This window comes from Carcharodon carcharias, chromosome 28 (genome assembly GCF_017639515.1).
Source record: "Carcharodon carcharias isolate sCarCar2 chromosome 28, sCarCar2.pri, whole genome shotgun sequence".
NCBI lineage: Eukaryota > Metazoa > Chordata > Chondrichthyes > Lamniformes > Lamnidae > Carcharodon > Carcharodon carcharias.
Genome location: NC_054494.1, coordinates 31,028,438 through 31,906,767, shown reverse-complemented (window position 1 = coordinate 31,906,767; position 878,330 = coordinate 31,028,438). Strand labels below are relative to the sequence as shown.

The 878,330-nt window shown below is 41.6% G+C and overlaps 3 protein-coding genes and 1 non-coding gene across 8 annotated transcripts; 2 read left to right on the top strand and 2 right to left on the bottom strand.

The window, feature by feature from the left end:
- The first annotated feature begins 3,863 nt into the window (after positions 1 to 3,863).
- Positions 3,864 to 83,768, top strand: sec24c (SEC24 homolog C, COPII coat complex component). Of its 3 annotated transcripts, XM_041176461.1 has the most exons (25): positions 3,903 to 3,968; positions 6,447 to 6,616; positions 26,611 to 26,813; positions 32,362 to 32,494; positions 34,009 to 34,169; positions 37,506 to 37,922; positions 39,003 to 39,127; positions 41,611 to 41,679; positions 43,136 to 43,247; positions 45,297 to 45,424; positions 55,564 to 55,702; positions 56,267 to 56,382; positions 57,529 to 57,653; positions 59,843 to 60,034; positions 60,490 to 60,583; positions 61,271 to 61,387; positions 62,264 to 62,434; positions 67,496 to 67,592; positions 68,500 to 68,645; positions 70,157 to 70,295; positions 71,889 to 72,007; positions 79,639 to 79,818; positions 80,292 to 80,483; positions 81,438 to 81,527; positions 82,447 to 83,768. In XM_041176461.1, the coding sequence occupies exons 3-25, from the start codon at positions 26,648 to 26,650 to the stop codon at positions 82,585 to 82,587; spliced, it is 3,369 nt and encodes a 1,122-aa protein (XP_041032395.1). In that variant the 5' UTR covers positions 3,903 to 3,968; positions 6,447 to 6,616; positions 26,611 to 26,647; the 3' UTR covers positions 82,588 to 83,768. The 3 variants fall into 3 exon arrangements, with proteins under 3 accessions (XP_041032394.1, XP_041032395.1, XP_041032396.1); XM_041176460.1 differs by lacking the exon at positions 6,447 to 6,616 and having other exon boundaries at positions 3,864 to 3,968; XM_041176462.1 differs by lacking the exons at positions 3,903 to 3,968; positions 41,611 to 41,679 and having other exon boundaries at positions 5,401 to 6,616.
- An 11,548-nt stretch (positions 83,769 to 95,316) lies between these two features.
- On the bottom strand, positions 95,317 to 99,188 carry LOC121270792 (protein NDNF-like). The gene is made up of 3 exons (XM_041176233.1): positions 99,163 to 99,188; positions 98,605 to 98,711; positions 95,317 to 96,961 (listed from the first exon to the last, which is right to left on the bottom strand). The coding sequence occupies exons 1-3, from the start codon at positions 99,186 to 99,188 to the stop codon at positions 95,601 to 95,603; spliced, it is 1,494 nt and encodes a 497-aa protein (XP_041032167.1). The 3' UTR covers positions 95,317 to 95,600.
- A 110,444-nt stretch (positions 99,189 to 209,632) lies between these two features.
- Positions 209,633 to 779,211, top strand: LOC121270915 (serine-rich coiled-coil domain-containing protein 2-like). Of its 3 annotated transcripts, XM_041176519.1 has the most exons (11): positions 209,633 to 209,679; positions 228,213 to 229,707; positions 233,032 to 233,243; positions 323,139 to 323,229; positions 421,838 to 421,967; positions 580,073 to 580,280; positions 627,638 to 627,706; positions 665,402 to 665,488; positions 691,077 to 691,175; positions 721,044 to 721,128; positions 774,627 to 774,851. In XM_041176519.1, exons 2-11 carry the CDS (start codon positions 228,252 to 228,254, stop codon positions 774,719 to 774,721), a joined length of 2,532 nt encoding a protein of 843 aa, XP_041032453.1. In that variant the 5' UTR covers positions 209,633 to 209,679; positions 228,213 to 228,251; the 3' UTR covers positions 774,722 to 774,851. The 3 variants fall into 3 exon arrangements, with proteins under 3 accessions (XP_041032453.1, XP_041032452.1, XP_041032451.1); XM_041176518.1 differs by lacking the exon at positions 721,044 to 721,128 and having other exon boundaries at positions 233,035 to 233,243; positions 774,627 to 779,211; XM_041176517.1 differs by lacking the exon at positions 721,044 to 721,128 and having other exon boundaries at positions 774,627 to 779,211.
- On the bottom strand, positions 412,394 to 412,500 carry LOC121270959. Its single transcript, XR_005941649.1, has one exon. It is a non-coding gene; the product is annotated as a U6 spliceosomal RNA (small nuclear RNA).
- Positions 779,212 to 878,330: the final 99,119 nt, after the last annotated feature.

The window sequence follows — 878,330 nt, the reverse complement described above, 5'->3', positions numbered from 1 at the left end:
TTGACTTTGAAATCTTCAACCTGGTCTATAATTCCCTCTGCAGTCTTGTTTCTCTCTCAATCTCCAGCCTTATATCCCAACTTATTGCATTGTTGTGTGTCCGTCCCTTTCTCTGCTCAAACATTCTTGACAGATCTTTGTGGAATCACTGCCCACTTCCTGGAATTTTCTCTGTCTCATTCTACCCCTCCTCAGCTTCCGAATCCTTTGCAAAACTTACACTTGAACCTCATCCTTGATTGACTTCCCCAGCTCTTCCAAATTTCTGAGTGCTTGCATTTTTGCCCCTTCCTTGAAGTGCCTTGATTTTAAAGGTATTGTACTAATGTAAGTTTGTTTTTTGTATTTTCACTCTTCATTTCCTAGAATCTTAAAATTGTGACAGCAGAGAAGAAGGCTATTCAGCCCATTGTGTCCATGCTGGCTCTCCTAAGGAACAGTTCACGTACTGTCATTCCCCTGCCCTCTCCCCACATCCCTGCACATTTCTCCTTTTCAGTTATTTAGAAAATGTAGAATTTACAGCACAGCTCTGCCCATCATTTCTGCGTCAGCCAAAAACTGAGACCGCCCCAGCCTAATCCTAATATGGAGAGAATAATGTGTAATGGAAGGATTTGCAGGATGTAGAACAGCCTGACAGGCCATGATTTGAATATTTGTTCCATGGTCATTATCATGTGGGGCTGGGGGTTTAGTCATGCAGGGCAAGGGGGCTTTATAGACTCTGACAAACCCTCACAATGATGGGAAGGCCACTAACACCACTTGGAACTGAATATCCTGCTAGTTATCAAGCCATAATTTTGGATTAGAGCTCCCATCTCCATGACCATCTGTCAGGGGTTTCAAACCTTGCATCTTTGATTCAGAAGCATGAATACTAACACTGAACCAAAGACTCCAGTCTGAGTTATTTTAATCTTCTACCAGCTATAGGAATGCCATTCACCTGTAGCAAGTTCTAAACCTTGGCTCAGTTCCCTCCTGTCATCTGCTCCGTGCTGTGCCAACTGCAAGCTCTCATGTCCCAGGGTGATTCCCCTGGATCTAAGTCTGAATTAATGAACTGTTGACGAAATTAACTGGTGCTTCCACACCTTTGGATCTCCCTATTATCATCCTCTTTTCTGATATAGGTCCTGAATTTCAACTATTATTTTAAGGCTAACTTTTAGAAGTCTATGTTGTCATTGTAAAATAAATTCAATTGGAAAAAATATGATTAGTGTAGAATAGTGAATTATAATTTATATTTCTGCCAAGGTACAAAGACACAGATTTAACTTCGTTCAGGCTCTGTCTGTCTTAGATTGCATTGATTTTGCCCAGAAGCAAGTTCTGCACCTATGTTTTGAAATGGAAGTACAGTAGATCATCTCATAGGTATTAAGAGGCCCTGGGTGGGAATGCAGTTACCTTTAAACATTTAAATCAAAACCAGGGATTTATGTGTCCAACAAAAACAATGCACATTAAATAGGTAAATGCACTTATAACAGATAAGTTATTCCTGTCACCAGCCATGCTTCAAACACAATTTTCAAATTCACTTTGATAACTCACTGGACATATAATCCATGTGGGTTTAAAACAAAATGATGATGTGAGAGTGTATTATCCAGGCTGCTTCTCTCTGGAGTCAAGTCAGAACTAAATATAAAGTTGCAGTGTACACAAAGCCCTGTATCATGTCAGTCTAATGTCACTCAACTATGTTCCAAATTAATCCCCCACTATCTCTGCAGTGTGTGCCCTGTGACTGATTAGTCAGTACCACTGCCGCCAGTCACTGCATGTTATCAGTGAGACAAGCTGCTTAATTCGCCTGCTGACTACTTCCTCTATCAGTTTGATGTTTCCTGTCTCAAATGATGTCTGAAATTTCCTAAAACATGATAGATATATAAACTAATCAGAGACAAAGTAACACACACTAAATGCCTAAGTCATCTACTTATTCATCAAGAATCAAAAATGATTGTCTCACTCCAGAGATTTGAGTACATAATCTAGGCTGACACTCCAATGCAGTGCTAAGGGAGTGTTGCACTGTCAGAGGAATCGGCTTCCTGATGAGACGTTAAACCAGCGAATCTGATAACACTTCAAAAATATTTCATAAAGCATTTTAGGGGGTCCTGAGGTTCTGAAAGACAGCAGCTCCCAAACCCAGGACCTTTATCACCTAGAAGAATAAGAGCAGCAGGTACATGGGAAGACCACCACCAGCAAGTTCCTCCAAGCCACACACCATCCTGACTTGGCACTACATCGCTGTTCCTTCACTGTCACTGGGGCAAAAAACTGGAACTCACTCTCTAACAGCACCAATAGCACATGAACTGCAGGAGTTCAAGAAGACCACCTTCTCAAGGCTAAATAGGGATGGACAATAAATGCTGGCCTTGCCAGTGACATCCACATCCCATGAATTACAAAGGTGCTATATAAATGCCGGTTCTTCCTTCCAGATAAGAGGGAAGGCTTTTTATGACAATGTGTTTGGTAAAGGGGAGAGGGTATGGACAGGTGTCCAGGGTTTGGTACTCTTTTCACATTGGATAAAGTGGAACCTGTAGCTAAACTGGAGGACAAATGCAGCACTCCCACATTTTCAGTCCAGTTTAACTGGCCTGTTAATAGAATTTGAATCCACAGTCTTCCAACTAAAAACACCATGGAGAGATGATGGTGCAGTGGTAATGTTACTACACTAATAATCCAAAGATACTGGGTACATGGATTCAAATCCTTGTATAGCAACTGCTGAAATTTAAATTCAATTAATAAATTTGGAATATAAAGCCAGACTTGGTAATGGTGACTGTGAAACCTTTGTTGATTTTTGTAAAAACCCATCTGGTTTAAGGAAGCAAATCAGCCTACATATGACAGCAATGTGGTTGCCTTTTAACCTTCCTCTAAAATGGCCCAGCAAGCCACTCAGTTCAAGGGCAATTGGGGATGGGCAACAAATGCTGGACTTGCCAGTGCTGCCCACATCTGATAAAAGAATAAAAAAAGCCCTGGAGCTTGAGGCCAGAAATTGTTTAAATCACATGGGCTGATCTGAGCAATAGTGATATTTATTTTCATTCAAGATGAACTGTATTGGACACAGGTTAAGTCCTGGCTGACCTCGTCATGGTGGTCTTACACTAGTGAAGTTACATGCGACTTTTCCAGACAGGCCAGCTGTCTAGTAACCCTATAATTTTGTTTTCAATTTGAAAGTGAAGAATATATATTTTACACTGAAGATCTTCTGTGATAGCGGGATGAATTGAATTGCAATTTCAAAGAACTGGCAGTCACAATGAATTGATTGGCTTCCTTCTGTTCTGTAAGATTCTATGAACCTATTTTAACAGATGTGTGCAAATCCTCTGAGAATTCTCTCTGGGACTGAATGAGATCTGAAGGTGCAAGTAAGGAAAAAAAAAGACAAAAAATAATACATGTACATGGAATTCAGCGACAGCTGCTCCTTTTGACTATAGAGACAGCACCGACTGGTTGGGCTGAATGGCCTGTGTCCTGCTGCACTATCAATGTCAAGTTACATTGCCGGGTTCAAGTCTGTGTCCCACCTCTTCGGGCAACAGCGATTGGTCGTACGTACATGATTGACACCCCAATCTGAATTGTGATTGGTGATTTGTCCCTTCGATCCACAAAGAGTCTGAATGGTCATCTGGAGGGACAGGAGTGACCCCCGAGTGAGCCGCGTCACCCACCAGCCCCACTGAGTGAAGGACAGAGGCAACGGGACCGATTCCCGATAACCGGATACCGCTGCTCCGGAGGGGGCGGCACTGCGCCTGCGCAACATCCGGGAGCCTGCCGCCGCCGCCGCCAGCGGGAAGGGGCGGGGTTTGTTTGCGTCATTGCGTCGGGTGCGTGAGGCCGTGACCGAGGACGTGGCAGCGCCAGAGAGACCGGGAGAGAGAGCGGGGGGGTCGCCGGTGAGTGAGCGGTGGGGGCGGGGGGGGGGGCTAGTGGGGGAGAGGATGTCTCGGCGGGGCGGGGGAAGAGGAAGAGCAGGAGGAGGTCTCGGCCCAGCCCACGATCCAGGCCCCGGCCCTGCCCCCCAACCCCCCGGGTTCACCTCAGAGCAAGGCCCAGGCTCAGCCTTTCTTCCTGGGCCCGGCCTTAAAGGGCGAGACTCGGATCAGTCGCCTCCGTTGCTCCTTCCCCCGGTGTCGGCAGCGGAGCCTCGGTCCCTGTGAACCCTCCCCTTCCGCCCCCTCCCAACACTAATCCCGCCAGACGCTCCCCAAAATAGCCCCTCTGACATTGAAAACACCCCCAACACGTCACCCCCAGTGCCCCCCACACTCACCGCCGCCCGCATTCATTGTCCCCTCCAAAACCCCCCCCTCGCCTCCCCGCCAAACCCCCCCTCGCCTCCCCGCCAAAACCCCCCTCGCCTCCCCGCCAAAACCCCCCTCGCCTCCCCTCCAAACCCCCCCTCGCCTCCCCTCCAAACCCCCCTCGCCTCCCCTCCAAAACCCCCCTCGCCTCCCCTCCAAAACCCCCCTCGCCTCCCCTCCAAAACCCCCCTCGCCTCCCCGCCAAAACCCCCCTCGCCTCCCCTCCAAACCCCCCCTCGCCTCCCCTCCAAACCCCCCTCGCCTCCCCTCCAAAACCCCCCTCGCCTCCCCTCCAAAACCCCCCTCGCCTCCCCTCCAAAACCCCCCTCGCCTCCCCCCAAAACCCCCCTCGCCTCCCCTCCAAAACCCCCCTCGCCTCCCATTCAAACCCCCCACTTGCCTCCCATTCAAACCTCCCTTGCCTCCCCTCCAAAACCCCCCTTTGCCTCCCCCCAAAACCCCCCTCGCCTCCCATTCAAACCCTCCCCTCGCCTCCCATTCAAACCCTCCCCTCGCCTCCCATTCAAACCCCCCCCACTCGCCTCCCCTCCAAAACCCCCCTCGCCTCCCATTCAAACCCTCCACTCGCCTCCCCTCAAACCCCCCCCGGCCTCCCATTCAAACCCCCCACTCGCCTCCTCTCCAAAACCCCCCTCGCCTCCCATTCAAACCCCCCCTGCTCGCCTCCCCTCCAAAACCCCCCCTGCTCGCCTCCCCTCCAAAACCCCCCTGCTCGCCTCCCCTCCAAAACCCCCCCTGCTCGCCTCCCCTCCAACCCCCCCTGCTCGCCTCCCCTCCAACCCCCCCGCTCGCCTCCCCTCCAAAACCCCCCCCGCTCGCCTCCCCTCTAAACCCCCCCCGCTCGTCTCCCCTCCAAAACCCCCCCTGCTCGCCTCCCCTCCAAAAGTCCCTGCTCCAACTCGCTGCCAATCCAATACCCATTTTTCTAACAGCAATCCCCTTCCTAGAATTTGCTTCCTTACAGCACTGTGGGTCCACATGGTCTGCAGCGGTTCCAGAAGGCAGCTCACCACCGTCTTCTGCCATAGAGGGAGTGCAATGGATATTCACCATATTCATCCCTGGAATGGTGCAATGGAGTTATGAGGACAGATTGAGGAGACTGGGCTTGTATTCTCTAGAGTTTTGAAGAATGAGAGCTGATCTCTTTGAAACTTACAAAACTCTTACAGGGCGTGAGAGGGTAAATGTAGATAGGCTAGTGAGTCTAGAACCAGTGGACACAGTCTCAGGATGAGAGGCAGGCCATTTATGTCTGAGGTGAGGAACTTCTTCGCTCAGAGGATGATGAATGTTTGGAATTCTTTAACCCAGAGGGTTGTGGAAGCTCAAACATTGAGCATGTTCAAGACAGGAATCATTAGATCTCTGGACACTAATCAAGGGACATGGGGATAGTGGGGAAAAATGGCATAGAGGTAGTTGATCAGCCGTGATCTGTTTGAATGGCAGGGCAGGCTCGGTGAGCCGAATGCTTTCTCCTATGTTCCTGTGTTCTCAAGGCAATAAATGCTGGCCGAGCCAGCCATGCTCACATACTGTGAAGGAAAAATCACTCCCTCCAAAATGCTCTGTCATCTGACAGTAATGCTCCACCCATTCCCACTCAACCATACTCCATCACTCCCCATCAGCAGTCCATGGCCCTGAATACCCACAATCGAGCCCCGAATCCTATTAATCTTTGTCGCAAATACTCTCCCTCCACCACCCCTTGCACCCTCAAATCCTCTGAACCTTCACACCTGAATACACGCTCTCCCTCTCAGCCACTTTTCAACCAAACTATAGTTTGAAATCTCACTGTAAGGCAGGCTTCCCTTGGCTCAGTTTGTGTCAGAGAGTTCTGAGTTCAAACTCCATTCCAGGGACTGGTGCAATCTGAAGCAAGGACTTGCATTTATATAACACCTACAATCTCATGTCTCAAATGAAGTACTTTTGAACTGTGGTCACTGATGTAATGTACAAAATGCTGTTTTAGCAATGCTATTTGAGGAATAAATATTGGCTAGGATGCTAGTGAGAACTCCTCTGCTCTTCAAATAGGACCTTTTACTTCCAGCTTAGAGGGCAGTTGGGGCCTCAGTTTAACATCTCACCAGAAAGATAGCACCTCTGACAGTGCAGCACTCCCTCAGTACTGTGGTGGAGTGTCAGCCTACATTTTGTGCAGAAGTGTCTGGAGTCTGTCGTGAATTCACAATCTTCTGACTCAGGTGAGAAAGTGACCCACTGAGCCACGGCTAGTGCCAAATGTGTAGAAATGCAATTTTTGTTTAACCTGCATTGTTTTTCTTGCACAGTGCAAAAATTTGGTGGGGAAAAAGTAATTTTCTTTGTTCTTGATTAGTTCCTCGCAAAACTGCACTGATATTTCTACTCATTTAAATTGATAATAAGGTGATCAGCTACAAGAAAACTTGAGAGCTTGATGCAGTAATTTATTGTTTGCCATGCTGAGAGTTTAAGATTGTCATATAGTTTGGCTGGTGAATTCTGTTTCATCAAATTGTGGTGCATCCAAGTATTGCGAGCTCCAGAGCCAAAGCTTGGTGATAAATGTGATCTTCTTGGTGATAAACTGGACACTAACATTTCATTACGCTGAGCGTACTGATGGTGTAGTTCCTGTAAATCCATGGCTATTTGATCATTGTCCATCACTCTCATCCCTTTTTCTGAATGTGTATATCCCAGTAGGACATCTGTCATTTCAAGTCACTGGTTTGGGAACAGATATAGAAGCATCAACTGAAGCCAAAGTTGTTCTACATTTCAGCACTGGAAATAATTTCTAGCTAGGATCTTCGCTGATGGTTATCTATCTGTCACCAGCTGTGGTTTGAAATGATTCCTTGTCTGATTTGAGGTTGTTAATGAACCAAAACTTTCTAGCTTGATATTGTAAAAGCAAAGCTGTCCTTTCGGTTCTCATTTTGCATCTTGTTCCCAGGCTTTATTTCCCCATCCTGACTGCTCATGCTCTTTCAAGCTGAATTGACTGTGTGCAGATATAGCACCGGAGGAGGCCACTCAGCCCATTATGCCTGTTCCAGCTCTTTGAAAGAGCTATTCAATTAGTCCTTTTTCTTCCCCATAGCTTTGCAAATGTTTCCTTTTCAAATATTTATCCAGTTCCCTGTTGAAAGTTGCAATTGGATCTGCTTCCACCGCCCTTTCACACAATACATTCCAATCATCTCAACTGCGTTAAAACAATTCTCCTCCTCCCTTGGTGCCTGTTTGATTGTGAGCTAACCTTTAAACCCCACATTTAGACCACCAGCTAGAAAATATTGTCTTTTTGTCTGTTCTGTACCCCTGTACATATTTTTGCTGCCATTGGCCTCAAGTTCTCCAGCTGTCTCCTCTCAAGCCTCCTGAGCTCAGCTTACCTCGCCTCACCTCAATTCAAATACTTGCCACATCCTGTCACCTATTAAGTCCTGCTTACATGACTTTTGTCACCTGCATTAGTTCTTGGTCCTGCAGCATAGTGATTTTGATACGTCTGTCTATCACCTTCCAGCGGCCACACCGGCAACCGAACTCTGCAATCTCCTCCACCCATTTAATGCTCACCCATTGCTCTCCCTGGACCATTGGTAGCAGTGTTTTCAGTCATCACAGCACTCTGGATTTCTCTCCCTAAGCCTTGCTGCATTGTCACATTTCTGTGCACTTGCCAAAGCTACTCAGGCCATCCTTTCCTAACTCTTCTTCCAACTCCATATTTCCCCCTGTGAGTTAAAGTGTAAGTTGTTAATGTTTTATGATTTTAACCCAAAGTTTACCTTGGAATACCTGGTCAGAACCTGATAGTGAAAACCTCTGTGGCTGGCTTTGCTGCCTGAACTACTCCTTTCAGCTGGAATTTAATTTTCAATTTTTCATAGTTTGTACTGTCATCACTAACTAGTTGGAGTTAATTTGAGTAAATATTTCAAAGAATACCATTTTTAAAAAGATTGTTTGCTTTTAAATCTTACAACACTTGAAGATATTAACCTCAAAAAGAATCATTATTTGCTGCCATTTCCTGATCATGAAGGCAATTAAACAACATATGCCTCTGCTTTTTGTAATGATCATCAGAATCATATAATTATAGTTACAACTAATTGCTTTGTCAGTTGGACATGAAAGGATGTGATGCACGCTCCTGTTAGAATGACTTGAGTGCCCCAAGTCCCACTGAACTCAGTGCGCAAAGAATTAGGCAGTTTGAAGCAGTTAACTTATGGAGAAAGTAATTCATCAGAGTGTGTTAATTTAGTAATTTTTTTTATTCGTTCATGGGATGTGGGCATCGCTGGCTAGGCCAGCATTTATTGCCATCCCTTGTTCAGAGGGCATCAGTCACATTGCTGTCGGTCTGGAGTCACATATAGGCAGATTTCCTTCCCTAAAGGACATTAGTAAACCAGATCGGTTTTTACAACAATCGGCAATGGTTTTGTGGTCATCATCAGACTTTTTTATTGAATTCAAATTCCACCATCTGCCATGGTGGGATTCGAACCCAGGTGCCCAGAGCATTACCCTGGATCTCTAGAATACTAGCCCAGCGACAATACCCAATTGCATTTTGGAGAGAGATTAAAAAGATCAAGACTTAATATTTGTGACCTCACTGGTTCTGTCTGCCTCTGATTTGTTTCTTTGGCCACAGTCTGTTAATAAGCAGTCTTATTACGCAATGTCAATTGGACTGAAGTATTTTCTTTCTGTCATGCTCTCGTCTTTTTGGTTTTTACTTTTCATCAAGCTGTCACTACTTTCTCTCCCAGTGCGTTACTGTTTACTCATATGGTTCTGGCATTTCTCACTGTCGCCACTCTCTCTGTTTATGTGGCATAAACTTGCAACAAGGCTTAGAGTATTAAATAATAAAGACAGGCTGAATAAACTCTCATTCTGTTTGTATTCCCTTGAGTTTATAAGGTTTAGTAGTGATCTGATTGAGGATTTAAAATATTTAAAGGGTTTGATACAGTGAAACAATTTCCTCTGGTGGGGAACAAAGGAGCAGCATTAAAGCTTGACCATTGAGTAGGGAAATTAGGAAGCATGTTGATGCAAATGAGCATAGAAATTTGGAATTCTTCCCTCCACAGGGCTTTGAATGTTGTGACAATTGAAGGTTTTGAGACTAAACAATCGATTTTATTTTTGTATCAAGTGATATGTAATTGAGGTAAGTGATTGAAGTTGAGATTCAAATCAATAGGATCGAATTAGGTAATGGATCAGACTAGGCTGAATGGCCTCCTCCTGTTCCAGTTCCAGAGGCTACTGTCAGCAGCTGTACAATATCCTAAACAGTTAGTGAATGGCAGGTGAAATCATTTGCAGTGAAAACACTTCGGAATTTAACATTTCATCTTCTTGCTTCCAAATATACTGCATAATGGTCTCTCTTTTTTAATGTATAATCCAGAAATCTGGCATGTGTGTTTCTGTTGCACAATTCAGCCTGTCCCGAAGGAGTGCGAGTTTGAGAGAAAATATTTCTTGGAACACAAACAGATGGACGTCTTAAGAATTAAATATGCCAGAATCAGAACAGGGAAGGGGTAATCTTGTCAGCAGAACTTTGGAAATCTGTAGAATTGATGAATAGTTTGAGAGGAATGGCTGAGTAATGGTCAGCTCTAAAGCAGCAGCACTCATCACTGGTCACAAGGATCCAGGATCTCTGCAAGATGGGTTTTCCCTTTCCCAATGTCAGTTTGAATCTATTGCAATGTCAGGGGACCTCCTGGTATCCAGCAATAGTAACACTATCAAGAAGGACCAGTTACACTGAAGTTTTCTGACAGACAACATACCAGAAAGTCACTCTTGACCAAAAGTTTATCAAGAGTGTGAAATAAATGTGAACGTACACATGGGGTGAAGATAAAAGCTGAAATATAATGAACTTTTAAGAAAATCTAAAAATGTAAGTTTTTGCCTTGAGGGAAAAATCTGTCATTCCAGAGATATCAAATTAGTTTTTCAGGGCCAGTAAGGGTGTTTGGCAGTAATCCTGAGTCTATTACACTATTAAAAACTCAGTTCCTAATGGAATGTTAGCCTTTATCGCAAGAGGATTTGAGTACAATTGTGGTGAAGTCTCTCTTCAATCGTATAGAAGCTTGGTTAGACTGCACCTGGAGTACTGTGTGCAGTTTTGGTCCCCTTGCCTCAGAAAGGATATTATTGCCATGGATGGAGTTCAACGAAGGTTCACCAGCCTTGTTCCAGGGATGGAGGGACTGTCTTATGAAGAGAGATTGAGGAAGCTGGGCCTGTATTCTATATAGTTTCAAAGAATGAAAGGTGATCCCATTGAAACCTACAAAATACTTAAAGGAATAAACGGTAGATCCCCTGGTTGCGGAGTCTAGAACCAGGAGACACAGTTTCAGAATAAGGGGGAAGTCACTTAGGATTGAGATGAGGAGAAATTCTTCACTCAGAGGTTGTGAATCTTTGGAATTCTCTACCCCAGAGGGCTGTGGAAGCTCAGTCATTGAGTATGTTTAAGGTAAAGATTTCTGATTAACAATAACAAAGGGTTATGGGGATTGCTTGGGTAAAAGGCATTGAAGTGTTCTATCAGCCATGATTGGATTGAATGGTGGAGCAGGCTCAAAGGGCTGAATGGCTTTCTGTTCCTATGTTACACCAAGTCGCATCTAATTAACAAAACATAAGCCCTTTAAGAGGTTTTACAGCTAAACTTCAGTTCAGTGATTCTGAATTGATTAGCCTGGGAGGTCTGAACAGTGCACCTTCTGGAGAAGCATGGAATCACTGGCAGAACTTCCGAAGTTGCCATCAGTTTGGTGGAATAATGATGGCAGACACTGACAGTTTCACCATCATTACCACCACAAAACCTGGGCAAACATTGTTCTGTCTGGGAAGTTGTATTCATGGCAACAAAATGTTATTTTGTTTGGAGGTTGAGGTCATGAGCTGATTTTAGTAATCTCAGCTTTTCACTGGTCATTAACTGCAACAGTCTAACTTTGAGTAAGTTTCTTTTTCCAGAGTAAATAAACTCAATATTCCATGTGTGAGCTATCCTGACAGGTGGAACGCATGTTTCTCAGTTTAGCATCCATTTGTATATTATTGGCCGCAATCACATTAACTTCTGCATGTCACTTAGTTTACAGCTCTTCTTGAACTGGTCTGTTTTGTTCCTCTTAATACAACCACTGCCGTTGCAACTGTTTAAAAAAAAGATTGAGGCAGAATCTTTACAGTCCCTGATTAGAATTGGCCACAGTAAAATAAATTTACGAAAATGGACTTGCATTTATTTACAGCCTTTCATGATTACTGGATATCCTAAAGTGTGGCTGTGATGAGAAATAATTGCTGAACTGAAGCTGGCAAGTCTGCCTTACCTCTCTGCGCATTTCCCACTTTGCCCTGTGACCCATCCTGCTGTACAGTGCATTGTCCTTCAGTGCTTGTGTCATTGCTGTGTGTCTGGGTGCCTTGATTCAAGTATATAAATTGTATCAAACTTAGCTTTTCTATTTTGTTTTGCCCATCCACGCTGTATTGGATTGCTCACCTCAGAACCTGTTGCGATCTTTTCTGTCTACCTCAGGCCTTGACCTGTGAAATGTGTTCTTATTTAAACGTTTAAACTTCTTGTTTCTTAAAAAACATTTTTGATTCTTTCAGGAAAACTGCGTGACCTGATGCCCATTTTCTGTTAAGCCGTTAAATACTTTTCCTGTTTTCAGTTTTCTGTGAGTTGACTCTTCTAAAAGCTGTAGGTACAGGTTGAATAACAAGATGTTGCCAGCATTTCCCAGAGGTGTGAGCAATTCTGCAGTTTCCCAATCAGCCTCAGTTTAGTCATTGGTATGCTCCCTGTGGGGATAATTGTATTCATTATTTCTGATTATATACAGTAAATCTACAGTCTTCTTGGTTAAAATGCTAGGGGTTTATCAAGCTGGTATTGATGGGGAATTCACAGTCATAGTCCTGTAGAGTGACTGCACTATTGTAGACTAAGATTAGTACAGGAAAACTAAGTGAGGAGCAATAAAAGCAGGAATCCCATGTGTAACATCACGAGAGTGCAGATTTTGTCAATTTGTAAGTTGGCTGATATTCTGTTCTGGCATTGGGGCAATATATGCACGGACAGTTTGGTATAATGAGTTTTATTTCTAAACTATAATTGTAGATTAACAGATTGTGTGGTATTCTTCCTGCCAGTAGGAATTGTGTGCCTGGCATTCAGTGTCAGTTTGGACAAAAATGTGGACAATTCTGTGTGATACTGAAAACCTAGAAATACTCTTTTGGAATCTTTATATATTTCAATCCGAAAAGATTTTGTGCAACCCTTATTTTAGGACAGAGTAGTCTGAACATTAATAAGGCAATGAATGGATGGTCAGGAGTTTACTTAGATCATAATAGAGTCCCTGTCAATGGGCACATAAAACTACAAGTCTATTTGCTGCTGGCCAACTTCAGAAAGTTGCCACCACTTGGTATATGCTCTCCTCTTTATGTGTACAGTACACCAAGTAATCACATTTTTAACTTGCATTGATGGCAGCAACTTGAGAGACTTTGTTCCAAATGTGAGGTTTTATATGATTGTTGTTTTGGAATTGTTTTATCTTAAGGTAAGATAGAGAAATGAAGTGGTCATGGATGTACTGTGTTTAGATTTCCAGAAGACACTTGAAAAGGTGCCACATCGAATGTTATTGTGGAGAATAAAAGCTCATGGTTTAGGGGCTAACATATTGACATGGATAGAAGATTGGCTAACTAACAGGAAATAGAGTACATATAAATGGGTCATTTTCTGATTGGCAAGATGTAATGAATGGTGTGGCACAGGGATCAATGCTGGAGCCTCTTGTTCACAATTTATGTGACTTCGATGAAGGGTTCGAAGGTATGGTTGCTAAATTTGCTGATCACAAAGCAGGTAGGAAAGTAAGTTGCTAACAGGATATAAGGAGGCTACAAAGGGATATAGATAAGTTAGGTGAGTGGGCAAAATCTGGCAAATGGAGTATGATGTGGAAGAATGTGAAATTGTCCATTTTGGCAGGAAGAATAAAAAAGATGAGAGATTGCACAGTATTGAAATGCAGAGGGATCTAGTTGTTCAAGTGCATAAAATGCAAAAAGTTAATAAGCAGGCACAGCAAGTAATTAGGAAAGCTAATGGAATGTTATTGTTTATTGCGAGGGGAATTGAATATAAAAGTAGGGAGGTAATATTTCAGTTTTAAAGGGCAGTGATGAGACCACATCTTGAGTACTGTGTACAGTATTGATCTCCTTATTTACGGAAGGATGTAAATGCGTTGGAAGAAGTTAGAAAAGGTTTACTGGACTAATACCTGGAATGGGCAGGCTGTCTTATGAGGAAAGGCTGAACAGGTTAGGCTTGTATCTGCTGGAGTTTAAAAGAGGAAGAGGCGACTTGATTGAAACTTAAGATCCTGAGGGGCCTTGAAAGGGTAGATGTGGAAGGGATGTTCCTCTTGTGGGAGAACCTGTTTAAAAATAAGGGGTTGCCCATATAAGACGGAGATGGGGCAATTTTTTTTCTCTTGAGTCTTGAGGTACGTCATGAGTCTTTGGAACTCACTTCCTCAAAAGGCAAAGCCTTTGAATATTTTTAAAGCAGAGGTGGATAGATTCTTGATAAGCAAGGGGCTGAAAGGTTATCAACAGGCAGGAATGTGAAGTTAAGGTTAAAATCAGATCAGTCATGATCTTATTGAATAGCAGAGCGAGGCTGAGTGGCTTACTCCTCCTAATTTGTATGTCTGTATGTGACCTGTTCTGAATTCTGCTGACGGCAAATATGGGTGGCCTGGGTATTAACAGTTAAAGGGGGGACCCAGGTTGTTTCACTCGGAAGAAGGTGAAAGATATTCCGCATGTAAACAATGATCAAAGCATTTGTGCGGACACTGATCGTTGACTGTTGGTCTCCAAAGTCCCAGAAAGGTGTTGGGAATGTCAGATTTGGTAAACAGTTATACCTTAATTATCTATTTAATTTCAAGATAAAATGATGTTAGGAGTCTAATCACGTCTATCCTGAAACAAGGCCCGAGGCGATTCAGGTTGCCGTGGAGCTGACTTTGAGAGGGAAAGAGTACATAGGAAGTCATTGTAGGATTGGATTACAAGGTTCTCCTAAAAGGTGTCCCTGCATTTCGCGGACAGGGCAGTCTGCCACGAACTGAGGGGGAGTAAATAGAGGCGGTGTGTTTCTATGGCTCACAGTGCAGCAATGTGGTGGGAGCTTGTGCTCGGATTGGAAGGATCAAATTGGTGAGGTTTTGAAACAAGGCTGGAAGATTCGCCTAGCTTGAGCTAAAGGGTAAATCTCCTTGAAAACCCTGATTGTGAAAGACAGTCTGGGGTTGAACGTTTCCAGGCTGGGAATGGAAAAGGCTGGGGAAGGCTCAGGAGCTAAGGATCACTTTAGACTGGTTCAAGGAGAACTGAATGCCTACTTGAGGGGAAGTGTTACCATGGAGTGGGAAATTTTTGGTTGTTTTAAATGTTAAAAGGAAAAATTTGCGTTCTGTAGTTGAAAGAATAAGTTGCCTACAAAAATAGTGTTCAGTCAATGTTGCTTTGAGAACTTGAAATCTTGGTTAAGTTGGTCACTGGAAATTCAAATTTCTTTTGAGAAGTTATTAGTCTCTACGGAGATTGTAACAATCTTGACTTGATTTAGGCACTGAGCATAGTTTAGGAAGGAGGGCTATGTCCATCAGGTTGTTAGAGGTTTTAGTGGGCACTAAGTGACTGAATGATCTCTCCTCTGATGGTGCAGTGAGGTTTCCCAGTGAATAGCTGATCCATGCAAGTGAGGAAGCTAACCCTCAGCAGCCAGAGTGACCGTAGGGACTGACAGTTGCGCTAAGTGCTGAGAAAGGTAGAAATAAACCACGATGGCTGACCCTGTGGACCTTGCCTTTGAAAAGCACATGTGCGATAAGAATCAGGCTTGTTTCAGGTAGCACATCCACCCCGCCCCCTCCCAGTATTGAGTAACTGAGTAATACTCATCTATAAAACAAAACCAGAATTACCTGGAAAAACTCAGCAGGTCTGGCAGCATCGGCGGAGAAGAAAAGAGTTGACGTTTCGAGTCCTCATGACCCTTCGACAGAACACACTGTCGAAGGGTCATGAGGACTCGAAACGTCAACTCTTTTCTTCTCCGCCGATGCTGCCAGACCTGCTGAGTTTTTCCAGGTAATTCTGGTTTTGTTTTGTATTTCCAGCATCCGCAGTTTTTTGTTTTTATGCTCATCTATAATTCTGTTCAAAGATTCTGTTCTCCAATCACCCTTATGCTCACTGTCCTACTTTGACTCCAGTTCTGACTATGACTTCATTTTAAAATTCTCATCCTAGTGTTCAAATCCGTCCATCGCCTCATCCCTTTCTCTCTGCAACCACCTCAAGTCCTTTAATCCTCTAATCTCTGCACTTCTAATTCTGTCCTCTTGCAGATCCCTGTTTCAAATACTCCACCATTGGCAGCTGTGCCTTCAGCTGCCTGGCTCCCAAGCTCTGGAATTCCCTCCCTAAACCGCCCCGTGTCTCCACTTCTCTTTCAGTCTTTGAGAGGTTCCTTAAAACCCATGTCTTTACGCACAATTTTGCTTATGTGGTCTAAATATCTCCTTATGTGGCTTGGTGTCAAATTTTGTTTGGATAACACTGCTATGGAGCACCTTGAGATCTTTCATCCCGTTAAAGATTCTACATCAGTATAAGTTGTTAAGCCAGTGGAAAGTTGTGTAGGGGTGGGGGCAGGCGGGGAAAGAGGTGTAATCCCAGAGTTCTGCCCAATCCTTTGGGTTCTCACCCAGCGGGTTAGGTTAAAATTACCCCCTTTGAATGAACCGAGTATACGCAACTCAGCCATGAACCATTATGCATTGTTCTTGAAAAATTGCAGTTCCCTGTCTCCTGACTTGCCCCAGGACTGTGGCTGTTAACGCTGTTTTTAAAAATGGTGTCGCTTTTCAACTGCTTCTGGTTCAAGTTACTAAACTTAACACAGGGTAGGTTTAGGTTTGCCTGGGAAACTTGTTCAGCAACTTGACCCATCTGTGCCATTGAATCAGCAAAGGCTGTGTGAGGGCGTTGAACGTGAGTAATGTTCTCCATTTCACGAACCATTATCTTGCTCCTGACATTCCAATGAACAACTGTTCATAAATGTATGAAGTTAAATTCTGGTACCTAGTAGTTACCTACCATATAATGATCACAGTCATTGGGTACAAACTTTGTCGATCAGCTCAAAGGTTTAGCATTAATATAGAATGTTTCCCTAAGTAAAAATCTGCAAAACATTAAAAATAGTTCTTTGATCATACGACACTTTTATGTGTCATTTAGGCAGGGTCGATCTTTGAACCTTATCAAGGCTTCATGCCTACAACAAGTATTTATCAGCTGTATAACAATCAGCTTCTCATCAAATAAAATTGTTTATTTTTATGTGTTATTTAGGCAGGGTCGATCTTTGAACCTTTTCAAGGCTTCATGCCTACAACAAGTGTATATCAGCTGTATAACAATCAGCTTCTCATCAAATAAAATTGTTTATTTTTAAATATGTGGAACCTGGAATTATATATTTTCAACTTTTGTACCTGAGGCTGTAATGCTGACTTCTGCCAGATTGTGGTTATATGCATCTTTGACAGGTTGGTTAAATAAAATAGTTCCAAAATATAATTTTATGCATTGATATCAGATACTTCATGACTTGTGATGAACCTTTAGAATATTTTGTAATGAAATTGAAAAACCTGAATTACATGTGACTTTTGCAGTTACAAAAAATTTTGTTTGTGCTTCAGAAAATATGGGTGGTTTCTGTCATTTCTTTAACAAAACAAACTGGTGTCAGTGCAAGAACGCAGTTCCCTTTAGTTTATCTGAAACATGGGAGCAATAGGTAACTTGGAAGCTAGAATTCATAAATCAATGTGCAAAGAGAGGGACGGCTGAGCTGACAGGTAGACACCAAACTATAAATCCACAAACTGAGCACCAACGACACACCTTTAAGTGGTTTGATGTTTTTCTTTGCTAACTGAGACTTTGTGAGATTAGATTGGTTCAGCTGCCATGGTACCTTGTTCCTGTATATTGTAATATTTGATTAGCGGAGAGTTCTGAGTTAGTAATTCAGTCCAACAGTCCTGAATTCCTAACAGCAAATGATGCCTAAGTGGGTTGTGAATGTTGTCAGAACCCATGGGTTGAGTTATCCAATTCATTCCCTGCTGCAGCCTTTATTACTCATGTAAAGCTACGTTGTTGGGTTTCGATACTTGGGCAACAAATCTATTAAAAATGCTCTATTTTAGGAAGTTTGATAGGTTTATATTAAAGTCTGGCATTTCATAACTGATGGCTCAATCTGCTACCAAAGATAATATCGAGTTCTTTCTCATTTTGTAGTACCACCGGACAAGGGTTGCCCTAAAGCTTGTAATTCAGTGATCAAAATAGAATTATCAACTAATCGCAAACATTTCAACATCCTTAATTATGCCACAAGTTTAGCTTTTCTGTTCCTGTTCATGTGGCATGGTTCAGTTTCATTTTGGTGAATACTTCGATATGAATTGCTGTAAAGCCAAAGATTTAAGGTTGCTTATGTACTCTGAGCCTTATTGATAAAGTATTCTTTTTACCTGGGTAGCGTGACATTCAACTTGGAAATTTGACTAAAATTATTTTATTATAAACTGCTATCCTACAAGATAGGTTTAAGCAGAGTGCAGAGATTTTGATCACTTCATGATCTGAGTAGCAATGTTTGTTTTGGGCACCATTTGATATTTGTGGCGCTTACACTGAGTCATGAATATAGCTTTCATCTCCAAATTAATGGATGGGGTCAGATATTAAGCAGTGCTTTGACATTAGGTGACTTCACTTATGAAACCCATTGTTTTGCTCTGCAGACTTATTACAACATGTGGTCCAAATCCTGAGTTAAGAATGATTCTTTGCTCAAAGCACATTTAGAATATTGGAACAAAAACAAAAATTGCTGGAAAAACTCAGGTCTGACAGCATCTGTGGAGAGAAAGACAGAGTTAATGTTTTGATCCTGTATGACTCTTCAGAACTATAGAGAAGTAAAAATGTGGTGAAATATATACTGTTTAAGAGGAATGAGGTATGTGAAGCTGGATAGAGGGCCAGTGATAGGTGGAGCAAAGGAGAGATTGCAAAATATTGTCATAAACAAAAGGTCGAAAGGGTTTTGATGGTGGTGATCCTGGCTAAAGGAGATGCTAATGGTGACATTAAGAGTAGAAAGGATGAGCAAGTGACAGATGGCCCTAGTGGGGGTGGGGTGGGAGGAGGGGACGATTTGGGAAAAAAAGATCAAAATAGGCTAAAAGATGGGGATAAAACAATGAATGGAAATAAATTTTAAAAATAATAAGAGATAGGTTGGGAACAAGTTTATAAAAATGCATATTTGAAAAAAGGGGATCAAAAAGGGGTGAAGATGGAGGAGAGAGTTCATGATCTGAAGTTGTTAAACCCAATGTTAGAATGAGCTCAATGTTTAGAATATTGGAGACACTTTGTGACTGTCTTTGTTGTTGTTGTGTACTCAGTTACTCACCCCTCTGATGCCTGAGTGCAATGCAGCAAAGACATTGAGACTTGAGTTGCCATCTCACTTTAGCTGCCTCCCCTGAACCCACACATTTTCATTGAATGGAATTGAAAACTTTAAAAAATGTTTTTATTGAACTTTTTCAAAGTTGGTCCACAGTGCTTGTTCTTTTGTAAAATTATTCAGAATGAAGGAAGGAGTAGAACAGTGAGAGAAATTTAAAGGATATTGTCTCCATGGATTTTAGTAAGGTATTTGACAAGGTCCCACATGGCAGGCTGGTCAAAAAGATGAAATCCCATGAGGTACAAGAGAAATTGGCGAGTTGGATCCAAAATTGGCTCAGCAACAGGAAACAAAGGGCAATGGTTGCTGGATGTTTTTGTGAACGGAAAGCAGTTTCCAGCGGTGTTCCACAGGGCTCAGTGTTGGCGCCCTTGCTGTTTATTGTATGCATTAATGATTTGGGCTTAAATGCGGGAGGCGTGATTGGGAAATTTGCAGAGGGCACAAAAATTGGCTGTGTAGTTGATAGTGAAGAGGGTAGCTGTTGTCTCCAGCATGATGTCGATGGTTTGGTTGAGTGGGCAGAAAAGTGGCAAATGGAATTCAACCCAGAGGAGTGTGAGGTAATGCATTTGGGGAGGCCAAACAAAGCAAGGGAATACTCCATACGGGAGGATACTTAGAGGGGTAGAGGAAGTGAGAGACCTTGGAGTGCATGTCCACAGGTTCTTGAAGCTGGCAGGACGGGTGGATAAGGTGGTAAAGAAAGCATATGAAATGCATATGACGAGGTATTGAATACAAAAGCGGGGATGTAATATTGGAACTGTATAAAACGCTGGTTACACAGCTGGAATTTTGTGCATAGTTCTGGTCATCACATTACAGGAAGGACAATTGCTGTGGAGCGAGTGCAGATGAGATTTACAAGAATGTTGCCAGGGCTTGAAAATTGCAGCTATGAGGAAAGTTTGAATTTCCTTAGAACAGAGGAAGCTGAGGGTGACCTAATTGAGGTGCACAAAATTATGATGGGCCTAGATAGGGTAGACAGGAAAGACCTGTTTCCCCTAGCTATGGGGTCAGTTACCAGGGGGCATAGATTTAAGGTAAGTGGTAGAAGGATCAGAGGGGACATGAGGAAAAACTTTCACCCAGAGATTGGTGGTCTGTAATTCACTGCCCGAATTGGTGGTTGAGGATGAAACACTAGATTCATTTAAAAGGTTCCTGGATCTGCACCTGAGGTGCTATAACCTGCGAGGCTACAGACCAGGTGCTGCAAAGTGGGATTAAAATGAGCGGCTAGTTTCTTTGTTCTCTTTTATTGGCTGGCGCAGACATGATGGGCTGAGTGGCCTCTTTCTGTGCCATAACTTTTTTATGTTACTTGTGCTGAGCTCTTTAGTCATTACTTTGCTAGTCTCAGAGTTGGTGGTCTGCATTATAACATGAATTCTTGCTGTTTGTTGAGCTGGTATATGTCTTGTTTCAGAACTGTGGCAGTATAACTGCAGCTGAAGTGTTTTGTTAAATGTGAGGCTATTTGTTTTTATAGTACATGAACACTGTTTATGTGAACCACTTTGGAGACAGAACAGAAGTTTAGCAATTACATACCTGTCCCCTGATTCTGCTAATGGCTGGATTCTCTCATGTAGCACAGGCACAGAATTTACTTGCTGCATTAATTGGAGGATGATGCATAGTGGCAACAGATTCATTATTAAAAATCCCTTATGTTCTCCATGACAGGTTTTTTTTTTTTGCTGCTTTCGTAGTGGACTGGCTAATTACTGAGAGGGCAAATGTCATCAATCCAAATTATATCCTTCCACCAGTGACTTTGGGAGCAGGAGAACTGCCCTTCACCTCAGCCATTTGTGTTTTCTTCCCCTTCCTTGCTCTTTTCAGAGGTTGTATTTTTATAGTGCCTTTCACATCCTCAGGGCATCCCAAAGCATTTTGCAGTAAATGAAACACTTTTAACGTGTTGTCACTGTTGTAATGTAGGAAGCATGACAGCCAATTTACACACAGCAATCTCCCACAAAGAGAAATAAATGAGATAAAAACAAAAAAACTGCGGATGCTGGAAATCCAAAACAAAAACAGAATTACCTGGAAAAACTCAGCAGGTCTGGCAACATCGGCGGAGAAGAACCAATGCTTCCAGACCTACTGAGTTTTTCCAGGTAATTCTGTTTTTGTTTAGAGAAATAAATGGCCTGATCTTTTTAGTGATGTAGATTGAGGGATAAATGACCAGGACTCTGGGGAGAGCTCCCCCTGCTCCTCTTTGAAGCACAACTGAATTACTTCAATTCCTGCCCAGAAGATTTTCGCTTCATAGGTAAACTAAACTGTTGAAAGAGCCTGGCTGTAAATCCCAGTTACTGAAAATGACCCTGTATGAATGATTGTTCACATATGCACACAGGCAGAACTGGCTTGGCTGCAATTCCTGAGCTGGACCAGTTTCACCCACAGTTTGTGCTGAGTTAACTAATTTCAACCAGGTTAATAAGGGAATGCTAAAATTGCCTTGAGTGAATCTGGACTAGGGAGGGGGACTTTTCCCAGGGTTTTAGTTCCTAGTTGTTTTTCAGCAAACTCATGTTGTGGCTGACTGAGATGGCCCAGCAAGCCAGTCAGTTGTTACACAACCACTAGTATATATGAATATGCTACAATCTTGGTACCAGTGTTTGATTCAAACTGGCAAGGTGCCAATTTGCTGCTGTGGTAAGGGTGTATGCCCCAACTCAACAACGAAACCAAGGAAGATTTCTATACCAAACTTAACCAAGTTCTCTGTAGGGTTCTGAAGGAAGGCAGACTTCTGGGAGACTTCAGTGCCAGAGTTGGTAGAGATTCCAATCTCTGGAATGGAACTATTGGCAGGGAAGGAATTGGAAATGGCAATTCCAATCATAATCTTTTCCTTAACAAATGCGCGGAAAACGGGCTTATCATGTCCCATCAGAGGAACAAAAATGAAATGTCATGGCGACACCCACTGTCCAAGCATTGGCACCTGATCGATTACATCATCATCTGTGACTGGAATCGCAAAGATGTCTGCGTCACCAGAGCAATGGCAACCTGATCACTGCTTGACCAATCACCAACTTATTAGTTCAAAAATGTCCATCAAACTGGCTCCGAAATGACCAGTGCAACAGAAGAGATGTCCACGAAAGATCAACATTGAAGCTCTGAAGGATCCAATCAAAAGAGACAGATTCCAACAATGCCTTAGGGAAAAACTTTCCAACTTCAATCAAGAGCAAAAGAAGTGTGTTCACAGTGTTTGGGATGTCCTTAAGACCAATGGCATCAAAGCCTGCAAACAGACACTTGGATTTCCTGTCTGCAAAGATCAGGATTATTTTGATGAAAATGATCAAGAGATCAACAAACAGATTGCAAGTGCAAGACTTTCTGTGCCGGGTGGAATAGCCCAAACTTAAAAGCAAAAGAAACTGGCTTACCAGCAAGCAAAGGCCAAGGTACAAAGGAGCACCCGCAGCATGAAAAGCCAGTGGTGGGTAGATAACAGAAAGGAAATTCAACATCTCATGGACGTGAATGATATTCATGACTTCTTCACTGTCACAAAGACCACTTGTGGCCCAAGCACTAAAAGACCAGCTCCTCTGAGGCCTAAGGATGGGGGAACATCTGATCAAGGAAAGGGAAGCTGTCAACACATGTTGGCGGGAGTATTTTGAAGAACTTTTCAATTAAGAACCAATTGTTGATGAGTGTTTTCAACTCCATCCCACAACAGCCTGTTAGAGACGAACTCAGAACTCCGCCAATGCCTATGGAGGTGAAGAAAACCGTCAGACAAATGAAAAACAAGCAGCAGGATGTGATGGAACCCCCGTTGAAATCCTTAGACATGGAGGAGAGGAACTAACATTACAGCTTAATGCCCTCATCCTACGGACCTGGAATGATGAGGTTCCTAATGATCTCAAGGATACTATTTTGTGGTGATCTTCAAGAAAGGGGTCTAATCCAACTGTGGAAATTACAGAAGCACCCCTCTGCCTTCCATTGCAGGAAAGACCATTACAAGAATCCTTCTGAATTGAATTATTGCACTTGCTGAAGAGCTATTCCCTGAATCTCAATGTGGGTTTAGGCCACCAAGTATGGCCGACATGATTTTTACAGTTTGCCAACTACAAGCAAAATACCGTGAACGACATCAACTGGTCTACATCACATTATTTGATTTGATGAACTCCTTTTACTCTGTACATTGTGAGGCACTCTGGAAGATTCTGCTGAAGCACAGATGTTCCCCAGAATTCATTACCATCCTTTGCCTACTTCATGATGACATGCGAGCAGTGATCCTTAGCAATGGATCCATTACAGCCCTTTTTTGGTTTAGACAGGAGTCGAAACAAGGTTCCGTCTTCACCCCTAACTCTTTTTCTCGATCTTCCTTGTTCTCGTGCATTGTCTGTCTAGAAAAAGCTCCCAACTGGAGTGTAGCTTATTTATCAAATGGACAGTAAACTATTTAATCTCAGGGAACTCCAATCAAAAACTAAGACCACTCCGACCTCAGTCATTGAGCTCCAATACGCTGCTAATGTTGCATAAGTGCTATTTCGGAAATAGATCTCCTGAGAATCGTGAACATATTTACTGAGGCATATGAGAAGATGGGGCTTAGGCTCAACATTCCAAAGTCCTCTGTCAACAAACTGCAAATGAACACACCCAGCCCCATTGATTAGGATTCATGATGAGTGCCAGGGAAATGTGGAGCACTTCCAGAACCTTGGAAGTTATCTATCACAGAATGCTGACATTGATGATGAAATCCAGCATCACTTGAAATCTGTGGGTGTGGCCTTTGGCCACCTGAGGAAGCGAGTGTTTGAAGATGGTGACATCAAAACTGAAACCAGGCCCATGGCCTACCATCTGGTCATGATCCCTACCTTAGTTTATGGGGCTGAAGTGCGGGCAACATACAAGAGGCACCTCAAAGCACTGGAGTTGTACCATCGACGCTGCCGCGGAAGATCTTACATATTAAGTGGGAAGACAGATGCACCAACATCAGTGTCCACTCACAAGCAGGCACTACAAGCATCGAGGCTATGATCATCTGCCATCAGCATCATTGGGTTGGTCACAGTTTGGATGCCAGATACCAATTTCCCATAGCAGATTGTCATCTTCCAGCTCAGTCAGGGCAGACGCATGAGAGGAAGACGGAAGTGCTTCAAATTTGTGCTGAAAGCCAACATGAAGAAATGCAACGTTGACATAAGCTCTTGTGACATAAGCTTTGAGACCTAACAACAAAATGAAGAGGAAAAATGAGAGTGGCAAAAAAAACACATGACCTGAATTAATAAAACACGACCAGACATCCCATATGACAACAAATGCTCCGTTTGCCATAAGACTTCAGATCCCAAATTGGTCTCATCAGCCATCTTTGGACTCATGGACGCTTGCGAGGAATAACCATAATATAATAGTACACATGAATATGCTACAGTCTTGGTACCAGTGTCTGATTCAAGCACAGGTTGAACTGTGTTGACCTTATTTCTGTAGATTTAACTTGAATTATTTGGATTTTGCCAAAGCAAGGCTGCTTCAGACTGTCCAGCTTTCTTCGCACTGCCTGCCTGTTAATGGGTACAAGGTACACGAGAATGCTGACTTAAGAGGTAATCTGCCTAGGTGCCAGTTTGCTCGTTTTTGAATTTAAAATTGAGTTATGGATTTTTAGTTTTTTTGCTGTTTTCTACAGTTGGTGTGCAGTTGAGTCAACCTATCAGGTCAGAGTGCAAAAAATAAAGAAAAGCAAGAGTGAGATTCATTTGCACTTAAGTACTGCTGTCATATTGTAACTTTCATAACCTTGGATGTCCAAAGCACTTTACTGCCAAAGGGTATTTTTGAAGTATACTCGCTATTGTCATGTAGGAAACCCAGCAGCAAATTTGCGCAAAACAAGATTCCACAAACAGCAATGAGATGGTAACTGATGGTAACTTTTGCTTTTCCAAAATGAGTTAAGGGATGAATATTGCCCAAGGCACGTGAGAGAACTCCTTGCTCTTCATAATAGCCCTGCGTGTCCATTCATGTCTACCTTAGAGCACAGTCAGGGCCTTGGGTTAATGCCTTATCCACAAAAAAAAATCTGGTCCTGAACAGGAGGGATATTGGAGGGGATTTGTTTGGCTGCTTGAAGGCACAGTTTGAAAAGGAGGATTTTGGGGAAGTGTTTAAAGCTATGAAGTGGCAAGACAGGGAGTAGGGTAATTCTATAGAAGTGGCACAGAGTGCTGAATCAGTGGTAGATAAAAGGACGAGGAATAGCGTTAAAGTCTTGAAGACTGTCTATGGGATGCTAGGTCTGAGGTCGATGTAGTAGGGTGGAATGAGACTGTAGCAGTTTGCAAGAGAAAGCTTTGATGGCCACTCGGAGACAATGGAGCTTGGAGAGTACGAGGGAAATGGGAGTTCTGGTGTTCAACTGAGACTGAGTACGATGACTATATTAATTCAAATGAGTTGTAGCTTGTAGGGATTTGGGGCAGGGATGTCAGCAAGGAAAGTTCTGTAACTGTGACATTGAGGTCTGGAAGGCTTCACTTTGATGCTAGTATAGAAGAGGTAGGGACAAAGGCAGATAATGTTGCAGAGGTGAAGAAAAAATGTTTTTGTTAATAGATGGGTGTTGGGCAGGAAACTGATTTGGGACAGTTAGAATTGACATTTCAAAGTGATAAAAATTACTTGTTTTCTTTGTACGCACTCATTTGAGCAGTTTAATCTAGTTCGAAAGGAGCTGCTTTTGATATTTGTCCTTACTGTGTAAAACCTCTCACAAATTGCTCTACAGCCTACCATTCCCTGAATGTTTCTCAAATCTCAGTTTTCACTGGCAGATTTTAAAGTGCTTCTGCTCAGCTCTTCAATGTCCGTGTAAGGATGTAGGAATTATCCGACTGTACAGCTGGCAAACGTTTTGGTAACTGGATGTTTAAACTTACCATTAATTCAAAATACTGCTGGACGCTGGAAATCTGGAATAAAAGCAGAAAATGCTGTAAATACTCAACAGAACTGGCAGTATCTTTGGAGAGAGAAACGGAGTTAATGTTTCAGGTCTAAGACCTTTAATCTGAAATGAAGTGCTGGGGTGTGACGCGTGTGTCAGTTGTACATGCAGCCATTACATGAACCTTTATGTAACGTGTAATTGGAGCATTGTGCTGATATTTGTGTTTTCTGCCCTATGCAAGGTAACATCTGGCTCTGTGCCTTCCAGTCTATGTCAGTTTGGAAACGCATCAAGGTGACCTTGTGTTTTGGATCTGGTGTGATGTATTGATGCTTCAGTACAAAGCACCACTACGTGTCCCAGGAGGGACCATGATCTTATGGATTAAGTTGCATTTGACGTAGCCAGAGGATAACTTAGACAATGTTATGACTGGATCATAAATGTTTTCTTTGTTCTAATTTCAGGTAAGACCAGTTTGGGGATGAACTTGGCCAAATAAGGATGAATCAGCAGGGTCACATGGCATCTTATGGGCAGCCTCAACCTGGTTACCAAGGGTACCAGCAGTTTGGATACAATAGTCAACATACAGCAGGTGTTCCAACCTCTCAATATGGACCATATAATGGGCCTGTCCAAGGTTACCAGCCAACCGCTGTACCACAAGGTTTGTATCATAGTCAACCAGGGAAAAAAATAGAAATAGTACAATGTAGAATTGATTCAAAATCTGGAGTTACTCTGCTATTTGCCCATCTAATTTATTTCACATAGTTCAATTTCCCCTTGATCTGCATGATGCCATCATTCTCCTGAGTTACATATGAAATTCTTGGAATGTTCTTGAGCAACTTCATAAAATTCTATTTTGTTTTGGTTTCCTCTTTGTACACTTTTCTTGGCAACCAGTGCTGAATATCAAAGGTGAGGTGGAAAGAGATGCTCATTAAATCTGCTAATAAAATAAGTTAGTCTTGTGTTTTATAAATTTAAATACTCTTGTCTGAAAGCTGCAGTTTTCTGTTAGAGGCACAGCAGACGTGAACAAGTTGATAGTTTCATGGACACCATTACTGAGGCTAGCTTTATATTTCATTTTAATTAATTGAATTTAAATTCCACCAGCTGTCATGATGCGATTCAAACCCAGATCTCCAGAGAGTTAGCCTGGACCTCTGGGTTATTAGTCCAGAGGCATCACCACTATCCTGCCATCTCCCCTGATATTCCATCTGTAAATGCAGAAGGATGGTATAAATAGGGATATAAGAATGGTATTATTTAGTGTTCGTACTGACTTTGTGAGGCTGATTATTTCTGCTGCACGTGCAGTTGTGGATTTGTGATTACCATGATCTAGACACAATGTATTTAAAAACTTCTCTCTTCAATATTAATTGTTGTCAGGGCAAGTAGGAATTATCAGTTAGTCTGTCCACCTTTTGATGGGGAGAGCAGGGAGGAGGTTAAGAATTTACAGTTTTCAGCATATGTTGTAGGCGGCTACTGTTTGCTTTTATCTTGAGGCAGAAGTTATGAAACTCCCACTCCGCACCCTTGAACCTTCCCTCTTCCTCATTCATTCTTTCCCTCACCCACTTCTCGAGTGCATTTACCTCCTCCTGAGTACAGTTACATAGCCAGAAAACCATTCGCTTCTGTTAGCCCTCAATGCCTTCCTTTAATTTTGAAATCATCCAGCACGACCTGCCCCAGTTTAACCTTCTACATTTCGTTGGGTAAGAAAAGCCCCGATTTTTAAAATATTTCAAACTGTAATCTCTCGTTCTTGATATAATTTCAATGATTGTTCGCTTTTTATGGTTCTAATATCTTTAAGGAGATTTGTAGAATTTGGTCTCCATCCCTGACTTAACCAATATCTGGTGCAAATTCAACCTCACTGTCTTGCTGTTCTGTTGAATGCCCCTTTGCATTTAACCCAGAATCCTATTTGCTGATTTTTAATGACCTTTTCAATCTGCTCTTCCCCTTAAAGATTTTTGTATCTGTACGGGATATATTTGCTAGATCACACAAAATCACACCATTTGTGGTATAATTCCATTCACGGTTTTTCCCAAAACATATTTTTTGTTTTTCTGTGTTGAACTGCACCGTCTAATCTTCTAGCTTTTCCATCCTCCAACAATCTCTGCATTACCCCCACTTTAGTATTGGCAAACTTAAACACTTTTCACCTTGTACCTGTTCTCAAAACAAGAATGGTACTAACATGGTTCTCCGGATGAACCTTTATTTGCATCCACCAATTCTGAGCTCTGCAGGTTTATCTGTTACTGAGGTAAGAGTAAATAATTTATAATGTTCTCCCATGTCCCTGCTTTATTCAGTGGGGATGTTACATGTATTACCCTGTAATCTGGTAGCACACTTCCATTTCTGAAGAATTTTTGCAAGTAATGTTGCATGTGTTAGTTGCGTAACCTCCCTTAGTCTCATGGGAGGCAGAACATCTAAGCCTGTTGACTTAGCTTTGTACAGTTGAATTTGCTTAACACCTGCCTTCAGTGGTGGGCTGCTCGAAATGCCATTTTCATCTTCCTCTGGCAACTTTGAAGTGAAATACTTAACATTTGGCCATCCTTTTCTCTCTGAGAGTGCCCCCATCCTTTCGACTATCCTATTTCCTATATGCTTAAAAGACTATCATTATTATCTGAGTGTTGTTCTTCTTCATCTCTAATTCTTTGTGCTTCTTTTTCATTTCTCAATTTTCTGCTTTGGCACCGATATTTATTAAAAGCCTCTTCATTTAAAAAAGCACTATTTTCCGCAATTAGTAGCTATCCATCAAACCCCAGCCTTTGACTCACCTAGTTTACTCCAAACCTTATTCACCTTGGAATTAAATATCTCCCACTGTTGCTTTGTTTGATCTGCAGTATCAGGGACAGACTGGGTTGCTTATGTTGATTTGTTAGTAATGATTTCCAGTAGGATGGGATGTAGTACTGCTAATATTGTTTGCATATAAAGATTTGGGTTTAAAATTGAATAAAAGCATGTGGGAGGGATGCTTAATGGTGCTTGATAGTCCTTTGTGGTCTATGCAGTGTAGTAGGAAATTGCACAATTGCTAACATCACTTTTTCATGTGGCTTTTGAATGATTTCAGTATTTACTGACCTGAAGCATTTTCAAAGCAGTGGCCAATCTTGAAATTGAAATTCTCTCTAATTTATGAAAATTGTATTGTGACACTTATTTCTGTATTTGATTGCCATCACAGTTTGCTTTACAACTGCTTTAAATTTCACAGTTGAATGTGCAGAGTTTTTTTTTAATCTATGTGAATTTAATACCTTGTGCTGAGCAAAATTCCTTTCACAAGCAGGGCTAGTGGAAGGCCACATCTTCAAGGATTTCTGCATCTTTGACCCTTGTTTGAATTTATGTCTGAACTTCAGTTGCCTCAAAGACACTGTTTAAATTTAAATACCAGTCACCATTTTTGAAGAAAAGTTTCATTTTTGGTGATCAGAGCTTCAGTACAAAATTTTCTGTAATTAAGACAAATTGTCTCATTTGGTAAGAGAACTTTGCGAATTTAAGATTCAGCCTTTTTGGAGAATGAAGCCAAGAGTAAGTTCTAATTTTGTTTTAGTTAAGTTTACTGTTGCTGGACCTTTCGCTGTTTAATATTTCAGCAGGAACTAAGCCAAGATTTTTAATCTTTCTACACAAGGCATTAATTTTTCATAGTGCATCATCAGCTTTAGACGCTTATAACCTTTTGTACAGTGCGTCTCTAGGAAGGATGAAAATTTGTGACCTTAATTGGATTTTAGTTTCCATGCTGCTTTAAAACCATCAGAGGTACATCAACTGTTGTCCTTCCCATCTAACACAAAACCTGGACATCAGTTCATCGGTGTTCCAAGTTGACTGCACCCCATCTAGAAGTCAACTTCATCCTACCACAGACTTGAACTTTGAATCTCTTTCATTGTCTCCCCTTTATCCTCTGCTAACAGCCAGGATATATCTGTTATAATCTGTCATGTCCAGTAAAGATATCATATTCCTAACTTTTAAGATATAGACTCTATCCAATGTGGACTTATTAAAAATTGACTTTAAAAAATGGACAATTGGACAAAGTGAACAATCAAACAACCAAAGGCCAGGAGACCATCTGTAACTTCAGCACAGACAAAGGATTAACTTATGTCTGAACACACTTCCGGAAAGTCATTAAGATATAAATGTCCATGGGTGAAAGATGCTCCCGTGAAAAGACACTCAAATGCGAAACCATTTGAGGAATTTACAGCTCCGTTGTCTGGGCACGAACAGGAACTCAATCAATGGACCCCCAGACTCAATGTCTCTGAGCTCAAGACTTAACAAAGAGAGCTGCAGAGAAACCTGATACACTCAGCCCTGAAGAAGTGTCATACGGACTTGAAACATTAACTCTGTTTCTCTCTCCACAGATGCTGCCAGACCTGCTGAGTTTTTCCCAGCATTTTCTATTTTTATATCATTACTTCTATCTTAGTTATCCTCTGTCTTTTCTTTCTCCCTCTAGGTTCTTGCCTCCTGTCTCTTCCCCTTCCTGTCATGCCCCTTTTAATTTCTATCCTCTCTGGTACTTTAGTACAGCACCCCTCCCCCCAATCCCCATAAACCTCCACCTCCCTTGTCCATTACTTTCCAACTCACCAACTGCCTTTCCGGGTTTAACTCTTTCCTGGGTAAGCCCCCAGCTTCCTTCTTCCTATCAGTACCCTCAGAAAGGCCCCTCATCGAACTCGGCCCCATAAGTTGCTTCAGGTTTAAGATTTGCCCCAAGAAGATGTCTAGTAGAAGTGACCTAATTTGCAGGTTCCGTACCACTTCTGATTCCAGTGGCATAATGCAGATATCAATCAAGAAAGATCTCACAGCATCAGCTAATTCACTAAATTTATGAGATGCTTTTACTCTGCAAGTGCAAATAACTAAACTTTGTGTTATCATTATGGATGGTGCACAGTTTTCCTGTCCACTTTTTTCTGGCGGGGAGATGACATGGGAGAGAGGGGGACAGCAAGGGAGGATGGGGTTGGCGAGGGAAATGTGGAATAGGGGATGGGATGGGGATGATTTGAGAAGGATGAATGGAATGGGTATGGCATGAGAGTGATGGCATGGGAAGGATGGAATAGCATGGGATGGGGATTTAAAATACTGTTGCAATAAAGAGGCTAATTTCACCACAACTATTTGTGCGTCTTTGCTAGTAGAGAACTGTTACACTCCATATGGAGTCAAGATCTAGCAGGAGAACCATCTCTATTGACAGAGAATGGATGTTGTTGATCTCCTCAATATTGATTCCCTGAACTGGTGGCATATTTCTGTGGATAGCAGGAGCCTGTCATTGCTTTCCCAAGTGTCGTTTATGGAGAAAGCTTTGTTTGACGGTGGAGGGCAGTGCGAACTAGTCAAATAGTCAAATCTATTGTTGCCCAGCACCCGCTGCTGTGTAGCAGTCACACGCTGAAATCTCGACAATATTTTCCTCTCTCCCTATGCCCCCCTTTCGCTAGATCAGAGATACCAGGGCCCCTACATCTTCTCCAGCAAACTCAGCACAGATGGAAGCAACATGATCACTATGATGGCTTTACCCTGTGTGGTTGAGGGAGCAATGAATAACCCATTTTATGTTTTTGTCATATCTGGTAAGATACGGCCTTTGTGTCCTTCTAATTCTTCCAGTGTGTTTCAGAACTGGGCACAATTAGCATGACAGGATTAAGCTGCTTTGAAAATTCAGAACACTGCTAATCCTGTCAAGAAATCCCCATCACATTTCACCAAGTCACAGAAGGGAATGGGCAGCAACCTACAAAATGATCTCTGTAATGTTACGGTTGTCTTTAAGTTTTACATTAAAAAGTAATTATTGTGTGCATATATCTAAAAGATAGACTTTTAGTATGGTTTGTCTATTTTACACAGACTTACCTGATCTGGATTTAGAACTGTTGATTTTGGTGACACAAGTTCAAATGAAATTTCAGAATTTTACTAGTTGCAAAAGAAGCTGCTGGTTTTACTTACACATAATAAGGAATTTTGATTTCTGTATTGTGCTAGCGGCATCTCAAAATTCATGAATAAGCAAATGCACTCCAGGGCTAATAGCATTCCTCATTTTATGGGGATTTCAAATGCTAAAGTGTCTTTTTTGTATTTTGTAGGTCCCTTAAGGCCAACATCCGGAGCACCCCCAACCTCATTACCTCCCTCAACAGCTGCACAATCGACAGCCTATAACCAGTATGGGCAGGGAGACATACAGAATGGTCCTGCAATGTCTGACCAGATGCAAAGGTTTGTATACAATTTGTACTTAAAATGACTGGGCCAGAATATATGTATTGAGACAACGACCAGTACACTTAAGAGTTCAGAGGACCTGAACTTGAGCTTTGATACCCTCTGAACCCTCAGTGAGTTACAGGCCTGTAACTACAAAACATGTATTCTACACATAATGTGACTTTAAGATATACTGGTCACTACAGAATAGGTTTCAAAAATTTATGCTTAAGCCCAATGTTAATATTACTTGTTTCAAAACTTGTACAGTGATGACATTTGTTAGCCAAGATGTCCCAATGTCCTCCGTCCATTACTCATTAGGGAAGAACATGTAGAAAGTCCATGGGAGAGGACTGAACTCTACATAAGAATGTTCAAATTGAAAATGTTAATTATATAAAATTACATTAAAATACCACACTAAAACAAGCAGTTCAGCCCAACCATTCCATGTTGTTTATTCTCCATGTATGCAATAGTCTTAATCCCAGGTGCTCATTGTTTATCCTTTTCTTACCATTCCCTTCAACCACCTTCCAAATTGATTCTTAAATGTTGATGTGATGTCTGCTTCGGTGTAAACTTTAAAGCTTCAATCCTCCATGTAACTAAGAAAAGATTCCCCTGTTTGCTGCCCTAAATTACTTAGATATAATCTTTTATTAATATTTATGCCCCCTCAATTATTGGAATGTCTGTTTCTACCTAATCTTTGATACACTGTCATCATTTTAAACCTTGGTTCTAGTTTTTATTTGAGTTTAAATGTAAATGCTCTGCCTTACTGAAATCAGCCAAAACATAATTTGCCCAAAAGAAGTGTAGTTGGATTTTGGATAACAAGATCAATACCCCTTCTAAACGTGTGCTTTTTCTATTCTTAAAAAGTAATGTTTCCAGCTATTTTATGTAATATTTTTGCTTATGTATTGAACGCTGATGAGACAGCTGCTGCAGCATTAGAGCTGACACCGTGAGCCTTAACTGATGTGGAATCCTGGATTAATGGCTCTTCAATGATTCCAGCTCCTTCAAACTGGAGGAAAGTTCAGCAAACTAGTTCCCTCCAATGAGGCCCGCATTTCAACCGAAGCTGTGTTGGGAGAGAAGAAAAGCAAGCAAATTCAACTCTTTATACAAGTGTCCTGATACTGAGCCTGGAATTATACTGTGTGCTTGGGTACTCAAACCGTTTGGGACAGACTCATGGAGGGCATCTCATACCTCATAGCTTTTGAGGTCTTCAGTTATTTTTTTATTTTGCTCGAAGTCATCCCTTCCCCATAAACCACTTTACATCAGCTGAAATGTGATAATACAAATGCAGCCTTAGAGTCCGAGTGCTTTGCAGAAGGAAGTTAAATCACTTGGGTTCAGAGTAGTTGTTCAATATGTTGCTGACTCAGTCATGTCGCTGAGTCTGCGTGGTTTAATTGCAAAGCCAGGATGAAAATTTTCCACTAACTGTATTGAAATAATTTCCTGTGAATGCAGGAATCTTAACTGTTGAAACCCTTTTACAGGTTTCCAGTGTCTCAGTCGTACATGCCTGGTAGTCAGCCGATGCCATATCAACAATATGCACCTCCGGCCAGTAATGCTCAGCAGTTACCAAATCAGATGGCAGCAATGCAGATCAGTGGTTCTACCAGTAATGCACCACCACCTGTCAGTCAGAGTTATGGTAAGCAATGTTAAGCTGATGGGATTGTGTGCAGTTAAAGTCATCTTCAAAGACCAAAATGTTCTCATGTTTAAAATATATCAATCTGAACTGCCATTTTGAAAACCATATTTAAAGTTTTTTTAAAAAAACTTTTCATTACATAAAATTCACAGCACAGAAACAGGCCATTCATCCCAACTGGTTGATGTGGGTATTCCATGCGAGTCACCTCCCATTTCATCTCATTATCATTTACAAATGGCTGAAATGTGAATTGGTTAACACATTACACAACTAGAATTTTGACTGAGTCTAGCCACATATGGATAAATGCACAACCTGCATTTTTGTTTGAGACATTCCCCTGTTTTACACAAAAATAAAACAGACTGACCTGTTTTACACACTTTCTTAAATTGTTAGTTGTATCTTAATAATCACAATCCTTTTAAACATTTCACTTAAGCATGGCCTCATTCTCCTCACTGTTTAAGAAGCATATCTCTGTCTTTGCTCTTCTGCAACCACGTGCCAGCAAATGTGCAGGAGCAGCCTGGGATAACCTTTCCACAATTGGATGAATTCAGCCACTGGTATAATCTGTCTCTTGGTACTGTAGATGGACAGCTTTGCTGGCATCCAAAGCCATTTCTGCATGAACTGCCACATCTACAGGAATGGAATGACTTAACTCTCTGGCTTTCTCTCCATGGTATGGAATGTGGGTTTCTTATCGCCCTCTTTCCCCATCTCTTGATGACCTGGCAGAGATCAAGGCCTCGTGGGCACAGACCTGCATGTTGCTATGAGTGACATACACATTAGGCTTCTCTTTATGCTTGTCTTATTATTATGATGAAGGTGAAGTGCAAAATGAGAAGATCAATATTTGGGAGCTAGATAATTACTTGTGAATTCGTGAGAAAATATTTGTGGATGAATTCACTGTCATTTGGACAGGGAAAAAAACTTGTTATTCTACTTCAGTATATTAATGGTAACTATTTGTCAGCTCAGAGTCCCATAGCCAGTTCTGTGATTAGTTTGATTCTGCCCCCCCAGATAGTGGGATCGCTTAAAATTCTGACTTTTACCTAAGTTTTTTTTAAAAAGCCTTTACCCACAATGGCTTCTCTTCCTGCTCCCTTGTTACAATTTAGTGTTCTCCAAGAATCTACCCTTGGTCCCCTTTTTCTTGTCTACATGGGACATAGGGACAAGAGGAGGCCATTTAGCACCTCAATCATGTTCTGCCCTTCCATTAGATCATGGATGATCTGTGACTTAACCTCATTAATGCATTTTTGCCCCGTATTTTTTTTCTTCTTTCATGGGATGTAGGCGTTGCTGGGAGGGACAGCATTTGTTGCCCATCCCTAATTGCTGTTGAACTAGGCTTGCTAGACCATTTCAGAGGTTGAGAGTCAACCACATCGCTGAGGGTCTGGAGTCACATGTAGGCCAGACCAGGTAAGGATGGCAGATTTCCTTCCCTAAAGGACATGAGTGAATCAGAAAGGTATTACGACAAAAATACTGAGACTGGTTTATATTATTAATTGAATTTGAATCCCAGCAGCTGCCATGGTAGGATTTGAGCATTAGCCTGGACCTCTGGATTACTAGTCCAATGACATTACCACTCTGCCACCATCTCCCCACGTATCCCTTAATACTGTTTGTTAACAAAAATCCGAATCTCAGATTCAAAACTAACAATTTATCGAGAATTAATTGCCCTTTGCAGCTGACAGTTCCACATTTCTCCCTTTTATTTCTGACTTTACTTCTGAAGGCTCGGGCTCTAATATTTAGACATTGCCCCCTTGCCCTAGCCACCCCCAACCAGTCAAAATAGTTTCCGTCTAACTTATCTGTTCCCCTTTGATCAAATCAAAACCTAATCACCTCAATTCCAGGGAACACAACCCTAGTTTGTATAAACTCTCCTTGAAATTTAACCCTTGAAGTCCAAGTATCATTTTGGTAACTCTACACTGGACTACATGGAAAGCCAATGTATCCTTCTTAAGATGTGCTGCACAGAACTGCCCACAGTACTCCTGATGTGGTCTAACCAGGGCTTTATCCAGCTGAAGCATAATTTCTATCCCCTTGTATTCTATCCCTTTGTATTTTATTTCTCCAGCATTCCTTTGGCCTTTTGGTGTACTTGTTCATTACATTTTAATGATCAATGTACCTGAACCCCCAAGTCTCTTTGGGCTTCCACTGTTTCTAATTCTTCACCATGTAGAAAGTCCCCTTTTTAGGTCCAAAGTGGATGACCTCACATTTGATTATATTGAAATCCATTTGCCAGTCTTGTCCATTCACTTAACCTGTCAACATCTTTGCAATTTTACATTTCCATCTGCACTGTTTACAATGCTGTCTACCTTTGTTCATTGGCAAATTTGAATATGTGACTTGCTATTCCATCATCTAAGTCATTAATAAAAACGGTGACTCGTTGGGGCCCCTATGCAGATCTTTGCGAGATCCTTGGCAATGTCACCCAGAATCATTGTGTCATAAGTCTTCTGGCAACAACCAGTTCTACCTCACCACTGCTTCTCTCTGTCTCCCAACTCTAATTGTCCCACTGCTTGTCTGAAATCCAGGAAGGGATGAGTGGAAGTTTCCTCCAACTAAACATTGGGAAAACCAAAGTTCTGTATTTCTCTTTCCTTCTTTTAAAATACTCATGAAAATCATATTTTTTGACCAAATTATGATAAAGGAGCTACATAAATAGAACCTGTTATTGTTATAAAATCCATTAGGTTGTGTTTAAAACAGATTTCAGCTGTAAATTATCTTGACACACAACCCTTTATAACTGTTGCAGTTATGGTACAGCCAGTACCAGCGGATATGGTAAAAGCCTTTCTGGAGAAGAGTCATACGGACTCGAAACGTTAACTCTGTCTTTCCCTCCACAGATGCTGTCAGACCTGCTGAGTTTTTCCAGCAGTTTTTGTTTTTGTTTCAGTGGATATGGTGCTTTCTTTTGACATATGTCTGTCATTTGTTAACAACATCAGGTGCCACCCGCAACTGGCTCTTAATTTTTGAGTATATTTTCTGTGATGTCCTACTAGCCTTAATTGATGCAGTAGCTGTTTATGCTGGATTATTTGTCTCCCTCTCTGCACACATTACAAATACTCTGTTGCCCAGTTAATGCAAGCTATATGCATTCACCCAGACACAAGCTGTGGGCTGCGAAACTACAAGTGCATACTTATTTCCAATTGTCTTGCTATCTGTTTCATCTGAGAACCATTGCAAATCAATCTATTGTGTTTACTTTTGGAATAATTCTGTGACTGTAATGTCTTTTGTTCACAGGACCACCAACTTCTCATCGTCAAACCACAGGACCAGCAGTGTACACACAATATTCTACTCCGCTACAGAATATTGCCTCGAACGTACCACAGAGTGGTAACCCTCCTCAGCTTCCCTTTCCTGGTCAGTCAGCCCCAGTGACAACTTTCACCTCTCCTCCCACATCTGCGGGCATGAATCTCCCTCCTCCATCTGGAGTGCCAAGACCAACAGCGATGCACGGGCCACCACTGCCAGGACAGTCTCTGACAGGCTTCCCCCCGTCCCAGCCTCCGACAGGACATTACCCACCCCAACCTAATCACAGACCTGCAGGTCCTCAGCCTGGAATGCCAGGGGTAGTGCCCGGTCCACCAACTCAGGGCTTTCAAGTGCATCCAACACAACCTAGTCAGGGATTTATACCTCAACAGAATGGTGAGTTTGTATATGCTTAATACTTGCAGCAGCTCTTTAAGCAGTAGGGTTGACTTGCTTTCTGCTGTGTGACATATTCCCCTTAAAAAGAACAATCAATTATTGTATATATGTTAACCAGGTCATGCCACCTTGTGTTGATCTGCCCCTCCTGCTTGGCCCCAGTTGCAGCACATGCTAATTTGCGCCGGCATCATTCCAGGAAATCTGCTTACTACTACTGCAACATAAATTAAAGTTAGATTTTTCATTTAAAACCTAAGTAATTAAACAGGGAAGGGGTGAGGGAGGGGTTGTGAAACTTCTGAGATGAAAATTACACATTTTGGTAACGTTTTATTGGATCATTTCAAAGAAATGGAATACAGGTACAGGTCGAATTTCTGGTACTTGCCTTTAATTATGTACGCCAAACTAATTAGAGGCTGCCAAGAATGCACCAGGGTTGAACATAGTGATTTTAAGTGCTATGCAATTCAGGGACATTGAGATTCCTAATGTTCTAGCACAGCCTCCTGCTCCACCTCTACAGCAATCCAGATTATTGCATCATCCTCTATATGAATACTGTGCTAGATAATTGGCAAAAAAAAAGCATCAAGGAGGAATATGAATGCTTTTTTTACTTATGATGACCTGGAATGCACTGCCTGAAAGAGTGGTGGAAGAAGATTCAAAGGGAATGTTTCAATTCAAAGGAAACATTTGCAGGACTGTGGGGAAAGAGCAGGGGAGTGCGACTAATTTGATAACTTTCAAAGAGCTGGCACAGGCCTGAAGGGGTGAATGACCTCCATCATCATTTTAATACACCTTGTTTCTGTTAGATGTGTCCTGTTATAACCTGTTAAAAATATACTTATGATATTCAGTTTGTCAGTGGATTTGTGCAAAAACTGATGTAGTTTGAATAATCTAATTTGCAGCAGCACTGGTCTGCCTCATTAAGATCTGTGTATAGATGGCTGCACTCTATATTTTGCTGATACCCAGCTGTGCTGCTCTAGTATTTCTTGGTTTTGTGATACTCGGAAGTGACATCTGCGACTCAGTTTTCCTTGATTTGTAATGCCCTTGCAGGTTCTTTTGGACAAATGAGGGCGCCCCAGCCAAATTATGCTGCACCTTACACTGGAGCACCAACTTACAGCAGTCAACCCCAACCACAACAAAAACGATTGGACCCAGACAGCATCCCTAGCCCTGTAAGCACCACAATTTTTAACTGTCATACCTCTGGCTGCTGTGTTCTAGTGTTAGTAGAATTGCTTGTACATTTTAGAGGGAGATGGTGGCATAGTGATAATGTCACTGAACCAGTAATCCAGAGGCTTGGTTTAATTCTCTGTGGGGCAAGGATTCAATTCTCACCACAGCAGCTTAGGGAATTTAAATTCCATTAAAAATTGGGCAATTGAACGCTGGTCTCAGTAACTGCAACATGAAACTATGCTCGAATGTTGTAGAGACCCGTCTGGTTCAGGTATGTCCTTAAGAGAAGGAAATCAGTTGTTACCTGGTCTGACCTACACGTGACTCCAGACCCACAGCAATGTGGTTGACTCTTAAGTGTTCTCAACGGTAATTAGGGATGGATGACAATTGCTGGGCTTGCCAGCAACACCCACATCCCATGAGCGAATAAAAAAAATTCTCATTTTCTGGTCTAAATTGCTTGTTACAAGGATTTTATTGCATCTGTCCATTGTTTGCAAACTTGTTGGGGAGACTTCAATATAATTTCCATTTATTTTTCTTTACATGTGTACATCTTACATCTGAACATGTTTTCACTCCTGTTTAGAAATTTGTATTAATGCACTGTCTAATAACTGTATGAGTAATGCAACCTGCTTACAGCACATCTTCACAGTAATAGTTCCTGCACTAAAGTGTTGTGTTACATATATGATTGCACAGGAACTGGCTCCAATCCCCTCTGCTTCAGCCTGGTGCCCTGCACTCTGATTGTGGTGGTTGGTACTGAAACTTCGTTGGAACAGGCTAGTCTGTTCCTGATGCACTAATTTTTTGGGCTCCTTTCTCCTTTTCAGCTCTTTCAGTTCCAGCCATTCTTTGCCTGCACCTCTAGTTGCCCAGGTTGCAGCTTTTCTGGTGCTTCAGCCTGGGGCTCTACGCCCTGTGATTAATTGATACTGTAATGCGCTCGCCTCCTCCTTGTCTATTCCTGCTCGCCTGTCAAGTCTGTTGGTTTCTCTCCTCTCCCTTCATCTTTGCTTCTCACTCAATACATGCGAACAGGAACCGGAGAGGAGAGCAAGAGACGGATCGTGGAGTCAGTCAGGCAGGAGAGCAGGTCTGAGCTAGAAGCAGGTACTCAGCTGTTGGCTCTTCTTGAGATTTTCTGTGATACCAACGTTTGATTTGTAACCCATGGTGGCATCATAACGAGGCTAGTCTGTTACTGGTAACTAATAATAACCTTTAATTATGGAGAACACATAAATGCTAAGGGGACACAAATCAAGTTAGTTAAGGGTGACTTTAGGATTGTTGAAAAATGTTATTTGCAGATTGTGACAAGTACATGGAATAGACTTTTGGTTAAGGTAGTGGAGATGATAACTCAAATCATTTAAACTCGTAGATGGTGAGACTCTTTCTGGATGGTTGAGTTAACTGGCATTCCTTGTCAGTTTCGACCTTTTGTGATGGCTTTAAGCCTTTCCATTCAGTTTTGTTAAAGACTCATGAAAACAGATGTTGGTGATCACAGATCTTGTATCTTTGGACCTTATGTCCAGTTTCTGGGGAAGGTACTGGCTGTGCTCTCAATTGTTATTTGTTCTAAGTAAATTGCTGTCAGCCTCTTCCTGCAACTACCTCACTCCAACTGATCCATTTGAGGAAATATTAACAAAAAGCCATTGAACAAGAATCTGGTTTAAATGATAGGCCAGGAACAGCCAGCATCCTGGAGTGTTCCTGAGGTTTTTGTAGACATGCAGCATTTGAATGGAAGCCTTGGATAGCAGAAAGTAAATTATCAGTTGCAGTTAATTTTTTTGTCAAGTCACACCATCTTGGCAGGTTCTTGGGAGTAAAGTCTGGTTAGGGTGCTTTAACTGTCAAAACGTCACTAACTGCTTCCCAGATTGAGAGGTTCCTCTGCTGTCATCACCTTTACACAGCCGATATTTAATAATACAGTGGTTCTAGGTACTCAATAGTTTGGACAACTCAGAACTCTCGGCTGGATATGTTTAGGTAAGTGGCTTGAAGGAGACTGAAAAGGAGACTAAAAAGGGGCATTAAAACTTTACATCACATAAGCTTGAATGAATACGATCATGCTGTATTGCTGTTTAAAAAAATACTTTATCTAATTTCTCTGAGTTAACATTGGGCAAGTACAACGTTGAGAAGCTATAACACTGTTTTTGCTTATGAAATTATCACTCTTGCCAGAATATTTTCTAAAAACTCGCAATCTTGCTTTGAGCTTTTTAATATTAAAGCTATGAAATGTGAAGAGCCCTGCATATGGCATTAAAGTGAACAGATAATCAGTTTAACTGAATAACACAGCTTGCATGTGCAGTGATGTATGTGTGAACGTATGTCAAAGGACTTGCTGATTTGGCACCATTAGTGTGGGAAGATAGAAGTAACAATTGTTACTCTTCTGTTTCTCTCCTATTTTGCTGCTCATTTGTGCCTTTTTAAGCCACTTAATGAACTGCCACCTCAACAGAAAACAAGACATAGAATAGATCCAGATGCAATTCCTAGTCCAGTAAGTCTGCTTGTATGTATGTATGTATGTGTGCTGTTACTTTCTGCATTGCTGCCTTTGCTTTTAATTCCAAAAGGCTTGTTGATTTTCATATGTCAGATACATGCTGTAAGGTCACAAAATCTTGTCAGCTTAATTGCACTTCGCTCTCTACATCCCACTTTACAATACTACATTATTGCATCAGTTAAATGACTTAACACCAAATTGTACCCTTTCCAAGTGAATTTTTACAATGCAAATCTTTCTGACAGTACCAAATAACTCCTGGATTGGTTAATGTTGAGAAAATTATCCTGGTGATCTACTTTGGTACCTTACTGACAATAGTAGTTACAATTGTACAGCTAAAAATCAGATCAAAACGTGCCTACTTCAGCTTGGTGAACACTTGTCTTAGCTTTAATTTGCAGCACTGACTAACTTTGTTTTTTTGTTAAAGTCACTGTTCTTTCCCATTACACCTACATCAATAGCCTGTTCAAAGAATGTAGATCATTTTGGCTCTTCCACATTCATTTCATTGTTTCCCAAGTCATACACAAGAGCCAGCAACCCTCTTGTAATTTTTGCCTTGTTTTGTTTATGTTAATGGTTGCAGAATACTTAGTTTACTGGTTAACAGTAATATTAATGTGGGAGGGTGTAAAGCAGAATAACTTAAGGCAATATTAAATCAGTCACAGTATTCTAACAGCATGTGCCTGCTAAGAAAGCTAACTAAGATTAGGGGAATCATTTGTGCTTTGGTACTGAATTTCAGAACATAAATGTGGCTAAGTTTAATGAATGCAATAAATGAATGTATTTGTGTTTGGAACATTTTTAATTTAATTAAATACTAGTGCTGAATGAGAGCCTCATCTCTTTTGGAGTAACTATAGTCACTCTCCAACCCATCAAGTTGCTTTTGGTTAGCAAACAATGCCAGCTACTTCATAATATTTTAAGTTCCTGCTTGCTAAGTTGATTCATGGTGCATAAACAATTCATGTCAAGCATTTGTACTTTGCTCCCACTACAAATTTCCACTGCTCCTTGCACTCACTGGCAATTTGTCCCCAGCTCACTTGATGTTGACCCAGGCACTTCTTAGCAGCAACCACTGAGCAATGATCAGGATTGGGAACCTCTGCCCATTTCTTCTTCTTCTCCAGGAGTTCTAAAGCCAGATGTGGCCATGTAGCCACCCTGACTGAGATCAGCTAACTCCGCACAGACCAGGGATCACACCTGGAACCTTGCTGGCCTCTGGCTCAGTATTACACCAAGCAGTGTTTGTTCACTGAAGTGTTGGGGGAGCACTGTTAAATGTTTGTTTAGTTTTACATGATAGTGATGTTGCATATATCCTTTTATACCAGGGGTTAATGCATTTAAATACACCTCCAAATTAAAATGAATGCCTTTGGGTTTTATTGAATGACAGTTTGTAATGCATTGTGTGCTATGACAGATTCAAGTGATTGAAGATGATAAGTCAAACAGAGGATCTGAGCCATTCTCGACTGGTGTAAGAGGCCAAGTTCCACCACTTGTTACTACTGACTTTGTGATAAAAGATCAAGGTAATGTCCCGTTGTTCAACAAGACTCTTTTATGTCTTCAGTATTTCACTTTGTGGTAACACTGCTTATAAGCAAAGCATATTTTGTCACAGGAATGGCAGCCTTCACGACACCCTGTTCATTACAAATTAATCCACATATCTTTACGTTGTCAAGGATTTAATGTTTTTCATATTGGCATAAGATCAACATCTTAACGTTTGTAATAGATGAGATCAATCTTTAAAGACTCGTGCATGCTGTTTTTCACATGTCTTAGAGTCTGTTTTCCAACACCACAATACCAATAAAAGCTTTAGTTGGATTATGGATATGGAGCAAGTTAGAAAGAAATTTTTGAATCCAAAGGAGAGAAATCTAAAAATAGGATGAACTTGATAATTTGGAAATATAATGAGAAGTTGTTTGGCCGCTTGATATCTTCATTCAAGAGTTGAATTGGATTGTTTCTTTCCCTCTAAACCAGCCAGTGCCTTACTGTTCGTCTTCGGTAGTCCTCAGGAAAGGAATGGTCATCATAATCCATTTTGTTTGTTAAATCAAGAAAATTCTTTAGAACAAAAATTGAAAAATATTCCAAGCCTCCCTCACTGAGGGCTTCATCCTAGCATCTTTTACAGCCAAACATCTGCAGTTTCTCAACAATAACCCCACTGGCCTAACATGTCCTAGACTGGCGCAGTTCCTTTCAGGATGAAAATAAAAGCTAAGGGATAAGAAAACCCATTCAGTCCATCACTCATCCCTCCTCCAGTTACAGCATCTCTTCGCATTTAGAATAACTCCAGTATACATTCCTTGATGATCTTACTTGGTAAATTTGTGCAAGCAGTTCTCACCCTGAGTTATCCTTGATTCTGATCCACATGTAGTTTTTACTAATTTCCTCTGTATGCAGCTTAAAATTGCCGTAATCTAGCTTTACCTCCTCTCTACAGTATGATATTTGGCTTTTCAAGTTCCCTCCATTAACTGTTTCTCTAGAATGTTAAGCTTAACGTTTCCTCATAGCTCACCCACTTGACACTTGAATCAGTCTTATCCATCCTGTGACCAAAGCTCAAAACTATATTCCAAACATGGTAAAAGCAAGTTTTTATAAACTAGTATTCCACTATTCTCGCTCTATATCCCAATGTTCTATTTTCTTTTTAAATTGTATATTGAGAAATACCTGTCTCCAATTACCCTTGGCCCCCTACTAAGCTTTCCTCTGCTAATAAGTCCGTTTGTTATGGCCTTCACCCATTTTTCCAACTTAGGTGTGGCACCAGAGTATCAGATGTCATTTGCCCAATTGTGTAACTGATGTAAATTATTTATCAAATCTTTGCTGCCTTTTTTTTTTTGCTGCTTCTCCATCCCATCAACCAAATCTATGGAAGGCATTGTAGCTCAATAAAATTAACCGCTAGCCAGTTGGGACTAGCTGGGAATGCAGGTGTGACCAGTGTAATTGCATTTCTGATTGATTGAAAAAACATAATCTTGTTGGGCCTGTAATCTCAATATTTGTATTCACACAGTGTATGCATGTTTACTTAACTTTGTGTTTGTTGGTAAAATGCTAAGACCAAAATCTGTTATGAGAGCTTCACTCCCTTTGTTACTGAACAATGCTGAATGTTGAAGTAAATATACTTCAAGGAATAAAGTGAAGTAAATTTACCCTGTATTGCACAATTATTTTCTACAAAGATTAGTACATGTTGATAAAATAGCGTGACCATAGCCACACCTGTAGTTAGTTGGTGATTTTTATTGGACTGTATTGGAATCGGGAATATGTGACTGGAAAATACCTTAAAAACGTTGCATTTGAATAGATCACTGGTTTATCTATGGTATATGGTACATGTTCTCATTTTCCTTCGGGGTTAGTGGAGAAGAATTTATTTTAAAATTAACGAGTTTTGCTTTTATTTGGATTATTGAGCACCAAGTTGCTAACAAAACAGCTCCTTGGTATTCCACTGCGCAATGCAACTTTGCTCTTCTAGAAGTAGTGTTCTTTTTAAATGTTACACCTTGTCTGTGCTTGCCTTGCAGGGAATTCAAGTCCTCGTTTTATTCGATGTGCAGCTTACAATCTGCCTTGCACTTCAGATATGGCAAAACAATGCCAAGTCCCCCTCACTGCAGTTATTAAACCGCTTGCTACATTACCAGCTGACGAGGTAATTTTTTGCGTTGTATTTTTCCATATGCTTCTAAGTTTAAATTATGTTTTCTTTTTATTTAGCAGGATATACTCTTTTTCAAACCTGTCTCGATTGACTTTTCACCTCATGGGATATATAAATATATATATATCTATCAGAACAAAGCATGGGAGTCTTAATGTAAGCAGCATCTCTTTGCAGTTTGCAAAAGTCCACCAGCTTTGAATACCTCAGCTAGAATACCATCAGTCAGCAAGCTTTGTTCTTGATTTGTTTGATTGCTTGTTGCAGCTCCCCCATCTATGCTGGTTCACTAATGGATTCTACCACAGGGAACTGGGAGATAGCCTAGAGAGTATCAGCTGCTACTGTAGATACATCAAGACTTAATTAGACTTAGTTCCTCTGGCCCCATGCATAGCAAGACTCCTTTACCAGCCCTGGCCCATTGCAGTGTGTTTTGCTCCAACCCAGGTGGTTTCCCACTTTTAAAGGTCCTCCTTAAATGTACTTTGCCAGGTCTTCTTTGGCCAACCCCATCATCTTCATCTCTCTGGTCGTATCTGTTCCACTGCCACTCTGGCGGGGGTGTATGTGCATCAAGACTGCATGCATTAATCCAACAGATTTGGGAGGAAAAATAACTCTCTCTTCCACCTCTGCCCCCCTCCCCCCCCCCCTCCCCCCCCCCCCAAAAAAAAACTTCAGGAATTGTAGCTATCTTCAAGAAGGGGAATAAATCATGCTGTCGTAACTATTGAGGCATTTCCCACGTTCATAGCAGGGAAATTCCTGATGCGCGTTCTCCTGAATCACCTACTTCCTGTGGCTGAGGAGATCCTCCCAGAGTCAGGCTTTAGACTTTACAAAGGAACCTCTGACATTGTCTTTGTAGCTGAATGAATCCAAAAAGAATATCGAGAACAACACCGTGAACTCTTCGATAAAAGCAAAATACTGCAGATGCTGGAAACCTGAAACAAAAACAAAAATTGCTGGAAAAACTCAGCAGGTCTGACAGCATCTGTGGAAAGGAAGACAGAGTTAATGTTTCGAGTCTGTATGACTCTTCATCAGAACTAAAGAGGAATAAGAAATGTGGTGAAATATAAGCTGTTTAAGGCGGGTGGGACAGGTGGAGCTAGGTAGAGGGCCAGTGATAGGTGGAGGCAAAGGAGAGATAGCCAAAGATGTCATAAACAAAAGGACAAAGGCGTGTTGACAGTCGTGATATTAGCTAAAGGATGTGCAGGATGAGCGAGTGACAAATGGCTCGGGTGGGGTGGGGGGTAAGGGATCGAAATAGGCTAAAGGGTGGAGATAAAACAATGGATGGAAATACATTTTTAAAAAATAATAGAAATAGGTCGGAAAAGAAAAATATAATTATTAGAAAAAAGGGATCAAAAAGGGGGTGAGGATGGAGGAGAGAGTTCATGATCTGAAGTTGTTGAACTCAATGTTAAGTCTGGAAGACACATTCGCCGATGATCACGCAAAAGATTTTATTCTACATTGAAACATTCTCATGGAGATAACTATTCACCTGGCTGACATTTGCTTTTATTCCTTCATGGGATGTGAGTGTCTTTGCCATCGAAGGTGGTGGCTTGAACTGCTGCAATCTATCTGGTGTGGGTACATCTACAGTGCTGTTAGGGAGCGAGTTCCAGGCTTTTGACTCGTTGACAGTGAAGGAATGGCAGTATAATACCAAGTGTGGATGGTGTGTGACTTGGATGGGAACTTGCAGGTGGCGGTGTGTCTGCTGCCCTTGTCTTTCTAGGTGGCAGAGGTCGCTGGTTTGGAAGGTGCTGTCGAAGGAGCCTTGGTGAGTTGCTGCAATGCACTTATCGATGGTGCATACTGCTGCTGTGTACCGGTGGTGGATGGTGTGCTGTCAAGCAGGCTGCTGCTGCTTGAATGGTGTTGAACTTTTTGAGTGTTATTGCCAATCACAATTTTTAACGTTAGCTTAAATACCCTGATAGGTGGCCTTTTGATTCAGTGATTCGATGAGCCTTGCGGATGAAGAATGGGTTAGGATCATGGCTTTGTGTTGAATCAGGAAGGCAGTTCTGACATGGTGGTCAGGTTCATCTCTTTTAAACTGAATTAGGAAGATGAAAATTGATTGTGTTCTTCAGTCCGAATTGTAAACCTGGGAACCCTGCTAAGAGTGTGCTTACGTGGAATGGCCTGGAGATGGCCAGAATCCTGTAATTATCTCAGATAGGTCTGAATATTTTCATGGCAGGATATTAAGTTCTCTCTGGATTTGTGGACTCAAACATGCTAAACATCCTTCCTGGCTTCTGACGAGACAGAGAGCACCCTGTGTCATTCTGTACGCATGAGTAGTGGGTGCCTGGCTGGCTTGTTCAGGAATTAGTTCCCCGATAGAAATGATGCCGTTAGGAAGAGAAAGGAGAAAATTGACAAGAAGAAGAAAGTAAGAGTTTGTGTGGTCCTGCAGACGGTTTTATTGGACACATTGATAAAAGCAAAATACTGTGTATGCTGGAAATCTGAAACAAAAACAGAAAATGCTGGAAGAAGGGTCATGCGGACTCGAAATGTCAACTCTGTTTCCCTCTCCACAGATGATGTCAGACTTGCTGAGTTTTTCCGGCATTTTCTGTTTTTTGTTATTGGACTCATTGTTTCCTTCATCATTTAAACATTTTCAGTCATGAATTTCTGCATTTCCAGACTTAGTTGTAGTGATCGTCCTAACAGGATGAAATTTCTTAGGAAATTTTCAAGTCAGTGATACAAATGACATCCTTGGGGGCAAGGGGACCAGGAATTAGAGGCTTTCTGTGAGAATTTAATATCCAATAAGGAAACACTTATTTTTCTACCCTGTCTTTTTCTTCTCATCATGTCTTCTTTATCCAATCCTGGAGTTTACTTCCATCTGTTTCTCCCCCATCTGACCTTTTCTTCCTTGCTGTATTCTCATACCAACATATGAATTAGGAGCAGGAATAGGCCACTCAGCCCCTCGAGCCTGCTCCGCCATTCAATAAGATCATGGCTGATCTGAATGTAACCTCAACCCCACGTTCCTGCCTATCCCTGATAACCTTTCAACCCCTTGTTACTCAAGAATCTTCCTATCTCTGCCTTAAAAATATTCAAAGAATCTGCTTCCGCTGCCTTTTGAGGAAGAGTTTTCTGAAGACACACTACCCTCTGAGAGAAAAAATTTCTCCTTACCTCTGTCTTACACGTACGACCCCTTATTTTTAAACAGTAATCCCTTGTTCTAGATTCTCCCACAAGAGGAAACACCCTCCCTATATCCACCCTGTCAAGACCCCTCTCAGTCTTAAAAGTTTCAATTAAGTTACCTCTTACTACTCTTCTGCACTTTCTTCCGCAATCTCTGTCTCTCCCACCCCCACCTTTAAAGCAGGCAATGTTGGATTTTTTGAGGTGATATGGTACCCTCATGTTCCATGTCATTTCTGAGCAGCTCATTCCACCTCTCCTAGTCAGCAGGAGTGAGACATGATACTGAATTTGTTGAATTTTCCATTATTCCACAATATGCCTATAAAATTAGATCCGACTGTAAGTGGGTCAGTATGTGTAACTGCCCATGTGCAGAATTGCATTCCACGTGGTAGCAAGAAGTTTGTGTCTGTAGAATCTCTCTAAATTTAGCTTCCTTGTGGGGGGGAAACTAGCACCCACTTGCTTCTCAGAAACTTATTTCCGTGAGATTAAATGTGCCCTGGGCGTCAATAGTTTACTTTATTAAAGACCTAATTTGCCACTGTTTGCTGTAAAGTTCATGTGAGTGATGGTTTCTTTGCTGCTAGTGTCACTGTGCTCAAGCAATGTATAGAACGTGCAGCCTTTTAAATTAATGAAGTTTTATCTTGTTGAAGTTCTTTGTGACAATGGTTCCATTTTGTCTGGTGCAGCTGTTGAGATAAATCCAGAAGCTGTAAGTGACACCAGGCACTGGAGGTTAGATCAGCACATTTGATTTAGACATTTCAAATTCCTGGATCATGCACTTGTGAGGTACGGTTAATACCATCAGCATGGATTGCATTTTTCCTCTTTTGGAATTAGGAAAAAATCTTGAGTTGGAATAGATCAAGGATTACACCGTGCATGTTTCCAAGACATGGAGTCTGAAATCGTTTGACATGAAACTAATTAACTGCTGCTATAAAATCCAATAGTACATTGTCCACTGATATGCCAATTATTTTTTTGAGGCTCCAGTATGAAAGAAGCTAGAGTAATTTCACTGCATCATTGAAGCTAAACAAGACATCCAATTCCCTGTATTGCTTTGAAAGGATGTGGCCACTGGAGTATAGCAAGTCTACTCATCTGACACTTACTGCTTCTTGTTAAACTGTGATCGTCGGATAAGGGTCACAGGTTTTACACTGGGCAGACATAGATTTAGAGTCTACTCTTGTCTGAGTATCTCTTGTGAAGGGATGTTTTAGTACTTTAAAGGCACTATGTAAATGCCCATTGTTTCAAAGAGATCAGTGAATTGTCAGTAGAACGCATTGTGGGATCGATACTGGAAATGGATTTCTAGGAATTACATTTTTTGGTCCCACTTGCAGTATTACAGGAGGATAACCGATGACTGTTTCCCAATAAGGCTGTACACAGCTTTGTTCAAGCCATTTGTTGCACTGCCATTCTACTCTATCACATGTAATAGCCCTGATTGATGTGTTTGCTGTAACAGTTAAGCTTTGCTGGCCACCCATCCTTTCTCCAAATCACCAATAGTGTTTTGTCTGCTTATACCCTGACCTAGTTTACTCCACGTTCATGCCAGAACACTTTATGAATAAAAGGAAGCAAAGAACCAAATTTAAAAAACCAACATCGAGGGTCAGACAACTTATGTTTAGTTCCATGTCACCCTAAAAAGGCTCAGAAGTATGATTGATATCTTGATGCATGGGACACAGTCAATTCTGGAGCAATGTGTTGGCCCCAGATGTATGTTGAGTACTCCATTTTATTAAATAAAAGGGAACAAAGGTTGTGAAGTAAAGTAGGGAATTCTGCTGAACATTATGGTGCCAATCCTGGGATAGTTGGACTATCCATGGAATGCAAACAGTCAGGCTGGATCAATGCATGCTATATCATTAATTACCCTGTTACCTTGAGAAGTTTGTCTGTCATTTCAACTCACTCAGGAGATTGTTGGGGTAAATCAAGTGAAGGGATGTGAATTTTTTTTGAGGAGGAGAATAGGAGGTTCAGTGACCTCATTACAGCCTTGGTTCAAATGTGGGCAAAAAAGCTGAATTCCAGAGGTGAGGTGAGAGTTACTGCCCTTGACATCAAGGCAGCATTTGACCGAGTGTGGCATCAAGGAGTCCTAGCAAAACTGGAGTCACTGGAAATCGGGGAAAACTCTCTGCTGGTTAGAATCATACCCAGCACAAAGGAAGGTGGTTGTGGTTGTTGGAGGTCAATCATTTCCATTCCAGGACATCACTGCAGGAGTTCCTCAGGATAGTGTCTGAGGCCCAACCACCTTCAGCCGCTTCATCAATGACCTTCCTTCCATCATAAGGTCAGAAGTAGGGATGTTCGCTAATGATTGCACAATGTTCACCATTCACGACTCCTCAGATACTGAAGCAGTCCATGTCAAAATGCAGCAAGACCCAGACAATATCCAGGTTTAGACTGACAACTGGCAAGTAACAATCGTGCCACACAAGTGCCAGGCAATGACCATCTCCAACAAGAGAGAATCTAACCAGTGCTCCATGACATTCAATGGGATTACCATCAATGAATCTCCCACTATCAACATCCTGGGGTTATCATTGACCAGAAACTGAATTGGACTAGCTGTATAAATACTGTAGCTCAGGAAGATTAAAAAATGAATTTCTAATAAAATTCTGAAATAATTACATGAAATGTTCTAATCTTTTATGATGTAGTACAGTAAATTTTGTTTTGTTATTGACCTCGCATAGCCCATTTATCCAGAAATGATTGAGTTAACATGGGCAGGAAAATGTAAAGATTAGGTTAATTTTCTACCCAATTAAATATTGAAATATGACGTGGTTGAGGGAGGGGCAGGATTTGCAGGTCAATATTCCGGGATATAGAATCTTCAGGCAAGACAGGGGAGGGGTGTAAAAGAGGAGGAGGCATTGCATTATTAGTTAAGGAGTCAGTTACTGCAGTAAGGAGAGATGATATCTTGGAGGGGATATTGAATGAGGCTTTGAGGGTAGAGCTTAGGAATAAAATAAGGGGCAGCCACATTGTTAGGTGTTTATTATAGACGTCCAGATAGTCAGTGGGAAATTGAGAAGCAAGTATATTCGTGGAGGTGTTTAAAAACAATAACAATAGGATAATTATATTAGGTGATTTCAACTTTCCCAACATTAATTGGGATAGACAGAGTGTTAAGGGCTTGGATGGAGTGGATTTCTTGAAATGTGTACAGGAGAACTTTTTAGGTCAATATGTAGAGGGTACAACAAGGGATGGCACAGTGCTGTACCTAATTCTGGGGAATGAAGCTGGACAGATGGCTGAGGTGGTGGTGGGGGAGCATTTTGGTGATAGCGACCACAACATGGTACAGTTTAAGTTTCCTATGGACAAAGAAATAGACAAGTTGCAAAAAAAATGTTTTGGATTGGGGGAGAGCGGATTTTAGTAAAATAAGGAAGGATCTGGCCATGGTAGACTGGGAACAGCTACTTGTGGGGAAATCTACAGAAGAGCAGTGGGGGGCGTTCAAAAAGGAAATGGGGAGGATACAGGCTCAACATGTTCCCTCCAGGGTGATAGGAAAGAGTAACAAGCCCAGAAAACCATGGATGACCAGAGATATTCAGGATACGATGAGAAGGAAAAGAGAGGCTTTTAGCAGGTACAAGGGAAGTGGAGGCATTAGTGGAGTACGGAAAGTGCAGGATGGAGCTTAAGAAAGCAGTTAGGAGAATAAAGAGGGGATGTGAGAAAGCTCTGGCTGGTAAAAGTAGGGAAAATCCCAAGATATTCTATAAGTATATCAATGGGAAGAGGATAATCAGGGAAAGAGTAGAGCCCATTAGGGATCAAGGGGGGCAATCTATGGGTGGAGCCAGAGGACATTGGTAGAGTGTTGAATGAAAACTTCACATCCGTCTTCACCCAAGAAAATGAGGATGAAGGTATTGAACTCGGGGAGAGAAACTGCGAGGCTCTTAAGCAAATTGATATAGGGAGTGACAAGGTATTGGAGGTGTTGGTAGGCTTAAAAGTGGACAAATCTCCAGGTGTGGATGATTTGTGTCCCAGACTGCTGAGGGAGGCAAGGGAAGAGATCGCAGGGGCTCTGACCCAAAATTTTTAATTCCTCTCTGGCCATGGGGGATGTGCCAGAGGACTGGAGAACAGCTGATGTGGTTCCACTATTTAAGAAGGGTTGTAGAGATAAGCCAGGGAACTACAGGCCAGTGAGTCTCACATCAGTGGTAGGGAAACTATTGGAGAAAATTCTGAAGGAGAGAATCTATCTCCACCTGGAGAGGCAAGGTTTGATCAGGATAGTCAGCATGGCTTTGTCAGAGGGAGGTCATGCCTAACAAATGTGATTGAATGTTTTGAGGAGGTGACCAGGTGTGTAGATGAGGGTAGTGCAGTTGATGTAGTTTATATGGATTTCAGCAAAGCGTTTCACAAGACTTATAAAGAAGGCAAATGCACATGGGATACAGGATAATTTGATAAGGTGGATTCAAAATTGGCTTAATTGTAAGAGGCAGAGGGTGATGACAAGAGGCTGCTTTAGTGACTGGAAGCCAGTGTCCAGTGGCGTACCACTGGGATCTGCGCTGGGTCCCCTATTATTCGTCATTTATATAAAGGACATAGGTGACTATGTGGGGGTTAGGATTAGTAAGTTTGCGGATGACACAAAGATTGGTCGGGTGGTTAATAGTGAGGTTGAGTGTCTTGGGCTGCAGGAAGATATAGACGGGATGGTCAAATGGGCAGATAAGAGGCAGATGGAATTTAACCCTGAAAAGTGTGAGGTGCTATATACACTTTGGTAGGAGTAATTTGACAAGGAAGTATTTAATGAACGGCATGGCACTAGGAAGTTCTGAGGAACAAAGGTACCTTGGCGTGTGTGTCCAGAGATCTCTGAAGGTGGAGGGGTATGTTAGTGGAGTGGTGAAAAAGGCATATGGGACACTTGCCTTTATCAATCGAGGCATAGATTACAAAAGTAGGGAGGTCATGTTGGAGTTGTACAGAACCTTGGTGAAGCCATAACTGGGGTACTGTGTGCAGTTCTGGTTGCCACATTATAGGAAGGATGTGATTGCACTGGAGGGAGTGCAGAGGAGATTCACCAGGATCTTACCTGGGATGAAACATTTAAGTTATGAAGAGAGGTTGGATAGACTTGGGTTGTTTTCGTTGGAGCAGAGAAGACTGAGGGGCGACCTGATCAAGGTGTACAAAATTGTGAGGGGCATGGACAGGGTGGATAAGGAGCAGCTGTTCCCCTTAGTTGAAGGGCCAGTCACAAGGGGACATAAGTTCAAGGTGAGGGGCAGGAGGTTTAGGGGGGATGTGAGGAAAAACTTTTTTACCCAGAGGGTGGTGACGGTCTGGAATGCGCTGCCTGGGAGGGTGGTGGAAGCGGGTTGCCTCACATCCTTTAAAAAGTACCTGGATGAGCACTTGGCACGTCATAGCATTGAAGGCTATGGGCCAAGTGCTGGTAAATGGGATTAGGTAGGTAGGTCAGGTGTTTCTCACGTGTCAGTGCAGACTCAATGGGCCGAAGGGCCTCTTCTGCACTGAGATTCTGTGAAATATTTATTCTGATGCAGGCAGTTAAGCCTGTCTGTTTGCAATTACCTCTTGACAAAGAAATTGCTTTTACGCACAACACCCTTGGAATAGGCTTCTAGAATACTTGAAAACCAACAAGACAACAGGCCATATTTGACGCAATGGAGTACCAAATCAGAAATTGTAAAGGAATGTCTTGTAAATAGTGACTATTGTATTGAATTTGATAGCGTCGCCCCAAAGCCACTGAGTGTCACAAACCAAGGTTTTAAATTTAAATAAGGCAGAGGTAAGAAATTAATCGACCCAAGTAAACTCAGCTGGACTGTGAGCTAAAAACAGACAGTGGAAAGTATTGATAGAAATCGTTGGTACAAAACACACTCTTAAAAGGCAAAGACTCCACTTAATGTGGGTTCAGCAACCATAATCAACAAATGATTTAAGATTCAGCATCCAGCTGAAAGAAAGGCAACACCCAGACTTAACACAGAGAAAATCCAGTTGACTGGGAGCAGCAAGAAAATAATGAGGTGCACAATAGGAATATGAATAAAAAGCCTGCAGTAGATATCCAAACTAACAGCAAAAAAAAACTATAAACATATTCAGAGCAAGCATCTGTTAAATGGATTATGGGCCTATTTAAAAACAGGCGTGATTACAGTGGGCGTGCGGGAATGGCAGACTTGCTAATCGAGTTAAAAACAGAAAATGATGGAAATAGCTGGCAGGTCGGGCAGCATCTATGGAGAGACAAACCAAGCTAACGTTTTGAGCCGATGACTTTTTGGCACTCCAGTGACTTGATCAAATCATTTTGGCTGACACGAGTGCTGTATGGAGAGAATGCTAAATTGACAGATGTGCTGCCTTTTGAAAAAGGCTTGAAAATGAGGCCCTGCCTGCCCCATGATACTGTTTGTAGAGACCAGGTATTCTGGTGGCCTGGTCACCATTATTCCCTGAATGAACACCACCAAAACAGATGATCTGATTATGCCCTCATTTGTTTATTGCATCTTGTGCAAATTGACTGGCTTATTTACCTATGCAATGAGCGAGGACACTTCAGAAATACTTGATTAAAGGTGCAAAGCTTGAGACATCAGGTGAATGTAAGCTGTGTCATATAAATGTGCACTTGAGTGTTTAAATGGGTGTAAAGGTTTTGTTAACCAGTCTGAACTATTTTTAGTGTCTAATGTAATTGTTAAAAAAAGTGGAAACATCTATCAATACTTATGTTCCTGTAAATTTGACTTTTGTGCTGATGATTTGTGTCTTGATTCAAAGTAACCATATTAATTGTCTTTCTATCACAGGCACCTCCTTACATTGTAGATCATGGTGAGACAGGTCCAATAAGGTGCAATAGGTGCAAGGCTTACATGTGCCCTTATATGCAGTTTATTGAAGGTGGACGGAGGTTCCAGTGTGCATTCTGCAGCTGTGTCACAGAAGGTAAGCCCTTTTATTCCTTAAGAAACAAATTGTTGAGCTATTTGAATCCTCTTTATTTTGGAGTTTCATATAAGTTGCTTTTGGAGAATAGTACAGTCAAGTTGACAAATCTCCATGCAGCACCTTGTTGAAGGTGAAGGTGACTGTGCTGAGCAGGTCAGGGACTACACTTCGAAGCATACGTGTCCTGTGACTGTTTTAACTTCACTACACATGAGGCACTGAAACTAACCGTCTGCTGGGCACGTGTAAATTTCAGTTTAAAAAGCCAATGATCCTGTTGAACCGTGAATTTGTAACTCCTAGGCTATCTGTTCTACAGTACGATAGGTGTGTCACTAGATATATGACGCCAGTTTTTGATGCTTTAAAATGCTTTTTCTGGGTTTGCGTAATTTCAGTTTAAATGTTGTGGAATAAATAGAGGAGCGTGTGGGTTGACTTTTTAAAGTTAGTTTTCTAATGTGTGACTGATTTGCCCAAGTACCTTTTCCACCCTCCATAATCGCTTGTTCTGGTGGCTCTGGTTTGTTTGTCCTGTAACCTGCATTTCTCTTTCCCTAGTACTGCCTCACTATTTCCAACATTTGGATCACACTGGCAAGCGAATGGACTACTATGACCGACCAGAACTGTCACTTGGTTCCTATGAATTTTTAGCTACTGTAGACTACTGCAAGGTATTTTATGGCACTGGTTGTATTTATTTATCTATTTCCCCTCCTGTGGTAGGTAAATTATAAGTTTGAAACCTTCCCATTATAATTCCATCAGACACAATGAACAGAGGTTCCAGTATACATTCTGCAACGGTTTCACAGAAAGTAATACTTTTTATTCTTTGAAGCGAACTGTTGAGCTATTAGACTCCTCTTAATTTTGAACCCCCATATAAAATGCTATTGGCTACAATATATTCTGTAAATCTTGTGCAAGTTTTCTGATTTACGTTATTCCTGTGATATATATGTTTCATATTGTGGCTTTAAATGATTCAGAATTTAGGTTAATTGTCCTAGGTCAATATATTTCTGTTTGCAAAATCTTTGCCAGTCTGTACTTTTGCAATTTAATGGTGTCAAATAACACAACAACTTAGAGAGAATTCAGACTTGTTATTGATACCCTGTGGTTTACACTGTCTAGTCAAGTTTGTGCACTGATTTGATTGTTGTCAGATATAGGAATGCACATAATCAGCAACTATTCTTATCTTGACGATTCCTGGGCTGCACCTTATTGCTGTGTTTGCATTAACGTATGTCCATGGGTGACTAAGCAATATATATGAATGGGAATAGTGGTCAACTAGGGATATTCATTTGCAAGTTCACTTAGAAGGCCCATTCCTACAGCAGATAATTGGGTGAAAATGTTTTTGGAATCACTGTTGTATGGTGGTGATTTATTAAAATTTACCAGTGGTTTTCTGCTTGAGCGTAACCAATTTCTTCAAGTTGTTTTTGAGGGAGGGGATGTGGGCAGGGTAAAGCCGATGTGTTTAAGCATTTCTTCTAACTCAAGGCAAGCCAACAACAACCCTATTTTCTCAACCTGGAACAGCATTAGTGGAGCTGTGCAATTTGTACAGGATTTCCACATCCTTAGCTATTTTTTCCTTGTTTTCCTTGCTGAAGGCAGCGACTGATTCTTGGGGCAGCCCTTGTGCATGAAACTCTCCAATATGTTGCTTTAGCGGCTGTTCAGTTTGTGCCTGGGTAGTGAATGTTGCAGATTCAGCAATGGCCAAGGTTGATGCAAGATGCTTTGCAGGAAATGGATCTGAGATCCTTCAACTGAAATCTCATAAAGGGTTTCTTTTACAGAACAACAAAATTCCTAATCCACCTGCTTTCATCTTTATGATTGATGTGTCTTACAATGCACTGAAGAGTGGGCTAGTTCACTTACTATGTGAAGAGCTTAAAAGTCTGTTGGATTACCTTCCAAGGTGAGAGGGCATTCACTATTGCTGTGTAAATGGTAATAACAAAGCCTACTGTTGGGTTCTCAGTAATGGTGTTCTTATCACGTATCTGCCTAATTAAAACAAGTTGTCATCCACTCCAGTACGTAAAGTTATTATACTTTAAATATATTCTTAAGCTTTTACTGTTCTAAAGAAAGTCCCTGCTTCTCGAGTTTCCATTGCAACTAAAGTGCCTCACCCTGGTACCATTCCAGTAAATTTCCTCTGCACACTCTCTAAAAGTCTTGCATCCTAAAGTGTGGCACTCATAATAGAACAGAGTACCCCAGCTGAGGCCTCACCAATGATGTGTAAACGTTTAGCACAACCTTCCTTGCTTTTTTACTCTCTGACTCTATAAAGCCAAAGATCCCTTAGGTATTTTTTTTTTGAACAGCCTCATTGACTTATCCTGCTACCTTCAAAGATTGTGCAAGTAATCCACCAGGTCTTTCTGTTCCTGCACCCCCTTGAAAATTGTACCTAAGTCTATATTTTGTTGCTTCTTATTCTTCCTTCCAAAACACATCATGTCACACTTCGCATTAAATTTAACCTGCCATACGTGCTCCTGAAGTTTGTTACTATCCTCCCCATTCTTTACTATATTTCTGAATTTAGTGTCATCTGAAATCTTTGAAATTACTCCCTGTATACCCAAGTCCAGGTCATTAGTATATATCAAAGAGCAATGGTCCTAGTACCAAAGCCTGGGAGACAGCACTGCACAATTCTATCCAGCCTGACAAAAAATCTGCTCAACACAATTATCTGCTTTTTGTCCTTCATCCAATTTTACATCCACGCTACAAACTGCCCCAGCAATCCCCACTGAATTGGAGCATTTTGCTTATTTCAGTTCCTCGGGCTAGTGTCCTTGGCCCAACCATCTTCGTTTGCTTCATCCTAAGGTCAGAATTGGGACTGTCCCCTGATGGATTGCACAGTGTTCACCATTCGTAATGCCTCAGTTCCTGAAACAATCCATGCCCATATTCAGCAAGACCTGGACAATATTCAGGTTTGGGCTGATGTGTGGTGTAACTTGCCACTTAAGTGCCAGGCAAGGACCATATCCAATAAGAGAGAATCTAACCATCTATCCTTGACGTTCAATGGCATTGCCAGCACTGAATCCCCCATAATCAATGCCCTGGGGATGACCTTTGACCAGAAACTGAACTGGATCACCCATAAAAATACTGTGGCTACAAGAGCAGGTCAGAGGCTGAGAATTCTCTCGAGAGTAACTCACTACCTGACTCCCCATAGCCAGTCTATCATCCGCAAGGTACAGGTCAGGAGTCTGATGGAATACTCTTCACATGCCGGGATGAGCGTAGCCCACTAACACTCAAGAAGCCTGACACCATCTAGGGCAAAGGGGCCCTTTTGATTGATACATGTATCATCATGTCATGTCTTGTATCGTCATGTCATGTATCAAATGTCATGTATCATGTCACGTCATGTCATGTATCATGTCACGTCATGTCATGTATCATCCGCCACTTTCAAAATCCACTCCCTGCACCACTGAGGCACAGCAGCAGCAGTGTACACCACCTACAAGTTGCACTCAGCAACTCACTAAGGCTCCTTCAACAGCACCTTCCAAACCCGTGACCTCTGCCACTTGGAAGGAAAAGGGTAGTGGATGCATTAGAACATCATGACCTGGAAGTTCCTCTCCAAGTCACTCACCATACTGGCTTGGAAATATATTGCTATCGGTTCACTATTACTGGGTCAAAATCCTGGAAGTACACTGTGGGTGTACTTACACCACATGGACTGCAGCGGTTCAAGAAGGCAGCTCACCACCCCCTTCTCAAGGGCAACTAGAGATGGGCAATAAAAATGCTGGCTTAGCCAGCAACACCCACGTCCCATTAAGGAAAAATAAATTTAGCTGAATATCTGTAATCAGAATTCTCAAAGAAATGGAGGTCATTCCTTCACATCCAGTGAGAAATTTCTTAACTGGGAACTCAGTTGTCACTGCTACAGTGTTAGTGGCCCTGATCATTTGTTTATGGTTTGTATGTAGTATTGTTCCAGCATGGGGCAGTCTGTGTAAGACACTTCACTTGGGACCTAAGTTGACTTAAAGCACTGTAGTGCTGTGAAAGAATTTTGGAAAATTTTTGAACTTGTGTCTCCTCTTCCAGGGAGGGAAATGCAGAAGAATCAGCGATAAGGGTTGGATTTGTAACCTACAACAAAGTTCTGCATTTTTACAACGTAAAGAGCTCATTGGCTCAGCCGCAGATGATGGTCGTGTCTGATATTGCTGACATGTTTGTACCCTTGCTTGACGGATTCCTGGTCAATGTAAATGAGTCACGGGCTGTCATAAACAGGTAAGTTCTTAAAGAATCTGAAATAAGATATTAAAATGTCATTGCTTGTGTAAGGTGCCACTGGGAAATGTCCTCTGCAACTTAAACATTTTGTTGCTACTCTGATGTTGAGATTTGGGCAAGTTTTGAGAGCTCAAATTGGACTAATTTCTGACATTGCCAGATTTATTGAATTCGATTTCCGAATTTGTCATGGTGTTTGAACTCTCAACCTCTCCATTGCTTGTCCTGCACCATAACCATATTCCTGCCCATTAAAACAGATCTTGTGAGGTGTAGGCTACTGAAAGCATAACAATTGAGCGTTCCCAATCTGCACTTTTATCTGAAATCTTGGTAAATCTTGACACTGTCAGCCGAATGTACACAGGTTCATAAAACTGAATTACAGGCTAGCTGCTATTCAATGAAAGATTCAGCAGTGATGACAAAATAATGAATTCGCTCTTCTCCAGTTTGTTAGAACAGATACCTGAGATGTTTGCTGATACCAGAGAGACTGAGACAGTTTTTGGGCCTGTCATTCAGGCTGGCCTAGAGGCTCTTAAGGTAAGACTCCCTTTTATATCAAAACCTGCTTAGAATTTGCATGTTACCTGAATAATGACTGTTGAATATCCAAATCAATGGGACTGGAATGCTTCAACACATTAAACCCTCAATGTGTGCACTATGTTGATGGATTTGGTTTTGCCTATTTTCTTTTCACTGAACCCTTCCTGGTTTATTAAAATATATAGCATGTGCTATTTCTCTTTCAGAGGGGGCATATGTCTGAGTTATTCCCAGTCCTTAGTGCTGTCTTTCAGCTGGTTGGTATAGATTATGGCTCCTTGGCACATTAAGCATGGTGCAAAGTGATTTCTTTCTCTCCGCCTCCTCAGTTGCATTTGGTAATGCTGCTATTCCCAACCAGAATGGAGATGATTGAGTAACCCCGTCTCCATCAATCTGTCCTGGAGATCCCACTGCTATCAATGACTGGGATTGATTTCACGCACACAGTTTGTATGTAACTTTCCTCCACTCACAAAATGCTGGAGAAGCAATACTACCCTTATTGGGAGACATTACTGTGATTTCGGTCATGAGTTCTTTTTTCTGTGGTTCACAGAGACTCGTGTTTGCTGTGAGTCTTGCCTTGCCTTGCCTCCAACTCATTGTCTGATGCAGTTGTGTCAATTGATACTCTTGACTGTTGGCTTTCTTCAGGAATCATTTCTTTTGTATTTGCAGGCAGCAGAATGTGCTGGCAAACTGTTCATATTTCACTCAACTCTGCCTCTTGCTGAAGCACCTGGAAAGCTGAAGAATAGAGATGACAAGAAGCTTATTAACACAGATAAGGAAAAAGTAGGATGGTCAAGATGGCTTTTCCCTAACTTAATGGCTGTTTGCAAGGCTGTAGTATCTGAAAAAGATTGAAAAAAGATTTTTGGTTAATTTTAGATATTTGTTCTTGGGATGTGGGTGAAGCCAGCAACGCCAAGTTACACAGTAAATTAATGTGGGATTGCAGGCAGGCGCAGGCCAGGTGGGGTGGGCTGGGACCCAACTCTGGACGGCATTAGTGACCTTGCTGGGTTCTTTTATGACAGTGACAGATTTCATGGTTATAGTTTATCTAATGCTAGCCCACAAACATTTAAGGAATTTAATTTCCCACTTTGTCATGTGGGAGTTAACCTACGGGTTGCTGGACCAGTACCTTAATGAGTAGAATATTGGACTAAAGATAACTGCGGCTATCTAAATAGCAGTTTAGCTCTGCACAATTTGATCCTGTGTTTGTGCTGAGCCACTGCAGAAAGTCAGCAAGTGATGAGGGTAGATGCGAAGAAAAAAAGATTTAAGAAGCAGTGGATGGGGACAGGGTCGGGAGGGAGTAGAAATCTACACCCCAAGAAAAATGGAAGGGAGTGAATGTGAATGGAGGACTTGGAAGAGGGAATAAAAATTACTTGCAGGAAGTATTTCCTGTGAGAATTTTTTTATTTTAAAAAAACCTGTGATAAAATTAGATCTGCTTAACCACATTGAATGCTTCAGCAGTCTCGCTAAATGTTGACTTACTGAGCCCCACTAACCAATGAACCATGGAAAGTAATGTCAGGTTAAAAGGCAATCCACTGCAAATAAAACTCATATTGCGAAACAGAAGCTTATCAAGTGTGCTTTGATTATTTATGTATGGCTCCATTTTTTAAATGTATGCATTTGTTATTACAGGTTCTGTTTCAACCTCAGACTAGTTTTTACAATAACTTGGCCAAGGAATGTGTGGCACAAGGCTGCTCTGTGGATCTCTTCCTTTTCCCCAATCAGTATGTGGACGTGGCTACTTTAGGGTTGGTAACTTACCAAACCGGAGGTTCCATTTACAAGTACACTTATTTCCAGGTAACTTTTATAACTTGTGCCATTGCTGTAGCTAGACAGGAATTTCACAGCTGTCCTTCAAAGGTTTAACTTAAACCTGCCTCCACCTGCAGAAATATCAGACTCCTCAACAATTCTTTCACAGCTGTGTTATCCAGGAATTGTGTATCCTTCATGTAATTTTTTAAAATTGTTAAATGGGTTGTAGATGTCACTGACAAGACTGGCATTTATTGCCTGTCCCTAATTGCCCTTGAGAAGGTGATGGCAAATAGCTTCTTGAAACGCTGCCGTCCATGTGGTGTTGGTGCACCTACAGTGCCAATTTTGAGGGAAGGAGGTGAGGGTTGACATTAAAACACGTCATTCCATTTATAGTCAGCTGGCTTAAAGGACCAGGCTTTTTAAGCTGTATTACTTGGAATGAATTGTTGTAACAAACTGATTTTTAAATTGATCGGAATTAAATTTAAAAGTCATAATTTTTAAAATTTCTCTGTTAGGTGACTTAAACCCCGACCTTCAATTGTGTTTCAGAAGTTCAGATTCCTTATGCATAGTGAGTGCAGGTTATACCTCTCATATTCCAAGTCACTGTGGATAGGATTAAGCAACAGTAGGCAGCTTTGATTTCAAGTGAAGTGATACCACAAACTGTTATAAAACTCTTCTCTCTCAGAGCTGGGCATGGGTTCAAGCCCCAAGTTCCTTGCAGAGCAATTTCTGATGATCAGTGACATCAGGGAGGTGTGATGAACAAGAAAGTAACTTATATTGTTGTTCGTCTGTCTCAGGAAACGATGGGCGGTGCCCACGATGTATGTATGAGTAAGAGAGTAACTACTTCCTAGAAAAAAATGGACCTGGCTACTGTGTTGCTTAAATCGTTCTTGCCACAAATAGAGCAAGTTATCTGCACTCTCCTGTGGAGAAGGGAAAAGTTGTACCCACAATCTTGATTAATGAGTTGCACATGAGGGTGCATGGGGAGTGGCCAAGAAAGCGAGATCTCATGGGATACAGAGGAAGGTGGCAAGTTGGATCCAAAATTGGCTCAGTGACAGGCAACAAAGGGTAATGGTCGATGAATGATTTTGTGAATGGAAAGCAGTTTCCAGTGGTGTTCCACAGGGCTTAGTGTTGGGGCCCTTGCTGATTTTTGTATATCTTAATGATTTGGACTTAAATGTAGGAGGCATGATTGGGAAATTTGCAGATGTCACAAAAACTGGCCGTGTTGTTGATAATGAAGAGGATAGCTGACGACTCCAGAAATATATCAGTGGTTTGGTTGAGTGGGCAGAGATGTGGCAAATGGAATTCAGTCTGGAAAAGTGTGACGTCATGAATTTGGGGAGGGGAAATAAAGCAAGGGAATACTCATAAACGCGAAGTTATTGAGAGGGGTTGAGGGTGTGCTAGACCTTGGAGTGCATGTCCATTGATCCTTGAAAGTGGCAGGACAAGTAGACAAGGTGGTCAAGAAAGCATATAGAATGCTTGCCTGTTATGATGCAGTAAATGATGTGTGCCAGGTGGATCAAATCCACAAGGATAACTTGATCACCCAATCAGAGTGATATTGCAATTTGTATTTTATTTTGAGTTGCATGCCCTGAATAAGTCCACAAAACTAAATTAAACATTTGTTAACAAAAGAAAAGATTTCAAGCACATAAGTCTACAAATTACTGCTATAATAACCCCCTCAAACCCCTAATTAATCTGGCTTCCAGTTACAGCCCCATTACGGTAACAGTAAAAAAAGAACAAATAGATTTTAGACAGACCCAGGCAAATCACCACAATACCCTGAATGGTAGAATTCAAAGTGGCTTTTCCCAGCTTCGGTTTCTGTAGACAGCAGCTTAATGCACAAGTACTGGAGGCTTTTCACACTTCTGGTACATCTTACAATGTGTCTCCCTGACACAGCTTCATTTCCCTTTATTCATGTTTCTTCCTTTTAATGCAAATTTCATTGATCCCATATATCTTTGGACCTTTCCTTTTCTCATAATATAAACCTTTTCATGGTGTTCATATTATCAGTAACCTTTGGGGTAAATAAACACACTGCTTGGCCTAACTTCTCTGGCTAGGTGTAACATCCTACCATCTCTTTGAAATTCAAACCACCCTGATTTATCTACAAACGCAAATTCTCCTCACCTCACATTTCTAAAGCTGCAGCCATGTTTATGTATTTAGCATTTCAAACCTGGCTTCTTTTTAGAAGTCAAAGCCTCCAGACCAGCTGTCTCCAATTCAATTAAATCCCACACGCACATATACACACAGAGAAACTATCCAAATCCCACTGCTGTATAAACTGTATAAAACGCTGGTTAGGCCACAGCTGGAATTTTGTGTACAGTTCTGGTCACCACATTACAGGAAGGACATCATTGCTGTGGAGAGAATGCAGAGGAGATTTACAAGAATGTTGCCAGGGCCTGAAAATTGCAGCTATGAGGAGAGATTGGATAAGCTAGGGTTGTTTTCCTTAGAACCGAGGAGTCTAAGGGATGACCTAATTGAGGTGTACAAAATTATAAGGGGCTTAGATAAGGTAGTCAGGAAAAACTTGTTTCCCTTAGTTAAGGGATCAATTGCCAGAGGGCATAGATTTAAGATGATTGGTATGAGAATAGAGGGGACATGAGGAAAAATGTTTTCACCCAGAGGGTGGTGGGCGTCTGGAATTCACTGCCTAAGTTGGTGGTTGAGGCTGAAATGCTCAACTCATTTAAAAGGTACATAGATCTGCATCTTGAAGTGCTGTAACCTTCAAGACTACGGACCAAGCGCTGGAAAGTGGGATTTAAATGAGTGGCTCGTTTATTTTTTCTCTTTTTGGCTGGTGCAGTCACAGTGGGTTGAATGGCCTCTTTCTGCACCGTATCTTTTTTATGGTTCGATGGAAAATTGGCTGAGATTGGAAAACTGTGCAGAAAAGTGAGTAATAGAGTAGGAACTGTCCAGCCACCCACACCACCTGAATAACATTGATAGCAACCTTGGAGAACCCTGGTCTTGGACTATCCAAGTAATGAGAGTTGCCATTGGTACAAGAGGTGGAGGATGGTGATTTCCAAGAGGAGAGAAATTGACTTGTGCATCAACAGTTTGGGGTTCTAGTTGTCCCTTTTGAAAGGTGAGGTACTCATTTTGTCCTGCTTTCAACTTGTACTCAAATATTACATGGACACAATGGGCTAAGTGGTCTTCCCCATACTGTAAATTTTTCTATTTATGTGTTTACATAAAGCTGATGTGTTTAAATTGGGAAATAGCTGTTCATGTAGAATAGATATATACTGTTTTATGACCTTATCCTTATTCAGCATGTGTATTTCATTATGTATCTAGACTTTTCTTTCTGGGCAAATATTTATATATTAAGATCATTTATAAACACAGCTGGTTCATAGCAATGGAAGGTTTACTAAAAGTTGTGGTTAGTGTTTAAAATATGCTTGTGTTTGAAAACTGTCCTGATATAGTGAAGCATCAATTTGAGTAGATGAAACCATGATATCACTTCCTATCATTCTGATTGCCAAATCTGGACATACTTCTAGAAAATTCATCACCTGACCTCCAACCACCCCATTCCATACTCACCATTGGTCACCCAACGTGTCCATTGTCATGGCACCCCAACTTCCACGGCCACTTAGAAAATGAATAGATTCATTGACCCGATTGGTTAATTTCTGACGGTCCATGAAATAACCTTTGTTCCCATGTTCAGTTATTTTTACATCTAAGAACTATTTGAAAAGCACGTTTTGTTTTATTTGCCCCAACGATTTTTCTCTTGTGTTGCTGACAAAAGTGTCCTGTAGAATCAATCTTTAATGACTGGAGATTCCAAGGGAATCCAGGAGGGTTGGCAGCCCTACCTTTCAATCCATTGATATAACTTCCTAATATTGAAAAATAGCTCCAGTGGTTTAAGTAGCTGACCACAATGATCTGACCAAAGTGACATTGAACTACTAGAAAATACAATGCAAAAATTCAAAAATGGCTTGTCACAAGCCTATCTTTAATAAATCATGTTTTTGGATTCCAGTTTGCAACAATCTGATTACAAATTATGGTTACAGGCTTACTTAGCAAAATGCCTTTATCAATACACCTAGTTTATAATTGAACATTGCATGTTGTTGAATGATTTAGCATTCATTGAATAAGCACAAAGTGAATAAACTAACTCCCAATAATATTGCTCTCTACATATTCCTGGAATTGAGCAGTTGGTATTCTGCGATGATTTACAAGAAGTTATCTGGTTGGATTATATTTTGGCAGGTTGAGGTTTTGCCCCCCCCCCCTGCCAAGGCCTGATGATATATCATGAACATTGGTGTAATTGGAAATTACATTATTAGAAAATCTAGCTGTTTGATTCATAGCACATAGCAATCTGCAGTACTTGACTGGAAGAGATTTGTCTGAAACTATTTAACTGCAATTTTTTTTTAACTTACCCTTTCATGGGATGTAGAATCACTGGCAAGGCCAACGTTTATTGCACATTCGTAATTGCTCTTGAACTGAGTGGCTTGCCAGGCCATTTCAGAGGGCATTTAAGAGTCAATAATCTTTCTGTGGATCTGGAGTCACATGTAGGCCGTACCAGATAAGGGCAGCAGATTTCCTTCCCTAAAGGACTTCAGTGATCCAGATGGGTTTTTACAGCAATCAAAAATAGTTTTCATGGGCCACCATTATTGAGACTAGCTTTATATTCCAGATTTATTAATTTAATTTAATTAATTTAAATTCCATCAGCTATTTGAAACTGTGCCCTCAGAGCATTGATCTCTGGATTACTAGTCCAGTGACATTACCACTGCGCCACCATCTCTCCCATTCAGTGATCAATTTCTGATTCCTGTTCTCCTGTGAGTAAAAAAAAAAAAGCCCTCTCACTGCTTGAAGTTCTTCATTGTCACATGAACATGTTGGCTTTCTGAAGAGAGCAATTCAAACTAAAAAGCTTGCTCCTTCTAAAGGGCAAAGCAGCATTTAGGTCATGGTACAGATTTTCAAGTGTTTGTTTCCTTCCAGGCACAAGCAGATGGGGAGCGCTTCCTAAATGATCTGCATAGGGATGTGCGAAAAGTGATTGGGTTTGATTCAGTGATGCGGGTACGCACAAGCACGGGTATGTTGATTCATGAACTGCTGCTGCTATTAACAATCTCGTGGATTTTTCTTCTGAAAATATTACGACTTATTAGTAGTTTCAACTTGTATGCAGGCCTGTGTACAACCTTTGTGTCTCTATAATTGTTTCTTAATGGACGCACTTCCTTAGCCACTGACTTGGTTTTCTGTCCTGCACATGTGTATGCAAAGCTCGATCTTAGCACTACCTTTTTAAGGTAATATGCAGTTCCATCATTTCCTAGGTGACAGCTAGTTGAATTGAATACCAACTTGTTAATAAGTGACTAAGTGGAGATTGCATTATTGAAGATGATTAAAAACAAATCCTCAACCAGTAAGGAACACTGCAATCTTCTGATTAGGCGAACCTCGTGTTACCCAACATGGATGCAGCTTTAATCTGAAAGCCATTATTGTAGCATTATTCAAAAATGTTAACCTTTTGATTTGGTATTAATGAGATGCAAGTAATAAATAATCTGTTGGATATATTTGCTCTTAATAACCAGTTTTTAAAAAAATATACACTTATTGTTAATGCTCATTTCTTCTGGCAGTTTTGGCCAGATCAATGTTAACCTGTAGCATTGTCATTGTATTTGCAATCAGTGAAAATGGGAATTCCCTATGTAAACAAGTCCCATGACTCTAATTACAGTTGATGCCACTGGACGTATTTTAGCTTCATAAGGATGATGTCATGTTAGATATAATAGTTTTAGTTTGAAATATGTTCATGTGAAAGGATCGTTTGCCTGGAGATATGACCTTGAAATTTATTTTGTCATACCAGTGATCACAAAACCTGAGCAAAGACCGCTTGGTTCTAAATATGAAATCATGTCTGAAAATTTGGCTTTGTTTCTAATTGTGGTCATATCAAAAATTTGCTTTTATTCCAGGGATTAGAGCAACTGATTTCTTTGGCTCTTTCTATATGAGTAACACAACTGATGTTGAGCTGGCTGCATTAGACTGTGATAAAGCTATCACCGTGGAGTTCAAACATGATGACAAGTTGAATGAAGATAATGGAGCTCAAATTCAGGTGAGAAAATACTATTGGATTGTCAATCAACTAAGCTGCTTTTAATTAGTAGCAATTTTTTTAACCAGTTAATACTATTCTAGAAAAATTAGGGCATTTTTGAGTTTAGTGCATTGCCAATTTGTGTTGTCTTTTTTGCTCATGCCATTCTCGATCCCTTTATCCAGGGGCATATACAATTCTCTGGTGCAGCCACTTCAATATCTGTTGCCCCTGTCAGGGGAATTGTGAAGCCTAAACCACCCTCTGATAACATGGCTGAGATTGGGTACCTACTATGTGGTGGTGAACACAAGCCTTAATTTCCATAGTATATTGCCTGAGAGCACCATTTCTCTTATTTAAGTTGGCTGCCTTAACTTGACTTTGCAATGGTGTGATAATGTATGTTGCGTCAGTCTTGTCACAACTTTTCATTTCAGGTGTTCCTAGCTACATTTAACTTTTGTTCCCAAATTTGGATCTGCTTCACAAGTAAGAGATCATGTTTAGATACAGATGGGGAAGGCCATTCTGAGTCTTATCCATCCATCCCACTAAAACCCCTGCATCTCTCCTCCATTACTTTGCCTGGACATGCATTCCATCTATTTGCCCTTTGTTATGAATCTGTGCTCTGCGTCTTACTGTTGTTCATTCATGGCCCAACACCAGCCTTTCTACACGGTTCATGATACTATCTGTGCTTCTTAATCACTTCCTTTCAAGGCTGGTAAATCAACGTTTCCCCACTCTTCCCTCGACTCAGTGCTCAGGCTTGTGGCTTTGCTTTGAGCTGCCTGCAGGGCTTGACTACCTGCCTGCCTTTGTGTCCAGACCCAGACGCAGTCATCAAGCTTCCCTCTAACCAGAACACTTGACAGATTGTGCATAAAATCCTTTGATTTGTACCCCATTGTTTTATCTATTCTAGTCAAAGATTCTGTTTGATTGCATGGAACAGTGATTGGACATGTTGAAAATCAAGTCCCACTTGAATTCTTATCCCTCATTAAACTTCATTCTCTTTCAAACAATTCATGGACTAGTGTGGCTGTGGGCTTTAACAAGTGGCCTCATAGAAGCAGTAGCAGAGACAACTAACTCACTGAATTTCAAGTGTATTGGATGACCTGAGCATTCCAACAGATTAATAGACATGGCCATAATGTTAATCTACTGAATCACAGAGCATGGAAGGAGGTCATTTGGCCCATTGTGCCTGTGCCAGCTATTTGAAAGGGCCTATTTTTTCCCCCTGCTAGTATTGAAAGTTAACATTGAATCTTCTTCAGGCAGTGTAGTCATCTGTATTTAATATTTATGCTTCTGATAGTGTTTTTGTAAAAGTTAGAAGTATGGAGACATTTTTTTTAACCTCTTATATTAAATCAGGATCTGTGTGCAGTTCACAAATTTATTCTTCATGGATTCTCTTTCAGGATTTGCTAAAATAAATTCCAAAGTTGTTTTTGCTGCACCAATGCTTTTGATAAATGAACATTTTCCCTTTCTTTTCTCCATCTCCACAGTGCGCTTTGCTCTATACCAGTTGCAGTGGGCAGAGGAGGTTACGTATACACAACCTATCCCTTAATTGTTGTACTCAGCTTGCTGATCTGTACAGAAACTGTGAGACTGACACACTTATCAACTACTTTGTGAAATTGGGTAAGCTGCTGCCAGAATTCGACCTTGTCTTCTATGTCAGAAATTGCCTTTATGCAGAGGGCAGTGAACTCGGCTCGTTTTTGTTACTGTGAGCTTGTCTTGGAAAAATAATGCTGTAGGAGCCGTCTGATCTCTCAGCTGGTGTTCAGGGTGCGACAGTTAGTCTTGCTGTCCTTGGATGGCAGAGAGGAAGGTCAGTCAGTCAAGATTGCTGCTCTAATAGTTATAGTTATCTCAAGGATATCTGTTGGGCAGTGTGGATGCATAGATGTCTCCCGAGAATAGGATTATGTATGACTGATTTCCTGCAGTTTACCTAGACTGAGAAGTCAATTTTGGTTACTCTGAGGTATTTGAAGAGCCCTCCACTTGGCAATTTCAGAAGGGGTGGAAAATGATACTGCAGTTTACTATAGAAACTATTCAACAAAATCCAAGGCTGGAATCTAGTATCTGGTTTCAAATAATTGTCAGCTACTTGGTCTTTAATGACATGCAAAGCCATACAACTTTCCAAATTTAGTTCCATTTATAAAGCACCTTAAACAGCGCTTATTCTTACGTATACTCTGAGTCTACTGAAAAATCCAGGAATATTGCCTAAGTTGGGGTAGAAAAATAGTGATTTGTTTTCTGATCCTGATCACCAGCCATTATTTAGATGCTTACCGTTTAGCAGTTGAGTTTCAAATTACTGCCTTTAATTTAAGCTCATGTTTCCTTGAACAAAAACTAGTGTCCAATGCAGAGGTTGTCTGTGAAGGTATCCAAGCTCCACATAATGTCAGTGATGAGGCTTTTGACCCTTTACTAGGAGCCAATAAACAATGCATCTTAATGTCAAAGCCAGCAGTCTAGTTAGATACAGGTGTATACTGCTACTTAGTTGGATACCTTAAATTCATTTAAATGCAAAAACTCTAGATTTAAAGCTGCAGATTGCAGCAGGAAACACTTCTGTATGTGGTAGTTTACAACTGCTAAAAACTTATTGTGGAATAATTTTTTTTATTGTGGTTTAATATCATATTGCTAAAGGCAGCATTTTTACCCTGTTATTATGCAATGCACCAGCACTCTTTAAAAATTATAGTGGGAGTTATTAAATTTAGTTTAAAATTTGTTTGGTATAAAGTTTGTGTTTAAAAACAATCCCACCTATCTTTTTATACCAGTTCTAATTAACAATTATTGGGCACAATTCATTGGGTAACATTGAACAATCTCCAATATTTTTATTACTAATAAGTTAAAGCGTTCAAAGAAAATGGAAAAAATAGCACTTGTCATGATTTTTTCCCTAGGTTTGCTTGCATCAACCTCCAGAAGATTGATGTTTAATTATTGGAAACTCTGGAGAGTTGGTGAAAATCAGCTTCCTACCATGTTGGAGATAAATGCCCTTGTACCCTGTTGAGAGTCCTTGAAGTTTTTAATTCATTTTCAGTGGATGAAAGACTTGGTTTAAATGTTGAGAGATTTGCTAGTAAAATGGGTTTGAAGTTTTTAAACCATCCAATTCACGTCTGACATGCTGTCACTTTGTACATACTGTTGGTTTAACACTAGAAACCCATTTTCTCATTTTTTCAGCATATCGTGGCGTCCTGAGCAATCCCACAAAGACCGTACGAGATACCTTAATTAACCAGTCCGCTCAGATCCTTGCCTGCTACCGCAAGAATTGTGCAAGTCCATCATCAGCTGGACAGGTAGGCAAGTAGCATTGATTCCAAGCCACTGTTTTTAGGCTTGCGCACCAAATGGCATGTTAGTTTAAATGCAAACTGGCTACTTTGGAAGTTGCTGAACCATAGGTCTGGAAAGAATACCGCATTAGCATTAGAGAATGTTTGGTCCTCAATCAACAACCATGAACAAAACTCATCCCTCTGCTCCTGCTGTCAGTGCCTGTGCTCTTTGACCATGAATTGGAACCAATTGCTGACACATCACAGGCTGTGGGACACCACAACTTGTTTCTATTGGTCTGAAATTGGAGAATAATTTAATCATACAAAGTCCTTTTCAAAAATGGAAATGTTAATAGGGTTTTGGAGGAAGAGTGCTGAGAATGTATCTAAACTTTAAATACAGCCATTACTGGGGATTGAGATTATCACAGAGGCTGGCAGTGTGACATAGTTGGATTAAAATATGGCTAATATTCTCAAAACCTCGGGCTAATTGGTTTTGGCCATCATTGCAGTCATCGGTAGCTACTCAAGTTGTGTCATTGGGTGAATGAAATGTGGTTTAGCCATTACTTACTTGGATTTTCTGAGGTTTGGTCAGATATTTGCTGCACATCATCTATCATTGATACTGGGAAAAAGCTAACTCTTCAAATTGCCACTACCAGAAGCTAAGTTTGATGTGCTCAGATTGAAATATGTAGATATGAAATGGTTAAATTAGGTTAAAGATAATTGTGTTTCAATAGCTAAATACTGACATTGATTTGTCCTGTACATCACCATATAGTTCACAATTGCTGTTCACAATAAGGAAAGGATGGAAACCCTTGTTAATCAGGAGTCCAATGGGGAGGATTGAGGGAACTTCCAGCTCGTGTGGAAGTTTGAAATTATTTATTTTAACCAGGGTGCTGTCGCTCAAAAAATCTTGCTTTTTCCGCACTTGATCATGTCTAAGCTGGATCAATTTCAATATTCTTTGTGGATACCGAGGCGGGGTGGCGCTGGTGGTTTGGTGGTGCTGTCACCCAACTAGTAATCCAGAGACCCAGGCTAATGCTTTGCAGTATTTACCATCTACAAGACGCACAGCAACAACTCAACAAGGCTCCTTGACAGCACCTTTCAAATCCGTTACCCCCACAACCTAGAAGGATAACGGCAGCAGATGCAGGGGAACACCACCATCTGCAAGTTCCCTTCCAAGCCTCATACCATCCTGACTTGGAAGTAGCCATTCCTTCACTGTCGCTGGGTCAAAACCCTAGAACTCCCTCCTTAACAGCACTGTGAGTGTACCTACAGCACATTGACTGCAACGGTTCAAGAAGGCAGCTCACCGCCACCAACTCAAGGGCAATTTAGGATGGTTATTATAAGTGCCGGCCTAGCCAGCGATGCCCACATCCCATGAAAGAAAAGAAACCACAAAAATTCTGGCATTTTAAAACCATTTAGTTTGTTTGCCATAAAAACAGAAAATGCTGGAAAAACTCAGCAGGTCTGACAGCATCTGTGGAGAGAGAAATAGAGTTAACGTTTCAAGTCTATATGACCCTTCTTCATTTGTGCCTGAAGCATTAACTCTGTTTCTCTCTCCACAGATGCTGTCAGACCTGCTGAGTTTTTCCAGCATTTTCTGTTTTTATTTCTGATTTCCAGCATCTGCAGTATTTTGTTTTTAGTTTGTTTGTCATTTTGACTAGGTGTACCATGATTTTGAACTTTTGCCTTATTTTCAGACCCAGGTAGGCCGCAGTACTTAAGTTTAACCCAGCTTTCTGGATCCCAGTGATAATATGCAATATATAATATACCATACTGGACTATAATAAATGGCTGCATCAAATGTTAGTAATGTAAACCAACCAGTGACCAGTTCCTGGGAAAATTTTACCTTGTTTTGAACAGTAAATGAATCACAACAATGAAAAGCTACCTCTGGAAATAGCTGACCATAGGCCAGGTCTCGCCGTAATGTTAGGCAGGAGGCCTAACTTGCAGATTATGGGGTGAAAAGCTGGGGTGAGGGACAAAAATGGATGCCACTTTCGAAGAGGTGGGCCAACCTGTCACCTCTTGTGCTGGATGATTCCGTATTTTTCTTGTCAAAAAATGGAAATTTAACTGGGAAAAACAGAAATCAAGGGCAGCCACAAATGGGAAGTTTCTATGTGATGAGGAGGTTGAGCATGGGGCCCAGGGGGGCCTGACCTTGAGATTTTTGACATGCATTAATGTCTGGAACGCGGGTGTCGCTAACGAATCTCCCCAGGTCTACAGACGACACCCAAATAAGAAGCAAGGCAAGTGGCAGCACTGAGAAACATTGCAACCATTGTAATTCATTACAGTCCCAGGACGTCACTAATTCCCCCAATGCCCCTCACAATCTGTCTGGCTTTTTAAGTCCAGGCAACTCGTCGCTAATGGCATTTATTCTTACTGTCTTCTCTGCCCTGTTTGAATTTACCACTCTATTTTCAGTACTGTTAAATCCTCAATCAGTAATTTAAAGTAAGTGCAAACCTCAATTTTAAGTCTTACCTGTGGCCCGAAGATTCACCTGCTGCATACTTCTATGAAGGCAAGGTGGTTTGCATGTACGTTTTAGTTACCTGGTGGCAATAAGTGAAGATAAGTAAAATGCAAAGGTAACTGCTATGAGGGCAGTGAACCAAAGAATGATTATGTGTTAAATAGAGCAGTGTTTAGTTGCAGTATGAGAAGGCAAATAAGCTGTAAGCTGTTTCGAGTTACATACTATGAAAGTCCATAGTTACCCATGTGCCATATACAGGAGGCTTCTTCAAACCTACTGGGCATCCACTTGACTACTCAGCTGCTGTCCCTGTCAAATCAAACCTTGAGAAGGTTATTTCTTAATTAAAACTCTCTGACCTGGGAATACTGAATGCTGACACTGGCTACAGGAAACGTAGTGGACAGAAGAAGAAGGGCAGCACTCCATTCTCAACACTGTAGGTGTCCGCCAAGTATCAAAGAAATTTCTTCTCCAAAGTGAAATGAAATATACCACCTCATTCTGGCTTCAGTTATCCAGCCTTTTCTTTGTTTGCAGAGGAAATTGAATCCATTGAGTTCCTCTGTTTTGGCTGTCGTTTTTTAAAAATAAATAATAAAAAAATAAATATTTTGGTTAATTATTTAGCATTGGCTTGCTGATTGTACTTTCACCTCAGAGTCAGAAGGTTGTAGTTCAAGCCCTCACTTCATGGACTAGAGCACATAATCTAGGCTGAAATGTCACTACAGCGTTGAGATAAAGTTACACTAACGGAAGTGCCAAGTTTTGAATTAGACATTAAACCATCTGCCCCCTCAGGTGGCTAAGATCGATCCCAGGGCACTGTAGAATAGCAGGGGAGTTCTCCCTAGTATCCTGATAAATATTTGCCTCTGAGACAGACTATCTGATGATTTAACTGGTTCCTGTTTATGGGAGTTTGCTGTGTAAAAATTGCTGTGTTCCCTACATTACAAAGATGATTGCAATTCAAAAAGTGCTTTTACAGTGAAACACTTTGGGATGCCTTACGATCATAAAAACACTAAATATATGCAAGTTCTTAAATTCTTGTCTGTTTGTAACACAATAGATCATAATCAATCAATGCCACTAAAACAGAAGTATTGTCGCAGCTGAAAATAATGTTGAAATTTGAAAGCTGCTTGGTTGCAAAGTTTATTGTCCTGTGTTTTGAAGTTTGTGGAAGCAAAAAATGTTTGCAGCCTTGTCATTGAAATTTTTGTTGCCTTTGTGACTATTGGTGTTGGAAAATTAACTTTAACTAGCGCTGGTGATGTTGGATATGTGTGGTTGAAAGCCATTAACTACTTGTTTGTGCTCCTTGTAAAACAACAACTTTGCATATGATTTAGTAATTGAGACTAAATGTAATATGAACGGCGACAACTCTTCATACTTAACATATCTATTCTTGGGAACACGAATGCAGTGGGAGAGAGACTGGATTAGATTTCATAAGTTTGAAATGCAAATCACACTGACACCTAGGAGCAGTAGTTAAGATCTGTTGATGAATCACACTCATGTATTCTCAAACTATCCTCCTCCTTCAGGTACCATGCTCTAAGAGGGTGTTTGTGACCATGAACTTCCATTGGATTGGCCCATGATTATGCTTGGCAAAATACTGCAGTAGTTTACTATTGTCTTCTGCAGAGTGGCTGGCCAGGAAACTCTCCTGCTCTTACCACCTGTCATCAGGCATATTAGAACAATGTATGGGTTGATAATCGACCTGTTTGACCATGTTATGAATTCAATTTCTGTGGCCATCAAGCCCTGGAGTGGGACTTGAACCCATAGCTTCTGGCCCAGAGGTAGGATTGCTATCGCTGTGCCACAAGACCCTCATTGTCAAACTATCACTTGGCAATATCCAGTCAGTTGCATTTTATCGGACTAATACATTTTCCAAGTTGTTTGCAATGGGCTATAAACATATTAAAGTTAATCTCTCCAGCTCCTTCACTAGGTTAGCAGATAAAGACATGATTTTGCTATAGCACTAAACCTTAGAGGTCAGAGGGTGGCTATTAGATTTACGCTTTTCGCTAAGTTAGGCAAGGTATTACAATTGGAAGAATATCACCTGGTGTTCCAACTGCCAGGAGGTCAAGTGAAGAGAGCATTGGTCTGTGGTGCCAGCTAGGAGCACACAATTCTAATGAACACACTTCAATGGAAGTCAACAGGAAAGGAGGAGGGAAATCTAAGGGGTGGGGGTGGGGGTGGTTGGAGGGGGCTGGTGAATTACACTGACTGCAGTGCTCGACATAAATGGCAGGCACCACTATCTCAGATCAACTACGAATGGATAATATCCCAACCTCATCAACAATGCCCACATCCTGAGAATGAATGAATAAAAAATGTCATGGATAATCCTGACTTGCACCATTTCTACCTGGTCATTTGATCAGAATCCTGGCATTGCCTACCTACCGCTATGTGAGAATGGCGCCAGCACACGGACTGCAGCAGTTCAGAGGAAGAGCCACCCGCTGCAAGGAGACATCTTGGGATGGGCAGTAAATGCTGGGCCACACAAGTGATGCCCACACGTCCTGGGAACAATCATCTTTAAATCCTGAGGGCATAAAGTTCTTTCAGCTTTGTACTGCAGAAATAGCTCAAGCTTTGTAATTTCTAAACAGTCTGTACGACATGCCGCTTAAAATCACTAAAGGCAATCTGGTAGAGACGGTTTTAAAAAAAATTGCTTCTGTTCTGCAACGTTAACCAGATTTGAGGAATTTGATGACACATCCCCTGTTTTTGAAACTAGTTCCGTTTGAACCTGGTAAAATTGAGTTTCACTGTTCCTGGTGTTCGGATATTATGCAGTATTTCTAATAGTCTTAGAATCATCGGCCTAACAATATTGCACAAAACAGTATTCATGCTATGCTTGCTGTAAGGACTCCATTCCACTCTCCCAGTTTCTCCGTCTCTGTCGCATCTGTTGTGATGCTACCTTCCACAATGGCACTTCTGACATGGCTTCCTTTTTCCTCAAACAAGGATTCCCCCTGCTGTGGTTGACAGAACCCTCAATTGTGTCCAGCCCCTTTCCTGCACTTCTACCCTTAACCCTCCCTCCCCTCTCCCAGACCCATGGTAGGGTTCCCCTTGTCCTCAATTTCTATCCCACCAGCCTTTACATTCAAAGGATCATCCTCTGCCATCCCAAGGATGATGCCACCACCGGACACTTTCTCCTCCCTGTCAGCATTCCAGAGGGGCCATTCCCTCTATGACAGCCTGGTTCACTCCTCTGTCACCCCCAACACCTCATCCCCTTCCCATGGCACCTTTCCATGCAATCTCAGCAGGTGTAACACTTGCCCTTTTACCCCTTCTCCTCACTGTCCAAGGCCTCAAACACTTCTTCCAGGTGAAGCAGTGATTTACTTGTACTTTTTTTCAATTTAGTCTACTGTATTTGCTGCTCTCAATGCTGTCTCCTCTACATTGGGGACGCCAAATGAAGGCTGGATGACTGGTTTGAGGAATACTTCCGCAAGCATGATTCTGACCTTCAGGTTGCTTGCATTTCATTTTGCCATCTTGCCCTCATGCTCATATTTCTGCCCTTGGCCTCCTACAATGTTCCAACGAAGCCCAACCCCAGCTTGAGGAACAGCACCTCATCTTCCAATGAAGCACTTTACAGCCTTCTGAACTAAACATCTAGTTCAGCCGCTTCGGATCATGAACTCTGTCCTCCATTTTGATATTTTTTTTCACCAAGTACCTGTTTGTATCTTTTTTGCTTTCATACTGAGCTGACCTTTATTTTGCCATTAACACCTACTCTGGACCTATACTTTGTTTCTTTACTACAACAATTTATCACTCCCTTTGCTTTTTGTTCCATGACTTTTAATCTCTGCTGTCCTTTAACCCATCCCTGACCTTCCTTTTGTTCCACCTAACCGTTTCCCCTTTTTCAACGGCATTAAACCCATCACATTCTACCTCTGAAGAAGAGTCACACAGACTCGAAATGTTAACTCTGTTTCTCACTCCACAAATGCTACCAGACCTGCTGAGTTGTTCCAGCACGTTCTGTTTTTACTTAATATTGCACTGGTGCTTTTCTCCATGAGTACCACTTGGTTTAATCTCACTTTTTCTTCCATTTACCATTTTTCAAGCAACTGTCTGATTCTCTCTCTAAAAGTTTAATGGATTTCACTTCAGCAATGATTGGCAGAAAATCCTCCATTCCAATCACCCTCTGTGCAATTATGTTGCCATTTCTGGGATCCTGGTGTGCACAGCTTGGCTGCTGCATTTCACTACAGTGCCTACATTTCAAAAGTATTACATCGAGGTTCTTTGGGGGGTCTCCTGAGGTGAAAGAATGCAAGTCTGTCTTTCAGCAAAAACAAAGTAGCTTAAAATAAAGAGCTTGTATTTACATAGTGTCTCAGGATGTCTCAAATCGCTTTCAATCATGATTTTTGAAGTGTCCTTACCGTTTATTAAGTAGACCCATTGAGTTAAGATTCTTTCCTAATTTGCCACTCAATTTTTGTGGCTATGGTAAATTTGTGGACACTCATGATCACTAACTGACTAATAGAAATTATTTCACTATTCACTCAGAAACAATCATTCTGAGCTTTTAAAGCTTTGATCAGACCCCGTCCATTTTCTCAGCTGTAGTGGGGGGGGGGGGAAAAAAACAAATTCTTGACTTTGTTGATAATTGTGACCTGCTTAACCCTGGTTGCAGGGGAGGTGGCTGCACAGTGGTATTATGAAAGAGTAGTCCAGAGACCCAGGACAATGCGCTGGGACCCAGGTTCGCATCCCACCACGGCAGATGATAGAATTTGAATTCATAAAAGTCTAACGAAATCTGTCGTCCTCACATGATCTGGCCTACATGTGCCTCCAGACCCACAGCAACGTGGTTGACTCTTAAATGCCCTCTGAAATGGCCTAGCAAACCACTCAGTTTCTCAAGGGCAATTAAGGATGGATAATAAATGCTGGCTTAGCGACACCCACATCCCGTGAATACATTTTTTGAATTTACACTGAGCCTTTACAGTTGTTTTGTTCATTTACTGTATCTTCCCCCTAGCTGATCCTGCCTGAGTGCATGAAGCTGCTGCCTGTCTACCTGAACTGTGTGCTGAAGAGTGATGTCCTCCAGCCTGGAGCAGAGGTCTCCACTGACGATCGTGCCTACATCCGTCAGCTCATCACATCCATGGATGTAGCAGAAACCAATGTGTTTTTCTACCCAAGGCTTTTACCTGTGGTCAGTAAACAATTAATGTGCTGTTTCCTGCATTACACGTTGACTACCCTAAAAGCATTGCATTGGCTGTAAAGTGCTTTCTGTTGGTTGCTAAAAGTGCTATATAAATGAAAGTCATTTTTGTTAATCTAGAAACTGCAATAAAGTGCAAATTTAAATTTCGAAGGTAATCTCTCAACATGTGCCATCAAAAATTGATAATCTGCCTGAGTGCGCCAATTTGTATTTTGTTTGGTTTCTTGTAACTCAATTGTAGCAGTCGGCCTCAGTTGCTGCTTTGATGTCAAGAATAGGACGGGTGTGAAAATGGCTAGCAAGATTGGACTGTCCCGATTAAATTGGGAAATGTTGAAGGGAGCATGCTTCTCTGGAGCTCTCAATTACTGTATTCAGTTATTGAGTTCCAAATTGGAGGTGTTACCTTTTTAGAAACGAAATCATTATTATGACCATAACTCTGCTATTTTTCTCAGCACAAAATGGATGTTGATAGTGATGATTTTCCAGTGGCCATTCGTTGCTCAGAGGAACGTTTATCGAAGGGTGGCATCTACCTGTTGGAGAATGGATTGAACCTCTTCATTTGGGTGGGGATGAACACACAGCATGACCTCATCCAAAGCATCTTTAACGTGCAATCGTTTGGGCAGATTGATTCTGCACTGGTGAGTTTCAGAATCCTATCTCTACGTTACAATTCATACCAAAGATATTAGACTTTGAATCAGAAGTAATGAATGTAGCAGGTGTGCTTCTGTGCATAATATGACTTGGAAATGGGCAGCACTGAACTGTTCTTAATCTGATCATTTTCTTCATGGAAGTCTGAAGCATTAACATAAACCTTGTCTGGAAGTTTCCTTAAAGTAGTTTTTCAGTCTGATGAGCAATGAACTGATTTCACTATGAAGCCTGTTCCCTTATGACAAAGACTGTTCACTATGTCAAGGCTTCTCCATTATATTGAGATTTACACCCAGAAATTGGAGTCTGTCATTAGCAGAACCGCAACCCTAAAAACAACCTTTCCCAGGTTTGGAAGAAGGCAGACAGGTTGATGTCTGTATTATCGCTGATATTTACATCAGTGCAGCTATATTTAAAGTGCCATTTGCACAATTGGAGCATTGGTTTGAAGCAGCTGCACTACCAGCAGCACCGAACCAATCATGCCATTTGTTAACCCGACATCAGGACCCCACCTGACGTGAACTAAATTTGGACCTGACTGCTGATTGACAATGCAGCACACCTTTAGCAGTGACATGTATTCAAACTGACATTACATTCAGTGTGGAAACATAGCCATGCTGTCATTTTCGTGACAACAGCAGAATAAAACCAATTTCAGTCCCAGCATTCTGTGAATGAATTTAGTTTCTGAATAATGTTAAATAGTAAATGAGAATATGTCTAAAGACCAGAAGCACCCACTAATTCAGATTTTTTTTTTAAGAGTAAGTGCATAAACCAGTAACACCTGTGATAAAATAACCAGGTTCCATGAATTTCCTATTGATCATGCATTCAGTAGGTTAAGTGCTGAGTTCTGTTAAACGCGCGCTTTGTTCTTTGTATAGACGTGAGCTGTCTGATTTTGGCTTTCATTGCTTTTTCAGGCTACTCTGCCAATGCTCGATAATCCATACTCCAAAAAATTACGGTCCATGGTTGATATGATACGTGCTCAGAGACCCAGGTTTATGAAGGTAAATATATGAAGTCCAGCATTTTATAATTAGCATTACCTTGTCAATCCTTTGGTTAGTGCAGTGAGGTGTTCTTTCACATTGCCCCATGCTCAGTATGGTTTGGATAATTGGGCGGCATCACCAATCGGGGATTGATTTGAAGGATTGTGGTGACATAGCTGTGTTTAGACACTTGCTGTTTGTAGTAATCAAGAACTGCTTCACAGACTGTCACCCAATAGTGTAAGATGGAGCTCTCCATTTCCAGTTCTGATTTCAATACCTTTCATGTTATGTCGGGGAGGGACTCATTCTGGAAGTGCTTTAAGGACTGAAAGGCTGCAGGCTGAGTTTTTATGATCCCAATCAATCAGAAGAATTGGCGGTTTGCTTCATTTTGCACAGAGCATTGTAAGCTCACGCTCCACTTACACAGAGTTTCCCTGTCCTGAGAGCTGCACTTGTGCAACATCGTCAATGGCTGTGTATTAACAAACTTCTTAAAAGTTACTAAAATTGGTGCCTTCTGTATCCTCCAAACACCAGAAGAACAAGTCAGAAATGAAGCTGTCACTTGAGGATAGTACGGACGAAGTGCTGCATTATCAGACAAGACATTAAAACAAGACCCTGTCAACCCTTTCAGATTAATTTAAAAGATCCCATGATGATATTCAAAGCAAAGCAACAAGTTCTCCCAGTCTCCTGGCCAACATTTAACCCTCGACCAACCTAACATAAGCACCTTCATTTATTTCATTCACTGCTTGTGGGACCTTGCAGCGTGCAATTTGTCATTTGTATTTTCCAACATAACAGTGACTGCCCTTCAGGACGAATCCATTAATTATTAGGTGCTTTGAGACGTGCCGAGGATGTGATGAAGCACGATCTAAATGCAAGTTCTTCCTTTCTAATCATCACCTCCTTCTTGCAGCTCATGATTGTGAAGCAAGACGACAAGACGGAGCTGCTCTTCAAACACTTCCTTATGGAGGATAAGAGTGTGAACGGTGGAGCTTCATATGTGGACTTTCTCTGTCACATGCACAAAGAGATTCGACAGCTGCTCAGCTAAACTCGGGGAGCGAAGGGTCGGGGGCGGGCGCAGAGCTGTTTGCAAGAAAGGAGTTGCTTCCCAATGGGCTCAACCATCTTGAAGTGTAAACACGGGTCCTATCTGTCAGCAGCTGCCACAGAGGCAACATGGGCATGTGGCTCACTTGTTAATACTGATGTAATGTAAGGAATTAATAGTACAGTATAATGTATATGATTTAGAATCTTATATGAGAGCTATCTTTTCAACACTGGTATTGCTGTGTTCCTTGTGTATGAGGAGATGAAAAGAGAAATGCACTGAGTGTGGTTGGATGTATGAAAGAGCTCCTGATACACAAGCTTTCAAGTCAAAATAAATTGAACAAAATCCAGTTTGTGGCTTTGCTAACATGGTTCGATTTTCTGGAAATTATTTTTATATACATCTGAAGTAATCATTTCATGTTGTACAACAGCCTTTTTTTCCCCGTTCTGTCTGTTAATTAGGTCTTTAAATGTGAATAGGTTTATGAATGAAAATAAGTTATCTATTCACTCTACTGGTGTGAATGCTTAACATTTCTATTGATCAAATTCCCTGCTCTACTCCCTTGCAGATTCTAGGTGAAAGCATCAGACTTTACAGCGAGGGCCTTGGTGGGGGGTGGGAGAGGTTTTTTAAACACTTGCAAAATGTGTCAGTATTTTTGTGTTTCAGATTTTATTAACCGATCAGAGAAGAGAGGGTGTAGCTGAGGTATTCTCAAACTGCTCTGTTCTAAGTCATTGAGCTCAGCTTCTGTCCCGCACCATAACTTAGAATCCCAAGTGAGCATTATCCAACTAAACACATGAAACCCAAAAAGGAATGATATAACTTAATCCTTCCTTGTGTCATCAGCCTTGTGGCTTGATTGTCAGCTTTGTGATTGCAAGACTTTGGGATTTGAAATGACCCCTGAAGAAAGGGGTACATTACTGCTATTGTATCCAATACAAGGGAGATGAACAGTGGTGATCTGGAGTAATTATGCACATTTCCTTTCCCTAACTTTTTTTTTCCCCCTGGATAAACTTTGTATCTGCCAATTCCTATTTACTGGATTGGATTTCCATGCTGATTTTTTTTTTTGCAGCCTGCTGTAAAAGAAAAACAATGTGCTGTTGTAAACGGGACATTAATTTTTGATGCAATAAATACATTTCTTTCCAAATGTCTCCTCAGATCTGCCCTCCGGTTTCTATTTCCGCCTTAGGATAGCGGTGCATATGAATAGAGAGATTCTTGTTTATTTGGCAGTGTTGGTGACTGCATTCTTGCGTGGAATATATATTCATTAAATGATCTAATCTGTAGCTCTGTTTGTAGTTTTGGAACTACAGTTATCACAGCAGACCTCAGAGGCTTGCCAACCCGTGTAATCAAGAAAATGGGTAGATCTATTTCTAAACTTATCAAATCCTGGGTTGATCCATTGCTTTGAAATGAATATATATTGGTAAGTTGCATTGTGATGGTGATGAATGCATTCGTAAATTCAAGAAGGACACTACTTTCCTGAGACTTAAACCATGAAAATGGTTTTTGATATTTTCTGCAAATTTCTTGCTCTATTTGAAGTATGATAAAGAATATTGTCCAAATTGCCACCCTGGTCAGCCAGTATGAATAGTCAGGGTTTGTACTTTCTAATTCGCACCCAGCTCCAAATTTCCAGTTATAGTGCCATCTGTCTCCTGCGCATGGTGGTTTTGGGATACCTTGTCATTGAGTACAGTAACTGGCCTTATTGTAAATCTGAACCGTTTATATATGATATAATATACTACTGTGCACTCCCTATAGGTTGGATGTTCATAGTAGCAGTTACCCCCTGTACGATTGCCAATTTTGGATTCTCTATCAGGTTAAGCGATGGACTTTGCAGTCAACAAGCAGTTACCAGCACTGCTTTACAGACTGTGGAAGGCAGTTCACCCAGCTAGCCATCCACTTGTTCAAGAGTGCTGTTTGTGAGTGAGTGGGGGAAAGAAACCCTCAAAAGAAGTCAGGGTAAAAATCAGGAGTTACAAGAAACTGACTGCTTCGTTCTTACATCAGTTCACTCCAGATGTGTTGCTGCTGCCATGAACCTCTGTGAAGCTGCTCGTCACAGCCTGAGTCCATTGTACCCATGGTGGTAGTGATCTGCCTATGGGCATTTCATTTCTCCACATTCTTTTTGTACCCATAGCCATAACATGAAAGAAGCCTCGAGTCTATAAACACCATCCAGCTGACAACGCCTTATTTTCCTGTTCTGTTTTCACCAATTTTTTGACATCTTTATATCCCATGCTCACATTTATAATGGGAGTTTTCCATGTAAATTTGTATTTGATGTATTGGTAGTAGGAATATAATTACAGAAAAATGAGTAGTTGGCTTCTGTCAACTGAGTGATTAAACTCCTCCCCCCACCACCCCACTCAACCAAATTCATGCAACTTTGCTGAATCTCATGGGGGCAGAGACGATCCTATGATGTGCCAATTGCCAGTCCAGGATGCACTGAATAGTGGACATCGCAACCTGGCTGTTCCGTAAAACTGGCCCTTCCTCCCATCAATTGCTTCCACAAACTGACTCCAATTATGTGTCACGCTGGTTTAAGCACATGTAGCATTGAGTCCAATCTTATCCTGACTCTCACCGAGTCCTGTTCACACTTCACCCTTGAGGGTGACCCTGGAGAGGGACCCTTCAATTGCAATCTTAAAGCTTCCTCTGACAGGTGGGCAATGTTGTGTTTTCATTGACCCTGAAAATCATGTCTTAATATAATTTGTATTTGGGTTTTGTGCACCCCATGCCTATTAGTAGCACCTCCTCCATTTGTTGATATTGGATTGATCCACAAATCTTACTCAAAAGAAGTAAGTGTAAAGTTGCCACCTGCAGCAGTGCAGTAGGAGAAAACATCCGATTGGGCAGCTCATAACTGTCTGACAGCAGATGGAAAATTTTAAAATTCTGTGGATTTTATGTTCAGGTTATTTATTGGAGTCTTGAGATGAAACAAAATCATTCTGATGAAATAGAATTACTGTTAAGAATTCCTGTCTACATTGTTTTACAAATATAATCTTTCTCTTCCTGCTTCAAGGCTTGTGATTGTTCCATAGACTCTGCAATCTGATTTTGTCTTTTACATTTTCCGTGCATGTCTCATGTTCAGTTTTTTTGCACAAGGGTCTATTCCTAAAACATTAGCTTATCTGTACTCTCCGCAATGCTGACTGACCTGTGCTTCTAACACTTGGTCTAAAATTTACAGTGACTGCTGTATTTTACTTTATAATGGCACACAGATTGGTTTTATTTCAGGAAATGGTGAGCAATCTTTAGTAACTGGTCTTGAAATCATAGTTCACAGCTGAGCACAAGCACAACTTGTGGCCAAAGCCCCCTGAGCTTCTGTTCTGTCTGTAAAGCTCCTTGGGTGGTGTTTTATTAAATTGAAAGGTGTCATTGGGTATTTCCTGTCTATTTTGATGAGGGTCCCAGTCCCTGATGTGGGAATTAGGACGTTGGTGGCACAGCTGCATCTGAACACATCACCAAGTGTCACACCAAATCTCTCAAAACATGAACGTCTTGGATCTGGACCTGATACTTTAGTGGATCCCCTCACTTTCCGGCAGCAGTTGGAACTTTCTGTGTCAGTTCAGTTCTCTGCAGTTGGAGAATTAAGGGTACGAGGGGCTGGGAGTGCGTCGGAGGAAATCAATTGTTCCTGCTGTAGCCAGGATCCAGCCAATAGCTGCTATTCAGGTCAGTGTGCGATTTTTCTTCACACTCATTCTCAGGATGGTGGTATCCCATCCCTAGTTGCCCTGAGGTTTGGTATAACTGAGTGGCTTGCTAGGCTGTTTCAGAATGCAGGTGAGACATATGGGAGTCACATATTGGCCTGCAATGTGGCAGGCTTCCTTTAAGGATATGAGTGAACCAGTTGGGCTTTTACTGCAATCTGACTTTTATGATCACTTACTGAGACCAGACTTACATTTCTAGATTTTTCTTTAAACTTAAATCTCATTCTGATCTTGTGTTTTCCCTGGAGTTCTAGTCTAGGTTTCCGGATTGCTAAACAAGTGACGACCATTACACGGCTACACTCTGGTGAAACATTGACGGGCTACCTTTTTATAAGGAAGGCTAAGGTGGAAATAATCAGTGCTTTTCTCTCAACAATGGCATTGTTGCCCTGGGAGATCCTGATGCTGAGACTGCACGTGATGAAGGCAAGGTGAGCACGAATCATTTAACTTTAATGCAGGAGTGCATTTTAACTGTATTTCTAAATCAGGAAATTGGATTGCAAATTATCCCTGAGACCCGCGCTGTAGGGCAGGCTAGACTGCTGCGCAAAGCGATGGGATTGGCGTAATTCTCGTGTGAGGATAAAGGGGACACTCATGATTCAGTGCGACAAAACCATTCATAGGGCAGTCGGGAAATCTGGCTTTTCCTGTATGGCTGAGTCTGTTCCCACCAAAAACCTACGAGGGGCAGACTGGCCATTGGGAGGGATTTTAATTATAGTTCTACCAGTCAAAATACTTTGAATCATGGGTCCGTTGCGACTTTGCAGAACCTTGAAGGCAATGAGAGGAAGACTGTTGAGCCCACACAGTATGTGTCTTAAACCTAAATTATAAACATCTTGATGTGGACCTGTGATCCCTTTATTCCCCATTCTATTCACTGCAGCCTCCTTTCTGTTTAGTTGATGAGCCAGGCAGTTTGTATGTGTGTGTACAGATTCCTTTGCAAATTGGGCTAGGATAGTCAATGTTTCTCATTTATGCTACATCCCATCACTGGATGGAATTCTAAGATTAATACCTGCTATATATTCTTTGCCCACATGAGGGCAGATGTGCTCATTGACCTAAAAAAACAGGTAATAACAAGGAAGCACCAAGCTGTGTTCAGGGACATAGGAACAGGAGTAGGCCATTCAGCTCTTTGAGTCTGCTCCACCATTCAACTAGATCATGACTAATCTTCCACCTCGATACCATTTTCCCGCACTATCTCCATATCTCTTGATATCTTTAATATCTAGAAACCCATCAATCCCTGTCTTGAGCATACTCAGTGACTCAGCCTCCACAGCTTTCTGGGGTGGAGAATTCCAAAGATTCACTACCCCCTGACTGAAGAAATTTCTCCTCATCGCGGTCCTAAATGGCCTACCCCATATTCTGAGACTATGACCTCTGGTTTCAGAGTCCCCCAGCCAGGGAAAACATCCTTCTTGCATCTACCCTGTTGAGCCCTGTAAGAAATATGTATGTTTCAATGAGATCACTTCTATTCTCTAGAGTTTAGAAGAATGACAGGCCCAGTTGTCTCAAACTCTCCTCGTAGGACAATTCCACCATCCCAACATCAGTCTGCTGAACTTTTGTTGCACTCCCTCTATGGCAAGTATATTGGGAGACCAAAACTGTACACGATATTCCAGGTGTGGTCTCAGCAAGGCTCTATACAATTGCAGCAAGACATTTTATCCCTGTACTCAAATCCTCTTGCAATAAAGGCCAGTATACCATTTGCTTTCATAATTGTTTGCTGCTCCTGCTTGCTAGCTTTCAGTGACTCATGAACAAAGACATCCAGGTCCCTTTGAACATCAACACTTCCCAATCTCTTACCATTTAAGGAATACTCTGCACCTCCGTTCTTCTGACCAAAGTGGATAACCTCACACTTACCACCATTATATTTCATTTGCCCTGTTCTTGCTCACTCACTTAGTCTGTCTAAATCCCCTTGCAGCCTCTTTGCTTCCCCCTCACAACCCACATTCCCACCAAGTTTTTTGTCATCAGCAAACTTGGAAATATTACATTTGGTCCCCACATCCAAATCATTGATATAGCTTGTGTAGGCTGGAGCCCAAACACTGATCCTTGTGGTGCCCCACTAGTTACAACCTGCCAACCTGAGAACGACCTGTTTATTTCTACTCTGTTTTCTGTCCGTTAACCAATTCTCAATCCATGCCAGTATATTACCCCCAATACCATGTGCTTTAATTTTGCTTACTAACCTCCTGTTGTGGGACCTTATCGAAAGTCTCCTGAAAATCAAAATACATCACATCCACTGGTTTCTACCGTATCTGTTGTGCTAGTTGCATCCTCAAAAAATTCTAAAAGGTTTGTCAAACCTTTTTCCCTTTCATATATCCATATTGACTCTGCCCAATCCTACCATCATTTTTCAAGTGTCCAGTCCTTTGTAATGGGTTCTAGCATTTTCCCTACTACTGATGTCAGGCTAACATGCCTGTAGCTCCCCATTTTCTCTCTCCATCCTTTCTCAAATAGTGGGGCTACATTTGCTACTTTCGAATTTGCAGAAACTTTTCCAGAATCTATAGAATTTTGGACAATGACCATCAATGCATCCACTACCTCTATAACACCTTTTTCAACATTCTGGGATGAAGATAATCAGACCCGTGGAATTCACCAATTTTCAGTCCCATTAATTTATCTAGCACTACTTTTTTACTAATATTAATTTCTGTCAGTTCCTCATCCTTACTGGTGCCTTGGTTCTCTAGTATTCCTGGGAGGATTTTTGTATTTTCTTCCGTGAAGAACGACACACAGTATTTGTTTGGTTTCTCTGCCATTTCTTCCCCATTATAAATTCTGTCTCTGCCTGTAATGGACCCACATTTGTCTTTTCTAATCTTTTCCTTTTTACTTTAACCATCTGTTTTTATATTTCTTGCTAGTTTACTTTCATATTCTATTTTCTCTATCTTGGATAACAAAATCAATCACACTCAATTAATTTAGCAAAGTCTCTACCTTTTTGTACAACTGGTGGGTGGAGAAGGTCCACGAGATTCAGGCCAGTGCCGACCAACATGACATACGCAACTTTTTCCAGGCTACCATGACGATCTATAGACCCCGCTCGACTGGACAAAACTCTCTCCGATCACAGGACGGCTTCCTGCTCCTCAAGTACAATGACGCCATCCATCAGCATTGGAAGGAGCACTTCAAACTGCTCCTCAATTGGGACTCCACCATATCAGAGGAGACACTCCAAGCCGTCCCACAACTACCTGTGGAGAATTCCCTCAGTGTTCCACCAACCATTGATGAGTTTAAGTGAGCCATCCAACAGATTAAAACCAACAAAGCTTATGGGCCGGATGGGATACCTGCAGGGATCTACCACATTGGCAGTTATCAGCTCACATCACAACTCCACTAACTCATCCTCTGCCTCTGGGAGGAAGAGGACATCCCCCAGGATCTCAGGAACGTGACCATCATTCCTCTCCACAGGAAGGGGACCTATCTGTTTGTGAAAACTACAGGGGGATTTCTCTCTGTCCATTGTGGGTAAGATCCTGGTCTGCATCCTCCTGAACCGTCTTCCTCTGGTCACTGGGGAGATCCTTCCGGAATCCCAGTGTGGCTTCCGACCTCCCCGGGGAACTGCAGACATGGTCTTTGTGGCTAGACAGATCCAGGAAAAATGTCGGGAGCAAAATCAAGAATTGTTCCTCGCCCTCATTGACCTGACCAAGGCGTTTGATTTTTTTAAAATTGTGAAGCTCTATAGATCGTCCTCCAATGCTTTGGTTCCTGTTGAAGTTTGTCACCACCTTGAGACTCCTGCATGACAACATGACCGCCACTGACCTGAGTGGAGGATCTGAAACTGACACCTTTCACATCCAGACCGGGGTCAAACAAGCTTGTGTGATCATCCCCACCTTGTTCACTATTTACCTGACCATCCATCTCATCCGAGGTGACCTACCATCTGTTGTCAGCATTCAGTATCGCCAGGATGGGAAGATCTTCAATCTTGATGCAGTCAAAAACAAAACTCACTATCATGGACATCTGTGGCCTTCAGTTTGCGGGTGATTGCTGCGTGGTCAGTCTGTACAGGACATGCAAAGGATACCTGGCCTCTTCAACACCTCAAAAAAGAGGCTTGGCCTGTCCTTAAACATTGCCAAGCCGAAGGTCCTTCACCAACCTTCCCCTGGCCAATTGAGCATCTCCTGTGCCATCCACGTAGTTGGGGTGGCTCTGGAGTATGTGCAGCACTTCCCATCTCTCAGCAGCCATCCCTCCCAAGAGACTACCATCGATGCGGATGTCCAACACCGAGTCAAATGTGCCAGCACTGCCTTCAAGCTGTGCCGTGTCCTTGACAACAGAGACCTTTGGAAGTCAACAAAGCTTCTGGTTTATAAGGCCATTGTGTTGACCACCCTGTTCTACTGCAGCGAAACATGGACTGTCTACCAACGCCACATCTTGAGATCTTCCATCAGTGGTGCTTGCATCGAATCCTGGGGATCCAATGGGAGGACCACCAGACTAACACAAGTGTCCTCCATGAAGCTGCATCTATCAGCATTGAAGCCCTGCTCCTGCGGAACAAACTCCGATGGACGGGCCATTGTGTCCGGATGCGCGTAAACCGCCTTCTTTGGCAGCTTCTCGTCTCACAGCTCTCCATTGGCCAAAGCTCAAAGGGCAGCCAAAGGAAAAGGCATAAGGATACGCTCAAGGTCACCCTCGGGAATGGAAGCATTAACACCACTGACTGGGAGGAGAATGCTGCTGATCGTTTGGCTCGGCACCACCTGGCTCTTCAAAGCACAAGCCACTTCGAGGCTCAGCGACTCGACAGCGAGGCAGAACAGCAGCAGTTGAGGAGGGAGAAGGAAGCCAATCCGGGGCTGCAATTTCCGCCCCCACTGCAGAAGAACATGCTGCTCCAGAATTGTGCTCCTCAGTCCTTTGAAGTCTCACCAAACCCGACAGACGTCATCCTTGATTTCGAGGGACCATCAATGACCAATCCAGAGATTATTACCTTTTGAGGTTCTGCTTTTTAATTTGGCCTCTCGCTGCACATATTCCCTTGGCTGAACCTCTTTCCTAGTCCGACCTATGTCATATGGACTATGACAACTGGATCCTCCCGCTCCCACTACAATTCCTGTCCAGCCCTGATAATATGTCTCGAAACTTGGCAACAGGCAGGCAACATGGCCTTCTGGACTCTTGTTCTTGGCTAAAGAAATTGTCTATTCCTCCAATTATACTGTCCCCCCACTACCAGTACGTTCCTTTTAACTTCCCCCACCGCTCGAATGGCATCCTGTACCACAGAGCCATGGTCAGTTTGCTCATTCAACCTGCAGCCCCTGCTTTCGTCCATCCAGGCTGAAAGAACCTTAAACCTGCTGGGCAATTGCAAGGGCTGAGGCTCCTCCACTTCTACCTTTTCGATCCCCATACCTGCCTGACTCACAGTCACACCCTCCTGCCCCTGACAATGGACCAAATCAGACAACCCTATCCGAAGGGACGTGACTGCATCCTGGAGCAAAGTGTCTGGGTAACTTGCCCCACCACCCCACCCCCCAACCTCCACCACCCCCTGATGTGTCAGTGTCTGCAGCTCGGCCTCCAGCTCAATGACCCTGACCCGAAGTACCTGCAACCACAGACTCTGACTGCAGATGTGTTTGCCTTGGATCACGCAGGTGCCCATGAGTTCCCTCATTCTGCAGCTGCCACACATCATCTGCCATGCCATCTTTATAGTGTTTAATTGATTATTTTACTGAATTTGAATCAACATTTCTAATGCTGCCTGTGTTTATATTCTTATTATTTCAATTAATATTCTATTTACCCTAATTGACATTTCTTTCTTAAGATAAATAGGAAACGCTCACCAGCCAATCTAGTAAGTTTTAGAAAAATTAATAAACCTTACTACTAATAAAACCTTACAATTACTAAAATTACCAGAGTTTTGAAAGATAAATGAGAAAAATACCCATCAACCCAATCAACTACCTGCTTTCCTGTGATGTCACACTTTGATTAATCTCTGAGCGAGCTCTGGAGCTACGGATTGGACTGGATGGGATGGCTCCTTTTGGTGCTGCTGTCTGTCTCCGGGTCCTCCTCTCTCCCACTCCTTTAGATGCTGCTGTCTGTCTCCGGGTCCTCCTCTCTCCCACTCCTTTAGATGCTGCTGTCTCCGGATTCTCCTCTCTCCTGCTGTTTTGGATACTGCTGTCAGTCTCCAGGATCCCCACCCCCGCCTCGCTTTTTTAGGTGCTGCTGTCTGTCTCTGGGTCCTCATCTCCTCGCTCCAGTCCTCCTCCTCTCTAGCTCCGGTCCTCCTCTCCCCCTCATAGTATGTACACTTTAAGTTCCATTCCAGGGAGGGAAGAGTAGAACATTAATTAGTAGCTACATAAACTTAGTACAAATTCAAGCTATTAACTATTGGTCAGGTGATGCTGTCAGCCATGGCTCAATGGGTAGTGGAGTAGGCTGAAGGGGCTGAATGGCCTACTTTTGCTCCTGATTTGTTGGTTCATATGTTCACTTGCCTCTGAGTCAGAAAGTTGTGAGTTCAAGTCCCACTGACTTGAGCAGAAGTTGCTTTACTAATGAAGCACTGCACTGTTGCAGGTCCAGTTCTGAGCGAACGCCACACCGTCGGAAGATCAGTACCAGACAGTGCTGCACTGTCAGAAGATCAGTACAGAGGGAGTACTGCACTATTTGAGGTTCATTACTGAGGGAGTGCTGCACTGTCGGAGGGTCAGTACTGAGAGAGCATTGCACTGTCGGAGGGTCAGTACTGAGGGAGCGCTGCACTGTCAGAGGGTCAATACCGAGGGAACGCTGCACTGTCGGAGGGGCAGTACTGAGGGAGTGCTGCACTGTCGAAGGAGCAGTACTGAGGGAGTGCTGCATTGTCGAAGGAGCAGTACTGAGAGAGTGCTGCACTGTCAAAGGGGCAGTACTGAGGCAGTGCTGCACTGCCGGAGGGTTAGTACTGAGGGAGCACCATAATGTTGGAGAGTCAGTACAGAGGAAACACTGCACTGTCAGAGGGGCAGTACTGAGGGAGCTTCACACTGTCAGAGGGGCAGTACTGAGGGTGCACCACACATTCGGGAGGGTCAGGACTGAGGGAGCATTGTATAGTCAGAGGGTTAGTACTAAGGGAGTACTGTGGTGTAGCAAGTGCCATCTTTTGGATGTGACGTTAAACTCACCTGTCTGCTCTCTTTAGTATACATAGATTTAAGCAATTAAGTTGGCAGTATTTTATGTACAGCAGTATATATTACAGCTATATTATGTTCTGATATTGTATTTATAAAATCATACAAGTTAAGGCAAAATACATGGGTTGGAATGGGGCTCTTTTCTTCTCCGCCGATGCTGCCAGACCTGCTGAGTTTTTCCAGGTAATTCTGTTTGTTTTGTCTTGGTTCATACCTTTGAATCTTGGGAATCATCTTCGACTCCTCAACTTTGGACCGTAATCCTGAAACTTGTGAGTCAAATCAGAACCTGGTGACAGGTGGTGAGTTACAGGGTCAGTTGGGACCTGCGACACTGAAATGATTGATTTTGTGTTCAGGTACACTCAAGTGAACAGATTTATTATTTGTAATTAATCACTGCCTTTAGCACATTGAATGAATATAATTGCAGAATTATTCACACTCCAGCTATTATTAATCACACTGAAATTTAATTTGTTTCAACTGACATTTTAAATCACATTGCAATGAATTATTTAGCTTCATGTTATAATTAGTGAGGATGAGCAAGGATGGTGCCTATGTTTGAACTGAGAGATTCTGGGATTCGATAGGAAACTTCGAGGCATGGCTGGTGAAGACTCATCTCGAGCACGAACACCAGCTTTAGATCATTTGCCCAAATGGCCTATTTCTGCGATATTAAATTCTATGTGAACTAATTGTTTTTGGAATCTTGCTGTTCACAAAGTAACTGTCATGTTTCCCTTTGTTAAAGGTCATGGTGCTTTAGGACATCCTGAACTGAATGAAGGTACTGTATAAATACAAATTCTTCCATTAACTTAGCTTGCATCTGTACCAAAGAAATCTAAAGGTGCCTGGATATTTCAAAACAATTTTATCAGCTCAAAGAGAAACTAACGAGCCTGACTGAGATGATCGAGTTTGATGTAAAATGCACTAGAATTGAGTGTTGATGTGGGATTTTTCGTTGAGTTTCAACTTCTTCCAGTCAACTCAAAGGCAAGTCTGCTTTGTGTAACACCTGAACCCGAGGAACATGGTTTCAAACACTTTGCTTGGTGCAAACCCAAATAAACAACCTATTTCCACACAACTGCATTCACATTGCTCTATTATTAGATGTATGGTGACAATACCCTAATCAATGATCCCAGTCCCTTGGTCACTAATGAATGAGAGATTCCTCTTTTCAATATGAGACAACTTATTGGGACATTGGTCCAATGTTTTGACTCTGGTGTTAACTTCTTTATCTTAAATGTGTCATTGCTTCTGCTCAAATACTGGACTAAGGAATGAGTGCAGTGCTTTCCGCTAATAACTGCAAAGACTTGTTTTCAGGAGCTGGTCGAAAAACCTGATTGAAAACCCCTGACCCAATCAGCACAACCACAAAATTACCTCAACCTGAGGTCAGGAGCCTCTGACCACTTAGCAGGTTGAGCTGAAGCATCATTTCTTACACATATAGTTCAGCTAGGTACAGTGTTCAAGTCGTGTCTACAAATTTGGCTCCATGGAACGTTGGAGATTTGTGAAGGTTCGAGGAGCCTTCCAGCTCATTGGAATTCTGTATTTTATTGTCCCTGTTGACTGACAAACATTTTCTGCAATGACTGCTGCGGTTTCCTTTGGGTCACTGAAAATGTATCTTCAGAATGAAGTACAGAGGTTCCCTGGGCATTTAGCAATACTTGTTTAAAAGCATGAGTTTGAAAACCTCTGATCTTAGTCTGTGTTCAGGACCCACGTGAAGCATTTTCACTTGTCCAGTGTTGGTTCCAGTAGCTTGAAAGTAGATTTCCCAAGTATCTCAAACCCACTCCTTCAAAGATATGAGTGCCTGATTTCCAAAGTAGACTTTGGATGAACTTTCTCCTGACTTTAAAGGAAGTCAGCATGCCTTCCTTGTTTTTATGACCTTGCTTTGATATTTCACGGAATGGCCTCTGTATCCAAACACATAAACATCGAATAAATATGGTGTCCCTGCCTTCAGCCCTGAAACCTTCTCCACTGTCACCGCACGCTGACTGTTCAAGTTGTGGAAGTACTTGCAGCGCACTTTCTCAGATATTTTCCATCTCTCTGGGCCAAAGCATCTGTTTAGCCTCTTTATTTCTTTCTCCACCTGTTCTCTGATCTCTCTCTTGTACAGACAATATTTGTTTTGCTCTTGTGTCCCCAGCCAAGCGACGGTGACCGAGTTACAGGTCCTCAGTTTGTCAAAGGTTTTCAATTTGAGGCTGGCTGGGAGTCGTGGGAATAAAGCTTTGTTGGGACGTGTGGATGCCAAGATTTTCACGGGCGTCTCCGAGGACTCTGTGGATTTGATCCCAATGACATACCTTGTCTTGGCCTTCCCCTTCAGCTGAAAATGCTTCAGATTTTCTACTTTTCCTGATAAAGCAAGTTTGCCATTTCTTTCGATTTGCACATAAACTTTTCCACAAGAGTAGAATGTGAATTGTGCCCTTCTGTGCCATGTGTCAGGCCTGAAACTGTAGAACTTCTGACCACCTTTCCTGACATAAACCTGGATCATAATTCCTTCCTTCAGATCCAGAATTTTGGGATCTGGCCATTGTAATGTTTTTGCAAAGGTCCCTGTATATGCAGAGCTGGTGTTGGTGAGAACATTCACAGCGAACACATCGAAATAGTACCGGGTGTTGGGTTGCAATTCTGACATGGAGTAAACATTTCTGTTACCCACACAGAGCTGCATGACATCCAACTTCGGTTCCTTGGAGAATGAGCTGCTGAGAACTCTGGAAGGCAGAAGGAGATCTTCCATTCCGGTGAGGTGTACCACCCGTCCACCAGAGTAGATGGATACCACTGGCACGTCTGGCCTGTGGTCATCAAGACGTTCAACCTGAGTCTTGGCAGCACACAAACTTTTATAGTTCTGCTTCTGATTGATCAGGAGGCAATATTGAATGTGCTCCTGGTACCGTAAAATTGATGGGCTGGCATTCCACGCCAGCGTCACTGTCGTCTGCCCTACCGAAGTGACATCTACCCGAGGGTCAAAGGGTATCTCTGGGTCAGGAGGCTCACTCTGTGGGTTGGTTGTCATGTAGACTCTGATCTGTGTGTTGCTCTCGATTGACATGAGCTGCAGCATGTAGAAGGCAGAATGTGATGAAATTCTCACGTAACTCTTCACTGCGTTTCCCTTGTAGGTAAAAAGATCTCTGGGAGTGTCCGAGTCCCACTCAAGCTCCTGTGACCTCCCAGACCGGTGAGCACCTGAAATTCAGAGACTGTCTGTCAGTATCCCAAACATGTTTTTTGAACAAATGGATCTTGTGCCCTGTTCCCCAACCCAGGCCTTCCCAAAATATTTCTCAGCCAATGAAGTGCTTTTAGTCACTGTTGTAATGTCAGAATTACTGAAGGCAATTTGTTCACAACGCACTCCCACAAACATCTGTGCTGTAAATAATCAGCTCACCTGTTTTTGTGATGTTAATTGAGGGGTAAATATTGGCCAGTACACGAGTTTAATCCCTCATCCAAAGAGTGGCACCTATGACAGTGCAGCACTCCCTCAGCACTGCATTGGGAATGTCAGAGTAGATTTTTGTGCTTAAGCCCTGGAGTGGGACTTGAACCAACAACCTTCTGACTCAGGTGTTTGAGTCACAGCTGACACTGATGTAGGGTAATTTGAGCAGCCCTAGCAATAGACTTTCTGCATCACACGAGGACATCCACCAACAGCAACTTAGTTCAGTTTCTCCGAGGATGGTGCCAAGCTGGGAATAGGAAGGTTGGGTGGTTCCAACTTTAAGATGGCGACTCCAAATTGAACAGTACTTCATTGCCTAGAAAGTGCTTTGGGGCAACCTGAGATTGTGAAAGATGCTACGTAAATGCAATTTCTTTTGAATGCATAGTCAGAGGGATGTGCTTTATTTTGGAGGCTTTTTAAAGATGGAAGGGAAGGCAAGGTGAGGAAATGTGGAGGGAGAGTTTTCAGAAATAAGGTGAATGAAAACATGAAATAAGACATAGGAGCAGAAATTAGGCCATTTGGCCCATCAAGTCTGCTCCACCATTCAATCATGGCTGATAAGTTTCTCAACCCCATTCTCCCGCCTTCTCCCCATAACCTTTGATACCCTTACCAATCAAGAACCTATCTATCTCGGTCTTAAATACACTCAATGACCTGGCCTCCACAGCCTTCTGTGGCAATGAATTCCATAGATTCACCACTCTCTGGCTAAAGAAGTTTCTCCTCATCTCTGTTCTAAAAGGTCTTCCCTTTACTCTAAGGCTGTGCCCTCGGATCTTAGTCTCTCCTACTAATGGAAACGTCTTCCCCACACCCACTCTATCCAGGCCTTTGGGCAATATTTGTTGCCTATGGGCAATAAGTTACCATCATTTGGCTTGGGGGAAGGAGACTAAAATGTGTTCAGTGGAATTCATGGGTAAGGGGCAGGGGGGTGGGGTGGGGGTGAACTGGAGGGATCTAACAGTGAGGATCTTGCAGCTGATGCACTGCTGGTCACGGGAGGGTTATTGTCAACCCAATGAAATTTGCAGGTTGAGAGAACCCAAGTCCATTTGTATTTGAGGCTGCAATCTGGGGAAAGATGATTTTGACTTTTTAAAAGAAAAATCTAATCTACACATGGTGTGGACTCCATGACATCCATGTTCTCTGACTCGCAATGAGTTTGAAACTAATCCTAGAATCCCTTTGCACTCGGTGCAACATTTCTCTCAGCTTTTTAGTTTCCCTAAAGAACACCTGTTTCAAATTTTGTTTTTGCTACTTTCCCATTTGGTCTTTGTTTTCAATACTTCGAAAAGCTCCCTGAGCGAGTAGTGAACCTGGCTGGTGGATTGTGTGCAGCAACAAGTCTCACTGTGATCCTTACTGTGTGTGGGCCAATCCTGAATTGTGAGTCGCCACTCCAGGGCAGCATCGCAAGGGGTCACTGTGACAGAAAATGGGCTCTTGTCCTCCTTCACCAGAAAATAGCGGCTGAGGGGAGAGAAGGCAATAACATGAGTTTCTAACAAATCACATCACAAAACAGAAATGACAGGGTGCCCCACAGGAAGTTGAACATCTTCCCATCACTGTCTTTCATCTTTATAACATAACAGATCTGCATGTGACTGCATGTGAGACTGAGGATATTTCTTTGTGTAATTTATATTGTGTGCGTCTCTTTCCACAATGTAGATCACACATTTTACACTCGCAATGTTCACATTGTTTTACATTAATAGAATTCGATCGAAACCTAATATTTCTGCACCCTCCCAAGTTAATCCATTGTTCTGGCAAACAAAAGGGAATCTTGGGAAGATAGCAACAGTAAAAGGGTTACCAAGAATGGTGGGGCTGATTAGAGACCAAAATTGATATCTATTGGTGCAGGCAGAGGCATGTTTAAGGTTCTAACTTCATACTTTGCGTCGTTGTTTACCAGGGAATAGACTTTGCCAGAGCCATGGTAAACAGAGAGGTATCAGAAAGGCTAAATGGATAAGTCAGTAGGTTGGGTACAAAGGGCCCTAGCTTACTGAGAAGCGGCAAGAGAGGAAACTGAATAAGTGCTGCCATAATCTTCCAATCCTCCTTCAGTGTGTGGGTGGGGCCAGAGGACTGGAAAGTTGCAATTGTTCCATCCTTGTTCAATAAAGCACGTAAAAATAAACCCAGCAACTACAGGCCAGTCAATTTTACTTCACTGGTGGGGAAGCTTTTACAATCGATAATCTGGGAGAAAAATGGACAAACGTGGTCTAATAATGGACAACTAGCTGGATTTGTTCAGGGTAAATCATGTTTGAGCAAATGGATTTGAGTTTTTTGGTGAGGTAACAGAGAGAATGAATGATGGCAGTGCAGTTGGCGTTTGATCAAGTGCCACATAATAGGCTTGTTAATAAAATGAAACACGAGATAAAAGTGGCAGGAGCAGCTGTATTGTGGCAAATTCTACTTGACTGGATGTAGGTATAGAGTGGTGCTCCCAGGTTCAGTACTAGGCCCACTGCTCTTTCTGGTATACATTAATGACTTGGGAGTACAGGGCACAATTTTGAACTTTACAGGTGGCACAAAACTTGGAAGTTTAGCAAACAGTGAGGAAACTAGTGATAGACTTCATAGTCCCACATGGCAGTTGAAATTCAACACACAAAAATGTGAGATTATACACTGATCAGATGAATGAAGAGAAGTTAAATGGTGGAATTTTGAGGGGGTTGCAATAACAGAGATGGACAGCGTTTGTGCACTTTTTTGAAGGTGGCAGGGCAGGTTAACAAAGCAGTTAATAAGATGTATTGGATCCTGAACTTTGTAACTAGAGGCACATAGTACAAAAGCCACAAAGTTATGATAAGCCTTTATAAAACACTCGCTGAGCCCCAGCTGGAGTATTGTGTCTAATTCTTGGCACCACATTTAAGGTAGGACATGGGGAGGTGAGAGAAGGAATTTACTGGAATGGTTCCAGAGGTGAGAGATCAGTTACTTGGAGGGACTGGAGAAGCTGGGGCTTTTCTCCTTAGAGCAGCAAAGGGTACAAGGAGACTTGATGGAGGTGTTTAAAATCACAAAAGGTTTAAATAGAATAAATAAAGAGAAGCTGTGTTCAGTGGATGAAGGGTCAAGTACAGATTTAAGGTGATCGATAAAAGAAGCGGTTTTGACATGAGGAAGATCTTTTTCATGAAATGAATGGTTAGGATTTGGAATGCGGAGCCTGATGGAGATTTGTGAAGAGCTGATCTTGAATAAATCCTAACTCAGGATCAAGATGAGAGAGTATAAAAAAGCTTAAGATACCAAAACTTGATTAATATATACCTATGTGGCTCACAGACAGAATGTTTGGGTGTACTAGCTGAGATTAGCAAGCATAAAACAAATTTTTAAAAATCACATAAAACACAATATAATATATGCAACCATTCACAGGGAAAATTATCCTCATACCCAAAAACCAAACACTTGAATGTTGCAAACAACTTGGGAATGTATAGGAAATGCTCATCCGTTTGGTCAGCAACTATGTAGAAAGAAAGAATTAACGTTTCAGGTTGATTAGAACTGACAAAAGGTCATCAACCTGAAATACTAACTCTGTGTTTCTCTCTCCACAGATGCTGTCTGACCTGCTGAGCATTTCCAGCATGTTCTGTTTTTATTTCAAATTTCCAGCGTCGGCAGTATTTTGCTTTTGTGTTGGGAATGTTTTTAGAGCTGAGCTTAAACCAGCTGTCCCAGGATGACAAAGTTTCGGCTCCTTTCTCCAAATGGGAGGACTAGAGAGACTTGCATCTGTACAGCACACTTCCTCACTTAAAATTAATTATCCTGTTAAATTGCTAACCAGCTCTGGTCAGTCTTTACTTGAAGAACAAGATAGCAAATAAAACCCTACATATCCATTTTGAGTTTTTGGCTGCCCTAGCTTTCAGGTCAGTTCCCTTGCTCTTACCTATGTGGCACATCTTTGAAGAGGAGGATGGCTATTTCCCTGCCGTCTGGAAGGAGTGGGGAGTGATTGTATGTTGCTTCACCAGTTGCTGCCCCCCATCTTGGCTGCTGTACAAAGACTGGACCTTGACCCAAGCACAAGTGAATGGGGATAAAGTAGAGGAGCTGATAAAGGATCTGTGACGCTGACATGTCCATTAGCAGCTGTTGGAGAAAATGCAGAACAGTCTCAAAGCAGCAATATCTTATATCTAATTCCATATTAATTAAATTTAAAAACATATTTAAACAGCATCTGACCCATCCTCAAAATGTAACAAAGTGCTTCACGGTTGTGTGTATTAATGTTTTCTTTCCAATGAACAATTGCTATCTATTTAGAGATGGAATCAGGTCCCTGGTCCCATTTACCCCAAGCAGAGTTCTATCAAGCCAAGCTGTCTTGTACAGCGTGCTGCAGTAAGACTCCAGAGCAACGCTAACATATTAGGAACATAGGAATTGCTAGAGATCCATCAAGTTAATCTTTTACCATTCTGTTTGTCACATCATACAATGATAATGGAGTTATTGACTAAACCTGGTGATCAGTCTCTTAATGGGTCTACAACAGCTCCAGACATTAGGTGAGGAAAACTCCCAGTGGTTGAGAGCTTTGGGAACCATTGGTCCAAAGTCACCTGTACCTCCCAAGCTTGCTATAATCACCACATTACAATTATTTTATGCTGAATACACAGTTGTATAATATCTTTACTCTCATTGTGGTTAAGGTGCTTGAAATTGTTTTTCAACAACTGATCTCCAGGCTGACACTTCAGTGCTGCACTGTTGGAGGTGCATCTTTTGGATGAGGTGTTAAACCGAGGCCCATCAGCTGCTCTGGTGGATGTAAAAAGACCCCATTTCAAAGAAGAGCAGGGGAGTTCTCCCCAGTGTCCTAGCCAATATTTATCCTCAAACAACATCACAATCAACATCATTATCACACTGCAGTTTGAGAGAGCTTGCTATGGGTTTCCTGCATTACATCAGAGACTGCACTTCAAAAGTACTTCATTGGCTGTAAAGCGCTTTGAGACACCTGGTGGTTGTGTAAAGCACTATATAAATGCATGTCCTTTTTAACTGCCTAGGAATGTCTTTGAGTAGAAAGAGCACTATCAAAACAATCCTAGCAGCTTAATTTGTTCAAGAAAACCAAAGTGCAATCTCTGATAATCATGGTCCTCTGTTACAGGTCTGAAAACTATCTCGAGCATGCAGAAAATCAAAATATTCTACCTGTGCGATGGTATTCAACCTTAGCCAAGAAATTCCTGTTGGTGGTAGTAGTACATTATTACGGATCGGGACAGACAGCTCCTCTCATGCCCAGACCCCTGGTGGTTATTTTAACACTGAGGTATGAAGTTATTCACTGCCTTGGGTCTATTAAAGATGTCGCAATGAATCACAGTATTTCCCATTGCCGAAGGGCCAAGTGTGTGTACAAAGTTAAAGGATTCTACAAATTTTAATTCCAATAAGAAACAGACCAGGTCTTGTCCACACTGAAGTTATTCACCTTAAAATCCAACAATGATCAGAGTATTTTCTACATGCTAAGAAGCCAGGAACAATGGAGGAGCTGAGAGGCTTAGGGATCCAAGTATACAAAAAGCTAGCAGGCATGTACAAAAAATAATTTAAAAGACTGATTGAGTGTTAGCCTTTATCTCAGAGTGGCTGGAATACAAAGGTGGGGGAAGTGATGTTACAACCTGTACAGAACTCTAGATCCTACCTGGAGTGACTGTGTTCAGTTCTGGGCACCAGATCTCAAGGAGGAGATACTGGAGAAGATGCAGCACAGATTTACCAGAATAATACCTGGACTAAAAGAATTAAATTATGAGGAGAGGTTGAGTAGACTACGCTTACATTCTCTTGAATGTAGAAGATTAAGGCACCATTGACACATGAAGGATTGCATAAGGCAGTTAGAGAGAAAGTATTTCCCTTGACGGAGTCCCGAACAAGAGGGCATTACCTTTAAAATTACAGCCAGGAAAACACTCCCCAAAAAGCTGTTGAGGCTGGAGGAAAACTGGAAATTTCAAATCTAAGATTGATGTATTTTTGTTGGGTAAGCGGCTTAAGGGTCACAGAATCAAGGGGGGCAGATGGAGTTCAGATACAAATCAGCCGAGAACTGATTAAACCCTGGCACGGGCTGGAGGGGTTGAATAGCCTCCTTCTGTTCTTATGTTCTTTAAATGACTTGGGAGGGCAAAGTTCACAATAATGGTGGTGGGGGGAGGAAATTTAATTTGATGTTTAAACTCCGATGCACAGATTCAAAACAGCAGTATTGAGGGGGAGTGTTACCTGCCGCAAAGGAGGAGTGGGCTGAATTGCTGTGTGTCCCCCAGTCTCCACTGTGACCTCGGCAGCAATCACTGTCGTCTGCCGGTTACACCGTCCCTCGAGGGTGAGTGGAGGGAGTGTGGGGAATTCCAAGAGAACCTCTTTCAAAAACGGTGTTCTCGGGTTTAGAAAGTGCAAACCAAAATGAACTTTGTCAAACCCACCACAGCACAGAACCGGCCATTAGTGTACAGAGCTTTGTTCAGGAAAGAATGGTGAAAGCTATTCAAAACACTTAACCAGACTCGCTCTCCCCCACACCCCCCCGCCCCCCAAATGCACTCTCAAACAAGAGGTTTCATTTCAGAAGAAAGAGAATAGTTAAGGATGACATCTGGAATGTTTGACAAAGACTTGGTGATAGAACCAACATGGAAAGATCACATAATATTCTCACAAAGGGTAGGATGTGTAATTAATTAATATTGCAAAGTTACCTAAAAATTCTACAGGGGAATTATGGTGAGGCAAAACAATTATGTTTACTTTACCTGCGTGGATTGCTGGGGTACAACTGAGTCTTGTTTTCCATGTAATGTTCCAATCTCAAATTCTTTCAGAGCAGTTTAGTTCACCCACTTTAACACACGAGAGAAGGCAGGAGCTATGGTGTCTTAAGATGAAATAGTTTTCCCGTTGCTGGAGCTCAGTATCCATCGGAGGCATCGGGGATGATGAAACGCCAGCGCACCTAATCCTACCAGGGCTGAGAGGTTTGCTGAGAATGTAATTGATGTGTCTTAAGGAATCAATCCGAACCAGATAGGGTCCAATTCACATCTATCCAATTAAACGTTGCTTTCCCCTGACATCACTGCAGCTCAGAGCCAGGGGACATCCCATCTGTTAGAGGATGCTCCATAATACCAGACAATTCCCAGTGGAGAAGAGTACAAGGACTGGGAATTTTATGAATGCTAAACAGATTGGTGTGTGGAGAAGGAGTTTGCTGATTTAATGAGGCTAAGGGCCAGGGGAGGATAAGGGTTTTGTTGAGCTTAAATTGAAGTAGGCAGAGAATTCTGTTTATGGAAGTCTCATTATGAAACCACAGGCATAAGAAGCCCACAGTCTGAAGCACTGTTCCTCGTACAATATCCTTTTATTTCAATGTTAATCCAATAAATTAAAAAATGCAAGAGGCATTTCAGCACAAATATTTCAAAGGCCACTTGTTTCTGAATCGCTAGAAAGCTGAGCGTGGTCTTGCAAAGGACTTTACTCCTGAAATGTTTTTTCCTTACATCTTTTAATTCTGTTAACCTGTCATCCTGCACCTTATTTAACGTTTCTGTAAAGTCTTGAATTCAAATTTAGATGGTTTTAGGTTTGAGCCCCACTTCAGGATTTGAGCCCATATAATAGGCTGAGACTGAGGGAGCGCTGCATTACCAGAGGGTCAGCACTGAGGGAGCGCTGCACTGCCAGAGGGTCAGCACTGAGGGAGCGCTGCACTGCCAGAGGGTCAGCACTGAGGGAGCGCTGAACTGCCAGAGGGTCAGCACTGAGGGAGCGCTGCACTGCCAGAGGGTCAGCACTGAGGTAGCGCTGCACTGCCAGAGGGTCAGCACTGAGGGAGCGCAGCACTGCCAGAGGGTCAGCACTGAGGGAGCGCTGCACTGCCAGAGGGTCAGCACTGAGGGAGCGCTGCACTGCCAGAGGGTCAGCACTGAAGGAGTGCTGCGTTACCAGAGGGTCAGCACTGAGGGAGCGCTGCACTGCCAGAGGGTCAGCACTGAGGGAGCGCTGCGTTACCAGAGGGTCAGCACTGAGGGAGCGCTGCACTGCCAGAGGGTCAGCACTGAGGGAACACTGCACTGCCAGAGGGTCAGCACTGAGGGAGCGCTGCACTGCCAGAGGGTCAGCACTGAGGGAACACTGCACTACCAGAGGGTCAGCACCAAGGGAATGCTGCACTGCCAGAGGGTCAGCACTGAGGGAACACTGCACCACCAGAGGGTCAGCACCAAGGGAATGCTGCACTGCCAGAGGGTCAGCACTGAGGGAACACTGCACTGCCAGAGGGTCAGCACTGAGGAAATGCTACATTGCTGGAGGGTAAGCACTGAGGGAACACTGCTCTGCCAGAGGGTCAGCACTGAGGGAGCGCTGCACTGCCAGAGTGTCAGCTCTGAGGAAACACTACATTGCCAGATTGTCAGCACTGAGGGAGCACTGCACTGTCAGAGGGTCATTGCTGAAGGAGGGCTGTGCTGTCTGAGGGTTAGTACAGTGAGAGTGCTGCACTGTCGGAGGGTCAGCACTGAGGGAGTGCTGCATTGCCAGAGGGTCAACGGTGAGGGAGTGCTGCATTGCCGGAGGGTAGGTACTGAGGGAGCACTGCACTGTCAGAGGGTCAGTAGCTGAGAGGGGGGGCTGCACTGTAGGAAGGGCAGAACTAAGGGAACTTTGCATTGTCAGAGGTGAAGTCCTAAGAATAACAAGTTAAACCAAAGGCCCCTTTTGGCCACATGTATGCTGAAGATGTATGACATGATACAAAGGGAGAGTTCTGGTATCCTGGCCAATATTTCTTCCGAAACCAACAAAGCCAGTAAACAGATCAACTGAAAACTCACCTGATAGCTGACACGGGATCTTTGCTGTGTGAAAATTGGCTGGCATGTTTCCCATAACAACAATATAACTGGGCTTCAAAGGGTATATTGTGCATGAATTAGCTCGAGATGTTTTTGAAAACCATGATTAGGTCAGACCCTGTACTGAGAGGGCTAACGGACATCAGGCAGCCCAGCACTCGAAATCTGTGTGCGCTAATCACCAACGTTTGTGTTTATGCACTATTTTCAGGCAGATGCTTATTTTAAATGGAATAATGTTCGCTTAAAAGTGGCCAACTGAAGGAATTACAACTAGATTACTCACACATCTAAACTTGTTTCTGCTATAAATAGATCCACAATCAGGAAAACTTATTTCTGAGACATTTGCGTCTCTAGCTTACAAACCTACCAGTTTTTGATTGGATTATAAACATGTTCAAATCCCACCATGACAAGTAGGGATTTTAAATTAACTTATGATTTATAATTCTCTTCCACAGAGAGCAGTGGAGGTTGGGTCATTGAATATATTCAAGGCTGAGTTAGAGAGATTTTTGATTGACATGGGGGTCTAGGGCTCTGGGGATAGGCAGGAAAGTGGAGTTGAGGCCATGATCATGATCTTATTGAATGGTGGAGCAGGCTCAATGGGCTGAATGGCCTACTCTTATTTCATACGATCTCAAATAGCCACTCCCTTATTGCAAATTCCCTGCAGGAAAGGCAGATCTGTCGCTGCAGATGTATCCATAACAGTGGGGCTGAAAATATTGAAAGGAAACCAAGCTTTTATCTGGGACAAATCCTGACAAGTTACTTCTCCCAAGGGCCTTCTGAATCAGTGTCAGTTATGGTTCATGAGCTTAAATGTCAGTCAGTACTGCTCCCGATTCTCTGCTTTCAAACCCATTGTCTGGGCAGTGCAGCTCCCAGGCATTGAGTTATTTACTTGTCCTGACTCACTTCACACGGCCCTTTCCAAAATATCACCACACAGATGCTCAGCTTTTTGCAGATTGAAGAGTCTCATCACTACCCTGGACTGATAGTGGACAATAAATGCCAGCCTTGCCAAAGATGACTATATCCCAAAAATTAATTTGAAAAAAATAAGATTCCTTCAACTTGGGAGCTTGTGCGCAGCAATGTATGCTGATATAACATGGAGTCACTGTACCTCAGAATAATTTATTGTACATTAATCCCTGAGGGCTGTTTCTGAGATGGATGAATTGCTATAGAAATACAAATACTTTGCTTCACCACCTTATGCTGGGGCCATTGGTCTCTGCACACAAGGTTTTTTAGGATGCTGAGCATGCTGTGTGAAACCATTTTGACTGTTAATCTTCTCCAATTGTATATTGTCTATCTGGCCCAGTGATTTAGCAATCTTACCTGAGCAGGAAGTTCTGGTTCAAGTGTTCCTACAAGATTTGAGCACATTCTTCTTCCTAGGCAGTCCCTTGGGATTGAGGATGGCTTGCTTCTCTTCCCTGGGCCCTGAGATGGTCCAATGTGTGATCTGCATATTCTGCTACATGTGGGGCAGATGGTGCTTGAAGGGTTGGATAGATAGATTGTTTGGAGCGCATTATCCAAACTGGTGCTCCAATGCAGTAGAGATTTCTGCATTGTTGGAAGTTCTATTCCAGTGACTGCTGAAGATCCCATGCCACAATTTGAAGAGCAAGGAGTTGTCCGAGTGTCCTAGCCAACATTCTTCCACCCACACAACTAACACCACCAAAAAACTAATTAACCAATCATTCATCTTGCTGCAGACACGGGTGGGATCTATCCATGTACAAAATGAGTACCATGTTTGCCCAGGGTTGGTTCACTTCAGTGTGATTTCTTCAATGTGATCGTGAGATGTAACTGAGGCGTTGGATAAATGCAAGCTCGTTTTTTTTTTTGTTCTTTCATAGGATGTGGGCTTCACTGGCTAGGCCAGCATTTGTTGCTCCTTGAGAAGGTGGGTGGTGAGCCACTGCCTTGAACCACTGCAGTCCATGTGGTGTCGGTACACCCACAGTGCTGTTAGGAAGGGAGTTGTAGGATTTTTACCCAGCGACAGTGAAGGAACTGATTTAATGCCCCTTTATTATAATATGGAAAGTCTAACGGTGGGATTTTCTGCAGCTGCCCACCGCCTAGATCTTCCAGTCCCGCCGCAAATCAATGGACTTCTGGCTGGGGCACCGCCTTGCCCATGGCAGATCTGGAAAACCCCGGCCGAAATCTCTTAAAACACCCTGCTTCATCATTGAAGTCGTAAGCTCTAAGATTGTTCATTGATTTATTTTCCCAGAAACTAATATTCCTCAAACTCCTTACAGCCAAAGCTTGATATTCATGGGTCAGTTGGTGAGAAGTTCAGAAGGACACAGGTCCAGATCGACGTAACTTAGCAGCAAAGTTAATTTATCGAGCTCTAATCTGCATTCACCCCAGCTCTATTCTAATGAAGTTGGGTGTAACATCAAAGGTGGGATCAAGAGACGTGCAAAGTTTTGACTGTCGCCGGATTTATTGTAGGTATTTATGGAAAGCAAAGGATATGATCAGTGAGATACCTTAAACTGGAACCATGCATGAAGCCACCAGATATGATAGGAGTCATCTTTTAATATTCTGTTTGCGTGCAGGTGAATCTGTACAGTGGAGACTCGCAATCAGGCTCATCCCCCTCCAGACAAACATGGACTTAAGGCAAAATTGCAAAAAAAGGATCAGGGAGACCAAGATTCCCCTCCGATAATAAGGTTATGGAAGTCTTAATACTCTGAACCTGACAGAGCTTCCCTGTTTCCAGTCAGTACCCTGTGTGCACGTTGCCTGGCTTCTGCCTGGTGGGAAATCTAATTATCTTGTCCAAAAGAATCCCCTCTTTCTAAACAGCCTGATCATTGGATATTATCTTGTAGGCTCAAGAGAAGCTGCGAGTGTGTCTTGAACCACTGGGTAACCACCAGTTATCAAGCTTTTAATTTCTTGTGAAAAAGAGTCATATGGACTCGAAATGTTAACTCTGTTTCTCTCCTCCACACGTGCTGTTAGACCTGCTGAATTTTTCCAGCGTTTTCTGTTTATCAGCTTTCCAGCATCCGCAGTATTTTGCTTTTATTTTAAATTTTTTGTGTGCTGACTTTCTCACATTTACTCAATTTATTGTTGTCATTCAGTCTCTGGATTATGCTCCTTTCCTCAAGTTAGATTAAAGAGAGGCTGAGGAATCCAAACATTTGGGAGGCTGAAGCCTAATCAAAGGCTGCTGATTAAACCCCTTCCATCAAAGACTGCACACACTTCTGTGCTGTACTGTGTAAAATACACAGTCAGCCACCCCTCTCTCACTCTGCTTTAGATTGTGTATATTTACTTCTAAAATAGTAATACAAAGAAAAAAATACATTTATATTGTGCTTTCTCACAGGTCTAAACACTTCACTCACAGTGAATTCCAGCGTTATAAAGCAAAGAAAATGACCAGCAATCAGATAATCGACCAATTAATTGGAAACAAAAATGGAATATTCTGGAAGTACTCAATGGGTCTGGCAGCTTTTTTGTGAAAAAGAGGAGCAGTGTTAATGTTTCAGGTCGATGACCTTTCATCAGAATTGTTTTTTCCAGCATGGCTGCATTTTACTTTATTGTTCCCTAAGCCTGACATTCTCTCTCCACAGAGAGGCTGTTGGACGCTGAGTGTTTCCCGATTGCTCTTTGACCAATGAATCAGCTTGTCATGAAACCGAGAGCAGAACTCAGGCAGATCAATGTAAGATAGTCAGTAATAAATCGAATCAGGAACTCAGGAGAAATTCCTTTACCCAGAGAGCGGTAAGAATGTGGACTTCGCTACTGCAGGAATTGGTTGAGGCGAATGGTGTGGCTGCATTTAAGGGGAAAAGAGAAAGGAATAGGAAGACATGCAGATTGGGTCACTCAGTTCAAGGACAATTAGGGATGGGCAACACATGCCTTTGCCAGCGATGCCCACATCCCATGAAAGAATAAATAAAAGGGTGGCATGATGAGGGGTGAGAGGAAGTTCGTGTGGAGTAGAAACAACTGCATGGACCAGTTGGCCTGTGTCTGTGCTGTAAATGCTTTGCAATAAACGTGTCAGTAAATCCTCATTTTAGTTGTACTCAATACTGTTTGGACTAAATATAACATAGCAGTCATCCATTGCACTGGAAACAACCGCTGCTTAAAGCAAACATGCACAGTGGCTGCAGCCAGCTGCTGTAGCAGTGCTGACAGCTGTGGTCAGATGGTCTCCACGTGTGCCCAGATTTTAGGAGCTGCTGTTCTACTTCTGTGCAGCAATGACCGCAAGCAAAACCTGAATTGGCTGCACACACTCTTCCTTTACTGCTCGTCCCAAGATTAGCCAGTCCTGAAAGCCTGAACTTTCAACGGTTGAATAATTTCACCTTTATCCATGCTGCAGCTGTGCTTTGAGATGATTCCTTTCTGCATTTTATCAAACTGTTGTTGATGCTAAGCCTATGCCCCCCTGAAACAACAGTGATTGATTAAACAAGACCTCCACTGGAACAACGCCCCGTATGTTGCACAGTTGTGAGCACTAAGTCTGAAAACTTTGATCACATTTTCTGTTTTGCCCATTCCAGCTTGTTTTCTCTTTGCTGATTCAGGTGGGAACAGGAGGGGTAGCCATTCAGTTCGATTATGGTTTATCTGTATCCTAATTTCATTCACAAACTTTCCTTAACCCTGAATACTCTTGCCTAACAAACTACTGATCTCAGCTTTGAAATTTTTAGTTGACTCTCAATCACAACAGCTTCCTGAGACTGTTTCCCCCAGATTTCCTCCACCCTTTGTGTAAAGAAAATATATTGACTTGAAATTGGTTTATAGTGAAGAATTGTTTTTCTTCCTTTATTGACACAGCTTAGTCATGTGAAGGCCAGTTTTCCAACATCAAATCCTTTATTGTAAATACTGATTCAGGTCTGCATAAAATTTCAAAGAAGAGAAGTTTGAGAAACTCCGATCTTGGTCAGAAAAGAAACCAGAGAAAATATAGAACATTATCAGTTATTCAATGAGCTTAATGGAGTTGAATTATTTAATGATTCAGAAAGTGAATTGTGTAGGTTTCAACTGAGCAACTCTACAGGATAAAGAGTTTGTTAATTTTACAGTCCCCAATCCAAATGGATGGGGAGGCCAACACAAAAACAAATTGCATCCATTAACTCTCCTGATTGGTGATGCAGTGCTGTCCCTGTGGTCACTCCTGAGACAGACAATATTTCACCTGGAAATACACTGACTGTGGACGGGGCCAGAACTGACCAATAACACAGATCATTATATCATCAACAAACAAAATGATTAAAAGAGGTTCCTGTGAGTTTTCCCATTGTCCAGACAAACATTTTTCAAACAGCACCATCAAAAACAGAGAAGTGATTATTCCCAAGGTGGAGGGAGACCATTCAGCTGATCTCCATCCAGAACAAGCAAAACATTACATTTCCTCCCCTGCTCACTTCTTAAACAAGCTTAAGGTTTTTTTCCCCAACCCTCCTATCCAGAAGACCAGATATTGAACTTTCAGCGTGTGAAGGAGTTTCTTGATGTTTCATTTAAATTTCACTGGTTTTAGCCAATGACCCAATGTTTTGCCTGAAAGTTGTTTTATTTTATTCATTCCCCCATCGCTGGCAATGCCAGCCAGCATCTATTGGCAATCGCTAACTTCCCTTGGAGGGTGGTGGTGAGCCACCACCTTGAACCACTGCGGTCCATCTAGTGTAGGTACACTCACAGTGCAGCTCGGGAGCCAGTTCCAGGTCTTTGAACCAGTGACAGTGAAGCAATGGCTATATAGTTCCAAGTCGGAATGGTGAGTGGCTTGAAGAGCAACTTCCAGGTGGTGGTGCTCCCATGTGTCTGCACCCTTGTCCTTCTGGGTAATGGAGGTTGTGAGTTTGGAAGGTGCTGTGGAAGGAGGTTGGCAAGTTGTTTGTTGGATGATACACATCTACAAGCTTAACCCAAGCTCTGAGTCAACTGTAATTATGTGATTCAACACCTTGTACATGTCCATAGGGTCAACTGTCAGTCATGTCCAGAAGTCAATAATCTCATTGCTGTGATTTCCTGTGTGACAGTGACTGCATTTTAGAATAACGCATTGTAAGTTTTTTTTTCTTCATTCATGGGATGTGGGCATCGCTGACAAGGCCAGCATTTGTTGCCGAAACCTAATTGCCCTTGAACAGAGTGGCTTGCTAGGTCATTTGAGGGCAGTTAGGAGTCAACCACCTTGCTGTGGGTCTGGAGTCACAAGTAGGCCAGACCAGGTAAGGACGGCAGATTTCCTTCCCTAATGAACCAGATGGGTTTTTAGAACAATCGATGATTGTTGTCATGGTCACCTTCACCATATTATAGATTTATTTTCTGAATTTAAATTCCACCAGCTGCTGTGGTGCGGTTTGAACCCATGTCCCCAGAGCTTTAGCCTGGGCCTCTGGATAACTAGTCCAGTGGCATTACCACCACATCACCATGCTCCCTTTAGATACATGAAACATTTTGTGTAATTTCTTCGAGCTGAAATGTGCTCTATAATACAAGTCTTTTTCTCACAAATTCAAATTGGACAATTGTTTTGGATTTTCTAAAATAAATCCAAGCATTCTAAAATAAATCTAAACAGGCCTATGTCATGCAGACGTGTTCATACTCAAAGAGCCAGCAAAGGTATAATAGACTGAATGGCCTCCTTTATGATTCTATGATGTGGAGCTTCCAATAGACAAAACTGAAGTGGAACGTAAAACTTGGGTCCAAATCCAAATTTGGCGAGCCAATAAAAAAATTGTGTTCACAGAATCATGGAATCATAGAACGAAAAAGCGCAGGAGGCCAGTTAACCTATTGTGCCTTTGTCGATTCACTGCTTGAGCTATCCTACTAATCCCATCCCCCTGCTGTCTCCCAGAGCTGCATCTTTTTCCCTTCAAGTCATTGTCCAATCCCCTTTTAAAAGTTACTATTGAAACTGTATCCACCACCCTTTCAGGCAGTATGTTACTGATCAGCAATAACTTGCTGTGTAAGAAAAAATGTTTCCTCATGTTGCCTCTGGTTCTTTTGCCAGTCTCCTCTGTGCCCCTCTGGTTATCAACCCTTGGAAACTGTTTCTCCTTATTTACTCTATCGAAATGATTCCTGATTTTGAACACATCTATTCAATCTATTTTTAACCTCCTTTATTCGAAGAAGAATAACCCCAGCTTTATCAATCACTCCACATTCCTGAAGATCCTCATCCCTGGTATCGTTCTGATAAACCTGCTCTGCACCGCCTCCAAGACTTTGACATTCTTCCTAAAGTGTGATGCCTAAAATTGGATTCGGCAATCCAAGTTAGTGAGGCCTAATCAATGGTTTATAAACGGTTTAACACAACTTCCTTGCTTTTGTAATTTATTCCTCAAGCCAAGGATTCCATATCCTTTTTTTTAAACAGCCTTCTCAACCTATCTTGGTAGCTTTAAAGTTTTGTGTACATATACCCAGCTCTCTCTGTTCCCACATCCTCTAAAACTCTACCATTCAGTTCATATTGTCTCTCTTCACTGTTCCTTTCAAAACACATCACTTTTCAACTTATTAAAACAGCAGACAAAAGGTTAAACTATTTTTTTTTCCTTTCTGGGGTTAATGTTCAATAAGGGGAGATGTTGAAGATTCCTTTCTGCATTTCCATGAAAATCATAAATACAGAATTTTCTACACTTAGATAATCTAGGAAAAGTCTTTGGCTGAATAATTAGTGATTAACTCCTCATTAAAATAGCAAGCGAAGGAATTGCATACAACCTAAATCACAATATCCCCAGAGTCAGTTTCAGGACTTTAGCATCAGTGTCTGCAAAGTCCCAAGTGTAAATTAAAAGGCTGTCAGTGTTTAAAAATAGAAAACCAATTTACTTCCACTTCCACAAGTAGTATGCTGCTACACACAAACTGGCTGCTTTGTGAATAATTGAGAGATTTAATTGCTGATAGCATCATTGAGCAAGGTTAAATACATAGCAATGTCCTCATAGACACACACAATGCTGCAACATAAATCACCCCTTAGAACCCAAGAAAACATAAGCCTGTGTATCCTGGAAAAGATGAACTAACAAACTACATCCCTGTGACTTTTCGAATCTTACAGGTGGGCTATTCGGCCCATCCTGCCTGTGCCAGCTCTTTAAAAGCTATCCAATTCATCCCACTGCCCTGCCCTTTCCACATAGCCCTGCAATTTTTCCCCTTCAAGTATTTATCAATTGCCCTTTTGAAAGCTATTATTGAATCTGCTTCCACCGTCTTTTCAGGCAGTTCATTCTAGACCACAACAAGTGACTATATAAAAAGACTTCCCCTTATCTCTCCCTCTGATTCTTTTACCAATTACCTTAAACCTGTATCCCTCTGGTTACTGACTCATCTGCCACTCGAAACATTTTCTCCTTATTTACTCTATTAAAACTCCTCATGATTTTGAACACCTCTATTAAATCTCCCCTTAACCTTCTCTGCTTGAAGGAGAACAATCCCAGTTTCTCTGGTGTCTCCACATTAACTGAAGTCCATCATCCCTGGCACCATTCCGGTCAGCCTCTCTGTACCCTCTCCAAGGCCTTGACATCCTAAAGTGCAGTGTGCCCGGAATTGGACAACAATACTCCAGCTGGGGCCTAACCAGTGTTTTACAATGGTTTAGAACAATTTCCTTGCCTTTGTACTCTCTTCCTTTATAGAGCTAAGGATACCAATGCTTTTTGAATAGCTGCCTTAACTTGGCCTGTCACCTTCAAAGGATTTGTGCACATCCACCTCCAGCTCTCTCTCTTCCTGCACCCACTTTAAAATTGTACCATTTGGTTTATGTTGCCTCTCTTCATTCCTCCTTCCAAATGCAGCACTTCACACTTCTCTACATTAAATTTCATTGCCATTAAGTTTCATCTGCCACGTGCCTCCCCATTTCATCTCTGTCCTCCTGAAGTCTGCCGCTAAGCTCCTCCTGTTTGCTACATTTCTGAACTTTGTGTCGGCTGCAGACTGAAGTTTTGCTGTTATATCTAAGTCTAAGTTATTAATTTATATCAAAAAGAGCAGTAGTCTTAATAACTGGATGCCACCGCTGTACATCTCCCTGCAACCTGAGTTTAAAAAAAAACACTCCCTGTTTTCTGTGTCTCAGTCAATTTCATATCAACGTTGCCACTGCCCTTTCACCCTCTGGGTAATCTGTGGACTCCTGCCCTGGGCACGGATGAGAATAGGGAAGGGCAGGAAGATTAAGAAGCCCAAGTGGCTGCAGGGATGGTATCAGGAGAGGGTTTCAGCTTTTTCCTGACACAAAATTAGCACCAGCTCTGGGGAAAACAGGAGCTCATCTACTAGGATGTGCTTCACTAGATCAGGGAAGGAGTTCTGTCAGGAAGATATAATTTTCATAATGTTTTTGGAGTTTATTGTAGAGTAATAGTGGAGTCTGTGTCTATGGGACTGTATCTGTGTGCGTGCATTTGTGACTTATTTGAATTAAAGGCAGCTAGCCTGAAGGCTTTTATGTATCAGAAGACAAGGTAGGTTTGAAATGTTAAGTAGGTAGACATAGGCGTAAAGGGAATATTTGCATTTTTAAATAAACCAGACTAGCTTGAATTCAAAAGAGGGTGTGAAATGTTTCACCTAGCCAGGAGAAGTTAAGAAAGTGTGTTTATTTTTCCCCAAGATTATTGGTAAAATTGGTACTATGAGAGATTTTTATTATTAGAGAGGTGAAGTCCAAAGATATAGTGAAACGATGGGAATTTGCATTCAAATGGGAAAATATATATAAGGAGAAAAGACCATGTGAAAAGTGGGATTTTCAGATCTAACAAGTATGAAAAACGTCCAGCATCTAAGCCTTAAGCTGGTGCCTACAAAAAACTGAAGTTAAGAAAACTCACTTTGAATTGGATTGTTCAGGGTATCGTGTTTCTTTGCCTGGGTCTTTTAAAATCTATGTGTCTTACTGTTGCTTTAATGAAAGTGTATCTGGGTGTTAGATTAACTAGGGGATTTATAAGTTATCATAGTAGTAATTTGTAGATCTATATATATATATATATATATATGTATATATATATATACTTAAAATCATTTCTTCTATTAATAAAAGTTTAATTTAGTTTTGTAAGAAACCTAGAAGACTTGGTGGTCTTATTACAACTGAATTCAAGGTACGCATCTTGAAATAAATACAAATTGCAAAACAGTTGTGGCTGTTGTTTCAAGTTTCCCTTTGGGATTTGAGCAGCTCAGCATTTACCATCAGCTGTGCCATAACAGTTCAATAAATGAACAGGAAGGATAGGAAGGGCGGAAATTACAAAACAACCAGAAAGGACAGTAGAGAAAAGACATGGCAAATATCCCATTTCAGTGATGGGATAACATGCAGAGCAACAAAGGAAATTGATGAGGAAAATCAAATCAACCAGATATAAACAGGGAAAAGACAGAAATAAATGAATGGAATATTAGATTGGACAAAAAAGCAAGGGAAAAGGAATAGTATGAAAACAAATAGAAAGATGTGTGCAAAAGCAAAATATTGTGGATGCTGGGAATCTGAAATAAAAACAAAAGATGCAAGAAATACTCGGCAGGTCAGGCAGCATCTGTGGGGAGAAGGAGTTAATGTTTCAAGTCAATTACCTTTCATTAGAATTGATACAGAGGTGTACTGCAGTGCACAGGGTGTGGGGAATGAATACCTATTGGAAGCAAGATTACAGGAAGCGATTTAGAAGCAGTGACAGATGTGGTTGCAAATTGGACAGGAAATGGTTAATAAAGATTTTGAGTTATAATATTTTTGAGGGGCAGAATAGGTACATGAGGAGGATTGGTAATTTTGATGATGAAGGGAGGATCTGCAGGAATGAGGACTCTCGTACATGAGATTCAGACAGAATTATTAGAAAAATAAACAGCACTAGTCAGAACAGAAGTAAAGGCAATTTCAGAAAGCTGAGGAGGGAACCTGTTGTTAAATGTGAGGTGAGACCCTAAGAGGAGAGGATTGTGAGTTTATGGCGAACAATTGGACATTGACAGGGATTGTGAACTGGTGTTTTGCCTCAGTACTTACCCAGGAGGAGGATACTGGGGAGAAGGCAGTGCGGAATTGGTTAAAAGTGAGTCTACAGCTATTGGAAATAATACAGACTTCAGCCTACATTCGAACAATTAGTGCATTTCAAAAGTTATTTCATTGGCTGTGAAACATTTTGTGACATCCTGAAAAGCACCTTGTTAATACTTGGCTTTCTTTGATAGCGTAAAACAGATGATGGCCAATCAGCAGTCTAAATTACATCTCCCTTGATTTTTATTCCCATATGAATTATTCCCTTCTTATTAAGAATGCTTTCAATTCTATTCTCAAAGAAACAAACATCTGTGAATTTACAAATTGGGCAATAATTCATTCACACAAACGTTAAATATTGGAGCAGGAGGAATGATTATGTTCTATTTTTGGTCAGCAGAGGGTGCCACAGGACAAATTTCAGCCCTACTCTGTCTAGATTAACTTGGATATAAGGATCTCTAGGGCCAGTTCTCCTGCGTCCTCAGGCCCATCCTGCTCAGACTGTACCGACCACCCGGGGTTCCACCTTCTTCCCATTATATTGTCACTGTGGGGTTGGGGGACAGGGGTGCAAGGGTGTGGGAGGTGGGGGGGGTGTGGGGAGGAAATGTAGCTTTTCTCCAATCTCCTCGATGCCGCTTCTGGCAGAGTTTAATTAACCGAGTGTCCACTTACCTCTACTCCATCAACACTGAAGACTGCATTGTAATTGGGGGGCACTTAACCACAGCCACAGGGCTCAGGAGCGCCCCACTCCCTCACTCCTCTTCTCCCTCTCTCCAATCACTCAGTCTCTCTCTTTACCCACTTTCCTTTGTACACAAAGATACAAACTTCGCATTAGGTTTTCTCAGTGAGTGAAGTTTCTCATAATTTTCAACAAAGTGGGGGCTGAAACCTGATCAAGAAATATGGCTGATTGCAATTCTATAGTGCCTTACATCACCCAAGGATGTTCCAGAGTGCTTTACCCCCAATGAAGTACTTTTTGAAATGCAGTTGCTGTTGTAATGTAGGAAACACAGCAGCCAATTTGCACGCAGTAGAATCCCATTAAAGCAATAAAATAAATGGCCCAACGTTCAGTTTTGGGTGTTGGTTGAGGAATAAATATTGACCAGGACAAATGGAGTAACTCTGCTGCTCTTCTTCAAAATAGTGCCATGTGATCGTTCACAGTCACCTGAAAGCAAGCAGGGCTTCAGTTTAATGCCTCGTCTGAAAGATAGCACCTCTGGCAGTCAATGCTGCTCTGGAGGTTCAGCCTGACTATAGACTTTTCTGACGTGGGCTTGAACCCACATCCTCCTAATTCAGAGGGGACTGTGCTCCCACTGATCCACAGCTAACAACGATTTTACCCACACTGTTTAAACGTGTAAGTTTCCATTGAACCGTATTTTAACTAGTTGTTAACCCGTTTAAGTTCAGTAGATTCCTGTCTTCAATAAACTTGTGTTTCTGTGAATTTCACACAAACTAACACTAACCAGGTGGAATGAAACCCTCAGATCCTTTCCAAAGGTCACTGTTTTTGTATTGTGTTTCTGTATCATGGTATCAGAGTGGCTAAAGGTAGATGAATGAGCAGTCAGTGAGGATGAGTTGTAACAGCAGGAGGTTAAAGATCAGGAGGAATGAGGTCATGAAGATATTTAAGTGCAAGGCTACATGTTTGCGACACTGGTGCATGGGAGTCAGTACAAGCCAGTGAGCCGTTGTAAACGCGGCTGTTATTCCAGAGACTGAGTCCCCAGCTTTTTGTAATTTAATGGCCCACTTCCCTCTGCTGTTCACTGTGCAGCAATACTCTGACCAAAGTCTTGTCTCTGCGCTTAATTAATACATTAGTTAGGGACCATGACCGCATTCAATTTTCCACTCTAGTTCTCTCACTAATGCGACTTGACAGAACCAGGTCTAAAGTGCAAAGAGCAGAGAAACTGCCGAGTGGCAGAACTGAATGGAGCAAACGCTTGCTCTTGAGACATAAAGCAGAAAGAGCTGCCCCCACACATTACTGACCTGCTGGGAATCTGCAAAATCCAATCGATCAAGGATTTCGTTAGTGTTCTCATCTTGGTCAGGGCCCCCTGCTGATTTAGGGTCAGTTTTGGCGTTCTGAATCTTGGCAGGAGTACTGAAGGCGACAGAAGGCGAGCTGTTTGAGAGAGTGATAGTCAAGTTTCAGGTCAGGTAGAGGGCATTCCTCAGCTGACAATGGCCCTTAGTGAGTACAGCAGATTGCCAGTTTGCTTTCAGTCACAAGGGTTCCTTATCAAACACACGGATTGAATTTTACAAGACGCTTTGAGGCTGGGGGTCGATTGTAAATGTTAAAACAGAGGTTGATTGATTTTTGTTAGACAAGGGTGTTAATGTTTGAGAACTAAGGTAAGTAGATAAAGTTGGGAGAGAAGTCAGCCATGATCTAATTGAAAAAGAACACTTGAATTTACACAGTCCCTTTCATAAGCACAGTGTGCCCCAAAGTGGGGTGCTTTCTGAAAAGGTGTTGTAATGTAGGATGTATGGCTGTCAATTCATGCACGGCAAGCTCCCACAAATAGCAAAATGATAGTGACCTGATAATTTGTTTTATTTCGTAGTCATGTTGGTTGAGGGATAAAGATTGGTCGGGATATCAGGGAGGATGCCTCCTGCTCTTTGAAATAGTGCCGTTGGATCTTTTACGTCCACCTGAATGAGAAGATAGGGTGTCGTCAGTTTAGCATCTCATCCAAAAGACAGCTCCTCAAACAGTACAGTGCTCCAACAGAACTGTACTGGGAGTGTCAGCCTGGAATTTTGTGCTCAAGTCCTGGAGTGAGATTTGAACCCACAACCCTCTGAGGCAAAAGCTTGAATGGCAGGGCAGACTCCAGGGGCTGGATGGCCGACTTCTGTTCCTATGAAGTAACAGATTATAAATTGTTGAGGGGTGTATAATTTTTAAAAATTTGTTTACACTTTTTGGGTGTCTCTGGCTAGGCCAACATTTATTGCCAATTCTTAATTGCCCTTGAGAGGGTGGTGGTGAGCTGCATTCTTGAATTGCTGCAGTCCATGTGGTGTAGGCACACCCACAGTGCTGTTAGGGAGGGAGTTCCAGGATTTTGACCCAGTGATAATGGTCCTGTGTGAATCCTCACCCATTTCCCCGACCTATCACGCTTTCTCATGACCTTGTGCCTCTGTGAAATCATCTTCACCCTGTTCTTTCCTGTGGGTTTGCAAACTGTGTGAGTAATAGCCTGACTGATTCCACACGCCCTGATCTAAGCCAATAGACCTGTTGAGTGTGTAATGTGACTCCCCGGTTGAATGGGTGCTACGTCAGTGCTGCTCTCCTGAACGAGTTTCACCTGATCATGCCTTGGCATGCATCCAATTTCCCAGTCTGATTCCCAAACCAAATCACAGAGACCTTGTAATTTGGGCCCGATCTGTGTGGAATGTTGCAACATCACCGATTTAAAGAAAGCCAAAGGCATGAAACTGGGATTGAGGTGTGCTATAGGCATAGTCTAATTGAACAGAGGGGCAGGTTTGAGAGGCTGAAAGGTCTCCTCCTGATCATTTGTTCCTAATGACACTATCTTGTCATACAACGGACAAAATACTGGGCTGAAATCATGCAGTGCAGTATTGGTCATGTAAGAGTTAATATATTCAGTGCCGGTTAAGAATTTCAGGTGAAATTCTGTATCCTGTTATTTAAACAAAGAATTTAACACTGTTTAAAATAATATCATCCAACCTAACCACAACACATTGTACTTTATTCACAGTGTCAGATGTGAGTGAGCTGTAATTCTTTTACATCCTATTTGTATCTGACCATTTTTTCACGGTGTAACAAGGAATTCAGAAAAAAGGTTTGCAGGATCAGAGGGTGCAGAGACTTGGGTGAGTGCCTGAAGCAGAGTTTTGTGCATAGATGACTTGTTCTGAGCACATCTTCACCTTTATCGTTCCAAGAACTTAAATAGGGAAGTTCCTTGGTTTTGATACAAACATTTTATGGGTTGTGCTATTATCACTCAATGATCATTTTAACAGATTTAAGTGCAACCCGGAAGATTTTAATATACATTCATTTTGCCAAATGCTGCAATTTTATCATCGCACTTGGGTAACCCCAATTGAACTGTTGGGCTCATTAACACAAATCCAGTTAAGTACACCATTAGTCATGCAAAATCCTGTGACATTGGAAAACGCCCAGCAGTAGTATTATTGGCTCGGTCCTTCCTAACGTGGTTGTGTCTCTAGTGGATATTTTAATAAAAACTTAATGAAAACTGGTGAGTATTAGCCTGTCACTAGTGCTAATTGTGTTGGGAGGTGAATTCAGAGAGAGGGTTAGGGGTGGCAAGCATCTTAGAGTGATGAGAAATCTTTATCAGGAGCAAACTAACTGCTGCGGCAAAATTTGAGAATGATCTAAGCGATTTTGTGAAGATTAAAAGAGGGGTCAGACAGGGGTGTGTTTTCTCCCCAGATTTATTCAATTTGTGTAGTGAAAATACTCTGACAGAAAACATTCTTTGAGAAGTTAGAGGCTAGGAATCCTGTGACAAGTAACTCACCTCCTGACTCCCCAAACCTGTCCACCATCTACAAGGCAAAAGTCAGGAGTGTGATGGAATACCCTCCACTTGCCTGGATGAGTGCAGTTCCCACAATACTCAAGAAGCTTGGCACTGTCCAGGACAAAGCAGCCCGCTTGATTGGCACTGCATCCACAAACATTCACTTCCTTCACCACCGATGCACAGTGGCAGCAGTGTGTACCATCTACAAAATGCACTGCAGAAACTCACCATAAGACCATAAGACATAGGATCAGAAATTAGGCCAATCGGCCCATCAAGTCTGCTCCGCCATTCAATCATGGCTGATAAGTTTCTCAACCCCATTCTCCCTCCTTCTCCCAGTAACCTTTGATCCTCTTACCAATCAAGAACCTATCTATCTCGGTCTTAAATACACTCAATGACCTGGCCACCACAACATTCTGTGGCAATGAATTCCATAGATTCACCACTCTCTGGCTAAAGAAGATTCTCCTCATCTCTGTTCTAAAAGGTCTTCCCTTTACTCTAAGGCTGTGCCCTCTGGTCCTAGTCTCTCCTACTAATGGAAACATCTTCCCCATGTCCACTCTACCCAGGCCTTTCAGTATTCTGTAAATTTCAATTAGATTCCCCCTCATCCTTCTAAACTTCATCAAGTATACACCCAGAGTCCTCAAACGTTCCTCATATGTTAAGCCTTTCATTCCTGGGATCGTTCTCATGAACCTCCTCTGGACCTTCACCAGGGCCAGCACATCCTTCCTGAGATACGGGGCCCAAAATTGTTCACGATATTCTAAATGTGGTCTTACTTGAGCCTTATAAAGTCTCAGCAGCACATCCCTGTTTTTATATTCTAATCCTCTCGAAATAAATGCCAACATTGCATTTGCCTTCCTAACTACCGACTCAACCTGCAAGTTAACCTTGAGAATCCTGGACTAGGACTCCCAAGTCCCTTTGCATTCCAGATTTCTGAATTCTCTCCCCATTTAGAAAATAGTCTATGCCTCTATTCTTCCTACCAAAGTGCATGACCTCACACTTCCCCACGTTGTATTCCATCTGCCACTTCTTTGCCCATTCTCCTAACCTGTCCAAATCCTTCTGTAGCCTCCCTGCCTCCTCAATACTCACCAAGGCTCCTTAGACAGCACCTTCCAAACCTACGACCACTGCCATCTAGAAGGACAAGGACAGCAGGTAGATGGGAACACCACCACCTGGAAGTTCCCCTCCAAGTCATTCACCACCCTGACTTGGAAATATGTCACCGTTCCTTCACCATTGCTGGGTCAAAATCCTGGAACGCCCTCCCTAACAGCAATGTGGGTGTACCTACACCACATGGACTGCAGCGGTTCAAGAAGGCAGCTCAACACCATCTTCTCAAGGGCAACTAGAGATGGGCAATAAATACTGGCCCAGCCAGCGACATCCACAACCTATGAATGAATGAAAAAAAGGATTGACGACCTTCTTGGATTATTAGCTGGAGGTTACAACTTTAATAAATGTAAGACATGCAGATGACACCATCCTTATTGCAGCCTCTGAAGAGAAACTGCAAAAGATTCTGTTTAGTGAGTGAAAGTGAGAAGAAAGGCTGAAGCATTAATTGTAAGAAAACAATATGTCTAGTAGTGCCCAAAAAGAAAACTGGACCAGAATATAAGACCACAGTGAAGAATGAAAAGGCCACACGGGTACACGTTTTGTTACCTGGGAAGTACATTAACATCGGAAGGGAAGCGCGACCAAGAAATAAGGCAAAGGATCGGAAAGGCAAAAATGCATTTGAAGTAAATGAAAAAGATTATGATCAACTCAAAATTAGCCATGAAAACAAAGCTGCGAATGCTGGAATGATACATCACACCATTTTGACATATGGAAGTGAGTGTTGGAAAATCAGTGAAGCATTGCAGAGAAGAATTGAAGCTGCCAAGTTGTGGTTTTCGAGGTGAATAATGAAGATTTCTTGGACAAGTCACACTGCCAATGAAGAGGTGCAAGTAAAATCTGAGACCAACAGAGCTCTGCTGACCAAGATCAGGAAGAAACAGCTGGAATTTCTTGGGCTCATAATAAGAAATCATGAATTAGAAAGTCTGATGCTGCTGGAAAGATCAATGGTAAAAGAGATTGAGGTAGACCAAGAATGAACTTTCTAAAGAGCCTTGAAAACTGGATGAATGTACCACCAACGAAGATGGTCCACGCCTCCAGAGCTAGATTAACATGGAGGTCCATGGTTGCCAATGGCCTCTTAGAGCGTGGTACCTGGAGAGAGAGACAGGATTAATGAGTATTGGCATAAATTGGGCTTCATCAACAGTGTATTGATAACAATATGTTAAATAAACTTTATGCAATGGAAACCATTCAAATGTAAAATCATGTGAAATAGTGTTCTTTTAAAGGAATTAAACGAGGAAGTACTTGCTATTATATAGCACATTTCAGAATGCCCCCAAGTCCAAGATAAGGAGAAAATTCATTAAAATTTCCTCTGGTATCCACCTCTAATAATGGACGTTCCTCCAGAACCAGCCCAAGAAAGTGTTAAAGAAAGAAAGAAAGGACTTACATTTATATAGCACCATTTGGGACCACAAAATGTCCCAAAGCATTTAACAGCCAATGAAGTACTTATTGAAGCGTGGCCACTGTTGTAATATAGGAAATGCAAAGCCAATTTGCACACAGCAAGCTCCCACAAACAGCAATGTGATAATGCTTTAGTGATGGGGGGTCGGCAGGCTGGAAGGGGGGGGGTTAATTTTGGCCAGGGCATCAGACAGAACTCCTTTACTTTTATTTAAATAGCGGCTGTGGATATTTTCAAAATCTCATCTACGTTATCAGAAACAGAGCAGGACCTTCCTGATGGGGCAAAACAAGACTTCACAATCAATCAAGGGGCAGAATCTTCCGGTTGGCGAGCGAGATTGATTAAAGTTGTTAAGAATGCGGCCTGTCCAACCTTAAGGCAAGCGGCAAGCGAAAAGCCCAAGCGGCCTTCGCATTTTTCAGGAAACCTCATCCACGGGCGGGATGAGGTTTCCTGAAGCTTTTATAAAATAAATAAATAATTTTTCCCACCTTTACAAACATGTCCCAACTCGTGTGACACTGTCAAATGAGGGGACATCTTTAAATAAATTATACGTCATTTATTAATCTGCTTTATTATCCATTCAATCTCCCCGAGGCAGCTCCATGTTTCAGGGAGATTGCTGCGCTCCTTCGCACCGACTCTCCCTCCTCCTCCCTGAGCGTGACAGCTGGGCGTTATGCTGACTGAGCCTTAACTGGCCCGCCCAGCCTAAAATGGGAGCGCGGAACCAATCGTGGGCGGCGATCAGCTGCGCACCCACTCCCATCCAGCCCGCCTGCCATAGGAAAAATACAGGCCCATCAGTAGAATTTGCCAAGGAATGTAGATACAGTGGCATGGGAATAGGAAGCAGAGTAATGAAGGTTTAGGATAGGGTTTGGAAAGATAAGGCACTCAAGGGGAGAACAGAAAAGTGGCATAACTGGGGTGACAGGAACAAGAGAAGAAGAGCTTGAGAGGAGTCAAGAGGTGAAGAAAGGCTATCTTAAAGATACCTGAAATATTTCAATATCCAATTAATCAAGTGTCTGTCCACAGTTGCTAAATTTCACTGGATTAACAAACTCACTAAAGACTGAAGCACTGTGCAAAGCAAGAATAGTAAAATTCAACAAAGCAAGACCGGCAGACTCCCTTCTATCCCCTTCTCCTCTGTGACTCTCTCCCTCTGTCCCCTTTCCCTCTGTGACTCTCTCCCTCTGTCCCCTTTCCCTCTGTGACTCTCTCCTTCGGTCCCTTTTCCCTCTGTTACTCTCTCGCTCTGTCCCCTTTCCCTCTGTGACTCTCTCCCTCTGTCCCCTTTCCCTCTGTGACTCTCTCCCTCTGTCCCCTTTCCCTCTGTGACTCTCTCCCTCTGTCCCCTTCCCCTCTGTGACTCTCTCCCTCTATCCCCTTCCCCTCTGTGACTCTCTCCCTCTATCCCCTTCCCCTCTGTGACTCTCTCCCTCTGTCCCCTTTCCCTCTGTGACTCTCTCCCTCTGTCCCCTTTCCCTCTGTGACTCTCTCCCTCTGTCCCCTTCCCCTCTGTGACTCTCTCCCTCTGTCCCCTTTCCCTCTGTGTCTATCTCCCTCCTTCCCCTTTCCCCTCTGTGACTCTCTCCCTCTGTCCCCTTTCCCTCTGTGACTCTCTCCCTCTATCCCCTTCCCCTCTGTGACTCTCTCCCTCTGTCCCCTTTCCCTCTGTGACTCTCTCCCTCAGTCCCCTTCTCATCTGTGACTCTCTCCCTCAGTCCCCTTCTCATCTGTGACTCTCTCCCTCTGTCCCCTTTCCCTCTGTGACTCTCTCCCTCTGTTCCCTTCTCATCTGTGACTCTCGCCCTCTGTCCCCTTTCCCTCTGTGACTATCTCCCTCTATCCCCTTTCCCGTCTGTGACTCTTTCCCTCTATCCCCTTCCCCTCTGTGACTCTCTCCCTCTGGCTCCTTTCCCTCTGTGACTCTCTCCCTCTATCCCCTTCCCCTCTGTGACTCTCTCCCTCTGTCCCCTTTCCCTCTGTGACTCTCTCCCTCAGTCCCCTTCTCATCTGTGACTCTCTCCCTCTGTCCCCTTTCCCTCTGTGACTCTCTCCCTCTGTTCCCTTCTCATCTGTGACTCTCTCCCTCTGTCCCCTTTCCCTCTGTGACTCTCTCCCTCTGTCCCCTTCCCCTCTGTGACTCTCTCCCTCTATCCCCTTTCCCTCTGTGGCTCTCTCCCTCTGTCCCCTTCCCCTCTGTGACTCTCTTCCTCTGTCCCCTTTCCCTCTGTGACGATGGCCCTCTGTCCCCTTCCCCTTTGTGACTCTCTCCCTCTGTCCCCTTTCCCTCTGTGACTATCTCCCTCTGTCCCCTTCCCCTTTGTGACTCTCTCCCTCTGTCCCCTTTCCCTCTGTGACTATCTCCCTCAGTCCCCTTCTCATCTGTGACTCTCTCCCTCTGTCGCCTTTCCCTCTGTGACTCTCTCCCTCTGTTCCCTTCTCATCCGTGACTCTCTCCCTCTGTTCCCTTTCCCTCTGTGACTCTCTCCCTCTGTCCCCTTCCCCTCTGTGACTCTCTCCTTCGGTCCCCTTTCCCTCTGTGACTCTCTCCCTCTATCCCCTTCCCCTCTGTGACTCTCTCCCTCTATCCCCTTTCCCTCTGTGACGATGTCCCTCTGTCCCCTTCCCCTTTGTGCCTCTCTCCCTCTGTCCCCTTTCCCTCTGTGACTATCTCCCTCAGTCCCCTTCCCATCTGTGACTCTCTCCCTCTGTCCCCTTCCCCTCTGTGACTCTCTCCCTTTGTCCCCTTCCCATCTGTGACTCTCTCCCACGGTCCCCTTTCCCTCTGTGACTCCCTCTGTCCCCTTTCCCTCAGTGAGTCCAGTGTCTCCCAGAAGCTGAGTATAGGATGAAAAGGGAATATAACAATAATTTGCATTCTGCTATTTATATACTGCACAATGCAATAATTTTACAATTATTGAAGTCAAATGAAAGAAGCTACATAAAACTGACTTAATGGTTATGTGTGAATTCACTTACTGTTCATCGCTCAGTAAGAAAGCATTGGTGTAAGACATGTAATAAGTATGGAACCAAGTGATGCTTGAAGGATTAAACTAATTAAAGGCAGTGTGGGTAATTCACTACTGGGCATCTGTTGGAGCCTGTAATGTAGGAAGTTACTAAACAACCATTCAGCTTAAAAAAACAATAACTTACATTTCTGAAGCTCTTTTTATGTCCTCAGGATGTTCCAATGCAACTCACAGCTGCTGAGTTATTTTTTGAAGTTTACTCTTGTTATGTCGGCTGACACAGCAGCCAATTTTTGAACTGTAAGTTAGTGCAGATGATCAGGTCATCAATTTTCATGGTGTTGTTTGAGACAGGACTGTTGGCCAGGTCACAGGAAAAGCTCCTCATTCTCTTGTACCATGAGATCTTATACATAGAATTGTTGAATGGTTACAGTACAGAAGGAGGCCATTCAGCCCATTATGCCCATGCTGACTTTCAGCAAGGCCAACTCTGCTAATCCCACTCCCCTGCCTTTTCGCTGTACCTCTCCAATTCTTTTATCTCCTCAGGTGCTTATCCAATTCTCTATTGAAAGCCACAATTCAATCTGCCTTCACCAGGCAATGCATTCCAGTAACTAACCACTCATCGTGGGGGAAAAAGCTTTCCGCATGTTTCCTGTTATTCCTTTGTCAAATAATCCAGGCAGTTGAAGATTAAACAGGGCCTTAGATCAATGACTCACCCATCTGACAATATCTCTCGTAATGCAGCTCACTACCTCATTCCTAAATTGAACTGTCAGCCTCGATTGTATTGTGAATTCTGAACTCGCGACCATCATACCTGTGAGGCAGAAGTGCTACTGTTGAGTTAAGCAGCCGTTGATGCAGGAATACTGCCATTACTGCCCCCACTCAGATCTCAGCCACTGAAACCACAGTTTTAACATCTTAACAAAGAAAAAAATGAACCTGCTGACGCTTGCAAAAATCTCGTTCGACAGCCTCAGAGTTCCTTGTGAAGGTAACCGATAAGACAAATGAGCAAAATGCAGCGGATGCAGTGTACATGGATTTTTGAAAAATCTTTGATAAGGTATAGTGTGGAGATCAGAGAAACTTAAAGGGAATGAAATTCGGGAAACTGGATCAAAAATTGATTAGAAGAGAGAAAATAGAGTACGAGTTAGGAGCAGTTTTTTTTTGGTAGAGTCACAGGGTTTCAGTTTTGGGGCCACTCGTGCGCATTCTAGATGTGGGCTGAGACAGAATGGATTCAAAATGTGCAGGTGAAATCAAACTAGGAGGTCGAGTTCATTCGTTAGGGGACCAAAAGGAGTTGTGGAAGGTTATTGATAAGGTGATGGAATGGGCTGAGAACTAGCAAACAGGATTCAATATCACACAATATTAGGAGACCCATTTTATATAGAAAATCACAACAGTTATGCTGGGAATGGGACGAGACTCAGTGCTGGGGCAGAGCAGAGGGATTGGAGGTTTATAAAGTTATCATCTTGTGTGGTTGCTGGAATGCAATCCATACTGGTTAATTTAAAAATGAAATAAACTGGATCATATCGATTTCCAGAGAAGCATTGCTTTCAAAAAGATTTGAGTGTGTTCAATGGTTTTGTTCTCAAGTTAAGGTGATTCTTTGGCCAGTTTATAAATGTTGCTCACTGGTAGCTCGTGGCGAGTGTGAAGTCTCTTGGTTGAGCAGTTTGCTTATTTTCTAGGTTCACGGACAGGGAATAACCAATTGCCTGAAGTATCAGAGGACTATCAATCACCAAGGAATCAGGAAAAGAATCACCAGCTTAGAAAGGAGGGAGAAAATTGGTAGAAATAAAATGCAAAAACACACAGAATTTTAGAACAGGATGCCATTCAGCCCACCATGCTAGCACTTACCACTTCGGTAAAGCTAACCAAATCACCCCACACCTCCTCTTCTCCCCCCATAGCTCTGCAAATGTTTAACATTTGTAAATGCTACCTTTGCAAGTATTTATCCAATTCCCTTTTGAAAGTTTCTGTTGAACCTGTTTCCAGGCAGCTCCTTCTGGGTTTCCAGTCAGTACAGGGGATGACTGGGCAATGGGGGAGGCAGTGGTATAGTGGTATGGTCACTAGACCAGTAACTAGAGACCCAGGGTAATGCTGTGGGACCCAGCTTAGAATCTCACCACAGCAGATGGTGAAATTTGAATTTAATGATGATAATGAAACTTTACTTAGCTTTCTTCTGTCCCTCTCCCTGGTTTCTGGGGCTTTGTCCTGGGATGTGTGCCCATTCCAGGGCTGGTGCGTGTGCAGAAATCACTGAGGCCTACTGGGACTTGCAGTTCCCAGTCTCCGAGGGCCCAAACATTGCTGATTGTTGTAAAAACCCATCTGGTTTACTAATGTCCTTTAGGGAAGGAAATCTGCCATCCTTACCTGTTTACATGTGACTCCAGACCCACAGCAATGTGGTTGACTCTTAAATGCCCTCCGATCAAGGGCAATTAGGGATGGGCAATGAATGCTGGCCTAGTGCAATGCCCACATCCCATGCTGACTATTTTTAATCCCTCATGGATAATCCCTAATTAAAGCCTGAAGATGTCAGACTAACTGGTCTGTAATTACACGGGTTCACACTGTCTCTCTCTCTCTCTCTCTTGCCCCGCTCTGTCTCTCTCTCTCTCTCTCTCTCTAGAAATGGTTTCTACATTGGCCACTGGCATTCATCTGCATTCAACTGAACTCTGAAATACAGCTTCTGGTGTTTCAGCAATTTCTTCCCTCCTCTTCCTTGGGGTCTCAGGATGTATCTGGCTGGGCCCCGGTATTTTGTCTTCCTTTAGCCTAACAAACTTGACAATTTTCCTTTTATTCATCATGTGGAGAACTTGAGGAAAGGAATAACAGAAAACGTACCTTTTAAGAAATAAAGTTTGGGCCCTCAGAGACAAGTCCCAGTAGGCCTCAGTGATTTCTGCACACACACCAGCCCTGGAATGGAGACACATCCCAGGAGAAAATCCCAGAAACCAGGGAGAGGGACAGAAGAAAATTCCAGGAAGACAGTTAAGTCAAGGAATCAGGACAGGAATCGGAAACCGGTCCTGTTCAGTGAAGTTAGAGTAAGGAGCAGAGGAAAAGGCTCTGAATTAAAGAGAGAAAGCTGTGGGGAGCAGAATTAAGGCAGAGTGGGTTTGCGAGAAGCCAGAAGATCTGAGGAGACAGCCAAAGGTTGGTGATACCTTTCTACGGGCCTGTGAAGGAGTGGTGCTCTGTTGGGATGGCTGATTCTCTGTGAGAGTGTGTGAAAGGTGAAGCTTGGATGCATGTGGCGATCCTGTGGAGAAGAACGTAGGAGGAGAGGTTGAAACCCTGGAGGTGGATCCTTGTGGAAGATGACCAAGTGAAAGCATTGTTTAAGAGAAGATTCCAATGCGAGTTCTTCAAGTCTTGAGATTGGAAACCCTCGGAAGAAAGACGGATTCTGTGAGACCAGTTGGTTCTCAGTGTGACAAGCATCTGGGGGAGAGTTGATGAGAGATCCATAGTGTCTGCTTTGGGCAGCATCTGTCACTTGATTTTTTTTATTCGTTCACAGATGTGGACATCACTGGCTAGGCCAGCATCTATTGCCTGTCCCTAATTGCCCTTGAGAAAGTGCTGGTGAGCTGCCTTCTTGAACCGCTGCAGTCCACGTGGTGTAGGTACACCCACTGTGCTGTTAGGAAGGGAGTTGCACAATTTTGACCCAGCGACAGTGAAGCAACGGTGATATATTTCCAAGTCAGGATGATGAGTGGCTTGGAGGGGAACTTTCAGGTGGTGGTGTTCCCATGTGTCTGCTGCCCTTGTCCTTCTAGATAGCAGCGGTTGTGGGTTTGGAGGGTGCTGTCTGAGGAGCCTTGGTATGTTGCTGCAGTGCATCTTGTAGATGGTACACACTGCTGCCATTGTTTGTCAGTGGTGGAGGGAGTGAATGTTTGTGGATGGGGTGCCAAATTAGCAGGCTGCTTTGGCTTGGAGTGTGGTGTGTCTGACCACAGGTTGCCTATTGGTTTACATGGACTGTGTACTTACTGTGAACATTCTAATATAAGATGGATTTTTTGTAACTTGTGTTATTTTTACAAATCTGTATATATCTATAAAGGTATAGTTGTGGGTGAAGGAGTAATGTAATATAGTTCATCTTTTCCTGTTTAATAAATGTTTTCTTCTTTTGTTAAAAGTACATCCCCTGATTCCTGTGACACTGTTCAGTAGCCACACTCTAAACAAAAAATGAAAGTTAGGATCTATCAAACCAGGTCCCTCTCAGGAACCTGACTTGTCCAATAGCATCAGCTGGGATCATAACAATCACAGTATCGCTCATCTCACTTTCAATGACTTCAGGATTGACGTGCTGTTCGACATCCTCTTTACTGTAGACCAATGTGGAATATTAAATATCATTGACAGTTGTAAATGATCAAAAAACAACAATTCTCTCCGCTTTTTAAATTCTCATCTCTTTTAATAATTTTCTCTCCACTGATATAACTGTGAAATATTTTGCTGCTCCTGTTGCTGTTCATTTGAAATGATTTCTAATACTCCTAGCTCTTACTATCTCTCAATCCCATTAACGCTCTTCATTATTGTTATTATCCTACTTCTCATAGGCTATCTCTCCAATTTTCAATGTTTTCTACCCTCTTTATTTATTCATGGCATCCTGAGATTTCCTTTTATCAATGAAGCATACTTATTCTGATCCTTTTTAATCGTGTTTTTAAGAGCATTCTACTTTGGGAGCACAAGAGCAAGAGAAGGCCATTCAGCCCCTCAAGCCTGTTCAGCCATTCAATAGATCATGGCTGACCTGTATCTGAACCCCCTTTACCTGTTCTATAGTCCTGTGGGCTAACTTCTCCTTCCACCACAGCCCAACCAACTCGTTCCACCTCTTTCTGCCCCAATACAATCTGGTGTTCTCATTCTGGTGCTGAGTTTTTCTTCTTTAAGTTTGGACTTTAAACCTTAATGTGTTGTGGTCACTATTGTCAAGCTCCTCACTCTTTTTTAGGGTATCTGCCTGATCGTTCTCATTCCTCATAACCATTGAGCAACACATAGTCTGACTAATACCTGCTCAATGAAGGTGTTCACGTATTTTAGAAATTCCATCCCCTTCTCTCCATTTACTTACTCTCTGTCCCAATCAGTTAAGAGACAATTAAACTCTCTGAGCAATAATTTTGACAGTTCTAACTCATCTCTCATTTCCTCTTCCTTGGGAATTTTAAACGGCATGTGAAGTTTAAAGATACTTAATGAAATGTGCCATTGTTTCATTCTTTATGAACACCAATGACAGATAAATGAAAGCTGGAGATGTTGGTTTGATTGTCATGTCTCTTGTCATTGCACAGTAAATCTCTTGCACCATTAGGAAAGCTTTCAATCTCTTGATTGATTTTGGGAGCAGACCCAGAGCCCAGGGGCTGTGAGGAGGACACATGGTAGCAAATCCCTCATTTGCCAGCCTTGCCAAGTATCGTATTTCACATGCACCATTCTTGAGAGTAGAGATTTTATTGATATTGATTTCCTGGTTCCAGTGAGAATTTCACGCAACCCCTTCTTGCCCAACCAATAAGTGTCCACCTCTGCAAAGGTTTACTGCACATTCTGCATCTTTTTCCTCAGCTCCATGCAGACATCAAGTGAAGCTCAGTGAGTGACTGGCTCTCTCAGAACGACCAACATCTTTCTGCTGCTTCCTCCACCCACGGCAGACCAAATCTTATTGGAAAAATAATGACCAAATTCACACAGCCTGCTGTTATTAATATAAAAATCAGCCAACGTTCAGGAAATGAAGAGATGTGGATCTCCAGAGTTGTTCAATTTATGGAACTCCACTGCTGGCTTTGCACAAACCATCGTCTTGGCCTTACCCTTCCTGTCGGCTTTATATAGTGCCCAACTCCAATTCCCCCAATTTTCCTTCTCTGTCGTTCCTCTCTCTCTCTCTTTCTCAATTGTTTAGCCTCACTGGTTAAGGAGACAGTCAGTTGGCCCCATCATTCACTTGTGTCCCAGATTCTCTGTTGCCCTCACCTTGCTGCTATCAATTCACAACTTTTGGCCTAAAGTTGGATGGGGAGCGAAGCAGCCTAAATAATGCAGAACGCAGTTGAGATGTGCAGCTCACGCAAAAAATTTAGCCCCAAAGCCAGCTTTGCCCTGAGAGCTCGATCCATCATCTTGCAAATCTGGTGTTGAGCCTTGTCCAGAGGAGAGTAAACTCTGCCAAACCCAACAGCCTCACGTATCTGGGCATCCTGCTTTAACTGATGGATTTTTTGGCAGCTTTCCCTGCCTTACTTATTCTGAGGCCTCATTTGTAATAACAATTACTGTGTCCATTTGCTGTTCCTTTTAGCCTAAATGGATCTTAAATCGCCTCTTCTCGGCACACTAGCTCAATAATATCCAATCCCCATTTGGTCTTGGAGAGTTGGACAGAAGAAAATGCTCAATTGTATTTACTTTGTTAGTGAATCATACTGCACTCATATTTCTGAAGGCCTTGCTGTGTGTCATGATTTGATTCTGTAGCTTTTATCTGACACACAAGTAGGCCAGAATGCTTGATATAATTATGGTTTTACCACCTATAAAGATTTGATATAATCATTTTTGGGCCTACCATATATGCCAATGTAAATCTCACTACTTGGATTCTTTGTTTTTTCTGTTGTTGTCAGATCTTGAACTGAGAGGCTCAGGAGCAACTCAGTTCAAGGCACGTGTTTATTGCACTTATCAACGTAGGCTTAGAGATTCAAAATGTGACCACCTTCCCAGCAACATCATATTCTGTACACATTTGTCCGCATCCCATCACCAGCTGTGTCTTCTTCCCATCACCTTCTTAACACACGTCCCCCTGTTTCCATCACCTTCTGTAGCATGCATGTTCCATTGCTGAGAAGAGATGTATGATGCACAAATGCAAGTTTTTTTTTCTTGCGACAAAATAATTTTCCAAAAGCTGAGGTGTGTTGTAATTTCACTATGAGCCAACAGGTGGCAGCACTCATCTCTAAGCTGAAACTCAACGTGACCTTGGAATAAGTTTCCTGTTCTGGGATTTCAGGAGTACATTAATGGCCCAGGTTTGGCTGGAGTGAGGCAGCTTGCAGCATGCCCAGTTCGTACACATTGTGAACTTGTTTGTGTATGTTTGAATTTAAACATTTTTAGCTGGAAGTTCGAGTTGATAATAACACATCAAGGATAGCAGATCATCTGGGACCCAAGTGAACAATGGGCCCAATGGTTTATCTCCTTAACCAGCAAGAATAAAAGATTGAGAAATAAACAGTGCAAGGATTGAGATTAAGTGTAAATTAGAATGGGTGAATTAGAGTCAAATCAGGTCTTTGGCAACCTTTTCCTTCTTATGAGACAATGATTTACGCCATTATGGTCAACTCTGTGTCTGGTGTGACTCAGGAGCCCCACTCTGGAGTGGGAGCCTCTGCCTCATTTACTGCAGAGGGAGACAGTGGGCTGAGAAGGTGCATGATTTTCTGGTCTCTGTTTTCTCTGGGCCCCTCTTTTCAGCCAGCTGAGCTTTTTGCTTCTATTCATCTCTTCCAATGACCTTCCAAACATCAGCCTCCATGACAGCCATCAGCGACTGTCTTCCACTTGTCAGTGTCAATGTCCGCCATCTTCATATCTCTCTCGCGGATGTCTTTGTAGCAGAATGGGTGTCCAGCAGGTTGTGACCCAGTAGCCAGTTCACTGTACAGAAGGTCTTTGGGTAAATGGCCATCATCTATTCGACGAATGTGGCCAAACCGGATCAGACAATTTTTAGCTTTGTAATGAGTATATACTGATGGAATTAGCTTGCTCCAGGACCTCCAAGTTGGTGACCTTGTCCTGCTGAAAGTTGTGGTGGAGATGTCTGAGACAGTGAAGGTGGAAATGGTTCAGCCTTTTCCCTTGCCTAGCTTATGTTGTTCAGGCCTCAACACTATAGAGAAATGCACTGAAGGCGCAGATTTGGCAGGCTCGCAGTTTTGTGTCCTTGGTCAGGTTACTGTTGTTCCACAAATTGGGTTTAGGATGAGAAATAAAGAGAGAGAAACAAAGATTGGATAAAGAGAGAGAAAGAAAAAATAAAAGGACAAATAAGAAAAATAATTAAATTTTCTATTTAAAAATCTCCAACAATTTACAACCTAAAGTAATGAGACTTCATACTTATTGTTCACTTACGCTAGTAATTGCTGGATTGAACTTTCTGTGGACTTTCATTAACGGACAATGAATGAGTAAATGTAATAGCTTTATATGGATGTTGAGAGCAAGCTGTTATTTTTGCGAGGTTAACAATGAAGCTGTGTAAATTGACCAACATATTGTAGTGATTCACAATTCTTTAGGTAACTGATCCTCACTACAAGTTCCTTAACGATATGTGAATTAGTAACAGTGTGTGGTGTTCACATACTGTTATTTTCACAGCAGGATCTGGGAAGTTTGAGCTGACATAAGGATAGCAGGGCCATCAGTCCAGGAAATGAATACTTTGCATCCGCCTTTACCAAGGAAGAAGATGTTATCCAAGTCAAAGTGAAAGAGGAGGTAGTTGAGGTACTGGAAGGGCTAAAGATTGATAAAGAGAAGGTATGAGATAGGCTGGCTGCACTTAAAGTTGATAAGTCACCAGGACCAGATGCAAAGCATTCAAGGATACTGAGGGAAGTAAGAGTGGAAAATGAAGAGGCACTGGCTGTAATCTTCCAATCCTTCTTAGATACAGGGGTGGTGCTAAAAGACTAGAGGATCGCAAATTTTGCACTTTGCTCTGAAGAAGAGTCATATGGACTCGAAATGTTAACTCTGTTTCTCTTTCCACAGATGATGCCAGACCTGCTGAGTTTTTCCAGCATTTTCCGTTTTTATTAAAGGTTTCCAGCATCTGCAGTATTTTGCTTTTATCTTTATGCAAATGTTGCACCCTTGTTCAAAAAAGGGTGTAAGGACAAACTCAACAACTACAGGTCAGTCAGTCTAACCTTGGTGATTGGAAAAAGTTTTGGAGATGATAATTTTGCCCCAAGTTAACAGTCATTTGAACAAATGATGATTAATTAAGGAAAGCCAGCAGAGATTTGCCAAAGGCAAATCGCCACATAATAGGCTTGCCAGCAAAGCTCATGGAATAAAAGGGAAAGTGGCAGATGAATATAGAATTGGCTAAGTGACAAGAAACAGAGAGTAGTGGCGAGCAGTTGTTTTTCACAGTGGAAAAAGGATTATAGTGGGATTCCCCAGGGATCAATATTAGGAGCACTGCTTTTCTTGATATATAGATAAGCTAGACTTGTGTATTGTTATGATATAGCAGGTGGTAGTTTCCAGGCTGACCAAATCCACAAGGGAAACTTGGCCACGCTATCACAACAGTTTTACAATTTGTATTTATTGTGAGAAGATTTGTGCACTGAATTCAGAAGTAACTTTAAGGATTTTAAAAATTAAGTTAAAAAATTTATTAACAAAAGAAAGGCATAAAATACATACACAAGATTACAGTTACACTGTTACTTAATACTATAACAAATCCCAAAATTCCTAATTAACCTGACTCCCAACTACGCACCCACTGTAAGGCAATAGTCCAAAATAGATTTTAAGTTTGGATAGGCAATCCAGCAAGGTTACCACAAACACCCACTCGACAGTGGAATTCCAAAGGCTTTCAACATAACTTTGGTTACTAAAACAACAAACTTCTGCAAAGTGGCTAGAGGCTGTTTCCCGAAGTCTGTTTCACATGGGGTATCTTTTATATCTTACATGGCCACCCCTCACAACCTTCTATCCTTCTTTAAATATATTCCTCTCTCTTTAATCCGTAAACCCCATTGTTGCAACATGTCTTTGGAATTTACTTTCCCCATTATCTAAAGATATTTCATGTTGTCAATGTGGCCTTTTCTTTTTAGGGAAAAATAAACATAATAACTTTGCCCTATTTATCCTGCCTGTTGTAAGGCTTTATCATGTTTCTTTGAAAACCAAACACCTCTCCACTTATCCTAAAATGCAAATTTCATTCACACCCTACCTGCTGAGACTTTTACCCTAGCTTACTCATCAGCATTTCAAATACCCTTTTTACACCAAATTCTTTTGATAATTTCAACCTTGCAGTCTATCTAACTCTAATTCAATTAAATCAGCCCCACGCGGAACCACACATGCGCATGTAAGCCTACCTTACAATATGCCTCAGTACTGTTATGAAAAATATTGTAGTTTTGTGATAGCAATCAGAGCACAATTTCAAATTTAGCAAATTACACAGAATTTGGAGGAATTGTGAGTTGTGAGGAGGATGGTGATAGGCTTCAAGAGGACATAAACAGGCTGGTGGAATGGGCGGACAAGGGGCAGATGCAATTTAATGTACGCAAGTGTGAAGTTATACATTTGGTAGGAAGAATGAGGTGACAATATAAAATAAAAGGGTACAATTCTAAAGGGGGTGCAGGAACAGAGAAACCTGAGGAGTAAGGCAAAATACTGCAGATGCTGGAAACCTGAAACAAAAACAAAAAATGCTGGAAAAACTCAACAGGTCTAACAGCATCTGTGGAGAGAAAGACAGAGTTAATGTTTCAAGTCCATATGCCTTCTCTTCAGAGCCAAAGAGACGTAAAAACGTGATGAAATTTATACTGTTTAGGGGGTGGAGCAGGTGAAGCTGGATAGAAGGCCAGTGATAGGTGGAGGCAAAGGAGAGATTGTCAATTATGTCATAAACAAAAGGACAAACGGGTGTTAATGGTGGTGGTACTGGCTAAAGGAGATACTGATGGTGACATTAAGGGTAGAAAGCAGAATATGATAATAGCAGGACATGGGTAAGCGCTCTGGAAAAAACAACATGAACAAGTGACAGATGGCCCTAGTGGGGGGGGGGGGGGGAACGGTGGTGGGAAAAAAGATACTAGGTGGGGATAAAACAATGAATAAAAATGAAAATAAATAAAAATAAACAAAAACAAGTGAATACATTTTTAAAAAAAAAAATGAATTGGAAAAAGAGGATAAAAAGGGAGAAAAATAAGCAGGAATGCTGGGTGAGTGACAGCAGTGAGGGAGGAAGGCATGGAGTGCTCAGGAAGAGAACAAGAGTAGTGACACACAGCAGAGAGGAGGGGATTCTGCTGAGGGGGCATTTGTCCTTATCCAGCAATTCCCAACTCCTCTCCCTCTAATCTTTAAAGCCTCTTCATAGAACCACTGAATGGTTACAGCACAGAAGCAGGCCATTCATCCCATTGTGCCATGCTGGCTCTCTGCTAGTCCCACATGCACACCTGTTCCCCATTCAAGATCGAGCTCCTCAAGTAAACTTTTGGTCACCTCAATCTCTGCCTTCCCAGTTTTTGTTCCACACACCTAGTTGTGAAATATGTTGGGACATTGCCTTGTCTTGTTGTAGCCACTATCAATTGCAGGTTATACTTAATGTAAGAGAGTACACGAGAAAGCACTGATGGGTAGAATAAAGGAAAACCCAAAGGATTTTTAAAAAAAAATATAAAGAGCAAGAGAATAACTAGGGAAAGAGTAGGGCCAGTTAGGGACCATAGAGGTTATCTGCGTGTGGACCCGGAAGACGTGGGTACAGTCCTCAATGAATACTTCGCATCGGTCTTCACAATGGAAAAGGACGACGCAAGTATAGACATCGGGGTGGAGGAATGTGAAATATTAGAGGAAATTAACATAGAGACAGAGAAAGGAGGTACTAGTGGGTTTAGCAGCCTTACAAGTGGATAAATCCAGAGGCCTGGATGAGATGTATCCCAGGCTGTTGAAGGAGGCAAAGGAAGAGATATCAGGTGCCCTTGCAGTAATTTTCAAATCCTCTCTGGCCACAGTTGAGGTGTCAGAGGACTGGAGGACTGCTAACATTGTCCCATTATTAAAAAAGGGAGAAAGGGATAGACCAAGAAATTACAGGCCAGGCTGTCGAACCTCGGTGGTGGCGAAGTTACTAGAAAGAATTCTGAGGGACAGAATATATCTGCACTTGGAGAGATACAGATTAATCAGGGGTGGGTAGCATGGATTTGTTAAGGGAAGGTCATGTTTGACAAATTTGACCAAATAACCAGGAGTGTTGATGAGGGTAATACATTTGATATGGTCTATACGGACTTTAGCAAGGCTTTTGATAAGGTCCCTCATGGCAGACTGGTCAAGAAAGTAAGAGTCCATGGGATCCAAGGTAAAGTGGCACATTGGATCCAAAATTGACTGAGAGGCAGGAAGCAGAGGGTGATGGTAGAGGATGTTTCTGTGACTGGAAGTGTGTTTCCAGTAGGGTTCCACAGGGCTCGGTACTGGGGCCCTTGCTGTTTGTGGTGTGCATAAATGATCTGAACTTAAATGCAGGGGGTATTATCAATAAGTTTGCGGACAACACGAAAATTGCTAGGGTGGTGAATAGTGAGGAGGATAGCCGTAAACTGCAGGAGGATATCAATGGACTGGTCAGGTGGGCAGAGCAGTGGCAATGGAATTCAACCTGGAAAAGTGTAGGTAATGCACTTTGGGAGAGCTAACAAGGCAAGGGATTACACTATGAATGGTAGGACCCTGGAATGTACTGAAGATCAGAGGGACCTCGGTGTGCATATCCACATATCCCTGAAGGTAGCAGGGCAGGTAGACAAAGTGGTTAAGAAGGTATATGGAATATTTGCCTGTATTAGCTGAGGCATAGAATACAAGAACAGGGAGGTTAAGCTGGAACTGTATAGAACGCTGGTTAGGCTACAGCTGTTGTATTGCATGCAGTTCTGGTCACCACATTATAGGAAGGATGTGATTGCACTGGAGAGGGTCCAGAGGAGATTCACCAGGATGCTGCCTGGGCTGGAGGGCCTGAGCTATGAGGAAAGATTGGATAGGCTTGGAGCACTGAATGTCTAGAGGGGTCATGATAGAGGTGTATAAGTTTATGAGGGGCATAGATAGGGTGGATGGGAAGGCACTTTTTCCATTAGCGGAGGGATCAATAACCAGGGGGCATAGATTTAAGGTAAGAGATAGAAGGCTAAGAGGGAGTTGAGGAGAAATCTTTTCACCCAGAGGGTGGTGGGAGTCTGGAACTTACTGTCTGAAAGGGTGGTTGAGTCAGAAACTTTTGTAACATTTAAGAAGTATTTAGATATCCACTTGCGTTGCCGTAGTCCCCAGGGCTATGGGCCAAGCACTGAAAAATGGGATTAGTGTGGTCAGATCTTCATTGACCGGTGCAGACACGATGGGCCGAATGGCCTCCTTTTGTGCTGTAAATGTCTGAGCCTATGAGCAGTTCCTAAGCTATAACGTATTATGTTATAACGTGGAAGTGAGACAGATAGTCTGTGATACAGACTGAAGGGTAATTATTGTATTTGGAGGAGAAAGTTGGGAACTCCTCTATTTCACACCTGAGGTATTTTTGAATGAAATATAACTAAAACCTATGAATAAGTCTGAGCATGAAATCCACTTCACAAATGTTTCAAATAAAAATCAAAAGCAATGCCTGGGACCATGTTGTAACTGGTCATTTAATGAACTTTAAAAAAAATGTTGGCTGTGGAATCAAACAACAATCCCTGTCAAAATTCCCTTTTCAACCAGCCGCACAATATTGTTGGAGAAAGTTAGCTTTCTGTCTCTCCTCTCTCTTACTAATTCAGTGGAGGCCCAGTTGGGTGAGCACATGAGGGATGCTAGGATGGGGAGAGGGGGGAGGTGGTGGGAATACCCTGGACCACACTGCTGAAGGGAACATGTCAAGAGACGAAAGTTTGGGGAAGTGCAGAGAGATTTACTAGATTGATTTCAGAGAAGTGGAGTGACTGAAGAAGCTAGAGTTGGTCTCATGAGAGCAGAGAAATATAAGGGGGAGATTTATTCGAGCTATTCAGACTCATCAAGTATCTGATGGGGTAAATAAGGAGAAACTGTTCCCACTGGTAGGAGGGTCAGTAATCACAGGAGATAGATTTCAGGTAATTGGCAGGAGGACCAGAAGAGGGATGAAAATTTGTTTAAGGCAGAGATTTATGATTTGAAATGAACTGCCCCAAGGGGCTGTGGAAACAGATTCAATAGTAACTTGAGAAAAAGGACATTAGATAAATACTTGAAAAGGAGAAATTTAAAGAGTTATGGAATAAGTGAGTTATAGTGGGGCTGATTGTATAATTCTTTCAAGGAGCTGGCACAGGTACAAAGGGCCAAATGGCCTCTCTTGTGCAGTAAGATTCTATGATTCTATAAACTGGCTCATGTACAGAAAGTCTCAATATTCTTTAATCCAGTAAGAGTAAGGTGAGAACAAAACCAAAAATACCTGGAAAAACTCAGCTGGTCTGACAGCATCTGCGGAGAGGGATAAAGTTGACATTTCTAGTCCGTATGACCTTCATCAGAACTAAAACATATAGAAATGAGATGAAATGAGTTCGATAGGGGGCCAGTGATAGGTGGAGGCCAAGAAGAGACTGCCAAAGATGTCATAGACAAAAGGGCAAAGGGGTGTTGATGGTGGTGATATCATCTAAAAGATGCAGGTATTTTTGTTTTTGTTCTAGATTTCCAGCATTCGCAGTATTTTGCTTTTTTCTTAGAGAAAGGTGAGTTTTTGAATCATTGCCTGGGATGACAGTTTTTGCTCTTCTATAACATTAATGTGGGACAGTGTTGTCCCTCACTCCTGCAGAGTATTTTCCTGTGTTATGGCACAATATAATTTCATCATTTATTTTGTGAAAATATAATGGGGCCCATGGCTTTTAATTTCACAATACCAACAATGAGTGGTGGCCAGCTGTACCTCCTCTTCAAGATGTTTAAAGTCCTGACCCTTGCTGCTGGTCTGAGAGACAGCGATTATTGTGCTCTGCTAAAAAGGAAGAAACAATTTGCATCTTTCACGATTTCAGGATGTCCCAACAGGAGCCAATAAAGAGATTTTGATGTGTGGTCGTCACTGTTGTAATGTTGGAAATGGAGCAGCCATTATGTGCACAGCAAGCTCCCACAAACAGCCATGTGTCACAAAAGCATGTAATTTTTATGAAGGAGACATAAAAATTCAGGGTGGGATGGTGAGGTTTCCCGTATCAATGTCCCCGCCAATTATGAATGTGCAAGGAGCAACCAACCATCCTGAAACGGAAGCCCCCACTTCCAAAAGGCTGACTGGTTTATTTTCAAATGAAAACATACATTGTAATTGATCATTATAACGTAACAGACAAAAACAAACACATTAACTTTATTTGGACGTTTAAAAACAACAGAGAAACAGCCTGGACAATAACAAAAGCTAAAAAGAGGTTAAAGATTGTGTAATTGTTTAAAGAAAGTGACACCATCCAAACTGACAAAGACACTGTCACATCACAGAGAGCGTTGTTTTAAATACATGTCCAGCAACAAGATTTAGCAACAATTTCAAATAAAAGCAAAATTATGCTGCTGTTGGAAATGTGAAATGACAAAAACGTGCTGGAAATACTCAGTGATGTCACGATGAACTAAACATTTAATTTCCAGCTTTTTGTGTTTATATTACAAATACTAGAAATCAGGAACAAAAACAACAAACTCATCATAACCCCCACATCTATCCACCCTCACTGACATGCACCCCCACTGATATCCACCCCCACTGATACCCACCGCCCCCTGACACCCACTCCCAATGACACACACCCCCACTGACACACACCCCTGATACCTACCCCTCTGACACCCACTCCCACTGACCCCCACCCCCACTGACCCCCACACCCACTGACCCCCACCCCCACTCCCCTGACACCCACCCCTCTGACACCCACCCCCACCCCCATCCCCACTCCCACTGACCACCACCCCCACTGACACACACCCACTGACACCCACCCCCAGCCTCACTGACCCCCACCCCTGACACCCACCCCTCTGACACCCATCCCCACCCCCATCCCCATCCCCACCCCTCTGACCCCCACCCCCACTGACACACACCCCTGATACCCACCCCTCTGACACCCACTCCCACTGATACTCACCGCCCCCTGACACCCACTCCCAATGACCCCCACCCCCACTGACCCCCACACCCACTCACACCCCCCGCCCCCCGACACTCATCCCCACTAAAACCCACCCTGACTCCTCCCACCCCCATATTATCCCTCCGAGAGGGCGGGGCCCTGAGAGGGGGCGGAGCGTTCAGTGGGTGTGCTGGGTCTGTGCGCAGGCGCGCTGTTGCGGGTGACGTCACTGCCAGCTGTGAGCGGAGCGCGAGCGGCAACGGAAAAAGCCGGGAGTGAACCGGGAACCAGCCGGGAGAACCGGCACCGGGACAGAGACCTGGAATCTCACCCTCACCATGGAAACGGTCAGTCCCGGGACACAGGTACCGAGTCTCCCCCCCTCACCCTCACCCCCCTCCCTCATCCTCATAACCCCCGTCATCATCTCCCACCCTCCCCGACCCCCTCATCCCCCTCCCCACCCCCCTCATCCCTCTCCCCGACCCCCTCATCCCCCTCCCCACCCCCCTCATCACCCTCCCCACCCCCCTCATCCCTCTCCCCACCCCCCTCATCCCTCTCCCCACCCCCCTCATCCCCCTCCCCACCCCCCTCATCCCTCTCCCCACCCCCCTCATCCCCCTCCCCACCCCCCTCATCCCCCTCCCCACCCCCCCTCATCCCCCTCCCCACCCCCCCTCATCCCTCTCCCCACCCCCCTCATCCCCCTCCCCACCCCCCCTCATCCCCCTCCCCACCCCCCTCATCACCCTCCCCACCCCCCTCATCCCCCTCCCCACCCCCCTCATCCCCCTCCCCACCCCCCCTCATCCCCCTCCCCACCCCCCTCATCCCCCTCCCCACCCCCCTCATCCCCCTCCCCACCCCCCTCATCCCTCTCCCCACCCCCTCATCCCTCTCCCCACCCCCCCTCATCCCTCTCCCCACCCCCCTCATCCCCCTCCCCACCCCCTCATCCCCCTCCCCACCCCCCTCATCCCTCTCCCCACCCCCTCATCCCTCTCCCCACCCCCCTCATCACCCTCCCCACCCCCCTCATCCCCCTCCCCACCCCCCTCATCCCTCTCCCCACCCCCTCATCCCTCTCCCCACCCCCCCTCATCCCTCTCCCCACCCCCCTCATCCCCCTCCCCACCCCCCTCATCCCTCTCCCCACCCCCTCATCCCTCTCCCCACCCCCTCATCCCTCTCCCCACCCCCTCATCCCTCTCCCCACCCCCCCTCATCCCTCTCCCCACCCCCCTCATCCCTCTCCCCACCCCCCTCATCCCTCTCCCCACCCCCCTCATCCCTCTCCCCACCCCCGTCATCCCCCTCCCCACCCCCCGTCATCCCTCTCCCCACCCCCCCTCATCCCTCTCCCCACCCCCCCTCATCCCTCTCCCCACCCCCCCTCATCCCCCTCCCCACCCCCCCTCATCCCCCTCCCCACCCCCCTCATCCCTCTTCCCCCTCATCCCTCTTCCCCCTCATCCCTCTCCCCACCCCCCTCATCCCCCTATCATCTTTCCCCCATCCCTCCCCCCTCAGCCCTCCCCATTCCCCCACATCTCCCCCCTCATCCTCTCCTCCTCCCATCTTTTTATATCCCACCCCCAGCACCTTCACCCCCTCATTCACTTCTTTACAGGAAGCAAGGTGCGAGACGGGGTGGTGCCCATCCCCACCCTTATTCATCCCTCTCTGTTTCAGCACCACCCCCTTGTGCCTCCCCATTTGTCTTCTCTTTTTTCCCAGTCTCTTTCCCTCCATCCATCTGTGGTGTTACGGGTGACCCTTTCAGTGTGGGGGCATGAAAAGGGTTTGGGGCAGATGAGAGTGATAGGGGATGTGGGAGGTGAGAGTGGCGGGGGACGTGGGGGCGGGGGGTGAGAGTGGCAGGGGACATGGGGGTGGGAGGTGAGAGCGGTGGGGGATGTGGGGGCGGGAGGTGAGTGTGGTTGGGGGACGTGGTAGGGGGTAAGAGGGGATAGGGATGTATGAGAAGCGGAGTTGTGGGGGTGTGATAGGAAGGTGATGGGCTGGTATGGAGTTGGCCAGGGGTTGGAATGGCAAGAGGCTAACGTAAGGATAGATTGGGTTATAGGATGGGAGTGCTGAGAGGAGGGACAGAGGCATGTAATTTGATTTACAAGGGTGTTGCTTTGTCAGTACTTTCCAGAGCTGAGACACATCCCCTGACTGCAAACTTAATAAATGAAAGAATTAGTCAGCATTCTCTCTGCTCCTTTCCTGCCCTTCCCAAGCTGTATGTGAGAGGTTAGATTGAGTAAGTGTGGAGAGCATTAATATACAGAATCGCTTATCCTTTTATTGTGTTGAGTTTGGAAGTAAATTTTAGAAACCTTCTGTCTATGATTATTTTAAAAAAATGCACTTTCATCTGACAGCCCTGCTGGTGTATTGAGGTTCAAGGAGGGATTGAGGATATTGTGGTTATCTGATACTGTACATGTCAGATGCTCGCTCCTGCATGCTTTACTTTGATCACGTTACCATTGAAAGCATGATCCCTCAGTTCTTGCCATGCAAATGTTGTTGATGTGGTATTTACCATAGATTGCCTAGGACTTTGCAGCATCCCAGGCCTAGGCCCAGGCAGGTAAGAGGTATGAAAATGTGAAGGCTTTTGTTTATGTAAAGTGGGTGAGAGCAGTGAGCCATAGTTCCTGAGTCAGACAGGAAGTCATTATTAGAAGACTCATCTATGTTAATAGGAGAAATTGATTTGTCATTTGGAGGTAGGTTGCTGGGTCATACATTTTATTTTCAGAAAAGTGATGATGGAAGGACTTTTGTTGAAAAGTTAAATGAATCGTGAGTGATCGAAGATTCAGAACCAATGCAGCCACGTGTCTATGCGTGGATGGATAATGTAGCTGATAACCAAAGTACTTCCTGAAGTCTTGCGTTTTGAGTTTGCCACAATGTTGACTTGGTTTTCAGCTTCCATTCTCAACTGTGACATTGTGGAGTCACATTGGGCCCAAACAGACATTGCACACTCTGTTCCCCCTGAGGACAATCGCTAATTGATTCAGGAGACTGCCAGCTGCCTGAATCAGTTCTTGCAGGATAGTGGATGCAAGGATCTCCTTGTGAGCATCATAGGGAGCAGCACAATTCAGAGTGTAAGATGTATTTGTTAGCTGTGTCTCAGTGGGTAACACTCCTGCCTCAGCATCATAAGGTTGTAAGTTCAAGTCCTGCTCCAGAGACTTGAACACAAAAATCTGTGTTGAAAGCGCAGGGCAGTTCTGAGGGAGTGTTGCATTGCCTGTGTCATTGTACTGTTATCTTTTTGATGAGGTGTTAAACCATGGCCCTTTCAACTCACTTGATGTAAAAGATCTAGTACTATTTTGAAGAAGAGCAGACGGGTTTTCTGCAGTGTCCTGACCAATAATTGTACCTCAACCAACATCATGAAAACATTATCTTGCTGCTATCACCACATTGCTGTTTGTGGGAGTTTGCTGTATACAAATTGGCTGCTGTGTTTCCTATGTTACAGCAGTGGCTACGCGTCAAAAAGTACTTTTGTTTTTGTTTCTGTTTTTGTTTTTATTTTTGTTTTTGCGTCAAAAAGTACTAGATTGGCTGTAAAGCACTTGGAGATATCCTGAGGTTATGAAAGGTGCTATAGAAATGCAATGTTTTAATTGTGTTGCCATCTTTCTTCCTGATCACACTTGATTGACTTATTGCACTGAATAGTTGTTCTATCAAGAGCTGCTGCTTGCTTGTTTTCAGTTGAATCATAATGTGCATGAGCTATTGGATATATAAACCTGTGTTCTCAAAAGCTTCCAGGCACCATTTTCCAAGTACCTCATGTTCCAGCTTTTGTGCTTTGCTGTTCAATGTGTGACCTGCACAGAGCAACTTGTGTTGTGCCAACCCCCTTAATGTTCTAGGCATGTATCAGACTGACTGATCACCATCTGCTTAATCCAGCTCCTTGTAAGGGGCTTTGACATGGAGGTCTCATTCGCTTTGAGAGTCACATTCGCTGTCCAAGGTCCTCAGTGACAACTGGATCACGTGGCTTTGCATCCTTCCTTCTGCAGTTGATTTTTCCACAAATACAGCTTTGGCTTTAGTTTTTATTTATTTATTCCCGGGATCTGGGCTTTGCTGGCTGGGCCAGCATTTATTGCCCAATCCCTAGTTGCCCTTGAGAAAGTGGTGGGGAGCTGCCTTCTTGAACCACTGCAGTCCCTGTGGTGTAGGTACACCCACAGTGCTGTTAGCAAGGGAATTCCAGGATTTTGAACCACCAACAATGAAGGAACAGTGACGTATTTCCAAGTTAGGATGGTGAGTAACTTGGAGGGGAACTTCCAGGTGGTGGGGTTCCCAAATATCTGTTGCCTTTGCCCTTTTAGATGGTAGTGGTCGTGGGTTTGGAAGGTGCTGTCTGAGGAGCATTAATGAAGCGGCTGAAGGTGGTTGGGCTGGGGATCTTTGAGTTCCTGCAGTGCATCTTGTAGATGGTACACACTGCTGCTACTGTGCGTCGGTGGTGGAGGGAGTGAATATTTGTGGATGGGGTGCCAGTAAAGTGGGCTGCTTTGTCCTGGATGGTGTCAAGCTTCTTGAGTGTTGTGGGAGCTGCACTCATCCAGGCAAGTGGGGAGTATTCCATCCCACTCCTGACTTATGCCTTGTAGATGGTGGACAGGCCTTGGGGAGTCATGGGGTGAGTTACTTGTCACAGGATTTCTAGCCTCTGACCTGCTGTTATAACAGTATTTATTTAGCTAGTCCAGTTCCGTTTCTGGTCAATGGTAACTCCCAGGATGTTGATAGTGGGGGATTCAGTGATGTTAATGGCATTGAGTGTCGAAGGGGCAATGTTGACTGCCTTTGGCATCAAGGCTGCATTTGACCATTGTGGCATCAAGGATCCCTAGAAAAACTGGAGTCAATGGGAACCAGGTGGATAACTCTCCACTGATTGGAGTCTTAACCTAGCACAAAGGCATATGGTTGTGGCTGTTGGAGGTCAGTTGTTACAGTTGCAGGATATCACAACAGGAGTTCCTCAGGGTCATGCCCCCGGCCCAACCATCTTCAGCTGCTTCATTAATGACCTTTCTTCCGTCATAAGGTCAGAAGTGGGGATGTGCAATCATCAGCGAATAATGTTCAGCATCTTCCGTGAATCCTCGGATACTGAACCGTCATGTCCAAATGCAGCAAGGCCTGGATAATATCCAGGCTTGGGCTGACAAGTGGCAAGTAACATTCGTGCCACACAAGTGCCAGGCAATGACCATCTCCAACAAGAGAGAAGCTAACCATTGTCCCATGACATTCAATGGCAGTACCATCACTGAATCCCCCTCTATCAGCAACCTGGGGGTTACCATTGACCAGAAACTGATTTGGACTAGCCAAATAAATACTGTGGCTACAACAGCAGGTCAGGATCCAGTAACAAGTAACTCATCTCCTGACTCCCCAAAGCCTGTCCACCAACTACAAGGTACAAGTCAGGAGCGTGATGGAATACTCCCCACTTGCCTGGATGAGTGTTGCTCCCACAACACTCGAGAAGCTTGACACTGTCCAGGACAAAGCAGTCCCCTTGATTGGCACCACATCCACAAACATTCACTCCCTCCACCACCGACACAGTAGCAGCAGTGCGTACCTACTTTTACTAGGGCTCGTTGATGCCACAATGGTCAACTGCGGCCTTGATGTGAAGGACAGTCACTCTTACCTCACCTTGGGAGTTCAGCTCTTTTGTCCATGTTTGAACGAAGACTGTACTGAAGTCAGGAACTGAGTGGCCCTGGCGGAACCTAAACTTGGCGTCAGTGAGCACATTATTGCTAAGTAAGTGTCGCTTGATAGCACAGTTGATGACCCCTTCCATTACTTTACTGATGATTGAGAGTAGACTGATGGGGCGGTAATTGGCCAGATTGGATTTGTCCTGCTTTTTGTGTAGCAATTTTCCACAAAGCTAGGTAGATGCTAGTGTTGTAGCTGTACTGGAACAGCTTGGTTAGGGGCACGGCAAGTTCTGGAGCACAAGTCTTCTACTTTTGCCGGAATATTGTCAGGGCCCATAGCCTTTGCAGTATCCAGTGCCTTTAGCTGTTTCTTGATATCATGTGGAGTGAATCGAATTGTCTGAAGCCTGGCATCTGTGATGCTGGGGACCTCCAGATGGATCATCCACTCGGCACTTCTGGTTGAAGATTGTAGCAAATGCTTTAGCCTTATATTTTGCACTGATGTGCTGGGCTCTCTCATCAATCAGGATAGGGATATTCGTGGAGCCTTCTTCCCCAGTGAGTTGTTTAATTGTCCACCACCATTCATGACTGGATATGACAGGACTGCAGAGCTTAGATCTGAACCATTGGTTGTGGGACTGCTTAGCTCTGTCTATCACTTGCTGCTTGTGCTGTTTGGCATGCAGGTGGTCCTGTGTTGTAGCTTCACCAGGCTGACGCCTCATTTTTAGGTATGCCTGCTGCTGCTCCTCGCATGCCTTCCTGCACTCTACATTGAACCAGGGTTGATCCCCTGGCTTGATAGTAATGGTAGAGTGGGGGATATGCAGGGCCATGAGGTTACACATTTGAATACAATTCGGCTGCTGCTGATGCCCACAGCGCCTCATGGATGCCCAGCCTTGAGTTGCTTAATCTGTTTGAAATCTATCTCATTTAGCACGGTGGTAATACCACACAACGCGATAGAGGGTATCCTCAATGTGAAGGTGGAATTTTGTTTCCACTTCGATTGTGTGGTGGTCACTCCTACCGATACTGCCATGAACAGATGCACCTGTGTCAGGCACGTTGGTGAGGATGAGGTCAAGTATTTTTGCCCTCTTTTTGGTTCCCTCATCACCTGCCACAGACCCAGTCTAGCAGCTATGTTCTTTAGGATTCAGCCAGCTCGGTCAGTTGTGGTGTTACTGAGCTAGTCTTGGTGATGGACATTGAAGACCCCCACCCAGAGTACATTCTGCACCCATGCCACCCTCAGTGTTTCCTCCAAGTAGTGTTCAACATGGATGGGCACTGATTCATCAGCTGAGGGAGGGTGGTACATCGTAATCAGCAGGAGGTTTCCTTGCCCATGTTTGACCTGATGCCATGAGACTTCATGGGGCCTGAAGTCAATGTTGAGGACTCCCAAGACAACCCCCTCCCGACTGTGTACCGCTGTGTCGCCACCTCTGCTAGTGATGGTGGTGTCTGGGACATTATCTGTAAGATATGATTCTGTGAGGATAACTGTGTCAGACTTGACTAGTCTGTGTGACTGCTGTCCCAATTTTGGCACGAGGACGACTTTGCAGGGTCGAAAGGACTGAGTTTCATTGAAGGTTTCATTCTTTTTTGAGACTTGGTAGCAGTTTGGTACAACTGAGTGACTTGCCTGGCCATTTCAGCGGGCATTTAAGAGTCAACCACATTGCTGTGGGTCTGGCCACATGTAGGGCAGATCACGTAAGCACAGCAGATTTTCTTCCCTAAGGGGGAAATTCATAAAAAGCCATCTGGTTCACAACAATGGTTTCAAGGGCATCATTAATTCCATATTTTTATTGAATTCAAATTCCACCGTTTGCCGTGGCGGGATTTGAACCCGGGTCGCTAGAGCATTACCATGGGCCTCTGGATTACTGTTCCAGCGACAATACCATTATGCCATCGCATCCCTGGATTTCAGGAACAGAAGTAGGATTTTTTTTTGTAAAAATCCACCAACTTGGGAAACTTAACATAGCAAAAAGCTCAGAACTTGCATTTATGTAACCCCTGATCACAGCTCTTGGGACGTCTCAAAGTGTTGAATAGTGTGTGAATTGCTTTTGAGTATAGTCATTGTTGCTTTATAGGTGAAGTGCCAGTAAATTGTGAACACTGTAATGGTGAAAAGATAATTGACCAGGTAATCTACTTTGCTAGTTTGGATGAGTGATAAATGTTAGTGAGGACACTGGGAGAGCTATTTGGTAATTCTTCAAACAGTGATGGGAATCTTTTCTGTCCTCTTGAACCAGCAGATGGTCCCTTGTCAAGTCCTTTGTTTCCAGTATTTGTGTAATATAATCAGATGCTTCCTGAATATAATTTCTCTATTTCTGTTATGCATTTTTTAATGGAGGTTTGGTGTCATAAAAGCAACCGCATAGGTGGCAATCTGGGAACTAAATACCAGTGCATCACCACCCCCCCCCGCCCCCCTCTTCAATCCCCGGCCTCTCTTCATGTAGAATCCCTGGTTGTCCAAGGGCTGTTAGCCATGTCTTTCCACACATCTCTGTAGCTGTCTTTCTATGATGCCTTGTTACAATGGGGCAAGTAAAAAAAAAAGGCAGGCCCCAAGAACTTCCTCAGTCAGTATGGAACTGAACCTTTACTCTGTGTTATTAAAACATCACGCTGTAACCATCTAGTTAACCGTTCCTACAATGTTTAAAAAAAAAATTGATGTAAAAATTATATGAACGATATATGTTTGCAAAATCATTGAGGAAGCAGGGTAATGTTAAAGCATAGGATTATACTGAAGGAAGTATTGATGGACTGCAGCATAAATCAAATTTAGATTATTAACAGGCATCTCTCCCACAGCAGGTCCTTAGGCAGAATTACAGAGCATTACAGTATTGGAAAAGGGTTATTTCCTCCACTGAACATTTACTTATTGTTTTTGTATATTGTTGAAGCAAATCCATAATTCCAAATAGGATTAGTGCTTTGTAAATCTGTGGTGTAGCACTCTCGCTTCTGAGTAAGGGTTCAAGCCCCATTTCAGAATGTGGCCATATATAGTGCATTCAGTGTGCATTGATAAGCTGATGTCCCAACTACCTTGTAGTAATTATAGTTTTGATAAACTTAGGATTATTCTTAAAGCTACAGTCCTGTGTTGTAAGATCACATGACTTATGTAAACCAATCAATTGTAGTGTGCGGAACCTCTAGGAGGGAGTTCTTTAGTTATAGAGCTTGATGCACACATGTAGTTGCTGCTGTTACCTTGTAAATTAAGTTCAATGTTTCCACCAAGAAAAGTTGCCTGGAAAATCAACTCTATAACACACCTGTTGAAGTGGATGTAAAGATCCTTTGGTATAAGTTGACAGTGAACAGCTACAGTAAGGTACCACATTTTATTTAGGATTGACAAGGCAATTCCAGTTAATGATACTAGTTTCAAGAGTGATGCTTCAAGAGCAGGTAGCTGTTACCTGAATTCCTAGATGGTTAGGTCCTTGAAATTGTTCCCTCGGGAATAATTATTTAGAATGCAGACAGTGTCTGTTCTTGCACTAGGGAATTTGTCTGCTGAGCAGGGCTAAAGGATGTAAAGAAATATTACAAACATGCTAATTCTACTCCACAAAAAGGTTACTGATGAACTTTTGGAAAGTAATCCATTAGAAGTAGAAAATGTACTGTATTGCACATTCCTTTTTTGGGTTTCAGCTTTGCAGGGCTACAGCTGCACATTTTAACACTTTTTGGACTTATATAAACTTTAGCAGCTGCAGATCCCTATACCTATTTCAACACTGACGTACCTTATGAGAAATTTGTTTTGTCCTGTCTTTCCATGGGCAAAATTCAAGAAGCTTTGATAGTGTATTTAAAATAATCAGTAAACCAATCAGCCAACAATATTTCAAGGTATAGGATCACAGTATCTATCTTATATGATATCGTGAGATAAGCAGCAGTTTTAATCACGGCTCTGCTCTCTGCCTCGCCATGGCATTTATCGCACGTTTGCAACCATTTAGTTATTTCAAAAAAACACATGCCATTAATTTCTAAAATAAAAGGTCTATGCTTGCCAGCCCCTTTTTTTAAATTAAAGGTTGTCTCCAGCTTACTTTTGCATTGCCACATAATCAAATTACTCACTGGTGTATAGGAGGGGCCTGTACTCATTGTATTTAAACTGTGTTTTCAGTTTATGTACTACATGTACTATTGTGTGTACTTGTCAGTAACAAACATTCTGTAAAATGACTGTTGAATGTGATGTAACCTTATCAGAAAATGCTTGAAAGAACTAAAACTGGATTGTTGGTTTAAATGTGCAAATTCAAAATTACATTTTCAAAATACCTGTTCCATTCATTTATTTTTTTTCCAATCCAAATTTTCCACTTGTGAATTCTGTATGCCCTGATTAAAATTGAAATAATTCCGCCTTTACTATATTTAGTTGAGAGCGTCAGTCTTTTTTTCTTCTCCTGTTGTTGAGACTTAAATGGCAGGTGATTGATCATCTCTCTACCAACCTTGCGTTGAAACAGGCTACCTGGGAATGTGAACCTCTGGATGATGATAGTTCAGAGCCCTGAGTCTTTCCCTTAATATAGGTGGAGTTGGAACCCAATAATGGCAGATTATCATGTTTATGAACCAACATCCTGTGCTTCCGTGTGCTGCACCATGTCTTAGCACCAATCAATAAAACAAAATTCAGTCCTCTATTTTAAACTCCAGTTATTGAAAATACCTGGGTTCATGATATGTGAACTACAGCCTCGGAAGAAAGATGTGCTCTCAGTTCTGTTAGATAATGACCAATTTTGAAATTGCCTTTAAGACCTGCTGATACAGGTCCAGGCAGTCTTCTAAGCTTTCTTGTGCACAGTTCCCTATTCATAAGAACAGGGCATTCTAACCCTTGAGTCTGTGCCACTATTCAGTTAGATCATAGCTGATCTATAACTGAACACCATATTTGGTCCATATCTCTTGATGTCCCTTATTTAATCAAAACTCTGTTTATCTCAATCTTGAAAATTGCAATTTACTTAGCGCCCACTACATTTTGGGGGAAGCGCATTACAGATTTGGGTGGAGTTATGTTTCCTAATTTGACATGTAAATGGCACAGCACTAATTTTAAGATTGTGCTCTCTTGTTCTGGATTCCCCACCCAGAGGGAATAGTTTCAGTATTTGCTCTAAATAATTACTTTCTTATTTTAAACACTTTAATGAGATACCCCTCAACCTTCAAAATTCAGATGGGATCTCAGGGAAAGTCTCTCTTTTTACTTTTCATGAGGCATCTGCTGAATTAATTAACATTTTGGTATATCTGAGTATTGCAAAATGACCAAAACTGTTTGTTTTCTGTGTGGTTATTTGTTTGGATTTCTTGAGATGGCGTTGAAGGTAGTGCTATACAATGTTACTGATATTGAATCACTATTGATAAACATCTATTGGTATAAAAATAACATTTTGGGGAAGAACCTCTGAATTAAGAAACAAATACTTCTGATTTCTTAATAGCATTTGATTATTTATTGGAGCTTTTCTTGAAAAATGTTAATAACACATTGGAGAATCTGAAGGTGCAAATTAAAATTGTTGAGCAGAGTTGGCCTCAGTGACTCTTTCTCTTGCTAATCTTGCTCCTCTTCATCCTCCTCTGCTTCCTCCATCCCACCCTATATCCCTTCTTCGCAAGGCAATTGGTTGACTCCATCAAAATTTTGTTAGATAATAAAGAAGCCCTATACTTCTGTCTATCCAGGTGACAATTTGCCACCTCAAGTTGCTGAGGATCCAGACTCTTGAAGCATCAGTTCTTTTTATGCATTGCTCTGCAGTGGTGGAGTGAGCTCCTAGCTCAGTTTGAAGTACTGCCAGAAGCCCACCAAAATAATTTACTCATGGCTTACCAGAAGTAATTTGGTAGGGGTAGCACTGGTGCATGGTGTAGGTGGAAATCCTGCCTTGCCACACTCCTGGCAATATTGCCACCAGTAGAAATTCTTGCCTACTAGCTGTTTTCAATAGTGTATCAGGAGTGCTGGGAAATTTCCCATTGGATCTTTCTGAGGAAGGGTTAATGAGGTTTTTCAAGCACAATAGTGAAAAGGGCATATTGCTATTTTGGGTAGTTAATGTAGTTACAATTTTAACCCCTTTGTGACTTTAGTGACTGGAAGCCAGTGTCCAGTGGCATACCACAGGGATCTGTGCTGGGTCCCCTATTACTCGTCATTTGTATAAACGACATAGGTGACTATGTGGGGGGTAGGATTAGTAAGTTTGCGGCTGACACAAAGCTTGGCCGGGTGGTTAACTGTGAGGTTGAGTGTCTTGGGCTACAGGAAGATATAGATGTGATGGTCAGATGGGCAGATAAGTAGCAGATGGAATTTAACCCTGAAAAGTGCAAGGTGATATACTTTGGAAGGAGTAATTTGACAAGGAAGCATTCAATGAACAGCGTGACACTAGCAAGTTCTGAGGAACAAAAGGACCTTGGTGTGTGTGTCCAGAGATCTCTGAAGGCAGAGGGGCTTGTTAGTGGGGTGGTGAAAAAGGCATATGGGACAGTTGCCTTTATCAATCGAGAAATAGATTACAAAAGTAGGGAGGTCATGTTGAAGTTGTATAGAACCTTGGTGAGGCCACAGCTGGAGTACTGTGTGCAGTTCTGGTCGCCACATTATAGGAAGTATGCGATTGCACTGGAGGGGGTGCAGAGGAGATTCACCAGGATGTTTGCCTGGGATGAAATATTTAAGTTATGAAGAGAGGTTTTTGTTTGGATAGACTTGGGTTGTTTTCGTTGGAGCAGAGAAGATTGAGGGGCGACCTGATTGAGGTGTACAAGATTATGAGGGGCACGGACAGGGTGGATAGGGAGCAGCTGTTCCTCTTAGTTGAAGGGTCAGTCAGGAGGGGACATAAGTTCAAGGTGAGGGGCAGTGGGTTTAGGGGGGATGTGAGGAAAATCTTTTTTACCCAGAGGGTGGTGATGGTCTGGAATGCGCTGCCTGGGAGGGTGGTGGAGGCAGGTTGCCTCACATCCTTTAAAAAGTACCTGGATGAGCACTTGGCATGGCATAACATTCAAGGCCAAGTGCTGGTAAATGGGATTAGGTAGGTATGTCAGGTGTTTCTTACGTGTCGATGCAGACTCGATGGTCTGAAGGGCCTCTTCTGCACTGTGTGATTCTGTGATTGAGTAGTGATGGAACTTTCAAAAAAATCAGCCTCCACCATTATATAACCAAAATGAGATTGATTTTCTAAAAACCTACTGATAAATATATCCAAGTGAGCAGTACTCTTAAAAAAAATTTTAATTGCTAAATTGAAATATTAAAAATATATTTTTATGCATTTTGCTACAAAATTTCTGAGAATAATTGTATATTTTGCTAATATGTTACAATCAATGATTAGTAGCCATCATTGACAATAGCAACCTGTCCTGCTAGGGTTGGTTTGTAAACCAGCTGCTGGGAGATGGGGGGCTCGTTTCACCTGTAATGATGTTTTTCTAAAAGAATCTTCTGCCAGAGTGAAACTGGCAAATGATACCAGACACTCAAGTTTAACTCTTGGCTAAGTCATGATATTTATGACAATTTCTTGTGTGGATCTTAGAGGTCACATGTGAAAAGCCTTTAACAGAAAACAAAAGTTACATGGTTATAAGTTGGGGACAATGTAGTTTTACTCCTCAGCACTTCAGAAGAGCAACTTAAGCAATAAGTATATTTTGTTAAGCATGTTATCAGACTGTAGTGATTCTGTTTCGCATAAAATCACATTTAGTAGTGATCAGGTAGTTCGAACTGAATCCAATCCCAATGTTAAGATTTCATCTCTTTCATGATTCAGCCCATGCATCATAAGAAGCTGGAATTCTGCCCAGAAGTAGTAATATTTTGACAGCAGATACAAGTTTTAGCAACATGCTCTTACGTAGTACTGACGTTGACTGCAGCTGTTGATGACCAGCATCCCTGACTATCGCGAGAACTTGTTGGCTGAATAATAAAAGAATAATAAAACACAGAAGGTTGATATTCACATTGATCTAGAAATAAAATATCCCCAGAACAAAGTGTTAGAAATATTTTCAAATTATGCAGTCCCTGCTATGTAGGCGCATTAATCAATCTGAGATATACATTATATTGTACCATTCATGAGCTACAGCCCCAAGTATGAAAGCCCAAGTTCATGCCAGTTATTTTCCATGCAGTGAATTCCAATTATAATGAAGCAGTGTGTTTGCTCTTCATGGCAAGAGGAGGAATTGGAAATCTCAGCACTCACTAACCTGTACCACACTTACTCATACTTCTGGTTGCAGATTGACTCAAGAAATGGCTAAAAATTAAAAAAAAAATACTGGTGCCCATATAACTCCTTTCACATCAGATCCCAAAGAAGTATCAACCAGGAGTTATTTTCCAGTGTAGTTATTATGTAGAGATATATGCCAGTAAATTTGTGCACAGCAACATCCCAACAAATCTGCGGAGAGGAACACCTGTATGAGTCTGTATGACTCTTCAACGGAACTAAGGAAAAATGGAAGCGAGGTGAAATATAAGCTGGTTTGGGGGGGGGGAGGGGGGGGGGGGGGGGGGGGGGCGGTGGTGGGACAGGTAGAGCTGGATAGAGGGCCAGTGATAGGTGGAGATAGACAAAAAATGTCATAGACAAAAGGACAGAGGTGTTGAAGGTGGTGATATTATCTAAGGAATGTGCTAATAGGTGACATTAAGGGTAGAAAGCAGGACGATCAAGGTACAGATAGCCCTAGTGAGGATGGGGTGGAGGGAAGGGATCGAAATAGGCTAAAAGGTAGAGATAAAACAATGGATGGAAACACATTTAAAAATAATGGAAATAGTTGGGAAAAGAAAAATCTATATAAATTATTGGAAAAAAGGGGGATTGGAAAGGGGGTGGGGATGGAGGAGAGAGTTCAAGATCTAAAATTGTTGAACTCAATACTCAGTCCAGAAGGCTGTAAAGTGCCTAGTCGGAAAATGAGGTGCTGTTCCTCCAGTCACTGGAACATTGCAGCAGGCCAAGGATGGACATGTAGGCATGAGAGCAGGGTGGAGTGTTGAAATGGCAAGTGACAGGGAGGTCTGGGTCAAATCTCTTTGGTGATGTTGATGGTGGATAAATGGTGACCAGGATCTTGAACACCTGCACTTCTTCAAATAGTGCTGCTTGTGTGCTAAGAGCTGGGTAGCATTGCTTCAGATTACTGCATGATGCACGTGTTCTGGATGGGTTTACACCTAATGTTTCATCATTGTTAGATAATGTGTGACTGTGAAGCCAGATGTGTGGTTTAGGGATTGCTTTTCAATTGTATTTTGACACATGATTTGATTGGACAATATGGTGGTTTCTACACTTAGCTGGTACAGGGTCACTCAGAAAACCGGCTATTGACACCCCGCCATACATTTAAAATAAAAATTAGATCTTGCTCAAAAATGGCCTGGTGGCAGCTGCAGTTGTGTTTATTTACTGCAGAACAATAGCCAGGTTAGATCATTGCAGCATCTATTCAACATCAGATTGTTTTGCTTTACAACAAAGTTGCAATCAGGATCCAGAAGGTGCATTTTTAATCTATACATATAGCCCTGCACCAGTTTCCTGGTATCAACCTGCAGCTGTCTGGAGTCCGGTTTGTAATTTGATTGGTTTGAGAGCGCCTATCTCGTCAGTAGGTTTAATGCTGTGCAATGACCTATGTAAGAGCTCCAGTGAATGAGTTTTGTGTGTATTTAACTGCTACAGTCTGAGAAAGGCTGTCATTAGGGTAAGTACTGGCTTGAGACCAGTTGGGAAAATCATGCATTTATTGTTGACTGTGTGGTGAACTTCGTAGAATGTGCAAATGTCAATTTAAAGTTGTGCACTTTTGAAGTTTGTGGCTGCCAGCCAGCATTGTGGATGGAATGCTTAGTCTGTGTTTATTTTTTTAAAAAATTATGTAATTGGTGTAATTCTAGCCATACAGAGCTGACAATTGAATCTTCCATAATTTACACCAGTATCAAAGGGCAGGGCTTATTATCAGCACTTCCAAAATAAACATGACATCATGTGGAATAAGTTCATTGTAGATGTTATCTGTAAACAGAGGAAAAAGTTTTTGTAAAGGCTTTCTACAGCATGCATGTTACCAGGGATGTAGTGCAAGTTTTGAAGTGTACAGACACTGTTTCATACGAACATACATACAAACATACAGAATAGGAGCAGAAGTAGGCCATTCAGCCCCTCAAACCTACTCCACCATTCATTAAGATCATGGCTGATCATTTTGTGTTTCATTGTAAACCTAAATTTTTGAGCGAGGAGTATGCTGTCTATGCAGCATCTCAGCTGCCATTGCAGAGTTTGAAATGAAGAGTTGTCAGCTTTTAAGTTTGTCCTTTAAGAACCCACATCTTCACTTTTTTATTTGCTTCCTCCTCTTCATAGGTTTGATCAGTGTTTTAGTTACTCTGCTGTTGACTCCTGTGCGAGAGAATTTTGAAATCAAAATTTTTAAAATTGGACAATTTTAAAATCCGCACCCTTTTTTTCAAGTGTCTGCATGGCCTCACCTTTCCTTAATTCTGTAATCTGTTCCATGCCTACAAACATATGAGATCTCTGCACTCTTCCAATTCTGGCCACTTGAGCCTCCTTGATTTTAATTGCACTTGAATTTCCTCCCTAAACTTCTTTGCCTCTTCAGCTGTCTTTTGACCTTCAAGACTTTCTTTAACACCTACTTCTTTGAAGCTTTTGACTATCTGCACTTTATATTGCCTTATGAGGTTCGGTGTCAAGTTTGGCTTTATAACACTTCTGTTAAGCACATTAGGGCATTGTGCAATGTTGAAGGTGCTGTATAAGTGCAAGTTATTGAAAAATTGAAAATCTGTGAGTTGTATGAGATGTAAGTAAAAGATGTAACATTCTGAATAGATTTTCTTGTGTACTTATACAAAATGCATGATTTGTTAATGTATGAAACCAAGCAGGCTATACTAAGATCTTGTTGCTTCATCTGCTGCATTAAACCCTGATTTTAGACTGTTATGAGAACTGTGGTGAAAACTGTTATATAACATTTTATGCAGAGTTGGATTGAGAATGAAGTGTAGAGGGAAGGTACTACAAACTCACCTGTGGAACTTGTGTCCAACCTTTTTTCTGATTTGCAGATTAACAGTAAACAGAATCCTTGCATGGAAGCAAGAGTTAAGAGCTGTTAGCACATTGTGCTCAATGTTTGTAGTGTTAAGAATTTACAATTGTTTCAATTTTATCAAAATTCTTACGATTTGCTCAGTACTATTAATCCTTTTTAGTTCCTGGGAAATGTAAATTTATATTTAACATCTTGTCAGCTTTGCTTACCAGTAATTGGTAATACACTTGACACTTAATCAGAAAGCTGGGGTTTCAAGCCTCACTCCAGTATTTAAATACATTGGAGGCCATTCAGCCCTTTGTGTTTGTTCTGCCATTCAAATGGATCGTGGCTGACCTGTAATTCAATTCCATTTACCAATATTTATTCCATACCCCATCAAACCATTACCTAACAAAAATCTATCAATCTCCATTTTGAAAATTTAAATTGATGCAGCCTCATCAGCCTTTTGAGGGAGTTCCAGGTTTCCACTTACCTTTTGCGTGCTTCCTGATTTCACTTCTACATGTGAGCACTCTAATTTTAAGATTCCTTCACCAGAGGAAATAGTTCATTTGTTTTCTATTCTAACAGATCCTTTCACCTTTTTAAATTCCTCAAACAGATAATTCCTCAACCTTCTAACCTCAAGGCAATGCAATGCAGGTTTATGTGATCTCGCCTTATAATTTAATCTTTTAATCTCCAACATTTTGTGAATCTGTGCTGCATTGCCTATATCTTTCCTCAGTTTTGCCTCCCAAAGCTGAAGGCAGTACTGCAGGTGATATCTAATCAAGGCTCTGTACAGCTGAAACATCACTTCCTCATTTCTTAATTTGAACCCTCAATGCCAATACTTCATTAGCCTTTTACAATTTTTGTAGGGTTAGGTTGATCATTGATTCTAATAAAGAATAAATTGAAAGCAATGTTTGATATGAATTAATTTGTGGACTGGAATCTCGTGGGCATAAATGAAAGTTGGATTGTCATCTTCTGTGATGATGATGCTTGGTCCTGTGAGCCCTGTCTAGGTTTTTGTTGGATTGTTGGTCACTTTTGTGCTAGCATATATCAAAACCATAAATAGCTGAGGAGTGAGAGATGTATTATGATCGAAAAGACTGAAGTAGATTGTAAACCCATTGAAGTTCTTCACTCTTTTCTAAAGAGTGAATTGTAAAACCCAGCCATGTTTTTAAGCCAAAGTGAGTATGCATCACTGTAAGTGGTGTTTAGCAGGCCTGATATAAATATATGGTGTGATCTTGCTGAGATTCTAATTGGTATGGTAATGCTTAAATCTGCTTTAACTTTTTAATTGCTCTCTCTTCAATTCTTGTATCTCCCTTCACTCCTCTAATTGGATGAAGCTTCAAAAGCTTGATTTCAGATTTGATTGTTTTTTTTTCTCTGGAGGCAGAGTAGCCAGTGGCAAAAAGAAGACCATCAAGTACAAGAATTAAAGAGACAGACCTTCAAAAGTCATGGCACTCAGCTGTAACTTAACAGGAGCACACTTGTTCCTGAGTCAGAAGGTCATGAGTTCAAGACCCCTTCCTGAAACTTGAGCATAAAATCTATGTTGACACTTCAGTGTAATTCTGAGGGAGTGCTACACTCAGAAATGTTATCTTGCAAATGAGGCTTTTGAACCAAATCTATCTTTCCCCCTCATGGGATGTAAAGGATCCCTGGTGGTGTTTAAAGAAGAAGAATTCTCCCACTCTCCAAGGCAGCATATATCTCTCAATCAATGCCACTATCAAAAAATAAGTTATCTGTTTATTTATTAGCTGCCACATTACAGCAGTTACTGCTCTTAAGAATATACTTGATTTACTGTGAAGCTGTATGGAATGATTTGAGGTCATAAAAAGAAACTACAGGATATACAGATTCAGTTTTGTTTATTCAATCTGAACAGTAACATGTACTTTTAATGAAACTGCAGGTTTTTTTTATTCACTCATGGGATGTGGGTGTTGCTGGGTAGGCCAGCATTTATTACCCATCCTGAATTGTCCTTGAGAAGGTGGTGGTGAGCTACCTTCTTGAAAGTCTGCAGTCCATGTGGTGCAGGTACCCCCACAGTGCTGTTAGGGGAGGGAGATCCAAGATTTTGGCCCAATGACAGTGAATGAACGTGAAGGACAGTGAATGAACGTGAAGGACAGTGAATGAATGTGAAGAACAGTGAAGTTACAGCTCTCCGAGCTTCTAGTTCCAATTTCAATTTTGACACTTTTAGCCTGCGCATCTTTCCCTATCTTTTATAAGTTATCAGCAGCCCAAGCAAACCATTTTTACAGCTGTAGATCTAATGGAGACATACCCTTACCCCTGGCTTCGTTCAGCTGCTAATTGACTAGTGGTTTCCTGGAATTTTCCTGTTTACATATTGGCATCTCCACTACTTGTATATCGAGAATGGTATGACCTTTTGACGCATCTGTATGTGTGACAAGACAGTTTACAATGAATCATTTGCAACTAATTTTATATCCAAGCTATTTTAAAGTTAAAGTTTTAGAAAACTAATTTTCTTTGAAACTTGAACTTACCCTTTAACCTATTCTCTTAATTCTGCAAATATGGGTGAAGTTTATGATGAGAAATAAAAAGGAGAAAAAGAACAATTACTGGAAATCTGGAACAAAAATAGAAAAGCTTAATACACAGGGCCAGTGCCATATGTAAAGTGGATACACATACGTACCTTTCTGAACATAGATCATTCATCAAAAACTTTTTAACTCTGTACAAATGAGAGTGACTCACTTTGATTTTTTTGGGATGGTTTAAATTGCGCTTGGTGTGCTGGTTTGAAGTTAGCAATTTCACATTTGGGTCAGAACATTGTGAATTTAATCCTCCCACTGGGCTTTGGCTGTATAATCTGGCCCAGCATTCTAGTTCACTACTACACCACTGTAGGAGCCATCCTTTGGATGAAATGTTAACTTACTGGCCGTTGTTTGTTCAGGTGGATGTTAACGGTACCAAGCAGATGAGGGAGTTTTGGTATCTTGAGCAACATTGCCCTCTCTGTGATCATCTCATTCTTTGTAGGACATTGCTTGCACAGAGTGGCTGTTATGTTTGCATATGTAACTGGTGCCACATTTCAAAAGAGATTCATGGCATTTTGATATTGTGACAGTGCTGTACATGCAAGTCATTTTTTACATGATTATTTATTACCATTTGATTATTATAACTTTATAAACAGCTTGTTTTCTATTTGTTTCAGTCTAACTTTGTGTGCCCAATCAAGTTAACTGCTGCTGTTGCAGAAGGTTGAATAAAATGTGAACAAATTTTTCTGTTTGCACCAAAAAAATTATGAAAACATATGAAAATATGTTTTGTGTACCAGTTAACGAGTGAAGGGATTTTGATTCAGTTTTACAGTTTGCTCACATAGCAAGTCATCCATCTCGTGTGATTACCCTTACTTAAGGAGGGATATACTTGCATTGGAAGCAGTTCAGAAAAGGTACATGAGTCTAATTCCTGGGATGAAGGGATTGTCTTATGAGAAGGGGTTGAACAGGTTGGGCTTGTACTCGTTGGAGTTTAGAAGAATGAGGAGTGAGCTTATTGAAACATATGATTCAGGGGGTAGATGCTGAGAGGATGTTTCCTTTCACAGGGGAATCTAGAACTAGGGGACACAATTTAAAAATAAGGGCGCTCCCATTTATAATGGAGATGAGGAGGAATTTTTTTTCGGAAGGTGTTAGCCTTTGGAATTCGCTTCCACAGAGAGCAGTGGATGCTGGGTCATTGTCTAACTCAGCCTTGAATATGTTCAGATTTTTGATCTAAAAGGGAGCCAAGGATTTTGGGGGCAGGCAGGAAAGTGGAGTTAAAGGTGGAGTTAAGGCTACAATCAAATCAGCCATAATCTTATTGAAAATTGGAGCAGGCTGGAGGGACCGAATGGCCCACTCCTCCTATTTCAGATGGTCTTTTGATCTTATTATTGAATCGATGTGGCAATCAGCCATCAGCTGCTGCATACATCATTGTGACTGTTTAAATCGTAACTTTGGAAGCATTCAGTTCGCACCCTCATTTGGGACCTAAAAGAGGAGTAATATGTTTCTGCTAAACTGCAATAGAAAAATCATAAATGAGTTTTATTATACGGCAGTCAAAAATAACAGTATTTTAGATAAATTTGCAACACTTCTCCACTTCTTGTCTAGGAAATAAAAAAACTTGCAGTAAATCAAATAAATCCAATATCTTTGGGTGCAAGAATGAAGTTGAGTAACTTAGAACATCTAGTGGAACTCAGACACTAAATCATCGATTTTAACTTGGCACCAGCTTTTTTTGATAACTTTGACATGTAAGGAATATGCATCTTTTATGTCTGTTTGGTCTTTTGATAGGTGCAGTGAGCATTGTAAGATTGTTAACACCTGAAGGATGTTGAAGAAAATTGGTAACTGAAGATGCTGGGCATCCTTCGATACTGAAATATTTGGATTATTCTTAGGAACAGATGACCAGGAAGTTCCATGTACATATGTCACAATGCATGCATGTCACAATGGATGTGTCACAGTGTGTGTATCTTCAATCAGATTATGCATTTGCAAGTTCTTTTGGGAGAACATTGCTTTGTTGCTTTCCGTTTGAACTCTTCTGTAAATAGTCAGTTGAACTATTTAGTGCAACTTCCAGACTAGGAGCCTCACCAATAGGTAGGCAGATAGAGTTGAGCTGTAGTTTAGAGTTCCTTTAAGTTTACCATCATCATTTCCTGTTTTTTGTAAAAAAATGACAACTCTTGGCCCCACCAACTGTCCAAAGTACTGTCCCATCTCTAACTTCCCTAACTTACTCAAGTCCTTGAATATCTTGTTGCCTCCCAAATCTGTCCATCTTTCCCGAGCTCCATGATTGAATCCCTTCAATCAGGATTTTGGCCCTGCCACAGTAGCGAAACAGCTCCAATCAAAGTCATAAATGTCATTGTATGTTTCATTGGTAAAGATGAACAATCCCTCCTCGTCCTACTCGAACTGTCTATAGCCTTTGAAAAGGTTGACCACGCCATCCTCCTCCAAAACCTCTCTACTATTGCTCAGCTGGGTGGGCCTGCTCTCACCAGGTTCCATTCTTATCTATCTTATCACAGCCAGAGAATCAATTGCAATGGCTTCTGTTGTGCCCCCCAAGAATCTATCCTTGCCCCCCCCCCCCCCCCCCCCCCCCCCCCCAGCTGTTTCTCATCTACATGCTGTGCCTTGGTGACATCATCTGATGGCTCAGCACAAGTTTTCACATGCTTCCGACACCTAGCTCTACTTCACCAGCTCCTCAGTCAACTTCTCCCTGTTGCTAAATTATAAATCTGCTTATTCAGCATCCAGTACTGAAAGAGCAGAAATTCCTCCCAATTAAGCATTGGGAAGACTGAAGCCCAATGCCTTTGGTGCCCATCACAAACTCCATTCCCTAGCCACTAACTCCATCCCACTTTCTGGCAACTGGTCTGTTTATAACCATGGTGTCTTATTTGAACCTGAGATAAGCTTTTGACCACACATTTGCACCATCACTAAGACTGCCTATTTGCACCTCCACAACATCACTCAACTTTGTTGCTATCTCAGCTCCTCTGCTGCTGAAACCCTCAACCATGCTCTTTGTTACCCTTATACTCAACAATTCCATTGCACTATTGGCAGCATCCCACATCCATACCTTTCATCATCCAAAACTCTGCTACTTACTGTGTGTCCTTACTCACATCAAATTGCATTCACTCATGACTGCTGTATTCGCTAACCTACGCTGGCTCCCGGCTAAGCAATTCCTCAGTTTTAGAATTTTCATCCAGTCCCTTGCCTCACCCTATCTCTGGAATCTCCTCCAGAACCTCAACTCTTCAAGATATCTATCCTCCTGAGCATTTCCAATTTTATTTGCTCCACCATCAGTGGCCGTTCCTTTCACTACCTGGGCTGTAAGCCTCCCTACGTCTCTTTCTACCTTTTAAGATACTCCTTAAAATCTACCTCTTTGACCAAGCTTTTGGCCATCTGTCCTAATATTGCCGTATGTGATTCAGTGTTAAATTTTGTTTTGTAGTGCTCTTGTGAAGTGTCGTGAGGCATTTTTATAATGTTAAAGACTCTATATAAATACAGATTGGCCTTTTCTGTGCTATATATGTAGTGACAATCAGTCCATCCTCCCTGTGATGGTCTTTATGCTTCACATAAGACACCTCCCATTGCATTTGCCTCACCTCAGCATGTTGTAGGAAAACATTGCTTCTGGGCCTTTGGAGCTGCTCTATCTGGATGACTCAATTTCTTTGAATTTGTCTGTTTGTAAACCATCTCTTAGAAATAAAAAACACAATGAATACTGTTGATATGAATGCTCAAAATTGAGATGTATCTTGCATTCTTAGCCTGGCAGTTTATATTACTGTGCATCTGGGACAATGTTTACTAATTTTGCCAGTATTTAATTTGTCAGAGTGTGCCCACAGCTTTCTTCAAAGCAGATGGTGTTGTAGTTTGCAAACAGTAATCAAGTGTCAGTTATTACATAAGCTAATATAAAGCAATTTATTGTTTTTTTTTAAATGTTGCCTTAATGTTTACACCTCTTTTTTGATACAGGAATGTGTTATGTTCTTTTGAACTTTACATCCACACTTAGTAGTTTTTCTTTTGCTTTGAAGTTTTGTCAATGTACTGTTTTCATCTTGTCCTGGAAGAGTTACAACAAAATCATGAAGCCTTGAAACCTTTTTGTCTCACTTGGATTAGAAGATTAAAAATATTGCTTTTAAAATTTATGTTAAACAGTCTTGACTCCATGTCCTCACTCCATGAAAAGCATTAAATGTGATGGTAATAGGATTTTGAGAGTTCATGTACTCAACAGTAGCATGTTCACCAAACAATGTCTATGAATGGTTACCAGCCTCAACCAATATAAATTGCAAATGGCAATGTTTGTTGCTACATTCAGATGCTACATTGTTATAGCTTCAAACTCTATTAATTTTGTACTATCATTTGGTTTTAGTGAGTTATAATAATGGACTCATCTCTTTTAAAATTCATGTATTGTTTCCTTTTTAAATTGTAAAAGTTGTTGGCTAGCAAAGCCCAACAACAGAAGTGGTGCAATTCCTTTTATTGATGGTGTATTTGTGGTAATTTGACAGGAGATGCCACACATTTTTGCCTTCAAAGTGAGCATTTGTCCTATCAGGTGCTTCACCTAGAGATTAAACTGAAATTACAATATTAATCATTCTGAACTAGTGTAGCGTCCATAATGTTGTAAGACGTCACAAGTTGTTTCATCAAGGCAAAAATAAACAATGAGGTGACTGAAAATTAGAAGTAGGAAAATGTAATGCATGGCACTAGCTTTAAAAATATGCATTATAATCAAAATGAGTACAGCATGTTTTCTAAGTATGGTGTGACTTGGGACTTGGTTATATGTTAAAGGAAAAGAGTAGCCTTCACATCTAATTAGATGTAATTGAATTCCACATGATAAACCTGTGAATGCTTGCTGTTTCAGGTAATCTGTTAGAAAACAGATCCGAAAGTGGTAAATAATTCATAATCATATGTAATGGTATTTTTTTGCAAGATTTTTGTTTTCTAAATTTGTATAATGACCCCTCAATACTAGAGAAACAAAAATACTGACTTCCATTTAGATTGTTTGTTTCATGTCTTCAGGATATCACAAAATTCATCACAACCAATTAAATACTTTTTTGATATAGTGTTTATCATTCAGCTAACATCACAAACTGATATCTGGTCATTAGCTCATTGCTGTTTGTGGGACCATGCCGTGTGCAATTTCTGTTCCCCTTTCCCCACATTACAGCAGTGACAACACTTCAGAAGTACTTCATTAGCTGTAAAGAACTTTGGTTGTGAAAGGCACTATATAATGCCTTTCACAACCAAATCTCAATTGTCAAGACACAATCTTGACAAATGAGATTGTCCACTTTGGACCTAAACACTTTTTAACTGGTGAAAAGTTAGAGATCCAAAGAGACTTGGGGACCACATACATACATACATTGATCATCGAAATCAGGCACAGGTGTAGAAAATCATCTTGGAATGCTGATCTAGAATAATAGAATACAAGGAGGTAGAAGTTATGCTGCAGCTATACAAAGCCCTGATTAGACCACACCTGGAGTATTGTGAGCAGTTCTGGAGTGATGCACCTCAATAGAGAGTTTTTTTTACTGATAATTGAACCCTGTGAAAACAAACTGCTGTATTTTAAAACATCCCAAATATTACCTCCTTCTAAAATGCTGCAGTTTTTCCAATATTCTTATTGTGCAAAAAAAAATTTACATAATTTTGACAGAAATTTGATTACAACTACAGTCAGCATACATTACAGCTCAGGAAGGATATATTAGCCTTGAAGTGAGTGCAGCATAGATTTACCAGAATGATACCTGGACTCCCAAGGATTAAATAATGAGAGATTAAATAAGATAGAGTTGTATTTGCTGAAATATAGAAAGTTAAGATGTAATTTGATCAAAGATTTTATGATATTGAGGGGAACAGATAGGGTAAATAGAGGAAAAGTATTTTTGCTGGTTGGGAAGTCTTGGACAAGGGGACATGGTGTAGAAAAAAAAGAGTAATAAAAGTTAGAGCCGGACCTTTCAAGATTGAAATTAATGAACATTTCTACACACACTTTCCTCAACTGACAATTGATGTTAGATCAGTTGTAAATTTTAAACACTATTTAGGGATGCGGGTGGAGGGATTAAAGTCGCAGATCAACCATGATCTCATTTTTAATAGTTGAACAGGCTCTGGAACTAAAGTGCTTCTTCCTTTTTCTATGTTTCTAAATGTAATATGTACACCTGTCACCACTGAAATAGGATTGAAAATGTTGAATATGAATTCATTATAATATGAATTGAAACCTAAATATAAATGATCTAAATTTAATTTTGAATGATTAGGGTAAAATAATTCAGTTAGCTGTTCTGTTCTGAATATGCTATACCTGTACAGGATCAGTGGAATTAACATAACATAAGACTATGTGGTTTAACAGTTCCTCGTCTTTTGAATTGGCTTGCAAGTCCATCTGTTATCTTGACTAAAATAAAAACAAACAATGCTGGAAGAACTCAGCAGGCCTGGCAGCATCTGTGGAGAGAGGAACAGAGTTAACTTTTCAAGTCTTTATGACTTCTGCTATTAACAAGCTCTGAAGAACAAGGGTCAGCACTCTGAAAGCAAAACATGTTATCTGGACTATTGTTTTACTCACTGTGATGGAGGGAGAATCAGGAAATTAAACATTTCATCGAACAAGTTAATTTTCTAATAAGCAGAAGTTAGATTAAGTGTGTGGATGCTCAGAAAGCTTAAGTCCATGCAATGGAATTCATTAGTTTTCCTCTATTAGGTTATTCCTGCCCTTTCCATCCTCTTATCAGTAAAATTACTGGGTAGCCCTGCTCTTAGATATTTAGCAATTCTGCTCCGGTGGGCCTTGTTGAAGTGTGTGATTACTGGTGGGGAGACTCATACAACTTTTGTCCTTGCCTGTTCCTTGTTCTTGACTCACCAGTATGTACTCAATTAATATCAAATGTTGCAGTTACAGACTGCAGGCTGACTCATGCTGTCCATCATACTCATGAGTATGATGGACAGCAGTTTACATCAATGTTTTATGTTCATAGTTTCACATGGGAAGACAATTTCATTTGGGAAGTCAATCAACATGTATCTTTTTCCTCGTCTTTGTGTGCTATTGGTTACATAATTCAAATTTTCTCAGCATATTTTTGAGGTAAAATATTTGGTCACCTTGTTTTGGGAAGATTTTGTGGCATTTACAATACTGCACTAGGTTCAGAATGTGACATATCTTACTCATCTGTCCCTCAATAGGAAAAAATATTGTTTCTTAGTTTGTGATGAGTGTTCTTGGAATTGGCAGATAAAATTTGAAATGTCAAGTGCTGTTGCATAGTACTTTCCTTAATGAATCAATTGCAACTTATTGTATGGCTTGAGTAGACCCTGACACAGGAAAACTTGAGAATTGGCATTTTGTTAAGATTGGCTGAAACTAATAAATGTCAAGAAAAAGATTTAGTTATAGTTCCCACTGTTGTTCACAAATCCCACACCCTTATGCCTTTGTGCCTAGGCTGCACTGTGCATGTCCCTGATCCAGGGTTTCAAATCCCTTAGTGTGTGTGTTTTTGCTTTTCCTTCCCTGGACTGCGAGAACACAACGTTATTGCTTCCATGCTGCAACATGTTTTGAAGGATTTTCATGTAACAAATTAACGCCACTGTGCATTCTCAGCCTTTTTTTAATCCAGCCAAACATTGCAAGTCCCTTGTGCTTGTGTTGCTTAGTGACCAGTCTTTTATATTAATGAATTAATCTTTTTGTAACACACAGTACAAAGTGTAGTGTTGTGAATAATTTTATATTCTAACTAGTTTATCTCATGTGACGTCTTCATGGGTTAGCAAAATCAAGTTACATTTTTAACTCACGGGGATAGATGTCGAGGATCAAAGATTATGAAACCATTATGTGGGGTGGGGAGGAGAAGAAGAGGGAGATGATGAAGGTGGGGCAAGAGGGAAGAAGGGAGTGGGGTGGAGGAGGTCACTGTTGAGAAAGGGAAATTAAGTTTTGGAAGGTTACTGTAAAAAGAGACAGTGAATTTTATAGTCTGTAGGGCAACTGTAGCCAGTGGTGGGTTGGCGGGGGGAGAGATTGGTTGCCACTGGGTGTATTTGAATGGGAATGCAGTCAGCATGGGGTAGGAAGTAAGGGGCCAGTACCTTGTTTATTAGGAAGGGGAATGGAGCCTGTGATCTTAGAGGGGATAGTGGAGGATGAGGCCCAGCTCACAGGCAGAAGGAGGAAAAGGAGTGGTGAGGATATTAGTTGTGATAAAAATACCTGGAAAAACTAGCAGGTTTGGCAGCATCTGTGGAGAGGAACACAGTTAATGTTTTGAGTCTGTATGACTCTTCAACAGAACTAAATAAAAATAGAAAAGAGGTGAAATATAAGCTGGTTTAAGGGGGGGTTGGGGGTGGGACAGGTAGAGCTGGATAGAGGACCAGTGATAGGTGGAGATAGACAAAAGGGCAAAGAGGTGTTGAAGGTGATGATATTATCCAAGGAATGTGCTAATTATGGGTAGAAAGCAGGACAAGCAAGGTACAGATAGCCCTATTGGGGGTGGGGTGGGATGAAGTGAAGGGATCGAAATAGGCTAAAAGGTAGAGATAAAACAATGGATGGAAATACATTTAAAAATAATGGAAATAGGTGGGGAAAGAAAAATCTATATAAATTATTGGAAAGAAAAGGTGGATCAGAAAGGGGGTGGGAATGGAGGAGAGAGTTCATGATCTAAAATTGTTGAACTCAATATTCAGTTCAGAAGGCTGTAAAGTGCCTAGTCGGAAGATGTACAGCACCTCATTTTCTGACTGGGCACTTTACAGCCTTCTGGACTGAATATTGAATTCAACAATTTTAGTTTATGAACTCTCTCCTCCATTCCCACCCCCTTTCCGATCCCCCCTTTTTTCCCAATAATTTATATAGATTTTTCTTTTCCCACCTATTTCCATTATTTTTAAATGTATTTCCATCCATTGTTTTATCTCTACCTTTTAACCTATTTCAATCCCTTCCCTTCATCCCACCCCACCCCCACTAGGGCTATCTGTACCTTGCTTGTCCTGCTTTCTACCCTTAATTATCACATTCCTGAGATAATATCACCACCTTCAACACCTCTTTGTCCTTTTGTCTATGACATCTTTTGGCTATCTCCACCTATTACTGGCCTTCTATCCAGCTCTACCTGTTGCACCCCACCCCCTTAAACCAGCTTATATTTCACCTCTTTTCTATTTTTACTTCTGTTGAAGAGTCATATGGACTCGAAAAGTTAACTGTGTTCCTCTCCGCAGATGCTGCCAGACCTGCTGAGTTTTTCCAGGTATTTTTATTTTTGTTTTGGATTTCCAGCATCTGCAGTTTTTTGCTTTTACATTAGTTGTGATGGTGGTGTGGTTAAAGGCTGTGCATTTCCTCATTGGTGGTTTGAGAAGGATTTTTAACTGCAAATGCGTTGTTTGGGAGTTGAAATCCTGCTCAGCAGGATGGGATGGTGGTGTTGGAGGCAGAATATTTCTAACTGCCTGGGTGGGGTTAAGGACCAAATCCTTGCCTAGTTGCTGGATGGGTGGGTTGATGTTTTCTTCCTCCCCCAAATGAGCTAATGTTTGGGATTCATTTGTGCTTTATTAAGGACATCTTTTTTAGATCTGGTTCCATTGTCACAAATTGGTTACATAACAGTATCAACGACAGGATCAGTTTGGAGCTCACACTAATTCATTTCTGTATTTCATTTACATGTTTTATTTTTAATGGGGGATGTTTCACTGCTACAACCTGAATACTAGATGCAAGTTAAACTATAAATGACTGCTTAATGTGAGATTTTCATTTAGAATTAAACTAAAGATGTTTCTTTGCAAATGGAAATAAATGAATAGTAGTACAGAATTCTGGTTTTCAGGTGGTGGACTTGTGTATATGAGGATATGCTATTTAATCCCCTGTAATATACAATATATTATAAGGGTGAGTGAATCAGTGAAGTTGAATTTTTATGAAATATTGTGGGAGTATAATTGACATCATTTCCATTGTTGTTGGTATTTGCGTAGAAACTGTAAAATATTGCATTAGATGAACATTTTGTTATACTGCCCTTTTTGCTGCCTTCTTTGTTGGGGAGGTGCAAGGGAAGTTAGTTCAATAATGGCTGCCTGCTGTTGAGCATGTGTTAGTATTACTCAGTGCAATTTGCAATACACAACAACTGTAATTTAGTGACCTTGATTAACAATCTGTTTTGATTTATTTTATCTTATTTTGTAAAAGTGCAAGATATAGCTATATAAATACTGTGGCTACAATAGAAGGTCAGAGGCTAGGAATCCTGTGGTGAGTAACTTGTCTCTTAACTCCCCAAAGCCTGTCAATCATCTGCAAGGCATAAGTCAGGGGTGTGATGGAATACTCTGCACTCATGCAGCTCCAACAGCACTCAAGAAGCTTGACACCATCTATGACAAAGCAGCCTGCTTGATTGACACCACACCCACAAACATTCACTCCCTCCATCACTAACACACAGTGGCAGCAGTGTGTACCAACTACAAAATGCATTGCAGGAACTCACCAAGGCTCCTTAGCTCTTCTGAACCTTTGACCACTACCATCTAGAAGGACAAGGGCAGCAGATAGCTGGGAACACCACCGCCTGGAAGTTCCTCTCCAAGTCACTCACCATTCTGACCTGGAAATATCACCGTTCCTTCACTGTCGCTGGATCAAAATCCTGGAACACTCTCCCTAACAGCACTGTGGGTATACCTACACCACATGGACTGCAGCGGTTCAAAAAGGCAGCTCACCACCTCCTTCTCAAGGGCAATTAAGGATGAGCAATAAATGCTGGCCACATCCCAGGAATGAATTAAAAGTAAGTAAAGAAATATCATTCGAATTTAAGTCTGAGGCGAGTTGCATATATTTTGTGCAGCTGTAATAGAAAATGGAGGGAGGTGGTGTGGTTTGGTAGTGTTGGTAATGCAGGATCTTGGCAAAGTTGGTGTACTAAGAGAAGCGCAGAGGTGGGTCGTTGCGTGTGGATAGAAGAGGTTGTGTGATGTTGCAGAAATGGGGCTGCGCTGTGTCAGCCCCATTTTCTATCTCGTGAGAAGTGTTTGATGCAAATGATGATTGAATAAAATTCTAAATGTAACTACAGTTGATCTCAGTTAGGCATTGCATTGAAAAGCCCCCCATGATTTCTTCTCCTGATCATTATTTAATCATCCCTGGAGAAAGTGCACATGTTAACATTGGGTGAGAACAGAGTCAGACTTGCCTGTGAGTTTCTCCATAGCGAAGAAACCAGGTGAAGCATATCGTCACAGGTTCCACATGGACAACGACCACTTGGGGGATGTCCCAGTGGACTATATAGCACACTAATGAGCACCTTTGGAAAAGGAGGGGAAAAAGATTAGGAGAAGAAAATTTCACTAAAATGTCTTCCAAAATAATGCTGTCAGTAATAGTGCAGTCAGTAATATGGAGAATGTCCCCAAGAAATAAGAACATTTAAGCTACTTATGATGCAATTGCTAAAATGTATACTGCACCTTTTCTTTTGGAGCCTTGCCTTTCAAATATGTTGAATTTGAAGCACTGCTATCTGATTCATAACAATACACTGAACATAATGTGTTAAAGCCATCTCCTTTGTCTTTTTGTTTGTGGCCAGGAAAAGTAACACACAGCAAGTGACTATGACAAATGAGAAATATTAATAACACCTTGCAACTAGGTAACCACGCTGTATTTTGATTAAGAATTACAGTCCAGTTGTCGACAGAGTTTCAGCTTTAGTTCTGGTTGGGGGTGGGGGGGTGGGGGGGGGCGCAGTGGCATAGTGGTATTGTCACTAGACTAGTATTCCAGAGACTCAGGGTAATTCTCTAGGGACCTGAGTTCAAATCCCATCATGGCAACTGGTGAAGCTTTAATTCAATAAAAGCCTGGAATTAAAAGTCCGATGATGACTACAAAACCATTGGCAATTGTTGTGAAAGACTCACTAATGTCTTTTAGGGAAGGAAACCTGCCATCCTTACCTGGCCTGGCCTACATGTGACTCCAGACCACAGCAACGTGGTTGACTGTTAAATGCTGTCTGAACAAGGGCAATTAAGAGTGGGTAATAAATGCTGGCTTAGCCAGCAACACCCACATCCCATGAGCAAATAAAAAAAAAAGTTCAGTTTGAGAGTATGAGAAGTTTGCAGTGCCCAGCTATGTTCTGTTCTTGTTTTCTGGGTAACATAAGACCTTTTAAAGCATTTTTATACAGATACAGATGCACAGCTTAAAACTAAGTGAGTGTTTACAGCTTTTTTTGGCAGTGTAAACTTGGTACATTGAATTATTACAAACACATTCCATGTGGCCTAGCATATCGAAGTGCAATGCCAATCAGAAAGCTATAAATCGTGATGGTGTAAGCTAAGGGGAGACAAAAGCATAGTGGTATAGTCACTGGACTAGTAATCCAGAGATCCAGAGTAATGCTCTGAGGACATGGGTTCAAATCCCACCATGGTAGATGGTGGAATTTGAATTCAATAAATATCTGGAATTAAAAGTCTGATGATGCCCATCAGAAGGAAATCTGCTGTCCTTACCTGGTCTGGCCTACATGTGACCACATGGTTGAATCTTAAATGCCCTTTGAACAAGGGCGATAAATAGCCCTAAAATGAATATAAAAAAAAATTCAAGTATCAACTGCAACAGTATTATGGTGAATCTTTGAACCCACACGCTATTATACTTGTAGTTCCATTCAAATGAGTTAATATTTCACTGATTTAAATTGGTCTAGAGAGTTTTAACCTAGAAAAGCTGGCTACTTGGAAGAAATTTTTGCATCATTATAATATTTGACAAGATGCGTAAACGATAATGGTGTTGTTGGTTTTAATGAGAAATTGACAGCAGCTTTGAACTAAAATACTGAGTTTGCATTGAACTTTTCACCAAGCACTGCTTGGAACACAGCTTTTCTGTCAGTGTAGAGTATGTGTATTCAGTTTTCATTATTGTATAATGAGTTATTAAGCAGGCCATATTTACATGAATTCATGATTTTGACAGTGAAAGTGATCTACAAACAGATACAAGAAAATGAGGAATACTGGTAATTTGTAGTGGAAGATTGTGTCAAGTTTGGTCATTTTCATATTACATAGTATACGTTCACACTACATATATGTATTTACTGCATATACAATTTTTACTGAGATATATTATTGGCCATTTGAGGTCTATCAATCCTTCATGAGGTGTAACTATTCAATTTATTTAATACCGAGTGTTATGACCCTAGACCAGATCCCTATCTTGTTGGTAAGATCAGTTAAGGGCTGATGACGTTTTGTTTAAAGTAGACAAAGTTTGAGATTCAAGGCACTTGCTCAGTGAAGAAAGACACAAGATTCCATAAGTTTTGAATAAACAAAAAATAAATGTTACTATACAAGGTCAGAAAGATAAAACAATTTACAATATCTATCTCATACCCTAACATTCAGGGTTGATGTGAGGTACATGTGAATTAACATGCAAACTGTAGGTGAACATACCACACTGCACAATAAATGACAGATGTGACCAAGACAGAGCCCATGGATGTCTCAACAACTCACCCAGATGTCAGTAAAGACTGAGTCAACCAATCTCACTCCCACTCTGCCTCTCTCACGAGGGATTCCAGTCTTCACCCTTGAAGATCTCACCTTGGAACTCTCTCCACAAGTTGCTCCAATTTAGATGCATCAACAATGGCGCACCCCACAAGGTTTCAATCTCCTCTCCCAAGATTCTGTTCCCCTGTATTCCTTAGTATGCACTCGCGCACCAACTGACGAGCACAATTTCAGATCTTTGGCTGTGCCGAGCAGAACACTACTGTTCCAAAGGGGTACCTTTGTTCCAGTAGTCCGCAGTGCGGAGTTGCCAACCTCCGGCTGCTGTCTTGGATTTTCAGGACTTCTCCTGAACCTTTTTCACTTATAGTTTGCTAACCATACCCCTTTCTCTGCTCCTCTCTACTTAACTGAGCTGGGACCATTTCCAGTCCCTGTCCTGGTCTAGGGCCCTTCTTTTGGGACCTCTGGCCCCAAAGAATGTAAAAATGCGCATGAGTGGAAACTGAGGCCTGCTGAGATTTGGAGTTCCTGACTTTGGTTCTCACCACTAAGACTTCATAAAACTAATTAATATTGGCACAGTGGGAGGGAGAAAGAGAAGAAACTAAATAAAGTAGGGCAAAAATGTAGATTTCAGGATAAGAATGAACTTGATGCAAGTTCAGCGTAAGCCACTTGTGTTAGATATATAATACCTGAGTAAGTAGACAATTTAAATAAGAGCAATTGCTCAAGATCTGCTTTACAACTCCGAAAGTGAGATTAAAAAGAATGTAATGGCAAACATGTAAAAAAACAGGATCTTTAGAGCTTCATTGCTCCAGCTACAAGTTGGGAGGGAAGGAAAGGAAAGGAAAGTGCTCCTTGAGAATGGTGGATGCCTAGTGCACATTTCCTATCGTTGACTTTTAAGTATGCACTGCAAATTCATCACAGTTTTTAAAATATAAAGAAACAAAAGCAATCATTTTGAATGTGCAAAGTCACCCAGTAATTGAAAACACCTTAATGACACAGGAGCCAGAATATCTATAACTGATGACTAACCCACCCAATTACCTGAGAAAATTGGGATTTAACCTGCAGGTTGAAGAGAATTTAAACTCCACTCCTCAATGTTTAATTAACAGCAATTAAAACTTCATACCCTTCAGGTAGTGCCATGGAAAGTCCATTAATATGTATCCATATGATAAATTTAAAATGTGCTTTCCTTTCATGCTGTTTCCATCAAATCTTCTGTCACGTTTATATTTGTTCCCTGGATTGTGTCCCCTCAATTCCTAATTTGTCATGCTAAGGCTGATGATGCTATTCTCTAAAGGTCCAAAAACATAGTAAGTACTTTAAGTGAAATCAGTAAACTATTGACTATCCCCCCTTGGTGTTGGTTTGATATGTGAGAGGTCTCTTTGAGGTCAAAGTAGTTTCAAAATATCTCACATATTAGAAGTTTGGAAATGTTAGCTCGCATGTTGAAGACTTGGTAATCTAATTTCTGAATTTAGCAGAGCCCCAGGACACTGATGCTGAACTAGCTCATCTGACTTGCTAAGGGCACCTAGAGGTCCAGGGGCTGGGGGGATTCTCACTTGGCTCCAGATAACCTTGCAAGCCAATGCCCAAATGGAAGGGTTGTCAGCCCTCCAGTATTGTCAAGAAGCTTTCTCGAATTAAAGATTAATCTCTAGGGCATTGAACCCACCCAGGAGAAAAATAATAGTGGTGTGAAAAATGCTCGTATGGAGTGGGAAAGAATGAAAAAGCAGAAAAAAAAGTGTGGCAAATCTTGATATTAATGCAGGAGAAGGAAGATTATATAGGATGGCATGTCTAGAGATTAGAAGGAATAAGAGGGAAATTTAGAGGAGCACTGGCTGTCATCATGCCAATAAAATGGACAAATTGGAGTGTTTGTGAATAAAATAGGGAAGAGAGAATACAGGTTTGAATTGAGAGCAGAATTTCAATCTTGGCCAGACCTTAGGTTTGTGGAAGCCTAATTTTGGAGGGAAAAGAGGAAAACTACTAAAAGTTTGCTTGGACTCTTTGAGAAACCTGGGATTTTATATCACAGGTGACAATGAAAAAATAAGTGCTAATAAATGACAAGAGGATATCTTTGATATAAAAGAATAGAGTAGGAGAGAATGCATTGGAAGAACCCCTGAGATGACAGAAGGATCATTGTGATAAATTACTAACTACAGCAAAGATGATTTTAGGGGGAACTAGATTGCAACAAAAAGTTTTGGTAGGAGGCCATTATGATAACATATTTACAAGTGACCTGGCATATTACAATATCCACAACAGGTGACATGATTTATAATATGTATTTCAGGGGTGCTATAAGGGTGTATTTAACTTGTACAACAGTGGACATGGTAGCAATAAATTTGAACATTATATTTTATATTTATACAATTGTTTTCATAAATGATAAAATCTTAGTGTTTTTGAAAGAGTAATCAAAGAACTGGAAGAAAATCTCTGTTTTAGTTTTAATTGATTTATTGTCCATTTTAAATCATTTGCTTACAGGATATTTCTCTGGGGCAAGTGGGGGGGCTACCTGTTGACCTTAAAAAAATACTGGTGCAGTGTTTTGTTTCCAAAGAAATGTGCTGGGAATAGTCATCACCAGCTTATTAAATATAAGTTAAATGTTTGCATAATGCCCTCTAGCATACTAAGTGAATGATTTGCATTTTCGGGGTAAGATATCTCTGTTCTCACATCGTCTAGAAATTCTTCCTCTTTTCCTCCTCAGATTTGAATGGAAACTTGAATCTTGAACCATACAACTCCATGGAATGTACAGAGAGCTTCTGCAACTGAGGAGGAATTTTCAAAAATAGTCAAACTTTTCGATCTGAAATTATTCCATTGGAGAATTTACCAGGTATGTAGGAAACAGTTACATCATTTTGTACATACGCATACATTAGACAGCAGAAAATCATTGGACTTCAAGCAGGTACCTCACACATGACAACATAAACTTGCTACAGCATTGCTGGATGGAAACTGCTGTTTCCAGAGCAGGATAATCCAGAAACTGATGTTGCCTCTATGAAGGAAAACTTGACATCGTATCATGTCTTTTTAAAAAAAATCTTGACTCTTTGGTAAAGTAAGGAAAAGCCTAGTGCTTTGTAGCACATTCTAACCTTAGAAAAACCTTAACTTTTCAAAGAGATAAAAACAAAAAACTGCGGATGCTGGAAATCCAAAACAAAAACAGAATTACCTGGAAAAAACTCAGCAGGTCTGGCAGCATCGGCGGAGAAGAAAAGAGTTGACGTTTCGAGTCCTCATTACCCTTCAACAGAACATATTTCACCCCTCTCTGGATTCACCCAGTTCTGTTGAAGGGTCATGAGGACTCGAAACGTCAACTCTTAACTTTTCAATGTTGTAATCAAGCCAGATCACCATCTAAATCAACCCTTTTTCTCACATATATTGAAAATTCTAAATCATTGGTCAGATCACTGACCTGAAGAATACCAATTTCGTGGTTGTATTTGTTTTTACAAGCAGTGAAAAATATCCTACCATGTTCCAGACTTCTGCTTTGTAGATAGTGGAAAGGCTTTGGGAACTGGGAGCTGAGCCACTCAATCTCTGACCTGCTCTTGTAGTCGTGACGTTTGTGACTAGTCCAATTGAATGTTTAGTCAATAGTGACCCCAAGATGTAGATAGTGGGAGACTTGATGGTAATGTGATTGAATGCCAAGGGAATGGTTTGACTTTGTTGAAGATGATCATAGCCCTCCTCTTGTGTGACATGCATGTTACTTGTCGTTTATCAGCCCAACCTTGGATGCTGTTCACTTCTTGCAATCAGAGCATGGGCTACTTCATTATCTGAGGATCAATGAATGGAACTGAACACCATGTAATCATCAGCAAATGATGGAAAATATAGTTGATGTCATGAGAAAATGATGTTTGTGAAAGTAGAGTACTTCTGGTTATAGACAACAACTTGTATTTATGTGGCATCTTTAATGTAATAGTGTTTCGAGATGCTTCGCAGGAGCATTATAAAGCAAAATTTGACCACTGAGCCACATAAGAGATATTCGGGCAGATGATCAAAAGATTGGTTTTAAGGACCGTCTTCAGGGAAAAAGAGAGAGACAAGGAGAGATTTAGAGAGGGAATTCTAAGCTTAGGGGCCAGACAGCTGAAGGCACAGCTGCCATTTGAGCAATTAAAATCAGATGTTTAAGAGGTCATGATGGGAGGAGCACACAGATCGAAGGACCTGAGGATATAACCAAGATAAAGAGGGGTGAGGCCTTGGAGAAATCTGAAAACAAGGATGAGAATTTTAAAGTTGATGCATTGGTAAATGAACACAGGGATGATAGGTAAACAGGATTTTGTGTGAACAAGGACCCGAGTATCAGACTAGTTGATGCAGGGATGGAGTTGGTCAATGTTACAGAAATGGAAATAAGCGGTCTTAGTGATTAGACCATAAGACGTAGGAGCAGAAGTAGACCATTTGGCCCATTGGTCCACTCTGCCATTCAATGAGATCATGGCTGATCTGAATCCTCAACTCCACTTTCTTGCCTTTTCCCCATAACCCTTGATTCCCTTACTGATTAAAAATCTGTCTATCTCAACCTTGAATATACTTAATGACCCAGCCTCTACAGCCCTCTGTGGTAAAAAATTCCACAGATTGATTGCCTGATGAGAGAAGAAATTCCTCCTCATCTCTTTTAAGTGGGCGCCCCCTTACCCTGAAATTGTGATGGCATGGATATGTGGTCAGAAGCTTGCCTGGGGTCAAATTTGACACTTAAGGTTGTGAACAGTGTGGTTCAACCTAAGACAATTGTAGGGGAGTTTGTGGCAGGCACTGAAGGTGATGGCTTTGGTCTTTCCAATATTTAGTTGGAGGGATTTTCAGCTCATTCAGTACTGGATATTGGCTAAGCAGTGTGACAATTGAACAACACTGGAAGAGTTGAGAGAGGAGGTGGTGAGGTAGAGCTGTATATCGTTAGCATACATGTGAAAACTGACACTGTTTTTGAATGATGCCTCTGAGGGGCAGCATATAGGTGAGAAATAGGAAGGGCCAACAGAGGTGAAAGTGCAGGAGTGGGGAGAGAAGCCATTGCAGGTGACTCCTTGGCTATGATTAAATAAATAAGAATGAAATCGGGCAAGTGCAATCCCACCTAATGGATGGCAGTGGATAGGTAGTGGAGGGGAATAGTGTCAACCACAGTGTGCTATACTATAGCATACTGAGTGTGCGTATTGGTAAAATTGATTATTCACCCTTTTTTACTTAAATTTTCAGGTGATTTCAATTAATATTATGGACTAAGTCTATATATTTAAAGAAAACATCTGCCTTTAGCAAGAAGCTGATTTAAGTGACCTAAAGCATTATGAACAGATTTTAAAAAGTGGGCAGTGTTTTCAGTAAACAAGAGGAGCGTTGTGCTCAAGTCTCTTTAAGCAGAGGTTTAGTTTTAGTTTAATTTGAGTTCGGGGGAAAGGTTTGTACCAAATGGATTCCTTTTTGCTAAAACATTTTTGCATTGTGGTGGCATTGCAGTCCTGAGGTACTAGCTCTCCAGATCAATAGTGAATAGTATTAAATCGCACTTTAGTGAAGTGTAAAAAGCTTATTGAATTGTTTGAAATAGCTGGCATGCATAATGTGCTATCGGAGCTGTGGTAATTGAATTTAATGGTGATCCTATATAGATGTTTCCCCAATAAGCATTGACGATGCACATGATGAGCACTGTTCATTCTGTAATATGCTTGTGAATCATCAAAATTTAAAATGATTTAATTTTTCTGTGGCCAAGAAATAGGGTAAATATCAAACCTGGTGGGTGATTCTCAATATGTCTGATGCAATTAGTTTTATTAGACTTGAAAGCTTACAATTTGATATAATTTAAGTTTTGTACCTGAGGTATTAATCTATTTTTACTGGATTTTGTAAGACTATCTATACAATCTAGACCTTTTATTTTGTGAAAGCCTTTTGAGGTGAGGATCAAATTACTTTACAATGACTTATTTGACTGTCTTTCTAAAGCTTCTAAACTATGCATAATCCCTGCGTGATCTGATATTTTTACTCTTTTCCTAGATATCAGTCAAATAGCTGTTTTTTTCAGCAACAATCACCCTTTTATTAGAGAAGCTGTGGGTTTTTTTAGAGAAAGATTGGTATTGTGTTTAGGATAGGAGTTTGTACATTGAGGATCAGTTTTTAAATTGTTGCCCTTGACTGGCTGTAAAATTACACAGTTTCTTCAGAGTAGGTAAGTACCACAGTAGATATTTGCACCATTTGCGAGATCTTTAGTGGAGTTGCTTGTGTTTAGTTCATTTGAAGCCATCATCTGAAATTATACAAGTGCTGTACATTGTAGAACAAGTTAAACAGTGGGAATTGGAGTTCAGAGTTGTTCACTGTGAAAGGCCATTCTAAAAGGTCACTGCTTTTCCTATCGAGGCATTGCTTTTTAGCAGGTCCGGTTGGCAGCTGCATTTAACAACTGGGTAAAACTTTGTTCAGATGTTTGGGGCCATTGAATAGTGCTTTCAGGAGTGGAGCAGTCAAAGCAGGACTGTCTAATGGATATTTCCATTGTATTGTTATTTATATGTGAAGTAGGGGGAGGGAAAATGAGCACCATCTGGACAAAACGTTTATTTTCCCTCAAAAATCATTGATGGTTCAGTCAAATATTTTGCTGCTTGTTAGCATCTGCGACTCATTATCAATCCCTGTGGAGAGAAAGATTATCTAGTTCACTCTGTATCACATTTACTTAGCAGAATTTACATTAAAATATTAAGCCTTTACAATGTTTGCATTAACGAGCCTTAAACAAAGCTTGGATATTTTTCAGGAAAATAAACTTTGTGAAATTATCTGCTATTTGAAATGTGCACTTAAGAGTTCAAAAGACAAGTAGTATAAGCAATGGGATCATCAGTGGAATAGCTCAATGGTTACTGTAGCAGTATAAAATACTCCATTTCTAAATTTTAATATGCTTTTAACTATCTAATTCAGACAACAAGATTTGAGACTGATCTTAATATCACCAAAAGAAGTAGAAGTATCTGTTGCTCTTGGCCAACCTACAAGATAAATTACCTATTTGGTGCTTGTGAAGGGCAACACAAGAGATGCTGAAGTCTGACCCGGTCAATTCAGTGACAGAACAAAAACAAAAATACCTGGAAAAACTCAGCAGGTCCGGCAGCATCTGCGGAGAGGAGCACAGTTAATGTTTCGAGTCCGAATGACCCTTCAACAGAACTAAGTAAAAATAGAAGAGAGGTGAAATATACTTGTCCCACCCTCCCCTTAAACCAACTTATAATTTCACCTCTCTTCTATTTTTACTTAGTTCTGTTGAAGGGTCATTCGGACTTGAAACGTTAACAGTGCTCCTCTCCGCAGATGCTACCAGACCTGCTGAGTTTTTCCAGGTGTTTTTGTTTTGGATTTCCAGCATCTGCAATTTTTTGCTTTTATTTCAGTGACATAGTCTGGTCAAACATTACTGTGTAGTCTCCTGAGTAGATAGAAACTCAGACCAGAAAAAGAGCTCTCAGGCAATTGGAAATTGAGTTTGAGTTTCAGGTCTGGTCTTCAAAGTGTGAAGGAATTGACAACTCAAGAACACACTTTTAAATGATCACTTTTGCATGCATTGATTTGGAAAGCAGTGATAGATTTATTAGTCAAATATTAACATACCATAATTAAAACATAATTCTTTTCTTTTCAATGTATTTGCAGTTTTAAGTGCTTTATTCTTTACAGAAGCCAGCTATTTTAACTCGTATTTTATCTCATTTATTTTATGATTTAAATCTGATCTTACCTTCTCTCATACGCTCGACTTTGGTGATAAGATCTGAAACACTTAAACTCAATTTCTAATTGCCTGAGAGCTCTTTCTCTGATCTGAGTTTCTATCTACTTAGGAGACCACACTGTAATGTTTGACTGGACTGTGTCACTGAAATGACCGGGTCAGACTTCAGCATCTCTTGTGTGCTGCCCTTCACAAGCACCAAGTGGATAATTTATCTTGTAAGCTGGCCAAGAGCTTCTACTTCTCCTGGTGATATTAAGATCAGTCTCAAATCTTGTTGTCTGAATTAGACAGTCTAAAGCATATTAAAATTTAGAAATGGAGTATTTTATATTGCTACAGTAACCAGTGAGCTATTCCACTGATGATTCCATTCGTTATACTACTTGTCTCTTGAACTCTTCTCATGGGTACTAAGATGAATGATTTTATCATTATCATGGATGCTACCAAAGCCCTTAACAGTATCTGACACTATGCACTTCTAAACAAAGTTATTATCAACACAAGCCCGACACACAGTGCCTCATCTTTTGGTTAGGAACTTCACAATCTTATGGCCACAATGTTGAGTTCAGCAATTTCGATCATAACCACTACTCCCGTTTTCTTGTACAGGATGTGCCAGCAATTTACATCTCTTCTTTAATGTCCCATTACCACCTGTGTTTTGCTTTGCACCATCATCTCTCTTGTTATTTAACCACTCCTGTGCTTCACCCTATCCAGACTGATCCCAGTTCTTTCCTATATTTGGTATCTATTAAATCTCTAACATCTTTCTGTTCTGATTTAAAGGTCATTGAGCTGAAATGTTAACGCTTCTCTCGCTACAGATGTTACCTGAATTGCTGAGTGTTTTTCAGCATGTTTTTATTTATTGTAATGAAGCGTCTCACTAATGTCATCTTTGCAGCTATTTAATTTCCTTTCACATAGGTCCATCTAATTGATGGCCCATTCACTGACTCTTTCTATTAACTCAGAGCTTTCCCCTGGCTGTCTGGTTTTCCACTGTAAACATTGTTCATTGACCGTTTCCACTCATCATTGAAAACTGCCTTTACTGTCTGCTGCTTTGATCATTCCAACCTTGGTTCTTCAACTTCATTCATATTGCCTACTCTCAAGTGCACACAGCTTCCATTCCTTTGATGCAACTTAGTCACTCTAACATACCATGCTCTTCAATAGGGCAATGGAAATTTTAGCCTTTTGGTTGTACAGAACTTGTGTATTGCTTAAGAAAACATTTTTTTTGTCGCAGCTTTTCATCTTACACTCATCAGGACAATTCGCAAGAAAATACCAATGTCAGAGGAAACAACATATTTATACTATATGAAAAGAGAGTGCTGAGTAGTTGGCAAGTGGACTCTGATTGGTCGAGGTATTGCCATGGAGAATGCAGCAGCTGATGGTGACTGCCAGACTGACTGGCAGCTGCCTTCAAACTAAAAAGAGATTCTGCCTATCATTTAATTACTCATTAAAGAAGTAATGTGGTGTATGAATTTCAGTACCAGTCTGGTGCTAGGATGTAGGCCATACACCCCAAAGACTGGTGGCTCGTATCAAGCAGCATGTCCCTTCTGCTGTTCAAGGCAAGGTATGGATGGTACCCAAACAGCCCATGCTTTCAAAACTCAAAACAGTGTCCAGCATTAGATATGATTCCGCAGTTGGACAACATTTGCTAAATAATCCTCAATGTGCTAAGAATGATGCTGACAACCAATTTAAGATTGTCATTGGAGTGTGCAGTGTGATGCATTTGTGTGTACTGGAAGCCACATGTATTAATGTACAGGGCCCTGTTCTTTGTAGACAGACAGGACATGCACACGCATTGCACCTGTTTCAGCTAAACAAAATAAGTGACAGACATCCCCAGAGCAACGTCTTGACCAATCAGCATCGAGCTGCCATGTTGAGATTTCAAACAATGCTTGGCATTTAACTGTCAGCCACCATCAACTGCTGCATTCTCCTTGGCAACGCCTCTACCAATCAGAGTCCACTTGCCAACTACTCTTTTCATACAGTATAAATTTGTTGTTTCCACTTCTGACCTTATGGAAGGAAGGTCATTGTTGAAGCAGCTAAAGGTGGTTAGGCCGAGGAAACTACCCTGAGGAACTCCTGCAGTGATGTCCTGGAGCTGAGATGACTGACTCCCAACAACCACAACTATCTTCCTTTGTGCTAAGTATGATTCCAACCAGTGGAGAGTTTTCCTCCTGATTCCCATTGACTCCAGTTTTGTGAGGGCTCCTTGATGCCACACTTGGTCAAATGTGGCCTTGATGTCAAGGGCAGTCACTCTCACCTCCCCTTGGGAGTTCAGCTCTTCTGTCCATGTTTGAGCCAAGGCTGTAATGAGGTCGGGAGCTGAGTGGCCCTGGCGGAACCGAAACTGGGCATCAGTGAGCAGGTTATCCCTAAGCAAGTGTCACTTGATAGCACAACTGATGACCATTACTTTACTGATGGTCAAGAGTAGTTTAATGGGGTGGTAATTGGTCATGTTGGATTTGTCCTGCTTTTTGTGTAAAGGACATACTGGGCAATTTTCCACATTGTTGTATATGCTGGTGTTGTAGCTGTACTGGAACAGCTTGGCTAGTGGCATGGCAAGTTCTGGAGCTCAAGTCTTCAGTACTATTGCTGGAATATTGTCAGGGCCCATAGCCTTTGCCATATCCAATGCCTTCAGCCGTTTCTTGATATCACATGGAGTGAATCGAATTGGCTGAAGACTGGCATCCGTGATACTGGGGACCTCTGGAGGAGGCCAAGGTGCGTCATCTACTCGGCACTTCTGGCTAAAGATTGCGGCAAATGCTTCAGCCTTATCTTTTGCACTGATGTGCTGGGTTCCCCCATCAGTGAGGATGGGGATGTTTGAGAAGCCTTCCCCTCCAGTGAGTTGTTTAATTGCCCAGCACCATTCACGGCTGGATGTGGCAGGACTGCAGTGCTTAGATCTGATCTGTTCATTGTGGGATCACTTAGCTCTGTATATCACTTGCTGCTTATGCTGTTTGGACGCAAGTAGTCCTGTGTGATAGCTTCACCAGGTTGATACCTCATTTTTAGGTATGCTTGGTGCTGCTCCTGGCATGCTCTCCTGCACTCTACATTGAACCAGGGTTGATCCCCTGGCTTAATGGTAATGGTAGAATGGGATATGCGTGGTCATGAGGTTACAGATTGTGTTCGAGTATAGTGCTGCTGCTGATGGCCATTAGAACCTCATGGATGCCCAGCCTTGAGTTGCTAGGTATGTTTGAAATCTATCCCATTTAGCACAGTGGTAGTGCCACACAACACGATGGAGGGTATTCTCAATGTGAAAGCGGGACTTCTTCTCCACAACGACTGTGCTGTGGTCACTCCTACTGATAATGTCATGGACAGATGCATCTGTGGCAGGCAGGTTGGTGAGGATGAGGTCAAGTACGTTTTTCTCTCTTGTTGGTTCCCTCACCATCTGCCGCAGACCCTGTCTCGTAGCTATGTCCTTTAAGACTCTGCCCCCTTGGTCAGTCGTGGTGCTACCGAGCCATCCTTGGTGATGGACATTGAAGTCCTTCACCCAGAGTACATCCTGCACCCTTGCTTCCTCCAAGCGGTGTTCAATATAGAGGAGCACTGATTCATCAGCTGAGGGCGGGCAGTACATGGTAATCAGCAGGAGGTTTCCATGCCCATGTTTGACCTGATGCCATGAGATTCATGTGGTCCGGAGTTGATTTTGAGGACTCCCAAGGCAACTCCCTCCTAACTGTATGTCACTGTGCTACCACCTCTGCTGGGTTTGTCTTCCCGGTGGGACAGGACATACCCAGGGATGGTGATGGTGGTGCCTGGGACATTATCTGTAAGATATGATTCCGTGAGGATGACTATGTCAGGCTGTTGTTTGACTAGTGAGACAGCTCTCCCAATTTTGGCACTAGCCCCCAGATGTTAGTAGGGAAGTCTTTGCAGGGTCGATGTTGTCTTTTCCGGTGCCTAGGTTGATGCCGGGTGGTCTGTCCGGTTTCATTCCTTTCCTGAGACTTTGTAGCAGTTTGATACAACTGAGTGGCTTGCTAGGCCATTTCAGAGTCAACCACATTGCTAACACATGTGGGCCAGACTGGGAAAGGACATCAGATTTCCTTCCCTAAAGGATGTTAATGAACCAGATGGGTTTTTACAACAATTGTTTAATTCCAGATATTTATTGAATTCAAATTGCACCATCTGCTGTGGCGGGATTTTAACCCAGGTGCCCAGAGCATTACCCTGGGTCTCTGGATTACTACTGCAGCAACAACACCATTATGCCATTGCCTTCCTCTGGCATAAAAGCTGCTAGACTTCAATACAATTTTGAGGTGATATGGTTTACATAGTTGCATAGTAAGTAAAAGCATGAAATGCTAAACTCTGCACAACATAGTCCCCATTGAAAATGACTTCAAATCAATTGTTTCTCAAATATAGAATTACTATGAGACAATAATGGGTATGCATCTAAGCATCAGTTATTTCAGCAGATCTTAAATTGACCCATTTTCTGCTCAGTTGGAATTGGTTGTGTCAATTCAGATTTTATACATTGCATGTTTAATTGACAAATGAATCTGGAGCTATGATGTTGATTGGTGGTAGCAGGGCTGATTGACAGAAGCTTTTAATATGATGCAAAATATGATTAGATGCAGTGCGAGTTGTATAGTGCTAATCATGTAATGTGCACCGTTGGAGTCTCACATTTCAAAGAGGAAGCCATAGATTTTCTTTGTGTGTGCAGCTGATTTGCCCAGAAGGGCAAGGGGTTCTGCATGAAATGATTCAGTTTGATGCAGGAAACTGGCAATTTATTCAGAAGGATGTTGTGGTTTTTATCAGGAAACTACAGGTATAGATTTTCATAAATTTCTTTCTGATACAATTTTCACAGGCCTGTAAGTTGTTGTTTGATGATCTTATGATACCACAATATCTTCATGTGAATTCCTCATAATTTAGGTTTCACTTTGCAAAAAGCAGTAACATCCTTGATCCTGTGTCAGCTGCCCACACCCTGCAATGAGCATGTCAATGTTTTTCAGACTTTTCAAAGCAACTCCTGCTTATAGAATCTAATTAGTTAACAGTGGTTACTCAGGCTTCTGTTGACATTCTTAAATACAGCTTGACATGAATACATTTTTATTTTAGTAAATTCAGAGGCTGGTAACTAAATCCCAGAAATGTATTTGGTTCAATGCCAACTTTTTCTCCATGGACTGTTAACAAAAGTGATAGCTGTCATTAAACAGCACTGCTTAAATCTTCTGTTTAAATCAGTCTTTGCTAAAGCTCCTTTTTGATAATAATTTTACTCGCCAGACCAAGGAAGCCTTCAGCTTGCCTTATTTCAGCTGTGGATAATAGATGCACACTGTATTAAATTACTTCTGAATGATGGTATGGAGGGAAATCAATTAAAAATTAATTAATATTTTTTAACAAATAAAGTGTCCCTGTATCATGCACTGTTTGATACAGGTAACCCATTCAAAACAAAAACAAAAAATGCTGGAAAAACTCAACAGGTCTGACAGCATCTGTGGAGAGAAAGACAGAGTTAATGTTTTGAGTCCATATGACCCGCTTTGAAGAAGAGTTATACGGACTCGAAACATTAACTCTGTCTTTCTCTCCACAGATGCTGTCAGACCTGAGTTTTTCCAGCATTTTTTGTTTTTGCTTCAGATTTCCAGCATCCACAGTATTTTGCCTTAAGCCTGCTCAAAAGTTTAGGCTAGTCTTAGTGCCAGTTCTTATGAATGAATATGACGCAGGGTTGGTTGCCCTCTGATTCTTTTTCTACCTGCTTTGAAGTGTCTTGCCTCTCCATTTGATCCCCTGAGATTGGGAAATAGCAGCGCTGGAATATTTTGTAAGTTTTTGGGGTGTTCTGTTCTGTTTGGGGTGCAATTTGTTATTTCTATTTTCCTAATTTGCATTGCCACTTAAAGAAAATTCTATTCATAATACCAAGCAGAAGTGACTTCGATGATCTCAGGCTTCAACGCTGCTTGATGCTCAACCAATAGTAATTCATGTTTCCCTCCCTCAGAGCTGAAACATTTCACTTTTGTGAGGCTGCTTGCTCATTTGTAGTTTCATGTTATTTTTTATCAAATTGTTCTGTACATCAGATCTGAGCTCAAGAAAAGGAAAGCTGCTCTTCACTAGGATATTACAGGTAATTAGGTCATTTTTGCATGACATGCGATGTTTAATTAGTTACAAACTCTGAACATTTGGCCCAGATTTTGCGGTCAGCTGTGAAGGAACGTGGTTTAGTGTTCACCTTGCTGCTAGCTGCCCAAAAAGATTTCTTGGGCTTTTCAGCATAGACTTGCTGTTATCAGGTGTGTCTGATCCTGTTCAGCAATGCCCTCTAAGGGGAATTTGTGGCATCTACAACAGAACAGGAAACAATGATGCTTTTCAAAGAATCGGATCAAATAATCCTCCCTGAGACATAGAGTCTAAACCAGAAAATATAATTTCAATTTTGATAATGTACTGAAAGCAAAATAAAGATTGGGATAAGAAATGGACAGAAAAAGTAATTTAAAAAAAAATCTCCAATGCTAGTTAAATTCTGAGTGAGACTGCACAGTTGTAAAATTAAATTTTCAGAGCCAGAGAGATTGTTTGGCAATCATTATTTATTACAGCATTAAAAATTCACTTACTCCTGAATGTACTAGTCTTAACTCTTTCTGGCATATTTGGGTATGTACTGCAACTTTGCGGGATTACATTGTTTTCAGTGCTGAGTCTATCAATGAGAAATGTTGAAGTATGCCCTTTGGAGGTTGGGGTATGTTCTGACAGCAATTTCTGGATTTCTGCTTTTAAGTGCACATCTGTGAAGTCATGAAGTTACTGTTCAATTTACTCCTTAATGGTAGTGAGTACCGTTAGCCTCACTTGTTATTGAGTTTAAAAGTTTTTTAAATTATTAAAATAAAACTATTGGTAATCTGGAACAAGAGTAGAATTATTAGTTCTGTGGAAGGGTCATGAGGACTCGAAATGTCAACCCTTTTCTTCTCTGCCGATGCTGCCAGACCTGCTGAGTTTTTCCAGGTAATTCTGTTTTTGTTGTAGAATTATTAAACCTGCTCTGCTATTTTGTTAGTCACCACAGTTCCATTTTTAAAATCCCAATTCTTCGCTATTTTCCATATCCTCGCTTTCCGATTCCTCAATTTTAAATAAGATGCTAAAGTAATGAAGCCTTTGATTTGAGGAACTACAATTTTTTGTGCTTAATGGATTGTATCTGTATTGTTTAAAAGTTTGTTAAATATTTCCAAAACTTATATAAAATGTTCCCACTGGCAACATCAGTGTTCACAAACTAGCAATTGTTAAATTTCATAGAACATTGCCTTGCTCAGTGTGACTAAACTAAAATGTTATTTATATTCGGACCCCTAAAGGTGCCAGGGAGTTGTATTGAATTGTCTGCATTTCTCTTGAGTTAATTTGGAAAAAAAAATGTTCCTCTGTCAGTTGATTTTGTTTTTAAACATTTGACCTTGAGCTCACCAAAATAAATTTTAATTGCAGTATGGATTAAATTGAGTTAATGGAATAAAAACATTTTTCAGAGAGGTGAGGAACTTGTAGTTTAAAGAGAGAGGGTATATGTGTCAGTCAGTCAGTCAAGTACTTTAAATGCCTCTCTTGTTTGCTTCTTCACTATGAAATGGTTCTCTATTCAGCAACATAACTGAGAGTTGTCAAATTATTCCTGTTGAGGCACTTCAATCTAAGTGAACTGCCAGCAAGCTCAGTTAATTTTAGTTTGGAAGTGCTCTTGCTGGGTTTTTACCAGGGCGGCTTTTTAAATCAATTGTCAGGATGCGGTTGAGAGTAGTTTATGTTGACTTTTCTCCCCCAATCTCTCTTGCCTCAGGGAACACATTTGATTTCTGCTGTCTGTTCTGCAGGCAGCTACTTAAATAAGAGGCTTTCTCAGCAGGCTAGTGCACCAAAGCTCGAGGCTAGGAGGCAGCCCTACTGTTAAATGAAGCACACATATAAAACAAACTATACATAGTTCAAATAATCCAAGGAAATAGTATATCTTAATGCCCTAAACAGAATATGTGTATTGTGTTCAAATGCTTGTACATGATAAAGAAGTGGTAAACCTTTTTAAGTAAATAATTATTTTCTACCAGGCTAGTGGAGAGATCTGCCGCTTGTAAGCGGAAAGCGGAAATTGCTGAAATGTGAATGAAACATTGTTGTTTCATGGAGTAGGGTCATTGCATTCTGATTAGGTTATTGATTTGGGTAGCTGGAAGCAGCTTTGCTTCCACAGTGCAGTATTGGCACTGTCATATCAAACTGAAAAACATGCTTCCTTGGTCATGACCCTTTACAGATTGCATTGTGTGGTACTTGTGGGTGCATTTAATGAATGCATTGTCTGTACATTTGACTGGAACTAATCATTTGCAGAGTCAGAGTGAAATGATGACAGGCTTGGATCAAACAGAAAAGGGCATTTTTTGGGGGAAATACTTGGTATAGAAAGTTGCTTGATTTGGCCCTGACCAACAGTTTCTTTTAGGTTCCCTGCAGCCAAATCAGATGACAAAGGTCTATGGGCACTGGCTGCTGTATACATACAGGAAGGTGATTTACGCTTCCTGTTGTTTCCTCATTTTTAGGCTCAGCTCATGTATCAAATGTGGAAAATGTGCCAACAGTGCTTTAAGGGGTAGCTTTAATTTCTGTGGTTGAGGCAAATGCCGAATGGGTCTCTGAACTTCCCTGATTTATGACTTAGTTCTACAACGGCCTCAGCGATATGATCATAGGCAGAAATAAGTTCCAATTTTTAATTGTCCCTAGGTGCTGTGATGGAATCCATTGTTGAGTTAGGCATGGCATGTATCAAACCTTCTACCACACGAAGCCTTACTGCCTAATAATTTCATATTTCATTGAATGTTGGGCTTGCTGGGAATGTACATTAAGTTGATGAATAAGATGCAGTAAATCATGTTTTCCCGTAGTTTGATAATTTTGAGCATGAATTGCTTTGTACAAGAGAATATGATTAAAATTTCAGTCTGAATACATATAAACTCAATGTAAATGAAATTGTTATACTGTTATTGGTGTCTTTGAGGTTGGAAGATTGGTTTAGGATTTCATGGTTGTTGGCATTGAGCCATAAAGGTTAAAATATGAAACACTTGTCCAAACATTAAAGTAGGATAATGTGTGTTGCAGACGGGCCTAATTATATATCAGTATTGCTTTTATCTTCACTGATTTTTGATGACATAGGATGATGTTGAACAAAGAAGCTGCTCTTTATTTCACAGTAAGGTAGACCACTGAAATGGCGCAGAAAGGAAATAAATGAGTTTATCATGTTACTAAAAACATCTGATTTTCCTACATTTACTCTCATGCTATGGTATGCTTATTAGAATATGGTTGCAGAAACAGTGGAAAAGCTTTTCTGCTTCAGTGAAGTGGCCATTCTTCATGTCTGTGTCTTCATGGGGTGTTTAGCACTAGGCTATTTTAGCACAAGACACTAAAGCCAAGCCTGGCCCTGTCCTACCCACCCTCAATGTCCATGTGTGTATCTACTTTAGATAGCAATTGGGAATGGGAACTCTGAGAAACTTTACTCTTCCTGATCCAGATGTAGAATTCCTACCACTGCCCTGCTAACAAATATAAGAATTACGAGCAGAGGTAGGCCACTCGGCCTCTTGAGCCTGCTCTACCTTTCAATAAGTTCATGGCTGACATGATTGTTATCTGATCTGATTATTACCCCCAATAACCTTTCACCCCCGTGTTCATCAAAAATCTATCCCACTCTGCCTTAAAAACATTCAAAGACTCCGCTCCCACCAGCTTTTGAAGACGAGAGTTCCAAAGACTCATGACCCTCTGGGAGGAAACATTTCTCCTTATCTCTGCTTAAATGGGTGACCCCTTATTTCTAAACTGTGACCTCCCCAGTTCTAGATCCTCCTGAAAAGGAAACACCCTCTCCACATCGAGCCTGTCAAGACCCCTCAGGATCTTGTACGTTTCAACCAAGTCGCTTCTTATTCTTCTAAACTCCAGCAGATACAAGCCTCTTGTCCAATCTTTCCTCATTAGGCAGACTGCCCATTTCAGGTATTAGTTTAGTAAACCTTCCTTGAACTGTTTCCAATGCATTTACGTTCTTCCTTAAATAAGGAGACCAGTACTGTGTGCATTAATCCAGGTGTGGTCTCACCAATGCCCTGTATAACTGAAGCATAACCCCACCACTTTTGTATTCAATTCCCCTCAAATAAACAATAACATTCTATTAGCTTTCTTAGTTCCTTGCTGTACCTGCACATTAACCTTTTGTGATCCATGCACTAGGACTCCCCAGACCCCTCTTTATCTCAGTGCTCTGCAATCTCTCACCATTTAGATAATATACTACTTTTTTATTCTTCCTGCTAAAATGGAAAATTTGACAATTTCCCACATTATTCCCCATTTGCCAGACCTTTGCCCACTCATCCAAGTCATTTATATATTTTGTAAAAGGTTGAGGCCCCAACACTGATCCCTGTGACCCACTACTCATTACTTCTTACCAGCCAGAAAATGATCCATTTATGCTTACTCTGCTTTCTGTTAGCTAGCCAATCTCCTATGCATGCCAATATGTTACTCCCTACACCATGAACTTTTATTTTCTGCAATAACTTTTGATGTGACACCTTATCAAATGCCTTCTGGAAATCCAAGAGCAGTACATCCACCAGTTCCCCTTTATCCACAAGTTACTGCTTCAAAGAATAAATTGGTTAAACATGATTTCCCTTTCACAAAGCCATATTGACTCTAACTGATTAAGTGTCCAGTTCTGATGTCTTTAATAGCTTCTAACATTATCCTATTATCAGATGTGAAACTGATTGGCTTGTAGTTTCCTGCTTTCTGTCTCCCTCTCTTCGGGAATCAAGGAGTTACGTTCACTATTTTCCAATTTAATGGAATCTTCCCTGAATTTAGGGAATTTTGGAAAATTAAAACCAACACATCAACTATCTCATTGTTTAAGATCAGCAAGTGGTAGATGCAGAAACTCAGGAACAAACCTGACACCTTCCAGGTGGCTCAACTACTCATTGAATAAATACATTGAGCCTTTGGAGGAGTCTATCCTTAATATTAGTGCTAACTCAAACAGATGAATATTATTCAACAACAGAAACAAAAATAACTGGAAAAACACAGCAGGTCTGACAGCATCTGTGGAGTGGAGGACAGAGTTAACGTTTCGAGTCTGTATGACTCTTCATCAGAACAGATGAATATTATTGTTTTGTGCTCATCATGCAATCAAAGACACTAATGATGGGGAATGGAACAGTCAGCACCTCAGGCACCTAGTGTCAGGATGAAGGACTCAGGCTAGGCACAGGTTGGATACAGATTTCATTGCATGAATACTGTGGTTTGTTACATCCACTTCATGCTGCTGAAGTAGCTGGCTGAGGATAGACTTGCAGGCAGCAGTGTATTACATTGACACATTTGCTGTAGTTGACTCTAGAACCATCTATTGTTTTATTGTAAATGTTTGATGTTCATTCCTTTAGTTATTGAAACCCTATACATGTTAAAAACTTCATGTTCCACTCTCATATAAGTTATAAAGTACCTCATGATTATGATAGAGTGACCATCTGGTTGCCCCTATCTTGATATAGAATGCTCCAGAGATATTAAGCTATATGGAACAGTAATTGTACTGTATACTGTCATTAGACATTCTTTAAATTGCTGTAATATTTACCCTATACACTCATTTAAAAGTCAAACCCTGACTTTTGGTCAAAAAGTCCTTTGTTTTTCTTATCTTGTGTATAAGTTGATTCTAGCTTTTGAGAGATAGTAACACAACATGTCTGATCATGTTTTGGTCTACAACACAACACAAAAATAGTGTACAGTAAAGTCCTGCCTTTTGTGTCTGTCTTGTTTGCGTATTTGCTTAGCCATGCTGAAGCTTTTGTACCTTTTGAAGCCTTTGCCCATCGTGAGCAATTGTTCGTTTATCTGCATGTTCTTTCCTTCCCCTCTCTCGTCTTTCTCTGAGGAGATGGCAGCCATGATGCAGCAGAGATCTTGACATGTTTTCATTGGGAGATGGTGTCGAAGTCTCTGGAAGTGGTTTCCTTCCATCAGTCCTGGCTGTGAACATTTTAATTCTCTTTTTTTTAAAACACCTGGTGATGCCTGGAATGGTTGCAGCTGAAGTGCAGCCTGAATGGCGAGATTAACCTGGAAATGTCCAGATCTCTCGGTTCAGAGCTGCAATAATGGCTGTGTTCAATTTTGAAATGCTGACTGATTTTGTCTGTCAGTTTTGAGATGATTCCTCTTTTTCATAAGTGAGGATTGTCTCTTTTGAAAATTTTCAATACGTGCCTTGTATTGCTCAGAGGTTTCTCTTTCCTGCCCACCTGTTGTATACAGGGACTGTACACAATTTGCTGTTCAGGGACTGCCTGAACCAATGCTGCCCTTGCATTGCTAGAACCTATCTAATTGACTCCCATTGTAAAGCAGGTTCATTTTTTGCAATTTTGCCATTTGTGAGGTTTCGAGGAATGTAACCCCCATGAGAAGTGGGACTTTACTGTAAACACAAGTTGCTACCAGCAACTATAATTTCCTGATGTTATAGTCATATTACCAATGCTATTATATTACTTACACTGCAATTAAAATACCCTTTGGTACCAGGCTCCGCATGACATCTTATAAAGCTGTTTGAGATGAGAAGTGCTGTCAGTTATGAATCCATTCAGAGGTGTTACGCCCCAACAGGCACTATCAACAGTGTTGCCAGGTCAGAAACTATGTTTCTGTCAATCCCGCTCTCTAAACCAGCCAACGATATGATATATAACCTGTCGACTACCGATAATTTTAATTTAGAAACATAGAAACGTAGAAAATAGGAGCAGGATTAGGCCATTCGGCCCTTCGAGCCTGCTCCTCCATTCATTATGATCATGGCTGATCCTCCAACTCAATAGCCTGCTCCTGCTTTCTCCCCATACCCTTTGATCCCCTTTGCCCCAAGAGCTATATCTAACCCCTTCTTGAAAATATACAATGTTTTGGCCTCAGCTACTTTCTGTGTTCGTGAATTCCACAGGCTCACCACTCTATGGGTGAAGAAATTTCTCCTCACCTCAGTCCTAAATGGTCTACCCCGTATCCTCAGACTGTGACCCCTGGTTCTGGACTCGCCGACCATTGGGAACATCCTTCCTGCATCTACCCTATCTAGCCCTGTTAGAATTTTGAGTTTCTATGAGACCCCCCCCTCATTCTTCTGAACTCCAGCGAATATAATCCTAACTGACTCAGTCTCTCCTCATATGTTACTCCCACCATCCCAGGAATCAGTCTGGTAAACCTTTGTTGCACTCCCTCTATCGCAAGAACATCCTTCCTCAGATAAGGAGACCAAAACTGCACACTATTCCAGATGTGGTCTCACCAAGGCCTTGTATAATTTCAGCAAGACATCCCTGCTCCTGTACTTGAATCCTCTCGCTATGAAGGCCAACATACCATTTGCCGCCTTTACCGCCTGCTGCACCTCCATGCTTACCTTCAGCGACTGGTGTATGAGGACATCCAGGTCTCGTTGCATATTCCCCTCTCTCAATTTATAGCCATTCAGATAATCTGCCTTCCTGTTTTTGCTACCAAAATGGATAACCTCACATTTATCCACATGCATTTGCCCACTCAATCAGCTTGTCCAAATCACACTGAAGCATCTCTGTATCCTCCTCACAGCTCACCCTCCCACCCAGCTTTGTGTCATCTGCAAATTTGGAGATATTACATTTAGTTCCCTCATCTAAATCATTAATATATATTGTGAATAGCTGGGGTCCCAGCACCGATCCCTGTAATACCCTACCAGCCACTGCCTGCATTCGGAAAAAGACCCGTTTATTCCTGCTCTTTGTTTCCTGTCTGCCTAATTTTAATATTTGTCTCCATGGAAGCGGTTATTTTATAAAAATTCAGTAATAATAATACTTTATTTTTACATCAACCTCTGCTGCCTTGAATCACAGTATCTTTCCTGATATCATGGTTGTATCGACTAATTCTTTTGGATTATGTACATTTTCCTCACAATTTCCTTGCTACATTGATTCGCATCATGTCCTATAAAACTGAGAGGAGGAAAATCGTTAAATTCTAACTGGGAAATCTAGAAACTGGCAACTGCCGCCAGCCTCAAACAAAGCACGAGCACACCACACCTAAGTACTGTGATTGTTATGGATTGTAATATATGTTCAGTGCTCCGTAGTATTCTTTTCTGAACTGTGATAACTGAATAAAAGTGTATATACTTGTATATGGCTTTTGTTTTGATAATTTGTGTACAGTAAATTTAATATTTGTCTCCATGGAGGTGGTTATTTTATAAAAATTCAGTAATAATACTTTATTTTTACATCAACCTCTGCTGCCATGGTTCACACTACATCTTAATAAACTGTTTGAAAGGAGAAATAATATGTTGCCATTTGGCTAGTTTTGGGGGTGGGGTTGGTGGGAAAAGTCTCCAACCTGGCATCTCTGCAACCAGCTGATGTACCACCATAAACAGTTAGACAGCGAGACAATGGGAGAGGATGGCACTACAATTGACATAAATTCAAGTGTGAGATAAATCTTTATTTGTAGATTTAGAGTGGAATATGATGATTGAATGTGGTTTTGCAATCATCATACCCAAGAAGAAATCGAGGCTGCTGCTGCTTAGCCTATCAACAGCATGGTATAGCTTGCTGGTTATTGGTAAATAATTTTCATGTTTTAAGATAACAGTTGTCCCTCCAACATGCATGGATTTCAATCACTTGAAAATATTACTCGCATATAAATCAACTTCCTACTTTATTGCTTAAAAATTTGGTAAAAAAACTTGACTTTTATACAAGCATATGCAGTCATTTTTTGCTTCGTTTTTGGTCAATATTATGTCTGCAGTACCTAACAAATGTTGGTACTGAAAATAAAGGTCAGAAATTGAGATTAACTGCAAGTTATTGAAAAATTTTCCAGATAACTAACAAGAAATTTGATGTTAAGTCTAAGCGCTGGATATATTTGTTTATTTTTAATCCTCTTACTGCATTCTTTCCACAGCTGATTTAGTTACCATTGTTCAAGCATATTTATCTTGTAGTTTTATGTATTTGTCACTCTCTGGTCTGGATCTGCTACTGCTTATAAAAAGGTAAAGAGCTTGCATTTGCATGTTGGCCCTCAATAAATATTCATGCCAGAAAAGGGAGAAGGATGATTTTTATTTCTTGAAGTATCCATTACAGTTCTGACTTTATGTACACAGTGCCATGAGGCAGTTATGGAAATACAGTTTTGGTTATGTGCAAATGTACACTCTGAATTTGTTTTATTTGTTGCACAACCAGTTACAGAACTCCTTTAGGACCTCAAAATATACCAAAGAAGCACTTTTATTTTTTAGCCACTGCTGTAATGAACCTGTCTGGAAGCAGCATGGCATTAAGTTGAAGAGTAAAATCAAATTGTATCATACCACCCAGCTGTATGGTGCAGAATCCTGGATCTCCTATAGGTGCCACATCAAAGTGCTAGAATGCTTCCACCAATGACACTTGAGGCCCATCATGAGAATTTGATGGGACAAAATCACACATGATGAGGTCCTTCATCATACTGGGCTCAACAATATGGAGACCATCCTCCAGAAAATTCAACTTGGATCAGCAGACTGTGTCGCCTGTGTGGATGACAACAGAATCCCCAAGAAGACCTTCTATGCGGAACTGTGTAAGGGCAAGTAGCATCAAGGTGGGCAGTACAAATGATACAAGCGCAGTCTACAAAAGAGCCTTACAAACTTGTGCGTTCCCACTCACCTCTCTTGGGGAAAACACACATCTGACTGGCCCGTGTGCAATCAAGTACTGAAATTTGGTTCAGCGTGTTTTAAGGGCCATTTGTGCCAAACTTGTGACATCCTGAGTGCCTGGAAGAAGGTTAGAGATGGTGTAGCTGCAGAAGTTTCCCCAAACAATGACAACATGAACTGTCATTTCTGTGGACGTCCATGCTGATCTTGCATTGGACTCTTCAGCATGAGTGGACCTACAGAACACTATGAAATCATTGGCAGCTAGGACATAGTTGAATAATGTAGAGCCCATCACTAGGACTACAATGAAAGGAAGCACACCAGCATGTTTGTGCACAATTAGATCCATGAGGAACAGTGAGAGTAATGGCTCGATAATGCATTTTGTGGCATTGATTGAGGGATAATTATTGACCAGGATGGGTAAATGTTGGCAGGAACTCTGGGGAATATTCCTCTGCTGTTCTTGATATAGTGCCAGGGTACCTTTTATTTCCACTTGGGAGGACAGCTGGAACCTTGTTTTAATACCTAACCCAGAAGACAGAGGCAGTAGATTAGGACAAGTGAGAGGCCTACTACTGAGTCAAGAATGGCAGTTAGCATAGGAGGGCTGATTGTGTTGCACTATATTAAATCATATAGTGAAAGCTGCTCTAGGGTTGGGACTTAAAACCACAGCATTAACCACATTTAAGGAAACTTCTGCTTTTTCGGTCAATTCTTGATGCTATTTTTCTAAATAGTTTGTATTGTTCATCTTATGCTGCAACTTTCAGGACTGTACCAAACAGCAGATTAGTTTATTAAAGGCCAAAATAAATTTCTTAAAGCCCATTCACAATGACAGCCTAAGATCAAATATTTTATTAGTAATTTTGAATAAAATTCCTTCTGGTTGTACACATTGAAAGAAAATAAAATAAGTTTTTATACAATATTGTGTCTCAAATCTGGCTGTCCAAAAACTGGAGTTGTCCGAAAACCGGATATTTTTAGAATGTGCCCTGCATCAATTCTAATTGAGTAAAATTTAAAGAAAACTTAACTGGACAATTTGGCTAGGTGCTGCATTGGCTCAGGGTGGTGCCTGACTAGTTATGCCCTTTGCCACTTGTGTGCCAGTCTGTTCCCATACTCCGAATCACCCCTGACCCCACTCTACCAGGCTGGACCTGAAACATCCAAACCAAAATCTGGCAAGATCCGAAATCTGGCATGCCCTCAGTCCCGAGGTTGTTGGTTTTGAGACACTGTCCTTATATTAATATTTGGGATATGGGCATTGCTAGCAATGACAGCATTTATCGCCCATCCCTAGTTTCCCTTGAAGATGGTGTTAGCTACCTTGAAGCACTGCAGTGTGTGTGGTGAAAGTACTCCATCATAGGTAGGTACAGAATTCCAAGATTTTGACCCAGTGATGTTGAAGGAAAGAGGGTACAAAAAGAGGCTACATATGCAAGTTAGGATGGTGGGTGACTTAGAGATAGTGTTCCTGTGCACCTGCTGCCCTTTTTATTCTCCCTGGTGGAGGTCCTGGGTTTGGCACAAGTTATCAATGAAGCCTTGGAAGTTGCAGTAGTGCAATTCTGTGGATAACACACACTGTATCACAATGCAGCAGTGCTGAATGGATTGCAGATGAAGCAGACTGCTTTTTCCTGGATAGTGTTGAACTTCTGGAGAGGTGATGCTGTGGCCATCCAGGCGAGCATTTCTTCACACTTCTGTCTTGTGTAGTGTAGATGCTGGAGAGTCAGGCTCAGCTGCTTGCCACATGACATCGAACCTCTAACCTGCTCTAGTGGCCACAGCATTTAAGTGGCTGGAACAGTTGAGGCTCCAGGTAGTGACAATCTCCAGGATATTGACTGGTGGATTTGGTGATGGTAATACCATTGAATATCAAGGGGAGATGATTGGACACTCTTGTAGCTGGACATTGTTTGGGATTTGTGTGATACAGATGTTACTTGCCACTTATCTGCTCAAGTTTGGATGTTGTTGAGATCTTGCTGCATGCGGGCATGAACAGTTTCATTATCTGAGAAAAGTACTTTCCACCCTCCCCTTGCATATCTCATTTTTTTGTGATATTGTAGTTTTACATTTGTTAATGATCATTGATCATTTACTTGCTGTCCTTCTGAAAACATGTTTTGTCATGGTAAAAAATACGGTACCAGAATGGGGCTGAATCCCTATAGATAGAATCATAGAACCCGAGAAATTTACAGCATGGACATTTGGCACATTGTGTCTTTGTTGGCTGGCTAGTAGCCATCCAGCCATTCCCGTTTTCCAGCTCTTGGTCCCTAGACTTATAGTTTATGGTACGTCAAGTGTATATGCATGTACTTGTTAAATGTTATGAGGGTTTCTGCCTCTCCCACCCTTTCGGGCAGTGATTTCCAGATCCCCACCATCCTGAGGATGAAAAGCCTTTCCCTCCAAATGTCCCATCTCTTGGCATAAACCTATACCCCTCATGGTTATAGAACCCTCAATCATGGGGAGCTAGGGACTTCCTATCCATTATATAGACCCCTCATAATTTTATCTGCTTCAGTTAGGTCTCCCCTCAGCCTCTTCAGTTTCAAAGAAACCAATCCTAGCTTATCCAATCTTTGCTCATAACTAAAATTTTGCAGACCAGCCAACATCCTTGCAAATCTCCTCTGTATCCTCTCTAGTGCAGTTGTGTCTCTCTATAAGGCAGCAACCAGAACTGCAAAAAGTATTTGTAGGGAGATAGTGGTGTAGCGATAATGTCACTGGACTAGTAATCCAGAGGCCTAGGCTAATGCTATGAGAACACCTGGTTCAAATCCCACCATGGCAGCTGGTGGAATTTAAATTCAATTAATAAATTTGGAATTGAAAGCTAATCTCATTGAAGGTGACCATGAACATATTATAAAAACCCATCTGGTTTTCTGATGTCCTTTAAGGGATGGAAATCTACCATCCTTATCTGGTTTGGCTTCAGACTCTCAGCAATTTGATTGACTCTGATCTGCCTTTTGAAATGGCCTAGCAAGCCACTCAGTTCAAGGGCAATTTGGGATGGGCAACAAATGCTGGCCTTGTCAGCAATGCCCACGCCTCGCTTGAATGAATAAAGAGAAAAATAAGTTGTGGCCTAACTAATGCTTTTATAGATCTCAAGCCTAACCTCCTAGTTCTTATATTCTGCGCTATTCTATCATAGTCATATTTGCACAATTCATGTCGTAGTTTCTAATCATATATAAAAGCTTGAATTCTACGTTCAGCCCAGCAGCTTCTTGATGACTGTCTTCCTTTAATTCTGAAACTGGCCAAGAGCCACGCTCAAGTAGCTTTGTGTGGTTAGTGACAGCTAACTTTTATTTGGTCCTGATAGTTTTTTGGGAGAAGTAAATGACCTGCAAATTTGGTACCAGGCACACAAAGCAGTTCTCAGCTGATAGTAAATTATTGATTCTATTGTCTCTTTACGAATGACATCTAAAATTGAAAATGGAGCTGGTATTCACTGAGTGTCCAGAACCTGTAGGTGATATCAGATGATCAGTTGATTGGTGAGTGAGGGGGTCAGCAGGGCTAGGTCTTTGTATAGCTCTTGGATTAAAAATTAAAATCAAGCATGCATCAGATTTACTTTCTAGTAAAGGAAAATGAGTGTATTGATTTGTGTTTTACTGTGGCGCTGTTCAAATTATGAAGCTTGAAAGTACTTGTAAAATGTTGCTTTTACATACTATTTGCAACTTCTCTGTCCAGTGTGTATCATCGTTAGGTAAGCATCAACTTCATAAGCATTTGCCCAATTCCAATTTTTTTTCCCCCCTCATCCCCTCGTCTCCTGAAAATTGTGTTTCATGGGAAATCATTCTGTAGGCAGCAGTGGCTTTTTACTAACACACACAAGTGGCTGTTTATGTCCAACCCTGAAAAATGAATGTTGGCACGCGATTTGACCACAACAGTGCCTGATCCCATCATTGGCTGATCTTTATGTATTCACTTTTACAGCAGAAATAACTGGATAGCAATCAGGAATGGGATGTTTTACTCTCCTAAATGCAATGTCCACCTGAGTCTAGGAACATTTGAGACTGTGCAAACTCTCCTGGTCTTCTTAGACAGCCCCTCAGGCCTGAGGATGACTTGCTTCTGTTCCAGTTTGATTGGTTCTGAGATAGCTGATAAATCCCATGCACAATCTGCAGACTCTGCCACATAGGGCGTAGGTGGTGCTTGAAGGGTCAGTGAGATGAGGTGTTTGGAGATTTGTGCACTCTCTCCAAAGCCTCGGCTTCATCTCGTCTTGTTCCCGATGAAGGGTCTCTGTTTGGTGTCCTCCTGAATGAACGTTCTCCATTTTGCTTCTCACAAACCAGGGATTCTTATCAGTTGGCAAGGATTTGGTGTCTTCATGGATGCTTTGAAGGCATTCCTAAAGCGTTTCTGTTGTCTTTCTGGACTCATCTGCTGCGACTGAGTGTGGACTATTTTCCATATCTTGGGAGCCTCCTCATGATGAAGGTAGACATAGATGACCAAGTTCATCATTGCTTTCAATGTGCCAGGTCAGCATTCGGCTTACTGAGGAAGAATATTTGAGGACCAGGATCTGAAACCTGGGACTAAGGCCTGGTTTACCAGGCAGCAGTTATCCCTGCACTCCTCTCTGCTTCAGAGACTTGGACAACCTGCAGCAAGCATCTCAAAGCACTGGAGAAATACCATGCAGGAGGCCGAAATCAACTTTCTAATGGGTGTATAAACTTTGGAAATTAAGTTCTCCAAACTTTAAAGGTGAGTCGTGTCCACAAGGCACAAGTCAGGAGTGTGATGGAATACTCCCCACTTGCCTGGATGAGTGCAGCTCCAACAACACAAGAAGCTTGACACCGTCCAGGACAAAGCAGCCTGCTTGATTGGCACCACATCCACAAACATTCACTCCCTCCACCACCAATATACAGTGGCAGCAGTGTGTACCACCTACAAGATGCACTGCAAGAATTCACCAAGGCTCCTTCGACAGCACCTTTCAAACCCACAAAACTACCATCTAGAAGGACAAGGGCAGCAGATAGATAGGAACACCACCACCTGGAACTTCCCCTCCAAGTCAATCACCATCCTGACTTGGAAATGTATCGCCATTCCTTCACTGTTGCTGGGTCAAAATCCTGGAACTCCCTTCCTAACAGCACCGTGGGTGTACCTACACCCCATGGACTGCAGCGGTTCGAGAAGGCAGCTCACCACCACCTTTTCAAGGGCAACTAGGGATGGGGCAAAAAATGCTGGCCCTGCCAGTGAAGCCCACATTCTGTGAATAAATAATTAAAAAAGTAAGTGTCTTTTTGGGCAGGAGAAGTTAATGCTTTGCTTCTTTGGGCTGAGTTAAAGGGGCACCTTGTGAATCATGAGTCAACTGGATGGAGAACCAGACTCAGCTGAGTTCTCCTCCCGATGGTCCAACATGGCTCCATGACTTGGCTCGCGTTCCCATCAAGGTTGGGAGCTGCACTACATTGTGAGCTGATTGGCATCTCATGTTGTCTGAGGCAGGGTCCTAGGGAGGGAGGAGCCGGTACCTCTAAGGGTCATTGATAGGTGATGTCCTGAATCAGAGTCTCCAGTCTCCCGGGCATGTGCTCATCGCTGCCAAGGGTCTGGGTGTTACATCTATGATGGCAAAGCAAGAGTCTCTTGATTGTGTTTAGCGGGTGAAGGAGGGAGGTTCAGTAGTGTCTGAAGGAGGGTTTGTGGGTGTGGCTCTCATTTACCCCGGTCAGTGCACAACGTCTCCATGTACATGGAGGTACAAACGGAACAAAAACTCAGCTGTGGCCGTCCAGGATGTCCTTCACCATGATGAGGGTGGGGAAGGTCAAGGTAGACCAATGCCAGGTACAGGGTTTAGCATGGACTGAAAGGTCACGGATGGAGGGGAAGCTTCAAAGAATACACTGACTTGATGGATCACTGCCATTTGTTCACAGATAGCCCAAGGCATACGTGAAGTAGACTCCACGCAACCCTGCCCTTCACTGGCTATGGTCTAACTGAGGAGGAACCAGCACAGGGTGGCCCAGGGCCAGGAGGAGCAATGGCCAGAGCAGGAAGGGGTAGAGCCTCAAGCGCAGGATGCTAGCAGCCAGTAACCAATGCAATGGTGACCACTGACCCAAAATCATATATATCATGGGTACTGCAGCTACCTGCAGATGAGTGAGAAGCAATTTCAGAGTATCTTTAAGATGTCTCGGACTGTGGTTAAACACAAATGCCAGCTGCTCCATGAAGACCTGTGTCAGCAAGGAGAGGGAGGCAATCCCATGCCAGTGGCATTAAAGGTGACTATGGCCCTAAGTTACTTTACCAGTGACTCCTTCCAGCACCATATCCCATTCAGTCACCCACTAGTGCATCCAGGAGGTCACAGAATACCTTCTTCAGGAGAGCACATGATTTTGTCAGATGCTGCTGGGATCCCAAGAGCCAGGCAGCTAGAGCATTGGGTTTTGTAGCAATTGCAGGATTCCTGCAAGATATGCTCATTGAATTCCCACTCAGAAATATACAGAAATGACTTAAAAACTGGCTCTGCCATGCAGAAAAAGAGGGCAAGCAGAAGAAATGAAACTCTCCCATCATGGGATAACCCCCCAGTTCCTGAATTAAACGTAGGTAAATGACACTGCTGATGGAAGGTGAGGTGAATGCCATGATGGTGCTTCCTCTGAGGATTCTGAGCCATCATCCCTTGAAGTGGAGCTGGGGGCAGGCTGCCTCCTCATCTGCTTGGCCTGCTTGCTGGTACTTGAGCAGAGAAAGATTCAGCTCCCTTATCCAAACAATGTCTCTCTCACTTAGCGCATCTGTCATCTGCGGATTGGCAGCATCCTTACTGGCATACTCTGAAAGTCCTGTCCTGCTTTCGCCGTTTGTACAGTCCCAGTCTTCCCCAGCTAGTACTGCAGCCTCCTCCTTGTATGGGGTGAGGATCTGAGTATCCAGCAGTCTGCTGCTGGTCTGGGCCTGATCCCTCATGTGAGCTTTTGTCCTGCAGGCAGACAGAAGGATTGATTGTCATCCCAATGGGTGCATGATCAGTTTAGGGGCTCCTGAGCCCACCCCAGTAAGTGATTAATAGGTATGATGTCCTGCAACTGAGACCATGAAGTGGTTGCCACACATTCAGTGCACATGTCCCTTCTGCTGCTGAGTCCTGCAACCCAAACTCCTGTCTGACATTTCTTACACTTAGACTGCCTGATGCCCTTGTGGCTGTAGCTTCACAGTGAGCAGATGGTGCCACTTACCCTGGCGAAGTGGAGCAGATCAAGCATTCTTTTTTGGCAGTGAAGCCAAATTCTTTTGTGGGCCCCATGGGTGTTGGCCTCTGCTGTGATCTCTGCCTGAGCTGCCATGGACAGCCGGGAGGGCCTCCTGCTGCCATCCATGAGAAACGGTACCTCCCACCTTTCCTGGACGAGAATCTGTAAGGAGATATCGCTGAGTTGTGGGGCTACACGTTGTGTGCTCTGTGACATTCTGGTATCTGCAGTAGATCTCCCCCTCTGAAAGTACAGCCAGACTAACACTCTGATAAAAACAAAAAACTGCGGATGCTGGAAATCCAAAACAAAAAATAAAAAATAGCTGGAAAAACTCAGCAGGTCTGGCAGCATCGGTGGAGAAGAGTACAGTTGACGTTTCAAGTCCTCATGACCCTTCAACAGAACACTCCTGGCTTGGTGAGTGAATGGCTGTCCAAGTACCCTTTAAATATGGTTCCCAGACCTTTATCCCCTGAGGTAAAGGCGAGAATGGTGACTTCCTGCCTGGCCTTGCTGCAAGATTTGCCAAGCTCCTTGAGCATGGATATGTAATAAGCTGGCCAATGCAAGCTCATGTTCTGTCCTCTTTTTTTGGATTTGTTGCCATTTGTGCTTTACTATGGAGTATTGAATTTATAGGTGTGAATACAGCTTCAAACAAAATCCTGTGTTCAAATTACAGGGCTGCGTATCATTTGGGCCTTGTCTAATATTCCAAAAGGGCATCATATTTGCATGTTGATGAGGTGTCCATTGTCTTGAATGCAAAATATTGTGAGATTGAAACCAAATCAGTTTGTTACTGAAATTATGTCTGGCCTCTTGATTCACTTTCTTTTAAAAAGAAATAGGGGGGCACCCGTGTGCCTGATGCAGCTGACAGCTTTTAACTATGCTAATGCTTTGGGAGACAATGCCTTACGTAACTGGATTATGACTGATAATCTCATACCTTGTATTTGCACAATGTTTATGGCTCTGGGAAAACACTGTGTACTTTGATGACAAGGTGGTAAAGTCTAATTCACGTTATCTGCCTAGAAGGAACAGTACACTTACACTTAGTAATCCACTGGAAGAGTCCATTTGCTACAGGGTGATGACTTCAAGTTACTTGTATTTTTAAAAGTTGTGTTCTTTGAGGGTTGGAATTTACAACACTTTCTTGTTCTAGACAAAAAAATATTAATCTTCAATCTTTAGAAACTGTATTGGAGATTATTTCTATTTTGGACGAAGCAGCAGTTAGGCTTTCCCCCTCCTCCTCCAGTACTAATCAAATTACCACATTGATGTGTTTCAAGTTCTTGTCGAGCAAGGTTGAGCCTCAACCGTACACCACCAAAAGTAACTGGTAAGAACCCTCAGTGGAGTATGAACAGTATTTCATGACTTGATTCAGTTTAAGAGATCTCATCCCAAAGTTGTTATGCTTTAATTTGAACATGTTGCATAGCATGAAAGGTATCACTCTAATTGGTGCTTCATTTTTTCACGTGAAACTAGGAAATGTGATTCAGAAGCAAGTCTGGGGAGACAGCAGTGGAAAATGTGTTCCTTTTACATTCAAAGGATGTGGTTCTTGAGTTACTTGGTGTTTTGAATATACTGTTGTTGTCATGTATTAAGGGCACAATCTTCATAAAATCAAAATGTTATGGAATATTTGCTGCTGGGCTTGCGTTATGTTTCACTGAAGGTACAATTTAAAAAATCTGAATATAGTACCTTACATTGACTGTGAATTAAATCAATTTCTCTTTCTATAAGCAGAACGTAGGTTGGGTTGGGTTGGTAGTTGTGGCCGTAGTGTCCCAAGCTTGCCTCCATGCAACATTTGCACTTTAAGTGAGGCCTAGAATGATTCATCGATAAGCTGCCTTGCTTGTCATATTGCCTGATTGTGTCTGTTCTGTTAAAGCAAAAATATGAAAGCAGCAAAAACTGGTTAAGTATGCCATGTACAAACATGCTTTACATGGTGTCTTCAGGTCACGGTAGAGTGGGGGTAGGAATTAAGGGAACATTGAAGCAATTAATATTGTGAAAAGGTGATGATGTAGCTATAAAGGCAAATTGTACTTGTATCTTGTGATAGCATTAAACCAAGCTGAGATCAAGGCTGATTTTGTCAACCTAAATTACATGACATTTTACACTAGTGCTGGCTCTTGATAATTCTGATTCATAACAGAATCTCCATGTTTATGTCAACCTGTGTTACCTATGCATTGCACCTGCTGCATTTTTTGTTAGTTAAATAGGAGCAAAAAAATGCTAATTCATTTTGTGTCTGTGCAGATACAGCTTCTGGCTTGTGCAGTATTTGTTCAGATACACAAGGGTTTCCTCCCATGAAAAAGAGAATTAGACACAAGTTAGATAGCTTCACTCAGTCTGCTCCCATTGATTCAAAATGTTGAGCCTGAGCTGCCACTTTAACCAGATGTAAGAGAGAGAAAAATGACAAAAGATTCAAGTAATCCCATTGACCTATGCATGCTCAGACATATGGGATATAATTAATATTGGTACAAAAATTTGCTTGAAGAATGCAGGATTAACTACAGATGAGTACTTGGGACACATGACACTACTGTGATTGTGCCTCCCTGGTTTAGTTTGTGATCTGGAGAGCTACTGTGTAATAAATTCTTTCAATTCACATATGGGACACCTGGTTGAACTGGAGATCCCTCTTGAGGCTTGATGTTTTCTACTGCAGCTTTAAAAATGTATATTTCATCTATAATTTGCTGAGGGTGCCAGTCAGTGTCTGGTTTACAGGCAGATCCAAAGTTCTGCTGCCTGTAATGTTCATCTGTCATCCACTCTGCTCACTGACCAGCAGTGGCTCTGGGTCCAGAAATGTCGCAATTTTAAAATTGTCATGCTTGTGTTCTAATCCTTCCTTGGCCTCTCCCCTTCATATTTTTGTGACCTTCTCAGGCCCTGCAACCCTCTGAGACCTCCCTGCTTCCTCAATTCTGGCACTTGCACATTCCCTATTTCCATTGCTCCACCATTGGCAGCCGTACCTTTAGCCACCTAGGCCTGGAACTCTGGAATTGCCTCCCTTAAAACCTTTCTAAGCCACTCTGTAAAACCTACCTTTTTGACTAAGTGTTCAACAAGCTGCATATCTTAATCTCTGACTTGTCATGTTTTGTCAAATTATACCCCTGTGTAGTGTCTTGGGATATTTTACTATGTTCTTCATTATATTTTTCAATGCTTGGTATTGTGATGTAGTTTTGAATAATTCTCCTCCAGTAAGAGACAGATTTTTATGTTCTAATAAGATGACAGAGTTATGCACTGAAAATACTTCCCTATAAAGTTATTAGTTTTGTAAACCTACCTGGAGTAGATGGTTATGTTCAGACCATAAGGTGTAGGAGCAGAAGTAGGCCATTCGGCACAGGTCAATGAGATCATGGTTGACCTGATAATCCTCAATTCCGCTTTCCTGCCTTTTCCCCCTACCCTTCGATTCCCTTACTGATTAAGAATCTGCCTATCTCAGCCTTGAATATACCTAACGACCCAGCCTCTGCAGCCCTCTGTGGTAAAGAATTCCACAGATTGACTACTCTCTGGGAGAAGAAATGCCTCCTCATCTCTGTTTTAAATGGGCGCCCCTTTACTCTGAGATTATGCCCTCTGGTCCGAGACTCTCCCACAAGGGGAAACCACCTCTCAGCATCTACCCTGTCAAGCCCCCTAAGAATCTTATATGCTTCAATATGGTCGCCTCTCATTCTTCTAAACTCCAAAGAGTACAGGCCCAACCTACTCAACCTCCCCTTATATTAAAATCCCTCCATCCCCAGGATCAACCTGGTGAACCTTCCCTGGACTGCCTCAAATGCCAGTATATCTCCCCTTAGGTAAGGGGACCAAAACTGTTCACAGTATTAGGTGTGGCCTAACTAGTGCCTTGTATAGTTTTAGCAAGACTTCTCTGTTTTTATACTCCATTCCCTTTGAAATAAAGGCCAACATTCCATTTGCCTTCCCTGTTACCTGCTGAACTTGTATGCTAGCTTTTTGGGATTCATGCATGAGGATCCCCAAATTCCTCTGTGCTGCAGCTTTCTTCAGCCTTTCTCCATTTAAGTAATATTCAGCTCCTCTATTCTTTCTGCCAAAGTGCACAACCTCACATTTTCCCACATTTTATTCCATCTGCCATGTTTTTGCCCACTCACTTAACCTGCCTATATCCCCCTGTAGACTCTGTGTCATCCTCACCACTTGCCTTCCCATCTATTTTTGTGTCATCTGCAAACTTGCCGATAGTATATTCATTTCTCTTATCCAAGTCATTAATATATATTGTAAATAATTGTGGCTGCAGCACTGATCCCTGTGGCACTCCGCTAGTTACAGGTTGCCGCCCTGAAAATGCCGCCTCACCCCCCCCCCACCCCATATCCCAACTCCGTCTCCTATTAGTTAGCCAATTGTCTATCCATGCTAATATACTACCCTCAACACCATGAGCTCTTATCTTATTTAGTAGCCTTATGTCTGGTACCTAAGCCTACTTATGCCCCCTCCAGAACCTTCCCCCGCTGTATTTAGTTCAAAGCCCTCTCTACAGCTCTAGTTATTCGATTCACCAGGTAATGGTTCAAGTGAAGCCCATCCCACTGGAACAACTCACTTCTACCCCAGTACTGGTGCCAGTGCCCCATGAACTGAAACCTGTTCCTCCCGCACCAATCTTTGAGCCACGCATTTAACTCCTTAATTTTATTTACCCTAAGCCAGTTTGCCCGTGGTTCAAGTAGTAATCCTGAGTTTATTACCTTGAAGGTTCTGCATTTTAGTTTAGCTCCGAACTGTTCAAATTCTTTCAGCAGAGGCTCCTTTTTGGTACTATCAACGTTGTTGGTACCAACATGGATGACGACAACTGGATCCCTCCCCTCCCACTCCAAGTTCCTCTCCAGCCCTGAGGAGATGTCCTTAACCCTGGCACTGGGCAGGTAACACAGCCTTCGGGACTCACGCTCATGGCTACAGAGAACAGTATCTATCCCCCTAATTCTACTGTCCCCTACCACTACTACGTTCCTGTTTCCTCCCACCACTTGAATGGGCCCTTTTTCCACCGTGCTGTGGTCAGTTCGCTCATCCTCCTTGCAGTCCCCACTCTCGTCCACATAGTTTGCAAGGATCTCATAATTGTTGGCCGATTGCAGGGGCCGAATTCCCGAATGCTACCCTGGGTCCCCATACCTGCATCACCCACAGTCACACCCTACTGTCCCTGATCACAGACTAAATTTGAATTATCTAACCTGTGGGGTGTGACAGCCTCCTGGAGCAAAGTGTCCAGGTTACTTTCCCCCTCCCCAATGTGGCGTAATGTCTGCAGCTCAGACTCCAGCTCCTTTTAACTTGGATCTGAAGTTCCCCGAGCTGCAAATACTTACTGCAGATGTGTTTGTTCTGGATCACCTTGGTGTACAGCAACTCCCACATTTTGCAGCAGCAACATATCACCTGCCCTGCCATTGCTATCTTATTTTATTTAATTAATTAATTAATTAATTACTCTAATATCCCTGCTTTTTACACTTTGTTGAAATTAATTATTTACACCCAGTATTGATCTTAAACATAACAAGCTGTTTTTACAAAAGAGAAAATAAAGACTAGAGATCTAAACATTAACTATAGACCTTAATTTTAATATAAAGACTAGAAATACTCACCAATCAGCTGCTTTCCGCACTCTTTTTAAACAAAGTCCAAATGCCTACCTGCTCTCTGTTTTAAATAAAGACCATGCTCACCCATTCTTTAGTTAAAATTGTTTAATTTGGGTTTGTGTTAATTGGTTTCACTAGTTTTTCACTGCAAACGCACCATCACTACTTTTCACATGATTGTGAATTTCTTATTACACTTCGATTCCTCCTTTAGATCCAAAGTAGGTCAAAGCAATTTCAACATTTTACAGAAGAAGTTGTGAGTCCCAGATGTCTGGCAATTTTCTAAATTTATAATACGTAAATGTGAAAGGGTTGTAACCCAGTCGAATCTACTTTATAATTTTTAATTATAAATTTATGAACAATGTCTTTGGGAATCCAGAATTTAGGTTTTTAGAACACTGAAGTGGTAAAGGTATTCATTCTCAGTTGAGGTATCCTGCCTGCCTGAAGTCTTTGCTTGCTCAGTTAGACCAACCCAGCATATTTCTGTTGAACTGGACAGCAGGATTATGTCAAGTTCAAAATTGCTTTGTTTCTTTTGTTGCAGGCTGGGATATTAGCTTGATTTTTGTTGCAAATTTTAAAAGGATGATATTGTGAGAAAATTGGATTCACCATATTGATTGACTTTATTTATATAACATTTCACTGGATCTGAACAACAGCATGGTACATATTTAGTTACCAACATACGAATTAGAAGCAGAAGTAGGCCAGTCGGCCCCTAGAGCTCACTCAGCCATTTTATAACATCATGGCTGATCTGATTGTGGCCCTCGTGGCCTTAATTTTATTTCCCTATCTGTTTCCACCACCAAACCCCTCCTCTTTCAATCCCCGAACCCTTGATCAAAAATCTAACTTGGCCTTGAATAAATTCAATAACCCTGCTTCCGCTACTCTCTGGGGAAGAGAATTCCACAGACTAATGACGGTCTGAGAGAAAAAAATTCTCCTCCCCTCTGTCTTAAATGGGAGACCTCTTGTTTTTAAGCTGTGCCCCCCACCTAGTTCTAGTTCCCATATCCTTTCAGCATCCACCCTGTCAAGGCCCCTCAGGATCTTGCATGTTTCAATAAGATCGCCTCTCGTTCTTCTAAACTCCAAGTGGAGACAGGCCCAACTTGTCCAATCTATCGTCACAAGATAACCACCCTATCCCAGAAATGAGTTACGTAAACCTTCTCTGAACTACTTCTAATGCAGCTATGTCCTTTCTTAAATAAGGAGATGAAAACTGTATACAGTACTTTAGATGTGGTCTCACCACATGTTAGGGTTGTTATTTGTCCCTGTTCAAAATCCCATTTGGCAGACTGACTAAGAGGATTCACAAAAAGTAGGGTCAGAAATAAAATCCGATTTGATTTTGCTTTTGTTAAGTAGGTGTCCATGTGTGGAAACAGGTCGCTGAGCTTAAGTCTTGAATCCAAAAGGAAAGTGCTTTTTAAGGCGAATTTTACAGTGGGAACTTGCCAATTTATAAGAAAGCATATATGAGTATGCCACAGTCGTAAACAGAGTCTCTGGAGCAAAATGTATGTGCTAACAACAGTGTTTTTGTTGACCAGCAATTCGCGTTTATATAGAATCTTACCTGTAATGAAATAACCCAGGTACTCCACAGGGGGACTATAGTGGGCACCCTGCGGAAAATTGGAATAGTTATGGGAGTTAATTACAGACATGGGCAAATAGGTAGGCTTTAATATTTTTGACTGTGAGGACTTGAGGTAGCAAGGTAGAGAGGTGTTGGAAGGGAAAGTAAGTTAGTACATCACTGACCATCAAGGAGATGGCCATTACAGAGATATGGTTGCAAGGTCCAAGACTGAGATCTGAATAGTTATGGGTATTTGACATTTCAGAAGGACAGGAGGAAAAGGAAAAGAGGTGGATAGCTCTGTTAAAATAGGATATTCTCAGTACAATAGTGAAATGATCTTGGTTTGAAGGATCAAAATGTAGAATCAGTTTGGGTAGAGATAAATAGCAAAGCAAAGAAGTAACTGGTGGGAGTGATATGTAAGGCCTCTAACAGTAGCTACACTATAAGAAGGAGTTAACATCAAGAAATAATCGTAGGTGACTTTAATCTTCACATCGATTGGACAAATCAAATTGGCAAAGGTAGCCTAGAGGTTGAGTTCATAGTGTGTTTGATATAATATCTTGGAACAATATGTTCTTGAACCTACCAGGTAATTTTTTTTTCATTATTCATTCATGGGATGTGGGCTTCGCTGGCTGGGCTAGCATTTATTGCCCATCCCTAGTTGCCCTTAAGAAGACGATGGTGAGCTGCCTTTTTGAACTGCTGCAGTCCATGCGATGTAGGTACACCCACAATGCTGTTAGTGTCTATGTATTTTGTCTTTTTTTCCCCAATGCCTGGCTCTGGATGCCTCGAAGTGACTGGTTAACACCTTATAAATTAAAACAGCCTAAAATTCTCTGGCCTGCTCACTACTCATTGCCAGTCTGAAGGGCGAAAGGCCTCAGTCAGAATTGCTAATAGCTGCCCACAGGAAGCAGGACAATTTCTAAAATCTCCACACCCAAGAGCCTGCTGTATGTGTAATTAGGGGAAAAAAACAAACCTTCAAAATCACCTGATAGCAACACAATGACCATGAAACAAAAAGCATAACCCCCTCCTTTCGTACAGAAAGTAAAGAACATTCAAGTACTGTCAGAATGGGTGATGATGGAGGGGAAAGCTCCAGTGCTGCAGCTGCCGCAGTCAAAGTCAAAATTGACCGAACTATGTACATCTGAAACTGAACTTGATACAGTGTCAGTTCGGTATCCCTGTGCAGATGTGTGGACAGAGGAAATGTAGAGAGAAAGAGACATATCCTTGGTTAGACTATAAGAATGAAAAACTTGGGTGTTAAGTGCGTGCAAATATTGGTAGCTTATCACTTTTCATGTCCAAAGGACTGAGACTTGATGTTTGTACTAAGTGACACAAATGGATCCAGCTGGAGTGCACGTTTAAAATTTCTCTCAAATAAAATTGTAGAACACAAACTGTCGAAAGCTCGCATCACTGCACAACATGTTGCTGAAAAAGCAGAAGACGACACTCTTGGAAAAATTTGTGACAGCCTGAACACATCATTTAAAAGTGACTTGTACAGTTTTCTGCTCTGCGTACCACTTGGCTCAAAACAACAGACTTTACTCTGATCACTTTGGCTTGCTGGAACTTCAAAGTGCAAATGGTGTTGACACAAGAATAGGGTTGCATTCCTGTTACAGTGCTGCAGAAATTATTGACCACAAAGCTACCCAGATGAGGATGAAAAATTTGTCAGCATATCAGAGTACTCGAGGGTAAAATTTATATTCTTATTGATGAATCTACAACCCTAAGTACCAAAACCACTCTAGTAGTTTACCTGAGATGTGAAAGTGATAAGGATGATCCACACTTAATATTTTTAGATCTGATTGCACTTCGAGATCAAAAAGCTCACACAACAATTATCTTCTTGAATGTTCCTTCCTTCACTGTTGCTGGATCAAAATCCTGGAACTCCCTCTCTAACAGGTAGGGTATATCTATAGCACAGTGGCTGCAGCGTTTCAAGAAGGCAGCTCACCAGCACCATCTCAATTAGGGATGGGCAATAAATGCTGGCCTAGCCAGCGAAGTCCACACTCCATGAATGGATAAAAAAAATGTCTTGTGAAACAACATGGTTTTGATGACTCCTACATGAAGCAGCATCTTGTAGCGTTTGCTAATGATGGAGCGAGTGTTATGCTGGGCACCAAATCAGGTGTTGCTCACAGACTTGGGGAGCAATACACAGATATTATTATTTGGCCATTGCCTGAACTATAGATTAGAACTTACAGGGGGCAATTCGATGATGGAAGTTAGTGGGATGAACCATTTCCATTCCTTTATGGACAAATTGTATTCTGAGAGGTGATCTGTTATAAACAATTGGAGGCAACTGGCAGAATGTGCTGTTGAATTAGAGCAAAGATTTTCCAAAATAGGCCACATTTTCGGCACCAGATTGGTAGCAAGTTTGTTCCGAACAGTGTTGGCTGTGTGCTGCATCTATGAAGCATTATGCACTGATTTTGAACTGGCAATGAAAGATGAAACAAGGTCTGCCCCTGACAGGAAAACCCATGAGGATCTGTTAAAGAGAATTTCCTCAAAATAAATTCTGTTGGACTTAGCTCTGACATATGACACATTACACGAATTCGGAATGCCCTAAGTGTTTGTAGAAATGCAGTGATTCACAATAGACAACAATTGTGTATGCACAGACTGATCCTTTGTAGCATATGCCTTTTGCGTGGACTGAAAGAGTGAACTGGAATAAAAACACTTAAAAACACAAAATTGCAGTCACACAGGGAAAGTTCAGAACAGTCAGGTTAGGGAACAACAGTGAGATTATCAGCAGTTTCTTACCAGACCTGTTAATAACTTACAAAATTGAATGTTCACAGCCCAATCCAGTTGTGCATCTCTGATCAACTGCGCGTTCTTGACAAAGATTGTTGGCTGGCTGAAATGCAACCAGATTATAGAGAATTGGCAATAGCTTTTCTCTGCAAGAAGTTTAAATTGTCATCTACATTTATAATCGATTCATTCAGAGATTATGTGGAGGAAGCTGGACAACACATTCCCTAGGATTTATGACCATTGCTAATTTGGATGCAAGTAATTCCAAGAAGCACTGCAGAATTTGAGCAAGATTCAATCAAATTAACTTAATTATAACACCAACACGCTCATGAATTCTCATAAGCCGGGTACCAGCACTCTTGTTCGTCAGACTACATAGACTCCATCCCCCCTTCAATCCATTGGGATCCAAGACCATATGTCACAACCTGGCTGCGATGTCACCAACAGACAGAGGACTCTAGGACAAGACCAGCCTCTCCCTCTAGCACGAGTGTGGAACCTGACCTGTGGTGGAAATTATTGTGCAGTGTTGGTTGCAGAAATTTAGGAAGCATCATGGTATCAAGTTTTCGAAAGTGTGTGGCGATAAAGCATCTGCAGACCATGATGCCGCTGGAAAACCTATTGAGTTTGCCAAGCTAATTTCAGATGAAAACCTTTCGCCTGAACAAAGTTACAATGCTACGAAACGAGTCTGTTCTACTGGTACATCCCGAGGAATAGGCTGAGGAGAGTGCACCAACTGGAGTTAAGGAGGCTAAGGATATGCTGAGTGTCCTTGGTTTTGCCAACATGGCTGGCACACACAAATATAAATTGGCTATAATTGGGACAAGCCAATGTCCCAGGAGCTGCAAGGGTATTCGGACATTATCAGTTCACTATAATGCTAGGAAGAGCGCCCAGGTAACCAGGAACATGTTTTCTGATTGCTTTCATAACTACTTTGTATCAGAGGCACATGCACATTGTCAGGTAGGTGGGCTTGAAGAAAATTGTAAAATCATGTTGCTTCTGGGCAACTGTTAAGCACACCCCCTGCCAAACTTTTGGTGAGGAACAATGTTTTCGCTGTTTACTCCACTCCCGCCGCAGTGATACATCTTACTTTTGAAGCCATTTTATTGACTTTAGACTATAGCCAGCCTCGGCTTAGGCTATTGTAATGTAAGTAGGCCTAGTCCTATATGTGGTATCTGAAAACTAAAATTACCTGAAATCTGAAACACGATAGGCCCCAAGGATTTTGGATAATGGATACTTGATGGGAATTCTAGCTACGCTAAAAACTAATGATTCAAAATATCTCATAGTTTAAAATAAAACGCCTATCCCTTATTGGCATTAATATTTTTCACTTAAAAAGCAGTTTACTGACTTTTTGGGGACTCGGATGATTAGTACATATGACAGCAACGTGATTGTAGATTTTTAAATGTTCTAGCCAACACATTTTCTTAGAGCTCCTGCATCTCAAATTTCCCACTACATTACTGAATATAGGTTAAGTGAGTGGACAAAAATGTGGCAAATGGTATATAATGTAGGAGAATGTGAGGTTGTCCACTATGACAGGAGAATAGAAATGCTGTGTATTATTTAACTAGACAGAGACTACAGAGTGCTGCAGTAAAAAGGGATCTAGGTGTCCTCGCAGGTGAATCTCGAAACATAAACATGCAGGTACAGCAAGTAATTAGGAAGGCAAATGAAATGTTGGCTTTTATTGCAAGGGGGATGGAATAAGAAAGTCAAGGTTAATGGGGGAAGGCAGGAAAATGGAGTTAAGGCCACAGTCAGACCTTATTGAATGGAGGAGCAGGCTTGAGGAACCAAATGGCTTACTCCTGCTCCTATTTCTTGGATTCTAAGATTTGGGCAAATCCAACATTTGCAGCAGGAAAAGCATTGATTTACAGTTTGAATCCTGTGGTTATTTTTGGGATTTAGCACTATTTCAAATTATTGAGGCCATTCAAAATACCTAATATTAAAGGAGTTTATTCGAAGTTTATATTGCCCTCACTGTAAATACATTATTCAAGATTATCTCTAATCTAACAGAAAAATAGAATGGAACTGGAGGTGAGTCTTGGCTTCTAACTGTTGCTATTGAAATGCACCACAAAAGCTCAGCTCACAGCAATCAGTCTTTCCAAGTCCTTTTACTTCCTGTTCTAGTTCAAAGGTCACTTATTGTGCTAAGATAATTTATAATTTATACGAGGTTCAAATGCATTTGGGCTGCACGTGTGAATCTACCTCAGTAGTGGCATGCATTGTGGGAATTTGTGGTCTCTATTTGACAAACATTGCAAGGCGAATAAAGACATACTGCTCCCTAAAGATGCCAAGATCAATCTCATGAGATAAGATTTGTTGACAGTACGAGTTCCTTGGAGGCAATGCAAGTACTACTTACAAAGACCATTATTTTTGATGGGTGTTGGCAGCCTCAGTGCCCATATAGGCCAGTAATGCCAGAAAGGCGTGTAGCATTCATATCAAAGTAAATGAATTGACAATGCACATTGAAGTAAATAAATATGATCTGACAGCCCTTATGGAGATGTGGCTGCAGGATGACAAGAATTGGGTCCTGAATACTAAGGGGTGTATGACATTCAAGAAGAATAGGAAATTAGATAAAGGTGGAGGGGTAACGCTGTTAATCAAGGATGGCATTTGTGCAATAGTTAGAGATGACCTTGGTTCAGGTGATCAGAATGTAGAATCGTTTTGGGTGGAGGTGAGGAATAGTCAGGGAGAGAAGTCATTAGTGGGAGTGGTCTATGGGCACCCTAACAGTAACCATAATGTAGGACAAAGTATAGAAGTAATATTGGGTGCTTGTGATAAAGGGACGGCAGTAATCATGGGTGACTTTAATCTATGTATAAACTGGAACAATCAGATTGGCAGTAGTAGCCTGGATGGGGAGTTCATGGAATGCCTTTGAGATAGTTTCTTAGAGCAGCAAGTTCTGAAACCAACTAGAGGGCAGGTTATATTAGACTTAGCATTCTGTAATGTGACAGGATTAATTAATGACCTCAAAGTGAAGGCACTCCTAGGTAGCAGGACCACAATATGATTGAATTTTACATCCAGTTTGAAAGGGAGAAGAGTGGGTCTAAGACTAATATTTTAAACTTAAATAGTGAAATTGTGGACATGAAAACTGAACTAGCTGAAGTGAACTGAGATACTAGGCTAGAGGATTAGATCAATAGAGAAGCAGTGGTAGACATTTAAGGGGATATTTCAGAATACTCAGAATAAGTATATTGCTACCATAAAGAAAAATTCTAAAGGGAGGATCCACATCCATGGTTGGCTAAGGAAAGCAACAAATTTAAGGAAAAAGCATATAACTGTGCAAAGATCAGTGGCAGGTCAGATGATTGGTCAGAATATAAAGAACAGCAGAGAATGGCTAACAGTTTAATTGGGAGAAAGAAATTAGAGCATGAGAGGAAGCTGGCTAGAAATATTAAAACAGGTAGCAAGGGTTTTACAGATATTTAAAAAGTAAAGTGCATGTTGCTCCCCGAAAGAGTGAGTGGGGTGTTAATAGTAGATAATAAGAAAAAGGCAGGTGAAATGAACAAATATTTTGCTTCTGTCTTCACTATAGAGGATTCAAAAATCAAGTAATACCTGTAAATCAGGAGGTGCAAGGGTGGAGGAACTTTGTGAAATTACAATCACTAGGGAAGTGGTACTGCGTGAACTGATGGAGCTGCAGGCTGACAAGTCTCTGGGTCCTGATGGACTTCACCCTTGGGTCTTAAGAGAGGTGGCTAATGGGGGTGGCAAGTGCGTTAGTGTTAAGTTTCCTAAATTCCCTAGATTCTGGAAAGGTTCCATCAGACTGGAAAGTTGCAAATATAACCCCTCTATTCGAGAAGGGAGGGAGGCAGAAAACAGGAAACCATAGGCCACTTAGTTTGATGTTTTCGTGGGGAGGGTGTTAGAGTCGATCATTGAAGAGGTTATAGCTTACAGAAACTCAAGGTAATAGGGTAGAGTCAGCATGGTTTTGTGAAAGGGAAATCATACTCAACCAATTTATTAGAGCTCTTTGAGGGCATAATATATGCTGTGGATAAAGGAGAACCTGTGGACATAATGTACTTGGATTTCCAGAAAGCATTTGATAAGGTGCCACATCAAAGGCTATTGCGGAAAATAAAAGCTCATGGTGTATGGGGAACATATTTGCATGGATAGAAGTTTGGGTGGCTGGCAGAAAACAGAGCATGCATAATTGGGTGTTTGTCTGTTTGGCCAGTTGTGACGAGTGGGGTCCTGCAGGGGTCTATGCTGCGGCCTCAACTTTTTACAGTTTACATCAATGACTTGGATGAGGGGAGCGAAGGCATGGTAGCTAAATTTGCAGACGGCACAAAGATAGATAGGAAAATATGTTGTGAAGAAGACAAGTTTGCAGACGGATATAGATAGATTGAGTGAGTGGGCAAAATTCCTGGTAGATGGGGTATAATGTGGGGAAATGTGAAGTTGTTCACTTTGGCAGGAAGAATAAAAAAAATGCAGAGTATTACTTAAACGGAGAAGGGCTGCCGAATTCTGAGATGCAGTGGGATCTACGTGTTCTCGTGCATGAGTCACAAAAACTTAGTTTACAGGTACAGCATATAATCAAGAAGGATAGTGGAATGCTATCCTTTATGAGAGGAACTGAACATAAAAGTAAGGATGTTATGCTTCAGTTATACAGGGCATTGGTGAGACCACATCTTGAATACTGTGTGCAGTTTTGGTCTCCTTATTTAAGGAATGATGTAAATGCATTGGAGACTGTTCACATGAGGTTTACTAGACTGATACCTGGAACAAGCGGGTTGTCTTGTGAGGATAGGTTGGACAGGCTGGGCTTATTTCCACTGGAGTTTAGAAGAATGAGGGGTGACTTGATTGAAATATATAACATCTTGAATGGTCTTGACAAGGTGGATGTGGAAAGGATGTTTCCTCTTGTGGGTGAGTCCAGAACTTCGGGGCACTGTTTTAAAGTTAGGGCAGAGATGAAGAGAAATTTTCTGAGGATTGTGCAATTTTGGAACTCTGCCTCAGAAGGTGGTGGAAGCAGGGTTATTGAATGTTTTTAAGGCAGAGGTAGGTAGATTCTTGTTAGGCAAGGGAATCAAAGGTTATCGGGGGTAGATGAGAATGTGGAATTCAAAATGCAAACAGATCAACCATGATCTTATTGAGTGACTGAGCAAGCTCAAGGGGCCGAATGGCCTACTGCTCCTATGTCGTTTGTTCAGTGTAAGGATTTAGTAGTGAGCAAATAAAATTAAGAACCAGGACTTTCAAGCAGATGTCAATGTGCACTTATGTAGCCTCAGTACTGTGGGATATGCCCCACATTTTAAAATTACTGGAGGCCTGGTGTATTATACAGTTGCTTCATGGGGTTTGTGGTGTGTGGTGTGGGTTATTTAAATCCAACTTAAATTTGCATGATTATATCGTGACAGAATATTCTAAGTAGAGGCGTTCTTTTTGTAGCAACCATACTCCAGGCTATGCCTAAACTGTTCACTACATTTTCTGACAAAGATGTTGAATCCCTGGGCAATAATCTCTACCTGTCCACACCTGCCAAAATGCCACTGTCTGAATCACAGCAACCATCTGGACTTGCACTAGTCTGGGGAAGGTCACTTACATGTAGCCAGGAATTAAATTTTTCCTCTTCACACCTTCTACCACCATTTTGAGGACATTTAGGAAAGGGCAATAAATACTGGCCTGGCTAGTGATGCCCATGTCATGTGCATGAATTAAAAAAAAAACACTGGCTGAGCACACTTTTTGGGAATGCATTGGAACAGGATGATGCCTCTAAGATACTGTTAATGTATAAGTGCAAATGACAGAAGAGCAGTAACTGGCCCAATAATCTTTTTAACATTTCACCTGTGTTTAATCATATGGAAACTATTGTTTGGTTTTTTGTGATTTAGGAAAATATATTGTAAATAATTAGCTTCATTCTAAATCCACCACTAATTTTTATGAAGCTGGGACTTCTAAGTGCAGTAACAATCTTCAACTTTACGCTGTTGCTTGGGATAATTCAGCTCACACATTTCTCTGCTACCTTTGGTTGGCAACTTATCCTGCTCGGTGTCAGGTGATACAGCCACATCTAGTGCTTGTAAGGTTTAAAAGAATCTTAGAACTTTGCATCACAGAGGCCCCTCAGCCCATCCTGCCTATGCTAGCTTTCTAAAGGAGTTGCCCACTTTGACCCTCATTAACAGCCATATTTTGTACAGTTAACTATACAACTGTCTGACTGTCTTCATCCATACTGTTGTACAGCTGCCAGCAATGGTTATAATTAACATTCACTGTGATTGTTTCAGAATTTCCATTATAAATCATTAATGAGATCTACAGCATAATGCAGCAGCTACTGCAAACATCTACCATCTGTCATACAATGGGTTAAAATGTAGGGCTTTGCATTGTAAGTTACCTTGCTCCTACAAATTGAGGCTAAAAGCCATTGTACCAAAAGTGCTTTGCATCATGGGTTGGGCTCCTTGGAAAGTCTGCAAGAACATGCTGATATCAGAACTGGGAAGGCATAGTGTATGCACATTCCAATTACAGGAATTTCTAACTGGGTCAGTGCGAATGAACCTTTTGTTTTGATATTGTAGGAGGGGTGGCAGTTATCCCTGCCAGTCTAGTCCATGAAGACATTTATGTTTCTGAAGTGTGAATGGAAATCCCTTGCAATGGTAATTAAATGATATGTAGCATAAAAGATAATTGGGATTGAATTAACTAGGTATAAACGGACTGAACTTTTAAATTGATATTTGCTTATCGGCTATCTTAATCTATTGAGGACTGATTGTGTTTTTACCCAGAATTTGGTTGATCTGATCATCTTCAGTTACGGAAGATTTTTTAATCCACTCGTGATGCAGGCATTGCTGGCAAGGCCAGCATTTATTGCCCACCCCTAATTCCCTTTGAGAAAGTGGTAATGGAGATTTCTTTCCCAAGGGCATTCGTGAACCACATGGGTTTTTATGACAATTCAGTAGTTCCGTTGTTGCCATTACTTATACTAGCTTTCTATTCCAGATATATTTAATTAATTAAATTTGAATGCCACCGCTGCCATGGTAGGATTTGAACTTGTATCTCTGGATCATTAGTCTAGGTTTCTGGATTACTAGTCCAGTACTGTAACCACTATGCTGCTGTCCACCATTGCAAAGTAAGCCAAAGCTTCGAAATTGTCACTATTTGATGGAAAAAGTACTCAACGTTTCATTATCGAATTTGATACTCTTGCTGTTGTTTGCTGCCCTTCTTCACTATGCACTGTCAGATGATTTGTAGCACAAGCACAGGAACAGTAGCTTCCCTGCTTTCTCTGTCCAGTAGAGAGCAATTGGTTTGAGAAGTGGTCATTATTCATGACAGCACAGCATGATTGTCTTTTCCTTTTCAAAAGGAAAGTCAACAGAACCTTAATCATAGATTTAAGATACTTCTAGAGCAAATTATTTGGACAAATCTGTAATTTTCTGCATGAGATATGTTTCCTGAGAATTGCAATTTTGTGTAAGCCCCAGAGCCAGCAAAAATGCGGTTTTCTGATTGGTTCTGATCCATATCAAAAGGGTAGTGGATAAACATATGGAGAAGAAAAAAATAGAATGGGGAAAGTCAGAGGGATAGAACCAAGTGATTAAATTTTAGAGATTTAGAGGGCTGGTACAACCACGATGTTAAAAACCCACTAAGATCACGAATGTTCTTCAACAACAGCCTGGCATCCGTCCATCTGCAAGAGATGTTGGGAATGCATTCAACAGGTGAAGTTAGGTGAAATATCTGCTCTGTTGATGACAGAGCAAGCTGATTCTAGAAAGGCAAAGCCTACCACGAGTGCCACATATGCCGGTGGTGCAGGATGATTTCTGCTGACACCATGTTTGCAGGCTGGGGTCTGCTTCAGAGCTTCTGAAACCACATGTCATCATACTAGCGAATGCCTGCCCACAGTCTGTGTCATCAGATACATTCATAGTTAGTTGTAGTTTTCTATTTGTTGTGGTTGATGTTGAGGGTTTTCATGTCTCTTTTGACAGCCTTCTTGAATTGAAGTTTTGGACACTGCTAGTCTCTTAAGCTAGCTTGGCTCTCTGTATGTCATATCCTTGGGGATGCAGTCATCTTCCATCCTGTCCACATGCTCAAGCCAGTGAAGCCATATTTGCCTGATTACTGCTAGCTTGCTTGGCAAGTTTTCTAACAAAAGAACTTGCATTATTTACAAGGCACCTTTAATGTAGCAAAATATCCTAAACCCCTTCAGCACAGGGAATGTGCCACCCCATCTGCTCTGGCCGTGTGACTCTCAAGAGCTATATGCTTAACTATTAACATTCTCTGAGATGGTTCAGCAAGTCCCTCAGCTATAAAAACGATCACACCAGAAGGCCTACCACCACCTTCCCAGATGATTATTTCATGACACCAGCTCTGTCTGCATAAAGATTTGGGCAGCCCTCCTTCTGAATTTTACAAGGAGGTTATATTACTTGGAGGGAGAATTAAAATGAAGATAGTCTGTAATAAGTTGCTTCGCAATGTGAAAAGGGACAGAAGTGGCCTGTCAAGGACCAGTTGCCTCAGTTTGGTACACAGATATGTTTTCCTGACATATTGTTTACTCATTGGTTTTTTTGTTTTGTGTCTTGAGGTTTGGAAAGGGCTGTTCTTGGTGCTATTTATCAGTGGGTAAATCTTAAATCTAACACCAAGATCTGTCGGTGTCCACAGCTTGAGAGATACAGTATTAACAAGACAATAGGTTTCCAACTGTGTGGTCCCGTGAGGTTCCATGGCGTGCACCTAATATCCGACAAGCCAAAAGAATGAGATGTTACTGATTTATGACAATTGGAGCATCCTATGACATTCATTGCTAGTTGTGGAAAACAGCAGCAGATCAGCTTGTTTGATTGAATCATCGCAAATACGCAGTGTTTCACGTGTTGGTGACTGTATATTTTTGCAGGAACACAAACCCAACGAAGGCTTTTTAGATGTCTGTATTTACACTTATGCCATATTTTTATACTTGGTTTCTTCTTCAAAATAATCCAGAAACATTTCGACCTTAGCTCAAATAACTTGATTCCTATAAGTGAGCTGTAGCAAGTAATCAATGCATATGTAGTCAATTCAAGGACAGATATTGTGATTTTTTTTTTCTTTTTGTTAACTGACTTATTCTAGTTCCTAGGGTGCAATGTGCATGCTTATATATTACTGCTTAATTGTACTTTTCAGACAGCATTATTATTAGTCAGCATTCCTACTTGTAGCTCTATTAACAAAAATACAAAAGTTAAATAACTGGAAATAGGCAGTCTTGCATGCTAAAATGATTCCAAGCTCTTCATATTTAAGTGTAAGTGTTTAAATAAATATGCAAGTAAGTTTTTGTAATATTGACGTATGCTCTTGACATTTGCTTTTGACACATATAGGGGAGAAAATGATGATGTGTTTCAGGGAATAATTGATAATTATCCTTATTTATTTAGAATAGATGCCATAGGTTTAAGCTTTTGTGGGGCAGGGAGGGGTGATTTGTTTGATGTAAATTTGTACAAATGATTTTTTTTCTTTCTCTTGTAGATTGCAAGTACATTAGGAACCTGAAGTGTCTGCTAGCTAATGGAAGGAAAAATACAGGGAAAATCTGCCTCTGTTTCGAGATTGCCCAAGTTTGGTGGTGGAACTGCTAAGCTCAGTGAGACTCTTCCCCAAGTTGTATCAAATGGAGCCTGTGTTCGCAGTGTCAGTGCTTCCAGCAGTTCAAAAGCTGGTGGCAAGCAAAATGGGACTGGTTGTGTGGGTGCCTTTACTTTTAACTGGAAAAAGTCAGTTAAAACTAAATCAGGTGGACAAGGTGTGAAAGACCCAGCTAGTTCCTTCCCTTGTGCTTTTCCAAATGAAGAACTTGTTAAAATTGAGAGACACTCTTATTCGAAGGCTCCTCTTGCTAAAGATCACACGGACTTGGGCTTTAAGAGTAAGTCAAGTGTAGCATCCAGGCATCAAAAACAGCAGCAGATTACATCTTATGATGAAGGAAGCAAAATCTTTGTGGCTGGATTAAATCATTCCACAAAAGGAAATCGTGGTAAAATGCTGGGAAAACCATTCACATCCTCACAAATCGCAAGGTCCCAGTCAATTGGCCATTTTCACAAAACAGCAGTTGTAAAGATGTCTGAACAAGAAGGGACTTTCTCTGGATCAAGTAGTTCTAAAGATAGTCTTAGCCTATCTACAGAGAGCCTGAAGAACTTGTCAGATGAGAACATTGTACGATCACAGAGTTTTTCACATTCCATACAAAGGAGCTCATGTGGTACCGATGTAATACCAAGATCTTTATCCTTTTCAAAGGCTGCAGATAGATCTTGTCTGAGACAACAAATGAGAACGAGTCTTCCCTTGAAATCAAATGGTCTTTGCTATGGCAACACAAAGGGCACCAATAGCTCAAGCACAAGTGAATTACTCTGTAAACGTACTTCCAGTAGACCATGCTTAAAAGCACCACCATCTGCCTTCAAAAAATCTCTGCTTCCTCCCAGTTGCCCCGCAGTTCCATTTTATGCTGCTGCTTCTGCCTCCAAGATGACAAGATCTTCATTGATGAAGTGTGGTAGGTTGGTCTCTTCAGGAACAGGAAGTAATGTTAATTCAATGTCTGGAACCATAAAAGAAAATCCTGGGACCCCAAGTATTGGTGAAAGTGGCTTAAATAATGAAAATATAAATATTGAATCCAATGCTGAAAATGCATTAAATGTTAGCACTGTAGATGAGAACACTGTATCTGGAATTAATGAGAAACTTGAACCTACTTCTGGAAAAGATATTGATAACCCGGAAGTATTGACCACTTCAATTGATTCCAACTGTGATATGGATGATAAAAGTGAACATTTACCTCATTCAGGTACTGAGTCCATAGAAATTGTGGATAGTGACAATTCTATTTCAGCAGAACTTCCTGATGATCTTTACAATCCTAACGAGGCCATGTCTTTCGCTGGAATAGAGGAACCTTTAATTGCTGCATATACAGGCACAGATTGGATAGAGACTGGTTTCTCTGGTGCGTAAGTTTTCAGAATTAAATGCATTGATGATATATTTGCCATTAAGATAAAGTAGTAAGAATATTTTAGTGGGCATGTTATGAATTGCAGTAATGTTTTGGCAGATATTTCAAAGGAAGGTGTCATTGACCAATTAGCTCAGTTTGCATTTGATGTCGTTGTGAAATGAGTACAATGCTAGTTAAAAGTTATGTCAATACGTCAGCATCAACATCAGCAAGCCAAGAGCAGTCTTCAGGTAGAATTTATACTGCCAACAATAATCCATAAACAATAACCAGGGCCGATGATCTCATTGCATCAAAAGCCATGGAATTAGTGAGCCTAGGTGGAGGAGTTGAATTTGTATGCAAAATTGTAATGATGTGATCATTGAAGCATTTTGTGTTAATGATTGTATCTCCTGACATTTATTCAGCTTTCATCCACTGTTAGGCTTAGTAACTGCTCACAAACATTTCCTTGCTAGCTCAAGCACCATTTACTGTTAGGAACTAAAATATTTTTAGTGAATAGAATGTGGTAATGGTTTCCTATATAAATTAGGTTTTTGAATGAGTTCAGCTTCAAACTTTGCTGAGGCAAATTGAATTTAACAATAACTGCCCAGGTTGTCTCAAAAGAATTGGTATGAATAACTCCCCTTGTGTTCCATCAATGGTCATTCTATTGGGTCAAGTGCATTTAAACTTGCATTTACTGTTGGTGCATAGAAGTTTTGGCTGACACGTGCTGAACTTGTGAAATGTAAATTGGATATTAAGGCAAAACTGATTGCAGAGTAAGGTAGAGGAAGGTGTGACACTGCAGTGCAACTTCAGGCAGTATCACTTATACTGTGGAATAGATGCCAGTGTTTGATCTGAGTTTGAGTGCATTAGAGCAGATAGTTGCCAAAGCAAATAATGGTTTTGGATTGAAACCAGTTTGCAGGTGATGGTATAACTTCACTCTCCTGTGATTTGGGTAAACAGGATTCCAGGTGAATGCCCAATGCTGCAGTTCGGCTCCAAAATAAATGCATTTTTTTTCTGTCATACTACACCAAGATAAGGTTTTAAATGATCACTTTTTATTGTTTTAGTATGATGTGTGCTTATGCATACGAACATATTTACACCATGCTGAAATTTGCATAGTCATCAACACACCTACCGTGAACCTAATTCCTTTCAATGTTTGCACTATCATCCTCATAGTGCCACACTACCATTGCTGTTGGCTCTCAATCATAACCTCAGTTTATTCTCTCAAGAATCTGAAAATTAAATAATACCTCCCTGAAGCTTCTCTTCACCATTCTAAATTCTTCAACAATTGAACAATTCTAAATTGTTCAGCCGCTCCTCATTGCTCTGATGTGGTACGCTAGGTATCACTTTGGTTTCCCACTGTTTATTTCTTTTGCCTGCTCCCTTATCTCATTAGCTTGCATTTCTCTTCATTATTTGCACTTTGCCATGTACCTGTCCATGTTCCCAACATATTTCAATCCCTTTATATTTTGTTTATCTGTTTCCCAATGTTTGAGCCTCAGCCTTAACTTTGTGTGACCTGAAATCTTAGGTTTGTTTTTGTTCCTGGATGTAAATAATTTCTACACCTTAGGGGCAGCAATGGCTCAAAATTGATCTTGTTGGAACCCTGTAAGTGACCCCTTGTCATTGTGACACAGCTCTATTCACAAACCACATTTTGCTTTTATTGGTTCGGCCAATTCTCGGACGTCCTCAGAAGTTTGTTCCTATTCTATGCCTTAGTACTATGTAACATCATGATCTTGGCTAAAATCCAAATATGTAAAAGGTACAGAATTTTCACTACTGATAAGGTATTTCCATAAAATAATTCCAGTGATTTTGTTGGAAATCCCCTCTCTAAACCTCTCACCTCTTTGTTCTCCTTTAAGCCTAACTTTTTAATCAAGCTTTTGGTCATCTACCCCAATATCTTCATATGTGGCTGTATCTAGTTTTATTTGATGCTCCAAGTGAAGCACCTTGGGAAGCTTTACAGCATTAAAAATACAAGAAAAGAAAGTAGTTGTTATTATGGCTGCGTTTCATGGGCCCCTCTTTCAAGATGGTTTTTTAATAATTTGCCCATAATATTATGCTAACGGGTCTATAGCTCCCTTGTTAAGTGAATGCTGTTACGAGAACAGTTTTCCAATTCATAACTTCTGTTTTCCTGAAGGAAGTGGTAAGAATATGATTGATTTTTGTGGGTTATTTCTTTCTAAGTATCCTGTGTGACATCCCTCTGGGTCTAATCCCTTCTTTAACTTCCTCAATCTTTCAGTGACCACCTTATCTGTTCCATTTCACTTTATTCATCCACCCCCATGATAATTCAGTTTCTTTGCTAGGAATGTCAGCTTTGGCCTTTTAGTATATGTGATATTTTTTGCCAGCCTTCCAAGATCCATACATGCTATGAATGTACTTGAACAGACTAATGCCTTGATTGCTGATTAAGCTGGGATTAACAAACACAATGGAGACAATTTTTTAAAACCTTGAAACCTTTATGATACCGTCATAACCAGTGAATATGCTGAGCAATGCTGGACATTCCATCTTCCCCATAGCAATAGAAGGGAAAAGCAGAGGCAGTAAGGTTTATGACAATATCCAAAAACATGAATGGGCTGTTGCACTGGATAAATTCTCAAATGTGTTCCGACCAGTGGTGCAGAAGAGAAGTAGTAGATTGTATAACTAGTTTCAGGGAAAACTTTGGCATTTCTTAGGAAATATTATTAGGAATAAAATTTGAGAATCTCAGCCCTCTCATGTGCTGCGTAGATGTAAATATAAATGATTGTGCACATGAAAGAGCATTTCTACTTGTTTTATTAAGACTTTACAACTTGTAATCTTGATATATGTTGTGATCTATCTCATGATACTGGAGTCAGCTTTGATTACTTTGCTGCATGTGATCTTGTGATAAATTTTACTTATGCGATCTGTGGGTCAGAGATGCTTACTCAGTGTGAACTACCCCTCGTTTTCCGCATTCAACAGGCCAGCATTTTGGTTGCTCCATAAGCAAATATCAATATATTAAATGGAAAGAGCTATTTGTGCCCTGGATACCACTCCAATCAGTTAGAGAGTTAGTATTAATGTATGCACAGACAGTCTATGATAGTAAAATTGGCTTTACACAATAACAATTTATGATGTATTTTAGATTTCCAATTCTTAAAACATTCTAAAACAAGTATATATTTCCATGATGACGTAGTGATAGGCTCTGAAACAGGTTGTTGTTTCTGTCATATTGTAATATTTTGTCACTTTTTGTCTTTTAAGTAGACCAGTCTAAAGATTTGGAGAGTTCCCAGACCACAGCATCAGGTAATGATCTTATGTCTCCAGATGTCAACTACGCAATGGGTTCCTCCTTTGAACTTTCTCCTTCCAGCAGTTCAGCTGGCACTTACATGTGGGATGAAGAGGGCATGGAGGCACTTGGTACCGTCCAGCAATGTGGCAGCCTTGAGTCTTCAGAGATGAACAGCCTGGTAAGAATAGGCGCTCTGTAGGTTTGATTTGGGATGGGGTGGAGGTACTTAATTTAGAAGATAATTATTCAAATGTTCTTTAAACTATTTCCACTGCTGGGCACAGCAGCACCCCAGGGGACTATACTATTTTTGAAAATATGTGACTCAAATAGAGTTGAATTGTATTATTGTGTTTAACAATGCATTTCTCAGTATACATTTACATAATTATGGGAGCCTCTGCAACTCCGCAATGAGGGGCTTGTCTGTTTTGTATGGAGAAGTTTGGGAAAGCGGATATTGTCGTGTAAGGACCCCCTATAATGATAGATGAGAAAGGAAAAACATTGAATAATGTTAAGAGAAAAGGGTAGATCAACTTGCACTGTTGAACTGGAGTGTTGCAGCACTGTTCATTGAGCAGTTTGATAATGGCACAGCAGAGACACCATGTGGAAAAAATAAGCAGCTACAACTTCAAACCAACAATAAAAACACCGGGATTGTGTCAGAACAGGAGGAGGAAATTCAATTCCTTGAGTCTGATCTATTTTATGAGAGTGTATCTGATCTGTATCCCAACTCCATCCACCCATCTTGCCTCCATTTCTCTTAAAACGCTGGAATAGCAAAAAATCTATCAATGGGAGATTTGAACTTCTTAATTCAACTGCCATCCATGGCTTTTTATAGAAGAGAGTTCCACTTTTACATATGGACATTGGAATTAGGAGCAGGAGTCAGCCACTCGACCCCTCGAGCCTGCTTTGCCATTCAATAAGATCATGGCTGATCTGTTTGTAACCTCAACCCCACACTTTTTCACCACCCACCCCATAACCTTTCACCCCCTTGCTTATCAAGAATCTATCTACCTCTGCCTTAAAAACATTCAAAGACTTTGCTTCCATTGCCTTTTGAGGAAGAGTTCCAAAGACACTCAGCCTTCTGAGAGAAAAACATTTCTGCTCATTTCTGTTTTAAATGGGCAACCACTTATTTGTAAACAGTGACCCCTAGTTCTAGATTATCTGACAAGAGGAAACATCCTCTTTGCAGCCAGCCTGTCAAGACCCCTCAGAATCTTTTATGTTTCAATCAAGTCATCTCTTAGTTCTCTGAACTCCAGCAGGTCCAGCCTTTCCTCATAAGACTACCTGCCCATTCCTGGTATTAGTCTAGTAAACCTTCTAACTGTTTCTGATGCATTTACATCCTTCCTTAAATAATGAGACCATTACTGTATGCAGAACTCCGGATGTGGTCTCACGAGTGCCTTGTACAACTGAAACATAACCTCCCTACTTATGTATTCAATTCCTCTTGCAATAAACAATAACGTTCTATTAGCTTTCCTTATTACTTGGTGTAGCCTCATGCTAGGCTTTTGCAATTCATACACTAGGACAACCACCTATATTCGCTATATCCAATCTAATAGAACTTTCCCTGAATCTAGGGAATTTTGGAAAATTAAAACCACGCATTAATTATCTCACCAGGCCCTTCTTTTAAGACCCTAGGATGAACTTCATTACGACCCGGGAACTTGTCAGCCCGGAACTCCAACAATTTGCTCAGCACCACTCCCTGGTGATTGTAATTTTCTTGAGTTCCTCCCTCCCTTCCAATTCCATTGCTGAATTACAGCAATATCTGGGATGTTACCTGTATCCTCTATAGTGAAGACTGATGCAAAATACCTGTTCAATCCATCTGCCATCTCCTTATTTTCCATTATTAATTCCCCAGACTCACTTTCTATGGGACCAATGCTCACTTTGTTAAATCTTTTCTTTTTTTAAATATCCATGGAAACTCTTACTTAGCTGATTTTACATTTCTAGCTAGCTTTCTCTCGTACTCTGTTTCCCTCCTTATTAATCTTTTAGTTGTTTTTTGCTGCTCTTTATACTCTATCCAGTCTCCTGACCTGCTACCCTTCCTTGTGCAATTATTTGCTTTTTCTTTAAGTTTGATACTATCTTTAACTTCTTTAGTTAACCACAGATGGTGGATCTGCCCCTTGGAATTTTTTTTTCTCGTTGGAATGTATCTATTCTGGGTACTCTAAAACATCCCTTTAAACGTCGGCCACTGCCTCTTTATTGACTTATCTCTTAACCTCACTTGCCAGTTCACTTTAGCTAATTCTGCCTTATGCCCTCATAATTGCCCTTATTTAAGTTTAAAATACTAGCCTTGGACCCATCGTGTTCTCCGTCCAACCGAATGTAAATTTCAATCATATTAGGATCGCTGAAGCCTAGGGGTGTCTTTTCTGTGAGATCATTAATTAATCCTGTCTTGTTGCAGAATACAGTAAAGTCCCACTGTTTGCGATTACCTTTTTTGCAATTTCACTTAGCTGCGCTTTTTACTTTATAGACAGCATCGCCCATCATGTGAGCAATGCTCACTTATCCGTGATTTCTTCTCGCTCTCGTTCCCAGGAAATGGCAGCCATGCTGGCAGTCCAGAGCTACAATAACGACACTATTCAATTTTCAATCTTCACTGATGTATTGCTAAGAGGCTCCCCCATCTGTTCTATACATTTTTGCTTGAGAGTCCAGTAATGCCATTGCATGGCTGGAACAGATCTAATTGAATCCCATGCAAAAACATGTTCCCCATTGGCGATTTTGCCGTTTGCGAAATATCGCGGGAATGTAACCCCTGCAAACGTTGGGAATTTACTATACCAGGTCTAGTGTAGCCTGTTCTCTGGTTGGCTCCAGAATGTGTTGTTCAAAGAAACCATCCCTAAAACACTTCTTATGAGCTCCTCATCTCGGCTACCTTTGCCCTTTCACGGTCTATATGTAGGTTAAAATCCCCCATGATTATCGCCATATCTTTCTGATAAGGTTCCATTATTTCTTCCTCTTATACTCTGCCCTACCATGTGGTTACTTTCAAGAGGCCTGTACACCACTCCCACAAGTGACTTCTTGCCTTTATCAAACCGTTTCTACATTCTGGCTGGTGAGTATCTCAGAATCACAGAATTTTATTGGCATAGAAGGAGGCCATTTGGCCCATGTCTGCACTGGCTCTCCAAATGAGCATTATGACCTAGCGCTATTGCCCTGCCTTTTCCCTGCACCCATGCACGTTGTTTCTATTGAAATAATTATCTAGTGCCCTCTTGAATGCCTTGATTGAATCTGCTTCCACCACACTTCCAAGCAGGGCTTCCAGACCCGAATCACTCGTTGTGTGAAAAAGTTTTTTTCTTGTCACATTTGCTGCTTTTGCAAATCAGTTTAAATCTGTGTCCTCACGTCCTTGATCCTTTTCTGAGCGAGAACAGCTTCTCCCTATCTATTCTGACCAGCCCCCTCAAGATTTTGAGTATCTCTATCAAATCTCCTCTTAACCGCCTTCTCTCAAAGGAGAACAATCCCAACCTCTCCAATCTATCTAGCTATTCTAACCGAAGTTTCTCATCCCTGGAACCATTCTTGTAAACCTCTTCTGCACTCTCTCCAATGTGTTCACATCCTCCTATAGTGTGGTGACCAGAACTGCACAAAGTACTCCAGCTGAGGTCAGATGAGTGACTTATATAAATTCTGTATAACCTCCCTGCTCTTGTACTCTATGCCCCTATTAATAAAGCCCAGGATGCTATATGCTTCATTAACTGCTCTTTCCACCTGCCCTGCCACCTTCAAAGATCTATGCACATATACAACCAGGTCCTTCTACTCCTGCACCCACTTCAAAATTTCACCCCTTATTTTATATTGTTTGTCCATGTTCTTCCTACCAAAATGCATCACCTCACACTTGTCCACATTGAATTTCATGTGCCACCTATCTGCCCACTCCACCAACCTGTCTATGCCTTCTTGAAGTCCCACACCGTCCTCCTTGCAGCTCACAATGCTCCTAAGCTTCATACTGTCTGTGCACTTTGAAATTGCCCCCTGCATACCAAGATCTAAATCAGTAATATATATCAGGAAAAGCAAGGGTCCCAGTATTGACCCCTGGGGAACTCCACTACAAATCTTCCGCCAGCCTGAAAAATATCCATTGACTGTTACTCTTTGCTTCCTATTTTTCAGCCAATTTTGTATCCACATTGCTACTGTCTCTTTATTTCCATGAGCAATAACTCCCCTCTCAAGTCTGTTGTGTAGCACTGTATCAAATAAATGCCTTTTGAAAGTCCATGTACACCACATAAACAGCATTATTGCCATTGACCTTATCTGTTACCACTTCGAAAAAACTCCAAGTTAGTTAAACACGATTCCCCCTTCAGAAATCCAAGCTGGCTCTTCCTTAATCAACCCATATTTTTCCAAATGACTGCTAATTCTATCCTGAATAATTGTCTCTAGAATCTTGCCCACCACTGAGGTTAAACTGACTGGTCTATAATTGCTGGGCTTATCCTTAAAACCTTTTTTTGAACAAGGCATAATGTTTGCAATTCTCCAGTCCTCTGGCACCAACCCTGAGTCTAGGGAAGACTGAAAGGTTATGGCCAGTGTCCCTGCAATTTCTACTCACTTCCTTCAATATCCTTGGATGCATCTCATCTGATCCTGGTGCCTAGTCAACTTTAAGTACTGACAGTCTATTCAACACTTCCTCCTTATCAATTTTGAACCCTTCTAGCGACAGAGTTTCCTGTCACCATCTGGTAAGTGGCTAAGGTCTATTCTATTTCTAAGTTTTAAAATAGTATATTAAATTGGTGGTAAAGTTAAGAAAATATACATAAAAAAAATATAAGTAAGTGAAGAATATAATTAAGTAATGAATTAAAACACATTAAGAATGGCAGGACTGGTGATGTGTCAAGACTGTAGCATGTGGGGCCTCCTGGATACCATTGTGATCCAGGGCAAACACGTCTGTGGCTCGAGGACCTTTGGCTCAGAGTCATTGAGCTGGAGGCTGACCTGCAGACTCTGCAACACATTAGGGAGGGAGAAAGTTACCTGGATGTCAAAAGACAGGGTATTTTTGATTTGGTCAGTGGCCAGGGGCAGGTTGGTATGACTGTGTGTGAGGCAGAAAATGTGACCCAGAGACAGGAGTGCAGCATTGTTAGCCATTGCAGTTGTCCAATAGGTTTCATGTTCTCTCAGCTTATTTGGATGAGAGTAAGGGTTGCAGGGCGAATGAGCTGTCTGGCCATGGCATTGTAGTACAGGAAGCCATTCAAGTGGAGGGGTCAAAAAATAATGTAGTGGTAATAGGGGATAGTATGGTGAGGGGGATTGACACTCTTCTCTGCAGCAAGGAACGAGAGTCCAAATGGCTGTGTTGCCTGCCCGGTGCCAGGGTTCGGGACATCTGGAGAGGAACTTACAGTGGGAGGGGAAGGATACAGTTGCCGTGGTCCATGTAGGTACTAACGATGTAGGTAGAAAGAGGTGCTCCACAGAGAGTATGAAGAGCTAGGCATTAAATTTAAAGGCAGAACTTCAAGGGTTATAATGCTTGCTAAAGGAACAGCGTATAAAAATAAAGAAGTGTTGTTGCAACTGTACAAGGCATTGGCAAGACGGCATCTGGAGTACTGTGCACAGTTTTGGTCCCCTTGTTTAAGGAAGGATGTAGTTGCATTGGAGGCGGTTCAGAGGAGGTTCACTAGATTGATTCCAGCGATGCGGGGCTTGTCTTAGGAGGAGAGATTGAGCAGTTTAGGCCTATGCTCGCTAGAGTTTAGAAGGATGAAGGGAGATCTAATTGAGGTATATAAGATGCTAAAGAGGATAGACAAAGTAGATTTGGAGCGGATGTTTCCCCTGTGGGGCATTCTAGAACGAGAGGCCATAGCTTTAGGCTAAGGGGTGGTAGATTTAAATCAGAGATGAGAAGGAATTACTTTTCTCAAAGGGTTGTGACGCTGTGGAATTCACTACCTCAGAGTGCAGTGGATGCTGGGATACTGAATAAATTTGAGATAGACAGACAGATTTTTAATTAGTAACAGGTCGATAGGTTATGAGGAGAGGATGGGAAATTGGAGTTGGGGCCGAAATGAGATCAGCCATGATTGTAATGAATGGCGGAGCAGTCTCGTGGGGCTGGATTGCCTACTCCTGCTCCTAGTTCTTATGTTCTTATGCATGCAAGTTTGCATAGGCTACATAAAATTAGAGAGATGAATACGTGGCTCAAAGACTGGTGTGGGAGAAGTGGGTCCCGGTTTGTGGGGCACTGACGCCAGTACTGGGGAAAGTGAGGGCTATACTATTGGGACGGTCTACATCTGAACCATGCTTGGACCAGTGTTCCTGTGAACTGTATAATTAGGGCAGTAGAAAGGGCTTTAAGCTATATAGTGGGGGAAAGCTCCCTGAGCTGCAAACACAGTGCACATGTGTTTGCCCTGGATCACACTGGCACCAAGGAGCTCCTATATGCTACGTGACATATTGCCTGTCCTGCCATCCTTAATGCGACTTTATTAACTACTTAAATTATTTTATTCAACTAATTATTTTCCATTTTTATATATTTTATTAACCCTACTACCAGTTTGTATACTTCTTTAAACCTGAGGAATAGAATAGACCCTTACCACTTACCCGATACTCACCAGACAACTAGCTTCTACCCCTGTAATAGAACAAGAACAGATTCTGACAGGGTGAAAAAATTAGAAAAGGCAAAAACAAAGGAACACCTTGCTTCCCCCTGCCACACCTAACTCCATTAATTGTGCAACTGCCACCCTTTGATTGAAGAAGTTTTCCTAACTCCTGAAATAGCCTGGCCCTGATTGTAAGGTTATGTCCCCTTGTGCTGGATCCTCCCACGTAAAATTTCTCTCTATGTACCTTATCAATTCCTTTCCAAATCCTCAAAATTTCAAATCAAATCAGCTCATAACTTTGTATATTCCAGAGAATACGAACCTAGTTTGTATAATCTCTCCTCATAATCTAAGCCTTAGAGCTCTGATAACATTTAGATGAATCTGCACTGGCTTTTTCCAAAGAAGAACCAATTTCTGCAGTTTGAATCGTCTGGTTTAGATAATGTTTTATACTTTCACAGGATGTGGGTGTTACTGGTTAGGCCAGCATTTTTAGCCTAGCTCTATTTCCCCATGAGAAGGTGGTGGTGTGCAGCCTTGAACCACTGCAATCTATGTGGTGTAGGTACACCCACAGTTCTGTTAGGAGGAGGTGATGGTGTAGTGGTATTATCGCTGGACTAGTAATCCAGAGACCCAGGTTAATGCTCTGGGAACCCAGGTTTGAATCCCACCACGGCAGATGATGACCATGAAACTATTGCCAATTGTTGTTTAGGGAAGGAAATCTGCCTACGTGTGACTCCAGACTCTTAAATGCCAGCTGAAGTGAACCAGAATGAGCAATAATGGTAAAAAGTCAAGGCTTAAGGCTCTTTATCTGAATGCATGCAGCATTTCTAACAAGATAGATGAGTTAGCAGCACAAATAGAAATAAATGAATATGACTTGCTAGCTATTACAGAGACGTGGTTGCAGGGTGACCAAGGCTGGGACCTCAATATTCAAAGGTATTCGACGTTCCAGAAAGGAAAAGGAGGTGGGGTAACTTTGTTAATAAAAGAAGGTATCAGTGGTGGTATAGGTGCAATAGATCGTGATGCGGAATCAGTTTAGATGGAAATAAGGAATACCAAGGGGAAGAGTCATCTAAAGGTCCCCGAAGAGTTTCTTCCCCGCAGGAGAAAATATAAATCGGGAAATAAAGGAGGTGTGTAAAAATGACGCTACAATTGTCATTGGTGATTTTATTCTGCATATTGACTGGACAAATCAGATTGGTAGGGGTAACATGGAAGACGAATTTGTAGAGTGCATCAGGGATTGGTTCTTAGAGCAATACGTTGCAGAACCTAGTCGGGAACAGGCTATTTTAGATCTAGTAATGAGGTGGGATTAACGAGATATCCTAGTTAAGGATCCTCTAGAGGTTAGTGATCACAACATGGTAGAATTTCAAATTCAGTTTGAGGGCGAGCAACTCGGGTCTCAAACCAGTGTCCTCAACTTAAATAAGGGCAATTACAGAGGTATAAAGAAAGAGTGTCTAAAGCGGGCTGGGATAATAGTCTAAGGGGAAGGTCAGTGGATGAGCAATGGCAGACGTTTAAGCAGATATTTCATAACGCTCAGCAAAAGTTTATCTTGGTCAAAAGGAAGGACTTGATTCGGCGGATGAACGACCCATGGTTAACAAAGGTGATCAAGGAGGGCATCCAATCAAAAACTAAGGCATACAAAGAGGCCCAAATTAGTGGTAGGTCAGAGGATTGGGATTTTTTTAGGAACCAGCAGCAGATGACTAAAAAGCTAATAAAGAGGGAGAAAATTGATTATGAAAGTAAATGGCAAGAAATATAAAAACAGGGTACGGAGAGAAAATGGGAGCAGGCATGGAGTTGGATGATCAGCCATGATCATAATGAATGGCGGAGCAGGCTCGAAGGGCCGAGTGGCCTACTCCTGCTCCTAGTTTCTATGTTTCTGAACAACAAAAGCTTCCACAGGTATATAAAAAGAGAATGGCTAAAGTGAGCGTGGGAACGTTGGAGGATGCGACTTGAGAATTGGTAATGGGGAACAGGGAAATAGCAGATAATTTAGGCCAATATTTTGCATTGGCCTTCACGGTGGAGGATACTATAAACATCCTGGAGCTATCATATAGACGAGAGCTAATGGGAGGAAAGATCTTGTGACAGTCTCTATCATAAGGGACAAAGTATTTGAGAAACTATTGGACTAAAGGCAGACAAAGTGCCAGGATCTGATCGCCTGCTTCCAAGGGTTTAAAGGAAGTGGCTGTAGAGCAAGTGGAGGCATTGGTTGAAATATTCCAGAACTCACTGGATTCTGGGAGGGTCCCAGCAGATTGGAAAACCACTAACGTGATGCCCCTGTTCAAGAAGGGAGGGGGACAAAAAGCAGAAAACTATAGGCCAGTCAGCCTAACATCTGTCCTTGGGGAAAATGCTAGAGTCCATTATTAAGGAAGAAATAGGACATTTAGAAAAGCTTAATGCAATCAAACAGAGTCAACATGGTTTTGTGAAAGGGAAATCATGTTTGACAAATTTGCTAGAGCTCTTTGAGGATATAACAAGCAGAGTTGATAAAGGGGAACCAGTAGATGTAGTGTATTTGGATTTCCAGAAGGCTTTCAATAAGGTGACACATAAAAGGTTATTGCAGAAGATAGGAGCTCACTGTATTGGGGGTAATGTATTAGCATGGATTGAGGATTGGTTAACGCACAGAATGCAGAGTCTGGATTAATGCGGTATTTTTCAGGTTAGAAAGACGTAACTAGTGGTGTGCCACAAGGATCAGTCCTAGGGCCTCAATTATTTACTAACTGTTAATAACTTGGAGGAGGGGGCTGGGTGTAATGAATCCAGATTTGCTGTCAATACAAAAATAGATGGGAGGGCATGTTGTGATGAGGACACAAGGAATCTACAAGGGGATATATACAGGTTGAGTGAGTGGGCAAAAACTTGGCAGATGGAGTTTAATATAGGAAAGTGTGAGATCATGCACTTTGGTAGGAAAAATCAAAAGGCAGACTGTTATTTAAATGGAGAGAGACTCCAAAAAAGTGCAGCACAGAGGGACGTGGGTGTTTTTGTGCCTGAAACACAAAAAGTTAGCATTTAAAACAGATACGAAGGAATTTCTTCTCTGAAGATAGTGAAATGTCTGGAATCCTCCACCCCAGAGTTGTGGAGGCTAGATCACTGAAAGTATTTAAAGAGAAGGTAGATCGACTTTTGAAATATCGGGGAGTTGAAGTCTATGAGGAACTGGCACGAAAGAGGAGTTGAGACCTGAGGCAGATCAGCCCTGATTTTATTGAATAGTGAGGCAGGATTGAGGGGGCCAAATGGCCTACTCCTCCTATTTCTTGTGTTCTTATGTTGTTATGAAATGGCCTAGAAAGCCACTCAGTTGTTTCAAACCACTGCTAAGTCTCAAAAAAGGAGTGAAACCGCACGGATCACCCAGCATTGACCTAAACACCGAAAATGACAACGGCAAACACAGCCCTGTTGGCCCTGGAAAGTCCTCCTTACTAACATCGGGAGGCTAGTGCCAAAATAGATGAGTCAAGCAACAGCCTGATATAGTCATACTCACGGAATCATATCTTACAGATAATGCCCTAGACACCAACATCACCGCCCCTGGGTATGCCCTGCCCCACCAGCAGAACAGACCCAGCAGAGGTGGCAGCACAGTGCTACACAGTCGGGAGGGAGTTGACCTGGGATTCCTCAAAGTCGACTCTGACCCTATGAAGTCTCATGGCATCAGGTCAAACATGGGCAAGGAAACCTCCTGCTGATTGCCACGTACCACCCTCCCTCAGCTGATGAATCAGTGTTTCTCCATGTTGAACACCACTTGGAGGAAGCACTGAGGGTGGCAAGGGTACAATATGTATTCTGGGCGGGGGACTTCAATGTCCATCTCCAAGAGTGGCTCGGTAGCACCACTACTGACAGAGTTGACTAAGTCCTAAAGTACGTAGTTGGTAGACTGGGTCTGCGGCAGGTGGTGAGGGAACCAACAACAGGGAAAAACATACTTGACCTCGTCCTCATCAACCTGCCTGCTATAGATGCATCTGCCCATGACTGTATTGGTAGGAGTGACCACCGCACGGTCGTTGTGGAGATGAAGCCCTACTTTCATCTTGAGGATACCCTCCATGGTGTTGTATGGCACTCCAAACCGTGCTAAATTGGATAGATTTTGAACAGATCTAGCAGCTCAAGACTGGGCATCCATGAGGTGCTGGGGCCATCAGCAGCAGCAGAATTGTACTCGAACACAATCTGTAACCTCATGGCCCAGCATATCCCCCACTCTATCATTGTCATCAAACTAGGGGATCAAACTTGGCTCAATGAAGAGTGCAGGAAGTCATGCCAGGAGCAGCACCAGGCATACCTAAAAATGAGGTGTCAACCTGGTGAAGCTATAACACAGGACTACTTGCATGCCAAACGGCAATAGCAGCAAGTGATAGAGAGAGCTAAGTGATTCCGCAACCAACGGATCCAATCTAAACTCTGCAGCCCTGCCACATCCAGTCGTGAATGGTGGTAAACAATTAAACAACTCACTGGAGGAGAAGGTTCCGCAAATATCCCCATCCTCAATGGACAGATTTTAGGGAGTCAGGAGGTGAATTGCTCATTGCAGAATTGCTATTCCCTGACCAGCCCTTGTAACTGCAGTATTTGTGGCTGGGTCCAGTTCAGTTTCTGGTTAATGGTAATCCCCAGGATGTTGTTAGTGGGGGAATTGTGTGATGGTAAAGACATTGAATGTCAAGGGAAGATGGTTAGATTGTCTATTACTGGAGATGGTCATTTCCTGGCACCTGTGTGGCATGAATGTTACTTACCACTTATCAGCTCCAGCTTATAAGTGAACTAATCATGTTCTTTGAACAGTGTCTGTCTAAGTTGATTGCATTGGGCACCCTAAGTAAATGTTGGATTTGGGAAAAGGACTGGCTGAAAGAAATCCGATCGAGGCAGAGGGAGCACGATGGTTTCCTCTGGAAGGCTTGCTTCACTTTGCTCCGATACCATATTTGGCTCCCAACTCGATATTTGAGCTGCAGTTACATTGGAATGTCAATTAGTGTTCGTTATGTATTAAATAGCAATGACCGTATATGTACACACACATCTCAGTTGTCTTACATATGGTTTACAGGAGTTTGTAGAATCTCACTTATATAACTGGAACATATGAGGACGTTCTGAAAACCTTTCTCCTGCTTCACAATATTGAAATGCAGTGCAAAAGAACTGTAGTTAATGAAGTCTCTTAAAAAGGAAGCAGATTGTTCAGGGATTTCCTTAAAACTTCACATCAACCTATACTGTGCCCAAACACTATGATATTTAAAGTAAATTGCATCACTCATGAGAGAGCGACTATTGGAAAAGTATATAGTTGTTCACAGAATCACAGAACCACAGTGCAGAAGAGGCCCTTCAGCTGATCGAGTCTGCACCGACATGTGAGAAACATCTACCAACCTAATTTACTAGCATTTGGCCCATAGCCTTAAATGTTATGACGTGCCAAGTGCTCATCCAGGTACTTTTTTAAAGGATGTGAGGCAATCCACCTCCACCACCCACCCAGGCAGTGCATTCCAGACAATCAATCCACGCTGGGTAAAAAAGTTTTTCCTCACACAATACTCTGGACAGTGATACTCAATGTGAATTTTCTTACCTTTGGTTCCTGTAGACAGCAACTTGATGCACAGAGGCTTTTCACACTTGTGTTAGATCTTAGAATTCCTTCTTCATCACACGTGACCTCATCTCCTTCATACATGTTTCTCCCTTTGTAATGCAAATTCCATTGTTCCAATATATCTTTGCAACTTGACTTTTCTCATAATATGAGTACTATGGAAGATTTATGCTATCCGTAAACTTTGGGGAAAATAAGCACACTGTTTGGCTTAACTTCTTATGGCTAAGTATAACCTCTTGCCATCTCTTTGAAATTCAAACTACTCTGGTTTATCTAAAAATGCACATGTTCATCACATCTCACATTATCTGAAATGAACATGAAATGCTTCAAGTCAGGGAGGAAATAGTCCAACATTGCAGATTATTTTGGATCTGGACTTATAAACTTGCAGTTGTTGTGTAGTGAAAATGACATGCAGTAATGGAACAGCAAATGCCATCTGTCCAGATGGTTACAGAAATCACAGCACTTGATGCAGACTTTACACATTGCCATGTTTACGTATTTAGCATTTCAAACCTAGCTTCCCTTTTGATCGCTCAAAAGCTCCAGACTAGCTGTCTCTAATTCAGTTAAATCCCTCACACACACCCACACAGAGAAACTAATCCAAACCCCACTATTAACCTACCTTTACAATAAATCACAATAGTATTATGAAGATTATTACATTTTCATGACATTTCCAAGTAAAATGTTTGATTTTCCCATTCAGATTTTTCAGTGCTTTGTATTGCCATTTTTAATGGTATTTAGCAAGATAGTAATTTTTTGCATATGTGTAAATTAATTTAACATAGAAATTAACAGAGTATTTTGCAATTAAATGTAAATTTGTTGGCAGGTCTTGCATAGTCTTATTTGGAAAATAAAGCCAAGTGCACTGTAGCTAGGTGGCAGTATATTGCTTTCTGAAACACATGAAAATCAATTTGAGATGTTGAATATTGTAGTAATATATAATAACAGACTGATTGGGACAATTGCGAAGCTCTGTCAGTGAGGAGCATAAACAAGCCTGGGGTTAAGAATATTTATAATTTGCATAAAGTGCAATCAAGGCAGGAAGTATTTCATATTCAATTTTTTGAGATTTGGGCACCAGTGCATGTTAACTGGTATTTGTTGCTAAATAATAATGTGATGCAGCAGCAGGTAAATAATGTGTGTTTTATGCCACATGCAAAGTTACCAAAAATGAATCAATGAAACATTTAGAAAATTCATAGATACAAATTCTTTTTGTAATTGTCAATCGGTAACTGTTGAGTAATGAACGAAGGTTGAACAGATGTAGCTTGTACAGAATTTTACTTGCTATGATAATCTCAGTATTACAGTATTTCATGGTACCTATTTGCTTTCAGAATAATTGATATTAATCTTTTTCAGACTTGACTTTTAGTCAAAATATTATCAATCGCATTCAAGCTAGATATTGTGTGATTGCATTCATCGTCTACTTTGTTGTTGTGTTTAGTGCTTAGCATTAAGCAAAGTGCTGTTCATATTGTGCCATTCATTCTGTGTAAAGTGCTGAGAGTTCTGTAGCCATCTGGACAGATGGCCATTTGTTATTCCATTATTGCATTTTACTTTCGCTACACAGCAACAGCAAGTTTATAAGTCTAGATCCAAAATAATCTACAATGTTGGACTATTACCTTCCTGACTTGAAGCATTTCATGTTCATTTCAGATAGTGGGACAGTAACAGGTACTGACTGCACATTGCTTAAACACTTTCCAGGTACTGATAATAATACCTTTGTGATCAACGCATTACGATTTAAATTTTTTTCTGCAACTTTGATTGTGACATTGGAAGCTGGCATTGACTACAATTTGTACTAAAACTCGAAACAAACAATGGAGCCAAGTCATGCATGATGGCACATCTCTGCATGTCTGTTTGCACTGTTATGAGAGAGAAAGGGAGTAATAAATGGAGCAGGTTGTCCAATAAAACTCATTGAGCAAGGCGAGGTTTGGGGTGTTGAAGCTGATTATGCTTCCCTGCTCATCAATCATTCAAATTATAGGTAGACAAGCTAAATGATTGAATTAGAAGGGGGCAATGTTACGACAGACAGTACTGAGTATCCATCATTGTATTGACTTTCCTACCTCATCTTACTTATAAGGCTGTAACTTCCGATCTCCAAGGTATCATAATGGGAGTGTACCCCAGAGATGTGCTGGGGAATCCCCCCCTCCTTGCCAGGGATGTTCCCAGGTAAGGTTTGCACTGCAATTTCCCAGAACTGCAAATTTCCCCTGGGCATTTGCCCTGCACTGGGAATCACCTGAAGGTGCGATTTAACTTGCAAGCTTCGGATGGTTTCAACTGGGTTACATTAATAGTTACCCTGAAAAAGTTAGAAGTATTAAAACTGCTTCTAACTTCTGGGTAACTGTTTCACAGATGCACACTGACCACCCATGAGACTCACTCCACCCCTCTTTCCCAAGACCACAAGGAGTGTGGTCTCCTTACATCTGACAGATCTGCACTCAACACTAGGTCCAGGGGACGTGCTGCACTACGTGGATCTTGCCCGGCCTGAGTCGGAAGGTTGGGCAAGTCAGGATGGAAAAAAAAATTAAGGTGTAAACACTAGGAGCGGAGTGGCAACTCAACTCTGCCACTCAGAGGAAGTACAGGCCCATAAGTTTGTTCATATGCAAGGGGTTAGATGCTAGGAATTAATTGAAACCTGAACTGTAAAAAAAAATGCAGTAGTTAAAATTACTTGTATTTGTAATCTTATATTTATCCTGCTGCACGATAACTGGAAAACTAAACCTGCAGTTAGCAGACAGTGAATCACAGGTGCAGCAATATGAAACTAATTATTAAAATAGTGAAGAAATTTTAATTTTTCCTTCCTGTTTTGTACTTGTGCTTTTTAAAATTTCTTCCCTCAGCAGTGGAGCATCGAGGTGACACTCTTTCTTTCACATTTAATGTATGATGTTCATTTGTGTGAAATGATGACAACAGCTGGAGCACTAAACGTATGGATATTTTAGAGGCCCAAACGTAAATTCAGTTGTATGAAACCATTGTTTTGGACAAAATTTTTGTATCAAGCGTTTTGAAAGCTCCCTTCTTTAAATATGTGATTTGCTGAACTAGAAGCTAAGCAGGAGGATAGAAGTAATGTAATCATGAATCTTGAGTTCGTTACTATATGATACATTTGATCATGGATACCAAATGACACAGCTGGTGGGCCAGGGACATGATTTATGGATCAAATCTTTGAACAACATGAACTCTATCCTTCTCCCTATGTAAATAATTAGTTCTTTGTAAGATATATCTTGATCTTTAACTTTGATTATTACCTCAGTTAGATATTGACCTGACTTAGTCTTCCATAATATGAATATAATGTAGCTGCTGACACCTGAATGTTCTAAATATTTTTTGGTGAAGCCGATCACGGCTCCCACTTAACATCGCCTAAGAACATTTGAAAGAAATCCTGAATTAACTGTTTGTATTCCTGTAACGTAATGGATTCATTATGTCTGAAAATGGGAAGGCTCATGACATAACTCTTCATAGAATTGGTGCTTTTTAAACTACTGGTATGAATACTTCAATAAAATCAAAATGCATTCTTCCCCCAAAATCACATAAAGGCACACTCAGCAAATGGAAGCCCTCTAAAAAAACATGTTTGTTCCAAGCATGGACTTCTAATTTCTCCAAACTTCTCCTCTAACATGGGCAGTGGTTTGCCCTGAAGTCTGGTTACAACGTGTGTCTGCCCACTGCTACCTTGCTTAGGTAGTCATTCTTCCTTACGTCTAGACAGTGACTGCTGGAGTATTTGGTGCTAAGAATGTCATCCCTTCCTCAGATCCACATGGTTCTTGCAGGGAATGGAGAGCTGGGAAGAGGTTACTGAACAGTCATATAAGTGACCATTTTGCTTCCTTTTCTTAACTGAGAGATGTGAAGCCAGTTACAGTGGCCTTGCTGAGATCAAATGAGCTTAGCCAGCACTTTTCTATTCCGTGGTTCAGGGAGTATTTATCCAACAAGCCACAGGTGGGCTCTTGATTTTTGTTCATCATTCCATTCAGTAAATCTACTTGAAGTGCAGGTGCCTTCTCGCGTTGATAGGATTTGGCATGTGTAACTCTGAAGTTCCCAAGAAGTTTATTTTACTGTGTGCTCCACAATGCTCTAATCAATGCATCAGGCATATTGTGGTGTTGCTGCAGGATCAGTTTGTAGGTTGCAAAAGTTTAATTTCTTCTCATTGATAACAAAAAATTAAAATAGGCTCACAATAACATGGAACAGTCTTTCTGGGATGTGCTAAGTTTTTTGTTATATTGAAGTTTATCTACTTCTCAAAGATGGTCATTCCCCTTCAATTTAGTTACTTTTATAAAGCTTACACAAGTCTTGATTCTGCCATCCACTGGCAGAAAACAGCTAATTCTTAAAGAGCTCCACCACAGTGACTCTTCATATTTGTGCTGCATAAACCATGTATATTTGTAGCATACCACTGTAGTCTATGGGCAAGCACTCAACCTGAATTACAATTTCAGATTTTAGTTGAAGGGTGGAATTTTCCGTGCTTGCTGGAGAAGAATGAAGGTGTCTGGGTTGGGAGGGAGGGTGGAGTAATGCATTGGGGAGGGAAAGAGGGGGATAATGGGGGCAACAACGGCAACTGGGGAGGTGGGTGTAAGGGGAATGGAAAGTGGGGGGTGTGAAGGAATGTGGAGAGGGGAGGGAGTAAGGCTGGAGGAAGAAATAAGGCTGGAGGAAAGTGTTGGTCGGAGGGAAAGAAGTAAAGGTGTCTGAAGGAGTTAAGGGGAAACGACTATGCTGGTTGGGGGGGGGGGGGGGGGGGGGCGGTGGCTATTAGTCCGAATTGGGGAGAAGGGATTCCAAGGGGGAGGGGGTTCCAAGTTGGGGGATGTCCAGGTGAACATGCAAAGGTGGGCTCTGATGAGTCTATGACTGCTCCCTAAGGAATGAACTGAAAGTGGGTGTGGTATGAGGGAATGGTGAGAATGACTGAGGACAGGATGAGGCTGCAGGGTGAGGGTTTGACGGTAGCGGTGGAAGGGGCGGTGATTGTGGCTGGTGGGGACTCGGATGCAGACATGGATCCAAGGGGTGGAAAGGAAGTGATTGGGGAGGTTAATGTGGATGGAGGTGGGATTTTTGGGAAGGAAGGGAACGTGCACGTTCATCTGGACATCCGGAAGGAAAAGGATTGTGGCTGGTAGGTCACTGGAGGGGAAGTGGAAGGTAATGCCAGGGGGTCAACAGCGATAAGGGATAGGAAATGCGTGACAAGGAGAGGGGAAAGGAAGGGGGAGCGAATGAAAATCTGAATCACCATGTGCTGCCTAAATTGAAAATGAAACGAGAGTCGTGTTGGGCGAGATCAGGTGCTGCATGGGAGTGCGATCATTGGGTGAGCAGAGATGCAGGTCAGCTCCGATGGACAACTGAAAACAAACCCCCGCAGGCAGCATTGAAAATGCTTAGGACATTGAGGTGAGTGTTATACAAGAAGGATCCATGTGCATGGCAAAATGTTTGCACAAGGCTTTGAAAGTCCCTGCCCCACACACACATCTCCCTCCAGAATCACTCGTTGGCCAGCTGCTCCCTTTGCAGTGACAGAGGATAAGTTTGAGGGTCTCATAGCCCAAGGGGACTCGGAAGGAGAAGGCAACCTCTGAGATGACTGAGTGGATGACCTGGGGTGTCCAGCTGTCACTCCTCCTTCCTTCGGGTGCCCAAGGGCCCTGGCTTGACTCCTTGAGGGGAACGAGCACCTGGAGGGATGTTGAGGTGCCCCATTTCCCTTTCACATTGCCACCGCAGGAACTCACCTGTGGCTTCGCGATGGAGTGCAGGTCTGCGTGCATCTCCATGTTCTGCTGGACCAGGGCCTCCATGGTGTCTGCCATCCTCCCCATGGAGACCTCCATACACACATGTGGGCACCATGGAGAGTAGGCGGACGCACTCCTCTGACTCGCAAGTCAATCTGTTGAGGGCTTCCAACATCTACACCTTCTGCCAACTCTCTAGGCTGAATTGGAAGGTCAAATCCAGAATTTCATCATCTGACTCGGACCTCACAGATGCCTATTCCCCAGCAGCCCTCCGAGTGCCAGGGAGCTCAACTAAACTGGCCACCTCCTGCTGCCGACGCATTTCCGTGCGGTGACCACCAGATTGTGAGCCCGAGCCTGCTGTTGATGTAGGCGCCACCAAAGCCTGTGTCTCTGCGCTGGTGGAGGGTGTGGGTGAGCGCTGTGATTGGTCTTCCAGGCTGCTTATTTCCAGCTCTTCAATGGAGGAGGAGTCCTCTTGGCTGGAGGCGAGGACCCGGATGGGAGCTGAGGGACTGGCTGGTTGAGGGTGTCGGTTATTTGGCAGAGGTTCCTGTGAACCAAAGTAAAGATAATTAGTGAATGGAAGCAGAGTCAAAAAACAGGAGGGAGAGCACTCATATTTGCGTTGAGAGGGGGATGTGGTGCAGGATACTCATGAGGGTGTTCGCCGCTGACCTTACTATCACCATAGGCACGGTCCATGTCCTCACCAGTCAGTGCGATTGCATGCTCCTCAAAGTGAATGAGGGGCCTAATGTGGGCCACTCCACCCCTGGTCTGGAGCTCTCCCTGCTGATGTGAGCAGGCTTCTCCTGCATGGAAACAGATGAAGAGAGTGTGAGCAGGACACATGGCACTGTGTGGAATATTTGTGTGGTGAGTGGAGTCATGGACAGGTTGAGGGCACGAGCTCTGGAGGAATGAGTCTAATGGAGATGTGAGGGGGTGTGTGTGTGTGTGTGTGTTAGTGATATTGTCCCTTGAGGTGTAAGATCCCTGTGGATATGTGATGGGTTTGTGAGTGTGAGAGTTGAGTGATGAAAAGAATGAATTACCCTGGCAGAATGGATGATACCATTCATCCTATAGCGGCACTGGGTGGCTGTCCTCTTTTGCAGGGCATTGGCGCTGACCACTAATGCCACTGCCTCCCATGTTGGATTGGTGATGCTGCTGTCCGTCCTGTGGCCAGAGCGGGGGTGGAGGACATCATGATGGGCCTCCTGGGTGTCTAAAAGGCGCCCGAGGGATGTGTCATTAAACTGGGTGGGGGGTGAGCTGCAGTCTTTTTGCCTTTCTGCCTTTTGGGGCCATCCTGTCTTCTGTACAGTAGTCCTTGTCTGGGAGCTCTGAGGGGTGTGTGCATGGCTGCACTTCAAATGTGGCGCCCAGCATGATGAAGCGGTGAGGTGATGGCATGGTGGTGAACGAGAGACTGCCCACCATTGAAATGGTGTGTTTCCTGGGAATGCATAATTAATGTGGCGGGTTTGGGACGATACAGCATGAGAAGCCGCCTTTTTCTCCACCCACTACCACACAGAATCTGGGGTGATTCTGCCCAAAGTCTTTGCTGTGCTACAACCCTTTCAGATTCATGGAAACTTTATACATTACTGGAATTTACCACATTAGTAACTTTATCATCACTGTAGCTCAATGTATATTGTGAAGATTAACAAGCACTAACCAGGGAAGTAAAGCATGTACACTGTTTATTTTCTTACCGCTTAGCCAGCAAGTGTATAAAATGGTTAAATTACACATACATGTGCTGCATGAATATGAGCATTCGGATCACATGCCTAATGGTGTTCATATTTTAAAATTTACTGATCAATCAAAAATGCAATTAATATTTAAATTAAATTAAATCTAGATTTCTAATTGAGCTCATGTGCAATGTGCTACCCAATAGCTGCAACACTGGTTTAAAATATTTTTGAGTCGGTCCCGCCTTTGTTTGCCGAGTCGCACTCGAGAAGGAAGGTGCCTTTTCACTGTGGAAACTGGTGCTTTGATGGGATATACAGTGCCCAACCATATCTTTTTTTATTCTGTTCATCAATTGCGGCAAACCTTCTGAGGCTTCCTCACATCCTCACAGGGATGGGAACCTATGTAAGGAGTCAGAGGACGAGGAAATCAAGGACAAGAACAAAAGACAGAATGGGGAATAAGAAGGCAGAGAAATCAAGGGCAAGAATCAAATAGGGCCTCAGTGAAAAATAGTGTGGAAGGGACAAGTAATGTTAAAAAGACAAGCCTCAAGGCTTTGTGCCTTAACGTGAGGAGCATTCGCAATAAAGTGGATGAATTAACCATGCAAATAGATGTAAACAGGTATGATATAGTCTGGATTACAGAGACATGGCTGCAGGGTGATTAGGGATGGGAACTGAACATCCAGGGGTATTCAGTATTTAGGAATGACAGACAAAAAGGAAAAGGCGGTGGAGTTACATTGCTGGTTAAAGAGGAAATTAACGCAATAATGAGGAAAGATATTAGCTCTGACGATGTGGAATCTGTATGGCTAGAGCTGAGAAACACTAAGGGGCAAAAAACGTTAGTGGGGGTTGTATATAGACCTCCGAACTGCAGTGGTGATGTTGGGAATGGCATTAAACAGTAAATTAGAGACACATGCAATAAAGGAACATCTGTAATTATGGATGATTGCATTGGAGGGGGTGCAGAGGAGATTCACCAGGATGTTGCCTGGGATGAAACGTTTAAGTTATGAAGAGAGGTTGGATAGACTTGGGTTGCTTTCATTGGAGCAGAGAAGACTGAGGGGCGACCTGATCGAGGTGTACAAGATTATGAGGGGCATGGACAGAGAGGAGCTGTTCCCCTTAGTTGAAGGGTCAGTCAGGAGGGGAAATAAGTTCAAGGTGAGGGGCAGGAGGTTTAGGGGGGATGTGAGGAAAAACTTTTTTACCCAGAGGGTGGTGACGGTCTGAAGTGCGCTGCCTGGAGGCGGGTTGCCTCACATCCTTTAAAAAGTACCTGGATGAATACTTGGCACGTCATAACATTCAAGGCTATGGGCCAAGTGCTGGTAAATGGGATTAGGTAGGTAGGTCAGGTGTTTCTCGTGTGTCGTTGCAGACTCGATGGGCTGAAGGGCCTCTTCTGCACTGTGATTCTGTGACTTTAATCTGCATAAAGATTGGACAAATCAAATTAGTAACAATACCGTAGAGGAGGAATTCCTGGAGTGCATACGGGATGGTTTTCTGGACCAAATACGTTGAGGAACCAACTAGAGAACAGGCCATCCTAGATTGGGTATTGTGTAAAGAGAAAAGAGTAATTGGCAATCTAGTTGTGCGAGGCCCCTTAGGGATGAGCGACCATGATATGATAGAATTATTCATCAAGATGGAGAGTGGCGTGGTTCATTGTGAGACTAGGGTCTTGAATCTTAAAGGAAACTACGACAGTATGAGGTACGAATTGGCTATGATGGATTGGGAAACGTTACTTAAAGGAATGACAGTGGATAGGCAATGGCAAACATTCAAAGAGCTCATGGGTAAACTGCAAGAATTATTTATTCCTGTCTGGCACAAAAGTAAAACAGAAAAGGTGGCCAAACCATGGCTTACAAGAGAAATTAGCGATAGTATTAGATGCAAGGAAGAGGCATACAAATTGGCCAGAGAAAGCAACAGACCTGAGGTTTGGGATCTGTTTAGAATTCAGCAAAGGAAGACCAAGGGATTGATTAAGAAGGGGAAAATAGAGTAGGAGAGTAAGCTTGTGGGGAACATAAAAACTGACTGTAAATGTTTCTACAGGTATGTGAAGAGATAAAGATTGGTGAAGACAAATGTAGGTCCCTTACAGTCAGAAAAAGGGGAATTTATAATGGGGAACAAAGAAGTGGCAGACCAACTAAATACATACTTTGGTTCTGTCTTCACAAAGGAGGACATAAATAACATACCATTAATGTTGGGGAACACAGGATTTAGTGAGAGAGAGGAACTGAAAGAAATCAATATTAGTAGGGAAATGGTGTTGGGGAAATTGATGGGATTGAAGGCTGATAAATCCCCAGGGCCTGATATTCTACATCCCAGAGCACTTGAGGAAGTGGCCCTAGAAATAATGGATGCATTGGTGATCATCTTCCGAGATTCTATAGACCCTGGAACAGTTCCTACAGATTGGAGGGTAGTTAATGCAACCCCACGATTTAAAAAGGGAGGTAGAGAGAAAACACGGATTTATAGACCAGTCAGCTTGATGTTGGTAGTGGGGAAAATTCTAGAGTCCATTATAAAAGGTTTAATAGCTGAGCACTGGAAAACAGTGGCAGAATTGCAGAATTGGACAGAGTCCACATGGATTTACAAAAGGGAAATCATGCTTGACAAATCTTCTGGAATTTTTCGAGGATGTAACTAGTAGAGTTGATGAGGGAGAGCCAGTGGATGTGGTTTATTTGGACTTTCAGAAGGCTTTCGACAAATTCCCACATAAGAGTTAGTGTGTAAAATTAAAGCGCATGGGATTGGGGGTAGTGTATTGAGATGGATAGAAAACTGGTTGGCAGACAGGAAACAAAGTAGGAATAAACTAGTGTTTTTCCGAATGGCATGCAGTGACTAATGGGGTACCGCAGGGATCGGTGCTGGGACCCCAGCTATTCACAATGTACGTTAATGATTTAGATGAGGGAAATAAATGTAACATCTCCAAATTTGCATATGATACAAAGCTGGGTGGGAGGGTGAGCTGTGAGGAGGATGCAGAGATGCTGCAGTGTGATTTGGACAAGCTGAGTGAGTGGGCAAATGCATGGCAGATGCAGTATAATGTGGATACATGTGAGGTTATCCACTTTGGTAGCAAAAACAGGAAGGGCAGATTATTATCCGAATAGCTTTAAATTGAGAGAAGGGAATTTGCAATGAGACCTGGATGTCCTCGTAAACCAGTCGCTGCAGGTGCAGCAGGTGGTAAAGAAGGCAAATGGTATGTTGGCCTTCATTGCGAGAGGATTCGTGTACAGGAGCAGGGATGTCTTGCTGCAATTATATAGGGCCTTGCTGAGACCACACTTGGAATATTGTGTGCAGTTTTGTTCTCCTTATCTGAGGAAGGATGTTCTTGCTACAGAGGGAGTGCAGCGAAACTTTACCAGACTGATTCCTGGGATGGCGGGACTAACATATGAGGAGAGATTGAGTCAGTTAGGATTATATTCGCTGGAGTTCAGGAGAATGAGGGTGTGGATCTCATAGAAACCTATAAAATTCTAACAGGATTAGACAGAATAAATGCAGGAAGGATGTTCCCGATGGTGGGGGAGTCCAGAACCAGGGGTCACAGTCTGATGATACGGGGTAGACCATTTAGGATTGAGATGAGGAGAAATTTCTTCATCTGTGGTGAACCTGTGGAATTCGCTACCACTGAAAGTAGAGGCCAAAACATTGAGTTAGATATCGCTCTTGGAGTGAAAGGGATCAAAGGGTATGCGGAGAAAGCGGGAGCAGGCTATTGAGTTGGATGATCAGCAATGATCATAATGAATGGCGGAGCAGGCTCGAAGGGCTGAATGGCTTACTCCTCCTATTTTTTATTAATGTTTCAGTAGAAGTGTGGATCCTTCAATTTGTTTTGATGACTCCTGCCTTTTTCAAAGAATACAGCTTTGTTGCTGCACTAAAACTCAAAAATCAGCTGTATTAATTCACAGCATGTTGATGTAGGCCATACAGGGTAGGCCATTTAGGACTGAGATGAGGAGAAACTCCTACACTCAGGGTGGTGAACCTTTGGAATTCTCTACCACAGAGGACAGTGGAAGCCAAATCACTGAATATATTTAAGATGGAAATAGATTTCTAGACTCTAAAGGCTTCAAGGGTTATGGGGAGAGAGCAGGAGGACGGCTTTGAGGTAGAGGATCAGCAATGATCATATTGAATGACGGAGCGAAGGGCCGAATAACCTACTCTCTATGTTCGTGTATTTATGTTGGGTCAGTTCTTTGGACCAGACCTATGGGAGTGACTGTAGTAGGTTTATTCCTACTGAGAAAATTCAGTTCAGGAACTGTTGAAAAGCTTTGTGAGATTTGAAACAGGAAGTTGTTGCTGTGTTTTTGAGACGAACATGGATAAATAACTGGTTCTCAAATAAATTGAAGGTTGTAGATAAAAAATATTGTGTTACGACTGTAGCTGATGTTATTTTCTGAGCAAGCCAAATCCCAGAAGGAAACTTGTCATACTCATCATAACTTTTCTTGTTTTGTATTTTGAAAATGAGAGGTAAACTATTGATCCCAGAAACATAGAATCCCAGTAATTCTGTTAGGATTTAAAAATTCAAAGATTCATTAACAAGAACAAAAAAGACTTAAAACGCAGAAGTTTAAAATTACACGGTTGAAACAGTCTTACAAAACATTTCCCCAAAAGAAACACGACCAGAACATACAAACAAACTACTTGGTGACAGCTTCCTTATAGATTTTTAACCATAACAATCAGGTAACATTACCCAAAGCAAATACTGCTGCTACTTTAATAAAGTATACCACTTCCTTCCACTCTGCTGTGGAAATCCAAAGGAAGTTCAGAATCAGATTGCTTTCTGAAAGCAAAGACTTTTCTGGTTTGAAACTGGATGGCTGCTTCCAGTTCACAACTTTTTTCACGGAGCTGGACTCAGGACATCTCCCCTACGCCTCCACCTACAACTCAACTAAACATCTTTTATTTCCCTTTCATCCTAGACTCCATTGTCTCAAGCACCTCCTTGAACTCAACTTTTCCAAAATATAAAAATCTTTCATGTCTTCCTATTGCCTCCACTTTCAGGTCAAATAAAATGTATTAACTTTCCTTGTTTACTTATGAAACTTTTGTAAGTTGTAAAAGTGCCTTGTTATCTCTACTATCCCTTGAAATTTAACAACTGAAAAGCCAAGTCCCTGCCTTTCACTTAATGCAAATTTTAAAACCGAAACTATTTACTTGTACATTCAACTTCACCATCACCTCTCATTACTAATGCATGCATCTTTCATCTCTCAGTTCCCACAGACAAGCTATCTTTGCTAACCTTCCCCCAGTTTAATTACCCATGGACACACACACAACCTTCTTCACAGAACACCACCATATTCCCAAAAATATTAAAAAAGATGACATTCATCTTCACAATAGGCAGCTATCATTATACATTAAGCCCCTGTAACTGCTGAAACGGAGCTGGAAAATTATCATGCCAGGGTAGGGTTGAGAGGCTGAACCTTTGTAGAGTATGCCTTAAGGAATAAACAGAATAGTGCAAAACATTCTCTCAAGTGATGAGTGGAGCTATGTTCATTCTAGGCAAGTTCTGTGGAAGGGATATGCTTGGCTGAACACTATCTTACCTCATGCTTTTGTTTTGCCATGGGGTCAATGATTGAGATTTTAGTTGATCTTTGCTTTCACTGCCATCTGTAGTCAAAACCTTGGAGCAGAAGTCAAAGTGAGAGTTGCATGTAACTCCTGATAATCCAGGAACACCAGAATAGCTTGGAAGAGGCTGACTATAACATGAATATCAAAAATAAATGCAAAATAATACAAAGCGTTGAGAAAAAGAATCCTGTTGAATCAAAAAATCAAACAGTATACTGCCTGAAATAACAACAATGTTGAAAATATATGTCAGTACTGTCAATTTCTGCAAAGGGGAGACAATATTCTGGATTCAGACTGTCTGAATCAATAAAAGATGAAGAGACCTCTAAATAATGTTAAAATAAAATATCGGGGAAAGAGGGTGTTAATGGTTTGAATGGCCTACTAAACTGGAAATTGTTAGATGATGTAACAAATCACCTGAATGAGCCAAATATAAGACATTAAAAGGACTTTGAAAGACCTGAAAAGCCACAGGAGTTGCACATACAATGAAAAGGTTTACTTAAAAAAGATGTAGGCGAAATTCACAGTGGGGTGCATCCAAACCCCAGAAGGTGAGGAGGTAGGGCAAGATAAGAGGTGCAAACCCCTGCATGAACTGTGCTCATTCTTTAGTTTCATTATTCCAGTTTTTGAAATATTTTGATTTTCTAATATTGTGGCTATGTTCTGTTCCCAGAAACAATTAAGGTTTTTAAAATAGCTGAGCCATAACTTTTACAATTGTACCACATTGAAAACCAGCAATTAGCCCATTGACTTTACCCTGCATCTATTTGCATGAGGGTTGCTTTATATGGTTCCCTCTGTGAAGTTTGGGTGTGCATTATTGCAGAAGTTACTGGGGGTTATAAAATTTCCTCCATCAGGCAATTTCATACTAGTTTGAATTCATAGTTTGTTATATAATTCCAATCCTTTGTCATAATCTTCATTTCTTAGCATGCTATATATTTGTTATAACATGGCAGGTGATGTGTGCCAGGTGGACCAAATCCACAAGGGAAATTTGGTCATGCTATCACACAGTTTTGCAATTTGTATTTATTACGAGAAAATGTGCGCACTGAATTCTGAAGTAATAAGTCCGCCAAGACCTTTAGAGATTTTAAAATATTAAATTAAAATATTTATTAACAAAGTAAAATATTTCAAGCACATACTTAAGACTACAATTACTTACTACTATAACAAATCTTAAAATTCCTAATTAACCTGATTCCCAGTTACACACTCCCTTCAAGGTAATGGTCCAAAATAGATTTTAGATTTAAAACAGAACCAGAAGGTTAACACAATACCCACTTGACAGTGGAATTCCAAATGGCTTCACCCCAACTTGAGTTTCATTATATAGCTGACTTAAGCACACATGGCTGAGGCACCTATTCGATCTTACATGGCCTTCTGATACACAGCCTTTTGTTCTCCTTTATATATGTTTCTCTCTTTAATATGTAAATTTTATTGTTCCATATGTCTTTGAAACTGTATCTTCCTCATTATATAAAAACTTTCATGCTGCCAATATTATCAGTAACCTTTGGGAAAAATAAACACATTCCTTAGCCTTGCTTATCAGGCTAGCTGTAAACAGACTAAGATCCCTTTGAAATCCAAAAATCCCTTCATTTATTTAAAAATGCAAATTCCCTTCACACCTTGCACACTACGCCAGCATCCATGTTTACTCATTAGCATGTCAAGCACCCAGCTTCTTTTGATGATTTTAAGCTTGCAGCCTATTTGACTCCAAATGTAATTAAATCACACAGACAGACTCAACTATACTTATCCCCATAAACCTACTTCATAATAAACCAGAAAAATATTATGAAAATGATTATACTTTCATCACAATATCACAGTCTTATTTTAAACACTAGCCCAGATTTGCTAAGGCTGATTTTTGCCCCAAGATTTTACATGTGCTTGCACATATACTCAGAAATGTGAAAAATGAAAAACACTCGACAAGCATTCAGCTACTTGCAGGAGAAACCTAAAACACAGTCAGTTGTTCTGCAAGCTTTCATATCTCCGACTGTTTCGCAATCAAGTGTTCTCTATCCCATCTCTACGATCATGCTTTGCATTTGAGATTGCCAGTTATGTGCATTATGCCATTACTCTATATGACAGTAGTTCAAATCAAGCATAGAAAATTCATGACTCACCACAGTCCATTGTGGGCCGGCTACACACTTTTTTTCTGTTGCCAGCATTGGAGTGACATATTTATCAGTTTTTGCTCAATTGCGGCCTGATACCAGCTAGCAACAGTTGTCCACCAACCTGTGCACTTTATTAGATGTTTGATAAATTCCTGTGTGATCTTTACCACAGCTGTACCATTGCTCAAAGCCCAATTCAAGCTTTCTGACCTCCCAGTGGTGTTCCGTGCCACTTATAAAAAAAACCCCTGTAATCTTGTATTCTTTTAATCATACTTAATGCTGTGAGCTGTCAGTTCTTTGAAAATGTTAAAATACAAACCTTTGTAACCAGTTAAGTGATTTTTCTGTGACTCTGTTGAAACTGTTAAATGTTTAAAAGCTAGAATGATAAATAATATGCAGAACTGTAATTTAACTCATGAGGTGTCATGGAATCATAATGATATAGCAAAGAAGGAGGCCATTCAGCCTACTGTGTCAAGTGCAGCTCTTTGAAAGAGTTGTCCAATTAGTTCTTAGCCCTGTAATTTTTTCTTCACTCCAAGCATTTATTCAATTAGCTTTTGAAAGCTACTATTGAATCTGCTTGAACCAGCCTTTCAGCAATGCATTCCAGATTACAAGAACGCGCTCTGTTTTCAGAAAAATTCTTCATGTCACCTTTGGCCATTGGCAAATCATTTTAATTCTGTTTCCTCTGGTTTCTAATCTTTCTGCCACTGGAAGTCATTTCTCCTTATTTACTCTTACCAAAACCATTCATGATTTTGACCACCTCTATCAAATCTGCAATAAATAGCTTGTGCCAGAAATGATGACCATGTAACTACTGGATTGTCATTAGAAACCTATCTGGTTTGCAAATGTCCTACAGGGAAGGGAATCTGGGCTCCTTACCTCACATTGTGGTCTGGCCCATATATGACACCAGACTCTCAATCAGGTGGTTGAATTCTGAAATGGCCAAGGAAACCATTCAATTAAACAAAATCACTATGAGAAACAATATTAAGAATATAATCCAATATTGCAATTCCCTTGCCCTTTATTGTGGCATTGATAGCATCCCCTTCTTCAGTGAAGGCAGGTGCCTCATTCATGCCCTTTTATGCTGTCAGTAATTGACCTGGTTTCTCTCAACTTCTACACACACTTGTTCCCAGCACTAATTGTGAAATACTGATGTAAATTGTCAGCTCTGGCCATTCTTTCCCCTGCCTAACCCAGGGATGCTTCTGGCCCTGACATAGTTCCTTGGCTTGAGCTTTCACAAGTGATTGAGTCTGAGAATTTCTTGGCCTGAATGGCTTAACTGCTCAATGATAAACTTGCTCGGCCATTTAAAAGTGTTCAGGCTTGAGAGTATTTGCTAAATCAAATTCTGATATTTGAAAGTTGAACAGTGTGTAAAAATGTAGAATGGGACGGTGCAATTTATAGCATTGAAGTACATGTTCTGAAAAAGTCTGTTTTTTAATGGATTTTTGTTTTTGACTTAAGACATGTAGCCAAGTCAGATTAAGTTCAAGTTAAATTTGCCTGATTAATCAGAATGCAAGGCTATTTGATTGTGTTGATATATTAACATGCAACATCAAAATATGAGTTTGTGCCAATGATTCCCCACACACTTAATTAATTGTCTCAATCTTGGCTAAGTTGTATATCAGAGAATTTCATTAGAAACGGGGAGAATATAACTCACTTTTTATTGTGCTTCCTTGGGCCAGTTGCAGTGTGGCCTATGTTGGTGTCAAAGAACAGGGGATTAATGCTCTTTTGTATAGTAATCTAAAAATTGAGCCATTTTTGAAATAAATGAATCAAACGTGCTAATTAGTGTAATTGCATATATGTCAATCTGTCTTTAATCACAAAGTCCCTCAGGTTATAAATGAGCTTTGAAATTTAATAAAAAATCTTCCAAAGATAAATACTGGTTGAATTCTGAGAATGTGAAAGAGCTCCTCAGCATCTCACAGTGGGTGCCAGGTCTGAACTGCTTTGCGACAACCCAAATATGATTTTTTCTTTCAGGCAGTAGAATGCTTATTCACAGCCGTTAGACAGAGATTAATTGATGTAAAAAAAAATTAGACGCTGCAGCAGTGAGAAGTTTACTTATGCAAAATCCATAAAAATGCCATTGTTTAAACAGCAGGAAACAAAATTGAAAAATCAAAAGCTCAAGGGCAGCGCATTGAATTGCATTTCAATGAACTGTACTCGGGATCTGAGAGAGATGATTTGCATCTGCATTTCCTAACATAGCTTGTTCCTTATATTACCTGTTCTGTTTGGGGCAGGCATTAAACAATGGCCAGAAGTTCTTCAAGTGAGATGAGGGAAAATTCTATTTGTGGATAGCTCAAGGTCATTCTCATTACATTGCATGTTACAGAATAACATCATTCATTTCACCTTGACCATCAAGCCAAGTGAGTAACCCTGCTTTAGTGAGGAGTATAGAAGAACATGCCGGGAGCAGCACTAAGTTTGCCTGAAAATGAAGGACCAATCTAGTGAAACTATTACATGGGACTAACTGCTAAACTTCTGAAGCAGCATGCTATAGACAGAACTAGTGAGCCCACAACTCAAGTGATCAAATCAAAGAATTGTAGTCCTGCCACATCTGGTTGTGAATCATGGTGGATTATTAAATAACTAAGAGGAGTAGGCTTTTTGAACCTTCATGGAGTGAACAATGACAGAGCTCTGTATGAGTGCAAAAGACAAGGTTGAAGCGTTTACAACCATTTTCAGCGAGAAATAACGAGCGGATGGTCCATCTCGGCTTGCCCCTGAAGTGGCCAGCCTTCAGGCAATTTGTTTTACTCCATGTGATATCAAGAAACAGCTGCGTATCTTGTATACACCAAAGTCCATAAGCCCTGACAACATTCCAACTATTCAACTGAAAACTTGTGCTGAGGGGGAGGCAGTAGCGCAATAGCTTTATCACTGGATGAGTAACCTGGGTTTGAATTCCACCATGGCAGATGCTGAAATTTGAATTCAATAAAAATCTGGAATTAAAAGTCTAATAATGATGATGAAACCATTGTTGATTGTAGTAAAAAAACTCATCTGATTCACTATGTCCTTCAGGGAAGCAAACCTGCCGACCTTACCTGGCCTGGCTTAATGTGGCCTCAGATCCACAGAAACATGGTTGACTCGTAATGCCCTCTGAAATGGCTTCAGTTGTATCATACTGCTGGTCTAGCAGCTATTTTGTTTAGGATCCAGCCAGCTCAGTCTGTAGTGGTACTACCAAGCTATTCTTGGTGATGGACATTGAAGTCCCCTGCACTCTATCATTATCACCAAGCAAGAGTGCTGAAGAGGATGCCAGGACTGCATCGACTTAGGCACTGGAAAGAAGAACAGCAAACTCAGCCCTGTTGACCCTGAAAAGTCCTCCTTACTAACGTCTGGAGGCTAGAGTCAAAATTGGGAGAGCTGTCTGGCAGGACAGACCCAGCAGAAGTGGCAGCACAGTGGTGTACAGTTGGGAAGGAATTGCTCTGGGAGTCCTCAACATCTACCCCATGAAGTCTCATGGTACCAGGTCAAACATGGGCAAGGAAACCTCCTGCTGATTACCATGTACTGCCCAACAATCACCCTCACTCCCCACCCCTCACCCCTCACCCCTCCACCCCTCCCAAACCCACAGCTGATGATCAGTACTCTTCCATGTTGAACACCACTTTGAGGAAGCATTGAGGATGGCAAGGGTGTAGAATGTACTCTGGGTGGGGGACTTCAATGGCCATCTTCAAGAGTGGCGGCTCAATAGCACCACTACTGACCAAGTTGGCTAAGTCCTAAAGGACATAGCTGCTAAACTGGGTCTGCAACAGGTGGTGAAGGAACCAATAAGAGGGAAAAGCATACTTGACCTCACCCTCACCAACCTGCCTGCCGCAGACGCATCGGTCCATGACAGTATCGATAGGAATGACCACCGCACAGTCCTTGCGGAGACCAAGTTCCATTTTCACATTGAGGATACCCTCCATCGGGTTGTGTGGCACCAGCACCGAGGAATAGATTTTGAACAGACATAACAACTCCAGACTCGGCATCTGTGAGGCGCTATGGGCCATCAGCAGCAGCAGAATTGTACTAAGCCAGAATCTGTAACCTCATGGCTCGGCATATCCCGCACCCCACCATTACCACCAAGCCAGGGGATCAACCCTGGTTCAATGAAGTGTGCAGGAGGGCATGTCAGGAGCAGCACCAGGCATGCCTAAAAATGAGGTGCCAACTTGGTGAAGCTACAACACAGATGTACTCGCATTGCCTAATAGCATAAGCAGCAAGTGATGGACAGCTAAGCGATTCCACAATCAATGGATCAGATCTAAACTCTGAAGAGCTGCCACATCCAGTCATGAATGGCAGTGGACAATTACACAATTCACTGGAGGAGGAGGCCCCACAAATATCCCCATCCTCAATGATGGGGGAACCCAGCACTTCAGTGCAAAAGATAAGGCTAGAGCATTTGCTGCAATCTTCAGCCAGAAGTGCCAAGTGGATGTTGCATCTCAGCCTCCTCCAGAGATCCCCAACATCACAGATGCCAGTCTTCAGTCAATTTGATTCACTCCACATGAGATCAAGATATGGCTGAAGGCACTGGATACTGCAAAGGCTATGGGCCAATTACTGCCCCACCACTCTACTCTTGATCGTCAGTAAAGTGGTCATCAGCAGTGCTATCAACTGGCACTTGCTTAGCAATAATCTGCTCATTGACGCTCAGTTTGGGCTCTGCCAGGGCCACTCAGCTCCTGATCTCATCACAGCCTCAGTTCAAACATGAACAAATGAACTGAACTCCAGTGGTGAGATGAGAGTGACTGCCCTGAACATCAAGGTAGCATTTGACTGAGTGTGGCATCAAGGAGCCCTAGCAAAACTGGAGTCAATGGGAATTAGGGGGAAAACTCTTCACTATTTGGAGTCATACCTAGCACAAAGGAAGATGGTTGTGGTTGTTGGAGGTCAGTCATGTCAGTTCCAGGACATCACTCCAGGAGTTCCTCAGGGCCGTGTCCTCAGCCCATCCCCAATTGCCCTGGAGGTGGTGGTGGTGAGCTGCCTTGTTGAACCACTGCAGTCCCTGTGGTGTAGGTACACCCACAGTGCTGTTAGGGAGGATGTCCCAAGATGTTCAGCTGCTTCATCAATGACTTTCCTTCCATCGTAAGGTCAGAAGTGGGGATATTCACTGATGATTATGCAATGTTCACTATTTGTGACTCCTCAGATACTGAAGCAGTCCATGTCCAAATGCAGCAAGGCCTGGATAAGGGCAAGTAACATTCACGCCACACAAGTACCAGGCAATGACCATCTCCAACATGAGAAAATCTAACCATCGTCCCATAACATTCAATGGCATTACCATTACTGAATCCCCCACTATCAACATCCTGGGGGGTTACCATTGACCAGAAACTGAACTAGACTAGCCATTTAAATACTGTGGCTACAAGAGCAGGTCAGAGGCTAGGAATCCTGCAGCGAGTAACTCCCCTTCCAATTCCCCAAAGCCTGTCCACCATCTGCAAGGCACAAGTCATATATGTGATGGCATACTCCCCATTTGCCTGGATGAATGCAGCTCCAGCAGCACTTAGAAGCTTGACACTATCCAGGACAAAGTAGCCTGCTTGATTGGCATCCTATCCATAAACATTCACTCCCTTCACCACTGATGCACAATGGCAGCAGTTTGCACCATCTACAAGACGCACTGTAGGAACTCACCAAGCCTCCTTCCAAACCCATGACCACAATCTCGTAGAAGGACAAGGGGCAGCAGACACAAAGGAACGTCATCACCTGTAAGTTCCCCTCCAAGTCACTCACCACCCTGACTTGGAAATATATTGCCATTCCTTCACTGTCATTGGGTCAAAATCTTGGGACATCCTCCCTAACAGCACTGTGGGTGTACCTACACCACAGGGACTGCAGTGGTTCAACAAGGCAGCTCACCACCACCACCTCCAGGGCAATTGGGGATGGGCAAGAAATGCTGGCCTAGCCAGTGATGCCCACATCCATGAATTAATTAAAAAAAAAGTATAATTACAGTACTGGCACCTACCTGAAATGGTGGAAAATTGCTCAGGTTTGACCTGTCCACCTAAAGCAGGACAAATCCAATTACTGCCCCATTGGCCTACTTCCAATCATCAGCAAAGTGCTGACAATCCTATTAAGCAGTGCTTACTCAACAATGAACTACTCACCAAAACTCAGTTTGGGTTCCAGCAGGATTACTCAACTTTTTTAAAAAACTTGGTCTAAACATGGACAAAAGAGCTTAATTGCAGAGGTGAGCTGAGAGTGACTGCCCTTGACATCAGGGCAATATTTGACTGTGGCATCAAGGAGCCCAATAAAATCGAAGTAATTAGGGATCAGGGGAATCTCTCCACTGACTAAAATCATGTTTTACTCAAAATGATGATTGTGGTTGTTGGAGGCCAACCATTTTAGTCCCCAGACATTGCTGCAGGAGTTCCTCAGGACAGTGTCCTAGACCCAACCATCTTCAGCTGCTTCATCAATGACCCTCCTTCCATAAAGGTCAGAAATGCATATGTTCACTGACGATTGCACTGTCCAGCTCCATTTGTAATTCCTCAGATAAAGAAGTAGTCATTGTCCAAGCGCAGTAAGCCGTAGACCAAATTCAGGCTTGGGCTGCTAAATGGCAAGCGTCAGGCAATGACAAATAAAGAAAGTGAATATTGTGGCTAAAAGAGCCAGGTCAGAGGCTGAGAATTCTGTGGTGACTCATCTGACTCGCAGCCTTTCCAACATCCACAAGGCACAAGTTTCTGATGTGATGGAATACACACTCCACTTGTCTGGATGAGTGCAACTTCAACAACATTCAAGAAGTTCATTACATCCATGACAAAGCAGCCTGCCTGATTGGCATCTCACTCACCACCTTAAACATTCAATCCTTTCACCATCTATGTAGTGTTGCTTCAGTTTGTGCTATCTGCAAGATGTACTGCAGCAACTTGCTAAGGCTCCTTCAGTAGTCTCTCCCAAACCCGCGACTTCTACCACCTAGAAGAACAACGGTTACAGGTGCATGGGGACTCATCCATTTGCAAGTTCCTCTCCAAATAGCACACCATCTGACTTGAAATTATATCAGCCATTCCTTTGTTATCGCTGCACCAAAATTCTGCTACTCCCTCCTTAAGACATGACGGAAGTATCTTCACCACTTGAACGACAGCGGTTCAAGAAAGCAACTAACTATCAGCTTCTCAAAGACAGTTAGGGATGGACAATAAAGGTTGGCCTATCCATGTCCTGTGAATGAAGAAGAAAAAAATAAAAATTGCCAGATGCCTGGGAACAAGTTTGTTGGCTTACAGCTTGAACAATGTAGGATGATGGGGTGGATGATAAAAGATTTGGAAACTTTAAAAAAACAAGAATAATGTGCATGAAGTTAAAGAGATCTTCTAGAAAGTTCTTCATCCAGTGTACTCTTTTTCTGAAATAACTTGATTAATTTTGACCAAGGATCGTCCGACTCCAATGTCATAATTTTAATACCTGGGTTGTGGAGAACGCGCTTGTGGAGAACGCGCATGTAATGGCCTATCCTGATGTTTTTGGCTCAGATTGTCTTTAATAATTAAAGATATAAGTGGCTGAGTGTTTTGCTGTCAAACATGCTCCACAGTTTATACAGATTATAGCCAGCTGTAGGGAATAGTTGGTTGGAGCTGCTAGGAGCTATCTCAGCACAGTTTTCCTACGATGAGGAAATTATAGGAAAGTGACAGTTCTAATCAGGAGGTTCCTGATGGGGTGAATGTAATTCATAACTTGTCCTGCAAAGTAACAAATGCTTGCAAAAGGGAAAAATACTTTTTATGGTAATTTTGTAAGGAGAACTGTGGGATTAGGATATTATAAATTATGTTGTGGAATATGTAGACATCAGTTTTATGTCCTTGGTAAACCTACGAGAAAAGATATTCTTGAGCCAAAATTGTGTACAGTGGTATCTATAGGAGTTAGCAAATGCCATGAATAAAATAAACTGAGGAACTAGTTTGTAGATGTTTTATTTGTGTAAGGCAACCATTGCATAATGCATATGAACAACAGTTCAATTTTTTTCTAGTTATGGTTTCAAGATTATAAAATTACTCAGATATTAATGCTTGGTTTGTTATCCAGAATTGTTAACCCTAGGATGGCGATGAGTTTGTTTGAGAAAGCATAAAACTGGGGAAAGTTGCATAATGGCTTAATAAGCCATGAAAGACACTTGGCATACCTGAGAGCATTGAATATTTCACTGGAGTTTAATTGGAGGTGCACTGAGGAGAATAAATTTAAGTTGGCTTTTTCAGTAAAGACATCAGTGTTGATGGAAGAAAATCCAACATGGGTTATGATATAAACTTTTTTCTCTTCATTGCAGTTCTTCTTCTCTCCAGCATGGTCTCTCTTGGGACTGAAAGTGTCAGTTATGCTTGTCGAACAAGGGTGGTGGTCTGCCAAACTCGTTTTGGATCTAATGATTATTGAACAAGCACTGTCAGGCTGCTTGCTGGTAATTAATGAAACAAATACGCTTTGAGGGTATATAAATAGATTTGCACAACATACATCCAAGGAAATGATCATGATGTTGTTTATAAGGTCATGTATGGAGCTTTCTGAACCACTTTAAACACCGTATGGATGAAAAGAGAGTTCAGGGACAGGATTTAAACAAGGGCTAACAAGAATAATTCCAAGTTTTGGTTATCGAATTCTGAAGGAAACCTAAACAAATGTCATTATTTATTATTAGAAGAATTAGAAAAACTCAATTCAGTAACGCTATTTAAATTATGAATAGATGGCGATGCTAGCTGTGGACTGGCATGTTCTTTGGATCATTGGTCCAGGCTTCTGGATTACTAGTCCAGTGACATACTCACTATGCTACACTAGTCCTCTGGAATGCTCTAAAATGCACATACAATGTTTGGAAAGAAAAATAAAGTCTGCATATTGATGCCCTTTTAAAAACTATGGAGAGGTTGTTTGGCCCCGTTTTTCGCTAATGCATTCTGAATGTATTTTGTACTTAAGTCGTGGGGCATACATTCAATGAAATTATGTAATGAGGGTTATAATAAGGAAATCGTTGTGTGGATTTGTTGCACAATTTAACAATCGCTACATTGTTAAATAACAACTGTTTCTAGCTGGAATTAATGTCACATCTTCCACATTTAATGAGTACATTCAATTTTCACTGTTCAAGACTGATGATTAGTTGTAAAGTTGTAACATAACAGGCCCAAGGCACCTACAATTGAAAAGCAGAGACTCTCTCAACAAACTCAAGTCAGATTGCCACTGCTCAGTCAGTTTTAGACTTGTATCTTTCCCATTCAAATAAAGAATTGTTAATGTAAGTTAAGTGATTGCCTGATAATCTCACAATTATAAAACATAACTGGGATAGCCCAATAAAGTAACAGCTCCTGACACGCACGAACTTTATGCTGACTAAGAGATGTACACTGTGTTAACTCTTCATGCTAGCATCATCTAACAGATCCGTATTACATTCATTGCACGAGGCAGGACTTTCAAATTCCACAGAACACTTCAAATTGGGACAATGTGAATGATGTGTATTATTAAATTCTGTTGAGATGCATGCAGTAATAAGTAATTAACATATAACAAGTTGTACTGGTGCTCCCACTAATTACTACATTTTGTTGCTATACAATCAACATATTTTTGTGAAGGAAGGACAAATGCAAAGATATACTTGAATAGTGGCAGGACCAATAAGGTCCACATATTTAAAGAAAGATATAAATGCATTGGAATCAGTTCAGAGAAGGCTTACTAGATTAATGCCTGGAATGGGTGGGTTGTCTTAAGAGTAAAAGCTGGACAGGCTAGACTTGCATTCCCTGGAGTTTAGAAGAGTAAGAGGCGACTTAGTTGAAACCTTTAAGATTCTGAGGGGTCTTGACAGGGTGGATGTGGAAAGGATGTGTCTTTTTGTGGGAGAATCTAGAACCAGGGGCCACTTAAAAAAAAAAGGGCTTGCCCATTTAAAACTGAGAGGAGGATTTTATTTTGTGGTTTGAGAGACTTTGGAATTCTTTGCTCAAAAGATGGTTGAGACAGAGTCTTTGAATATCTTTAAGGCAGATGTAGATAGATTCTTGATCAGCAAGGGTGTGAAAGATTATTGGGGGTTTGAGACAGAGTCTTTGAATATCTTTAAGGCAGATGTAGATAGATTCTTGATCAGCAAGGGGGTGAAAGATTATTGGGGGTAGGAAGGGATGTGAAGTTAAAGTTAAAATTAGATCAACCATGATCTTACTGAATGGTGGAGTAGGGCTTGAGGGGCTGAATGGCCTACTCCTTCTAATTCATATGTTCGTATTAGACTCAGTTTGTCAACCCAATTTTAATCTTTTTACTTAACATTCTAATTTTGCTTTCAAAAGATACTTTGGGAAGCAGGAAAATCTTCCCGACTTCTTAATTATAATTCTTGGCATGGTAGCTTACGGGTCTTGTTGTTGTTGTTTTCCTTTCATTAAGCCATACCTTGATTTTGAAGCTTCATTTTGGGCTGCAATTAACACTGGCTACACAGTAAAAAGCTGTAGTTCACTAATTTGCAGTTATAATGCTGTTTATGGCAGAAATCACTTATTGAAGTGATAAAAGTTTCATCATTGCTATTTACACATTTTGTGACTTTCTGGAAATAGTAAAAATAAGTTTCTTTAGAAGAGGATCATAAAATTGTTTAATGACCGCTGTTAAATGTAAAGGGAGCCAAGACAAATTAAATCTTAGTTTGCCTAATGAGACGGTGCAACTTAAAGAAACATTTGCAAAAAAAAAAAAATTAATGATGCAGAAGCATCTTTCAGATTAATGATCTTTGTTTATTTCAGTTGTGTTCTAGATTGGAAAAATTTGTAATGGCAATTTAGCTGAATGTTGCAACCTTCTCTGCTGAAGATTTGAGTACGTAAATTATTGCTTCATTCCCACAGAGTTTGAATAATAAGATGGCTGAATTGCATGTCTGTGGTTCAGGACAGTTCATGGGTGAAGGCTCCAAAATAACTCAGAGGATTTTTAAAATCCATCCCCAGTTGTAAACTTGAGAACCTTCACAAACTGGTTGTTGATGAACATTTAAACTTAGTGATCTAACACACTCTTAAGCTCAGAGTTGTTTCAAGAGTGTTGGCCTACCTTCATTAATTTCAAATCCTGATAGGCTGGGTTTACCATCTCTGAAAAAATGTTGGATTCAGCAAAAACGGTGTGGAAATATATTCTCCTGTAACGCAGAAAAAGAATTCTGTTTTATTACTGTGGAGTAAATAGTTCAAAGGATCATTCCTTATTGGAATTAGAATACCAATATCCTGAGGGAGAATGTTATTTCTGTTAAAATTGGTAGAATGGTTTAATTCCATGTTTGCATTTTGAAGTTAAATTGTGCAACTTGGGGGACAAAATCCCTAAATATTCTCATAATCTGAAGTGAAATATGAAGGGATGGTAAATCTTGATGGGTTTCTTTTGCACCAAAGAGGGGAAAAATGAAGAGTTCTGCTTCCTATTGTATACTCCTTGTGTATGCACATGTAGTACAATAAAAATTGGAGAAAATATACAAACTAAGGGAGATGAACTATAAGTCAAAAACTTCAAGGGGCTTAGTTTGGCATCTACAGCCATTGGCAGAAGTACCATTAAGTTTGGAAAGGTGTCCTGGTAGACCAGCCCAAAAAAACCAGCATGTAGCTAAACGGAGGTCATATCCACACACTTTGCCATTCCATATCTGAAATAATTGAGCTTGCACCAGAGCTAGCTGTTTGAAATTAGGCAGCCTCTCATAAGATATAAAAACAAAATGCTGGAAATACTCAGCAGATTAGATAGGGTCTATGGAGAAAGAAACAGTTATATTTCAGATTTATGAGCTGTCGTCATTTCCAGTCAAGCTGACAGCCATGCTAAACTCTGGCCTGTCAAAAATGGCTGAATATTTGTAAAAGTGGAGACTGTACCCAACCCCAGCTAAGATAAATCATCTCAACATTCCAACTGAAATTGCAAGGCACACAACACCCTAAATGTCACCTTGTGTGGAGGAGAAGTGTGGCATGATCTGAATCCCACCTATCTTTGAGTGACCCATCACAACTCCTTAACTTACCATCACCTTCGAAAGACTGCTGAAAAGACCAAGACACAGTGAACATCATCTGTAAGCTCACCTGCACAAGCTGAGGTGCAAAACCACTGCCTTTTGTTCTTCTGCCATAGCTCTGGTTTTCTCGACAGCTGAGTACTGTGTACCCAGATGGGCCTCAAGTCGGTACACTAAACACATTGATACACAACTTCACTCCGTAATGAGAATATTCTCTGGAACTCTGAGATCAACTCCAGCTCAGAGGTTAACAACCCTCTCAAATATCGCCCCTCCCTCCGTCCGACAGGACGCAGCAACATGCAGAGAAATAACATATCAGAATAAACTTGGACCTCTTCTTCCAAAGAGACCTTTGAGACCCCAACTTGCCACATGACTCTATGAAACCCCCTTCTGGACACAAATCGAGCATCTCTAACTCTATAACACTGATGAAACCTGGAGGAAAGTTCAGGAAGAAAACAGCCTCCCAAATAAACACACTGTCTCTGATCTAATATCTCAACAACCAGACTTCAATTTCCCCCGAAGCATGTGGGCAACTCTCAATAGAATACGGAGTGGACGTGGCTGATATGTTCACCTCATGTACAAGTAACAGCTCAAAACCGTGCCTGGCCGCGACTGCGGAAACCCTGACCAAACCTTGGAGCGCACAAACATCTTGTCCCCAACTCAGGTTTGAGGGCAACATCCTGGAGTTACACTTGCTCTCCATTAATTGGACTGGTTAGGGAACTTGACATCAAAACTGTGATGACAGCTTCTGCTTCTAAAACCATACAAAAGATCAGGCTGGGTAATGAGGACAGTATCTCTTAAAGAAGGGAACAGTGTTTTTCCCATTCTATTCACCATATCGGGCAAAGTCCGCCATTGTGATCATTGGCAACCTTGCCCAGATTAATTTGCTGCTGCTAGTAGTTGGTGGTGAGGTGCTTCCATACATTTTTGGACGAGTAGGAGTTGTGGGACCTCCTGAATTTTCTCCAGGTGGTTTTTTGCTGCAATATGATACCTATGTTAGGTTATCTATACAAAGGTACGAAGGACTGGTTGCTTTTGAAGTTCTCATGGTCTCTGTAATTTTTATCATTTTACTTAATTGTGCATTAGCTAGCTTTGTGTGAGAAGAGTTTAAACATATATGAGCACAATTTTCTCCCACTGAGTAGCTGAGAGTTTGTGCTGACCTGCATATTGTTTGCACATTAGCTGCAAAAGTTGAAACTGCAGCTTATTTAGAAGGCAATTTCTGCACTATACCTTGTGAACTCCTGTAGATGAGGTGCTTCTTGAAAGTCAGTGTGTCATCTGCAGTTTCTCAGCTTATAGTCACCTGGAGAGGGAGCAGAATTGAGTGTTCATGTTTAGAAGTAGGAAAGGGGTTGAAATCTGAATCAGGCATATTTTTTATTTCAATTTCTTATTAATATTTTGCTTGATGGCTGAGAGCCCCAGTGCTCCGCCAGCTCTCAAATGAAATGCTGTCTCGAGTAAACATTAATGCTGACCCTTGTACCTAAAGCTGCCAGGGAGGCTAATTAAGAACAAAATTTAAAAACAAAGTTTTGAAGTTGAGAATCACTATTATCATTGGCAATCTATGTTGAGAATGATTTTTTTCTTGTGGGTGGCTTGGTTTAAGTGAGATGCTAGTGTTGGCTGTTGGTTTGTAGATGGCATATGAGCCCTACCTTAGCCTTACAGGTTCTCCCACAGCGAGGACATAAGCTGTCAACTGTTGGAAGCAGTGGCAGATTGTTGGCATTCTTTCTGTCTCTGACTGATTGCAATGTAAGCCCATTGTTAACATTCTTCGATCTATGTAAGATGACGGGCAGGCAGCAAATCAAATCTACTGGAAATGGGATAGCTTCATTTAGTTCACTTCTGCTGAAGTTGAAGGGACCAATCTGTGAGAGAGATGTTCTGCTACAAGTGCTGCATGTGAGGTGGTTATCAGGTGTTGTTGTGGGTTGTTGTCATTGGTGTTGACACCTGTTGCGAAGTGCTGTAGCCACTGATTGTCATGGTGGTGCATGCCAGCCCAACAGGGATTGACAACATTTCTCCCTGTCATCGGCTAGTACCTGCCAGGCGCAAAAATAAATATTTAGGACCTTTATGTCATGCTTGTAAACATGCTTGAAGCTGAGCTTTGGGTGTCCTACGAGTCTTCTGGCTCTGGCTACCTTGTCATACATGAAATCCTTACCTATACACAGGTCTTCCACTCTGTGAACATGCCCAGGCCAGTGAAGTTAGTTCTGCTCGGTGAGTGCCAACAAAGGTGGGAAATTTGGCATTGAGAAGACTGCTGCATTAGTGACTTTGCCCTTCCATGAAATGCCCAGAATGAGCTGTAAACAACAAAGATGAAAGTTTGTTGAGTTTTCTTCCTTGTTAGCTGTAAGTTGTCAATGTTTCACAGCCATACAGCAAGTTGCTGAGAACACAGGCCGTGTAAACCAGTATCTTGGTCCTAAGAGTCAGCTTGATGTTATTCCATGCACATTTCATAAGTTAGCCAAAAGTGGTAACTGCTTTTCCTATGTGTACATTCAGTTCTGTATCAAGCAATTAATTATCTGTCATCTTGGAGCCAAGGTAGCAGAATTTAGGGTATTATTTAGTCTGATCAAGGGAGGAGATGTGACACTTTGTCCCATGACCACTGTTTTCTTGACACTTGTATTCAGGAAGTACTAGTTACAGGCATGTTAGAGCCAATCCTTGGGCCTTTGTAGCTGAGTTTCTGAGCACCTGTGAAATGTCTGTACACATAACAGCAACTTTGTGCCACACCAGGCAATGCTGTTGCCCACTGAGCCATCAGGGTTCTCAGTATTTGTAGCTTTATCAATCGTTTTTCTCTCCGTTGAGAGCAAGACTCAACCTCAAGCACCTCAGGAAGGTGGTGGCATAGTGGCATTGTCACTGGACTAGTATTTCAGAGATCCAGGGTAATGCCCTGGGGACCCACGTTTGAATCCCACCACTGCAGATGGTGAAACTTCACTAATTCAATAAAAATCCGGAATTAAAAGTCTAGTGATGACCATGAAACTATCGTTGATTGTTGTAAAAGCCCACTTGGTTCACTAACATCCTTTAGAGAAGGAGATCTGCCCTCCTGGTCTGGCCTGGCCTACATGTGACTCCAGACCCACAGCAATGTGGTTGACTCTTAATTGCCCTTGTTTAGAGGGCATTTAAGGATGGACAATAAATTCTAAACAAAATATTTTCTGTCTTTTTCTGTACTCCAATGGTTTGAACTAACCAATTAAGCTATCAATCTACAAGGTTCATGTTGAAAGTACATCACCTTCCCCTGTACATATTCTTTAAGAGCTAATAAATAACATTTATTTAAAGGTTATTTAAAATTGTTTGGTTCTCAAAAACGTTACTGTATCTCAAATGTGCAGAGGAAACTAGAGACCATTTTTCCACATAAGTGGTATGGAAAGTGTAACAGCCTCGTGCTAGGCTGAATGGAGCTTTGTAAAACAACACCGGAAGAACAATAGATTATATTTGAATTATTGGGCTGAAAGTACCTAAGGCCTGTTGTAAATCTTACCTGATAAAACATTCCATTTACTGGTGTTGATCTAGGACTTGCAATGAAAGCAAAGCTGCTTTGAAAATGGGCAAGTATACAAATCAGATAGTCAAACCTGGCTTATCTGGATACGCTTGGAATGTATCCGAACTCTGTTATGGATTGCAAATCACCAAATTAATTGGACACAACTTTTTACAGTATTATTGTCCAGCCTCTATTTCTGAGAAAGGCCTGTTTTTATAACTTTGTGCATCTTTTTTTAAATATTAAGACAGAGTATCCAGTATGTAACCAAGTAGCAGATACAATACAGGCTGGGTGGGTGGGTGGGGTGGGGGGAGGTGGGTAGTTTTAACCTGGAGGAGTATGTGGGGATTAAAACGGACAAAAATGTAAGTGCTCCAACCTATCGATTCTACGTTTAACTCCAAGTGCGTTGCCTAGCAACAGAGAAATGGCATGGACTCAATGGGTTGAACGGGCTACTTCTATGCCATTATGACATATAAATGACACCCTTACTGACCGCAAACTACTCTTTGGTCAGACTAGCGCAATGCTCCAGCCATCACAGTGCAATTGACTGGTGTAATAGTTTGCCAGAATATTTGGTTGCCTGTACCAAGAATATAATGACAGGTACCTCATGAAGACTGGATTAAATACAAAGAAACTATTTCTGGGAACTTTGTTATGTGATTGTATCAACCCCATGATGAGTGCTTGTTTTCATGCCAATTTAAGCCACTATTATTTTCCATGTTTGTGTCCCTGCTGATGACTGCTGTACCCAGTGACGATGTTGACAACGATAATAATGACGCTGATTTGGACCATCTTTGGGCCACGTTGTCACTATATCCGGACTGTTAATTTCACTTTCCCTAATTGCTTTACATAAAACAAATTACTTTGCAATGCAATGATTTATGTAGCTAAGTGTAGTAGTCATTTTGATAGAACAAAATCCCACAAAGAGCAACAAAATAAATAATCAGTTAATTTTTTTTGGTGATAGTTAAGGGGGAATGTTGGCCAGAGCACAAGGAGAATTTTCTGCTCCTCAAATAGTGCAGGGAGGTTAGTAATGCCTTAACCAACTGAGCTTCACTTACCTCCCAGCAGCTTGTTCACAATAGTGTATTTGTAGGTTTGATAGCCAGGGGCTTGGTGATAGACTTGGTAGCTCCTCATCCCCATAGTTGCTGACATTTGATGCATGAAATCATGCAAAAGCAGAATACCTTGGAAAAGGAGAGAGGTATCCAAAATACATACTTACTTCAATTAGTTATTTCAGAGCATTTCCTGAAGAGAGAGCAAAGCTTTAAGACAATGTGATGCTACTGTGCTTATTGTATCATAGAAATCATTTGCTGTGCTTTTACTGGGGCAAAGGTTACTTTTACATGGCTTTCAGGAAATTATAAATGAGAGCTTGCCTTTTGTGTAAATGGAGAGGAAAGGGATTTGAAACCAACCGTTCAAATCTAATTTCTTGTGCAATTAACTACATTGATATTTCTATAATCAAAGTTCTTCAGATATCCCAAAGCATTAGCATTCATTGATGAAAGCCGTGTCTGTTAATAAAGCAACTTAATGAAGTACTGTCCTAAACTGCTGCTATATATGTAAAAAAAAACCTTGATTTTTACTTCCTGTTAATTAACTGGGTTGCAGGATCCTATCAGCTGTTATTCCGTGTTGAAACTGAGACTTACTAGTTCATACCCTAACTCATTCTGTCCTAGGACCTCCAGTCTATTCGGTTTGTAATTCCACACACACCAGAAACTAGGTTGAGATTGACAAACTCATCAATAAAAAGAAACACTTGCATTTATATAGCACCTTTCACAACTCAGTGCATCGTGAAGCACTTTATAGCCAATTAAGTATTTTTATAAAATAGTATTATTGTATTATAGGTATTTCTAATTATGAAGAGGTGGCAGCTAATTAGTGCACAACAAGTCCCACAAATATCAATGACACGACACCACATTTAATAATCTTGGTTGAGGGACAAATATTGGCCAGGACATTGGAGAAAACTCCTCAGCTTTTCTAAAAAAAAGAATAATGTCATGGGATCTTTTACATTCACCTGAGAGGGAAGAGGGGCCCACAGTTTAATGTCTCACCAGAAAGGTGGCCCCTCCAACACTAGCATTTCCCCAGTACTGCACTAGGAATATCGGTTGAGATTTTGTGCTCCAGTCTCTGGAATGGGACCTGAACCCACAACCTTCTGAAGACCCACTGAGCCATGCTGACACCCAAGGTAAATCTTCACATGGAATGTAGTTTCTGAACACATACAGTTCCAACTGCTGCAATAACCTGATTACTTTCAGTAAGGAACAAGGTGAATTGAATTGTCCTAGTAATTGAAAATGCTGGGTTTTGCTGATGCTGCAATAACTTGCACCTTTTAAGTGAGAAAAAAACAAATCCATGCAAGAGAGTTAGGGCTTAGATGAGCAAAAGCTTAAATTTCCTACTTAACATAATGGTTGGAGCACCATCATTGTAAGGGCTGCAGTTTTTCAAGAAAAAGGATCACCCTGTCATCACAGCTGAGCACGTGTAATATATACAGACTTGTAGGTGTCAGTCACATTTGAGTACAAATAAAAGAAAATGGAGATTACAGAGAGTTGGGCTGAGACAATTCAACAGGTCTTGAGGCTTTAAAAATCATTATTTGAGGTATGTTTTTCAACTTATGCTCAGTCTCCTGGTGATATATAAATAGATGAATAGTTATGGATTACAAAAGACCTCTCATTCAATTAAAAGCTTATTACAGCTTGCTTGCATGAAGCAGTTTGGCTGCATTAAATCTGTTTTATCAGTTCTTTTGTCTTAAAAAGAGGAAAAATTGTATTAAATAGCTGTTGGAATATTCATTTAAAATATTCATAAATTATGTAAATTTCTATTCTTTTGGATACAATTTTTCAATTAAAATTTACCGTAAATTATCTCACATGAGAATTAGATGAAATTTGTGGGGTGTCCTTGACAAAGTACTTATACAGGATCAATTGTCTCTGAGAAAATGGTCCCATGTGCTTGGTAATCCTGGTAACAGGGCAATGTGTTATGAATTTGAAATGTTGCAAGCTAAGACAAACGTTTTGGTAGGAGCAACTAATATAATTGAAGAACCTGCACTTGTTTGCACTTAAGGGTACAAATTACATTTTAAAGATTCTCCTCATATGACCCACAAACCAAAAACTACTCCTGAGATGCTGCCTTCTCTTGTAACCTCCATATTGGCCACTTGATGGTGCCATTTCATTTTTTAAGTTCTATTTGAGTAGTAACGTACATCCTTGTGAGGACTTTTACTGTAAAGCTCAGGCATTTAAACTAAAGACTGCTGTTTTTCAGTAATGGTTTTGTATATTGTATCTCAGTATTTCTGATCACTAAATTGAAATGGAATTCATTTGTGGGTCTATATGCCCTGTTTGAAAGCTCGTTGCTTATTATAATTATTTAAGAACTAAATTAACATTGTTTCCATTTTGCAAGATAATTGTAAATTTAATAAAATATTGCCTGTTTCAAATATTATGAGATGGATGCAACGAATTTTGCCTGCGTAAGATATATGCCATTATATATCTTATCACCTCTGGATGCTCCATAGTGCTTCACTGCTAGTGAATTGCTTGTTGAAGCGCAGTTGCTATTGTTACAACCTCTGTAGAGACCTATAAAGGTTTGAAGAGAAATTCGAACGTGCAGTTATTAGCTGAATAAAGGATTCATCAAGATTTCGCGTTTTAAAACTTACTGTATCGAATGACTTAAAAAAAAGTATTGACTAAATAGCTTTTTCTTTTGCAGGCAACTTATATTTTAAACTATAAAAAGAATTTCCTGTTACTTATCACTCTCCCCAGCTTTTAGTGGGTTCCTTCCTTTCTTTGTTCCCAGCTGGGTAACTTCTACTCCCAAAATTTTCTCTCACTGTGAGGATTACACTGTAGATTTCTTCCTTTGACTCTAAGATAGGCAAATCTTCCAGCTTCTTTTCCCTGCATGAACCCAGAGTCCACACTGACCCTGAGCTCCTACCTGCATTCTGCATGATGAACAATAAAGTGCGCATTTTATCTGCTTAAGGTGGCTGACTCTCTTCTCCCTGCTCTCTACTTCTGCAGACAACACGAGGTCAAATTGTAATTCCCTTCTGCCTGTGATATAAAGGGAAGCCTGTAACCTGATCAGATCTCAGAATTGCTTCCTCTATCCTCTTCTCTATAGCAAGGATAAACAAATTAGCTTTGTATCTAAGTAGAAATGCTATCGCTTATCTTTGATCATAACTGCCTTTTATCTTAGAAGTATAGGGATAGGCTCCAGCACAGCTGTTTATAACTTGATATCAATATTGCCTTTGTGGGACTTTGGAAGATGCTGGGTCACCCATTGTAGATTTAGCAATAATTGTGATTGTCCCCGAAGTTTAAATACCTTTTACCTCCCCCTCAAGAAAACAATCTGAGTTGTCTTATCTCTAACAATTCAACTACCCAGCCTTACTCGAGCACATATTATGCAGTCAGGCAGACTCTTGCACATGTCACGATCCCCTTTATTTACCCTAAATTTAAAGTTACAATCCCGACTGTATCACTCTTTTAAACCAAACTCTGTAGTCCTAAACATCATAATCTTATAAATCTTTCAATTGTAACACTATTGCATTGTAGGAAAATAGAGCAGCTAATTTGCCCACAGCAATAGTTTACAGTTAAATTATAAGGACAGGATTCATAGACTGCTAATATTCCCGAACGAAAAGATTGTGGATGACCTGATTGAGATGTTTAAAATGTTAAAAGGATTTGATAGGACAGATGTAGAGACACTATTTCCTCTGTTGGGGAATCCAGAAGGAGGGGGCATACCTTAAAGTTAGAGCTTGCCTTTTAGCAGGGAAATCGGACGAAGGTTAGGTAAAATCGAGAATTGTTTTCCCCCATAAGGTTGTGAATGGTGGGACTATGGGAGTTTTCAAAACTCAGATCGATGGATCTTTTCAGATAAGGGTTTGAAGGGGTATGGAGTTTAAGGTGTGAAAATAGAGTTGAGATGCAAATCAGCCATAATGTAACTGAATGAATGACTCAAGGGACTGAATAGCCTAATCTTCTCCCATGTCCAAAAACATCAAATGGATGAATGACCAGACTATCTGCTGGCAACTCAGTCAACATATAACTTTATATACCACCTCTGACATTATAGCTCTCCTTTAGTTCTGACACAATTTACTTTTAATTCATTTATGGGATGTGGACATCACTGGCTAGCAGCATTTATTGTCCATCCCTAATTGCCTTTGTTCAGAGGGCATTTAAGAGTCAACCACATTACTGTGGGTCTGGAGTCACATGTAGGCCAGACCAGGTAAGGACAGATTTCCTTTGCTGAAGAGCATCAGTGAACCAGATGAGTTTTTATAACAATTGGCAATGGTTTTATGGTCATCATCAGACTTCTAATTCCAGATTTTTATTGAATTCAGATTCCACCATCTGCCATGACCAGATTCAAACCCGGGTCCCCAGAGCATTACTCTGGGTCCCTGGACTACTAGCTCAGCAACAATACCACTATGCCATTGCCTTCCCAAATGAAGATGATTGTGGTTCTGAGTGCATTCATCACAGGCCCTGAAATCTTTCATTCTGACTCATCAATCCATATTCTGCTGCTTTATCAATGACTATTCATCCACATAAGGTCAGCTGCTGATGGATGATGATTCTGCAATACTGGAACAGCAGGGCTTTGAGAATATTGAAGCTAGACCAAACAAGAGATAGGTAACATGTACAGCATATTAATGCCAGGCAGTGAACATTTCCAATAAACAAAAACTTCCCTTGACTCAATGGGACCAGAATTGCCAAGTGCCACACCATCAGCATCAGCATCGACCTGATGCTTAACTGGACCAGTCACATCCGCACTGTGGCTAATAAGACAGGACAGAGGGTGGGTACTCAGGGATGAATTGCTAACCATCTTGACCCTTCAAATCCTCTACCCCATCAACGAGGCTCAAGTTAGGTGTGTGTAGAATACTCACCACTCTGAGGATAGGTACAGCCACAATAATGCGAACGTTCAGTTACGTAGATAAATTAGAGAAGTTGGAACTGTTTTCCTTGGAGAAGCGGAAGTTGAGAGGAGATTTACTAGAAATATTCAAAATCACGAGGGGCCTGAAGAGAGTAGATAGAAAAAAAATGTTCCCATTGGTGGAAGGATTGGTAACCAGAGGGCACAGATTTAAGGTGATTGGCAAAAGAAGCAAAAGTGACATGAAAATCTTTTTCACACAGCGAGTGGTTAGAATTTGGAATTCACTGTCTGAGTGTGCTGTAGAGGCAGGTTCAATTGAGTCATTCAAGAGGGAATTGGATTATTATTGGAAAAGGAAGAATGTACAGGGCTACAAGGAGAATGTGGGGCAGTAGCATGAGGTAAATTGCTTCTATGGAGAGCCGATGTAGACACTCCTATGTTGTAACAATTCTGAGATTCTGTGAAACCTAACTTTCAGAACAGAGAAATTTGTTTGAGTGATGCCCCTTTCATCTACTGCCCCCTGCCCTGCCCTGCTGTCTATCTTTTCCACCACTGGAGCACTGTATAAACCTTTTTGTTTGACAATGCTTACTCAGGCTTATGGACCATTTTGATCAGCCAATTACAAGAAAACAAATTGACTCACTGAAAAGATTGGTCTACAACTGCTCTGCACACTAGGACTTTTGTTGACTTGTGGGGGTCTTTGTTGTCAAACACTCGCTGCCACGAGCTTGTAGGAGGCTGAGCTTGTGCAGCTGATCCAGTGTTGGGTCTCCTCGTCAATGATGGCACTTTGAGAGTGGTGGCTACCAAGTTATGAGAAGTGTCCAACATCTTCCAGGGTCCTTCATCTATGGGGGTGGAATATTTGGCTGACCAGGCATGGGTTGATATGAGTTTTGTTATTGCAATATTCAATGACAAACTTAGTTCCTTCTATTCTGAATTGAAGTGACCAAGTGTGACTTTCAAATCTGGTGCAGAGTGGGCACCGACGCTGCAGTCATTGGGGAGATGGTGGTGTAGTGGTAACGTCACTGGATGAGTAATCCAGAGGCCCAGGCTAATGATCTGGGCACATGGGTTCAAATCCAACCATGGTAGCTGGTAGAATTTAAATTCAATTAATAAATCAGGAATATGAAGCTAGCATCAGTGATGGTGCCATGAAACTATCATTGATTGTTGTAAAAACTCAACTGGTTCACTAATGTCCTTTACAGAAGGAAATCTGCCAACCCTACTTGGTCTGGCCTACATGTGACTCCAGATCCACACCAATGTGGTTGACTCTTAAATGGCCTCTGAAATGGCCTAGCAAGCCACTCAGTTCAAGAGCAATTAGGGTTGGGCAAAATTCTGGCCTTGCCAGTGGTGCCACATCCCATGCATATCCAAGGTGGTCAGTTTAGTTTTGAGGTTAAAAAGCTTTCCGTGTAGATTTTCCATCTAATACTGACACCAGAAGGCAGTTGATCTATGATGAGGGTGAATAGTCACTGTCAGGCAGATTGTAAGTAGTATGGGGCTATCATACAGTCTTGCTTGACCCTGGTCTGCGATTTGAAGGTGTCTGTTTTAGACCTCCCACCTGACAGTTGCAGTTATATTGTCAAGAAACACTTGCAGGATTGTGATGAAGTTTCTTGGAAACCTTTGGAGCGCAATCTACAGAGCTTCGTCATTTGCTGAATCAAATGCTTTGGTCAGGTCGGTGAGTGCAATGAAAAGCTCCTGGAATAAAAACTGAAAATGCTGGAAAAGCTCAGCAGGCCTGGCAGCATTTGTGGGGAGAGAAGCAGTTAACGTTTCGATTTCAATGTGACTCTTTTGAACTGTCATATTGGACTGAACGTTAACTCTGTTTCTCTCTCCACAAATACTGTCTGACCTGCTGAGTCTTTTTATTTTAGATCTGCAGCATCCGCAGTATTTTGCTTTTATTAAAGAGTTCTTGGTGCTGTTCTTGATGTTTGTCTTGGATTTGTCTGGCAACAAAGACCATGTTGGAGTTTGTTTGTAAGGTCTAAAGCTATGCTTTCTCTGGGAGGCTTCCTCAGCCACAGGAAGTAGACGATTCAGGAGAATGCATGTCAGGATTTTCTCTGCTATTGACGAGGGAAATACCTTGATAAGTCATGCTGTGGAAACTATCTCCCTTCTTGAAGTTAGTCACAGCTGCTGCATTCCTGAAGTTAGGATTGGTGGGGGGAAGTGAGAGTTTTTTCCTTCTAAATCTGTAGGATGAGATCATGGAGGCTTGATGTGAGAAAATGTCAGGGCCGCAGGCTTTGTTTTTGATCTATTTGATTGCTTATTTCAGCTTTCCGATTGGTGGTTCACCTATAGATTCCACCGCAGGGTACTGGGGGATGGCCTGGAGAGTATCAACTGCCATGGTAGATTTACGTTTGAGGAGTTATTGAAAATGTCCTTCTCAGTGTTGACAGATGGCATTGTCATCCTTAAGAAGAGAAACATCAACTTGTGATTGAAGGACTTTTGTCCATTTGACTTTGATCTATAGATGGCTCTGGTGGTTTCAGAAATGCTTTGCATGTTATGATGTACAGCAAATCGCTTGGGCTTTCTCTTCCTATGCATTGGCTTTTATCTTCCAGATTTGTCTTTGGGCGTCAGCCTTGGCCTGCTGGAATGCCACCTTCTTGAGTTGAGATTTGGCTTGTTCTGCCAGGCAACAAAGGCTGTGCATTTTTGTTCTTACAATCTCACATTTCTGCATTATTTTTGTTGCACCAGTTCTGGTGGAGTTGATGCTGTAACCCAATGGTCTGGGCACAGGAGAATTGTACAGCTGACTTTATTTGATCCCGCTGTTCAGAAATTGAGTTGGATGTGTGAAGATTTTCCAGATTGGCTGTGAACTGCTCTTGGAATTTCTCTCTTTGGCCTGGCTACTTTAGGGCTGAGACATTGATTGTCTTCCTCTTGGACTTTTGTGCCTTGCAACGTCTTGGTGTTACTTGGATGCTTATCACCAAATGAGCAAGTCTGTGATCTGCCCAGCATGCATTAGTCCCATGGTTGAATCGAGTGATACGGACATCACTTAGACCTTTGGTCCGAACAATGACACAACCTAGGAGGTGCCAGTGCTTTGATCTAGGTTGCCTTCATGTGGTTTTGAATTTGTCCTTTTGGCTGAAGAGATTGTTTATTATAATAAGACCATTCTGAACACGCTTGGTCAGCAGAAGAACGCCATTTGCATGGTCATGCTTAACCATGCAAATTGAGAGGCTTGTACATTCTGACAATCCCTTGACTTATGCCTTTGAGTGCTCCTTGCTCCTGGTTGGACCGCCCATGGCAACAAGGCTGGGGAGAGGTGCCAGACAAAGCGCTGTCCAAAAAGTCCTCAAAGGCAGAACAGACGAACAAAGGCTGTGAGTCTTACTGGTTGCAAAGGTGGAAGAAGGCTGCAGTGGCAAGGTCGTCTCATTCATTGTGGCCTGAGATGTCACCAAAACATGATCACCAACCCATCAAGATGACAGCGCTCTGAGGTCCCCACACTGAACAAAGTCATGCACAAGCTCATATCAGGGTTGATTTGCAAGTCCTGTTGTGATGGAGAACTGGCGAAGGGACAGGGCTGCAAATCTGGCATTCCCTAGTCATGAATTTGCACACAGACAACAGATGCATGAAGATTGTTGGACACCTGTGATGGGATAGAGGTGTCTTTGGGCAGTAACTTTTGTGACTGAGCAGTCTTCTTCATGGTATGCTTTGCTCACCCCAAATGGGGAGAGGGCCAGAAAAATAATGATGTCCCACTTTCTCCTTGCTCGGGTACCGCACCCTGCGGCATTACCACCTTTGTGGTCAAAGAAAGAAACTCTAAATTTTGCAACTTGGAATATTAGAACACTCATGGATAATCTGAAGAGTGACTGTCCAGAAAGAAGAATGGCAATCAAATCACATGAGCTATCAAGACTCCAAATTGATATCACTGCCATCAATGAGACCCACCTTCCTGGGGAGGGGCAGCTGAAGGAACAAGCAGGGGGGTTACACTTTCTACTGGAAAGGAAAAACTCATAACAATGCTTGCGTCCATGGAGTTGGTTTTGCTATCTGGAATAGGATCTTGGATACAATGCCAAAACTCTCCAACTGTATAAATAAAAGACTCATGACACTTCACTTGCAGCTCAGCCATAACCAATATGCCATCGTCATCATCGCTTACGCTCTGACCCCCGATTCAGATGGACCTGTTAAGGAAAAGTTCTGTTCTGACCTTGGAACTCAGCACCATCCCAAAAGAAGAAAAGATCATCCTCCTGAGGGACTATAATGGGAGCATTGGCTGAGACTCTAATGTCTGGAGTAAAACCAATAGGAAAAACTGGGTGGAAAAAGCCAATGCAAATGGTTGGTCAAGAATGGCCGTCCCTTTTGGAATCCATGCCGACTACTCCTTAATATATTTTCATTTCTGGATGTTTTTCAATTTTATCTCTTAAAGATTCTATTATCTTCCCTATCACTGACATTCTTGCAATGTATCCAGCTCCAGTGGGCAGCATTTCTCTTGGCTTGTAAAAATGTAAGAGAGCAGCTTGTCCGATTATGGTTAAAGTGCTCTGGATGAGGAGCCTTAATAAAATACCTTTTTCAAAGTAAAGCAAGATAAAAGAAAATGCTCCTTTTTTTAAATACGTCCCTGATACAAAATTGTTTTTCAATCTGCTGCTCTTGCATACTCTCCAATTTTAATTTGGTTTCTATTTTATGTTTTCTTTATCTCTGAGGATGCCATGATAGGATGTGGCCTATCTTGATGTGTTTGTTACCATGGTACCCTGTACCTGTGTTTCAAAGAACAGTCCTAAAAGTCAACCTTATTATGTAATCAGGGTTTGACATGCCCTCAAGCACACAAGCATTTACTGGAGTTTTTTTCTTTGGAAAATAACAATTGGAAGCTTTTCTGTGAAAAAAGGATAGTGTTTTAAGACATTTAAGTGTGTTAGGTCCCTATCTCAGAGGGACCTAACCCAAGTTTTAGCCATGCAGTGAATGTTTGACAATGTATTTGTTCATTACGTGACTGCCAGGGCAACTTGTTAGTGTAAGAGTATGCCCTAACATAGCTAATGGATCATATCCTGTGTGCAAAGATAGAACATGATTATTGTTTTCATGTCTTCTTCTTTTTGATATTTAAATACAGATATTTAGCATGGAAGACATATTTGCTCTTGTGTTTGGAGGATTACTTGTAATGGCTGTTTCCAATTTTAAATGTTAAATGTGGGTGTGATTCTCTCAGTGGGATTGCATTGGAGAGGCGGTGTGAGAATCCAGTGTGCCTGAGGGTCAACAAAACATTTTGCAACCAATCCTAAGTTTTGTTTTTTTTTACCCTGAGGAAGGCTCCACACTTTCTAGAGATGGTGTTTGGAATCCAAATCTTGGTGAACCTGCTCCCTGTATTAGACAATCTGTTTTATTTTGTGGGTTTGAGATTCAGAAATGTTGATTTGCTGGTGTCTGCAGGTTTCACAGAAATCCATTCTGTTGCTGGGAAGAGACAGGTCCTAGAAATTTGGAAAATTATTACCTTGCATATTAGCTATATATCTGCTACAGAGATTCTAGAAATATGAAATAAAAACGATCAAGGCATGGGATAGCTGCTTTATGCTATAAACTGACCAGTGACCTTCCAAACACAACTGCAGTGATAAGATATGTGATTTAACATGTTCTCATTAACATTTGCAGGTTTGGGTGAGAATTCTTCTTAAGTTAGTCTTAACCTATGAAAATTCAATATCAGAATGAGCAATATATTTCTATTGTAATGTTTTGTTTTTCTGTACCCCATCATAACTTTTTTAAAATAAAAAGATGCTTTTTCATTACTTCATGTTGTTAATTCTCCCTGTGTGCTCATGCATTCTTTAACAGTACCCGTCATTGCTCGTTCACTGCAAAACGTGAGCTGCAATGCAGTCAAGAAGAAATGAGAAAGTCAAACCAATTATATTCTTGCAGTATATTGCGTCTTTTATTGCAGCCAAGTGGCATGCTCTCCATGCTTGTTTAAAAATTCAGTTAGCTTTATACTAAAACTGTAATGCTGTGTGACTATCTGTGAGCATTTTCTCTCAAATTCTGTACCTCTAATTTATTATCTGACCAGAGTAATTTGATGTCGATACAAACCATAGAAGCTCACTGCCATTGAATTAAACGGAAAATAAAAATCTCTCCTGTGAATCCATGTATTCATGATGATCTATTTCAGCTATATATCAACAGATGTTGAGACAGTGGTATTATTCTCAAAAAATCTGGCCTTCTCGGTCCCTTCAAAACACTAACTTAAATTTCTCTTTGTTTCATTTTGACCTTGTGTTCTAGCATAAAGTAATTTCTAATAGAGGAAGCTAAAGGTTGAAGTTGAATTCTGTTTTTTGCTTTTGTCATTAACCTGCCTGAATTAAATCATTGTAATTTCCTCCACATTAGATGAAAATTGATGCATATGGAAAATCGCAGGTCAAAATCTACCTGCATTCTTTATGTTTATGACGAAATAGAGAGAGCATGGCAGGAGGGCTGGGATATATAATATAGTTGCTGGTTTTTCCCAGGTCTATCAAGGTTTCTTTTCTGGTTTCAAGCTGGTCATTAAGAATTAATAAAACACGTTCTAATGCACCAGAGCGAAAGAGAGGGAAGATAGTAAAAGGTAAGAAGCCTTTTCTGCAGGTTCTAACTTAAAGTACCTTGTGAGATGTTAAATCAATTTATTATTTGTTGCTTAATAATCACGCTTACCCACCTGCCTTAAGTAATTTTGATCAGTTCATCTATTCGGATGAGTTGACACGAAAGTCACCCACTGTATTGCAATGGGCATCATATGAAGAAAGCCTGCAATTTCTTTGGGACCTGTGAAAAGGTTCTAATTACTGCTGACACAACTGTCATGAAACAAATATATTTTTTCATAATATTTTTCAGGTTTATTGTAAAGTAGGTTTATGGGGGTAAGTATAGTTGGGCCTGTGTGTGATTTAATTACATTTCGTAGTCAAGCAGACTGTACGCTTGAAATCATCAAAAGAAGCTAGGTGCTTGCCATGTTAATGAATAAACATGGATGCTGGCTTAACATGTAAGATGTGAAGGAAATTTGCATTTTTAGATAAGTGAAAGGATATTTGGATTTCAAAGACATCTTAGTCTGTTTACAACTAGCCAAATAAGCAAGGCTAAGGAATTTCTTTATTTTTCCCAAAGGTTACTAATGATATATATTGGCAACAAGAATATTTTTATATTATGAGGAAGATACAGTTTCAAAGACATATAGAACAATGGAATTTACATATTAAAAAGAGATAAACATATATAAAGGAGAATGAAAGGCTGTGTGTCAGCAGACCATGTTAGATCTAACAGGAGTGTGTGAAATAGCCTGAATGAAGCCTCCAGCATTTGTGCATAAGTCTGCTATATAACGAAGCCGAAGTTGGGGAAAAAAAACATCTGGAACTCCACTGTCCAGGGTATTGTGTGTAACTTGCTGAGTTTGTCTTGAATCTAAAATCTATTTTTGGACTGCTGCCTTAAAGGGAGTGTAACTGGGGGCCAGGTTAATTAGGAATTTTAGGAGTTATTATACTAGTCATTGTAGCCTTATGTATGTGCTTGAAATCTTTTATTTTGTTAATAAATATTTTAATTTAATTTTTAAAATCTCTAAAGATCTTGGTGGACTTGTTACTTCTGAATTCAGTGCATGCATCTCGTAATAAAATACAAATTGCAAAACCATTGCAATATCGGGACCAAGTTTCCCTCGTGAATTTGGTCTGCCTGGCATCATCTGCCTTGTCATTATAGAACCATGCATCTTCCTGTGTTGGAAGTTATTAAAGTGTTTGAAAAAAAAAAGGGGTATAGTTCCTGGGAGAGTAGAATATTTCTTTTCTAATCTTCTGTCTGCCGATTTCCTTGCTTATGAATAGGAAAACTTCTTTCCATAGTTGCTTCCTAAATTATAGCATTTTCATAAAGGAACCGTATTTAATATTGAGAAAAAAGCTAAGTTATTGAATCTAAAAGCAAAAAAATTGAAACATTGTGCACTGCATTGTTTCAGCTATGTGGCTGAACCTTGTGTTCATTTGTGGGCACCCCATTATCAGAAAGTTACCTTTGGGAGGTTAAGAAGGAGTCAACACAATGGGTAATAGTGAGAGCTTTGCTAATTATATTAACAGTAAAAGGATAGTTAAGGAAAAGATTGAGCCCAAATCTTGCGCTTGAGTGAGGAGAAGAGTTGCGATGCGGATACTTAATGGTGTTAGCGCAAGCAGAGAAGATCATAAAGGCAGGTGGAATATAAAGTGAAAGGGAAAGACACAAGTAAATCAACAACAAATCTGGCCTATGTGGGAGAAAAAATGAACGATCCAAAATAGATTTTGAAATGATCAAATCTGAAATCAAAATGAGGTAAGTGTGCATGGCATTGTTGCAGCTATGCGTGTGCACTTTTAGGCACTCCTGTATCAGAGGGCCACTGGAGCCATAATGCATAGTGAAAATTCACCAGAATTAGGTCAGAAGTAATAGGATTAAATTATGAAGAAAAGCTTGAACAGTCGGGTACTTTTTCACTAGAATAGAAAGAATCTAGATTTTTCAGATTGTAAATGGATTTCAGAATAAATTATGAAAGTGTTCCACTGGTTGATAAATGAGCAACAAATTGGCACAGATTGAGGATTAGCATTGAAACAATAAAATGAGAAATTGGAAGTTTTTTTTGAGTTATTGGAATGTTGAAATGCTTCACCACAATGGTCATTAAGGAAGATACTATTTTATCATTTAAAAGAGAATAGGCTAAGTATTTATAATGGAAGAATACACGAGGATGCGAAAAAAGGTCAGGGAAATTGGGTGAGAGTAGATTGCTCCAAATTGAGGAACATGTATAATTAATGACCTGTGATGTAATTCTTTGATTCTTCATTGAATGACCTCATCCCTTGTTTTTGGATGCAAAATAATAAATGATTTTTCTTTCTGCTTTAGAAATTAAGTTTTGATGTCTAGCATATCTACTTCACTAAGTGTTTACAACACAGATCAGGCTTTTGTCAAGCATACCCCTCAAGTACCCGATAAATCTCCTGAAGAAAAGTTAACTAAGTTCTTTACATGTTGAACCAGAGCCAACATTCCCATTTGCAATGTGCGACTGATTTAAGATCACCAATGTGACAGGGTCAAGAGACAAATGAATCAATAGAAATAATGTCAACATAGAAGGAAACAAACAAAACTGTCAAAAATAAGCCTTGAAATTACATTGAGGAGGTGGTAGCATATGAATGCTTAACATCTTTTTGAAGTTGCTTGTCTCTATATTCATGGAGATGCTGCTTTTCAAGGCTTCTTGCATCATTTGTAAACAAAAGTCTGCCAAACGGAAAACGAATTGGAATATTTATCTATTGAAAGTGATGCATGCACATTATGGGCCACATAACTAGAGCAGACTTTCCAACTCTTGCAAGTTTATTGTGGGACGTGATTCAAAATTAAGCTGACCTTGCGAGAGGGTTCTGAAATCTTAAGATTTTTCAGAGATGTTCGAAAACTGGAGTGTTCTCTTGTATAAGTGCTTTTGTATCTGTGCCAAGATTCTTCTGTTGTAGATCGTGACATATAAGTTGGTCTGGTCTGTAAGGTAACGTCATTTTTTTTCAGCCCCCAAAATCATGCTTTTGCATATACTCAACATATAAATCAACCACCCCCTCCGCTTTCAGCCACAGTATTCTATAGTCGCACTTGTAGTCAGTCTCAGTTTTTCACCTCACAAATGGGTGTATTACTTACCGGTACCTTATAACTGGGTGCAAGGGATTGAGCAGGTGATATGGGTTGTGTTGCGAAGATGCACAGGAATTTAAGACACACAGGCAGCAGACCCGCATGGCGAACGACAAAGATGGCAATTACCCACACGAGCGATTCACCTTTATACCCAGCGTTGGAGGGATTTTTCAAGGCTTCCAAGGTCAGCTTGTAGGATGACATGTTAGGTAAATCAGCATCACTATAACAGAGAAGCTGTTTGCAGACTTGGTTGGAATATGTACAGCACAAATAATAATCACATCATGATAATGAAAAAGCTAATTCCAGTTCATAAAACTGCATTGCATAAAAGGCCAACTCTAGGTCATATTGGGACCTGAATTCAATAACGCCCCCTAACGTGTCAATTGTTCAGCGGACTGGATGTAAGCTAGAAGAGAGGGAGCCGAGGATTATCCTAAACTGTCCTTAGGCCTCATTGGAATAAATTTGGTGAGCTGCCGGTGTCAATTGGGCACTCTGAGAAAGTTGCAGGTCAGACTCTTTGAATTTCAGAGGTTTTGGAAGCCCACTAATCTGCAGCTAAGTACAGGAATGGAGGGAGAGACAAATAGGGAGATATTGGGGTGGGCGTGGGCTAGCTGCAGCCTGCAGTATCAATCTGGAAATAGGAGGAGCATTCCTGCTTCTTTTGTTTCTACTGGGCATGTTAACGATTGACCTTGCCCTCCAAAGAGTTTGGACTTTGGGTGACTGGGATAGGTTTGCAGACTGTCAGAGAGAAGAACATAGCCCTGTAATATGGAAAGGAAGTTACTCCTCTCCCTTGCCACATTGGTGCCCCTCTCCCAGATTCCTCTTTTTGCCAAGTGCTGCTCACCCCTTCACTCATGATGAGGCCCAACTCTGTCTAATATTTGAATCTTATTCTTGTGTCTGAAAACTTTTCCAGGAACGTGTGCTTGAATTGTTTACAGGACACAAGCCACAGTCAATCATCTGACAGTCAATCACTAGTCTCCGGCTCTCACTCTCTGTGTGCGCCTTTCTCAGTCTGTGTCTCAGGGTCGGTCTTTTGATCTCTCTCCTGCTGTCACTGTCTTGCTTTCTCTCTCTCTCTCTGTCTGTTGCTGTTTCTCTTACTTTGTGTTTGCGTCCCTCTTTGTGTTTCTATCACTGTTACTTTGGTGATGCTCCACATCCCTAGCCATCCCCACTGTCGAAATAAACAGAGTCAATTCTGTGATCTCGGATGTTCCTAGAAGACTGAGCAAAGAAAGAAGTAAGGGCAGGCTGCCTGCTTTATATAAACTAACAGTAGTTAGTCATAACCAATTTTAAGATGTTGTTTGCCAACAGAACTCTTAGTCAAACTAGAATGTCCACATCCCCCGCAGAAACCTGCCTCATTCACCAACTACACAAACTAGAGATGCTAGACTGGTAGACATGACCCTCTTTATCTGTTTAAACAGAATGCACAACTCATAGCACAGGCAGGATTTTAAAATAAATGTGCGTAGAGCATTTTTAGATGCAATAATTTTTAGGAGCCCTGACCTGCTGGAGATAACGCGATAATGAGATTCCAGTTGTCAATCAATGTCGGTTTATATTTGGAAAAAGTGGCAACGCATTTTATGTGCCAAATCTTGATTTTTTAACAACTTTTTTTCCTAGATTTAAGAGACAGTGGAGGTGACATGTCTGTTAGAATTACTATCTACAATCTATAGTTTCCTGACCTGCACTCTGGGTCTTCCTTTGGCGGACTTTCTACGAGTACAGTGATGTGAACTTGGCGTGTTTAAGAGGTTTTGACCTTTTCAAAATAGAATTTGTGGCTTGGCCTTTCTCTGAGTAATTGGTGGTTTCTGTCATGGGGCGCCCAAGCTGAATGAAGCAAGTTGCAGTTGTTGTAAAGTTTTTTGCCGCAGACATAATCGGGGCAAATATTTTACAACATTTCTCAAGCTCCAAACTATAGAAGTGATGCCATAGGGAAAGAAGCTAACGCTGTGATTGAAGTCTGAAACTAAGTTCTAAAAGCACAAGGCACAATTCTGAACTAAGTTGTACCTGAAATTTTCACTTGATTTTTATTTCTGTCCAAAACTTCTGATTTGATCAGTGCTTGAACCAGTACTTTGTAATTCAGTTCCGCCTTAGAGAACCCCTGCAAAATTGATAAATAAGCTGCAACATTTTGGAAAAGTTCTCTTGCATTTAAAACTGTAACAGTGCAAAATGTGTGCAGTTTGATTTTTTTTGTACCTTTTGAATGTCTTTTTTTGTTTTCATAAGTGATTAATTTATTTTGGTAACCGTTGACTTTTGGTAACTTCACTACAGAAACTACTTGCAACTGACTTAGTTGACATAAGTAAGCTTGCATTCCTGCTTGACAATGATAATGCATAATAGCATCACCCCCACACACTGGTAGCTTAATTGAATTAATGAGGTAGCACACATTTTTAGCTCCCATATTTCATATCAATGAAAACAAGATAAATTTTTTTTTTCAGTGCAATAGAATCATATAACACAGGAGGAGGCCATTTGGCCCACAGTGTCTGTAATTTAAGAGAAAGTAATTAAACTTTGTTTATGTAAGCATTCTTTACCTGTGAGATGCATTTCCAAAATTAATTAAGCAGCGAAACTCTGGGAGTAAGCTGTAGGATGAACACCAGCTGTGAGGTTACTGTACTCCACAAGCACTTGTTTGCTACTATGCTTTAAGTGGCAATGTATTTAATGCATCAGTAAGAAATAACATGTATTTATAATGTATTTTATGCTCTCAGGAACTGTCAAAACACTTCACAGCCAACAAATTTGTTTCTAAGTGTAGTCACAGTTTTGTAGGTAAACTTATGAATGTCCCACAAATTGCAATTAAATATTTATTTGTTTTTGGGATAAATGTTAGCCAGGAAATCAGAAAAACTCAGCCGTTCCTCTCCGAATACTGCTATGGGAGTTTTTACATCCTCCCAGCTTCTGTTTAATGTCTCATTGGAAAGAAGGCACTTCCAACAATGGAGTACTCAGTTAGCACTGCCCTGGAGTGCCAGTCTGGATGATACTTTTTTTTTGAAAAATATACTTTATTCATAAAATATCTGGAAGAACATTCCAAACCATTTCAAAATCACCATCACAAAAGTACAATCAGATTCAACTTTTACATATAGATCACAAGGTGCATCAATACAATCAATGAATATTACAATCATTTCATTGAGGTCAATGCAGACATTCAGACAATGGTATTGGAGTTATCAACATACATCATGTTGCACTTTGAGGTGCTTCAATACAATTATAATACAATTAGTATTCAATGCAGACATTCATTTTGAGCTGTATAGCCCAAGGGGCTCTCAACAGTTCCCAGCCCCTCAGTGTACTGTGGCAGAAAGGTCTTAGACAACGACCTTTCTCCATTGAGCCTTTGCGGCGGCTGCCCCAAGCTTTAATGCGTCCCTCAGCACGTAGTCCTGGACTCTGGAATGTGCCAGTCTGCAACACTCGGTCGGGGACAACTCTTTGCGCTGGAAGACCAACAAGTTTCGGGCAGACCAAAGAGTGTCTTTCACCGAATTGATGATCATCCAGCTGCAGTTGATGTTTGTCTCAGTGTCCCTGGGAGCAGCCCGTAGAGCACAGAATCCTGTGTCACAGAACTGCTCGGGATGAACCTTGACAGAAACCACTGCATCTCTCTCCAGACCTTCTTTGCAAAGGCACAATCCACAAGGAGGTCAACAACGGTCTCGTCCCCACCACAGCCACCTCGAGGGCAACGTGCAGAGGGGGTGAGACTCCTGGCGTGAAGGAAGGATCTGACAGGGAGGGCCTTTCTCACCACCAGCCAAGCTACGTCTTGGTGCTTGTTGGAAAGTTCTGGCGATGAGGCATTCTGCCAAATGTCTTTTGACAGTCTGCTCGGGGAGCCATCCCACAGGATCCACCATCTCCTTTTCCCTCAGGGCCTCTAAGACGTTACGTGCCGACCACTGGATAATACACTCAAGCCTTGGAGCTGGGCCTGAATCCACCAGCTTCAGATTTAAGGGTGAGGGTGCTTCCTTTGAATAGAAGCTGCCTACACATCAATGTATTTCTGTTTTACAAAATTTATCAAATATCTGTACAATGTAGTGTGAATGAAGGAATAAATTAGCTTGATCTTTATCCCTCAAAGAAATTTGGTTAAAGATCAAGACTTAGAATTGGTAGGTGGAATATTAGCTTGCTTGAAGTGTTTTACACTTTACCAAACGGGTAAATGAGGCAACCAGATTCATGTCCATCTCACACTAGGCATTCTATACATTTTGAGGACTGTCTGGCACGAATTCTGCATTGACTATATTTTGATGTAGTGGCATGTAATTTCTGTTACATTTGTTTAAAAAGAAACTTTATGCATTGCTTTTCTTGGGGTAACCAACACCATCTTTCAGGAGTTGGAATGGGAACTCTAAAAGTGTTTCAGGAAAACTAGTTATTTCACAAACCAAAAAAAGAAAACCTTGAAATAGGAGTATATTAAATGAAATCACATTTGAGTGTTGCATTGAACATTAGAATTGGTGATTATCAAAGTGAACTACCAAGACAGTGAGACAAAGCCTGTGATAATGGAGAGTAGCTAAAGTGTTGTTTTCTTTAAATGTTGGTTAGCTGTGAAGAGTTTACAATACACATATAATATTGGACCTCTCTCCACTATCAGCTTTTGTAGCTTGGTATCCACTCAGCTCCATTTGTCCCAAAGCTTACATTTTAGTCAATCTCTTGAAGCAGTTTATAAGTGCACTTCCAGAATTAAGCACTTCCCTTGCATTTGATCCTTGTGGAGAACTTTGCCACTTCTCTGATGGCAAGGATGAGATTAGGACGTCATGTGGAATAATAGATACTATCCTCCACTTTTCCAATTTTGGCAGTGCACTAGAACATTGTTATTAACCAAAAAGTGGTTGGTGATATAGCAGGAACCAAAGTGAAAGACATGAAGACAGGTGACATGTTTTTTGATATAAACACGAGGCACATGGGCGTGACTGGTAATTTAACTGACCATGGAATTAATGGTTGATGTCGGAACATTGTGCAATGTAACTCATGTATATGAGTGGCTCTAACGTGCATTCTTAATCCTTATATGACCTGGAGGAGGCAAAATTCAAGTAGTTGTGGAACATAGCAATGGTATGGAAACAAATTAAAAGATCCACTCCGGCAAGAAAAGAAGAAGTGGTAATGTTTTTCTTCTGTTAATAACCCTGTCATATTTCTTATGTCCTGGAAGACAGGCTTTTGGGGGTGTAAATACTAATGTCTTTCAGGGAAGGAAATCTGCTGTCCTGACCTGGTCTGGCCTACATGTGACTCCAGATCTGCAATGATGTGGTTGATGCTTAAATGCCCTCTGCACAAGGGCAATTAGGGATGGGCAATAAATGCTGGCCTAGCCAGCGATGCCAACATCCCATGAACAAATAAAAAAAATGGTAATTGGAGTGATGACTGCCAGAGTCTAAAGCCAACAGTAAGAAGTGGTTTTGATATGTTAATGAATCAAGAGGAACTTCAATCAGAGTTTTACATAATTCAAAGCTACTCCTGTTATTGCTTTGAGTTGTTTTAATTCAAAGGGTGTAACTCTTCCGAGTAGAAACCTGTTTCCATCTGTTTCAGATGAAGTTACATTGTTTCACAGTTTGCCATTGTGAGATTTGAACTCTTGATTTGGGGTTACAAACCCAGTACCATAACCACTTGGCTATTTAGGCCAAGCTTATTATGAGATTGTAACTCTTTCGAGTACAAACACGTTTCCATCTGTTCCTATTCAGATGAAGTTACATTGTTTCATAATTTGCCATGGTGAGATTTGAACTCTTGATCTTGGGGTTACAAGCCCAGTACCATAACCACTTGGCTATTTAGTTGTAAAACGGCATAAGTAAATAAAATAAAGATAGAGTAAGTTTACTTTTTCTAAAAAACCCAAGAGCTAAAGTGTAGAACCTGGGAAGAAAGCATTTTTAAAGAGACTGGTTGAGACAATAGATGGATCAAAGGGAATGGACGCATTTAAGGAAATACTGAAGCCTAGGTGGAGGGTGGTAGCTGTTTAGACCTCCCAGAAGACAGTAGGATAGCTTGTCAGAACTCCCAGAAGACGGTGTGAACTGGAAATAAAAACAGAAAATGCTGGAAAAACTCAGCAGGTCTGACAGCACCTGTGGCAATAGAAACATATTTAATGTTTCAAGTCCATATGACTCCTCTTCAGAGAGTCCAGCATCTTCCAGCATTTTCTGTTTTTATTTCTGGTTCACACCGTCTTCTGAGAGTTCTGAACAGCTTTTCCGCTGCCTTCTGGGAGACCTAAACAGCTACCACCCAGCATCCACAGTATCACAGTGAACCAGGCCAGATTGGGAGAACCTGAGGCTGACAGCAACTGAGAACACCCCAAAGAAAAAGGCACTATGTGGTAAAATCACTGGAATTCTATAGATTCTGAAAATCTGTAAGTGTAGTTACTGAACAGAAAAGGGGAAGGTTAGCTCTGAGGGTAGTTAAGATAAGACTTTGTGGAACTGTTTTAAATTACTGTTTAACTGTGTGAAGCCATCCTTGTGTTTGTGTAATTTTTTCCCCCGCTTTATTCTTTGAATAAATGTTTACTCTACTATAAAATCATCACAAATAGTCTGGGACATCATTTCTTGATTTCAGAACCTCTCCTCATACTTTACAAATTGCAAAAACCATTTTGGCAGCTGTTTCAAGTTTCCCTCTGGGATTTAGGAAGTTCAGCATTTACCATCTGCTGTGCCATAAAACTCTGATTTCTGGAAAGCTTGTCTTTAATTCCTTTTGGTAAGATGCAAAAATAGCTTGCTATCTGTCAGATGATGCTCAATCCTTTTCTTTGGTTCCCCCTATTTCTGCCTGCCTTTCCATATTTTATAAATCTACCATAACAATACTATTTGAATTTATTGTTCCTCCTCTGGTTTGGATAAAATGTTGTGTATGTTAATTCTCCTATGTGTTGATGCTCCCACAAGGAAGGATAATGAGAATCAGCTTGCAGAATGAGAATTTTAACTTGAAGTATTGTAAGTTCTATGTTGAATTCCACATCTGCAGGATGGTTTTATCCCTAAAATTGGTTTTGATGTGTTGTGCTTCTGTGCAATCAATAAAATTGTATAGCCATATGACATTGACTAAATGAAGCATGTCTGTGACAGATGGATTTTAGTCAGCATTTCAATGCAGTTATTTAGGTAAAAAGCAGTTGTTGATTTATTGAGCAGCTTGGTAGTTATGGCAATTGTGTGTTGGACTTCTAAAATTTGAGCCTTGTGCTCTCTTCTGAAATAGCTTTCCCTAATTGTTTGTTTTGCAGCTTTGGACAAATCACTAGAAGAGACAGCTTATAATAAGTAGAGAACTCTTTCACCAGGGTGGAAGGTTTCACAAGCGGAAGTGGCCTCACTCCACAGGCAGTCGGGGAACAACAGAGTAATGGACATGGCCAATGTGGTGAAATAAGAGAAGCCCTCCTTCATGGTTTCTTGTATTAAAAGGCTGTCTATAAAACACCTTACAGTCCTGTACCTTCTGCATATTTCACCACGGAAACTTCACCTATGAGTAAATTGTACCCTTTGGAGGAAGGAACATACCAGAACTTTTGTATCCTAGGCGTATTCCTTGAAGGGAGAAAATGATATGCATTTATAGGTGGTGACTTTTCATTGATGCAGATTGATTCAGTATTTCTGTGCAATAAATTACAGTGAAGCTAATTACTTTACGTTGGCGACCAAAGCAACTGTCCATCACACAACAAAAACAAAATACTGTAAGTGCCGGGAATCCGAAAGGAAAAAATCATCATCTGGTAGTTCCTCGACGTAAGGAAGGCACTTGCCATGGAGTAGAGCCCATGGCAAGAACCTCCACGTGGAATCGTTTAACATGGGGACACTGTTGCATTGTAGCAGCCACATGTGGGGTTCTGGTTGACCAGGACTAACTTCCACTCTTCCCAGCTGCGGTTATGTATTGGAAGGATTTGCAGGTTGATATGCAACTTGTTTGGCTGCATTATGAGTGTACCTCCTGTGGCCAGCAAGTTCTGGAGTGGGATTTGAACTCTTAAGTTTCTGGCTCAGAGATAGTGACACTACCCACTGCGCCACAAGACCTCCCATGCTGGAAAGATTCAGCAAGGAGGGCAGCGTCTGTGGGGATAGAAACGGAATTAGCATTTTAGGCCGATGACCTTTAATCAGAAACGTGTTAGCATATCACTGTGAAATTCCTATGTGAATACGTTTAATGCCACAATTACACTAACTGTTTTAATTTCACTCATTGCTTACCCATACAAATTTCTCCAGAGTTATTTTCTAACCCATCTGGTTCATTAATGTCCTTTTAGGGAAGGAAATCTGCCGTCCTTAACTGGTCTGGCCTACATGCGACTCCAGACCCGCAGAAATGTGGTTGTCTCTTAAAATGCTCACTGAACAAAGGCAATTAGGGATGGGCAATAAATGCTGCCCTAGTTGGCGAGACCCACATCCCATGACTGAATGAAAAAAAATCAAGATCCCACTAACAGCAATGAAATGACCAACCAGTTACTGTATTATGGATGCCAATGGGTAATGGAGCAATGCTAACCTGGATGTTAAGAGAATTCTTTTCTTCAGAGAAAAATCTGCTGTGCTTGAACAGAACTTTGTGGATTGAAAATTTATTTGGCGACAGTAGTAGTATTTCCTTAGATCTGCTAAGTGGATTCTGAAGAAACTGTAATGGATTAACATTTATGTACAGTAATTTGATTAGATATTTTCATTTACACTGGTAGCAATCTAGAAAATTAAACCTTCCTTCCATGGGTCTACTATGTAAAGAATATAATGAGTACAGAATACATCCCATGCTGATTATAAAGACCCAGTCATTACCTAGTATTCACAGCATTCTGTTCTACTCAAATAAACCAAGCAGATACAAAAGGTATTTTCTTGAGAGGTGATCTTGGGAACAATTTGCCTCCAGAGCAGTCTACTTAATTAATTAATTAAAAGACAAAATCCTCATCCGAGTCATTTCAATTACTGTACTCTGTCCTTCATTTTTAGAGCAAGTGAAAGTTATGAACTATTTGACCTGTCCTGAAGAGATGAGAAAAGTTGACAAAATCCATTTCAGTTGAGGTGGCTTTGCATATATGCTAAGTTACAAAACTAGTAACATCTTAAATAAGCCCCCATTGCTTAAAACTGGCCTCATCAGAGGCTCTGTGTTGATTGAAGGCAACTAATCACACACAGTGTGATATAGAACCTGGGATTTTCCCAACTTAGATGCAGGTGGAGGGGAAGGATTGTGATCTATTATGCAGTCCAAATGAGTAAAATATACTTAAATAGAAAAATCAACTGAAGCATTTCTTATTGCTTTGTCTTCCCTTTGAAAGGAGCTTGGTTCATTTTGTAACACTGTGGTAGGTCGGGGGTGCAAGCCCCATTCCAAAATTTGAGCGCACAGCCTAAACTGAAGATCCAGTGTGGTGCTGAGGGAGTGTTGCATTGTCAGATGTCTCGAGATGCTAAAAATACCATGACACTACTCCAAAAAGAGCAAGGATTTCTCAGCAAACAACACTTAAAATAGACTAACTGATAGTTCATCACATTAATGCTTGTGGAAATAGCTGTCACATTCTCCTACATATAAATGATCATGCACTCCGAAGTAATTCAATATATGTAAAGTGCTTTGTCGATGTTCCTAAGAGGTGTGATGAGCTGCTTTATAAATGCAATTTCCTTTTTATTTCTATTATTTTTAAGTGTCTATTCTCTACTTTAGGTTTTATGCTACCATTTGCTTCAATTTCCCTGCTCATTGCACAATATAGAGGTTGGAACCAAACTGTAACAGTTTTGTCAACCAATCGATAACAGCCTAAAGATTGATGTGATCATAACACAACTTTCCTTATTTGCATGGAAGCTTTTGAAGAAGATAAAGGTCCATGCAATCAATGTCAAAGTTGCTAGCTGCATTAACAATGGACTTGAAGTTTTAAAACAGAAAGTCACAAAGGAACCAGTAGCTAGTAGAGTTCCATGGGGGATGTGTTCTGGTCATCTACAGTTCCAGTACACCTAAATAATATACAATTGATTACTTGTTAATATCAAATAATATTTATTGATAGTCCTCCGCTCTTGCAAGGTAACTACAGTCGGACAGGATGGCTTGTTGAAAATGATCTAGTCAAATTATACAGGCTATGGATGGTAGATAGAATGTAATGTGAGTAAGTTGTGCATCAGAGAAGATTGGTGCAAGGTTTGGAAACATACATAACAGGTGAGTGCTTTTGGCAAATTTAGAGAAGAATTATTATTTGGTCGTCTTTATCACCAAAGCAATGCAATGGCAATATTAAGTTACTATGAGGCTATTGTCAGATTTATGCAGTACCAATGAACTACTTTAAAAAGAAGCTGGATGAATGTTGGAATTGAATGTTCTGAAGAGAAGTATAAGCCAAGCCAATCAGATATCTAATGGATGACTAGTTCCACTCCTGCAGGGCTATTGAAAATGTCATCTGTAAAATACATGTAGACAGGATTGAATTATGTAGACTGCAATTTTAGATTGATATCTGGAGTTTTGCTTGATTATCATTGAGCCTAGGAGAATTTTGACATGGCTTTATCTTTTAAACGTTTCTGTTAAGGGAAGAGAAGCAAGAGTTAAATATTCCGTTTGATTCTTGGCGCCTTTGCAGTCAATTATGGCGCACGGTTTGTTAATTGATTTTTGTAATGCTTTCCAAATTTTTAAATCTTAAGCTCTGAGTTTGTTTTTATTGTTTGTTCTACATTGCTCTTCCCACATTTGAAGGAGTACCCACACTATTTTGCGATAAAATTTCTGGTTTTTGTGCAATTGGCAATCTGGGTACAAATTTGTTTTCCAAAGTGAAGTTATGGTTCAAGTTTCTGCTCAGATAGAATAAGTGTGAAATATTGGATAGTTCAGAGCCCTGCCTATTTTAAACATTTGATATGTATAAAAATCCAAATAATGCAGCAGAATGTACCAGACCACTGTTGATGCATTGTACCGAGGGATTTAGTAACTGTCTCAGTACAAAGCAATCCCACCTTAAAACCGATGCATTTTTACTGTAGTCATATTTACTGATGGTGTCTTCTTCAGTAGATTATATGCTTAGCTAGCTGGGAAACCAGAAATAATACATTTTATTCATTTTGCGATAAAGGTACTCATGTTTACCACTCTTATCAGGTTTCCACTATAACTTGGAATCCTTGTAGAATTGAAGGAATGAATCCATTATCTGTGTCATAACACGGTAGAGTAATATTTTGGTGAATTCCAGGGGTGTCCCCTGATACTTTTATAACTCAATAATGCCTACCATTTTGGGTAATGGGTTCTGCATAACAAGAACATCCAAAATTAGCTTTGTGAACGTATCTTTGATGTATTCTGGAAACAACCTTAACAATGGTTTTAAGGTCATTAAAAAGCTATTAAATAAGGATAGTACAGCAGAATAAAGCATAAGATGAAGTGCACAAAACCTTTAATCCTTAGTACTTGATACGTGACATATATTTTAAAAAGGGAACATCGATGATACATTTGCAGTATGTTATTAAAACAGGTGTGTATGCCAAATGAGGGCCATATTGGTCAGCCATTTTCTCCTGTATGCACAGCTTCAGCATGAAGACTGAGTGAATTGTCTGCATGTACAATTTGCTTGCACTTAACACACAGTACGGATGCGCTGTAACTGAAAAGAATTGACTGCTTGCTTTTATTTTCTGCAGCTGATGCCATCAGAGTTTCTGAAGCTAATGGCAGCTTGTATTCATTTGTGATGTGATACTAAAACTGCTGTCAGTATGATTTACAGGCACACAGAAATGGATTGGGGAAAGGAGTAAGAGAAACACATCACTACAATCTCTCAAATGGATTGGGGGGATGGGGGTGGTGTTAATGTACTATTACAGTACACTGAAAATGAAAGCTTAGCTGTATATTTCAAAATGTGCTGTCTGCATATACTTTTTGCCAACGTTTTTCATTCAATATTCTGATGTCCATGTTTTATAAGGCTAGATATTATGTTAACTTGCTTAGCTGTAGAATTGCAATCGGGCAGTTTTACCTAGATGTTACCATTATAAATGTGGCCTTCATAAATTATAATCAAAATTGACCCAAATTTGTGCCAAAAGTACAGCAACAGGGAGTAAAGTTGTGTAGACAGAATATTTTTTCAATAATATATAGGTAACTATCAGTTGGCACACTAACTCAATCATAGAATCGTAAGATAGAAGAAGATTCCATCTGTCATACCTCTACTGGCTCTTTGAAAGAGCTGTTGTGCTTCGCTCTACATCTTTGCTTTTTTTGTCCATAACCCTGTAAGTTTCTCATCCTCAAGTACCTGTCCAACCCCCTTTAAAATAACTTATACAATCGGCTTCCGCCACCTTTTCAGGTTGAGTATTCCAGACCCCCAACAACTGAGTGAATAAATTCCTCTTCTTCATCCCATAAAATCTTTTGGCAATAATTTTGAATTGATATCCCTAATTCTTGAACCCTTTGTTAGAAGGAATCGCCTTTCTTCATCAGCTCTATCAAAATTATCATCTTGGAATGGAAATCTCGCTTAGGTCATCTCTTAATCGTCTCTGTTCCATTTCTAGTTTTTCCAACCTCTTCTGATAATTGAAATCCTTCATCCCTGGTAACCTTCTGGGAAACCTAATCTGTTCCCTTTCTAAGGCTTTTCCATCTTTCCTGAAGTGTGTTGCTCAGAATTATCCACAGTAATCCAACTGAGGCCTAACCAGTGCATTAAAAAGCTCTAGCATGACCTCTGGACTCTTATATTCTGTTCCCCTATAAACCAAAGTAACACTTGTGTTTTTAGGAACATGGGAACATAAGAGCAGAAGTAGACTATTCAGCTCATTGAGCTTGCTCTGCCATTCAATGCGATCATTTCTGATCACTCATTTCAATTTCTTTTTCCCACACCATTCACATTCTCTTTACCTCATTGGTATTTAGAAATCTGTCAATCTCTGCTTTAAACATACTCAATGACTGAGCTTGTAAGACCCTCTGGGGTAGAGAATTCCAAAGATTCACAACCCTCTGAGTGAAAAAGAATTCTCCTCCTCTCAGTCCTAAGTGGCCCTTATTTAGAAATTATATCCCCTGGTTCTAGACTCCTCAACCAGGGGAAACACCTTGCCTGCATCTACCCTGTCTATCCCTTTAAGTATTTTGTAGGCTTCAATTAGATCACCTCTCATTCTTCGAAACTCTAGAGAATACAGGCTCAGGTTCCCCAAACTCTCTTCACAGGACAGCCCCGCCGTCCCAAGAACAAGCCTGGTGAACCTTGTTGCAATCCTCCAGTGGCAATAATATCCTTTCTAAGGTAAGGGGACCAAAACTGCACACACTGCTCCAGGTGCGGTCTGACCAAGCTTCAATACAATAAAAGCTAACATTTCATTAGCCTTCCTAATTGCCTGCTGCACCTGCATGTCAGCTTTCAGTAACCTACTGACAAGGGCACCCAGGACCCTTTGTACATCCACACTTTCTAATCTCGCACCATTTAAGAAATGCTCCGCAAATCTGTTCCTCCTACCAGAGTGGATCACCTCACATTTTTCCACATTATATTCCATCTGCCATGTTCTTGCCCACTCACTAAGTCTATCCAAATCCTTTTGAAGGCACTTTGCATCTTCCTCACAATGCACACCTCCATCAAGCTTTGTGTCATCCGCTGATATAGCACAACCAATGGTAAATGCTGAGTTGTTCAAATCCCAAAGGGAAACTTGAAACAACTACCACGGCTAATTTTCAAATCCTGTTTTGCCACAGGAGAGGTGCCATAGGGAGGACATTATTCAAGAAGGGTAGTAGAGATAAACCAGGTAATTACAGGCCAGTGAGTCTTAAGTGGCAGGGAAACTATTGGAAAAAATTCTAAGGGACAGGATTAATCTCCACTTGAAGAGGCAAGGATTAATCAGGGATAGTCAGCATGGCTTTGTCCGGGGGAGACCATATCTAACAAATTTGATTAAATTTTTTGAGGAGGTGACTAGCTGTGTAGATGAGGGTAGTGCAGTTGATGTAGTCTACATGGACTTTAGTAAGGCTTTTGACAAGGTCCCACATGGGAGAATGGTCAAGAAGGTAAGAGCCTATGGGATCCAGGGCAATTTGGCAAATTGGATCCAAAATTGGCTTAGTGGCAGGAAGCAGAGGATGATGGTCAAAGGTTGTTTTTGCGATTGGAAGCCTGTGATGAGTGGTGTACCGCAGGGATCGGTGCTGGGACCCTTGCTGCTTGTAGTGTATATTAATGATTTAGATGTGAATATAGGAGGTATGATCAGTAAGTTCACAGATGACATGAAGATTGATGATGTCTTAAACAGTGAGGAGGAAAGCCTTTGATTACAGGTTGATTAGATGGGTAGGTAAGATGCGCAGAACAGTAGCAAATGGAATTTAATCCTGAGAAGTGTGAAATAATGCAATTTGGGAGGACTAACATGGTAAGAGAATACATAATGAATGGTAGGACCCTAGGAAGTACAGAGGATCAGAGGGACTTTCGTGCACATGTCCATAGATCCCTGCAGGCAGCAGCACAGGTAGACAAGGTGGTTAAAAAGGCATATGAGATACTTGCCTTTATTAACTGCGGCATAGAATATAAGAGCAGGGAGGTTATGTTGGTGCTGTATAAAATGCTAAGTAGGCCACAGCAGGAGTACTATGTGCAGTTCTGGTCACCATTCTATAGGAAGGATGTGATTGTAATGGAGAGGGTGCAGAGGAGGTTCACTGGGATATTAACAAAAAAACTGCGGATGCTGGAAATCCAAAACAAAAACAGAATTACCTGGAAAAACTCAGCAGGTCTGGCAGCATCGGCGGAGAAGAAAAGAGTTGACGTTTCGAGTCCTCATGACCCTTCGACAGAACTTGCGTTCGAGTCCAAGAAAGAGTTGAAATATAAGCTGGTTTAAGGTGTGTGTGTGGGGGGCGGAGAGATAGAGAGACAAAGAGGTGGAGGGGGGGGGTGTGGTTGTAGGGACAAACAAGCAGTGATAGAAGCAGATCATCAAAAGATGTCAACGACAATAGTACAATAGAACACATAGGTGTTAAAATTAAAGTTGGTGATATTATCTAAACGAATGTGCTAATTAAGAATGGATGGTAGGGCACTCAAGGTATAGCTCTAGTGGGGTTTTTTTTTTTATATAATGGAAATAGGTGGGAAAAGGAAAATCTTTATAATTTATTGGAAAAAAAAGGGAAGGGGGAAACAGAAAGGGGGCGGGGATGGGGGAGGGAGCTCACGACCTAAAGTTGTTGAATTCAATATTCAGTCCGGAAGGCTGTAAAGTCCCTAGTTGGAAGATGAGGTGTTGTTCCTCCAGTTTGCGTTGGGCTTCACTGGAACAATGCAGCAAGCCAAGGACAGACATGTGGGCAAGAGAGCAGGGTGGAGTGTTGAAATGGCAAGCGACAGGGAGGTTTGGGTCATTCTTGCGGACAGACCGCAGGTGTTCTGCAAAGCGGTCGCCCAGTTTACGTTTGGTCTCTCCAATGTAGAGGAGACCACATTGGGAGCAACGAATGCAGTAGACTAAGTTGGGGGAAATGCAAGTGAAATGCTGCTTCACTTGAAAGGAGTGTTTGGGTCCTTGGACGGTGAGGAGAGAGGAAGTGAAGGGGCAGGTGTTGCATCTTTTGCGTGGGCATGGGGTTGTGCCATAGGAGGGGGTTGAGGAGTAGGGGGTGATGGAGGAGTGGACCAGGGTGTCCCGGAGGGAGCGATCCCTACGGAATGCCGATAAGGGGGGTGAAGGGAAGATGTGTTTGGTGGTGGCATCATGCTGGAGTTGGCGGAAATGGCGGAGGATGATCCTTTGAATGCGGAGGCTGGTGGGGTGATAAGTGAGGACAAGGGGGACCCTATCATGTTTCTGGGAGGGAGGAGAAGGCGTGAGGGCGGATGCGCGGGAGATGGGCCGGACACGGTTGAGGGCCAGAACACCTGTGGTCTGTCCGCAAGAATGACCCAAACCTCCCTGTGGCTTGCCATTTCAACACTCCACCCTGCTCTCTTGCCCACATGTCTGTCCTTGGCTTGCTGCATTGTTCCAGTGAAGCCCAACGCAAACTGGAGGAACAACACCTCATCTTCCGACTAGGGACTTTACAGCCTTCCGGACTGAATATTGAATTCAACAACTTTAGGTCGTAAGCTCCCTCCCCCATCCCCACCCCCTTTCTGTTTCCCCCTTCCCTTTTTTTTCCAATAAATTATAAAGATTTTCCTTTTCCCACCTATTTCCATTATATAAAAAAAAAACCCCCACTAGAGCTATACCTTGAGTGCCCTACCATCCATTCTTAATTAGCACATTCGTTTAGATAATATCACCAACTTTAATTTTAACACCTATGTGTTCTATTGTACTATTGTCGTTGACATCTTTTGATGATCTGCTTCTATCACTGCTTGTTTGTCCCTACAACCACACCACCCCCCCTCCACCTCTTTGTCTCTCTATCTCTCCGCCCCCCACACACACACCTTAAACCAGCTTATATTTCAACTCTTTCTTGGACTTGAACGCAAGTTCTGTCGAAGGGTCATGAGGACTCGAAACGTCAACTCTTTTTTTCTCCACCGATGCTGCCAGACCTGCTGAGTTTTTCCAGGTAATTCTGTTTTTGTTTTGGATTTCCAGCATCCGCAGTTTTTTTGTTTTTATCTCTGTGTTTAATTGACTGCCACTGCTCTTCAAGAAATGCCTACCTCCTTGAAGAAGTTCTGTTCCTCTCTGCGACAAGATTTCCGTATCTCTCTGTTGTCTTGCTCACCTTCCTTGCTTTCCATTTCCCTCCTAGTGTTTGACAAGGTGTTTACTAAAACCCGCTTTCACAGCCATATCTCCTTTCTCAGTGACTGTCTCCGTCTCCGACTTACCCCACGTGGATTTCAACTGAAATTCCACCCCTCATGTTTCGAACCCACCCAGGATTACAGGTATCTCCGGGACATAAAACGTTTCTCGGACTGCTGTTCCCGTCACATTCTGAAATCCACACTCAGTGCCATGCGCCGCCATATGAACACACTCGAACTCTCCCTCCAGCAGCACCGCCGTAACCTTTTTCAAAGCTGCGCGTGCCCCCAGTTTCATTTTATCCTTCGGCTCATCCGACGCCTCAACAAGAAACTTTTTCTCTTTCTCTTAAGTGCTAAGGAACGCAAGCTGCAACAACTCATTGACACCAACACCCATCTAGGACCCTCCATCCCTGCCTGTTCCTCCGTCCCCACCCTTTCTTCCAATCCCAACCCCAGCCGTGTATTCACTATACCCCCTGACCTTCCCCTCTCCGATGCTGAACGTTCAGTGCTCAGCAAAGGACTTAGTTTCATACCCTTACGCCCTCACCTCATTGAATTTCGGACTCGGCATGATGCTGAACTCTTCTTCCGCCGTCTTCGTCTCCGGGCTCACTTCTTTGGGCAGGAGTCCTCTCCCAGTTCAACGGATCCTTTTACCCATCTCCAATATTCTCCCTCCACCTGGACCCCTCCCTCTGGATTCTTACCTTCTCTTGATCTTTTCATTGAGAACTGTCGGCGCGACATTAGTCGTCTCAATTTCTCTGCTCCTCTCACCCATTCCAACCTGTCTCTCTCTGAACTTACTGCACTCCATTCTCTCAGGTCCAACCCTGACATTGTCATCAAACCCGCTGACAAGGGTGGTGCTGTTGTTGTCTGGCGCACTGACCTCTACCTCGCGGAGGCTGACCGTCAACTTGCAGACACTTCCTCCTACCTCTCCCTGGACCATGACCCCACCACTGAACATCAAGCCATTGTTTCCAGGACTGTCACTGACCTCATCTCCTCTGGGGATCTCCCTCCCACAGCTTCCAACTTGATAGTCGCCCAACCTCGGACGGCCCGCTTCTATCTCCTACCCAAAATCCACAAACAGAACTGCCCTGGTAGACCGATCGTCTCAGCTTGTTCCTGCCCCACAGAACTCATTTCTCATTATCTTGACTCCCTTCTCTCTCCCCTTGTCCAGTCCCTTCCCACCTACATCCGTGATTCCTCTGACACCTTACGTCACATCAACAATTTCCAGTTCCCTGGCCCCAACCGCTTCCTCTTCACCATGGACGTCCAATCCCTCTACACCTCCATCCCCCACCAGGATGGTCTGAGGGCCCTTAGCTTCTTCCTCGAACAGAGGCCCGAACAATCCCCATCCACCACTACTCTCCTCCGTCTGGCTGAACTTGTTCTCACACTGAACCATTTCTCCTTCAACTCCTCTCACTTCCTCCAAATAAAAGATGTGGCTATGGGTACCTGCATGGGCCCCAGCTATGCCTGTCTCTTTATGGGGTATGTGGAACATTCCTTGTTGCAGTCCTACTCCGGCCCCCTTCCACAACTCTTTCTCCGGTACATCGATGATTACTTCGGTGCCGCTTCATGCTCTCGTCAGGACTTGGAAAAATTTATTAATTTTGCTTCCAATCTCCACCCCTCCATCATTTTCACGTGGTCCATCTCTGACACTTCCCTTCCCTTCCTTGACCTCTCTGTCTCAATCTCTGGTGATAGACTGTCCACCAATATCCATTACAAACCCACCGACTCCCACAGCTATCTTGACTACAGCTCCTCACACCCCGCTTCCTGTAAGGACTCCATCCCATTCTCTCAGTTCCTTCGCCTCCGTCGCATCTGTTCCGATGATGCTACATTCAAAAACAGTTCCTCTGACATGTCCTCCTTCTTCCTTAACCGAGGTTTTCCACCCACAGTCGTTGACAGGGCCCTCAACCGTGTCCGGCCCATCTCCCGCGCATCAGCCCTCACACCTTCTCCTCCCTCCAGAAACATGATAGGGTCCCCCTTGTCCTCACTTATCACCCCACCAGCCTCCGCATTCAAAGGATCATCCTCCGCCATTTCCGCCAACTCCAGCATGATGCCACCACCCAACACATCTTCCCTTCACCCCCTTTATCGGCATTCCGTAGGGATCGCTCCCTCCGGGACACCTGGTCCACTCCTCCATCACTCCCTACTCCTCAACCCCATGCCCACGCAAAAGATGCAACACCTGCCCCTTCACTTCCTCTCTCCTCACCGTCCAAGGACCCAAACACCCCTTTCAAGTGAAGCAGCATTTCACTTGCATTTCCCCCAACTTAGTCTACTGCATTCGTTGCTCCCAATGTGGTCTCCTCTACATTGGAGAGACCAAACGTAAACTGGGCGACCGCTTTGCAGAACACCTGCGGTCTGTCCGCAAGAATGACCCAAACCTCCCTGTCGCTTGCCATTTCAACACTCCACCCTGCTCTCTTGCCCACATGTCTGTCCTTGGCTTGCTGCATTGTTCCAGTGAAGCCCAACGCAAACTGGAGGAACAACACCTCATCTTCCGACTAGGGACTTTACAGCCTTCCGGACTGAATATTGAATTCAACAACTTTAGGTCGTAAGCTCCCTCCCCCATCCCCACCCCCTTTCTGTTTCCCCCTTCCCTTTTTTTTCCAATAAATTATAAAGATTTTCCTTTTCCCACCTATTTCCATTATATAAAAAAAAAACCCCACTAGAGCTATACCTTGAGTGCCCTACCATCCATTCTTAATTAGCACATTCGTTTAGATAATATCACCAACTTTAATTTTAACACCTATGTGTTCTATTGTACTATTGTCGTTGACATCTTTTGATGATCTGCTTCTATCACTGCTTGTTTGTCCCTACAACCACACCCCCCCCCCCCCCTCCACCTCTTTGTCTCTCTATCTCTCCGCCCCCCACACACACACCTTAAACCAGCTTATATTTCAACTCTTTCTTGGACTCGAACGCAAGTTCTGTCGAAGGGTCATGAGGACTCGAAATGTCAACTCTTTTCTTCTCCGCCGATGCTGCCAGACCTGCTGAGTTTTTCCAGGTAATTCTGTTTTTGTTTCACTGGGATATTGTCTAGGCTGCAGCATTTCAGCTATGAAGAGAGACAAGATAGGCTTAGGATAACTTTCCTTACAGCAGAGAAGGCTGGGGGTGGGGGGGCTGGGGGAGCGGGGGGGACCTGATAGAGGCATATAAAATTGAGGAGCATAGATAGGGTAGGTAAGAAGAAACATTTCCCCATAGTGGAGATTTCAATAACCATGGGACATAGATTTAAATTAAGTGGCAGGAGGTTTAGAGGGGATTTGAGGAAAAAAATTTTCACCTAGAGGGTGGTTGAAATCTGGAACACACTGCCTGAGGGGGTGGTAGAGGCAGGAACCCTCACAGCACTTAAGTATTTAGATGATCATTTGAAACTCCATAGCATACAGGGCTACGGGCCAAGTGCTAGAAAATAGGATTGAATAGATATGTGCTTGATGGCTCGCATGGATATGATGGGCTGTAGGGCCTGATCCGGTGCTGTATAACTCTGACTCTATGATTCTATAACTTGTTTTGCAATTTGTATAAATTTTGAGATGCATGCCTTGAATTCAGTAGTAATAAGACCTCCAAGTGTTATAGGTTTTTACAAAACTAGATTAAATATTTATTAATAAGAGAAATGATTTCAAACACATACATAGATCTACAAATTACTAGTATGATAACTTCTAAATCTCCTACTTAATCTGACTCCCAGTTACACTTTTGTGAAGGCAACAGTAAGACACATAGATTCTAAAAGATCCAGGCAAGGTGACATACAATACCCTGAACCAGTTGAATTCAAAGTGAGTTTTCTCAACTTCAGTTCTTTGAAAACAGCAGCTTGAGGCACTTGTTGTTTTTAAAAATGCCTACCCATTACACATAGCCTTTACTCCTTTATGCATATTTTCCCTTTGAATGCAAAATCCCATTGTTTCACTGTGCCTTTGGACTTTATCGCCCTGATAATAAAAATCTTTCATAGCGCTAAGTTTTATCAGTAATCTTTGGGGAAAAATAAACACACTGTTTCTTAACTTCACCTGGCTGGGTGACACACTTCACCCCTACTTTGAAAACAATCTAGCCTGGTTTATTTAGAAATGCAAATGCCCTTTTACCCCTTACATTCTAAATTTCCCCCATGTTTACATCAAAGCCTTCAGACCAGTTGCCTTTAATCCAGTTAAGACTCTCTCTCTCTCTCTCTCTCGCGCTCACATGGGCGGGCACGCACACACACAGATACCACTATTTTACAATAAATTCAAATAACATTATGAGAATTATTATATCTTCCTGACATTTGTGAATTTGGAAATATTACATTTGGTCCCCACATCCAAATCATTGATACATATTGTGAATAGCTGGGGCCCAAGGACTGATCCTTGCGGTACCCCACTAGTCTGCCAATGCGAAAATTCTCCATTTATTCCTACTCCCTGTTTTCTGCCTGCTAATCGTGTGCTTTTTTAACCACGTGCTTTTTCAAAATCACCTTATCAACTTGCCCTGCCACTTTTTAAGGATTTGCATATATAATCACAAAGGCAATAGAGTATTATGCTCAACAACACTTTTTAAAATCATGCCATTTAAAGCATACTATATTTCTATGTTAACCTCCTAAAGTGCATCATTTTAAACTTTTCCACATTGAACTTCATCTGCCATGCTTCTGCCTATTTCATCATCCAATCTGTCATCCTGAAATCTATAACGATCTTCTTCATTATCAACTACTTTCCCAAATTTTGTGTTAGTGCAGAAGGAAGTCTGTTTTGTATTTTTTTTTTTGAAACTCTGATACTAATTCGGGGTGCTCCGATTTAACACCCATCACCTTGATAAAGTACACAGTTTGCAATCGTTAGCTAGAAAATAAAAAAGGCAGTAATTTTCTGTACTTTGAACTATGACGGTGCTAAGTTTTTGGGAGTAATATTTTAAATTGTAATTCTGTTTGTAGTTTTGATCATGTTGTGCTGTAGTTATGAATTGTTGGGGCAATGTGTTGTTAAAGATGCATATGAACAACCTTTATCGTCAGTAATTCTCTTGGAGTTCAGTTGTCCTGAAGAGTATTAGATTTTACTAGTAATTTGTGTATAAAGAGAAGATACTTGACTTTCAATTTTAACATTTCAATTTGTTCAAATTTTGTACCTGATGCATCCAAAAAGTGGGTCAGAATATTATAAGCCTTAATGAAGTCAGTGTGGGCCTCATGATCTGTACTAATTTCACACATCTGCTGGGACAGTTTCCAATATTTTGTTACAAGATTCTTATATTTGCTATAACTTATCCTGCTAGAATTATGCTATTATTACTAAGTTTCCAATGTTGAATGAAAATGCTCAGTAAAAATCAATGTTGAGGTAAAGTATATTTCATTTAATGATCTGGCTCAACACTCAAACTTGCTGACACCAGTAAAAATGTAAATTGCAGACTCTTTGTTTGTCTGATCTTTTCATTATGTATAGTTATCAAAGGTCTGCTTGTGCATTCAGTTTTGAGTTTAAGTTCCCCGAATTATAGGCATATGGCTTATTCAGAAATTGTAATTCCTTTACAGCATTTTTTTTTTTTGTTGCAATAGACCAGGGATGTTTAATCGATTCCAGCAGGCCAGATGTGACCTTGTTCAGCCTTTGTTCTAGCCTGCAGTAAGATTCAAGCTAAGGCTTTTTTTTAAAATGTGAGCCCCATGATTAATATGCAAAGAAGACCAGCAAGAGCATTAAATATACTTGGATGCTGGTTCATATGAAGTTGGTTTTATTGCTATTAAGTAGAAATCCATTGAGTTCCTTCTGTATCCAAAATCAACAAGTACACAGCAGATCCGCAGTATCTGTTTATAAACACTTCCCATGCCTTTTCACTGCTTTACTTTTTTTCATTGCTTTTCTTTACCGTTAATACCTCTTTATTGCTCACTGAAATTAGCTTTGTATGTCATCCACTATTTCTCATCTCTAGCTTTTGATAAGTTATTTGCAATCCTACTAACCCATTAATTGCATGTCTCTAAAGGTCTTGGCACTTTGACTCAATTTTTTTATTCATTCAAGGGACATGGGCTTCGCTGTCTGGGCCAGCATTTATTGCCCATCCCTAGTTGCCCTTGAGAAGGTGGTGCCTTCTTGAACTGCTGCAGTCCGTGTGGTGTAGATAGACCCACAGTGCTATTAGGAAGGGAGTTCCATGATTTTGACCCAGCGACAGTGGAAGAATGGCGATATATTTCCAATTCAGGATGGTGAGTGATTTGGAAGGGAACTTCCAGATGATGGTGTTCCCATCTATCTACTGCCCTTGTCCTTCTAGATGGTAGTGGTTGTGGGTTTGGAATGTGCTTTCTAAGGAGTCTTGGTGAATTCCTGCAGTGCATCTTGTAGATGGTATACACTGCTGCTACTGTGCGTCGATGGTGGAGGGAGTGAATGTTTGTGGATGTGGTGTAAATCAAGTGGACTAATTTATCCTGGATGGTGTACAGCTTCTTGAGTGTTGTTGGAGCTGCACTCATCCAGGCAAGGTGGGAGTATTCACACTCCTGACTTGTGCCTTGTAGATGGTGGACAGGCTTTGGGGAGTCAGGAGGTGAGTTACTCGTTGCACGATCCCTAGCCTCTGACCTCTTGTAGCCACTGTATTTATATGACTAGTCCAGTTCAGTTTCTGGTCAATGGTAACCTACAGGATGTTGATAGTGGGGGTTTCAGCAATGGTAATGCCATTGAACGTCAAGGGGCGATGGTTGGATTCTCTCTTGTTGGAGATGATCATTGCCTGACACATGTGTGGCGCGAGTGTTACTTGCTATTTGTCAGCCCAAGCATGGATATTGTCCAGGTCTTGCTGCATTTGGACATGGACTGCTTCAGTGTCTGAGGAGTCGTGAATGGTGGTGAACATTGCGCAATCATCAGCGAACATCCCCACTTCCGACCTTGTGATGGAAGGAAGGTCATTAATGAAGCAGCTGAAGGTGGTTGGACCGAGGACATTACCCTGAAGAACTCCTGCAGTGATATCCTGGAGCTGAGATGACTGACCCCCAACAACCATAACCATCATCCTTTGTGCTAGGTATGACTCAAGCCAGGAGAGAGTTTTCCCCCTGACTCCCATTGACTATGGTTTTGCAAGGGATCCCTGATGCCACACTCCAGTCAAATGCTGCCTTGATATCAAGTGCAGTCACTCTCACCTCTCCTCTGGAGCTCAGCTGTTTTGTCCATGTTTGAACCAAGGCTGTAATGAGGTCAGGAGCTGAGTGGCCTTGGTGGAACCGAAACTGGGTGTCAGTGAGCAGGTTATTGTTAAGAAAGTGCCACTTGATAGCACTGTTGATGACCCCTTCCATTTCTTTACTGATGATGGAGAGTAGACTGATGGGGCGGCAATTAGCCAGGTTGGATTTGTCCTGCTTTTTGTGTACAGGACGTACCTGGACAATTTTCCATGTAGCCTGGTAGATGCCAATGTTGTCGCTGTACTGGAACAGCTTGGCTAGGGGCGCAGCAAGCTCTGGGGCACAAGTCTTCAGCACTATTGCTGGAACATTGTCAGGCCCCATAGCCTTTGTAGTTTCCAGTGCCTTCAGCCATTTCTTAATATCAAATGGAGTGAATCAAATTGGCTGAAGAATAGCATTTGTGATGCTGGGGACCTCCGGACCAGTCCATATTCAGTGCATGCCTGATATTTTTGTTGTTGAGATGTTGTGTTGTCTGAAGTGAAGGATTTGAAGTTGTCGGAGTGTCTGTGCAGCTGTAATGGCTTCTACTGTTGAATTGCTTTAATATGTGAGGCTAGTAGGTGGAATCAGGTTTACAGGGAGGAGAGATGGTCCCTATTTCTGTTCTCCAGGCGTGGCACTTTCAGCTACCCAGTTAATTTACAGCAGACCAGCAGCTGTTTTTAGATGCCTTTTTCTGTCTCTCCCTGGGTTGAAGCTTCTTCAAGATGGTTCTCTGTGGATCTGCCCCTTCCTGCCATTTTCAGTTCTTTTTGCAGGTAGGTCAAGATGGCCACCATTATCATGTGACCTGTACAAGAATGCCAAATAAGGCAAGTGGTAATTCCATCACAGTTATCCAAAGTTTTCTTAACCCCTGGTAGTGATCCAAAGGGCCAAGGTTGTTCACACCTTACAATGGCTTATCAGTTAATGTCTTTGTGTTTGGAGAAAAAGCCATTAAGTCAATGAGTTTCTGTACACTCTTTTGGAACACAAATTGAATTTTAAACATATTGGCCTGAGGATGTCGTCTCTTTATCTGGCTGAAGGGGTTCTAGCCCAAATCCAGAAGGAGGAAGTCAGGTGACCTTCAGAGTCCATTTTGGAAACAGTCTTTAAGGCTTACAAAATGTGACCTTCAAAACAGCTTTTCTAAAAATTTGTAGTATTGTAACTGCACGACATAACATTTATATCAACAAAGCACTGGTCCTAGCATTGACCCTCGAGGAACACCACTGAAGACCATCTTCCAGTCTGAAAACAACCATTTACCACAACTCTGTTTTTTTCCCATAAGCCAAATTTTTTATCCAAGCAGACATTGATCCTCCATGAGCCTCAATTTTATTCACCAGGCTTTTATGTGGTACTTTATCAACCATTTTAAAATCCATATCGACAACATCCATTGCATTTCCTTCATCAACATTTTCTGTCACTTCATCAATAAGTTCAATTAGATTAGACAAGCATGATCTGTGATATACAAATCCATGCTGGTTCTCCTTAATTAAGAAACACCTCTAAGTGCCTGTTTTTTTTTTCTATGATTATTGTTTCTAAAACCTTACCCACCACTGATGTTAAACTGACTGGCCTGTATTTACAAGAAATGTCATTACCCCCTCTCTTGAATAAGTGTGTCACTTTTTGCCACTCCCCAAACCTCTTGCATCTCCCCATATCTAGGGAAGTTTGGAAGATTTTGGCAGTCATTCGATTATCTCCACACCCCCACTTCCTTTAGCAATCTGGGATTCAAGCCATCTAGACCAGGTGACTTATCCAGTGTATGTTTGGCCAGTCTTTCCTGTGCGTCCTGCTGAGCAATTTCAACCTCCTCCATTATCTCTACCGTCTAACTGTCCTGATATTTTGTCAGCATCCCCTTGCATAATAAACACCGATGCAAATGACTTATTTTCTAGCCTTGCCCTGCAGCTTTTAGCATATATATCGCTTTTTGTCCCTAATATGACCCACCCTGCTTCTTATTACCTGCCTGCTATTTACATGCCAGCAAAAGATTTTTGCGTTTCCTTTTATGTTAAATGTCATTCTGTTCTCAGATTTAGTCCTTGCCAGTCTTATTTTCCTTGTCATATTCCTTCTCAAATTATTGTTTTTGGCTTGTTTCTCACTTGAAGATGATGAAAGAAATAGTAAGGAGGGTAAGAGGATTATTGGAAGTTAACTGTGTTTGTTGTAAGACATACATAAGGGTTTGTTTCATGACCAGCAGTTAGCATTTGTCAGCAGGCTGGGGGATCCACAGTTAAGATTTTGCAGGTGACAAATGCTAACTCAGTTTGTGATTAATCCTGCCCATGTCCTGCCCATGCCAATTACCGCTTCTGTTCTTCACTGCCAATTTCTAGTGGCTGTTTCCACTTAGAAACAAAAAGTGTTTGGCTGCACTTGGGAAAGAAAGAAAGATGTGCATCTTAACAGTGCTTTATCACCTCTCAAATGTGCAAAAGCACTTAATACTTAAGTACTTAATACACAAACCATTACTTAGAATTGAATTGGCCATTATGTTGGCAGAAGTGGCAGCCAATTTGCACAGAGGATGGTTCTATAAACAGCATTAAGATGGGCAACCAATTAGTCGTCTTTTAGTGGTGTTGATCTATTAGGAACTTTGGCCAGGACGCTATTGCTTGAACAGTGCCATTGGACCTTTAATGTTCATTTGAACATGGGTTGATTGTCCTCACTGAAAAAGGGTGCCTGCACCAATTCAGCAGCATCATGCATTGCACTGAAGTGTCAGCCTAGTTTATATTGTAACTGGGTTTCTATTTGTCTTCAAGTTGAGCTCCTAACATTATGCCTATCATAAAGATTGCCTGATGCCACTTCTGTAACATTATCTACCTGCTAAAACCCTTACCTATGCCCCTGGTCACCTCCTGACTTTTCTGTTCCAATGTTCTCCTGACTGGCTTTCCATCTCCATCCTTCATAAATTTCAGGTTGTCCAAAATTCTTCTGCCTGTATCATACCCTGTACCAAATACTACCAGCTCATCACAATTGTGCTCGCTGACCTGTTCCCAACCCCCCACTCCTGCACCCTCCCAAAGTTTCAAAATTAAAATTCTCATTCTCGTGCTTCAATTCTTTTATGGTTCCCTTCCCCATCTCTAACCTTTTCTGCCCCTACAACCATCCGAGGCCTCTCCAGTGCATGACGTTTGCCCCTGTCCAATATTTATCCCTCAACCAACCTCAATAGAAAATAACAGATTATCTCATCATTATCAAATTGCTGTCTGTGCTCTGTGCAAATAGGCTGCTGCATTTCCTACATTAAAACAGTAATTACATTTCATAAAAAACCTCATTTATTGTATCGTGGTCATGAAAGTTTTTGTGTAAATATAAACCTTCCTTTCTTTTCTGGGATGGCACTCTCACCAGCCGTGCCTTCAGCAGTGTTGTCCCTTCACTTTGGACTTTGCTCCCTAAACCTCTCCACTTCTCCATTTGCTTCTCCTATTGGAAGACCTTCTTTAAAACCCACTCCTTTGGTCATCATCTTCTCTCCCCCCGCCCCCCCCACCACAAAACCTTCTACTCTCCCCCATTATCATATTTGCCTCAATGCAAATTTGGTCTGATTATACTTCGCTGAAGCATCTTGGGATGTTTTACAACAGTAAGCCTTTATATAAATGTGAGTTGTTAGCTGTGCTAGTACTGGACTGAGATTGAATCAACAACCACCTGCTTCAGACCAACCAATTGACCTTTTCTAGTATGTGACACCATTCAAGGGGTATGGTAGCCTAACAGTTATGTTACTGGACTAGTAATCCAGAGACCTGGTCTGGAGATGTGAGTTGAATATTGTCATGACACCTAGGGAATTTAAATCCAATTAATAAATTTGATTAAATAAATCTGGGATAGAAAGGTATCCTGAGTAAGATTGATGACAAAACTATGAGATTATTGTGAAAACTCATCTGGTTCATTAGTGTTCAGCAAATGATATCTGTCCTTACCCAATCTGGTCTATAAGTGACTCAACACCCACAGCAAAGCGGTTGATTCTTAACTGACTCTGAAATGACTTAGCAAGCTACACAGTTGTATTCAAGAAGCAAGTCTTCTCTATCTTCTCGAGGACAATTGTGGATGCACAATAAATGCTGACCTTGCCCATCATGCCCACATCCCATGAATGAATATAAAAAATTAAAGCAAACCTAATGGTTTATTTTAAGAGTGGCACTGAAGCAAGTCATTGCTTGAAATGATGTGATTTATTACCCTGCAGGATTGTTCACATTCAAATTTCCATTTGAGAGTCTTGCTTAAAACTCTAGACAGAACATTAAATAACAAACCTATCTCATTACCGAAAATCTAGTAACATTCAAGCCAAACTGGTAACCACTTTTTCCTGATGCAGAGAAACCTCCTATTTATTATCTATTTTTGTATAGGATTTCCAGCATTTGCTATTTTTCTCCCTTTTATAAGTACCTCACTGCCAATCATGAAAAATAGAAAGCGTAAAATAGTTTAGAGCGGTATTCTGTCTTCATTTTCCTGTATTTGATTAAATAATAATTAAAAACCTGTTGGTTCCCTTTCGTAGCTTGGAAGATTTTCTGCAACAAAATGTTTGCCTCCTGAAAGTACGTTACAGGAGCACCCAGCATGCCATGAGATTAATTTGTGCAGTTGCAGTTTCTGTGGTTCATTTTCTAGTTGATTAACACTATTTGCCCTTTCCATTGACTGGCACACTGGATCATGTATCCTCTTTCAAATGCAGGGGGAGCTTTATTTTCATATTACACTGGACTGACTATCTAGTCTCTCCAATGCTACATACTGAATTCACTTCTTCCTTGTGTTGGAACAAATACTATCCTTTAGCCGAGAAAAGCTTTCAGTTAAAATGTAAGCTCAATTATCTCTTGTTGCCTGTTTTTTGGTCTGCACAGGATGTTTTTCATAATCCTTGAAGGTATGTTTTAGTCAAATATAAGTCAATCCAAGTGTGCTTGATGTCCCTGAAAGATCTGTGAGACAAAATGAGGAAGGCGACAAGGGTGAGGGCTTATATGATTGCTCCTTGTTCTGTTATCCCAGTAAAATCTCTGATAGTTGTTTCTGTATGCATCAGTGTACTGGGGGTGGTGGGAGGATGAGGTCGGGGGAACCAAAGGAAAACTTTTAACAAGTTCAGCTGCCAGTGCAGGTGGGAAACAAGACAGAACAAATGATTGAGCCTTTCTTGGCAACAATTCACTGTCTGAACCCCTTTGATGATGCCCTGAATGACACTCATGACCCAGTTTTCATTAACTATGAAAGTTTCATGTGTTTAAAAAAAAAGTAACATTTTTATTCTAGCGCTTGGCATTTGTCTGTGCCTTTAGTCAACGATGAGGTAGGTTCCGTTACTTGTACTTTGTTTTCGTTAAATTCTTCTTCACTACTTCCCGAACCTTTATTAATCCATTAACTCAGGACATCATGGTCCAAACCATGAAGCAAGGAAATGTGCTGGAAAACATATTGAAGTGAAATTCCGTTAAAAATTGGTTAATAAGTTTACATTTTTAGCATGGAATCCATTATTTAAACTAAAAATTGTGGAATATTTTGCTAACATACAACTTTTTGAAAAATGGAGATGACATCTGAACCTGTTTAGAAGAGAAAACCCAGTTTCTAGCTTTTATGTTTTATCAAGGGAAAAGCTAACTTCCCTTTTCAGTACATTTTTCTGAGACTGTTTCTTTGCTCATTTCCCTGCAGGATATTCTGAATAACCTGGAGTCAGGGGATCTGGATGAAGATGACCTCATGTTGGATGTTGATCTGCCTGAGGATACTCCTTGCAAGCTGGGTAAGCAAAAGCTCTACATTTACAATTTAATAGGTCCTATTAGTACTCTACTTGAGAGAAAAGTTTATATTTTCAACGTCCTCCTCCCAGGAATAAGATATGTCATTCCCCTTGGTTATTAGGGAGATATGTGATGACTGTTGTCATTAAATGCTAAAATTCCCCCTTTTCTTTGTCATCTGTTTGCATGGCTTGGTGATAGTAGCAAATTTTATGATGCAAAAAATATTTTCCTTGTTTTCTCCAAATAAATGAAAATGTGATAAGTAGTTAAGAGTTCAAAGTGAAGGTAAAATACAAGATATCTTCAATATCAGTGTTCCCATGTATAAATGCAATGTTAGATTTCTATTATTTATTCAAACACTCCCAATGTAGAAACTCAGCAGAGCAGTCATTTCATTAGCAATACCATCAAAATTAATTCAACTATTTTAATTTTTGTATATAATTGGATGCAAATGAAAGTGGCTATAACAAGGATAAATACCTCGGAACTATTTTCTCTTTCCGTTAATTCCAGGTATTTTCCATAAATGGACCTTATCCCCTGATGATTTAGAAAATAAATTAGCATTATTTTATCCTTTCATAGATGGAATGAACTTGGGATTAATGATTATCGTTAGTCGAAAGAAGCTACCTTGCAGTGACAATTGTCTCAAGCTTCAAATGCCATTGTCTTAAGTTTGGTAGAATATTAAATATAGGCCAGAGCTTTTAACAAGCTAAAGCATCTAAAATGTTGAAAATTAATAGGGAATCAGAATCTTGAAAGAGTTTGACATATTGCCAGTACAATAGAACAAAATACAAGGAGCAAAGTATGTGTTGGAGTTAATTACCTGTTTGGATAACTTTTCCTGTAATGTAATAGTTTTTGCTATTTTGAAATTGAAAGTCCAAGATAATAATTTGCAAAAGCAGTCTCCTTTTTTTCCAGCATGTGCTTCTTATTGAGAACCACCCAATCAGTCCATCAGCTTTAAAGCCCTTGTTCTTTTTTTGGTTTCCCGATTATCACCAGTCAGTGCCATCTGTCCTGAGAAATTACAATTCACAAGTTTCCCATTTGAACAAATAACTAGCATTTTTTTTGGTCCTACCGAATGTCTTCAGCAATATTCACGGATGCTGATGCACAGTGGTCAAGTAACGTGCCATAGAAACGCAAGTTTTTTTTTTTCCTTTTTCACCTCTTCATTTTCAATTTGTTTCTCTGTTGTGTTCTTTTTAAGATGTTGTTGATCTGTACTTTCTCCTAGCTTTGTGGAGGGGCTTCAGGCCTGAAGCATTGGTTATTGCTTCTTCACAGATGCTGCCTGATGCCGAGTATTCCCAGCATTTTCTGTTTATATATTTGTTGTCAGTGGAATGAAAAGTAAAATACTAATTCAAGAAAGGCAAGACATTCAAAGAAGGGGTTCCGTAGAGTAAAACAGTTAAAAGACGATTTCCAAGGCATAGGTTGATTCTGGTGAATTTAAGATTTTGGGAAGAAGTTCTTCATACAGAAGTGATCAATACTTGGAATGACCTCCCAGGTAGGGTAATGGAGGAGTAAACTTCAGATTAGTTGAAGTGGTGACGTAGGTGGATGGGAGGACTAACATCTCCATTGTCAGGTTGGACCATCTGTTGTTTTAGAGTAGGAACATTCTAATATAATGCAGAGTATATTATTAGCTGGTATTAAGAATATTTACAGCTTTATAACCCTTTTTAATGGAGGTAAACAAAACTGCCTTGATGTAAGCAGCAACTGTGTTTTACTTGAACTCTTGAGGCCATAATATACACTTACTATAAGGAAGTATTCTAAATAGATATTTGTGCTGCTACTTCCATTAGAGCACTTTATGGAACCCATTCATTCAAAGATGTTCACCTTTTATACTATTATGCAGAACTAAGTTTTCACCGTATTGTGACAAGCATTTCACAGCTAGCTAATCTGTGGTAAGTGAAACGCAAGAGTGTACAATTTTTAATCAGTGATGGACCCATACATTGATTTCTTCTTGACCCTCAGTTTCATTCTGCAGCATTTGTTCCAGCTTGAAATCCATTGCAACCTTTTGTTCTTCATTCTAGCTTCCTGTATAAAAAGCTTGTTAATGCTTCTTAGATTTGATTGAAATGCACAGCACTGAGCGAGCTGATTGACCTTTATGAAAGCATAATGTCATGTACAGTGCCTGTGTCACGTGTTGAGAGACTTGTGGGAGGGTTTGGCAACAACAGGATTAAGCAGCTTGGCAACATAAACTTTTAATTATATTCTTCAATTTACCCGCTGTGGAACAGTTAAGAGCTAAGACCTCTAACTAATGATTATGATGGGGTAATGGAGGTGAGGATGGGTTGGTGCAAAAAATGTACAGCTATTATGTTTGACATTCATTCCTAAAGTTAGGATCATCATGAATAGCATTTCTAATTAGTATTACCTGTTGTTTTACCATTGGGAGGCAGTGTCTGTCTGCAAATACAGTTTCTACTGATTTGTATTGTGGTGTTATGGCACAATTAATTCTTAGAATGTCATAAACTGCAAGCAAAATAAAGTCTTTGGTTCGATTCACTGGGACAGGATTCACACTGGAGGTGCCACCTGATTGCCCCCGTGCTCTCATCACATCTTTTATTTACGGGTTCTTAAATACGTGATTTGCCTCCAAAAATATTTGGTTAGCAGGTTTTGATAAATTCTGGGCACAACTGTTAAAACTGACATCCCACTTCATCAGTGGCTGTGTAAGGGTATTCTTGGTGCTGGCTCTAAGAAGTTGGCAAAAAACTCAATCTCAAAGGGCGAAATGATATGTCATAGCCTTAATATTCTGGTGTGAAGTAAAACCCTTCCACCTAGTGTTTAATTTTCGTCCTTGCAATTTTTATTTTTGGAATAACAATTATTTTTGGATTACTTTTTTTAAACGTCACTGTAGAGTGACTTGTTTTCCATCTGTGTACTCATTGTATTCTTTATTCTCAAGGCTGAGGAAATGAACCAAAACTCAGCCACTGATGGGACTATACCAGAGCAGTGGCGGGGGATTGATTTTAGTTGCAACAAGGGTGCCAGAGGCAGAGATGAGGGCATGCATAAGTAGTCCCTCAGGGGCAGAATTGTTGTGAGGGCACTGTCTCTGTGTGTTTTTAATGTTTTCTTGTCTTTTCCCTTCCTTTCTTTTGCCAATTCTCCTCCCCCACCATCACCCACACTAAATTCTTCCTCATCTGAAAATGTTGACTCATTGCTGGAGTATAGCTTAACTTCCAGTATTTCTCAATTTGCCATTCTTCTTGTGATCTTTGATAGCAAATGTCAGTATGGATGTGGCAGCCTAGCACAAGCCCATCTTTATGTGGTACCTTCAGGTTCATAATAAGAACAAAATGGATCTACTCATCTCTAAATTGGAGTGCTGATCTAATACTGCTGCGATAGTTGTCATTAGGATGATTTATTCTAGCATAGATAATGCTACCTCTAGCCTGTATGATTCTTGTACCTGTCACATAAGCTTCTGAATAATCAGGGAATTTTGTAAAGTTTTAACTTTTTCAAAACATGCTGCCACCATCCACTAACTATCAAAGGAGCTTTTTTTTTACTGAAGGTATTTTTTGTATTGCTTTACTGAATCATAGAGCACAAAGGGGACCATTCGGCCCATCCTACCTGTGCCAGATCTTTGGTAGGGCTATCCAGTTAACCCCATCCTTTCCCCATAGCTCTCTGATTTTTTTTCCCTTTAAGTATATCTCCAATTCCATTTGAAAATTCTTTTTGATTCTGATTCCATCACCCTTTGTGGCAACACATTCCTCAGATTTAGCAGCTCACTGTCTCCTCAAGTCACCTCTGATTCTTTGCCATTTGCCTTAAATCTGTGCACTCTGGTTGCCGGCCCTACTGTCAGTGGAAATGGTTTCTCCTAATTTACTCTATCATAACCCTTCATGAGTTTAAACATCTCTTAACCTTCCATGTTTGAAGGCAAACAAGCCCAGCTTGTCCAATCTTTCCACGTAACTGAAGTCCTTCATCCCTGGAACCATTCTAGTAAACCCCTTCTGCACTATCTTGAAGGCCTTAACATCTTTCCTGAAGTGTGGTGCACAGAAATAGAAATAATACTGCAGCTGGGTCCTAACTAATGATTTGTAAAGGTTTAGTATAACTTTCCTTGCTTTTGTATTCTGACATCTTTATTGATGCTTTCATAACAGCCTTTTCAATTTGTCCTGTCATCTTCAAAGATTTGTGTACATTCATTCCCAGGTGTTTTTGTACCTGTACATCCTATAAAATTAATTACGTCCTCTTTATCTATTTTTGCCATGTCCAATATCACTACTATCACCTCTTCTACTGATCCATTGGCAGCGTTCTCTTCTCCAGTGAAGATGAAAAGTACTCATGTCCTCTGCCTTTTTGGTCCCCACCCTCTGACGGCCTTTTTTACTGTCTGTATTCATAAAAGGCTATTTGGTTCCTTTTTATATTAACAGCCATTCTATTCTCACTCTCTCTCTGCCAATCTTTTTGCCCTTTTTTAAATCTTCTGTGTATTTTCTCTACTGTATTATTATTTTTAAAATTGGCCACAGTTTTTTTTATGATGACACGAACTCTTCAAGCTTACTTTATTTAGATTTATATGTAGTTTGGTATTTACCACTTCACACATCTGATTGGGTTACCTTGGATTGTTTTCCTATTGCAGTTGAAGCTTCACTTTAAAATAAATTAAAGGTTCCAAGTGAGAAATAAAGCCCCAATTATTGGTGTGCAGCAATATATGTTCCATTATGTTACAAAAAAATCTATATTTACAATCAAAGTGTTTGCCAATGTGTATGAGCTGGAATCTTTCTAGTAGGATATCGAGTGTGGGTTATTACTTCTGTGAAAATTAAAAATGTATAATGAAGTTTACGTAGCAGTTATTTTATTCTGATTACCTGCAATAAAGAATTTATGAACCAAAATTTTATGATGTGTTAAGGCAAAAAATGAAAAATTAAGGGATTTAAGCTGTTGCGATTGCTATTAGCCACTTTTTTTAATCCGTTCATGGGATGTGAGCTTCGCATTTATTGACCATGCCTTTGAGAACTGAGTGGCTTGCTAGACAATTTCAGAAGGCATTTAAGAGTCAAGCACATTGCTGTGGGTCTGGAGTCACATGTAGGCCAGACTAGGTAAGGACAGCAGATTTCCTTTTCTGAAGGACATTAGTGAATCAGATGGGTTTTTACAACAATTGACAATGGTTTCATGTTTATTAGACTTTTAATTCCAGATTTTTTTATATTGAATTCAAATTCCACCATCTGCCGTGTTGGGATTTTAGTGATAGCGACCACAACATCGTACAATTTAAGCTTGTTATGGACAAAGAAATAGACAAGTTGCAAAAAAAATGTTTTGGATTGGGGGAGAGCGGATTTTAGTAAAATAAGGCAGGATCTGGCCAAGGTAGACTGGGAACAGCTACTTGTGGGGAAATCTACAGAGGAGCAATGGGGGGGGCGTTCAAAAAGGAAATGGGGAGGGTACAGGCTCAACATGTTCCCTCTAGGGTAATAGGCAGGAGTAACGAGCCCAGAGAACCATGGATGACCAGAGATATTCAGGATACGATGAGAAGGAAAAGAGAGACTTTTAGCAGGTACAAGGGAAGCAAATCAGCGGAGGCATTAGTGGAGTATGGAAAGTGCAAGGTGGAGCTTAAGAAAGCAATTAGGAAAGCAAAGAGGGGATATGAGAAGGTTTTGGCTGGTAAAAGTAGGGAAAAACCCAAGATATTCTACAAGTATATCAATGGGAAGAGGATAACCAGGAAAAGAATAGGGCCCATTAGGGACCAAGGGGCAATCTATGAGTGGAGCCAGAGGACATCAGTAGAGTGATAAATGAATACTTCACATCTTCTTCACCCAAGAGAATGAGGATGAAGGTATGGAACTCGGGGAGAAGAGACTGCGAGGTTCTTGAGCAAATTCATATAGGGAGTGACAAAGTATTGGAGGCGTCGGCAGGCTTAAAAGTGGACAAATCTCCAGGTCCGGATGATTTGTGTCCCAGACTGCTGAGGGAGGCAAGGGAGGAGATCACAGGCTCTGACCTAAATTTTTAATTCCTCTCTGGCCATGGGGGAGGTGCCGGAGGACTGGAAAACAGCTAATGTGATACTGCTATTTAAGAAGGGTTGTAGAGATAAGCCAGGGAACTACGGGCCAGTGAGTCTCAAGTCAATGGTAGGGAAACTATAGGAGAAAATTCTGAAGGAGAGAATCTATCTCCATTGGGAGAGGCAAGGTTTGATCAGGGATAGTCAGCGTGACTTTGTCAGAGGGAGGCCATGCCTAAAAAATTTGATTGAATTTTTTGAGGAGGTGACCAGGTGTGTAGATGAGGGTAGTGTAGTTGATGTAGTTTATATAGATTTCGGCGAAGCCCTTGACAAGGTCCCACATGGGAGACTTATAAAGAACATGGGATACAGAGTAATTTGATAAGGTGGATTCAAAATTGGCTTAGTTGTAGGAGACAGAGGGTGATGACAGAAGGATGCTTTAGTGACTGGAAGTCAGTGTCCAGTGGCGTACCACAGGGATCTGTGCTGGGTCCCCTATTATTCATCATTTATATAAATGACATAGGTGACTATGTGGGGGGTAGGATTAATAAGTTTGTGGATGACACAAAGATTGGCCGGGTGGTTAACAGTGAGGTTGAGTGTCTTGGGCTCCAGGAAGATATAGATGGGATGGTCAAATGGGCAGATAAGTGGCATATGGAATTTAACCCTGAAAAGTGTGAGATGATATACTTTGGAAGGAGTAATTTGACAAGGAAGTATTCAATGAATGGCATGACACCAGGAAGTTCTGAGGAACAAAGGGACCTTGGGGTGTGTGTCCATAGATCTCTGAAGGCAGAGGGGCATGTTAGTGGGGTGGTGAAAACGTCTTATGGAACACTTGCCTTTATCAATCGAGGCACAGATTACAAAAGTAGGGAGATCATGTTGGAGTTGTATAGAACCTTGGTGAGGCCACAGCTGGAGTACTGTGTGCAGTTGTGGTTGCCACATTATAGGAAGGATGTGATTGTACTGGAGGAGGTGCAGAGGAGATTCACCAGGATGTTGCCAGGTATGAAACATTTAAGTTATGAAGAGAGGTTGGATAGACTTGGGTTGTTTTTATTGGAGCAGAGAAGACTGAGGGGCGACCTGATTGAGGTGTACAAGATTATGAGGGGCTTGGACAGGGTGGATAGGGAGCAGCTGTTCCCCTTAGTTGAAGGGTCAGTCAGGAGGTGACATAAGTTCAAGGTGAGGGGCAGGACATTTAGGGGGTTGTGAGGAAAAACATTTTTACCCAGAGGGTGGTGACGGTCTGGAATGCGCTGCTTGGGAGGGTGGTGGAGGCAGGTTGCCTCAATCCTTTAAAAAGTACCTGGATGAGCACTTGGCACGTCATAACATTCGAGGCTATGGGCCAAGTGCCGGTAAATGGGATTAGATAGGTAGGTCAGGTGTTTCTCATGTGTCAGTGCAGACCCACTGGGGCAAAGAGCCTCTTCTGCACTGTGTGATTCTGTGATTCAAGCCCAGGTTCCCAGAGCATTACCCTGGGTCTCTGAATTGCTAGTCTGGTGACAATGCCACTCCGCCACCTCCTCCCTCGCTCCTCCCCTCCTCTACCCTGCCACCCAGTCTGATCTGCCTCCCAAAAAACTGCGGTGTTTAAATCAGCTTATGACCAAGAAACATGGAAAATGCAGCTTGTTATCTTGGAATGATGAAACCCATGAACCCTGCAAGGGCAGCTGTGTTATTCACATTCTGACATCTTGAGTGGATTTCTTTTGATGTCCTGTCCTTGTAATATATTTGTGTTGTATTTTAGGGTATTCCCATTATTAACTTTAATTGAGAATAGCAACCCATTCTTGAAATGTCCCTTTAATTTAAATATTGCATAATGAAAACTATGTTTATCATCACTATATCACGTGATTCATTTGATGGGAAAATATCTTTGCATTTGAAATAGAATGGAGTTCTCGATTTACATTCTTTGCAAAAAATGTAATTTTATTGCATTATTATTTGCAATTACTTGTTCTAGAGAGAAGCTGTGTTTTATTTAGTGTGAAGGTGAAAATGCAGATTGCAGTGAGTAATTAACATCAGACTGCAGCGTATAATAAGTAAATTATTCAATTTAAGTAGGATATTTGCAACAGAGAAGCAACAGATAATATTTAGGCTATTTGAGACAATGGGAAAGGAAATACAGTGGTGAGCTGGCCTGCTTAGAAGAGGACTGAGCAGGTTTTTGTTCTTGAATTGGAATGATATGTGAGTTTGCAAAGGACAGGGTGAAACAGGAGGGAATTAATAACTGAAGAAGTGGAAAGTATATAAATTGCAGGGTAAACAGGCGATAGGTGAGTAAAAAAGCTGTGTTGTATGTGTGTGCCCTTTATGATACAGCTGATAAGAAGAGTTATGGTACATCAAACCTGCAAAGTCAGAGTGTTGCCTGCAGCAAGCATTGTATCTTCATTGGTAATGGTGGTAAGGCTTCTCATGCCAAATCACAATGATGAACGGTGCTGGCATTATGTGGTATACTTAGCAATGCAGTGATGTACCAGACTTTAACATGATGATGCCCTTGTTAATTTCTGTGTTGTTGCAAAACACAAAGTGGCATCTTGAAGTGTGGGACACTGAATGTGATTGGCCAAGGTACCATAATAATTCCAGAACTAATTTTTTGACTGCTGAGAATGAGCCCAGATGGATAACAAAGCAAAAAGTCCAGTAGCAGATAAACCATAGAATGTAATCGAAAGTCTCCGAGTAAGCCAGGCAGGATGTAGTTATCTATCCCGAGGCAAGGCATGTTTTTTCTTTGTATTATTGTAGACATTAAGATGCATTTTTGTGAAGGCAATATGTGCTTTTAGTAAATAGACTGACATTGTAAAATAGTAATGGCATTCTTAAATAAATGAGCTATAACAGATAAAACTTCTGCAAATTGCTACCAAAAATGTGATTTGAAACAAAACAAAATGAGACTAGGGCTACGTTTATACTGATTGTGGCATTGTTTACTCTTCCACAGCTGCTACATTTCTCCTGCTGCCCAAGTGCACAGCCGGAGACTGGCCTGACAACTAAGCAGAATCTACAGCATATGAACAGGCCATCTGATCTTGCACATCCACATTGCTGTTTGTACTCCTCACATGCTTCCTCCCACTCTAATTACCTCTTTGAACACCGACTCTCTTCCTTTCATCCTTGTGTGTACAACAAGCCGCCTCTTAAATGTGTCTTTGCTGTTGACTTCAACCACTCCACAGGGCATTCACATGCACACCACTCTCTGTAAAAGTAAATTCCTCGTTCTTTCTGATCTATATTGGCTATCCAATATTCACGCCCCCCTGTTCTGAACTCAAAAGCAAATGGGAGCAGTTTCTCTACATCCTGAAATGAAGTGAAATTTTCCAGAGGAGGGGTCTCTTTCCGTTTCACTTGGGAATTATATTGAAGCGTAACTGGATTTATAATACACAACTTTAGTGTCAGTGTGAAGTGTGTCTTCATTGCTAAGATTGCTTTTCTGTTGGATGTTATTGAAAGTAAAACCTCCTTTGACTATGCTGTCTAGTGTAGTTTAATTTTATTGAGGGTTTTGCTCAAACTGCTGTACTATCAGGACATTTTTAATTAAAATTATACATTGCATGAATGTATTTTAAAGAAGCTATTAACATATTTTGTTAGATAAACTTTGGTCATTAAGAAACTGTATAGATAGAGGTGAATTCATAACGTTACCAAGAACTAACAATTGTATCTGAAGGTAATAGTGACATTATGGACTTCTGGTGAAGGCTATTTCAATCCTCAGGTAGATAAATGGATGACAGATTCTTTCCAGATAGTGGTCCACTAGGGAACAGTAGATAGCATTAAAAAATGATCTACCGTATGTCCCATTACATTACATGTGCAATGCTAATGTTAAACCTGATCCTTGTTCCCCATAGTATTTAGATAAAAGGTTTCTCTGAAGGCAGCAGCCAACAAAAAGCCTCACTTCTGCGTGACTGGAGAAAGTAAGATCAGGATATAAAGAATAATTCCTCCACAGATCAGATGTTTTAATTCACTTAAATGAAAATAAACCTGTGTTAGGATATGCTGTAAGAAAAATTCTCCTGATTTAGAGATTTTCCAGGCCTACACTCTGCTGAAGTTTGTAACCTATGCAACATTCTACCCTCTATGTTTATTTGTTGAGTTAAATGAACCCTTTGTGCTCCAGTAAAAAAAATAAGATTACACATCAAATGTTATGTTGGCATTTGTTTATTGCAAGATGGTTAGAGTGTAAAAGGAATGAACTCTTGCTGCAATTATGTCAAGTTTTGGTGAGACCACACTTTGAATATTGTGTGTTGCTTTGGTCTCCATGCCTAAGAAAGGATGTACTCACCTTGGAGGGAATGTAACACCGCTTCACTAGATTGATTCTTGGATTGAGAGGGTTGGTTTATGATTAGAGGTTAAGTAAAATGGGCTTATATTCTCTGGAGTTTGGACAAATAAGAGGTGATCTCATCAAAATGTATAAAAGTTTTAGCGGGGTTATTGCTGAGGCACTGTTTCCCCTGACTAGAATTAGTGGTCATGGTCTCAGGATAAGATGTCAGCTATTTAGGACTGAGAGGAGGAGAAATTTCTTCACTTGGGTTGTAAATCTTTGGGATTCTCAACCCCACTGTGAATGCTCAACTTTTGAATGTAATCAAGACTGATAGATTTTTGGCCACTGAAAGAATCAGGGTTTGTGGTGAAAGTGCCGAAAAGTTGTTGTAAAAGATTTTGTATAAGATGTTGCAAAAGAGCTGCCATGATCTTAATAAATAGTGGAGCAGGCACCAGGAGCTGTGCAGCCCGCTTCTCCTATTTTGTTCGTTCTTATTACATGATCATGAAACATTTGCTACTTATATTTGTAGCATGATTATTTTTTGCTTTCATGTGTTCTAATAAATCTAGACTAGATTGCCAAAATTATTTACTTGGAGCAAGGGCACCTTTTTTTGTGAGCGTCGTTTTTGGTGAAATGGCAGGATCTGCACATAAAATATTAATTTTCTATTCTCACCATCAATGTTGGCTGGCCTGTAACTGGACTTCAATTCTGTGAAACAAACGGCAGTTACCCTACATTAGTTTTTATTTTTGAAATGGTTCTAAACCTAAGTTCACATTCGTATTCCCACAGTTACAACTTGCAAAATGGTTTCAAGTTTTGAAGTGACAGACTTATTTGCTTTCATACAGTTGTTTCTCTATGGGTACTGTGTTATTTAACAGTTTTTACATTAGCTGCTTAAACCAAACAGGTACCAAAGGTTGACTCACATGCACTTCATAGTTGTGGTAACAACACATCATATAACATCACATTTTTTCATCACAGTGGTATCAATGTTGTGATCTCTTACCAAAATGTTTCAAGCAATTATTACAATGGAAATGTGATCACTTGCAGGACTGTAATTGCTTCACTTCATGCCCAGTCTGTGCAATAATGCTATATTTCTCCTGGAACTGATGAGTAAATATCAACTGTTGCTTCTCTGAAATTCCAACCTGGAAAGCCAATGCATGATACATGTCGAGGTGACTTGCTGCTCCTGTAAAAGTAATAATATGTCACAGGGGCTGTAATTTGTTTTGTTTTTGGAATTTGGAAAAGGATAATCCATTTTGTATCATCTCCTTTAAAGCTCAAATAGAACATGGTGTAGGGTTACTGATCAGGTAACAAGCCTGATGGATCACCCTAGGATTCAGTGACGAGAGAGGTATTGATCTGTTGTTTAGGCTGCAGTGTAATCAAATGGCAATTTACAGCCTCGAGTCCTATTTTGCCAGGCTCTTTGCCATTTTGATAATTATTGGACATTTTCTTTTGAAAAATTCTTTTCATCATATTTTCCAAGTGTTACATTCATATTTGGATAACGTGCACAAATTCTTAATGCTTTGCTATTGTTTAGTCACTGCTCTGTGCATCCATGCTAGTTAGCATTGTTCGTTACAATTTATTTTTGAAAATGCCTGTGGCAAAGTAAGTGCATTAACTGAAAGAGGGACAGTTTGCATAAAGCCAATTAGTACTGTAAACTTGAGAGTATGTTTCCTTAAAGATGGTGAGGAGGCATGGGGTATGTAAAAATACTCAAAAGTATCAAATAATCAATGTTTGTTTCCATTCTTAACCCTTACGACACAAGAAGCATTCATATGCTGCCAGTCTTGTAGAAAAACATACCCAAGTTCCTTTAAAGAAGCATAATATTGCAAAAATCAATGCTGAGCCAAGGAAGAAAAATATTGCAAAGGAGGACCTGTGGTAGCCAAGGACAGATGCATTTGGGACTGGAAGAAAAACCATTTCTGAGGATACTCTGAATGTGATTGGACAAACAGGATTAGAACCAAGCAACAGCAGTCACACTAGGCTGGACAATGGAGAGGAGGTGTTGGAGGACAACAGTGCAGTCAGCTGTGTCAAAGACTGTGGAGAAGTTGAGAAGGATGTTATGGTAATGATCATCAGGATGCCACACAATAGCAAAGTGGTATGTGATTAAGTTGCTTCACCACTGTTTAGTTAGGGTGCCTTCCCCATCAATGAAACCATATGGATGACCCTCCCTACAATGCAACCTAGTTCCCTTTGTTGATCAGAAAAACCATGTAAAAATTCCCATTTAAAAGGTTTCCTTTGCCATTATTGATATTGCATTAACTCTCAATGTTATGCATTATTCTGGATCTGTCACTGATGGAATAGCTTTACAAAATGTCTGCTCTCTCAACATCACAAAAATAATGGTGACCTGGTCATTACCACATTGCTGTTTGTGGCAACTTGCTCTGCGCGAATTGGCTGCCAAGTTCATTGCATTACGAAGGTGACTATAGTTTAAAATTGACCGTAGGTTCTCTGAGGTGTCCAGTGGCCATGAAAGGCATTATATAAATCCAAATCTTTCTTTTGTTCTTTAACAAATTTGAGACATTGCTGCCTTACAGAGAAACTATAAAACTGCTGGTTTTGTGTAGCTTTGCAAGTGATTGGGTAAGAATCTTTACTGTATGTGAATTAAAGTGGATAATGTGCCACACAAACAACCTTGAATGCTGCCTCTAAAGCTAACTCCATTTAAAGCTTTCCCCGTGCTATATTGATTCTTCCTCTTTATCACTTTGCTTCAGCAATTTTTTTAACCCTGCCAGCTGCTGAATAATGTCTCTCTAGGTTGGAATTATATTTAAAGAACATATAGCTTAAAAGTGTGAAAAAACTGAAATGGGATTTTATCATGTATGTTAAATTTTTAAAAATGAAAGGCGTTATGTGATGAAGCTATTTTCCTTGAAGTACCATTATCTAAAACACAGACTGCCTGCTTTAAAGTAATATAGCTATTAGAGGTGTTGATGTACTGGTAATGTTCCCAGCAAAATATGATTGTCAATACACTTCCAGATTGCTTGGGAATAAACGTGGCCTTTATAGCAGCAATTTGCTTCACTGGAAGGCAGCCTGCTCCCTCTTGTATTTTATGTTGTGAATCTTGTTAGTGCTTCACATCCTTCAGCTATTGTTAAGAGAAAATAAGGTTTTGAAATCCATTGGTCAGCTGATATTCTGATAGACCTTGTTAAAAAAATAATCCTATACAACCAGGAAATGGGAACATTAGAACAGCATTGGGCCTTAAAAATGGCACATGTACTCAATATATAGCCAATTTTTAAAAACGAAAATCAACCATAATCAGCACTTCGTAGTTTTACATTAGTAGCCTAATTAAGGAACAATGGAAGCACTCAACTTCTGACCAAGACAGATACTAAATACAGGATTCAGCCACAATCACATTACCTGCAATATTACCATCATCCCTTAACCATTAATGATCGACATACACAACTGCTGCTGATCAGTTCCTATTGGACACCATAAAACGATAATTAAAACTATTGTTTAATGACTTTAAAGTTAGATAATATCTCCTCTACTACAGCGAAAGCCAAACTGGCTCAGCTTAATGCTGACTACTGCTGATTCCACAGTGACCTCGTTGGAGCAGGGGAAGGAAAAAAATCAATGATGCAGATGTTAGTCTGCATTTTATTGTAAATAGAAAATGCGTTGAGGCACAAACTTTAAAATACTACTAGACAGTCACAGGTTGCCAGGATTTATATGAAAAATAAAACCGGAAAAACTGAAAATATGCTGCAGGCCCTTCCTTCAGAATCTTTAAAGGGAATGGAAGATAGAATAAAGATTAAGCATTTTGGCATTACCAGGATGTTTGGTTGCTTCCATAGGTAACCACTCGTTATGTCAGGCATATTGTTGTCCGGGGATTTGACTGCTGTGCACAATGGGTGCTGTAACTGGGAAATTAAGAACACTTTGGTTGAAAAGGATACTCATCTCCTCCCATGCAAAAGTGTCAGGGCGGGTGTCCTCGAGTGCTTTAACACTGTTGTTTTCTCCAACAAATAACAATCAATCAAATGATTTCTGAGCAAAAAAAAAATTCCTGTGGGGAGTGCTTGAGGAAATGTTTGTTTGAGCCAAATATTTATTGGACAAATAGATCTGGGCTCCTCCAGACTGCGGCATTTCTAAGCATAGGAACTATGAGCCAAATGATAAGTAAGGTTGATGAGCTGCAGGTGCAGATAGCCACATGGGAACATGATGCCGGGGAATAATGGAGACCTGGCTCAAAAAGGACAGGACTGGGTACTAAATATTTTTGGATACAAGGTGTTCAGGAAAGTAAGGGAAGGAAAGAAAGTGAGGTAGCAGAACTTATTAAAGAGAGCTTTGGCAATGCTGGAGAGAGAGAGAAGATGTCCTTGAGGGTTCTAGGACAAAATCAATTTGGAAGGAAACAACAGAGGTACCGTTACACTACTAGGTGTATTCAATAGGATGTCAACTAATGGGAAAGGCATGAGGAACAAATTTGCAAGGTAATTGCAGCGAAGCACAAAAATTACAGAGTAGTTATAGTGGGGGACTTTTACTATCTCAGTCTATATTAGGATAATTAATAGTGTAAAGGGTAGAGAGGAGGAAGAGTTTGATGTGTGTTCAGGAGAATTTTCTAGATCTCTATTGTTTCTGGCCTAACAAGAAGGAGATATTGCTGGATCTGGTTCTGGGGAATGTGGTAGATCAAGCGGATCAAGAGTCAGTAGAGGTACATTTAGGGGGCAGTGATCATAGTATCATAAGGTTTAGCTTATCTATTGAAAAGGACAAGGGGCAATCCAGAGTAAAAATAATGAATTGGGTGAGGACCAACTTCACTGGGGTGAGAACAGATCTGGCCCAAGTAAATTGGAATCAAAGACAAAACTATAATGAAACAATGAGCTGCCTTCAAAGAGTAGATAGTTCAGGTACAGTCAAGGTACATTCCCACGAGGAGGAAAGGTAGGATAAATAAATCCAGAGCTCCCTTGATGACAATTGGGATAGAGAGCAAGATGAAGAAGAAAAAGGGTGCATATGACAGATGTCAGGTGGAAAATACAAGTGAGAACCAGGATGAATATGGAAGGTTCAGAGGGGAAGCGACAAAAGCAATAAACGAAGCAAAGAAAATGAGAAGAGACTGGAAGGTAACCTAAAAGGGAATCCAAAAACCTTCTAAAGGTATATAAATTGTAGAAGTGTATTAAAAAGGCGAGTGGAACAGAAAAGGAATTTATGCACGAAGGCAGGGCACGAGGCTGAGACACTAAGTGAGCAGTTTTCACATGTCTTTACCAAGAAAGAAGTTGCTTCCCAAGTCATTGTTCAAGAATACTGAGGGAAATTGTGGAGACACTGTACATAATCTACCAACCCTCCTTTGACACTGGGGTGGTGCCAGAGGACTGGAAAATTGTTCAAGAAAGGGTGTGAGGATATAAGCCCACCAACTTCAGGCCAGTCAGTTTAACTTGGTGGAGAAAGCTTTTGGAAATGATAACTTGGGACAAAATCACTTGGACAAATGTGGATTAATTAAAGAAAGCCAGCATGGATTTGTTGAGGGAAAATTGTGTTTACTTAACTTGCTTGATGTTTTGATGAGGTAACAGGGTTGATGAGGTGTAATTTATTGATTTACTATGAGCACCAGTATACAGAGGTAATCAGTACAGCAGAAGCCATGAACCCAGAAGCAAATTTGTAATCCAGCCCAACTGTACTCAATTTCTTGCCAATACTTGCTCCATTCCTCTAGTCTTCCCTCCCATTTTGAGGGGTGATCTTGCCAATAGGAGTCATGTTCCATGTGAGCCCAGTTTGCGTCACAATCTAACTCCAGACTGTAACACAGAATGCTAATCCTCCCAAGAGGATAGCATTTCCATACTTGTCATGAAAGTCAGGACCAGTTGTGTGGTGAGCTTGTCTTGTTACAGTTTGACGAATGCTCCGACTGGACAGGGAAAGCAGGCTCTTGGTCAAAGGCACCGCACCCCCATATCTGGACTTCCAAAAGGCATTTGATTAAGTGCCAGTAACAGGCTCATCAGTAAAGTTAAAACCCAGGGAATAAAATGAACGGTGACAGTATGGGCACCAAGTTGAATGAGTGACAGGAAACAGAGTGGTGGTGAATGATTTTTTTTTGGAACTGAAGGAAAATATATATAATGGGATTCACCAGAGGTCATTTTTAGGATCATCACTTGATATATATTAATGACCTAGACCTTGTTCTACAGGATACAATTCAAAAATTTGCATATGACACAAAACTCCGAAGTATTATGAAGTGAGAGGAGGACAGTGATAAGCTTCAATAGGCTGATTGACAGATGAAATTTAATGCATAGAAGTTTGAAGTGATTAATTTATTAGGAAGAATGAGGAAAGGCAATATGTAAAAAAAGTATACAATTCTGAAGGGGGTACAGGAGCAGAGGAACCTGGCGGTATTTGTGCACAAACCCTTGAAGGCAGCAGGACAAGTTGAAAGAGTGGTTAAGAAAGCATAGTGGATTCTGAGCTTTATAAATAGGGGCATAAGCAAGGAATTTATGTTAAACCTGTATAAAAATCTAGTTTGGCTCATCTGGAGAACGTGTCCAATTCTGGATACCACACTTTAGGAGGATGTAAAGGTATTAGAGAGGGTGCAGAAGCGATTCACAAGAATGGCTCCAAGGATGAGAGTGTTTAACTATATAGATTGGAGAAGAGAAGATTTAGAGTAATTTTGAGAGAAGTTTTCAAAATCAAGGGGTCGGGACGTTCTAGATAGGGAGAAATTGTTCCCATTGGTGGAAGGGTTGAGAATCAGAGGACATCAATTTAAGGTGATCAGCAAAAGAACCGATGGCGGCATGATGAAAAACACTTTTAAGAAGCGCGTGGTGAGGATCTGGAATGCTCCGCCTGAGAGTGTGTTGGAGACAGATTCAGTTGAGCCCTTCAAAAGAGAATTGGGTAATTTTCTGAAGTGAAAAAATTTGCAAGGCTATGGGGAAAAGACAGGGGATTGGGTGTAGGTGAGTTGCTGTTCTCAGGAGCCAGCGTGGACAAGATGGGCTGACTGGCCTCTTTCTATGCTGTGATCATTCTGTGATTCTATGAATTTACTTCTCATTAATACTGTACCTCTGACAGTGCAGCACTCCCTCAATACAGTGGTATGGGAGAGAAAGGATCAGATTTTGCTTCAGATGGGTTAACTTTGTTTGGGTAGGTAGAAACTGAGCCAAGCAGGGCCACAAATGAGCGAAGTGGTGCAGGAGAATGGTATGGTAATGCATTTCTTGACTTAATTCTGGAGGAGGCATGAAACTTGGATTAAAAACTGTTAAGGTGTTTTTCTGTGGGATCAGTGCTTAAGGTGAATTTCGCTGTGAAAGGTCCCTGTATAAATTTTACACTAAGTTTCATTCGTACTGCTTCATTGCTGGGAGAATGAGACACAGACAATGTTACTGAAAAATGTGAAGAAGTATCTTGTGTGCTTCAGTTCACTGATAAAGCACCGTGCTCTGTTTGGGATTGACACTGTGGTTTGCAGAGCAGGTTTAAAAATTACTCATAGGGACCTCCTAGGGTTACGTAAATTTAAGCATGGTTTTAATATTTCAAAAAAGTGAGCACACTTGGCCAAATGCAACTTTGTGTGGGAATATGCATGCCCAAAACTGTCCAGGCTGTTGGAGCGCAACTTGCAGCTTCAGCACAACAGGGGTGCTGCTGCTTGTGAATTACATTCTGCAGCTTCCAGTGTCACTTTAGTTGCACTGTAGCTGAAGTATCAAGGTAATTCTAGTATACCACTTACAGGAGAGCTTTGACATTCTTTGACAGATTCACCCCAAAGAAAATTGTATGAAGAGAGAAAATAATTATAATTTTATTGAAACATAAATACCTTTTCAGCAACGTAATTTTTGCTGACCTGAAAATAGAACCTCCTTGTATTACTTTGTAGTATTACGCCAATTGTATGAAAAAAAGTTTGGCGGCAGTAGTGCAGAGGCAAATACTCTATTGAAGACTTGTAATAGTCAGTGGCATTTAGCTCCATGGGCTGGTTGCGGACATCTGACGTAATTTTCTCAGCCTTTCAAATGCAGGAGAAGTGCAGAGAAGAGCACAAGAGCCTTTCTGTTTTTTGTTCACGGACAAAGTCATGTAGTTTTGCAAATTGTGATGGATTGTGAGAGATTTTTCTGAAGTTTAGCTGCCTTGGCAGGATTGTCTATTGTTTGGCAATTAAATGTGGATACGATGGGCTGAATAGTCGACCAAGATTATGTGTGATCACTATGGTTACAAATGGCATTGAACCAGTCTGTGTTCTTGTCGCAACTCTATTCAATGTGCTGCTTGCTGGGGTACTTGTCAGAATCTGAATTTTAATACTGAGAAATGGGGACATCTTCATTGGCTGAGTACAAAAGCAAGAGCAATGTAGGAAAGTATGTGACTTGTTGATTGCATGCTATTTCTCCTCTCTCTCCGAGCTACTCAGTTGCCATCCAGTTTCTATGCAAGGGCAGCATAGTGATTTGGCCTGACAATCAACTTAAAGAAGACCAAAATCATGATCCAGCCCAGACCATCCAGTCACTCTCCTATACTTATGATCAGTAATATACCACCTAAGGTCATGGACAAATTCTACTGCCTACGTAGCATTCTCTCTCTCTCTCAGCCTTCGACAAACTTGAGCAGAGACTTTGGCAGGCATGAGGAGTTAGTCTGCCAACAAAAGTCACTATGAATTAAACTGTTGTACTCACCATGGATTGGCTACTTCCATCAAATCAAGCTTGATCAATTCCACTTGCGCTGTCCGTGATGTATCGTTGGCACCAAGCAGCATACAGGGCGCTTAACACGGTCCTCAATTGTTGCAATAACTGGAATTGAGGCCATGATCAAAATGGTTATGTTGGTTTGAGCACATATTTCACATACCTGATTATAGAATTCCTAAAGCAATTTCCATGGCCATTTGCTGTCCAGATACCTCTCAGGTGGGCAGTTGAAACCCTATGAAGACACATTAAAGGCCATCTTGAAATCTTGCAGCATTAATCCCAAAAACAGGGAAAACAGAGCCCCAGTTAGAGCATGATGGCAACATGTCTGCTGGATCAGGTCAAATGATTTTGAGGCTGAGAGTTTGTGGATCTGATTATCAAGCACCAGAGACACAGGACAATTCACCTCCCCACTTCAACTGGCTTCCAATGTTATCTGTGCAGCCCTGTATGTGTGTTCAGGATTGAGCTCTTGTTCCATCAGCATAACTACAATATTGAGACTCGTCCATCGATTTGATGTGGTAGTGGGTCAACTGCAGAAGTCTGTAGCAGTATTGCTTAAAAAACATGTGCAGCATAGATGTCTCTCATGGGAAAATCTAGAAATAAGGGGCATCGTTTCAGAATATAGATGTCGCCCATTTAAAACATAAATTAGGAGAAATTCCTTCTTTCAGAGGTTTGACAATCTTTGGAATTCTCTGCCCAAGAAACCAGTGGAGGCTGGGTCCTTGACTATGTTTTGAGGCTGAGTTAGATAAATTTTTGAACTATAGGGGTGTCAAGGGTCATGGGGAACAGGCAAGAAAGTGGAGTTGAGGTGACAATCAGATCAGCCATGATCTTATTAAATGGCAGAACAGACTTAAAGGGCCAAATGGCCTACTGCTACTCTGAGTTCTTAGTTCATATAAATGCCCTACTGTTTGGATGTGGTATTCTACCTGTATTCCCTGACACCAAGTTCCTTTTGTGTTATTAGAAAGGGTCAGATGGACATAAGGCACTCCTGTGTAAGGAAGTTGTGAAACAAAAGAACACTCTGGAACTGCTATCAAATAATTTCGAATGTTTTCTTTGTAACATTGGAACACTGTGATAGATAATTGGCCTGGGGAGAGTGGAGTGAATTAAGGACAAAGTAGGAAGAGCTTTGACTGTCTGTTTAATTCCAAGATAGAATGGAGTTGGGCATCTGGAGAATAGTTAATAAGCATTTCTACCTGGAAACAAGCCCATGGAGCTAAGCTTTGGGAAGGGAGAAGCCCATAGACAGCCATTGTAGTATTGCATTACAGGGTTTCCTAAGATATCACTGAACCACATAGACACAAATGAGCCTGCAAGAATCTGAGACAGATAGGGAGCAGGAGATAGAGGCAAAAACAAAAAAACTGCGGATGCTGGAAATTCAAAACAAAAACAGAATTACCTGGAAAAACTCAGCAGGTCTGGCAGCATCGGTGGAGAAGAAAAGAGTTGACCTTACGAGTCCTCATGACCCTTCGACCGAACTGTTCGGTCGAAGGGTCATGAGGACTCGAAACGTCAATTCTTTTCTTCTCCACCGATGCTGCCAGACCTGCTGAGTTTTTCCAGGAGATAGAGGCAGTTGTCCTGTAGCTGAAGCAGAGAAAGTGCTGACCCTGTGGCTCACGGCGCAGAATGCGGATGGGAGCTTGCGCTCAGATTGAAAAGACTGAGTTTGTGAGGATTTAAAGGAGGCTGGAAGATTTTCCTAGCTTGGGCTCAAGCAAAGGAATCTCCAGTGTAACCGTCACTGTGATGGCTAGAAGTCCTGGGATTAGAAATGACCTGGCTAGAAAAAGAAAAAGGAAGCAGCCCATTGAAAGTAGAAAATAACTTTGGGCTGCTTCTGGGAGAATAAAGTGCCCAATTAAGGGACAGCAAAATGAATAATTATGGTGTGTGATTGTAGGTTGCGTTAAAAGTGACAAGGGGATCTTTTCATTAGTTTCAAGCATAAGCTGCCTACTTAAGTGTGGTTAGTCAATGTTGCTTTTTGCTTGTTTCAAGAAAAGTCTTAAAATTTGAAATCTTGTCATGTGATCCTTTCAGTCAGTCACTGGCAATTCAAATATCTTTTTGAAAGTTATTAGCCTCCATGGAGATTGTAACATTGTGAAATTGCCTCACACCAATATACAATTTAGTGTACATGCAGCCCAAGTGCATCTGCAGTATACCTTCTGGAAATACAACCTTATGTGCAAAAACACGCATCCTACTGTTTCACTTGCTTGCTGTCCACACACAAAGTGAGGACACAAAATCTTAACAGAAGGGACTTGTATGTTACTGGCGGCAGGCCTGTAAAATATCGATGGGCCTTTTCATTGTGATGCACTTCCTGTGCTTTTTTTTTACTGTATTTGACTATTCCCTCTGATGGAAATAGAAATTTCCTTCCAGCTGCGCTGAATGAATTGTCTGTCATCTTAGCTGTCTGTGGGATTACAGCCAGCTTCCTTTTAACACATAATCATTATCTCATCTCTTCCTCTCTCTCGGTGGCAAGTACAGCAGAGACTACATGATAAAAGAGCTTTGCTTTGCTTTTTCATCTGAAAACAAATGACCTATTTTTACCCTTAAAGACTTGGACATTAACAATTATTTTGAAATCTGTGTTACCTTTCTAATTGTAACACTTTCACAGTTTATTAAATATTATGCCTCCTGTTTCCCATGTAACAATGCATTGTGGCATACTGCAGTAAATGCTGTCCATGCATCATGGCTGACAGGCAAGAGCTCCACTGTCCAGGCTGTGCTATGATTTAGGTACTCTGTCAGTGATGTGCCGGATGAAAAGGGCTGCAGAGGTGGTCTGTTCAGAAGGCTCATTAACTCCTTACTCAGTACTACAGGAGCCCGATCCCTCTTGTCATATATAAAACACGAACAGATAGTATCTGATGACCTAGTATTGGGCCTGTATGAAGAATGATAAAAAAGAAAAGTTAGCGCTTTTTATCTCTGGGCAATAATGGAAGGTGGTTGTGAGAATCCATGAGGAAAGCTCAAAATAAGATTGAGTGAGTTTGTGTGACTAACAGTTCAATATGGTATAATAGTGTGACATTTAGAAGCATCTTCGAGAATGGCCAGAACATACCCACCGAGGTTCACTGTGGTTAACAGATAGAAATTGTCTTTAAAAAATGGCAGGCATAGTTACATTAGATGAAACCATTTTATGACCATGTATGAACATGCAAATTAGGAACAGGAGTAGGCCACACAGCCCCTCGAGCCTGTTCTGCCATTTGATAATATCATGGCTGATCTGATTATGGCCTCAGCTCTACTTTCCTGTTTACTCCCTGTAGCCATTACCTCGTTAATTAAGAATCTGTCTAACTTAGCCTTAAAAATATTCAATGATTCTGCCTCCGTTGCTTTCCGGGGAAGAGAATTCCACAGACTTACAATCCTCTGAGAGAAAAATTTCTTCCTCCACTCCATCATTAAACTGTGCCCCCTAGATCTAGTATCTTGTCCTAGTTCCCACAGGGAGATACGTCCTCTCAACATCCACCCTGTGAAGTTCCCTCAGGATCTTATGTGTTTCAGTAAAATCACCTTCCATTTTTCTAAACTCCAATGGCTACAGGCCCAACCTGTCTTAACTTTTCTTCACAAGATAACCCCTTCATCCCAGGAGCCAGTTGAGTGAACCTTCTCTGAAGTGCTTCTCTTTAATTATATCCTTTTTTAAGTAAGCAGAGTACAACTGTGCACAGTACTCCAGATGTGGTCTCACCAACACCCTGTACAACTGTGACAAACTTTCCTCCTTTTATACTTGATCCCCTTGCAATAAATGCCAACACTCCATTTGCATTTCTAATTACTTGCAGTACTTGCATATTAACTTTTTGTGATTCATGTACTAGGACGCACCGATCAATCTGTACCACAGAGTTCTGCAATCTCTCTCTAATTAAATAATATATTGGTTTACTATTCTTCCTGCCAAAGTAGACAAGTTCACATTTTCCCTCATTATACTCCATCTGTCAAATTTTTGCCCACTCACTTAACCTATATATGTCCATTTGCAGACTCCTTTTGCCCTCTTTATAACCTACTCCCCCACCTATCTTCATGTCATCAGCAAACTTAGCAACTATACATTCCATCACTTCATCCAAGTCGTCGATATAGATTGTAAATAGTTGAGGCCTCAGCACTGATTCCTGTGGCACTCTACTCGTTACAGCTTGTCAACCCAAAAATGACCCATTTATCCCTACTCTCTGCGTCCTGTTAGCTCACTAACCCTCTATCCATGCTAATGTGTTATCCCCTACACCATGAACTCTTATTTTGTGTAGTAACCTTTGATGTGGCACCTTATCAAATGCCTTTGGAAAACCCAAGAGCACCACACCTACAGGTTCCCCTTTATCCCCATTGTTTGTTACTTCCTCAAAGAATTCTAATAAATTAGTCAAACAGTATTTTCCTTTCACAAAACTATGTTAACATTTACTTAGTGTTTACGGTGACTGATCTCAGGCTGAACCATACAATGCTGATTGAGAGAAGCCCAAACTCGGTAATCTAGGTGAGAAAGTTTTGGATGAATTTTCTGGCTACCCAGAAAAAAAAGGCTCTTCCAGTTGCATGGCCATTTCACAATTTACTGCATGAAACTTAGAGATTGTTCCCTAAGATTCTTTCCATTGGTGTAGTAGCATTTTTTTTTAGCGTGGATAACACTGGTTGGACTCTAAATGAACAATTAACTATAATTAGCTTTTGCAAAACAAGAAGTAATGCTATTAGCTACAAACTATCGAGTGACAGATCAACAATTGCGCATTCCGTGTTAAGTGTATAGATTTCCAATCCTCATCCCTATTTCTTATTATTACAAATATATTTTTAAGCATCCAAAGCAATAAAATCCAATTTAAGTGAACCTGAAATGGTGTTTCATTATTAGCTTTATGTAATTCCTACTTCAGTTAATGTGCTATGAGCTGCAGGCAGCCCAAAGTAGAATTTTGGCAATTAAAATGAGGCTGAAGGCCAAGTGGTGAAGAATTATCAGGCTGTCTAATGGAACATTAGCCTCCTTACTATGCACTTGAAATACATTTTTGTAGACATTAAGAACAGAAATCTAAGATTAAAAAACAGCAATGGCCGTAGGACATAAGGGCACAAATGTTGCATTTGTTCATCCAAAATTCTATTCCCTGTTTTATTAATATTGTTACTGAGAGGTCCATTTAAATCAAGTGAGTTAAGTATTTGCACGTTAATATTCTAAAATATAACTTCAGGGTTTATGATTTTAAAAGGGTATTAAAGGAGACATTAGGACTCCCAGAAACTGTTTATGAAAATGCAAATCTTTGATGCCTTTTACATCAAGGTGAACTGGCAGCTGCATCCTATGCAATGCTGTTGTGAAGAATTTTACGGACACCTCATAGTTTAAAAAACTTTCTAAGTTTATTTATGGTTTTTTTTTGATGAAAAGATTGGGACTTGTTTTCCAGAAATTGTTTTTTCTGAAGTCTTTGACCAGCCCATTTGTAAAATGCTGGTTACCTTTGAGCCATGCTGTAGGAGATCTAGGAACTGGTAAGATTGTTAAACATCACTTCAAAGTTAGCAGCTGTTGTAGTTTCTCTATTAGTAGCTACCTGGTTTAGCTTTTAGTGAGGGGGCCAGGCTACCTTGAGGCAAACCAGGAATTGACTGGAGATACAATTTCAGGTCAGTGACCTTTTGTCAGAACAGGTCTAAAAACTCATCAACCTGACTCTGTTTCTTTCCACATGGATGCTGCCAGACCTGCTGAGTATTTCCAGATTTTTTTGTTTTTATTTCTTCCATACTTCCAACATTTGCAGTGTTTTGCTTTTGTGTTGTGAATAAATCACTGGTATTGTTTTCACATTTTAAAAAATATGTTCACTTATAATTTGTTAATGTTTTGCACAAAATGTTTATTAAATTCTTAATCACAAAGACATGGCATACTCTCTAAGTGTTGCTGTTGTGCTCGAGGTGGAGCTTTTATGTATGGATAAGAGGCAGCCTACTGTTAAATTGAGGAAAGCAGAAAGGGGAAACAGTGGTGTGAGATTTTTTTAAAGATTTCTGATTAGTTTGCAGTGGTCATGTCACTTACAGCAAGAGGAATGTCATTTTGTGGAAGTGATAGAAAAAGTGATGTAAAATATTGAGATTACATTCTGTACTTTGAACTTACTGGTGACAATCTAATAGCTGCTCAAGATAATTATTTTTGATCGTATTTTCACCTGGGCTGTTAATGTTTGCAAACATAATTCAGGAGATTAGTGTTAGCCTTAATAGAAACAGCAGTGTTGAGTTAAGACTTGGCATAAAAAAATCCAAAATTTCAAAATGAAGTCATTTTGAATGATCCTTCCCTTTGATGGTGCGATGTGCGTCTTCATCAATCTTTTGGAAGTGATCAGTGTTATGATTAATGAACAGCAATGGAACCTAGAAATTTAGAAATCTTTTTGAGCCGCCTTTGATTATTTAGGCAGAAAGATGAAATGTAAGGATGTTGGAAATAAAATAATTGAGCACAATATGTCATGTCTTTGTGATTATGAATTTAATAAACATTTAATGATTTATTTCAATTGCAAAGTAGCATTCTATCTGAAGTCATACAGCCTCGGCAGCCTCAGGATCCGAAGATGCATATAGTATTTGCAGTTTGGGCGCTAGTGTATTTTATTAATGTTTGAAGAATTATACTGATGATAAAATGTTGAGTATGATGAGTTTTGTACTATTTTCATGCAAGATTCCCAGCCATTTTTAAAATCTCTCATCAAAGCATTGAAAACCTGATTGGTAACTTGTGATAAAAACCCATTGACTCTCCTATCTGATGCTACAATGCTCATGCATTTCTCAAAGGCAACTCATTTATAAGATACAAGAGAAGAGTTGAGCGTTCACTTTCTCTGTTAATAGAAAACTATTATATGCTTCATTGTCACATACTGCATACGTTGGATTTAACAAATTATACCAACTATTCTGAAGCAGTCAGGTGTGGTGCATTTTTGCCATATCATTAAATTGATTCTCTTTTTGAACTCTCAATTCATAATTGAATTTGAGGAATGTGCCCTACCCTGAAATTTTAAGATAAAGTACAGGCAAATAAAGCAAAGAAACATCGCATATTAACAATCACAGAACTACAGAGTTGTTACATCACAGAAGGAGGCCATTTGGCCTGTTGTGTCCGTTCCAGCTCACTGTAGGAGCAGTTTTACCTCGTGCCACTTCCCCACATTCCCTGCGTAATCCTGCACTCTTCAGATAACAATCCAATTCCCTCTTGAACGCCTTGATTGAACCTGCCTCCACCACACTCTTGGGCAGTGTATTCCAGACCCTAACCACCCACTACATGAAAAAATTTCCCGTCATATCCTTATTGCTGTTTTTGCTTATTACCTTAGATCTTTGCCCCCTCATTCTTGATCCTTCTATGAATAGGGAAATATTTTTCCCTATCTGCTCTGTCCAGGCCCCTCGGGATTTTGAATACCTTTTATTAAATTTCCTCCCAATCATCTCTTCTCCAAGGAAAATGGTCCCAAGTTCTCCAATCTATCGACACTCCTCACCCCTGGAGCAATTCTCATGAATCTTTTCTGCACCCTATCTAATGTCCTCATGTCTCTCATAAAGTATGATGCTCAGAACTGGATATAATACTCCCTTGAGGCCAAACCAGTGTTTTGTACAAACTTAACATAACTTCTTTTTATACTCTCTTACTCCAATCAATAAAGCCTATATTGCAGTATGCTTTATTCACCACTCTCTCAACCTGTCCTGCGAACTTCAATGATTTATGCACATATACATCCAGGTCCCTCTGCTCCTGCACCCACTTTAGAATTGTACCCTTTATTTTGTATTGTGTCTCAGTTCACTTCCTATCAAAATTAATCACATCCCACTTTTCTGCATTTGATTTCATCCGCCATTGCCCATTCCACCAACCTTTGTCCTTTTGAAGGACATTATCATCCTCATAGTTCGCAATGTTTCTAAGTTTTGTATTCCTTGAAAATTTTTTAAGGGTTGTGGAGGTTTGGTGAATTAATGCAGTTGAATTGCAAAAGTCCTGGACATTACACATTCCACTAATCATTTTTTTTATTAACGCTGGAACGTTCCGCAAGATTTTACCTCATGGTCCTCAGATTTTAGGAAATTACAGAATTCAGTAACTTCTCAGGCATGTTCTTTACAATAGGTAAGAATACTTGAGTTGGAGAACAGCTGAGCTAGTTTGCGCATTGAAGCCATTCTGGAGAAGAACTTTTATTTACCTGTATACCCAACACAAGTTCATTGAGCTGTATCTACAGAGGAGAATGTGCATTCTGGTTACAGGGTCAGTCATTGCGGAGTCAGAAGGCTGTGGGTTCAAGTCCCACTCCGGAGAAGTGAGCACAAAAATCTAGGCTGAGACGGCAATTGCAGTCCAGAGGGAGCTCTGCACTGTCAGAGGTGCTGTCATTTGTAGGGAATGTTAAAACCAAGACCGCGTCGGCTATCCCAGGTGGATGTAAAAGAAGAAAGAGCAGAGGGATTATTCCCTTGTGTTCTGGCCAATATTTAACACACAATCAGCATCACTTTAAAACAAAAACAGATTATCTAGTCATTATTGCATTGCTGTTTGCAACTGTGTTTCCTACTTTACGACAGTGACTACATTTCAGAAGTATTTCTATGGCTGCAAGTACTTTGGGACATTCTGAGGTCATGGAGGGCATTGTATATAAAAGCTACAGTCAGACTGTGTAGAGATTAAATCAGTGGGGACAAAGCAAGCCATCTTATGAAATACTATATGCCAGCATGTAGTGAGATGGTAGTTAGGAACTGGCAACATTTCTTCAGGTAGCCAAATGAACTGTTGCATTTTGGGATTAGATGGTATTCATAATTAGGCTACTGCTTGAAAAGCACATGATTAATTATTTTTAATATATTGATATTTACATCTTGCTTTCACATTTGTGGAATAGAATTACGGTGTGTAAGAGTTACAGAATATGAAGATTTCCTTGATATACATCCAGTTACAAGAAATAGAATAGGATTGAAAAGCAGATTTGACTGCATTCTATAATTGTTTATCCATTTTTTTTTTCTTTTGAATGTTCTATATAATGCATTTACAATGAATATAACACTCAACACAATGTATTAACTGGTTATCTTGTGCATGTAGAATATGAAATTTATTAGGCAGCGATGAGAAATAATTTCTTGCAAATCACAGTAGGTTGGGGGCAGAAACAAACAGCTGTGTACTTTCTGTCATCAACATCAGTATTAACCATAACTATGGCAATTCCTAAATAAGGTCTGTCACTTAATATTCTGGGTTGTCAGCAGAAACAAAACGAAAGGTGCAAATGCAAAAAACAAAGGAAGCCCCAATTCACTCTGATAGCCAACTTTCTTTCGTCAGCATAATAAAACGGAATCTGGCAAAACTTTCGTCAAGCTGAAATCTTCACAGTTTATACACTTTGTCATTTGAATGTAAAATGTGACTAGTCAAAAAAAAACTAGTCAGATAACATATGTAGCAAAAGAAATCAACTAACTCTAACACAGAGTATCAGCATAAAACCCACAAGGTTATAAAATAAAAACCAATCGCTGGAAAAACTCAGCAGGCCTGGCAGCATCTATGGAGATGCAAACAGTTGACAATGTGAGCCCAATATGGCTCCTCTTTGGAAATCTTGCATTCCAAAGAAGTCATATACACAAAACGTTAACTCTGTTTTTCACTCCACAGTTGCTGCCAGACCTGCTGAGTTTTTCCAGCACCTTGTTTTTATTTCAGGTCTCCAGCATCTGTAGTATTTTGCTTTTACCATAAAGGTTATACAAGTGTTATAATAAAAATACATGTCGAATGCCACTTTAATTATACTCCTTTACATAACTTGTACGCAGTTTGTTGCACTGTGCTTCAAAATCATTCGGAAACTTGTCAAAAAATTGACAAGTGCATTGCTTTTGTTTACATTGGGGAAATTCGTCTGAAATTGTTGAGTAAATTATTAGACAAGAAATGCAGAGAATTTGCACATTTTTGCATAATGCCTTAATTATTACATTTTGGGTAATTCTTCGTTAAATAAATTACAAACAAACCTTAAATTGAGGATCTTTTTACAATGACTGGTAGTTATAGCACTAATTGGAAATTCATTGTTGACGCTATGACTTTTCAATTAATTTTGCGTGAAAGTGCAAATCAATAGCCAGTGGAAACCCGCTGATGTAAGATGAACATTTGTTTGAACTAAGCATTGCTGTATCATTTACAAAAGGTGTAATGAGAGAGAATGATTTCATATTACTGTATTCATAAATGTTCTTGGATCTTAGAATACTTTGACCTCGCCTTGGTGCAGAAATCTGTTTCCCTCCACTGCTGCTAAATCAAGCATGGCTACTTTTCAAAATTGCTTTACTGCTGTGAAAATTGCACATTTTTGATATAGTGGAGGTGTGACCTTTCGAAATGGTAATTAGTGTGGTAATACAGTCCCTCCAGGACTTGGCCTGACCCTTCAATGCTCAACCAATTCTCGAGACGACTTGACTCTTAGCTGAGTCTTGTTCTTTGGGGGTTATAGTTTCACAGTACATTTTCAAATTTATGCAAATTTCTGTAATATAAAAGGAAATTCAGTAGTATCTGTGAATTTGTTTTGCTTTACCAAACGGTTTAACTTTGCTCCATGGGATTGAATTTTCTCCCTGTCGGGGGGGTTTTTGCAGGGGTGGGCGGGAGCAAGTGCGAGCCTGGGTCCGTGTCGCCATTTTACGTGGGCGGGCCAATTAAGCTGACTGCTCCCTGTGCGGGCGGGGGAGATTCCCTGAGTCAGTGCAGAAATCTCCCTGAGGCACAGAGGTTTTAAAATATAAGTAAAGGAAAAAAAAACGTTAAAACATGTCCCCTCATGTGATAGTGTCACATGCGCTGGGACATGTCAATGAATTTTTAAAATAATTTTTATTGAATTTTAAAACACTTAATGAAACCTCATCCTGCCCGTGGATGAGGTTTCATGAAAAATGCAAAAGCCGCCTGGCCTATTCACCCACCCGCCAACCTTAAGGTTGGACGGGCAGCTCATTTAACTGTTTTAATTAGTTTTTAACAGGCCTTAATAGGCATTTGACAGTTCGGCGGCTGCGCAGCCAACTGAAAATCTAAATGATGCGCGGTGACGTTGGGACATTTTACGCGTCGGTGAGTGGGCCCCACCCTTGCCCGCCGACCGGAAAATTCTTCCCATGAAGTGTCATTGTAGAACTTAGTGCAAAACAAACACATACAGACCATTGGCATCTTTTTATGACATATAACCAAGGAGATTTTTTTATTCTTTTGTGGGATTGGAGTGTCACTGGCAAGGACAATTTTTGTTGCCCATCCCTAATTGCCCTTGAGAAGGTGGTGATGAGTTACTACTTTGAACCACTGTGGTCCATGTGGTGTAGGTGCACGCCCAGTACTGTTAGGAAGGGAGTTACTGAATTTTGACCCAGTGATAGTGAAGGAATGGCAATTTTTTTCCAATTCAGGATGGTTGGCTGGAAGGGAACTTGAAGATGGTGCTGTTCCCATGTGCCTGCTGCCCTTGTCCTTCTAGATGATAGAGATTGCAAGTTTGGACGGTGCTGTCTAAAGAGCCTTGTTGAGTTGCTGCAGTTCATCTTGTGGATGGTACTCACTACTGCTACTGTGCATTGAAGGTGGAAGAAGTGAATGTTTAACATAGAGAATGGGGTGCCGATCAAGTGACTACTTTGACCTGGATGGATAACTTAGTCACTAGTACATTAAGCTTTAACAAGTTCATGTAAATATTGAGTATGACCAATACACCATTATGTCTGGAACTTTATAATCGTTCTTCCAGCTACTGTGCAGGAATAAATGAAGTTTATTTTTCAGTTTTAATGGCATTTCATATATGTAAGTAATGGTGCTAAAACTTTTATTGAACTGATTTTGATCGTGCATGTTTCATTTATAGAACACCAAACAGATGAGCAACTTCATTGATTTTAAAAGAAAAATTACAAAAAAACAGATTTAGATTCATCTTTTTTTGACGTCTGAACATGGTTCTGCTCAGCCATTATTTTGATATCGCTGCTGACTGCTAAATATCTAGAAATTCCTAACGGGTCCTAGGTGTGGGTTGGCAGAGACAGGAAGCCACATCTGAGAAGACATGCTATTTGAACTGCATATTGCAGCCACCTTCTGTGTTTCTATGTAAGGGATAAGGCTGAAATACATTGATTTTAAAGAGCTGCTGTCTTCATGAAGTGTTTGTCACTTGTACATAAACAGATGGTAAAATGATGCACATTGTGCCTAAGCACACACTCTTGTACTAGTACTCATCATACCAGAATGATGAAAGTTATTCATTTAAAATTTAATAAACATTTTTCTAAGAGTGGCCCTTTTAAAAAGCAGAATGATTGGATTCTTGTGACTCCAAATATTTGTGAACACCTCATATTATTTAGAATCCTGCAATATTTCCTCATAGCAGGTAAAAATAAACCTCTGGTAATCCAGAGAGTGGATTAAGTTGGTGGGAGAATCACAATATTTCAGGTCATTCATTTTCATAGCATTTAGTTCCTTTCAGTCAGATTGTTCAATTCTCTGTAGGAATGCCTTTCCATATGTTTTTGCTTACAAGTCAATGGGCAGCTATAAAGCTATAGATAGGAACTGAAGAGATTTTGAAAATGGTTGTCTAAATTAATTGGATCTCTGATTCTGCTTATGAGCTACGAATATATGAAAAATTGCTTTCAGCAGAAATGATCAGATGTCAGAGAGTAAGCGAACTTGAAGTTCTTGATATTGATTCATTTAAAATTTAAATAGATGCATTCTATCTGAACCAGGTACTTAAAGAGCATGTAATCCTTGTGTAACTATATCTGTTTATACACTGTCTAGATCTTGTTCTGTTTGGATATTTGTATGAGTGGCTGCCAGACCTCTGTCAAATGTAGTTGTCAAATGTAGCTGTCAACTGACTGGATTTGGGCAGGATTGTCTATTTTTTTGATTGAGCTACCTAGAAATTTGTAAGCTAGGCATCCAAAGGCCATGTTTTTCCAGCTTAATAAAACCTATCAATCCTTTTTATGCTTTTATAAAATGGAAGCCTTTGCTTTTTAATGTTGAATTTGTCAATAAATTTTCAGCGTTAGCAAAGTGAACATTAAACTCAAGATGTGCTACTGTAATTATTCTATCTCAACTCTGCTGCTCTGAGGTGGGAATTTGAGGTTTTGTAATAGGAATCTGAAGCATGATAGAGTTTAGGATGTACTTTAAGGTGTTCCAGGTATTGCTCTGCATACTTGCAGTTTTGCATAGACCTGCTCAGACATTTTTCTCCAGAGGAATTAGCCAGCAAATTGCATCCAATTCTGAACTCCCTAATTGTAAGTTACCCATGATGCTTCGCACAGTTATTTGGTAGCTATATTTTATTTTAAATATAAGATGACGACTCAGTAACAAGAGAATTTAGAAACTTGTTCCACAAACCCATCTAGTGGCTAGCCCATGTTATTACAATATGACAGTTACATAGCAAAATTAATATGACACATTGGGGAGAATTTTCCCCCCGTTGTGGGGGGGTATTTGGTGGGTGCAGGCGTGCACCCAGCCGACTGCGACCCGCGATTGGCTGCGCACCGCCATTTTGCGTGAGCGGGCCAATTAAGGCCCACTCAGTGTGATGCGCATCCAGAAGGGCTGAGAGCTCCCTGTGCGGGTGGTGGGGAGGGAGTTACCTGAATCAGGGCCTGTGCTCTTTTGTGCGAAATCTCCCTGAGGCACAGAGCTGCCTCAGGGAGATTAGTTTAAGTGCAAAAAAATTTAATAAAGGAAAAAAAAATTGACATGTCCCCTCATGTGAAACTCTTATATGAGCTGGGACATGTCTATTAATTTTATTAAAAATTTTTACAACACTTTAAAAACCTTCATGAAACCTCATCTCGCCCATGGATGAGGTTCCATGAAAAATGCGAAGGCCGTCTGGCCTCTTTGTCTTCCCGCCAACCTTAATGTTGGACGGGCAGCTCAGATTATTGATTTAATTGAGAGTCAACTGGCCTTAATAGGCCTTTGACAGTTCGACCGGCACAGAGCCGATTCGGGACACACACCTGACGTCAGCGCGAGTCATTTCATGCCTCAGTGAATCGGCCCCGCCCCTGCTCATCGAGCCAAAGATTCTGCCTATTGTCATAGCAATATACAATGGTAGAAGCTAACCCAAAGTTGTGATTCTTTGATTCTATAGTCAAAAATCATGACCAAAGGAAGTAAGATTTCTAAACAGGAAGTACATATTCAGTATAGGATTTTTGATTATTTATAGGTAGGTATGATGCACAGATTTTGCAAAACATCCATTCTGATGGTTTAACGAAGAAGTGACTTATTTGCTTGGCAGGTAGATTTGATACATAAACTTCCAGCCATGATCCTGTGAAACGGACTTATAGCACCAAGCTGCTGACTGCATTTCTGTTGATTGTACAATATTTCACGTACTTTCTTTTCAACATACAAATTGGCAAGAGTTTTTAAGGACCTTAAGTGGTGTTACATCTGTCATGTTTAGCTGAATGATTATTTGTAGAAATTATGCACTAGCAGTAGGTGACTGGACCTGACTGAATGAAAAGTGTATTTTGAAATGATTGGCTGTCAAGCCATCAATAATTAGACTAATTTTTTTTCTTATTGTTATAATTTGAGAAGCATTCTATTGCAGTAATGGGTGTTCAAGTATCTGTGTTCTATCATTCAATAAGCTCTTTGTTGACTTTGCAGCATTGACATTTCTGGTCGATGTAACAGTCTTTCATTGGCAAGTCTGATTGTTTTGTTTAGTACAAAAATGATGAAAAAAATCCAGTGGCCAAAGGTAATTTGGCTTTTTCAGGAATGCTGAAAACTCTGTTGTCATGGGCACCTTTGTTGTTGCACTTCGAGCTTTCACAGAAAAAGCACCTTCCATAATTGGCCAAGACTCCTGTGAATCAGCAATAATAACTTGCATTTTTCTAGCATCATCTTTAATGGAGGGGAAAATTCCCAGGTGTGTCAGAGATGGCATCCATTTATTTCTGATTAAAAGCATGCAATCTTTGTGATAGAGGGGATATGGAAATGGAAAACCAGCTCAGGGTTGAACAGGGTATTGATATTTCGAACAATTTGAATCAACCCTAGATAATGGATGGGGAGTGGTACAATCAGTCATAAGGAGGATGCATTTGGTCTTCCTAATGCTTAATTGAAGAGAATTGCATAGCATGCAAAACCAGGTGTTGGACCAAAAGTTGACAATATAAAAGCAATAGAAAGCTCCAGAGAACAGGTGGAGAGTTAAAGCTGGGTGCTGTCGACATCTATTGTGGAACCTGACATTGTTTACAGATGCTACTACCATGATGGTAGTTTGCTTGGCAGGTAGATTTGATACATAAACTTCCAGCCATGATCCTGTGAAACGGACTTATAGCACCAAGCAGCTGACTGCATTTCTGTTGATTGTACAATATTTCACGTACTTTCTTTTCAACATACAAATTGGCAAGAGTTTTTAAGGACCTTAAGTGGTGTTACATCTGTCATGTTTAGCTGAATGATTATTTGTAGAAATTATGCACTAGCAGTAGGTGACTGGACCTGACTGAGTGAAAAGTGTATTTTGAAATGATTGGCTGTCAAGCCATCAATAATCAGGCTAATGTGGTAAAGGGGTGGCATGCAGATGAAGAGGAGCGGGTCAAGGATTTATCTTAGGGGGACTCCAGAGCCAACAGTAGCAACAAGAAGAACCATTTCCAGCGATAATTCAACTACAATTAGATAAATGTGGAACCAGACAAAAGTTGTCTCACCTGAGCTGCACATCAGAGGGAGATGATGGAAGAGAATGATGTGGTTGTCAGAATAAAAAGCTGGAGAGGATGTGGAGGGTCAGTTCACTGAGGCTTCCATCACAAAGGATATCATTTGTGGCTTTGGTTATGACTATTTGGTGCTGTGACAGGAAGGGAAACCTGACTGGAGAGACTCAAACATAGTGAGAAAGAAGCCTATGATCTGCTTATGCTTGTTGGAGGTAAGGGTAGAGAAACTGGAGTTAGGGGTTTATGGAAGTGGTTGATAGTGGAGGAAGTTGATGCAGGATTTCTTTGCTCTTGATGCTTCTAGAGTAATGAATGGTTATGGTAGCAGAGAGCAGAGCCCAAGAGAGCTTCATAAAGTTTAGCCAGATCAGGTAATTACTTGTTTGAATCAGTTGTGCACCAGAAACATTCAAGTCTGTGGTTGTTGGGCCATTACAGGAACAACCAACGGAATATGGCACATGAGAACACCACCATCTGGAAGTCCCCCTCCAAGCCACTCACCATCCTGACTTGGAAATATATCACCATTCCTTCATTGTCACTAGGTTAAAACCCTGGAACTCCCTTCCGAACAGCACTGTGGGTGTACCTGCACCACATGGACTGCAGTGGTTCAAGAAGGCAACTCACCACCACTTTCTCAAGGGCAACTAGGGATGGGCAATAAATGCTGGCCCAGCCAGTGAAGCCCACATCTCGTGAATGAATAAAAAATATCTCTGTGAAGCATTTTTGTTAAAGATACTAATCTCTTCTAAATGTTTTCCTATCGAACAGGATTACTAAATAATCCAGAAAGTTCACATGCATAGTGTTACAAATGTGAGACTTTATAAATGGTCATGTTTTAAAATGTTTCCTTTAATTTAAACTGAAATAAAATGTCTAGAATATGGGGATGGTGAGATCATTCTAAACTCTGCCTGGAGACAGGCCCTTGTGTTCTGGGTGTCATGGGGAAAGAAGCCTAGGCTGAAATCTTTTGAAAGTCAAGTCATAGGTTTCATAGCTTGACACAAAAGAGGGACAGCTGGCTTTCTGGACAGAGACTCACAAGCAGAGACCTGGAGAGGGAGATAGAAATGGTTGCTGTTGTGAAAAACAGAGGAAAAACTCTTTTGCATCAGCCAGAAGTCTTCAGGACCAAGGAGCTGCCAGGGTGCACCTTGCTGCTGGAAGCCAATTTGGGGATTCTCAGAAGACTGAATGGAACGACCATCAAAGAACATTGGAAGACACACTGTGGTGTGGCAGGGAGAAACAAGTCTGCTGAAAAGCCAGGAAGAGTGTGGAATTTAATTTTCCAGGGTACATATCCACTGAGATTGTGGCATAAAGTACAAACAGATCATGAAGTATTTTGGTTGTGTTAGCTAGTTAATGGGCAAGTATCTTTTCTTTGGTTTGGTGTATTTGTTACCTGTTTAGTAATGTTTAGTTTGTGTTGATTTTAGTTTGTTTGTTACAGTTAAAGTCTTAAAACAGGGAATCTCGTCCTGTTTCTTTCTATTGGCTGCTGAGAAACTCATGTCTCCTGCCTCTTCAGGAGTCGTAACAACAGTGAGAAAAAAACAACTAATTGTAAACTGCATTTAATAAAAATATAATTTAATGGCCTTGTTTATTTAGAATACTTAAATTATTGGTTTGTAGATTGACTTCTGAATGCGTATGTTGCTCTCTATGGTAAACTGAGTCAGAGCTTAAGATACCCAAGAAAAATTTCAAGTGCTTCAGAATGCTTTCTAGGTAAAGGTGCTATATAATCGTTTGTTGATGAGGATGAAGAAGCGGTCTCCTCAACATTGACTCCTTCATCTTAGCTTCAGTCACCTTGAACATTTGCCCCATTTCTACTTGGTGCTTTATGTTCCCTTTCTTGCAGAGAGCCTTAAGATATTTTGATACATTAAATGTGCTCTGTAAGAGTAGAAGGGTATCCCTGTACTTATTATGAGATGTTGTGATACTCATAATGCCAGTTGATCTTTTGTTGATTGCAGACTTTTTGCAATTGTATAGAGACAATACATGAAGATGCCCTGGTAAATTATTTTGGTGTTATACATAAAAACTCAAATAAATTAAAATATTAATGTGCATGGTGGCCTTGGATGGTATAATGCAACAACTTATACTTCCTGAAGATGTCAGCAGACTGCCCTCATAATCTATTACTAGGTTTATTCTATCAGTATGAAACTTGTAGTTAATGAGTTCCCATGCTGGAAGTTCAACCAGAGTAATATTTTATTTGTTCTGAGGACCAAATTCCACTGTACTAGAAGTCAATTGTTATATAATAACTGTATTAAATTTTGAAATATTTGTCCCTATATTGAAGACCAGCAGTCCACGAGCAGTCTGAGGGTTGCAGTGTGTACTTTTTTTTATTTGTTTGTTCATGGGACATGGGTGTTGCTGGCTAGGCTAACCTTTATTGCCCATCCCCAATTGCCCCTGAGAAGATGATGGTTGCCTTCTTAAACTGCTTCAGTCTATGTTGTGTAGGATCAATACTAGTTTAATTGTAAGATTAATATAACTGGACTGCTAGTTACAACAATTGATTTTTACACTTGTTTATAATTTGAAAGTATTGGTGTTTGGGTAAGGGAATTAAGGTTAAATGAAGATACTTTAACTATTAAGTCTCTTCCTTTGAATGATCATGCACAATTTGCAAAATTGTACTGTCTACCCAACTTGTTTAACTCTCCCAAGGAAACATCTACAAAATTACTGACTTTTAAGTGTTTCACACAATGAAGGCAAAATTTTTAGCTTGGTGGGCAGGAGTGTGCCCCACCCGCTTCAGTGTGAAATGACACACGTTCAGGTCGGGGGAGCGTCCCAATGTCAATGCGCAGTCGTGCAATAGTTTGGTCTGCGGGCGTGCGCTGGAGTTGGCAGTGCACCCACCAACAATTAAAAGACCTGTTAAGGCCATTAAAGAATCAATTAAGTTAAATTTTTTGCTGCCCGTCCAACCTTGCCAATCCCGACCGACACGGGCTAAATTCTGTCCTTGAATATTTTCTAACCTTCGTATCATGATTTTTAAAAATTTCACTCTTGTGAATTAAAACTACACAACACTACTATTAATAATAGGAGTCAGGGAAAGATCAGGATTAAGGCCTTACTCATTTTTTTCTATCTCTCTTTTCCTCCTTCATTCCTGGGAGCACTGGGCAAGCTCAGTTGCAGTTCTACAGCCCTTCAGTGTCTTCCTTATTTGGCTATTCTAGAAGGGAGGAATTTCAGACTTTACATGGAAAAGTGTTTCTTGATTTCACTCCTAAATGGTCTAGTTCTATTTTTAAGATTACACCCTCTGTTCTGAATTCAGGATAAGTCCAGAAATTGGGGAAATCGAAAAAAGAAAAATTGGGTGTTAATATTGCAGTCGATCTGTTTAACAAAAAGTCAGCTTGCCCCGAAGCAATAAAACAGTGGTGTGACATCAAGGAAATGCAACAGGATCATATTGCCACTGTATTATTGGCCCAGGTGTGACCCATTTTTTATCTAATGCTAGTGTAATGAACACATCGTTTTATTTCTGTTGGACTGTTGTAAAGAATGTATCTTTTTTATTTTCTGTTGGATTGTGGATTAAAATTACAAAGACTGTAGTTTGAAAGACATGTCCACTGGAATAGGATGAGAGATATATGCAGTGTTACAGTCCTGGAACAGAGTGTGCCGTGAAAGACAGGGTGGTGCCGGAAAGGAGTCCTGGACCAAGGGAGTGCCTGACAACAGCATTTTAATTGGCTCCTGACGAGGTGACCAGGGTTTTGTGTGAGAGCAAAGCAGAAAGCTTTTTGGCCTGAAAAGAGAAAACATCTAAAAAATCTCTCTTCCTTGTCGCTATATCCTCCTTTCTGTCTGAGGAAACCCCTATAAAAAGGAAAAGGGGGAAATCACTGTTAGAGACATTGAAAAACAAGTTCCCAACTAAATACTGAAAGTGCTGGAAGACCACTTTGTGTCATCAACAAGAACTGAAAGGATTTGGAAGACATTGATCAAAATGCACCCATTGAATCCTGTACTCTGGATTGGTGCTATTGAACTGTTTTATTCTACCCTTAAAATCCATGCTTTGTGTGTATTATGTTCTTGTGTATGTGTGTGTGTATATAGGGGTTTAAGAAAGGGGTAGAGTTTAAGTTATAGTGTTAAAAGTTAGCAGTTCATATTTTTTTCTTTTGCCACTAGTTAAAGGCAATTTGTTCAACAAACAGTTATTTACTTATTAAGTTTACAAACCTGGTGCTCGTATTCGTTAACCTAAATTAAACAGTTAGGTAGAATTGAGGCAATCTGGTGATTTGGTCAAACTTTTCACATTTGTCGCAGCTCGGGAACAGTGGGGTTTGATCTTACAGCATACGATCCCCAGAGAGTCACAACACTAGATTGATTTATACATTATGGATTGGATTTTAAGTATTTCATCTCTCTCTCTATAAGGAGAGAAAACATGTCTTGTCTCTTTCTACAGGAACAAAACTGATTTTTTTCCCCCTCCAGTATTTTTTTCTAGTTACATAAACAAAATATGCCCTTGATTTCAACTCTGCTAATAAATAAACTTGTACCCCTAGTGTGTCAAGCAAATGAATTTCTTGTTCCACCTCTAACTTCAATGATTTGTTTGGTGGTGGTGGGGGGTGGGGGTGGAGGTGGAGGTAATGGGTTGTTTTTTGTCTACTTAATCTCCAGAAAGTCAATGCTTTAAAAGCCAGGTATTTAATTTATTAAAGAGCTTGTCTACAGTTCCACGTTCATGATTGACATAATAAATGTAAATCAGAGTTGACAAGTTTGGAAGTAATTGAATCAGCGTGTGGGTCTGTTGGTTTAGAAATTGGTTGCAGAGAGAGAGCAAGACCACAGCCTGTGCTGGGTAAATTTATTAATGCCTACATTGCAAAAATAATTATAAGACCTAATTTGGCCAGTTTTAAACTACCCATATGTTATTTGCCTCTACTAGTGGGTTTTCACAATGAGTTGGCTATCCACATAGGACAATCAATGAATCCATCTACTGTGGGGTATGTGTTAAAAAGAATAGTGTATCCATCATAGCTCACTGAAAAGATAAATTATAGATCCTCATTTAATTTAACGTTGTCTGTCCATGAATGAAATTCCATTTGCTGAGCAGTTCTCTTCTGTACTTCAACTATTTCCACTTGCTGCAAAACTACATGCAAGAAATAAAATTTATTACAGAGATAAAAGCAAAAAACTGCGGATGCTGGAAATCCAAAACAAAAACAAACAGAAATACCTGGAAAAACTCAGCAGGTCTGGCAGCATCTGTGGAGAAGAGCACGGTTGACGTTTCGAGTCCTCATGACCCTTCAACAGAACTAAGTAAAAATAGGAAAGGGGTGAAATATACAACCCCCCCCCCTTAAACCAGCTTATATTTCACCCCTTTCCTATTTTTACTTAATTCTGTTGAAGGGTCATGAGGACTCGAAACATTAACTGTGCTCTCCTCCACCGATGCTGCCAGACCTGCTGAGTTTTTCCAGGTATTTCTGTTTCTGTTTTTGAATAAAATTTATTAATTTCCTCAGGAAATCCCAACTGGATGTCCACAGATCTAAATAGGGAACTGAATGACATGGTGTGCCAACTTGTTTTGCTTTTGATGTCCTTGCCTTAGCCAGGAAATATTAATTAAATTACAATGTTAACCTTGCTCACTAATGAAAACTTATTCAACTATTAAAGATAATTGCTGAAAAAAGACATTTTGCTTAAGCTTTTTGTCTTGCACTCATCAGGACAATCGCAAGAATATCAATGTAGGGGGAAGCAACAACTTTATACTGTATGAGAAGAATGTGCTGATTGGTTGGCAGGTGCACTCTGGTAGAGGTGTTACCATGGAGAATGTATCAGTTAATGTGACTGACAGTTAACTGTCAAGCATTGTTTGAAATTTAAACCAGGCAACATGACTCTGGTCAAGGCCTTGCCTGAGGAATGAACCAGCGAATGGCTATCAATTATTTTGTTTAGCTGAAATGAATGCAATGTGTGTACATGTTCTTTCTGTCTGCAAAGAACAGGGCTCTGTGTATTAATGTATGTAGTTTCCAGTACACACAAATGTGCCACATTGCGAGCCTGACTGACCATCTTAAATTGGTTGTCAGGGTAATTTTTAGCACACTGAGAATTATTTAACAAATGTTGTCCAATTGTGGAATCACATCTAATGTTGGACACTGTTTTGAGTTTTGCAAGCACGGGCTGGTTGGGTATGGTCTGTACCTTGCGGAAGGGACATGCTGTTTGATACGATCTGCCTGTCTTTGGGATGTAAGGCCCACAGACCTAGTATCATGCTGGCACTGAAATTCATATACCACATTAATTACTTGTGTGATAGCACAACATCTTTTTGGCTTGACGGCAGCACCCTGTTAGTGGTGAATACAACTCGAGTTGCCACTGCTTAGTAGCAATGTGAAACAGCTAGCCTCACCTGTTGCTCAAATTGTTGTGCTAACTTGCCTCCAGGGTAATCTGAAGTAGACTGGTCACTTTTCAGGGCTGGAAGTGACAGTCTTAGTTCACGAGGGTATGCAATATACAGTGTGAAATGACCTGATAAGGTAGCCGCTATCCCGCAAGTTGTCTTTGGCGTTCTAGACCCGCAACCATTATGTGAATCAGTATTCATCGAGCATATGAACTCGGCAACTCACGCAGTTGAATTCATCTTTAAAGACACCATGTATGCCCTAATAGATAGTGTTGCCATGGGATCCCCTCTCGGCCCAGCTCTTGCAAACATCTTTGTTGGGTTCCATGAGAAATGTATCTTCAATGGAATGACACCTAACCCTGACCTCTTACCCTTTGCATATGTGGAGGATAAATTTGCTATATTTAAATCCGTATCAGCTTGTAATTATTTCCTTGCATGTGTTAATGGGTTCCATCCTATGCTCAAATTCACCTTTGAAATGGAGCAGTCAAGTGAGCTTCCTTTCCTTGGCGTACTAGTTGAGAAACCTGCCAGGGGGCTCTCTACCATGCTCTACAGCAAGCCTACCTTCACTAGTCAATACACTTGTTGAGATTCTTATAGTTCCAGGCGCTATAAAATTGGCCTTGTCCGCAACCTCATAAGTGGGACCTCAGCCATTTGCTCACTATGCAAGCTTGATGTTGAGATGGGGTGAATCAAAGACATCCTGCGGGATAATGGCTACCCTGTGTTCTGTGCTATATACCATGCAAACCCACAAACGGGCTTAGGGCTGTCACTTTCGGTCCTGAAAATTGCCTAGTCTACCTCAGTTTACCCTGGAAGGGCAAGGTATCTCAAAGTTTGAGCAACAGGTGAAGTTAGCTGTTTCACGCTGCTACTCTGCAATAGCAACACGAGTGATATTCGCCACGAACAGGATGCTGCTGTCAAGCCAAAAAGACGTTCTGCCTTTCACACAAATGAGTAATGTGGTATATGAATTTCAGTGCTAGTGCAATGCTAGATATGTAGGCTGTACGTCCCAAAGACTGGCAGATTGTATCAAACAGCATGTCCCTTCCTCTGTTCACAATGGGCAAGGTACAGACTGTATCCAACCAGCCCGTGCTTACGATACTCAAAACAGTGTCTAATATTAGATGTGATTGACAATTGGACAACATTTGCTTAATAATTCTTAGTATGCTAAAATTTATGCTGACAACCATTTTAAGAGTGACAATTGGGCTCGCAGTGTGACACATTTGTGTGTGCTGGAAGCTACATATATAATACACAGGACCAAGTTCTTTGTAGACAGAAAGAACATGTACGTACATTGCACCCATTTCAGCTAAACAAAATAAGTGATAGCCATTTGCTGGTTCATTCCACTGATCAAGGCATTGCCCAATCGGAGTCAAGCTATCTGGTTTACATTTCAAGCAATATTTGGCATTTAACTGTCAGTCACCATTAACTGGTGCATCCTCCATAGCAATGCCTCTACCAATCAAAGTGCACTTGCCAAACAACCTGCACTGTCTTCTCATACAGTATAAAGTTGTTACTTCCCCTGATGTTGGTATTCTTGTGATTGTCCTGATGAGTGCAAGACAGAAAGCTTTGACAAAAAGTCTTTTTTCAGTAATATTCAAGTTCTGCATTATCAAATAATTATTTATTACAGATAATTACTATCTCTGAGCAGGTGATAAGACCATAAGACATAGGAGCAGAAATTAGGCCATTCGGCCCATCGAGTCTGCTCCGCCATTCAATCATGGCTGATAAGTTTTTCAACCCCATTCTCCTGCCTTCTCCCCGTAACCTTTGATCCACTTACCAATCAAGAACCTATCTATCTCAGTCTTAAATACACTCAATGACCTGGCCTCCACAGCCTTCTGTGGCAATGAATTCCATAGATTCATCACTCTCTGGCTAAAGAAGTTTCTCCTCATCTCTGTTCTAAAAGGTATTCCCTTTACTCTGAGGCTGTGCCCTCGGGTCCTAGTCTCTCCTACCAATGGAAACATCTTCCCCACGTCCACTCTATCCAGGCCTTACAGTATTCTGTAAGTTTCAATCAGATCCCGCCTCATCCTTCTAAACTCCATCGAGTATAGACCCAGAGTCCTCAAACGTTCCTCATATGTTAAGCCTTTCATTCCTGGGATCGTTCTCGTGAACCTCCTCTGGACCCTCTCCAGGGCCAGCACATCCTTCCTGAGATACGGGGCCCAAAATTGCTCACAATATTCTAAATGTGGTCTGACCAGAGCCTTATAAAGCCTTAGCAGCACATCCCCTGCTTTTATATTCTAATCCTCTCAAAATAAATGCCAACATTGCATTTGCCTTCCTAACTACCGACTCAACCTGCAAGTTAACCGTAAGAGAATCCTGGACTAGGACTCCCAAGTCCCTTTGCACTCCAGATTTCTGAAATCTCTTCCCATTTAGAAAATAGTCTATGCCTCTATTCTTCCTACCAAAGTGCATGACCTCACACTTCCCCACGTTATATTCCATCTGCCACTTCTTTGCCCATTCTCCAAACCTGTCCAAATCCTTCTGCAGCCTCCCCGCCTTCTCAATACTACCTGTCCCTCCACCTATCTTTGTATCATCTGCAAACTTAGCCAGGATGCCCTCAGTTCCTTCATCTAGATCATTAATGTATAAGGTGAAAAGTTGTGGTCCCAACACTGACCCCTGCGGAACTCCACTAGTCACCGGCCGCCATCCTGAGAAGGACCTCCTTATCACCACTCTCTGCCTCCTGCCAGACAGCCAATCTTCTATCCATGCTAGTACCTTGCCTCTAACACCATGGGCTCTTATCTTACTGAGCAGCCTCCTGTGCGGCACCTTGTCAAAGGCCTTCTGGAAGCCCAAGTAGATAACATCCATTGGCTCTTCTTTGTCTAACCTACTTGTTACCTCCTCAAAGAATTCTAACAGATTTGTCATGCATGATCTCCCGTTGATGAAACCATGCTGACTTTGCCCTATTTTATCATGCACTTCCAACTATTCTGAAGTCTTATCCTTAATAATGGACTCTAAAATCTTACCAACGACTGAGGTCAGGCTAATCGGCCTGTAATTTCCCATCTTTTGCTTCACTCCCTTCTTAAACAGGGGGTTATATTAGCGATTTTCCAGTCCTCTGGGACCCTCCCTGACTCCAGTGATTCCTGAAAGATCACCACTAATGCCTCCACTATCTCTTCCGCTATCTCCTTCTCTGGAGTGTAATCCATCTGGTCCAAGTGATTTATCCACCTTCAGACCTTTCAGTTTTCCTAGCACCTTCTCCTTGGTAATGGCCACCATACTAGCCTCTGCAACCCCCCCCGACTCTCTTGAACTTTGGGGATGTTACTCGTGTCTTCCACCGTGAAGACTGACGCAAAGTACCTATTCTGTTCCTCCACCATTTCTTTGTTCCCCACTACTACTACTACTACAGTGTAATTTTCCAGCGGCCCAATGTCCACTTTTGCATCTCTCTTACCCTTTATATATCTAAAAAACACCCTTGCAAACTTCTTTTATATTACTGGCTAGTTTACCCTCATATTTAATCTTCTCCCTCCTTATTTCTTTTTTAGTTGTCCTCTGTTGGTCTTTGTAGGCTTCCCAATCCCCTGGTTTCCCACTGTTCTTCGCCACATTGTATGCTTTCTCTTTAGCTTTTATGCTGTCCCTGACTTCCCTTGTCAGCCATGGTTGCCTCGCCCTCCCTTTAATATGCTTCTTCTTCCTAGGGATGAATTTTTGCTGTGTCTCCCAAATTACTCCCAGAAACTCCTGCCATTGCTGTTCCACTGTCCTTCCTGCTAGGCTCATCCCCCAGTCAATTCTGGCCAGCTCCTCCCTCATGCCTTTGTAGTTGCCTTTATTCAACTGTAATACCGTTACATCTGATTCCAGCTTTTTCCTCTCAAATTGCAGGGTAAATTCTATCATATTATGGTCACTTCCTCCTAAGGGTTCCTTCACCTTATGCTCCCTTATCAAATCTGCCTCATTACACATCACTAAATCTAGAATTGCCTGTTCCCTAGTGGGCTCCACCACAAGCTGCTCCAAAAAGCCATCTCGTAGACATTCTACAAATTCCTTTTCTTGGGATCCACTATCAACCTGATTTTCCCAGTCTACCTGCATATTGAAATCCTCCATGATCACTGTAACCTTGCCTTTCTTACACGCCTTTTCTATCTCCTGGTGCATCCTGACTACTGTTCGGAGGGCTGTACGTAACTCCCATTATGGTTTTTTTACCTTTGCGGTTCCTCAACTCTACCCACACAGATTCTACATCATCTGATCCTACGTCATTTCTTGCTATCAATTTAATTTAATTTCTTACAAAGCAACCCCACCCCCTCTGCCAACCTGCCTATCTTTTCGATAGGATGTATATCCTTGGATATTTAGCTCCCAGTTCTGATCCCCTTGCAGCCATGTCTCCGTGATGCCCACCACATCATGCCTGCCCATTTCAATCTGCGCCACAAGCTCATTTACCTTATTTCGTATAATGCCTGCATTCAGATACAACACCTTCAGTCCTCTATTTCTCATCCACTTTCTCATTGCCGTCCCTTTATCTGATGTGCTTGAAGTTAGATTCCTAGCCCTTTCCAAACACTCTGTCCTATGATCCCCAATGGGGCAAGGTTCTGCCAGCTTGCATTATTCACTCAACCCAAACTACCAATAACAGATTTAATCATCCGTTATCTAAATTGGGACACATATTTGCACACAATTGCTCTTGTGTTTACTTAGAAAACAACAGTAACTGCAATATAATTCATTCTAGTTGAAGTGCTAGCCTTGCCAATTACACTCCCATCCATGAACAAATAAAAAATTATTTACATTCCTCATTTCAGTTTACCCATTTACTGATTAATCTTTACACTTAGTAAATTTTATTTAAAAGGATGCAAACAGTATACCAGATTGTTGTTGTTGTTGGCTATGAAATGCTTCTGTACAACGATTCCTCCAAATGCGTAGACATGTGTAGACTAGGAATGTGATGGAATACTCCCCACTTGCCTGGACGAGCGCAGCTCCCACAACACTCAAGAAGCTTGACACCGTCCAGGACAAAACAGCCCGCTTGATTGGCACCACATCCTCAAACATTCACTCCCTCCATCACCAACGCACAGTAGCAGCAGTGTTTACCATTTACAAGATGCACTACAGGAATTCGCCAAGGCCTATTCAACAGCACCATCCAAACCCATGACCGCTACCATCTAGAAGAACAAGGGCAGCAGATACACTGGAACACCACCACCTGGAAGTTCCCCTCCAAGTCACTCGCCACCCTGACTTGGAAATATATCACCGTTCCTTCATTGTCATTGAGTCAAAATCCTGGAAGTCCCTTCCTAACAGCACTATGGGTGTACCTACACCACATGGACTGCAGCGGTTCAAGAAGGCAGCTTAACCACCACCTTTGTAAGGGCAACTAGGGATGGGCAATAAATGCTGGCCCAGCCAGCGAAGCCCACATCCCGTGAATGAATAAAAAAAACATTGACGGGGACCACTTTCAGACACTCAAATAATTCTAAGGACAATAATTGGTTCTGCAAAAATGTGGATCCCCTATCCAAAACTCTGAAAGGCAGTACCAACTAGCCAAAGGAAAATTGTCCCTTCATTTTTCTTTAGTAAATAATTGATCAAAGATGCTGCCTCTGGTGTGTTTCACTAGGATGCAGTTTTTGTACCATGAAAATTTTATTATTTTCAGGACAAGCTGAATGATCTTCCCTAGAAGAGAGAAGCAAATAAAATGGCTATGATGACATGTCTTCTGTTGATTAAACACAAAACAAGTCGAGGGATAAGACTTTTTCTTCAATTTCAAATTCACTTGAAGTAAGGAAAATATATTTACCTTTGTACTGCAGGGACCAATTTGACACATGGTGTTTGCCATCAGCATCAGTTATACTTGCGCTCTAGGCATCTCTTGACTACAGTCTTCAATTTTGTTTTGAATCTTTCAAAGTTGGTTTTGTACTGTTTGTTGCTGTATTGCAGTTGATACAGAGCTAAAGCCAATAGATGCTACTTCCTGTAGGTGGTCCCATGGTCCCACATTTTGTCTAAGAGCAGTCACATTTAGTCCTACATCATTGAAACCCCATAAGTTCCTTCTCTTCAAGTACATTTCCAGCTCCCTTTTAAAAGTTATTGACAGGATCAACCTCCACCACCTTTTCAGATAGAATGATACAGATCCTGGCAACTTTGAGTGAAGAGCTTTTTTCTCTGGATCTTTCACCAATGATTTGAAATCTATAAATTCTGCTCATGAGTGGAAATAGTTTCTTTTTATCTACTCTGGTAAAGCCTTAAAAACTTTTATTCAAGATTTGACCCCAAAGGTGAGGAAAAAAATAAGAATGAAGGGGAAAAGTTGTAAAATGTCTTTGAAGGGTACAGTATGCCCCACTCACCCAATTTACAATCTTCAAATAGAAATCTGTCCACATATTATAACAGGGCACTTCAAAAATATCAAAGGGATTAGACAAAGTCAACATGGATTTATGAAAGGGAAATCATGTTTGACAAACCTACTGGAGTTTATTGAGGACATAATTAGCAGAATAGATAAGGGCGAACCAGTGGATGTGGTGTATTTCGATTTTTTGAAAGCTTTTGATAAAAGTCCTACATAAGAGGTTAGTGCGCAAAGTTAACACACATGGGATTGGTGGTAATATATTGGCATGGATTGAGAATTGGTTAGCAGATAGGAAACAGAGAATATTAAATGGGTCTTTTACAGAGTGGCAGGCGGTGACTAGTAGGATACCGCAGGGATCAATGATTGGGCCCCAGCTATTCACAATATATATCAATAGTTTGAATGAGGGAACCAAATGTAATATTTTTAAGTTTGCTGGCAACAAGAAACTTGGTGGGAATGTGAGTGGTGAAGATGATATTAAGAGGCTTTAAGGCAATTTAGACAAGTTGAGTGAGTTGGAAAACAGAATGGTAGAATATTATTTAAATAGAAATAGATTGGGAAATGTTGATGCACAAAGGGACCTGGGTGCTCTTGTCCACCAATCACTGAAAGCAAGCATGCAGGTGCAGCATGCAGTTAAGAAGGCAAATGGTATGTTGGCCTTCATTGCAAGAGGACTTGAGTAATGGAGCAAGGATATCTTACTGCAGATATACAGGGCCTTGGTGAGACCACGTCTGGAGTATTGTGTGCAGTTTTGGTCTCCTTACTTAAGAAAGGATATACTTGCCATGGAGGGATTGCAGCAAAGGTACACCAGATTGATTCATGGCAGTATTGCCGTGTGAGGAGAGATGGAGTTAACTCGGCCTATATTCACTGTAGTTTAGAATGAGAGGGTATCTCATTGAAATGTACAAAATTCTGACAGACTAGATGCAGGGATGATGTTTCCTCTGGTTGGAGGGGTCGAGAACAAGAGGTCACAATCTCAAGATACGGGGTAGGCCATTTAGGACTGAGATGAGGATAAACGTCTTCACCTGTGGAATTCTCTACCACAGAAGGCTGTCAAGGCTGTCACTGAATATATTTAAGAAGGAAATAGATTGATTTCTAGACTCTAAAGGTGTCAAGGGGTATGGGGAGAGAGTGGGAGTATGGCATTGAGTTAGAGGATCAGTCATGATTATATTGAATGGCAGAGCAGGCTTGAAGAGACCTACTCCTCCTATTTTCTGTGTTTCTATAAATTTATTTTGTGAGCCAGCCAATCTGTTCATTAATGACAATGCACTGTGTTATCAAGAGCTGCAGGAATGAGGCTACTGAATGCTGTGATCTGTCGACTGTTGGTAAATTGGAACGCTCTTCGGAGTGTGAACCATTTTATTTGGTACCTGGGGTGAGGAGTCACAAGTCAGCTGCAAAGTGTTTTGCCAATGAATTGTTTGTAACCCTGACTACACCACTGTAAATATATCCAACCTTATGAATCTTCTAATTTGTGCAAATTTTTGATGAACTTTAGTAATATGGACTTTTTCTTTTGAATTTATTCTTTCATGAGATGTGGGTGTCGCAAGCAAGGCTAGCATCTGTTGCATAGAACTGGGTGAGTTGCAAGGTAGACATTGCTGTGTGGATCTGGGGCCCACATGTAGACCAAATGTTTTAATTACAGATGTTTTAACTCCAGATGTTTATAATTGAATTTGAACTCCACCAGCTGCCATGGTGGGATCTGAACCCAGAGCATTAACTGGGCCTCTGGATTACTAGTCCAGTGACATTGCCACAATGTCACTATCTCTTCATGCCCACCTGCAGCTATCTCGAGGCTAACCTTTCCCACATCATCTTGGACTGGATTCAATTCCAGCTCTATGGTGAAAGGTGTTACAACCTAGTGTATCCCTTATTTCCTTGTAGATGAAAGGTACTCTTTTATGTTTTGTCATGTTATGTATTTGATTTATCTTTCAAACTGCATAGAGAGCAACCTGCTGTCAAAGATGCACCACATGAAGCCAGTGTCTTAATTGGCTTTTCCTGTCATGTTCCCACAGATTACCTGATAGGGTTTCTTTCCTAAAACATCTAGAGTTTGATGTTTTCCTAAGTTTGACTCAGAATTATGAAATGAAAACCTGACCAATCATTGTCTCCGCTGGGTATGAGAAAATTGCCATACAACATCGAAGGGAAAATTTGCAGCTGATTTTCCAGGGGTTTGTGAACATGCATGCCTGAACAGCTAGTCTGAAAGCAGTGCCCACACAGTGATTTGCAAACTGGTGGCTCATCTGGCCACTTGAACAGGGGAACTTGTTCTGATCTCTGAGGACGTTTTTTTTTAAATAGAGATAACCTATGATAGAGAAATAAACAATTGGCTCTAAGGCTGAACTCCTGACCTTTCTCCTCTCCATCACCAAGATTGCCTACTTCCATGCTTTTAACATTGCCCGTCTCTGCCCATTTGCTACTGAAACCCTCATCCATGTTTTTGTTGCCTCAACTATTCCAGTGCACCTCTTGGCGTTCCGTCTTCTACCCTTTAAACTTGAGTTCATCCAAAACCCAAGACACAGTTTCAACAATCTTTCTTCTCAAGGACATTCCCACAATGGAACAAATTGCCAAAGGAGATACTCACAGCGCCATCACTTGAAATCTTCAAGACCCATCTTCAGATTATATCAATTTGAAAGTTATCATTATCAGGGCTATCATCTCATCAGGTCATACCTGGCTTAGCTAGTGCTACCCATATTAATATTGGTGGAATACGGACATTAGTCTATGCATTGGCACAACTGAAGCAGAAGAAGAGCATTGAAGATCCAGTAAGAATGAGGAGAGTGAATGAAGCAGGTTTTAGAGGATGAGAGGAGGACTTGGGAAATTGAGGGAGTTGGGAAGCATAAGAGGGTAAGCAGATAATGGGGGAAGGGGACTTTCATAATGTGGTTTGTGTTATTTTTGTGCATAATTGGTGCTCCCATTATTGCATAATCATACAGAGCTCACTTTCTGATTTTGACAAATTAATGCGGTTCTGAAAAGCTGAAAATCTCAAATTTGAGTATTATTTCGGAAATAAACTATCAAACAAGCTCATAAAATAATTGTTTTTGGTCTCTGATTGGGTATTTCCACCAAATCAGAGCTTTACTCTCAGACCAAACTATTTGTGACAGGTGATCATGAATATGCATTGTTTGGTAACTGAACAATGCAGTTTGTCAGGCTGTCTTACTGGATAGCTTTTTGGGTCAGAAAATTGTGGGTTCAAATGCAAAGTCAGGAGTTTGAGATCACAATCTCAACTGACACCCCAAGACAGAATTGAGATCTCATTCTTTAGATAAGGCGTTTATCCAAGATGTCCTCTGTGAGGTCTGTTGGATTTTGGAGATTCCTTGGGACTTTTCAAATATGATTAATTCTCTCTAAAACAACAGCAACAAACACAGGTTAGCTGGCTACTGTTTTGGGAAGCTGGCTGTTCACAAAATGCCTATTGTGCGTGGAGCATTTCTGAGACATGCGAGTTTTTAAAGCCTTGCATGCCTAGATAAATCCAGTCGTCTTCAGGGTTCCACAAAAACCTGATGGTTCTGGAATAGCAGCCTGCATCAGGAAACCATCAATCCACTGCTATCAACCCCAAAACATTGCCTTCTTGGTGGGCAGTAAATGCGATGACAGTGCCAGAGAAACCTGCATACAGTCCTGGTACAACTGAAGTAACTAAGCTGAAACCTAATTAATCAAATATACATATCAACAAGAAAACTATAAAATCTATTTTGCACATATGAACATTTTTTGTTGATCTTTGTTGCGGGCGTGAATAGGCTGAGGGTATTTTCATTATTTTAGGATTCCAGTTTTATTTAACTTATTTTCTCAGTATTTTTTTTTCCCAAAAAAAAACTGTTGTTGGTTTCTTCTGCAACCTATTCTTATCAATGTTTGGAGAAGCTTATAACTATATAGAACAAGCTGAATCTGAATCAGTGGGAACTGGATTTGAGAGAGAAGCGCCAACTGGGTTGGTAAAAAAAATTCAAAACGATAGAAAAGTAAATTACCAATAAAACATCCAATATCCCAACCATGATGAATAGATATGAATAGTCTTTTCTATAGAATGGAAATTATAGTTCTATTCTTAAAAGGTTTAATATATCAGTACCAAACCCTCAGTGATACAAACTGACAGGAATAAACTAGTGAAGAAATCTGATCATCATCTCCTTTCAAAAGAGCTCATAGTTATGAATGAATTGAACAGTTAAACATCATACTTTGAGCAAATATGTTCACATGAGAATACAAGTTAGGGTTTACAGGAAATAAATACTTGTGTTGTTTACTGAACCATTCATAAGTACTGCAAAGCTGTGTTCATGGCAACACAAACAATTTGTCTTCCACAATCCAATAGCCAGTAGGTCTAGCAATAAATAAGACACTCATTCAACTAGCATTAATTCTCCTATTATGGCATTTCCTTGCATCTTAAATAACCCCAATATCTTTGTACTTATTACAATGGTTGATTATTCCAAACACCTTCAAATCAGTGAATACAGCTTGCGCCTATTTGATCAGATCTAGTCACAGGTTTATTGAGAGTAATCTGGAAATACTTAATATTTTATTTTCTTCATGGGTGTCTTCTTAATCACATTTATGTACTATAAACCTTTCATTATTGCTCAGGCCCACTAAAATCTGCAGTTAGTCTTTCTCTAAGCTGCAACTTGCAAGTATATTATTTTTGATTAAAGATCAAAGCTGAACAGAGCATTCAAAGAAAAAAATGGAAATGCTATTTTTATTCATTGTCATTTTCAGACTAACAACAAGTTAAATACAAGGTGCATGATGAGGTCTGAACTTTTGACATGACATTAATGGCCAGATTAATGTTGCAGGCTTTTTAACGTGTCTTGGTCATGAACATGTTACACTAATGAATTATTTTAAAAACAGAAGTTGAGTGGGAGAGTAACCCACCAATTTGAATTGCGTACTCATACAAATTACTCTGTATGACAATATTCATCTGTTGTTTAAAAAAATGTTGTAACCTTCTCAATTATGTTTCTGATAGTAATTCTAAATTTGTTTCCAATTTATTTACTACTGAAAGTAATAATTATACACTCAAACGCATTCATTCATGATTTAGCATTCTTCTTTCAGACCACTCTTCACCTTTTCTACCCCAGTGAGAGCATAACATATGAACATAATCTGCTTGACCCTATGGCAATGATTTGTGGTCAGGTAACACTCCAGAGATTATTACCACTGAGGTTCTGCATTTTAATTTGGATTCCAACTCCAAGTTTTCTCAGCAAACCATAATTCTTAGTTTTACCCATGTTGGATCCTATGTGGATCATGATAACTGAGTCGTCCCCCTCCCACTCTTTTATATTTTAGGTTATCAGGTTCGCTTTGTCCAACGAACGCGAGATGCCCCCTTGATATTAACAAATTAGTTGGTGCTTGAAACAATATAGACAGAGAGACTGATTAACTGAACAAACACTGGTGTTTTATTGGAACTAAGAACAGAACACTAACCCAATGCGTGCTTCTTCAATCACCTCCAGCTCTAGACTTCCTGATACCCAAGAAGCCCGTGCTGTGTAGCAATTGGTCAATACAGTGACATGGTCAACTAACTACATTCTCTTAAAGGCACCAAGCACTCCACTTTACCACACACTCCAAGTTCAACTCCAGCTGTGAGGAGATGTTTTTAAGCCTGGCCCTGGGAAGATAACACAACCTTCAGAACTCCTGGTCACAGTTGCAGAGAACAGAATCTATGTCCCTGACTGTACTGCCCTCTCTCACTATCACATTCCTATTAACAGCCCCACATAAATGGCTTCTTAGACCAGAATGCCATGGTCAGTTTGCTCATCTACCCTGCAGTCCTTGTTCTCATCCACAGAGGTAGTAAGTACCTTGCACCTGTCAGTCAAAGTCAAGGTCTGAGGCTCCTCTGTCACAACATGCTGGATCCCAGCCTGACTTGTAGTCACATGCTCCTGTCTCTGACTATTGACCAACTCTAAAGGTGCACTTAACCTAAGAGGTGTGAGTGCCTCCTGGAACAAAAATCCATGTAACTCTCTTCCTTCCTGTTACCCTATAATGTCTGCAGCTTGGATTGCAGCTCAGCAACTCTGAGCCAAAGTTCCTTGAGCTGCACACTTGCTGCAGATATGTTTGTCCAGGACTGCAATACATTCCACAAACTACCACATGTTGCAGCCACTGCACACCACTTACCTTGCCATGCCTGTCTAACCTTATTTATTTGATTAGTTAACTAGTTATTAATTGAGTAAAGTAGTAGTAAGATACAGTCTGCTAGCTTAGAACCAAAACAAAAACATGCACCAGCTACTGGAGGTAAACCAAAAAAGAATAGAAATCAGCCCCCACACACACCCACACACACACCCACAATTGGTTTACAGAGCAGTCCTTTTATGAAAACCTGGTGCTCCATGCATGGAGTTTCTATAATTCTCAAGTCCCTGTATGGATATTGACTGAGGACTGCTTTGGATAAGCTGCTGATGTAACTCTGTGGTTGAAGAACCTGCAGGCACTGATCTTTTAAAAAATATATTTCTTTATGGGATGTGAGTGTTGCTGGCTAAGCAGTGGTGAGCTGCTTTCTTGAACCACTGCAGTCTATGAGCCTTAACTTTGGAGCTCCCCGCCGTCGGATTGGGGGCTTACCCCTTCGAAAGTTTACAAGTAAGATTTGCATGGCAATTGCCCAGAAGTGCAAACTTCCCCTGGGCAATTGTCCTGCACTGGGAACCATCTGAAAATGTGATTTACATCACAAACTTCGAATGGTTCTGACTGGGTTACACCAATAGTTACCTAGAAAAACTAAGAAGAATTAAGAGCACTTTTAACTTCTGGGTAACTATTGTGTACACACATGGGATTTCACCCCCCCCCCCCCCCCCCCCCCCCCCCCCCCCCCCCCCACACCCTTCCACACCAACCCACCCGGGGACTCCAACACCCCTCCCCAAAGGATTCCCCCACTTCCCCCAAGGGTTTTCCACTAACCCCCAATGGGATTCCCCTCACCTGAATGGGATTCCTTACCTCCCGGCAGACCCTGCCCTAGACCCACACCCCTGCTTAAACTCTGGCCCTCACATCCCTCTCCCACCTAAGGCTGATGCTCCCCCTCCCTTGAGGAGTGGCAACATCCTGACCGCACACCCCCTCCTCCCCATCCACCCCGCATAAGGCCCAACAGCTTCCTCCACCACCCCCGCAGGCCAGGTCAGGCCTGACCTGACCTGAGGCCTAAACCCCACTGGCCTCTGATTTTCCTGCCCCTACCTTCACCACCCAAATCCTATCGACTTACCTCAGACACTTACTTTCTCCCTGGTCTACCAAGGACCTTTTCACTAGATCTTTAAACTTACCTGGTTTACGGCAGCTAGTGCCATAAAAAAAAAATGAGGCCTCCTTCACTTTGACTCAGCTGCATTTCGCTGCTGGGCCCCAGGGACCTGCTGCAAAGCTTGGATCTCGCCTGGCCTGAGTCAGAAGGTCGGGCAGGATAGGACGGAAGAATAATTGAGGTAAATAATTGGACGTGGAGTTGCGATCCGATGCTGATTGTGACTCCAAAGTGCAGGTCCCTTGTGGCGTAGGAACACCCACAGTGCTGGTAGGAAGGGTGTTGCAGGATTTTGACCCAGTGACAGTGAAGGAACGGCGATATAGTTCTATATAGTTCTATAGTTCTACAATACCATCAGGTGGCACTTATTCAGCAAAAGCCTGCTCACTTACACTCAGTTTGGATTTCACCAGGGCCACTTGGCTCCACTTTACTCTCACTGCACCTCTGGAGTTCAGCTTTTTTGTCCATGATTTGACCAAAGCTGCAATGAGGTCTGGAGCTGAGTGGCCCTGGTGGAACCCAAACTGAGTGTTAGTGAACGGGTTATTGCTGAGTAAATGCAGCTAACTAACTGATTGAAGACTTGGGGCAGAATTTTCTGCCCAGCGGGCGGACCCAACCCAATCTCCGGCGGGAGAGAAGCCGATCCCTGCCGGAGAAGCGGGCCTCGCCGCCATTTTAAGTGGGCAGGCCAATTAAGGCCCGCCCAGCGTGACACCCGGCGGGAAGCGCTATGCACTTCCTGTGCGGGCATGGGGGGGATTCCCCAATGCGAAAGTGCACTCTTTCGCGCATGCTCATGAAAGAGCACACATCTCCCTGAGGCTAAGTGCTGCCTTGGGGAGATCGCTGAAAATTGTTCAAACATTAAAAATAAAATATTCCTTAACATGCCCCCCTCATGTGACAATGTCAATAAATTTCACAAAAGCTTTAATAAAGTTTTTTAAACCCTACATGAAACCTCATCCTGCCGGCCTGCCCGCCAACCTTAAGGTTGGGCGAGCAGGTCCTTTAATTGTTTTAATTATCCTGTCAATGGCCTCAATTTGCCATTGACAGGTCGGCGGGCCCGCAGCTGATTTGGCTGTGCCCCCGCCTTCCTGAAGATTTAAATGGGGCGGGATGACAGTCCCCCCCGACGTCATTCCGTGTCATTTTGCATGTTGGCGAGCGGGCCCTGCCCCCTGCTCACCTAGGGCAAAATTCAGCCCTTGGAGTTTGGTAAGAGGGGAGTTTTAAGTGTATTCTTAAATTTTGCACTTAAAACCTAATCTAGTCCATAATTAGCAGTAACTGGAAACTACTGTGTAAGCAGGCAAAGTTTGTTCATTCTTGCAGTTTACGAACATACGAACAAGGAGCAGGAATAGGCCATTTGGCCCCTCGAGCCTGCTCCACCATTTAATAACATCATGGCTGATTTGATAGTAGCCTCAAATCGGCATCCTGCCTATCCCCAGTAACCCATCACCCCCTTGCTCGCCAAGAACCTATCTGCCTTAAAAATATTCAAAGACTCTGCTTCCACTGCCTTTTCAGGAAGAGAGTTCCAAAGACTCACGACCCTCTGAGAGAAAATGGGTGACCCCTTATTTTTAAATAGTGACACCCCTAGTTCTATATTTTCTCACAAGAGGAAACATCCTCCCCACATCCACCCTGTCAAGACCCCTCAGGATCTTACATGTTTCAGTCAAGACACCTCCTATTCTTTTAAACTCCAGTGGATACACGCCTAGCTTGTCCAACTTTTCCACATGCAACAACCACTCATTCCAGGTTTTAGTCTGGTAAACCTTCTCTGAACTGCTTCCAACATATTTACATCCTTTCTTAAGTAAATGCGCTTGTGTACCAATACTGTACACAGTACTCCAGATGTGGTCTCACTCATGCTCTGTATAACTGAAGTATAACCTCCCTACTTTTGTATTCAATTGCCCTCACATTAAATGATACCATTCTATTAGATTTCCTAATTACTCTCTGTACCCGCATGCTAGCCTTTTGCGATTCATGCACTAAGACACCCAGATCCCGTTGCATCTGAGCTCTGCAATCTCTCACCATTTAGATAATATGCCTCTCTTTTATTCTTCCTGCCAAAATGGACAATTTCACATTTTCTCACATTATTCACACATTTGGCAGATCTTTGCACACCAACTTAACCTACCTATATCTTTTTTGTAGCCTCCTTGTGTCCTCTTCATAAATTACTTTCCTACTTATCTTTGTGTCATCAGCAAATGTGGCAACTATCCCATCCATCCCTTCATCCAAATCATTTATGTAAATTGTAAACAGTTGAGGTCCCAGCATTAATCCCTGTGGCACACCACTTGTCACATCTTGCCAACTAGTCCTGGACGAGTAATCCAGAGATCCTGGGTAATGCTCTGGGGACCTAGGTTCGAAACCTGCTACAGCAGATGGTAGAATTTGAATTCAATAAAAATCTGGAGCTAAGAAACTAATGATGACCATGAGACCAATGTCAATTGTTGTAAAAACCCATCTGGTTCACTAATGTCCTTTAGGGAAGAAAATCTGCTGTCCTTCCCTGGTTGGCCTACATGTGACTCCAGACCCACAGTGACATGGTTGACACTCAAATGCCCTCTGAACAAGGGAAATTAGGGATGGGCAATAAATGCCCACATCCCGTGAATGAAGACTTTTTTTAAAAAAAACCTGTAAAAGACCCATTTATGCCTACTCTCTGCTTCCTATTAGCCAGCCAATCTTCTATCCATGCCAATGTAGTACCCCTTATACTATGAGCTTTAATTTTCCGCAATAACTTTTGATGTGGCACTTTATCAAATGTCTTTTGGAAATCTAATTACAGTACATCCCCTTTATCCACACCACGTTACTTCCTCAAAGAACTCCAATAAGTTGGTTAAACATGATTTCCCTTTCCCAAAACCATGTTGACTCTGCCTGATTACCTTGAACTTCCAATCTAATGGAACCTTTCCCAAATCTAGTGAATTTCGGAAAATTAAAACCAACACGTCAACTATCTCACTAGCCACTTCTTTAGTCCCTAGTGTGAAGTCCATCAGGAGCCGGGCGCTTGACAGCACACAGCTCCCAACAATTTACTCAGTATCACTTCTTTGGTTATTGTAATTATCCTGAGTTTCTTCCCCCTTCCATTTCCTGATTTATAGCTGCTTCTGCGATGTTACTTGCATCAGTCTTCACTACAGATGATACAAAATACCTGTTCAATTCATCGGCCATTTCCTTGTTTACCATTATCAATTCTCCAGATTCACTTTCTATAAGACCAATGCTCACTTTGTTAACTCATTTCTTGTTTAAATATTTATAGAAACTCTTACTATCTGTTTTTATATTTCTGGCTGGCTTTCTTTCATACCCCTTTTTAATCTTTTAGTCATCCTTTGATGTTTCTTACATTCTGTCCAATCCTCTGGATTTCCATCTTTCTTTGCACAATTATATACTTTTTCTTTAAGTTTGATACTATCCTTAACTTTTCTAGTTAACCACAGATGGTGTGACCGTCCCTTGGACTTTTTCTTACTTGTTGGAATGTATCTATTCTGTGTTTTCTGAAATATCCCCATAAATGTTTGCCTCTGCGTCTCTATTGACCTATCCCTTAACCTAATTTGCCAACTCACTTTAGCCAGCTCTGCTTTCATGCCCTCATGATTGCCCTTATTTAAGTTTTATTAAGTAATTAATCTTTAAGTAGTTGATTAGCTAACTGGTTGAATGTGGTTACTGTAGTCCCAGTTCAGTTTGCTATAAATTCAGGGTTCTTGAGTGCAGCTTTGGTAAACGTGCAGCTGACTAACTGAGTGAAGACTTTGGGTTTGGCGAGAGGGGAGTTGTTTGTTTCCTCTTTCTATCTTTCTCACCCCATAGAAATAGGTTCTTGCTCTACTACAGGGAGACGAGCTAGCTGTTTTGGGAGTGTCTGGTGAGTATCTCGTAAGCCACATAACTGGGGAAGTAGAGAGGGTTTTAAACTGAATAGTGGGGGCAAGGGATCAAATTTGGGAAGATGTGATAAAGCAAAGTGTAGAGACAAGGCAAGAGAGGCAATTATTAATATGGGAAATGATAGACTGTGACAGGAAAGGGCAGAGAGTACAAATCTATGAGTAAATCAGCAGCTAAGGCTAGACACTACAAAAATAATAAAAGGACAAAACGAAAGGCTCTACCTAAACACATCTAGTATTTGAAACAAAACAGATGAAGTGATGGTGCAAATAGGAATAAGTAGGTACAATCTGATAGCCATTACAGCAACATGGTTCCAGGATGACATAGGTTGGGACCTGAATATTTGAAGGGTATGTGACATTTAGGAAGGGCAGGAAGTTAGGAAAATGTGGAGGGGTGGCTTTGTTAATTAATGATGGTATTAGCACAGTAGAGAGGATGACCTAAGTTCAGGAGACCAGGATGTAGAAGCAGTTTGGGTTGAGATGAGGAATGACAAAGGCAAGAAGTCACTTGTGGGAGTGGTGTACAGGCTCTGTAATTGTAACTACGCAGTAGGATACAGTATAAAAGATAGGATTAATTGATAGTCTCATAGTGAAGGCACCCCAGGCAGCAACAATTTATAGTATGATTGAATTTTACATTTATTTTTAGGGAGAAACGAGTGTGCCCAAGTTTAGTATTTTAAACTTAAATAAGGGCAATTATGAGGACATGAAAGCAGAGCTAGCTAAAGTGAACTGGCAAATGAGGTTAAGGTATATGTCAATAGAAGTTCAGTGGCAGGCATTTACAGGGATATTTCAGAATACACAGAATATATACATTGAAATGAGAATGAAAAGTTCCAAGGGGAGGACTCACCATCCGTGGACTACTAGAGAAGATAAAGATGTATTAAACTTAAAGAAGAAACATCTAATTATGCAAAGGTGGGTGGCAGGCCAGAAGATTGGAAGAATATAAAGAACAGCAAAGAATGACAAAAATATTAATAAGGAGGGAAACATTGGAGTATGAGAGAAAACTAGCTAGTAATATAAAGGCGGATAGTACGAGTTTCTGTAGATATTTAAATAAGAGTTAACAAAGTGAGTGTTGGCCCTATAGCGAGTGCATCTGGGGAATTAATATTGGAAAGTAAGATGGTGGATGAATTAAACAGGTATTTTGCTTCGGTCTTCACTATAGATGACACAAGTAACATCCTGGAAATAATTGTAAATCAGGAAATGGAAGGGTGGGAGGAAAACGGGAAAATTACAATCACCAGGGAAGTGGTATTAAGCAAATTGTAGGGTCTGTGGGCTGACAAATCCCCAGGTCCAGATGGACTTCACCCTAAGATCTTGAAAAAGTGGCTAGTGAGATAGTTAATGCACTGGTTTTAATTTTCCAAAATCCCCTAGACTTGGGGAAGGTTCTGTTAGATTGGAAAGTAGCAAATATATCTCCTTTATTAAAGGAGTTATATAAAAAAAGGAGGGAGACATAACAACATAGAAACAAGGAGCAGGAGTTGACCATTCGGCCCTTGGAGCCTGCTCCGCCATTCAATATGATCGTGGCTGATCGTCTATGTTAGCGCCATATTCCCACTACCTCTCCATACCTCCTTGATGCCACTAATATCCAAAAAAGTTAGCAATTTCTTTCTTGAATATACTCTGTGACCTGGCCTCCACAGCCTTCTGTAGTAGAGAATTCCACAGATTGACCACCCTTTGAGTGAAGAAATTTTTAGTCATCTCAGTCCTAAATGGCCCCATATCCTGAGACTGTAGACCCGGTTCTGGACTGCCCAGCCAGACAAAACATCCTCCCTGCATCTAGTCTGTTTAGCCCTGTTAGAATTTTATATGTTTCAATCAGATCCCCTCTCATTCTTCTAAACCCTAGTGAATACAGGCCCAGCTGAACCAGTCTCTCCTCATATGACAATCCTGCCATTCCCAGTATCAGCTTAGTGAACCTTCGCTGTACTCCCTCTATGGCAAGTATATCTTTTCTTAGGTAGGGAGACCAAAACTGCGCACAGTACTCTAGGTGTGGTCTCACTAAGGCCTTGTATAACTGCAGTAAGACATCCCTACTTCTGAACTCAAATCCTCTTGCAATGAAAGCCAACATATCATTTGCCTTCCTAATTGCTTGCTGCACTTGCCTGTTTACTTTCATTGATTGGTGTACATCCAGGTCCCTTTGTGCATCCACATTCCCAAATATATCACCATTTAAATAATACCCTGCCTTTCTATTTTTCACACCAAAGCGTATAACTTCACGTTTATCCATGTTATACTGCATCTGCCATGTGTTTGCTCACATACATAACTTGTCTAAATCACCCTGAAGCCTCCTTGTATCCTCCTCACAACTCACAACCCTGCCCGGTTTTGTGTCACCAGCAAACTTGGAAATATTACATTTGGTTTCCTCATCCGAGTCATATATATATATATATATATATATTGTGAATAGCTGAGGCCCGAGCACTGATCCCTGCAGTACACCATTAGTCACCACCTGCCGTCCGGAAAAAGACCCATTTATTCCCACTCTCTGTTTCCAGTCTGCCAACCAATTCTCAATCCATGCCAGTCTATTACCCCTGACCTCATATACTTTAATTTTGTCCACTAGCTTCTTATGTGGGACCTCATCAAAAGTCTTCTTGAAATCCAAATACATCACATCCACTGGTGCTTCCCTATCTATCCTATGAGTTACATCCTCAAAAAATTCCAGTAGATTAGTTAGGCATGATTTCCCTTTTATAAACCGATGCTGACTTTGTCTAATCCCGTTAATGCTTTCCAAGTGTTCTTTTACCATGTCTTTTATAATGGACTCTAGCATTTTCACCAGTACTGATTTTACTGAGTGCAGAGCCAACTGCTCTGTACTTCTCTGTTTTTTCTCTCTCTCCTTTTTTAAATAGTAGGGTTACATTTGCCACCCTCCAATCTGTAGGAACTACCGCAGAGTCTATAGAATTTTGGAAGATGACCACCAATGCATCCAATATTTCCAGGGCCACTTCCTTTAGTACTCTGGGGTGTAGATTATTTGGCCCTGGAAATTTTTCAGTCTTTAACCCCATTAATTTCTCTAGCACCATTTTTTTAAACTAATATTGATTTTCTTCAATTCTTCCCTCTTACTCGACCCTTGGTTCCCTAACATTTCTGAGAAATTATTTGTATCCTCTTTTGTGAAGACAGAACCAAAATATGTGTTCAATTCTTCTGCCATTTCTTTGTTCCCCATTATAATTTCCCCCGTTTCTGACTGTAAGGGACCTACACTTGCCTTTGCTAATCTTTTTCTCTTCACATTTTTATAGAAGCTTTTATAGTCAGTTTTTATTTTCCCTGCAAGTTTACAAGTTTACTCTCATACTCCATTTTCCTCTTCTTGATCGATCTATTTGTCCACTTTTGCTGAATTCTAAACTGCTCCCAGTCCTTAGGCTTGCTGCTTTTTGTCAATTTTGTATGTCTTTTCTTTGGATCTAATACTGTCCCTAATTTCTTTTGTTATCCATGGTTGAGCCATCTTTCCTGTTTTATTTTTGTGCTAGACAGGAATGAATAATTATTGTAATTCATGCTTATGTTCCTTAAATATTAGCCATTGCCTATCCACCGTCAACCCTTTTAGTAAGGTTCCCCAATCTATCATTGCCAACTCGCGCCACATACCCTTATAGTTCTCTTTATTTCAATTCAGGACCCTAGTTTCGGATTCAGCTTTTCCACTCTCCATCTTAATGGACAAGTCTATCATTTTATTGTCACTCTTCCCTAAGGGTACAACAAGATTGTTAATTAATCCCTAGGATAGCCTGCTCTCTAGTTGGTTCCTCAATGTATTGGTCTAAAAAACCATCACGTACACACTTCAGGAAATCCTCCTCCACAGTATTATTGCTAGTTTGGTTTGTCCAATCTATATGTACAAGAACAATCCCAGGAATGAAAGGCTTAACGCATGAGGAACGTTTGAGGACTCTGGGTCTATACTTGATGGCGTTTAGAAGGATGAGGGGGGATCTGATTGAAACTTACAGAATACTGAAAGGCCTGGATAGAGTGGAACAGAAATACCTGGAAAAACTCAGCAGGTCTGGCAGCATCGGCGGAGAAGAGCACAGTTGACGTTTCAAGTTCTCATGACCCTTCAACAGAACTAAGTAAAAATAGGAAAGGGGTGAAATATAAGCTGGTTTAAGGCCCCTTATATTTCACCCCTTTCCTATTTTTACTTAGTTCTGTTGAAAGGTCATGAGGACTCGGAATGTCAACTGTGCTCTTCTCCGCCGATGCTTCCAGACTTGCTGAGTTTTTCCAGGTATTTCTATTTCTGTTTTTGTTTTGGATTTCCAGCATCCGCAGTTTTTTGCTTTTATCTCTGGATAGAGTGGACGTGGGGAAGATGTTTCCATTAGTAGCAGAGACCAGGACCTGAGGGCACAGCCTCAGAGTAAAGGGAGTACCTTTTAGAACAGAGATGAGGAGAAACTTCTTTAGCCAGAGGGTGGTGAATCTATGGAATTCATTGCCACAGAGGGCTGTGGAGGCCAGGTCATTGAGTGCATTTAAGACCGAGATAGATAGGCTCTTGATTGGTAAGGGGATCAAAGGTTGCGGGGAGAAGGAGGGAGAAGGGGGTTGAGAAACTTATCAGCCATGATTGAATGGTGGAACAGACTCGATGGGCCAAATGGCCTAATTTCTGCTCCTATATCTTATGGTCTTATGTAGATTTAAGTCACCCATGATTACAGTTGTACCCTTATTGCAAGCTTCTCTAATTTCCTGTTTAATGCCTTCCCTTACATCTCCATAACTGTTAGTTTGGGGGCCCTTAGACAATTCCCACTAACATTTTCTGCCCTTTGGTGTTTCTTATCTCCATCTATATCCTTCCTCACTATTGCATTGATTTCCTCCTCTACTAACAGTGCTACCCACCTGTCCTTATTTGTCTGTCCTTCCTAAATACTGAATACCCCTGGATGTTCAGTTCCCATCCTTGGCCACCCTGCAGCCATGTCTCCATGTAATTGCAACTATATCATAACCGTTTATATCGATTTGCGCTGTTAATTCATCTACCTTATTGAAAATGCTCTGCACGTTAAGGTACAATGCCTATAGACTTGTCTTTTTAACTTTGTTAGTCACCTTAGCTTTATTTTGCACTATGATCCATTTGTTTTTGCTCTTGTTTTTTCCACCTTCTGCTTTTTTTCTGTCTTTCATTCCTATCCTTGTTTTTACCCTCCTTTGTCTCTCTGCTCAGGTTCCCATCCCCCTGCCATTCTAGTTTAAACCCTCCCCGACAGCACTAGCAAACACTGTCTCCCTGCCCCCCAGGACATTGGTCCTGGTCCTGCCCAGATGCAACCCGTCCTATTGAATGTGAAATCGTTCATTTTGGCAGGAAGAATAAAAAAGAAGCTTATTATCCAAATGGTGAAAGATTGCACAGCTCTGAGATTCAGAGGGATCTGGGTGTCCGAGTGCATGAATCACAAAAAGGTTCATATGCAGGTACAGCAGGTAATTAGGAAAGTTAATAGAGTGTTATCATTTATTGTGAGGTGAGTTGATTACAAAAGGTTATGTTTCAGTTGTTCAGGGCATTGGTGAGACCACATCTGGAGTATTGTGTACAGTACTGGTCTCTTTACTTAAAGAAAGATGTAATTGCATTGGAAGCAGTTTAGAGAAGGTTTACTAAACTAATACCAGGAATGGGCAGTTTGTCTGATGAGGAAAGGCTGGCAGGTTAGGCTTGTATCCACTGGAACTTAGAAGAGTAAGAGGCAACTTAATTGAAACATATAAGATCCTGGATGGTCTTGACATATGGAGAGGATGTTTCCTCTTGATGAAGAATCTAGAACTAGGGGTCACTGTTTAAAAATAAGGGGTCGCTCATTTAAGACAGAGATGACCAAAATATTTTCTCTTAGTATTGAGTGTCTTTGGAACTCTCTTCCTCAAACTGGAGTGGAAGCAGAGTCATTGAATATTTTTAAGGCAGAGCGAGATGAATTCTTGATCACCAAGGTGGTGATGATTACCAAGAGGCTGAGAGGTTATTGGGGGTAGGCAGGAATGTGAGGTTGAGGTTACATTCAGATCAGCCATGATCTTATTGAATGGCGGAGCAGGCTCGAGGGGCTGAATGGCTGACTGCTCCTAATTCGTATGTTGAAAGCACTATTGGTGACACCTGCCATCACTTTTCTGATGATTGAGTGTAGACTGAGCAATAATTGGCCAGGTGGGATTTGTCCTGCTCTTGGTGGGCAGGTCATACTTGGGCAATTTTCCACACTGCTGGGTAGGTACCAGGGTTGTAGCTACATTGGAACAGCTTGGCTAAGAGCACAGCTAGTTCTGGAGCACAAGTCTTCAGTACTATTGCTGGAATGTTGGCAGGGCCCATGGCCTTTGAAGTATCCCATGCGTTCAGCCGTTTCCTGATATCATGTGAAGTGAATCGAATTGGCTGGAGACTGGCATCTGTGATGCTGGGGACCTCAGGAGGAGGCCGAGATGGATCATCCACTTGGCAGTTCTGGCTGAAGTTGGTTGCAAATGCTTGAGCCTTGTCTTTTGCACTGATGTGTTCAGTTCCCCCATCATTGAGGCTGGCAATATTTGTGGAGCCGCCGCCTCCTGTTTGTTGTTTAATTGTCCACTACCATTCACAACTGGATGTGGCAGGACTGCAGAGCTTAGATCTGATCAGTTGGTTGTGGGCTCACTTAGCTGTACGGCATGCAAGTTGCAGCTTCACCAGGTTGATACTTCATTTTCAGCTATGTCTGGTGCTGTCCCTGGCATGCCATCCTGCACTCTTCATTGATTCAGGGTCAATCCCCCAACTTGATGGTAGTGGTCGAGTGGGTGACATGCTGAGCCATGAAGTTACAGATTGTGGTCGAATACAATTCTGCTGCTGCTCGTGACCCACAGCGCCTCATGGATGCCCAGTTTTGAGTTACTAGTTCTGTTCGAAATCTATCCCATTTAGCACAGTGGAGGTGGCACACAACTTGATGGAGGGGATCCTCAATGTGAAGGCAGGACTTCGTCTCCACAATCTACCTGTTATTCCTACTGTATTGTATGATTGGTGAAGATGAGGTCAAGTAGGTTTTTTCCTCTTGGTTCCCTCACCATAAGCCACAGACCAGTCTAGCAGCAATGTCCTTTAGGACTTGTCCAGCTCGGTCTGTCATGGTGCTACATGCGCAATAAGGTGATTGAAACCGCAAAATGAACAGAACCATATCCTCAAAGAATTAGAAATCAAGAAAGAAAAGATTTTGTCCAATAAACAGAAATGAGAAGTGAATCAAGACATGAGACTAAAATTTTGTCTCCCTATATCTGGTGTGGTGGTAAGTGAATTGTTCTGTATAATGAAAATGCTTCGATGATAAATGCTTGATACAAAATTGGCTGTTATAGTTGTCCTCCTTGCAATAATGGAATAGAATGTTTATTTGTATATATTTATTTGTCACTGAACTGCATAAATGCAAAATTTGTCTGAGTAGAGGTCTGATACAAGTTGTACTTGTTCATCCATTAAAAAATATTTTGACAATTTGTATCTAATCCAGCAGCTTGTTGTAGTCTAATGAGTAGAAGACACAAACTGGTGAACAATGGTCTAGGCTTGGTTGTAGAGCGGATAACAGATGGCTTGTACCCCACTGATGTGGAAGAGGAAGGGCCCACCCCTGACAGCACATCAGTCTGGATGGTGAAGTGTAATGAGCCTGCACCTGCACTTATTCTGCATGCCTCCTGCAGCCTGATGGATTATATCTGTTCAAGCAGTAATGATAAAGAAGGTCTGCTGTGTTAATGGCAGGGTTCACCTGAGCATGAGCGGGAGCTCAGCAGCACACTCAGATTCATTATTGCCTTTGCAATGTGCCATCCATTGCACTTCAAGGGAAAGGCAGGTAGATGTGGAAGAGGTAGGGCTGTCAAAATATGCTTGTAGAGTCTTTTACAGAATCCTAATTGAAAACACTGAATTGGTAAGGGGTTCAAGGCAGTATACGTTTCTTTTAAAATGTATCAGTAATCCAAAATAGCACCTTCTAATGAATTTAAATTGTTTACAAGTAACAATTCACTTGTTAAATAAAACATATAGCTTTTTACAGTGTATTTATGTTGAGTCTGTTGAATAATGAGCTGTTCAATTTGAACCAATTGAAAAATTTCACCTATCTCTATTCATGGCACACATTAAATTTTCTGCCTTCAAATTCTGCCCCAGCAGTTGGTGGAATTTAAATTCAATTAATCTGGATATAAAGTTACTCTCAGGGGTGGTGACCATGACCCATATCAATTGTTGTAAAAACCCATCTGGTTCATTAACTTCCTTTAGGGAAGGAAATCTGCCGTCCTTGGTCTGGCCTACATGTGACTGTGTACAGCAATGTTGTTGACTCTTAAATGCCCTCTGAAATGGCTGAGCAATCCACTCAGCTGAAGGGCAAGTAGGGATGGGTAAATTCTGGCCTTGCAGGCGATGCCCAGATCCCATGAAAGATTCAAGTATTAAAGTTAAGAATGGAGGAACCCAGAGGTTCAAGTTATTGAGGGTTGTGTGCGCACGTTGCTTGGCAGTTCCCTTCACTCCTACAACACCCTGACTGAAGTTGACTCTCAAATTCTTATAGCACAGAAACAGGCCAATTGCCCATTGATTCATGCTAGTGATTATGCCACACCTGAGCCTCCTCCCACCCTTTTTCATCCAACCCATCAACATATCCTTCTATTCCTCTCTCCCTTATGTGCTTATCACCCTTCCCCTTTAAATGTCAATGACTCCTTGTAGTTCTGACTTCCATGTTCTGGGTTAAAATATTTCTCCTGAACTTTGTATTGAATCTATTAATCACTAGCTTATATTAATGGCCCCTAGTTCTGTCTCACCTGCAATGGAAGCATCTTCTCATTGCCTATCTAATCTTTTCATAATCTTAAAGACCTTTATCAAGTCATTCCTCAGTCTGCTCTCTTTTGGAGAAAAGAACCGCAGCCTGTTCAATCTTTCCTAATAGGGACAACCTCATCATTCTAGTCTTTCTTGCACTTCTCCTGTGCCTCTATGTCCTTTTTACAATATGGAGATCAGAATATTCCAACTAGAGGCACTTTAATATTGTAACTGCCAGTCCAAGACCTGATTCATGCTGCTTGATGTGACTTGAACTCCAGACTACCATGCTTTGTGCATGTGCAAAGTTCCACTCAGTAAATCTTCAATGTTTTGGGATTGTGAGAATGGAACCTTCTGCTTTGTCAAAGCATTGCTGTTTTTTTTTAAAGTGTGGATTTATATGAGGACCTTGAACATTTTATAAACCCAGTTTAACATTGCGTTGGAGTTGTACTGCACCAACACAATAGTGGCAGTATGACTGTGTCTTTGGTTTACATTTAGAATTTGCTGTAGTTAATGGGGCTCCCAAGTTCTAGTATTTGGAAGCTTTAACGCAATAGTAAATATGCTGACAAAATAGCATGTGAAGGTTCTTCAGTTGTTTCAGATTCCTTGTCCATTATATTAGGAGATAGTTGGGAATCTCAAAAAGGAGGATGCTTGGATCCCAAAATGATTGATGTAAAGACCACATTTTTGTTTCAATGTGAACAATTTTTTTGAAACTGAATGAAACAATGTTTTTAAGTCTGTAGAGTTTTAAAAAGTCTTTTGGAAGTTAATTTAATATGAAATGTTTTAAGCTAGATTGGTAAGGATTTACAAAATTAATTTTCACTTATAAAATGAATTTTCCATACGCAATTTAGCTTTGAAATGGGAATAATAAAAAATATACAGTATATAAATTTCAAGGAGGTTTTTGTGAAAATAAGTGCAATGTTCTTTCTCTCCCAGCAAAATTGCCTCTGCAGCCCTCATTGCAGCTGTTTTGAAATGTGAAATCTAGTTTAGTATAATCTGCTTTGATGGTGATAGATTGAAAGGCATGGATTTATATTGGCTTCAGCAAAGGTATTCGCATTGTTGAATTCATTGTTATGATTAGATTAGAGTTTTTTTATGTTATTGAATTGTATTTGTATGGAAAACTGAAAGTTTTGAAACACATTATGATGTATAGTAACTGCTAATTCATACCTATGGTTGAACATTATTTCAGCAGGAAGCCCACAAGTCAGTAATGTGATGGAATGCTCTCCACTTGCCAATAACTTCCCCCTTCTCAAGTTTTAGGAATTTACTGGCATATCTAGCTCTTGGTCTAAACTTAATTTCACAGTCTAGAATTTTTTTGGTGGATAGCAATTTTCTTTTCTGTCAAAAATACAAACAATTAACTTTGCACTACTGTTTCATATATATATATTATACTGTTGTGTGTTATGTCATTAAATTGCAGGTAAGGAAATGCCAACTTCTTTTAATAGTTTCTTTGTAAATAACAATGAGATTAGAAGGAACCTTGTGAACAAATCTACTTTTGTCCAATCCATGTAATTGTTATATTTAATATACCAGATACACCATTTCTAAAGTAGGATCTATGTGGGAGGTAACATTTCACATTTCAGTGCACACTCTATTCTCTAGGTCACTTCTCTTCAAAGATGAGAAAAGCTTCTTTCTCTTCCTAGGGAACTTCTTATGGACTTCTTAGTTTCTTAGCTTAAGCAAAGTATAAAATTCAAGAATGTTGTAGCAGAGAAACAGGCTATTTAGTGTCAGCCACAACTCAATTAATAGCACTCTTGCCTCTGAGTCAAAGGTCCTGGGTTCAAGTCCCACTCCAGCATTTGAGTACAAAGATCAAGACTGACACTCCAGTGTAGTACTGAGGGAGTGTTGCACTGTTGGAGGTGCTGTTTTTCTGATGAGATGTTAACACCAGTCTGCCCTCTCAGTGGATGCAAAAGATCCCATGGTGCTATTTTGAAGAAAAGCAAGTCATCCCCACTGTCCTAGCCAACATTTATTCATCAATCAACATCACAAAAAAAAATCTGGTAATTATCACACAATTGTTTGTGGAAGCTTGCTGTTTGCAAATGTGGGAAATGGTGACTTTGTGTCACTGGCCAAGTCACCAAGAGGCCTAGGCTAATGCTGTGGGAATGTGGGTTCAAATTCACAGTTCTGTGAATTTGAATTCAATAATTCTGGAATAAAAAGCTAGTCTCAGTAATAGTGACCATAGCAACTATTATCGATTGTTGTAAAAACCTATCAGGTTCACTAATGCCCTTGATGAAAGAAAAACTGCCATCCTTCCCTGGCTTGGCCCATATGTGACTCCAGACCCACAGTCAAGTGGTTGACTCTTCACTGCCCTCTGAAATGGCCTATCAAGCCACTAAGTTCAAGGGCAATTTGCGATGCTAGTTTTACCAGATAGCAACATTCCATGAAAGAATAAAGGAAAAAAATTGGTTGTGCATTTCCTACATTCCAAAAGTGAGTGCACTTGATAAATATTTCACTGGCTATAAAGCATTTTGAGACGTCCAGTGGGCATGAAAGATGCTATGTAAATGCAAATCCTTTTTTCCATATGGTCCGTCAGTTCGGCACTGGTGTTTGTCTTAGATTGGTCCGCATTCTGTTCATCTTGTGGTTTTGTTCCTCATTTGGTGGCTGTGGGTCCCACCCTCACTACCCATTCACCTGAAACATGTCCCACTGTGGTTCCCCTTTCAACTACAGTCAGGTCCACTTAAAACCCTGCTTACTCCCCTTTCATCTGCTAATCCCGATCTCCAGTTTAGCTGTTGCCGTATCCTTTCCCTTTCCCTCCCCCCTTAGGGGGAGGTGATGGGGTGGTGGTATTTTCATTGGGCTAGCAATCCAGAGACCCAGGGTAATGCTCCAGGGACTCTGGTTCGAATCCTACCATGGCAGATGGTGGAATTTGAATTCAATAAAAATCTGGAATTAAAAAGTATGACGACCATGAAACCATTGCTGATTGATGTAAAAACCCATCTGGTTCACTAATGCCATTTAAGGAAGGAAATCTGTCATCCTTACGTGGTCTGGCCTACATGTGACTCCAGACCCACAACAATGTGGTCGACACTTAAATGCCCTCTGAAATGGCCTAGCAAGCCACTAGCAAGTTGTATCAAACTGCTGCAAAGATTCAAGAAAGGAATTAAACCGGACAGTCCACCCGGTATCGACAACAGCAGTCGCAGCCCTGCAAAGTCCTCCTTACTAACATCTGGGGGCTAGTGCCAAAATTGGGAGAGCTGTCTCATAGTAAACCTCACGGAATCATATCTTACAGATAATGTCCACCATCAACATCCCTGGGTATGTCCTGTCCCACTGGCAGGACAGAGCCAACAGAGGTGGCCACACAATGGTATACAGTCAGGAGGGAGTTGTTCTGGGAGTCCTCAACATCAACTCCGGACCCCATGAAGCCTCATGGCATTAAGTCAAACATGGGTAAGGAAACATCCTGCTGATTACCACATACCGCTCTGACAATATTCCAGCAATAGCACTGAAGACTTCAGCTCCAGAACTTGCCGCGCCTCCAGCCAAACTGTTCCAGTACCGCTGCAACACTTGCACTGACCTGGCTATGTGGAAAATTGCCCAGATATGTCCTGTACACAAAAAGGAGGGCAAATCCAACCTGTCCAATTACCGCCCCATCAGTCTACTCTCGATCATCAGTAAAGTAATGGAAGGGGTCATCAACAGTGCTATCATGAGGCACTTGCTTTGCAATAACCTGCTCACTGATGTCCAGTTTGGGTTCGGCCAGGGCTACTCAGCTCCTGACCTCATTACAGCCTTGGTTCAAACATGGACAAAAGAGCTGAACTCCAGAGGAGAGGTGAGAGTGACTGCCCTTGACATCAAGGCAGCATTTGACCAAGTGTGGCATCAAGGAGCCCGAGTCAATGGGAATCGGGGAAAACTCTCTGCTGGTTGGAGTCATACCTAGCACAGAGGAAGATGGTTGTAGTTGTTGGAGGTCAGTCATCTCAGTTCCAGGACATCACTGCAGGAGTTCCGCTGGGTAGTGTCCTGGGCCCAACCATCTTCAGCTGCGTCATCAATGACCACCTTTCCATCATAAGGTCAGAAGTGGGGATGTTTGCTGATGATTGCGCAATGTTCACCATTCGCGACTCCTCAGATGCTGAAGCAGTCCATGTCCAAATGCAGCAAGACTTGGGCAATATCCAGGCTTGGGCTGACGAGTGGCAAGTAAGTGTCAGGCAATGACCATCTCCAACAAGAGAGGATCCAACCATCGCCCCTTGATGTTCAATGGCATTACCATCACTCAATCTCCCACTGTCAACATCCTGGGGGTTACCTTTGATCAGAAACTGAACTGGACAAGCCTTATAAATACTCTAGCTACAAGAGCAGGCCAGAGGCTTGGAATTGTGCGATAAGTAACTCACCTACTGCCTCCCCAAAGTCTGTCCACCATCTACAAGGCACAAGTCAGGAGTGTGATGGAATAGTCCCCATTTGCCTGGATGAGTGCAGCTCCTACAACACTGAAGAAACTGGAGACCGCCCAGGACAAAGTAGCCCACTTGATAGGCACCACACCCACAAACGGTCACTCCTTCCACCACCGATGCACAGTGGCAGCAGTGTATACCATCTACAAGATGCACTGCAGGAATTCACCAAGTCTTCTTAGACAGCACCTTCCAAACCCACGACCACTATCACCTAGAAGGACAAGGGCAGTAGATAGATGGGAACACCACCACCTGGAAGTTCCTCTGCAAGTAACTTACTATCCTGACTTGAAATATATCACCATTCCTTTACTCTTGCTGGGCCAAAATCCAGGAACTCCCTTCCTGACAGCACTGTGGGTATATCTACACCACATGCACTGCAGCGGTTCAAGAAAGCAGCTCACCACCACCTTCTCAAGGGCAACGAGGGATGGGCAATAAATGCTGGCCCAGCCAGCGAAGCCCACATCCTGTGAATGAATAATAAAAAAACCCAAAATTCTGCTGTTGCCCGATGTAGTCATTTTTCCTGTTTAGCTGCTGCTGAGCTCACTTTCTCTCTGCTGCTCTCTTGCTTTCCTTTGTGCATCTGATTCAGCTGCCACTGGGCCTTCTCCAGCTACCCATTTAGTTACTGCCGAATCTGCTCAGTCTTCTGCTTCAGCTGATAGTGATTTCATTTCAACTTCCCATTCACTTGTTTTCCCAGTCCTGTTTTCTAATTCATCTGCTGCTTCGCATTCAACTCCTGTGGATCCCATTGCTCATATGTATTCATCTGGTAATGGTTCCATTCATATTCCTGTTTCTGTTCCATATTTGGCTGTGGGTCGAACTCACTGGATTCCCCTGTGATTGATTGCTGATTTACAATAAAAACCATTAACACATAGCACATTTAAGAAGGAGACTAGTAGGCTAATGAATTTAGCAATTTTTTTTTGTCAATCAGCAAGTAGAAATGGAAGCCTGACATCTCTCATCTTGACAAGCAGAACAGTTGCCCTCACAAAAATTAATTTAGAACTGTAAATATGTCATCCGAACTTGAAGTGTTAATGTTGCGTAGCTTATTTGTAGCCATGTGTTGCATGCTCCCAGTCCTGCACCTAGTGTTTACAGTACTGGCAGCTCAAGCTAGTAAACATTTACTATTGTGCTTTTAGTTCTGCATTTATTGCGCAATGCGGCAATTCCATTTGACTAGAATAAATGCAATTGTGCCTTTAAAGTACTTGTTAACAAGATGAAAATATTATTCTCAGCACTGCTGTGTTTATTAAGCTTAATGGCAAAGGCTTCTTTATGTTGGCATCTTTAGGAGAGTGATAGTTGGGGATAGTTGGTGTTAATCAGCATTATTTCCTCTCTTTTAGTGAGGAAATGGCCAAATTTAGAGGTGGTCCATTCCTCCTTTCCTTGATGCATGTTACAGTCTGATTACTGTAACATTTTGAACCTAGACATGAACTGTTATCACCTGTGTACTTGGTTCTGCCAATAATCAATGCATTTCATAATATTTCAATATTGGAGAGAAAATTCACTTCTGATTTCAAAAATTTAGAGAGGGAACTTGCTTCTGAATTTATATTTGAACGGCTAGTGTTATTTGGCTCTGAATTGTGAGATCACATTTAATCCAACTTTCAAGTCGTCACGTTGAGGATAGTTTAACATTGATTTCAACACCATGACAGGTGCTGGTAGGATTCTTATCTAAATTCTCTAACAGTATTAAACACCTTTTATTATGCACTCTGGTGCATTGAGAAATAATAAGATTACCGTAACACATGGAGGTAATCAGTGAGTACACTTTCCATTTGGTTCTTTAAGGATGGCACTTATTCAGAATAGTGTTGTGGCCTTCCATTAGCTAAACAGTTGATTTTGAAGAAGCCAACTCTCTCAAACTTTCAAAACAAGTACTTATCAGTATAAAATTATTTTGAGATGGTTGAATCAAAAGGGTGAAACATAGTGCAAGGCTAACATTGAAATATATTGCATTTACAATGCCAAAATTTGACTTTAGTGGAAGTCAGTCTCATTGATGCACCAGTTAGGAGATATAGTAGCATTGAAAGTATGCTTTTATAGGGATATTATTGGTATCCTTTTGGAATCTAACTCCAGGAAGGAAAAAAAAGTATAACTGGACATTTTTCTTAGTCTTCTAGCTAATTTAAGAACATTCTTTGTAAGTTGCCAATGGATCGTGCACCAGAAATGAGTTGAAATTATCCCTGAATAATTATTGTGACCTCATAAAAGATGCTATGTAATTTAAACATAACAAAAGGCCCTTCTAAAATGTTCTTAGAGTCATATTCTTAGGAATCCAGGCAAAGGAAATTTGGAGCTGAAGATGTTCAGCTGTGATATTGAAGGAGTAGGTTGAAGCCTTGGGAGGAGAAAATAACAACTGCAGCACTTGGGTGAGATGTAGGATTGAGTTGATGGGGATAATTCAGGGGGGAGAGCAGAGTAGAAGCATTTATAAAGATGGGACATGCTAAGAGCTACCAAATATTGGGAAGAGTTAGTGCCCAGCATGAAGGATTAAGAGATTGGAACACAGCTACCAAGGTAGCTCAGCATGGGTTGACATTTTCAAAAGATTTAATCAGTTGGGTTGTCACGTTATTGGGATGGACCCATTAGTAATGTTAGGAGGTAGTTAGACAGAAGATATTAATTATGAGAGCTTTTCCCCAAAAAAATACTTTTTGATGACATAGTGAAGCAATATAATTAAATCCAGGTTATTATAAATTTGTATAATTAAGTTATTTTGTGAATAGAAACAAGGGCAAGTTCAATGCCTGTAGAGTGATCCCAGGATTTGTGCTAACTTTACAGAGCTTCACTTTATTCATTGTAGTATAATGGTCTGGCACGTACGGGATTAATGTGGGACTGAATACAGTACTGCCCACACAGTGATGTAATATGGCTCATGACTCAGACCCAGGGATCAGTGTGGTGTTGAGCAGAGATAGGAAAAGACATTAGCATGGAGGCATGGAGATAGCTCCTAGCCTGTATCCTTTACTGTACATGTGTAAATAATTCTACTTGTTAATAAAGGCTTACTGTTAACCTACTGAAGACTATGTTCTGTAATCAACACCCTTCCAATATTCATCACTGTGAAATTGATAGAACAATGGTAGTCAATGGCACTGACAATGGCATGAAATCTGCTAACAGCAGTGAATTGCAGTCTGTGATGGATCAGTTATTCATTTTGATATTTCTGAGAATTTTGTCCAAGTGACCACAAACTAAACTGACTAGTTCTAAACGGAAGACAAGAGTGCACATGAGAATAAAAATCACAACTGGCAAAGGATTTTTTTCTTGTTTATATTACCATACCGATTGGTATAGTTTATCCAAGCTGCTTTCGTGAATATAAGATAAATTTTGTGTTTTTGCATCTTTTATTTTTATATAAATATTGGGACTTGCTAATTAGGTCAGGCAAATCCTTACTATGTGTTTATTGTCGAACTCCAATCTGTTCAGCTGGTTTACGAGCATACGAATTAGGAGCAGGAGTAGGCCACTGGACCCCTCGAGCTTGCTCTGCCATTCAATAAGATCGTGGCTGAAATGATTGTAACCTCAACCCCACATTCCTGTCTATCTCTGATAGCCTTTCACCCCCTTATTTATCAAGAATCTAGCTACCTATGCCTTAATGTTCAAAGACTGCTCCACCACCTTTTGAGGAAGAGTGTCCAAAGACACTCAATCCTGAGAGGAAAAACTTCTCATTTTTGTTTGAAATGAACAACTCCTTATTTTTAAACAGTGACCTTTAGTTCTAGATTCCCCCGCAAGAGGAAGTATCCTCTCCACATACACCCTGTAAAGACCTCTCAGTATCTTAAAGGTTTGAATCAAATTTTTGTTGATATCAATTTCGAATGTTAACCCATTGCAACATGCTTTGTCCCTTATTAACACACCAACCAAGTGGTCATCACCAATGATTGTTGTAATTATAATCATCACCACCTTTTGTCTCCAGTAATGGATGGTTTCTATACCTCTTTTTAATATAAAAAAATCTAGGCTACCAAATGCTTAAGTGATGAATTTCACCAAGTGCTAATTAAGTAAAAATTATGCTACAGATATTCAGTGGACTATCAAGGATATAGTACAGATAGGAAACAGAAAATGAAAATGCTGTCAATGGTTTTACCAGTCTATCAGAAGAGTGCCGTTTTTCAAAAAATATTTTTATTAAAGCTATTTTTCTGCTTAGTTTCTTGTTGAGGGCTTGGCCATTTAACCTGCATAAATGTTTGGCATGAGATATTAGGTACTGGACATAAAATTAGTCCTATCGATGAAAAGAAAATCTGTTTTTTGTTATTCACAAAGGCCCCATTTCTGCCTGTACAAGGTCCATTGAATGATTATTTGTACTACATTGCAAAATTTTACCCATGTGAAATGACTGCTGCTTGGTGATTGCCTAGAAGGTCTTTGCGGTCATTTTTGCTTCACATTTAATGTAATTCTATTCCAGTGAGTTGATAAGTTTTATACATTTTGCATAATTTCCTGAGCTAAATAGAAAATGTTGCACAAATTTTGCTTACTTTACTGTTAGTAGTGAATTTTGAGGAATGGCACAGTCTATAATATGGCTGTGGTCTTTTTTTTAAAAAAAAGGACAATGTGTCTCTTCTTGACATTACATTATAGATGGGAAGCTGTACTTCGTAGATAAGCGATGTGAGACACCATTTAAGTCGCATGGAAATATGAATTAATACCTGTGATTATGCATTAATATATCACTAAGCCACAGAGTTCTAGAGTAGTGTTCAATTCATTTTTCAATTCCATTACCACAAGCTTAATGTTTTTTGCCCTTCTCCTTGGAAAACATGCGCTCAAGTTGTTGACTCCATAATCTTAAAGATCAAGAGGCCTATGCCATTAAGTCAACAAGATGTAGCTATATATTTTGATTTGGTAATATTATATTTTGGTGTCTATGTTACATTATTTCTCTGCTCACTTTCTTATCATGGTAACTTCAAGGTTAAAAACTCAATTCAAGATATGATTCATTCAATAGCTCCCACTTCTCACCACCTTGCCACCCTGCCTCAAAAAACCCATAAGAATATGTTTCGTATGCTCAACACCAAAGATTACCCTCATAAGCAAACCTTCACTCTGTGAACCAGAATATTAATTTTCAAATCTAATATCTGGGTAATTGTAGCAAGCCCTGAGTCTGACTAACACACATCACTACTGGAACATAAACAATACATCTGTAGGTTGCTGTACTGTAGCAGAAGTTCATTGTAGTAAGCTAATACATATTGTGCTTAAAGCTACTGACATTGTTCTGTATCGGTATAAGTGTTGGTAGCTTGCATCACAGATATGAACTTTAAAGCAAGTAAGGTTTGATTTTGCAAACATTTTTGTGTTTGATATCCTGTAACTGTCTGACAGCCTGATGAAATCATGAGAAATACATTTTTGATCTCTTATGTTCCTGGATAAATGTCAAAGGAGTTGTCCAGTATGTATTGGGCATTTTTGCTCCTATTCAACAATTCTTCTGAAGCCATGAGAGAGAGTTAAGACTGGAGGCTCAATGGAAGACAGCAATGAAGGAAACACCCACAAAATGGTTACAACTTTACTTCAAATCAAATTTTATTAGTGCATTAGTTACAAATGCTATTTTTTATCATTAGATGCGGAATATTATGTCATGTATTTCAATGTGATTGTTTATTTCCAATTTATTGTAAAGTGATTTTAAAAAAAATTATGGTCCCAACAGCGATCTGATCAGGGTTTATCTTACCCTCTACTGTCATATACAGCCAGGAAAATAATGAGAGATTCAATCAGGTGACAGGAGTTTATTTTTTACTTCAGGACTTGCTACAGATATTAGACTCAGCAGGTCTGGCAGCATTAGTGAAGAGAGAAACATTTCGAGTCAAATGTGACTTCTTTAGAACTGGAGAGGTAGCAGATAGGTAGAATAACTTGTTTTTTTTTATTTTCAATGAAAGTGCTCCTTGACTGTTCACCTCATTTTATCTTGCCTGGGATTTTCCCAATTTATGAATGAAGTAGCATCAGAGGAGCTATTGGTGTTGAAGGCAGCCTTCCATATTAATGCCAGAAACATAGGCTGCTGAAGTTAATCTTTGACATTCTCTGTCAATCCAAAATTTTGACACAATAGCCGGAGTTTCACATACTATTCCTGTTCTCTCGAATTCTTTTAAGACAGCATGTCCTTGGAACTTCTTTTTTTGCATGCTTTTTTTTCTAAGTGTAAGGTTTTTTTTTGTTCATCGATTTTTGCCCATACTGTTTTCTCTTGACATTTTGCTGGTACCTTGACAATAAGTGTTGGCTGGCTTTCAGTCACTGGAGGAGCACCACAATTAAACGATCCTGACTTCAGTTAATGTGCATGTTAGCAGTACGGCTTCACTTCCCTTTTTTAATCCCAGAAGTGGGGAGGTAAATTGCACTACCATTAGTAATGTCCTACCTGAGGGCTAAGCTAGCATGGATACTGGGTTGACCCTGTGACCTTTCTGATCTCACTATGTACTGGATAAACTCACTGCAATCAAAGAAGTCTTCACCGGAACAGTTGATCATTGCTTGCAGAGGCAGGGATTTTTAGTAATTATACCTTAGATGTGGGAAATCTGTGTCTAGTCCTATTTTTATTCATTCATGTGATGTGCATATTGCTGGCCAGGCCAGCACTTATTGCTGATCCCTAATTACCCTTGAAGGTGGTGTTGAGCCGCCTTCTTGAATCATTGTGTAGACACATCTACAGAGCTGTTGGGAGGGTGTTCTCGGATTTGACCCTGCGATGTTCTAAGTCAGGATGGTTCATGATTTGGGGAGCTTGCAGGTGGTGCTGTTCCCATGTGTCTGCTATCCTTGTTCTTCTATTTGATAGAGATCATGGGTTTGGAAAGTGTTGTCGAAGAAACCTTGATGAGTTGCTTGTAGATGGTGCACTGGTGTTGAAGGGAGTAAATGCTTAATGTATATTTAATATACTTGATACATCTAATGTGCCTTCCTTAATTTCTGTGCTCTCATAATTACCAGAGTCAAACTTTGATGGCTGCTTGCCCTTTTTACAGCAGTCTCCATCAACACCCTGCAGTTATGTCACCTGTTCTGCTTCCTATTGTGTTGATTGAGCCAGTAGTTGATGTTAAATGAGTGCTAGTGCAATTCCAACAGAGCTGAAATTTTGGTATTTCAGCATGTGCTCAGAGGAAGAGAATGTTCCAAATACATTTTAAAAAAGCAATTAAGTAAGATAATTCTGCCCATCAAGCCCATTGCCTGCAGCAGAAAACTATCCCCTTCCTCCATTTTTAGTGATGTTTACCTTTTTGAAACTGCTTTATTGCATTTGGGGTAAAGTGATGATATGCTTGGCTGCTCAGTTACAATCATGAGGAAAGCAAAGGTTTTACAAAGCTTTTTGTTGTGGGGAGAAAGAGGCTGTAATTGTCAACCATGATATCTCCCTGATGCAATACAAATTCTGCTCTGGTGTATTTGAAATAGAAGCAGTGCTGCTTGGAGTAGTGAGGATTCCTGGAAGCAAGTGTTGGCATCGCTGTCATTGATATTACCTCTGAGATCAGTTAACTATCGATAGTGAATCTGAGTTGTTTGATTGAACTACTAACACCATCTGCTTACAAATATTGTTTTAATGCTTTGTGGGGAATGTGGACAGCAATTTGGAGTGTAGAAAATCCCCTAATTTGCAAACTTTAAATACAGAAATGTTACTGACTGTGGTTTTCCTGTGCTATCCCTCTGCATAGAGTGACCCACAGGTGGCTCACTAAGTACCAAGATATTGGGTGATAGCAATACACTTGGAGTAACAGAGCACAAGGCTCACCTACAGGAGTGGTCTGATATACTAAACCCAAGAAAAATGTTTCCCAAGACTCCAAAAATGTAAGAATGTCCTTTGTCTGAGTACAAGAAATGCAATTGGATACAAGGACATGTGTAAACACATAAATGCCGCTGAATGCTTCTGAACTTTTCAGTACATTGCAATCTGCCAAGTTCCCTACCTAGTAATAAAAGAATTTTACTTGACCTTTCCACCTGTGCTTACTTAGAAACAATTAATTTGTGGCATTAAAGGAACACAGCTCTGCCTTAGCAGTAATAAAAACAAAGCATTGGAAAAACTCAGCAGGTCTGGCACCATCTGTGGAGAGAGATACAGAGTTAATGTTTCGAGTCTAATATGATTCTTCTTCAGAACTCGGACTCTTCTTCCGTCTTGGCAGTGCTGTGCTTGACACAATCTGACATTACTGTTCTTATGAAATAGCATATAAACTGTTCTGCCACAGTAATCCACTAGGAGATGTCTGCATTTGTTATACCCAGCGTACCTGTTACTGAGAGATCTACTCATGAAATCCACTTCATGATTACACCACATCATTGAGTAATTTGCCATATCGAATGTGTGTCAAATGCTTGTATTAGATATTACTGGTTCTCAGGCATTCTGCAATGCAATTGCACTTAGTAATAGCAGAGTGATACGTTTCGAATGGAAGGGAAAAAGAAAATGAAAATCACTCTTGTGATTGTATCTGAAAACCTTTGTGCTATAATGCAACCTGACTACATATGACTCATGATTTGTAACAGCCAGTACAGGATGCTACACAGTGATAAGTGGTAAATTGTCTTGAAAAACACTACTGTTGAGAGCACCCATTTAAGGTCTAGTTGAACATGAGAAAATTCTCCTTTAAGTAAAATGCTAGATTTGGGTCTTCCTTTGGATTATGTTTAGACTAATTCTGTGTTGAAATTCTAGAATCCTGGAATGGAGGCCTCGAGTCTCCTCCATTCGGGAGGTAGCTATAAATCTGCAACCCTGTTTTGATAAACCTTGGATCAGTGTCTTTTTGCCCGAATTACACAGTAATCAAACACTTATGGACATAACATAAGAAATAGGAGCAAGACTGGAGTCCCTTGAGCTTGCCTGCCTTTCAGTCAGATCATGGCTGATCTTCTATCTCAACTCCACTTTGCTAAGCTATTCTCATATCCCTTAGTTTGCTTAGTGCCGTAGATTCCTGAAACATAAAAACTTAGGTGAAGTCTCTCCAGCTGCAATATTGTAATTCAGTACTTGGAATGGAAATCCATGGATAAGGTTAGAGATGTGTTTCATCCTGAAAAAGATTCCCTTTAACATTCTGAACATATAATTATACCTAACTTAGGCAACTTCTCTTGAAACCTTGATAGAAAGCTGTTGAAGATTGTTTTTTTTACCCCTGAAAGTTTTTTTTAACCCCTGAAAGTTTATCGGATATTTATTGCATGTCATTATTTCCTGACCCATTAGCAATAGTCTAGTAACTAGTTATAATGATACTGGACTGCAATCCAGAGGTTGAGAGTTCAAATCCCGTCAAAAGAAATTGTGAATTCTTTTCTTGGCACCAAAAATTAACCATGTAGGTTGAGAATTTATTGCAACAAGCTGATTTGCTTTACTATATGGACTTCAGTGAAGGGAGCCCATTAGTCCTATTTATGACTCTAACCCCATGATACGACTTTTAATACAACAAGGGATGGACAATGAATGCTGCCTTGCCAGAGTACCCACATCCCAAGTATAAAAAAGTATGGTAAGGTGGCATTCTGTCAAGCCCAGAATCATTTTAGCACATGGTCAGGCATGGAATTTTCAATAGTTTTTGATGGTGAATGTCATAATGACTGAGTAGTTTGGTCTGACCACACCGTCATATTTAAAAGCATCCTAATCGTGATACTTTAATTGTGAATACTGCAGTCTGAATGCAGAATGAATTCTTAATGATTGTTTTACACTTCACCTTCATTTGTATATTTATTGCGACCCATTAAGGTGAAAAGTGCAAGTCCCTTGGATTGAACTCTTGTGGTTTTGGGCAACTCAGACACTGAAAGATAAATGCAGTAAAGTTCCCTCTGTGTTGCCCCAAAGATGTGTTTAAGCTGCACCTTAGCAGTATCTTCCATCAATGTATTTGTATTGTGGATCGTTTCTATTTTCTACATAAGTTTCTTTCTGAGACTTACTGATACAGTCAAATAGAACCAAAAGACAGGTACTGTTTTTGTTGTGGACCCCCACCTGCTGAAAACATTATTCAACTCTTTCCATTCAAGATTTTCTCAACCATCAAAAATACAAACCTTCTGAATTTGAAGTCAGGTTCCAACGGCGGTGTTTGGATTTTCCCTAGTGTCCTGGCTAATGTTTGTCCATCAGCCGACATCACTAAAACACTCTGGTCACTGGCTCTTTGTGGAATCTTGCTGTGCACAGATTAGCTGCTAACATTCCCTATGTTATAATGGTGGCTACAGATTTAATTGGCTTCAGGAATGCACTGAAGATACTTATATAAATGTAAGATCTTCTTTAAAGGATATCACTTCAAAAGCCTTAACAAAAACAGAATTACCTGGAAAAACTCAGCAGGTCTGGCAGCATCGGCGGAGAAGAAAAGAGTTGACGTTTCGAGTCCTCATGACCCTTCGACAGGGTCATGAGGACTCGAAACGTCAACTCTTTTCTTCTCCGCCGATGCTGCCAGACCTGCTGAGTTTTTCCAGGTAATTCTGTTTTTGTTTTGGATTTCCAGCATCCGCAGTTTTTTTGTTTTTTACTTCAAAAGCCTTTTCTGGTGTTACTGGACTGCCTGAATTACTTCTGTTGCTGATTGACCTTCAGTTTGCTAATGAACATTTAACTGGATGAATTATTAGGAAATATAGGAGAAAAGTGAGTTGTTCAGTGAGGGGTTGGGAATCAGCCTTCCAGACTTTTATAGGGTAGCTTTAGGGAATGAAAGAAGCAAATTTAAAATGTTACTTCAAAGTAAATTGGGAGAGTCGGACAAATAGACATCAAACTCGTGAAAGATGAGTTGAAGCCTGATCTCAGATTCTTACTGCATCCTTTATTTTTTTCAATCATTTTGTTTCCTGGAGTAACTGTAGAATTCATTAACTTGGATAACCTCCTTCACCCACCTCCCTCCCCCCACCCACCAACTACTTACAAAATATTTAGTGATGGTACTTAGAAAATGGACACACCTAATAGGCAAAAATGTCGTGACTAAAAATTATATGGGCATGCACCAACTAATCATCAGTCCTAAATTTTAGGCTTTGATAATCAAAAGGCCAATGTCTATTTAAATTCTTAAAAAAAAAACTCTTCCTGCTTATTAGACATAACTTGGATTAAGCTAACAGGAAATTCATGAGAGAAACATTCTTGTGTGGAATGTCTGTCACTGAATAAGCCATTTTACAAGTTACCTCAAGCTGTTGCTTTTTGCATATCTTGTTGCCTTCTGTTGCATTTAATTTTGCAACAAGGGGCTGACTGCATAGACATGTTTTGCTGCATGGATGCAGTTTAAGTGGAGCTTACTCCCAAAGTTTAAGTTGCATGATTGTGCACAAAGCCCTCCTACAAGGTGGGAATGCTGCCCATATTAATAGTCTGCCTCTCAGAAGCCATGTGGGTAGGAAAATTCCTTCTGGTATGAATCATGTGTTTGCAGTTAGAACTGTATCCAGTTTCCAGACAGCTGAAAAACAGCAGCAGGGCCAAGTAAGTCTGTCCTAAGAAAGGGCTCTTGTGTATTTTGCTCACCTGCCCGGGGCTAGAAAGCAGGTGCAAGAGAACTTTAGCTATGGCAATGAAGTAAATGTTTTCAAACCACTTTCGGTAGAATTAGTAAGAGAAACGTTTGTTCTGTTTGCTATGCATCAGAAATTAGTGTTTTCCTTGGAGCTGCCAGGCTTGCCAGAAATAGGCCATTGTGCAAATGGAAAAATTCTGTTAAAAAGAGCAGGCCTGTGGCAGAGTTGTTGATTATGCTTACAAGTACAGCTGTAGTAACTGCTATTGTATTGGAGAAAAGTAGGATTTGCTGTCTTTACTAAGTAAATTCAGAGTTTGATGATATGTAACTTGTTGCTAAATGTTATGATTACCTCATTCCTTGTGCGTCCCTTTCTGCTCCTGGCACCTAGTGAGGATTAGAAAGTTCCCAGATCAGTTCCTTCCTCATGGAGGCTGAAAATATTTAAGCTGTTAGGCGGCTTGTATTGGGATTAAAACTGTGCAAGAGAAAGGGCCCTGACCTAGTGGGGGCTATCCACAGAAGTGGTATGCCTTGTTCTGGAGTAAGGATATTAATGCCTTTTTTTTGGTGAGAGGGCTAGGATTGGTTCTGCTTGATGCCCTTCACAATGACAGAATTCTTCAGTGGGGGACAGGCTGAACTGTGAAGAAAAGATGGGTCAGTGTTTTGGATGTGTACCCTTGACATTTCTTGGAATGAGCAAAAACAAAATGTGCAATAGGGGAGGAGATTTGGGGACAAACAAGAAAGGGCCAAGTCAGGGATGCTGACACTATAATGGAGAAACAATTAACAGGTTTACTAAAATAAAAGCAAAATAGCTTGCAAACGGAATTTTTAAAATGCCAGCAAGATAAAGGCTGGCGGATCAGCTCAGTGAACCAGTTTAAAGACAAGTAATAGTACTGAAGGCTGTGCAAGTAGCTAGATAAGGAAATAAAGAGGCAATAGAGAAGATGGTGCAAAGTGGATGGAAGGAGCTGGCAAAAAGATGGGCAATGAGCCAAGGTCTGAAATTGCTGAAGTCAATGAAACAACAAGAAGGCTACAGAGTACCAAGGAGGAAGATGGGTTCGGTTCCAGACCTGTTGAGTTCTTCCAGTATCTGCAATATTTTGCTTTTATTTTAGGTTGCTGAACGTTGTGTTGAGCCTGTTGAAACAGTTTAACTGGCCAAAAGACTGGAAGGTCAGTGCAAAAAGTGGCTGTGGTGGGGTGGGGGTGAGGGGTGTGGGAGGGAAACTAAACTGGTCAGGAACAATACATGAAGATTATGCTGGTATATGGAAATGTTCAAATTGAGCAAAAAGGAGACAGCACCATGAGCAGTAAAGGCAATGCTGACTTTGATTGTAACAAATCCACCAAACTTGCTGTCCTTTCGGGAAATGTTTGTCACCCTGAGGTATGGTATTGTATGTGGCAGTAATGATGCCAGAAGGCTAGTGGGTTGGCAGTTTAGAATAAGGGGACTTTAAAATGAAAATCAGAGCAGTAATGAAAGCAGAAATTGGTTCGAGGAAAAAACATAGTTCTGAAATCCTGTTATGGCAAGTGGAGTCTTGCAAGTATATACAGCAGAGGCAGGGACATTACAGGAAAGAGATGAAATCTTTACATGAAGCAGGGCTGGGCGAAGCATAATCTAGACAGTTGTAATGATCTGTAGATTTTGTAACATCTGCAAATTTAGGTAATTATGGGGCTTTGTTTTACCAATCGATGGTACACTTGAGCACTTGCACATGGGAGACTTCATTTAGATCAATGTTCCTTTTTACAACTCGACTGAGAACCATTGAGTGTGATTGGGCAAGATCAACTTGCCCTAGAATTTAAATTCTATGATAGTCAGCTTCACAAGCACTCATTACTCTGAGTCAGAAGCTAGAAGGTTCAAATTCTGTTCCAGGGCTTGAGGACACTTTAAGGCTGCATTATCAGATGAGTTAAATGTTAAACTGATGAACTGTCTGTCTGTTCAAATGATCTTGTGGCATTTTTTCAATAGGAGTGGGATGCATTTCTGGGATTTTGGCTAACATTAATTCTGTGAGCAAAACTGCCAACGGATTAACTGGTCCATAAGACATAGGAGCAGAAATTAAGCCATTCAGCCCATCGAGTCTACTCCACCATTCAATCATGGCTGATAAGTTTCTCAACCCCATTCTCCTGCCTTCTCCCCATAACCTTTGATCCCCTTACCAATCAAGAACCTATCTATCTCAGTCTTAAATACACTCAATGACCTGGCCTCCACAGCCTTCTGTGGCAATGAATTCTATAGATTCACCACCCTCTGGCTAAAGCAGTTTCTCCTCATCTCTGTTCTAAAAGATCTTCCCTTTACTCTGAGGCTGTGCCCTCGGGTCCTAGTCTCTCCTACTAATGGAAACATCTTCCCCATGTCCACTCTATCCAGGCCTTGCAGTATTCTGTAAGTTTCAATCAGATCCCCCCTCATCCTTCTAAACTCCATCGAGTATAGACCCAGAGTCCTCAAACGTTCCTCATATGTTAAGCCTTTCTTCCTGGGATCGTTCTCGTGAACCTCCTCTGGACCCTCTCCTTGGCCAGAACATCCTTCCTGAGATCCAGGGCCCAAAATTGCTCACAATATTCCAAATGTGGTCTGACCAGAGCCTTATAAAGCCTCAGCAGCACATCCCTGCCTTTATATTCTAGTCCTCTCGAAATAAATGCCAACATTGCATTTGCCTTCCTAACTACCGACTCAACCTGCAAGTTAACCTTAAGAGAATCCTGGACTAGGACTCCCAAGTCCCTTTGCACTCCAGATTTCTGAATTCTCTCCCTATTTAGAAAATAAGCTATTCCTCTATTCTCCCAAAACAAAAAGCATGACCTCAGACTTACCCATATTGTATTCCATCTGCCACTTCTTTGCCCATTCTCCAAACTTGTCCAATTCCTTCTGCAGCCTCCCCACTTCCTCAATACTACCTGTCCCTCCACCTATCTTTGTATCATAATTTTTGGTCATTTATCTTATGGTTGTTTATGGGATCTTGCTGTGTGAAAAATGCTACAACACTCTGCTACACAGACAATGAATGTTTGCTGTTTAGGATATGCTGAGCATATGAAAGTTCATTCTTTCTGCTTTTTATTTGGGAATTTGTTGTGGAATAGTAAGTTTGCCATAGAATATTAAGTAGTTCACAATAGCCAAAGTATTGTATTTTTAAAATTAGATATATGATCATAAAATCTGACAAAATGAGGGAGAGCAGCAAAGTCGGAGAATGCAGTTAAAACATTTGCAAAATAATTTACTTTCGTTATGTAACAGGACAGACGAGTAACAAATTAATTATGTTGCATATAAATGTGAACTATTACACATTGCCTCAGCCAATGTATGAGATGAATGGAATTAAAGTAGCACAAAAGGAGTTGGAAAGAAACAGGCAAGCCAATTTTTATATCTAGACAATGTGATGAAGGAATTAATGGAGAGAATAGAATGCTTAAATGTATACTTCAAAGAATAGAACACAGATTTAGATGAGTTATGCTGATACTTTATAATGCAGTGGTAAGATCATACTTAAAGTACCTTCTCCTCCAGTTTTGATCATGTCATGAAATAAATTGGAGAAGGTGCAGGTAGTGGAATAAAAATGACATCACGTGAAGAAAATGAGCTAAGAGGAAAGCGAGTAACAAAAACAGACTTGTATACAAATAGCATCTTAACCACGTCTCTCACCTACACCACATGGAAGGTGGTGAGTTACTTTGTAGAGAGCAGTAATTGTTGCACAGGAATGTTTTGCAAGTCTAAAATATGGAACGCTTCACGAATTTGCGTGTCATCCTTGCGCAGGGGCCATGCTAATCTTCTCTGTATCGTTCCAATTTTAATATATGTGCTGCCGAAGCGAGCACAAAAACGTGCAGTAAGATTCCACAATTAGTAACGATGCGTGGCTAGTTAATTTGTTTTTAGTGGTGTGATTGCCAATCAACATGACTCTCTCACAGAGGGCTAGCTAATGCTTGACAGTCTGAAAACTAGATGGTTAAGCTGTGACCTATTGAAATATGTAATATATTCAGAAGTTATAAATAGATGGTCAGAGGCTAGGTATTCTATCACAAATAACTCAACTTCTGATTCCACATAGCCTGTCTACCGTCTACACGTCAGGTGTATGATGGAATTCTTCCCACTTGCCTGAATGAGAACAGCTTCAACACTCAGGCTTGATGCCATCCAGGGCAAAGCACCCCGTCTACCACCTTAAACATTGTGCACCAGTGGTAGAGAGAGTCAATGGCAGCAGTGTGCACCTTCTACAAGATGCACTGCAGCAACTCACCAACAGCACTTCACTTCAACAGCACCTTCTAAACCTGCAACATTGACCACCTAGAAGAACATGGGAATTCACTTTTGACAGCCATAATTGAATCTGTCTCTACACATTGTCAGGCAGATACATGGAAACATCACCACTTGCAAGTTTCCCTCCTAGTCACACCCCATCCTGATTGGAACTATATTGCTGATCCTTCACTGTCGCTGGATCAGCACCCTGGATCACCCACATGGACTGCTATGGTTCAAGAACATGGATCACCACCGCCACTGAAGGGCAGTAATTGTTGGCTTTGTCAGTGATGCATGCATCTCTGCAATGAATTAAAGAAACATTTTAAAGACTTAAATGCAAGTTAGTAAAAACTAAATTGACTCTTTACTCAAGAAGTGCTTCGGGAATAATCTACCAAGTAAGATAATGAAGGTATACTTATGGGGATGATTCACGATACAATTGGATTCCATCATGGTAGAGTTATTACTCCAGAGAATTGAGCTTTGATGGGTGAATGATTTTTCTGATCCTATACAATTGTACCTAAGTATAGATGCATAATCCTGATACTGATCCCAATGGTACAACACTAACCCCAACTTAATTTCTTTTCATTTGTGTCTAACTGTTTGGTGAAAGAACGTGTCTTAAGCCTTCAGGCTCCTTTCTCTGTTTCTAGTCATATTGTCTAATTCATAGAATGGTTACAGCACAGAAAGAGGCCCTTTGAAACGTTATGCCTGTGCCAGCTGTATGCAAGAGCAATTCACCAAATGCCACTTCCCCACCTTCTTCCCAAAGTGCTGCAAACTTTTCCTTTTCAAATAATAATCCAATTCTAGTTTCACAGCCACAATTGAATTTCCCTCCAATACACCATTAGGCAGTGCATTCCAGATCCAAACCACACTCTGTATAAAAACTTTCTCCTCATGCTGCCTTTGCTTCTTTTGCCAATTACCTTTAATCTGTGCTCTGATTCTTGATCCTTCCACCAATGGGAACAGTTTCTCCATGTCTTATCTGTCCGGACCCCTATTGATTTGAATATCTCCAATCAAATCTCCTCTTAACCTTCCCACCTCCAAGGAGAACAGTCCCAGCAAACGGAATGCAGCTGACTAACTGAGTGATGACTTGGAGTTTAGTGAGAGGGGAGTTGGGGGAGAAGGAGTTGTTCATTTTCTCTTTCTATCTTTCTCACCCCATAGAAATTGGTTCTTACTCTAGTACAGGGAATGCAGCTAGCAGTTTGGTGAATATCTGGTCAGTTGGTAAGTTCTATTCTGTCGCTAAGGTTTAAAATAGTACATAATTTGGTGGTAAAGTTAATAAAATATATAAGAAAGCAATATTAAATAAGTGATTAATATAATTAATTACTTAAAACACATTAAGGATGGCAAAACATGTAATGTGTCAAGGCTGGAGCATGTGGGAGCTCCTGGCCAACATTGTGATCCAGGGCAAACACGTTTCCAGTAAGCGTTTGTGGCTTGAGGAACGTTGGCTCAGAGTCATTGAGCTGCAGACTCTGTGATGCACCAGAGAGGGGGAATGTTATCTGGATGCTTTATACCAGAAGACAGTCACACCTCTTAGTATAGGGTCTTCTGATTTGGTCGATGGCCAGGGACAGCACGGTGTGACTGCGAGTGAGGCAGGTAAGGGGACTCAGAGAGCAGCATTGCAGGAGTGTGAGCCTCTGCAATTGTCCAACAGCTTTGAGGTTCTCCCAGCTTGTTTGGTGAGAGTGGGGACTGCAGGGTGGATGAGCTGACTGGCCATGGCACCGTGGTACAGGAAGCCATCCAAGTCAGGGAAGACAAAAGGAATGTAGTGGTTTTAAGGGGCAGTATAGTAAGGTGGATTGATACTGTCCTCTGTAGCAAAGAGCGAGAGCCAGGTGGCTTTATTGCTTGCCGATTGCCAGGGTTCAGGACATCTGCTCAGGGCTGGGGAGGAACTTGCAGTGGGAGGGGGAAGGATCCAATTGTTGATATCCATATCAGTGCCAACGACATAGGCAAGAAGGGGAAGAAGGCTCTGCATAGTCAGTATGACGAGTTAGGCATCAAATTAAGAAGCAGAACCTCAAAGGTAATAATTTCTGCATTATTACCTGAGCCATGTGCAAATTGGCAATTTGGAGTTCTTTGACAGAGCCACATGTGCTGTGGATAAAGGGGAACAGGTGGATGCACTATACTTGGATTTCCAGAAAGCATTTGATAAAGTGCCACATCAAAGATTATTGCAGAAGATAAAAGCTTATGGTATGCGGGTAATATATTGGCATAGATAGAAGATTGGTTAGCTAATAGGAAGCAGAGAGTTGGCATAAATGGGCCTTTTTCTGGTTGGCAGGATGTGATGAGTGGATCAGTGCTGGGGCCTCAACTTTTTACAATTTATATAAATGACTTGGATGAAGGAACTCAAGGTATGGTGGCTAAATTTGCTGATGACAAAGATAAGTAGGAAAGTAAATTGTGAAGAGGATGCAAGGAGTGACATAGATAACTTAAGTGAGTGAGCAAAGACCTGGTAAATGGAGTATAATGTGGGAAAATGTGAAATCGTTCATTTTGGTGGGAAGAATAAAAAGGAAGCTTATTATCTAAATGGTGAGGGATTGCAGAGTTCTGAGATTCAGATGGATCTGGGTGTCCTAGTGCATGAATCACAAAAGGTTAATATGTAGGTACAGCAGGTAATTAGGAAAGCTAATAGAATGTTATCATTTATTATGAGGGGAATTGATTACAAAAGTAGGGAGGTTATGCTTCAGTTATACAGGGCACTGTTGAGACCACATCTCAGGTATTGTGTACAGTACTGGTCTGCTTATTTAAAGAAAATGTAAATGCTTTGAAGCAGTTGAGAGAAGGTTTACTAGACTAATACCAGGAATGGATGGGTTGTCTTATGAGGAAAGGCTGGACAGGTTAGGCTTGTATCCACTGGAATTTAGAAGAGTAAGAGGCAACTTAATTGAAACCTTTAAGATCCTGAGGGATGTTGACAGGGTGGATGTGGAGAGGATGTTTCCTCTTGTGGGAGAATCTAGAACTAGGGGTAACTATTTAAAAATAAGGGATTGCTCATTTCAGACAGAGATGAGGAGAATTTATTTCTCTGAGGATCCTGAGTCTTTGCAACTCTTGCTCAAAAGGGGGTGGAAGCAGAGTGTTTGAATATTTTTAAGGTAGAGCCAGGTGGATTCTTGATAAACAAGGGGATGAAAGGTTATCGGGGGTCAGCAAGAATGTGGGATTGAGGTTATGTTCAGGTCAGCCATGATCTTATTGAATGGCGGAACAGGCTCGAGGGGCCAAAAGGCCTACTCCTCTTAATTCGTATGTTTGTATGTCCAATCTATCCTCATAGCTGAAGTTCCTCATCTCTGGAACCATTCTTGTAAATCTTTTCTGCATCCTCTCTAATGCCTTCACATCCTCACTAAAACGTGGTGACCAGAACTGGACAGAATACTCCAGGTGAGGTCGAACCAGTGTTTCATACAGGTTTATTATAACCCCCTTGCTCTTGTATTCTATGCACCTATTAATAAAGCTCAGGATCTCGTATGCTTTTTTTTTAACCATTCTCTCAGCCTGCCCTGCCACTTCCAGCGATTAGTGCATGTATAACCCCAGGTATACCTGCACATGCTTTAGAATCGTATGCTTTATTTTATAAAAATAAAAACAAAAAAACTGCGGATGCTGGAAATCCAAAACAAAAACAGAATTACCTGGAAAAACTCAGCAGGTGGCCAGACCTGCTGAGTTTTTCCAGGTAATTCTGCTTTATTTTATATTGTCTCTGTGTTCTTCCTACCAAAATGAATCACTTCAGACTTCTCTGCATTGAATTTCATCTGCCACTTGCCTGCCCATTCCACCATTCCTTTTGAAGTTCCACGTTATCATCCTCACAGTTCACAAAACTTCTAAGTTTTGTATCATCTGCAAATTTTGAAATTGTGCCTTGTAAACCAAGGTCTATATCATTAATATATATATATCAGGAAAAAGCAGGGCCCAAACACCGATCCCTGAAGAACTCTAATAAGAACCATCCTCCAATCCTATTTAGAATCCCCTGCTACATTTTAGCATATTTGAAAGGCAGGCGTGTTGAGGTTACTGATTTTGAATGAGATAATTAACAGTTCAGTCATAAAAGGTATTAATATTGGTATTTAGCATCTGATTTACGCTTTAGGATCCTTGTTCCTAACTTTAGTTTGAATTGTGCGGTTTCGCCACATTAAACTTTGATCTGTAAAATATCTTTGAAAGAAGTTTTGATCTCAGAATCACAGAATTGCTATGGCACAGGAGGCCATTTGGCCCATCATGTTTGCACCAGCTCTCCAAATGAGCATCATGACTTAGTGCCATTCTCCTGCTTTTTCCTGGTACCTTTGCACATTGTTTCTGTTCAAATAATCATCTGTTGCCTCTTGAATGCCTCTGTTAAACCTGCCTCCACCACACTTACAGGCAGTGCATTCCAGACTTGAACCACTTGCTGCGTGAAAAATTTTTTCTCACATCACATTTGCCTCTTTTGCAAACCACTTTAAATCTGTGCCCTCTCGTTCTTGATCCCTTGTTGAGTGGGAACAGTTTCTCCCTATCTACTCTATCCAGCCCCCTCATGATTTTGAACACCTCTATCAAATCTCCTCTTAGTCTTCTCCTCTCCAAGGAGAAGAGTCCCAACTTCTCCAATCTATCTTTGTAACTAAAGTTTCTCATGCCTGGAACATTTCTTGTAAACCTCTTCTGCACTCTCTCCAATGTGATCGCATCCTTCCTATAGTGTGGCACCCAGAATTGTACACACTGCTCCAGCTGAGGTCTAGCTATTGTCTTATATAAGCTCAGCATAATCCCCCTGCCTTTGTATTCGATGTCCCTATTAATAAAGCCCAGTTTACTGTATGCTTTATTAACTGCTCTCTCCACCTGTCCTGCCACCTTCAATGACCTATGCACGTATACACCCAGCTCTCTCTGCTCCTGCACGCTCTTAAGAATGGCACCCCTTATTTTATATAGCCTCTCCATGTTCTTCCTACCAAAATGAATCACCCCACACTTCCAGGCACACACTAGAAGTAAAACTTGTGAAAATGAAGTATAACATTTCTTTCACTTAATTTGTTATATATCATTCACTGCACAGTTGCCGATTATCGGTGTATTTATGAGCTCTTGGTAGCATTTGAAGTGAAGAACTCTACTGGGATCAGCAGCAGTGTATAGATATTAATCAGATTCCTCAAATTTCTTCCAGCCCAGGCAGTTCCTGTATTTGGCTCCATCACCTGATTTTTCACTCCAAACAGTGCTAACTTTTCTTGTAGTCTGTCTACCATATGCTGTATCTCCTGAAACCCACCAGGTTCGAACCAGCTTCCTCAGTCTGCAGCCTGCTACATGCCGATGAATGGAGAATCACAACTTCAGTTTGATCACAGCTGAGGCAAAAGTAGGAAGTAGGATCAATGTTACATCAATTTGATGTTGGGTTGCATTACTGTACAATGTATTAAATTCAGATCAATCTACACTTGTTTAGAAACGAGGGCCATATTCCGAGGATTTCGTCAAATAGAACATATCTATGTTGTAACTTTGGGTGCCTCCTTCAAATTTGATAGGTTGAGAGAGCATGGTATTTACAAGAGATGAGATAGTATGTTACAGTAAGTAATTTAACCAAGCGGTTTTGATCTCTCATGTAAGTATATAATGAACTGACTTGGTAAGCTAGGGTTTTTCACCTTGAAAAGAGACATCTGAGGGGAGCTTTATTAAGAGGAAGAAAGGAAACCCATAGCAGTAATAGGAAGATGATAGGGTTGGTGCTTTGGAAGGGGAAGATCAAATATGCCAAAGGGCCACCTTCATCAGAATTTATCTTCTAGCATTTCAAATTGGCACATGTCAGGATGAGGCAAACATATCTGTAATTCAATTGGCATGCAAACTGCTTTTGGTTTTCCAGTGGAGTTGATGAGAATGGTGGGCAGTTTGTGAGAGCAGCAGTGTTCAGGCACTGGCTGTGATGTTTTGTCTACCTAACCAGCTTGTGTGTTACTGATGAAGCAACAGCCTCAGTTCAGCCCACTGGGAAACAGAATCTGATAATTAGAGATCTATAAACAAGATAAAGAAGGATGCTTTCACACAGTTCTAATTACATCGCATATACAGAGTAGCACAATATTTTTACTTTTATTAAGCTCATGTGGAGGCCTGGAAAACAACTTTTCCCATGATTGGCTTCTCTTCTACTGTGGAAATATTAAATGTTATGAGGTGGAGGCCCCATAAACCTGAACTAACTAGACTCACTGTTTAAAATGTTGAATGTTGGTCATGATCATAGTGAATGGTGGAGCAGGCTCGACCGGCCATTTGGTCTGCTCTTGCTTCTGTCTTGTGTTCTCGTCCCTTTTAGTTGCCTCAATATTTGGCAGATCCACTGCTAAAGATTGTGTTGTTCTTCCTGATTATACTTCCATGAAATGGTTTGGAACGTCCTTTCTATGTTAAAGATGCTGTGTGAATGCAACTTATTGCCCATAGTCACCCAAATTACAGCCTCCAGCATTGGCAAGGCACCAAGTAAAATTGTCATTGTAATTTTTTTAACGTACTTTTGACAAACAGAGTTGTTGGTCTTTACAGTTAAATATGTCTGTATTTTCTGGCACATGCTGAGGACAAAGACTGTTGGACCATACATTATGATGACTGCATATTTGAGGGAAAAGAAACGGGGAAATTACCCACATTGTCCCATACGTTTAAAGAGCAATCTCTAACTCTAATGTCCTTTCTATCATTTTTTTCATGAGTGGTGTTATAATTAATTTTTATAAGATTTCATTGAAAAGGCTTTGACACAGTCTTTTCCTTAGATGGTTGTGTCAAAACTAACTAATGTTCTACGCTGCCCTGTTTGTTGACGATTTTCATGATAATTAATATGTCCCTGATTCTTGATAGGCTGGAATGAAACTCTTTGTAGTTACTTTTCAGTGTTGTCAGTGAGAGGAATTGTCTTTCTTTCCTGAATTGGATTTGCCATTGAATTCTCTGGAGTATATGTCAGTGGTCAAAGTTGCAGTTGCATGATTATTCTGTCTTTGAATTTTTTTGTCTAAGAACTATTTTTTTCTCTTTCATACGTAAGTGACACTGGCAAGGCAATATTTGTTGCTCATCTTTGAGTGCCTGAGGGCATTAAGAGTCAAACATGTAGAGTGAAACTGGAGTTCTGGCCAGACTAGATCAGAGTGGCCGTAACCAAAAGATAACAGTGAACAAATGATGTTCTTTAGGCATTCTTGCATCTTTTTATGGTTTAAACCCACAAATTACCAGATCGATGGAATTTGATTTCTCAATTTGCTGTGGGGAGATTTGAACTCGAGATCTCTGGGTTCTTGGTCCAGTACCATAATTGTTCAGCTACTCGACCTGCAAAACTAAAATATATATGTTTAGAAATCCTCACAGTATCTCAGAATTGTTCAGCACTGAATGAGGCTCCTGCTGGCTCTTCATATGAGTAATTCACCTAGTGCCATTTCCCTACCTTTTCCCTGTAGCTCATAACAATCCAATTACCTCTGGAATGCCTCGATTGAACCTGCCTCCACCACACACTCGGGCTGCGCATTCCATATCTTAACCACTTGCTGTGTGAAAATGTTTCTCCTCATGTCTCTGTTGCTTTTTTGTTGCTAATTACCTGAAATCTATGCCCTCTTGTTCGCAATCCTTCTACCAGCGAATAAAGTTTCTCCCTACTTACTTTGTCCAGGCCCCTCATGATGTTGAAAACCTTGATCAAATTTCCTCTCAACCTTCTCCAAGGAAAGCAATCCCAATTTCTCCAATCAATCCACGTAACTGAAGTTCCTCTTCCCTGTGACCATTCTTGTGAACCTTTTCTGCACTCTCTAAGCTTTCACACCTTTCCTAGACCATGGTGCCCAGAACTGGATACAATACTCCAGTTGAGGCTGCACCAGTGTTTTATGCAAGTTTTAACATAACCTCCTTGCTCCTGTATTATATGTCTCTATTTATAAAGCCTAGAATACCATAAGCATTATTAACCATGCTTTTGACCTGTCTTGCCACCTTCAATGACTCATACATGCATATACCCAGATGATCCTAAGAAAAGCCTAGAGATAAACCTAAAGCTAACATCTGTTCCCGTCCCAGTAGAGATTTGATGGGTCCATTCTGGAATTTGCACCAGTTATTCATTTAAATCAATAATACTACATACACAAACATCAGATTAATATATGGGCTGTCTTTAAGGGACGGGGGAAAGAGAAGGGATGTCCCAATTTTTGTAAATTGAATAAGAATGGCACTAACTATATGCAAAATTCTGTGTATACATTTTAAAAATGCTTTTGGAGGTATCATTTCAGTCCTAAGTTCAAATGCATTAAGATTTGACAACTATACCTTTTCAAATTGTCCAGCTTGTTTGAATTTGTGGAGGTGTGAAAGTTTGTGCAACCGGAAAAACAGTTACCTCACTCAGCTCTGGTGCACGCACCAAGTAAAATCCGTTGTAATGATACTGTCAGGCCTGTATTACCTGTGTCATTGTGAGTTCCTTTAGGCTCTGTTTCTTTCAAACATAAGACAATCTGACTATAGTTCAACTGCAGAAAACATAAATGGAATGGAAAGGACTCTCTGATGCATCTTCCTTTGTGACGCATCAAATTTATCAAGAAGCTTTTCAATCAAGCTTATTGGTGTTCTGTGAATTATAAAAGAAAACTGATGTAACAATAACACTACAAGAGATATTATTCCTCATGTTTTTTTTAATGACCTTTTCTTCAGAGGCATGTGAAAGTATGGCTCATCTGGAAAGATCAGAGAGAGGAGCGAGGAACCAAGGGTTCTGGAGGAAGAGATATCCACGCTGGAGTGGACAGGAGCAGTATCACCATGGGAACAGTGAAATACAAAGGTATGTTTTCTTGCACAGAGAGTAAACACATTTTGGAGGGACAAAGATAAGTTTTCCCTGGGATAGAAGATTTTTCTCAGTTCAATTCTATTTGTGGTAGTTACAACTGAAATGCAAAGAGTGTCTCAGAAAAATCCAATTATAGAGCTAAACTATCACAGGTGGAGATCAAATTTAAGCTCAGCTCATATGATACCATCTTGCCATTTTGATATTGATTATAAATTGTATAATCCAGGCTTGACATGTCTGTTACGTGAACAGAATCAAAGGACAAGTAAAAATTGGGGTCAGTGTGTTTTTCCATTTCTGTCATTTACCAATGTCCAGTCTCTTACAAAGTACGTTTTTAAAATCTGGGGTGAGTTCTCAGTCTTGGAGTTTATAGAATCAGTGTCATTACTCTGTGAAAGGCAGGATAGGAATTTGCCTCAAGCATATTTTTAATAAAATATATTCACAAGGAAGCCATCAGCTTGTAAGTTAGTGCTTCAAGTGAATGATAACAGCTTTTGAAATTTGTGCATCTGAAGCAAAATGATAACAGCACACTTCAGCTTTATCCTTACTGCACATATTCTTAAAGTGAACATGGATATCATTGTCATTCTGTACTGTACATTGCTATCACTTCACCTTGTTTTCCTAGCTATTAGGTGAGCTGCAAGAACAATCCAAGATGACTGGCGCTCAACATGTTTTTGCCTTTTAAACTCTCTGTGACAAAACACCTGGCCTCTTGTCAGCATCTCCTCACAATAGCACAATGATATTGGGAACCTAACATAAGAGCTAATGGGTATAAATGGTGTTTATAACTCAGTTTTGACCTTTTAGTTTGGCCTCAAAGGGACTCCAAAATTTCTTAAAATAATCTTTGAGACTAAATCACATAAGAAGCTGTCTCATGTCTCCACATATGAAATGCCACAAGCAGACTTCTTCACTATCTGTTTCTATTTCCCAAAGGAAGATCATTCCTAAAGCGTAATTGTAATGTCTAATCATAATATGTAAACTAAATTGTATAAAATAGTGCATGTTGTGTTAGTTTAACATAGGCACGACTGAGGCCTTGAGAGACATGCACATTTGTATCTCATTGTTTTTCTGCAGATGTTTAAATTGAAGTGCAATAGGAGGAGTCATGAACTGCTTATCTGAGATGAGGTTTGGCATGGAGGGCCAATCAGGGGCAACATAGGCAAACCTAAAGCGGACTATAATGCTTTAAAGTGCAATGTAGTGAGGATAGAAAATTTTTAGAAGTTAGTATTTATAGTATGGATTCTTATTAGCTACCAGTTGAGGTTATAGAGGTGCTTCTTGTCACCATCGTCATCTTTGAAAAACTGTAACAGTACTCTTCAAATTGTTAGACTGCTCTGATAATCTGAAGAACATATGTAGAGATGTGTTTTATATTACTTTGTAGGATCTGTTATGTGCTGCTTACATATTGATTGGGTATTCAATTTATAGGGGAAGATAACGTTCTAATAACAAAAAGATACTGCTGTTTTCACAGTTGTTGGTAGCAAATTTTTTTCATGCTATACTGCAAGAGTATTTACCTGTTCAAACCTTTCATTGAATCTATTTTTAAAAAGCGTATTCCTTTTATTTATTGAGGGCCGGTTGTTAAAACTTGATTTCCAACTACTACCATCCCTATTAACAGTCATGCAAATAATTAGTAGCACTCTTGATATCCAACTATTAAAGCCATGGAAGTTTGATATTTACCAGCAGCGAGTTACTCTCAAATGTCAATGGGAAAAAGGAATTTCAGACACAATTTTGATTTGTATGCAACTATAGTAGTGGGGTAAATCTGGTTAATTCTAATTCCATAACACTTATGTATGCTTGACTGATACACATTGCATGCTTCCTTTATTTATCTCATTCATAAAAGTCAACCAGAAGTACAGTTATGTTGCTTGCAACAAAACTGTTAAATCATTCTAACATGCTACTGTAGATAGTGCCATGTTTACACAGCTGATTTAAATATAGAAGGTAGCTGCATTATATCTGATACTTTGAAAGTGTCTTTGGACAACAAGACCTGACTGCCTCATGGCTTAATTATCCAAGGGAATAATCCTATGAACTGCAGATTACACATGGAATCATGAGTATTTTTCGCATTAAGTGGATCAATGAAAAAGCAAGTTACTGTCTTTCAAAAAAAAAATCAGCAATAGTCCATTTAGAATCAGGTATATACAAACATAGTGTTGATTGTATTATAAATGTGTTTAATTGTATGTAGGTAGTGGACATTTAGCCTGGGTCACAGACCTGAGACGTTAACTCTGTCACTCTCTCCATAGATGCTACTTGACCTGCTGAGCACTTCCGGCATTTTGTGTTTTCACTTTAGATTTCCAGCATTCGCAGAATTTTGTTTCAGTATATATTTTATTCAGTCATGGGATGTGGGTGTTGCAGGCTAAGCCAGCATTTATTGCCCATCCCTTTTTGTCCGCGAGAAGATGGTGGTGAGCTGCCTTCTTGACCTGCTGCAGTCCATGTGGTGTAGGTACACCCAAAGTGCTATTAGGGAGGGAGTTCCAGGATTTTGACCCACCGACACTGGATGGTGTCAAGCTTCTTGAGTGTTGTTGAAGCTGCAAGTGGAGAGTACTCCATCGCACTCCTGACTTGTTCCTTGTAGATGGTGGACAGGGTTTGGGGAGTCAGGAGGTGAGTTACTCATTACAGGATTTCTAGCCTCTGACCTGCTGTTGTAGCAGTAATTATATGGCTAGTCCTCAGTTTCTGGTCAATGGTAGCCCCCAGGGTGTTGATAGTGGGGGATTCAGCGATGGTAATGCCATTGAATGTCACTTAACTGGGGATTCACTTCTGCCCCTATAAATAGACACAGGCTGAAACTGTGGTTCTTGGGTTTCGAGGTGCTTGCATGTCATGTGCAACTCTAAGTAAAACCTTATAAAAGTGTGTAAATATTGGCTCAATTTTTAGCCTTCACCATTGGTCTGGAATATAACACCTATCTCTAAAATAAAAGCAGCTAGTCTGGGGAGGTGCCAGAGGACTGGAGAACAGCTAATGTGGTTCTGCTATTTAAAAAGGGTTGTAGAGATAAGTCAGGGAACTACAGGCCAGTGAGTCTCACGTCAGTGGTAGGGAAACTATTAGAGAAAATTCTGAAGGAGAGAATCTATCTCCACTTGGAGAGGCAAGGTTTGATTGGGATAGTCAGCATGGCTTTGGCAGAGGGAGAGGTCATGCCTAACAAATTTGATTGACTTTTTTGAGGAGGTGACAGGTGTGTAGATGAGGGTAATGCAGTTGATGAAATCTATATGGATTTCAGCAAAGCCTTTGCCAAGGTCCCACATGGGAGATTTACAAAGAAGGCAAATGCACATGGGATACAGGTTCATTTGATAAGGTGGATTCAAAATTGGCTTAGTTGTAGGAGCCAGAGGGTGATGACAAAAGGATGCTTTAGTGACTGGAAGCCCGTGTCCAGTGGCGTACCACAGGGATCTGTGCTGGGTCCCCTATTATTTGTCATTTATATAAACGACATAGATGACTATGTGGGGGGTAGGATTAGTAAGTTTGCGGATGAAACAAAGATTGGCCGGGTGGTTAACAGTGAGGTTGAGTGTCTTGGGCTACAGGAAGATATAGAAGGGATGGTCAAATGGGCAGATAAGTGGCAGATGAAATTTAACCCTGAAAATTGTGAGGTGATATACTTTGCAAGGAGTAATTTGACAAGGAGGTATTCAATGAACGGCGTGACACTAGGAAGTTCTGAGGAACAAAGGGACCTTGGGGTGTGTGTCCATAGACCTCTGAAGGCGGAGGGGCATGTTAGTGGGGTGGTGAAGAAAGCATATGGGACACTTGCCTTTATCAATCGAGGCATGGATTACGAAAATAGGGAGATCATATTGGAGTTGTATAGAACCTTGATGAGGCCACAGCTGGAGTACTGTGTATAGTTGTGGTCTCCACATTATAGGAAGGTTGTGTTTGCACTGGAGGGAGTGCAGAGGAGATTCACCAGGACGTTGCCTGGGATGAAACATTTAAGTTATGAAGAGAGGTTGGATAGACTTGGGTTGTTTTCATTGGAGCAGAGAAGGGGCGACCTGATCGAGGTGTACAAGATTATGAGGGGCATGGACAGGGTGGATAGGGAGCAGCTGTTCCCCTTAGTTGAAGGGTCAGTCAGGAAGGGACATAAGTTCAAGGTTAGGGGCAGGAGGTTTAGGGGGGATGTGAGGAAAAACCTTTTTACCCAGAGGGTGGTGACGGTCTGGAATGCGCTGCCTGGGAGGGTGGTGGAGGCGGGTTGCCTCACATTCTTTAAAAAGTACCTGGATGAGCACTTGGCACATCATAACATTCAAGGCTATGGGCCAGGTGTTGGTAAATGGGATTAAGTAAGTAGGTCAGGTGTTTCCTCACGTGTCAGTGCAAACTCGATGGGCCGAAGGGCCTCTTCTGCGCTCTGTGATTTTGATTCTGTTGCCATTGCAGTCAATCATGCAGACTAAGGTCATTTAACTCATTATGTCTTTACCAATTCCTTGTAAAGAGCAATCTAAAACTAATGTAACTGCTCCATGCTCTCCTCAAAAAAACCTGTATCTTTCTCTGTTTCAGGAATTTGTTCCAATTTCTGAAGATGCAAATTGGCCACTGCCACAGTCACTCCACTATGGTAGAGCACTCCATTCTTCAGTCATTTGTGAAATGAATTTTTTCTTTATTCTCTTAGCGTTGACGAATCATCAACTTAAAACTGACTCCCCAAGAGGAAATCCTTCCCTATTTACTCGATCAAACCACTTCATAATTTAAAAAGATCTGTTAAATCTCTTAGCTTTCTCTGCTTCAGTAGAAATAGTTCTAATATTTAAAGTTACAGATCTCTTATCTGCACAAAATGTCCATCAGAATATGGTATGAAAGCATTATGTGCAGCCAAAAGATGTGGACCTTGGAGGCACATACTAGCCAGAGACTGTCATGTACTGCCTCCACCCAGAGTTAAGAAAGTACTTAGTCCCTGGATCTCTGGTTTGGAAACTTGTCAGACAAAGTTCCACCTCACCAACCAGAGGAAGAGACAAGCTGGACAATGGACAGGCATTTGCTGTGCGAGAGAAATAACACTCCAGAAAAGGCATGAAAACTGCTTTGCATATGCATATGCATACCTTGTCCTAAGTGGACACCTTCACTTGTGGTTCCACTGATTCTGAATCATGTAAAATTGTTGTATAAGATTCGAGGGAACTTGCAGGTGAACTGGGGTGGTAAGTAGACAATTTCAACTCTGTTTGATTTAGGAAATTGAGATTAAGAAGGGTTGTTGGGGCACAGCAATGGACTTTTATCTGTGCATTGGACCTGTGCTATATTTGACCTGGAGGTGGATGATTCTACTGGATAGCAAAAGTGGAAATGGTGGTCCATTACCAGCACATTTCACTTTGCTTGATGCCTGAAAAGCCCTGTTTTCTTGAATTATTAAAAACAGTTTGCATCGTTAATCCAGCTGCAATGGGACCTTAGTTTAGTTGCCAACCATAATGAAGGGATTGAAAGTTTTAGCAGCAAAGCTTTCCATTGTGCTGCAACAGTTGGCATTATTTATTTATTTAAAAACAAAAAAACTGCAGATGCTGGAAATCCAAAACAAAAACAGAATTACATGGAAAAACTCAGCAGGTCTGGCAGCATCGGCGGAGAAGAAAAGAGTTGACGTTTTGAGTCCTCATGACCCTTCGACAGAACTTGAGTTCGAGTCCAGGAAAGAGCTGAAATATAAGCTGGTTTAAGGTGTGTGTGTGGGGGGCGGAGAGATAGAGAGATAGAGAGACAGAGAGGTGGAGGGGGGGGGGTGTGGTTGTAGGGACAAACAAGCAGTGATAGAAGCAGATCATCAAAAGATGTCAACGACAATAGTACAATAGAACACATAGGTGTTAAAGTTAAAGTTGGTGATATTATCTAAACGAATGTGCTAATTAAGAATGGATGGTAGGGCACTCAAGGTATAGCTCTAGTGGGGTTTTTTTTATAATGGAAATAGGTGGGAAAAGGAAAATCTTTATAATTTATTGGAAAAAATAAGGAAGGGGGAAACAGAAAGGGGGTGGGGATGGGGGAGGGAGCTCACAACCTAAAGTTGTTGAATTCAATATTCAGTCCGGAAGGCTGTAAAGTCCCTAGTCGGAAGATGAGGTGTTGTTCCTCCAGTTTGCGTTGGGCTTCACTGGAACAATGCAGCAAGCCAAGGACAGACATGTGGGCAAGAGAGCAGGGTGGAGTGTTAAAATGGCAAGCGACAGGGAGGTTTGGGTCATTCTTGCGGACAGACTGCAGGTGTTCTGCAAAGCGGTCGCCCAGTTTACGTTTGGTCTCTCCAATGTAGAGGAGACCACATTGGGAGCAACGAATGCAGTAGACTAAGTTGGGGGAAATGCAAGTGAAATGCTGCTTCACTTGAAAGGAGTGTTTGGGTCCTTGGACGGTGAGGAGAGAGGAAGTGAAGGGGCAGGTGTTGCATCTTTTGCGTGGGCATGGGGTTGTGCCATAGGAGGGGGTTGAGGAGCAGGGGGTGATGGAGGAGTGGACCAGGGTGTCCCGGAGGGAGCGATCCCTACGGAATGCCAATAAGGGGGTGAAGGGAAGATGTGTTTGGTGGTGGCATCATGCTGGAGTTGGCGGAAATGGCGGAGGATGATCCTTTGAATGCGGAGGCTGGTGGGGTGATAAGTGAGGACAAGGGGGACCCTATCATGTTTCTGGGAGGGAGGAGAAGGCGTGAGGGCGGATGCGCGGGAGATGGGCCGGACACGGTTGAGGCCCCTGTCAACGACCGTGGGTGGAAAACCTCAGTTAAGGAAGAAGGAGGACATGTCAGAGGAACTGTTTTTGAATGTAGCATCATCGGAACAGATGCGACGGAGGCGAAGGAACTGAGAGAATGGGATGGAGTCCTTACAGGAAGCGGGGTGTGAGGAGCTGTAGTCAAGATAGCTGTGGGAGTCGGTGGGTTTGTAATGGATATTGGTGGACAGTCTATCACCAGAGATTGAGACAGAGAGGTCAAGGAAGGGAAGGGAAGTGTCAGAGATGGACCACATGAAAATGATGGAGGGGTGGAGATTGGAAGCAAAATTAATAAATTTTTCCAAGTCCTGACGAGAGCATGAAGCGGCACCGAAGTAATCATCGATGTACCGGAGAAAGAGTTGTGGAAGGGGGCCGGAGTAGGACTGCAACAAGGAATGTTCCACATACCCCATAAAGAGACAGGCATAGCTGGGGCCCATGCGGGTACCCATAGCCACACCTTTTATTTGGAGGAAGTGAGAGGAGTTGAAGGAGAAATTGTTCAGTGTGAGAACAAGTTCAGCCAGACGGAAGAGAGTAGTGGTGGATGGCGATTGTTCAGGCCTCTGTTCGAGGAAGAAGCTAAGGGCCCTCAGACCATCCTGGTGGGGGATGGAGGTGTAGAGGGATTGGACGTCCATGGTGAAGAGGAAGCAGTAGGGGCCAGGGAACTGGAAATTGTTGATGTGACGTAAGGTGTCAGAGGAATCACGGATGTAGGTGGGAAGGGACTGGACAAGGGGAGAGAGAAGGGAGTCAAGATAACGAGAAATGAGTTCTGTGGGGCAGGAGCAAGCTGAGACGATCGGTCTACCGGGGCCGTTCTGTTTGTGGATTTTGGGTAGGAGATAGAAGTGGGCCGTCCGAGGTTGGGTGACTATCAGGTTGGAAGCTGTGGGAGGGAGATCCCCAGAGGAGATGAGGTCAGTGACAGTCCTGGAAACAGTGGCTTGATGTTCAGTGGTGGGGTCATGGTCCAGGGAGAGGTAGGAGGAAGTGTCTGCGAGTTGACGCTCAGCCTCCGCGAGGTAGAGGTCAGTGCACCAGACAACAACAGCACCACCCTTGTCAGCGGGTTTGATGACAATGTCAGGGTTGGACCTGAGAGAATGGAGTGCAGTAAGTTCAGAGAGAGACAGGTTAGAATGGGTGAGAGGAGCAGAGAAATTGAGACGACTAATGTCGCGCCGACAGTTCTCAATGAAAAGATCGAGAGAAGGTAAGAATCCAGAGGGAGGGGTCCAGGTGGAGGGAGAATATTGGAGATGGGTAAAAGGATCCGTTGAACTGGGAGAGGACTCCTGCCCAAAGAAGTGAGCCCGGAGACGAAGACGGCGGAAGAAGAGTTCGGTATCATGCCGAGCCCGAAATTCATTGAGGTGAGGGCGTAAGGGTATGAAACTAAGTCCTTTGCTGAGCACTGAACGTTCAGCATCGGAGAGGGGAAGGTCAGGGGGTATAGTGAATACACGGCTGGGGTAGGGACTGGAAGAAAGGGTGGGGACGGAGGGACAGGCAAAGGTGGGGGGTCCTAGATGGGTGTTGGTGTCGATGAGTTGTTGGAACTTGCGTTCCTTAGCACTTGAGAGAAAGAGAAAAAGTTTCTTGTTGATGCGTCGGATGAGCCGAAGGATAAAATGAAACTGGGGGCACGCGCAGCTTTGAAAAAGGGTACGGCGGTGCTGCCCAGGATTACAGGTATCTCCGGGACATAAAACGTTTCTCGGACTGCTGTTCCCGTCACATTCTGATATCCACTCTCAGTGCCATGCGCCGCCATATGAACACACTCGACCTCTCCCTCCAGCAGCACCACCGTACCCTTTTTCAAAGCTGCACGTGCCCCCAGTTTCATTTTATCCTTCGGCTCATCCGACGCCTCAACAAGAAACTTTTTCTCTTTCTCTCAAGTGCTAAGGAACGCAAGCTCCAACAACTCATCGACACCAACACCCATCTAGGACCCCCCCACCCCTGCCTGTCCCTCCGTCCCCACCCTTTCTTCCAGTCCCAACGCCAGCCGTGTATTCACTATACCCCTGACCTTCCCCTCTCCGATGCTGAACATTCAGTGCTCAGCAAAGGACTTAGTTTCATACCCTTACGCCCTCACCTCAATGAATTTCGAGCTCGGCATGATACCGAACTCTTCTTCCGCCGTCTTCGTCTCCGGGCTCACTTCTTTGGGCAGGAGTCCTCTCCCAGTTCAACGGATCCTTTTACCCATCTCCAATATTCTCCCTCCACCTGGACCCCTCCCTCTGGATTCTTACCTTCTCTCGATCTTTTCATTGATAACTGTCGGCGCGACATTAGTCGTCTCAATTTCTCTGCTCCTCTCACCCATTCTAACCTGTCTCTCTCTGAACGTACTGCACTCCAATCTCTCAGGTCCAACCCTGACATTGTCATCAAACCCACTGACAAGGGTGGTGCTGTTGTTGTCTGGCGCACTGACCTCTACCTCGCGGAGGCTGAGCGTCAACTCGCAGACACTTCCTCCTATCTCTCCCTGGACCATGACCCCACCACTGAACATCAAGCCATTGTTTCCAGGACTGTCACTGACCTCATCTCCTCTGGGGATCTCCCTCCCACAGCTTCCAACCTGATAGTCGCCCAACCTCGGACGGCCCGCTTCTATCTCCTACCCAAAATCCACAAACAGAACTGCCCCGGTAGACCGATCATCTCAGCTTGCTCCTGCCCCACAGAACTCATTTCTCGTTATCTTGACTCCCTTCTCTCTCCCCTTGTCCAGTCCCTTCCCACCTACATCCGTGATTCCTCTGACACCTTACGTCACATCAACAATTTCCAGTTCCCTGGCCCCTACCGCGTACTCTTCACCATGGACGTCCAATCGCTCTACACCTCCATCCCCCACCAGGATGGTCTGAGGGCCCTTAGCTTCTTCCTCGAACAGAGGCCCGAACAATCCCCATCCACCACTACTCTCCTCCGTCTGGCTGAACTTGTTCTCACACTGAACAATTTCTCCTTCAACTCCTCTCACTTCCTCCAAATAAAAGGTGTGGCTATGGGTACCCGCATGGGCCCCAGCTATGCCTGTCTCTTTATGGGGTATGTGGAACATTCCTTGTTGCAGTCCTACTCCGGCCCCCTTCCACAACTCTTTCTCCGGTACATTGATGATTACTTCGGTGCTGCTTCATGCTCTCGTCAGGACTTGGAAAAATTTATTAATTTTGCTTCCAATCTCCACCCCTCCATCATTTTCACGTGGTCCATCTCTGACACTTCCCTTCCCTTCCTTGACCTCTCTGTCTCAATCTCTGGTGATAGACTGTCCACCAATATCCATTACAAACCCACCGACTCCCACAGCTATCTCGACTACAGCTCCTCACACCCCGCTTCCTGTAAGGACTCCATCCCATTCTCTCAGTTCCTTCGCCTCCGTCGCATCTGTTCCAATGATGCTACATTCAAAAACAGTTCCTCTGACATGTCCTCCTTCTTCCTTAACCGAGGTTTTCAACCCACGGTCATTGACAGGGCCCTCAACCGTGTCCGGCCCATCTCCCGCGCATCCGCCCTCACGCCTTCTCCTCCCTCCCAGAAACATGATAGGGTCCCCCTTGTCCTCACTTATCACCCCACCAGCCTCCGCATTCAAAGGATCATCCTCCGCCATTTCCGCCAACTCCAGCATGATGCCACCACCAAACACATCTTCCCTTCACCCCCCTTATCGGCATTCCGTAGGGATCGCTCCCTCCGGGACACCCTGGTCCACTCCTCCATCACCCCCTACTCCTCAACCCCCTCCTATGGCACAACCCCATGCCCACGCAAAAGATGCAACACCTGCCCCTTCACTTCCTCTCTCCTCACCGTCCAAGGACCCAAACACCCCTTTCAAGTGAAGCAGCATTTCACTTGCATTTCCCCCAACTTAGTCTACTGCATTCGTTGCTCCCAATGTGGTCTCCTCTACATTGGAGAGACCAAACGTAAACTGGGCGACTGCTTTGCAGAACACCTGCAGTCTGTCCGCAAGAATGACCCAAACCTCCCTGTCGCTTGCCATTTTAACACTCCACCCTGCTCTCTTGCCCACATGTCTGTCCTTGGCTTGCTGCATTGTTCCAGTGAAGCCCAACGCAAACTGGAGGAACAACACCTCATCTTCCGACTAGGGACTTTACAGCCTTCCGGACTGAATATTGAATTCAACAACTTTAGGTCGTGAGCTCCCTCCCCCATCCCCACCCCCTTTCTGTTTCCCCCTTCCTTTTTTTTTCCAATAACTTATAAAGATTTTCCTTTTCCCACCTTTTTCCATTATAAAAAAAACCCCACTAGAGCTATACCTTGAGTGCCCTACCATCCATTCTTAATTAGCACATTCGTTTAGATAATATCACTAACTTTAACTTTAACACCTATGTGTTCTATTGTACTATTGTCGTTGACATCTTTTGATGATCTGCTTCTATCACTGCTTGTTTGTCCCTACAACCACACCGCCCCCCCTCCACCTCTCTGTCTCTCTATCTCTCCGCCCCCCACACACACACCTTGAACCAGCTTATATTTCAGCTCTTTCCTGGACTCGAACTCAAGTTCTGTCGAAGGGTCATGAGGACTCGAAACGTCAACTCTTTTCTTCTCCGCCGATGCTGCCAGACCTGCTGAGTTTTTCCATGTAATTCTGTTTTTGTTTTGTTATTTATTTATTTGTTGACCTTCTCCTGTAAAAAGGATGACGGTACTTTTTGAATCAAAAGTTGACATCATGGGCTTTCTTTCCCCCTCACCTTGGAGCGATCAACCCTGTTTAAATTTTCCATTTGTCATATTTGAATTAAGGATACCTACCAATGCAACATGTTTTGTACAAAGTCTGTTTTGTAATTGCCATAATTTTTCTATTAGCCTTCTCTTTAACCCATAAATCGGCGCTTTATCACTGGAGTATGGAAACCGCATGTCAGATGGTAAAATAATTTACCTATTTATTTTTTTGCTAAGGATAGATGTTGCTCCTCTTTAATTACAGTGCTTTAACAATGAGATAATACAGCTTTAACAATCAGATTCGCCACATGGCATTCTCTAAAGCTGCAAATGTTTATTTTGAGATGGATGTTTACTTCTATTCCAAATGTAGGACAGATGATTATTTATCATAAAATCTTGACAGCCAATTTTAATGTGGTGCAGTAAGCATTAGACCAAAGTTTTAATTCAGGTTTGTGCTTGATAAAGATGATGCAGATAAGTTATGTAGGCTACATTATTGATAGTTTTAACATCCATTTCACATTGCATATGTAGCCCTGCAGCTTTAATCTGTGCTGGGTACTCTATACACAAAAACCTTCTGATTTTAGCATATATTTGGTCTAAGTTAAAAGGATTTTAACTGATTTCCTTAAATCTCCCCATCTGGATGTTTGTAGTTTAGCAGAAATAACATTTCAATGACCCTGAAAGGAATTCACTCTCAAGTTTTCATTATATGTGCTTGAAGGCTTTTAATTTCTCCTGAAATAGCATTGGCTTAACCTGGTAAGAGCTGAACCTGCTGCTCATGAAGAAAGGGGGACTGGGCTAAACAGTCATGCAGAAAAACAACAGCGTAGACTCGATGGACTGAATAGCCCATTCCTCTGCTGTGGCATCCTATAATTCTGTATGAGCAAAAATGAGGGAAAGTGTTTCACCCTCCAGAATTAACTGCTCAAAATTACATCAATCAAAAATTGCTTAATCACTTCAGAAATTCACTTCACCTAAATTTTCAATAACCTTTGAAATAGGTGACATTTTTTTCGGTATTTTTCCCACCTGTTTGAATTTATTTCTTTCTCTTCTGTAGTATCTTAGTGTACACAGAACTTCAAACAAGAAATCCCCATCCACAGATGGTGCAACCTCTGCACTATCAATCACTCATTCTCCTCCCCTCACTGCCCTTTTCACTTCATTATAGTCCCCTGGGAATGGATAGAAAGAATCACAGGCCAATTTAGAAAAACTGGGAAATTCTTCTCACCTCCAAAGGCAATCAACCAACCTCCAGGAGATTTCAGTAATGTATCAATCATCCCAATTAATCTTCAACTATCATCTGTAACCTGACATGTGTCACCTCTCTGGAACACAGACTCGCCTTTATGTTCACAGCGAACCCATACTCACCACAGGTTTTGTAATTTTTTTTTCCAGGGGTCAGTAACCCTTAGTTACAGCCACCATTTGTATGAAGATGCCATGCTCCTCCTCGTACTTAAGGAGCCCTTGGAATCTTTAAAAGCAATAAACTTTTGAGATTAAACTATATCTCATTATACCCATTTTACTTGCTGTGTTCTAATAGGGTTCCACCCAGGAACACTCATTAGAATACTGGGTTTTAGACTCAATTGGTTAAGGCATCATGTGGTGTAGTAATGAGCCATAAAGATAAGGAAGGTTACAGGATCACTTGCTCTTCCAGGTGAAAAATTAACTAATAAACAATCTCACACATACAGATCATTTCTTTCCTGGATTTAAATAGGAAAGCTCTGCATTTCATATAGTTTATCTTTGAGTGTATAATGAGTTGGAGCAGCTCCAAACCTTTGTAACCCTGATTGCTAAGTTGATGTAAATTTGAAATGATAAGTTAATTTTGAATGGAGATTGGAACAATTTAGATACTTCAGCATTTGCCCATTAGAAAAATACTCAATTAAGAATGAAATAAAATTTTTACTTTTGCTGAATTTATGAGAAATTTAAGCGTTGGTTAATTAAAAGCGTTCTACACTCTGAGATAATACGCATGGAGTGTAAGACGCTCCTAAATTATGTGCTGAAGTCTCTGGAATGGAACCTGAACCCCTGGCCTTCTGACTTGGAGACAAAAGTGCTAGCACTGACACCGTGGTTATGTAAGACAGCGACCATATTCTATGATTTACCATGTGCAGTGCTATGCCAGATCCACTGATATCCCAATAAAAATCTTTGGTCTGCTGTTTATCTGACACAATCCAACACCACATTTTGTTAAAAATACAAACAATCTTCCAAGGAAGGAAAAAGGACAGACATTTCACCCAGGAGCCTGAAACTTATAATGAGTTTACTGATTTCAAATTCACCCTAAAAATGTGCACACTGTTACAATTGCCTGGGTTCCCCACAGTAAGTATTTTAATAGTGAGCAACTTTACTCAATCAAAACCCCTCGATTCTGAACACCTTTATAAATCTCCTCATAACCTTTTCTGTTCTAAGCAGAATTGCCCCATGTTCTCCACATAACTGAAGTCCCTCATCTTATGATCCTGAGTACCATTCTCGTAAAGTTCTGTACCCTCTCCAAGGCCTTGACAACCCTGCTAAAATGTAATGCTTAGTTGAATTGACCACAATAGTCCCGCTTAGGCCTTAGCCAGCATTTTATTAAGGTTCTGCATTACTTCCTTGCTATGTCCTATTTTATGTTTCCTCAGCTAGTTCATGGCTTGCTTAGTCCTATAAAATGGCTCATTTGTTTCAAACAGATTGTAAATTGAAAATGATGTACATAGCTTTTAAATTTAAAAGGCTGGAGCGCCAATGACAATGCAACATGTCCTGATTCTGACAGCCTGATCTGGTTATTTTTTTTTTTGTAAGTATTGTCTGATGTGCACACAAGGGCAGCCAGTAGCCTTGTAACACATTGAGACTGTGATATTCAGTAATATTCCTTTTTGACGTGCTGCCAGATTATGGCCCATTGCGTTTTGTTGTGTTTTGCTCAGTACTAACAGTGACTACTTGCTCCTCAGTTGTAGCTTTTATGTGTAAGGAGCAATTTTCAAGGCATTGATGGTGCATCCTAGCTGCACGCCTTTACAAACCACTTGGGATCATTTCAGCTCATTGTACCCTATAGCTGATGGCAAATCTTTTAGTTTGAGAAATGTGATGTACATTACTAACTGAAAGACGGTGTAGTCCCTCCCTCTCTCTCTGCCAGAGTATTGCCAATACCACAGCAAGCAGGTTGGCATAATTGGTGTCTAGCAGCAAGAGCGACTTCTGTGCCAATAAAAGTCTCAGCAGTTGATTTTCTGAAAGTATGATTGTTAGTCTGCCCATTGTACCACAGAATGGCATTCTGAGCATGTAGTACAAGTCAGGATCCATGATAATTCAGAGCAACCATGCATGTAATTAACCCACCTCTCTTTAATGCTCCACAGAGAATGGAGGCAGAAAGGGCAAAGCTGTGCTTTATTCTTTCACAATTAAGTAGAAAGCCCAGGGTCAATAGTCCCATCTGCTTTGCATTTTCAGGTGACTGGTTTTTCTCTTAATGATCTTCAATATACATCAAATATGTACATGATATTTAATAAGTGGGTTGTGCAAAACTCATACAAACACAAGGATAAATAGAAGTAACTCAGCACATTATAATCAAATTATACAGTTATCTTAATTAATCTATGCCACTGAAACATGAACGAGTTTATAAATATCGGAATCCTAAACTTGGAATACCACTTTAAACTCTGGCATTGGCTTCTTTTGGAGTAAAATGTTTTGTTCTACTTGAGATACATTTATCTGATGATCTCCTTTGTGAGTGATAAACATGTACCAAAGCCTATTGATCTTGTGATGACATAACCTTCTGTTGCTGGATTTTATGTTGTAGTTGATGATGGCATTTATAGCTTTCAGTTCATCAGACCGAGTGATCCAAGTTGGCTGAGGGATTAATGTTTGATCAAAGACCCAAGCCAAAGATGGCTGTGGAAAATTTGCGTAATGCATTTGTCTGATATTCTTATGCCTCCTATTTTAATGAAAAGCTTGCAAATCTTTGTTAAAATATCAGAAAAGAAATGTACAAATGCATTAAATCTAGAAGTGGCTGCTTGTGATAATATATGAACACCTTAATTATTTTGACTCCAATATCACAGGTAGTAAGTTTGTGGCTTACATTCTTTGAATCATTTTGTGCCATAATTCTTCATAGTCTCATAAATAACTGCAAAGCTCTGAGAGATTTGTTTACTGTTTGTGATATATTGTATATCAGCTGGAGAATTCTGCCCAATTTTGAGTATCACAATTTTTAGGAAGATTATTGAGGCCTTTGAAAGGATGCAGAGGGAGATGTACTACAATGATACCAGGACTGAGGGACTTAAGTTATGAGGAGAGACTAGAGAGGTTTGGGTTTTCTCCTTAGAATAGAGAAGGTGAAGGGGAGATTTACTGGAGATGATTAAAATTGAGAGGCTTTGACAGAATAAATAAAGAGAAACTGCATTTCCATTGGGTATTTAGGATAATTGGTCAATGAACTAGGAAAGAGAGGGGAATGTTTTACATAGTGATTTGTCCTGATCTGGAATGTGCTGCTTGAAAGGACAGTGGAAACAGATTTACTAGTAACCTTTAAAAGAGAATTGGATAAATACTTGAAAAGGAAAAAAAAATTACAGGGGTATGGGAAGAGATTAGGAACGTGGGACTAATTGGATCGCTGTTTCAAAGAACCAGCACAGGCATGATGGGTTGAATTGCTGCCTCCTTTGCAGTGTAAAGGAACTATCATACTTTTCCTGATATTACTGTGGAATACTTTAAAGCAGGCTTATGTGTGTGCAAATAACGTAAGTCAACTGCAGACTGTTAGACTGCAAGGTTTGAATCATCAAAGGGGTTAAGTGTAAAAACCAGGCATTTGAAATGATAATGGACCTGCTGAGTAAAATGGAATTCGCATTTTTAGTTAAGTGGAGACGTTGGTGGCTTTTCGAAGGGACATGGTAAGATGTTTACAACTGGCAAGATAAATAAGGTAAAGTTATTACATTTATTTTTCACAAAAGCGCTGGCCATAATGACAACCTAAAGGATTTTTATGTTCTGGAAAAAGTAAATTCCAAAGACAGGTGGAAACAATGGGATTTACAGATCAAAAAATATCTAAAGAAAGATGGAAAGCTGTATGGGGGTGGCTGTGTGAGATCTTGAAAGGTGCACTGTGAAAAACAGTCTCTAGCCACTCTGAAGAAATTTGCTATTCCAGAAAGCAAGGTTGTGTTAAAAGTCTTGGAATTCCATTGTCAAGTGAGAGGGAGAAAATACCTTCCTTATGGAAACATTAGGTGTTTGTGGTAATCTTGCTGGATGTTCTATAGATTAAGAATCTATTTTGGACTATTGCCTGAAAGGGGTGTGTAGTTGGGAGTCTAGTTAAGCAGAAATTTTGAGAACTGTTATAAGGCTAAATAATTGTGTAACTGTAACCTTGTGTGTGTTTAACTTTTCTTTTGTTAATAAATGTTTTCATTTAATCCTTAAAATCTCTAAAGGTGGTAGTGGGCTTCTGACTTCAGTGCACAAATCTTCTTGTCATAAATACAAATTGCAAAATCATTGTGTTAGCATGACCAAGTTTCCCTTTGGGATTTGGTCAGCCTGGCGCACACCATCTGCTATATCATAGCAGCAGTGTGATTCTAAGTCTTTACTGTGTAGTCTTCATTACAACTAATTTATAATTTGTCCTTAATAGGTCACAAACTGTGCCATCATTGTAATTGCTACGTGCTATATTATTAATATTTTACTTGGCAGCTATGTCATACCTGATCTTTTATGTAATTATCTGCCACATCTGTCCACATTTGTGAGTTTCCCTTTCAGTTAAAATCTAATAAAATGCCTTGAGAGATAAATCTCTGTCTCATATTTACATAGGTAGAGAAGCTTCATAGGACAGATCTTACAGCCTAATGATCTGCCTCAACATAAAATGATAAATGGCCAAGTGTGTCAACATCGTTAATGATCTAATCATCAGAGTGACATGCGTATCATGTCAGTAAGTTTTGATCATGTTAGCATTAAAACAATTGGAGTAACAAAGTCAAATCTCATGAGTCTTGAAATGACATTGTGTACAGAATAGTGTGTTAGCACTTAACATTCACCTGATATTCCTTTGTCTATTATTTTGGCGGAGGCATTAGCCTCTTCAGGAGTTTGGAAGCTGACCATTGTTTTGTGCTGGTCAGCTGTGCAGTTTTAGTTAGTTAACTGCAGTAGTACCTGTGTTTACGTTTGAATCTGCTAAGCCTTGCCTGCTAGCAGTGTGCTTTGTAGATTGATGAGAGAGGTACAACCCTATGGAATAGTTCACACTTCATGTTGGATTGATCAAAACTTTAAACCTTTGTTAATTCCTTGGTAGCTTAATTTAGAGACTCTTAAATATGGTGATGAGTTTCTGTGCAGCATGAACACCCACCCAGCTCATCAAATAAAAATATACAGCAGAGTGAGTGAAAACAGACTCAGGAAAATGTGATAATTATTATCCAGTAGAGTGTAAGATGTGTGTTTGGAGAAAGAAATTCACCATGGAAATTAATCATCCTGAAAAATGACCTTTTTCTTATTACTCTTTCTTCCTCCTGTTCTTTGCCTTTTTTTTACATTTTGGACTGACACCAATCTTTCTCTCATTACTCTCCCAGCTCCTACTCCAAATAAAAGGATAAATAATTGATTCTTATTGGCGTCTGCACCAATATTTCAGCTGCTTTCTTACTGCTGTAGTTGTGTTTTAGGTCCTGGATTGCAGGCATCCATGAGCCAATTTCTAGTGTAAATATTGTCAAATGTGGCTCTCCTAATCAGGCAATGATTCAGTTTTAAAATGGGAACTGGCTCTCAGCACCTGAGCTATGACAATGCCAGTAGAAAAATGTGACTTAGCTGCAATGTTGGAGCGTCTCAGGACATTGAGCTTCTAGTCGGGCTGCTTCACTGTCCACTTGGTGACTTTGAAACATAGCTATGGACAATTGCAGCATAAAAGACCATGGTGCTTTTCTCTGTCTGCAGAGAGTGGCTTTCCCATCATAGATTGAAATTGTATAAACATTGGAATGTAACATACTCATGCTCATTAGTTGTATGATTTCTGTTGGGTCTATAATTGTATGAAAGGGTTGAACAAAGCAAGTCATGTGGAACTTGAACAGCTCTGGTGAAAGGCTCCAGTGTCATATCCAGTTCCTGTCTAAAACTGAGTAAAGATCATTGTGATCAAATCTGGGACCTTTAGGACTCACGGACTAGGGAATTTTGGGCAAAATGTGATTGAGAATCAACTGCACCTCAAGAATTATTATTAAATAAAAACATGTATTTTGTTTTATTTTTATAAAATGTGTGTGTGTGTGTGTGTGTGTGTGTGATTTTAATTCATTTCCCTTAAAACCTTGGCCCCTAGACTCTATGAAGTGCACAGATGAACCTAGGGGATCCATGAGATCCATGCCTCAAATTTCATTGTCTTTTGTATTTGTTGCTTCCTAGAATGTAAACTCTTCTGTTGTATACTAATATACGTTTTCTGCAGTATTTGCCTTTGCGTAGTTGCCAATGTCTTTTGGAAATCTAAAATCCCCTAAGAATGTGTTAATAGTTGAGGGCTCCCTGAGAATGTGCTCATTTTGCAGGCGTCCCTCAACTCGGTAAGTGTCACAGTTTGACAGGTTGTTTATTTGTCATTTTCTGCACCTATGTAAATCAGCTAACTGTGAAATACCTCCAATTTTCGATGGCTAGAGGAATACTTTTATTAAGTGTTTATCTTGATGAACGTATGAAAACCAATATTTGGTGGATCACAGAGAAATGTCTCACTTTTGTACATCATGGTTGACACTTCAATGTTATGTTGAGTTCATTTAGTTGACTATGAGCACAACGCCATCAAACTTTGAGTTGCCTTCTGCTTACAGAATGTTTGTGCAGAGACTAGGCGAAATATAGGTTATCTATTCAGAGACTCCCCAGTAATCCAAATGGTTGTTTGTGTTATGTTAACAACTTTGTACTGTTTCAACATAGCATCTTTTGATGATGAAACTCCGCACATGAATTAGCCATTGAAAGCTTGACCTTGAATGTGAAGTGTGAAATTTATCTAATTCTGCGTGTATTTTACTATCTCACACTCACTACAGAATACCAAACTCTATTTTAATGTTCACCTCCTTGTTTGGCATTCTCTTAGGTTCATTCCTCACTGTTGTTCTGAAGCAGCACTTGGCTTCTCTGAAACTGCACTTGAGAGCAGATTGAGTAAATACCAATCTACAAGTATTCCTTTAGAGAGGAAAGAAATCTGTTTCCTCGTAGTGTTGGTAACATACCCACCTGTTCTGTCACTGTCTGCAGGTGGTAAACTTTAGGTCTCTGCTGTTGCACTGTGTCTGGTGTCCATGTGACATCCTTGGCAGAAATATGTATTATATATTCTGTCCTTTAAAATGTAGTGGCATATTTAGGTTATTCTAATTTCTCAATATTGGACCTGCCAGAATTAAAGGTTGATCTTGCATTCTTATTGCACTGTGATTTTAATGAAGACTTGCCTGTATAAGCATCACACTTTCTTGACCAGAAACTTGTGAAAATGCTTCACCTACAGTGAATTATCCTAAAATACATTGTGTTAATACATAAGTTAATGCAGCATCCATTTTGCACACAGGAACATCACACAAATAGCAATAGGATAAATTACCATTTAACTGTTTTTGGTGGTAGTAATAGAGGGAGGAATGTTGGCCAAGGCACCAGGAGGACTCCATGATCTTTCCTGGGATCTTCAACATCTACCAGAGCCACCAGCACTAGTCTAATATTGTATCTGAAGGACAAGCATTCCCTCAGTGCTGCACTCAATTCTCAGCCTATCACATAAACTCAATCACAAATGGGTCTTAAAACCACTTGATGAAATGAGAGTGTTGACAACTGATGTAAGCTGTGACACATTGGTTGATTGCAGCTATTCTGAGTCAAGGGGCAAGCTACCAATGGCATTAAGGATGGAAAGATCACTTTTGAATGGTATACTTGACTTGTGTCTTTTTTTCATCATTTCCCTATATAAGACCCTATAATGTGAGACTGCAGCTATCTCAATCTGGGAAGAATTATCCTGATGTTTCTCATCAGTCTTCATTTTTGGTTGAAAACTATTATATCAGTATTATATTAATAACTCTTTAGTACCTTTTTCCTTCTGTACTACTCCTTGAGGAGTCAGTGATCTGATTTCCAACATTGCAGTGGGCACATAATCATTGGCAGGATTTTACCTATGAGCTTCAGGACCTCAATGACGAGACCAAATGAGGGTCCTGAGCTCCCACTTGCTGGGAGAAGGACTGGTGAAACTAGTTTCCTGGAGATGGTCAACGGTCTCCTAATTGACTGTCTCTGCTTTCACTGTCCCATTAATAATGATGGGCAGGCTGCTGGTGCTGCCAGCCCCATTACAGGAAGAGGATGGTACTGGTGAGGCAGATAGGAGACTGTGAAGATCTCCTCGGAGGCAGTAGGCCCATCTGATCGGAGGGGGAAATGACTCTGGATGACCCATTCATGGTGCTGGCAGCAGATCCACATTCCTGCCCACCCTGGGAAACTTACCCAGTGCCAGGGATGTGTATTTTCCTGGTGCACACTAGGGCCAGTAAAATTCTACCATTGATTTTCTAACCCAGTTTGAAAATCAATATGCTTATTGGTGGGGTTGTTTATTTCCATGCATTTAAAAGCTCAGTCTACAAATTGAAGGGAATCGTTTGAATTATTGACCTTGGTTTTCCAATCGTGTGCCAATGGTGACTCATTTAACAGTTTACCATTGAGGTTATGATCACAAAAACCCGCATGTGAACTCTTCATTAGGATCAGGACATTCATTTTGAGGCCTGGTTCTCAAATTCTTTTTGGTTAAATGACCCCTTTTAAGTGAATTAGTAATCCTGTCTAAATTATAATGCTATATAATACTCATAATACCTGGGCCAACTTTTATTTTGGTGCCCTTCCTTGAGTTTAAGTAGTAGGAGCAGGTGTAGGTCATTCAACCCTCGAGCCTGTTTCATCATTCAACTAGATCATGGTTCATCTACCCGAACACCATTTTTCCACACTATCCCCATACCCTTTGATGTCTTTAATATTTAGAAACCTATCGATCTTTGTCTTGAATATACCCAGTGACTGAACCTCCACAGCCCTCTGAGATAGAGAATTCTAAAGATTCATCACCTTCTGAGTGAAGAACTTCCTCCTCATCTCAGCCCTAAGTGGCCTACCCCTTATTCAGAGAATATGTCCCCTGGTTCTAGACCCTCCAGCGAGGGGAAACATCCTTTCTGCATCTACTCAGATGAGTCCTGTAAGAATTTTGTACACTTAATGAGATTACCTCTTAATCTTCTAAAGCCTAGCGAATACAGACCCAGTCTTCTCATAGGATAATCCCGCCATCTCAGGAATTAATATTTAAGTATTTTAGAAACTCCCCTACAGAACAAAGCTGAACTCACCAGGCACCTACCACCAGCATTGTGGGTTTGCCTAGTGATCTTCCTGCCCCACTCAGTGCTGCTCCATGCATGAGGTGAGACAGCCGGTCCACTTTGCACTGCACATGTAGCGGTTGCACTCACCTCCCAGCTCTGGGAAGTCTTTATTTATCCCCAGGGGTTGGCAGACCCCAGTTTGAGAAACAGTGGTTCAGGGGACCCTTGTTTCTGAGTGTTGTGATACAGCTGTCATCAGATTGTGAAATGTGGGTGTATGAGCACTATTCCCAGCACTCTAAGTCCTCCATCTCATTAATGCTGAGGTGTTGAATGGAGGCATCTACTTGTTTGTGGGAGAAGGTCAGAGCAGATTGTCCCAGGCTGCTGGTGTGTCCCTTCCAGAGAACACATTGAAAGCTGTTGCTTGTCATGTTGACCATGGATCATGTATTGGGACTTACAGGGGGAAAGAGGAGTAAAAAAAATCTGAAAATGTAATTAAAATATATTACACACTATATGGTGAGCTCTACTTGTTTTATTTCCCAAAACAAAGCTCCTCTAATTTCTTTTGTGTATTAGTATTTACAATCTCATGCTCAACTTCACTGTAGCTGTGCCTTTATAATTTCCACACTGCATCATGATAGTGTAACTATCTGACCATACACACAAGCGTGTTTAGTTTTGAAAGAAGCCAGAGGCGCCTGTGTGAAATGAGTGTACTCTTCCTGTGAGCATATCACATCTGCCTATAACCTGAAAAATTGATCCCATGGCAGAGGTAGCTATAGTGCAAATCTAATAAATTCCAAGGGTGCAGGTAATTATGTAATGTAATGTTGACTTAATTGTTCTTGATGGAGCTAATACAGTTAGAACCACTTCTGATTCACCAATTCAACATCAGTGATATTGTGTTATATTTTAGTTGCACTATAGAGGTCAGTTTTTCAGGTTGTAGGCAGATGTGAAATGCTCATAGGAAGGGTATACTCATTTAACACATGATGGACTCTGGCTTCTTTTAAAACTAAATGTGCTGGTGTGTATGGTCAGATAGTTACACTGCTGTGATGCAGTGTGGAAATACTCATATCGGTAGCGCTTCAAGTTTTAGATGAAGGTGCCAAATACAATTGTGCAAAACTACTGTAATCTAATCGGTTGACTGAAGTAACCTCTTTGTGGTTCACTCAATGCAGCTGGTCAGAATAATTGGAGGATTAAGGGGAAAGCCACTGTATAATATACGGTTCACCAGATAATCATTTGTAGCGATTTTTTTTGCTTTTTCAGCAACCATTTCAAGAAGTAACTCTTACTTTTGTTTCCTAGGACTAATTATATCCGTTATTTTATGATTTAGAAACAGTGTCACCACTTGACTTGCAAAATTCTGGTTTTCAGTCTATGGTCTTTAGTTTCGGTGCAAAACCTACAGAACTAGACATGATGAGCAAGTATACAGCATCAATTGAGGTTGAGAATAGCTGAAGATCTGTGCTATTTTAGCTCATGAATCAAGGTTTTGTTCTGTGCTTGGGCCACAAATTGCAACAATGCTGTGGCAGTTTCTGGCCAGCCAATCAAACTATTAGTCTGTAGCTTGGCTACACAGGAGACTGAGCACAGATGAAATACACTGAACTGACATTTAGCGCTTGCAAGCATCAGAATAAAGATCAATTCAGGTTCAGTCTGAGCATCAGCTGTGGCGATATTTTCCTCTATAGAGATATGCTGAGTCCTAAATTCTGAATAAAGAAAGTTCTATTTTCAATCATTTAGATTGGTTTAAATTGAAATTTAAACAGGAAATAAAGTAACAAAAACAATTTAATAACTTGAGAGATTATAGCACATATACTTCATGCAGCAACAAAATTTGAATAAGTCAATATGAGAATTGAGAATCTATAAGACCCAGTTTTCCCTCCTGAGGGTGTGTTTACCCAACAGTTATGAAGTTGTTGTGAGGTAGTTCAACTGCAGCCTAAATGCAGATGGAGCCTGAGTGAGATAGACCGAGGCTTCCTGAATCTCTCTGCTTTGCTCTGGATTCAGATCCTGCCATAACTCCACTAACAAATTTAATGTTGATGTTAAGTGGGAACCATTTTGTGCCAATACTGAACTTAAGTAAAAGCAAAAGTGGATGCCAGAAATCTGAAACAAAAGAACAGCTCTCTTATCCTGCTCTCTTGCCCACATGTCCGTCCTTGGCCTGCTGCAATGTTCCAGTGAAGCCCAATGCAAACTGGAGGAACAGCACCTCATCTTCCGATTAGGCACCTTACAGCTTCTGGACAAGTTCAGCAACATCAGACCATGAACGCTCTCCTCCATGTTCACCCTCCTTTTTAATCCCCTTTCTTCTACATTTATTTTTATTTTTTTCTCCACTTAATTTTATTTTTATTCATTTATCTGTGGTTTTATCCCCCTTTTCCCCCATAGGGCCATTTGTCACTTGTTCCATGTTGTTCTTTCACACAATGCTAACCTTGTTCTGCTATAATCACATTCTGCTTTCGTACTTTTATGCCACTATTAGCACCTTTTTTAACACTCACCACTACCATTAACACTCCCTTTGTCCTTTAGTTCATGGCACCTTTGTCAATCCCTCCTTAGCCCCCACCTAACGTTAGTCTTCTATATAGTTCCACCTGTCCGCGCCCCCCTTAAATAGTATAAATTTAATCAGATTTCCACTTCTCTTCAGCTCTGAAGAAGGGTCATATGGACTCGAAACATTAACTTTGTTTTTCTCTCCTCAGATGCTGTCAGATCTGCTGAGTTTTTCCAGCATTTACTGTTTTTGTTTCTGAACTTAAGTAATTACTTATGTCTTCATTTTTGGATGTTGATAACAGGTCTGTACCCCAGAGTCTTTTTATATTATTCACCTCATAATAAAATGTCAACTGCTGGGCGGGCAGTTTCTCCAATATGTCTTTAATGTGCTCATCTCATCAATGTGCTGCCCTCACATTGTTGGAACCTATCTAATTGAGTCCCATTGAAAAGCATGCTGATCGTTCGCGATTTCGCCATTTGCGAGGTTTCACGGGAACGTAACCCCTGCGAATGTTGGGATTTTACAAAATAAGTAAAATGTTAATTCTAGTTTGCTCCATTAAGAGAATGTTCCCATTCAAGGCTTACTGAATTTACTTCTCCAAGATAATCTGAAACTCTTAACAAAGAACCTAGGAAGAACTTATATAGAACCTTTCACAATGTCAAGGTCCCAAAATATTTGCAAGCCTTTGAAGTTTCATCAGTGTAGTGAGCTGCGGCAGCCATTTTGAACATAACATGGCCCCACAAAAATAAAAACATAGTGATCATTACCAAATTTTTTTTAGACGTTGGGATAAATATTGGCCTGGACACTGTGGATAACTCACCTGCTGTTATTCATAATAGCACCATGGAATTTTTGGCAAATACCCTGGCATTTAAGAAACAGCGGGATGTGAAACTATGTTCTTTCTGGATGTTCTGAATGGTTCCCACAATGTGTAGTCATCTAATGACCTTGGGACAATGGTTTTTGGGACAGGGAGGTTTGAAGTATTAGATTCAAGTTGTTTTTTGTACGCATCATATTTCATTTCGCTGTGATATTTTCTTTTAGCTCGTTCCCTCCCCAGCCTTGAGAATGGGCAGCCTATTTCCAGGCCACTACAGACCTGACTTCTGGCTGCTTTTTATGGGGAATATGAGAGTGGGCCAATGCAGTTTCTCCATCCAGTTTTCAATTTGTTATTGGGAGATGCCTGACTCATGAATGTTGCTTCCTCACAGTCGATCAGCTGTGATGAAGCACTCAGCTGAGTAAAAAAAGACACCTGGTGCCATACATTGCTGCTCCACTGTGCTGTGGATTGGTGCCACCTCCACTTCAGCTGATTCTTTAAGCATTTATATTTTTGCTGAACTCTGATGTGCAGAGTGCTACCTTGTGATGATTTCAAGTATGTCTATCAAATTCAGATGTAGCTGATTTGTCTTTGGCTGTGCCTTTTGGATTGACACTTGTCCCTTGTCTGAAGCCATACTTTAGTATCATTTAGTTTCATTGTCAGAAATTATAAATCGGTGACCATGCAAAGAGTTAACACAGCGCTGAAGCAACCTGCTGGAATGTCATTTTTGAGTCCCACAAATAGATCACCAAGACAACTTTTTACATCAATCAATTCTCATTGTAAATATCAACACATAAATTAAACACTTAATAATGGGCTTTATTATGAATGTGTAATTAAATATAGATTAAAGATCAATTAACCTATGGGTTAGTTGGGGAGATTTGACTGTCTTGTGTTTTGGGGCAGGCTGTTTTGAAGCAGCTGATGAATGTGGGCTCACATGAGACTGTCAGAATGATGAAACAACTAATGCTGGGACTAATAGATTTATCTCCTTCTACCTGACAGATAATAACAAGCGATGGAGCTAGCTAGCTAATCACTTACGATCAGTAGTAGGTACCCATCATGCTGATAACTAACACCACAAGGTTGAAGGATAGTACTAAGGACAGAACAAGAAAATTCTCTGAACTTCCTCTTTTTATAAAAAGGGTTTACATGGTACTTTATTATCAGACAATTTATACTATTTTTATTTTTCCTCTTACAAAGCCAAGAATATTGGCCTGGAAATAATCCCTTATGAAGGTAACACTGCTAATTGTTGGCTATCATAGCTGCTTTTGTACATTAGGGTGATGCGTTTTTGTTTTGTGTTGCATCATTTAGCTTTTTAAAATTACATGAGTATTTCTCTTTCCTATGTTATCTTACTCTTTTTATCTTTGTTTCTCTTTGAATCTCAAATCCCTCTTTTTCCTTTTATCCCATTCTGTCTTTCATTTCCTTCTGCTCTCTTGCTCTTTTTTCCCCCCTTAGACCCTTGTTTCTTCCTACATCTATGGTGCCGTCTTCATTGAAATGTATAGCTGCTTTTGGGAGGATTACAAAGTTGACCAAATGCTAACAGTTGATAGAAATGTGCTGTTTAAATCAAGCAACTCCATTCTCATATTTTCTTCCTCTAAAGGCAAAGGTTAGTGTGTTGATGAAGTTGTTCTGTAGTTTGGAGCTTGAGTTTGAGTTTGACTCATGACCCTTTCACAGTACAGTACTGTTGGAAAGAGGTTGCTCCCCTTGGCCTCTCCAGAAGCGAAACTATGATGAGTGCTGCTGTCATTCTGGTCATAGTTCCCTAAGGATGTGGACTGATGTGGTTTTCTTTACAAACTGACATTATGGACAACCCTGGGAGTTGTGATTCAGAATTTTTGACAAATTAAGCAGCAATAGTTTTTTTTTTATGTTGTCATTGAGATTCTGCTATCCATCCCGTAATGTAAGTTGAAGAATCACTGAGTAACCATACCCTGGCAAGAACTGGCAACGTCATGTGGTGAAGAAACAAAAACATGGACAATTCCATACTTTAAAAAAACTGAGAACCAATTTCAAACATTGCAAGTTTCTCAACCGCTAATTTCATGAAAAGCACAAACTGCAGATGCTGGGAAATTGAAATAAAAATGGATAATGCTGGAAATACAATGGGTTAGTCAGCATCTTTAGAGAGAAGGCAAGGTATAATATTTTGAGTGCATGCTGTTCATCATAAACTTTTTTTTACAAATGCCATCTCAGCTCTTGTGTATTTCCAATGTTCTCTGCAGTTTAACTCTCTGCTCCATCTCTTGGTGTGTTTTGAAATATGAAACAACTATTTGAGTTCTTAAACAAAAACAGAATTACCTGGAAAAACTCAGCAGGTCTGGCAGCATCGGTGGAGATGAAAAGAGTTGACGTTTCGAGTCCTCATGACCCTTCAACAGAACTAGGTGAATCCAAGGAAGGTGTGAAATATAAGCTGGTTTAAGGTGTGTGTGTTGGGGGGGTGGGGGGATGGGGGGGTGGCGGGGGGGTGGGGGTGGGTGGTTGGGTTGGGGGAGAGAAGTGGAGGGGGGTGGTGTGGTTGTAGGGACAAGCAGGTGGTGTAGGTTGGAGGGACTGCTTGCTTCTCTCCCCCCCACACACACACACACCTTAAACGAGCTTATATTTCACCAATTCCTTGGATTCACCTAGTTCTGTTGAAGGGTCATGAGGACTCGAAACGTCAACTCTTTTCTTCTCCACCAATGCTGCCAGACCTGCTGAGTTTTTCCAGGTAATTCTGTTTTTGTTTTGGATTTCCAGTATCCGCAGTTTTTTGTTTTTATCTCTGTGTTTGAGTTCTTCATTGGTCTAAGAAGTGAATGCACTTTTATTTTCCAAATTTGAGGCAACTTTATTTGTAAGGCTTCCATCTATGACATGTTTTCCATTTGGGTAATTCAGAGTTTAGTTATCTTGCAGGAGACTGAAACAAGTATTGGATTTTAGTATTTATTTTATATCAAAGGCAGAATGGAGGAAAATCAGTAACATGGTGTCGTGACATCATTTAAAATCGGTGATTCCAAAGAATCCCTTGTCAAAGCTGCCTGGAGTTGGTCGCATCCGCAAATGTGTTTAATTCACAATTTTCATTGCTTCGTTTTAAGTATTTGTTTTTTGTTAACAATTAGTAAGATATTCTCTTCCAATCCACAGCTGCAAAATCTGACTCACCATAGTGATATAGATATAGACAGGCAGACATTTCACTGATGAGGCTCAGAATAGACTGCTACTCAAAAACATTATTGGCATGGGGAAACTGTTAGTCATGCAGTCATATATTCATCAGCTAAGTACTAAGTAAGTAGGACCATTGCATATTTATCTGCAATTTGTTTCCTCTGATTTACTATGACAGTTCATTTAAAACCCCTTTGAGTAAGTTGTCATTGCTACCAAGCATCTAATCTGTTTGAGCCCTGTGGTGACATAGGAGTTCTTATGATAGCATCTGTTTATTTGGTAACTGATTTTTATTGAAACTTCACAAATTAATAAGTGGTCACAGTATTGGTGCTATGGTTGTAAAGGAGCTTTGGTTAAAAATTGCCCAATAACTGAGTGTAGTACAAAGGGAATGATTTATGTGAATGCAGAGCCAATTTTCCAGTTATTTAGCAACCCCTTTCTGGAAGTGCATCATAGTATTTTACGTAATTTACGTTTTTACTTAAGATGTGCAATGTAACTCAGCAAAATGAACATGATTCAATTGTGGATCATTTGGGCTAAAGGTTGACAGTCATGCACGGTCAGTGCCTTGCGTCTGTGACCAATGAAATGTCCAGTTTTTAGATCAAAGACAAGCAGGCAAAACAATGGTTCGGGTACAGTCGAGGTACGTTCTATACTGGGGAAATGGTAGGACAAACAAAGCCAGACCTCCCTGGATGGTAAAGGAGATGAAGAGTGTGATGAAGCAGAACTAGACCTATGACATGTCAGGTTGATGATTCAAGTGAGAACCAGGCTCAATATAGATAGACTGTTTCCCACAGACTTAATGTGCTATAAGTAGACTTTTAACTTATGCTGGTAAGTGTTGTGTGGTATTGCACGCTGTGAGTTAAAGGACACATGCTGTCTTATGCTATGTAGCATAAAGGGTAGTATCAGGACTGCTGATTTTTGGAGATGGTATAATTGGGATTTTAATTTTATTACAAAGTGTTAAGGAAGTTCGAGGGATTTAAAAAATGTTTAAATTGAGATTATGATAATAGTATGACATTATGAATCAATGATCTAGTTTATTTTTAGCTACACACTCAGTTTTAAAGTTGAGAATTGGCAGGTCGATAATGTGGAAGAAGTTTCAGGTATGTGGCAAAGGTAGCAGTGCAGCATATCTGAAAAGGGAAAAGCAATTGAAGCTTAAGGCAAAGTGGTTCCAGGGGACTAAGGATAGTGGTGGTGAGGGCTGGGAGAATACTGAGGCCTCAGAGTATTGTGAATGGGAGTTGGTGAGGCTGCTTGACTTGAACTACTGGGAGAAGCCTCCTGGTGAGTGGAACAGCAAGAGCGACAGGTGTTGGGTGGCAGCGGCGGGGGAGGGGGGTGTTAATGTGGAAGGAGGCAAGATCTTGGAATATTGTAAAGTGAATAGTGAGGTTTGGAAGCATAGCAGGCCTGAGGTATCATTGGGAAGGGGTTTCATTGGTATGGGGCTGTTTGAGGTAATTGGTGGTGGGAGGCCTTCCTGTGATCAATGAAGAGTTGTGGGATGCAAGAGTAGTGGGAAGGCTGTTGCAAGGGTCTGGGAGGATTCAGGAGCAGAGCCAGGGCAGAGTTTAGAACTGCTACCAGGAGGGACAAGCCAGAAAAGCAGCTCTACTGGAGGGAGTGGGAATCTGGTCACATTTTTGTAGGGAGGGGATGGGACAGTATATAGCCTTTGAGCGTTAATCAGTTTCCTTCAGATTTTGAGCTGTCAGATTGCCTTCACTGAGCTGTGAACCAGGTCTTCATTGTTTAAAATACTAAGTACATGTATGTTGTATAGATTGTATGTATATTGGGACTTTTTATTAAATTTAAAAGTCCTATATAAATGCAAGTTGTTATTGTTCTTGTCAGCAGTAAGAGCATAATTGGACAAAGCACCTTAACCAAAACTGGGGTCCCATTCCAGTGGTAAATGGGGAGTGTTACCATTGCTTGGGGCAATGTAGAAGCTGCCAACACTTTAGGCAGAGAAAGATAGCAAGATAGAGTGAGTATTTATGAGTAATGGAACAACAACTTAGAGAGGAGAAAAGGTCACCAGTACTTGGGGTTGGGAGAGATGGTTGTGGGCAAGAGGAACAATTATCACAGGTCTTAACTGAGCAGTGCTGCATGGAACAGCTCAGGTGAAAACCAGTGGTTGAGAGGACCCAAAGCTAGAGCCAGTCACATGAGATGCATAAGCAGTTCAGAGATGAGCAATAGTAATTTTAAATATAATAGTGGCAGAAAAGTTGAGACACAAGTATAACACGTAATAAATATGAAGGAAGTGCATGCTTTATGCAAGATTTTCAGTTGTGTTATAGATATTGATTCTATATTGCATGGCACTGCTTATGGTAAGTTTCATAAAGGAGCCATGTAGAATCAGTGTTCTGACAGAAACAGGCTGTTAAGCCGATGAAGTGTTCGTTTCTCTGAGGAAGGGGGTTGGCAGTTGGTGTTGGGCCACAGCAGGGAGTGGGGAAAGACTGGCTATGAAGCAGCAGGAACAATTAGCAAAAAGCAGCAGAGGAGGGCAATGACTGAGAGATCAGGCCTGAGCTATGAGACGCTGTGGAGAATGGTATCACAGCACTCCCTTGGACACAGTGGCCATAATCTTCCATTCCTGAGTCTAAGTTTGATGTTTGGTGTGACAACGATTTCTGCTGTGGGGTGGGGGTGGATGAGTGACCACGTGCAATCTTGCTCTCTCCAGCTTATGACATATGTTTCTGCGAGGAGCGCGCCAATTCTCGCTGTGGAGCAGCCAGGAAGATGGGAAACCGATTTTTGGCCTCACACCAAATTAAGTTCCCCTGCCCACCAAGCTTCCTGCTGCTGGCAGAACTGGAAGATTCCACTCAGTGGGTCTCAATTACAGCTAAGTTCAATGACCAGATACATAAGTAACTTTAAGCATCACCAATGGCGATTTTTGGAAAAATGTTCCAGGCAGCAGGCATGGCAATTCTAGGAATGACACATAGATGGTTTATCTTCTGATTTTCATGTCCGTTACAGGAATTTCTAGCAATTATAAGTTCAAAAATGAGTGTTTATCTATACAAATGAGAGGTTCCATTTTTAGGAAGGGCATAGATTAAAATATCGACATGTTATTGTACCATCAAAGGAAATTCTCAGTGTATGGCCATTAGTTAATGACACATTGATTTCAAATCTGTGCACAAAGTAGAAAAATGGACAGAAACCTACACTTTATTTGCTTTTACTTGGAAACAAATCAGGGGAAGGATAGAACAGGGTGATGAATAAATGTCAGAAAAGGAAATGTTATATAGTGCAAGTGTCTGTGCGCTATAGTGTGTTATCAATAGCAGTGGGTTATTGACAGAGTATTGGGTGGAAGATTGTTTTTCAATGTGCGTTAAGTGTATTCTCCCAAAGAATATCTTGCACATGGTGTCTTAGCTTGAAGTGCAGTGGTATGAGTTGACACATTGCCATATCCTTCCCAAACAGAAACACTCAATATTTTATTGTATGACCTCTGTTGTAAACTATTTCATATATTCCTCGCTAAAATGCCAAGATCTCTACAATAACAAGAAGTTGTATAGTGCTGAAAGCATAATAAGATTTTCCAGTCCTGCTTCATGGATACAAATAACGAAAAGAACAATGAGGCAAGTGAGATTTGGAAAGGCAACCAAAAGCTTTGTTTTTTGACTGCTTTCAGAGATTGGTGTCATTGACAAGATGAGCGTGGAGAGCACAGCACCAAGAAAATGTAAGAAGAAAAAAGTGCAAGCGTAGAATGTCCAGGAGAATGGGGAGAGCTTAGGAGCTGAGAGCATATGGAGATGACAGCTTCAGGATGTCTTGATCTTAGCGTTCCTCTCTATGTTGAAGGTGAGGATGGGAGGCAGGGAGAAAGTGTTTAGGGAGGAAGTTGGCCCACTTGCATAGTTCAACAGGTGTTATTTTTAGTCATTTACTGATAGAGAAGTACAAAACACGTTCAATACAATAAACTGACTAACTGATCTCATGACAATTGTTTTTAACTCCAGAAAAGTGAAACTGTTCTGTGTTACACTGAGGGTTTTTGATCATTTAATTTTTTTTAAACAGTGAATGCTAATGGCATCTACGGAAGAATTAGCTTGGCAGAGGTGTATGTAGAAAAGGCAGATCTGAGATCTGCTGCAAACTAAGTGGTGAAATCAGGACAAGGGGCCATGGGTTCAAAGCAGTACATTTGGAACTGATGGTAGGGACCTCTTTTCACAAAGTGATCAATGAAGAAGCCTCCCAATAGAGCAGTCAAGGTAAAAATCCTCAGACAATAGACTGCTATAATGGAGGAAGGGTGATAAATGTAGAATCTTACTGGGTGGATGAGTTATGATGAGTAAAATGGATGTTTCTTTTCTTATTTAACCTACGATCTTTCGTTTTAGAGCAGAGCAATGAAAAACAGCTTAATTCATGTACTTAGATTAAATTTCACCCTTTTCCTCCCTTATTTAGTGAAACAGCTCCTTTGTGATTGCTCTTAAGTGACAGAGGACGTACCACTTTGGAGAAATGATTTTGCAGCATTATGCATGCTACTCAATATTTACTACACACAGGGCTGAAAGCATTAACACTTAGTGCTAGTCTAGAATTGTAAGCAGGGAAGGAAGTGAAAGTAGTAAGCCAGTTTAAACCTTAAAATTTGTATTTCGTTTTTTTTTATTCGGAGGAGGAAAGAAGGAAATGCCTGTGGAATGTTTATCCAACTGGTGTTCTTTCAGGCAGTTTAATGTCTGGCTTGACCTGAGTTCAAGATGACACCTATCTGATAATCTTTAAAAAAAAACATAATTTAAACCAGACTGAAGTTTGACTTTTGATCTTGTGTTTTTAAAAGAATTTTTAACAGCTTTCTTTCTGGTGTAAGCATTGTAAGATGGATATATATAATTATGAAACAATATTGTTCGATTAAGTGAATAGGCTAAACTGTAGCAAATGGATTTCAATGTCAGCTGATGCAAGACCATTCACTTTGGACCTAAAAAGGATAGAGCAAGACACTTTCTAAATGGTGACAAGCAAGAAACAGTCGAGGTCCAAAGTGACTTGCGGGTCCAGGAACATAGATCGTTAAAATGCCATGAACAAGTACAGAAAGTAATTTAAAAAAATGAATGCTGGCCTTTATATCTCAAGGAATCGAATACAAGGGGGTAGAAGATTTGCTTCAGCTATACAAAGCCCTGGTTAGACCACGTCTGGATTATTGCAAGCAGTTCTGGACACTACACCTTGGGAAGTATATTTTGATCTTGGAGGAAGTGTATGTTTACAATGATGTGGTCTCCAAGGGGTGCACAAACGTTGAATTGCCAAGAACAGGCTTGTCCAACCTTTTCGTGAGGAGCCACATTTAATATTTTTTTCTCGCTTAAGGGGCCAATGAGCAAATTTTGAAAAGATAATGGTTGGCACAACATTACGCATGAATTTCAATAAAATGTTAAAGTATGAAGAAGAGAAACAACTCGCTGAGCATAAAAACAGCAATATCAAAGCAACAAATTAAAATAATGAGTAACTAATAAAGATGACCATTAATGTGAGAGAGGATCAAATTATGTTTTTCCAGTTCACACATCATCTCAGAGTACTTATTCACTCAACTTCATCCACACCCACGGTGTAAGTTGGTTTGTGGGGGTGAGAGTGAGTGCAAACTCTGAGACTGCGAGTGTGCCAGGCTCGCTCGCTCAAGCACGTGCGTGCGCTCTCACACACACTCTCTTGCTCTCTCACACACTCTCTCGCTCACTCACTAACACTGTCATGATCACACACACACATGCTCACTTATAAACTCGCTCTCACACACACGTGTGCACATACTCATATGCGCACGCGCACACAGGCACGCACACTCACTCACATGCATGCACCCACACATTTTCGCACTCTCAAACATGTACATGCTCGTGCATACACATGCACGCACACTCTCGCTCACATATGCAGCAGTGTTGCTCGCATGCACGTACACTCTCGTTCACGCGCGCAAGCCACACACCCTCTTGCTCTCACACGTGCGCACGCGCACACACTCTCACTCACACACGCGCTCATCCTCTATCGCGCTCACACAACTGCACACTCACTCTCATGCACACTCTCTTGCTTACACACACCTGCTCACACACACAATGTTTCTTGTTCTCACAGGTGCACACGCACACACATATGCAAACACACACACACACACACACTCTTGCAGTAACATGTTCTCCCCGATCTCCCGCTCTGACGCGCGCACACACTCTCCCCCTCTCACACATGCACATGCTCTACTGGCCACTGTCTTGCTCTCTCGCTCTCGCTCTTGCTTGCCTTCTCACTCTCGTTCACTCTCTTGCGCTTGCACCCGCTCTTTTGCGCTCGCTTGCCCTCTTGCTCGAGCTCGTTCGCTCACCCAGTTGCTCCCCCTCGCGATCCGGCTCACCCCCTCGCGCTCCAGTTCTCGCCCTGGCATCCAGTTATTAAATGGATGCTGGACAATTGAAATAAAAACAGAAAATGCTGGATATATTCAGTAGGATAGGTAGCATTTGTGCAGAAAGAAACAGAGTTAGCATTTCTGGTTCTGATGAAACGTTAACTTTTTCTCTTTCTACAAATGCTGCCTGATCTGTTGAGTGTTTCCAGTATTCTCTGTTTTAGTTGACTTTATGTTTTTGTTTCTTTTTAATCTTTTATCTGTCATGAAAATATAATAATTTTCATAATATTATTGTGATTTATTCTAAAGGTAGGTTAATAGTGAAGTTTGGATTAGTTTCTCTGTGTGTGTATATGTGTGTGGGGGGGGGGATTTAATTGAATTAGAGACAGCTAGTCTGGAGCTTTTGAGTGATCAAAGAGGAAACTAGGGGAATGCGTAAACAAGGCTGAAGTTTTAGAATGTAAGGAACATTTGCATTTTTTGATAAACCAGAGTAGTTTGAATTTCAAAGAGATGATGAGATGTTACACCTAGCCATATGAAGCTAAGCCAAGCAATGTGTTTATTTTTCACAAAGTTTACTAATATGAGTACTATGGAAGATTTATATTATGAGAAAAGTAAAGTTGCAAAGACATATTGGAAGAATGGAATTTACATTAAAAAGGGAGAAACATGTATAAAGAAGATTAGGTTATGTGTAAGGAGGAAGGCAATCCAAGATCTAACACAAGTGTGAAAAGCCTCCAGCCTCAATGCAACAAGTCATTGGCCTGTTGAAATATATTTGTTTTTACTGTTGCTTTAATGGAGATGTAACTGGGAGCTAAATTAATTAGGAGATTTAGGAGTTATAGCAGTGGTTTGTAGACCTATGTATGTGCTTAAAACCTTTTCTTCCATTAATAAATGTTTCATTTAGTTTTGTAAAAAACCTCAAGACTTGGTGGACTTATTACTACTGAATTCAAGGCATGTATCTCAAAATGAAATACGAATTGCAGAACAGTTGTGGCAGCTGTTTCAAGTTTCCCTCTGGGATTTGAGCAGCTCAGCATTTACCATCCGCTCTGTCATAACATATCTCATTTAAATCTTGCTTCCTTCTTTCTCTTCAGCTCAAAACACATTAAGATCTTAAAAATCAGTAAGAAGCCAAAGGAAAATGTCATTGAATGAAATCACGCAAGCTGCTGACTGAGTTTTCTTGTTAAACCCAGCTCTCATGTCAGTGTAAGCACTTTGTGAGCATAAGCCCTGATTTCTATCACTGTTGACATGCACTTTGCCACTTCCCACTGTTGTGAACTTAAACAATTTTATTCTTGAATTCCCAAATTTGATGCATGTTTTGTGAAAGATAACCAATACCTGTTGAAAGCTGTTAGCCATGAGGGTAGTCTGTTTTCTCTCAGATGCATCATGCCCTTCACACTTTGGAAATAAACTACAGGAAGTTTCAGCTCACCATCCTTCATAAATCATTACTGTGATAGGACTGCCTTCCTTTGCCTTGGTATGCCAAGGAAGAATGGCAGATTGTAGTTTTATCAAGTGGCTTAGAAAGGAATTTGGTGGAGTAGCTTGGGTGCCAAGCAGTAATGTGTTTTTTTAAACTGAAGAATGAAGTGCCTGCAGACCTACCAACACTGATGGCAACGCTTGTATAGCTGTAAGACTTGGTTGATTATTATCCAGGGGGGTTTTATTGATAACGCAAGGCCAATTTTTGGCATAAAAATTCTTTCATAACAGGAATTAAATGGGCAGATTAATAAACTGACAGGATCTGTACTACTACACTATTGAATATGGAGCTGTATATTTTATAGCTGAACTTAAATTTGTAATGATTGTTCAAGTTTATTAACACCGATAGAAAAACTAACTTCTACCATCGAAGTTAGGGGATTAATTTTTCTTTAAAATCACAAAGTGTTTACCTGGGTATCATTAAAGGTTATGAAATTGTTTCTCTCCTCTTCACTTATGGTACATCAGTTAGCTGAACATTTTCATTAACAGTGAAGATTTGATAAGTAAGATCAAACTAGTAATAAAAAGGGAAGAGTGCCATACAGCACAGGGTATGACATTTAATTGCTATTTTTAGAAGGTGGCAGATTGGAACAAGGATGTGGATTTGTTGCTGAACAAACACTAATCGGAGAGAAAAAAACAAAAAAACTGCGGATGCTGGAAATCCAAAACAAAAACAGAATTACCTGGAAAAACTCAGCAGGTCTGGCAGCATCGGCGGAGAAGAAAAGAGTTGACGTTTCGAGTCCTCATGACCCTTCGACAGAACTAATCGGAATTGTGCAGTCAGACATTGAAAGAAGTTAACAACAGGGGGAGCTGCTGTCTGCTCTTTTACACATTGTCTCTAATTTGACACAACAAAATGCAGCAATCAGCTTAACTAGTTCAGTGTAAGCTATGACATGGGGTCATCACATCTATGACTTCTGTGTCCTGTGTGACTTTCACTTCACATGTCTCCATTGAAGTTGAGCATCAATGTATTGAAAAAAGTACGCAAGCGATTGTGGAGGGTATTGATCTAAATAAAATGTGTCAAATTGGTGTAGAACTGAGTTCAGTTAAATTGAATTAAATTGAAGAAATTGATGCTCGGTTATTGAATGCATTTAAGGCTGGGATAGACAGATTTTTGGTGTCTCGGGATCAAGGGATATGGGGAGTGGGCAGAAAAGTGAAGTTGAAACCCAAGATCAACCATAATGGAGCAGGCTCCTATTCCTTGTGTTCTTATGTTTGCAGCAATGTAGATTTTAATTTAAAGTGATCCAAAATTTGTTAGACTCTCACTTTGAGGCTGTAATCTAAATCAATATCACAAGGGCAATTTGAAACCGTTTCTGCAGAGTTAATATCAGAAAACTGGATTCTTTTGCTGCCAATCTTTATTATGTGCCAACGAGTCACGGTTGACTGTGCAAATTGTTGAAAACAGATGAGGAATAAATAAAAGCAAAATACTGTGGATGCTGGAAATCTAGAACAAAAACAAAAATACCTGAAAAATGAGTTGTTTAAGGATTTTCAGGTATTCCATTGTCTTTAAAATAAATCTTCTCATTTTTTCAACAATTATTTAAGAGCCAGGTAATGGTGAATTCAGTTGAAATGTGAGCCCCTTTCTATTCCAGTGCTGTACTTGGAAGGTTTTTTAATCAGGAAAGAACTAATGAAGATGGTACTTCATATGGCTTTAAAGGACACATGTAATGAGAGAGACAACAATTGACAAAAAATATGAACCTTCCACTGTAATGGCGGGGTATTTTTGGACTAAGCTAAGAATGAATACAGCAAAATGGGTTTTTGGTCACTTTATCTTTAGTGATAGGTATTGGTGAGAATCGGATTGGGTTGTAAATTAATATAATTCACATTACCCGCCCCCACACTTTTTTTTATCAACTTGATACATGTCTGTGGGAAATTAAAGAGGTAGCTATACTGAAGATCTTTTAGGTGTGCTGAGTTTCAGAGCTCAGCCTCCTTAGAAAACTGCTTGATTACTGTCATTGTGACTTATAAATGATATATATACCATGCATATTTAACAATGTTGAGGCTCCCTAAACATTTGTAAGAGTGATAATTGTGCACTGCATGGTACATGCATAATGAGGTGACTTCAAAACATTAATGGCCATGGTCTAAATGTGAAAATGTTGCTGGGAGAAAGTGAAACGTCAGAAGTGTACATATACGGTCTCAGTGATTTTCACTGTAATGTAGTACATGTGAATTGCCTTCAAAAGGTTTCTGCTATTGGTATTCCAAATGTCCAGCTTCATGTAGAACACTGAGATATGTCTTTGGGGGTTGCCAATTATTTTGTTGAAATGAAGAAACTCCAAGCCACCATGTTGAAAATTGCACTCCACACTATGCAAAAATGTTTATAACGCGGTTTTTTGATGAATTAATGTTTGTGGAAACTTGTGTGACTCTGTGGATCGCTCTCCTGTCTCTGAGTTGAAACACCCAGGTTGAAGTCCTACTCCAGGTCTTTTGGCTATGAAAGAACCCAGCCAATCATGCAGGCAAGCCAGTGTGTATCGGTGCTAGTCCCCAGCCTGGATAAATGGGGAGTGCTAATGGCATCCAGCTGAAACATAATGGTTAGTGTGAAGGTGATCAACCAGCATTGTGGTGACCCTAAGTAACATGGGAAAAGCTGAGAGAAAGGAAGAAAGGATTGATGAATGAATGTTTATAATGTGATTGGCTGTGAAGGACTGCCTTCAGTCTGATCATATTAGGATTATATTTTTATCTTTAATTTATAAAAGGCCTCTTGCCTCTCTTCATCTTATCACAGAGAGACCAATGAATTAATGCCCTTGACTTCCAAGAGAATTGCTTAAGAGGGAATTGGGTTTGCTATAAGAGCGCTCAGATTAAGTGCTGGGGAAAAATTGCGTATTTATTGTCAAATCCTCATGAGTGATAATGAAAGGTCACTAACACGAAGGAGCAATTGTGAGATAATGTATTAAATTGTCTTTTAGATTGAATACCTTAGCAGAGAGAAGGCTATTGAAGATTGTAATTCATCAGTTAAAAATATGTATTATCTTAATTGAAAATGCACACCTATACTTGAATCATAAGAGTTTCATAAGTATTGATTTTCAAAGAAAATCTGGGCTGTTTTCAAATTCAGATTCGACTACTTTTGTGTATGGAGGTATCCATCCTAGGTTTAATGTGTTGGTAAAACTTGGGCTCTTAATGCACACACCAACAACATGAAATATCTTGAACCAAACAATGTAAAAGGCCTGGAAAGTGATGCACTGTTTTTTGTCCTGAGCAGCTCCATGATGCAAGACTGTGTGCTCTATGGGCTGTAAAGCTTGGGGCAGCTGCCGCAGAGGCACATTGGGGTTAGGCCACCATCTAAGGTCTTTTAGCCATAGTGCAGCAAGGGGCTGATACTGTGTATATCCCCTCGAGCTGTTTGCTTGACAATGAATGTGCAGAGTAAATATCACGTATACTGATATTGTACTGAGGCACATACCTCAGAGTGCAACATGCACTGTGGAGAAAAGTTGAACATTATTGCACTTTGCCTATTTTTAAATGTCTTGGTACATACATTTAGATACATCTATGAATAAAGTATTCTTTTGGAAAAACAAATTTGTAATTTTAAAGTCTAGGATTATTTTTATTTGCAATGGCTGATTAATGAATTGTCTGGTTTTCCAAAACCCTGCTCCTCTACCTATTCAATGTATTACACTATGTACAAAATATGCTTCTCCCAAATGCATTTAATAATATGTTTCTTTCATAGAACTATTTAGCTTTTATCCAGGGCACTGAAACAATCACAGCATGGGATGGTGATGTCCTATTTTTTGTATTCATTCATTGCCTAATTAGCTTACATGATAAATTTATGTTTTAATTCATGACTAGGTCAACATCATAATCAACATTTTTAATCAAGTAAAATGCTCAAAAATTGGCCAGCAGCTCAATTGACAAAATGCACAATCTGAATTCAGTATGTTTCATGTAAGAAAGGCTTGCTATGGTTTTGTTGTCTCCCCACCTGCATGCTATTTATTGTTGAGCAACACACTGCTGAAATGAATTGGTCAGATCACCCAGCTTGGAGGACGCTATCCTGGAAGTGCTAATTTTGCTGTTGTTAAGCACAAAAGACTAGTGTAAAAAAAAAATGAGCAGGATTGTGCGGCAAACATATTCCAACTTTATTACCCTTGGAACCTGCTCTGTCTATGTTGCAGGTTGGATTTCTAAGCTTCAATGTAAATAGCAATGCAGTAATGCACATATTAATTTGAGTCATGCAGATGTTGAAAAGTAATGACTTTAATCTTCAGATCACAGAACTATCCTGATTTCAGACAGTCTGTACAGATCATCACACTACTGATGTTGAGAGGAAATCGTGGCTTGCAACATCAAGGACCTGTTAATCATGTTCTTCATCAGTGGCATGGGGGGAAAAAGAAATCGCCTGTTGTTATAGTGATGTCTCAGTTGTATTGCCATACTGTCACCAAAGGCAGTATTGTTCTCTTAATACATGATAAAAGGCTCAACTGCGGGTTGTTTTGTGGTGAATATCAAGTGTAACTTGTTAAAGATTGTCAGGCGAAAACAACTTGACTAGTTTCTGCCAACAAAGAAAAATTACACTGTCTTGTGGTGAACAGTAAGGGAAGACAATAACACAGATAATATATTGCTGTATGATTACAATGCAGAAAAACTGGGGTTTTCATGATTTAAAGTTTAGCCTTGGCTCAGTGGTAGCACTCTTGTGTCTCAGAAGTTTCTGGACTTGAGCCCACTCCAGAGACTTGAGGATACAAATTAGGCCAACTCTTCAGAGCAGTCCTGAAGGAGCACTGAATAGTTGGAAGTACTGTTAAACCAATGCTCCATCTTCCTTCTCAAGTGGGCACTTTAAAATGTAGATGTCCTGCCCAGTGTCCTGTCCAATGTTTATTCCTCAACCAAAATTCTAAAAGTTAGATTTTTTGGTCATTTATCTGATTACTTTTTGTGGGAACCTGCCACGTACAAATTGGCTGCTACATTTCCCTACATCATAACAATGGCTACACTTGCAAAGTGCTTAATTGGCTGAAGTGCTTTGAGATGTTATGAAGTGGTGAAGAAGCTATATAGATGCAAGTTCTTTCCTTCCTTTATCCTGCCCCATTCATAGTAGTCCTCAATTGTGAGTCTTACAGAAAAAAATTATTAAAGTTAATAGAATCACCAGATACTGAACATTTTCAGATATAAGGCTGTCCTTAAAGCAGGTAGTTGTAATGGATCAGCTCGAACCAATGGATGATTTGTGCTCAAAGGAGCACTTAAAACTGGAAATGACATATTTAGCCATAGAAGCAGAACTAATATCATGCTTTTATGATTGTAAATCACCACCAATGCCAGTAATTGACTCATCATCACTGTGAAAGTCAATGCACATCATGCAAACCTGGAGTCGGACAATCTTCAAGGCACTTGATCACATTCTCTCATGGCTTTGTTCTGTGGGGATGCACATTTAGTACATCTGATTCATGACAACAGGGATATTGTTAGGGTTGCCTCAATCCAAACCAAGTTCAGGCTGTAACATTTGACGAGCCATTGAATGCTTTATCACAGCAAATAACAGTGCAACTGGCTAGATAAGTTTGGAAAGAAAAATTTTATAATTAGGCAAGAAAGATTTCACACAAATGGTAGCACTGGAAGTGATCAGGACTCGGGCAGGAGGATTACAGTCGAATAGAAGTGTTGCAAAATGCAGACTTCAGTGCACTTGCAGTTGTTCATTTCAGTACAAAGTGCTGGAAGATGTAGACATATGCAGCAGTTTACAGTTGTGGCCCTGCACATCTCCACTCCCCCCATCCCTGTTTCATGATCAACTAGGGTTGCCAACCCTTCAGGATTGCCCTGGAGCTTCTAGTAGTCGAAGATTAATGGCTTGGAAGCATCTGCAAGCAAACCCTGGGTGAGGGGTGGTGATGGTGGTGGTGGTGGGGGGGGGGTGTGTGTGTGTGTGTGTGTGTGTGTGTGTGTGTCTGTGTCTGTGTGTGTGTGGTGGGAAGGAAGAGAAGCAGCTGTTTGACCGGGCCGGGCTATTATGAGATGGGTGATCATGCTGATGAAGCCGCCAAGAACCCAACCAGAGTTGGCAATGTGCTGCTTAAAATATAAATGCAATTAATGAACCACCATTGGTTTTTGATTTGTGTGGTTAGAGATTACTCATTAGATTGTATATTGAAATGTTAATCCAACTTTCACTAATGACTTTTGCATTTGGTGTTACAAACTTCATTTTGGCTTAAATGGAGAGTGTAGAAAATGAGCAACAAGATGATTACTTGTAATTCTTGGCAGACTTCTTTGTCTACAGTACCAGGCACAATTTTTCTACAATGCCAATCAGCTAAGTCTTTGAATAGATTAAGGCCTCTATCAAGGATCTGGTGCTTACTCTGAAAACACTACCACTCCAAGGCGATGGATGCTGGTCCAGAACTGGCAAGGCTGATATGTGAATTTGGAACAGGTTGCAGAAAGAAATTGATGAGGTGTTAATGAACATCATTATTACCAGGAAAATTGTATGCATTATTCCTTTGCCAAACAAGCATTTTCCTTTGTGTCTGTGATTAAAGAACAGAACAATGATTTAATGAGCAAAGGGGTGACCTTGAAACAGAGGAAGCTTTGGATGAAGCTACTTCACACTGCCCATCGTATCAAAAAAGATTAGCGGAGAACAGTTTGATAGATCACTGAAATAAATCCCAGAAACGGGCTTTCTCTCTTTAGTGTCATTCCTATTGAAAACTTGTATCACTAAAGAATGAATGCAATCTTTTCCAGATTTTGCATTGTATGCCAGTAAGGTGAAGGTGATCTGAGTGAACTCTTCCAGCATAAAAACTGACTGTTTTCTACATCACTAAGCTAGGCAGTCATGTTAAGGATATGAAGAAAAACAGATCTTTGAAAATGTTTGGAATGCAGGACTAAGATGCTCGAGTTATGAATGCTAAAACTCTGATGGGGCTACTCTGGTCATAGCTGTAGCCTGAAAGGCAAAAAGGTTTAAGATTATGTAAACCATGTTAGTTCTACTTGTGAAATCTCACTTTAATGATAGCTGTTGGGATTGTTGGGAATAAAAACATAAAATGCTGGAAATACTCAACAGGTGTGGCAGCATCTGTAGAGAGAGTAACAGAGTTAACATTTCGAGTTGCATATGACTTTCAGGACTGACAGAAGATAGAAATGTGATGGCCTTTGTTATTGAAAGTGGGAAGGGCAGGAAGATCTGGGATAGGGTAGATGATGTGAGAGATTAAATTACAAAGATGAAAGGCCAAAGGGAGTGGTAATGGTTGTAGTAAAGAAACATTAGTCCATAGTGAGTATGAATTGCAGAATAATGAACACCTCTGTCTGAAAGCAAAAACATGAAAAACAAGATTCAGACTGGCAAATGGCAGAAAAACATAATCAAAATAAATTTCATGATCTAAAATTTTTGAACTCAATGTTGAGTCCAGAAGGCTGTAAAGTGCCTTATTGGAAGAAGAGTGCTGTTCCTTGAGCTTACATTGAGCTTTGCTGGAACACGCAGCAGATCAAGGACAGAAATGTGAGCTGAGAGCAAGATGGCAAATTGAAATGTCAAGCAACCAGAAGCTCAGGATTGTCTGGGATATGAATCTTCTAGGTAGCCCCAAAGCAAAAGTGAACTGATATAAAGCTGAATAATTCAACTTTTAATCAAAGGAATTACTAGTGTACTGGTGAAGACTAAAGGGGTGTTTCCAATTGGCATGCAAAATACATTAAATTCAGACTGAGAGAGAACATGAGAGCGCTCTCTCCTTGATTCCATAAGGAGCTCTTAGTACACAGTGATGGAAGGCAATTATTTTGTTATTTTGTATAGTTATCTGAATATTGATGAACTTTGAATTTAGAACTATCAAGAACTTGCTTGGTGTAGCTGTTCACTGGCTATTTCTGAATCTCGTACATTTGTAGAGCATCGGACATTCTTTTTTGCAGCACGGGAAGAGAACAGCTTGGAGGACTTGGATTAGTTCCTGAATTGTGACAATAATGTTCTTCAAAACTGCAGGATGCTTCACATGGGGATTGACATTGTTGGAGTGATGTATCGTAATGTTTTATGACAGTGTAATGATTTCACAGAGGTTAATGGATCCAGGAGGCAGCTTTTCTCACACAGTCCATTAATGAGGCCACTTTCCGATCAAAACCACAAGTGGACAAACTAAAAGAGCTGGAAAAACTCAGCAGGTCCGGCAGCATCGGCGGAGAAGAAAAGAGTTGACGTTTCGAGTCCTCATGACCCTTCGACAGAACTGTCGAAGGGTCATGAGGACTCGAAACGTCAACTCTTTTCTTCTCCGCCGATGCTGCCGGACCTGCTGAGTTTTTCCAGGTAATTCTGTTTTTGTTTTGGATTTCCAGCATCCGCAGTTTTTTTTGTTTTTAAACTAAAAGAGCTGTTTATTGAGGAAGGCAGTGCTAGGCTTAAACTTTTACTGACCAACAACAACATATTTATAGAATGCTTGTTATGTAACAAAACATCCCATGTTGCTTCGCAGGAGCATTATAAAACAAAATGTGACACCAAGTTACATGAGATATTAGATCAGATGACAATCAGCTTGTATGCTTTAACAAGTGTCTTAAAGGAGGAAGCAATGTAGACTGGTGAAGAGGGTAATTCCAAAGTTGAGCTGAAGGCATAGCCACCAATGGTGGAATTATTAAAATTAGGAATGTTCAAGAGACCTGAAATTAGGAGTACAGATATCTTGGAGGGTTGTGAGGTTGGAGGAGATTAGAGAGATAGAGATGGGCAAGGCCATGACGGGATTTGAAAATGAGGATAAGAGTTTTAAAATCTCAATGTTGCTTCACCCAGAGCCAATGTAGGGGTCAGCAAGCACAGTGGGGATGGGTGAATGGACATATGATGCATACTTGGCTAACTCAAGTGACTGGCATGAATATTCAACAGATACATGGAAACCATTATAGTCAAGAGAGATACTGAAAGCATGTTACAAATTGATTCATAATGGTTGTAAGGTAGTGCTCAAAAGAACAATGTAATTGTAAAGCAGCCATGAAGTGTGAAACATTGTGCTGCTTTTTGATGAAAGCATCTAAAACTAACTGAAAGGACTTGGTATAAAGCTGATTGTAGTCCTATTGATATCACAGCATTCAGTTTCAATATTGCTCGACAGGTGAGACTGCAGTCTATTCAATACTTCTGACAGGTCCAGATTTGCCAACATAGAAAGCTTGCTAAATTGGACCAGTAATTTCAAGAACAGCTGAAACATCCTGAAAAGCTGACAGTTCAAGAATGGCACTGATTTGTAAACCAAATATAAAAGAGAAACAGATGTAACATAGGCTTTGGAACTTGAGCTGTAGGTATAACCAATGCTCCTTTACTTGTTTTTGGGAAGGGAGGAAGTTATTACCCCAAAGCCTGAGGGGACAATTGGAATGTTGAAAGCACAAATCAGTGGTACATACTTCCCACCACCACCCCCACCATCAACCCCTGCCTGTAAAAAAAAAAAAGTGAAAGTTTTGCATTAAAAGTGATGAAGTGTTTCAGCTGATCTTATATTTTAGACTCTTAGACGTTTACAACACCCAATGTGGCCATTCGGCCCATCATGTCCACGCTGGTCAACAAAGACCTGACTACACTAATCCCATTTTCCAGCCCTTGGCCCTGGAGGCTATGGCAACGCAAGTGAATACCTAAATACTTCATAAATGTTACGGGAGTTCCTGACTGAACCACCTTTTCAGACAGAGAGCTCCAGAGTCGCACCACCCTCTGGGTGAAGAAATTTCTCCTCAACTCCCCTGTTCGCCTTCTATCTCTTAGCTTAAATCTATGCCTCCTGGTTATTGACCCCTCTGCTAATGGAAAAATTGCCTTCCTATCCACCCTATCCATGTCCCTCATAATCTTATACACCTCCATCAGGTCCCCTCTCAACCTTCACTGCTCCAAGGAAAACAGCCCCAGCCTATCCAATCTTTCCTCATAGCTCAGGCCCTCCAGCCCAGGCAGCATCCTGGTAAATCTCCTCTGCACCCTCTCCAGTGCAATCACATCCTTCCTATAATGTGGTGACCACACAGTACTCCAGTTGTGGCCTAACCAGCATTTTATACAGTTCCAGCATAACCTCCCTGCTCTTGTATTCTGTGCCTCGGCTAATAAAAGCAAGTATCCCATATACCTTCGTAACCACCTTATCTGCCTGCCCTGCTACCTTCGGGGAACTCTGGATATGCACACTAGGGTCCCTCTAATCTTCAATACTTTCCAGGGTCCTACCATTCATAGTGTAATCCCTTGCCTCGTTAGCCCTCCCCAAGTGCATTACCTTACACTTTTCAGGGTCGAATTCCATTTGCCGCTGCTCTGCCCACCTGACCAGTCCATTGATATCCTCCTGCAGTTTACGGCTATCCTCCTCATTTTTTACCACCCTACCCATTTTTGTGTCATGTGTGAACTTCTTGATCATATCCCCTACGTTTAAGTCCAAATCATTTATGTACACCACAAACAGCAAGAGCCCCAGTACCAAGCCCTGCAGATCCCCACTGGAAACAGACTTCCAGTCACAGAAACATCCCTCTGCCATCACCCTCTACTTCCTGCCTCTCGTCCAATTTTGGATCCAACGTGCCCCTTTACCTTGGATCCCATGGGCTCTTACTTTCTTGACCAGTCTGCCATGAGGGACCTTATCAAAAGCCTTGCTAAAGTTTATGTAGAAAACATCAAATGCATTACGCTCATCAACACTCCTGGTTACCACCTCAAAAATTCAATCAAATTTTTCATACACGACCTTCCCTTAAATCCATGCTGACTATTCCTGATTAATCCATGTTTTTCCTAGTGCAGATATATTCTGTCCCTCAGAATTCTTTCTAGTAACTTTCCCACCACCGAGGTTAGACTGACTGGCCTGTAATTTCCTGGTCTATCCCTTTCCTCTCTTTTTAAATAATGGGACAATGTTAGCAGCCCTCTGGCATCTCACCTGTGGCCAGAGAGGATTTGAAAATTACTGTCACGATCCCTGATATCTCTTCACTTGCATCCCTCAACAGCCTGGGATACATCTCATTTGGGCCTGCAGATTTATCCACTTTTAAGGCCACTAAACCTGCTAGTACCTCCTCTCTGTTAATTTCCCCTAATATTTCACATTCCTCCACCCTGATATCTATACCTGCATCGTCCTTTTCCACTGTGAAGACCAACGCAAAGTATTCATTGCGCACTGCACCCATATCTTCTGGGTCCACACACACATTACCTCTATGGTCTCTAATTGGCCCTACCCTTTTCCTAGCTATTCTCTTGCTCTTTATATATTTAAAAACCCCTTTAGGTTTTCCTTTATTCTATCCACCAGTGCTTTCTCATGAACTCTTTTAGGTTTCCTAATTTCTTTTTTAAGTTCCCCCTGCATTTTCTATATACCTCTAGGATTCTGCCATATTGAGCCCTTGGTATCTGTCATAAGCTTCTCTTTTTTTCTTAATTCTAACCTTTATGTCCGTTGACATAAGGTTCTCCTGACTTGGTCCACCCTCCCACCACCACCACCACCACCACCACCACCCCTTGTCTTTACGGGTACATATTTGCCTTGTACTCTCGCTATTTTCTCTTTGAATACCTCCCACTGCTCTGACACAGTTTTATCTGCAAGCAGCTGCTCCCAGTCCACTTGGGCCAAATCATATCTTACCTCAGTAAAATGAGCCTTTCTCCAGCTTAGAACTTTTATTCCCGGCCCGGTCTTATCTCCTTTTCCATAACTATCTTAAGTCTAACTGAGTTATGGTCACTATCTCCAAAATGCTCCCCTACTGATGTGCCTTCCGACTGCTCGGGCTCATTTCTGAATATTAGGTCCAGACCTACCCCCTCCCTTGTTGGGCTTTCTGTGTACTAGCTATAAAAGTTCTCCTGGATGCAGCTTAAGAATTTGCTTCCGCCCACCTTGCACACTGAAACTATCTCAGTTAATATTTGGGTAGTTAAAATCCCCTACTTTACTATCTTAGTATTCTTAACAGCTCTGAAATTTGATTAAATATTTGATCCTCTATCTCTCCCTGACTGTTTGGGGGCATGTAGTACACACCCAACAGTGTATTTGCCCCTTTTGTGTTTCTTTCTTCTACCCATATGGCCTCATTTGATAATCCTTCCAAGATATCATCCCTCCTCACTGCTATAATTGATTCCGTGATCAATACTGAGACCCCCCCCCCGCCTTCTATCCCCCTTTATATCTCATCTGAATACCCTATAACCAGGAATGTTGAGCTGCCAATCCTGCCTTTTGAGCGAAGTCTCGGTCATGCTATGATATCATGCTCCCATGTGCCTATCTGTCTCCTCAGCTCACTTGTTTTATTCTTCAAGCTCCTTGCATTAAAATATATTCCATTTAGCCTTGCTAAATTCACTTCTTTCTTATCTACCCTATGTTTCCACTGCCTTCCAGACTTACTAGCTTTTTAACTTCTAATTCTATCTCCGCTTCTCTCCCCTCTGAACTACTTTTCAGGATCCCATCCCCCTGCCAATTTAGTTTAAATCCACCCCAACTGCATTAGCAAACCTCCCCATGAGGATGTTGGCCCTGTTCCTATTCAGATGTAACCCGTCCAACTTATACCCTCAGAAATGGTCCCATTGCCCCAGGAATCTAAAGCCCTCCCTCCTGCACCACCTCTCCAGCCATGCATTCATCTGCCCTATCCTTCTGTTTCTATACTCACTACTGCGTGGCACCGGGAGTAATCCGGAGATTACTACCTTTTGAAGTCCTGCTTTTCAATTTCCTACCTAACTCCCTAAAGTCTGCTTGCAGGACCTCCTTTCTCTTTCTTCCTGTCATTGGTCCCAACATGGACCACGACCTCTGGCTGTTCACCCCCCCCCCCCCCCCCAATCCTCAGGATGCCCTGCAGTTGTTCCGTGACATCCTTGACCCTGGCACCCAGGAGGCAACATACCATCCTGGAGTCACGTCTATGGACACAGAAGTGCCTGACTACCCCGATTACCCGCTTACTAATGAATCCCCTACCATTATTGCCCTACCACACTTCTTCCTCCCACCCCCTTCGAGCAGCTGGACCACCCTCAGTGCCATGGTCTTGGCTCTGGTTGGCCTCCACAGAGGAACCGTCACTTCCACCATTTTCCAAGGCCGAGAAACGGTTTGCAAGCGAGATGCACTCGGGGGATTCCCTCACTACCTGCCCGGTCCCCTTCTTCTGTCTGGCGGTCACCCATTCCCTTTCTGCTTGCACTTCCTTAAGGTGTGGGGTGACCACGTCCTGAAACATGCTATCCACGTATCTTTCAGCCACCTGAATGCACCGTAGCGCCCCCAGCTGCCGGTCAAGCTCCAAAACCCGGAGCTCGAGTTGCTCCAGTCGGAGGCACCTCTTGCATACATGGTCACCCAGACCACCAAGAGCGTCTAGGATTTCCCACATAGCCTTGGTTGTGCAAATCACGGGACTGAGCTCCCCAGACCTACCTTAACTAAATAGAGTATGGACACTTGCTTTTATTTTACCCTTACTCCTACTTGAGTAGATAGACTAAATCCTCTAGGTGCTGTTGCCTGTCCCAGGAACCCCCTCTTGCACTCTCCTCTCCAACTGATAGATTTTTAATCATGGGGTAAAAGAAAAAAAAGGACAGTTGGATTTTCTGCAGGGCTCTGGATCATCACTTCCTTACTAGTTAACTCGGCTGTCGGTGCAAATCTTTGTTTTTACTAATATTCTGCAACCTTTAAAGTTATTTTGTTCTTTCCCTTTTGAACTATTGATTCTGAAGAGCTGGAAAGCTAACTTGTGCCTTAACGATTGTTACATTCGAGGCATATACCTGTGCAGACTGATTCTGCATTCAAAAGATCTGAACTTCGTCTTACATATTTCTTTCCCTATCATGCTGCCGATGATTGTTGAGGTAAAAAGCAATATGAATCTTAAGTAGGTTTCAAAGAAACTTCTCTGTACTTTGCAGGAAACTCTGTTTCTTATCAAATTCTTACATAAATCACAAAGCCTCAAAACTTGAGTGCATTTTGCATAATTACATAATAAACTCAGTTAAATATATTTGCGTGCTTTTTCAGCATTAAAATGTCCTATTTTAACCCCTGTGCATATGATTTCAACATAAAAGTACACTGCGTCCTGGGCAATCTATATATCTACCAACCAAATCTACAAAAACACATTCACTGGTCATTAATTTCACACCTGTTTGTGAGAGCTTGCTGTGGACATTGGCAGCCATGTTCCCCTACAGTGCAGCAGTGACAGTATTTCAAAAGTACTTAATTGGTTGTGAAGCCCTTTGTGACATCGGAGGGCCATGAAAGGCTTTAAATAAATACATTTCTTATTCTTCTTCCTTTTTTTCATTCTCCTTTGTGACAGTTTGTTGACTTGAGCTTCATTGGTCAATGGGCAACTTGCCCCATGTCTCTCTTGTTTGTTCTTACATTTTCACTATACTTTTTTGTCTTTCTGTTTTGCTTATTTTTTTGTTTCATGGGTTACCTCCCCAAAACTTAATATAGCATCAGAAAAAATCTGGTTGATTTAGAAGCTAATTATAGTCTTAAAGTATCAATTATAGACATGAAATATCAATTAAAGGCTTAAAATGTTAAATGAATATGGTTGCTGGTTAATGCAGTCATCAGAAGACCATTGTCTCAAACTCACACACCACCCTAACTTGGACATGCATCACTGTGTCTTCATCTTTAGTTTATTATCATGCAGTTCCCTACCTTACACCATGTGGGAGCCTGATCACCACAAAGACGGCAGCAGTTCAAGAAGGTGCACCATCACTGGCAGCTTCTCAAGGTAATGAGGTATGGGCAATAATGTAGATTTGCCCATGTCAAGAGAACAAATATAAATAAAAACAGCAAGAGCTAGGACCTGAATGTCATTAACTAACAGTTCCACAAGGACCAAATTAACATAGTTTAATTTTAATGAAGCATAATTACATATTCAGGCAGACATTTGGGTGAGACCAGGTTATTCATGGAAGTGTTCCTCCAATTGCTCAGCTGTTTAATTGCAAGGAGTGACTGAGCCATACTGACCATGAAGATCACAGGTTTGACATCAGGTAAGACAGAGAGTGGTAAATCCCTGAGCCACTTCTGCTTTCAGTTATTCTGGTTCTGACTGCTGCTTGGTTGAGTTCCCAGCTTGTCCATATAAACCAGTAATATAATTTTTCCATTGTAGATATAGCTGTTTAGAAATTGTGACTAGGCAAGTGTTCCACTGTTGCCTCAATTAAACTGGCACCTATTATGAAACCTCTTCCAATGAAAGTGTCTGTCATGTAAAACTAGTGTGAAAGACTGCTATCGAGTGTACAGTTCAGAACAATATGTTCAACTACAAAGTTCAGCAATGTTTCCTATAGAACAGGACGATCTGGACTCTGTTGTGTTTTGAGTTAGAGCTGAAAAACACACACAGTTAGATTTTTATATTCCGCATGTTATTCTATAAGAAAAGGATGCTGCTGATTCTTACTGTAGAATTTTAGCATTTTTATTTTCATTGCATAAATTCTTCAGAACCTACTGCTTCAAAAAGATGGGAGCAAACTTTCTGACAGAGGAGAGAGAAAAGATAACATGAAATGTCATCTGTTACAGTGACTGGAGAAACAGTCTGTGTTATCTTGCAGCACAGTCACCACTGCAATGTGATAAATTAAGTTGTTGCTTTGGGTGCCTCTGTAATTAGATTGAGCAGTTTATCATGTTGTGATAAAACTGTTTGAAGAAACTCATTTTTTGACACGACGTTCTGATAACGGTGAAGGTCACATTCACTGCTCACAATTTGGATGTTATAGCGTTAATAGACGTGGTTGTGAAGTTGCATAGATTGAATTGGTAAAGCTGTTTGTGAGCAGTGGTGATGAGAGGTGAGTTTATTCATGTAGTCTTGTGAACCACTGAGTCTCAAGCATTAATTTTGTTGAGAAGATGTTGAAGCAAAGGGAGTTGCATTTTATGGCAGGGTGGTGGGTGGGGTGGGAGTGTGTGGGGAGATTTAACTTTAAATACTTTTCTGTGGTCTCTTGACAGGAAGAACCAAACCAATCACAAGGTACTTCATAGACAACATTTTTGTTACCGTCAGGTGCCTCTGGATCTACTGACTCACTGACATCTCCATCTATTGCTAATGAAGACTTTACTTTGATAGATGTACACGGTTGCAAAAAAAGGCCCATCAATATATGATACATTGTCCACACTGGGTGAAATTGTGTGTTCAGGTCCTGATACTGGGCCTGCTTTTGTGAAAGCATATTTTTCAGGAGCAAATGTCAATGTGAAATCAGGTACAGAAAAATAAATAAAGGGAAGGGTAAAAAGACTGAATAAAGAGAGAGAGACAAAAATAAGGAAAAAATGTAAACATTTTTTAAAATTCCAACAGTTGAAATCCAGACAAATGGGACTCCACATATGTGATAGTTAATTTTCAGTGCCAGAGAGGTTGACTGGCAGTAATTAACTCTTAACAGATTGTTAAGCAGGTACTTGGAGTTGAAATGGCAAATTTACTTTGTATCCATTGCGCAAAAGCACCAACTTTACACCATTCAGCTTATTTGACTAGGAAGCCAGGCAGTAACTTGATTTCTGTGTTATTCCCTTGTTTGCCCATGCCTGAAGTTGCTGTGTGTTATTTGCATGGGAATAATGATGAGTGCTATTAAGCTTAGCCATTACTTTGACATTAATTTCTGGGCTAAGCTTATATTTATCTTGTTTGGGCAATTTCAAGCTTTATCCTACTCATAATGTTCTGGACGGTTTTGTGCCTCTCCATTGCTCCCAAATTTAGTGTCATCTCTGAACTTATCCAGTTTCCATTGGGTTTCTACATTTATGTAACTAACGCAGATTAAAAACATGATAAGAACAACAACTGACCATGGCTACAGTCAAAGAAAATCAAATGAGAAAGGGAAGGATGAACAGTCACAGACCTGAAACATTAACTTTGTTTCTCTCTCCACAGCTGCTGCCTGCCTGTTGAGTATTTCCAGCAATTTTTGTTTTATTTTGGATTTCTAGGATCTGCAATATTTTGTTTTTGTATTAGTGGTCAATAGGGAGTTTCTATAGTTGGTGCCTATATGTTGTCTATTTGGGCTTCATGAAGACATTTGATAAGCTTCCACAAAAGAGACCACTAGGAAAAGATGAAAGTGCATGGAATTGGAGTTAACCTTGTGACAATTGGTTGGGAGATATGAGTCAGAGAGTAGTGATAAATGAAATACACTCTGGTGGGATGTGATAAGTGCTATTTCCTAGGGATCTATACTCAATGTTTCATCATAGATATTAATGACTTGGATGAAGGAATAGAAAGTTCTATATCCAAAGTTTGGAAGCATGAAGTCCTGTAGCTGGAAGTTACAAAGAGGAATGGGCAAAACTGCTTACAGGTTGTTATGAAAGGCAAACCTACCTTAATGTTGAGAACAGAGGTTGGGAGCTTCAACTCCTGACAGACCACAGAGCTTTTGCGCATGCATGGTCTGGGAGTGGTGTACACGTGCAGATCGGCATTTTTATGTTCTTTGGATCTAGAGCATCAGTGCATGAAGAAAAACAGTGAGCAAACCCAGGCCAAGTGACCGGAAGCAAAGCGCTATCGAGAAGAAGAGCCCTGGACAGGGAGAAGTCCCAAAAGGAGAGGGGACTGGGAGAGGTCACAGTTCAGTTAAAAAGAGAGGAGAAGAGAAAAAAACAACTCCTGCCAACCAATTTATGACTATGTGGGGGGGGTAGGATTAGTAAGTTTTGCGGATGACACAAAGATTGGCCAGGTGGTTAACAGTGAGGTTGAGTGTTTTGGGCTACAGGAAGATATATACAGGATGGTCAAATAGGCAGATAAGAGGCAGATGGAATTTATCCCTGAAAAGTGTGAGGTGATACGTTTTGGAAGGAGTAATTTGACAAAGAAATATTCAATGAATGGCATGATACTAGGAAGTTCTGAGAAACAAAGGGACCTTGGCGTGTGTGTCCATAGATCTCTGAAGGCGGAGGGGCATGTTAGTGGGGTGGTGAGAAAGGAATATGGGACTCTTGCCTTTATCAATCGAGGCATAGATTACAACAGTAGGGAGACCATGTTGGAGTTGTATAGAACCTTGATGAGGCCACAGCTGGAGTACTGTGTGCAGTTCTGGTCACCACATTATAGGAAGGATGTGATTGTACTGGAGGGGGTGCAGAGGAGATTCACCAGGATGTTGCCTGGGATGAAACATTTAAGTTATGGAGAGAGGTTGGATAGACTTGGGTTGTTTTCTTTGGAGCAGAGAAGACTGGGGGGGCGACCTGATCGAGATGTACAAGTTTATGAGGGGCATGGACAGGGAGTCAATCAGGAGGTGACACGAGTTCAAGGTGAGGGGCAGGAAGTTTAGGGGGGATGTGAGGAAAAACATTTTTACCCAGAGGGTGGTGACGGTCTGGAATGCGCTGCCTGGGAGGGTGGTGGAAGCAGGTTGCCTCACATCCTTTAACAAGCACCTGGATGAACACTTGGCATGTCATAACATTCAAGGCTATGGGCCAAGTGCTGGTAAATGGGATTAGGTAGGTAGGTCAGGTGTTTCTCACGTGTCGGCTTGACTTGATGGGCCAAAGGGCCTCTTCTGCACTGTGATTCTATGAAACTAGGTTTGTATTCTCGAATTTAGGAGGTTATATTCTTTAAAATTATAAAGTGATTTGATAGGGTAGATACAGAGAAACTATTTCCTCTGGAGGGAGAATCCAGAGCAAGGAAATATGATCTTATGATCTTTAAGTTTTAGTTAAATCATTCAGGATTGAAATCAGGAAATCTCTGAAATGTTAGCGGAAACTTGGAACTCGCTTTCCTAGAAGGCTGTGGATGCCAGGTCAATTGAGATTTTCAGGATAGAGTTCAATAGAATTTTGTTGGATAATGGTATAACAGGATATGGATCAAAGGTATCAAAATGGAGTTCAGGTGCAGATCAGCCATGATTTGATTGAATGGTAGAATAGGCTTGAGGGGCTGAATGGTCTGCTCAGTTTAATATGTAAACATTGATTGCCAACTAGTGATTCAGTAGTTGAATCCGGTCACCCTGCCAAAGAAATTGTGTCCAGGAGAGAACAGGGAAAAGGGAAGAAAATAACTGGAAAAAGCTAGCTAATTGACTCTCCCTCTCTCCTCTACCCCTCCATCCCCAATCCCAACCCCAAACTTCCACCCCTGTCGCCCTATGATGTTGCAAAGTAAATGTAAATGTCTATCCTTGGACTGAAACTCTGAGAGTGACTTCTTTTGTATGACTTCTTTGTGAAGTTGAAAAATGTAAGATATGACTTTGTTGATGGCCCTCCTAATCAAACCAAGATGAGTATTAATGGGCATTGCTGCATTTAAACCTGGAACAATTGGATGTGAATTAATCAATCATTGAGAACTGATTTATGAGCAGGGGTAGGCCACTTGGCCTGTCGAGCCTGCTCCACCATTCAATAAGATTATAGCTGATCTGAATGTAACCTTAACCCCACAATTCTGCCTACCCCCAATAACTTTTCACCCCCTTGTTAATCAAGAATCTATCTAGCTCGGCCTTAAAAATATTCAAACACTCTGCTTCCACCGCCTTCTGAGGAAGAGAGTTTCAAAGACTCTTTGACCTCTGAGAGAAAAAATTCCCCCTCTTCTCTGTCTTAAATGAGCAGCCCCTTATTTTTAAAGAGCGACCACTCGTTCTAGATTCTCCCACAAGAGGAAACATCCTCCCCACATCCACCCTGTCAACACCCCTCAGGATCTTAAAGGTTTCAATTAAATTGCCTCTTACTCTTCTAAATTTCAGTGGATACAAGCCTAACCTGTCCAGCCTTTCCTCATAAGACAACCCGCCCATTCCTGGTATTAGTCTAGTAAACCTTCTTTGAACTGCTAACGCATTTACATCTTTCTTTAAAAAAGGAGACCAGTACTGTACACAGTACTCCAGACCTGGTCGCACCAATGCCCTGTGCAACTGCAACATAACCTCCTTACTTTTGTAATCAATTCCCCTTACAATAAATTATAACATTCTATTAGCTTTCCTAATTACCTGCTGTACCTACATATGAACCTTTTGTGATTCATGCACTAGGACGCCAAGATCCCTCTGAATCTCAGAGCTCTGCAATCTCTCAACACTTAGTTAATTTTTTTCATTCTTCCCGCCAAATGAACGACTTCACAGTTGCCCACATTATACTCCATTTGCCAGATCTTTGCCCACTCACTTAACCTCTCTATATCACTTTATAGCCTCCTTAAGTCCTCTTCACAAATAACTAAAACTACAAGATTAACTGATCATGTGAAACCACTGAACCCTTTTGGTGCTCACTCCCGTTTTTATCTGCCTCATTCTCTGGGTTAATGGTGCTGGCTAAACACCTATTTTGGAAGTAACTTAGTTATCATAAAGGTTTTGACGTACCTTTCATTTGTTGGGTTAAAATGTTTCTTACATTTTATTGGTGAAATTTATAAATTTTCAGCTGTTTATGTGAAATTTTGTTCAGCTGTTGCTGACTGAAAATGTGTCTCAAAGGCTTTCCAAAGCTTGACACTGTGCAGATGCATGAATGTGTTTCTTGGCCACATAAGTTGTTTTAATTGTTTCCTCCAACTGCAGCCAATTGGAGAAAATCCAAATGTTTGACTTGGTTTGCACTTCTCTCTATCTAATATTGGCCAGGTGATTGAGGTCAGATGAAACTGGGCTCTATTTATTTGTCTGAAATAATTTTCAAACCACTCTCCCACCTTAGCCAAGCTCTTGTGAATCATCCTGTAAGACAGGAGGCAAAATGAATGAATCTCACTATCCTACTGCTGTTTAGCCAAACACCAGGTGCACTTGAGAGGCATTGGCTTGCCTCAACTTTCGTAGTGTATCATCATTTTTCTTTCACTTGGCCAAAATTGTGAATCAAGTGGGGAATCCAGGAGCTGAACCATAATTTTTGTTGAGTGTAAACCAAACCCCTTACTGGTGTTGCAGATTTTAGGAATCAGAAGAGTCAATCCAGTTAGTGTATAGATTTTCCTTGCAATAAAACAATAAACATTTGTAGATGAAATATTTCTTCAAACTGAAAACAACAAAATTGAACTGCATACCTGGCCTGCTTTCATGTAAACTCCCAGAACAGGCGAGTGATCCTCAAGTAATAGAATTCTCCAAGCAGTTTTCAACAAAAACAGCCATAATGAACTGAAACTTCATGAAAAATGGACTTTGAATGGTTTGCTTGGTACAGTCACATTGACTAGACTTGCAGGGAGTATTCCTAATGAAACCTGTCAGGCTCTACAGATAGCTGCAAGCCCAGTGAGACAGGATTGTAGCAAAAATCCTCAACTGAAAGAGCTTAGTTTGAAAATCATTTGCTTTTGTGAGAGTGTTAAGAGGTTTGATTGAATTTAACATTAGTGAATCACTCAGGCTGATTATTCTACTTGGGTGCACACAAACAACAAGAACGCCTCATTTTGGATATATTATGGAAGATTTATCTCCTTTATGAAATCCAGCTTTGCTAATCTACTTCAGAAAACTGATTAAGAGACATTAGACTTATACTCCCTCACCTACTCCCGTGCGCCCCTCCCTTTCTCAACTCCTTCTATTTTTGCCCTCTGCTTTTTCCTCCTCCCTCCACTTCCCTTTCCCATTTTACCCCTTTTCCCTCTCCCTTTTCCTTCCCCTCCAATGTAAATGTCTCCATATCTGCCATTTTCTTTCCATGGCAGAACTTCAATATCAGTTTGCCAGGTCAGTATTAAAGTTGGACCATTATTGATTGCTCTGTTTGTCAGTGGGTTTCACACCCTTGTTATGTATGGATTTTGATGTCCTGCTGAGCTTGTGTGGCATTTTGAGATTTTTATTTATTTGGTGAAGAGAGTATTTTGGTTTGATTTGTGTTGTAATATTGTTAAATTAGGTTCACTTAATGAACGATTGACATCAAGACAAGCTACCTGTACTGTTTGAGATATTCAAAAGAGTACCCACCATTTAAATTTCCCTTTTGTCTTATCACTACATCAGTTTGAGTTTGAAAGTTATCCACCACTTTCTAGGGAGGGACGTTCATACCTTTACACAGGGAATGCTGTTCAATCAGAGGCACCAGGCAGAGAAGTTAGATAAATAATGTTTTGGCATAGTTCTCTCAATCTTTCCTTGAAGGAAAGATTTCATCCCTACCTTGGCTGGCCTCCATGTGACTGCAATTGCATGCTGTCTGGTTGACTCTTGATGTGCTCAGGGAACTAGGCATGGTCAATTAATATTGCTTTGTCTGAGGTAACCATAGCCATTGCATTAAATAAAGGTCAACATTGCAAAGCCACTTTCCACCTTTGTATTATATAACCAGGGCTGTGGACAGGGCTTTAAACAAACAGGGATAGGAGGAAGGTTTAGGTAAAGGGAGACTTAGAAATCCAAAGAGAGAGGTTAAGGTATCGGAACAGTATAGCAATGTGAGTTAAAGCCAGCAGACTGGGACAGGAAGGGACAGAGAATTTAGCAAAAAACATACATCAATGAATAAGGTCGTTACAGGTAATAGAAGTAAAAGAATGAATTTGAAGGTTCTTTATCTGAATGCATGAAGCATTTGCAATAAGATAGATGAATGAGTGGCACAAATAGAGGTAACTGATTTAGATCTAATTGCCAATACAGAACCATGGTTACATGGTCATGAAGGGAAATAAATATTCCAGGGTGAACAATATTTCGGAAAGACAGGCAGAATAGCAAAGGAGGTGGGATAGCTCTTATAGCAAAAGATTACTTAAGGACATTAGTGAGGAAAGATCTGGCCTTGGAAGATCATGAAGTAGAATCCATCTGGGTGAAAATTAGGAACAGCAAAAGCCACACGACACTGGTGGGAGTTGTTTGTAGGCCCCCTAACAGTAGTTATACCATTGACAGAGTATTAAAGAATAAATTATTGGAACCTGTAACAAAAGAAAAATAATAATTGTGGGGTCTTTAATCTTCTTATAGACTGGGACAAGCAAATTGGCAAGAATGATCCAGAAGATAATTTATAGAATGGTTTTGTGACAGTTTCTTGGAGCAGTATGTGAACTGACTTGGGATAAAGCTATCTTAGATTTTGTGTAATGAAGCAGGGTTAATCAGTAATGTCATAGAAAAAGACCCACTGGGAAATTGTGACCATAATACCATTCAATTCCATGTTAAGTTTAGAAGTGACGTATTCCAATCACAAACAAGAATCTTAAACAAAGCCAATTACATAGGGAAAAATCCCCCACCACCCCCAACCCCCTTGGGGGTGGTGGAGTGTGGTCGCACCTCCGATCGGCACCCTCGATTGGGGGCGCACTGCAATTTTATGTGGGTGGGTCAATTAAGGCTGTGCATTCCCTGTACGGGTGGGGGGAGATTCCCTTAGCCAGGCATGCGCTCTTTCACGCATGCACGCGAAAGAGCGCACAGATCTCTAAGTGCTACCTCAGGGAGATCGTCTCTGATTTAAAACTTTAAATAAAGAGGTTTAAAAAATTTCCCTGGCATGTACCCTCATGTGACATTGTCACAAGAGTTGGGACATGTCCATACATTTTATTGAAAGATGTGATAATTTAATGATCATCATGAAACCCCATCTCGCCCTTTTCCAAAGCCCACCAGGGCTCCCAGCCTGCCCACCAACCTTAAGGCTGGATGGGCAGGTCCATTAATGACCTCAATTACTTTTTCAATGGCCTCAATAGGCCATTGCTGACTTGGCTGCACCCCTGCCAACCTGAAAATGGAAATGGCGCGGGGTGGCGTCAGGAGTTCCACCCGACGTCATCCCGCATCATTTTACCTGTCAGCAAGCGGGCTCCACCCCTACCTGCCGACCAGAAGATCCTGCCCATAGATATGAGCAGAGAACTGGCTAAGGTTATTTGGGTAAATAGACTAAAAGCTATGGAGGCAAATGAACAATGGGAAATATTTAAAGAAACAATTCAAAATGTTCAACAAAAATACATTCCATTGAAGAACAAAAACTCAAGAAGAAGAACCTATCTGTGGCTCACTCAGGAAGTTAAGTATTAGGTTAAACGAAGAGGCTTAAAAAGATGCAAAAAAGTAAGAGCAAGTCTGAGGATTGGGAGTGTTTTAGAAACCAGCAAAGGGCCACCAACAAGTTGATAAAAAGGGGAAAAATAGAATATGAGAGTAAACTAGCCAGGAATATAAAAACAGATTGTAAGAGTATTGTTAGAATCATATCTTTGCTGATGATACCAAATTACATGGAAAAGTAGGCTGTGGAGAGGGCATAGAGGCTGCAAAGAGATATAGACAGTTATGCGAGTGGGCAACAAGTTGGCAGATGGATTATAATATAGGGAAATGTGAAGTTATTCACTTTGGTCGTAAGAACAAAGCAGGTTATTTTTTAAAAGATGAGAAACTTCTAAGTGTTGATGATCAAAGAGACTTGGCTGTGCTGGTACAAGGAACACAAAGTTAGCATGTGGGTGCAGCAAGCAATTAGGAAAGCAAATGGCATGTTGGTCTTCATTGCAAGGGGATTGGAGTACAGAAATAGAGAAATCTTGCTACAGTTGTACAATTGTACAGGGTTTTGATGAGACCACATCAGGAGTACCGTTTGCAAGTTTAGTCTCCACATTTAAGAAACGATATACTTGCTTTGGAGGTGGCACTGTGAAGCTTCATTAAATTGGTCCCTGGGATGAGGGGATTGTCTTATAGGTTGAGTAAATTGGGCGTATATTCTCTGTAATTTAGAAGAATGAGAGGTAATCTTCTTGAAACGTACAAGATCCTGAAGGGGCTTGATAGGGTGGATGCTGAGAGATTATTTCCACTGGTTGGGAAATGTAAATTATGGGGACAGGGTCTCAGGATAAAGGGCTGATTATTTAAGACTGAGATGAGGAGAAACTTCTCGACTCAGAGGATTGTGAATCTTTGGAATTCTCCACTCTAGAGGGTTGTGGATGCTCCATTGTTGAATATTGGGATAGACAGACTTTTGGTCTTTTGGGCAATTAAGGGATATGGGGAGCAGGTGGGAAACTGGAGTTGACGTCCAAGATCAGCCATGATTGTATTGAATGGTGGAGCAGGCTCTTGCACTCTTGTTGGATGGCTCTGATTTTAAATGTGAAGTTGCAGCCAGGGCTAAAGCTGGATGTCAAGTTGACATTTAAATATCACAGCACTGAAAGAGTGAAGCAGTAAAATAATTGATGCGAACATGCTGATATGGCTTGGTGCATATGCTGTCTTTGGCAAAGTTGCTCCATTGGAAGAATTTGAGCTGTTCATAAGAATATTATCCTCCTCTTCACCTCAGTAGGGAATATATAAGTGTGATATTTCGAATGTCAGACATCAGTAAAATGTTTGATTAGGGAGGTGCTACAATCTGATTCAGACCAGGATTAAACCTTAGTTTACTGATTTTCAAGGATCTCACCTGTCTTGCTGGTTTGCAGCAGTATGAGATTCGCCTCCAGAATGCCTGGCACTTGGTGCATTTTTTAATATCTGAACTTGTGCAGATAACGAAACAGTGGTTGAAATGCTGCAATATATGCATCCTTTATTTCTTTCATGTGGCAGGTCATAGTGCCTTTGTGGAGGTTGGTGTCTGCTTGGAAGGTGGAAAGTGGTTGCATGAAGCAATGAATATAATAGGATTTGTCTGATCTGCAATTCGATATTAGACTGGAACAAAAATATCCATTCAGGCTCTCATACCCAGTTTTCACAAGTTGAATGTTGAACGCAGAATGGAGAGAGCTGATGCAGTACTCTATTTAATGCACCCCTGTAGCAAGATTTACATTGCATGATTTGCAACTATCACTGGATGTGCAAATACTGTTGGCAGTTTGTGGCAGAACACTAATGAACTATTTGAACATTTGCATCCTTTCTGTTTGGTATAATGATACCTAACATTAGTCTTATCTAATTAGGATTTGCTTTCTAACTTTGTTTGGTGACCAACTCGTAATTTTGTCTCTTTATTTTCTAATTGCTTGACTGAGTGAATTTGGAGACACTTTGTGCCTTGAAATAAATTAAATAAAAATTGCTATAAATAGTCCAATCAAAGGTGGCTCAGTGCAATTGCAAACCACAAAGTGCCTCTAAATTTGAAACCGTTATTGAGAGTTATAAGACTAAAATTCCAATATAAGAACTCTGTTAAGGAACATTTTAGGAATTTCTTTCCATGTTGCAGGATTGATGTTTCTGAAGACCTGGCATTTTTAAGGGAACCAGATTTAACTCAACTCTAATTTTGAGCATGGCTGGGAATATTCAAATCATGTACTCTCATTTCAATAAATATTCATTTATTTACATATTGCAATTTAGTCAAAACTAGCCGATTAAAAGCATTGTGCTTTGAAAATGATTTCACAAACCGGCAAAGCTTTAGGAGGTTCTTCTTGATAAACTGTGTTTTTTCTTCACTATTTAATTTGACATATGATGTGAAGAACACTTCCTCTCCAGGGAAGGTGGGAAAATGATTAATTACTTGGCTTCTGCTGATGTCATTCTGAATTTGCTGCCGTGAGATCAGTTGGGGAGGGGTTATTTGTTCTCAGCTTTTTTCCTTCCTTGGTGACACTATTAAGATTGATTGTTTCAGAGAAGATGTCCTCCCACACCACACAAGTGTTTCAAGGTGTCTGTTTTACAATTGAAGTATGTGATGTTTTATCATGTAGTTGGATGAACATGCTTTGTTTTTCTGAGTACAGTATGGTATAAAACATCCCTTTTGATTTCCAATATTAAAATCCACGTGGATACCAGCAATGGTGTCAACGCAAACAGAAGTGATAGTGGACTTTATCCCATAGTTTGTATTCAATTTATGTTGCATTCTATTATGCGTTCACCATTTCCCTTCTTTGCTGACTAACAGTAGTCATTCTTGATTGGTTGAGAGAGAGGGACTGATTTCCCTGGCGTATTGTATGATAGTGCTATTGCCAATCACAGGGAATGGGTTATCTTCAACTGGAAAAGAAAAGCTATTCGTTAGCTATGAGGCAAAAGCTGTGCCTGAGAAGATTATTAAATTACTTCAGTTTAACCCCTTTAGTAACAGGTAGCTTTAAAAATGGTGCAATGAAAGCAGAATACTGCAGGTGCTGGAGATCTGAGTTCTGAGGGAGAGTCACATTGGACTCTGATAGTGTAGTACTCCACAGAAGCAAAGACCTAAATTATGTGCTCAAGCCTTGAAACTACGACATTCTGGCACAGCATGGAGAGTGTTACCATTGAAGCAAAGCTCACACCTGACAACAATGGATCTGCCAACATTTGTGGAACAAATGCAACCAATATTTCATCTATGGACTTTGTCACAAACAAAATGTTAAAATATCTTTTCCCTTTCCAGATTCTGCTGTGTGCTTTTATATTATTTGTTCTTGAGATGTGGGCAACACTGACAAGGCAACTTTGATTCCCCAAAGAACATGAAGAGTTAAAAATATGATATGGGACTGGAGTCAATGGTACATTCAGTTTCACAATTTGCCATGGTGGGATTTGAATTTAGAATTTCTCTGGCTGCTAGAACACAAGCGCTAAGCTACACTACCCATGTATTTTTATTTGTGTTTCTGATTTGCCTTTTATTGGGAGCACAGAATTGTTACAGGGTGAGTGCTTCTCAGAGCTTTTATTTCATTCTGTTTTTTAAAAAAAATCTCAAACATAGCCTTACAATCTTCAAATCAACTATAAATTGAATTTTTAATCATTCTTTGCTACAGTGAGTGCATTGTGGTTCTTCTGTGATTACTAAATTGGCACTTTTAAAGTTATCGGTCCTTCAGAAACTGTCTCAACACCTGATTGTAATTGCTTCTGTTGCCTCCTCATGTATTACCATCCTTCAAGTATTGATCAAATAGTTTCTTATGAACAAGATGCCCCTTTAAAAGACAGACCCATTTCTAAACTAATCTACAAGTACTTTCCTTTTGTATCGCATGGGTTAGTTGCTTGAAAACAATAGGGTTATTGCAGGAATTGTATTTATATATTTAACATAATGAAAACCTTTAACATAATGAAAGGTGCCAAGGAACATTAAAACTAAAATTTGACACTAAACCATGTAAGGGAATATTAGGGCCGATGCCTAAAAGCTTGATCTAAGGTTTTAGGGAGTGTCATAAAGGAGGAAAATGAGGTAGAGAGGCAAAGAAGTGTAGGGAGGGAATTCCATAGCTTAGGACCCAGGCAGCTGAAGGCATGGCTGTCATTGGTGGAGTAACTAAAATTGGAGGTGCGCAAGAGGTCAAAATTAGAAGAGTGCAGATAATCAGTGTATGTCACTGAGCACAGGGGTGACTAATGAATGGGACTTGGTGTGAGTAAGGACATAGGCAGCAGTGTTTTGAATGATGATAGAATGCCATTGATCTCACAGTATTTGCTGATTGGAAGCAGTCCTGTAAAATGCCTGGCATACCGAAAGATCCTGTAAACTAAGCCAAGTGGCATTGTGGTGGAAATTGATGAGAACGGTAACAAAGCTTCTTTAGGACTGATGTTGGCAAGAGTGTGCCAGAGGGCTGGAGAATTTCAAATGTTACACAGGGAGTAGCCCTGGGAGTCCTCAATATCGACTCCAGACTCCATGAAGTCTCATGACATCAGGTCAAATATGGGCAAGGAAACCTCCTGCTGATTACCGTGTACCGCCCTCCCTCAGTTGATGAATCAGTGCTCCTGCATGTTGAGCACCACTTGGAGGAAGCAGTGAGGGTGGCAAGGATGCAGAATGTACTCTGTGTGGGGGTTTTCAATGTCCATCACCAAGAGTGGCTCGGTAGCATCATTACTGACTGAGCTGGCTGAGTCCTGAATGATATAGATGCTAGACTGGGCCTATGGCAGGTGGTGGGGCAACCAACAAGAGGGAAAAACATACTTGACCTCATCCTCACCAACCTGCCTGCCATAGATGCATCTGTCCATGACAGTATTGGTAGGAGTGACCACAGCACAGTCATTGTAGAGACAACATCTCACCTTCACATTGAAGATACCCTCCATTGCATTGTGTGGCACTACCACTGTGCTAAATGGGATAGATTTTGAACAGATCTAGCAACCAAGACTGGGCATCCATGAGACACTGTGGACTATCAGCAGCAGCAAAATTGTACTCAACCACAATCTATAACCTCAGGGCCCAGCATATTCCCCCACTCTAGCATTGCTATCAAGTCAGGGATCAACCTTGGTTCAATAAGGAGTGCAGGAGGGCATGCCAGGAGCAGCACCAGGCATACCTAATAATGTGTCAGCCTGGTGAAGCTATATCGCAGGACCACTTGCATGCCAAACAGCATAAGCAGCAAGTGATATACAGAGCTAAGCGATCCCACAACCAATGGATCAGATCTAGGCTCTGCAGTCCTGTCACATTTAGTCGTGAATGGTGATGGATAATTAAACAATTCACAGGAGGAGGAGGCTCCACAAATATCCCCATCCTCAATGATGGAGGAGCCCAACACATCAGTGTAAAAGATAAGGCTGAAGGATTCGCAACATTCTTCAGCCAGAAGTGCTGAGTGGATGATCCATCTTGGTCCTCTCTGGAAGTCCTCAGCATCACAGATGTCAGTCTCCAGCCAATTCAATTCACTCCACGTGATATCAAGGAACGGCTGACGGCACTGGATACTGCAAAGGCTAAGGGCTCTGACAATTTTCCAGCAATAGTACTGTCGACTTGTGCCCCAGAATTTGTTGTGCCCCTAGCCAAGCTGTTCCAGTACAGTTACAATACTAGCATCTACCCGGCTATGTGGAAAATTGTCTAGGTGTGTCCTGTACATAAAAAGTGCAACAAATCCAACCCGGCCAAATACTGCCCCAGCCGTCTACTCTCCATTATCAGTAAAGTAATGGAAGGGGTCATCAACAGTGTTATCAAGCGACACTTGCTTAGCAATAACCTGCTCACTGATGCCCAGTTTGGGTTCCACCAGGGCTACTCAGCTCCCGACCTCATTACAGCCTTGGGTTGAAACATGGACAAAAGAGCTGAACTCTCAAGGTGAGGTGAGAGTGACTGACCTCGGCATCAAGGCCGCATTTGACAGAGTGTGGCATCAAGGAGCAATAGCAAAACTGGAGTCAAAGGGAACTGGGGAAACTCTTTGCTGGTTGGAGTCATGCCTAGCGCAAAGGAAGATGGCTGTGGTTGTTGGAAGTCAGTCATCTCAGCTCCAGGACATCACCGCAGGAGTTCCTCAGGATAGTGCTCTCGGCTTAACCATCTTCAGTTTCTTCATCAATGACCTTCCTTCCATCATAAGGTAAGAAGCGGGGCTGTTTGCTGACAATTGCACGGTGCTCAGCACCGTTCATGACTCCGCAAATACTGAAGTAGTCTATGTCCAAATGCAGCAAGACTAGGACAATATCCAGGCTTGGACTGACAAATGGCAAGTAACATTTGTGCCACACAAGTGTCAGGCAATGACTATTTTCAACAAGAGAGAATCCAACCATTGCCCCTTGATATTCAATGGCATTACCATCGCTGAATCCCCCACTTTCAACATCCTGGGGGTTACCACAGATCAGAAACTGAACTGGACTAGCCATATAAATATTGTGGCTACAAGAGCTGGTCAGAGGCTAGGAGTCATGCGATAAGTAATCCACCTCCTGACTCCCCAAAGCCTGCCCACCATCTACAAGGCACAAGTCAGGACTGTGACAGAATACTCCCTACTTGCCTGGATGAGTGCAGCTCCCACAAAACTGAAGAACCTTGACACCATCCAGGACAAAGCATCCTGCTTGATTGGCACCACATCTACAAACATTCACTCCCTCCACCACCGACGTACAGCAGCAACAGTGTGTACCACCTGCAGGATACACTGCAGGAATTCACCAAGGCTCCTTCGACAGCATTTCTCAAACCCATGACCACTACCATCTAGAAGGACAAAGGCAGCAGATAGATGGGAACACCACTATCTGGAAGTTCCCCTCACTCACTATCCTAATTTGGAAATATATCACCATTCCTTCACTGTCCCTGGGTCAAAATCCTGGAATTCCCTTCCTAATAGCACTGTGGGTGCACCTACACCACGTGGGACTATAGCGGTTCAAGAACTCAGTGCACCACCACCTTCTCAAGGGCAATTAGTGTTGGGCAATAAATGCTGGCCCAGCCAGTGAAGCCCACATGCCATGAATGAATAAAAAAAAACCTTTTTAAAAAAGTGTGAAGATAAGCCCAGCAACGACAGGTCAGTCAGCTTAACCTTGGTGGTGGAGAAGCTTCTAGAAATGATAATTCTGGGCAAAATGAACAGTCATTTGGGCAAATGTAGGTTAATTTAGGAAAGCCAACATGGATTTATTAAGGGAAAATAGTGTTTAGCTCACTAACTTGAGTTTTTTGATGAGTTAACAGTGAGGGTTGATGAGGATAATGCTGTTGATGTTGTGTACATGGAGTTCCAAAAAGCATTTGATTAAGTGCCACACAACAGAGTTATCAGCAAAGTTAGAGCTCATGAAATAAAAGGGACAGGAGCAACATGGATGTGAAATTAGCAGAGTGACAGGAAATGGAAAGTAGTGGTCAATGGTTGTTTTTTGGGCTGGAGAAAGGTTTACAGTGGAGTTCCCCAGGCATCAATGTTAGGAACCTTGCCCTTCCTGATATATTAATGACCTAGAAAGTTGGTGGAATGGGCAGACAGGTAGCAGATAAAGGTCAATGCTGAGAAATGTGAAATGATTCATTTTGGTAGGAAGAACACAGAGAGAGAAAATAAAATAAAGGGAACAATCCTTAATTGGGTACGAGGGCAAAGGGAACTGAACATATATGTGCATAATTTATTGAAGGTGGCAGGACAGGTTGAGAGAGAGGTTAATAAAGTATACTGCATCTTGGGCTTTATCATCAGGGGCATAAAGTATAAAAGCAAGAAAGTTATGTTAAACTTGAATAAAACACTGGTTTGGCCTCAACTCGAGTATTGCATCCAGTTCTGGACACCGCATCTTAGGTGAAGGCATCAGAGAGGATGCAAAAAAGATTCATGAAAATGGTTCCAGGGATGAGGAACTTCAGTTACATAGACAGATTGGAGAAATTGGGACTGTTTTCCTTGGAGAAGTGAAAGTTGAGACGAGATTTGATAGCAATATTTGAAATTGTGAGGAGTCTGGACAGAGGATATAGGGAAGAACTGTTCCCATTGCTGGAAGGATCAAGAACCACAGGTCACCGATTTATGGTAATTGCAAAAAGAAGCAATGGCAACATGAGGAAAAAGCTTTTAACACAGCAAATGGTTAGGATCATTGGATGCACTGACTGAGAGTGTGGTGGAGGCAGGTTCAATCGAGGCATTCAAAAGGGGATTGGATCATCATCTGAAAAGGAAAAATTTGCAGGGCTATGGGGAAAAGACAGGAGTGGCACTGGGTGAATTGCTCCTTTGGAGAGCCAGCACAAACATGACTGGCAGAATGGCCTCCTCTTTTCCTGGAATTACTCTGTCATTCTAAGAGTGGTTGGGAACATGGAACCAACTCTACCTGCATGACATCTGGGTAAACTGTACCGAGACTCAGGAACCCCTTACCACTGTCCATGAAATGTGCCACATGATTCTCACTTGGCAGATTAATTAGACACTTAATCAGATCAAGAGTCAGGCCCACACCTCTAAACTAGCAACATTCAATAGTCCTTTTCTCTCTGCTGCTGCTCTGCTGAATGGTATATGGACTTCGCATTCCCTGAAGTTTAATGTCACCAGCAAATGTAGCACAGTGTGTGTCTGGATTTGGGATGCACCACAAGTAGCAGAACTGTTCATCTTCTGATTGTTATGTAAATCCTTTTGGAGGGTGCAGAGAAGCCCTGTTAGCTCCAGCCAGTTAGCCAGCACAGCTTTCTCCTGTTCGCATCTCTGAAAGATTGCAAACTGAAAACACTGTTACCATTTTCCTTCATCCATCGAAAATCCACAAACAAATCATGCTTAAAATGATTTTGACGCTAGACAATAACTTTTCTGCACATTTGATTCTTCAGTATCTCACTTTATGAAAAACTTTGTTTGGAAAAATGTCATACTCCCTAACCTCCCTTTTGTAAATTAGCAGTTCTTAAAATGGATAAATAATTTGCTATCCGTGTAAATGAATTATCTAAGGATAAGTCTATGATAAGTTTTTAAACCTGCCAATACATCTTTGAGTAACTACAAGGTTGATGATATGTTGGCACTGGCTGATATTGCATATATTTCACTCTTTGAAAGTAAGCTACTTCAATTCTAGCTCTTGAGTGCAAAGATCAATACAGAAACCAAATCAAAGTGTCCTGCATTCTGGTAGCTCTGTTCACTCCTTTCATCAGATAGTCAGCTTGTATCCCCATTACATTATGATTGAGTGTAAGAGAAATGCTTTCAGAGATCTGATTGTAAAAGCGTAATCGGTTGGGATGGGAGAGCCAGAAAACACACAAGCCATACAATAATTTACTGTTCAGATTGCAAGGAGTACATGTAGCTTTCCACATAACGCTGGCCGAAAACTCTGATAAATAGAAGTGCATGATTTGGGTTTTAAGATGGTTTTAATGATTTAATCTGTTCTAAATTTGTAACTTGACAAAAAATTCTGAATATTACATACTGTTCATGCTGTCTTTTTATTGAAGATTTAAATTTAGAAAAGAAAGCTTGGTCACTCATTATTAGACACCTAACCTGAAGAGCGCGTTATGAGATAAATCAATCTTATTGCTCTAGCATTTAAGCTAGGCAGTGTATTGGTGGGGTCCACATGAGTCACAAAATTACTGTGCAATTTGCATGTCTCACATTAAAATTTTTCTTGGGTTTTCAGGTACAGCTTTAACTAGCCTCACTACAAGGCATTTACAGAGAAAAGCAGCAAAACAGTTTAGTCATAAAGACTTGTAAGGTAGCTTAGTCAGTCTGCCATGACATTCTGCAGACCCTCTGCAAAGACACTTAGCATAGTGGCATACTCCAGGGTGCTTCAGAATAATGATAAGTGAGTCGCCTGAGGCCCCTGCAATTCTAATCCCAGCACTTTTCAAGTTCTTAAGCATTAATGATTTGGAATCCTTTTTTATGAGTGAAATATAAACTTGTTCTGATATAGCTAAACCTTATTAACCAGAACCTCCCAAGACAGGCTGAAATAGGTCCTATTATACAAAGGTTTATGTTATTAAGATTGCAGTATAATCCACTTAAATGCACAAGGATTTCTTGCAACTAATGGAGTGTGTATGTATGTAGCTAGACAAACAGAGTGGGATGGTAATGAGCTGGGGTTTCTCACAATTATCAAAATCTAGGGAAAGAAGTAAGTTATTTTGTTTTCCCTGAAGCTGAGTGTTTTCCCAGAAATCCTAGATCAGTGTGTAGTGTAATGTTGAAGGACCTACACCTTGACCTAATGTGTCAGATGGGTAAATCCAAATGGCGTTCAATCCATGATCTGTGTGCAGATTATTTTTTATATTCACTGGTCCAAAGTAATTATTTTTGTTGCACTGCATGCTGTATTTGGTGAAGATATACAGCTATTATAATTCTGAACAAAAAGATCTTTAAGGCTAGGCTCACATTAAAAATGATCACAAGACAAGTACAGTTCAGCTCCGTCCTGTACACCCAACAAGAATAAAAAAAATCTTAGTTCCTCCAATCTGTTAGTTGAATCTAAGGTTTTTGCTTCCTCTGTTTTATTTCAAGATCGTTGCATATGTTAATCATGCTTTGTATAAAGATTTTTCTGGGCATGAGTCTCAAGTTGACTTTATTCTGCTGTCCTGAGTTACTATGAAGTATTGTTTGGAATTTATCTACATTTTCCAGTTCATATTAAATAGTTTTAAATGTTTCCCCACCTCAGGACTGAAGACCCTGAGTTCCTCGTCTTTCCTCTTGCCTTTGCCCCTATTTTCTCCTGTGTGGAGAGTTTACAGTCTCAATGCTTTATCTTAAACCTATAATCGCTTTAGTATAAAACTTGAGTATTGTTGAAAAAAGAGACGTGATGCCAAAGATTTTCATCTTGCATTGATCCGTACAGACACAAGAATACTGAATTTCAAAGGGAGCAACAGCTTATGCTGCAAGTTGACTGGTCAAGGTGTTGCAGTAGAGAATCAAACAGACATGTTCCTTTGGCTTGCAGAAACCTCTTAAACCTCAGTTATTTTTTTAGGTTCTGTAGTTTCCCATGTTCTTGCTTTTAATGAAGCTGAGGAAATAATTAATGCCTATCCTGAACTGTAATGTACAGCATCAAATAGACTTGTGTGGTTTTGAATAGCTAGACTGTTCATTTCTGCTTTCGCTGGAGCACTCTACTCATTAAAAAGTGTCTTAGAGTTGCCATCCACTTAAGCAATTTGCTGTAATGTATTTATTTACCAAGAATTTATAGTGAAATATCTGCATATTTTTTCTTTTTACTGGTTTTCTACAGTGTAAACTATTTTGTATTTGTGCAACTCATTCAGCCCATTATGCAGAAGGAAGTTTGTGTAATTTGGACTTTATTCATGATAAAAATGTGCAATTTAGTCCTAACAGAACTGTTTACTTGGCAGGAATTTACAGCTCAAAATATTTTAAATGAAAGGAGCATGATCATTTTGGAAGCAAAATATTTCAGTTTTCTCTAATCCCTTCACACAGCATGACATTCATTTCCTTCATTCTCATCTAAATGTTGATATGTTTTATATAAATTGCAAGTGGACTATAATTTTAATGTCATGTACCACAGTCTTAAAACTTTGTATTTTCTCTTTATGTTACATACTATCATTGCAATATGGGGGTCCATGTAATCACGTGCACTAGCCTAGAGTTTGAAAAGTACCAGTATTTATCAGGCAGCCCCTACAATGGAAATTTACTCATTCCATGCTGCCATTCCTCCAGTTCCTACTTGGTTCACCTGTCGCTCAGCTTACTTGAATGCATTCAGATCATGTTTGCAAAGTTGATGCGTATTAAGTTGTTCCTGGCTTCTGACCTGAAAACAGTGGTTTGACCATGGACTGAATCTGTTTTCTTATTTTTCACTGTCTATTTTTCTGTAAACCACCAAGCAACAAAGATTTTCTCTTACGAAAAGCAGAAAATGCATGGCAGCAGCCAAAATTGATGTTACTGGATAAGTAGATGATGTGCAACTACTTTTCTGGCTGCAATCTGTATCAAATTGCTAAAATGATTCAAATAATAACTTAGCAACTTTTTATTCAATTTGCACCTCAGTAAACTGACTGTACAGTAGAATGTCTTTTTGGTGTTGCAAAGGAAGTCAAGTATTTATATTTTTATTTTCACACTCTGTTTATACAAATTAAAACTGGTCCACATTTCATATTATGATCTTTTGGTCATGTTTTTATGCCTACATTGAACTTTGAAAAGACTCATGTAAACATTCACTGTGGGAATGCTGTACATCATCAGTTGCTTGTGGTGTAGCTCAGGATAGTTGATGGTGCTGTGGAACAAGCTGCTGAAGTGTCCCTCCAACTCTCATGCCATCTTGTATGACTTACGCCTCCTTGACGTATGCCATCTTGAATGACTTACATTCATCAGCTGACTGTGGTTAACAGCTCAGGCAATTTACCACATGAACTGATATGTTTTTCTGTTTTTGGGAGGAATTGGTGGAAAGGGAAGTGAGCATTGCAGGTTCAATGCTTCCCCAAAGGTCAGGAAGAAAAGATGCCAACTAGCTTCCATGGACCTGTTAGTGGCTACAGATTTACTGAGGAGAGTTGAGAGTGGACTTGAATCAGATAAGGTCTGTGCTTGTTCTGAATTGATGCACAATGAATTGCAGAGAGAAATGGAATGGAAACTGAAAGGAGCCCTGAGAATGAGAAAGCTAGACTTATCTTCAAATGCGTACTCTATAATTCCCTACCCTCCTCATAATCTCAATATTCCTTTGCACAATGATGGCTATTATCTGAGAAAGCAAGTCTACCAATTTATAGCTGTAGACTTAATGGCCTATAGGACTTGCTGGTGATTGCCCACGCAGGCTCTTTTATAACGAGGAGAGAGAGGACGATATCAACAATTGTCTCAAATTAGAATCCAGGCACCAAAGGTAACAATAGAGTGTACTTTGAGCCATGTAAAGCCATGATAATAATTTGTAAGTGTTTATTTTTGAAGGCAATGCTGGTGCTCAGGGTTGCCCTTTAAATTATCTCATCTGGATAGCTTTCCTCTTGTTTTGTTGTGAGCATGCTAATTGCTTGTTTAGCTGTATGCTGTGTTCGTTAGAAGGTTATGATGAAAAATACTTCCTCATTTATTTTCTTGAAAATTCAAATCTGGAAAAGGGCAATCAGTGATCACCATAGCATTGAAGTTGGATTCCTATGGGAGCCTCCGTGAATGCACAGACGGTACCAGCAGCTGCCTATGCTGAAAGATGGCCTTTGAGTTGCAAAAATCCCTCGGTGCTAATTAATGTTTAATTTGTCATGCCAGGAATAATTGGAGACTTTGCTTAGATCAGTGTTTGACTGTGCCATTCAGTCCAACAGGCTCGTTCTTCACAAACACATCCATCACGGGCTCTAGTTCCCCTTCACTGTGATGGTTGTAATTGGTAAAATGGTTTCTGAGGTGCTCATCTAATTGGATTTTTTTTTATATTGCTCTGTACTGTTCGAGCTCCTTCAACTTTAAAGCTCCCCTCAAATATCTAAATAGGTGTAAAATTTCCAGGACCTCTTTGAACCCTCCACCCTCCATCCACCCTTGCACTTTTTCTTGTTAATGTACCTGTGCTGATTCCCAAAATGGCATAACTCCTCTGTATCTGTATCCTGCCACAGAATCTTTGGACTAGACACACACCATGGCCTCAGGACCGGCTTAATAGAGTTGCATTGCATGATTGACGGTATGATTTCAGCATAGCTGCTCCACTGATAATTGCTGTTGCGTGCTTCTTGAAATCATTTCTCAATGCATTGGTCTTTCCAAAGCGCTTGACGGAGTCCAGCGCCATACACTTAGAAATAAGTTGCTATTATGAATCATGTTTCTATGTTCTGAACAGGGGCTAAATGCACTTTTTTTCATTGATTTTTACAACCTTTTAACAAAATATGTTCAGTCTTTGAATATGACATAATTCCTCTTGATTGATGGCAAAAGCTAGAAGGTGGCTCAGCATTAGAGCAATGAAGCTTTGATAAAGTAGAAAACATTTCTTTTAAAAGAAAAGAAAATCAAGCAATATTGTTCATGAACTCTTATGAGAAACCTGAAAAGGTAAACAATCAACATCAGGAATTCGGTGTTGTGTTCACTACTATACACCTCCCATGCTCAGTGACTAATTCCCTATAATATACAATAGCCATCACTTCTTTTATAAAAAATATACTTTGTATAGCCCCAAATTGTTTTGTTAGTGATCAACCACACTTTCCAAATCTAGCATGGATGTGCAGGTATTCACATGTATAATTATGCTCTATTTTGTAATCTAGATTAGGAAAATAATCAGACTAAAACACTACATGCTAGATATTCTCATGTTAGCTCGGTTTAAACCACCAGAACCACTTCAGGTATCCCAAGCTGATCTGTTGATCATCCTTGGTTGTGTTTTAAATGCAGCTGCAACAGATTGTTCTCCATTGAAAAGATCATTACAGCTGTAAAGAAGAATCTCCAGTTGTGTGTTTTTATGTTTGCATGCTTTGTGACCAGTGAGTTGTGACAATATAGGAAAGTTTAAGACATCATTGGCATTGAAGATGCCATTTATTATAACACAGCATTTTGGTTAATTCTGGGTTGACTTTTCTCTTGCACTGTGGGAGCAAAATGTACACAAGACTTATCTGAGGTGCAAGTAAAAATGGCACAATTTCAGATGCACTGGATAAAACATTGATCACGATGGACCACCTGTTATTGTTGTTTTGATCTTAGAAAAGTTAGTTGTGGATCTGTACCTACAGACTATGCTGGGGGCGATACTATTGACAAACTCTAAATTTTATTGAACATTATGCTAACTATTTACAAGGTACACTCTGCACGAGGCTCTACATAGAACTACCTCTCTCCATGCTCTGTTATCATGTGATCTTGCGTCAATGATGATGTATATTATATATTTGGATATTTAACATTAACCTTGTACATTACATCTCTCCCTGAGTCTCAGACTCCATAAATACTATTTACATTATCCGACATCTCCCCCAAAGTCTCTGCCTTCACCCCTGGTTCACAGAGATGAGCATTGTGGTAGTTTCACCAATCCCCCCAAACTTCTTCTCATCTCTCTTGGATGTTGCATAAGATTTAAGCTCTCCATGTTCTGTATAAGACCATAAGACGTAGGAGCAGAAGTAGGCCATTCAGCCCATCGAGTCCACTCTTCCATTCAATAAAATCATGGCTGATCTGATAATCCTCAACTCCACTTTCCTGCCTTTTCCCCATAACCCTTGATTCCCTTACTGATTAAAAATCAGTCTATAAGACCATCTCTCTTGGTACTCTGTAGCTTGTGTATCTTCAAGGACTATGGTTCTCTGTTCAGGTTGTCTTCCTGATCATATGAGTGGTTAGTTCATTCTAATGATACTTGTCCTCTTGTTGATATGAATATGCTCCTATTTCTTCTCAGTATCCCATTCTCAGTCTCAATAAGACAAGATCTCAGACTTTGTGTTATTTCCAGTATTTGGCCTTCTCTATTCTGGTCCCTAATCCAGACAGTTCACCTGTTTGGCATTCTGACAATTCATACACTCAATGGTGCTGCTTGTAATTGTTTGTCTGGTTTGCATGATATTCTTCTTGAATAAAGCTTTGACATTCTTACTCCTCTTTCAGCTTTGCCGCATGCTCGTGGATACAAGGGCAAACAAGTTGTGTGGACAAATCCATAATCTTCTGTAAATTTCTTGAATCGTTCATTCACAAACTATGCACCATTGTCTGAAATGGCAAGATCTAGAATGTTGTGTGGCAAAAATTTCCTTTTGTGAATCAATGATTGCTTCTGAGGTTATTCCATGCATATATTTAATCTCAATACATCTGGAGTAATAGACTAGAACTATGAGGAATGTCTTCCCCTTGAACTCAAGCAGGTCCATTCCAAGACATTTCCAAGGTCTGGGTGGAAATGACGATACCATCAACGGTTCTTTCTGCTCTTGGTGCTAGATTGCACAATTCATGTACCTCAAAATCATGTCCTCTGGTGATTTTGAAATTCCTGGCCACCAAACTAAATTTCGAGCCCAAGCATGACATTTTGTAATGCCTGGGTGTCCCCGTTGTATTCTTTGAAGGATTGTGAGTCTGAAGACTCTTGGTATGACCAACCTCTCATTGTAGGTTAATAAGTCACCCACAGTGCAAAGATGTCTGCGTTGCTCGAAGTACTGTTTGAGGATGGGATTGTTAGGAATATACTCTGGCCATCCTTTTTGCAGTATTCTTTGTTTTTGGCACACTTTTCATCTGTTTTCTGTGCTTGGCATATTTCATTTGGCCTCTGTGTGATTCCTGGTAAGGACTTTGTTCTCAATGAGCTGCATGACTCGACCTCTTCAAGATTTGTGCCCTCCTGTTCAGGCTTCTCAACAGGAATGCATGACAAAGCATCTACTGTTGTCTGCTTCTTGCCTTGTACATATTTGGTCATGACATCGAACCTCATGCATCTCAGCCGGAATCTCTGGACTCTAGATGGCATGTTTGCTAGGTTCTTGGTGTTTAGTAAGGTGACCATTGGCTTGTGGTCTGTTTCTATTGTAAACTGGAGGCCTAAGCATAGTCAACAAACTTCTCACAGGTCCATCTGGCTGCCAGTGCCTCCTTTTTGATCACAGCGTATCTTTGTTCAGTTTCGATTAATGACCCTAGATGCATAATATATAGGTCTGTGGGTTTCATCTTTCTGGATTTGGAAGAGCACTGCTCCTAGTTTGGTCACTGATGCATCCACTGCTGCTAACATGGGCCATTACAGAACACAATGTGCTAGTATGTCTGATGGAATAAGCATGTTCTTGCTGTTCTGGAATGAGATTTGTTGATGTTGTCCCCAACACCATGACTACACTTGTCTGAGCAGTTGTTGTAGTGGTTTGTCCACATTAACCAAGCTAGGGAGGAACTTCCCTATGTGATTGACTTTTCCCATGAAGCATTGGAGCTTTGAAATGTTGCAGGGTGGAGAAAATCTTTTATGGCCTTGGCCATTTGGGGTTCAGCCCTGATGCTTAATGTGTGAACAAAGTGTTCCAAGAACTTTATGGTAAGTTGTGAAAAGGCAGACTTATTGGTGACAGTTAGCCCTGCTTCTTCCAGGCGTCACAACACTACTCTCACTCTTGTACCATGTTCCTGTGTGGTGGACCCATGAATCAGGATCTCATTCACGTAGTGAATGACCCCTTCTAATCCCTCCAAAATGGTTGTCATTGTTTCTGGAAAATCCCTGGAGTCGACGTAATTCCAAAAGGTAAACAATTAAAACAATATATCCCACAGGCTGTGATAAATGTAGTCAGTAGTTTGGATTCTTTCTTTAAAGGTAGTTGCCGGAAACCACCGTTAGCATCTAACTTGGTTAAAATGGTACTTTTTGCTAGTTTTGCAAGACCCTCATCCACAGACACTGTTGGATGGTCTTCCCTTTCCACTGCCTTGTTGTATGAGGTCAACATCAGATGCATGTTGAGTCTTTCAGTTTTGGTACAGGAACCATGCCTGATCATCAGTCTGTGGGTTTGGTAACAGGTGAGATGACTCCTTGATGCAGCATTGACTCAATTTCTTGTTTCACTTTTGTAAAAGTAGGTGTGTAACCTTCCTTGGGGTGAATAAGCACACTGGTTTTCCACCTGGTTTCAATGTGATTTGACAGGCTGTTTTCAGCTCCCCTGAACCTCTGGATAATGTCGGGAATTCTGCCCTGAATTCTGTTGATTTTTCTGAGCTTCCTAGTTCATCAACTTTATAGATGAGTTGTAAACCTGTGCAAGCTTTTGGATTTAACAGTAAGCATTCACGATTGTGAACCACAAAGTTTCTGTGATTTCTCTTGCTTTGTGCTGAAGTTTAGTAGTCAACCGTCTCTTGACTTTCAGCTGAATGCCTCCTGGGTTGTGGAGTCTTATGGTTATTGGCTGGAATATGTCTGTTTTTTAACCACCTTTCTATGTCTGACCAAATTGAAACTTTTGCTCCAGTGTCTTACCTTGGAGTTTATTATATTTCTGCTGACCACCGCATCTGCACTCCAATAGTTCCTCTTACTTCTATAATTTTGCCCAGCAATGGTACTTCTGGTTCTTCTCCATCTTCTTCTTCAACTTGTTGAATGTTTTTAATTTCCTGAATTTTCTTTTCGTTCATGGAATGTGGACATTGCTGGCTAGGCCAGCATTTATTGCCCATCCCTAACTGCCCTTGAGAAGGTGGTGATGAGCTGCCTTCTTGAACCGCTGCAGTCCCAGCGGTAGGTACACCCATAGTTCTGTTAGGAAGGGAATTTCAGGATTTTGACCCAGCGATAGTGAAGAAACTATGATGTATTTCTAAGTCAGGATGGTGAGAGGCCTGGAGGGGAACTTCCAGATGGTGGTGTTCCAATGCATTTGCTACCCTTATCCATCTAGATGGGAACGGTCACAGGTTTGGAAGGTGCTGTTGAAGGCACCTTCATGAGTTGCTGCAACACATCTTGTTGAAGGTACACGCTGCTGCCACTGTGCATCAGTGGTGGAGGGTGTGAATGTTTGTGGATGGGGTGTCAATCAAGCGGGCTACTTTAGTGTCGAGCATCTTGAGTGTTTTTGGTCTGCACTCATCCAGGCAAGTGAAGAGTATTCTGTCACATTCCTGACTTGTGCCTTGTAGATGGTGGACAGGCTTTGGGGAATCAAATGAGTTACTTGCCGCAGGATTCCTAGCCTCTGACCTGTTTTTGTAGCCACAGTATTTATATGGCTAGTCCAGTTCAGTTTCTGGTCAATGGTAACCCCCAGGGTGTTGATAATAGGGGATTCAGCGATGGTGATGCCCTTGAATGTCAAGGAAGGATAGCTAGATTCTCTCCTGTTGTAAATGGTAATTTCCTGGCACTTGTGTGGCACGAATGTTACTTGCCATTATCAGCCTGAGTCTGGATATTGTCCAGGTCTAGCTGCGTTTGGACCTGGACAACTTCAGTATCTAAGAAGTCATTAATGGTGCTGAACATTGCACAATCATCAGTGAGCATCTCCACTTCTGACCTTATGGTGAAGCAACTAAAGATGGTTGGGCCCAGGGCATGCCCCTGAGGAACTCCTGCAGCGATGTCCTGGAACTGAGCTGACTGACCTCCAGCAACTACAATCATCTTCCTTTCTGCTAGATATGACTCCAACCAGCAGAGATTTCTCCCCTGATTCCCATTGACCCCAGTTTTTCTATGGCTCCTTGATGCTACACTTGGTCAAATGCTGTCTTGATGTCAAGGGCAGTCACTGTCACCTCACGTCTGGAATTCAGCTCTTTTGTCCATTTTGAACCAAGGTTGTAATGAGGTCAGGAGCTGAGTGATTCTGGTGGAACCAAACTGGTCATCAGTGAGCAGGTTATTTCCAAGGAAGTGCTGTTTGATAGCACTGTTGATGACCCCTTCCATCATTTTACTGACAATTGAGGGTAGACAGTATGTTTTTCCCTCTTGTTGGTTTCCACACCACCTGCCGCAGATCCAGCCTAACAGTTATGTCCTTTAGGACTCAGCCAGCTTGGTCTGTAATGGTGCTACCGAGCCACTCTTGGTAATGGACATTGAAGTCCCCCACCCAGAGTGCAATCTCTGCCCTTGCACCTGCAGCACTTCTTCCAATTGGTGCTCAACATGGAGGAGCTGAGGGCCGTGGCGCGGAGGGGGGGGGGGCTGCAGTACGTGGTAATCAGCAGTAGGTTTCATCGCCCTTGACCTGACGCTTATCACGAAAGTATAACATTTTTCATAATATTTTTCTAGTTTATTGTGAAGTAGGGTTTATGGGGGTAAGTATAGGTTTGATTACATTTGGAGTCAAGTAGACTGCAAGCTTGAAAGCATCATAAGAAGCTAGGTGCTTGATATGCTAATGAGTAAACATGGATGCTGGCTTAACATGTACAGTGTTGAAGGGGATTTGCATTTTTTGATACATGAAAAGGCGATTTGAATTTCAAAGGGATTTTAGTCTGTTTACAACTAGATAAGCAAGGATAAGGAATGTGTTTATTTTTCCCAATGGTGATTGACAAATAGTAGTAGTATGAAGGTTTTTATATTGTGAGGAAAATACAGTTTTGAAGACATATGAAACAATAGAATTTACATATTAAAAGAGGGAAACATATATAAAGGAGAATACCATGTGAGATCTAACAGAAGTGTGTGAAATAGCCTCAATGAAGCCTCCAGTATTTGTACATAAGTGGGCTGTCTACCGAAACTGAAGCTGGAGAAAAGCCATTTGGAATTCCATTTTCCAGGGTATTGTGTTAATTTGCTGGATCTGTTTAAAATCTGAAATCTATTTTTGGACTATTGCCTTAAAGTGGGTGTAACTGGGAGTCAGGTTAATTAGGAATTTTAGGAGTCATGATAGTAGAAATTTGTAGTCTTATGTATGTGCTTGAAATCTTTTGTTAATAAATATTTTAATTTAGTTTTTAAAAAAGTCTCTAAAAGTCTTGGTGGGCTTACTATTTCTGAATTCAGTGCACGCATCTTGAAATAAATACAAATTGTAAAACCAACAGCGCAACCAAGTTTCCCTCGTGTATTTGGTCCACTTGGCACACATCATTTGCCACGTCATAATATGCTATGAGATTTCATTGGGTCTAGAGTTGATGATGAGGACCTCCAGAGCAACTGTTTCCTGACTGTATACCACTGTGATGCCAGTTTTTCTGGGTCTGTCCAGCCAGTGGGACAGGGCACACCCAGGGATGGTGATGGTGGTGTCTGGGACATGACCTGTAAGGTACGATTCTGAGAGTTTGACTATTGTCATGCTGTTACTTGACTAGTCAGTGAGACAGCTTTCCCAATTTTAAAACAAGCCCCAAATGTTGGTAAGGACTTGGCAGGGTTGATAGGGCTGAATTTGTTGTTTTTGCTGCCAAAGTTGATGCCGAGTGGTCCACCCGATTCCATTCCTTATAGATTTCTTGGCAGTTTGATATAACTGAGTGGACATTTAAGAGTCACATGTAGGCTAGACCAGGTAAGGATGGCAGATTTCCTTCTCCAAAAGACAATAATGAACCAGATGGATTTTTACAGCAATCAGCAATGGTTTCATGGTCATCAGTAGACTTTTAATTCCAGATTTTTATTGAATTCAAATTTCACCATCTGTCATGGTGGGATACGAACCCCCAGGTCCCCAGACCTGGGTCTCTGGATTATCAGTCCAGTGACAATACCACTACTCCACTGCCCCCCCTAATGATACATGATCTTGGGTGTTTTCCTTTAATTGATTTGTTAAGAGCTGTTTGCTGCAGCAAACTGATATAAGTTGGCCTCTGTTCCTGCAGGGGCGGTACTCTGCATTTTTGGTGGGGCATTCTTCCTGCCAATGCAGCCTTTTCCTGCCACAATGAGAAAACTGAATAATGGTGACTACCTCCTTTTTTTTCTTGGTTTAGGGTTAAGTGCGCTGCAAATTCTCTGTGGTATAAACTGGACTGTATCAACCTGTTTTCTCCACGAGATTTCTTTCACCTCGAATAAAAATTCTCTCTGCTGCCTGCTTCACTATCTGTCCTGCTTTCGATCGGTTCAAGTCTTCCCACAACTGCAAAAAATCAGAAAGTGTCTTTTCGAAGACTTCCACAACAATACAATCCCAAATTAATTTGTTTTTCAGGACTTTGTATTCACAATTTTCTGCTAATCATCATAGCTCATTAATAAAGGAATCTATGCTCTTTCCTGGTCTGTGGGTGCACCTATTGAATTTTGCTTGCTCTATAATGGTGTTTTTCCAAAGATTAAATCTATTCTCAATTGTTTTTGTCTTCCGCAAAAAGCGAGTAGATAAATTCATTGTATGTTAGAAGGTGCTGATTGCTGATTATAAATGTGTGTCAGTTGTAGGTTTATAGCATTGAATGCAAATGTGTTGAATCAATAAAGGTCATCTTATTTTCTTTTAAAGTAAGTAATTGATGAATGTCAGGTTCTTTAATTCCATCAACTCCAAATGCATGAACCCTATTCTGTCAATGAAAATAGCACTCCTTGAAAATACGATGGTGTATTCTGGATAGCACAATAAATGCAGAGTTGGCTGCTACTGGATTTCCCGTGACATTACAATGTTTGTTACTCAGCCTTTCCTGCATGACCATTCATCAAACTGGCATGCAGGGAATTAGACTTCCAGCTGAGGGGCCCAGATCCACTTCCCTACTTAAGTGCAAGAGAATGACTCATGTTGGTTGCTTTCCCAAGGTGAACCATTGCATATGATCAGATGTGATGCAAATTATTTGCCATTGTAAATTCAGGTTTCCAATTGGGATGCCTGATGACTTGAGACTGGTGGATCTCATCTGAAGCTGAGGTTAACACCAACTGGTTGCAATGTGGTGAATTATCACATGTGCATATCCATTAGCACCATTGGCAGGGGCCAACGTGAGTGGTTGTAATGTTACTGTCTCTGTTGTTACCCTATGCAGCTGATGGATAGGGGTAGGGGGTGGGTAGGGGTTGCATGGTGAGGGGACTATTAAATGCTTATTGCTTTGAGAGTTGAAATTGGGAACTTATACACTCCTGGTCAAGCAGTTGTGTTTTTTTGTATTACCCTATCCCAGATGATAACTGAACAATGCATATAGGGTCAGGTCAGGCACTGATGTTTTGTATGCCAGAACCTGCCAATAACTTTGGGAAGATGAGTACTTGGGGGAGAGTCAGTGGGACCTGTGGGGGGTTATATCATTAAAGGAAGGAGAAGCTCTTCACTAAATTAGGCAACAGAACCCCCAACCAGCAAACAATGATGCAATGGCAGTAAGTAACAAGTCAATGAAAGAGCAACCATAAATGCTCAAATACAAGAACAGGATTCATTCCTTGAAGAACTGTATAATGAATGAAGAAGTGTGGAGGACTGTCACAGGAACTTTGATGGTCAGTTGATGGTAATGATTGTTTGTTTCTGGAAATTGTATTTCTATGTTTTTATTGTAAGAAATACAAATAGTTACAAAATAGTTTGTGATTGAGGATGTAATTAAGAGCAAGCAGCATGACAGGAAGAATGAATCATGATAATAGCTCAATGAGAAATGAACCAAAATGTTGGTTTGAGAAGAGCTGAGTATTTTGATAGACTACAGCCAGTGAATAAAATGTATTTGCTCCAAAGAACTTTGGCAGAAAACTCTCCTGTAAAGTATTTTTCTGTGAGGGGAAAGGAAAGCGTTGATGATTTGTGAGAGAAAGTCAATTTGTCTCCAGCCAAGCTGTTGGGAAAGGAAATGGGTTTCTGAAGTGTAGGATATCTATTGGTGCAGGACTATCAAATAACATCATCACAACATCTAATTCTGTTCATTCTGTTACCTTTTATGGCTTCAGAGTGCAAACAGCCACCAGTTTTGCGCTGCTCTGCACATAATGCATGTATATCACCACAAATGCAAGCTATGATATATCAGACTGCCAGTCACTTATCTTTTTGAGACAGTGGACATCTGTAAACCAAGACAAACATACAATTACAGAAGATATTGAAATAGAATGCGTGGCACTGAAATTTAAAAGGGAGTGTGGGGCACTGAGATGGGTTGGGTCTGAAGTGGATACAAAGCAGAATATTGTTGCATGCAAATTTCTTTTTTAGGCATATGTTACATAATATCTCTGCTATGGCAATATAGCAAATTCAGTTGGCCTAGCAGAGATGCACAACAAGGGGGACAGAAAATGGAGAAAGAAAAATCAATTTGAGGGAGGAGTATACATTGTTTTTTATTCATTCATGGGATGTGGGCATCGCCACCCATCCCTCACTGCCCTTGTTCAGAGGGCATTTAAGAGTCAACCACATGTAGGCCAGACCAGGTAAGGTCAGCAGGTTTCCTTCCCTAATGGACTGTAGTGAACCAGATAGGTTTTTCTGATAATCGGCAATGGCTTCATGGTCGTCAACAGACTTTTAATTCCAGATTTTTATTGAATTCAGATTTCACCATCTGCCATGGTAGGATTCAAACCTAGGTCCCCAGAGCATTGCCCTGGGCCTATGGACTACTAGTCCAGTGACAATACCGCTACTGCTTCCCCTTGATATTTAACATTTGAATTTCCAATCCCTGGTCTTCAATCAATGTTTCAAGCTGCATTCTAAGCTATCCCCACCTCTCTACCTCACTTTCCTCCTTTTAACTTTCTCCTTAAATCCTATTTTCATCTGCCTTAATATCTACTTTTGTGGTTTGGTTTTAAATTTTGTTTGATTATACTCTTGAGAGGTGCCTGGGATATTTTACTATGTTAAATGTGCTGCATAAATACAAGTTTTTGGTGATTAATCGATGGTTAAGATTAACAACACTTTAGGTGTACCTACACTACATGGATTGTAGCGGTTCAAGAAGGTGGCTCACCATGGTCTTCTCAAGGGCACTTAGAGATGGGCAATAAAAATGCTGGCCTACCCAGCGACACCCACATCCTGTGAAAGTATAAAAAAAATGCGTGTATAACCAATAGTTTATTTAAATAGTTGTACCGTTAAGCTGACCTTGCAATTTTAAGTGCTGGCATATTGCTTAATATCATTTTGAGGCAAGCAATTTGGGCGAGTTATTTTTAATGACAGGACCAATTTTGATTCAATTGACACATGCATTTTACAAAGTAGTTTTTGTGGTAAACGCATAATATAGGAGTTATAAATTGCTTCAGAGTGTTGATAATCACAGTCTGATAAAATTCAAATGTGTAATTTTAAATATTTCTTCAAATACTTGACATTAAGGAGTGATGTTCTAAGAAAAAATGTCAAAACTGGCATAGCTTCAGTAATATTGCTTCCTCTTTGAGAGGAAAAAGCAATTGTGTTGAGCACTCCAAAATACATCTAAAAGCAATCCACCTCTGCTTTTAAATCTGCAGTAGCCAACAGTCAAAATTGAATTCTGTTAAGATAAGACTGTGTTGGGAGGGAAGAATCTAGTGTGACTTTTCAAATTGTTTGAAATTTAATAGCTGTGATTACTGATCAAATGTGTGTGTGTGTGTGTGTGTGTGTGTGTGTGTGTGTGTGTGCGCGTGTGTCTATTTTGTATAATAATGCCACTGGCCTCCGCTGTTTGTTTTCAATTGTCCGAGTGGATGATCCATCTCGGCCTCCTCTGGAGGCCCCCAGCATCACAGATGCCAGTCTTCAACCAATTCGATTCGTTCCACGTGATATCAAGAAACGGCTAAAGGCACTGGATATCACAAAGGCTATGGGGCCTGACAATGTTCCAGCAGTATTACTGAAGACTCGTGCTCCAGAACTTGCCGCACCCCTACTCAAGTTGTTCCAGTACATCTACAATACTGGTTTCTATCTGGCTACATGGAAAATTGCCCAGTTATGTCCTGCACACAAAAAGTAGGACAAATCCAACCTGGCCAATTACCGCCCTATCAGTCTACTCTCGATCATCAGTAAAGTGATGGAAAGGGCCAACAACAGTGCCATCAAGCGGCACTTGCTTAGCAATAATCTGCTCACTGATGCTCAGTTTGGGTTCTGCCAGGGCTACTCAGCTCCTGACCTCATTACAGCCTTGGTTCAAAGATGGACAAAAGAGCTGAACTCCCGAGGTGAGGTGAGAGTGACTGCCCTTCACATCAAGGCTGCGTTTGACTGAGTGTGGCATCAAGGAACCCTAGCAAAACTGGAGTCAATGGGATTCGGGGGAAAACTCTCCACTGGTTGGAGTCATGCCTAGCACATAGGAAGATGGTTGTGGTTGTTGGAGGTCAGTCATCTCAGCTCCAGGACATCACTGCAGGAGTTCCTCAGGGTAGTGTCCTCCGCCCAACCATCTTCAGTTGCTTCATCAATGACATTCCTCCCATCATAAGGTCAGAAGTAGGGATGTTTGCTGATGATTGCACAATGTTCAGCACCATTCGTGACTGCTCAGATACTGAAGCAGTCCATGTCCAAATACAGCTGAACCTGGACAATATCCAGGCTTGTGCTGGCAAACGGCAAGTAACATTCATGCCACACAAGTGCCAGGCAATGACCACCTCCAACAAGAGAGAATCCAACCAACGCCCCTTGATGTTCAATGCCATTACCCTCAGTAAATCCCCCACTATCAACATCCTGCGGGGGTTACCATTGATCAGAAACTAAACTGGACTAGCCATATAAATACTGTGGCTACAGGAGCAGGTCAGGAGCTAGGAATTGTGTGATAAGTAACTCACACCACCTGACTCCCCGAAGCCGCCACCATCCACTAGGCACAGATCAGGAGTGTGATGGAATACTCCCCACTTGCCAGGATGAGTGCAGCTCCCACAACACACGAGAAGCTTAACATCATCCAGGACAAAACAGCCCACTTGATTGGCACCACATCCACAAACATTCACTCCCTCCACCACCGACACACAGTAGCAGCAGTGTGTACCATCTACAAGTTGCACTGCAGGAATTTACCAAGGCTCTTTCGACAGCACCTTCCAAACCTACAACCGCTACCACCTAAAAGGACAAGAGCAGCAGATAGATGGGAGCACCACCACCTGGAAGTTCTCCTCCAAGTCACTCACCATCCTGAATTGGAAATATATTGCCATTCCTTCGCTATTGCTGGATCAAAATCCTGGAACTCCCTTCCTAACTGTGGGTGTACCTACACCACATGGGCTACAGTGGTTCAAGAAGGCAGCTTACTACCTTCTCAAGAACAACTAGGGATAGGCAATAAATGCTGGCCCAGCCAGTGAAGCCCACATCCTGTGAATGAATAATAAAAATAATTACCCTATGTGATTGGCAACTACCTTGAACAAGAATAAATGCTTGCACTCTACATATACAAAATGCAACATTTCTCATTACAGACCTCCACTACAGAAATATGGCAACTGAACCCTGGTCTCTTGAACCTCTACATTCTAAATTCTCTTTACAAACCTTCTCAAAACTTTATGCCTCAACATTTCAGTCTTCTCCCCTAGCTCTCACACCATGGTTCAGCATTCATTCGTTTATCTATTTTTATTAGATTCTCTCCTCTCTCTCTGAAGGCCTTACGGACTTTTTATGTCAAAGGTGCAGGTTATTGTTTGGAAATGTGCAATTTTAGAAAAAATACACAAACTGTCTGTGATTTATTCGAACTTGATATTTGTTTCCTCCACTCAGCCCTCCAAAGTAGAGCATGAGAGAAAAGATAAACTGAATGGAAATCCGAAATATAAACCGGAAACGCACATCAGGTTTATCCCTCCTGAGTCAAAAATCCAGAGTGGGAACATGTCATTCAGCCCAATAAGACTGCCGAAGGGGAAACATGCATTTTTATACCTTCTTTCAGGCCCTCAGGATTTCACAAAGTGCTCAGACCAATGAATTACTTTGAGGTGCAGACACTGTTGACAATTTAATTTGCACACAGCAATATCCCACAAACTGAATGAAATAAATGTCATTCATGTGCTTGAGAGTGGTTGAGAGAAAATGTTGACCACGATATTGGGAGGACCTTCTTGCTCTTCAAATAATGTAATGGGATCTTTTAAGTTCACTTTTATGCGACCCTTTCAGAACATTCAGTTTGATCACTCTCTGTCTCCCTCTCACCTATTTTCTTCTTCCTTTTTTTTTATCAATAACAGCACCATTTCCAAAAATCACTTTCTTCACCTTGGTAAGTCAGAGAGAAAGCTTTCTTGCTTCCTCGATACCATAGCTGTAGCTCTTAACTGTGTTGTAGGCAGCCTTTGATATACTGCAAACAATTACCTGAGGCAACTCTCATCCTTTGATGGAGCTTGGATCTAACAAATGCTGACAACATTTTTTGCTTATAAACTGTTACACCCCTTGAGAATCGCTCTCCGGTTTTCAACTTGGGTTGACCTCCATGAGCTTATCCTAAAGACCACTTAAAAGATTTTTGGTGTTTGAACCTCTAGTGATTGTAACCATCAACGTTTGGCGCAAAGGCAACAAACAGTTGCTGCAGGCTTCTTGCAGCAACCAGTCACTGTGTCTAGTTAACTAAATAGTGGCAAATTAAACAGAGGGTTACAGTGATTACATTACAGGACGAGTAATCCGGATGTTTGGACTAATAATCCAGAGATCATTCAAGATAAGTAAATTGCAGTGGAAATGTGAGCTGACAGTTCAGGCACGCTTACTGATCAATTCAATACAAGGAAACCTATTGATCAATTCAGTACATCCAAACTCACTGATCCATTCAAGTCACTTAATAAAAACTCCAAATGGCTGAAACTTTGTGGTGATGTCTATAAAACTGACTTTCCAAACACTTAATTCATTTATAAAGCAAGATGACAGTTGAATTTTGATCTCACACTTTTCTTTTCCTGGCTTTGTGCCTGTACTGACTCTCAGGTTCTTTCCATTCGCTTTCACATCATTGGGCTTTTCTGCATTTATAGAACATTTTGCCCCATTAGACAGGAATCAGCTGAGCCACAATTTCATCCATTTTAAATATAACTCCAGCCAGCGACATTCCCTAAAACAATTTAACTACACGTGGAATTTTTTTTTAAATTGTTTTTATTTGTCAAGCACAGTGTAAATATAAAAACTGCTTCCCAATCTGTAAAGCTGTCTTGATATTATTTAGCAGTTGGTTTGATGTGCAGAATGTGTAAATAATGCTATGCTTTAAGTTAATTAGACTTCTTCTGCATCCACACCAATTTGGGGGGACGGTGGTGTAGTGGTGTGTCACTGGACTAGCAATCTAGAGACTCAGGCTAGTACACTGGGTATATGGGTTCGAGCCCCACCATAGCAGCTGGTAGAATTTGAATTCAATTCATTGATAAATTTAATTGATAAATTAAAAAAGCAATCTGGAAGGAAATCTGCTGTCTTTACCTGGTCTGGCCTACATGTGACTCCAGATCCACAACAATGTGGTTAACTCTTAACTGCTCTTTGAAATGGCCTAGCAAGCCATTCTGTTCAAGGGAAATTAGGGATGGGCAATAAATGCTGCTGGCCTTGCCAGCGACACCCACATTCCATGAAAGAATAAAAAAAAGTTCATACAACTCTCGACTCTGAAATTCCTTTTCTACATGGATGTGCAAATCCCGACTTTAATTTGGGAGGTTCATTCATGAAACTTGTATTGTCTTCTCAAAATATCCTGAAAAATATTCTGTTATGTTCATCTAAGGAAATTTGATGCTTCCAAGACCTTGGCACTGTCATTTGGGGATCTGTTACCTGACACCTGATAAAGACTTAATCATATAAAATGACCTCTGAAGTAGTAATACATTGAAATGTAAATGTCCTGATAATAACAGCTTGCATTTATATAGTACCTTTTAATGTGGAATAGCGTCCCAAAGTGCATCAAGGAGGAGTCATTGGTAATAGAATTAAGTTACAACATGTTGTACCTTGAATTGATAGGATGCAGGTTTGAATTGTTGTCTTTCACTGCTCTCCTCCATCCATCAGTAAACTCAAAATCTAAGCTGAAACAAAAACAAAAAGTGCTGGAAAAACTCAGCAGGTCTGACAGCATCGGTGGAGAGAAAGGCAGAGTTACCGTTTCGAGCCGGCATGACTCTTCTTCAGAGCCTTGCTCTCCACAGATGCTGTCAGCCCTGCTGAGTTTTTCCAGCATTTTTTGTTTTTGTTTCAGATTTCCAGCATCCGCAATATTTTGCTTTTATCAAAAGCTAAGCTGCTGATTTGAGAACAGATCCCACTGCCTCCTATTTCAGTGTAGTATGAGGTAGTGCTGAGGGACAAAGTATTTAAGTATACTGGCCTATCTCCAATGGCATTGCTCAGGCGATAGGATCTGGAGCGTGATTCTGATGTTATGCTATTTCTTGCCTATTTCTTTAAGGCATCTGATGAGGCACTTGCTGCAGGAAATCTTTTAAATAGGCTCCGAGGTCAGGCAGACATAAATTATTATGTGTTTTTTGCTGCCTCACAGGATTGACTTGACGGATAGAACTCCATTTTGTGAAATGATCACATGCCATTACTTGAGTTCTCCTGTTGTCTAGGCCAACTTTATTCTTCTAACCTAATACCCCTCCACCAAAAAAAAACAGCCTAATTGATCATCAGTATCATTGTTATTTCAGGAATCTTGCCTACATAACCACAAACTTTATTTTAATGCAGTTGATCATGTACAAACAAAGACATTTTTGGCAATTGGCAATGACTGGACTCATCTAATTTAAGAAAAATCAATTTTGAGAACTCTTTCAAAGTAAGTTGGGTGGGAATAGAGTCTTCAGCTTTTGATATTGCAGATTTGACTTGACCTTGAGAGAAAAGGCAGAGAAATGAGAAACATGTTAAGATAAGTATCAGGGTTTAATCATGGGTGTTTGTAATAGTAAGGACTGCATTCTAAGCATCACCATCCAGTATGGATCAATAGGTCTCATTCATTTCAAATAAGCCTGTTAATCAGTCAATAATGGTGATTCAAATATAGCTGTCTGAAAAACTAATGCACTTGTCAGAAGTGATTGTACAAAGACATATGCATTAAAACAAAATTGTATTGTTCATGACTTTCACTATCCTTAATCTATTTTGACAGCTCATTGCATAGCAGATTTTGCTGCTTAATTTTGTTTGTGTGTATTTGACGGATCCTACATTAATTGGAACATTCACATATTTACTTATTAATGGTATGTTTGTTTTAACTGGAGCAGTGTAATGTTCGTCTTTCCTGCTGATGTGCAGTTGTTTGTTCAGGCTTGCTGTATTGTGACCTAAGTACTGTGTGTTAGTAGAGAGGCTTTAGACTCATTTCTGTTATGCCAAAATAGATTTATAGTTTCAGCTTTATTTATATTTGTGTGTGTGTATGTTTTTATGTATGGGGGGTATCAGTGGGATGGACGGAGAGGTTTAACTGGAGCTTTTTACAGGCTAAACAATACAGAGCTGCACTGCACAGCTTCAGCCTTCTTTAAAACAAATGTTCACAAAATTGTGCTTTATGTATTCCCCTTTTTGATTTTAAGTTATTTCTTCCTTCTCTTAGGTCTAATTCCCTTATTTATCTTTTCCCAACTAGACAGGCAGCTGCCCTCCCACCCCCTGACTCCAGTTCATTAATTCAGATTTCCACATGTAGATTTGGTCTGTAACTAAAAGTAAGAATAACATGGATTGATTTTGCTTCAAGTGCTCACTGTTGAGCATGTGTTTCCCACTACTTAGTATGGGTTTGAACTTTGCATTTGCAATTTATCAGTACAGCTCTGCTCCTGCTGAAACTTACTGGCTCATGTGCTTCACAGAAAGCCCCGTCAGTCACAGAGATCAGGTTCAATGTATGTTCATTGCCACTTCACATGGCCCTTGCGCTCAATGAGACAGGATTGCAGAACTAATCCTAACCTAACACAGTCAAGAAGGTGCAGTATAAAGCAAAGGGTAATTTTTCTCCTCTATCTCTTGGGGGAGGGGGGTGGGGGGTAAAGCAATTAGTCCATCATGGTCTGACAAAGAGCTGGCAAGACAGAAATTAAAAAGAAAGAAACCTAGCTGGCAAAAATTTGGTTGGAAATCATTGTGCCTTCATTTTTTTTCTATCAGTATCATTGGTTATAACTAAAGATTGATCAGTAAGTTAATAGTTGGAAAGGCAAAACTTAGATATGTTGATTCTTGTGAGATGAGATATCCAGATATACTTGTGGTATTAATCAGTTGTGAAACTGCTTATTGAAAATCTCTCTCTCCATTAACTGTTCTATTATTTTTAGTGTAAATTATGTTCTTCTGCATTAAAGTAGTAATGATCAGGTTTGATCACAGAGAATTGAAAAGTAAAGAAGTGATGCTAAACCTGAATCAAACCTTGGTTAGACAATACTTCAAGTAGAGTGCAGTCCTAGTCACCATTTTATAAAAAGGACATAGAGGCACTGGAAAGTGTGTAGAGAAGATTTAGGAGGATGCTACCAGAAGTTTGAGGGTATACATATCAGCAAAGCATTGGCGGACTTGGCTTCTCTAGAAAAGAGAAAGCCGAGTGATGGGTAACCTAATAGAGGTTTTTAAAATTATGAAAGGTTTTGATAGAGTGAATACAGAAAGAATGCTTTCTGTTGTGGGGAAGTGCATAACTAGAGGCCATCAATATAAGATTGTCACCAAGAAATCCAATAAGGAATTAAGGAGAAACTTCTTTACCTAAAAAGTGATGAGAATGTGGAACTCGCTACCATGGAGTGGTTAAAATGAATATTATAGATACATTTAAGGGTAGGAAGGGAATAAAGAGTAATGATGGATTTAGATGAGGAAATTTGGGAGGTGGCTTGAATGGAGCATAAACACCAGCATAGACTGATTGGGCCCAATGGCCTATTTGCACTATATATCCTGTGTAACCTTATGCCAAGTGTTGCTTGGTCTCTATTTGGAGAATAAAATTGTCCAGGATTACAAAAGATGGGATGAGAGTTGGTGACTAAACTTTGTGTACAAAACTCATGTTCTGCTTGATGCTGTCAATGGAAAATTGAGATTCATACATTTTGTTCTTCCGGGGAAAGGTATGTCATGGCTCTAGTTTCTCTTCACGTTTTGTAATTTCAACAACATTCACTGTCAGTGAAGCTACTTACTGCAGTAAAGATCTGTAACCAGGAGGCAGGTGAATAGGATGCAGGCACAGTGACCCCAAGACCAGGATTTTCCATTCGTCGGGCGGGCTCAGCAGGAGCGGCCACCCGCAGTTGACTCCGCAACGCAATTTCATGCAGGTGGGCCAATTAAGCCCGCCATGCGTGGACCACGAGCGGTTGCGCTGAGTGCTACCTGTGCGGGTGGTGGAGGAGGGAGAGTCGGGTCCAGCGCTCTTTTGCACATCGCGCGAGAAAGAGCGCTTCAATCTCCCTGAGGCAAGGAGCTGCGTAAGGGAGATTGAAGTGAATATAACAAAAATTTAATGAAACATTCCCCTCATGTGACAAGTTTTTATGTTTCAAAAAAAGTTTTTATTTAATTTGTAAAAGCTTTAGGAAACCTCACCCCGCTTGTGGATGAGGCTTCCTAAAAAATGTAAAGGCCGCTTGGCCTTTTCGCCTGCCCGCCAACCATAAGGTTGGACGGGCAGCATAAAATTCAGGTTAATTACCTGGTTAATGGCCTTAGTAGGCCTATCAATTATCAGTGGGCACGCAGCCAACTCCGCCATGCGCCCGCTAAACGAAATATTGCGTGACTTTGTGATGACGTCAGGACACAAGCCCGACATCATCACGAGTCATTTAGCGTTCTGACATGTCAGATGCATGCCTGCCCACCGAATGGAAAATTCTGCCCCGAGAGTCACAAACATACTCTCTTTGCTTTCTGTCTCCGTTTGTCTGTCTTTCTCACGGTATTGCTCTACTTGACTATAGTTATGAAAACCAACAGTAAGAGTTGAGTGACCATGCTGTGATACTGCTTGTACAATGCACTAATGGACAACAAAGTCAGTTCAGTTTGTAGCGGTCGTCTACTAAAAGGTTTCTAATACATGGCCATTGTCTATCTGGGTTTAATGTCCTAGTGGGAAGAACTGGGCCTTGTACAGGTATAGTATTTGCATCATCTGGATCGAGGCCCTGCCAGATTTCGGATCTTGCTGGATTTTGGATCTGGCTGTTTGGGCCAAACTGGGCCAGGTGGGGTCAAGAGTTGCTTGGAGCGCAGGAATAGACTGGTGCACAAGTGGCAAAGTGGATAACTAGTCCAGCAAAACCACCTAACTGTGAAGGATACTTCAAATTTTGTCATAGTTTAGCAGCAAGAAGGGTGGATAAACTCTGATGCTAGCAACTCCTGAGCAATTTCTAAATTTACCACTGCTACAAACTGCACTTTGGTTAAGCTAAGGCACCTTTGCGATTATGTACACTGAACCCAAATTAATTGTTTGATGCAACCACAAAATCTAACCAGGCAATATAGACTTGAGCTTGGAAAAGGGAAGATGAAAAGACGGTTTACATTGAATCCTTCACACTGTGATGGTAAATATGTGGAACCAGCTGCCCTTGGAAACACTGGAGGCAGATAGTGCTTGTAAACTCAAGTGAGATGATAGTGTTTTTTTGGTAATTGAGGAGCGTAGAGGTGAATATAAGATGGTATTAGCAACTTTGGTTGGGTTGATCAGATTGACCACGTTCTCCAATCTTGAACATTGATATCTCCTTATCTCTCACTGTACTTTCAATCGATGTATTTCTCTTTGTATGAGTTGGATATTTATTCAGAGCTGTTTTTGAGTTGTTATTTTATGCTCCAGTCAGTTTTTTCTGCCTCTTTCCTAAATTTAAGTTTGTGTATAGCTTGTTCTAAAATGTCTTTAAACAATTTAATTTTCTTCTGGATATATAGATTAATCTGACCTTTGAAGGGTATTTTAAGTTTGTATTTTGCTTTGCATATTTGAAAATGTGAATGAAGAAACCATTTACTATTGACATATTGCTGAAAATTAGTGAGTTGGATGAATTCATTAGCCCAGAAAAAGAACAGCACAATAATGAATGTAATAGGTCAGGTAAAATCCCTGCCTAGTTTTTGTGGTTTTATTTTGTTTAATGGATGATGCACGCCATCATTCAGATACAGCTGAGATGAACCCATTTGACATTTATATAGTGTAGTGAACTGCACCAGTGCAGGTCATGATTTGAAGACAAGCGCAACCAACCAAGCTAGGAACTTCTACATTTTACACTGACTGATACAATCAGTGTACATCAGTTTCAGTCTGGCAGTTCTATTACACAAAAGGAGATTGTGTGTTTTTTGGGAACCCACGTTTGAAAAAATGTTGCTTAGATTTACTGAGAGTTCTAAATCATAGCTCCATCTGTGTTTTAATTTGGTGATTAAACCCTTCCCTTCCTTTCATTATCATACATTTTAGGGACTACACAACTCTGATGGTTGACATTTATCATGAGTTAAAACACTACAAAGACTCTTTGAGTTCATTATGTCAATTAGATTATTCATAGCGGTGTGTTTATGTGAATCATTTGTTCCCAATAAATTATTTTATGTAATTTTTCTCATTTATTTGCCTCCAGTTACTGTCCTCTTAGCATAACTGCACATAACTTAGCATAACTGCACAGGCTTCAATTAAAAATATGAGATACTTGAATCAAATTAATTTGTGCACTAAATGCCAGAATGTTTTCTTTTAAAATGATTTGTCAATCACAAAGGGAAAGGCTAACAACAGTTGGTTTTTTTACAATGTAACTTGTATTAAAATGCATTCTTCCTTCAAAGGGTTTTAGCATTTTACTGACTAAATCTTAATCTTGGGAAATAACCAATTTCAGTTTTTTTTTAAAGAATTACAGGCATTGCTGCAAGGAAAAGCTTCTTTTATTAAGACTTAAGATCTCAGACAATGACAGGAGGTAAGTTACCTTGCATCAGGCAGTAAAGAGGACATGGTTGGTAGGACAGGCTGTGCCCCAGGCAGGATGTGTGTGTGGACAGACTGAATTTGTGCTGTAAGGTTCTATGGTAGAGTTGTTGGTGTCTATATGTATTGAGTCAATAGGTGGACTGTTTTATGATACTCATTTATTAAGCTGTTTCTTTCACCTGTGCTAATTGTCTGTTCAATTAATTCAGCAGAGCAGTTAAAACTCATATAAATATGGTAGTTCAGAACATTTTATTTGCTCAGTGCATTATCACTGAAAAATGTTAGCCAAGGTTTCAATCATGTTTGAACAGATGCAAGTGTCATCTACAATCATTTCCCAAGCCTTGATGGATAATTTTTTCAACATTACTTCATCAGTATCGCAAGATTTCCCAACAACTAGATTGGAAGTTTCCAAATGGAGCTGTTAGAACCAAGATTTCCTGCTTTTAGGAATTTATCCTGGTGAAAATTCCCTAAATAACTTCACTGTTCTTTAATTATATATGTTGAAGATCTTTAACTTTTTGATGCACCATTTTAGTCAGGTCCCATTAACCGTCCTGATTTTAAATGTATCCTGCTAGCTTGGGGATTTAGTTTAAGCTTAATAAACTGGAAACATCTTGGCTAGAAAACAGCAAGAGCAGTGCAATTAGACTTTAAAAAATGCAGGATTAGGCTGAATTGAAAACCATTTTTAATTCAAACTTGCCAACTGATCTGCTGACTTCATTCACAGCAATTAGCCTAAGCTCTGCTCCAACACAATTCTATGAACACATCTGCTCTGCCCTTTGAACAAAATGAAGCAGACTTATATGCAAAAAATAAAGCACCTTATGATGATTGGCAAGTGGATCCTGTTTCTCTTTGCATGAGGTTACTGATATGTATTGGACCACATATTGTAGAATGAAAAGATTTAAGTTATTAATGTCTTTATAAGGAAAGCTTAGAAATGTTTCACATGCCTAATAGAGTGCTTGTGTGGACTAAGGCCTGACATATAAATCCGTACACATTGCTGGGCTGTGTTGAGTCTGGATTTTGTACAGGTGACCAGGCTGTGTTGATTGCACAACAGAAATGAAAGATTGAGAAATGGTGAATCTATCATACATGGAGGATCAAGGTTGAATTATAAATCATTTTCTCAATGTCAAAAGAGACCAGTTATGTACAGTAAAGAGGTAGAAATGAAACACTTAAGAGAAAAACACCAACAGAAAAAGCCTTGTTTGGCCTATGCACTGAGATAGAAACAGGGAGTGCAGCAGTTCAGAAGATGAGTCAGCTGAAAAATGTAATTGAAGCAAATTCCAGAGGTGATAATTCTGAAGTACCTTGTATATAATTGTCTATATTGTTATTGATCAGAACTGCTCAATGTCATTGATGGGTACATAAACAATGGATCCTATACACTAAGTTCTTAAGAATTTGGCTCCTCTGCATCCATTGACAATCCTTGGGGTGAAAATTGGATTTGAAACGTCAACTCTAAAAACCAGTTATTTTCAAATTTTGTGAGCAGGGGTTCGGCTGTAGATATTGGCACACTCAGAAGTGGGGATGTTCGCTGCTGATTACACATGTGTTCAGTTCCATTCACAACTCATTGGAGAATGAAACAGTCTGTGCCAATGCAGAAAGACCTGAGCAACATTCAGGCCCTCCATCTACTGCTTTAAACATTCACTCCCTCCATCACTGGCGCACCATGGCAGCAGTATGTACCACTTACAAGCTGCACTGCAGCAACTCTCCCTTCGATATGGGAATGCCACCACCTGCAAGTTCCCCTCCAAGCCGCACACCATCCTGACTTGGAACTATATCGCCATCCCTTCCTATCGCTGGGTAAAAATCCTGGAACTCCATCCATAATAGCATTATGGGTGTACCTATATCGTATGTATTGCAGTGGTTCAGGAATGCAGCTCATCACTGCCCTTTCAAGGGCAATTAGGAATGGGTGATAAATACTGACCTTGCCAGTGAAACCCACATTCCCAGTAACACTCCCAGAAACTCTTGGGAAAATTCGTACACTGTAAAAGACCAAATATAAAGGTTATGATCTTCTCTTTGAGCAGTTGGACAGTGCACCAGTAGATGACAGAAATAGTGCAGAGTTAGAGCTCGGTATTCAGTGTACGTGTGGAAGCTGGTTTGAGAGGTGGGGTGGTAAATGGAAGGGAAGGATACGTCAAGACTGAGATTGTTTTAAGGATGGTAGTCGTTTTGAAAAGGAGGACAATGTCCAGAAAATTGAATCACTTAAAATGTCTGGAAGCCTTATGTAGAAGTAGATTGTGTAGAATAGAGAGCATTGAAACAGGTCATCCTTCCCAACTAGCTTGTGCTGGTGTTTATGCTCCACATAGATCATTGGTTAGCAGTGGGAACGAGGGGGTAGGACAGGTAATGATAAAATTAGAGAGGGCACATGGAAATGGGAGAGAAGAGGAAACTGATAGCTGAAGTTGGATGAGGTGCCAGCTAACAGTTCTGTGGACGATTTCAATCTTGGATACTAAGATCGCAGGTGCTCCTGCAAATTATGTTAGCAATAATTTGGATAGACATAGAACGTATTTGACTTAGTGAGGCAAAAACACTTAGCAGATGAAGGGCAATATTGAGTATGTTTTTGGACTGCATGGAATAATGATAAATGATTTTTAAGGAACAAAAATAGACCCATTTTATCCTGTTTTGATACAAATAATGCTATTGCAGTGCTAAGTGAATCGTCCACATAAGTGAATTGAATCTCTGTGCACAAATTATTTTCTAATGACTCCCCATGTTTTCCAGATCATTTAAGTGAATTGGATAGCCTGTTTAACTGAATTAATATGTTGCCATCTGCAGCTGAGCTGAGCCATTAAACCCTACCTGGAAGCTGTAATCTCAACAATATCTGAAAGCAGTTTTCAATAACACAGCTGAGTGAACAGCTGATCATTTTCACTCCTTTTCTGCATTATTTCTGCTGCTGATGCCATTTAAAACCGGTGCAGCAGCCAGCTGTGACACTTTACTGACTTGCATTCATACAGCTTTGCCAGCTTATATGTGGACACGACATTTATCCCATTCCACACCCTCGCCTTTCAGCTGTCAAATCTAGATGCTCAGCCTCCTCCTCAGCCTGAAAGCTGGTGTATTAAAAGTCCTTCTGTGCAGTTTCACCCTAGGTAATATACAACAAAAACAACTTGTATTTATATAGCATTTTAACATAATAAAATTAATCAACGTGCTTGACAGGAGCATTATCAATCAAAATTTGACATCAAACATACAAGGAGATATTAGGACAGGTGATCAAAAGGATTTTTAAGGAGCATATTAAAGGAAGAGAGAAAGACAAAGAGGTTGAGGGAAGGAATACCAGAGCTTTAGGGTCTAATAACAGAAGATTGTTATCACAGCTGATTGCTGACCTTGCAACTCAGAATCAGTAACATCAACTATATTAAGAGTACCGTGAATTAGTTTCACTGACAAATGACCTATTCACGCAATAGGCCACATTGTATTTATTTACAGGCAACTACAGATGCAAAACATGGGTGAACACATTGCATATTTTGCTAATTTCATTTATATTTAATGTGTCAATTACCCTTCATAGAAGTTGCTTGTGAAGAACAAAAACAGACTTTTGAGCTTTGAGAACTGGATATTGCCAAAGCAAATTTGTAGTTATACCTATATGTATCATTTTCAATATCTACACATAAGTTGAAATGTCCTCCCTCAAGCAGGAAGTTAAAAGTATTGCTGAAAAAAGAGACATGCTGTTGAAGCTTTTCATCTTACATTCATCAGGACAGAATTGCAAGAATATCAGATTTCAAAGGGAAAAGAATGCTGACTGGTTGGCAAGTTGATGCTGGTCGAGGCATTGCCATGGGGAAAGTATCAGGAAATAATTGTCCGTCAAACTTTTGTTTAGTTGAAAATGACACAATGCCTAGACATTGCCTAGGTGGAGTACAGCAGGAATAAGTGCTTGGGCCACAGCTATTCACAGTATATATATCAATGATTTGGATGAGGGAACCAAATGTAATATTTCCAAGATTGCTGATGACATGGAACTTGAGAGTGGTGAGAAGGATGCTTAGAGGCTGAGTGAACAAATACATGGCAGGTACATATAACATGAATAAGTGTGAAGTTATCCACGTCGGTCGATAAACAGAAAGGGAGTTTTATTTAAATTAGTGATCGATTTGGAAATGTTGATGTACAAAGGGCCCTGTGTGTCCTCATACATTAATCACTGAAAGCAAGCATGCAGGTGCAGCAAGCAGTTAAGAAGGCAAATGGCATGTTGACCTTCATTGCGAGAGGATTTGAGTACAGGAGCAAGGATGTCTTACTGCAATTGTACAGGGCCTTGGTGAGACTACACCTGGGGTATTATATGCAGTTTTGGTCTCAATACTAAGAAAGGATATACTTCCCATAGAGGGAGTGCAGTGAAGGTTCACCAGACTGATTCCTGGGATGGCAGGATTACCATATGAGAGATTGGGCCTACCAGACCTGTGTTTACAGGAGTTCAGAAGAATCAGAGGTGATTTCATGGAAATGCATAGATTTCTGCCAGGGCTGGACAGACTGAATGCAGGGACAATGTTTCCTCTGGCTGGGGGTTCTAGAACAAGGGGTCATAGTCTCAGGATACAGGGTAGGCCATTTAGGACTGAGATAAGGAGAAATTTCTTCACTCAGAGAGTGGTGAACCTGTGGAATTCTCTACCACAGAAGGCTGTGGAGGCCATGTCACTGAATAGACTTAAGAAGGAAATAGATTTCTAGAGTCAAAGTGTCAAGGGGTATGGAGAGAGCGCGGGAGTATGGCGTTGAGATAGAGGATCAGGCGTGATCACATTGAATGGCGGAATGACCTACTCTTCCTGCTATTTTCTATCTTCCTATCCTTCTGTTTGCAAAGGACAGGGCCCTGCTTATAAATATGTGCAGCTTCTAGCACGTGTCAGTGAGCCACATTGTGAGCCTGACTGATGATGTTAAATTGGTTGTTAGTATAATTCTTAGCGCAATTGGGATTGTCTAATAAGTATTGTCCAATAGCAGAATCTCATCTAATGTTGGACACTTTGTTCTCAGTTTTACAAGCATGGGCTGGTGAATATGGTCAGTCCTCTACTGCGAATAGCCAAAGGGATGTGCTATTTGATATGATCTACCAGGCATTGGGATCATGGCCAACATACCTGGCATCATGCCGGCACTGAAATTCATATACCACATTACTCATTTGTGTGGTTTTTGACTTGGCAGCAGCATCCTATTAGTAGAGAATACCACTTATGTTGCTACTGCATAGTAGCAGCATGCAATGGTTAGCTTCACCTGTTGCTCAGGTTTTTGAGACACTTTATGGTTCTGAGGTAGACTGGGCACTTTTCAGAGCCGAAAGTGGTGGCCTTGGGTCTATTCATGGGTTTGCGGGATATACACTGAGCAATGATCTGATTGGAGGAGCCATTATCCTGCAGCATGGCTTTGATGTGCCTGGTTTCAGCATCAAGCTTGCATAGTGAGCAAATAGCTCTAGCCCTATTTACAAGATGCCGATAAGGCTTATCTTATACACGTAGTGAGTGAAACTGTAGGAATCCCAACATGGAAATTGACAGTGAAGGTAAGCTCGCAGTAGACAGTAGTAAAGAACCCATTGGCAGATTTCTCAACTAGAATGTCGAGGAAAGGGAACTTGTTACCCTGCTCCATTTTGAAGGTGAATTTGAGTGCAGGATGGAGCCCATTAAAATGTGTAAGGAAATTTTTACGTGCAACTGCAATTTCAAATGTAGCAAACGTATCATCTGCGTGGCAGAAATAGGTAAGGGGCAGGAAGTTAGGGGTCATTCCTTTGAAATCACGTTTCTCGTGGTAACTGATGAATGTTAGCGAGAGCTGGGGCTAGAGGCTATTTATTGGACCATTTATAGGCTATTTATAGACCATCTATTTGGCCATACATGGTTGTTAAAGCTGAGCTCAATTGTGTGTGTTGCTAAGTTCATGAGTTCAATAAATACAAATTCAGACAATGGCAGTGTATCTAGATTGCTGTAGTATAGTGACACGGCACAAATATGTATAGCTTCCTTGAGCAGTGATTTAAAATTAAGACTTCCATCTATTCAAATGGCATTAGTTGGCAATGCTCTAAGAATAAATCAATGCTGTGTTTTTAAAGTAATTTTGAAGTCAGGTTTCCAGGCAAATTAATATTGAATTCATAAACACAAATCCATATTAGGAAAATATGCATATAAATGGACCTCACCTGGATTCATATGATGTAGTCCATGGGAAACCACATTGACAAGTTCACTTCAATCACAGTTGTTGTACTATTAACTTACTCAACCTGTTATTAATTTAAAACAGCCAACCACTCTTGATCTAGGATCAACGATCCATCTTCAGACCCTTGATCAGAAGTCATTGTTACAACTTAATTAAAATTGAAGTTATTGCAGTCAACATATTTATAACAATTGCTTAGTGTGAAAAAGCTGATAGATATATTGACATTTCTTGTCAGCATGGTGCATAAATTATATAGAAAGGCCTTTACTTTTGGGCATCCATCTGGAGTATGGACTGACTCTTAGTTGAACAGACTAGACTAAAGCCTTAAACCCGAGCACATGTAGGTGAGTAACTATGACTACTCTCACTGTAAAATGTCAGTGTATGAACTAATCACTGCTAAAGTGCCTGTCAGGCAAAAGTGTTTCAACAACGTGCTCAACCAGCGGTGTCTTTTAAAGCACTGAATCAACATGCAATTTTGTTAAGAGAGATTACATATAAATTATTATAAAAGCAAAATACTGCTGATGCTGGAAACCTGAAATAAAAACAAAAAAAACGAGCTCTGAAGAAGAGTCACACGGACTGGAAACTTAATTCTGTTTCTCTCTTCACGGATGCTACCAGACCTGCTGAGTTTTTCCGGCATTTTTTGTTTTTATTTCATATAAATTATTGTTTAGTACCATGCTCCGAAACTAGTGACAGAAATTATCTTGTTTAAATTTGAAGAACTCCATTAAAAGAGGACTGCTCCTTCGCTTTTAATCAAAATTTGTGCAGTGGGATTTTGTTAATATGCAGAGCCAGGATTTTACATTTGGCGTGTGGGGGTGGGCCTGAAATGCCGGCATGTAAAATGACGCGCAATGACTTCGGGCGTGCGTCCCAACGTTATTGTGCTACCTTGTGATATTTCCTTTGGCGCTAGAGTCGGCTGCGCGTCCTTCGACAATTGATAGGCCTATTAAGGCCATGAACCAGGTAATTAATCTGAATTTCACGTTGACCGTCCAACCTTACGGTTGGCGGGTAGGCAAAAAGGCCAAGTGGCCTTTATGTTTTTTAGGAAACCTTATCCACGAGCGGATGGGTGAAATAAAAACTTTTTCTGAGAAATAAAAACATGTCCCATCTTGTGACACAGTCACGAGGGGACGTGCTTCATTAAATTTTTATTGCGTTTATTTATTTTTTTAAAAAGCGCTTCAATCTCCCTGAGGCAGCTTCGTGTCTCAGGGAGATTGAAGCACTCTTACACGTGCATGCCTTAATTGGCCCGCCCGTGTAAAACGACGGTTGGCTCCATACCCACTCCCACCGAGCCCATCCAATGCAGATAAAATTCAGGCCTAGGTGGATTGCCATGGAGTGTTCGTTGCTTTTCAGATATTCTATAAATTGCAGTTATGTACAGTTATTTTGCGAGTTACTTGTCACCATTTGTTTAATTCATTTGGAAATCTGATACGAACAATAGAGAAAAAAAACAAAAAGAAGATAACCTATCAAAGATATGCTGAGAGTTGGTGTCAATTGATTGATAAACTAAAAATTGAAATTCATTGAGAAAATAACCCAGGCAGCCCTCTCACTGGCTACAATGGTACAAACATGACCAACGTAAGAACATAAGAAAAAGGAGCAGGAGTAGGCCATTTGGCCACTCAGGCCTGCCCTGCCATTCAATAAGATCATGGCTGATTTGCCCCAGGCCTCAATTCCCTGATATTTCAAAAATCTATCTATCTACCTCTTTAAATACTTTCAGCGATCCAGCCTCCACAACTGTCTGGGGTAGAGAATTCCAGATATTCTCTACCTCTGAGAGAAGAAATTCCTTTGCATCTCAGTTTTAAATGAGTGTCCCCTTATTCTGTAACTATGCCCCCTAGTTCAAGATTCCCCACTAGTGATATTGATATTAATAATACTAATTAATATTAATACTATTGGCATTCCCCAACCTTGGTGCCATTAGCTCTAGAGACCTTGAGTATGGGTTGCAGAAAGACATCACCTTCCTGCTATAGATCAGATGGATAATACATGTGAGGCAGAAACACCTCAGAAGAGCAGTCTTTCCAAAGAATCCATAATAATATTCAATTTTTGTCTGAACTGGTTTTATTAGTCAATTTAAGAAGTATGTCTGTTGGGTCCCACGGAGGATTAGAACACATGACGCACATGCTGCTGCCTATGCATGATAGTGATGGTGGTGGGGTGGGGTGTTGGTGGGTGGGGAGGAGAGCCCAAGAACAAAGTTACTCTGGCTGGAGTGATTGTCTCTGTAAGGAATAGAAGAGGAATGACGGAGGTGTGTTGGCATGCGATGGGGTTAGCATGGGAAGGGTGGATGAAATGATACATATGGCAAAATTGCAGGGACAATTATTTGATATAACTTATTATTCAAAAGTTATTCTTTGTGCTAAAAATGAAGGTTCACTCAATTGAATGAAAATATTTTAGAAAATCTGTCAAATGAGTTAAAAGAATACATAATATTGATTTGATTGATAAAGATGATAACCTATGCCCACAAGACTTCTACACAGTCTAACTTGAATGAAATTGCCATCGCACGAACTTAGACTCAAGGAAGGAACATTTATAATGTGTTTCGAAACTTGGATTCTAAGCAAGGCCTTTGTCATGCCAAAAGATTGATAGTTAGGAGCTGTTTTATTTGACGATGGATGCTGAGATTATAAGAGGCAGATTTGAAGTAAGTGAAGCGTTTATCCCTTGAATAACATTGAGCCCATCAGGTGTAAACCTGCCTTTCAACTTGGGAGAAAGAGTTCCCAATTCGACTTCCATATTCTGACTATAAACAAGTCACAAAGCCAGGGCCAGACTCCTGACAAAATCTGTATTTATCTTCCTAGACCTGTTTTTACATTTGGACAACTTTATGTTGCTTTTTCTAAAGTGAGAAGTTTTAATTCCGTTCAAGTGTTTAGTAAAAGAATAACCAGAAATCCTGTCATTAAAGAAGTACTGTTGCAATAAAACTACTAATGGCAAAAACTTGGCAGATGGAGTTTCATATAGGAAAGTGTAAGATCATGTACTTTGATCGAAAAAATCAAAAGGCAGACTATTTTTAAATGGAGAGAGACTCTAAAAAAGTGCAGCACAAAGGGACCTGGTTGTTCTTGTGCACGAGGGACAAAAAGCTAGCACACAGTTGCAGCAAGTAATTAAGAAAGCAAATGGAATTTTGGCCTGTATTGCTAGGGGGTTGGAGTTTTAGAATATGGAAGCCTGTTACAACTGTACAGGGTATTGTTGAGGCCGCACCTGGAGTATTGTGTACAGTTTTGTTTCCTGTATTTAAGAATGGACTCAAAATGTTAACTCTGTTTTTCTCTCCACAGATGCTGTCAGACCTGCTGAGTTTTCCAGCATTTTTTGTTTTTGTTTAAGAAAGGATATACTGGCATTGGAGGCTGTTCAAAAGAGATTCACTAGGCTGTTTCCTGGGATGAAGGGGTTGACTTATCAAGAATGGCTAGACAGGCTAGGCCTTTATTAATTAGAGCTTAGCAGGATGAGGGGTGATCTTATTGAAATGTACAAAATTCTGAGGGGGCTTGACAGGGTAGATGTTGAGAAGATGTTTCCATTAGTGGGGGAATCTCGAACTAGGGACAAAGTTACAGAATAAGGGGACACTCATTTAAAATTGAGATGCAAAGGAATTTCTTCTCTCAGAATGTAGTGAATGTCTGGAACTCTCTACCCTAGAGAGTTGTGGAGGCTAGATCACTAAAAGTATTTAAAGAGGAGGTAGATTTTTAAAATATCGGGGAGTTGAGGGCTATGAAGAGCTGGCATGAAAGAGGTGTTGAGGCCTGGGGCAAATCAGCTATGATTTTATTGAATGGTGGGGCAGGCTTGAGGGGTCAAATGGCCTACTCCTGTTCCTATTTATTATGTTCTTAACTTGACCACAAATGCTTTGTGGGTTTCTGCTAATTACAGACTAAATGGCAATCTGCATTGAATTGATGCCTGGGGGTAAGACTTTGTGTTTCTTCAAGCTACTCCTACTGACCATTGAAATGTGTGTGTAACCTCAGTGTTTTGGCGCAGGTAATGTTTCAGCTTACACCTGCACTATATGCATGGCTGCAGCATCTAAATCTTTGGCTAAAGTTGTGCAGCCCAGCAGGCACAAGTTTTGGTCAATGCAGTTACCTTTGGGTTGGATCCAGTTATGAATTTGAGACTGGTAAACGCTATATTGGCATCTGCCAGAATGCTCCAATTCTAAATAGCAAATCCCTGTCGAAGCTGAAATGGCTAACCAAGAGATACCTTCCAGCTGTAAACATGCCAGTGTACAGCAAAGTCTACCCTTTCCGACCAAACGGTCCATCTAATTCAATTTTCTATCATTGTGATCATGAGTTTTGCACTACTGGTCATGGTGAAAGCTGCCGGTACCATTGTACTTGTGGATTTCATCCTTAGTTTCTATATGTTTATCCCGCTTGCTTTGAAGATGTGAAGCAAGAAAAGGGAAAGATTTGCCTTTTAAAAAGCACTGTTGGTTTGATCAAGATGGGAGGAGGGTGCAGTTTATCTAGCCCCACTACTCTGCAGGTCACACTACCAGAGTAAATGTTTAATTCACTCGCCAAAATAGCCAATTATTTACCTTCATCACTGTTAGACCCAGAATAAAACAGGCTTTAACCAGGCTTCTTTCAATAAACTCAGAATGATTGATTGATTTATTATGAAACAAAATTTCCTTTTTAAAACAAGTTATAAAACATGGTTATACAATTTTAGTAGGGAGCATTTCAATTTCAGGCAATGTTCATTTGCCAAAGGGGCCTTTTACCATATACTTTATTTTTGGAAGCATTCCAACAATAAGAACTATATTAGAAAGCCTCTGTTAAATGAACGGTCCCTTCATGAAGGCAGCATGGCACAATGATCTATTTGATTTGATGGATAAGGTTTTTATCAGTGGTATTTTAAGCAGGTTGTGAGAACCAGTGACAAAGGTATTGCTGAGGATGCTATTAAGAGGACAGGATTTTCAAATGTGATTATGGCTGAGAAAATGCATTAACTGTCATGCAAATTAATGAGTTCTCTCTGCCAGGAAGCTTTTAGGTATAAATAAATAAAACTATCGAGCATTCTTCTTGAACTCCTATTTGGTTGCTTTTTTGTTCTGTCACTGTCGCCCTGCCTTTGGATTCCTTTACAAAACTGTCCTGATGAATGACCTGTTATATGTTTTGTTTTACAAATGATTTTCTTAATTATGCTTACGACAGATGTCAAGTGGATAACACAACTGAAACAGGTTGAAAATAGAAGTTTCAGAGGGGAAGTGAAAAAGCCAATAAAAAAAAAAGCAAAGAGACATTGTGACAAGGGACTGGCAACTAACCTGAAAGTCTTCTGTAGATATATAATAGTAAAAGGGTGGTAAAAAATAGGACTAGGGCTGATTATGGACCAAAAAGGGAATTTATATGTGGAGGTAGGAGCCATAGCGGAGGTATTAAATGAATACTTTATTAAGGAAGAAGATGGTACCCAGGTCACAGTGAAAGAGGAGGTAGTTCAGACACTTGAAGGATTTAAAATTGATGAAGAGGAGGTATTGATAGGCTATCTGCTCTTGTGAAGGAGTTTGAAGTGATTTATATTTATAGGGAGAACACAAAGGAATAATATAAAATAAAGAATACAATTCTAAGGGGGGTGCAGGAGTAGAAGGACCTGGTTGTTTATGTGCATAAGTCATTGAAGGTGTCAAAGCAGGTTGATAGAATGGTTAATAATGCGTACAGTTGTTACAAACATATCTCTGAAGACTGGAGTTTTCTTTTACAAAATGGAAGGATTTGGCATGATCTGGACATGTGAATGCTAACCTGGGATTTTTTTTAAAGAAGATCATAAGTTCACCTTGGAACTATAAACAAGCAGGCCTCTTTTAAGAAATAACCTGATCTATATGGTACTTGAGAGGTTGTTTGTGTTGAACTGCAAAGACTTTAGTTAATGAAAAGCTGGGAGACAAAAGGCAATTGCTTGGGAAAATGGGGAAAAAAACACTTAAGTTGTGAACCTGCTTGTTTTGAAGGCAGTTTTGTTGGAGAACAAGCCAAGGAAAGAAAGCTACCTTGACTGGCTCCGTCTCTCTACCTTGCCTAAAACTGTGTGTGGTTATTAACCTGTAGCCAGAGAACCCTCATCTGAATGTAACTAGTCTCCATTTGGACCTGCAAAGCTGAGACCAGTGGTGAGAACTTCCAGATATCCACCAGCACCAGCGGCCTGTTTTCACATGAGAGAACTCCAAGTCGACAGCATCGAGACCCTGCAGACTTTATCCATTATTTTATAACACCCATCCTCCAAAGCCCACCTCTGCAGAGAGACTATATCTGTTTATCCTTTGATTGTCTGTGTGTACTGGGGGAATTCTTTAGGAAGAGATAGAAAGTTATACTTCCCTGATTACAACTGTGTGTTAATCAGTACTAGCAACTTGTTAAAATAAGTTTTGTTTTAAAATAAATTAATCATTGAGTTTTTGAAAGAAGCCTGGTCAGAGTCTCCTTTCTTCTGGGTACTCGAGATACAGGGACACAATTGGCCATTTTGGTGAGAAAATTAAACTTTTAAATTAATGGTACGGCCTGCAGAGTAGCAGATCTTGATAATTTGCACACGCCTCCCATCCTGGTCGTAACACAGTATCCTAATCTTTATTAATAGGGGCATGGAATACTATGGAGCAAGGAGGTTATGTTAAAGTTGTTTAACTCAATGGCTCAGCCTCAACTAGAGCATTGGGCCTACTTTTGGGCACCACACTTTAGTGCAGACATGAGAGGGAGTGCAGAAAAGATTAACGAGAACTTTTCTAGGGATGAGAAATTTCAATTACATTGATAAACTGGAGAAGTTGAGTCTGTTTTCCTTGGAGAAGAGAAAGCTGAGAGGAGATTTGATAGAGGTATTCAAAATCATGAGGACTGTGGACGGAGTAGAAAGGGAAAAACTGTTCCCATTGGTAGAAGGATCGAGGACAAGAGGGCTCAGATTTAAGTTAATTTGACAAAAGAAGCAGTGGAGACATGAGGAGAAACTTTGTCGCACAGTGAGTGGTTAAGATCTGGAATACATTGCCTGAAGATCTGGAATACATTGCCTGAGAGCACGGTGGAGACAGGGTCAATTGAGGCATTCAAGAGGGAATTGGATTGTTATCTGAAAAAGAAGAATGTACTGGGTTGCAGGTGAATGGCACAAGCTGAATTGCTCATTTGTTGAGCCAGCACAGACCTAAGAGGCCAAATGGCCACTTCCTTTGGTGCTGTAATAATTCTGTATAATCATGAAATAATGTTTGACACATTTAAGAGTGTTATGGCGAGACATCTGATTCAGTGAGTTAAACCGAAGCGACAGTGTTCAAGTGAGGAGGCGGAAAGTTCCGGAAACATGCAGAAAATTGCAGTGCTGCTTCATTACATGAACTTTATTTTCATTAAATCAATAAAAAATTGTAAGTCAAGCAAACATTCATCAATTATTTACAGTTGAAGAGCTAACCTCCTAAGGCCTTCAGATAATGATTATAAATTAAACTTGTTTAGTCAAAACTTACAATAGAACCTTGCATTTCTATAGCAGTCTTCAAAAGTGTTTCAAAACAGTTAACATTGGGAGTGAAAAGCGGTAGATGATCAGAAAGGGAAAAGCAAGAAAAAGGAGAGATTGGACGGGAGAGCCAAAAGTAGGTTGGGAGAGGGTTTTGAAGCAATGTAGGGAGGTGGAAAGGCAAGAGGGTACTGGGCAGGAAGTTTCAGAGGAAGAAGCAAAGTGGCTGAATGATGATATCTTATGGTGAAGTGAGTTAGAAAGAAAAGTTCAGTTTTGGAAGAGCAAAAGGCATTGATTTAATACGTGACTGTAAAGTTGGCACAGGATGATGCCATGACTAGGTTTGAAAGCAAGATGGAAATCTTTTGAATTTGAAGCAGAAAAGTTTTTTTTATTCTTTCATGGGATGTGGGTGTTGCCAGCAAGGCCAGCATTTGCTGCCCATCCCTAATTGCCCTTGGATTGAGTGACTTGCTAGAATATTTCAGAGGGCAGTTAAGAGTCAACCACATTGGTGTGGTCTGGAGTCACATGTAGGCTAGACCAGGTGAGGACGCCAGATTTCCTTCCCTAAAGGACATTAGTGAACCACCTGATGGGTTTTTATAACAATCGATGATAGTTTCATCGTCACCATTACTGAGCCTAGCTTTATATTCCAGATTTATTAACTGAATTCAATGTCATGGTGGGACTTGAACCCATTAACTCAGAGCATTAGCTTGGGTCTCTGGATTATCATTCCAGTGATGTTACCACTGCGGCACCATCTCCTGGGGAGCATGAACTATTGTATTTTGAATGACTTGAAGCTTGTGGAGGTTTGAGACAGCGTTAGGATTCTAAGGACCATATGTTAATAGTGATCTGGAGGAAAGTTTGGCTCATCCAGATCTTGCTGTAGTTGGAGAGTATTGATTGGAGGAGAAACCTGTTAGAAATGAACATTGACAAATGCGGAAGTGGATCGTTGCTCCTGGATAATGTTATGATACTGAATATAAATGATTAAGAGGAGGGGACCAAGGGTTGACCACCACTGGATACATGCAGCATAACCATGTATGTAAAGGGAATGTTGTTGGAGGCGATATAACACCTACTCTGCAACAGGTATGAGCAAAACCTGGAAAAGTTATACCACGGAGGAGAGAAATCGCAGAATTGAAAGATCAGTGGGGCCAATGATGCCAGAAATGTCTGGGAAAAATGAAAAGCCAGAGTCAAGCGGGATATTATTTATGACTAACTAATGTCATCATTGCTGCAAATGGGGTGAAAGCTAGATAATTGTGTGATGATTTTCATTCTCTCTAATGCAGCGATACACGCACTAGTTGTTTCCAACATGCAGGAATTGTGGCTGTAATGTCCATATGGGGCAATAAAAGGGTGATACATTGGTTGCATAATTACTGCCCAAATTGAATTCAGTCAATGGTAGTGAAATAAATACATTTTTATCTGGGTTATCTTGGGTTAAGTGCCATTTACTATTGGCTTTAATCATTTATATAAAATCATTGGTGTTGAGGACATTAATATAGCTCAATATAATCAGATTAAGGAATGGAGTAATCAGGTAATTGAATTGTTTAGCTTGTGATCTTGAAGAAACCTATTAACGTGCAGGAGAGTAATTGGTTTCTGATACCGTTGTGTGAGATTCCAGACTGGGCATTTACAACAACTACTGCATGCATTTATAAAACTTTCTTGAATGTAGAAAGCATTCCAAAGATTCCTTATAAGGGAGAAACTGATCTCAAGCAGTGGTAGGAGTTGCAGCAAAAGGTATGATTTTGAGCTAATTTTTAAAGACAGGCAGCAGGATGGAGGAATTTTTGGAAGAGAGTTTCAACATGTAGAACTAAATACTGTATCCTGATGGAGTGAAGGGTGAGAGAGAGTGAGGGGTGAAAGGAGGCCGGAACCTGAGGGTAAGGTAGTTGCCTGACTTTGGATTTCAAAATGAAGATGATGAGGGTTTTGCATTGATGCTTTGGGGGATAGCAAGGCAATGGAGGTCAGCCCTTTGTTATGAGACAGCCTTTTGGTAAAGCTGAATTATTTAAAAAAACCCAGAGGGAAACTTTAAACAACTGTCATAACCTATATTTTTAAATGTTATGTTTTAGATGCAACTCCAAATTCAGGAGTCATACCACCAGTTCTCGAGAGCTTTTATGTTAAGCTAAATGAAACATTTTATTAATTTACACAAGTTAAGTATATGCACATGGCTACAAATTACTGCTATCATTACTTTTAACAAATTCTCAAACTAATCTCTTTTAAGGCAACAGCAACCCATAGGGCAGATTTTCACCATCGGTGAACGGGGGGGGCAGGGCCCGCTTGCTGACGTGGGATGACGTCCGGCAAAACCCCTGACATCACCCCGCCCCATTTAAATTTTCAAGAAGGCGAGGCACAGCAAAATCAGCTGCGCGCCTGCCGACATGTCAATGGCTCTTGAGGCCATTGACAGGATCAATTAAGCAATTATAAAGGACGTGCTCGTCCAACCTTAAGGTTGGCGGGTTGGCCAGGAGCCCCTGCAGCAACCAGAAAAAACATGAAACGTCGTCTGGCGGCAGGATGAGGCTTCATGTAGGGTTTAAAAAATTGTAATAAAGTTATGTAAATTATGAACATGTCCCAATTCATGTGACATTGCCACATGAGGGGACATGTAAGGGATTTTTCTTTTCTCTATTTTTAATATTTTTAAAAGTCGAGGCGATCTCCCTGAGGCTGCACCTAGCCTCAGGGAGATGAATGCGCTCTTTCATGCACATGTACGAAAGAGCGCACTCTTGATTTTAGGGATTTCTCTCCCCCCCCCCGCCCGCCCGCACAGGGAGCGCATAATACTTCCCACCGGACATCACGCTGGTTGGGCCTTAATTGGCCAGCCCATGAAAAATGGCGGTGCGCTAGCGATCGGGTCAGGCCCGCCCGCCCGACAAACGGAAAATTCTGCCCATAGACTTAAACAGACACCAGGCAAAGCATTTTTGCCATATGAATTCAAAACGAGGCACCTTTCATTTTGGTTCCTGTGGCAACAGTTGGGGGCTCGCAGCTGCTTTGATCTTGCATTGCCTTGGCCCTGCACAGACAAGACTGCTGAATTTATACCTAGCACAGCCCATTGAATGTAAATTCTCATTGTATCATCAGCCTCTTTGAACTAAAGCACCTTTCATAGTGCCAATTTCATTAGTAATATAAACATATTGCTTGGTATCTGCTAGCTAGGTGGTAGTTTTCACCCCCATTTTCTGAATGCTCTATTCAAAAAATGGAAATACACTCCACCTCTCTGTTTGCGTCTCAAAACTAATACACTTCAAAGCACCCAGACTGGCTGGCTTTAATCCAATTAAGACATACCCACAGACTAAACCTCTATTTTAAAAGAAATATATTCTCCAAAATATTATATACATTAATAGCTTCCCTGACACCCTTGGTGATAAGTGGAAATCACCTCAGTTTCAGAAGTGACCACGAAATATATGTTGAAATGCTGGAGATAATAGTATAACTCCTATAAAATTAAAGAGCACAATATCATAGAACAGCGATGTTAGAAGGTTTATCCTCTTGCAAGGAATAGAGCAGTCCCAAGAGGTCCATTGTGTTGTGTGCACGTGTAAATTAAACTAAGTACTTGGACTTTATTTTTATTGATCAAACAGGGTGATAATCTAAAATTGCTTGAATTTTACTATTCAGCAGTTCTAAAGTTGCTGATGGTGTCAGGCCAGACTTAACTTCCGTAAATAATGTGTGGGCTGAACCGTATCAAAATATAATCTCTATATGATGTGAAATGTGTAGTACTTAGTTTATTTCAATATTTCCAACATGTGCAAAACTATTACACAAGGGAGGGTTTCCCTGGGATTGCTTGAGCGCAACGGACTGGCTGGGAACTATGAATACTGGAAAACTGGGCAGGTTCCTTCTCAGGTTTGAGCTCCAGGTCACCTGTGTTATTAGTACTTGCTATAACTGGCTACGGGGCCCAGGAAACCCCCCCACCCTTACACTATTCTGGCTTTTTAAATCAGAGAATTCTCATTTTGTCATTAATCCCCAATATATGCACATGATTAATTTCTTGCTTTTCCTGACATTATTATTGTATTAAATTTTCAAAAATATAATTATGTCAATACTAATCAACTGTGTAATTATGAATACACAAGATTCTTTCCAAGTAAGCTTAGCAGATTTTTTTTTGTAAATGGCGAAGAAATATTGCTCTAAATACTTGTCTTGGCAAATGACATCACATACAGATGTTGAAAAAGTGTAGTGATTGGCTTCTATACAGTGTAACATTTATCATATATTACAGTAAATCTCTAAAGGAATTATTAACATCGAATTGTGAAGACCAAAAAGGTCAAAAAGCTTGTTATGCCTGTTTATCATGTTTGTCTGTTTTTCATTTACAGTCAAACAAGTTGGACTTTTTCCTGTCTACTGAGCTTACATGATTTCTGTCTGTTTCCTCATTCTATAATTCTTTATTTACACTGTTTTCACAACATGAATTGGGTTCCTTTTCCATTGTTTCTGGTGCATTCCCAAGCAAGCCAACATTCTTGAGCGTAATTGGACCCCAGATTGTCACTTATGCTGTTGAAGGCATTGTACACCAACAAATAGATGGTTTCAAGCCACATTTGTAAGGCAGTTCATCAGCTTTGACCATCAGTCCTCAGAGTGTTGAAGGTCTCCAGATCACCTTTACTCCAGGGAAAAAAATTGCTGATGTTTTTGCTGTGCTCTCTGGGCATGGTCCAGTCATTGAGGAAACCACTATCCTTAGCAACACTGTTGTCATTTTCGAATATCCTCTTCTGTTGTGGATACTCTTTAACAATATGACTGCTTCATATGGCATTGTGTATGGTACTGGGATTGGAGATTTGCGCAGGAAATAATTCTCTCTTGTAGATGGTATTATCTCCATAACTGCCGTTGGTGTGGCATTGTATCAGCCACTTTTGCTGCTCCATTCATTATTCTAGTATCGGTTTCTGTAGATTTTATACTTCACCACTTATTTTAACATTCTCAGAAATTAAATGCTGCCTCTGCAGTGCCAGCACTTTATTTTGCCATGTCCACATAATGGAGTTATTGTGCATAATATTTATAATGACCTGCAACTAGACTGTGTTCTCAATACATCTTTGTCCTCTATACTTGAGCCATTGACAACTGACTGATCTACTTAACTAAATCAATTGTCATGTCAAATAAAGGCATGTCATATTATGAACTTTCAGTCAATACTTTTAAAAATTGGACACAAACAAGCTGTTAAGATGCCTGCTGAAAATCATGTGATTTTTAGCATTTGGACCGCAGACAGTATCAAGTCTCACGTGAATACCTAATTTAATATGGGCATTGGGGCCGATAACTCGCAGCCATTTGTGGAATTCACACATCTCATTGTTTAAGGATGGGCAAATACTTAAAGACTATGAAGCTTCCAGATTGCCCATCTTCATGTTTCATACTGGATAAAAGGGAAGATTGAAACATCAGTGGCTACTATCAACCTCCCATTGTATCAGGATAGCATCCCCCATCCAACCTAGACTGGGTGGGCCTCAGAGGTATTAACCCAGTGGCCCTGTGATCAAAGCTAGTTTCAGGGACTGCACCCTTATTATCCCAGGACCCAGCAGATTATATGAACCATCAGTCATCAACAAACCTGTGAACCAGATTCTGAAACTAGCTACAAGTCATCAAACAGCCAAAGCTCTTTACCTGCTCCAGTTTTCAAAGTTCATTTGAGACCCAACTTCCTAGATATTTGATTGCAAAAAACCTCCCAACCTGCTATAAACCCTTGGCTTTACATGACCCTCACTTCAACTTTAAATCATTGAATCAATTAAAGAAGCCACCGGTCTGCTATATGGAAATCATAAATCAGAGGTTGAAGTAACAGTAATCTGTAGAAGTGTACTATCTTTATCTAATCTTTTTGTCTGTCTGTGAGAACTTGTCTATGTGTGAGACTGTGTCTGTGTGTGACTGCATATGCATGTAGCCATGCCTGTATGTGACCGTAATTCTGTGTGTGTGCGTGCGCATGTACGACTGTGACTCTGTATGTGTGTGTGTGTGTGTGTGTGTGCGCGCGCGCTTGCATGACCAAGTGAATGACTTTGCAATAATTAAGGGTATGTGTGTGAGAATAAATAATTTTTATTTTAAACTCTCAAAAGCTTGCTGCTTTAATTATTTAATTGGAATACACATTCCAAGGGTAAGGAAAGACACACATCTTTCCATATAAAACATACTGATTATGGGCAGTAAGAGAGCAAATACATACTTTCCATGACACAAGTTGTATTTAATTGCACAGAACATTTTTGCTGGGCTACAGGAGAAAAGTTAACAAAATATTAGTATATTGTAACCATAGAACAATCATGCACAGGCAAATGCACACACAAAGGTAGAATAATGGTGCTTAAGGTAGAATTATGTAACACTTTCAGTAATGCCCCAAAGCAAGTCCAATGCAACAAATTATGTTAAAACACTGTTATTGTTATGTAGATGAACGTAGCAGCTATTTTGCATAAAGCAAGATCTCACGAGCAGCAATGAGGTGAGTGCCCGTTAATTTGTTTCTAAATGTTGGGTGGGAGGGAGGGTTTTGATAAAGACAGCGGGAAATTACCTTGCTCTTTCAATTTGACTAGCAGACAATTCATCATCTCATCAAAGGGCAGCACCTCCATCAGTGGAGCATTTCTTCAGTTCTACATTGAAGTGTAGTTGATGATGTATATCCAAGGCCAGGATTCAGGCTTAAAACAGGAACTTCCTAACTGAGAAGCAGTGTGCAACAATGGAATTATGTTGATTGTAGGTTTGTTTCAATAGACCAGTCTATCATTGGTAGTCAGAATAAAAATAAATACAAATTGAAGGCTTCAGTCCCTTGAAACCTATCTGTGCTTTCCCATGAAACAAATTGCAAAAAAGCACAAACATTTCAACTGAAGAACAGAAAGTAAATTGAGAAAGAACAAAAAACCCTGAACTGGAACTTAGCACTGCATTGTGCTTGAAAGGCCGTTATGACCTTGAAAACTAGTCATCTCTGGTGGGAAACACGAAGGACTTGTTAAAACCTGCATGATAGTAAATAATTTCAGCTACAAATTAATACAAATGCATGTCACCTGTAATAGTCCACAGAAGAGGTTGGTAGAACCTTCCTTTAAGTGTCTCAGTATCTCTTGAGTAATCTCTGCTTTGAACCACATGATATCAAACTGTATGCATGCTGAAATGCTCCAGTTATTGGGTGTATTGGGCAGGATGAATGGTCTCTAAGCACTTAGTTTTACATGCAGCATACAAATGGATGTAAATTCAGTTGTCACTTTAGGTTACATTTCAGTGCTTGTTCTTTTGTTTAAATTTCCTTAAGGGATTGTAGTTCCTTAAGGAACCTTTGGATCTAATAATGTTACTGTAAATTACTCATTGTGCCTGATCACCACTTTTGAAAGAAAGACTTGCATTTATGCAGCACCTTTTCACTATCAGGGCATCCCAAACTGCTTTAGAGCCAAATTAAGTACTTTTGAAAGTACAATTACTGTTGTGATCTATGAAATCCAGCAGCCAATTTCTGCACAGAAAGATACCACAAACAACAGCAATAACCTGTATTTATATTGTGCCTTTAACATAATAAAATGTCCCAAGGTGTTTCATAGAAGTGTAAAAACAAAATTTGACATTGAGCCACAGAGATATTAAGGTAGATGGCCAACAACTTGGTCAGAGGTAAATTTTAAAGAGCCTCTTAAAGAAGGAAAGAGAGGTGGAGAGGTTTAAGGAGGAAATTCCAGAGCTTGGGGCCTAGGCAACTGAAGGCACAGCTGAAATGGTGAGCAATCAAAATCGGGGAATGCTCAAGATGCCAGAATTAGAGGAGAGATCTCAGAGGGCTGTAAGGCTGGAGGAGGTTACAAAGGTAGGGGGGAAGGGGTGAGGCCATGAAATGAAGAATGAGAATTTTAAATCAAGGTGTTGCTTTACTGGATTCCATTATCGATCAGCAGGCACAGGGTGGGTGGATGGGACTTAGTGTGAGGCAGGGCATGGGCAGCAGAGTTTTGAATGAGCTCAAATTTACTGAGAGTAGAACATGGGAGGCCAGCCAGGAGCAGTTTGAAATAGGACGAGAGGTAACGAAGGCATTGGTGAAGGTTTCAGCAGCAGATGAGCTGAGTTGGATGATATTACAAAGGTAGAAATAGGCAGTCTTAGTGGTGGCATTGATGTGTTCAGAAATTTACCTTGGGATCAGATGTGTCACCAAGATTGTGAACAGTCTGTTTCAACTTCAGATACTTGCAAAGAGAAGGGAGTCAGTGGCTCAGGAACAGAGTTTATAGTGGGCACAGAAGACAATGGAAATGTATTGAAACTGTATTTGTTATTCTTTGTTGTTCCCTTATTGTTAATGTGTAAAAAGCTCCCTCTACACTGGTGAGGTGCACAATGCGCCATACTTCCACCCCAGATTGGGAAAAACAATTCCCGCAACAGCCATTCTTCTGACTACTTTAAATGAAACTTGTTGCCTTAGGTCAATTAGTATTACATTATGCTTCCCCCAAACTCATTCAAGGCTGCCTAAGCTTAGAAGCTATATAGCCATCAAAGGGAAAATTCCTTCAATCCAATCCAAGTTTAAAGGTCATTACCAAAGGTGGATGTTCTCCATCATCTGAGAGCTTTCTTGAGCCACATTTTACAGGCTAACTATCCCCACAATTGAGGTTCTTCTATCAATGCATCTAACTAGATTAAGGTTGCTAAATTTAAAGGATATTCTCATCAGTGAATTGTGCAGAATAGATTAAAAAAAATAGACAGTTTTATCACTTTGAAATGCCTTAATGTTTTGCACATACTTTTGTGCAGAAATATCCATTGTATTGATAAGACAGAGTTGCACTTGTTATGCAAGTCTTAAAGGTGGACAGTAACTTTATAGATGAATCCTTTGAATATGCATTATACATCTCATTTGAGTTGGTATTCTGGACTTATAACTCCATTAAAGTCAGAGGGTTATAACTTGTGAACCAAATTTGTAGCAATAATGGACGTACAATGCAATAGGATAAAAGTCATCTACTTAGTTGATATCCTAATTAAGTCACTTGCAAATCCATTTAATTAAGGCTGTGGATTTTGTCCACAGTGTCCCTTGGGGACCGCCAGTCATCCAGAGGAGCCATGAGGCAGGAAACTTGACATCTCATCATTAGCATATTGTGCTGCTTAATTAAGGACTGTAGTGATTACTAATACATTTGTGCAGAAAATGAGCAAGATACGATGTGCATAGTGTAATGTCACATTTGTCATAACTTAAAGAAGCAAGGTTAATCAAGCTTAAATTAATAAGTTCTGACTGCAAGACAATATTAAAATTCCATTAAAACAGTAGCTTGTAGCAGTGCACCAAAACACACATTGATGTCAACTTGTTGTGAAATTTCTATTAAGCAGACAGTACAACACAGACATTTCTAATGATCTTTCTTTCAATGTCCTGCTACAATCTCTGTAGAGACCGATAAGCTTGTAAGAGAAATTTGAACTTCAAGTTAACAGCTGAAAGAATAACACATCAATAACACATGTTTTAAAACTTCTACTGTATCAAATGATGAAAAAAGCCTGTTGATTAGATACTATTTTCTTTTGTAGACAACTTATACTTCAAACAATAGAAATAAACGGTTCCTTGTTACTTATCACACATTGCACGCTCCATGGAATTACAGTTCTAATTGGACAGAGCATCAAACAAGAAATCATTGGAGCTTGTAACAAAGGAAATGTAATAATTGTGGATGACTTTAATCTTCATATAGACTGGGACAATCAAATTGGCAAGAATGGTCTGGAAGATGAATTAGTGGAATGTTTTTGTGACAGTTTCTTGGACCAATACGTTTTGGGACCAACTAGCGACAAAGCTATCTTAGATCTAGTATTGTGTAATGAAGCAGGGTTAATTAGTAATGTCGTAGTAAAAGATTTACTGGAAAATGGTGATCATAAAATCATTGAATTCCAGGCTAAATTTGAAAGTGACAGACTTCAATTGCAAACAGAAATCCGGAACTTAAAGCTAATTACATAAGTATGAGGGGAGAATTGGCTAAGGTAAATTGGGTAAATAGACTAAAAGGCATGACTGTAAATGAACAGTGGGAAACATTTAAAGGAACAATTCAAAATGTCCAACAAAAATTCAAAATGTCCATGGATAAACAAAAACTCAGTATGAAAGACCCATCCGTGGCTCACTCAGGAAGTTAGGGGTAGCATTAAATTAAAGGAGGAAGCTTACAATGTTGCAAAAAAAACAGTAACATGTCTGAAGATTGGGAGTGTTTTAGAAACCAGCGTAGGGTAACCAAAAAGTTAATTTTGAAAAAAAGAAAGCAATAGCATATGAGGGGAAGCAGCCAGTAATATAAAAGCTCTTTTATAAGTATATGGAAAGGAAAAGGGTAGCTAAAGTTAACGTTAATCCGTTAGAGACAGGAGAACTTATCATGGGGATTGAGGAAATGACAGAGGCATTGAACAAATATTTTGTCTGTCTTCACAGCAGGAGACACAAGTTTCATTCCAGAAATAGATTGTAAACTAGGGGCTAAGGGGAGTGAGGAAATTGGGGAAATTAATATCAACAGAGAAAACGTATTGGTGAAACATAGAGGACTACAATTTTACATCCCTGGGGCCTGATGACCTATACCCTAGCATTCTAAAGGAGATAGCTCCAGAGAAAGTGGATGCGCCGGCTGCAATTTTCCAGAATTCATTGGATTCGGCAGTGGCCCCATCAGATTGAAAGTTGGCAAATGTTACTCTGCTTTTTAAGAAAGGAGGGAGAGAGAAAATAGGGAACTACAGGCCAGTTAGCCTATCGCCAATTGTTGGGAAACTGCCGGAATCTATCATTAAGGAAGTGTTAACAATGCACTTAGAAAAGCATAGTATGATTAGAACAAGTCAACATGGATTTACTGAAGGGAATTCCTATTTAACAAATTTAGTGAAGTTTTTTTGAGGAGGTAACTAGTAAATTAGATAAAGGGGACCCAGTAGATGTAATATACCTGGATTTCCAAAAGGCTTTCGATGAGGTGCCACACAAATGGTTAATAGGCATGTTAAGTGTGTATGGAGTTGGAGGTAATGTATTAGCATTGATAGAGGATTGATTAACAGATAGGAAGCAGAGGGTGGACATAAATGGGACATTTTCAGTTTGGCAGGTAGTGAATAGTGGAGTACCACAATGGTCAGTGCTGGGGCCTCAGCTATTTACAATCTATATTAAGAGAGAGAGTAATGCATCTAAGTTTGCTGGTGGAAAGGTAAGCTGTGGGGAGCGTACAGAGTCTGCAAAGAGATATAGGCAGGTTAAGTGAGTGAGCAACAAGGTGGCAGATGAATTATAATGTAGGATCGTGTGAAGTTATTCACTTTGATTGAAAGAATAGAGGGGCTGAACACGTTTTAAAAAGTAAGTGTGGATGTTGAAAGAGACTTGGGTACGCTCGTACAAGGAATGCAAAATGTTAACATACGGGTACAGCAAGCAATTAGGAAGGCAAATGGCATGTTGGCCTTTACTGCAAGGGGGTTAGAGTACAGGAATAAAGAAGCCTTGCTAGAGTTGTACAGGGTTTTAGTGACAGCACATCTGGGTACTGTGTGCAGCTTTAGTTTCCACATTTACAAAAGGATATACTTGCTTTGGTGATGCTACAGCAAGGGTTCAGTAATTTGGTCCCTGTGATGAGGGGGTTGCCCTATGGTGAGAGGCTGAACGAATTGGGCCTATTTTCACTGGAGTTTAGAAGAATGAGGGGTGATCTCATTGAAGCATTACAGATTCTGAAGGGGCTTGATAAGGTAGACACTGAGAGATTATTTCCGTTGGTCAGGGAATCTAAAACACAGGGACACAGCCTCAAGATAAGGGATCGGTCATTTAGGACTGAAATGAGAGAAAATTACTTCATTCAAAGGGTTGTGAACCTTTGGAATTCCATGCCCCAGGGAGTTGTGGATGCTCCATCATTGAATACATTTAAGGCTGTGATAGACAAATGTTTCGTGTCTCAGGAAATCAAGTGATATGGGGAAGGGTCAGTGAAGTGGAGTTGAAGTCCAAGATCAGCCACAATCATATTGAATGGCGGAGCAGACCTGAAGGGCCATATGGTCTACTCCTACTCCTATTCCTTCTGTTTTTGTGTTATCTCAAACAGATCACAGTTACTTCTAGTTTCCAATGAGTTGCTTCCTTTTTACTTTACCAGGCAGATAGCTTTTAATCGCAGAACTATCTCTCCCTGTGAGAGTTACACTGTAGATTTCTTACTCTAGCTCCAAGCTAGGCAAATCTTCCAGCCTCCTTTAACTCCTCATGAACGTGGTCTTCAATTTGAGTGTGAGCTCCTACTAGTGTTCTGCATGGTGAGTCAGCATTTTCCCTGCTTAAGGTGCAGGCCTAGCTGCTTCTGCCTTTTGCTCTCTCTATCTCTCAGATGATTGTAGACCACAAAAGACAAAACTGCAGCCCCTGTCTGTGATAGTCTTAGGTTTATATGGAAGCCTGTAACCTGACCTCAAAATAGCTTCCTCTCCCCTCCTTCCCATGGCAATGGGAAGCACAGTAGCTTTGTATGTAAGTAGAAATGCTAATCAATTATCTTTGATCTCAGCTCTATTTCATCTGAAAAGTAAAGGAATAGTTTACAGTACAACTGTTTATAACTTAATAGCTATAACACCTTTCTGAGAGTTTGGGAGACTCAGATTTTACTCATTGTAGATTCAGAAACTGTTGTCATTGTCCCCATGTGTAAATACATTGCACCTCCATCTCAATAAAACAATCTGGGTCTTCTCTGATATCTAACAATTAAACCATCCAGGCTTACTGTCAGACAGACTCTGGCATAGGTCATATGATGTCTTTCATCTACTCTGAGTTAAAGCTCCTGTCCCAAATTATGGTAAACTCATAAATCAAAAGATACAATCCTAAAAAATAATCTTACTAACCTCACAATTGTAACAGCCCCATGAGGCATATTCATTATTCAAACGATAACAATGTGGTGTTGCACTGCAAAATGCATAGTATGAAAGAGATTGCTATCAATGTTTAGACAGTTTAGCAGCAAGTCCTGTTGATTGTGATAAGGTAGAGCTTGAGTGGTGGTTTAATGTACTGTTTGCTGCTGTGTTTCAGTTTCTGAAGGCCAACATTTCTCAGAATTGTTTTGCTTTAAAAAAATTGAATACACTTAATGAATCTCTTTATGCAGGTCACACTCTTGAGGCAGTCAGAAAGTAATTTGCAACAGATTCACCATTTTGCCTGATGTTAACTGATCAGCAGCAGCATCAGTACTACATTTATTTGTGTTAATTCTAAATATTTGTTGAGCTTTTGGTTGCAATATTGAGCTTTAGAGAACAATAAAATTTACATTTGATAATTTTGTACATCAAACCAAGGGACGGTTATTCATTAATCAAAAATATAGTATTCCAAGACTATCGAACAAGATCCCAGAAGGCTCTCAGTTGTCTCTGGAAACGGAAGGTGATGCTTTTAGTGGAGGCTGTTGTGAATCATGATGATGGACCACATTAATAATGGGATGTTGGAAATATAATTTCAGTTCTGGAGGGATATTTCCCGAATCACTAGAATCCCTAGTGGACACAAGAGCCAAAAACCCAAATAAGATTTTGAGAATGATACACTACTCCATAACACTTGTTGACCACAGTGAAGGCTGAGAATTTAGAAGCTGAATTATTTCCATGTTTCATGCTTTATTTTAATTCAACATCATAGTTTGGCACAACAAGTAATTGCTGTGAATGCACTTATGGTTTTATGAACAGAAAATCAAACCATTCCCTGGGTTTGAAAATAGAAATTCATCTTTACTGAGATTCATTGTGGACACTTGGAACTTCCAACTACCTTGCCTTTGGCTTACAATTTTCAATGATAACTTTTCTTTTTATTTTTTCATGAGATGTGAGTGCACTGGCAATGTTGTTGCCCATCCCTAGTTGCCCTGGTGGTGGTGAGCTGCCTTCTTGAACCACTGCAGTCCATGTGTTGTAGGAATACCCACAGTGCTGTTAGGAAGAGAGTTCTAGGATTTTGACCCATCGATAGTGAAGGAACAGCGATATAGTTCCAAATCTAGATGGTGTGTGGCTTGGAGGGGAACTTGCAGGTGATGGCGTTCCCATACATCTGTTGCCCTTAACCTTCTAGGTTTTGAAATCGCGAGTTTAGAAGGTGCTGTCGAGGAGCCTTGGTGAGTTTCTGCGGTGCATATTGTAAATGGTAAACACTGCTGCCGCTGTACATCGATGGTGGAGGGAGTAAATATTTAAGGTGGTGGTTGGGATGCAGATCAGGTAGACTGCTTCACCCTGAATGATGTCAAGCTTCTTGTGTTGTTGCAGCCACATTCATCCAAGCAAGCAGAGAGTAATTTATCATACTCCTGACTTGTGCCTTGTCGTTGGTTGGCAGGCTTTGGGGAGTGGGGAGGTGAGTTACTCGGCATAGAACTCTCAGCTTCTGACCTGTTCTTGTGGCCACAGTATTTATAATGACTGATCCAACTAAGTTTTTGGTCAGCGGTAACCCTTAAGATGTTGATAATGAGGGATTCAGCAATGGTAACGCCATGTCGAGGGGAGATGATTAGATTCTCTCTTGTTGGAGATGATCATTGCCTGGCACATGTGTGGCATGAATGTTACTCGTCACTTATCAGCCCAAGCCTGGATATTGTCCAGGTCTTCCTGCTAATGGACATGGACTGCTTCAGTATCTGAGGAGTCACAAACAATATTGAACATTCTGCAATCTTCACCAAACATCCTCACTTCTGACTTTATGATGGAAGGAAGGTCACTGGTGAAGCAGTTAAAGATGTTAGGTCCTAGGACACTGTCCTAAGGAACTTCTGCAACCACTGAGATGTTTGGCCTCTGACAAACACAGTGATTTCTTTTGTGTTAGGTATTACTCCAGAGGATAGGTTTCCCCCTGATTCCCATTGACTTCAATTTGTCCAAGGTTCCTTGATGTCGTACTTGATCAAATGCTGCCTTGCTATCAAGGGCAGTCACTATCATCTCACCTCTTGAATGTTTAGACCAAGGCTGTAAAGAGGTCAGGAGCCAAGTGGTCCTGGCAGAACTCAAACAGAGCTTCGGGGAGCAGATTATTACTGTGTAAGTGCTGCTTCATAGAACTGTTGACGACACTTTCCACCACTTTGTTGATGATTGATTGAAACTGATGGGGTAGGGTAATTGGCAAGATTGGATTTGTCCTGCTTTTTGTGTTCAGGATATACCTGGGCAATTTTCTATGTTGTCGAGTAGATGCCAGTGTTAGAACTGTATTGGAATAGCTTAGCTAGAGGCATGGCTAGCTCTGGAGTGCAAGTCTTTAGAATGACTGCTGGGATGTTATCAGGGCCCATAGCCCTTTCTGTCTCCAGTGCCCTCAGTTGTTTCTTGATTGCAAATGGAGTGAATCAAATTGACTGAAGATTGGCATTAATGCTGGGGACCTCAGGAAGAGGCCAAGTTGGATCTTCCACTTGGCCTTCTGGCTATAGATGGTTGCAAATGCTCAGCCTTGTCTTTTGCACTGATGTGATGGCTCCCCCATCATTGATGGGGATGTCCATAAGTAACTCCTATACCCAGATGAGCAAGACTTGAAGTGCACTAGTTTGCGTTTTATTGGAAGCCAGGTTAAATACATGAAGGGGAAAAAATTGCAGGGTTCTGGGGAAAGGAAGAGGATAATTGGTAGCTTTTTCAAAGAACCAGCACATGAATAATGGGCTGAATGACTTTATCCTGTGCTGAATCATTGTACAAAATGTGAAGTCTCAGCCACTACAGCACTTCATTCTCCTGGACGTGCTTATTAAGGAAAATTAATTCCCGTTATTTTTATGGTTAATGATCAATCAGTTGAACAAAAATTATTTAGAACTAACTGTAGAAATCCAGGTATTAATCCATCCCTTATAGATAACTGACAAGGAAATGACTCCTGGAATGGAGAATTCTGTATGTTTTCCACTGGCACAGATTGATTAATATTACAATGTTAAAGTTAGTTTTGTCAGCAATACTCATGGCTTAATTTTTATTGCATTCTTGACTATTATCCTGAGCTGTACTTTGTATAAGCTCCAATTTACCTGGAATTTTGTTGCACATAGCCCATCCTGAACTAAAATACGGACTCCTTTTACCCCCTTTTTGCCATGTTGCATCAGCTTTAAATCCTTTCCAAACCTGGACGGAGTAAAGATGTGTCTGTGTGTCTGTTTCATTCCACCCCTCCATTCCAATTCACTATTAGTGGTGGAGCTTTTGGCTGCCATGATCTTTTTTAAAATCCTTATATCTTGCCACCTCTCTACCCACTGCTGCCTTCTGGCTGTGCTTTCTGCCACCTTCCCTAACCTCTGCTTCTCTTCCTCCTGGGCCCATCGTTCCCTCTGCACAGTTCCTCCAAGCACACTGTTACATGAAAGGGACTGAAAAATAGTTGTTCATTGGACTCCTTGACTATAATGATCATCTATATTTTTGTAACCAACTATCTTTGCTGCCTAAAATAAAAATAGAAAAACTGCCATTGCTGTAAATCTGAAATTTAAAAACAATTCTGAAAGTAGACCGCAGCAGGTTAATTAGCTTTGAGTGGCCCCCTCATAATGACTGTAGCATGAAGACCATTAAAGCCATTTCAGGTGTATTCGGGTGTTTAATTTTGATGAAGGGTATGCAGCTGAAATGTCAGAGCTTTAGCTATCTCTCTTTACAAATGTTGGCTAACCTGCTGTGTATTTCCAGCATTCACTATTTTTATCTATTAGTGTTTTCAGTTACTTTGTGTGAACTCAAACTAGTCTTTTGCAGCAAATTTGAAAAGCTATCAATATGTCACAGTACACTGATTTATATCTGTTGTGCCTCAGGTTCCACAAATTGTCGAAAGTATTAAAAAAGAAAGTCAGTTATTTAGTGTTACTTTTTTCTGACACTGATGATTTGGCCTCTCTGCAAGTGTCACGAGTGTAGATTTGCAAACAACTGCTCCACTGTGGAATCTTCCCTCAGCAATTAGCCTTGAGGTGACCTTAGGATCCACCTATTCTGGTTTCTTTCTCACAGGGAAAATCTCAGCCATTGGCCTAGAGTGCAAGACAAGTTAAACACTTCTTCATCATGCTCCAGGCTCCAAACTGCTGATGAACAGTGCCTGGGCAACTCAGCCAGCCATTTAAACTAATTAAAAACAAAAAACTGCAGATGCTGGAAATCCAAAACAAAAACAGAATTACCTGGAAAAACTCAGCAGGTCTGGCAGCATCGGCGGAGAAGAAAAGAGTTGACATTTCGAGTCCTCATGACCCTTCAACAGAACTGAGTGAATATTAGGAGAGGGGTGAAAAATAAGCTGGTTTAAGGTGAGTGGGGGAGGGGTTGGGGGTGGGGGGAGAGAAGTGGGGGGTGGTGGGGGTGGTGTGATTGTAGGGACAAGCAAGTTGTGATAGGAGCAGATAATCAAAAGATGTCACAGACAAAGGAACAAAGAGGTGTTGAAGGTGGTGATATTATCTAAACGAATGTGCTAATTAAGGATGGATGGCAGGGCACTCAAGGTACAGCTCTAGTCGGGGTGGGGTGGAAAGACTAGCAGGGCATACAAGATTTAAAAATAATGGAAATACGTGGGAAAAGAAAAATCTGTACAAATTATTGGAAAAAACAATAGGAAGGGGGAAGAAACGGAAAGGGGGTGGGGATGGAGGAGGGAGTTCAAGATCTAAAGTTGTTGAATTCAATATTCAGTCCGGAAGGCTGTCAAGTGCCTAGTCGGAAGATGAGGTGCTGTTCCTCCAGTTTGCGTTGGGCTTCACTGGAACAATGCAGCAAGCCAAGGACAGACATGTGGGCAAGAGAACAGGGTGGAGTGTTAAAATGGCAAGCGACAGGGAGGTTTGGGTCATTCTTGTGGACAGAACGCAGGTGTTCTGCAAAGCGGTCGCCCAGTTTACGTTTGGTCTCTCCAACGTAGAGGAGACCGCATTGAGAGCAATGAATGCAGTAGACTAAGTTGGGGGAAATGCAAGTGAAATGCTGCTTCACTTGAAAGGAGTGTTTGGGCCCTTGGACAGTGAGGAGAGAGGAAGTGAAGGGGCAGGTGTTACGTCTTTTGCGTGGGCATGGGGAGGTGCCATAGGTGGGGGTTGAGGAGTAGGGGGTGATGGAGCAGTGGACCAGGGTGTCCCGGAGGGAACGATCTCTACTGAATGCCACCGGGGGGGGTGAAGGAAAGATGTGTTTGGTGGTGGCATCATGCTGGACTTGGCGGAAATGGCAGAGGATGATCCTTTGAATGCGGAGGCTGGTGGAGTGATAAGTGAGGACAAGGGGGACCCTATCATGTTTCTGGGAGGGAGAAGGCGTGAGGGCGGATGCGCGGGAGATGGGCCGGACACAGTTAAGGGCATTGTCAACGACCGTGGGTGGAAAACCTTGGTTAAGGAAGAAGGAGGACATGTCAGAGGAACTGTTTTTGAAGGTAGCATCATCAGAACAGATGCGACGGAGGCGAAGGAACTGAGAGAATGGGATGGAGTCCTTACAGGAAGCGGGGTGTGAGGTGCTGTAGTCGAGGTAGCTGTGGGAGTCGGTAGGCTTGTAATGGATATTGGTGAACAATCTATCACCAGAAATTGAGACAGGGAGGTCAAGAAAGGGAAGAGAAGTGTCAGAGATGGACCATGTGAAAATGATGGAGGGGTGGAGGTTGGAAGCAAAATTAATAAATTTTTCCAGGTCCCGATGAGAGCATGAAGCGGCACCAAAGTAATCATCGATGTACCGGAGAAAGCGTTGTTGGAGGGGGCCGGAGTAGGACTGGAACAAGGAATGTTCCACATAGCCCATAAAGATACAGGCATAGCTGGGGCCCATGCGGGTACCCATAGCCACACCTTTTATTTGGAGGAAGTGAGAGGAGTTAAAGGAGAAATTGTTCAGTGTGAGAACAAATTCAGCCAGACGGAGGAGAGTAGTGGTGGTTGGGGATTGTTCGGTTTTCTTTTCCCACCTATTTCCATTATTTTTAAATCATGTATGCCTTGCTAGTCTTGTCACCCCACCCCCACTAGAGCTGTACCTTGAGTGCCCTGCCATCCATTCTTAATTAGCACATTCGTTTAGATAATATCACCACCTTCAATACCTCTTTTTTCCTTTGTCTGTGATATCTTTTGATTATCTGCTCCTAACACTGCTTGCTTGTCCCTACAACCACACCACAACCCCCCAGTTCGCACCCCCCCACTCTTAAACCAGGTTATATTTCATCCGTCTCCTAATCTTCACTCAGTTCTGTTGAAGGGTCATGAGGACTCGAAACGACAACTCTTTTCTTCTCCGCCGACGCTGCCAGACCTGCTGAGTTTTTCCATTTAAACTAATTAGTTAGATGCAGTGCATCCATTGTTATTAACCTGCCCATTGTAAGTTGAACCAACTTTGTTCCAATAAACAACCTTGTTGATGCTAATGTTATGCCTCACAACCTGATAAGTGTTATTTAATCAGACATTCCCTGTGGGTGGCGATCTTTATGGGAGAGTAGATGCTGTGAGGAAAGTAGTGAAGAGTAATGATTTATAATTAAAAATGTTAAGAACAAAATGAGGACAGTTAATGCATAAAAAGATTGTTCTTCCTTTCCAACAGGACGTGCCATTGTACAGACAGTGTTCTCTTTTTGGGATTGCGCTAAAAGACTGATGGCTGTGGCAGTCCTGCTGATTGTTTTTTGCTTAGAAATCAGTTATTAATCTGCACCTGTCCATCAGCCAGGCAGTTGCTAATGGCCATCATCAACACTCATCAGCAAACTGAGTATCAGTGGGGCTCGGGAGGAGTATCAGTGGCTTCTGTATCCTGTAAATATTTTGAGGTTATGTTGTCTGCTAAATAGCTGTTACTGTCAAACCTTTGGATGATTGCATAGTTTAATTTCATAGATTTGATTTATTTATCTACATCATAAATGCTAAAAGGTCTATTTTGCCTTAAAACTCATTGCAAGAGGAAGAAATTATACTTTGCTTTCGAGTCCAATTTCACCATCTTGTGATGATGTGATCTTTTCAGGTCATGGTGAAGTAACTTGGAAGAGAAAAACACAATAACAATATCAATGAGGCATCGGAAATAAAAACAGAAAATGCTGGAAACATGTAGTAGCTCCATTAGTGTTTATAAAGAGACGAGATTGGTTCATATTTTGGAAGCAAAAATTATCACTATTTGGATTTTAAATCAATTTAAGCAACTACAATTCATCTAAAAGAAAAGGAAGTGATTTGAGCTTCTTAATTTCTTTCCATGAAAAGGATTGGGCTTGGGTTATAATTGGCACACAAGCAGATAAATTGAAGAATGCTTTCTTTTATGATGAAACACAAGTGCTATACTATGTAACACACTATTATCCAGGTGGAGTTCTGCTGAACTCACCCCTTTGAAGGCACAAAGTCTAATTACAACTAATGGACATGTTCTGATGTCATTTAGAGACTGCTGTTACCAAGCAAACATAATGTACTAGCAAACATGATGGCATAAGGAAACCATGAGGGCCCATCAATGATAAACTGTATAACCTTATGGGTTACCATTTCAGTCACTGGTAAGACCGTCTTCTGTGAGTGATTTAAATAAATGTGCAGCAGTTCAAGAAAGTGGGCCACCACCACGTCCTCGAGGGCAATTAAGAATGGGCAACTAAGGCTGGCCTTGCCAACAATGTCAACATCCCATGAAGGAATAAAAAAAATAAAATTATTAAAAGCCAATTTCAGGATAATATCTCGTGTATTTTCCTGGTTCACCCTCTTGGTCAGAAGATATAACTATAACTTGTATTTATGTAGTGCTTTTAACATAACAAGGTGCCCAAGGCACTTACCAACAGGAAATGTCTTTTTGATGACACTACTTGTTAATTGTGGGTTTTTTGAGTTATGACTTGGCAGATGATGTATGCCAGGTGGACCAAATCCACAAGGGAAACTTGGCCACGCTATCACAACTGCTTTGCAATTTGTGTTTATTACGAGAAGATGTGTGCACTGAATTCAGAAGTAATGAGTCCATCAAGACCTTTAGAGATTTTTAAAAATTAATTTAAAATATTTATTAACAAAATAAAAGATTTCAAGCACATACATAAAACTACAATTACTTACCACTATAACGACTCCCAAAATTCCTATTTAACCTGACTCCCAATTATACACCCCTTTTAAGGCAACAAATTTTTAAAAAGCCAGCAAGTTAACACAGTACCCACTTGACAGGAATTCCAAATAGCTTTCTCCAACTTTAGCAACTGGACACAACAGACCTATGTACAAATGGCTGGAAGTTTTTTCAAGGCTATTTCACACATTAATGATAGACCTTACATGGGCCTCCAAAATAGCCTTTCATTCTCCTTTATATATGTTTTTCCCTTTTAATATGTAAATTACATTGTTCCATATGTCTTTGGAACTGTACCTTTCCCATAATATAAAACTTTCATGTTGCCAATATTGTCAGTAACCTTTGGAAAAAATGAACACACTGCTTAGCCTTGCTTATCTAGCTAGTTGTAAACATACTAACATGCCTTTGAAATCCAAACAATCCCTTCACTTATCTAAGAAAGCAAATTCCCTTCACACTTTGCATGCTAAGACAGCATCCATGTTTACTTATTAGCATTTCAAGTACATTTCTACACCTAGCTTCTTTTGATAATTTCAGGCTTGCAGCTTACCTGACTCCAAATGTAATTAAATCTCTCAGAAACATCTACACGCACACCCATAAACCTACTTGACAATAAACCAGAATAATATTATGAAAATTATTATACTTTCGTAACACTTGTGCTTCCATTATAATCTGTTGCCACTTAATAAATTTGATACATTGAGCAGTCAGGTACAGGTTTGACATAAATTTATTAATACCTACAGGCAGACTTTATTAATACCTACAGGCAGATGGTATTTCACAAAGTAAACTGGGTGATACTGTCTCAGCAGGACTGAGGTTTGAGGGTTGTGAGGTCTGGCAGTGTTGTGGTTTTATCAATTCTGGGGTTTTGGCAGCACTGTAATGATGGAAGTCTTAGGGTTTGCTCTCCAGAAATTTGTGTTTCACACCAATGCAAGTTCCAGCTTGTTGGGGGTAACTTACATGCATAAGCGTTTTCTGCTGGCGCTACTCCAGATGATATAATGAAACTCATTAAGCTGAACAGGTAGACCACTCTAATGGTGAATTGTATATGTTGTCATAGTCCAAAACGTGAACTAATTTAAAATGGTCACTCAGTGGTCCTGGATTTGAGTATTGCTGAATAAAGAAAGATGCTGTTGAAGCTTTTTGTCTTGCACTCATCAGAACAGATGAAAGAATGCAAAATTTCAAAGGGAGCAACAATTTATACTGCATGAGGAAACAGCACTGATTGGTTAGCAAGTTGACGCTAATTGGTCAAGGTGTTGTGATGGAGAACGCACCATGGAATTGTTGACCCCCCACTCTTGCTTAATTCACAAAAGGCGCAATGCCTGGACATGTTCCTTCTGCCTGCAGAGGATTGGTCCATACACATGAACATATGTAGCACCTAGCAAGCATATGTGATCCACATGGTGAGCCTGATAATCTTAAATTGTTGTTAGTGTGATTCTTAGCACACTCAGGATTGCTCATCGAGTGCTGCCCAATCATGGAATCATATCTTACATTAGACATTATCTTTTGAGTTTTACAGCTCAGGCTGGTTGTATACGTTCACTCTGACTACACTCTGACTATTGCAAACATCCAAAGGGATGTGCTTTTTGATATGATCCGCAATCAACAGCTGTGACAGCATGCCTCATTTTTTCAGCATTATTTAAAATGGTGACTATCTGCTTTACCTTGACTTTGAATCATTTGTTCATCTGGTGCTTTTTAAGCCATGCGATAGAACAGATATCTGTCCTACTTATTTTCATAAGAGACTCCTTAATTATGTCTGTAGGAAATCACAACTTGAAGGTGTTGTGATTAGTTTAAAAATGTCTTTATTACTAAATTAGACATCAAAACAATGGAGGGTGTAAAGGAAGTCTTGTATTAAGCATTCTTCAGTGAATCACCTTCATCTTGCAGCTACTTATGGGAAATCCTAAGCAGTTTTATGATGTCTGACTGCTAAGACGGAGCAAGGCCAAGACTAAGGCACTCATTGTGCGGATGTGGTTGCCTCAGCATATCCTATGTTCAGTGTAGGATAGTTGCTGTCTATAAAGCCTTCCCTTTGTCCTTGGGACAAGGCTAAATTATTGAGATTAGAAAAACCAGCATCTCACTCTCTTCCTCTCTCTTATACTCTGACTCCACCACACTCTCTCTCCCGCCACTCGCGCGCTCTCTCTCTCCCGTCACTCGTGCACTCTCTCTCTCCCGCCACTCGCGCGATCTCTCTCTCCCGCCACTCGCGCGCTCTCTCTCTCCCGCCACTCGCGCACTCTCTCTCTCCCGCCACTCGTGCGCTCTCTTTCTCCTGCCACTCGCGCGATCTCTCTCTCCCGCCACTCGCGCGCTCTCTCTCTCCCGCCACTCGCGCACTCTCTCTCTCCCGCCACTCGTGCGCTCTCTCTCTCCTGCCACTCGCGCGCGCTCTCTCTCCCACCACTCGCACGCGCTCTCTCTCCCGCCACTCACGCACTCTCTCTCTCCCTGCCACTCGCGTGCTCTCTCTCCCCGCCACTCGCTCGCTCTCTCTCCCCGCCACTCGCTCGCTCTCTCTCTCCCCCGCCACTCGCTCGCTCTCTCTCTCCCCCGCCACTCGCTCGCTCTCTCTCTCCCCCGCCACTCGCTCGCTCTCTCTCTCCCCCGCCACTCGCTCGCTCTCTCTCTCTCCCGCCACTCGCACGCTCTCTCTCTCTCCCGCCACTCGCGTGCGCTCTCTCTCCCCGCCACTTGTGCGCCTGCTCTCTCCCGCCACTCGTGCGCCTGCTCTCTCCCGCCACTCGCGCGCGCTCTCTCCCCGCCACTCGTGCGCGCTCTCTCCCCGCCACTCGCGCGCTCCCTCTCCCCGCCACTCGCGCGCTCTCTCTCCCCGCCACTCGGGCGCCTGCTCTCTCCCGCCACTCGCGCGCCTGCTCTCTCCCGCCACTCGCGCGCGCTCTCTCTCCTGCCACTCGCGCGCGCTCTCTCTCCCACCACTCGCACGCGCTCTCTCTCCCGCCACTCACGCACTCTCTCTCTCCCTGCCACTCGCGTGCTCTCTCTCCCCGCCACTCGCTCGCTCTCTCTCCCCGCCACTCGCTCGCTCTCTCTCTCCCCCGCCACTCGCTCGCTCTCTCTCCCCCGCCACTCGCTCGCTCTCTCTCCCCGCCACTCGCTCGCTCTCTCTCTCCCCCGCCACTCGCTCGCTCTCTCTCTCCCCCGCCACTCGCTCGCTCTCTCTCTCTCCCGCCACTCGCACGCTCTCTCTCTCTCCCGCCACTCGCGTGCGCTCTCTCTCCCCGCCACTCGTGCGCCTGCTCTCTCCCGCCACTCGCGCGCCTGCTCTCTCCCACCACTCACGCGTCTGCTCTCTCCTGCCACGCGTGCGCGCGCTCTCTCCCGCCACTCGCGCGCGCTCTCTCCCGCCACTCGCGCGCGCTCTCTCCCCGCCACTCGCGCGCTCTCTCTCCCCGCCACTCGCGCGCCCTCTCTCCCCGCCACTCGCGCGCTCTCTCCCCGCCACTCGCGCGCTCTCTCTCTCCCCTGCCACTCGCATGCTCTCTCTCTCCCCCTGCCACTCGCGCGCTCTCTCGCTCTCCCGCCACTCGCGTGCTCTCTCTCTCCCGCCACTCGCGCTCTCTCTCTCTCCCGCCACTCGCGCGCTCTCTCTCCCGCCACTCGCGCGCTCTCTCTCCCGCCACTCGCGCTCTCTCTCCCGCCACTCGCGCTCTCTCTCCCTGCCACTCGCGCGCTCTCTCTCTCCCTGCCACTCGCGCGCTCTCTCTCTCCCTGCCACTCGCGCGCTCTCTCTCTCCCCGCCACTCGCGCGCTCTCTCTCTTCCTGCCACTCGCGCGCTCTCTCCCCGCCACTCGCGCACGCTCTCTCTCTCCCCGCCACTCGCGCGCTCTCTCTCTCCCCGCCACTCGCTCGTGCTCTCTCTCTCCCCGCCACTCGCTCGCTCTCTCTCCCCGCCACTCGCGCGTGCTCTCTCTCCCCGCCACTCGCGTGCTCTCTCTCTCTCTCCCGCCACTCGCGTGCTCTCTCTTTTTCTCCTACCACGCGCGCGCTTTCTCTCCCTCACCACTCGCGCGCGCTGTCTCTCCCGCCACTCGCATGCTATCTCTCTCTCTCCCACCACCTGCGCACTCTCAGTATATGCTTTTGCCTTTTTGAAGTGTAACATCTGAAATGTGTTGGACGCAAGATTACTGGGTAGTTTTATTGCCTAACTACTGTTTTCAAATAATGAAAGCTAGCAAATTTGACCTACGATTGCTGTGAATTCAAACATGTGAAGAAGTTGTCCTGAGTGCCAAAATCTGAGAAATCTGATTGCCTGATCTTCCATTCAATAAAAAGTGGGCATCTCAGTGGTTGAAGTGTGTTGTGTTATAAACAAAATTATCTACTTAACTAATTAAAAATATATAACAGTGTTCCTTAATAGCCCAAGAAGCATTAGAGTCTTTTTAAAGAAAAACTAATTATAAGATGCCACATACCACACCCTGCGCTAAAAAAAAATCTGGTATTTGTTTCTCTACTGTGTTTGGGGTTTGCTTCTTTGATAGAGGCAGAAAAATCGAACTGCAGCAACTCACAGGCATTAAAAATAGTTCAACATTTGGAATGTTCCTGTAGTGACATTGGTCAATGTTGTTATTCCTGAAGGAAAGCTTTTTTTTTTGATATTTGGGTTTGAATTTTAAAGTTACCTTTGATATTATGGGCTGATTGAACATTGCAAATAGAGTAATAGCATAAAATATTGAAACTACACAACAGAACTAGTTGGCATTTAAGAGAGAGAGGTTCTTGTAGAGTCACTACAGTACAGAGTGAAGCCATTCAGCCCATCAAGCCCATGTTGGCTCTCTGTAGAGTACATTTATAATTCCACATCTTGCCTCTATTTCCTAAGCCTACAAGCCTATTTCCCTCAAATGCCCAATCAATTTCCTTTTGAAATCATTCATTGTCTCTGCCTCCACCACCCTTGTTGGCAGCAATTCCAGTTCAAGTTCTGATTGGAGATGTTTTGTGATAACGAGCAATTCTAATGAAAGAAGCCTCAATTGGCTCATTGGATATATTTTCAGATATTAATAGACCTGTTATCTAATTCCAGCAGTTTCTGAATCTTTGTATTTTTTCGTCTCTGCTTATGGTAATTTGCTTGAAGTTGAGGCCTAAGGGACATAGGTCAACTTTCCATCTGGTGAAATGGGTAAAAATGCTTGACCTTTTCAGTTTGAAAATATCTTGTTCATCATATCTTTAAGGTTGAATCTTTCATTGAAATGTTCCAAATGTTTTGTAGTGACCTTTTGGCAAGGAGCATTTTCATCCTGCTTTTCACACTGATAGCTCCATAAATCATTCTAATGCATGACCCTCCTTATAAAGTTACCTTATAGTTGGGAAGCACACAGCAGAGATTTATCACTGCCCTCTGCTTACAATTCACTTAGCTCTGCTGAAGGAGACTGGGAGTTTAAGCTGTGCATCTCAGCTACATGATATATGATGTGTCTACAGATGTACTATCAGGATTGATGTTGTGCATTTCGTCTGCCATAATAGCAATCATGGTTTGCAGTGATCTGTGGCAAGGGGCACAATGATCTCCATGTTACGAATCAGTGGCAGCGAAAGGTGGCTGGCATGAGCTTCTCTTTTTCTGCTTTGTTGGCTTCAGATATCAGTCTTGTACCTACCCCGTAGTCTTAGGGCACAGCAGGAACTGCTGCAGGGACAAACTGTATTCCCTGCTCATGGGGTTAAAATGCAAAGGCTTTACATAGTTACAAAACAGGGGACAGTCTGTGGTAAAAGTCACAAAAGTGCAAACCTGCTACAGACAAAATCCTTCAAATATATATCTACTGATCACCAATTCTTTGAACAGCATTTGTAAAAGCCTGCAAGGGAAAAAAATGGTTCAGCAATGTGGAATTGTGCAGTATTGGAAGAGACCTTTGATTTGCATCTGCCTGGTGTCAGTGAAACTGTAAGTAGGTTTTGCAACAAATGTAAAAGCAAAACAACATAATTTAGTGAAGGTAGTGTTGAATAAAGTGGCATTCACAAATACTAAAGACACTTTGTTACTTGTGGGCAATGCGGTCAAGTCTATTCGTTTCTTAAATTAATACCACAATTAAGTACTTACAATAAAAGCAAAATACTGTGAATGCTGGAAACCTGAAATATAAAAAATGAAAGTACTGAAAAACTCAGTTCCGAAAAAGAGTCAAATTGGTCAAGAAACGTTAACTCTGTTTCTGTCTCCACAGCTGCTGCCAGACCTGCTGAGTTTTTCCAGCACTTTCTGTTTTTAGGAACTTATGATGTTCTCTGATAATTTGGGGGTCAGCCTTATTAAAACAACGAGATGCAAGAAAACTTTTCCAATCCATCTTCACTACCAAAATATAACATTATCAGTGTCACACATTATATGTAGCCTATCATTTAACTCAAGAATGAGTGATCCTCGTTCCCCCACCCCCCTGCTGCTCTTCTTCCACAGCCAGTATACTCTTTCTAAGGTATGGTGCCCAGAACTGCACATAGATGCAGCTTAACCAGAGCTTTTTAGAGCTGTAGCAAAACCTCCTTCCCTTTATATTCTTGACTAGTTGGGACCTGCAGGCATCTTTATTTTTATGTATTCATTGGGATGCGGGTGTCATTGGCTGGGCCAGCATTTATTGCCCATCCCTAATTGCCCTTGAAAAGGTAGCAGTGAGATGCCTTCTTGAACCGCTGCAGTCTGTATCTTAATGGTATGAAAGAGTTTAGCATATTAAAAAATCGGTTCATGCACACAACTGTGTGACAAAGCATTTATATTACAGTTTTTACATTGATGCAAAGGGGAGACAGCTTCAAAATGATGCTAAACTTGGTCTGAATCCACTATAAATGTATGGAAAATTGATGGAATTCAGAGGGACCTGAACAAATTAAATAGTTCAACAAATGGCTCTCAAGTTTCTTGGTTGAAGTAAAAATTATACTTCTGTATATCATTTTCTGCTGCTTGGCAACAGAATCGAAGGTGATGACAAGCAGATTGTAGTCAGCACAGCTTTGTAATAAATTTAATTTTGAGAGTATGCGGTAGTGGGATCTTTGATGCAGTAAGTTAAAACAGACATCACACAATCACACCAGATACTATTCATTCATTGTCTTCCTGAGTAATAAATCTGAATCTACTGCAGAGCGGAGTTATTGCTCCACAAACAAGTATTTAACTTTGCAGTGTCTTTATTGGCAAGTGAAATTGGTGGATCATATTGAAGTGTCAACCAATGCCCAAAGTGTCAACGAATGAAGGACAGCCGATCTTAATTGGACTAGATTTATTGTTTTCTACCCCATTCAGCACTGTCCACATTTGGTCATTAGGTTGTCTATTAATTCTTGGCATTCCGATTTTATCCTGTTCTAAGCAGTTGTTAACTAGGAGTCATTACAACAAGCCGATAATTATTTAACCGTAAAAACCAACCAACCATTCTTGATGTATTTTAGAAAAGGGACCTCCTACCTGCAAGAGAGATCAATATAATGAGGCGTCTTTCCATAATTTTGTAGAATGTTTCTCTTTTTAATTAATTAATTAAACAAAAATGTGTGCTTGTTACAGTGCATTAGTACAGTCCAACATACAAAGACTTTATGAATAACTTGTTAAAAAAAAATCTTTTTGGTGCCACTGGAGTTGGGAAATATTATTTGGCTGTGGTGTAGATGAGGTTTTACACAAATCTGAAGATCTCGCGAAGACTTTTTATAATGAAAAGCTTAGGGTGTGGAAAGGAATAAGATAGTGTCCCAGGAACTGCTCTATACAAATGACTTGGATCTTGGAACTATAATGAAGGTGCGCTTATTTCAAATAGTGATTTTTAATCCACTGGCTGGAAACTTGTCTGTTCTTCAAAGTTCAAGTCCTTTTTAAAACAAGCGACAAAGGATGACTGGAAATCATAGACCAAAAAATGGCTGCCTCAATTTGCATCACTGTAGATTCCACATACCACTTCACTGGGATGAAGATGCTGGATCCGTGAAGATCCCACCAGCAGCAATAAAACTCTGAAAAATGTGAAAATTCCTATTTCCTGTGACAATAACGAGGCATTAAGGCAAGCACCTGAGATTCAACTGTTGGAGATGTGACATTAAATCTGGTCACTTGGGCCATGAGCCAATGTTTAAGTTAATTTTGCAGACATAAGCTAATAAAAAGTACCTTTTCGAACACACAAACAGCAACCTAATTTGGATTCTCTGTCCTGCACCCACCACTTGAGAGCAAGGCACATGATCAACAAACCCCTTTTGTGTATTAAAAAAGACACATTTTGCAGAGAGTTCATGCTGACATGACTGATGAAATGAGGACAAGCAGCTGAAGCTTTACACTCTCTTCAACTTTCCGGGCAAACTTTGAGCCCCGTTTGGTAATTGAGACCAACCAAAGGCATACCTACTGTGAACAGAGACCTTTAAATCAGAAATTCTGCTTACTGCCACTGTCTGTAGATGAACAACCAGATTAACAGGCCACAACTTTAAATTAGGCATCAGGACCACTGAAAGTGTATCCGATCAGCAGAATCACTGGGCCACAGACTGCATTTCTTTTACTTATGGACTCTAATTTGATCAACCTATCTTTCCTCACTCTGTAACCTGTATTTGTGTGCATATGGGCTCTCCAAGTGTTTGTATGCATGTGAAAGTTGGTGCGTGTTTTATTATTTTACCCAGATCAGTCTAAGTACAGTAAAACTAATCTCTTTCCATATTAAACTGAAATAAAACTGTCTGATTGGCTCTTATGATCACAGCGGGTAAACAGTTAAATAATTACAGAATTGGCAAGTTCAAATTTAAAAAACCCTGTTATGATGGGAAAAGAAGGGAACCATTTCACCTCTCCTCACCTGGCCATAACAGAATACAGAGTACAATTTCAAAATTTGTTGATGATACCAAACTTGGAGGAGTTGGCAAATAGTGAGAATGATACAAATTCACTGTAACAGGACATAGGCTAGCAGAATGGGCAGACAAGTGGCAGATGATATCTAATACAGACAAGTGTGAGGCGATGCATTTTGGCAGAAGCAATAGGGAGAGGCATTATAGACTTAGCGCACAGTTCTGAAGAGAGTCTCTCTGTTCCTGCACAAACTTCAAAGGTAGTAGGACATGTGAAGAGAGTGGTGAGAAAAGCATAGGAGATCTTAGGTTTCATAAATAGATGTATTGAGACGTTATGTTGAACCTTTAGTTGGGGCCTAACCAGAGCTTTACCAAGTATTGTGTCCAGTTCTGGTGACCATACTTTAGGAAAGATGTGAAGGTCCTTGAGAATGTGCGGAGGAGATTTACCATAATGGCTCCAGGGATGGGTGTTTTAGTTACCAGGGTAGGTTGGAGAAGCTGGGGTTGTTCTCCATGGAGCAAAGGAGATTGAGTGGAGATTTGATAGAGGTGTACAAGATTATGTCAGGCTTGGATAAGGTAGGCAAGGTAAAGCTTCCCATTAGCTGATGGTACAAGGTCCAGCAGAGGCAGATTTAAGGTTTTGGGTAAGAGATGCAGGAGAATGTGAGGAAGAACTTCTTTTCACACAGCGAGTAGTAATGACCTGGATCTTGCTGCTCAAGAGAGTAGTGGAAGTAGAAACAATCAATAATTTTAAAAGAGAATTGGATGGGCACTTGAAGGAAATAAACTTGCAGGACTACTGGAACGGAGCAGGGAAGTAGGATTAACTGGATTGCTCTGCGGAGAGCCGTGTGGACTCAATGGGCCAGATGGCCATCTTCTATGCCATAAATTACTCTTTCGCTCTATGAAATGTGACTGATTTTTTTTTCCCTGAGCAAAGACAAGATATTGTGGTACTGTAAAGAAAAGATGGAGTTATATTTTATCTACATGGAGAATTTAGATCTATTGACAGATAATCCAAGTGTGTTTTGTCCAAATTAGAAAATTTGTCATCTTGTATTTGAAATTTATGGGGTCATTTAACACAGCATATTTTATAAACGAACAAAGTTTCATTGTGGTGACACAATCAGACTATTATTAAACATGGAAAAAGGGGGGTTTTGTAACTCTTTGCTGCAGAAAGTAACAAAGCGCAAACTTCAAAATATAATCTTCAAAAATATCCACTTATTCCAGACTGTGAAATTAAAATCCCTTTGAGTACTGATGTGACATTACCAGATCATTTATCCTAGTTTAGTATCATTCATCCTGTGAAGTGCAACATAATGATTACATTTCAGCGTCAAAATCCAAAGCAACTAAGCGTGCTTCATGATTACAATAAATGAAGCAACAGCCCCAGAAGGATCCTTAATTGTTTATGTCAGCAACTGTTCCAAGACCCAAACGTGACTGATGTTAGCAACACCCCAATATAGGACTTTGGGCACATAATCTAGGTTAGCACCAGTGCATTACTTTGGGAGTGCTGCATGCCAGAGGCTCCATTCTTCAAAGTGTTAAACCAAGTTCCTGGTGCCTCTGTTCAATTGCACATCCATGACATTATGTAAAGAACAGAAAATTCTCCCAGCATCATGGCCAGTATTCCTTCCTCAACCCCAATACCGTTATAAAACAGCTAAACTGGTCGCTCATCTCATTACTGTTTGTGGGGCTTTGCTATGTGCAGAATGGCTACTGCATTTGCCAGCAATGTAGCTCTCATTTTACCTCACTACAGTGCATTGCATGTGAAATACCTCTATTTAAGATAAAGGCATTATCCAAAGGCAAGCTTTTTTAAAATTGCTCTCCCTTACTTATGAGGCACTGATCCAGCGGCAGTAATTTCAGGACAAGTAAAAGCAAAAATATTGCGGTTGCTGGAAACATGAAATAAAAACAGAAAAAGATGGAAAAACTCAGCAGGTCTGGCAACATCTGTGGAGAGAGAAACAATAGTTAACGTTTCGAGTTTGTCTGACTTCTTCAGAGCTGACTCCCTTTGATAAGTGTATGGGGAGCTTATCTTATAACTGTTGAATATTGTGTTTTATTACAGAGCAGATTTTAAGCCTTGCTGCTTGTGGGTTTCTGACCAACCCACTGCAGATTTATGGCAAAAATGAAAAGTGTTATTTCTCATTAACATTAGTACTGAGGGAGAGCTGTGCTAGCAGAGGGCAGTACTGAGGGAGCGTTGCACTGTCAGAGGAACAACCCTGAGGGTGTGCTGTACTGTCGGAGGGTCATTACTGAGGGGGAGCTGCACTGTTGGAGGGGCAGTACTGAGGGAGAGCTGTGCTGGTAGAAGGAGCAGTATTGAGGGAGTGCTATACTCAGAGGAGCAATACTGAGGGAGCAAGTGTTGCCTTTGGATAATGCCTTTATCTTAAATAGAGGTATTTCACATGCAATGCACTGTAGTGAGGTAAACTGAGAGCTACATTGCTGGCAATGCAATAGCCATTCTGCACATAGCAAAGCCCCACAAACAGTAATGAGATGAGCGACATGTTTAGCTGTTTTATATCTATATATCAGATTTGATGTTAACCTGAGGCCCCATCCATCCTCTCAGGTGGACTTAAAAGATCCCTGGCATTGTCTTAAGAAGTACTGAGGTGTTCTCTCCTGGTCATGGCCAATATTTATTCCTCAACTAATAGTTGCTTGGTTGTACAGAACTTGAGTATCGCTGAAAAAAAGACCAATATCAAAGTTTTTCATCTTGCCCTCATCAGGAGACCAGGCAATGCCTATATCAGAGTCCACTTGCCAACCAACCAACACTCTCTTCTATGAACTATAAATTGTTGTTCCCATTACATTTGGTATTCTTGCAAATGTCTTGATGAGTGCAAGACGACAAACTTCAATATGGATCTTTTTCAGCAATCCTCAACTAACATTAAATCAGATTATTGGTCATCGCCATTGTGGAACTTGGCAGTGTGCAAATTGATTTCCATGTTTCCTACTTTACAACAATGACCAGGGGCAGAATTTTCCAATACTGCAAGCAGGGGGAAGCTTGATGGGTGGGCTGAGGTAGATGGGGGAACTAGATTAAAAGGTATGATAGTAAACAGGCAATAGCTAGAATTTAAAGAATTAATACATGGATTGCAACAAATGTGCATTACTTTAAGGCACAAAAAGCTAGCAAGAAAAGTGATCCAACTATGGATAACAAGAGAAGTTAAAGATTCTATAAGATCAAAGGAAGAGGCATATAAAGTTGCCAAAAAAAGGTAGCAAACTTGAAGACTGGAGACATTTTAAAATTAAGCTCAAGCTGCTACATCTCACACCTCTAGCTCAACAGCTCAAACTGCCCCCATGCTCTCCACAGTAACTCAGAAATACTATTTTACCCTTTTATCTCAGGTTCCATTGTTTTCACATCTTTTTGAAACTCAAATCCTTTTCATGTTTTCAACCCCCCCAGACAACCTGTATCATATCAATCTTTGCCCAACATAATTAAATCTCTCTCTGTCTCTCTCTCACACACACACACAAAGCCTTTTCACAAAATAAGACAATACTCCCCAAAAATATTTTTAAAAAACATCCATTTCTCACAGAGAGAAAACAGGAACCACAGACCAGTTAGCCTGACAGTAGCAGGGAAAATGCTGGAATCTATTATAAAGGATGTGATAACTGGGCACTTAGAAAATAAAGGTAGGTTTGGGCAGAGCCAACATGGATTTATGAAAGGGAAATCATGTTTGACAAACTTGTTAGAGTTTTTTGAGGATGTCACTAGCAGGATAAATAAGGGAGAACCAGTGGATGTGGTGTATTTGGATTTTCAGAAGGCTTTTAATAGGGCCCCACAAAAGAGGTTAGTCTGTATAAATAGAGCACGTGGGATTGGGTAATGGACAGAAAACAAAGTAGGAGTAAATGGGTCATTCTCAGGTCAGCAGGCTGTGACTGATGAGGTATCACAAGGATCAGTGCTTGGTCCCCAGCTATTCACAATCTATGCCGATGATTTTGATGTGGGGACCAATTGTAATATTTCCAAGTTCACTGATGACACAAAACTTGGTGGAAATATAAGTTGTGAGGAGGATGCAAAGAGGTTTCAAGGGGATCTGGACAGGCAAGGACATGGCAGATGGAATATCATGTGAAAAAATGTGAAACTATCCACTTTGGCAGTAAAAACAGAAATGCAGAGTATTTCTTAAATGATGAGGGATTGGGAAGTGTTGATGTCCAAAGGTACCTGGGCGTTCTTGTCCCTAAGTCACTGAAAGCTAACGTGCTGGTACAGAAAGCTATTAGGAAGGCAAATGGTATGTTAGCTTTATTACAAGGGGATTTGAGTACAGGAGTAAGGAACCCTTGCTGCAGTTGTATGGAGCCTTAGTGAGACTGCATCTGGAGTATTGTGTACAGTTTTGGTCTCCTTGCCTAAGGAAGGATATGCTTGTCATAGAGGGAGTGCAGCGAAGGTTCACCAGACTAATCCCTGGGGTGGTAGAATTGTTCTATGATGACAGATTAAGGAGACTGGGCCTGTATTCTCTGGGGTTTAGAAGAATGAGAGGTGACCTCATTGACATGCACAAAATTCTCACAGGGCTCGACAGGGTAGATAGAGGAAGGATGTTTTACCTGGCTGGGGTTTCTAGAACACAGCTTCAGAATACGAGGTAGGCTATTTGGAACCAAGATGAGAAGGAATTTCTTCACACAGAGGGTGGTGAATCTTTGGAATTCTCTACCCCAGAGAGCTGTGGAGGCTCAGTTATTGAGTCTGCTCAAAGCAGAGGTCGATAGATTTCTAGATAGCAATGGCATGAAGGGATATGGGGATAGTGTGGTAAGATGGCATTGAGGTAGAAAGCCAGCCATGATCTAGTTAAATGGTGGAACAGGCTCGAGGGGCCAAATGAACTACTCCTCCCTATGTTCCTATATTCTTACGTTCTATTCAAATGCTCAACATAAACATCTCCGAAAGCTATAGAAATTTCCACAGCTCCTTTGAACAAAAAGGGCATGGTGCAGATGTGAGAAATCTTTAAAGAAAAAAGCTAAATGGAGGAAACAGGGGAAAATGGCCAAGAAGTAATTTATAACCCAGGTTTGTCCAACACTCCCTCCTCGGGGGGACCACATTTGCATATTTTTCTCACTCAAGGGACCGATGAGTAAATTTCGGAAAGATAAGGTTTGGCACAACAAAAAAACAAATTTTAAAAAGAAAGTTGGGTTTGAAGGAAAGAAACAGTTGCTGAGCAAAAATTCAGAAATGTCAGAGCAATAAATTATTAATTTAAAAATCAGTAATTAATATAAACGAGCAGAATGAGAGAGGGTCAGTGTGTGTGTGTCCGGCTCATTCCCAGTCTCAGGGTGCTCAATCACTCACCCTCACCCACTCTCAGGGGTTGCATGTGTCAGTGAGAAACCTGAGACTGGGTGCAAGGCAGACTCGCACTCTCACCCCGCCACCCCCCTAAACACTCAGTCCCTCGCACTCCACCCCACCCCCCCCAACACACACACCCACCCAGTCCCTCGCACCCCCACCCACCCCCCACACACACAGTCTCTCGCACTTCCCCCCCCCCCACACACACAGTCTCTCGCACTCCACCCCACCCCCCCACACACACACCCAGTCCCTCGCACCCCCACACACACAGTCTCTCGCACTTCCCCCCCCCACACACACAGTCTCTCGCACTCCACCCCACCCCCCCCACACACACACACACTCCCACACACACACACACACACACACACACACACACACACACACACACACACACACACACACACACACACACCCTACCACCCCCACATACACACTCATGCCATCACATACTCTCACTCTCCCACTGTTATATTCTACCATGGGGTCGCTTTGCTCGCAAACTGGTTGCATGCTTATTTGTCGGCAGGTGAACTGATTACAACATACTGCAGATGCATAGACCAAGATGAAATGAAGCACGTACTATTTATTTACACAAACAACAGAGCACTAACATGATGTGTGTTTCTCCAACCAGACCCTACACTAGACCAACTTTAACATGGTAGCCCGTGCTACTCAGCTATTGGGTCTTACAGTCAGGTGGTCTATCTGCTCTCATTCTCTTAAAAGGTGCATTACACCTCAGATTATCATACCCACACACTCACAATCTGCCATTCCCCCCTACACACACACACACACTCAGTCGCACTCACTTTGCCATAGACTCACAGGCACATGCCTTCACTCCCCCCTCTCCTGCTAACATACACACATAAACACACACACACACACTCACTCACTCACTCTCTCACACAACCCCCCGCCCCTGCTGAATGCATACACTCATACCCTCACTCCCACATACTCAGCATGCCATGGTTTCCTACCCAGGTCACCAAAACTTCGCCATCCAGGAACCAGACGTTTCTGACTCCTCGGACTACAGCCCTGAAATTCCAGACTCCCTGGGATCTAGCCCCAATGAGCCTTCTCTTCCCCAGGCCCAGCAGCCCTCAGCACACTTACCAATGCCAGTGTTCGCTGCTTCTCCGGTCAGAGTCTGTTTCCTTCTCTAATTTGCTCACTTGAGCCTATCAGCAGCAAACGTTGGAAAGATGCAGTCTCTGATTGGAGGTGCAGCTCTATGCAGAATCTTCCATTGAAACCCACATGTTTGACCGGAAGTTTGAAAACTGGTTCTGGGGGCCGGATAGAAGGGCTTCGTGGGCCAAATGTGGGCCAATCTGTTTTAACCCTTTGCTGGCGAGAGGTGTCACCTTAGACATGAGAGTGACAGCACTGAGGCTGGAACGTTGTGGGTAGGGGATTGTAGATACAAGCCCACCCCATCCAGTTCATATCATATTATTTATGCTCAATTTCACTATTATTGGGACATATAACACACCTACACTTTCTGGTTCATATTCTTTACAGAGGGTTAGCACGGTAGCACTGGTCTTCTATTTGAGTTTAGTTTCTTAGACCTTGGGCTTGTTTCACACTTCTTGCAATAGTTAGAGATAAGCCAGTCAATTCTGCAAATCTGGTGTTTATTCTGACTATTGATGCTGATTGCTATTTGCCCAGTTATATTTAATTTTAATAGCTTGACTACTTCCAGCTGAGCTGGGATGGCAATGTATTAGAATGTTTTCGGTATCACTTTAAGATGTGCCTTTCACTGCTGTCATTTGAGAGACATCTCTGTGTGGGGAAAGACTCAAACCGGTGGCTCTCTATGATCCTTAAAAAACATCAACTGAAGTAGCAATATCTCTTACCAGTGATTAGATTTTGCACCTTCCTAATATTCAGTGCACAAGGGAAGTGATTGCTTTAAAAATATCCCTCCTTTTCTTCCTTTCATATTAAATATTTCAGTGAGGATAATGTTTCTGTTTTATAGCATTAGAGCATGAAGGAAGAGAAAATATATATCGATGACAAAAATGTTTTTATTTATTTTATTCATGGGATGTGGGTGTCACTGGCAAGGCCAGCATTTAGTGGCAGCATATTTTGTCCACAGATATTTTTGATGGAACTTAGTGCTCCTGTTGATGTACACACAGTTTCTGCAGATGTGGTAATGTGCAAGTCATTGGATCTTTATAGTTACTGAAATGTTGAACTCAAAATGAGGCTGCAAGCTGTATGAATCATTAGTTCATATTCAAATGTAATAAAACAATAGGGGTTCTTCACTTCATTAGAATTTCTGAAAGTATGGTTTATAAAGCAATGCGGCAGAAAACATTGTAAAACATGGTTTGTGTCCTGCAATGTAAATCAGTTATCTGTGCACATTCTAATATTGAGGAGCAGGTGAGATCCTTGCTGCTAAAGGACCATTCTAAATTAATGATTACTGAATACATTAAGAGAGAGATGGCATGAAATGCAACGCAAGTAACCTTTTCAGAGGTTAGATTTTTTCAAAAGATGTAAGTTATTTTGAGTGGACACCTTTAGTGAGAGACAGAATGTTGTCTATCTGTGCCAATGTGTGCTGTTTACAGATTTCTCATTTCAGTAACTGATTTTGACTTTTTCATGATAACTATTTTAAGTACTATCAGTGGACCTTGCATTCATTTTGCAAACATTATAGTGACTAAATGTAAGTTTAAAATGTCAATATTAATTTTTGTTTACGATTCTATCCAGTAGCCTGGAGCAATTTTGTATTTTTTATTTGTTGTAGGAGGCGAGTGATCTTAACAAGGAAGTATTTATTGTCCATTTTCACTGTCTCTGAGGTGTAGGGTCTTGCTCTTTGAAACACTACAGTCCTTGTAGTGATAGGGCTCCCTACAATAATGTTAGGTAGGGAGTCCCAGAATACTGACCAGTGATTTCATACATTGCAACAGCGACTATACTTCAAGTAGTTGACTGACTGTAAAGTGCTTTGAGAGGTCCAGTGGTTGCATAAATTGCTATATAAATGCAAGCCTTGTTTCCCTCCCCCATGCTCCCCTTGCCCCCATGCTCCCCTTGCCCCCATGCTCCCCTAGCCCTGTTTGTATTGCTGTGGACACCAGCAAAGTGCTTTCACCATCACCAGCGTCATAATTCCTGGTTCCTGAGAAAGTAGCAGCTCTGAAGTAAATATGGGAGAAGACTTGAGGCTCTTTGCCGATAGGTGAAATGGATAGATATCTTCACCATGTAAAAACTGTTGCTTTATGTGGGAGATTTTTTAAAATCAAAACCGACCATTTAAAGTATATTGTATGTATTGTGCTTGGTGGCTGGTTGGATTTTCTTGATTCTTTCTAGAAAAGGAAGATTGCAGACTTGGGTGAATTGATACTTAATATAGAGTATTCCCTCCTTGGCAGTGTTTTTTACTTAGTTCATCTAGTTCTTTGTCGTAATTTCATTGCTAGTTTGGAGAAACAAATTACAGGATTTGACATTGCATGATTATACAAGGATGCTTTAATGTTGGCTGCAATGTATCAAAACTTATTTTCGCCAGACGATTTCTGCCTTTGGGAGATTATATAAAATCAGTAAGTCCTCTGTTCAGATTGGAGAGAGGAAAATATATAGAAATATTTGTTACATGATATATTGACCAAACCATTGTTATCATTAGCTTTTGGAGGGACCATCTGAGAAATATGTTTATGATGTGGGAAAAGGATTGAGCTGAGTATTTCAAATCTGAATCACCATTTCATGAAAAATGTTAGTAAACAGTGTTTTTGTTTGAGAATGTGTGTACAATGCTTCAAAATTCATGATGCTGCCAAAGAGATGAACAACCATCTCTCTTTTGGAGCAAAAGGAAAGTGATAATTCTTTGTTAAGTATCAATTATATGCACAGTAGCTTAAAGTTGGCTTCATTTTGTGTTGACCAGATGTTTGTTAGTATTCTCATTAACTGCACAATATTAAAAGTTTGAATCAGTTGGTAAACTGTTATTTAATTCTTGATGCTGCTTTCTGATGATATGACAGTGGGGAGTAAACAACAGATGTTTTTGTAGGCCGTGAAGGCACTACATTGTTCTTTCTGTTTAAGATGTGTTTGGGCTCTTCATAGTTCGGATAGCATACCGTATACACTCAAGTGACTATATGAGAGTAGTGATGTTGTTTTGGGTACATGGATTATGCAAATAACGTTCAACCTGATAGCTGAGAGATTTCAAGATTTATATTAGTTGATGTTGAGTTATCTACTTTGCTACCCTCTGGACAGTGCACTTCACTGTAGAGACTAGGCCTGCATCAGTCAGCTTTAGAAACGAGGATAAGACGCAGGAAATAGGAAGTAATTGTGGGTCCTGTTGTGATTTCAGAAGATTGGGATGGGAACGACTGTCTACAGGAAATATAGCTTCCAGTCAGAAAAAGGAATTTGGAAGGGTGAGCTAATCTCTTTTTGTTTGCATGACCTCCTCGGATTATAGCTACAGATCATCTGGTGTATCAGTCAAATCCTTTCAGTTTAGTCACGGATAAATTGAGATCTGCCCTTTCCAAACCTATACCACAGATATTAATTGAGAAGCAATGCCAAGCTCCACGTTTGCTATGCTTGCTTCTATTCACGGGGCCAGATTCGAGCAAAACATTGCAATTTACTTTTTAAGGGACTTCATATTGAAACATTCACTATTCTCTACATACCCTTGCTTCTCTACAAAGAGAGCTCAATTATGTTTTGGGGGTCGCTTGTCCAGTTTTAGTAAAGGTTGTATGGCAACTTTTTATATATTTCATGCGTTTTCTTGTTTTTTTTTAAACCGTGTTTTCTGATCTATTTTACATTTAGTCTTATACTGAAGATGCTGTCTTCAAATTATTTTTAAAGAAGCTTATGATGCAGAACAAGTCTATCCAAAGGGTTAAAGCCCCTTGTGGTAGAGAACCACAAGAATACTATAGAATACTCAAATATTTTCTCATTGTCACATTATGTACAAAGGTATAGGATTATTGTAGTAAATGTATGAATGTTAATTGTCCCTACAGACAGTGTCATGGTGAAATTATTCGACCAAAGGCACACTATTTTCATCATCTCTCCATCACCCAGCAGGCTAACACCTTATCACTGAATACATAACATGGCAACCATTTTATACAACCTGTGTGAAATGGGAAGTCAATTAGATTTAGTAAATGGCCTTTAGGAATGATTTTATTCTGTGCTGTGGTGTTGGGAAGAATCCAGCCTGAAGCATTATCCCCAGAGCCAAAATTGTTTTTTTTTTCAGTCAGTGCATTCTGGATAATACTTAGACATCGAGTCCTTGTAATCCAGTTTCCATTCTCAGCCATGCAACTTAGATGCAGAATACATCTTTCCTTCAAAGAAAATAAAGCTATCAAGCATCAGTTTAATCAAAATTTCAATTTAAAGTTGTATAAATCAAAAATGTAAGTCTTTGTTGGGACATCTTTTTCAGCTTTCTGGAATGTTCCATTTACTTCAGTCCTTCTGCTGCAGCCAAATTGCAAGTTATTTGTTTCCTTCCACCACCCCACCTCTTTTTTTTTTATTTTCTTGATGTGATGCTTTTCTCCAATAGACTAATGTTATGGTTTTTCCTTGATTGTTCGACTTGTAATAATGAATTGTTCCAAGTGACAAAAATTAGGTATGAATCAATGCTACCAAATATGTCGTCTTGTGCAAAGTATTCAGACAGAGTTTGTTGTTCGTCTGATGTTATGGCAAAATTTCCCACACTGGATACCTTTTATTAATGTACCAGTAAAGCAATGAGAGACAATCTTGTCTTGTAGCATTAAACAACATTAGAGGAAAAGGCAGCTCACCCAAGAACAACAGCTTGCATTTCTGTAGTGACCTTAAGGTAAAAAAGTACTTCAACTTAAAGAAAGAAAAATCAAACCAAAGGAGGAGATATTAGGAAAGTTCTTAAAGGAAGATGGAACTGGAGAACTTGAGTGGTTTAGCATATGAATTCCACAGCATGGGTCTTTTTTTTAATTCATCCATGGGATGTGGGCTTCGCTGGCTGGGCCAACTTTTATTGCCCATCCCTAGTTACCTTTGAAAAGATGGTGTTGTGCTGCCATCTTGAACCGCTGCAGTCCATGTGGTTTAAGTACACCCACTGAGCTGTTAGGAAGAGAGTTCCGGGATTTTGACCTAGTGACAGTGAAGGAACGGCGATATCTTTCCAATTCAGGATAGTGAATGACTTGAAGGAGAACTTCCAGGTGGTTGTGTTCCCATCTATCTGCTGCCTTTGTTCTTCTAGATGGTAGTGGTCGTGGATTTGGAAGGTGCTTTCTAAGGAGCCTTGGTAAATTCCTGCAGTTCATCTTGTAGTTGGTACAAACTGCTGCTACTGTGAGTTGGTGATGGAGGGAGTGAATGTTTGTGGATGTGGTGCCAATCAAGTGGGCTGCTTTGTCCTAGATGATGTCAAGCTTCTTGAGTGTTGTGGGAGCTGTACTCACCTAGGCAAGTGGGGAGTATTCCATCACACGACTGACTTGTGCCTTGTGGATGGTGGACAGGCTTTGGGGAGTCAGGAGGTGAGTTACTCGTCGCAGGATTCCTAGCCTTTGATCGGCTCTTGTAGCCACTGTATTTATATGGTTCGTCCAGTTCAGTTTCTGGTCAATGGTAACCCCCAGGATGTTGATAGTGGGGATTCAGTGATGGCAATGCCATTGAATGTCAAGGGGCAATAGTTGGATTCTCTCTTGTTGGAGATGGTCATTGCCTGGCACTGGTGTGGTGCAACTGTTACTTGCCACTTCTCAGCCCAAGCCTGGATATTGTCCAGGTCCTGCTGCATTTGGACATGGACTGCTTCAGTATCTGAGGAGCTGCAAATGGTGCTAAACATTGTGCAATCATCAGCAAACAACCCCATTTCTGACCTTATGATGGAAGGAAGGTCATTGATGAAGCAGCTGAGGAACTCCTGTGGTGATGTCCTGCAGCTGAGGTGACTGACTTCCAGCAACCACAACCATCTTCCTTTGTGCTAGGTATGACTCCAAACTGCAAATTCCCTGATTTCCATTAACTCCAGTTTTTCTAGGGTTCCTTGATGCCACACTCTGTCAAATGTGGCCTTGATGTCAAGGGCAGTCACTCTCACCTCATCTCTGGAGTTCAGTTCTTTTGTCCATGTTTGAACTAAGGCTATAACGAGGTCAGGAGCTGAGTGGCCCTACAGAACCCAAATTGAATGTCAGTGAGCAAGTTATTGCTAAGCAAGTGTGGCTTGATAGCACTGCTGATGACCCCTTCCATTACTTTACTGATGATGGAGAGTAGACGGATGGGGCAGTAATTGGCTGAGTTGGATTTGTCTTGCTTTTTGTGTCCAGGACATACCGGAGCAATTTTCAACATAGCCGGGTAGATGGCAGTGCTGTGGCTGTACTGGAACAGCTTGGCTAGGGGCACGGCCAGTTCTGGAGCACATGTCTTCAGCACTATTGCTAGAATATTGTCAGGGCCCATAGCCTTTGCAATATCCAGTACCTTCAGTTGTTTCTTGACATCATGTGCAGTGAATCAAATTGGCTGAAAACTGGCATCTGTGATGCTAGGGATCTCCGGAGGTGGCCAAGATGGGTCATCCACTCGGCACTTCTGGCTGAAGATTGTAGCAAATGCTTCAGCCTTATCTTTTGCTCTGGTGTGCTCAGCTCCCCATCATTGAGGATGGGGATATTTGTGGAGCCGCCGCCTCCAGTGAGTTGTTTAATTGTCCACCACCATTTGTGACTGGATGTGGCAGAACTGCAGAGCTTAGACCTGATTCGTTGGTTGTGGAATTGCTTAACTCCCTTTCACTTGCTGCTTCTGCTGTTTGGCATGCAAGTAGTCCTGTGTTATAGCTTCACCAAATTGCCACCTTGTTTTTAGGTTTGCCTGGTGCTTCTCCTGGCATGCCCTCCTGCACTCTTCATTGAACCAGGTTGATACCCTGGCTTATTGGGGGGATATGCCAGGCCATGAGGTTACAGATTGTGTTTGAGTATAATTCTGCTTCTGATGGCCCACAGTGCCTCATGGATGCCCAGTCTTGAGTTGCTAGATCTGTTTGAAATCGATTCCATTTAGCACAATGGTAGTGCCACACAGCACAATTGAATGTAACCTCAATGTGAAGGCGGGACCTCGTGTCCACAATGACTGCGTGGTGGTCACTCCTACCGACACTGTCATGGACAGTTGCATCTGCAGCAGGCAGGTTTGTGAGGATGAGGTCAAGTGTATTTTTCCCTCTTGTTAGTTCCCTCACCACCTGCCGCAGGCCCAGTCTAGCAGCTATGTCCTTTAGGATTCGGCCAGCTCGGTCAGTAGTCATGCTGCCGAGCTACTCTTGGTGATGGACATTGAGTGTCCCCCACTGATAATTGCTGATTATGATGCATGTAAATGATTTGGGGACGCACAAGTACCTAGAGAAGTTTCAGAGGGGAGGTGAAAAAGCATATTAGAGAAGCAAGGAGGGATTATGAGAAAAGGCTGGCAGCCAACATAAAGGGGAATCCCAAAGCCTTCTATAGGCATTTAATAGTAAAAGGGTGGTAAAAGGAGGAGTAGGGCTGATTTGGGGCCTAAAAGGAATTTACGCATGGACAAAGGGGTATTAAATGATTGCTTTGTATCTGTTTTTACCAAGGAAATAGATGCTACCCAGGTCATGGTGACAGACCAGGAAACCCTGTCACTAGAAGGGTTCAAAATTGATAAGGAGGAAGTGTTGAATGGACTGTTGGTACTTAAAGTTGACAAGGCACCATGACCGGATGAGATACATCCAAGGATATTGAAGGAAGTGAGAGTAGAAATTGCAGGGCACTGGCAATAATCTTTCAGTTTTCCCTAGGCTCAGGGTGGTGCCAGAGGACTGGAGAATTGCAAACATTATGCCCTTGTTCAAAGAAGGCTGTAAGGATAAGCCCAGTAATATTCCAGTCAGTTACACTTCAGTGGTGGGCAAGATTCTAGAAACAATTAATTGGGATAGAATTAGTAATCACGTGGAAAAATATGGGTTGATAAGGAAGAGTCAGTTGGATTTCTAATGGGGAAATCATGTTTAACTAACTTGCTGGAGTATTTTGAAGAGGTAACAGAAAAAGTCGATGAGAGTAATGCTGTTGATGTGGTGTACATGGACTTTGAAAAGGCATTTGATACAATGCCACACAACAGACTTGTGAGAAAAGTTATTGCTCATGGAATAAAAGAGACAGTAGCCACGTGGATACAAAATAGGTTAAAAAATAGGAAGCAGAGAGTAGTGCTCAATGGACATTTTTCTGGCTGGAGGAAGATTTGTAGTGGAGTTTCCCAGGGGCCGGTATTGGGACTCTTGCTTTTCCTGACATATATTAATGAACTTGATCTTGGTGTGCAGGGGACAATTTCAATGTTTGCAGATGATATGAAGCTTGGGAGTGTTGTGAACTGCGAGGACAGTATGGAGCTTCAAGAGGGACGTAGACAAGTTGGTGGAGTGGACAGATAGGTGGCAAATGACGATCAATGCAGAGAAGTGTGAGGTGATGCATTTTGGTAGGAAGAACACAGACAATATAAAATAAGAGGTGAAATTTTGAAGGTGGTGCTGGAGCAAAAAGACCTGGGTGTATATGTGTGTAGATCATTGAAGGCGGCAGAATAGGTGGAGAGAGCAGTTAATAAAGCATATAGTATCCTGGGTTTTATTATTAAGGGCATAGAGTACAAGAGCAAGGAGGTTATGCTAAATTTAAATAAGACAGTTGTTAGACCTCAGCTGGAGTATTGTGTACAAGTCTGGGCACCACATTATAGGAAGGATGTGAACACATTGGAGACAGTGCAGAAGGGGTTTACAAGAATGGTTCCAAGAATTACAAACTTCAGCTATGAGGATAGATTGGAGAGGCTGGGACTGTACTCTGAGAGAAGAAGGCTAAGAGAATATTTGATAGAGATGTTCAAAATCATGAGGGGGCTGGTCAGAGTGGTTAGGGAAAAGCTATTGCCATTCATAAAAGGATCAAGAACGAGAGGGCACAGATTTAAAGTGATTGACAAAAGCAGCAAATGTGACGTGAGAAAAAACTTTTCTGCACGAGTGGTTCGGGTCTGGAATGCAGTGCCTGGAGGTGTGGTGGAAGGCATTCAAGAGGGCACTAGAAGGTTATCTATCTTGGGTTGAAGCGAGTATAACATTTAATGCACAAAAGAAATTGAACTCAAAACCAGTTTAATTTTAACTCAGTGTGTAAAATCAGGAAAGGACAAGCCAGGTTATCTACAGTATTGAATTTTGTAATGTTGACACTTTTTCACAATCCAACCTGTGGAAACACTTTAGACATAGCCGCAAATTAAGCAGATTTGCAGCACCACTGCGAATAAAATCCCTAAATTAGATATTCCAAGCTCGATTTCTTCCAACTCAGATTAGTGCTCAGAATTTCATGCCAATCAAACAGGATTTCACTCTTAATCCTTTGGTGATGTCCCAATAACTTGCTTGGATATTTATCTCTGCATTGGACCAACCTTTTTGGCATTATACACGGCATGGTAAAGAGAATTGTGTTGCATGAGATACTGGAACCAATCAAAAATATACTGCTGTTCAATTCTGGCATAAGCTATTTCATCCGGATTCAGGCGATTACTGGTGAGAGTGGAACAAAACTGAGATTTAATTTCATATGTTGTGGTTGAAATTCCAAAAGCATCAGAGCTGTAACTTCATAATTAGTCTACAGTATAAATGCAACCACTATTATTGGAAATGCAATCATCAAAAATATTTTAATTGTTCAATTTTTCTGATAAAATGCAAGAAATGACAATTGACCTTCCATTTCAGGAGTCCTGTTTCCCAGGAGCCTCCAGTGGGCCACTTTGATTGGCATGCGGCTTCAAGTTACTGCTGGCCTCCAAGCAGTCACATCAGATCCTCTCGGCCCATGACGGAGAACACTGTGATGCTGGATGTACTGACACTGCGGCACATGGTGCATGACTGCACCTCTGTAAAAACACAGATACTTAAATTGAAGAGATTGCTGCAACAGGTACACTATTTACTATCTTACATAATATATCTTATTGTCTATATTATATGTTAGATTCTGAAGGTCAATTAGGATTGGATAACAACTGCTGGCCTTGCCAGTGATGCCTGCATCCCATGAAAGAATAAAAAAAGCTAAAGCTACTGTTAATAGGTTACACGCTTAAGTTACAAGGCAAAAGTAAATTAATTTGCAAACCTCTGCTATGCTTAGTGTAGAGTAGAAATGAAATAATGTTTATGTTATAATGTTATATTTATTTCCACTGCACAACCAGTTCCCTCCTTCAACAGGATCTGAGTGACCATTTTGCAAATAAGTGGAACATAATTTCATTGGGAACAGCATTAGTGAGTTTGGTTAAAAAGTAATCTTGTCTTCTTCCACAAGCTCAGTTTTATATCTTATTGACATCGCTGCTACACACGGTAAAATTTCAGGTCTGCTCAATCACAGACTTGACTAAGGGGATGCGAAATAAAGAAAACCAAAGTTAGTTATCTGACTAGTTTCACTTTTGAATTTTGACTGTTGCTTTAAGACCACAGTAACAGTGGTAGGGGAGGGAGAGGAAGGGAGGTTGATCTGCAGAAGTATTTGGTTCAGTGAGTAACCATCATTCCGATGAGATGTTTTGACTGCGATACTATATGGAGGAATAATAGCTGCATGTGTAACAGATAGCAGCAATGGAGAAGTTGCTAAATGCTTTGCAGTGATTTAATTTGTGTTGGATTGTGTTGTGTTGGGCATTGTTCAGTGTGGCAGTGATTAGAAGAAAAGTTTGCATCATTGCAAAGTGGAGGGAGGGATAGCTGCAGCACCAAGCCTTTAAAGTGGGTAGTGATGGCACGAAGACAAGTCGGTGAATGGGGCCTTGACTAAGGTTCTCTTTAATCAGAGGTACAAAAGACAAGCCCCAAGATATTTATCTTTATTAAGTGTTTCAAGATGAGTGTTATCGCTTACTTTCATAATTCCTGATATGTCTAGTTTGAGAGTTTTGAGTTGAGTTGGTCAATGATATGTGGATGCAATAAATTCAATTAGTATTGTTAGAGCTTTAGTGGTTGGAAATGCAAATTAATATGGCAGACAGTATAATAAACATCAAGCTTCAACAGTTATCATGTCTAATTAAACACAGATGGAGGCCATTCAGCCAATTCTTCACGAGCAATTCAAAGCTAATCTTCTGCCTTGCTTTCTCCTACAGTCCAGTACCTTGCTCTGATTCATCTAATTTTTCTGAGTGATCCCTGCCTCAATCACTCAATGCCAAAGTAGTCTGTCCTTCCACAACCCACTTTGAAAAGAAGCTTCTCCTCATCACTCTCCTCACTCTGTGACTATTTTAGATTGGTAACCCCCATGACCCAACTCCCTGACCAGAGGAAATACATTTACATTTCATCTATTTGTAGCATTGATCTGCCAAGAAAATACTATATTATTTATTTAAAGCCGCTGATGAGTTGAACATTTATAAGTTGAGGTAATTTATATGTTTTCCATTATATTGAGTTCATCCTGGAATTCTACCTATCATTCTAAAAGACATTGGGCGCGGATATGGAAAATTGTCTACCCTTATTACTTGATACATTGCAACTTTGAATATACCCTTGCATGATCTAGATTTTTCTTTTATTACCAACAGGTCCAGACTTAATTTTCTGTTATGTCTGATGGATCATCTGTCCTGTAGGTGCACTGTGACGTGATAAGCCAGTATTATTGATCTACTTAGTTAGATTGGGATTTAACATTTACATTAGATTTTATTCAAGTTTAAGAAAAGATGTACTGATATTTATTGGGATTTGTGGTTAAACATTTTGTTCTAACAAATTCTAATACTTTGCAGGACACAAATTCCCTTTCCATGCATCTGTTCAGTAGCTTTGAAATAAAACCTTCCAAATACCAGCTAGGTTTGGAGTAATGAAAATTGAATTGCCTCATGCAAAAGTCACTGCAGGTAATAGTGCCGATGCTTGGGTGCCATGCATAGAGTTCTGCTAAAAGTTTACAATATCGCTACTGAAAACACACGAGTGAAAATAATCCTTAATGTTGCGTAAAAACAGCAAAAAATAGTTCAACTTTCATCCTACCTTTTCTCTTTTAGGACCATCTGACCCTGGAAGTGATCAGGAAGCTCTGCTCCTTTTGCTGCTCTCAAGGGGCAGAGGGGCTGCTACTGATACTTGGCTTTGTCTAGCCTATCAGTAATTTACTCACTGTTGCATAACTAAATCTTTTAATAACGCTACTGTGTTTAACTTCAGTGCACCACCACTCAGAGGTAGGAGCAATAACACAAAGTGAGGAGGCAGAGCTTTGGGATTCAGAGATTTAAGGGAAGAGACAACATCATTAGGACTTGCCAAAAACTTTCTGCAAGTGTGTGCTCCAGCCAGTGTGTTCCTTATGGAAATGCACAGAAACAAGTTTCCCATATAATGGTGCCTTTTCTGTGCTTTTGTACACTTGGGGAAATAAGGACTTCCCCACAAGTGTAATTGTGATTTTTGGCTGGAAGAGATTTTTCAGTCAAAACCATAGGACTTCTGCTGAATTCATTCGAATTGGTAAATCGCCTTAAGTTATTCTGAAGATCTTCCATTTTAAAAAAAGGAATTTTTGCATGAATATTTTAAAAATGTGCAACAGGGATGCAGGTTTTCTATTAAATAATAACTGAAATGGCAGTGAATAATCACCCATTTGCCTGTCTGATATGTATTTGACAGCCCAGCTCATTTAGACTGGTGTGTGTATGGAAATTACATTGTTTATTAATAGATAAAGGTCAGAATGAACTGGCAGTGCACTTTTTCTGTGCAAGTTGACATTCAATTAAATGTAAAGAAGTTGTCACTTTCACATTGGTAAGATTAACACCTACGCTATCCTTACAGTGCATGTGGCACTGTCCTATCAACCACCTCTTGCCAAGTTATTTTTGACTCACTGAGGATGGGGCTGAGCCAAGGGACAGAATAACTTGCCCATTGCACAATATGAGCACAGGAAACATTGCAGGTTACATTTGTGGAACACAGAACCCTCTGATCCCAAAATCCCAACAATGGGTGTCCAGCTCATACTGCTGGCACCAACAGATAAATTTCACACAGTGCGAGTCGGTAAAGCCAGAACAGCCAGATCTGTCTACTTACCCACCTCCTTGTACTATTGGAACTTGTATGTATAAAAAATGTTTACTATACCTTGGCCTTGTTCTCTGTGATTCATGGAATGACAATGAACAAAGACAATTTGTCTACATGACAATGAGCAGCTACTGCTGCTGCTGCACCCAATCTTTGAGTTCCTCACCTCCCAATGGATGTTTATCAGGCTAACTCCCAAATCTGCACTGATCCCATGGATTTACTGTTCACTCTCCGCCCTGGACCTCACTGCTCTTTGTTCTTGGATTCAGTCCTGCAGCTCTTTGTTCCTATGCTGGTGTTTGGATCGGCTGGTCTGCATGGCTAGCAGTTTTCTGCCCCTCCAGCAGCACCAAAATGGCTGAACTCTGGTCACATATCATTCTCCCTGACAGTGACCATGCTACATTACCCCTCATCTCTATAGCCTTTGTCACAGTTGACCACACCATCCTCCTCCAATGCCTTCCCTCCATTGTCCAGTTGAGAGCGATCATTCTCATTTGGTTCCACTCTTACTTTTCTAGTCATAGCCAGAGAATCTCCAATAGTTTCCCTAAGACACTCCCAATCTTTCTTAAATATGTGCTGCTTCGTGGTGTCCTCATCTGCAAACAAGGGGTCAGTTTCTATATCTACCTGTAGATCTCTGTAGATCCTTCAGCTTCTTCTGTGTTGTCAGACTACTTGTTTGAAATCGAGTCTTGGATGGAAATACAATTTCCTTCAGCTAAGCATTGGAAAGACCAAAGCTTTTGTCTTCAGCTACTACACGTTGTCACCAATTCACTCACCAGCTACTGTCCCAAGCTGAACCAGATAATTAGCAACCTTAATGTCAGTTTTACCCTGAACATTGATTCCTACCTCATGTGCTCCACCAGCTCCTTCCATCATCTGTTTCCATCCCTGACTCAGTTCCTCTGCTATTGCTGCTACCTTCACCCATGCCTGCTACGTCTAGACTCAGCTATCTAATACTCTCCTGGCTGGCCTAGCACCTCCACAACCTATACATGTCAGCCATTCAAAACTCTTCTGCCTATATCCTATACAACCCTCAGTCTAGCTCATCCATCATCCTTGTGCTGGCTTCTCATTTTGTTGCTGATATTGTTGCATGCCTCATGCTTCCATATTTCTGTAACCTGCACCTCTCCTCCCCTGTCACCACCTCCCAAAAGTTACTATTCCTCTGACTCTAGCCTCTTGTGAATTCCTCCCCTCCTGCCCACCGTTCCTTCACTGCACCACTGGCGCATATACCGTTTTTTGAAGCTCCCTAGGCCCATACTCTGAAATTCTGCCAAAATCCTTCTGCCCCTCCACCTCCTTCTCATCCTTGGCCCTAAACCCCACTTTGACCAACCTTATTCTCACCCCTCATGTGATTTATCAATCTTTTTTCTGAATATGTTGATGAAATGCTATGGAAATTTTTTCTGCCTTAAGGACACCATAAATGCAAGTTAATATCCTCTCATTGCATTTTTTAATTAGTATACTAAGTATAGAAAAAGAGTATGAAGATGGTATTAGAGTAGATAGATAGCTTTGAAAGTGAAGCTGGTACAGTGAAGATGGTCTGAATTATTCATCTGAGTACTGAAATTTCTACATGAAATAGCAGTTAAGACTGCAGAGAGTTTGGGAGAATTTTGCCTCTCAATAAAGCCTGATTCTCACTGTGGGTGTAGGAAGATATAAAGGTGTGTCACATGAGAGAATTCTGCTGGAGGAGCCTTAGGCCTCCGAGGTAAAGATAGGAGGGGAGAAATTGGATGTAGATTTGTGGAAAAACTCATTAGAGTGATGGTACTTGTTTGGCTTCACCGTTCCATTGAAACACAATTCCCATACCTTGCCCTATTTCCAGCTTTTGCCCTATCCCAGCATTTTTGAAATATAAACTGAGTTATGCTATAATATAAAGCAACTTTTACTTGGAGGTGAACCCTGACCTTCCCACCCACTTCAACTGTAGCCTGCCTATTATTGCCAGAAATAAGTTGGAGGGAAGGAGGTTTAGGTGCTTAGTAAATACAAAAACTATTGTTTCCCTATAAGTGAGGAACCTGCAACTAATTATATCAGAGATTGATTTAATGTTCAGTAAAACCTAATTATGTGAAAGATTGAGGGATATTGACAGGTAAAAATGAAGATTTGCGATAAACAAACAATTTCCAATATGTATCCTTGTCTGTGTTGGAGTCTCTGCTCTCCTTGTCTGAGACTGTATGAGTGAAGTAGAATGACGGCTGTCTTGGGGCATTTTGCAGCCAATATCTGGGTACGTTATCACTTTGAAACCTGCTGCTGTGTGATACCCTTTCTCTCTCTGCTGCTGTTTTTTTGTAAATCTCCTGAACACACTCCAACATTGGGAAAAGAGAACCAGCTTTATATAAAAAATAAGCCATTACACTTCTCTGCAGAGTCCAGCAAAATATTTAAGTGTTTTGGGAATAAAATAAGCACAGAGTACATCATGATTGGAAAAATCATTTTTGCAGCCCTAGTTCATAATGGGAAAATTACCCAATGAAGCATGGTCCCATCTCCCCTACTGGGGAAGAATACATTAACATAAAAATTCATTGGTCTATATTCGCCGCTGGACTGCACTGGCTTTGTTGGGGTGCTGGCTAAGGGAGAGAAAAATCCAATATTTCTGGTGTAGAAAAATAAGCTAAACTAACAGGGATGATACCGTGATGGGAGCTCATACTGACTGAAAATGGCATTGGGAGGCTGCTTAGCTTAGTTTTTTTATTCCCCAATCAAATAATCCTAGCTACCTGGTCCAATCCCAGGGCTGATAAAAACAGACCACCTCAAATCAAACCTCTGCATCGAACGTTCTATGATCATTGGAGGTGAACAGGACTGGCCATCATCAACCTGCCTCCCATTCTGCCCATTGCATAGCTGCTCCTCACCACTACTCTTACCATTCCTTCCCCCCTAGATGGCTGCAGTTTTCAATTCAGACTTTATCAGCTTTGAAGTTTGAAGCTTTGCATACTCTTGAACATTTGATTTTATTACAATGTGAATTGGAATCTTCAATAATTTTAGCCCAAACATGTGTTTGATCTGCTCTGTTCCAATTTTTCCAATTGGAATGAAGACAAATATATTTTTGAATGGAATATGCCTTAAATATTTGATCAAATAAAGGTTGTTTTATATTACAGAATAAATCAGTCTATATTACAAAAATGCTGGGTTAGGTCATTGGAACACACACACTTTAAACTTAACATCTCTTAAAAACAGAAATGTGTATTTTGTCCTGTTTTTCGTTCTATTTAATTGAATTTCCTCACCTTTAATGAATATACATCACCATATTTAAAAAAAAACAAATCACAATAACCAGAGAAGTGGAAGGTTACATCTTACTGTTACAAGATAGTTTTATTGTTGTTGGAGCAGTTAACTTACCATTTGTACTTGTGCTTGGTGGCAGGCATTCAAATCCTTTCTAGACCTACTGGCCCTTGCTTGCACATCTCATCTCTAAATGTGACTATGGTCAAAAACAGGAGTGTCATTTGGGAATGTAGAAGCATGATCAGGGACTGTATTGCAACCAATCTTGATATTGATTCAACCTAATAGACTTGAAGGAAGTTTCGTATCCTAATATGTAACACCTTCGGTGGTGGCTGGTTGACATAAATGAGATGACATTCACTTTGCCAATTTATAAATCCTGCTAGAATAGTTAACTAGTTAGTGGTTCCAGTTCCATTATTATGGTGTCACATGCTACCTGTGTTGAAAGATCCAAGGATCCTCATTAGTATATAAATATGGCATCCAGATAAAATATGGATAAAGAGGTACTCTTTGTCCCAAAGAGGGGTAAATGTCAGGTTTCAGACAGGTGAATAAGAGAACTTTAAAAGACTAACCAGCAAATTAAAAATATAGTGAAGATGTTTACCAGTCCTTTTGAGTTGCAGTGGTTTCAGGAGTGTCCGTTCACCTTTTTTTTCCTTTTCATGGGATGTGGGTGTTGCTAACAAGGCCAGCGTTTGTTGCCAATCCCTAATTGTCCTTGAACTGAGTGGCTTATTCGGCCATTTCAGAGGGCAGTTAAGAGTCAACCACATTGCTGTGGATCTGGAGTCACACGTAGGCCAGACCAGGTAAGGATGGCAGACTTCCTTCCCTGAAGGATATTAGTGAACCAGATGAGTTTTTACAGCAATTGTGTATTGTTGTCATTGTCACCATTACTGAGACTAGCTTTTAATTTCAGATTTATTAATTGAATTCAAATTCCACACGCTGCTGTGGTGGGATTTGAACCCATGTCCTCCGATCATTAGCCCTAGGCCTCTGGATTACCATTATGCCACTGTCTCCTCCTAAATTCTTTGAATCTTGTGTTCAAACATGCTCTGTACTGATAGACGCAAGCCTCTTCTTGAAGCTTGAACAGGTCTTAAATGGCATGGGCTCGGAAGTCTAATACCAGGGCCCAGCATATGTTAACAACTCTTGTTGCTTATTTTTATGTTAGTCTGCAATTTACAGTGTTGTTAAGATTTGGCTAATCATGGAAATCCAAGCATCACAATTTTCTCTCCAAGCTTGTCATCAGTTATCCTGCTTATTTTCTACTTCCTGCTCCATGTCCATCTCTCCTGCTGTAAAGACCTTCAAGACATTTTTATTATATGAAAAATAGTATAGAATGAAGGATGATGTAATTAAAGAAGACCAGAGAAAGCTGTAAACATAGCAGCTGATCAGTATCGGAGTGAGATCAGAAAGCTAGTGTTTGGTGGTTTGGTGCCTCCAGAACTGAAAATTAAGAGAAAGGAGAAACATAGAAAAACTGAGAGGAAGTACTTGTAGAATGATTGTTGGACCATTCAGTAGATTAAGTGGAAAGAAGCATTGAAGGCACGGAGGACATGTGAATTTTTATGGGTGCTATTTTTCACCTAAAATCTCTGCTCCACCTAACTCAGTGCACTTCGGACATTTTGATGGAGATTTGGGAATATTGCCTTTTACTCCTTAAATGAATATGGTAATTTAGAGAGAACATATTTGAACATGTGGAAAGGATGTTTTCTCTTGTGGGAGAATCTAAAACTAAGGATCATTGTTTAAAAATAAAGGCTCGCCCATTTAAGACAGATAAGGATATATTTTTTTTGTGAAGGTCATGAGTCTTTGAAATTCTTCCTCAAAAGGCAGTTGAAGCAGAGTTTTTGAATATTTTTAAAGCAGAGCTAGATAGATTCTTAATAAGCAATGGGTGAAAGGTTACCGGGGTAGGTGGGAATGTGGAGTTGAGGTTACAATTAGATCAGCCATGATCTTATTGAATGGCATAGCAGGCTCGAGGGGCTGAGTGGCCTACTCTGGCTCCTAATTTGTATGTTTGTATGTATGGTTCAGTCTATCATGGATGTTGCAAGGAAATACACTCTTCAAATGTCTTACTTTAATAGCCAGTAAGAATTTTGTCTTTAACAATCTGTTGATGTGATGTTGAAATTGCATAATTAGTTATAAAAATGAGAAATTAAGGCTAATGTGATTGCTGAAAGCTATTTACAGTTGCTCTGGGGTCCTGCACAATAGATCTCAACTCTTCTGAATAGGGAGGGATTTTGGTTGCAATGGTTTAATCTAGGCTTTTAGCGTAAGGCAAAGCCAGGTCCTGAGACTGGTCATTGCAGAGTCATTTTTCCAGTTGGCAACCTCTTCATTAAATTGCCTGAATTTAAATTAAACCTTCATTCAGATTTATCCACATTGGAAATAATAACTTGCTGATCTCCTGTTTCTGTTTCCCACATCCATACAGAGGCTTCACTCCTGGCTGATTCAACACAAATTTTATAAGTGCAGCTGGAATGTTGACATGTTTTAAACCTGTAAATAGCTGAACTTTGTGACAATTTAAAAAGTCACCAGGAACTCCGAGTTCTACCCCACCGAGCACTTTTTAAACCAGGTTTGACTCCATACAGGAGTTACACCCCACATGGCCTGGACCACAAGTGATGAGCAGCAACAGGGCCTCTAGTATCTAACATCACTTTACTCTGGAGCCTGATTAAGAGACACAAATAGAACTGAACTGGCTCCCAGGGAGGCAAAAGAGACCACAGAGCAATAGTGGACTCAATGTTAACCATAATCCGGTGATGGCAGATTAAGCAATTAATAGAGGAACTAAATGCATTAGCAGATCAGTAGAGTGCAAGTCTGAGACATCACACTACACTTGTGCCGCACTTTGAACGCTGCGTTCACTTCTGATCACGAAGGGAGCCGTCCAACAGAAAAGGACAATAAAGTCATTCCTAGCATCTGAGAACTGAGTTATAAGGAAAAGTTGGAAAATTTGGAATCCGTTTCAATGAAAGGAATGTGAAAGTGGATCTTAAAGGTTTACAAGACAGAATGCAGTAACAATGGATTCATCTCAAGTGTTGTTTCAAAGGAAGGGGTTGTACATACAAACCTGCATAATGACAAATTCAGGGATGATTTGCTTTTTATTGCAAAAAAGAATGATTGATACTGGGAAGGGCTCTGGTAGTAGAGTGGTAGCGAAAGCACAGGAGTTTTGTTAATAAAGCCATTGAATACTATGACGGGGAGGGAAATTGAAGATTCCTGTGAATGCATTAGATGACCTGATTGGCTTCTCTCAGCTGTATTTCTCTTTGTCACCTGTGTGTAAAAGTGGGTACAAAAGCTGAAAGGAAAGTAATTGAAATTGTCAATTGATAATCCAACTGTTGCCTAATTGGAACATCAAAAATCCAGATTTCACATCGTGTTTTGATCTGAATTAACTGAAAGATTTGCCTCCCACTGATCAAGAGCTGACTGTGACAGATTGAAATGTAGGTCTTCAAGAGTTATTGAGGACAAGTGGTGTGTCTGCTTTAATAATCTGCCTGATAGGCAGGCAGCATTGTGTAGGAAATAAGCTGATGTTGTTACCAGGGATAAAATAGCTTGTCTGGGCTAATTTGCAAGGTCCCTTCTTTTGTAATGAAGGGGCCGAGACACAGCTGTTAGTGACATGGTTGAGAATAAGAAGCGACTGGCACAGTAGCCACAATGAGTGGAGTGTGATGGGCGAAATGCTGTTTAAACTTGCCTTAATACAGCACAGGAGGCATATTTGTAAATCCCATCAGAATGTTTCCATGACTTTGGCATCTTGCTAAAGCAATGCCAGGTTTCATTAGAAAATATGCCCTGCAGGATCTTTAGTTTTCTATCTTAAACATTGGCATGGGAAGCAGCAATGAATCAAATAATTTGAGTTCCACTTAACCATCGCACTGGCTGTGTGAATTTTTAGACCATTTGCTCCATGATTTAATTTAACAATGAAAAACCTGAACCATATATCCTGCACCTGAAGAGATTTACAGAGACATGTTGCTCCTCTGGAGTTGCACTGGTCTCCATGACGAGGAAATGTGATAGAAGAGGGCTTTGTGGGAGTATATGGTGGCTCTATTTGTTCATTTAGTCTCTGTGGAATTTACAAAAACATTTTGCTTTTCCATGACGCAGTAAAAAGGCAGTTAAGTGAGACATTCTCACGGTCAAGCCAAGCAGCGTCACTGTTGGGTTTTGGTGTGGATTCCTGAAAGAAAATATTTGCCCAAAATGCAGAAACCCCTATAGATTCAGAATGCATTAGTATGATTAATGCATCACTATATTTCCCACAAATTTAATATTCTTCGAAAGCTAATATATATCATTGCAAATAAAATATCATAATTGACGCAGAACCAAAATTCTTAACTTCACTTTTAATCACTTTGTCTAATATTTCAACGTGTTTTGTTTTCTTCTTACCCTCCCCGAACCACAAATCACTGCGAACTTGGGCCTGCGTCAGTAAATCTAAAGCAAAGTACAGGAAATTAAATAATAAAAGCAGAAAATGCTGGAAATACTCAGCAGGTCTGGCAGCATCTGTGGAAAGAGAAAAAGAGTTGATGTTTCAGATCTGTGACCTTTTACCAGGTGTCAATAGAACTTGCTCCATAACGAGGTAATCCCCTACTTCTTGGCTGCAGCTGATGATATTTAACAAATTTGAATGTTTAGCATCCTTGTTTTCAACTGTTTCCAGTGAATGGTGGTGGCCATGGTGTACATTCTCCCCCACATTGAGGTATTCTTTTTCTGTACTTTTATATCTATGCTCCCTACACGTTGGAAAATAAACATTGTACATGATGGTTTCTCACAAATAGCACTTTTTACTTTATCAGACTTTCATGCTAGACAATTATTAGAAATAATGATCTAGCTTGTTAAACTCAAAATAACCATTCAACAAGATTAAAATAGATCATAATGCATTTGAGGCACAAAGAAAAAAAATAATTTGGAGAACCATTCAAGGTGAGATGAGAGTGACTGCCCTTAACATCAGGGCTGCATTTGACCCAGTGTGGCATCAAGGAGCCCTAGAAAAACTGGAGTCAATGGGAATCGAGGAGAACTCTCCACTAGTTGGAGTACAAAGGAAGATGGTTGTGGTTGTTGGAGGTCAGTCATCTCAGTCCCAGGACATTACTGCAGGTGTTCCTCAAGGTAGTGTCCGAGGGCCCAACCATCTTCAGCTGCTTCACCAATGACCTTCCTTCCATCATAAGGTCAGAATTGGGGTTGTTTGCTGATGATTCCATAATGATCATCATTTGCAACTCCTCAGATACTGAAGCAATCCCTGTCCAAATGCAGCAAGACCTGGACAATATCCAGGCTTGGGCTGACAAGTGGCAAGTAACATTTGCACCACACAAGTGCCAGGCAATGACCATCTCCAACAAGAGAGAATCTAACCATCGCCCCTGAACGTTCAATGGCATTAGCATCACTGATTCCCCCGCTATCAAATCCTGGAGGGTTACCATTGATCAGAAGCTGAACTGGACTAGCCACATAAATACTGTGTCTAAACAGTGGGTCAGAGGCAAGGAATCATGCAATGAGTAACTCATCTTCTGACTCCCCAAAACCTGTCACCATCTACAAGGCACAAGCCAGGAGTGTGATGGAATACTCCCCACTTTCCTGGATGAGTGTAGCTCCCACAACACTCAAACTTGACACCGTCCAGGACAAAGCAGTCCACTTGATTGGCACCACATCCACAAACATTTGCTCCCTCCACCACCGATGTACAGTAGCAGCAGTGTGCACCATCTTCAAGATGCACTGCAGGAATTCACCAAGGCTCATTAGAAAGCGCCTTCCAAACCCATGAGCACCACCATCTAGAAGGACAAGGGCAGCAGATAGATGGGAACACCACCACATGAAAGCTCCCCTCCAAGTCACTCACCATCCTGACTTGGAAATATATCACCGTTCCTTCACTGTCGCTGGGTCAAAATCCTGGAACTCCCTTCCCAACAGCACTGTGGGTGTACCTACACCACGTAGACTGCAGTGGTTCAAGCAGACAACTCACCACCACCTTCTCAAAGGCAATTAGGGATGGGCAATAAATGCTGGCCTCGTCAGTGGTGCCCACATCCCGTGAATTAATTTTTATAAAGTTGAAAGCCTGACAATTAAACTTTTAAACATGCAAAAATATCTAACAAATAAACTGTACGATAATGTCAGACTTGTAACGTAGTCTGATTTTTAGATGTGGTTTATTTCTATATAAAACAACATCACCCTTCTTTAGAATACATGTAGCTTTGAGTTGTCCAAGACACATGATTTACCATTGAGTGCCATGGCAACCAGTGAGCTGATAATTAGTTTGCTGAACTTGGTATACACAGCCAAGAAGTGTGGAATTGCATTAATCTAGATCAATTTTCTACTGCCCACCCACTAGTTCGTGATGATTTGCAGTTTGGGCAGAATGAAAAATGCAAATTCTGTACTGTTATTCCCCACGATCACCAAGAAATAGTAAATGAAATTATTTGAACTGGACCCAGGTTTATTGCCTTTGTCCTCCATCTCAAATCAATTACCTTGCTCCCATTTGTATATTTAAGTTAATTTTATACCATTTTTTTGCCTAAAATTCAGTAGGGGTCAATACAGCTTTGGGCACAATCAATGACACAGGAAAGGTGCTAGTCCAAGGAAGGAACATTATCTATTTGTGGTGTTCCCACACAAAGATCCACAAAAACTTATCAAACAAAACTGAAGCTGTTGGCATTTTTCTATTGAATCTAATTTAGAAAAATAGAGGGGGAATTATTGTGAATCTCATCAGGAAATGACACAATTAGGCATTCCACTCTGCTCCAAGGGTTTTTAAAAAATCATTCGGGGATGTGAGCTTTGCTGGCTGGGCCGGCATTTATTGCCCATCCCTAGTTGCCCTTGAAAAGGTGGTGGTGAGCTGCCTTCTTGAATCACTGCAGTCCATGTGATGTAGGTACACCCACAGTGCTGTTAGGAAGGGAGTTCCAGGGTTTTGACCCAGCGACAGTGAAGGAACGGTGATATATTTCCAATTCAGGATGGTGTGTGGCTTGGAGGGGAACTTGCAGATGGTGGTGTTCCCATTTACCTGTTACCCTTGCCCTACTAAGTGGTAGTGGTCGTGGGTTTGGAAGGTGCTGCCTAAGGAGCCTTGGTGAGTTCCTGCAGTGCATCTTGTAATTGGAGCACATTGCAGCTACTGTGCGTCGGTGGTGGAGGGAGTGAATGTTTGTTTGTGAATCAAGTGGCTGCTTTGTCCTGGATAGTATCACCTTCTTGAGTGTTGTGGGAGCTGCGCTCATCCAGACAAGTGGAGGGTATTCCGCCACATTCCTAACTTGTGCCTTGTAGATGGTGGACAGATTTGGGGAGTCAGGAAGTGAGTTACGTGCCACAGGGTTCCTAGCCCCTGACCTACTCTTGTAGCCACAGTTTTTATATGGCTCGTCCTGTTCAGTTTCTGGTCAATAGTAACCCCCAGGATGTTGATAGTGGGGTATTCAGCGATAGTAATGCTATTGAATGTCAAAGGCCAATGGTTAGATTCTCTCTTGTTGGAGATGGTCATTCCCCACTACTTATGTGGCACAAATGTTACTTGCCACTTGTCAGCCCAAGCCTGGATATTGTCCAGGTCTTACTGCGTTTGGGCATGGACTGCTTCAGTATCTGAGGAGTCCGAATGGTGCTGATCATTGTGCAATCATCAGCGAACATCCCCACTTCTGACCTTATGATGGAAGGAAGGTCATTGATGAAGCAGCTGAAGATGGTTGGGCCCTGGGGAACTCCTACCGTGATGTTCTGGAACTGAGATGATTGACCTCCATGACCACAACCAACTTCCTTTGTGCCAGGTATGACTCCAACCAGCCGAGAGTTTTCCCCCTGCTTCCCATTGACTGCAGTTTTTCGAGGGCTCCTTGATGCCACACTCAGTCAAATGCTGCTTTGATGTCAAGGGCAGTCACTCTCACCTCTCCTCTGGGGGTTCAACACTTTTGTCCATGTTTGGACCAAGAGCTGAGTGACTCTGGCTGAACACAAATTGAGCGTCAGTCAGCAGGTCATTGCTAAGCAAGTGCCACTTGATAACAGTGTTCATGATCTCTTCCATCAATGCACTGATGATCAAGGGTAGAACTGACGGGGTGTTAATTTGCCCTGTTGGATCAGGACATGTTTGTGCAATTTTCCACATTGCTGGTTAGATGCCAGTGTTGTAGGTCTGCTGAAACAGCTTGACTAGGGGTGCGGCAAGTTCTGGAGCACAAGTCTAAGTACTAGTGCTGGAATATTGCCAGAGCCCAGGGCCTTTGCAGTGTCCAGTGCCTTCAGCTGTGGAGTGGATCAAATTGGCTAAAGACTGGCATCTGCGATGCTGGGAACCTCAGGAGGAGGCCGAGATGGATTATCCGCCTGGCGTTTCTGGCTGAAGATTGTCTGGCCTGGAACATAGCTGAGGAACTCCTGCAATGAAGTCCTGGAAAATTTGATGAGACCTCTATGAGGTGCGTATGTTAAAGGCATAATATAAATATACGTTGTTGTATTATTGAAGAATGCGTAATGACCATCACCTTGTGAAGTGAACATTGGCTGCAAGCGTTATTAGATATAAAATAAACTGTTAGGCATTCAAATAATCAGCCAAACACTTGCAGCATGGAGGGTGTTACAACCAGGTGAGGATGGCTGCAAGATGGATACAAGGGGAGACAGTGGCATAGTGATATTGTCACTGGAATGGTATTCCAGAGACCCAGGGTAATGCCCTGGGGACCCAGGTTCAATCCCCACTATGGCACATGGTGAAATTTGAATCCAATAAAAATCTGGAATTAAAAGTCTGATGAGACCACGAAACCATTGCCGATTGTTGTAAAAACCCATCTGGTTCACTAATTCCCTTTAGGGAAGGAAATTTGCCATCCTTACCTGGTCTGACCTACACGTGACTCCTGACCCACAACAATGTGGTTGACTCTTAAATGTCCTATGAACAAGGGCAATTAGGGATGGGCAGTAAATGCTGGCCTAACTAGCGACATCCACATCCCAGGAATGAATTTAAAAAAACTCCCCCTTTGATTATAACAGCATTGTTTGAAATTTATGTGCGCCAATTTGGTGCATGTACATCGCGTATCAATGGCCAGTCATTGCATGACCAAAGTGTGTTGACATGCTGACAGACTGTCTTGAGTTTAAATGAGTGAAGGTTAGTTTTTATTGTGCTAAGAGCCCATCAGGTAAAGGTATTAAAATATTTAAAAAGGTAAACACACTTCCTGACCATCACAACACATGCATACCACACATACCGCTCTTGCAAAAGTACAAGTTGCAAAGTAGAGGAGGCTAACATTTGGCCAAATTAAGATTCAAAGACAAAGATATAGGCCAGAATTTTTAGCTTGGCATGTGGGCTCACGCCCGAGCATGAAATAAAGTGTGTTGACTTTGGCCAAATATGCCGATGTCAATGCGCACACTCGCAATATTGCGATATTTTGGGAGGCGGGCGAGTGATGAAGACTGAGGCGCACGTGTCAGTAATTAAGTGGCCATTAAGGTCCTTGAGACACCAATTGTCTTGGTCTTTACGTAGCCCGTGCAATTTTCAGGCCATTGCGTGGGCTAAATAGGCAGGTGGGCAGGCCACAATTTTGAAAACCTCATGCATGGGCGGGATAAGAGGGAGCTTATAAATGTGAGTTGTTTGTAATTTAGGATCTAACTTGCTGCTGGTTCCTTGTGTGAACAAGACATCTTCATTTTGCTTCAGAGCTGCACTGACAGAAATAAGAAGCTTCATTTCAGGGCTCGGTGTTGTTTCCCAGGTAGGTCCTGAGGATTCATACCACTTGGGGCCTTCCAGGTATCTGACAGCCTTCCCTTACCCGGGTAATGGGGATTGTTGTCTCCATTGGAGTCACCTCCTCTAAGGAGGAAGAGAGGGCCAGAAGGGGAGGAGGCAGGCCAGGTGTCCCTATTCAGCCTCCAGGTGAGTGACTTGTGGGAGAAGAGGCACAAGGGGCACAGGGCCACCTGGAATTCCATGGCGGAATGGGCCGCAGAAGATGCCACTCTTCATCCAGGGTTTACAGGCGGCATTGCAGCTACCTCAATACATCTGAGGTGCAATGCTGAAGGAGGCTCTGCCTCTCAAGACAGTGACCTCCATTTGTCAGAGGATCAGCCCTGAGATCAGTTCCAACTGTATGGGTGGACACCCCATGCCAATGGCTCTGAAGGTCACAGTGGCCCTCAACTTCTTTGCCTCCGGCTCTTTCCAGGGCTCAGTGGGGGATCTGTGTGGAGTCTCCCAATCAGCTGTCCACAGTTGTGTCAAGTTGGTAACAGACGCTCTGTTCAGGCGTGCAGTGACTTTCATTCACTACCATATGGATGTGGCTAGCCAACCAGGCAGAGCGAGCCAGAGGCTTCACAACAATTGCTGGGTTCCTCTGTTTCCAGGGTGCCATTGACTGCACATGTGGCCTTCAAGGCACCAGCAGGTGAGCTGGGTGTCTTCGTCAGTAGGAAGGGATTCCTCTCCGTGAACGTGCAGATAGTGTGTAACCACAAGATGCAGATTCTGCAAGTCTGTCTAAGGTACCCTGACAGCTCCCATGATGCTTAATCCTGAGACACTCCCAGGTGCTGAGACTCTTCAGTGCTCCAGCCCTGCCGGATGGATGGCTGCTGGGTGACAAGGGCTATCCCCTCAAAAGGTGGCTCATGACACCTCTCTGCCATCCAAGAGCAGAGGCCAAGTTGCAGTACAATAGGAGCTGCACAAGGGCTGTAGTGGAGAGAACTGTAGGTCTTCTCAAGATACGCTTCCAATATTCAGGGGGTTGCACTCCAGCACTTCCCAGATTGTGTGTCACTGATAGTGGTTGCATGCTGCTGTCTGCATAATCTGGCACTAGAAAGGGGGGATGCAGTGGAGGAAGAAGTCCTTGGCGCAGCCGCACAGGCAACAGACGATGAGTTCAGTAGTGAAGCCGAGGACGAGCACAGTCAAGAGAATGCTGAGGGCATAGGTACTGACCTGGGCAACTTCCAGGGAGGCAGGGACACCCAGGACGCTTTGATCCAACGCTCCTTCAGCTAGCCTACCAAGTAAGAGCCACCACTACATACCAGGGCTGCAGGCTCCATGCTCGATCCCTGACAGGACCAGTTTCTTGGTCAACGACATACACTGTGTGCCATTGCAATAAAGTTTAAGAAGAAACACATCCATCATAACATCATGGTTTACCCTGCACGTACAGAACAAATGAAACATCCAGAGGTCAGTTGCACAAAAACACATTTAATTAACTGGTGCCTGGCAAACGTTCTCCAAATTAACATTGACAGGTGTTTTCCATCACACCAATAAACACTGAACGGAAAAATGGGGGAAACAAATATCATTCGTGATCAGGCCATGTTGTAATTAAGTTGCTTTAAGTTTTTGCTTGCAGGTGCTATGCCTAGGCGCTCCCCCATCGCTGGCACCAGCATTGGCTACAGCCTGCTCACTCTGCTGTCCTGTTGATCTTGATGACTTTTGTGTGCGTCCTCTGGCCCATGGAGCCAGTGCTGGCCCCACCTGGGAGGGAGCGACCAGTGCCTCGGCTGGCATCTCCAGTCGCCGCAGCCTCATCGGATGCCATGGTCACTGGCAGAGGGTTGGAGGAGCTTCTGCCCTCATCCGGAGCACCCTGAGAGGAGCCCACAGAGATGACAGGCAGCTTGTGTGCCAAAGTGAGGTTGCTCTGGACCTCCCTGCGTACCATTGATGGATGGGCACCTACCTGGGATATTGGGTGCCCAATCCATCTGCCACATTGACACTGACCACCTGAGGTCATTGCCATGTGAGGGTTTGCAGGTCCAAGCAATTTCCAGGAACCCTTGATTCAGTTCTTGGAGGAGCCTCTCCATGAAAGCCGACAATATCTCCATGGAGGAGGCATTGCCCTCAGCTACGAGAGTCAACACATTGCTCATGCTCTGCAAGGACCCTTCCGCAACGGAGACGATGGCACACATTCCCTCGTGTATCTCCGCCACGTCATCCACACCCTGCTGGACGTCCAGCATCTGCTGCTTCATGGACGACTCCAGAGTCTCATCATCAGCCATCGACTGAGCATTGCCCTGGTCACCGGCCATCCTCTGACTGCCGGCGCCCTGGGCACTCTGTCTCCTCCTGCACCTCAAGCAAGTGCAAAGTGCCCTCACCAACGTGCACTGAGATAGAGCCAGCAATCTAATGCCCACTGAGGTGCTGGTATCTGCTCTGGTGCCTGCTTGAGAGAGCAGGTGTGACACAGGTGTGTTCTGATCAGTGTGGTCCTCAGGGGTCAGGGGTGGGCCTTCAGGCTCCTTATCCCGAAGGGCTGCTGGTGAGCCTAAAAGGAAGAACAAGGACATGTCACTAGTTGAAGTTGTCACACTGTTACTGTGCATGCCTGGCAGCCTCACGAGACAGAGATATGCATCAGGGTGCCCTCCTCTTCCCATTATCAATGGGGATTTCAGGTTCAAGGCTCACATCAGAGACTACAGTGGAATGGTTGTAATTATCGACATTCTCACCTCAGTGTGCTGCAGTTTTACCTCCCTATGGCACCCCAACCTCACAGTGCCCGCTTGGCCTAGGCGCCTGGTACCTCTCCTGCTCCAGGGCCTCCTGCTCATAACGAGTGAGGATTAGTAGGTATGGCGGTCCCCCACCAGTATGCGATCTGTCTGCATTGGCTTCGCCATTGCAACCTGGCCAACCCCACCTGAGGAAGACCTCGAAAGGCTCAGCTGATTCTTGACTCTGGAGCCACATGGCACTCATCCAAGCAGCCAGGGCTCACCCCCTTGCCCAGATGCTGCCTCATTGACATTTACCACTCACACTCTAACATGTCTGAGGTCCACCGAGGGATAGGGAGCTCTTAACTGCCCTGAAAAATGACTCACACCAACATGGTACTCACCCTTCCCGATCGCAGGAGATTGTTGAATTGCCTCTGGCACTGCACCCAAGTGCGCTTCACCACATCGTGGCTGCTGACCCTGGATGCCACCTCCTCCTAGGCCTTTTTAGTGAAGTGGGGAGGCTATCTCCTCCCGTCCCTGGAGACAAGGGTTTCTCTCCTCACTCCCACCTCCTCCAAGGGGGCAGAGAGGCACTCATCGGAGAAACGTGGGGCCGAATGCCCTGCCGACCCACCCTCCTGCCTGCTGTGTCCACCCCCAACGCTATCCATCACAACTTCCACGTCCTTCGGTGGCAGCCTTCCAAGGGCTGCAGAGGCCACATTTGAATCGGCCACCGAGTCACCATTGGACCTGGCAGACATTGAGCACCTGCCCCCGCTCATTCCGCAGCCGTGCCTTACGTGGCCCCCCACCCCCCCCCGCATAAAATTGCGATGCCCTACCAATTGTGGGCGGCGGTCAGCTTCCCGACCGCCCCCACTGATCCTGCACGCCAAGGGCAAAATTCTGCCCATAGAGTTCACTGATTGAGTCCTCAGTTGTTGTTTGTGGCTGAGGCAGTTCTTAAAGCTTTAGTCCTTGTTCTTTTTTTCCTGGAAATGCTCCTTTGGAATTTGAAATCTTGTATAGAACTTCTCTGTCTGCTGTCCACAGTACGATATAAGCAAGCAGAGTTCATTTTAGTTGAGAGAGAGAGGCAAGCAGCTTTATTGCTGCCCTCAGATGTTCCTTCTCCAGACTACCCCAATTCCAGCAGGGCTTTTGTAATAAAAGACTTTCAATAATCCAAGAATTATGGTCATGTGATGACTGGCCATTGTTATGTGATGGAAAACAATCAATAGTCTCTTCGTGTTAACGAAGGAGTTTCTACCTCACATGGTCAAAGCCATTGACATAAAATAGAGGCAGATAGGAGCCCTTAGCATTTCCCTTGTGCATAATCAGTTCTGTTAGTTCTCCTTTTTTACCTGGTAGCCCTGGAGACAGAACGTCCGAGGCCTTAACCTCCTTGCTGTTTTGGGGTAAGCCCTGACAAATTTAACTGCAACATTCCACAAGGGTGTGCTCTAGGCACATTCATTGTAATCCACATACAAGCATAGGAATTAGGCACAGGAGTAGGCATGTGGCTCCTTGAGCCTGTTCTATCATTCAGTAAGATCAGGGCTGATCTGATTGGAACTCAACTCCACATTCCAGCCTACCCCTGAGACCATTTGACTCCCTTGTTGAATAAGAATCTATCTAATTCAGCCTTAAAAATATTCAATGAACCTGTCTCCACTTCCTGCATCTTTGAGAAGCTTCCAGAAACTTGTCCAGCTTGCAGTTACAAATGTCAGGTGACCTCTGGTAGCCATCTTAAGTCAGTGTCTTTGTATTTAACATTTGATGTTGCCTATTTAAAAAAGTTCCATATGAGTCTAGCAGATGAAACTGAAATTTAATATTTGACATCAACACATCTCCATAACAGTGAGGACACTTCCATTTCAGTTTATCTACCAATGACTGGTTTACAATACAGTAAAATGACTAGGAGCACTCATTTAATTTTGGTGGTGTCTCATTATCCCAAGCAGACCCAGACTCTCAAAACCCACGTTTATGGTGTAGGTGCGATACAATATGTGATCGTTGCTAATAAATCCAATTTGGAATTCAGAAAGAACTTCTTTATCCAGAGAATGGTCAGGATGTGGAACTCACTACCACAAGGAGTGGTTGAGGTGAATAGCTCAGGTACATTTAAGGTGAAGCAAGATAAAGACATGAAGGAGAAAGGAATTGAAGGAGATGTTGACGGGTTGAGAGGAGGCTTGTGTGAAGACCTGTTTAGCCAAATGGCGTTTTCCTGTGCTGTAAATGCTGTTTAAGGCAGCTTGTTAGCCAAGAGTTTCTGTTTTAGCCTCAGCTGATGATCTGGAAACAAATTGTTCCAACTTTAATAAATATTTTTGTGTTTAAGTTTCTGCTCAAACTCACATGTATATCAGCGAATGTAAAATCTGCCATGAACCAGAATGGTCAGACAGCATTTTAGATTGCAATCATATTTTTAAACATAGCAGCGATAAATATTCCTTGATATTTAAGAGTGGTAACCTGGTGCAGTTTTGTTAATACATATGAAAATGGGTTTATCGTATTAAAAAAACCCATTAATTAGTTCACCGCCTGTGAGTAATCCAAGTTGAAATAAATGAAAATCACTAAAGCAATTATACACGACCAGTTGCTCGTCATATGGCATACTGCAGTCAATTTCTTGTTTAAAAATTTTCAAACTTTTAAAAAAATTTACTAACTGCCAATTTCTCTAGTACCAAAAATGCTTAATTTTAAGAGATGCCTCGAAGAGCTGCAAATGAGCACAATTAGTGGAAGCGTACCAGGTTTGTTAATTAGATCTGGAAACGTGGCCACTTTTGTGAACGGTGCCAGCTTCATGCAAGATAATTTTTAAACCAGTGAGAAGATCACAGAAACTCGATTTGTGCTGTATGTAATTGCACCTGACATTTCTCGATTTTTCATGGGGTTTGACTAACTTTGTGTGAGCCACACTGAAAATAAAACCACACCACCAGCGGAAACTCTAAGCCGCTGTTTATTTTTGGCCACAACACACGTATCATATTTATTTCCAACGTATGGATATATAAAATTACAAAAGCATCAAATCACAACCAAATTTTTACTTAAACTTAGACACAGTGCTCCCAGAATATTTTACTACTTTTCCTAATTCAACTTAGAACATTTAATTCCAGATAGAACCACAATGTACAACTGCTTAAAGGCAGCAAAATTCCACAATCAGCAGTTGAGGTTAATTTCCTGTTCATCAGGTTTTTTTTGTTCAAGTCGGAATGTTAGCCAGGGCACTTGGACATCTCCCTGCTGTTCAGAATAACATCCTCCGGAACAGGCAGGCAAACTTTGACTTGGCTTCTCCTCCAGGAGACAGCACCCCTAATGGTGTAGCACTCTGAGCACTGTACTGGAGTGCCAGGCCAGATTACATGCTCAAATACGGTATGGGGCTTGAAGTCTGCACCTTTTGATTCAGACACAACACATGTTCTGCCCATGTTGAACTGGCATTGTAAAGAAATATATACATACTTCCATCTTCTATGGTGCTGCTACATGGGGAGTCTAATTCAGATATAGTGTTCAGATGGATTGTGTGTGGAGGGCACTGATCACTGGGTCGGTGCACCCAAGTGTAATTCAGTCCCCACTTTAAAATCTGATATTTGGTTTTGATACTGTTACTTAGAGTAAATGAGCAAACCTTGCAGCATTCGGAAAGGAACAGGCAGAGTTTGCTAGTTGGAATAGTGGAAATTTGATGCTGTTCAATCTGTAATGCTGAGACATTGAGGAACTACAGGAGGTTGGAATCGCAGCCTGACAAGTTTACAAAATAAATATTGAAATTGATAATGGCTAATTGAACGCTGAAGTGTGATAACAAGAAGTAAAGCCTTGTTGACAAGAAGAGCATACAAATGTCTAATTCTTAATTCATTATCAATGTGTTTTCAAACTTGGTCTCTGGGGGTCCATGAAGTTAGCAGCTTTCAAGACTCACTACTTTTTTGAATTTTTGTATATTTGTGATGTGTAGCACATTGCTCTGTTACTAATATAACACTATACTCATTAAGAAAAAGGTTTTCTGCAATGTTTCACTGTGGTCAGCATGCTGTCTCTTTCAAACATTAGGATGGGGTTTCCTTATTGTATGTTTAAAATTAACAAGGATCCTTTAGACAGAAAAACTTGGTCACACCCTTAAAATAATCATCTCTGAAATTAATGAGATAGTGTGGCAAATAAGATTGATGAGTTACAGGTGCAGATACCATGGCTCAAGACCTGGCTCAAAGAAGGACAGGACTAGGGGTTCAGGAATGGTAGGAAAGGAAGTAAAGGGGGAGAGGTGGTCGTGTTGATTAAATAGAGTTTTGTAGTGCTGGAGAAAGGGGATGTCCTGGTGGGGAGGGAATCTATTTGGCTAGAGCTAAGGAGCAAAAAAGGTGCAATTACATTGCTCGGTGTAGTCTATAGACAGCCAACTAATGGGAAGGCCGTAGATCAAATTTATAAGGGGATTGCAGAGAGGCGCAAACACTATGAGGTAGTAATAACGCGGGTCTTTAATTACCTGAATATAGTCTGGGATAGTGGTAATGGGCCTGAATGTCCACAAATGACAATCAGAGTTGGATTGCCACTCCACTCCTACTTTTCTTTATTTATTCATGGGATGTGGGTTTTGCAGGCTGGGCCACCATTTATTGCCCATCCCTAGTTGCTCTTGAAAAGGTGGTGGTGAGCTGCCCTCTTGAGTAGGGGCCGGGAGGTGTGGTGGTGGGAGGAGGAGTCCAGTGAGGGGTGTGGGGTTGGGGATTGTTCTTAGGTTGGAGGGGTGAGGGGGGTGTCCCATGGGGGGATGTTAGGGAGGATGGATGTGGGTAGGGGCCCCACTGGGACTCGGGGAGCTTTAGTGGGGGTTAGTTGGGCGGGTGTGGGGGGTGGTCCTGTGGGGGGGGGGGGGGGGGGGGGGGGGGGTCAGAGGGGGTGTGGTGGGGGCTATTCGGAAGACCCGAGGGGGTTTCAATGAGAGCTTACAGGAGGTTAGTAGAAAGTTACCCAGAAGCTAGAAGTGTTTTCAATACTTCTGGCTTTTTCTGGGTAACTTTAAGCCAGCTGTGCACTGCCCTGGAGCTCGGAAATTACATGCCACTGTGAAGGGCAGAGAGGGGCAGGAGTTCCAAAAATGTGTTCAGGAAAATTTTCTGAAGCAGTATGTTTCCAGTCCAATGAGAAACAAAGACCTGCTTCTTGGGAATGAGGTTGGCCAAGTGAATCAAGCATCAGGAAGAGAACGTTTAGGGGGTTGTGATCATTGTATTGTAAGGTTTAGGCTGGCTATGGATAAAGACAAAGAACAATGCAGAGTAAATATAGTTAATTGGGAGAAAGCCAATTTCAATGAAGTAAAAGACCAGATCTGGGCCAAACAAATTGGAGTCAAAAGCTGGTAGGAAAAATGATAGCAAAACAATGGGCTACCTTGAAATGAGAGAGTTCAGGCACAGCCCAGGTATATTCCCTCGAAAGGGAAAGGCATGTAATTTCCGAGCTGGATGACATAAGAGAATAGAAATTAAGATAAAGACAAGATAAAGGAGAAAAGCAAGGGTCCCAACACTGATCCCTGGGGCAGTACTCATATACCCCTGTACTTATGACGGATGTCAGGTAGAAAATAAAATTGAGAACCCAGCTGAATATGGAAGGTTCAGAGGGGAGGTGAAAAAGCAAATAAGAGAAGCAAAGAGGGATTATGAAAATAGACTGGCAGCTAACATAAAAGGGAATCCCAAAGTCTTCTGTAGGCATATACATAGTAAAAGAGTGGTAAAAGGAGGAGTAGGGCTGATTAAGGACCAAAAAGGGGACTTGAGCATGGAGGCAGAGGACACGGCTGAGGTATTAAATAAATACCTTGCATCTGTCTTTACCAAGGAAGAAGATACTACCCAGGCCATGGTGAAAGAGGAGGCAATTCAGACACTAGAGGTCTTCAAAAGTGATAAGGAACAAGTATTGAATAAGCTGTCTACACTTAAAGTTGTTGAGGCACCAGATGTGATGCATCCAAGGATACTGAAGGAAGTGAGAGTGGAAATTGCAGAGGCACTGACTATAATTTTTCAGTCTTCCTTGGACTTGGATGGTGTCAGAAAACTGAAGAATTGCAAACATCAGACCCTTGATCAAAAAATTGTGCAGAAAATAAGCCCAGCATCTACAGGCCAGTCAGTTTAACTTTGGTGGTGGAGAAACCTCAAGAAACAATACAAAGTTAATAGTCACATGGACAAATGCAAGTTAAGTAAGGAAAACCAGCATAGATTTCTTAAGGCAAAATCATATTTAACTACTTGCTGGAGTCTTTTGAAGAGGTGACAGAGGGTTGATGAGAGTAATGCTGTTGATGTGTACATGAACTTTCAAAAGGCATTTGATACAGTGCCACACAAACTTCTGAGCAAAGTTATAGATCATAGAATAAAAGGGACAGTAGCAACATGGATATGAAATTGGCTGAGTGACAGGAAACAGAGAGTAGTGGTGAATGGATGTTTTTTGAACTGGAAGAAGGTTTATAGTGTTGGGACCCTTGCTTTTCCTGATGTATATTAATTGCCATGACCTTGGTATACAGGACACATTTTCAAAATTTGTGGATGAATTGAAACTTGGAAGCATTGTGAATTGAGAGGAGGATAGTGTTGAACTTCCATAGGGACATAGACAAGTTGGAGGAATGGCTGGACAGGTGACAGGTGAAGTTTAACACAGAGAAAAGTGAAATTATTCATTTTGGTAGAAGAACATGGAGAGACAATATAAAACAAAGGGCACTACTCTAAAGGGGGTGTGGGAACAGAGGTCCTGAATGTATATGTTCATAAGTCATTGCAGGTGGCAAGACAGGTTCAGAGAGCAATTAATAAAGCACACAATATCTTAGGCTTTATTAATAGGGGTATAGATTACAAGAACTAAGATGTTGTGTTGAACTGGTATAAGACACTAGTTCAGCCTAAACTGGTATATTGCACCCAATTATGTGTGCCACACTTTAGGAAAATGTGAAGGGATTGGAATAAGTACAGAAAATATTCTCAAGAATGGTCCCAGAGAAACTTTAATTATGAAGGTAGATTGGAGAAGTTAGAACTGTTTTCCTTGGAGAAAAGAAGGCTGAGAGGAGATCTGATAGAGAAATACAAAATCATAAAGGGTCTGGACGATGTTGATAGGGAGAAACTATTCCTACTCATGAAAGGATTGAAAGTGAGATGACACAAATTTAAAGTAATTGGCAAAGGAAGCAAAAAATTATGAGCAAAAACTTTTTTACACAGTGAATGGTTACATAAGAACAGAGAACATGTGAATAAGGAGCAGGAGTAGGCCATTCAGCCCCTCAAGCCTGCTCTGCCATTTAATAAGATCATGACTGAAAAGATTGTAACCTGAAATCTGCAGCTTGCCTACCACCAATAATCTATCAGCCCGCTTTTTAAAAAATTCATCCCCGGGATGTGGGCTTCACTGGCTGGGCCAGCATTTATTGTTCATCCCTAGTTGCCCTTGAGAAAGTAGTGGTGAGCTGCCTTCTTGAGCCTCTGCAGTCCATGTGGTGTAGGTACATCCACAGTGCTGTTAGGAAGGGAGTTCCAGGATTTTGACCCAGCGACAGTGAAGGAATGGCAATATATTTCCCAGTCAGGATGGCGAGAGACTTGGAGGGGAACTTTTAGGTGTTGGTGTTCCCATCTGTCTGCTGCCCTTGTCCTCTGGATCGAGTGGTCGACGGTTTGGAAGATGCTGTCTAAGGAGCCTTGGTGAATTTCTGCAGTGCATCTTGTAGATGCTACGCACAGCTGCTACTGTGCGTTGATGGTGGAGGGAGTGAACATTTGTGGATGTGGTGCCAATCAAGTGGACTGCTTTGTCCTGGATGGTGTCAAGCTTCTCGAGTGTTGTGGGAGCTTCACTCATCCAGGCAAGTGGGGAGTATTCCATCACAGTCTTTAATCAGTTTCCTTAATTGTCATATAATTGTTTCTTTGTGATGAAATGGGTCCACCCAGCAGAACATGAGCTTTGCCTCTTTAATCAGGCCAATTTATAAGTTATTTCTACAATATTTGTGATTGCAGGATCTGGTCGTTACTAACACATACTATACTTTCACATTACCTGTCTATGAAATTCACTTGTGGGCTAATTTTGATGAGATTAATTTGTCAGCAGATAATCCACAGTTTTCCTATTTGCTAGTAAATGAGGAATGCTGCCCTGCGAATACGATGTATACATGACAGAAAGTTAAGTGAGTGGAGTCACGGTGAAAATATCAGTTTGCAATCTGTTCACGCAAAGCGCATGCCTATGGGGGTTACTTGCCTCATTTCTCAGCTTTACAAATGACTGACTAATCAATTTGTTGTTCAGTTAACTGCACGTGACTGAGACCCCCATTATTCACTAGCCATAGGCAATATCAGGCTGGTCACTGTATGCAGCTGGCCCAACCCAGCTGTTTACTTGATTGCTTAGTTCAGTGCTGTCAACAGTTTTCCTTCATTTCTAGGTAGGCCCTTTATTATTCTTCCACTACTTTTTCATCTGACTGTTGCACCTGGGAAGGGAAAAGAGGGAAGGTTAGGGTGTAATGGTATTGTTCTACACAATTCCCTTTTCTGTTTATACAGAGATAAGTACAGAAATTGCTGGCAAAACACAGCAGCTGTAAAAGAGAAAAGACGAGTTAATATTTTAGATATGGACCCTGCATCACAACTGTCGACCCAGTCTATGTAGTTGCTGTTTGATCAGCTGTGCCTTTTGAACACTTTCAGGATTCTAGGAGTGCAGTTTCTTCTAACTTTTACTGATTGTGTGGTGCATGGTTTGAGGAGGCAACAATTAAATGAAAGCTGACTTCATAGTGCTTCCATGTGCACGGGTTTCCTGGTAGGAGTTTGAAAAATGGCAAGGAACTCTTGAGAATGCACAACTAATGGAATTCCCAATTCCTGTCAGAACTATGATAATGGCCAGTGTGAATGTTATGCTCAACAAGAGTGAGCCAGATTGCTGATGTGTGTCCCTCAGACATAATGTTGCTCCTTATTGTAGAGTCTGTGACAGGGAATTTGGTGAATAAGAAAGTAAAACATGGAAGGAAAGAGAATCAAATAAAGGAAACGGAATCACGAGAAAGAAATGAGTTGCAGTGAAAGAAAATAGACACTCAAAAAGAGTGAAAAAAAATGAAACCTTCCTAATATGAATGACAATCAATGATTTTGACTTAAATTCTAAATTGATGTGTTACCATCCTTAAATGATGGCACACCCCATACATCTGCAATTTGATTTACTCTTCCTGAGCATAACATTCACAAATTATATCTCCCAATCTTGACAGCACTGAAAGAGAAGAAAAGTGGGAGTGAGCAACAGTCTTAGATTAAAAAGCAATTCATGTGCAGGCAATGGTACAGCCCGTCACAAGCCCACTACCAGCTAAGTTCAATACATAGGTGTTCACTTCAAATTTTATATTCTGTATATGTTGCATGTTATATCACTCATGGCTGTAGGACTAGAGGACACTGGCACTAACTAAACTGTCCCTTTTGCTCTGGATCCGTAATGTAGACATGCTAACCTTTTGGAAAGCCAGGACAAAAGATTCATTTAAGTTGTAATGGGAAGACCGGAGGGTTCGTAATCTGTATGATGAGGTCAATGGGTTAAAGGGGCTTCTTCAGCCAAACCTTTGTTTGCACTCAGCAGAGAACTCAATGATCTCTTTTTTTATATTTTTTTCCATCTGATGCACAGATTTCAGAGTTTATTTCTGCTATTGATCAGGATATCAGAGCAGTGGCTTCATGGGTTAAATGTGGCATCTGTTTCCATATTTAAAAAAAAATAGTATCACAGAGACAGCAAAGATGTTTAGTGTGTGAAACAGATATTTCTCTCACTGGTGCTGTCATGGCTATAACTTCAGATTATCAAGTTGGTTCCTGAACTGACAATCCCTTACAGAGCTCCTCACCTGCAACTGTATCCTTGGCCAAAGAGTGCCATCCTTTTCCCTTTCTCTGTTTGTCTGGGATCCAGTCTTAAAGGAGACTCAGTTTCCTCCAGTTATTCATTGGGAAGACTGAAGCAATTGTCTTCAACCCCTACCACAGAAGCTGTGTTTTAGCAACAGATCCATCCCCCAGCCCGTCCGCTGTCTCAAGCTGAATCAGACTGTTTGCAACCTCAGTATACATGTTGTCCCTGGGCAAAGCTTCCTACCCCTTTTCCTCTCTGTCACAAAGGCAGCTTACTTTCACTACCATAACATGATATGTCTTGGCCTCTGCCTCAGGTTATCTGCCACTGAAACCCTCAAACATATTTGTTACCATTAGACACCACTGTTCCAAACCAAGCCTCCCACTTTCCGCCCTCCGTAAACTTCAGCTCATCCAAAACTCCAATGTTTTCAATCACCCATCCTGTTACCTCCCCCTTCGCCTCAGTGTCAATTCCCTTGGAGCAGCCCTCATTTCAACAAGCACCAACTTCGCAGAAAGGGTCACAATAATTACTGCAATTTTTTTGTGTTGAAGTGAAATAAGCACTGTTGAGAAGGCAATGACTCTTTTCAGGTGAAGCAATTGCCAGCAATGTTTGTCTTTTAAAATCCCCATGGTGTGCCCTTTGATCTGGCCATCATATTAAAACTGAAATAGCAATAAGAGCCTGGCTCAAGTCATGTTGGATTAAGAAGGTAATGGGTTCAAGCCCACTCCAGTACTCAAAGCACGCAGTCTTGTCTTGACAGTTCACAACAGAAGTCAGGAGGTGCAGCCTTTTTTAACAGTGTAAGAATAGGGAGCTCTCGCAGCATCCTGACCAATATTCATCCCTCAACCAACATCACTGAGTCACATTCACTGGTCATTCATCTTGATACTGTTTGTGGGCTTTTGATGTGTATACAATGGCTGTCATATTTGCCTCCAATACTGACTGTGCTCTGCAAACGATTCAGTTGTTTTGAATCACTTTGGAATACCCAGAGAACGGAAGGATGCTGGAATAATGCAAGTTTTCATTTTTTTCTTTTTAACATATTTTTAAGAAACTAGCAAGGATTTTATCATTAATTAATATGCCCACAAAACCCACAAATTTGTACAATTATTACACCTGGCCCCTACCAAAGGCAAGTACCTGAATAATGACATCATTTCCTCTAGCAAATCACCTGCCCAAGTTCTGAAACCTATCCTTAAACCACTTCAGCCTACTGTTATGCAGGTTGAGTAAGTTTAACATCAAGACACACTTTAAGCATCTATAAGTCGTCTTTTACATTCTTTTAATGCAATAGCATGCATGAGTGCACCTCCAAATACTACTTAAATGTTATGAGGATTTCTGCCTCTACCACCCTTCCAGGCAGTGAGTTCCAGATTCCCACCATCCTCTGGGTGAAAAAATTCTTCCTCACATCCCCTCTAAACCTCCTGCCCTTTATCTTAAATCTATGCCCCCCGGTTACTGATCCCTCCACCAAAAGTTCCTTCCTGCCTACCCTATCTATGCCCCTCAATTTTATACACCTCAATCATGTCCCCCCTCAATCTCCTCTGCTCCAGGGAAAATCGCACCAGTTTATCCAATCTCTCCTCATAACTAAAACTCCCCAGCCCAGGCCACATCCTGGTAATTCTCCTCTGCACTCTCTCGAGTGCAATCACATCCTTCCTTTAATGCGGATTCCAGAACTGCATGCATTTCAGAACTGTGGCCTAACCAGCGTTTTATACAGTTCCAAAATAACCTCCCTGGTCTTATATTCTATGCCTTGGCTAATAAAGGCAAGAATCCCATATGCCTTCTTAACCACCTTATCTACGCTACCTTAAGGGACTGGTGGACAAGCACACCAAGGTCCCTCTGATCCTCGGTATTTCCCAGGGTCCTACCATTCATCGTGTATTCCCATGCCTTGTTTTTCCTGCCCAAGTGCATCACCTTACACCTATCCAGATTAAATTCCATTTGCCACTGAGCAGCCCATCTGACCAGCCTGTCTATAATCCTTCTGTAATCTAAGGCTACCCTCCTCACCATGTACCACCCCACCAATTTTCGTGTCATCTGCGAACTTAATGATCAACCTTCCTACATTCGATTCTAAGTCGTTTATATATACTGCAAACAGCAAGGGACCCAACACTGATCCCTGTGGAACCCCACTGGATACAGGCATCCAGTCACAAAAACATCCCTCGACCATCACCCTCTGCTTCCTGCCACTCAGCCGATTCTAGATCCAATTTGCCAAATTGTCTTGGGTCCCATGGGCTCTTACCTTCGCTATCAGTCTCCCATGCGGGAGAAGAGCAGGAGAGTTGTCCCTGGTGTCCTGGCCAATGCATTTTCCTCAATTATCATTAAAAACATCAGATTATCTGGTCATTATCAGATTGTTGTTTCATTCATAAAAACAAAATGTTAGCGGAATACGACAGAATATGCTGACATAACAGAAACAGAATGGCTGTGCCCTGCTCAAAAGCTAGTGGTGATGCCAATTATATATTATCTCTTTCATGGGATATGGGCCAGCATTTTTACTGCCCTTGAGAAGCTGGTGGTGAGCTGCCTCCTTGAACTGCTGCAGCCCGTGTGTTGTAGGTACACCCACAGTGCTGTTAGGAAGGGTGTTCCAGGATTTTGACCAAGTGACAGTGAAGGAATGGTGATGTATTTCCAAGTTTAGTCAAGACAATTGGCAAGTACCATTTGTGCCATACAAATGTTAGGCAATGACCATCTCCAACAAAAGGAATCCAACCATCGCCCCTTGATGTTCAATGGCAATACCATCACTGAATCCCCCAATATCAACATCCTGGGTGTTACCATTGACCAGAAACTGAACTGGACTGGCCATATAAATACTGTGGCTACAAGAGCAAGTCAGAGGTTAGGCATCCTGCGATGAGTAACTCACCTCCCGACTCCCCAAAGCCTGTCCACCATCTACAAGGCACAAGTCAGGAATGTGATGGAATACTCCCCACTTGCCTGAATGAGTGAAGCTCCCACAACACTGGAGAAGCTGGACACCGTCTAGGACAAAGCAGCCCGCTAGATTGGCACCAAGATGCACTGCAGGAATTCACCAAGGCTCCTCAGACAGCACCTTCCAAACCCACGACCTACCACGTAGAAGGACAAGGGCAGCAGATAAATGGGAACACCACCACCTAGAGTGGTCACTCTGAGTCACTCACCACCCTGACTTGGAAATATATTGCCGTTCCTTCACTGTCACTGGGTCAAAATCCTGGAACTCCCTCCCTAACAGCAGTGTGTGTGTACCTACACCAGATGGACTGCAGTGGTTCAGGAAGGCAGTTCACAACCACCTTCTCAAGGGCAACTGGGGTGGGCAATAAATGCTGGCCCAGCGAGTGAAGCTCACATCCTGTGAATGAATAAATAAAAAAAAAGTCAAGATGGTAAGTGGCTTGGAGGGGATCTTCCAGGAGATGGTTTTCCCATGTATCTGCTGCCTAGATGATATTTCAAAGATTTCCAAGATTGGGTGCAGTGAAGAGGTTAAAAGCTAGTTTTAGTGTATTAGAAATAAACAAAATGTAATAAACTGGGAGCCATGTTGGCATCTAACAGCAAACAAACCTTGAGGTAATCATGCTGTCACACCTAATCCCCTCTCTTGTGAATGGTGACAACACACAGACTATTGCTCCACATTCTCATCTTCCCTCATGACCAGTCGCATATCATGAACATTCAGCCCCTACGAGACCAGTTCTATTGCATTTTCCACAACATTGAACTGTCACATTCAATGAAACAAAATGAAAATTCCACTGGAGATCGTTGTCACTTATTTTTATCTTGTTCAATGCAATAACCAAATATTTACATTGTAATCGGATGACTTTGACACGAGGACCTGTGCTGTGAAAGATAATCTGATAGAATCTGATAATGAAACCCACTTGTTTGTTTTCCTCCATTTTATTCCTGTTTAATAAGGGTTCATATTTGGATATTTTCACATCAGTGCATCTGTTCCAAGAGGTCAACACGAGGCTGTATGCAATACCTGTCAGTTATTTTATTTACCCAAACAAGGATGAAAATGTGAAACTGGTCCTTCAGCATCTTTTTAATGTTTCAGATTTTGATCTTTCAAAAGAGGATAAGAAAAGGTTTACATTTGGAACATGAGCCTTCATTTCTAAATCTAATGAAGGATCAAAATCCAAAACATTCACCTAGCCATTCTCTCTCCCAATGCTGACACCAATCGCGTGACTCAAACATATTCTGTTTGCTTTCAGATTCTAGCATCTGCATTTTTCCTTATTCAAATTTGATGAACAACTGATATGAACAATGCCTAAGGTTTGGGAATTTTTCCATTCTCACAATCGAAAGATGTGCAGAATTCAAGATTTTTTTTAACTTGATTCTGCCATCCTTTTATTTTTTCCTCGAGCACTTTTATTTTCTGTCTTGCTTTTTTCATGTTCGTTCACAGGAGGAGGGCATTGCTGGCTGGGCCAGCATTTATTGCCTATCCCTAATTGCCCTTGAGAAGGTGGTGGTGAGCTGCCTTCTTGAACCACTGCAGTCCATGTGGTGTCGGTACACCCACAGTGCTGTTAGGGAGGGAGTTCCAGGATTTTGACCCAATGACAGTGAAGGAACAGTGATATAGTTTCAAATCAGGATGGTGAGTGGCTTGGAGGGGAACTTCCAGGTATTGGTGTTCCCATGTGCCTGCTGCCCTTGTCCTTTATGGTGGTAGAGGTTCCAGGTTTGGAAGGTGCAGTTGATGGAACCTTGGTGAGTTGCTGCAGTGTATTTTGTAGATGGTACACACTGCTGTCTCTCTGTGTTGTTGGTGGAGAGAGTGGATGTTGCAGGTGGTGGATGGGGTGCCAATCAAGCAGGCTGATTTGTCCTGGATGGTGTCAAGCTCCTTGAGTGTTGTTGGAGCTGCACTCATCCAGGCAAGTGGAGAGTATTCCATCACACCCCTGATTGGCACCATGTAGATGGTGAACAGACTTTGGGGAGCCAGGAAGTGAGCTACTCGCCACAGGATTCTCAGCCTCTGACCTGCTCTTATAACCACAGTATTTATATACGAACTTATGAACATATGAATGTGGAGCGGGAGTAGGCGACCCAACCCCTCGAGCTTGCTCCGCCATTTAATATGGCTGGTCCAGTTCAGTTTCAGATCACTGGTAACCTGAAGGATGTTGATATTAAGGGATTCAGTGATGGTAATGCCATTGGCTGTCATGGGGAGATGGTTAGATTCTCTCTTGTTGGATATGGTCATTGCCTAGCACTTGTGTGGCGCAAATATTACTTGCTATCTATTCCCAAGCCTGAATGTTCTTCAGGAGATTTGAGATTATGTAAAGGACACACAGCACACAAGCATTCTTATAGTGGGATAAGAGTTTGTTCTGCAAATGAGGGTGACCTGATGAAGCAGCAGTAGCTTCTAGTAGAGGGTCTAGCAATGGCTAATCGTGAGGTATGATTATTTTCACGAGGTTATTGAGCTAATTTATGATTAAATCATGAAGAGTTGCAGTCAACAAGAGTGGATATTTATTCAATCATGCTTCTGGCTAGAATGTATTTAGAGACATATAAATTTTGATATGTAATGTGTATAAACTGTAACTTGAACTGAATTATACAATTACCTCTGTGCATGAAGTTTCTTTCCTTGCCTCTCCTGCCATCAGTTTCTTTTTCCTCTTATAGCTCCTATTAGCGCAGACTTCTTGCATTGCATTGGTAATGTAGATGGCCTGGTCTCAGACAGACACCACTGCTGCATGTGACCTCCTGCTTGGCAGCACATGAAATAAATGCACTGTTCAATCTTTTTTTGTTTTCCTTCCAAGCAAATTGCCACCAGCAGTGCAATAGTGCCTAGCCCAGGCTCAGCTGGTGATCTTCATTTGTCCTGCTTTTACAGAATGAGTGTTTCTGTGACACATTCTTTTTAGTCAACAGTCAAAATGCTATTATATGTATAATCAAAACCATAACCAGAGTTACCTAGATGGTATTGAAACATCCCTCCACCACCCACCGTGTCACAGTCCATATCCCCCCACCACGTCACAGTTCATATCCACCCCCCTGTGTCATGGTCCATATCCACCCCCCTGTGTCATGGTCCATATCCACCCCCCTGCGTCACAGTCCATATCCCCCCACCATGTCACAGTTCATATCCACCCCCCTGTGTAATGGTCCATATCCACCCCCCTGTGTCATGGTCCATATCCACCCCCCTGTGTCATGGTCCATATCCACCCCCCTGTGTCATGGTCCATATCCACCCCCCTGTGTCATGGTCCATATCCACCCCCCTGTGTCATGGTCCATATCCACCCCCCTGTGTCATGGTCCATATCCACCCCCCTGTGTCATGGTCCATATCCACCCCCCTGTGTCATGGTCCATATCCACCCCCCTGTGTCATGGTCCATATCCACCCCCCTGTGTCATGGTCCATATCCACCCCCCTGTGTCATGGTCCATATCCACCCCCCTGTGTCATGGTCCATATCCACCCCCCTGTGTCATGGTCCATATCCACCCCCCCTGTGTCATGGTCCATATCCACCCCCCTGTGTCACGGTCCATATCCACCCCCCTGTGTCACGGTCCATATCCACCCCTCTGTGTCACAGCTCATATCCACTCCCATGTCATGGTCCATATTCACCCCTTCTGACCCCCCGTGTCACGGTCCATACCCAACCCCACTGTGTCATGGTCCATATTCTCAGTTGTCAGTTTGGCCCTTTTGCTTTGAATCAGGAGGTTGTGTTAAGTCCCATGCTCTGGAATTTGACCTTAGATGCAGTATTGTGAGAGCTCCAACCTATGTTTGAAAGATTAAGTTGAGGCACCATCTGCCAGCTCAAGTAAACTTTAAAGATACCATGTGCGACTAAAGAAGGACAGGAGATTCTCCTTATGTTCTAATCAACATCCCTTCCCATGCTAAGATTAGTTAAAGAAAACCTGAGCATTCATCTCATTACTTTTTGCAACTCCTGGCTGTGTGCAGTATGGTTCTTCTATTGCCTGCGAAACAACAGTGACTGAACTTCAAAATAATTCATTGCTTGTGAAATATTTGGACATTTCTGAAAGACATAGGTGATGATTTCTTCCATGTGGTTAATCATTTTAATACTGGAATCATTCATCTGTTGGGTATTTTTCTGTAACATAATATATTATGTTAAACCTTTTTGGCTGTTCCTCTAACATTAAGTATTCACTTACTGGGTATTTTTGTAGTAATTTATAATATGCATTAATATGGAACAGTTAGGAATGTTGGAAACTTGTTAAAGATGGCCCAGGGTCTGCTGTCTTTTTCACATCCCTTTTATCTGGGTGATATTCTGACATCTTTACAGTTATTCTGATATTGTATGGATTCCAATGCCCGTTGACTACAATGGGGAGAAAGACCAAATGTGTCAGAGACACCAAGACAACAAAGCAGATCCATGAGAGAATGTGGAAAAGAAGTGACAAACACAAGGGTGACAGCAGCAATAAGGGTGAGAGACAGAGAGAAAGAGAAAAGGAGTGTGGTTAAGAAGGAATAAAAGACAAATAATTAGTGGCAGAAGTGCAGAAGGGTAGTTGTAGAAAGATGGAATCATTTTAGGTCCATAAGTAATGACACTGGAAAAAAGTCAGGGAATAAACACAGACTGGAAGTTACAGCAGGTCAGTCAGCACCTAAGGGAGAAACACGAGATTAATGGTCTACGTAACAATACTTTATCAGATTATTAAATAAAGTTAATTTTAAGGTATATTCTCCTTTAAGACACTTCTAAAAATCTAGCTCTTTGACCAAGCTTTTGATCATCTGTCCTAATACCTCCTTATGTGGCTCAGTGTCAAATTTTGGCCTCATAATGCTCCTGTGATGCACCTTTAAGATGTTTCATTACTTTAAATGTGCTATATAAATGCAAGTTGTTGTTTCTTTTCAAAGATAAATTACCAATAGAATGAAGTCATCACATGCTCTCAGTATTGACGGAAAGAAATTATACGGTCAGTGTAAAGAAAATACAGAACAAGAGCCAATTTACAGAAAATGAACTATCACTGCAGTCCCTCATCAGCTGTCACTCAATTTAGTATACAGTACATTGTATAGCACAATGCATTGTAGTTTGTTTCTCCTTGGCATCCAATCAAAAGGGACATAACTTATCACACTCAGAAATTCCTGTAACTCCTCAGAAACAACTTTGCTGCATAGATAAAGAGGAGCCTGTAGACATACTGTACTTGCATTTCCAGAAGGCATTTGATAAGGTGCTACATCAAAGGTTATTACGGGAAATAAAAGCACATTGTGTCGGGGGTAACATATTTGGGAAAAAGATTGGCTGGCTGGCAGAAAGCAGAGAGTATGCATAAATGGGTCTTTAATTGATTGGCAGGATGTGACAAGTAGAGCCCCATGGGCCTGTGCTGGGGCCTCAACTTTTTACAATTTACATCAATGACTTAGATGAGGGAAGTGAAGAAGTGGTAGCTAAATTTAGAGGTGACACAAAGATAGGTAGGAAAGTATGTTGTGAAGAGGACATGAGGTTGCAGATGGAAGACCCAAACCTCTCTGTCGCTTGCCATTTTAAAACTCCACCCTGTTCTCTTGCCCACATGTCTGTCCTTGGCTTGCTGCATTGTTCCAGTAAAGCCCAATGCAAACTGGAGGAACAGCACCTCATCTTCCAACTAGGCACTTTACAGCCTTCCGGACTGAATATTGAATTCAACAACTTTAGATTTTGAACTCTGTCCTCCATCCCCGCCCCCTTTCCGTTTCTTCCCCCTTCCTTTTGTTTTTTCCAGTAATTTATATAGATTTTTCTTTTCCCACCTATTTCCATTATTTTTAAATCTTTTATGCCCTGGTAGTCTTTCCACCCCACCCCCACTAGAGCTGTACCTTGAGTGCCCTGCCGTCCATTCTTAATTGTCACATTCGTTTAGATAATATCACCACCTTCAACACCTCTTTGTTCCTTTGTCTGTGACATATTTTGATTATCTGCTCCTATCACTGCTTGCTTGTCCCTACAACCACACCCCTCCCCAACTTCTCTCCCCCCACCTTAAACCAGTTTATATTTCACCCCTCTCCTAATATTCACTCAGTTCTGTTGAAGAGTCATGAGGACTCGAAACGTCAACTCTTTTCTTCTCCGCCATGCTGCCAGACCTACTGAGTTTTTCCAGGTAATTCTCTTTTTGATTTGGATTTCCAGCATCCGCAGTTTTTTGTTTTTATATCTATAGGTTGCAGATGGATATAGATAAGTTGAGTGAGTGGGCAAAGATCTGGCAAATGGAGTTTAATGTGGGAAAATGTGAAGTTGTTCACTTTGGCAGGAAGAACAAAAAAGCACAGTATTACTTAAATGGAGAAAGTCTGCATAATTCTGCGGTGCAGAAAGATCTGGGTGTTCTAGTACATGAGTCACAAAAAGTTAGTATGCAGGTACAGCAAGTAATTAAGGCAAATAGAATGCTATCCTTTATTGCGAGAGGGATTGAACATAAAAGTAAGGATGTTATGCTTCAGTTATGGAAAGCATTGGTGAGACCGTACCTCGAATACTCTGTGCAGTTTTGGTCTCCTTATTTAAGGAAGGATATAAATGCATTGGAGGCAGTTCAGAGGAGGTTTACAGATTGATACCTGGAATGAGTGGGTTGCCTTATGAGGATAGGTTAGGCAGACTGGGTTTGTTTCCACTTAAGTTTAGAAGAATGAGGAGTGATTTAATTGAAGTATACACAATCCTGAATAGTATTGACAAGGTAGATGTGGAAAGGATGTTTCCTCTTGTGAGTGAGTCCAGAACTAGGGGACACTGTTTTAAAATTAGTACAGAGATGAGGATAAATTTTTTCTCAGGGTTGTGCTACTTTGGAACTCTCTGCCTCAGAATGTGGTGGAAGCAGGGTCATCAAATATTTTTACGGCAGAGGTGGATGGACTCTTGTTAGGCAAGGGAATCAAAGGTTATCAGGAGTAGATGGGAATGTGGAAATCGAAACATAAGATCATCAGCCATGATCTTATTGAATGGCGGAGCAGGCTCAAGGGGCCAAATGTTCTACTCCTGTTCTTTTTTCTTATGTTCTAAATCCATGCTTTTGAGTGACAGAATGCTGAGACTTTGGTTCTGACTGACAACTCCTCACCTTTAATGTAGGAAGGAAAGAAGGAAACAGATTGAACAAATGCACCACGGAAATTGTGTTTAGACATATTTCAGCGTCATTAAGAAGCTTTACTTCAGATCTTCCACTGCAGTTAATGAAATCATAACAGACCACTTATGAATTAATGGGCCATAATCTTATTTCAGAAATGAAAAAATATTGAACACTTGAAAGTTAATATACGGATAGTGGGAGGTTTGACGCAATACATTCAGACAAGTGGGAAAGAAAATAGATGACTCACCAAACCTAAATGTTGTGAAGATTTCTGTAAATGTAAAAGTACAATTCACTAGATACTTCAGTTTGATGATCCTATGAAGATCATTCAAGTTTGTTGTTGCTAGTTTTAAATTTATTGCTCATGTCAAGCTATGTACAAAGAAGCTGAACTCACTTGATAGTTTTATTAGCATTTATGGCTGTGTTATTTCTGTCATTAGATTACAACAGTATAGCCTCTTAAATATAAAAAAGGTGCTTAACAGAGAAGTAATCAGACAAAAATGGATGTGGAGCTAAAGAAAGAGATATTAAGAGGAGAATTGGATGTTAATTAGGATTTTTAAATGGGAGAGGTGGTGGGGATTAAGGAGGAAATTCCAGAGAATGGAGTGGAAACAGCTAAAGGCGCAGCTGTGAGGTGAAGGAGGGATGACGCACAAAAGCTCCAAGTCAGCTGAGCAGGATTGCAGGATGTTATGGGATACAGGACAGGTCAAGGCCATGAGGATGAAAATTTTGAACTGGATGTATTGAGACACCAGGAGCCATTGTAGGTACACAAGGCCATGAAATATGTGTGCACAATAAATGGTTGGAAAGGATCTTTGTTTCACTTTTTAGCTCTAACTTCGATCAGGAGTTAAACTAATTGGTATTAGTGATTCTGTGAATCGGCCCTGATGAGTGCAAGATGAAAAGCTTTGACGGCATGTCTCTCTTTTTCAGCAATAATTGGTATTTGCTTTTCTTGGAGAAAGGAAGATTGAGAGGCCATGTGATCTAGCTCTTCACAATACTGAGAGGCGTGGTGGAAGTGGTTAGAATCAAGTGCCAAGTCTAGCCAGTTTTCTTATTGAAATTCAAGCCTTTGATCTAGTTGGGAGTTAGCAGTCCAAATTGTTAGACTGGACCTGCCACATAGCCACTCTGAATCGTACAGTGAGACTCAGTATTTCAAAGTGAAAATGCGTGTGCATATTCTCAGCTGTTTGAGTCTAGGTTAAAACCTTTGCAAATGCTCAGCTAAGCAGATTGCAGACCACCCCTATGAAATGAGACTAAAATCTTCCTTCAGGACGGTCTCAAATTAACTGAATAATGACTTCCACGTAGTGTGATGGAACAAGAATGATGAATGTTTGCTACCCATCTCTAGTTGTCTTGAAGCTGCCTTGTAGAAATGCTGCAGTCCTTGTGGTGATGGCATTCCCATCACAATGTTAGGGAGGGTATTTGTTACTCACTACTAATAGTTACAGCTTATTGTTGCTCTAAGATGTTTAGATTTCAGTTTCAATCCTTCAGCAATAGTGTTAATTCTCCCAGTATTCCATTTAGTGTGTAACATAGTGTTTTTAAATAAAAGCATAATGTAAAATAAGCAACTTATTTCTCTCTTTTTTAAAAAAAAGCACATTTTTTTCACTGCATATATAGCTGAAGGAACTGTACTGGCGAACTGTGCTCCACTTGGAATTTGAGACAAAAACTATGGAAATTTGCTCATTAAGGACATTTATCTGTTCAACCACAATGTGTGAGCTACATCTGGAGAAATTGTGGAAAACTCCCTGTACTTGTAGTGGCCCTCTGAAATCTGACAGCAATACCATACTACATAAGAACATAAGAACGAGGAGCAGGGGTAGGCAATTCAGCCCCCCAACCCTGCCCCGCCATTCATTACGATCATGGCTGATCTCATTTCGGCCTCAACTCCAATTTCCCGCCCTCTCCCCATAACCTTTCAACCCATTACTAATTAAAAATCTGTCTATCTCGTCCTTAAACTTATTCAGCGTTCTGGCATCCACTGCACTCTGAGGTAGTGAATTCCACAGATTCACGACCCTTTGAGAAAAGTAATTCCTTCTCATCTCTGATTTAAATCTACCACTCCTTAGCCTAAAACTATGGCCTCTCAATCTAGAATGCCCCACAAGGGGAAACATCCACTCCACATCTACTTTGTCTATCCCCTTTAACATCTCAATTAGATCTCCTATCATCCTTCGAAACTCTAGTGAGTATAGGCCTAAACTGCCCAATCTCTCCTCATAAGACAAGCCCCGCATCTCTGGAATCAACCTAGTGAACCTCCTCTGAACCGCCTCCAGTACAACTACATCCTTTCTCAAGTAAGGGGACCAAAACTGTGCACTGTACTCCAGATGCGGCCTCACCAATGCCTTGTACAGTTGCAACAACACTTCCATATTTTTATACTCTATTGCTTTAGCAATAAATACCAAAATTCCATTTGCCTTCCTTATTACCTGCTGTACCTGCAGACTAGCTTTCAGCGATTCATGCACGAGGACACCCAGACCCCTCTGCACTGAAGTATTCTGAAGTTTCTCTCCATTTAAATAATAAGTCACATTTTTATTCTTCCGACCAAAATGGATAACCTCGCACTTATCCACGTTAAACTCCATCTGCCAAATTTTGGCCCATTCACCTAACCTGTCCATATCTATTTGTAAATTTCTTATTTCTTCATTGCAACTTACTTTCCCAACTATTTTGGTGTCATCTGCAAATTTAGCTATAGTACCTTCTATCCCTGAATCCAAGTAATTAATATAGATTGTAAATAGTTGGGGCCCAAGGGCCGAACCCTGTGGCACCCCACTAGTTACAACTTGCCATCCAGAAAAAGACCCATTTATCCCAACTCTCTGCTTTCTATTGGTTAGCCAATCTTCTATCCAAGCTAATATATTACCCCTAACTCCGTGTGATCTTACATCTACATTTGAAGCTGATTTATAAAGTGGGTGGAAACGGTTTGCAAAAACTCAAGAATGAAGTCAGAGATAAGATTCAAGACTTTATTGTTCCATGTTTTGTTTAGATTCTGATGCTCTCTTGTTTTTCCCTCTATGGGTTTCTTCATGCACTCCTCTACCTCCAGAATAAAGCCACACAAATCAGTAGAACCATAAAATGGAATCGTAGAATGTTTACAGCACAGAAAGAGGCCATTCAGTCTGCTTTGTCTATGCCAGCTCTCTGTAAGAGCAATTCACCACTTCCCTGCTGCTTCCCTGTCTTTTCCCTTGCACACTTTTCCTTTTCAGATAATGATCGAATTCCAATTTTGAACGTCTCAATTGAACCTACCTCCACCACATTCTTAGGCAATGTGCTCCAGACCCTAATCACTCACAGCATGAAAAAGTTTTCTCTCTTGTTGCCTCTACTTATTTTGCCATTTGCTTTAAATCTATGCCTTCTGGTGCTTGATCTTTCCACCAGTGAGAAAGCTTTTCCCTATCCACACTGTCCAGACCTCTCGTGATTTTGAATATCGCTATCAAATCTCCTCTCAACCTTCTATCTTCCAAGGAGAATAGTCCCAATTTCTCCAATCTATCTGCACAACTGAAGTTCCTCATCCCTGGGACCATTCTCATGAATCTGTCCTGCACTCTAATGCCTTCACGTTCTTCCTAAAGTATGGTGCTCAGAACTGGACACAATACTCCAGCTAAGGCCGAACTATTGTTTTCAACAGGCTTAACCTGGCATGCTGCCTGTTTTCTTCTAGTGCCTGCCAGTTGTGCACGATAATAAGTTTGGTTGAGGATGCCCACTCTGATTTTCCATGAACAGAGATGCCTGATTTCAGCCTGTTGCTTCCCAAAGCACCGGACTTGGTGTTGAATCTATTTCTTTTCTCCTTGATGGTGGTAGTTCAGTTCTGTCCCCATCAATTGGGGATTGTTACATCAATCAGGGATCCATTGCCTGTTAAAATTGGGGAAAGCAATGAATAATTTACTTCAAATTCAAACTTGTGTGCATTGTTTAAAAAGCTGCATCAAGGTCAATCATCATGTGTAATTTCAGGCTTTTCTGAACCATACAAAGGAAACTCTCTCGATATTTTAAGTTCATTTTCCTGCTAGCAGTAGAATTGCATTCTCTGGAAAAGTTTTTTGTGCAAGGGTTCTAACAAGCTCATTCAAGCTTCTTTGTCCTATTTTTATTGGGTGCTGAATGTGAACATAGCAGAATTACAGACAATAATTGCAAGAGGACATCAAATTCAAGTATTAAGCTAAAGTCTCCTTCTATAGCACAGTTTTACAGCCAGTAAGGTAACGTTGTGTATTTGGTGCAATTAGAATAAGAGTGACTGGGGTATTTTCAGCTTGGCACGAATGATTACAGCTTATTGTTGCTCTAAAATGTTTTGACATTAGGTTCTGAATTGGACACTATTTTTAAAGTAATTCCCAGATGTATAAAAACACGTGAGGGCATATTGACCTCAACTTTGAGATGGAGATTTACTCTTCACTTTGCAGCATAATGGTATGTTCCAACTTCATGAACAGAAGGAATTTTGCGGTTTACCAATCCCAGAGCTGGAGGTAGATACAGTGCTCATGAAAGGGCAGGTTGAGAATATAGCATTGGAGAGACCAAACACAGACTGGGTGACTGCTTTGCAGAACATCTTCAGTCTGTCTGCAAGCGTGACCCAGACCTTCCTGTCACTTGCCATTTCAACACACCACCCTGCTCTCATGCCCACATGTCCATCCTTGGCCTGCTGCAATGTTCCAGTGAAGTTCAATGCAAACTGGAGGAACAACACCTCATCTTCCGATTAGGCACTTCACAGCCTTCTGGACTTAACTTTGAGTTCAACAACTTCAGACCATTAAATCGCTCCTCCATCCTCACCCCTTTCTGATCCCCTTTTTTCAAATATTTATTTTTAAATTTTTATATATACATTTTTTCCCCACCTATTTCTATTATTGCTTTTTAAATTTATTTCCATTCATTGTTTTATCCCCACCTGTTAGCCTATTTTGATCTTTTCTCCCACACCCTCCCCTCCCTCCACCCCACCCCCACTAGGGCCGTCTGTCACTTGCTCATCCTGCTTTCTACTCTTAAGGTCACCATTAGCACCTCCTTTAGCCAGTATCACCACCATCAACACCCCTTTGTTTAAGACACCTTTTGCAATCTCTCCTTTGCCTCCACCTATCACTGGCCTTCTATCCAGCTTCATCTGTCCCATCCCCCTTAAACAGTATATATTTCACCACATTTCTATTTCTCTTTAGTTCTGAAGAAGAGTCACCTGGACTCGCAGTGTTAACTCTGTCTTTCCCTCCACAGATGCTGTCAGATCTGCTGAGTTTTTCCAGCAATTTTTGTTTTTGTTTCAGATTTCCAGCATCTGCAGTATTTTGGTGAAAATATAGCATAGCGAAATGAGATGGAGAAAGAAGAACAAGTCAGTAATTCTTTTAAAAAAAAGTTATTTCATATGAACCTGTGGTACAGGTACATTATCTTTCTGTTTTGCATGAAGATGTCCTGGAACTGATGCAAAAAAATCTAATTATTCTTATAATTGTGGCCTGATATTGGAATTATGATCATATTGACGATGTAAACTAACTGATATGCATGGACAACTTCACCTTTGTGAAAAGTTGTTTATCAATCTAAAGGATCCAGCCACATTGGTATCACAACAGACATACTGCATAGTTACTTACTATCTGGGCTCATGCTTGAAAATTTATGAAGAAAGGTTGAACAGGTTGGGCTTATACCCATTGGAGTTCAGAAGATTGAGAGGTGATCTTGTTGAAACATATAAAATCCTGAGAGGACTTGACAGGGTGGATACTGGGAGGATGTTTCCAGTTGGAGAGACTAGGACTAGGGGGCACAGTTTAAGAATAAGAGGTCTCCTTTTAAGATGGCATTAAGACACAGCCGATGTGAGGGCTGAGTTGTTTAAATCCCAGAGGGAAACTTGAACAACTGTCATAGCCTATAGTTTCAATTGGTATGTTTGAGATGCAGCACTGAATTCAGTAGTAATAAGACCACCAAGTCTCAACAGATTTTTTATAAAGCTAAATTAAACATTTATTAATACAAAAATTGTACGCACCTACATATGTCTACAAAATTACTACTATAATAAATACAAACATCCCCTAATTAATCCGACAATGTTACACTCCTGTTAAGGCAACTCAGTAAAACTCAGATTTTAAAAAGACCCCAGGCAAAGCGCATTTGACCTTACAAATTCAAAACAGGGTTCCTTGCAGACACTGGCTGGTTAGATCTTAAATTCCTCTGCACACACAAACTCCTTTTTGCTTATATCTAGCTTTTCCTTTGAATGCAAATTTTCCATTGTATCCCAGACTTTTAACATCTCATCTTCTAATAATAATATTTTCATCCAGCTAATTTTATTAGTTATATAAACATATTGCTTGGTGTAAGCTTTTACTCCCACTTTTGAATGCTTTATTCAACAAATGCAAATGTACCCACTTAACATTTATGTTTCTAAACTTCCCCATGGTTATCTAATTACCGTTTCAAACCTACTTCTTTCTGTACATCAAAGCACCCAGACTAGCTGTCTTTAATCCAATTAAGACACACATACATGCACACAGATACAACTAAACTCTATTTTAAGAAAATAATTTCCAATAACATTATAGATACTAATCTCTTCATGACAGATGGAGATGAGGAGAATTTTTTTTCTCTCACTAGCCATTAGTCTATGGAATTCTCTTCCCCAGAGAGCACTGGAGGGTGAGTAATTGAATTTATTCAAGGCTGAGTTAGATTTTTGATCTACAAGTGAATCAAGGGTTATGGCATACGGACAGGAAGGTGGAGCTGAAGCCACAGCCAGATCAGCCATGATCTTATTGAATGGCAGAGCAGGCTCAAAGGGCTGAAAGCCGACTGCTCCTAAGCCCAAGGTTCCTAGAAGGGAATGTGGTGGCAGAAAAAGAAAAGGCAACTTAAATATTAAGAGGGTAAACTCATCAAACATAACCGGCAACAAAATGCTGCATATGTTAACTTTAAAAACTTGGCCTGTGAATTTGTTATTTAATTGATGATGTTGTTATTTATTCACTGAGGTATTTTAGACAATTCAATGATCAATATGTATTGATTATTACCATCGAGATAAGTGTGAGAGAAATGTTATTCTCTCGACCATTTTAAAATATTTCCCAGTTCAAAAGCAGCTAAGAGTATTTTAGTTCTTTTTCCCCCAAAAAACCATGCTGAAGATGAACTCTGGAGAATTCACTCCCCTTTTCTTATGAAGGTTTCATTATCTGCTGCAGTCCACCCCATTACTTCACTGAAGTGGTGTGTGCTGTTCCCTAGCAAGGATTAGCAATCTGTTGTACAGTGCGGGCAGCACTGCCAAGTGCAGTCTGCATACACACTTCCATCAGGACTCTGGACCCTCATGATTTTTCTACCTTTAATGACAGGGTGCCTTTCCTGCCTATTTCTGCCCTGGCAGAGTGAGCATGGAGTGGGAATTGAAATCAGGATTTCCCTGCTCAAGAAAAAGCTAAACCAAACAGGACAAACTTTGCAGAGTTTGCACTGGCTGATCTCCCTCTTATCTTTCTCTTTGGAAATCACTTAGCTCAGATTCTTGTATCTTTCCTTGTTTTTCAGAATGATGATGCTTCTCCAGTAATATCACCAACGCAAGAACAAGCTGAGGCCATAAAGTCTACAGATAAGGTAAATTATTCCTCTTTGCTCCACATGCAGGGTATTGAATATAGAAAGATATTTAAGCACAGCTTCTATCGATGTCCTATTACTGAAGCCATATTTAAAATAGATGTGGAATATTCTCTTAGGTATTGAAATTTAATATAAGACATATTATTTAACAGAAATTGTTGTAGTGCAATTCATTATTGCATTGTGCACACAACTTTGTTGTAATTACTTGGATCTTCCAACTCTATAAGTGTTTACAACTTTTTTTCTTAAAGTTGGCACTCTCTCCAAGAGTTATATGTTTAAAATAATCTTAAACTGAGAATAGCTCTATACAAGTATGTAGGAATAATAAAACAAGAATTGCATTTATAACCAAATTTGTCTTGTGAAGATTTTTGGTTCACACTCAATTTCTCCTATATACTCCATAACAAGAAATAGCAGCTTTTTCAAAGCTATCAAGGACAGACCACTAAGCAACACAGTTCAGTGTAAGTTTACAACCACTTTATATTTACATAAAAGTAATGCAAAAGAATAAGGCAGTGGTTATGTAAACCATCAAGTACTGAACAACATCTTGTCGTGAGCTCTGAGGCCTATGGAGGACATAAATGACTGAATTCTCAGGGCAATCCCTATACACAATGCCACGTCAGGGGGAATGGGCAGAAAATGCACTCATTCCCTCCCCACATGAGAATTTAAAAAGCTACAGCAAGTGGAGTGAAATCCCAAGAGAACATACAAATTAGGAGCAGGAGTAAGCCATTTGGTCCCTCAAGCCTGCTCCACCGTTCAATAAGATCATGGCAGATCTAATTGTGGCTTCAACTCTACATTCTGCCTACCCCCAATAACCTTTGACTCCTTTGTTAGCCGAGAATCTATCTATCTTGCCTTAAAAATATTCAATGACCCTGCCTCCACCACCCTCTGAGAAAGAGAGTTCCAAAGACTCACGACCCTCTGAGAGAAAAAAAATTCTCCTCATCTCTGCCTTAAATGGGTGACCCCTTATCTTTGAACTGTGTCATCTAGTTCTAGTCTCTCCCACAAGGGGGAACATCCTTCCAGCATCCACGCTGTCAAGTCCCAATTTATGGCCCATTTCCTGGGTGGAATTCTGACCTTCTACCCTCATTGGCCTCAAGAAGTTTATGTTCCTTCCACTTACAAAGTTGAAGAACATTATAACCCCTCAATGCAAATAATTAAGCTTTAACTATAGCTTGAATCTCCATTTCAATTGCACAAATAAACTTTACTTGCCCCAGTTGCACTTAACATTCTAAATTGACCATTTATTGTTTACGACTTAGTTTCAGAACTTCTCTGTGATGGATAGTGCTCAACTAAATGAGCTCTTCCTTACCAAAATCTATTATTAGGTCAAAATGTGTTCCCCGATGGGTCAGCACTTAGACCTCTGAAACAGCCAGCAAAACACTTGTAAGAAATGTAATCATAGCATGTTGAGTTTGCAGCCGCATTTTCCTGAAAGTAGGCCACTGGGCTGTGCGTCACTGTTGCATTGTAATTCCGCAGCAGCTGTAAAACAGTTCAAAACTGCAAACTCTGTGTTCTTCGTACTATGCCATTGTTCAGTAATGTGGTTTAAAGGTATTAGCCTTTATTCCCAGATGTTATATTCCAGTTTCTAAACTGCCTGTGCTTTTTGAATCTCACAAGCTATCTGAGCGCAATTAATTTCTGAAGATTTATTTTTGCATTGAGATTGTTGAAATCTTGTGCCACAGCAGCTTCCTTCTCCTGCACTGCAAAGATACATTTATCAATTCTCAAGCAGCATTGCTTCATCTCTCTCTCTCTGCTCTTGAATATGGGGGGAGATGGTGGGGTAGTGGTGCTGTCACTGGACTAATAATCCAGAGGCCCAGGCTAATGTTCTGGGGACATGGGTTCAAATCCCACCACAACAACTAGTGGAATTTAAATTCAATTAATCAATCTGGAATTGAAAGCTCATCTCAATAATGGCGACCATGAAGCTATCATCAATTGCTGCAAAAACCCGTCTAGTTCACTAATGCTCTTTAAAGAAGGAAATCTACCCCCCTTACCTGGTCTGGCCTACATGTGACTCCAGGCCCATAGCAATGTGGTTGACTCTTAAATACCCTCTGAAATGGCCTCGTAAGACACTTAGCTCAAAGGGAAATTGGTAATGGGTAACAAATGCTGGCTTTACCAGCAACACCAACATCCCAAGAAAGAATAATTTTTAAAAAATTGATGTACATTTCTATTTCTTGCTCATGCTCTCTCAATTCGAAGCTTCGCCATCTTTCTCTTTTTCAGCAATGCTCCAGTCTGTACTACCTGCCATTTTAATGCTAATTCATTCACATTTCTTTCCCTTTGCTGGTCTCATTGCAGTCTCTATCCACACAGGTGGTGTCATTCTAAAGATCACATCCACTTTCCTCAACTGTGGAGATAAAATTAATAATAGGTGGTATCCATACAGCCCACCGTATATTCCCTACCCACATTGAACCAACTTCCCCTCCAAAATCTTGACCTCAGAGTTCTCACTTACAGTCTCCATGTCTTCACTGCACCTGGCCTCTGCAATCCCCTTCTTGTGTCCCAGCTGCTACAAATTATTTTTCCAGTCCCACTGATAGCAGATCACGCTTACCTCCGTGGCACTAATGATGACAGAACCTTCGGTTGCCACAGCATTCTGGAACCTTCTTCTGGAATCTTTCCCCCTTCCTACATGAAAAGCCCACTCAAACTCCGCCTCTTTGAACTTACTTTGGTCACTACCTCTAACTCTTCTCGCACTCCAGCTTTGGCTTTACTCCTTTTGACAAGCATTTTAGGATGTTTTTCCCTGTCATCAAAGCTACAGAAGTTGCAGGAAGTTGCTGTTGAGCAGAGCGTTGTTTGTTTTTACGTTGTCACCGATGTTCGTGCTCCTCTCTGATTCTACAACAGGAATTCTTGAAATTAAGAAAAGCTTTTCCTTTTTAATGACTAATTAAACTTTGATCTACCAAGCAAAAATCATATGTAGCATACAGAGACCATCACCAAGATGCAATGAGTTACGAATAACTAACAACAGTCAGAGGCTTTGAATTCAGTGGTGGGCAACTCACCTCCTGACTCCTAAACCCAGTCTACCATCTGCAAGGCACAAGTCAGGAGTATAGTGGAATACTCTACTAGCCTGGGTGAGTGCAGCTTCAACAACACCCAAGAAGCTCAACACCATCAAGGACAAAGCAGCCCGCTTGATTGACACCCCATCTACAACCTTCAACATTCTCTCGTCCACCGCCGATGCACAGTGGCAGCAATGTGCACCCGATACAAGATGCACTGCAGCAACTCACCAGGTTCCTTCGACAGCACCTTCCAAATCCATGGCTCCACCACCTAGAAGAACGAGGATAATAGATGCTTGGGAGCACCACCACCTGGAAGTTCCCCTCCAAGCCATGCACCATCCTGACTTGGAAATATATTGCTGTTCCTTCACTGCCTCTGTGTCAAAATCCTGGAGCTCCCTCCCTAATAGTACTGTGGGTGTACCTACAACACAGGGACTTCAGCAGTTCAAGAAGGCGGCTCACCACCACCTTCTCAAGGGCAATTAGGGATGGGCAGTAAATGCTGGCCTAGCCAGTGATGCCATATCCTATGAAAGAATAAATAAGAAATAATTAACTCGGATGCAGGGAACAGTTTTCATGGTTAGATAGTCCTTTCTATGATTTTAAAATAACCCATCTTGTCTTTAACAAGAATCCAAAGAGACAATTGCAAATTGTTCTTTTCTCTCTTCCCCTCCCCAATAAACATTTGGGATTGAACCAAGTTTACAAAATGGTACCAAATTAGAGGAGGGAGAAGTTATTTAAGGCATATGGATTTGTTGTTTTATTGGAAAGCCATTTTTATCTCTGTTTTATGTCAAACATTTCTTTACTCTGAACTATATATTTAGTTTTAACTTTGTTACTCTTACTGGACTAGTCAGAGTGCTCCTGTTATCTGTTCTGGGTAACCTGATGTATTTCCTCTGATGACAGCTCAATTTTTCAGTTCAGTAATCTAGAAGCCTATTTGGTGACTCCATCACAGCTGGTCCCAAGCTCAGCAAGATAGAAGAGTGAGCTTTGTTGTTGCATTACCAAGGCTACAGCAGGAATTGGCTGTTTCGACATGGATCAGGGCAATCCCTCTTCCTGACTGTACTTGACTGAACTGGTCTTGAAAACCACAATGAACTATACACATTGCGGCCTTAATGATGCAACGTTCTTACTCTTGAAGGTGTTGGGCCTTTTCGGCAGTCTCATAAATAGGGCCTGAGCCATTTGCTCACTGTGAAAGCTTGATGCTGAAATAGGGTGCATCAAAGCCATCCTCCAGAATAATGGCTACCGCGATCAGATCATTTCATGCTGTATATCGCACAAACTCATGAGTGGGCGTAAGGCTGCCACTTTCAGTCCTGAAAAGTGCCCAGTCTACTTCAGATTACCCTGGAAGGGTAAGGTGTCTCAAAAATTTGAGCATCAAGTGAAGCTAGCTATTTGACCCTGCTACTATGCAGTAGCAATACAAATGCTATTCTCCAACAACAGGATGCTGCCGTCAAGCCAAAAAGACACTCTGCCTACAGCACAAATGAGTAATGTGAAATATGGATTTCAGTGCCGGTGTGATGCTAGGTATTTAGGCTGTATGCCCCAGTGCCTGGTGGATCGTATCAAATAGCATGTCCCTTCAGCTATTCGCAACAGGCAAAGCATTGACTATACTCAACCAGTCCTTGCTTGTAAAACTGAGAACATAGTGTCCAGCATTACATGTATTTCTGTGATTGTACAAAACCTATTAAACAATCTTGATTGTGCTAAGAATTATGCTAACAACCAATTTAAGATTACCAGTTGGGATCACAGCGTGGCTCACTTACATGTGCTGGAATTACTGTTTAAATGGAGAGTGATCGCAGAACTTGGTGGTGCAGAGGGATCTGGGTGTCCTGGTACATGAATCACAAAGTTAGTATGGAGGTACAACAAGTGATTTGGAATGCAAATGGAATATTGGCATTTATTGCAAGAGGAATGCATTATAGAAGTGGGGAAGTTTTATTGCAGCTGTACAGGGCCACATCTGGAGAAGTGTGTACAGTTTTGGTTTCCTTATTTTGGAAAAAGATATAGTTGGTTTAGAAGCAGTTCAGAGAAGATTCACTCAACTCATTCCTGGGATGAAGGGCTTATCTTATGAAGAAAGGTTGAATAAGTTGTGCCTGTACCCACTGGTGTTTAGAAGAATGAGGGATGAGCTTATTGAAACGTGAGATCTTGAGGGGACTGATTAGGGTGGGTATTGGAGGGATGTTTCCTCTTGTGGGGAGACTAGAACTCAGGGAAAAAGTTTAAGAATAAGAGGTCTCCCTTTTAAGATAGAGATGAGAAAAAATTCTTTCTCTGAAGGTTTTTAAGAGTGCGGAATTCTCTTCCCCAGAATGTAGTGGAGACCAGGTCTTTAAATTTATTCAAGGCTGAGTTAGATAGATTTTTATTAGTCAAGGGAGTCAAAGGTTATGGGGTGCAGACAGGAAAATGGAGCTGAGACCACAACTAGATCAACCATCATCTTATTGAATGGTGGAGCAGGCTTGAAGGGCCGAATAGCCTACTCCTGCTCCTAAATCCTGTATTCCTATGTAGAAGATACAACGCTACATAGGGCCCTGTCCTTTGCAAACAGAAAAACATGTCCATGCATTCTGCTTTTTTCAACTGAGCAATTTGCTCACTTCCCTGGTGATTATAATTTTCTTGAGTTCCTCCCTTCCTTCCATTTCATGATTTACAACTATTTCTGGAATATTACTTTTATCCTCTATTGTGAAGACTGATGCAAAATGCCTTTCAATTCATCTACCATCTCTTTATTTTCCATTATTAATTCCCCAGACTCACTTCCTGTAGGATCAATGCTCACTTTATTAACTCTTTTTAAATATCTATAGGAGCTCTTACTGTGTACCTTTATATTTCTAGCTAGCCTTCTTTCATACTCTACTTTTTCCTTCCTTATTAATCTTTTTGTCATTCTTTGCTATCCTTTATATTCTGTCCAGTCTTCTGAACTGCCACCAACCCTTCGCAATTATTTGTTTTTCCTTTAAGTTTGATACTATCTTTAACTTTTTTAGTTAACCAGAGATGGTGGGTCCTCCCTTGGAATTTCTCTCTCTCGTTCTCATTGGAATGTATCTATCCTGTGTATTCTGAAATATAGTCTTAAGTGCCTGTCACTGCACCTCTAATAACCTACCCTTTAACCTAATTTGTCAGTTCACTTTTCGGGTATTAGCTTTTATATTCTGTGACCACTCAGGGAGTATCAGAGAAACCTCGTGGGTCTGCTTTCACGTCCTTATAATTGCCCTTAGTTAATTTTAAAATCCGAGTCTTAGCCCTACTCTTCTCTCCCTCAAACTGAATGTAAAACTCAATCATATTACGATACCACCTAGGGGGCCTTCACTACGAGGTCATTAATTAATCATATTTTGTTGTACAACACCAGTTCTAGTATAGCCTGCCTTCTGGTTGGCATCAGAACTTGTTGTTCTAAGAAACTATCCCAAAATTATTCTATGAATTCCTCACCTAGGCTATCTTTGCTCATCTGATTTTTCTAATCTATATGTAGATTAAAATCCCCCATGATTATAGCCATACCAGCACAGTTTGGGTGTAGACCGTCCCAACCGTTACACCCCCCACTTTCCGCAGTGCTAGTGCCAGTGTCCCACGAACCAGAACCAGTTCTCCCAGACCAGCCTTTGAGGCATGCATTCATCTTTCTAATTTTATATGTGCTATGCCAATATGCACGTGGCTCAGGAAATAATCCAGAGATTATGACCTTTCACGTTCTGTTTTTTAATTTAGTGCCTAACTCCTCACAGTCTATGCAGAACCTCTTTCCTTGTCCTGCCTATGTCGTTGGTACGTACATGAACCACGATGACTGGATCCTCCCATTCCCACTGCAAGTTCCTCTCAAGCCCTGAGCCGATGTCCTGAACACTGACACCAGGCAGGCACCATTTGGACTCTTGCTCTTTGCTGCAGAGAACAGTGTCAATCACCCTCACCATACTGTCCCCTACTACCACTACATTTCTTTTTGCTCCCCCCACTTGAATGGCTTCCTGTACCATAGTGCCATGGAGAGTCAGCTGACACACCCAGCAGCCCTCACTCTCATCCAAACAAGCTGAGAGAACTTCAAACCTATTGGACAATTGCAAAGGTTGAGGCTCTTGCACTCCTGCTAATCTGGGTCCTCTTACCTGCCACACTTGCAGTCACACCCTGCTGTCCCTGCACTGAACAAATCGGAAGACCCTACCCTGAGGGGTGTGACATCTAGCTAACTATACCGCTTCCTGATGTGTCGCAGTGTCTGTCTTAGCCTCCAGCTCAATAACTCTGAGCCGAAGCTTACTGTAGACATGTTTGCCCTGGATCATACTGGCATCCAGGAATTTCCACATGCTGCAGCCGTGACACATCATCTGTCCTGCCATCCTTAATGTGTTTTAATTAACTACTTACTTATATTATTCAATTATTTATTTCCTCTTTTTTATATATTTAATTAAACTTAACCACAAACTTACTATTTTAAACCTTTTGAATGGAATAGACCTTAACCACTTATCAGATACTCACCAAACAGTTAGCTTCTTTCCCTGTAGTAAAGTAAGAACCAATTCCTACAAGGTGAAAAAGTTAGAAGAAAACAAAAGCAAAAGGAAAGGAATGCCTCCTTCCTCTCCTCACTGAATTCCCCCACTCACCACACTCTCAGTAGTACACAGTTCCAAACTGTGCTTGTTTGCCTCTGGGTCCTCCTCTCTCCCGCTCCTTTAGCTGTTACTGTCTGTCTTCGGGTCCTCCTCTCTCCCACCCCTTTAGGTATTGCTGTCTGTCTCTGAGTCCTGCTCTATCTCACTCCTTGTGGTGCTGCTGTCTGTTTCCGGATCCTCCTCTCTCCCGCTCCGTTAGATACTGCTATCTGTCTCTGGGTCTTCCTCTCTCCTGCTCCTTTAGATCCTGCTGTCTGACTCTGGGTCCTCCTCTCTCTCGCTCCTTTAGATGCTGCTGTCTGTCTCTGGGTCCTCCTCTCACCTGCTCTTTTAGGTGCTGTTGCAGTGGTTCATACAGCCTGTGGTGCAGACACACTGTGCCCTGGTTTAGGGAACGGGGGAAAAACTGGAAATCAGAGACAAGAATATTTTTAGTTCCTGATTGTAAATGATTCCCTCCTCAGTGAGGCAGACATGATTAGGGCTTCATCGTGATGCCCCCCTTGGTTAAACAGCCCAACCACCAGCACTAACTCAGCTCATGCATTAAGAACAGCACTTGGACAAGGGTGCCCAAAAGGAAGGTTGGTAATATATGTGAAGCTGTACCCCAGTGAAAGAAAACTGGAAACGGGGAAAGAAGGGGAATATCGGAGAAGATGGTAGAGCAGGATAGAAGAGGTTAAATGAATTGGACCAATTGCAGTAACTCAAATTATACAGAAGAAACTCAACACACCAGTGATCCATATTTAATCAAGGGTGAATCATTCCATCTGTATTCTACAACCAGAAGGGGGGGACACTGGCATAGTGGCAGTGTCACTGGACTAGTATTCCAGAGATCCAGGGCAATTCTCTGGGAACTGGATTCGAATCCCACCACGGCAGATGGTGAAATTTAAATTCAATAAAAATCTGGAATTAAAAGTCTGATGATGACCATAAAACCATCTTCGATTGTTGTAAAACCCATCTGGTTCATTAATGTCCTTTAGGGAAGGAAATCTGTCGTCCTTATATGGTCTGGCCTACATATGACTCCCTCCCACAGCAGTGTGGTTAGGATGGGCAATAAATGCTGGCAACGCCCACATCCCATGAATGAATAGAAAAAAACACTGACACAAACAAGCAACTCTATATTTAACCCCAACTCTCTCTCAATTCGCAGTCATAATCACTCAAATACCCCGCAGTGGGCACACTACAGCCAACCTGAGCCACAGCCCTATTTGCACAGCTTTGGATAAGGTTTATCACTCATTTCCAAATCCCATTCCATCTACCTGAGAGCTCAGCAGCTTCAGTCTGCTGTCCATGTCAATGCCGACCAGCACCAAGTCATCAGCAAAGCAGCAACATCCCAAGTTGGAGCTGATCACCTTGGCAGTGATGGCTCTGCTGCTGAGCACCGGGACTGAGCTTTGGTCCACTCATTCTCTTGCTGCCTTACCCATGGCACAGGCTCTCTCCTGGGAAGGGGAAACCAGCTCCAGCCCTTCTCTCTAACCCTAGGCCTAGGCTGAGTATAGGAGCTGGAGGTATTGCTCTCCACTGCCTGCCCTGCTCCCGTGTGCTCTTGTCTGTTGTTGTAATGTTCTCCCCCCTGTCTCTCTCTTTCTCGACTGTGCTTGTTGCTCTGCTCTGTCTCGGACAGGCTTTTCTTTCCTGCTTTTGGCTGTCTGCCGATGTCCGACAATTCAATCTCTCCGCCTTCCCTTCTTCTTCCAGTTACCTCTTGGCCGAGTGAGATGACAGCAGTGCATACACAGGTGCGCAATGCATACGCAGGTGCACAGTGCACCTGATGTTATGACCCAGCAGCTGGTAAAGCTGAGTTTATAAATTCCAGAGGGGAAATTTAATTAACTGTCATAACCTATATTTTACGTGGTATATTTGAGATGCAGCTCTAAATTCAGGAATTATATCACCAGTTCTCGAGAGGCATTTATATCAAACTACATGAGATATTTATTAATTTACAGAAGTTAAACATGGCTACAAATTGCTACTATCATAGCTTTTAACAAATTCCCAAACTAATCTCCACTAAGGCAACAGCAACCAATAGACTTTAAGCAGACACCAGGCAAAGCATTTTCACCATACAAATTACAAATGAGGTCCTTTCACTTTGGTTCTTTTGCAGACACAGTGGTATGCTTACAGGCTTTGATCTTACATTGTTTCTGCCCTGCACACAAAACTGTCATTGGTTATAACAAAAACAGAATTACCTGGAAAAACTCAGCAGGTCTGGCAACATCGGCGGAGAAGAAAAAAGTTGACGTTTTGAGTCCTCATGACCCTTCAACAGAACTGAGTAAAATTAGGAGAGGGGTGAAATATAAGTTGGTTTAAGGTGGGGGGGTTTGGAGGGAGAGAAGTGGTGGGGGGTGTGGTTGTAGGGACAAACAAGCAGTGATAGGAGCAGATAATCAAAAGATGTCACAGACAAGAGAACAAAGAGGTGTTGAAATGGTGATATTATCTAAACAAATGTGCTAATTAAGAATGCATGGCAGGACACACAAGGTACAGCTCTAGTGGGGGTGGGGTGAAATAAGACTAACAGGGCATAAAAGGTACAGATTTAAAAATAATGGAAATAGGTGAGAAAAGAAAAATCTATGTAAATTATTGAAAAAAACAAAGGGGAGGGAGAAGAAACGGAAAGGGGTGGGGATGGAGGAGGGAGTTCAAGATCTAAAGTTGTTGAATTCAGTATTCAGTCCGGAAGGCTGTAAAGTACCTAGTCGGAAGATGAGGTGCTGTTCCTCCAGTTTGCATTGAGCTTCACTGGAACAATGCAGCAAGCCAAGGACAGACATGTGGGCAAGAGAGCAGGGTGGAGTGTTAAAATGGCAAGCGACAGAGAGGTTTGGGTCATTCTTGCGGACAGACCGCAGGTGTTCTGCAAAGCGGTCGCCCAGTTTGAGTTTGGTCTCACCAATGTAGAGGAGACCACATTGGGAGCAACGAATACAGTAGACTAAGTTGGGGGAAATGCAAGTGAAATGCTACTTCACTTGAAAGGAATGTTTGGGCCATTGGACGGTGAGGAGAGAGGAAGTGAAGGGGCAGGTGTTGCATCTTTTGCTTATGCATGGGGAGGTGCCGTAGGTGGGGGTTGAGGAGTAGAAGGTGATGGAGCAGTGGACCAGGGTGTCCTGGAGGGAACGATCCCTATGGAATGCTGCCGGGGGGGGGGGGGGTGGGGGGTGAAGGGAAGATGTGTTTGGTGGTGGCATCATGTTGGAGTTGGCGGAAATGGCGGAGGATGATTCTTTGAATGCGGAGGCTGGTGGAGTGATAAGTGAGGACAAGGGGGACCCTATCATGTTTCTGGGGGGGAGGAGAAGGCATGAGGGCGGATGCGCGGGAGATGGGCCGGACACGGTTGAGGGCCCTGTCAACGACCATGGGTGGAAAACCTTGGTTAAGGAAGAAGGAGGACATGTCAGAGGAACTGTTTTTGAAGGTAGCGTCATCAGAACAGATGCAACGGAGGCGAAGGAACTGAGAGAATTGGATGGAGTCCTTACAGGAAGCGGGGTGTGAGGAGCTGTAGTCGAGGTAGCTGTGGGAGTCGGTAGGCTCGTAATGTTTATTGGTGGACAGTCTATCACCAGAAATTGAGACAGAGAGGTCAAGAAAGGGAAGAGAAGTGTCAGAGATGGACCATGTGAAAATGATGGAGGGGTGGAGATTGGAAACAAAATTAATAAATTTTTCCAGGTCCTGACGGGAGCATGAAGCAGCACCAAAGTAATCATCGATGTACCGGAGAAAGAGTTGTGGGAGGGGGCCGGAGTAGGACTGGAACAATGAATGTACCACATACCCCGTAAAGAGACAGGCATAGCTGGGGCCCATGCGGGTACCCATAGCCACACCTTTTATTTGGAGGAAGTAAGAGGAGTTAAAGGAGAAATTGTTCAGTGTGAGAACAAGTTCAGCCAGACAGAGGAGAGTGATGGTGGATGGGGATTGTTTGGGCCTCTGTTCGAGGAAGAAGCTAAGGGCCCTCAGACCATCCTGGTGGGGGATGGAGGTGTAGAGGGATTGGACGTCCATGGTGAAGAGGAGGCGGTTGGGGCCAGGGAACTGGAAATTGTTGATGTGACCTTAGGTGTCAGAGCATCTCTGTTGTTATCGGTTATACCCAGTACATCTCATTGAATGTAAATTCTCGTGGTCTCACCAGCTCTTTTGAACTCCACCTCTTCTAACAATAAAATCCCTTTCATAGCACCAATTTTATTAGTAATATAAACATTGCTTGGTCTCTGTAGCTAGGTGCCAGATTTCATTCCCCCTCTTGAATACCCGATTCAACAAAATCCAAATGCACTGTACCTCTCTTAAATCTCAAAACCAGTATACATCAAAGCTAGCTGGCTTTAACCCAATTAAGACACAACCACAGACTAAACCTCTCTTTAAAAAAATTCCAATAATATTGTATACATTAATAGCTTCATGACACCTGAACAAAACCAAAGATACAAGGGCAGTGTTCAGAGGAGACTCCCCAGCAGTCTCCCAATCACTGCCTGAGGAATACTGGACACATGATGTCCTGATGCCAACACAGGGTGAAAGCTGAAATTATGGGACAATCCCATAAAATGGTTGTCCACCGTGGGACTTAACTGGTGTAAATTTACAAACCTTCTTCGACTATGGCTACTCTCTAATCTTGCCAAGTGTTCACCATGTTGGCTCCATTTTTATCTCAATCATATATCCCAAAACACATTTGCAATCAATTTTGCAACAACATTATAATAACAGTTGAACTCAGGTGTTTTAAAAGTAGTTTAATGATGGTGAGAACTTCACAAACGACTGGTTTTAGAAATGAATCCACTATCATGAACAGCTCCACTGTGACCTTTCTGCTGGAACTGTTTCCATGCTTCTTCCTCCTACTTTGTACAATATCTACCTGATCACAGTACCAACAAAGGACAGCCAATTCATCATCAACCAGTACAAACCCGCAACACAACAGAAGTCCAACATACAAATGTGCAAAAAAGATAAAGACCAAATGCTCCAACAAGTTGATCCGATTCAGCCGTGTAGTTATTTCATACAATTCCCCAATCACGCCCCCCCCTCCACGCGCACACGCACGGAAACGTGCAGGGATGCGGACATGCGCACGGGCACACACGCACGCATACACAGAGCCAGACACGCACACACACCTTCATCCAAATGAGAAGCAATTGATACAAATTCTTTTTTCAGGAGAGAAAATAGTGTCATGGATAAAATCTAAGAATTTTTTCAGTTCAGCCAAATGCAATATATTCCAAAACAAATGTCAATGTGCAGCTTGATTGCATTCCTTAATGTTGACCTGCATTCTTCTCTTCTCCACAGTAGTAAGTACCAATTAAAATTTATTTCCATATTGGAAATGGAAACGAGATATAAGCCACCCAAAACTGATTAAAACTGACAGCTGAATGGGAAAACATCAAAATTTCAGAGTAGAATCTGAAAGGTATTTTGTGCATAAGTGCCCTGCAAAATCCATTCACAAGATTATTCGCTCATTAGCTGGTTTCATTTTCCATACTCGGAGTGATTGTGTTTCTTGTATACAAATCTAAACAGCTGCAAGGCTGTTCATAATGAGCAGAAATGGTTGCAAACTCTAGCTCCACTTTCATTACCAGAGGGGAGATCAGGAGAAATGTGTTTTCACAGTGCATTGTTATGGTCTGGAGTACACAGCCTGCAGCAGTGTCAAGGAGGAGATTCACTGGCGATTTTGGGAGGGAATTAGATGGTGACTTGGTGGGGAACAATTTGTGGAGCTGTGGGTGCAGGGGCTGGGCCATGGGAAAGGGGAATAGGTTAGCTGGCTCTTTGGGAAACTGATGCTGAAGTGAAGAACCAAAGCTGTATAATTCCATGAATCATGAAGAGGACTTATGTTTCCTGAACAGTGGGGATTATGGAGGCATGGGTGCGCTTGCTGGGATTTACAGTCTGATTCTGGGGCTTCTGGTTTCAAAATGCAGTGATTTAAAATGGTAAGCAGAATTGATTTAAAAGAACAACATGTCCAAATGCAATCTTTAGATCGTTACTGAATTATGATTCCTGGGCCTAACTTTCCAATGCAAATTAAGTTATTTAGGAGATCCAGTTTGGAACTCAAAATACACAATCTCTGTTGTCCCAAAGCTGGTGGTATAATTATTATGCCATGTCAGAGTAAATGTGGTTAAATGATATGAATTAGGCCTAATTTACTTTTTAAAATTTAGTTTATTTGAAATGAGACTTTTGCTCTATAGCTCAAAAGAACTGTCTTTGAAAATTGGAGAGTGTAATTGTTGCATTATGGTGGAGTGCATATTCATGAGTTATGCCAATTAGATCTAACTTGCACGTTATAATTGAGTTCATTAGAAAATTCACTTTACCTTTTAGTTTAAGAATCTCAAATATTATCTGATTTAACTGAAATGGATAATTATGCTGCTAGGATAAACATTAATGAATTATGCCAATTAGGCCCTCTTTGCATATTCTAATTGGGTCTAGAGTTCCCTTTAACACATATGAAAAAAACACTGCAAAGTGGGAGGAATTTTTTGTAACAGCTGTTTTAGAAGGAAAGCGCAGACTTCTGCATGGAATTATTTCCCCTTTTGGAGATATATTGTACAGTGATGTCCTTGTGCCAGTTTGCTTTTAACAGACTATTTTTTTGCTGCGTGCTACATTCCTGCTGCTCTGTTGTGATTTGCAGCAGAAGAATATGATTTGTGTGGAAGTAACATGACCATTGCACAATAGGATGATATAATAGATGCTTGCAAGTGTGCTGTAGGCAAAGTTTCTGTCTCTTCAGGAGTGGATCGATGCCGAATGGAGGTGGACTGCTTCCTTTGAAGGAGGAAGGGAAATTGGAACCAGTCAACCTGAGGCATTTTCCACCAATTCACAAAGCTGCCTCTGCAGGAGAGTTGACATGTTATCTACCTACCTTTGTGGCAGTTAATGATAACAATGTTATAGAATAATGGGGATTATGGAGGCTTGGGGCAATATGCTCTGAGTTCACTTGATTATGGGCCTCAAAATTTCATGGAAATGGAAGCATATGAAGTGGGAACAAGTCTTCACCTTGAGTCACTTGAACACTCTTACCTATGGGTTCACATTCCACTACAAAAACTTGAGCACAATCTACACTGGCACTTGAATGCAGTACTGAAGGAATGCTGTACTGTCACAAGTGTCCCCTTTCAGATGAAACACTGTTGTATTGAGACCTGGGAGAGAGAAGCAGCATTAGAATAACGAGTATTCTTGAAATGGGAGAGTAGAGCAGGCTAAGACAGCATAAATGCATGGAGCATGAAAGCAAGGGGAGAGAAATTTTGTCTAAAAGTGAGGTCAGTTAAACCAACTTAGTCAATCCCCTCATTCTCGCCACTTGCCAGTAAACCTGAGCTGGATCAAGAATTCTGTTCTACCTGGTTACATGAACAGAATTACCTCCATTCACAAAACTATTTTTGAAGCTAATGATTCGCACATTTTTCATTGTGCTGTTTCCAAACAGAGGTTGGAAAGAGAAGTTGCTGAATACATTCTACATTTGTTAAAACCCTTCAGGTAGAAAGCCTTCTGCTCAGGTGAAGTTATTCCACTGGATCTAACTACTTGAACTAATCTTAAGAGTAAATTGTTAGGGCTGCCAACTCAAGAAACCTTCTTGTTATCCACTGTTGTGACTTCTTGGTTCTGTTATGTGCCACAAGACAGACACCTGTGGTAGGCTGTAGATGCAGTGACAAAGAAAATGAGGTTACTTAGTTTGTAGGGACACCCGCTTTCTTTGAAACAAAATAGACTGTACATTCAAAGATCGCTCACACCTAAGATCTGTGATTTCCGGAGGTTAAGGGTTTTATTTATTTGTTGTGCCATTGTGTTTCTTGTTAAGAATCTGAATTTTTAAATAAAATGTGTCAGATGATTGGAATAAGGTAGAGTTCCATTTTGTGACCTAAGGATGAGTTAAATGAATGTCTTGCCAGTTTAAGGGATGTTTTAAGGGTTGTGCTATTCTTGCTCCTACTCCCTTTAGGAGGTTGAAGAAGGCCATATAAAAATGAAAGTGTAGCTGTTCTTGCTCAGGAATATTTGTTAGATGAAAATGGTGGAAAGGGAGGTACAGGAAACTCAGTGTGAGGTGATGTGGGAGACCAATGGAAAGGAGAGGAAACAGTGTTCTGAGAGCCTGGAGATGTTATTAAAATTTCAGGACCAGATGCTGAGATCTGAGACCAGTCATTTATGTGGTAGTTACTTTCAAACACTCTCAAACTTAAGTTCAAGGGAAAAAATCTCTAGTTTGAATGTTGTGTCTCCTGTTACTTTTTTCAAGTTTCCCATTTCAAAACCTAATAAAACCCTTGTGCACCAAGCTATCTACAGGACTTGAGTTCTAATAGAGAAATTAATCATAGTAATGGCAATCTTGTTTTACTGCTGACTTTCTGACTGAGACTATTGATGCTGTATTTTTAACACAGTTCAGTTATTACTGACCTCTGGGACTAAATATTCGATTAGGATTCGTTACAGGGTTTCTCTCTAATTAGAGTAAATTGAGCAATTTAGAAATACTAAATTGTCAAAATAAATTAAGTATTAAATATTCTATGGTCAGTGGCAAGCAGACATCATCCAAACCCCACAAGGACATGCACAGGCATACTTATTATCAATGCCATTGAAATAACTAACTTGATGTATTTTTTGGTTAGTATATGATAACATAATAGAGATGTTTTCTGCACGATTTGACACCAGTAGCGGGTGTGGCACAATGTCACTCTAGGTATATAATACCCATTGGATAGAGATAATACTTAGAAAGTGAATTAGCGAGCATGTTTTATGAAGGACTATGGGAGTAACTAGCACATGTGAAGAGATCAGCATGTTGCTGTTCTTGAGATAAGACAGTAAATCAGGATTCCACCTGTACCTTCTGATGGTGGGAGAGTAGTAGCGATGTCGTTCTAGAATCACAGAATTTTAATGGCACAGGAGGAGGCCATTTGGCCCATCATGTCTGCACTGAATCTCTAAATGAGCATTATGAAGCTAGTGTCATTGCCCTGCCTTTTCCCTGTATCCCTGTCCATTGTTTCTTTTCAAATAATCATCTAATGTCCTCTTGAATGCCTCAATTGAACCTGCCTCCACCACACTTCCAGGCAGTGCATTCAAGACCCGAATCACTCGTTGTGTGAAAAAGTTTTTTCTCACATCACACCTCTTCTTTTCAAATCGCTTTAAATCTGTGCCTTCTCGTTCTTGGTCCTTTTGCAAGTGGGAACAGCTTCTCCCTATCTGCTCTGTCCAGCCACCACCTGATTTTGAACATCTCTATCGAATCTCCTCTCAGCTTTCTTCTCTTCTAGGAGAACAGTTCCAACCTCTCCAATCTATCCTCATAACTGAAGTTTCTCATTCCTGGAACCATTTTGTAAATCTCTTCTGCCCTCTCATCCTTCCTATAATATGATGCCCAGAACAGTACAAAATATTCCAGCTGAGGTCTAACAAGTGTCTTATATAAATTCAGCATAACCTCCCTGCTCTTGTACTCTATGCCCCTATTAATAAAGCCCAGAACACCATATGCTTTATTAACTGCTCTCTCCATCTGTCCTGCCACCTTCAATGATCTATGCACATATACACCCAGGTCTTTCTGCTCCTGCACCCCCTTCAAAATTTCACCCTTTTTTTTATTTTCTGTCCATGTTCTTCCTACCAAAATGCATCACCTCACACTTCTCCGCATTGAACTTCATCTTTCAACTATCTGGCCACTCCACCAACTTGCCTATGTCCTCTTGAAGTTCCAAACTGCCCTCGCAGTTCACAACACTCCCAAACTTCGTATCATCTGCAAACATTGAAATTGTCCTCTGCACACCAAGATCTAGATCATTAATATAACAAGAAAAGCAAAGGTCCCAATATAGACCCTGGGGAATTCCACCACAAACCTCCCTCCAGCCCGAAAAATATCCATTGACCATTACTTTCTGCTTCCTTTTTTTCAGCCAATTTTGTACCCACATTGCTACTGTCCCTTTTATTCCGTGAGCAATAACTTTTCTCACAAGTCTGTTGTGTGGCACTGTGTCAAATGCCTTTTGAAAGTCCATGTACACCACATCAACAGCATTACCTTCATCAACCTTTTCTGCTACCTCTTCTAAATGCTCCAGCAAGTTAGTTAAACACGATTTCCCCTTGACAAATCCATGCAGGCTCTTCTTTATCAACCCATATTTTTCCATGTGACTACTAATTCTATCCCAAATAATTGTTTCTGGAATCTTGCCCACTACTGAACTTAAACTGGCTGGCCTGTAATTGCTGGGCTTATCCTTACAACCTTTTTTGAACAAGGGCATAATGTTTGCAATTCTCCAGTCCTCTGGCACCACCCCTGTGCCTGGGGAAGTCTGAAAGATTATGGCCAGTGCCCCTGCAATTCCTACTTTCACTTCCTTCAATATCCTTGGATGCATCTCATCTGGCCCCAGTGCCTTGTCAACTTTCAGTACCGACAGTCTATTCAACACTTCCTCCTTTTCAATTTTGAACCCTTCTAGTGACAGAGTTCCCTCGTCTGTCGCCATTGCTGGGTAGCGTCTACCTCCTTGGTAAAGACGGATACAAGGTATTCATTTAATACCTCAGCCATGGCCCCTTCGTGTAAATTCCCTTTTAGGTCCCTAATCGGCTGTACTCCTCCTTTTACCACCTTTTTACTATTTATATGCCTATAGAAGACTTTGGGATTCCCCTTTATGTTGGCTGCCAGTCTTTTCTCATAATCCCTCTTTGCTTCTCTAATCTGTTTTTTCACATCCCTTTTCAACCTTCTGTATCCCTCTAGACTCTCAATTGTATTTTCCACCTGACATCTGTTTTCTTCTTTATCTTAATTTCAATCTCCTTTTTCATCCAGGGAGCTCTGAATTTATTTGTCCTACCTTTCCCTTTCGATGGAATATACCTTGACTGTGCCTGAACCAATTCTTTTTTTGAAGGTAGCCCATTGTTCAGCCACAGTTTCTCCTACCAATCTTTCATTCCAGTCTATCTGTCCCAGCTCCGTTCTTGCCCCATTAATGTCAGCGCTTGTCCAATTAATTATTTTTACTCTGGATTGCCTAGCGTTCTTTTCTATCATCATCCTAAAATGTACAATATAATGACCACTGTCTCCTAAATGTTCCCCCACTGACACTTGATCTACTTGATCAGTCTCATTTCCAAGAACCAGGTCCAACAGTGCATATTTTCTTGTTGGATTGGACACAAACACTGCTGTAGAAAATTCTCCTGAACACAATCTAGGAACTTTTGCCCCTCTCAGCCCTTTACACTACCACTGTCCCAGTCTACATCCGGGTAATTAAAGTCCCCCATTATAACTACTCTATAATGCCTGCAACTCTCCATAATTTTGCTGCAGATTTGTTCTTCTACGCCCTCCTTACTACTTAGCGGTCTATAGACTACACCAAGCAATGTAATTACACTGTTTTGTTCCTTGGCTCTAGCCAAATTGATTTGAACCTTCTGGGACATCTTCCTTCTCCAGGTCTGCAATGCTCTCCTTAACCAACACCACCACCCCTCCTCCTTTCCTTCCTTTCCTACCTTTTCTGAACACCTTGTACCCGGGATTATTTAACACCCAGTTCTGCCCTTCCTTGAGCCAGTTCTCTGTTATTGCCACAACATCATATTTCCAATTGGCCATCTTCACCTGTAACTCCCCAATCTTATTTACTATACTCCGTGCATTCACGTACATGCATAGTAATCCTGATTTAGATTTCTCCCTTACCCCGACTTTACCTGTTAACTTACTATTCTCTATACTAGTGCTATCTGTCCCTCCCAGCATTTTGTACATCTTGGTATTCCTCTCTAAACTTTTTTCTTGGTTCCCACACCCCTGCCGAGTTAGTTTAAAGCCCTCCCAACAGCACTAGCAAAATGCCCTGCAAGGAACTCAGTCCCAGCCCTGTTCAGGTATTATCGGCTTGCGCAGGTACCATCTTTCCCACAGCCAGCCCCAGTTTCCCAGGACTCTAAAGCTCTCCCTCCTGCACCATCTTTCCAGCCACACATTCATCTGCTTTATCTTCCTATTTCTGTACTCACTGGCACCTGGCACTGGGAGCAATCCAGAGATACTACATTAGAGGTCCTGCTTGCTAAGTTTCTACCTAGCTCCCTAAATTCTGATTTCAGGACCACATCCCCCTTCCTACCTAAGTCATTGGTACCAATGTCAACCACGATCTCTGGCTGATCACCTCCTCTCAGAAGAATGCCCTGCAGCCAATTTGTGACATCCTTGACCCTGGCACCAGAGAGGCAACATACCATCCTGGAGTCATGTCTATGGCCACAGAAACGCCTGTCTGCTCCCCTAACCAATGAATCCCCTACCAGTATAGCTCTTCCTTTCTTCTTCCTCCCCTCCTGTACAACCAAGTTAGTCGTGGTGCCGCAAACATGGCTCTGACTGCACTCCTCTGTGGAACTGGCGCCCTCACCGGCTTCCAAAATAGAAAATTGATTTGTGAACAGGACCCAGGACCCCTGAACTACCTGCCTACTTCTCTTGGACTGCCTAGTGGCCACCCATTCCCTCTCTGTCCCCAGGCCCTTAAACTGTGGTGTGATCAATTCTCTGAACGTGCTATCCACGTAGCTCTCAGCCTCGTGGATGTGCCACAGTGACTCCAGCCGCTGCTCGAGCTCTGAAACCCGGAGCTGAAGTTTCTGCAGCTGACAGCTTTTCCTGCACATGTGGTCAGCTAGGACACCGGTAGTGTCCATGACTTTGCACATATTGCAAGACTTGCCATTTCTTGGCATATGGGGAATATCGAGAAAGCAATATTTATTGATCATCCCTAGTTGCCTACAGGAATAAGAGTCAACCAAATCATGCATGACTGGGGTCTCATGGAGACCAGATCAGCTAGGGGTACGCCAGTTTACAACCTTGCGAGGCTGCCATGATTTTTCTGATGCTAAACAGTCCGGGATTGAACCTGCAATCCGTCACCACCATTGTGCCATTAATCTTTCAGTGTATTGTGCTACCACTGTATCCCATCAGGCCATTCACTGAGTGTTTATCTTGTTAACATATTTAACTTTTTTAACTCAATGCAATGCTTTTGTTAGAGGAGGTAAACTGTCCCATAACTGAAAATTGACATTGATAACACTGCAGCTAGAAGACTTTGCTTTAAAAGGCCCTACAATTGTATTGCTTGTGTACCTGTCTGCACTATTGCATTATTTGAAGAGAAGGGGCATTTCTGATGTTTTGGTTGTCGATTTAAATTAATAGAAGGGAAATGATGTGTGCTTTACAACCAGCCTGCAATACTACTTGCCTAGTTTATTTTTCTGAGCTCCACATAAGGGAAGCTTAGTGCCCCGCCAGTAAAGTTATCCCATTATCTCTGAAGAAACCCTGGGATTTACTGGTGGCTCCATGGGTACGATAGTGCTAGCCTAGTAGGTCTGTATCCACGTGCAGAGTTCTTGATTTCAATCGCTCTTAGAATAAGAGAGAATGGGAAGCTTCACAGCAAGATGGGAAACCTTAGCACAGGAAGGGGCCTGAGGGGACAGTCACCAATCTGTCCTCAAACTCAAGGAACAACATAGGAGCAGAATTTATCTGAAGGGGAGGAAGAATATATTTGCTTTTAAATGGAGAAAGCATTTAAAATGATTTTGTTGCAGCATATTCAATGCTAATGTGAGAGGATGAAAATATGCGCTAGTCTAGCATTAATACTAGCAGGTTTCTGTCGAAATTGACTTAAACAATTGCAAGTTCTGGTGGACACAGCTCTCAGGCCAATCCCAAAAGATTAGAGAATAAAAATATGATTCCCATCTTTTAAAAAAAGGGGGAAAGAGGAGAAGAGGTGAAAGTGTTTAGAAGCATTATGTGAGATAAAATAAGAGAGCACCTTGAGAGGCATAAGCCAATGTGAAACAGTCCTACGTTTTGGGAGTGGAAGGTCATGTTTGACTAACCTATTGAATTTATCGTAAGTAGGTGATAGACTTAGGATGAGACAGTGGATGTTATCCACCCAGATTTCAGATGGCATTTGACACTCTCCTACATAATAGTCTTGTGCATAAGGTCCAAGCACAGGAGAAAGATAAGAATGGATTAGCAAATGGTTGATTAATGGACTAGAACGTGTGTGAGCAGATAGCTGGTTGGCATCCAGTTACCTGTGGAATGACAAAAGCAAAACATTTCAGATGCTGGGAATCTGAAATAAAAGCAGTAAATGCTGGAAATACTCAGCAGGTCTGGCAAAATCCACGGAGACAGAAAAGTAGTTAATGTGCCAGGTCAGCCCTCTGTGGCATGTAATGCATTTTGGTATTGGAGCCACTTTGTTTGATATTTATAGATGATTTTGAGGAGAGAATTGTGTCCAGAGAGTCTGGATTTACAGATGACACCAGATTGGGAGCAAGGCCAAATGATTATCAGTGAGCTGAAATTTAAAAGGGTCTTGATAAGTTCAATGGCTGAGTGGAGAAATAGCAGATGTATTTTAATACAGGGAAATGTGAGATGAGATTTGGCAGCAGTTTGATATAGATTATGTGTTAAATGGCATTATACTTGAGATATTGAAGCAGGAGAAGCACTGCACTGGGATTCTCTGCTGCTGTTTGTGAGTGAATCTTATTTTTTGTACCCTTTTAATATTAATGTTTACACTATGAATGGAAATGATAACATGCCTGTGAATAATAAATTTTGAAAAACCAGCCCCTATCTTGCATGCAGTCACATCTAATGTACAGCATAGAAACGAGCTATTTGACCCAACTAATCCCTGCTGTTGTTTGTGCTCCACATGGGCTTCCTCTGACCCATTTTCATGTTAACATATCAGATACCCTTCTGTTCTTCCTCATGTGTTTGTTAAGTTTCCCCTCAAATACATCGATGTTGTTTACAACAACTTATTGTGCTGATGAATTCCACAATTTAACCACTCTCTGGATGAAGAACTTTCTTCTGAATTCCCTATTGGATGTATTAGTGATTCTTAGTTTATGGCCCCTAGTTCTGGTCTCACCCACAAGTAGGAACATCTTTGCTACATCTACCCTATCAAATCCTTTTATTGTCTTAAAGATCTCTATCAGGTCACCCTTCAGCTGCCTCCTTTTGAGAGAAGAGACCCCCAATTTTTCCCATCTTTCCTACTAAATGTAACCTCTTGGTTTTGAATTTTTTTGTAAAAATATACTTTATTTATAAAATATCTGAAAGAACATTACAAAACATTTCAAAATGGTCATCACAAAAAGTGCAATCATATACAAGTTTTCCAAATAGATCATGAGGTGCTTCAATACAATCAGTGAACATCACAGACATCTCAACATGGTCATAACAGACAGTCTGACAGTGCAGTGATATTCAAGTTATCCACGTAGATCATGTTGCTCCCTGAGGTGCTTCAATACAATTGTGACACAAGTAGTTTTCACTGCATACGTTCAGTGTGAGTCATACAGCCTGAGGGGTCTATACAATTCTCAGCCCCTCAGTGCACTATGGCAGAAAGGTCTTAGACAGTGATCTTTCCCCATTACGCCTTTGCGGCAGCTGCCCCAAGCTTTCCTCAGCATGTAGTCCTGGACCTTGGAATGTGCCAGTTTGCAACACTCGGTGGGGGGCAAATCTTTGCACTGGAAGACCAACAAGTTTCGGGAGACCAAAGAGCGTCTTTCACCGAGTTGATGATCCTCCAGCCGCAGTTGATGTTTGTCTCAGTGTGTTTCCCTAGGAACAGCCCGTAGAGCACAGAGTCCTGTGTCATGGAACTGCTCGGGATGAATCTTGACAAAATCCACTGCATCTCTCTCCAGACCTTCTTCACAAAGGCACAATCCACAAGGAGGTGAACAATGGTCTCTTCCCCACCTCAGCCATCTCGAGGGCAGAGTGCGGAGGGGGTGAGACTCCCAGCATGTAGGAAGGACCTCTTTGTTCTGATATCACCCTTGTAAATATTTTTTGCACCTTCTCCAGTACCTCTTTCTTTTGTTGTATGGAGTTTTACTTGAGTTCTGCATGAAGCTGTTTAGCGCCAGTTCTGTTTTAAACAATAAACATCTGTACTCCATCTAGGATGCCAGATACAGGACAAATCCAATTCAATGAACTGAAGCCAGTGAATTGACAAATCCAGTATTCTGGAAGGTGTTGTGGCATTGATTGTATTAAATGTATTAGTTTAATTTGCATTCAGTATGTCTATCCTAAGTCATACACAGTGGTTTACTAATAGATTTCTTTGCTAATGCACCTCAGGCTTTAATCTATCTGTCGGGGCTGTGAAGCCTGTGACTTCAGGGTCCTGAGATTAAAAAAACAGTACAAAAAATAGATGTCATTACAGCCTGACTAACTTATTAATTAAGTGTTGTACTAGTTATAGGTTGTATTGATTCAAAGACATAATTGCTATTGGCAGGCCTCATAAAGAGCTTGTGCAACCTTATAGCGTATTCCCTAGCTATGGTGAGAGGATACAGACCTACAGAAACAGACCACACTTAAGAACTGACATTTCTTTCCATAATAAAGCTTATTCAGCCATTAGCAAGTAATGTACAAATTTTCAAGTGGCTGGCTCAAATACTTTCATATTTATCCCTGCATCTGCCAGTGTAGAATCTACCTATATTGATTAAATACCAAACCTGCAAAAAGTCCTAAATATTACCAGCAATCCTACTTTATAATCTACTTATTTCTCTCTCCATCACTGAAAACTTTATTGCCTAAATGTAACTCAGTTCCTATGAAGTGCCATAAACTTTCCTTGACATTTCCATCAAGAAGGTATTTGTTCATTATAAATCACACTTTGAGTGTACACTGGTTTCAGAACAAGGCTGTTCCTACAGCAAGCAGTTCATATTGAGGAGGCGCAAATAGTCATTTCTCGATTTCTTTTTATGGAAAATTATTTTCAGCTCCGCTTTTTGAATGGGTAAGTATATATTTATAAGAGAGTTTCTTGTCAGTCAGCTGTACGGAGCAAACAGTTACTTTGTTTCTTCCTCATTGATTAGCAATTTATATCTCTGCTTTTCTCTTTTCTATTTGATTATTTTCCATTTTGTTCCCCAATCCTATTGGCAGTATTGCTTAAGTATAAGGTTGGAAATCAGACTCATGACACATCTAAGTAAGAGAAGCAAAGCTGAGGTTCACATTGCTCATTGCAGTATAACCACAGATTCAGGAATTACATTGTATAGGAAGCCATCCGTTGAACATTGAATATGCAATAAGAGAGTGTAGGACTGCTCAACACAATACAGTTATCTATTTTCTGTCCATATCACCAGCATACACATATCCTGGGCCCAAAGAGAGGTTCATAATCTCAAAAGATCTTGCAAACTAGTATAGGATCTGTTCTCATCATATGACTACAGCACAACTGTGCCTGTAGAACAGATGTTCAGGACACTCCCAAGATAGGCCATTGTCTGTCCCGTGTCCTGCTGGTTTAATTCATTGGATTTCTGCAAAATGTAATTCTACATCAGTGTGGAAAATGATCAATGCCATTATTTAAAAACACTTATATCTAGAAATCGTATGAATGTAACATTTTATAATTGATTTTAACCTGCAGAGTCTGTTTCTCCAACTCTCTCCATCCGAATGTGTCTGGAACAGCCAATGTTTTTGTGCAGAATTCTAGAATATGCAACTGGCATGTATAAGCTCACAGAATTCCTGCTAACTTCTTCACCAGTGTGGCCTCAGAGCTGGGACTATTATAGGTTGTGTAGCAGTACATGCCAAGAATAACTATGATGATCTCTCCTAGTTACCAGCAAACTATGTTTTGTGGGAGCACTGTGGTGTGAATGCATGTGGGAAACAGAAAAAAAAACATATATATATCTTCACCGGGAGCTCTTCTGTACTGACATAATCAGCAGCTGTTCACAAAGCAGATAACAAGCTGCTGTTAATTCCATGTAGGCAGTGAGGGGAATGCACACAGGAATCACTACAGTGCAGCCATGATAAATATTTCACATGCTATTGATACTGCAGACTGAAAATAAAACTTAAATAGAAACTGCAGCTTTAAATTTTTAATGCCCCTCACAAAAAGACCTTGGGGGAAAGCTGTGCAGGTGAGAAGGGTAGTAAGACAGATCTTTTATAATTAGCTTATTAAGACATGCATATTACAACTTGCTAAGTCTCACTGGAATTTAAAGGATCCAGAACAAAAATATATCAAGTTTGTAAGAAAATACATAATCTAGTAAGACTGAAAATGAATCGCATTTGGACAGAGGGCAGTGAGCAACCTGTTCTCTCATTGTCTAACTTCAAAGAGTCATGCATTTGACTTCTGCGCCTGTTTGTGTTGCAAATTCTCATCACTGGTTGATGCTGGTCTATCAGGAGACAGGTAGCTATGGATTTCTGTAGTAAAATGGAAATTGTATGTGTAATTTATAAAAGGCATTGAAGCAGAAAGCTGAGGTCACTGCACTATTGTCCATGCACACACCAGGAGCTAGAAAATTGGGCAGGATCAGATCAGTACCTGCTGACTTTTAAAGCCAGTAGGAATGAAAGTCCGAGATATGTGTAATGGATAGTTGATCCTATGCCAGTCCACAGCCTATTATCCAGCTTCTCCAGCCAGAAAGCAGTCTCCATTATCCAGCTTCTCCAGCCAGGACACGGTCTCCATTATCCAGTTTCTCCAGCCAGTACGCGGTCTCCATTATCCAGCTTTTCCAGCCAGTACACGGTTTCCATTATCCAGCTTCTCCAGCCAGCACTCGGTCTCCATTATCCAGCTTCTCCAGCCAGTACCCGGTCTCCATTATCCAGCTTCTCCAGCCAGTACACGGTCTCCATTATCCAGCTTCTCCGGCCAGTACACGGTCTCCATTATTCAGCTTCTCCAGCCAGAACGCGGTCTCCATTATCCAGCTTCTCCAGCCAGAACGCGGTCTCCATTATCCAGCTTCTCCAGCCAGAACACGGTCTCCATTATCCAGCTTCTCCAGCCAGAACGCGGTCTCCATTATCCAGCTTCTCCAGCCAGAACGCGGTCTCCATTATCCAGCTTCTCCAGCCAGAACGCGGTCTCCATTATCCAGTTTCTCCAGCCAGAACGTGGTCTCCATTATCCAGTTTCTCCAGCCAGAACGCGGTCTCCATTATCCCGCTTCTCCAGCCAGAAAGCAGTCTCCATTATCCAACTTCTCTTTATTGGAATGGAGCCTGAACAGTTTCGAATGTGTGCAGGAGATTTACTCCACCATATAGTCAAGGCAAAAAAATTATCCCCCTATTCTCATGTGTGCCATAGCACAGCAACCCAAACACAGGTAAAACTAGCAAGGTTGTGTTTAATATAAGAGTGAGTACACTTCAGAAATACTTCATTGTTTCTGAAGCACTTTGAGATTTGATATGTCATGAAAGACTGTATAAATACAAGTTTTTCTTTATTGCCCTAAGATATTAGTAATGGAGCATCATCTTGTTTTGCAACACTTATCTTTAATCACTAGACCACTTTGCAGGATATTAATGTAATGTAGAACTTGAGTCAACATGTCTGCCAGATCGGATTGTTGCAAATGACTGAAGATATTGAATTCAGTTGAGCAACTTGCTGTGTGGAGTTGCTAATCCCATACCACTATAAGCAAGTACCAAGTCACAACAACAACTCGTATTTTTATAACACTTTTAATGCAGTCTTGGGACATTTCACAGGAGCATTACCAAACAAAATTTGGCACTGAGCCAAGTAAGGAGATACTTGGACAAATGACAGAAACATTTGGGACAGATGATCAAAAGTTTGGCCAAAGGGATAGATTTTGAGGAGCATCTTTAAGGAAAAAAGAGATGGAGGGACATGGAGAGATTTAGTGAGGGAATTCCAGCCTTTAAAGCGTAGATAGCTAAAGACACGAATCTCAGTCGTAGAGTGGTTAAATTCAGAGATGCACAAGAGGCCAGAAATCAAGGAGTGCAGATATGATGTTCGTAGAGCTGTAGAAGGTTCCAGAAATGGGGAGGGGTGAGGCCATGAAGCAATTTGGACACAAGGATGTGAATTTTAAAATCAAGGCATTACCGGAGCAGGAGCAAATATAGATCAACAAGCCCAAGGGTAGTGAATGGGACTTATTAGAATACAGGCAGGAGAGTTTTGGATAAGCTCGAATTTATGGAGGGTTGGAGCTAGTCACCATGTAAAATCTCTGCTTTTCTGGTTCCACATTTGCATGTTTCAGATGGTCATTTTCATTCAGGATACAGAAATTACAATTTAAATTAAACAAGTTGGACCATTTGTTCAGCAACCATATGGATTTCTGCCTATTCTGCAGTGTGAGGATTTAATGCAGGGTTTTAAATTTGTGAAAGCATGGTAACATATTATCCTGCAGCTGCAGTGCTTTCTACAGTAATGGGAAAACAGGAATCAAAATAAAGTGTGAGACATCCATTAACCTAAAATAAATCTTTCAGCTTATGCTCTTAGGAATTTGCTAATATTCTGCAGGCAAAAATATGACATCCACTGCATCAGGAGTGCAGATCCAGGTATTTGTAATGTGATTCTAAAGCTCCTTGAATTATAGCTAACATGACATATGACCACAAGGAAGGTTGATGCGTTTGCGAATGTTATGGAGAAGAAGTAGTGCCAAACAAAAGCCATGAAATAGCGAGCAAAAGAAGAAAAGCAAATCTTGAAATTTCTCCCTCTCAGTCTTGTGTGTTCAACCGGAGTGTGTAACAGCCCTTCAAAGATCTACTAAATGGCAATTGTGTTGTCATTGTTTGAACCTGCTGAGTTCAGGAAGATGCAGTCTGTTTGTTTATTCATACATATACTCTTCAGCTGTTTCAGAAACACTGGTTAGACTGTATGAAGGATAAAATTGGGCCAATATTAGTTTTGAAGAAGTAATATAGAAGAAGCCTTATTGCTGATACAAAGGGTTGGTGAAATTATCTGTATTGATCTGATGACACCGTGCTGCCTCGTCATTGACCTTTTAAAAGCTGTGAGAAGTTTAGGAAAACCATAGGTAAAACTCAGCCACTATTGGCCCAAAATTACAGAGAATATTTAATAATTAAGTGGGGCATATTTAGGTGTTATTAGTGAAGATAATCTCCTAATTACAGAGTCATGATTGAGTTCCATGAGGATTCTCACTAAGGAAACGTAAATGGTTATTTCACACATTACTTGTTCTATTTTGTTCTGGAGGGGAAAGTGATTTATGAAACTTTATCTCTCAATCAAGAAAACCTTTTGAGTACATATCTGATCTTAAGTGCTGTTCCCCACAATGGCATTGAACAGTGCAGGAATAGAACAAGTAATTTATTATGCCAGTTTCACTTCCTCCCATTAATGTTTCACCAAATTGCTATATATTACTCCTTATATTGAGCTCTACATGAACTAGCATCTGAACACCCACCCCCATCTCAAGCAAATATAATGGACAAAGGAACATAGAAAACAGGAGCAGGAGTAGGTCATTTGGCCTTTTGAGTCTGCTCTGCCATTCAATATGATCGTGGCTTATCCTCTATCTCAACGCCATACTCCTGCTCTCTCCCCATACCCCTTGATACCTTGAGTCTAGAAATCTACCTATTTCTTCTTAAATATATTCAGTGACGACCTCCACAGCCTTTTGAGGTAGAGGATTCCACAGGTTCACCACCTTCTGAGTGAAGAAATTCCTCTTCATCTCAGTCCTAAATGGCCTACCCCGTATCCTGAGACTGTGACCCTGTGTTCTAGACCCCTGCAGCCAGAGGAAACATCACCCCTGCATCCAGTCTGTCCATCCTTGTCAGAATTTTATACATTTCAAAGAGATCCCCTCTCATTTGTCTAAACTCCAGTGAATACTGACCTAGTCGACCCAATGTCTCCTCAGATGACAATCCTGCTATCTCAGGAATCAGCCTGGTGAACCTTTGCTGCACTCCCTTTATGGCAAGTATATCTTTTCTTAGGTAAGGAGACCAAAACTGCACACAATATTCCAGGTGTGGTCTCACCAAGGCCCTGTACAGCTATAGTAAGACATATTTGCTCCTGTACTCAGGTCCTCTCGCAACAAAGGCCAACATAGCTATTGCCTTCTTAGCTGCTTGCTGTACCTGTATGCTTGCTTTCAGTGATTGATGGACAAGGACACCCAGGTCCCTTTGTACACCAATATTTCCCAATCTATCACTATTTAAATAATACTCTGCCATTCTACTTTTCCTACAGATGTGGATAACTTCACACTTATCCACGTTATACTGCATCTGCAATGTATTTTCCCACTCACTCAACTTGTCTAAATCATCTTGAAGCCTTTTAACATCCTCCTCACCACTCACATTCCCATCAAGTTTCGTGTCGTCAGCAAACTTGGAAATATTACATTTGGTTCCCTCATCCAATCATTGATATATATTGTGAAAACCTGGGGCCCAAGCACTGATCCCTGTGGTACCCCACTAGTCACTGCCTGCCACTCCAAAAAAGACAACCCATTTATTCCCACCCTCTGTTTTCTGTCTGCTAACCAATTCTCAATCCATGCCAATATATTACCCCCAATCCCATGTGCTTTAATTTTGCACACTAACCTTTTATGTGGGATTTTATCAAAAACACTTTGAAAAGCTATTATTAACCAAACACAATAGCATGCATGTAGGCTGCCTTGTATGCATAATCCAGTGTGGCAGAAATAGACAGATAATCTAAATTGTATCATCCCCAACCATCATTCTGTGTATAATTTCTTACTTCATCTGCATCATATCACATTATATGATGCTCTGGCTCTCAGCAGACGATTTGCAACAACCCACAAGTGATTCTCTTGAACCAACTGTTTGAAGGTTCTTGGCACTGAATGTGGTTTGGACCCCCGAATCACCTTCCCACAATGCATTTGGGCAAAGTACCTGACCTCTACTAGTGCCCCTGCCTGAACTGCCCAGATGAGATCAAGAACTTCCCATGTTAGGGGAAGCTCCTGGGAGAACCAGCATCCTATTACTTGATGGTGCAGTACCTTTCACATGTATCAATGTGCTGTGGCTCATTCCGACATGGTTCAGAATTAAGTTTTTTTTAATGTTGATTTAAATGTTGCTGGTCAAATTGGGATCGATTTTTCATGTCATTCTGACTTCAGGGAATTGGAAGTGGACCACGCGTGCATGCTAAATACCTCTTCATCTCTTCATTCAGTTAATTTCACAAACTCCAGGTGAAAATTGGCCTTTTCGGTTAGCTTTAGGTGCAACAATTCTCAGCAGCCTCAGTCTATTTCTCTACCAACTTGAGTTCACAGCACAAATCAGCACATATTGGCACTCAGTTGACAATCTCATGCAGTGAGGATGGTACAGGAAATGTAAATGTCACAGTATGCTTGTCTGTGGTTTGTATTAAGGCATATTTTGGAGTAAAATAAAAGTCAATTATTTCACACTACACCTTGTCAGGAATGCTTGAAGTTGATACTGGGATCCAAAGGGGCAAATACTCCATTTACAAGGATTGTTATTCCTGATCTTGAAAAACATGAAATAATATTTAAAAAAAAAGAAATTCTGTCTATTTTTTACCTTGTATGTTGATGATATAATTACAAGACAAATAGCTTAAATCTCAGACATATTGGCCGCAGATTGCAGTTAAACTCTTGGAATAACAGCCTAAGAGCTTGAAATTTTGTAACAGGTATTGCAAGTATTTTGCAAATATTTTAAAAATCAAGATTTATACTGCTGGTAACATGGTTTGTTTTGCTCCTGTGCAATTATATTTATTTTAATAGAATTGCAGTTATCTTTTCAACACAAACATAGAATATGCTGGAAAAACTCAGCAGGTCTAACATGGAGAGCAAAAAAACAGTTAATGTTTCGAGCCCATATGGCTGTTCAGAGCTAAAGGGAAATAAAGATGTGATGAAATTTATACTGTTTAAAGGGTTTTATTGCTTTTATGCAATTATCCTTTGGTGTTTTCCACTGATCAAAATGAACAAGAGAGCATGGTAGATGACAGTGCGACAGGTGCGAAGACCAGCTGGTTATTGTTTGTGCATCATTCCCATTCACCACAACATGCAATGTTGTAAGTTTCAAATCATGAGCACTGCTGTCCTGTGTATGGTGACACCTTTTGCTTTGAGTATTAAACATGTTAGGACAGTCTAAATTGTGAGGCACACCCCCACACATTGAGCACGGCTGAGCATCTTGCTGCTATATCAGCCAAGTACTACATTTCTTGCAGAAGTGGTCCCAGAGGTGGCATGAAATTTGTAATTTGAGGGATAAACCCACTCGATATCAAAATGTTTTATGTTTGCTAGAAAATTAGTATTTTGTTTGTGCTAAGCAATGCACAAAGGTGGTAAAATAGTTGAATACATTTCTGATAACAGGATAAGAAACTATTAAACGTTGATTAGCCTACTTCAAATATAATTGTACATGTGAATATAGCTGAGTATTTATTTAAATGTTAAGATTTAAATACTAAATAATTTAAAGCTTAGTGTTGTAATAAAGAATCTTGATTGCCAATTTCTTGCATAACATACCATTCTTTGCCTTAATTCATATGGTTGCATTTATGATCACATAGGAAATTATTGACCTTTGTAAGGAAGAATAAACTTGAAAGTGTCATGGAAGTGTATGTTGCTCTCTGATTTCAGTACAGAAGTTAAACTTTAAATAAAAGAAATAAATGATCATGTCACCATATTAAGTTTTTTCTTAAATTGCATTTTAATTTATAATAAAATGGTTGATGAAAAGCAGCACAATATAATTTATCACCTAAATGATTGCTGAGTGTAAACCCAGGGAGTGAAGAATTAGGCAGGATTGGGGATGAAGAATAAAGTTGTCTTTAAAAAAAAATACATTTTGAAATGTTAATGAGAACCAGTGTTTTTTTTTTCTATTGCAAAGGGCTCAATTAAAGTTATGTTTCTACTGTTAGTGAATATACTGATACAATAATTAGGGAATGGCTAATGGGAGGACAATACTCCCATTCCAACTGTGGTATTAGAATTTTAAACCAACTCAAACTGTTCAGATAACATTTTTCTCTCTGACAACAATACAATCTGAACCCATTTTCTAATGGGTAATAATTCTTTTCATCAATTACGGTGACTATATTGTTACCAGTGTTGACCCAATGATGGTGATTACAGGTTTGAAGGCATTCCATTGTTGCTTCGCTACTTTGTTCTACCACAGTAGGTGTGATGCTTTTGCAGTTATCTAAAAGCACTCAAAAGTTGAAATTCATCAATTATTTTTAATTTGTTAATTTTAAAAGTTTCTTTCCAACCTTTGTCTTGACCCCTGAGAGTTTGTTAAACATGGCCACATGATGCAGCTTGTTGTTTTATCATCACAATGCAGTTCCATCGCTTTTGGGGGGAAAAAACACACTGAGTGGTCCATGGCATGGAGCAGTAGTTCTTAAAATACAAGTGACATCAGGCCTCCAAGAAGAAATTAAACATGAATGGGAAGCCATTTCTGAAAATTCTAGCATGTTGCCACCACCAAACACATTTTCCCCTCACCCACCCCAGTCAGAATTCTGTAAGGACCCTCCATTACACCCTGGTCCACTCCTCCATCACCCCTAACTCCTCATTCCCCTTCACACGGCACCTTCCCATACAGTTGCAAAAGATGCAACACCTGCCCCTTCACCACCTCCTTCCTCACCATCCAAGGCCCCAAACATTCCTTTCAGGTAAAGCAGTGCTTCACTTGTACCTCCTTCAGTTTGGGCTACTGCATTCGCTGCTCCCAATGCAGTCTCCTCTACATCGTGGAACACCTTCACTCAATCTGCAAGCATGGTCCAGACCATCCTGTCGCTTGCCATTTCAACACACCATCCTGCTCTCATGCCCACATGTCCATCCTTGGCCTTCTGCAACGTTCTAGTGAAGCTGAACACAAACTGGAGGAACAGCGCCTCATCTTCTGATTTGGGATTTTACAGCCTTCCGGACTCATCATTGAGTTGAACAACTTCAGACCTTGAAGTCTTACCTCCTATCTTGACCCATTTTTTAATCCAACTTTTTTTTTTAATTTTAATTTTTTACTTCTTTATTTTTATTTATTTATTCATTTTTTAAATCCTGTTTCCCCAACCCCCCAAAAAGGCAACCCATGCTGCGTTTTCACAGAGTACTGACCCTTGTTCTGCTATTAACACATTATGCTCTTACCTTCATGCCACTATCAGCACTTTCTTTGGCCTTTACCACTACCGTTAACACTCGCTGTGTTTTGTGTCCATGACATCATTCCTGACCATCCATTTTGCTCCACCTGCTGAACCCGCTCTTGAACAGTATAAAATCTATCACATTTCTACTTCTCTTTAGCTCTGCAGAAGAGTCATACGGACTCAAAACATTGTCTCGGTTTCTCTCCCCACAGATGCTGCCAGACCTGCTGAGTTTTTCCAGCATTTTTTGTTTTTATTTCAGATTTCCAGCATCTGCAGTATTTTGCTTTCATGAATGGGAAACTAGGGTGGCAGGCAGGTTCCTGGCTTGCCAGGAAACAACACTATTTCTGCTACCCAGCTCTAGAAGCTCCAAACTGTTCTATAGTTCTTGTAAAATTATTTGTTTGCAAGCAGCTGGCCTTAATTTAATGTTACAATCCTGCATTGAATTGTTTATCTATACTGTCAATCACAAGGACCCCTTACTGCACTTATTATATTTTCACTATCATTAAGAGGTGTTGAAGAGATCAGCTTGAGACTGTAGAGCTCGGTTGCGTTGGTTGTACCTCTGGTCAGATTGGTCTGCAGTACATTTGTGATCCCTTTTGACATAATTACTTAGGCCATTGGTTAATATTAACTTAACAGGCAGTAACATCCTGTAAACTGTATTTAATTAGTCAGTTAAGATTCTGTATGTAACTCGACTGCAGGTCTGGCCATTAAACAGACTTGCCCATAACCCTGAGGCATTCTGAACAGTTGTAGAACTATCCATCAATTATACAGACTATTGGATATAACAAGAGTTTGCCATCAGGTTTACTTGGTTGGGGGGGGGGGGGGTGGGGGGGGGGGGGGTGGTGGTGGCAAGAGAAGGAGGGGTCCTTCTGCCCCTCTGGCTGTAGCTTGCAATACTCTGTGCCCATAGCACAAGCACAGATTTTATATATGTTCTTACAAGTGAAGAAATAGATACCACTCTCTGATCATGGATCCGTGTGTGTGGGTGTGAGAGCACTCATGTGCACTTATGTACGTTTACTGAGGACTATACTGTTTAAACAATGACAACTTATTATATAGCACATTTGATGTAATGAAACATCCCAAGGTGTTTAAGAAGACCATTATAAAACAAAGTATGACATCGAGTCACATAAGCAGATATTGGGTCAGATGCCTGAAAGCTTGGTCAAAGTGGTATGTTCTAAGAAGGTGGCTTCAAAGAGAAAATTGAGGGAGGGAGGGAGGGAATTCTAGAGTTTGAGGCCTAGGCAACTGAAGGCACGGCTACCAGTGGTGGAGCAGGTATGAATTGGAATGCACAAGAGGCCAGAATTAGAGGAGGATCTCACAGCCTTGTGAGGTTGAAAGAGATTACAGAGATAGGGAGGGGCAAAGCCATGGAGGGATTTGAAGACAAGGATGAGAATTTTAAAATCGAGATGCTGCTTAACTGGGAGCCAATGTAAGTAGCAAGCACAGGGTGATAGGGGACCAAGACTTTCAGCGAGTTAAGACACAGGCAGCAAAGTTTTGGCTGATTAAATTTATGGATGCTAGGATGTGGGAGAACAACTATACAGCCTGTTGGAATAGTGAAGTTCAGAGAAAATGGAGCGTAGAATACTTTCAAATATATAAACATCGGGGAAACATATTAACAATTGACCTCCCATCTGTATCGAGTCAGACAATCCTTCTCTTGGCTGACCTGATGACGAAGGCATTCATATTTGGAATATTATACATGTTGTGGAAGTAAATGGCAGTCATATTTTGCATGCAATATGAAACTAAACCTCTGAAGCATGCATTCTACACTGAAGTGTTTCATCACAGTAATGTAAAAGCATAGGAATGGGATAAATTGTATGCAATTTTATGCAACTACAGAGAAGAAGCCCACATCTAATGGTGCCAGTCGGTTCACTAGAGAAGCAAATAACACAGAATAAAGAATCAATCCTTTCCACAATCAAAAATAGACTCAGTTAAAAATACAGTACCACAGATGACATGGGTGTTGAAAATGTAAATGTCCTGGTTAGGAATTAGACCCTGGTGAGGGAAGATAACAGCTAAAGTGATTGAATGTGGGAGAGAAGCAAGTAACTGAAATATAAATCATGTTTTGTGCAATTGGTGACTATGAATTGAATGAATTTATGAGCTTGGCAACACATTGAAATGCAATGGATATTTCGTTTCAGTCAGTTATTTCTTTTATATTGGTGCCTGTGTTTGGTTAACATGGTTAGTTTATTTTCCCATTCAATTACATTTATTCTAGATCTCTCTTTCCCTCTCTTTGTTCTTTCTCTCCCCCACCGCCCCCCCACCCCCCCACCCCCCCTCCCCAATCCCCAGTGCCGTCTTCCATTGACCTTTTTATTCCCACAGTATTTCACACTATTCAGTTCCATGGGGTTTAACTGTATTACATCCAGAGAAATAGATTTAAGTCCAGCTTTTCTGTGACATATTTGTTACAGACAGTTCATTATTATGATGGATGGTTATTTAAACATAACTATTTTTTGGTCATCTGCTACAGAGCATTTACAGCACAGAAGCAGGCCATTCGGCTCGACTGGTCCATATTGGTGTTTATGTTCCACACAAGTCTTCTCCAGCCTGACTTCATCTCACACTATCAGCATAATCTTCTATTCCTTTCTACATACCCAGCTTTCCCTAAAATGCTTGGATGCTATTCACATCAACCATTTCATGTTGTGGCAACTCCACTTTTAACCACCCTTTTGAGTAAAGAAATTTTCTTGAATTCCCTATTGGATTTATTAGTGACTACCTTAGAGTTAAGACTCATATTTGTGGATCCCAAATAGCGGAAACATCAACTCTAAATTTATCCCATTGAATTCCCTCATAATTTTATAAATCTTTACCGGGTTACCCTTCAGTCTTTTTCCTACAGAAGGGACCTGCAGAATGTTGGGTATATTTATATTATAGGGGTCTGGCGATGAGCACAAGTCTCCATCCTGCATACCAAGGAGATGACAGCACCACTTAAGCCCAAGTCTGATTGGGTTGTTAAATTCAGGGTGTCACTAAAAACATTGGGAGTCAGTTCACAGCATTTTTGCTGATGCACCAACTGGGCCTTCTGTGTTCCATGCTAGAACCAGCACCCCAGCACTCAATTGGAAATCAAAGTATTACAATTATCCTTTCCTATTTAGGTATATTTGCTGTCATGCTGAACTTTTGTCAGTTACCTTAATCAATCTGCACTTTTGTTCACTACACATATCCTAATGGCCTGTTGCTTTTCTTCATCACCAGACTGACGAGCTACTTGGGGAGATCCAAGGGCTGCAAGAAGAACTGAAGAGAAAGGATCGGATGATTGAACAACTGCAACAACAGCTCGTGAGTCTGGCTTGCAACTGAAGGCAACACCAATGCCTAACCATTTGTTGCTGTTAGCAATTGTCAATTTCTGGTCAAGGAAGGAAAGTTGTGTCTGCTTGTCTACATTGGGGAAACCATGCCTACTCAGCTCCTACAATGTCATCCAGTGTTGTGGGGGCAGCCCTTTGAAGTGTTCCTAGGGACTGGTCGATTGAGATGTGACTGGCGCAATTGGAATTTGATGATTTTCTTTCCTGTGTGACCATCATCACCAAGTGTAATGTTGCCATGTCCAAGATTAATTTCCTTTCAAAAATGTTTGCCCCATGCCCACCATTGGTTTCTCATCATTTTGGAGGAGGGGGGTGTTGGGTGATGAGGGGAGAAACCAGTCCAAGATGTTTTTAGATATTGTGTTCGCAGTAGAGGTGGAGGCTGAATAACAATGAAGCAGATGAATTCAACAGGAGAGAAAGCCTACTCTCAGAAAAAGTTGCAAAATATAATTATCTCAGTCATAAGAGAGTACCTGAGATCAATCTTAGCTCTTGTGTTGTTAGCAAGGAGGGATGTTCTGGAATGGCACCATTGGAAAAAATATCAGGAAACTTTCACCTCTAGAGGAGCTACTTAACCTGATCCCAGGAAACTTTGCTGTCAGCTCAAAACAAAATGATGCTCCTCTTTAAAAAGTCCAGAAGAATTCTTGTAAATTTTCAATTTTTTTTCTCTCCAGTTGGGATTTGGGCTGAGTGAAAGTACATCTCCTGGGAAAGTACATCATCTTCTGTGGAAAATAGCAAGTGACTACAAGTTTACTGAACTGTCAAAAATTCCTGACAAATGCTGGAAATTTGAAATAGAATGAAAGCATGGATCACCTGCCCAGGTGCATCATGGCAACATAAAACAAGACAATCTGATCAGAACTTCATATAAGTGGTGTAACTGACTACTATATCAGTGGAAGATGAAGGATAGTCAGATGTATTATATTTCTGAAATTGTTGTTTTTTTCCTCGAGGAATGTCTCCTTGGTTTGGATAGAGACATGAAGATTTGATAAACCATTTATCAGTGCTACAAATCCACCCTCACCTTGAGTTGAGTTCTGTGAAACCAGCCTGGACAAAATTTGAATGGAAAATAAGATATTCCTCAAGGAAAGAACAGAAATTTCAGAAATATAGTATGAAAAGCTTCAATTATTGTTGAGCATGAAATAGATCTTTTAAACAGACTGGGGAGAAGCAAAGGGTTCCAGCTTTCATCATTTAATCCAAAGTTTGGCTTAAGAAGTCAGATATAGGAATTGCCTAAAAAAAAAGCTCGCAAATTTTAAACTAATCTCTTATTAAGGTCACTGGAGCTGAAATAGTTTAAAACGTTAATCAAAATTACTGGAAAGATGACAACAATCATATATCACAAAGGTAGCAGCTCCTCGCGGATCAGGACTTAGGCATATTTCTAAAATATACCAATCACTAAAAGTTGAGTCACATGTAAACAAAGCCATATGAAAAGAAAGCAAACCAGCTTTATTTCTGGAGGGATAGAATTGAAAAGTAAGGAAGTTATGGTAAACCTGTGTCAAATCTTGGTTGAAAAATACTTTTATACTTGAGAATTTCTGGCTTGTGATAATCTGGGAGCCGGTATTTGAGGTCGCAATCCTACTGCAGCACCAAGTTCTGCCCCAGTGAACTGAGGGTTGTTGACCATAATCCGCGGAACTCCCCACACCCACACCCTGCCTTTCCTATGTTTTTGATGTTACACCCTGTGATGTGACAGCTTGGGGAGTGTCATTCAATGACGAACAAATAGTCCAAGGATCCAAACTGCTACTTGAGAGTTGCATATACCAACATTTGAACAACGAGGATACTGGAGGTCAGTTACTATTTAAGTGCATAATTGTGAGAACAAACAGCAATAGTATAGGATAAGAATGAGATTTTCCCTGAGGCAGGTAAGCTGCTTTATCACCTGTCCCACCTCCAGGGAAAACTAAATGATGAGGCTATTTAATTTTGATAAGGACAGAAGGGCACTGATTATTTTTAACCTAATCATTTGTGACTGTCAGAGAAAATGCTGTTTGTTAAAATCTGTAATGCAGTAGTGTGTTAAAATGTTATCCGTTCTATCCCTGCTGGTTGAGCAGGAATGCAACCTATTTAGATCAAGATGGAAGGTGAATGGCAGGAGAAGCAAAGGGTCTGAGTTAGAATGTAGCTCAGCTGAAATTAAAATGGAACTTGTTTGTTGAGACGAGCATCAAGTGTCAATTCTGGCACTTGAGTTGCAGTGCAGCCTATCTAAACTAGGAATAAAGCCATTCATCCTCTGGTATAAGATTGGGTGGTGCTGTGTCAGAGGATTGTTAATTCCTTGACCTGGATTGACACAAAGCAGAGACTGAATGACAGCCTCCTTTCACTGGTGGGTGTCAGCAATGGAAAATCGAAGGAGTTTAGATATCGCAGGGCTGTTACTAATAGATGGGCTTCATAGAACAAAGTTACTCTTGAATTTGGTATTAATTGGCACATCAATGAAATTCCTAGATGATATCAATCCATCTTTTTATTTAGGTTTTTATTGATTAGTTTGACATTAGATCCAATCCACTTAGAATTCACTGTTGGAATTAAGCCATCATTGATTTAAAGGAAGAACACTTTGTCTCCTCGATGTTTAAAAAGGATCGAGCTCAGGCTTACTCTTGAATCAGTAGTTATGAAGTGTGACTGTACTGAAGATTATAGTTGCCTCCTGCTGTTGGGAAAATGGATTGAGAAATGACTGAGATGCATTGATTTGGTGAAAAATACTTTAAGCTCTTGTCTTCACTGAGCGCTGTTCTGCAGTATAGAGCGTATTTAACTTGGGGCTGTATTTTTGATTTGTCAATGATGAATTGTATCTTTCTACATCTTTTTAAATTTAAAGTTTAAAAGGTAATTGTGCTCACTTGCCCAGGAGTTGACTTTCAAGCAGATGTTTGCTAGCTTCTATCACTCATCTGTCTATCAACAAGAATTTATATTTATAAAAACAAAAAACTGCAGATGCTGGAAATCCAAATGAAAAACAGAACTACCTAGAAAAACTCAGCAGGTCTGGCAGCCTCGGCGGAGAAGAACAAAGTTGATGTTTCGCGTCCTCATGACCCTTCAACAGAACTAAGTAGAAATAGGAAAGGGGTGAAATGGCAGAGGATGATCATTTGAATGCGGAGGCTGGTTGGGTGATAGGTTCCCCCTTGTCCTCACTTATCATGTTTCTGGGAGGGAGGAGAAGGTGTGAGGGCAGATGCACGGGAGATGGGCCGGACATGGTTGAGGGCCCTGTCAACTACCGTGGGTGGAAAACCTCGGTTAAGGAATGAGGAGGACATGTCAGAAACAGTTCCTCTGACATGTCCTCCTTCTTCCTTAACCGAGGTTTTCCACCCACGGTCGTTGACAGGGCCCTCAACCGTGTCCGGCCCATCTCCCGCGCGTCCGCTCTCACGCCTTCTCCCTCCCAGAAACATGATAGGGTCCCGCTTGTGCCCACTTATCACCCAACCAGCCTCCGCATTCAAAGGATCATCCTCCGCCATTTCTGCCAACTCCAGCATGATGCCACCACCAAACACATCTTCCCTTCACCCCCCCGGTGGCATTCTGTAGGGATCGTTCCCTCTGTGGCACCCTGGTCCACTTCTCCCTCACCCCTACTCCTCAACCCCCACCTACGGCACCTCCCCATGCAAATGCAAAATATACAACACCTGCCCCTTCACTTCCTCTCTCCTCACCGTCCAAGGGTCCAAACACTCCTTTCAAGTGAAGCAGCATTTCACTTGCATTTCCCTCAACTTAGTCTACTGCATTCGTTGCTCCCAATGCGGTTTCCTCTACACTGGAGAGACCAAACGCAGACTGGGCGATTGCTTTGTAGAACACCTTCGGTCTGTCCACAAGAATGACCCAGACCTCCCTGTCGCTTGCCATTTTAACACTCCACCCTGCTCTCTTGCCCACATGTCTGTCCTTGGCTTGCTGCATTGTTCCAGTGAAGCTCAATGCAAACTGGAGGAACAGTATCTTATCTTCTGACTAGGCACTTTACAGCCTTCCAGACTGAATATTGAGTTCAACAACTTTAGATCTTGAACTCCCTCCTCCATCCCCACCCCCTTTCTGTTTCTTCCCCCTCCCTTTTGTTTTTTCCAATAATTAATATAGATTTTTCTTTTCCCACCTATTTCCATTATTTTTAAATGTATTCCATCCATGGTTTATTTCACCCCACCCCCACTAGAGCTACCTTGCTTGTCCTGCTCTCCAATCTTAATTAGCACATTCTTTTAGATAATATCACCACCTTCAACACCTCTCTGTTCTTTTGTTTGTGACATCTTTTGGTTATCTCCTCCTATCACTGCTTGCTTATCCCAACAACCACCCCCTCCCCCCTTAAACCAGCTTATACTTCACCCCTTTCCTATTTCTATTTAGTTCTGTTGAAGGGTCATGAGGACGCGAAACGTCAACTTTGTTCTTCTCCGCCGATGCTGCCAGACCTGCTGAGTTTTTCCAGGGATTTCTGTTTTTGTTAAGAATTTATATTAGTTTGAACTTTACATATCAAAATATAATTGTATTTTTTTCCATATACAAATTAGAAGCAATCTTTGTGTGCTAGCAGAAAGCATTTCTATTTCCAAGCCAGACAGGAAACTCATCCAGAAACTTGCAGAAACACTTCAAAATTAATTTGAGGGTGGCATATGCTCAGAATTTATTTGTAACCTTTATATTTTGCTCCACATTTTCTTGGCCAGCTGAAGTACAATTCGGCACCCACTGGAAGGATGGAATGAGACCAGTTTTCCTGCACCTGCAGGCTTTCTAAAGCCAGGTTGGGATAAATAATGCAGATTCCCTTGCTGCTGGGAACAAGTGCTGTCTGATTCAACCAGTATTTATTTCCATACTAAGTGAAACATTTCACTATTTTACATTAAATTAAAAGATTGTATCAGCAAAATAATAACTGAAGAAGACTAATTTGGCCAGTCCCCTCTTCTGTCGGTTATTTTAGTAAGAGTGGCTGAGTAACCATTGAAATTCATTTGAAAAATTGAGTAGGCTGTACAATGAAACTGATAAATAATTGCCTTTTAGGTACAATAAACCTTTCTGGTAGATCAGTCCCACCTCCTCACTCTCCTTACTCTCCAGAAATCTATCTGATTAACTTGCACCCATTTATGCCATCTGTTCCTAACATTCCTGCTAACTCTTCCACAATCCTATTACCCTGGGACTTGTAATGTTCTGTGATTTCCTTCTGTACTGTACTGTACTCCTACCACCTGTCTGCCCCACCTTTGACAGAGACTGTAGGTCGCACAGTGGACTCTTCAGTCACCTGATAGCTCCTTTTTAGTGTGGAAGCAGGTCATCCTGACCTTGAGGGGCAGCCTAAGAAGAGACATTGAAGCATTATTGAATTTGGAACATTCATAACATCATAACAATGACTAACTTCATGTCTTAGAATCTGCAGCCACTGCAAATCCCATTGTGTTTGCCAATTAACAGTGAGGAAATGCATTGGTGATTCATACAATGGATAATACTGTCTCTATTTTGATATGCTAAAGTTTACAACAACAGAACAACTGCAGCAACTTGTGTTTATATAATACCTTTAATGTAATATAACATCCCAAAATACTTCTCAAAAATATTATCAAACATGACACTAGGTAATCACATGATGATCAAAAGCTACGTTAAACTGGTAAGTTTTAAGCAGCATCTTGGAAGAGAAAAGAGAGGTGAAGAGGTGTTTAGGGAGGGAATCCAGAGCTTGGGGCCCAGGCAGCTGAAGGCCCAGCTGCTGATGGTGAGTAATTAAAATTGGGGACGCTCAAGAAGGCAGAATCACATAAGCACCGAGATCTGGTTGCGATAGGGTTGGAGGAGGGTACATAGATAGGGTGCCAAGGAAGGATTTGAAAACAAGAATGATCATTTAAAAATCATTGCTTAATTGGGAATCAATGTAGATCAATGAGCACAGTGGAGCTGGGTGAGCAGGACAGGTATGGATTAGGACTGTTATGACATAGCCAATGGTAAATGCTGAGTTGTTCAAATTCCCAAAGGGAAACTTAAAACAGCTGCCACAACTTGTTTTGCAGTTTGCATAAATTTTGAGATATGTGCCTTGAATTCAGTCGTAATAAGACAACCAAGTCTTATAGGTTTTTATAAAACTAAATTGAATATTTATTAATAAGAGAAATGATTTTAAATACATACATAGATCTACAAATTGCTACTATGATAATTTCTAAATCCTCTAATCAATATAACTCCCAGTTACACTTTCATTAAGGCAACAGTAAGACACATAGATTTTAAAAGACCCGGGCAAAGAAACATGATACCCTGAACAAGTCTAATTCAAAATGAGTTTTCTTACACAGCAGCTTGAGGCATAGTCGCTGAAGGCATTTCACACTTGTAAGATCTTAAAATGCCTACCTTTACGCACAGCCTTCACCCCTTTATACATATTTTCCCCTTTGAATGGAAATACCCATTGTTTCATTATGTGTTTGGACTTTATCTTCCTGATAATAAAAACCTCTCATAGCGCTAGATTTTACCAGTAATCTTTTGGAAAACACTGTTTCTAAACTTCACCTGGCTAGGTGACACACTTCACTCCTCCTTTGAAAACAATCTAGTCTGGCTTATTTAAAAATGCAAATGTTCCCTTGACACCTATGTTTTTAAACTTCCCATGTTTACCTAATTAACATTTCAAACCTAACTTCTCTCCTTACATCAAAGCACCCAGACTAGTGCGCTCTTATTCAGTTAAGTCTCTCATACACAGACAGATACAGACACATAGACATATGTCACTATTACTCTATTTTACAATTATATTATGAGAATTATTATATCTTCCTGACAAGGACACAGGCAGGAGAATTTTGAATGAGGGTAAAACTAGGAAGGTCGGCCAGGAGCACATTGGAATAGTCAAGTCTAGAGGTAACAAAGACATGGATGAGCGTTTCAGCAGATGCACTGAGGCAAAAGTGGAGGTGGGCAATCATGAGGAGATATAAATAGGCAGTTTTAGTGATGGCACTAATGTGTGATCAGGGTAAAATATAACAGCAAGATTGCAAAGAGTCTGGTTCAGCCTGAGTTGCCAAAGAGAGGGATGTTTTAATACAATTTTTAAATGGATCAGTGTTTTAAAATATGCAATAGAATTATTCAGATGAGAAGGAGAGAGATACCTTTGACCTGGAATTTTTCTTGTTCTTTCATGGGATGCGAGTGTAGTTGACAAGACTGGCATTTGTTGTTCATTCCTAATTGCCCTTGAAAGTGTATTGCAGAGTTTCAAAGACAAGAAGGAGAATCAAAGTAACCGAATATTTATGCCAGATTTCTGTATTTCAACTAGTGGAGATCTTTGCCTCATCAATGACAAATAAAGGCAGACCATCCAACCAGATCCATGTGATTTCATATGCATGTCTGCCTCACATATCATGAGACAATTTTTAATTGGCCACTCTTGGTCCTGTGCTGTTGATTTATAATGTCAAAAATGTGAACTTCTGTAATATTTGGTTATTTAAAGTATCTGATCCTTTTGCATTGCATATCATCACCATAAGCTAAAGATATGTGCTCCCACTTTCAGTTCAGTACAGGTTTAAAAAAGGCACATTTTAGTAACCATTGCCCTGTCATTTCTTTGTAATTTTAAAAGAGTAAGGTTTATTGAACATGTGAGCTACACATTTGTATCTAAAATATGATAACTTGATACCCTGTTCAATGATTAAGTTTCACTCTCTTTGTTTCTCTCACTGCCGATATTGTCAAGATCTGGCTGGCTCCAAAAACCATTTGAGTAGCAACAGCCATATTTTGAAATACCACACTGGAGAGAGTATACTGATGCACTGTTAGAATATCAAAACATTAGTGACATCAGACACATGTTAGAATATCTATAAATACAAACTCATCCACTACAAGAAACAGCAACACACCATTTCTAAATCTCTCAGTTTGAGAAGAACCGTGAGCGTTATCAGTTAGACTGTGAACATTCAGACAATAATCACTTGGATATAAGCAAAAAGCAAAAAAAAACAGCAAATGTGGAAAAATCTGAAACAAAAATGAAAAATACTGAACACAGCCGGCGGGTCAGTTAGCATTGTGAGGAGAGAAGAATTAATGGCTCAGCTGTAGAAGGACCCTCACCAGAAACATTAACTCCTCTCTCACCACAGATGCTTAACTGGCCTGCTGAGTATTTCCAGCATTTTCACTTTATGAAAATGTTTACTTGCACTCTGGAGCCTGGAGCTGTTTCAGGCTGGTGCACAGATTATGTCGGTTGAATATGGGGAAAGGTGTTGGTAAATGAATCTTGTGTTTAAAAATAAAATTTAAAAAATATTTCTGCGTTGCAGTGCAGACCATTGTAAATGAAATTGCACGTTTTCAGCACATTTGGAATGCAATGTAACTGCAAATGGTCATCAATATCAATATCATGAAAAACAATTTGACTTAAAGGTGAGCATCTCCAGGAGTAACACATCAACATAAGCACCCATTCTCTGGATGCTTTGCTTTCAGATGATCTGCCATCCTTTACTGAAAAAGATTTGCTCTTTGGTTGGGTCTTGTGACCATTATCCTGTATCCATGTGATGCAGCAGCAAATAAATGACAAAGATCTGAAGTAAACAGAGCTCAACAGAACCGTGACTGGACCAAGCCGACCTTTTCTCACATTGGAAAGCAATTCCCTTGTTCTATTAACAATAATAATTGTGAAATACTAGAGCTTGAAATTGGACTTGCCAAGCTGTACTACTGCTTCAGCCTCTACCAGGTTCTTTTTGGGATATAGTACTTTAAATTTCATGTTATTGATAGGTTAAAATCACCTGACCTGAAATTAGAGATCTTCCAGTTGAACCCTAGTACTTGATCAGCATTGTTGATAAATGCTCTGAATGGATACTTACCTGATTGCAAGTGAGGACCAACCTTCTAGACATAAGGAGATGATCAAAAGATGTTGCTAACCTTTGTTTGTTATTAAGAGATAGAATTGCTCAATATCACATACCTAACTAACTGAAAAACTTGCCAAAAATCATCTTACTGATGTAAGAGCTATATTAAGACATGGTCCCAGAACTCACTTTGATGCCCAAATGAAGCTTATTCCATAATACAAACCTGCCCAATTCAGGTAAAGCAGTAAAGACAGCTCTGGACTCGGATTTCACCACCCCGGGCAAATACGTTTGAGTAACAAACAGCTGCGTGGACAGAAACAGACAATATTGCAATAGTGATTGAAGGCATTGTGCTGAGATTTTTACCCAATTTTGGACTCAATCACATTTTTCATTTTTTTTTACAATTCAGCTGTACTTCAAATCAACCTTTGAGCATGTGCAGAGTCCTGCACCTGAAGCCATTTAGGAAATTTGCACCTTTATCGTTTGAACCAGTTGTGATAAGAATATGACAAAGTAATATATTGAATGTTATCATTTGGCTACCACATTACAGGAACTTTCAAAGATATTAAATATGAAAATCTGTCAATATTTAGAACTTTCCAGCTGCTGTCATTAGGTTAGAATTGCCTTTGGGAAAGATGTAATCTTTTTGAAACATGATTCTGCACCAAGTATTTAACGCTAGTAATATAAAACAGAAAAAAACCAAATCATGGTAAATTAAACTAGATAAGTTGAACAGAATTGTAAAGGACCATTGTAAGCCCTGAATTAATAAAGCTGGAGAAAAAAATCATTCAGCTCCAATATTCATGAATAATTTGATCTCTATAGCTAAGAGGGATTATTTTAAACTGTTAGGAGAAGAAAGAGCTATCATACTGATTGCACCTGTTTTAGATCTTGTTTTGTGCTCTATAAACCTAAGAGAGTCCATTAAGCCAAAAGCGAGAGTACCTCTACTCAGTTTTTCAAAAAAATGTTGAAGCAGCATCTCATTATCATCTATTATGTTGACGATTAGAATATGTAAGTAATCTAATTACAAACAACTATCCAAGAGACATACCTCAAGGTGGCTAAGGGTCATTTGATAGAGATGTTTAAAAAATCGTGAAGTGTTCAGGAAGGATTTCTAACCAGTGATTGAGAGGTCAGCCTTGCCTTAGTTGTAGCCCTCTGAGCCAGGTTATGGATTTAAATCCCACTCTATAATCTAGTCTGGCATTTCTGTGCAGTACCGAGGGAGCGCTGTCAGGTGAGACATTAAATTGTAGGCCCAATCTGCCCTCTCCAGTGGATATAAAAGATCTAACAGCTCTATTCCAAAATAAAGCAGGGGATTTCTCCTGGTATCCTGAAAGCATGCTGGGCCAACCTTCATTCCTCAACCAACGCCTAAAATCAGCTGATCTGGTCATTTATTTCATTGGCCCAAAATCAGCAATCAGCTGCTAAGTTTCTATCTCATAACAGTGACAACAGTTCAAAAGTATGACATTCTGAAGCTGTGAAAGTTGAGAGATAAAAGCAACTTTGTTTTCCCTAGTTGCAATAAAGGTGAATGGGTATACAATTAAATGTACAAGATTTAGGACAGAGAGCAGGAAAAACTTCAACACACAGGGTTGGGAGGCCATAGATTGACCCACTGGAGCTTATAACTGAAGCAGACATCATGTTAACATTTATTTAAAGGAGTCTATGGCAATACTTCAGGAACATGGAACTAGGATGCTCATGTTGGGGATAAGCTCCAACATGGCCTGTTACCGAGTTATAATTTCTGATGGGTTGCATCCTAGAATATTAAAGGAATTAGCTACAGAGATAGTGCACTGGGATTAATCTTCCAAGAAGCCTTAGAATCTGGAAAAGTCCCAGAGGATTGGAGAACGGCCAATGTAACCCCTGATTCAAAAAGGTAGAGAGTCAAAAAACAGGTAACTATAGGCCAGTTAGCTTAACATCTGTCATTGGGAAAATGTTGGAGTCTATTATAGAGGATGTAATAGCAGAGCATTTAGAAATATATAATCTAATCAAGCAGAGTCAGCATGGCTTCATGAAGGGGAAATCATGCCGAACAAATTTATTAGAATTCTTTGAGTGGGTAACAAGCAGAATAGATAAAGGGGAACCAGTAGATGTAATATATTTGGATTTCCAAAAGACATTCGATAAGGTACCACACATAAGGCTACTTAATAAGAAAAGAGCCCATGGTGTTGGGGGTAGTATATTAGCATAGGTAGAGGATTGGCTAACTAATAGAAGACAGAAAGTTGGGTGAGGGTGGCATTTTTAGGATGGCAACCTATAACTAGTAGAGTGCCACAGGGATCAGTGCTGGGGCCTCAATTATTTACAACATATATTAATGATTTAGGTGAGGGAAATGAATGTACTATTGCCAAGTTTGCAGATAACACAAAAAAAGGCAAATGGTGGAGGCATTAGTGGTTATCTTTCAGGAATCACTGGAGTCAGAGAGGGTCCCAGAGGACTGAAAAATCGCTAATATAACCCCCTGTTTAAGAAGGGAGTGAGGCAAAAGATGGGAAATTACAGGCCGATTAGCCTGACCTCAGTCGTTGGTAAGATTTTAGAGTCCATTATTAAGGATGAGATTTCAGAATACTTGGAAGTGCATGGTAAAATAGGGCAAAGTCAGCATGGTTTCATCAAGGAGAAGTCATGCCTGACAAATCTGTTAGAATTCTTTGAGGAGGTAATGAGTAGGTTAGACAAAGGAGAGCCAATGGATGTTATCTACTTGGACTTCCAGAAGGCCTTTGACAAGGTGCCACACAGGAGGCTGCTCAGTAAGATAAGAGCCCATGGTGTTAGAGGTAAGGTACTAGCATGGATAGAAGATTGGCTGTCTGGAGGAGGCAGAGAGTGGGGATAAGGGGTCCTTCTCAGGATGGCGGCAGGGGTCATTGTTGGGACCACAACTTTTCACTTTATATAATAATGATCTAAATGAAGGAACTGAGGGCATTCTGGCTAAGTTTGCAGATGATACAAAGTTAGGTAGAGGGACAGGTAGTATTGAGGAGGCGGGGAGGCTACAGAAGGATTTGGACAGGTTAGGAGAATGGGCAAAGAAGTGGCAGTTGGAATACAATGTGGGGAAATGTGAGGTCATGCACTTTGGTAGGAAGAATAGAGGCATAGACTATTTTCTAAATGGGGAGAGATTTCAGAAATCTGGAGTGCAAAGGGACTTGGGAGACCTAGTCCATGATTCTCTTAAGGTTAATTTGCAGGTTGAGTCGGTAGTTAGGAAGGCAAATGCAATGTTAGGATTTATTTTGAGAGGACTAGAATATAAAAGCAGGGATGTGCTGCTGAGGCTTTATAAGGCTCTGGTCAGACCACATTTAGAATATTGTGAGCAATTTTGGGCCCCATACCTCAGGAAGGATGTTCTGGCCCTGGAGAGGGTCCAGAGGAGGTTCACGAGAATGATCCCAGGAATGAAAGGCTTAACATATGAGGAACGTTTGAGGAGTCTGGGTCTATACTCGATGGAGTTTAGAAGGATGAGGGGGAATTTGATTGAATTTACAGAGTACTGAAAGGCCTGGATAGAGTGGACATGGGGAAGATGTTTCCATTAGTAGGAGAGACTAGGACCCGAGGGCACTGCCTCAGTGTAAAGGGAAGGCCTTTTAGAACAGAGATGAGGAGAAACTTCTTTAGCCAGAGAATGGTGAATCTATGGAATTCATTGCCACAGTAGGCTGTGGAAGCCAGGTCATTGAGTGTATTTAAGATCGAGATAGATAGGTTCTTGATTGGTAAGGGGATCAAAAGTTACAGGCTGAAGGCAGGAGAATGGGGTTGAGAAACTTATCAGCCATGATTGAATGGCAGAGTGGACTCGATGGGCTGAATGGCCTAATTTCTACTCCTATGTCTTATGGTCTTATGGTGAGGAAAACACAAGGAGTCTATGGGGAAATATAGGCAGGCTAAGTGAGTGGGATAAAACTTGGCAGATGGAATATAGTGTGGGAAAATGTGAGGTTATGCACTTTGGCAGGAAGAATACAGGAGCTAAATATTATTTAAATGGAGAAAGACTGCAGAAGGCTGAAGCACACAGGGATTTGGGAGTCCTTGCATATGAATCCCAAAAAGCTAACATCCAAATTCAACAGATAATGGGGAAAACAAATGGAATGTTAACCTTTATTACAAAGGAAATTAAGTATAAAAACAGGGAAGTCTTGCTAAAACTATACAAGGCACTAGTTAGACAACACCTTGAACAATTTTCCTTATCTAAGGAATCATATATGGGCATTGGAGGCAGTCCACAGAAGCTGCACTAGGTTGAACAAAAACAAAAATACCTGGAAAAACTCAGCAGGTCTGACAGCATCTGCAGAGAGGGATACAGTTGACATTTTGAGTTCATATGACCCTTCATCGGTTCTGATGAAGGGTCATACGAATTTGAAACGTCAACTGTATCCCGCTCCGCAGATGCTGTCAGACCTGCTGAGTTTTTCCAGGTATTTTTGTTTTTGTTCTAGATTTCCAGCATCCGCAGTATTTTGCTTTTATCTTAGTGCACTAGGTTGGTCCCGGGTATGGACAGATTTTCTTATGAGAAGAGGTTGGGTAGGTTGGGCCTGTACTCATTGGAGTTTAGAAGAATGAAAGGCGACCATATTGAAGCACATAAGATTCTTAGGGGGCTTGACAGGGTTGATGCTGAGAGGTTGTTTCCCCTTGTGGGAGAGTATCGGATCAGAGGGCATAATCTCAGAGTAAGAGGGCGCCCATTTAAAACAGATGAGGAGGAATTTCTTCTCTTAGTACAGTGAATCTGTGGAATTCTTTACCGCAGAGGCCTTCAGAGGCTGAGTCATTAAGTATATTCAAGGCTGAGATAGACAGATTTTTTTATCAGTAAGGGAATCAAAGGTTATGGGGAAAAGGCAGGAAAGTGGAGTTGAGGATTATCAGATCAGCCATGATCTCATTGAATGGCAGGGCAGGCTCAATGAGCCGAATGGCCTATATCTGCTCCTACATCTTATGGTCTTATTTGCTGCTGTGTTTGCCTGCACAACAAGAATTATTAGGTCTGAGACACCTCAGTACGTCCTGAGGATATAATAAAACACTATTTCGATACAAGCTTGTTTTTGTTTCTCTTTTTATCTCTGCACCTGTATCAGACAAAATCCCTTTAATAGCCCCTCCCTGACCCTACAGTAGCTTCTCTATTACTGGCCTTGTTCACTATCAGCAAAAACTGGCAAAAAAAATATCTTCACCGAGGGGGATAAGTAAATGACTGTTAACCAAAGGGTGAGTTTAAATGTCTCTATCCTGGTTCGGCTATTACTGATCTGTCACTAGAACCAATGGGCCACTTATTCCTGATCACTCATACACAACACCGGTAAGGAAGAAGAATAAAAATATTTTAGCAGGATTATATTGTGGTGTTCAGCTCTGATGCTATGAAAAGGGAACAGCAGCTCATGTCCTTGAACCTGGCATTTGAATTCCCCGCTGCAGAGAAACACTGAAGCACCAATTATTATTTCTAATTCTGCTGTGGTTAATTGCATTTGCCCAGCCAGAAGAGCTCTCCTCTTATAATTTCGCCGGTTGAAGTGAATCCCTCGTGCATACACAACGCTTAAATACATGGAGATGGGAAAGTGTTCACAATTTGCTTCATCTGTCGACATCTCCAGTAAATGAACTTGATCTTAACTCAAACACATCCCAAAATTAAGCTTTGTTTTCAAACATGAGTAGCCCTTCCCTCTCTGAAAATATGTTGATAGCCCTTTTTAATGTTAGCAAAATATGGATTAAAAACATCAAACACGCCATTGTTTTTAATTCGAATTGACAAAGTTTATGTCAGCAACATTGAATGGAAATTATTCTTAATCACTGACAGTGCATTTGAGGTGTCAATGGATGGAAAGAATTTCTTCTAGTGTAGAAAGTATCAAAATGTCCTTGTATTTATTTCTACGATGTAGACTGGAATGAGTTGCAGATAAATCGATTTGGTTTCACGGGTTTCAAGCTTTAGATGGGCAGACACAACAAAGCCTTGCTGATTTCAATATATTACAGACCTCATTCTTGGTGGAATGCAAGAAATGAAATGTTCGTCTATCAGAAGATTAGCTACCCCCCTGAAGAATCAGGGCTCAGACAGATGTATGTATAAGGTTGCAAACTTCCCTTGCCACACGTAATCCACCAGATTATACTAGAACCCTGAATTTCCTGAAGTGTTTTGGCGTTCCTACGGTTTGAGTAGCAATGCTCAGTGTTTTTCCCATGGCGTTTAGGTGCCAATTGATTCACACTGGCGGTACACTGAAATGTTGAATCATCTAAACCATCTCCAGGATGTGCCCTCTAAAAACCCTTTACCACTCACCTACATAGCTGCCCCATGCAAAACATGATCAGATACAATCACTTTAGATTTATGCAAATAATGCTCTGGGGTAGATCTATATTCAGGCATTTAATCACAATACAAAGTGACATCACCTTAAGATTTCTGGAGATAATTATCATCTTTGTGATTTTTCCTTCTTTGAATGTATCTCACTGAAACTTGCACCATACTCGTCTGTAGTGCTGTCTGCCTCTGTGCATTTGAAATTTTCAGACACCTACACCCCTTCCTTTCCAGGTCAGTAGGAGTAAGCAGCTCAAAATGTCTTCCCAATGGGGATTCTCCTGACCTGTGTAATAATGGGAGAGGAAGAGGAGTATCAGAGACATAAGACATTGGAAATGAGGGCCCAGGGCAGTGCAAAACCACAATGAAATCCCTCTGAGGTGCCCCTACTCTCAAACTGCATCCACCACCTCCACCGCACTACTCTACAAAATGGAGAACTTGTACAGAATGACAGAAACTGGAAAAGTCTGTTAATCTGAACCAGTCCAGTCCCATCACCTTTGTGTTTAAGGGTTATTTGGATTATTGGTTTAAACTTTGTAGCAAAGGATGTCGAGTCTCATCTTTCTCCTCAAGAGCAGTTTGGCACCCAAGTTTAATTGCTTAAATATTGATAATTTTTTTGGCCTAATGTAATTTGCAGTTTAATAACTGTGGTATAGATGGAGTGTATCATTTATACTGGAGCTGATTGTGTGTGATATGGCCTGCAACAGTCATGATTTGTTTAATATGAGCAAAGTATCCCTCCATATGAATTTACAGCTAACGTGCGGTTAGCAGGATAAATTCGATGGTATGGCGGTCAACTTCAATTTTTTTTTACAGATGTGTTCCCTGAAGTGGAGACCCATGTGTTTCGGATGGCTAAGATGCCTCCTTTTACTTTGATGAGCTCTGTTTCTAATTGAAATGAGCGTCTGGACTTCCCCTGGTGCCCTGTGACACTGACAGCATCTCCAGTACATCTTAAGTGCATTCCTGGCAGCCAAGCCCTTTTCAAAACAAGTTTATTAAACCAGATTGCACGTTGAAAGCCAACTCCCAATAGTTAATGCTGGAACTGAGTGCCAGATCACATTTGTAATTACTGGAAGATGATTTTAATCCTTTCTAATTCCAGCTACCACTGGATGTGTTGCCACTCTGTGCCAAATAATTTTTAAAAGTTGGCTGTTGTTGGGGACTGTTGGAAGAAAGGCTAACGAGCTCAGACAGCCTTTCAAACCAATCTCCCAAGCTTGGATAATATTCTCCAAGAATGTTCTAGAAATTCAGTTGCAAACTAGTTAGAGCAGAAGTTGAAAACAGTTCCGCTTCTATCGAAAAGTTTCTTCCGCTCCCTCAGCAGAATGTTGGAATGCAATTGATCATCAAGTGTGCCCTAGGGGAATCGGCATTCTTGGTCAGAAGGGTTACCCCTACCATTCTCTGGACTGATGGTTAGTGGATGAGTTCCACAGTAACCCTGGGACTGACATCCTCCTTTTTCCCAGCTTTCTCTTTCATCAATATGGCTTTAACCATGTTCTCGCTAACATCTTCTAACCCTCCCTGATGCCCCTGTTGACATCTTTCCCTCTTAGCCCCTTCTAATATTGTCTGACTCTCTTGTTCCCATGAATAGACCCAGCTTCCTGTGTAACTGCTGAGTTGCTTTGGCCATGTATGAATTGTACAAATATTGCCATTCTTTCTTTGAGGCTGGGTCAAAATCTTGAAGTACTTTCACCACATGGACAGTAGTGGTTCAAGAAAGCAACCCACCACCATTTTCTCAAGGATAAATAGGGCAGTAATTGCTGACCTTGCCTACATCATTTGCATTCTGGAAATTCATTTTTAAATATGCAGCATTTTTATACCAATGTTTGAGATATTTAAGCCATTTTTTGCATTTTGTTGCTTATTTTTTCCCCATAGTTGATAATTCTGTGCCAGATATTAGCTATATCAGTTTGATTCATTTAGTTTACTCTATGAAAGTAACTTGGCACTAGCACAGTGCTGTGATATCTCATGTACAACAACAGAGATGCAAAAGCTTTCAGACTCACAGGACACATTGTGGTGTTACGAGCCCCAAGTATGCGAGCCATCATATAGCATGGGAAGGAATGCTGCAAAAACTTTAAAACATACAGGACACATCATGGTGTTGTGAGGCCCAGGTATGTACTCCATCATATAGCATGGGAAGGAATGCTGCAAATCCTGATCACACTAATTTTATCCTTAGCTGGAAATATTATAGCAGCTGTACAGTTGAAATCCATCTACAGAACACAGCTGCCTGCACTTGTAGAGAGACACTACAATTTGCAAATTAACCCGGTCAGTGAGAGCAAGTGAGGTGTTAGTTAATTTGCTTCATTTATTCCAGGTAAATGGACAAAAACATAATTATTTTGTATTGTAATATAAGTTAATTTCTGTTTATTTTGGTCCTTATTTCCATTCTTACTAATGTAAATGTTTAACAATTGTTCATCTATTACATTATAATAAATATGAAACAGCATGTCTCTAGATAAATTAGTTGTGTACTGCATGATGTCTGCTGTTCTACAAAGGATTGCACAGTGTGATTGTCACTTATGATTTACCCACTCAAACTTACAAGAAGAGCTATTTCTTATATTGCCCTGTTGGCAACAATCTGTTTACCTTAAAAGAAAACGTATATTTCTCTCCCCCAAGAAAATTGATCACATTTTTCAGATTTCACTTGATTGTTCTGATGTGATATGAGTGCTGATCCAATTATTATTTCCATTGTCATTTTCCCACCAAAGCATTAACAGCGCTTATCTCTCAATTTATCAGCCTTTCAAACACATTGAATATTCATGCAGTACAGTAGATACTGACCCATGTTTTGCCGCCCAAGTACCACTGAGGCTCATGGCTATCATGGTTATTTATGTGTAAATGGTACAACAATTCAGGTGAGCAGGAGATGCATGATTAAATGCAGAAATCCCGTCTGAGTTATGATGCTCGGCCATTAGCATCGTGAAAACAACATCTCACTATCGGTTTCACCATTGAAATACATTGATTAGCCTGATGTTGCTGTGTTTGCGTGTTAGAGATAAATAAACTGTAACAGACAAGTGAACCTTGTCCACTCTAAGGTTAGATGTCTTTAACAAAGTGATAAATGTTAATTGCTGCCAAACAACATTTCTGGCATTGAAAATCAGCTATTGCAAGTCTGTTGTTGCGTTCCTTCCAGTTTTAATTGATGGGAGGCTTTTAAATTTTAAAATTTTAAATTAAACTTTTTGTCACTTTTCCTTTTCTTCTACTGCCCAATCTAGTATTTCTTTCCCTCTCTTTATTTCTCTTTCTGCACATGATTTGATATTGAATTCTTCCGCTCTATACGCTTGCACCGTTTATGTCACAATCCTTCAACCTTGTTGGGTAAGGAGATGCACAGTTTCTTGTCCAGTAGACTCACATCCCAGAAATCTGTTTTCCCTTGCTGTGCTGTTACCAGCTCACTCCTTCAGCAATTTGTCTCACAAAAGAAATATAAAAACCTAAATCTGCAAGGGCAAGTTAAGTGTACAATGTGCTACAGCAAAATGTGGTCCTGCATTCAGTGGATTGCAAATTTTGTTTAGAACTTATCCAGAGAACTTAGAAATAATAAGCAAGCATACAAAGAAAATAGTGAAAGAAAATAGCAAGGTAATTAGTGGTTGTTGTAAATTGATGTCATTGTTTACTGGACGCATTGCTGGATGTGTGAGGTTATATGCAGATTCATACACCTCTGCAGCTCATGCTGAATTCCAAATGAAAGTTGTGATTTGGAATAGCATTCAATGATAAGTGTGGGCTAGTTATTCATCAGTTTGCTAGTGCAGAATGGCTTTTGAATTTCCCAAAACAACAGTCACTTCACTCAAGGAAGTAATTCATTATGCAAAGCACGCTAAAGCAACTGATGTTGTGGCAATGTAACTGTAAGTATTTCCTTCAGTAAATGAGTACCAGTTGAATGTCAATATATTGTCTGCTGAAAAATAACAGACAACTTAAATTTTCATGAGGAAATCCTTAGGGTTGAAGGTCAATGCTGTACAAACATTGAGCATCAAGTGGAAATGACTCTGATTTCCATTGCCTTTGGGTTTTTTAAATTTGTTCTTGGCCTGCATTTGTTGCCCATCCCTAATTGCCCTTGCTCAGAGAGCACTTCAAGCCCACAGCAATGCAGTTGACTCTTGAGGTAAGGACAGCAAATTTCCTTCTCTAAAGGGCATTAGTGAACCAGATGGTTTCATGGTCAGACTTTTAATACCAGATTTTTATTGAATTCAAATTTCACCATCTGCTGTGGTTGGATTTGAACCCAGGTCCCCAGAGATTATCCTGGGTCTCTGGAATACTAGTCAATGACAATACCACTATGCCACCACCTCCCCATTATAAGCCATCTCTGCCTTTGGTGAACATGGGAGAATCGGTCAGTCATTTTGCCACAATGGGTCTATGAATTCCTGCTTTAATGTCATCTAAAGTTCAACTGTAACTCATGTACATCAATCTATTTCATTTACATATCGCACTGTCACTTATGCTTTGAGGTCTTTGTTTTAAATTGTCATTTCTCCAATTGGAAAATGCCCCTTAATTTAGAAATAATAGCTAATAGAATATCACAATATTCAGCATGTAAATGAAAACAGCAATCTTAGAGTAATTAAATCCCAAATCAAGTCACAGCTGTTCATTTGACACCTCCAACCATAAATTGCATGATCACATGATTCATGCACACCCACATTTGACACATCTCTCTCGCAAATGTCTTCATTCTTTTTCTGAATCACCCGTGCGAAATAAATCAGTTACTCTAAACTGAGGCAGTGCCTGTTTCCAATTATGTTGCTGCTCAGCAAAATGCCCCAAATAGACAGTAGATCATTTGTATTACACTTATTACCTGTTTGATTATTTATGGTTTTCCCAAATAAATCTTAAATAATTTTTTAAATAGTTTATATGAAAGCAAAAGAATAACCTTTTCCCATTAATAGACAATCATCCTAATTCAAGGCCCAAAAGCAAATGGTTGTCTTCAGCCTATGCTAATAATCCTTCACCACCCTTGCTTTCTCCACTCCACCAGTGCCCCACCCCTAACCATCCAAGTATAAAAACCATAAGCTTATGGACTTGGGAAAGTATCATGAGTGGACAATATGGATATGATTGAGAGATGGTTGGGAAGAATTTGATCGGTAGCCTCCAGAATTTGCCTTTGCAGCAATACTGGCATAATTTGGATTTTGAGATCACACTTTTTGCAAATTCTGTCTCAGGGACAAACTCCAGGTTTGTCTTGCTCTGCAGCTGTCACCAGATATTAGGAGAATTTGATGGTCTTGAGGCCTACAATGTAGTTGCAGGTCAGATCATGTGAAGTGACATCAGGTGCCAGAATCTGTTTCTGAGACATAACAGTGCCTTGAATAATAGATGAAATGGGTTTCCTGTTAGTTCCATGTGTGTTTGTTCCACTGATTCTTCCCTCTGAGTCAGAAGGTCATGGTTCCAAGCTCCATTGTAGGATTTAATCTAGACTGACTCTTCAGTGCTGTACTGAGGGACTGCTGCTTTGACCGAGGCGTCATCTTGCCGGTAAAATGTTAACGTGCGGACATATCCTATGGTGAATTCTGTCGGTGCCCAGCCAACATTTTACCTTCAGCAAAGATCACCAAAAGCAGATTAATTGTTCATTTATCTCATCAATTTGTGTGAGACCTTGGCTGTATGCAAATGAACTTTCATGTTTGCCTACAAAATTCTTCAAAATAGTTCATTTGGTGTCACGTGCCTTTAAATGAACTAAGGGCAGGTTTTCCTGGTCGGCGAGTGGGGGATGACGCGGGGATATGTCAGGCGTGCGTCCTGACATCACCCCGCATCATTTAGATTTTCAGTTAGTTGGCTGCGTGCCCGCTGAGCTGTCAACAGCCTATTAAGGCCATTTAAAAAATTAATTAACTTGATTTATGGACCTGCCCATCAGCCTTAGGGTCAGCGGGCAGGCCGGGAGCCCAGGTGGGCCACGGACAAAGCATGAAACATCATCCGTGGGCGGGATGAGGTTTCATGAGCGCTTTTAAATTCTTATCAAATGTTTAAATAAAAGGTAAGGACATGTCCCAACTCACATGACAGTGTCACATGAGGGGACACGTCAGGGAAATTTTTCTATTACCCTTCTGTCAACTTTTTATGCGGAGCCGATCTCTCTGAGAAGGCACTTTGCCTCAGGGAGATTTTTGTGCGCTCTTTCATGCGCATGCGTGAAACAGCGCAGGCCTGGCTGAGGGAATTCCCCCCCTCACCGCCCGCACAGGGAGTGCATAGCGTTTCCTGCTGGTTGTCACGCTGGGAGAGCCTTAATTGGCCCACCCACATAAAATGCCCCCCCCCCCCCCCCCCCCCCCCCCCCCCCCCACCGACCAGGGGTGCCGATTGGAAGGCCGGTCACTGGCGCCTGATCCTACTCTTCCCCCCCACCAACAGAATGGGGGTAGGGGGGATGTTCCCCTAAGAGTCGAAACAAGTAATTGCCTTCTATTTACACAAGGGGCTGATTAGTTCAGTTGGCTAGATGATTAGCGCATGATTCAGAATAACACCAAAAACATTAGTTTAATTTGGCTAAGGGTAGACTTGGGACCTATCACCTTGCCCTTCCCCTGAGATTGAAGGGCAATGGCAAACCACCACTGACAAAAACTACAAGAAAATGGTTCGGAATGAAACTATGAGTCAAGGACCTGGTTACACAAACTATTCAAAACATGCTTAATTGTATGAGAACTCGGTGATCAACACCGTGTTCTGTGGAGAATCTTTGATTTGGCTGGCCAGATTATAAGACAGCGATGTTATTGGTACTCACCATTGCTTGAATATTTTCCCCCTAGTTATGGAATTTTTTTGTGATTGCATCTTACTTATGTCTTTTCTAGTTGTTTCATTTGCTCATCAGTTCTTTATTAAAGGTATTCATGTCTATGTTAATTGGTGTTGTAAAAAGAGTGTTAATGTGGTATTTGTACAAGATAGTGGCTGGCTACACCTGAAGTAGTGTGTGCGGTCCTGGACATCCCATTATGTGAAGGAGAGCCATGGAATGAGTATGGCAAAGATTCAATAGAAATGGAGCAAGAATATGAGCTGAAAGTTATGAAAGAAGATTTGGAAAAATTAGGATTGATTTCAGTGAGGCAGAGCAAGTTAAGAGAAAATAATTAAGGAATTTCAAGGTTATGAGATTTTGAAGGTCAGTAGTGTGTTATTATGTTCATAAGCTGATAAATTGCTATCAAGGGAGAATATTCTTAGGTTATCACAAAGAGAGGGAAATTTGGAATAATTTTTCCAAAGGCCTGTTAGATAATAGAATGCTTTGCTGCAAGTTGTTAAGTCAAGAAACTATAATGTTATTTAAAAGGGTATTTGAGCTGTTTGAAAAGGAAGCTTGGAATAATGATACAGGGAAAGAACAGGAAGTGCAGTTAGAAAAGATAGTTTCGCTTGAGTTGCTATTTTTTCCATGTCTTCCTTCTGTCCCTGACATAAGCACAGAGAGTCAAATGGCTGCCTTCTTTGCTATTATTTCTACATAGCTCATCATTGACTTTTCCTATAGCTGCTTCTCCTGTTTCTCAAATTCAGCATTTTAATGGACTATGAAATGATGGGAATTCATTTTCTAGCTGTTACGTTTGCAACCGTGTGTTTTACTTCTTTGCCTAGTGTTTCAATAGTTTTTGTTCCCTTTTTCATGCCATTTTATTTTTAACTCATTTCATGACTGATTAGTTGGGGCAATGTTATATCATGTGAAATATCTGTATCGTTCTTATGGCAGAATAATAATGGATAGTGCAGTCCTTCACTTTAATTACTACCAAATTCCCCCAGCTAGCTGGAAGCTGGAGAATCTGTCATTGACCAGGACACTCTAAATGGAGCCATCTAGCAGCTGCTGAAAGAACACATTTGTCTGTGTTCTTTGACTAGTGTACACTCCATCTGTTCCTGATTAGAATAAGGACATTGTGATAAGGACAGAAACTCATTACTGCAAGAAATTGCTTTGCCTCAGGATGTACAACATGGTGTGACATCTCCAGAATATGAATCTCTCTCTAATAAGTGCTTCATTAATGAGTATATAATTAGATAAGTTTGCACTAATATTTACTCACTATTTGCCAAGTTATAGATTTTTGTTACTGCAGTAATAATGGGCAGGATATTTAGATTGACGAGCGGGGGTGGGGAGGGGGCGCTCTCCGACGTGTAAAATGACACGGGAGGATGTTGGGCGGAACTCCCGCATCATCTCCATTTTCAGGTCGGCGGGGGCGCAGCCGAATCAGCTGTGCGCCCACCAACCTGTCAACGGCCTATTGAGGCCATTTTAAAAATCATTAACATAATTAATGGACCTGCTCATCCAACCTTAGTTGGCGGGCAGGCCAGGAGCCCTGGCGGGCTTCAGAAAAAGCATTGAAACCTCATCCACATTGTTTTAAAAAATTTAATAAATGTTTGAGTTAAAGTGATGGACATGTCCCAACTCATGCGTCATTGTCATATGAGGGGACATGTCAGGGAAATTTTTTCAACATTTACCTTCAAAGTTTTAATTCTGAGCCGATCTACCTGAGGCTGCACTTAGCCTGAGGGAGATCCATGCACTCTTTTGCACATCGTGAAAGAGCGCACTCCCGGCTGAGGGAATCCACCTCCCCGCCCGCACAGGGAGGGCATAGCGCTTCCTGGTGGACGTCATGCTCAGTGGGCCTTAATTGGCCTGCGTACTTAAAATGGCAGCGTGCCCCCAATCGGGCCTGCCCGGACCTGCTCCTGCACTCCCCCTCCCCCCACCCTCGACGGGGAAAATTCTTCCCAATAAAACAAACTCTAAATATTACAAATGAGGTAGTAAGTTTGGATTTTCTATGGTTTGTGTTGTCAAAAGTGAGCTGTAAGTGTATAAAAATACAGCATGTTATGGTGACTGATATGTGATATATAATCTGAAATTGTTAATGCGTGTGGTAAGAATATATTACATTTATGTAGCCCCTTGTCACAACTCTCAGAAATGTCTCAATTAATTATTTTAAATTGCAGTGACTGCTGTTACATGGATAGATATAGCAGCAAGAAGTTCCAAGTGTTATCAAATTATCTGATTCAAATACATGCTGTGCACCTCATTCCCAGTCAGCTCGCCTAATAAACTGCAGCTAGGAACATGACTGTCCAGAAACAACAGTACCAGTGCAGAAATAAAAACAGAAAGTGTTCAGCAAGTCGGGCAGTATCTGAGAAGAGAGAAACAAAGTTAACATTTCAAGTCCATGACCTTTTTGTTTTGAGTTCTGGTGAAAGGTTACAGGCCTGAAACATTAACTCTTTCTGTTCCTATAGATGTTGCCTGACCTGCTGGGTGTTTCCAATGTTTTCCGTTTTTATTTCCAATTACCAGCACCTGCAGTTTTTTGATTCTGTAATAACAACATAGCACATTTTAAAATAATTGGACAAAAATTGACGATAAGGCATAGAAAGTTCAGAGGCATTGTGGCAGATGAGCAGAAGCTTGATCAAAGAGGTAGGTTTTAACGAACAGTAACGAGAGAGGCAGAAAAATTGAGAAGTTGAGGGAGGAAATTCCAGAACTTAGGCCCGGGCGGCTGAAGACGCGGCCACCAATAGCGGGGAGATGGACGAGAGGTCAGAGTTGGAGGAACTATCAGAGTATTGAAGGCCTGGAGAAGATTACAGAGATGGGAAGGAGTGAGACCGTGGAGGGATTTGAACAAAAGGATAAAAATGTTCTGATCAGGGCTTTCGGGGACCAGGAGTTAATGTAGATCAGTGAGCCTTGTTGGATGGTGAGCATAGCAGCAAAATAAATTGAAATTATTTCATGTGACTACCAAGTCTACCAGACCATATTGCCTAATTCCATCTCTTTTTGTATACAGAGCACCAGATGTAATTGCCAGAAAGGAAATTCTGACATGAAAGGATCAGCTTTTTCAAATACTGACAAGACCACCCAAACAGTCGATGAAGGAATTTCTGTAAGTCCAGTTTTTTGAGACCTTTCTGCATTTCAACTGTTCGCTTCAGTCATTTATTTCTGTTTATCATTCATTCTCCATATTCTCGCTCTGTCTTGCATCTTAGTGTTGGGGTTAAAGTAACACAAGGTAAAAGTTATCAAGACTAAAGGCATTAGTGCTGGCGTATATATGAGAAAGAATGTTTATAAAACACATCTTCTTTTAAAACTAATAGATTTAATAGTTTATCATTCTGCCTGGTTACTTACACTAGACTTTGTTTCATTTGAGAAAAATCCAGGTTTTCACTGCAAACATAACTCCTTCCTTTCGCACTGTGCTTGCTGGATACCATTGCCTTGGCTGGGTCACATAACAGGAAGTTTGGTGTTGCTAAATAATGGTCATTTTTTTTCCAGCCAAGTTTGTTGAATTGTGCATTCATAATTAGGAGAATTATCACTAGAAATCTAGCAGTTCAGGCAAATTTTCCTAACCAACAATCATGCGAAGAAGGTTTCATTCTAATTACTATGAAGAGTTGCATTGACAGAGACTAATACCGTATTGCATCAATATGTTGATTCTACCTTGAAACAAGTTGCGAGTTATTAAGTGAAAATAGTAAAATGAAAAAAGAAGTTCACATTTAAGGCACAAACAGGCTCAGTCATCCAGCTTACAGTGTGGGTATGGGTCTTACAATCACACTTCCTATCTGGCTCTTAATATTTTGGAATACCTTGTTTAAACTATGAGTGCAGAAATAAATATCTCAATATCATATGTAGCGTGCATTTTCAATAAATTTCACACTTTCTGTAACAGGTTCCCCTCACCTCACCTCCTGTGACATTTTTCATCCACTGAGAGCCACCTCAAGGGAGTAATATTCTGACGAATAATATATTAATAATATGATGTATGGCGCACAGTGCCTGGAGTATCCTGGAGTTAATTTTAAGCTTCATGTACGGATACCTCATCAGATTTAACTTTCAGCCCTCCTGTTGATAAATGGTGGTATGCTTCTCAGTGCCATCTCTTTCACAAACTTGGCCTTAACACAAACCCCCAGCCTCAGATACACCCATTCTGGCCTCCGTCCATTCTCCCTGCCTGTACTTACCCCCATTTCCCCTCCTACCTCTTGCCTTAGTCCCCTGCAGCTGCTTCCTGCCACACACCAGCTCTCTCGGGTCTCACTGGCAATATTTACTGCTTCACCACTGGCTTGTTGCCTCCTGATCAGTTTCAGCCATGCTAGAGGCCTGAGTGAGATTGCCCACCTGCATGGCATTGTGCTGTATACTAACACACATCAGAAACTGGCCTAAGGCTGCACAAACTCATCTCTTGTAAGGTCCTTAAAGCTGGCAGACAGCAATCTTTTGTACCTTTAGTTACGGTTGAATTCAAATCTGGATTCTTCCATTTTCGTTTCCACCTATGCTAATTTTCATTTTAATTCTGTTGCTTTTTTCATCATATAGTATTTCATCAATGTTTTGTTTTGTTTTCTTAATGTTCTTTGCTTCATTGTCAGTTAGTTTCTGCGCAGTTTCAATTGGTCTGGACTGGCAGCCAAGAAAAACCTGAAATGTTCTAAAGCAGCTGCATTATCATGCTGAAAAAAAGCAATTAAAGTCTCCTCTATCTTAATTAAAAAGAGTTCTGCATTAAATTTGAAGTGATATATATTGGATCGTTATCACTGTATAGTTATCACTTGTGTTGTATAATGCTGCAGTGTTATGTGTCTGAATATGTGGTCTGCCACATAAGCATTTTAAATGTTCAATTGCCAAATGTTGGATTATCAGGTGTAAGACGGTCATCCTAATTTTATTTCAAAAATATAAAATATGCATGGGGAGGATTCTGTATTGATTAAATTTCTGCTGAAGGCCTTTCCAGAGTAATCTTCCCTTTCCCCCTGCAGCTTTCTGTGGAGCTGTGACACCAGTAGCCTATAGCCGTGTCTACTCATGTCCTATTTAAAGGGAAGCAAATTCTTCAACTAGTGTATTCCAGCTAATGTGCACCCTATTAATACATCCTTTAATAAGAATGATGGAGATAGAAACATGTTTGCTTGACTAATGATTGAATGCATTAGGAATCTTTGATTTTTAAGCATTGTTTCATTTTAGAGTCAGGTCATTTTTTTTTATAGTTGGTTCTTTTCTGCAACACACCAGATTATCCATAGAAGACACATTATAGTCAACTTTTTCTAAAGAGGACAATGTTATAAAAAAAAATCTCAATTGTTACAGCGCAGAAGGAGGCCATTTGGCCCATTGTGGCTGAACAGGCTTTCTGAATAACAACTCCCTTAGTGCCATTCTCCCACCTGACTCAGGCAACTGAATTTACTCTTACTGCATGGGAAACTGGGTGGAGCCAGCACAAGATTTTAGAATAATTTAAACTATCTATAAGGTAAAGAAGCATGGAATTGAAGCTGCAAAATGCGCAAGTATCAAGCAAGATTAAAAGATTTGTTTTCATAGAATACAGGGTGAATGGAGCAATCTAACAGAAAATAAATTTCATTCAGGTTCAGTTGATATCTTTATGGATGAACTGGATTAATCTCTGCTGAATTAGACGGTTGAGGGGTATAATGTTAGAAAAAGTGAGTTAATTCTGTAACTTGTATAATTGGTGTGATTGCACTTGGAATACTGTGTACAGTTCAGGTTGCCACAGTACAGAAAGGGTATTTCAGTGAATGGAAGAGTGCAGAGGAGAGTAACCAGAATGTTTGAGGGGATGAGGAATTGGGTTATGAGGAGCAATTGTGTAAGTAATCCACGTTCTCACTAGAGAAGAGAATGTTGGGAGAAGAAAGATTGCTGTTTTAAGGATTTTTTAACTGGAAAATGAAGGCCAAGACAAACTGTTTCAAATTGTCTGGAACAGTAGATCTAAAGGATATAGCCTGCACTTGAAGGGAGGTAAATTCCAAACTAACCTGAGCAAACAATATTTCAGTGAGTGACTGGTCAGTAAATGGAACCGACTTCCTAGGGATCAGGTAGAAGCAGATAATCTAGATTTGTTCAAATGTAAATTAGATAGATTTCTTTGAGAAAATGACATTTCAGGATCCAGTGTATCAATATTTGATGGATATTTTGTGGTGACTGGATCTATTGTAGATTCCTATACATTGAGTTTATTTGCCATCTCTCTGCCCACCTCTCAAGTATATTCAGATCCTCCTGTAGCTGATCCTGTTGAGCTTTGCACCTTCGTTAGCTTTGTATTAACTGCAAATTTGGTCATTGTTCCAAATAATTCATTAAGATACTAAAAAGAAGACCCATGATATAGATCCTTGTTATCAGCACTGATAACATTCTCCCAGAAGGGTGAAATTCACATACAGTTCCCTTTGGTTCTCTTTATTATGACATTTTTCAACTGATTGCTTTTCTTTATTTTCAGTGCCAGCCTTTCCAGGGGATCTAGATAAAAGGCCCCACTGAAATGCAAGTTATCCCAGCCACTGTCTTATATACCTGTTAAACTCTTACCACACGCTCAAAAAAAAATCTAGTAAATTAGCTTAGCAAGACCTCCCCTTCATGAACTCATGTTGGTGATAATTTACAATTCCATTTCTATCCAGAGATTCCATGATCTTATCTTTTATGGTTATCCATAACTTTACCCACAAGGGAATTGAAACTCACTGGTCCGTGGTTTTACTGTGGGGTGTGGAATAACTTTTGCTATTCATACTAACCCCTGCGAGAGGCAAAAAAGAACTGGCCAGTGTCAGGAAAAGCTACAGAAATTTCTTCCCAAACTCCATAAAACATTCAAACAAGCTTCAAGAGACCATGGTTAGTATAACCTATCACCCTAATGCACGTGAACATATTTAACCTCTATTATGTTGCTCTGTTCTTATTCTGGAGCTGGACAAGTCCTGTCTTTTAAAACAATGAATGTAATTTTGTATCTTCCCTCACCCCCTGTTTTCAAAAGAATATGAATACATTGAAAAAATTTCAGAGGAGTACCGGGGAGGGTTCCTGAACTCTGACTGTTAAGTTATGAACCAAGAAGGGAATATAGCTTGTTTCTAAATTCAAAGATTAGTAGAGCTCTCCTCCCCTCAGATCTATTGACTTAGGTTTGTGGAATAGAACTCTGATTAATGCTCCTTTTAGAAGAGCTGGATAAGGAAGATTATAACAATAGGTAACAATGAGTCAAATGCAAGGATAGGTAGGAGAGTAAGTTGTGCAGAGGGCATAAGCAGTTTGCAAAGGGATAGGTTAAGTGAGTGAGAAAAAAATTGGCAGATGGAGGATATTGTGGGAAAATGTGAATTTGTCCACTTTGGCAGGAAGAATAGAAAAGCAGTATATAATTTAAATAGAGAGAGATTGCAAAACTCTGCAGTACAGAGGGTGTCCTGGTACATGAATCACAAAAAGTTAGTATGCAGTTACAGCAATTAATTCAGAAGGCAAATGGAATATTGTCATTTTTTGCAATGAGAGAGACTAGAACACGAGGACAAATAAAGGGTCTCCCATTTAAGACGGAGGTGAGGAGAATTTCTTTTCTCTGGGAGTCTTTGGTCTGTGGAATTCATTTCCCTGGACAGTGATGGAGGCAGGGTCATTGGGTATTTTTAAGGCTGAGTTAAATGGATTCTTGATTGACAAGGGAGTCAAAGGGTGTAGAGCGGTAGAGAGGAAAGTAGAGTTGAGGCCAAAATCAGGTAAGCCATGATTTTATCAAATGACAGAGCATGCCAGAGGAGCCGAATAGCCCACTCCTGCTTTTAATTTCATATGTTCACATTTTACAAAACATGGAAAGCAAATGATCAGATGATAAAGATTTGTTTGATTATCCATGACTGAGGAGAAATATATGAAGCTTTACCATGTCAAAAGATTACATGTAATTAACTTTCTTCTTTGCAATTAAGTCACTTGGGCATAAACCATGATAAGAATAAGTTGTATATGGTTCATGTCAGCATATGGTTTATAATTATTTTGGCCCATGGTGGGGTTAGTACTATGTAGTCAATGGTGGGGTCAGTACTATGTGATCAATGGAGGGTTCAGTACTATGTGATCAATGGCGGGGTCAGTACTATGTGGTCAATGGCGGGGTCAGTACTATGTGATCAATGGTGGGGTCAGTACTATGTGATCAATGGCGGAGTCAGTACTATGTGGTCAATGGCGGGGTCAGTACTATGTGATCAATGGCGGGGTCAGTACTATGTGATCAATGGCGGGGTCAGTACTATGTGATCAATGGCGGGGTCAGTGCTATGTGGTCAATGGTGGGGTCAGTGCTATGTGGTCAATGGGAAGGGTCAGTGCTATGTGGTCAATGGGAAGGGTCAGTGGTATTAGCCAATGGTGAGGTAAGTGGTAATAAGCCCATGGTAGGGTCAATGGTGAGGTCAATGCTGTGAGGTCAGTGCTATGTGGTCAGTGGGAAGGGTCAATGGTATGTGGCCCATGGTGTGGAATCGCTATGTGGTCAATGTCAAGGGTCAGTGGTATGTGGTCCAAGGTGGGGTCAGTGGTATGTGGTCCAAGGTGGAGTCAGTAGTATGTGGTCCATGGTGGGGTCAGTGGTATTTGGCTCATGGTGGGGTCAGTGGTATGTGGCCCATGGTGGGGTCAGCACTATGTGGTCAATGGGAAGGGTCAGCGGTATGTGACCCATGGTGGGGTCAGTGGTATGTAGTCCATGGGGAGGGTCATTGATATGTGGTCCACGGTGGGCTCAGTGGTATGTGGTCCACGGGGAGGGTCAGTTGTATGTGGCCCATGGTGGGGTCAGTGGTCTGTAGTCAATGGAAAGGGTCCATGTTTTGTGGCCCATGTGCGATAAGCACTAATGTGCATGGAGTAAAACTCAATGTACTTCAGTGCTGCAACTTCATAGTTTTTAAACCCAACCCAGTAATCCAATCCTTCAGTGTGATTTATTGTTCCCATTTCCCATAGCAGCTGTTCTTATGACTTCTTAATTGCCAATTTGTGCTGAATTCTAAGCATTTTGGGCTGTACCATGTCTACAAGGAATTAATTTATGATTGCTCATACTTATTCCATATTGGTCCCTGACAGACAGGAGAGAGAGGAAGAATAGCATCCCATTCGCCTGCCTTGGTTCTGAACCCCCCTTTCAGATGCTGAAAGACAGTGTAGTAACCAGCTGTGTAATCCATTTGATTGGGAGAATGTTATTTACAATCCAGGGGTCTACTGGTTTGATTCACCTAATGTTATTTGTAATGTTGCTAGCACTATGCTTTATTGACTTGATTGGGAAGGTATTTTTGAAAATGATGCTGAAGTCTTGTTATCTCTTGTTAGTTCAGGCACTCGCTGTTGCCATCAATTTCACAATAAATTTCTTGTTGATTTGGCCATGCTCTCTCCCCTTCCTTCCTTTGCTCAGGTTCTCAGGAGTAATCTGTGTGACAGTGAGTTTCTCTGCACCTATGCTAATTGCTGTTATCGCAGTTGAAATGTGAATACCATTTTAAACTAATTGAATTTCTACCTGAATGAAAGAAATTGATATGGCCACCTCATTCCATAAAGATAAGCCATGTGGAAAATACAAACAAAGCACATAGACTCTTTTCCAATATAGAATGGATAATAAAACACCTGTTTGCACTCTCCCTGCAATATTTGTTTTGTTAGAGATTGTAGAGATTATTAGCGTCATTATCCAGCTGATAAGGAGAGGTGGTCTGCAGTTATTACTTCCCTTTTAACACCATAAAGTAAATGTTAAGATCTCAGATGTTCTATGAATACTGGAGGAGGAGAGGATGAGTAATTTTAATCTTGGCCAATATCTATTGTGTTCTGTTTGATTAGCATTGCTAACATTTTACAATTGAAAGATGTCTGTTTTTGCCTAATAATGATGTGTTGAAATGTGCTAGAGCTAATGACAGGAGCATTCTGGATAATAAAGCACTGGCTTAACTGAATATTGTTCCTAAATGTTAGGATAGACAACTTGTATTTATATGTATTTGAATATAGTCAAACACACCAAGGTGCTTTGCAGGAATGCCATCGAACAAAATTTGACACCAAGCAACATAAAAGTATTAAGGGAGATGATCAGAAGCTTAGTGAAAGAATTAGGGAGCTTGTTGAAGGAGAGAGAAATGGAGAGGAGTAGGAAGAGAATTCCAGAACTGAGGCCCTTGGCTGGAAGATGTGACCACCAATGGTGGAGCACAAAAATCAGTTAACATAGCTATTAACTGACAGTGCAGAGTGAGTTGTTTTTGGGTGAGAACTTTTCTCTTCACTTTATTCTTTGTTTTATTCTCTGAGCTATATATCTTTTCCTCACACCTCAAGTCATTAATTTAGGCTAGAGTATGATTTCTTGGCCCACAGGATTCTTTGCACCCAGTGCTCATGAATGCATTCCTGTAGTTTTAACTCAGACATTCAGTACCAGCAGTCCATTAGACCATGGTGTTCATCAATATTGAATCCAATATCGTGCATAGTAAGCATTTTCCAGTAGGAGTTATTGGATAATGATTACAGATAGGAGCTGTGCCTAATCTCTAGATACTGAGGACACTGTAACTCCTCACCACCAACTCCCCACCTGAGATCAACTTGCTCGGCAAAAGATGGGCTGAAACTTGGCAGCTCCTTCTGAATAAACATAGAAGAATTATATTAGGTCGAGTTCCTGAGCTACAGACCATACACTGTTGATGTAACCTCCATCCAACTGTGCCATTTATTGCTGATTCTCATTTGATACTCAGTTAAATAGTGACCAAGTACTGATAAGGGAGATCATCTGACCCATCCAGTTTATCTTTCACTGGAGTCTGTGATTTCCTTCAATCTCAGCATTTTGCAGTCCCTTCTAAATGTTATCCTGCACTTTCCTATTCATAAGGTTAGTTGCTCTTCACTCTGTTTTGTAAAGTGCTTCTTGACATTATGCTTGCCATTTCCCAGTTTGTAGAAAATCCTGCAATCATTGTTTACTACCTGACTTGGAGTAGAAAATGACACCAATTCCATACCAATTTTTAAAATAATTTTTTTTGACCACAGGTATGCTTGTGAAACTATCAGCCTTTTATCCCATGAATTTTAATGGGTAATCCATTGAAGCTATCTGTTGCTGTGTTAATATCTAATGCCACTGATTGGGAATACTGCGCCACTTTCCTTTCTGCCCAAGATCTGTTCTGAGTTGAGATTCTGATATCAGCTAGGTTGTCATGATGAGAGTGATGTCTGAGATAAAGCCCCGGAGTTTCCTCTGGACAAGTAGGTGGGTGTAAATTTTTTGAAAAGTGCCTTATTTGCACACAAGGCTGAAGTTCAGAGGAACCCAAAAAGAATGGATCTGACTTTTTTTGAAAGAAGCAATCTTGAAGTATTGATGACAGCTTTGCTATTGCAGGAGCATGTGAAGTTTGATACTGTGGAAAGCATCATGCCAATAATAGTGCAATCTCATGTTACCCACATTACACTGCTTTCTCCACAGAAATTAGCTTTTTTGTTTTATCTTGTGTAATATGTTGCTTTAATGGGTTTTGATAGCACTAAGTACAACAGTCAATTTTGAATGTAATGCACTTGGTTATTTTCTTCAGTCTTTGGAGCCATTGCAGCAGCACGTCCAGGTTGTAGATTCTTGACGAAGTTCAGCCGCAATGCAGTTCAATATAGAAATACTCATTGGGGAAGGGGAATGGAATAAACTTTTTTTCCAAGGTGAATAGATGAAATGATTGCTGCTTTTTCATTACCCCTGTGAATTTGTCGGATGTTACAATAAACTTTATGAAATAAAATACGTGAAATGTACCAGGAGCCGCAGGAAAAAATTAATTGCAGCAATTAATAGAATGCTGCACCATCAACTTCTCACACACGTGCACTCTTTCACAACACAGAAAGCAGCTCTGGCTCATGTCATTTGCAAATGTCCTTCTGTGAAAAATTCACTGTCATGGTGTACTTATATGTGATAATATATTTGTTACTTTGATATCCCTAACCCAAACAACAAAACCCCTCCTTAAACTTCTCTGTCTCACCACCACTCCTGCTGTGAGACATTATTCAGTGAATTTTACATTGCTGATGATTAAGTTAACAGGCAGTATCTCAAGATAGCATTTGTTGCCCATCCCTAACTGGCCTTGCCAACTATGCTCACATCCCATGAATGAGTTTTAAAAAAAAACAAGCAAGCGGAATGGAGTGGGTAGCAAAATACATTTGAGACAAGTTGCCCTTTCATCTTTGGGAACTAAATTACAAAAAACAATGATGCTATTTTTTTCTTTTTCCTTTTGAGGACAGAACAACTACTAACCAATCCTACATGAGCAGAAATTTCCTCCAGTTAAATATTAGAAACTTCAAAACTATTGTCTTCGACGCCTGCCACGCACTTGTTTTCCTAACCATCAACTTCACCATTCTTCACTTTTTTTTAATACACTCATGAAATTTTATTTTATTTATTGCCCATTCCTAATTGCTCTTGAGAAAGTGGTGTTGAGCTGCCTTCTTGAACCGCTGCAGTCCATGTGGTGTAGGTACACCCACAGTGTTGTTAGGGAGAGAGTTCCAGGATTTTGACCCAGCGACAGTGAAGGAACAGCGCTATATTTCCAGTCAGGATGGTGAGTGACTTGGAGCGGAACTTCCAGGTAGTCGTGTTCCCATGTGCCTGCTGCCCTTGTCCTTCTAGATGGTGGGGGTCATGGGTTTGGAAGGTGCTTTCTAAGTGAGTTCATGCAGGGCATCTTGTAGATGGTACACTCTGCTGCTACTGTGTGTTGGTGGTGGAGGGAGTGAACGTTTGTGGATGAGGTGCCAATCAAGCAGGCTGCTTTGTCCTGGATGGTGTCACCTATTAAGTATTGTTGGAGCTGCACTCAACCAAGCAAGTGGAGAGTATTCCATCACACTCCTGATTTATGCCTTGTAGATGATTGACAGGCTTTGGGGAGTCAGGAGGTGAGTTATGTGCCACAAGACCCTTAACTTCAGATCTGCTGTTGTAGCCACAGTATTTATATGGCTAGTCCAGTTAAATTTCTGGTCAATAGCAACCCCCAGGATGTTGATAGTGGGGGTTCAGCAGTGGTAATGCCATTGAATATCAAAGGGCAATGGTTAGATTCTTTCTCGTTGGAGATAGTCATTGCCTGGCACTTGTGTGGAGTGAGTGTTACTTGCCATTTTTCAGCCCAAGTCTGAATGCTGTCCAGGTCTTGCTGCATTTGGACATGGACTGCTTCAGTATCTGAGGAGTCGCGAATGATGCTGAATATTGTGCAATCATCAGCAAACATCCCCACTTCTAACCTTATGATGGAAAGAAGGTCATTGATGAAGCAGCTGAAGATGGTTGGGCCTAGGACACTACCCTGAGGAACTCCTGCAGTGATGTCCTGGAGCTGAGGTGACTAACCTCCAACTACCACAACCATCTCCCTTTGTGCCAGGTGTGACTCCAACCAGTTTTCCCCCTGATTCCCATTGACTCCAGTTTTACTAGGGCTCCTTGATGCCACACTCGGTCAAATGATGCCCTGATATCAAGGGCAGTCACTCTCACCTCACCTCTGGAGTTGAATTCTTTTGTCCATTTCCCAGAAGCTCTGGCTCCTTCTTGCTGATGCGTTGCTATCTGTGTAGTTCACCCTGTGACACTGGGCTGCTGTGGTCATTATTCTGTCTGAATGTTTGAGAGTATCGACAGACTATTTAACCAGATTCAGCATCTCCCACTGAACTAAATTCTGTCAACCCATATTAGCCCACACCACTCTCAAACTCAGAGTCCTATTTGACCTTAAGCTCAGCTTTCAACCCCATAATTTCTTCTTCATCAAAATTGCCCGCTTACGGCTCTGTAAAATCACTCATCTCCTTCCCTGTGGTCGATGACCTACATTGGCTCCAAGTCCAACAAGGTCTCAGTTTTAAAATTCTCATCCTTGTTTTGAAATCCCTTCATGACTTTGCATCCCCCTAATCACCTCCACCCCTTGCTATCCTTCAAAATCTCTGTGCTCTTCTAATTAAAGCCTCTTGCACATCCATAGTTTGCATTGTTTCACCATTGATGGCCATACCTTCAGTTAGGGGGAGGCCTGAAGCCCCGGACTTCCATCCCTAAACTTCTCCATCTCTTCACCACTATACTACCACCACGCTATTTAAAACAACCTCTTTGACAAGTTTAAGCATCCTAATATCTCCACCTGTGGCTTGGTAATGCACCTTTGAAGAACCTTGGAATATTTTAGTATATTAAAGGTGCTATGTAAATGCAAGCTGTCATTTCATCAAGACACTAGATTCCAATTTAGCTTAGTTAGAGCATATGGAAAGTATATGTCTGTATTGGCGGAATGCATCAGAAGGGAGAATCTTGGGGATAAGCCACCCATGTATTTCTTGCACATCTTCCTCCAATGCCTTCTTACACACTGGCATTGAGAAAGATTTGGGAACATGTTGTAAAGCTGTATTGGAGTCAGAAAATGAATGTTAACATGGCAATCTGTTCTGCTGATTAGATTATGAGAATGTATTTAATGCACCTCTTGCTCAAATGGATGAAAATCTCATTTGTTGCCTCAACACCAAGAGGAATTTAATGGCTTAGTGCCAGGATATTGAAAGACAGAGAGGCTCTGAAAGCCATTGGTCTTTTCTGGTGGCACTCAGAGACTGGAACATTATGCTGGAGAGAGAGTGGAACCTTTGTTTATAATGTTTCATCATGAATTTTGTTTAACAAATCGGGCAGGCTGCTTTTACAGCCCAGGGGATGGAAATGGTAAATTAGCTCCTTATGGATGTTGCTGTTTACTTTGGATTGTTGTCCTGCTTCCTATCATGAATTATGTTTCTTTCCATTTTCCATGTGATGCCATAAATATTTTATCGGCTTTAGCCAATAATATCACTGGCCTTGGTTTATATTTCACCAAATCGGAATAAAGTGCTCGAGCAGGCTCTGAGATTGGGACCAGTGCTTGCATTAATGCTGATGTATGTTCATTCCATTGCTCAAACATTTGCTCAGTATCGCTATGCTTTCGAAACACTGCTTCTGCCAAATGCCATTATATATCAGTTTATTTTTTGCTTTGTCAGAGCTGTGCTTGTTTTTTGGCATTGTTATTACAAGTTAGTGCAGACCAACGACTTTCATTAACTGCTCTCAATTTTTGGCTCTTTTGCGGTAAACTTGAGCTTTGTTGGATATAAAACAACAAATATTTTGAGTATCTGACCCACATTCAGCAAGTGCTGTGCTGCTGTTATACCTGACCATTTAGATGATACCATTTGTAGATACAAAAAGTGCTGGAAAAACTCAGGCCTGGCAGCATCTGTGGTGAGAGAAACAGAGTTAATGTTTTGAGCCTGTATGATTCTTCTTCAGGGCTGCCAGACCTGCTAAGTTTTTCCAGCATTTTTTGTTTTTATTTCAGATTTCCAGCCTCCACAGTATTTTGCCTTCATCATACCATTTGTAGATATTTTCCCCAATTTTGAGATTACCTTAACAGCAGGCTTTGGATTCAATAACTGAAGACTTCATTAAAGCTTTGTAAAATTATAGGATAGTGTTGCGTCAGGCAACTTAATCAGCTCACTGCTCCTCCAGGGTTTTCTGCACAGTAAAGATTGCAAATGTAGAACCCATTAATGCATGGAAACCAGGTCTGATATAGAGAGGTTATACACTCCAGAATCTATCCCCAGCTCAGTTCCAGAATAATTTGGCTTATCCCACATCTTTATAAAACAAAATCCCCGATACAGTTTAATTTTGTTTTGGAAAAATAGAATTTCTTACTGATGAATTTGGCATTAACAATTCCAGCTCACCAGGCAGGCATTTGATTTGTTCAGAGCAGCTTCCACTGGAATAGGGAAAGGAAGATGGGGAGGTGAAGGACTTCTTCTAGCTAGGGATAACATAATGGTTTGCGATAAACAGGATGTGACTAGCAGAAGGATAGATACAGAAATCATGTGGACCGAGTTGAAAGATAAGAAGAAATCCATTTCCTTAATAGGAGTATTCTGTTACTCCTATAATAGAGTAATAGGTGTATTACTCCTATTACTGAATACTGTAATTCAGTACAAATTACTGAAAGGGAATTTCAGTAATTCCCAAATTACTGAAAGGGAATAGGAGGAAAATCTACAAGAGGGATTGCAGGCATAAAATAATAATCATGGTGATGTCAATTACCCCCAAATAAACAGGCAGGAAGAAGTAGGAAAAAGAGAAAAGGGAATGAAGTTTTAAAGTAGGCTCGGGACTCCTTTCTCAACATGTAAAAAATCCAACAAAAATAATTATTGCTGGATTCTTATGATGGGTAATCAGCCAGAACAAGGAGTGGGAGGGCTAGGTATGAATAGAAGAGCATCTTAGTAGTAGTGATCACAACATAGTAAGGTTCAAGATATGGGTCGTGTTTAACATAAGCAAGACTAAAGTCATAGATTAGAAAAGATCAAATTCTGAGGAAGTGAAGGTGGAATTAAAGATGATAGACTGTGAGAGCATCCTGAAAAATAAAATCAGAAAAGCAGTGGAAAATCTTTAAAAGGACGATTAAATGAGTTCGAGAAATGTATTACAATAAAAACCAAAAACACAAGCTAATTATAGATCACCCTGGATGCATGAAGAACTAAAGGAAAAATTGGCATAGAAAAGGCATGAAGGAAAAAGGATTGGACACTGAAGGAGAGGAGGACAAATGGAATTTAGATGAACAGACTTTAAAAACAGCAGGCCAGCAAAACAATTAAAAATTCGAACAAAGCACTGGGATTTATTTCTAGGGGTTTAGAATTCATAAGTAGTGAAAAAATGTTAAACTAGTAGAGGGCCTTGGTCAGACTGCACTTAGAGCTGTCTACACAGTTCTGATCTCCATACTATAAAAAAAGACAGGGCGGAATCATCCTAGATTTGCACAAAGTGTGGCAACGGGCAGGAAGAATGTAGTTTTATCCCCACCGGATGCAATGGCGGGTTTTCGCACTGTACCATCCCTTTCCTGGTGCGTCCCACCTTCTTAATAATGCATTCACTGAAACACGCTAGATCGCTGGCGGCCGGGCTCAGATTTGCCCACCCCACCATGACCTCAACACTTCCTTGCTCTGGGCGCCATATTTAAAGCACACTGGAGCACATGCCTACTTCATGTCTATAGGCCAGGACTGCTCCAGGCAACAGATGGCCCTAAAAGCAAAGAAATTGGCAGCCCCCAAATTTAGTGATGCTCTCTGGGGTGTCTGCTGGATGCAGTGGAAGGCCACCGTGACAACCTCTACCCCAGCTCTGGCCACAGGAGGTCCACCAGCGTCACCAATCCAGCCTCGGAGGCGGTGGCAGCGGTGGTCAGCGCCACTGGAGCACAGAGGAGGTCAGCCATCCAGTGCAGGAAGATGATGAATGCTCTCATCTGTTCTGCCAGGGTAAGTCAGCCAACTCAGCACTCTCAACTCACACACTCACAAACCCATCACACATCCACATGGATCTCACACCACAAGGGACAGCATCATTACCTCTCAGACATCCCCATCAAGCTCATATCCTCTGGGGCTCACTTCCTCATCCTGTCCATGACTCCGCTCGCCACACAAGCATTCTATCCAGTGCCATGTGTCCTGTTCTCACACTCTTCATCTGTCTCCATGCAGGAGAAGTTGGCTCACAGCAGGGTAGGTCCCAGATGGGGGGGGGTGGTATGGCCCATATTAGGCCCCTAACTCACTCTGAGGAGAGTGCCATTGCACTGACTGGTGAGGACATGAACTGTGCCTGTGGCGATGGTGAAGTTGGTGGCAAACACCCACGTGAGGATCCTGCATCCCCCTTTCAGTGCAACTCTGAGTGCTCTCTCTCCTGTTTTTGACTCTGCTGCCATGCAATAATTATCTCTACTTTGGTTCACTGGGAACTCTGACAAGACACTAACATCCTCAGCCAGCCAGTCCCTCAGCTCCATACAGGTCCTCACCTCCAGCCAAGAGGACACTTCCTCCATTGAAGAGCTGGAAATAAGCAACCTGGAAGACCCGTCACAGCGCTTCCCCACACCCTTGACCAGCGCTGAGACACACGCCTCGGTGGGACCTAGATCTAGAGCAGGTTCGGGCTCACAATCTGGTGGTCATTGCACCGATACGTGTCTGCAGCAGGAGGAGGCAGATTCAGCCAAGCTCCCCAGTACTCGGAGGACTGCTGGAGAAGAGGCATCTGTGAGGTTCGAGTCAGATGTCAAACCTCTGGATTCAACCTTCCAATTTACAGCGGAGTTAGCAGAAGTCAGGGGAATATCATGCAGATCTGTTGGAAGCCCTCAACAGAGTGGCACCCGAGTCGGAGGACTGCGTCTGTCTGCTCTCTGATGAAGTTTTACCCACACGTGCGCATATAGAGGTCTTTGTGGGGAGGATGGCAGACGCCATGGAGACCCTGGTCTAGCAGAACACAGATGTACGCAGACCTGCACTTCATTGCAGTAGCCATGGGTGAGTTCCTGCAGTGGCAATTCGAGCGGGAAACTGGTCACCTCGACGTGCCTCCAGGTGCTCCTTCCCCTCAAGAAGTCAGGCCAGGGCCCTCGGGCACCCAAAGGGAGGAAGAGCAACAGCTGGACACCCCGGGTCATCTACCCAGGAATCTCGGAGACTATCTGCTCCTACCGAGTCCCCTTTGCCTGTGACACCTCCCCCCCCCACCTTCAATCTTGTCCTCGGTCAACGTAGAGGGAGCAGTTGGCCCACAGGAGGACAACCAAAGCAAACCAGTGACCCAAGGCCTCGGCTGTCCAGGGGACACCTGAAATCACCAGAGGCAACAAGGCCAACCATTGCACAGGCTGTCTCCACCCCTGCTGCTGATGGTCAGGGCAGCACCTAGAAGTGGTGGTAGGCCATGAAAAGTTGAGAAATTCTGATAGCAAGTGGTTGCATGGGTTAACACATTTTGTCACTTTATAGTCTGAAAATATATTCACTTTCACTGAATAAGGTGTAATGCCTTTCAGCTTCATTGACAGGCTTCGTGAGTCCTCCCACTGCATTCCCCTCTCCACTAGCAGTTCAGCTGCACGAGTGATTCTGAAGGGAGAAGCGTGTGTGTGGCAGGGCGTTTTGGAGTCTTTTGCAAGTATTCCCCCATGCATGCGGAGCCTTCATCCATCACACTCATCTCACTCTCCTGAGCATTTTCAATGCTATCTGCTGGGGTTCTCTTTCAGTTGCCCATTTGAACTGACCTGCATCTCCGCTCACCCACTGATTGCACTCCCAAGCAGCACTTGTGCCCATCTGACACGAGACTCCGCTCACTTTCGATTTCGACAATGATGGTCATAGTCAGATTCTTGCTCAACTCCCCTGTCCTTCCCCATCCACCAGTCACCTGTGTCTTTTCCCCACTCCTGGCATCACCTTCCACCTTCCCATTGTCAACTACCAACCTGAACGCTTGTCTTTCCAGGATGTCCAGGCGAAGGTACACATTCCCTACCTTCCTGCGAATCCCATCCCCATCCACATTGACCTCCCTCCCACCCACAGGGTGCGTGCCTGCCACCAAGTCTCCACCAACCACCCTCGCTGTCCCTTCTACCGCTACCAGTGCTTCTTCACCCTCCCACCCTTTTGGCTCCCTCTGCCCCCTCTCACACTCACCATTCCCTCCTACCACACCCACCCTCAGTTTACCCCCCTGGATCCAGTTATTGAGTCCACAGACCCCTCCCTTGCAAGTTCGCCTGGACATCCACCCCCCTCCCCCCCCCACACATTACTCCCTCCTCCACCCTTACTCCCTCCTCCCCCCAGACAACTTCACCCCAGACATCTTCCTCCCCTGGATACCTTCCTCCCCCTGAACTCCTTCTGCCCTCCAAACTCCCGCCTTCCCCTGGACACCTACTCACCCCTCCATCCCCCCACTCTGGACTCCCTTCCTCTGCTCCAGACTCCCCCCTTACATCGACCTCCACAGTTGACGCATTCTCCCCTATTACATTCTCCTCTGCCTGTACTCCCTCCTCCCCCCTCCCAACCTCATAGTCCCCCAAAACCTTAGTCCTTCCACATCCCAACGTCACCTACCAATCCCTCCCGTCCCCACCCAAGATGTACCTTCTTCTCCCAGTCAAACTTAAACCTTCCTGCCCACCCCCTCTCACCGATTTTGTAACAGCCCATGGCCAAGAACATGATGTTTCAAAGCAGACCCGAGACATCAACAGAGACCTCCCAACTTCCATGAGCTGTTTTGCAACGGAGACATGTTCATGAGAATCTGCCCAGCATGCGATGCACATGTTCCTCCAGGGTCTGGTAGCTGTAGGGCTTCAGCATCTTCTGCTCCTTGGATGTACGTGGTCTGAGCAAGGCCCTAATAGTAAGTCCTGACTTCTGCACATCACAGTTGTCCAAATGTGTTCTGGGCCGGTGTGTTTTCCTGCTGGTGTAACGGTAAATTGGGTGTGGGGTGGCGATTCTGGTTGGGCCTTATTTTGAATCCCATTAGCGGGATGTGATTCACGCCTCCAGCAGGATTGGTGTTCTGCAATGGCGGATAATCCCACTATGCTTTCACGCTGGTATGAAACTGAATTTTGGCCTTCTCACCATATTGTGCCCCACACTGCCCACCAAGCTGCCTGATGCCAACGGGCTGGAATATTCTGGCCATCGAAGTCCTGGAGAATGTGAAAGAAAAGATTTACAGGAATGGTACTAGAAGTGAGAAATTGCAGCTCTTGGGATAATTGAAGAGGCTGAGGTTCATAAAACACAAGAGCAGGAGTAGGCCATTCAACTTCTTGAGCCTGCTCCGCCATTCAATAAGATCATGGATAACCTAATTGTGGCCTTAACTCCATCTCCTTGTCTGCTGCCCATAACCCTTAACTCCCCTGTTGATCAAAAATCTCCCTCAGCCTTGAATATATTCAATGATCCAGCCTCCTTGTTGGGGAAGAGAATTCCAAAGACTGATGATCCTCTGGGAGAAGAAATTCCTCCTCATCTCCGTCATAAATTGAAATTGTGCCCCCTAGTTCTAGATTCCTCCAAAAGGGGAGCATCCTCCCAACATCCACCTGTCAAACCCCCTCAGAACCTTATATATTTCAATAAGATCGCCTCTCATTCTTAGAGATGGGTGATAGAGCTCTTCAAAATAAAGTGTTGGACAGGGTACACTTCAGAATGCTTCAGTGCAGAAGGGTCTGGGTGCCCTCGTGCATGAGTCGCTGAAAGCTAGTATGCAGGTACAGCAGGTAATAAGGAAGGCAAATGGAATTTTGGCATTTATTGCTATAAAAAGAGTATAAAAATAGGGAGATGTTGCAACTGTACAAGACATTGGTGAGACCGCACCTAGAGTGCTGTGCTGTGCACAGTTTTGGTCCCCTTACTTGAGGAAGGATGTAGTTGCATTGGAGGTGGTTCACAGGAAGTTCACTAGGTTGATTCCAGAGATGCGAGGCTTGTCTTACAAGGAGAGATTGAGCAGTTTAGGCCTATACCCGCTAGAGTTAAGAAGGATGAGAGGAGATCTAATTGAGGTATATAAAATGCTAAAGGGGTAGACAAATTAGATGTGGAGCAGATGTTTCCCATTGTGGGGCATTCTAGAACGAGAGGCCATAGTTTTACGCTAAGGGGTGGTCGATTTACATCAGAGACGAGGAGAAATTACTTTTCTCAAAGGGTCATGAATCTGTGGAATTCACTACCTCAGAGTGCAGTGGATGTCGTGGTGTTGAATAAATTTAAGGACGCGATAGACAGATTTTTAATTAGTAACGGGTTGAAAGGTTATGGGGAGAGGGCGGGAAATTGGAGTTGAGGCCAAAATGAGATCAGCCATGATCGTATTGAATGGCGGGGCAGGCTCAAGCGGCTGAATTGCCTACTTCTGTTCCTAGTTCTTATGTTCTTATGTGTAGGGAATGTTTTCACTTGCAGAAGAATCCGAACTAGGGGCCATAAATCAAAGATAGTTATTAAATCCAATAGGGAAATGAGGAAAAGTTTCTTTATTCAGTCGTTAGAATGTGGAACTTGCTACCAAAGGAGGAGATTGAGACAAGTTGCTTAAATGCTTTCAAAAGGAAACCAGATGAATATATGAGAGAAAAGGGAATAGAAGGATATGCTGAAAGGCTGAGATGAGACAGATACAATGGGAAAAGACCCATGTGGAGTGTAAACAGCATCCCCAACTATTTGAACCAAATTACCCATTTCTCTCCTGTATATTCTACGAATGCATTTCCAGATCTGAAATCTATGCCTGCAATTAATAGCTGCTTTGCTTCTATATTTTTTGGCTGCAAAGTTTCTAGGAATCATTACAATTACGGGCTTTATATTCTGACCTGCAGAGTGCACCTTACCTGCCTGCGCAGTACCCAGAGTTTGCATTTGCTACACCTGAGTATTAAGTCCCTTACAATTTAGGAATTCATATTCTTGACCCTTATAGTGATACATGGTTTATGGTGACAGTGTCAGTCATTTTTTGCGTTCAGTATATTGGTTTCCAGAATTTTTACTGGTGTTTTGGGAGTAGATTTCATAGTGGTGGTCCATGAAGTATTTGTTTCTGTCCTCCTTGCATTGTTTTATGTTTAACTTATATTATTTCTGTTGCTATAAACGAATAATTGCCTACAATGAGAGCACTGTTTGTGCAGATGGTGCTGTATGCTGATGGAAGCAGGGTGTCCCTGGGAGACTCTGTGAAGGCAGGGGGTCCCTCGGTCAAGGCAGGGAGTCCCTCGGTAACAGCAGGTGTCCCTGTGAGCCTGTCAGTTTTTACAGGTGATCTCCCAGGAGCAGGTCAGTATTTGCAGGCACGTATTCCACAGAGATTTTGGGAAGCAGTAGTTTCGGAGGTTATATTATTTAATTCTACCCATTCATCTATAAAAACTGCTAAGCAATGACCTTTCCTATATAATGAGATTTCCATCTTGTCTATAAACATTTCTACATTTGTTTTAAAGGACAATTAAAAGCAATAATTCATGCTACCCCCAACTTGTAGAAAGATGCTTCCTATCCAGTGAATAAAACCTTCTTGTTCATTTCCCCACTAACAAAATTTCTGTCCCGATCCCCTTCCCTCAACCAGTTCACTTTGATTCCTGGAAGCTTTGGTAACTGGCCTGCCTTAGCCATGAATGCAAGTTGCATGAGTGCTGAATTACAGAACCAGTGCATCATGACTTCATATAAATTTTAAAGCATCTGTCTGCTGGGAATTGAAATGCAACATGTGTTGTTTGGAAGTGAACATTAAATAAAACACAGATTTTATTTACGTAAAGCAACTTCTGAGTCATTTGAATACCTGCACTCAACTTATCTTGTGGAGGAATTGAACACAAACAGTACAACCTCAGTGACTCACGGAGGAGTTGTCCTAAAATCACAAAAATCTGCATTTATATGGCACCTTTAGTATAGCAAAACATCCCAAGGCACTTCCAAGGAGTGTGATCAAAGGAACGTTGACATGGAGCCACATAAGGAGAGATTAGGGTAGGTGACCAAAAGCTTGGCCTAAGAGATAGGTCTTAAGGAGTGTCTTAGAGTAGAGACAGGTGGAGAAGTTCAGGGAAGGAATTCCAGAGCTTAGGGTCTAAGCAACTGAAAGCACCATTGCCAATGGTGAACTGATTAAAATCAGCTAGTAAGGGAGCCAGAAAAGAGATGTTGGATAATCAGTTTAATGGGAGTGGAGCTCTGGGAGCAGCTGGTGTGTCTCGTGGACAAGCTGAGTTCATAGAGGGCATAAGGGGAGGTAGGAGAAAATCTAGAGGACAATGCAGGTCAGTGCCAGTGTCAAACATTAGGGGAAAGCTTAGATTGGTATACAAGAGGAAGGCAAGGATGTGATCAGTGAAATGAAATAGGCTCTTAATTTTAAATTCTAGCAGCTTAACCAATCTTGTGCATCCAAACTGATTTGCATTTGTATCTGTTCATCAGCGCATCAAATTTCTCCTCCCTATTTTCTACACAAGTTGGCAGTGTGTATACCTCAAACTTATAGGTTTAAACCCCAGCCAAAGACTGGGACATAATGTAGGCTGATACTCCAGAACAGTACTGAGGGAGTGTTGCATTTTATTAGAGACATTGTTGAGTGGATGAGATGTTCAAGGGGTCCTGTCTGCCTATTCCAGTTGCTATTAAGGATCCCAGGGCAACGTTCAAAGAAGAGCAGGGAATTTTCCTAATGTCCTAATTAACATTCCTGTCTTTTAAAAAAAAGACACAAACTGCTTACTGCTCTTTATGGTATCTTGTGAGAAAAATAGCTGCTGTGTTTTCCTACCTAACAGCAATCGCTCTACTTGAACACAATTCATTTGTTTGAAGCACTTTGACATATTTCAGAGATGTGAGCAGATTATAGATGAATCAAAGTCTTATTTTGGGACAATCAAAAGAGAAATTTTTTAAAATAAAATGTCCTAAAGTCAATTTCAAAAATAGTTTCAAACTTTCTGAAATGCAGCCAGAAGTATATGTTTTTAAATTAAATATGATGTTCTAAGCAGCACTTCCCCAAGGGACAACTTCACAGAAAGAAAATGAAAAAATTACGTTAAGTAGAATTCAGTTCTACACAAGCTGGAACAAACTTCAAACTACTGCTGGCCTCTGTCATATTTTCAGAGTTCACTCAATTGCTTCCCTTATTACTGATGTAAAGTAGTGAGTGCTCCAGCAAAGCTCGGCCTCCAGTGCCAAACGAGACTGCAGTAACTTTCTTCTTCAGCCAGTGTGGGTGAAGGTGTCTGCCTCCTATATCTGCTCAGCATGTTTTAACAAATATTCAGACGTCCTTGGCCAGCCATAAGCCCCAGGGTCAAAGGAGTAAGATGTCTGATCAAGGAATGTTCAAAGAGAATATAGCTGCTGCATTGCATCAAGATAGCACTGGCTCTACTGATGCTGTGTGATCACTACAAATTCAGGTCTGTTGAGCAGCTAATGTGTTCCTGGATATTTGGGGAGGCACAAAGCTGGATGGGAACGTCACCTTGACAGGAGTGTGTACCTTCACTGCTCCTGTGCACTCCCAAAGCACTGGAGTGAGAAAAGATTTTCCATCCATTCCCTTGGATTAGGACTGGTGCAAAACCAGAAGGGGATTTTCGCCCTGGGAGCATTTGGGACACAATTTTAACTTAAATGACTGCCAGACACAAAGTCACAGATATTAATCATTGAAAAGCCAATTTAGATTGATGTCACAAATATCTCTTCAAGCAAAGAATTATTAACACTTGGAATTCTGGGATAGGTAAATGTTGCTTGAAGACAGTACATTGCTGTGGCAGATTAATTTGAAGGGCCAAATGTGCGCTCTCATTGCGACTTATCTGAGCTTGTAGAGAAAAAGAAAGATTAACTTCACATTATTGCAACTGAGGGATTCAGTCAACCATATACATGATAACCCAGCTGCTCTAAATTGTGTAACTTGTTTATTTCTGTCCCAATGGCAGAGCCTTCATGACGAGAAATGTTTTCCTGCCTGAAGCTCTATTATAGCCCGTGCAGTCAAGAGTGGAATCCAGGGTTCAATCAGATGTCCCTCTGTTGAGAGGAATTCATTTTGCCACTCCCCTGGAGTTTATAGTGATGAGCATCCACTCTGTTGGGTTTTGTTTCTTTAGGAATTTTCTGGTAAGTTACTAATCAACTAAGATTCTTCTGTGTCTGATCTAACTAGCAAAATGGAAAAAAAAACTTAGCACTTAAATAAGAACCCAAGAACATAAGAAATAGGAGCAGGAGTCAGCCATTTGGCCTCTTGAGCCTGCTCCACCATTCAACTGATCATGGCTTAACTGATTCTGGCCTCAATGCCATCTTCCTCCCTATTCACCAGAAGCCTTCACTCCTTGTAGTGCAAAGATCGGCCTTATTCAGCCTTGAATATAGTCAATGACCCAGCCTCCACTACTCCCTGGAATAGTGAATTCCAAAGATTCATAACCCTCTGAGTGAAGACATTCCTCCTCATCTCTATCTTTAGTAGATGACCTGTTACGAGCAGGTGAAAAGGGGTGAATAGGCTTCCCTCTATCTAATCTCCTCGGTCAGTCACTACAAAGTTTTAAGTTTCTTTTTCACAAGGGTATATCTTTACCAAATTAGAATGTATTCAACTATTTAAACGTGAGCGATAGGGAGCCAATCAAACAAGGTATCCTTGGGGTAAAGGAAGGAATAATTTACTCATCACTAAACCCGTGAAGTCAAGCATTTGGCCCTCATGCAGACATTCGGGACGCACAGACACACATCCTCCCCACACACATACACACACACACACACACTACGCACACACCCCACATGCACGGACCCCCAACCCCACGCACCCCCCACACACGGACAGCCCCCACCCTCCCCATGGACACACCCTCCCCAAGGACATCCCCCCCACGCACGCAATCCCCCCCACGCACGCAATCCCCCCCACGCACGCAATCCCCCCCACGCACGCAATCCCCCCCCACGCACGCAATCCCCCCCACGCACGCAATCCACCTGCACGCACGCAATCCACCCGCACGCACGCAATCCCCCCCACGCACGCAATCCCCCCCACGCACGCAATCCCCCCCACGCACGAACCCATGCCTCACACACACCCTCCGCCCCACACACACCCACCCTGTGTCCATATGCACACTCCACCCACGCGCGCACACATGTCAGAAATAAGGGGTTAGAGCCCAATAAAACAAAGGTGTAGGTTTTAAACACCGAGGCCGATTTGGACTAGCTAGTTTCCTGAATGCGATCAGACGTAGAAGATGCTGCACTTATTATGCGCTCTAGGTTCACTGATAAGTTTCTGGTAGAGTTAGCTTCTCGAAGTGGGTGACACTCTTATTTCAAAGGCAAGAGAGGGGAGAGAGCAGCCTTTGGCCTACTTCTGCTGAAGCCTTTCTTGACACCACTTGTGTCACTTGCAATCTCTCTCTGGTGGCTGGGAAGCCTTGAAATACTTGAAATACTTCGCCCATTGTGTATTTCCAAGAGGTTTTGGGTCTGTCTATCTTTGGCAGCCATTTTTTCAATATCCAGTACTTTGCATTTTTAATGTGTCTTTCTTAGAGTTTCAATGGGCATCTGAATTATAGGAATATTCTCTCTCTTCACATTCCCCCGAGGGTGATTTTTTTTTCTTTCTCTCTTTCACCTTGCAATGTGGCCTTCCATTTTTAAGCAGCTTGTTCTGTCTCAGTTCAAAATGAAACATTTCCAGTCAGTTGAAAGTTTAAAAAAATCATATTTTCAGAAATAACGTGGCATAGTCTCGTGAAGATCCCTTATTCTGAAACTCTGCCCCCTAGTTCTAGATTCCCCCATGAGAGGAAACATTCTCTCAGCATCCACCCTACCAAACCCCCTCAGAATCCTAGATGTTTCAATAAGATCACATCTTATTCTTCTAAACTCCGGTGAATATAGGCCCAACGTACTGGACCTTTCCTCATCTTCATTCCAGAAGTCAGCCTCATGAACCTTCTCCAAAGCAAGTACAACCTTCCTCAAACACAGAGACCAAAATGCAGTACTCCAGGGCCAGGATTTTCCATTCGTCCTCTTGCGTGGATCGCGAGTGCTACCTGTGCAAGGGGAGGAGGGAGAGCTGGGCCTCACGTGCAGCTCGCGCAAGCGCATGAAAGATCGATTCCATCTCCCTGAGGCACGGAGCTGCCTCATGGAGATTGAAGAAATTTTTTAAAAAAATAAATAAAGACATGAAAAATTTAATGAAACATGCCCCTCATGTGACTGTGTCACATCAGATGGGACATGTTTTTATTTTGAAAATAACGGTTTTATTTAATTAGTATTACTTTAGGAAACCTCAACCCACTCGTGGATGAGGTTTCCTAAAAAAGCGTAAATGCTGTTTGGCCTTTTCACTTGCCCACCAACAGTAAGGTTGGACAGGCAGCGTAAAATGCAACTTAACTACTTAGTTAATGGCCTTAAGAGGCCTTTCGATTATCGGCGGGTCCGCAGCTGACTCTGGCGCTGAATGAAATATCACGCGAGTTTGCGATGACATTGGGATGCATGCCCAACGTCATTGGCGTCATTTTATGTCCCACCCGCATGCCGAATGTAAAATTCTGCCCCAGGTCTGGTCTCTCCAATGCCCTGTACGGTTGTAGCAAAACCTCCCTGCTTCTATACTCCATCGCTTTTGCAATTAAGGCCAACGTTCCATTTGTCTTCCTAATTATTTGCTGTAACTACACAGTAATTGTTTGTGTTTCATGTGGAAGGACACCCAGACCTCTCTGTACCACAGCATTCTGCCATTTCATTCAGGACGTCCCCCGCCTTCACGCTTTGTAACCATTGGACTGCTTTGGAATTGAACTCATGAAGGAAATGCAGCAACTGATTTTGCACAACCTCCCACAAAAGAACAAAATGATCAGTTAATCCATTTTTGTAATGTAGGTTAGAGCTTAATGTTGGCTAGGACACCAGGAAAACTCCCTGCTTTTCTTCTAATAGTGCCGTGTAATCTTCAAAACCTGTCCAAACAAGCTGATGTTTTAACATCTAATCCAAAAAATGGCACCTTCAACAATGCAGCACTCCCTGGAGTGTCAGCTTAGGTTATGTGCTCAAGTTACGTTCTTAAACCTTAAGACGAGAAGGCTGCCACTAAACCAAGCTGACACTAATTATCTGGAGAGAAAAGAATTACAAGACTGCGGGGATAAAAGCAGGTAAATGAGATCTAGCTGAGTTGCTCCTTGCAGAGGGTTGGGACAGACACGATTGTTCAAATGTTCTCCTTCTGTGCTATAATGATTTTATGACACTGGTGTATTGCACGCGTCAACGTAACATAGTTTTAAATGACAGTAATGTATGCCACCAATTATGTGAGAAGTAGCTGTTTGTTTATTATTACTCTTGCATACATTCTAAAGACATTTTTCAGCAATGTGTCTTATGGATACCATTTAGATAATTGGGTTGCAGAGTTTAATCCTCAAAAACTGACAGATAAAACCATGGTGGCTTCTCAAGATTTTGTATTCCACTTGAATGTTGTTTAAGCTATGAACTCAGAAATAGAAATATTAGGTTTGTTTTATACTTTAGGAATGATTCTAAAATGAAAAATGCTTTGGCAGCAAGGTGGCACAGCAGGTTGGGTTTCCAGGATGTGACAGTGATATAGGTTCACATGCCCACCTGCACCACCTCTCGGTGATCTCCCTGTGGAACTGTAACAACTGGAAGCCATGTGATGAGCAACTTCTCTCAGCCAACTGCAGAGTGGGGCACAGGTGGAACTGAGAGAATCCAGGTTATAGTTGGTGCATGAACGGAGAAAAAGAATAGAGATTTTCAGCCACAAATTAACCATTTTGAGTTAACCAGTGATAGATGCAGGAACAGAGGAACCTAGCTGTATATGTACATCGATCATTGAAGATGGCAGGGCATGTTGAGAGAGCAGCTAATAAAGCATATAGTATCTTAGGCTTTATTAATAGGGCATTGATTGCAAGAGTAAGGAGGTCACGTTGAACTTGTATAAGACACTAGTTAGGCCTCATCTGGAGTACTGCATCTAGTTCTGGGGAAGGATGGGAAGGCATTGGAGAGAGTGTGAGGAGATTCACAAGAATGATTCCAGGGATGAAGAACTATAGCTATGGGGATAGATTGGAGAGGTTGGGACTGTTTTCCTTGGAGAAAAGAGGGTTAAGAGGAGACTTGATAGAGGTATTCAAGGTCCTGAGGGATATGGACAAGGTGAATAGTGCAAAACTGTTCCCACTTAAGAGAGCATCAAGAATTAGAGGGCACAGATTCAAAATAATTGGCAAAAGGAGTAAATGTGATGAGGAAAAATTTTTTCACCCAGAGGGTGGTGGAGTCTGGAACGAACTTCCTGAGTGGAGGCAGGTTTGATTGAGGTATTCAAAAGGGAAGTGGATTGCTATCTGGATAGAAAGAATGTAGAAGATTACGGGATAAGGCAGGGTAGTGGGACTCGGTGGAATGCTCTTTCAGAGAGCCAGTGCAGACTCAATGGCCTCCTTCTGCACTGTAAAGGTTCTGTGATCATGGAAACAACTAGCTTTAAGATCTAACCTGTGGGACTCAGGTCAGTTGCTCACCCCAGTAACCCAGAGACATCTCAAATGTTAAGCTCTGAAATAAACATTTTCTCTAACTCAGCAACCAGTGTAATATTGGACTGCAAAGGCCATTCCTCTCTTTGTTTTTTTACCCAAATTGATGCTTATAAAATGTCCAATATGTCAGGTTACAGGGAGAAGGCTGAGCTCAACTGGCTCCCTTATTTGCTGACTGTGAATACCTAGTCAATATGTGATCAGAGTATTTACTTGCTTTTTTTTAAAGAATGACCGTAGTGCATTATTCTCCATGTGTTAAGCGTGTTTGCATATTCATAGCTGTACAAATCTTGAAATCCATCCCAAACATTATTTTCTGAGTGTGTGGCAAAGTGAAGTCAGCCCTTGAGATCACCTTCAATAAACTGACAGTTGTTTTTAAAACCTACTTGTCAAAAAGTGGCTACATAGAGTGCAGCCACAGGCACTGGTATAGGTTAGCATAACAACAACACTTAACTCTTTTGAGTTCTGCACCGACTAGATTTAGCCAATCCTGGACACAGCAAGCAGCTGTGCTGCTGACTTGTCTGTATTCATGCCACCAGATTATGTGGGATGAAAGCAGCTCTGTGCTGGCTAGATTTTTATATGAAGTTTCCAATAGTCATTTTCTATTACTTAGAAATGGTCATGCGTAATGAGTACACACTTTTGATACATCTTCCTAGCATTCAATTGTCCAGTATTTTAACCAGGGCATCAATCCATTGAAAACAACAACACGTTCATTAAAATTGCAGATAATGTAATATCATAGTGTTCATACACCAATATCTCATTAATTTCTAAGCTCAAGTAATAAAAGCCAGACTTTTCTTGCAATATGATAGTAATATTCTGTAGTGTAGATGTTCTAGAAAACCTTTTCTGTATTTTAAATCTTATTCAGCAAGTACCTTGTATTGTTGGCATATTGAAGCAGCACTTTTTTTTTATTCCTTCACTGGATGTGGGCATCACTGGCTAGGCCAACACTTATTGCCCATCCCTAATTGCCCTTGAGAAGGCGGTTGTGAACTGCCATCTTGAACCGCTGCAGTCCATGTGGCGTAGGTATACTCAGTGCTGTTAGGGAGGGAGTTCCAGGACTTTGACCTAGTGACAGTAAAGGAATGGCGATATAATTCTAAGTCAGGATGGTGTGTGGTGTGGAGGGGAACTTCTAGGTGGTGATGTTCCCATATGCCTGCTGCCTTTGTCCTTCTAGGTGGTAGAGACACATACCCATCTCACTGTTTGTCACACACAGATTTTTAGTTCAATTGCATTGTCACAAGGCAAGTTGACCTGAGTTGCTGTTAGTGGCTGACAGGAGAAAGGTACTATCAGAGGCTGTGGAGCAGATTGACAATTCATCATCTCAGTCATTGAATAACTTATAGGGTATGAAACTGAACAAAGGGAAAAAAGCAATCAAACATTCGATAAAGATGGCATCAAATTGTTGATCAAGGCAATGCCTTCAGGTTGGAGGACTTAAATTTCTGCTGCAGTTCCATGTAAAGTTCCCTATTTTGGGTGAGATCCTGAGTACATGTGGGGGAGGGAGAGAAAATTCAACAAATGATTCATTCTAAAAAAAAACCCTTGTATCACAGTGGATGTTTATGGAGCAGCACAAGGATATTGTATTACCTGTATAGACTGTCAGGCTAAAGAATGACAGCTTTAAAACACAAAAGTACATGAATGAATTACCCTGAGAAAAATGAAGAACGTTCTTGGGTCTGTAGATTGCCACATTTTTTAATCATTAGGATCAGGAATGTAATAAAAAATTCATGATTTCAGATACCAATTGCTGGAAACAATTCTGGTTTTGGAAGGTAAATTGGACTTGCAAAGGATTGAAAATAAAAGCAGCTGCCTGTGCTGATATTTGATGAGATGTGATTCAAACTGCCATTGTAATTGAATCCAGAATTCATCATCTATGGAAAATTCAGGACAGAAGTTGGGAAGTATTTCTTTGCTGGTTATCAGACAAGTGATCGAGATCAAGACTCTGGCTCACTTAATAAAGAGTTAGATGCTGAAATGAGGAAGCGTTAGGGTTGGGAGTTTGAGAGAATGGATTTAATGGGCAGCATGGCTTTCTTGAACTGAACTTATTTTGAGATCATTAACCGCAAACTCTGTTGTTACTGTATTTATTATTTCAAAAATCTCCAATTTCTTTTTGAATATTGTGCTCACAAGCAGAATTCTCAGGCAAGTGTTTAATACTGTACAGCTGTATTTGTGTGGGTAAGGGGCGATTGTTGGTATTTCTCCTTTATGTGCTACTTTCTGAGGTTGATATCTGATAACTTTAAAAGAACACTGTTATCACTAAATTTTTTCACAGCATATTTGTGTGTAAAAAATCAGAACTGACCATCTAGAAATTCAAAGTTTACAAACAGCTTGGCTAATTCTTGGAGTCCCAGGTCCTCTCTCACTGTGTGTCTGATTCTGTCCAGATTACTTCAGCTGTTCCTGACATAATGTGTGTTTGTTTCTTTTTTTTTGTTTTTACCTTCTTCCCTTCTCCCCCTTTTTCTTCTGCACAGACTGGGCCCTCTGCTTCATCCTCCTCTCCCTTGCAGGGCACGTTCCATGGCAACGCAGGTCCTGTCCAGCTGCATCGTCGACAGAGTGAGTGTAACACTCTACAGTCAGACTCTCACAGCACTGCCAGAAAAAAACATAGAACAATTAGCATGAAATCTCTCTTAGCTTGACACGGCTAGTAAAATTAAAGATTTGACACAGTGAAATAGATTTCTTTAAGAATTACTCTAGCTTTCAGGCAATGTGCACGCTTTTCAAAATTGATTAGTGTTTGTGATTAGCTCTTGCAAAATGCATTCATTTGGCACAAGATCCTGCCAGGCATGAGGAACAGAGGCCATGCCGTACATTTCAACTTGCACTAATGGGGACAATGCAATCCCTTTGAAGCAAGGAGAAACATTCCCTTCATGTTAAAGAGCCACCTAATTTTCAGCTTCTAAGACAGGTTGATGCACTCAGCTATTTTTTTTATACAACCAATCTCACCCATGTCTCTTTGATTAAAGGTGATTGTGAACATTAATTAGGAATGCCTGTATTAGACATGTGCATGAGTTGTGATTCCTCTGTTAACTGGCCACAGAAAGGCAAGATGATTATCTGACCATAAGTGCATTTGGTATCCTGGTTACATTTCAATTACAAAAAATAAACATTGGACATTTACAGTATTTTAAACATTGTGGAATCAAAATCCTCCACGATGAAGGAAGCTTGAATGAACCCTGCTTAATTTTCAGTGTTCACCAGCAATAGCATCTTCAGAACCTTGTCCAGGACAATTAAGGATTGCAACAATTGCTGTCCTTGCCAGCATTGCTTATATTCCATGAATGAATAAAAAAGAAAAATCAGCTAAATAAATTATACAATGAGTTGATTCATTAAATTGGGATTAAAACTGGAATTAAAATGTTTGCATGAACACCCAAGGAACAGAGCATGTGTGCACGGCCCTGGCACATTGTAGCAGCAGAAGTGCCTGGATGGTGAATTGAGAAATGGGCTGTTGGCTTATGATGTACACAAAATTAGGATGCTTCCCTGTAAGGTTCAGTTATGTAAACTTCAGTGTCACTGCTCATCAAATCACATTAGATTACCAGAACTGGCTTGTCATCACTGTCTGCTGGCCAAAAAAAAATTGGGAATGGTTAAAAATGGTAAGTAACCATCAGGTTTGTACATAGCTTAAAGAATGGGGTAACCTGAAATGTACAATGCTTTTCTGAAGTTCCAGTAAATGTGAACCACTCAAAGTAAAATCTTGCAGTTTATAATATCCTGTCAATTCCTCAATGTGTTACTGTACTGTAACACATGGCATATTATACACTAAGCTTCATGTGTATATTATTGAAACCCTGTCAACTCCACTTAAGTGAATCCCTGTTAGTGATGATCTCTGATGATGGAGCTATTCTGTTCTGATTTTGTGTTTATATAAAGTGAATGAATCTTTTAACAACCCTAATCAGGTGAACAAAATAAATTGTTATTTTCTTTTAAAAGAAAGTAATTAGAAGGATCATATTGAAAGGTTGGTGCTATTGTGGGCTATCTCATGTACTGAAAGTAAAACTTCCCACCAACTAATCCATCATCTCCAAATAAAAACATAGCAGAGGTTTTTGTGGTTATTCTATGACCTGACCCAAGCACTCCGACACAGCAGCCAAGCCACTTTAAATAAGTGGAATTTGATGATCCAAAACCGTTTGTGTCTATCGTGCATGTGTTAATTGAATAGCTTGAACCGTTTTCTTGTGTTAGACTCTTTTCAGCCTAGGATTGCACAGTTTATCATGTTTACAGTTTAAATTGGTCAGTCTGAGTCACCTCTTGCACATCTTTGTGTCTATCAATTAGCATCAAGTTAAAAGCAGTAATTTTGTTGAAGATTTCAGTCAAATGTCTGTTATAGTGACCTGCAGGATTGTTTTTTCTCTATGCCAGAGTTTTTGCTAGGAGCAGAAACTAATTATCATGCTTCTGAATTTGTAAGCAAAAAAAAATCCACATAATTACTGAATTTTTCAGGACTCCAGATTGGAGAGCGGTGAACATTTTCTGCACAAAAACAGAAAATGCAGGAAAAACTCAGCAGGTCTGACAGCATCTGTGGAGAGAGAAAAACAAAGTACAGACTCGAAGCGTTAACTTTGTTTTTCTCTCTCCACAGATGCTGTCAGACCTGCTGAGTTTTTTCCAACATTTTCTGTTTTTGTTTCAGATTTCCAGCATCCGGAGTATTTTGCTTTTATATTATGGTGTACATCTTCTGTTGCTGTTGGCAGCGCAGCCACTGCTCCTGAGCGTTTCTGTCCTTTCTCTTGGATCCACACTCCTCTGTCAAGAGTTTTATTGAGGCCTCATCTTTTGCATTAATTGTGTTTCTCCCCTTCTGTGTGAGCCCTAATGGCACTTTTGTGCCTGCAACCTGTGACGTACTGCCCTTCTCTCTCGCTCTTTCTCTCAATTATCAGCTCATAAGTACATATAAAAAACTTCTCCCTCTCAACCCCAGGCTCCAAAGAAATACAGGATCTGCTGTCTTCTTTAATGCGGGACAGGTAAACAAATGAAAATATTTCCCAATTCGTACATGTGTGGACACTGCATTTACTGAGCATTTTTTAAATAAATGCAAGCATCAGAGAACTGAACATTTAAAAATTTTGTTTTGATTTGTTTGAAAAGATAATTTCCAGAGCCAGAAGCAGACATATGACCAGTTCAGTGTTTTGTTTTGTTAGATAGATTTTACTCGCAAATAGATACATCAATATTACATATTTTGTTGCACACTTCCTCTGCAAAAGATGTTTGTCTAAACTGAATGCAATTTGGAGATGATAGTTAGCAGTTGCCCTAAAGCCAGAATGGTGTTTTGTGCTGCTGTAAGAGTTGGAGGTTGGCTGATTTGAAAGCACTAACAATACTTGAGGGGCTGAATGGCATACTCCTGTTCCTACTACCCACTTAACACTGCATTTTGGGAGGCATTTTATTAAAATAGCAATGCAAAAACATTCCCAAGCAAGAGCTGTTGTGGGGAAATTCAAGGGAAAGTCTATGGTCCCATTCAGCAACTACTGATGATGACCTAAGACAGTGCCTTTTCATTGCGCCATTATCAGGAGTTCCCACCAGTGGTGCTTGTGAGATCAATCAACGTCACAACGTGTGAATGACAATCTTTTCTTAGCAAATATAAAGGCAAGTTATGAAAGATGATTTTCTCAAATGAGACGGTGTTGCCAAATTGCAGTCAACCCAACACTCTCAAAGCTTTCTCAATTCTTTGAAGTAAACGCTCCTATTCTGAGTGAGCAGCTTCATCCTTCACTTTCCAATATCCAGGCAATAAACAAGCACCTGTTTAATTCCAGTAGGAACAAACAGTAACATTGTTGATAATACGGATTATCAAGATTTCCAAGTTTTCAGTGGTTAGGAAGGAAACGGGACTTTTCACAGTGAGTATTGTGAGAGACTCTTCAAACCTTGAAGCTGTGTAGCACATGTATCCACTGCGTAACCAAGGGCATCATGAGGGAGCCAAACATTATTTCTTTCACAAAGAAAGTATTTTAACTCTCACCGATTTACTGACCATATGTAAGGTGAAAAAAGTAAAACAAATTGACAAGGGTGTAACTCTGTATCTTGGAAGCCGCAAGTTGGAGCACAGTAACTTTCTTCACTATCTCCCCATCACAAGGTTATGAATTAGGTAGAGATGAAGTAATCCATTTAGCTCATCACAGCTCCTCAATCCTGAATGCCAGCCTCTTTGTTCTTCTTCCCACTGGGGCATGGGTCTATTTCTTAAATAAATCCAGAATTCTCAACTCCTTAAATTAATACATTTCTAACATTAATCCAAAATTTTCCTTTTACCAGTTTGAATCTGTGCTCCTTGTCCCATTGTAACAGCTCAGCTTAGCATAATATTCTGTATCTACATTTCTCAACCACTTATTATCATAAAAGCCATCCCTTAGTTTGACCCCCCCCTGTCCAGGATGAAGAACTCAAGTCTTTCCAATAATTTTTCATGACTCACTCTTTCAATGCTGTGGATCAAACTTGTGGTTCCTCACTAGCGTGCCTTCCTCTCCCTTGTTGACCTGAGATAGATGCGATAGTCAAGATGTGGGCTGGCCAGAAATTGAAATGCTTTAGGCATGATTTCCTCTGAACTGCACTCTGCTCATTTAGTTGTGTAGTTCACCATCTTATTGTGCTGGTGATTACTGGTTTGCACTCAAATAACCACACTGAGCCAGATCTCAGTCAAACACATTCTTAGTTATTTTGTCATTATTCCTGAAATATTTATGTTGCCCATTTTTTTCTCTTCCTCCATGATGCTGGATCTCTGAGTTTAGTCATTCTGTAGTCGGCAGATGCTGAGTGAAGGATAAACACTTTGCCATAGGGAGAAGTTAGCCATGTATCTCCTATGTACATGAGAGAGCCACCTACCTGTTTGACTTTTCTGCTTGGCAAAATATTTAACAACTGATTCATAGTTATTTCCTCTGCAGTGTACACTTGTCATTTAATTTAGGCTTGTGTGAAAGAACAAAGCTTTGTTTTCAGCACAAAGCAACCTCCAGTCCTAAACAAAGCACATCAGGCTGACATTTAATTTATGTGTAACACATGGAATATGACCTGAATGGCCCAAACACATTAGCTGGCCATTCATCTCATTATCAGGTCTTCCTCTCCATAAAATATCTCCTATGTATGCACGTCGAGGTAATTCTTTGTATGTGAAGCTAACAGAGAAATTTTTAAGACATATGAGAAGGTGCTGATTTAAATACAAATCTCCTTCCTTCCTTCTCCCTTTTTGAGAATTGTTATATTTGGCAAGTACCTAGAAGTTTGTCAACAGGAATTGCAAGCCATAAACAGGTGAGATATTGAAATGAGTGGTAAGTGGCTTTTATCTTGGTACGATAGTAAATATCATACAGTAAGAAGTATTTTGTTCTTAGCGTTGATGTACCTTGACTATACTGGGGCATTTGAACCACCAACTTGAACTTTTGAACTACAAGCAAAAGTCAAGATGTTCAACGATAAGACCCTAGAAATCCAGAGTAGCGCTCAAGTGAAAAGAACCCTAAGGAGGAAAACTGTGGATTAAATGAATTGCATGGTAAAAGAACCCTGGAGAGAAAACTAACAGTGAAAAGGTTAGAACCAAGGTTCACTATGGCTTATGATGTCATAAAATTGACTGAATTTCTTAGAATTTATTGTAATAATGAAAAATCCATAACAGCTGCAAAGAATCTGACGATTTTAAATTTTTCTGTAGCTGAAGAAGCTCCAGACCATCAAATGATCTTTGGCAAATGGTGTTTAAAAGTCCAATTAAACCAGAAGGCAAGTAAAGAGGCAATGAACCAAATCAGAGCAGAGATAGAAATGTTGTGTTGCAACCTGCAGGTGGGTGAGAACACATTAAAAGCAGTAAGTTTAAATGTTTGATGCTATCTGTTGGTGCACGCAGAGGTAGATACAGAAATAGCACTGCAGTAAAAAGTGCATGAAATCACTGCAACCTGATCAGCGATTGTACATCTTTACAATGATTCCATCAAAGCAATTACACTATTAGAATTAAAATGACATTAGTAATGTAGGAAATAGAGCACACTGCAGGCAAAGTAAGTGCGCTCTTTAATCATAAAGCTTATGTGTATTCACAGATTAGTCCATAGCTTTATCTGCTGAACAATTTTTTCCTCTGTGTAAGGACTTATGATAAGTATAAAGATCCATTGATCAAAGAGCATCTTCATTTTTGTGTCAGCCTCAATGTGACTGGCAGATGGAGCATATTTTGATGCATTAAGTGATAATTCAATGATTAAGTTTTGCATGAAAGAACACCAAAGTAGAGAAAAGGGAAGAACTTGCATTTGTAAGGCACCTTTATAAGCTCAGGATGCCCTAAGGTGTTTCACAGCCAGTGAGATACTTTCAAAATGTAGTCACTGTTGTTAATGTAGGAAAGTATTGACAAAAACAGATCTTTGAATAATATTTGGGATGAAGGAGGAGACTGTTTGTTGACTTTGTCCGCAACCAAAACTGCATTTATCACAATGAGATGGGTTGCAGAGGACAAGTGACTATAACAAATACTTCAGGCTACTCACATTGGCACTATCCCATTACACAAAGGGATGATTTCAAATGGTTTAAATGTTTTAAAATGAAGAATAAAAGCTTGCCTTTGAATTGCATCCTATCAAGTCTCAAAGTACTTAATATGAAGCAAATTCTTTTGCAGTGCAATGCACCAAATTTTGCTGTTAAATTATCAATGAGGCTAATTGAACATGCTTGTTTTTTATGTACAAATGCTACAGCAACTTCTGGAGGGGGCAGATGTGCAGCTCAATGTGGATATCTCAATGCTGCTGTTTGCGTTGTGGTGCTCGGCCTTTAGCTTCACAAAGACAGCATTTCATCATCAGTCTTGCCATATTAAAATGCATTGAATGGCCTGACATTGATAAATTTTCGCTGTAGAGACCAACTAAACATAACACAGAAAGTGGAGCTGTCATTTCAAACTCAAGTACCCTTCTAACAAGAGTTCAGAGTTCACTTCTGCCAATCAACTTCACTAAAAATTATCTATAGATTAGGGGGTGGTGGTGGAGCCGTGGTAGTGTCACTGGACTAGTAATCCAGAGGCTAATGCTCTGGGTCAGGGCTCTACTCCCACAATGGTAGCTGGTGGAATTTAAATTCAATTAATAAAAATTTGGAATTGAATGTCAGTCTCAGTAATGGTGACCATGAAGCTATCATGGGTTTTTTTTTCCTACAACAATCAAACTGGTTTGCTAATGCCCTTTAGGGAAGGAAACCTGCTGTCCTTAATGTTGGAGAATGTAAACATGATGAGGATAAAGACTTGGGGGAGAGATATAGAATAAAGAAGCCAATGTTGTTGATGTAATAATGATGGCACATCATATGATTGAGTAACAGATTTGGAGGGAGGAGAACTTCCAACCTTTTATATAGTTCCCAAATATATACAGAGTAGCTGTAAATAAACCAATAAACAAACTACAGTCTCGAGCAGCTTACTTTGGGTGAAGAGACAAGCCCCAGTGAACCCTGTCTAGACCCAGAACACATGATGAAACACTTACCCAGTCTGACCTACATGTGAGTCCAGACCCACAGCAATGTGGTTGACTCACTGCCCTCAGAAATGGCCTAGCAAGCCACTCAGTTGTAATTATTCAGAATGGGCAACAAATGCTGGCCTAGCCAACAATGCTCAACAATAACCAAATTTTAAAAAACAAGTGTGAGCAAGCATTGGAGACTTTTGAAAAAAATTACCTTTCTTTTAAACTTTCCTTTCTGCCTCTTTCTTTTTCCTTCTTTCTCTTTCTTTACCTGATTTCCTCCTCTCTCTATCCAGTTTTTCTTTCCCTCTCTTTATTACTCTTTCTGTGCTTGATTTGACATTGAATTCACCCACTCCAATTTACACTTGTCAAAGTGACCTTGCACTGTTTGTTTCACAATCTTCCAATCTCATCGGTTAAGAAGATAGGCATTTGCTTGCCCTCTTCACTCAGATCCCGGATGTCCTGTTTCCTTCACTGCATCAATATCAGCTTGTACTTCCAGTGACTAAATGGGCAAAAATGTTTTGAGCTGAAGGTGCAAGGACAAATCTAACTAATGGTAGATGTCGCAAGAAGCTCTGTTGCAGTAGAATCTGGCTCACTTTTAAGACAGTCTCGTGGTAGTTGAGCACAGGATCCTTCTTTTCAACAATAAGGAAGAAAATATTTGCATTTATTTAGTACTTTTCATAATCTCAGGGCATCTTAAAGCATTTCCCAGCCAATTAAGTACTTTTGATATTTAGTCCTGATGATAATGCAGCCAATTTGCGCCCACAAACAGCAATGGGATCATTATCCAGCTATCCAATGCAATGGTGCTGGTGGAGAGATTTTTTAAAAATCGTTAGATATGGCAATACAAGAAATAGGAGCAGGAGAAGACCATTCGGCCCATCAAGCCTGATCCACCACTCAATACGATCATGGCTGATCTTGGGCTTCAACTCCATTTTTCCACCCATTCCCCATATTCCTTAATTCCCTGAGAAACCAAAAATCCATCTATCCCAGCCTTAAATGTATTCAACAGTGGAGCATCCACAACCTCTATGGGGAAGAGAATTCCAAAGATTCACAGCCCTTTGAGTGAAGTAATTTCTCCTCACCTTGGTTCTAAATAATCTGCCCCTTACCCTGAGACTGTGTTCCTGTATTCCAGATTTCCCAGCCAGGGAAAACGTCTCAGTATCTACCCTATCAAGCCCCTCCAGAATCTCTAATGCTTCAATAAGGTTAGCTCTCATTCTTCTAAACTCCAGAGAATATAGACCCAGTTTATTCAGCCTCTCATTATAGGGCACCCCCCTCATCCCAGGAACCAATCTAGTGAATCTTCACTCACTGTACCACCTCCAATGCAAGTGTATACTTCCTTAAATATGGAGACCAAAGCTGCACAAGATATTCAAAATGTGGTCTCACCAAAACCCTGTATAATTGTGACAAGATGATTTTATTCCTGTACTCCGGTCCCTTTGCAATAAAGGCCAACATGCCATTTACCTTCGGAATTGCCTGCTGTAACTGCATGCTGACTTTGTGTTCCTTGCATAAGCACACCCAAGTGTCTCTGAACATGAACATTTACAAGATTCACACCTTTAAAAAAAATTCTACTTTTCTATCCTTATAGCCAAAGTGAATAATTTTATACTTCCCCACATTATGCTCCTTCTGCCATTTTGTTGCCCATTCGCTTAACTAGTCCAGATCTTTTTGTGGCCTCTCTGTGTCCAACCCATCCCCACCCCTGTAGCTTCCCTTGCCACCTAGCTTTCTATCATCAGCAAATTTAGATATGTTACTCCCTGTCTCTTCATCTAAGTCACTAATAGAGATTGTAAATAGCTGAGGCCCCACACTGATCCTTGCCTGCAGACCTGATGGCCTAAACCCTAGGGCTCTAAAAGAGAATGCTACAGAGATTGTAGATGTGTCAGCCAAGATTTTCTAAAATTCCTTTGATTCGGGATCAGTCCCATCCGATTGGAAGTTGGCAAATGCGATCCCACTTTTTAAGTTATAGCCTGCCTACTTGAGTATGTCCCATTTATGCTCTTTGTCTCCTGTCCATTAATAAAATCCCTGCTGGTTGGGCGCGGAGCTGATCACCGCCCGTGATTGGCTGCACACCGCCATTTTAACTGGGCGGGCCAATTAAGGCCCGCCCAGCGTGACATGCACCCGGAAGTGCTCAGCACTACCTGTGCAGGTGGGGGGGAGGAGGGAGAGTCGGGGCCTGTGCTCTTTTGCGCTTTTGCACGAAAGAGTGCAGAAATCTCCCTGAGGCACAGAGCTGCCTCAGGGAGATTAAGTTCACTTATAAGGATTGAAAAAATAAAATTATTCAGACATGTCCCCTCATGTGACAGTGTCAGATGAGCTGGGACATGTTTATGAATTTTCATTAAAAATTTTATTTAACAATAAACCCAGCATGAAACCTCATCCCGCCCGTGGATGAGGTTCCATGAAAAATGCGAAGGCCGCCTGTCCACCAACCTTAAGGTTGGACGGGCAGCCCTGACAATTACTTTAATTAGTTTATTAATGGCCTTAACAGGCCTTTGACAGCTTGGCGGGCACACGGCCGACTCCGGTGCGCGCCCGCCCAGTGGAAGATCATAGTGACGCGCGGTGACATCGAGATGCACGCCTGACATCACCGCGCGTCATTTTACACTTCGATGTGCAGGGCCCGCCCCTGCTCACCAAACAGAAGGTTCTGCCCCATGATACCTTATCTTGCCTATTAACTTCCTTTGTGGCACCTTTTGGAAATCCAGATATACTACATTTACTGGTTCACCTTTATCTACCCTAGAAAATGCTAATAAATTTATCAAACACTATTTCTGTTCTGTAAAACCATGTTACCATGTTGACTTGTTATAATCATTCTATACTTCTCTAAGTTCATTGTTTCGACTTGGTAATAGTTTCTAGCATTTCCTGATGACTGATGTCAGGCGAACTGACCTGTAAATCTCTGTTTTCTCTCTCCTTCCTTTGTTGAAAAGGAGTCTTACATTAGCCAATTTTCAATCAGATGGAACTATTCACAAATCTAAGAAATTTTGGAAAATCCTAGCTAGCAGTTCCACTCTGCAATAATCTCTTTTAGAACCCTTGATGTGTAGGCCACCAGTCCTGGGGATTTTGTCAGCTATTAGTCCCTTAAATTTCTCCAATTTTTTTTCTCTGCTGAAATTAATTACCTTAATTTCCTCACTCCTTGTAGCCTCCAGGTTACTGTCTATTTCTAGTATGCAATTGTGCCTTCTACCCTGGTGACAGACACCAAATCGTTATTCAGTGCCTCTGCCGCTTCTCTTGTCTCGGCTTCTAAGGGGCAATGCCTACTGTAGCTACTCTTGTTCTTTTAACATGCTTATAAAAGCTCTTATCATTCGTTTTATATTTCTGGCTGGTTCACTCTCATATTAAAACTTTTTTCATTTTTTATCAACTTTTTGGTGGCTGTTTGGTTTCTAAACCATTCCCAGTAAATACCTCTGAAATTGTTGGAATAGTAAAATTCCCCCCACAAACAAGCAGCTAATATTTCAGAAGAAATCAATGCCATTGCTTTTGCGATTGTTCTTGCTGAGACATGACAAAACTGCAATTTAGTCCTTTGTAAGATTGTATCTGTGCATCTGGGACAGGTACTGTTTAATTTGCACAAGTGATAATTATCTAAGATTTTATGATTTGTCATAATTTCACCACAGGCACTGTTGGTAATTGAGATGTTAAAAATAATACTTACACCTCTGAATTATCACACAGCTGTTTCTCATTCACCAACGTCGTTTTTAAAGGTTACAAACTCAGGAAGAGTCAATTTCAAGTACAAGTGGAGTTTAAAACCATTCATGCAAACACTCCTTTAGGACTGACTCTGTGATATCCTAATAATTTAAATTCCTGAGTACTGTAATTTCCCATAGTGCAGCAGGAGGTGGATCTGTGATTATCTACATGATACTATCTCGCATCTTGAACCATTTGTCAAGTAAGTTGTGAAATGATTTTCATCCCTGCTCACCAAATTAGAAATTGAGTCCACATTTTTTGAAGTATTTGGAAAATCTAGAGGTTTGATGTTGCCGTGCAGCGCATGGGTTTTCCTGTTTGGTTAATCAAAGCAACGCACAGCCCCATTCTCCAGCTGTGCTACAATAGTAAACAACTGTAAACAACGCACTCAGCTCCACTTTGCCAATCAGCCTCTCCAAATCACTCAGCCTACAAGGCTGATGGGCAGAAAAGCTCATTGTGCCACTAATCCATTAGAATAATTCTAGTTATTATATCAGAATCCTTGGGAACTCAATATTTTTATTTTCTGTTGTATCCAAGGATTGCTTCACATCTTCAGCATAGCAATCACAGATGTGATATTCCCTAAATCCTCATTAACTATGCACATTTTATTTATTTGTTATGAATTGAAATTTTTCCTGTTGCATGTAGTAAGGTCACAGATAAGCATGGTTGTATTTTTTACCAATGGCCATGAAAGTGACTGCGGTGCTCAATTTTTATGCCAGTGGCTCCTTCCAGCGCTCCACAGGTGACTTGTGCAGGATTTCGCAAGCTTCCATGCGCAAGTGTATCCAGGAAGTCACGGGTGCTATCTTTGCGAAGAGATGGAACTTTGTGCATTTCGGCCGCTGGGATTTGCGCAGACCTCAGGTTTTCCACAAGTGCAGGATGCCATCGACTGCACTTGCGTGGTGCTTGGAGCTCTGTTGCAACAAGCAGTCAACTACACTAACCGTAGAGCTTCCACGTGCTGAATGTTCAGCTAGTGTGCAACTACCACAAACACACCCTACAGGTCTGCACACAACACCCAGTGAGTGTCCACAACTCCTACACTGTTAGCAGGTGTCAGATCCCTGATATCTTCCAGGGCCCAGAGAGGCTGCAGGGTTGGCTGCTAGGGGACGAAGGCTACCCATAGAAGATGTGACTGATGACACCTTGTGGTAGCCTCAGACTGCAGCAGAACGACAGTATAATGAGGCTCATGGTGCAACCCAGACTTTGGAGCAAATGAAAGGCATTTTGAAAACGAGATTCCGGTACCTCAACGGGTCCAGTAGAGCACTGCAATACAGTCCACCGAGGGTGTCGCGCATCACCTTAGCTTGCTGTGCACTACATGACCTGGTGCTGCAACAGGGGGAGGACCTGGTTGAGGAGGAGATGGAAGAGCTGTACGTCTCCTCCGATGAGGAGGATGTCGAAGGGGATGACAGTGTTGAGGCCCTCGAAGGCGAGGATGTTGGTGATGAGGCCATCGCACTGGCCAGACAAGACAGGTGCACTTGAGATGCCCTCATAGCTGTAAGATTTGTAGAGGATGATGACAGTGAGGACAGTCCTGATGTCCTCACCTTGCATTTGTGAATGTTTGACTCCTGTGTGGCTGATGGCAGCGCACATACCCTCAGTACTCAGGCTCATGTCATGGAGACACAGCGGAGGCCCTAAGATTGCAGGAGAATGATGATGACATGCAGTGAGGACACTCCATAGATCTTCACATAGCTTCTATGAATGCTTGACTCCTGTCCGGCTGAGGGCAGCTTGCCTGCGCTTTATCAGGGTCATATAATGGAGACGCAGCTGTGAAACTTTAAAAGCCGTTTGTCAGCCTTCAGCACCTGTCTCCTTCAGGGGCACAGAATCACTAGTCATAGATGCTGAAGAGATGGGGGCCAGCCCCACTTCAAAGGCGCTGAGAGCGCAAAGAGAGAATGACAGAGCTCTGAGACGTCTGCCCATGACATTCTTGCAGCAATGACTAGCACCATTGAGGTGTAGGCATTGGTATTGTGTCCAGGGAGTGTGAGGCCGGACCATCACTTTGGCCTCAAGGTTACACACTGTACAGGGAAGAGGCCCTGGACTAAGGCATCCACCATTATCTTATGCAGGAACCAAAGTTTCACAGCTGAGTGGCACAAACACTGCTCATCACATCAAGAAGACATTCTTCGGAGTTTAGTTACAACAGGGAATATTATGTACAAGTGATTAACACCCGTGCCCAGGCTGTGCAACTACATAGAGACCTTGGGGGCTTGGCCTAAATAGCCAAGTGGTTATGGTACTGGGTTTGTAACCCCAAGATCAAGAGTTCAAATCTCACAATGGCATGAAACAATGTAACTTCATCTGAAACAGATGGAAACGGGTTTGTACTCGAAAGAGTTACATAGAGACCTTGGTCCAGGACATTGGTCCTGCACTGCTGCACGGCTGAACTCCATTGTTGATACCATAGTTGGCCTCCAAGAGCGTCTGAAGAAGGGCCATACAGACTTGAAATATTAACCTATTTCTTCCTCCACAGAAGCTGTCAGACCTGCTGAGTTTTTCCAGCATTTTCTGTTTTCATTACGTTTCCTTAGTCTTCCTAACCCTGCTGCTACATCTTGGTGCTCCCCGGCATCCACAGTGGAGATGAAGGCAGCCTGCGGACTGCTTGCTGTGCACTGTCTGTGATGACATTGGTGGGCATCCTCTGGAGGACTCCGGCCTACTTTGGGTATCCTGCTGTGGGCCAGCTACACCCTCAGCCTGTGCATCTGGAGCTGTAGAGGTCACAGGAAGGGGGGATTTGAATCGGCCAGACATTTCCGGAGTCACCTGGGTGGATGGCCCCAGGGAGTCGAGCTGTTGGTCCTCCTCCCTATGGGTGCCTGACGGCCCCTGGCTGACTCCCTGAGGAGAAGAGGAAGCTGGAGTGAGATTGAGTTGCCCCACACCCCTCTTGCGTTGACACTGTTGGAGGTCAGCAATGGAGTTCAGTCATGCAGCAGTGCAAGACCGATGTCCTGGACCAAGGTCTCTGGTGGTTGCCATCCTGCAGTTGACCACGATGCATCAGCATGCAGGTGCTATCACCTCGGACTGAGGGCAGACAGACTGCTCCATTGTCCCTTGCAATCTGAGGAGTGCACCTGATATCCCTTTCTGATGTTTCCGCACTTGCCTTTGCAGATCCACCGACTGATTGATTGAGGACTGAGTCCAGAGGCTCATCATCTGACTCGGACTCAGCAGATTCCTTGCCTCCAGCAGTCCTCCAAGTAACAGTGACCAAGGATGTTCCTGCCTCCACCCGCTGTGGAGCAGATTGTGCGCTGTGCTCACCAGATTGTGATTGTGAGGCTGCTCTACATCTGGGTCCCACCAAGGTGTGTGTCACTGCGCTGTAGAGGGTTTGGGTGAGCTCCGTGACGGCTCTTCAAAGGTGCTGCCCTCAGGGTCCACATCCAAGGTGCTCGGTGCTGGAGTTGGGGTCATGGTTGCCTGAAAGTGATGCATCAGATGTGCCCGGGAGAGAAAGTGGAGATTGTTAGTGCTTGGCAGCCATGTGGAGCACAGAACAGTTGACCCAGAGTAGCATTGAGAGAGGGATGATGTGGTACAGGAGCCTCATGTAGTGTTTGCCACCAAACTCACTCGCAGCAGGAACATTCGATGTCCTCTCCAGCCAGCTCCAATGCTCAACTCTCGAATGGAGTGAGGTCCCTGATGTCCAGCACTCCACCCTTGGCCTGGGACCTCTTCTGGTGATTGTGCGCAATCTTGTCCTGCATAAAGACAGATGGACAGAGTGTGAGCGAGGTACATGCCAGGCCAAATGAGAAGGATGCCAGGCATACATGTGTGCTGAGCAGAGCCATGGACGGGATGAGGAGGCAGTCTCCAGAGGAGATGAGGCCCAATGGAGATGTGAGGGTTTGTGTGTGAGAGTGACTGGTGATGTCCCTTGAGCAGGCAGTGAGCGAGATACCAGTGAATGTGTGATGGGCTTGTGAGTGAGTGAGTTGAAATTGATGAGGTGCTTGACTTACCCTGGCGGCACAGATGAGATTATTCATCTGCTTTTTTGCACTGGATGACTGAACTCTTGTGTGCAGCGTTGGCACTGACCACCTCTGCCAATGCCTCTCAAGCCAAAGTGGTGAGACTGATGGTCCTTCTGCAGCCAGGGCTGGGGTAAAGGACATTGCAGCAGGCTTCCATAGCGTCCAGAAGGTGTCCCGGGGACGCGCCACTGAATTGGGTGCTGCAAACCTCCTGACCTTCACCGGAGCAGTCCTGGGCTGCAAGCATTGAGAAGTGCGTGCGCGGGTGCATTTTAAATATGTCTCCCAGCGTGAGGAAACGATGAGGTAATGGTGTGGTGGGCCAATCGGAGGCTGCTGCCAACAATCCAGCATGTTTCCTGTGACTGCATAATTTGAGGCGAGCAGGGGACTATATGTCACGATTGTCGTCGCTAGGTAAAATTAGTTTTTTCACACCCGCTGCTGCATATAGTGCAAATCTGGGACAATTCTGCCCTAGATTCTGGAAAGTTCCCATCAGATTGGAAAACAAGAATGTGACCCCTTTATTCAGGAAAGGAAGGAGACAGAAAGCAGGAAACTACAGGCTAGCTAGCTTAATATTATTGACAAGGTATTCGTGGGGCACTTAGAAAATCTTAATGCGATCAGGCAAAGTCAACGTGGCTTGTGAAAGAGAAATCATGTTTGACTAATTTATTGGAGTTCTTAGAGGAAGTACAAGCAACGTGGGCAAAGGGGAACCTGTGCTGTATTTAGATTTCCACTTGACATGGTACCACATCAAAGGTTACTGTGCAATATAAGAGCTAGTGGTGTAGGAGGTCACATATTCACATGGATAGAGGATTGGTTTGCTAACAAAGCAGAGAATAGGGATAATTGGATTTTTTTGGGTTGGCAAGATGCAATGAGTGGTGTGCCACAGGCATCAGTGCTGGGGCTTCAACTATTTACAAGTTATATTAATGACTTGGATGAAGGAATCAAATGTTTGGTTGCTAAATTTGCTGATGACACAAAGATAGGTAGGAAAGTAGGTTGTGGAGGACAAGGGGGCATAGGCTAAATGAATGGGCGAAAATTTGGCAGATGGAGTATAATATGGGAAAATGTGAATTTGTCCATTTTAGCAGGAAGAATAATAAAAAGCATGTTATTCAAATGGAGAGAGATTGGAGAACTCGAAGGTACAGAAGGACCAAGGTGTTATGGTACCATGAATCAGGAAAAGTTAGTATGCAGGTACAGCAAGGGATCTGGAAGGCAAATGGAATAGTTTTTTTATTGCAAGGGGAATGGAATATAAAAGTCGGAATATTTTGCCTCACTTGTACAGGGCATTGGTGAGACCACATCTGGAGTATAGTGTACAGCTTTGGTATCCTTATTGAAGAAAGGATATCAAAGCTTTAGAAGCAGTTCAGAGAAGGTTCACTCGATTGATACCTGTGATGGAGATGGGGGACGAGGGTGTGATCTTACATGGGCTAGTATCCATTGGAGTTGAGAAGACTGAGAGGTGATCTTATTGAAACATCTAAGATTCTGAGGGGACTTGACAAGGTGGATGTTGAAAGGATGATTCCCCTAGTGGGAGAGACTATAACTATAGTTTAAAAATATGGGGTCTCCCATTTAACACAGATGAGAAGAACGTTTTTTCTCTGATGGTTGTGAATCTTTGGGACTCCCTTCCCCAGAAAGTGGTGGAGGCAGGATCAATGAATATTTTTAAGGCAGAGGTAGATAGATTCTTGACAAACAAGGAAATCAATGGTTATTGAGGGTTGGCGGAATATGGAGTTGAGATTACAATCAGGTCAGCCATGATTTATTGAATGGTGGAGCAGACTCAAGGGGCCGAATGGCCTGCTTCTGCTCCTAATTTGTGTGGCTGTATGTTGATATGTTCCCATCAGTGTAAAAAATATCTAGGAACACAAAGTACATGATGTCATACTGAGGCCCCTAAACCATGATGGACCCACATTCAAACCCTGACCAGGGCTAAGTTGGCTGATTTCTTATGGAGATAGTGACAAGGCAATACCATGAGTTATGCAACAGCTGACTAGGAAGGGAAAATATCAAACATAATTTGTGCATCTAATTGCTATCCAGTGTCATTCTGAGATCTGTCAATTTTAATCACTCATTAGCAGCTGTGCTTTCAACTGCCTGACCCCTGAGCCCTGGAAATCTCTCCATAAACCTCTCAACCTCTCTCCCTCTCTCTCCTCCTTTAAGATGTTCCTTAAAACCCACTTCTTCGACCAAGCTATTGATCACCTATCTGATATCTCCTTCTGTGGCTCAGTGTCAGCCTTTGATGATGATCTTGTGAAGCACCTTGTGGCCTTTTGCTAAGTTAAAAACACATTTGAAATACAAGTTGTTCATCGAGGTACAGCAATTAAAGCCGTGTTTTCCATGGATCAGAGTCTGATTCCACTTCGCTTTGCTACACTAGCCACAAACTGTTCAGGTTTTCATCATAAATGGATGGTAATCTTATTCCAATCTATCTTTGATTAGATTTCCAATAAGGAATACATACATTAATTTGGTAGATAATACGTACTGCTGGTGATTTACTGGAGAAACATGCATGATGAAAGAAAATGTGGTGAGTTGTTAACAAGCCGTATAAATTTCATTTTTAACCCCTTTGCTCTTCTGATTTGTTTGTGCTACTCTTCATACATATAAATTGTAAAATGGTATTTTGATATTTATAGTATTTGTAGTAACCAATCTCCCATCACTCAACTCTTGCTGAATTTGTTCAGAACAGCTTCTGACCATAGGAGCACCAACTCCTGAGCTAACAATACCTGTGGCGAATCTTGGTGAAGTTTCTTGCCCAGCTGAAGTTCACACAACACATGTACAATTTAAAAAGAAGTTCAGATTGCCCATGAAACCAATTCTGTCTAGAAATCAATGATTGTTCTCTGATCACCATCACCTGTCAATCCTCACTTCAAGGAAGACAAAGTTTCTTCTCTGAGAAAACATCAAGCACTGCTGTTCATATCTCTAAACACTCCACTCCCTTCTGAACACATCCTGATTCAACTCTTTTAAATGGCTTTAACTAGATTCAACTCCTTTATCAAAATCTATTCTTCAGGTCCACCATTCTGTAGAGGTGGCAAGGGTTCAGTCCGCAACCTCTAAACCAAAAGCCCTTGCAAATGTGGGTATATTTTCAGAGCAGGCATCATTCAAGGCAGGAGTTCGAATTTTTATGCAATTCTGTCTGTTTTGCTGCCATGTTTTAAATAATTTCTGAGCAAACACGTATGTGTGTAGAATCCTGATGAGGTTTCCAGTCCAGCTGAAATTCACACAACAAATGTACAATGAAAATATTCTAGGGAACAAAATTGAATTTCAGTTCCGATGCTGGGGGCCAGTCCATACGCAGCAGTGCAGATGCAGGTCCAAATCTAATTGAACATTAACTGTACAGTTGAGAAGACTGCTGTACAGAATGATGAAATGATGTAATTCATATACAACAAGCAGTTTAATTGAAAGGAAAGATAAATCGTGCCAAGATGATAATTTTAATAACCTAACTCTCAACCAATAATTTACATCAAATTCTGTGTGGTGTTCTAATTAAAAGCCTTAATTATTAAAGTTTTGCTACTCAGTTGCTTTAAAAATAGAAAAATTAGATTCTGTAATGATTTGAAAATCTTGCATGAATTTGACAGATCTGAAACCATTTTAATATTCCCCGATTATAAAAAAAAAGTACAAAATATGCTCCAATTTGTAATGCAAGATGATCTAAGATACCAACGCAATATGTGAGAAAGTGTTGGACAGGTAGATAAAGAGGCTGGAGGCAGTGACCATTAGTATCTGAGAGACATCAGGAAGAGATTAAGACCCTTCCCAGAAATTTCCTTTCACCTGTTTCTGTTTCACTATCATAACTTGACCAGACTTTCTGCTGAACTTCCAACAGTCACAGCAATGGAACAGGAGCTTTGTTCTACCTTGTGGACTGATAGCTTGCCTGGCATGCTATTAAAAGCTTTGAGGAAGTCTTAAGTAAATATAATTTGCAAAATTTCCATTATCAGCAAACCCTGCCATTTTCTGTAGGAACACCAGGGTTAGAAACCACCCCCGCCATTCCACAAATGCAAGCTGTTTCCCTCTTTCCATCTGCTACCTAGGCAGATTTTTTTTGGAGCCTCTTACTCCAAATAAATTCTCGATAAGCAAGGGGTAAAAGGTTATCAGGAGGGGTGGGAAAGTGGATTTGAGGTTTCAATCAGATCAGCCATGATCTTATTGAATGACAGAACAGGCTCAAGGGGTCGAGTGGCCTACTCCTGCTCCTAATTCGTGCGTTCCCTAATGAGATGTATCTCTCTCCTCTTTGTATATTAGCTTCTAAATGTAATCCACTATTCTTCTCATCTTTTCCCTGTGCCACTGTTCTGTCCAGTCTGATTTCCTGAACTTTCCCTTTAAACTTGAATACTTCTATTCGACTCATACTCTTTTCAATCAAAAACCTGGCCTTAAATATTGGGCTTACTATTGTCAATTGTATCTCTGGCCTGCTTCATAGCTTCAGTGATGCCCCTGCCTGTGGTTGGTGTTTGGACAAATTGCCATCTAACAAGTGCACAAAGTTTGGAGTGTCTACAACTGTTTCATTCCACAGAGCAGCTGGTAGAATATCAAAAATCATTGTGAATGTCATTTTATGTGGTAGCATCTGATCGTTCATGCGCTGAGATCTTTTTCTGCAGTATATATTCATTTCATAAAGTGAGAAATATTTGGAGGAATATTTTATCACAATTAAAATGTTATTTTTCAGTCAACTATTTGACTTCCTATTGGCATTTAATTTTCCAACACGACTCTCTGGTTTTTTTCTGTGTGGCTTTGTAAACCATGAACCCTTCCTCTTCCTGTCACATGATGCAAAGCTGCCCAGAGAGGGTAGTAACAGAAGAATTCAATTGTTTTCAGAGAATTTAATCAGTCATCCCTGTAAACATAATAAATGATTTTTTTCAAAGACTAAATCAGGGTTAATGTGGAATAAGTCTCTAAGCTTTAACATGCTGCATCCACCTGATAAGTTCCCAATAAGTTATACCGGTACCAGGAATACCAGGTCTGAGAACCAGCAATACAGGAGCATAGCTGGAGGCCTGATGTAAAACTGGAGATCAACCTTTCCCTGGGGCAAAGTTCACTGAACTGAGAAAGGTACTAAATACACTTCAAAAACAGAATTACCTGGAAAAACTCAGCAGGTCTGGCAGCATCGGCGGAGAAGAAAAGAGTTGACGTTTCGAGTCCTCATGACCCTTCGACAGAACCCTGTCGAAGGGTCATGAGGACTCGAAACGTCAACTCTTTTCTTCTCCGCCGATGCTGCCAGACCTGCTGAGTTTTTCCAGGTAATTCTGTTTTTGTTTTGGATTTCCAGCATCCGCAGTTTTTTTGTTTTTATTACTAAATACACTTACTGCCCACCCAAAAGAAAAGATGAAAGTAGTGGCCGAGAGAGTGACTGCAACACACTTCTAGGCTTGATATAAAATTCAACTTGAGCTTAATTCTTCTGGCTGATGATGCCAGGATTCTCATATTTTTGAGTGTTATGACACCCTCAGCTATCTTTATTCTCTGGATAATATGTATTGAGTGTGCTAAATTCTGGCAGTCGATAATACATAACTTACGCTCTCTGTCAATGTGTTTATGGATGAAAGGCATGCTTTCTTCAGTCACTGACAAATCATTGTTCAAAAACAATTAAAATTTGCTTGTTTAAAATTATGTTCAATTTATAGAGATTAAGAGATCCTGAGAAATGACTACCTGTTAAACTAGTCCTGGATTCAGCCAAATGACTTGCAACATAAATTGTTGACTAGGTGATAATGTAGTCAATGTAAGAGTAATTGTCTTTATGGTTTTTGAGTAATCATATTCAATTGAGTTCTGAGCTATATGGAAGTTAAAAGGATGGTGAGGGAGTGCAGTCCCTTAAGGACAGTGATATTGATATTGATTGAGTAACCTAAAAGCTCACAGCCTGCAAAGGAGCACACCAAGCTATAGGCAATGAAGTGTTTAGATATTATTACAGGTCAGGACAATTTTTCACTTGGTGCGTAGCCTACACAGATCGTAATATTGACAGAAATCTTGAGGTCAAACCTGTATAGTACACTGGAAATGTTTCTCAGAACTATTAAAAGCAAGCTTGAGATGCAGTGGGCGCTACCAACATTTTCTATAAAGGCTTGTAACAATTTTTCAGTTTCTCATATTGTCTTTTCAACAATTTAACAGTGATTTCTACAACTAGACCATGCACAATCCAGAAGCATTACCTTTTCTATATACCCTGTCTTTAGAGAGATACATGCCCAGCTGCCAGCCAATTACCCCACTAACTTACTAGACCTAGCACATCCCTGAGCTGCACTGTCAGTTTCAATATGAAATAACAGATATTACAATAAAACCAAAGTTTTCCAGGCTATAATTGTTAAAAGCTTTACTTTCAGGGAAATAATTTAACAAAACACACAAAAAATGGCAAATATGAGCATACAATACCAGTATATTAACAAGTCCTGAGTGGCTGTCATGGTTTAATTTGCCTTGCTAAGTCTAACCTCCAATTTTGTTCAAATATTTCTGGCAATTTTAAAATTTCTTAAAGCTATTCCTTTTTAGTTCTAGTCTCAAGCTCCCCACTTAGGGGTTCAGACCAAGTGTTTTTGGATCAGCTACTGCACCATGAAGACAGCAAACCATTCAGACTCTTATCCTGGTCAGTCAAATCCTGAGTTTCCAATATATTGTTTTGCTCCAGTTGAATGATGACCCTAAGGTACAGATTAGGGATATGAAATCTTCTGTTCCCTCTATCTTCTTCTGGTGCTAGAATACTTTCTGGTGATTGTAATCTTCAATTTGAATTTTGACTTCATTCTTTCAAAGTCATGAAAGCAGCAAATAATCCTGGAAGATCCCCCCCTGCAGCATTGAGGGAGAGCCACCTTGTCAAAGCTGCTGTCATTCCAGTGAAGACTGAGCTTCCAAATATAGTTCAGTGTGTTCTAGAGTATCACTGAGCTTATGCATAACAGGAAGAAGTTTCCTGAAAATTAGAATTTGGTTTGAGAGATTTTGGATTAGTCTGCAGAGGGACTAGAATAAAGGCATTGTAAAATAGAATCTCCAACTCAATTTAATGGTTGTCACTTTGGTAATAAATCAATGCGTTATGCTGCTGGATAATTCACTCCCTTCTAGCTAGAGGTTATGAAAATATAAATGAAGGTGTGACTTATGTAACTAGCTTGCCTGGTGTTTATTGGGTTGGTTAAAAATTTAATTCATGAAATGCAAGATATCCTTTATCCAGCCAAGCTCACAGTTTATTCCACAGGTCAATAGTTTTTTTTCCTATTTGTCCTAGGGATGTGGATGATATTGGTGAAGCAGTTTGTCTGTTTGCCCTGATGAAATTAAGAGTCAGTCACATAGTATGGAACCCAGAAGAGCATTTTCATGAGTATTTTGTGCTTGATAAGAAATGGCTACATTTATTAAATTCAATTTCACATTTTGCTGTGGTGGAGTTTGGAATACCAGCCCAGTACTCAGTTAGCTTACCTTACTTTTTCGAGGTGGGTGCTCCAAATCATAAACCTGAACAGTATAACTTTTGGAAATGAAACTTGGCCCATTATTAATGGTTCATCCGAATCACCCATGTACCTTTTGTGTTTTTTAGATAGACTTAAATAGGAACTCAGTGAGTGAAATAAAAAGGTGCTGTTTTCAAAATATATTCTGGAATGCTGGCAAAATCTAAGCATCAACTCAGATCAGCCTGAGGTGTAGTAATTCAAATAATTTAATTCCCTCCTCTTAAATTGAAATTACTTTCTTCTGTCAAAGTTAAAGTGGACTTAAATTAATGCAGACAATTCTGAATAAAGAAATTCCATGACTCATGGGAAAAAGCGCTATCTCGAGAAATTTAATGTTAGGGAACAGAAAAGACATTCTGCTCATTGTGACTGCAAGTTTACACTCTGAATTTATATTTAAGAAACACATCTGTCTCTCAACCCTGAACTAAATCCATACCTCTCCACTGCAGAACCAGTTCCCTCCTAATGATTCTGCTTTTCATGTCAGCTTGCAGCAAACTGACCTCTCATATCTCTGCTGCAAGGACACCTGCAAGTGAGATACGAAGATGGCGGACATTGGTGCTACCCACAGTCACTGACAGTTGTGACATTTGAAAGGGCATCGAAAGGGATGAATAGAAACTAAAAGCTCAGCTAGCTGAGAAGAGAAAACAGAGGCCAGCATATTATGCACCTTCTCAGCCCACTGTCTCCCTCTGCAGTAAATGAGGCAGAGACTGCCATGCAGAGTGGGACTCCTGAGCAACACCAGACGATACTTAAAATTGGTTTGCACTGTGGTGGTCAACTCTTTGTCCTATGGATGGAAGGCTGCCACCAAGAGGTCACATGGTCTGATGAAGTATCCCTGCGTTGAGGGAGAGCCGCTTTGTCAAAGCTGCTGTCATTCCAGTGAAAACTGAGGTTCCATGAGCCTATGTTGTTGGTTCAATTTGCTATTAGATATCCATGACATGATGGCAATGAAGAAACTTCTCCCAGTGTCATGGGCAATATTCGAGTCCTCAACGCTTATAGCGAGTATGTTGATCTTACCACAATGCGTACGCCATAGGCAGTGAACAGTAAAACCAATCTCTACTGCTATGACCCTGCAGGATTTGCTGGCCACTGCTACACAGACTGATATCAGATGCAGCTTCCTGTCAGTTCCTGCATGGACTGAAAAAATGCCAACAAAATAGAAAATGGGGGAGACGCATGTCAGCACTGTCGCTTCCTGGAGTGTTCAGGAATAAAAATTCAACATTGTTATGAGTAGATACAATGCAAAAGTTGATGAGGCCTGAGGAATTGTCCAAAATAGCCAGTATGCTTAATCAGCTATAAGCAGTGTGATTGTAATTGGCTCCTATGGTACTTGCACATGCTGAGTGCTACTTACCCGATTATAGGCTTGGTCTAAATAGCCAAGTGGTTATGGTACTGGGCTTGTAACCCCAAGATCAAGAGTTCAAATCTCACAATGGCAAACTATGAAACAATGTAACTTCATCTGAAACAGATGGAAACGGGTTTGTACTCGAAAGAGTTACCCGATTATAGGCAGCTGCTAGTGATGACTGGTGGGGTTTGTGCCACCAAAAAATACATTAAGTGACCATTCATCTCCTTGTGAGTTTTTAATTGTAAAACAGCTCCACGTTTTGCTAAAGTAACTTTTTAAAATAGTTCATAGTATGACTTACACTTAGGCCTGAATTTTCGTAAAGATGGATAGCTGGAATCTGGAGGTCTCACCCCCCGAACACAGCTCCAACCATTTTTGTTGGGGGGCAGGGATGGGTATTAATGTGCATATCCGTGATTCATGGATGCAGCTGCACATGTTAAAGTGATCTGATTTTCGCTGGTGGGATGTCCAAAACATGACTTGTGCACTTTAGACCTGGGAGTAAAAGGTTTAAACTTACCAGAGTCCTCAGAGAGGTGGAGTACCATTTTGGAGAGGTAAGGTACCCTTTTGGTTATGGTCCTGGGACACCTTTGGTTGAGGTTAAGTTTCCTTTGAAAGAGATCAGGTGCTCTCTGGAAGAAGTACAGTGGCCTTTGGGATTATTAAAAATAGACATGAATGTACATAAAAAGTGCATAAACTCATTGGAACTGTCAAGCTCATGGGAGCTGTCAAGAGAGATGCCATACTATCAAGGCCTTTAAAACTCTCCCCTTTAAATAATTGGCAAAAACTGCCTACAGTGTTAAATACAATTAGCGCTTGCTATTTCAATCTGTGTTGAATACACCTAAGGGCTTTTATTATGGGATTAGTGCTGCATGGCTAATTTCACAATCTTTTCATTAGTGGAGTGCCTGTCAGTGCACAATTTGATTGACAGTGCCAAGTAGTTGTAAATTCTTTGAAGTGAGACCATGAATTCCAATGCTGCTTTTTATAAGGGATTAAAAGAAGTTGAATATGGTGATTTTTTTTATCAATGAGAGCTTTTTTAAGCAGTGAATTCATCAATAGGCACCTAAGAACTTTATTTAACCTCAGCATGGACCTGACATCTACCCATGGTGAACATTGAGTGAGTTGGCATGGTAGGTGTAAGGGCAAAGGGTGATAGGTGGGCAGCATGGGTTGGCACTAACTTGGCATAGGAGCTTTAAAGGGCCAAGGGAATGAGTGGAGGGATATAGGTTGGCATGGAGGATCTGAGGGGCCCTGATTGGGGATGGGGGGGGGGGGGGGCGGGGGGGTAGAATGTGGTGGGTGGTGGGGTACATGAGGTAGCATGGGTTGTTATGGATAGGGATGGGGACTGTGTGAGAGGTGAGGTTGAGGACTGTTTTATGTTTTAATGTCCTTTTTAAACCTCAACATGGTGCCAGTGCACCGAGCCAGACTTCTGCCCAGCGTGCCTCTGCACCTGGCAACCTCAGCACTGTTTCTGGGGTCACCAACCATGACTCTCATTTTCGCCTGCCACCCCACAGACCAAAAATCAGAACTTCCAGGGCACTTTGTGCTGGGTCTGGTTTGTGGAGCTGGGAATTGTCCCAACTCTGCGCTCCTGACTTGGGAGCGAAGATTCAGACCTTAGACTTTGTCCCACTTGGGACTAGAGGAACTGTGGGCAGCAAGAGTCCACCATTGGCCCTGGTCCATTGCAATGCCTTTCACTCCAGCCCAGGTGGTATCCCTCTTTTGAAGGTCCTCCTTGAATGTACTTCGCTGGGTCTTTGTCTGACCCCGTCATCTTCATCAATGTGGTCATGTCCATTCTACTACCGCTCTGGCAGGGCATATGTCCGGGAGGCGAAATATGTGTCCTGCCAGCCTTAGCCGTCTCTGTCACAATGTCCTGCAGGCACCTCTGACCAGTCCTCTGTAGCACTCCTTCATTTGTGATGCTGTCAATTCATAGTATGAAGCGCATTGAAATGTATTGCAATGCTATATACTTCCAGGTCTTTTTTTAACATGCAAGGTTAAAATTTATTCCATAAACTGTGTGAAGGAAGTTCTCTTAAAAAGAAAATATAAAATTAGCCATCTCTCATATCTTTTCTCCCACTTTCATCTCACCTCTAGCATTCAAATACAGCAAAGTGATGGGATGAGAATCCTTTCTGCTCTTTCTGCTGCCCATAGTGGCCTAGTGAGAACGAGAACGACTGCATAATTCTGAGATGCAGAGGGGTCTAGGTGTTCTTGTACATGAGTCACAAAAAGTTAGTATACAGGTACAGTAAGTAATTAAGAAGGCTAATGGAATACTATCCTTTATTACGAGAGGAATTGAACATAAAAGGAAGGATGCTATGCTTCACTTATACAGGGCATTGGTGAGACTGCACCTCGAATACCGTGTGCAATTTTGGTCTCCTTATTAAAGAAGGATGTAAATGCATTGGAGGCAGTTCAAAGGAGGTTGACCATATTGATACCTGGAATGAGTGGATTGTCTTATGAGGAAAGATTGGGCAGACTGGGCTTGTTTCCACTGGAGTTTAGAAGAGTGAGGGGTGATTTGATTGAAGTTTACAAGACCCTGAACGGCCTTGACAAAGAGGACGTGGAAAGGATGTTTCCTCTTGTGGGTGAGTCCAGAACCAGGGGGCACTGTTTAAAATTAGGGGTCACCCTTTTAGGACAGAGATGAGAAGTTTTTTTTCTCTGAGGGTTGTGCGACTTTGGAACTCTCTGCCTCAGAAGGTGGTGGAAGCAGGGTCATTGAATATTTTTAAGACAGAGGTAGATAGATTCTTGTTAGGCAAAGGAATCAAAGGTTATCGGGGTTAGATGGCAATGTGGAAATCGAAACACAAGATCATCAGCCATGAACTTATTGAACAGCGGAGCAGGCTCAAGGGGGCGAATGATCTACTCCTGTTCCAATTTCTTATGCTCTTAGTGACAGGTCGGCACAGTTGATACAACCTTCTCACTCAGAATGGAAAGTGTAAGTTCAAGCACCACACTCAGACTTGAGTGCATAATTTAGTCTAATATCCCAATGAAGTACTGAGGGAGTGCTGCATTCTTGGAGGTGCCATCTTTTGGATGAGACATGAAACCCCTGCTTGTTCAGGTGGATTAGAAGATCACATGGCATTATTTTGAAGAAGAGCAGGGGACTGCTCTACTCTCCTGGCCAATATTCCTCCTCCAACCAACATTACAAAAAAAAAGCAAAATTCGGCGGATGCTGAAAATCTGAAATAAAAACAAAATACTGGAAATGCTCAGTAGGTCAGGCAGCATCAGTGGAGAGAAAAACAGACTTAACGTTTCATGTTGATGATCTTTCATCAGAACAGTTCACTAAAACCAGCTCTACTAATGGGAACTTGACCTGTGTAAATTGGCTGCTGCATTTGCCTCTGTAACAGCATTGAGTACTCATCAAAGTAATTTCTTGAAAATGAAGTGTTGAATGATGGCCTTCAGATGTGATGAGTTGCTATATGAATAAAAAGCCTTTCTGCAAGTTAAACATGCTGAGACTATTTCAACTCAAGAATAAATCTACAGCATAAAACAGCCTACAGTTCAGCACAAAGTGTAGCTACGAGGAGAGATTGGATAGGTTGGGGTTATTTTCCTTGGAACAAAGAAGGCTGAGAGGTGACTTGATTGAGGTGTACAAAATTATAAGGGGAATAGGATAAAATTGTTTCCCTTGATGGAGAATTCTAGAACCAGGGGACATAGATTCAAGATAAGTGGCAGAAGGTGTAGGGGGAACATGAGGAAGAACATTTTTATGCAGAAGGTAGTGGGCGTCTGGAATTCGCTGCCCAAGTTGGTGGTAGAGGCAGAAACTTTAAATTCTTTTAAAAAGTACCTGGATCTGCACCTAAAGTGCTGTAAGCTGCAGGGCTATGGGCCGGGTGCAGGAAGGTGGGATTAGAAAGGGCACCTGGGTGTCCTCAGGCTGGCATGGACAAGATGGGCTGAATGGCCTCCTTCTGTGCTGTAACTTTTCTATGGTTCTAATTAGCTGCAAATTACTAGTCTCACTCAAACGGAGACATTTGTTAGACTTAAAAATGCCATCCTGGTAAAGAATGCTGTTGTGCAATTGAGGTTAAGATGCATTATATTAGAGTTCTAAATTTAAATAATCTATGTTGAATTTAATTGGACCTACAGTGATACCATAAAGTTATCCATTTCTGCTGAAGCTTTTGTTGTACCTGTTTAGCTTGTATGTACCTGCAGGTGTGTTCCTGCACATGTACAGTCGCATTCCAAATCTTGGAAGAAATTGCAGTGAGTTTCATTCATTGAAACCTGCTTACTGAGACCAGTCTACCAACATGATGGCTTTCAATGGATTAGAACAAGGCCAGTTAGCTTAACATCTGTCATAGGGCAAATGTTAGAAGTTATTATTAAAGATTTTATGGCAGGGCACTTAGGAAAAAAACCAAGGCCATCAGGCAGAGTCAACATGGTTTTGTGAAAGGGAAATCATGTTTCACCAATTCATTGGAGTTCTTTGAAGGAGTCAAATGTGCTGTGGATAAAGGGGAACCGGTAGATGTACTTTACTTAGATTTCCAGAAGGCATTTGATAAGCTGCCAGTTCAAAGGTTATTGTGGAAAATAAAAGCTCATGGTGTAGGGTGTAACATATTGGCATGGATAGAAGATTAGCTAACTAACAGGAAATAGAGTGTAGGCATAAATGGGTCATTTTCTGGTTGGCAGGATGTAACAAGTGGTGGCCCACAGGGATCAGTGTTGGGGCCTCGAGTAAGAGGCAACTTGATTGAAACCTTTGTTCGCCAAAGATTCTTGGTGAACAAGGGGCTGAAAGGTTATTGGGGATAGGTGGAAGGTTACAATCAGATCAGTTATGAACAGGCTCGAGCGGCTAAGTGGTCTACTCCTAGTTCGTATGTTCATACGTAATGCATTTTAGTTTCTAATACATGTACACTGCAGGCATCCTGATAGGGAAAAAGTTGGCAGCAGTTACAGGTATTGCGATGAATTGATGTGGAATTATGTAAAAAGTGGAGGACATTTTTATTTACTCTTAGTATGTCACTTTTAATTTTAGAGAACAGTTACAGCTGAATCCAAAATGGTTATCCATCACCCTCAGTTCAATTTTCTTCTCATCCTACACCAGTCCAAAAACCATTGCACAGTTTAAAAGCTTCCAGGCCCAAGAAATATCTTGACTTGTAGTTTTTCATACTCTAAAGCAGGCAGTGAAGCACTTATTTTTGATGGCTGACATGTTGCAAAAATAATGTCCGGAAGGCAATATGTGTCCAAATAATTTCTTGCCAAGCAGTTGCTTATTAGAAGCTGTGGTAATGAAGTACTAAAAGATTTAAAAATATTGTATCAACTGCGAAAACAAAAACATAAAATATAATCAAAGAACTAACACAGTGAATACAAATTATCCTTTGTAGGTCTTAGCATAATTCGGCACCTCCAAGAATGAATTGAGTGACCAACCCAGTAGTAAGGATAAATTGACAAACAATGCTCTTGTATTGAAAATGATATACTATGATGAACAGGTTGTGTGTTTATAACAGTATTGACACACTGCCATTGGACAATGTGTTTGTAACAGGACTGGCACTCTCATTGGACAATGTGATTAGAACAGGATTGACATTCTGCCATTGATAGGCAATGTGTTGTCACAGGATTAGCGCACTGTCATTAGACAATGTGATTGTAACAGGATTGACACACTCATTGGACAATGTGATTGTAACAGCACTGGCACACTGTCATTCAGTTTTCGGTTTGTGATAAGCTTAACACTTTTTGACAGACAGTGTATTTTATAAAGGGACCTGGACATTGTGATCGACAGGCAGTGAGACTTCAATCTCCATTTCTACTCACCTTGTCCCCTCTCATCCATTGCATCGCCCTCCCATCATTCCTTATCCCTTCCCTCCACATAAATTCTCTTGTCATCTAAATGGTCATGTCTTTGATCTTAGCATTTCATGTGGCCTCTCTATTCTCATTGCCTTGGTGCACAGTCAAGTTCATCTCCAATTACTTCATTCCATCCCTGACCATCTGTAATTACCTACCTTCTTTCAACCTATTCCCTTATACACCTGTCTCTAGAAAAATCTCTGTTCTAAGCCACTAATAAACTCATAAAACCCTCGATCCCTTGCAGCCTGGACACTGCCCCTGGTGCGGCCCCTATCATCCTTTCCTCAGTGTTTACCCAAGTATGTATTTTATTCGTTGGATAACCAGTGGGGGAATTGGCTTCTTTTCTTGGCATTGGTTAAGCCCCTCTCATCCCCCTCTTCCAAATTCTGGAACTATCCCTAATAGAGGTTTATAAATGTGATTACACTTCTGCATAAACAGACACATGGTGACCCATATGATGGTGAATTGTTACCATTCACCTCTGCTTATCCTGAGCTACATGGTTTTAAGAAAGCCTTAACAGAAAACCCTCAAGGAGAAGACTGAACTGATGAAATCTTTATTTCAGTAAGAGAACTCATAATGTAACCAGAACTCTGCAGAATTGGCTGACATCTGAGTGAAGTCTTGATTTATCAAAGTTCAAGGAGACTGCCTAATAGGAATGCTGAGACTCCCTTGTATTATGGTGCAAACATATTAAATTTATGCTAATCTTCAGTTTCTTCTTTCTAGCAACGAATAAATTCATATATATTTTAACTTGTTGAAGTCTGTCCTGCGCAGTGATATTCCACTATCATGGGTGACTTAAAACCTAGTTTGATTTTACATCAATTCCCAACTTCAGCAATAGTTAACCCTGGCCAGCTCACTTCAATGGCTGTACATAATTTGCTGCTTCTGAATCATAAAGGACTCGTGGGAATTGCTGTGAAACAATTGAAAGGGAAAGCAGTACTCAAAACCCAAATCCTAACAAGGGAGTAAGCATTCTTTTCAACATATTTATGTAGATATTCAGAACGGTAATTTTTGTACAAAAGCAATTATCAAAATGTTTAAATAGGAACAAAGAGCCTCTGAACCTGCATTACCTGTTCATTGTATAAGATGTATAATGAAAGGAGTAAAAGCACAAGTAGAAATAATCAGCTGAACTCAATCATACAATATAATCATAAAAATTAGACCACTAAAAGTGGCCACTCAGCCCATCCTGCTTGTGCTGCTGCTAGCTCTTAAACTGGAGTTATGAGCTCTAATCCCTTTTCTCTTCCCTTCTCCATATAACTTTAAAGTCTTCCTTTTCAAAATAACTAATGGACCACCTTTTAAATAATATATTCGAAGAAGCTTGTAATACGTTTTAACATTTAGAGCCAAGGTACTGGACATCTCCCAATCAGTTATAAAGCGTGTGATAGCAATCAAGAAATTCAGATGGCTTGTAAAGATAGTAGGTAAAAGGAAGTGATCAAAGTATTAAAAGATAATGACGGAGCTCAGAAAGTTTATATCGGCAATAATGAATGCCTGGGACTGATTGCAAGATGGTGAAAATAAAGCCTGTAGGACTATAAACAAAACTCTTTGAATTTGAGACCTTGAAATTTCTCATGGAAAACAAATCATTTTTGTAATAACGGGACAGATAAATTTAGACATAAAGGCAAAATTAATTTGGTGTGTTTGACAACAGCAGAATGAAGAGACCAACTTGGAATCTCATTGTGCAGCTAATGCTGAGCATTGCCCAACCCCCAACCTCCTACTGTGATAGAATCACGGTTTTTAATTTGAAATTAGTGGCTGATTATTGTGGGAATTACTGTCAGTCTACCATCATCAGGAGCTTGGCCTAAATAGCCAAGTGGTTATGGTACTGGGTTTGTAACCCCATGATCAAGAGTTCAAATCTCACAATGGCATGAAACAATGTAACTTCATCCGAAACAGATGGAAACAGGTTTACTCAAAAGAGTATCAAGAGTTCAAATCTCAATGGCAAATTATGAAACAATGTAATTTCATCTGAATAGGAACAGATGGAAATGTGTTTGTACTCGAAAGAGTTACCATCAAGTTTCGTAGCAACAGCTGACACACATTTAGAAATAGAAGCCCTCCCTAACAAACATCCCCAGCTATTTTCTGCATATTACAGATATGTTGTGAAACTCCTTTAGGTTTATTTGGACTTTCTGAGCAGTTTTGTCAAAGTTCCACATGAAACTAGCTCATGGTGTTGAGGGTGATAAGTTAGCATGGATCAAGGATTGGCTAATAAAAAGAGTCGGGGTAAATGGATCATTTTCAGGTGGGTCAACTGTAACAAGTGAAAGTGCCACAAGGATCAATGCTGTGGCTTCAACTGAAGGGACCAAGTGTATTTGAGCCAAATTGGCTGATGATAAAAAGATAGGTAGGAAAGCAAATTGTGAGGAGGACACCAAGTCTCTAAAGGGGTATAGATAGATAAAGTGAGTGAGAAAAAATTTGACAATATAATTTGGGAAAATGTAAGGTTGTCCACTTTGGTAGCAAGAATAGCAAACCTGTATATTATTTAACTGGAGAGAGCGCTGCAGAATGCTGCAGTACTGTGATTTGGGTGTTCCCATACATGAATCACAAAACATTAGCATGCAGGTACAGTAATTAGGAATGCAAATGGAAGTTTACCTTTATTGTAAGGGGATGGAGTACAACAGTAGAGAAGTCTTGCTACAACTGTACAGGGCATTAATGACACCGAAAGTACTGTGTACAGTTTTGATCTCCTAATTGAAGGAGGGATATACTTGCATTAGAAACAATTCAGACATTGAAGGATGAAGGGGTTGTCTTATGAGGAATGGTTGAGCAAGTTGGGCCTAGTTCTGAAGAAGAGTCATACGGACTCGAAGCATTCACTTTGTTTTCCTCTCCACAAATGCTGTCAGACCTGCTGAGTTTTTCCAGCAATATTTGTTTTTGTTTCAGATTTCCAGCATCTGCAGTATTTTGCTTTTATCTTGGGCCTATCCTTAATGGAGTTTAGAAGAATGAGCATTGATCTTACTGACATAAGATTCTAAAGGGACTTGACAGGATAGATGCTAAGAGGATGATTCCTGTCAGGAAATCTAGAAGAAAGCAGCATAGTTTCAAATAAGGGATCTCCCATTTAAGATGAGGATGAGGAGGAATTTTTTCTCTGAGGGTGGTTAATCTTTGGAATTCTCTTCCACGGAGATGTTAAGAAATAATTATAGTTTAAGTAAGTTATATTGGTATTTGTGGACGTTAGGAATGAGTTTTAGTTTTAAAGTTTAAGTTTGATTTGTATTTCTGTATCTGCGTGTTTAGAAAGGTCAAATGGAATTTTAGTTTCACTTTTAAAAGGTGCTTGCATTTCTAATGAGGAGTTTTAGGACCCCTGAGGAGAAGTAAAACAAACACAAGAGTAGGAATAAAAGCAAAGAACTGCAGATGCTGGAAATCCAAAACAAAAACAGAAATACCTGGAAAAACTCAGCAGGTCTGGCAGCATCGGTGGAGAAGAGCACAGTTGACGTTTCAAGTCCTCATGACCCTTCAACAGAACAAGAACAAGAGTAGGAAACTGGTCATTGCCTAGCAACAGGGGGGCCAGAGAGGCAGGCCCCTCCCACAGAGAGAGACACACAAGAGAAACAGCAGTTTGTTTTGGAAGCTGTTGGAGTTCAGTTGGTTTGAAGACAGCTGTGAAGCAGAAGCAGCCTAGAAGGGGCAGCAGTCCCAAGCAAAGAAAACCCCCAAAAGTCCAGGGGAGTGGAAGAGGGGAAAGTTCAAAGAAAACCTTCTAGTCAAAGGAAGGACAGGAACGTGGGAAAAGGTCCTGTTAATGAAGTTAAAAGTGAAGGGCAGAGAGAAAGGCTCCAAGCTTCAGATTTAAAGAGACAAAAGCTGCGGAAAGCAGATTTAAAGTGAAAATAGCTTACAAGAGACAAGAAGGTCCAAAGAGACAACTGAAGGTCTATAACTCTTTGCTATGGGCATGTGAAACAGTGGTATATGTATATATCTGTAAAGGTCTAGTTGTGGGTGAAGGAGTATTGCAATATTGTTCATCCTTTCTCAGTTAATAAATGTTTTATTCTTTTGTTAAAAGTTCATCAGCTGACTCCTGTGACTGTTCAGTAGCTACTCTCCACGTATCTAAACAAGCAGATAAAAGTTAGGATCTATCAAGCTGGGTTCCGCTCTGGGATCAGGCTTGTCCAGGGGTAGCCTTAGATAGGATCATAACAGAGAAGAACAGTGGAGGCTGGGTCACTGAATATATTCAAGGCTGAGTTAGACATGTTTTTGATTTACAGGGGAGTCGAGAGTTGGGGACAGGCAGGAAAGTGGAGTTAAGGCCATAATCAGATCAGCTATGATCTTGCTGAATAGCGGGCAGGCTCAAGGGGGCAAATGGTCTACGGCTCCTACTAATTTTTTTTGTAACTATAAACCATTGAAATTCAAGCTAGAATATGAGACTGCATAAAAAGTCGGTTAATGAGGGAAATGAAAAGTACTTGAGGACTATAATGTCAGAATCCTGTATTTGTCAGTACTGTGTCATTCCTGGGGGAGTGGTAGAGACAGGATGCTGTTAATAATTTGCAGGAGGGCTTAGCTTAGTTATGCATATGAAAAGACTAACAAAAATGAAGTTTAATACTTGCAAGTGTAACAGGTTTCACATTGAAAGCAAAAGTGTGCATTATAATGGTAAAAGGAATTGAATAGAATTAGAACAGGGAGACTAAAGAAAGAACTTCCCTTTGCTTTGTGCCTTTCGCAAACTCAGGATGGCGCAAAGCACTTTTTAAAAATTCATGAATGAGATTGGCATCACTGGCCAGGCCAGCATTTATTGCTTATCCCTAACTGCCCATTGAGAAGGTGGTGAATGGCTGCCTTCTTGAACCACTGCAGTCCCTGTGGTGTAGGCACACCCACAGTGCTGTTAGGGAGGTAGTTCCAGGATTTTGACCCAGTGACAGTGAAGGAACGGCGATACATTTCCAAGTCAGGATGGTGTGTTGCTCGGAGGGGAACTTGTAGCTGGTGGTGTTCCCATGTGTCTACTGCCCTTGTCCTTCTAAATGGTAGAGGTCACGGGTTTGGAAGGTGCTTACAAAGGAGCCTTGGTGAGTTGTTGCAGTGCATCTTGTAGATGGTACACACTGCTGCCACTGTGCGTCAGTGGTGGAGGGAATGAATGTTGAAGGTGGTGGATTGGGTGCCAATCAAGCGGGCTGCTTTGACCTGGGTGGTGTCAAGCTTCATGAAGCTGCACTCATCCAGGCAAGTGGAGAGTATTCCAACACACTCCTGACGTGCCTTGTAAATAGTGGACAGACTTTCAGGAGTTGGGGGGTGAGTTACTCACCACAGAATTCCCAGCCTCTGACCTGCTCTTGTAGCAACAATTTTTGTATGGCTGTTTCAGTTCAGTTTCTGGTCAATGGTGACCCCCAGGATGGTGACAGTGGGGGAATCAGCAATGGTAATGTCATTGAATGTCAAGGAGAGATGGTTAGATTCTCTCTTTTGGAGATGGTCATGGCCTAGCACTTATGTGGTGTAAATGTTACTTGCCACTTAGCAAACCAAGCCTGAACGTTGTCCAGGTCTTGCTGCATATAACCACGGGCTGCTGGTGCTGAACATTGTGCAATCACCAGCAAAAATTCGCACTTCTGACATGATGGGGGGAAAGTAATTGATGAAGCAGCTGAAGATTGTTCCACCTCGGTCACTCCCCTGAGGAACTTATGTTGCGATGTCCCAGGACTGAGGTGATTGGCCTCCAACAACAACAACCATCTTCCTTTGTGCTAGGTATGACTCCAATAAGCAGAGAGCTTTCCACCGATTCCCATTGACTGCAGTTTTGCTAGGGCTCCTTGGTGTCACACTCTGTCAAATACTGCCTTGATGTCAAATGCAGTCACTCTCACCTCACCTCTGGAGCTCAGCTCTTTTGTCCATGTTTGGACCAAGGCTATAATGAGGTCAGAAGCTGAGTGACCCTGGTGGAACCCAAACTGAGTGTCAGCGAGCAGGTTATTGCTGATTAAGTGCCACTTGAGAGCACTGTCGATGACACCGTCCATCACTTTGCTGATGATTGAGAGTAGACTGATGGATGTGATCATTGGGCAGGTTGGATTTGTCTTGCTTTTTGTGGACAGGGCATACCTGGTCAACTTTCCACATCGCCATGTAGACACCAGTGTTGCAGTTGTACTGGAACAGCTAGGCTAGGGGCACAGCGAGTTCTGGAGCACAAGTCTTCAGTACTAATGCCAGAACGTTGTCAGGGATGGTAGCCTTTGCAGTATCCAGTGCTTTCAGCTGTTTATTGATATCACATGGAGTGAATATAATTGGCTGGAGACAGGCATCTTTGATGCTGGGGACCTCCGGAGGAGGCCGAGAGGGATCATCCACCTGGCACTTCTGGCTGAAGATGGTTGTATTCGGCTCCCCCATCATTGAGGATGGGAATATTTGTGGAACTTCCTCCTCCAGTGAGCTGTTTAGTTGTTCACCACCATTCACGACTGGATGTGGCAGGACTGCAGAGCTTAGATCTGATCCCTTGGTTATGAGATCATTTAGCTCCATCTATCACATGTTGCTTACATTGTTTGACATGCAAATCATCCTGATTTTGTAGCTTCACCAGGTTGCCACCTCATTTTTAGGTATGCCTGGTGCTGCTCCTGGCATGCCCTCCTGTACTCTTCATTGAACCAGGGTTGATCCCCTGGTTTGATGGTAAGGGTAGAGTGGGGGATATACCAGGCCATGAGGTTACAGATTGTGGTTAAGTGCAATTCTGCTGCTGCTGATGGCTCTCAGTGCCTAATGAATGATAGAAGACTGTACTTTCTCTTCACAAGACTGTGCGGTGGTCACATCTACCACTACTGTCATGGACAGATGCATCTGTGACAGGTAGATTGGTAAGGATGAGGTCAAGTAGGTTTTTCTTGTTTCCCTCACTACCTGCCACAGACCCAATTTAGCAGCTATGTCCTTTAGGACTCAGCCAGCTTGGTCAATAGCGGTACTACTAAGCCGCTCTTGGTGATGGATTTTGAAGTCCCCACCCAGAGTATGTCCTGTGTCCTTACCACCCTCAGTGCTTCTTCCAAGTGATGTTCAACATAGAGGAGTACTGGTTTATCAGCTGAGGGAGGGGTGCGTGGCAGTAGGTGGTAATCAGCTTGAGGTTTCCTTGCCCATGTTTGACCTGATGCCATGAGACTTAATGGAGTCCAGAGTCAATATTGTAGATTCCCAGGGCAACTTCCTCCCAACTGTTTACCACTGTGCCACCACTTCTGGGGAGTCTGTCCTGCCAGTGGAACAGGACATACCCAGGGATGGTGATGGTGGTGTCTGGGACATTGTCTGTAAGATATGATTCTGTGAGCATGATTATGTCAGACTGTTGGTGGACTCATCTGTGAGACAGCTCCCCCAATTTTGGTACAAATCCCCAGATGTTAATGAGGAGGACTTTGCAGGGTTGACGGAGTCGAACTCACAATGTAGCGCATTTGCGTGCACTGTATGTTAATACACAAGGCCCCTTTCTTTGCAGACAAAAAGAACATGAATATACATTGCACTTGTTTCAGCAAAACAAAATAAGTGACAGCCATTCGCTGACTTACTCTTTAGGGCGATGCCTTGACCAGTCATGCTGCCTGGTTTAAATTTCAAACAATGGTTGGCAGTTAACTGTCAGTCACCATCACTGGTGCATTCTCCATGGCAACGCCTCTATAAATCAGAATCCAATTGCCAGCCAATCAGCACTCCCTTCACATACACTATAAATTGTTGTTTTCCCCCGATATTGGTATTCTTGCGAGTATCCTGATGAGTGCAAGACAAAAAACCTCTTTTTTCAGCATCTTCTGATTCTGAGAAGCGAGAGTGATATCACTGAGCCGTCAGTGCTGATGTAAAAAACCTGAGAGTGATGGAAGATCCATTACTTTGTGTCTAGCCAGAATGGCAAACTAATTTCAAAAATATACTGAATACTGGCTTATAGAGCCAGAACTATGAAATGTATGATTATGAAGGCTATGCCCAAGTTTTACAATGCTTATGCAGACCACATCTGGAATAATGTGCTCAATCCTAATCAGCAAACCATAAAAATAACAAACTCATTGAAAAAGCTGTAGAAAAAGTAAGAGGGATCCCAAAGATAAAAAGACTGAACTACAAGCAAAGATCAGAGAAGCACAAGCTCTATAATCTAAAGAAGGAATTAATAAGATACCTTACTGAGGTATATGAAATATTAAATAGGTGGATAAGGTACACTTGGCATTACTTTAAAGTATTTCTGGCCAGAAGGATCAGAGAGGACATCAATTTTTAATAGTTGAAAAGTAAATTTAAAGTAGATATTAAAAAGAAATGGCTTAATTCAGCAGGTGGTTAATGCTTGGAACAATTTGACAGGCACAAGGGGAGAGACAAAGATATTCATAATCCACTTGACGCTGCTTTGATAGAATTAGAAAAGCAGAGAGACAAGCTTAGGTGGGTAGAATAGAAATTTCTCATATTTGATCATTCATGATGTCATTTATTCCCACTCACCGATGAGATAACACCTTGTGATTGCTCTCAACTGTCTATAGATTTTATAATACCTCATAAATTGCACACAACATGCACCAGCTAAAGGCCCGAATCTGCACCCTGCATTATTACAGTTAACTGTTTCCAGCATGGGTTTCCATTGTAAAGTTTACATAGGCAGTTTCAATGTGAAATGTTGACATAAACTCCTGACAAAAAAAAACAATTGGAAACTAGATCCAGGAAGTGTGCACATGCACAATATTTTTAATAATTTATCTGGATTTACACATTGTGTACACATGTATACATTGTAGATAGAGTCCGTTTTGTTTTGGTTCATTTCTTTGTGTTGGTGGTATCATGGTTAAGATCAGTGGCCAAGTTCATGTGCAAATTGCCTTATGATTTCTACACTGAAAGACTTACAACGTCAGTTTAATTGATTGCAGATCAATAAGCATTTGATTTGCAGAAGTTACAGTTATTTCCCCTTCTGAAACCAAGCATGGATGTCCTGAACAAATTTTTCAAGCTCTTGCCTATATGACTGCAAGAAATTAAGTATATAAACAAAAACAACTTGCATTTCCTAGTGCCTTTCATGGTCACCTGACATCCCAAAGTGCTTTACAGCCAGTTATGCACTTTTGTAGTGTGGCCACTAGGAAATGCAGCAGCTAATTTGCACTCAGCAAACTCCCACAAACAGCGATGTGATAATAACCAGATAATCTAACTTTGTGATGTTGATTCAGGGATAAATATTGGACTAGACATCAGAGATAACTTCCCTGAAATGCCATGGGGTTCTTTACATCCACCCGAATGAGCAGACAGAGCACTTGATTTATTGTCAAACAATAGCACCTCTGACAACATGGTACTCCCTAAGTACTGCATTGCTGTGTCAGATTCTTGTGCTCAAGTCTTGGGGTGGGACTTGAATCCACAACCTTCTGACTCCGAGGCAAGAGAGCTACCAACTAATCCCTGACTAGCACACAAAGCAACATTTTAACTTTTCTAAATGAGTGTTAATTTTCCGTTTTTGGGGAGTTATTGGTTTTAAAAAAGTATTATTCTGTGCCACCTTTATGCTTTTAGGCTAAAATGCCATGATCAACGGGGACGTGATGGCGCAGTGGTATTGTCATTGGACTAGTAATCCAGAGACCCAGGGTAATGTTCTGGGGACCCGGGTTCGAATCCTGCCATGGCAGATGGAATTCGAATTCAATAAGAATTTAAAGCCTGATGATGACCATTGCTGATAAAAAACCCATCTGGTTCACTAATGCCCTTTAGGGAAGGAAATCTGCCATTCTTACCCAGTCTGGCCTACGTGTGACGCCAGACCCACAGCAATGTGGTTGACTCTTAAGGGGAATGGGGATGGACAATAAATGCTGCTAGCCAGCGATGCCCACATGGTTTAAAATGGTAACCCCCCCAGGATGTTGATAGAGGGGGAATGTCATGTGATGTGATTCATTCATGGGATTGCTGACTGAGCCAGCATTTATTGCCCCTTGAGAAGGTGATGGTGAGCTGTGTTCTTGAACACAAGCCTGGTACACACGGTTGGTTTGCTGTTGGTCTACACTTGACCTCTCAACTTTTACACGACAATCTGCAGCCTTGGCAATCCAGGTGCTGATTTCAGCGTCAAGGGATGGTTCCTGGTAATTGTTGATCCAAGGCGTGTGAAGCTGTCGACGACCTCCAGAGTGAGGCTGTCGATGTTGATGGAAGGTATAATCTCTACGTCCTGGCCCATAAGCTTGATATCCTGACGCGGATTGTCAGTCCAAACTCCTTGCAGGCCTGGGAGAACCGATCTACAAGCTGTTGCAAGTGAACTTCAGTATGGGATTCCAGTGCGGTGTCATTGGCAAACAGCAACTCTCAAACTAGGACGTTACGCACCTTGGTCTTGGCATGCAGTCTTGCAAGTTGAACAGCTTGCCCAGCACTGGTATGCAGGTAGACACTTTCATCTGATTTGCCGAAAGCATACAATAGCAGCATGGAGGAAAAATACATCAACGAGAGTTGGTGTCAAGAGGCAGCCCTGCCTTGTCCCACTGCTGATCTTGAAAGCCTCCAATGATGCTCCATTGTAACTGATGAAACTGTACATGTTTTTGTGGAATGTAGAAATGACACCCAGGAGTTCAGGCAGGCAGCCTATTTTCTGAGGTAGTTTAAAGAGTCTGTCTCTGCTGACAAGGTCAAAGGCCTTGGTGAGATCCATGAAGACAATGTAGAGTGGTTTCACTGTAGCACTTCTCCTGTAACTCCCAAAGTGAGAAAATCATGTCGATCTGCCAACTCTGAGGCCGCACTGAGACTCAGGGTAGATGCGTGGTGCCAGGGTCTGCAATCTGGTCAGAGCAATGCGAACAAATATCTTCCCCACAACTTGACAAGGAGATATCTTGGTAATTGTTGCAGTCAATCACCCTTTACTTTTTTGTACAAGGTGACCATTTTTGCATCACACATGTCCAGCAGAGAGACAAAAAGTTCATTGAGATGTTGTAGCAGTGTCAGTTTTCCACTTTTGATGATTTCAGGTGGAATGCCATTATTTCCTGGGGCATTACCACTGGTCAGTGGTCTTGTTGAGCTTTACGTTGACGGGCTTGCTGTCTAGCTCCTCCATAACAGGAAAACCTGGAATGGCTTTGAGAGCTTCTTCAGTGACAACGTTCTCTGTCACCTAGAGTTCACGATAATTCCCCTTTCTTACCATTTCTGCTGTTGCTTTGACTTCCATGATAAGCGAGGTGCTGATTTTTGGGAAGCCTGGCAGCCTGCATTTCTGGATGCAGTTATCCTGATGCTTGTTGTGTTGATCTGTGAAATGAAAGCCATATGGGTGAGAGGAGAAAGCCCAATAATGCAAATTCTGCTTTGCGCCAAAGGTCACGCTACCTCCTTCACTCACTCAGGTTTTGTTTCAAGCCTCACAATTTTTCCTTTCTTAGCACTGTTTCCAAATGCCCAGTATTTTTAAATTGAATGCGGTTGAAAGTTTTAATCGGTAATGCAATGTCTGGATTATTTTAATGTGGCGACATATTTTCCACAGATAAAATCCAATGTTTAATTGTTGCATGCTTTGCTTTTTATATTGTTAGCCTCCATGACTAACAATCTCACTTGTTATGAAACAGGTGAGCAGTAAAAGTGAGAGGAGTTAGGCACAGCAGCGTGGATGCACTCTGTGCTGAGAGTAATAACATTCTGTTACAGCACTGTTGGACTCATGCGTATCCAGCTTAGCAGCAGGCCCTTAGAAATAAATCCATCGGGAATTCAGAAGAAAATTCTTTCTTCTTCTATTCTGTGACTTGCTGTTGGTATTTCTCAGTACTTGAGTTTGATCAAAAGTTTTCAAGTTCTAGAACCCCCACAAGTGGAAACAAATCCTTTATGTCCACCTTATCAAACTCTCTCATAATCTTAAAGACCTCTCTCAGGTCACCCTAAGCCTTCTCTTTCCTGGAGAAAAGAGCTCCAACTGGTTCAGCCTTTCCTGATAAGATATCATCTCCATTCTGGTGCCATCCTTGTGAATCTTTTTTGCACCTTCTCTCATGCCTGACTCCTTGTTAAACGGAGAGCAGAATCGTGTACTGTACCCAACCTTGTTTCAGTCAAGATGGCCTGTTCTTTGCTTCTTTGTCATTTTCTCAGCAATCAGCAGCTGTAAAATAACAGTCCCTGTTTTGCCAGGCGCTGTGTACCTTTATGATCAGTTTCCCTTTCTTTTTTATTCCAGTCAGTTGACTGTACCTAGTGGTATTTGACTGTCAATTAGATTTCTTTGGAGAATGGAAGGAACTAGAATATAGTTGCTGTTAGATCTATACTTCCAGAAAGCATAACTCTTGTTCAGAAAATTATGCTGATGAGAATATCACTAATCAGAAACTTGCTGTAAAATATTAATCGCACTTTCTACTGCCTGATAGCTCTCAATTCAGAATCATGCTATGAATAAAGTGACCACCATATTTGGCTATGCTGTACTTCAAAGTGATCCATGAAATATGAAGTGCTTTGAGGCATTTCTGAGAGGCATGATAAGGCTCTATGTGAGTGAAAATCTGAATGGAATGTTTCCCAAATTGCAGATAATTTCACATTGCCATCGCTCTTAATTTTCTAACTTTTGATCATTGCAGGACTAATCGGAGATGACTCTGTCATTCAACTTGTCACATTTAAAATTTGGCTGGAAATGTATATGAATTAATGGAAGAGTACCAATAGGGAATGGTTTGGGGGGTTTATTTACCAGTTAAATGTTGCTATGAGAGCAATGGAGACTAAAGGAGAGCATCTGCCCTCTGAAGTCCATGTGTCATTCAACAACTGGTCCAACACAACATAAACAGAGGCTGTGGTGCAAACCTCGACCCAGTTTTTGGCTGTGCTTAGTCAATAACTTGGAAAAAGGGGTGAAAATAGTCCATTTTATTATTTTCAGGTCTTCATTTAAGTGGAGTCAATTGGATATTAAAATAAAATGTTTTGAGGAATTAGTAACTTGGTTAAGAGGAGTGCACAATTCTAGTTTTCTGTCCCTTAAATGACACTAGTTGTCATGTTTGCAATGTAACTTATCTGTTGGACAATAATTGTGAAGTTATAAAACATCACACCAGTACTGTTTGTGCCCTGGTAATCTCCACAGCAGTGCTCAGAAAACACAAATAAAAAAGGCTCAGTTACTCATTCCTTCCCAAATAAAGCTTTTAAAAAAGACACCTGAAGTAACTTCGCTTCCCAAGAGGCAGCGGTGAGTGAGACAGTGAAATGCTGGGACTATCCACACTGAGGGCTTGAAGGTAGAGGACTAATGCTATGTGTTTTGCTTTTACTAATGTTACTAGTGGCTATTGCGAGTTACAAGTAGAAATAATGCTCCCGTGATCCAACTCCTGGGCAATATGGAAGGTTAGTGCATTCTGAAACACAGATATTTACTGAAATGAGTACAATTAAATGAGGGTTGTGCACTGTGCAGTAATACATTGGCCAGGATGTTTTACACCTACACATGCACATTACACAAGGGACCTCTGCACTCAGGAGAGTATTTTGCAGGGGAGCCTATATACAGAGCAATAAATTACACAGTAAATGGTATACAATAAGTTGTTAATAGTCCATTAGACAGGTGACCTCCATACACGGGAGCTTGAAATGCCATACAGCATCACCCAGTGAGCTAGGGATACTGAGCATTACACCACACAGGGAGGACCATACTACACGTGCTATGTCAGGCTACAAATACAAACCCTTTGTGAAAACTTTACTTACAAAATGGACATTTTCTAAGTTAAAAGGTCAATTAATTTTTTTTTTGGTAACTGCAATGTTATCCAATGCTCTGATTAATACAGTTCACCATTTGTGATGTCACTGCCCATGTCCTTGTCTTTCTCTGTCTCTCCCTTCTCATTGGCTGATGCAAGGAGTTGAGGATGTTATCCATTACTTCTATGATAAGGCGTGGTATGGTACAATGCAATATAATCACTGCTTATTGCATGCTGCATGTGTGGCACAACCCTGCATGCACAAAGCTGTATGCCATTTGGTAGCTGTTTGATGAAATGGCTGGTTCAGTCTGTGTGCACATGTGTAATGTGTCCTGGAATATGTACTCGCTGAAATTTACTGTGAGAAATTACCTGCTATATTATAGCAGATTCTACATTATAACGTTATATAATCAGACCCTACAACTGCTGTAGAAAAATTGCACTGAGCACTCGAAGCAGTTGACATTGAAAATAAAATGTGTTAATGTGCATCACACCCACTATCACAGTGAATTAAGGCAGAAATGTAACTTCTGCTCAGATGAGCAGTGTAAACCACACATGTTTTATGCTGTTTATGATGATACCTGATTTCCTCAACTGAGTCATCTTATCATTCAATAAGTTTGTCCATTATATTCTCATAGAATATGTACAGATAGTGAGACTATGTATTAGTCAAAGTTCCCACCTCTGGTTCTCTAATCCATTTGGAGTTTTCATCCCTTGCTTCATCCCAAGCAATCCCATAGCACAGGAAGGAGCACAGAGGATAACTCCACAATATTAAGAATCTAGATGGAGGTATTTCAAGAGGTGAATCGAAAAGGTGTTTCGGGCTATTTTTGCCGACTTTGGTCAGATGGTGGCACAGATCACCCACCCGACATAGATTTTCATATCGGTTGATTTGAGTAGAAATGGGAATCGATTGGGTAGTTTCCATTCCAGGCTGCAAACCAGCCACTCATCTACCTCCCAAATCTGAGGATGAAAACTAACCAATTGGAGAAGTCAAAATGTGGTCCTGGAATATTTTCTCCGGGTAGCTGCAGAAGGTCAGAAAGTGATTATGACAAATTCATCAAGTTTAATATCTTTTCAACCTAGATCTTGACTCCATGTGCTCAAGAATGAAGTTTTTTTTCTAACTGCCTAGATTGTGTAATGAATAAGGTTTGATGTTTTTATGATTCTGATTAGAGACAGCCAATGACACGGAAGCCAAGACGGGTTAATGCCAAACTGTTCTTTCCATCACGCATGGTGAAGACCATATCTCTGCCCCAATGCTAAAAATACTATCATCCAACCACAATTGCTCAGCTGCTACACTGCTCTCTTTCTCTTTCTTATAGGTTTGTATCTTGTCAAAGTTCAGTGTTAAAGTAATTATAAGTATGAACAGCGTAGGAGAAAACTATTGAGCCTTCCCCAAGGACACAAAACCACAACTTAGCCACACTGCTGTTAAATAACTTATTTTCTAAACAGCATGTTAAGCAAGTATGTTATTGATTTTCAACATCTGTGGGCCATTCAGAAACATTCTGGTCTGTTTCTTTTTTCCCACTCCTGCTGTTGCACTGTCAGAGTCACACTCTGCACCCTGTTCACATCATCAACCTTTCTGTGTTGCTCCCTAACTCCACCACCTTCAAAATCATTTCTTGCTTTAACCATACTTTCAGCTTCCTCCCTCCCCTAATTTTTTACCCCTCCATCCACTGCCTCCACCATAACCCTTTGGATGTTTTATTGCTCAAAAAAACACTCTCCATAAATGGTTTATCCTTTTTTGGAGGATTGGGGCACAGAGCAAAAATCCTGAGTCAGATTCCAAAATACTAGATAACAAGGAGACCCTTGCAGCATGTCTGCTCATTGCGGGAAGAACAGTGAAGTGTTTTCTTCCCTTCCTCATTTTCCCAAGGGTTTGGATGGGTAATTGCTCCTGGTCTAAACCAGCCATGAGGGGATTGAAAGCAGCAGCTAGGAACAGCTTTGGCTCAGTAATGCTAAATTGTTATTCCCCTCCAGAGATTGAAATCGGGAACTGGTAATTTATGAAATACTGCATAGGTATGGCCCAAAAATGATAGTTCACTTTCATTTGCATGTCAGTGACTTTTCAATCAGTATGGATCAAAAAGGAAACAGCAAATAGGAAAAACTCAATTAAAAACAAAACTGGTTGTAAAACCTTCTGAAACCTTCATTGCAAAAGATCAAACATCAAAAGCACAAATCAATTTTCTCTTTTGGATACAAATGAACCTGTGCCTGTTTTCAACATTCTCTGCTTTTATACCAGAAATACCAACTAACTAGGAGGGTATGTATGTGCACCTTAACATGGAGACAAAACACAACTGTTCCTGTGACATGGAGAGATTTTAAAAATCTCAATCCTTAATGGGACTAATGCAAAAATTTTCCTCCTGAACGTAATGAGAGTTACGTGGCATCCCAAGATCACATTTAAGGAAACATTTTTTTAAATTAGGAAAATAATTTGAGCTCCTAGTTGCTGATTTCCGAGTTGATAAATATGCTTTTTAGCATTGGCCCATATTTTGATTGGTGATATTGTCAGTACAACAGAATAATGTCAGAAGTGTTTTGGAAGTGTAATTTGCCTGTTCAAGAATGCTCATCTGATGTTAGAAAATTTTTTACACAACCTTATCTCCAGCCTTCACAATTTAGTTGATAAAAGGCAGACATCTGTTTGCTGAGTAGATTCATTTTCTCAATGCAGGGAGCTTCTTACCATTGAACAGTGGGGGTTCAACAGGCTGTTAATTTACTGGAGCGGGTTCAGGATGGATGGAGTGCACCTGTCTGTTCGTTGAAATTCTGTATGTAAATGGTAGTTTACATTACCTCCTCTGTGATCCCCATCCCTGTACAGACCTTATTAAAATTGTTCTCTAGCAGCTCCAAGACTGACAGCAGTGAATTTTACACAAAAAACAAATCTACAAGAACAGAATTTAAGCTAATTAAACAATCGCTATTCTACTGCCTTAACTGCTAATTTTCTAATAGATTTGGAGTGATTGAAATTGAACAGTTCAATGTGAAATTTTTATAATACTGCTCAAAATAGTTAGTACCATTCGCAGACCGACAACATCCAAGCAAGGGGACATGGTTCTAACAAGCCAGTGATTGTTATAACATTCATCCTCCAACACATTAATTGAAATTCTTCAAATGTGTGTTTCCATCAAATTTATTCCACCCAGACACTACTGAGAACACTAATGAAAAGGCAAGTTTCATCACCTTTAAGAAGCAGCTGATATTCCTACACTGAAACACTTTCTGATCTCAGCTGCTGGAAACTGGACAGTTCAGTGAGCACAGAATATGAGAGGAGTCTGAGGGGTTGTCCAGTGGGGGTGGTTGTCGGGCTGGGGGAGAGTCAGTCTGTGATAGAAAAGGCTCTGGGCGGAGCACACGGCTTTTCCTTGTTGGGCTTTGATTTGCTTAGCAGGTAAATTCCTTTGTGTTTCAATATCTTTATGTTAATCTTTATGGATAAAAAGAAAAACTGAGTGAAATTGGAAATAAAAGCCGAATATGCGAGATAGACACAGCAGATCTGTCAACATTTGAAGTTAACCTTTCAGCTGTGCCCCCAAAATAAGCATCTCAAAGACATTCAAGAAGCTGCGAGATCAACACTTTAAGAATGACCACTTGTCAGAACTCAGTGCCGTAGTGAGAATGCCATAAACAGTTAGCCTTTAAATTGTTTTCTGTGTAGAAATTCTCAACGGGCTTGAATCTGGCATCTGCAATAACTTGTTACTAAACCATCTGCTTATAAGCAGCAAAGGCTTATGTTCCTAGTGTTGTTCATGAGAAATTAAGCAGCTAAGAAGTCCCTATAAACAACAAGACTTCATCGCACTTGTTCTGATTGCCTGTTGTTTGTGTTTACCCTTGACTTTGGTTGATTAACAAATGTGGTAGTCAGGAAGTGTTTATTTTCCAACAGCTTTAATTTTTAGACTGCTCCTCGTGGGAGAGACCCCTCAAGGAGCTTTCTAAAATGGAGGAGTGATGGTGGATACTGAGCAGAAAGGAAGGGAGGGTAACGAGGGTTAGGACAGCAAAGGCATGTGATTGAAGAGAGTTTTGAAGGCAAAGAGGGAGGAGATGAAGGATCTGCAGAGGCAGTTCAACATGCTCTGACCGAAGAAGGACCTACAGAGGGAATGGAGGCAGGAAGTAACTTGGTGTCTAAGCTCTGAAGTGTGTGTGCAGGGACATACCACTGGAGGGGAGCAGTGCAATAACGGTGAAATGTGGCTATGGAAGGAGTTACTCGGACAGTTAGTATCTTGAAGTCAAGTCACAGTTCCTTCACTTCTGGGCCTAGTAACTAGGATCTGTTGTATAGTTGAAGCCATATTTTTACAGGGAAGTGAAGAATTCACAGAAACACATGTTGATTCTCAGAATAATCCAGGTAAAGATAGAGCTTTAAAAGGATCCCCAGATTAATGTAACTGCCCTGTCAATTTGACAAAACCCATTCTTAGCCATTCCATTAAGAAGAGATGCCTATGCCATTCTCTTGTGTGATGTTGAGGATATAGTGCACAATATTACTGTTGTGTTCATCACCCTGAATAACCTACCCCACTGACCTCCATTCTGCACATTGAATTCACCATTCTCATCTTCACTCACCAATCCCTTAACAAGCTCATCTCTCTCTAACTTTGCCAAATATGCAAGTTTTCTCCCACCAAGGATGTTGGATATTTACTGCATGATAGAGTGTGATACAAATTCAGGTTGGTGATCAGAGTTTATTGGATGGCATTTGAAATCTGACATTTGAAGTATGAGAAGCATCTTTAGAGTTTTCTATAAATGAGCTGCTTCTCCCATGGTGGGATTTATGGATTTCCCTGAGAGCAGTTATAATATTTAGCTCTTAAACTTAACCTGTCACAAAGGCTGAATGCTCACTGGGGGAAGTCAGCCAGAGAACTATGTGGAATTACTAATCTACTTTATACCTGAGAGACAGTATTCAGGGCATCTTATTGTATTAGAGGATTGCTGAAGTGCAGGAAATTGACTGATTTCATACATGTATCCAACATTATAACATTTTTGAGCATATCTGATGCACATTAGGTGTTACACTAACAAAACTAAACCATCTGAGAAAAATTGCAAGTTTTTTTTCAGCGCTATCTTTCTAACTAGAATACAATAAAATTGAAATGTTATCATAAACTTGTATCAAACCTTGGTTAGAACACACTGGAGTATGGTCGCCATATTATAAAAAGGATGTAGAGGCACTGGAGAGGGTACAGAGAAGATTTACAAGGACAATACCAGAAATATATGGATATACAGATCAGGAAAGGATTGATAGACTGGGTCTCTTTTCTCTTGAAGAAAGAAGGCTGACCTAACTCTGAGGCCTTTAAAATTATTAAAGTTTTTGGTAGAGTGGATAGAGAGAATGTTGCCTCTTGTGAGGAAGAGCGTGACCAGAGGCTGTCAATATGAGAGAGAGTCACCAAGAAATCCAATAGGGAATTCAGGAGTAACTTCTTTACCCAGCGAGTGGGGAGAATGTGGAACTCAGTATCATGGGGTGTAGTTGAAGCGAATAGGATAGATACATTTAAGGGGAAACTGGACATGAGCAGCCTGTTTCTGTGTCAGATATCCTGTATAATCCTACGTCATATAACCTGGGGAGGAGCTGTGCAGCTGCTAAAGAAGGGACGACTCAAACAATAGTGAGTCCCCAATTGTCCTCATGATTTGCCCATTTAGGCAACTTGCATACAGGACCCACCTGAGCGATAGACCAAAAGGGACAATCCAGGATGGTAGGTAAACATTGCATCCCTAGGTCCAGACCCAAGACTTCCTGTTGACAATACCACAGGGGATGAATTGGTTTATATAAAACTTTGAGGCTGACCATTGGACTCAAATGTCACATTCACAAAGACCCCCCAAGTCTCGCACTAAAAAACAAAGAAGTCAGTAATCCATGCAGGGAACCGATACCAACTGGACAGATCATTGACTTGTTCAATCAATGACGAACATCCACCTGGCACTTAGACATCTAAGGCCAAAGGCCCAAGAGGAAGAAGATCAATATCTCACCCTTGAAAACCCATCCAAAGAGAGGAATTTGTAGTGCAGCTCACAACCAGTCTGGAAAACCTGTTCTGGTGACCATACTGTGAATGACACTTCTCCACATTACTTGTTGCCCACTCCCTTAACTTGTCCATACCTCTTTGTGTCTTCCTCACAGCTTGCATTCCCACCCAGGTTTGCATTGTCAGCAAACATAGATCCATTACTTTCTGTTTCTATGTCTAAGGCATTAATATAGATTGCAAATAGCTGAGGCCCCAGCTTACCCTCAGGCCACTCCGCAGTTGCAGTCTGCCAACTTGAAAATGCCCTATTATCCTTATTTTTGCTTCCTGTCTGTTGACCAACACTTCATCCATGCTAATATATCCCCCCCAACTCTCTCAGCCCTTATGATGAACACTCCAGTGCAATGACACAAGATTGAACCTTGGTAGGGCCAATGAAAGAAGTTTTAGTATCACCAATGAGTCAATGAACTCACCTCATTTATTGTCCTAGGGCAGCATTGTGAAAAAAACATTCAATTGGTGCATGATCAAAGCTTGTGCAGGAGTTTTTATTTTGACACGCTTGGAGAGGATGCACAGAGCAGGGGAGAAAACCTGGGGAAAGGGGTCTCGGAGGAGGTGCACCATCTGCCTGTTGAGCAGCCATGTCTTCAGAATGCTTGGATTTACAGATGGGCTACTTAAATTCTTCCTGCCTGAATTGTCGAGGCCAGTGTGGTCCCAGTGCCAAGCTCGAAATAGCTCATTTAGGAACTTTACAGTGGCCAATCGTACTCTCTCTTGTACATAATTGGTTCAGTTTGTCAGCATAAATGAGTCATAGGTTGATTAACAGCACCCACCCTCAGAGTGTTTATTCATACCTTCACTCCACCTTTCCCAGGTGAGGTGCTATAATAAAACACTGATATTAAAATTATTCAGACTTCTCTGTCACGCTTACTTCCTGTTGTCACATGTTTGTGACATTGGGCGATGCCTAAAGTGTAACTGTAATGCATGCTCTAAGGTAGACAAAGCAATAATCTGTGCTACTCAGTCCTCCTGTTGTGCTATGGGTGACTCTGGCCCAGCAGCTTTTTGGTCTGCAACAACAAAATGAGCAAAGCCATGAGATATTCAGTCATAAATAAGTAAATGTTCACAAGCCTGTGATGCCTTGGCATATTCACCTTCACAACTTAAATCCTAGTTTGCAACAGAAAACCAGAAGCTGATATATAAAGAGCTATAAATATTGGAACCCTGAATCAAAACTGCAGAACGCTGGAAATATACAGCTAGTCTGCCAGGTGGCCTTTAAAGAGGAAAGATAAGTTAATGGTTTCAGCTTTAGCCCTTTGTGAGTTCTGAAATAGCCTTAGAACAAAAACATTAACCTATCTCTTCTCTTGACAGATGCTGTCAGACATGCTGTGTATTTCCAACATGAAATTGGAAGTGTAGTCTGTAGCTGGTGACAAATACTACACAGCAGAAAATGCCTTTCAATGGAGGTTGTATTGAATGAATCCGAGTTATCTGTTATGATCTGCATCAGGAAGCATTTTAATACACAAATAATGTTCAATACTTCAATATCACAATCCATGAGAAGAATTGGAGTTGAGCCCTGTGTAAATTGTAATTTTTAGCCAAAGAAGCAATGTAACCAACTCACTTTAGTGCCATAGACCAGCAAAAAAAGTCTAGTTAGGCCTAATGAGAATGGGCTTAAGTATAATCAGAATTACTGGAGTCTTCTGTACTCTTGTCTAACTTCTCAGTCAGGAATCACTAATATATTTGCCCATTTTTGTGAAGCTTACACAATAAAATTACAAATGCCCATTGTGTTTCTGGGCACTCTGAGCCCTGGGCCTGTCCTCATCCCAGTGTCCAATCATTCTGAAATGTTCCTCAATGCAAGTGCCAAATTGATCAGATATTAACACGCCTGGAAATTCAAATAACCTTTCACGTAACACTGGTTAAAGGACCAGAAAACATCATATAACGAAAGGACTTTACGCAAAGGCTTTAAGGTGTCAAGGTACAAAAGACCCTGGTTTCTCCTGACCTGGAGTTACAAATTTACAAGCACCTGCTGATCTACAAATTCCCCTGATGAGAAACAATTAGACCTCAGGGAATGCTCATTTAAACCAACTAGATTTTGTGGCCTTTAAATAGCAGACTAATAAAACATGTTGCATTAACATGCTATGAACTACACAGTTTGGCAATCTTGGCAGCATATTAAAAAATTGTAATGTTTGACTTGCCAGAAGCAATGCCACAGGAGATTCCTGAGGATGATCCTGTGCTGTGGGCATTCTAGGCAAGGCTGGAGTTTACTGCCTATCTCTTGTTGTCCTGAGGAGATGCTGGTGAGCTGCCACCTTTGTCCTGGTTTGATGTGACTATGAGTGGTTTGTTTGGCCACTTCAGAGGGCAGTTAATGTAAGCCACACTGTTGTGGGACAGGACTCACATACAGGCCAGACCGGGTAAGGATGGCAAGTTTCATTCTGAAAAGGAGATTAATGAACTGGTTGGGTTTTTATGATAATCCGGCAGCTTCGTGGTCACTTTTACTGAGACCAGTACCAGGATTTTCCGGTCCTTCCAGCAGTGGCATAGTCGCAGGCGGAACCAGAAAATTTGGAGAGTGGCTTAAGGTCTATGGACTTTTGCCACTCTCCAAATTTTTCAGTTCCGCCTGCGATAATGTTCATTGCTGGCGGGACCGGAAAATCCTGGCTCATTTTTATTTCTAAATTATTTTAAAACAGAATTCAAATTCTCTCGTTGCTGAGCTGGATATTGACCACATACATTCCCTTGGATTCTTAGCCCAGTGATACAATATAATTAAAGAGTAAGAATTTTAATTCTCATTTCTCTTGAATCTTTTGAACCATATTAATTTGTGGTGGATGTTACTCATGGCAAGGCTCGTATGTTACCAGGTGTTTATAACAAATTCTATTATTCATTCTGTGTGCTGCTTTATCATTCAACAGTTACCAAATCCAATACCTCCAAACCTTCCCTCTGTGATCTGCTTCAGGATTTCATTATAGTTCTGCAGGATGACTGTTCCAGTTTCATCCATTGTTTGTGTCATGTGCTTCTCTCAGACCCTCAGTTTAACTCCTGCATGGTGTCCAGAAATGCAAAGCAAACCAGCATGACCCCTACCAGGAGTTTTTGTTATTTGCAAAAGCGAAATACGATTAATATGTTCTAAAATTCTCTTTCTTCCAACAGCCTCCGGTACTACAGCCTTCCAGCCACATCTGCAGCTCCAAAGAACACAACATGGGAAAAATAGCAAAGCCAGTCCATATCGAGGACCGCAGTAGGTATATAGAGAGTGCGTCATGTGAGAATTACTGCCAAACCAACCAAAATGCAAAAGCTGCTGTTTCCTCAGAGACAGATTCAGCTAAACTCAGCTTCCTTCAACCACCCCCACAGAAGATTGGAGACTCTAACGAGAGGCAGGTCCAAGAACATGCAGTGTACAAGAAGACCAGACAGAATCTAAATGCCCCACCCAAGGAACATGGGCATAGTCAGGTTTCAGTGCAGCAGACCAGTTTACCAAGCTGTTCAGTTTTTACAGAAGAATCAACAAATAAAAACTGTCGCCCCAGGTTTGCTTTTAGACAGTGTCGATCTTCCAGGGATCCAAGTGTCAAATCCAAGATCCAGACTTCAACAATGAAATCTTCTCCACTCTCCACACCTAGAAAGAATGCTGCTGCTGCTGTCTCTCACCCAGAGTTTTTCCCTGGAGAAAGTTCAGTTCAATCATCAATTAGAGATGTAAAGGAATCGGAATGTCAACTCCGGCTACCAGTGCCCATCAACCTTTCAACACAAAGAGATGAGCAGCAAAAGAGAAAATCTAAACTACCGCCATCCCTGTCATCACCAATTCTAAACATTAAAACTACAGTGTTTTCGATGAATCCTGGGTCACTTGCCAAGGAGACTCAGCATGTTGGATCCAGCGAGCACCAGGATGAATCCCAGTTTGAGATCTTGGCTTCCAACAAGCCACAGAAAAAGCAGTCACTTCAAGAAGACCATTTGCGAAAGGTTCAGGGTTACAATTCCCAACCAGAGAAATCTGCAACTTCTGCCCGGCATTCTCGCCTTCCTCAACCAAAGATGCATGTATCCAATCCCTCAAACTGCAACTTCCAGGGTTGACTGAAACCTGGTATTAAACATTTCCACTATGATTTACATTGCAGGATGAACTTTCATCAGTTTAGAGCTGGCAACTGTTGACAATTTAGCCTAATTTACTTTACTCACTATTGACCTGACTCTAAAAGACAGCTCCTGCAAACCTGACTGATTTACTGTCAAAGACTTGGCCATTTGTAGGCTCTTGAGACAGTTTATATTTGCAATTTGTGGCCTTTTTATTTGGGAGAATACAAAGCTACAGATGTGGGAAATTTTGATCAGAAGTAGGGATGATTTGGCCAGGGTGGGTTGGTGGAATAGTTAGCTGTATAGCAGTTTATGAATCTGTAATGACCTGGACATGAATCACTTAGGTGTAAAGGTTGATGGTGGTACGATGCGCAGAATTTCTTTAAAGCAAATATTATATTAATTGTTGAATGATACCGTTGTCCTACATTTCAGTTGGTCTGCATGAGCATCTTGTGATTGGGAAGACAATAACAGAAGGAGCTTTACAGGGAAACTGATCATCCCAATCTAAAATGGCCAGGCTAAGTTCAACATTTTTGTTTGTTTAGAGCCAACAACTTAAGAATACATTTAAGTTAAAATTCTGGAGGGCTAGGTTTCTAAAACAAGTAATAAAATAAAACTCTGCATTACAATGCCTGGTACAGGAATCATATTTGCTGGATTTTCACCAAAAGCCTATTGCCGTTCAGGGACAGAATGGACATCAAATCTAATGCATGAATATAAAAAGAGTGAGAAGATAATTGTGCTTCAGGATAGATTGCCAAAATCTCAGTAAAGATATCTGAAAGGATGAGTATAGTCCTTTCCAATTGAACTGGCGCTGAGCACATTCTAAATTACAACTCTTGCATCTGTGGACTGGGAAAGATGCAATATTAAGATAATTTGGTGAAATTCCTCACCCACATAATAATTGTGCATGCAGGTTCTTCAATGTACTGGTCGCTGTGCAACAGCCACTTGTCAACAAATATGTTTTCTTGATGGCAAATTACCAATTATAGATTTTCAGTACCATATATAAATGCTGCCTTTGGTCATGGCATTGACTTTCACCCTGATAGATGTGGGTTTAAATTCAGGCCAGAATCACTGTATGAAGTTTTTCTATGCCTGCCTCTTATGGCTTTTAATGAGCTTCACTGAATCTTTTAGACAGTCTTGCAGCCCAGTTCCCAGTAGACACAAGTGCACAGAACAGAACTCTACACTAAGTTGACAGCCTCCCTTAGAAAGGTTAATGCAAGCAGATGGTGTGGGGATTTAAAGATCCCACACTGATTTTCCAAGATTACTGATGTGCTGGACAAACTGTATCTGACTTTGGAACCATGTTGCTATGGCATGATCTTGGTATGCTACATCCTGGGCAGAACACTCATGTACACTGGTTCTGACGGCAGAGAAAAGTGTTGTTCATTCACATCACCAAATGATGCTGCAGTTATTTCAGGAAAGGCCAAGATATTTTACAATTGTTGAATCTAAACACCAAAAATTCTTATGTTTAATTTGTTGGTGGCATTTTGCTGTCATCTGAACATCACTCCTCTACTAGCTCATTCACTGTAATGTTGAGCTCATGGTTTCCTGCAATCAATTACTACAGCTGATATAAAACAAAATTCTAGCCCAGGCCCTGCTCACAGAAATCACATGAAACCTGTGGCCTCAGTTTCAAACAGCAAACCAATTACTTAATGTGGTAACATTTACTTTTGGATTGTGGGGAAAGAAAGGCAAAATCTACACTTCCCATTAAACCAGACTTTACAAATTGTCCCAGGGTTTCATGCAAGATTTCACACACGTTGTGGGAATATGTCCTGCTGTTTCAAAGCTGCACTCCATATTAATGTACATATCTTCAATCTCACACATACTTTGGACATATGGTGGGACATGCAGAGCTGAGTTTTCCTCTCTCTTATTTTGGAGTGAAATCCCTTTTAGATTTTGATTCAAACAGAGAGCTCATGGTGGGCATAAATGGCCACTGTCTCGTTTACATTGTCACTTTGCAACTAGGGGAAATCTCCTACTGACCCCCACTCACCCACCCCATCATGTCTGCCACTAAACCTATCTCATTACAGCTACACTTGATTTCATTGCAAAAAAAATCCACCCCCGCCGGACCCCCCCAGTCTCTATTTTAACATATGAAAATATTTTGCTGACACAGATCACATTTGCAAACCTGGAAAAGTGAATGTTATTTAAATTCAGTTTTGTTTAATAAGCTGTATTCAAGCTTCAGACTCAGAGTGCTATAATGTGATTGTAAAGTCAGAAGTTTCAGCATTGAAAAGGGACCAGTCAATCCTCCAGTCAACGCTTAGGCTTGCTCCACATCACAGCTTCCCTACCCTGATCTCACTGCCCCACTCTTGCTGCATCTTTTTAATATTTATCTTAGGTACCATGGACTGTTCCTCTAAGTATAGTTCTTGTCTAAAAATATAGCAGAAATATAAAGTCAAACTGGGGTATATGACAAGAATTGAGATCCTGTAAAGGTTCATTTAGGCTTAAAACGTCAAATACATGACAATTGGAACTGCATGGTATGTGTAAGTAGCAGTGGTGAAAGTATGAATGCTATCAAATCTAAATTGTTACATTCCTGAGTTTCTATGTCATACTGGTTGATGCCCTGTGACATTGGACATGCAGAGTACAGACCAAGTATAGTCTTCAGCTCAGACTGGATTAGAAGGTGGGATTATTGGGCCAGTGTGCGGAGATACAAACTCAATCCCCTTTTGGAAGTCATACACTCTTATCCTTAGTTTTATATTTCCATTATCCACATTTATAATAGAAGTGTCTATGTAAGCTTGTCACATTGTAATCACTCCTCTTGCTAATAGTGGCACTGCACTGCATTCAGATTTTGAATATAATCCTAGATGTAAGTATATACATAGTGTGCATACGGATAATATACCTCATTACAGGTGTTCACAAGTTGCATATTGCCCAGGTCGTTGCGGATTTATAAGTTGCTAATATAATCAATTCTGTGTCAAACATGTACTGCTGTGTTGAAGTGCAATATATACTGTTGTTAATAACAAAATGAGGTATAGAAAGTACTCTTATATGTATATGCAAAATTAATTATCAACTAAATCTTTGAAGCTGCATACCAGATGAAATGAACAAGGAGTTGCACTTTAAATAATTATATGTCATACAGCTGTGCCTATGCTGAGCAAGTGGTACCAACCCAGACATGGGATTTATCAGTTTTCTGCTTTCGTTCTTGGAAATGCTTATTACTTTTGGTGGTAAGTGCTGTTATCATTGCACAGGAATGTGGTGACTCACTGTACTAACGATAGCCCCCAGCAGCGGTTCCGGTTTCAGTCAGGAGACGGACAACGTGCAGTTCTTCCAGTCCTGATCACTCTTCTCCAGAATGGAAACTGAAATCCAGCTCGAAACATGGAAACCCTGGAGGGGTGGGAATAAAAAGATCATGCTCGTGCTGGTAGCTGTTTTAATTCTTGTGAATATAAAACGTAAGCTAAACTCACATCACCCATGAGTTATTTCCTTTTCGGAGTCATGGATTAAAACAAGCAATGCATTAACTGATGCAACAACATGTCCAGGTCCAAGAGAGATTTATTTTGTTTGATGCTTCCTGCAGAAGTGTTCTTGATAAAGACATTTATGATATTACTGCAAATAACAGAGATTCTTTCTCCAGATTTTGCTGCCAATATTCCCCACTATGGGAACAATCCCAAACTGCCTTCTTCCTAAATGGACCAAGGGAGTGCAGCATTGTTGAAGGTGGTACCCTTTGAGACACTCTTCCAAAATTCTGTCTGCCTGTTCTGGTGTCCTGACCAAAAGCACTTTCCCGACATGACTAAAAGAAGCAAATTTATGGTCATTCATCTCATTGTTTGTAGGATTTCACTATGTGCAGAAGTGAGCTTCAAAGCAATTCATTATAAAGTGAGATGCTTTGGAGTGTTTTCTAAGGGACATCATAATGTGTCACATAAGTACAAGCTCCTCTTCACCCAGTTACAGATCTAAATGAGAATTGTAACCACAGCAGCCTTAATATAAGTAACTCTTGTTCTAATGACAAGATTATTTGATTTGATAAAAAAAGACTACAGGGAAGACAGGGAAATGATTTAAACTTGTGATAGTGTTCAAATTGAATTTATTATAAAATTGTCTGACAGAAATGTGGCAGCTTTGATCCTGTCTGTTTGTTTGGACTGTTTACCTGAGCTATTTGTCAGCTTGAAGCATTAATCAGAGGACTTTCTTGGGGGAAAAAAATTACATTTCTTATTTCTCCATCGTTTTTTTCCTATTGCGTGCATCTATCATTGATCCGATACAAAAGGACCATCCTGGAGAGTTCCCAGTGTCACTGATGATACCAAGCAGAAATCAAACTCAGAGTTAGTTTCCAACCTCCAGCCCCTTTCTCTCATCCCTCCCCATAATTGGAATAGAGATAATCCTGCAGTGAACCATTCTCTGCCCCTCTTAACCAAGCCAAAATGAAATGCATTTCAAAAATGCATATTTGAAAAAAATCCTTCCTTGACTATTTGTTAGAGGAGCAGGTAACCCCTTCCTCCTCCCCAGGTGTCCCACTGGGTAGGTCTGACCCAAAGATCTGGTTGATGGAGAACTGATGGAAAAAGCCCGAGTGGCATTCTCAACTATTGAGCAGTCATTGATGAACAGACAGTTATCAGGTTGTTGCTGCCTTTGTTGTACTGTGCGTGTGTTTGTGTATGTGGTGATATTTAAATAGGGTGGTTTGTGTTGTGTTTTGCAATGTTTGCATTTTTCTACATTAGTTAGATTTCTTGTCTGAACTATGAGGGGAGAATGAGCAGTCAGCACGAAGGTAAGAGACATCTCTGGCAATTAACCAATATTTACAAAAGTTAATCTGCTCTAACCAGAAAATGAAAGATTAATTAATTCTGGCCTGAAAATATAGAGTAAACACTTTGTCAATTCAGTATTTAACTGGCTAATTACAGGCTCATCTAATTAAGGAGCCTCTACAGAAAACAGCAGTAGGTTCATTACCGCTGGCCTTCACTGCCTGACACTCACCCACCCCTCCTCCTCCATGTCTTCATCTTCCCATTTGTTGCTCTGACAGTGGGAGACTCTTAGTTTTGCTAGTGTTATCAAGTGAGATCAATGCACGATCCTGATATAGCACAACATTATAATCCAGGCTCCTCAGTCCTTTACAGAGGGTGAGGTGTGGGGAGAATAAACTTTTCAGGTGTTAATTGTAAACCAGCCCCAACTCCTAAACTGGGACTCAGAAAGTGGTGGCAGAGAGCAGTTTCTGGAATGTCTTCTCTCACTATGCCAACACACTCTGACCTTGCCAAACCAAACAGGTTCCACGTCAACAGATTTTCAGATTTCACAGTTCAGACAAGAAACGGGTTTTCTTCAATTTCATCTCAAACCCGAACCATTATTGCAAATCTATATGGAAGCAGGGAACCATGGCAGGTGAGCTGAGTCCAATGCCTGAACTCCAAAGCTGATTATTATTAAAACCTGCATATCTCTGCAACATATATGGTGTGAACACATTATTTAATCACCCCAAGAATCAGTTCCTTTGAGCCACTTACACCACCTCCATTCAGTTCCTCCGTGATTCAAGTACCAATACAGAATGAAGGCTTGTGAAGTGAAGCATTCAACATGAGCCAACACCTCATAAGCCAGGAAGTGAAAAGTATTTGGATCAGATTTCATTTGGATGTGGGTTTTGAATCCACAAAGTAGGGTGGGTGTTTCATGTGAAGTTGCTGCTGCCATTTAAATCCCAGATTTTGAGTTGCTGTGTACCTAAACTCCCAGTTATGTATGTAAGTTATGGCTTTTGATTCAGTGATCTTAAGAGTTACAAAGTGGGCCATGCCTTTTTCTATTACTCCACAGCTAGTTAATGCAAACACATTTTGACTGCAAGTACCTCTCCAAGTAATCTCAGTCAGTCCTGTAACGTGCTATAAATGTATTTCAGCTGAACAACAAGTTTGTTGGGCACTAGGTGGATTCACTGATCTCTTTACTCAAAGCTGCCATGTCTCACCTTGTTCTGTACAGTTGTGGAAACAGATAAAGAAAGGAAGACTTGCATTGATGTAGCACCTTTCACTACCTCAGGACCTCCCAACGTGCTTTACAGCCAGTGAAGGACTGGCTGTAGTCACAATAGGTCAACAGTATAGTTACAGTTGTAATGGAGGAAACAAATTTTGGCATTGTGTAAGATTATGTTGAAATACAAGAGAAATTAAGGGCAAATGATCTCAGAATGTGATGTAAATATTCTATCAGGTATGTCGGGTGGAACTTTCTTGTTTCTGATCCCCTTCAATAAAACAAAATACAGTGAAAGGCTAGGCTTTTTGAAGAGGACCAGATAGTGGCACAGATAGACACTGAAGAAGATCCAGAACTGTGAAATCACTCAGTTTAGCTGCAGTGCGAGTTAAGGCCTGACTAGAACTAGCCTAGATCATGCTGAATTTGGTTGCAGGAGAAATATTGGTTTTTAGAAAGGCTCACTACGGGATTACTGATTAGGCAATTACTGATTGGGGGCTGAAGTTGGAAATGATGAACTTTGAAAACTCTGGTTAGATCAGGTTATTTCATTGTCAGTGATGAAGTTTATTATTAATTCCATAATAGAATTGACTAATGGGAATGCAAGAAAGCAGTAAAGCATTTATAGCAAACCACTATGCACTACTTACATTGAGCACCAGTTTGGATGTGAACAGGACCCCAGGAACAGCCCAGAACAGTTTCTGATTTCACCCTCTCTCAGGTTACAAAAATTCCTGGGAAATCCTGTAACATAAGTATTTTTATGCGTAAAAATTAATTATACAGTTAAATAATTTTATATTTTATTTAACTTGATGGGAAACTTATTGCAGCTGCTGTTTGTCCAAATCAGGGTTTGGGGGAAGGCAATAGTAATGTGTTGTAGCTGGGAGCCTTTGTATGTCTGTGTGAATGGACATTGGCTAAATCAAATGGTCGTGGTGCTCAACCATGGGTTTAAAAATTCATAGAGAGTTCAGCAAGGCCTGTTTTCTGGTTATTTTTGGCAGATCCCAAGGAGACCTTGGATCCCTCTAGTTGGGAACCCACGAGCTAGATTACATGTAACATAGCCATGCTCGCTGGTACACGCATGATCAAATTTAGTCCACCTCAAAAATAAGAGTGTGACTCGGGCTGTTTCCTCAGTGTCTGAAAGGGATACAAGTTGACAATGAGATTTTTTTCAACCTCAAAAAGAAACTGAAGGAGGGAGCTTGCTAGAGGCATATGGAGGATTCCAGGCATACAGAGCTGAGTAATAGAGGTGAATTTTCCAGAATTGCTCCCATTTGAAGATCAAATTAATAAATACGCCTTACAGGGTATAAATAATAAAGGGTGAACAATACTTTCAAAGACCTCGGGGAAAGAGGGTCTGTGTGCGAAGGATAAGTTTGGAATCGAAATTGAGAACTATTTCTTTAGATTGAACATGAGCAGCTGGAGCAACCTGCCAGGAATTGGGGAGGTCAGGACACTGGACTCATTCAAGAAACAGTTGCATACTGGTATGGGTAGATCAGATGGATGGAACAGCTGTCTTCATCTGAAGGCTGTTTTCTACTCCTGAATCTAAATAGCACCAGGTGCCAACTCCCCCACCGTGACTACCTCTAAATATCCCAGACACACTCCACTTACCTAAATGAATGCGGCTCCAACAACACTCAAAAAACTTGACACCATCCAGGAGAAAGCAGCCTGCTTAATTGGCAGCAACCCCATCCACAAATATTCACTCTCTCCACCACCAACGCACAGTGGCAGCAGTGCATACCTTGTACAAGATGCACTGCAGGAACTCACCAAGGGTCCTCAGACAGCACCTTCCAAACCCATGACCTCTACCATCTAGAAGGACAAGGGCAGCAAAAACATGGGAACACTGCCACCTGAAAGTTCCCCTCCAAGCCACTCACTATCCTGACTTGGAAATATATTGCCGCTCCTTCACAGTTACTGGGTCAAAATCCTGGAACTCAATCCCTAACAGCACTGTGGGTCTACCTACACCACATGGACTGCAGTTCAAGAAGGCAGCTCACCACCACCTTCTGAAGGGCAATTAGGAATGGGCAATAAATGCTGGCCCAGCCAGCGATGTCCACATCCAATGAATGAATTTAAAAAAATAAAAGATGCAAAAGCAGACTCTCAGATGCACAGAACTGACTCACAAAGAAACATATGTGACAACCTACAGCACTTAACCAAACATATCTCCCCATCAAAGACAAGTTCTAGGGACCTGTACATGCATCATCCATCACTGAGACTTCTTCAACAGGTTAACAGCAATTATTGATGAAATGAACAATCTAGTGATATCTGCCCCTCAGCATTTTCGAGAGCTTCTGCATGCTCTTCCACATGGTGCAGCTGAGAAAAGGTCACTGCACCCAGCTAGAACTTCACTCATTATTGCACAAGTCCCTATCCAACTGTCACATAGGCACACATTCTATGAATAGAGCATTGAACAGTTGATTAACACAATTATTTTACTCATGAGGGAGATTGTGCAACTCACTGCTTCATGTGTGATGTAAACAAAAAACTGTGGATGCTGGAAATCCGAAATCCAAAACAAAAACAGTATTACCTGGAAAAACTCAGCAGGTCTGGCAGCATCGGCGGAGAAGAAAAGAGTTGACGTTTCGAGTCCTCATGACCCTTCAACAGAACTGATTGAATATTAGAAGAGGGGTGAAATATAAGCTGGTTTAATTGATTGCCCCCCCCCCCCACCTTAAACCAGCTTATATTTCACCCCTCTTCTAATATTCAATCAGTTCTGTTGAAGGGTCATGAGGACTCGAAACGTCAATTCTTTTCTTCTCCGCCGATGCTGTCAGACCTGCTGAGTTTTTCCAGGTAATTCTGTTTTTGTTCATGTGTGATGTGTTGTCTTTCATTAATATCAATGTGGTTTTGACAGCGTTGGTTTCGCTCATCTCGTACCACTTATGCCCCCAACCAGAAGGTTGAGAATTCCAGCCTCACCCTACAAGTTTGAGTACTTAATCTAGGCTGACATGTCAGTGCAGCGAGGGAGCACTACATGTGCCACGTTGCAGAGAATGTAAAGACTAAGAGCATGTCAGTCCGTTCAGGTGAGTGTTCAAGACTGAGATAGAAAGACAATAGCATTTGTGGCCTGGAACACTGTAAACTTCTTTACATAAACCAATCTTGTGATGGCATTCCTGTACATTATTCTCAAATTCTAACAAATTGGGAGCCTGAATTTCTTTGTTAAGGAGGATATAATTGGGGGGGGGGGGGGGGGGGGGGAATCAAGAGGCAGATTGAAAAGGAAAGCATTGAAGCAAATTCCTTCTATTACCACTTTCATTATTTCAATCAAATGATAATTCCATTGTCAGGCACAAAAAGCTGATAATGAATTCATGTATAATCAGTCAGTATCTTTGTTGAGAAGTGCACTTTTCTTAATTACATTGAAACAGTCCATTTGTTTGGTGGGTCCATTCTGGTGCTGCGCATGAGGGTCCTCCCATTGTACTTAATCTCACCTTAACAACAAACTCTTCTATTCCTTTCTTTTTCTTGTACTTGTCTAACTTCCTCTTAAGTACATTTATGGCATGAACAATGAAAGCAAAATATGCTAACACAGTTATGCTTGTTAAATACCATCAGTATGAATGGGTCTAAAAGCACTTTTAGGCAGGAGAGTCCAAGCTGCCTGGGATAGGGAAGAGGCCAATCGGAACTAAGCCATCTACTTAAAGAAACAGGTTATATGAATCATTGGAAATGCAATCACATGAGGAGTGCAGATGATTTCAGAATTCATGCAGGCTGGACAGCCAGGGGACTTGCAACCTTCTACGTTTATCAATGAAATCCAAGCATTTGATAAACCATACAGTAAACGACCTCACCACCTAAGGGAGGTGAGGGGTTTGTACATCCTGTAGTGACAGATATCACTGTTTGCTGCTCTCTACATTGCATCATCTTATCAGATTTGATTTTGTGGTTAGAAAATGAATGGATATATGTCACAATCCAATCTCCTCATTATACAGAAGTTGAACTTTTGTAGCAGAGAGAAGCTGTTCAGATTGGGATTGGGTATCCATCTTGGGAAGAAAACGCAGGGTCAAAAGCATTAGGACACCTTCAACTTTTCTACTATTAAAGTGAGCTGAAAATCCAAGGGCCGTTCATTAGAAATACACTTCCATGTTGCTAACCAGAGGGGAAATTATGTGGAAGAAGGATGTGTTGTTAAGGGTGTGGTTTATCTGTATATCATTTCCTGAATTACATCGTTGATGGCACTGAATTGGCTGGAGAGCTTTGGAACATCCTGAGACAATGAAAGGTGCTATTTAAATGCAAGTTCCTTCCCTTTCTGTAGTTAATCTTTTACAGTAAAATGTACATCAGGTCAGAACTGGGGCATATATTTCACAGACAAAATCAGTGATGAGTTGAGCAGCTGGATGAAGTGAAGGCACCATTACTTCTGACATTGGACCTGCTGAAGTTTCACTCAAAGTCTTACTTGAATAAAGAAATGTTTAAATGGTTGAGTTCCAGCAAATGCTTTGATTTAAAAGCTCAAAATGTTAAAAGCCTCGCGTATTCGCTATGAAAATTTGACCCTCTTTACAGTTATGGAAAAGCCCTGCTTTCCTGAACTGCAATCTGCCTAATTTAATTCCGGTTAAACTCTGTTCTTTTTCATGCAAGAATTTCTCCATCTCCATCATGTTCTGAAACGTGAAAAAAATTAATTTTTTTTGCTTCCACAGCTTTCTCCCCCACATGGAGAGTTGCGAAATCTCTCGTCAGATTTATGGTAAAGGAGTTCTGTGGTTCCCTTCCACTTTTGCCCTTTGTTACTCTTCCCTCCTCCTAGCAGGGATTTAACATTCAGATTCTCCAACTGCTATTAAACTGGACCAAGTATTGGAGTGGTGTGAGGTTACCCTGCCTGCCTGTCCAGTTACCAGCCAATGGGCAGCAATGCACCAATGGGTGCAGGGTAGTGGCTCCAGTCGTCCAATATTAAAAAGTTTGGGATGTTCTGCTCTTTTTGATTGTTAGGAATTCAGTGAGATACTTTGGGATTTCCTTGTAAACTTTATTTTCTAAGGTTTAAAAGGACAAGCTGACCACCGATTGCCAAGTGAGTGACAAAATTTCACCCAAATGGTGTCCCCCCTTGTAGCAATTTTTCTGTTTCTGCAAACCTGGCTGAGATTGGGAGCAGTGCAAACAGTAACCATGAAACAATGGGCCGTGACACCACTACCCACAACTTTACAAGTCTGGTTATAATGTCACTGTAAAAGCAACCGGGAAACTGGATTGTCCGTTCTGCACTTTTAAGGGTCATTGTTCTTTATGCAACTGCTAGTTTCTTCCCTTCTCAAACAGAAGAAGGAATCTCTGGTCCCTCTGTACTAATTAAGCCCATAATTACTGCCTGGTCCTTAACAAAAACAGTGTGACAAGAAGTCAACACTCTGGTTATGTTTAATATTTAGTATAAGGACAAACTGCACACTGCAAACCTCTAGCTGCACAAACTAGAAATTTTGTTTTAGCATCAGATTAGTTTTTCTTATCTGTTTGAAAGCAGCATTCTGCTCTTACTATGCATTTTTTTTCTTATTTCAGAAGCTAACTTGTTACTGGTTATTCCTGTCAAAGCGCTCACTACTCAGGTTAGGTGTGATTCCAAAAAATGTTTACACCTCATTTTAAAGGTGCAATGTCTGAGTCAAAATTTAAAGAGTTCACATTAATTGAACCTCAGTTCTTTTTTCTGTGAATGAATATATATATATATATATTTTAATTTCAAAATCACCTAAAACAATTAACCTGAAATTCCATTGTGAGTTTTACATGTTATGCTAAAGTGCAAATACATAATATCTTTGCTCTAAGACTGGAAAGAGGAATTTGGTGGAAAGTTGTTGATGTAGGAGTGCTCATATCTCAGCACAATTTCACACTAAACATTTAAACACTGTTGGCTGCCCTGTTGAAGCATCTCGCTGGAGACTTATTCTGACTCAGTCCCTTATTACCATGGTGACCATCACAAGTGAGTGCTTCAGTTCTGCTGCTTTCAGGATGGAGGCTGGTTAAAGATATTAACATTTTTATATCAATCTTGCCCTAATGATCAGCATTATCGCAAACTCTATTTTGACAGTTCCAGTTACCATCCCAGGGAACTGTTACAGTTTCTGTTCAGCTTTCACTTTTTTCTGTTGTTCAGAAACTAGGGCCAACCCCAAGGAGATCAACTAAACAGGGAGAGGTAGAGGGACAACTGTCTCAGTGCAAAGTGAGGCAGCACGTACCACTGTATACCATTGCTGTATGTCATAATGCAAATTGTAACTGTAAAAGAACTGGTATCGCTATCAAATACATTTAAAGAACTGTCATTCTGATTTACCATCAACAACTTGCATTTATATAGTGCATTTAACATTCCAAGGTGTTCAAGAAGAGCGATATCCATAATATTATCACTCACGGTCTCCATAGACAATTGAAGATGTAATGTTAATCATGTTCTTTATGGTTTCTTCAAATTAATAAAAGTAGCTCAGGTCACTTCTCTTGTTTGTCTCTGTTCTTTCTCACTCTCTAATGTATTAATGGGGCTAGGCTGAACTTGTACAGAATTAAGCAGCCAGGACTTGAGTGTGAAAGGTGCAGGGTGAATTAATTGTATGTGACAATCATGAATTTTGAGGCACAATCTCCACACAAGTTGGTGCTGTTGTCTTTTACAAAAAGTGTCTCAACAACACTTCTGAAATATGTATCAGTGTTGCTGAATTATTCACTTTGAAGTCATAAGAACATAAGAAATAGGAACAGGAATAGACCATTTGGTCCCTTGAGCCTGCTCCACCTTTCAATAAAATCATGGTTGAATTTCTTGTGTTGCGATTTCCACATTCCTATCTAACCCCGATAACCTTTGATTCCCTTGCCTAACAAAAACCTACCTACCTCTGCCTTAAAAATATTCAATGACCCCCGCCTTTTGAGGCAGAGTGTTCCAAAGGATATTGAGGGTTACAAAACCAATTGTAGATTGAGTTAGGATACAGATTGAATGGTGGAACAGGCTCATGGGGCTGAATAACCACCACCTGTTCCTATGAGCCATTGTGTCTGGATCATTCTGCTCTTTGTTGGTTAAAAAAGGAACCTGGAATTCTGTTCTTGCGGGTAAAATTTTCTCATAATGACCGACCTACTCTAATTTCTCCCCCTACTTGAAAATCTAGAATCAATCGATGATTTTTTTGCACAGGCACTGTGAGACATTGTGGCTTCCCAGGAATTGTGCAGTGTGGCACCAGCCGCCTCACTCTCAGTTGTGGTGCAACTTGATCAATAAAAATGGAGAAAATATAATCTCCATCTGTTATCATTTAATTCCCTTTCATCATAATCATTCAGTTTGTTTTAAAGTTCAAAGTTCACCCTTGCCTTAAAGCAGATGTGGCAGAGGTTGCCTGCAAGCTTCTACAGAAATCTTTCTTGCTGAATCTGGCAGCATTAATTCTGGACCAAGGGAAGATCATGCCAAGAAGCTGTCTTATATGATAAGCATTTCACAAGTTTCTATTTCCAATGCTACCTCAAATAGGCAAAAAATAACGAGCTGCAATGGGCCAATTTCCTAATGGAGACTTGGAGAAATTCTCAGGAACACAGCTGAGACAAGATGCAAAATTGAATGAAATGTTCCATTAAAAATGGCTTGATCACTGATCCTGCACCAAGGATTTCTCCTGTCGAGCTGTAAATTTGCGTTGAGCCATTTTCATGAGTTTGGGGACTTTGGTTTTCTGCAAATTACATTACTGCATGAGACAAATTGTTCCTCCTCGCTACACTTAATCTTAGATTGATTAAGGAATTTCCCCAACTGAAAATCATATTAAGCCGTGAGTAAGCTTGGAGTAAATGACATATCTTACAGTCAGTTGAAGGATTCTGCTGTTTCGTTTCCATTTCAGTGACGTACCATGTACCACAAGTAAATGAAGGTCACGGAAAAGGACTATTGGCAGCACTACAATTGGAATGTAAATCATAAGGTACCTGGAGCCCATGTTTGAAAAAAATTGGGTAAGTTAGTGAGCACATGAAATATAAACCAAGGACTAACGGGCCACTGTTCTTTGTAACCTTTTGGGAATTAGACGAAATGCAAGAGGCAATTAGCCTGTCCTGATGAATGGCTTCAGAGCATGACTGGGTCCCACCAGATAAAACCACATTGTTATTAATGGTCTTGCACAGTCTAGACAATTTGAATATTTTCTTAAAGCAAAGAAGAACAAAATAAATATTCTCATTTATGTAGCTGTTAATAATTCAGAAGACCATAAAACGTAGGAGTAAAAGTAGGCCATTTGGCCCATTGAGAATGATGAGGGGATTTTAGCCAAATCTAAAGAACAGTAAATTGAGGGGAACAGATCAGGCGACTGTCTTGCATCCTGCCTGTTTGAAGCTATTGATGGAAATTTCCGGTATGGTTACGGCTCTCCAGTTTCTTCCCCCTCTTTTTTTTCTTTGCTGATTTCTGCTGATGAATTTCACTGTTGTAACTTTACCCCTAATTTCATTCAACATGATGGAGTTTCCATCGAGTGTGATTCCCTGAACATTGTAACTTGTGTGATCTGATCAAAATACCTTTACAAAGAAAATATTGCGACAAATTTTGTGGTAAGAATATCACTGAGCTCACAGTCATAACAGGTAAATTGGACAATAGATCTTGGCGTCTGCACACGCACAGCTGGAATTCTGGCTGTCTAAATTGTGAAACGTGGAAATCCAGAAGTTCCTGCCAGACATACCCTACTCCTTCATGTGCTGTAACAGTCATCACCAGTAGACTCAGAAATGAAATCAAAATAATGGCATGAACTTTGGCTCACTGGTTAAACACTATAAATGGGTGAAAAATTCAGGCTGGTGCATTCAGAAGTAAGTGGGTTTTTAACAGCATAATAAATGATAGTAATTGCTGAACATTCTCGCTGGCCCTAAAGGTGTAATTTTACAAGTGTGGAGTCTCATTCACTGAGAGAAGATTGGTGTTGGAGTTTTAAAGAAATAAATTTTTTTTCAATTTTTCCCCTGTCTCTTTTATGTTTCCTTAACCCTATCTACATTTCCCAGCCTTTATTTTGCTTTCTAAACCTTAAAAAAAAATCAAACTTATTTTTCCTGCTTTATACTTCAGACTTGAAATTTCTCAGTGAGGTTTCTTCAATCTGATTGGTTGAAGAACCTCACTGTTCCTTGAGTTGCTCTCACACACCAGAGATCCCTGTACAGGTCAGAGTGCAGCACCAGATGTTGAATTAGGAGCAAGTCTACACTCAAAGCCTGAGAAAACTTTGTGGGTAGCTGCAGCAACACAAAATCTGGGTAAATCTCTGTTGTGATTGCTGATATTTTCTCTTGTCTCCTTTCCAATAATGCCATCAAAAAATGCCCAAATCATTCGAACTGTAAAATGCTTCGACTAAGCAAGGGAAATTTAAGCATTACCAAATTAATCCAAACTGGCTGATTGGGATCGCTTGGAGTTTGAACTTGGTTCTGTGTGTGTCCCTTGTCGGTATATAATACTAATATACAACAGAAAATAGAAGCAGGAGTAGGTCATTCAGCCTTCGAGCCTGCTCTGCCACTCAATATGATCATGGCTGATCCTCTATCTCAACGCTGTACTCCCACTCTCTCTCCATACCCCTCGATGCCTTTAAAGTCCAGGAATCTATCTGTTTCCTTCTTAAATATATTCAGTGACTTGGCCTCAGCCTCTGTGGTAGAGAATTCCACAGGTTCACCACTCTCTGAGTGAAGAAGTTACTCCTCATTTCAGTCCTAAATGGACTAACCTATATCCTGAGATTGTGACCCCTTGTTCTAGACCGCCCCCCACCCCCCCCCCACCCAGCCAGAGGAAACATCATCCCTACATCCAGTCTGTCCATCCCTGTCAGAATTATATATGTTTCAATGAGATCCCCTCTCATTCTTCTAAACTCCAGTGAAGACATGGAATCACAGAATCACACAGTGCAGAAGAGGCCCTTCGGTCATCGAGTCTACACTGACATGTGAGAAACACCTGACCTATCTACCTAATCCCATTTACCAGCACTTGGCCCACAGCCTTCAATGCTATGACGTGCCAAGTCCTCATCCAGGTACTTTTTAAAGGATGTGAGGCAACCCGCCTCCACCACCCTCCCAGGCAGCGCATTCCAGACCGTCACCACCCTCTGGGTAAAAAAGTTTTTCCTCACAACCCCCCTAAATCTCCTGCCCCTCACCTTGAACTTATGTCCTCTCCTGACTGACCCTTCAACTAAGGGGAACAGCTGCTCCCTATCCACCTTGTCCATGCCCCTTATAATCTTGTACATCTCGATCAGGTCGCCCCTCAGTCTTCTCTGCTCCAATGAAAACAACCCAAGTCTATCCAACCTCTCTCCATAACTTAAATGTTTCATCCCAGGCAACATCCTGGTGAATCTCCTCCGCACCCCCTCCAGTGCAATACTAGAACTAACGCAGAGACACACACCTCTTTGAGACTTAGTTCTAGATTGGGCTCTGGATCACCTTCTGAAGAACACCTTGCTGACACATTCCTGCAGCAGTCTGAGACGGGGACAGAGGGGGAGCTGCGCATAAAATCACGTAATTCTAAGAAAGATTTTAACACATCTCCCTGACATCACACAAGGGTGTGGAGACTATCTTCAGTGAAGTTGACATTGCATGAATGTGAATCCCACAAAGGGAGACTATCAATGAGTCTAAATGAGGATGGCTAAACTTTGAAATAAGAGGATTCAAATGTTCAGAACCACAACACCTTCAGTTGACCGAGCCACTCACATAAACATCAAATGTATTTACAAACATGCAATATTTTTAGTGGTAACGCACCCACATGGGTGCAGTCAATTGCACCCTGCACCCTTGGGAAGCCTGAGATGTCAGCGAAACCAGTAAATCTCATAGCCTGGCTACCTTCACCTAGAGCAAACCTCACATGATGATGCACCTTGCTGTAAAGGGCATCTGTGACCTCCTTTATGGATTTGTGTGTTGCGGACCGTGAGGTGCTGCAGAGGTTTCCCTGCGGATCCCCGGAACAACCCAGAGGCAAAGAAATTGAATGGGGCGGTCACCATTAAAGCCACTAGCCAGCGATAGCCTCCCACTCCACGGGGTGTCAGGTCTTCACAAAGCGTGTGGCAGAGGTGATGTACCAGAATTTGGAACAAGCGCAGATGTACCCAGCACTGTTGTCTCACTCGTTTGTAAATAGGAGAGTCTTCTTTGCTATACCCTTGGTCTGATGATTTGCCTCCATTGTCTGGGTCTCTCCTCCTGACCCTCTTCTTCTTCCTCTGGTTCCCGTTGAGCTTGGACACGAGGTGGGAGCTCCTGGTGCAGCTGTGCTCTGCTTTGCTTCCTCCATTGCACTAAATCTTCTCAAACAGCACAAATATGTTGTTTCTATTGATATTGGTATTTTCTTGCGAATTGTCCTGATGAGTATGAGGCGAAAACCTTTGACAAAAAAATGTCTTTTTCTTTTCAGCAATACGCATGTTAAGAATGTACAAATTCATGCTCTGCTGCTGCTTGAGGGAAGTAGTTCACACCAGGACTTCCTGGTGGTCAGTGACCCAGGAACAAGAAAGGAGAGGACTCCTGGTGACAGCAATGACAACATTTGATAATGAAGTTCAATATCGGGGAGACAGTGGAAGCTCAGTCTCATGCTCTGGGGACATGGGTTCAAATCCCACCACGGAATTTATATTAATTAATTAGCAAGTCGGGAATATAAAGCCAATCTCAGTAATGGTGACCATGACAACTATCATTGATTGTTGTAAAAACCCACCTGGTTCATTAGTGTCCTTTAGGGAGGGAAATCGGCTGATCTTACCTGGTCTGGCCTACATGTGACTCTAGCAATGTGGCTGGCTTTTAACTGCCCTACCAAACCATTCAGTTCAAGGGCAACAAATGCTGTCCTTGCCACCAATGCTCATATCCCATGAAAGAGTGAAAAAAGGGTCCGGGATTCAAACTGCTGAGGGTTTTTTTCATTCATGTACCAGATGTGGGATTCATGAGCAAGGCCAGCATTTCTTGCCCACCCCTAATTGCTGGATAATCAGTGAGTTTTCTTTTTAACAAAATGCAGCTTTAAGGGAATGCAGGAAGATTGGGAAAGATTATCTGAGAACAAATCCATGGAGGACAGATAGATACTTCGAAAGGCATACTGATAAACAAGCTGGATTAATACATGGCCAGGATTTGTAAACAGAACGAATAAGATCTTCACTGGATCAGCAAAGTAACCTGAAATTAAATTAAATAAGTCAGGAAAAAGCAAACAGAGAGAAAAAAAACAAACAAGTTGTCCAGAGCCACAAAGAGGTGTTTGTAAATGACCACAATGATGTTACAGGTACAGCAAGAAGTCCTTCCAGTCACACAGAGGGAACGCCGAAAAAGTGATAGTGTTAAAGGGGCTGAAAATTGAGTCACATCCAACAGTAAAGGCTTTGCTGAGTTGGTCCATCTGAAGCCCTCCAATTGGATTAGGGAGGGCGTTTACCAGTACTGACCACTTACCTGGTTAGACCACACTTGGAATACTGTGAACAGTTCTAAATGGTAAAAAAAAGGTACAGAGACACTGGGGAGGTTGCAAAAAAAAATCACATAATTAACATGAGCGACAAGAGGATATATTTATAAACCTGAACAGGCTTTTTTCTCTAGCAGAGGGGTGACCCGATAGAGGTCTTTACTATAATAAAAGGGTTTGATAGGGTAGACATCGAGAAAAAGTTTCCACTTGTGGGACCATCATAAATATAAGATAGTTACTAATAAATCCAATGAGGAATTCAGGAGAAACTTGCAGCTAAACGATGGGAAGTGTGGGTAACTTGCTGCCATGAAGAGGATTGAGGCAAATAACATAGATGCATTTGAAGGAAATTGGGTAAACACAGGAGGCAGGAAGGAGCAGACAATATGCTGATGGGGTGAGGTGAAGTAATTTTGGGAGAAACTCATGTGAAGCATTGACAGTTAGGCCGTGGAGCCTGTTTCTGTGCCGTGGGTTCAGTGTAAACCATTCCCAATCACTCCCACAACGTAGTGAGGCTTTTGCCTGTTTTTATTGTTTATCCCTTTATTGTCCAGAACGCGTTGTCAAATTTCATTTCCAGATAATGGTACATTTTTGTGCAAATTATTCATTTATTGAATACCTTTGGGTCAATTGATGAGTGAATGATGAAATTGGTTTCAACACAAAGATTTTCCAATTGATTTGTTTTCCCTAACTCTAATTCAAGCCTCACATTTACCGAATGATATTGGATTGTGATGTACCCCGTGTGATGGTGCAGATCCATTAATCCTGATTGACTGATGCAACTTCACAGGGAGTATGGCAGTGAATAGAAATCAGTCCTGAACTGCAGCCTCATCAACACACTATCGTGTTCATGACGGCAGCACAATTCCTCTCGCTGATTACTGAAGACTGGCTCGCTGTTGAATGAGAATGAGCATGTGCTTCGCTTTGTGTTGAAGCAGACTGTCTCAAACAGGCCTTTTATAGTGGAACAGTGGGAGGGAGGCGTGGGATAAAGAGACGGTGGTGACTCACTGCTATGTTTGAAGTTTTATATAAACATCTTTTGAATCACTTAACTACAAACGAGGGCAAGGGCCAGCATCAGTGTGACAGCCCGAATTACCACCTCCCACACTGGAAACTTGGATGAGCAACCATAACTTTGCAGCTCTATTGCACAGGCTATTGGAGTTGGACCTACCTTCCTTATAAGTTATTTTAACCAGAATTTTCTGTTGTTTTCCTGATGTAATTGTTCCAACTTTATCAATGTTAATCATTTCACTGCAGTGAAATCATCATGCAGATAAAACGCAGGTTTAAAATATCCACTTTTAAAATCAAAACCTATTTTTACCGAAGTTTTACTATAAGTTAAGAATGTTATCTCAATGAAATCTCTTTTTAGTGTATATGAGTTTTCAATCACATGATGCTATCATCACCAAGCCAAGTTTTGTAGAATACTGTACTTGAAATTTTTGTTCAGCCTGCGGGTGAAAGATATCAGTGACTCTGGAGATAATTGTCATTCCGGGAAATTTCAAAGCAGGAGGATTCTACTGTTTCCACTTGTCTGTAACTTTATTACTCATTCAGGGGACGAGGGTGTCGCTGGCTGGGGCAGCACTTATTGCCCACCCCTAATTGCCCTTGAGAAGGTGGTGGTGAGCTGAGTTCTTGAATATAACTGAGAGGCTTGTTTGGTCATTTCAGAAGGCAGTTAAGAGTCAACCACCTTGCTGTGGTCTTGGAGTCAAATGTAGGCCAGTCCGGGTAAGGACATTAGTGAACCAGATGGGCTTTTTATGACAATCTCAGTGGTTTCCTGGCCACCATTACTGAGACTAGCTTTTATATTCCAGGTCTATTTAATTAACTGACTTCAGATTCCTCAGCTATCTTGTTGGGATTTGGACCCATGTCTCTGGATTATTATTCCAGGCTTTTGGGTTACTGGTCCTATGACAATACCACTAGGTTACCATGCGCCATGAAGCTATTACATAGCCTCCATTTCTCCCCAATTACTAAAATGAAAACAAGCTCACCCTCTCCAATTCACACACACACACACTCCTATTTTTAAATACCACACAAGCTTTACATTTTCAACAAAAAAAAACAGGACTCAAAGGATAAGCTGGTAGGAAGAAGTAGAGTGAGAGGAGGCTTGTGTATGTTTGTGTGAGGGTGGCGCATAAACACTGGTACAAACTTGATGGGCTGAATGGCCTGTTCCTGTGCTGATAAGTAGATAGAATTTAATGTTTAGACACAAAGTGCCCCCAGAATCCTCTCCGATTCAATTGACACAAACTATGGGAAATCCCTGGAGTGGTGCTGATGTCCCGAGGAATATATCTGACTTCCCATGGCCACTTATGCACAACCCACTGGGGTAATAGTTCATCTGGGTCTGTTTTTCAGGCCCAGGTTTGATGTTGTGTAGGCAACGTGTACCCATCCTGAGAGAGCCAAATTGAGCCCTGGGCCTGTTCAATCATTGGGACATATTACACCCCGACAAGCATTTGCCCTTCAGGGGACTGAATTGTGGGCCATTTGTCTCACCTGTACCCCTCCTGGTTCCACATGAACATTTTTTATTTATTCTTTTTGGGCCCAATTTCCCTCAGGGGTCCTGACACATGGGATAATCCCCCATTAGCTGAGATAAGGGGCCTATTTTAGGCGGCTGTCCAAATGCCTGAGAATAGTACAAAGTTGATATGACATTCGCCATTTTACAGACAATCATGATGCACTGGTTAGAGCCGCTGCAGAGCTGGTGAGTTTTACTCCTATGTTCCACCAGGCAAACGAGGGCCATGCTGACGAACTTGCAGCACAATATTTCTCCTTGTCCATGTTTAATAGAGGCGTGTTCTACCCAGTCATCCCAGCCTGAAGTGATGTCCCCCTGTGTGTTTTACAATAACGGCAATATTGTGGATTGATGTTGAAGGAAGGAAGTTGTGACATTCTGTTGGCTCCCTGAGGGTGCACTGGCTTCATGCTTTTGAATCAATGTAAACCAATTTCAGCACAAAAGTGTGGTTTAGGACCCACTTCGCCTCCAAGAGTGGGACCTGAAGTGAACCTCTCCGCAAATCATAGGCACTGTGGCACCCACTCTGGGAGCCCATTGGCTGGCCTAACCAGCGACATCCACATTCTGTAAACGAATAAAAAAATAACTTGCTGTGGAACTCAACACCCATGTTATAAACTCAAGGCAACGGGTACTCCCTGCAACCTGTTCAAATATCAGTCTCTGGGAGTCTCCAAACACAGAGAAGATGTTCTTACTGATCTGAATGTGAGACGCGTCCAGCAGTCTAACTCTGATCTCCTAGTTCTGAGTTGGCTCACCAGATGCAGTCAGATCATGTGTGAGAATGTGAAAGCAGTGATTTCTGGAGGAGAGAGAGATGTTGTGTTTTAGTTGTCGAACCTGGATGGTGCCCATTGAGACACAGGCTCAAGAGATACTGGAGCAATATAATAATGGGACAAAAAACCGGGAAAAATTCCTACTCTGTGCAACTTCTGACCTATGCTAAAATCTCAGTTCTACCCTTGGACGAACCTTGAGGAATGTTCAACATTTAATTTCATCCAAATCTTGCAATCACTTTTACATTCCCGTAATTATATTCCTTTCAACTATACACTGCTGACCAGATTTTAATGCTGCATTTACAACTCAATCTCAGAAAATGAGGAGCCGTAAGATTAACATATAAACGGTGAAAGCTGGTAATCTAAAATCAGAGAGAAAATCCTAGAAATGCAGAGTCAGGCGTGATGAGTGGGCGCGTTGGATCTTGCTGTACCCTGTATGGTCTCCATGGTTGATTTATGTACAACGGTTATTGTAATGAATGCTTGGAAATGTTTGGGAAACTGCATGAGGTGTTGTATAAATGTGAGTCTGATTTGCTTTCAACAACTGGTGCAATGGCATCAGTCAGAAGTAATGACATCTATCAGTGGAAGATTGTGTAGATGGATTGTAAATACTTCAGCTCCAGAACATTCCTGTTTTTTGAAAACACTATTCAGCTGACTGGATGTCAACACACATCAATTCGACAAGTGACATACATCATTTCAGCAGATATTTGGCTTTGTGTGGACAAGCTGATATTTCATCGAGAATGAGAGATGATATGCAGACCTTGTAATGATGTTACATCATACAGCACTTTAACAAGACCTAGCATTCTAAGAGTGTGCATTCACTAACCAATGGCTGAGAGGCTCCTTGGTGATGCTTTACAGAGTCACATCTTCAAATATTCAGTTTCAGAATCTCAGTAGAAATTATACATCACAGGATTGTCGAGCATGATTATAAAGCGAAGGAGATCCTAGCAGTGGGATGTGAGATCCCTGTTCAGCTCCCTCTGAACGCAATGATCATGTGAATAGAGTCAGGCAAGCAGCAGCCACACAGGACAATATTTCACGTCTCTTCATAGCCAATGGGCAGGACTATCCGGCCCATCGTTTATTCTGTGTGCTTTGTAAGGAAAACATCAAATAGGTCATCATCAGGTGAACTAACCAATAAGTAATTGTTTCTGATTATTAAGCAAATGTTAAAAATTCCACTTCCTCTCTCCCTCCCCTTCCTCTCTCTCTCCTTCCTAAAACTATAATAAGTTTCATAATACTATTGTGGTTTCCTGTAAAGTAGGTTTATAGGTGTGAGTGTAGATAGTTCTGTCTGTATGATTTAATTAAATTAGAGTCAGACAGGCTGCAAGCTTGAAATTATTAAAAGAGACTCGGGGTAAAAGGCATTTGAAATGTTAATGTGTAAATATGGATGAGGTCTTAGCATGTAGGGTGTGAAGGAAATTTGCATTTTTAGATAAGTGAAGGAGTTGTTTGGGTTTCAAAGGAATTTTAAGGATGTTTACAACTAACAAGATAAGTAGGACAAGGTTATTATGATTATTTTTTTCCAAAAGATACTGACCATATTGGTAACATGAAAGATTTTTATATTATGGGAAAAGTAAAGTTACAAAAACACTTAGAACAATGGAATTTACAGATTAAAGAGAGAGAAACATATTTAAAGAGGAATGAAAGGCTATTCTGGGGCCCATGTAAGATCTAACAGGAGTGTGCAAAATAGCTTTGGGGAAGCTTCCAGGCATTTTTGCAACAGTCTGCTGTGTCCAGTAACTAAAGTTGGAGAAAAGCCTTTGGAATTCCACTGTCGAGTGGGTGCTATGGTAAATGTGCAGGCTTGTTTTTTAAATTAAAAATCAATTTTGGATGTTGCCTTAAAGAGGATATGTAGTTGGGAGCCAGGTTAGTTAGGAATTTTGGGATTTATTATAATATTAAGTATCTAATCTTATGTATGTGCTTGAAATCTTTTCTTCTGTTAATAAATGTTTTAATTTAATTTTTTAAATCTCAAAAGGGCATTAGTGGACTCATTATTTCTGAATTCAGTACCCAAATCTTCTCGTAATAAATACAAATTGCAAAGCGTTGTGATAACATGGCTAATTTTCCCTTGTGGATTTAATCTGTCTGGCATTCATCAGCTGCCTCGTCATAACACTCTACTCCTCTCTCTCTCTCTCCCTTTCTCCACCCCCTCTTTCTCTCTCCCTCTCCCTTCCTGCTCTCTAACCTTCCCCCCTTTCTTACCCCTTGCCCCTCCCTTCCCCTCCCTCTTCCCCCTCTATCTCTCTCTGCCTTCTCTCTCCGCACTCCCTCATCTCTCTCTCCCACTTCCCCATCTCTCTCTGTCTTCCCCCTCTCTCCTTCTTCTCCGCTCTCTCCCTCCCTACTGTTTCTCTCCCTTCTGCCTCTGTCTCTCCCTTCTCCGTGCCTTCTCTTTCTCCCTCCCCTCCCTATCTCCCTCCCCCTTTCTCCCTACCCCTTTCCCCTTTCTCCTTTCCCCTTTCTTTCTCCCCTATCTCCCTTCCAGCCTTTCTCACTCCCCCTTTCTCCCTCCAACCTCTTTCTCTTTCCATCCTCACCCTTTATGTCTCCCTTACCGTGCCTTTCTCTCTCCCTCCCCTCTTTTTCTCCCTCACCCTGTCTCCCTCTCACCCCCTCTCCCTTTCTCTCTCCCTCCACGCTCCTCTCTCTCTCCCCCCTCTTCCTCCCTCTTCCTCCTCTCTCCCCCTCTCTCTCCCTCTTCCCCCCTCCCTCTCTCTTTCTCTCCCCCACAGCCTCTCTCCCTCCTGCTTAGGCACACACAACGGGCTGTGTGCAGGCAAACATAGTAATCAAGCTATGTGACTTTTTCCATTTAGAATCTGGCTTTCTGCTTTAAAATAAGCAATTGTTGTTCCGTTTACAGCCACCTTTCAATTTATGTTTTACTGATTTTCAAATTAAAGTTGCATCATAGTCACTGACTGTTCAACAAAACGTTTCCCAAAATCACTCCAAACCCACAGCAAATCGATATTCTTCATTCTGAAATGAATGCACCATCAGACGATCAGAGTCATCACAGTGATAGGACGACTTGCTCTCTGGAGCTGGTGGTCCACTGCGGGTTGAGCTACCATCTGTCCCAGGCCCTTCCCTCTCAGCACTCCCTTGATGCTCTTAGCTGAGTGTTCTGGGGGCCTGATGTGAAAAATTCTTTTTGAGGAGAGATTGTGCCAAATAGGCCTGAATTCACTGGAGTTTAGAAGAATGAGAGGGGATCTCATTGAAACATATAAAATTCTGACAGAACTGAACAGATTTTTTATATTGATTTACAGGATGTGGGCTTTGCCCCACCCCTAATTGCCCTTGAGAAGGTGGTGGTGAGCTGCCTTCTTGAACTTCTGTACTCCATGTGGTGTAGGTACACCCACCGTGCTGTTAGGGAGGGGGTTCCAGGGTTTTGACCCAGCGACAGTGAAGGAATGGTGATATATTTCCAAGTCAGGATGGTGAGTGACTTGGAGGGGAACTTCCAGGTGGTGGTGTTCCCATCTATCTGCTGCCCTTGTCTTTCCAGATGGTAGTGGTCGTGGGTTTAGAAGGTGCTGTCTAGGAGCCTTGGTAGATGAAGCAGGAGTTGAAACTGCAGTTGTATTTGCAGGGGCTGTAGCGGAAGTGTGTGAAGAACTGGTAGTTAAAGGCATTGCAGTTGTATTTCCAGAGGCTTGGTGAATTCCTACAGTGCATCGTGTAGATGGTACACTATGCTGCTACTGTGTGTCAGTGGTTAAGGGAGTGAATGTTTGTGGATGTGGTGCCAATCAAGCGGGGCTGCTTTGTCCTGGACGCTGTCAAGCTTCTTGAGAGTGGGAGCTGCACTCATCCAGGCAAGTGGGGAATATTCCATCACACTCCTGACTTGTGCCTTGTAGATGGTGGACAGGATTTAGGGAGCCAGGAGGTGAGGTACTCGTCACATGATTCGTAGCCTCTGACCTGCTCTTGTAGCCACAGTATTTATATGGCTAGTCCAATTCAGTTTCTGGTCAATGGTAACCCCCAGGATATTGCTAGTGGGGGATTCAGTGATGGTAATGCCATTGAACATCAAGGAGTAATGGTTGGATTCTCTCTTGTTGGAGATGGTCATTGCCTGGCACTTGTGTGGCTTGAATGTTACTTGCCACTTGTCAGCCCAAACCTGGATATTGTCCAGGTCTTGCTGCATTTGGACATGGACTGCTTCAGTATTTGAAGAGTTGTGAATGGTGCTGAACATTGTGCAATCATCAGCGAACATCCCCACTTCTGATCTTATGATGGAAGGAAGGTCGTGGATAAAGCAGTATTGAATGGATGTTGCACCTGTTGGAGGGCAGCACTGGGAACCTCCAATTGTGCAGCACTCCGTCAGTACTGCACTCGAGTAGCTGCCTAGATATGTGCTCCAGTGTCTGTGGCCGGTGGCAGAGCACTGTAACTATCCGTCTGTCTGACGGCCCTTCCATATAGGTTCAATATTGGCTCCACTGCTTCCTGTGGTTACTGATAGACTGACGGTGACAGAATGAAAGATTTATCCATTGTGAAAGTCTTTGAGGCTTTGCTGCAGCTGATGCTCTTCATTATCCAAAATCCAAATTGCAACCTAAACATAATTCAATTCAAGTCAATATATCTTGCACGTTAGCAGTTTATTTATGATGTTGCATTGCTGTCAAATTTCAGTTCCCAGTGATATTCTAGTTTAAATTTCCATGAATATTCCTTTCCGTCTTCTTAGCTTTTAGTTTTCTTTGTGTTGATCCTCAACAGTCATTGCCTGACTGTAGACCTCAGCCCAGCCTGTCACAAGGGATAACAGATATCAGTAATTGCACATGGACTACACTCATATATTGCTGCGATGTAGTGTGATTGAGCACGAGGTGTTAGAGGAGCAATTCCTTTATTATCAGGACTCCTGGCACCAAACTCACCGTTAGAAGCTAAATCTCAATTGACGTTTGATCCTCTCAATCTTACTGCAGCAGCGGTTACATTTCTAGGGGTGAATAGCACAGAACAAGGAGCAATTGCTTCACCTCACACAGCCTCTTGTTTTGAGTCCAGCAGTATTGCCTCAGCTCTCACACACTGATGTGGTCAGTACTGAGGGAATGCTGCACTGTCAGAGGGTCAGTACTGAGGGAGTGCTGCACTGTCAGAGGGTCAGTACTGAGGGAGTGCTGCACTGTCAGAGGGTCAGTACTGAGGGAGTGCTGTACTGTCAGAGGGTCAGTACTCAGGGAATGCTGCACTGTCAGAGGGTTAGTACTTAGGGAGTGCCGCACTGTCAGAGGGTCAGTACAGAGGGAGTGCTGCACTGTCAGAGGGTCAGTACTGAGGGAGTGCTGCACTGTCAGAGGGTCAGTACTGAGGGATTGCCACACTATCAGAGGGTCAGAACTGAGGGAGTGCTGTACTGTCAGAGGATCAGTACAGTGGGAGTGCTGCACTGTCAAATGGTCAGTACTGTGGGAGTGCTGCACTGTCAGAGGATCAGAAGTGAGGGAGTGCTGTACCATTGGAGGGTCAGTACTGAGGGAGTGCTGTACTGTTGGAGGGTCAGTACTGAGAGATTGCTGTACTGTTGGAGGGTCAGTACTGAGGGAGTGCTGTACGGTTGGAGGGTCAGTACTGAGGGAGTGCTGTACTGTTGGAGGGTCAGTACTGAGGGAGTGCTGTACCATTGGAGGGTCAGTACTGAGAGAGTGCTGCACTGTCAGAGGGTCAGTACTGAGGGAGTGCTGCACTGTCAGAGGATCAGTACTGAGGGAGTGCTGCACTGTCGCAGGATCAAGTCTATTCTTGCATGAGCTGGAAGGTAGCAGAACAGAATTTCCAATTTTAATTCCAACAGCTTTAAATGTGACTGGTGATCAAAGTTTGAGGTCATCAGGGCTGAGTAGAAAGTGGGAAGGCTTTTACTGCAAACTTAGTTTCAGACTAAATTTTACTTCCATCACAGAATGATCTTCAATTTAGTTTTGCTTGGAGGACTGTCTGGGATCCATGTTACACATGGAAGGTCGGTGATGTTTGTGTTCTAATGTTGTCTGATGTTGTTGCCTCAGGAGTCAATAATGAATCCAATTTGTTACTTTGAAGGTGACAGTAGTTCAGATCTTTGCCTGTGGCTATTGCTGGGCTATAATCTGTGGAGGAAATGGGAACTGGTGTTGGCCAGTCCTCATTCATCCTGTGGGAGATAGTTCCTGGGCAGCTGTCACCCTGGTTTCGAAGCTTATTCGCTGCTGCCTCTTTCTATTGAATGTTGTGTCGCTGAGGGGTTCGTGATCACGGCAATGAGTTGTCCTTTATTGGCCGATACTCCCAACCTGAAGATCAGATCCACAAAATGTTCTTTTATTTTTGACTGTGAACGCAGGATTGGGCGGAGAAGATGTAACAATCTCGGGCTTCCCCCTGATCTTCAGTAAAAGTTGAGACGAACGCATTCAGCGGTTTCTCGAGAGAATAAACCAAGTAACGCTGCAACACTGGAAGGTTCTCTTGTGAAAGTGTTGTGGCTAAAGGAAGGGTGATGGCTTCAAATATAATCATGACATTTTACCTTGAGTCTTTTCCAATTATCAATGAATATAATGATTAATTAATTTTATTGATGAATAGTGAGCTATGCTGTTGATTTATTTGGATGAAGAATTAACAGATTCACATCATAATGTCAAGTGACTGTTAAAAAGCGTTTCTCTCAGTTTCCAAGAAAATCCCAAACCGACTGTCAGTGAGAGGCTACTCCAGCAAGTCCTTCTCACAGCCACACCAGGACTCATTTTCCGGAGACTTTACATTGCCTCAGGATGTGTCTCTTTGACCAGAGATCGTGTTCCCTCCTGCATTCTGCCCGGTAGTTGCCAGAAAGGCGGCACTCGCCTCTCTGCTGACCACACCAGCAACTGCCTTTCATCTTCCTGAGTCTCTCTCTTTCTGCCCAGAAAACTCTGCCTCAATGTCTGTCCACACTCAGCCCAGCTGCTCTTGCCTTTGTTTCAGCTGTGAACATCTTGTACCTGGCTCTCGGTCAGTCGCAAACTAGACACCCCTGTCTCCATGGTAACCAGGACATCCAGGCTCATCATGCAGAATTCAGAGTAGATCACATGGTCCTCTTCATTCCTTCATTTTACCTTGAATTAAAGAGACAGTCCAAAACACAATCAGCTTATAAAACTGAGCATTGATAACAGTTTATGACACAGAAACAGGCCATTCAGCCAAACTAGTCCATGTCAGTGTTTATGACCGCCCCCCCTCCCCACCCCCCGCTTGGCCCTCTTCATCCTATCCCATCAGTGTTTTCAAAAATTAAAGCTGGGACACATGGATAAGTCATGGAAAGGCCGGGCCCCATGATGATTGACATGTTGGGCAACCAATGGCATGAGTCCGGGGAGCGGCGGTGGATGGTGGGAGGTCAGGTGATGCCACATTGTGGAATATGTCTGGCCGGAGTTGGCAACCCTATCCTGTCGATGATTTAAAAGGCATCATCAGCAATGGAGATGGCGACACCAAAAAGCTGGTGACAACTTGCCCGGAGAGGTAGGTGGTGGAGGGGATTGGGATAAGGGCCCAAAGCCTGCCGTGCAATACGCTGGGTGAAATTTCACACGGGTTCTTCCCACAGGACCAGATTACATTTGACGAAAGGGAAAAGGGTAAAAACTGGGACGTTTGAGCTATTTTTTTAGGAAATTGTCAGGACACCAGGATATCAGGTCACCCTACATCAACATATTGCTCAACTCCTTTCACCTTCATATGTAACCAGCTGCTCCTTAAATGAAGTCCTCACAGAGGGAGCAGCATGGCGAGTGTGAGCTTTCGATCACAGCTCTCACTGAGACAGGACAGGGACATGAAAAAGCTGGATGAGGAGGCACAGGAAATTCATCCCTACTGACTGAGTCCTGAGGAAATGGGCAAGTTCAGATTGTGACCAGGAGCAGGTCAAATGCAAGATTGGAATCGGATCGATCACCTTCCAACTAAGATTGATCAACTCCCAGAGTTAATGTTGAAGCGGCATGCACAGGTACGCTGGGCACAGTCACAGATATATCAAGGACGCTGATGGGTACACTCAGCAAGATGGCTACATTGGGCAAGATGGTGAGCACACCGGGCGAGATGTACATTAGGTCAGTTATTGAGTAGACTGGGCGAGATGGCGAGATCGCACTGGGCTAGTTGGAGAGTGTGCTGGGAGAGATGGTGGGTGTGCTGGGAGAGATAGTGTGTGCACTGGACGAGATGGTGGGTAGGCTGGGCGAAATGGTGGATGCGCTGGGTTAGATGGTGGGTGCGCTGGGAGAGATGGTGGGTGCGCTGGGAGAGATGGTGGGTGTGCTGGGTGAGATGGTGGGTGCGCTGGGTGAGATGGTGGATGCGCTGGATGAGATGGTGGGTGCGCTGGGAGAGATGGTGGGTGCGCTGGGAGAGATGGTGGGTGCGCTGGGTGAGATGGTGGGTGCGCTGGGAGAGATGGTGTGTGCGCTGGGAGAGATGAGAGATGGTGGGTGCGCTGGGAGAGATGGTGGGTGCGCTGGGAGAGATGCTGGGTGCGCTGGGAGAGATGGTGGGTGCGCTGGGAGATAAGGTGGGTGCGCTGGGTGAGATGGTGGGTGTTGTGTGAGATGCTTGTGACCCAGTCAATCGTGTTGAGGTCTCTGTTCAGTGAAAAATGATATATTCCAGCCAATCACACCCCAACTGACAGATGACATGTGTGAATGAAGGACATTGGGGGTGATACCCATGAAAGGGGCATCGGGTGATTTATTGCATGAATTTTACAGAACGATCACAACATAATTTACAATTAAAACATTTTCCAATGGTGAGACACGATTGAGAATGTCTCAACAGATTCCTAATCTGGCAGAAATACACTGAGGATTCGGAGCTGTGAATAAAATTCTCCTATTCACTGGCCTCTCACTTTTCAATTTATCCATGTTGCTGACATGGGGAATATTTCTATTCCAACTAATCCCTGGTATTTCTGCAGTTAATGCTCCATTGAACCCTGAACAGACTGACAGTTGATTGAAGTGCTGTGACTAACTGACACTGTAAATAGAAATCGATTTGAAAAAAGTAATGGCAGCAGGTAAATTTGTGTCCGTTACTCATTAGTGACCAAGCCCTCGTGCTTTCACCAATAACATTCATCCTCTTGCTAATAGTTAGCACGTTGAAGTCACAAAGCTGGAGATTTAAGACAGCTTTACGTTATTTAGAAAGTGTAGTTGTTCAGAGAATGTACATAACAGCTGATCATTAGTAACTTAAATTCCACCAATGGGATTTTTAAGATGAAAAACACAATTTTCCTTTGGGCGGTGAAAGTGACTTCACACAATAAATTTGAATAAATTAAGTCAAACTTATTAATGGGATTGCCTGTCATACTTGCAGCCTAAACAGAATATACTTGTCAGTAGGACTTGTATTTGTATCGTTCTTGGTCATCTGTCAGCAATGAATCCAAGTGAGTTACCTTGAAATACAGTGACACTCACCTTCCATGTAGTAAAATTCCACGATTGAAAATTTGGCAGAAGTTGGCATTTAAATCTCACAAGGAGAAATCAGGAGAGAATCAGAAAAAAATACTGAACGGTTGTAACAGTAGGGTGGTCTTCAGGGGCTAGGATTAAGCAAGAGGTTGATTTACAGAGTAGGGCACTTGTGAGTATGTCATTAAACTCAACATTTCAGTTGGCAAGTGCAAGAGATTTTGAGGCTTTGATGAGGAGACTGAGGTATATGATCAAAGTATTATTGAGTCTTATGTGTTTTATCAGGAGAGACTCCAGCAGCTGTGCCTATTGTCATTGGAGGAATGCAGAATCAGTGTGATTCTGATTGGAGGAATGCAGAGTCAGTGTCATAGTCATAGAGCTTAACATCACAGAGAGAGGCCCTTCAGCCCATCGTGTCCATGCCAGTCGTCAAATCCCTATCAACTCATCCTATTTTCCAGCACTTGGCCTGTAGCCCTGTGTGCTATGGCATTTCAAGTGTTCATCTAAATACTTCTTAACTGTTGTGAGGGTTCCCATCTCTACCATTCCCTCAGGCCGTGTGTTCCAGATTCCAACCACCCTCAGTGTGAAAAAGTTTTTCCTCAAACTCCCTCTAAACTTCCTGCCTCTCACCTTAAATCTATGCCCCCTGGTTATTGACCCCTTCACTAAGGGGGAAAGTTTCTTCCTCTCTACCTTGTCTATGCCCCTCATTATCTTGTACTCCACAATTAGGACCCTCAGCCTTCTCTGCTCAAAAGAACACAATCCCAGCCTATCCAGTCTCTCTTCATAGCTGAAACACTCCAGCTCAGGCAACATCCTGACGAATCTCCTCTGCAGCCTCTCCAGTGCAATCACATCCTTTCTATAGTGTGGTGACCAGAACTGCACACAGTACTCCAGAAGTGGCCTAACCAATGTTTTATACAGCTCCATCATAACCTTCCTGCCCTAATATTCAATGCCTCGACTAATAAAGGTAAGTATCCCATATGCCTTCTTAACCACCTTGTCAACCTGTGCAGCTGCCTTCAGGGATCTATGGACATATGCACCAAGGTCCCTCTGATCCTCTGTACTTCCTAGGGTCATACCATTCATTGTGTATTCCCTTGCTGTGTTAGCCTGGGGATTTATCCACTTTTAAGCCCACTAAAACTGCTAATTTGTTCAAGTATATCACAGTCCCCCTCCCTGATTTCTATGCCTACATCATCCTTCTCTGTAGTGAATATAGATGCAAAGTACTTATTTAAAACCTCACCTACATCTTCCAGCTCCTCATCACAAATTGCCACTTTGGTCCCTAATGAACCCTACTCTTTCCCTGGTTACCCTTTTGCCCCTAATATACTTAGAAAACACCTTTGGATTTTCCTTTATTTTACCAGCCAGTGTTTTTTCATGCCCCTCTTTGCTCTCCTAATTTCTTTTTTAAGTAACCCTCAGCACTTTCTATACTCCTCTAGGGCTTCTGCTGTTTTGAGCCCTCTGTATCTACCATAAGCTTCCTTTTTTCCCTTATCCAATCCTGTACATTCCTCAACATCCAGGGTTCTCTGGACTTGTTGGTCCCACATCTCACCTTTATGGGAACATTTTGGCCCTGTATTCTCTCTATTTCCTTTTTGAATAACTCCAACTGCTCAGATGTAGGTTTTCCAACAATTGTCTGCTTCCAGTCCACTTTGGCCAAATCCTGTCTTATCGTATAAAAATCGACCTTCCCCCAGTTCAGAACCTTTATTCCCCACCCATCTCCATGACTACCTTAAACCTTGCTGAGTTATGGTCACTATCACCGAAATGCTCCCCCACTGACACTTCTACCACTTGCCCGCTTCATTCCCTAAAACGAGGTCCAGCAGTGCCCCTTCTCTTGTAGGACTTCCTATGTGTTGGCTTACATTTTAAGAATTCCACCCCCTCTGAGCCATTCACACTTTGTCTATCCCAGTTAATATTAGGGAAGTTGAAATCCCCTACTATTATTACCATATTATTTGTACATTTTTCTGAAATTTGCCTACATATCTATCTTTCTATCTCTCACTGACTGTTTGGGGTTCTATAGTACACTCCTAATGTGATTGCCCCCTTTTTGTTTTCAAGTTCTACCCATATGGCCTCATTTGAGGAACCTTCTAAGATATCATGCCTCCTTAATGCAGTAATTGACTCCTTGATCAATATTACGACATATTGTGATTCTGACTGGAGGAATGTAGAGTCAGGGTAATTCTGATTGGAGAATGCAGAGTCAGGGTAATCCTGATTGGAGGAATGCAGAGTAAGAGTGATTCTAAATGGAGGAATGTAGAGTCAGGGTGATTCTGATTGGAGAAATGTGGAGTCAGGGTGACCCTGATTGGAGAAATGCGGAGTTAGGGTGATTCTAATTGGAGGAATGCAGAGTCAGGGTGATTCTGACTGGAGGAATGCAGAGTGAGGGTGATTCTGATTGGAGGAATGTAGAGCCAGTGTAATTCTGATTGGAGGAATGCAGACTCAGTGCGATTCTGATTGGTGGAATGCAAAGTCAGTGTGACATGCTTGAGCTCTTTAACAAAATGGGGAGATAAGATTCTGTCCCATTGTATAGATTCACAGAGTGAGTTGGTAGGACTGGAGAATATATAGAAAATCTTTTGGCACATACATTATGTTAGCTATTAGCAAGCATTCCCTTTCTCAGTCATTGCATCATGTAATTGGTAAGGACTTGCTAAACCCCTTCACAATTCCTTGAGAGAGGTTGATTTGTGAGTTTAAGGGTTGTAAGTCATGTCTGGTGAATGGGTTGATGGGGAATGTGAGCCTCACCATATCTGGAGCTGGTGGCTCTTAGAGACAGAACTGTCTTTAGATATCCTTTCCTTTGTTACCTCCAGACTTAACAATTGCAACACATTCCTGTCTGCAGGTCTCCCACATGAATCCACCCAAAACTCAGCTGCCTGTGCTGCATTCTAACTCACACCAAGCCCTGTTCATTCATCACCCCTGTATTCACCAACTACACTGGCTCCCAATCTAGTCACACCTTAATTTTAAAATTCTCATCCATATTTTCAAAGCCCTCCATGGCTTCACCCCTGCCTATCTCTGGAACCTCCCCCAGTTCTCCAACCCTCCGAGATTTTTGTGCCCCTCCAATTCCAGCCTCTTGAGCATTCCCGATTTTAATCGCTCCATCATTGGCGGCCATGCCGTCAGCTGCCTGAGCCCTAAGCTCTGGAATTTCCTTTGCAAACCCTCCCAGCCTCTCTACTTCTCTCTCCTCCTTTATTGCTCCTAAAATCTTCCTTCCTTGTCCAGGTTCTCTATTGTAATCCTTCCTTGTGTGATTCAGTGTTAAATTTTGTTAATGCTTCTGTGAAACACCTTGGGATGTTTGACAATGTTAAAGGCACTGTATCAATGCAAGTTATTTTTGTTGTAAATTTCAAAGCTCAGGATCAAGAAAAGGCCACTTGACTCCAAGCTCTCTCCATCAGGAGCCCATGTAGATTGGGCCACCCAAGATCTACTGGATCCAATCGGCATGTCTGCTCCCTAAGATATAAAAAAGACATGACTGTCTCCATAATTTTGCTGCAGAGGATAATTGCTGTTTTTCTATCTGAAACACATAGGACCTGGAAAAACAATCCTTCCTCTTGCTAACTGTTGGTTGTAACATTGCACCAGCCACTTCTCTTGTGACCTGTCCTCGCTGTCACCTGGTGATTCATGTTTGCCTGATTCCTTCATGTTGCTTGTCCTGGAAACTTTTGGCCTCTCTTAACCCCTTTCACAATTGATGTAATCTCCGAGCAATGTTCTGAGTCTATCGCTGGGCTTCATCAGATGGTCAAAATAATCAGTTTTTAGCTCCTGATGGTGTCCATCAAGCTTCTTCTGGATTTCATTCTCCCTGAGACATTCTCATTCTTTACTCTCTTTCTTCCAAGATACTTTGGACATTCTTCTCCATACCCACATTTCAAAGGCTCCAAGCCTTCTGACTATTTGGTTGCCTCCAATCCAGTTTTGGCAGCCAAAGAGAAGTGTTGACCAGGATTATTTTATTTGCTGTTCTTACAGCCTGAATGCTCCTTGGATCTTGTTTTTTTTCTCACTGCAGCCACTGAAAACTGAGACACAAAAATGAAGAGGAAGGTGTTTAACATGGTGCAGTTTGAAAATGGAGAGGAATGTAGCTTCATGTATTGTTAATAAACCCTCAATGTCCACTGGTTTAAATTACTACCTCCCAACTCTGCATCATATCCTGTATTTGGCAGGTTCAGGGTGATGATAACAACATGTTTCTATCAGACCTGAAACATAGAAATGATCTCCAAGTGCTTTGCAAATGGCTTGGAAATAAATGAGACTTCCACCCATGAAGATGGAGGTTAGGAGGTAATTGAAAATGGCTTCATTCCTCCTGTTGGTTCTCACTTTCACTTTGTGTTCTGCTACTCTGATTTCAGATATTTGTCCCAGTTCATTTTTGCAATTTCAGTCAAGATTTGTTTCTTTCCTTATTGATTGATCTCAGATGTGTTCTAAAGAGTGTGTCCACTTTGACCACGTGTATTACTTTTGCTTCAGGTTGTTTTGGGATTGTTCTGGTCACTCAGATATCAACTTTTTTTCCCCTTTATTCTACCTTGGGATGCGGGTATCACTGATAAGGTCAGCCCTTGTTACCCATCCCTAAAACCTGTTCTTGCATCTCTCTCTAAATGTCTATAAACTGCCTGTCATATCTAATTCAAACCTGTGAGCTCTACCACCTAGAGAGACAAGGGTAGAGGGTGTATGGGGACATCACCACCTGGAAGTTCCCCTCCAAGTCACTCACCATCCTGACTTGGAAATATATCGCTGTTCCTTCACTGTCACTGGGTCAAGATCCTGGAACTCGCTTCCTAACAGCACTGTGGGTGTACCTACACCACATGGACTACAGCAGTTCAAGAAGGCAGCTCACCACCTCCTTCTCCCATATGCTTACATCCTATGAACATATAAAATAAATCTATACTGTTCAGTATGACACACTCTGAGAATTGTAGTGTTTCACTTCCTGGTCCATAAATCTATCCATATAGGTTCTGTTGTTTATAAAAGCTTTCACCCCAATCTCATTTCTTTCCTTGCATCTCTCCTGAAAATGCTATTCCCAGGGATATTAAGTTCCCAATCCTGTCCAAACATTAGTAACATACCTCTTTAAGCTACAACATCAGATCTCTCATGGTGATGAATGCTTCTCGCACCCAGTTTTGTTTTGAGTGCTATTTACTGGAGGATTCAAACAGTTTGTACAGGGACAGGCAGGGATGGATTTGTAGGCAGAATGGGAAGGTATCTGAGCAGCATTGAGAGGAAGGAATGTCAGTGATGGGCAATAGTTGGAGAGTTTCCGAACTGTGTTTTTGATGGTTTAGACTGGGAGACAGACAGTTCATGAACCATCTGTTAAACCAAGTGATTTTTTGATTAAATCTCCCCCTATGATCCCTTTGTAAACTTGCTTCACGATAGCAACATAACATACCAAGCTCTCCACTGTTGATATAATGTGACGGTTCATGTCAAATTTAAATTGGAAGAAGAAACAGATCTATATTTATTACAAAATAGTCTGGAAATATATTCAAAATGTTTTGTAATGTTGCAACTTCAATCTCGGCAGTCACTTATTATTTTTATGAGGCCTGTAAGTGTGCTTTATTTCTGTTTCCTGACTGCACACTGCAGAGCTGCATTTACTTTGACACTAGAAGGTGATCATTTTTAACCTAAATCATGAAGAATAGAATTCTGAGGCTTTATGAGCTAGTTTACCCCCCTCAGCTCCATTGATGCAGCCTAAATTAACGCAATAAAAGTCTTCTTTCTCTGCTTCTCTCTTTCCCTCTCCCTCTCTTTCCCTCTGTCTTTCTCTCTTTCTCTCTCTTTCCCTCTGCTGTTCTCCAGCTCTCTCTTTGTGCGTCTTTCTCACTCGCTCTCTGTCTGTCTATCTGTCTCTCCCCAGCGTCCCTGCCCACCCCAATCTCTGGGGGCTGCACAGACCAAAACTTGGACAATGTCAACTCAGTTCCCGGTGGATGTTATCTGGTGCTGGTTAGCACTAGAGTATCGTCCCTCAGAGATGCTTGCATGTCAAGTAGAAATTGAGATGACTTTTCTTGGAATTGTTGTTCCCTTCTGAACTTGGTCAGTGTTCATTCTTTGAGCTGTGTCAAGGAGGCTCTGCTGTGCATCAGAACAAAGTACTTTAAAAGGTAAGTTAAAGTCTGAAGTATTTTTGAATGTAGCACTTTTAAGAATTCCATCTTGTCACGATCAACAACTTCTCAGTGACTGAAGAGTCTGCCTGATATGGAGCCATAATTTGGTGAGCCACAGTTGGGCAACAGGAATTGACATTAATAAGATTTAATTGTTTATGCTCCTGAGGGCGAGCTGGATGCCATTCGGCCCTCTGTTAATCCCAATTCCCCACCCCCCTTCCCTGTGAAACATGTCAAGCTGATGAATAGTGGTCAAACGTTGCTTAAAGACTGAAGCATGAGTTTTGCAGTGAGGATAGTGTCACCACAGTTGGAAGGGACCTGTTAATATACTGGAACTATTGTTGAAATTCTGGTGTAAAGATTGATGATGTTTATGGGGGTTAAAGGTCATGCGCCGTCCCCTCTGCCAATGCAATAACTGGGAATTCTGGGATGTGCCTGGACAATCATTCACAAAGGACATCACAAACTCAGTGAAAATTACATAAACAATGGAATATTGTTGAGTCTTGAATATCTTGTTGTTTGGTCTCATTATCTGCTCAGATCCATGTGCTCTAATGTACTTCCATTAGATATCTGGACTCTGACAGTTTACAATAATGCCCGAACACAGGGCAGTGCTCGGGACTTTATGCAATTATGCCTCTCAGGAAGTTGGTTACTATATCGACATTGAAATCCCACAGTAGCAGTCAGTGACTGAGAGTCTGTATGTGTAAAGAGACCGATACTAACACATGAACCACACTTTACCCATTCTCACCTGGGTAGCACTGCATGCATGTGAGGCGAGAAGTTTGACAAAGATTTGACTGGTCCTGATTTTCCTCCCAACAATTGAGATGTGGTTGAAACTCAGATCACCAGGTACACATTAACCACCCACGATACCCGCTGGAAGTAAACCTGCACCTTTAGGAGATAACAACACTCACAAAAATCTTGGAGAGGAAAGGACTGGCTCGTCCCTGTAACCTGCCCTGTGGGTTCATCATGTCTCATGTTTCATGATGATGTTCCCCACAGGAACTGTCAATGAGACACAGGAAAAAGAGAGAAAGACTTGCATTTCTATAGCACCTTTCATAGCCTTAGGACATCCCAAAGCACTTGACAGCCAATGAAATCCTCTTGACGTATCGTCATTGTTGTAATAGGTGAAAAGCGACAGCCAACTTGTGACCAAACAGAGCAAACTAGAAATCCTGTTTCTCTGAAGTGAGTTGAGGGATAAATATTGATCAGGACACCAAGGACAACTCCCCTGCTTTTCTTCAAAATACTGCCATGGGATCTTTTACATTCCCCAAATCAGGCAGGCAGGGCCTCGGTTTCGTGTCTCATCCGAAAGGCAGTACCTTAGGCAGTGCAGCTCTCCCTCAGTACTGCCCTAGGGTGGTGCTCAAGTCTCTGGAGTGGGACTAGAATCCATGACTTTCTGACTCTGAGGTGTGGGAGCTCATCCGTTGAGTCACTGATACAGGCGAGCGAGACGAGCAACCAAATAGATATCAGAATCCATGGGTGGGAGCATCACACACAAGCTGCACAGCCCCAGAGGTGAGTGAATTATTATTCTTTATTTCTATCTGCTATCCAATAAAATAATGTTTTCTTGTTTCCCAAGCTGTTAACCAGCTGCTTTCTGCCTTGGGGGCAGAGTTTGAAGCTATTAAGATCAGTGCTTTGGATAAGTTAACCTTCACTCATACTCGATGTTCCCTCACACTTCCATTTCCATTTTTCTTCCTTTTTTACAGTTTTGATAAAACATTTTCATCTTTAAATTTGCTTTTTAATGTGAACACCAGCTGAAGCCACATGGCCCTCTGTTTATTGATTCTGAGTCTGTTCTTTCTTCAGACAGGGAGTTGTATTAAACTCTGCCAGTGGCACCAACTGAATCTGGAAAGTACCGAGAGAATTCATTCTGATCTCTTGCAAACAAGTATTTATTGTTTTGTAGTTCTGCACATGTGAAGATTCTAAAGGAACTGGACAGTGAAGACCAAGACAAACTGTTTCACCTTACCTGGGGCAGGAGAACTAGAGGCTTTGGCCTGCACTTGGAGGGAGCTAAATCCCAAACTAACCTGAGTAAACAATGGGCTGTAACTCCTGAGGCACAGGGCATCGGGTACCCACCCCCAGAGGTTTCCAGGTAAGGATTGTGCGTCACTTGGCCAGAAAGGGCAACCTTCCAATAGCCAATGGCCCAGTGCTGGGAATCATCCAAAAATACAATTTAAATCATAAACTTCAGACATTTCCACATCAATAGCTCCCTGGAAAAAGCTATAAGAATTAAAATCACTTCTAACCTCTGATTAATGATTGTACAGACCCACACAGAACCCCCCCCACCCCCACCTCCCATGGGACTCCTCTCACCCCTGACCACTCCCTCCTCCACCACGAAACTCTCCCAGCGACCACACGCACAGCAGGACCTTCCCCCTCCCACCCAAACCCCCACCCCACGGGACTTCCTCCTCCCACCCACCCGCACCCCACAGGACTTCACCCACCATCCCCCATAAAGCCCAACCCAACCTGATCCCTACCCTCCCCCAAAAGGCCCAATCTGACCCATCCCATCCCAACCCAACTCAACCCAACCCCACCCTCCCTCAAATCCTATCCACTTACCTTGTACATTTAACTTTAAACTTACCTAGTTTCCGGCAACTAGGGTGTGGCTTACTTACCTCGGACTCTACAGCCCTCGACTCTAGGCCCTGGGGACACGCTGCACTGCCCAGTTTCTGTCTGGCCTGAGTTGGAAGGTCAGGTGAGATAGGATCGCCTGGGTTTTCAAATGGAGTGGCAATCCAACTCAAATGCCTCTCCATCGGAAGGTGCGACCCGATATTTCAGCGAGTGAGTGGTCGGTCAATGCAGCTGACTTCCATTTGGACTGAAGGATCACATAGTTCTCAGCCACTGAGGATATCCTCAGGTCATGTCTGTTGTCTCATGAAGAGGTCCAGAGGCTTGTGTGGTTGAACAATAGCTGTTTATTAATAACATAAAGCTCTATGCACGTATACAGGATGGAGTCCTCACTAGGTGTTATCTTCTACAGACTCACCACTACATTCTACTACTCCCATGTGACGCTACATCAAAATGTAGACTGTACTGTTTCCCCAGAATTACATTAACTCTTACAGTCCCAAACCCCCTAATACTACAACCTCCATCTGTTGTTGACTAATTGATATTGATTTTGTTGCCAAGATGTTTCAGCCATTCTATTATCATTGAATCGTCAAAACACCAGGTGGTAGAAGGACAACTCGATGGGCCTTGGTCTAATGCGCAGCAGCAATTCCTATCCCTCTGCTCCGATCCTGAGAGAATCTGCAGTCTGTCGGTTGGTTGTGGTCAGTGTGGATTATGGTGAGAGGGGAGGATATTCGTTAGTCACGTTGTGATGGACAAGCGATACAATCGGGTGAGTGGTGAAACCTGTCAGTGTCTCTGAGCTCAGGGATGGGGAGAATCCGAGTCACAGATTTGGCAAATCTGCAGCTCGTGATGATTACCCACAGGCATCGCTTCCAACTCTGGTGGAGTTTCAGCTCGCGTTCTCTGGATTACTCGCCCACGACACAGTCAAAGTGATAAAGCGAGTCTCATTGGATGTGTCCAAGAAGTGATGTGTTGGCCTGAAGATGCAGATGGTGGATGTGGAAACTTGTGCTCACGATTAAGTGCATCTCCCTCATCCTCTCAGCCCGTTAGGATTCTTACCTTCTGAATTACAGTCTTGACAACTTAAATCACAGCTGGCAACAGCTGGTATTGTGCAAAATACAGGACCCCCCAAAAATTGGGAAAAATGTAATAAAATGGATTAAACTTGAGGCTCAGACAACAAAAATGGTGCAAAAAAATTTGGTTCTAAACCAACCAATGTGCTGAACCTTCCAGGTCATCTGTCCAGTGAAAGCACAGCACTGTTTCCGATCAGTCACCAGCTGTTTTATAGCCGTAAGAGTCATTGTTTGAGTCCTGAGTGGGGAAACATCTGCGAAAACTCAGTGCCAGAGAGTGAGTCAGTCACAATGCATCACCCATCTGCTTCCCCACTCTGCCACCTCCTCCCCACCTCTCCTCTCTCCTTACACCGCACCCCTTCCCCTCTCAGTTCCCCCACCAACCCCACCCCTGCTCCCCCCATCCCCCCCACTCCCCTGGACACTTAGTCATTCCTCCCCCCTTCCTGCATTCCATTAATTCAGGTCTCCAGTTCATTCTCCAGCAGCTTCAGCACTCTGAAGCTCTGGAATTCCCTCTCTAGCCCTCCCCGCTTCTCTCCTCAGACACTCTTTAGTAATTGTAAGGTAGACCATTTCTTACAGTTATGGGGATCATGTGACTGTACAGATAAATCAGCTCTAAGCGCTGGGGATTTTGGGAGCGGAGTTTTTTAGTTTTAGTCTTGGATCATGCATGTAGCTTCATCTGGAGTCTGTAAATAAAGTTTACTGTTTCTTACAAGAAGCTAGTCTAGCATATCAAGTTTATTACACACTCCTTAAAACCTAGCACTTTAATGAAACTTTTAGTCAGCCAAGCTAATGTCTGCCACTTTGGCTCAGTGTCATTTCCTGTCTAAGTTATGCCCTTGTGAAGCACCTTTCCACATCTCACCATGTTAAAGGTGCTATATAAACACAGGGAGTTGTTGTTTGGAACAGAATGTGGAGGAAGTCTGGGGACCTCGAAGGCTGCAGGTTTCTGCAGTTATAACACCAGAACCTGAGCCTGTCTTTTACCGAATGAGATGGTGAAGTCCTTTTCCTTTAGCCCATCAAAGGCCAGGGCTGGCAGAGAAGATTAAGCCAAGTATCGGTGTTAATAATTAGTGAATAATGTCATCCAGCGATGTGCCCTGTTATAGCATTGTGAAAAACAAGAGCCAGAGAGACAGCAGGATTAATTCGACGCAATAAGAGGAGAATATGAGTGCCAATTCCATACGAACAAAATGTGGTTATTTCTTGCCACCTATATTTAATTAGGCAGCCGGTGCATGTCAGGAGATGCTTTTGACGTTTGTAATTATGACCACTTTGTATTTTCTTTTTTAAAAGTGTTAGGTACCAGGCTTTCACTGCACAAACCTTCCCCGAATGCCACTTACATTAACTCCCAGTTAATTAGTGGATAATGTCATCCAGTGACGTGTCCTGTTATGACATTGTGAAAAGCTGTGTGCCATAGTTAAAAATGATCAAGCCAATGCTCTGATACTAGGAGTTAATGTAAGTGGCATCCGGGGAAGGTTTGTGCAGTGAAAGCCTGGTACCTAACACTTTTAAAAAAGAAAATACAAAGTGGTCATAATAACAAGCGTCAAAAGCATCTCCTGACATGCACCAGCTGCCTAATTAAATATAGGTGGCAGGAAATAACCACACTTTGTTCGTATGGAATTGGCACTCATATTCTCCTCTTACTGCATCGAATTATTCCCGCTGTCTCTCTGGCTCTTGTTGCTCCACTTGCCTGGTTATTTCTTTATTTCAATGCCTTGTTGACATTCTGTCTATAACACATACAGAAACTTGACTGTACAACAATGTCAGGAGTTTAATTTATGGACCAGATAGTGCAAATGGAATCTCATATTAAACCAAGAAAGTGAACTGACATCACCAGATGTGCCTGCACTTTGGACAAAATCGATTAGTAAGAATTGTTTAAAGAAAATGAAATTTGCCTGGTGAGAGTCATCAGAAAAGCTTAGATTTCTCATTCCTTCTACACAGGAGGCCTGGCTGGTTGCCATGGAGACTGAGACTCTCAGGGATTGCATCTCCTGATCAGGTTATATGTTGGCCCTGTTCTTTATGCCATTTTTCTCCTTTGTTTTATGGAATTAGAATTTTAGAAGATTTACAGCACAGGAGGTCATTGGGCCCGTTGTGTCGATGCTGGCTCTCTACCAGAGTAACTCAGCTACTGCCGCAGCTCCACTTTTCTCTGTGTCTCTTTAAATAAAGGTCCAATTCCCTTTTGAAAGCCTCGATTGAATCTGCCTCTGCCACTCTCAGACCATCTCACCGCTGGTTATTCTGCCAATCACTTAAAATCGATGCCTCTGGTCCTTCAGCCCTCCACCAATTGGAACAGTTTCTCCCCCCTACACCCTGTCAAGACCCCTTATGATTCTGAACAAACCTTTGCTTGTGTTTAGTTTCCTCCTCCTCACTCGCCTATTTCCAAACTCTCAGCTTGCAGTCATTCTGAGATCAGGAGCAGGAGCCTGGCTGATTTTCCACCCCCCTCAGCGACATCGGGACCATAAGACATGGGAGCAGAAATTAGGCCATTCGGCCCATCGAGTCTGTTCCGCCATTCAATCATGGCTGATAAGTTTCTCAACCCCATTCTCCCGCCTTCTCCCCGTAACCTTTGATCCCCTTACCAATCAAGAACCTATCTATCTCGGTCTTAAATACACTCAATGACCTGGCCTCCACAGCCTTCTATGGCAATGAATTCCATAGATTCACCACTCTCTGGCTAAAGAAATTTCTCCTCATCTCTGTTCTAAAAGGTCTTCCCTTTACTCTGAGGCTGTGCCCTCGGGTCCTAGTCTCTCCAACTAATGGAAACATCTTCCCCATGTCCACTCTATCCAGGCCTTTCAGTATTCTGTAAGTTTCAATCAGATTCCCTCTCATCCTTCTAAACTCCATCGAGTATAGACCCAGACTCCTCAAACGTTCCTCATACGTTAAGCCTTTCATTCCTGGGATCATTCTCGTGAACCTCCTCTGGACCCTCTCCAGGGCCAGAACATCCTTCCTGAGATACGGGGCCCAAAATTGCTCACAATATTCTAGATGTGGTCTGACCAGAGCCTTATAAAGCTTCAGCAACACATCCCTGCTTTTATATTCTAGTCCTCTCAAAATAAATGCCAACATTGCATTTGCCTTCCTAACTACCAACTCAACCTGCAAGTTAACCTTAAGAGAATCCTGGTCTAGGACTCCCAAGTCCCTTTGCACTCCAGATTTCTGAATTGCCTCCTGAAGCTCGCTCTTGCCTGTCTGCCAATCGATGGATTGACGCCGCTGATTAAATATAAAATAATGATCAGAAATAGCTGCAATCTGGGAGACACTGCCTGAAAGGGTGGTGGGAGGAATCATTTTCAAAAGAGAAATGCTTGAAAATGAATTTTTTCAGGATTCTGGGGAAGGAGCTGGGGGAGTGGGACTAATTGGTTAACTCTTTCGGAACCAGCACAGGCACAATGGGCTGAATCAGCTCCTCTGTCTGGTATCATTCTATGAATTATTTGGAGGAGATACCATTACAATAACCAAACCTAGAGCTGTGACTGAGAACTTTCCTATGCTCATGATGTTGGGATGTCAAATGAGGCTGTACCTGGACAGGAATTACTTCTAGGCTGCTCTGTTGGAAATCGATACATTGATGGTATTTTTGATCTTTACTTGTGGAAGCTGTGTTGATTGGTTGGCTGGTCAGTGGGGAAATGCATTATGGGTTGTGGCACTGAGCGCATGAGGATAGGAAGGATCCAGGTTGGATTGGTGACCTTAGTGGGTGTAAATTGGAGTAGCAAAGGGATTTAAATCAGCCTCCAGACCTGTGAGTCAGGGAGGGTGTAAAGATCAGTGGGAAGTCATGTTCCCCGATCCGTGTCGGAAAGTGGCGGGTATGGGAGGCAAACGACAGTGGGATGGGGATCAGCTGTGAAGCATTCCATGGTTAAATAGCCTGAAATGTGTTGATGGATCAGTGAAGACTGGTCTGGGTTTTAACTTCTGGTATTTTAGTAAATTTAATTCATGAAATAAATCAGCTCAATTTGGAAGACACAAGACATTCAGACTGATATAAAATATTCTGTGACACAATACTCAGGTAGAATTCAGTTTGACTTAACTTACCTGTGAACTAATGAGTGTGTATTGAAAATAACGTTGAAGATTGTAAGAGTTAATTAGGCCCCAGTCTGGATTTAATGATGAATGATATGTGGTAAATGTTTAATTGATGCATTTGGCAGATGCTGGCTGTTTAATAATCTACTGAACTTTACCTTGTCAAAGCGTTGGCTTTTTTTTAGTTTTCTATCGCTGAGGAAGGGGCATGATAAATGTTAATGATCTGAAACTCACTTTAATCAATCATATCTCAGGCTGCCATTCAGAATTCTGTCGGTTTCTGTGGTCATCAAAGTCAAATTGATTCCGTACTCCTCATCAATTCCAGTTTCAACCTGTTCAATTTCGGGAAGACCAGGCTGATCACTTGAAGTTGGGGATTCGAGGGCTCAGTCACTTAGAAGATTCCAGTAACTCAATTTTCACTAAACCCACCCAGTCTCAACAAGCAGGTTAGAGTCAGATATACAGAGAGATATTTCTGTCTTTAGTTCCATTTGTTGGGAATATAACACTTTTCACATCTATTTCCTTCTGGTAACTGATCCACTGATATTATTTGGAAAACGTTCACCTCATGAAATAAAATATTATTTTCGGCCAGGTTTTGGTAAAACAAAGGCTGCTTTGAAGTCCAATAAAAAAAAACCCATCAATCACTAACATTTGCTTCTGCTAAATAGGGAGTTTGTACAGGTTTCAACTCAAGACATGTCACATGTGCTGTGGATAAAGGGGAACCGGTGGATGTGCTGTACTTAGATTTCCAGAAGGCATTTAACAAGGCACCACATCAAAGGTTATTGTGGAAATAACAGCTTGTGGTGCAGAAGGTAACATATTGACATGGATCTCTTTGTCTGACTCGGCTGTTCTTCAGTAGAAGCTACAATATTTGCTGTTCTGTTTGTTTGAGTTTCAACACTTGACCCTTTCCTTCTTCCCCATGCTGTTGTACATTTCACTATTAATTGTTTCCCTTTTATGGTTGGATGTCATGGGTTTACCCCTTTCTTTATGTTGACTATGTTCCCTATCCTTATCCGTTGAATTGACGCTGGTTCTTTTTAATGATTTTGTCTGCCATGCTTTGCCTTTAGAGTGATGATTCCATGTAGTCCCTGGTTCCCGAAGTTTTGGGGATTCCTGGATTGTGGTCTCCTGAGGTGAGGAAGGTGTTTGTTAATGTCTTGCTGTGTTTCCAATTGCAGTAACCCTGCTGTGGTAGGAAGGTCAGTGCCCTCTAATGTAGAAGAGGTGGACCTCATCTCAATTGGTTCTGTTTCTAGTTCGGAAACCATTTGATAATTTGCACCCTCGGCCATCAATCCAGGTGGATGAGTCAGTGTGGATATACTTACCAAGGGGTCAGTATTGACAGATGAATGCTGGATTGTACCAGCATCTCCTATCACCTGGGTTTCAACTTCATCCTCTCTGATGATTTGCCAAGTGATGAAGATCTGTGGTCACATTCAGGTACTCGTTGATCCAGCTGGTCTGTTTCCCCTTTCAGGCCAAAGACAGTTACCTGCATCTGGTTGGAAAGGAACCGGATTATCTGCCTCAGCAAATAGTGTCGAAAATTCTGCACTCAAGTCCCAGTAGATGTCATCAGTGCTGTTTCTCCAGTGCTAAAGGACCTCCAGCCTGGTGTACACAATGAGGTCTTCTGCTGTTTTGATGAGGTTGAGGGCAACGTGGGTGTCTCAGCTCAGGAGAGAAAATTCCTGATTGTAAATCACATCTAGCGTGTCCAGAATCTGCTTGGTCCCGAATTGGAGTATTTCTGTCGGCATTTCTGTAACTGGTAGTCTGATCCCTCCTGGGCCATATAATGGTGTATCTACTGTCCGCAGCCAGAAGTGGGCTAGTCACGGGTTCTCTATCTGACATGACTATCACACTTGCTCCTGTATCTAAGTTAAAATTAGTAATGTGCCCCCAACAATGCATATGTCAGAATTCCAGAAGGTATATCTGGGAATTTTAATCCCAGAGAGGAAGCCGTGGTGTTCTTCATCTTGGTGTGACTCTCCTATCTTGCTGATGGCTTTTTGTGTGAAGGTTTGCTGGTGATCCTCTGTATGTTTAATGGTTTTTGATCTGCATATTTTCCCAAAGTGTCCCAACCGTTTACAATGGAAACATCCTTCCCTGCTTGCAGGGCACTGTTCATGTCCAGGAGGCTTTTTTGGTGCCACACTGCTGGTGTGGTTTACCACCACCTTGCGTTTTAACTTGCGTACCGGTCTCCTTTGCCCTGAGCTGTACTGTCATTGGGGGTGCTCTGTATCATGGTTTATATTTCCTCTTAATATGGATCTATTTTGCTGACAGACCTCAGGTTGTCCGACAATCTGTGCCACCTTCTCCAGAGTTAAATCTTCTTTGGATTGAAGGAGGGCATAAAGGGTTTCATCAGTTACCCCAGCTACGATGCGGACTCATATCAGCTCAGACTTAAGATCACAGCCTTCAGCCAACTGATACAAATCGTTGATGAAGGTGTCCATGAGTTCTCCAGGCTTTTGGCTTCTTCTTTCAAACTTTGCCCTTTCCAAAATTTTGTTACTCTGGAGGTTAAAGTAACTGTCGAACGATTTAATGACTCATGATTCAATAGAGGTGATTGCATTCTCGGCAATTGAACCAATTGAATTAACTTGCTCAGCCCCTGATTTATTATTTAACCCTGATGTAATTCTGTATCTTAAAAATCTCCTCCTCCATAATGCCCAATTCTGAGAGTGACTCGGCCCTTCCATCGGCCCAACTCGTTCTAGCAAAGTAAATTTTGAATTTGTCACATGTTTCAGCTCAGGAGCAGCTTGCTTTAAATTTTTAAAATGCTGCTACTGCAGCAAGCAAGACTTTCACACGCTGCTTGGGACCTGTCGAATACCTGGCACTTATCAAACCTTCCCTGAACCTCAGGAAAAATTATTAAAATGATTATTAAGGCCAGTTAGATACTTTGCTGTTGCTGAAGGATCAAACTCAGTCGCCAATTTTTTTCCATCACCATGGGGTCACTGCGTGTCAAGGGGCTACAGTGTGTTTCAAACCCCGCACTTAAAATTGAACTGACTCCCAGTGCTAAAGGCAAAATACTGAGGACACTGGGAATCTGAAACAAAAACAAAAAGTGCTGGAAAAACTCAGCAGGTCTGTCGGCACCTGTGGAAAGAAAAACAGAGCTAACATTTTGAGTTCGTTTGACCCTTGAAGAAGAGTCATACGGGCTCAAAATGTTAACTCTGCCTTTCTCTCCATGGATGCTGTCAGACCTGCTGAGTGACTCCCAGTGCTGCCTGGTTACTGCGCCTTGTTTAGAAGCTTCTTAAAGCCTTGTTTAAAGTTTTCGCACTCTTCCTTGATCATCGCTCACCTCTTTGACTCTGCTGTTTGACTGGGATTTTCAGCAAACCTCTGCATGTTATGGTGGAGTCCTTTTTGAGTTGCATCAGTTGATTCCTTCACTGGCTCCCAGCCTCCATATCAGTTATGGAGCTTTTTGAGCAATTTCCATCTGTTTCATCGAAGTTTGCTGTTTCTTTTCAGGTCAGACTGTAGATTTTTCCATTTTTATTTTCATCCTTGACTTGCTGCTGCCACCATGTTGTGTTTTGTTGTGGTTCCTGCATTTTGGATCTTTGTGTAACCCCTTGACCCTATTGAACTAATTGATTTTGTGGGATTAGGGTGTTCTGGACTGTAAGGGTTAATGCGGGACTGGGGAAACAATACTGCCCACGTGATGATGTAAATGGAGTCACATGACCAGTAGTCGGGTCGTAATCTGAATGGAAATAGCTCATGGATTGGACTGAAGAAGCTGACTGTCCTGTATATGTTCTACAATAAATAGTTACTGTTCAGACCCTCCCCATGTGGTAGAGGTAGTGAGTTCGGAAGGTGCTGTCGAAGGACTCTTGCTGAGTTGCTGCAGTGCATCATGTAGATGGCACACGCTTCCTCTTTGATAAGATACTGAACTGGAGAGAAGCGCAGCCAAAGCCAGCACTTCTGGGCAGGTAAAACATGTGAAAAATATGCGCAGAAATCTAAAGAAACCCCTGCAATTTCCTCCATTACTCTGATAATGTGAATGCCAATAATATTGATTTTTAAGTCTTGGTGATCAGAATTGTTCTTATGATTTACTGGGTGTGAAGGAAGCAAATTGTCTAAAATCTTGTCAAGTCTTATTTTAAGAACATCTTTGGACTTTTGATGGTTGTTTGTTCCTGATGGGAATTACATGAGAACCCCCACCGGAGAATTAGCGAGGGGAATGAGGAGGAGGCCTCTCATCATTTTTAAATTTGTTAATTGTTTTACCTTTTTGAAATTCCCAGAAGTGCCCTGTGAAATGGACAATCAAAATAGCTCCAACTGGGTCCCTATCTTTGTGTTGTGTTCCAACTCTCTGGCATCGCAACGGAAGGAAAGTGGGATTAAAGCTTTGGAGGAATGAAAACATTTCATAAACTTAAGCTTCTGATGCCATAGTCTCTGCTAAACTCTTGCATTTAGTTTTTCTTTCATGGGATGTGGGTGTCACTGGCAAGGCCAGTATTGGTTGTCCATCCCTAGTTGCCCTTGAACTGAATGGCCATTTCAAGGGCAGTTCAGAGTCAACCACGTTGCTGTGGGTCTGGAGTCACATGTAGGCCAGACCAGGTAAGGATGGCAGATTTCCTTCCCTAAAGAACATTAATGAACCAGATGGGTTTTTTTTTTACAACAATCGATGATAGTTTCATGATCACCATTACTGGGACTAGCTTTGTAATTCCAGAATTATTAATTGTGTTTAAATTCCACCAGCTGCCATGGTGGGATTTGAACCCATGTCCCCAAGGCATTAGCCTGGGTCTCAGGATTACTTGTCCAGTGACAATGCCATTATGCCACTGTCTCTCCCCCACCCCCAATATTTACTGCAACCAAAAAAGTTAAACCAAAGGAAACTCGGATTAAACTCGACTGATGGGTACCCTTTTTAATTAAGTGGAGTCTACATGACAAGAACCCTATTTTAACAAGTGATGTTTTCAAACATTTGACATTTAATTGGCCATCCCTGTCAAGAATGCATTCTCTGCCCTTTCACCGAAATGTTAAAATGGAGTTCCATGAGTAACTGATTTTTATTTGCTTCTAATTCCAGGTGTTAGTAAGCGTGATGTGAATCTTGTAAATCTTCAGATTGAATGACTCATCTTCAGAAAGCCTTGTAAAAACATGTCATCGTTGACTCCTCAAAGCTTGCAGTGCGACAGGGCTGCGGTGGCTATGAGTGTGAGAACAGAATGCAAAAGAGTTTCATAGCTTAGCATCCAGCTGCAATGAGTGACCTGCTGGGGAGCTTGTTGCTGTTTCGAGACCAGTAATCCAGTATTTGGGAGAGTAATGCAGCCTTATGTTTAACCCAATGTCATTTTAAATTGCTGTCCCTCCATTGAACCACCGCTTTCCAACCCTCCCATTTTAGTTCAACATGTGTCACAGACCTTTGTTCCCTGGCCTTATTCCAGCCGAGCTTGCCCCTCCCCTCTCTCTGACCTATGCCCTCAGCAATGACAATGCTGATATTCAACACTCGAGTCACGCTCAGTCTTTCTAAAAGCGATGGTTATTCCTGTCCTCCTTCAGGCACTGGTTGTAAGTATCTCTTCAGGTAAACAGCACTCCAGCCTTCCTGAGACAGTGAATCAGTGTCTGTCACTCAAGAGGTGATGGGTCAGCGTCGGTTGGGGTCAGCGCCTGTCGTTCGGTAGGGGTCAGTGTCTGTCGGGGTCAGAGTCTGTCGGGGTCAGAGTCTGTCGGGGTCAGTGCCTGTCGGGGTCAGTGCCTGTCGGGGTCAGTGCCTGTCGGGGTCAGAGTCTGTCAGGGTCAGAGTCTATTGTTTGGTAGGTAGTGAGTTAAGGATGGAGGTGGGAGAGAGGTTACAATGTGACACCACTTTTTGCATATTGCATTTCAACAATGGAATATAAAATATGAATTAAGCAAACTTTTAAAAAGCAATTATCAAATTTAATTCAGCAATGCAGTGCACTTCCAATTGAACGGAAGATTAAAGTGTTGTTCGTTAAAGGTCAGATAGGTATCTTTTATCTATCCATTAGAGACAGCTGCAGTGTTGATGGCCTCTGGTTTGTGGAGTTCTGAGGGAGGTTAACTTGGGAAATCAGAAACAGATCTCTCACCAGAGACTGGACACAGGGCTGAGTTTGCTCAGCACTTGTTGCCAATGAGCGAGGTAACTGGAGCTGCATGAAATTGATTTAAAGCTGAAAAGAGTTCTAATTTACAGGAACAGGAATTACGCCCTGTTTCAGACTTTGAATGATGGTTGCAGTTTCTGTGTTCGAATCATGGTCCCATTTTTGGTGTGTGTGCTGCTTAACTTTGCCAGACTATTTTCAGCAATTTGAATATCAGACATCTGCAGTGTGTGAGCAAGTGCTGGGTGTTGGAAACACTTCATTATATCTGCATGAGCTGTAGAAAGGAAAGTGCTCTGATAATTTTAGCCTGGAGCTGATGATGAAGATTTCTGTTCACTGTGTTCAATTCACAATCTCTGCATGTCATTATCAACTGAAGCTTCTGAACTCCTAATTAAGGGACTTAAAATAACACCAACAGGGATCTGTACATCTGATGTGTTTTTGCCAAAATAGCTCAGTAATAAGTCTCCGTATTAAGAAATGAAGGAGATGTTCTTGGCCAGGTTTGAGTAATGTGCAAATACAGTGACACTTACTGCTCACGCTGTACAACCGGACCGTTCGATATGGATTTTTCTGGCAGGTCCAATAGAAGAGGATATTGTTGATATGTTGATGTTGTTGATTTTTTTTGAGGCCAGGGAGTGAGTTCTGCTCGAAAAAAAAACCTCAGACCATGGTGGTGACATTGTCACTGATCTGGTAATCCAGAGAGCCAGACTGATGCTCTGGGGGGAGCTCCCACCACAGCAGACAGTGGAGTTTGAATTCAATAAAAATCGGAAATTAAAAGTCTACTGATGACCATGAAACTGTTGTCTATAAAAACAAAAAAATATAAAAACAAAAAACTGCGGATGCTGGAAATCCAAAACAAAAACAGAATTACCTGGAAAAACTCAGCAGGTCTGGCAGCATCGGCGGAGAAGAAAAGAGTTGACATTTCGAGTCCTCATGACCCTTCAATAGAACTGAGTAGAAATAGGAAAGGGGTAAAATATAAGCTGTTTAAGGGGTGTGAGGGGGTTGGTTGTTGGGACAAGCAAGCAGTGATAGGAGGAAATAACCAAAAGATGTCACAGACAAAAGAACAAAGCGGTGTTGAAGGTGGTGATATTATCTAAAAGAATGTGCAAATTAAGAGTGGAGAGCAGGACAGCAAGGTAGCTCTAGTGGGGGTGGGGTGAAATGAACAATGGGTGGAATACATTTAAAAATAATGGAAATAGGTGGGAAAAGAAAAACTATTGTTGATTGTCATGAAAACCCATCTGGTTCACTATTGTAAACAGAAACAGAATTACCTGGAAAAACTCAACAGAACTAAGTGAATCCAAGGAAGGGGTGAAATATAAGCTGGTTTAAGGTGTGTGTGGAGGAGGGGGTGGGGGGGGGGGGTTGGGTGGTGGGAGAGAAGTGGAGGGGGGGTGTGGTTGTAGGGACAAACAAGCAATGATAGGAGCAGATCATCAAAAGATGTCACAGACAAAAGGACAAAAGAACACATAGGTGTTGAAGTTGGTGATATTATCTAAACGAATGTGCTAATTAAGAATGGATGATAGGGCACTCAAGGTATAGCTCTAGTGGGGGTGGGGGCAGCATAAAAGATTTAAAAATATTTAAAAAATAATGCAAATAGGTAGGAAAAGAAAAATCTATATAATTTATTGGAAAAAACAAAAGGAAGGGGGAAGAAACAGAAAGGGGGTGGAGATGGAGGAGGGAGTTCAAGACCTAAAGTTGTTGAATTCAATATTCAGTCCAGAAGGCTGTAAAGTGCCTAGTCGGAAGATGAGGTGCTGTTCCTCCAGTTTGCGTTGGGCTTCACTGGAACAATGCAGCAAGCCAAGGACAGACATGTGGGCAAGAGAGCAGGGTGGAGTGTTAAAATGGCAAGCGACAGGGAGGTTTGGGTCATTCTTGTGGACAGACCGCAGGTGTTCTGCAAAGCGGTTGCCCAGTTTATGTTTGGTCTCTCCAATGTCCATTCTTAGTTAGCACATTCGTTTAGATAATATCACCAACTTCAACACCTCTGTGTTCTTTTGTTCTTTTGTCTGTGACATCTTTTGATGATCTGCTTCTATCACTGCTTGCTTGTCCCTACAACCACACCACCCCCCCCACTTCTCTCTGCTCCCCCCACCCAACACACCTTAAACCAGCTTATATTTCACCCCTTCCTTGGATTCACCTAGTTCTGTTGAAGGGTCATGAGGACTCGAAACGTCAACTCTTTTCTTCTCCGCCGATGCTGCCAGACCTGCTGAGTTTTTCCAGGTATTTCTGTTTCTGTTTTGGATTTCCAGCATCCGCAGTTTTTTGTTTTTATCTTTGGTTCACTATTGTCCTGGTCTGGCCTACATGTGACTCCAGACCCACAGTAATGTGGGTGACCCTTTGATGACCTCTGAAATGGCCTGTCAAGCCGCTCAGTTGTATCAAACTGCTAGAAAGGAATGAAACTGGATGGGTGACCCAGCATTGACCCAGGCACCGGAAACAATGATGGCAATCTCAGCCCTGTTGACTCTTCAAAGTCCTTCTTACTAATACCTGTGGCTTGTGCCAAAATTTGGAGAGCTGTCTCACAGACCAGTCATGCAATGGCCTTTTTTTAATATTCACTTACAGGATGTGGGCTTCATTGGCCAGGCCAACATTTATTGCCCATCCGGAATTGCCCTTGAGAAGGTGGTGGTGTGCTGCTGCAGTCCCTTTGGTGTCGGTATACCCACAGTGCTGTTAGGAAGGGGGTTCCAGGATTTTGACCCAGCGACAGTGGAGGAATGGCGATATATTTCCATGTCAGGATGATGAGTGGCTTGGAGGGGAATTTCCAGCTGGTAGTGTTCCCATGTGTCTGCTCCCTTGTCCTTCCAGATGGTAGTGGTCGTGGGTTTGGAAGGTGCTGCTGAAGGATGGTACACATTGCTGCTACTGTGTGTTGGTGGTGGAGGGAGTGAATGTTTGTGGATGGAGTGCCAGTCAAGCGGGCTGCTTTGTCCTGGATGGTGTCAAGCTTCTTGAGTGTTGTGGGAGCTGCACTCATCCAGGCAAGTGGGGAGTATTCCATCACACTCCTAATTTGTGCCTTGTAGATGGTGGACAGGCTCTGGGAGTAGGGAGGTGAGTTACTCATCGCAGGATTCTTAGCCTCTGACTTGCTCTTGTAGCCACAGTATTTACATGGCTGGTCCAGTTCAGTTTCTGGTCAATGGTAACCCCCAGGATGTTGATAGTGGGGATTCAGTGATGATGGCAATGCCATTGAATGTCAAGGGCAATGGTTAGATTCTATCTTGTTGGAGATGGTCATTGCCTGACACTTGTGTGGCACGAATGTTACTTGCCACTTGTCAGCCCAAGCCTGGATATTATCCAGGTCTTGCTGCATTTGAACATGGACTGCTTCAGTATCTGAGGAGTCGTGAATGGTGCTGAACATTGTGCAATCATCAGTGAACATCCCCACTTCTGACCTTATGATGGAAGGAAGGTCATTGAAGAAGCACCTGAAGATGGTTGGGCCGAGGACACTACCCTGAGGAACTCTTGGAGTGATGTTCTGGAACTGAGATTATCGACCTCCGACAACCACAGCCATTTTCCTTTGTGCTAGGTATGACTCCAACCAGCGGAAAGTTTTACCTGATTCCCATTGACTCCAGTTTTGCTAGGGCTCCTTGATGCCACACTCGGTCAAATGCTGCCTTGATGTCAAGGGCAGTCACTCTCATCTCACCTCTGGAGTTCAGCTTTTTTGTCCATGTTCGAACCAAGGCTTTAAAGAGGTCAGAAGTTGAGTGGCCCTGGTGGAACCCAAACTGGGCATCAGTGAGCAGGTTATTGCTAAGCAAGTGCTGCTTGATAGAACTGTTGATGACCCCTTCCATCACTTTACTGATGATCAAGAGTAGACCGATGGGGTGGTAATTGGCCGGGTTGGATTTGTCCTGCTTTTTGTGTACAGGACATATGTGGGCAAATTTCCACATAGTCAGGTAGATGCCAGATGTTGTAGCTGTACTAGAACAGCTTGGCTAGGGATGCAGCAAGTTCTGGAGCACAGATCTTCAGTACTATTGCCAGAATATTGTCAGGGCCCATAACCTTTGCAATATCCAGTGCCTTCAGCCGTTTCTTGATATCACGTGGAATGAATCAAATTGGCTGAAGACTGGCATCTGTGATGCTGGGGACCTCCGGAGGAGGCCGAGATGGATCATCTACTCGGCACTTCTGGCTGAAGATTGTTGCGAATGCTTCAGCCTTACCTTTTGCACTGATGTGCTGGACTCCTCCATCATTGAGGATGGGGATATTTGTGGAACCTCCTCCTCCAGTGAGTTGTTTAATTGTCACCACCATTCACGACTGGATGTGGCAGGACTGCAGAGCTTAGACCTGATCCGTTGGTTGTGGGAGCACTTAGCTCTATCACTTGCTGCTTATGTTGTTTGGCATGCAAGTAATCCTGTGTTATAGCTTCACCAGGTTGACTCCTCATTTTTAGGTATGCCTGGTGCTGATTCTGGCATGCCCTCCTCTACCCTTCATTGAACCAGGGTTGAGCCCCTGGCTTGATGGTAATGGTAGAGTTGGGGATATACCAGGCCATGAGGTTACAGATTTTGTTTGAGTACAATTCTGCTGCTGCTGATGGCCCACAGCACGTCATGGATGCCCAGTCTTGAGTTATTAGATCTTTTCAAAATCTATCCCATTTAGATGGTGGTAGTGCCACACAACACAATGGAGGGTATCCTCAATGTGAAGATGGGACTTTATCTCCACAAGGACTGTGTGGTGGTCACTCCTACCAACACTGTCATGGACAGATGCATCTGTGACAGGCAGGTTGGTGAGAATTAACTCAAATATGTTTTTCCCTCTTGTTGGTTCTTCATTACCTGCTGCAGACCCAGCCTAGCAGCTATGTCCTTTAGGACTCAACCAGATTGGTGACGAGCATTGAAGCCCCCCACCCAGACTACATTCTGCACCCTTGTCGCCCTCAGTGCTTCTCCAAGTGGTGTTCAACATGGAGGAAGCACTGATTCATCAGCTGAGGGAGGGCGGTATGTGATAATCAGCAGGAGGTTTCCTTGCCCATGTTTGACCTGATGCCATGAGACTTCATGGGGGCTGGAGTCAATGTTGAGGACTCCCAGGTCTACTCCCTCCTGACTCCATACCACTGTGCTGCCTCCTCTGCTGGGTCTGTCCTCCTGGTGGGACAGGGGTGGTGATGGTGGAGTCCAGGATGTTCTCTGTAAGGTATTACTCCGTGAGGATGAATATGTCTGGCTGTTGCTTGACTCACCCGTGAGGCAGCTCTCCCAATTTTGGCACGAGCCCCCAGATGTTTGTAAGGAAGATTTTGCAGGGCCGATGGGGCTGAGTTTGTTGTTGTCGTTTCCAGTGGCTCGGTTGATGCTGGGTGGTCCGTCCGGTTTGATTCCCTTTCTTGACTTTTTAGTCAGACTTTTAGTTCCAGACTTTAATTCAATTCAAATTCCACCATCTGCCGTGGTGGGATTCGAACCAGGGCACACTGTCTCCATGGTGCACACACTCTTCACTGTGCGCTCTCTTCACCGTGCGGTCCTTTCACTGTGCATGCTCCCCACAGTGCTATCTCTTCGCAGCATGCTCTCTTCACCTTGCACACTCTTTACAGTGCTCTCTTGCTTCACTTTGCGCTATCTTCACCGTGCATTCTCTTCACTGCATGCTCTCACTTCACCGTGCGCTCTCTTCACTGCATGCTCTCACTTCACAGTGCGCTCTCTTCACCGTGCACTCTCCTCACCGTGCGCTTCACCGTCTGCTGCAGTGAATTTAGTAGCAAAGACTGATCACACGACAATGTGACTGCACAGCAGCGAAGACCCATGCATGGTGAAGAGAGCACACAGTGAAGACAGCGCATGGTGAAGAGAGTACACAGTGAAGACAGTGCATGGTGAAGAGAGCACATAGTGAAGACAGCGCATGGTGAAGAGAGTACACAGTGAAGACAGCGCATGGTGAAGAGACCACACAGTGAAGACAGCGCATGGTGAAGAGAGCACACAGTGAAGACAGCGCATGGTGAAGAGAGTACACAGTGAAGACAGCACATGGTGAAGAGAGCACACAGTCACATGCTCACACAACTGGCCACACCGTGAACTGACCACACTGAATGGTGAGAGATTGCAGAGCACTGAGATTTGGAGGGATCTGGGTGTCCTACTGCATGAATCACTAAAGGTTCATTTGCAGGTACAGCAGGTAATTAGGAAAGCTAATAGAATATATCATTTATTATGAGGGGAATTGAATACATAAGAGGGGGAGATTATGCTTCAGTTGTACCGAGAACTGGTGAGACCACATCTAGAGCACTGTGTACATTATTGATCTCATTATTTAAGGAAGGATGTAAATGCATCAGAAGCAGCTCAGAGAAGGTTTACCAGATTAATACCGAGAATGGGCAGGTTGTCCTGTGAGGACAGGTTGGACTTGTATCCGTTGGAATTTAGGAGAGTAAGAGGCGACTTGATTGGAACCTTTAAGACCCTGAGGGGTGTTGAGAGGGTGGATGTGGAAAGGATGTTTCCTCTTGTGGGAGAATCTAGAACCAGGGGTCACTGTTTAAACATAAGGAGTCACTCATTTAAGAGAGAGATGAGGGGAATTATTTTCTCTCAGGGGGTTGAGAGTCTTTGGAATTCTCTTCCTCCAGGGTCGGTGGAAGTAGAATCTTTGAAGACTGTTAAGGCAGAAGTGGGCAGATTCTTGATTAACAAGGGGTGAAAGGTTACTGGGGATAGACAGGAATGTGGGGGTCAGGTTACATTCAGATCAGCCACAACCTTATTGAATGGCAGAGCAGGCTCGAGGGGCTGAGTGGCCTCCTCCTGATCCTAATTCATATGTTTGGAAGTGACTACACAACTGACATCCCTGTGAAGTGACCACACTGAGCTCCTGGGTGGTCACAGTGACAGAGGGAACTTGGCAAAACCTGCACAACAAATCCACCAATTCAACATGGCAACCCCCCCCCTGCTCCCAACCAGGACACTGGCTCCCCCACTGGGACACTGGCTCCCCATCCTCCCCCCGGGGCACTAGCTCCCTCTTGCTGGGGCACTGGCACCTCTTCCTCCCCCTGGGGCACTGGCTCCCCCACGCCCTCACTGGGACACTGGCTCCCCTTCCTCCTTCTGGGGCACTGGCTCCCCTTCCTCCCCCCCACCCCCAGGGCACCGGCTCTCCTTCCTCCCCCCAGAGCACTGGCTCCCCTTCCTCCCCCCCCCCCCCCAAGGCACTGGCTCCCCTTCCTACCCTGGGGCACTGGCTCCCCTTTCTCCTCCGGGGGCACTGGCTCCCCTTTCTCCTCCGGGGGCATTGGCTCCCCTTTCTCCTCCGGGGGCACTGGCTCCCCTTCCTCCCCTGGGGCACTGGCTCCCCTTTCTCCTCCGGGGGCACTGGCTCCCCTTTCTCCTCCGGGGGCACTGGCTCCCCTTTCTCCTCCGGGGGCACTGGCTCCCCTTTCTCCTCCGGGGGCACTGGCTCCCCTTCCTCCCCTGGGGCACTGGCTCCCCTTCCTCCTCCTAGGGCACTGGCTCCTCCTCGCTCTGGGCCAGTCTGTCCTAAGGCAGGTATTCCAGCTGCTGTCCCAGTCGCTGGCAGCCTGACTGTTCATTGGGCCGGAAGCGTTTGGATAACTTTGAGTTGCAGAATGTGATTATTTAACAAAATGTCTTGCCCAGTGTGCTAACACTGATTACCAGTGCCCATTTCAATTTGGTGAAGATCTGCAATGAAATGTTGCAGTTTCCTTTACTATAGTGAGTTTGGTACATTAGCGACCATGAGGATGTACAGGAACAAAGTCGCATTAATTCAGCAAACGTGTGATCACAGTTGATGAGAATAAGGGACTGGAGCTATGGTAATTAGCTGTTATGATAATTAAGTGTTATGACAATTAACGGATATGCTAATTAACTTTTCAACTGTTTCATCGAAGGAGACAAAGCAAAAATCTCAGAACCTGCAGCATTTTGTCAATGTGGCTCAAGTTGCTTACACTATAAATTTCTTGGTCGCTGTTCTGGCACAAGATCGGCGGCTATGTTTAGATGTGCAGCTCTGCCCTGGCGTGTTTTTCAATCCTCTGAGGAAACAGGGCTCTGGTATTTTTTTGTTCAGTTTTGGTTATATTTGCTTGTTGGAGCTGAGACAGCTGAACAAGGGAAGCTGAGAAATGGACTTTGGGCTCAGCTCTCAGCTGAGGAATGGGGATATAATTCCTGTATGCAACAGCCTGTTTTAAAAAAAAACCACATTTAATTAGCGTATAGATTATCTTTAGGCTGAACCGGTTTAATGGGGCTCACAGCACTGATCATGTCGGAGAGTTTATGACAGCAGTTTCATTAATGCACAGTTCTTGGACTGTGTCTGGTTGATCATCTTCTCCTTTGTAATTTGCTCTACAATCTATTTGGTCGCCAAGGTGATTGTTACTAGGGAACTGGCAAAGCGCATTGTTGGACTGCCAATTCCATATTTCCACTCAAGTTGTAAGCTTTGCTAATTAAGACGATGTTCTCTGATGCCTATCCATGAAAGGTTTTCCTTGGGCAAATTCAATCTGGACTTAATTCAAAAACATGCTTTTTTTTTTAGTGAACTTTTATCCTTGTCAGCGAAAGGGAAGTTGGTGCTGTCCACTAGGCTCATTTCTCCTTCTGCCCACTGCCTGGCGATGCTGCTGGTGCACAGGCCCAAATTGTGTCGGCTGAGTCGTGCCCCCCCGCCCCCCCAACACGGCTCAATACGAAAGGGTCTCCCTGTTGTGTCGCAGTGGGACATTCCTATTCCCTATCCCAGCGCTGATTGCTCAGAGTGAAATGGTCAGCTGGTCTTCCCTGAGTGCAGATGGGTCCAAGCTGACTTCAAAATGTGCAATAACAGCACGGACTGCAGTCTGGGCAGGATTCAGATTCAGTTTTCAGAAGCTGAGGGGTGTTCTGTGAAATAACTGGTTGCCAAGTCCAGTCCCAAGAACTTGTGGGTAAGTTGCTTTCGGAACTAGAACGTGCATTTATAAAATTGATTATGTAAAGAAAATTCTTCAGTTAGTCATTGTTGGAATGTAAGCATCACTTGAAAGACCAGCATTTATTGTCCAGAGAAGGTGATGATGAGCATTTTCTTGAACCATATGGTGAAGTTCATGCGGTGAAGGAATTCCCACCATGCCAGGGTTTTGACCCAGTGACAGTGAAGGAACGGTGATATAGTTCCAAGTCAGGATGGTGTGTGGCTTGGAGGGGAACTGTAGTATAAGGGTGTTCAGCATAGCAAAGGTTAATGTGGGACTGGAGAACAGTACCGCCCATAGTATGATGTAGAGGCTCACATGCTGGTGAACTAAGTACAGTAGAGTCTAGCAGAAGCCAGCATGGAGACAGTGCCTAGTTAAGACTATACCCTGGAGATGTGTCACCAACAAACAATGTTCAATCGCACAAGTCCCCAGATCTCTTTGTGAGACACAGAACAAAACTTTACAACACGGTGGCAGCTAACGCACAAACCCAGAACCGATGAAGCTGGAGTAGGAGCCCAGACAAACTAAAGAAACTGAAGTCCTGACCTGACTGAAGTGCACCTGAGCCAAAGAGACAGCTGGATCCAGCCTAAAAGAAACTCCATTGCAGGCAGAGGCTGGAGAGCAGAAGGAAGATCCACGGTGCAGCTGAAAGGACTCCATCAGAGCATGTGGAGAGCCATTGCCAAACCAGATCGAACGGAGAGACAAAGGACCCAGACAGATCACAAAAAGGGTGAGCAAACTTCACTAAAAGGCTTAACTAACCTTTTAAAAAATAATCAGAGCACTAACCAGGCAGAGCACACTGGAAATAATAAATGGTCAAAACTAAAGGCTCTGTTTCTGAATGCTTGTTGCATTTGAAACAAAACAGATGAACTGATAGCTCAAATAGATATAAATAAGTACCATCTGATCCCCATTTCAGAGACATGGCAACAGGACGACATAGATTGGTCCCTGAATATTGAAGTGTTCATGACTTTTAGGAAGGACAGGAAACTAGAAAAAGGTGGTGGTGGCTCTGCTAATTAATAATGGCATTAGCCCAGTAGAGAGAGACGGCCTAAGCTCAGGAAACTAGGATGTAGAAGTGGCGTGGGTCAAAGTGAGAAATGATAAAGGCAGGAAGGAGTCACTTGTGGGAGTGGTGTACAAGCCCCTTAGTTGTAACTACACAGGTGGACAGAGCATAAAGAAAGAGATAAGGGGAGTGTGTTGGAAAAGCACTGCGATAATCATGGGGGATTTTATAGACTGAAAAAATCAGATGGGCATAGGTAGCCTGGATGAAATGTTCATAAAATGTTTTTGGGTTAATTTCTTAGAGCAATATGTTCTGGAGCCAACCAGAGGGCAGACTATACTAGACCTGGTATGGTGCAATGAGATAGGATTAATTGATAAATTCATAGTGAAGGCAGCCCTAAGTAGCGGTGATCATAATATGATTGAATTTTACATTTCTTTTGAAGGAGAGAAGAGTGGATCCAAGGCTAGTATTTTAAACATAAATAAGTGAAATTGTGTGGGAGTGAAAACAGAGCTAGCTAAAGTGAACTGTGAAATTAGTTAATTTATTTGAGTTCTTTCAAGGAGTCACATATACTGTGCTTAGATTTCCAGAAAGCATTTGATAAGGTGCCACAATAAAGATTATTGTGGAAAATAAAAGCTCATGGTGTAGGAGGTAACATGTTAGCATGGATAGAAGATTGGCTGGCTGGCAGGAAATAGAGAGTAGCCATAAATGGGTCTTTGTTGGGTTGGTGGGTGTATCGGGAGCCACGGGGATCAGTGCTGGGGCCACAACTTTTAACAATTCATATAAATGACTTGAATGAAGGGACAGATGGTATGATTGCTAAATTTGCTGTTGACACAAAGATAGGTAGGAAAGTAAGTTGTGAAGAGGGCACACAGAGGCTACAAAGGGATATGGATAGGTTAAGTGAGTGGGTAAAGATCTGGCAAATGGAGTATAATGTGGGAAAATGTGAAATTGTCCATTTTGGCAGGAAGAATACAAAATAAACATATTATCTAGATGGTGGGGGGGGGGGGGGGGGGGGAAATTACAGAGCTCTGAGGTTCAGAGGGATCTGGGTGTCCTAGTGCATGAATTGTAAAAGGCTAATATGCAGGTACAACAAGTAGTTAGGAAAGCCAAGGATGTTATTGTTTATTGTGAGGGGAATTGCATACACAAGTAGGGAGATTATGCATCAGTTACACAGGGCACTGGTGAGACCACATTTGGAATACTGCATACAGTATTGGTCTCGTTATTTAAGGAAGGATGTAAATGCATTAGAAGCAGTTCAGACAAGGTTTACCAGACTAATACCAGGAATGTGCAGATTGTCTTATGAGGAAAGGTTGGACAGACTAGGCTTGTATCCACTGGTGTTTAGAAGAGTAAGAGGTGACTTGATTGAAACATATATGGTCCTGAGGGGTCTCGACAGGGTGGATGTGGAGAGAATGTTTCCTCTTGTGGAAGAATCTAGAACTAGGGATCACTGTTTAAAAATAGGAGGTTGCCGATTTAATACAGAAACGAGGAGAAATTTTTTTCTCTCAAAGGGCTGTGAATCTTTGGAACTCCCTTCCCCAAAGGGCATTGGAAGCAGAGTCTTTGTATGTTTTCAAGGCAGAGGTAGATAGATTCTTAATAAGCAAGGGGGTGAAACGTTATTGGGAATGGGCAGGAGGGTTACAGTCAGATCAGCCATGACCCTATTGAATAGCAGAGCAGGCTCGAAGGGCTGAGTGGCCTTCTGCCAACAGGGAAACCAAAATGAAAGAGGAGGATAAAGCTCTGCTGCAAGCGGAGAAAGAAAAGATAGAAATAAGATTGGAAAATGTTCATACCAACGCTGAATCGGAAGACTCGAAGCGCGAGGTTCAAGCTGAGTGTGTTCTCTTTGAAACCGTCTGATAACCTAAGCTCTTCAATGAACCAAATTGTTTGAGATCTGAAGAAACAGATTTCGGAGCTGCCTCCGAGGTGCAAAGAGGCTTTGAAAGAAGCAAAGGTTGAAAGTTGAGAGGATGGGAATTGTGCACAGACTCAGTTCGTATCCTCAGAAAAGCACATGGAGGAAATAACAACTCTGAATTCCATTGCTGGCAAATCGAAGCGGGAGTTGGAAAAAAACCCAACCAGAAATGCAGCCAGGCACAGCAGCAAACAGAAAAGGTACTCAAAGAAGTTGCTACCCTGAAAGACTCTTTGAAAAAACCCGAGTCCACTCTATGAATGAACGGAGTGAGTATTCCCTCCGGAAGGAACGGGATAAGCCCATAGTATTCGATCAAAAGAGACAGATGGTCAGCAAAGAGAAACATATCGCTAACGATCCCAAAAAGCGAATCAGATGGAGACAACCAGGTGCTTGAAACACAGAATACTACAACTTCAACTCGAAACCAAGAAAACCTGCTCAAAGCAACTTGAGCCTCCTGCTCCTCCAAATGTGATTAGAGTGAGATCTGGAAGAATTGTCACGACTCCAGGCCATCGGAACTTATTAAGTTAGAGATGTGGGAGGTGGGGAAGAAGGAGTAGCATGGGAAAGATTGTATTGTAAATATGTTTGGGTAAAGATTTGGGGGAGGTGTTGTTATGACTCAGCAGTTTGTAAAGGCCCCAGAGGGAAAATTTAAACAACAGTCATAACCTATATTTTCAATTGGTATGTTTTGAGTTGCAGCTCTAAATTCAGAATAAGACTACCAGTTCTCAAGAGGTTTTATATCAAACTAAATGAAACATTTATTAATTTACAACAAATTAAACACATACAGATGGCTGCAAATTACTACTGTCATAACTTATAACAAATTCCCAAATTAATCCCCACTATGGCAACAATAACCAATAGACTTAACCAGACACCAGGCAAATCATTTTCACCTTACAAATTCAAAATGAGGTTCCTTTTAATTTACTCCTTTGCAGACACAGTGGTAGGCTTACAGGCTTAGATCCTTTGCACACACAAACTCCTTTTGATTAAACCCAGCCTTCCCCATTGAATGTCAATTCGCATTGTATCACCAGGCCCTTTGAACCTTTTTCATAGTACCAATTTTATTAGTAATATAAACATTGCTTGGTGTCTCTCAGCTAGGTGCAAGATTTTGCCCCCAATCTTTCAATGGTTTATTCAACAAAATGCAAATGCACCCTTTACCTTACTGTTGACATCTCAAAACTACTATACATCAAGGCACCCAGACTAGCTGGCTTTAATCCAATTAACACACACACAGACTAAACCTCTATTTAAAAAAAAATTAATGTCTCATCATGACAGGTGTAGTAAAAGGATGCTCAGCACAGCAAGGGTTAATATGGAACTGGAGAACAGTACCACCTACAGTATGATGCAGAGAGTCACATGGTAGTAAACCGAGCACAGTAGAGTCTAGCAGAAACCAGCATGGAGATAGTATCTAATTAGGGCTATACCCTGGAGATGTATATAGTTATAAGTTATCAATAAACACTTGATACTAAACCACACAAGGCTCCAGGTCTCTTTGTGAGACACAGAACAAACTCTTACAACAGGAACTTGCAGATATTGGTGTTCTTATGCGTCTCCTGCCCTTGTCCTTCTAGGTGGTAGAGGTCATGAGTTTGGAAGGTACTGTCAAAGGAACCTTTGTGAGTTGCTGCAGTACATCTTGCAGATGGTACACACTGCTGCTACTGTGAATCGGTGGTGGACGGAATGAATATTTAAGGTGGTGGATGGAGCTGTCAAATGAACTGATTGCTTTGTTCTGGATTATGTTGAGCTTCTTGGATGTTTAACAAGATTCTTATGTGGTTCTTGAAGGAAAATAGAGAGATAACAAGAGAGAAGTTTCCAACAGGCAAGCAGGTGAAGCCTGGGCTCCGTTGGTGCGATGGAAAGATTGGGAACAGAAATTAATGTAGAGTTGGAGGAGCAGAGGGTCAATGGGGGATCTGGTGGTTCAGCCCATGGGTCTCAGCCTCCAATAATTTATCCTGCGGGTATTCCTCACTTGTGAGCTTGGCAGCTGTTGACCTCAGTAACATCTTGTTCTCACCAACACCCCCACAAATAAAATATGGGTAGGGGTTGATAGATTACAGGATCTCTGACTGATTCCTTCATTTCCCCTTCCTCACCCTTCCTCCTTCACCCCCGCCCCCCCACCCACCCCCTCCATCCACCAACCCCTCCCATTGCCCTCTCCTCAGAACCCAACCTAAGGACCTGTAGGTCAAGAGTGATGGCCTGACTGATGTCCCTGCTGAGTGGCTCGCTCACAGTCCTGCAGCCTAAAGTGCCTTACATCCGGTGGGCTAGGTCTGACGAAAGATGTTGATATTTTGTACTTTACTCTGGTAGAGTTGCTGGCATCTCCCATTGTTAATCAACACCCCTCACTAACGATGATAAAGATTTGTTTTCTTTAAGGCGAATTCCAGTGGAAATCAATACTCAATCCCTGTAAAAGGGCACTCAGGAATGAATGGTTGTTGCAGCTCCTGCTAAAACTCTTCCTGGAGGTGATTTTATTTATTTTTATTTCTAATGTGAATTCATGGATTGGGGGGAGGGGGGCCTATGGAAGTTGCTTTGAAAAGCACCAGTGGAAAATTTCATTGACTTGGAGCTTGCTGTGATTAGGGAGTATTTCAAAAAATGATCAGGGAACAGATAGTGGAAAATAATTTGGATCAGAACCATGATCAACATCTGGCTGGCATTTAGTGTTGTTGCATATCATGTATGTGGCTATGTGTCCTGGTTAACATTAGTCCAGAAGTAGGTTCGTTTTGAACAAACTAGCTTCACTTTGGACCCCTTAATTATGGGAGATCAAACAATTGAGAAATGAAGGAAATTTTGAAAGAGTTAGCTGATTAACCCCACTCCTTTGCTCTTCCCCCTTATCCTTGCAATTTTTATCCCCGTTAAGTACTTATCCAAAATCCTTTTGAAAGCAACATATATTTGCCAGCTTCGTCTCCTATTGCTCCTCTCTCTATTCACGCCCGTGATTCTGGGGCTAAGTTTCATGCTGAATATCTGGGTCCAAATGAAGGTCCCATAGGTTAAAGCAGAGCTTCCTCAAGCACAGCCTTACCCATTCTGAAACAAGTGAGAGAGGAAACCTTCACTGCCATCCCTGAGCTGAATGCACAATCAGACCTTAGAGTTTAAAATAACAACTCTCTAGCTCACCCTGTGAGTGAAGGACATTTCACCTGCAGTTAACTGGGTTGAATTCAAATCCAGACCTAAAAAAAACCCAGTGTTTAATTGTTTTGGCTTCTTCTTAGAGAGTAGACTTTCTACTCTCTTCCATTTCTGAGTTTCCTCGTGTAATGATGCTTTCTGGACTATGATACAGCCACGTTAGAGAGGAGCACAAGCTATCACAATACATCCACGTTCTTAGCATTGTCTTAGTGATGTGCCCGGTGTAACTCTGCTGCTTTGAGTGTAAACACATCAATGTGACACAAGGGCATTAACACTTCAAGTTCAGTGTGTGAACCAAAGGAAGAAAATGCCCTAAAAGCTCAGCTCATCAGTCAGCATCTGAAGAACAAAGAAAGACTTGCATTTTATTCAGCACTCGTCACTGCAGAAAATGCAGCAGCCAATTTGCAGGCAGCAAGCTTTCACAAACAGCAAAGTGACAATGTCTGGATAATCCATTTTTAGTAATGGGGTCTGAGGGATAAAAAAGAAAAATGAAATTAGAATTGAATGTAGACGCTTTGCCACTTTGAGAAAGTTTGCCATGTTTTTCTGTTCCCGGTGAAGAGCAGGAAATTATTTTATGAACAATAAAAAACAGCAAATGCTGATAACTCTCAGCAGATCAGGCAGCATCTGTGGAGAGAGAACCTGAGTTAATGTTTCAGGTCGATGAACTTTCACTTGTTAAACTTCTAATAGTCATTTGGTGAGGAAGGAGACCAGGATTACACGGTTTAGATTTATTCACAAGGTGAAACATTACAAGCGCCTAACCCTACTCTCCACTCTAGTGTTGCTAAATACTGCTTCATATCTGCTCAAATAATGAATGCCCTTCACCTGTTTCTTCTTACCCTTAATTTATTCAATGCACATCATTAACCTGAGTTTTATTTTCGATTTCCAACATCTGCTGTATATTATTTCTGTAAGTTTGGTTATTTTGTATTATTTCTGATTTCTGCCAAGCTCTGGATCACTGTTTGAATGTTGAGACCTTCAGTTGAAGTCATAGAAATCCCTGAGCCATCTGATAAACTGTAAATGATGGAGAATGTGAAATCTCTGTCATCCCTGTTATTCACCATTAATATCTTCGTCTCTGCCATCTGTTGCTGTTGATTAAGAAAGGTGAGTGTGAGAAATCAGGAAATTATGGGCCTGTTAGTTTAACATCTGTTGTCGGGAAGTTATTGGAATCTATAATTAAGGACAGAATGACTGAGTACTTAAAAGAAATTTGAGCTGATTAGAGAGAGCTAACACGGATTTGTAAAGGGTAGGTCATGTATAACAAAGCTAATTGAATTTTTTGAGGAAGTTCCTAAGATAGTAGGCAGGCAAATGTCATTGGTTGTTGTGTATTTAGAATTCTAAAATGCATTCAATAATGATTCCAGGGATGAAGAGCTGTAGTTATGAGGATAAATTGGAGAGGTCAGGACTGTTTTTCTTGGAGAAAAGAAGGCTGAGAGGAGACTTGATAGAGGTATTCAAGATCCTGAGGGATATGGGCAGGGTAAGTAGTGAGAAACTGTTCCCACTCAAGAGAACATCAAGAACTAGGGGGCACAGATTCAAAATAATTGGCAAAAGGAGTAAATGTGATGTGAGGAAAGATTTTTCACCCAGAGGGTGGTTGGAGTCTGGAACAAAGTTTCTGAAAGGGTGGTGGAGGCAGGTTCAATCGAGGTATTCAAAAAGGAATTGGATTGCTACCTGAAAAGAGAGAATGTGCAAGGTTACAGGGATAAGGCAGGGGAGTGGGACTAGGTGGAATGCTCTTTCAGAGAGCCAGTGCTGACTCGATGGGCTGAATGGCCTCCTTCTGCACTGTAATGATTCTGAGATGCTGAATAAGGTTGTAGGTGAGAAATTATTAGTTAAAACCAAAGCTCATGGAAATGAAAACCAGTTCAGGAGATTGATGAGACAGTGGAAGACCAAGACAAGGGATCATGGAGATTGTAATCGAATTGGGATGTGTGCTGGAAACTAACATTTTGATTTTTAGGTCATTGTAGAATGTGGGCATCGCTGGCTAAGCCAGCATTCATTTCCCACCCCTAACTGCCCTTGAGAAGGTGGTGGTGAGCTGCATTCTTGAACCGCTGCTGTCCATGTGGTGTAGGTACGCCCACAGTGCTGTTAGGAAGGGAGTTTCAGGATTTTGACCCAGCGACAGTGAAGGAACAGCAATGTATTTCCAAGTCAGGATATTGAGTGACTTGGAGGAGAACTTCCAGGTGGTGGTGTTTCCATGGGTCTGCTACCCTTGTCCTTCTAGATGGTAGTGGTCGCGGCTTTGGAAGGTGCTGTCAAAGAAGGCTTGGTGAGTTTCTATCTCGCACCTTGTCTATATTCACTATATTTATTAATGACATAAATAACACAACAGACAGCCAAATATCCAATTTTGCCGATGATGCAAAGATTGGTGGTAAAGTATATATTGTAGACCGGAGCATAAAATTACAAACAGACATTGATGGATTAAGTGAGCGGAGAGACTATGGTCGATGGATTTCAGCACAGTCAAGTGTGAGGCATTTCTTAAATAGCAAAAAGCTAGGAACTGTGCAAGTTCAAAGAGATTTACGGATACACGTACACAAATGTTTTAGTCCAGAGTGAAAACAAGCAAAAAGATTAATGGAATGTTAGCCTTTAAATTGAGAGGGCGTGAACACAAAGAAGAGGATGTTCTTATAGAGCCCTGATTAGACCACATCGAGAACATTGTGTATGGTTCTGGAATTTTGTTGTGTAAAAAGGGTAGTTGGCCAAAGTTGCTCCTGTGAGCATCAAATAATGTCTCACAGTCTATAAACCATTTTTCGAAGGCATTCTGAAGAACGATAGATTTCTCTAGTTCCTGCACACAGGGAGATGTAACTGTGGAGCGTAGATTTCTGACTGGAATCTTACTCAATACAACATCCAACTCAAGGCAGAGTCTTCACCTCCATCTTTCCACAATGTGTTAAAACACTTGCGGTCTTCTAGCCCCAATGAGGTGAATCTTGAAGCTGGATTTCAGAAATAATTTATGGGTTGACATTAAATCTGCCAGATTGTTTCAAAAACCCAATCAGTTCGTGAACACATGTCAGGAAAAGCAAACCTGCCTCACTGAGAGTCCGGCCAAGATGTAACACCATCTAGTTCCATAATACCGACATGAATTCTAAAGCTTACAGTGGGCAAATTCTAAACTGTTCAGTTAGAAACTTGAGTTGCACCGAAATAACTTTCTCCACAGCCACAGGGAGAGGGGACATGAAAAGTTGTGTAAGATGAGTGGGTGAGAGGGCGATTATTGGTGTAAATGACCTCCTTGTGTCCCCAACCCAAACCCCGCATTCGGCGACCACCCTGCCTCACTTGTTTAATGGCCCTAGTTTGCCACCCTTTGTAGGTGTTGTACATGGTGTGGGGTGTTGTACAAACTAGTACCAGGTCTGACACACACTGCACCATGTGTTGTATAAACTGGTACAGGGTCTGACACACACTGCACCGTGTGTTGTATAAACTGGTACAGGGTCTGACACACACTGCACCGTGTGTTGTATAAACTGGTACGAGGTCTGACACACACTGCACCGTGTGTTGTACAAACTAGCACAGCGTCTGACACACACTGCACCGTGTGTTGTACAAACTAGCACAGCGTCTGACACACACTGCACCGTGTGTTGTATAAACTGGTACGGGGTCTGACACACACTGCACCGTGTGTTGTATAAACTGGTACAGGGTCTGACACACACTGCACCGTGTGTTGTACAAACTAGCACAGCGTCTGACACACACTGCACCGTGTGTTGTATAAACTGGTACGGGGTCTGACACACACTGCACCGAGAGTTGTATAAACTGGTACGGGGTCTGACACACACTGCACCGAGAGTTGTATAAACTGGTACGGGGTCTGATACACACTGCACCGTGTGTTGTATAAACTGGTACGAGGTCTGACACACACTGCACCGTGTGTTGTATAAACTGGTACGGGGTCTGACACACACTGCACCGTGTGTTGTATAAACTGGTATAGGGTCTGACACACACTGCACCGTGTGTTGTATAAACTGGTACAGGGTCTGACACACACTGCACCGTGTGTTGTATAAACTGGTACGAGGTCTGACACACACTGCACCGTGTGTTGTATAAACTGGTACAGGGTCTGACACACACTGCACCGTGTGTTGTATAAACTGGTACGAGGTCTGACATACACTGCACCGTGTGTTGTACAAACTAGTGCCAGGTCTGACACACACTGCACCGTGTGTTGTATAAACTGGTACAGGGTCTGACGCACACTGCACCATGTGTTGTATAAACTGGTACAGGGTCTGACACACACTGCACCGTGTGTTGTATAAACTGGTACGAGGTCTGACACACACTGCACCGTGTGTTGTATAAACTGGTACAGTGTCTGACACACACGGCACCGTGTGTTGTATAAACTGGTACAGGGTCTGACACACACTGCACCGTGTGTTGTATAAACTGGTACAGTGTCTGACACACACTGCACCGTGTGTTGTATAAACTGGTACAGTGTCTGACACACACTGCACCGTTTGTTGTATAAACTGGTACAGGGTCTGACACACACTGCACCGTGTGTTGTATAAACTGGTACGAGGTCTGACACACACTGCACCATGTGTTGTATAAACTGGTACAGGGTCTGACACACACTGCACCGTGTGTTGTATAAACTGGTACGAGGTCTGACCCACACTGCACCATGTGTTGTATAAACTGGTACGAGGTCTGACACACACTGCACCGTGTGTTGTATAAACTGGTACAGGGTCTGACACACACTGCACCTTGTTTTATATTTGAATCCCATGTTGTTTTGTCTGTGTCTGATGAGGGTCTAAGTGACGTCACAGTTGGGTATTTTGAATTTGGCTTCCTAGATATTCATACCAGCTTAGATTCCATGCAGAACTCAGCGTGTTCTTCATGGCGATGGAACCAAATCTCACCCAGACAACTACGGAGAAGACAAGCAATAAATTAAGGGTTTGTTAATTTACAGGAAACTTTTGCTTTTAATATTCTACAAGGAGCTCAGAGTGGATATGGCGTGTCAGAGTGTGACAGGGAGTTCATTTTGGTGACGCTATTCAAGTGGACAGTATGTGACCTTCCCTGCTGTGAGCAATGTTTCTCAATCAGCTTGGGGCTGTCTCGGCCAATACTCAGTGTTTGATCTCAGATTACGTTTTTACCAGGTTCTGTAAGCGGAAGCCAGCAGCTCATTATCTTTCCTCTGACTCACCCATTGTAATGGATAAACAAGCGTACATTTCTTTTCAGGTTCCAACAGCTTGCTGTCCATCGATTTGTATCACAGACCCCTGTAAGCGTCAGTACTGTGAAAGTATTTGTGTGTTAATTGTCCATAATATACTTTAACTGAGGTGTTTGAAAGGATTCACTCAAGTGGGTATGATTTTTCCCTGGTGGGAGCCTCCAGGACAAGGGGAGGTGAGAGCCAGTGAAGTGAGGGAACATTCCTTATGAATGACTGAATTTTTGCGCAATTATATGTGAAATATTAACTGATATATCTGAGGGCATATTGATTAGTGAAGATATGGTGCTGGAAATGTTCACAGTACTACGATAGGGCAGGAAACAGAAGAAATTGGAGTCTTGCCATAATAATGCTCCTGCACCATGTATCTTGAAAAGGACAGAAAAGAGTTGTTCAAAGATAGAACTTTGTTGTGATTATTTTTAAAGTCATGTGGAAATGTTTGAAGTTTGGTGGTGTCACTGGAGCTACAGATTACAGGAGGTACATGACCAAAAATAATGTAACTATTACCTTGTCACCAATTTGTTCAACCTGATCTAATTTAGGGGGTTTCAAAGTGTCAGTGAAACCCGCGAGGGATGTGTCAGTTTCTGCTGGTGATATTGTCAACAAACAGGAAAACTGCTGAATTATCATTCTCCTGATTGGCTAATCCAGCAAGAAGGGATTCTCTCAGGGAGCGATGGCCAGGAAGTTGGAGAGCCAATTACCTCCCATTCCTTTCAGTGCAGAAAGAGGGTGGCCACTCAGCCCATCGAGTCCATGCTGGCTCCTTCACAGAGCAACCCATTAATCCTGATCCATCGCCACCCCTCCCACCCCCCCCCCCCCACCATCCCCCAACCTTCCCAATATCCCTGCAATCTTTTGTACCTCAAGCATTTATGCAATCCCCTTTTGAAAGCAGCAATTGAGTCTACCTCCAACGCACTCTCTGGCAGCTCCTAACCATCACTGTATAAAAACCCTTTCCTCTGCTTCTTTCATTCACCTGGAATCTCTGCCCTCTGATTAAATGCAGGCGATTGTCACAAGCATGTTTCTAACTGAAGGTCAGCAGCCTGAAAGGTTAACCCACTTTGCCCAGGCCCACTGAGTGTTTGCAGCATTTACTCCTATTTCTGATGCGAGTGTACGAGGAGAGTTCACTTTCTAGGAGACTGGTTGATGTATTTGTTTCTTGGTCCTGTAATTAAAAAGTGAGGAGGGTGATTTGGCGAAAATACAAACACCAGGAGCAGGTTGACTGTTCACTGCGTTGGTTCCTGGGGTGATGACTGGAATAATAATTTATATAAAAAACACACTAGCAAAAAAAAAAAGCTATCCTGTCTTGTAATGATTTGCATTTCCTGCCCCACATTGATTAAGCAATTAAAACAAAGTTAATCATATGCAAAGCATTGTAGAATAAGGAATGATGCCCAGAATGAGATATGCAACATGTTCCACTGATGTTAAAATTCCAGCTGTCTCTCGTGCTGGGTGAATGATGTGAATATTAAAATAAATGTTTGAGAAACTCCGACAAAAAGCCTATCCAGGATTACTGGGGAGGAAATCGTTCTGCTCCAATTAATGGATTTGCCTTTCAGGAATGCAATTGAAAGATACCTGGAAAACCCATCAAACACTGTAATTAGAAAGAATGTTGGCAAACTATACTTGCAAACGTGAGTCTCCAGCCCTGCCAAGGTGTGATAGGGAAGGGGCCCATGGACAGGGAAGACAGAGTGAGGGTGGAGAAATGAATGTTCCTGGGATGAACCCCAGGGATTCCTGTCTTGTTCTGCTTGGATGTGAATGGCCAAGATTAGAGGAATAATATTTACTGCAACTTCTGAGTTTGTGGTTGACTTTATGGAAGAGCAGTGGTGATGGCGACCAAGATTGGGAGGACATTTACTGGTGACAGCAGTGACCAGAGATGGAAACTGATCTTTTTTTCTATTCATTTATGGGATGTGGGCATCGCTGGCTGGGCCAGCATTTATTGCCCATCCCTAGTTGCCCTTGAGAAGGTGGTGGGGAGCTGCCTTCTTGAACCGCTGCAGTCCATGTGGTGTAGGTACACCCACTGTGCTGTTAGGAAGGGAGTTCCAGGGTTTTGACCCAGCGGCAGTGAAGGAATGGTGATATATTTCCAAGTCAGGATGGTGTGTGACTTGGAGGGGAACTTCCAGGTGGTGGTGTTCCCATCTATCTGCTGCACTTGTCCTTCTAGATGGTAGTGGTCGTGGGTTTGGAAGGTGCTGTCTAAGGAGCCTTGGTGAGTTTCTGCAGTGTATCTTGTAGATGCTGCCACTGTGTGTTGGTAGTGGACGGAGTGAATGTTTGTGGATGTGGTGCCAATCAAGCGGGGCTGCTTTGTCCTGGACGGTGTCAAGCTTCTTGAGTGTTGTGGGAGTTGCACTCATCCAGGAAAGTGGAGAGTATTCCATCACACTCCTGACTCGTGCCTTGTAGATGGTGGACAGGCTTTAGGGAGTCAGGAGGTGAGTTACTCACCGCAGGATTACCAGCCTCTGACCTGCTCTTGTAGGCACAGTATTTATATGGCTGGTCCAGTTCAGTTTCTGGTCAATGGTAACTCCCACCATCACTGAGAGTTCCAATTTTTCACCTCAGTAATGAGCTGCAACCACCTTGGGCCCACAAGCCTCTGTCCTGTCATCTTAACAGAAAATTGTGGACACCTTGTTGGTGAGCTCCTGAAATATACCAAAGGTGGAGATCAGTACATGTGGAAAAGAGCACCGGAAATCGAACTGGCAGACGGAGACTGATCTGTTGCGGCTCTGAGGAGGAAGCGGTTAGACCTAAACTCTTTCTGTGTAACACAGCAGAGCAGGCAGGCATCTTCAAAGTAGGAACACAGTGATTACTTGAGGGTTAGGGCAGAAAAAGGAGAAATGTTGAGGGTTCCTGATTAGTGAATAAAGGACTCCCTCGTTGACAGCTCTTTGCCCTGGAAGACCAGCAGGTTTCAGGCAGGATAAAAAGCATCTTTCACTGAGTTGATGTTCATCTCAGTGTGTGTCTGCATCATTAGGAACAGCTCGTAGACCACAGAGTCCTGGGCCAGAGCTGCACAAGGTGAACAGCAACCACTGTATCTCTTTCCAGCCTGGCTTTGCAATGCCACGTTCTGGAGGGAGGTGGGCAGTGGTCTCTTCCCCACTGCAGCCACCTCAAGGCCAATGTGCGGAGGGGGTGAGGCTCCAGATGTGTAGGGAAGGGTCTGACAGGGAGGGCCTTTCTCACCACCAGCCAAGCTATGTCTTGGAGCTTGTTTGAAAGTTCTGGTGATGCGGGATTCTGCCTTAATCTGCTCAGGGAACCATCCCACAGGATCCATCATTTCCTTTTCCCGCAGTTCCTCAAGGATGTCATGTGTAGACCACTGCCTGATGGAGTTGTAGTCACGAGGGATAGGGATACAGCACAGTCCAATGACATGGAGCATTCCACGGCAGTGTGGTCAGACCCATCCTTCACAACACCGGGGACAGGTAGAACCTCAGCACATGGTGACACTTGGTGTTTGCGTACCGAGGGTCTACGCACAGCTTGCTGCAGCCACACACAAAGGTGGCCATCAGGATGAGGGTGATGATTGGCTCATTTTTTCCTCCTTTTCCGAAGAGGTTTGTACATCGAGTGAACACAATCCATTTTCAACCGCTAGACAAAGCAGAAGATGGCTCAGGTGACCTCTGCGGTGCAAGATTGAGGTATGGGCCAGACCTGAGCCACATACAGAAACATTGAGAGTGCCTGATGCCTGTGACCAGGTTCTTACCCACAATGGAGAAGGTGCATCACCCCATATGTCCAGTTTCTGTTTCACTGTGGCTACCCACTCCTCCCAGTTTTTGGCACACACCCTGGCCCCTCATAAAGACAAATGTAAGAAATAGGAGCAGGAATAGGCCATTCGGCCCCTCGAGCCTGCCCTGCCATTCAATAAGATCATGACTGATCCGATTGTGGCCTCAACCTCTCTTTCCCCTCTGTCCCCCATAACCCTTGACTCCCTTGCCGATCAAAATGTGTCCAACTCAGCCTTGAATATATTCAATGACCCAGCCTCCACTGCTCTCTGGGGGGAGAGAATTCCATAGACTAATGGCCCTCTGAGAGAAAAAGAAACCCTCTCCATCTCTGTCTTAAAGGGGAAACCCCTTATTTTGAAACTGTGCTCCCCTAGCTGTAGATTCCCCAACAAGGGAAACACCCTCTCAGCATCCACCCTGTCAAGCCCCATCAGAATCAACATGATCACCTTTCATTCTTCTAAACACCAATGGGTACAACCTGCTCAACCTTTCCTCATAAGACAAACCCTTCATCCCAGGAATCAGCTGAGTGAACCTTGTCTGAACTGCTTCCAATGCAAGTATATCCCTCCTTAAGTTAGGAGACCAAAACTGTATACAGCACTCCAGGTGTGGTCTCACTAATGCCCTGTACAGTTGTACAGTAGCAAGACTTCCCTACTTTTATATTCCTTTCCCCTTTCAATAAAGGCCAACATTCCATTTGCCTTCCTAATTACTTGCTGTACCTGCATGTTTATGTTTCAAGATTCCTCTACAAGGGCACCCAGATCCCTATTCACTGCAGCTCTCTATAGTCTCTGTCCAGTTAAATAATATTCTTTTTATCTACTTTGATCTCCTGAAACTAAAAGTTATATTCTAAAACATAAGAATTATGAACTGGATATTTGTTTCACTGGGTGCAAAGCCCATGTGATTCATGTTGCCATGGAAATGGGCTTTAAGAGAGGAAGAGTCCATAGGGAGCCATTGTAGGATTGGGTTACAGCTTTTCCTAAAATATCACTGATCCACACGGAGAGAGTCAATCTACAAGAATTTGTGATAGAGCGAGAGAGAGAGAAAGAGAGCAAGCGGAGAGATAGAGGCATCAAGTCTTTATTGTTTGCCACACAAAATGAGAGTGGGAGCTCATGCTTGGATCGATGAGTTTTAATCAAGGCTGGAAGATTTACCTAGCTTTGGCCAGAGGGAGGAATCTCCAGGGTAACCCTCGACGTGAAAGTTAGTTCAGGGATGGGAAGTTATCTGGCTGGAAAAGGAAAAAGGAAGACAAACACCGGGAACTGAGAATTTAGGACTGGTTCTGGGAGGATAAAATGTTCACTTATGGGACAGAGTAAAGTATAACTGTGGCAGGGGAATTTTTGGTCATTCTAAAAGTTAAATAGGGAAACTTTCTGTCATTTACAGTATCAGTTTCCTTCTCAAATAGTGTTTAGTTAATGTCGCTTTTAGTTGGTTTGTTACAGTAAAAGTCTTAAAACTTGAAATGTTGTTTTGTGACCCTTCCTGTCGGTCACAGGAAATTCGAACATTTTTCTAAAATTTATCCATCTTCCGGGGATCATAACAGTTCCCATCAGCAAGTTTGACAGAAACTGGTGTATTTTCACTGTAAGTGAGATCTGGGAAATTATAAGCCATTATGTACAAATTTTTGGGCAATTTCTTATTGAAGGCATATTGAAGTGATGGACAACGATGAATTTGGTCTCAGTTAAAATGAATAAGGGCTTAAAGCAATGAGGATCCCTCTAAATTAGCTCTTTTTAGCTAGAGGTTGGGATGAGTGGCTGATGAAGGCTTCAAGATTCATAAAGGTTGTGAGAAACTAAAAGGTGAATGGATATTTCCACTCTTCAAAGAGACAAGGCCCAACTTGAAAATGGTAAATAATTAATGGAAAGTCTTTATGTAAAAAGAGGGGATAAAACCTGAAATGACCCCTGCTAACTAACATTGAAACAATTCTATCAATTCTTTCAAAATGGAATTGCATTGTTGCTTGTTCAATGGTTAATGAGTAGGACTGGAAAAACAAGTGGACAATTACAGCAGAATTAATTAGATGGGCTGAATGTCTTGCTTCTGTTTTGGATCATTTTACGGTTCTCTGATTTCTGCAGTTTTATATGTAGATAGTGTTATTTCGAGAGCTGCACAGTCACCACATTAGCAGTGATGTGAGACTGTATTCAGTTGTTCATATGTTCTACAGGCAGGGTAATTAAATTATAAAATCACTGAGCACTGAAGGATAACATCACTTGTGAAAGGAGCTTTTTCCCATGAATAGGTAGATTGGATGAACAGTTCAGTGAAGTGATCTGCAGACAATTCTACAGTGCCGTTTTTTGATATTTTATTTAAATCTGCATCACAATGTAGGAGGAACTGACAGAATTCGAAACTAAATTGTCAATGGAGCTCAAAGATGAAATATATCCTTTCTGATCCCCGCAATTCAAGGCTCTGTTTCACATTCAACAGGTTTTCAGGAATGTCAATCAGCCTTATACACCCTGATCCCTCATTAATCTGTCTGTCCAAATATCCAATGTAAATCTGTTGCAAACAAGTAGGCACAAGTGAAAGGAAGGAGACAATTACTGCATCTCATAAATAAAGTCGGGGTGGGGAGGGAGAGAAAAGTCTGCAGGAGTCAGCCATCATAATAGGAATACGTTCATTGTACACACTGCCTTTACATTCTTACAAAGATAACTACTAGACTGTCAAAAATGAAGTCATTGAGGATAGAAGGGAACTTTCATATTATCATGAACCCCAATCCAGGCCACATTCTAACCCTAAGCCCTTGCTTCTCTCTGATTTCGCCCCTTCCTCTCTCTCTCTGTCCTTTTTATGTTCTTCTCATTATTGAAACTCATATTCTTATCCCTGATCACAAACACACTGAACTTCTGAGTTTTCATAACAAAAACAGAATTACCTGGAAAAACTCAGCAGGTCTGGCAGCATCGGCGGAGAAGAAAAGAGTTGACGTTTCGAGTCCTCATGACCGAGTTTTCATGCCTGCCTCCTGTTTTACCTGATAGTCCCTCTCCCTATCGTCCCTCTCCTTTCAAAACCATTGTCAACATCTCCTTGTTTTTTAAAAAAAACAACCTTGACCTCTCTGTGCTCGCTAATGACCATCCCATTGCTATCCTCCAGTTCCTCTGCACAGCCCTCAAACATGTTGTCATCTCCCAGAGTTTGTCCATCTTTTGCACATCTCCTCCAATCGGGATTCTGTTCCACCTATTGAAAGGTTGCAAAGTGAAGCCATAAATGCCGTTTGCTGTGATTGTAGTGCATTTATCTGTCTTTGAGCATAGTCCTATCCAGCTCAGTGACACTGGTCCTGCTTTGGTTCCATGGATGGCCATCTAATCATCACCAGGGCAACTTGAGCAAAGGTTTTTCTTCCAAACCCCTGAACTATAACGTAGACAATCCCTCAAGATTGTACCCTCCTCCTGCCTAATCCCCTACAGCTAGAGAAGGTCACTTCAGTCACATAAAATCCAAGAAATAGGAGCAGGAATAGGCCATTTGGCCCCTCAAGTCTGCTCCGCCACTTAATGAGATCATATCTGATCTGATTGTGGCCTTAACCCCACTTTCTATCTGCCCCCCCTATAACCTTTGACTCCTTTGTCAATCAAAATTTATCTAACTCAGCCTTGAATATATCCAATGGCCCAGCCTCCACTGCTCTCTGAGGAGGAGAATTCCAAAGATTAACCGTCCTCTGAGAGAAGACATCTCTCCTCATCTCCGTCTTAAATGGGAGACCCCAAATTTTGAAATGATGCCTTTCTAAACTTCAATGGGTATCAGTCCAACCTGTTCAATTTTTCCTCATAGGAAAACTCCTTCATCCCTGGAATCAGCTGAGGAATTAAGTGAAACAATGCAAGGATTTAGATTGAGGATGGAGGAATGAGGTCCATTGAGCAGAGGAACAATGTGGGCTTACCAAAGACCGGGTGATTTTCTAGAAAATGTGATATTTGGATGAGTTCCTTGAGGCTGTTGGCTTTCTCCACACCCCATGGAGAAAATAACTATTATCGTGACAAAGTCTGGTGTGGACTAACACGAGGAGCCATTTTTTGTTGTGTTAAATCTAATTGCTTTGTAGGAAGGAGCCAATCACAACTGTTGGCAGTGACATCACCCCTCTATTTTACTGACCTAATGTAACTCTTCACTACAGTGACTGGGAACTAAAACTTCACAGATACTGTAGCAGAGAAACACTGTAGCATCGAGAAAGATTCACTGGCCAAAACCATTCCTGTTTGACACAATCAGTTCTGTTGTGATCAAATCGCAGTCAATCTCAATGAATTGGAAATCTCCCAATGTATGATTGCATTAAATTGCACCAGTGGACCATTTAGTCTGACTGAGATATTGAAAGCTTCAACTGAAGTGATACTACAATGGAACTAATTGACAAACTAACAGCAAGATTGAATTAGGAATGCATTAGAATGCTGAATATGGAGCGAAAATAACAAATATGGTTCATTACACTGTTTCACAAGTTGAATGAACAAAACATATTTGCATCAGCCAACACGTCTTTCAAACTTTACTGCTTGGAATGACGCAGCACAGAAGGAGGTCATTCAGCCCATCGTAGCTGCGCCAGCACTATGAAATTTCGATCTAATTAGTCCCACTGCATTGCTCTCTCCCCATAGTCCTGCAACATTTTCCCTCCTCTAATATTTCTCTAGTTCCCTTTTGAAAGTTGCTATTTAATCTGCTTTCAGGCAGCGCGCTCCAGATCGTAATAACTCGGCCGCATTTTCTCCTCTCACATGTTGCCCCTGGTTCGTTTGCCAATCCCCTTAAATCTGTGCCCCTGGCTACTGGCACTCCTCGTTTACTCTATCAAAACCTTCCATTATTTTGAACACCTCTATCAAATCTTAACCTCTGCTCCAAGGGAACCAACCCCAGCTTTTCCGAACACTCCTCATAACTGAAATCCCTCTTCCCTGATACATTTGAGTAAAGCTTCTCTTCCAGAGTGTCTGGGGGGGGGGGGGTGCGCGGTGCCCAGAATTGGACACAATATTTGAGCTGGGCTTCAGCCCTGTTCCTAAGGAAAGTGTTCCTGCCTTTGTACTCGTCTATAAAGTCAAAGACTCCCCTGGCCGCCTTAACCAGCTTCTCTCCTGACCCCTGTCACCTTCAAAGACTTGCCCGCGTTCTCCCTCAGGTCTCTCTGCGTGGGTGAACACAGCAGCCACTTTTATGCACAGTGAGATTTGTTTTCTACTGAAGAATACTGGCCTGGATCTGGTGGTCAGTGCTGGATCTGCGCTTTGTGCCAATGACTGATTGAAAAACACATCATTACCCTTTCATGTCGGCTGCAACAGGAACTTGCTCTTCTGGTTGCCGTGTGAGGTGAGGTAGGACTAGGGGGTGGGAAATAAGCTCCTTGAGGCCTGGCTTCAGCTCAGTGACAGATAAATAAAACTTTTCCTTTTACCAGTACCCAAAAACAACCGGGCTGAATTGCCTACTCCTGCTCCTAGTTCTTATGTTCTTATTGCAGAGATGGCAGATGGGTGGGTTTTGATGTTCAAGAACTTTCTAGATGCTGGGAATGACCCATGTTGTTTGGAAGGTTGCGAATGTAACCCTCGCTTTTAAATCTAAATCCCATTTTCAGAGGGGGGAACGGAGGTGGCACTATCACCTCTGAGTTAGAAAGCATTAAGACAATGAGGGGTTGATGGTGTAGTGCTAATGTCACTGGATTAGTAACCCAGAAGCCAATATTCTGGGCGCATGGGTTCAAATCCTGCCACGGTAGCTGGTGGATTTTTAAATTTAATTAATGAATCGGGAATTAAAAGCTAATCTCAGTAATGGTGGCTGTTGTTGTAAAAACTCATCTGGTTCCCCAATGCCCTTTTGGGAAGGAAACCTGCCACCCTTATCCATTCTGGCCTCCATGTGACTCCAGACCCACACCGGGGTGGGGGTGGGGGGGGGGGGTGACCCCTGTGAAATGACCAAGCAAGTCACTCAGTCGTACCAAACTGCTATACTAATGTCTACACACATGGACTGCAGCAGTTCAAGGAGGAGACTCGTGACCACTTGGCAAGAGCAAATGGGGATGGGCAACAAATGCCACCTTTGCCAGTGATGTCCACATCTCATGAAAGAATAAAGGAAACAAACCCATTCTAAAGACTCGAACACAAGGGTCATTGTGGAAGTGCCATCTTATGGACGAGACCTTAAACTGAAGCTGTGCCTGGTAACGCAGGAAGTAAAAAACCCCCATAATGACAAGGAGAAGGGAAGAGTTCTCCCCAATGTCCTGGGGTCAATATTTATCCCTCAACCAACAGCTAAAAACAGATTAAAAGCAAAACACTGCGGACACTGGAAATCTGTAACAAAAATAAAAATAGCTGGAAAAACTCAGCAGGCCTGACAGCATCTGCTGAGAGAAATACAGTTAATGTTTCCAGTCCGTATGACTCTTCAACAGAACTGAGGAAATATAGAAATGAGGTGAAATATAAGCTGGTTGGGGGGTGGGACAGGTAGAGCTGGATAGAGGGCCAGTGATAGGTGGAGACAAAGAAGAGGTTGCCAAAGATGTCATAGACAAAAGGACAAAGGGGGTGTTGACGGTGGTGAGATTAGCTAAGGAATGTGCTCATGGGAACAGATTATCTGGTCATTACTCCATTGCAGGTTTTGGGATATTGCTGTGCTGAAATTGGCTGCTGTGTTTCACATATTACAGCAGTCTTCACGCTACAGAAGTACCTCAGTGGCTGCAAAGTGCTTTGGGATATCCTGAGGTTGTGAATGAATGGCGCTATACAAATGCAGGTTCATTCCTCCTTTTGATAGCATTATTTAAAGTGTTGGCTAATCTACCGGAGTCACTGTGCAATGATACCAGACAATGCTACATCCACTGGGCAGCTCAGAACTGCAAAAATGCAAAGCCGGCAAGAGTCCACACTCAACTCACAGCTCCATTAACTGGCCCATTCCTCAATGCGCTGCTTTCTGGGAATAGTGCCTGCTCCCAGTGAGATTCATCCCCCCGCCCTGTCCTCCAAAGCCCCCCCCCCCCAGGTCCTCCAAACCCCCGCCCGGTCCTCCTCCAACCCCACCCCACCCCCGGTCCTCCATCCCCCCTCCCCCGGTCCTCCATCCCGCCCCCAGTCCTCCAACCCCGCCCCCGATCCTCCATCCCCCGCCCAATCCTCCATCCCCATGTCCGGTCCTCCATCCCCCCACCCATATCTACAGTCTCTGCAAAAGCACACAAGAAATTGATCTCCTGGTCACCTGAGCTCAGGCCTTAAACCAGCTGTAAATAATAACAGAAAGTCAGTAACCCCAGTACCAATAGGATAGGTTGAGCCAATCGGAGGCTGCGCACGACTGTCTGATGAATGCTCTTATTGGTGAGTAATGAATGATCCTGTCGTCGGGTGTATGGGAGAGTGTTCCAGGAATCCTTTAGTGATTTAACAGAATGTGGTAGGATTTGATATTGAGTGCAGCAACAATGCTGTGAAAGAGCTGAGAAGCTGAAAGCCTGGAAAATACATTGCTCCATTTCAAAACTTCAGTCAAAGTAATTTAATTGCCCTTTAAGTGTATGGGGAAATTGCTCTTGCAGCCTTGGTATTATATTTTGGATCTTAAACGGCCAGCCCCATGCTGACCTTGTTATCCTTGGGGTATATAAAGCTTGCGGTTAGTGATTGTTCCACTTGTATCATAATTAAGCCATCAGGTTTCTCCTAACCATTCTGCTAAAGAGGTTTTAAAGGCTTCGGATAACTGACTGGAGCTGCTGTAATACTCAGCTACTCCTTTCTCTGCTTTACTTGAAACATTTCAGGCTGAAAATTTTTCAGTGTTGGTGTATCCCAGCTACCCCTGACTTTCTATCAAGCAGCTTTTCATCTTTCTCCCCCTGGTTTACATTTTTTCTGCAAAATTTGTTCCCAGTTAGAAGATTAATGTGGAGGTGGCACAGTGAAATTTCACTAGATTTGCCCCTGGGATGAGGGGGTTGCCCAATGATGAGAGGCTGTGTAAATTGGGCCTACATTCTCTGGAATTCAAAAGCATGAGAGGCAATCTCATTGATCACTACAAAACCCTGAAGGGGCTTGACAGGGTGGGCACTGAGAGGTTGCATCCATTGGTCAGGAAATCCAGGACATTGGGACACAGTCTCGGGATAAGCGGCTGATCATTTAGGACTGAGCTGAGGAGAAATTTCTTCACTCAAAGAGTTGTGAGTCCATGGAATCCTCTACCCCAGGGGGTTGTGGATGCTCCATCATTGAATACATCTAAGGCTGGGATAGACAGATTTTTGGGATCACAGGGGAGGAGCGGAGGAACGGGCAGGGGAATGAAGTTGAAGCCCAAGATCAGCTATGATCATATTGACTGGTGGAGCAGGCTTGATGGGCCTATTGCTTGCGTTGTGGGCTCCACATTGTAAAGGAGTCTTTAATCCAAGATCAGTGTGAACAGGAACACACCATCTTAATTCATCAATAGAAAAGACAGGGTGAGTTTTTCCCATTTAAGAGTAGTGATGGAGCGGGGGGTGCCATTGGACTGTGTGCTTAGTGAACACAGAGGCTCAGTTACAACTTTATTGGGGCTTGGAGAACAGCCATTGCTGTTCAATAGGGCCTGAGTTTCTCCTCTCTCTACTGGGCTTCTTGCTGATGTAATCAGGTGGGCATCGATCCCAGAGAGGAGAGAGAAACAGACACAAATATAGTGGAATCAGTGATGTGCACCAGACCTCTGCAGCAGGAACACAGACCTCTGCTCAAATGTTTCATCCAAAAGTCAGCATCTCTGCCAATGCAGCACTCCCTCAGTACTGCATGGCAGTGTCAACTCATTGAGCTCAAACGCTGGTCTGGGACTCCACAAACTATTACTTTGTGACCCAATGCTGAGCATGCCACTCGCAGACTCAAGCTGAGAGACAGAGCAATGTAATAATGTGGTCAGGATCTTCAGTAACCCTGGCTTGACACAGCAAATTAGCACTGAAACTTTACTGAAGGATTTGGCCACTTCCAGGTATGCCTGGGGATGTTGAACACCAGATCCCAATCCTGAATGTTTTTCAATGGCAGGATTCCATCACTCAACAAATCCAAGAGATTTCAGTTACCACAGCCTGGGCAGTTTACCAAAAATACTAGGAGCACTTGAATGTCGCTGAAAGGTTTGTGACCTCTTCCTGCACCTTAATGACATTTACATATCCAGCTGTCAATGAACAGATAGTTGCTGAGTGGAAATTGTCGACTGGAGAAAAACCCTTTTCTCACAAACACAAGAAATAGGAGCAGGAGTAGTCCATTCAGCCCGTGGAACCTGCTCTGCCATTCAATACGATCATGGCTGATCTTGGGCATCAACTCCATTCTCCTGCCCACTTCCCAAATCCCGTAATTCCCTGAGATACCAAAAATCTGTCTGTCCCAGTCTTAAATGTATTCAACGCTGGAGCATCCACAACCCCCTGGGGTAGAGAATTCCAAAGATTCACAACCCTTTGAGTGAAGAAATTTCTCCTCATCTCAGTCCTAAACGATCAGCCCTTTATCCTGAGATTGTGTCCCCGTGTTTTAGATTCCCCCGACCAGCAGAAACAATCTCTCAGCGTCTAAATATTCCCACAAAAATACACCCGGTGTGGAACATGGTACTTGAGGACAGTTCCTGTTTTTTTTAAGCAAAAAGTAGCTGAAATCACTAATAGGTTCACATTGTATGCGGACAGGACTGTCACAGTACCTGTGACCCTTTTCAACACCTGTCTTCCAGGTGAGACATTTAACTGGGGCATTGTCTGTCTGGTTGTAAAAGATCCCATGGTACTATTTCAAAGATCATCAGGGGAGCTATCCCCGGGTGTCCTGATCAATATTTATCCTTCAAATGACGTCACAAACCAGGTTGCCTGTTCCCATCACTGTTTGTGGAAGTTTGCTGTGTGCAAATTAACTGGTGAGTTCCTGCATTGCCGCAGTGATGTCACGTCCAAAGTGCTTCATTGGCTGAAAAATGCTTTGGGACATCCAGTGGTCATGAAAGGCGCTATATAAATGCAAGAGGTTTTTTTTTCTTCTTTTCTTATTAATAGATCACCATTAATTCCAAAACGAGAAAGAAACAATTTGCTTTATCAGACTGGGCCCTGTTGATTTACCCCTGTGCCGTGGCCTATACAACATGACTGCCTGTCTCCAATACAAGTATATTTAGGGATGTTGGCTAAGGGAGGAATGTTGGTCTAGACACATGGCCTCCTCTTTAGGATCTCTTTGGCTGAATCACTGAAGTCCAGTCTCAATGTGAAGCAAGCAAGCGATGTGATGTAAAAATTGGGAGTAAGCTGGTCATTGTCATTTCATGGGGTGTGGGCATCACTGGCCAGGCCAGCATTGGTTGTCCATTCCTAATTGCCCTTAAACTGAGTGTCTTGCTAGGCCATTTCAGAAGGCAGTTAAGAGTCAACCACAATACTGTGGGCCTGGAGTCACATGTAGTCCAAACCTGGTGAGGATGACAGATTCCCTTCTCTAAGGTCACCAGTGAACCAGATGAGTTTTTAACAACAATCAATGATAGTTTCATGTCACCATTACTGAGACTAGCTTTCAATTCCAGTTATTTTGTGAATTAGCTGAATTTTTACAAATTGAGGTTTAAACTCCACCAGCTGCCATCATGGGGTTTTAACTCATGTCCCCATAGCATTAGCCTGGGCCTCTGGATCACTAGTCCAGTGACGTTATCACTATGCCGCCGTCTCCCTGAGTCACAGGGATGTTAGCTGGACAGAATCCAGAGCAAAATAAAGGAAACTTTCCTCTTTGCTCAAAGCTCAGCTTATTGAAGAGACCAAGTCCAATTATTCCATCGCTCGTATGTTTTCCAAACCACAGAGAGAGAGAGAGAGAGATGCAGAAAAACCTGTGCCTTGTGTATGAGAAAAGAGTTGCTGTTGGGACTTAGTGCCACACAGGAGCTGAAAAGGCCACCTGAGCCGTCCTGGAGTTGACGAGAAGCACACACACAGTTCAAGTTCCTTAACAGATTTTTTCACCAAGTGCCTATCCAAATGCTGAAATGGTTTCAGCCTTTCTCAGCTCACCTGTCTGGTTAGGTGAAATGGTTTTGTCCTTTAAAGTACTGTAGTTAATTTCAGGTTGGGCGGGAGACAGTAAGTCAGTGCTATCTGCATTGATTACACACCACACTCCTCCCATGACCCGATGTTTCTTTCCTCTTCTTCCTGATCTATATGCTGCCCCTTAGCAACATCACCTGTACATTAATGGAAAGCTTCCCCACAGACGCTGATCACCTCTTTATTGTCCCCTGTCTGGCCTGCCACTGGTAAAACTGAAGCTCCTGCATCAGTCCACGCACTGTAACCTTTCTCCTGTCCAACCTCAATCCATCTCCTCCTGAAATCTTCATTCATAGAGCTGTCAGCTTTAGACTCCACCTTCTGGAATCCTTTCCTGCTTATATCCTGCTTGTCTGTCATCCCTGTTTTCACTGACTTCAACTGCCTCTCAATCGTCCTTCTGTTTACACTCCTCCATGAACTTGGCTTTCCCTCTCTCTGTAACCTCTAATCCTCTAACTCTAATCTTACCTATCCATTTCCATCTTTAACCCCACATTTATCTGCTGTGCCTTCACCATGTTGACTTCACCATCTGCAGACCCTTCTCTCTTCACCTCAGCCTGCCTCTTTGACCAAGTGTTTGGCCAACATTCCTAATTTCATTTGGACTTGGTCTCCAGGTCCCTTGTGCCACATTGAAGTACGTTTGCATATCTGTCTATACTCAAGGCACTATATAAATATTGAAATGCATCCTCATTTGGACTTGCTGTGTAGTTTTTGAGAAAGTCATTCAGGATTTGAAGGGCCTTTGAATGAAGCTGTATAACATTGTGGTCTGAACTGGATAGTTTGATAATTCTTTCAAGGAGATGAGCACAGATTAATAACCATTCCTGGGTCGAGGTGGTGTGTTTCTGGTTTCTTTATGTAAACTCGCCATTCTCACACACACAGGATTTGGTAAACTAGAAATAGATTCTATTTATTTGAAGACTAGAACTAATATGTGGACACATTACAGGACAGCTGAACAAACAGATCTACTCTAGGGATACAACAGACACACACACACACAACACAGCCTGCTGGTCACATGTACACCATTTGTATATTCTCTTAGCGATATCACCACATCCTCTTTTTTTCCAAATACAGTTAGAGTAAATATACATGCTCAAAAAGATGGTTGTAAAAACTATTTACGCAAAAGACAGATCTCTGTTCATCTTTTAAGAGTTTGAGTTTGTATAACTGTGCAGACGGCTGACTAACCTTCAGATCACATGACAGTATAACCTTGCTAAGTATAACCTTGCTAAGTATAACCTTGCTAAGGTCTCGGCTCATCAGTTTGGTGTTCTTGACCTATAGCTGCAATGGCATCCTGTGGATGATCAGCACGCAGATTGTCTTCCATAATTTCCACAACTGTGTTTATGGGGGGTCTCTGACACACTCCCTGTTGTGTTTATAAGGGTCTCTGACACATTCCCTGTTGTGTTTATGAGGGTCTCTGACACACTCCCTGCTGTGTTTATGAGGATCTCTGACACACTCCCTGTTGTGTTTATGGGGGTCTCTGACACACTCCCTGTTGTGTTTATGGGGATCTCTGACACACTCCCTGTTGTGTTTATGGGGGGTCTCTGACACACTCGCTGTTGTGTTTATGGGGGTCTCTGACACACTCCCTGTTGTGTTTATGGGGATCTCTGACACACTCCCTTTTGTGTTTATGGGGGGTCTCTGACACACTCCCTGTTGTGTTTATGGGGGGTATCTGACACACTCCCTGTTGTGTTTATGAGGATCTCTGACACACTCCCTGTTGTGTTTATGAGGGTCTCTGACACACTCCCTGTTGTGTTTATGGGGGTCTCTGACACACTTCCTGTTGTGTTTATGAGGATCTCTGACACACTCCCTGTTGTGTTTAGGAGGGTCTCTGACACACTCCCTGTTGTGTTTATGAGGGTCTCTGACACACTCCCTGTTGTGTTTATGAGGATCTCTGACACACTCCCTGTTGTGTTTATGAGGATCTCTGACACACTCCCTGTTGTGTTTATGAGGATCTCTGACACACTCCCTGTTGTGTTTATGAGGGTCTCTGACACACTCCCTGTTGTGTTTATGAGGGTCTCTGACACACTCCCTGTTGTGTTTATGTGGGGTCTCTGACACACTCCCTGTTGTGTTTATGAGGATCTCTGACACACTCCCTGTTGTGTTTATGAAGATCTCTGACACACTCCCTGTTGTGTTTATGAGGATCTCTGACACACTCCCTGTTGTGTTTATGAGGGTCTCTCACACACTCCCTGTTGTGTTTATGAGGGTCTCTGACACACTCCCTGTTGTGTTTATGAGGGTCTCTGACACACTCCCTGTTGTGTTTATGGGGGGTCTCTGACACACTCCCTGTTGTGTTTATGGGGGGTCTCTGACACACTCCCTGTTGTGTTTATGAGGGTCTCTGACACACTCCCTGTTGTGTTTATGAGGGTCTCTGACACACTCCCTGTTGTGTTTATGAGGATCTCTGACACACTCCCTGTTGTGTTTATGAGGGTCTCTGACACACTCCCTGTTGTGTTTATGAGGATCTCTGACACACTCCCTGTTGTGTTTATGAGGATCTCTGACACACTCCCTGTTGTGTTTATGAGGGTCTCTGACACACTCCCTGTTGTGTTTATGAGGGTCTCTGACACACTCCCTGTTGTGTTTATGAGGGTCTCTGACACACTCCCTGTTGTGTTTATGAGGATCTCTGACACACTCCCTGTTGTGTTTATGAGGGTCTCTGACACACTCCCTGTTGTGTTTATGAGGTCTCTGACACACTCCCTGTTGTGTTTATGGGGGTCTCTGACACACTCCCTGTTGTGTTTATGAGGGTCTCTGACACACCTCCCTGTTGTGTTTATGGGGGTCTCTGACACACTCCCTGTTGTGTTTATGAGGGTCTCTGACACACTCCCTGTTGTGTTTATGAGGATCTCTGACACACTCCCTGTTGTGTTTATGAGGGTCTCTGACACACTCCCTGTTGTGTTTATGGGGGGTCTCTGACACACTCCCTGTTGTGTTTATGAGGGTCTCTGACACACTCCCTGTTGTGTTTATGAGGGTCTCTGACACACTCCCTGTTGTGTTTATGAGGGTCTCTGACACACTCCCTGTTGTGTTTATGAGGGTCTCTGACACACTCCCTGTTGTGTTTATGAGGATCTCTGACACACTCCCTGTTGTGTTTATGGGAGTCTCTCACACACTCCCTGTTGTGTTTATGAGGGTCTCTGACACACTCCCTGTTGTGTTTATGAGGGTCTCTGACACACTCCCTGTTGTGTTTATGGGGGTCTCTGACACACTCCCTGTTGTGTTTATGAGGGTCTCTGACACACTCCCTGTTGTGTTTATGAGGATCTCTGACACACTCCCTGTTGTGTTTATGAGGGTCTCTGACACACTCCCTGTTGTGTTTATGGAGGTCTCTGACACACTCCCTGTTGTGTTTATGAGGGTCTCTGACCACTCCCTGTTGTGTTTATGAGGGTCTCTGACACACTCCCTGTTGTGTTTATGAGGATCTCTGACACACTCCCTGTTGTGTTATGAGGGTCTCTGACACACTCCCTGTTGTGTTTATGAGGGTCTCTGACACACTCCCTGTTGTGTTTATGAGGGTCTTTGACACACTCCATGTTGTGTTTATGAGGGTCTTTGACACACTCCATGTTGTGTTTATGTGGGGTCTCTGACACACTCCCTGTTGTGTTTATGAGGATCTCTGACAACACTCCCTGTTGTGTTTATGAGGTCTCTGACACACTCCCTGTTGTGTTTATGAGGATCTCTGACACACTCCCTGTTGTGTTTATGAGGGTCTCTGACACACTCCCTGTTGTGTTTATGAGGGTCTCTGACACCTCCCTGTTGTGTTTATGAGGGTCTCTGACACACTCCCTGTTGTGTTTATGAGGGTCTCTGACACACTCCCTGTTGTGTTTATGGGGGTCTCTGACACACTCCTGTTGTGTTTATGAGGGTCTCTGACACACTCCCTGTTGGGTTTATGAGGATCTCTGACACACTCCCTGTTGTGTTATGAGGTCTCTGACACACTCCCTGTTGTGTTTATGAGGATCTCTGACACACTCCCTGTTGTGTTTATGAGGGTCTCTGACACACTCCCTGTTGTGTTTATGAGGATCTCTGACACACTCCCTGTTGTGTTTATGAGGGTCTCTGACACACTCCCTGTTGTGTTTATGAGGGTCTCTGACACACTCCCTGTTGTGTTTATGAGGGTCTCTGACACACTCCCTGTGTGTTTATGGGGGTTTCTGACACACTCCCTGTTGTGTTTATGAGGGTCTCTGACACACTCCCTGTTGTGTTTATGGGGGGTCTCTGACACACTCCCTGTTGTGTTTATGAGGGTCTCTGACACACTCCCTGTTGTGTTTATGAGGATCTCTGACACACTCCCTGTTGTGTTTATGAGGATCTCTGACACACTCCCTGTTGTGTTTATGAGGGTCTCTGACACACTCCCTGTTGTGTTTATGAGGATCTCTGACACACTCCCTGTTGTGTTTATGAGGATCTCTGACACACTCCCTGTTGTGTTTATGAGGGTCTCCGACACACTCCCTGTTGTGTTTATGAGGGTCTCTGACACACTCCCTGTGTGTTTATGGGGGTCTCTGACACACTCCCTGTTGTGTTTATGAGGGTCTCTGACACACTCCCTGTTGTGTTTATGAGGATCTCTGACACACTCCCTGTTGTGTTTATGGGGGGTCTCTGACACACTCCCTGTTGTGTTTATGAGGGTCTCTGACACACTCCCTGTTGTGTTTATGGGGGTCTCTGACACACTCCCTGTTGTGTTTATGGGGGTCTCTGACACACTCCCTGTTGTGTTTATGAGGGTCTCTGACACACTCCCTGTTGTGTTTATGAGGATCTCTGACACACTCCCTGTTGTGTTTATGAGGGTCTCTGACACACTCCATGTTGTGTTTATGAGGATCTCTGACACACTCCCTGTTGTGTTTATGAGGATCTCTGACACACTTCCTGTTGTGTTTATGAGGGTCTCTGACACACTCCCTGTTGTGTTTATGAGGTTCTCTGACACACTCCCTGTTGTGTTTATGAGGGTCTCTGACACACTCCCTGTTGTGTTTATGAGGGTCTCTGACACACTCCCTGTTGTGTTTATGGGGGTCTCTGACACACTCCCTGTTGTGTTTATGGGGGGTCTCTGACACACTCCCTGTTGTGTTTATGGGGGTCTCTGACACACTCCCTGTTGTGTTTATGAGGGTCTCTGACACACTCCCTGTTGTGTTTATGAGGATCTCTGACACACTCCCTGTTGTGTTTATGGGGGGTCTCTGACACACTCCCTGTTGTGTTTATGAGGATCTCTGACACACTCCCTGTTGTGTTTATGGGGGTCTCTGACACACTCCCTGTTGTGTTTATGAGGGTCTCTGACACACTCCCTGTTGTGTTTATGAGGGTCTCTGACACACTCCCTGTTGTGTTTATGAGGGTCTCTGACACACTCCCTGTTGTGTTTATGGGGGTCTCTGACACACTCCCTGTTGTGTTTATGAGGATCTCTGACACACTCCCTGTTGTGTTTATGAGGGTCTCTGACACACTCCCTGTTGTGTTTATGGGGGTCTCTGACACACTCCCTGTTGTGTTTATGGGGATCTCTGACACACTCCCTGTTGTGTTTATGAGGGTCTCTGACACACTCCCTGTTGTGTTTATGAGGATCTCTGACACACTCCCTGTTGTGTTTATGAGGGTCTCTGACACACTCCCTGTTGTGTTTATGAGGATCTCTGACACACTCCCTGTTGTGTTTATGGGGGTCTCTGACACACTCCCTGTTGTGTTTATGGGGGTCTCTGACACACTCCCTGTTGTGTTTATGGGGGTCTCTGACACACTCCCTGTTGTGTTTATGAGGGTCTCTGACACACTCCCTGTTGTGTTTATGAGGATCTCTCACACACTCCCTGTTGTGTTTATGAGGATCTCTGACACACTCCCTGTTGTGTTTATGGGAGTCTCTCACACACTCCCTGTTGTGTTTATGAGGGTCTCTGACACACTCCCTGTTGTGTTTATGAGGGTCTCTGACACACTCCCTGTTGTGTTTATGAGGGTCTCTGACACACTCCCTGTTGTGTTTATGGGGGTCTCTGACACACTCCCTGTTGTGTTTATGAGGTCTCTGACACACTCCCTGTTGTGTTTATGAGGATCTCTGACACACTCCCTGTTGTGTTTATGAGGATCTCTGACACACTCCCTGTTGTGTTTATGAGGGTCTCTGACACACTCCCTGTTGTGTTTATGAGGATCTCTGACACACTCCCTGTTGTGTTTATGAGGATCTCTGACACACTCCCTGTTGTGTTTATGAGGGTCTCCGACACACTCCCTGTTGTGTTTATGAGGGTCTCTGACACACTCCCTGTGTGTTTATGGGGGTCTCTGACACACTCCCTGTTGTGTTTATGAGGGTCTCTGACACACTCCCTGTTGTGTTTATGAGGATCTCTGACACACTCCCTGTTGTGTTTATGGGGGGTCTCTGACACACTCCCTGTTGTGTTTATGAGGGTCTCTGACACACTCCCTGTTGTGTTTATGAGGGTCTCTGACACACTCCCTGTTGTGTTTATGGGGGTCTCTGACACACTCCCTGTTGTGTTTATGAGGGTCTCTGACACACTCCCTGTTGTGTTTATGAGGATCTCTGACACACTCCCTGTTGTGTTTATGAGGGTCTCTGACACACTCCCTGTTGTGTTTATGAGGATCTCTGACACACTCCCTGTTGTGTTTATGAGGATCTCTGACACACTTCCTGTTGTGTTTATGAGGGTCTCTGACACACTCCCTGTTGTGTTTATGAGGTTCTCTGACACACTCCCTGTTGTGTTTATGGGTTTCTCTGACACACTCCCTGTTGTGTTTATGAGGGTCTCTGACACACTCCCTGTTGTGTTTATGGGGGTCTCTGACACACTCCCTGTTGTGTTTATGGGGGTCTCTGACACACTCCCTGTTGTGTTTATGGGGGTCTCTGACACACTCCCTGTTGTGTTTATGAGGGTCTCTGACACACTCCCTGTTGTGTTTATGAGGATCTCTGACACACTCCCTGTTGTGTTTATGGGGGGTCTCTGACACACTCCCTGTTGTGTTTATGAGGATCTCTGACACACTCCCTGTTGTGTTTATGGGGGTCTCTGACACACTCCCTGTTGTGTTTATGAGGGTCTCTGACACACTCCCTGTTGTGTTTATGAGGGTCTCTGACACACTCCCTGTTGTGTTTATGGGGGTCTCTGACACACTCCCTGTTGTGTTTATGGGGGTCTCTGACACACTCCCTGTTGTGTTTATGAGGATCTCTGACACACTCCCTGTTGTGTTTATGAGGGTCTCTGACACACTCCCTGTTGTGTTTATGGTGGGTCTCTGACACACTCCCTGTTGTGTTTATGGGGGTCTCTGACACACTCCCTGTTGTGTTTATGAGGGTCTCTGACACACTCCCTGTTGTGTTTATGAGGATCTCTGACACACTCCCTGTTGTGTTTATGGGGGTCTCTGACACACTCCCTGTTGTGTTTATGAGGATCTCTGACACACTCCCTGTTGTGTTTATGAGGGTCTCTGACACACTCCCTGTTGTGTTTATGAGGATCTCTGACACACTCCCTGTTGTGTTTATGAGGGTCTCTGACACACTCCCTGTTGTGTTTATGAGGATCTCTGACACACTCCCTGTTGTGTTTATGGGGGTCTCTGACACACTCCCTGTTGTGTTTATGGGGGGTCTCTGACACACTCCCTGTTGTGTTTATGGGGGTCTCTGACACACTCCCTGTTGTGTTTATGAGGGTCTCTGACACACTCCCTGTTGTGTTTATGAGGATCTCTCACACACTCCCTGTTGTGTTTATGAGGATCTCTGACACACTCCCTGTTGTGTTTATGGGGGTCTCTCACACACTCCCTGTTGTGTTTATGAGGGTCTCTGACACACTCCCTGTTGTGTTTATGGGGGGTCTCTGACACACTCCCTGTTGTGTTTATGGGGGTCTCTCACACACTCCCTGTTGTGTTTATGGGAGTCTCTCACACACTCCCTGTTGTGTTTATGAGGGTCTCTGACACACTCCCTGTTGTGTTTATGAGGGTGTCTGACACACTCCCTGTTGCTGAACAGAATTTTTGTTTGGTTGTATCTTGTTGTAAGATCTGGTCGCCTCTGGAACCAGATTTTCTGCATTGCTGTACCCACTGTCCTCTTCCACCGCATCCTTTACAAAGGACAGCTCTGTGGCTGGTTTTTGCAGGTGTTGTTGTCCGGTCACAGTGACTTCATATTTTCTGCTGCCTTTAAGTGATGTGTCAATATCGGTGTCCTTCATTTTATTCTGAATGTTCTTTTTTGAAAGGCTTTGATTAGTGCCGCAGCTGTAACCAGCTCCATTATCTGTTCAGGCAGCTCTGATTCTACAAATCACAGTCCTTGTCCTTACGCTGCTGATGAACTGATCAATTGTTGTCTGTGAGCTGTCAGCTTTAAACAGCGTTTCTAAAGTTCACCTTCGCACAAAGCTGATCTGCTAACATGTTCCGCAGCTTGGCAGGTTCCTCCTCAGACAGGCCCCAGATGTTGACTCCATGCAATCCACTGTCACTTTATTTTCACCGCTTGTTTATCCGATCCTGATAAACCGAAAAAGCCTATATTTGGGTGGGAATTCTGTGGCCTCGCGATTCATGCTGGGGAATTTGGTTGTCACCTTCTGGCTAGTCCCTGCCTTTTCTGGAGGTATTGAACAACGCAGCTGTTGTTTTCTTTTTTAAAAATTCTCTTCCCTTTCTTGGCTGCAGTTCTGGTCTTTGCCGCACTCGTCCCCAGTGGGAACTGTCTTCCTGCTTTGTGGCTTTTTTCGCTTGGTGTGGGAATGGCGCCCGAGGACATTGCGATGCTCCCTGTAGCTTTTCTGCCCAATTCAAAACCGGCTGCACAGAGTGACTGTGAACTCAGTCGCTGGTCCCACTCGCCACCGATCTGGCTAATCCCACAAATGAGGTACTCGAGGGCCTGGAAGGTAATGTAGGGAGACAGACTCTGCCCCAGGGCCTTTGCTGCAGGCAACCTGTGTTGCACCGACTCCTGTCTGCGCCTCCGCCTGTGGTCTTCACACTCACAACGCAGCCACCATGTTGCATTTCTGGCCTCATTAGGCAAACTCACCAATCACACACTCAGGATTGGTAAACTGGAAATGGTTTCTATTTATTTGAAGAGAAGAACTAATATGTATACACGTTACAGGAAAGCTCAACAACAACTGCCAACACAACAACAGGCCTGCTGGTCACATAGTGCTTTGAATTCTGGTTCTGCAATAACACGTCTGCATGGTTTACATATTTTTTAAAGTGAAATTGCAGCAATGGGCTCCACACATGTTCTCCTGTGTCAATGAGATCATTGCAAAAGGCTCATTTGATAATTTTGCATTTTTATATGTTCTTGTTTTCTGTTCCTTGTTTAACCAACATTCCATTGTCTTAAGATCTTGTTTAATTTTGTTTTCAGCATTGAGGTTGTTTCAATGCTCTCACTTTGGAATTTGATCATTTAATTTCTAGAATGATTCTTGCCTGTTTGCATCCTGAACTGCCAGTGATTTATAAGATCACAAGTGCAGCGTTATCTGTGAATTATTGGTTAGAGTCATCTCTTTTCACACATCAGGCAGCCCCAGTGACTCACCTTGGAGGGAATGGGGTTGTGCGTACAGCTCCCCACGGTGTGTGCCTGATTATGGAATCAGCTCTCCAAGCCAGACTAATGCTCCTGTGGGAGTGCTGCACTCTGAGGTCAGTCTTTCAGCTGATGCGTTAACTGAGGTCCTCTCACAGGTAAAACCCCATGGCACAGTTCTGAAGGACAGTGAGAATTCTGCCTGATGTCATCTCTGAACCAATAGCTCAAATTCAAACAGTTCCCAAATATGGAACTGGGCCACATGTAGAGCAGATTGAATTGGGGTGGAGAAAGCCATACAAGTTCCCTCCTTCAGGGGATGTCTGACACAGTTGGCAGGAGTTGGTGTTAGCCCACAGCCACTGAATATCATTTTGTATCTTTCTGTGGTGGGATTTCAATTTGCAACATCAGGATTGGTTGAGTAGCAGAAATGTCCTGAGCACCAGCAAGCGATGCGCACACGAGAGGAGGGTTGACGCACTTTCTGAACCAACTTTCCCTTTCAAAACAAGTAGAGCTGTCGTACGTCTTGTGGGATCTTGCTCTGCACAGAATGGCTACCATATGTTCCAACTTTCCCTGCAGGGGGAATGGATTTGTCTGTGGGGGTGGGCCTGATATGCGACATAACAACAGAAAAATCACTTTTTGTCTCCTCGATTAAGAGGATATTGGCAGTTGTAAGCACAGCAGCTCAAAGAAAATATATTCATATGTATTTTTAAATGAGTTTTCACAAAGGACTTGGCTGGAATTGTGGAGCAATTATGATTTGACATTTAGATTCTGACACGCATCTTGAAGGAATCTGTTCAGTTGGCCAGTTAATTAAAAGATTTCTAATATGATTCTGTTTCTGAACCGTTGATTATGTTAATACCCTTTCCCTTTCAGCTGAAATGCGTTTTTATTGATTTTTAAGTGCATTATCATCCCTTAAATAACAGCCTTTGCGAATGTGAATAAGTTATCATTTTAGTTGTAATGTTTCTCTGGAGTTGCTTAATCTGCCCAGCAACAGAGTGGCAGTGTTGTGAAGAGGCCCAGGATTAAGGCCTTGGAGGAGGCGGAGCACAAAACTGCAGAATGCAAATGTTGTTTGTGTTTGTGTGTCTCCTCTCACCATTATCATTCTGCGCACTTCTATCCTTTAGCATTTCAATTCCTGTTCTAGTACTTTTAACAACCCATCCAGTGTTTCCACCTATCCCATTCTTTCTGGCAGTGGATTCCGAACCGCCAGTCAATTTTCCCCTGTCTACTCCCATTCTTTTTCACATTTCACATGACCTCCAATGTACACAGTCCTATGACCAGAGCTGATGGTGTGTTTTATGCAGATTGAACATAATTCTTCTATTCCTTTAGTGGTTCCTGGTCCACTAAAGCAAAGTAACCCAATAAATAGGACACACACGGTACTCAGGCTGTTCCTATCAGCAGCATGTGCAGGAGTTATCGCACGGAACTGCTTACAATGCTGTACATGCTCGACTCACAGCAAAATAACAGGGCAAACAATCTCCCCAATGTGACCATGAAACTCATTGCTGCAGAGAGAGAGAGGTTTTAAAACCCAAATCTCCTGTCCCCAGGTCAACAAAAACCAACCGGTAATATCTCCCAAACTGGTACAGACAGTTGTACATAAACTGAGCACGTGCAGAGCCACATATACATACATATAGCATGTATATAAACGTCAAGACACAGTGGATGGTAAATGCTGAGCTCTTCTCTGGTGTGCACGTTGCTCGCTGGTGTTCCGCTACTCAACCAAGCCCGATGTTGCAAATTGAGATCTCACCACAGAAAGATACAAAATTATATTCAGTGGCTGTGGGGCTAACACCAATTAGGCAATGAATCCCAGAGGGAAACTCGAAACAACTGCCACAACTATGTTACAATTTGCATTTATTTCGAGATGCGTGCCTTGGATTTGGTAATAATAAGACCACTGAGTCTTACAGATTTCTTACAAAACTAAATTAAACGTTTATTAATAAAAAATGACTTTAAGCACATACATAGATTTACAAATTACCTTTGGTAACTCCTAGCTCCCCTAGTTAATCTAGCTCCCAGTTACACCTCCATTAAAGCAACAGTAAAACACAGATTTTAAAAGATCCAGGAAAAGTAACATGATACACTGAACAGCTGAATTCAAAGTGGGTTTTCTTCACTTCAGTTTGTGTAGACAGCAACTCGATGCTTAGTGTCTGGAGGCTTTTCATGTTAGATCTTAGAATGCCTTCCTCTTACACATAACCTCATCTCCTTTATACAGGTTTCCCCCTTTTTAATGTAAATCCCAGTGTCCCACCATGTCTTTTCAACCCTACTTTTCTAATAATAAAAATTTCCATAGTACCAATTTTATCAGTAAGCTTTAGGAAAAATAAGTACACTGTTTGGCTTCTTCTGGCTAAAGCCAACATTACACCACATCTTTTGAAATTCAAATTACGCTGGTTTATCAAAAAATTCTAATTTTCCCTTTGCACCTCATATTCCAAAACTTCAGCCACGTTTACCTATTTAATATTTCAAACCTAGCTTCTCTTTTGATACATCAAAGACTTCAGACCAGCTGTCTTTAATTCAATTAAGTCCCACACAGAGACACACGCTACCAGACCCCTGTATTCCTATCTTACAATAAATTCCAATAACATTATGAAAATTATTATATTTTGCTGATGATTAAAAAAGCACCATGTTGGAAACAGCCAACAGCACTGGCAGCATCTGTGGGGAGAGAAACAGAGAGTTAGTGTTTCAGCTTCGTGAACTTTCATCAGCTTTGCCAGCAGCTGGCTCACCTAATCCCACTTTCAATATCCTGTGATTGGCTTGGTTCAGTATCTTGAAAATCACATAGTCAGAATGAAATCCTTTATGCAGACATTGCCCTGTTGAGTAAGGCTTTGTGCTCTCAGTGAGCTATGTTGCTGTCTGCCCTACTCCTCTATTTTTACATGATAAGAATTACAGAAAACACAAACAGGCCATTCAGCCCATCTACTCGAGACTGGTGCTGTTGGATTTCAATCACTCATGTTCTCATCAGAATGTTCAAGAGATTTGCACCAAGCTCCCCGCTCTACACTATTTTAACATTGGGATTATCCCATTAAGAGACGAGCAGGAGAGGCAGGAATTTAGTACCAGTTTTCCCAGTATTTTGAGGGAGTCTTGCTGGTCGAACCCAACACCCAAGGGGTTAACCCCCAATCTGGTCACAGGTAGTGGTGGGCTAGTCTCTAAATTGGAGCAGCATCTCCAGCAGAACCTGCCACCAGGTGGTCTTAGCAGGAGCTGAATCCAGGAGGGAATTCTGTTCCCAGCAATGTTTGTGGGCTGAGAAGGACTGCTCCCCACCCCCAACAATAGCAATTCCTGCTGCGACATTTTGCTGAAGCTCTGGGGGTCTCGTTCTTCCCACTGTTAAAATCTCTCTTTCCTGCCACCTCCCCCCAACCAGGGTAACAATCAGAGCCAAATATTCACAGAAACACATGTACTGAGTGGCATAGACAGAGGAACCTGAGAACTTGCAAGGAATAAATCACACACGGTGTAAAAAGGATTTCTTCATTATTAAATGTCCTACATTTAATACATTGCAATGTGCTGTGACCATTACTCTAGGCCTGCCCTCAATCCTGTCACACTCTCGCTGCTAAATGGCTTGTGGCCAAAACTAACAAATGCCAGTTAATTCTCACACTCTGGGGAGTGAGACATTTTCAGATAAATCTCTCAGCTCAATGTCACCCCATATCCATGGCAAAGATCCCAAAATACATTAATTTTGTCCTTTTTTTTAAACCAAACGATGATTATGAATTATTGCAGCAGTTTAGTGGCTGAAATATGGACACAAGTTGAGTGATGTGATACATTTACAATATCAGCACAAAAGCTCAGCCCTTCATTAATAAGGACACCACCCTTTGCCTAGAAGCTGCCTCGACTCGAATATTCAGACAGACAGCGAGGCCCCTGAATGCTCCTTTATAGCAGAGATAAAAACAAAAAACTGCGGATGCTGGAAATCCAAAACAAAAACAGAATTACCTGGAAAAACTCAGCAGGTCTGGCAGCATTGGCGGAGAAGAAAAGAGTTGACGTTTCAAGTCCTCATGACCCTTCAACAGAACTGAGTGAAATTAGGAGAGGGGTGAAATATAAGCTGGTTTAAGGTCAGGGGTTGGGGGGGGGGTGTGGTTGTAGGGACAAGCAAGCAGTGATAGGAGCAGATAATCAAAAGATGTCACAGACAAAAGAACAAAGAGGTGTTGAAGGTGGTGATATTATCTAAACGAATGTGCTAATTAAGAATGGATGGCAGGACACACAAGGTACAGCTCTAGTGGGGCTGGGGCGGAATAAGACTAACGGGGCGTAAAAGGTATAGATTTAAAAATAATGGAAATAGGTGGGAAAAGGAAAATCCATATAAATTATTGGAAAAACAAAAGAGAGGGAGACGAAACGGAAAGGGGGTGAGAATGAAGGAGGGAGTTCAAGATCTAAAGTTGTTGAATTCAATATTCAGTCCGGAAGGCTGTAAAGTGCCTAGTCGGAAGATGAGGTGCTGTTCCTCCAGTTTGTGTTGAGCTTCACTGGAACAATGCAGCAAGCCAAGGACAGACATGTGAGCAAGAGAGCAGGGTGGAGTGTTAAAATGGCAAGCGACAGGGAGGTTTGGGTCTTTCTTGCGGACAGACCGCAG

What these genes read in the sequence shown, in the direction of transcription:
- LOC121270792 (XM_041176233.1), bottom strand. Translation starts at nt 99,188, where the DNA reads ATGGCTCTGGCAAAGTCTATTCCCTG. An exon ending in CTGGCAAAGTCTATTCCCTG is followed by an intron (nt 98,712 to 99,162) that starts GTAAACAACGAC and finishes CTCTCCCCTCAG; the next exon opens with CCGCTATTTTCTGGTGAAGG. An exon ending in TCAGGATTGGCCCACACACA is followed by an intron (nt 96,962 to 98,604) that starts GTAAGGATCACA and finishes TCTGAATTTCAG; the next exon opens with GTGCTCACCGGTCTGGGAGG.
- LOC121270915 (XM_041176517.1), top strand. Translation starts at nt 228,252, where the DNA reads ATGGAAGGAAAAATACAGGGAAAATCTGCCTCTGTTTCGAGATTGCCC. An exon ending in GATAGAGACTGGTTTCTCTG is followed by an intron (nt 229,708 to 233,031) that starts GTGCGTAAGTTT and finishes TTGTCTTTTAAG; the next exon opens with TAGACCAGTCTAAAGATTTG. An exon ending in CCATAAAGTCTACAGATAAG is followed by an intron (nt 627,707 to 665,401) that starts GTAAATTATTCC and finishes CTTCATCACCAG; the next exon opens with ACTGACGAGCTACTTGGGGA.
- sec24c (XM_041176460.1), top strand. Translation starts at nt 26,648, where the DNA reads ATGAATCAGCAGGGTCACATGGCATCTTATGGGCAGCCTCAACCTGGT. An exon ending in ACCTGTCAGTCAGAGTTATG is followed by an intron (nt 34,170 to 37,505) that starts GTAAGCAATGTT and finishes TTTTGTTCACAG; the next exon opens with GACCACCAACTTCTCATCGT. An exon ending in CAACTACTTTGTGAAATTGG is followed by an intron (nt 70,296 to 71,888) that starts GTAAGCTGCTGC and finishes TCATTTTTTCAG; the next exon opens with CATATCGTGGCGTCCTGAGC.